General features: G+C 45.2%; 1 protein-coding gene and 1 pseudogene across 1 annotated transcript; one reads left to right on the top strand and one right to left on the bottom strand.

Moving 5' to 3' along the window:
- Positions 1-259,426: 259,426 nt before the first annotated feature.
- Positions 259,427-259,847, bottom strand: LOC148539098 (ATP synthase F(0) complex subunit C2, mitochondrial pseudogene; annotated as a pseudogene).
- Positions 259,848-374,528: 114,681 nt separating this feature from the next.
- Positions 374,529-1,043,681, top strand: LRFN2 (leucine rich repeat and fibronectin type III domain containing 2). The gene is made up of 5 exons (XM_088451846.1): positions 374,529-375,019; positions 564,535-564,618; positions 686,692-686,781; positions 892,674-894,066; positions 1,041,475-1,043,681. Exons 4-5 carry the CDS (start codon positions 892,694-892,696, stop codon positions 1,042,400-1,042,402), a joined length of 2,301 nt encoding a protein of 766 aa, XP_088307972.1. The 5' UTR covers positions 374,529-375,019; positions 564,535-564,618; positions 686,692-686,781; positions 892,674-892,693; the 3' UTR covers positions 1,042,403-1,043,681.
- Positions 1,043,682-1,153,433: the final 109,752 nt, after the last annotated feature.

Here is a 1,153,433-nt window from a genome sequence, read left to right as displayed (position 1 = left end):
TTCTTAAAGTTTGTTTGCCTATGTGTCATGTGTTTGTTCATTTTTCATCTTGTTCTATCTGTGTGTAGTTTGTATTGTTATGTCTTCCCTGTCCATCCTACTCGGGTAATACTTGCCGCTTGTCGCTTGTAACAAGTGGGGGTCTTGAGGGATTTTATTTTACCTGACTAGACGGACTAATTCGGCCAAACATACAGTCCCTCAGCAGGTTTTTGGTTTACCTCTCGCCGATTTGTTTTTGTTTTTTCCTCTCTCCATCCATTCCCCCGACCCCGCCATTGCTCTCCCTGGTTTTTCCTTATCGTTCTCTACTGTTGTCCAAACTAATCTAGATTAAAAACTTAAAATTAAAATGCGTTTGTTCAATGTTTCATTAGGCAGCTAAACTTAAACTGGATATACAATATATCTTAATTAGCTTTAATTTTATACTTTAAAAGTTTGTCATTCAAATTAAACATTAATTACTGCTTAGTTTAGAACTTAGTTATAATCAAAAATGTTTGTGTTACGCTCCTGTCTGTTGCTTTTCTGTTATTTACTCTATCTTACATTATTAATTTTATTGTAGCCACAGTATGGCAATTTGGTGTACCCAAAGTGCTGGTGATACATCTTGGTGGGAACGATATTGGTTCCTGGATTGCCCTTGATTTACGGCTTAACATTGTGTCAGATCTCCTCCTTATTATGGGTGCTTGGCCTTTCTGTACGGTTATGTGGTCCTGCATTACCCCTAGGCAACATTGGCGAGGTGCTCTTTCTCCTAAGGCTTTGGACGAAGCTCGTAAAAGATCAATACTGCAGTGACAGAATTTATACTGTCTCATCAAGGTTTTGTTATTACACATCTGTAATACAGTACTGTGATAAGCATCTCTATAGGCCCGGATAGGGTTTTTGTTTGTTTGTGGGAAGCTTGTTCGCTAGCATAGGTCAGGTGGTTTAGTGTGTATGGTGGCGGGCTGCGATTCTCTGAGGTAGAATCTTGCATTGGCGGGAAGCACGGCTTATCACCAGCCCGGTTGTAGTGTGTGTGCATTGGGTGTGCTCTCCTTCTATTATGTGTAGAGAAGTACTGTACCACTTCTACGGGGGCAGTACAGCCATCTAAGGATGGTGTTGTGTTTGGTAGAAAGTCTATGCTTGATACCCAAGTGCAGAGTTTGACATCCACAGGGCAGACTCCGCCCGCAATGCTGTGTTTTGTTGTTGAGTTTGCATTGTTGGGCTGCTCTGTGTAAGTGCCGTCCTTCCAGCCACCACACAATATTTAAAATAATTAAATTAATTTCTTAAATAAATAGCTGACCTGTTTTAAAATCCATTATTGTCTCCGTGTGTTTATTCTTAGATAAGTTTGAAGTGTTTATATTTTATGGTATAATGATCACACACACTGGGCACACATCAGCCGTTACTAGGTTTAGAATAACGGAGGGTTCGTATGAGCCAGTAGTGACTTAAACCAGGAGGCTGGGCTTTGGCCTGGGTGGTGATCATTGTGTTTGGTCCCAACCTATGAAATCCTTAGTGGGAGGAGTGGAACAGAGCTTATTTAAGGCCAGGCTTGCAAGCCTGAGGCCTCTTTTTTGGGAATCATTTGCCTGTGAGTGCCGCCTTCTATTGATTATTGTATACATATATACAATGAGAAAGGGCACACAGCTGCCTGAAATGTCACTATACGCTGTACATTGTATGGATTTTTAATAAACACTCTGGTGTTTGAATCTACTTAGAAGTGCCGTTTTTCTGCATTTATATTTTTGTTGTCCTGGCACCCTCATTTAAATAGTGGTCCTTGGAGTTCCCGTTTCTTTCAACATTATATAATATATATATATATATATATATATATTCGGTATAGTATCTTTCACAGTTCTATAAATAAATCACTATTCTCCATCCACCAGCTGACATAGCACAATGGACTCGCAGTAAATGTGAATTACAGTAATACCTCTTTTCCACCAAAATCCCGGATCCAACCTGGGTTTACAGACATGGTTCTAACCCAGGTCAGACCCAGGTCAGACACCATTTACACAGCACCATCGATCTGGGTTATTCTCAGGTCAGTCCCGTTCACACTGAACCTGGGTCTGCCCTGCTAAACTTGTGAAGTCATAAAAAGTGGGAGGTGACTGCTCCACAACCACCAATCAGCTCATTTTAGGCATGACCCAGGTCGGATAACCTGCGTTGCACCGTTTACACTGCACCATTACCCAGGTCCATCCTGGGTCCGGCCCTGGTAGCTACCTGGGTTGGATTGAAGGGGTCACTTGACCCGGGTTATTTTTCAGGGACCCTTTTACACTGAGCTGGGACCCGAGTAGACCCAGCAATAACCCAGGTTTTTGCTCTTGTGTAAAAGGGGTATTGTGGCTGGAGGCCGGCCCCATGTGTAGAATGGTGGCCGCGGCACTGAAGGGGTTAACCCCCGCGCTGCGGCGCCATTTTTAAACGAACAATAGGTGCCAGACGGCCTGATGTAAATGTATTAACCGCGCTAGGTGCCATCTTGTTAATGTTTTACCGGCGCTAGGCACAGGGTGTGTAAAAATGTGTTTCAGGCTGCCGTGGCCGCACACGCTCTGTAACCACAGTAGCGCTATGGTTTAAGTGCCGCATGCTGCCGGAGGTGAGCTCCGGCAGAGCAGCAATGATTTAGGTTAACCCCAGCATGCTCTGCACCCGGGGTGGGGGTTGTATGTGAGCGCCGCAACCCCGGATCAGCTCCGCAGGTGGGGCGACAGTGTGGGCTCCATGCTGGGGAGCTCCCGGCGCCCCAGCTCCACAGGGTCACCACTAGTCCCTCCGTGCTGGCTGCTTACTGCAGCCAGACAGCAGAGGGCATGGCTTAGCGGCCGCACACTGGGAGACCAGGGAAGCCAGCTCCCAGTGCGGTGCAGAGTGGCTACACACGTGGGGTCGGGAGCGCTGGTTCCCGATACCCCGTGCAGAGAGATAGAGGGGACCGGACTAGCCGGCTCCCTGTGCACTGCTAGTTAGGATGGCGCCCTGACCGCTGGGGAACAGGAGCATAGCTCCCGATGCCCCAGCACTCCCAGGCAGATTAGCTGCCCGCTGGGGGCAGGGGGAGGCAGCTCCCTGTACCCCCAGCGCGGGAAGGGGGAGAGCAGCTGAGAGCTGCTGGGTGAAAAGTACAGCTGCTGCAGCCAGGGCATGGTCCCAGGCTGCAGAGTTAAAAGCCCTATGCTGGACACTGGGAGCCTGGCTCCCAGTGTCCCAACGCGGCGGGGCTGGTTTGGTAAAGCCCAGCGCTGAGCACTGGGCACAATATAGAAAGCAAACATATGTATGTTGTTAAAAATAAATGTATTTAAAATGTATGCGCAGCACTGAGCCCGGACAGCAGGTCCTGGGCTGCAGTGCTGCAAGTGTTTAGATGTATATTTAAGTGTATCATTTAAAAAGTAAATGCACTTACCTGTGATGCTCTGGATGGCCAGGGGATCCAGAGTCCTTCATGGGCAGCTGGATCCCCCAGCCCCTTCCAGAGGAGATAAAATGTCCCCCTATGCAGCCTCATGCCTGGAAGTGGTATGAGGGGGTGCATCCAGCTAAGCGGGTTTAGGGAGCTTCGAATAGCTTCCCTTCCGTGGCCAGGAAACCGTGCCCGGGACCCTGGAGCTCAGATTCAGGCAGAGATGGCAGGCTTGGTCCCTTAGCAGATTCCTGGGAGTCGGTTTTGGCGGCAAAGTTTTGTGCCTTCCTGACGAGTCAGAGCCGTGGGTGTGCCGAGCTCTGTGGGCAGGCTCGGACACCAAGGAGTGACCGCTCCCCCCTTTCCATAGGGGACAATGTTAAATGTGCATGTGGCCAGCACATGCACAGGTCATGCACTTAGGATGATTGGTTGGAAACTACAGGGCGATTCCATCTATACACTGCGACCAACAGAATTACACCAAACACTATTCCGTTCTCCTACTATTCTGGGTTGAACCGAGCGTCTCCGAAGCTCAAGCCTCCTGCCAGCTACCCAGCAGGAGCTTGGTCCATTGCGAGGGATCACGCAGGAAAAGCCGACACCAAACAGGAGGTGTGGCCGCAGCCAGTCAATGCATACGCAGTAGAGCGGTTCCAGGCGCCGGCGGTAGCAGCCTGATTGTATGTAAAAAGCGTTTCCAAGCGCCGCAGAAAGGAGCTTGGTGGTGGCAGCTTCAGTAAACGCCCATGACGCAGTGGGCGGAGTCAGTGACAGGCGGTCACTGATGGTGAGTGGCAGTCCAAAAGCGCTAACCCGTGACCAGGGCCGGCCTAAAGGAAAGGCGTCCGGTCACAGGTATAATTCAGTCATTACTTGTGACAAAGAAGAATGCATTTAATAGGCTAAGATTTGTACCCTTAGTATCAAAAGGACATCAAATCTGTGTCTCTATCTGTTATGTTGTATCATAAAACAGGAGGCAGATCTAGAAGACCATTGTGTCACATGTACACATTACAGTGGAGATAAATGTATATTTTCACTTTCAATTACTCTACAGCTCAGCGACACAGAGGGGTTCTGTGACCCCACAGCCACCTCCTGTATAAACAGAGTGATATTATTCCACCTGTAATAACATGTTTTCCGTAGTGCCATTATATATCCGCAGAGAGCAATATACTGTAGATGCTCATATCACTTATATTCCCATTATTGCTTGTTTCCATGCATTGAGAACTATTATTACAATAGATTACATATACAGTAGGGCCTTATTGACTATCACAGGACATATTGCGCTGCTACATGAAAGACCGTCCTGACTCTGACTACAATAAGTAACTGGTTTCGACTAAAACCATCAATCATTGCTGTATTTTGCAGTTTGTTGCACCATTTGCTGCGGTATCTTTCATCGGTCTTGCCGATTTGTGGATTATGGGCCTGATTCAGCAAGGAACGCAGTTGCTAATACGCACGCAATCGGCCGACTGCTGCGCACTGCGCATGGGTATGTATCGCAGTGTGCACGCGCGATCTAGCCATTGTGATCGGGACTGCGATCGCAGTGACTACCTGGGTGTGTCTTCACTTGACAGGAAGTGCCACTTGTGGGTGGTGATGGGAGGGTGGTCTGGCAAACGCAGGCATGCTAGGACGTTTCAACGCATTGCAGGGGCGTGCATAAATTATTCACTGCGATGCCATGCGTACCCTGAGGCCAGATAGCGTGCGTGGAAGTTAGCAATGTCTGAGTAAGGTCTGGGATTGTGAAAGTGTGAGTGAGGCTGCGATGGCGCTCTATTGTACCGATGGTTTTGCAGTCTTGCTAAACATTACAGATGTGTGCTAATTAAAGTGGGCATCCTTGTATAGTGCTGCGAGGGCATTGTGATCTCAGTGGATTAGCATACTATCGCAGTTGAACTGCGTGCGTAATCGCTATTGCATTCGCAGTTACGTTCCGTAGTGAATCAGGCCCTATGTATTTCTTAACTATTATTGTTTTTCATATCTAAATAGATTTAATATCTATCTATCAATCACATATCTATCTATCTATCTATCTATCTATCTATCTATCTATCACATATCTATCTATCTATTTATCTATCTATCTATCTATCTATCTATCTATAGCGTTCCCGCTAGGCTGTTCTAGCGGGGCGCGGCGCCCTGCCCTCCTTCTGGAAGGCAAAAAGCGCCCTGCCCTAACAGCCTGCGGGAGCCGTCTTCACCCGCGGGTCGCATCTATTCTCCCTGTCTGCAGGGCTTGGGGGCTGCCCGGCATGTCCGTAAGTGCCGGGTACGCCCCCAAGAGTGACGAAAAGGGGACGCGTCTTATAGACACGCCCCCTTTTTGATGACCACGCCCCCTTCTCGGTTGCACGCGCGCCTTCGGCGCGCCCACAAACGTGCCCTCTCTAGCTCCGGCGCCCTGCCTCACGCCGGAGCTAGAGTGAACACTATATCTATCTCATATCCTGATATCCTAAGTTCTGTACCTGCCTTATGTCCTGTTTAGAATCTTTGCCTGATACCCTGGGCCCAACATTGCCTCTGCTGCTAATTGATAGCGGAGTACCTGACCCCCATCTCCCCTCCTCCTTGGGACTGGTGGCATATATCCAGATTCAGATCTTCAGAAGTAATTTCTGGAGATTTGGCCTCGAATATGCAAGATTGAAAAAAGTTTTGAAAATGAAGCAACATTACTATGTTTCTTTTTACATTTGAACCATTTATTTAGTTTTAATGTGCCCTGATATAAATCAATCAGATCGTACAGGAGAGAATGGACATATGAGCCACCTGGTACGGCTATCTAGGCAGATTGTACACTTCTCTGAAATAAATGTTATATTAAGCTGTAATAACCAGATTTAATTATTGGGTTGAATACTCCATTGAATTAAGCCATTTACCATTTATGGGTTGAAGAAGGATTTGGTAAAGCATCATGTATAATATTATCGCGCATAATTGACCACCATTTATACGCAACCCATTGTGACAAAATGGTGGGTGACATGGACAGGGCTGCATCTACTGGTTGGCCACTATGGCACTCGCCAGGGTACCCATATGAGTGGGGGTACCAATCAGCTCTGCCACCCACCCACCAATTACAGATCCTCCAACATGACCCGTTCCATTAGGTACAAAATGCTCTGATCCTGGACTTCCCTCTTTATTTATGATTGCAGACACCTGTGTTGAAACACCCTTCTCATAAATTATCTAGCTCAACATAGGTGACTGCAATCTTAAATTAGGTGGGAAGTCCAGGAGCCGAGCATTTTGTACCTAATGGAAGGGATCATGTTGGAGGGTAGGCAATTATACACCCTGGGGGGCACCTAATGCTGGGAAAGGCTTTACATACATTTCCCCAGCCTTGCCTATTAGTCTGAGCTCCTAGTTGTAGTCACCATGATATTGTGGCCCGGTAGTACCGTGTGTGTGGTGTTATGACTTTGTGGCACAGCCGAGCAAGTCTCTCACACTGACAGTGGCGTCAGCACCTATAGACAAGCTACTGGATATCAATACTAAAGTCTTGCCCTTGGGTTTATACTGGTGTTTTCCATTGATTTTATATATAAACTTAAGGGAACTACGTTGGTACAGATGTAACAATACTAGTACTCATTGTAGAGATCTGTGTCTCTACTGATGCTGTCTAGTCCTGCGACTTTTGTATGCGCGGTCGCCTTCTGTTTCACGCTAGTTGTTTCACACTAGATTCAACTTAATTTGTTTTTGACTTCTATACACAGAATGAATACTCCAGTTAGTCTTATTATATATTATTGGTATTATTAAATATCTGTTTGCCCAGAGGTAGAAAGAGATGAGTATTAATATTAGCGCATATACTCTTAGTTAGAATGGTCTCATTATACTTGTTCCAGTTTCAGTAGTTTCAGTACAGTTATAAAAAAAAAAAAAAGACTGATCTTCTGTTCAGTAAGATGTTTATTTCCTCCAAAGAATAAACTATTCAAAATTCTTAGGAGACAAAATACAACATACAATAAAATGGCAGCCTAGAACAGCTACTGTATGCCTACTTTGTAACAGAATGAATTGCTCTTACCCTGGAGAATATTACTGATATTACAGTGTTTCCTCACAGGACCTGATGGTCTTATCATCACTGAGGGTTCCTCATTCTTCTGTGACTAACGCGTCTGTAGTGTAATCTACAGAGAAATTAGGAGGAAGCTGTCTGTTGTTTAATCCCCGGTGACAGAGCTTCAGGACTTTACGCCTCACAAAGGAACCTGCTGTGTGAAGTCACAAAAGAGACTAATTTAGAAGAATAATCCAGTTCCTCATAGATTTGTCTTCAGAAACGTCCAGCAGTGGAAATGTCAATTTTTAATGCAAGACACTAACGGAAAAGTATAGGGACTGAAGTTGACGTTTCACACGACACTGCATTGATTGATGTGTACAGTATAATCACAAACCTGTAATGTACTCTATATCGGAAAATTTACTGAGGTTACAACATGATAAAAAGTGAATTTAACTGATACCGAACTGAAAAGTATTGGAAGAAACACAATTATTGATAAAAAAAAAAATTCATTAAATATTAGTAAATAAGCCAATATATATATTCTCAATATTTCAAAAAAATTGTTGCAGTAAAGATTAAAGGATGGGTTTTTATTTATTTAATTTTTTTTCTTTGGGGGGGGGGGAGCATTCAGAAATTATTCTTTCAGTGAAAACTGTAAAAAGCAGCAATATCTTTTCAGGGGGTTGGCATCCTGGCGGACCGAATCCCGACACCGGCATCCCGACCAGGTTACCATCCCAACAGCTGTAAGTAAGTAATCTAACCTATCAGCTAACCCCTACCTCTAACCCTCCCCCTAATCCCGATATTTACCTTCGGGATCCCTGCGGTCGGGATGCCTACACCGGTATTCTGATAAGTGTGGGGATTCCGGCGTCGGCATTGTGAACCCCAAAACCCCTGCTGTCTGGATCCTGAACGCATCCTCTTTTCAGGCACAGGGAGTGTAGAACCTTTTTAATGTAATAAAGTGGGATTCAATCTTATCCCTTTTTTTTAAAGATTTGTTAATAAGTTAACAAAGGAGCGTGACAGCCTATAAATCCAAATTGCTTTTACATTTTGGTCTCCATTTTGTTATTGTGCTGCATGTCAGACTGATCAGCCTATAACTGTGTGGAGGCGGAGACTGGGTGTGCCTTCAGGTTTATAGTAGGTAGTTGGATAGTGATCTGCCTCTTTGTTTCCTGATTTTCCGTCCTCCCCCCAGGACCCTTTCTAGTGATTAATTTGTGAGTAATACTTGAGCTGTTCTCTGTCCCCCCACCCATCAGAAGGTAAAACCCTATGGGATCTACAGTATTCAGCAATGATTTTTTTACATAAAAAATGCGGAAACTATCACTTCTGCATTTTTTAAGTAAGTTCACTATTCAACAATGGCTTAATGAAGAAAATAACACAATTATCTTCTCCATGAATTCCCATATCACAGAATACCGCACTGTATGGATCATACCATTCATCTCTACAGTGCTTTAACGCTTTTTGCTATTCAGCAAAGCAAAAAGCATTAAATTACTCAAAATTAAATTAAAAGCATTAAATTAAAATCAAAAAGCATTAAATTACTCGCCATTCTTAGATGGCGTTTATATAACGCCATCTAAGAATGGCGTTATATGAAGAAAATCCTTAAATATCCCAAAAACTGCAAGGACAGAGGGAAATTTTCCCATATGTCCCTGCAGGATCTTGAAACTCTGGGCCTGATTCAGAGCCGTTCGCTGGATGTGTATGCAAATTGTGTAGGCTGTGCTGCCACACAGCAATGCATTACCACACCCAGTATTTCTTAGAAAGTGATCACATAGTGTATGCAGACACCCACCGGCCTGTCTTAAGATGCCCACTTGAGCACGTCACAGGGCCGGATTAAGGCCCACATGGGCCTGGAGCTGGAATGTTCAAGGGCCTATACTGAGAAGGGGAAGAGCTGTGAACGGTACTGTGTGGCTGTGTTCAGAGTCCCCTTGGTGTATACACCCCCTAAACTATAACCACAATGTCTCCCTAACTACATAGAAATATAAAAATTGCATAATTTAGTTTTTTTGGGGGGGGACTAGAAAAACTATTTAAATACTTAAAAAATATGGCCAGTTAGGCAGCTGCTAATCATTCTGTCATGTTGATGGGCCTATTTTTATTTGGAGGCCTGGAGCTGTAGCTCCATCCGCTCCATTGTTAATCTGGCCCTGGCACGTCATGTCCAGAAAGTGTATGCAACCATCGGTACATCAGGTAACATCGGATGCTATCGCAGCGCTTAGGGTTAACCATACCCTGCCGCAAGCACTGCGAGCACTTCAGCGTAAAAACAAGCCAGGTGACTTGTACTATGATGCTGTCTTATAATTATGCGCACCTCTAAAACGCCGCTGACATGCTCAGGCACGCCTGCGTTTGCACCTCTACACCCACGTTTTTAATGGCCATCCCCTGTTACCACCTACAAACAGCTTCTCCTGTCACTCACTCTGCTGGGCTGTCTATGTGCGGCGAGCGAACGCATTGTGAACTCTCGCTAAGGTATGCGCATACGCACACTGCATACCATCAGCAGCAGCGAGAGTATGCATCTTAGCGAGCGGGTCTGAATGAGGCCCTCTGGCCAGTCTCCGCCCCTGCTTTGTGGTGACCGCTGACTAAGTACATCGCCAGGCTGTCAAAACTGCTTAAATTGATTGATATGCTAGCACAGGCTTTATATTAGTCTGTATACACTTATCTTTATGTGCTTTCATATGTAAAATGTATATATACATTTTTAATATAAATAGCTCATAAATATAATTATTGTATTAGTCTGTTTCATATACAGTATGCTTTAAAACTAGGGGTGTGCACCGGCCACTTTTCGTGTTTTGTGTTTTGGTTTTGGATCTGGATCTTTCTTCGTGTTTTGGATCTGGATTGGTTTTGCCAAAACCACCCTTCCGTGTTTTGGGTTCTGGGTTTTGTGGTTTGGATCTGTATTTTTTTGAAAAAAAGCATAAAAACAGCTAAAATCACAGAATTTGTGGGTTTTTCTTCTCCTATGCTATTATTAACCTAAATAACCTTAATTTCCACTCATTTCCAGTCTATTCTGAACACCTCACACCTCACAATAGTGTTTTTATGTCCAAAAGGTTGCACCGAGGTAGCTGGATGACTATGCTAAGCGACACGAGTGGGCGGCACAAACACGTGACCCATCTAGGCGTGATACTGCAGTGGCAGACAGGATGGCAGTTAGAAAAACTAGGCCCCAAACTGTACATAATGCAAATTAAAAAAAGAGGTGCAAGATGGAATTGTCCTTGGGCCCTCCCACCCACCCTTATGTTGTATAAACAGGACATGCACACTTTAACAAACCAATCATTTCAGCGCCAGGGTCTGCCACACAACTGTGGCTGAAATGATTGGTTCGTTTGGGCCCCCACAAAACAAGCTGGCAATTAATGTGTCCCTGCACAAACTGGCTCTACGGAGGCAAGATGTCATCCTCATCCTCCTCATCCATCGATTCCTCACCCTCTTCAGTGTGTACATCCTCATCCTCACAAAGTATTAACTCGTCCCCACTTGAATCCACCACCACAGGTCCCTCTGTACGTTCTGGAGGCTGGTCTCATTGGAAGAGCTGATAATTCATTTTGATGAACATCATCTTCTCCACATTCTGTGGAAGCAACCTCCTACGCCTTTCGCTGACAAGGTTCCCGGCTGCACTAAACACTCTTTCGGAGTACACACTGGAGAGGGGGCAACTCAGGTAAAATAGAGCCAGTTTGTACAGGGGCCTCCAAATTGCCTCTTTTTCCTGCCAGTACAGGTATGGACTGTCTGTCATGCCTACTTGGATGCTGTCACCGATGTAATCCTCCACCATTCTGTCAATGGTGACAGTATCATATGCAGTGACAGTAGACATGTCAGAAATTGTTGCCAGGTCCTTGGTCCTGCCTGCCCTGCATCACCGCCAGCGGGTTGCTTTGGACACCTAAGTTTTTTCCTGGCAGCCCCAGTTGCGGGAGAAAATGAAGAAGGAGCTGTTGACGTGTCACGTTCCGCTTCAGCTGACAGTGTGTTCACCAACAGGTCTTTGCACCTCTGCAGGCTTGTGTCGGCCGGAAAGAGAGACACCACATAGGCTTTAAACCTAGGATCGAGCACGGTGGCCAAAATGTAGTGGTCTGATTTCAACAGATTGACCACCCTGGAATCCTGGCAAAGCGAATGAAGGGCTTCATCCACAAGTCCCACATGCCGAGTGGAATCGCTCCGTCTTAGCTCCTCCTTCACTTTCTCCAGCTGCTTCTGCAAAAGCCTGATGAGGGGAATGACCTGACTCAAGCTGGCAGTGTCTGAACTGACTTCACGTGTGGCAAGTTCGAAGGGCTGGAGAACCTTGCACAACACGGAAATCATTCTCCACTGCGCTTGAGTCATAGGTCCTTTGCCTATGTCATAGGTGGATGTATAGGCTTGTATGGCCTTTTGCTGCTCCTCCATCCTCTGAAGCATATATAGAGGGTTGAGTTCCACCGCGTCACAACCTCTTGCTTCAGGTGATGGCGGGGCAGGTTCAAGAGTGTTTGCTGGCGCTCCAGTCTTCGGCACGCAGTCGCTGAATGGCGAAAGTGGCCAGAAATTTTTCGGGCCACCCAAAGCATCTCCTGCACGCCCCTGTCGCTTTTCAGAAAATTCTGCACCACCAAGTTTATTGTGTGAGCAAAACATGGGACGTGCTGGAATTTGCCCAGATGTAATACCCGCACAATATTGGTGACGTTGTCAGATATCACAAATCCCCAGGAGAGTCTAAGTGGGGTAAGCCACTGGGCGATGATTTCCCTCAGTTTCTCTAAGAGGTTGTCGGCGGTGTGCCTCTTACTGAAACCGGTGATACACAGCGTAGCCTGCCTTGGAACGAGCTGGCGTTTCTGAGATGCTGCTACTGGTGACGCTGCTGCTGTTGCTGCGTACGGTGATACATCTACCCAGTGGGCTGTCACAGTCATATAGTCCTTAGTCTGCCCTGTTCCACTTGTCCACATGTCCGTGGTTAAGTGGACATTGTGTACAACAGCATTTTTCAGGACACTGAGGACACTTTTTCTGACGTTTCTGTACAGTCTCGGTATCGCCTGCCTAGTGAAGTGGAATCTAGACGGGATTTGGAACCGAGGACACACTACCTCCATCAATTGTCTAAATCCCACTGCACTAATGGCGGATACCGGATGCTCGTCTAACACCAACATAGCAGTCAAGGCCTCAGTTATACGTTTTGCTTCAGGATGACTGCTGTCGTACTTCATCCTCCTCGCTAAGGACTGTTGGAGGGTCAATTGTTTAGTAAAAGTAGTGGTGTTCCTACTTCCTCTCTGGGATGATGAACGACTCCCAGCAGCAGCAACAGCAGCAGCGGCAGCAGTAGGCGTAGCAATGCAGGATCCTCCGGAGGAATCCCGGATAGGAGAGTCAGTCATGCCAGTGACATGGCCTGCAGGACTACTTCCGATCCTGACTAATGAGGAAATTGACGAGGAGGGAGTTGACGGTGTGGTTTGCAGGCGCTTGGATACAACAGGACAACGGGATTTAGGTGTCCCTGGACTGCTTACGGTCTTAGCCAAAGTTTCTGAACTTGACAGTAACTTTTTATGAACGCGCTGCAGGTGCCGTATAAGGGAGGATGTTCCTAGGTGGTTGACGTCCCTACCCCTACTTATTTCACCTTTACATATGGTACATATGGCAAGACAGTTGTTGTCCGGATTTGGATAGAAATATTGCCAGACCAAAGAGGTGGAATGTTTGGTCTTCTGCCCAGGCATGACCGTGATATGCTTTTTCATCCCACGGACAACAACTGTCTCCCCCGGAGCCTGATTTAAACAAACCACATCACCATCAGAATCCTCCTCGCCAACTTCCTCCTCAGCGCCAGCTACACCAGTATCCTCATCCTGTTGTACTTCAACAGTGACATCTTCAATTTGCATATCAGCAAGTGGACTGTGGGTGCTCCTTTCAGCACTTGCAGGGGGCGTGCAAATGGTGGAAAGAGCCACCTCTTCCCGTCCAGTGCTGGGAAGGTCAGGCATCGCAACCACCACCACACTTGGACTCTCCTTGGGGATTTGTGATATCTTCTTAGAAAGCACAGTTCTTCGCTGTGCTTTTGCCAGCTTAACTCTTTTGATTTTTTTAGTGTGAGGAGGGCTTCCATCGTCATGTGAAGCTGAACCACTAGTCATGAACATACTAGGGATCGACCTTAGCCGTTCCTTGCCACTCCGTGTCGTAAATGGCATATTGGCAAGTTTACGTTTCTCTTCAGCTGATTTAAATGTTTTTTTCAAGGTCATTTTCCTGAACTTTGGCCCTCATTCAGACCCACTCGCAAGCGGGCGCACGTACGTTAGGCGTACGTACAAAATTATTTAAATTCAATGGCTCGCTCGTATTTTCGTTCGCATCTAAAATTCCTCCCTAAACTCAGGCGACCCCTCCTCTAACTAACGAGCGTGCGAAATAGCGAGCGTACATCCCCGAAATGTCTTGAAGGGAACGCACGCACAAGTATAAACCGGAAGTGGCCTTGTCAGATGTCGATTACCTGCTCCTTTATTCTGCCTACCTCCATCAATCGTATCATGCCAATCAATGTATCAATTAGCTTAATTGTTTTTTTTTTTTCAACACAATGCAAGAAACTTTACTCTTGTCCGTTTTTGTGTTTACCCGCAGAATACGTACGGATGGAACATTCGCTTTTATTGTTCCAAAAACATGTGAACCACAATTAAACAATTGTTCTATTGCTGTGGATCCCCGCATATTTCCCGGGGTTCATTTCTTTATTTAAATTTGCTTACGCATGTCACTGCATCAAGCCTATCATAACTCTCCAGAGATTTCTGGCCCTGTTGAACACGACTCATACACTAACCAATAAAATTGCTCCTGTTAATTTCCAAAATACATTAGCCAATCAGAAATTTTTTGCACACTTTATCAAAAATGATTTGTATGAAAAACACCATTGCCATCATGAGAGCCTCCGCATTCACCAGGCGCGAGCTGCTGGTGCTTACGGAGGTGATGGATCGCCGTATCACCAGCCAGCTTCCACCCATCACCAACCGGCAGAAGCGCTCCGCGTATGCGGAGGCACGGTCCCGCCTGCGGTCCTTCGGTTCACGCCGCAACATCGGGCAGCTGGAGCGCAGGTGGTCAGACCTGCAACGGCGAACGCCCCGCTTGCTGGCATGCTTTCGCATGCAGATACAGGAAAGTAAGTGTTATGTATTGTGGTCTTCATGTTTGTGTTTGTGGGGCAAACTGCGTGTGCATGTTTTCCTGTCTGTCCTATTTATTATTTGTCCTCATATCTGCGTGTGCATGTTTTCCTGTCTGTCCTATTTATTATTTGTCCTCATATCTGCGTGTGCATGTTTTCCTGTCTGTCCTATTTATTATTTGTCCTCATATCTGCGTGTGCATGTTTTCCTGTCTGTCCTATTTATTATTTGTCCTCATATCTGCGTGTGCATGTTTTCCCGTCTGTCCTATTTATTATTTGTCCTCATATCTGCGTGTGCATGTTTTCCTGTCTGTCCTATTTATTATTTGTCCTCATATCTGCATGTGCATGTTTTCCTGTCTGTCCTATTTATTATTTGTCCTCATATCTGCGTGTGCATGTTTTCCTGTCTGTCCTATTTATTATTTGTCCTCATATCTGCATGGCCATGTTTTCCCTCTATTTCTGTTTTTTTCATTCTACTCCTATTTGCCTGTTTTTTGTTGGTGGGTTTTTTTTTTTGGGCCCCGGATTTGGCCAGAAACTAACCTCAATTTGTTTGACATATTTTAGGTGGACAGCCAAGACTATGCCGTCACCGTCCGGCCTGACGGCGTTCCCGCCCACTATCCCCAAACCCCAGCCAACACTCCACCCCAAATATTTCCCCTATACCCCACTCCTCCCCAGCCTTCCAAGACCCTCTCCCGGAACTGTCGGGCCTCCTTCCCCTCCGTCCCACTTCCCCCTCTCCTCCACCCACCCCTCTTCCAATTACCCCCTCCCCGGAGTCCGTCATTACCCCTCCCCGTTCTTTGGGGAATGAAGGCTCCTCCGAGGAAGAACATGGAGGGACATCCGGAGCTCCCGTTTTGGCTCCCGGTATGTTTTTCTTTCGCATTTTTTTTAACACAAACTGTTTGTATGTAATCATGTGTCGTGCCTTTATTCGTGCTTTTTTGGTTTACTTTTGGTGATTTAGCAGTTTGCCTTTACCTCTTCCTGCTGATTTCAACATACACATATCACACCTGTGGGAATTTGTACATAGGCCTTGTATTTTTGGCAGCACCCCCTTTTTGTTTTGGTTTCTTTTTTTTAGGTTTCGGAGTGATTTCGTTGTGTTTTTGTTTTTTTAATGTGGATTCCCTATTGTTTTATTAATCCACACACTTTTCTCACCCACAGAGGAACAGAGGCGTCGGCAAGAGGTGGACGAATATGTTGCCCAGATGCGCCAACATGTCATTGGCGTTCTTGTGGGCTTTGACCGGCTGTCTGGCATCCTTCGCCAGTAGTTTTTTTTGTTTATTTTCGTTTTCTAAATAAATTTTTTAGTTCTAATATACGTTCTGGCTCATTCTTTTTTTCCAAAACAAAAATAGTTTTCCCTGACATAAGTAGACTGTTCCTGCAAGGATTTCCCTTTTTTAAAAGTTAGATTGTGTTTTGTATTTGTATGTTAAACAGCCACAAGAAACGCATAACAGTAACAATGTCATTTCCCTTTTTGGGTGTAGTGTCAATTAGATATTTCTACATTTTACAGGTTCCTAGTTGGTGTGCAAGCTGCTTAGGCCAATCTTCCAAATCCAAAGGTTTGGACAGGCTTCCTTTTGGTGTGGGTTGGGAACCTGAAAACATATTTCAGTTTACATCAACTGGTGTCAGTACTGGATTACCCCTTAGTCAAATGTAAGGTGTGTTAACCTGGTTACACTTGCTGTTAACGTCCAAAAAAAGGAAGACCATTTCACTCTCCAAACATTTAATCACAACATAAATGAGAAATCAAAGTGGTCACTCCCAAAAAAAAAACACAGTGATAATCTCAAATACAACACATACAAATAAAATATTTAAATAAAAAAAACAATCAAGAACTGGTTGACGAAGGACCATGCCAACATGATTCCACAAACATGGCGTTGCGATATGGGTTCCAGAATATATGCCCAAAATCACCAGATCCAGGTTTGGTAAGGGTAGCAGGAAGTAGTGAGCGTTGGAGTGCCAAAGATTATGTGAACAAACAGAAGATGGTGAAAAAAATAAAAATAAATTAGATGTTCGCAACCAAACACAAACACATTAGGTATAAACACTGTAGTTTTGGTAAAACTTACCTAAAAAATCTGGCCACCACATCATCGCGTATGGCCCCCCCACATACTGACCTCCAACCAACCTCGGGGGGGCCATCCTCAGGTAAGGCATCCTCTGGCTGCATTGGGACACCACTCCTTATGGCGATGTTGTGAAATATCCCACACAGGACCACAATTTTCGACACCATATCCGGCAAATACATGAGCTCGCCACCAGAGCGGTGGAGGCATCTGAATCGGCCTTTTAAAAGGCCGATACAGTGCTCCACCACTTGCCTGGTGGCTGTAAGTGTGGAATTATACTCACTTTGTGGGCCTGGTGTGGGAGCCAAATAAGGAGTGAGCAGCCAGGACATGCAAGGGTATCCACTGTCTCCTGTGAAAAATAAGAGACAACATCAGGAACACTGTGTATCAAGCTTAACATTGTTATGTACTAAAGGTCTCCACTTACCCAGAAGCAACGCTTCACCAGCTTGTAGGTTGGTTAATTTCGGCCATATCCCTGATTGCCATATGACGAAGGAGTCATGTGCACTTCCTGGTAATTTAGCATTCAGGGACAGGATCTGGAGGGAGGCATCACATACCACCATTACATTCAGGGAGTGATAGTGTTTCCTGTTTCTAAATATTGCCTCCAGCCGTGCTGGAGGCTGAAGTGGTATGTGAGTACCATCCACAACCCCTATGATGTGTGGGAAGCCAGCTATTTGGTCAAAATTGGCCTTGGCCACACTAAGGGCACCCATATCCAAAGGCATTTTAATAAAATGATGGAGGTGCTTGAAAAGTGCCTCCATCACTGCCCTCAGGATCCGGGAAAAGGAGGATTGTGAGATGCCCGCCACTATTCCCACCGTTGTATGAAACGATCCTGAGGCACAGAAATGTAACACCGCCATAAATTGCATCAGTGGTGGTATTGCTGTTGGACTGTCAATTTGCCGCTCAAGATCACTTTCTATTAATGAGAGAGTGTCTATGATGATTTTGGGAGGTAGACGGTAGCGTCTTAAAACCTCATCATCGGGCATTCCAAAAAGGGTGACACGTGTTCGAAATATCTGGGGCCTTGCATGCCTACGATGCCTACGCCTGGGACGAGATTGAGGTTGGTCGGCTTCCGGGAGCAGGGCCAGAACAATTCGACCCAGATCTACCTGAAATTCAAAGTTTACAATGTAAGGCTTTTGAGCCACCCAAAAAGTAACATAAAACAACTTAGCTTTATGATACCATCCATAGCTTCTTACATGCCGGGGTATTGTCATGATACGTCAAAACTGTAAACAAGCCAAAAATTATACATCAAAAATTTACAGGGTGAATTTATGTTTGTCAAATTGGTGCAAGCCAAAACAAAATAGGCGAAACACACATTTGGGCATCGATCAAAACGACATTGCACACCGTACGTCAAATAGGGGTCAAATGTAAGCCAAAAATGGAAAAGGGAAAACAAAAACTGGTTTACATGATGAATAAGCATCCCAAAATGCGCAAATTAGTTTGCAAATGCAAGTCACTAGACCAACAGTGAAAAATGCGCTAATTAGTTCGCAAATGCAAGAAAAATAATGGACTTACCAAGAGCTAATATAAAAGATTTCCCTCAAAAAGGTCTTTGGGTCCGCAAGCCAAAAAAATCTAAAAGAGATGAAATTAGTGTTAAGCTGAAAATATTAAATTAAAAACAAGGAGTAGACACCAATTGGCCACAAGTTAGACTTCACCAAACTTACCAAATCAGGAAACGAGGCCCGAAAAAAACAACAAAAATGCGAACGGATAAAAAAATAAACTGTAGCAAACCCAAAAAATGCCAAAATCCGCCAAATCCTCCAACCGTAAACCACAAACTCCAACCAACTTAACCGCCAATAATCCAACAACGCAACCTCGAATCCACACACACCAAGCCATAAATAGTGTTTATTTTCCCGCACAAATTAAGGATGAATCATAGGGACGCACAATCAATGATGCGGCCGCAAACTAAGGACGCATGTATAAATACGTCACGAAATCACATAGAAATTCTGGATGATTTCATGCTGGAAGCAGAGACATGGCTTCAAACCAGGGAAACAATGGGCAAAATTCCGGTGGTAAGGCCTTCATGCATTTTGTCTCAATGATTATTTTCAAACATAATATTGTGCAAGTTGTGAAGTGGCTAAATCAGCATATTTACCCAAATAGGTGAGGACGATGACATGGAAGAGACTGCTGGCCCCAGTCAACCCGCCAAAGCTGCCAAAAAAAAAAGGCAGCCACAATTCACAAGAAATGAGATGGAGGTTTTGATCCAGAAGTGTGTTGACATCCTGCCCCAGGCAGACAGGAATATGAGCCAAAGCCAGAAGGGGAGAATGTGGGAGGAGGTCGCCGTTGCTGTCAATAGGGTGGGTGATTATGTCCGTCTAGCCCGGGATGTAAAAAGGCGGTAAGTAAACACTTTCCCACCCTATAAACAAGCCCCATTTTAAACAAAAGGATAATGGTTCCAATTTCATTCCACAGATGGGGCGACTTCAAATATCGGCTCAAGCAAAAACTTGCCGACAGGGCTAGGCATGCAAGGGGGACAGGTGGGGGTCCCACCCCTGTGTCATTGGAGTTGACAGACTTAGAAGAGCTGGCACAGGGGTGTGTGCAGCCTGTGGAGGTGTTTGGCATGTCCAACATGGATACGGACATGCCAGACTTTGCGGCTCCTCATGTTGGCCCAGGTAAGTCTTGTGATGTCACCAACTCTGAAATGCTATTGTGCCAATATGTAGATTCTAATGTGACTCTTTTCTCATTTTTCCAACAGAGACACAGGCGGATGAGTCTGCTCCAGAGGGGAGCCTTGGCCGCAGAATTTCTGCTGGCTCTGCAGGGGAGGAACCAGTACATCCGGCTGAGGACCCTGCAGAAGCCAGTCCAGGGCGTGCCCCCTCGCTGGCAGTGGGCCTCCTCACAGAACTCAATTTAAAATCGGATTTCCATACGGAGATTCTGCAGAGGATGGACGCCAGTCTGATACGGGTGGCTGAGGCCCTGGAGCAAAATGATGCGGCCAACGTGACCATTGGTCAGGCCCTGGCGGAAAATACCAGGGCCATCATCCGCATCGCCGATGCCCTGGAGCAGCTCGTTCGCCAGCACATGGTGGAGCCGACCTCCCTTCCTGCCGGAACATCAGGATCCTCCACCTCTGGCACAACATCAGCCAATCCTCCAAATGTGCCTAGCCCTGTGCCTAGTCCAGAGGCCACAACATCTGCCTCTGGACAGGCCAGCCCGATGGCATCCCGGACCCTGTCTGGCGCCCACCCTCCCCCATCCAAACGGGCGAAAAAACGGTGACAGCAATGGCGACTTTTCCCACACTCCTTCTGTGCTTGGCTCATATTCCTTTCTGGTCAAAACTTCCCTCTCCTTTCTTGTGAAATGTTTTTAATTTATTTTTGTACGTTTATGTTAGCAGTTATTGATTATTTTTTTTTGTGAAAAAGTATCTTTGCCAGAAAAAAAGGCAACAAAATATTATGCCAATTGGTTTGTGTTTAAACAATAAATTTATGATAAAAATCTGACATTGTATTGTGACATTATTGTACAAATGGGTTACATTTAATCCTGGCCCTAAAGGCAAAAACTGACCAAAAAAACAATTTCATTTATTTTAAAAAAAGGCCTCTTGAAGGAACGTTTAAAAATTCACCTAACGATGCAAATTCCACAGTAAAAAAAAAAAGGGGAGCTAATTAAAACATGATGACATTATTGTCACAATAGGCCATAAACAACAAATTGAGGCCAAAATAAAACCCCAAAAATGTACGCAAATTGATTGTGTAATCCTGACATTAGCAGGTATGATTTCCAACTGCGTACGGTTTTGTGCTATCCCAATAAACTGCTTTCCAAACACATACCAAGCCGGTTTTCAATACAACACTAATTGCTTTTGTGACCACCCGCGATTAATCGCTGCAACATCGTGGAGTCCCGGGACGGAGGAGAAGGCCATCGCCAATGTGGTCGAGTAATCCAGACCCTAAGCTGTACAAGCATTTTGAAGGGAAAGAGGATGTTCCAGTGACGTATGAGACGGTCCGAACACATTTGACGTTTGCATCTGCTAATGTATGTACGCCCCAAAAACGCCTCGCCACGCCTGCGTTTTTCCATCTCCACCCCCGTGAACACCCAAAAACGCCCTGTTCTGTCAATCACATTTGACATGTCACTTCCTGTACGCTATTTTAGGAACGAGAGAAAAAAAGCTCGCAATCAGCCGTACGCACATGCGCAGTGTAACACCGACGCATGCGCGGTTAGTCAACATCGGAACGCAACGAGCGTACTGTTGTTAACGTGCGGCTCTGAATGAGGGCCATTGTCATTTGGGATTGTATGTGCCCTCTATTATGACATTGGGCATCGGCCTTGGCAGACGACGTTGATGGCATGTTATCGTTTATGTCATGACTAGTGGCAGCAGCTTCAGCACTAGGAGGAAGTGGTTCTTGATCTTTCTCTATTTTATTTTTATCGGAGAAAGTTTGGTCCTCCATTTATGTTATATCGATTTGATATATACGTGCGGCTAAACACAGAAAATATTTTTTTATTTTTGCTGGAGATTAGTGCACTTTGTGGGTTACACCAGCCTTTAAGAAATGAGCCAGCCGGCTCTTTACTTATGGGACACAGGCGCACGCTTGGCGCTGCTCCTTTGTTGATACACGTGCGGCTACTGCGCACACAATTCACAAACACAGAAAATATATATTTTTTTTGGTTTGGAGTGGACTTTGGGGGTTACAGCACCCTTTAACGGTCAAGCCAGCCGGCCCTTTACTTATGACACAGGCGCACGCTTGGCACTACTTTGTTGATGCACGTGCGGCTACTGCGCACACAATTCACAAACACAGAAAATATTTTTTTTTTTGGTTTGGAGTGGACTTTGGGGGTTACAGCACCCTTTAACGGTCAAGCCAGCCGGCCCTTTACTTATGACACAGGCGCACGCTTGGCACTACTTTGTTGATGCACGTGCGGCTACTGCGCACACAATTCACAAACACAGAAAATAATTTTTTGGGGGGTTTGGACAGGAGTGTACTTTGGGGGTTACAGTACCCTTTAACGGTCAAGCCAGCCGGCCCTTTACTTATGACACAGGCGCACGCTTGGCACTACTTTGTTGATGCACGTGCGGCTACTGCGCACACAATTCACAAACACAGAAAATATATATTTTTTTGGTATGGAGAGTACTTTGAGGGTTACAGCACCCTTTAACGGTCAAGCCAGCCGGTCCTTTACTTATGACACAGGCGCACGCTTGGCACTACTTTGTTGATGCACGTGCGTCTACTGCGCACACAATTCACAAACACAGAAAATAAATTTTTTTTTGGTTTGGACTGGAGTGTACTTTGGGGATTACAACACCCTTTAACGGTCAAGCCAGCCGGCCCTTTACTTATGTCACAGGCGCACGCTTGGCACTACTTTGTTGATGCACGTGCGGCTACTGCGCACACAATTCACAAACACAGAAAATATTTTTTTTTTTGGTTTGGAGTGTACTTTGGGGGTTTCAGCACCCTTTAACGGTCAAGCCAGCTGGCCCTTTACTTATGACACAGGCGCACGCTTGGCACTACTTTGTTGATGCACGTGCGGCTACTGCGCACACAATTCACAAACACAGAAAATAATTTTTTTTTTGCTTTGGACTTGAGTGTACTTTGGGGGTTACAGCACCCTTTAACGGTCAAGCCAGCCGGCCCGTTACTTATGACACAGGTGCACGCTTGGCACTACTTTGTTGATGCACGTGCGGCTACTGCGCACACAATTCACAAACACAGAAAATATTATTTTTTTTGGTTTGGACTGGAGTGTACTTTGGGGGTTACAGCACCCTTTAACGGTCAAGCCAGCCGGCCCTTTACTTATGACACAGGCGCACGCTTGGCACTACTTTGTTGATGCACGTGCGGCTACTGCGCACACAATTCACAAACACACAAAAAATATTATTTTTTTAGCACTTGGGGGGAGCACCCCTGATGGACAGAGCACCCCCTGGACAACCCCTTTAGGACTGGGACACTGCACAGGACTTTGGAGTGGACACAGGCCCTATGGAGATCTGACTGCACAACACAGTCCAGCCAGCCCCTATGGACTTTGAAGTAGTGGACACAGCCCCTATTAACAACAGCAGCACAGCACAACACAGCCAGCCCCTATGGACTTTGAAGTAGTGGACAACAGCAGCACAGCGCAGCACAGCACAGCACAACACTACTCTGCACTACACTACACTACACTACACAGCCCAGCCAGCCCTAACTCCCACCCTCCCTCTTCACTGTCCACAGCCGAGTGAGAAAATGGCGCCGACGCGGGTACCTTATATAGGATCCAAAACCCGAGAGACCCGGAAGGCGGGATGATGACTTTTTGCCTCGATTTCAGATCCGAGACAGGCGGGAAAAGTCGAGCCTGACTCGGAGCGGCCTCGGATCGGGGGGGCTCGGGGGGGTTCGGATTTCAGAAATCCGAACCCGCTCACCCCTATTTAAAACTCTTGGACTTTGAAGCAGCTATTGATAGTTTAGGCTTCCTTAAACCTAAAGAATTATTGTGAGAATAATTAACTGAATGATAACATGAGTCACAGAGACTGTGCAATTTTAACTGAAGTAATATAGAGTCCTATTGACCTAAATGATATGTATATTATATAATATATAATATAAACTCACTAATGTGTATTATCGTGTTACCATATAACAACCTTCTTAAATACAATGTAACTTAACTTCTAAAAATAAAGACACAGACAACAGTGTTGGCGTTTAAATATTTTGTCAAATTTATTTTTGACAAGTCATTAAATTTTAGACTATAAGTCAATACTAATAATGGTGACGGCACAAAAAGAGCGCAAGGAACAATAACAACCAAACAGCTCAAACAAACACACACACACACCAGCCAAGCATTGGTGATCAACTCTCCTTTACCTTCATCCAGCGGTCCAGGTGGTATAGCCATTTCCCGTCCAGGACAATTGGCTGTCACCTTACTCCACTTTATTGAGAGCGCACCCACTAAGCCTAACTATTAACATAAAGTAACTCCAAGTGTTGTTCTTTTCCGCAAGCACCAAACCAACCATCATACATTCAACAAACAAAAAACAAAAAGAGGGAGGGAGGGTGGGAAAAACTGGAACAAAGAGGCAGATTTGCATACATCACTCCATTAAATACTCTTAGACCACTCCCCAGGAAACATTAATTGGCTGCATAAGACCAGCTAAACATAACGGGGCAATATCCAACACGTTATTAAATTGGCAACACTCAAAACACTTGTGGTTTAATGTCCCTCATGCTTAAATGTCAATCTTTACATAGTAATGCATATTGTTGTTGTGCAATGCAGTACAAACTGCACTATTGCATCTATTCAGTGGCAACTGTCATTGCATTTGGTGCAAACACTCCCGGAGGAGGGGGGCAGTAATGTCTGGGTGGTGTTAGCTCAGTAGTGCCCCTCACTCTGCACTTGTGAGAGCAGATCTAGATTCGAGATCCTCCCCAAATGGAGTCCAATGATGGAGGGTTCCTCCTGTGCTTCTCATACTGACAAAACACGCATTAGTTGTTAAACTAGGAATCTGATTAATATACCGACAGTCAGAATGCTGGCGCCAGAATCCCAATAGCTGTCAGAATCCCGGTGCCAGCATCCTGAAAGCCAGAATCCCGAAGGAAAGTAGTGGGGTCATGGGGAGGGTTAGGGTTGGGGCTTAGGGTTAGGCACTAGGGGGAGGCTTAGGTTTAGGCAAGGCCAAGTTTTTTGGCACCCTAGGCAAAAAACTTAAGCCTTTTCTCCCCCCCCCCCATAACCACCAGTGGTGTCAGTTCCCCAGGCACCTTTCTAACTGTGGTTAGTGAGCCCTAACCAGGGGGTTTCTCACACATTTCTGCTTGTACCCTCCAAGATGGGATGAACATGTTGTGTCTTTCTTCCCAATGGAAACAGATCTGAAGAGATGCAAAGAGCTGTTGGTAATCAAATTATCAGCTCAAGTGGCACGTGATGCAGCGATGGCTTCTCCTTCAGTTTCTCCAGCAAGTGCATCTGCCAAGAAAAAACTAAACTTTCCCAAAACACCCACTGGTGATGCAGATGATTCAACACAACCAAGTTTTGACTACTGGTCGGGTCTAAAAGAATTGCCTACAATTAATGAGACCTCTACCGTGATGCCATCTGATATGGTCACCATTCAGAGAATGGTTGAGGAATTTTTAAAAAAATTTAATTTCCTTTTGACTTCTGGCAGGAAAAAAGGTATTTTGTTGGCCCTTGCACAAACTGGCTTTGCTTTACTTGAGCTGCCTACCCTCCAGTGTGTACTCAGAAAGAGTTTTCAGCACAGTCGAGAACCTTATCAGTGATCGGCTACTTCCCCAGAATGTGTATAAGATGATGTCCCTTAAAATGAACTAAAAATTCAACGAGAAAGACCTCTACTGACAATTACATCCAAAAATTACAGAGGCACCTGTAATGGCGGATTCCTGTTGGGACAAATTAATTTTGTGTGAAGATGATGTATACACTGATGAGGCTAAGGATTGGGATGATTATGATGGTGACAACATCTCTGTAAAGCCAGTTTGTGCATGTAGAGATCATTGCCAGCAATGTTGGCTGCCCATTGGTAGCTTGATTTGTGGGGGCCCAAACAAACCAATCACTTCATGATTGAAGATATTGTTGCTGAAGGTGTTGGTGGTTAAAATGGCAGGTGCTTGGATCTAGCATAGAGAAGGAAGCTAGCTGACACTGGACTGCTTGTTAATTTTTTAGCCGTTTCTGAGAGGACGTACCAGGGTGGAGGTTCCTAGATGGTTAAGGTCCCTACCTCTACTAATTTTGGCTTTACAAATGGTACAGATGCCTTCACAACTGTTGTCAAGATTTGGGTTAAATAATTGTACACCCAAGACATGGCTTTTCTGGTCTTATGCCCAGGTATCACCCCAGCCTATAACCCCAGTTTATATCGTTAACCCAGCCTATAACATCACCCCAGATTATACCAGCACCCAAGCCTATATCATCATCCCATCTTGTGTTGTGTATATATTACAGCTATGCGCCCTGTTAGGTTGGGGATTCATTGTCCACTTTAGTGGACGTGAGCTCCATTTTAGTCCATATCACCACACCCCCTACACATCTTCTGACCTGGGCTACAGGAGGAGCAGCTGCACTCTGGAATAAGGTTGCCTGGAGTTGCCCATCTGACTTGCTGAGATTCATGTAGAAGGGCCATGGGTATGGAATAGTTACATTATATCAGAGAACACGGTTTTAGCTGCTTTATTCTATTTTTTAAACCATATCCTCTAATTTCACCTTTTGAAAATATGTTTATGTTAATCTCAGCTGAGGCATTGATGTCATTATGTTTTATATATTATGCACATTATTTAGCACTTTGTTGTGGTCTTATAGTCGGCATGTAGACTAATCATTTATTCATGATTGAGGAAAAAAGTGAAAGTTGCATTTTTTTATTGATAACTATGTGTTATTAAATTGTAAAATTGTGAAGTTTCCACTTACAGTGTCACAAATTAATTTAATACGTGTTGAATATTACACTGCGGTTCCACAGTATCACAAGATTTATTATGAATAAGAAAAGAATAACACACTGCGCTACCACTTACAGTGTCACAAGATTTTTTATGAATAAGTAAAGAATAACAACAAGAATAACTACACTGGGGAAGAGCACCTCTGGACGAGGCAGCAGCCCCTTGATGAACAACACAGACAGCACCCCTTCTTTATGGACAACAAAGCACCCCTGCCGAGTGCGGACAGACCACCTGCAGAGTCACAAATACGTGGACGATAAAAGGCGGTCTGGTCGGCAGTGTCACCAAACAATAATAATGCAGATAAGTTGCTAACGCACACACACAAAAAAAAATCTTTTTTTTTGTGGATTGATATTATTTCACTTTTATTTTTTTTACACTGGGGAAGAGGACCCCTGAACATGGCAGCAGCCCCTTGATGAACAACACAGACAGCACCCCTTTTTGATGGACAACAAAGCACCACTGCCAGGTGCACACAGACCATCTGCAGAGTCACAAATACGTGGATGATAAAATGTGGAAGTTTCACCGTAAAATAATAGCGCAGCTAAGTTGCAATTGCACACACTTAAAAAAGCTCTTTTATTTTTTTTTAAACTGGGGAAGAGCACCCCTAATTGACAGAGCATCCCCCCTGGACAACACAGCACCCCTTTATGGACTACAGCCCTAGCCTGATGGACAGGACAACAACATAGCAGCAGCCATGAGATGTAGTCTGGAAGCCGACGGTCTAAATGCCGACCACCGGCTTCCCACCTCTCTAATCTCGGCGTGGTACTAGTGACAGGTGTTGAAAACTCGACACCTGTCACTAACCATACACTGGAAGAACGACGCCTGGCAAACCGAACAAAGGTAAGCAGGGAGCTGAAGCGTGCAGCCGCGGGGGAGGGAGGGTTAGGTTTAGGGTTCAAGGGGGAGACTTAGGTTTAGGCACCCCCACAGGAGTTTAGGGTTAGGCCGGGGAAGGGGTTAGGCACCCCCGGGGGGAGGTTAGGGTTAGGCACCCCCCCGGGAGACTTAGATTTAGGCTGTGAGGAAGGGGGGTTAGGTTGAGGCACTTAAGTGAGGGAGATTAGGGTTAGGCACCCCTAAGGGAGGGTTAGGGTTAGGGGGGGAATTAGGTTAGCGATACTTACCTTAGGGACAATACCTACTACACCCGCAGCCACAGTTATTTGACAGGACAAGTGACACAGCAGCTGCAGCACCCACTGAAGGAAGTCGCCCTTTATATTAGGGGTGAGCGGGTTCGGATTTCTGAAATACGAACCCCCCCGAGCCCCCCCGATCCGAGGCAGATCCGAGTCAGGCTTGACTTTTCCCGCCTGACTCGGATCTGAAATCGAGGCAAAACGTCATCATCCCGCCTTCCGAGTCTCGCGGGTTTTGGATCCTATATAAGGTACCCGTGTCGGCGCCATTTTATCACTCGGCTGTGGACAGTGAAGAGGGAGGGTGGGAGTTAGGGCTGGCTGGGCTGTGTAGTGTAGTGTAGTGCAGAGTAGTGTTGTGCTGTGCTGTGCTGCGCTGTGCTGCTGTTGTCCACTACTTCAAAGTCCATAGGGGCTGGCTGTGTTGTGCTGTGCTGCTGTTGTTAATAGGGGCTGTGTCCACTACTTCAAAGTCCATAGGGGCTGGCTGGACTGTGTTGTAAACTCAGTTCTCCATAGGGGCTGTGTCCACTCCAAAGTCCTGTGCAGTGTCCCTGTCCTAAAGGGGTGCTGTAGTGTTGTCCAGGGGGTGCTCTGTCCATCAGGGGTGCTCCCCCCAAGTGCTAAAAAAATAATATTTTTTGTGTGTTTGTGAATTGTGTGCGCAGTAGCCGCACGTGCATCATCAAAGTAGTGCCAAGCGTGCGCCTGTGTCATAAGTAAAGGGCCGGCTGGCTTGACCGTTAAAGGGTGCTGTAACCCCCAAAGTACACTCCCAACCAAAAAAAAAAAAATTTTCTGTGTTTGTGAATTGTGTGCGCAGTAGCTGCACGTGCATCAACAAAGTAGTGCCAAGCGTGCGCCTGTGTCATAAGTAAAGAGCCGGCTGGCTTGACCATTAAAGGGTGCTGTAACCCCCAAAGTACACTCCAGTCCAAACCCCCCAAAAAATTATTTTCTGTGTTTGTGAATTGTGTGCGCAGTAGCCGCACGTGCATCAACAAAGTAGTGCCAAGCGTGCGCCTGTGTCATAAGTAAAGGGCCGGCTGGCTTGACCGTTAAAGGGTGCTGTAACCCCCAAAGTACACTCCAACGCATAAAAAAAATTATTTTCTGTGTTTGTGAATTGTGTGCGCAGTAGCCGCACGTGCATCAACAAAGTAGTGCCAAGCGTGCGCCTGTGTCATAAGTAAAGGGCCGGCTGGCTTGACCGTTAAAGGGTTCTGTAACCCCCAAAGTACACTCCAGTCCAAACCAAAAAAATATATATTTTCTGTGTGTGAATTGTGTGCGCAGTAGCCGCACGTGCATCAACAAAGTAGTGCCAAGCGTGCGCCTGTGTCATAAGTAAAGGGCCAGCTGGCTTGACCGTTAAAGGGTGCTGTAACCCCCAAAGTACACTCCAGTCCAAACCAAAAAAAAAAATATTTTCTGTGTTTGTGAATTGTGTGCGCAGTAGCCGCACGTGCATCAACAAAGAAGTGCCAAGCGTGCGCCTGTGTCATAAGTAAAGGGCCAGCTGGCTTGACCGTTAAAGGGTGCTGTAACCCCCAAAGTACACTCCAAACCAAAAAAAAAATTATTTTCTGTGTTTGTGAATTGTGTGCGCAGTAGCCGCACGTGCATCAACAAAGTAGTGCCAAGCGTGCGCCTGTGTCATAAGTAAAGGGCCGGCTGGCTTGACCATTAAAGGGTGCTGTAACCCCCAAAGTACACTCCAGTCCAAACCAAAAGAAAAATTATTTTCTGTGTTTGTGAATTGTGTGCGCTGTGGCTGCACGTGCATCAACAAAGGAGCAGCGCCAAGCGTGCGCCTGGGTCCCATAAGTAAAGAGCCGGCTGGCTCATTTCTTAAAGGGTGGTGTAACCCCCAAAGTGCACTAATCTCCAGCAAAAATAAAAAAATATTTTCTGTGTTTGTGTGCGCTTTAGCCGCACGTATATATCAATATAACATAAATGGAGGACCAAACTTTCTCCGATAAAAATAAAATAGGGAAAGATCAAGAACCACTTCCTCCTAGTGCTGTTGCTGCTGCTGGGAGTTGTTCATCATCCCAGAGAGGAAGTAGGAACATCACTACTTTTACTAAACAATTGACCCTCCAACAGTCCCTAGCGATGAGGATGAAGTACGACAGCAGTCATCCTGAAGCAAAACGTATAACTGAGGCCTTGACTGCTATGTTGGTGTTAGACGTGCGTCCGGTATCCGCCATTAGTGCAGTGGTATTTAGACAATTGATGGAGGTAGTGTGTCCCCGGTTCCAAATCCTGTCTAGATTCCACCTGCATCCTCAAAGCAGCAGTGAGAAGCGTGCGTCTGTCTGTTAAAGGATGGTGTAACCCTCAAAGTGCGCTCCACAAACAATAAAAATATTCTTCTTTTTTCTGTCTTTGTGAATTGTGTGGGCTGTATCCGCACTTGCATCCTTAAAGCAGCAGCGACAAGCATGCGTCTGTCTGTTAAAGGGTGGTGTAACCCTCAAAGTGCGCTCCACAAACAATAAAATTCTTCTTCTTTTTTTTTCTGTCTTTGTGAAATGTGTGGGCTGTAGCCGCACCTGCATCCTTAAAGCAGCAGCGACAAGCGTCCGTCTGTCTGTTAAAGGGTGGTGACACCCTCAAAGTGTGCTACAAAAACAATAAAAATATTGTTCTTTTTTTTTCTGTCTTTGTGAATTGTGTGGGCTGTATCCGCACTTGCATCCTCAAAGCAGCAGCGACAAGCGTGCGTCTGTCTGTTAAAGGGTTGTGACACCCTCAAAGTGTGCTACACAAACAATAAAAATATTCTTCTTTTTTCTGTCTTTGTGAATTGTGTGGGCTGTAGCCGCACTTGCATCCTCAAAGCAGCAGCGACAAGCGTGCGTCTGTCTGTTAAAGGGTGGTGACACCCTCAAAGTGTGCTACACAAACAATAAAAATATTCTTCTTTTTTCTGTCTTTGTGAATTGTGTGGGCTGTAGCCGCACTTGCATCCTCAAAGCAGCAGCGACAAGAGTGCGTCTGTCTGTTAAAGGGTGGTGACACCCTCAAAGTGTGCTACACAAACAATAAAAATATTGTTCTTTTTTTTTCTGTCTTTGTTAATTGTGTGGGCTGTAGCCGCACTTGCATCCTCAAAGCAGCAGCGACAAGCGCGCGTCTGTCTGTTAAAGGGTGGTGTAACCCTCAAAGTGCTCCAAAAAATAAAAAACGATTTTTTTAATGTGTTTGTGACTTGTGTGCGATGTAGCCGCACGTGCATCAACATAGTAGCAGCGCCAAGCGTGCGCCTGTGTCATAAGTCAAGGGCTGGTTTGGACATCTGGTCTGGACTTAAGGACGTGCCAACAATTTCTGACAAGTCTACTGTCACTGCATATGATACTGTCCTCAAAGCAGCAGCAACAAGCGTGCGTCTGTCTGTTAAAGAGTGGTGACACCCTCAAAGTGTGCTACACAAACAATAAAAATATTGTTCTTTTTTTTTCTGTCTTTGTGAATTGTGTGGGCTGTAGCCGCACTTGCATCCTCAAAGCAGCAGCAACAAGTGTGCGTCTGTCTGTTAAAGGATTACATCGGTGACAGCATCCAAGTAGGCATGTCAGACAGTCCGTACCTGTACTGGCAGGAAAAAGAAGCAATTTGGAGGTCCCTGTACAAACTGGATCTATTTTACCTGAGTTGCCCCCCCCTCCAGTGTGTACTCCGAAAGAGTGTTTAGTGCAGCCGGGAACCTTGTCAGCGAAAGGCGTAGGAGGTTGCTTCCACAAAATGTGGAGAAGATGATGTTCATAAAATGAATTATCAACTCTTCCAGGGAGACCAGCCTCCAGAACGTACAGAGGGACCTGTGGTTGTGGATTCCAGCGGGGACGAATTAATACTCTGTGAGGATGAGGATGTACACAACACTGAAGAGGGTGAGGAATCGGTGGATGAGGAGGATGAGGACGACATCTTGCCTCCGTAGAGCCAGTTTGTGCAGGGACAGATTAATTGCCAGCTTGTTTTGTGGGGGCCCAAACGAACCAATCATTTCAGCCACAGTCGTGTGGCAGACCCTGGCGCTGAAATGTTTGGTTTGTTAAAGTGTGCATGTCCTGTTTATACAACATAAGGGTGGGTGGGAGGGCCCAAGGACAATTCCATCTTGCACCTCTTTTTTTTCTTTGCATTATGTATAGTTTGGGGCCTAGTTTTTCAAACTGCCATCCTGTCTGCCACTGCAGTGCCACTCCTAGATGGACCACGTGTTTGTGCCGCCCACTCGTATCTCTTAGCATAGTCATCCAGCTACCTCGGTGCAACCTTTTGGACAAAAAAACACTATTGTGAGGTGTGAGGTGTTCAGAATAGACTGGAAATGAGTGGAAATTAAGGTTATTGAGGTTAATAATAGCATAGGAGCAGAAAAACCCACAAATTCTGTGATTTTAGCTGTTTTTATGCTTTTTTTCAAAAAAATACAGATCCAAACCACAAAACCCAGAACCCAAAACACGGAAGGGTGGTTTTGGCAAAACCAATCCAGATCCAAAACACGAAGAAAGATCCAGATCCAAAACCAAAACACAAAACACGAAAAGTGTCCGGTGCACACCCCTACTTTATATACTGCAGCCGAAGCCCATTTATGGACAACACAGCAGCAGCCTTCAGGCCAAGACCCCGACTAGGCACACACACTGAGTGACTGATTGTGACTGACTACATCTGCTAGCTTCTCTGTCCACAGCCAGAGTGAAAATGGCGCCAATCGCGGGGACCTTTATATAATCCAAAACCCGCAAGAATCCGACAGCGGGAGGATGATATGTTTTGCCTCGTTTTCGGATGAGAGTCACGCGGGATACCTCGAGCCTAGCTCGGTTCTAGCCTCGGATCTGTAAGTTCGGGTGGATCCAGTTCTCAGAGAACCGCACCCGCTCATCTCTATAAAATAATGGGGGAAAAAAATCATATAATAACAATCTGTTTCATGTTTTATAATGAAAGTAACCACAGATTAAGCTGGAAAATACACTTAAGGATCATGCGTAGGAAAAAGTGTTACTACCGAGCAGTCTCCATGTAGGTGGTGAAGCATTGTAACGGCAATATGTAATATGTCAAATCAAATGAAAACTGGATAATTGGAAGAAGGAGAAATATGTTTCTGTAATAATTATGGTGCTAAAGACTTGCTCACTATTTGTCATCTAGTCAGAGTGATTGTCAGGGCGACACGTTACAGTACATGATGTAACATGACAGGAGTGGATTAGTAGGTGGGTATTGTAAAGTTCAACCGGCTGTGCCAAATTACTGATGATTCTGGAAAGTATTACGGACAATTCCAGGGGGTGTGTACATTGTAATTGTAAACTATAGTACATTTGTGGTTCTTACTGATCCAGCCTTATCCTGAAAACCTGGTGAATTAGAAAAAAATATTTTTTTAAACCTATAGCAAAAATGACAGAGATAGCAAATGCTATGTTATATTAACAATGAAAACATATTATCATCATCATTTCACTATGTACTATTATTATTATTATTATTATTATTATTATTATTATTATTATTATTATTATTATTATTCTTACTATAAGCTACTATTACCACATCCACTATATACAGAACTATTATTACTATTACTATTTTCACAATAAGCTGTGATTGCTCTGTTACTATGAGCTATTATTAATTAAACTATTATCACTATGTGTTATTATTACTAGATGTACTTTTATTACTTTTACTATTATTATTATGTACTATTGTTATTATTATTATTATTATTATTATTATTATTATTATTATTATTATTATTATTATTATTATCATTTATTTATATGGCACCACAAGTGCTCCGCAGCGCCTTAAAAAGTACATAAACAAGTTGTAGACAATCGACTTGAACAATACAATACAGGACCAGGACATGGATAATATACATTAGCCACCATAACACCCAGATAAGCAACCAAGTGTTAGGTGCCCTAGTGGGGAGTAAGAAGTAGATGAAACTAAAGTAGCGAGAAGCACAAGAGGGTAGGGGGCCCTGCTCGTTAGAGCTTACATTCCAGGTGCTATTTTACTATTACTACTTTTACTGCAGGGGATGTAGTTAGTATGCCAGTGGACGGGATGCCGGCTGTCGAAATCTCGGCATCAGAAGGCTGACCTGAGACTAAAGATAGGCATTGAAATCCCGATGCCAGTCTAGATCCCGACGCCAGAATCTCGACAGCTGCCATCCCAAATGAAGGTACACCAGGGTTTCTTTGCTGTTAGTCGCGCAGGGGGCTAGGGCTAGATCCGGGGTGGGGGGAAGTTAGAGTTAGGCTCCACTGGGGGAGGTTAGGGCTAGACACTAAGGGAGGAGGGTTAGGTTTAGGCACTAACGGGGAGGGTGAGAAGGGGGGAGGGTTAGTATACTTACCCGACCCCTGTCGTGATATGCCAACAGCGGCATTAGGATGCCGCTGTCGGCATTTTGACAGCAGGCATCCCGACTGCCGATATTTCATACCCAACCCTTACTGCAGTATATACCCTTGTTGCTGTTACTATTTTCCATGTGTACTGTTCTTGCTATTACTATTTACACTACAGTATGTCCTGGTATTACTAGAACTGCTTTCATTATGTAGTATTATAACTATTAAAATTTTCACTACTTTTGTATTATTAATACTTTTAGTGCTATTACTTTTACTACTTTCACTACAGTATGTGCTATTATTACTATTGCTATTGACAGTATGCGCTATTATTATTATTATTACTACTACTACTATAACTACTACTACTATAACTACTACTTTCACTACAGTATGTGCTATTATTACTATTGCTATTGACAGTATGCGCTATTATTATTATTATTACTACTACTACTATAACTACTACTACTATAACTACTACTTTCACTACAGTATGTGCTATTATTACTATTGCTATTGACACTATGCGCTATTATTATTATTATTATTATTATTATTATTACTACTACTATTACAAATGCTACTTTCACTACACTATGTGCTATTATTACTGTTGCTATTGACACTATGCGCTATTATTATTATTATCATTATTTTTATTATCATTATTTTTATTATTATTATTATTATTATTATTATTATTATTATTATTATTATCATTATTTTTATTATTATTATTATTATTATTATTATTATTATTATTACTACTACTATTACAAATGCTACTTTCACTACACTATGTGCTATTATTACTGTTGCTATTGACACTATGCGCTATTATTATTATTATCATTATTTTTATTATTATTATTATTATTACTACTACTACTATTTTCACTATCTGTTATTACTATTTACACTATGTGCTATTATTACTGTTGCTATTGACACTATGCGCTTATTATTATTATTATTATTATTATTATTATTATTATTATTATCATTATTATCAATATTATTACTACAACTACTTTCACAATCTGTTATTACTATTTACACTATGTGCTATTATTACTATTACTAATTTAACTATGTATTATTACCAGGGGCATATCTATAATGGGTGCAGGGTGTGCGGGGAACATGGGCCCCTGGATCCAGGGGGGCCCCACACCGCACACCCTACACCCATAATATTACTTACCTCTCCAGAGTCCCACATCGGCACGGGGGTCCGGCGCTGTAAAACGACTGGAAAATGGCAGCGGCAGCCATTTTCCCATCATTTGCGTATGTGCAGTACAGGGAAAATGGCCGCCACGGCCATTTTCCCGGTGACCTGTGCATACATTATAGACTCTGGGCACACTCTAGTGCCCAGAGTCTATAACTCCGGCGTTGGCCGCGCACAGCTTAGTGCACTGTCGCCCGCCGGGCGGAGAGGAGGAGGCCCGTGTCGGAGACTGCACACAGGCCCCCTCCTCTCTAGAAATGTCCCTGATTATTACTATTAGTATATAAAACTATGTGCTACTATTACTATTACTAATTTTACTACATACTGTAACCCCCCTTTTTACCACTAAAGGGTCGCCAGGCTACTAACACCTCTGTTACACCTAATGAACCCATCCTTAGCATTCCTCTAAGTGATGTACATCCCTATTGTCAGTGCCTCCACCCAAGTATAAGTAAATAGATAGTAGGCCTACGTGGGAAAACCCACCAAAATATATTGTAATGTGATGATAGTTGAAACGGGAAATGTTCTCATGTAAATAAAAGTTATTCTTTTGTAAACATCTTTCCTATTCTTAATTATTTTAAGAACAGTATTTAAGTTATAACCTTTACATTGATATCATTTACAATGAATACATTCTAATGAGTTTGCACCAATAACATACTATTAATTTGCATTACATCAACCTCTTTTTCTCCTTTTGCACTTAAAGCTATAATGTGTGATCCCTTCTCATGTACAACAATATAAGTACCGGTGTGAGCCACCGAGCTTCACATATATTTTCTACAGCTTATAATATTTGTTATACATAAATAATATATTATAACTTTCAGTTGGTATATATATAAATCGGCTGGGAAGCAGTTCTCTCTGCGAGAGCACTAGGGTTGTCTGTTACCCTCCTTGGTATGCACAAATTAGAAGTCTGTTAGGGGTATTCAATATGGGTGCGATAACATAGTTTTTTGTGTTAATATCGCACTTTTTAAAGTTTTTGCGTTAATATCACTTGTTTTAGTTTTACACCGTATTCAATTTCAAAGACTTATCGCAGTTTTGAAAAGTCTTTGATAAAAAACGGTGATAACTTTTCACCATTGAATAGGTGTCGAAAAAAAGTGCAGAATTGGGGTTTAGGGGTGCAGGCTTAAAAAAAATAGCCTGCACCCCTGAGATTGACATTTAAAAAAGAACTGTGTCAAAAAAAGTTTTTAAAAAAATAGGGACACCCCAAAAAATTAATGTAAAAATTGGGGTGCAAAAAAAAATGGGAAAAAATTGTTAAACAATAGGGAAATAGGTTCAGGGCTATTCTGCAAGTATGCGGCAGGTGTTTTCTAGAATAGGCTATTAGCGGCAGGTGTTTTCTAGAATAGAATTATAGCGGCAGGTGCACAAATGCAGAATTTTTAAAAACTTACTTTATGGACATCAAAATATGCTAGTACCCATTTTCATGTACCCCAAATTTGATGGGACCACTTAAAAAAATAAGTGCTCTTCTGCATCCCTTTTTCAATGTCGGGAAAAAACACCTGCTGCGGCTATTTAAATCCCCGACTTTCAATTAAAGGCTAAAACAGTGATAGTGACCATAGTGATCCACCATGTTTTTACAACTTTAGGGGGGTCTTACAATTATTTTAAGGAAAAATTCGTAACTTTACGCAAATCCAACTTCGGAGTTTCCCGTTTTCGTTAATTTGATATTGAATACGGGGATAAGCGGGAGCGCGCACCATACCTTTATGCAGAAAAAAACTCCGATATGAAACGTTAACTTCGCCAGGGAAGTTAACCTTTCATATTGAATATCCCTCTGTGTCCACTGCAGCCAACTATTATTGTCTTTCTTTTACAGTCAGTTAGTGACTAGCAGTAGTAGCAATAAGTGGTTACTTAGAATATAGGCCCTCATTCAGAGCCGCTCGTTAGCGGCAGTACGCTCGTTCCGAGCGATGTTTGCACATCTGCGCATGCGTACGGTTTTTAGTACGCATGCGCGAACCAGTCAGTGCGGCCGAAAATCGTTTGTACGCTATATAGCGAGTGCCTGCTATTTTGAGTGACAGAATGAGGCGTATGTGGGTGGTAACAGGGGAAGGTGCTTGAAAATGGGGAGTGGAGATCCGAACGCAGGCGTGCTTAAAGGTCAAAACGGGCGTTTTATGGGTGTGTATATTTAAAACAGCAGCGTCATTGTCCACGTCACTGGGTTATTTTATAGCCAGAACTGCTCGCAAATTTGTGGTAGCAAACACCAACCACAAGAATAGCGAGCAGTTCATACGCTGGTCGATGTACTCGATTAATCTAATAAATAGCGGACATGACGTATGGTGTGAGCGGCCAGGGGGCGTTTTTAACAAATAAACGAGCGTATGTTTTGCTCGCTCGTTCAGACTTAGAGGTGTGAACAGACTGCAATGTGCGTACGGATCATTTGAATAGCCACCCCTTGTTTTTAAACGAACGACCGCAAATAGCGAACGGCTCTGAATGAGGGCCATAGTTTCCAATGAGAACAAAGCATAACACTAGATACCACATAGTTACCTCCTGAATTCACATTTGCATTATATCATCCAAGTTTAGTTTATACAGATGACAGTCAAACTAATGCCTTCCAAAGGATAAATATGACCCAAGATGAGGCAAGTGACTGCTGTAACTTGGGTGTACACCCTTAGTCTCTGTGCCCTAGTCTTCCTTTCCCTTTCTTTCTGCTCCTATGCAGATGGTAACAGTAAAGTCTACTTCCTCCCCCAGCACTTTCCTTTTAAGGCAGCTGCCCACCTTCTCTTGAGGGCCAGTCAGCTAGATACTTGGTGAGTGCAGTGTATATATGTACTCACTGTTAGTAGGGCGCTGCTGCCACTGCTAACTGGTCAATCAGTGACCTTCCCATCTGCAGAGAAACCCCTGGCCTCTTTCTGCTAACTGCAGCCCACCTCCGTATTACTGCTGCTGGGCTGTCCTGCAGGGAACTGCCGCTGACCACCGGATACAGCCACTGCCGCTCCACCTCCCCAACTGTAGATGCACCCCTCCTCCTGGGATACAGCCTCTAAGCTGCTGGGATGTGCTGCGGCTTCGCCCACTTACAGCCCCTGCTCACCAGCGGGCACTGCTCTGCTGCCGGGACCACCGCTGCTGCTCCACGACCTCTGCCTCTGAGCCAGTTCCCAGGTCATCACCCCAATCACTCCCACAAAGAACCGCAGAGTGGGATGCCTGCTGGGATGCCTTCATCCTCTGCACCAGCAAAGGCAGGGTGAGTACTGCTGCCCTCCTGCTTCCCCAGCTCCGGCTGGGCTCCCTCTCCAGCTCTGCCCCCCTGCGCCCAGCAGCCCATCACTGCTCACTGGCTGCCCGGGTCACAGGAGGGCAGGCACTGGAGGGAGGGGTCAGGAGACTGCCTCTCAGCTGCTGCTAACAGCTGTTATATATCTTCCCCGTCACCGGATCCTATTTTCCTGACAGGAACCGATTCACTCCCATCTATATTACTCCGCCCCCTTCTGCAACTATCACCAATGTCTGTGAGATGTATATCTGCAGCATGAAGCACTAAAGTCCTCTGGCATCATAGATATCTAACATGCACAGGGTACATACATTTCCACATATTTACTTATATTTATATCACATCACATATATCCCTACAGTATATATAACATTTACCTCATACATGGCATTTTGCTGTAAATAGATGAATGAAAATATTTACCTGTTTCAATTGTATATATGAATTATATTTATATGTAATATATCTCCGTAACCCTAACCAGGGTTACATTACTATTTTTGCTATTACTATATACACTATGTGCTATTATTACTATTACAACTGACACTATGTACTATTCTTATTATTAACACTTTCACTATTTGGTATTATTTCTAATACAATTTTCACTATTTGATTTTGTTATTATTACAATTTTAACTATATGCTATTACTACTTTCAATATGTACTGTATAATTGTAACTTTTACTACTTTCACAATGTGCTCTCATTACTACTATTGCTTTTACTATGTACAGTAATATAACTATTACTATTTACAGTTCCACACATGCTATTATTACAATTATTGCTTTTACCATGTAATATTAATACTAATACTATTTTCACTAATATTATTATTATTATTATTATTATTATTATTATTATTATTATTATATTACTACTTTTTGTATTGTTAATTTTACTTTCACTATTTAATAAGTGTTATTACAGCTTTCATCAATTTCTATTATTACTATGGCTACTTTCACTACTTTAGTGTTATTACTATTTTCACTATACACTACTTTTCTACTTTTACTACTTTCACTATGTACTATTATTAATTAAATTACTTTAGTGTTATTACAATTACTACTATCACTATGTGCTATTTAACACAATTTTATTAAAAATCAAAAAAAAAATTGAACCATTTAACATTAATATCGATTTTTCTTATATCGGTAATCGATATATCAGACCATAGATGTTAGGAACATTGCGACTTGGATCTCCCCAGTGGCTGCTCCTCTGAACAGCTGTCAGGTACACACTGGAGGGCAAATGTAGTTAACTTACATTTCCCCTGAGAGTGCTCCTCTCAGCTGCCGACGGCTGTGGGTCCTGCTGGGCTAACCTATCGGCAGTGATTGGCAGGGATGCAGAGGGGCAGAGAGGTCCCTCTGCCATTGGCAGCTACTGGAAGATTATCTTTCGGCAGCTGCCTAGTGGGCGTTTTGTTTGCAACCATGTCAGGGAACGCACAGCCTGGTGTGGTCGAAAACGATGTGATAACGCCAGGCAAGTGGTTAACTCATTTCCTTTTTGTTCTATAAAATATTTCTATTTTTGATTTTTGTGGGCCCCATAGCGCGCTGCCTCAATAAATTATGCTTAGACAGAGACCAAGACGTCCTCATCATGGTATCTGCCAATTATTGCTTGTTTGTGGCCATTAGAAGCTCTGTGGGGAACTTGCAGAATTTGGCATGCCGATGTGCAAACTCCACCCCCTTTGTGAATGCCCACAGAATCTACCCCACCCACTGAAACATTCAAACCCCCAACTATCTTCTAGTGTAGGGGTGGGGAACATTTTTTTCTGCCAAGGACCATTTGGATATTTATAACATCATTCACGGGCCATACAAAAATTGCCAACTTAAAAATGACTCTGCTATATTTGGTCACTAACTCGTTTGGTGGGTTCCAGCAGCCAAGAGGAAGGGGAGGCTGTGTGTCTGTATGTCAACAGGCTGAGTAGAGGGGCAGACAGTTTGGAGGGGCAGTCCTGAAGGTTCCTGGTCGTGTGACAGGCAAGGTGGAGGGGCAGCCTTGGTCCTCTCACCAGCACTGATGTAACCAGCCTGGCCCCGCTGTATGCCCGCTGCACTTCCATAGTAACAGCCACAGCCTGGTGAGAGAGATAATCCCACCGCTGGAGTAATGTCACTGTGGCAGGCTGAAAGGGCCACAGCCCGGCCGCCACAGTTATGGATTCTATGAAAAAAAATACTAAAATCTTTGAATTTCATGTCCCGTCTGCGGGTACCTTGGCAGGGCCAGACCAAATGGTTTTGCAGGCCTTATACGGCCCGTGGGCCGGACGTCCCCCACCCCTGTTGCAGTGGAAAATATTGTACACAAAAACAGAATGGGCATGATTATGAGTTTGACGCATCTGTGTCCGCTTTGCACCCAGCTGCCACAGCCTACTTACTAAGTTTATACCAATGTGCCTATCAGCCCGTCCATGTGAGTATCCATGCATCTGCATGCATACGAGTGGCACTGCCCAATGTTTATTAAAACATCCCGCCTGTGTCCCCTCTGTAAACAAGCACGGAAAGCGGGCTATGTGCCCACACACTCCCATGAAGCTCCCATAAGACACAACTGTTTTGTGCGTCCTAATAGTCACCGCCCAGTTGTACCCATTTCACATAAGGCTACATCCGCTCAAGATGCAACTCGGATGCAGTATGCTTGCTACAGCGGAGGCATCGTACGAAATATATACGCAGAACCCAATCGCAGTTTTAAACGCATACGCAGTCTGCCGATAATTGCGGCATGGATCTGTTTCTGTGGATGCGTCCAACTTAGACTCAAGCAGCAGCGGCTCCTGCCCTCTAACCTGAGGGGGGGCTGCCACTGCCGCAGTGCTGGGCTGGCTGGTCTGCGTTCCCGGCGCCTGAGCAATAGATCCGGCACTGGCAGGCTTCGGGACTGTCGCGAGCGCATGAGTGGTGGCGCCGTGCATGAGCAGCGGTGGTGCAGCACTTGCACATAACACTGGCTTCTGGGGGCTGCATTGACTGCAGCCCCAAGAAGTCGTGTAGGGCTGCCTGAAAGGCAGAGCAGCGGCTTGTACTGGGAAATGCTCTCTGCTAATCGTAGGCCGGACTGGCAGTCCCACCTCCCGCTTGGGCTGCCTTTCCTGTGCATGACTGACAGGTGGCGCTTCCAATGGGAAGCCACCTCCAGTCACAGTGTAACCAGTGTAGTCACGGGCTGCATTGGCTCACTGAAGTGCTGATTTTACTGGTGGGGGCTGCAGTCCTTAGGTAAAATCCGCCACTGGAATCAAGCCCCTTTTTTTTCGCATATTCTCTAAATGACCAAAAAGGCCACTCAATTCCAAGAGCAAAATGTATGTATTTAAAAATGTATATATATATTTTTGTGAAATATACTGTAAACTAACATGACTATTGTAAATATAAAAATAATATATTACACCTATTAACAAAAAAGGTAAAACAAAAGAGACACAAATACGGTTCTGTACTGTGAAATGTAGGGGTATATAAGTGAGAGTTTTTAGAAGTGGAGATGTTGCAACCAATCAGATTCTAGCAATTATCTTTTAGAAGGTGCAAGATGCATGTTAAGTAGAATCTCATTGGTTGCTATGGGCAACATCTTCACTTCTATAAACTCTCACTTTAGTAAATATACCCCGTAATGTGAGATCTGGATATGTTTTTACCCAGAATTTGTTTTTTTGAAAAGTCGCACAGAAAAATACAGAGTTAAATTCAGATCATGAGATTCAGTTAAAATGTCTGTTTCCATTTACCATCATAAGAGAAACACATCACTTAGTTTCAAATGCTCTTTTAATTAGTTTGTGCACAAAATTATACATATATGCACAATACCCTGAGACCAAGAGAGTTTATTGTTTAAATTTACAAAGGCGTCTGAGGCATCTAGCTTCTGTAATTTATCGCTAATGTTTCAATGGAGGTCACAGATGTTAATGCGTCTGTCCATTGCTCTGGGGCATGATTAATTTATTTTTAGAAAATTTACTGTAGGTCTTTAGCTTTCACACTGGGTCAGAATAAATTGTTAAGGCTCCGTGGCAATCAGCATTTTGCATAATAAAGACAAATTAACAATGGCCCAAATGACACCATACCAAGTTTGTGAAAATAAGAGAATTGACAATTAAAAATGACAGGTGTAAAGTACAGTGTATTTCACATCCTGCTATTAGAGTTATGTGGACTGGTAACAATGTGTTCTGACAGAAAAACAGAAAAAAACATGTGCGCCCCCATAGACCTGTGATGGATTTAACTCAAGTGGTCTTGCTGCAACTTAGCAGAATTGGAGAATGCCTACCTCCAATACAAAAACAGTAATACTAGAAAAATACTACAAGGCGCTAGACCACTTAGAGTATATTGACAGACAAGTTTAAAATAACACAGTATTTATTAAACATGAATTAATGCCATAAGTAAATAGCAATTACCCCCGGGAGTATGTATGAGTCACATATATATCATAAAAAAAAGTGTGATAGAGTATTGAGTAAAAAAACAAAAAACAAAAAAGCAACAAATAAATAATGTTAGGAAAATATATAAATAACATATATATGTGCTTTTTTGCAGACCGGAGTCTGCCAGCGGATACCAACGTAGTGAGTTCTTTGAGCTTATGCTCACACATTTTCAACAAACAACATCATATTTCAACTGCGGACCGACCTGTTAATGTGGAGATTTATATTTTCAAAGGAACATTAATTAACACCGGCATATGTGGTCTCTAGCCCCCTATGTCCAGCTACAAGAATTAACACCTCTGACTTTTATTTATATATTTTCCTAACATTATTTATTTGTTGCTTTTTTGTTTTTTGTGTTTTTCTCAATACTCCATCACACTTGTTTTATGATATATACGTGACTCATACATACTCCCGAGGGTAATTGCTATTTACTTATGGTATTAATTCATGTTTAATAAATACTGTGTTATTTTAAACTTGTCTGTCAATATACTCTAAGTGGTCTAGCGCCTTGCAGTATTTTTCTAGTATTACAATGTGTTCTGAGACTGATTTGTCCAACCCAATTTCAAAATGTGTAGATTGATCCACACAGTAGATCAGGGGTGGATTGGGAATTTAAAGTGGCCCTGGAAAAAGCATAAAAGCGGCCCTATATGCACGCGCCTGCGGCGTGCGCCCAAAAAAGTGGGCTTGGCCTTGCTACAAGGGGTGTGGTCAAATGTGAAATGCCATGCCCGCAATTGACAACCCCATTCCGTCATGCTGGGGGCATGCCCACAGTCCCTCTCTCCAGTGAATAAGCACATAAAGCATGTGAATGAGTATTTTCTTACCTATATGATTTCTCTGCAATGAGGGAACCTCTGAAGAAATGGATCCTTCCTGGACAGGCAGTGTCTTGAGTCTGTATTCATTATTCATGTAGAAAATCACATGGTCTGGAAGCCGCCTGTTTGTGTAGCAGTAAAGCCAATGTCACCATCATGTAACAGAGGTTCAACCAGATAATACATAGTAACAGAAGTTTGGGAGAGAACAAAATGTGAGTTTCCCATATCAAACAATTTTATATTAATAAAATATATTTGCTCATATGGTACCATTTGCATCAGTAATATAGTTCCATTAGAGTTGTTGTCTTACTGAAGATTACTGTCCCCCAGTCTTTTCTTCCAACAGAACCAGTGGTCGTACCATCCTATTTGTGTGTTTCCAGCCCATCCCCCCCCTATGTGTCTCTCCAGAGCTATCTCCCTGCTTCTTTCCAGCGCTATCCCCCTACGCCTCTGCAACACTATCATCCTGTGGCTCTCCAGCACCATCTTTCAGTGTCTCCCCAGCATCATCCTTCTGTGTCTCCGCAATACCATCATCCTATGGCTCTCCAGCACCATCCTCCTGCATCTCCCCGGGACCATCCTGCTGGCCTAGCACATAATATCCCCCTCCCCAGATAGGTCATCTCCCCTTAGCACTAAATAACCCCCCTCAGACAGATCATCTCCCCCTAGATCAGAATAACCCCCCCTCCCCCTCAGGCAGATCATCTTCCCCGAGATCAGAATAACCCCCCCTCCCCTTCAGACAGATAATCTCCCCCTAGATCAGAATACCCCCCCTCCCCTTCGGACAGATCATCTCCCCCTAGATCAGAATAACCCCCCCTCCCCCTCAGGCAGATCATCTTCCCCGAGATCAGAATAACCCCCCCTCCCCTTCAGACAGATCATCTCCCCCTAGATCAGAATAACCCCCCCTCCCCTTGAGACAGATCATCTCCCCCTAGATCAGAATAACCCCCCCTCCCCTTCAGACAGATCATCTCCCCCTAGATCAGAATAACCCCCCCTCCCCTTCAGACAGATCATCTCCCCCTAGATCAGAATACCCCCCCTCCCCCTCAGGCAGATCATCTTCCCTGTCTATAGTCTGGCTAGCAGGGGCAGCTGGCAGCCTGGGAAGTATAGTGCCTTCCTCCCCCGTGTGGATGTGCCCCCAGAATTAAGAAGATGTGACCTTACCTTTTGATGTCGATCCCGGACGCTGACCCGCTCCGCCTCCGAGGTACGTGACATCACCGTTCGGCGTTTGTGGTGCGCGTAGCTCTGTGTTAGCTGGGAGGGACTTGGAGCCTCTTCTCTTTCCGCGATACCAGCCGCGGACTGCTCTAGTAGCTGTGACAGGCAGCCGGCGGGCTCAAAGAAAGCCATGACCAGGGAGAGTGGGGATGTGCTAAGGGGGGCGGGGCCACAGGTGACAAGCGGTCCCACACACCAATCGGCCCACCGGGAATATCCCGCTGTAAGTAATGGCCAATCCGCCCCTGCAGTAGATCCATTGGCTAAATGGATCTTCCGTACAGGTAGTGGTTGTCCAGGTAGGTGTCTTCCTCCCCAGCGCTAACCTATTAGTGTCACTATGGGCCCGGTTGCTAATGCGCATGCAATCGGCTGATTGTTGTGTTCTGTGCATGCGTATGCATCGCAGTGCGAGAACTAGCTGTTGTGAATGGGACCGCGATCGCAGAGGCTATGCAGACCCCTTGCAGAGTGATTGACAGGAAGCACCATTTGTGGGTGTTGAAGGGGGGGGTCGGGGAAAGCAGGCAGTGTGTTCGCAGGTCATTGCAGGAGCGTGCATAAATTAGCTGCGGCAATGCCATATGCAGTCTGAGGCCTGATAGCGTGCGTGGTTGTTAGCAATAATAAAGGCTGCGATGGTTCCGCTATTCTGCTAAATATTACGGATGTGTGTAAGGTAAAGTGGGCGTCCTTATGTAGTGCTAAGTTTGTATTTTGATCGTAATGGATTAGCATACTATCGCAGTTGAACTGCGTGCGTACACAATATTGTGTACCATAGTGAATCAGGCCCTATGTTTGCTTTTAAAGCACCAGAAAACCCTCCGCACATCTTTCTCCTTCGCAACTCACAGTTCAAAGATGTTAAAATAAACTATAAAACCTAAATGGACACATGTTACAATCTATATTCACTAGCTGAAGGGCTACAATATCATATAGTGTTTCAAAGCTGCCTAAAACTCAGAGTGAAACCAGATCTGCTTCACGGAAATTGAAGGCAATTAAGAAATGTAAATGATCTGACGTGACTTCGGAGCTTGAGGTCCACTGTCCACTGTCCACAATAAAAAAAGAAGCCAATGTTTCACATTTAGCTCAAACTTTTCAAAGACTTTATTTATTGGATGGACGTCATGAACAGTTACATTCAATGAGAGAATCACAGGAAAAAATACTGTAGGACAATGAAATAAATAATAATAGCATGTACTATGAGGTAATACACTTCTACTTCCCTCTACTATTCCCCTCTAAATTAAACCTTTGACCCCATGTCCACTGTATTGGCATAATCCTAGACTCCGCCTTCAGCTTCACTAAACACATATAGTCTGTTGCACTGCCATGTTGATGCGTCATTCAGAAGATTGCCAGAATGTGCCCTCACTTAGAATATTATCACAACTACTACTTATTGTGTTATACTGTAATCTCTCATCCTAACTTCTGCAACCTCCTTCAATCCATATTTTCCCTCAGCCAATCTGTCCTAAAGGCTAATGCAAATCTGACTTTCCTCTCTTGCCAATTCCACACATGCTGCAGCAAATTGCAAGCCCTACAGTGCTTCCCCATAACCTCTGAAATCCAATGCAAGTTATGTCTCTGACCTCGCCATGAGAGACTCTTTCTCATGCTGTCTTAGATTTTACCATGACCGGCACCTTGTCTCCTTTCAGATAACCACTACTCACTCTCACTTCCAGAACTTCTGCAGTGCTGTTCCCCTCTTATAGAATTACCAAAATTAACCAGTTTCTCATCCAACCTTCAATTTCAGACACCCTCCTTTTCACTGAAGCATAACCCACCCCACCGGACACTACTTCCATTGGACATTGCCAACTGCCATGCCTCTAGTTCCAATTGTCTCAGCATTACTTTCCCTTTCTAGATTGTTAGCTGTAACCATCAGAGGTCTCCCTACCCTCTAGTTCCACGTCTGCAAGGTCCTATCTATCTTCATCTGATTTGATGATGTAGATGATGATGATTTGGATAAACTTGATGATGATTATGATAATGAATGAATAATTATGACGATTACAATGTGATGATGATTATGATGCTTATTATGGTATGATGATAATTATAATGATTACTGTATGATGATGATGGTGGTGATGATTATTTGGATAATGATGATGATGATTTGGATGATGATGATTATGATGATGATTACTGTAATGATGGTGGAGGTGGTGATGATTATTTGGATAATGATGATGATGGTCATGATCATGATAATGGTTCAGATTTGGATGATTATGATGTTGATTTGTATTATAATGATTATGATGATGATGATAATGATGATTATTATTTTATGATGATAATTATGATGACGATTACTGTATGATGATGGTGGTGGTGGTGTAGATTATTTGGATGATGATGATGAGTATGATGATGATTTGGATTATAATCATGATGATTAAGATTTGGATGATAATGTTGATAATCACTGGGATGATGATGATGATGATGATGATGATGATGATGATGATGATGATGATGATGATTTGGGTGATGATTTGTATTGTAATAATAAATATTATGGTATGATGATAATTATGATGAATATGATGATTACTGTATGATGATGGTGGTAATGATTATTTAAAAGATGATTTAGATTATAAGCATGATAATGATTAAGATTTGGATGATGATGTTGATGATTACTGGGATGATTATGATGATGATTTGGGTGATTATAATGATAATGATTTGGATGATGATTTGTATTATAATGATGATGATTTGATGATGATGATGATGATGATGATGATGATGATGATGATGAAGTTTACAGTATGATGATGGTGGTGAAGATTTGGATGATAATGATGATTTGGATGATGATGATGATATTTACTATAATGATGATGATGAGTTGGATTGAAATATGATAATGATGGTGGTGATGATTTGGATGATGATGATGATTTTAATTATAATGATGAGGAGGAGGAGGAGGATTACAGTATGATAATGATGGTGGTGATGCTTTGGATGATAATGATGATTTGGATGATGATAATTTGGATTATAATCATGATAATGATAACTATTTGGATGATTATGATTATAATGATTTGGATGATTATGATGCTAATGATATGGGCGTTGATTTGGATTATAATGATGATGACTTGCATGATGATGATTTACAGGAATGCATTTACACTTGCTTTGTATGAGTTGTTAAATCTGTAGCACATTGTTATACAAAGTGGAAAATCAGCATAAGAGAAAGAGCCTTTCCACTACAGCTACTGTTGACAGCGTAAGGCTTCTTACCAACCAACATTTCAAATGCTGCTCCTGAGAAACTTTTTGAAAAGTGTAAAGCATGCAAACCTATTCTGTTCTGTGTCTCCATTCCATTACTGTTAATAACAATTATGTCTGTGAATGCTTGTCATGCATTGAAAGTGCATCAACACACATAAAAAGTCCAGTCATCTTTACTGGAGTGCATTGTGTATTTTTCCACTAGGGGTCAACACAAGCAGTATTTTTCCTGTCATTTAAATGGCCCATTAATTTTAATAGAGTTGAGCTCTCCATGTAAAATATAAAAACTTAATTGAAATGAATGGGGCTTGACATAGAAGGAGCTAACTGGATTGTTAATTTGTTTTTATGTTTATATCACTATACTGTACACTTAATTTGTCTCTATTAATGTGTAAGCAAAGCAGGAAGCCTTTAGGTTTCAACTCTCCACTAGCCAATTACCTCTAGCTGGAAAAATGGATTGTGATTGGCTGATCAACTATTGGGAAAAAAAGTAATTCCATGGTTAGGCTCTTAGCGGATCAGTTTGTGTCATCTGTTTTTTTTTTTTTTCTTTTCCTGTGGATTATAAATGGAATATTTTTGGTGTAGATTACAAGAAGAGATTTCCTTGGACAATAAAAAATATTTTTTTTAATCTAAATTAGTAAATGAAGGTTTGGGGTGTTTTTATTGCAAAAACTATTTGTTTAACAATTATGCCTATGCTTCATTTCACAGCATACACAGTTTATGAATAGAGAAGTGATGATACAGTAGTGTTAATTCATTCTGTGCTGTGGCTTGGTTTCAGGGATTCCATGCAGAATGCTTTTTTCTCCCACTATTCAAAGGGATATTGTGACATGCTAATTTGTACATTTTTATTACCGTAATCTCCCACTATTCTATTGATGTTTGAGATTGAGTCACAGTAGAGTTGTCAATAGTTGTGGCAATCCTTTTAAACCTGACCAAATGTCATAATGTTGTTTCACTCTGGTGCAATGAGTTGACCCATCATCATCATCATCACCAGTGGGTCTCTTGGAAAAGGTAATTTTTTTCCTGGCACCAGCATTTGCAGGAGAAACTGAAGCGGGAGACAACATCGGGTCATGTGCCACTATAGCTGACAACATGCTTGCAAGGAATTTTTTGCATCTCTTAAAATCTGTGTCAGTTAGAAAGAAAGATACTACATACAACTTAAAACTAGGGTCAAGCATGGTTACCAAAATGTAGTGATCCAATTTCAAAATGATGCAAACCCATTTGTCATGGTGAAGCTAATAAAGAATTTGGGGCCTGATTCAGCAAGGATTGCTATTCTGCTTATAGTCACACATTGCAATCGCAGCCTAACATAATGACGCCCACTTCCCCTTACACACATCCGTATACTTTGGCAACATAGTGAAATAATGGGTAACATTGAGTAATATCGACCCATATGCACAGTTAAGGCAGGTCAGACCTCACTCAGGAATTGCTAACTTCAGTGAACACTATGAGGCCTCAGTCTGCGTATGGTATTGCAGTGGATAATTTATGCATGCCCCTGCAACAGTGTTCAAATGCACTGGCATGCTTGTGTTTCCCCTACCACCCCCATCATCACCCACAAATGGCACTTCCTGTCAATCACTCTGCGATGGGTCTGCATGGTCACTGGTGATGGTGATTGCAGTCCCAATCACAGTGGCTGGTTCGTGCACGCGAACTGTGATGCATACACATGCGCAGAACAATCATCCGTTTGCATGCGTATGAGCAACTGCATTCCTTGCTGAATCAGGCTCCTGGTCTACAAGTACAACATACTTAGCTGCATAGCTTAATTTCCTCATTCAACTTCTCAAGCTGTTTTTCCAGTAGTTTAATTAAGGGTATGACTTGACTCAGGCTGGCAGGGCCATATGTGAGAGTTTAGAAAATGTGAGCATTTTCTCACACTTTTAAAACTCAGCCAATGTAATAGAATCTGAGAACAAAACAACAGAGCAAACTTGCATGTTTTTCAGACTCAAAAACCTCTCATGATTTAAAATCTCATGCAGATGTTTTCCCATTTTTTAAGATAAAACTTGACCAATATGAGAGTTCACAGCAAAACTCTCACATTTTCTAAACTCTCACCCTATTACATTTGGCCCACAGTGTCTGGACTCACTTAAATGGTTACAATTCAAATGGTTACAGTAGCTTGCAAAGAACCAGGAGTATTATTCAGTGTGTTAGACTAAGGTAACATTCCCCTCTCTCATCTCATGGCTTGATGCGTAAATTTTGATGGTTTGTTGCTATTCTTCAAGTCACTAAAGCATGTAAAGGGTGTAATTCCACCTGTTGCTTCCATTGGTGGAGTGGCAAATGGAACTGTTCTTGCAGTTAAACCTACATGCAGTTGCTGAAAGCTGAAAATGCCCTGAAATGGTACAGGCTCATAGCCAACTTCTTCTGTATGGTCCTTTAATTTTTTAAGAAATTCTGAACTGCCAAAGTTTTATTGTGTGCATAAAACATGGTATATGTTGAAATTTACCCCATTGTAAGCCATTTTGCTATCACATCCCAGAGTATGCTTCTTAGTGAAGCCAGTGATACAGAACGTAGCCTGCCTATGAATGAGCTGGCATTGTGCATTATATACTGCTACTACTGAGGGTGAGATGTCACAGTCATGTAATGTTTAGTTTGACCTGTACCGCTTGTCCACTGATGTGTACAATAGTTGAGTGAGTAGTTGGTACAATGGCATTTTATAGGCAAAGAATTACTTTTTTTAATGTTATGGTACAGGTGAGGAATTGCGGTCCTGGTAAAATGGAATCAAGAAGGACTTTAGTAGAGTGGACACATGATCTCATCTAATCATCTAAAATAAGATGAATTGATGGCAGATACTGGATGCTAACATATGGTAGCCATCATGGCTTCAGTGATCTGCTGTGCAACAGGATGGTGGTTGCCATACTTGGTTCTTCTTGCAAATTCTTGTTTCACAGACAATTGTTGTTTGAAACTACTAGTCATGGTCATCTATGATTACGATTCACCCTCAGCAGCAGCCCTAGCATGCAATAATTCTTCTTGGGAATCCTGGAAAGGGGAGGAGTCAGTTTGTCTTTGCAAATTGGATGCAGGAGGTCTACCTCTAACCATTAATGAGGAGGTTGATGATGGAGGTATTGGTGGTGGAGATTGCATGTGCTGGGTTCTATGCATGCTGCTGGCAGCTAATGCTGGACTGCTTGTTATATATGATTTGCCAAATTCTGATAAATAATGTGAATTAACTCTCTGCAAATGATGTAACAGGAAGGATGTTACTAGATTATTAATGTCACTACCTCTACTTATTTTGGCTTTACAAATGGCACAGAATCTTGTAAAAATGTTACCAAAATTTGGGGAAAAACATTACATACACAGAAGAGGAGGATTTATAAATTGTATGCCCAGGCATTATAATGAATTTTCATCTTATCACTGGCAAGAACTGCTGTCACTAGTGTCTGATTTATTTTGACACAATCAATATTATCCTCCTGAATTTTTTCAACTTGTTCTTGTCCAACATATTCTTTATCGACATCCTCAATAGTGTCAGATACACAAATATCCCCCTTATCCTGTTACACTTCCACAGTAGCATCCTCAATTTTTATGTTATAATCATTTCTTTTACTACAACTTATCCTCACATTTGTATACGGATCAGAAATGGTGAAAGGAGGCTTCTCTAGGAATACAGTATCAAAATGTCAGACTCGCACATAACACTCATGGACACCCTTATACTCTCCTCAGGGATATGTGAAGTTTATGAACACACTGTTTGTTCTTCAGCCATAGTGTTCTTTTTGTGCACTGATTTGCTTGTTTTAGACTCAAGGCAAGAAATTGTGCATACAAGGTTAGAGAAGATGCCTGACTGTGTTTGGCCCTGGCTTTCACAATAAGCATTCTATTGCATAAAACAACATTAGCAGGACCACTACTCACAAATAAATGCCATGGTCTGAGCCTTTCTTTGCCACTATGTTTGGTGCATGGCATATTGGCAAAATGTTCCCTTCATAGTTAGAGGAGATGTTTTCTTTAAGGTTTTGAAATATTGTTAAGATTTACATCTTCTTATCCCTTGATCTTCTTTAATAAATGTTGAAGTACTGTGACTGCCATCATTAGTACTGAATTGCTCCTGCTCTTTTATTAACTGATCCATAATTGATTTTATGTTTTACACCAGGAAAGGAGTAAAGCTACTGTACTTCAACAAAACTGGCACTACACCAAGTGAACTTACAATGAGATAGAGAAATGTGGGAGTGTTACCTTCAGCAGTTACCAGTTTTATTAAAAGCCTGGATATTTTAGATGACATCAGCAAAAAATTGGTGCAGCTGGGTGCAACTGATGGGTATATATCCAGGGATGTGGTCTGGAACCCGACGGTCTAAATGCCGACTGCCAGCTTCCAGACTGCTTTATCCTGGCTAGGGACGAATGACAGGCGTCTAAATGTAGATGCCTGTAATTTGCCCGACATCGGGAGACCGGCGCCCGGCATTCTGATCGAGCAGATGCCGAGTGCCGCAGCGGACAGCCGCCGGAGGGAGGGTTAGGTTTAGGGCTCCCGGGGGGACTTAGGGTTAGGCACCCCCCCGGGAGGTTAGGGTTAGGCACCCCCGGGGGAAGGTTAGGGTTTGGCACCCCCCTGGGGGACTTAGGTTTAGGCAGTGGGGAAGGGGGTGGGTTAGGTTTAGGCACTTAGAGGGGGGTTAGGGTTAGGCACAGGGGGGGAGGTTAGGGTTAGGCACCCCTAAGGAGGGTTAGGGTTAGGGGGGTTAGATTAGTATATACTTACCTTTAGGATGATCGGGATTTCCTCCATTGTCGGGCAGCCACTGTCGGTAATACATATCACACCCCATGTCCACACCCAGTAACTACAGTAAAATTCACTGCCTCTTCAAAACACACACTCTTGAAAAAAATGAAATAACATTTTAAATTGAAGCATAAATATAAAAGACTTGAAATGTTTTTTTATATACCAGCAAAAAAATGCACTTAGGGCTGAACTAAGTTTCGATGATGCGACTGATGGTGGCATTTAAAGACACGCCAAGCAATATTTGAGCGTCTAAGGATGCTGACAGTAGGTGATTCAGGGCCTGATTCAGCAAGGAACGCAGTTGCTTATACACACGCAATCAGTCGATTTTGGCGTACTGCGTATGTGTATGCATCGCAGTGCGCGAACTGTCAATTGCAATGGGAACTGCATTTGCAGAGGCTACGCAGACCCAGGGATGAGTGATGGACAGGAAGTACTGTTTGTAGGTGGTGACGAGGGGGGGGGGTAGTTTGGTGAACGAAGACGTGCCGCTGTGTTTCAATGCAGGGGTGTGCATACATTATCCATTGTGTGGCTATAAGCAGCCAAAGCACTGATACCGTGCATGGCAGGTAACAATTTCTAAGTAAGGTCAGGTCTTGTGCAAGTGTGCATGTGGGTCCGATGTTACCGGTGGTTTCGCTACTGTATGTGCTTCTAGTATATGGATTTGAGTAAGGGGAAGTGGGTGTCCTTACAAATGTCCATGAGTGTTATGTGCAAGTCTGACATTTTGATACTGTGGAGCTCATTCAGACCTGCTCTCTAAGCTGTGCTTGCACGCTCTTGCAGATAATCACACATCTCCACATGCATATGGTTCGCAATGCGCATGCGCAAGTAAGTAACTGCGATCTAGAATCGAGTGCTCGTAGTACACAGACTGGACGCTACTTTGAGTAACAGTGCCGTTTGTGGATGGTAACAGGGGAAAGTGCTTGTGAACGGGGGAATGGTGCTGCAAAGGCAGGCCTGTCTGACCATCAAAACAACATTTAATGGGCGTCCATAATTAGCAAAGGTGTGTCATGGGTGTATCATTTGACGAGGCAGCAGGTGTAAGTTTACTTGAAGCAATCGCATTGCTTGCAGTAGGTTAGAACTCCCACAAGCATTTTGAGTGCTTCCGATGGCTCTCAATGTTCCCGATGGTTTTAAACACTTTCTGGAGATGACGTTAGCTGTAGACAGCAAGGGGGCGGCATTACACTATTTTGTGATCGCACAGCCGCCATTCACAAAGACATAGAGGTTGTCCTTATGCCTTGCCACACGATCGTGCTATTAGAATACCCGGCCCCTTTTTGATGCAAGCGAGCGCAGCTTTGCGTCGGGTCTAAATCAGGCCCTGTATTCCTAGAAAAGCCATCTTCCACCATTTCTGATCCCTATACAAATGTGAGGATAAGTTATAGTAAAAGAAATGATGATAACATAAAAATTGAGGATACTACTGTGGAAATGCAACAGGATAAGGGGGATATTGGTGTATCTGACACTAATGTCAGGATGCGATTGCAATGTGAATGCAAACATTTAAATAGTACCGCTGATATTAGCAACTGTGGTGCGTGCGTATAAGTAGAATAGCGATCCTTGCTGAATCAGGCCCTCAGTCCTTGCACATTGGGAAGCATGGATGTAAACCAGGGAAGTGCTTTGTAGAGACATTTGCATAAACTCACAGAAGCGACAGTGGTAACAGACACAAATACAGCTGCATCCAATTCAGAGTCAGGCCATGTTTTTTTATATTGGAATGTATCAAAAGTGACTTAAATGATTGCTGCTTGCACAGGTATATTATTTCTAAAACCAAGTGTGCTACTCTGTATTCAGGTGCTTATAAAGCCAAGTAGTCATAAATGGAAAAACTAAAGAAACAAGAAGTTAAGATCATGTAATAATGACCTATATAGTTCCGTATGTGTCACCACTGTGTCACTCCATGAAAGGTGCACCCAAATACGCCACCATTGGGGGGATGAGGTAACAACCAAGGAAACACGTAACCACCTAATAAAAATGGATACTTACATAGCATAATTCTTAAACATTCTTGGGGAAAAAAAAATATATAGTGTAAAACAATATAACAGAAGAAGGTTATATTCAGAAGATCTTAATGGGTAAATTTACTAAAGTGAGAGTTTTTAGAAGTGGAGATGTTGCCCATAGCAACCAATCAGACTGTAGCTATGATCTTTTAAAAGGTGCTAGTTAAATGTTAAGTAGAATCTGATTGGTTGCTATAGGCAACATCTCCACTTCTAAAAACTCTCACTTTAGAAAATGTACCCCTAAGTATTACCCTGAGCCACTACAGAGTAAAACTAGGTGTTGAAAAGTTGTTGTAACTCCTAAGTAGGTAACCCAGTCACTCATCGGGGCTTGCGCTTGCGCAGGCCGGGCGCAGCGCATGCGCAGTCCCCAAACATCGAGCCACTTGCGAGCGGCTCTGAATTAGGCCCATAGATTGAAACATACAGATTTATGTGTAAAATAAACGCGTGCAAAATGCTTGTATTTTTCACCTAAATGCAGTTTCAGCTGCGACCAATAAGCGTTCCCCTCTACAACTGCGGCATGCGCGCCCGCTTTGTATAAGAGACACATCACAGATCCATATGCCTATGCTGTGCTCACATTCTAAAATGCATGTGCAGATGTCAACATTAGATGTCTATTTTTTTTTTAACCACGTCAACGTCAAAATATTCAACATCAGGGTGTCGACACCATAGCACTCGACATTCTGGTGTCGACCTTGTGCAGGTTGACATTATGGGGTCAATTTACCAAGAATCGTGTTGGTCCCGTTTTGATCCCTTTTTAAACACGGATAGGATGGATCAAAATAAATTTGAGTATTTACCAAGCTCCCATGTTTGACAGGATCGTGTTTTCCGATGGTGGATTTGATCGATCATGTCCATGTTTAATCCCGAGTTTCCCTCCCGAACAAGCAGCCTGCACATATCAGTGAAATATGTGCAGGCTGCTTGTGGGTGATAGTGTAATGTAATGGTTAAAAATAAAAATATAAAGACGTAGGGCCCCCACCCCCTTTCCAAAAGACATAACCAGTCTGGGCTGCCCACCCAGTCCTGGTTCCTAAAAATATGGGGAAAAAACATGTAGGGTTCCCCGCATTTTAGGAACCAGCACTGGGCTGCTGGCCAGTCCTGGTTTTAAAAATGGGGGAAAATTGTTTAAGCATCCCCCTATATTTAAAACCAGCACTGGATCAATAACCAACCAGGGCGTAATGACACAGCCGGTTAGCCCAAGCTGGGGATCTCATGAGAGGTGGGGCCCCCCCAATAAAGGGGTCCCCCCTCAACCCGAGCACCCCAGGATTAAGTCTGTGGCTCTTCCCCGCACCCCTGGACTGTGGGTACCGGGGTAATAATAGTGTAAAAATAGAGAAACTATTTTATTTTACAGTGGAACTACAGGTGTCAGCATGCCTGCCCTTTGACACATGTGAACTACAAGTGCCAGCAGGCGGCCAGCACCCGTACTCCCGCTGTAACATAAATAGCTAAATAACCACAACACTCACACACACCGTGTCAAGTGTAACTTTATTGCATACACCAACTTATCCCACTCACACATACTTACCTGCTGCCAGGTGATCTGTCCACTTATCCATGTACAAATCCAATGGGAGTACCTGGAAAAAAGATCATATACTCACCTCTATTCTTGCGCCGGTATCCGTAGCATCCATGATACTTGGACAAAAAAAAACACGAATACCGTTCCATGCTGGACAAGTATAGGTAATAGTGTTACCACACATACCAATACCTCACAAAATGACAGAAGACGACAGTCATCTGAAATTCCCATTGGCAGCCAGCCAATCAGAGGCCGCTTTACATGTAGCAGCCGTTCATTGGCTGTGACATATGTGGGTCACAGCCAATGAGCAGCCACTACATGTAGCAAGTGAGTAAACTCTGGCGATGTGCCAGGTCTACTGTGCATGGGCAAGTCTCCAGGAAAATGGCACAGCAGTCATTATCCAGGCGATTTTTGTACAGTGCGTGTGCAGATCTCTGGGAAAATGGACACCTTGCCATTTTCCTGGTGATTTATGGAGTGCTGCACTGCTCATGTGGGACTCCAGAGAGATAAATATTGAACAACATGTGTGCCAAGTGTGCAGTGTGTGCCCCCACCCTAGACCCAAGGTCATATGCATTGCACTCCCTACACCCATTATAGATACAGTACGCCACTGCTGAGCACCCACTCTGCATGAGAACCACATGGATTGTCCATTATTACTTAGGATTTTTATGGAATCTGCTATAAATGGTTTACAATTTGCTAAGTGTTGAGCGATTACTATGGCAACCACAGTCACATCGCATATGTTGTAGAGCGCAGAAAGGCTTAGTGACATTCATAGCATAAACCCTCCCCCTTCCTCCATTGTCACTCAACTATCAAGAACTATGTTAGGCGACTGACTGTCTCAGACTAAAGGTGCATACACACTGGGCGATAAAGTGGACGACTGAACGATAACGATATCGTTATCGTTCAGTTGTCCACTTTATCGTCCATTTTTAAGCCCAAAAAGATGAACGATGACGACGACACGCGTTCCCGCGGGTCGTTCGTCATCATCGTTCATCGGGCTGACATGCAGGCCAACCTAACGATCTCGTCAGGTTGCTGCATGTCAGGGAATGGGGGAGAGAGCCCGGCGCTGAGCGATATCGTTAATGATATCGTTCAGCGGCTGTGCTCAATGTCATGAACGACATTGAGCACAGCCTGCCGGGGACACACTAGACGATATCGCTCAGGGAGCATATCGTGTAGTGTGTATGCACCTTAATGGGGGGCATCCACTAGACGATGATTTTCCCTTGAAGTTTCCCCTGAAATTTGATCTTCCACTCTGAACAATGTGCAAAAGATTTGCAAAAGATTTGCAAAAGATCTAACGATAAACTATGTTGTTTGAATCTGTGATCGTTCTGTGATCGTTCAAAACGATTTGTAAGCAATCAAGTGAAATTGACCTGCATGTTCAGTCGATGGAGGTGACGATCAAACGACCAGCGGGAGCGTGCATCGTACATCGTTAGAAACAATTACTGCACGATTTGCAAACGATGTTCAAACGATGTTCAAACGATTATCGAACGATTATCAAACGATTTTATCATTATCGTTCAATCGTTCAACTTTATCGTCTAGTGGATGCCCCCCATAAGGGGTCTATTTACTAAGCAGTGTTAGGAGACAGAGTGAAAAGTGATAAGGTGCCAGCCAATCAGCTCCTAACTGTCATTTTTCAAACACAACCAGTGAGATGACAGTTAGGAGCGGATTGGCTGGCACCTTATCACTTTTCACTCTGTCTCCTAACAATGCTTAGTAAATAGACCCCTGTATTACGCTCAACTGGGAACAAGTTGAAACTAAATGTTTCAAAGGCGTAAAAAATACAGTTTCAGCTTCAAGTTATAAAGGTAAATTATTTGCTGCTGAAGAAACAAAATGTGTGTTTGCACTTTTAAAAAAAAGCTGTAAATATAAGTATCACTATAAATTCAATTGGTTTCAGTATAGCGCTTCATTTGTAGTATACCGGCATATTACATAATGCTGTAACTTTGTACACGTCTCATGCGCCAGGGATTCTAACAAACGGGAATTATATGGATAAAAAGATTCATAATAAATTACAATACAAGACAACACTATTTTTCTCCTGCTATGCCTCATACAAATATTTATTACATGGGAGATTATTCTCCTTTTCTGCTTGATAAGGAACATTACATTTTACAGGAAAATTACATTTTTACGAGCATTAGAGTTATCTGTCACAATGCATTGTAAAATTTGTTCTACTGAAAATTAACATAGTCCTCTTTCTGAGGGGATAATGTCACAGGAAATAATAGCTCACACGTTGTGCCACCGGGAAGGATTAAATATTATAAGACGGCCCCATGGCGCACCGGCGAGCATTCCAGGCAGATGTACCTGTAGCATGCTCCAGCTCAGGACACCAAGTATTAATGCACTTAAAGTATACAACAGTTAGTGTTAATGATAGGCAGTGCCGGCAACAGAAATCTTGGGGCCCGGTACACTGATAGAGAAATACACACACATACACACACACCTATACAGTGATGCTTGAAAGTTTGCAAACCTTTCAGAATTTTCTATATTTCTGCTGAAATTTGGCCTAAAACTACCTCATGTTTCACACAAGTCCTAAAAGTAGATAAAGAGGACCAAATCAAACAAATGAGAAAAAAAAAATTAGACGTGCTCATTTTTTTATGGAGAAAATTGATCCAATATCACATATCTGTGAGGGGCAAAAGTATGCAAACCTTTGCTTTCAGTATCTGGTATGACCTCCTTGAGCAGCAATAACTGCTTCTAAATGTTTCCGGTAATTGTTGATTAGTCTTGAACATCGTCTTGGAAGAATTTTACCCCATTCCTCCGTACAAAACAGCTTCAACTCTGTTTTGTTGGTGGGTTTTAAGGATACTGGATTTCAACCGCTATACGCACCTACCTATACCTTCTAAACCCTGCCTATAAACCTCTAAAATTGACGCTATTTGCGTACACAGTCATACAGTAAAATAAAGACTTTAGACCTTGAACATGTGTTCCAAAGCACAAAGTATTATTCAAGTAAAGTACAGTCAGTTACATGCTGTGATCTAAGTACAATTTAGCGCAAATAATTATACAGACCCGATACAGTCATACATACGCACGCGCTCTGGACCAGATACCGGCATCAGCAAGAAACCTCCGTCAATCAGCAATCAGCAAGAAGACTAGAAACCCAGGGTCAGAGCACACATATTTATACCCCCCCAGAAATAGACAACACAATAGAGGAGTTTGTTGCTGATCCCATTGGTTCCCAGTGCGGGCGCATTTGTTACAGGGCATTTCATAGGTTGATTCAAATGGCCACAGTCCAGCCTCCAACAGCTGGTTGCCTTCGTTTTCCCACCTCATGCAAATTTAGACTGTTGGTTTTACAAAGTACATTTTGGTTCTTTATGTCTTTACGGTCCATAAGTTGCGAACGCATGTTCCGATCTTTACACCGATGGTACCGGAAAGCTGTGGATAAAGTGCGGATCAGTATGATATCAAACATGGCTTACTTATCACGTAAAGTATTAGGGATATTGGAAAAGACGCTAGTTAGGTTTATCTGATTTGGGGCAGATGTGCACGCATGTAGCTAATAAACAGCGTTCGCATGCAGGATATTGTGCATTCACTACTGAGCGTCATGTTAACTGCGCAACTGTGCGTAATGTGCGGTGTTTATGCATGAGATTCTATCTATGATGGACTTAACATATATATATATATATATATATATATGTATACTGTATATATATATATATATATATACATACACATACACACACATATCTCATTCCTTACTTACAGTTTCAAACTGCAATGCAATTGTGTTACCCCCAGCTGTGGAGCTGGGGCCATTCTGTCTGGGAGTGGGACTAAAACCTATTTAGGATTCAGACAAATTCAATTGTGTAGATCAATGTCTGGGTTATATTACAATTGCCACAATTATACTTGTCTATATACAGGGATTCCCAATTTGTATCTAAAACACTCACAGTATTCTGGTGTATTGTCTATTCTATTTACTTTTCTTAGGAGTCTGTTTTTCTAGTTGTTTTTGGTAGATTATCAAAAACATTGCCATCTGTACTTAGCTTGTGAGTTGTAACTTAAAATGGCGCTGGTCGCAAAATGGCGTCTTGCAGATTCTTATTTTTAAGATGGAGTCTAGCTGCCATTCACAAGATGGCGTTGCGCACGCTAATTTTTACGCTGATTCCGTCTCAGCCTCTAATCCAGCTTCGACAGTTTCCTCCCATGAACTGCTTGCTTCAGGTCCTTCCACAACATTTTGATTGGATTAAGGTCAGGACTTTGACTTTGGCCATTCTTCTTAAACCATTTTTTGGTTGAATGACTTATGTGCTTTAGGTCGCTGTCTTGCTGCACGACTCACGTTCTCTTGAATTGCAGCTCATGGACAGATGTCCTGACATTTTCCTTTAGAATAACCTGGTATAATTCAGAATTCATTGTCCCATCAATGATGGAAAGTCAACCTGGGCCAGATGCAGCAAAACAGGCCCAAACCATGATACCACTACCACTGTGTTTCAAGGATGGTATGAAGTGTTTATGCTGGAATGCAGTGTTGTCCTTTCTCCAAACATAACGCTAATCCAAAAAGCTCTATTTTGGACAGATCTGTCCACAAAACATTGTCCCAATAGTCTTCTGGCTTGTCCAGAACTTTTAAACTGATACCAGAATCCATATGTCCAGGTCACGTCATGGCGTATAGATGCTACGTGCATAAGGACACATACGTAAGTGTCAGCCGTAGATACTGTATTTTTAAAGAATGGAAAAATAAATACGTCATATGCGCTAGTCATCATGATCACAAAATAACTGATGGTCAAATTAAATACGTCAGTAATAATAACTTAATGTTGGAACTAATACAAAACTATTAAAACTTCAAAGACATAGTGCCTGATTCAGAGCCGCTCGGAAGCGGCTGCTCGTTCGCTCCGAGCAATGTCCGCACAACTGCGCATGCGTTGTAATACGCATGCGCGAACCAGTCATTGCGGTCGGAAATTGTGTGCTCGCAAAATAGCGAATGCCTGCTAATTTGAGTGACAGAATGAGGCGTTTGTGGGTGGTAATAGGGGAAGGTGCTTGAAAACGGGGAGTGGAGATCCGAACGCAGGCGTACCAAACGGTCAAAATGGGCGTTTAAGAGTGTGCATAATTAACAAACCAGCGTCATCGACCACGTCACTTGGTTGTCTTTTAGCCTGAACTGCTCGCATGATTGCGGTAGGAAAATGCTACCACAAGCACTGCGAGCAGTTCAGATGCCTTTCGATGTACTCGATTAATCTAATAAATAGCGGAGATGATGTATGATGCGAGCGGCCAGGGGGCGTTTTTTAATAAATAGCGAGCGCATGTTTCGTTCGCTCGTTCAGACATAGAGGCGTCAACAGACCGCAAAGAGCGAGCGCTTAATTTAAATATCCGGCCCCTTTTTCTGAACGAGCGAGCGCAAATAGCGTCCGGCTCTGAATCAGGCCCATAAATTGTTAATTAACAGTCTGCGGTGTTCGGCTGTGTTTGTGCAAACATTCTTTTTCCATATTTACTTTATACATTGATTTACTAGGACCATGTTTTCATGTTGCTGTTTATTTCCCCGGTGTGTCATCAGCTTCAGCAATCTGAACACCTCATTTACGTGATCCAGTCTTTCAATAAAGCTACTGGCTGCCGAAAAAAATTGAAACATTTGTTACCAATCCTTAGTCACTGTCAAATATACTTTCACTTCTCACAACACTGAAAGATTCAGCATCTATGCCTCTTCTGTCACCTCACGGTCCTTTAAATCACTGAACGTTCTTTAATAAAATGTTTTCATCCACTAAGGTTACTGTACAGAATATATAATTGAAACTACTCTGGTTGCTGAGTGGAAACCGCGGTCATTGGAAACTGCTAAGAAGTCAGGTTTTGTTTTTTATTTTGTAGAAATTAAATCTAACAGAAATGCGGCTTTAAGCCCATATCGGTGGACATTATTTCTGACGGTAACATAATAACGCAGTCAACACTCTAAGCAGAGAGCCGTCATTAATCGCCAATCCCAAGCTGCAGTTCTTGAGGTACAGAATCGTAAGATGCTTGCTTATGGGAATGAATAGTCCTGCAATTAATGAGGTCAATAACAGGAAACTACATATTGGGGTTTCATATTGTCTGGTGTATAAGAATCATTTTAATATTCAGGATATACTGTACAAAAAATAAATTTGGTTTTATGGAACTAGGGGGCAATTGTTTCAAACAGTGATAACCCTTTTTTTAGGTGTTTTCAAAAGGTATTAAAAGGCAGACCATGGAGAAATCAGCGATATCTCCAATGGCTCTGACTTATCTCAATAACATTGCCATAGGCACCTGTGGTCGTGAAGCTTTAGGGGCCTATGTATCAAGCCGTTTTTACATAAAATTATGCAGATACTGCAGTTTCTGCATAATTTTATGTATCTGCATAAATTTATGTCGTGTACCTATGTACTAAAAGCACAATGCAGGAGATTTCACAGAAATCTCCGGCAAAGTGCTAATTAGTGCTGCAAATCACAGTCCCCATTATTATCAATGGGGACTACGATCTGACCCCCTATGTATTAAACTCAAAAAGCAAAGCTTTTCGGAGTTTAGTCCCTGTAGTTTGCACCATCTTCAGATGCTGTAAACTCCTGTAAGCCTATGGGGCCTCCAGGGGCAGGAGGGAGATCTTTCGATCTCTCCCCCGCAGCCCCCAGCCAGATCTGAAAGCGCATGTGCTGTGTCAGCTTCCCCCGGGGGAGTCTTTCACTTCTGTGAAGGACTTCTCCTAAATGCAGAGAATATAACTCACAGGGACAGCGGTTACTGCAACCGCTGTCCAAGCAAGTTCCAAGTTGTACATAGCGGGGATATTTTTATATCCCCTGCGAGTTGGACCTATAATAATTGCAGCAGTACTTTAGTAGACCTCATGTATGCGCAACATTGCTGCCCTGGAGCCATTCCATATCGCATCAGCCCTAGGCTGATGCAATACAGAAGGGACAGAGATTGCCGGAGAGGTCAGTTACAGTACAGCTGGGTACACACTTGTCCAATTCTCATCCAATACAACTTCAGACCAACTGGTTTGTCAGACATTGGTAGAGTGTGTATGCTCACAAGACCTCTGGTTTCACACAATCTTGGTCTCCTGGTCTTGTGAAAAGATTTTTAAACCTGCTGAAAAATCAGGAGACCAGATCGTCAATCACCAGACCAATTTAGAAGTGTGCACGATCTTGAGACTGGTTAGTCCAATTATTCTCCCAATTCATCCTAGTGAGTGGCAGCCGGTCTGCCAAAGATTGGAAGACTGTCTACGGTGACACAATCCTTTCAGCAGACTGTGTCAGCAGATCCAGATTGGAGGTCTGCTGAAATATTGGACAAGTGTGTGCGCTTGGATTGGATGTAGAATCTGCGACCAGGTCTGCAGAAGGATTGTATAAACAGTCTGATCTGGGGTCTGATCTCCTGAGGATTGGACAAGTGTGTTCCCAGCTTAACACCTTTTTTAATTCCATTTATGCACTAAGACAGCCTACAGTGCTGCAGAAATCACCAATGCAGGGTGTCTCTTAGCACAGATAAGGGACTGGACAATAAATCTCCCTCTAGACTTTTAAATTTGCTGATAGGAAATGAGATGTCATATATTAGAAAATGTCCCCTACTTTTCAGGACACCGGACGGACATTTGGGGCCCAATGTAATAGCCCATGAATTGCGGGAGCCGGTGCAATTCCTGCAAGATACTCACTAGATTTAAAATGGCAATTAGTTGGGAAAAAAGGGAAAAAGCAAACTTGTTTAGTCTTTAATTGAATTGCCGCTTTAAATCTCCGGCTCCGGTAATACACCTGCATTACATTTGGCCATTGGACTCACAAATTGGGTCTAAAGGTCAGCTACATTTTAACTTTGGAAAACTCCAAAAGCACATTAAGGAGTAAGAACTTTAAAATCGTTCCTGGAATCCATAAATCCAGATCATGCAATCTAAGAGGTGTATTTCCTACACGGGTGCGTTTCAAAGTCACTGATTGTCTGTGATATTACCCTCAGGATTTATATACCGCATTACTTTTTTTATTTTAACAATACAGGGTACAGACAAACCGAACATTTTACCTTGCAACGTAGTAGATGAAAATATCCTTTAAATACTTATTTTTTCTTGTTTAATTTAAGTATACAGTAATTACCTTGAACTGTTTTATTTTTCACCATTTATTTGGGAAGAGAAGGTTTGCCCGTTGAGAAGAAAATATAAAATGGGTTATTTGTTATTTTGATGAAATGTATTATTGCTCAGCGGCAGAGCCGGTAATGACTGAATTTAGTTTGGTATTTATTAATAAAAGCCTTCCAGCAGAGTCTGTCTAATTCAAATCCAAAATGCCATTTTGGTCACCAGATGTGTACACCTGTGTAAATTCGGGTCCCCTCAGCAAGATACAGAGAATGCAGATGAAAGGAATCATTTTCCTTGCATGGATAACACTCTATTAAAATTTAAATTTTCTGTTAAAAATGTTAAAAAATAAAAATATTACGCAATGTGTACAGCTGTATCCCCTACTTAGAATAGAGATCTGGAAATAATTGTGTTCAATATTGACGTTGCTTGGAAATATTCTGCAGGTTGTGAATGGAAAGCTATGGGGTAAATTCATAATATCAATCCTTTAAAGCTTCATTTTTTGGACTCTACATGATGGAGAACATTGGTTAACAGCCAACATCCTGACTGCCTTTACAAAGCCTCTGTGGATGGGGGCGAAATGCGTCAGTGGTCCTGGGCACTCCATGATGCCAATGCCAATTTATATCTACAACGCTGCAGAGCTATATTGGCAAACTTATTCTACTGCTGGCATTGGAGCTCAGTGTTTGCTTAAGCCACCGCCGGAGAGCGGCTTTCGCCACACCTAACATACACTTTACATCCAGAGAATCATCTGGTGAGATTCACTTTATACCTGTCAGCCCGGATTTGGTTATACTTTCTGTCAAAGAGTGCATCTCTTCCTGGGACTTGTAGTACCTCAAGCATTACATGGAAGTGGTAACTTAGTTTATTTAACTCAATGACTGCTGTTAAACTTTAGACATTATTTTATCAATCCGATGATTGATGGCCATCTTTTAATACTTGCAGTGTGCATATATACTGTATATATTTTTAAAGAGATATCAATATCAGTATTTGTTATAACTCTTATATTATATTGGCTTTTATTTGTATTATACATGTATTGTTTAGTGCATTTTGTTTATATGATATTTTATTGTTTATTAAGTATTCATTCTGTATTCAACGCATCTTGATAGTATTGAGTTTTTCATTTCATATCAGTTTGGGTTTCATTTTTATTAGCGCAGTCCCTCCTTTTGTGTTATTGCATTTACAAAGTGGCTTGGCGTATATGAATAAGATGTAATCAGCCAGATGATTATGAGTGACAGATTTGCTGGCCAATAGTTGGCCATGATATCATGGAGAGGGATTTGTGAAGTTATTTAAGCTCCCCTTTAGGAGTGTGAGGCTTCTTTTCTCCTGATTTTAACTCTTTCCTTACCATTTTATTTGGTTTTGTTGTGTTTGTAGTGGTGGTAAAGAACGGCTTTTGTTTGCTGTTGGGTGCGCCCACCTGATAAAGTTTGACTGCCCTGCCTTGAGCGATGACACTATCTGGCCGGATGGGTCCAACGTGTAAATTTGGAAGCAAAATTTGAACACCAGTGAATGTTTTTGTGGTGTGCAGGAGTTTCTTTTGTTTCCCTGCCCGCTATTTGCTAGTGAAGGGACTCTCAGTCTGTACCCCTGGTCTGTCTGGCCTCACCCCATCTCCTGGTCTGCTCCAACCCCCCGCTCTAACTGCTGCTTGCCAGGAGGTGATCATGTGGGAGGAGAGGGGGCAGTCTATAAATTTTCCCAGTTCAAAACCTAGCTATGCCTTCATGCCTCTAGACTGAAAGCTTTTATGAGCACAGCCCTCCACCATCTTGTTCTCTCTCTAAAATACCCTTGTCTTGACTTATTAAAGTTTTATTAAAAGAAAAAAAAGAATAACAATGGGATCACATTTACATAAAAATATGAACCAATAAATAGGACTTTTGGCCCAATCTTTAAAACCTTTTTCCAAACCAAACCATGGTTCATCTCTAGCATTGAGGAGCAAGTCTCCGGAGAGACAGAACAGTTGTTATCTGAAAAGATTCCAACTTGTCTTGGGGCCTTATTCAGATGTGGATGGTACTGTACAGCCACGAGGAAGCGATTGAACAATACTGTCCTGCAAATATGTAAATGCTGCAGGAGGCGTCTATAGGAAGCAGACGCCTCCTGACTTGAGTTGAGATCCAAGTGCAGTTTCCGTAGACGCTGCATGAGATCACCATCATGACCATCGGTTGCGATTACCACAGCACCAGCCAGTCTGAGTAAGCTTGAGCCTACTCAGGCTGGCAGCTTGTGAGGCCAAGAAATCTGCATCCACCAACGCAGACCCTGGCCTCGGCACTTTCAGAAAACGGGGGCAGCACACCCCCGTTTCCAGGAATGCAGCCCATGCATGCCTTCGCTCCGCCAACTAAACAAAATGACTGACATGATGCAGCTTGGGGGGATCTGCTAGTGAGATGTGCAGAATGGGTCATGCGAATGTGGAACAATAGGTCATGCGCATGTGCAGACCCCAAACAATTAGCCTAGTGCATAAACCATCAGCAGCTATATACTACAGACAGCATCAGTGACTGCCATATACTACACATACAGTAGCATTATTGACCACCATATACTACAGACAGCATTAGTGACCACCATATATTACAGACAGCATTAATGACAACAATATACTACAGATCTACTATTGTAAACTATGCCCAACCAAATCCTCCCTCCATACAATAACATACCTGTTGAAGATTTCTTCTGTCCCTTTCCTACTGCGGCCACAAGGTAGTGCCCATGAAGCAGCTGTCAATGAGGAGGGAGTGAGGCCATGTAGAGACAGACAGTGGAGACAGGGGCCATACAGCCTATTGCTGTAGAGCACAGCCCTTGGGAGGGGATAACTGTGTGCTGCCCCTGCCCACTCCCTATGACTCCAGATTCCCTGCTGGCACCACCCTCCCTATGTCACCTGAAGCACATGCCTTCCTCCCCCCCATAGTTGCAACCCTGACTATGAGGCATAAGGTCTATATTCATCTACAGATGCGCTAGCAGTTTACTGTATGCTTGCATGCTAATTAATGTATTACATTTATTAACTATGTGCATCTATCTAGGTTATCTAGTACAAAATATTTATGTTGGAGGGGGGCTAGGATGGGGGAGTAGGCAGACACACGGCTTGATGACCACCCAAAGTCAATTGCAGACTTAATATGCCATTGACGAGACGAGAAGACAAAGTGAGATACCTGTTTCTCTATGTTAGTACATACTTATGTAGATGTGTTGAACTCCAGCCAAATAGAGTAGATCTGAATGTATCTGCCAAGGTCAGAGTCCCCTTGACTAGCACCACGCTGCTTATCATCAATCACTTACCTGCGCTTTAATTGTAAAGAAATTGCCGGCTGTAATTTATCATTTTCTGTTTTCACCTGGAATAACCTTATTTTAATGACAACATGACTTAAGGTACTTTTCTCTCCTTGGAATCTATATCGTAGAGCTGCAAATTAAATTAAAATAAATTGGGTATTCAATGAATGTTTTTTTTATTTATATATATCTTAGCAGAGCGCCGCGATTGGAAGAGAGTAGATCAATCATAATTACTTTATTTCAGTTCATGGCTGCAGTATTTAAGCGCTACAAAGTCTGTTGCACTTCCCTTATTGCAGGGATCTGACAGTGTGTCATCGATAGACCATTCCCGAAGGTTCCGCCTCGCTCTTCTCATAATGTTGGAATAAAGTGCAGACATTTTTTATTACGCAGCAATATTTCTGAGAGCAGGAAAATATGAAAAAATAATCAAGAAAAGTGTCTGCATGGGGCACTGGAAATCAAAATATAACTTTTATTAAAAAATTAATATTATTGGAATGTTTTAAATATATTTAAAAACAAATAGTGAAATCATTTCTATGACAGCGTGTATTGAAAGAAAATAAATGTGATAATAAAATATTTATATATCAACTGTACGACTATTATGTGTCTTCTGTTATCAGTCTGGCATATAGGGGTCTATTCACTAAGCCTTCGAGAAAGATACTGTAGTGGAGAAAGATAAAGGACCTCATTCAGACCCGCTCGCAAGCGGGTCGATGTTGAGGCCCTGCGCATGTGCAGCGGCCACACTGTGCGTGCGCAAGCCCCAGAGCGAGAGAAAAATTCTCTCACTCCGGGGCTCACTACAAAAGGGGCAGCTGTCGATGGTGATCGACAGCTCACACCATTTTGCAGGTGGAGTGCGGGGTGGCTGGCCAAACGGAGGTGTTCCCAAAGGAACACCTGCCGCTTGGGGGCGGCCACACTGACATCACTCGTGATGTCAGTGGTGAGCTTCCGGCTCTATTAGAGCCGAAAGCTCACTGGGGCTTGCGGCAGACGAGACCCTACCACAAGGTCAAGACCATCGCGACCATCAACCTGGCCACTCGCTAAAGCTGTGGGTGGTCACCCACAGCTTAGCGAGCAGCTAGGAGGCCGGCTCTTTACAGAGAAGCGGCCGCCCATATTCAGAGTGAGCGCTCGCATTTTGTGAGCGGCTCTGAATGAGGTTCAAAGTACCAACAAATCACCTTCTGTCATTTTTCTAAAACAGCCTGAAGCATGACAGTTAGGAACTGATTGGTTGGTACTTTATCTCTCTCCACTTAGGCTTACTGAATAGACCCCATAGGTACTGTGTTTGTAAGGAAATAGCTATAGTAAATATTGCTACAATCCTACCACAGCAAGGATCAAGTATTTTAATTACCGATGGGCGCAGACCCCTGTGTTTTGGTTTTGGCAAAAACACCCTCAAGTGTTTTGGTTCGGTTTTGGTTTTGGATTTCTTTTAAAATCAATAAAACTGCTTAAATCATGTAATTTTGACCTGTTTTTGTTCCTATGGCATTACTAGTATCAACAACATTCATTTACAGTCATTTACAGTCAATTCTGGCCACTTCCCAGCCCCTGCAATCACAAGAAAGGAACTTACATACAATCCAAACACGCGCGATCCTGTTTTTAGGTGCGAGTTCCAAAGTTGGCGAGAACACTCGAGTAAGGACTCACGGCTCGCTAGGTGGGTACGCTCGTTCTCAGGGTATGCAAATTCGGCTAAGTGATGGCCCGGCAGGCGAATGCACGGCAAGGCATAAGCACGCCGACTATGTCTTGGTGTGCGATCGCTTTGTGAATGCAGATGCCCACCAGCCTGGCTAAAGACGCCCACTTGCGCACGTCATCTTCAGGAAGTGTATGCAACCATCGGTACATCGGGTACCATCGGAAGCGAACGCAACGCTTGAGGTTGACTAACCTACCGCAAGCACTGAGAGCACTTCGGTGTAAAAACCAGCCAGGTGACATGTACTATGATGCTGCATGTTAATTATGCACGTCTCTGAAACGGCGTTGAGATGCTCAGACACGCCTGCGTTCGCACCTCCACTAGTGGCCAGCCCCTGTTACCACCCACAAATTACTTCTCCTGTCACTCACTCTGCTAGGGCTGTCTATGCTGGGCGAGCGCACAATTCCCGATCTTTCGCAGTGGTTCGCGCATGCGCACTGCGATGTATATGCATGCGCACAATGCAAACCATCGACAGCTACGAGTGAACGCTTTTTAGCATCCGGGTCTGAAGCGGACCCTCGGGTCTACAGTCGGTACTCCAAAGTCATCCGAGCCGGGTCGACTTGGAACCCCAACGTTCGGATGTGTTCGCTTTTCAGCAAAACCGAACACCTCATCTCTAATTTTAATACCTCTGAGGTTATTTGTTATAAATCTGATTTTGGTATTATTATCACGCTGACCTCATTTGACCAGTAGTAAGACATTTGCATAAATTAGACAGTCATAAATACTCCAATCCTTTTTTTGTCAGCAAGATGCCTCATATGATGGTTTATTTGTAAATTACTGTAGGAATCTTTATTCATAAAGCTGGGGATGATTCCTCTGTATAATGTGTTTTTATGTATTGATTTTTTTATACCTATCCTTAGGGCACAAATTATGAAGGTCACGGTTGTACACTGATACCATGAGAAGAATCTTTGTATATTAATCACTGGGTATAACCCCCCTGTATAATGTATTCTCGTATAACGATTCCTATAATGATGTGCCTGTCTTCATGGCAACGATAGTATAGTATAGTGATTGTATAAGAAGAAGTATTGATCTTGTCCTTAGGTCTGCAATTTCAGATCATACATAATATAATATTGCACTGTTAAGGTTTGGCTACAAATGTATATAATAAATGTTTAGTTCTAGCATACACAGAAAGACTAATGTGATACTTTAAAGCTGCTAGTCATGAATACATACTGTATGTAGCTGTTAGAGAATGTGTAAACACGCAGAAGAATTTCTACGCTTTTACATTATAGCATGAGGAGGGTTCACTATTTAATATTGGTTCATCTGTGGCAATTATAGTCTTATATTTAAGTGTCAATCCAATTAGGTGCGAATTGCGAGGTTGAAAGTTGCGATTTTCAGTTCGAATTCGCATAGCGAATTCATTTTGCAATCCAATTAGCAACTCGCACTGAATCAGTCAGACTGAATTCGCAACTTTGAGGGTGTGAGATGGAAAGGAAAATCTTTATTTTAAGGTTAAAATGTTGGGACCATGTACTGAACCCCTTGGACACCCCCCCCCTAATGACTAGTTAGGCATTTGGAAGTTTTAAATTAGCTTTATTATTTCAAAAATTACATGTCATTTTTTGGGGATACAAAAAATTGTCCTCAAATTACCCCAGAATCAACTTCTTCATTAGTTTAGGCACCCCAAAGTTAATTACAATATGTTTTTAGTTGAAAGATAATTGTTTTTATCATTTAAAAAAAAAAATTAAATGTTGCCTCAAACTTTCTCAAAGTACCCCAAAATCACCCTTTTTCCAACTTTTTTTTGCATTTTTCATTTAATTCAAAAAGAGTTTGTTTTTTATCATTTTCTTGCATTTTCTTTAAAAAAAAAGCACAAATCAGCCATTTGATACCATTTCAAAACCTACAGTAACTTCCTAATGGCCACAAACAGCCATCTATACCGTCCTGCTAACAAAATTTTCCATTTTGGGGGGTCCAGGATGGTCTCCCCACATTTTCATGCATTTCTCGCAAATCTCATCTGACAATAAATTCGCACCCCTCCGCTGCGAGTAGTGCACATAGGCATTTTTAATTGGATTGGAGAATTCTCGGGAGCGCGCTACTCGCAATTTGCACCTACTTGGATCGAGCCCAAAGTGTGGAGGTAGGTGACATGCCGGCTGTCAGGATACCGGTGCTCAGAATGCCGGCTCCAGAATCCCAATACCAGTCAGAATCCCGGCGTCGGCATCCCAATGCTGAGTAGTGGGGTTGGGGATAGGTTAGGGGTTAGGCACTAGGGGGGGAGGGTTAGGGTTAGGCACTAGGGGGGAGGGTTAGGGGTTAGGCACTAGGGGGGATGGTTAGGGTTAGGCACTGGGGGGGAGGGTTAGGGTTAAGTACTTGGCGGGGGGAGGGTAAGGGTTAGGCTTTAGGAGGGGAGGGTTAGGGTTAAGCACTTGGCGGGGGGAGGGTTAGGTTTAGGGGTAGAGGAGGGAGGGTTAGGTTTAGGAGTAGGGGTAGGGGTTGGGTTACGGTACACGCTGGCAGTTGTTGGTATTTCAACCCTGTTGGGATGCCGGTGTCAGCATTCTGGCCACCGAGATCCCGAGCCCCTGCATCCCGTACCCATCCCCTTTCATGTATCTCATATGACATTAATGATATCAGCAGCCTATCAATGTTCAAACAGTTCTCTACATATCGGTATGCTCAGAAAGTATATTGATTGTTCTTCATAATAAATACTTGTGTGAATAAATGTTAATACAACTGGAGAATATATACCTTCCTGTAAATGGCTATATTCCCTCTAATCTGAAAGAATAAATTGAATCAACATATACTTGTCAGTTACGGGATCGGTATGATGGACGAAAATCCCAAACGATGATTAAGGTAAGTAGCCCTAATCTTTCCCCCCCCAAACCTATCCCTCCCTTAGGGGTGCCTAACTCTAACCTCCTCCCCAGTGCCTAACCCTAATCCCCCCTCTAAGTGCCTAAACCTAACACCCCCTTCCCCGCTGCCTAAACCTAAGTCTCCCGGGGGGGGTGCCTAACCCTAACCTCCCCCCGGGGGTGCCTAACCCTAACCCCCCTTCCCCTAGCCTGAACCTACTAACCTTCCCAGGGGGTGCCTAGCCCTAAGTCCCCCACGGGAGCCCCTAACCTAACCCCCCCCACGGCTGTGCGCGCCTGGCGCTCAGCTTACGTTCGATCAGGATGCCGGGCATCAGGCTCCCGGCATAGGTAAAATGACAGTTGTCGGGATTTCGATGCCTGTCATTTAACCCTTGCTGGGATTAGACAGTCGGGACTGCTTCCCGTCAGATACAGGTGTAAACAATAAAGCTGAATATATTCATTGGCTTCCTGGTGCGACAGATGTCCTCTCTGTCTTTATAACATAGGGGTGCGGGGAAACTTAGCAAGAAGAGAATCAGATACTCTGATGCAACCAAACGTTGGACCCACCTTGCTCTTGTCAGTTGGTGCCGCCTAAATGTGACGCAGGGTCTAATAAGTGTTCAGGGCTAGAGTTATGGCCACATGTGCCTGGATAAGGAAATGATAGAATGGCTATTGCGAGAGGCGGCAGGGGTGTAACAAGTTATGTGTACGCATGGGTATGTGTCGCAGCTCCATCCGTCCACCTACATCTCCTTCCCAGGACAGAATTAACAGCCGTACGGCCTCCTGCCTGGCCACTTGCTGCTGCAACTTTCCTCTGCACACAGCTCTTTGCATCTAAGCCCATGGGAGGAGCTGCTGTGCTGCACCAACATTCCGCCCATTTTCACACTCCATCATGAAGATGATCAAAATGATGGAGGGTGATATATCAAACCTTCTAAAGAGGACAAGTGGCCGGCGGTTCAAAGCCCGATAGCGGAAGCCCGGCAAGGGTTGAAGATCCTGAACGTCAAAATGTAAGTATTAACTAACCCTATTCTACCCCCTAACCCTAATCCTCCCTTAGGGGTGCCTAACCCTAACCCCCACAAGTGCCTAACCCTATCCCCCCTCTAAGTGCCTAAACCTAACCCCCCCTTCCACACAGCCTAACCCTAAGTCTCCCAGGGGGGTGCCTAACCCTAACCTCCCCCCCGTGTGGTGCTTAACCCTAATCCTCCATTCTCCTAGCCTAACCCTAACCTCCCGGGGGTGCCTAACCCTAAGTCCTCCTCAGGAGCCCCCTAACCTAACCCTCTCCCCCCCCGCGGCTGTCCGTGCGCAGCTTACCTTCGATCGGTAAGCCGGGTGTCGGGCTCCCGGCATAGGTCTAATGACAGGCGTCGGGATTTTGACGCCTGTCATTAGTACCACACCGGGATTAGAAAGTCGGGAAGCCGGCTGTCGGTATTTAGACCATTGGCTTACTGACTACATCCCCCTAAACCTAACCCTCCCTCCCCGCAGTCTAAACTAACCCCCCCCCCACAGCCTAAACCTAACCCTTCCCTTGGCCCCTAACCCTCCCTTCTAATGCCTAACACTAGCCTCTAACCCTAACCCTTCCCCTAACCCCACTACTGGCAGGATACCAGTGGTCGGAATGCTGATGCTGGGATTCTGACTGGTGGAGGGATGCCGCTGTCTGCATTGTGAACGCGGGCATCCCGACAGCCAGGATTTAAACTACATCCCCTCTGGATAAGTGGTGCCCCACACCCAACACTCTGCACCCAAAGCAAGCGGGTTCTTCCAAGAGGGTCCCTCCCCAGATTTTTGTTTGTTTAAAGTCAATTTTATTTAGGAGATCACAATAAACAACAGAGACCAAAACGATTGAAAAACTCAATAATAACAATAACAAGCAAAACAAATAGCTCAATACTAAAAAAAAACAGAAAATTTAGCAATCAATTATGTATTATAAACCTAATAATAAGAAAGAAAATGCCAGTATGTATGACCAAGAATGAGGTCGTATAGGAGAGAGATAGACAGAAGAAAAGATAAGAAAAGAAGAGTAAGAAAAAAAAAAAAGGAAAGGAAAAACCTCTGAGGTGGGTCCTAAGGATAGAATCATAAATAAAATGACTAGATATGGGTAGCTATTATAGGGTAAAAGGGGAAGGGGCGTTCTGAGATTCTAACCAAGGGTTCCATACTTTGTCAAATGATTTAGAAGAGCGATAAATAATGCTAGTCATGTATTCCATTCAGTAAATATACCATATTTGGGATAAAATAGACTGCATAGATCCAAGACCAGATGGTTTCCAGTCTGCCACCAACTTGCATGGACCAGCAGTAGAGGGTTTTAGGCTGCGGGAGTATAGTTTAGGGTTAGACTGTGGAATTGGAGGTTAGGGTTAGGCTGTGGGAGGAGAGTTTAGGGTTACGCTACAGTAAGGGAGGTTAAGGTTAGGCTGTGGGAGGAGAACTGTGGGAGGACAGGATGCAAGAGATAAGGTTAGGATTAGGCTGCGGGAGCGGAGATTAGGTTTCGGCTGTGGGAGAGGTTAAGGTTAGGCTGCAGAATGAAAGGTTAGGGTTATGCTGTGGGAGTGAAGGTCAGGGTTAGGCTGTGTCAGTGGAGGTCAGGGTTAGGCTGCAGGAGTGGAGGTCAGAGTTAGGCTGTTGAAGTGGAGGTTAGGGTTAGGCTGTGGGAGGTAGGTTAGGGTTATGCTGTGGGAGTGGAGGTTAGGGTTAGGCTGTGGGAGAGGTTAGAGTTAGGCTGTGGGAGTGATGGTTATGGTTATGCTTCAGGAATGGAGGTTAGAGTTAGGCTGTGGGAGAGGTTAAGGTTAGAGGGCGGGAGTGGAGGTTAGGGTTAGGCTGTGGGAGTGAAGGTTAGGGTCAGGCTACAGGAATGGAGGTTAGGGTTAGGCTGTGGGAGAGGTTAAGGTTAGAGGGCAGGAGTGGTGGTTAGGGTTAGGCTGTGGGAGTGAAGGTTAGGGTCAGGCTACAGGAATGGAGGTTAGGGTTAGGCTGTGGGAGAGGTTAAGGTTAGAGGGCGGGAGTGGAGGTTAGGGTTAGGCTGTGGGAGTGAAGGTTAGGGTCAGGCTACAGGAAAGGTGGTTTGGGTTAGGCTGGCTGTGGGAGACGTTAGGGTTAGGCTATGGGATTCAGGGTCAGGGTTAGGCTGCTGGAGCGGAGGTCAGGGATAGGCTGCTGGAGTGGAGGTTAGGGTTAGACCTTTGGAGTGGAGGTTAGGGTTAGGCTGAGGGAAAGGTTAGGGTTAGGCTGCTGGAGTGGAGGTTAGGGTTAGGCTGTGGGAGTGATGGTTAGGGTCAGGCTTCAGGAATGGAGGTTAGGGTTAGGCTGTGGGAGAGGTTAAGGTTAGAGGGCGGGAGTGGAGGTTAGGGTTAGGCTGTAGGAGTGAAGGTTAGGGTCAGGCTACATGAATGGTGGTTTGGGTTAGGCTGGCTGTGGGAGAGGTTATGGTAAGGCTGTGGGAGTCAGGGTCAGGGTTAGGCTGCAAGTGCAGAGGTCAGGGACAGGCTGCTGGAGTGGAGGTTAGGGTTAGGCTGTGGGAGTGGAGGTTAGGGTTAGGCTACAGGAATGGAGGTCAGATTTAGGCTACAGGAGTGGAGGTCAGGGTTAGGCTGTGGGAGTGAAGGTTAGGGTCAGGCTACAGGAATGGTGGTTAGGGTTAGGATGTGGGAGAAGAGGTTAGTGTTAAGATGCAGGAGTGGAGGTTAGGGTTAGGCTGTGGGAGTGAAGTTTAGAGTCAGGCTACAGGATTGGTGGTTAGGGTTAGGGTGTGGGGGAGGTTAGGGTTAGGCTGTGGGAGTGGAGGTCAGGGTTAGGCTGCTGGAGTGGAGGTTCAGGTTAGGCTGTTGGAATGGAGGTTAGGGTTAGGCTGTGGGAGAGGTTAGGGTTAGGTTGCTGGAGTGGAGGATAGGGTTAGGCTGTGGGAGTGAAGTTTAGGGTCAGGCTACAGTAATGGAGGTTAGGGTTAGGCTGTGGGAGAAGAGGTTAATGTTAAGCTTCAGGAGTAGAGGTTAGGGTTAGACTGTGGAGGTTAGGGTTTGGCTATGGGAGGAAAGTTTAGGTGTATACTCTGGGAGGAGAGGTTAGGGTTAGGCTGTGGGAGAAAAGGTTAGTGTTAAGCTTCAGGAGTAGAGGTTAGGGTTTGACTGTGGAGGTTAGGGTTTGGCTATGGGTGAAAGTTTAGGTGTATACTCTGGGAGGAGAGGTTAGGGTTAGGCTGTGGGAGAAAAGGTTAGTGTTAAGCTTCAGGAGTAGAGGTTAGGGTTAGACTGTGGAGGTTAGGGTTTGGCTATGGGAGGAAAGTTTAGGTGTATACTCTGGGAGGAGAGGTTAGGGTTAGGCTGCAGGAGTATGGGTTACAGTAGGGCTAAGTTGCGGGAGTGGTAGTTATGGTTTGGCGGAAGTGGAGGTTAGGGTTTGGCTATGGGAGGAGAAGTTAGGGTTAGGCTGTGGGAGACGTTAGGGTTAGGCTGTGGAAGTGGAGGTTAGGGTTTGGCTATGGGAGGAGAAGTTAGGGTTAGGCTGTGGGAGACGTTAGGGTTAGGCTGTGGATGTGGAGGTTAGGGTTTGGCTATGGAGTGTAGGTCAGGGTTTGGCTACGGGAGGGGAGGTTAGGGTTAGGCTGTGGGAGACGTTAGGGTTAGGCTGTGGAAGTGGAGGTTAGGGTTTGGCTATGGGAGGCGAGGTTAGAAATAGGCTATGGAGTGGAGGTCAGAATTTGACTACGGGAGGAGAGTTTAAGGTTAGGCACTAGGGGGAGAGTTAGGGGTCAGGCATACTCACCACTGGAAGTTATCAGCTGAGCTTGCCGACATTCTGAAATCAACATAATGTACTGTACCACACCCTTGGAAAGACACAGGCTGCCACAGTGAAAGCAAAGACCCTAACACTGTGCCAGAGCCATTGCTATCTTCTAAGCAGCATTCATCTTCTCGAATATCACTGGGAGGATGGCGCCAGCAGGAGAAGGTACAGGGGAAGGGGGGGGGGGGGTGCAACATAGGAAAGGGGGGTGTCACTGCCCAAGGGCCCCTCCGGGCTTTGATATGTGCAGACAGCCAATAAGAAGAGGCCAGTTAGTGCTATAGATAATGAGTTTTTTTTTTTTTATTTATTTCTTTGATTTTTATTTTCTATTTCCTCTCCTTTGAGTACATGCTTTCTGTGCTGATTCTCACATGCTCAAACACATTCCACCTCTTTGGGCAAAAGTTTTCTACAAGCTAAATATGAAGTCATTTTAAAATGAATGAGCAGTATGGAAATGTGTTTATCCCACTACGCCCAGCAGCAGATGAGGCGCTGAATGTGAAAACTAGTCCGATTTGACAGCGAGTGAATGAAACACCACTATTTCTAGAATCCAGATCTCAAAAGTCATTACATGCCAAAAGACATTCTGCCCTTTTAAATTTGATCACTAGGGGGCACTATTGTCTAGTTGTGCATGGATAATAAGGCACTTCATTGTACCTGCTGCGAAAAACATCAGCGACTCATTTTAAAACACAAATATGCAGGGTAGTGGTTTAGTGCAAAGCAACTTATCTACTGCACTGTACCGATAGTTTGTACGACTGAAAAAAATCAAAACGTATGTTCTTTCAGGTAGGATTCCTACATCATATGTCAGGGAGGAAGATTCACATGGTTTTTGTTTTGTTTCTCTTATCTCTGCCAGTTATTTCACTTTGGGAACTAATGATAAAATAAACTGCCGGCTAATTGTATTTTTGTTCCTGATTTAACTGCTTAGCAGTCTCCCATAAACTGAATTACATGGCCCTGAAAATGTGCACTTTAGAACCATTGATTTTATGAACACTTTTTTTCAAGCTCCTGATGGCTGCAATTTTCAAAACTCAGGAAGTGATTATCCGGCCTTTCTGTTTCTATAACCTGACGTCAGCAGACACCTCTCAGCATTAAGGCTCAGCAGACACAGCCCACAGAACTTTACAGCTTCAGTACAGATGTCACAGAGTAACCCCACGGTATGCTGTGTTAGAATGTCCTCCAATACACTACATGTCGCAGACTGCCCCCCCACACACAAACACCAGTACGGAGTCAGAGTACCCCCACGGTATGCTGTTAGAATGTCTTGACCATCGTGACCATCATCCTGGTCACTCGTTAAGGCTGTGGGTGGTAACCCACGGCCTAGTGAGTGGCCTGGAGGCCGGAACATTTTTAAGATGTGGCCGCCCTCATTCAGAGCGAGCGCTCGCATTTTGCGAGCGGCTCTGAATGAGGTCCTATATGTCGCAAACTGCCCCCCCTACACACACCAGTACAGATGTCACAGAGTACCCCCACGGTATGGTGTGTTAGAATGTCCACCAGTACACTACATGTCGCAGACTGCCCCCCCACACACACACCAGTACAGATGTCACAGAGTGATCCCATGGTATGCTGTTAGAATGTCCAGCAGTACATTACATGTTGCAGACTGCCCCCACACACACAAACACCAGCAGAGCCAGATTTAGATCTCAGGGGGCCCAAAGTGGTGGCTACCGCGAGGGCACACTCTGGGCCCCATGTTCTGAACCTTGCTCATTCCTTTTGTTGAGGTCAGAGATCCTGCAGCCCACTTTATTTTACACCTAACCATCCCCCACACAGACCACCCTCCACCCACAGCACAGACCCTCTCACACATCAGTGCCTTTCACAGACAGCGCAGCAGGTTCTCTAGGGCCGGAATTCGGGGGGGGCCCAGGCCATGGGCCCCTTGGGACCCGCCGGGCCCTAGGCAGCCGCCTAGGTTTCATAGTGGTAAATCCGGCCCTGCACACCAGTACACATGGCATAGAGTACCCACATGGTATGCTGTTAGAATGTCCACCAATACACTACATGTCGCAAATTGCCCCCCCACACACACACACACCAGTACAGATGTCACAGAGGGGTTGGGTAGGAAGTTGGGATGCCAGCTGTCAAAATACCAACAGCAGCATACTGATGCTCAATATCCCAACAGAGGTCCGTAAGTATGCCAACCCTCCCCCTTCTCCCTCTAGCCCTCTGTTCCTGTATCCTAACCTTAACCCTCCCCCCGCACCTTAGCCCTGACCCTCCCTGATAGTGACTAAACCTAACCCTCCCCCTTGGTGCCTGAGCCTTACCCTCCCCCCCATAGCCTAAACCTAACTCTCCCCCCAACCCCCCCGCGGCTAACACCTAGCTCTGCCGGCTACACTTAAGTTCGGGATGTCGGGATGCCGGCTGTCGGCATATGAACTGGCGTTGGGATTTCGGCACCGGTGTTCTGTCCCAGGTATGCATTCCGGCGCCGGGATTTCATCAGCCGGCATCACGTATCATAACTACCTCCCGTCAAAGAGAGCCCCCAATGGTCTGCTGTCCCCCAGTACACTACATGTCACAGACTGCCCCCCCTTCCCACACCAGTACATATGCACAGGCCGCAATGCCCTGGTAACAGCCCTGGGTGCAAGTTCAGATGAGATCTACAGTGGGCTCTTTCGGGAACAGAGGACCTGATTCAAAGATGGTCGCTAATCCCGTTACCACTGTGTATCTGTATGCAGCAGTACTTGAAAAATCTGCATATGCCGCTGCCACCGGGACTTGGTCAGAGATGTTCAGCAGCGGCTTCTTTGATCCGCCTCTTGCATACAAAAACGCACCATTAGTCACACACCGGTTGCACCATTGAACATCTGAGCAACCCTACAGTGTGCCTGCTCGGAGTGTCCGCCAGAAGTAAGCCGCTGGAGTTACTGTAATGCGACTTCGTACAAAGATGCAGTCTCTGGCAAATACACACCCACAAAACATTCAGTACACTGTGGCCCTGATTCAGAGCCGGACGCTCTGACAGAGCGCTCGCTCTGAATCAGGGCCGGCCTTCTTGTTTTTTAGAGCGGCCTCCCGGCCGCTCGCATAGCTGTGGGTAACCACCCACAGCTATAGCGAGCGGCCAGGAAGATGGTCGCGATGGTCAAGACCATCGCGACCATCGGGCTTGCGACGAGACCCTTGTGGTAGGGTCTCGTTGCCGCAAGCCCCAGAGAGATTTCGGTTCTCAAATAGCTCGTGATGTCTGTGGGGCCGCCCCCAAACGGAGGCGTTCACATGGGAACGCCTCTGTTTGGGCAGCCACTCCCCCGGCCCGCCCACCAAAGGGGGAGTGGCTGCCCAAACAGTATTTCTCCACATCGACAGCACGCCCCCTTTGGTACGAGACCCGGAGCGACGGTTTGCCTGTCGCTATCCGGGTCTCACACATGCACACGACGGAGCCGGCTCCGTCGTGCGCATGCACACTGGGCCACCATCGACCCGCTTGCGAGAGCACAGCGCTCGCGAGCGGGTCTGAATCAGGCTCTGTGTCTATATAGTCACCCTCGTTACCCCCCACTAACGGTCACTGACTGTCACTCACTCTGTGCCTAGATCAGTGGTCGGGGAACAGGGGTAATTTACCCCATTTGGGGTAAAACTGAAATTCCTGGGGGTAAAGGATGGACAGCTGGGCATGCATATGAATCATTGCATGCCCGGCTGTCCGTTCATTAGCCCCAGGAATGGAGGTCACTGGCGCCGGGTGCAGTGGCGCACCCAGTGCACCCGGCGCCAGTGACCACCAGCACGGCGCCACTTGGAGGCTCTAAGCCGGACGCCCGCTGAGATGTTATTTCCAGCGGGCGCCCGCCTCCTTCCCTGTAGCGCCACGTTAGCCGGAGGCTGGAGTTCTCTTCTGAGCTCCAGCTTCTGGCTATCTCCATGCGCACTATGGGAGAGACGTCATGACGTCTCTCCCATAGTTCCAAGAAGTAGCCGGGCGGACAGGACAGCGGCGGATGCAGGAGCAGGGATTAAGGTAAGTGTTTGGGGTTTTTTTTGTACAAGCGGCACTACAGGGGCATTATATGGGGGCACTACTACAGGGGCATAACTATGAGGGCACTACTACAGGGGCATTACTATGAGGGCACTGCTACAGGGGCATTACTATGAGGGCACTGCTACAGGGGCATTACTATGGGGGCACTGCTACAGGGGCATAACTATGGTGGCACTACTACAGGGGCATTACTATGGAGGCACTGCTACAGGGGAATTACTATGGGGGCACTGCTACAGGGGTATTATACGGGGGCACTGCTACAGGGGCATAACTATGGCGGCACTACTACAATGGCATTATATGGGGGCACTGCTATAGGATTTCGTTCCTTTCAAATCAAGGGGGTAATGGCGGCATATCTAAATATATTTTGGGGTAAAAGGTAAAAAAGTTCTCTGACCCCTGGGATAGATTCTTACTGTGATAATTTATCCTTAATCCTGCGGTAATCAATCCTGGTGCACGCGCAGTGCAAAAGACACGCTCAGCTTCGCAAACATCAGCATTTGCCTCCATTGCTGAATCAGGTATCTCAAGGTCTCCCTCACAGGGAATCAGTATGAAATACCGCCGGCCCTGTGGCCGACAGTTCGAATCCCGGCAGCGCCTGACCGACAAAAGCAGAGTTCCCGGCAGCGGAAGCCCGACAGCGCTGGAAATCCTGATCGTCCCTAAGGTAAGTATCTACTAACCTAACCTAACCCCCTAACCATAACCCTCCTTAGGGGTGCCTAACCCTAACCTCCCCCCCAAGTGCCTAACCCTAATCCCCCCTCTAAGTGCCTAACCCTAACCCCCCCTTCCCCGCTGCCTAAACCTAAGTCCCCCGGGGGGTGCCTAACCCTAAGTCCCCCCCGGGAGCCCTAAACCTAACCCTCCCCCCGCGCGGCTGTCCGCTGGTGGCGCCCAGCATCCCTTCGATCGGGATGCCGGGCTCCGGTCTCCCGGCATCGGGTTAATGACAGGCGTCAAGATATAGACGCCGGTCATTTATCCCACGCCGGGATAAAGCAATCGGGAAGCCAGCTGTCGGGATTAAGACAGTCGGTTTTCCGATTGCAACCCCCCTCACAGGGGCGTAACTAGGTGTTTGAAAGAGCCATAGCAATAATTTGTAAGGGCCCCTATGTACCATCCAATGGTGAAAGATATATATAACAAATGTAACTTTGTCAAGGAAGATGGGCCCCCCTCAGCTCTCGGCCCATAGCAGCTGCACCCCCTTGTACCTTTGGTAGTTACGCCCATGCTCCCTCAACTCCGGGCTCCACAGCAGCTGCAGCCCATGTTCCCATGCACCTCGTGTTCTGCCTCTTGTCGTGTACCTTAAAATTGCGTATCCATATTCTAATTATTCTTCTTATTTCTCCATGATAGAATTAAAAACAAATTGGATTTATGTATCAAGTTTTTTTATGGACATCATCATATTGTAGCAAAGTATTTACACCAATTGTAATTTTTTTTTTGGGGGGGGGGCATGTGGAGAGTACACATAATTAATTCTGTCTTAATACAGTAGGTTGTTTTCACTACACACAACACGGCAGCACAACTTCCCGCAGTGCCTGTCTAGGAGATATCGTTCGGCTCCTATTACAGTTTTGGTTGTTTCCCAGGACAATAGGCTGGTAGCAGTGCAGTTATAAATCATATTTGTTTTCAGTTTATTATACAGGAAAAAGATAATGCAGCCGCATTGATTTAATAATGAACACAAATCTGCAGACAGCACTACTTGGGCCATTATTCTCCTTATTTACACACCAGGCATCTCGCTTCCTACTTTTAAAATGCAATTTGGGATGATGAACAGCCGGCGTGTTAAACAAAGTTGTAATATCGTCTGTTACAAACAAGTTCGGCAGCTTAAATGCTTTTTTTTTTATTTATAGGACCAAAAATAATGCAGCAAATCACATGTTGTGAAGCATGTCTGCAGATTAGATGTAATAGTCTGCAAGTTGCAGTCATCCACCATAATTTGGCGATTTAGCCGCTCGATTTAAACTTGGTTGATTTTGTCTTTGTATAGCTTTGAATCTAGTGGCTAAATCACTGAAATATCACAGCTGCCTGCAACCCCAATGCTTTTTCCCGAAACAGTGAGAAGAGGGAATATAAAACAGACCTATGCAAGGACGGATTGGGGCTGTAAATCGGCCCGTTCATCCATCTGTGTGTGTGTACAAAAGAGGGGTGTAGCGACACCTCAGGGGGCGTGGCCTAATAGAACGCCTCCATCTCTCTGCATGCTGACGTGGACCTGATTGGCCAAGTTTTCGGGCCGGACCATCAGAGCATGGGCCCTTCCGGCCCTGTAAAGTAGTAAAGAGAGGAGAAGTGGGGAGGCAGATGAGCATCTTAGGACCACATCCCCTGTGGCATTGCTGAATGATAGGCACAGACAACTTGTATACATTCCACCTGGCATCAGTTGAAAGAAGAGGGCGCTACTGCCCAGACTACAGTCTTCGTGTTCTCCAGGGAGGCTTCACGCCCTGTTCCAAGATGGCCACCGAGATGACTACTGAGCATGTGCAGGGGCCATCTTGTCTTTACTGTGTACTGTGTGGTGTGACATGGTGGGAGACAGTAATCTCCTACTTAGCTCTTATGAGAGACCCAGTTAATACCTGCATATAAAGCTGTTACAGCATCCTACCCTGATACCCATCTGGAGCATATAATCAACAGTTGGTGAGCTGTTTAGAACCTCACTTCGCTCAAGCTCCACTCCATCAACAGTGTGCATGTAACAGTGAGTACATCTGTACCCAGTAGCGGCTCCAGGCATGGGCAAGCCGGTCCGTCGCCCAGAGCGCTACTGTTTCCGGAGGGTGCAGAAAACGCCCACCCTCCCTCCCGACGCTGTAGCACATATGTAAGCTTAGGGGGAGGGAGCGAAGGAGGGAAGGGGCGGCAACACGGGGCGGTGCTGGGCACAGCACAGCCTTGCACTGGCCCTGTCTGTACCTGCTATCTATCAATAAACCAACACCACTGGCTAAATATGCCCATACATCTGACAGGTATTTCCGCAATCCTGCAACGCGATCGGAAATGCCGATCTGCCGGGTGGAAACGCCAGCCGGCCAACATCGATGTTCAGCGATCCATTGCAGGATCGCTGAAATATTACATGTTAAATGTCCCCGATTTGATGATCGTCAAATCAGGAAAATCCAACATGTTGGATTTCTTCGATCCAGCGATGCCAGGTTGCAGCATCGCGGAATCGCGGCTTCCATCACAGATGGATGGGGCCCATAAGTCACTGGGCTGTTCATAGTTTGAGTCATCCTCTGGTGTGTGCACATATAACTCTGCAGTATAACACCTGCACACACATCATTTCAAACAACATCCACTTTGTGTACTGTGCTAATAGAAAACGAAGGTTACCCAAACATGAGTGAAATAAGAATCCTAGGGTTTTTGCTGATCAGCTGTCTTGACAGCCTTGTTACTAGGCAGATTAAGTGGGTTTAGGTGGTCAGGTGGTTTAGCTGACCAATGCTATGAATTGTGGGTGTGCCTGTGACTAGGGGTATAAAAGAGGCGGTGTGCATGTGATCTGCCTCTTTGCTGATTCTGGAGGACAGTCGAGTATCCAGCTGTTTACAGCTTTATTATTTATTTTTCTTAATCCCTTTCCAGTTCCTCCCTGTCATCCCTCCCTTCTTTCCTCCCCTTGTCTTCTTTTTTTTTTCCTTTTCATAAGTGCTTTCCTCCTATTGAGCACCACTGCAGGCCCCCCCCCCCGAGTCAGGCTTATCCTTGCCTGCTCGACCAGCACTTCAGTGGCGCAGGAGCAATCTCCCCTGCCGGCCTCCCAGTTCCCCCTCTTTGGCAGGACTCTGGCTGATGCCTAGTCCTGCTCACTGTGCGTTTCCCTGCATCAGCGGGAGCTGGGCACTCTCCCCTCCGGCCTCCTAGTGTCCTACGCCGAGTCCTGCATAACTGGGTCTTCCGCTGCACCAGCGGGAGCAGTCGCGGCCGCGACTCCCGCTGGGCACTCTGCAGGTCGCAGCCGCCGCCTGTCCTCAGCAGGAGGTCTGCCCCCCCCTCAGCGGTTTTGTGGCCCCTGTCCCCCCCTGCAGGAAGCAGTTGGTCTCCCACCTCATCACGCCAGACCCCGTGGCCATTTTAGTGGTGGCAGCCATCTTGGATCCCACTTTTACAGTGGGATCTGGTGATTCTGTTTTTAATCAAAGTTTCCCTTTGGCTGGTGCCCCCCTTTATTTTTTATTGCCCCAAGGGCCTAACCCTTCCCCTGTCCCAGTCCCTTAGTGGGCAACCCCTCATCATCCTACGCCCTTCCTCTCTTGGGCAGATTTATTTTTCATTTAATCTTCCTTATTATTACCCCCCGGGGGCCAGGCTTTTGTATGCCCTGGTCCCAGACACCCCCTTCCTTCCTCCCCCCCCCCTCTTTTTGCACCCCTTTCTCTCCTTTTTTCCTGCTGTGCTGTTTTTTCTCAATTCCCGCACATTGTCATAGTATCCCCCTCCGCTTCTCACTTGTCCCGTGTCATTTTATACCCCCCCCTTATCCAGTTTTTCTGTTAGCCCACCCCCTTTTTATCAGGTTCCTTTCCCCTTCACCCAGCACTCCTGCTTCTGTCCCTGTTGCTCACCTTTCTCATTTAGTTACAGGTCTGCCAGACACAGCTGTGGTTCCTCAAGATGATGCTGTAGCTGTACGGCTGCTGTTCCGGTGCACGACGAGATGACCCTGGGTTACGATCCGAAGGCTCCTCTGGGTGAAGTCACAGATGACGCAGTTCCCGTGCCTTCTGGTGGTGGTGAGTATGGATTGCTTGTGTTTTTCCTCACCCTGACTCTGTTACAGCTCTCGCTTGTCTAGTTCCCCCAAGCGTTTTGCGCAAGCTTATTAGGCGGTTTGCGTGATGGTGGTTCCGAAAGTCAGGTGATAGGGTCGGGGGGCAATGGCTTCTCAGACTGCGGAGCCTGAAATGGGGGCGGACTCTGTATATTGTGACATATTAAAAGATAATTCATAGTTATCGCTGTTTATGTCCCCAGGAGTCCATTTCATAGCAGCGCGGCTTGTTGTTTCACATGGCATGGGTGTGGGGATAGTCCCATGGCGCTTGTCAGGCTAGTCACACATTAGTTTGGGATTAGCTGACCGATTGGTTGTAATGGTACCCTGTAAGTGTTTTTTCTTCCCTTTTTTCTCGCAAGTTAGGTACATAGCACCATAGAGTTTGACTACAGTTAGTACCATTTGGCCCATCTAGTCTGCCCCATTTTTTCACATAATGTTACTTCTACCCTTATTATCCTTACTTTTTCTGAAGTATGCCCTTAGGTCTATCCCATGCATGTTTTAATTGCTATGCTGCCTTAGCCTCTACCACCTCTGATTGGAGGCTATTCCACTTGAACACTATCCTTGGGGGGGCTGCCTGGCTGGTTGTGATTTACCATTCGGGGTTACTTAATTTTAGAATGCCACGTAATTTACATCCTTTGGCGGGTCCCTGGTGGTTTTGTGGGTTGCTGTGGGCACTGAGTTTGTTGGGTAGGTTTTAGGGCCCGTTTTTCTCTTGCCTCTCCCTGCAGAAACTGTTAATTCTTTTTTGTGGGTGGTCATCTTTTTTTTAGGCCCTAGGGTGGTATCAGATTATTTCAATATTTACCTTGGTCCTACGGTTTTTTCCTGTTAATTCCGTCATACCATAGCTGGCCTGCAGAGCCGTTTTTCTCAGCTGTTTGTTGAGGTCTTGTGGATGATTTGTTTTTGGTCCAGGTATTTTGTTAACAAGGCTAGAAGTTATCGGTATTCCAGTTGTTGTCTTCCATCCATAGGCATGCGCTATATGGTTTCATTGGGACGTGGTGTATTTGTTGATACCTTTTCGCTCCTGACCCTGTTTTGAGAACTTCACTTACTATCATATTTGTGCATTCAAGCTGGCATTGCCGGGCCCATGTTGCACATTTTTTATACCACATTTCTCTTTATAGGGCCAGGGGGGTCTGTTTGTGTTTCATCCCTCCTTTTCAGATTTCGGGTGTTTCGGTAGTTCATTACTGAAAAAAAAAAAAAATTCAATTCAAGACAGATATTTTGATTATTGTATCTGGGCACTTAGGACCTCATTCAAAGTCGGTCGTTGCGGCCGCACGGTCGTAGGGGAAAGGGGCCGGATATGCAAATGAAGCGATCACAAGTTGCGGTCCTAAGATGAGATCGTTAGCTGAACGACCGAGGGTAAGAAGCGGTCGTAAGACAAAATCACGCCCCCCTCTCGATCACAACACACGTCATCTCCTGGGATATAAGGAATAAGGATTAATCGCGACCATCGGGAACCATCGGAGCTGGTCGTAGAGCTTAAGGTTGACCATACCCTCTCTTAAGCACTACGATCAAGTCAGTGTAAAAACCTCCCATGTCACATGTGCCATGACACTACTTTGTTAATTATGCACTCCCATAAAACGCCGTTCACATAATTAGGCACTCCTGCGTTCGGATCTCCACTCCCCCGTTTTCAAGCACCTTCCCCTGTTACCACCCACAAACGGTTCATTCTGTCACTCAAACTAACGACCTGGCTGTGTTCAAGGAGAGAGAAATTTCTGATCGTAACAGCTAGTTTGCGCACGCGCATTGCGAACTTTACGCATGCACAGTTTAGCGAACATCGGCTGTGTACGACCGTGCGGCCGCAACGACCGACTCTGAATGAGGTCCTTAGTTAGGCGTGGCTGCTAGTCACTGTTGTTTGATCAGATTGCGGTTTGTCGCGGGTTTTATCGTCTAATTTTAATATATTTTTTTAGTTTTGTTTTTGTATATCCTTCACGTATGACAAAAGAGACAGACTCGTGGCAGGTTGTTGGCGCTTGCCGCGCAACAAAGTTGCTTGATCAGATTGCGGTTTGTTTAAGACAGATAGCGTTAAATTGCACGCAGTTCAGTCTTTGCTTGGATCATTTAATTTTGCTTGTCGCATTATCCCCATGGGGCGGGTTTTTTGTAGAAAGTTGTAGAGGTCCATGGCAAGGGTGGGCCATGTTCGTTTGTCTTCTGAGATTTAGGAGGATCTTCAAACTTGGTCCAGTTTTCTGGTTCTTTTTAATGTGAACGCAATTGGCCCTCTGCTCCTGTGGCGAATGCTACTTTGCAGATTTTCACCGATGCGGCTGGTTCCTCTGGTTTTGGGTCTTTTTTACGGGGAGTGGTGCACAGCGCTCTGGCCTCCTGAGTGGCATTTGGAAGGCCTTACTGGCAATTTGCTTTTGTTGGAACTTTTCCCTATTGTAGTGGCAGTTGAGCTATGGAGGGAACGTTTGGCAGGTCAGCATGTAGTTTGCTGGTGCGACAGTCTAGGGGTAGTTCTGGCCTTTAACAATCAGCGTTCTTCCTCCCCTTCAGCCTTGCGGCTCCTTATATTTGGTTTTGCGTTGCTAAGAGGCTAACATTCGGGTTTTGCGCGCGCCTCGTCCCTGGGCTGCATAATGCAATTGCTGATTCATTGTCTCGATTCCAATTTTCCCGTTTCTGTTTGCTGGCCCCGTCAGCTTCTGCAGTTGGGTTTTTCTTGCCCTCCTTTTGTATGGCAGTTCATCAGACCGCAATATAGGGCCTAGCGCAGAGGTCGCTGACAGGGCAGGCAGGCTTTCGGTTCGCAAATCCCCCAGCCGGATAAGTTTTCCTCAAAGTTTATGGCTAGGTTAGTTTGGGGGCATTACCAGCATGGTCGCGCCAAGGCTTCTGTGGCCTCGGCCCCGCCGGGGATTTCCTTTTTCAAGGGGTTTACCAGATCCCACTAAATCATTCCTCCTTTCTAATCTAAAGCCCTTGAAGGTTGGGCCGAGGAGTTTTCCGCAGGGGCTGACTCCCGCAGGCCTATCGATCTCAATCTCCTTGTTCGCTTGCTGGATGTAATGTACAGTGTGGCTTCGGATTCTTTCGAGGCCTCGCTTTTCCGTTTGGCTTTTGCAGTCGCGTTTTTTGGGGCTTTTTGGGTCAGTGAGATTGTAGCTTCCATAAAGTTCCCGGTGACCACAGGGTTCTTGATGGTAGACATCATGTTCCAGGAGTCATCCGTTTTGTTCAAACTATGGTTTTCCAAGACGGATCAGTTAGGCCGGGGCAGGTGTGTTACCTTGCTAAAATGGGGTGACTCTTACTCTGTTTGCCCGGTGCGACTTGCCGCATTGTATATGGCTGGTGGTACGACAGGCGGTGCCCAATGGTTGGGGCATTCAAATTTGTCTCTCTTTCCAAATGTCAATTTGCTGCGGTTCTTTGGCGTAGTTTATTGGTGGTAGGTTTAGATGGCGCTAGTTGCGGGACCCATTCCTTTTGGATCGGTGCCGCTGCTAGTGCAGCAATAGCGGGAGCATCCAACGGTGATATTCAAAGGGTTAGGAGGTGGAGGTCCTCTGCATATAAATCTTGTGTTCGCTGCGACAAGCTTTAGGTGCGCTCCTTCGCCAACCCAAAAACGCCATTTACCCGCCAGTTATCGAATGGTTAGCATTCGATAAGTTGGGGTGTGAAGGGATTTTTTCATTTTTCCTCCCGGGGACCATTATCTGGCCCAACTTGGTTCACGGGGAAGGTTTTTTAGTTTTTCTTCTTCACTCGGGTTACCTGTTTCCCCCATGGCATCCCTGCTAGTTTAGTTGCTGTGTGTTAATTTTGTTGTGTACAGCTTGGTTTTGGTGCAGTGGCTCACAGTTCGGGTGTTCTTTCCTTACAGTGGAAAGACTTTGGAGAAGAGCAGGTTTGGCTCGTCAGCCATTCCTATCTTTTCTGGGCTGAACGTCATGGTTTGGTTAGACGTGCCAATTTGTTGTTGGGTGGTAGGCATGATTGCTGGATAGGTGTGCATGGCCTGCTGTGCGCATCTGTTCAAGGTTTGTTGGTAGAGTCTGCAGCGAAATGGGGTATGCCTGATTGGTTGGTCCTGCATGTTGGTGGGAATGATCTTTGTAAGATGAAAGGTTAGAGTTGTCTTTTCGGCTGAGAGAGTTGGTGAATGCGGTGCGTTTGTTGTGGCTGGATGTGCGCATTGTCTGGTCTGAAATAGTGCCAAGACTGGTGCTTTGAATACACATGTTCTGTCCTTTGGTGGCTTGGTAGTCAGGCATAGCTTTAAGGGTTCGGATTCAACCAGAATTTTTCGTCCAGTGGTGTTCATTTTAATAATTTGGGTTTAGGTTTGTTATTAAGAGTTGCTTGCTTTTGGATTAGTGGGTTTTTTCTCTAGGTGGTGGGCTAGTCTCAATTTGAGTCTGGCTTTGGCAGGAGAACGCTGCATCTCAGTGGCTTTATTGTGGCACAAGAGAGCGTTGTGAGGGCGCTGGACCTCGATGTAACATGACGAGTCTGTCCTTCTCGTACGAGGAGACCCGAACGCTTTTGGATGGAAGCGCTCAGAGTAGACTGGCCCAGGAGGGAGGCAGGACCTTCGCAACGTAAGTGTGTCTTTAGGGGGAGCGTTTCAGTCGTTCCCCGTGTGTGTCTGCAACTTGAAAGTTAGAACTGAGTATGCAGCGTCTCCTGGCCACCTTGGTTAGGTGAATTAATTAATTCAGAAATAAAAGCTGTGACCTTTTATCTAAGCTTTATTTAATAGATAAGTTAAGTAAGAATGTTTAAGGTATTTAATTTGCAATAAGCCAATGGAGATCTTATTGCCCCAAGGCCCCTTCTACAACGCTTCAAGAAGGTTTGATAAAACTGATGTTGTTCAGGAAGCTTGTCATAATAGCTTAGCTAGGGACAGAGGGCCTGATTCAGACCCGCGAGCGCACAAGTGATGTCAGTGGTAGTGCTTTCGGCTCTGTTAGAGCCGAAAGCACTCTGGGGCTTGCGGCAACGAGACGCTACCACAAGGGTCTCGTCGCAAGCCCGATGGTCGCGATGGTCTTGACCATCGCGACCACCTTCTTAGCCGCTCGCTATAGCTGTGGGTGGTCACCGACAGCTATGCGAGTGGCCAGGAGGCCGCTCTAAAAAATCAGAATGCCAGCCCTGATTCAGAGTGAGCGCTCTGTCAGAGCGTCCGGCTCTGAATCAGGGACAGATTGCCATCCAGGTTACCATAATTGCCCCACTACAAAGTTGCAAATAGGAAAAATATTAAAAAGTATCACTTTAAGCTGGAGCATGTTATTTTTTTTTAATTCACATAAAAAAAAAAAAAATCTTGTGAATTTTCAAATTGTTGCACAGAATCCAGGATTCCATATAATAAACACAATGCAGCTCCTCTATCCGCAATTCCTGTGCGCGCGTCAGTGTGTAGAAGTCTGCTTGTAGTCCCAATCACAGAGGGCATCTATTGTCTCCTTCTACTAACCAGGAGAAGTGAGTGTTGGAGGGGCTCATTATACAGACGTGGTATTTATAGATGCTTGCTGATGGTTTATTTAGATTTCATGCCTTATTTTCCAGTTGGCGTTAAATAGTCACTGAATTTTGGGCAATTTAAGAATTATTTGTAAAAGAATTAACAAAAAAAAGTCCAACCTCCTACTGCCTAATACAGGTTGAGTCTCCCATATCCAAAATGCTTGGGACCAGGGGTATTTTGGATATCGGAATATTCCATATTTTGGAATATTTGCTTATCATAATGAAATATCTTGGGAATGGGACCCCAATATACACACAGAATGTATTTATGTTTTATATACACCTTATACACACAGCCTGAAGGTTATTTTATGCTGTATTTTTAATAATTTGTGCCTTAGACAAAGTTTGTGTACATTGAACCATCAAAAATCAAAGGTTTCATTATCTCATTCATGCCAAAATAATTCCGTATTTCGGAATATTCCGTATTTCGGAATATTTGGATATGGGAGACTCAACCTGTATCACCCTTTTTATTGCATAAACTTTATTTATTTTTTTATTACATTTCTGCTCTGTAGCACCTCACTTTTCACTTAAATTAGTAATGAAAACGGACAACAGTAATCTGAGTGTGATTCTGAGTTGGAGGGATCTTTGGGCCTGATTCAGACCCGGACGCTAAGCCGCGATCACTCACTATGGGCGATTGTTGCCCGTCTGCGTATGCATATGCATTGCAGTGCGCGTGCGCAAACCAGTCACTGCGACCGGCAATCGTGCACTCATAGCATTAAGACTGAGCGCTACTTTGAGTGACAGCACCATTTGTGGGTGGTAAAAGGGGAAGGTTCATGTGAACGGGGGAGTGGTACTGCGACCGCAGGCGTTTCTGGGCATCTAAACGGCGTTTTATGGGTGTGCATAATTAGCATGGAGGCGTCATTGTACACGTCACTTGGTTGTATTTCAGCCTGCAGTGATCGCACTGCTTGCGGTGGAGTAGGGTCTACCTCAAGCGCTGCGTGCAGCTCCGATGGCTCTCGATGTTACCGATTAATCACACACTTCCTGGAGATGACGTGTGCTTAGAGAGAAAAGTGGGCGGCTTTAGACTCCGGCGTGCGTTTGCTCTGCCGTCGCTCTCTAAGACATAGACGGCGTCCTTACACCACACAGTGCGATTGCTGCATTTGCATACCCGGCCCCTATTAGCTGCGTGAGAGCGCAGTATAGCGTCCGGGTCTGAATGAGCTCCTTTGTGTACGGGCAAGATACAGCATCTGCGCAGATGCAAATTTGCGCAGATGCTAATGCAAGTTTGCGCATTATTGCATTTCTCCGTCGGGGAGAACTAGGCCAGATCTGTCTTTGCATAAAATTGGACATTTCGGAGTGGGATCTAGTCGGTGACAATGCAGCCGCACCTAACCGCCTTTACTTATGGGAGTGTTGTGGGCATGTACAGGGGCGTCAAAACAATTTTATGTGGGGGGGCAATATATAATTAAATTTTGGCACCCTCCTACCCTCCCTTTTACCTGTGGCTGGGCTGCAGCCACCCCAACACTGCTGAGCATACCCCAATAAAGAAGCCGTGATTCTCCACATTACCGGGTGGACGATGAAACGCGACCGGCAGCTGTGCCCGTATCGTGATGCAGTCCCACAACCACCCGCAAAGTCAACTCCAGTCCCAGAAGCCCACAATGAGACTTCACCTGTTATTCACGCAGCCAGGCGTCATTATCGTTGACGCTGCCGTCTGATTGGGTGGAGGCTGCTTCTGCCCCAGCCCTGTGTGTGGGAGCTCAGGGCTGCAGGCGTTGGGTGCACAGGGGAGAGGAGTGAGTGTCAGAGCCCCAGAACCCTGCTCCCAACAGCAGCCTGCCATCCTCAGCTTCTGCACTAGTCTCCCTAGTGCCTTTAAAATGTTTGGGAGGGGGGTGAGCCAAAAAACTTTGCACCTCCCCACCTTCCGACACTCTTCGGCGTGTATTTACAGCTCCATGTGGTTCTGAATCATGCATACGGGGAAGACCAGCCTATTTTTGATGGATCCCTTGCACCTGGCATGGGGGTAGTACAAGTGTAGATAACAATGATGACAGTTGCAGTGGCTGATATAAAGCCAATGGGCGGTGTGGCTTTCCGCTTGCAGATGCCTAACACATTCTCATCAGGGCTGTAACTAGGGTGGTGGGACATGTGCCATGGCACAGGGCACCGCAGGGAAGGGGGCGCCGAGAGGGGGGGGGGAGTGGGTACAGTTTACCCAGGTCTGGGGCTTGATAGAGGGGCAGGGCAGGGTCCGGCGTCGCCCCCCCCCACCCTCACAGCAGCTCAGCACACAGCTTGTGCTGGGCTGCAGTGTGAGGCTGCTCGCGGGTGCTGCAGCAGCCGGAGCAGTCTCCTATGGCTGTGGGGGGCAGCGATCACACTGATCGCGCCCCCCCGCTTAGCACCGGGCTGGGGGGCTTACAGCGCCCCCCTCTCCGGCGCGCAGCGCTGCTACGCGCCGCTGAAAAAGTGATGATTCTTTCTTTTTTTCAAGGGGGCGTGGCCACGCCTCCCACGATTAGGCCATGCCCCCTCCATTACCCGGGCCTGGCCAGGCTCTCAACGGCCCTGGCGCCATTTGGCCTTGTCTATTTTCGGTTTATACTCATTCTCACTTGTAGATTCCTTTTCTTTTATCACCAACATCTCCTGGACACCCCTATCTCCTCCCTGGTTGACTCCCCCACTGTCTGGACACCACCGCAAACACTTTTTGCCACATCCTTTTTTATTTAACACACAATTCAAAATACTGTCATACCCGGGTCTCAAACCTATCACCTCATACATGGTAGTCAGACATTTTACACATGAAGCTATCTGCCCCACAATTTCTGATGCCAGCCTTGAACACAGGCACAGATTCCCAACCCAGGTGTTACCAGCACACCTCGAGTACCTTTGCCAGTGAGTTAAGCTGCCAGCGCACGGTACATTCTGTACACAGAACTCCCCGCTGCTGATATTTGCTGCATATACACTACAAGCAGCACTCTATACCATCAGTCTGTGATCTACACTGCCGGCTCCAGGCTTGTGCACGGCTGTTCTGATGGACAAATCCTGCTGCAGGTGCAGCTTCACCAGCGTCCTCCTACATCTAGAGCTGGTGAGTTATACTGCACAATCATTGTGTATTATCACTGCAGCCATTGGAGTCACACTGTATTTAGCAGTGACACCTGGATAACAGTGGTACAATGGGATCAATGCCCTTCATCATCGTATGAGTCAAATCAGATTTGTCATGCCCCTTCCCCATGAGGCCACGGTCCTTTTTCAAGTGAGGGTTTTATGTCCCTTTTTGGAAAATGCAGGGGGAGGAGCGCCAATGCTCTTTATGGCCCAGGTCACCAAAAAGTCTAGTTACGGCTCTGATTCTCGCATTAGTATGAGGAAGTAAATAAGGCTTCTGTGGTTGCCCACAACTACAGCCGTCATCAATGCGTCTCAGAATCAGCCCCTATTCCTCTCCGCTAAACTGTAACAAGGAAACGCATTACGTTGTTTGTCCTAAAAGTATGGGACCAGCCCTGAAGACCCATACAGTACGTTTGCCAACTGGAAGTTTTTGGGCCCCCCGGCTTGACAAGGAACATTCCTAAAAATGTGACTCCTTTATCTCATTTCAATCATTTTGCTCAGTAAAAGGAAATAAAATTTTTGTTCTGCTCCGCAAATCTACTCCGGTAGCCATGCCGACACTCCACGTACCCCATGCCAACCCTACAAAGTAGACAAATAATGAACAGAGGGCCGAATGGTTTGCGTACATTTCCGATGGTGTGAGATCTGTGCATGCAGAGATGCCTCAATAATCCTAGGCAGATCTCATTCTACGAGATCGCTCGCAGTGCCCTGCACGCCGCAGCCTGACTGACGGACTGCGGCCGTTTTGGGGCAAAGAGGGGGTGGCAGGCAGAAAGTGGGGGCAGGTTGTCCCACATTATCTGGGAATGCTGAAGCCAGTGGCTGCATCCTTAGATGCTGCTTCACTGGTTGCAGCAGTGTGAAGTCCCCGGTCATCCCGAGTAACCTGAGGGTTACCCAGATGACTGACGCGTTTACGCAGGTGATCCGATGCTGCATCCTCAGACTTAGCAGCAGATCAGAGAAGCCAGCAGGAGGTGTCTATTAACACAAGATGCCTCCTGCGGCATTGGCATATAGTCACACAGCCGCTGCATACAAAGACGCGGCTATGTGATTAACGTACATCTCTGAATGAGGCCCAGTAAGCACTTTGGGAATATGTGATAGATATGGGGCAAATAAAAAAAAAAGTCATGTTATCAACAGCAACATACTTGCTCTAATATTCTATTCCAGGGGTCTTCAAACTTTTACACAGTGTGGGCCACGTAAAAAAATTCAACAAAGCCTGAGGGCCGCTAAGCTATACACCACACAGTAGCACAATCTTGATTCAACCAATTCACATTAAATTATATAGTCCCTTATTCATGTATGACACACAGCAGTGCCCCTTGTACACAATGCCCACATTTGTGCCCCTTATACACAATGCCCACAGTAGTAGTGCACCTTATATAATGCCCACAGCAGTAGTGCCCCTTACACATAATGCCTACAGCAGTAGTGCCCCTAAAGCAATGCCCACTGTAGTGGTGCCCCTTATGCAGTGCCCCCAGTAGTGCTGCCCATTATGCAGTTCCCACAGTGGTAATGCCTCTTATGTAGTGCCACCAGTAGTGGTAGTACCCCTTACTCAGTGTCCCCAGCAGTGCTGCACTTTATGTAGAGCCCACAGTGGTAATATCCCTTATGCAGTGTCTCCAGTAGCGGCAGTGCCCCTTATATAGTGCCCCCAGGAGTGGTGCTCCTTATGCAGTGCTTCCTATGCAATGCCCCCATTAGTGGTGCCCCAGTATTAGTGCCCCAGTAGTAATGTCCCCAGTACTAGTGCCCCTAATAGAAATGCCACCTAGTAGTAGTGCCCCTAATAGTAATGTCCACTAGTATTAGTGCCCCTAATAGTAATGCCCCCTAGTAGTAGTGCCCCTAATAGAAATGCAGGTAGGGAGCCGAGCGCCCGCTGGTAAAAAAAATCTCAGCGGGCGCCCGGCAAATGGAGCCTGCTGGCTGGCCACGGGGAACAGCTCCCCCCGGTTGGTGGGCTACCCTGTCAGTTTGAAAAGGGAGCTGTGCCAAATCGCGGGAGGGGCGGGGCCTAATCGCTGGCCGCGGCACCGTTAACATTTTTTTCAAATGGTTTATTATGGGGATGTGTGTGGGGACCCCCTATGTGTGAGGGCCCCGGGACGACCGCCCTTGTCACCCTGCCCTTAATCAGGCATTGAGTATATACAGTAATATGATTTTAAAAATTCTACTATTATTGTATGAATTTCAGCTGCCTTACAGAAATGCTGAAGCTGTGCCGATGCTGACCTGATATATCAATAATATATTTTGCACACAGTCTAAGTGTTGATGAACACTATGTAATATGATATATATATATACCCTGAGTTAGTTTATAAAAAGAGCCATAGTCAGAAAATACAGCATCTAAAAGATCATGTAACTGTAACTTCAAGCTCCATTAAAAAAAAAAAAAAATCCCACTGGTAAATTCAATTAGTGCAAAAATTTGCCTACAGTTTTTCTCATTTCCACCTACATTTTTAACCACAATAAAAATTAGAGATGTGCGCGGACTGTTTTGGTTTTGGTTCTAATTCATCATCGTGTTTTGGTTCGGATTCGGTTTTGGTTCAGTTTTGGATTCATAAAAAATCGATATTAATTGATAAATCATGTAATTTGGACCTGTTTACATACAATCCAAAATCCGAGTTTTGTTTTTAAATCTGAGTTCCGAACTGACTACACAACCGGGACTCGGTTCGACTCGGAACAACCAAGGGATTCTGAACAGGGACTCAATTCAACTCCGAACCCCTAAGTTCGGGAGTGTTTCAAGAAACCGAACTGCACATCTCTAAAAATAATAATATTCGATTTCAGTAACCTGTGCTTATATTTAACTGAGAATTTATACAATTTAAACATTTTATTGTTTTGTACAGCTTATGGTTATATGACATCGTCTATCATAACTTTTACAATTCTGCAATAATTTTAAATGGATTTTATTTCAATATTTGGTATTTTATGCTGATATTTTCAGCACATTTCCTGTGCTGAGCAGCACCACTTGATAGCATGTTTAATTTAAATATATTCAATAAATTAGCATTTTCAAGAGATTTGAAAAGAAGAAGCAACAGTTTCTTCTACAAACTTGTGGTGGAGAACTTGTCCACGCGCTATCTATATCAGCCGGCAGGTATTCTAAGAAATGAGCAATCAATGTCAGCTCGCAGGAAAAAAAAGAACACTCACCGATTAAACATTGGTGAGAATGCAGGTAAGGCTCCGAAACTAGACATGTCGGGCAGCTGGGCTGTTTTCTCAGATAGTAATTCAAAATTGGCAGTATGAGTTCCTGTGGTGTCAAGACAATATAACTCAATAAAATAATTAGTACGTGAAACTTTTAAGTGGCGGGATAAGAACTCACCAAGAACAAAGGAATTGCAGTTTAAAATGTAATATTCACAGTAATTAAATGTGAGAGTGTTAGAAAGAAATTCATGAGCTGTCCCTGGTTCACTGAAGATTTTGTAGTAATATGGAACATATATTTATTGGTGATAATATTATTATTATTGTTATTATTAGAGATGAACGGTTTGGTTCTCCAGAAATCCGAATCCACCTGTTTTTCGTGGACCCGGACAGATCTGAGTCGCATTTCTGATCTTCCCTCGGTTCGGAATTCTGATTTTAAATTTCGGGTTTTTGGAATGCAAAAATTACACAATTTTAGCTGTTTTTAAAAACTTTTTAGCAATTTTTTTTAACTCAGATCCAAAACCAAAATCAGAACATTTGAGGGTGGTTTTGCAAAACCAAAACAGGAAGATGATTCCAGACCAAAAATTAGAACACGGGGGTCAACGCCCATCTCTAATAATAATAATAATAATAATAATAATAATAATAATAATAATAATAATAATAATTATTATTATTATTATTATTATTATTATTATTATTATTATTATAAATCATCATCATCATAATAATCATTATCACTATAATTATATTTGCTACACGTGCAGATGGACCGTGCTGTATTTACCAAGCTGGTACACTAGGCAATACCTGGACAGTATCAGGGTAGTACAAGTGGATAAGAAAGAAATTGCTCTATGTTTATTGTATTCACTTTTGTTCCTTTGATTTTCTATTATTAGTTTTCTTGTTTGCTACTGACTTTGCATAAACCACCTTGTAAACATAATTAATAAAGTACATCAGGCGCACAGTTACTAACTAAGCCGAGATCCACTGCCAACTCTGTATACACCCTCGTTAATGGGCATGGCAATATAATTATTTCCATTTTGGTACGTACTGATTGAACCCACACAAATGTGAAAATTGGGAATTTAAATTCTCTAATTAACAAGACTGAAGAAATAACACAATTCATGCTAAGTCAAGCACAACAAAAGGATAGAAGAAAATATTATTTGTTAACTATAAAATAAACCTATCTACAGTATATATATATATATATATATATATATAACCCTCTCTCCCATACCTTATAAAGAGACCCTAGGTTACCAGATACTATACTTTACAATATATGTGTCTCCACCAAGGCTGGGGTTATAAGGCTAGCCTATGAATGCCCTGTTTGAGTTATATGGTGTAATATGATGAATTTAATGTGACATGCAATTCATACAATACTGGTGCTTTAACACTTTACTATAATGAATTGACCACCTGTTACTTTTCTCCACAGGCTTCCCTCGATGACACTCCTCCAATTCCTAGAGGTAAGTATTGCACACTGCTTACAGTGGGTTAACACTTTGTACTTGCATATGTCATAAATTCAGAGGAAAAACATATTGATACAAGATAAATATTGGGTCTTCGGTATATTAGGTAATCTGGGTAATCTGGTCTTCCTGTTTTTGAGGCTCAACAATAGTTTACATCTTGTGGTGAACCCTCTATATGCACTCTTCTGAAGTCTTCTCTTGATTGTTGACTTTGACACATATACACCTACCTCCTGGAGAGTGTTCTTGATTTGGTCAACTGTTGTGAAGGGGTTTTTCTTCACCAGGGAAATAATTCTTCTGTCATCCACCACAGTTGTTTTCCGTGGTCTTCCGGGTCTTTTGGTGTTGCTGAGCTCTACGGTGCGTTCTTTCTTTTTAAGAATGTTCCAAACAGTTGATTTGGCCACACCTAATGTTTTTGCTATCTCTCTGATGGGTTTGTTTTGATTTTTCAGCCTAATGATGGCTTGCTTCACTGATAGTGACAGCTCTTTGGCTCTCATATTGAGAGTCGACAGCAACTGATTCCAAATGCAAATGTCACACCTAGAATCAACTCCAGACCTTTTACCTGCTTAATTGATAACGAAATAACGAGGGAATATCCCACACCTGTCCATGAAATAGCTTTTGAGTTGATAGTCCTGTTACTTTTGGCCCCTTAAAAAGTGGGAGGCACATATAGAAACCGTTGTAATTTCTACACCGTTCACCTGATTTGGATGTAATTACCCTCAAATTAAATATGAAAGTCTGCAGTTAAAGAACATCTTGATTGTTTCATTTCAAAGCCATTGTGGTGGTGAATAGAGGCCAAAATTTGAAAATTCTGTCAATGTCCCAATATTTATGCACCTGACTGTATAACAGCAATTTTACTTCCATATGCAAATGGAATACCTTTTACACTAATATAAACTATTATAAAGTTTAATACATTTACACATAAAGTGTTGCTCAGTACTATTTTAGTCTCTGCCTATGAAGTTCATTAACGTAGCAGATAAAGGTCCTTAATATGTCCAGAACCACCTGATCATAAATCCTAGTATCACTTGGCAGCACAAAAGGAAGTTCAAAGTCCATTAAAGTTCAACACAGTCTTCCTTAGTAATATTGCTACAAATGTCTATCCATATACACTGACAAATTTAGAAGAATTACATATAAGTCAATAGAGGTAAGCCAGTGCTATATATACAGCTAAATTATGCTGTCTTTCTTTCTTATATAAGCTGGCTGAGAGCCAATAGCATAAACTCCCCATCGCCTGATGAGTGGTCTCTCCTAACAGTGCAGGGTAAATCATCAACCATAGTCATAATGAAATAATGACACAGAGACATATATAAGGGGAAAGGAAGGTCAGCTTTATTTAATTTTAAACTAATTAAACTATTTAATGTATAACTGAACTAACTAATAGAATAAGAAAGAAAGACAGACAAAGTATGGTGGCGCAGAAAGAACGGCCCCACAATGCAAGATCACCAACTGCATACTCACATCGATCGTCTAAATGGGAGGTGAGCAGCCAGCCCATTACCACGCCCAAGGCATCCACCTCCCGCCCCAATGACACGACGTGAGGCCCACCTGGTTAGGTGGTTGCCGCTGACCCCAGTAGGGTAGAATCAGCCTAAGCCATGTATTGGAAGGGAGAGCACCTCAAGCTCCAAAGACAGATGGCGACTGCTACCGTTCTTTCCCGCCAGCCGACCAGAGAAATTTCTATAAAATGGCTGCCAAGCAGCAATTCTGAAATAGCACTGACCCACCCTCTGCCAATCCTATAGGCTAACCAAACCTAACCCAACCCAACAACACTACCTTACTAAACAACTAGCCCCTTCTTGTCTAGAGGCCGACACCCACAGGCTCAGGTGTTTACTGTAACTCCTTGCATATGAAATGCACTCCGTCCTAATTCCTGAAGTGATTCTTCTTCAGACTACCTTTTCCTCGCCCGAATCTTTTATAAATGATAATGTTAGACCAATAATTAGCTTCTGTCTCCATACAATGACTGTATTAGTCTTATAGGGGCCTATTCATCAACACTAAAATAACGTTTTTAAGGACATTTTCCTTAAATAACGTTATTTTGGTATTCATGAACAGACTTAGCACAGGAGATATCACAGATATCTCCTTGCTAAGTTCCCCTGCGTTCATTTCCACACTCCCCAAACATTAGTACATTAGTATGGGTACATTAGTACATTAGTATGGGGATGTGGAAATTGTGGTATTCATCAAATTCCAAAAATTATGAATTTTCGGAATTTGATGCAGTTACTATTCGCCACTGAGAGGCGGCGAATAGCAGAATCGACTTACCTGTATCCACGTGTGCAGGTCCCCCGACGAGTCCCTCCGGTGCTCTGCTCCGTCCTCAGGCTCCGGAGGCTGGTCGGACATGTGTGCTCCCCAGCAGAGCACAAGAAAGTTTCAAAAAAAAAAAAAAATTTTTTTCTTTTTTCTAATCTGTCATGTGGTCTGCTGGGAAATCACATGACAGACCAGCAGGATGGAGCCGGAGGCTGCTGCGCGGACAGGTAAGTCAGGGGGGGGGAGGTGAGCGGAGGGGGGAGGGGTCGGGGGGGTACACAAACTTAACGCATCTGTAGGCAGTGCTGCGCATGCGCTGGTTTTACAGATGTAACAGCGCATGCACAGCACTGTTTCCAGAAGCGATAAGGTAGTGTAGGCAGGGAAAAGTATCTATTTCCCGAAAAGCTGTCATCGCAAAAATGACAGCTTTTCGGAATAGATACTTATGGAGAGGTGGAATGATGAATTCCACCTATAATTAGGTTGAACTCCATGCGAGTTCTAAACCTAATTATCTCTGGAGAATTTTTAGGTTTAATGAATAGGCCCCATAATCTTATCCTTTCCTTTCCCTGTAAGTCTGAAACTCATTGTTCGCAGTATGAGTGTCAGCTTCTATATTATATATATTTCTCTCTGAGTTCAGAGCAATTAGTGGACTACTGTGGCTACTTAACGCTGCTTGCAGGGCAGTGTACTTTTCTTTATCTACTCACTCGCTCCGTCCTGCGCTGCGACTCAGCTGATCATGAAGGGTGGGCTAGAGCTACAGTTGCCTGTAACTGCCACTCTGTTACACTGTTTAGCTGATGTACAGGGAGACCGAATGGAGGCCACGCCCACTGCCTCTGTAGCTGCCTGTCGCAGCTCTCCGCCTCTAACTGCCTGTCAGGCGACTCTCCGCTTCCTCACCCTTCTGATATGGCAGCCTGCTTACAACCATCATCCGGATCTTCCGGAATAGCCGCCACCCCTTTTCACTGCCGCACTTCTGCAGATACAAAGTCCACGGCCCGCCGGAGCTCAGCAGGTCCTGCGGTGACTTCTCCCAGCTCACGGTAAGAGCCCTCACTGGCTTCAGTGCCGGAGGCTCTATGGCACCGCCACCAACCGTCGCTAATAGCCAAGCAGTACCAGAAAGACTATCCGACCTGAGCGCTTAAGGGGGAACTGCAGACTGACTTAACTACCACCCTAGTGCCTATATATCCCCACTCTACAGCCGTGCGACCAGTCCCTAACTGCCAGCAGCACAAACCCTTCTCTCCTGTCCCTGCATTACTAATAGACTACCTAGCTGCTCATGCCATTTCTAGCACGTTCCTAGGTAGTTTCATGCCACTGCTACTGGCTCTACCTCCAGGACCCAATATCCTTACAATGTTAATATACACAATACATATAATTAGGGGTGTGCACCGGCCACTTTTCGTGTTTTGTGTTTTGGTTTTGGATCTGGATCTTTCTTCGTGTTTTGGATCTGGATTGGTTTTGCCAAAACCACCCTTCCGTGTTTTGGGTTCTGGGTTTTGTGTTTTGGATCTGTATTTTTTTTTTAAAAAGCATAAAATCAGCTAAAATCACAGAATTTGTGTGTTTTTCTGCTCCTATGCTATTATTAACCTCAATAACCTTAATTTCCACTTATTTCCAGTCTATTCTGAACACCTCACACCTCACAATAGTGTTTTTATATCCAAAAGGTTGCACCGAGGTAGCTGGATGACTATGCTAAGAGATACGAGTGGGCGGCACAAACACGTGGTCCATCTAGGAGTGACACTGCAGTGGCAGACAGGATGGCGGTTTGAAAAACTAGGCCCCAAACAGTACATAATTCAAAGAAAAAAAAGAGGTGCAAGATGGAATTGACCTCCCACCCACCCTTATGTTGTATAAACAGGACATGCACACTTTAACAAACCAAACATTTCAGCGCCAGGGTCTGCCACACGACTGTGGCTGAAATGATTGGTTCATTTGGGCCCCCACAAAACAAGCTGGCAATTAATCTGTCCCTGCACAAACTGGCTCTACGGAGGCAAGATGTCGTCCTCATCCTCCGATTCCTCACCCTCTTCAGTGTTGTGTACATCCTCATCCTCACAGAGTATTAATTCGTCCCCGCTGGAATCCACAACCACAGGTCCCTCTGTACGTTCTGGAGGCTGGTCTCCCTGGAAGAGTTGATAATTCATTTTATGAAAATCATCTTCTCCACATTTTGTGGAAGCAACCTCCTACGCCTTTTGCTGACAAGGTTCCCGGCTGCACTAAACACTCTTTCGGAGTACACACTGGAGGGGGGGCAACTCAGGTAAAATAGAGCCAGTTTGTACAGGGACCTCCAAATTGCTTCTTTTTCCTGCCAGTACAGGTATGGACTGTCTGACATGCTTACTTGGATGCTGTCACCGATGTAATCCTTTAACAGACAGACGCACGCTTGTCGCTGCTGCTTTAAGGATGCAGGTGCGGCTACAGCCCACACATTTCACAAAGACAGAAAAAAAAATAAGAATTTTTTTATTGTTTGTGGAGCGCACTTTGAGGGTTACACCACCCTTTAACAGACAGACGCACGCTTGTCGCTGCTGCTTTGAGGATGCAGGTGGAATCTAGACGGGATTTGGAACCGGGGACACACTACCTCCATCAATTGTCTAAATCCCACTGCACTAATGGCGGATACCGGACCCACGTCTAACACCAACATCGCAGTCAAGGCCTCAGTTATATGTTTTGCTTCAGGATGACTGCTGTCGTACTTCATCCTCATCGTTAGGGACTGTTGGAGGGTCAATTGTTTAGTAAAAGTGGTGGTGTTCCTACTTCCTCTCTGGGATGATGACCAACTCCCAGCAGCAGCAACAGCACAAGGAGGAAGTGGTTCTTGATCTTTCCCTATTTTATTTTTATCAGAGAAAGTTTGGTCCTCCATTTATGTTATATTGATATATACATGCGGCTAAAGCGCACACAAACACAGAAAATATTTTTTTATTTTTGCTGGAGAGTAGTGCACTTTGTGGGTTACACCACCCTTTAAGAAATGAGCCAGCCGGCTCTTTACTTATGGGACACAGGCGCACGCTTGGCGCTGCTCCTTTGTTGATGCACGTGCAGCAACAGTGCACACAAGTCACAAACACAGAAAATATTTTTTTTTTTGGTTTGAACTGGAGTGTACTTTGGGGGTTACAGCACCCTTTAACGGTCAAGCCAGCCGGCCCTTTACTTATGACACAGGCGCACGCTTGGCACTACTTTGTTGATGCACGTGCGGCTACTGCGCACACAATTCACAAACACAGAAAATATTTTTTTATTTGGTTTGGAGTGTACTTTGGGGGTTACAGCACCCTTTAATGGTCAAGCCAGCCGGCCCTTTACTTATGACACAGGCGCACGCTTGGCACTACTTTGTTGATGCAGGTGCGACTACAGCGCACACAATTCACAAACACAGAAAAAATATTTTGTTATTTGGTTTGGAGTGTACTTTGGGTGTTACAGCACCCTTTAACGGTCAAGCCAGCCGGCCCTTTACTTATGACACAGGTGCACGCTTGGCACTACTTTGTTGATGCACGTGCGGCTACTGCGCACACAATTCACAAACACAGAAAATAATTTTTTATTTGGTTTGGACTGGAGTGTACTTTGGGGGTTACAGCACCCTTTAACGGTCAAGCCAGCCGGCCCTTTACTTATGACACAGGCGCACGCTTGGCACTACTTTGTTGATGCACGTGCGGCTACTACGCACACAATTCACAAACACAAAAAATATATTTTTATTTGGTTTGGAGTGTACTTTGGGGGTTACAGCACCCTTTAACGGTCAAGCCAGCCGGCCCTTTACTTATGACACAGGCGCACGCTTGGCACTACTTTGTTGATGCACGTGCGGCTACTGCGCACACAATTCACAAACACAGAAAAAATATTTTGTTATTTGGTTTGGAGTGTACTTTGGGGGTTACAGCACCCTTTAACGGTCAAGCCAGCCGGCCCTTTACTTATGACACAGGCGCACGCTTGGCACTACTTTGTTGATGCACGTGCGGCTACTGCGCACACAATTCACAAACACAGAAAATATTTTTTTGGGGGGTTTGGACTGGAGTGTACTTTGGGGGTTACAGCACTCTTTAACGGTCAAGCCAGCCGGCCCTTTTCTTATGACACAGGCGCATGCTTGGCACTACTTTGTTGATGCACGTGCGGCTACTGCGCATACAATTCACAAACACAGAAAAAATATTATTTTTTTAGCACTTGGGGGAGCACCCCTGATGGACAGAGCACCCCCTGGACAACACTACAGCACCCCTTTAGGACTGGGACACTGCACAGGACTTTGGAGTGGACACAGCCCCTATGGAGAACTGACTACACAACACAGTCCACCCAGCCCCTATGGACTTTGAAGTAGTGGACACAGCCCCTATTAACAACAGCAGCACAGCACAACACAGCACAGCACAGCACAACACTACACTACACTACACTACACAGCCCAGCCAGCCCTAACTCCCACCCTCCCTCTTCACTGTCCACAGCCGAGTGAGAAAATGGCGCCGACGCAGGTACCTTATATAGGATCCAAAACCTACGAGACCCGGAAGGCGGGATGATGACGTTTTGCCTCGATTTCAGATCCGAGTCAGGCGGGAAAAGTCGAGCCTGACTCGGATCGGCCTCGGATCGGGGGGGCTCGGGGGGGTTCGGATTTCAGAAATCCGAACCCGCTCACCCCTACATATAATGCACTCCATTACATAGATTTTATCTTATGCAGTTATATATTCTTATATATTCGATATATATATTTCCTACCTATATTACAGTGACATTCCTTTCTAAATAAATAACATCTAAACACAAGAGTTTATCCATATATACATAAGGTATACACCAAACATACAGATATGGCCACATACACTTCCCTAAATATTAGCCATATATAAAATATGGCTACATATATACATGCAGGGCCATAACTAAGGTAGTGCTACCTGGGCCATGGCACAGGGCATTGCAGGGCAGGGGGCGCTGTTCAGACCTGTCAATCTTCCTGTTTATTATCATTCTCACTTGTAGCTTCCTCTTCTTTTATCCCCAGCATATCATGGCTGCCCCCGGAGTACACCTCTCTCTTCCCTGGCCCTTCCCCATGAAGCCATGGCCCTTTTTCAGGTGCACTATCTTATGTCATTATTTACAAAATGGGGGGTTGGTTCTCCAATGCTCTCTCTGGCACAGGGCACCAAAAAGTCAAGTTACGGCTCTGTATTATGTATACTATAAATTAGGGGTGTGCACCGGCCACTTTTCGTGTTTTGTGTTTTGGTTTTGGATCTGGATCTTTCTTCGTGTTTTGGCTCTGGCTTGGTTTTGCCAAAACCACCCTTCCATGTTTTGGATCTGGATTTTTTTGGAAAAAAGCATAAAAACAGCTAAAATCACAGCATTTGTGGGTTTTTCTGCTCCTATGCTATTATTAACCTCAATAACATTAATTTCCACTCATTTCCAGTCTATTCTGAACACCTCACAATATTGTTTTTTTAGGCCAAAAGGTTGCACTGAGATAGCTGGATAACTATGCTAAGCGACACGAGTGGGCGGCACAAACACGTGGGCCATCTAGGAGTGACACTGCAGTGGCAGACAGGATGGCAGTTTGAAAAACTAGGCCCCAAACTGTACATAATGCAAAGAAAAAAAATAGGTGCAAGATGGAATTGTCCTTGGGCCCTCCCACCCACCCTTAAGTTGTATAAACAGGACATGCACACTTTAACAAACCAATCATTTCAGTACCAGGGTCTGCCACACGACTGTGGCTGAAATTATTGGTTTGTTTGGGCCCCCACAAAACAAGCTGGCAATTAATGTGTCCCTGCACAAACTGGCTCTACGGAGGCAAGATGTCGTCCTCATCCTCCTCATCCACTGATTCTTCAGTGTTGTGTACATCCTCATCCTCACAGAGGGCTCTATTTATTAACATTATTTTTACTAAAATAAGGTGAAAAAGGGTGTTTTCACACCCTTTTCACATTATTTTAGTATCACCTATAGTTATTAAAGGGCAATTGGAGTAGACTTCGTAAAATTCTACTCCAACCCTTAAGTATCACTTATTTTTAGTAATCAGATCGCATTTCCCATAATTTTAATGGGATATGTGATCTGGCCAAAGTTACTAAAAATAAATTGTGAAAAAAATACCTAGGGAGGCCCTGTGATAATAACGCCACCTGGAGGTGGCGTTATCCAGGGTCTCCCCCGGTTGCCGGTCTCCTGCTCCGCTCTAACGGGGAGAGCAGAGCCGGGAGTCGGTCCCAGTAATCAGCTGTGTGGTCGCAAGCAGATTACTGTAAAAAAAAAAGAAAAAAAAATTGTCAAAGATTTTTTTTTACTTACCTGACTCCAGGGACCGGTGATCGGGTCTCCGGTGATGTCTCCCCTCCAGTCAGCTGGTCTCCCATAGTGCCCTGTGGCCCGGTCATCAGGTGATTGGGTCCCAATGTAGTATGGGATATCACCTTACTGGACGCATGGAGGACATCACCGGAGGCCCGGATCATGCAGGTAAGTACTATTAAGGGAGGGGGGGTTCGCGGGTGAGGAAGGAGGGGCCGTGGGCGGGGGGGGCGTGATTGTGGGGGCAGGGCTTATCACTGGAGGTGGGGCTTAGCGCCAGGTGGGGGTAGCAGCGGCAGCCAGTCGGCGCATTCGCGGGCACTTTGTCACGGTATTTTTTACGAAAATACCATGAGTAGTGTGCGGAGGGGATTCGCAGGAACAGAGTTTTCTCGCAAGCTCTGTCCCTGCCTGCAAGGGATTTGTAGTAAATCCCTGTGATATTGCCTGAATTCGCAATGCAAATTCAGTCGATAATATCAGACTACAATCTGCATTCAATATGCGGATTGTAGTAAATAGAGCCCAGAGTATTAATTCGTCCCCACTGGAATCCACCAAAACAGGTCCCTCTTTACTTTTTGGAGGCTGGTCTCCCTGGAAGAATTCATAATTCATTTTGATGAAATTCATCTGATCCACATTTAGTGGAAGCAACCTCCTATGTCTTTCGCTGACAAGGTTCCCGGCTGCACTAAACCCTCTTTCAGAGTACACTGGAGGGGGGGGCAACTTAGGTAAAATAGAGCCAGTTTGTACAGGGGCCTCCAAAGTGCCTCTTTTTCCTGCCAGTACAGGTACAGACTGTCTGACATGCCTACTTGGATGCTGTCACCGATGTAATCCTCCACCATTCTGTCAATGGTGACAGTATCATATGCAGTGACAGTAGACATGTCAGAAATTGTTGCCAGGTTCTTCAGTCCAGACCAGATGCCCAAACTTGGTCCTGTCTGCCCTGCATCATCGCCAGCGGGTTGCTTAGGATACCTAAGTTGTTTCCTGGCAGCCCCAGTTGTGGGATAAAATGAAGAAGGAGCTGTTGACGTGTCACGTTCCGCTTCAGCTGACAGTGTTTTCACCAGCAGGTCTTTGCACCTCTGGAGGCTTGTGTCCGCCGGAAAGAGAGACACCACATAGGCTTTAAACCTAGGATTGAGCACGGTGGCCAAAATGTAGTGGTCTGATTTCAACAGATTGACCACCCTTGAATCCTGGCAACGCGAATGAAGGGCTTCATCCACAAGTATGCATACGCAAATACTGTGTTTAAGCACATTTCACCTGGGAACTAAATATCCACTTACTGTGTTAAGTGCGCCCAGTGCATCTCATCTCCTATATACAGATTTAGGATCATCTGATCATTGTGCCGTTTCTCCAGGTTATTAATTAGACTGTTAATTCAGTCACATGATGATGTACCCCTGATGAAGTCCCATGTGGGGACAATACGCGTTGGGTTTCCATCTATTTGTGACTTGCAATTTGATGGTATTTTTCAGCGTAAACCACAAGGAACTATCGCATATCCTGAAAACGGTACTACTGTTACCTTAATGGATCGAAGGTTCAATACGAACTCAGCTCCATTATCTCCCTGAGAAGGAAAGGAAGTACGCTCTCTACGTCGCTATTTGGGACTGATCATTGGAGCAGCGCTATTGCTGCCAATATTGACTCTATTACATTTGGAGGATTTTGTTGTCTTTTATTATTGACTTTACTGTATTTGGTCTTATAAAATTTCCATACTGCCCCTTCTCTTCTTTCTTGGTTTATATATATATATATATATATATATATATATATAATATATACACATCCAATCACCAGATCTTTAGGCTGTTTTATTGGCAAAGTGCATACCATCACATAGCTGTCATGTTTTTCATCAACGTTTCGATTTCTATAAAAAACCTTTGTCAAAATCAGCTATCTGAACAACATTGTAGCATCACAGCAGTGAAGATGACATTCTCATGAAGAGACAGCTCAATGGAGCAATGTGTGTCCCCTACAACGCAGCTGAAATCAGGCACCAAACTTATTGCGTCCAGCAGTGGAACGCATTACGCACAGACAGCACATCAGACTCGCCACACGTAACATTTAAACACAGTGAAACCCTCCCCCGGCAATGGCCGCCGCACATGTGGAGTCAGCGGGACTGCGCATGCGCTCCAGTTTTGGCAGCTCTCCGGCACATCGCAGGAACGGGCTTCATTCAGAGCCCCTCTCCCTGCATGTGCCGGATAACGCATCCCGGTGCTACGATCGCAACTTGCAGTGCAATCATGGGCATTACTGGCATGCCCAGATCTCATTGCAAGTGCAATCATTAATTAATGGGGGCCTAAGTAACCAGAGGTCAAGGCATTTAGGACGCATGGCAATTTTGGTGAATACCGAGAAAAACTCTGCAATAACTTTGATTAAATTGTAAAAGATCAGTTAAAAAAATATGTGTGATGCGCATAGGGGACCACACAATATCATAAATGTTTATAAATAGTAGGGATGTGCGCCGACCCCCGTGTTTGGGTTTAGATCTGTATCTCCTCATGTTTTGGATCTGGATTTGGTTTTGCTAAAACCGCCCCTGGCGTGCTTTGGTTTTGGATCTGTTTTTTTTTTTTTTTAAATCATTAAAAACAGCTGAAATCACAATTTGTGGCTGTTTTTGTTCCTCCGGTATTATTATTAACATCAATAACATTTATTTCCAGTCATCTCCAGTCAATTTTGACCACGTCACAGCTCACAATAATTATTTAATCTAGATTAGTGCCAAAAGGTTGCAACCAGCTAGATGGCTGACTAAGCTAAGCGACAGCAATGGGCGGCACTAACATGTGGCAGTTCAGCTTCCAAAATGGCACAAAGTGGCATTGCTGTGGTAGACAGGATGGAAGTTTAAAAACCAAGAATGTTTTCCTTAACTAGGTCAGAGGCCCGACAGAGTTGGAATATGTTTATAGACTAAAGACAGGGAAGGGACGGAAGGATTGATCAATTTTTAATTTATTTATTTTAATGTTTTGTTTCTTAAAAAAAATTATGAGGGAAGATCAATCTAGGATCAAGTTCTTCACTTCCTGAAAGACATCTTTGATCTGGAGGTGTTTTTTTTTAATTTTTATAAAACTAATAGATAAGAGGTGGCCTTGCTGGTTGAGGTGCTGCTAGAACACCTGCAGTCACAATTGCGTGGACGATAAACTGCGGTCTGGCTGGCAGTTGCACCAAACAATAACAGCGCAGCTAAGTTGCTAACGCACACACATACACAAAAATAATTTATTTTTGTTTATTTTTTGTGGGTTGATAATATTAATTTTATTTCACTTTTATTTTTTTAACACTGGGGAAGAGCAGCCCTGAATGAGGCAGCAGCCCTTTGATAAACAACACAGACAGCACCCCTTCTTTATGGACAACAAAGCACCCCTGCCGAGTGCGGAAAGACCACCTGCAGAGTCACAAATACATGGGCGATAAACTGTAGCAGTGTCACCAAACAATAATAGCGCAGCTAAGTTGCTAACGTAAGCACACAAAAAAAGCACTTTAATTTTTTTTTACACTGGGGAAGAGCACCCCTAATGGACAGAGCACCTCCCTGGACAAAACAGCACCCGTGCTGCCACCCTGTACCACCTCGCATTGGTTTCATCCCAATAGGTGCAGAGATGTATCTTCAAGTTATTAAGTTTTATTATATGATATTGTCCAATCCATCCAGTGGAATGCCCAGAACAGGCTCCCTGGGTCAAAGTTATGCCCAACCACCCCATTAGGCATCCCAGACCAATTGCCACCCCTCTGTGAAGTTTTCATCCAAATCCATCCAGTGGAAGGCCCAGAACAGGCTCCCTGGGTCAAAGTTCTGCCCAGCATACACCAATGGGAGGTGTGACCAGGACCTATACCCCCCTAGTATATCTTCTGGGATCCAATGTTACTACTCTGTGAAGTTTTCATCCAAAGCCATGCAGTGGAAGGCTCAGAACAGGCTCCCTGTGTCCGAACAGGCTTCCTGGGTCAAAGTTCTGCCTGCTACACCCCAACTGCTCCATTAGGCATCCCAGACCAATTGCCACCCCTCTGTGATGTTTTCATTCAAATCCATCCATTGGAAGGTCCAGAGTTTTGCCCAGCATCCCTAGGTCAAAGGTCTGCCCAACATACACCAACAGGAGGTCCAACTGGGAGCTCAACCCCCTAGTATGTCTTCTGGGATCCAATGATACCACTCTGTGAAGTTCTCATCCAAATCCATCCAGTGGAAGGCCCAGAATTAAGACGGAGGGCATTTCATATGCAAGGAGTTAAATTAAACACCCAAGCCAGTTTTTTGTGGTGAACTGCGCTCATGTGATGGGGTGGAAAGGATGGGTATCTTTCAGGGGGGGGTGGGGAAGCGGGTGGTGGGGAAGGAAAGGATGTGTGGACTGTGGTGGGTTGTGTGGAGGGGGGGGAGAGTGCTGCACCTAAGATAGGACATTCCTACCTAAGGATGAACTGATAAATGGTGGGTAAGGTGCGCTCTCTTTTGGTGCGGGGTGTGGGAGGGGGTGATAGGGTGTGAGTATGGTGTGTTGTGTGCGCAAAAATGAGAGACTGATGATATGTTGTAAGGTCAATATCTTTATTCAGTAGGCACAGTGCAGCTGGTATAAATGACCCGTGGGGGCGGGGATGGTAAAATATAATGGCACATAATTACAGGCAATGGGATGGGTTGAAGATACTGCTGCATCACTGGTCCAGACACCACCAGTCTGGTCCCAAGACCAATCTGCACCAAAGGTCACCTCCGATCTGGGGGCCGACGCAAGCAACCCACCCAAAGCACCAAGCCAGCACGATCAACAATCTCCATCTCAAGACAACAAGCATCCAAAATTACCAGAACGAGACTGTTTAACAACCACCCTCCACACCCCTGTCGCAACGTCACACCAGAGGCACCCTACCAGTAGGTAAGTTGCAAACGAGCGGGACACCGCATCCTACCCACACCCCCAGAGACTTCCACCACCCCTCTGCCGGGCGCCTTAAGACTGTCGACCAAAGGTCCAGCAGGGAAGACGTGCTGGTCCTGAACCGCACGGTAAGGAGCCCCCTGAAAGGGTCCACTTTGTTTTCGATGTCTTAGTGGTGTCAGCTTTGGCATTTGGCGGGAAAGAACGGTTGCAGTCGCCATATGTCTATGGAGCTTCAGGTGCTCTCCCTCACCTATACATGGCTTAGGCTGATTCTTCCCTACTGGGGTCAGCGGTACCATCGCTCCAGGTGAGCTCATGTTGTGTCATTGGGGCGGGAGGTGGATACCTTGGGCGCGGTAATGGGCTGGCTGGCCACCTCCCATTTTGGTACGGGTCAAGTATGGAGTGACAGTTGGTGGATTTTGCATTGTGGGGCCGTTCTTTCTGTGCCACCATTCTTTATGTGTCCTTTCATCTTCTTAGTCATTTAGCATTGTTTAGTATTTTTTAGTATCTGCTAGTTTAAATAGCCATTTATAGTTTTAAATAGGAAAATAAGTAAAGCTGACCTTCCTTTCCCCTTAAACAAGTCTCAGTTTCGTTATTGCAATTTGTTATGGTTACTGGTTTGCACTACACTGGGAGTGGGAGGACATACATTTGGTGATGGGGAGTTTAAAGGCTCTGAAAAAGTTCTGCGCAGCGTACACCAATGGGAGGTCCATCCGGGACCCTAACCACCCTAAAACCGAACCAGGATCCAACTGGACCACCTCGCATTGGTTTCAACCCAATCGGTACAGGGGTGTCCGAATGCATAACCGGACAATCAGTCAAACACACAAACAAACAGACCAATGAATTTTATATATAAGATGTAAACACACTCACCTCTTACTCAAGGTAAAGTGAAAGACCACCCCTCACGTTCTGTTCCAAAAAGTCTTTATTCCAAAAGCATGGCGAACACACAGACTGGTGTGATGGTAAGTGCCCAACAGCCATTTTAAATGAGCCTTGTCAGTTTTTGTCAGGAATACAATTTGACAAGCAGAATAGGAGTCATGTTAAAATTATGTAGTATATTCATTTATTGTGTGATTTTTGTAAACCTGATTGTTTAAATATGTTCATTTTCACAGCTATTTTAAACAATTTATGATGAACAGAGCTGATCATATTGCTGAAAGTCCCAGACCTGCTGTGAGACACTGTGCTGTGTCATTTTGCATTAAGAATACACTATTGTCGTACGGAGAGTGTACAGTAAGCAAGTTATTGATGTTGTGTCTCATTTAGGACCTGATTCAGACCCGCTCACTAGTTGCGGCCGCTCGCTCCCAGCGTATGGAAATTCAGCTAAGTGACGTCAAGGTAGCCGCTCGTACGGCAAGGCATAAGCACGCCAGCTATGTCTGGGCGAGCGATCACTTTGTGTTTATAGATGCCCACCAGCCTGTCTTTAGCCGCCCACTAGTGTACATCATCTCCAGGAAGTGTATACAACCATCAGTACATCAGGATCCATCGAATCTGACCGCAGCGCTTGAGGTTGTCTGTACCCTACTGCAAGCACTGCGAGCACTTCAGTGTAAAAATCAACCAGATGACGTGTACTATGATGCTGCCTGTTAATTATGCACGCCCCAGAAACGGCGTGAAAACACTCTGGCACGCCTGCGTCCGCCACTCCACTCCCCCGTTACTACTGCCCTGCCCCTGTTACCACCCACAAAGGGCCTCTCCTGTCACTCATTCCACTGGGCTGTCATGGCAGGGCGAGCGAGAAATTTGCGATCGCTCGTACTAGTTGTTGCACGCGCACTGTGAACTACACGCATATGCACATTAGTGAACATCATCTGCAACAAGCGGCCCCTTGCTAGCGACTGTCTCTGAATGAGCTCCTTAGTCCGTACATTTTGGATAACAGTTATGGATTAAATTGTACAAAATAGTGAAAATAAAAAATATTGAAAGATTTAAATTTTAAAACAATTACTTACTATGCAAACCTGAAAGTGGGCGTGCAACATGTCACAGTATAAATGGTGGCATTACAGACGACACCGCTAACTGAATGGAGATCAACTGAATCGATTGCTAAACGATTGCTATCGCCATGCTGTCGCACTGCCAGCATAGAGAAGCCCACTGCCTCCCACTACCGCTATCTCACATCCGTAATACAGTACCTAGCAAATCTCCATAAACATCGGTAACATCAAGTACCACCATCGGTCCCTCACGCAGAGTTACTGCAGCTCTGACCTTACTTAGAAATTGCTTATCTCGTTGCACGCAGTAAGTACTCAAACTGCCTATGCCATCGCAATGGCTAATTTATGCACGCCCATGCAACGGCATTCAAATGGTCAGGCACGCCTGCGTTTCTCCGACTCCCCCCTCACCGTCTCTACCCCCATATGCTCACTGCCTGTTGATCACTCTGCGATGGCTCTGCGTGGTCAGGCCAGTCAAGAGCCGCGCCGGGCCCACGTAAAAAAGGGGTGTGGCCTAATCGTGTGGCCCTTTAGCTTAAAAAAAAAAACACTGGCACTGCGCTCTGGCGAGGGTGATGCAGTGAGCACTCTCAGCCGGGCGCATAACCAGTGGGGGGCACGATCAGCTTGATCGATCCCCCCACAGGCATAGGAGACTGCTGTGGCTGCTTCATAGGAGCCGCGAGCAGTCTCCCAGTGCAGCCCAGCACACAGCAGCCTGTGCTGGGCTTCTGTGTAAAGTAAGAGGGGGAGGGGAGTGGTGCCGGACCTGGGCCCCTGCCAGGCCCCCCCAGCAGGCCCTGCTCCCCCCACCTCTCTCGGCGGCCCTGTGAGTAGTCTCCATGATTGCAGTGCTATCACAGTGGCGCATGCACAGTACGCAACAATCGGCCGTCTGTGTATGCTTTAGCAATAGCCATCCTTAATGAATCAGGCCCTGTGTTTGAAAAATGACAGTTAGGAGCTGATTGGTTAGTACTTTAGTCCTCTCTAAGGCTTTGGAGAGAGAGAGAGAGAAAGTGGAGAAGTTACTTAAAGCAACCAATCAGCCTCTGACATTTTAAATACGGTTCTAGATAAATGACAATTTGAAGCTGTTTGGTTGCTGTTAGCAACTTGTCTACTTTATCTCGCTCCAAGGCTTGATACATCTCCCAAGGCTTGATACATCTCCCACTTTTTCAGTCAATGCTCTTACACCATCCACTATTCATACACATTCTCTTAGATGTTCTTTGCAGGCCTGAAGCAGGTAGCGCAGTGGAGAATTTGGGCATATATTGTATATTTCGTTTTTTTTTTTCCCAGTGCACTTTCATTTGCATAACATATTGTTATGTTTCAGCATTTCGAACAAATTGTTAGGAACTGATTTACAGCAGCAAATGACATGCTAGCAGTAAGCTGGATAAAGATGAGATGACTTGTCTCCAGCAGGAATGAGGCGCTGTGCTCCAAAATCTCCAGTGAATACTAATTCTGATGATTAGCAATCGTGTTTTGTTTTGCTGTTTAGAGTGTGGTCCTTTCCAGAGGTTTGCTACAAATGTCACCAGAGACGATTTAATGAGAGGAGATATTTTGTAATGGCTCTTGCCGGTATTTTGCACGCGATAGACAAATTCTGGCTACCGTGTGACTGGATTTTTAAGGAGATCTCTTGTGACTTAGCGGCATATACAATTAGCCGCGGGGTTTCACCCGCAGCTAATTTTCGGGCTAAAGTCCCGCGACGCGGGGATTAGCTATTCAATAAAATAGCTATTTATTTTTAACAGGACTTCCACGGAAAACACACTGATTCCGCAAGAACTGCGGAATCAGTATGTTATTCATGGTTGCGCGAGGCCGAATAGGGCGGCCTCACGCAGATTTTACCTCGCACCTACATGAGGTGCAAGGTAAAGCCTAACAGCAGGGACTCGCGCGTGGGGTCTCGGGGACACCCGCGCGTGGAGACCCCGCTAATTAAATCCTGACCTGCGCGATAATTAGCCGCGGGGTAAACCCCGCGGCTAATTGGATATGCCCCGATGGGGTATATTTACTAAAGTGCGAGTTTTTAGAAGTGGCGTTGTTGCCCATAGCAACCAATCAGGTTATACTCTTCATTTATCTAGCATCTTTTAGAAGAGAATAGCTAGAATCTGATTGGTTACTATGGGCAATAGCTCCCTTTCTAAAAACCCTCACTTTAGTAAATACTAAATATACCCCTAAATGTGTATTAAGTGAAAATATACATTCTGGGCTTTAAAAGAGGTGTGCAAACAGTGTCACTGCTCTGTGGGTGGCACCATCACTGCCCTGCGGTCACTGCATCTGGCTAGCAGGGTGCTGTTCCAGCCGTGTCACTGCTGCAATGCCTTTGGACTCTCCGGACATGCACGCTGCAGTGTATACGGCACTTTGCAGCAACCTGAGGATACTCCTGCGGTGCTGCTGTTCTTCCCGTCGCTGGCGGCCCTGCCTCCTTGGCGTGTTGTAATGCGGTTGGGGTACATGGCTGGCAGAGGGCGCTATATAGCCCTGTGATGGGGTTGTATACATTTATATTGCTCAGCTTCCATTCCATATGTAAATAAAAGTCAAATTGCTATTTTATAGTCCATCATATAAGAGATATAACAGATAAGTTAGGTTTTAGGGCTCCCGGGGGGACTTAGGGTTAGGCACCCCCGAGGGGAGGTTAGGGTTAGTAACCCCCCCGGGGGACTTAGGTTTAGGCAGAGGGGAATGGGGGGTTAGGTTTAGGCACTTGGGGGGGAGGTTAGGGTTAGGCACTCCTAAGGGAGGGTTAGGGTTAGGGGGTAGAATTAGGTTAGCGATACTTACCTCAGGGACGATCGGGATCTTCACCCTTGCCGGGCTGCCCATGTCGGGATTTGAACCGCCGGCCTTGTGGCACCTCTTAGACTGCATGTGTTCTTCTAACACCCATCTAATTTTTTTTTGTGGGTTTTCTACAAGTTCGGTCCTGTACTGTAAATCTCACTCTCTGTTCTCTTATGTAAAAACTATAGATGTTCGGTTCGGTTCTCCAGAAATCTAAATCCACCCGAATTTCGTGAAATTCGATCAATCTGAGTCGCGGTTCTGATATTTTTGTGGTTCGGAATTCGGATTTTAAATCCAATTTTCGGGTTTTGGATTGCATAAATTACATAATTTTAGCTGTTTTTGAAAACTTTTTATCTATTTTTTTTTTTTACAAAAAATTCAGATCCAAGACCAAAACCAAAATACCAGAAGGTGGTTTTGCAAAACCAAAACACGAATCCAGATTCAAAACCAAAACACGCTGGTCAGCGTACATCTCTAGTAAAAACTAGGACGACAATGTGTAATGTATGGCTTTGTGAAATGACAATTTCCCAGCTGTTAATTTTGCAAATTCCTAGCTGCCAGAGAAATGGCATTAATCCAGCAGTTTCACAAAACCACGTTCTAGTAAATGTCCCCCAAGATACATCTGTAAGTTGCACAATGCACTTAGGCGCAACTCTAAAGCAGGTTCATAATGTAGATCTTTACATTACTGTAACCTCTTCCTATCTGGCCTCACCAACTTCCATCTCTCTCCTCTCCAGTCTGTCCTCAATGCTGCTGCTCAGCTCATCTTCCTCTCCAAATGCTCTACTTCTGCCTCCCCTCTCCTACAAGCCCTCCGCTGGATCCCCTTCCCTTTCAGAACCCAATTTAAGGTTCTCACACTCACTTACAAAACCCTCACCCATTCCTCTCCCGTTTACATCTCTGACTTCATCTCCCTGCAGACTCCTGCCCGACCGCGTCGGATTGCGCACGCCGCCTCTCATGCTAACTGATTACTTCCTCCCACTCCTGCCTCCAAGATTTTGCCCGTGCTGCTCCTCACCTTTGGAACTCTCTCCCTCTCTCCATCAGACTCACCACCTCTCTAGAAACCTTCAAACAGGCTCTCAAGACCCACTACATCATCAAAGCTTTCCAGCTCTTATCCTAACTTGTGGCTACGCGCTCCTTCCTCCCTGTCTACCCCATATGTGTCACCCCTGTTTGTCTGCCTCTCCCCTTTAGAATGTAAGCTCTTACCAGCAGGGCTCTCTACCCTTGTGTGCGTCTCCTTACTTTACTTTCATCTACTTCTTACTCCACACTAGGGAACCTAACACTTAGTTGCTTATGATCTGCTGCTTATTTGGGTGTTATGGTCACTAATATAGCAATGTATATTATCCATGTCCTTATCTTGCATTGTATTGTATTGTTCTGTAAGTCGCTGGTTACCGATTTTTATTTATGTACTTTGTAAGGCGCTGCGGAACACTTGTGGCACCATATAAATAAAGGATAATAATAATAATAATAATAATAATAATAATAATAATAATAATAATAATAATATATTTTTTTAATTTCCTCCTGTTTTCATTCTTTAAAAATACATAGCAGGTAATCCTTTGAAATATAAATATAAAGTTTTCGAACAAAAGGAAAAGTGATTGAGCTGCTTGTTTTCTTGTAATAACAAACTTGAAATGATATCAGCATTTAATATAAGGAGCTTTTAAACTTTATCTTTTTTCAAGCCATTGAACAGTTATTCAGCTATAAAAGACATTAAAGTTTAAAACTGCTGGACCGGTGAAGATGTTGTCTTCATGGCAACTGATGGAAGTTGTTTAAAAATGTTCGGTATTATCTTGTGTTCGCAAAATCAATACGAAATGAAGAGTCAAAACAGCATGTGGGTCGATAAACCGGTATAAGTATAAGCTCCTATTGTATTGTTCAAAATGCAACCAATTCACACCACTTGTGACAGAATCTGTTATTAGAATATTGATCAACACGTAATTTCTTTTATGTGAGACAGCGCTTGTTGTCTTTGATTTCTGAGCATGAAATAGTCGTCAATCAGAAAGTTCTCTTCTGTATTAAATATGGAAAGTCCCAATAAAATCTTTGACATAATCCAAACCTCATATTTGCAAAATGTACATACAGTACAGTGTCCCTGTCAGTAGAATAAAGGTTTTGTACATATAGGTGGTGAAATCACGTGTTTAACGTGCATTCTTATACCTGGTTAACTGCATCATCTAATACACTGTACATAGGGGGAGGGGCCCTAGATTGCACATACTAAGCACAATGTGAGGTGCTACTTGCTGAGACTTGTAGTGCTGCAAGCAAAAAAAATAAAAAACAGATGCAAGTGCACACACTAACTATGCTGAACCTAATAATAATACTGCTAAATTGCATCCAAGAGGTTCTTAGCATAATAATGGCCATAATTATGGGCCTGCCCACCGCGTCCAGGTGACCTCTTTCAGGTACGTCCCTAACACTCCTATGGAACAAATACAGGGCACGGGACCCCCCATGGCCAACCCAGCAGAACCGCCCCATGGAATCACACTAGTGTTAGATTTAAAGTGACGGTTAAAGAATAATAAAGAAGAAAGCCTATGTGTTAAGTCCTACATAAGTAAGAGGTTATAATAAAAAGTGTATAAGGTGCTACATATGCAAAAAACAAAACTAAAGAAGTGAAAAAGTGTACATTATGATGCCATGAAGCAGTCCAGCCACACCAGCCCAGAGAGCCCCGCACCCCTATACCAGTCCCAAAACTGACACACAGCATATGTATAATAGGTCTTACCCACAATGTGCCTCATAAGATGTGAAGTCTAATACAATGACAGACTGTACTTTCTGACATTTTTTTGGTGCAATGCAATTGTGCCATTTAGTTCACTTCAAAAAAATATATATAAGAACTTGGGGTCTGATTCAGAGCCGGACGCAAGTGGCTGCTCGTTCGCTCCGAGCGATGTTTGCCCAACTGCGCATGCGTACGGATCGTAATACGCATGCGCGAACCAGTCAGTGCGGCCGAAAATCATGTGCTCGCAAAATAGCGAAGGCATGCAATATTGAGTGACAGGAGGAGGCGTATGTGGGTGGTAACAGGGGCTTGAAAACGGGGAGTGGAGATCAGAACGCAGGCGTGCTTAAAGGTCAAAACGGGCGTTTTATGGGTGTGCACAATTAAAACAGCAGTGTCATTGGCCACGTCACTGGGTTATTTTATAGCCAGAACTGCTCGCAAAATTGTGGTAGGAAAAACCAACCACAAGAATAGCGAGCAGTTCATACGCTGTTCGATGTACTCGATTAATCTAATAAATAGCGGACATGACGTAGGATGCGAGCGGCCAGGGGGCGTAGTTTCCCAAAAAACGACCGCAAGTTTTGTTCGCTTGTTCAGACCTAGAGGCGTGAACAGACCGCACACAGCGAACGGTTCATTTGAATAGCCACCCCTATTTTCTTGACGAGCGAGCGCAAATAGCGACCGGCTCTGAATCAGGCCCTTGGTCCCAAGTTTTAATGATTGTGCTGCAAAATTACATTTGGACTGTGGGGCTAATTCAGCAGAGGACGGAATTGCAAAGCTGCACCTAAGCAACTTTGCAATTCCGTTCTTGCAAATATGCAAAAGCAGCAGGAGGTGTATGACACCCCCTGCTGCAGTGCCAGATTAATGTCCACATGGGCCTGGAGCTGAAATTTATGAAGGGCCTATTGCGTGTCGCTGCAGGGGGTGTAACAGTCGCTGCAGTGGTGTAACTAGTGATGTGTGGGCATGACCTGTGTGGTATGGGTGTGGTCTGCACAGGGGGTGTTGCCTGTGTCATGGGTGTGGCTATAGTGGAGCAATAACAAGAAAAAGTTGCTTTCTGTGTGAAATGGTATGAACTCAGGGTCTCATTCAGACCCGCTCGCGAGCGCTGTACGCTCGCAAGCGGGTCGATGTTACCCAAATGCGCATGCGCACGATGGAGGCACCTCCGTCGTGCGCATGCGCGAGACCCGGCGAGTGACAGGGAAGCAGCCGCTTGGGGTCTCGCACCAAAGGGGGTGTGCTGTCGATGGTGAGTGACAGCACACCCCCTTTGGTGGGTGTGCTGGGGGCGTGGCTGCCCAGACGGAGGCGTTCCCATGGGAACGCCTACCGTCTGGGGCCGGCCAAACTGACTTCACAAGTGATGTCAGTGGGAGTGTTTTTGACTCTGATAGACCCAAAAGCACTCCGGGCTTGCGGCAGACGAGACCCTACTGCAAGGGCCTCGTCGCAAGCCGATGGTCGCGATGGTCTTGACCATCGCGACCATCTTTTTGGCCACTCACATAAGCTGTGGGTGGACAGCCACAGCTATGCGAGCGGTCAGGAGGCCGCACCATTTTCCGCTAGGCCGGCCCTGATTCAGAGCGAGCGCTCTGGTCAGAGCGTCCGGCTCTGAATCAGGCCCTCTATTCTCTGTCTTTCATTAAGTGTTAAGGTGCGTACACACGGGACGATTTTTTGGATGACTGAACTATAACGATTTTGTTATCGTTCAGTCGTCCAGAAAAATCGACTAGTTTCAGCCCCAAAATGATGGACGCCAACTACCAATGCGCGCTCCCATTTGTAGTTGGTAGTTGCCGTTCATCGTCCGAACCTCCTGTCCAAGCTGACGATATTGTTAGGTTCGACATGTTCAGGGATGAGCTAGGGAGCCCGGCACTGAACGAAATAGTTCTTGATTTCGTTCACTGTTTGTGCTCAGTGTCGAACACACCCCTGCCGGGGGCACACAGGACGATTTCGTTAAGGGTGAAAATCATCCCGTGTGTATGCACGTTTAGAATAGTTGCAATTGAAAAAATAAAATAAAATCTAAATTGTTCACTTTTCATTGTCATATTTTTATAAGTATTCATCCCACATCCGTAAATTAATAAATGAAATGCCTTCTTTAGATGTTCCTTTTAAAAAAAAAAAGATATCGGCAATGATAATACTGAACTTGGGCAGTAAGGGCTACCTTACTGCTCTGCAGCTGTGCATGCATGAGTTGGGTTGGGCTTTACATTTTGTTAATTAAAAAAAAATAAAGTTTAAAATAAAAAAATATTTAAAATGTAAAAAAAAAAAACACATAAAACAATATATATATTTTTTATTTTTTTATTTAAATGTAATCTGTTATTGCCATCCTGAGATAGTGCTAAAAGAACAGGTAGGGCGGGATGTACTAATGGGGAAAATGCGGTAAAACCCTGGAAATTCATTTTTTGGGGGTTTTACCGCATTCCCTATATGTACTAAGCTCGATGGGTAATGCCATCTTCAGGTGGCGTTACCCAATAGAAGCCTGTGAGCTTCTTATCGGTACGCTCCCCCTTGGGAAGGATCACAAACATATAGCACCATCGTGCAAGACAGCTGGGACTCGGAGGAGCAGCATGTGACGGAGAACTGCACAGCACAGTGCAAACTGGACAGACAGCAGAAAGGATGGGATGGTGAGCACAATGCAGGGGGGTAATCTTAGGGGTCCTTCATAAACCAACTTTCTGGGGCCCCAATACACCTTAATCCAGTGGGATGTAGTTATAATCCTGACATGCAGCATCCCAGCTGAAGATGTCTCGAGACACCGGAATGCCACTACCCGGCTACAAGACCGGCGCTGGAATACCGACAGGAGGTGAGAACCCGACGCCGGAATCCCGTCAGCCAGGATGCTGAATGTGAGTATAGCGGGGCTGGTTAGCACTTAGCTGTGGGAGGGGGGGGGAAGGTTAGGTTTGAGCGTCACAGGGAGGGTTACGGTTTGGCGCCACTGGGGGTAGGTTAGGGTCATGCACCACTGGAGGAAGAGTTAGCGGGGGAGAGGGGGAGGGTTAGGGTACTTACTGGATCCCTGTCAGGATTTTGAAGATCGGGATGCTGATGTTGGTCTTCTGAAAGGCGGCATCCCGTCCGGCGGTATATCATACCGATTCCTGTGTGTATATACAGTATATATATATATATATATATATATATACACACACACATATTTACATAAATACTTACATATTATATCCACACAAATATATACATATATATATATATATATATATATATATATATATATACACACATACATATTTTAGAGAGACAGATATGAGATAGATAGATAGATAGATAGATAGATAGATAGATAGATATGAGATAGATAGATAGATAGATAGATAGATAGATAGATAGATAGATAGATAGATAGACAGACACACACAGACATTACACCCACCTCTGGTTATGTATACTTTCATGAGTTTTCTGACTACTAGTGTCTGGCTGCAGTGTCCCAGGGGGGGTAAGAGGTCACTGGGCGGGGCTTTATAAGACAGAGGAGCAGGCAGAGCGTGGGCATCCCGGAGTATACAGCATAAGGAGGCGGGGCTTAATGTGATTCATGGGCGGAGCTTAGTGCATCTCAGAATAGACTGCCAGCCAGCCTGGAGGCGTAGTTTCAGACTATCCGGGGGCAGAGCTACGAGCAGGCCCGATGGTATGCAGGGCTTCGGGGGTGGAATGGGAGATGATGATTCTGGCAGCAGAATGGACGGGGAGTCGGAACATTGTAGTGGTGACAGGAAAAACTTTTTTTTTTCCTGTCAGCGCAGCCTGTACTGCAGTAGGTCTTGTGGGCCTATTTTCATGGGGAGGCCTGGAGCTGTAGCTCCACCCGCCCCATTGTTAATCCGGCCCTGCCCTGCTACATTAGCAATCCCAGCACTGCGACCGATGTCACAGGCTGGGATAACCATCGCAACCATCAGTCGCGATGGTGGATGACACCGACCAGCTGTGAACCCTTAGCGTATGCAGGCAGGCCGGCTTACGAGACCAGGGAACTGCAAGTGTGGACGCAGCCCCTGGCCTTGCCACTCCCAGAAAATGGGGCAGACACGCCCACGTTTCCGGGAACGCCGTCCCCGCCCCCGCACCACCCCTTAAATAACTCTGCCTGTCAATCAAGCAGAGGCATAGCAGGGACTGCATGCAATCACGCAGGACCCGTTCTCCACATGTGCAGAACTGGTCCTGTGCACTCGCAGATTCCCCATAATCTTACTTACGTGCAATGCTGAATCAGCCCCTATATTCGGAAAAAAATGTCTCACTGAGCCTGCACGGCAAATGGTGAACTTTAAGACAACCAGCTCCGCCAAGTGTCCCTATAAACTATTTTAAATGTTTGCAACTTTGCACTAATACCTAGTGAATAAAGATGGGTGAATCATTTTGTCCAATACTAAAATAAAAAATTTCACAGCGTCGTACTAGAGGAAAACCTTTGAAAATGCTGCTATTTGTTATCGTGGATTTTGGGGTGAGATGTGATTGTCAGTGGCCTCTGGGTCTGATTCAGACCCGCTCGTGAGCGCATAGCACGTGCGCGAGCTCTGGAGCGAGTGAGACCTTCCCTCACTCCGGAGCTTGCAGCAAAACGGGGCGGCTGTCGATGTTTATCGACAGCTCGTCCCGTTTTGTAAGCAGGTAGGGGGGGGTGGCTGAACAAACGGAGGTGTTCCCTTAGGAACGCCTGCCGTTTGTGGGCGGCCCTACTGACATCACTCGTGATGTCAGTAGTGGACTTCCGGCTCTATTAGAGCTAGAAGACCACTTGGCATTGCGAGTGCTGAGACCCTACCACAAGGGTCTCGTAGCAAGCCCGATGGTCGCGATAATAGCGACCATCTCCAGGCCGCTCACACAAGCTGTGGATGGTCAGCTGTGCGAGAGGCCTGGAGGCCCGGTATTAAAAAAAATAGGGACGCTCTGATTCAGAGCGTGTGCTCGCAAATAGCGAGCGGCTCTGAATCAGGCCCTTTGTCTTTTCTAATCATCATCATCATCACTTCTGTCTTGTGCACTCCACATATTGTAGTATTTCCTGATTTTTCCTATTTTTTATTTCACATCTTACATACTGTAGTTAGCCCTGAAGGTACTCACAATCTGTTGCAGTCCAATTAATCTGTGTAGTTTGTTTTCCATTGTGCAGATTACCTCAACACTGTATCTTCACAATGTTCATTTTAATTTCATTTAATGTTGTAATGGAGCTAAACCCCTTTCTTAATTAGCGATGTGCGCAGGACCATTTTTGCTGGATTTGGACTTGGCTCTGATTCGTCATCCGGCTTCGGATTTGCCAAACCTGCCATGACTGGTTTTGGATTTGGATTTGGATTTTTTACAAACATTGCCAAAAATAGCTAAAATCACATCATTTGAGCTCTTTTTTGTTCCTAGAGTATTATTGACATAAATAACATTAATTTCCAGTCATTTACAGTCAATTTAGACTACCTCACAGCTTATAATATTGTTTTCACCATTATTGGCCAAAGTCTGCAGTGAGCTGGCTGGTTAGTAAACAACAGAGCAGTGGCACAGACACCACAGTTTAAAGCACATTTATGAAACATTGCCACACAGCAGTGGCATAAATGAAAGGTAGTGCAAGATGGAATTTCCTTTGGGCCCTCCCACCCACCCCTATGTTGGATATTAAAAAGGACATGCACACTTTAACAAACCAAGCATTTCAGTGACAGGGACTGCCACTTTTGTGGCTGAAGTGCTTGGTTTGTTTGTGCCCCCAAAAACCAAGCTACCAATTGGCTTAAGGCAACAGCTCTACAGTGGCAAGATGTCACCGTCATCGCCATCCTCACCCTCATCAGTGTGTACATCATCCTCACACAATATTAATTCATGGAATCCACCATTACAGAAGACTCTGTACAGTGATGTAATTGTCGGGAAAGGTCTTCCTTTGGAATTACAGTTCATTTTGATCAACATCATCTTTTCCAAATTTTGAGGAAGTAGCCTCCTACGCCGTTCACTCACAAGGTTCCTGACTGTGCTGCAAACTCTCTCCGAGTACACACTGGAGGGTGGGCAACATAAGTAATGCAAAGCTAGTTCATACAAGGGCCTCCAAATTGCCTTTTTTTCCTTCCAGTACTCGAAGGGACTCTGTGACATGTCTATTTGTATAGCGTCATGAAAATAATCCTCCACCATTCTTTGGATGGGGATTGTATCAGATGGAGTTACGGTAGAGGTGTCACTAATGTTGGGCAATTCTTTTAGATCCGACCAGATTTCAAAATGTTGTGTTGACTTATCTGCAACCCCAATGCTTCTGAACAAACTGAAGGAGGAGACATCGTAGTGCTTGTGATACTTGCCAACTTGCTTACCAGTAGCTCTTTGCATCTTTTAAGATCTGGGTCAGTTGGAAAGAAAGACACAGCATATGACTTAAACTTGGGATTAAACATGGTTGCTGAAATGTAGTGATCAGATTTCAAGATCATGGCCACCCGTGGATCCTGGTGAAGCGAATAAAGGACTTGATATATAAGTCCGGCATACTTTGTGCATTCGCTTTGTTTAATCTCCTCCTTCAATTTCTCCAACTGTTTTTCCAAAAGCCTAATTAGGAGAGTCACCTGACTCAAGCTAGCAGTGTCAGCACTCACTTCACATGAGGCTACTTCAAATGGTTTAAGTATCTTGCACAAGACAGAGAGTACTCTCCACTGTGTTGGGCTAAGGTACATTCCCCCTCCTCTCCCCATGTCATGGCTTGTTGTATAGCTACAGTATGGATGGCGTTTTGCTATTCCACCTTGTTACCACCTCTTGCTTCAGTGGATGACAGGGCTAATTAAACTGCTCTTGCAGTTGCTGCAATCTCCTCCATGCTGTTGCTGAATGTCAAAAATGTCCCAACATTTTTGGGGCCACAGACAGCACTAAGTTGATCATGTGAGCAAAACAGTGGATGTGTTGAAATACACCCAGCTGTAGTGCTTTTACAATATTTGTGGTGTTATCAGAAATCACAAATCCTGAGGAGAGTCCAAGTGGGGTAAGCCATGTTTTCATGACATCTCTTTTTCTAAGAGGTTGTCAGCGGTGTGCCTCTTATTGAATCTGGTGATACACAGAGTAGCCTGCCTCTGAATGAGCTGGCATTGTTTGTTAGATACTGCTTCTGTTGCTGCTGAAGGCGATTCACCCACCCAGTGGGCTGTCACAGTCATGTAATCTTTAGTTTGCCCACTACCGCTTGTCCACATATCTGTAGTTAAGTGGACAGTTGCTAGAAGGGCATTTTATAGGGCAATAATTAGGTTCTTTTTAACGTCCTGGTACAGCGAAGGAATGGCTTTTCAGGAAAAATGAAACCGAGATGGAATTTGGTACCGGGGAAACTGGACCTGAATTAACTTTGTAAAACCCACTGCATTAATTGCGGATATTGGATGCAGCTCTAATTCCAGCACAGCTGTCATGGCATCAGTGATCCGCTGTGCGACTGGGTGAGAGCTGTCATACTTGCTTCCCCTTGCAAGAGATACTTTAACAGTCAATTGTTTTTTTAAACTACTACTAGTAGTCTATTTGGTCCACTTCTGGGATGAAGATCCACCCCCAGCAGCAGCAGCAGGCCTAGCAGTCAAGGATTCTTCTGAGGAGTCCTGGAAAGGGGATGAGTCACCTAGCAAATTGGATGCCAGACTACCTCTGATCATTATTGAGGATATTGAGGATGAAGGTGTTGGTGGTGGAGATATCAGGTGCTGGGATCTAGTAGAGAGAACAGAGCTAGCTGATGCTGGACTGCTTGTTGTTATTCTTTTAGCTCCAGTTTCTGATGTTATAAAATACTTGTCATAATCTTGCTGCAGATGACGTAATAGTGTGGAGGTTCTTAGATGCTTAACATCCCTACCTCTACTTACTGTGGTTCCACAACAGCTACAAATGGCTTGACAAATGTTGTCAGGATTTGGGTAAAAATAATTCCAGACATAAGAGGTGGATTTGTTGGTCCTATGCCCAGGCATGACAATGGCCTTCTTCTTATCATGGCCAAGAGCTGCTTCCACCTGAGGAAGCTGGACACTATTATACCAGTGAAACGCGTTGAGAAGGATTTACTATCTCTGGACCTGGCTTAAACAATATATTTGGCATCCTCTTATGGATTTTGGAACTACCTTCACTTACTGGTGGCTTTAAAGGCTATCAGGGGGATCTACATCAGCCCAAAATCTGTGCAAATACTGACTGCTAAGGGACTGCATGAACTTTGAGATTCCTGGAACTGGTAACTTTTTGCTGCTTCAATGGTGGTACATGGATATTCATTAATGAGTGAGCCAGTATAGGATACTTACTAAGGAACTCTTAATTAATTATTGGTCCAATTCAGATAGATAAATTGTTTTCTTATATGGTCTATTATTATCCTATATGTGGATTTATTGGAAATATAGTTTTATGTGTTAATAGATGATTTAGGGCTCTATTTACTACAATCCGCATTTTGAATGCAGATTGTAGTATGATATCACCGACTGAATTTGCATTGCGAATTCAGGCAATATCACAGGGATTTACTAAAAATCCCTTGCAAGGACAGAGCTTGTGATAAAGCTCTGTCCCTGTGAATCCCCTCCGTACACTTATCACTGTATTTTTGCAAAAAATACTGTGACAAGTGCCGACCCATGCGTCGACCAACCGTCACTAAACCCCACCCCCCGATGCTAAGCCCCCGGCCCCCACAATCGCGCCCACCACCAATGACCCCCCTCCCTTAATTACACTTACCTATGGTAATCGGTGCTCCATTGATGTCCTCTGTGGCTTCGGTCAGCTGACATCCCATCCTGCACTGGGACCCAGTCAGGTGACGACCGGGCACCAGTGTAGGTTGGGAGACCAGCTGACCGGAGGGGAGACATCACCGGAGCCCTGATCACCCATCCCAGGACTCAGCAAAGTTTTTTTTTTCTACTAATTATTTATTTTCTTTTTTGCAGTGTATCAGCTTGTGGTCTGTTTAGACCACACAGCTGATCACTGGGGCCGGCTCTGGGCTCTCCTCTGCCTGTTAGAGCAGAGCAGGAGTCTGGTAACCGGGGGGAGACCCTCGATAACGCCACCTCCAGGTGGTGTTAATATCACAGGACTTTCCCCGGTATTTTTTTACAATTTATTTTTAGTAACTTTGGCCAGATCACATTTCCCATTACAATTATGGGAAATGCGATCTGCTTACTAAAAATAAGTGATAATTAGAGCTTGGAGTAGAATTTTACGAATTCTACTCCAATTGCCAGGTAGTAACTTTAGGTGATACTAAAATAATGTGAAAAGGGTGTGAAAACACCCCTTTACACTTTATTTTAGTAAAAATAAAGTTAATAAATAGAGCCCTTAAACTTTTTATTATAAACCATCCATTATTATTATAGTATGTTATAGCGCTGGTACCACTTTTGTCTGCTTCTACCGATGCCTAACTTACAGAAACAACATCCTCACTTTAATATCCGCATTAGTGCCAGCGTCAGCTACAGAAATATCCCCCTCATCCTCTTGCAATTCCACGTTGGCATCCTCAATTTCTATGTCATCAGCAATACTTATACTGCTCATCCCCACAAATACAGAGAGAGCAGAAACTGTGGAAGGCGGCTTCTCTGAAAGGTCCGGCTCACACATACCACTCGTGGACACACTTATACTCTCCTCAGGGATTTCTGACATTTCTGTTTTTGAACGCACAGTTTGATCTACTGCCTTAGTGGTGTTCAGTTGTTTTACACTTTTTCTATAGTCTGAGTGAAAAGGTATTTCATTGTCATGAGAGGCAGAAGATGCCTCACTGACATACACAACTCTTTGTCATTAGTACCACTAGCTATCTAAGCATACACAACTCAGACATTACATTGTAACCTCCACTTGGCCATCCCCTCTAACTGAAGTCCCTCTTATATTGTATTAATTGTCAGTTGTCAGTTGTCAGTTACTTTATAGAGCATGATGATGGCTTAAAACATGATAGATTTTCCTTTGTCACTGGGCTGGTTGCTTCCTGGAGAGGACCACCAGGCAGAAGTAGGTAACAGAGACACATCATGTCTGGGCAAGCCGCTTAGTCCTGAGAGAACTGGTCATGTGGGAAAAAGCTGAAGTACATGGGTTGGAGAATTTAGAATCTTGCGTTTGATGGGTTGGGGAAAGAAGAATAATGAGTGTGTTGATGCTTGCTGATTGCCCTATTTGTGTTCTATGCACTGTGGGCCAGATTCAGACCCGGTCGCAAGCGCTGAGCGCTCGCAACCGGGTCGATGGTGGCCCAGAGCTCATGCGCACGACAGAGCCGGCTCCGTCATGTGCATGCGCGAGACCCGGATAGCGACGGGCAAGCCGTCGCCCCGGGTCTCGCGCCAAAGGGGGCGTGCTGTTGATGTTGAGTGACAGCACGCCCCTTTGGTGGGCGGGCCGGGGGGGTGGCTGCCCAGACGGAGGCGTTCCCATGAGAATGCCTACCATCTGGGGGCGGCCCCACTGACATCACAAGTGATGTCAGTGGGAGAGCTTTCGGCTCTGTTTGAGCCGAAAGCTCTCTGGGGCTTGCGGCAACGAGACCCTACCACAAGGGTCTCATCGCAAGCCCCATGGTCGCGATGGTCTTGACCATCGCGACCATCTTCCTGGGCGCTCGCTATAGCTGTGGGTGGTCACCCACAGCTATGCGAGCGGCCAGGAGGCCGTTCCACAAAAAAAAAGACCGGCCCTGATTCAGAGCGGGCGCTCTGTCAGAGCGACCGGCTCTGAATCAGGGCCTGTGTTTGGTCTCATTCTCCATTGAGAAACATTACCTGGTTTTAATGATATTTTACTCTCGTAACACAATCCACATCACAATGGTATCAAGTTTTCACCTTCATTTCTCTTTTATGGGGAAATGTATGTATCAAGCCTATTAAATAGTGTTATAGCAACCAATAAGCTTCCACTTATCATTTTATAGAATGTACTTGATAAATGTTATTTAGAAGCTGATTGGCTGCTGTGGGAAAATTCTCCACTTGTCCCCTTCTCCACTCTCTTTAGAAGGTTTGTAACTTCTCCCCCTTAAGGTTTTGGGACAGAAAAAGACTTATAACATAAATCCTCTAATTTGTTAGGATTTTCCGTACTTGCTCTGGAACTAATCATACGGATGTTTGGTGAATGCAGAGTCATACACATTTCAGGGCTAAGCAAAGTATGACAGAAACGCAAACAGCACCTGTTTCCAGACGTATCTTTGGCACTTAGCAGTCTTCACTGATGATGATGATGATGATGATGATGATGATGATGATGATGATGATGATGAGAAACAGGGAAGGCAGCAGTGGCATCACAGGGGGGGTGCGGGTTGCACCCTGGTGTCCCCGCCGAGGTGTGACACCCTAATTGCTGATTCCCCCTCAGTGACAAAAGCTGGGTGCTGCACTGTAGCATTACTTGTGGCGCTCGGCTACTGACACAGTGAGGGAGCCGGCACTGCAAATACACTGGTCCCCGGGAGCAGTTCGCACCTCCGGGACCCCCTCGGAGAGACTAAAACAGGGGGTTCGGGCCACGTGGCGACACACCTACCCGTGATGCCATGCCCCCTTACCACAGGACCACACCCCTTTTTGTCGGCACCCAGCGGAGGGATGCCACCAGGCGGCGGTACTTCACATAAAGCGCATAGCTCTGCATATGATTAATATCTGTATATATTTTCATGCACACAGTATGGGAACAACATGGAGAGTATATACCGTATAGCACTAACAAGTCCTGTAACTCTTCCATCTTTAGTGCTCTGTATATGTTAGAGGGTAGCGCTCCAATGAGAATGCGTGACCTCCGTCCCAGTCCACCTCCTGCGCATGCGCGGCTTATCACATATTTTTCTTCCTCTGTCCTCCATAGGAGTAGGATGTGCCCACAGACACGGCAGTGCCACTGCGCACCACTGTGACACCACCACTTATGGAACTACAAGTCCCACGGCGACCACTGCATGCATATTACCCTGAGCAAAGTCCAGACACTGCACGCTACCTCTGATAACCTGCTCCTGGCTGGATCTGCACCATACCGCATGTACCTGATTTATGCTGCATTAACCCCGCGTTGTCTCACACCCTGTTGATCTAACTGTTTAATAAACCGAAGGCCTGGTTGAGTGATTGAACGTGCGGACTAAGGGGCTAATTCAGCAGTGCACTGCTGAACGCAGATTCACGGTTATCGAGAATCTGCGCATTGGCAGGACCCATTCTGTGAGTGCGCAGATTGGGTCCTGCTAACACGCATTCTAATCCCTTGAATTCCTCTGCCTGATTGACAGGCAGAGACATTTATGGGGCGGCATGGGGGCAGGCGCTGTTCCTGGAAATTGGGGCGTATCTTCCCTGTCTTCCGGGAGTGGCAAGCCCAGGATCTGCGTTCAAAGCAGTACCCTGGGCTCGCAAGGAGTTGTTTTTTCAAATACTCTGTTTTTATTTTGCACAGTTAACCACAAAAAATGGAGGAGGTTTTGTCCTTAATAATAGTGATTACTATAGGGCAGCAGTTCGCAGTTCGCAGTTCCATACCTCAAATACCCCTAACAGGTCATGTTTTCAGGATTTCTGTCTGTAGAAACAGGTAGGATAATTTCTGACCCAGCAAAATAGATGAACTCTACCTGTGCATGGTTAAAGATATCCAAAAAACATGACCTGCTGGGGTTACTTGAGGACTGCAGTTGATATATAATCATATAAGATATAATGACGAAGTTACTGACCCACTGCATACTGTAATTTCATAGCCTTATTTTGAGTGTTATGGATACTTACATACAGGGGTTAAAGTGGGCCGGAACGGGGTGGAACTGCGTTCTGTCACTTCTATTTGGAGGCGGAACCAGTTCCACCTCCTCCGGCCCACCTCAGCCCAGCCTCGCAAGGAGGCTCCATTTGCCGGGCACCTGCTGAGATTTTGTTACCAGCGGGTGCCTGGCTCCCTCCCCGCAGCACCAGCGGCAGCCGGAGTCTGGAGCTCACTCCTGAGCACCGGCTTCTGGCTCCCGCAGTGCACTGTGGGAGAGACATCGTGACGTCTCTCCCATAGTTCAGAGGAGCAGCCAGGTGGACCAGATGGCAGCGGACATGAGAGCGGGGCTTGAGTATTAGTTTTTTTTTGTTTAAGCGGCTTCACTATAGGGGGCATTACTACTGGGGGCACTACTCAAGGGGCATTCCTACTGGGGGCACTACATAGGGGGCACTACTACTGGGGGCATTACTCAGGGGCACTACTACAGGGGGTATTACTCAGGAGGCACTAGTACTGGGGGCATTACTCAGGGGGCATTACTATTGGGGGCATTACTCAGGGGGCACTACTACTGGGAGCATTACTCAGGTGACATTACTATTGGGGGCATTAATCAAGGGCACTATTACTGGGGGAATTAGTCAAGGGGCACTACTACTGAGGGAATTACTCAGGGGGAATTACTATTGAAGGCATTACTCAGGAGGCATTACTACTGGGGGCATTACTATTGGAGGCATTACTCAGAGGGCACTGCTACAGGGGGCATTACTACTGGAAGCACTGCTACTGGGGGGCATTACTCAGGTGGCACTACTATTGGGGCACTACTACAGGGTGCACTACTACAGGAGGCATTACTACTAGGGGAACTACTAATGGGTGCACTATTATAGGAGGATTACTAATGGGGGCATTGCATATGGGGCACTGCATAAGCGGCACCACTCCTGGAGGCACTGCGTTAGGGGGGCTCTGCATAAGGGGCCCCACTACTGTTGGCTCTGCATAAGCGGCACTACCACTGTAGGCACTGCATAAGGGGCACTACCACTACTGGGGGCACTGCATAAGGGGCACTACCACTACTGTGGGCTATGCATAAGGGGCACTACCACTGTGGGTACTGCAGGGGCACTACCACTAAAGGGGGCACTGCATAAGGGCACCACTTCTGAGGGCACTGCATAAGGGGCACTACCACTACTGGGGGCATTGCATAAGGGCACCACTACAGTGAGCATTATGTGTAAGGGGCACTCCTGCTGTGTGCATTGTATAAGGGGCACTACTACTGTGTGACAGTGGTGTCCATACCTTCGGTGTCACCTGGTGCGGGGAGGGATGCTGTGTGCGCAGTGTAGTCATGCGCCATCAGAAAGTGGGCATGGCCTCGCTTGCAGGGGGCAGTGCCACATGGGAAGGGGCATGGCCTTGTGCCCCAAGCCCCCGTGGTCCCGTTTTTCTTACCAGGGAAGAGGTGGAGGTGCAGGAGGTGCGGACTGCATTGTGTGCAGTGTCCCGGCTCCCTCACAGTGTCAGGAGCCGAATGCTCCACTTAAAACTACAGTACAGCACTCGGCTCCTGTCACTGAGGGGGAGTCTGCACCTTGGTGTCACCCCGCACCCCCCATTGTGACGCCACTGCTGTGGGCATTGTGTATAAGGGACACAAATCTGGGCATTATGAAAAAGGGGCACTGCTGTGTGGTGTAATGTGAATCAAGATTGTGCTACTGTGTGGTGTAATTTGAATTGGAAATACTATTGTGTGACCACGCCCTTTTCTTTTGAGTCTATGCCCCCCTTTTTTGGCACGCTCCTATGGCGTGCGCTATCCCTTTTCTGAAAAAGCACCTGGGGAGGGGGGGGGGACGGTGAGTTCCACCACTCCTCTAGGACAACTTAAAGCACTGCATACATAGCACCAGTAGCATACAACCAGAAATGTCTAGGCAATGTCAGTCCAGCTCCTTTATCTCCTGCAGCCATTCCATAAGCTCATCATGTGGTTTAACAAAATCGTTACAACTTGTACAGTGAACGTGTCCGATTAAAGCTCATATTAAACCTTTGTACTGTACATTATGTCAGAAGATGGGTTAATTCTCAGACAACAACTTGGGAACAATCACTGCGATTCACACGCGTCTTCCCAGAGAGAGCAAAGCTTTTGTTCTAAATCCTACAAACCAGTTTACAATGTAACACGTAGATCAATATATACTGTATATGTTACATATATTTACACATCATTATGCGAATGAATGGATAGATTAGGAACCTTCAGTTTAGTGTATGATATGAGGGAGCACTGTCGTCTTTACAAGGTGCCTGGCAATGGTATTTTTGTCACTCAATATAGCAAATTAGGGACCCCATTTATCAATGAAGGTAAACACCAGCGCATTTGTCACTGTGATACAAACCAAAAATCCACTGGCATTTGCCAATACTTACCCCTAGAAGGCTTTGCCGAAGGTGGAAGGGCAGGGCCGGGTCCCCAGTGCTGTCAATGGGGACCCGGCGCTAAAGATGGCGAGAACAATGCTGTGACAATTATAGGTGCTACCATGCTGAGACCTGTAGTTCTAAAGCAGAAAAATAGGTGGGAGATGAAAGTGCCCACTTTGGGCCCTATTTATTAACATTGGGGGTCATTCAGACCCACTCGCGAGCGGCTGTCCGCTCGCAAGTGGGTCGATGGTCCCCACTGCGCATGCGCACGACGGAGGGAGTTCCATCGTGCGCATGCGCGAGACCCGACGAGCGAAGGACTTTCCTTCGCTCGGAGTGTCTCATCAAAGGGGGCGTGCTGTCGATGGTGAGTGACAGCACGTCCCCTTTGGTGGGCGTGCCGGGGGCGTGCCTGCCAGATGGAGGCGTTCCCAAGGGAACGCCTACCGTCTGAAGCCGGCCCCACTGACATCACTAGTGATGTCAGTGAGAGTGATTTTGGCTCTGATAGAGCCAAAATCACTCCTGGCCTTGCGGTTGAAAAACCCAACCGCAGGCTTTTACTCGCAGTTCCGATGGTCGCGATGGTCAAGACCATCGCGACCATCATTCTGCACGCTCGTATAAGCTGTGGGTGGTGACCCACAGCTATACGAGCGTCCAGGAGGACGCTCCATATTAATGGAGGTGGGCCCTGATTCAGAGCGAGCGCTCTGGTCAGAGCGTCCGGCTCTGAATCAGGGCCATTATTTTTACTAAAATAAAGTTAAAAAGGGTGTTTTCACACCCTTTTCACATTATTTTAGTATCACCTATAGTTATTACAGGGCAATTGGAGTAGTATTCGTAAAATTCTACTCCAACCCCTAAGTATCACTTATTTTTAGTAATCAGATCGCATTTCCCATCATTGTAACGGGAAATGTAATCCGACCAGAGTTACTAAAAATAAATTGTAAAAAAATATCGGGGAAAGCCCTGTGATAATAACGCCACCTGGAGGTGGCGTTATCCATGGTCTCCCCCATTACCGGACTCCTACCCTGCTCTAACGGGAGTCGGTCCCAGTAATCAGCTGTGTGGTCTAAACAGACCGCAAGCTGATTACTGTAAAAAAAAAAAAAATAGTAAAAAAAAAAATTTACTTATCTGAATCCAGGGACCGGTGATCGGGGCTCCAGGTGATGTCCTCCCTCCGGTCAGCTGGTCTCCCATAGTGCACTGCGGCTCGGTCATCAGGTGATCGGGTCCCAGTGGAGTATGGGATATCACCTGACTGGACGGATGGAGGACATCACCGGAGGCCCATATCATGCAGGTAAGTGCTATTAAGAGAGGGTGGGTCGCGGGGGTGGGGAGGGGGGTCACGGAGGGTCCGCAATTGCGTGGGGCGGGGCTTAGCGCCGGAGGGGGTAGCAGCGGCGGCCGGTCAGCGCATGCACAGGCACTTTGTCACGGTATTTTTTGAGAAAATACCGTGATAAGGGTGCGGAGGGGACTCGCAGGGACAGAGCTTTATTGCAAGGACCTAGTAAATCCCTGTGATATTGCCCGAATTTGTGATGCGAATTCAGTCGATAATATCACACTACAATCTGCATTCAATATGCGGATTGTAGTAAATAGAGCCCTAAGAATTCTAATGATCAAAATATTTAGTTTAGGATTAGGATGTGCAGCCCAGCCCCTCCTTTATGCCACTGTTTAGTTTATGTGTGTGTGTAGTTAGGGGTACATGTGAAGGCGAGCTCCCTTCTCTTGGGCTGGCACTCCTCCTACCTGCCCCAGATGTTTTTAATGTATCCAGTATGATTTACCGCCGGACGCATGGCCGGCGGTTCAAATTCCGACGGCAGCATCCCGGCAGCAGTGAAAATCCTGATCGTCGAAAGGTAAGTACTCACTAACCTATTCTAACCCCTAACCCTAACCCTCCCTTAGGGGTGCCTAACCTCCCCTCTAAGTGCCTAACCCTAATGCCCCCTCTAAATGCCTAAACCTAACCTCCCCTTCCCCGCAACCTAAACCTAAGTCCCCTGGGGGGTGCCTAACGCTAACCTCCCCTTCCCCTAGCCTAAGCCTAACCTCCTGGGGGGTGCCTAACCCTAAATCCCCCCTGGGAACTCTAAACCTATTCCCCCGCAGCTGTCCGCTCCCATTGGTAATACGGGTGTCGGGTTCCCGGCATAGGGAAAATGACAGGCATCGGGATTTCGACGCCTGTCATTTAACCCTTGCCAGGATTATACAGTCGGGAAGCCGGCGGTCGGGATTCCGTTTCCCGCTTCCCGTTTTTAATTGGTATGGGTCCTTTGCATTGCAGTACACACATTTAATGGGCTCTATTAAAGCTGTCCTTGATAAATTATTTAATGTATCATTAGGGATGTTAGGGACCCATCTAATAAGGTTCACCTTGACAAACATCTTTGGCCAAACATGTACTAAGAAACCTTACTTTAAAACCCATGTTAATTTTTTAGTTTATTATAAATGTTTTGATCATTAGAATCCTTAGTGCTTATAGTGTGCACCTGCTTCTCCCTCTTTTTTCAAACAGCCTGTAAAGTGACATTTAAGGGGGTATCCAATTATCCCCGATAGTTTTTCAAGGAAGAAAAATGGGGATTTTGCGCCGATAATCCACGTTTTTTGCTGATGATTTTTTTCTTCATATCCTATCATTTTGGACGAAAAAATAGGATACTGGGGTCGAAAACACATAGGATTATAAGCTCACGGACCTATGTGTTTTCGCCATTGAGGGGTTGAAAAAATGGCACTTTTCATGGATTATTTTTAAGGACATATCAGGTCCCAAAAATAAACCCACGATAAGTGCCGGCGTCGGGCGGCACTTCGGGGCTAATTGGATAGCCCCACGATCATCCATTAGCAGTGCTACTTTTAGGTATTAAATCCATGACCTTATTAATGTTAGCTATAGATGGCATTGCCTAATAGAAGCCTACTGTATATGGTTCTTTCCTGGAGACTTCACCAAGAGGGATCCAGTAGAATCCCTGCCAAGGTACCTCGCAGCTCATGCATTCACTGGCCGTGGTCGCGTATGCGCAGAGGGGCTCCCAGCTCCACAAAGGAGAGCTGTCCTTTGCTAAAATCATTCTGCATACTGAATTACTAAATGCCTTTATGCATGCAATGATTGGTGGGATGCATCGCATCGAAAATGCGTTGCTTAATACATCCCGCCAGTTGTCTTAATTCAATAATTCTTAAAGATTCCAACATTATTATTACATTTTATTTATAGGGTGCCACAAGTGGTCTGCAGTGTCGTACATATGTAGGACAGTACAGGTACACAGAGCATCACATTACAAAAATATAGTAACCAAAATATAAACAGAGCACAAGTAACAATTAGCAACACAATTCTCCATACACAATACAGCTGGCAAGCTAAAGGCTGTCATTTAAGTGCTAGAGAAGAAGGCTGTGAGACAATAGGGTGGAGGAACCTGCTCCTAGAAGCTTACACTCTATGGGAGAGGGGAGACAGACAGATGACATGAGACATGAGTGTGTAGATGGGGATCTGAGTGCAGGAAGAAGGCAAGGTAGAGATGGCTGAGGCAGGAGGGAGAGCGAGCTGGTGACATGGTTATGTGGTGGAAGGGTACGCTTTGATGAACAGGTGGGTTTTCAGTGCATGTTTGAAGCTCTGCAAGGTCAGGAGAGCCTGAGGAGTGAGGGAGCTCATTTCATTTAAGGGGGGCTGCACGGGCAAATTCTGGATATGAGCATGAGATGAAGTAACCAGGGTAGAGAAACTAGTCATTGGCAGACCGGAGTGGGCAGAAGGTAATATGTAAGGAGATGAGGTTGGAGATGTAGGGAGCAGTGGAGTTAGACAGGGCCTTGTATGTTAAGGTGAGGAGTTTGAAGAAGATTCTATAGGGGAATGGGAGCCAGTGCAGCATTAAGATCAGATTGTATGGGAGCAAGATGGCAATGTTGGAGGGCAGTGAGGAGAAGGTGACAGTAGTCGAGACAAGATATGATTAGTGAATGAATAATCAGTTTAGAAGCATTCTGGAAGATGAAAGACCTAATGCGAGCGATTGCGTAGCTGAAACCGACAGAATTGATCTAGAGATTGAATGTTGGGGGCGAAGCAAAGAGTGGAGTCAAGGGTGACACCCAAGCAGCAAAGTTGGAGGACAATGGAGATGATGCTGTTGTCGACAGTGATATGAGATCGGTTGGAGTGGAGAATCTGTTAGGGGGAAAGATGATGAGTTCGGTTTTATCTATGTTGACATTCAGAGAGCGCTCAGACATACAGGAAGAGATGGCAGAGAGGTAGTTGGATCCCTGAGAGAGGTGTAGAGTTCAGGGGAGGAGATATACAGTAGTTGCGTGTCATCAGCATAGAGAAGGTATTGGAGTCCAAAAGAACTGACAAGTTCTCCTAGTGTAGAGGATGCACTGTAAATTCACTAAGATTCAAGTCTGATCAAGTTTTTTTTTAAACTCATTTATCCTTGCCGAAACTTGGGTGATTCAAGACTCCTGAAACTCACAAATTTACTAAGTGAGTTTAGCTGAGAGTAAGTTTTCTGATGGTGAATCAGATCGAGATTTCTCCCCCGAGTAGCAAGTTTAGATGAGATTACTCCTTCGAGATTGCAAATATAATGCAAATATCTCTGCCAAACTCTCCCGAACAAGCAGCCTGCACAAATCAGTGAGATATGTGAAGGCTGCTTGTGTGTTGTACCTGTAAAAAAAAGGGTTAAATGTTTTTTCAAAAATGACGTAGGGTCCCCCCCCAAAAGACATAACCAGCCCCGGACTGCTCAGCCAGTCCTGGTTTCTAAAATTATGGAGAAAATACATGTAGGGTTATCCCGTCATTTAGGAACCTGCACCTGGCTGCAGGGCCAGTCCTGATTTTGAATATTGGGGGGAAAAAATGTGCAGGGGACCCCCTATATTCAAAACCAGCACCATACCCAAACCGACCGGGATGTAATGCCACAGCCAGGAGATCCTATCACCGGGTCTCCCCTGCCAAAGCATTAAGGGCTTTATTCAGAGGCGGCCATATGGTCTACGACCGCACTGCCGCCTCGATGTTTGTCCAGCCGGCTCCTTCGTGTGCATGCGTGAGACCCGCTACTACCGACAGCGCCGGTCGTAGCGGGTCTCTTTCCAAAGGGGGCGAGCTGTCGATGTTGATTGACAGCTCGCCCCATTTGGAAGGCGTGCCGGGGGGGTGGCCTGGCGTTTGGGTGAGGCCCCACTGACATCACTAGTGATGTCAGTGGAGAGCTTCCGGCTCTGACAGAGCCAGAAGCTCTCCGGGGCTTACGACAAGTTAGACCCTACCCTAGGGTCTCGTCGTAAGCCCCGATGGTCGCGATGGTCTATGACCATCGTGACCATCATCCTAGCGGTCGTTAGAGCTGTGGGTGTAAATCAACAGCCTAACGACCGAAACAGAGGTGAGCGGTCAGGATGCAAGCGGCCGCCCAGTTTCTGAGCGACCGCTTGCATCCTCCAACCGCCTCTGAATGAGGGCCTAAAACCCTAAGATGGTCAGCCCAAGCCGGGGATCTCAGGGGTCCACCTCTTCCGTAAACCCAGGCTTAGGTTGCAGCCCAGGGCTCTTCCTCCCACACCTAGGCTGTGGGTGCGGGGTTAATTGTATTGTAAAAATAGTTCAAAACTATTGTATTTTGTTACACAATGGTCTCAGCCAATGAGCGACCACTACATGTACAGCGACTGCTGATTTTCTAGTGGTCAATGGGAAATCCAGATGATAGTGATCATCTGTCATTTCCTGCAGTGTAAGTATATGTGACAACATATATTTACACCTATCCGCCTTGGATCGGTTCACTAGATTTTTTATTTTGACAAGAACGGGGATGCTGCAGATAGCAGCACCAGGATGTAGGTAAGAATGGGATCTTTTTTCCAGGTACTTCCAATGGATTCTACATGGACCAAGGGACAGACCAGCTGGCAGCAGGTAAGTATGTGTGAGTGAGGTAGGTAGGTATGTCATAAAGTTGTGCTAAACACGGTGTGTGTGTCTTGTGGTTATAACTATTTATTTTACGGTGGAGGTATGGGTGCTGGCCGCCTGCTGGCACTTGTAGTTCCACAAGTGCCAAAGGGCAGGCATGCTGCGACCTGTAGTTCCACTGTAAAATACACTAGTTTTGAACTATTTTTACAATACTATTACCCCCGTACCCACATCCCAGGAGTGCAGGGAAGAGCCCTGGGCTTCAGCCTAAGCCTGGAGTTTAGGGAGAGGAGGGGAACCCTTCTTGGGAGGGTCCCCACCTCCCCTAAGATCCCTGGCTTGGGCTGACCAGCTTGGGGTGTTAATGCTTTGGCCAGGGAGACCCAGTGATAGGGTCTCCTGGCTGTGGCATTACACCCTGGTCAGTTTGGCTCCGGTGCCAAACACAGTAAATATAGAGGGACCCCTACGCATTTTTCCTCCCTATATTTAAAACCAGGTATGGCCCTGCAGCGGGTGCTGGTTCCTAAACTACAGGGGAACCTTATGCGTTTTTTATCCATAATTTTAGGAACCAGGACTGGCTGAGCAGTCCAGGGCTTGTTATGCTTTTGGGGAGGGACCCTATGTCATTTGTTTTGAAACATTAACCATTACAATACTGAGTCACTCCAGAAACATTCGCAAATCACACTGATGTGTGTATGTTTCTGGCAAACTCGCAGCTCTGGAGGTGGTCTATTTGCAACTTCTAATTAGCTGTGAGTTTGCAACAATTACACCCAAGTTGAGAAAATGCCTAAACTCACCCGAGATTGCAATCTCGACCAAACTCGAATCTTAGTAGCTTGACTGTAGTCCATCTGTATTATTGGTGGCTTGTAATATGTTTCTCATCTGTTTTCCTTCGGTTTAATTCCGGTATAATGCAAATATTGATTTTAAATGCTCAATACACTTTAGAACTAAACACTTAACATACTAAACACGCTAACAGCCTACTCTGAACTGCTCGCTATTCTTGTGGTTGGTTTTTCCTACCACTATATTGCGAGCAGTTCTGGCTATAAAACAACCAAGTGACGTGGTCAATGACGCTGCTGTATTAATTATGCACACCCATAAAACACCCGCTTTGACCTTTAAGCACGCCTGCGTTCTGATCTCCACTCCCTGTTTTCAAGCACCTTCCCCTGTTACCACCCACATACGCCTCCTCCTGTCACTCAAAATAGCAGGCACTCGCTATATAGCGAACAAACTATTTTCGGCCGCACTAACTGGTTCGCGCATGCGTACTACAAAACCGTACGCATGCGCAGATGTGCGAACATCGCTCGGAACGAGCGTACTGCCGCTAACGAGCGGCTCTGAATGAGGGCCTTCATTCAGAGTCGGTCGTAAGTGGCCGCTGGGTCGTACGCATCCGATGTTTCCAAACCACGCATGCGTACGGTTAGTTGTGCGCATGTGCGTACGAGAGCTTGCGATCCAAAATGCTGTCGATCATATGGCTTACGAGTAGGGGTGTGCACCGGCCACTTTTCGTGTTTTGTGTTTTGGTTTTGGATCTGGATCTTTCTTCGTGTTTTGGATCTGGATTGGTTTTGCCAAAACCACCCTTCCGTGTTTTGGGTTCTGGGTTTTGTGTTTTGGATCTGTATTTTTTTTTAATAAAGCATAAAAACAGCTAAAATCACAGAATTTGTAGGTTTTTCTGCTCCTATGCTATTATTAAAGTCAATAACCTTAATTTCCACTCATTTCCAGTCTATTCTGAACACCTCACACCTCACAATAGTGTTTTTATGTCCAAAAGGTTGCACCGAGGTAGCTGGATGACTATGCTAAGCGACACGAGTGGGCGGCACAAACACGTGACCCATCTAGGAGTGACGCTGCAGTGGCAGACGGGATGGCAGTTAGAAAAACTAGGCCCCAAACTGTACATAATGCAAAGAAAAAAAAGAGGTGCAAGATGGAATTGTCCTTGGGCCCTCCCACCCACCCTTATGTTGTATAAACAGGACATGCACACTTTAACAAATCAATCATTTCAGCGCCAGGGTCTGCCACACAACTGTGGCTGAAATGATTGGTTCGTTTGGGCCCCAACAAAACAAGCTGGCAATTAATGTGTCCCTGCACAAACTGGCTCTACGGAGGCAAGATGTCATCCTCATCCTCCTCATCCACCAATTCCTCACCCTCTTCAGTGTGTACATCCTCATCCTCACAAAGTATTAACTCGTCCCCACTTGAATCCACCACCACAGGTCCCTCTGTACCTTCTGGAGGCTGGTCTCCCTGGAAGAGCTGATAATTCATTTTGATGAACATCATCTTCTCCACATTCTGTGGAAGCAACCTCCTACGCCTTTCGCTGACAAGGTTCCCGGCTGCACTAAACACTCTTTCGGAGTACACACTGGAGGGGGGGCAACTCAGGTAAAATAGAGACAGTTTGTATAGGGGCCTCCAAATTGCCTCTTTTTCCTGCCAGTACAGGTATGGACTGTCTGACATGCCTACTTGGATGCTGTCACCGATGTAATCCTCCACCATTCTGTCAATGGTGACAGTATCATATGCAGTGACAGTAGACATGTCAGAAATTGTTGCCAGGTCCTTCAGTCCGGACCAGATGTCCAAACTTGGTCCTGCCTGCCCTGCATCACCGCCAGTGGGTTGCTTAGGATACCTAAGTTTTTTCCTGGCAGCCCCAGTTGCGGGAGAAAATGAAGAATGAGCCGTTGACGTGTCACGTTCCGCTTCAGCTGACAGTGTGTTCACCAGCAGGTCTTTGCACCTCTGCAGGCTTGTGTCGGCCGGAAAGAGAGACACCACATAGGCTTTAAACCTAGGATCGAGCACGGTGGCCAAAATGTAGTGGTCTGATTTCAACAGATTGACCACCCTGGAATCCTGGCAAAGCGAATGAAGGGCTTCATCCACAAGTCCCACATGCCGAGCGGAATCGCTCCGTCTTAGCTCCTCCTTCACTTTCTCCAGCTGCTTCTGCAAAAGCCTGATGAGGGGAATGACCTGACTCAAGCTGGCAGTGTCTGAACTGACTTCACGTGTGGCAAGTTCGAAGGGCTGGAGAACCTTGCACAACACGGAAATCATTCTCCACTGCGCTTGAGTCAGGTGCATACCCCCTCCTTTGCCTATGTCATAGGTGGATGTATAGGCTTGTATGGCCTTTTGCTGCTCCTCCATCCTCTGAAGCATATAGAGGGTTGAGTTCCACCGCGTCACAACCTCTTGCTTCAGGTGATGGCGGGGCAGGTTCAAGAGTGTTTGCTGGTGCTCCAGTCTTCGGCACGCAGTCGCTGAATGGCGAAAGTGGCCAGAAATTTTTCAGGCCACCCAAAGCGTCTCCTGCACGCCCCTGTCGCTTTTCAGAAAATTCTGCACCACCAAGTTTATTGTGTGAGCAAAACATGGGACGTGCTGGAATTTGCCCAGATGTAATGCCCGCACAATATTGGTGGCGTTGTCAGATATTACAAATCCCCAGGAAAGTCTAAGTGGGGTAAGCCACTGGGCGATGATTTCCCTCAGTTTCTCTAAGAGGTTGTCGGCGGTGTGCCTCTTACTGAAACCGGTGATACACAGCGTAGCCGTCTTGTAACGAGCTGGCGTTTCTGAGATGCTGCTACTGGTGACGCTGCTGCTGTTGCTGCGTAAGGTGATACATCTACCCAGTGGGCTGTCACAGTCATATAGTCCTTAGTCTGCCCTGTTCCACTTGTCCACATATCCGTGGTTAAGTGGACATTGTGTACAACGGCATTTTTCAGGACACTGAGGACACTTTTTCTGACGTTTCTGTACAGTCTCGGTATCGCCTGCCTAGTGAAGTGGAATCTAGACGGGATTTGGAACCGGGGACACACTACCTCCATCAATTGTCTAAATCCCACTGCACTAATGGCGGATACCGGACGCACGTCTAACACCAACATAGCAGTCAAGGCCTCAGTTATACATTTTGCTTCAGGATGACTGCTGTCGTACTTCATCCTCCTCGCTAAGGACTGTTGGAGGGTCAATTGTTTAGTAAAAGTAGTGGTGTTCCTACTTCCTCTCTGGGATGATGAACGACTCCCAGCAGCAGCAACAGCAGCAGCGGCAGCAGTTGGCGTAGCAATGCAGGATCCTCCGGAGGAATCCCGGATAGGAGAGTCAGTCATGCCAGTGACATGGCCTGCAGGACTATTTCCGATCCTGACTAAGGAGGAAACTGATGAGGAGGGAGTTGACGGTGTGGTTTGCAGGCGCTTGGATACAACAGGACAACGGGATTTAGGTGTCCCTGGACTGCTTACGGTCTTAGCCAAAGTTTCTGAACTTGACAGTAACTTTTTATGAACGCGTTGCAGGTGCCGTATAAGGGAGGATGTTCCTAGGTGGTTGACGTCCCTACCCCTACTTATTTCACCTTTACATATGGTACATATGGCAAGACAGTTGTTGTCCGGATTTGGATAGAAATATTGCCAGACCAAAGAGGTGGAATGTTTGGTCTTCTGCCCAGGCATGACCGTGATGGGCTTTTTCATCCCACGGACAACAACTGTCTCCCCCGGAGCCTGATTTAAACAAACCACATCACCATCAGAATCCTCCTCGCCAACTTCCTCCTCAGCGCCAGCTACACCAGTATCCTCATCCTGTTGTACTTCAACAGTGACATCTTCAATTTGCATATCAGCAAGTGGACTGTGGGTGCTCCTTTCAGCACTTGCAGGGGGCGTGCAAATGGTGGAAAGAGCCATCTCTTCCCGTCCAGTGCTGGGAAGGTCAGGCATCGCAACCACCACCACACTTGGACTCTCCTTGGGGATTTGTGATATCTTCTTAGAAAGCACAGTTCTTCGCAGTGCTTTTGCCAGCTTAACTCTTTTGATTTTTTTAGTGGGAGGAGGGCTTCCATCGTCATGTGAAGCTGAACCACTAGTCATGAACATACTAGGGATCGACCTTAGCCGTTCCTTGCCACTCCGTGTCGTAAATGGCATATTGGCAAGTTTACGTTTCTCTTCAGCTGATTTAAATGTCTTTTTCAAGGTCATTTTCCAGAACTTTGCCATTTGGGATTGTATGTGCCCTCTACTATGACATTGGGCATCGGCCTTGGAAGACGATGTTGATGGCATGTTATCGTCTATGTCATGACTAGTGGCAGCAGCTTCAGCACTAGGAGGAAGTGGTTCTTGATCTTTCTCTATTTTATTTTTATCGCAGAAAGTTTGGTCCTCCATTTATGTTATATCGATTTGATATATACGTGCGGCTAAACACAGAAAATAATTTTTTTTTTGGTTTGGACTGGAGTGTACTTTCAGGGGTTACAGCACCCTTAACGGTCAAGCCAGCCGGCCCTTTACTTATGACACAGGCGCACGCTTGGCACTACTTTGTTGATGCACGTGCGGCTACTGCGCACACAATTCACAAACACAGAAAATAATTTTTTTTTTGGTTTGGACTGGAGTGTACTTTCGGGGGTTACAGCACCCTTAACGGTCAAGCCAGCCGGCCCTTTACTTATGACACAGGCGCACGCTTGGCACTACTTTGTTGATGCACGTGCGGCTACTGCGCACACAATTCACAAACACAGAAAATAATTTTTTTTTTGGTTTGGACTGGAGTGTACTTTCGGGGGTTACAGCACCCTTTAATGGTCAAGCCAGCTGGCCCTTTACTTATGACACAGGCGCACGCTTGGCACTACTTTGTTGATGCACGTGCGGCTACTGCGCACACAATTCACAAACACAGAAAATAATTTTTTTTTTGGTTTGGACTGGAGTGTACTTTGGGGGTTACAGCACCCTTTAACGGTCAAGCCAGCCGGCCCTTTACTTATGACACAGGCGCACGCTTGGCACTACTTTGTTGATGCACGTGCGGCTACTGCGCACACAATTCACAAACACAGAAAATATATTATTTTTGTAGCACTTGGGGGGAGCACCCCTGATGGACAGAGCACCCCCTGGACAACACTACAGCACCCCTTTAGGACTGGGACACTGCACAGGACTTTGGAGTGGACACAGCCCCTATGGAGAACTGACTGCACAACACAGTCCAGCCAGCCCCTATGGACTTTGAAGTAGTGGACACAGCCCCTATTAACAACAGCAGCACAGCACAACACTGCCAGCCCCTATGGACTTTGAAGTAGTGGACAACAGCAGCACTACACTACACTACACTACACAGCCCTAACTCCCACCCTCCGTCTTCACTGTCCACAGCCGAGTGAGAAAATGGCGCCGACGCGGGTACCTTATATAGGTTCCAAAACCCGCGAGACTCGGAAGGCGGGATGATGACGTTTTGCCTCGATTTCAGATCCGAGTCAGGCGGGAAAAGTCGAGCCTGACTCGGATCTGACTCGGATCGGGGGGGCTCGGGGGGGTTCGGATTTCAGAAATCCGAACCCGCTCACCCCTACTTACGAGCAGGAAGTGGCTTCGGAGAGTTGATTGACATGAAAGGCCGTTTGTGGGTGTTGACGGGGGTGGTGGTCTAAAAACGCAGACATTCCTCACTGTTTTCAGTGCGTTTTAGGGGCACACATAAATTAACTGCTACGACCGTCAAAGAAGGCCGGAAGTAGTAAAACGTCACTCTGCGAGCAGGTTAGAGGCCTGGCTGATCGTACAGCTTGAGGTTGGGTATGTGCTTTCTCAAGCCCCAGAGTACAATCGTTACTATCGAATGTGACTGATGTTATGTTTGATGTTTCTATTTTGTGCCACACAAGACAAGCAGCTAATAATCGATTGTTGAAGCTAATAACACTGCTAATTGGCTTGTAACTGAATCAGTTGCGTTAGCATTAGCGAATAATAAGAATAAATCAATTTCATGGGGATGGCTTATTCTATGCGTTTTTTTGTTAATTTTTTATGTCATTTGCACACAACACAAGCGGCCGCAACCAGCAGAAGAAAATTAACATACAGCGACTGACAACGACTGACAGCGACTGACAGCGACTGACAACGATTGACTCGATCGCTAGCTGCTATCACTCGTTAGCTAGAAGAGGTGCTTTGTTTATGTATGGGCGTCACTTTGGGTGCATTCGCCTGGCCGTGCGATTGTTTTTTTTTTCTGATTCTCGATCGTTAGGCGTGCGACCGAGCGACCGCTTACGACCCACTCTGAATGAGGTCCAACTGTGAGGTCTGTATACCACTCTAGTTCCCTGTAATTTATAAAACATAGGGCCTAATTCAGAACCGCTCGCGAGCGCTGAGCGCTCGCAAGCGGGTCGATGGTGCCCTAATGCGCATGAGGGAGCTCCGTCGTGCGCATGCGTGAGACCCGCATAGCGACAGCCAATCTGTCGCTATGGGTCTCGCACCAAAGGGGGCGTGCTGTCGATGGTGACTGACAGCATGCCCCCTTTGGTGGGCGTGCCGGGGACATTGCTGCCCAGACGGAGGCGTTCCCATGGGAACGCCTACCGTTTGGGTCCGGTCCCACTGACATCACTTCTGTTAGAGCCAAAAGCACTCCTGGGCTTGCGGCAGCGAGACCCTACCGCAGGGTCTCGTCGCAAGCCCGGTGGTCGCTCCATTTTTAGGTAGGAGGGCCCTGATTCAGACCAAGCGCTTTGGTCAGAGCGTCCGGCTCTGAATCAGGCCCTTAGTTAGTACAAGTTTAAAACAACTTACAACAACTAATATTAATTTACCTATGCAATGTAATTGCTGCTATGCAATAAAAACATACTCATTCTCAAGTCTCTTGCCCTTATTTTCAGTTTCACTTTGTAAATGTATTTTCTGAGCAAACTGGAAACATTTGTGCAAAATCTGAAACTTTCCTCAGTGATTTTATTGCTGCGATGAGCATGTTCCATATTAGTAGCTGTAGAATAAAAGGCAATATGCCTCTCGTCCATTGCTGGCATTCGTTTTGCTGTTTCAAGCATTATACGCTGCATCCTGGATTTTTAAGAACAAATACTTTTTGCCACCAAATTGTCTGGCAATCTGTGTACGGTATATACATCTTCCTCACTGTATTGATCGCCAAATACATTTTCCTATTAATGGCAACACATGAAATAACTCCTGTGTCAAATGGTATTGAACTTCCCCTCTTAATATTTTAGTAATATGTTCTTTTTTAAAGGGCACCATAACCTATGTTACACGCTGAAGCAATGTGAAAAGACATTTCCAAATGTAAACCACAATGGAATACAGTATGCTCCCGTTACTTAATTAAATGTTAATAATAATTATATCCTTCTCCAGCCTTGCTCTTTCACAGTCTTCTAATCTCTCATCTCCTCCCACACCTTCCACCCGTTTCTCTCTCCTCCTTCCCTACCCCATCTCCGCACTTCAGCAAGAATCGCTAATGCCATCGCGTACGCAAGTCTGCTGCGAGAGTATGCTAAAGTTTGCAATTGCAAAGCGCTCGCAGGGACAGCATGCAGACGCCCACTTCCCCTCTCGCACATCCGTCATACCTTGCAATTCAGCCAAAATATCCGTAACATCGAGTACCGTCGGAGCCACTCGCACAATTAAGGAAGGTCTGACCTCACTTATAAATTGTTAACTTTCCTGCGCGCAGTAAACACTCAGGCTACGTATAGCATCGCACTGGCTAAGTTATGCAGCCCCCTGTAACGGCGTTCAAACGCACTGGCACGCCTGCTTTCGACCAACCACGCTCCGCAACCAGCCATAAATGGCACTTCCTGTCAATGACTTTACAATTAATCTGTGTTATCTCTGCAATCGCTTTTCTGTTCTCAGTGAGCCGATTGCGCACGGGCACTGCAATGCATATGTGTGCGCAGAAAGCAACCATCGGCCGTCTGCATACGTATTAGCATCTGCGATCCTTGCTGAATCAGGTCCTTAATGTGCCACCCATTGTATACTCCATTTGTCTCCCCCATTAGACGGCTCTCCTTCTATTCTCCCTCTTCCCAGAACTTCCAACCCTATCTTCCCAACTTTCTTTCTAAGGAGTTGTAGTCTCTGCCTATCTCTCCTCCCTCCAGCTGTCCATATGACCCTCTATTGTCTCCTCTCCGCTGGTTCCTTCATCCTGTGTCTGCTCCTACATTGCCCAATTACCCAATTTATCAATCTTGTCAGGTACCTTACCGTTCTCATTCCCTGGCCTCCACTCTTCTTAAGAAACCCTCCCTAGATCCTTCATCCCTCTCCAAGTATAGCCTAATCTCTCTTCTCTTCTCTCTTACACCTTCAAACTCTTTGAATGGGTTGTTTATAACTAACAGTCTTCCTCTTGACACTCTCCCTTCTAGGTTTTATCCTCTCCATTCAACAGAAACTGCCCTCATTAAAGTCGTCAATGACCTCATCAATATCAAATCCAGGGGTCATTTCTCCATATCCTTCTAGACATCATAGCAGGCATTTGACCCTGTCAACAACCTCCTCCTTCACCTACAAATCCTTCACTCCATTGGCCTCCATGATGCTGCTCTCTCAAGGTTCTCTTCTTACCTGTCCAAAAGTTCCTCCTATGTCTCCACACCTGCCTTAATCTGCCCCCCTTTCCCCCTTACTGTGTGGACTCCAATTCTCTCTCTTTGACTGCTCCCCCTTCTCCCTCTACACTGTGTACACTGGTGAGCTCATCAGGTCTTTCAGAGTCCAGTATCACCTGTACCCTGTTGACACCCAAATGTACCTCTCTCTCGTTGCTCTCTCCCCTCCTGTTCTTTTCTGTATCACCTGCTGCCTGTTTCCTCTTGGATGTCCCACTACTTCCTTAAACTCAACATTTCTAAATCTGAAATAATCATATTTCCCACTGTCAATACCCCTTCTCCCTATCTAGTGATGACACTCCCCCTTTCTTCCGTTGCCCAAGTCTAATGTCTAGGTGTTATCCTAGGCTCTGTTCTCTCTTTCTCACCCAACATCCAGACCCTCTACCAAACCTGTCAGTTCTATCTAAGCAAAATTTCTCACCCTGGAAGCCAACTAAAATCCTCAATCATTTCTTCCCTGGTATACTGAAATCGGGTTCAATATGATTTACCGGCGGCCGCATGGCCGGCGGTTAAAATCCTGACAGCGGCAGCCCGACATGGGTGAAAATCCAGACTGCACTAAGGTAAGTATAAACTAACCTAACCTCCCCCACTAACCCTCTCTTAGGGGCACCTAAACCTAACCTTACCCCCCCAGTGTGTAACCCTAATCCCCCTTAAGTGCCTAAACCTAACCCCCCCTTCCCCGCTGCCTCAATCTAAGTCTCCTGGGGGGGTGCTTAACCCTAACCTCCCCCCAGTGGTACCAAACGCTAACCCCCCTCCCCCTAGCCTAACCCTGACCTCCTGGGGGGGTGCCTAACCCTAAATCCCCACTGGGAGCCCCTTAATCTAACCCTCCCCCCCGTGGCTGTCCACGCCCGGTACCCAGCTTACCTTCAATCGGTAAGCCGGGTGTCGGGCTCCCGGCGTAGGTAAAATGACAGGCGTCGGGATGTTGACGCCTGTCATTTAGCCCTTGCCGGGATTAGACAGTCAGGAAGCCGGCAGTCGGGATTCTGTCCATCGGCTTCCCGACTGTTTCCCCTGAAATCTACTTTTCACTAGCTTACTGTAGGCCTAACTTCCATATTGCTCCCTCTGGTCTATGTTACCCACCTCATCTTATACTCCACCATTGCAACTACCTCTGTCAATCACTTCACTGGCCCCCGGACCTATTCAGAGTCAAATTAAACTTCTCTTATTGACCTTCAAAGGTTTCAACTATGTATCTTCTACCTATTTCTGTAGCCTCATTCACACACACACACACTATCTCCCACGCACCATGTTGATGTTTTCATGTCAGCGATGAATGTCGACAAATATAGCATAGTCAGGTTCAGTTTACAGCACTGATAGATATTCCCTGTAGGCGTACTAAGAAAACTGTAGTGCACCTTGTTAGCAGGGGCTCCGAAGGCGGAGGAGGGAGTGAGCACTAATTACCCGGGCCTGGGCTTGATGGAGGGCCCAGGCATGGGTCTACCACTCGCCCCCCCTTACCTTGATAATGCCAGCAGGATGGGCCTCATTCAGTATGGATTGCATCTGCGAAATCGCAAGAAATGCAGCTGCGAAAATATGCTAATGCCTGCCACATCTCCGCCGACATAAAGACGCCCACTGCTGCCTTCCCATATGCGTTCATCCCCACACTTCTGCATATGCATCGGTACCATGGACGCACACTGGCCCATCACGCACATTTACAGCAGGTCTGACCAGCCGCAGAAACTGCAAGTGTAGTCGCACACGGGGAGTACACAAGCTGCGTATGCAATTGTAGTGGCTAATATATGCACACCCATGAAACAGCGTTCAAACAGACAGGCATGCCTGCGTTTCTCCGACCTTTCCCCCGTCACCACCCCCAAACGCTGACGTCCCTGTAACTCACTTTGCAATGGCAAACAATCGATTGACTGTGTGTGTAATCGCTATTGCGTATGCTGCTGAATCAGACCCCCAGGTGGGTCCAATGAGGCTGCTGTGCTGATCAGCTACAGTCTCCTCCTTTTATGTGGGGAGTGATCACACTGATCGTTGCCACTCACCCTGGATTTTCCCCTGGCTGAGAGGTACACGGCACCCCCTATGGAGCTGCACCGCAAATACTTTTTCTTTTTTTATTGTCTCCTTACATTAGGCCAGGCCCGGCAGAACTCTCTACGGACCTCACTGTGATTTGGTAAATTACTTGTTTGTGATTCAAGTGATAGAATGTTGACATCAGTGATGTGCGGTCAGGTGAGGCAGAGCCTTTCCTGTCATACTTAGGTATACTCCAGAGTCAAAACTCTGGAATAAAAAGTGTACGGGAGGTGAGGCACTGCCTCACCTGTCTACCTTTTCCGCATATCCCTGATCAAAACTCACCAAATTTCCAGCACTACAGTATATACTGCTGCACCTTTGCCCACATGAACCCTCGAGTTCATATATGTATGTGTACATCTGTCTCTGATACTAGCCAGTGCCTCCCCAGCCATTTACCTCACTGGCTGACATTCTGCAGATATCAACATGCTCCATGTCGACATTTCAACAACTTCAACGTCACGACTGTCGACATGATAGTGTCGGCTTTATGACTGTTGACATTGTAAATATTGACATACAGTAAAGGGCCTGAAGCAGAGGTGCCACAATCCGCCCGCATTGCTGATGTTCACGTAGTTGCACAAATATTCGCCATCAGAAAACACCCTACGGCGCAGGAGATACACAGAGTGAGTGTGCGTAGACGCTGTTGTGTTTATGACAGATGGTACCAGATATGGGGCAGCAAAGTGATGGGGGTTCCTGGACGGTGACCTGAAGTGAACACAAAAAAAGGTGATTCTGGACCGGCCACCATCACGTGCACTATTGGCACCTGCACCAGCCCTACGACAGGTGCAGTTTCTCCCGGCTCTGAGTCTGAGAATGCAGCTGACACGCCCATGGCGCTCCCATAACATGCCCATGAGCCGGCCTTTTTGTGCAATCACTTCAGGCTACCTCCCAGACACCACCAAGGGACGCCCATGGTTTTGCCTTTCCATTTCTGATACCAGTGGCTCCGTATGCAAAAGTGCATTGCACCGTAGGGGTTTTCAAAAACTATTTTGCGCATGCGCAGTAGCAAATAATCGCTTAACTGCGCAAACATCGGCATTGCATGCAGTGCGTGTCCACTTCTGGATCAGGCCCTTAATAACTAGTGATATATGATTTTTATTTCCTTCATCATGGTCCGCAATTGCAACAGCTAATGCAGACCGGCCGATGGTGCGCATTGCGCATGCGTATGCACGCGTGCGCCGGTCAGGATTGCGACAGCACTGCGATCACGAACACAGGCTGAAAGCCATCTCAGAGTGAGTGACGAGACTTCAGCGTTTGGGGGTGGTAACGAGGGAGCGGTTGGAGAAACGCAGGCGTGCCTGTCTGTTTGAATGCCGTTTCCTGAGCGTGCATGAATTCGCCACTGCGATGGCATTTGCAGCATGACTACTCAGTGCGTGCGATGAGACTTGCAATTTCTGAGACAGGTCAGGCTTGCTGCAATTCTGTGTGAGGGTCCAATGTTCACGGGCGTCGAGAGCCGCGCTGGGCCCGGTGGTTGAAGGGGGGGGCGTAGCCTAATCGAGGGAGGTGTGCCCACGCCCCCTTAGTTTTTAAATTTCTTTTGCAGCACCGCGTAATGGCGCTGCGCGCTAGGTAGGGGACGTTGTGAGCCCACCAAAAGTGGGCGTCATTATACCGGCGTGCAATCACTCTGCCGTCGCTCTCTAAGACATAGAGGGCGTCCTTTAGCCTGGCCGTGCAGTGGTGGCATTTGCATATCCGCCCCTGACAGCTGCGTGAGAGCGCAGACTAGCGAGCTGGTCTGAATGAGCTCCAATGTTCACCCTTTACAGCAGCCTTCCATATATGTAAGTCACTGCACAAATGCATTGACATATATTAATTCAATTATAGATCCTTCTCAGCATAATTCGAACCTATCTATAACACTGGTTATAACCTCTCTTTTAAGCTGGTGCTATAGAAACGATCTCTGTAACTCTCCTCTTTGTTAGGGAACGTGTGCGTGCAGTACTGTAGCTCAGTGTATTTTTTCACCTACCCTGTATTTTGGTGATACAGTTTGTACTCTCTACAATTCATAGTCTGCAATAACTGACAAATAAAATAGATGTAGGAAGTAATTAATTTCACTTGTTACATTTATTATTAACATAAGCTCTATAACATATGTTATCTTCTGTTCAATGGTAAAATCTCTAATTAACAACTTTGTTAAAATACTGTACTGTACATTAGTAACCTTTTCTGTTGTATTTTCAGCACTCTAAATCATAATAATTGCAGGAGCTTGTATTTCATTGAAGTGCTGAATCAGAGAGAATTAAACCATTCTCTCACTATTATACTCTTATGAAATGACATTAACCATTTTTTAAATGTAAGCAACAGTATAAAGCATTTTTTATATAGTGTAGCAGAAAGTTAACTAGATTTATAAAAGAAAATAGACAGTGCTAAGGACTAGCCCAATAAAAGTTTTACAAATAAATTCCAAACCAACATAGCTATTTTGATTTGGAATTTATTTTAATAATTTTATCAGGCTAGTCCTTAGCGCTGTTTATCTTCTCTAATCTGTCTTTATGATTATGATCATACTGAGATGGCTACTTGCAGCTAATCCATCTCGGTGTGTCATTAAATGCACCATCAGTGCCCCTATTGGTAAAACCATTGAAGCTTGCACCCTCCCTCATCCCCGAACCTGCACAACCTGCCGATATCGTGATAAGTTCCAGATGGGCACCTTTTCCTTATTTATAAATCAGCTAACTAGACTTGCCTATGAGGAGGTCTAACTAGACTTACCCGAAGAGACCCGGACAGATCTGAGTCATGGTACTGATCTTCCTGGCATTTGGAATTTGGATTTTAAATCTGAATTTCTGGTCTTGGATTGCAAAATTCACCTGATTTTAGCTGTTTTTCAAAAAGTTTTTTTATCAGCTTTTTAAAAACAAAAACCAGATCCATAATCAAAACCAAAACAAGTGAGAGTGGTTTTGCAAAACCAAAACACGAAGATGAATCTGAAACCAAAACATGGGGGTCAGCGTACATCTGTAGTCTTTTCATATTTCATTACTGTACAGGGTGGTCTATAAGTGTGGAAACACCCTTATAAAAAAGAAATGCATAAGGAAATATTAATCTAGTGTCTACACATATGATATGGGAGTGGGGAAAAACTTTTGAGGATATGTCATCAGTAGGGTGACCATCTTGAAGTCGTCCTTCATGGATGCAACTCTAATTTTTTTTATTGGCAAGGTAGTCATGTGACATATCAAACTGGTGCAGAATTTTATAAGGAAAACAATGATGTTCTTTGATTTAACATATCTTTATTCATTCTTGAGTTTTAACATAAAGTTTATAGGGTATGTTCGAAGTGCTGTTTAAGGCTATTCTCTTTTCCCATTCCTGATGAACATTGACCAACATGTCTGGCTGAATCTGACCACAAGCATCAACAATTCGTTGTTGCAGATGATAACGATTTTGTATCTTCACTGCATAAACACGTTTGTTCAGGTAACTCCACCAATGGAGTTAAATCTGGGGCTGTTGGTGGCCACTGGACTGGACCTCTATGGCCAATCCACCTTTGGGGAAACTGCACATCAAGATATTCACTGACAATGAGTCCTTAATGAGGTGGGGCACCAACTTTCTGGAAGATATTAGGATATGACTGCATCCTCCGATAACAATGAGGAAAAAATCTCTTCAGCTAACAACCTCTTGTAACGTGCTGCTGTTAATGTTCCATCAATGAAGAATGGTCCCACAATACAGGTACCGCACAGACAACACCATACCAACTGTTTTGCCGAGGCTACAACCCTACAGGCATCCATCCAGTGAGGGTTTGTCTCTGACCAGTACCTGTGGTTCTGTTTGTTTACCTCACCATGGATGAAGAAATTTGCCTCATCGCAAAACAATACCAGGTGTGGAAAATGAGGGTTCATTTGAAGTTGCTGTATTACCCAATGTGCAAACTCCAGCCGACGGTCTGGGTCATCCTCAGTCAGGTGTTGCAACATCTGAATCTTGTAGGGGTGCCAGTTTCTGTATGTGTAGACAAAATTCTCAAAATGGCAGTACTTCTAACCCCACATTCACAAGACAGACGACAAGTTCTACATTGTGGGCTCTATGAATATCATCCCAGCACAGCAGTTGTTGCTTCCTCTGTAAGTTTTTGGTCGTCCACTTTTTGGTTTATCTGCAACTGATCTGGTTTCTTTAAATTTGGCAAGGAGTTTGGCAACTGCACTGTGAGTAATGGGTGGCCTATTTTGGCTGATGATGGTTGAAATAATTTGCAATAACACATGTGCTTTGTTCTACAGATATCAAGACAATCTCAGCATGTTCTGTTTGTGTTAGGGCCATTGTCACTAATGTCACTACCTGCAAAAGAAAATTCAGTTAAAACTTGAGAATAAATTAAGATATGTTAAAACGAAGAACACCCTTGTTTTTCTGATGAAATTCTGCAACTGTTTGATATGTCACATGACTACCTTCCAAATTAAAAAAAATATGAGTTGCATTCAAGATGGCCGCCATACTGGTGACTTAGCCTAAAAAGTTTCCCCCTCTTCGAAATCATATGTGTAGACACTAGATTAATATTTCCTTACTCATTTCCTTTATTAAGGCATTTCCATACTTATAGACCACCCTGTATATTGTTTTTCAGTTATTAAACATTTTGCGGTTACATGAGTTCTCACATAGGGGTCTATGTACAAAGCAGTGATAAGAGACAGAGTGAAAAGTGATAAATCTGTGATAAGGTGCCAGCCAGTCAGCTCCCAACTGTCATTTTTCAAACACAGCCTGTGAGATGACAGTTGGGAGCTGATTGGCTGGCACCTTATCACTTACTTATCACTTTTCACTCTGTCTCTTATCACTGCTTAGTACAGAGACCCCATAGTTTTAGATCACTGGCTGATTCTGCAGTGAACTCTCTGAAATCCCGCCGGTTCCATAATCTCGGAAACTATTACATAACCCCATCTGAGTGGAATGTCGCCGGAATCTTGCCGCTATTTCTGACGAATTGGAACCCTAATTTTAATCTACGAATTCACAACCTATTACATTGCCCCCATTAACTGTTTCAGAAAACTAAAGGTACCAGCACAATACATGACATTAGCAATATTAGTACCAGTGAGCATGAGCCATTAAAACTAATCATACAGTCCATCGATTTGAGATTTGTTTTATGTGTTCATTTCAGCTACTGTATTTAACAAATGATCTGTCTGGTAATGAAATATAACACAAATATATCTGAAGGGGAAACTGGTTCGGCGGCTTATAACAAACCAGTGGGGCATAATGAGTTTTTTAAACAATAAATAATAAGAAATTCAGTTTATGTTATTACATTTCAGACTTCTTGCTGCGACCTGTGCAAATTAAAACGTCTATTGTCCAAATGTAACTCCGAAGAGGATAAAGTTCATAAAACGTTTCCTCGGTGGAAGATGAAATTATGCAGAATGTAAAAGGTCCGTGGAATAATTAGATTTCCACTCGGCTAAAACAAATGATGTTATATATTGAAAACTTCTTAGACAAATATCCACAGGAAGATAATGTGACTGATTTTATTTGGCGAAGTTAACATTGGAAGATGCGTAAAACTCAAGACAATATGATTAGGTTTAATGAAGTAGGTTCTACTAACAATCACCTCCGAAGCTCAAGTAATATAGAAATCTGCTCCGTCACGGATAACTGTAATGGGGAAAATAGTCCCAAAGCGCCGTCGGTTCTCAGGTGCACATTCCCTTTGTTGTACAATAAAGCTGCTGTTCTGAGTGTATAGGAATCTGTGGTGGTGCCTGATTCAGATATAGGGCTCTATTTACTACAATCCGCATATTGAATGCAGATTGTAGTGTGATATTAACGACTGAATTTGGATTGCGAATTCAGGCAATATCACAGGGAGTTACTGCAAATCCCTTGCAGGGACAGAGCTTGCGATAAAGCTCTGTCCCTTCGAATCCCCTCCGCGCACTAGTCACAGTATTTTCACAAAAAATACCATGACAAAGTGCCCTCGCATGCGCCGACTGGCCACTGCTGCTACCCTCCCGGTGCTAAGCCCTGCCCCCCGGTACTAAGCCCTGCCCCCCATGGTCGCAGACCCCCGCGACCCCCCCCCTTCCTTAATAGCACTTACCTGCATGAACCGGGCCTCCGGTGATCTCCTCCATGCCTCCATACTGCACTGGGTCCAGATCACCTGATGATCGGGCGCAGTGCACTATGGGAGACCAGCTGACCAGAGGGGAGTCATCACCGGAGCCCCAATCACCAGTCCCTGTAGTCAGGTAAGTAAATTTTTTTTTTTACGTTTTTTTTTTTTACAGTAATCAGCTTGCGGTCTGTGTAGACCACACAGCTGATTACTGGGACCGACTCCCAGCTCTGCTCTCCCCGTTAGAGGCCGGTAACCGGGGGAGACCCTGGATAACGCCACCTCCAGGTGGCGTTATTATCACAGGGCTTTCCCCGGTATTTTTTCACAGTTTATTTTTAGTAACTTTGGTCGGATCACATTTCCCATTACAATTATGGGAAATTCGATCTGCTTACTAAAAATAAGTGATACTTAGGGGTTGGAGTAGAATTTTACGAATTCTACTCCAATTGCCCTGTAATAACTATAGGTGATACTAAAATAATGTGAAACGGGTGTGAAAACACAAAACACCCTTTTTCACTTTATTTTAGTCAAAATAATGTTAATAAATAGAGCCCATACAGAGTTGATCTAGAGTTGGACGTAACTTAAGTCTAAAATGCAGGCGCAAATTGTATCCCGTAAAAAATTTAAAATGCAGGTCTCGGGCGACCTGGCAGCACCAAGCATCTTTCTCGCTGAAGACGTGCATCTTATTTGCATAAATAAAACAACTGGTAGCGAGAAAATGACTTTATTATATTGCACATTTGTACATCCATGAGCAACTGAGTCTGAAACTGTGGACCTGATTCAGACCCGCTCGCTAGGATGCGTTTGCACGCAGCCAGACGATTGTTTGCACTCTGCGCATGCATACGCATCGCAATGTGCGTGTGCAAACCAGTGCGAGCTATCGGGAAGCGTTCGCTCACTGCGCATAGACTGCCCGGCAGAATGAGGGGTCTATTTACTAAGCTGTGTTAATCAGCTCCTAACTGCAATGTCACAGGCTGTGTTTGAAAAAAATGGCAGTTAGGAGCTGATTGGCTGGTACCTTATCACCCTTCACTTTCTCTCTTAACACGACTTAGTAAATAGACCCCTGAGTGACAGGAGAAGCCGTTTGTGGGTGGTGACGGACTGGCTGCTAGGAACGGGGGAGTGGAGGTACAAACGCAGGCGTGCCTGAGCATCTTAACGCTGTTTCAGAGGCGTGCATAATTAAGAGGCAGCGTCATAGTACACGTCACGTAGTATTTCACACTGAAGCACTCGCAGTGCTAGCGGCAGGGTATGGTCAACCACAAGTGCTGTGATCGCATCTGATGTTACTCGATGGTACCGATGGTTGCATACACTTCCTGGACATGACGTGTATTGGTGGGCGTTTTAAGCCAGGCTGGTGGGCGTCTGCATACGCAATGCGATCGCACGCTAAGACATAGTGGGCGTGCTAATGCCTTGCCATGCAGTCGCCTGCCTTGCCCAATTTGCATACGCAGCTAGCATGCGAACCCATCTAGCGAGCGAGTATGAATCAGGCCCTGTATACAAAGTTCTACCATACAGCGGCCGCGGATTTTTCTCGTGCCCAGTTCCTTTGTACTTCATCTGCAACTCTGTATGTGTTTTAAACTAATTCCTGTGTGTTAAAGTCACAGCCCGGCATCTCTAGTACACTGTGAGTGGTGTTTCGCTGCATCTTTGCACGTTAATACGACGCAAAGCTTAAAGCAAAATATGGTAATCTACTCCTCTCGGAGTGTTTAAGTCTTGCCGACCGGGCGTCTCACAGCGTATAGAAGCTACAGTAGGTGTATAAGGACACATCTGTACTTTGAGTACCGAAGCCCTTCCACAACAACAGATGCCAACGCCAAGACAGCTCTTACTATCTCCAAGATGAATATGAAGCCATAACTAAATATAAGAGAATTGAAAAAAATAAGGTATTTGTATTGTAGAAAGAAGCAAAGGAAAGTCAATAGTAGGGTACTGTATGCCAGAGCAGTCACAGAACTATTTGTCCTCTGTATTTTCTATCACGTCCGGACATTGTGGTTCCACCGTCATCTTGCTTTACTAGTATCAGTTACTGTATATCATAGTGTCATATATCAGTATCTCATGCCTCAAGGGACGTGCAGTCAGGGGAGGCAGGGGAGGCCGAGCCTCCCCTATCATACTCCTGAGATTTGATATAAAAATGATTAGAATAATGCAAAGAAGATATTTATAACTTATAAACTTCTTCTTTGTTTATTGTAATCATTTTTATAGTTAACACTCACCAGCTTTGTGGAGCTCCCTGGGACTGCAGAGAGTCAAGACATGAGGCAGCAACAGCTCAGTCTCACTTCTGTATAATCAGACACTGCTTGCAGAGCTGGGGGTGGGGCCACACCACGGGCAGTAAGCTGCACTTAAAGAGATCTAATAGAGGCATGCATATAGGGGGCATGCCTTGAGCACTGATGGACACCTTGGATGTGTCATTTGACCAGAACGTGCAGTGCAGTGTTTAGAGATCGGAGCTAAGTAAGCAGCAGCAAGAGAAGACCTAGTGATGCAGGTAGGAGAATCAATGGATACTGAAGCTTAGTGTAGTGAGGGGAGAGCTGCAGTTAGTATGGGGTGAGACAGGCTCCCAGCACTCAGACCCATCTCCATGAGTGCCTCCCCAGCAATTGACCTCACCTCACTTCACTGCATGCCTCTATACTATCATATATACCATCCTTTAAATCATCAGTGCCTCATGCCTCAATATTACCAGTTATACCATCTCCTGGTGCACCTTTGTCTTGTGCCTCATCATCACCATTATACCTGACGTCAGTACTTTTATACCAGTGCTTCTTCCTCACCACCCTTTCCTGCAAGTCTTATACTTACTCACAGAGCCACAACCTGTTGGGCATCAATAGCTAAGCACATAACAACTTGCTGGCAGGAATGGATTTAAGGGTTAGGCTGCAACCTAGGCACAACATTATAGCCCCCTCCCCACAATTTTATAATTTACATTACTAATTTAACATGTATGTTTATTTCCTGCTTGGAACTTGGACGTGAAAAACACATGCTGTTGTGGAGCAAATAAAAAACAGCGAATGTCTGTGTCTCGGGACAGGGCTGCTGCCGGAACTGGAGGGGTCGACTGGACACGGATCCGCTTGTCCCACACTCAGGTAGTCCCAAGGTGACAGCTCACCTGAGGCGGCTCCGTGCATGCTACATGGGTGCGCTCTATCTGTTTGATTGGTATCCGGACTGTAGATAGATAGCAAAACGGTTGACAATGTCTAGATCGACACCAGGGAGTATATTTACTAAAGGTCGATTTTAATCAAATTAGAATTGATTAAAATCGATGTTGGGTTTCTGGGGGATAATCACAAATTTACTAACAGACAATTTTTTATTTAGTTTTTTAAGTATTATTAAATGTGTGATTTAGCTTCAGAAACATATCGATGTTAATCGATTTTGATCGATTTTAAATCGGTTAAAATCAACCTTTAGTAAATATACCCCCAGATGTTAGACAGGCAATAGGTCGACAAGGACAGAAAGTCGACAGGGATAAAAGGTAGTAAAAGTTGGTATGAAAGAAGGTCGACAGGTTCAATGTTTGATAGGGTCAGAAGGTCAACGCGGAAATAGTCGACACGCAAATGGTCAACACATTATTTTTTTGTTGCTTTTAGAGCTAGGCACTAACCAGAGACTTAGGGTTAGGCACTTACCTCAACGTTTAGGGTTAGGCACTTATCCCAATGGTTAGGGTTAGACACTAGAAGAGACGGTTAGAGTCAGACACTTACTCCGACGGTTAGAGTTAGGCACCAGGAGGGAAGGTTAGAGTTAGGCACCAAGGGTAGAGTAAGGGTGAAGATTGGGGCTAGAAAAAAAACAACAACATGTGTTGACCATTTGTGTGTTGACCATTTTCGTATCGACCTTTTGAATCTGTCAACCATTTGTAACTGTTGACTTTCTTCCATGTCGACCTTTGCTATGTCGGCATTTTCTTCCTGTCTACCTATTGCCTATCTAACAATTAATGCCAAATGTAATAGGGTGAGAGTTTAGAGAACGTGAGAGTTTAGCAGTAAAATTCTCACATTAATAATACATTGGTCAAGTTGTATTTTCAAGGAAACACCGGGATGAGAGTTTAAATATTGAGAGATTTTTTATTCTGAAAAACATGGGAGTCAGTCTGTTCTGTGACTTTATTAGATTGGCTAAGTTTAACAATGTGACAGTTTTCTCTCACATTTTCTAAACTCTCACCCTAATACATTTGGCCCCTGGTGTTTATCTAGATATTGTCAACCTTTTTTGCTGTCTATCTTTTATACCATAACCATTTTATTGATTTTCCCTCACCTGCAGACACTATGTTACAGGGGGGGAAGGGCTTGCTGCGGCGATTTGTTCTGGATTACTTAGAAACCTTACTTGTTATAAAGTGAAATGAGAGAATTCACACAAATACAGATCCTAAAATAAATGACAATGCTTTTACTTAAAGACAGCTTAATTATACATTTATTTTGCCAGTGCAGACTCACAACAAAAACATAAAGGGTCATTCAGACCCACTTGCGAGCGGCAGTACATTCGCAAGTGGGTCGATGGTCCCCACTGCGCATGCGCAGGATGGAGGGAGCTCCGTCATGCACATGCGCGAGGCCCGGTGAGCGAAGGACTTTCCATCGCTCCGGGTCTCGCACCAAAGGGGGCGTGCTGTCGATGTTGATTGACAGCATGCCCCCTTTGGTGGGCGTGCCGGGGGCGTGCCTGCCAGACGGAGGCGTTCCCATGGGAAGAGCCAAAATCACTCCTGGCCTTGCGGTTGGGAAACCCAACCGCAGGGTTTCACTCACAATTCCGATGGTCGCGATGGTCAAGACCATCGCGACCATCTTTTTGCACGCTCGTATATGCTGTGGGTGGTGACCCACAGCTATACGAGCGTCCAGGAGGACGCTCCATATTAATGGAGGAGGGCCCTGATTCAGAGCGAGCGCTCTGGTCAGAGCGTCCGGCTCTGAATCAGGGCCATAGTTCATACCAGCAGCAGTAGAGAATACTTGTAAAATAAATTTGTGACACCCAGTGCAGACTAGCAGTCAGCCAATTTCATACATACGTACAGCACCGGCACCCCCAGACCCTCGCTGTGTGCTCTCTCCTCTATTCTCCGACTGCTCCCCCCTCCCCTCTGTCTCCGGTGAGTTTTATACTATAACTTGTCTATACCTCCAATGACTCCAATGGGCAATATTAATTTAAATAATATTCGTACTTGCTAGGCCTTAATTGGTTATCTGTGTCTTAACCATAATATTGACAATATTCTACATTATCTTTTTGTTCCCATGTAGATTTCTAACATAATTGCTCATTTAGCCTTCATTTCTAACTATTGCAGACAAATGCTATCTTGATTTACCTCTTTTTGTTTATAAAATTCCTGAGACTTGCTGACTGCTATTCTGCACATGTTAAAACTAGGGATGTGCAGGCTCGGATAGGTTCGAGTTTGCACGTGGAGTTCGGATTTTTCCCTCCAAAAAAACGGAACTCAGAACGAGGCAAAACGTCATCTTACATGGACGAACATCATCATTCCTGGTCTTTTGTCCAGGAATGATGATGTTCGTCCATGTAAGATGACGTTTTGCCTCGTTCTGAGTTCCGTTTTTTTGGAGGGAAAAATCCGAACTCCACGTGCAAACTCGAACCTATCCGAGCCTGCACATCCCTAGTTAAAACCAATACACTTTAAACCTATAATTCATATTGCTAAAACATTGTATATAGCAGTTTAACCTATACATATCTCCGCAGTTAATCATACCTGCAAAGAAATAAAACTAAACTAATCGCTTCATACTTTTTAATACATCATTTAACATACCTTTAGCTAAAATATTAAACAAGATGGCTGCTGCATCAGACACACACTTGCTTACTTTAGAGAGAAAGGGAAGGCCTTATCCTCTCTAGGCCTAAGGCCATTCGACAAATGCGGCCTTCTGCAACTCACACAACTATATAAATATAATCTCAATCCTTTGTATATGCTCTTAATTGCGATGCAGGAAATAATAAAAAACATAAGCGTGCATATATTCGTGAATTGCTGATGGAACATGTACATCCACATATTCCTGTGTTATCAACCCCCAGTAACTTACTTCATGTGCCTAGTGGAAAATCAACCACTACTTATGGGGGTCCTATGTAAGATACAAACCTGAAGTGGTTAGAATCAAAACAGTACTGACCGTCACTGATCCCCTACATTTCCCTCTTAACATTATGGCCCTCATTCAGAGCCGTACGCTCTGAGCAGAGCGCACACTCTGAATGAGGGCCGCCCTCCATGAAAATGGAGCGTCCTCCTGGACGCTCGTATAGCTGTGGGTCACCACCCACAGGCTATACGAGCGTGCTGTTTGATGGCCGCGATGGTCTTGACCATCGCGACCATCGAAACTGCGAGCCGGAGCCTGCGGTTGAGGTTTTCAACCGCAAGCTCCGGAGTGATTTTGGCTCTGATACTATTCTCACTATTGATGTCAGTGGGCCGGCTTCTGACGGGAGGCGTTCCCGTGGGAACGCCCCCGTCAGGGAGGCACGCCCCCGGCACGCCTACCAAAGGGGGCGTGCTGTCAATCAACATCGACAGCACGCCCCCTTTGATCAGACACAACGAGCGAAGGACTTTCCTTCGCTCGTCGCGTCTGGCGCATGCGCACGACGGAGCTCCCTCCGTCGTGCGCTTGCTCAGTGCACACCATCGACCCACTTGCGAGCGGACAGCCGCTTGTGAGTGGGTCTGCATCAGGCCCTATGTCTGTCTTTTACAACCCTGTCTTGTTCTATTAATGTTGATTCAAATTGTAAAGCGCAACAGAATATGCTGCGCAATATAAGAAACTGTTAATAAATAAATAAATAAAAATTTCCGCGGAAACATGGCATATTCTCTTTCTTTCCATTCACATATTTATTTCTTCCAGAGTTTCCATTTCTACATTTGGAAATTATAAAACTAACTTTCTTCCCGAGCCTACAGCGGCAATAAAGAAGTGCCGTAAGCCCGGAACGTGGAGCTGTTGCGCTGCACATTAAACTGCACTAAACAAGCGCCAGAACAGATGATGGATCAGACCACTTTTTATTGTGGTAAAGAAAAGTAGCAGTCACGTCCAGAACACTGTCATAACACTAGATTCCATTTTATTACAGTTGTAAAAGGGAACACAAATTTTTGTAAGGTCACATCGGCTATGAATATAATAGGTAATAATTTTATTTTACTTTTCTATTCGTAAATCAGAATAAAGCATTTACGAGCCTGGCATTTCTAGAAAGTCAACACAAATATGCTGACTTGATCTAAACCCTTTTAATAATATGTAGCTTGTAAAGTTCTTGGAATTGTAAAGAAAAAAAAGACAAAAGCACATGAACAAAGTTTAGCGACGTGCACCAACTATTGGTCTATGGCAGGCCTGGCCAACCTGTGACTTTCCAGCTGTTGTGAAACTACAAGTCCCAGCATGCTTTGCCAGCTGATCGGTGGGAGGGTATGCTGGGACTTGTGGTTTCACAACAGCCAGAGAGCCACAGGTTGGCCAGGCTTAGAAGTGGTGGCATTTGCATACAGTCACAGACAAGGATACCGCTACATCCAACTAAAATTGCAGATATTTTGCATACCAATTCTTTTTAAAGAGGCAGCCATTTTATAAGGTAAAACCAGGTTGATTTTGCTTAGCAAAATATTGACGTTTTAAAAGTACTGGCTAACTGCCTTATTGGCAGCATGCCTGCCTCTCGCTGCCTAATACATGAGGCCCATAGTCATCTCAAGGTAGAAAACCAATTCAATTTTGGCAGGCAGTGGTGGAACTACTGTCATCGCAGGGGGTGTGGTGGCTTTGGGGCCCAGAGCTGAGAGGACCAGGAGATGAGGATCCATTGGTCCCTCTCTATGCTTCGGTTGACCATGAGGGACAGGAGGAGGGAGGTCCCATGGTACCCTGATGTCCTAATGCTTGAGGGGTACGTGGCACTGCCACAAGGGTGCAGGCAGTTTAAAAAAACAAAACCCAATAAGCAAAGAGACCCCCTATGAAGTACTCCACTATCTGTGAGAAAAGAGGGAAAACCCCTATAAGATAGGGGTCCCCCTATAATTTCCCCTATATACAAGAAGGGGAAGCTGGTGCATAATAATGGTCTTATGTAAGAAGCCTGAATTATTTTAGAAGGGGAGGAGCATCTAGACAAGTACCCCCTTATAAGAAGCCCCTGGGAGAAGCATGATGTTGCCCCATTATATAAGCAGGGGAGGACCCTATAGACACTGGCCCCCTTATAAGAAGCCACTGGGGTAAATGTACTAATGCACTAAACCTTGGAGAGAGATAAAGTACCAACCAATCAGCACCTATCTGTCATCACCACCAATGAATGCCTGCATGGAGTGCAGTGCACTAATCCTTGGAGAGTGATAAAGTGGAGATAGATATAAACTAGGGATGAGCGGGTTCGGTTCCCTGAGAACCGAACCCACCCGAACTTCGGGGATCCGGGGCGATCCGAGCCCAAGCTCGGATCTCCCTGTCTGCCCCGGATCCCTCTCCCGAGGCAAAACCTCGAGATCTGCTGTCGGATCTCGAGGTTTTGCCTCGAGCGGCCATTTAAAAAAAAATGCCTTTGCCTTTAATGGGCAAAGTGCTGATTGGCTGACAGAGCCGTCTGTCACGGCTCTCAGCCAATCAGCATTATGGTGCTCATTTGCATGTAGCACGGACTCGTGAGATCCGTGCTACATGCATCTGTGTGATTGACAGTGACACAGAGCACAGATGGGTCAGTGAGACCCGTCTGTGCTGCTGTGTATTTCAATGACACAGATGCACGCACGGACCAGGAGATCCGTGCTACTTGCATCTGTGTCATTGACACAGAGCACTAACGGGTCCGTGAGACCCGTCTGTGCTGCTGTGGTAAATAAAAAAAAAAAAACCTGTGTAAAAAGAGAAAAAAATGGCGTCCTCCCCCCCAAAAAAAGAGCAACCAGCCCCGGGCATTAGTGACCCAGTGCTGGGTGTGCTTAAATACAGGGGACAAACGACATAGGGGTCCCCTGTACTTAAACACAACCAGCACCGGGCTAGTCAGAACCAGAGCTGGTTGCCAAAATACGGGGGACAAACGACGTAGGGGTCCCCCGTATTCTGCGCAACCAGCTCTGGGCTCTGATCCGGTCCTGGTTCTGGAAATACAGGGGAAAAAAATGAGTAGGGTTCCCCTGTATGTTCCAGAACCAGCACTGGACTTTTTCTAGCGGGGGGCTGATGCCACAGCCAGGGGAGCCCTTTCACCGGGCCCCCCAGCCGCAGCATCAACCCTGACCGCTAGTCAGCCCAGGCCGGGGATCCCTGGAGAGCTGGGGACCCCCCCAATAAAGGGGTCACCCTCTCCAGGGCACCCCAGGCCCAGGCTGATAGCCCGGGGCTATCCCCGCCACCCCTGGTGGCGGTGGGTGGCGGGTTGATTGTGTGGTGTGGTGTAAATAAAGAATATCAAACATTGTCTTTACAAGTAGAACTGCAAGTCCCAGCAAGCCTGCCCCGCATGCTGGTACTTGGAGAACCACAAGTACCAGCATGCAGGGCATTAAGGGCCCACTAGTACCTGTAGTTCACCTGTAAAAAAATGTTTAAAAAAAACACAGGACACACACACCGTGACAGTATAAGTTTATTAAACATACATACACACACACACACACACACATGTACACATACTCACCTATGTAACCCTGTAGCATCGGTCCACTTGTCCGGTAAAGTATCCATAGGGGACCTGTGAAAAAAAACATACTCACCATCTCCTATGCGAGGTTCTGTCCTCTTCGTTCCAAAGTAGGCATCCCCGGACTTGGCAAAAAAAAAAAACGAAAACGCGATCCACGAACTTAGTACCGTTCTATAGAACGGTACTTCCCGAATGAGAGCTTAGCGGCGGGGTATCACCATGGAAACCCCGCTGCTAAGCGTTCATTGGCTGAGAGAGGCCATCTCCCGTCTCTCTCAGCCAATGAACGGCTCCCTCCATTGTAGTCAATGCTGGGAGCCGCAAGGTTATTAAAGTTTACCCTGCGGTTCCCACCATTGACTACAATGGAGGGAGCCGTTCATTGGCTGAGAGACGGGAGATGACCTCTCTCAGCCAATGAACGCTTAGCAGCGGGGTTTCCATGGTGATACCCCGCCGCTAAGCTCTCATTCGGGAAGTACCGTTCTATAGAACGGTACTAAGTTCGTGGATCGCGTTTTCGTTTTTTTTTTTTTGCCAAGTCCGGGGATGCCTACTTTGGAACGAAGAGGACAGAACCTCGCATAGGAGATGGTGAGTATGTTTTTTTTCACAGGTCCCCTAGGGATACTTTACCGGACAAGTGGACCGATGCTACAGGTTACATAGGTGAGTATGTGTACATGTGTGTGTGTGTATGTATGTTTAATAAACTTATACTGTCACGGTGTGTGTGTCCTGTGTTTTTTTAAACATTTTTTTTACAGGTGAACTACAGGTACTAGTGGGCCCTTAATGCCCTGCATGCTGGTACTTGTGGTTCTCCAAGTACCAGCATGCGGGGCAGGCTAGCTGGGACTTGCAGTTCTACTTGTAAAGACAATGTTTGATATTCTTTATTTACACCACACCACACAATCAACCCGCCACCCACCGCCACCAGGGGTGGCGGGGATAGCCCCGGGCTATCAGCCTGGGCCTGGGGTGCCCTGGAGAGGGTGACCCCTTTATTGGGGGGGTCCCCAGCTCTCCAGGGATCCCCGGCCTGGGCTGACTAGCGGTCAGGGTTGATGCTGCGGCTGGGGGGCCCGGTGAAAGGGCTCCCCTGGCTGTGGCATCAGCCCCCCGCTAGAAAAAGTCCAGTGCTGGTTCTGGAACATACAGGGGAACCCTACTCATTTTTTGTCCCCTATATTTCCAGAACCAGGACCGGATCAGAGCCCAGAGCTGGTTGCGCAGAATACAGGGGACCCCTACGTCGTTTGTCCCCGTATTTTGGCAACCAGCGCTGGTTCTGACTAGCCCGGTGCTGGTTGTGCTTAAGTACAGGGGACCCCTACGTCGTTTGTCCCCTGTATTTAAGCACACCCAGCACTGGGTTACTAATGCCCGGGGCTGGTTGCTCTTTTTTGGGGGGGTGCACGCCATTTTTTTCTTTTTTTACACAGGTTTTTTTTTTTTTTTTTTACCACAGCAGCACAGACGGGTCTCACGGACCTGTCATTGCTCTGTGCCAATCACACAGATGCATGTAGCACGGATCTCCCGGGTTCGTGCTACATGCAAATGGGCACCATAACGCTGATTGGCTTCCTGTCTGCCACTGCAGTGCCACTCCTAGATGGGCCACGTGTTTGTGCCGCCCCCTTGTGTCGCTTAGCATAGTCATCCAGCTTCCTCGGTACAACCTTTTGGCCTAAAAACAATATTGTGAGGTGTGAGGTGTTCAGAATAGAGTGGAAATGAGTGGAAATTAATGTTATTGGGGTTATTAATAGCGTAGGAACAAAAAAAGGCCCATTTATGTGATTTTAGCGGGTTTTTTTTATTTTTTAAGAAAAAATCCAGATCCAAAACACAAAACCCAGAACCCAAAACACGGAAGGGTGGTTTTGGCAAAACCAATCCAGATCCAAAACACGAAGAAAGATCCAGATCCAAAACCAAAACACAAAACACGAAAAGTGTCCGGTGCACACCCCTAATATAAACCAATCAGCTCCTAAGTGTCATTTTTCAAACACAGCCTGTAACATTGCTGTTAGGAGCTGATTGGTACTTTATCTCTCTCCACTTTATCTCTCCCCAAGGTTTGATACATCTGCCCCTCTGGGCGTAGAGTTGCTAGCTTCACTCAATCTTGAGTATTTGCTCCACGCTGTCTCCTCATACTCCTCCTTTCTCTGATCACTGGTCTCTCCATTTTTATTACATTCAGCAGCTGTATTTAATATTTATTTAATCCTACTGCCCTGTCCCTTAGCTGGCCCTCTCCCACCTTGATGTACATACCAAACAGCACCTCCTTATCTAGCTCTGCCTGTAACTATAACTAAGTGGTGAATTGTGGGGCGATAGTTCATTACAGCAGCGGCAGCCAGAAACACCGCCAGCATGTCAATGGATTGGTACCTCATGATTACGAGGTTACACAGACTCCCAACTATTAAGCAAGTCTCATCAAGGAGAGTAACATTGCCTAATAATGTGCCACTATGGTTGTGTCATCCCGAAATCATTTCCCTGTTAGGACATGGATGGCGCAATTTTCTAATCTGGAATTAAATATGTATTTTATGCTGCTGTAGCTGAAAGCCCTGAATTATATAGGAAGATTGGCAGATTGAAACTCTGCCCCTTTTCCTTTGTTACATCAAACTCAGCTGCACTGTTTGCAGGTTTGAGTCAACAAGGCAAGGTAAACGTCTATGGGGGCTGATTGAAAAGCATTGAGACTGCCTCTGTTTTTCTGTCCCATAGATAGACGTGACCACGCTATGCTGGTTATTGTGAAGCTCATACATCGATGTGTCCGAACCTGCGGTTGGACTGCCGTAGTCTTCTTTGTTTGGTCACAGTGAGTGGAAGATCTATGTATGTTTCGTCATGGCGGATGAGGAAGTCATGTCTGTGAGATTACGTCAGAGATGTGTGATTGAATTTTGTTTTAAACTATGAAAAAGCAGAAATGAAAAGTTACAGCAAGCATACGGTGAAGAAACAATTACCCGTGCTGCAGTATTTCGATGGTGGAAGAACTTCAAAGAGGGTAAGACGCAAGTGACTGATGAATCACATTCTGGGAGACCATCCACCGCGGTTACAGATGTCAACATTGCCAAAGCTGCGGAATTGTTGCAAAATGACAGAAGGTTAACTTAAGACCTCCATTGGTTTATTGCTGATTACCCCTTAAAACAACCTTAATAACTTAACACTATATCTTAACTAATAAATAAAGAGGCGGACACCATAACAGCTTGGCTAAAGGTCACAGCTTTTATTTAACCAAATCAAATCAAATTCACCTAACCAAGGTGGCCAGGAGACGCTGCATACTCAGTTCCAGAGTATGCAGCGTCTGCAGAGTATGCAGTTCTAGATGTAGACATACTCGGTCGACGACTGAAACGTCCCCACTAGCGAGGCACTTACACTGCAAAGGACTCGCCTCCCTCCTGGGCCTAGTCCAAATGTTTCCACAGAGAAGGACAAACTCGCCATATACATCGAGGGCCAGTGCCCTCACAACGCTCTCTTGTGCCACAATAAAGCCTCTGAGATGCAGCGTTCTCCTGCCCAAGCTGCATCTTCCCTAAATAAGGAAGAAAAAGTTAGCATAGTGACCAAAACATGAGAAAGAAGGCTTTGGGTGGGAGGGTGGGCTCCAGAATTGAAAAGTGGCTGAACCCATGCAAATCCACCATTATATGCTTTCACTTTAAACACACCCTCACACGACACACTCATTGGCCAGACAAACCACCACCTGACACAAGCATCCATCTAAGCTACCTAGTAAAACCCAAAACAAAGCTGTAGCGGAAAAGAGGTGGTCCGTTCGAACCTCGCTCCCTCCCGGGCCTATAAAGAGAAAGTTGTCCAAATAATGCGCAACACCAGACGGTCCAGTGCCAGCAGAAATGCACCAATGTAAAAAAGAACTGAACTTCTCAAAATAGGCACAGGAGACCACACATCCCATAGTTCAACATTTATCCACAAAGAAGCCACCTCCAAATGAAAACCCATAAATTGCATAGCATCGGGTGTAAAGGTGAAAACCATAACGTAGATTAAATATCCAGTTTTGCAAGCAAAGCGCCAGGACCAAAACCACGCACAAGACCCAAAGCTTCATCAAAGGACTGATAGACCACCCTGCATGCTGACTCAGGTATAGGATTGTTAACTGAACTACCATGGGGGTAGGATAAATGATGAATGAGATGGTACTTCCCAGGGGCCTTCTTAGGGGCCACCCCCAAAGGCGAGATACAAAGATTCCGCAAGGGAGGACAGGGTAACGTGACAAACACCTGGTGGGCTCAGCCAAACAAATAGGTGACCTAGCCATAACAATTGACCCTCCATCCTTCCCAACGAAACCTCAGCCTTAGTCCATAAAACTTCAGGAAACTCCCTGACAGAACGCAAATTGCGGGGCGCTCTAACCTTAAGCAGCCCATCAATGGTTAAACCAAAACCAAACTGAAAACCATGCAAAAGAAAAGCAGCAGACTCTCGGTCAGGGTAATGTGACAGACACCTGGTGGGCTCAGCCAAACAAATGGGTGACCTAGCCATAACTAGCACCCTTGGAACAATCTCCTCGATCAACTGCTGCATTACTGGACCCGCGATGACAATCCTTGGCAGGGTGTTCCACACCACAGATACGGCAGGAGTGACGAAAACTAAAGGAGGCACCACATGTACACCTCGAGTCATTGAAAGCAAAGCACTTTCCTTTCACCACCCCCTGCCCACATGTCTTAGGCACAGAAGCCTTGCGGGTAGCCACCACATCCAAAGGAGGCCGACGCTGCTGTGAAACCGCAAGCCAAACTTCCACATCCTTAACTCCAAAAAGCATAACCCATTTACCATCTTGTTTGCAACGTAACTGCAAATCATATTCCTTGCAGGCCATACCCCTTGACCGGGTGAACATATCATGCACCAGGTAAATATATCTGATCACATTCGTGTGCTCCTCTGGGCGAGTCTCCAGATAACAAGCCGCAAAAATAAGCATGCCCTTGAGACACGTATTGTAACCACAATAAGCTTCCTCGCCCATTCCCCCCGGCTTCTTAGCCTGAGCTAAACCCTTCTTCATCTCATCCATCGGTGAAATTAACAAACTTCCCTTTGCGGATCCTTTCCTTAACGCTTCTGCGCAACCTCCTAAGGACAGCCTTATTAGCGCAATGCACGGAGTCAGCTCTTTACGCCGATTCCAGATTTTTTAGCCAAATGCCGCACAACCAACTTTAAAATCTTACAAGGGCGCCCAGGGGAACCAGAGGAATAGGAGGTGGTACAAGAATCAGATGATGAGGAAAAAGACAAATCATACTCATCCCTACCTATTCAGCTTTCGCCTAACATTACATGAACTTTCAGGTTCACTTGGCGTCTCATTTGAATGGGTGCAGCATATTGTGACAAAGGAACTGAAAATGCATTGCGTGTGTGCCAGTTGGGTATCCAGAAATCTCACAGAAGACCAGATGCGACGTCGAGTTGAATCATGCAAGAATGTCGGAGATGATACCCGATTTCCTGACATCGATTGTGACGTGTGATGAATGGTGGTTTTGTCATTATAATCTGGAATGCAAACAACAGTTCAATATATGGAAACACACAAATTCGCCTCCGCACAAAAAATTCTGTGTGATTCCTTTGGCGTATAAAGTCATGCTTCTGCTGTTCTTTGATGCGCACAGTAAGATCCTACAGCACTGGGTTCCCCGTGGACAGAGAATTAATGGTGACTACTATGCAGACGTCCTAAAAACCCATTTGCGTGAAGCCATGAGGAAGAAAAGACCACATTGCTGAAGAAACTGAGGTTTTTGCTCCAAGACAATGCCCGACCACATGTTACTGCTGTTGCATTGGCAGCTGTGACTGAGATTAATGGGACAGCACTGGAACACCCTCCATATAGCCCGGACTTAGCACTGTGTGATTTCTGGGCATTCCCAACTACAACTGCGCAGAAAGAGGATCTCAACAGATGATGAAGTAAAAAATGCCACAGCTGCAACACTAACAGTGATGTCACAAAACAATTTATTGCACGTCTTTGAATTGTTGTTGAAATGCTGCAAAAAATGTATTGAATGTGAAGGTCGCTACTTTGAAAAAGGAAAATGTTCAGATCCTGTGGCATCATCTGATTCTGAATAAATAAATCATTCTCATTACTTATCAATCAGCCCTCTTATGAAATTTATTCATTTACTTTACATGTTCCCTGTACAGAAGTACTGCTGTATGCAATCCAGAGGGAAATGCCATTTTGTTGATAGTAATTGTGGAGGTGCTGTGTATACAGTAGCTAATGTGCTCTGGCCTTATAGTATATACAATGATAGCAAGCATATATCATAAAGTGGAGCTATTATCTAAATATATACATATATATAGAAAAATGTCTGTGAGAGAGAGCATGAGTAACTTTACAGTTTTTACTGGAAAATTAATTTAAAAAAAAGGAAAATCTGAAAAAAACACTTCAAAATACTACTATTGGAGTATAAAAACATTCACATATAAAAACCTAGTAGTTTTTGTTGCTAAAAAGCTGTTGACACCCTTATAATACAATTTATTGCAATAAAAAACATTTTATACAGTACCAATATAATTTTAGACGGTGCCGATTAGGCTTACAGGGTTCCACGTTAGGTTTAAAGCATGTATTATAGTGATGCAGTCACCGAATTAGGTGACTACACAGTTACCCTATGCGTTTTGTCTCCTTGGAAACTTCTTCAGGGGTTCATTTCTGTGCCTGCACATAAATGAATACCTATTGTAAGTTCCAATTAATCTCAAATATACTGGAATGATGGATATTCTTAGGAAACACTTGGTTCTCAGCAAAAGGTGAAATCTGCTACCTTTTCCTGAGAGTGTTTCCTAAGAATATCCATCATTCCAGTATATTTGAGATCAATTGGAACTTACAATAGATAATCCTTTATGTGAAGGCACATAGATTAACCCCTGAAGAAGTCTCCAAGGAGACAAAACGCGTAAGGTAACTGTGTTATTAATCCTAATTCGGTGACTACATTACTATAATACATGCTTTAAACCTATGGGTGAATCGTCCATGTTCAAATGTGGAACCATGTAAACCTAATCGGCACCATCTAAAATTGTATTGGTACTGTACAAAATGTTTTTAATTGTATTCTGTTTTTATAAGGGTGTCAACAGCTTTTTGTCCACAAAAACTACTAGGTTTTTAGATGTGAATGTTTTTTTACTCCAATAGTAGTATTTTGAAGTGTTTATCCATTTTCCATGTTAACTGCCTTTTCTTTATTAATTCTCCAGTATAAACTGTAAAGTTACTCAAGTGCTCTCTCACAGACCTTTTTCTATCTCTATTATCCATTTCTACTAACAGGGGACTCTGGGCCTGATTCAGAGCCGGACGCTCTGACAGACCGCTCGCTCTGAATCAGGGCCGGTCCTCTGGTTTTTCAGTACGGCCTCCTGGCCGCTCACATAGCTGTGGGTGACCACACACTGCTATAGCGAGCAGCCATGATGATGGTCGCGATGGTCAAGACCATCGCGACCATCGGGCTTGCGACGAGACCCTTGTGGTAGGGTCTCGTTGCCGCAAGCCCAAGAGTGCTTTCAGGTCTAACAGAGCCGAAAGCACTCCCACTGACATCACTTGTGATGTCAGTATGGCCGGCCCCAGACGGTAGGCGTTCCCATGGGAACGCCTCTGTCTGGTCAGCCACGCCCCTGGTCCGCCCACCAAAGGGGGCGTGCTGTCACTCAACATCGACAGCATGCCCCCTTTGGTACGAGACCCGGAGCGACGGTTTGCCGGCTCCGTCGTGCGCATGTGCACTGGGCCACCATCGACCCGCTTGCGAGCGCATAGCGCTCGCGAGCGGGTCTGAATCAGGCCCTCTGTATGAATGGCTGCTAGGTTTAGTTCTCTGTATAGGTGCAGGATAAAGGTTGTTTGTATAACCATATACATATATATATGGTTATACAAGCATATCTGTATAAGACAATTATGGTACAGCAAGTGTAATATGTATTTGTGGCTAGGCGCATACCGGCAATTGAAGTTCTGCAAGCACCAGTATGCACAGTGGTGGCTCAAAGCACAAGCAAGCAGGGCCTTCGCCCCGAGCGCCATAGCCTGAAGGGTGCAGCTCTGTCTGAACAGCGACACTCACCACTGCCCGGCACCGGAAAAACCCATCCTCCATCCAACTGCTGGCGTTATTGGTATACGCTCTGGGGGATGGAGGTGGACAGAGCATTAGAGGGAAGAGGAGACACTGCAGCACAGGACGGCGCTGGGTGCATTGAAGCCTGGCACTAGCCCTGAGTATGTATTGACTAACTTTGGCTTTCAAAGCTTCATGACATTTGTAGAGCCACAATGGTATCTTAATCTATTTTTTACACTGATTATTCTGGTACCCAACATCAAGGGGTACCAGGAGTGGTCCAGTGCTGGTCATAATCAGCATTAGGCTGTCATTCTCTAGTACAGTGGTTCCTATGTCCAGTCTTCATGAACCCCCAACAGGTCATGTTTTCATTATTGCTATCCGTGAAAACAGGTGGGATAAATACTGACCCAGCAAAATAGATGAACTCACCTGTGCATGATTAAATAAATCCATAAAATATGGCCTTTTGTGGATACTTGGGGACTGGAATTGAGGATCACTGCTTCTAGTAGAAGAAGCTAACACATTTACATCAGACTCCCCCATAAAGAACCGGTCCCAAAGCTGAACAGCATATGCGCATGCAGGGGGGGTTTCCGAGCACCTAGAAACCCCCCCTGCCTGCCACTCCATCGCAGTGCAGCTTAACAACATATTTTTTTTTGTAAAGAGACCTGAGCCAGCAACTGTTACTGGCTGAGCTGGCTGTAGGGGGAGCTGCAGCGGTTGCGCACAGCTCCTCCCAGCAGTTTCCATGGGGCACCGTGCACCGACATTGTGGGAGGCTGAGAGATCGGATCCTGCTGGGTGACAGTGACCCAGAGCCGCAACGCAGGTGAGTGTAATGTATTACATGTGGGGGGAGCTGGTGAGGGAGGGGGTGATCTTAAATAAGCAATGCCAGCGCTATGTGTGTGTCTGTCTCAGTGTGTGCACCTGTGTGCGTGTATATGTCACTATGTATGTTTGCAGTGCCGCCTTTTTATTTCTTGGAGGAGCTGAAGAGCTCCACATAAATATAGACTAGTAGATCGGCACTCCAAATAAAAAAGTTCAACAGCCGGGGTGAAGATCTTAAAAACTAAGCAGACTGCTCAGTCTTGAACATACAATCAGATACAGGCAGCACTCCTTGGGTACTCAATAATCCAAGCTTGTTAATCCATTGCTGTGCAACGTTTCAAGGCATGGACGAAATATGTAATAAATTCATCTGAAACGTTGCACAGTAATAGATTAGCAAACTGGGATTATTGCGTATTGTGGTTAGATTTTGTGCCATTGGTTTTGTAACCAAGTATTGGAAACCCCCGTTTCAAAATCCTGCATTTGCCACTGAACAGGGCGGTCTGTTTTACGCTAGGACAAAAACGTGTTCGCTGTCTCTATATTTATGGATTTCACACAGACCAGTGTGTGTAGCCTGTTGCCGTTTGTCACTACACACTTTTTGTCCCCAGATTTAGTGGAAACCAGAATAGGTCTCATAGCACTGTAACTGTTTAGCTATTGTGAGTAGTGGGGGAAGATGGTAACCTATTGTTTCCGTAGCTGTTACTCATATAGGATTCCATATTCCCAGGCAAGAGTTTGCTTGTAATTTGAACTGGTGCATTCTATACTACTAGGGAATTCCGTCGGTAAACGCCTTAGTTATGAAGGACATAATGGATATTAGTTACTGAGGATATTATGAGATAATGAGTCCATAATTTGAGGATATTTGTCATAAAGAGTTCTGCTAAATATGGTAGAATAACCATATCGGACAACAAAACCTTTCCATTGTGACAGCAGTCTAAAAAAATGGCCATTAATCTCCTCTACCAAGAAGTGTAGGGCACCACAGTTCACACATTGTACGTCCATAGGAACCAAAGAGTAGTATTGTAGTTAATATGTCACGTCCAATGCAAGCAGCGTATCAGTTGATCTTGTTATATATTTAAGATCTTTCAACTGTGCTCTCTGGGCGACCTGTAAGGATTCTGCCACATCGTCGTCCTCGAGGTCAGCCTCTAGACATGTTAAGTGTATACAATGTGAGGTGAAGTTAATAATAAAATAACACAGCTGTTGGTGATTGAGGCCCCCGCAAGATGCGCTGAAAATTGTGGCTGCATAAAAACAGCAGGTCACATGTTCCAGGTCAACCAGCAGGTGCACAGGGAGAGTTTAGTAACTGACACAGTTTCCAGATCACCCTGCAGGTCACAAGTTCCAGGTCATCCAGCAGGTGCAGAGAGGTAGTTCACCAACTGTCACATTTTCTAGAGCACAATGGTGATGCATTGCAAATGGCTGGCGGACGTTTTGCCACATAACTCCAAAACGAAGCAACCAATTACTGTACAATGCCAATATTTTTCTGCAACTCTACGGAACAATACCTTTAATTTGGAATATGATGTGCTCTGCTCAGACAATGGCCTCATAGAAATATGTCACTTGTAAAAGTGGTCATTCTGCTATTAATATATAGATGTTCTTGTAGCTGAAAAAAAATCTATTTTCTACGCAAAAAAAATCTTATTTTTTACTTACTTACTGTTAGAAGAAGTAGTTATCTAGATGAACCAATAACCAAGCACCACTGAGTCATTACAGCTTATGTATTATTTTCTTTTAGAATAACTAGTACGAAGAAACCCACCAGCCATTCTCTGCATTTGTCACTATCAGTAGTCCGTCTTTCTGACCCCACTAAGTGAAGCCCTATTGTACATCACGTTTATTATATTTACTGTCAGTCACTTAATAGAGAATGACAACTTGCATGAAGAAAAGAACAGTACCCCAAACAATTTTAAATCTCTTGGAGACATGTGTCAGGAATATAAAGTGATGTCCTGGCTAGCTTGGCTGTTGGTTGTTTAGGTGATAAGGAAACATATAAGTCCTTTATTTATGCACATATTTGCAGACTTTGGTGCTACCAGGACATAATGGTAGTAAGATGAAGTAGTAAAAAATCGACAATGATGACATTCATAATGTCGACACCACAAAGTTGAAAGTTATGATGTTGAGAGATTAAATGTCGACATTGTCAGAATGTCGATATTAGGTTTAGACTTGGGCGTGAGGGGTACGGTTATGGTTAATTTTCGGGGGAGGGGGCAAGGGGTTAGGGATATGGGAGAAATTCTCACCTGAATGCTGTCGGGAACAGGTACATCACTGCTAGACCACCAAAGATTATGCGGGAGATGTACCAAGCCTATGAACCAGAAGTCCATCTGGTGTAATTCTGTGCATGCGCAGAAAGGCGCGTGTGCCGTGGTTTTTTTTTTGGGGAGGGATCTGATTGGATCCCACTAACAGCACTCTCCAGATAGAAGTCCATAGGCTTCTATAGGGTAATGCCAATCAGGAGATAGCGTTACCCACCGCAACTAAGTTTGTAGCATTCTGGGGCTTGGTGCATATGAGAAATGTGCTCAAACCCACATTTTTGCTGCATCCTGCCCAAAGTGAGAGAGATAAAGTACAAACCAGTCAGCGCCTAACTGTTATTTTTCAAACACAGCCTGTAACATGACAGTTAGGAGCTGATTGGCTGGTACTTTATCACTCTACAAGGCTTAGGCCATCTCCCCCTATATGTCGGCATTCTAACATGTCAACATTTCATCACTGTCTACATGATGAATGTCAAAGTTGACATTATAACCATGCCGACATGATCAATATCAACATTAGGGCTGTCGACATATCTTTCCCAACCCGTGGTAATAAGATAGTACACCTGAAATTACAATTGAGTGATAGTGAAGTATGGCCGTAGTAAGGATGAGCATAAGGAGTCAGTAGTACTGTAACATAATTACTAGAGGATGAACATTTAGGGGTCGTGTCTGAGATGGGAGCAACAAAAAAGCAGCGTGACAAACCATGCTGCAATACAAGGGGTGCCAATAGATTTATTACATCTGCATGCAGGGTAAATACTGGCTGCTTTTGCATGTAGCTACAAATGCTGGACAGATATATTTTTATTTCATGTATTATTCTGCAATTTAGATCTGAGTTTGGACACGCCCCACCCAAATCTAACTCTCTGCACATTTTAATTCCCCCTCCCCACATGGTTTCTTCCAAATTGCAAAGTTTACCTGCTCTTTTTGGCTTTGAACCCATCACCTTGCACCTTTTGAAGTCTTTCATTTATAAGTTTGTATTTTACAATCTTTCGAATGCAAGTTTTTTGCGAGCAGGGCCCTCTCTCTTCTGCCTTCCCTACATAATTTGCCAACTGCACACAGTAATTATGTATCTATTTGTTAAATTGTTTGTACTGGAACTATTACATCACTAATAATAATAATAATAATAATAATAATAATAATAATAATATAGCCCCTGCAACTTTTACTCAGCGCTTTTTTTGTTCTAGAGTTCATCTATTTTAGCCAAGAATTTATACTAGGTAGAAGGGGTGAGTTTTATACTAGGTAGAAGGGGTGAGTTTGGGACACTGCTAGTAACAAAAATATACATAAATTATGTTTTTTAATGTCATGTACTGTATATTCAATCATGTCAAACATTGCTAACTGCCCAGCCAGGTATATAGACAGTGACCTAGACATGATATTTTGCAGGTAATAAAGTAGAAGACAATAATATTTTCCTCAATGTATTGTCCAGCTTTCTGCATGTCCAAGGAGGCGAGTTACATAGCTGTAGGGCACACTGGGAATATACAAGGGAGGGTAAAGGTTGTAAAATAGGACATTAGGACAAATAACATAGTATGATTTGCTCAGATTAACAAAAAGAAAGGGCACAATATTATGTTAAAAGAACATGTCGATAAAGGTTAACTGTTACTGTAGATGTGCCTGTTAGGACTGTTCTTCATTGGAATCAATTGACTCTTTGGGGTATGTTTACTAAAGTGAGAGTTTTTAGAAGTGGAGATGTTGCCCATAGCAACCAATCAGATTCTAGCTATTATCTTCTCGAAGGTGGTCGATAAATGTTAAGTAGAATCTAATTGGTTGCTATGGGAAACACCTCCACTTCTAAAAACCTGCACTTTAGTAAATATACCCCTTATTCTTGGTAAAACCTTTAGGACTAGATTTACAGAAAATCATGTTTGGTGCTGGCTTTGAGTCATTAAACTGCAGAATTTATCATCCTGTAGTGAAGAGGGTCAAAGTCAAACCATCATCATTTTGTTTGTGTGGGGGTGGGGGAGCTTTAATGAATAATACCCCTTTCACACCAATATCCTGGGTCAGACCTGTTCACACTGAACCTAGGTCTGCCCTGTTAAACTTGTGAGGTCATAAAAAGTGCGTGGTGACTGCTCCACAGCCACCAATCAACTGATTTTAATCATGACCCGGGTCGGATAACCTGGGTCAGACCGTTCACACTGCATCGTGACCCTGATAATTCCCATGTCCATCCCTGCTCGCTACCCGGGTTGGATCGATCCAGGTTATTTTTCAGGGACCCTTTCACACCGAGCTGCGACCCGGGTCAACGCGGCAATAACCTGGGTTATTTCGGCAGTGTGAAAGAGGTATTCGTAACTGTGTCCCCTTTAGTCTGATAACATTTTATATGTGCCCCCTTTAGAATAATAATAATAATAATAATAATAATAATCTGTGACCCCTTTAGTTTTTAAATGTTTATGTATAATAAAAAAGTGCCTCTTTTATTCTTTAATACATATTGCCAACATTAATATGATAATAAGTAATTATCCCATATATTTTGTATGCAGAGATATATAATATATTAGGGGTGAGCGGGTTCGGATTTCTGAAATCCGAACCCCCCCGAGCCCCCCCGATCCGAGGCCGATCCGAGTCAGGCTCGACTTTTCCCGCCTGACTCGGATCTGAAATCGAGGCAAAACGTCATCATCCCGCCTTCCGAGTCTCGCGGGTTTTGGATCCTATATAAGGTACCTGCGTCGGCGCCATTTTCTCACTCGGCTGTGGACAGTGAAGAGGGAGGGTGGGAGTTAGGGCTGGCTGGGCTGTGTAGTGTAGTGCAGAGTAGTGTTGTGCTGTGCTGTGCTGCGCTGTGCTGCTGTTGTCCACTACTTCAAAGTCCATAGGGGCTGGCTGTGTTGTGCTGTGCTGCTGTTGTTAATAGGGGCTGTGTCCACTACTTCAAAGTCCATAGGGGCTGGCTGGACTGTGTTGTGCAGTCAGTTCTCCATAGGGGCTGTGTCCACTCCAAAGTCCTGTGCAGTGTCCCAGTCCCAAAGGGGTGCTGTAGTGTTGTCCAGGGGGTGCTCTGTCCATCAGGGGTGCTCCCCCCAAGTGCTAAAAAAATAATATTTTTTGTGTGTTTGTGAATTGTGTGCGCAGTAGCCGCACGTGCATCAACAAAGCAGTGCCAAGCGTGCGCCTGTGTCATAAGTAAAGGGCCGGCTGGCTTGACCGTTAAAGGGTGCTGTAACCCCCAAGTACACTCCAGTCCAAACCAAAAAAAAAAATATTTTCTGTGTTTGTGAATTGTGTGCGCAGTAGCCGCACGTGCATCAACAAAGTAGTGCCAAGCGTGCGCCTGTGTCATAAGTAAAGGGCCGGCTGGCTTGACCGTTAAAGGGTGCTGTAACCCCCAAAGTACACTCCAGTCCAAACCAAAAAAAAAATATTTTCTGTGTTTGTGAATTGTGTGCGCAGTAGCCGCACGTGCATCAACAAAGTAGTGCCAAGCGTGCGCCTGTGTCATAAGTAAAGGGCCGGCTGGCTTGACCGTTAAAGGGTGCTGTAACCCCCAAAGTACACTCCAGTCCAAACCAAAAAAAAATTATTTTCTGTGTTTGTGAATTGTGTGCACTGTGGCTGCACGTGCATCAACAAAGGAGCAGCGCCAAGCGTGCGCCTGTGTCCCATAAGTAAAGAGTCGGCTGGCTCATTTCTTAAAGGGTGGTGTAACCCCCAAAGTGCACTACTCTCCAGCAAAAATAAAAAAATATTTTCTGTGTTTGTGTGCGCTTTAGCCGCACGTATATATCAATATAACATAAATGGAGGACCAAACTTTCTCCGATAAAAATAAATTAGGGAAAGATCAAGAACCACTTCCTCCTAGTGCTGTTGCTGCTGCTGGGAGTTGTTCATCATCCCAGAGAGGAAGTAGGAACATCACTACTTTTACAAAACAATTGACCCTCCAACAGTCCCTAGCGATGAGGATGAAGTACGACAGCAGTCATCCTGAAGCAAAACGTATAACTGAGGCCTTGACTGCTATGTTGGTGTTAGACGTGCGTCCGGTATCCACCATTAGTGCAGTGGGATTTAGACAATTGATGGAGGTAGTGTGTCCCCGGTTCCAAATCCCGTCTAGATTCCACCTGCATCCTCAAAGCAGCAGCGACAAGCATGCGTCTGTCTGTTAAAGGGTGGTGACACCCTCAAAGTGTGCTACACAAACAATAAAATATTGTTCTTTTTTTTTCTGTCTTTGTGAAATGTGTGGGCTGTAGCCGCACTTGCATCCTTAAAGCAGCAGCGACAAGCGTGCGTCTGTCTGTTAAAGGGTGGTGACACCCTCAAAGTGTGCTACACAAACAATAAAAATATTGTTCTTTTTTTTCCCTGTCTTTGTGAATTGTGTGGGCTGTAGCCGCACTTGCATCCTCAAAGCAGCAGCGACAAGCGTGCGTCTGTCTGTTAAAGGGTGGTGTAACTCTCAAAGTGCTCCAAAAAATAAAAAACTATTTTTTTAATGTGTTTGTGACTTGTGTGTGATGTAGCCGCACTTGCATCCTCAAAGCAGCAGCGACAAGCGTGCGTCTGTCTGTTAAAGGATTACATCAGTGACAGCATCCAAGTAGGCATGTCAGACAGTCCGTACCTGTACTGGCAGGAAAAAGAAGCAATTTGGAGGTCCCTGTACAAACTGGCTCTATTTTACCTGAGTTGCCCCCCCTCCAGTGTGTACTCTGAAAGAGCGTTTAGTGCAGCCGGGAACCTTGTCAGCGAAAGGCGTAGGAGGTTGCTTCCACAAAATGTGGAGAAGATGATGTTCATAAAATGAATTATCAACTCTTCCAGGGAGACCAGCCTCCAGAACGTACAGAGGGACCTGTGGTTGTGGATTCCAGCGGGGATGAATTAATACTCTGTGAGGATGAGGATGTACACAACACTGAAGAGGGTGAGGAATCGGTGGATGAGGAGGATGAGGACGACATCTTGCCTCCGTAGAGCCAGTTTGTGCAGGGACAGATTAATTGCCAGCTTGTTTTGTGGGGGCCCAAACGAACCAATCATTTCAGCCACAGTCGTGTGGCAGACCCTGGCGCTGAAATGTTTGGTTTGTTAAAGTGTGCATGTCCTGTTTATACAACATAAGGGTGGGTGGGAGGGCCCAAGGACAATACCATCTTGCACCTCTTTTTTTTCTTTGCATTATGTATAGTTTGGGGCCTAGTTTTTCAAACTGCCATCCTGTCTGCCACTGCAGTGCCACTCCTAGATGGAGCACGTGTTTGTGCCGCCCACTCGTATCTCTTAGCATTTTCATCCAGCTACCTCGATGCAACCTTTTGGACATAAAAACACTATTGTGAGGTGTGAGGTGTTCAGAATAGACTGGAAATGAGTGGAAATTACGGTTATTGAGGTTAATAATAGCATAGGAGCAGAAAAACCCACAAATTCTGTGATTTTAGCTGTTTTTATGCTTTTTTTCAAAAAAATACAGATCCAAAACACAAAACCCAGAACCCAAAACACGGAAGGGTGGTTTTGGCAAAACCAATCCAGATCCAAAACACGAAGAAAGATCCAGATCCAGAACCAAAACACGAAAAGTGGCCGGTGCACACCCCTATAATATATATATTTTTTACAATGTTTTGTACTTTTTAAATATTAGTTGGTTTATCTGCAAAGTAAACCGATATACAGCTGCTGCATTTATTTATCTTTATTAATAACAGCTGTAATGTCCATTAATTTATCTTAATTTACCCCTAACATATTTATTAAGCCCCTTCTGTGCAGGCATTTTTATTTCTGTTCTATAAAGTTTAATGATGAGCACAGGGAAGTGGTACACTTATCGCCGTCTGACCTGGTAAGCTGCCGCCATCTGGAAACAATGATAAACAGGATAAAGATTATCCAAAATATATATTTTATATGCAAAGCCTAGTTTATTTTCTGAGCAATGTCAGTGTTATATATGCAAAACAATAGCGATGTGTTTTCCATGCAGAGTCTATTTTATTTGCCGAACACTCAATGTGTTTTATAGATTTAAGTTTCTGCTGAGTGTAGGCTAAGACAGAGAACCAGGAGCATTACCAGTGACATTTTATTTGTTATTCAGGCAAGCTGAAAAAACAACAGAGTGGCTGGGATAAATTGAAAGGCAAAATCGAGAAGAAAGAAAAGTACAGATAGTGTTAGGTTAAAAATATACATACTTTTGTCCTTTAAAAAGTGCATAAGATTCTGATAAAGTCAGTACATCTACTGCCGATCCACAGTACTACCAGTCCAACTCCAAATACATCTACTACCGATCCACAGGACAGCCAGTCCAAATACATCTACTACTGATCCACAGGACAGCCAGTCCAAATACATCTACTACCGATCCACAGTACTACCAGTCCAAATACATCTACTACTGATCCACAGGACAGCCTGTCCAAATACATCTACTACCGATCCACAGGACAGCCAGTCCAAATACATCTACTACCGATCCACAGTACTACCAGTCCAACTTGTACATCTACTGTTGATCCACGGTACAGTCAGTTCAAGTACATCTACTATTGATCCACAGGACAGCTAGCCCAAATATTTCTACTACTGATCCACAGGACAGCCAGTCCGAATACATCTACTACTGATCCACAGGACAGCCAGTCCAAATACATCTACTACCGATCCACAGTACTGCCAGTCCAAATACATCTACTACCGATCCACAGTACTGCCAGTTCAAATACATCTACTACTGATCCACAGGATAGCCAGTCCAAATACATCTACTACCGATCCACAGGACAGCCAGTCCAAATACATCTACTACTGATCCACAGTACTACCAGTCCAACTCATACATCTACTGTTGTTCCACGGTACAGCCAGTTCAAGTACATCTACTATTGATCCACAGGACAGCCAGACCAAATACATCTACTGATAATCCACAGTACTGCCTGTCCAAATATTTCTACTACTGATCCACAGGACAGCCAGTCCAAATACATCTACTACCGATCCACAGTACTGCCAGTCCAAATACATCTACTACCGATCCACAGTACTGCCAGTTCAAATACATCTACTGCCGATCCACAGTACAACCAGTCCAAATACATCTACTACCGATCCACAGTACAACCAGTCCAAATATATCTACTACTGATCGACAGGACAGCCAGTCCGAATACATCTACTGTTGATCCACAGAACAGTCAGTCCAAATACATCTACTGCTGATCCACAGTACTGCAAGTTCAAATATATATACTGCTGATCCACAGTACTGCCAGTCCAAAAACATCTACTACCAATTCACAGAACTGCCAGTCCAAGTACATCTATGTCAATACACAGTACTGCCAGTCCAAGAACATCTACTGCCAATCCACAGTACAGCCAGTCCAAATACATCTACTGCCGATTCACAGTACTGCAAGTCCAAGTTCATCTATTGCTGATCCACAGTACTACCAGTCCAAGTACATCTACTACCAATCCAAAGTATAGTCAGTCCAAGTACTGTACATCTGCCAATCCAGAGTACAGCCAGTCCAAGTACAGCAGTCCAAGTACAACTACTGCCGATCCACAGTACAGCCAGTCCAAGTTCATCTATTGCCGATCCACAGTACTGCCAGTCCAAGTACAACTACTACCATTCCACAGTACAGCCAGTCCAAGTACATCTATGCTAATCCAGAGTACAGCCAGTGCAAGTACATCTATTGCTGGAGACTATGGGCTCTATTTATTAACATTATTTTTAGTAAAATAATGTGAAAAGGGTGTGAAAACCTATAGGGTGTCACATATAGTAATTACAGGGCAATTGGAGTAGAATTCGTAAAATTCTACTCCAACCCCTAAGTATCACTTATTTTTAGTAAGCAGATCACATTTCCCATAATTGTAATGGGAAATGGGAAAATAAATTGTAAAAAAATACCGGGGAAAGCCCTGTGATAATAACGCTACCTGGAGGTGGCATTATCCAGGGTCTCCCCCGGTTACCGGACTCCTGCCCTGCTCTAACAGGGAGAGCAGAGTCCGGAGCCGGTCCCAGTGATCAGCTGTGTGGTCTAAACAGGCCGCAAGCTGATCCCTGCTGAAAAAAAAAAAAGTAAAAAACAAAATTTACTTACTTGACTCCAGGGACCGGTGGGCGGGGCTCCGGTGATGTTCTCCCTCCGGTCAGCTGGTCTCCCATGGTGCACTGTGGCCCGGTCATCAGGTGATCGGGTCCCATTGCAGTATGGGATATCAGCTGACCGGAGTCATGGAAGACATCACCGGAGCACCGATGACTGCAGGTAAGTGCTATTAAGGGAGGGGAGATCGTGGGGGCGGGGACGTGGGGGGTCCGCAATTGCGGGGGGGGCATGGCTTAATGACAGGGGTGGGGCTTAGCACCGGGGTGGGGGGTAGCAGTGGTGGTCGGTCGGCGCATGCGCTGGCACTTCGTCACAGTATTTTTTGCGAAAATACCGTGACTAGTGTGCGGAGGGGATTCGCAGGGACAGAGCTTTATCGCAAGTAAATCCCTGTGATATTGCCTGAATTCGCAACGCGAATTCAGTCGATAATATCACACTACAATCTGCATTACAAATGTGGATTGTAGTAAATAGAGCCCTATGTCCTTATTTGTTATCTAGCCTGCAGTACATCTGTGTGACCAGAGGTGCTGCTGTTGTGTTAGGACATTTTCTCTTGACATGTAAGAGTATATCTCACTCCCCTGTTTAATCAGCTGCATCTGTCTCACTGACTATTTATTCCTGCCCCTCACCATGCACCTTGCTGCCCATTGTTTGTTTTCCATGGATGTATTATACTATACCCTGTTCCACTTACTCTGGTTTCATGTTTATGTGCCTTTGATTTCCTGATAACCAGTGCCCTTGGGTCTGACAGATTACCATAATTTCCCCGAGGTTAAATAACCTGTGTCTATGTTTTTCAGGAGAGTGTTCTGAGTGTCCAGCCCCAGGAGGGTGCTCCGAGTGTCCAGCCCCAGGAGGGTGCTCCGAGTGTCCAGCCCCAGGAGGGTGCTCCGAGTGTCCAGCCCCAGGAGGGTGCTCCGAGTGTCCAGCCCCAGGAGGGTGCTCCGAGTGTCCAGCCCCAGGAGAGTGCTCCGAGTGTCCAGCCCCAGGAGGGTGCTCCGAGTGTCCAGTCCCAGGAGGGTGCTCCGAGTGTCCAGTCCCAGGAGAAAATATCCGAATTCAACAGCAGCATCTCTGGTAACATGGAGGTACTGCAGGCCAGGTACCAAATAAGGACAGAGGACCTGATTCAGACCTGCTTGCTAGGCTGCGTTCGCACACAGCCAGCTGATTGTTTGCATTCTGTGCATGTGTACGCATCCCAATGTGCGTGCGTGAACCAGTGTGAGCGATTGGAAAGCGTTCACTCGCTGTACATAGACTGCTTGGCAGAATGATTGAAAGGAGATGCCGTTTGTGGGTGGTGACAGGGGCATGCCACTAGAAACTGGGGAGTGAAGGTGCGAGCGCAGGCGTGCCTGAGCGTCTTAACGCCATTTCAGAGTTGTTCATAATTAAGATGCAGCATAAGAGTATACGTCACTTGGTTGCATTTCTCATTGAATCGCTCACAGTGCTTGCGTTGGGTATGGTCAGCCACAAGCTCTGCGATCACTTCCTATGGTACTCGATGTACTGATGGTTGCATACACTTCCTGGAGATGACGTGTATTAGTGGGTGTCTTATGCAGAGCCGTAACTAGACTTTTTGGTGCCCTGTGCCAGAAAGAGCATTGGCGACCCCCCTTGGTTAGGGTTCCTGGGGGGGGACTTAGGGTTAGGCATCCCCCTGGGAGGGTTAGGTTTAGGCTAGGGGGAGGGAGGGTTAGGGTTAGGCACCCCCCCGGGGGACTTAGGTGCAGGCAGCGGGGAAGGGAGGGTTAGGTTTAGGCACTTGGGGGGGAGGTTAGGGTTAGGCACCCCTAAGGGAGGGTTAGGGTTTAGAATAGGTTAGCGATACTTACCTTAGGGCTGATCGGGATCTTCACCCTTGCCGGGCTGCCAGGATTTGAACCACCTATCACACCCAGTTGGCACAGTTGGTAGGTACTGTATAAAAGATATGTTCATTGTACATGTTTTTTTTGCCCTTACTGCACCTCAAGTTGCATGGGTCCCTCTGTCTTGTAATATGGAAGCTGAATGGTCGTGTTTTATTATAAAGGGAAGGGTTGCTTTAAGTTTTAATTGCACTTTTTCTTATACTGTATCTTGCAAAGAATGTATTATTTTGATTGCACTGTAAATACAGTATCAGAAGACCTGGACATTGGATGTTGATATTTCAAGGTCTGCGGTTAAGAAGTTTCCCGGTAAATAAGAAAAGACAGCTGGTTAGTTTAAATTGTAATGGTTATTATGGATAGATGTAGTCATTATCATGAGTTTTGGAAACCTTCCATTAGGTGAGTATATATGTTATATGTTAATCATTGATTGGCTTACATATATGTTTTTAGACCAATTTAGTATATAAGTTTGTGTCTTTTGAAATGACATCAGCCAGTAATTCGGATATTGCTTGCTCTGTACAAAAATTAATCTTCAAAGAGACTTCATAGTTTGTTGTTAATGATCCCTATCATTTTATATAATAGCCAAATGCACTATGGCTGTGTACATGTCAGATTAACTCTACAGTATATTTAAAATCACAGGGGTTCTGTATTATCAATTGGTGTTTTATATACAGTATAGTAAGAGTGACCATGAGACTGGGGTCCTGATTCAGAGCCGGACGCTCTGACAGAGCGCTGGCTCTGAATCAGGGCATCTTTTTTTTTTTTTTTTATGGAGCGGCCTCCTGGCCGCTCGCATTGCTGTGGGTTTCCACCCACAGCTAATGCGAGCGGCCAGGATGATGGTCGCGATGGTCAAGACCATCGCGACCATCGGGCTTGCGACGAGACCCTTGTGGTAGGGTCTCGTGGCCGCAAGCCCCAGAGAGCTTTCGGCTCAAACAGAGCTGAAAGCTCTCCCATTGACATCACTTGTGATGTCAGTGGGGCCGCCCCCAAACGGAAGACGTTCTCATGGGAACGCCTCCGTCTGGGCAGCCAGCCCCCCGGCACGCCCACCAAAGGGGGCGTGCTGTCACTCAACATCGACAGCACGCCCCCTTTGGTGCGAGACCCGGAGCGACGGATTGCCCGTCACTATCCGAGTCTCGCGCATGTGCACGACAGAGCCGGCTCCGTCGTGCGCATGCGCTCTGGGCCACCATCGACCCGGTTGCGAGCGCTCAGCGCTTGCGACCGGGTCTGAATCAGGCCCTGGGTAGAGTGTCACTTCTTTTTTAAAGAGGATGCACAGACATGTTGCGGAAATGTGACATTTTTTGTCTACCTTATGTCCACAACCCATCCCCAAGAATATTTTGTTGGGTGGATTGTGTGATCTCAGATTTTTGGAACCTATAATAAAATTACCTACAGCCTTGTCCTTTTGTGTAGTCACAGAACTCCTCAGTGACTTATTACATGCAAATAATATATTGTGGAGAATGCATGTATTATATTTTTTATAGTGGAGAATGCATGTATTATATTTTTGACTCACTGTGATGTAGTGTTGGTCATTGGTGGGTTAACCACTATCGATGGTACAATTGGTGCTTAACCATTATGGTATAAAAACATCGACAGAAAAACCATCTTTAGTTTCACCCTCCAATGTCATCCCTGCTCTAATACTCACCGGGCAGGGGAGCCAATCAGAGGAGGGAGGCATGGCTTCAATGGGTCAAATCAGGTGGTAGAGCTTGGCCCCATGTACTGTTGCCAAGTAGAAAGAAAGAAAACATTGGAGTGTTCTGTACCATTGATGGTGGAGAACCATTGGATCTCCATCATCAATGGAAAAATTATCTAACATTGGCAGTTAACCATCAATGGTTGTTAATCATCCTAAATCTCGGCCTCTATTTTATAATATACTGTATAAGTAGCATTGGATAGTTCCAATGGGCATTTTAACTATCATATACTTTTTAAATATTTTCAGCAAAAATTATGAGCAATACTCTACAATTTAACTTTTACTCTACAAACAGTAATAAAAACATTGTTGTGCACTCTGTGCCTGGGGAGGTGCATAATGCTTTATTAAATCTCAAGTCTCAGTGTTTCGCTGCTGGATAATCTGTTGGTGAGGTCATGGTAAACAAAGTTTTGGAATTGGGAATAAAACTGTCTTTTTAAAATATGCTGCCGAAGAAAATTACCAGCAAACAGTTACACGATAAGAATCATGTTGTATCCTTAAAATATCAGTTGAGACAAATATTCATCAATAATCAACATTAAAAATCTATGAATTCTCAATAAATAATATTATTGGCTTAAAATTGCAAACCAAGTCATGGGAGATTCACACATTTGCACCTGTTACTAGAGATGTGTGCCGGACCATTTTTGCTGGATTTGGACTCGGCTCAGATTCGTCGTCCGTTTTTGGATTTGGATTTATTTAAAAAATTGACCAAAAAAGCTAAAATCACATACTTTGGGCCTTTTTTTGTTCCTAGAGTATTATTAACCTCAATAACATTAATTTCCAGTCATTTCCAATCAGAGCGGACCACGTGGCCCTATGGGAGCCGTCGTCTGCAAGCCGGAAGCGGGCAGTGATCACAGCATGCCCCAAGCAGTAAGGAGCGCCGGCGATACTTCATGGTGGCAGGCGCCGGGGACCTCCCGCCCGCTGTCCCACAGATCTACCCTGATACCAGCGCTGCTGGACCTGGTAGGTAGACGCCGGGATATGGCACGCTGTGACATGTGCTCTGTCTCCCATCCGCACCTTCCTCACCAACCTCATATATACATGTTCTGTGCCACCACTAAATATATATGACAATTGACAATTAGGAACTCCAATTGTTATTATTTATTATAAAATATTATTAACTTTATATATATATTTATATATATATATATATATATAGTTAATAATATTTAAGAAAATAAGAAAATATATTGTAAAAAAACACCAATCAATACATGCTGTCAGTAGAAAAGGAAACCACACCTGATTGTTTCCAACGTAATGATTCAATTGAAGTATAGTATATTGGAAATTAATCCCATGCACATATAGTGACCCAAACTAATAGGAAATTGTTTATGTGATATGGTAGTAGCAGGGGCGTATTTATAATGGGTGCAGGGTGTGTGTGGCACACGGACCCATGGATCCAGGGGGGGGCCACACCGCACACCCTGCACCCATACTATACTTACCTCTCCGGTGTCTGCGCTGTAAAAAAACGTCTGGAAAATGGCCGCAGCTGCCATTTTTCCGGTGACCTGCATACTGTATGCACTACAGACCCAGTGCCCAGAGTCTATAAGTGCGGCACTGGCCACGCACCTCTCAGTGCGCTGCCAGCCACCGGATGGAGAGGAGGGGGCCCATGACGGAGACTGCACACGGGCCCCCTCCTCTTTAGAAACGCTCCTGGGTAGTAGATAAAGAGAATGGCAACACAACCTCAGTATTCAAGGCGGAGTAACAGTCTAATCAAAGTCGATAATTATATGTTTATATGATTTGATGATACTACTCTGTATCTGCTGAGAAACTGCCTCGATGTGAAGCTTGTGATGGAGAGCATTGCAAGATACAAAAGAACATGAACACCCCCATAATGTACAGTAGTGTAAACTGTCTGTCAAGCACACACAATTTTGGCAAGGCCCATAATGAAAAGTGGTGCATGATAGAATTGTCCTTGGGCCCTCTCATCCACCTTTATGTTGTGGCTGAAGTGTTTGGTATTATTTGGGCCCCCACAAACCAAGCTTAAGGTGGCTAACGGTGTTGCTAATCATCGTCACAGTTGGAAGATGTCATTTTAATCCTCATCCTCACCCTCATCAGTCTTACTATCTTCATCACACAATATTAGCTCATACCCACTGGAATCCTCCATTACAGAAGTCTCAGGCCACGTTTCACTACCGATCACAACTGCGATTACCCACGCAATCGAGCAATTGTTGTGTTCTGTGCATACGTAAGGTATTGTAATGCGTGAGGACTTCACTGCAATCAGGACCGCGATCGCAGTGACTACGCAGACCCATTGCAGAGTGATTGAAAGGAAGTATCATTTGGGGGTGGTGACGGGAGGGTGGTTGGTGAAACGCAGGCATGCCAGTACATTTGAACACCATTACAGGGGCGTGCATAAATTAGCCACTGCGATACCATATACAGCTTGGGCTTTCACTGCGTGCGATGAGATTAGCAATTCCTGAGTAAGGTCAGACCTTGTGCAAGTGTGCGTGAGGCTGCATTTGTCCTCGATATTAACGATGGTTTTGCAGTCTTGCAAAGTGTTACGAATGTGTGTAAGGTAAAGGGGGTGTCCTTATGTTAGGCTGCGATGTCATTGCAATTGCAATCATTAGCATATCTTCACAGTGAGACTGCATGCATAATCGCTATTGTGAACGCCATACCGAATCTTACTGAATCAGGCCCTATGTTTTTTGTTGCAAGTGGTGGCAAAGGTCTTCCTCTTAGAATTTGCAGTTCATTATATCAAAACCGGATAATTGGCGAAGACAGAATCTGTTTGCAATTGGAATCTGCGCAATGCTGTCTTGTAAAGGGCCAAGACTCCATCTTAGAAATAAAATCTCGCAGCACTATTTTGTAAACAAAAGGTACATAGTCAGCCTTCCTCAAACACAGGCAGACAGTGTTTAACAAAAACACTAACTTATTAGCATTTGGAACCCTATACAAAGCCCATCTTCAACCCAAAACAGGCAGACTAAACAGGGAGGCTCCGACAGCACAGCTGGAAGCCTCCTTCCTGTATGAGAATTAAATTCACTGTATAAACACATTTTGCAATTGCAGATTAAAAACATCAGAAAAATACATGTGTGCTTGTGTGTGTGTATATATATATATATATATATATATATATATATGTGTATATATATATATATATATATATATATATATATGTGTGTGTGTACATGTGGCCCATCATGCGTGGACTTTATAATATCACACAGACTTATATTTGAAAAGAAGCAAAATTCCCTGCAACTCATACACACAATGTTAAACAGAATACAGTCAGTTTTTTGGTGATCCTTCCCAAAATCATACTGGCATGGCCACACACACACATAGATGCCCTTCCAGCTTAGTGCTGCTCGCTGAGTGCCCCACCGACCCTCAGACGCACAACGCAATTCAGTGGTGTTTTCCCCGCATACATACATTTAAAAGCAATGGTCCCGTAACGAAAAAAGGATAATTATTACTTGGTTTAAACGCAATGTCAGTATATAAAGAAATGAATGTTTTCTGTAACTATGGCTTAGTAAATGACAATTGGACTGTGTGTGGAGCCGTACTGATCTACTCTGTTTCCACAGCGTTGCGGTGACATCAATATGAAGATCAGAACATACGGCTATGAAATATGAATGTTAGAGAGAATATCTATTTGAAATGTTGTTTTCCATAGCAGCTTAGATTTGCATGTGGGGGATACAAAAGGAGGTTGGAGACCTTTGGTATCCATTTGGAATTGTCCAGTAAATGCCCTGTAACAGATTTCTAACCTTTACCAAAAGACAATAACATGGTGTAGGCCTGTTTACATTTTTGTCCAAAGGACTGGTTATTCCAGTCTAATCAATAGAGCTAGCTAACCTGGAGTAGAACCTAATTAACAGTAGTTTCAGGTAGCCAAAAGGATACTCCCTTTCTGATGACATCACAGGTAAAAGGGGGCAGGAACATAGCATGCACATCCTGAGAACACACAGCTTAGCAGACACACTTGCAGATTTTGGAAGGAAGAGAGAGGTTCGCTCCCTCACAAGACAACGGAAAAATGGGTCTCAGTTCCTCTGGGTTATAGCTAAGTATAAAATGTGCAATATTTAGTCTATTTGGGTGTCTGTGGCTATGTTTGGTGTTAATCTGTTATTAGCTTAGCATGGTGTGTGGTTTGAAGTTTTCTAAGGATATTCATGGGTCTGTGTTGGCATGCAGTGGATGATGTGTTGTCTGGTCTGTGCTTTTCATCTGCACTGTAGGGTACAGTGGTCTGTTGTTAGCATGCAGGAAAGGGATTGATTGTGGATTTGTCGTGATATTTGTGGATGATTGATGCTGGTTGATTGAGATCCTCTGGTGTGCTCTGTGTTGGGGCCTTCCCATGTGCTTGAACGGTATCTCTGCTTGGGAGAGTTGGGCTTGGTGTGTGCTGTATACTCATGAATGTGATCATAGGGTGGTGTCAGTGTTGTATCGTGGAGGTTGAATTGATGGCAGCTTTGAATGGTCGTGGGTGGTTGCCGTGCGGTGTTGTGTGGGTCAGAAGGGTATGTTGTCTGCGGTTTGTTGGAGATGGCTTGCCTCCATGTGGGGTGAACAAGGGAAATTGTGATTCTGCCCAGTTGTGGTGTTGTGTGGGTCAGATAGGTATATTGTCTTTGTTGTGGTTGTGGTCATTGATGGATGTATGATTTGCGGAGTTGCAGCTTGGTGCAGAGTGAAGTTTGCCTAGGGATCATGAGGCTTGCAAACAAAGGAAAAACATGTGCTTCGGCCCTTCCCCCTCCCCACGTTCTAGTGACTACTGGATGAGGTCTGTTGTAGGATGGTATTGTTGTATATTGGAATCAGCTTGTGTTGTACATGTTGGAATATTAAATGGTGCAGTGTTTGCCTGATGTGTTGGCATATGATATCCAGTGTGCATATTTAATTAACTATGGCATTATGGGAGATTTCAATGAGGTAGCTTCATAATGGAGTTTGTTTGTAGACCATGCGGTTTGGACAATAGCGCAGGAAGCATTCCCAGCCCCCCCCCTCACACACAAACACACACACACACACACACACCATCACCAGCCATCTTGAACATGTGCTCTCAGCAGACATTGATATATCTCTCATTGTATTTTAATGTGTCTCTTTTTCTCTCTCTCTCTCTCTCTCTCTCTCTGTCTCTCTGTCTCATATTGCTCATTGTATTTTGATCTTTAATAACCGTTTCATGTATTTTAACTGTACCTTATAATAATAATCTTTAGCGCTTTGGACCGCTATTCAACTGTCTCAGTATTTCATTAATGGTATAATCAAAATAGTGACATCTTGTGGTTTTAGAAGGTACAGGCAGGTTTTGTCTTAGAGGTTCTAGGCAGGTGAATCTTAGAGGTTTATAGGCAGGAATGTATTAAAAGGTTTATTTACAAATTCAACAGTGGGGGCTCATAGGTTTATCACACTATCTGATCTACGATAACACTCGGTCAGTCCTCTCTCAGCAAAAGGGTGGAGGCGCCTTTTGAGAGACGCATTAGTCTCTCATTACCACAGTGTTGCTGAAGAGCGTACTGCCGGTTATTGTGTAGAGGAAGCGCTGATCAGAATCCAGGGACAAGAGAGAAAAAAAAAAGTTCTTTTTTTTTTCTCTGTTGATAGAACCTTTCGTTTAGAGGGGTGCCACAGTATTGAGTATGCGGCTGAGATGCATTTTTGCATACACAGTTAAAAAAAAATAATAATTATACGGTTGTGTGGTAGTCGCATTAATGTATATGCGGCTGGGCGCACGATAGCGTATACGCACTTCCGGTTCTGCTGCCACATGTTTGAACAAAGCCATTGAGGTTTACATTTTTTTTCTATCTACCAATATCTGGGTAAACGTTTATTTTCTGCGTAGAGAAAAAGTGTGTAACAGTGAGTGTATTGTTGGTAGGGGTAATTTATTCCCTAAAGTTAAGGGTACCGTATGATCCTTAAGGGCTAGGTGCAAGGGTTAGCCTAGTCGCTCGGTAAGCAGCTTTACCGTTCTAAACACAGTAGCAGGTGTACATGTTGTCTTTGTTGTATAGAGGTGCGTGAGAGTGGCCGACATATAAACTCTCATAGGTCTGGAAGTTACCTTACTAAAGCTTATCCGGGTGTGGAAGTTGCCTGTTTCAAATCTTATCTAGGTGTGGAAGTTGCCTTACTAAATCTTATCCAGGTGTGTGGGCGCCGCCGACTTAAATCGTTCACAGGTAAGTGAAAGTATCTTGATTGTCTATCACCGGTTTAAATCTTTATTGAAAAGCGTAGGAGTTGTCTCAGAATGGGAGCCATGCAAACAGTAGAAATGTTAGGCAATGATGTGCTGCTAATGGAGGCGCCGATCAGATCGACCCGTCGTATCATGCATACTAAGTACGGTACTTATGCAATAAGGTATTGTGATATATGGTTTAATATGACGAGAATGAGTGTTAGACTGTTTCCCAGAATTGGTGGTCTTGATAAAAATGGTTAAGACAATGTCCAGGATCACATCAGTATGGTGCGATCCCGAGAGAAAAAGATTAAGTATTTTGTTTAAAACTGCGGCAGCATGAAGGGGATGCATGGCTTAACAATGTGCAAACGACGCAAACTAGCATCGTGAGCACATTACCAGAGAATAAACCCGCAGCGTTGAATTGCTATGCGTGCGAGCTGCGAAATAGCGCACGTGCGGCATGGTAGCGTTGTGGAAGGTAGTACAGATGGTTCACGCGCACCACCACCGTCATATGCGGATGGCGGTGTAGGTACAGTCAATGTGAAAACCCATAAAAATGTAACTAACCACTTATACTCTCTCTTAAGCTAAAAAAAAAAGAGACCCAGAGAGAGGTAGCTTAACTATTGATAATTTTCTCCCTCCCATGCCCCAACTACCAGTGCCCTCTTGCTTCCATATAAGGGAGAGGTACACTGCACATAGACACGAAAGCCTCAGGGTCCCAGGGACTAACCCAGTATTGTTTGTCAAAGCTTTATAGAACTGTTTAAAATCTTTTCAGCCCGTATGTTTAAATGATATTAAACTGTTGTGCTTTATCTTCCACATACAGGACGCAAGGCTGCCAAAGACATACGACAGCCATACCCGGCTAAGGTTAAATATTTGAAGTACTGCCCTACCCAGGGGACAAGGAAACAATAGAACCGTAGACATTTATAACAGAATTTTTTTATTGCAGGAATTTTTGTATCAATACAGTATCCTTAGAATTAGTGATGGAAGGGATACTCATTTCACAAGTAATATCTTCTACAACATGTGAATTGTGATAGGTACTAGTTTCAAGATCATCCCAGACCACCTGTCTGTCTCCCGTTGAGATACTGTTTGTCAGGTAGCCTCATGTGAAAATATTATGAGGTTACTGTGCAGGTTCTCATGACAATGTGTAAGAACAACAGGAATTGAAGTGTTATTTACTAACATGCCTGAAGCAAACTGTAATGATGTTAAACCTGGAGAAAAATTCATTTGATCTAATAATTTCTTGTGTTCAGATTGCCTGATTGATCGGGGGATAGAACCATATCCGACGTGTTAACAAAATTCTACATCCTCAAAGGGTGGCCGACTAAGATACCAGAGTCCATTCCACCAAATACAGGGAGGATTAATCTACCAGGGGAGATACAAGGTGGAGACGAGGCCGATAGCATGGACCTGTCGATCGCGAGCTTGTGCCGGGAAGATTAAAAGGTGACTGTGAGCTATCTGAGCTAAAGAAATTGCAGATCAGTGTTGCAGCAATGGACCAGTCCGCTGTGTTCATTTTTGTATTCTTTTTCAGAGTTTTCACCATCCTGGGTTGCTCGGGGATTCCTGGTTTCGGTGATGGGGGACTGATACAGACAAAGGGAGCTGATGTCGGCATTGATGCAGAGGAGTCGAAAGGAGGAGTGCTATACCAAACCAGGGGAGTGCCGGTCCAATATGTAGTGTATAATAATGTAGCCTGAGTTTGAGTGGTCATGCATGGATATAACGTTTATGTTGTTTTAAGTCATCTTAGGTAATGCAGTCCCAACCCCTTCCAAGGCTCTCCTTATAGGATAGGTGCATCCCAACATCTTTCCCATGATCCCTTAAGGATCCGCGGTGTGCATATAAGGACAGTTTTATGTCCCTCCCGGAGACGCATTATCTGAATGGTTCAAATGACCATACTGTGTCATACCATAATAACATTGAACGGTATATTCTCATGCATGGCTAAACAGATTCAGAACAGGTTGTGATAGCGCTTGATTGCCTATCAGAGGGTGGACTGTCAAAACCGCATAATTGGCGAAGACAGAATCTGTTTGCAATTGGAATCTGCGCAATGCTGTCTTGTAAAGGGCCAAGACTCCATCTTAGAAATAAAATCTCACAGCACTATTTTGTAAACAAAAGGTACATAGTCAGCCTTCCTCAAACACAGGCAGACAGTGTTTAACAAAAACACTAACTTATTAGCATTTGGAACCCTATACAAAGCCCATCTTCAACCCAAAACAGGCAGACTGAACAGGGAGGCTCCGACAGCACAGCTGGAAGATTCCTTCCTGTATGAGAATTAAATTCACTGTATAAACACATTTTGCAATTGCAGTTTAAAAACATCAGAAAAATACATGTGTGCTTGTGTGTATATATATATATATATATATATATATATATGTGTATATATATATATATATATATATATATATATGTGTGTACATGTGGCCCATCATGCGTGGACTTTATAATATCACACAGACTTATATTTGAAAAGTAGCAAAATTCCCTGCAACTCATACACACAATGTTAAACAGAATACAGTCAGTTTTTTGGTGATCCTTCCCAAAATCATACTGGCATGGCCACACACACACATAGATGCCCTTCCAGCTTAGTGCTGCTCGCTGAGTGCCCCACCGACCCTCGGACGCACAACGCAATTCAGTGGTGTTTTCCCCGCATACATACATTTAAAAGCAATGGTCCCGTAACGAAAAAAGGATAATTATTACTTGGTTTAAACGCAATGTCAGTATATAAAGAAATGAATGTTTTCTGTAACTATGGCTTAGTAAATGACAATTGGACTGTGTGTGGAGCCGTACTGATCTACTCTGTTTCCACAGCGTTCCGGTGACATCAATATGAAGATCAGAACATGCGGCTATGAAATATGAATGTTAGAGAGAATATCTATTTGAAATGTTGTTTTCCATAGCAGCTTAGATTTGCATGTGGGGGATACAAAAGGAGGTGGGAGACCTTTTGTATCCATTTGGAATTGTCCAATAAATGCCCTGTAACAGATTTCTAACCTTTACCAAAAGACAATAACATGGTGTAGGCCTGTTTACATTTTTGTCCAAAGGACTGGTTATTCCAGTCTAACCAATAGAGCTAGCTAACTGGGAGTAGAACCTAATTAACAGTAGTTTCAGGTAACCAAAAGGATACTCCCTTTCTGATGACCTCACAGGTAAAAGGGGGAGGGAACATAGCATGCACATCCTGAGAACACACAGCTTAGCAGACACACTTGCAGATTTTGGAAGGAAGAGAGAGGTTCGCTCCCTCACAAGACAACGGAAAAATGGGTCTCAGTTCCTCTGGGTTATAGCTAAGTATAAAATGTGCAATATTTAGTCTATTTGGGTGTCTGTGGCTATGTTTGGTGTTAATCTGTTATTAGCTTAGCATGGTGTGTGGTTTGTAGTTTTCTAAGGATATTCATGGGTCTGTGTTGGCATGCAGTGGATGATGTGTTGTCTGGTCTGTGCTTTTCATCTGCACTGTAGGGTACAGTGGTCTGTTGTCAGCATGCAGGAAAGGGATTGATTGTGGAGTTGTTGTGATATTTGTGGATGATTGATGCTGGTTGATTGAGATCCTCTGGTGTGCTCTGTGTTGGGGCCTTCCCATGTGCTTGAACGGTATCTCTGCTTGGGAGAGTTGGGCTTGGTGTGTGAGGTATACTCATGAATGTGATCATAGGGTGGTGTCAGTGTTGTATCGTGGAGGTTGAATTGATGGCAGCTTTGAATGGTCGTGGGTGGTTGCCGTGTGGTGTTGTGTGGGTCAGATGGGTATGTTGTCTGCGGTTTGTTGGAGATGGCTTGCCTCCATGTGGGGTGAACAAGGGAAATTGTGATTCTGCCCAGTTGTGGTGTTGTGTGGGTCAGATAGGTATATTGTCTTTGTTGTGGTTGTGGTCATTGATGGATGTATGATTTGCGGAGTTGCAGCTTGGTGCAGGGTGAAGTTTGCCTAGGGATCATGAGGCTTGCAAACAAAGGAAAAACATGTGCTTTGGCCCTTTCCCCTCCCCACGGTCTAGTGACTACTGGATGAGGTCTGTTGTAGGATGGTATTGTTGTATATTGGAATCAGCTTGTGTTGTACATGATGGAATATTAAATGGTGCAGTGTTTGCCTGATGTGTTGGCATATGATATCCAGCGTGCATATTTAATTAACTATGGCATTATGGGAGATTTCAATGAGGTAGCTTCATAATGGAGTTTGTTTGTAGACCATGCGGTTTGGACAATAGGGCAGGAAGCATTCCCAACCCCCCCCCCTCACACACAAACACACACACCATCACCAGCCATCTTGAACATGTGCTCTCAGCAGACATTGAAATATCTCTCATTGTATTTTAATGTGTCTCTTTTTCTCTCTCTCTCTCTCTCTCTCTCTCTGTCTCTCTGTCTCATATTGCTCATTGTATTTTGATCTTTAATAACCGTTTCATGTATTTTAACTGTACCTTATGACCTAATGTTTGTACAATTTATTTGCGCTCATTATTAGATCATAGCGTTGTAACATCTGTACTTTTACCTGAATAATAATCTTTAGCGCTTTGGACCGCTATTCAACTGTCTCAGTATTTCATTAATGGTATAATCAAAATAGCGACATCTTGTGGTTTTAGAAGGTACAGGCAGGTTTTGTCTTAGAGGTTCTAGGCAGGTGAATCTTAGAGGTTTATAGGCAGGAATGTATTAAAAGGTTTATTTACAAATTCAACAATTACTATGAACATCACTTTTTCCACATTTTTTGGAAGAAGCCTTCTACGCCAATCACTCACAAGGTTCCTGGTTGTGCTAAACACTCTTTCTGAGTACACACTGGAGGGTGGGTAGCTAAAGTAAAGCAAAGCTATTTTGTACAAGGAGCTCCAAATTTTATTTTATTTTCCTCCTAGTAGTCAAAGGGACTGTGTGACATGCTAATTTGTACTTCGTCATTAAAATAATCCTCAACCATTCTATTGATGATTACTATATCAGATTAAGTCATGGTAGAGGTGTCAATGTTTTGGGCAATTCTATTAAGCCTGACAAGATGTAATAATGATGTTTCATTCTAGTGTGCTGAGTTAACTCATCCTCATCACCAGTGAGTCTCTTGGAAAAGGTCAGTTTTTTCCTTGCAGCAGCATTTGCAGGTGAATCTGAAGCAGGAGATGTCATCATGTCATGTGCCACTTAAGCTGATAACTTGTATCTCTTAATATTTATGTCAGTTGAAAAGAAAGACTTTACGCATGACTTAAACCTATTATCATGCAAAGCTGCCAAAATTTAGTGATCCTATTTTAAGAAGTTGCAAACCCTTTGGTCCTGGTGAAGGAAATAAAGAACTTAATCTACAAGTCCAATATGGAATCACTTTGTTTCATCTTCTCATTCAGTTTCTCAAGCTGCTTTTCTAGTAGTTTAATTAAGGGAATCACCTGACTCCACTGTGTCGGACTTCCCCCTCCTCTCCCTATGTCATGGCCTGTACAGTTGGATGGCTTGTTGCTGTTCATCCAGTCGCTGAAGCATAATAAGGGTGGAATTCCACCTGGTTACTACCTCTTGCTTCAGTTGATGCAATGGCAAATGGAACTGTTCTTGCAGCTGTTGCAATCTTCGACATACAGTTGCTAAATGCCTTAAATGTCCAGTAACTTTTTAGGCCACAGATAGCATCTCCTGCATTCAACTGTAATTTTTTTTTAAATTCTGAACCTAACCTCCCCCCAGTGCCTAAACCTAACCCTCCCCTCTAGTGCCTAACCACAAACCTCCCCCCCTAGTGCCTTACCCTAACCCTTCCCCTAACCTCATTACTTACCATTGGGATGCCGGCGGTCGGGGATGCTAGTGCTGGATTCTGACAGGTGTCAGGATTCTGGCACCGGCATTGTGAGTGGTGGCATTCCAACAGCCAGGATTAAAACTACATCCTCTATATATGTCCAGATGTAAAAAGGCACTTACCAAATTGTTTAACATATAAACGTTCAGTTCACAGCTTTTGGTAACTGAAAATCAACACAAATATAATCTCCAGGCACAGAGAGTACTACACGTATCCACATTACAGTGATTGGAAATGACTAAATATAAATCCATTTTTAACAAGCGATGAAAGCTATTTCCTGCCTACTTAGCAAGTGCCAAAATTGCTTTATGTGCTAGGTGCCATTGGAGAAATCTCCGGTTTTTCCATGGAATGCCTCGTTACATTTTCAGTAAAATCGGTGAAAAACGGTGACAACGCAGGGTATTCTATCTCCTCTTGATAGCCCTGCCCCTATATCACTGTAGCAACCATGAAGTCTGCAGAATTACAAAGAGGAGACAAAGGACTAAACCATAATAGTAAAACTGAAAGATAAAAAATGTGTAAATTATATTTAGTTTTACACAATGTACTGAACCTCAGTAACTTGATTATTAGTCTTAAACTGGCACAAAAAAAGGCTTTTATTTTGGGTGGAGGGAAAAAAAAAACATACATATTAATTTCTCATCAATCTGTGCTGAGCTATACAATAATTGCAGGAGGCTTTGTCACATCCTGCTGTCACTTTGATAACAGAATGATACAAATTGCATGTCACATTACAGTTCAAAATGCCAAGCTGAAATGTGGGAGCGGACTGACCAATTTTGTCATTTATAGACAATTTCTGAAGCACATTATGTAGGTCAAGATGGGCAGCGCTTCCATTCAGCTGGAGAAAGTTTCAGTGGGCTCCTGGAGCTGCGGTTTGTGTCATTAGTTATTGCACGAATTACAGGATGATGAAACAAAGATGGGAGTTGACACTTAGGGGGTATATTTACTAAAGTGAGAGTTTTTAGAAGAGGAGATGTTGCCCATAGCAACCTATAAGATTCTAGCTGTTATATTCTAGAAGGTGCAGAGAGGCTTCGATAATGCCAGTGCTATGAGCCGACTGGATTTTTAGAAATGTCATGTAGGCTCAAGTTTGGATTGACAGAATTATGGGGTAACCAGGCTGCCCTTTATTTCCTAATATTACTATATTTTATTTTTTTTATTTTTTCTGCATTTTTCTGCATTTTTTCTCCATTCAACAAAATTAGCCAAGTGTACAAGGATGCCTTGCATTGTGGCTTGGTTTGTGCATACTGCCTTGCATTGTGTCTTGGTTTGTGCATACTGCCTTGCATTGTGTCTTGGTTTGTGCATACTGCCTTGCATTGCGGCTTGGTTTGTGCATACTGCCTTGCATTGTGGTTTGGTTAGTGCATACTCCCCTCCACTGTGGCTTGGTTTGTGCATACAGCCTTGCATTGTGGTTTGGTTTGTGCATACAGCCTTGCATTGTGGTTTGGTTTGTGCATATTGCCTTGCATTGTGGCTTGGTTTGTGCATACTGCCTTGCATTGTGGCTTGGTTTGTGCATACTGCCTTGCATTGTGTCTTGGTTTGTGCATACTGCCTTGCATTGTGTCTTGGTTTGTGCATACAGCCTTGCATTGTGGCTTGGTTTGTGCATACTGCCTTGCATTGTGTCTTGGTTTATGCATACTGCCTTGCATTGTGTCTTGGTTTATGCATACTGCCTTGCATTGTGTCTTGGTTTATGCATACTGCCTTGCATTGTGTCTTGGTTTATGCATACTCCCTTGCATTGTGGTTTGGTTTGTGCATACAGCCTTGCATTGTGGCTTGGTTTGTGCATACTGCCTTGCATTGTGGCTTGGTTTGTGCATACTGCCTTGCATTGTGTCTTGGTTTGTGCATACTGCCTTGCATTGTGTCTAGGTTTATGCATACTGCCTTGCATTGTGTCTTGGTTTATGCATACTGCCTTGCATTGTGTCTTGGTTTGTGCATACTGCCTTGCATTGCGTCTTGGTTTGTGCATACTGCCTTGCATTGCGGCTTGGTTTGTGCATACTGCCTTGCATTGTGGCTTGGTTTGTGCATACTGCCTTGCATTGTGGCTTGGTTTGTGCATACTGCCTTGCATTGTGGTTTGGTTTGTACATGCTGCCTTGCATTGTGGTTTGGTTTGTGCATATTGCCATGCATTGTGGTTTGGTTAGTGCATACTCCCTTGCATTGTGGCTTGGTTAGTGCATACACCCTTGCATTGTGGCTTGGTTTGTGCATACTCCCTTGCATTGTGGTTTGGTTTGTGCATACAGCCTTGCATTGTGTTTGGTTTGTGCATACTGCCTTGCATTGCGGCTTGGTTTGTGCATACTGCCTTGCATTGCGGCTTGGTTTGTGCATACTGCCTTGCATTGAGGCTTGGTTTGTGCATACTGCATTGCATTGTGGCTTGGTTTGTGCATATTGCCTTGCATTGTGGTTTGGTTTGTGCATACTGCCTTGCATTGTGGTTTGGTTTGTGCATATTGCCATGCATTGTGGTTTGGTTAGTGCATACTCCCTTGCATTGTGGCTTGGTTTGTGCATACTCCCTTGCATTGTGGCTTGGTTTGTGCATACTGCCTTGCATTGTGGCTTGGTTTGTGCATACTCCCTTGCATTGTGGTTTGGTTTGTGCATACAGCCTTGCATTGTGGTTTGGTTTGTGCATACTGCCTTGCATTGTGGTTTGGTTTGTGGATGCTGCCTTGCATTGTGGCTTGGTTTGTGCATGCTGCCTTGAATTGTTGCTTGGTTTGTGCATACTGCCTTGCATTGTGGCTTGGTTTGTGCATACCGCCTTGCATTGTGGTTTGGTTTGTGCATATTGCCTTGCATTGTGGCTTGGTTTGTGCATACTGCCTTGCATTGTGGCTTGGTTTATGCATACTGCCTTGCATTGTGTCTTGGTTTATGCATACTGCCTTGCATTGTGTCTTGGTTTGTGCATACTGCCTTGCATTGAGGCTTGGTTTGTGCATACTGCCTTGCATTGTGGCTTGGTTTGTGCATACTGCCTTGCATTGTGGCTTGGTTTGTGCATACTGCCTTGCATTGCGGATTGGTTTGTGCATACTGCCTTGCATTGTGGCTTGGTTTGTGCATACTGCCTTGCATTGTGGCTTGGTTTGTGCATACTGCCTTGCATTGTGGTTTGGTTTGTACATACTGCCTTGCATTGTGGTTTGGTTTGTGCATATTGCCATGCATTGTGGTTTGGTTAGTGCATACTCCCTTGCATTGTGGCTTGGTTAGTGCATACACCCTTGCATTGCGGCTTGGTTTGTGCATACTCCCTTGCATTGCGGTTTGGTTTGTGCATACAGCCTTGCATTGCGGTTTGGTTTGTGCATACTGCCTTACATTGCGGCTTGGTTTGTGCATACTGCCTTGCATTGCGGCTTGGTTTGTGCATACTGCCTTGCATTGAGGCTTGGTTTGTGCATACTGCATTGCATTGTGGCTTGGTTTGTGCATACTGCCTTGCATTGTGGTTTGGTTTGTGCATACTGCCTTGCATTGTGGTTTGGTTTGTGCATATTGCCATGCATTGTGGTTTGGTTAGTGCATACTCCCTTGCATTGTGGCTTGGTTTCTGCATACTGCCTTGCATTGTGGCTTGGTTTGTGCATACTCCCTTGCATTGTGGTTTGGTTTGTGCATACAGCCTTGCATTGTGGTTTGGTTTGTGCATACTGCCTTGCATTGTGGTTTGGTTTGTGCATGCTGCCTTGCATTGTGGCTTGGTTTGTGCATACTGCCTTGAATTGTGGCTTGGTTTGTGCATACTGCCTTGCATTGTGGCTTGGTTTGTGCATACCGCCTTGCATTGTGGTTTGGTTTGTGCATACTGCCTTGCATTGTGGCTTGGTTTGTGCATACTCCCTTGCATTGTGGCTTGGTTTGTGCATACTGCCATGCATTGTGGCTTGGTTTGTGCATACTGCCTTGCATTGAGGTTTGGTTTGTGCATACTGCCTTGCATTGTGGTTTCGTTTGTGCATACTGCCATGCATTGTGGTTTGGTTAGTGCATACTCCCTTGCATTGTGGCTTCGTTTGTGCATACTGCCTTGTATTGTGGCTTGGTTTGTGCATACTCCCTTGCATTGTGGTTTGGTTTGTGCATACAGCCTTGTATTGTGGTTTGGTTTGTGCATACTGCCTTGCATTGTGGTTTGGTTTGTGCATGCTGCCTTGCATTGTGGTTTGGTTTGTGCATACTGCTTGCATTGGGGTTTGATTTGTGCATACTGCCTTGCATTGCGGTTTGGTTAGTGCATACTCCCTTGTATTGTGGTTTGGTTTGTGCATACCGCCTTGAATTGTGGTTTGGTTTGTGCATACTGCCTTGCATTGTGGCTTGGTTTGTGCATACTGCCTTGCATTGTGGTTTGGTTTGTGCATACTGCCTTGCATTGTGGTTTGGTTTGTGCATACCGCCTTGTATTGTGGTTTGGTTTGTGCATACTGCCTTGTATTGGGGTTTGATTTGTGCATACTGCCTTGCATTGTGGATTGGTTTGTGTATACTGCCTTGCATTGTGGCTTGGTTTGTGCATACTGCCTTGCATTGTGGCTTGGTTTGTGCATGCTGCAATGCTTTGTGGCTTGGTTTGTGCATGCTGCAATGCTTTGTGGTTTGGTTTGTGCATACTCCCTTGCATTGTGGTTTGGTTTGTGCATACTGCCTTGCATTGTGGTTTGGTTTGTGCATACTGCCTTGTATTGTGGTTTGGTTTGTGCATATTGCCTTGCATTGTGGTTTGGTTTGTGCATATTGCCTTGCATTGTGGTTTGGTTTGTGCATAGTGCCATGCATTGTGGCTTGGTTTGTGCATACTCCCTTGCATTGTGGCTTGGTTTGTGCATACTCCCTTGCATTGTGGTTTGGTTTGTGCATACTCCCTTGCATTGCGGTTTGGTTTGTGCATACTGCCTTGCATTGCGGTTTGGTTTGTGCATACTCCCTTGCATTGTGGTTTGGTTTCTGCATAGTGCCATGCAATGTGGTTTGGTTTGTGCATACACCCTTGCATTGTGGTTTGGTTTTTGCATACTCCCTTGTATTGTGGTTTGGTTTGTGCATAGTGCCTTGTATTGTGGTTTGGTTTGTGCATTGTGCCTTGTATTGTGGTTTGGTTTGTGCATAGTGCCATGCATTGTGGCTTGGTTTGTGTATTCTCCCTTGCATTGTGGTTTGGTTTGTGCATACTCTCTTGCATTGTGGTTTGGTTTGTGCATACTCCCTTGCATTGTGGTTTGGTTTGTGCATATTGCCAAGCAATGTGGTTTGGTTTGTGCATACTCCCTTGCATTGTGGTTTGGTTTGTGCATACTCCCTTGCATTGTGGTTTGGTTTGTGCATAGTGCCATGCATTGTGGTTTGGTTTGTGCATAGTGCCTTGTATTGTGGTTTGGTTTGTGCATAGTGCCATGCATTATGGCTTTGTTTGTGCATAGTGCCTTGTATTGTGGTTGTTTGTGCATAGTGCCATGCATTGTGGTTTGGTTTTTGCATAGTGCCATGCATTGTGGTTTTGGTACACACTGATTGAGATCTATGATAGATATTGGGTGTACCCACTGATAGAGATCTATGATAGATATTGGGTGTACACACTGATAGAGATCTATGATAGATATTGGGTGTACACTGATAGAGATCTATGATAGATATTGGGTGTACACACTGATAGAGATCTATGATAGATTTTGGGTGCACACCCTGATAGAGATCTATGATAGATATTGGGTCTACACACTGATAGAGATCTATGATAGATATTGGGTGTACCCACTGATAGAGATCTATGATAGATATTGGGTGTACACACTGATAGAGATCTATGATATATTTTGGGTGCACACCCTGATAGAGATCTATTATAGATATAGGGTGTATACACTGATAGAGATCTATGATAGATATTGGGTGTACACACTGATAGAGATCTATGATAGATATTGGGTGTACACACTGATAGAGATCTATGATAGATATTGGGTGTACACACTGATAGAGATCTATTATAGATTTTGGGTGCACACCCTGATAGAGATCTATGATAGATATTGGGTCTACACACTGATAGAGATCTATGATAGATATTGGGTGTACCCACTGATAGAGATCTATGATAGATATTGGGTGTACACACTGATAGAGATCTATTATATATTTTGGGTGCACACACTAATAGAGATCTATGATAGATATCTTTCCTTTATCCTGCCACATCTCTGAACATGCAAATCATGATGAAATCATGCTGGTTGGCCTGCATGTACGGACGATCATAGATATCGTTATCGTCCATGCAGGAACACGCATTGTTGGTCGTTTTTTGGTGGTTCGCTGCATAAAAATGAACGATATGAATGATTTATCATTGCACGATATCGTTCATATCTTTCATAAAAATTGTACCGTGTGTACGCACCATTACATGCAAACCAGAACACGCAAAAAACGTTTTTTGCATTGGTGTTCCAAACTTGGCAAGAAGATCCAAGTCAGGACTCGATTCTACTCGGAACCCCAAAGTGATCTGAGCCGGGACTCAGTTCGACTTGGAACCCTAGAGTTCGGGTGTCTACAGTTTTCAGCAAAACCGAACCGCTCATCTCTAATTCAGAGATGGACAGTGGATGCAGTAGAGCATATGTTTTGCCATTGCGCATGTGTCAAAAGCAGCACTGCGCACACACGGCAATGGATTAGTGATGGCGGTCGCAGACAGGATTTATTCACAAAGTGAGTCACAGGCAGTCATCGTTTGGGAGAGGTTTGAAAAACGCAGGCACGTCGGGACCATTTTCAGGTGTGCTCTAGTGAGACTCTGCAAATTCATTCACAGCTGCAGAGGCCCCTGTTCGATGTGCTACCAATGTCTCCGATGTTCCCGCTTTTCTACGTGAGGGGCAGCTGTCAGACACCGGAGGTGGGCGTCTGAGAACACAAGATGGCGACTGAGACATTTGCACGTTTCCGCATGTCTACTGTATATGGAATCACAGCTGCAATGGGACTTGTGTCCATCTCTGAATAGTTCCCTCAGACACATTTAAACTGCTATGGAGCCCAAAGAATGATACTATAAATGTGGGAAAATGTGTGTACAGGTTGGTGTGGCAGAGTTACAGTAGTGTACACACCAGCAGCCCTGAGACAACGAACAGCCCCAATTGCTTAACCAGTGGGGTGGTTTATTGATAGCAGTGACATTACAGTCATACTCAAAGTTATCCACACTGATTATGGAGCGGAGCTTGAGCGGAGCGGGTGTCACCCAGCTTTCCAGCCAATGAGTGTATGCAGGTAGCGTTGCAGCCGGAACCAGATGTTCTGGTAACAGAGGATGGTTGTATAAGACAGCATATTACAGGTCTCATGAAGCTTCCTGTAAGTGGAAGACTTGAGTCTCCCACTGCAGTGCTCTAACACAGTCAGCAAGATGGCGCCACACATGAGCAGTACTAGGTTCTGTGGCCATCTTGGTAAGGGAGTGAAGCCTCCCTGGAGGTTCCAATATGGAGTCTGCCCAGTACATACTGCTCTCCATCTTCAACCCACCTCCTCTTTGCAATCTTCTCCATGTTACACAAACATTCAGTGAAAGCTTCTCTGTAGAAACCTGGAAAAAAATTAATGGTTAGTAAATTTAGAAAACATCAACATATCAAGTGACTTAACTCCACATTTCTTGGCAGACATATCAGTAAGAGTCATTTCACTGTCAACATGGACCACACCAACAGTCTCTGTGTTCACACACTGGGGACTGCTGTCACTGTACTGTACTGTACTATCACAACGTTTCTTTCAGACTTGTGATTTTTAAATCTTGCAAAGTCTCTTTGCCTATCTTGTATTTCCATCCACACCAGTCAGACCTTGGGGTAAATTTACTAAGCTCGGAAATTGCCATTTTTACAGACACGGGTATTTACTAAGGCAAAAATGGGTGTATTTTCTGTATTTTTTGCGGTGAACACGGCCAAATCCGAAGTTAAAATGCACCCGTAAATACAAATAGAAATGAATGCACCATCGTCTGAACATGGCAGTACTTTCCATAGACTGGAATAAAACACAGGAATTTACCAAGAATCGTGATTATAGTCAATGCAATTGAAGCAAACTCAGCTGAAAAATAGAAGTTTAAATTAGACCCCCTCCTGAGCAGCATGTCTGGCGGAAATATACACAGATCAGTGTGCTCCGTGTATGTTTCTGTCTGTAATTATTATGCCTTTAATTATTAAAAGAAAGGGTTCATTTGAAAAAATAAATAAATTACGTGGGGTTCCCCCAAACCATAACCAGTCCTGGGCTCCTGAGCCAGTCCTGGTTCTAAAAATATGGGGGACAAACGTGTAGGGTTCCCCAGTATTTTAAGAACCAGCACTGGGCTCTGTGAGCCAGTACTGGTTTTAAAAATATGGGGAAAAAATGGCGTGGAGTTCCCCATATTTTTAAAACCAGCACCAGACTCAAACTAGCAACAACCAGGGGACCCTATCACCGGGTCACCCAGCCAAATCATTAACAACCCCAAGCTAGTCAGCCTGGGCTAGGGATCTTAGGGGAGGTGGGTACCACTGCAACAAGGGGGCCCCCATTCCTAATTACCCCAGGTCTAGGCTGAAGCCCGGGGGTTTTCCCTGCACCCTAGACCGGTGGGTGCAGGGGTAATAGTGTGAATAATAGATGAATACTATTGTTTTTTTACAGTGTGACTGCAGGTGCCAACGTGCCTGCCCTTTGGCACGTGTGGAACTACAAGTGTCAGCAGGCGACCAGCACCTGTACCCCTACAGTAAAAAAAATAGTAAAAAAACACAGTACACATGCACTGTAGATAGTAACATTTTATTACACACTAAGCACACTCACACATACTTACCTTTTCCCCCTTGATCGGTCCCCTTTTCCAGTAGTTATGCAAGGGTTTCTTTAAAAAGAAAAAGAAAATACTCACCTGCCTCCTGGTGCAGGTCAGTCCTCTTTCTCCAGTAGAGTTCCGGCCATGAAAAAAACAAAAAACAAACGCGACCACGAACACTAAAGAAATGTATGTGTTTCCACATACGTCTCTCTTACCCGGTAAATGATGGAGATCGGGTGGTTTCCATCATTTGCCAGGCCAACAGCAAACCAGAGGCCACTCTAGAGTAAGCGGCCACTGATTGGCTGTAAGCAGCATATCTGTCAATCAACAGCCACGCAGGTCACAGCCAATCAGTGGCTGCTTACTCTATAGTGGCCACTGATTGGCTGTAACCTTCATGAGGCTCACAGGGAAACAGTAGCCATTTACTCTAGAGCAGCCTCTGATTGCCTGGCAGCCTGGCAAATGATGGAAACCACCTGGTTTCTGTCATTTACTGGGAAAGAGATGTATGCCTGTAGCTATTATGGCCCCTATTCTGTTCCACACAATGCACTTTCTTTTAGCAAAGTAAACACTGTAGCCTCTCTGTTCTAGGACTCTGATGGCTATAAGATTTGTTCCCATCTCTGGTACTGTACATAAAGCACATCTTGGATTTCTGTGACTTTTTCTCTAGTCCCAATTTTCAAGAAGGAATTAATTGTTCCAACTATTGTAGCTAAAAGCACTTGATTGCCAATTCCTTTTATTGTGATTGGATCACATGTGATCAATCCGGTGAAACATTCATCATTGTAGCTGAAATGCCTTGTTGCACCTTAAACAATATACCAACAATCCTTTCTGTGGCTATCTGTGACAATCAGGGCTGATTCATCTTTGCTGTTGCATTTCTTGCTTTACTTAGGAGTCACATTCTTTTGCTTTCACTCAAGTGCATTGTAACCTATCTTGTGATATGTAGCATTTGAACTTGAACTTTCTGAGTTTCTGATTGTGTATTGAAGTATTCTCAGAATTTGACTCACAGCATGCACATTCTTGGAACTGTTATAACTTTGCTCTGATTGTGTCTGTGGTTAACTTTGCTGTGTTTGTTTTACACTACAACCAGCAAGTTAAACTCTGTTGTGAAGTTTTGTAGCATCACTGTAGCAATCTATTTATCCTTTAATTGCACTCCAACAGGAATGGTATGTAAGCCTAACAGTCAGGATCCCGACTGAGGCTGGTAAGTACCCTAACCCTCCTTTAGTGGTGCCTAACCCTAACCTCCCCTGGTTATACATAAACCTAACCTCCCCCCAGTGATGCCTAGCCCTAACCCCCCTTTCTGCACCCTAAATCTGACCCTCCCTGGAGGGTGCCTAACCCTAACCTTCCTTTGGTAGTGCCTAACCCTAACTTCCCCCCAGTGGTGCCTAACCCTAACTCCCTCTTCTCCTAGCCTGCCCCTAACTCTCCATGGGGGATGCCTAACCCTAACCCCCCTTCCCCTAGCCTGACCCTGGGGGGTATCTTACTCTAAGTCCCCCCAGGGGTGCCTAAAACTAACCCTCGTCCCACTGCTCACAGTCCCCGATTACCTTTGTTTGGGATGCCGGACATCGGGATTTTGGCATCTGGCTAAAGATAGGCGTTGGTATTTAGGCACCTATCTTTAGTACAGAGTCGGGCTTCCAGCATCGGGATTCCAACGTCCAGCGTTCCAGACACCAGTAAATAAACTGCATCCCCCTACAGATGTTAGTTGCTGAGAAATGGACATCATTTTGCCAATGTAGTCACTCATACTGCTGCATTCACATAACTTGGTACTGTATAAATCATGTCTCAGACTAATCATTCTCATGCGACCCTCACTGTGGTATGCTGTCTGCAGTGCTTTCCACATGTAATTTGCTGACATCTTCCCATGATAGAATACTTGTATTGCGCTGCACTTAAGACAATAGTACCAATGGCTCTATCTACATAATCTGGGCTTGGACTGTCACCAGGATCTACTGTTATCTTTCACATACTCTCACACTTTAATTGAATTTAAATATCAAATTCCAGCTTTTCAGTGATTTGTGCTGTTTCTTTAAATGTGATACCTCTTGACAAGCTTTCTGATACTAGAATCCATAATATGTAACATTTACTTTCATGGCAATAGCCAAGCATAATGCACTTCATAGATGTTTGGCTTGATAAACCCTATTATTGGTGTAGCTCCTGTGTGCATGCTTCTTACAGACATAAATATGCAGTCTCTTGCTCTAATAAGCTTTGTGCTGGCACAATGTGCTGGGAACATTCTGTGCTGTCCTCACTCTGTGTTCTGACAGCAGTCTGTGTTTTGCATGTGCCTAAAAATTGTTTCTGTATATTGCTACTGGGCGTTGTAGTAGCTTGGGGCCTCTGTACTTGTAACTTGTGTGCCTGGACCCATAACATGTTTGAATATGTTTGTACAGGTTAGTGTAGCAGAGTTAATGTACACACCAGCAGATGTCCTGAGACAACAAACAGCCCCAATTGCTTAATCAGTGGGGTGGTTTATTGATAGCAGTGGAAGTACCGCCGTACTCACAGTTATCCACACTGAGCAGGAATCAGCCAGTGAGTGAATGCAGGTAGCGGTGCAGCTGGAACCAGAAGTTCTGGTAGCAGATAATCGTTGTAATAGACAGTATATTGCAGATCTCATGGAGCTGAGTGGAAGACTTGCATTTCCCACAGTGAACAAGCTGGTGCCACACAAGCACAGAACAAAGTTCGAGGGCCATTTTGGTAAGGTAGTGAGGCCTCCCTGGAGGTTCCAATATAAAGTCTGTGCAGTAGCGCACACCATCTTCAACAATAAATGCGTCAGGGAGCAGCCAGGAAGGTTGGGAGGTCAAGCACATTGAGAAAGCCTCTATAGGCCAATTTATGAGTTTCAGTACTGTAAGCTGTTCCAATGCATGAACCAAGTAAGTTCTGCCTAATTCATCAATTATCATTATCTAAGGAAGCTTCAGGCCTGAACTGGCCGATAGAGTGACTCCAGTCCTAGGTAGGAACATGTTTTATATTTGTTAAAAAAAAAAATTGGAAATTAAAAACCTTATTTTTCTATATTATCACAAAACCATTAGACAAATATGTCCACATTGTACAGTATTGTGTATTTGTGCAGTTCCGTAACTTGGGGTGGGCGAGTTATGCCACTTTCCAGGGTGCATGGCCTTGGGAGTGGCATCGTTGCTATCTTGTGGCACCAGCATTTGGCTTACAGGGTGTCTGGGTTACCGGAGGACACATTGTATAGCAAACCCTTGCAGCCGCACACATAGCGGCCACTGCCGTTTGTATTTGTAGCAGATGCTGGAGGATTAGAAGATTTTTTACAAAAGTGCATTTGACTTATCATCAGCGGATTTCACCGCATCCCGTGAGTTTTACCTCATACTCATTTGGCTATGTCTCAACAGTACAATATGGCCTTCATTCAGAGGTGGCCGTACGGTCTACGACCGCACGGCCGCCTCGATGTTTGTCAAGTGCGCATGCGCACGAGGGAGCCGGCTCCTTCGTGCGCATACGTGAGACCCGCTACGACCGACAGCGCCGGTCGTAGCGGGTCTCTTTAAAGGTGGCGAGCAGTCGATGTTGATTGACAGCTCGCCCCGTTTGGAAGGAGGGCCGAAACGGAGGCGTTCCCATGGGAATGCCTACCATTTGGGGGAGGCCCCACTGATATCACTAGTGATGTCAGTGGAAAGCTTCCGGCTCTGACAGAGCCAGAAGCTCTCCGGGGCTTACGACAATTTAGACCCTACCCTAGGGTCTCGTCGTAAGCCCCGATGGTCACGATGGTCTCTGACCATCGCGACCATCACCCTAGCGGTCGTTAGAGCTGTGGGTGTAAACCCACAGCCTAATGACCGAAACAGAGGCGGGCGGTCAGGATGCAAGCGGCCGCCCAGTTTCTGAGCGACCGCTTGCATCCTCCGACCGCCTCTGAATGAGGCCCTATATCCTCATGAGATTGTATGCTCATTATTAGCGTGGCCACGCTTTCAGTTAATGTTTATTACATATTGATTAAGCTACGTTCTACATTCCATTGTATTCATTGAAGCTGGGATGCCAGCACCTTTTACTGAGAATACTTTTGTTTATTTATTTACTTATTTATTATTGTGATTTATGCTAATCGAGACTAAACATTGATATATCAATATACAGTGTCACTTATAGTAACCATCAGTTATTAGCTTGTGATCTTGTTTGTTTATATGTGTATCATTGGATATTAAATGGATATTTTACCTATCCAGTCTCCCATCCATTTTTTCAGAGAGCATAAATGTTATATATTTTCTGTATATACATTTAATATCATATCTACCTGGCACAGTAGCAACACAGTGTTTTTTCATCCCTAGGTCTATATATTTGGTCTTAACTAGATCAAAGATTGCTACTAGCCAGCAGGTGGACGATTAATATTATCAATTTTGAATTTATTTTTGTGCGCCAGGTATTGTAGTTTGTTAACTACACACACATATATGTCTGGAACAGCACCTTGCAGTCTAGAGAACTGCCCAAAGCATCCTTGGGACACTTTGATTGCAGCCGCAAATCTGCCTTGAGAGAGTCCTTCCTGGTGCTTCCTGGTACTGCTGGCCACAAGACATCGCAAGTGGAAAGGGGGGGGGGGGGAGGGGGGCATTTGTTGCACACCTGTCAACATTCCGAATTGAAAATCAAAACATACAGTATTAGGCCTCCTCCTATATCTGGCCAATCCACACCTATTCCGTCAATGTCACCTTGATGAAATTGGTGACATTGAAATTGAAATGTAGACTTGTAATATTTACAATGTAAAATATATCCAAACCACTCCCAAAATGCTAATTTACTAATGTTACTATTTCATGCAGAATTTGCGCTAAACCGCCACAACCAATCAAACTGTTTCTACTGCCTAACTTACACTATACAGAGAAGTGCTCGTTTCTGATTTGCTGTCATTTTGCCCCTAAAATCTGTATTAGTAAATAAGCCCCTACCGTATATTGTTTTCAATCTTTCATTGTGACCTTATAACTGGAAATACTGTTGCAATCTACATACCCCAGTGATGTATTAAGTGGCTTAGTTCATTTGTAGAGCTAAAAATTGTATTTAGGATTTCTGTAGTCTCTATTGTTAGAGCCATGTCACCTGCTTTTCTTCACTTCATATAATAGTATATCAGTTAACTGCACCCAACATGTGGTTACTTTATTCTGAAAGACATAATCCAGAAATAATAACATAATAGAGAGCTGTAACACTTTTATAGAAATATAATTGCCCGTCATAAAACTACTGGTGATACGGAACCTAATAAAGGGGCATAAACAAATAAACAGGCACCCAGGCCGGCAGATGAAAAGACAGCGAGATGGATATGTTGAGCTATTTTAATAACAGGATTTAAATCAAAACAAGGCTGCACTCACACGGACGAGTAAGCATCTGTTTCCAGTGCGGCAGTGTGAAGAAAACCTCATACCTAGCCGGCATCTTCAGTCTTTATAACAGCAGGTGCTCTGTAAGACCTGGAAAGCATTTAGGCTTAAAATATTTCCATATATTGTTTATTGGATATCTCTAGATGTCATTTATAGTGAAGCAGAACCAAATTTAGTGCCAAGTGCGCTGCTTCTTCCCAAGTGTATACTTTCTAAATCATTTCGCTTTCTCTACTTGCTTACTTTCTGTCATCCTTCCTTTCTGCCTGCAGTCTTATCCCTTTGAAATTCAAGGCCTTTTAATTTTTATAGTACATAAGTATAAAGATAACTAAAAAATAATAAATATAAATATATATAATATTTTTAAAGTAAAATATATATATATATATATATGTATATATATATATATATATATATTATAATATACTTTATAGCCGTCAGTCTCCAATAGTCCGTAAAAGGCCACGTTGCTCACTCCCAGGGAGAAATACAAAAAGTCAATTAGAGCGGCACTCTGACTTATTCAATCATAGTAAATAATGACACACAGTCCATGATGCTGCAACGTTTCGAGATTTAATCCTCGTCCTCAGGCAGTAAGTACTTTTATATATATATTTAAATTTAAATTTTAAACAATATAATGTTCTTTGTCTTTTCTTATATATGAGAAATTCAGCCAAAGGAGAACTCCAGAGTAGAATCTGATAACAGATATATACACAAGGAGATCTGGTTAAAATCCTGACAGTCGGGATGCCGATGCTTAGAATGCCGACACCGGAATTCCTACACCTTTCAGAATCTCGGCGCTGGCATCCCAACGGTAAACAGTAGGGTTTGGGGGAGGGTTACGTTTATGGCTTAGGGTTAGGCACTAGGGGGAGAGGGTTAGGAATTAAAGGGACGGGTTAGGTTTAAGTTACGGGGAGGGGGAGGTTACGCTTAGGCACTAAGGGGGGTAATGTCAGGTACTGGGGAGGGTTAGGGTTACGGTAGAGAGAGGGGGAGGGCTAGACCGACAAGTGTCAGTATTCAAACCCTGTCGGGATGCCAACGTTGGGATTCTGACTGCTGGGATCCCGTACCCAACCCATACATGAGATAAGCCTGACCTCACTTTGTTTTGGGACAAGCACACCTGCACTTTATTGAGCACTAATCATTTATATGACATTTCTCTACTACACTATTAGGTGCCTGCTCCTGGTTAGTTGTTTCAAGTTCAACATTACCTCTTTTATACAGGCTCCTCACGGATGGCTGGTACCTGCTCATATTACAGGAAGTGTTACTACTTATTCATTGTGCACTTGTATATCACATTAGCTATTTAGCCTAGTATCTCTCCTACCAGATAGATAGATAGATAGATAGATAGATAGATAGATAGATAGATAGATAGATAGATAGATAGATAGATATGAGATAGATTGATATATAGATAGATACCATTTGTACTAAGCTTCTGTACATGCTGAGCCCAACTGTCTCTACTGTGATATCTCTATTCAGCTGCTGAATCAACTGAGCCTAACTCTCTACTGTACCATATATCATCAGCTGCTATACCTACAAATCCTAACTCTTTCCTATGTCATTTACAGTACATTCAGCTGCTATACCTACTGATCCTAACTCTCTACTGTGCCATCTCTATTTAGCTGCTATACCTACTGATCCTAACTCTCTACTGTGCCATCTCTATTTAGCTGCTATACCTACTGATCCTAACTCTCTACTGTGCCATCTCTATTTAGCTGCTATACCTACTGATCCTAACTCTCTACTGTGCCATCTCTATTTAGCTGCTATACCTACTGATCCTAACTCTCTACTGTGCCATCTCTATTTAGCTGCTATACCTACTGATCCTAACTCTCTACTGTGCCATCTCTATTTAGCTGCTATACCTACTGATCCTAACTCTCTACTGTGCCATCTCTATTTAGCTGCTATACCTACTGATCCTAACTCTCTACTGTGCCATCTCTATTTAGCTGCTGTACCTACTGATCCTAACTCTCTACTGTGCCATCTCTATTTAGCTGCTATACCTACTGATCCTAACTCTCTACTGTGCCATCTCTATTTAGCTGCTATACCTACTGATCCTAACTCTCTACTGTGCCATCTCTATTTAGCTGCTATACCTACTGATCCTAACTCTCTACTGTGCCATCTCTATTTAGCTGCTATACCTACTGAGCCTAACTTTAAACTATGCCGTCTCTTTTCATTTGCTGGACATACTTAACACAATTGTCGCTACTTTTATCATTTGCATTCAACTGCTGGACTCACTGAGCCCAATTGTTAGTGTTGTTGCAATCTCTATACAGTTGCTGTGGCTACTGAGTCAAACTGTGACTGAATATGATGTATTCCACCAATCATTTAGTAAATCTATAGAACTGAAGGTCCAGTCTTCTTCTATAGCATACCCTATTTCCCATGGTGCTCTATATGCTTACCAGTACTCATTTGCCCTAGGTCATATGCAATAGTATAGGTTTGTCTTACTAAACTGGTACATACATTGGACATACTGAAGACATATAACCTGAATCACCCAGGTCAAAAGGAAAATGACAAATGATAACTGAACAAAAAAGGTGCAATAATCAGTAGCAAACAGAACTGTTGAGGTAACAAACTGTAGTCAAGACAGGTGACAGACAAGGATAATCAATAAAGAGACTGATGTCAGAGGTGGTGGCAGACAAGAATTGTAGGGGTCACAAACTGTGGTAAGGGCAGGCGGCAGACAAGTATAATCAATAAACAGGCTAAGAGCAGTACAGGTGGCAGACAGGAATCACAGTGGTCACAAACTGTGGTCAGAGCAAGTGACAAGAAAACATAATAAATTAAAAGGCTGTGGTCAGCGCAGATGGCTGACAGGAATAGTACTGTAGGAGTTCACAAATATTGGCAGGACAGGCAGCAAACAATGAACAGGGTCAAAAAAGTCAATCAACCCATTCCTCACATTGCAGATCAGTGATGATTAGGCATCTGGGTGTAAGGGAAGTTAAGTGATGTCATGGTAACCAGTGGAAATGGGATGATATGTAGTGAAAAGCTTCAAGGGAAGATGTCTCAAGCCTTGGAGGGAGATAAAGTGGAGAAGTTGCCAAAAGCAACCAATCAGCTTCTAATTGTCATTTCAAGGATTGTGCTAGACAAATGACAGTTAGAAGCTGATTGGTAGCTTTGGACATCCTTGCCACTTAATCTCTCTCTAAGGCTTGGTACATCTCCCCCTAAGTCTGCTTTTGTGTCTATCCCAATCAATCTTTTTTTTATGCTGACACAAAATTGCTATTCAAACACAATTCTGTATGATGTATCATGAGACAATGCAAAACAAGATGAGACTCACAATGCATTTCTTACTGGTAAAATAGTATACAGTATATATATATATATATATATATATATATATATATATATATAATAATCAATAAATAAAAGGTAATAAATCAGAGAGCCAAATTTTTGCTTTTTGAACACCGCAGAACTCATATACGTATAAATGCTTATATTATGTCCTATTCTGTGGTCAGGCAGCAGAATGACTGCAGATATCCCTGGCAAACGGGAACTAGCAAGTAATAAAAACTGACATATTGTAATGTGGCAAAACCACCCTCAAGTGTTTTGGTTTGAATTTGGGGCCTGATTCAGCATGGATCGCTATTCTGCTTATACGCACGCAACTGAGTTACTAATATTAGCTGTGATATTTAAATGTTTGCATTCACATTGTGAACGCAGCCTGATATAAGGATGCCCACTCCCCCTTAGTCACATCCATGTACTTGGACAACATAGCGAAACAACCGGTAACATCGAGTAACATCGGACCCATACGCATAGTTAAGGCAGGTCAGACCTCACTCGGTAATTGCTTGTTTCAGCGCACACTATGAAACCTCAGGAGGCGTCTGGTATCGCAGTGGCTAATTTATGCACTCCCATGCAACGGCGTTGAAACGCACTGGCACGCCTGCATTGAACGGCCACCCCCCATCACCACCCACAAACAGCACTTCCTGGTGATCACTCTGTCATGAGTCAGCATAGCCTCTGAATACGCAGTTCTGACCGCAGCATCTGGCTCGAGCATGCACGCTGCGATGCATACACATGCATGGTGCAAATTAATTGACCAATTGTGTGCGTATTACCAACTGCGTTCTTTGCTGAATTAGGCCCTTGGTTTTTGATTTTTTTAAAATGTATAAAAACATCTAAAATCATGTAATTTGGACCTGTTTACATTCAATCCAAAGCCAAGATTAATTTTTTATATCCGAGTTCCAAATTTATGGCAGACACGAACTGGAACTGGGTTCTGCTCGGAACCCCAAAAGTGATCCGAGCTGGGACTGGATTTGACTCAGAACCCCTAAATTCGAGCATGTTCATTTTTTCATATCTCTAGTAATAACTTTCTATATTACATCAAATATTTTCTGTAATTACTAAAACAATTTTAATAAAATGTAAATATCATTTGTGCATAAATCCCCTGTAATGAGAAAGTACCAAATGTGACCAGAAAAACATTCCCCTCCCCCCCACTGATTCAATTAGTTTGATTATTAAATAAATTGCGCAACAGTCATAATCATAGAGCACATATTAAACTGGATTAACATCTGCAGGAATAGGGCGAAGAATAAACTTTACATTTTATATTAGTAATCTGATCATCTGACGGAAGAAAAATAAATCAGTAATTACGGATGGTAGGTTACATTTGTGTTATTCATGATCCCATGTCATTTACGCATCATCTATAACATCTGCTTGTCACTTATTTCTCCATAAATCTGCAGCGTGCGCTCACGTGACGGGCTGAATATTATTCACGGTTATTCGGGGAAAAACATGTTATTTAAGGCGAACATTAAGAATTTATTCAGCCACCAACAGAAACGATCCAGCTTCAGCAGGTGACTTAATCTCAGCTTTCTCTGCTATAAACTAACCTGTAATTATATGTCAAACAGACACACACACGTTTGTTTTCCAAATGTTCCTCTCTTTGAAACTTGAACTGTTTGAAGCTAAGAAACCAAGGGGTGTGATTCAGGGGTGTTGCAGCCGTTACTGTGTCTGTATGGTAATACCGCAGCTGATGGATGTCATATTGAGATGGCCACCGTCCACGGAGCGAGTCCGACGATGTGTGTATTAAGGCACCTCATCGATCGGACATTGGCCACGCCATTGGGCATTCAAACAACCCTTTGGTTGCTCAGAATGTACGTCGGTGTCACAGTGTGCCAGACGCCGGTCATCACTTACCGGGTCCGGCAGCACTGACTCCCTGACAACCAGTGGGTGGGGAGATCCCGGTGCCTGCTGCCGATTACGTCCTCCCAGGCTGCCTGTCTTGTCCTACGGTGAGCAGCAAGCAGGGAGATCGTGGCGCCTGCTGCCACGGGCTTCCCCTGTCAAATGTGCAGATGGTCACAGCTCCCCTAGGGGCGTGCGTGATGTACTGCAAGTAGATTAAAGAACAAGGCAGGGTTAGGGAGTCGCTGATTGGGGCTGGCTTGATCTATATAAGGAAGTTCCTGGGAGAACCTCAGTGTCAGAGAATAGGCTCCATTACCATACTCCAGCGTTCCTGTGTATATCCTGACTATTGGTTCTGACCTTGGCTTGTTTGTGACTCTGATTCTGCCTGATCCCTGGTTCTGCGTTCATTATCTGGTTCTGATCTCAGCTATTCCCTGTGACCCGTTTACGCCTCCTCCCTGGCTGGTACCATTTCGTCTGTTTGGTTCTGATCCGGCTTGTCGACTAAGTCTCCTGCACTCCTGCTAAGTTCACTGTATAGGTCACTCATCAACGGTGAGGTTTGAGATCGGAATACACTGCTTATGAAAATAAAAACAATTACCAACTGGCAGCGGCTGCAGGGAGGGAAGGTTGGCGGGCCCCTTAAAGCTTCGGGCCCTTGGGCAACTGCCCAACAAGCCCAATGGAAGAGTCGGCCCTGGGCGCTTGTCCTCGGCATCAAACTCCAAAAACTCAGTTTTCGGAGTTTGCAGAATATCAGGGGGTCCATCTGGGACCCCTGATGATGAATGGCCCGGTAACCTAAATATGCAGAAACTAGAGTTTTCGCATGGTTACCGGGCCAATTATCGGTTAATGAATAGGCCCCTAAGAATCATACATTGGCCATAATTCACCATAAAATTTCCTTGAAGACTGACATTTTGGTTTTGGTGAGATGCTAACGGGACACAAACCTCTGGCAAGAATATTGCGGCAAATATGAATTCACATCAAAATGTATTTGTGTTAGGCACATGATCTATATCTGGCTGTACAGTTTAGTCCGATCTGATGGTAATTAGGATGATATTGCTCTAAAAACTAGTTCCTAATTAAGCTTAAAACCTCAGTATAATGACAGTGGTCAGCGAGATATGAAATGATGTCTTGAGAGTCTGCAAACAAGTGTTTCTATGTATATATATATATATAATATTATATATATATATATATATATATATACAGTATATATATATATATATATATATATATAAAGTCTATTATCAGCAATCCGTTTCTTGCACTATAAACAACCTTCCAGTATTCTCCTTATAGTGTTATGTTTATACCCGGCCATCAATTCGCTTTACCTCGCAAAATATTTTACAGCTCTGAAATGTAAAATCAACCCATTGAAGTAAGCAAAAATGAAAAGTTCTTTCTGGGTTAGATAAGAAGATTGTAATTGTGCGAATAAATCCTATTAAGGAAAGGTCTTTATGGCGTACAGTTAATATTAACACCGTAGCTGCCAGCTTGTTTTCTACAAATGGAAGAGTTTTTAAGAATCTTTATTTACTGCGTTCACAAATAATTTTTCCTGTTTTTAAATATTTCTCTTTGTTATGATTTTAGAGCAATTTTTAATGCATTTTAATGTATTAATATTTTTAATGCATATAGCGACATGAGTACCTCCATCAGGAACGCTATCCTTTCTGGTACTGCTTATTCTACGATATTGTTCTATTTGAGGTTGCACTGTCCAAAAATATAATAGTTGATATGCATTTAACTTTTTGAATTTGGGTAGGGTTTGAGGTGCAGCTATATTCTCAGTCACATGTAATGAGTTCACAAATGCAGGGCCGGATAATAGGCAGGGCGACAGGGGCCCCCACACACTGTCTCCGGCTCACGGCTACTGCTACTGACTAAAGCAGGAGTACAGCATTAAGCTGTATAGATCATTTTACTGGTAGGTGCCCCCACAAGTTTGTTGTGACACTAAGTGGTAGCGAAGTGTTTTTTTTTTTTCTTATTCATAAAAAAATCTTGTGACACTGTAAGTGGTAGCGTAGTGTGTTATTCTTTTCTTATTTATAAAAAATCTTGTGACACTGTAAGTGGTATCAAAGTATGTTAATTCTTTTCTTCTTATTCATAATAAAATATTGTGACACTGTAAGTGGTTGCCCAGTGTCTTATTTTTATTCATAAAAATGTTGTGACACTGTAAGTGGTAGCACAGTGTGTTATTCTTTTCTTGTTCATAAAAAATCTTGTGACACTGTAAGTGGTAGCGCAGTGTTTTACTCATAAAAAATCTTGTGACACTGTAAATGGTAGTGGAGTGTGTTATCCTTTTCTTATTCATAAAAAATATTGTGACATTGTACAGTAGGTCATTGATACCACAGTGTAATATTTAAAATTAGTACAAATTGACATGTGTGCTGTACCCCACCTAATTTGTGTTTGTTGATATGGAGAATAATCAATTGAGAGGAGAGCAGGAACCACATACTAGTGCTGGAGCTGCTGCCAGTGCCACCATTCATGAAGATACTAGTCCGTCTACCTAATTTACTGCAGCTGTTGCCCAAGGGCATACAGAGCTTAAGTCATGGCTTCTAAAATCGAAGAACCAATCTTTTACAGTGGTAAAGAGAAAACATCAAAGGGAAAGTTAGCTGCAGAAGACATAACATTGGCAATATGCCTTTCACCACATGAAGTGGCAAGGAAAAACCTTATTAGGCCCTTATTTATGACTGGTGGTTCTGCTTATAATGATGACATAAGCCCTGCTCCCTGTAGGCATTTAAAAATAACTAAATTGTTAAGGCACAGAAACCAACTGTGCGCTTAGAAATGCCACAAATCCCTGAGGAGAGTCTAAGTGTGTCGGCAGGTGCCATGAGTGATTATGACCTTTCCAATACTATACTTGAAGAGGAGCCTCCTTGCACCACTTGTGCATCCTCTGCAAATGTGGGGATGAGCAGCACAAGTCAACATGCTGACATAGAAATTGAGGATGCATCTGTGGAAGTGCACCAGGATTAGGAGGATATTTGTGTAGCTGACGCTAATGAGGATGTTGATGACGAGGATGCTGATGATAAGGATGTTGTTGATGAGGATGTTGTTTGGGTAAATCAGGCCACAGTGGAAACAGTTGTTGCCCATGATAAGGAAAAGTCCATTGTCTTGCCTGGGCATAAAACAAAAAACTCCACTTCTTATGTGTGGAATCATTTCTACCCAAATCCAGACAACAATTGTCAAGTCATCTGTACCTGTTGTCATGCCAGATTAAGTAGAGGTAGGGACCCTAACCATCTAGGAACCTCCTCCCTGTTACATCATCTACAGCACATCCATCATAAGTGTTTGCAAAATTCAGAAACTTTGGCGAAAAAAGTAACAACAAGCAGTCCAGCGTCAGCTGGCTCCCTTCTCTCTGTTATATCCAAGCACCTGGCATCTTCACCATCAACACCTTCATCATAGCCTCAATCATAATCGGAAGTTGTCCTACATCCAATTTGATAAGGCCCACCCTTACCTGGATTCCTCAGTAGAATCCTTGAGCGCTATGTCTGCTGCTGCTGCTGGGAGTGGATTTTCATCCCAGAAGGGTACCAGAAAGACTACCAGTAGTAATTAAAAAAAACAATTGACTGTTAAACAATCCGTTGCAAGGGGGAGCAAGTATGACAGCAATCACCCAATTGCACAGAGGATCACTGATGCCATAACATCTATGCTGATATTAGATGTGCGTCCAATATCCACCATTAGTGAAGTGGGTTTTAGATAGTTAATTGAGATCCTTTGTCCCCGCTACCAAATCCCATGTAGGTTCCACTCACTAGAAAAGCAATTCCCAGCCTGTACAGGGACGTTAAAAAAACATAATTAGTGTCCTCCAAAAATGCCATTGTACCCACTGTCCACTTAACTACAGATATGTGGACAAGTGGAACAGGACTAAAACAATATTACATGACTGTAACAGCCCACTGGGTGGGTGTATTGCCTTCAGCAGCACCAACAGCAGTAGCATCTAGGAAACAGCAGCTCATCACCGATTTCACTGAGAAGCATACCACTGACAACTTCTTAGAAAAACTCAGGGAAGTCATTGCGAAACTAACCTGCTTGGGCTCTCCTTGAGATTTTTGATTTCTGATGACACCAATATTGTGAAAGCATTACAGCAGGGTGAATTCCAACACACTCCATATTTTGCTCACACAATCAACTTGGTGGTGAAATTTATTTTTTTAAATGACAGGGCTTTGCAGGAGATGCTCTCTGTGTCCTGCATAATTTTTTAGACATTTTTGCCATTGAGCAGGTGCATGTAGAAGATTGTAGCACCTGCAAGAAATGTTGAATTTGTCCTGCCACCAGCTGAAGCAAGAGGTAGTTACAAAGTGGAACTCCACCCTTTATATTCTTCAGCAGATGGAGGAACAGCAAAAAGCCATCCAAGGCTACACAACAAACTATGACATAGGTAGAGTAGGGGGAATTTACCTTATTTAAGCTCAGTGGAAAATAATTTCTGAGTTGTGCAAAGTTCTGAAAAACTTTGAAGTAGTCACCTGTGAAGTGAGTTCAGACACTGCCAGCTTGAATCAGGTAATTCCCTTAATTAGACTGTTGGAAAAGCAGCTTGAGAAACTGAGGGAGGAGCTGAAATGAAGCAATTCTGCTAAGCATGTCTGACTTGTAGATCAAGTCCTTTATTCAATTCACCAGGATCCAAGGGTTGTCAGGATCGGGATGTAGTTATGAGTGGTCTCAATCCCGACAGTGTAATCCCAGCAAGAGATTTAACTAAGGCATCAAAATACCGAAGCCTATGTTAATCTCAACGCCGGAATGCAGAGGACGATGTAAGTATACACTTAGCCCAGGGATGAGGGGATTAGGTTTAGGGACCCCCAGTGGGATTTAGGGTTAGACGCCCCCAGGGGAAGGTTAGGGTTAGGCTAGGGGAAGGGGGGGTTAGGGTTAGGTACTAGGGGGAGGTTAGGGTTAAGCACCCCCCGGGAGGTTTAGGTTTAGGGTGCATGGTGGAAGTTAGGTTTAGGCATGCATGGGGGAGGTTAGAGTTAGGCACTGGAAGGAGAGGTTACGGTAAGGCACTCCTAAGGGAGTATTACAATCAAAACACAAACAACCAGGTGCTAAACCTACCAATCGAATAAATCCAGATAGTTATTGCCTAATTATTAATATCTTATTGATAGCTCGCCTACCACATGTGAGGGAATACTAGATAACCCCCCAAAAAACAAGAGGTCAGAAAAAGAAAAAAGTGTGAGGCGATAATCAATAAAAAAGGTATCTTTACTTACAAAATAGTAAAAAAATTAAATGCATCGATAATACAGACAGTAACACATAAAGTAAATTTGCAAACAATTGACAGAAAAATCTGAATATCAGCATGTACCACATATAGAGTATCATGTACCATTGCCAGAAAAAAAATAGAAATAATAAAAATTATAAAAAAAATATATAAAAAATATTATATTAAAAAGAAATAATAACAAATAATAATAATCACAAGAAAAAAAATTCCAATTGTAGCTACATTTGAAAAGGATGTTATGATTTGTATCCTTTTTTGGTAAAAAAAAAAGTACATGTACAGTAGCACTATTACAATCTGCTTGTAGCAATGAAATGCAAAGTCAAAGCAAGTGTGGTAAGTATGTTGCTTTGGAATAACTTGAAATGCCGTTCCAACAGAGGATTGTTTCAATTATTCCAATTTGGAAATATTTTGGCTGTGGATTTGATTAGGCATGGGTTGCAGGGAGAGTATAAGCAGCATGCATGCATAACATATTTAAATCACAGAACTTAATCCCCGATGGTAATCCTTGTATTTAAATGGAATCTTTTGTGGTTTCAAAACGCATCCTATTTACCCAATCTCAGTGTATGTATGGTAGTAGCTGATCACAGTGTGTCTCGTTATACCAGGAAAACTCAGGGGATCTCATCAAACAGCAGCCCGTATTTCCAACAGCCTCTCCACAGATGGGCAGTAGTAATAACGCATTTCTCCGCCTCTCAGACCCGTCGGTGGCTTCCTCAGATAATGAGACACTAAGTCCCGGCAGCTACTATAAGTACTTCCCTGCCGTTAATTTGTGACAGGTGTTTCCAAAGTTCTATGGACTACATCCATCATCTCATGTGCATTTCAAGCCTGAGTTTGGACTCATATTAAATGGATATAGTCAGCACTGCATAAAGAGCTAACTAGTATATGAGCTCCGTATTGTGCTCACGTGACTTGCTATGTTAGCAGTGGCGTAACTATAAATTTTGCTCCCCCATGCCAAAAAAGTTTCAGGCACCCCCCCACCCACCCAAAGATCAAACACACCCAAAGACTACATTTAAGCTGTGTGGTTACATGATACAGCAACGTGCCTTACACATTATGACACACTAAGTAATGCCACTTATAACACAGTGTGCCACACCGGAATGCCCCTTACAACACATTATGCTACACCAGAGTGCCCCTTACAACACATTATGCCACACATCAATGCCCCTTACACATCCCACACAATAATGCCACATATAACACATAATGACATACAGTAAAGCGCTTATAACAAATTTATGCCATGCTGTAATGCCCCTATTTCACATTATGCCACATACAACACATTATGCCACACAGTAATGCCCCTTACACATTATGCCACACAGTAATGCCCCTAATAGCACATTGTGCACACAGTAATGCCAAATACACATTATGCCAAACAGTAATGCCCATTACATCCCACCCTGACAGATCTACTTCACCAACCCTCCTTTCTGCTCCTGCCAGTCCATCACCTCAGCTCAAGACAGGTTGCACAGTTTTTATGTCCGTGTAGAACCAGATTATTGGGAACATAGTTTATAACCTGTAAACTGTGTATCAAATTAGTGCCCCTTATACAGTGCCCCCTGTAGTTGTGCCCCAAAATGCAATGCCCCCTATACTAGTGCCCCTTATGCAAGGCCCCCTGTAGTAGTGACCCTTATGCAATGCCCCCTGTAGTAGTGCCCCTTTTGCAATGTCCCCTGTAGTAGTGCCCATTATGCAATGTCCCCTGTAGTAGTTCCCATTATGCAATGTCCCCTGTAGTAGTGCCCATTATGCAATGCCCCCTGTAGTAGTGCCCCTTATGCAATGCCCCCTGTAGTAGTGCCCATTATGCAGGGCCCCCTGTAGTAGTGCCCATTATGCAGGGCCCCCTGTAGTAGTGCCCATTAAAGTAGTGCCCCCTGTAGTAGTGCCCATTATGCAGGGCCCCCTGTAGTGCCCCTTCTAGTAGTTAGCCCCCTGTAGTGCCCCTTCTAGTAGTTAGCTGCCTGTAGTTAGCCCCCTGTAGTTAGCCGCCTGTAGTTAGCCCCCTGTAGTTAGCTGCCTGTAGTTAGCCCCCTGTAGTTAGCCCCCTGTAGTTAGCCGCCTGTAATTAGCCGCCTGTAGTTAGCCCCTGTAGTTGCTCCCCCCCTCCGCGTGCACACAAACAAACACACACACACAAAAGAAAAAAACACAAACACTTACCTTTATCCCCGCTCCAGTGCTGCTGCTGTCCATACCCCGGCGTCCACTCCTCGGCACTATGGGAGTGACATCATTACGTCACTCCCATAGTGCTCTGCGGGACCCGGAAGACGGAGCTCACTCTTGAGCTCCGTCCCCGGCGTCCGCTCCTCGGCACTATGGGAGTGACGTCATTACATCACTCCCATAGTGCTCTGCGGGACTCCGAAGACGGAGCACACTCCTGAGCTCCGTCCCCGGCGTCCGCTCCTCGGCACTATGGCAGTGACATCATTACGTCACTCCCATAGTGCCCTGCGGGACCCGGAAGACGGAAGGAGCTCCTTCCTCCGGCTGCCGCCGGGGGTTTGAATAGGAGCCGGGCGCCCGCTGGTAACACACTCAGCGGGTGCCCGGCAGGTGGAGGGTGCAGGGGGTGCGACCGCACCCCCTGCACCCTCCGTAGTTACTACTACTGCCCCCGTCGCCCCCAAGCTACCCAGCGCCTCCAAGCCACCGCGGGGGCTGCGGGGGCAGTAGTTACGCCACTGTACGTTAAGAGTTTATTTTAAAAGTTTATTTTAAACAATGGTTGATGGTGGCAAACTTGATAACAATAGTTAGAACTCAAATTAGTAGTACAATACTGGCACACTGAAATCAATAGCGCTAATATATGCATAAACATTTCTAAATATAAAAAGACATAAATAAATAAATTTTTACCTAAGTATGTTATTAATATTACATCAATTCTCAGTGGTACATTAATCTATAGACAGACAATGCCCTATGTATATGTACAGTATATAGAAAGAATTGTTTAAACAAAAATATATTCAGTGTATCTAGAAAATTAAACTGGATACATCCATATTGATACAGAACATGTTATCAGTCCATAGCACAGTACAGATATTATTATAGACATATGATTTTGCAGAATATTTCAATATTTTAATATTTTAAAATGTAAATAATATATTCATTCTTCATTAATTGTTGTTTTGATAAATGTTTTACCTTTATATATATATATATATATATATATATATATGTAGAAATAAATGCCTGACCCTAAAAATAGGCCACTAAAAAATGCCTCACCCTAAAGATAGGTCACTAAATCCAGAGTCTATGTAAACTTCAAATAGGAGTTATATATTAGTAGGGATAGGTTACCCTATGTGTCAATATAAGCCTGGAACCTATAATTGTTTTAGTAGATAGTAGGCTCACCTAAGAGTACAGATAACAATGATGTATTAGAAGTACAGAAAAACAATAATACTGTAAGACAATAATGAAGATGACAATGACAACAGCCCCAACGGATGTAAATTGAGTAGTGTTAGTACTCACTAACATATTTATGCGTGTTTGTAAAGACATGCATACATTTGAAACAGGTCTTAAGCAAGTGATATATCGAAAATTAGGAGGGGGATATCTACCATAATGTATTAGGAGGATGAGGGGGGCAAGGGGGGATTAAATAGAAGAAGAAAATAGAGACAGGGCAATAAACCAATTGATGGCAGGCCACAACAGAAACAACTAGCCTATATTGTTCAGTTCTATTATGTCATTTAAACCCTGTGGGATCAAGGTTTTTAGTCTAAGATCCAATAGGCCTCACGTTTGGAGAGAACATTGAACCTGTTGCCTCCCCTTTTGGTGGATTTGACATGATCAATATCTTTTATTGTAATCTTCTCTAATTTCTTTCCCTGACAAATAGCTACATGTTTAGACAGTGGGTGCGTTTTATTTTTTTGTTGAAATTTCTCCTGTGTTCCTTGAACCTTACATGAAAAGGTTTTGTGGTGCGGCCTACATATTGTAGGCCGCAACTACATTCTATGATGTATATAACGTAAGAGGACCTGCAGTTCATGAATTCTGTAATCTGGAAGATTTCTTTTGAGACAAATGACCTAAAGTTGATGCTTTTCCTTTCCGTGTGTTTACATGCGGTACAATTATTAGTTCCACATCTATGGAAGCCTAATGGTTTCGGGGGGTAGCCAATTCAAAGTGTTTATCTGTTTTACATCAATTCTTTTAAAATGACTAGGGGCTAATATGGTTTTTAGGTTATCCAATTTTCTAAAAATTACTGCTTTACCTGGTACAATTGAAGGGCCAATATAGGCATCTAATTTCAATAAGGGAAAATTTTTATTGATTATTCTTTTTATATCCTTTGCATAAGAGTTACAGGTGGTAACAAACCACATATGCATATAATTTTTTGAATCTTTTTCTCCCTTTGCCTGCATTCTATTCTCCCTATCTGACCCATTTACATCTCTGTATGCTATATCGAGTATATTTTTGGGGTAACCCTGTTCAGAAAAGGATGTATAAAGGGCCATAACCTGTCTCTCATAGTCCTCTGGTCTCGATCAGTTCCTTTTGAGCCAAAGGAACTGTCTTTTAGGTTATTATTCTTCCATATTTTAGGTGGTTGCTCTTATAATTCAGATATCTACTCTGATCAACCTCCTTGATATAGGTTTTAGTCACCACATCACCATCTGCCCCTATAGACAATGCAATATCTAAATAATTGATAAAGTTTGAACTGATCGTGCTCATGAATCTTAAACCAAAGGAATTGTGATTAAACCCATCTAAAAATAATTGGAGTGAATTTTGGTCACCATCCCATATAAAAAATAAATCGTCTATGTATCTGCCATATCTCACTGCCATGAGAACCAGGTTCGCTCCGAGTTTTTCTAACCTGTATATGGGTAGGTTCGAGGAACAACATGTGTGGAACCAGGAACACGAACCAGAGTTCCTCGTTCCACACATGTTGTTCCTCGAACCTACCCATATATAGGTTAGCAAAACTCGGTTGAATCTGGTTCTCATGGCAGTCCCCAAACATTGTAAATAAAACCGTGAATCGAACATGAAATAGTTGTGTTTCAAGATAAAGTGAATAGATGATAAAACTAAATTTCATAGTGCTTCTGTGATGTTTTGATCATTCCTAAGGTAATGGTCAACTGCTTTTATTCCATCATCATGCGGGATATTGGAATAAAAGGACTCTACGTCACAAATTGCAAACAGATAGCTTTTTTTCCATTTTATGCATTTAATAAGGTTCAAAAAATGTGATGTGTCTTTAATATATGATCGTAGTGTTTGAACATGAACCTTTAAAAATTTGTCAACAAAATAAGATAAATTTGGTTAGTGACCCAACCCCCGAAATAATAGGTCTACTGGGAGGGGAGTGCAGTGTCTTGTGAATCTTTGGGAAAAAATAAAATGTGGGAACCAGGGGATGCACATTAAACAAAAATGTAAAAGTGTCTTTATCTATCACCCCATTATTCAGTGCATTGTCCAGCAAATCATTCATCTTAGTCTTAAACAATGTGGTGGGATCGCCACACAACACAGTATATTGTGATGTATTAGACAATTGTCTTAGAACTTCCAGAATATAGTCATCTGTGTTGAGTATGATGATCCCACCGCCCTTATCGGCCGGCTTGATGGTAATGCTGGGATCATCCCTAAGGACCTTCATCGCCTGTCTTTCTTCCCTGGAAAGATTATCTCTCAGCTGTTCACCAGTAGCCTTTTCACAAAGGATTTTAAATTCCTCTAGTGTAGACTTGTAAAAGCTTTCGATATAAGGGCCTCTAAATTGTAGAGGCTAAAAGTCCGATTTTTGTTTAAACTTTCTTATACTCTTATGATTTTTGCCATTTATGTCGAACACTTGTATTTGGTCTGGATTCTCACCCAGGGAACTGGATTCAGAGCCCAAATATTCCAAAATAGTTAGAACTTCCTCATCATTTTCGTCTAGAATGATGGGAGAACCTTCTACATGATGTTTGTTCATTCCTTTAATGGCAAAAAATCTTTTCCTACTCAGAGTATGGACATAGTGATTTAGGTCCACAAAGAGCTTGAAAAGATTAGGTTTTGATGTGTGGGCGAAATTCATCCCTTTACTTAACAGTCTTAAATGCGTATTACTTAAGATTTGGATGACAGGTTATAGATCCCTTTATCACCTAATCTGTACATTTGTTTTTGTTTGGACTTAGATCTTCCTCCTCTAGTTCCTCTCCCTCTCTTTCTCTTCCCCTTTTTTGAGGGCCAGTTTTGTGTTGAATAGCCCCTGGGTTGGTCTTGAAATCTATGACCGTCCCCCCCAAAATTATTTCTTTCTAACGGGCTAGGTATCACCTGTTGAGATTGGGATTTTTGATTACTTCTCGAATTAGATGTTTCACATTGATTTTGTTGTCTATCATGATAGTTAAGGGGTTCAAATCTATTCTTATGAGTGTATCTCTCCAGGGATGCATCTTGCTCCCTCCAGCTATTTCTCCTTTGGGGATAGCCCTCAACAGTGTTTTTCCTTGAGTGGTCCCTCTTATGACTACCAAATCTAGACCGATAGCCCTTGTTGTTTATCTGTCTCTCTCGTTTCCCTCGGTATTTCACAGGAGCTATTTCTAAATGGAGGTCTGTAATCCTCCTTCCTGGCTCTATTAAAATTTCTTATCTGCCCACGATCGTAATCTTTTTTATCATGATTAAGTTTGTTTTCTTTTTGTTGTATGAAAGATTGTTCGAATACTTCTATATTTTTATTCACTTTAAAGTCACGCTCGGAGAAACCTTTATCATCTGTGAAATTTATTAGGAGGTCAGTAGTTTTCTCTATTTCTCTCTGAGTGTTGTTGACTTTACTCTCTCTCTGCCTTATTAGGTTTCTGGAACAATTGTCCAAAATTAGGTTCCAGTCCTCCGAGAATTTCTCATCATCTTTAAAAGTAGAGGTTTTTAGTATTCTTAGCCCCCTTGGAATCAGATCAGCATCCAGATATTTCAGCAGGGTGATCTGATCCCACCAGTGTCTCATTTCTATTATACACAGATTCTCTAGCATGTTAAACAGTCTCTGCATATCAAAACTCTCATTATCTCTATCCCTTTCATATAGGCATTTTTTTTCTTTCCATCCTTTCTGTAATACATTTTAATGATGACATGATCTGTTAGTAAAGCTGCCTATAACCAGTATAGAAATATTACACTCAAAACACAAACAGGGCTAAACCTACTAATCGAATAAATCCAGTTAGTTATTACCTAATTATCAATATCTTATTGATAGCATGCCCACCAATTGCAAGGGAATACTGGATAACCCCCAAAAAACAAGAAGGTCAGAAAAAGAAAAGGTGTGAGGCGATAATCAATAAAAAAGGTATCTTTACTTATAAAATAGCAAAAAAAATAAATGCATCAATAATACAGACAGTAAGACATAAAATAAATGTGCAAACAATTGACAGAAAAATCTGAATAACCAGCATGTACCACATATTGAGTATCTTGTACCATTACCAGAAAAAAAAATAGAAATAAGAAAAATGATAAAAAAAAATATATAAAAAATATTATATTAAAAAGCAATAATGACAAATGATAATAATCACAAGAAAAAAATGTCCCATTGTAGCTCCATTTGAAAAGGATGTTATGATTTGTTTCCTTTTTTGGTAAAAAAAAAAAAAAAAGTGCATGTAGCACTATCACAATCTGTTTGTAGCAATGAAATGCAAAGTCAAAGCAAGTGTGGTAAGTATGTTGCTTTGGAATAACTTGAAAAGCAGTTCCAACAGAGGATTGTTTCAATTATTCCAATTTGGAAATATTTCGGCTGTGGATTTGATTAGGCATGGGTTGCAGGGAGAGTATAAGCAGCATGCATGCATAACATATTTAAATCACATAACTCAATCCCCGATGGTATCCCTTGTATTTCACTGGAATCTTTTGTGGTTTCAAAACACATCTCAGTGTACTCAGTCCAGAAATGGTAGTAGCTGATCACAGTGTGTGTCGTTATACCAGGAAAACTCAAGGGATCTCATCAAACAGCAGACCATATTTTCTTCAGTCTCTCCACAGATGGCCAGTAGTAATAACACGTTTCTCCTCCTCTCAGACCCGTCGGCGGCTTCCGCAGATAATGAGACACTAAGTCCCGGCAGCTACTATAAGTACTTCCCTGCCGTTAATTTGTGACAGGTGTTTCCAAAGTTCTATGGTCTACATCCATCGTCTCATGTGCGTTTCAAGCCTCAGTTTGGACTCATATTAAATGGATATTGGGCCTGATTCAGAGCCGGACGCTATTTGCGCTCGCTTGTTCAGAAAAAAGGGGTGGCTATTCAAATGAACCGTTCGCTCTTTGCGGTCTGTTCACGCCTCTAGTTCTGAATGAGCGAACAAAACTTGCGGTCGTTTTTTGGAAAACTACGCCCCCTGGCCGCTCGCATCCTACATCATGTCCGCTATTTATTAGATTAATCGAGTACATCGTCCAGCGTATGAACTGCTCGCTATTCTTGTGGTTGGTTTTTGCTGCCACAATCTTGCGAGCAGTCCTGACTATAAAATAACCCAATGACGTGGTCAATGACGCTGCTGTATTAATTATGCACACCCATAAAACGCCCGTTTTGACCTTTAAGCACGCCTGTGTTCGGATCTCCACTCCCCGTTTTCAAGCACCTTCCCCTGTTACCACCCACATACGCCTCCTCCTGTCACTCAAAATAGCAGACATTCGCTATTTAGCGAACAAACGATTTCGGCCGCACTGACTGGTTCGTGCATGCGTATTACGATCCGTACGCATGCGCAGTTGGGCAAACATCGCTCGGAACGAACGAGCGGCCGCTTACGAGCGGCTCTAAATCAGGCCCATAGTCGGCACTGCATAAGGAGCTAATTAGTGTATGGGCTCCATATTGCATTCACGTGATGTGCTATATTAGGAGTTTATTTTAAACGTTTATTTTAAACAATGGTTGATGGTGGAAAACATGATAACAATAGTTAGAACTCAAATTAGGTAAATAGGATGTGTTTTGAAACCACAAAAGATTCCATTTCATTGCTATAAGCAGATTGTGATAGTGCTACATGCACTTTTTTTTTTTACCAAAAAAGGTTACAAATCATAACATCCTTTTCAAATGGAGCTACAATTGGACATTTTTTTCTTGTGTTTATTATCATTTGTCATTATTGCTTTTTAAAATAATATTTTTAATATTTTTTTTTTATAATTTTTCTTATTTCTATTTTTTATTTTTTCCTGTTAATGGTACATGATACTCAATATGTGGTACATGCTGGTTATTCAGATTTTTCTGTCAATTGTTTGCAAATTTATTTTATGTCTTACTGTCTGTATTATTGATGCAATTAATTATTTTTTACTATTTTATAAGTAAAGATACCTTTTTTATTGATTAGCTCCTCACCCCTAAGGGAGGGTTAGGGGAGGGTTATCATACTTACCACTGGGCATCAGGATCTTCACCTGTCGGTCTGTCACAGTTGGGATCTTTCAATTCCATTCCGACAGGATCTTACAATTGGTTCAATACATTTTGGCGACCGTGCTGGATCCTAGGTTTAAGTCATACATTCTGTCTTTCTTCCCAGCGGATACAGAGCTGAAGAGATGTAAAGAGCTGCTGGTAAGGAAATTATCAGCTCAATCGGCACGTAATGCAGGGATGGCTCCTCCTTCAGTTTCTCCAGCAAGTACAGCTGCCAGGATAAAACTAACTTTCCCAAAAAAAGACCTACTGGTGATGCAGATGAGTCAACACAACTAAGTTTTGACATCTGGTCAGGTCTAAAAGAATTGCCTACAATTAATGAGACCGCTACAGTGATTACATCTGATACAGTCACCATTCAAAGAAAGGTTGAGGACTATTTTAATGACAGCATCCAAATATTCATGTCAGACAGTTTCACTAGTGGCAGGAAAAAAAGGCAATTTGGAGGCCCTTGCACAAAATGGCTTTGCTTTAAGAATTTTCAGCAGAGTCGGGAACCTTGGCAACGATCAGCGTAGGAGGTTACTTCCTCAAAATGTGGAAAAGATGATGTTTATCAAAATGAACTACAAATTTCACGAGGAAGACCTTTACCGCTAATTACATCCAAAAATTACAGAGGCTGTAATGGTGGATAACAGCGGGGACAAATTAATATTGTGTGAAGATGATGTACACACTGATGAGGGTGAGGAATCAGATGTAGATGGTGATAACATCTTGCTTCTGTAAAGCCAGTTTGTTCATGAAGAGATCATTGCCAGCAATGTCAGCTTCCCGTTGGTAGCTTGTTTTGTGGGGGCCCACACAAACCAATTGCTTCAGCCACAATTGGCAGTCCCTGTCGCTGAAGTGATTGGTTTGTTAAACTATGCATGTCCTGTTTACTATATAGAACATAAGGGTGGGTGGAAGGGGCCAAGGACAATTCCATCTTGCACCTCTTTTCTTTGCATTATGTCCTGTCTACCACTGCAGTGCTACTCTGTGCCATGTTGGAAGGTGAACTTGCACATGTTAGTGCCACCCACTGCTGTCGCTTAGCTTAGTCAGCCAGCTAGCTCGATGCAACCTTTTGGCCTAAACTGGATGAAATCAATATTGTGAGCTGTGAGGTAGTCAAAATTGACTGGAAATGACTGGAAATAAATGTTATTGAGGTTAATAATACTGTAGGAACAAAAAACAGGCCTAAATTATGTGATTTCAGCTGTTTTTGTGATTTTTTAGAAAAAATACAGATCCAAAACCAAAATCCAGATCCAAAACCTTGAAGGAGATACAGATCCAAAACCAAAACACGGGGGTCAGTGCACATCCCTATAAGCAATATATGATACAAAAAAAAAATCTAAGGTATACATTCATGCACCGAGTAGTAATTCTCAACTAATGAGAAGAGGCATGACACAGGTACTGTGGGCCTCATTCAGAGGCGGTCGGAGGATGCAAGCGGTCACTCAGAAACTGGGCGGCCACTTGCATCCTGTCCGCCCGCCTCTGTTGCGGTCGTTAGGCTGTGGGTTAACACCCACAGCTCTAACGACCGCTCCGGTGATGGTCGCGATGGTCAGAGGCCATCGCGACTATCGGGGCTTACGACGAGACCCTAGGGTAGGGTCTCCCTTGTCGTAAGCCCCGGAGAGCTTCTGGCTCTGTCTGAGCCGGAAGCTCTCCACTGACATCACTAGTGTTGTCAGTGGGGCCACCCCCAAATGGTAGGCGTTCCCATGGGAACGCCTCCGTTTGGGCTGCCACCCCCCCGGCCCGCCTTCCAAACGGGGCAAGCTGTCAATCAACATCGACAGCTCGCCCCTTTTGGATCGAGACCCGCTACGACTGGCGCTGTCGGTCGTAGCGGGTCTCACGCATGCGCACGACGGCGCCGTCGCCTTCGTGCACATGCTCTGTGGGGGGCCATCGACCCGGTCCGAGCGCATCGGCGCTAACGACCGGGTCTGAATGACCCCCTGTATATCAGTACTACACAGCCCTGGTCAGAGACTACTAGGCCAGATTTACACTGCTTTTACACTATATGCCGGAAAAAAATAATTTGCGCTGCAGGGTTACACGGATCGTTCTCATGTTAAACCCTGCAAGCTACCTGGGTTGGATTGCCGGGTCACTCGACTCAGGAATCCAACCTTGACCCATTTTACACCTATCAGCAACCCGGGTTAACCTGGCAAAAACCCGGGTTTTCCCTGTGGTGTAAAAGGGGTATTAGGGATACATACATAAATAACTGTCTTTGCATCCTATGGTTGCTTCTAGTGCTGCCCAAGTGGCCAGATGCCGACCCATATTATTCACATGCCACCTTTGTTGCATACTAATACTGTGAGCAGTAAATGGTGGTAAATACTAGGTAAACTAGAAATGAGACAACATAGGGGCAGATGCAATTAACGCTGCAATGTGGGTTAACCGGGTATAATAACCTTGCTTGTTTTTCATCTGTTCAAGCTCCGCCACTAATTGAACTCGCTACTTAAAATCTCAAGAATCATCAGATACAGGGCCTGATTCAGCAAGGAATGCACAGGAGAGAATGCATGCACTTGGCCAATGTTTACGTACGTATGCATTGCACTGCGCATGCGTGAACTAACCAGTGCGATCGGGTAAGTGTACGCAGACTACACGCAGCATGTACGCAGACCCCTTCCGTTATTGACTGAGAGGAAGTACCGTTTGTGGGTAGTGACGAGGGGTGGTTGTGCTTTGGGATGCCGTTTTAGGGGCATCGATAATTAAGCAAGTGTGGTCAGACTGATGGTGCAGGGGCTGCTCCCTCATGGCTGACATGACAATTTGCCTACAGAAGGGTAAGTGAGAGGGACGGGAGGGGGCGGAGACAAGTAAGGAGTAGAAGGAAGGACAGAGGGGGAATCCTTCTTCCAGATCTCAGTGAGGATCTGCTCTGTTAAGCTGGTGCCCACCCCTGCGTTGCCCTCTGTGCGGTGGCACATTAAAGAGGCATTGCGTTTTAAGGCAGTGCCAGGTTTATTTTTCCTTAAACTAATTGCTGCTTTAAATCTGTTATCTCTCCCACATTGTAGGCTATAATATTTGGGTCTCAGGCCCTGAATCAGGGCCGGTCTTTTTTTTTTTTTAGAACGGCCTCCTGGCTGCTCGCATAGCTGTGGGTGACCACCCACAGCTATAGCGAGCGGCCAGGAAGATGGTCGCGATGGTCAAGTCCATCACGACCATCGGGCTTGTGACAAGACCCTTGTGGTAGGGTCTCATTGCCGCAAGCCCCAGAGAGATTTCAGCTCTAACAGAGCCGAAATCTCTCCCACTGACATCACTCATGATGTCAGTGGGGCCGGCCCCAAACGGAGGTGTTCACATGGGAACGCCTCCATTTGGGCAGCTACTCCCCCGGCCCGCCCACCAAAGAGGGCGTGCTGTCACTCAACATCGACAGCACGCCCCCTTTGGTGTAAGACCTGGAGCGACGACTTGCCTGTCGCAATCCGGGTCTCGCGCATGCGCACGACGGAGCGGGCACTGTCGTGCGCATGTGCTCTGGGCCACCATCAACCCGGTTGCGAGCGCTCAGCGCTTGCGACCGGGTCTGAATCAGGCACTCAGTCTTTGTTGCTGAATGTGGAGATGGATATGGGGATGGTATTTTGCTACATATCTGCCTAGGGAGCATAGTAAACACAACTCTCAGAAATAGTGGCTTCATTATTGTTTGAGTGACAGCACTGAGTGACAGCAGTCTCACTCCATAGTAATGCTTAATCAGCTCTAACCACTGCATCTAATGGCATAGCATGTCTGCATAGCATAAAGAACATACTGTATGTGCACTGAGACTTTCACCTTAATAGATATTTCTTGGCTTCCTTGTATGAGCCAGAAAAGTTAGACAAATATTAAGTTTGCAATTCCCTGTAAATGTTTGTATATATATAATGTGTGTGTGTGTGTGTCCTTCTACCTCTGTGGCTGGGAGGTTTTACTAGCCATGACAAAGGTCCACAATGGACCGAAATATCGGACATTTGTAACACTGGTGGTATGTGACTAGTGATGAGCGGGTTCGAACCCACCCGAAATTAGGGGATACGAGTCAGATCCGAGTCGGCTCGGGTTGTCCCGCCTCACTTGGATCTGAAAACGAGGCAAAACGTCATCATCCTGCTGTCGGATTCTCGCGGGTTTTGGTTTCTATAAAGGTCCCGCGATCGTCGCCATTTTTCATTCCGGCTGTGGAGAGTGAAGAGGGAGGGAGCTGGGATCTGTGCTGTGCTGCTGTGCATAGGGGCTGGCTAGAGTTGTGTTGCTGCTGGCTGTTGTCCATATAGGGGCTGGCTGTTCTTGTGACTGAGGTTGTCCTGTCCATCCATAGGGGCTGGCTGTCTATTGTCCATATTTAGGGGCTGGCTGTTGTCCTGTCCATAGGGGCTGGCTGGCTGTAGCCCATAGGGGCTGGCTGGCTGTTGTCCATAGGGGCTGGCTGTTCTGCTGTACTGTCCAGGGGATGCTCTGTCCATAAGAGGTGCTCTTCACCCCCAGTGTGAAAAAAAACAAAAACATTTTTTTCTGTGCATGTTAGCCACACTTGTCATCAACGTAGGTGTGCAGGGGTGTTGTGTTGCTGTCTGTCAAAGGGATGCTGCCTCTTTCAGTGGTGCTCTTCACCCACCCCCAGTGTGAAAAAAAAAAACAATTTTTTCTGTGTGCATGTTAGCCACACTTGTCAGCAATGTATGTGTGCAGGGGTGCTGTGCTGCTGTCTGTCAATGGGCTGCTGCCTCTTTCAGGGGTGCTCTTCACCCCCAGTGTGGAAAAGAAAACAAAGAAAAATTCTGTGTGTGGTTGTGTGTGTTAGCCCCAACTTAGCTGCGCTTAAATTGCTTGGTGACACTGCTGTAAGACCGCAGTGAGTATGGAGGACAGTTACATGACCGGAGAGTAGGATCCATATACCAGTCTTGTAGCTGCGGCAGCAGTCATGATGACGATGCAAGGCTGTCAACGTCATCTATGAAGGCTGATGTACCAGGGCTTAAGTCAGGCCAAAAAGTCAGGCTAAAAAATCTACTTTTACCCTGATAAAGCAAAAAAAAATTTAAAGCTAAGTCAGCTTTAGAGAAACAAAAAAATGGCAATATGCCATTCATTACACGAAGTGGCAAGGAAAGGATAAGGCCTTGGCCTTTATTTATGACTGGTGTTTCTAGTTGTGATTATTTAAGTACTTCTGCTTGTGTCCGCGGTTGCCATGTGTGAGCCTGACCTCTCTAATACTGTACTTGAAGAGGATCGTACTTCCACAATTTGTGTGCACTCTGCAAATGTGGGGATGAGCAGCACAAGTCAACATGCTGACATAGAAATCGAGGATGCCTCTGTGGAATTGCACCAGTAGGATGAGGAGGATATTTATGTAGTTGGCGATAACAACAACAAGGATGTTGATGATTATGATGAGGATGTTGCTGTGGAGCATGTTTGTGTAAAAACTGTAAATCAGGCAACAGTTGTTGCCCATGGTGGGAAAAATCCCATTGTTGCCATGCCTGGGTAAAGGACCAAAAAACCCACTTCCATTGTGTGGAATTATTTCCACCCAAATCCGGACAACCTTTTCCAAGCCTTTTGTAACCATTGCCAGGTAACAGTGAGTAGAGGTAAGGACCTTGACCGTCTTGGAACCTCCTCCCTGTTACATCACTTGTAGCACATTCATCAAATTGGAAAGGGTATTTCAAATTCTAAAACTTTGGGGACAAAAAAGCGAACAACAATCAGTCCAGTGTCACCTAGCTGCTCCCTTCTATCTGGATCCAAACACCTGCAATCTCCACCACCAACACCTGTATCATCATCAACATCCTCATTCATGATTGGAAGTAGTTCTGCATCCAATTTCATAAGCGTAACTGACTCCTCTCCTATCTGTGGTTCCTCCGAAGGATCCTGTGCTAGGAGTTCTACGTCTGTTGCTGCTGCTGGGTGTGGATCTTCATCCCAGAAAGGGACCAAGTAGACTACTGCTAGTAGTAATTTAAAAAAACAATTGACTATTAAACAGACCTTTGATAGAGGAAGTAAGTATAACAGCTATTACCCAGTTTCACAGCGGATCACTGACGCTATGATGGCTGTGCTAGTATTAGATGGTAAAATAATAAAAAATGTGGATGATAGTGTGGAGGAAGTGCAAAAGGAGGTTGAGGGGGAAATTTGTGTCCTATATGACGCTAATGACGATGTTGATGATGAGGATGTGGTTTGCATAAATCAGCCACCAGTGGCAGCAGTTCTTGCTCATGATACAAAGAAAGCCAGAAAAGCCACGTCTTGGGTGTGGAATTACTTTATTTTAATCTAAATTATGACAACAGTTGTGAAGGCATATGTTCCATTTGTAAAGCCAAAGTTGGCAGAGGAAGGAACATTAGCCATCTAGGCACCTCCTCCCTCTTACATCAGTTCATGCAATTTGTTTAACAAAATTATAATCATTTGTAAATTAATAACAAGCAGTCCAGTATCAGCAACCAGCAGTTTGGACCAGCACATGCAATCTCCACCACTAATTGAAGGTAGCCCTTCCAAAAAATGTTGTGGGGGCCCAAACAAACCAAAGAGTTCAGCCACGAAAGTGTCAGTCCTAGTCACTAAAGTGCTTGGTTTGTTAAACTGTGCATGTCCTTTTTAATATCCCACATAAGAGTGGGTGGAAGGGACAATTCCATCTTGCACCTCTTTTCTTTACATTTTGCACAATTTGGGGCATTGCCGACTGACATTATTATAGTTTATTAAACTGCCACTGCTGTGTGGCAATGTTTCATAGATGTACTATATGTTTTTTAAACTGCAGTGCGTTTGTGCCAGTATTTATATGGTGTTATCACATTCCTTTGTTAATTAACCTTATAAGTAAATCAATCCAATATATGTGCCCTCATTGATTTCCTTTTCACTAGAGCCAACTCCCATTTTGGTTTTGGTTTTGGATCTGTATCTCCTCATGTTTTGGACCTGGATTGGTATTCCCAAAACCGCCCTTCGGTGTTTTGTTTTGGATTTGGATTTTTTCTAAAAAAAAGAATAAAAACAGCTAAAATCACATAATTTGGGCCTGTTTTTGTTCCTACAGTATTATTAACCTCAATAACATTTATTTCCAGTCATTTCCACTCAATTTTGACCACCTCACAGCTCTCAATATTGATATTTTTCATGCTAGTTTAGGGCCAAAAAGTTGCATCCAGCTAGCTGGCTGACTAAGCTAAGTGACAGCAGTGGGTGGCACTAACATGTGGCAGTGCAGGTTCGAACATGGCACAGAGTGGCATTGCAGTGATAGACAGGATGGCAGTTTAATAAACTATATGACACCTAGGAATTTTAAAAAACAAGAATGTTTTCCTTAACTAGGTCAGAGTCCCGACGGAGTTGGAATGTTTATGGAGTGAAGACAGGGAAAGGACGGAAGGACTGATTCGTTTTTTTATTTATTTGATTTAATGTTTTGATTCTTAAAAAAATGTATAAAGGTAGATCAATCTAGGATACAGTTCTTTAGTTCCTAAAAGACATATTTGATCTGGGCGAGGTTTTTTAAGTTTTTATTCATCATGATCAAATAACAAAAATGAGATGGCCTTGCTTGTGGAGGTGCTGCTAAAACATACTGTAAACAGACGTTTACAAGTTTGTACTCAGGGAGGTTGTTAGGGATAATGGGACCAAGACTTGTTTACATCAGAGGGAAGCAGCCTATAGTTCTCCTGCTGAATTAGAACTCCCAGCACCTGCGATGTTTGCTGGGCCTACTGGAATTTATTTGTCAACAACAGGTGGCGTGCTTCAGGTTACCACTGTATGTACCATGTAAATATATTTGTATGTGACCAATATACACAACTCATTTTTGTATTAAGCGTATTTGCAGTGTACTTTATTGCACACATCCTGGCAGGAAGATGCCCTGTGCTGCTGTTGCTCATATTTGCCCACCCCATGAATTTGGTGGTTCAGAATTTTCTTTAAAAAAATTAAAGGGGCATGCAGGAGGTGCTATCTGTGCCCATTACAATTTCTGGACTTTCATAAACCATAAAATTAAAAATGTCAGGCAGCAATGCCCCCAGCAGCACAAAATGCAAAGAATAGAGGTGCAAGATGGAATTGTCCTTGGGCCCTAAACCCACCCTTATGTTGTATATATGAAACAGGACATTCATAGTTTAGCAAACCAATCACTTCAGCGACAGGGGCTGCTGAAATTATTGGTTTGTTTGGACCCCCCTCAAAGCAAGCTGCCAATATGCAGTGGACATTGGTGGCAATGATCCCATACACAAACTGGCTTTACAACATAGGCAAGATCAGATGTTGTCATCGTCATCCCCATCAGTGTGTACATCCCCTTCTTCACACAATATTAATTTGTCCCCGCTGGAATCCACCATTACAGGTGCTTCTGTATTTTTTTAACTTAATTGCTGGTAAAGGTTTTCCTCGTAGAATTGGTTATTAATTTTGTTGATCATCATCTTTTCCACATTTTGGGGAAGTAACCTCCTACGCCGATCACTGACAAGGTTCCCGTCTGTGCTGAAAACTCTTTCAGAGTACACACTGGAGGGTGGGCAACTTAAGTAAAGCAAAGCCAGTTTGTGTAAGGGACTCCAAATTGCCTCTTTTTCCTGCCAGTATTGAAACGGACTGTCTGACATGCCTATTTGGATGCTATCCTTAAAATGATCATACACCATTGTCTGAATGGTGACCGTATCAGACAAAGTCACGTGGGACATGACACTCAGTGTAGGCAGTTCTTTCAGACCCAACCAGATGTCATTAGGTTTTGCTGACTGATCTGCATCACCACCAGCAGTGGGTCTCTTAGGAAAATTTAGTTTTTTTTCCTGGCAGCTGTAGAAACTGAAGGAGGAGATGCTGCAGTGTCACATTCTGCTTGAGCTGACAATTTTTTCATCACCAGCTGTTTGCATATTTTTAGATTTATGTCTGTCGGAAAGAAAGACACAAGGTATGAATTAAACCTAGGGTCAAATATGGTCGCCAAAATACAGTGACATGATTTCAAGAGATTGACGACCTTTGGATCCTGGCAAAGCGAATGAAGGGCTTGATCTACAAGTCTGACATACTTAGTGGATCACTTCATTTCAGTTCCTCCTTCACTTTCCCCAGCTGCTTTTGCAAAAGTCTGATTAGGGGAATGACCTGACTCAAGCTGGCAGTGTCTGATCTAACTTCACATGTGGCAAGTTCAAAGGGTTTGAGAACCTTGCACAACACGGAAATTCAAAATGAATGCATTTCCACTCCTTTCTTTATGTCATAGGCCGTATGTCACAACCGGGTACTGTGACTACCTCTGATGAGGTTAGAAACTGAGGGGTTTTGGATACTTGCAGGGAAATGACAGGAGTGATAGACTAAGTCTCCCAATTGCGGTCAAACCCAGGTTTGGTGAGACCTGCCCAGAGTCGCGGAGTCTAACTCACTTGGTGGTTTTCTCCAGTGACCCCTCCAATTGGGATATTGGTTTTGCCGCACCAAGTGAGCAGGTCGCGGCCATCTGGACAGGTACCTAGAAGTAACAAGAGACTGGAGTAATATACTGAAGACAACTAACACAGGGAACACTGGGAGTAGTACAAGGGAATGGAAAGGGTAACTAACAATTGGTATGGAAACACAGGAATGGAATGCACAGCAGTGCAAGTGAGATACACAGGAAGAACTCGTGGTGAACACAGGGTGGATACACGGAGGTCACAAGAAAGACACAGGGAACCAGGAACATCAAGGAAAGTAATATAGCCTCTGGAACATAAGCTGGTTGTCATCAGGAATAACTACGTGCAGTCATATGGTGAAGTTGAACAGCAACTTCCTGCTGCAGGAGTCAGACCTAAATACCCATAGACAGCTGGTCATTGGATCCTAAGATCAGCTGGGACACAAGCAGGACTGTCATTGGAGGAGACTGGTCAGGTCAGATGAACCAACATGGCTGCACCCATGCCTGCTAACACAGGAGCCAGGACGCATGCATGAAAGACCCTGGGGAAAATCCTCAGCTATAAACCGCCACTGTCACTGACATTTAAATGCCTCAGAGCCTAAAGACACCAGTCCAGTGGTGAGTAAAGGCCGATCCCAGTCCAGATCCTGACACCGTAGGCTAGCCTTGGATGGCCTTTTGCTGCTCCTCCATCCACTGAAGCATATAGTGGGTAGAATTCCACCTAGTTACTATCTCTTGCTTCAGCTGATGGCAGGGCACGCAGTTGCTGAATGTCAAAAAATGTCCCGAAATCTTTTGGGCCACCAACAGCATCTCCTGCACACCCCTTTCATTTTTGCACCAAATTAATTGTGTGAGCAAAACATGGGATGTGTTCGAATTTGCCCACATGTAATGCTCGCACAATATTGCTGGCATTGTCAGAAATCACAACTCCCGAGGAGAGTCCAAGTGGAGTCTGCCATTTTACAATGATTTCCCTGAGTTTTTCTAAGAGGTTCTCATCGGTATGTCTCTTAGTGAAACCAATGATATACAGAATAGCCTGCCTCTGAATTAGCTGGCATTTGTTAAATGCTGCTGCTGTTTGCACTGTTGGAGGCAATACACCTACCCAGTGGGCTGTCACAGTCATGCAATCTTTAGTTTGCCCTGTCCCACTTGTCCACATATCTGTGGTTAAGTGGACAGTGGGCACAATGGCATTTCTGAGGACATTAATAAGGTTTTTTTTATGTCCTTGTACAGATTGGGAATTGCAATTCTAGAGAAGTGGAATCTAAAAGTAGTCTTCTTCCTGGTCCCCTTCTGGGATGAAGATCCACTCACAGCAGCAGCAGCAGTAACAGGCATAGCACCCAAGGATCCTTCTAAGGAATCACGGATAGGAGAGGAGTCAGTCATGCTTATGAAATTGGATGCAGCAGGACTACTTCCGATCACGATTGAGGATGTTGATGATGCAGGTGTTGGTGGTGGAGATTGCAGGAGCTTGGATCTAACAGAGAGAAGGGAGCAGCTAGGTGATGCTGGACAAATTGTTAAGTTTTCAGCCAATGTTTCAGGATTTTGCAAACACGTTGGAATGTGATGAATGTGCTGCAAGTGACGTTACAGGACGGAGGTTCCTAGATGGATAAGGTCCTTACCTCTACTCACTCTGGCTTGGCAAATGTTACAGACGGCTTGACAACTGTTGTCCAGATTTGAGGGGAAATAAATCCTCATATGAGAAATGGATTTTTTTGTCTTTTGCCCAGGCATGAAAATGGGCTTTTTCATACCATGGGCAACAACTGTTGCCTGGTTTACACAAACAACATCTTTGGCATCAACATCCTCATTATCAACATCCTCATCATCTTTGTTAGCGCCAACTACAGAAATATCCTCCTCATCCTCCTGGTGCAATTCCACAGAAGATTCCTCGATCTTGTCGTCAGCATGTTGACTTGTGTTGCTCATCCCCACATTTGCAGAGGGCACACAAATGGTGGAAGAAGGATCCTCTTCAAGTACAGCATTAGAAAGGTCAGGCTCACACATGGCAACCGTGGACACACTTGGACTCTTCTCAGGGATCTGTGATTTTTATGAGCACACAGTTGATTCATGTGCCTTAGTGATTTTAATTTTTTGACACTTCTAAAGGGAGAAGGGCTTACATCATCATAAGATGCAGAACCACCATTCATAAATAAAGACCAAGGCCTTATTCTTTCCTCGCCATTTCATGTAGTAAATGGGAAATTGACAATTTTTTGTTTCTCTGCAGCTAACGTAGCTTTTCATTTATTTTTTCTTTAACACTGTAAACATTGCTTGTCTGATTTTAAATCCCCTGACTCAAGCCCTTGGGTATCGGCCTTCATAGATGACGTTGACGGCCATGCATCATCATCATGACTGCTGGCAGCAGCTGCAAGACTGGTATGTGGTTCCTGCTCTCCTTTCATTTGATCATCCTCCATATCAACAAACTTATACTGCGGTATGACCGACAGTATCACCTAACAATATTTTTTTTAAAGAAAATCTATTGGGATGCGCTGACACAAGAGCAGCTGGTGTAGAGATAGTAACACCCTGTTTAAGTCACACGCTATAAAACACACAAAAAACAGCACTAAAAAGATGGACGGTAATCTTTAGACAATAAAAATTATTTATAAAAAGCCAAGGAATAAGCAAATTATGCCACACATAATAGATACATAGCCAACACTATTAATATCTAAATTCCAGAGAGATAATATATACAGTACTGCAACAAAATCTCTGATCCTGTGTATTGAAAAGAATATATAGGACCTAGAACTCCTTCCACTGTATCCAAAGCTTTGAGATTTCAAGCAGCCATAGAAATTGTCGGTACAGTTGGTTTCAACGCAGTCTTTAGCATCCAAAGTGCAAATTGACTAGAGCTGTATATAATCCACCTGTATTTGTTCCGGCGCTGTGGCGGTCCAAAAGTATAGTCCAGTATTCACAGGATTCCCAAAGTGATCACTTCAACGTGTTTCACTGGATAAGGATACACCCAGCTTCTTTAGGGTGTATCCTTACCCAGTGAAACGCGTTGAGGTGATCACTCTGGGAATCCTGTGAATAGTTACTGGAATCTAGTGTTAAACAAGGCAAGTCTAAACGTATGCCTTGGGTGAATCATTATAATACAGCAAGCCCTATGATCAATATAGTGACTAAGAAATACTGGCCAATTGTGTATAATGATTCGGATCTGAATTTATCTGACACTTCCATTATACTGTGCTATTCACATGGTAAAAATATTTGTTATTGTGTCATTAAGACCGATATAAGTAAACTAGATCAAAAGGGAGAGAGGCAAAAGAATGGATGTTTCAATTGTTTGAACTGCCTCACTTGCAGATACTTAATGATTGGAGATAGCTTTACCCATCCCCATAGTGGTAAACGCTATTCTATTCAATTCAGACTGAGCTGCACTTCTAAGTATGTGGTCTATTTAATCACTTGCCCATGTGGCCTTAGCTATGTGGGCAAGACAGATAGATGTTTACGGGATCGGATGGCACTGCATCGGTCTGCCATTAGAGCGGCCATCGGCTTTGGGTCCAGTGACCAACCTGTGGTGAGACTCTTCGCACAGGCTGGCCATAATTTAGCAACACTTCGCTATATTATCATTGACCACATACCACCATTGGGGAGAGGGGGTAACAGATCACAGTGACTACTCCAATATGAATCCCGTTGGATTCATCGATTGCGAACTATATACCCCAGAGGCCTTAATGATAGCTTGGGCTTGCATTGTTTTTTATAGTGATTTGTGATTCTTCGACTGATGGTTCTCTTATGTAAGATCATGCTCACAGATGATTAGGTGATTATTGATTTCCTATGCATCTGGTGGATAATATAATGCATGTTATGGTATTATCATTGGATTTTCTTCTAACCTACGGATATCTGTCCGGGGAGAGTGGGATGTACTGTATGATAATAACTAAGGTATAATATGTGATGGACAGCAGCCCATCAGGGGGATGATAAATGTATACAATTCTGTTATAGCGTCTGGCATGATTGTTGGTTATGTATCACTAGGATTATAAACATCAATATACCGGTAGGGGTGTGCATATTAGCATAATGAGAAGTTGTGTCTAGCCTCCGTATTAGGCATTCTGTTTGTTGACTGTATAATGTTAGCCATCAATATGTTTTCTTCATTGATTGAATATAATTTTTGATGACTTACTCGAAGAATTGAACTGGATGTTTGCATCTATGCGAATTTATATGTAATATTTGTTTATTTATATACATTGTTGATGTCTGTATTTTTCACCGATGCTCTATGTATTGTTTTTAATCACACTCTGTTGCCCTGGCAACCGGTCGCGCTTGTGATGTCTTTGTATGGGCGCCGCCTAGTTGCTTCTGGAAACCGAGGCTGTGCACATGGTGGTGATGACGGTATTTAAGTAAGTACTGTTTGTCATCTTATTTATATCCTGAAGACGATGGAATAAACATCGAAACGTTGTATCAGTTACCTGCTGCAGTGATATATTACTACTGAGTGCCGCCGACCAGGTGTTGTATACTGAAGCCCCCGCTGTGGTGCTTTCACGGAGGGCACTGAGAAAAGTGTTGTCACATGGGAGTGCCACCCGAATTGGTTCTTTATATATATATATATATATATATATATATATATATATATAACAAATACATCCATAAACATACAACATTTTGCCTCTGCGGGAATTGTAATTTCAGGGAATGAGGTTCTGGAGATGTAGCTTCTTGTCATCTCCAGCCCAGAATAAGCTCAATGACTATGGGTTACGTGCTGCTTCTTTTTTACTACATCCATCAACCCCTGGGATCCCACCAAGCATCCTGATAGCTCTTTCATTATTTATTTCTACTTTCATTTATACCATGTTAATTCCAGGACTGGTTGAGAGAATATGTTGGGACTTTCTTCCAGATGTTTTAATCCTGTAAGAAATCATTATTTTGTCTCAGGACTCTAAAGGGGTCATTCAGACCCACTCGCGAGCGGCAGTCCGCTCGCAAGTGGGTCGATGTTTCCCACTGCACATGCGCACGACGGAGGGAGCTCCGTCGCGCGTATGCGCGAGACCCGGCGAGCGAAGGACTTTCCATCACTCCGGGTCTCGCACCAAAGGGGGCGTGCTGTCGATGTTGATTGACAGCACGCCCCCTTTGGTGGGCGTTCCGGGGGCGTGCCTGCCAGACGGAGGCGTTCCTATGGGAACTCCTACCGTCTGAAGCCGGCCCCACTGACATCACTAGTGATGTCAGTGGGAGTGATTTTGGCTCTGATAGAGCCAAAATCACTCCTGGCCTTGCAGTTGAGAAACCCGACCACAGGGTTTCTCTCGCAAGTCTGATGGTCGCGATGGTCAAGACCATCGCGACCATCTTGTTGGACGCTCGTATATGCTGTGGGTGGTGACCCACAGCTATACAAGCATCCAGGAGGACGCTCCATTTTAATGGAGGTGGGCCCTGATTCAGAGCGAGTGCTCTGGTCAGAGCGTCCGGCTCTGAATCAGGGCCTAAGTTTCCTAACTGGATTTCACACGACGTCAGACTATTGAGGCTGTTTTAGGAATAATTTTACTTCTAATTCTATAAAGCTGTACAGTGAGTCGTAAAACAAGGTATGGAAGCAGACTCCTCTAACCAATATAGGGCTCTATTCATGTACATGGCTACAGGAAAATACCATACCTGTCCGACAACCGTCTCCGATAAATGGCCCCTCTGCGATCCTGGCGAGACTTGCGGAGAATTACAGCGACTCTGGTAACTGTTCTTTGCACTGGCCATGTGCCAGCAGTTCCATGGGTGACGCAGCAGACTGTCAAAAAAGAGCAGCTGTGATGATGGGAACAGATGGAGCTGGCCATGGAAGGGTAGGGGCAGAGGGGACAAAGGAGAGTCAGCAGTATATGCAGAACAGAGCAGCAGCGGGGGCAGACTGAGATAGCCGTGGAAGGGTAGGGGGCGTGCTCCGGACAGTCAGCAGTGACCCAGCATATAGCATATGCTGGTCAAGTCTATATACAGTACACTCAGGACCTTATTCAGAGTCGGTCGCAAGCGCCGATGCGCTCGTAACCGACTCGATGGTTAGTCCTGACAGAGAAACTCTGTTGCTCCGGAGCTCGCTACCAAAGGGGTGGCTGTCGATGTTGATCGACAACTTGCCCCGTTTGGTAGGCGGGCCGGGGGGGTGGTTTCCAAAACGGAGGCGTTCCTTAACGAACGCCTACCGTTTTGTGGGCGGCCGCACTGACATCATCAGTGATGTCAGTGGGGAGCTTCCTGTTCCATCAGAGCAGAAAGCTCCCTGGGGCTTACAAGTGCCCAGACCCAACCTTAAGGTCTGGTCGTAAGCCCCGATGGTCGCGATGGTGATCACCATCGCGACCATCAACCTGGTTGGTTGTTAAGCTGTGGGTGGTAACCCACATCTTAGCGATTGACAAGGAGGCGGTCGCTCAGGATGCAAGCGGCCGCCCTGATTCAGTGCGACCGCTTGCAACTAACGACCACCTCTGAATGAGATCCTCAGTGTCTCAGTCACATGGGGAGCTCGGGCAGATTCTCTACCACTTTCCCCCTGGGCCCCTCAGATTGGCTGCTGTAACAGAAGGAGGCAGGGAGAAAGTGATACCCCTAAAAGTGGTTACTGTTCGATTTATAAATATACTGTATATGTATGTAATCAATTCATATATGTACATGGAGAAAAAGACATGTATGGTTTAATAGTTGATTTATTTACACAAGTGTCATATTTAAAACTAGCAGCTTCCGTTTGGATATTAACCCCCTCTTTGGGGAGCGCTGGAGCAGGACACCCCTTCATGGAGGCCTGGAGGAGCCTACCGCTCACTCCTGGACTATGGGAGCGAATGGGCGCGTGGCCAGGGACATGATACTGCAGCCGCAGCAGAGGGGAGAAATAGCCCCATAGTGGGCTAAGTAATAGAGGGGCAGAGCGGTGCGCGGTCGGCGGGAAGCGGACCCACTCGTGCATGCGCGGATTAACAGCAGCTTTGTCAGCATTCTCAACCATATTTTGGCATCTGTAAAGATATCTGTGCTTAGAATAGAGATTGGGCTGGTGGAAACCAACCACGGCAATGAAGTGTACCTGTCTTGCAGAGCGCCAATGCCTGGAGATATTGCTGGACAAGGCACTCCTAACAATGAGCAGATGGAAGGTTCCATGTTTTCTCCACTATCAAGGCACACATATCTCTCCGATGCAGTATGAGCAAACTGTTCTATGGATGGAAGAATTGAAGTTACATCTTCATTTTTATCCTGAAACGTTTGTCTTGGCTGTCAAAGCTGCTGCTAATCCGAGCATGAATATGTAGTTCTTCTACTTGTGTTCACTTTTATAAACATTTGAAATATCTGACTGTCCCTAACCTATGTGAAACGGCTGTCCTACAGGGTCTGACCTGGGACATATTTTTATGTTAATTTTATTTTTTGGTATACTTTATTTTATAATACTGTTTTGTAATGACAGGCATGTTTTCCCGTCATTGCTGTTTCATTGAGACAAATCAGTTTAGTTTCCCTTGAGTTATGTGGAGTGAATAGGAGGGGATCGGCTCGTCCAGCAACAGGTTTATATCCACTAGATACTCCTGAGAAATGAGGATTTGTTTGCTGCTGGACTTGATCTCCTGCTGCAACACGGTATATAATATGTCGGTTGTTAAAGACCGTGAGACCAAGCGATCAAGAAGATTTGGATTTGTTACATTTGAAAGTCCAGATGATCCGAAACATGCCATGCAAAGCAATGAATGGGATATCTGTGGATGGGCGCCAGATTTGTCTGGACCAGGCTGGAAAGTCCTCATTTGACCATCGCCCAGGGAGGCAAAATCCAGGCTGTGTTAATGCTCAAGAAGACTGAGAGCCACAAGTCGGCTAAAAGCAAGTGATGTTACTGCTAGATGTTTGTCCCCAGATGCTTTAATAAAAAAAAATTTCTTCATTATTTTGATGACATTCCTTTAGTGTAACAAGGTAGATCGGAGCCTGGATGCGCTGTAAATAGTGGCTAAACCTCCTTGGCATACTTAAAGCGAACTTCCTGTCCAATCTCTCCAAAAACAGTCACAAGAAGTTCTTGAAAAATGTTTGTTTATATTGTCCTTTATTTACTGGAAGAAATTAAAAGTTGTATTGAAGTTGTTATGGAATTCTTGTATTCTACTTTCATTTTGGCTTCACAAAGCCTATTAAAAGACCATCTGAATTTTTTTAAATATTTTTTTCAAATTATATTATTTTATTCCCAGAATCCACTGGCAAATCTGGTGCAAAATTATCTACCCCCCGAAAGACACACAGGACGCGTTTGCAGGACAAAGGAGATTCATCACATGGCAAACAGGATAAGGAATGTAACCATGAGGCAGAACAGTCCCACTGCCTCAGACAGGGCAAAGCCCAGGATGGCATAGGAGAACAGCTGCTACTTAAGGGATGGGTTCCTGGCATATCCAATAATGAGGCTCCTGAAAACTGTTCCGATACCAGCACCAGAACCAGCCACTCCTACAGTGGCAGCTCAAGCACCAATACATTTTGCAGCGGTATCTATATCCCGGCACACGACGCTGCTCTGGATTCCTCAAGCTGGGACCAGTGCCATATGGTCTGTCTTGAATACAGAGGGATTCAACAGTGCTGTAGACAAGGACGACTGAGCAGACATACGCCATTCTTCATCAGGGATGGGTTGGACATCAGCTTGACACAAGCGTACATTTTGTCGTTAAAGTGGACAAAGAATACAAGAAGTGCCTTTTCACTGCTACATGAATAGACCCCATAGTCTTTTGTGTTTTTCAATGTAAGTCAAATAATAATTTCAGAATTGAAAGCAGAAATATATATATATATACATAACAGACATTCTAGTAAGTTGTGAAAAAATGATTGTTAAAATTATAAATGAAGGACATTGAATATGACAAAATGTAATATACTGTATATGAATTCTGCAGTATGTTAATTTCCTTACCATTGTTTCTGCCATGATTAAGATCAGGTAAGGGGTACAAGGAGGACACTTGTACCGGGCCCCGAGATTCCAAGGGGACCTAGCCTCTTAGGGACCTTGGGAGTCCAGTTCATGTGTCCACTTGGTTGTGCCGCTGCAGTACTCAGCAAGGCACAGGCAGAAAAAGCCCAGCGGCCGACGTAATAAAGTGTCCATATTGTTGCATCATAATTGAGCCATGAAGACGAGCAGCAGGAGTTAAGTCTGGCCTAGAGATAAAGAGACATGGAGAGGGCAGGAGTTTTGGGGTAGATGCAGTGATACAGGGGAGGACGGTGCTGAAGACTGTGGGCTGGGAAGACACGGGGATATGCTGGAGAGACACAGGATGATGGGGCTAAGAGACACTATGGTGATGAGCCTGAAAGATACAGGGGGGGATGAGGCTGAGCCACAGGAGGGATGAGGCTGAGAGACACAGGGAGGTGAGGCTGAGAGGCACAAGGGGATGAGGCTGAGAGGCACAAGGGGATGAGGCTGAGAGGCACAAGGGGATGAGGCTGGAGACATGGAGATGGTGCTGGTGAAACAGGTGAGGATCAGGCTGCGTAGACTCTGGTAAGGATGAGGTTGAGAGGGGAAAGGGCCAAGAGACAGAGGATGGGATGAGGCTGGATAGATAGGGGGGTGAGGCTTTAGAGACACAGGGGGATGAGCCAATGGCCTGATTCTACAAGGCTGGCAAAGGGGGCCCCCAAAAATATATAAATGTGCTAGGCACCAAAATTTCTGTTGCCCGGACTGATTAAAATAATTATTAGATACGTTTAAAACATGTTCTCACTTATACGTGTGCAGCCGCCAGTACACTACATTAACAACACTACAATATTGTTTAAATACTTTTGATTTTTTTCTGAATAGAGTAAGAAGTACAGTAGATATGAGAGTAAAGTCGCTGCAAAATCTCATGTGAAACTAATTTAGCAGCAGAACATGCCGCTTTCTCCAGGTGAGATTTATTTGAGTTGCCCTTTTGCTTTATGGAAGAACACTTTTTGCTCACTATACTGTGAATTCACTTTCAAGGAAGTTATAGTATAAGAAAAGATCAACATTGACGTGTTTTATGATTGGTGTAGCTGGGAACACTAAAGTCCAAATGCTACCGGTACTGTTGCAGGGGGAAAGATGGAAGAAGGTGAATATCTTGTGGACTTCTTTAGAGAAGTTTGATAATTTTTCCAATAGAGTTTACTAGACCTGTGTATTTGCTAATCTTTGTGTTTATCAGACACAAGTGAAGACTAAAATGATGTTTTCTAGATATGAAAAATGCAGCTTTGAAGCTTTAGCATAATAATAGCATTAATGTGGGTGTTCAAAATCATCCTAATACACTTATTAAAAACTTATTTGACATATTCACTTGCTCACTCACTTTAAAAAGTACAAATGTGACGCATGATCTAGAGACATCCTCAATGTTTCCTCACTCTCATGCCTTATTTAATAAAGTTCCAACGAGCAGTATTTTAAGAGAAAAGAGAAATTGCTGTGCGAAAGGTACTGTATGGAAGGTGGAACAGTGTAGTAACTTTTTTATTTTTGCCATTATACACCGTCCATTCACATGTCACAATGTCACATTGGGTACATTTCAGGAGCAGTGAGTACAGGCAGTATCTCCCCTCTGGCCATTCAGGTATTACAGATGTTTCCAAGTGAGTATTCCACACGACTACTCTGATGGATAATTTGCTGTCATGACAGGTGCTATTTCCCTGGTGTGGGTCTTTTTGCTGCTTATTTATTATTCTGTTTCTGATTAGCTTCTGACTTTGCCTGATTCCAAACTCTCTCTGGTTTGCCACCTGCCCCAACCATTTGCCTAGTATTGACCATTTCTTGTTTGCTGTCTGCCTTGACCACTACATAGACAGTGAATCTTTTTCCATCCTTTCAGTACTGTGTACAAAGCTATGTGTTTTACTGTTATTTTACAGTATTATTTTGGTTGTTGTTTCAAATATATTGTGTACCAGAGTCTCAGAGTTTGTCTCTACTGCTGCATATAAAATAAATACATTCTGCCCATGTATGAGAGAGAAAGAGAGAGAGAGAGAGAGAGAGAGAGAGAGAGAGAGAGATACCTCTGGAGAATAACAGCAGACAGTTGGCATTACAATTGCTATTGCACGAGTATCCCATGTCACAATACTGACAATACTGGTATATTAGCTGAAGTCCAGGTCCCAGAAATACAGGGAGCAGGGTGAGCAAAAGGATGCTTGTCTAGATCCACTGGTAGGTCCTTCAAACATTTTTTCCCTTGCTGTGAGCTGGGTTGCAGAATTTGTGTTTTATGTTCTACTATAACTCACACTTTATCATTCCTGTCATTATTTTAGGCTCTAATATCACTGTTTGCAGATTAGATAACTGTCTTATGTCTGGGGTTGCTATTTCCTGAAATACAACTTGGCGTATATTTACTGAAGTGAGGGTTTTTAAAAGTGGAGATGTTGCCTATAGCAACCAATCAGATTCTATTTAACATTGATCTAGCACCTTCTAGAAGATAATAGCTAGAATCTGATTGGTATACCCCCTAATGTGAAAAAAAGTTTTCATTGTTGGAGGTCTGCATGTGGAAGAAATTTGTTTTCTGTCTCAAATGTTCTCCTTTCTATCCTATAGTCACTCATTACTGGCCGTGCACAATGTTAGCAATGATTGGAATCTGGGGAAGATTGTTAGATGGGTAAAGACTTGTCAAGAGCAATATTTTTCTTGAAAACAAACATGGACCTTACAGAGTATACTACAGTATGATGCATTTTGGAAAAAAATTCTGCTGATTAACTACCAGGTCATAAAAGTTTTCACTGTGCCACTGAGTTATTTCCAAAGACCATGAAGTACTATATTAAGGATAACTTAGAGAATGGGTGTAAGAATAAGCTGAACTCTATAGTGGTCACATAACTCTATCTGTGTTCAGCTAAGGGTTTAGTTAACTAGCTCTCAAACTCTCATGTGCATGTTTTCCAGATTTCTTTACAGAATCACAAGTGAAATAATTAGGTATCAGTGAGTAATGAATACACCTGTGCACCTGCTGGGTGACCTGTAAAACCTGAACTGGTTTAGCTCCTGAGAACCGAGTTTGAGAACCACTGGTTTAGTTGATAGTTGTTTGAACCAGCCATGCACCTACAGCATGTAGGCTGCCTAGTATAAACAGGCTGCTTCTCTTCTCCCCTTGACTGTCTCTTAGGTGCTGCTGTGTTCATCATACATTAGTTGTTGACTCTTATTCAGACTCCGCTTCAATGGCTACTACTAATTTAGAAACATTTCTGTTACATATTTATACCTGCTATTTCGGTGGTTATTTCGATTAAGTATTGCGATGTTTGTCCTCATTTAACAGTGGTTGGGCTTCTTTACCAAAGTACAGTATCATGGTCATTACAGTGTGTGATTCTGCTTTAGAACCTCTGGTCAGAGGTCATTAATTTTATTCTCATTCACTAAATTTATATATTAAGCCTGGCTGTTGGTTCTTTGTATTTGTTTCACCTTATTATACCTGATTTATGTGGCCTGTATAGCCTTAAGTAATCACACTAACCCTTGCTAATCCATAACTACCCACACTGAAGTACTGGAGGCATCCGAGTACCTGTAAGCATATCTGGAATTCAGGTATTTACAGCAGATATCGGTGAAGTAATTAGTTCTGGTTCCAGAGGCTTCTCATGGTGTAACCAGGGTGATTTGTAACAATGGGTTTGTTTGATCTTCTACTGCACCAGTTAGTGCTTGGTCTTTTTAAAGTTAAAAAGAGATGGGGGTTTACTCCATTGCATTGATAGCAGAGGACTAAGGAACATATTTTTTAAACTATGTTTTCGTGGGGTAACCACAAATATTAAGTGACCCCTGGATGAACCATGGAGGGACCACAGCCGATATCTCAGATATCTGCTGCTGCCCTTCCATTTCTGACAGCAGAAGCAGCCCACATAGCATTCTGGAGCTTGACCCTAGCTGCTGACGCCATCTTCATATGGCATTAGACGCTATAGCCTATGGGTCTATATTGGCAAGACCATATGCCAATTTTGTGAGAGAACAGCACAACATTGCTCCGCTATTTGGCTTGCCCTGAATGGCAGAGAGTCAGACCAACATGTGGCCCATCATTTTAAAGAATTTAAACATTCCCTTGCCACTCTGAGTTATAATTGGTGCACCATGTACCTGCGTCACCAAGAGGAGGTGATAGAGAGAAAGCACTCCTCAAATTGGAAGCAAGGTGGATTTACCTGATGAACAGTGTGGCCCCGTATGGCCTCAATGAAAATTTGCACTTGTCTTGCTTTCTGTAATTGATAAGCTTGTAGGTTGTCTTTGGATCACATCTCATTAGGAACCGGTCATACCTGGAATGTTTTACTAATATGAGCTGGGCACATTGGAGCTTGTAACTAAGTACAAATTGTAATTTAAGACATTGTAGCCAAACTGCTTGCAATTGATTGATTGATACAATCAGGCATATACCTATGTTTTACTAGATCACATTGTTAGATCCAACTAGTGCCTATAATTATACAATCCCATGGATACAAACTTTTGGGGGTATGCATTAGGCTATTATCCTAACACGAGCAGGCCAGCTCTTCAGCATTGCACAGGTGTTGCATTGGAAGTTTAGTTTAATACCATTAGCGATATATGCTCCTTTAATTAATAGTCATATCTACCTTCACCACCTTTCATCATTTGATTGTGTTTATGTTATGTGACTGTATTTCTGTGTTTTTTTTATGTGCATGTCTTTTCTTATTGGTGAACTGGCTTGTCACCTAGGTTACCAGACGCTGCCCGTGGTGTGAGGACGCCTCACATCTCTGCATCGGGACACGGCATTGTGGCGTCACTTCCCCTGGTGCTGACCTCTGGCTGTGCAGCACATGGGTAAGTGTTGAGTTCTCTCATATATAGCTGTGTGTGCTTTGTACTTTGTTGGTCCCTGAGGAAAATCTCCAACAAAGGAGATTGAAACGTTGGCAGTGCCAGGTTCTAAGCGTTAAATCTTTTACATGAGTGGAAGTCCTGTGAGTGCCGCCGTTTGTATGTATATATATATATAAAAAGTGAGACCAGATTCCCTTCATCAAAAAAAAGTGGAAACCAACCTCCGAAGTCAGCACACCAAACAAGCAGTCAATGAAAAAAAACATATATTAGTGAAGTACAGCCAAGTTGCATCGGGAAAACAAACACTTGCATGTCACGTCTGCGATGCAGTAGATTTTCAGTAATGCCTGGTGACCTAATGCAGAATGCTGGGTGAAGCGCCCGACGGCCGTTTCGGTGGTACAACCACCTTCATCATGAGCACAAGCTGAATCTAGTAACCAGGCCTAGAAATAGGAGAAAAGGGCGCCGAATCAGACATATAATTAACACTCTCACCTGGTGCCGGGGAGCCACGACTCGTTCTGGGCTACACATACCGGACATAGACGGCTGTTTATCTCAGACTGCAGGATACAGGTAACCCCCGCGAGACGTCATGCCGCAAAGGAACCAATGACGGCGCGTGATGCGAGGGGCATGTGTCAAGCACAAGGCCTGTGCAGTGGACAGCCAGAGACACGTGACACAAATGTGTCACGTGTCCCAAGGACCCGGAAGACCTGTCCCATAACGGTTGCCTAGGCAACCGGAATACACATACAAATCCGTGCAGAGTGGAAAATAGACGTCTGACAGGCACCCTTTAATCCATCAATACAGTAACAAAACACTGAAGGACACACACATATAAAAATACATAGACCAAATAACACAGGAAGACATTGTTGCCTTATGAAAAACATCTCGCATTAAATTTCCTACTTATAGTCAATCCAGGACATCAAGAGAAAACTGTAATATCTACCCAATCTAGACAAAACAAAACAAAATCGAAAAAATTAATCAAAAAAAATAATCACATAATAATACCATCCAGTGAAAAAATAGAACAGGATTGATGAATCATGTTATCTGACAAAAACAATCATCGAATCCATCAACTACGCCCAGCAGTCCCCAAAATGATTCGTCCTATAAGCTGGTCACAAAAATACATTGAAGGATAGTTCATCATTGAGACCAAAGGGACGAATCGAACCCAACTGATATATTAGTTCACATTCCTTTTGCAACAGCTTTTTACACCGATCACCTCCCCTTCTCAGAGGTTTGATCTGATGTATAGGCATAAAGTGAAAGCCACCCATATTATGTCCTTTATCAACGAAATGTCTTGCCACTGGTGGCGTATTGACATCGATAACTGATAAAGCTTTTTTAATCGATGATCGGTGCATGGCAATGCATTCCTTTAACATTGTGATTGTCTTGCCACGTAAATCATTGGGCAAGAACATTGTATAACATACACGGTATACCGGCTTTCACAATTCATCCTCTGATGTAAATAATATTTATAGCCATTGATTGCATGAACAAAGACATCGCCAGTCAAAATGTATTTACAATTGACACAGCCACTGCAATGAAAAGCACCGTTTTTCGGCATCAGCCAGTTATCCGCCCCACCTCCAGGTCGTATATCAGCATTGGTCACCAGGTCTTTTAAATTACTGCTCCGTTTATAGGCAAATAGTGGCTTGTTTTCACATGTATGTTTCAAGATGGGGTCTGAGCTAATGATGTGCCAATGTTTGAGGATTCATTCTCTTAGCCTACTTGATTAAATAGAATAGGTCGTAGGAAAAATCAACCTTTCAGGTGTCGGTGCAGGCTCACTAATGGTTTTTAGTAAGTCATGTCTATCCAAAGCAAGACATCTTTTGATGGTATCATCCACCTCAGACTGGTAGTAACCCTTGTCAATAAAGTCCTTGCCCATTCTGTTGAGTGCTTGAGGTAGCTTTTCAACTTCAGAAGTAATTCTCGTCACCCGTAATAATTGAGAAAATGGCAAACCTCTTTTGAGTGGAGTCGGGTGAAAACTGTCAGCCATAAGTATTGTATTTAAATCAGTGGGTTTTTTGAAAATATCAGTCACAAATCTTTCCTGTTCAATGGAGACTGAAACATCCAAAAATTGTAAACATTGGGGACTGCTAGAGCATGTTACTCTAATGGAACTCGACAAATTATTCAAAAAATTAACAAATTGGTCTAAGGCAAAAGAACCCCCCGTCCATATTAAAAAAATGTCGTCAATGAACCTGGTGTAGAACTTAATATGATTTGAAAACCTCAGATTGGACAAAATGTATTTTTGTTCATAATCGTGCATGTATAAATTAGCGTAGCATGGGGCCATGTTCGACCCCATTGCTGTTCCACGAAGCTGCAAATAAAAACGATTTTCAAAAAGAAAGTAATTTTTATGCAAAATTACATCAATCAAAAGAAGCAGAAAGTCACATGGTGGACCTGTATAGACTGCATTGTCTGTAATCACTTTTTTAATGGCTGATAGCCCCTCATCATGCTCAATGTTTGTATAGAGACTTACAATATCGAGAGTCACCAACAAACAATCAGAGGGAGGGGCCCCGAAACTCTGAAGTTTAAGAAGAAAATCTGTGGTGTCTTTTAATATACAAGAGACATTGGCGACTATAGGCTGGAGGAAATAATCCACGAATTGAGACAGTGATTGACATAAGGAGCCCCTGGAAGAGATAATGGGTCTTCCCAGTGGCTTAGACAAAGATTTGTGTATCTTTGGCAATACATAAAGCAGGGGTATGACTGGAAAGTCCTGTGTCAAAAAACCATAGTATTGTCATCCAGCCAACCATTGATCGCTCCTAGGGAAATAATCGAGTCGATTTCTTTTTTGAAAGAGTTTGTGGGGTCTGAGTTCCTTATAGCACGACACATCAGCTAACTGCCTGTATATCTCATTGACATAGTCTATTCTGTTCATTACAACAGTTCCCCCACCCTTGTCGGCGGGGCGAATAATGATTTCTTTGTTAGTTCTAAGCTGGTTTATAGCCAATTTCTCATGATTGGAGATATTGGAATAGGAGATTTTCTGTTTCCTCATGAAGGGGATAGTTTCCTGCCTGACCAACCTCATGAAGGTGTCAATAGATGGGTTAGTACTGGGGGGATCAAAGTTACTAGTAACATGGAATGGAGATTTAGTTTTGGAAATATTACTGGTTTTGTGAAAAAAATCTTGCAATTTAAGTTGGCGATGAAATTTAAACAGTTCAACTTCACAATCGAAGGCGCATTGTTTATGTGTCTGAACAAAAGACAAGCCTCTCGATAAAACCGACTGTTCGGCTGCAGTGAGTGTATAATTAGATATGTTAAATACTTTTATCTCCTCCTTCCTCTCTGCAGAAACTCTCTGCTTTTGTTTGTGGCCCCTTCTACCTCTCCTGCACCGCCTCTTTTGTGTCTTGTTCGGGTAGTGGTGCCCCCTCTCAAAAAAGACTCCCCTCTAGGTCCTGCCTGATCTGAGTCAGATGTAAGTGAGTCAATGTCAGTGTAGAATCTCTCTAATCTTCTTCTGTTAATTGGACCCTGACTCCACTGTCGTTTGTTGCTCTGAAAAAAGACCCAAGGGTAAACTCTCAGATCTTTATAGTCGTCTTTTACCTTTTTATATTTGTTCTTCTTGAACATCAAGAGTTCGGTCTTAAATGCAGCTATGTTGTTCTCGATTTTAGCTGTCAATCACATGTGTCATCTGTCTTAAAGGCCTCAACCCCCTTAGCCTCACAGGTAATTATTTCCTTTTCCAAAACCTGAATGTCAGAATTGACCTGTTGGATAACCAACACCATCAGGTCAAGACTGCATTGGTTCAGAATATGGCACCACTGTTTACAAAAATCTGTATTGTTCCGACCAATTGTAGGTTGGTTCTTAATGCGGAAGCCGCGTGGTATCAATCTCTCCTTGTGGTATTGAGATAGGGTGAGTCCATGAAGATTCAACTCTACATGACGCCTCTTCAATTTAACCAAATCTGTAAAAATTTCATTGGGAGTGTCCGTATCAAAATTTAAAGTATCAGTGTTTGAGAACAAAATTTTAGAAATGTTCTTTTCCAAAAATCTTTTAGTCCCAACCAATTCATTGGCATCAATATCCATCAGTGAATTTGAACTGAATTGCTCAAGAAAAATTAATCATGAAATATTGATCAACAAAATGAAGCAAACAAGTTGATCACAGTAGATAGAAACGATAGTTAAAGTCCAAAAACTGTAGTGGTGCTAGTTCAACATAAATGATTGTATATCAAACTCCAGAAGAGAACCGCACACACTTTAGTAAGCAACAAGGGGTGCCTAAACTCCTTAATAATATATATAAAAAGTGAGACCAGATTCCCTTCATCAAAAAAAAGGGGAAACCAACCTCCGAAGTCAGCACACCAAACAAGCAGTCAATGAAAAAAAACATATATTAGTGAAGTACAGCCAAGTTACATCGGGAAAACAAACACTTGCATGTCACGTCTGCGATGCAATAGATTTTCAGTAATGCCTGGTGACCTAATGCAGATAGCTGGGTGAAGCGCCCGACGGCCGTTTCGGTGGTACAACCACCTTCATCATGAGCACAAGCTGAATCTAGTAACCAGGCCTAGAAATAGGAGAAAAGGGCGCCGAATCAGACATATAATTAACACTCTCACCTGGTGCCGGGGAGCCACGACTCGTTCTGGAGGTGGGGCGGGATAACTGGCTGATGCCGAAAAACGGTGCTTTTCGTTGCAGTGGCTGTGTCAATTGTAAATACATTTTGACTGGCGATGTCTTTGTTCATCCAATCAATGGCTATAAATATTATTTACATCAGAGGATGAATTGTGAAAGCCGGTATACCGTGTATGTTATACAATGTTCTTGCCCAATGATTTACGTTGGCAAGACAATCAGAATGCTAAAGGAACTCATTGCCATGCACCGATCATCGATTAAAAAAGCTTTTTCAATTATCGATGTCAATACGCCACCAGTGGCAAGACATTTTGTTGATAAAGGACATAATATAGGTGACTTTCACTTTATGCCTATACATCAGATCAAACCTCTGAGAAGGGGAGGTGATCGGGGTAAAAAGCTGTTGCAAAAGGAATGTGAACTAATATATCAGTTGGGTTCGATTCGTCCCTTTGGTCTCAATGATGAACTATCCTTCAATGTATTTTTGTGACCAGCTTATAGGACGAATCATTTTGGGGACTGCTGGGCGTAGTTGATGGATTCGATGATTGTTTTTGTCAGATAACATGATTCATCAATCCTGTTCTATTTTTTCACTGGATGGTATTATTATGTGATTATTTTTTTTGATTAATTTTTTCGATTTTGTTTTGTTTTGTTTAGATTGGGTAGATATTACAGTTTTCTCTTGATGTCCGGGATTGACTATAAGTAGGAAATTTAATGCGAGATGTTTTTCATAAGGCAACAATGTCTTCCTGTGTCAGTTGGTCTATGTATTTTTATGTGTGTGTCCTTCAGTGTTTTGTTACTGTATTGATGGATTAAAGGGTGCCTGTCAGACATCTATTTTCCACTCTGCATGGATTTGTATGTGTATTCCGGTTGCCTAGGCAACCGTTATGGGACAGGTCTTCCGGGTCCCTGGGACACGTGACACATTTGTGTCACGTGCCTCTGGCTGTCCACTGCACAGGCCTTGTGCTTGACACACGCCCCTCGCATCACGCACCGTCATTGGTTCCTTTGCGGCATGACGTCTCGCGGGGGTTACCTGTATCCCGCAGTCTGAGATAAACAGCCGTCTATGTCCGGTATGTGTAGCCCAGAACGAGTCGTAGCTCCCCGGCACCAGGTGAGAGTGTTAATTATATGTCTGATTCGGCGCCCTTTTCTCCTATTTCTAGGCCTGGTTACTAGATTCAGCTTGTGCTCATGATGAAGGTGGTTGTACCACCGAAACGGCCGTCGGGCGCTTCACCCAGCATTCTGCATTAGGTCACCAGGCATTACTGAAAATCTACTGCATCGCAGACGTGACATGCAAGTGTTTGTTTTCCCGATGTAACTTGGCTGTACTTCACTAATATATGTTTTTTTTCATTGACTGCTTGTTTGGTGTGCTGACTTCGGAGGTTGGTTTCCCCTTTTTTTTGATGAAGGGAATCTGGTCTCACTTTTTATATATATTATTAAGGAGTTTAGGCACCCCTTGTTGCTTACTAAAGTGTGTGTGGTTCTCTTCTGGAGTTTGATATATATATATATATATATATATATATATATATAATCTCAACAAATTGGGGTGCAAACAATAAGGGTTACAAACAATAAGTTTATTTGAGTATCATCAAATAACATACATCTGATGATGATGCTGAATACATACATTGTTTGTTTCTATTTCTATTACTGGTGAGAGCGCCCCTCTTTGTTGCTGTGCTTTGAGTCTGAAACATATCTGCCTCAATTCTTGGATTGTTTGGTATTGGACTAAGATGGATTTGCACCACAAGCAGTTGAAACTGAGGGCTTCATTCAGAGGAGGCCATACGATCTATGACCGCACGGCCGCCTCAATGTTTTTCCAGTGTGCATGCGCACGAGGGAGCCGGCTCCTTCGTGCGCATGCGTGAGACCTGCTACGACCGACAGCGCCGGTCGTAGCGGGTCTCTTTCCAAAGGGGGCGAGCTGTCGATGTTGATTGACAGCTCGCCCCATTTGGAAGGCGGGCCGGGGGGGTGGCAGCCCAAACGGAGGTGTTCCCATGGGAACGCCTGCCATTTGGGGGAGGCCCTACTGACATCACTAGTGATGTCAGTGGAGAGCTTCTGGCTCTGACAGAGCCAGAAGCTCTCCGGGGCTTACAACAAGTGAGACCCTACCCTAGGGTCTAGTCGTAAGCCCCGATGGTCGCGATGGTCTATGACCATCGCGACCATCACCCTAGCGGTCGTTAGAGCTGTGGGTGTAAACCCACAGCCTAACGACCAAACAGAGGCGGCTGGTCAGGATACAAGCGGCCGCCCAGTTTCTGAGCGACCGCTTGCATCCTCCGACCGCCTCTGAATGAGGGCCTGAGAGTGTGGACATACAGTATGTGTCTGTACAATCAGACTTAGGGGTCTATTTACTAAGCAGTGCTAGGAGACAGAGTGAAAAGTGATAAGAAAGTGATAAGGTGCCAGCCAATCGGTTTCCAACTGTTATTTTTCAAACACAGCCTGTGAGATGACAGTTGGGAGCTGATTGGCTGGCACCTTATCACTTTCTTATCACTTTTCACTCTGTCTCCTAACACTGCTTAGTAAATAGACCCCATGGTCATAATGGGATCTGTGCACAAAGCTTTTTGAATCATCAACCTTGGACAGGAAACTCAAATGGAAAGATGGTCTCAATTCCTTGTGGTTTCTATTGCTAGCAGATGGATGAATTGGGTGCTTAATGCTTCTTTAGGAAGGATGACATTGGTGACTTTGCATGAGCACTATAAGCAGGAAACCTACATTTATTAGTGAGGAATTGCAGACATGGAATATTCCCTCTGGTGCCCCCATAAGGTAAAACAAAAAATAAATATTGTTAAGAAATGAACTTTGGTTGATCCCCTTTCCCTGTTTTGGAGAGTAGAGGGTATATTTACTAAAGGTCGATTTTGATCGATTTAAAATCGATGAATATTGATCAACATCGATGAAAAAAGAAATAAAAAATTGTCTGATATTAAATATGCAATTTAGCCCTAGTAACAAAACATTGATGTCGATTGATTTTAATCATTTTTAATCTATTTTAATTCGAACAAAATTGATTCCAATTGACCTTTAGTAAATATACGGTAGAATGTAAAAACCTAGCGCCATGCAGACTACGAAATTCAAGCACTACCGCAGCAGTAGAAAAAAAGAGGTAATTGCCAACCTTACATCAAACAATAAACTATAGAATCTATATTCAATCTATATTCACTGACTAAGTTAGGAGCCCAATTATCTCCATTCCAACGGCCCTGTTCAGTGTAACCACATTTGATGATTTTTGGTTATTGCAGGGACACATATATATGTTTGGAATTTTATTGCTTTTAAAATTCCTTTGGGTATTGTGAGCAAGAATGTTTCATTAACATGTGAGCAGAGGTACAGTTCTCCTATTGCTGTTATATATATTGGATATATTTTATACTTATCAATTTTATTAAATAATTAATAGTATTGTATAATAATGATATCATTCATTGTCACAATAAGGGCACACCAGCACAGTTGAGTTGTTAATATATTTAGTCAATTTATCCCTAGAAGTCAAACTATATATACTGCTTTTATACCTATATTCCGGGTCTGATCTGGAGGTTGGAACAGGGTTCCAAACCGGATCAAACCCGGAATTTAGCCAGCGCCGAGCCAGGAAATTCCCAAGTCATTGCCGTTCACACCGGAGCCGAGTCTGCAGTGACCCGGCTTTTCCGGCATGGAAGTGGGTACCTGGAGATAACGTCATCTCCAAACGCCACTGAAGCCGGCATGCGCGTGCTCCAGGTCATCCTTACCCAGATCGCGCCGTGTACACTGCAGGGTTACACGGGTCATTCCCGTGTTAAAACCTACAAGTTACCTGGGTTGGATTGCAGGGTCACTCATCCCGGGAATCCAACCCTGTCCCCTTTTACACCAAGGAGCTACCCGGGTTAACCCTGCAATAACCCGGGTTTTAGCACTGGTGTAAAAGGGGTATTAGTGGGAAGGGATATAAGGGATTTACATATCTAATTTATTTTTATTATTATTATTGCAATATAAGATTTGCGATAATTAATTATACACTGAGAACAGCAGACACTTCTCTGCACTTGGCCATCTTTCCTAATCTGAAGTAGCACATATAGAACTCACCCAGCAGTAAACAAGTATAACTCACGTCGTGCATGTTCCATCTGTTGTTGCAGGTCTGTCTAGGTGTCTCCAGAAAGCTCTATTTATGGTGATTGCTAAAGGTTTTCATTGACTCATGCACAGAAGGGCAAGGAGCAATAGTGATTGCAGAGGAGTTATGTTGTGACACTTTGCTGCTTAGATAATATGAAGGAATGGATTATGTCATTCTGAGCATCCACCATCCTTTTTTTCTGTAATTCATAATGCATTGCTTGGATACCTGCTGTACACATGTCCTAATACACTGTGGCTTCAGCCGCGCCAAATAGCCCCCCTCGGCCGCACCCGGGCGTTTTTTTCGCACAAAAGGTGCATCTTATTCACCTAAATAAAACAACTGGGAGAGACAGAACTGCATTGCTGGCTTACACTGATCAATATGATGTGCGACGTTTGTATATCTGTGTGCGTCTGAATCTGTGTAAGACGTGCCGCGATGCAACAGACGCGGCTTTTTCTCATAAGTACTGTCGTGCTTCATCTACGTGTGTAAAATCAATTCCTGTGCAGTTCATGATGCAGCACAGCATCTCTAATACACAAGGGGATATATTAATTAATGGTGTGTACACACAGGACAATTAAAATGCTCGATATGAACGATAACGATATCGATCATATCGTTATCATTCATATTGTGCAATTTTTGGTCCCTTCCAACCCGATGCGATGTGCGGGCACGCATGGACAATAATGATATCATCCATCGCCCGTGCATGCAGCCCAACCTGTGCGATATTGACCAGGTTACTATAGGGAGCTGCGATCATTGATCATTGATCATGGGTCGTTGGTGAATTGGTGGTGTGCTGGATGATCGATATCGATCATCCAGCACACCCGGGAGATCGTTCAGTGATATCATTATAGCTGACGGTCGTCCCGCGTATGCACCATTAAGGTCAAAATTGATCTACATCAATGTTGTGTTTCTGGGGCTATATCACACATTTACTTATGCTTAAAAAAAAAACAATTTAAGAATTGTCTGTTAATAAATGTATAATTTAACCCCAGAAACACAACATCAATGTTGATAGATTTTGATACATTTTCATCGATTTTAAGTCAATCAAAATTGATTAAAATCAACCTTTAGTTATGCCCCTATGCGTGGCTTATCACTATACGGTATTCTACTCCTCGGGCAACTAAGTTGCACTGTGCATTTCACCCCTCATGGTGAATAGACGCTAAGTGTATGAGGACACATCCCTACTTGGGGTCACAACTCTGTTACATTGTACAAAACATTTCTCACTATGGGCATACACTCTACAATAATCTGTCAGATATCTGTCCAATCTGTCTGGTGGGAAGGAAAATCTGGTCCGTTTTCTAGTGTTTGGGAGCAAATTTCTAATGTCATTTGCTCCCATACATTACCAGATTTTCATTCCCACCAGCCAGATTGGACAGATATCTGACAGATAATTGCATAGTGTATGCCCAGCATAAGGTTTATTTTGCAGGTATGACCATTCCCAAACTTAACAGCAGAAGCTTCATCAATAGTGATATGTGCACTCTAATGAGCCATTGATAAGTACAGGTATTATTAATATGATACATCATTTAGGGAATTTGTAATAATGAAGTACAAAGGTAATAAAAAATGCTCTTTGTTTAATAAAGAATGCCAATTGTTTTCAAGTTTCTTTATAACAAGTCTGCCATATCCTAAGATTTTCCACAGGAACACCTGGATACCTGTTCAGCTTTACACATGATGTCCTTGACTGCCTTGTCCTCTTAGGAGATACAATTTATACTATCATGGGGCTGATTTTATTTATTTTGCTGTCTTGTTAACTGAGGACCACGGAGCGACTTGATTTACTGTCGCCAAAATAGAAACAGTCACAACAGACTATTAATACAATATACTGCAAATAAATCCCCATCAATAACATTAATATTACTAGAATAAGCAAATTGTTACTAGCCACATTCCGTAGAGAGATTTATCACTCTAACCAGTCAAAGGCACAATATCTGTAGTACTTTCTTCATGCATATTGAATTCCAGCAGAATGGACATATGCTGAATTGGTCACAAATGCACCCCATAAACAGCTATAACAAAGAAACACAGTATCAGATAAGCAATGTGGTCTCCTTCCAATGTGAATACTGTAGATAGTTGTGACATCATATAATGCAGCCAGGGGTGGCTCAATGGGTGGGGTGACAGGTCCGTCGCCTGGAGAGCTGTAGTCTGGAAGGGTGGAGCCCAGTGTTGGCTAACCTTGACACTCCAGCTGTTGTGGAACTATATATCCCAGCATGCCCTGCCAGTTTTAGCATGCCCTAATAGCAAAACTGTAGCAGTGCATGCTGGATTATGTAGTTCCATAACAGCTGGAGTGTCAAGGTTAGCCAACACTGGTGTAGCCCATACTTACCAAATTTTTAGGAATCCTTCCCGGGAGCAGCCCGGAGAGGAGATTCTGCTCTCACCTTCGGGGTGCAGGACTAGACTATAGCCATCATTAGGCCCCGCCCCCTGTACAGGAAAAGCCAGCTATTTGTGGGCCCGCGAGGAGGAGGTGGGGCTAAATTAAGAGATTTGCATCATTTAGTCCCTCCCCATCCCTACGGACCTGCATATAGGAAGTAGGCGGGATGCAGGAGATCTGACTACTCTTTCGGGGGTGCGGGGAGTTACTCGAAAATTCCTGAGCCTCCCGCGACTGCCAGGACATGGTCTAGCCGCTGTCAAGGGCTATCAGGGAGTACACCACAGCAGCCAATAGAGGCACGGTTCCCACACAGCCCATTCAGTTACCCCACAGGTTGCTGTCTCACCTCTGCCCTAGCCAGTAAAGGTCCGCACCGCTCACAGCAGGCAGCCCTCCATCTTGTCTGACACTCAGCATTCCCACTGTCATTGTGGATGTGCTGAGCAGGTGCAAAGTGTGGCCAGGGGGAGACCATGGAAATCTAAAGGCTTCCAGCTGCTCTTAGGAGCTGATAGCCTGGTACTTTATGTCTCTCGACTTCGTACATCTCTCCCCAAGTGGACAAAAATCACAGGTACTCTATGCAAAAACCTATTAGACGTTTGCTCGTGCTTGATGAATATGTGGCTCTTACACAAAAAGAACATCCATATGTCAAACCCTAATTTATCCCTTAAGCTGCATAAACTCCCCATCGCCTGATGAGTGTTCTCTCCTAACAGTGCAGGGTAAATCATCAACCATAGTCATAATGAAATAATGACACAGAGACTTATATAAGGGGAAAGGAAGGTCAGTTTTATTTAACTTTAAACTAATTAAACTATTTAATATATAACTGAACTAACTAATAGAATAAGAAAGAAAGACAGACACAGTATGGTGGAGAAGAAAAGAACGGCCCCATAATGCCAGATCACCAACTGCATACTTACATCCCTCTTCTAAATGGGAGGTGAGCAGCCAGCCCGTTACCACGCCCAAGGTATCCACCTCTCACCCCAATGACACGACTTGAGGCCCACCTGATTAGGTGGTTGCCGCTGACCCCAGTAGGGTAAAATCAGCCTAAGTTATAGGCATATGCGGGGGGTTTCCATCTGCCTGGAAAACCCCCTCTCCAGCCCACACCATGACCACAATATAAATAGTAATATAATAGATTGTTACTAGTGCTGCATGTTCCTCTCAGTATCACAAATGAAATAATTAGCACCACCTGTGGATCTTTTACCATATATTAGTCAGTAATAAATAACCTGTGCACCAACTAGAAGATCTGGAAAACATGCACTGTTAGGGATGCACTGCTATAGAGCCCAATATGTACATATATGTTCAGGGCAATGCTAGGTTCTTCTGCTGTCCTGGACTTGCTGCAATACTCTGGGATGGTGCCCACATATAAAATAATCAAAATTCATCTCAGGCAGGATGGCGCATATATGCTTACTGTGATCGCTGGTCCTGTATATGCTGGAATTATGACACACAATACACTATGTATGACACATATAATGGGTTACTGTGATCGCTGGTCCTGTATAAGCTGGAATTATGACACACAATACACTATGTATGACACATATAATGGGTTACTGTGATCACTGGTCCTGTATATGCTGGAATTATGACACACAATACACTATGTATGACACATATAATGGGTTACTGTGATCGCTGGTCCTGTATATGCTGGGATTATGACACACAATACACTATGTATGACACATATAATGGGTTACTCTGATCGCTGGTCCTGTATATGCTGGAATTATGACACACAATACACTATGTATGACACATATAATGGGTTACTCTGATCGCTGGTCCTGTATATGCTGGGATTATGACACACAATACACTATGTATGACACATATAATGGGTTACTGTGATCGCTGGTCCTGTATAAGCTGGAATTATGACACACAATACACTATGTATGACACATATAATGGGTTACTGTGATCGCTGGTCCTGTATATACTGGGATTATGACACACAATACACTATGTATGACACATATAATGGGTCACTGTGATCGCTGGTCCTGTATATGCTGGAACTATGACACAATACACTTTGTATGACGGTTATTAAAGCTGGTTAAGTACTAATTCTGCCCTCTTCATTGACAGACCACACTGGCTCTAAAATTAAGCATTTGGAAGCACCCCTCTGGAAATCCTGCGTTTGCCACTGTAAGCCATGTATTGGAAGAGAGAGCACCTCAAGCTCCTAAGACAGATGGCGACTGCTACCGTTCTTTCCTGCCACAAGAAAACCTGACACCAAACAACTCAATGAATAAGAGAGGGAGGGCGGGAAACAGCCGACCAGAGAAATTTCTTTAAAATATCTGCCAAGCAGCATCTCTGAAATAGCACTGACCCACCCTCTGCCAATCCTATAGGCTAACCAAACCTAACCCTACCCCCTGCCCAATCCTATAGGCTAACCAAACCTAACCCCACCCCACAACACTACCTCACTAATCAACTAGCCCCTTCTTGTCCAGAGGCCGACACCCACAGGCTCGGTTGTTAAATTAACTACTTGCATATGAAATGCACTCCGTCCTACTTAATGCCTTAAGTTAGTAATGAGAGTAAGAGGACATTGGTGGCCTATATTGCATGCTCATTTGAATGTGTTTATTACATAAATATAATTGCGCCTGACAAATTAGTATTTCCCATATAAAAAACAAAGGTGTTCCAATAAAGTATAGGTCAATGTCTGTCTCCCTCACTTAAGGGGAAGTGTATCAAGCCTTGGAGAGAGATAAAGTACCAACCAATCAGCTCTTAACTGTCATTTTTCAAACACAGCCTGTAACATGGCAGTTAGGAGCTGATTGGTTGATCTCCGCTTTATCACTCCAATGATTGATGCCTCTCCCCCATAATGAGATGTATACAAGTCGGTAAGTTTTTAAGGGATAAAGAGGGTTTTGCAGCACCTGATCATCTGGGTAGAACTCCACCCCCTCATTTACATCTATCTAATCCTCTTTTTGGCCAATAACTAGCTTATAGCAAGCAATAGAGCTGACAGTGGGGTTGGACTCGGTTTACCTGAGCCTGGGCATCTGCAAGGAAGACATAACCACGCCCCTGCATACCATAACCACGCCGCTGCAATACCATAACCACGCCCCTGCCATACCATAATCACGCACCGTAGTGTGGCCACGGCATACTGTTTTTCCTGAACAATGGGGCATAGCTGCGCCCCCCTGTGGCGACATCCCCCCAGCACTCAGGACTGTCGGCGTCCCTGATAGCAAGGTGTTCCTAGATCTCTGTTACTTTCCCTATCAGAAGCAAAAACATTTTACCAGCCCACATAACAAGGTGTATATGTGATAAAAATAAATATTTGACCTTTTCTGGTGTATGCATCTTTAACAAGGGCATTAAATATAGCCTCTTGTTATACACAAATCAATTTTATGCAAAATAATTAAAATCCGTGGAAACACAAGCCATTGTATTACATTCAATTTGTTTCTGTATAAGACATTAGATATTACACAATGCGCTGCTTTGTTACTGCCATGCATATTGAGTCAAAGGAGTAGGAAAAATTTGCAGACGCAGGCCGGAATATGCAAAGTCAAAAAATGCTATTTAATTGTGAGAGGAGCAGAGTTAAATGGCCGGAAGTCCTCTTATTTGCATAGCGATTGTGAAAAAAAAACCATCGCTCAGGGCTGCAGGACCCATGTGACACATAACATTTAAATGAAGTGTATTTTTTATACTATAGTATTGCTGCATGCATAATGTTTTATTAATATGTCCATGGCTATAGAAGTTAATAGCAAAAATATAATTTTAATATTTCTGTAGCGTACTTGCAATAAACTTAATGAGCTATTTTTAGATACGATTAAATTGTATTACTACATTATGTAATAAACAGATAATTAACCTGAATTGCTTAACACATCTCTTAAGATACCATATTGTAATTTTTATGGGGGGAGGAAAAAATATTTAAGTTTCTGTATATTATGTGTTTTTGGCTAGAATGATATAGTTATCTAATCGCAAACCCTGAGTTTAAAAAAAGGTTTAATGTGAAATGGTTGCTCGTTAAACTATGGCATGGTGTTTAATGATAATTTAATTAGGAAAGTCACTGTGCGCCTGATTCAGAGGTGGTTGGTAATGCAGCCGTGATCTCAGCCGCTCTTGCAATAATGGTTGCGGAAATATGCAAAGGCTAATCTCAGCCTTCCCTTACATCACCTGTCATTACCCACCTGTGATGCTCTCATAATATTTGTGTCATTGTCAGAAATCACAAATCCCCAGGAAAGTCCAAGAGGGGTAAGGTATTTTGCAATGACTTCCCTGAGTTTATCTAAGAGGTTGACACCGGTATGCCTCTTAGTGAAGCCGGTGATACAGAGAGTAGCCTGCCTCTGAATGAGCTGACGTTTGTTAGATGCTGCTGTTGTTCATACTGCTGAAGGCAACGCACCCACCCAGTGGGCTGTCACAGTCATGTAATCTTTAGTTTGCTCTGTTCTGTGGACAGTGGCTACAACAGCATTTTGTAGGAAACTAATAAGTCCATGTACAGACGGAGAATTGCTTTTCTAGTGAAGCGGAATCTAGATGGGATTTGGTAGCAGGGACACAGGACCTCAATTAACTGTCTAAAACCCACTGCAATAACGGCAGATATTGGACGCACATCTAATACCAGCATAGATGTTATGGCATATAGGAAAGATTCCTGGACTGCACACACTGAATATATACTGATGTGCCCAGCTATAACGTGGCATCACAGCGCTATCTCTCACGCCACGCATGGCGCGCCACACACCACGCCATGAGTCGCACCACAAAGAAATTTTTTATTAGTGAAAAAAGTCATTACGTGTAATACAACATTTTGCCCACCAGATGTCACTTTTCCTAAACTACATAGCGCATGCGTCTGATTTCATTAAGTGTAATACAACATTTTGCCCACCAGGTTTCACTTTTCCTAAACTACATAGCGCATGCGTGTGATTTCATTACGAGTAATACAACATTTTGCCCACCAGGTGTCACTTTCCAATGTACCGTACGGTATGTTCTGTATCACCGGCCGATGATTGTTTGACAGAAGCTTAGACATTAGACTTTACAAACTACAGACCTCTATTAATGGGTGAAGCGTGTGGCCTAGCGGTCTAATGCCTAGTCTCACTGCTTCTCCTCTCTTCTTGTTCCGTGGGTTCGAGACCTTGAAAATACAGTATGTTTTTTTAATTTATTTTTAAAATCTTCACTTAAAATATTCAGTATTCAATACAGTACATGTGGAGCGCATGTCTGCCCAGTGCTTCGGGAGTCAAACAGCGAAACTAGGATTTTTATTATTTTACATACATTACTGTACCTTAGAACGCAAACTTGCGTCAATGCCGGCGCTGACATGAACGCGGACATTATAGTGATTTATTATGACCATCAAGTGGCAATGGGCCCTGTTAAAGAGACTGGTTTCTGTATATCAAACTGACTGCGCGTTTAAACCGCAAAATTGCGTCAATGTCTGCGCGTGCCCAGTGGTCGGATTTTAATCACAATGGAATGTGTGCCCCATGTCCAGTGGAGCCAAGCCATACATTAAGTAGCGCTATTTTATGGCGCACGCCCAGTTGTCTGTATTGCTAACAGTACTGTTGAATTTTCACACTAGTGCCATTCTGCACTGTCCGAGACTTACAGTACCGCACAGTTTACACAATAGTAAATTCATTACTACAGTACATAAGGTGCTACAGTAGTGGACTAACAGCAGTTTGTAGGGCAGATGCAGAGCGCAAACTTGCGTCAATGAAAATGCTGTCTTTAATAGTAATTTAATATGTTTAGTAACTGATAGTTGACTGTGTATAAGAGAGGGGTCTCTATAGTACAAACTGACTCGGCGTTTAAACCGCAAAATTGCTTCAATGTCAGCACAGTTTGCGTTGTGGTAACTTATAGCCAGTTCTGATGGGTTACGGTACAAATAGGATCTCTGGCTTGTGCCCAGTGGCGGGGTTGCAATGCATTGCCAGTGGTGCTGCGCCATAGCCATACCCTTGTAGCGCTATGGCTATGTACTGTACGCCATGGCGTACAGTATGGAATATCATACTGTACAGTACCAGGTCATGATTCACACACAGTGAAAGTGTGTTATTATTACACTGACTGTGTAATAATAATATTAAAAATAAAAAGTGTAACCTTGACTGTCTAATAATAATGAAAAGCTTCATTATTAAGCTTCCTGGTTTCGAACCCGGGTTGTATAGACGTCTGCAATGTAGAAGTTCGATTTCTTACCTCTACACTACAGACGCCTGAGTACTGTACTTCATCGTATGGTACTGTAGATGTCACATAAAGTACTGTAGAGGACTAGGAGAGACTTGTGAGCAAGGTCTTAGGTGATCCGTCTTGCTTACACTTCTCTCCTTATGTTCGAGACCTTTAGAATTTAATGTATTTTTTTAATGTTCACTATAGTACTGTAGTTCAGTCTTGTTATCCAACCCTTACAAAAATCAATCTATTGTACTGTATATGTGCCCACCTACAGTACTGTAGTTTGTTGCTCCATACGGTATGCCATACAGTGTACCGCATTGTTGCGCGCTACACTGTGGCGTATTGAGTCTCATAGCACTGCGCATGCCCAGTTGTCTGTATTATACGGTACTTATAACTGTAGTTGTAAGTACAATACGGTAGACATTGTAGTGATTCCCTGACTCTAGGAACTACAGTACAGTAGATGCAGTAGTCTAGGGGGCTAATGCCTAGCCCTACTGCATCTACCATTTTCTTGTCCCGCTGGTTCGAGACCCTTAAAGTACATACTTTATACGGTAATTGTATTTTGTTTTAAATCTTCACTAATACAGTACATTATCCAGAAATTCTGGTATTTCTATGCCACAGTACTTTGACCAAAAAGCCTAACCTTGTTAATAAAAAATAAAAAGTGTAACCTTTCAAGCTTCGAACCCGCAAAAGGGTTGTACAGGCAGCGTAATGTATTGGTTTGATTATTTACCATTACACTACAGCCGCCTGCAATACCAAGTTTGCACCTGGCTTGAGTGTTTCCTACAATACTGTACGTCATCGTATCTCAGGCGCATGCCCAGATCTACTGTATACCCATTTAGCGCCTTTTTTTTTTTTTTTTACTAAACTCAGTACATTTTATATATTAGGGGGTAAATGTACTAAGATGGTAATGCTATTAAGTGATTTTGCCCATAGCAACCAATCTGATTCCAGGTATTACTGTACAGTATCTTCTAGAAGGTGCTACTGTAGATAAATGCTAAGTACAGTAGAATCTGATTGGATGCTATGGGCAACATACAGTACAGTAACTTCTTAAGTAGAACTCCCATCTTAGTAAATTAACCCTTACAAGTTTCACTTTTTCCCCCCAATTTTTTTTCTTCCGCCCCCCCAAAATGAAAGTGAATTTTTAGTGTGTTCTGACTTTTTAAAAAAAAAACTTACGCAGTTTACAGTACCTTTAGGGGACATTGAAGGCTTCCCGCAACATTGCACCCCAATTCACCAAATTTTTCCGCCTGCTATTCATACAGTAGGCAAAACTTTTTTACATACTGTCTTACTGTACATTGCATTGACTTCCCGCCTACAGTAGGCAGAAAAGCTTTCAAATTGAATACAGCAATAATTTCACGCCTGGCAAAATGACGTAATCTCCCAAACTGTTTTTAGCCAATCCCGTGTTTTTGCTCCAATGGGTGAAAAAGTGCCAACCAATGTTCTCCCAACTGTCATCTCACAGGCTGTGTTTGAAAAATGACAGTTGGGAGCTGATTGACTGACACCTTATAACTTTTTTATCACTTCTCACTGTCTAACACTGCTTAGTACAGTAAATAGACCCCCTTGGAGTGAAAAGACGAGACCGGCTAAAAACAGTAAATAGACAACCCCAAAATTGAAAACGTCCCTCAGTGTATACAGTACTGTATGTCTACTGTACTGTATTCTACTGTAAGTGCCGGGCAGCTGTGAAATCACTGTGATGGGCAACAGGGATACTGTACAGTATATGACTGTGGGCGTCAACCCCCATCGGCCTGCGCACCCCTGGTGAGTGAAATCCTGGCAAATAGGACGATACACCCCTGCATCTGTGTGTTATTGACTTTTTGTACAGTACCTTTTTAATGAGAGATGCACGTGTTGGGTCTCAGGCGCACTTAAAGACTGATTTACATACAGTACAAACACCAATTGTATAAATTAATGACAATTTTTATTTAACCTACAGTAACATGCTTTACAGAGGGGGGGGGGCGGGGGAATTTGTTTAGCTTTCCACTCCTGTAGTCCTCTACTGTCCCACGCTTCTTTCTTCTGCCGCTGGCATGTCCTGGAGTTCCAAGCTGGACACGGACATGACTACTGTACAGTACCTACAGTAGGAGGAAAGAGATGATGTGAGAACAGTCCTTCCTCAATGCCGACCGATACGCCCTACAGGGGGACCGAGGACTACACAAAAAGAGTTGGCTTTTAATTTAAAATCATCACTGGCACTTTTGGCCTCAGATTCAGAGTTTCACCTATACCAGGTGCAGACTCTACCGTGCATCAGAGTGCAAGGTCCACTGTACGTCCTGAAGAAAGGAGGATAGGCAGAGACAAATAGACAGTAAAAGACAGACACACAGGTTCTCACCGGAGATGCTCTTGTTCTTCATCCTGCTTGATCCCACACACCCTGTACTGTAGGAGAGAGAATCCACTGTTCAGGGCCCTTCCCTGCTCTAACAGTGTCACACTAATCCACTTCTCCACATTAATATACTGTATGCCCTAACTAACCAGACTAACAATTTTATTAATAACTACAGTAATTTGTATTATACTGTAATTAAGCCTGGTGGTGAAATACTGTAAGCAGTGCCCCTAGGCCCACAGCCCATAATATAACGATAAAAAAAAAAAATACATGAAACAAGACAGTATTTGGGTGCCCCAGATGGAGGTGAACACTTGCTGTGTGAATACGATAACAGAGCACTAACATTACCAAAAATCTCACCTTATCCTGATGTCGAAGGGACCGCCGCTCTAACCATACAGTAGATGTACAGTAGAAGCCTGTCTCTCAATTCACGGTGCACCCACTACTGTATGTCTGCAACTATGGATGTGGATGTTGAAGCAGCCACTACTACTGTACTGTATATGAACTAAAGGAACCTGAAAACTTGAAACATCTGCATTACAAACGGCAACATCAAGCGCAGTAGCAGAAAGTGGCAGCTGCAGCACAATCTGTGACAATGCCAATGTGTGCCTTGGAACAGGGGTCAATGTACAGTAGGTGTAAGGAAAAGAGGAAAAGTATGAAGTACAGTACAGTACATAAGGTACAGTATGGGAAAGTTATTGCAGACAAAGAGCTTATAAAATAAATTAGGAGAATACTGTATAATGTAGGGACAGAAAGCACAACCACAATACTGTACATACAGTACAGTACAGTATGGACACAGTGTACAGTACTTAGCAGTCCGGATCACAAACTGAAAAGAGGAAGTTAAACCCCTCCTCCACATTACTAATTATATACAGTACAGTATAAGCTACATAGCAGTTGCTTGACCATTTCTTTCGATGACAACTGGTAAGACTCTATGGAGATGATCAATATAATTGTTACACTGGGCACGTGTCAATACTGTTCTCCAAAACTTCATTATCCCATCCAAAAGTTCCTGTTTAGTTGTTGGTTTCACATCAGACTGGATGAACCTCTTCAACTGGGCCCAGACCATTTCAATGGGATTCATGTCCGGTGACCTACAGGTAAGTAAAAAAAAAAAATATTCAGTCACAGTACTGTACTTTAGTAAAAAGTGTACTAGAATAATTACTGCTTGGTACTGTACATACTTTTTGGTACAATAAACAGTTAATACAGTACTATAGGACAATACTCACTCTGGTGGTGTGCGTTCCCAATTTATCCCTCTCTCTTCCATGAATTTTGCTGAAGCCGAATGTTTGGGATCATTATCCTGGAATAATCGATGTCCTGATGGGAAGCATTTTCTCACAAATGGCACCATACAACAATCTACTATTTTTTCTTGGAAGAAGGTCTTATCCATGATGCCTAAAGAGATGAGAAATTGTCAGTAACAAGCATACACTGTACAGGACTGTAAATAATTTTTAGAACAAGCATTACTGTACTGCACCTTCAAAAATATAGATCGGTCCTGCACCCCAACGAGATATACCTCCCCATACATGGACTTTTAACGGATGCTTTGGACGTGGTTTAAGTGAGAGATGTGCATGGTGTCGGAAGGACAGTCTTGAGAACCTCTCGAGAGAAACCGAAGTTTCATCTGTGAAAATTACGTCATTAAAATTCTCTTCACTATCTATCCACCGTCGTGCTTGTTCAACTCTCTTTACTTTATTAACATCCCTTATCATGGGATTTATCCTGTGAAATAAAAACAAGTTTTAGTTTACTGTCATGTAAAATCAGTGCATTATTAATATACAGTATATATATATTTTACAGTATGTACAGTATCTTGTAGGGCCAAAAGTCCATCCCAGTTCCTTACGCATCCGTTTGATGCTGGAACAGGAGATGTCCAGGTCACATTCTGCTTTTAGAATACGTTTGATTTGTAAAGCTGTACGCTCATCATCCTCACAAGTCAATTTGTGCACAATCTTTTTGACGCTCCTACGGTAGAACACATACAGAGCATATAGCAATTATTAAACAGTTAATGTTGAAATTGGAACACAATACAGTACCAATCTAGCAACATACAGTATACTGTAATAAAAAAAGGTTGATGTAAAGTACCTACCATGTGCATTTAGAAGGAAATCTATTCCTGGTCCGCGTTCTCTCAAATGCATGATAGCGCACAGTCTGTAAACTAACAAGAACACCACACTCTTTCAGCCAGGCATGGATCTGTCGTGTTGTTTTGTGTTCTTTCTTCATGCTTGCAATTATCTTGCTGATGGCTTTGCTGATTTTTGCCATGTTTGACGACAAAATCTGTGTAAAGAACAAGAGAATTACGTTACAGTACTGTTGCTGAGTATACAGACTGAGTACAGTATACAGTCCATAATTTAATGTTCAGTATCTTAAACACAGGGGGTTATTACATTCTTACTGTACATCAGCCATAACATGTACAGTATAACCAGATAGCTAGTGCGGTCTGAGACGCTCTTTTATGCTACCAGAGACAAAAGAATTCCTTCCCGCAGAAAATCTGGCCGCTGATTGGTGTATTTGAAAAATGCACTTCCTTGTGGTCCAATGGCATGGCAGAGTTTCGGCGGCAAGGTTTTCTTTGTCTCTGGTAGCAGAAATCCCATCGCAACCCTCCTAGTTGGCATGTGCCCGCCAGAGATGGAAATGCAACAGAATACAATACTGTACCGACTGCAGTAATACAGCCAACTGCGCATGCTCAGTGATAGCATAGCGCTACATGGCGTATGGCTTGGCGCCACAGATCCCATTGTACCCCCCTCCATTTTTAATCCATCACAGACGGAAACCACTCTCAGATACAGTCCAAGGGACGTAGCCATAGTGCACGAAGCTGAGACCGCATATGCGTTGTCGCATGTTTGCGTTTTGCGGCTTCTGGGCGCACAGTTTGTGATGCAGAGGCCTGTCTCACATTCTAGACAGTAGTTTCACTAACAGTTCCTGCAGTTATGAAATCACTATTCTGTGGTGCTAAATTGTACGGCACCGTCAGTTTTGAATATTCAGTACAGGCACATTCATAGCGGCACACTAGTTGTGCTAGCAGACGGGGGATGGTGTCTTTGGCAATGGTAACAATTCGTAGCATTTTTCAGGACACTAGGGCAGAGCTGACTGCTTACAGTAAATGGATTAACAAAGCTTCCTTTATTATGGTAATGTGAGGCTCTTGGCTTGCTTTGGGGGAAGGGACCTGATGCACTGTGTATGACTCTCGGCCCACTGGGCATGCGCCAGAAATCCCATCGCAACCCTCCTAGTGGGCATGCGCCCGCCAGAGATGGAAATGCAACAGAATACAATACTGTACCGACTGCAGTAATACAGCCAACTGCGCATGCTCAGTGATAGCATAGCGCTACATGGCGTATGGCTTGGCGCCACAGATCCCATTGTACCCCCCTCCATTTCTAATCCATCACAGACGGAAACCACTCTCAGATACAGTCCAAGGGACGTAGCCATAGTGCACGAAGCTGAGACCGCATATGCGTTGTCGCATGTTTGCGTTTTGCGGTTTCTGGGTGCACAGTTTGTGATGCAGAGGCCTGTCTCACATTCTAGACAGTAGTTTCACTAACAGTTCCTGCAGTTATGAAATCACTATTCTGTGGTGCTAAATTGTACGGCACCGTCAGTTTTGAATATTCAGTACAGGCACATTCATAGCGGCACACTAGTTGTCCTAGCAGACGGGGGATGGTGTCTTTGGCAATGGTGACAATTCGTAGCATTTTTCAGGACACTAGGGCAGAGCTGACTGCTTACAGTAAATGGATTAACAAAGCTTCCTTTATTATGGTAATGTGAGGCTCTTGGCTTGCTTTGGGGGAAGGGACCTGATTCACTGTGTATGACTCTCGGCCCACTGGGCATGCGCCAGAAATCCCATCGCAACCCTCCTACTGGGCATGCGCCCGCCAGAGATGGAAATGCAACAGAATACAATACTGTACCGACTGCAGTAATACAGCCAACTGCGCATGCTCAGTGATAGCATAGCGCTACATGGCGTATGGCTTGGCGCCACAGATCCCATTGTACCCCCCTCCATTTGTAATCCATCGCAGATGGCTGACAGCCACCATAGCGCCAACCATGTAATACAGAGAGCTCTCTCTCATACAGATCCCACTACTACCGTACTTAGTGTGCAAGGTTGGAGCAGCATCACCAATGTCATCAGTTTGGGATGCAACGCTATTTTGCGCATCAAACGCACAGTCAGCTTGGAACACAGAACACAGTTTGTGATGCAGAGGCAGTAGATTCACTAACAGTTTCTGCAGTTACTGTATGAAATCACTATTCTGTGGTGCTAAATTGTACGGCGCCGTCAGTTTGCAGATGCAGAGCCCTGTCAGCCACCATAGCCACAGTATGAAATCACTATTCAGTGAAATACAGTACAGTACAGAGCCCTCTCTGGGCACTATAGTGTCCAGAGCAGACAGTGACAAAAAAAATATATACAGTACGGTACAGTATATTCTTTTCCAGGGATCGAACCCCGGACCATAATTCTACCAAAGTGATCACCTAACCACTAGCCCACACGACAGCTACAGTGAACCACAGAGAGTGGCCTCATCCTTGTGCACTCCTCCCGCTGCTGTTTTTTAATTAAAAAAAATAAAAATAAAAATTGTCATACTGTAATGCATCCCATATCAGTGAAAGCTGTGCGTGCATCTAATTATTCTACAGTATCGGTTATACCGTGACAACAACTCCGGCAACTTCTCTACTATTCGGTTACTGCACCATACCGTATGTACAATACAGTATGTGCAGTGATTTGCATCCTGTTATAAGATGTTACGTACAGTACGGTACAGTACTATATACTGTATATGTATATTATGCGACATTAAAAACACAGTATGGGTTGTGCGTTCATGCAAATGCTGTGAATATGATAGACATTCAGTACAGTGGAGCACTCGCCACCCAGCGGTTAAGCACTATATTACATGCAATTACAAAAGTGGAGCACTCGCCACCCAGCGGTTAAGCACTGTATTACATGCCGTAGCATATCCTTCGTTGAAGAATACCACGGTATTCCACAAGTCCATGGCGCAACTCAGAGGCCTGCACGCCATGCCACAAGTCCATGGCGTGACTCAGAGGCCTGCACGCCACGCCATGAGCAACAAAATAGCTGGGCAGATCTGTATAATGAGAGGTGCTACCTGTTGAGACTTCTTGTAGGCACAGGAACAGACAAATCACAGGTGCACAACTCCAAATTACTGATTATATATAAATACATTATGAAATACAATTTTGCAATCAAAAGAGGTTTTTAGCATAATCACGGCCAAGATTTTGGGCCTACCCACCATATCCAGGTGTAACCTCTTTAGGGTAGGTCCCTAGCATACTAGGGTTCAAATCCTGAGCGCAGGACACCCCTAAATCGGTGCAGCCGAGCCACCCCCATCACCATAATGAGAAAAGTGAAATGTGAAGTAAGAAAGGTAAGAGCAGCAATGGCTGCATGGAAAGGTGAAAATACAAATATAATAAAAACAAACAGTAAAGTGTTAAAATAGTGCAAAAAAGAAAGAATGTGTTATAATGCGATGCCCTGAAGCAGACCAACCAAAGCAATCCAGGGGACCCACTCCCCAAAAATCAACCCAAAGTTGCACTACAGTATATAACTTGTAGGACTTACCTAAAATTGTGCCTATTACTAGTGTGCATATACAATACCAGACTCCATGCTTTTAAACCAATAAGGGAGGGGTGTTATGGCATCAGTGATCCGCTGGGCAACTGGGAGACAGCTGTCATTCTTGCTTCCGCTATGAAAGTATTGTTTAACAGTCAATTGTTTTTTTTTTTTAACTACTACTAGTAGTAGTCTTCTTGGTCCCCTACTGGGATGAAGATCCACCCCCAGCAGCAGCCTAGCACACACACTGCAAATGACGTTACAGGGAGTAGGTTCCTAGATGGTTAAAGTCCTTACCGTTACTTACTGTGGTTTTACAAATGCTACAGATGGAAGGACAATTTTTGTCCGGATTCAGGTAAAAATATTTCCACAATAGGTAGATTTTTTGGTCTTATGCCCAGGCATGACAATGGCCTTTTTCTTATCAAGGGCAAGAACTGCTTCCACTGGTGCCTCACTTACGCAAAGAACATCCTCATTATCAACATCCTCATTAGTGCCTGTGTAATCTACACAAATATCAGTCTTAACCTGTTGCACTTCAATTGTAGCATCCTCAATGTCTAGGTCAGCAACTTCTTGACTCGTGCTGCTCAACCCCACAATGGCAGAGGGTGCAGAAATGGAGGAAGGAGGCTTCTCTATGAATACATAATGGTCAGGCTCACAATAGTGCTTGCGGATAAACTTAGGGCCGTATTCAATTAGCGGTAAAACAGCCTTTTCGGCATTGGCGAAAACGTCAGTTTTTTGCCAAGAAAAGGCGACATATTTGCCAAAAAAACAACGAAAACGGCAAACAAGCGAAAATTTACAAACAAAACTGGAGAGAAGTTTTCTCCATCCCAGACCAAGAGAAAAAATTGAAAAATCCCTACTTTTGGCAAAAAATGTGGGGATTTCTTTCAGAACCCTTTGAACATCCACCTAATGATAAATTACCCAATTTTTTTTTCCGTAAGTTGCATACTTTGGTGAAAAAAAAATGATGGTTGAAAATTATAGAAAGCTATTTTTTTCCAGGAAATTACTGTCCCATGTAAATTGTGGGTACGTTAAAATGAGTGCAAGTATCTGTTTGTGTCGTAAAACTGCAATTTTAAAAATTGTTAAAAAAACACCTGCTGCGACCGTATGCGATGCTTAAAACACTTGACGCATCCATACCGCCCCCCGCAAAATCAGACCCAATATGTTAAAACCATTTTCATTGTTTTAATTTTTTTACCCAAAATTTGCGCAGTAGTTTTTCACCAAAGTACACACCTTACAAAAAAATGTTGGGGTAATTTATCATTAGGAAGGTTGTCCAAAGGGTTCTGAAAGGTATCCCCACATTTTTATCCAAAAATAGGGATTTTGCATTTTTTTTCTCCTGGTCTGGGATGGAGAAAACATTTCTCCAGTTTTTTTCTCCATTTTCACCTCTTTGCCATTTTTGATGTATTTTTGGCAAAGAAGTCAGTTTTCGCCACTAATTGAATACAGCCCTTAGACTTTCCTCAGGGAATGTGAGGTTTCTGAACAACACATTTTTTCCCTGATTCAGACCTGCTCGCTAAGCCGCGATTGCTCACTGCCAAAAAGGGCCGGGTATGCAAATTCCTCGATCACACTGTGTGGCCTAAGGACACCCTCTATGTCTTAGAGAGCGAAGGCAGTGAGCGCACGCTGGTTTATAAAGCCGCTCACCTTTCTCTCTTAGCACCCGTCATCTCCAGTAAGTGTATGAATAATCGGTAACATAGAGAGCCATCAGAGCTGCTCTCGGCCCTTGAGGTAGACCCTACCGCACCGCAAGCACTGCAATCAGTTCAGGCTAAAATACAACCAAGTGACATGTTCAATGACGCTACTTTGCTAATTATGCACACCCATTAAACTACGTTTTGATGCTCAGACACGGCTGCGTTCGCACATTCACTACCCCGTTCACAAGCACCTTCTCCTGTCACCACCCACAAACGGCGCTGTCACTCAAACTAGCGTCCAGTCTGTTTACTACGAGTGCACGATTCTCGGTCACCATGACTGGTTCGCACATGCCAGATGTGCAATAATCACTCTTAGCGAGCGAGCGCAACTTAGCGACCGGGTTTGAATCAGGCCCTTTGTTCTACTGCCTTAATGATTTTTTTCACCACTGATTTTCTCGTTTTCATTTTATTTACCTCTTCTAGAGTGAGACACTTACATATTCATGTGTGGCAGAAGCAGATGCCTGACTGACAGCAAATGCAGAACCACCACTCAGAAATAAAGGACAAGGCCTGAGCCTTTCCTTGCCACTGCGTGTGGTGTATGGTATGTTGGCAATTTTATGCTTTTCTGCCAGATACTTTCCCTTTATTAAAGGTGTTTTTTTTCTTTAGCAATGCAGTAAAATATGCTTTTTTGGATTTTAGATGTCCTGACTAAAAGCCTCTATACCCTTGAACATCGGCTTTAGTAGATAATGTTGAAGCGGTATCGTCATGATGATTGGTGGTGGCAGTAGCTGCAGCACTAGTGGTTGCTGCTCCTTCTATTCTTTTGATTGATCAAGTGTTCCATATCAAAGCTTGAATTTTTATCACAAAAAAGTATAATTTTTTTTAACTAAAAAAAATATGCCTAACGACTGTGCACAGATAGTATAAATGGTGATCCTTGACCTACTGACCGTTAGTGACTGTTATATATCACAGACACAGTATCACGGACTGAAGTTTTTATCACTACAAAAATATATATACTTTTTTACAAAAAAATATGTGCCCACCGACTGCGACACACAGCGCGATGGCCCTTGACGTACTGACTGTTTCTGACTGTTATATATCACAGACACAGTTTCATGGCCTGAGGTTTTCAGCACAAAATAAAAAAAAAATTTTAAGCCACACACAAGATGTAAAATTAATTATTAAATGATGTTCCTGTACTATAAAAAAATAATAATAATTTGCTGACTGCCATTTGAAAAAAACTAGCTGGGCTAGTTTCACCAACAGTAGGTGACTGTCAATGTGTGTGGCACTGCCCATCAAATACAGTGGGGGAGATGTACTAAGCCTTGGAAAGTGATAAAGTGGAGAGAGGTAAAGTGCCAACCAATCATTCTCCAAGGCTTAGTACATCTGACCCAGTATCTCTAAACCTGTCCTACTTCTGACTCTCATGTCACTCACTGTCACTTAATAGATCCAAATACTTGAATAAGTTTGAGGAAAGATAAGTGATGGAATATTGCTAGTTCACCAGGGGTTAAAGGAGAGGAAGGGGCGTAGCCAGGATTGTGTCCATCAAAAATAATAGCCTATGGCAGCAATAAAGGGCAGGGCCCCTACTATTCATTATAAATAGTCTGGAAGAGGAGCCATCTTCCTCTTTTCAAGTTCTGGAACCCCAATTACCCACCCATCTAAGCTGTTTTGTATGCAATTCTTGTTAATTTTGTTGGACTGTGCAATATTATAATTTTTTAATCCAACATGTGTAGGTGCAACCTGGCGGGACGCAGTGCTCCTAGGTGGCCTATTATAGCGTGAGCGCCTGGGTAGCATTTGCCTTTTGATAGCGGCAAGTTGGTCATTCCCCTTAGGGGGGACCAGGCCATCATCTTAGGGAGGGGTCAATGCTGTGTAAATTAAGGAAGAATGGTTCTGCCTCAGGCCAGTTTGCGTCGGGTGGGGATCCGCCCTTTATTTATTTAGTCACATATATTTGGCGGGCTGTGGCCTTAGAGCAAGGCTTTCTTACTGCCACCATCTTTCTAATTACAAATTAATCAATAAATTTAGTCTGTGTCCTCTTTTATTTCCACATAGGTGTCCGTGTGGTTATTTCTAGTTAGTAGTTAAGTGACTGAATGAGCATAGTGTAAGATTCAAACAATGGGTGACTTACTAGCTAAGCTAAGCTAACTAGCCTACCCTCTTTCCCCTCACGCGGTCCTGTGATGGGAAGCAATCGGGAAGCCGACTGCCTAAATACCGGCAGCCGGCTTCCCGACTGTCATATCCCGGCAAGGGTGAAATGCCTGGCGTCTAGATGTAGACGCACGCATTTCCCAGACGCCGGGAAACCGGCGCCCGGCACCCCGATCTGTAGGGATGCCGGGCGCCGCAAGCGGACAGCCGTGGGGGGGGGTTAGGTTTAGGGCTCCCGGGGGGGACTTAGGGTTAGGCACCCCCCTGGGAGGGTTAGGCTAGGGGGAGGGAGGGTTAGGGTTAGGCAACCCCGGGGGGGACTTAGGGTTAGGCACCCCCCCGGGGGACTTAGGTTTAGGCAGCGGGGAAGGGGGTGGTTACGGTTAGGCACTTAGAGGAGGGATTAGGGTTAGGCACTTGGGGGGGAAGTTAAGGTTAGGCACCCCTAAGGAGGGTTAGGGTTAGGGGGGTTAGGTTAGTAGATACTTACCTATCCACGATCGGGATTTCCAGCGCTGTCGGGCTTCCACTGCTTCTAACTCTGCTCTTGTCGGACTGCCGCTGACGGGATGCGGCCGGCGGTATTCAATCCCCTGTGACAAATGATGCTGAATTCACCACAGGAGGAACTAATATTGGATCCAAAACACACGAGATCCAACGCCGGGTAGATGACGTTGCACTTATTTTTTAATCCAGAAATGGTGCAGAGATCCGAGCATTGGCTCGCATCTCCTCTTATAAGGTAAGTTTGGGTTCATCTCTAGCATATATGCACAAAGATACACACCTACAATATAAACATACTGTAAGTGTGCATACAGTATATATATTTAGTACTATGTGATGGACATTTCATTACCTTTACCTGCTCTTAATGGTGTTTTTATTGCAGCACGAACATTGACCTTAATTTAAATTCTAATTTGTTATGTGGAAAAGCCTCTGCCTGGTAGTTATTACGGATTAAACTGTGTCAATATGAAATCTGTCAACAAACCTTCACCTACACGGATGTATTTTGCTGTAAATAGGACCAATCCCTCATTAAAAATATTATTATTACTGTCAGTATTAACTGCATGCCCGTTATATTTATTGTAGTGGGCTCTGTAAAACCGTCAATTCAATTATTTTGCGATAAATCAATTCACAGTTCAAGATACGGTAAGGGGCATTTATTACATGAATCTCACAAATCCGCTGTAAACCATCAGATTCTCTATTAGTTTAAAAAAAAAAAAAAAAACTAGGGGGAGATTTATCAAATCTTGGAGAGAGTGATAAATTAGAGACGTTGCCCATAGCAACCAATCAGCGTCTAACTGCCATTTTACAGACTGTGCTAGATGAATGACACTACGGGGGGATTGCGATGAGCAATTTCTCCACTTTATCTTTCTCCAAGATTTGATAACGCTCACCGCTAGAGTTCAGAAAATGAAAGCAAGCTTCTGATTGGTCGCTATGAGTGAGTAATACTAGAACGGTTATGATGGTTATCTCTCCACCAATGGTACTGACACACAGCTGATCACGCCCTGGGTGGAAGAAGTAACTGGTAAAAAATAAGGGTTACTGTAGATAATAAATTGGTGATGCTATTCTTAAAGTTGATGTAGTTCTAAAGCTGCGTACACACACAACGATTTTGTAAATGAACCATTTTATTAAACAATTTTCGTTCATTTTTTCAAGGGAAAAATGAACGAAAATCGTTCACTAAAATCGTTGATTTACTAAATGTAATGAACGATTTTTTTGAACTACAAACGATTCTTGCATATTCCCTTAATGAAAATCGTTGAGTTGGTCCGTCTGACTGAACTACAAACTACAAACGTGAACGCGCATGAACGATAATCGTTCACCGTCTTAATTTAGAAAGTGAACGATTTTTACACCGATGAATGATAATCGATATAGTTGATTGATAATCGTTCAAAAAATCATTGTGTGTGTGTAGGCACCTTAAGTATTATGGGTGTCACTTTAGGTTGAATATTTACATGAGAATGTACATATGGAGTAAACGATGAGTTAATATCCACGGGATGTCGTCAGAATGCCGAACGCTGGGATTCCGGCTGTCAGAATGCCAAAGTTAAGTACTGGGGTTAGGGGGAGGGTTAGGGTAAGGGGTTAGGGTTAGGCTCTAGGGGGAGGGTTAAGGTTAGGCTGTGGGTGGGTGGTTAGGTTTAGGCAGCGGTACGGTACGCTACGGTGCGCAATGCGATCGCACCATGCTGTCTTATGGACTTGCAGGTGAGAACGCAGTGCTCAAATCCGCTCGCGGGCGCACGCCTATCGCCCTGCGTGGCGTGAATTGCTGCGTACGCAGCAAAGATGCAAGAGGACACATCTGTAGGCAGTGGGGATGGACGGTTAGGGGTAGAGTTAAGGGTTAGGTTAGGCTTACTCACCTGTGGGCGTCAGCATTCTAACCTGGGCCCTCATTCAGACCCACTCGCAAGTGGGCGTACGCACGTTCGCCGTACGTAAAAAAATATAAAAATTCAAGCACTCGCTCGTTTTTTCCTACGCAGCTAAAAATCCGCCCCAAACTCAGGCGACCCCTCCTCTGACTAAGGAGCGTGCCAAATAGCGAGCGTACATCCCCGAAATGGCTTGAAGGGAACGCACGCACAAGTACAAACCGGAAGTGGGACTGTCAGATTCCGATTACCTGCTCGTTTTTTCGGCCTACCTCCCTCAATCGTATCATGCCAATCAATGTATCAATTAGCTTAATTTATTTATTTTTTTCAACACAATGCAATAAACTTTAATCTTGTCCGTGTTTGTATTTGCTCGCAGAATACGTACGGCTGAAACCTTCGCTTTTATTGTTCCAAAGACATGTTAGCCCCAATTAAACAATTGTTCTATTTGTTTGTCTCCCCACAATTTTTCTGTGGTTCATTTCTTTATTTAAATTTGCTTACGCATGTCACTGCATCAAGCCAATCATAACTCTCAAGAGATTTGTGGCCCTGTCGAACACATGACTCATACACTAACCAATAGAATTTGTCCTGTTAATTTCCCAAATACATTAGCCAATCAAATTTTTTTGTGGTGCTTTATTAAAAATATTTTGTAAAAAAAACACCATTGCCATCATGAGATCCGCCGCATTCACCAGGCGCGAACTGCTGGTGCTGACGGAGGTGATGGACAGGAGGATCACCAGTCAGCCTCCACCCATCTCCAACAGGCGCAAGCGTTCCGCATATGCGGAGGTACGTCGACGCCTGTGCTCCTTCGGCTCACGCCGACATATTGGCCAGCTGGAGCGCAGGTGGTCGGACCTGCACCGGCGGACTCCCCGCTTGCTGGCATGCTTTCGCATGCAGATTGCGGAAAGTAAGTGTTCTGGACTGTGATTTTCAAGTTTATCTTGTGGGCCCTAACTGCGTGTGCATGTTTTCATGTCTGTCCTATTGAGTCATTGTAGTCATATCTGCATGTGCATGTTTTCATGTCTGTCCTATTGAGTCATTGTAGTCATATCTGCATGTGCATGTTTTCATGTCTGTCCTATTGAGTCATTGTAGTCATATCTGCATGTGCATGTTTTCATGACTGTCCTATTGAGTCATTGTAGTCATATCTGCATGTGCATGTTTTCATGTCTGTCCTATTCAGTCATTGTAGTCATATCTGCATGTGCATGTTTTCATGTCTGTCCTATTGAGTCATTGTAGTCATATCTACATGTGCATGTTTTCATGTCTGTCCTATTGAGTCATTGTAGTCATATCTGCATGTGCATGTTTTCATGTCTGTCCTATTGTAGTCATTGTAGTCATATCTGCATGTGCATGTTTTCATGTCTGTCCTATATTTTTTATTTTTTTTTGGTTTCCTGTTGAAACTAACAACAATTTTTTGGTCATTTTTTAGGGGCACAGCAAACACTACGGCGGCATCGCCACACATGACGCCGGTCCCGGCCCCTCTCTCCAACCCCCAATTCCTCTATTCCCCCCTCCTCCCCAGACCCTGTGGCCAAAATTTCTGCCCTACTTCCCCTCCAGCCCAATTCCCCCTCTCCTCCATCCGTCCCTCCTCCAAATACCCCCTCCCAGGATGGCGAAAACACCTTGCCCCTCGGGTTGGGGAATGTAGCCACCTCCGAGGTGGTCCAGGGAGTGGCTTCTGGCTCTCTCGTTTTGGAGAACGGTATGTTTTTAAAGTTTATTTTGGACACCACAAACTGTTTGTATGTAATCATGTGTCGTCCCCATTTTTTTTTTTTTCGACTTTATTTTTGGGGGTTGTCTTTACCTGTTCCTGCTGATGTCACCATACACATATCACACCTGTGTGCCTTTTTTTAGGGCCCTTGTATTTTTGGCATACGTCATTTTGGGGTTCTGGGTTTTATCCGTGTAATGTATTTTTGGCCCACAAGCTTGTAAGTTTGTGTTTGCTTGTTTTTTGTTTTTTGACAATGTTGCTTCATTATCGATTTATTAATCCCCAAACTTTGTCACCCACAGAGGAACAGAGGCGTCGGGAACAGATTGAGAATTGTGTGGGCCGTATGCGGGAGCAGGTCACCGGGCTAATGCAGGCCCTTGACCATCTGTTGGTCCTCCTTCGGAATTAATTTTTTTTTTTTTTTTTTAATTGTTTCTTAATAAATATGTTTAAAATCAAGCTCTGTCTCATGCGTTTGGAGTAAATCCAAGATTCTTTACACTGACATAAGTAGACTCTTCAAGCAAGGTTTGCCCCAGAAACTCACTACAGATTGTGTGTTGTATTTTGAATGCAAACAGGCACAAGAAACACCTCCCAGTACCAATGTCATTTTCCTTTTTTGTGGTGGTCAACATGATAGTTTACACCATTTTTCAGGTTCCTATTTGGTGGCCAAACTGCTTAGGACAATCTTACGAAGGAAACTGATTGTACACGATTCCTTGTTGTGTTGGTTAGTACCCCAAAAACATATTACATTTTAGCTCCACTTGCTTCATTACTGGGTTACCCCTTAGGTAAAATTAACGTTTGGGATTTTGTTTACACTTGCTTCTAACGTGCCCAAAAAGGAAACAAATTACACTCTCCAAATATTTATTCACAACAGAAATCAAAATACAAAGTGGTCACTCAAAAACAAAACACACAGTGATAATCAGAAAAACTCCACATACCAAAAACACTAAACAAACACACAACAAATCAAGAACTGGTTGACGAAGGTCCATGCCCACATGATTTCACAAATATGGCGTTGCAATATTGGTGTCAGAATATATTCCCGAAGTTTCCACAGAAAGGTTTTTGAAGGGTAGCAGGAAGTAGTCATCGTGGGAGTGCCAAAGATTATGCAAACAAACAGAAGATGGTGCAAGAATTAATATAAAAAAAGATGAACGTTAAAAAACCGTAACACATTGGGTATACACACTGTTGTTTCATCAATAATTACCTAAAATATCGGGCCACCACATCATCGCGTATGGCCCCCCCACATACTGACCTCCGACCAACCTCGGGGGGGCCATCCTCAGGTAAGGCATCCTCTGGCTGCATTGGAACACCACTCCTTATGGCGATGTTGTGAAAGATCCCACACAGGACCACAATTTTCGAAACCATATCCGGCAAATACATGAGCTCGCCACCAGAGCGGTGGAGGCATCTGAATCGGCCTTTTAAGAGGCCGATACAGCACTCCACCACTTGCCTGGTGGCTGTAAGTGCGGTATTAAACTCACTTTGTGGACCTGGTGTGGGAGCCAAGTAAGGAGTGAGCAGCCAGGGCATGCAAGGGTATCCACTGTCTCCTGTGAAAAAGAATAGACAACATCAGGATCACTGTGTATCAAGCTTAACATTGTTATGTACTAAAGGTCTACACTTACCCAGAAGCCACGCATCACCAGCTTGTAGGTTGTTTAATTTGTGCCATATCCCTGATTGCCGGATGACGAAGGAGTCATGTGCACTTCCTGGTAATTTTGCATTCAGGGACAGGATCTGGAGGGAGGCATCACATACCACCATTACATTCAGGGAGTGATAGTGTTTCCTGTTTCGAAATATGGCCTCCAGCCGTGCTGGAGGCTGAAGTGGTATGTGAGTACCATCCACAACCCCTATGATGTGTGGGAAGCCAGCTATTTGGTAAAAATTGGCCTTGGCCACACTAAGGGCACCCATATCCAAAGGCATTTGAATAAAATGATGGAGGTGCTTGAAAAGTGCCTCCATCACTGCCCTCAGGATCCGGGAAAAGGAGGATTGTGAGATGCCTGCCACTATTCCCACCGTTGTTTGAAACGATCCTGAGGCACAGAAATGTAACACCGCCATAAATTGCGTAAGTGGTGGTATTGCTGTAGGACTGTCAATTTGCCACTCCAGATCACTCTCTATTAATGAGAGAGTGTCTATGATGATTTTGGGAGGAAGACGGTAGCGTCTTAAAACCTCATCATCGGGCATTCCAAAAAGGGTGACACGTGTTCGAAATATCTGGGGCCTTGCACGCCTACGATGCCTACGCCTGGGACGAGATTGAGGTTGTTCGGCTTCCGGGAGCATGGCCAGAACAATCCGCCCTAGATCAACCTGAAATGGCAAGATTGTAATGTAAGGCTTTGGACCCACCCCAAAAGAAAATTCAAAACAACTTAGCTTGATGATACCATCCATTGCTGCTTACATGCCGGGGTATTGTCATGATACGTCCAAACTGAAATTAATCACAAAAATTATTTGAAAAATTTCACTCTGTGCATTTTTGTTTCTAAATTTTGTGATAGACCAAACTTAAAATATGCGAAACACACATTTGGCAAAAGAGCAAAATGACATTGCACACAGTACATCAAAATGGGTTGAAATGTTTGCCCAAAAAGCGAAAGGGCAACCTCAAAAAAATAAGAATTATTAATAAGCATTTAAAAATGCGCAAATTAGTTTGCAAATACAAGTCACAATAGTAAGTAGTAAAAATGCGCTAATTAGTTCGCAAATACAAGTCACAATAGTAAGTAGTAAAAATGCGCTAATTAGTTCGCAAATACAAGTCACAATAGTAAGTAGTAAAAATGCGCTAATTAGTTCGCAAATACAAGTCACAATAGTAAGTAGTAAAAATGCGCTAATTAGTTCGCAAATACAAGTCACTATACAAACTGTGAAAAATGCGCTAATTAGTTCACAAATACAAGATAAAAAATGGACTTACCAAGAGCAAATATATAAGAGTCCAAATCAAAAGGTCTTTGGGTCCGAAATTAATCAAAAGCTAAAATATATGAAATTATTGATCCAAAATTTACAAAAATGAAGAAACACAATGAAACAACAATTGATCAAAAGTTAGACTTCACAAAACTTACCAAATCAAGAAACGAGGTAACAAAAATAAAAAACAAAAAAGAGAACGGAAAATAAAAACGCAAATCTACCAAACAAAATAATCTCCAACCGCCAACTCCTTTATACGCAAACAATAAACTCCAGCCAAGGTATCCTCCAACAATCCAAAAACGCCACCTCCACTCGAGACACACCAAGCCATAAATAGTGTTTCGTTTCCCGCACAAATTAAGGAGGGATCATAGGAACGCACAATCAACGATGCGGCCGCAAAATAAGGACGCATGTATAAATACGTCACGAAAACACATTAAAATTCTGGGGTATTTCTGGATTGGACCTCAGACATGGCGACAGACCAGGGAAACAATGCCCAAGAGACAGGCGGTAAGTCTTTCATGCATTTTGTATCAATGATTTATTTGAAACATAAGATTGGGCAAGTTGTGATTTTGAGAAATCTGAATATTTACACAAATAGGTGAGGAGGATGACATGGAAGAGGCTGCCGGGCCCAGTATTCCGGCCAAAGCTGCCAAAAAAAAAAGGCAGCCACATTTCACAAGAAAGGAGATGGAGGTTTTGATACAGAAGTGTGTGGACATCCTGCCACAGGCAGACAGGAATATGAGTCTAAGCCAGAAGGGGAGAATGTGGGAAGAGGTAGCCGTTGCTGTCAATAGGGTGGGTGATTATGTCCGTCTAGCCCGGGATGTCAAACGGCGGTAAGTAAACACTTGCCCCCCCTAAAAACACACCATTTTAAACAAAAGGATAATGGCTTCCATTTTTTCCCACAGATGCCCCATCTTCAAATATCGCCTAAAGCAAAAACTCGCGGACAGGGCTAGGCATGCAAGGGGGACAGGTGGGGGTCCCACCCCTGTGTCATTGGAGTTCACCGATTTAGAAGAGCTGGCACAGGGATGTGTGCAGCCTGTGGTGGTGTTTGGCGTGTCCGACATGGATACGGACATGCCAGACTTTGCGGCTCCTCATGTTGTCCCAGGTAAATCTTTGGATGTTATCAACTATGAAATGTTATTGTGCCAATATGTAGATTCTAATGTGAGGCTTTTCTCTTTTTTCCTAACAGAGACACAGGCGGATGAGTCTGTTCCAGAGGGGAGCCTTGGCCGCCGAATTTCTGCTGGCTCGGCAGGGGAGGAACCAGTACATCCGGCTGAGGACCCTGCAGAAGCCAGTCCAGGGCAATCCCCCTCGCAGGCAGTGTCCCTCCTCACAGAACTCAATTTCAAATCGGATTTCCATACGGAGATTCTGCAGAGGATGGACGCCAGTCTGCTACGGGTGGCTGAGGCCCTGGAGCAAAATGCTGCGGCCAACGTGACCATTGGTCAGGCCCTGGCGGAAAATACCAGGGCCAACATCGCATCGCCAATGCCCTGGAGCAGCTCGTTCGCCAGCACATGGTGGAGCCGACCTCCCTTCCTGCCGGAACATCAGGATCCTCCACCTCTGGCACAACATCAGCCAATCCTCCAAATGTGCCTAGCCCTGTGCCTAGTCCAGAGGCCACAACATCTGCCTCTGGACAGGCCAGCCCGATTACATCCCGGACCCAGCCTGGCGCCCTCCCTCCCTCATCCAAACGGGTGAAAAACGATGACAGCAATGGTGACTTTTCCCACAATCCTTCTGTGCTTGGCTCATATTCCTTTCTGGTCAAAACTTCCCTCTCCTTTCTTGTGAAATGTTTTTAAATTTTTTTTGTATGTTTATGTCAACAGTTATGTTGGGCCAATTTGTTTGATTTTGGGACATATCTTTGGCAAAAAAAGATGATCCAAAATTTTTAATTTTTTTTAATTTTGTTTGAGCAATAAATTGAAACAAAAAATGTGACATTGGATTGTGAAATTATTGTACAAATGGGTTAAATTTAATCCTGGACCAAAAGACAAATACTGGGAAAAATTACAAAAAAAAAAAAAAAAAAATGGGCACTTTAAGGAACGTTTAAAAAATCATATAATGAGGCAAATTCAAGAGGCAAAAATAAAATGGTGCGAAAATTAAAACATGATGACATTATTGTTACAATAGGCCCTAACCACCAAATTGAGGGCAAAATAAACCCTCACAAATGTACGCAAATTGATTGTGTCATCCTGACATTAGCAGCTCTGATTTCCACCTGCTACGGTTTTGTGCTATCCCAAAAAACTGATTTCAAAACACATACCAAGCCGGTTTTCAATCCAACACTAATTGCTTTTCTGCCCTCCCGCGATTAATCGCAACAACATCGTGGAGTCCCGGGACGGAGGAGAAGGCCATCGCCAATGTGGTCGAGTAATCCAGACCCTAAGTTGTGCGAGCATTTTGAAGGGAAAGAGGATCATCCAGTGACGTATGAGTCGGTCCGAACACATTTTACGCTCGCATTTGCTAATGTATGTACGCCCCAAAAACGCCTCGCCACGCCTGCGTTTTTCCATCTCCACTCCCGTCAACACCCAAAAACGCCCTGTTCTGTCAATCACATTTGACAGGTCACTTCCTGTACGCTATTTGACGAACGAGACCAAAAAAGCTCGCAATCTGCCGTATGCACATGCGCACTGTTACACCGACGCATGCGCGGTTATTCAACATCGGAACGCAATGAGCGTACTGCTGTTTGCGAGTGGCTCTGAATGAGGGCCCTGGTCGGGATACCGGCATCAGGATTCTGAACGACGGGATCCCGAGCGTCGGCATCCCGTCCCCAACCCAATACCCACAGCTGGCCGCTTCCTATAGATACATGTGCTGGGCCTCATTTACAGTGGGACACAAGTAAATACAAAATACCCCAACATCTGTCATTTAACCCTTTAAGAATCCCATTGAAATCTTCTTGACTGCAGTAATTCAAATGGAGATAACAAATAAAAAATAATGTTGAGACGAATGAACTGCTACCAGCCGGAGAAGTCATAGTCAGCCAATCAGGAGCATTACTACTGCTGGCTGGACACAAAGTAACGCTATGAAGTGCCAGTCCTACCACTGCAGGAACTAGCTGGAGTGAAGCTGGGGGCAGAATGTAACTTGTACAGGAACAATGGTAAAAGTATGCAGGCAGCGCCGAGTGGTAAAGGTTTCGGGTGCGCCTAGGGACTATGGTGCGATTGGGTAATAATGCATACAGCTTCTAAACCCCAGGTGGATAGTCGCTAGCTGTGGAGCAGGAGCGACCGGGAATGTGGTAAAGCAGGGTCTCAGGCTATGGAATGACTGGCTATGAATTCCGGTGCAGCTGAGTTGCAGGCTGTGGAGCGGCTGGATCCTGGTCTAAGAGTGACCAGGCTGCAGGCTGCAGAATAACAGGAGCGAGGGCAATGATGCGACTAGCCCGCATCTAGAGCGACTGGTCCGTAGATGTTGATGTGGCCAATGCTGCGGATTGTGGAACAACTGGGCCACTGGCTGATGTTGTAGCTCACTAGTGTCCGAGGTGCGGCTCTGCCACCGGCTGAGGTACAACAGGACAAGCAAAACATGTGACTGGGACACTGGCTGAAGTACCAGACTAAGGTCCGAGGTGAGACAAGCTAGCGGCTGAGGTATGACAGACAGATGATCACAGGTGCGGCTTAGAGCACAGGCTGGAGGCAGCGAGATGGAGAGCACTTGCTGATCACTGACTTAGCGGCTGTGGGGCGGGAATGCAGCAGGCTGAGGACAGGTAGGCAGCGGCTGTAGAAGTTACTGCTCCGGATGGTGCCAGCATCGAGGACGTGAGCAGGTAGAATAACAGCAGATGAAACCAGGGTGACTACTGATCAGGAAAGCTGGTTCAGGAAACTGATAACAACAACTACTTTGAACGCAGGAACTGCAGAAAAAGGTGAGACCGGCTAAAACTGGGGTTTCTGAGCACAAGGAAACACACACACTCCGGAAGTCAGGCAATATCACCGGCAGGAAGTGTAGGGCTGGCTGTAACTTAAAAGAAGCAGGGACCAATGAGAGCAAGCCCTGCAGAAAGCCTCCATGACAAATGAACGGATTGCAGCTATGAGCTGCACATACACAGACAGCGTCCCAGCTACCTACTGCAGGCTTGTCTACCCTCCCGATTTGGCCGGGAGCCTCCCGATTTTCAGGTGCCGCTCCCGGCCCCCCGGAAAGGCAGGCAAGCCTCCCGGAAGTCTCACACCCTCCCCACCTCCCCCCTGAAAAAAACAGAAATCCCCGAAGCAGGGGGCCCGGTGACGCGATTCGCGCAGAATTTCGTCATCGTGGCCCCGCCCCCTGCTTCACAATGCCGAAAATCACGGCATTGTGAAGAGGGGGCGGAGTCACGATGACGCAATCGTGCGGCTCCGCCCCCAGTGTGACCCAAAATGGCCGCCCCGCCCCCAATGGCCGGCCCCGCCCCCGCTATTAGCCGACAATCAGCTCTCTCCCGGAAGGCTGGAGCTGATTGTCGGCAAGTATGACCTACTGTAGAAACAGTCCGAACTGGAAACAGAGGCATAATGCAGAATCCCAGTAACCTAAACGGCCGGGAGCTGCAACCAAGATGATCCGCCAATCATATATGGACTCCACTGAAATAGCGACCCAATGGTTAGACGAACATAGAAATTATAGCTACCATAGGAATCATATTTATTTTTCTGAGTTTTGATAAACTATATTTGATTTCATTCATCGCACAAAGGGACTGATTCATTACGGATCGCAAATGCGATTACGAACGGACTCCTCCTCCACAAGCACTGCCACTGGTAGCATTGGGGGACAAGAATACCACCATGCCACTAATAAAGACCCCGGTGGCGATGTGACCACCTCTACGTGTCTCCACATGGTTTGCCAAACACAGGCCACTGAGCATTATTGAGACAGTGAAACTGAGGGGAGCAAGCTGGAGATCAGATGGGTAATGGGCATTTTATAATTGTTTATTATGTTTTTGTTATACATTTTGATATGTTTTAATAAATAGCTTTCATCATATAACAGTTATCTGGATCACATGGTGCTTTTTACATTTATTTATATAAAGACAACTAGCACTGCTCACTGTAATATATACCGTATACCTTACTGTAATTGTTTTTTTTTTTTCAGAATCGACTACAAAATGATCAGCTGCAAGTTGTTCAAATAAAACTGTCAAGCTCTGCGCTATAGGGTTATCTTTCTGTTAGGAGATTTACAAGACTTGTGGCTTCATGTACAACTAGAATTGGGGCACAATGTGGCATAGATTCTATATTGGGAGCATAGTGTGGCATATAATGTGAATTAGTGGCACTGTGTGGTATATAATGTGAATTAGTGGCACAATGTGGTATATAATGTAAATTAGTGGCACAGTGTGGTATATAATGTGAATTAGTGGCACAGTGTGGTATATAATGTGAATTAGTGGCACAGTGTGGTATATAATGTGAATTAGTGGCACAATGTGGTATATAATGTAAATTAGTGGCACAGTGTGGTATATAATGTGAATTAGTAGCACAGTGTGGTATATAATGTGAATTAGTGGCACAGTGTGGTATATAATGTGAATTAGTGGCACAATGTGGTATATAATGTAAATTAGTGGCACAGTGTGGTAGATAATGTGAATTAGTGGCACAGTGTGGCATATAATGTGGATTAGTGGCAGAATGTGGTATATAATGTAAATTAGAGGCACAGTGTGGTATATAATGTGAATTAGTAGCACAGGCCCTCATTCAGTGGCGGCCTCTGTTTCAGTCGTTAGGCTGTGGGTTTACACCCACAGCTCTAACGACCGCTAGGGTGATGGTCGCGATGGTCATTGACCATCGCGACCATCGGGGCTTACGACGAGACCCTAGGGTAGGGTCTCACTTGTCGTAAGCCCCGGAGAGCTTCTGGCTCTGTCAGAGCCGGAAGCTCTCCACTTACATCACTAGTGATGTCAATGGGGCCTCCCCCAAACGGCAGGCGTTCCCATGGGAATGCCTCCGTTTGGGCTGCCACCCCCCGGCCCGCCTTCCGACAGCGCCGGTCGTAGCGGGTTTCTTTCCAAAGGAGGCGAGCTGTCGATGTTGATTGACAGCTCGCCTCCTTTGGAAAGAAACCCGCTACGACCGGCGCTGTCGGTCTAAGCGGGTCTCACGCATGCGCACGAAGGAGCCGGCTCCCTCGTGTGCATGCGCACTAGACAAACATCGAGGCGGCCGTGCGGTCGTAGACCGTACGGCCGCCTCTGAATAAAGCCCACAATGTGGTATATAATGTAAATTAGTGGCACGGTGTGGTATATAATGTGAATTAGTGGCACAGTGTGGCATATATTATGAATTAGTGGCACAGTGTGGTATATAATGTGAATTAGTGGCACAGTGTGGTATATAATGTGAATTAGTGGCACAGTACAGCATATTATGTGAATTAGTGGCACAGTGTGGTATATAATGTGAATTAGTGGCACAGTATGGTATATAATGTGAATTGTGGCACAGTACAGCATATTATGTGAATTATGGCACAGTGTGGTATATTATGTGAATTAGTGGCACAGTGTGGTATATAATGTGAATTAGTGGCACAGTGTGGTATATAATGTGAATTAGTGGCACAGTACAGCATATTATGTGAATTAGTGGCACAGTGTGGTATACAATGTGAATTAGTGGCACAGTATGGTATATAATGTGAATTGTGGCACAGTACAGCATATTATGTGAATTAGTGGCACAGTGTGGTATATTATGTGAATTAGTGGCACAGTGTGGTATATATAATGTGAATTGTGGCATAGTACAGAATATTATGTGAATTAGTGGCACAGTGTGGTATATAATGTGAATTTGTGGCATAGTGCAGCATATAATGTGAACTAGCGACACTGGCAAATAAAATTAATTAGTTACATAGTGTGGCATATAATGTGAATTAGTGGCACAGTGTGGAATATAATGTGAATTTATGGTGCAGTGCGACATGTTAATTGGGGCACTACGTGGCAAATAATGTGAATTAGTGGAGCAGTGCTACATATAATGTGAATTGGTGGCACTATGTGCATATGTAATGCGATTTGGGGGCATAATGTTAATTTTTTACGGGGCCTAACATTTGAGTCCCCTGGTCACAGGAGTGTTAAATAAAAGCCTCTAATGTTTATTTTACAATTTCAAAGTCTCTAAAGATTCTGGGGCAATTTACTTTTTTTCATTCCACAAAAGTGTGTATGTGTGCACATGTACTTCATCCCTGTTATGCTTTCCACACTTGTGTTTCCAGTTCATTTAAAATTTACACCACCTCTCTAGGGCTACTTTAAACCATGCTTATTTCACCTCTATATCTAACAGGAAGGAAGGGGGCCCCCCATAAAATGACTTTACTGGGCCTCAAAATTTCTTTTGCTGGCCCTGTGCGTGCGACGAGGTTAGAAATTTCTGAGTAATTTCTGACCCCGTGCAATTGTGCGTGAGGCTACGATGGTACTCAATGTTACCGATGGTTTTGCTGTTTGGCTCAGTATTACGGATGTGAGTAAGGGGAAGTGGGCATCCTTATGTTGGGCTGCGACGCAATAGCGAATGCAAACATTAGCATATTTTCGCAGTGGACTTGTGTGCGTTATTTCAGCTGCGATCACAATAGTGATCCATAGTGAATCAAGCCCAAAATTCTTTGCTGTCAGTGGGGGTGCTTCAGCATTGATCGTAACTACAAAGCTGCATGCAGGCAGCTTTGCCATTCCGCCCTTGCTAATATTCAAATGCAGCAGGAGGTGAATGACAGGCCCTGCTGTATTTGTGATCCCAGCACTGCGACCGAGGTCACAGGCTGGGATCAACATCGTGACCATCAGTGGTTGATGGTTGCAATGGTGGACAGCGCTGGGCTGCCAGCCAGCTGAGTAAACCTCAGCTTACTCAGGCTAACCAGCTTGTGAGACCAGGACACTGCATCTGTCCTCCCTGTCCATGGCCTTGCCACGAGGCCGGAAACGAAGTAGCAGTGCCACCTACTCGTCACAAACCGGCTGACTGAGCATGCACATGGCCACAGGGCATAAGTTGGGAAACAGCAGAGGGATCCGCTCGGACCCCTTCCAACAACCCCGGACCTCCTTCCTATAGGAAGGAGTTGAACTCCGGGAACCAATGCCATCAGAAGATGGCATTAGTTGTCACAAGCAAACTTTGAAAACTTTTCGTGTTCTGAGTTTGCTGAATATTAGGCAAATCGGCTATTACAAAAACATGTGGAAACTAACATTTCTACATGTATAACAGGCCCATAAAGGATGATGAATAGGCCCCTAAAGCTCCCGTTTAGATGCAACTGAGAACGAAAGAAGATTTAAGTAATTGAAAAATACTCATTACATGTATGAGTGTTTCCTCTCATATGGAGTTTTAAACTATTATTTAAAATTTTGTTGGTTGAATTAAATTTAGAGTTAGTTTTTTTTGTGCTCAAATTTAAAATATAATTTAACCAGTAGAGATGTGCCCAGGCCCCATGTTTTGGTTTTGGTTCTAATTTATCATTGTGTTTTGGTTTTGACAAAACCACCCTCAAGTATTTTGGTTCTGATTCGTTTTGGTTTGGTTTTAGTTCAGATTTGGTTTTAGTTCGGTGTTGGATTCCTTAAAAATTGCTAAAAAATTTACAAAAATCGTTAAATCAGCTAAAATCAAGTTTGGACCTATTTACATGCAATCCTAAACCCGAGTTCGTTTCTTAAATCTGAGTTCCAAACTGACTACAGAACTGGACCGGGACTATTAACAAGAGATTTTTTAAATCATTGTATTTACAGTGCATCCGGAAAGTATTCACACACTTCACTTTTTCCACATTTTGTTATGTTACAGCCTTATTCCAAAATGGAATAAATTCATTTTTGTCCTCAAATTTCTACACACAATACCCCATAATGACAACGTGTGAAACTTTTTTTTGAGATTTTTGATAATTTAATTTAAAAAAAACACTAAGAAATCACATGTACATAAGTATTCATGGCCTTTGCCATGAAGCTCAAAATTGAGCTCAGGTGCATCCTGTTTCTACTGATCATCCTTGATATGTTCCTACAGCTTAATTGGAGTCCACCTGTGGTACTGTAAATTCAGTTGATTGGACATGATTTTGAAAGGCATACACCTGTCTATATAAGGTCCCACACTTGACAGTGCATGTCAGAGCACAAACCAAGCATGAAGTCCAAGGAATTGTCTGTAGACCTCCGTCTACAGATGGATGTCTACAGACAATCTCGGAGGCACATATCTGGGGAAGGGTACAGAAAAATATCTGCTGGGTCTCGAGGCACATATCTGGGGAAGGGTACAGAAAAATATCTGCTGCTTTGAAGGTCCCATTGAGCACAGTGGCCTCCATCATCCGTAAATGGAAGAAGTTTCCTAGAGTTGGCCGGCCATCTAAACTGAGCGGGGGAGAAGGGCCCTAGTCAGGGAGGTGACCAAGAACCCGATAGTTACTTTGTCAGGGCTATAGCATTCCTCTGTGGAGAGAGGAGAACCTTCCAGAAGGACAACCATCTCTGCAGCAATCCACCAATCAGGCCTGTATGGTAGAGTGGCCAGACGGAAGCCACTCATTAGTAAAAAGCACATGGCAGCCCGCCTGGAGTTTGCCAAAATGCACCTGAAAGATTCTCAGACCATGATGAGACAAAGATTGAACTCTTTGGCATGAATGCCAGGCGTTATGTTTGGAGGAAACCAGGCACCGCTCATCACCAGGCCAATACCATCCCTACAGTGAAGCATGGTGGTGGCAGCATCATGCTGTGGGGATGTTTTCAGCGGCAGGAACTGGGAGACTAGTCAGGATAGAAGGAAAGATGAATGCAGGAATGTACAGAGACAGCCTGGATGAAAACCTGCTCCAGAGTGCTCTTGACCTCAGACTGGGGCGACGGTTCATCTTTCAGCAGGACAACGACCCTAAGCACACAGCCAAGATATCAAAGTAGTGGCTTCAGGACAACTTTGTGAATGTCCTTGAGTGGCCTAGCCAGAGCCCAGACTTGAATCCAATTGAACATCTCTGGAGAGATCTGAAAATAGCTGTGCACCGACGCTGCCCATCCAACCTGATGGAGCTTGAGAGTTGCTGCAAAGAGGAATGGGCAAAACTGCCCAAAGATAGATGTGCCAAGCTTGTGGCATCATATTCAAAAAGACTTTAGGCTGTAATTTCTGCCAAAGGTGCATCAACAAAGTATTGAGTAAAGGTTGTGAATACTTATGTACATGTGATTTCTTTTTTTTTTTTAATTAAATTTACAAAAATCGCAAATAAACTTTTTGCACATTGTCATTATGGGGTATAGAATTTTGAGGACAAAAATTAATTAATTCCATTTTGGAATAAGGCTGTAACATAACAAAATGTGGAAAAAGTGAAACGTTGTGAATACTTTTAGGATGCACTGTATATCCCACTGGTAACGTATATGCATATTGAATGACAATACTTAAATGACTTCAGATGTTATGTGTTTTATGTAGGTTTTGCTGAGCTGCAAACAAACTTTCACATTAAAGTAAAAATGTGCTAGAACCAGCTACTATCTTCTGATCCTGCTGCTTAGGGATATATAGCTTCATAAAGATTATAAGGAAGAAGAGCGCTACTTAAAGTTCCATTGGAGAATATTTGTTTCCTGCAGTTCCGCAATCCTAACACCTCTTACAGGTTATCTGAGATTAATGCTGCCTATTGTCATAACACCAAGTACCAGGCTTGTGACTGTGATGCTTTAATATTTATTTTTACACTATGTCGGGCTGGGAAGTGTCTCTGCACAGCCAACTTTGACAAAAAAAATCACCAGGAAACATAATTTTCATATGTGGTGTTTATATAATCTATAAACTGTTGTGCTTGCCCTTATTACAGTATGATTCAGTCAATTATCCCGCAGCTTATTAAGGAAAGTAATCAGTTGTAGTCTAGAATGGCTGTGCAATATAGAAAGTAATTCAGCAGACAACAATTTAAATACTGTTAGCTGCTTCTATTCATTTGCAAATATTATCATATATATAGCAATGCATTATATATTGAAGAGTTATTTTCTGTATGTTAGGGTGTTGCGGTGGGGATTTCGAGAAGAAACGGAAACACAAAGCAAGCAAAACATAGAGGGATCTATTTATTAACATTATTTTTACTAAAATAAAGTGAAAAAGGGTGTTTTCACACCCTTTTCACATTATTTTAGTTTCACCTACAATTACTATAGGGCTATTGGAGTAGAATTTGTAAATTCTCTAACGGGGAGAGCAGAGTCGGGAGTCGGCCCCATTAATCAGCTGTGTGGTCTAAACAGACCGCAAGCTGATCACTGCAACAACAAAAAAAAAGTAAAAAAAAAATTTACTTACCTGACTCCAGAGACCGGTGGTTGGGGCTTCAGGTGATGTCCTCCCTCCGGTCAGCTGGTCACGCATAGTGCACTGTGGCCTGGTCATCAGGTGATTGGGTCCCAGTGACCGGAGGACTTGGAAGACATCACCGGAGCCTGGTTCATGCAGGTAAGTGTAATTAAGGGACAGGGGGGTTCACGGGTGGGCGCGATCGCGGGGGGCAGGGCTTAATGATGGGGGTGGGCTTAGCGCCGGGGGTAGCAGCGACGGTCGGTCGGCGCATGCGCGGGGCACTGATCACAGTATTTTTTTGCCAAAATACCGTGACTAGTGTGCAGAGGGGATTCGCAGGGACAGAGCTTTCTCGCAAGCTCTGTGCCTGCAAGGGATTTATAGTAAATCCCTGTGATAATCCCGGTAATATCACTCTACAATCTGCATTACAAATGCGGATTGTAGGAAATAGAGCCCAGAGAGAGAGGGGCTGATGGAGAAAAAGAGAGGGAGAGAGAGTGACAGAGAGAGAGAATTAGAGAGAGAAGAGAGAGGGTAGGAGGAGGAGAGAGAAGGAGAGGAAGGGAAAGAGGGAAGGAGAAAGATAAAGGGCAGAGGAAGGGAGCGAGAGAGAAGGAAAGAGAGATGAAGAGGTAGGGGGAGAGGGTGAGGGGTGGGAGAGAGAATGGAGAATCATAGAGAGTAGGAGGGAAAGAGACAGAGAGAGTGGAGGCAGAAGATAAGAGAGTGGTGAGGGAGAGAGAGGTAGAGAGAAAGGAAGAAGGAGGGAGTGTGAACAAGAGTGGAGGAGGAGGAGGAGGAGGAGGAGGGAAATTGAGAAGTAGGGGGAGGGAGAGAATGGAAAGGCAAAGAAAGTAGGAGAGAGATGGGGGAGAGAGAAAAAGGAAGGCAGAAAGAGAGAGGCGGTATAAGGAAATTGAGTGGATGGGGAGAGAGAAAATGAGAGAGAGAGAGATGAATAAGGAGGGAGTGAGAATGAGAATGGGAGAAAGAGATATAAATTAAGGGCTCTATTTACTACAATCCGCATTTGTAATGCAGATTGTAGTGTGATATTACTGACTGAGGGCCTGATTCAGAGCCGGACGCTCTGACAAGAGCGCTCGCTCTGAAGCAGGGCCCTCCTACCTAAAATTGGAGCGGCCTCCTGGCCGCTCGCATAGCTGTGGGTGACCACCCACAGCTTATGCGAGCGGCCAAAAAGATGGTCGCGATGGTCAAGACCATCGCGACCATCGGGTTTGCGAAGAGACCCTGCGGTAGGGTCTCACTGCCGCAAGCCCAGGAGTGCTTTAGGCTCTATCAGAGCCAAAATCACTCCCACTGACATCACTAGTGATGTCAGTGGGGCCGGCCCCAGATGGTAGGCGTTCCCATGGGAACGCCTCCGTCTTGGCAGCAACGCCCCCGGCATGCCCACCAAAGGGGGCGTGCTGTCACTCACCATCGACAGCACGCCCCCTTTGGTGCGAGACCCATAGCGACGGCTTGGCCATCGCTATGCGGGTCTCGCGCATGTGCACGACGGAGCTCCCTCTGTCGTGTGCATGCGCACTAGGGCACCATCGACCCGCTTGCGAGCGCTCAGTGCTCGCGAGCGGGTCTGAATCAGGCCCTGATTTCGCATTGCAAACTCAAGCAATATCACAGGGATTTACTACAAATCCCTTGCAGGGACAGACCTTGCGATAAAGCTCTGTCCCTGCGAATCCCCTCCGCACACTAGTCACGGTATTTCCGCAAAAAAATACAGTGACTAGTGCCCCGCGCATGCACCGACCGGCCACTACTGCTACCCCCCAGGTGCTAAGCCCCGCCCCGACACTAAGCCCCCCCCTCCACGACCCCCCCTCCCTTAATAGCACTTACCTGCAGTCATCGGTGCTCCGGTGATGTTTTCCATGCCTCCGGTCAGCTGACATCCCATACTGCACTGGGTCCCGATCACCTGATGACCGGGCCGCAGTACAGCATGGGAGACCAGCTGACCGGAGGGGAGTTATCACCGGAGCCCCGACCACCGGTCCCTGGAGTCAGGTAAGTGAATTTTTTTTTTTACTATTTTTTTTTTTTGCAGTGTATCAGCGTGTGGTCTGTTTAGACCACACAGCTGATCACTGGGGCCGGCTCCGGGCTCTGCTCTGCCTTTTAGAGCAGAGTAGGAGGCCGGTAACCGGGGGAGACCCTGGATAATGCCACCTCCAGGTGGCATCATAGGGCTTCCCCTGGTATTTTTTTACAATTTATTTTTAGTAACTTTGGTCGGATCACATTTCCCATTACAATAATGGGAAATGCGATCTGATTACTAAAAATAAGTGATACTTAGGGGTTGGAGTAGAATTTTACGAATTCTACTCCAATTGCCCTGTAATAACTATAGGTGATACTAAAATAATGTGAAAAGGGTATGAAAACACCCCTTTTCACTTTAGTAAAAATAATGTTAATAAATAGAGCCCAGAGAGAGAGAGGGGGGTTGAGAAAGAGGGAGAGAGAATGTTCTTTCTTCTTCCTGGAAGATATATTTTTCTTTGTGAATCAAGTCATTTTTTTTTTTTTTGGAAAACTGTTAATGAAAAATAAAGCTTAGTGGGAGATAACAAGTTTAAAATTGATGTGAAGACACAGAGGATCCCACAGGAACTGAGAATTAGAAAACTTACTTATCTTTAATACATGCAACACAGAATTTATTACTTTCTGGAATGAAATATGAACAACGTGTTCCTTTAATCTTATGAAGTTAATTATCAAACACACGTAACAAGAGTAACTGAACTTGGATATTAAACTGCAGGACTTGCAACAAGGGCCAGTAAAGTTCAAGGATAATCTCGCATTGAGGGAATATGAGACGATGATGTGTTAGATAAGTCGAACGGTGTCAATTTGTCATGCACTAACTATCTGAGGATCAGTTGGGGACTTTATCTAAAGGACCTAATTGTTCGCCAAGTACTCACTTTAATCATTTCTATATCATTATCTGCCTGAACAGAATCATTGGAATATGCGTGACGTTATGTGCAGATGGGAAGCGAGCAACAACATTGGAGATAGTAACCAATATGAGAATTTTTTTATTTTTTTATTTTTATTGTAGTATTATAGAGAGATTCATTGGGAGAATTAAATGATTTTGTGGGATAGTTAAAAACAAAGTATAAATGTAAAAGTAGTATCAATAATTATAATAATAATAATTAGAGATGTGCGCAGGCCCCCATGTTTTAGTTTGAGATTTTAATTTTTTTTATAAAAACAGCTAAAATATTATACAGTAATTAAGACCTGTTTTTGTTCCTACAGTATTAAAAAAAACGAAATCCAGTAATTTAAAGTCAGTTTTCACCATCTCACAGTTTACAATATTGTTCATCAATATTGGCCAAAGGCTGGCTGGCTAAACTAAGCTACAGTGCAGCAACACAAACACATGATAGTTTAAAAGAATATAGCACATCTATGAAACATTGCAGAAGACAGGATGGCAGTTTAATAAACAGATGCAGTAGAAAGTTTGTTTTCATTAAGAAAGAACTAGATCAGGCAGAGACCTAAGGGTAGTACAGGGAAATGAAGGTTGAGTATGTAGTGAAAGCAGGTAAAAAAGAATGATCAATTGATTGATTGATTGATTGATTGATTGATTAATTTAAAATAATGAAATTGAGATGTTGCATTGCGAGAGCTGTTTTGCAGCAACATAGAAGAAAAAAAGCCATAAAAGAATACAATGGTAATAGCCAAGGATTCCTGACAAACTGGCCATACTACCCTGCCTCCTTCCTTCCTAATTGGGTAATACACCCCTATAGTACATTTATGAGGTGCACCAGAGAGTCTGAGTATGAGGGATACTAGCTCAGAGGCCCAAGGGCAGTACAGGGAAATGGAGGTGGAGTATGTATGTATGTAGTGGAAGAGGGGAAAACAATCGATTAATTGATTGATTAATAAAATAAAAATTGTGACGTTGCCTTGTATCTTGTTCATGTTACCAATTAATACAAAAAATGGTCTATAAATCTGTTACATTATTTACAATTTAATTCAGTGCCTCACAGTGATCTTAGTAAAGACATATTAATGATATTATTTTTGAACACAGTGCTTCACAGCGCTTCTAGTAATGGCATCCTAATTACGTTATTTTTTAACACAGTGCCTAAATGCAAAATAGTTTTATTTTAATATTTTTAACATAGTCTGAACACACAACACAGTGCCTCCCAGCGCTCCTAGTAATGGCACCCTAGTGATGTTATTTTTTAACACTGTGTCTGAACACACAACACAGTGCCTCACAGTGCTCCTAGCAAAGGCACCCTAATGACTGTTTATTTAATACAGTGCCTGAACATACACAACGTAGTGCCACACAGCGCTCCTAGTAATGGCACCCTAATGATGTTATTTTTTAGCACTGTATCTGAACACACAACACAGTACCTCGCAGCACTCCTAGTAATGGCACCCTAATTGCATTATTAACTCAGTGCCTGAACACACAACAGTTTTATTTGAATATTTTTAACAGAGTGCCTGAATACACAAAAACAGTGCCTTGAAAGCACTCCTAGTAATGGCACCCTAATGACTTATTTTCTAATACAGTGCCTGAATATACACAATACAGTGCCAGACAGCGCTCCCAGTAATGGCATCCTAATGACATTATGTTTTAAAACAGTGCCTGAACACACAACAAAGTGCCACACAATGCTCCTAGTAATGACATCCCAATGATTGTTATAACACAGGGCTCCTAATGGCTTTTTCTAGTGCCTGAAAGTGAAGTGTCAGTGCCTCAGAGCGTTGCAGCCCACAATCCACACCCTCTCCCTCCAATCCCATGTCTGAAATGCTGCCCAATAACAAGGGAGGGACTTTTATATTCAATCAAAAAATCAGAACATCCGTTGCAGGGAAAATGATCCAAAACACGCAAGACCTGGCCTGGAACATGACATTTTGTATCATTTTGGGATCCAAAATTGGCGGGAAGATCCGATCTAGGGCTCGGCTCGGCGTGTTCCTACTCCAGGAATCCAAACTCGCACATCTGATAATAATAATAACAATAATAATAACCATATTTGAAATTCCGCCACCGGTGCAGCAGTACTGCCAGAGTCACCCGGGCCCTCTCTCTTCAAATGCAGCTGGTTGTGATTCTGGTGGGCCTGCACTGCTGGCGCAGCCAGCTGAAGAAATTCTACAGGTACATTACCAGTAATCCCTGACTTAGACCTGTGCCCCCCCCAGTCCAGCCAGCCGTCCCTGCCCTGTCCACCCCATTCCAGCCATTCATCCCTGCCTTGTACTTCCCCCCTTAATCCAGCCAGAATGCCCTGTCTCTCTCCCCCACTAGTCCAGCCAGTCTTCCATGTCCTGCCAGCCATCCCTGCCATGTCACCCCCAGTCCACCCAGTCTTCTCTGCCATGTGCCTCCCCCCCCAGTCTGTCTTTTTCAATGTATTATGTGCTTCTGGCTTTTATATATATATATATATATATATACATATATATATATATATATATATATAAATCACAGGGGCTCTGCACTCACCATAATAACTAATAATATTAATAATAAATATGATAAACAGTGGGGTTTTAGTTCATGAATTGATCAATGCATTTAAGCTTGCAGCCCCCATCACGGGACCCCACTCCACTGCAAGTCACTACTCAATTGCTCAGAATCAGAACATGGACATAGCCATCACATTAGTGTTAAACTCAGGGTATGCTATCAAGGTTTAAAGCTCACAGCAACTTTGCTTTTAAACGTGAGACAGTTACCAAGCATACCTGTTGCAAAGCACCTAGGAAAACAGCTGTTAACCAGTTAATTTGTGTCAGCTGTTTCCCTTATGTGCTTTGCAACAGGTGTGCTTGGTAACTGTCTCACGTTTAAAAGCAAAGTTGTTGTGAGCTTTAAACCTTGATAGCATACCCTGAGTTTAACACTAATGTGATGGCTATGCCCATGTTCTGATTCTGAGCAATAGAGTAGGGATTTGCAGTGGAGTGGGGTCCCGTGACGATGGGCTGCAAGCTTAAATGCATTGATCAATTCATGAACTAAAACCACACTGTTTATCATATTTATTATTAATATTATTAGTTATTATGGTGAGTGCAGAGCCCCTGTGATTTCTATTTAAACAATGTGGTCACATACCATGTTGCACCCCAAATCTAGGAATGGTGAGTGCCGTGGATTAGTGCTTTATATATATATATATATATATATATATATATGTCCCAAAGTTAGACTAGGGACCAGGGGCCTGATTCAGAGCCGTTCGTTAGAGGCAGTACGCTCGTTGCGTTCCGATGTTGACTAACCGCGAATGTGCTGGTGTTACACTGCGCATGTGCGTACGGCTGATTGCGAGTTCTTTTTGTCTCGTTCGTCAAATAGCGTACAGGAAGTGACATGCCAAATGTGATTGACAGAACAGGCCGTTTTTGTGCGTTGACGGGGGTGGAGATGGAAAAACGCAGGCGTGGCGAGGCATTTTTGGGGCGTACATACATTAACAAATGCGAACGTCAAATGTGTTCGTACAAACTCATACGTCACTGGATGATCCTCTTTCCCTTCAAAATGCTCGCACAGCTTAGGGGCTGGATAACTCGACCACAGTGGCGATGGCCTTCTCCTCCGTCCCGGCACTCCACGATGTTGCATCGATTAATCACGGCTTGTCAGAAACTCAATTAGTGTTGGATTGAAAACCGGCTTGGTATGTGTTTGGAAAGCAGTTTTTTTGAATAGCACAAAACCGAACGCAGGTGGAAATCATAGCTGCTAATGTCAGGATTACACAATCAATTAGCGTACATTTGTGGGGGTGTATTTTGGCCGCAATGTGTTCGTTTTTGGACTATTGTAACAATAATGTCATCATGTTTAGTCCCTCATTTTGTGTTTGCAAGGTGTTTTTTACTCCTTAGGTAATGTTTAAAACGTTCCTTAACGAGCACTTTTTTTACAATGTGTAATTTTTGTTTTTTAACGTTGTTGGCTTGTGGGCCAGGATTAAAAGTAACCCATTTTGTAAAGAATGTCAGAATACAAAGTTGTACATTTCTGCCAAATTTATTTGTATCCACCCATAAAAAAAATACATATTGAACTACAACATTTTGGGCAGTGTTCCACAATATTTATTAATTGTGCCAACAATAATTTTTGAATAAACGTAAATGTAAAAATTAAAAACAGCTCACAAGAAAGGAGAGGGAAGTTTTGGCCAGAAAGGAATATGAGGCAAGCACAGAAGGAGTGTGGGAAAAGTAGCCAATGGTGTCACCGTTATTTCACCCGTTTGGCTGGGGGAGGGAGGGCGCCAGACCGGGTCCGGGATGTCATCGGGCTGGCCTGTCCAGAGGCAGATGTTGTGGCCTCTGGACTAGGCACAGGGCTAGGCACATTTGGAGGATTGGCTGATGTTGTGCCAGAGGTGGAGGATCCTGATGTTCCGGCAGGAAGGGAGGTCGGCTCCACCATGTGCTGGCGAATGAGCTGCTCCAGGGCAGTGGCGATGCGGATGTTGGCCCTGGTATTTTCCGCCAGGGCCTGACCAATGGTCACGTTGGCCGCAGCATTTTGCTCCAGGGCCTCAGCCACCCGTACCAGACTGGCGTCCATCCTCTGCAGAATCTCCGTATGGAAATCCGATTTTAAATTGAGTTCTGTGAGGAGGGACACTGCCTGCGAGGGGGATTGCCCTGGACTGGCTTCTGCCGGATCCTCAGCCGGATGTACTGGTTCCTCCCCTGCCGAGCCAGCAGAAATTCTGCGGCCAAGGCTCCCCTCTGGAGCAGACTCATCCGCCTGTGTCTCTGTTGGAAAAATGAGAAAAGACTCACATTAGAATCTACATATTGGCTCAATAACATTTCAGAGTTGGTGACATCATAACATTTACCTGGGACAACATGAGGAGCCGCAAAGTCTGGCATGTCCGTATCCATGTTGGACACGCCACAGGCTGCACACACCCCTGTGCCAGCTCTTCTAAATCTGTAAACTCCAATGACACAGGGGTGGGACCTCCACCTGTCCCCCTTGCATGCCTAGCCCTGTGTGCCATTTTTTGTTTCAGCCGATATTTGAAGTCTTGCCATCTGTGGGTTAAATTGGAAGCATTACTTTTTATTTGATTGGGTTGTTGGTTTTAGGGTGGTCAAGTGTTTACTTACCGCCGTTTGACATCCCGGGCTAGACGGACATAATCCCCCACCCTATTGACCTCCACGGCTACCTCTTCCCACATTCTCCACTTCTGGCTTGCACTCATATTCCTGTCTGCCTGTGGCAGGATGTCCACACACTTCTGAATCAAAACCTCCATCTCCTTTCTTGTGAATTGTGGCTGCCTTTTCTTTTTGGCAGCTTTGCCCGGATTACTGGGCCCAGCAGCCTCTTCCATGTCATCCTCCTCACCTATTTGGGGTGATTTGAAGAAATCTCAAATTCCCAACTTGCACAATAATATGTTTAGAATTAATCATTGAGTCAAAATGCATGAAATACTTACCGCGGGACTGTTGTCCATTGTTTTCCTGGTCTGTATCCATGTGTGTTGTTCCAACTAGAAATACACCAGAATTGTGTTTTTGTCTTGTGACGTATTTATACATGCGTCCTTATTTTGCGGCCGCATCATTGATTGTGCGTTCCTCTGATCCTTCCTTAATTTGGGCGGGAAAGTAAACACTATTTATGGGTTGTGGCGTTTCGACTCGAGGTGGCGTTTATTGAATGTTGGAGGTTACGTTGGTTGGAGTTGATTGTTGGCTGGTTTTGGAGATTGCGTTTAATGTTTATTTTTTTGTGTTAGCGGTTTTTATTGGTTTTCATTGCCTTTTTTTTCACTTTTGGCTTTTTGGATCGTTTCCAGTTTTGGTAAGTTTGGGGAAGTATAATTTCGGGGCAATTTGTCTCTCATTGTGGTGTTTATTTTTCTCATTTTTTTTTTCCGTCATTTCATCTCTCTTAGGTTTTTTTTTGGCTCTGCCCCAAAGACATTTTGGTCCGGTTTCTTAGATATTAGCTCTTGGTAAGTTCATGTGTTAAATTGTTTAGGGAATGTTCTTGTTTGTCTGTACGCAACTTTGGTTGGCCTTCCACATGTGACGTTGTTTTTTGCCAAATCGAACACTGTGTTTTTTGTTAATATTTTTGGCCGCCCTTATTGTGCCCTGTATTTGTGAACTAATTAGCGCATTTTTACTACTTGCTATTGTGCCCTGTATTTGCGAACTAATTAGCGCATTTTTACTACTTGCTATTGTGCCCTGTATTTGCGAACTAATTAGCGCATTTTTACTACTTGCTATTGTGCCCTGTATTTGCGAACTAATTAGCGCATTTTTACTACTTGCTATTGTGCCCTGTATTTGCGAACTAAGTAGCGCATTGTGAAATGTGTATTCATCCCTTAAGAATGTTTTTTGTCGCCTGGAGCATTGGTTGATTACATTTGGCCTCTATTTGGCGTAGTGTGCGTAACGTCATTTTGCTCTTGGGCCAAATGTGTGTGTGTCCCCTTTTATGTTTTGTGTTGCTTAAATTTGTGATAATGACATGGCCAGCATAAAATGATGTATATTTTTTATGTTATTATTTGCAGTTACAACATATCATGACTATACCCCGGCATGTAAGCATCACTGGATGGTATTTGAAAGCAAAGTTACATGTATTTTTAGTGGGTGTTGTAAAAAGGCTGACCTTCCAATGTTGTCATTTCAGGTTGATTTGGGTCGGATTGTTCTGGCCCTGCTCCCGGAAGCCGACCAACCTCAATCTCGTCCCAGGCGTAGGCATCGTAGGCGTGCAAGGCCCCAGATATTTCGAACACGTGTCATCCTTTTTGGAATGCAAGATGATGAGGTTTTAAGATGATACCGTCTTCCTCCAAAAATCATCATAGACACTCTCTCATTAATAGAGAGTGATCTTGAGCGGCAAATTGACAGTCCTACAGCAATTCCACCACTTACGCAATTAATGGCGGTGTTACATTTCTGTGCCTCAGGATCGTTCCAAACAACGGTGGGAATAGTGGCGGGCATCTCACAATCCTCCTTTTCCCGGATCCTGAGGGCAGTGATGGAGGCACTTTTCAAGCACCTCCATCATTTTATTCAAATGGCCCTTAGTGTGGCCAAGGCCAATTTTTACCAAATAGCTGGCTTCCCACACATCATAGGGGTTGTGGATGGTACTCACATACCACTTCAGCCTCCAGCACAGCTGGAGGCAATATTTAGAAACCGTAAACACTATCACTCCCTCAATGTAATGGTGGTATGTGATGCCTCCCTCCAGATCCTGTCCCTGAATGCAAAATTACCAGGAAGTGCACATGACTCCTTCGTCATCCGGCAATCAGGGATATGGCACAAATTAACCAACCTACAAGCTGGTGATGCGTGGCTTCTGGGTAAGTGGAGACCTTTAGTACATAACAATGTTAAGCTTCATACAGAGTGAGCCTGATGTTGTATTTTCCTTTTCACATGAGACAGTGGCTACCCTTGCACGCCCTGGCTGCTCACTCCTTATTTGGCTCCCACACCAGGGCCACAAAGTGAGTATAATTCCGCACTTACTGCCACCAGGCAAGTGGTGGAGCACTGTATCGGCCTTTTAAAAGGCCGATTCAGATGCCTCCACCGCTCTGGTGGCGAACTCATGTATTTGCCAGATATGGTTTCGAAAATTGTGGTCCTGTGTGGGATATTTCACAACATCGCCATAAGGAGTGGTGTCCCAATGCAGCCAGAGGATGCCTTACCTGAGGATGGCCCCCCTGAGGTTGGTCGGAGGTCAGTATGTGGGGGGGCCATACGCGATGATGTGGTGGCCAGATTTTTTAGGTAATTATTTGCAAAAAAACAGTGTTGATACCTAATGTGGTTGGGTTTGTTTGAGAGCATCTAATTTTTGGCTAATTTGTTTCTCCCTCTTCTGTTTTTTGACATAATCTTTGGCACTCCAACGATGACTACTTCCTGCTACCCTTACAAAACCTGTATGTGGATATTTTGTGCCTATATTCGGGAACACTTCTTGCCACGCCATATATGTGGAATCATGTTGGCATGGTCCTTCGTCAACCAGTTCTTGATTGTTTTTTTTGGGTGTTTGTTTTTTGGTATGTGTTGTATTTGAGATTATCACTGTGTGTTTTGTTTGTGAGTGACCACTTTGCAATTTTTGTTATGTTGGTAATAAATTTTTTAATAGCTAAATGTTGTCCCTTTTTTGTAAAAGTTACCACCAAGTGTAACCAGGTTCACACATGTAACATATGACTATGGGGTAATCCAGTACTGACGCCATTTGTGCAAAAATGATTCCTTTCTTCTGGGTCCAAACCAACACCAAAAGGAAGCCTGTACAATCCTTTTGCTTCGTAATATTGCCCTAAGCTGTTTGCACACCAACTAGGAACCTGGAAAATGTTGAAATATATAATGGTGACTACACCAAAAAAGGGAAATCAGATTTGTACTGTTAGGTGTTTCTTGTGGCTGTTTGACCCAAAAATACAACACACACTCTTATTGGCCCAAATGTGAAATCCTTGCAGGAACACTATACTTATGTCAGGGTAAACAATATGTGGTTGGGACAAAACGAATGAGCCAGAACGTAACTTCAAACAAAACAATTTATTTACAGAATGTTGAACAAAAAAAAACTAGTCCCTAAGGAGGACCGACATACGGTCAAGGACCACCAGCACCCCGATGATTTGGCTGTGCATCTGGGCCACACATCCTCTTAAATTTGCCCGAAGCCTCTGTTCTTCTGTGGGTGAGAAAAAATTGGGGATTAATACAACAATAGTGAAACCACATAAAAAAAGAATTTTAAACAATAAAAAAAAAAACATTAAAATTCATCACACTAAAATGGTGTAGGGCAAAAATACAAGGCCTATGTCCAAATTCAGACAGGTGTGCTATGTGTATGTTGAAAACAGCAGTAACAGGTTACGGCAAACGACCAAAACCACTTTTTTTTGTGTTAAACAAACACAAAACATAAAATTAAAAACAAAAAACAAACAGTTTGTGTCGAAAAAAAACAGCAAAACAATACATACCGGAAGACCCAACGCCAGCTCCCGAAGGCCCTCCATCGTCCTCCTCGGAGGTGGGTCCATTCCCCAAAGATCGGGGCGGTGTAATGACCGACACCGGGGAGGGGGTCATTCGAAGAGGGGTGGTTGGAGGAGAGGGGGAATTGGGACGGAGGGGAAGGAGTCCAGCAAAATCTGGCTGAGGGTGTAGGAACGCTGGGGAGGAGGGGGGAATAGGGGAAGGAGTGGAGTTGGAGTGTTGGCTGGGGGTGGGGGAGAGTGGCCGTGCTCGCCGTCTGGCGGGACGCTGATGGCGTAGTCTTCGCTGGGCCCCTAAAAGATGGTAAACAAATTGTGGTTAGATCCAACACAAATCCGCAAACAAATTCAATATCAAATGCACCCCCAAACCCCCCAAAATTTAAAAAAAATTATAATGAATAAAGATGAAAGACAGGGAAAACATGCCCATGCAGATATGAAGAGAATGAATAAAGATGAAAGACAGGGAAAACATGGCCATGCAGATATGAAGAGAATGAATAAAGATGAAAGACAGGGAAAACATGGCCATGCAGATATGAAGAGAATGAATAAAGATGAAAGACAGGGAAAACATGGCCATGCAGATATGAAGAGAATGAATAAAGATGAAAGACAGGGAAAACATGGCCATGCAGATATGAAGAGAATGAATAAAGATGAAAGACAGGGAAAACATGGCTATGCAGTTAGGGCCACAAAGACAAACATGAAAACCACAATCCATTTAACTTACTCGCAGCGATCTGCATGCGAAAGCATGCCAGCAAGCGGGGCGTCCGCCGTTGCAGGTCCGACCACCTGCGCTCCAGCTGCCCGATATGGCGGCGTGAGCCGAAGGAGCGCAGGCGGGCCCGAACCTCCGCATATGCGGATCGCTTCTCCCGGTTGGTGATGGGTGGAGGCTGGCTGGTTATCCGCCGATCCATCACCTCCGTAAACACCAGCAGCTCGCGCCTGGTGAATGCGGAGGCTCTCATGATGGCAATGGAGTTTTTCCAAAAAATCATTTTTGATAAAGTGCTCAAAAAATTTTCTGATTGGCTAATGTATTTAGGATTAAGGAGCAATTCTATTGGTTAGTGTATGAGTCATGTGTTCGACAGGGCCAGAAATCTGAGGAGACTTATGATAGGCTTAATGCAGTGACATGCGTAAGCAAATTTACATTAAAAAATGAACTCCATGAAATATGCGGGGCTAAAAACAAATAGACCAATTATTTAATAGGGGTTAACATGTATTTTGACAAATAAAAGCGAATGTTTAAGCCGTACGTATTCTGCGGGTAAACAAAAACACGGACATAAATAAAGTTTATTGCATTGTGTAAAAAAAACAAAAAAAACAATTAAGCTAATTGATATATTGATTGGCATGTTACGATTGAGGGAGGTAGGCAGAATAAACGAGCAGTTAATCGAAATGTCTCAGGCCAACTTCCGGGTAGTACTAGTGCGTGCGTTCCCTTCAAACCACTTCGGGGATGTACGCTCGCTATTTGGCACGCTCGTTAGTTAGAGGAGGGGTCGCCTGAGTTTGGGGAGGATGTTTTGATGCGAACGAAAATACGAGCGAGTGCCTGAATTTAAATATTTCTTTACGTTCGCCCAACGTACGAACGGCCACTTGTGTCCGGGTCTGAATGAGGGCCCAGGTTCGTATTAGATCAGAGGGGCAAGCAATGTGTTTCCCTTTTAAACACACAATGACAGACATATAAGGGTACAACACAATTTTATTATGCGAGAAAACAAATGACACAAAACCTTTGTACATTGCATCACAATATCCATTTTTTTAAGACAACAACTGTTTCAGCACACAATTGCACTTTGGGTTATATATTTACAAAAACACACATTACAGTATAACAGTGGAGGTAAAGATTTTCCTTCAGTTCCACTGTTTAAGTTTTAAACAAAGTCAGTCCAGCTTTCAAGAAAAAAACAAAACTGGGCATGCAACTAGGCGGGTTTAGCTTTACGAATAGTCCAGCATATAGGAACATCAGAGAATTGCTTACAGTTCATGGCTTAAGCCCTAAGCAGAGTCCAGCATAAAGGAACATCAGAGAATTGCATACAGTTCATGGCTTAAGCCTAAAGCAGAGTCCAGCATAAAGGAACATCAGATAATTGCAAACAGTTCATGGCTTAAGCCTTAAGCAGATTCCAACATAAAGGAACATCAGAGCATTGCATACAGTTCATGGCTTAAACCCTAAGCAGAGTCCAGCATAAAGGAACATCAGAGAATTGCATACAGTTCATGGCTTAGGCCCTAAGCAGAGTCCAGCATTAAGGGAAATGAATAGAGATTATAGTTTGCGGCTTGAGCTATAAGCAGAGTCCGGCATTAAGGGAAATGAATAGAGTAACATAATAACAATTATAAGACCGCAGTGTTAAGGCCACAATACACTCTTAACGGTATTTACGCATAAGCAAAGTATAGCATTTACTTATTTAAGATGAGTAAGAGTTTCAGACTCCAAACAGACCATAAATGATATTTAGGTTAAGCAGACAAAAATACATTACTAAAATTTAGTCTAAGCAATAACTTGAAATCAACACAGTGAGCATTTAGCATTTTAAGCAAGCACATAAAAGCCCACTCCTAGGCACTAGAGGACCAGCAACAGCATTGGGCAAAGCATACGTTTCTGTAACCAATAAATGTAAGCAATAGGAGCACCAACCGCAGCTGACATTACATATATTTATGCACATCACATTTCTCCTCCCAGCATGAGCTGAAAGGTACAAGGACAGGTCCTGACATTACTGCAACTAAACTTACAACAAGAGAAAAGGTAACTCTCCCTTACTTCCACACCTAAGTGACATATTGGGGCCTAGCTTGTGGAAAGAGAACCCTAAATTACCCTGTTCCCGGGACATAAGCAGGGTATAGCAGCAGGCTATGGGACCTGACTAGTGACAGGGCAGGGCAAACAGTGGGCAGTGGTGTAAACACTAGGGCAGGTTGCAGGGAAGTATAGTGTCTCACCCCAATGCAGTGGCTGTTCAGCCTCCCACGAAATCCTGTAGAGCTCCAGGATGCTGAGCACCCCACCATAGCTCCAAAAAGCAGCCCTCAGATGTCAGTACACGGGGATGCTTACAGGGGAAATTCCCCTTCTCAGGGCTCTGTCTGGCAGAGAAGTTACTGCAGCCCAGGGGTCAGTCTTGCCTACCCTCCCGAACATCGGGTGCCGCTCCCGACCCCCCAGAAATGCAGACAAGCCTCCCGGCTGCCACCTGCCCTCCCCACTGCAGCTAGAAACCCCCACAGCGGGGGGGCCAGATGACGCGATTTCCGCTAAATCGCGTCATTGTGCCTCCGCCCCCTGCTTCACAATGCCTTTTTTCCGGCATTGTGAAGAGGGGGCGGAGCCATGATTACGAGTTGCGTGGCCACGCCCAGGCTCCGCGCCCATGTGGAGTCAGTCCCCAACCACGCCCCCCGCTGTGTGCAGGCATTCAACTCCCTCCCGGAAGTAGGGAGCTGAATGTCGGCAACTATGCCAGGGGTCCTTGAGCCTTTTCCTTTGGGTTATCTCTTCCCTTGCACGCTCTCCTCGGGTCCTCCCAGCGTACCTTGCTTTGCTCCAGTTGGGGGTCCCTCCAGTCAGCGCTGGTGGTCAAATCGTGGTGCGGTCTCCTTCCCCTTGATCTCGCAGGCAGCTCCTCTGCGCCGATCTTCCATGTCTTCGGCACTTCTCCAGGCAGCTCACAGCATAAGGGGTCCTACGGCTCTCCCAGCAAGTCCCTGCAGCATAGTGATGGGAAATGTAGTTCATTTTGGTGATCAGTTCATTATGATCTAGTTCACTGAAAAGAATAGTTCAAATGATCAGTTCATGTAGTTCATTTAGGTCTTTACATCACTGGCTCTGAAACACTGCTGAGAGAAGTGATTGGAAACCTAGAACTAGTCTATTACACAAACAGTAGGGATTTCAGCTACTAGCTCATCAGGTGAGTTATAGTCTTGTTCAAATGATCGCTATGTTTAATATGTCTGATCTTTTAATATTTTAAAAAAGCAATATATAACAAACTACTACTAGTAGTGACATGTTTAGCTCTGCAATGTTAATTTAATTGTTGTTATAATTTTTATTTCCATAATATACAAGTGAGAGAGACCCAAATTCAGAGTATTGTAACGTGTCACTTTTTTTTCTTTAAAAATACAGCAATTAGAAGGAAAAAAACTTTACCTCATTTTTTAATTGCACCCATTAATGTCACTTAATGCACACCAGAGCTACTGTAGATTAACAATAGGGCGGGTGGGCAGAGGCGTCACTAGGGTTGGTGTCACCCGGTGCTGTAACTGATGGTGTCACCCCCCCAAAAAAAAAAAAAAATCAGGAACAAGGTGCGCAGCTCTGCACTCTCCCTCCCCCTACCAGTCCAGTATTCAGCACTGCAGTTCTTCTACCAGAATGCCAGGTGGCACCAGGCGGGCGTGATGACGTTCTGGGTAGAGAGAACTAGCTGGACCAAAATACTGCTGGCGCCAGTCCGTCCTCACCGCCCCCGCACCAAGGGTGGTAGCGGGGAGCGGACTGGGGGGCGGGGGCGGGGAAAGATTGGGATGAAAAACCAGCCCAGGAAGTTTATGGAAGAAGCCCCAATGAGGTTAGGGTCTGTGAAGAGGGGTGGGAGCACTCCTCCTTTAGGCTAATGCTGCTACAATGCCCGTCCCAGCTGTAATGTACAAGGCCTGAGATGCCCACTTTCAGTGCCTACAGATGCTGCAGTCTTGCTTTGTGCATCTTTAGATGTCACTATCGGTCCACCATTGAAACTTTTACCAGCCCTATGCTACCAGCAGATCATCCGAGTATAGCCTCCAGTATGAGCAATTACACTCTCTCTACACAACCACTTTCAGCAACATGGCCATACTAAGTTACATCTGCGTCTAATTAACCAACATCCTGTAACCACCTACGAAGGCCCAACACATTTCTAATACACTACACTACTTGGTGCGTGCGTCTGCATCTGTACTGCAACTCTGTACAAACACCATCGGGACGCATGCACGGTGCAACTCAGGCCTTCATTCAGAGGCGGCCGTACGGTCTACGACCGCACAGCCGCCTCGATGTTTGTGAAGTGCGCATGCGCACGAGGGAGCCGGCTCCTTCGTGCGCATGCGTGAGACTCGCTACGACCGACAGCGCCGGTCGTAGCAGGTCTCTTTCCAAAGGGGGCGAGCTGTCGATGTTGATTGACAGCTCGCCCCGCTTGGAAGGCGGGCCGGGGGGGTGGCAGCCCAAACGGAGGCGTTCCCATGGGAATGCCTGCCATTTGGGGGAGGCCCCACTGACATCACTAGTGATGTCAGTGGAGAGCTTCCAGCTCTGACAGAGCCAGAAGCTCTCCGGGGCTTACGACAAGTGAGACCCTACCCTAGGGTCTCGTCGTAAGCCCCGATCACCCTAGCGGTCGTTAGAGCTGTGGGTGTAAACCCACAGCCTAACGACCGAAACAGAGGCGGGCGGTCAGGATGCAAGCGCCTGCCCAGTTTCTGAGTGACCGCTTGCATCCTCCGACCGCCTCTGAATGAGGCCCTCAGTCTCATGCTCAGAAGAAAAGCGACACAAGAATGAAAAAACTTGGGACCCACAGAAATAAAAACAAACATATTGGCCCCACAGGAAAAAATAATACACATTGGCCCCTGACAGGAAAAAAACATTGGTCCCTATGAAAAAAAAAAACACAACAGCCACCACAGGGAAAAACACACATTAGCCTATACAGGAAAAAAATGGATTCAGTGATTGCCCCCGCAGGAAAAAATAAAACAAACATTGATTCCCACCCAGTCTTCTAGAGAAGCCTGAGTGACCTCATGCGCGGCTGCCACCAATCAGCTGCGGAGCTAATTTCAGGAGACGAGCCTCCAGCCGCTCCAGAAGGTCCAGGCCAGTGAGTTTCTCACTATCTCCCTCCAAAGAGTCCAGACCAGACCAGTGGATTGGAACTTAGGGAGCAATTGGGAGACGATCGCTCTCAAGCACATAGCCAGCCCGCTAGTTTGAGTGACAGAAAGGGACGTTTGTGGGTGGTGACAGGGGACGGACAAGGGAAACGGTGGTGCGGATGTGCGAACGCAGGCGTGTCAGTGCCTTTTAACACCATTTAAAGATGTGCATAATTAAGACGCAGCGTCAGCATACACGTCATACGAGAGTAATAAAGACAGCGGTGCTCGCAGTGCTTGCGGTACGCTAAGGTCTACCTCAAGCACTGAGTGCAGGTTCGATGTCACCCGATGGTACCAATGTTTTCATACACTTCCTGGAGATGATGTGCACAAGTGGACGTCTTTACTCCAGGCTGGTGGACATCTAACTTCACCCGGCGATCGCACGTTAAGACATAGGAGGCGTCCTAATGTCGTGCGATTGTGGCATTTGGATACTTTCTTTCCTTAAGGCTGCATGCGAACAGGTCTGAATCAGGCCCTTAGTCCCGCTCCCTGTCTCACTCACCCGAGCACCCAGCACCTTATCACTGTCTTCTGCCCTCTTCACCTCTGCCCCTTACCACCATTCTCAGCCCATCATCTTCCTCAGCCCCTCATCACCATCCGCAGCGCCTCATCACCTTCCTCAGCCCTCATCACCTTCCTCAGCCCTCATCACCTTCCCCAGCCCGTCTTTCAGCCTCACCATTTCTCAGCCCTGTTTCTTCAGCTTTAAACCTACCTCCTTGACACTAATAGCTGCAGTGTCAAGAAATGTAATTTTATCAGGGGCGTATCTATAATGGGTGAAGGGTGTGCGGTGCATATCGGCCCCTGCACCCATATAATTTTAACATATCTCTTGGGAGTCCCAAGTCAGTGGTATCAGCACTATAATCGCCTGGGAAATGGCCACTGCTGGCATATTCCCAGCGTATTGTGTATGCACAGTAGACTCTGCGTACAGACTAGTGCCCAGAGTCTACTGCTGTGGCGCTGCGCGCACAATAGGCTCAGCGCTGCCGACCACCAGAAAGAGAGTAGGGGACCTAGGACAGATTCTGCACACAGGCCCCCTGCTCTCTTAATACGCCCCTGAATAGTGTGTGTGTATGTAATATATATATATATATATATATATATATATATATACACACACACACACATACATACTGTACATACATACACACACACATATATATATATATATATATATATATATATATAAATCAGAAAGCATCACAGGGACTTCCATATAATATAGAGTCCAATACACTGCCATATAATACAGAGAACATCGCAGTGAGTGCCGTATAATACAGAGAGCATCGCAGTGAGTGCCATATAATACAGAGAACATAGCAGTGAGTGCCGTATAATACAGAGAGCATCGCAGTCAGCGCCATATAATACAGAGAGCATCGCAGTGAGTGCCATATAATACAGAGAACATCGCAGTGAGTGCCGTATAATACAGAGAGCATCGCAGTGAGCGCCATATAATACAGAGAGCATCGCAGTGAGCGCCATATAATACAGAGAGCATTGCAGTGAGTGCCATATAATACAGAGAGCATCGCAGTGAGCGCCATATAATACAGAGAGCATCGCAGTGAGTGCCATATAATACAGAGAGCATCGCAGTGAGCGCCATATAATACAGAGAACATCGCAGTGAGTGCCATATAATACAAAGAGCATCGCAGTGAGTGCCATATAATACAGAGAGCATTAAGTGACTGCCATGTAAAGAGTAGTGAGTGCCATATAATACAGACCATCATATAGACCATCAGTGCCCACCAGACAGTATAATACACTAAGCATCCAAGTGGTCACCATACACTACAAAGAACACTGCAATAGTGCCATATAATACAGAGACGTCCAAAGACTGCAACAAAATACAGAGGACATCACACCCACAAACTATGGCCCCTGAAATGGGATAAGTTAGATAGAAAGCTGCTGTCAGATGTAAGGACCTGATCATGGTTAGACGGTATTGGGCAGCCGCAAGGAAGTGGCTTTGCAATACTGTATAGCAAATATGTATATACTGCAGTAGGCTTCTATAGGAAGCAGACGCCTCCTGACAGCATAAGCGATCTGAGTGCAGTGTCTGTAGACGCTGCCTCGGTTCCCCATCGCGACTATCGGTCTCGATGGCGGCAGCACCTGCCAGACTAAGTAAGCTCCTGCTACATACATACATACATACATGATACAAATGCACACATATACACTTACACACATAAACACATATATAGGTGGCAGGCATTACACTGACCTGGTTATGCATGCTGTTTTTCAGCTGGTGACAGATGCCTTTCCTCCTGTTCTTGGCAGCTCAGCCTCTGCGTTCCACCCCAGCCTCATAATTTCTGTGTCCAGGGCCAGCTGTGTCAGCCCAGTTGCAGAGGAAGGCGGGGGGAGCTTAAGATGACCCGGGGTCCCAAGCTTCTGGTTACGTGGGTGACACACAACTATGGCGACCCAGGCCAGGTTGCTTAAGCAAGACCTGGGGGCGGAGCTTCAGTTGCATTGGGCGGAGCTTCTGCACATGGGGCGGAGCTTTAGGAGCATGGTGGCGGAGGTTTGACCTGCACAGAGAGGACCAGCGACGTTGCTGCTCCTCCTGGCTGGCTGCATACAGGCTTGAGGTGGAGCTGTCAGTGATGACTGACAGCTCCGCAAAGAATTAAGGTAGGAGCTGCTGCGGTTGGGCATGCGCAGCAGCTCCCCACGTCGGCCATTTTCATTTAAACTTTAGTGCCTGCCTGTAACGCTGCCCGATCGGAGCTGAGCTCCGATCGTGACAGCCAGGCTGGAGCAAGTAAGTGAAGGGCAGCCACATCTCCCCTTGCATGAGAGTGGTGGTAGTAGCAGCGGAGGTGGGTGCGGGAGTGTGGCTGTGGCGCACGCACGGATGGGTGCAGGAGTGTGGCGGCGGGGGGTGCGGGCATCAGTGTGCAAGTTTTGGTGTCACCCCCTTGGAGGGTGACACCCAGTGCGGCCCGCACCCCCCTAGTGATGCCACTGCGGGTGGGATTACAGCCTCCACATAAAAATAGGGGGATGGTCTCAATATGGGCAAATTCTCTGCTTGTCCTCTTTAGAATGTTTTATACATCACCCCTATAAAATTGAGATCAGTACAGTAAAGATAGGAGGAAGATGTATCAAACCTTAGAGTGAGAGATAAAGTAAAGAAGCTATACAAAGCATAGTCTATAAAATGACAGATGCTAATACCGGGGTCAGGGAACTTTTTTACCTTTTACCCCAAAATATATTTAGATACGCCGACGTTACCCCCTTGATTTGAAAGGAAGGAAATCATATAGTAGTGCCCCCATATAATGCCCTCATAGTTATGCCCCTGTAGTAGTGCCCTCATATAATGCCCCTGTAGTAGTGCCCCATATAATACCCTTGTAGTAGTGCCCTCATAGTTATGCCCCTGTAGTAGTGCCCTCATATAATGCCCCTGTAGTAGTGCCCCCATATAGTGCCACTGTAGTAGTGCCCCCATATAATGCCCCTGTAGTAGTGCCCCCATAGTTATGCCCCTGTAGTAGTGCCCCCATATAGTGCCCCTGTAGTAGTGCCCCCATATAATGCCCCTGTAGTAGTGCCCCCATATAATGCTCCTGTAGTGCAGCTTGTACAAAAAAAAAAAACACCTTAATCCCCGCTCCTGCATCCACTGCCGTTATGTCCGCCCAGCGGCTCCTCGGAAATATAGGAGAGACGTCATGATGTCTCTTCCATAGTGCACATGTAGAGAGGCAGAAGATTGAGTTCAGAAGAGAACTCCAGCCACCAGCTAACGCGGCGCTGCAGGGAAGGAGCTGGGCACCCGCTGGTAATAACATCTCAGTGGGCGTACAGCTTAGAGCACAGCCGGGCATGCATATGAATCATTCTATATTATAGCATGATTCATATGCATGCCCGGCTGTCCGTCCATTACCCCCATGTGGGGTAATTTACCCCTGTTCCCTGACCACTGAGCTAATAGGTTCTATTTTATCTCTCTTGAAGGTTTGATACATCTCATGTCTTGTAGAGTAAACAGAAGTATAGTATATAGCATGCAGCACTCAGGGCCTCATTCAGAGGCGGTCGGAGGATGCAAGCAGTCGCTCAGAAACTGGGCGGCCGCTTGCATCCTGACCGCCCGCCTGTTTCGGTCGTTAGGCTGTGGGTTTACACCCACAGCTCTAACGACCGCTAGGGTGATGGTCGCGATGGTCAGAGACCATCGCGGCTTACGACGACACCCTAGGGTAGGGTCTCACTTGTCGTAAGCCCCGGAGAGCTTCTGGATCTGTCAGAGCCGGAAGCTCTCCACTGACATCACTAGTGATGTCAGTGGGGCCTCCCCCAAACGATAGGCGTTCCCATGGGAACGCCTCCGTTTGGGCTGCCACCCCCCCAGACCGCCTTCCAAACGGGGCGAGCTGTTAATCAACATCAACAGCTCGCTCCCTTTGGAAAGAGACCCGCTATGACCGGCGCTGTCGGTCATAGCAGGTCTCACGCATGCGCACGAAGGAGTCGGCTCCCTCGTGCGCATGCGCACTTGACAAACATCGAGGCGGCCGTGCGGTCGTAGACCGTATGGCCGCCTCTGAATGAAGGCCTCAATACTGTGTCTTAAGCTGATTAGGAGTGTATTTTATGAATTAATATACTAGGGGAATGAATGCCAATATACTTCAGATCCATACAATGCATATATCTGATCAAAGCAGTGCCCCCTGTGTTAGTTTAGCAGTATTGACTCATAACTGTATGTGAGAGAGCTGATGTGGAATGTATCATGGGACTTTTGAACTACTCAATGAGTCATCATGACAATCTATTTCAATGAGTCACTGAGTTACTGACCTATTCGAACTAGTGAACTAAAATGCCAGAATGACTCATGATGAGCCATGACAATCTAGTTCAATGAGCTGCACAGTCACACACATAGTCTGAGCATAGCAGTGCCACCTATGGTCGTTTAGCAGTACTGACTCATGCCTAATGGAGCTGCTGTGCTCTCTCTGCCACTGTGTCTAACTCCTCCCACTTGTTTTAGCTCCTGATGAACTGTTTTTTGCCAGAGCTGTGAACTGAGGGCCTGATTCAGACCCGCTCGCAAGCAGGTTGATGGTGCCCAAGTGCGCATGATGGAGGCAGCTCTGTCATGTGCATGCGTGAGACCCGAATAACGACAGCCAAGCTGTCGTTAAGGGTCTCGCACCAAACGGTCATGCTCTCGATGGTGATTGACAGCACGCCCCCTTTAGTGGGCGTGCCGGGGGCGTGGCTGCCCAGACGGAGGCGTTCCCATGGGAACGACTACCGTCTGGGTCCGGCCCCACTGACATCACTAGTGATGTCATTGGGAGTGCTTTTGGCTCTGGTAGAGCCAAAAGCAATCCTGGGCTTGCGGCAGCGAGACCCTAACGCAGGGTCTCGTCGCAAGCCCGATGGTCGCGATGGTCTTGACCATCGCAACCATCATTTTGGCTGCTCGCTATAAGGCTGCTCCAAAAAGGAGCAGGGACGGCCCTGATTCAGAGCGAGCGCTCTGTCAGAGCGTCCGGCTCTGAATCAGGGCCTGAGTGAACTACCCATCACTACTGTAGCAACAGTTTTCTCTGAGTGCAGTAGCTGACAGGTACAGGTGGAGATTATTCTAGGGGGTCCTGCAGGGGCAGGCTCAGTTGGGTTCTTTAGCCTCCAGGGTGAGTGTAATTACACCTCAGGCATTTGTAGGGACTTGGTATAACACTCCAGTTGGGTACACCTCTTCTGCTGCGGAGTACAGTATAATCCATGGTAAGGCACTTGCAGGGGCTTGGTATAACACTCCAGTGGGGTACTCCTCTCTGCTATAGAGTACAGTAATTGTAATCCAGGGCAACCCAGGGGCTCAATAATTATAGTCCCGGTGGGTAGCAGGGGTGCCTGCAGCAGGCACTTCTCTAAACAGCAGGCAGTGACAGCGCAGCCCTCATACTTAGCAGGGGGCTCTTCCATACTGAGGGGTCCTCCCAGTTCTTCACTGGTCCTTACAGCTAAGAGTTTTCATGGGGTCTTTGCACTGGCTGTTCGCAGCCGGGATACCTTCACTGTGGCCGCGCTCTGGCTTCCACCACAGCCGCTGACCTCCAGCGAGTCCTGCTCTGCGTCTGGGTTACTACTGGCTAGGACATCCCCCTCCTCTTCCCCTGCAGGTATTTGAATCACTCTACAAACTACATGGCAGCTCCTACTTCCCAGCTTCTTCCCATCAGGGCATCTGCTCTCCCCTCCAGGGGATTGCTGTTTTATAACTTTCCCCTCTTTCTCCTCCATGCTTGTCCAGCTCCCCTGAATGGACTGTGAAGCCCCAGCAAAAAGACCACCTACAAGGTTCTCTGCCTGGACACCCAGGCTACCAATGAGTTGGGCAGCTTTTTCCCGCAAAAATGGGTTACTGACCCAGAGATGAAGTTTTCCCCCCTGTCTGCACATGCTCAGTAAGGTCCAGGGAGAGCAGGGTCAGCCAAAGTTCACTATACCTGCCTATGGGATCAATGGTGCTGTATAAACTCATAAAAAAAGACTGACAGGGGCTGCAGGATATCTAAGTGCTCCCTCTTTATTTACTAAGGGGTAACCCCATAAATGTGGGAGTACTATATATATATATATATATATATATATATATAATTTCGGAAATCAACATTGCTTTGCAGCTTTTTAAACTGTCTTTTTAAACAAATTGGTGTACCACCCCCTGGTGTAGCTCCACCCACAACTGCCATGCCCCCCCTCCCCTTTGGCAGTCCCGGGCCCCGTCATTTCTGATTGCAGCCCTGGGTGTAAGAGGGAGGACACATCTGTATATCTTGAAGGAGTGAGATGGCATGGTATGTTTGCTGAGAACTACTTTGGTTTATTATGTTTGGGTGTATTTGTTTTGCCATTTGTGTATTATTAAACTTCACATGATTAAATGATCTTTAACTAAGTTTTTTCTTTTGAGTACTAGGGGACCCACTTATCAACAAGTTTTATCATACGCAACAAGTTTAAAACTTGTTGCGTATGATAAACGGTGCTCCAGCCAATCAGCTCCCAATACTAAGTGACAGAGCAGCGGCACAAACACATGACAGTTTAAAAGAATACATATAGCCAGTGCCAGATTAAGGTTCACAAGGGCCTGGAGCTGAAATTTATGAAAGGCCTACTGTGTGTGGCGGCAGAGGATGTGACCAATATCAGGGTGTGTGACTGGTAATATGGAGATGTGGTCTGTACAGGGAGTGTGGTGTGTGGCTAGCACTGTGAAGAGCACAGCTAGCACTTATATCAATAGTTAAATGTGAGAGTCTATCAATGAACAAGGGAAGCACCCCTTGTTGATGTGGCCCTAGTATAACAAATCTTGATTTTGTTGTACTAAGCCTCCTCCCTATATGTTTTGTATTGTGCTACCTCTCATTTGTGTATTCTGTACTTTGCCTTTCACCCCTTTCATCTGTATGTCTGGTATTGTGCCTACCCACCCATCTGTATGTCCTATGACTCCTACATTGTGCTGTCTGTCCCCTACGCTTCTGTATATCCTGAATTGTGCTATCAGCCTCTCCCCATCTGTATGTGTTGCATTGTGCTGTCTGTCCCATCCCAATGTCCTGCATTGTGCTGTCTGTCCCATCCCAATGTCCTGCATTGTGCTGTCTGTCCTATCCCAATGTCCTGCATTGTGCTGTCTGTCCCATCCCAATGTCGTGCATTGTGCTGTCTGTCCCATCCCAATATCCTGCATTGTGCTGTCTGTCCTATCCCAATGTTCTGCATTGTGCTGTCTGTCCCATCCCAATGTCCTGCATTGTGCTGTCTGTCCTATCCCAATGTTCTGCATTGTGCTGTCTGTCCCATCCCAATGTCCTGCATTGTGCTGTCTGTCCCATCCCAATGTCCTGCATTGTGCTGTCTGTCCCATCCCAATGTTCTGCATTGTGCTGTCTGTCCCATCCCAATGTCCTGCATTGTGCTGTCTGTCCTATCCCAATGTTCTGCATTGTGCTGTCTGTCCCATCCCAATGTCCTGCATTGTGCTGTCTGTCCTATCCCAATGTTCTGCATTGTGCTGTCTGTCCCATCCCAATGTCCTGCATTGTGCTGTCTTTCTCCCCATATGTGTGTCTTGCATTGTGCTGTCTGTCTCCCCATATGTGTGTCCTGCATTGTGCTGTCTTTCTCCCCATATGTGTGTCTTGCATTGTGCTGTCTGTCTCCCCATATGTGTGTCTTGCATTGTGCTGTCTGTCTCCCCATATGTGTGTCTTGCATTGTGCTGTCTGTCTCCCCATATGTGTGTCCTGCATTGTGCTGTCTTTCTCCCCATATGTGTGTCTTGCATTGTGCTGTCTGTCTCCCCATATGTGTGTCTTGCATTGTGCTATCTGTCTCCCCATATGTACGCCCTGCATTGTCCTCTTTCTCCCCATATGTACGCCCTGCATTGTGCTGTCTATCCCCCCATATATATGGCCTACATTGTGCTGGGGACACTGCATGCTGCAGACAATGTCCCCCTCAGCAACTGACCAAAGCCCCGGCCGGGCCCCTTCAAAAATCCCAGGAGTGGTAAAAAGTCTATAAAAGTTTCCCAAACTCCATAACAGTCCAGGTTTTAAGGATATCCATGCTTGATTCCAGATGGTTAAATCAAATTGACTGTAAAAGTAATTAAGACACTTGTGCTCAAGCATGGATATCCTTAAAACCTGGACTAAAATAGAGGAGTTTGGAAAACTCTGGTCTAGTGTGTACTAAATAAAAAATACAACTTACCTATTTGGTGGTTTCTCTGCCACGGGGGACCTCTGAAGAAATGAATCCTCCCTGAGCAGTGACTTCAGTTGGTAATCATTATTCATGTAGGAGATCCTATGGTCTGGAAGATGCCTGTTTGTGTAGGAATATAGCCATTGTCATTATCATATGGCAGAGGTTCAAGAAGACTAGTTCCCCCTGTCTCCCCAGCCTCCTTCTCTGTCTTTCAAGCCTCTTGCCCTGTGTCTCTCCAGCCCCGTGTCTCTCCATCCTCTCGCCCTGTGACTCTCCAGTCTCCTGCCTTTTGTGTCTCCGCAACCTCCTGCCCAGTGTCTCTCCAGCCTCCTTATCCCTGTTTCTCTCTACTGCATTCTTCCACCAGACTCCTGCCACCCCAGCCTCCAAATCCCACCTTTATGGCAGCCGGGGATCCATCCATCCATGGGGGTATAGTAATGCTGTGCTGCTGCTGCTGCTGCATGGATGCTCTGTCCTCAGCCTTTGCCTGCACGCTGCTGCTGCACGGCCATGCAGCATGACTCTCTTAGTGACAGTGATGCGGCATGTAGCAATATGCATAGGTTTGCCATAATATCCCTTTAATCTGGGACACATATGAATTACACAGGTTATGTGGCTGGCTAAATTCAAGCTTGGATTTCACCTGGTATAAATCAGAATCTGGGTAAATCATGCCCCCCCTCCCCTTTGGCAGTCCCGGGCCCCGTCATTTCTGATTGCAGCCCTGGGTGTAAGAGGGAGGACACATCTGTATATCTTGAAGGAGTGAGATGGCATGGTATGTTTGCTGAGAACTACTTTGGTTTATTATGTTTGGGTGTATTTGTTTTGCCATTTGTGTATTATTAAACTTCACATGATTAAATGATCTTTAACTAAGTTTTTTCTTTTGAGTACTAGGGGACCCACTTATCAACAAGTTTTATCATACGCAACAAGTTTAAAACTTGTTGCGTATGATAAACGGTGCTCCAGCCAATCAGCTCCCAATACTAAGTGACAGAGCAGCGGCACAAACACATGACAGTTTAAAAGAATACATATAGCCAGTGCCAGATTAAGGTTCACAAGGGCCTGGAGCTGAAATTTATGAAAGGCCTACTGTGTGTGGCGGCAGAGGATGTGACCAATATCAGGGTGTGTGACTGGTAATATGGAGATGTGGTCTGTACAGGGAGTGTGGTGTGTGGCTAGCACTGTGAAGAGCACAGCTAGCACTTATATCAATAGTTAAATGTGAGAGTCTATCAATGAACAAGGGAAGCACCCCTTGTTGATGTGGCCCTAGTATAACAAATCTTGATTTTGTTGTACTAAGCCTCCTCCCTATATGTTTTGTATTGTGCTACCTCTCATTTGTGTATTCTGTACTTTGCCTTTCACCCCTTTCATCTGTATGTCTGGTATTGTGCCTACCCACCCATCTGTATGTCCTATGACTCCTACATTGTGCTGTCTGTCCCCTACGCTTCTGTATATCCTGAATTGTGCTATCAGCCTCTCCCCATCTGTATGTGTTGCATTGTGCTGTCTGTCCCATCCCAATGTCCTGCATTGTGCTGTCTGTCCCATCCCAATGTCCTGCATTGTGCTGTCTGTCCTATCCCAATGTCCTGCATTGTGCTGTCTGTCCCATCCCAATGTCGTGCATTGTGCTGTCTGTCCCATCCCAATATCCTGCATTGTGCTGTCTGTCCTATCCCAATGTTCTGCATTGTGCTGTCTGTCCCATCCCAATGTCCTGCATTGTGCTGTCTGTCCTATCCCAATGTTCTGCATTGTGCTGTCTGTCCCATCCCAATGTCCTGCATTGTGCTGTCTGTCCCATCCCAATGTCCTGCATTGTGCTGTCTGTCCCATCCCAATGTTCTGCATTGTGCTGTCTGTCCCATCCCAATGTCCTGCATTGTGCTGTCTGTCCTATCCCAATGTTCTGCATTGTGCTGTCTGTCCCATCCCAATGTCCTGCATTGTGCTGTCTGTCCTATCCCAATGTTCTGCATTGTGCTGTCTGTCCCATCCCAATGTCCTGCATTGTGCTGTCTTTCTCCCCATATGTGTGTCTTGCATTGTGCTGTCTGTCTCCCCATATGTGTGTCCTGCATTGTGCTGTCTTTCTCCCCATATGTGTGTCTTGCATTGTGCTGTCTGTCTCCCCATATGTGTGTCTTGCATTGTGCTGTCTGTCTCCCCATATGTGTGTCTTGCATTGTGCTGTCTGTCTCCCCATATGTGTGTCCTGCATTGTGCTGTCTTTCTCCCCATATGTGTGTCTTGCATTGTGCTGTCTGTCTCCCCATATGTGTGTCTTGCATTGTGCTATCTGTCTCCCCATATGTACGCCCTGCATTGTCCTCTTTCTCCCCATATGTACGCCCTGCATTGTGCTGTCTATCCCCCCATATATATGGCCTACATTGTGCTGGGGACACTGCATGCTGCAGACAATGTCCCCCTCAGCAACTGACCAAAGCCCCGGCCGGGCCCCTTCAAAAATCCCAGGAGTGGTAAAAAGTCTATAAAAGTTTCCCAAACTCCATAACAGTCCAGGTTTTAAGGATATCCATGCTTGATTCCAGATGGTTAAATCAAATTGACTGTAAAAGTAATTAAGACACTTGTGCTCAAGCATGGATATCCTTAAAACCTGGACTAAAATAGAGGAGTTTGGAAAACTCTGGTCTAGTGTGTACTAAATAAAAAATACAACTTACCTATTTGGTGGTTTCTCTGCCACGGGGGACCTCTGAAGAAATGAATCCTCCCTGAGCAGTGACTTCAGTTGGTAATCATTATTCATGTAGGAGATCCTATGGTCTGGAAGATGCCTGTTTGTGTAGGAATATAGCCATTGTCATTATCATATGGCAGAGGTTCAAGAAGACTAGTTCCCCCTGTCTCCCCAGCCTCCTTCTCTGTCTTTCAAGCCTCTTGCCCTGTGTCTCTCCAGCCCCGTGTCTCTCCATCCTCTCGCCCTGTGACTCTCCAGTCTCCTGCCTTTTGTGTCTCCGCAACCTCCTGCCCAGTGTCTCTCCAGCCTCCTTATCCCTGTTTCTCTCTACTGCATTCTTCCACCAGACTCCTGCCACCCCAGCCTCCAAATCCCACCTTTATGGCAGCCGGGGATCCATCCATCCATGGGGGTATAGTAATGCTGTGCTGCTGCTGCTGCTGCATGGATGCTCTGTCCTCAGCCTTTGCCTGCACGCTGCTGCTGCACGGCCATGCAGCATGACTCTCTTAGTGACAGTGATGCGGCATGTAGCAATATGCATAGGTTTGCCATAATATCCCTTTAATCTGGGACACATATGAATTACACAGGTTATGTGGCTGGCTAAATTCAAGCTTGGATTTCACCTGGTATAAATCAGAATCTGGGTAAATCATAGGTGTCCCAGATTAAAGGGCTATAATGGCAGCCCTGTGTATAATACAGAATGGGTGGCAACCCTACTTCTCCCACCCTTACCCTCTATATCTTGTATTGTCTCCTTCCCCCGGCCCTCTGTCTTGCATTGTCTTGTCCCTTCTGTCATACATTTTCCCTCCCCCTGCCCTCTATCTGGCACTGTCCTCTCCCCTCTTTCTTTCATTGTTCCATCCCTCCTGACCTTTGTCCTGCAATGTCCTCTCCCCTCTGCCATCTGTCTCACATTGTAGTCCCCCCTCGGTTACCGGGTTACCGGTCTTTATCTGCACTGTTGTGCTCCTTCGCGCTGCCACTCCTCCAGGTACAGTACAGCCACGCCACTGCACAGTTGTCAGATGGCATTGACAGCAGCGTCATGATGACGTCATCTGAACCGTCCGCATCGCTGCCTGGCTGTTGCGCTGGGGCCCGGCCCCAGCAACAGAGTGGGGACTGTATCGGGATTCGGGGCAGGCGATTCGCTGCGGCTCTGCTGTAGGAGCAGGAGGAGGGGATCAGTCCCACAGGCTGCCGCCTATCGTGTGTAGCAGCTAAATGAAGCGGCCTGTATTCCCTGCTGCTGAGAGTCAGTGACACTCGTCCAGCAGGCACTTGAGTAGGCAGTAAGTACGGTGGTACGGCGCCGGCCAGTAACATCTTACTTGCACCACTCTCCAGCTGACCCTGCGGGCCTATTATCATGAGGAGGCCTGGAGCTGCAGCTACACCCGCCCCATTGTTAATCCGGCCCTGCATATAGCATATTTAGGAAACAGAGTGGCACAGCGGTGGCAGACAGGATGGCAGTTTAATAAACTACACAACCTTAAAGAATGTTTTCATTAATCAAGAACTAATAGCTTAATATAAAATATAATATATTACCAAAACATTTCTCCCAAGTCCCTAGTTTAGATGCTGTTAGTAGCAGCAACATAGTTAAATTAAAATATAATATATGGTTGGGGTCCCATCCTCCCAAAATCAATAACCAGCTCCAGACCTCTCAGTCTGACGCCCGGCATACTGAATGAAGGTAAGCCGGGCATCGGGAGCGGACAGCCATGGGGGGGAGGGTTAGGTTTAGGGGCTCCCGGGTGAACTTATTGTTAGGTGCCCCCCCTGGGAGGGTTATGCTAGGGGAAGTGGGCTTAGGCACCCACCCCGGGAGGGTTAGGTTTAGGGTGCGGGGAATGAAGGTTAGGTTTAGGCACCCCTGGGGGAGGTTAGGGTTAGGCACTATGGGGGGAGGTTAGGGTTAGGCACTATGGGGGGAGGTTAGGCACTATGGGGGGAGGTTAGGGTTAGGCACTATGGGGGGAGGATAGGGTTAGGCACCCCTAAGGGAGGGTTAGGTGAGGGAGAGGGTTAGGCACTATGGGGGAAGGTTAGGGTTAGGCACCCCTAAGGGAGGGTTAGGGGAGGGAGAGGGTTAGGCACTATGGGGGGAGGTTAGGGTTAGGCACCCCTAAGGGAGGGTTAGGGGAGGGAGAGGGTTAGGCACTATGGGTTGAGGTTAGGCACTATGGGGGGGAGGTTAGGGTTAGGCACCCCTAAGGGAGGGTTAGGGGAGGGAGAGGGTTAGGCACTATGGGGGGAGGTTAGGGTTAGGCACTATGGGGGGAGGTTAGGCACTATGGGGGGAGGTTAGGGTTAGGCACTGTGGGGGGAGGTTAGGGTTAGGCACCCCTAAGGGAGGGTTAGGTGAGGGAGAGGGTTAGGGATAGTTAAAATACTTACCCTATCGGGATCTTCTGTCTTCTGCCTTCCGGCGTTGGTATTACATCTGCCGAGCTTACGTCTGGAGGAATACCGATTCCATTATCGTATAGTGTCGGACCACCAGAGCAGAGATGCCTTAGCGTAGCTGGTGGCTTACCATATTTTTGCACAAATATATGAGTCCATTTTTTATCATGTAGCATATACATCTATATTGCTGGTCCATTGCAATGTGCTGGGGGCATTTGTTTTAATGTTTTCTGAACTGTAATAACGTTTACTAGACCTGTTTATTTGTTCGTTTTTGTAATCATCAGATAAGAGTGAAGTCTAAAATGCTGTTCTCAAATGTATTAAAAAACACGGCTTTGCAGCTTTAGCATTTGATAATAATAGAATGGTTGTGGGTGTTCAAAATCATCCAAATACATTTATTACATTCTAATTTGACATGTTCACTTGCTGGCATCAAAAAGCAGAAACCTGATGCATGACTTAGAGACAGCCCCGATATCCCGTCTCACAACTTATTTAAAGCATTAATGAAGGACCAATGAGCTGTGGGCCTGATTCAGAGCCGCTCGTAAGCGGCCGCTCGTTCGCTCCAAGCGATGTTCGCACATCTGCGCATACGTATGGGTCGCAATGCGCATGCGCCAACCAGTCAGTGCGTTCGGAAATCGTGTGTTCGCAAAATAGCGAGTGCCTGCTAATTTGACTGACAGAATGAGGCGTTTGTGGGTGGTAACAGGGGAAGGTGCTTGAAAACGGGGAGTGGAGATCAGAACGCAGGCGTGCCAAACGGTCAAAACGGGCGTTTAATGGGAGTGCATAATTAACAAAGCAGCGTCATCGACCACGTCACTTGGTTGTCTTTTAGACTGAACTGTACGCATGATTGCGGTAGGAAAATCCAACCACAAGAATAGCGAGCAGTTCATACGCCTTTCGATGTACTCGATTAATCTAATAAATAGCGGAGATGACGTATGATGAGAACAGCCAGGGGGCGTCTTTACAAAATAGCAAGCGCATATTTCGTTCAACAGACCGCAAAGAGCGAGCGCTCTATTTAAATATCCGGCCCCTTTTTCTGAACGAGCGAGCGCAAATAGCGTCCGGCTCTGAATCAGGCCCTGTGTTTTAGGAGGAAATGAGAAAGTTATAATTAATGATCATGCATAATGATGGGAACAGCGTCTCTCAGCGGTTGTGAAAATGTTGCTTATCTCTATACTGATAAGTACACAATTATGATAATTGAATTTTACCACAGCCCTGACCAGTCCTTGCATTCCAGCGTTATTTAAGTGAGAATCAAATGTTATGTGCAGTATTTTGGAGGAAATATTAAAATATTCTTTTTAATTAAGGACCAGATCCAGTATGCAAGTTGGAAGTATTTTTCACACTTTTTCACCTTTGCAATGCAGACCAGTGGGCAGTGGTGGCACTGGCAGAGCCCATGCTAGGGTGTTTGGTGCCTCCCCCACCCCCTGCAAACTATAAATTTGCGCCTTCCTTCCCATACTTTTTAAAGGGATAGCGCGCGCCAAAGTGGTGTGGTCTCCCAAAGCAGGGACGTGGCATCCCCAATTCAAATTAAACCACACACAGTGACGTCACAAGGGGGGGGTGGGCCATACCCTGGTGTCAGCCGCCGAGGGGTGACACCAAAGGACAGAAAATGAGTGCTGCACTGTAGCATTACTTGCAGTACTCGGCTCATGACACACTGAGTGAGCCGTCACTGCACAGAGAGTGGTCCCCGGGTGCAGTCCGCACCTCTGGGACCCCTGGAGTGACTAAAACTGGGGTTTGGCTCGTGAGGCCACACCCCCTATCCACGAGGTCACGCCCCTTGTCCACAAGGCTACGCCCCTTCCCGAGAGGTCACGTACCTTTTTCCAGCACACGGCCTACGAGCCTTCCCGCACCGGCTCTCACCACAGGGAGGGACATCACTGGCCACAGAGTAGCACATTTATGACACATTGTGACACACGGTAGTGCCCCTTATTCACATAATTCTACACAGTAGTAGTGCCACTTATACAAATAATTCCACAGTAGTAGTGTCCCTTATACACAATGCCCTCCAGTAGTGCCCCTTATACATATAAAGTCCACAGTAGTGCCCCTTATACATAATATCCACAGTAGTAGTGCCCCTTATACACATTATGACCACAGTAGTGCCCCTTATACACATAATGCCCACAGTAGTAGTGCCCCTTACGCACATAATGTCCACAGTAGTACTCCTAACACATAATGCCCACAATAGTGTCCCTTATACACATAAAGCCCACAGTAATGGTGCCCCTTGCACATAATGCCCACAGTAGTAGTGTCCCTTATACACATAATACTCACAGCAGTGTCCCTTATACACATAATGACCAAAGTAGTGCCCCTTATACACAGAATGCCCACAGTAGTAGTGCCCCTTACGCACATAATGTCCACAGTAGTACTCCTAACACATAATGCCCACAATAGTACCCCTTATACACATAAAGCCCACAGTAATGGTGCCCCTTGCACATAATGCCCACAGTAGTGTCTCTTATACAAATAATACCCACAGCAGTGCCCCTTATACACATAATGTCCACAGTAGTGCCCCTTATACACATAATGCCCACAATAGTGAACCTTATACAAATAAAGCCCACAGTAATAGTGCCCCTTATACACATAATGCCCACAGTAATAGTGCCCCTTATACACATAATGCCCACAGCGGTGCCCCTTATACACATAATGTCCATAGTAGTGCCCCTTATATGCACAATAGTGCCCCTCATACACATAATGCCCACAGTAATGGCACCACTTGCACATAATGCCCACAGTAGTAGTGTCCCTTATACACATAATGCCCACAGCGGTGCCCCTTATACACATAATGTCCACAGTAGTGCCCCTTCTACACATAATGCCCACAATAGTGCCCCTTATACACATAATTCCCACAGTAGTAGTGCCCCTTACACATAATTCCCACAGTAGTAGTGCCCCTTATACACATAATGCACAGTAGTGACCCTTATACACATAATGCCCACAGTAGTAGTGCCCCTTATACACATAATGCACAGTAGTGCCCCTTATACACATAATTCCCACAGTAGTAGTTTCCCTTATACACATAATGCACAGTAGTGCCCCTTATACACATAATGCCCACAGTAGTGCTCTTTGTATATAATGCTCAAAATAGTGTCCCTTATACACATAATGCCCACAGTAGTGCCCATTATACATAATGCCCACAGTAATACCGCCTTCACATTATGCCACACTGACACAGCACTGTACTTACCTGAAGCCCTGCTCCTGTGTCTGCCACCATCCGACGCCTCCTCCTCATACTTGGCACTATGAGAGAGACATTATGACATCTTTCCCTACACACTGAAGGTTAAGCTCAGGGTGAGCTCCAGCCTTGGCTGCAGGGAAGGAGCCGCCGAGCGCCTGCTGGTAACAAAATCTCAGTGGACACCCAGCAAATGGAGAAGGCGATGGTGCCACCTCTCCAGCTCAGCACCTCCCTGCATTGCAGAGCCTGCTTATTGCATCACGCCAGCCCTGGGCAATGAGTTCGGTAACACCCAGAGTGGCAAGTAAAACCCATGTGTGTGCCACTCTGAAAGTGATGATGGCCTTGTGGCACACCCCAGGTTTCATCACACTGGGGGCATACCCAGCTCTCTCAGAGATGCCAGGCTGCCCACAGAAACACTGTGATGTTAGTGTGCAGTGCCTGGGTCCCTCTCACTGAGAAGGAGCTGGCATTTTGGTGTCACCCCCTTAGTGTGACACCCAGTGTGGTCCACAGCCCCCCTAGTGACGCCACTGTCAGAGGGCACAATGGATGTTCAAAATTATGTTTGGCACTGAACCATGTGCTTAGATTGGCAATGCCAAGTTCATCAGTAAAATCACCACTGGGAGGCAATGTTAAAGAACTATCACAAATAGGAGACAACAGAAAATGCTATGAATTATAGATGTGCCAGACAGACGGACACCTCTCTCAGCCAATCAGCGTTAAGCCCGCTCAATACAAACCTCGCGACCTGACAGTGTGGTCGCAAGGTTTTGCCTCGGGTGAGGGACTTGGGGCAGGCAGGGAGATCCGAGCTTCTTTTGAATCGCCCCGGATCCCCGAAATTTAAGTGGGTTCAGATCTCTGAGATCCGAACCCGCTCATCTCTACTATGAATATATACTGTATTAGAGAATCTGCACAAAGCTTCTAATACAGATAAATTATTCAGTAAACATGGAAAATCTCCTAAACACCATCATCTATTATCACGGGTTAATTATATAACACCACCAATTTACGTGACGCTGTGCAGAGAATATGGACCTGATTGTTCACGAAGTTCAGTGATTATTTGTAACTGTGCATGCAGAAATTTTTTTTAAAACCCCCTACGGTGCGTTACACAGAGGGTATGCACAATGCATTCAGTTCAGACAGTATCGAGCTAATTACGTGTGCTGCGCGGGGAGGCACTACTCAATGAAATAGCATTTTCCCCTAGTGGTAAACCAGGGGTAAACACGTATTAACCCACTCACTCCTTGTAAACTGTGGTATCAATAGGTGTTCCCTGCGCCATAACCCCCCCACAGGTGACTTTTCACGCAGACTTTTCCTCGCAGCTCCTGAAGCTGCGAGGAAATGTCCACCTTAGTAGTTTAACGCTGGGGGTAAATGCCACTGATTGAATTTCCTCCTATCTGGTAGAAAAGTGATTGGCGATCCTGGGCGGTGGTAGGGAGGTGGCTAGTGAGTGCAAACAAGGTCCGCTCAGTGGGCGTATTATGGAAGGGTCATGGGTGTATCACTGTAAGCAGCTGCATACGCAGATGCACAACCACAACCATGGGATGCCGTAGTCACAGTGGCGTATCTATTATGGGTGCAGTGTGTGCGGGGCACACGGGCCTCCGGGTCCAGGGGGGCCCCGCATTGCACACCCTGCACCAATATTATTTTAAACGTACCTGTCCGTGGTCCCGCGTCGGGTGTCCGCGCTGCTCAGAATACCGAAAAATGGCCGCCGCAGCCATTTTTCCGGTGTTCTGCGCATGCGCACTAGACTCCGGGCACACTCTAGTGCCCGAAGTCTACTAATGCTCCGGTGGCTGGCCAGCCGAGTCAGTCGGCTGCCAGCCACCGGGGTGAGAGGAGGGGGCCCCGCACAGGGAGTGCACTCAGGCCCCCTCCTCTCTTAAGATGCCCTCTGCATGGTCAGATTGAGAAACAGCACCTGCCATAGACCTGATTCAGGTTTCAGTGGTGCGACCAATGGTGGCGTCTAAGGATGCACCAATCGATATTACAGCGTGCACGGGCGCCAAAAGTGGGCGTCTCAGTAGCTGCACAGATGTACACCAGGGGAGGAGTTTATAGTGTCATTTGCATAAACTTGAAGACAGGCGACCGCCAATAGATGTTGCTGCCTGCGCTTTTACATGTGACTAGAATCAGGCCCAATATATTTTAGTAATCAGGCTAGCCCCTGCCCCACTGGAGCTAACATTCCCTAACATACAAGCACGCACACAATAGGGTTAATCTTTTTTTGTTTTCTCTCTTTTTGCTGTCAGAATTTATTTAACCATCCAGTATATTTTTGAAGAGTGGGAGAAAACCAGAGCCGCCCCAGGAATCCCACGCAAACACAGGGAGAACATACAAACTCCACATAGATAAGCCATGACTGGGCACTGTGAGACAGTAATAGAAACCACTACACCACCTACAGGACCTTATTCAGAGGCGGCCGTACGGTCTACGACCGCACGGCCGCCTCGATGTTTTGCCAGTGCGCATGCGTGAGACCCGCTACGACCGACAGCGCCGTAAGCCCCGATGGGTGTTAACCCACAGCCTAACAACCGCAACAGAGGCGGGCGGTCAGGATGCAAGTGGCCGCCCAGTTTCTGAGCGACCGCTTGCATCCTCCGACCGCCTCTGGATGAGGCCCACAGTATCTGTATAACTATATCAGTTCCCAGTCTTATTTTACATGCAGATGGATCCCGATGTCTGGTGAAAATGTAAGGACCCCTCCTCATTATTGCATTCTTTATCAACCTGAAAAGCTAATTGCCCTAATATTTATGGTTTTGGAACAAAATCTTTTTTTCATTGTCAGAAAAAAAATCTTCCTATGCATTAGTGCTACGGTGTAATCATTTTCCCAATGCACCTGACCGAGTATTTTGTGCAATAAATTTGCTAAAAAGAAGCATGAAATGCTTACAGAATCCTTTCTTACATTCGTGATTGTTCACAGTTGTAAGACGCTCAGTAAAAACCTTGTTACTACCCCTCCCCACACACATCAGTGTAATAAAATATAAAAACAAACAAAAATAATGTTCCATTTGTAAACACATATAGCATCTGCCGCAGCAAATACCTCCAGGAACATGCTGCCTATTAATGAAGATAAGTGCAAAGAGGGTAAATAGAGATACAATTATATTTCAAGAAGAAGGCATTATTCTGCTCTGCTATCTGCGAGAAGAAAGATAGATACATCAAAGAGAAATGGATTGGGGTCAGTGGCTTTTAATGTTACATTTATATAAAGCGTAACTTTTATTTGTTTCTCATTAAAAGCAAAACAAAGCGAAAGTCAAATTACATGTATGTATTGACCTCCTAATACAGAGGTACAGAATAATTAGCATCAGCAACGGGAGAAGAAAAATAGGACCAATAGTTTCTCTCTTGTAGACTTTTACAAATATCTATCAGTGAATCAAAGAGGCAATGTTGTTTCTCACCGGTTGGTTAAATGTCATTTTTGAATACGTCTGATCTCTAATTTACTGTACACGATGTTGTAACAGGATGTAGTTGCAAAACCCGTTGTAACAGACAAAGTAAGATAAATAAAAAGCACAGCACTTCCTTTGTTTGATTTTCAGAAGCGCAGTGAGCAGTTCATCAATATATATGGGGGAAAAGTATTTAATAGTGTGATACCTTTTTATATTCTATACATCAGGGATGTGCAGTGGCAGAGCCCCCCCCCCTGTCATACTCCTGAGATTTGATATAAAAATGATTAGAATAATAAAAAGAAGATATTTATCATTTATAAACATGTTCTTTGTTTATTGTAATCATGTTTATAGTTAACACTCACCAGCTTTGTGGAGCTCCCTGGGACTGCATGGAGATGAGGCAGGAATAGCTCAGCCTCACTTCTGTATAGTCAGACACTGCTTGCAGAGCTGGGAGCGGGGCCACACCACGGGCAGTAAGCTGTATAGAAAGAGAGCTAATTGGGGCATGCCTCTGAGTATGGGGGGGGGGCGTGCCTTGAGCACTGATGGTGTCCATCAGTGCTGTGGATGTGTCATGTGATGAGGATGTGCTCTGCAGTCTTTAGAGTTCGGAGCTTGTCCAGCAGCAGGAAGAGCAGATACAGTGATGCAGGTAGGAGAAACAATGGACAATGAAGCTTAGTGTAGTGAGGGGAGAGTTACAGTGAGTAGTGGGTGAGACAGGCTCCCAGCACTCAGGCCCATCTTCATGTGTGCCTCCCCAGCCATTGACCTCACTGCATGTGACTGCTATACAGTAAATAATTAAAAGACATGAGCTAAAGAAAGACCATAAATACTCTCACTTATTGTCCAAAATATGCCATTGAGAATGAGGCAAATAGGCAAAAAAGGATACAACCCCTCATGGCTCTAGATCTCTCTGCACGTGATACAACCCCTTCCGACTCTAGATCTGTCTACACAGGATGCTGCCCCTCCTGACCCTAGATCTATTCGCACATGATACAACCCCTCCTGATTCTAGATCTGTCAGCACAGGATGTAACCCCTACTGACTCTAGAACTGTCTACACAGGATGTAACCCCTACTGACTCTAGAACTGTCTACACAGGATGTAACCCCTACTGACTCTAGAACTGTCTACAGAGGATGTAACCCCTACTGACTCTAGAACTGTCTACACAGGATGTAACCCCTACTGACTCTAGAACTGTCTACACAGGATGTAACCCCTACTGACTCTAGAACTGTCTACACAGGATGTAACCCCTACTGACTCTAGAACTGTCTACACAGGATGTAACCCCTACTGACTCTAGAACTGTCTACAGAGGATGTAACCCCTACTGACTATAGATCTGTCTACACAGGATGTAACCCCTACTGACTCTAGAACTGTCTGCACAGGATACAAGCCCTCTTGACTCTAGAACTGTGTGTACAGCAGTTGCTCCCAAACTCATTTCTCAAGGCATCCTAGTAGCCTAGGTTTTAAGGATATCCTAGCTTCTGCACAGATAGTATAATTAACCTGACTGAGGTACTGATTAAGTCACCAATGCTTAAGTATGGATATCCTTAAAACCTGGACTGTTAGGAAGAGGACCGAGTCTGGGAAACCCTGGTGCAGAGCCGTAATTAGACTTTTTGGTGCCCTGTGCCAGAAAGAGCACCCAAAAAAGGGCCAGGGTAGAGATAGTGGAGGTTAGAAGATGCTGGGGATAAAATAAGAGGAATATTCAAGTGAGAATGATAATAAACAGAAAATTGACACGCCCAAACAGTGCCCCCCCTGCCCTGCGGTGCCCTGTGCCATGGCACTGGTCGCACTACCCTAGTTATGGCCCTGCCCTGGTATACAGGCTACTACCCCTCCTAATTGTAGATCTGTCCACACAGGATGCCCCTCTTGACTCTAGATCTGTCTGTACATTTAAATTGTGCATTACCTCCCCCCCCCCCCCTCCCCTTCCTCCTGAAGTGCAAAATGGTTTTGTCAAGGTATAAAATTGCATCTTCTATCTGGGTTTGCTCCACACCAGTGGCGGGGCTGCAGCGCAGTGCAGAATAGGGAAACCACACCAACTGCCCTTTCAAACGCTGCCAAACGTCGCTGACAGGGACTCACTGGCAGTTGGTGTGACTCCCTTATTTGAATTTTGGACCATGCTACAGCCCCCCCCCTCTGGAGCCACCACTGCTCCTATTTCTATATGAGGCGCAACATGCTTGACGTCTTCATGAACCTGACACCTATGGTTTGTGAAGCGGTTCCTTTATAGGAGCAATTATATAAGATTTTTTGGCAGCTCCGTTTTGCTAATTGCTAATTTCTGCAGACAACAAATGTATATTTTTCTGCCATTTATACATTTTTAAATGTTCTCAGATTTGCAGCGAATCGTAAAAAAAAAAAAAGTTTTATTTTTTTCCTCTGCTCATGTAAGACTCCATCTGTTAGGAAGCAGACTGCGGGCATGAGTAAGTGTATTAAGTCATATACACCGGAAATTCTGAGAAATAAGAGGCTGGAAAGCAGTCAGCATCCTGAGAACTGTCAGTTATCACATCGGCTTCTGGATCCGACAGCCGTGGATTCCAGTATTAATATAACACCGCTATGCATCGATTCACTAACATAAGGCAAAATAGAAAATAATATTATAGGTCAGACGATGACAACTGAAATTGAAAATAAACTGCTGGCGAATAAAGGGGATGGGGGGAGAAGAAGGGGCTTGAACCATCAGGTCAACAAGCTTCTTAGTTGCTTTGGGTGTCAAAAGTTATTTGGATAACGGATAAGTGATGTTTATCCTCTGCCTTATAGAACCCTTGTCTGTCCAGGTTATCTTTTCATTTTGACAGTAGTTTCAATTATTTAAATTATTATTTTTAAAAAATGATTATGAAAACAAAAAAAGGTCACATCTGCTGCAGTACCACTATTGACCAGCAGATGGCAATACACTCTCCCCATCCCACCCCCCACAAGCAATCTACTTTCTATAACACTATGCTGTTGTATTAACCTACCATAGTTGTGCCTTTGTATTGTGTAGTGCAGGGGTGGCCAACCAGTCAGAGGCAAAGAGACCGAAATTATCTGTAGGTATGTCAAAGAGCCAAGATCCTGCTCGCGCTGAATGTGCATGTACAAAAAGAGGCGTGGCCTTGTGCCAGCTAGGCCACGTCCCTGGTATGATGTTTGTAGGAGCATGTAAAAGCGTATCACTGTGGAGGTAACTATTAAAGGGAAAGAAAAAGCCAGAACAATATAAAATACACTGAAATAACCACATCCACAAAAATACACTAAAAAATCCACTTCCACGAAAATACATTAAAAACAAACAAACCAGATTTGCATAATACAAAGCAGCCTTTCCATGTGTCACTCCAGTCCCCCTCATGTCACTTCAGCAGACCCTCATGTGCCACTCCAGCCCCTCCTTCTCTCACCGGGCCACTCCAGTCCAGCCACCTTCCCCCACACTCCCTCCCACTCCACGGGTCACTCCAGCCCCCCCCCCACGTCACAAATAAAATTAGAAAAAGTTAAAAAAAAACACAGCTTTTACTTTATTGTAGGCTGTCTGTGTCACGTAGGTAGGCTCTTGCGCCTGTGACTGCATCCTCCTCATGGCTGCAGGAACAGTCACAAGTTAAGCTCCATCTCCTGTTTGTGACGTTACGTCACCACGTTGTCCATACATGTTTCCGCAGCAGCAGTGGCGTGAATTCATCCCAGACGCCCGGAGGCAAGTTATAATTTGGTGCCCCCCGTCACAGCACTGACACTGTAATTTAGCAATTCGCATGCAGACACGCTATAGATAGACAAAGACAGCAGCTGATGGTCTGACATGGAGCTCTCCACTAGTGTATGGTGGCTTCTCAGGGAAGGGGTACACTCTGGGTACATAGTTACAGTGGGGTGAATATGATGTGGACAATGGAGGTGCCCCTTCAGAGCTGGAGCCCGGCGGCAGGCGCCTCCGTTGTCTCCCATAGTTCTGCCCCTGCGCAGCAGAGCAGATTGCTGCAACAAAGGACGAGCCTCCTCTAAATAGCTGCGTGCCTATCAGAGGAGGCAGTGTCAGGCAGGTGAGCCACATCAGAACAATGGAAGAGCCACAGGTTGGCCACCGCTGGTGTAGTGCATTCCTCCTTACCACCCATGCAACAAAATGCAGTCAGCAACACTACTGCTTAGATGTGGACTGTAGTGAACATTTCTGAAACCCATCCTATAATAAATAGTTGCTGCTGCATTGTCCCATCAGCAGGTGTTCTCTGGAGAGGAGGCTTCAGCAAGTTAATGGGAAAATCCTGAAAGATCAGCCTAAATGCTACAGCTAGCTGTGTGGACAGACCTATAGACCTGTAACCTATAGAGAGGGGAAAGCCTGCAGCCTGGACCTGGAAAAATAAAACAATTCTCCTATCTTCTCTGTTGGGGTTGTGTCACTGAAATTGATGATTCTGCATCTTGTTTTCTGAGATAATATTGATGAATGTACAGTACCTATTGGATCGCTGCCCGTCCAAGTTATTTTTTCTATAATGTCCTATTATAATTGATTTTAAATTGTAAATACCCCACAGTATCCAACAGAATGGCTGGTCTGAGCTGTTTTGCAAATATTTTACATGATAATATTAAGTTGGCATTGCTGCACTATATTCAATTTGATTATTGTTTTACCTTCTCTGTGTCTATGTATTATTGAATAGCTGTTAATGTGGCTGTTTCCATTTCTCCTAGATGTAGAATAGCTATTAAGCTGCTGCGATGTTTCCTTTTAGCTATTCAAGATTCTGCTTGTTGTTTTTATTGCTCCTCTCTATCAGGTGCTGCACTTGCCCTGATATTCCCCTGCTACCTGTCCACACACACGTTGGGATCTTGGCTGTAGATGATTCAGGGGTCTATTTACTAAGCAGTGATAAGAGACAGAGTGAAAAGTGATAAGGTGCCAGCCAATCAGCTCCAAACTGTCATTTTTCAAACACAGCCTGTGAGATGACAGTTGGGAGCTGATTGGCTGGCACCTTATCACTTTCTTATCACTTTTCACTCTGTCTTTTATCACTGTTTAGTAAATAGACCCCTCAGTGTGGTTGGGTATTATATGTAGACAGTCATAATGTGGACAGTGATGAACTGTCGACATGTTAGAATGTTACCATATAGTCCCTGGTGGCTTAGCGGTGACTTACCTGCTCCCGACAGCTCCAGTGGCGGCTTCGGGGTCCCAGCGATCATGTGACTGTGACTTCCAGGTCAGACCTCTGACCCTCCTCCCTAATCTTTTCTCTAGTGTCTAACCCTAACCTACCCTGCAGCCTAATCCTTACCTCCCCCCGCAGCCTATGCCCCCCACAGCCTAAACCTAACCTCCCACTGCAGCCTACGCTCCCCCCTATAGCCTACCCATCCCCACAGCCTAACCCTAACCTCCCCTGTAGCCCCCTGTTTATTGGGAATCTGCGTGATGCCTGTAGCTCCATCTGGAACTGAAGCACCCACAGAAATCATTCTGCAGACCAACACTGAAGACCATGTCTAGCAGGGTTGCCATCAGGGGGTGAATGCCAGGACTGGAGTCTCATTCCCAGACAGAAGATGGTCCATCCGCAGTGGCACTGTGTGGCTGCGATTAATCTCCCCTGCTGTTTGTAATCTCCATATGATAAGCTTTGCCAGGATCAAACATTGTGGATTGATTATGCTGTCTGCCACAGTCTGAATGTATCCAGTGGCATGTATCGAGTGCGTAGTTGCTCATGAGCCTGCCAGTTACTGTGACAGTGTGTGTATGAAGCTAACCCCTCAGTACCCAGAACCTGTGTACTTTAAGAGTGTCTCAGTTTTATGGGATTGTGTGACAAGTTCAAACATAGCCCCAAACCTAATCCTGGTCAAACTACACCACCATGCCAAATTTGGTGGAGCTAAGTACAAAACTCTGGCCATGCATAAAGGAGAAACAGACAGACAGACACATACTTACTCACTTATTATATAGATATGAAAATTAGTCATTTTCTTTGCTCTAAACTGTACTCTGGGCCTCATTGAGCAGCGTTCGCAAATGCAATGACGTATGCAGTTCAAGCGATTGTTAGCCATTGCCTATTCGTATAAGCCACACTGCGCGTGAGCTGCGATCGCACTGAGATTGCGCACGCTCAGAGGATTCCATTGCAGAGTGAGTGACAGGCTGTGAGCATTTGGGGGTGGTTATGGGGTAATGGTTGGAGAAATGCAGACGTGCCTATCTGTTTTAATGCCGTTGCTTGGGCGTGCATACATTGGCCACTGTGATTGCCTACGCAGCTTGAGAGCCCACTGCGTGCGTAGAGACTTGTATTGTCTGTGTCAGCGTAGACCTGGTGTGAATGCTGCGTGAGTGGCCGATGTGCATTGATGGTACCGATGTTTAAACAGAAGAGCAACAGCAGACGGATATGAGAAAACAGCAGTGGGCGCCTTTATGTCGGCTTTGCCTTTGCCAGCATTACCATATTTTCACAGCTGCGTTCCATGCGAATTTGCAGCTGCGATCGCAGTAGCGAAACTGCTGAATCAGGCCCTCTGTGTTTTTATATTTAGCAATTAATTCCAGGCTCATTAACAGCCTGGTCACTAAAGGTGATACAGATCAGCCAAGTGCGCTGTCCAAGGTGCTGAAATATGTTTCATTCTACTGGAGCTGATACTGATTTGGGAGCAAAACAAAAACCTTGTTTAAACAATGCTGTAAAATGTACAGAGAGATTTAGACTTGCGAGAGACGTGTCCAAACTCTAGTCTAACTTGCAGTGTAACAATAAAGCTGTCCAACATTTGTGGGCTACATGCAAAAGCAGCCAGTATTTGTCCTGCATGAAGTATTTTGCAACCCTTGCATTGCATCTTGTTTTTTTCAGGTGCAAAGTTAATTGCTAGTTTTTGCTTTAGAATCAGCCCCTATATGACTTTAATATAAATGTATGAGATATAGTAAAACAGCTAACTTGTGAACTTTAAAAGACTCTTTAAACATATTGATTGTCCCAGAATGCTACAATTGTGTCCTCATACATTATTGATGTGACAAACTGCCTCTCTCAGTGTGACAGGTCCTGTGAGACTCAGCTGGCACTGAGCATTTTTTAGCATCATTTTTGCCTAAAAATGCATCTTAGTCGCAATGCACTAGGGGCACCAGGAGACTGCGCTGATTAATTTGATATGTGACAATTGTATATCTGTGTGCAACTGAGTCTGAATCTGTATACGGAGTTCTTCGATGCAGCAGCTGCAGCTTTTTTCTATGCCAAGTTCTTTTGTGTTTCGTATATAGACTCAGGGCCTGATTCAGACCTGCTCGCGAGCGCTGAGCGCTCGCAAGCGGGTCGATGTTGCCAAAGTGCGCATGCGCACGACGGAGCCGGCTCCGTCGTGCGTATGCGCGAGACCCGAATAACGATGGCCAAGCCGTCGTTATGGGTCTCACACCAAAGGGGGCGTGCTGTCGATGGTGATTGACAGCATGCCCCCTTTGGTGGGCGTGCCGGGGGAGTGGCTGCCCAGACGGAGGCGTTCTCATGGGAACGCCTACCGTCTGGGGCCGGCCCCACTGACATCACTAGTGATGTCAGTGGGAGTGCTTTTGGCTCTGATAGAGCCAAAAGCACTCCAGGGGTTGCGGCAGACGAGACCCTACCCCAAGGATCTCGTCGTAAGCCTGATGGTCGCGATGGTCTTGACCATCGCGACCATCATTTTGGCCGCTCGCTATAGCTGTGGGTGGTCACCCACAGCTATGCGAGCGGTCTGGAGGTCGCTTCAAAAAGTAAGAGGGATGGTCCAGATTCAGAGCGAGCGCTCTGTCAGAGCGTCCGGGTCTCTGAATCAGGGCCTCAGTCGCACACAGATATATAAGATATTAGTGTCACATATCAAATGAATTAGTGAGGGCTCCTGGGGAGTACCAGTACATCGCAGTTTGAGTGTGCAAATAAGATGAGTTTTCGGGCGAAAAAGACGTTCGGCGCTAGTAGAGTTGCATGGGACCTGGCGGCTCACTCCTGCCCCGGAAACTCACTATGCATGGTGTACTGAGGCTAGATCTATTAGAACACATTTGTAACTCATTATTGCTTCATATCAGGCTCGATCCTGTTTAAAAAAATATATTATATGACCATGTCTATCATTACAAACTGTTTGGTTAAATGTAGCAACCCGAGGGAGGGAGGCACAGTGCCTCGTACCGCTACTTCGCCACACCTCTGTGCGGGCTGCAGATGTTTTGTTCTGCGTATCTGTCATAGTTATTAAAAGAATGTTGAAGTAGTTAAACTGCCCTTGATCTTTGTGAAAATATTTTTCCTTCCTTCCTTGCTTTATTCTTCATTATATCTGTGCCTGTACTTCAGCACGCACACATCTTATTTTTGCATAATTAGCACAAATATGGTGCACCTTAGATGTAGATGAGGATGAAAGATTCTGCTGCCAATTAATCCTCACATTAAGTGGAGTTTATGTCTGAACGTTGTTCTTTTGCTTTCCAAATTAGACTGTAAGAGATCAAGAAGAGACAGAACTTTAAGATGTAGCTTCTCAATATACGTTTCCATAGTGCTCGTCCAGGTCTACTACACTATATGGACAAAAGTGATTGGACACTGACAGCAAATAGATCAAGAGATGTTATTGATGTCAGTACTGTGTAGGTCCACCATGGACAGTGATTACTGCAGACACCCTTCCAGTCAAACTGGCCACAAGTCCCTGGACAGCAGCAGGTGGAATGTTTTGCCATTCCGCCTTATGTACAGTGACCAACTGTCACACTGAAGAAGGTCGAGTCGGCCTAGAAGGCACCCGTCACTCCAATTCGAGAGAGGTTCTCAGTGGGGTTAAGATCTGGACTCTGAGCTGGCCGGGTTACCAAATTTTCTGTATACCAGCCCAGCATCACCCTGGAAACATGACAGGTGGCATTGTCATCTTTCCGTAGAACTGCAAGTGCATGGGCCTCCCTACCAGGTGTTCTTGTCGTAACCGCGACATTAGTGGCCATTTGGAACTTGTGGCAATGGTACGCATGGTATGCATTTTACTTGTATGGGTGTGTCCAATCACTTTTGCCTACAAACTGTACAAATGGTCTCTAAGTTTCATCTTTATTAGTATGTAAAGTTGTGTCTAAGAGTCAAACTAATAATAATAATGGAGCTGTTACTATTCAAATTGGAAGATCCAGTTCTGCCAAACTGGATTTGCCCTGGTGGTAGCAGAAGAATGCCCTGGTGGTAGCAGAAGAATGCAGTCTAACAAGTTCCCACTGGGAACCTCTGTAAGGAGGTTAGGGCTTTTCTACTTGTTGCGGCCCACCAGGTGTGAGATGCTGGTGTTGGATTGCGAGAGGGATCATCAGCAAGACAGGACTGATATAGTATAGTCTGCATAGTAGACAAACAAAACACAAGAAGGAATGTTAGGACAAGCTAGGTCAGATCCAAGTAAAGCAAAATCAGAAATGAAAAGGCAGAAGGACCATCAGGAACAGGCCGGGTTAGATACACAGGAGCAGGAACAGGATCAAAATACTGGACAGAAGAGACGGGAACCTGGAATGCTGGAGCACATGTCATAAGCCTAGAACCCAGGGTGTCCTCAGAGCTGCTTTAAAAAGACCTGAGCTGCTTTATAATTCCTGTAATCTTTCGGCAATCTTCCTTATTACTCTAAGATAATTCTTTCCTCAGAGTACGGTTAGGATAATGAAGAGATGTCTGTGTTACTTGTTTCCTACTCAACTTCTGTAGGAGTTGGTGTTCCTAATAAGTTGATTTGAGATCTGGTAGTCGAACATTAGGGCTTCATTGCTGAATATAAAGCCCTATCAAGGTAATGAAGAAATAAAGGCTAATATAGATCTAAAAATCTAAAAACTGCCTTATCATTGCATCTATGATGGGCATGGAGCCCGTTTATACATACCTCACTGGTTTGGATCACCTCTGCAAGCTCCAACTCTCAGAAATTAAATTATAACTAGATCTTATAATAATGTCACTTGTTCTGGCACATTAAACTCAAGGGTTTCACATTAAAGTTCAGAGTATTTCATGTTTTCAGACTACGGCTCGGCCTGCCATCAAATTTCTTGTTAAATTGTTTGCTGATCATACAGTATTACAGAACAGAGGACCATGGACATGGTGTATTGGAACTTGGAACTTAAAGTTTTTGGGTTTTTTTGGATGAAGAGTTTCTTTTTGTTGTTTTTTTTTGTGTTCCTGATGTTTTTTAAGTGGCCTCTTTATCAATGAAGATTTGCAGGATATTGGTTGTCTTTTTTTTAGAGGGGGAGAGTGCTACTCACAAATATTAAGCATCCCCACATTTAGGTACAGGGGTATGCGTTCGGCATCCCGGCGGTCGGGATGCCGACGCTTACCTTACCAGTGCCAGAATACTGACGCCAGTCAGAATCCTTGCATCGGCATCTCGATCACCGGGATGCCAAACGTAAGTAACGGGGTTGGGGGGAGGGTTAGGTTTAGAAGTTAGGGTTAGGCACTAGGGGGAGGGTTAAGCACTAAGGTGGGAGGGTTAGGTTTAGAGTGTGGGGAGGGGGAGGTGAGGTTCAGGCACTAGGGGGGGTGGTTAGGGTTAGGCCCCAGAGAGGGAGGGTTAGGGCAGGGAGAGGGGAGGGTTAGCATACCAACCAACCAACAAGTGTTGGTATGTTAATCCTGTCGGATCCCGCCCTCGGGATTCTGACCGCCAGGATCCCGACTGTCAGTATTTCATACCGATTCCATACAGGGAACTGCAGCAGTTATCTTCAGAAGGCATTATTAGCTGTAGTCTCTGGGATACTCTTCGCAAAAATCACTGGGAGGGTAGGAACCCTCGCTGGCAATAGCAAGAGCGCTTGTGTGGTCATCAGACCGCGCATAGACAGTAATGCTGTGGGGCCCCAAGGGAAAGGTGAATTCACTTCTGACATAACAAAAATATAGGCTCCTTTCAGAGCCCCTGTCCCTGTGTGTGTTTTTTAATCCATTCTGTCTTCATTTCTTTTTGACGCAAAGAGCAGAGATATGAAATTATAATTATCGGATCTGCGGCATGAGCATTAATAAATATGCCCCATTATGAGGATTTAGTTGTATCTTTATTTTACTCATGAGTATTTACATTTTTAAAACCTATGACTTTGCTATGGTTGATGGTTTTTTTTTTCATTTTGATTGGAGAGCGCTAGAGGGAGGACATATAAGCATACTTGCCTACCGTCCCAATTCAGTGGGAGCCTCCCAAAATCGGGTGCCGCTCCCAGCCCCTGGAAAGGCAGGCAAAGCCTCCCGGTGTCTGCCGACCCATCCAGCCCCCCAGCGATTACAATAAAACGTCCGCAGCGGGGGGTGAAGCAATTTGCACTGAAACGCATCATCGTGGCCCCGCCCCCTGCTTCACAATGCTGAAAATCTCAGCAATGTGTAGAGGGGGCGGGGTCAAAATGACACGATTCAGTGTCCACGCCCACGTCCCCATTTCCGGGTAGTATCCCCGGCCATGCCCCCCTCTGCCGCCATGCCCCCCTGCTTGTCCGACTGGGCCGCCAGGATGTCGGCAAGCCTGTATATAGGAAATTATGGAAATAAAGTCAATTGCACATATATTGGCCAAGTAAGTTTATAAACAACAATACAGTCACAATCAGAATAGCTATGAACCATGTTAATCGGGGTCTCTGTGTTCCTGTAAAACATTTCATCAGCTAATGAATTAATCCCACATAACAGGTGAAAGCAGAGGGCTTTGTACCCATCAGAGAGAGACATGTTGGAGGGTTGGGGGCTGTATATTCAGTGTATACACTAAGTAAGAGGGATGAAATATAGCTATCAGAAAGTTAAAATCATTAAATAACCACAGTTCTTCCCACTACTTCTAGTAAGAAATGTCATATCACACTGGGCACAGGAAAGATTATTATTAATGTGGGTTCAGACTATTGGAAATTAATCCTGTTTCTTTTTTCTGATTGTCATAAAGGCTGCATCCACCAGATTATTTGCACCTAATACAGTTAAAACTCACAATGCAGATCTCAATGTTTTTGTAGAACCACCTACTGACCGGTTGTTATTTATCTATGCCATGTTCTGACAGTGGTTAAATACATTCTTCTGAAATGGCATCAAGCTGAGTATGTAATCATGCTACTGCTGACTGCAGGCTGTCACTGACAGGGGATGTAACTTAGGGCCTGATTCAGAGCCGGACGCTATTTGCGCTCGCTCGTTCAGAAAAAGGGGCTGGCTATTTAAATTGACCGCTCGCTCTTTGCGGTCTGTTGACGACTCTATGTCTGAGCGAGCGTCCGAAACATGCGCTCGCTATTTTGTAAAGACGCCCCCTGGCCGCTCGCATCCTACTCATCTCCGTTATTTATTTGATTAATCGAGTACATCGTACGGCGTATGAACTGCTCGCTATTCTTGTGGTATCATTTTCATACCGCAATCATGCGAGCAGTTCAGGCTAAAAGACAACCAAGTGACGTGGTCGATGACGCTGCTTTGTTAATTATGCACACCCTTAAAACGCCCGTTTTGACCGTTTGGCACGCCTGCGTTCGGATCTCCACTCCCCGTTTTCATGCACCTTCCCCTGTTACCACCCACAAACGCCTCATCCTGTAACTCAAATTAGCAGACATTCGCTATTTTGCGAGCACACGATTTCCGACCGCACTGACTGGTTGGCGCATGCGCATTACGACCCATACGCATGCGCAGATGTGCGAACATCGCTCGGAGCGAATGAGCGGCCGCTTACGAGCGGCTCTGAATCAGGCCCTTAGATCCCAGCTTTCGGGAGGCCAGCACTCATAGTGCCGATGCCGGCAGGACCAGATTAACAATGGGGCGGATGGAGCTCCAGCTCCAGGCCTCCACATAAAAATAGGCCCATCAACATGACAGCATGATTACCTAACTGGCCATAAATAGTTTTTCTAGTTTTCCCCCTAAAAAAAAATAATGCAATTTTTCAATGTACAGTATTTAGGGAGGCATTGTGTCTCATAGTGTAGGGGCTGTACACATAAAGGTGACTTTGACCATATCCACACAGCACCGATCACAGCTCTTCACTTTCTCAGTATAGGCCCTTGGAACATTTTCAGCTCCAGGCCCATGTGGGCCTTAATTCGGCCCTGGACGCCGGGAGTACTGACAACAACCAGAATCCCTGCGCTGGCATCCCAAAGGTAAGTAGTGGTGTTAGGGGGAGGGTTAGGGGTTAGGTACTAGGGCAGGGATGGGGAACCTCAGGCCCGGGGTCCATATAAGGCCCTCAGTATCGTTTGGTCTGGCCCATGCTTGCCAACACTCCCGCATCTGTCGGGAGTCTCCCGTTTTACCCACCAGGCTCCCGCTGCCCCGCAAAGACCTTCCAATCCCCCGGAATCCAGCAGCCCCGTCTGAAATTTGCACTGCGCATGAGTGATCAAGGCGACCGGGGTGGAGCATGGCGTGAGCATGTAGAAGAGGCCACGCACCGCTGGCTCTTGGCAGGCAGCGTTGGCCGCCCAGCCCAGCAGAGCCTGTGAGTGCAGGGCAGGGCGGGCTTGAAGACACTATAGTGTCTTCTTTCTCCAGCATCAGCGGCTATGGCAGAAGCGGTGGATCCCTCCCCCTCTCACCAATGCATGTTGGGAGCCGCGGAGAGACATCCAGGAGGGCGAGGGAGATGTCTGCTGGTGATGGGGGAGCTGGTCTGGCGCGGAGAGCAGCTCTGCTCAGTATGGTGGCGGCTGGGTCCCGGAGCTCGGAGGAGAGGCTGGAGGAGGAGTGCCTGTGCCCAAAGTGAGTGTCTGTACTCTACGGTTCTACCTCAGCAGCTCCATAGACAGGCACTGACAGTGTGTGTGGAAAAGGACTCCTGTGTGACAAGTGTGTGTGTTTGTGGCACTGACTCCTGTGTGACAAGTGTGTGTGTGTGTGTCTAGCACTGACTCCTGTGTGACAAGTATGTGTGTGTCTAGCACTGACTCCTGTGTGACAAGTGTGTGTGTGTGTGTCTAGCACTGACTCCTGTGTGACAAGTGTGTGTGTGTGTCTAGCACTGACTCCTGTGTGACAAGTGTGTTTGTGTGTGTGTGTCTAGCACTGACTCCTATGTGACAAGTGTGTGTGTGTCTAGCACTGACTCCTGTGTGACAAGTGTGTGTGTGTCTAGCACTGACTCCTGTGTGACAAGTGTGTGTGTGTGTCTAGCACTGACTCCTGTGTGACAAGTGTGTGTGTGTGTCTAGCACTGACTCCTGTGTGACAAGTGTGTGTGTGTCTAGCACTGACTCCTGTGTGACAAGTGTGTGTGTGTGTGTGTCTAGCACTGACTCCTGTGTGACAAGTGTGTGTGTGTGGCACTGACTCCTGTGTGACAAGTGTGTGTGTGTGGCACTGACTCCTGTGTGACAAGTGTGTGTGTGTCTAGCACTGACTCCTGTGTGACAAGTGTGTGTGTGTGTCTAGCACTGACTCCTGTGTGACAAGTGTGTGTGTGTGTCTAGCACTGACTCCTGTGTGACAAGTGTGTGTGTGTCTAGCACTGACTCATGTGTGACAAGTGTGTGTGTGTGTGTCTAGCACTGACTCCTGTGTGACAAGTGTGTGTGTGTGGCACTGACTCCTGTGTGACAAGTGTGTGTGTGTGTCTAGCACTGACTCCTGTGTGACAAGTGTGTGTGTGTCTAGCACTGACTCCTGTGTGACAAGTGTGTGTGTGTGTCTAGCACTGACTCCTGTGTGACAAGTGTGTGTGTGTGTCTAGCACTGACTCCTGTGTGACAAGTGTGTGTGTGTCTAGCACTGACTCCTGTGTGACAAGTGTGTGTGTGTGTGTCTAGCACTGACTCCTGTGTGACAAGTGTGTGTGTGTGGCACTGACTCCTGTGTGACAAGTGTGTGTGTGTGGCACTGACTCCTGTGTGACAAGTGTGTGTGTGTCTAGCACTGACTCCTGTGTGACAAGTGTGTGTGTGTGTGTCTAGCACTGACTCCTGTGTGACAAGTGTGTGTGTGTGTGTGTGTGTGTGTCTAGCACTGACTCCTGTGTGACAAGTGTGTGTGTGTGTGTGTGTGTGTGTCTAGCACTGACTCCTGTGTGACAAGTGTGTGTGTGTGTGTCTAGCACTGACTCCTGTGTGACAAGTGTGTGTGTGTGTGTGTGTGTGTGTGTGTGGCACTGACTCCTGTGTGACAAGTGTGTGTGTGTGTCTAGCACTGACTCCTGTGTGACAAGTGTGTGTGTGGCACTGACTCCTGTGTGACAAGTGTGTGTGTGTGTGTCTAGCACTGACTCCTGTGTGACAAGTGTGTGTGTGTGTGTGTGTGTGGCACTGACTCCTGTGTGACAAGTGTGTGTGTGTGTCTAGCACTGACTCCTGTGTGACAAGTGTGTGTGTGGCACTGACTCCTGTGTGACAAGTGTGTGTGTGTGTGTGTCTAGCACTGACTCCTGTGTGACAAGTGTGTGTGTGTCTATCACTGACTCCTGTGTGACAAGTGTGTGTGTGTGGCACTGACTCCTGTGTGACAAGTGTGTGTGTGTGGCACTGACTCCTGTGTGACAAGTGTGTGTGTGTCTAGCACTGACTCCTGTGTGACAAGTGTGTGTGTGTGTGTCTAGCACTGACTCCTGTGTGACAAGTGTGTGTGTGTGTCTAGCACTGACTCCTGTGTGACAAGTGTGTGTGTGTGTGTCTAGCACTGACTCCTGTGTGACAAGTGTGTGTGTGTGTGTCTAGCACTGACTCCTGTGTGACAAGTGTGTGTGTGTGTGTGTGTGTGTGTGTGGCACTGACTCCTGTGTGACAAGTGTGTGTGTGTGTCTAGCACTGACTCCTGTGTGACAAGTGTGTGTGTGGCACTGACTCCTGTGTGACAAGTGTGTGTGTGTGTGTGTGTGTCTAGCACTGACTCCTGTGTGACAAGTGTGTGTGTGTCTATCACTGACTCCTGTGTGACAAGTGTGTGTGTGTGGCACTGACTCCTGTGTGACAAGTGTGTGTGTGTGGCACTGACTCCTGTGTGACAAGTGTGTGTGTGTCTAGCACTGACTCCTGTGTGACAAGTGTGTGTGTGTGTGTCTAGCACTGACTCCTGTGTGACAAGTGTGTGTGTGTGTCTAGCACTGACTCCTGTGTGACAAGTGTGTGTGTGTGTCTAGCACTGACTCCTGTGTGACAAGTGTGTGTGTATGTGTGTGTTTGTGTGTGTGTGTCTAGCACTGACTCCTATGTGACAAGTGTGTGCGTGTGTGTCTAGCACTGACTCCTGTGTGACAAGTGTGTGTGTGTGTGTTTGTGTGTGTGTGTCTAGCACTGACTCCTATGTGACAAGTGTGTGTGTGTCTAGAACCTACTCCTGTGTATATAGTCTGGGACTGACCCTGGGCAGGTGTATGGTGGCACTGACCCTGGGTAGGTGTGTGGTGGCACTGACCCCTGTGTGTCCATGGAAGGTATAAAAACACTTTGACACCCATACACAAACCCCCCCTATCAGCATGCTGCACTTACAGTAGTCCTACTGCTTCTGCAGGACACCCCCAAGCAGCCACAGTTGGAGCATGACATGCCGTGCAAACTCTCATTCCATCTAGAATCTCCCTGAAACTAGTTTCCAAAAGTAGGCAAGTATGGTCTGGCCCTCTGAGCTTTTTTTTGCTAGCTTCATCAGGCTAGCAGGGTGCCTAAAATGGTGCCCTGCAGCCAGAATCTATGCAGCGGTGCCGCCTGAAGCATTCTTTGGGATGCTTTAAACGGTCACACCGCTGCCCTTACAGCTCCCTGGAGCATCCTCAGGATGCACTGGGCATTGCTGTAGTCACCAGTGATTGTTGCCCCGCCCCATGTGACATCATACGGAGGGGCGTGGCCTGCACCAGGCCCGTGAATAATGTTATATATATATCAAAATGGCGCTCGGCAGAAAAAAGATTCACCACCCCTGTATTAGGGGGAGGGTTAGGCACTAGGGGGATGGTTAGAGTTAGGCAGTAGGGGGACGGCTAGGGGTTAGGTACTAGGGGGAGGGTTAGGCACTAGGGGTAAGAGTTAGGGGTTACGGTTAGGTACTAGGGGGAAGGTTAGGGTCAGGCACTAGGGGGAGGGTTAAGGGTTAGGTACTAGTGGGAGGGTTAGGCACTATGGGGGAGGGTTAGGTGTTATTGTTAGGCACTAGGGAGGGAGGGATAGGTTTAGGCTGCGGGGGGGTGTTAAGTTTAGGCTGCGGGGAGGGAGGGTCAGGATACTTTCCGACAGGTGTTAGTATCCTAACCTTGTCGGGATGCCGGCTTCAGGATTATGACTGCCGGAATCCCGAGCGTTGGCATCCCGTACCCAACCCACTGACATCCAGTGGCTTCAGCGCCGTTCAGTCTACACCCACTGATGTCACTGCGACATTATCGGTCCGACAACAACATTATTTCAGAAACAGCAGCCAGATATAGGAGGAGGATCTATTAAACATCGATTTTCCAGCATTTGAAAAATGTATCAAAATAGCTTTGAGTCATTGCAAAAACAACAAAGGATAATTCTTTGTTCCAACTGTAATCTCCCTTGAATCACCAATATTTTAAAGTACAATATTTTCACACAGTGCTAACACATGAATTAAAAAAGTTACTTATAATATATGAATCTCTATTTGCTTCCAACTTGTTAACTATATGGGTGCCACTTGTCATATAGGAGGATGAGCTGGACTGGATTGACTGCCTGAATGTCTCCCATCGCAAAGCAACAACGAGCTAACCTTTCCGAGGTGTTTCTTTCTCCTAGATGCTGGAGGATAGGTCAGTCATCTATACCCTAGCGCCAAGGATTTGGCATCCCCGACAGGATTTGCAAGGGCGGGATTATATACAGATGTGTCCTCATACATCTAGTCTCAATTCACCATGTGGCGCAAGACACCTGGCATGAGTGAGCCGCCAGGTTCCATGCGGCTGTGCTTGCGACTATGAGCATATTTTTCGCCTGAAAAAGCATTTTAGTTTGCAATGAAGTGGGGGGTGGGACAGATAAATTGGATCCATAGGCCACCGCCCACTCAGAGCATAATGCCTCGATTCATGGATGTATGCAAGAGGGCGGAGCCAAAATGACACCTGCGAATCATGCCATTATGCTATGGCATGGCTGATTGTGCTTTGTCGGGGGGGGGGGGGGGGTGGTTGACTACTTAGAAACCCCCTTGGCTGACAACAATCAGGGCGCTGCACCCTCACAGTGTAATGCCATGATATTTGTGCCACTAGGTAGGGTGCAGTTGATCACTAGAAGTGGCATCTACCATCACAACTGGGTTACTGACAGGGTCCTGTCTGTTTTTTTCAGCCAGCCCATCCCTCACCTGTATGTTGCTCATCTCATTCACAATGTCCTTAGATCAATGGCAGACAGTAGAATAATGGTGCTTGGGATGGCTTGGTTAACTGACTGACTGGGGGGAAAATTCAAATAGCCACGATAAAACTATAAGTTAATGTGTGTTAACTTAACGCACCTCTCGCCCGTTAATGTCGCTTATCATTTGTATGCACGCTCCTGTTTAACGCCCAAGTCAATTAGAAAAGTCGTCTGCCGGCATTAGGGGGATACTTCTTGCAGGTCTTACACAGTATAGGTGAAAAATGGGGGAAATCAGCCTTTACCCCCCAAAAAATGCAAACGAATAGAAGATAACATATAGAATTCTGTAAGTGGCAAAAAGAAAACTATTTGGTTCTTAAAATGTGTCATATGTCTGTTATAAGCATTTTTCAATAATAGTGACAAAAACATACAAAGTCTCTTTCAGCAAATTTAAATTTAGAATTTGGGGTGCATAAAAATGCCTGTCAGCTTATTCTTGTGTCATTTTAAACCACTGTTGAATAATACCCCTTTTACACCAAAATCCCGGGTCCGACCCTGGAATTTGAACACTGGTCAATCCCGGGTCGAACTCGGCTTCAGACCCCGTTTACACTGCAACTCGACCCGGGTTATTCCCGGGTTTGCCCCGTTTACACTGAACCCAGGTAATCCCTGCTTTTCCCTATAGGTGTCATTAAAAATGGTCTTTTTTAAGGGCTGACAAAAGGCAACAAAAGAGAGGGGTGGGGACTGCTTACAGCATTGCAGCAATGACGGCAGACGGAGCACATGTGTGGCTGTGGTGCAGGCTGCTGTTATGGCTGTGTCCAGGCTGTGTATCAGCCTGCGTTTTGTGGCAGTTGGTCAGGCTGTGGTGCAGGAGGTTAGGCAGGCAAGTAATGGCTGCGTGTGCGTCTCTCTGCAGGGCACTGACAAATGACATCATCTGCCAGCGCCCCAGAAGCTCCAATCAACAAATAGCGGAATGTAGCTGGGTCAAATAATCCGGGTAGCACCCGTTCACACTGCCGCATGACTCGGGTACAACCCGAGTAAGATCGCCGGGTAAATTATTCCGGGTTATTTTTCTGGGAGCCATTCACACAGAGCCTCGAAAATGATCAACCCGGCAATAACCCGGGTTATTCGGTTGGTGTAAAAGGGGTATTAGTGTTAAAAAAAAAACACCTGCAACTGCCACTTGCAATGTTTAAAACACCTGCCCCATCCTTACAGGACCCCCATATATCTGTCCCACATCTTTTGTCCCAATGCAGAATTGCCAAATTAATCATCAGGGAGGGTGTCCCAGTGGTTCTGAAGCACGTTTTGACATTTTTACCTTAAAATAGGGATTTTCCCCGACTTTTCACCTGCTCAAGGGGTCCTGAAAAAAAGATGCCTTAACCCCAATGCAGAATTAGCGCATGTTAACTGGGCGGCTAAGCGAATAGGGCGAAATTTCTTTTAACACCTGAATTTAATTTTTACATGCGAAAACAGGTTATCGCGGCTAATTGAAATCCCCTTTTAATTACCGACTTGATCCAATGTATGAGATCTGTAACAGAGGTTCAAGTGGAAGTGTTTCTGGTGAGTTTTTACAGTGGAGCCCCTATAATTAACAAGTACTGTTCTGGATTTCTTTTTCAACATCTTTTTGGCATTGCACTAATCTATGAATGTCTGACTCCAGTGATACATTGTAATTGCCATGTCAGAAAGAATAAGCAAACTAATGGTATTTTTTGATAATTCAATATCTTATTAATATTAATAATAATGATAATAATAATAATAACATACAAGGTACAATTTGTGTTGGTACTGCATAACAATATGACTGATAATGATGTTGGAATGTGACCACTCAGAATAGACTCAGTGGTGAAGGGGGTTAAAGCACACATGCCGACATAGATATAAGCTGCCAGGTGGGAGCCAGGTGGAAGGTGCAGCCTGTGTGGTGCTGTGATCATATCATCAAGGACCCGCTATACAAAGCTTTGATGCAAGGAGCCGAAGTGGTCAGCAGGGAGCTTTTCCCTGCTGTCTGAGCCACCCAAAAATGTCACAGTCTCCCAGATATTCCAGGAGTCCTGTTTGTTTATGTTAAAAAGATATTTCTACCTTTGTGAGAATATCAACATTCTATTCACAGTTGGTTAGATACACTCTTATGGACAAAGGACCTCATTCAGAGTCGGTCGTTGCGGCCGCACGGTCGTAAGGTAAAAGGGGCCGGATATGCAAATGAAGCGCTCACAAGTTGCGTCGTTAAGATGGGATCGTTAGCTGGACGAGTGAGGGGAAGATGCGGCCGTAAGACTAAAAATACGCCCCCTTCTCGTTCCCATTACACGTCATCTCCGGGCATATAAGGATTAATCGAGACCATCGGGAACCATCAGAGCTGCTCGTAGACCTTAAGGTTGACCATACCCTCTCTTAAGCACTACGATCAAGTCAGTGTAAAAACCTCCCATGTCACATGTGCCATGACATTACTTAGTTAATTATGCACTCCCATAACGCCTGCGTTCGGATCTCCACTAGCCCGTTCACAAGCACCTTCCCCTGTTACCACCCACAAACACTTCTTCCTGTCACTCAAACTAACGACCTGGCCAAGTTGAAGGAGAGAGCAATTTCTGATCGTAATAGCTAGTTTGCGCACGCGCATTGCGAATTTTACGCATGCGCAGTTTAGCGAACATCGGTGGCGTACGACCGTGCGGCCACAACGACCGACTCTGAATGAGGTCCAATGTGTATCTAACATGACTTGAATGTACCCTCTTTTATGGGGAAACCGCTGAATGGGGACATAGGGTATAGTCCGATTGACCGGCGTATTTGATTTGTACAGTGTAATAGCTATTCAGTGTTAATAAGAATGCCCCCAAAGGTGGCCATAGCCATTAAACTGACAGTGATTTCATTTTTGGCCAGAATCCTTAAGGTCCCCATTCTGCTTCTGCACGTTGTATGTCCTGAATGCAGAAGAACTGTACAGTACCTTCCCAGTCTCCTCCTCCTTAAATCCCAAACCCAGAGCCATGCCTTCCTCTGACAAACACTGAGTGTTGATCTGAGGATTTGGCATGTCAGCCAGTGTCTACACAAGGCTTAAGTTTCTATTATTATGCAATGGATTATCAGGACAGTACACTGCAACAGAATTACAGAGCCAATCTGCTTTAAAATAAAGCTCCTCTCTTTCATCCCCTCCTACGTTAATTCTTCCCTTTGCAATTTTTTTTTATTATTGTTTTTGCAAGTCAATCTTCTTCTTTGCTAAAAGAGGCTAAATACACCTGTCTACAGGAGATTTGCAAACCCTGCTTTGAATTATCACAAGAGAAGTGCAAAAAAAAAAAAACCCTCCCAGGCTCCTTGGATCTGTCTATATCCTCAGCTTTCCCAAGCTGTGGAGGGCTCTGCCATCTACAGCGCTCATAGGGGATCAGAGCAGATTGCTGTTTTCCGTAGCTTGTCTCTGGCTGTGTGCTTGTGTGTGTAGCTCTCATCCATCCACTGGCTGGCTGGCTTCAACTTCAACGCAACCTCTGCCGTCCAAAATGTGTGTGGTGTATGGGAATGGTGTGGGATGCATGTAAGACACTGATGCAAGGGAATTGTGCTGCTCCAAAATCTGCTACCTAAAACACAGGAGAGGAAATCATGTAAAGGGAGAAATTGGTGGCTGGTCTGTGGCATCCTCTGCAGATTATGATATACAGTACTGTGCAAAGGAGTCCTAGGGGTGCACCTCAGATTACTTGGTGGAATCAGGCTCTGCTGGTTTGCAATCCGAATTTCCTACTCGGAGACGAGGACTGGATCCTATTACTGCCTACATACAGGATGCATGCCATTTAAAGCACTTGGGCAAATGTCTGGCTGAGGTTATTTGTTCCTAAACAAGGATAAATGCTACTTCTCAGAGGTAAGAGCTTATACCATCTCTCTACCCTTGGAACCTTTCAGCAAAGCTATTTAAGTGATTGAGGAAGTTTGAATTGTCAATCTATGTGCGTAGGGAATTATTTAAACTTGGGGAATCAGAGCTCATTTTACCTGGCTAATTCCCTCTGTACATTGCATTAGGAATGGATTGCGGGTATAGGGTGAATTGAGAAAGGAGGGTTTATGTTTGTTGATTACCGCCAGACGACGGCTGAAATGGACCCTCCTGATGTTTTTTTTTTTGTTTTTTTTAGAATGGGAACTTTGAGGGACAGATTTGGTGGTCAGATCTATTTACAGTATACACATTACCTGGGGGGCTGTGGGAAAAGGAATGGCACACTTCTATGGCTTAGGGAATGAGAAAATAATAAGGGTCCACGAAAATCTGCTTGTATCAGTGCAGGGGCTTTTATAATTGTTTGATCCTATTTGTTACAAAAGATCATTGTTTAGTCAAACTCGATATGTTTTATATCATACAAGAAAATAAAAGCACGGTTCAATATTAGGCATCTGATAACTTCAGGAAAAATGTGTCTTTTACTTTAGTGCATTTGAATATGGTTCATATGTAGATTTTTACTAATTAATTACTACACACACAACTATATATATATATATATATATATATATATATATATATATACATATATTTATATATATTTGTAGTAATTAATAAGAAAAGCAACATATGATTCTCATTCATTGTAATATTGTAATATGTATATATATATAATATATATACTACAGTTACGGTTAGATGACACTTGTCCTCTTGTCTACTCTATTGTACTAATGGTCCACAAATCTGACATTTATTTGCTATGTAATTAGTATTTAGTAGCCCTCTGTGTGGTTTAGCTGGATGGCTGTTTAGTACATTGGTCCTGTGGTTCAAGTGCATTTGAAGGGTTAATAGTAATGGTTGTACATTTCAATATAGGGTTAATATTTTGGACACTGAGAAAAAGCTAGGGGGTGATCGCAGCAGAGATTAAGAATAAGGAAAAGAGGTTGACTGGAATTTTCAGGGACAGCTGAATGAACCCACAATGGTTAGCTTAAATTGTAATTTGGGTTACATGAGCCCATCCCTGGCTGCCTAATCCTGGAAGTGGGGCAAGTAGATGAGGTATAGTGGGTTAGGCAAATGGAGCTCAGCGAATTCACTGATGCTGAACACTCTAAACAGGTAACTGAGGCACTGGAGAAGCTACATAGACTTGACTCTGCAGTTTGCTGGAACCTTAGGAGAAGTGTTTATAATGAGGACAGCTGGTAAAGGATAGCAGGCTATAAGCAGCGGGTAGGTAGACGACAGCACAGATACTAAATAGAAGAAAATGTAAAGATCACCCAAACTGTGTCATCTTTTGTGCAACCCAATTATGGGGAAAAAGGAAACATTCAAAGGAGGGAGAGAGCGGTGTAATAATGTGCAATGTCACCTATGCAATGATCCTCTCTGCAAATGAGGATGTCTGTGATGTATTACATCTTCACGCCTTCTGCAATGTGCTGCAAGCCTGCACTGGCAAAAGAGTACATGGTGTGGCTGACATACACCCACTGCTTATATGTATGCACCTCACACGCTGTCTCCGGAATACAGCCCTCCCCTCTATCATTATTAACATGTTCACTAAACTCAGAGTCGTGCCTGAAAACCAGGGCTGGTACTAGGGATGTGCAGCACACTGTAAGCGTGTTTGAATGCTCAGTCATCTCACATGAGCAAAATGCTTAGCTGTAATGCACAGGCTGCCACCAGGGAACAGCAGCAACGTAGTGCAAGGCACATCCATGATCTAAGTGCAACATAGCACGGATACATGACTCACGTGTGCAATAATCCAAGATCAATCTGTTTAGACACGAACCAAGTTTAGGATGAAATGTATTATTTACAGATGTGCTTATACACAGCTGCTGTAAATGATGAATCTGTTATGTTGAAGATTGCTAGAGTTTAGTTTGCTTGTTTTTTTTTATTTTTTCAGTGCTCGTTATGTTTAGCCAGTGTTTCTACATAAATCGGTGCTGAGTATGACCATTAATAAATGAAGGCCTGCAAGGTGCATTATGCCTGCAGAGGAAATCAGGCGGACGCATTATATGTTGCTGTGGTGTTGATTCACAAATTGTGTAGCTAAATAATTGATGACACAACGAGTTACTTGGTGTGAGTTGTGTACTGCGTGTGTCGGTGTATCTAAGCTGCGGGACGTGGGTCATACTTAAATACTCAGTGCACCGTGGAGTCAGGTTGCATATTTTCCTGGTTTGTTTGCTTTCAGATAAAAAGATTTTGCACAGTTGAGGGGTATCCAGGGAATTCTCCAAGATATACAAGACTATCGTACCCTGATAATCATTCATACTGGGAGATTGGATTCCTGGTTGTTGTTATTATTATTATTATTATTTAATAATGTATTATTTTTATTATTATTATTATTATTTAATATATATATTTTTTATTATTATTATTATTAATAAATATATATATTTTTATTATTATTATTATTTAATTTTTTTTTTTTGTTATTATTATTATTTAAGAATTTATTATGATTAATAATAATAATAAAAATAATAATATTATATTACAGTGCATTTTGTAAGCAGGGAGAGTGCCCTTTCTGCTTAAACATATATTTATGCTCAGGAAAAAATCTGATGGTCTGTTTAAGATTGCTGGATGAAGTACAGAAGATAACTACATTATTTTATATCAGTACAGTTGCTGTGTCTGTAGCAGGTAGCTCAAGGCTTATACTCATGCCTAGGTAGCCAGCTGGCATCCAGCTTTTGTAGATTTTAGTAATCCAGCATACTGTAGCTGGCAAAGCATGCTGAGGCTGGTAGTTCCACAACAGCTGGAGGACATCGATTTACCTATGTACTATAAATTCACGGAGTGATGGATGAAGCCTGACCATGTAAACAGAGGCTGTTTAGTAAATAGCTGCGTGCAGTTGTGTAAGATGCTTGCTGTAATATTACCATGCTTGTAGCCCAGGGCGTCCTCAGCTCAGACCTGTTTATCATGTTGTTTAGATAGATAGTAGGCAGGGGATCACACATCCACACATGCCATGGCCCAATCAGTCATGTCGACTTCCCAGGCTCTTCCTCCTGGCGCCCCCTAGTGACTCATATTGGATTGCAAGCTGATAACTTCTATTATTTCAAACATATCCATAATGATGTACAATAAATATTAAAACTAGCTGTTCTCTTTTCTTGACTGATATTTTAGATTTCAATACTAAAAACAAAAAAACAAACCCTGTAAATGAATAAATATCTAGGAAATAATGTGAATGAACTCAATTAAAATGATAATGGAAAATATAGTAATACCCTTCCGATTCGGGCGGGAGCCTCCCGATAAACGGGTGCAGCTCCCGCCCCCCCCGGAAAGGCAGGCAAGCCTCCCGCTGGCCGCCGATCCCCCATCCCCCCCACCAGTACCTGTTAAACCCCCGCAGCGGAGGGGGGTGCTGACGCGATTCACGCTGAATCACGTCATTTTGGCCCCGCCCCCTGCTTCACAATGCCTGTTTTTTTGGCATTGTGTAGCGGGGGTGGTACCAAAATGACGCGATTGCGTGGCCCTGCCCCCTGTCACACCTGCAAAACGACCTCAGCCCATCCGGCCACGCCCCCTTTTGCCGCCCACACCCCCTGTCCTGCTGATCTTGCTGCTCCCTCCTGGAAGGAGCAGCCAGATAGTCGGCAAGTATGGTATTATGTTGTTATGTAGCGTCACGTGTAAAATCCCCTAGGTCAGGGCTTAGTACAGGCCGAGTTCCAAAAGTAATTGTGCCACATCTTTCATCCAAATGTGGAACAATGCAAATATTTTGTGAAACACTTTTGGAATTGATGCTAATAACCACACACAAGACATTATATAAGGCAGCAGCGTATGGCATCATGGGGTAATTTATATAGCAGAAAACATCCCAGTGCAGCATAGAGGGTCTCCGTACCGTGCATAATATCACAAAAGATTTTAATAGTGTTACACTGTAGTATAGTGCAATGGCATACCTCCCAACTATAACGCTTTTGGCGGGACAGTCTCACTATTCAGGGACCGTCATGCTGTTCCACCCGCTGGCCGCAGTGTCCAGCGATGGGAGGAAGTTGGGGTAGATTCCTGTGACTGCTGCTCTGTACAGCAGAGAAGAGCAGCAGTGCTGAACAGATGTAGGGCGCACAACTCTATCCATGATCATGCATCAGACTGTGGGCTGATTTCAATTAGGGGTGAGTTCCCTTTGCAATGGCGTATAAACTCCGGCAACGGCAGAGGAACCTGCCCACCTCTCACATCCTGATTTCGTCCTGGACTCGCTGATTTTTGTGCATAGTCCTATTGCGAATTTAGCCACACTAACTCATTCGGAATTAAGGGGGGGGGGCGAGGTAATTGAATTGACCCCTTTGTTTCCACACATTTATTGATCTCCAGAAACCAGTTGTTCAGTAAACGAGAGGAAACTGATCCCTATGAGACAATGATAGAATAGAAAATTCTGCTGTCAAGGTTCCATAAGAGAGAGCAGCTCCATAGACCTGCTCTAGCACTCACACTGAGCGTTTCAGCTGGGGCACAGATGGTGGTGAGTAAGAAAACATCTTCCAAGGGCCGCCCTCAGGCGTAAGACGCCAGCCGTAAGACGCCAGTTGGGAGGCTAAAATGTATCCCGCACACACTGGAGTTGGTGCCTACCATATGGATTGACAGTCTAAACTAGCAGCATTGTATCAACGATGTAACGGGATGCACGCAGGAAGCCGACGGTCGAAATGCAGACCGCCCGCTTCCGACTGTCTAATCCCGGCAAGGTACTAATGACAGGAGTTGAAATTCCGACGCCTGTCATTAGACCTACGCCAGGAGCCCGACGCTCGGCATACCGAACAAAGGTAAGCTGGGCGCTGGGCGCGGGGGGGAGGGTTAGGTTTTAGGGCTCCCAGTGGGACTTAGGGTTAGGCACCCCCCCCCTCCCCGGGAGAGTTAGGGTTAGGCTAGGGGAAGGCAAGGTAAGGGTTAGGCACTTCCGGGGGGAGGTTAGGGTTAGGCACCCACCCAGGAGACTTAGGGTTAGGCTGCGCGGAAGGGGAGGTTAGGTTTAGGCACTTAGAGGTGGGTTAGGGTTATGCACTTGGGGGGGAGGTTAGGGATAGGCACCCCTTAGGGAGAGTTAGTGTTGAGGGGGGGGGGTAAGGTTAGCGATACTTAATTACGATCGGGATCTTCACCCCTTTCGGGCTGCCGCAGTCGGGATTAGAACCGCTGACTGTGCAGCCGGTGGTATTACACACTGATTCCGTTGTAACACCATGACATGTTATTTTCCATAAGACCAGTACAGAAAGACCCAGCTCTCTATTGCTCTTGAAAACTTTGCCTATGAAATAGGAGGCAGTACATTCGGCATTGAGCAGACACCTATGTGGTAGGCACTTTATATAAGCAAGCTAACCCGGAGGATTTTGCAATGTGAAGACTTTAATAGGAGATCTTGTATCAGTATCTTAAGAAAAAAGATCAACAGTTTTGAACCTTTGGTCCTATATTCAAAATATCTGTTGTGCTTGTATTAAACATATAACAACAAGCGTCACACCATTCAATTAATCATGTTAGTCTTCATTGTCTTATAATATTTAAAAGGACAAAGATGGAGTCTTTGAGACATTGGATATGTGATGTCAAGAGCAGATAGTAGGGGGTACTGTGCTTAAGTGATACTTAACTTTCATCCATTACCCAATAATTCCTGAGTTCTGAATCCCCAAACCCCATTATAATCAGGTCAGAAACTATGGATTATTTATGAGTGTGTGACCTTGGAGAGTTACGTACAGTACAAACCAAAAACAAATCCGAACCAAAACACCGTTAAAACCAAAACACGACGATGAATTAGAACTAAAACATGGGGGTCCGCGCACAACTGTAATATAAGGTGCCTAAACCTAACCCTCTGCCCCCTGTCTCTAACAACTAACAGCGCCCGCTTACCTTCGTTCAGGATGTCGACTGTCGTGATTTCGGCGTCGGGATTAAGACAGGTGTCAGGATTTTGACGCCTATCATTAGTCCCGTGTCGGTTTTCTGACATTGGGATTCCGACAGCCGGTAATGTGACTGCATCCCATATATAGGTTTGATGGGTGCACAAAAGCATTTACACAGAGACACAAAAAATGGGAGCTTGCACTTTATTCGTGCACAATGTATAAATACAGGCAGTGACACAATAATATAATTCCATGAGTTTTTATGGATCATAAATGCATTTTATAGTCAGTTATCCAGCAAGTCTACAACTGGAGCTACAGTAAATTAAAATATAACTCGTCGCTGATTCTAGCAATCAGAATGTTACAGTTTGTCTCATAGCATTTCAGACCTTATTGCTATTATTAGGAGGACTATTCCTGCAGATAATTACACTCTGAATCACTGAGCCATGCATGTATAGATGTGCTGCTACATACAGCATTGTTCCCTAGGAGAACACTCAGCACAAAGCGGGATATAACACATACACAGCTTTGTTGCTGGTCCTCACAACCTATCACAACAAGGGTCAATGACGCTTTCTCCATCGCAACTTTATACCATTGTGTCTAGAAAGAAGAAAATGTTCCAAGCGCTCGCTAACATAATGCGCTGAAGGTAACAATCTAAAAATAATCATAGATTGTGTCTGTGGTTCAAGGTCATTCTGTTACGGGGGGAAAATACAATGAGTAAGAAGATCTAATTTATAAAATGTATGTTTATGCACTCAGGGCCCGATTCAGACCCGCTCGCTAGATGCGTTCGCACGCAGCCAAAGTATGCAAATCCCGCAATCGCACGGCAAGGCATTAGCACGCCCACTATGTCTTGGCATGCAATCGAGGTGTGTATTTAGAGGCCCACCAGCCTGTCTTAAGATGCCCACTTTCCCACGTCATCTCCAGGAAGTGTATGCAACAATCGGTAACATCCAGTAACATCGGACCCATACGCAGTACTTGTGGCTGACCGTACCCTACTGCAAGCACTGCGAGTGCTTCAGTGTGTAATTCAACCATGTGACGTGTACTATGACGCTGCGTCTTAATTATGCATGCCTCTGAAACGGCGGTAAGACACGCATGCGTTCGCACCACCACACCCCCGTTTTCATCGACCACCCCCTGTCACCAACCATAAACGGCTTGTTCTGTCACTCATTCTAGTGAGCTGGCTATGCGCAGCTTCCCGATCACATGGACTAGTTTGCGCAAGCGCACTACGACTTATACGCATGCGCATATTGCAAACATCGGCAGGCTACGTGCGAACGCAGCCTAGCGAGCGGGTCTGAATCGGGCCCTCAATTTGATGCACATTCTGCAAATTAACTTGTACAAGTTTTCCTTCATCTCAGAAATGGAACCTCTCTACCGATGGGCAAACTTGCTTAAGTCAAAGAAAGAGAGTCAGGTGTGCACTAGGGGGCTAAGGGCCTGATTCAGCAAGGATCGCTATTCTGCTAATACGCATACTATGTAGTTGCTAATATCAGCGGTGAAATGCAAATGTTTGCAATCGCATTGTGATCATAGCCCAACATAAGGACGCCCACGTCCCCTTACTCACATCCATATACTTAGCCAGCATAGCGAATTCATCTGTAACATCGAGTAACATCGGACACATACTCATAGGCAAGACAGGTCAGACCTCAGGAATTGCTTATTTCAGTGCACACTATGAGGCATCAGGCTGCGTCTGGTAGCGTAGAGGCTAATTTATGCACGTCCCTGCCATGGCGTTGAGATGCACTGGCACGCCTGCATTTGTCCGATCACCACCCACAAACGGCACTTCCCGCCAATCACTCTGCTCTGTCTGCGTAGTCTCTGCAGATGCAGTTCCCACGCGCGCACTGCAATGCATGCGCTGTACGTATGAATTGACCGATTGCCTGCGTACTAGCAACTGCGTTCCTTGCTGAATCAGGCCCTAAGTCAGCATTGCATGCTAGTGCGCAGGACCCGTTCTGTGCATGTGTAGAACGGGTCCCATGTGATTGACAGGCAGAGGCCTGTAAGGGGCGGTGTGGGAGTGGGGACAGCCGGCGTTACCGGAAACGAGGGCATGTCCTCCCCATTTTCCGGGAATTCCACGGACATAGGGCCTGATTCAGAGCCTGACGCTCTTTAAGAGCGCTCGCTCTGAATCAGGGCGTTGTTTTTCTTTATTGTTGCGGCCTGCTGGCCGCTCGCTATTCTGTGGGTGACCACCCACAGCTTTTGCGAGCGGCCAGGTGAATGTTGCGACCATCGCGGCTTGCAATGAGACCCTTGTGGTAGGGTCTCGTCCATTGCAAGCCCCAGAGAGCTTCCTGCTCTAACAGAGCAGGAAGCTCTCCACTGACATCACTGGTGATGTCACTGGTGATGTCAGTGGTGCCTCCCACAAACGGCAAGTGTTCCATCGGGAACGCCTCCGTTTGTGTAGCCACCCCCCCTCCCCGCCTACAAAACGGGGCGAGCTGTCGATCAACATCGACAGCCACCCCGTTTGTAGTGAGCCCCAGAGCGAGAGAATTTCTCTCTCGCTCTGGGGCTCACGCATACGTGTGCAGTACCTCACCATCGACCTGCTGGTGAGCGCTATGCGCTCGCAAGCGGGTCTGAATCAGGGCCATAGTTTCCTGGTCTCGCATGCCGGCCAGCCTGTGTAAGCCGAGGCTTACTCAGCTGGATGGCCGCAATGGTTTTCTCAGCCTGTGCCCACGGTCGCAGATGTCAGACACCTACTGCATTTGCATATTTGCAAGGACGGAACTACAAAGCTGCTTGCGCGCATCTTTGCAATTCCGTCCTGCGCTGAATCACCCCCTAGGATCTTTAAATTGATTACAAGCCGCTTACAAAGTGGGAACTGCAAGCCACTAAAAAGGAAGAACAAAAAAAGTAAAGTAGTGCTGATAGACAGTAATCAGTAATCAGAGGACTTGGGGCCTGATTCAGAGCCGTTCGCTATTTGTGGTCGTTCGTTCAAAAACAAGGGGTGGCTATTCAAATGATCCATTCGCAAATTGCAGTCTGTTCCCACCTCTAAGTCTGAACGAGCGAGCAAAACATACGCTCGTTTTTTTGATAAAAACGCCCCCTGGCCGCACGCACCATACGTCATGTCCGCTATTTATTAGATTAATCGAGTACATCGTACAGCGTATGAACTGCTCGCTATTCTTGTGGTTGGTTTTTTCAACCGCTATTTTGCGAGCAGTTCTGAGTTAAAAAAAAACAAGTGACGTGGTCAATGACGCTGCTGTATTAATTATGCACTCCCTTAAAACGCCCGTTTTGACCTTTAAGCACGCCTGCGTTCGGATCTCCACTCCCCGTTTTCAAGCACCTTCCCCTGTTACCACCCACATACGCCTCATTCTGTCACTCAAAATAGCAGGCCCTCGCTATATTGCGTACCAACGATTTTCGGCCGCACTGACTGGTTCGCGCATGCGTACTAAAAACCGTACGCATGCGCAGATGTGCGAACATCGCTCGGAACGAGCGTACTGCCGCTAGCGAGTGGCTCTGAATGAGGGCCTTGGTTATAAATTGAATCTAAAACGTGAAAATACACATTGCAAACACATAAAACAGGACAATGTAAAAATCAAGTATTAATGCAACATATTGCTAAAGCCACAATATATCAAAATATATGAGAACAATAAGCCTGCAAGTGGTGAAGTGATTGGGGGAATGTTATTTGGACAATCCATGGTTGCTGACTTTTAGCTCCCTCCTTCCGGGAGGGAGCTGTCAGGCTTCCTCAGCAGGGGGGTGGGGGTGTCGCTGCAAAAAGGGGGACGTGGCCTGGCAAATGACGCTTCAATGGGGGCGTGACAGCACGATCATATCATCGCAGCCACGCCCCCTCTTTGCAATGCCGGGAATAATGGTATTGTGAAGCAGGGGGCGTAGCTACGATGACACATGTCACCATCCCCTTCGCTGCCGGGGTTTATACTGTAATTGCGGGGGGCAGACAGGGAGACTTGCCTGCCTTTCTGGGGGGGGCAGGTGCGGCACCCGTTTTGGGGAGGCTCCGGGATGAAGCGGGAGGGTAGGCAAGTATGGGACAATCCCAAGCAGATTCCAGAACGGATGTGGTTCAGGTGGCACAGGCCCTCATTCAGAGCCGTACGCTATTTGCGGTCGTTCGTTTAAAAACAAGGGGTGGCTATTCAAATGATCCGTACGCACATTGCAGTCTGTTCACGCCTCTAAGTCTGAACGAGCGAGCAAAACATACGCTCGTTTATTTGTTAAAAACGCCCCCTGGCCGCACGCATCCTACGTCATGTCCTCTATTTATTAGATTAATCGAGTACATCGACCAGCGTATGAACTGCTCGCTATTCTTGTGGTTGGTGTTTGCTACCACAAATTTGCGTGCAGTTCGGGCTATAAAATAACCCAGTGACGTGGTCAATGACGCTGCTGTTTTAAATATACACACCCATAAAACGCCCGTTTTGACCTTTAAGCACGCCTGCGTTCGGATCTCCACTCCCCATTTTCAAGCACCTTCCCCTGTTACCACCCACATACGCCTCATTCTGTCACTCAAAATAGCCGGCACTCGCTATATAGCGTACAAAGGATTTTCGGCCGCACTGACTGGTTCGCGCATGCGTACTAAAAAGCGTACGCATGCGCAGATGTGCAAACATCGCTCGGAACGAGCGTACTGTTGTTAACGTGCGGCTCTGAATGAGGGCCACAGTTCTTAGCGACGCCCCATGATGCACTGTCCCCCTTCCCTGATTGGGCCACCGCCAGCCGTTTCCACAGCGCAAGCTTCGGCCCACATTGCGCATGATGGAGATGGTACAACATTCAGGATTATATTAAAGATTTGTAGCGCAGTGTTGCCACATGACTCCTTTATGGGCCTGATTAACTACAGGCCTCTATTACGATCGCAGCTATGATTATGCACTCAGGTCTGCTGCGAAAATATGATAATGAATGCAATCGTAAAGCCGTCACACAGCCAGCATAGAGACGCCAATCTGCGTATACATCGGGAACATCGAGTAACATCGGCCCCTCAGGCACAATTACAGCAGGTCTGACCTTACTCAGAAATTGCTAACCTCGTCGCACGCAGTGAGTACTCAAGCTGCATATGTCGTCGCAAGACCATGCAATGGCGTTCGGACAGGCACACCTGCGTTTCTCCAGCCACACCCCTGTCGCCACCCCCAAATGCTGACGTCCCATCTCTCGGTCTGCGATGGCTTTGTATCTGCGTAAACGATCGTAGTGCGATCGCAATGCTAACTCACGCCCGCACACTGCTGTGCATAGGCATGAGCAGTACACACCACTGTCCGATCTGCGTACGCTGTTGCGCGCCATAATAAATCAGGCCCTATGTACTCTATATAGTCACTAATCTCCTCAATAACTTCCAGCGTCCCTATATTTTACATTGGGATATTTGGGGGTGCATTAGTCACATTATATTATATTTTTGAAGCCTCACTACCTGAAAGGCTACACTTTCTAAGGAATCTACCATCTTAGATAAGAAATAAAACATCCCACCCCTTCCACGGTTTCCCTTAGTAAATGTCTTACTTTGATTTATAGGTCTTACCTAGAAGGGAAAGGCTTTCAGGTTTTATTGCATGTTGGACTATTAGTTTATGTAGCTCCCTGTGGGTCATGCAACAGGTTTTATTACTACTGTGAAGAGCACATGTTGCTGCATCTGACAATCTGGTGGGACTTTACAGGTGCATATGGGAAAGATTTCTGGGCTGCACAACCTGAATATATATATAATGGGAGGTGCTACCTGATGAGACTAATTGCTGGCACAAAAACAGACAAATCTCAGGTGCACAACTCCAAATCATCAATACTATATATAAATGCAATAAAATTTTGCAATCAATAGAGGTTTTTAGCATAATCATGGCCAAGGTTATGGGCCTACCCACCATATCCAGGTAACCTCTTTCGGGTAGGTCCCTAACATACCAAGGTTCAAATCCAGAGCGCAGGACCCCCCAAAAAATGCCCCAGCCAAGCTGCCCCACGGCACCAGCATAGTAAGAAAAGTGCAGTTTAAAGAGATAGTTAGGAGCAGCTGCAGCTGCATATATTGCTCTATTGATTGCAAAATTTTATTGCATTTATATAGTATTAATAATTTGGAGTTGTGCACCTGAGATTTGTCTGTTTCTGTGCCTGCAATTAGTCTCATCAGGTAGCACCTCCCATTATTTATATAGTCAGGTTGTGCAGTCCAGAAATCTTTTCCATATGCTCCATTTAATGTGCTTTATTGCACACCTGAGGGAAAGGAGACGCCCTTATTCTGGATTAGCTCCCTCCCTTATTGGTTTAAAAGCATGGAGTATGGTAATGTATATGCACACTGTATTAGGCACAATTCTAGGTAAGTCCTACAAGTTATATACTGTAGTGCAACTTTGGTTCATTTTTGGGGCGTGGGTCCCCCTGGATTGCATTGGTTGATCTGTCTCAGGGCACTGCATTGTAACACATTTTCCATTATAACACATTTTAACCCTTCACTGTGTGTTTAATATATATGTACTTCACCCCTTTTTTATTTTCATTCCTTATATGCAGCTGTAGCTGCTCTTAACTATCTCTTTAAACTGCACTTTTCTTACTATGCTGGTGCCGTGGGGCAGCTTGGCTGGGGCATTTTTTGGGGGGTCCTGCGCTCTGGATTTGAACCCTAGTATGTTAGGGACCTACCCGAAAGCGGTTACCTGGATGTGGTGGGTAGGCCCATAACCTTGGCCATGATTATGCTAAAAACCTCTATTGATTGCAAAATTTTATTGCATTTATATATATCATTAATAAGTTGGAGTTGTGCACCTGAGATTTGTCTGTTTCTGGGACTTTACAGGTGGAAGGGCCGTATAACCAGTTAGCCGCTAACAAGGTGTGATGAATCGCCTGCCAGTATGTTATGTCACCTGGTGCAGCTGCTCCGACAGGCAGGCAGGCAGGCAGGCAGGCAGGCAGCAGACAGTGCTAGAGGATGCATTTATGATACAGATGTCATATTGATCAGTTGACCAGACTGCAGGGCTGGCAGTAAAAGCTTGATCACAAGTATTACGTTTAGGTGAATGAACCCATATGGTTATGATTAATCTAGATTCATTCATTAATATCATGATTAAGAAAAACACTTCCAGGTGTCCGCTTCTGATTGGTGGGATATTCCTCATCTGTCACATGTATTATTAAGGGCGCTTTAGCCTGCTCCGTGCAAATACGGTCATGAAATATACTTCAGGCCGGATTAAGGGCACATGGGACTGGGGCTGAAATTGGTGAAGGGCCTGTTGTGAGAAGTACACAGGGTGTGGCCAGAGCTGTGTGGGTGTGGCCAGTGTTGTGTGGGTGTGGCCAGTACCATGTGGGTGTGTATAACCCCTGCACTATAAGGCCCAATGTTAAAAGTAGAAAAAACTGCATCCTTTTGTGAGGAAAATAGAAATAAATTGCAATACTTATGATTTATGGATGAGTGTGTGGCCAGCTGGGCGTCTGTCATGACGATGGGACTATTTTTATGTGGAGGTCTGAGTCTGCAATAAAATTTCCATCACTGTTAATCTGCCCCTCTCTTTGCTATTTTGAGAATACTACCAGCATCTTGATGGGAATGGAATCCTGAGAGGGGGCGGCTTGGCATTGCCAGGCTCCCGTCACCTCCATGCCACAGCATATGCTGCACTTAGTGGCGGAAGTTATGCCTCAGTGCCCAGAGGCAGGATCATCCAAACTTTTCCCGAGCCCACCCCATCCCCGCCACTGATCATCCCTATTTGCTCCTCCCCCACCCCTAGATCATGTGACTTTGCATCCCTCCCCCCCATTGCAAGACTCACCATTCTTGTTTGCTCAAAATGAGTAAATGGCTTCCTCACCCGCTTCTCGATGACCATGCTGATGCCACACAAACCTGGCGCCGGGAAGAAAATGCTTCCGTGGCCACTTGTCGTTCCGCCGCTGTCTGCAACACCTGTAGTTCCAAATCTGCATACATACAAACTCAAAACAGGCCTTAAGAATTACATATAATATAGAAGACAATAACAGTGACATTGTATAGTTATACGGTATATACAGTGCATACAGAATCAGAACAGGCCCTAAGAATACACGTGTAGTAACATAGAAGATATTATTTATTCCTACAAAATAAGAATATGTACTAAGAATGACATCTAGTATACTGAATAGGAGACATGATCCATCTATACACAGAAAGACCAGAAGCTGATGTCATTTGGCAATTGCTGGGGAACAGCCATGTAATCGCTACAACATAGTTGAGACCCTATACCGTCTCCCTTTCCATACTTGCTACTAAGATAATCGAGGTTCGGATAGATCAGAGGGCATATAAACCCCTTGGCAGGAATACGTGGGGTTAATAAAGTTATGAAGGGCAGTGTTAGTTTTATGATGGACAGGTTGACATTAGGAAGGATTGGTGAGTGTTGTGTTAAGGGGCGTGGTTAGTAGGAGTTTCTAATAAGCACATTAGTTGACTGCTCCCAAAATTGAGCTTTCATTAGACGGAGTTCATAAATTTCTCGGCACATTTTATTAACTACTTCTGAGGATATAACTATTATGTCTTTTAATGTATTCTAATATTTATTGTGCAAATTGTTATTTTATTAATTTGTTTATAGATATATGTTTTGCTTATTAAATATCGTTTTTGATATTTTTTGCGCTCATTATTGTATAATAATAGTTTTTGCTTGTTTTGCTTGTTTATCTAGAATATTACAGATTTACTCTGTAGGAGCAGCAGAAAATCACTGTCATGATAACTTAATTGCAGACCAATTTTATTTTAAGAGTTTTATCATATATGCGCCTGAATTTTATTTGTTTTGTTATTGTATTGGGTAGGTCTGTAATGTTACACTGCCTCTTTTGAACTTGATCTCCCACCCTCCCTCCCCCAATTTTCCTTTTGTGTTTTGTGTCGGCTTTATTTCAAGGGCGGGAAAGAACGGCAGTGTCTATATAAAGCATCCACCATGCTGCAGTATGAGCAGTGCGCCCCCTTCTATGCACTGGTTAGGCTGATTTTACCCTACTGGGGTCAGCGGCACCTCTCGTCGGAGTGGGCTAAAATAGTGCATTGGGATGGGGGCTGGATACCGTCTAACTTGCCAGAGAGGGATATCGGCCCTTGCAAGTTTTTATATCACTCTTACACTTGAATTGGGATAGTGGCCCATTCAGTGAGTGCATTACATCCTTGCTTATGTCACGTGTAGCGTCAGGTTACTGGTCGTTCTTTCTTATTCCACCATACTCTGATTGTAAAATAAATAAAGCTGACCATTTATTTTTGATCGGATATACTTTGCCTGTCTCTTTATTTTAGTTAAGTTGTGATAATATGTTTATGGTTGCACACATTATCTGCCTATAGGGAGTTTAATAAACTTCCATTGGATTATATGCACTTTTAAAATATAACCTCACATTATTTGTTTTCCTTGTGGAAATAGCTTGAATGAATAACCGAAGCAGCTGGCAGCGAATTATGTCATCACAGCAGGTTACTCTGATCATTCGCCGTGCAGAGGGGTAGATTATTATTACATAGGACAAAGGTGTTATAGCCCCAGGTCCACCCAGAGAGGGATTAATGGAAAGTGGAAAGAAACCATAAAATGCAGGAAGATCTATCTCAGGCACTTGGAATTGTAGCCAAAACATTGACATCTACACAAGCATAGTAATGCCTGCTGGGCCCTCCGTGCATAGTAATGCCTGCTGGGCCCTCCGTGTATAGTAATGCCTGCTGGGCCCTCCGTGCATAGTAATGCCTGCTGGACCCTCTGTGCATAGTAATGCCTGCTGGGAGCTCCGTGCATAGTAATGCCTGCTGGACCCTCTGTGCATAGTAATGCCTGCTGGACCCTCTGTGAATAGTAATGCCTGCTGGGCCCTCTGTGCAGAGTAATGCCTGCTGGACCCTCTGTGCATAGTAATGCCTGCTGGACCCTCTGTGCATAGTAATGCCTGCTGGACCCTCTGTGCATAGTAATGCCTGCTGGGAGCTCCGTGCATAGTAAAGCCTGCTGGGAGCTCCGTGTATAGTAATGCCTGCTGGGAGCTCCGTGTATAGTAATGCCTGCTGGACCCTCTGTGCATAGTAATGCCTGCTGGACCCTCCGTGCATAGTAATGCCTTCTGGGAGCTCCGTGCATAGTAATGCCTGCTGGACCCTCCGTGCATAGTAATGCCTGCTGGACCCTCCGTGCATAGTAATGCCTGCTGGACCCTCCATGCATAGTAATGCCTGCTGGACCCTCCGTGTATAGTAATGCCTGCTGGGCCCTCCGTGCATAGTAATGCCTGCTGGACCCTCTGTGCATAGTAATGCCTGCTGGGAGCTCCGTGCATAGTAATGCCTGCTGGACCCTCTGTGCATAGTAATGCCTGCTGGACCCTCCGTGCATAGTAATGCCTTCTGGGAGCTCCGTGCATAGTAATGCCTGCTGGACCCTCCGTGCATAGTAATGCCTGCTGGACCCTCCGTGCATAGTAATGCCTGCTGGACCCTCCATGCATAGTAATGCCTGCTGGACCCTCCGTGTATAGTAATGCCTGCTGGGCCCTCCGTGCATAGTAATGCCTGCTGGACCCTCTGTGCATAGTAATGCCTGCTGGGAGCTCCGTGCATAGTAATGCCTGCTGGACCCTCTGTGCATAGTAATGCCTGCTGGACCCTCTGTGAATAGTAATGCCTGCTGGGCCCTCCGTGCAGAGTAATGCCTGCTGGGCCCTCCGTGCATAGTAATGCCTGCTGGACCCTCTGTGCATAGTAACGCCTGCTGGGCCCTCCATGTATAGTAATGCCTGCTGGGCCCTCTGTGCATAGTAATGCCTGCTGGACCCTCTGTGCATAGTAATGCCTGCTGGGAGCTCCGTGCATAGTAATGCCTGCTGGACCCTCTGTGCATAGTAATGCCTGCTGGGCCCTCCGTGCAGAGTAATGCCTGCTGGGCCCTCCGTGCATAGTAATGCCTGCTGGGCCCTCCGTGCATAGTAATGCCTGCTGGACCCTCTGTGCATAGTAATGCCTGCTGGACCCTCTGTGCATAGTAATGCCTGCTGGGAGCTCCGTGCATAGTAAAGCCTGCTGGGAGCTCCGTGTATAGTAATGCCTGCTGGGAGCTCCGTGTATAGTAATGCCTGCTGGACCCTCTGTGCATAGTAATGCCTGCTGGACCCTCCGTGCATAGTAATGCCTTCTGGGAGCTCCGTGCATAGTAATGCCTGCTGGACCCTCCGTGCATAGTAATGCCTGCTGGACCCTCCGTGCATAGTAATGCCTGCTGGACCCTCCGTGCATAGTAATGCCTGCTGGGCCTCCATGCATAGTAATGCCTGCTGGGCCCTCCGTGCATAGTAATGCCTGCTGGGAGCTCTGTGTATAGTAATGCTTGCTGGGCCCTCTGTGTATAGTAATGCCTGCTGGGCCCTCTGTGCAGAGTAATGCCTGCTGGACCCTCTGTGCATAGTAATGCCTGCTGGACCCTCTGTGCATAGTAATGCCTGCTGGACCCTCTGTGCATAGTAATGCCTGCTGGGAGCTCCGTGCATAGTAAAGCCTGCTGGGAGCTCCGTGTATAGTAATGCCTGCTGGGAGCTCCGTGTATAGTAATGCCTGCTGGACCCTCTGTGCATAGTAATGCCTGCTGGACCCTCCGTGCATAGTAATGCCTTCTGGGAGCTCCGTGCATAGTAATGCCTGCTGGACCCTCCGTGCATAGTAATGCCTGCTGGACCCTCCGTGCATAGTAATGCCTGCTGGACCCTCCATGCATAGTAATGCCTGCTGGACCCTCCGTGTATAGTAATGCCTGCTGGGCCCTCCGTGCATAGTAATGCCTGCTGGACCCTCTGTGCATAGTAATGCCTGCTGGGAGCTCCGTGCATAGTAATGCCTGCTGGACCCTCTGTGCATAGTAATGCCTGCTGGACCCTCTGTGAATAGTAATGCCTGCTGGGCCCTCCGTGCAGAGTAATGCCTGCTGGGCCCTCCGTGCATAGTAATGCCTGCTGGACCCTCTGTGCATAGTAACGCCTGCTGGGCCCTCCATGTATAGTAATGCCTGCTGGGCCCTCTGTGCATAGTAATGCCTGCTGGACCCTCTGTGCATAGTAATGCCTGCTGGGAGCTCCGTGCATAGTAATGCCTGCTGGACCCTCTGTGCATAGTAATGCCTGCTGGGCCCTCCGTGCAGAGTAATGCCTGCTGGGCCCTCCGTGCATAGTAATGCCTGCTGGGCCCTCCGTGCATAGTAATGCCTGCTGGACCCTCTGTGCATAGTAATGCCTGCTGGACCCTCTGTGCATAGTAATGCCTGCTGGGAGCTCCGTGCATAGTAAAGCCTGCTGGGAGCTCCGTGTATAGTAATGCCTGCTGGGAGCTCCGTGTATAGTAATGCCTGCTGGACCCTCTGTGCATAGTAATGCCTGCTGGACCCTCCGTGCATAGTAATGCCTTCTGGGAGCTCCGTGCATAGTAATGCCTGCTGGACCCTCCGTGCATAGTAATGCCTGCTGGACCCTCCGTGCACAGTAATGCCTGCTGGACCCTCCGTGCATAGTAATGCCTGCTGGACCCTCCATGCATAGTAATGCCTGCTGGGCCTCCATGCATAGTAATGCCTGCTGGGCCCTCCGTGCATAGTAATGCCTGCTGGGAGCTCTGTGTATAGTAATGCTTGCTGGGCCCTCTGTGTATAGTAATGCCTGCTGGGCCCTCTGTGCAGAGTAATGCCTGCTGGACCCTCTGTGCATAGTAATGCCTGCTGGACCCTCTGTGCATAGTAATGCCTGCTGGACCCTCTGTGCATAGTAATGCCTGCTGGGAGCTCCGTGCATAGTAAAGCCTGCTGGGAGCTCCGTGTATAGTAATGCCTGCTGGGAGCTCCGTGTATAGTAATGCCTGCTGGACCCTCTGTGCATAGTAATGCCTGCTGGACCCTCCGTGCATAGTAATGCCTTCTGGGAGCTCCGTGCATAGTAATGCCTGCTGGACCCTCCGTGCATAGTAATGCCTGCTGGACCCTCCGTGCATAGTAATGCCTGCTGGACCCTCCATGCATAGTAATGCCTGCTGGACCCTCCGTGTATAGTAATGCCTGCTGGGCCCTCCGTGCATAGTAATGCCTGCTGGACCCTCTGTGCATAGTAATGCCTGCTGGGAGCTCCGTGCATAGTAATGCCTGCTGGACCCTCTGTGCATAGTAATGCCTGCTGGACCCTCTGTGAATAGTAATGCCTGCTGGGCCCTCCGTGCAGAGTAATGCCTGCTGGGCCCTCCGTGCATAGTAATGCCTGCTGGACCCTCTGTGCATAGTAACGCCTGCTGGGCCCTCCATGTATAGTAATGCCTGCTGGGCCCTCTGTGCATAGTAATGCCTGCTGGACCCTCTGTGCATAGTAATGCCTGCTGGGAGCTCCGTGCATAGTAATGCCTGCTGGACCCTCTGTGCATAGTAATGCCTGCTGGGCCCTCCGTGCAGAGTAATGCCTGCTGGGCCCTCCGTGCATAGTAATGCCTGCTGGGCCCTCCGTGCATAGTAATGCCTGCTGGACCCTCTGTGCATAGTAATGCCTGCTGGACCCTCTGTGCATAGTAATGCCTGCTGGGAGCTCCGTGCATAGTAAAGCCTGCTGGGAGCTCCGTGTATAGTAATGCCTGCTGGGAGCTCCGTGTATAGTAATGCCTGCTGGACCCTCTGTGCATAGTAATGCCTGCTGGACCCTCCGTGCATAGTAATGCCTTCTGGGAGCTCCGTGCATAGTAATGCCTGCTGGACCCTCCGTGCATAGTAATGCCTGCTGGACCCTCCGTGCATAGTAATGCCTGCTGGACCCTCCGTGCATAGTAATGCCTGCTGGACCCTCCATGCATAGTAATGCCTGCTGGGCCTCCATGCATAGTAATGCCTGCTGGGCCCTCCGTGCATAGTAATGCCTGCTGGGAGCTCTGTGTATAGTAATGCTTGCTGGGCCCTCTGTGTATAGTAATGCCTGCTGGGCCCTCTGTGCAGAGTAATGCCTGCTGGACCCTCTGTGCATAGTAATGCCTGCTGGACCCTCTGTGCATAGTAATGCCTGCTGGACCCTCTGTGCATAGTAATGCCTGCTGGGAGCTCCGTGCATAGTAAAGCCTGCTGGGAGCTCCGTGTATAGTAATGCCTGCTGGGAGCTCCGTGTATAGTAATGCCTGCTGGACCCTCTGTGCATAGTAATGCCTGCTGGACCCTCCGTGCATAGTAATGCCTTCTGGGAGCTCCGTGCATAGTAATGCCTGCTGGACCCTCCGTGCATAGTAATGCCTGCTGGACCCTCCGTGCATAGTAATGCCTGCTGGACCCTCCATGCATAGTAATGCCTGCTGGACCCTCCGTGTATAGTAATGCCTGCTGGGCCCTCCGTGCATAGTAATGCCTGCTGGACCCTCTGTGCATAGTAATGCCTGCTGGGAGCTCCGTGCATAGTAATGCCTGCTGGACCCTCTGTGCATAGTAATGCCTGCTGGACCCTCTGTGAATAGTAATGCCTGCTGGGCCCTCCGTGCAGAGTAATGCCTGCTGGGCCCTCCGTGCATAGTAATGCCTGCTGGACCCTCTGTGCATAGTAACGCCTGCTGGGCCCTCCATGTATAGTAATGCCTGCTGGGCCCTCTGTGCATAGTAATGCCTGCTGGACCCTCTGTGCATAGTAATGCCTGCTGGGAGCTCCGTGCATAGTAATGCCTGCTGGACCCTCAGTGCATAGTAATGCCTGCTGGGCCCTCCGTGCAGAGTAATGCCTGCTGGGCCCTCCGTGCATAGTAATGCCTGCTGGGCCCTCCGTGCATAGTAATGCCTGCTGGACCCTCTGTGCATAGTAATGCCTGCTGGACCCTCTGTGCATAGTAATGCCTGCTGGGAGCTCCGTGCATAGTAAAGCCTGCTGGGAGCTCCGTGTATAGTAATGCCTGCTGGGAGCTCCGTGTATAGTAATGCCTGCTGGACCCTCTGTGCATAGTAATGCCTGCTGGACCCTCCGTGCATAGTAATGCCTTCTGGGAGCTCCGTGCATAGTAATGCCTGCTGGACCCTCCGTGCATAGTAATGCCTGCTGGACCCTCCGTGCATAGTAATGCCTGCTGGACCCTCCGTGCATAGTAATGCCTGCTGGACCCTCCATGCATAGTAATGCCTGCTGGGCCTCCATGCATAGTAATGCCTGCTGGGCCCTCCGTGCATAGTAATGCCTGCTGGGAGCTCTGTGTATAGTAATGCTTGCTGGGCCCTCTGTGTATAGTAATGCCTGCTGGGCCCTCTGTGCAGAGTAATGCCTGCTGGACCCTCTGTGCATAGTAATGCCTGCTGGACCCTCTGTGCATAGTAATGCCTGCTGGACCCTCTGTGCATAGTAATGCCTGCTGGGAGCTCCGTGCATAGTAAAGCCTGCTGGGAGCTCCGTGTATAGTAATGCCTGCTGGGAGCTCCGTGTATAGTAATGCCTGCTGGACCCTCTGTGCATAGTAATGCCTGCTGGACCCTCCGTGCATAGTAATGCCTTCTGGGAGCTCCGTGCATAGTAATGCCTGCTGGACCCTCCGTGCATAGTAATGCCTGCTGGACCCTCCGTGCATAGTAATGCCTGCTGGACCCTCCATGCATAGTAATGCCTGCTGGACCCTCCGTGTATAGTAATGCCTGCTGGGCCCTCCGTGCATAGTAATGCCTGCTGGACCCTCTGTGCATAGTAATGCCTGCTGGGAGCTCCGTGCATAGTAATGCCTGCTGGACCCTCTGTGCATAGTAATGCCTGCTGGACCCTCTGTGAATAGTAATGCCTGCTGGGCCCTCCGTGCAGAGTAATGCCTGCTGGGCCCTCCGTGCATAGTAATGCCTGCTGGACCCTCTGTGCATAGTAACGCCTGCTGGGCCCTCCATGTATAGTAATGCCTGCTGGGCCCTCTGTGCATAGTAATGCCTGCTGGACCCTCTGTGCATAGTAATGCCTGCTGGGAGCTCCGTGCATAGTAATGCCTGCTGGACCCTCTGTGCATAGTAATGCCTGCTGGGCCCTCCGTGCAGAGTAATGCCTGCTGGGCCCTCCGTGCATAGTAATGCCTGCTGGGCCCTCCGTGCATAGTAATGCCTGCTGGACCCTCTGTGCATAGTAATGCCTGCTGGACCCTCTGTGCATAGTAATGCCTGCTGGGAGCTCCGTGCATAGTAAAGCCTGCTGGGAGCTCCGTGTATAGTAATGCCTGCTGGGAGCTCCGTGTATAGTAATGCCTGCTGGACCCTCTGTGCATAGTAATGCCTGCTGGACCCTCCGTGCATAGTAATGCCTTCTGGGAGCTCCGTGCATAGTAATGCCTGCTGGACCCTCCGTGCATAGTAATGCCTGCTGGACCCTCCGTGCATAGTAATGCCTGCTGGACCCTCCGTGCATAGTAATGCCTGCTGGACCCTCCATGCATAGTAATGCCTGCTGGGCCTCCATGCATAGTAATGCCTGCTGGGCCCTCCGTGCATAGTAATGCCTGCTGGGAGCTCTGTGTATAGTAATGCTTGCTGGGCCCTCTGTGTATAGTAATGCCTGCTGGGCCCTCCGTGCAGAGTAATGCCTGCTGGGCCCTCCATGCATAGTAATGCCTGCTGGGCCCTCTGTGTATAGTAATGCCTGCTGGGCCCTCTGTGCATAGTAAAGCCTGCTGGGAGCTCTGTGTATAGTAATGCCTGCTGGGAGCTCTGTGTATAGTAATGCTTGCTGGGCCCTCTGTGTATAGTAATGCCTGCTGGGAGCTCTGTGTATAGTAATGCCTGCTGGGAGCTCCGTGTATAGTAATGCCTGCTGGGCCCTCCGTGTATAGTAATGCCTGCTGGGAGCTCCGTGTAAAGTAATGCCTGCTGGGCCCTCTGTGTATAGTAATGCCTGCTGGGAGCTCTGTGCATAGTAATGCCTGCTGGGAGCTCTGTGTATAGTAATGCCTGCTGGGAGCTCTGTGCATAGTAATGCCTGCTGGGAGCTCCGTGTATAGTAATGCCTGCTGGGAGCTCCGTGTATAGTAATGCCTGCTGGGCCCTCCGTGCAGAGTAATGCCTGCTGGGCCCTCCGTGCATAGTAATGCCTGCTGGACCCTCTGTGCATAGTAACGCCTGCTGGGCCCTCCATGTATAGTAATGCCTGCTGGGCCCTCTGTGCATAGTAATGCCTGCTGGACCCTCTGTGCATAGTAATGCCTGCTGGGAGCTCCGTGCATAGTAATGCCTGCTGGACCCTCTGTGCATAGTAATGCCTGCTGGGCCCTCCGTGCAGAGTAATGCCTGCTGGGCCCTCCGTGCATAGTAATGCCTGCTGGGCCCTCCGTGCATAGTAATGCCTGCTGGACCCTCTGTGCATAGTAATGCCTGCTGGACCCTCTGTGCATAGTAATGCCTGCTGGGAGCTCCGTGCATAGTAAAGCCTGCTGGGAGCTCCGTGTATAGTAATGCCTGCTGGGAGCTCCGTGTATAGTAATGCCTGCTGGACCCTCTGTGCATAGTAATGCCTGCTGGACCCTCCGTGCATAGTAATGCCTTCTGGGAGCTCCGTGCATAGTAATGCCTGCTGGACCCTCCGTGCATAGTAATGCCTGCTGGACCCTCCGTGCATAGTAATGCCTGCTGGACCCTCCGTGCATAGTAATGCCTGCTGGACCCTCCATGCATAGTAATGCCTGCTGGGCCTCCATGCATAGTAATGCCTGCTGGGCCCTCCGTGCATAGTAATGCCTGCTGGGAGCTCTGTGTATAGTAATGCTTGCTGGGCCCTCTGTGTATAGTAATGCCTGCTGGGCCCTCCGTGCAGAGTAATGCCTGCTGGGCCCTCCATGCATAGTAATGCCTGCTGGGCCCTCTGTGTATAGTAATGCCTGCTGGGCCCTCTGTGCATAGTAAAGCCTGCTGGGAGCTCTGTGTATAGTAATGCCTGCTGGGAGCTCTGTGTATAGTAATGCTTGCTGGGCCCTCTGTGTATAGTAATGCCTGCTGGGAGCTCTGTGTATAGTAATGCCTGCTGGGAGCTCCGTGTATAGTAATGCCTGCTGGGCCCTCTGTGTATAGTAATGCCTGCTGGGAGCTCTGTGCATAGTAATGCCTGCTGGGAGCTCTGTGTATAGTAATGCCTGCTGGGAGCTCTGTGCATAGTAATGCCTGCTGGACCCTCCGTGCATAGTAATGCCTGCTGGGCCCTCCGTGCATAGTAATGCCTTCTGGGAGCTCCGTGCATAGTAATGCCTGCTGGACCCTCCGTGCATAGTAATGCCTGCTGGACCCTCCGTGCATAGTAATGCCTGCTGGACCCTCCGTGCATAGTAATGCCTGCTGGACCCTCCATGCATAGTAATGCCTGCTGGGCCTCCATGCATAGTAATGCCTGCTGGGCCCTCCGTGCATAGTAATGCCTGCTGGGAGCTCTGTGTATAGTAATGCTTGCTGGGCCCTCTGTGTATAGTAATGCCTGCTGGGCCCTCCGTGCAGAGTAATGCCTGCTGGGCCCTCCATGCATAGTAATGCCTGCTGGGCCCTCTGTGTATAGTAATGCCTGCTGGGCCCTCTGTGCATAGTAAAGCCTGCTGGGAGCTCTGTGTATAGTAATGCCTGCTGGGAGCTCTGTGTATAGTAATGCTTGCTGGGCCCTCTGTGTATAGTAATGCCTGCTGGGAGCTCTGTGTATAGTAATGCCTGCTGGGAGCTCCGTGTATAGTAATGCCTGCTGGGCCCTCTGTGTATAGTAATGCCTGCTGGGAGCTCTGTGCATAGTAATGCCTGCTGGGAGCTCCGTGTATAGTAATGCCTGCTGGGCCCTCCGTGCATAGTAATGCCTGCTGGGAGCTCCGTGCGTATAGCTGTATCCATAAGACTTCCAATAGTTACGTCCCAGTCTCCAATCTGAGACCCACAAGCTCATATTTTACCTCCTACCTCCCCAGTTGTTACCTCTCATGAGCAAGGCCCCCTGTACCCTATCTATCCCATCTCATGTCCAAATCTTATTCATCAACCTTGTCAACTTTTTATGTGGTGTCCTGTTTTATGTATGATTTGTTTTTTTTTATATGATTGTTTTATATACACTAGTGGGCAAAATTGTGGAAACCTTTTGGAAAATGTGCATTTTTGAAGTTTAACAGCTTATAGCACTAATATATAAAAAGCATTCATCATTTACAATGGCAAATTCATTTAGAACATAATACAACATAATATAATGAACTTTATGACAAATTTGACATTTTGAAAACAGTTATACGTACTGATCTGTGGGAAAGTACATTTCTTAGTTTTGCAAAATATAAATTTTTACTTAGTTTGGAAGCCTTTTGCTGCAATGACATACCTCCCAACACTGGTGGCCAGCGGGTCGGGACCCTTGGCGTGTCCAAGGCGCACCCCACGCCAGGACAGGGGTGGAGCCTATGGAAAAGGGGCGGAGTCCTGTCAGCACCCCTGTTTCAGTCACTGTGGGGGTGTGCCAGCAGTCTCCGAGATGCCGGGCTGCCCCCAGACTATCTATGCGCTGTGAATAGATGCTGTGTGCATGTGCACAGCATCTATTCACCCGATGCTTACCCGCCACTCTGCTATGCAGAGCAGTGGTGTGTGCTAATCCCACCCCACAGCAGGACACTGATGTATTTGCTGCTATATAAAGTGTCATTGATCACACAAATTCGTCCCACACCATTTGCTGTCATACATCCCCACAGTATAACACTAACTGGATGCTTCACAGCAGGTGTGGTGCACTCAGGTAGCAAATCTTCTCCAAGTCTTCTGTGGACATATTTCATTCCCTCACTACCAAATATGGATATTGTGGTTTGGTCACTCCAGATGACACTGTATCATTGTTCTTCTGACCAATTAATATGCTTTTTAGCCCATTCTAATCTTTTCTGTCTGTTTGAGAGATAAAAGCATTTTTTTCCTTGGAATTCTGGCGTTTAATCTAAAATATTGAAGTCTGCGTGGAACAGCCCTGGCACTGCTGTTTACACCACATTCACGTAAATCATTTTGAATTGCCTCATACAAATTTCTTCTGTCACTCAAGCACAGTTTTTCCATTCTTCTGTCACAGCATGGTGTTGTGGATCTTTTCCTACCTTTACTAGTTTTGTTTTGAATCGACTGAGTCTGTTGATAATTAATGCCACCTTTGGTTACCTTCTTCACGTAAAAATAGTCAACTCTTTTTAGCTGTTTTTAATAAACTTTTTATTAATGAAAAAAAAAAATCCAGATCCAAAGCCAAAATATGAGGATGAATCGAGATCCAAAACCAAAACACGGGGGTGCACTAGAGATCAACCTCTACGATCAGCCTTTGCGATCAGCCTTTGCGATCAGCCTCTACGATCAACCTCATCGACCAGCATCTGTGATTAGCCTTTGCGATCAGCCTCTGTGATCAACCTCAACGACCAGCCTCTGTGATTAGCCTCTGCGATCAGCCTTTGTGATCATCCTCTGTGGTCAGCATTTGTGATCAGCCTCTGTAATCAACCTCTGCGATCAACCTCTGCGATCAACCTCTGCGATCAGCCTCTGTGGTCAGCCTCTGTGATCAACCTCTGTGATCAACCTCAATGACCAGCCTCTGTGATTAGCCTCTGTGATCAGCCTTTGTGATCAGCCTCTGTGGTCAGCATTTGTGATCAGCCTCTGTAATCAACCTCTGCGATCAGCCTCTGTGGTCAGCCTCTGTGGTCAGCCTCTGTGGTCAGCCTCTGCGATCAGCCTCTGTGATCAGCCTCTGTGGTCAGCCTCTGTGGTCAGCCTCTGTGATCAGCCTATGTGATCAGCCTCTGTGGTCAGCCTCTGTGATCAACCTCTGTGATCAGCATCTGTGATCAGCCTCTGATACCATTACACCCTACCAACCTGTATATGATACTAATCCCCCCCCCCCTCCTTCCTATTACGGACTTATTTGGATTTTAATAGATGGTCACATCTTCCCCTATCTTATTTAGGCAGGTGCCATCTATACAAAATGATTTGTTTTCCCAGATTTCTTTATATCTCACAAATGCTCCCGGTAATACCATCCAAAACAGATCTAGCAATATTAAACAGAGCTTTGATAACATTTATATGGGCACGTAAACGCCTGAGGGTATTGTTGTTCAAACCGCAGCAAAGACGGGACCTGGGAGGTATTACTTTGCCATTGTCTCCGCACATATGCTTTGGCTGCAAACTATAGAGTGGCACTTGATTGGATTGGGGGCTCTGAATGTTTATATGAAACAACATATAGAACAGGCCTTTATCCCTGATTGCAACTTCACCTCCTTAATGCATGCCCCCTCATTATCTCTCCCTGCTTCGATAAAGGAAAATATCCTACTACAGTCTACATGTATGGCATGGAGATTAATTAGATCTAGTCTGAAGGTATCAAAAACCAACTCTTTATTCTTACGATTGTGGGGCAATCCGAATGTTGTACCGAATGAAACTTCATCAATTTTTTAGGTGTGGCACACTGCAGGATTATGTTATGTGTATCAGTTTTTTACCTATCTCTTGCTCGTAGCTACAAGATATATTTCCTCTTCTTTCAATACCATTATTTTCCTTTTTACAAGTGGTGAGTTATGCTCAAGAAATATTACAAGGTGTAAAGTTAGATCAACTTTGCTCCCTGTACAGAATATTACTTTTTAAACCTAAAGACCCTCTTTCCACCTCTTCCGTTTACGCACAATCACGTCCTATCCTTAATATAGAAACTGGTTCGACGGGATTACTAAAATGGACGATAGACCTCCATGGTCTTTTCATGACAAGTATTCTGGAGGCCTATATGAAACTCAATAAATTTTTGTCTTCATCCTCCTACACCGAAATGCGCCAGAAAATTTTACACAGAACATATTTCACCCCAAAACTAAAATATATTATAGGAGACGTGGTAAACTCTAATTGTTACAAATGCGGAGCCCCTGATGTAGATATGATGCATTGTTTTTGGTATTGTTCTCAAGTTCAGGTGTTTTGGAAGACTCTTCAAGATTACACTGTTAACCTTTTGAAGATAAGATTCAAAATTACTAAAGAATGAGTTTTTGGGTTTATCTACCTCAATGGCAGTGATGATAGTCTGACTAAGGGCAACCGCATTTTGGGCCTGATTCAGAGCCGGTCGCTATTAGCGCTCGCTCGTTTAGAAAAAGGGGGTGGCTATTCAAATGAACCGTTCGCTCTTTGTGGTCTGTTACCGCCTCTATGTCTGAACAAGCGAACAAAACATGCGGTCGTTTTTTTGATTAAAACCCCCCCTGGCCACTCGCATCCTACATCATGTCCGCTATTTATTAGATTAATCAAGTACATCGACCAGCGTATGAACTGCACGCTATTCTTGTGGTTGGTTTTTCCTACCACAAATTTGCGAGCAGTTCTGACTATAAAATAACCCAGTGACGTGGTCAGTGACGCTGCTGTATTAATTATGCACACCCATAAAACGCCCGTATTGACCTTTAAGCACGCCTGCGTTCTGATCTCCACTCCCCGTTTTCAAGCACCTTCCCCTGTTACCACCCACATATGCCTCCTCCTGTCACTCATATTAGCAGGCATTCGCTATTTAGCGAACAAATGATTTTTGGCCACACTGACTGGTTCGCGCATGCGTATTACGATCCGTACGCATGCGCAGTTGGGCAAACATCGCTCGGAACGAACGAGCGGCCGCTTACGAGCGGCTCTGAATCAGGCCCTTTATTCATTAAATTGGCAACAGCTGCCAAAAAGGGTTTTTTTATCACAGTGGATTTCACCTGACTCCATTCCCATACATTTATTTCATACCAAATTTTCCTTTTTATTCTTCATAGATTGGACAGAAGCTTCTTTACATAAGGAAAACAGACTTTTTTTTTTTTAAACTTGGCTTCCTTATGTTCACACAGTTTCATATACATTAAAAGAAGCATTAACAAAACGTTTTGGTTTAACGGAATGGTACAATTTGGAAGTCCTAGGTTCTGGCATACCTATCTAGATGATGGGTTGGCCTTGTGACCAGATTTTCTAGGTGGGAGTTATATTTTTGGTCTATACAGTTTTTTTTTTGGTTTGTATTTTGTATATCACTGTTCATATGCTATCGGATATTTTTGTAACAAATATTTGTACCTGACACTGTATTTTGATTTCTTTGTCAATCTGTCAATAAAGTTAATTTAAAAAATAATGTAAAAAAAAAAAAAATGAATCTGTTCCTTATTTTAGGCAGAATATGAGGATTTAGAAGGATTGCTATTGTCAGTTGTAAAACATTATATTTTTATTGGTAAATTTGAAAGATAGAATGAAACAAATGACATCAGCCAAAGCTCTAATATACAATGGATGTTTATATAAAGAGTTATGTGTGACACAAGGGGCTGCCTGCCTTCAGATAATTGTAATTACGTGGCTTGTAAATGTCTTCCTGAGCCTTTTAATCAATACATTGTTTAATATTCTGAGAGCGGTTATTGTCCATCCCTACTGCATTACTAAAAGATAGGGGAGGGGATGTATCAAAGCTTGGAGAGAGATAATGTACCAACCAATCAGCTCCTGTCCTTTTTCAAACACAACCTGTAAACTGACAGTTACAAGCGGATTGGTTGGTACTTTATAGCTCTCCATTTTATCTCCCTGCAAGCTTGTGATACATCTCCCTCTAAGTATCAATACTTACACCCACTTCATTCTGGGTGCAAAAGAACCATCTGAAACAGGCGTCCAAGCCCTGACCATACGCCCCAAAAAAGCACAGGAGTCGGCCTACACGCCCACGTCCCTCCCATGACAGTCCCTCAACGTGGATCAGTTCCTGCACCCGCATTGTTGCTGCTCAGTTGTCGCCCAGAAACCCCCATTTCAAGGAAAGAGTGATCCGCCAATGCGCAGTCTACTAGTGCTTTCTATGGCGCACAGGGAGTTTACGGATATCTGAGAAAACCGTCCTGTGTTTGGACTCAGAATCAGCCCCTAAGTGGCTAAAGTTATTTTATAGTGGGCGGGATGTACTAAGGTCAAAAATGCAGTAAAACCCTTGAAAATGCAATTTTTGGGGGGGTTTCCCGCATTTCTCATATGTACCGAACTCCGGAATGATGAGTTTGGGGGTTCCTGACTGTAGATAGACAGTAATTAGATAGACAATGTCTAGATAGATACCAGATGTTAGACAGTCAATAGATCGACAGGGACAAAAGGTCGACAGCGACAAAAGGTCGACACAAAAATGGTTGTCGCAAAAAAAATGGTCGACGCATTATTTTTTTTGTTTTTAGGGATAGGCACTTACCAGAGGGTTAGGATTAGGCACTAGAAGGGATGGTTAGGGTCAGCACCTACCCCGACGGTTCGGGGTAGGCACCAGGAGGGAGGGTTAGGGTTAGGCACCAAGGGGAGGGTTAGGGACAGGGTGAAGATTAGGGCTAGAAAACATGTGTCGACCATTTTTGTGTTGACCGTTTTTGTGTCGACCTTTTGACCCTGTGGACCATTTGTACCTGTCAACCTTCTTACATGTCAACCTTTAGTGTGTCGACCTTTTATCCCTTTAGACCTATTGTCTGTTTAACATCTTGTGTCTTCCTAGACATTGTCTATCTAATTACTGTCTATCTCCTATACCACACCTGTGGGTAACGCCATCTTTAGATGGAATTACCCTATAGAAGACTATGGGCTTCTTTTCGTGACGCCCCCTGAGAGAGATCCAGTCAGGTCCCTCCCAGCTCCCTCCGCTGCACGTGCCTGCACAGAATGACACCAGAGGGATTTCTGGGTCATTATCCTGGAAGTCTCTCTAGCACAAAGGACAGCTCATACCGGGAGAGCTTCCCTTCGTGATTTTTTAGGTACATACTGCCGATATTAACGCTGGTACGTACCCGATAATTAGCAGCATGTATGGAATAACAGATCCGATGCTTATTACATCCCACACAAGAACTTGATTCCTTTACAAGCAAAATCATTTGTTTCATCGGAATCGATATGATATTCCCGGCAGCGCCTGGCCAACAAAAGCAGAGTTCCCGGCAGCGGAAGCCCGACAGCGCTGGAAATCCTGATAGTCGATAGGTAAGTACTTACCAAACCTAAAGCGGCTGTCCGTTCGCTGGCACCCGGCATCCCTTCCATCGGGATGCCGGACGCCTGTCTCCCGGCATCGGGAAAATGTCAGGCGTCTACATCTAGATGCCCGGCATTTCACCCTCCCGGACGGGGCAGCCAGGATATCACCAAGTATTCGCTGAATAGTCTTAAACTGAGTTTTGGTTTGTTGACCAACTAGGAGATCCAGTAATGGTTCTCTTGACCATATTGCCTCTCCTAGGGCTCTAGGAGCTCTATCTCGTACCATCTGTAGTCCTTGCCAACATATTTTTTTATTCTTAGGCAGGTTGACTGCAGAAAGCTTTGTAGCATTTACCAGGCTGGCACGGATACCGGGAAATGACAAGGAGAATAATTCAGTGATGTCAACACTCTGTGCTGCAGCTTCCCGAGTTTGTTTTCCCAAAGGTCGTCCAGATTGAATCAGATCTGGGCAGGCGGATCTCAGGTAGTAATTCAGAGGGACAATATTTCCAGAGTACGGGAGAGAAAAAGTAACATGCACCAGTTATTATTATATTTGTGAAGCGGAGTTTGTTTTTTGTTTTTGTTTTTGCAGCGAGCGCACTTAGCTACCACAGGGCAATTTCTATATGAGATAAAATAGAAAATTGACTTGTGCATGATGAATCATCCTACATCCTTTATCCGCTCCTAGAAAATAGAAAACTGAGAGCAGGATGTGCACTATAGTTTGTTTATACCGAGAAAGGAACTCTATAGACTAACAATGGGGTCATACACGCGCTCTAGCACTAGTGTGTGTGTGAAACAATAACATAAAAAGCAACAACACCATACAGAGAATACAAATTATACAAAAATTTGTAAAAAAAAAATAGAAAAAAAAAAACACACAATAAGAGAAGACATGGAAATAAATCACACACCAAAATATAGTGGCTGGAAAAATCTCCTATCAGACTGCGAATTATTATTATTATTATTTTTTTTTTTTATTATTATTATTATTATTATTATTATTATTATTATTATTATTCTTTACACACACCCACACTAAGGCTCAGGGGCTGGCTGACAACTTTTAGCCTGGGGGACAAATGCATGCAGGTGGCCCTGGCAGAGGAGTAGCATGTAGCCAGGGTGCCTGGAGCACGTGCGTGCTTTGGCGCCCCCCCCCTCCTCAAGTGTTCCAGGGAGGAGGCGACTCCATTTGGAATTAATGTAAAGTAAAAATAAAGATATGGGGCAGCCCCCTGTAGTGGGGCCCATATGCAGTGCCCCCTGTGCCCCAGGAGAGGCCCCCCCTTATGCAAGCCACCAGTAGTGCCCCTAGTAGTGATCCTCCTATGCAGTGCGCCTTATACAGTCCCCCAGTAGTGGTCCCCCCTGTGCAGTGCCCCTTGTGCCCCCAGTAGTAAGCCCCTTATATAGGGCCCCAGTAGTGGTCCCCCCTGTGCAGTGCCCCCAGTAGTAGCACCCCCTTGTAGCTTGTAGTGCCCCCAGTAGTAGTCACCCCCTTGTAGTGCCCCAAGTAGTAGTCCCCCCTTGTAGTGCCCCAGTAGTAATCCCTCCTTGTAGTTCCCCCAGTAGTAGCCCCCCTTGTAGTGCCCCCAGTAGTAGTCCCCCGCTTGTAGTGCCCCCAGTAGTGCTCTCCCCCTTGTAGTGCCCCCAGTAGTAGTCCCCCCCCTTATAATGCCCCCAGTAGTAGTCCCCCCTTGTAGTGCCCCCAGTAGTAATCCCACCTTATAATGCCCCCAGTAGTAGTGCCCCCAGTAGTAATCCCCCCTTGTAGTTCCCCCAGTAGTAGCCCCCCTTGTTGTGCCCCCTGTAGTAGTCCTCCCTTGCAGTGCCCCCAGTAGTGCTCTCCCCCTTGTAGTGCCCCCAGTAGTAGTCCCCCCTTGTAACACCCCCAGTAGTAGTTCCCACCTTGTAGTGCCCTCAGTAGTAGCCGCCCCTCCTTGTAGTGCCTCCAGTAGAGAGACACGTAATAAATAAAAAAAACACTTACCTGAAACCCTGCTCCTGGTCCCGCCACTGCTATCAGCTCCTCCGTCCGTCCTCCCGGGCCGCTTTGCATTGTGAAGATACGTCATGACATCATGTCGTCTCTCCCATTACCCACTACGGCAGCCGGAAGATGGCTCCCGCAGTGGGAGCAGCAGCAGCCGATGAGAGTCTGACAGACTCCCATCAGCTGCTGAAACAAACACACAGCTGCAGGAGCCGGCGGCTGTGTGTTTGTCACTGTGTAGCGCTGACCGAACTCCGTCCGGTCAGCGCTACACGCGCGTGGCAGCCTGTGTCACAGTGACACAGACTGCCCGTGGCCTGCGGCCCGTGGTCCGCATGGCGCTACAGTCCGGGGAGCACATGGCACCCTGCCCCCGGCCCAGCCCGCCGCTGCTAAGGCTACAGAACAATTTATTAATCCTATATTCCTACCTACAGTACGTCAGGCAACCCTTGTGGTCAGCTTCTCAGTTCACCCAATTAGTGGCAATTCCTAGTGTGCAGACAGCAGAGTACAATGTTTTAGGGGTACATTTAATAAATTTAATAAAGGTCGATTTTAATCAATTTAAAATCAATGTGTTTCAAGGGATAAATCACACATATAATAACAGGCGATTTTTTAAATCTTTTCTATATTGATTTGTAAGTGTTAGTAAATTTGCGATTTAGCGCCGGAAACACTACATCGATTTTTATCGATTTAGATTGATTTTACATTGATTAAAATTAACCTTTAGCAAATTTACTTTTATATATAAATATTTAATAATGTATAGCCAGCCATCAACTAGGCTATATCATTATTAATTTCACAAAATACTTCTTACATGGATTTTACACTTCCAATAGACTTTCATAAAGAACACGTCTGCCAGCAAATAAATAGATTGATTTATCTTTTTTTTTTTTCTGTGTTTTTTAGCCATGCTTTCATATCAAGAGGTGCTGTAGAATTGCTTATTTTCCCCACGATTCTTGTATAAGGTACAAACCTGCATATAATTGTATCAGTTGCAGAGCAGAGAATTAAGAAGAACTACAACATGTACTCTTCAGATCTTTGTTTTATATACATATATATATATATATATATATTATATACTGTGTATATATATATATATATATATATATATATATATGTATAAGAAAGTCAGAAATCCACTGCACTCGCCATTCCCAGGGCTGGGGTGCAAGTGGCTTGTGACCACATTGCTTAAATAAATAAAAACAGAAAACTCAGCACTCACCACTGTTAAATCACCCACAATAATAAATAAATAATGGGGTTGTGTATATATATATATATATATATATATATATATATAAGGTATGGCTGAAAAGCATAGAAGGAAACCATACCAATGAAACAATGTACTTAGTACAGGTTGCAAGGAGGCACGCACACATAAATGAAAGCTATCTGATAGTGGGAAAGTCTTTTAATTGTATAACTAATTTAAATGTTGCTTGCAGTAATTTATTTAATGTTTTTTTAAGATGGCATTATCATTATGAATGTGAAGACGACTATCGTATCTGATCCGTTCGCTCCGAGTAACAGGCAGCTATTTGCTGTGTTTCCATTTTCAGAAATTTCCACAACTACAGTATGTTGAAATTTATAAGAATTCATTAACCTTAATGCAGGATTATTAACTAGTAACCTTGATACTAATTAACATATGAGCTGTAGATTGGAGTCAGTGTTATTTGAATATTAACCAGTATGGAGGAATAATGAAAAGTTTAGTAGCTATTAGCAGGGCCGCAAAGAGCAGTAACGGGCCTGGGTACGTTGGCGTGGCTAAATTGGGAAATTGTGGCCACGTCCCCTCCCAAATATTTTTTTAAGCACTTTGCGCAATGCCAAGGGGAGCATCCATTACCCTCCACAGCCCAGCACACAGCAGCAGTCTCCTCTGTCTCCTGGCACCATGTGCTGCTGACCCAGGCCTTTGCCGAGCAGTCGACCCGTAAGTAGTACCTGCTCCCCCCTCCTCTCGGCGCCCCTGGCTATCAGTAACATTACATGACCAATGCAAAAGGACTTATGGGTTAGAGGCACCTGACGGGAAAGAGAGCACACAGTACATCAGCCCTAGGTGCTATATATGGTAATTGTGGTCAGATTTGTCAGAAATAATAAAGAAAAACTAGGACAGAGTCAATCAAATGGGGCACGATCTTCAATTTACTTTAGTAACTCACCCATGGGGTCTATGTACGAAGCCTTGGAGAGAGTTAAAGTGGACTGAGATATAGTACAAACCAATCAGCTCCTAGCAGTCATTTTTCAAACACAACCTGTAAAGTGACAGTTAGGAGATGATTTGCTGGTACTTTACCTCCATCCACTTTATCTCTCTCCAAAGGCTTAGTACATAGACCCTGCATAACGGTGGGTTTCGTTCTGATCGAAATGAAATAGTACACACATGTGGCCAATATGAGTGAGTACAAATGAACACACTTTATTTACAAGTAACAAACAAACAATAAACAAACAACATACAAAGTATACAGTATACTCAACTTTTGTCTATGTATTCAGATGACACCGGTAATCATCATCTTCAGCATAAGATGTACTTCATCTTATCTTCTCTGGGGAGCCCTCGTTTCACAACGCCCAGATAATCAATATACATTGCAGGCACCTCTTCTGCAGACTTTGAGATCCGTGCATGAGCTAAAGGGTCCTTTGTGTACCTCTGGTTTACTTTATATACCCTAGTCTGGGGTGTTGGCTTTCCGGATATTAAGCCCATACTAGTTACATACAGTGCTAGGTATCAAGCACTCATTGGTCCAGCATAGCATTGACCAAACTTATCTCTCTTGCACATGCTCCGTAAGGACTAAGATATTACCAGACAAAGTAATACATTAATGACGTATCCAAATGTCTGGCATTGAACTCTATTTCAAGACTCCTTTGTATAGAGTCTGGACATCACTGTTAATTACCCATAATGCTTAGCATCTCTACACAGCTTACGATGGTCATTCCAATGGAATGTAGCTAACTGATAAGAACATAGAAGCTATGAATGGCTCATTTTACTTCTAGTTGCAATAGAAATGACAGGTAGAGCTAGGCCTCAATTTATGTCTTCTTTGACCTCAAAAGGTTATATCTAACCATTCTGTCCATAGACTGCAACTATAGTACAATCTCTTTTTGCAAACCTCAAAGAGGCCTAGCAAGGGGTATATGGATGTGTATTACAACTTAGAACTTATATACTTATGTAGAAATTAACTATTTAATCCACTGATTACAGACCCCTAAGCCTACATTCACAATGACGGGTTCTCTTTAAATGGTACACATGTGAAGGTGACCAGGATGGCAGTTGGATCAGAATTATTTAATTTTGCAACAGGGGAAATAACCGAGTGCTTGAATAAGGATGAGGAGGTACAAGAGGAGGAGAGAGAGACTACATAAGTTATTCAAGGATGGGATAAGCAAACCACTAATATATGTGAGAATACAGAGTTGAGCTGGTTGGTAGTAGAATAAGAGGAGACCCGAGCAGAGAGGGCGCAGGAAAGGATTTGGGCTGATAGCTGATCAGGGAAGAGAATACCATTTCATACCAGATCCTGTCAATTTCATCCTTGAAGAAGGAAGCAAGTGTTGGGCAGCGATCGGGGTCTGGCCAGATGGTGCAGAAGACTAAAGATCATATTTAGATGTATTACAGAGGCAGTTGGGCTTAGATAGCTGAGCAGAGAGTTTGGAAGTATATTTGTCAGTGTCCCCAGAATTTTGGAAGAAGTGGTGAAAGCAGTACAGTATATCTGAGGACGTCATGAGAGGCATAAGATATTGGACAATGATGTTCCATTTTGTAGGTAAGCGTTAGAGCCACAGCTGAGATCACTGTCGACTTTGAGAAGGAAAGCAACCGAGGGCCTCATTCAGACGTGCACTGCTGAATAGTCGGGAAACTCCGCGTGCACAGGATCCGTTTTGCTCGTGTTCAGCATGGGTCCTGCGTGACCGGACGCAGAGCAGCAGCAGACTGTCAGTGATTGACAGTTTGTTGCATTTGGGGGTGGGGAGGGGGCGGTGATAGCCTCTGTTTTCCAAAACAGAGGCGTTGGGGGGGAAAGGTGGAGACCAGGGTCTACGTCGGCAGACGAAGATTTCCTGGCCTCTTTTGGACATCTGTGATGGCCGGCCTGCGTGACCCCATGGTCACTCAGCCGGTTGAGGATCACACAGATGATCCGATGCTGCATCTGTGGATGAAGATCAGATCATTAATGCATGCAGGAGGCAAGATGCCTCCTGCAGCATTAACATAATAGCAAGGACAGAATTGCAATGCAGCTTTGCAATTCCGTCCAGTGCTGAATCATCCACTTGATCAGGTTTGTGACAAAGACGGGGCCGCGGGTCTGGCAGATCCGAACGTGAGATTGCAGATGTCATATGTATGAAAGTCATGAAACCATGAGAGAGATTTTCATCGCCTCCGCGATTGCACATGTCACGCAGTCTTACGTCGCACACTGATTACAGCACAGACAGGTTCTCTGCGCAGTGATGTATTCCAACAAACATGACTTGTGTCATTGTAGCGACCTCTGTATTCTAAGCAGAGCGATTTGCCTGAAGCCTCTTCCTGTCCCTGAATGCTGAGCATAACTCAGGAGGAAGTATTGTGTCATTTATTCTAACCACTGTTCTGCTCTCCCATCGTCAAATCAAATAAATCATTCTGACTAGCACCATGGAGCAACATGTTGGCATCTTGTGAATCAATACTGTATATAAAACCAATATCTGTGCAGTGTGGCCATCACAAAAAGCACATTTTGTTATGGGATTGCTACCAAACAGACACTAAACAGGAAAATGTGACATAGGAAAAACAAAGGGCCTGATTCAGAGCCACTCGTAAGTGGCAGCTCGTTCGCTCCGAGCGATGTTTGCCCAACTGCGCATGCGTACGGATCGTTATACGCATGCGCGAACCAGTCAGTGCGGCCGAAATTCATGTGCTCGCAAAATAATGAATGCCTGCTAATTTGAGTGACAGGAGGAGGCGTATGTGGGTGGTAACAGGGGAAGGTGCTTGAAAACGGGGAGTGGAGATCCGATCGCAGGCGTGCTTAAAGGTCAAAACGGGCGTTTTATGGGTGTGCATAATTAAAACAGCAGCGTCATTGACCACGTCACTGGGTTATTTTATAGCCAGAACTGCTCGCAAAATTGTGGTAGCAAAAACCAACCACAAGAATACTCAATTGTACTCAATTAATCTAATAAATAGCGGACATGATGTAGGATGCGAGCGGACAGGGGGCGTAGTTTCCCAAAAAACGACCGCAAGTTTTGTTCGCTCGTTCAGACCTATAGGCGTGAACAGACCGCAAACAGCGAACTGTTCATTTGAATAGCCACCCCTATTTTCTGGACGAGCGAGCGCAAATAGCGACCGGCTCTGAATCAGGCCCAAAATGTACTGAACGAAATGAATGGCCTAGATTAGATAAATAAAAAAAACAAAACAATAACATATGTCATTATGAATACATTTTTTATTCATAAAAATCTTATGGCGAAACATGTAGGGCGTAAATCATATGTCTTGGTTAAATAGGCATTACGCATCTAATGTTTTGCACTTGTGCCAAAATAATCACAATTCATTGTACTGGTGGTGCGCCCTTACGCATGGCAAATTTGTGCCCCATTCTAAAATTTTTAATTTCTTGAACATTTTCTTACTTATTGAAACTGGATGCAGTCGGGATGCCGACGGTCTAAATGCCGACCGTCAACATCCCGACTGTCTAATCCCGGCAAGTGTCTAATGACCCATGTCGAAATCCTAACGCCTGCCATTAGACCTACTCCGGGAGCCCGACACCCGGCTTACTGATCGAAGGTAAGCCGGGCGCCAGGCGTGGACAGCCGCAGCGGGGGCTTAGGTTAGGGACTCCCGGTGGGGACTTAGGGTTAGGCACCCCCCCTGCCGGAGGTTAGGCACCACTGGGGGGAGGTTAGGGTTAGGCACTCCCCTAATAGACTTAGGGTTAGGCTACGGGGAAGGGGGGGTTAGGTTTAGGCACTTGGGGGGGGGGGGGTTAGGGTTAGGCACCCCTATGGGAGGGTTGGGGGGGGAGGTTAGGTTAGTAAATAGAAGAAATACTTACCTGTCGGGATCTTCATTCCGCTGTAGGGATTTGAACCATGTGGCCGGCGGTAAATCATACTGATCCCATTGAAACAAGCACCTAAGAAACTATCAATACTATTTTTATAAGCAGCTTTCAGATATTGGGCCAGATGTACTAAGCTCTGAAGAGTGATAAACTGGACAGTGATAAACCAGCAGCCACTCAGCTCCCAACTGTCATTTTTCAAACACAGCCTGTATAACATGACAGTTGGGAGCTGAGTGGCTGCTGGTTTATCACTCTCCAGTTTATCACTCTTCAGAGCTTAGTACATCTCCCCCATTGGGGCGGTATGCATGCATGCGTTGATAACGCCGGTATGCATGACGAACACCGCAAAGGACCGCTCTCTCTCGGTAAGAGCGTCCCTTTGCGATAGAGGGACTTCCGGGTCTATGACCCAGAAACCCCTCTGGCATCCTCGTATGCATGCCCACAAGAATGCACACGCTGCGGGGGGGGGGGGTTGCTGGGAGGAATCCAATTGGATACCTCTCTCAGCACTCTCCCAGTAGCAGCCCATAGGCTTCTATAGGATGCCGCCATCAGGAGCCCTGGAGTGTATCGCAATTCTAGGGCTTGGTGCATATGAGAAATGCAGTCGATCCCGCATTTTTGGGGTTTGACCGCATTTCTACCTTTGCTGCATCCCACCCCTTACCAGCTGGACAGAGCTTACAGTATACAGTTGGGACGGAGCCTGTAAACACTTATCGTTAACATTTTAATACAAGTTAATGTTTTCTTGAATTGAGAAATGTGCAGGCCACGTGTCAGAAAACAAATAGCTTTATTTGAAACAAGGGTTAAGGATACAGAGGCTCTGATGCAAAGATGAGCGTAAGTGTGTTTGCCAAGCGCATCGTGACTGTTTTTGCACAGCACATGCAGCGGAGCACAGCGTCCACAAGTATATACGTAACTTAAGGTGCCCACACACATAGCGATGTGCTCACGATCAGCCGATGTGTACGATTTCCCTTGAAACTCTCTCCCCGGCAGCTCTGCACACGATTTGGTGTCCAATCTTCATACGATCTCTCCTGCATCCAGACTGTCACAGTGCATCGTGTCCTAGATTGTCAGATCTGTCCTACAGCACGGCAGATCTGACGATGCGATGTGCGACCAGCGGGGACTCACAATTTCCTCATGATTTTGGCATATTTTACACGATTTGTCGTCACTATTCGTCGAAATGTGTGTGGCCTGCTTTAGCTGCATCTCAGTGTAACTAGAGTATAACTGGGTTGTACTGTAGTTGGCCATTCGCATATAAAATTAATGCAAGGAGGGCATGTCAATGAAATTAAATGTGTCCGCTTAATTCAATGTTTTCCTAGATTATGATGAGTGTGGTATAAGAGATAGACAGTAATTACATAGACAATGTCTAGATAGACACCAGATGTTAGACAGTCAATAGTTAGACAGGGAAAAAAGGTCAACAGGGACATGCACTAAAGTAAAAAGATCGACAGGGACAAAAGGTTGACAGGGACATACACTAAAGTAAGACATGTAAAAAGATTGACAGGTACAAAAGGTGGGCAGGGTCAAAAGTTTGACACAAAAATGGTCGACACAAAAATGGTCGACATTTATTCTTTTTAGCCCTAATCTTCACCCTAATTCTAACACTAACCCTCCCTCCTGGTGCCTAACCCTAACCCTCCAGTAAGTGCCTACCTAACCCTAACATAACCCTAAGAAACGGAAAAACTAAATTGTTGACCATTTTTGTGTCGACCATTTTCATGTCGAACTTTTGACCCTGTCGACCTTTTGTCCCTGTCTAACTATTGACTGTCTAACATCTGGTGTCTATCTAGACATTGTCTATCTAATTACTGTCTATCTATAGTCCGGAACACGATTATGATCATCTAGTATTTCAAACAAGGTGAAGCAAAAGGACCCTATGAGCAGAGGCGTATCTATAATGGGTGCAGGGTGTGTGGTGCACACAGGTCCCTGGGTCCAGGGGGGGCCCACACAACACACCCTGCACCCATACTTTCTAATATTTACCTCTCCGAGGTCCCGCGTTGAGTGTCTCAGCCCTGCACAAAACGCTGATACAAGCTTACTTTTTGCCGCAATAAGAAGGTATAAATCACATTGTACTGTGCTGGGGTTGGCTGTTATTTCGGCTGGCCCTCGCTGCTACTCCCGTCTGAACACAATTGAGCCCTTTCAGCCACAATAAATCTTGATCGCATGCAAATCACAATATTGTTTAGAAATAAAAATTTTTTAAAACCACACAAACTTTCACTTCGAACCACGGATTAGATTCGTGGTCAACTGTCTCGCAAACATGACAGACATCGAGGGAAATTAGTTTGTGAACATTCAGCTTGTAAAATTGGGGGCACTGCAGATAATCGCTTTAATCTTCCCGGTGACTTTATCTGCAACTCAATCAATGGATGCATACAGATGTAGCAGCCTTAGTTGCAGCATTTGGTTTATATTGCCCTCTGCTGCTCACCAATTAGATGAATCACTCTCATGTCTTTTCTAAAACTTTGATTTTAGCCAGTGACATGTTACATTCTGCGGTGTTTCAAGAAATGAACTGCAGACTATACAATGACGATTGCGACCCATGTTTTATTCCTATTAGGGATGTCCAGCCAAGGTATTGTCCCAGCTATTATTACTGGTGAGAGTCTCTGAGCCATATAATATTTTCAGAGACAAAGTGTTCAATCCCCGAAAAATACAAACAGCTTTGTCTGCGTTGCAAATGACACTCGCACAGAATGTTCCAGAGAGTTTGTTTATTGCGAACCAGTAGGTTACATTTTCAAACCCATAACTGTTTCATGTTACAGGCTGTGTTTGAAAAATTACAGTTAGGAGCTGATTGGTTGATACTTTAGCACTCTCCACTTTATCACTCTTCAAGGCTTAGTACATCTCTTCTGCAATGTGTAAATTAACATGTCGCCATAATTATTTTGTGCCATCCAGGACACACAGTACTTGCCGACTATTACATTTTCCTCCCCGGGAGAAGCTCGGGAGGTGAAGCAGGTAGGCAGAGTTGGTGGCGGGGCCGGTCGGATTGTGCCATTAAGCCCCGCCCCATACAAGAATTCACCGTGATTATGCATATTTAAAATAGTGGGCGGGGCTGAATGGCGCGATTCTCATAGAATCGCATCACTAGGCCCCGCCCCCAATGCAAAGAACCGCCGATCCCAGCTAATTTTCTCCCCATTCCTTCCTTGTGAAGTGGGCAGAATGCGGGAGAAGTGCCTACCCTTCCGGGTGTGCAGGGGCTTACCCGAAAAATTGTGAGCCTCCCGTGAATTCCGCGAGGGTAGGCATATATGATTCAGGATAAACTGACTCATCAGTACAACACACGTGCTGAATATCATCCCCTACAAATGTGCAGAATATATATATTTATTTCAATACAGGATCTATTTGCAATGTTTGCTCTTCCTTCACATTTTGGTGGTGACTCTGGGGTCTATTTACTAAGCCTTGGATGGAGATAAAGTGAACGGAGATAAAGTACCAGCCAATCAGCTCCTAACTGCCATGTCACAGGCTGAGTTTGAAAAATGACAGTTAGGAGCTGGTTGGCTGGCACCTTATTACTATCGACTTAATCTCCACCCAAGGCTTAGTAAATAGACCCCTTTATCTCTTAAGGGGCCTATTCATTATACAGCTGTGAGAAGAGTGGGGAAGTGGACCAGTGGAAAAGTTGCTCATACTGTAGCAGCCAATCGACGTTGAGGTAGCATTTATCAAGGACATTCTATAAAATGATAGTTAGCAGCTGATTGGTTGCTATGGGCAACTTCTCCACTGGTCCACTTCTCCACTCTTTGCTGTTTGATTGACCCTTAAGCTTCATTGTTCCTGTTTTTTTCTTTTTTTAAATTTAGTTCTGCGCGTGCACAGAATGCGCCCTCAGCATGCACTAACCATCGATGGTTCTCCAACGATGATTAAGAAAACTCACCACTGTCATCAAACCATCGATGGCTGCTAACCATCAGTGGACGATGGCCAACACTACTGTGCCTCTCTCTGCAGCCTCTTCTTCAAGACATCCGGCCCTCCCTCTGTTTTGTTTCATTTCCTGGAGACAGAAGTGAGTGTCGGATCAGAGTAAAGCGTTGCTAGCTGTGCTATTCTCTCCTTTTCAGAAAAGGCATTGACTGGCGTAAGGGGAGATGTTTCAAGCGTTGGAGAGAAATAAAGTGGAGAAGTTTCCCAAATCAGCCACTCGGGGGGATTCAATTTTTTTTTTTTGCACCCTATCTCCAGTCTAAAGTGACGGGAGTTTGGAGGGTGATATTCAAATTTATTGGGAGCCCAATACTTTTTGGGCATGTCGCACCCGAAAGCACCGGGCTGAGACGCGCAGAGTGTAAGTGACTGCTGGGCCAAATGTCGACATTCTAAGAATATTGACATATCGTACCGCACCCCACAAGCCCACCCACCATACTTACCAATATTCATGTGTCAGATGCAGCAGCAGGCCAGCCGCCAGTAGATCACTGATGGGTGTGAGGGTTGGTGCATCACATCATTAGGCCTCACCCCCTCAGGGTGTGAATTCTGGGTCTGTAAAGAGGGGTGGGGCCAAAATGCTGTGATGGGCGGAGCTTGAGGGCTGCAGTTGGTGACATTGTTATAAGAAAAAAAAAATTGGTCTGTCAGGGGGGGGTTTCTGGGTACTCTTAACCCCCCGCCATGTACGCCACTGGTCTAGTTATACATAGCTGGCATATGAAATTATGGAGTGGAGCAGATAACGTGTACTTAAAAAACAATAAAAAAAAGTAAAAAGCTCCTCACTTTTCAGAAGTTAAAACTATTCCACTTACAGTAAATCCAAATGTAAATTTTCTGAAGCCTTTACGACTTTGTTGCACATGTAAACATTAGCCAGACATAAAGACATTTAAAAGTTTTTCTGTAGTTTTTTATCAGCTGGATGCAAATTCCCAACATAACGAGATGTCTCTTAACAATTAGCATTTGCTTTTTATACTGTATGCACTTATGAAATTTAATAATAGCAACCTTAATGCAGTCTTATTATTTTCCTTTATGCTGAAAACTCACCTGCAGCTATCAGCGATTTAGCAAAAATGCTGATGTGAATTATGAAACAATTAAAGTTTTTATATTCGAGAAAATTAGAATACATAATGTATGTGTTCAGATCAAAGAGTATTTTTAAAGGAACAAGTAGTTACATCAAGAAACACAATTAAAACGGTATGAGTCGGGAAGCCGGCGGACGTAATTCCGACGATCGGCTTCCCGGTTGCTTTATCCCGGCGAGGGTTAAATTACCGGCATCTAAATCTAGACGCCTGTCATTTTCGCGATCAAAGTGAAGCCGGGCGCCGAGCGTGGGCAGCCACGGGTGGCGAGGGTTAGGTTTAGGGCTCCCGGGGGGGACTTAAGGTTAGGCACCCCCTCGGGAGGTTAGGGTTAGGCTAGGGGAAGGGAGGGTTAGGGTTAGGCACCCCCGGGGGGGACATAGGGTTAGGCACCCCCCCCGGGGACTTAGGTTTAGGCGGCGGGGAAGGGGGGGTTAGGTTTAGGCACTTAGAGGGGGGATTAGGGTTGGGCACTGTGGGGGAAGGTTAGGGTTAGGCACCCCTAAGGGGGGTTAGGGTTAGGGGTGGCGGTTAGGTTAGTAAATACTTACCTGGGGACGATCGGGATTTTCACCCATGTCGGGCAGCCGCTGTCGGGAGTTGTGCACTCACTTGATCAAGACGAACATTGTGCATTATATTAATGATATTCGTTGGTGGAATCTTATTCTTCTGCAGTTTTCTTCTAAACTAAAACTCTGCACCCCTTTAAAATATGGGGTTATTGTAATTAGATATTTGTGCTGCGATCCTCACATCTCTGAAAATTATTTTATTATTTGTTTATTTGCTAAGTATTTTACTCGAGTAAATACATTAATACCCCTTTTACAGAGCTAAAACCCTGGTTATTGCAGGGTTAACCCGGTTAGCTCCTTGGTATAAAAGGGAACAGGGTTGGTATCCCAGGTGGAGTGACCCGGCAATCCAACCCAGGTAACTTGCAGGGTTTAACACTGGAATAACCCGTGAAACCCTGGAGTGTGAATGGCGCTCTCCAGGTCATGTTGACCTGGAGCTCGCCGCATGCTTGCCGATTGGCCGGCTTCAGTGGCGCTTGGAGATGACGTCATCACCAAGCATCCACTTCCACGCCGGAAAAGCCGGCTCCGGTGTGAACAGTGCCGACTCTGGAATTTACTGGGTCGGCACCGGCTAATTTCCGGGTCTGATTCCGGTTTGGAACCCTTTTCCAACCTCCGGGTCAGACACGGAATATAGGTACTAAAGCAGACATCTCTCTTTTTACATATATCTTGGAATTTTGCATTCATTTAATAACAATTGGTGCAGCCATACAATGCAGCACAGACGGTGTAATGGTTAGCATTACTGCCCCACAGCACTTAGGTCACGGGTTCGATTCCCACTTCGGCCCTAACTGTGTGGAATTTGTATATTCTCCCTGTGCTTGCGTGGGTTCCCCCGGGTAATCCGGTTTCCTCCCGCACTCCAAAAATATACTGGTAGTTTACTTGGCTCCCAACAAAAATTAACCCTAGTGTGTATGTGTGTGAGCATGTGGTAGGGAAAATAGAGTGTAAGCTCCACTGGGGCAGGGACTGATGTCAATGGCCAAATATTCTCTGTAAAGCGCTGCGGAATATGTGTGCGCTATATAAATGACTGTTAATAGATAAAATACATAAATGAATTAATTGCTATGAATGGATAAAGCTATTGAACAATTGATAATGGTTCATGCACAATATTTTGTAGTTTGAGTTTACTAGTCAATGATGCTAGCATTTGCCAGATATAAGGGTCGGTTCTCTATATATCTAGTCCATATCAAATATGAGTCATTTCACTTGCAGCCTGGCCAATAAAGGTAGATACAGCATGGTTGGTGGAGTGGTTAGCGTTACTGCCTCATAGCCCTGAGGTCATGAGTTCAATTCTTGACCAACGCTCTATATGTGTGGAGTTTGTATGTTCTCCTCATGTTTGTGTGGCTTTTCTCCGAGTTATACTCTACGTAAAGCGCTGCAGAAAATGTATGCGCTATATAAATAGCTGTGTTAATAAATCGATAAATCATGCCCAGCTCTCAATATATGCCCCAAAGATAAACCATAAACACAAATAACAGACAGATCTCTACCCTGAAGGCATGAATGGACTGGGACATGAAAGGCCTACTGAGGGAATACAGTGGTAGGTGCCCATACTTAAGTGGTCTACCACCAGCCACTACAGATGCTTGGCTAACAGATGCTTGGCTAACCATTAGGCAAATCCTGGTGTAGTTTCTATAGAAGGAAACCAAGCCCCCATGCTCATCAGTGTCCTGCTCCACCAAGTAAATGACTATCAAATAGAGTAACAATCTATAATTTGACGTCTGGAACCTGACTCCTAGAGGAGGGGGGTGGCCAACAGATAGTGGGGCCCACCGGGAATTTCCCCTGTATCCCTGTGGGCCAGTCCAACCCTGCCTGTAGGGTCTCATCAGTGCAAGACATGGAGCTCTTAAGTTCCAGATGTGGACTAATAGCCTGTGAGGGGTTGTTGTGGGCAATCTTAATGAATATCTGCAAGTTCAATGTCAATAATATATTCTACACAGCGTTTTGCTATTATCTATGTATATCTCACATTGAAATTACTGTAGCAATAATCAACACATAATAGACACCACATACAAAAGATGCTGTCTATTAATAGAACTACGACATATATCATTAGTCTGGTCTCCTTGGACCTCTGGATGAGGATAGTAATAAAAGTTCTCTCCAGATAATATAAGAATTTTCAAAATGTGTGATTATTGTAAAGTGCTTTTTCTTTATTATGCCATGTTAATTACTCTCGGGAGGAATGATTTTCTAACATTGTCAGTGCTTATTCACAGTAATCTGCTAGGAATGAGTTTCTGGTGCTGTAAGGTCTGAAATAAAAGCCATTGTTTATGGTCAGGAACTTGATGCAGTAGAATTTTGAAACAGTATTTGAAAAGCAGATGAATTCTATCTACATTGTATCAGTTCTGGTTTAAAACTCCTGCAGCAATAGTGTTCCACCTGTTAATGTTATGTAGTGTGATAATTATTTGGTTCCTCTTTGCTGTGAGAAGAAATTGCAATAACGTAACACTAACTGTGTACAATAAACCCCCCCCCAAGTACTGTAACTTCACACCAGGACAAACCATGCTGCAATACAGGGCCATAAAGGAAGGCGGTGCGGCCGATGCTGTCGCACAAGGTGGGATGCCCTGGGGGCGGTACCAGCTATATTAACCCAATGCCTCAACCAGTGCCCTGATCCGGCTTACAGATCCCGCACTGTGTGGGGAGCGACATTATGGGGCATATTCAATTGGGTGCGAGACTATCAAAATTATTGATATGGTGGAAACCGCGACATTGTATCTACTGCTGTAAACACAAGGTTAATTGAGGTTAACCTTGTGGTTACAGCAGTAGATACAATGTCTCGGTTCCCATAGACTTCAATGGAGATTTCTCCCCATTGAAGTCTATGGGTAGACACACGCTGACTGCACACAGCCAATCAGCGAGCTGCTCCGACGGAGATGTCCGCTGATTGGCTGGTGGCTCCTTCAATGACGGGGCCCATGTGTGCCCCGGTCATTCGCGCGGAGTAAAGCTATGTGGAAACACATAGCTTTGCTCAGTCCGGCTTGGATTCGGTAGCACCCGTTTTTTTGTTTTAAAACCATGAATGCCTACTTGGAGAAGAGGATGTGAACTTTGCATAGGAGAGGTGAGTATGGATTTTTTTATAGGTACTCCTCTGGATTACTACGGATACTAGGTGAGTATGTGTGAGAGTGAGTGCATGTGTGATAGTGAGTGTGCATGTATGTTATAATAAAATGTTACTTTCACGGTGTATGTTTTTTTTCCTATTGCTTTGGTTGTGGAACTACAAGTGCCAGCGGACCCGTAATGCCCCGCATGCTTGTATTTGTGGTTCTCCAAATACCAGCATGCAGGGGAGGCTTGCTGGTACGTGTAGTTCCACAACTAAAGACAATATTTAACCATTTATTTTACACTACATACTAACACTATCAACCCGCACCCACCGCCCTAGGGTGCCGGGGATAGCCCCGGGCTATCAGCCTAGGCCAGGGGTGCCCTGGAGAGGGGGACCCCATTAATGGAGGGGTCCCCAACTCCCCAGGGATCCCTGGCCTGGGCTGACTAGCGGTCAGGGCTGATGCTGCGGCTGGGGGGCCCGGTGAAAGGGCACCCCTGGCTGTGGCATTGGTCCCCCGCTAGAAAGGGTCTGGAGCTGGTTTTAAATCTAGGGGTAACCTCACACCAATTTTTTTATCCCTATATTAGAAAACCAGCTCTGTCCCCACCGCCTGGTGCTGGTTCTTAAATTACATTGGAACCCTACACATTTTGTTCCCTTTCATTTCAAGAACCAGGACTGGCTGGCAAGTCCTGGGCTGGTTAGTCTTTTGGCAGGGACCTCACATAATTTTTTTGGGAAAATTAACCCTATTTTAACCATTTACAGAAATAACCATATGCAAATCACAATGATTTGTGTATGTTTCTGACCATCTCGCAGCTCAGGGGGTTGAGAAATTGAAAAGTGATTTTGACAGAGAGTTTGCTCCTATCTCACCCGAGCTTGTCATGCTGATTCTTGGTACATTTGAGAGATGTATGTTTTAGGTGAAAAGTACTTCCGATTTAGCCCGATGGTGATTTGATTCGAGATTGCTATCTCACCCGACTTTTACCTGTAGTAAATTTGCAAGCAGAAAAAAAATGAATAAATCACCCGAGAAGGTCATCTCGACCTATCTCGAATCTTAGTAAATTTACCCCTAGGTCCGGTGGCTGAAAAGGGGGTATGGCCAAGGAAAAGGGTGCGTCTTTAAGAAGCGTCCCCTTTTTGTCACTCTTGGGGGTGTGCACGGCACTTATGGACATGCCGGGCTGCCCCCAGGCACTGCTATCGGTGTGAATGGATGCTGAGCACATGTGCCTGGCATCCATTCACCGGCGGTGATAGCTACACCACAGTTTCCCTACACTGCGACCAGTGGGTGAGGATGGCACCTGCAGGCTGTTTCAGTGGGGCACCGCGCTGGAGGGCAGGGTGCTTTTTTGCACTTTAGAAATAGGGCAGGGCGCGGCGCCCCACTAAAACGGGAACGCTAATATGCATCTGGCATTTTACAGTTGAACTGATTTTGCATGCATGCTTGGGTTATATGCAGGTTTGTATTTAGAGAGGAGGGGGCTCCCTCCTTTCTCCTGGGCGGCCGGCAGCGCACTGAGGGCCTGATTCAGAGCCACTCATAAGCGGCCGCTCGTTCGCTGTGAGCGATGTTCGCACAAATGCGCATGCGTATGGGTCGTAATGCGCATGCGCAAACCAGTCATTGCGGTCAGAAATCGTGCGCTCGCAAAACAGCGAGGGGCTGCTAATTTGATTGACAGAATGTACCGTTTGTGGGTGGTAACAGGGGAAGGTGCTTGAAAACGGGGGAGTGGAGATCCGAACGCAGGCGTGCCTAACGGTCAAAAGGGCGTTTAATGGGAGTGCATAATTAGTAAAGGAGCGTCATTGACCACGTCACTTGGTTGTCTTTTAGCCTGAACTGCTCGCAGTGATTGCGGGAAGTAAAACCTACCACAAGCACTGCGAGCAGTTCAGATGCCTTTCGATGTACCCGATTAATCTAATAAATACTGGAGATGACGTGTGATGCGAACGGCAAAAGGGCGTCTTTACAAAATAGCGAGCGCATTTTTCATTCGCTCGCCCAGACATAGAGGTGTCAACACACCGCAAAGAGCGAGCGCTCAATTTAAATAGCCGGCCCCTTTTTTGGAACGACCGTCCGCAAATAGCATCCGGCTCTGAATCAGGCCGAGTGCAGCAGTAGACTCTGGGCAGTAGTCATTGCCCAGAGTCTACTGCGCATGCGCCAGTCACGGGGAAGTGGAGCGGCAGCCATTTCCCCTGTGATTTCCCTACTGCGCATGCACAAAATGCCTGGGAAAATGATCACGGTATTAAAAATATGCACCTGTACCCATCATAGATACGCCCCTGGTTATATGTCATTTACTAGAAGCTAACAGTGTATTTTACGCCTGTGATTTAATGCACATATTCCACATACATGTTACATTTAGATGTCTCCCGTGCCTATCCTGAGTAAGCGCTTTGCAGTGTGTGATGCATTAGAGAGAGTATCTTGGGGTCTATAACACCTCAGGCCTATTTGCATTATTTATTTATGCAGTATCAATAAGTTACAAATTAGCATTTTATTCTATGAGTGGGGTTGATAACTGCTAATGAACACACTGTACTTCTGAATAAGCATCTATGAAAAAAGAAAACATTGGGAATGTTTATTGATTTATTTTTTTCACTTTAAAATTGGTTTCAGTCAACATGTTGACATCCAGAATGTCGGCATTTTCTGAACATCAACAATCAGGATGTTGACAGGTTTAAAATGTTGCCAGATAACATGGTGACATCCACAATGTTGATGTCGACAAAATGTCAACACAATGTTGACACATGCAATTATTGTTAGAGTCTTCAGGGCCCCAAACAGTGCATGTTTTCCAAGTCTCTGCACAGAATCGCAAGTGAATTAATTAGCACCACCTGTGGATCTTTTAAAATGTATCAGTGAGTAATGAGTACAGCTGTGCACCTGCTGGGTGACCTGGAAAATGTGACCTGTGTGGGGTCCTGAGGCTGAGTTTGAGAACCACATGGTTAAGACAACAATTAGTGTAGACAAACATAATTAGTGCTAGGGTTAAACAAGAATTAGGGTTAGGCAACAATTAGGGTTAGACAACCATTAGGGTTAGGGTTAGGCAACAATTAAAGTTAGACAACAATTAGGGTTAGGGTTAAACAACAATTAAAGTTAGACAACAATTAGGGTTAGACAACAGTTAGGGTTAGGATTAGACAACAATTAGGGTTAGGGTATTGAGACAATTAGGGTTAGGATTTGACAACAATTAGGGTTAGGATTAGACAACAATTAGGGTTATCAACAATTAGGGTTAGACAATTAGTGTTAGGATTAGACAACAATTAGGGTTAGGGTTAGACAACAATTAGGGCTGGAGTTAAACAACAATTAGGATTAGACAACAATTAGTGTTAGGGTTAGACAACAATTAGGGTTAAACAAAAATAATTAGGGTTAGGGTTAGACAAGAATTAGGGTTAGACAACAATTAGGGTTAGGGTTAGATAACAATTAAGGCTTGGGTTAGACAACAATTTGGGTTAGGCAACAATTATGGTTAGACAACAATTAGGGTTAGGGTTAAACAACAATTAAAGTTAGACAACCATTAGGATTAGACAACACTTAGGGTTAGGCAACAATTAGGGTTATGGTTAAACAACAATTAGGGTTAGACAACAATTAGGGTTAGACAACAATTAGGGTTAGGATTAGACAACAATTAGTGTTAGCGTTAGACAACAATTAGGATTAGACAACAATTAGGGTTAGGGTTAAACAACAATTAGGGTTAAACAACAATTAGGGTTAGGCAACAATTAGGGTTAGGGTTAAACAACAATTAAAGTTAGACAAGAATTAGGGTTAGACAACAATTAGGATTAGACAACAATTAGTTTTAGGGTTAGACAACAATTAGGATTAGAGAACAATTAGTGTTATGGTTAGACAACAATTAGGGTTAGGGTTAAACAACAATTAGGGTTAAACAACAATTAGGGTTAGGGTTAAACAACAATTAAAGTTAGACAACAATTAGGGTTAGACAACAATTAGGATTAGACAACAATTAGTTTTAGGGTTAGACAACAATTAGGATTAGACAACAATTAGTGTTATGGTTAGACAACAACTAGGGTTAGGGTTAAACAACAATTAGGGTTAAACAACAATTAGGGTTAGGGTTAAACAACAATTAAAGTTAGACAACAATTAGGGTTAGACAACAATTAGGATTAGACAACAATTAGGATTGTGGTTAGACAACAATTAGGATTAGACAACAATTAGGATTAGACAACAATTAGTGTTATGGTTAGACAACAATTAGGATTAGACAACAATTAGGGTTAGGGTTAGACAACAATTAGGTTTAGACAACAATTAGGGTTAGGGTTAAACAACAATTAGGGTTAGACAACAATTACAGTTAGGGTTTAAAAACATTTAAGGTTAGAAATCAATTAGGGTTATACAGCAATTAGGATTAGTGTTAGACAACAATTCAAATTTGTTAACAATTAGGGTTAGACAACAATTAGGGTTAGGGTTAGTTTTAAGGTAAAATAGTACTGATAATATTCTGACTGCCAACATTCATTATATTATTGTAAACATTCTGCATGTCAACGTATCACACCCAACCCTTTAAAACAGGTCCAGAAACATCCTAAAGTTGTATATGTATTTTAATATAAAAACATACATACTTGTGTTTGCCTGTAATAAATGTTCTTGTGCACTGCTGTGCGGTCGGCGGCAGGGCGCATATCATTATACTACAGGTACACTTGGATGCAGGCCATTTGTGTGGAAAATGAGAGAACTAGGCAGCTAGAAAACCATTAAAAATTGGTTGCAGTGAGCCAGGAAGAGGAGGGTAAAGGAAGGTTCCATTAACTTTAAGTTGTATCTGAAAATTGAATTCCATACTTACTGATTACAGTTACCGCTGTGGATTTATAATTTCAGATGACTCTAAATACATAGGAATTCGACTAACATTTGATCACCACAGCCGACTGCCCAAAGTGGTTCCCATATTCTCACGCACACACTACTGGGTGACTGGTTCTTCTTGCATTCAGGTCTTCATCGGAGGTCACTCTGTTGACCTAAATGAGTTTAAGTTGCGTTATAGGCATGGATTGGAGCAGACAGTATTCAAAGTTCCGTGGAATTACCTCACGGGGCTTGGGAAACAATGGTTGCCAATTTCACACCGGCTTTTGTGCACTGTACTAGTTACTCTGCAGGGGTTCAAAGACATTGCTCCACAAGCGGAAACAAACCCAAGGTGGTGTACAGTATGTAAGCTTCCATATCTGGCAGTGTCTGCGTTATAAACCAGCGGTCTTATCAGGGGCTTATAAGGGCCCTTGGGTCCAGGGGGGGCGCACAGCACACCCTGCACCCATATTGTACTTTCCACTCCGGAGTCCCACGTCGGCGCCGGTGTCAAAGCTGTAAAAACTGCCTGGAAAATGGCCACAGCGGCCATTTTCCCAGTGTTTTGCGCATGCGCAGTATGGAAACCACAGGGAAAATGGCCACTGCGGCCATTTTCCCGGTGACCTGTGCATGCGCTGTAGACTCTGGGCACAATCTAGAGGAGGGGGCCTGAGATGGAAACTGCACACAGGTCCCTTCCTCTCTTGAAATGCCCCTGGGTCTTATGGATGCAAAGCTGCCCCTTATTGACATTTTTACTAAGTGAGGCATTGGTGTTATAGATGTGAATACCTGTTATACATGTGAATAACTTCTGTTTTATGACGTGTGTTATAGAATTTTAGCCGCAGGGGGCTTCTGTACAGTAGGGAAGTGTTTTTCTACCCACATCAATGTCAGTAACTATCCATGTCACTATATGTGGGTTCACTACACATTCTGCACAGTACTTTGTTACAGATCTTGCACTGATGAGATCTATGATACACAAAATGGAAGTTGCTAATGATCAATTTATTGGCCCATCACAGGTACGTGTAAGGTAGGGCTTAATCTAGACAAACAAATACATTAATTAATAACACAAATTCCCTCAGCACACTGCAACTAGTCAGCAAGGGACATGCATATGGGATGTAGTTATATGACCGGTGGCCGCAAGGGTTAGGGCACCCCGGGGGGACTTAGAGTTAGGCACCCCCCGGGGATGGTTAGGGTTAGGCTAGGGGAAGGGGGGGCTAGAGTTAGGCACCCCCCCGGGAGGGTTAGGTTTGGGGAGCGAGGAGGGAGGGTTAGGTTTAGGCACTATAGGGGGGAGGTTAGGGTTAGGCACTAGGGAAGGAGGTTAGGGTTAGAGTATTTACCTCAGCCTGTCAGGATTTCAGCCTGTCGGTCTCTCAACAGCCGCCGGTAATAAAATCCCATTCCCATGCATACAATATTTGCAAACATATGATAAATAACCAGCCACGTCAAGGCAACTCTACTCCGGTGGCCGTACACTACGTAACAATAGCACATCTTTAGGTCATATAGACATGTGTTTCTAAATTGAGAACTAACTCACCTGGAGGCACCCTAGGATCATCCACAATAGGCACTACAAGGATCAGCATTCCCTCCAGCTGCTGATCCCATCCATGCCTCTCAGAGCAGTGATACACAGAATAACAGAAGCTTAGATTCATCTGGGTGATGCCCCCTCTTCAGGGAATATCGGTTTGCAGCATTCTGCAACAAGCGGGTGTAAGAGATAATGAGGAGAAGCGCCAGTCCCCACCGTCACTGCGATCAAGCTCAGCTGCTTCTCTCCTCTGGGAGCTCGCCAGGAAGTTGGCAAGTACAGTATGAGTTGGTTGTGCGGCTCTAGATATCTAGATACTGTATCTAGATACTGTATGTTCTGTTAAGCAGCAGTTTGTAAATGTAGAGAATAAATTTAATGGAAGATTTGCATCTCTCTGTCACAATCGCTTAAGTGAGGACTAAATCCATCTTTTTTTTGGATTTATGAGGCAGAAAGAAAAGGCTTCATTCTGTTTGTACAGCACACTCATTTGATGATTCATATCCCCCAAATGATCTGCTAGTCATTGCATTACGCTTTCAGATGACTTATGGCTGAAAACCAGCAGCTAAACTTACTGACGTCTCTCCAGAACTAGGTTTTGGCAACGTGTCGTGAGTATTGTGCATCTGCAATCTGTTGAACTTCTGGCTCTCTGCTAGTTCTGTTCTGGTGAATGTGTCCATGGCCGGCCCCAAGTCTACTAGCAGCCTGTGCAAGAAATTTTGGAGCGCCCAATATCCATCATTTATACTTTTTAATTTTTTTTATATTATTATTAAAAAACACACACATTGTCCACCATGGGTCAGAAAAAACCCACACACACACACACACACACACACACATTGCTCCTCATTCAGACCCAGTCACAAGCGCTGAGCGCTCGCAACCGGGTCGATGTTTAGGCCCTGCGCACGCACAGCGGCCGCACTGCATGTGCGCAAGCCCCGGAGCGAGAGAGAATTTCTCTCGCTCCGGAGCTCACTACAAAAGGGGCAGCTGTCGATGTTGATCAACAGCTTAACCAGTTTGTAGGCGTGTCGGGGGGGTGGTTTCACAAACGGAGGCATCAGTAAGTGCCGTTTTGTGGGCGGCCGCACTGACATCAGCAGTGATGTCAGTGGGGAGCTTCATGCTCGAACAGAGCAGGAAGCTCCCTGGGGCTTGCGGTTGCCGTGACCCAACCTTAGGGTCTCGTCGCAAGCCCCGATGGTCGCGATGGTCTTGACCATCGCGACCATCAACCTGGTCGGTCGCTAAAGCTGTGTGTGGTAACCCACAGCTTAGCTAGCGACCAGGAGACCGCACTTAAAAAAACAAGCGGCCACCCTCATTCAGAGCGAGCGCCTCTGAATGAGGGCCACTGTCCCCCACAGGAAAAAAAAACACACATTGTCCCCCATGGAGAAAAAAAAACACACACAGGAAAAAAAAGACATTGGCCCCCATAGAAAAAAAACCAGACACACATTATCCCCCATGGGAAAGAAAACACATACCCATTGTTCCCCATGGGAAAAAAAACATACACATACACCTCCACAGGAAACACACACAAACACACACACACACACACACACACACACACACACACACACACACACACACACACACACACACACACACACACACACACACACACACACACACACACACATTGTCCACCACAGAAATAAAAAAAACTTTGGCCTCACAGGAAAAAAACATTTTCCCCCACAGACAAAAAAATAAAACACACATTACTTGCCCCAGCCCTGCCCGGGCCCAGAGTTAAAACTGGTGGTGCAGCTGGTGCTGCAGTTGGCGACAGGTCCGCCAGTCTAGATTGGTCCAGTGTCCCGGCGTCACTGCCTGTGGGGTGGCGCCCTCCTTTCAGACGGCCTTAAATGTGTCATTAGGAAATAGAGGAGAAGGATGAAAAAGACCCGTAGCTTACCTCCCAACAGTCCCTATTTTTGCAGGTCTTTCCTGATTCACTGAGGGGTGTGATTATTGTGATAATGAAGAACGGTTCTGCAAGATCTGAGTGTGGTCAAAGCAGATACTGTAATGGGAGGAACTGATTTCTGTCCCACTTTTTCTTTTTGAAATGTTGGGAGGTGTGGACAAACCTGTGTTAGTCTGCCATTTATTTAATTTATTTTTATCCACATAATACCATTATTTTCATTGTCTTAAAAAGCAATTGATTTCTGGGTTAGATATGGGATGCCAGCGTGCAGGATTCCGACTTCAGAATCCCGATGCCGGCATCCCGACTGGGTTAAAATGCCGACACCTACCAGAAAGTAGGCTAACCCTACACCTAAACCTAACCTTTCTTCCCCACAGCCTAACCCTAACCCCTAACACTAACCCTCCCCCTAACCCCAATACTTACCATGGGGAAGTCAGCGGTCAGGATGCTGGCACTGGAATTCTGACTGGTGCCGGCATCCTGACTGCCGGGATCATAACTACATCCCTATTGTACACAGGAGCACCACCTGAAACGCACAGTACAGTACGTGCCTGATCAAACCACATCCTGCATTGCATTGCTGGCTCCAGTATCACCCACCAGCACAACTAAGCTGAATTATATGCACTGAAAGTGACATCATGGATAAATAACTTCCTATACAGTAGGTCAGCACGGTCAAACACCCTGACCACTGACTTTTTTTCTAAGCTGTACACACAGCCTAGGGGTTCCGAATCGAACCGAGTCCTGGTCCAGGCATCACTTTGAGGTATCATGCCGAAACAAGTCCCAATTCGGATCGTCCCGTGGTCTGGAACTTGGACTAAACTCAGGTTTTGGTTTGCATGTAAACAGGTCAAGATGACGTCAATTTAGCCTTTTTTTTTTTTTTAAATACAGATAAAAAAGCAAAACACGAAGATGAATTTGGATCCAATACTAGAACCAAAACCCAGGGGTCAGCACACATATCTAGCTTACACACAAATCCAATGTTTGGGGATCTGCACATGCACAGGACCCGGATGTGCAGAATGGGTCCTGCGTGGTTGCTCGCAGTCCTCCCTTAGCCACAGAATGATTGGCATGCTGCTGCGTTTGAGGGGCGGAGACCAGTGCCATTCCCAGCGGATGTGCAATACTGTACAAATCGGAATCCGGCCCATGATCCTGTAGATCTGCAAGTCTTTGTGCACGAAAAGCTGCATACACACAGTATGATAAAACGGGACAATTTGAACGATAACGATATTGTTCATATTGTTATCGTTCAGTTTTTGGCCCCTTCCAACTCACCAATGACCTGAGATGCACGGGCAAGTATGGACGATAGTGATATCGACCAGTTTACTATAGGGACCCGCGATCGTTGAGCGTGGGTCATAGTCATTTGCTTGTTGGTGGTGTGCTGGATGATCAATATCGATCATCCAGCGACCAGCACACCAGGGAGGGCAAAGGACGATCAGACAATGATATCGTTATCGTCGTCTGATCGCTACGCGTGTACGGCGCTTAAGACGGATTTTGCCTACGATCGCTATAGCGCTACACCGCTGTTACAGTTAAAAATTGAAAACAATAGTACTCCCAACAGTGGTCCATTTTAGAAGAATAAATGACACATTTATTTTACCTGCAAGCAATTTAATTGCTAAAATTATAAGAAATAATCATTAAAGCGGTGGTCAGATATGGTGAAGTATTCAAGTTATTTCCTTTAATCGTTATCAAATCATTTTAAATGCATCTTAAAATAAAATATTTATTTTTACAGTCTAAATTGAACCATTGTCTGTAAAGTTTTGTGTTTATCTCAACATATTTACGTTGCAACCACTTATCTCGTCTTGTATAGGGTATTCTATAAAATGTTTTATAGCTCTTTTTATTAAGTGATCAGAGTGTAATAACACAGCACAGGTCAGGCAAGCATCCCCTGTCATAAAATCCCATTGAAATCCGTGGGCCATTTACTGTACCATAAGTCACGATTGATGAGACACCTGAGTTTTGAATCCATCATCTTTATTCATATCAGCGTGACCAACAGACAAAGCAATTAATTAATGGATAATATATGAGTTCATGTGTAAAAAAGATGACATCTTAAGCATATTCTTTGCAATCTCATACGAATGGCGCCGTACCTGTCCCTCGTAAACCATCCCTGGGTCAAATCTATTTCTCTTTGTCAGAGCAACGACCCATCTGGGATTATATTTGTGAGCTCTCTAATTTCTAATGTATACCATCTCCTCTGAGTACCTCAGTAATCGCTGAATCCTTTCTGCTTTAACTGAAGATGAGGAAATTAGATTCTGAGAGGGTCTGTAATATAACAGCAAATGAATTGTGCTGCGTTTTGCAATACTGGATGTTAATATGTTGTTTTGTAATAAATTACAGCCACAGTTTCGATTCATCCACATCCAGAATATATATTTTTTTTTCTGGTAATTCAATCTGTCTCCTCTTGTACATAGTGGTGCGTGATCCATTACTACTATGCTATGGCATATCGCATTTTTACTTTTTTGCTCTATTAGTAAATAACACCCATTGGGCGGGATGCATGACACATCGCAGCCCTTCGCATGCATGCCGGCATTGGTAACACCGGTATGCATGACGAGCGCCGCAAAAATAACCGCTCTCTCGGTAAGAGCGACCCTTTGTGATAGAGTGACTTCCGGGTCTATGACGTGCTGCGGTGGGTGCTGGGAGGGATTCGATTGGATCCCTCTCTCAGCACTCTCCCGATAGAAGCCCATAGGCTTGTATCAGTAGGTAAATTTATTGAATGGGTGCAGGGTGTACAGTGTGGGCCCACCTGGACCCAAGGGCCAGTGTGGGCCGCACATCCTACATTTATTATTGATACGCAACCGCGCGCTGCCCCATACCATCGAACTTTCTACCTCTTTCAGTCTGACTCTCCCCAACATCCCTTACTCCAAGCACTCCCTCAAAACCAGTGGCGTATTTATAATGGTTGCAGTGTGTGCTGGGCACACGGTCACAAGGGTCCAGGGGGGCCCCGCACCGTACACACTGCACCCATATTATTTTAGACTTATCTGTCCGTGGTCCCACGTCGGGTGTCTGCGCTGCTCAGAACACCGGAAAATGGCCGCCGCGGTAATTTTTCTGGTTTTCTGCGCATGCGCAGAAGACTCAGGGCACTAGAGTGTGCTCAGAGTCTACTGCGCATGCGGAGAACACCAGGAAAATGGCCGCCATGGCCATTTTCCGGCAATCTGCGCTTGCGCAGTAGACTCCGGGCACACTCTAGTGCCTGGAGTCTACTAAGGCTCCGGTGGCTGGCTAGCAGCATCAGTCGGCTGCTGGCCATCGGGGAGAGAGAAGGGCGGCACATGGGCCCCCTCCTCTCTTAAGAGGCCCCTGCGCAAAACTCACTTAATTTCTACCTGATCCAGCCATCTCTCCTACATTCTTAACCCCTTATAATACCCCCATACCTTCGCCTTTCCGCTATGGTAATGTCTATACTTGTAATTATTATATATGTTCCCCTTTTAATTTGTTTACCTTATTATGTAAGTTTGCTCTTTACGATGCTGCAGAAATTTGTGGCACCACATAAATACATTATAATAATAACAGCAAAAAACAGTTTATGGAATTAGTCATTTTAATGAACCTCAAAGATTGCACCATATGATCGAGAATATCCGTAAATGCAAATAAGTCACTTGTTTCTGCTTACCGTATATGAGAACACAAAGGTAATTTATGTATCAAGCAGTGAAAAGCGTGGAGAACGTGACCAGAGGGGAAGTTGCCAGTATGCTTGACCGAAAATGCAAAGGACAGCACTCTCGGCTGTCCTTTGCGAATGAGGGACTTCCGGGTCTATGACTCAGTAGACCCTAGGGTGTCCTCATGTGCATGCACAGAAGGACTCGCGACACCGGGGGGTGCTGGGAGGGAATTCCCCCAGTGGAGGCGTTGCGAATAGAAGCACACTGCATCAATACCCCGGAATATATATAACATTCCAGGGCTCAATGCTTATGAGAAATGCAGTCAGACCCCCAAAAACAGCAATTTCGGGAAGTTTGACCACATTTCTTGCTTTGCTGCATCCCACCCCATGTGCAGACCCAGGGGCATATCTATAATGGGTGCAGGGTGTGCGGGGAACACGGGCACCTGGGTCCAGGGGAGCCCCGCACTGCACACCCTGTACCCATAATAATACTTACCTCTCCGGAGTCCCACATCGGCACGGGCGTCTGGCGCTGCAAAACGACTGGAAAATGGCCGCGGCTGCCATTTTCCCAGTGTTTGCGCATGCGCAGTACAGGGAAAATGGCCGCCGTAGCCATTTTCCCGGTGACCTGTGCATACGCTATAGACTAGTAGTCTGTAACTCCGGCGCTGGCCGCACACAGCTCAGTGCGCTGCCGGCCCCCGGCGAAGAGGAGGAGGAGGAGGCTCGTGTCGGAGACTGCACACGGGCCCCCTCCTCTCTAGAACTCCCCTGTGCAGACCCTCCAACTCGCGCAGTGCCCATCGTATCATACTGAAGTGCATATATTAGTGAACGCTTGTTAGATGTTTTGCTCTGCATTAAGCCCTCACCCTGATCTCTGCGGGCACGTTATGTTACACATCCCTCTTCGTATTGATTCACGTGCGCGCTTGTGACTGGAATAACAAAGCCGGTGTGCTCTATAGGTGTTGAATATTAACGTTGAGATCCTGTGTGAGCTCGAGGTCCATACACTGCATCTTTGTTCCAGCGTCATTGGTATGTAGCGTGCATCTTGTAGCATCATCTGCAGGATGTGTCTTTTGGTCTCTGTACAGAAGTCAGGGCCCCGAGCAGGTGTCGGAGATAGCAATCAATCTGCAGACGCACAGGGGGCACATTTAGTGAACCACAGTGTATGGGGGAAATATAGCATTCAATCCTTGGGGGTGATCTTGCCGGGCTATTGAGCATTAACAATGTCGTAAGTTTAAATCTCAACCTTCTCTAATCAACCTTTAGGATACTCAGAATGATCTGGGGCTAGATTATAAAATCAGGACATAATGACGGTGTAAAATAATTATTATGTTGTACATACAGTGTTACTAATGGTTCTCCCTATTAGCACTAATAAAGGGGACTTAATCTCGGGAATGGCAGGCCGTCGCTTAGCAATTCTAATGAATAAAAGTCTTTTTTTCTTCATCAGATTTAATTACCCTTAAAAAAGTGGATATAAACAGCGCAGTAGAAGCTGCCATTGTGCTGATTATGCAAATGATTAGAATTCCATGGTTGCAATTTTACTTTAGTTCTGTAAAAGCAATATATGTGTTTTTTTCCTTTTTTTGTATAACACATATTAAGAATTAGAGATGTGCGCTGACCCTCGTGTTTTGGTTTGGGATCTGGCTTTGTTTTGGTTGTGATTTTGGATCTGGATTTTTATTTCTTTATTTTTTTAAAAAATTGATAAAAAGTTTTTAAAAACAGCTAAAATCATGTATTATTTGCCATCCAAATCCAGAAATTCGGATTTAAAATCTGAACTCCGTGCCACAGAAAGATCAGAACCGCGACTCGGACCTGTCCCGATCTACTCAAGAGATCAGAACCATGACTCGGACCTGTACGGATTCACAAATTTTAGGTGGATTCGGATTTCAGGAGAACCGAGACGCACATCTCTATTAAAAATAAATTTTGGGGGGAAATTGTCCCAAATTGACAACAAAAAAAAATGCATACTGTAACAGTGGATTTACAAGTGCCAGCCCAGTTGTGATGTCAGTCACCGGCAGCCTCTACAGCAATTGCACAGGTAGTCGGCTGACCTCCCGTACACACGGCACGATGAGCCGATATACCTGCAGAGATATCTGCCATCGGCAGTGCTGCACAGCCAACGCAATATGTAAGTGAACCATGCATGGTACACACCCACCGACACGCCAACGATATATCATGGCCCATATATCGGCTAGAGTGTACCCAGCATAACCCTAACATCCCCCCTCCCCTCACATCCTAACCCTAACCCATTTCAGATGTTGACACTGTGAACAATCATCATATACACTCAATATACATCCACACCAAGCGCAGTAATCATTGTTTTTCATACTGTGAACATGTCTACATTATGAGGATGTCGACATGTTGCCTGTTGACATTTCAACAATGCTGAACTTATGATTGCATCCCCAACTGAAAACTTTTCTGTGAGATAAGATCTAGCTTACAGAACCCATACGGTATATTCAGGGGCGTCTTTAGAGAGGAGGGGGCCCTTGTGCATTCCTCGTCACGGGCCACCTCCTCTCACCCCAGCGGCCGGCAGCCGCCTGACGTGGCTGAACAACCACCGCAGAATCAGTAGACTAGATTGTGCCCAGAGTCTACTGCACATGAACAGATCGCCGGGGAACTGGTGCGGCTGACATTTTCCCCACGATTTCCTCAAAGCGCATATGCAAAACTATGGAAAAATGGCCGCAGCAGCCATTTTCCGGCGTTTTGAGCAGTGCTGAGAGACCCAACGCGAGACCTCGGAGAGGTAAGTATTGGATAATATGGGTGCAGGGTATTTGGTGGGGGCTCCCCCTAGATCCGGGGACCTGTGTGCACCACACACCCTGCACCCATTATAAATACACCCCTGGGTATATTCTACAAATATTTTTTTCCAGTTTCCAACATTCATAAATAGCACTTTTTATTTCCAAATTACTTTTTTTTCAGCTTAATGTGTTTAATATGTCTCATTGACTGCCATTTTGACTAGTAAGTTTGTTGCCTGCAGATTTTCAAAATCAAAATACAATATAACATAACAACTAGTACAGTATGAGGGAATTCCATGAGGCACTCATTACGGGCACAGTGCACTTTGCTATGGGGTGGGAGACTGTGCTATAGGGTGAGAGCCAATAAAGTTGTGTGAAGGGCCTGACCCCTAAATCTCCCCCCAGAGAGAGGCAAAATTCCTGGGGAGATAGGCTGCCCCCTGTGGTAATATTTGTAACTCATTTTACTTTTACAGTTAATAGAAGAGCTTGCACTTAATCCATGTGGTGAATATACTGTACTGTGTCTGAGATGAACTGTGCATGCGACAAAGTCACATTGCCATAGTGGCTCGCAGTGACTATTTATTCACAGTGTGATTGACAGTCAGGAAGCGTTAGGGGGCGGTAACAAGGAAGTGTCGACAAGGACGTTTGAGGGTCGTATCTCACCCTGCGTCTGCGAGCCCATATGTAAGGAATATGGCTCCTGCATCTCAATTCCTGCAGCCGTTCTTTGGGACCGTAGACTCTCTCAGGAGTGTAACAATCAAATGGTCTGCCACTGATGCCGCGTCTTTACACGCAGAAGCTGCAACATTTTACACAGGTGCTTAGATTCGCAAAGCCGCCGGTGGGAGTCTCTATACATCTCCCGGCAGCTGCAACATTTGTAAATTTTCGCAAACCAGCTCTGTACATCGATGCACCTGCGGCAGCGCCATCAGCATACAGCTCTGTATCACACCCATAGATTGTTATGTGTGACTGTGCAACACCTAATGTGCGTTATATCCAATGAGCCCCTCCTATGGCATGTTCACGTATATTCTCAGCTCAGTGTATACGTTCTCTCATTAGACTCCATGTTATCATCATATGACATCTTATTTCCTTTATAACTTGTTGCTTGTGTTGTTAAATTGGCTTCAGAGTCATCCATTATATTGCTCTGCTGTTATTCCCTGGTGACTTCCTTCCTTCAGCCTCTCAGCTGTGCAAATGCTTCACACAGTGATTTAGTTACCAGACAGTTAATATAGAGCAATCTGCAGTTAATGCATGTACCTATAGGGGGCGCTGTGTTTCTGTTTTCTCTCATAGGGCTCTATTTACTACAATCCGCATTGGTAATGCAGATTGTAGCGTGATATTACCGAGTGAATTTTCAGGCAATATCACAGGGATTTACTGCAAATCCCTTGCAGGAACAGAGCTTGCGAGAAAGCTCTGTTCCTACTAATCTCCTCTGCACACTTATCTTGGTATTTTCGCAAAAAAATACAGTGAGAAGTGCCCGTGCATGCGTCGGCCGCTGCTGCTACCCCCCCGGCGCTAAGCCCCGCCCCCGTCACCAAGCCCCGCCCCCCGCAATCGCGGACCCCCCGCGCGACCCCCCCTCTCCCTTAATTACACTTGCCTACATGATTCGGGCTTCGGTGATGTCCTCCATGTCCTCCGGTCAGCTGACATCCCATACTGCACTGGGACCCGGTCACCTGATGACCGGGCCACAGTGCAGTATGGGGGACCAGCTGACCGAATGGAGGACATCACCGGAGCCCCGAACTCCAGTCCCTGGACTTAGGTAAGTTAATTTTTTTTTTTCACTATTTTATTTTATTTTTTTTGCAGTGTATCAGCTTGCGGTCTGTTTAGACCACACAGCTGATCACTGGGGTCAGCTCTGGGCTCTGCTCTCCCCGTCAGAGCGGAGCAGGAGTCCGGTAACCGGGGGAGACCCTGGATAACGCCACCTCCAGGTGACATTATTATCACAGGGCTTTCCCCAATATTTTTTTTCACAATTTATTTTTAGTAACTTTGGCCAGATAACATTTCCCATTACAATTATGGGAAATGTGATCTGATTAATAAAAATAAGTGATACCTAGGGGTTGGAATAGAATTTGACGAATTCTACTCCAATTGCCCTGTAGTAACTTTTGGTGAAACTAAAATAATGTGAAAAGGGTGTGAAAACACCCTTTTTCACTTTATTTTAGTAAAAATAATGTTAATAAATAGAGCCCATAGAGAAGTTCATTGCTTTTTACTGCTTACTGTACATAAGTGCCATAGGTCCTATCATCATTATCATCTATCATTTCTAAGTCACCTCAAAGCTCTGCTGTGATAGACAGTTGGTACTATAAAGGGGAAGTAGCTGGCATCCCAGTGGAATCCTGGCACCAAAATCACAACCGCCGGCTTCCAGAAGGTAAGGTTTAGGGGTAGGGTTAGGCACTAGGGGAAGGGTTAGGGTTAGGGTTAAGCTGCAAAAAACATTTTAGTATAGGTTAAATATAAACAAGGGAGATCAATACGGTATACAATCGGGAAGCCGGCTGACTTAATACCGGCAGCCGGCTTCCCGACTGTCATATCCCGGCGAGGGTGAAATGTCGGTTGTCTAGATGTAGACGCCTGACATTTCCCAGATGCCAGGAGACCGGCAACCGCGATCCCGATCGAAGGGATGCCGAGCGCCGAGAGGGGGGAGGGTTAGGTTTAGGGCACCCGGAGGGACTTAGGGTTAGGCACCCCCCCCGGGAGGGTTAGGCTAGGGGGAGGGAGGGTTAGGCACCCCTGGGGGGACTTAGGGTTAGGCACGCACCCCCCCGGGGGACTTAGGTTAAGGCAGCGGGGAAGGGGGGGTTAGGCACTTAGAGGGGGGATTAGGGTTAGGCACTTGGGGGGAGGTTAGGGTTAGGCACCCCTAAGGAGGGTTAGGGTTAGGGGGTTAGGTTAGTCAATACTTACCTTAGGGACGATCAGGATTTCAAGCGCTGTCGGGCTTCCGTTGCCGGGAACTCTGCTTTGGTCGGCCAGACGCTGCGGGGAATCGAACCGTGCGGCCGGCGGTATTTCATACCGATTCCGATCAATACAGGTACAAATTATACAAGTACAAATACAACAAGTAGCATATAAACAAGGAAACACAAGGTCGGTGGTGAGGGTGCAGACACAAAACAGAGGGTACAGAGAGAGCCCTGTTTGTGAGTGTTACGGTAATGTTAAGACAATAGGAGCCAGATAGCAGCTGGTACTGTCTGAAGTACGAAGTATCAAGTTGGGTACTGTAATTCAGGCTTTAGGAAAGAGGGTGGTTAAGAGAGCACTTGAAATATTGAAGGTTGGGAAAAAGTCTCATCAGACTAATTAGGTGGTTTCATAGGATGGGAGTAACATGGGAGAAGTCTTGAAAGCTGGAATGAGGTGGTAATCAGAGATGAGCAGAGGCACCGACAGACCTAAGAGTGTAAGGGGTCTAGTTACTAAGCAGTGTTAGGAGACAGAGTGAAAAGTGATAAGGTGCCAGCCAATCAGCTCCCAACTGTCATTTTTCAAACAGCCTGTGAGATGACAGTTGGGAGCTGATTAGCTGGCACCTTATCACTCTCTTATCACTTTTCACTCTGTCTCCTAACACTGCTTAGTAACTAGACCCCTAAGAGAGAATATGTCCTTGATAGGGCAGTGATATATGAGGGGAGAAGTTGGTGACACTCTGCAGGTGAAGGTACCAGCATAATTTGGATATTAATTAAAAAATGGCAGCACTTGTACAAGGCTGCTGATTTGAATATAGTAAAATATTTATTTATACTTAATAGGACATATAGACTAAAATGAATAATAATAGTAATAATAATAACTTACTAGGACAAACAGGTGGGCAAAATCAGTAATTCATATACTGTCCATGACAAATATTATTGCACGGATCCGGCTAAAAAAAAGTAAAATATATATATAATTGCAGAGTTGCAGTTCGGCAGATGTAAAAAAACATGTGTGATAATTGGTGGCAATATTGTAACTAATTAGTCCATTCACAGGTGAAAAAAAAACGTCTGGGCTATTATTGGAGAGTACCATCCAACTATTCATAGAGAAATAAACCTTCAGAGCTTCCAAGCCACATGCAAGATTATAGGCTGACAGTCTCTGCCTCTACCCTTTGAGGGGAGCATGATAGGACAGCGATGTATGAGGGGAGAAGTTGGTGACGCTCTGCAGGTGAAGGAGACCAGCACAAGATCTGCGTCTCTCATCCCCACGCATTACTTGCTCCCACTCACGGTTACAGGACTTTCTTGCACCCACTCTATGGCATGCCTTACCACGCACAATACGACTTTCCTCTAGTCTCCAATCCTTCAAGCGATCCCTGAAAACTCACCTCTTCAGGCAAGCTTATCAGATTCCAGAACCACCCACATAACCTTCATAGCTTCCATATCTAATTACATCCCCTTTCACAGTCCACACACAACCTCACTCATCGTCTTTCTCTCACATCCTCATGACATTTGGCCGACATTCCGGTGTGAATTGATCATGCAGCCCACCAAGAAACTGTGCAGTCTGGTTGGACCAAACTGCAATATATAGCACCTATCCTTGTGTATCAATGCCTATTTCCCTATAGATTATAAGATTGCGAGCAGGGCCTTCCTACCTATATATCTGTCTGTTATTACCCAGTTTTGTTCTATTAATGTTTACAATTGTAAAGCGCAACGGAATATACTGCGCTATATAAGAAACTGTTATTAAGTAAAATAAATATAGGTGGTGTTGACAAACCAGTGAGAGATTTGCAGGGTGATAGAGAGATATGAGAGAGCAAGAGTATGCTTAAAGCAGCATTCAGCATGGATTGGAGTGAGGGTACATTGGTGATAAGAAGGTCACATAAGAGAACATAGTGTAAGGGACTGGATTTGTGGAGTGAAGCTGATGGCACAAATCTAGGTGAAACCATGGCCATGGGCATGGAGGACTGAGAAGAGGGTGATGTTGCCAATGGTTAGGAACCTTGGATGACAGTTACTCTGGGAGGAGGGAAGATGTTAAGACCAGTTTGTTGAGCATTAAGCAGCATAGTGACATCTAATTGAAGATGCCAAAAAAGAAGTTGGATGCACGGGACAAAAGAGCAGGAGAGTGGTCAGGGGAGGAGAAGTAGGCATGAGTGTCATTTCCATGGAGGCAGTAGTGGAGGCCAAAGGGCCAAAGGAGCACATTAGTTCACCAAAAGAAGAGGTATAAAGAGAGAAAAAAGGGAGTGAAGAACAAAACATTGAGAGTCCACAACAGATAGTGGGAGCGGAGGGGACGGGGGACCAGATCTAGCAACATTCAACAATCAGAAAGGTAGGAAATGAACTAGGAGAGCACAATGGGTGAATTGAGTGAAGCCTGTGCAGGAGAAGATGGTGGTTGACTATATGGAAAAGAAGTCAAGAAAGAAGAGTGTGGAGAACTGATCCTTCATATTACATAGCTGTAAGCAGCTTGCTGGTCACATTAGTGAGTAGTTGGTGAAGAATAGAAGAGGGAGTGATAGGAAAGCCAGTGATTTAAGTGGTTATACAAACTTCTCATTATTGTGAAAGCAAAGGGGAGAAAGAGATTGGTAATCTGGCAGAGAGGTTTGGTCAAGGTATAGGTGGAGATTTATTTAATTTTGGAGAGAGCAATTCATATATATATATATATATATATATATATATATACACACACAGTATATAGATTGCTGAGTAGCTTTTCCTTCTTTCCTTCGGCAACAAATTGTGGCTTTACTGCCCTGTAGATACTGCACTTGTAGGATGTTTCTATAGTGACACCTTCCCACACATGAGCCATTATCTATCGCAGTGACCTCTAATCTACTTAACCAACACGGTAGAGGTAAATTAAAAGCGGGGGCAGCGTTACATTGTATCACAGGTGCTGTAAGTTTTCTTCAGCTAATGTGCCCCAGGAAACACCTCGTATGGCATAGACCGGAGGATGGCGACTTCCCATGTCTCTCGCACATATTGTCCTGATCCACTAACCTTATGTAGACACATATTTCACTTAAAGTCCTATTTACAATACAATAAGAAAAATGATTGACACTTTAGTTCCTGTATATCTACCATTATTTTTTTTACAAGAAATTGTCCAACGTTTCCAATAGTTGCACAATAATTCCAAATAGCATCGAATCTCCCATGGGCCACACCTCTACACAACACACACATACACACACCTCTACACAGACACACACACCTCTACACAGTACACACATACACACACCTCTACACAGTACACACCTCTACACAGCACACACATACACACACCTTTACACAGACACACACCTCTACACAGTACACACATACACACACACCTCTACACAGTACACACCTCTACACAGTACACACATACACACCTCTACACAGTACACACATACACACACCTCTACACAGTACACACATACACACCTCTACACAGCACACACACACACACACCTCTACACAGACACACACACACACCTCTACACAGACACACACACACCTCTACACAGACACACACACCTCTACACAGTACACACCTCCACACACCTCTACACAGTACACACCTCTACAGAGTACACACCTCTACAGAGTACACACATACACACCTCTACACAATACACACATACACACACCTCTACACAGTACACACACACCTCTACACGGTACACACATACACACCTCTAAATGGTACACACATACACAACTCTACACAGTACACACATACACAACTCTACACAGTACACACAAACACACCTCTACACAGTACACACATACACAACTCTACACAGTACATACATACACACACCTCTACACAGTACACACATAAACATCTCTACACAGTACACACATAAACATCTCTACACAGTACACAAATACACACCTCTACACACATAAACACCTCTATACAGTACACAAATACACACCTCTACACATTACACACCTCTACACAGTACACACATACACACCTCTACACAGTACACAAATACACACCTCTACACCAGTGGCAAATGCAGGATTTCTAGAGGGGGGTTTCCAAATGCTTGATAGAGTGAGTGTGGCCAGTCCATGAAGAGGGCATAATTAGCACTTATCCAGCCTTAATATGCATCATACAAAGTGTATTGTGTGTAATAATTCCAGCATATACTGGACCAGCGATCACAGTAAGCCATTAGATGCGTCAGTAGGGCCATCCTGCCTGAGCTGAATGTTTTTATTTTAGATGTGGGCTCCATTCCAGGGCATGGGAGCAAGTCCGGGAGTCTGGGTTAGCAGCAGAGGAACCTAGCACTGCCCTGGATTTAAATGTACATATTGGGCTCTATAGCAGCACATCCCTAACAGTGCATGTTTTCCAGACCTCCTATTTGGTGTACAGGTGTGTTTATTACTGGCAGACACATGATAAAAGATCCACAGGTAGTGCTGATTATTTCATTTGTGATACTGAGAAGAACATGCAGCACTAGTAAAATTCTATTATAGTACTATTTCTATTGTGGCCATGGTTTGGGCTGGGGAGGGGGGTTTCCAGGCAGACGGAAACCCCCCTGCGGTTGCCTATGCTCTACACAGTACACACATACACTCCGCTACACAGTACACACATACACACCTCTACATGGTACACACACACACCCCTACACAGTACACACATATACACACAGCTCTACACAGTACACACATACACACACCTCTACACAGTACACACATACACACACACCTCTACACAGTACACACATACACACCTCAACACAGCACACACATACACACCTCTACATAGTACACACAAACACACCTCTACACAGTACACACCTCTACATGGTACACACATACACACCTCTACACAGTACACACATACACAACTCTACACAGTACACACATACACAACTCTACACAGTACACACATAAACATCTCTACACAGTACACACATACACAACTCTACACAGTACACACATACACACACACCACTACACAGTACACACATACACACCTCTACACAGTACACACAAACACACCTCTACATAGTACACACCTCTACATGGTACACACATACACACCTCTACACAGTACACACATACACAACTCTACACAGTACACACATAAACATCTCTACACAGTACACACATACACAACTCTACACAGTACACACATACACACACCTCTACACAGTACACACATACACACCTCTACACAGTACACACACCTCTACACAGTACACACATACATACACCTCTACACAGTACACACAAACACACCTCTACATAGTACACACCTCTACATGGTACACACATACACACCTCTACACAGTACACACATACACAACTCTACACAGTACACACATAAACATCTCTACACAGTACACACATACACAACTCTACACAGTACACACATACACACACCTCTACACAGTACACACATACACACCTCTACACAGTACACACATACACACACCTCTACACAGTACACACATACATACACCTCTAGACAGTACACACATACACTCCTCTATATACATTTATTGGGATTCTACCATGTATCATTCTGCTCTTATAAATCTTTCTGAACTGTCTGTGTACCTCCATCCTTACCATGTCCTCTGACACTAAGGGAATCACTCGGAGGTGGACGAAGTGTTGATGCCGTACGCCGATTGTTGTAAGTTTGCACATTAATCTGAGTCAAACTGCGCTATGTGCCCCGATTGTTACAGCTCTGAGACGCAGTACAAAAATGCACGCAGGGTCTGTGGGTTTTAGTAGGCGTACTTGAGAGGTAACAGGGCGGTGGCGTCTAACCCAATGCGGACGTGTCGCTGACAGCGCCTGTCCACAAAGACACTGAACTGTTCACACAAAAGGCCATACTCCGACGGCGAAACTCCATCTGCCGTTGTGGTTATGCAAGTTTCGATGGCGCGACCGATGGTGCATCTAATGATGCTCCGAGACGGAAATACACCATCTCAAGATGCTGCGACTTTCTAGAATAAGTTCAGAGGACGCAGCCGCAGCAAAATGTCTGACATAGAATTATACTTGCCTACCCTCCTGGAATAACAGGGAGACTCCTCGAAATCGGGTGGTGCTCCCGGGGTCTGGGACCACTCGGCCACGGTTGCCCACTTCCCCAGCGAAGTGGGTGGCGCAGGCGGCCGTTGACGCAATTCTCGCTGACTCACGTCATCGTGGCAACGTCCCCAACTCCACAATGCTGGTACTTTGATGACGTGATCGCGCCGTCTTGCCCCCAGACCCGCCCTCTTCTGTCCCTAGATCCGCCCACCTCCGCCACCCCCCCGCAGTGCTGACCTGGCTGCCTCCTCTCAGAAAAGGAAGCCAAAAGGCCGGCATGAATGCTTAGGATTAGCTCCTGGTAACCACATTACCTGCATGGACCAGCAACACTATAATTTGAGGTTACTTGTCTACTAGGGAGTTTTGTTTACAATTGTCATCTCCAGTTTCAATATAGGTCATCAGCCAATCAGGTCATCAGAATATTTACAGCAGCACATGGTATTTTAGCAGGCACTTCAGCAAAGATTTGTGCACTACAGTAGTTTGATTATGTAACTCAGAGCAGGGACACATATGACAGAAGCATGATCATAGGGCCTGATTCAGAGCCGGACGCTATTTGCGCTCGCTCGTTCTGAAAAAAGGGGTGGCTATTCAAATTAACCGTTCGCTCTTTGCGGTCTGTTCACGCCTCTAGGTCTGAACGAGCGAACAAAACATGCAGTCGTTTTTTGGAAAACTACGCCCCCTGGCCGCTCGCATCCTACGTCATGTCCGCTATTTATTAGATTAATCGAGAACATCGACCAGCGTATGAACTGCTCGCTATTCTTGTGGTTGGTTTTTCCTACCGCAATCTTGAGAGCAGTTCTGACTATAAAATAACCCAGTGACGTGGTCAATGACACTGCTGTATTAATTATGCACACCCTTAAAACGCCCATTTTGACCTTTAAGTACGCCTGCGTTCGGATCTCCACTCCCTGTTTTCAAGCACCTTCCCCTGTTACCACCCACAAACGCCTCCTCCTGTCACTCAAAATAGCAGGCATTCGCTATTTAGCGAACAAACGATTTTCGGCCGCACTGACTGGTTCGCGCATGCGTATTACGATCCGTACGCATGCGCAGTTGTGCAAACATCGCTCGGAACGAACGAGCGGCCGCTTACGAGCGGCTCTGAATCAGGCCCATAGTGTAAAGGGCTGTGAGCAGGAAGCCACAGACTAAGGAGGCGGGGTGTAATATCCTGCAAGATACAGGCATCTGTGTGATTGCAGTGAGTCTACCCGCTGTCTTAAAGCGACAATAATTTTAAAAGGTAAAAATATTTTTTTTTGCTCTTTAAATGATTGCCACTTTAAACCATTGTGCATTCTCACCACAATTACACTGATGCCTGAATCTTACAGGCTATTACATTACCTCCTAAAAGTTATATAATGGGAGGAACCGGAACACCCAACAGCACAGATTATTTCAGGACATGTGGGATGTGCTAGTGAAGACAGATGGCCTGATTCAGAGCCGGACGCTATTTGCTCTCGCTCGTTCTTCAAAGGGGCCGGATATTTAAATTGAGCGCTCGCTCTTTGCGGTCTGTTGACGCCTCTATGTCTGAGCGAGCGACCGAAATATGCGCTCGCTATTTTGTAAAGACGCCCCCTGGCCGTTCGTATCATACGTCATCTCCGCTATTTATTAGAGTACATCGAAAGAACTGAACTGCTCGCAGTGCTTGTGGTTGGATTTTCCTACTGCAATCATGCAAACAGTTCAGGCTAAGAAACAACCAAGTGACGTGGTCGATGATGCTGCTTTGTTAATTGTGCACACCCTTAAAACACCCGTTTCGGATCTCCACTCCCCGTTTTCAAGCACCTTCCCCTGTTACCACCCACAAACGCCTCATCCTGTCACTCAAATTAGCAGGCACTCGCTATTTTGCGAACACACGATTTCCGACCGCACTGACTGGTTGGCGCATGTGCATTATGACCCATACGCATGCGCAGATGTGCGAACATCGCTCGGAGCGAACGAGCGGCCGCTTACGAGCGGCTCTGAATCAGGCCCAGAGCTCCATGTGACATGGGGTCACTCACCATCGATGGTGCCTTCTGTGCTTTGCATCAATGGCATGAAACTATCAATGAGCTCAGCCATCATTTTGCATTTCTGATGTGTTACACGGCAGGAGGCAGGCCAGTCAGGTAATGGAGTGTAGGACTGATCGGTGTGACTAGGGGCGGGGCTTTTCAATGGGCTAATCAGGGAAAGGACAGGACTGAGTGGCTCAATGGGGAATTGAACTAAGCTACAGTACAGGGAAAAACATTGCCATATCTCTGCCATCAATGTCAAAACCATCGACCATTCGTGCCAAACCATAGATGGTTGCTAACCATCTCTAATGTGACAGGACAGTGACATGATGTGAGGACATGAACGGATACAGCAGGAAACCACAGACTGAGAGTTTTATATAGGGGAAAGAGCAGGGTCCCCCAGCAGCACAGCTGAGATCATGAGATGAGTCATGTATTAGTGAGGACAGGGCTGCATGTGACAGGGGTAGTGAATGTGAGAAGGGGCATGAAGGTAGCAGGAAGCCACAGACTGAGAGTTACATAGTGGAAGGAGCAGGACCCCCAGCAGCACAGAGTATGTCAGGAGATGAGTGATGTGGTAGTGAGGACAGGGCTGCATGTGACAGGGGCAGTGACATGATGTGAGGAGGGGAATGGAGGCAGCAGGAAGCCACAGGCTGACAGTTATATAGTGGAAGGAGCAGGGTCCCCAGCAGCACAGAGTATATTAGGAGATGAGTAATGTGGTAGTGAGGACAGGGCTGCATGTGACAGGGGCAGTGACATGATGTGAGGAGGGGAATGGAGGCAGCAGGAAGTCACAGACTGAGAGGTATATAGGTATTAAGGTACACATCTATATAGTATACTGTACAGTAGAATATCATTTAGACAGTTTACTTGCAAAAGTGCATTTAAATGACTTACAGTAACCATTGATTTAATCAGGAGCCTTTGTGTGAGCAGATATAGAAAACCTGCACGTTTGCATTTTAATTTGTTGTCCCTTTGTTTGAAATTGTTGTCTTTAAGCATTATAATTCCCTGGCTTTACATCTCTACTCTCGCGTCAAAGTCTTATGTTGTAGTTACATTATAGCTTTGCTCTCCTTGTCCTTTATATCTTGCTCTGGAACAACTGTTATTAAAAAAAAAATACAAATCAACCAGTTCCACCGGCTCTAACCTTTTAACTTAAAAGAGTGAAACGGCAGCCATTTTAATCAGGCATTTTGTACCAAGGAATTAAAGTAATGAGAAACGTGCCCCAAGATACATTATACAATTATCATGCAACTGAAAACTAGCTATATCAGATAATGTTCTTTCCTGTGTTTAACAAGAGAACATATCCTGCTTCCAAGCCTTAAAGGGGCACAAGCCTGAGCAGGAAGCTATATGTGAAAATATGTCTTTTATTGTTTTGTCATTGACTAAAGACAATTCTGTAAGAGTGGAAAAGCCTGATTCTGAGTCGGACGTAACGGCGATGTCGAGGGGTGACACCAAGGTGCAGGCTCCCCCTCAGTGACAGGAGCCGGGTGCTGCACTGTAGCATTAAGTGCAGCACTCGGCTCCTGTCCCAGTGAGGGAGCCGGTGCAGCCCTGTCGGTAGTGTCTAGATTCCCTTCGCGGAGCCCTGCCCCTCACCTCCGGCACCCCTCGCAACTCCATTGGCAACCACGGGCCGGGGTTCGGGACGCAAGGCCACGCCCTCATTCCCCAAACCACGCCCCTTCCCGAAACCACACCCCTTTTTTGGCAGCGCACGGCAGCGCCACATGCATCCCTCCCTGCTCCAGGTGTCACCACGGGGAGGGACGCCACTGCGTGAAGCCATATTTGGACAGATAACCGGCACCTAGGGCTGGTGCAAGTTTTGACAACACGACCGATTATACCTCTAAATACGCAACCAAGGGGTACAGTATTTGTGCGTATAAGGATGCTGAAAGTGTGAGTCTCATTCCTTGCACATTCTGAAGCAACGCATATACCCCAAGGAAACGCTTTGTAGTGGCACTAGCATAAAGTTGCAGATACTAAGTTAACAATAGATGCTGACACGGATGCGGTTTACTTACCCAGAACATGGTGCCAGGACTGATCATAGAAGCTTCCCTGCTGTGCTCCCCTTTAACCCTCCTCTCCTCTAAACATGTCTGATAAAATTAGAATGGTTATGCTTCAAATGAGAGATGTGCGGTCGGTCCTCCAGAAATCTGAATCTATCTGAATTTCATGAATCCAGACAGATCCAAGACGCGGTTCTGATCTTCCCATGGTTCAGAATTCGGATTTTAAATCCGAATTTCAGGGGTTTTGGATTGCAAAACATGTTTTATATAAATATATATATTTTTTTAAAAACCCAGATCCTAAAACAAAACACTTAAGGATGGTTTTGCAAAACCAAAACCAAAACACGAAGATGAATCCAGATCTAAACCCAAAACACGGGGGTCAGCGCACAGTGAGACAGAGGGCATTTCATATGCATGGATGTAATGAAACACTCAAGCCTGTGGTTGTCTGCATCCGGACAAGAAGGGGTTAATTGTTTAATGAGGTAATGTGGTGGGGCTAGGTTTGGTTAGCCTATAGGATTGGGCAGGGGGTGGGGTTAGGTTTGATTAGCCTATAGGATTGGGCAGGGGGTGGATTTTTCAGTGCTGTTTCAGAGTTGCTGCTTGGCAGCCATTTTATAGAAATTTCTCTGGTCGGCTGTTTCCCGTCCTCCCTCGTTTAATGAGTTGCTTGGTGTCGGGTTTGTGGCGGGAAATTCCGGTAGCAGCCACCGTCTTTGGAGCTTGAGGCGCTCTCCCTTCCAATACATGGCTTAGGATGATTCTACCATACTGGGTTCAGCAGCAACCACCGGTCCAGGTGGGCCTCACATCGTGTCTTTGGAGTGGGACATGGATACCGTGGGCGTGGTAATGAGCTGACTGCTCGTCTCCCATTTAGAAGATGGATGTAAGTATGCAGTTGGTGATCTTGCATTATGGGGCCGTTCTTTCTGCGCCACCATACTTGTCTGTCTTTCTTTCTTCTTCTATTAGTTAGATCAGTTATATATTAAATAGTTTAATTAGTTTACACAAGTCTCTGTATCGTTATTTCATTATGATTATGGTTAATGGTTTACCCTGCACTCGGGTGTCGGAACGATTTTATGTTGGGGTGGCAACATAAAATCTTTCTTGCGTTTCCCCCACCCCCACTCTTCCTTCTCTCCTATCTTCCCCTCCCCTCCCTCTTACCTAAGCGGCGGTCGCGGACTGTCAGGGGCTGTGCTTTACAGTAATAGGCTGTACAGCCCCTGCACTGCATGGAGGAGGCGGTGTAATGTGCAGTATTTTAACTTTAGGACCGCACATTACACCTCCTCCTCCGTGTGGTCCTATAAAGCTGCACAGCCCTGACAGTCTGCGTCCACCGCTCCTTTGAAATGTTTGGGGGAAGTGAGCTGCCCCCTTGCCCCCCCACACCTGTTCCGACACCCATGCCTGCACTGTTAGGAGGGGGCACTCATCAGGCGATGGGGAGTTTATCTCTACTTCAAAGGGTCTGTAGAAAATCTGAACACATTTGCATACACACAGGTATATTTCTTTAGAATTCCATTAGATATTTACTCTGGTAAAGTTTTACAAAATGGGTTAGTGTACCTTTAGTACTATGGATCCATGATGTCAGCAAAGGAAATCCTATTAGCTGATGAAAGCTCTTAATTAGCCAGCCACAGTTCAGGGACATCGCTAAATCTTTAAAACATGTTGTATAATTTAACAGAGTTAAGACCTTCCCTGACACTGACAGAACGCAGAAATCTTACTGATACTGTCCTCGAGCTGTACTGTGTATTAATGTTTAAAACCGATCATGGAGGCCTGGTGTTATGTATTTTGCTAATCCTGCATTGCTGTAGGAGGTTACTTATTGTAAGGCGTTTAGTTATTAAACAGACCGAAATATCTATTTCAGACAATTCAAAGGTTTTATGGATCACAACTGTAAAAGAAATGGAATTAACCTATGCAAAGATTACTAAGTAGCATGGCATCTGTAAAATGGCTTGTTGTGGGAATAAGGAAAGTTATACAGATGGAGTGGATTGTATTAAAGTGAATGGTGGACCGTGGTTAATGTTTAGGGGGAAATCTCTAACTGTCTTCAGGTTTCTGATTAGATTAATGACGCATATTTCTGAATGCGAAAATAATTTTATTCTAATGCTTGGTACACGCTTAAATGACGGATCATTCAGCAGACTGATCCTCTGTCCGACCGGACGATTTGTAAGCTATACACACTTATCAATCGGCCAATCAATGTGTCAGACATCACAACTGGACGTGCATTTAAATTAGCTCACCCAGTTGCAGACTTACCGACTTTCTGGCTGTCCCCTCCGGGAGTGAGCAGCCAGGTTAGCTTCCTCCTCACAACATGGGTATGTGGTATGGCATTAGGTGGGCAACGCGGGGGCGTGGTTGCTCAATCTCGTAATCGCAGCTCCGCCCCCACTGTATAAAGCTGATATTACAGACCCTGCAAAGTGGGGGACGGTGCCCCTCGTTGGACTGCCGAGGAAGTGGCCGGCATAAGGAGGTCGGTGTGGGGGGGATTTGGTGCAGAAAGCAACGTGGGGGGGTAGCAGGGGTGTGGGCCCACGGCGGCTGGGTCTGGGAGACTTGCCTACCTTCCTGGTGTACACACAACCAGATGTGCTGATATATTTAGTGACCTGAATCGTTCACAGATATATCAGGTGTACACATCCGCCGATGCACTGGTTATATTTGTTTGTTGTTCCGGCTCAGACAGAGCTGAAAGCTCTGTCATCACTAGTGATGTCAGTGGGGCCGCCCCCAAACGGTAGGCGTTCCCATGGGAATGCCCCCGTTTAGGCTGCCACCCCCCCGGCCCGCCTTCCAAACGGGGCGAGCTGTCAATCAACATCGACAGCTCGCCCCCTTTGGATCGAGACCCGCTACAAACGGCGCTGTCGGTCGTAGCGGGTCTCACGCATGCGCACGACGGCGCCGGCGCCATCGTGCGCATGCTCTGTGGGGGGCCATCGATCCGGTCCGAGCGCATCGGCGCTAACGACGGGGTATGAATGACCCCCAGAGTCAGTTATATGATGAGAAGATAGTTGAGTGGATACATTTATTTTGGTATGTGCAAACAACAATTCACTTGAAGATGATACTTTGAACAGCTGTCCGTGGGCCTGATAAAGTTAGGTTAGGAGCAAATTTAGATAAAGGAGCAATTTGCTTCTGGAACACACCAGGCTGCAATGCAAGGGGTGCAAATACATGTATTTATTTATTTTGCATGCAGGCTGCTTTTGCATGTAGTCAACAAATACAGAGCAGCTTTATTTTTACAGTGGAATTTCAGAATTCAGAATTTATTATTTACTTATTTATTACCAGGTATTTATATAGCGCACACATAGGCCCTCATTCAGAGCCGCTCGCTATTTGCGGTCGTTCGTTCTAAAACAAGGGGTGGCTATTCAAATGAACCGTTCGCTCTTTGCGGTCTGTTCATGCCTCTAGGTCTGAACGAGCGAACCAAACATGCGGTCGTTTTTTGGAAAACTATGCCCCCTGGCCGCTCGCATCCTACGTCATGTCTGCTATTTATTAGATTAATCGAGTACATCGACCAGCGTATGAACTGCTCGCTATTCTTGTGGTTGGTTTTTCCTACCGCAATCTTGCGAGCAGTTCTGACTATAAAATAACCCAGTGACGTGGTCAATGACGCTGCTGTATTAATTATGCACACCCATAAAACGCCCGTTTTGACCTTTAAGCACGCCTGCGTTCGGATCTCCACTCCCCGTTTTCAAGCACCTTCCCCTGTTACCACCCACATACGCCTCCTCCTGTCACTCAAAATAGCAGGCATTCGCTATTTAGCAAACAAATGATTTTTGGCCGCACTGACTGGTTCGCGCATGCGTATTACAATCCGTATGCATGCGCAGTTGTGCAAACATCGCTCAGAACGAACGAGCGGCTGCTTACGAGCGGCTCAGAATCAGGCCCTATAATCCATATATCATACTCACACACATACACACTACGGTTAATTTTTGGTGGGAGTCAATTAACCTACCAGTATATTTTTGGAGTGTGGGAGGAAACCAGAGCACCCGGTGGAAACCCACGCATGCACAGGGAGAATATACAAACTCCACACAGTTAGGGCCGTGGTGGGAATTGAACCCATGACCTCAGTGCTGTGAGGCAGTAATGCTAACCATTACACCGTCTGTGCTGCCCATCTCTGCACATTTTAAATCTGCCCCAATTGTAGTGCAACATGGTTTTGACAAGGTGCAAATTGCTCTTTTTTTGCAGTTTCTTTACTTACTCCTAACTCAGAATCAACCCCAGTGTATCTATGTGATTTGCAGTGCAACACAACCATCAAGATACATTTCCTCAGTAAAATCATACATATGTTCCTTTCTTAGGAGACCTAGGGGGGTATCCAATTATGTAGGCGTGATCGACGAAAAAAGGGGATTTTTCACTGATTATCCCCATTTTTCGCTGATGATTTTTTTCCCCCTATCCTATTATTTCATCCGAAATAATACGATATTTCTCCCAAAAACACATAGGATCTGCGATAATCTCGTGGACCTATGTATTTTCACCATTTCAGGGGTGAAAAAACAACACTTATCGTGGATTATTTTTCGGGAATCATCAGGAGTGGGAAATAAAGCCCCGATAAGTTCTGGCGTCGGGCAGACCTCGGGGCTAATTGGATAGCCCCTGGGGATCCATTAGTTCCGGAACAATGTTCAAGGCTATTTGGATACCGCCCCTATTTATGAAATTCGGAGGCAAGCAGCAAAAAGTAATATTCCTCATTTCCCGGCTTATTATGACTGGAGAGATGTTGGGACATGGGTTCCGAAGAGAGCCCATCCCGGTGAAAGATAAAAAACAAAAGTGAGAGCTTATACTAGCAATTTACTTCCTGTCTGGCTTCAGACCTCACTTGTACAAGTGCAAGTTACCTGTGATCCCTCTCCAAAAAATGATGGAGAAATGTGGCCTATAATGGCGAACACCATCTGAACGAGGCTGTTTTTGCAGTCCCCATAGAAAACTAAAAAGAACCCCAGGCGCTCCAGACAGCTATAACTAATGAGTGGTTCCAAGAAGTAGCTCACCACTCAGGGCATGGCTTGCCCCTATGAGTGAATCTTAGGAAGAAAAAAACAAAAGTGTGGGAGCGCTAATTGGATAAAGCAGAATATATAAATATAACGAGCATAATGTGTAAAAATGAGGAGTATTTACTCCTAAGTTTAATTAAAATGATATAAAATATATGTGCATTATCCTAATCTCAATCAATAAGAAATGGAAGAAGAACCAATTAACAGAATGAATACAAATATTAATACAGAGACAATTGATATATTGAGAGTATAGTCTTTGATAGAGAAAAATATTCCTTTGGATACAAATATTAATACAGAGACAATTGATATATTGAGAGTGTAATCTTTGGTAGTGAGAAATATTCCTTTTCCATAGAGTATTATCCACAGATAAATTGAAAAGTTCTGTAAAACAAATTGAATTCAAATAGTTGGAGATGTTCTTATCAGAGTGCGATTTGAATTGTATTGGTACCAATAGTTATAGGATCAGTATGTACATATAACCGTGTCCCTCTGTGGGATGGTTATTATAGTCCCGCTTTCTTACCTACTCCACGTGGAAGTCTGTGAGCAGTATGGCGGGGAGCGCAGTAGCCCAGCTTGCTGACCCGCTCGATGGAGGTCTGTGAGCAGTGAATAGGAACCCCAAGTTTAATCTTTGTAGAATTCGTCCTGGCCGGGAAAAAGCTCCGGCTGTAATTAGTATCCTGCTCAAATCAGTATCTGGCTATGGTAAAAGATAATATAGCGTTCAAAGCCGTCCGTGTAGCTTATCTCCGTCCAATGCTTTGGAGCGTATACAGTATAACCACAATTCTAATCACACTCTGATAAGAACATCTCCAACTATAGAGATCTGAATTCAATTTGTTTTACAGAACTTTTCAATGTATCTGTGGATAATACTCTATGGAGAAGGAATATTTCTCACTACCAAAGATTACACTCTCAATATATCAATTGTCTCTGTATTAATATTTATCATTCACGAAGATAAAACTCGTTGCGTATGATAATGGCGTTCCAGCCAATCAGCTCTTGTCATTTGTTTGACAGTCGTGAGCTGATTGGCTGGAGCACCATTTATCATAAAACTCGTTGATAAATGAGGCGTTCTGCTGCAAGGAATGAGAGTGTGGTGGAAAGATTTAGCCCAGTTTGGACATAAGCCTAATGTAATGTATGTTACTTAGCTCAACGTAATGCAGCTCTTACCTTAAATGAAACATTGGCGTTACTTGCTGTTGAAAGGGAGGACATTAATTAGTTCTAAATATTCATGACAACAAATATAAAGTGGAGAGAGATAAAGTACCAACCAATCAGCTCCTAACTGTGACTTTACAGGCCGTGTTTGAAAAATGACAGTAAAGAGCTGAATGGTTGCAGCTTTATCTCTCACAATTTCATCTCTCGCCAATTCAAGGGGGGGTGCATCCAAAGGAGTACTTTTCACTATCAAAGACGATACTCTCAATATATCGGTTGTCTCAGTATTAATATTTGTATCCATTCTGTTAATTAGTTCTTCTTCCATCTTTTATTGATTAAGAAGATTATGATAATATACATATATTTTATATAATTTTTTATCAAATTTAGGAGTAAATACTCCTCATTTTTACACGTTATACTCGTTATATTTATTTATTCTGCCTTATCCAATTAGCGCTCCCACACTTTTGTATTTTTCTCAAATAGAAAACTATGGACCTCATTCGGAGCCGGACACTATTAGCGCTCGCTCGTTCAGAAAATAGGGGTGGCTATTCAAATGAACCGTTCGCTCTTTGCGGTCTGTTCACGCCTCTAGGTCTGAACGAGCGAACAAAACATGCGGTCATTTTTTGGAAAACTACGCCCCCTGGCCGCTCGCATCCTACGTCATGTCCGCTATTTATTAGATTAATCGAGTACATCGACCAGCGTATGAACTGCTCGCTATTCTTGTGGTTGGTTTTTCCTACCGCAATCTTGCGAGCAGTTCTGACTATAAAATAACCCAGTGACGTGGTCAATGACGCTGCTGTATTAATTATGCACACCCTTAAAACGCCCGTTTTGACCTTTAAGCACGCCTGCGTTCGGATCTCCACTCCCTGTTTTCAAGCACCTTCCCCTGTTACCACCCACATACGCCTCCTCCTGTCGCTCAAAATAGCAGGCACTCGCTATTTAGCGAACAAACGATTTTCGGCCGCACTGACTGGTTCGCGCATGCGTATTACGATCCGTACGCATGCGCAGTTGTGCAAACATTGCTCGGAACGAACGAACAGCCGCTTACGAGCGGCTCTGAATCAGGCCCTATTTGCGCTGCTTTTGCAAGCATAAAGAGGAGGACCGCAATATATATCTGCTGCAGTACCCCCTTGTTGAAAGGCCCAGATACTGTAAAATGCTGTATCCCTTTGAAAACTGTCCAAATTTTTTGTAATGTAAATTAGCCCTTTAAATGCATGCAGCCATTGTTTTCTCCAGAGTAACAATAATTAAAATGTTAAATTTTTAATTCCTGTCATGTGATAACTACTATACACATTGCAACATTATAAATGTTATAAATAACTGGTACACACTATGGGCAGTATTCAATTTGAGGCGAAAAGTCGTTATCGGTGATAATTTATCGCCGATGACGTCATTTTCCCCTGTTTGCATTATCCCCGTATTCAATTACATTGACTTTTCGAGGTGCGAAAAGTCAATGTAAAAAAACGGGGATCATTTTTCTCCATCCTTTAGCTGGTGAAAAAAAAGTGCAGAATTGGGGTTTAGGGGTGCAGGCTTAATGAAAATAGCCTGCACCCCTAGGAATGGCCCCTAAAAATGATCTGTGTAAAAAAAAAAAAAAAATAGGGACACCCCAAAAAAATAATTTCAATTTTGGTGTAAATACAAAAATTATGGGGAACAAAGTTTTAACCTAACAAAATTAATTCAGGGGGGGTTCCCAAGTATGTGGCAGGTATTTCAAAGAATGCGGGTAGTAGCGGCAAGTGCATTTTTGAAGTATTTTAAAAATGCACTTTAGGGACTTCAAAATAGGCTTGCACCCATTTTCATGTACCCCAAATTTGATGCACCTAGTTTTTTTTTGTAAAAAAAAAATCCTAAGTGCTCTTCTTCACCCCTTCTTCCCAGGCGGAAAAAAACACCTGCCACGGCTATTTAAAAACCATACTTACCTTCCGCAGGCCAAAAGGGGTGTATAGTGATCCCCCATGTCAGGACATCTTTAGGGGGGTCCCTGGATGATTTCCCGAAAATTCCCTATTTTTGTCCGATACTTACCTTTCCGCCGGGTCCCATTTTCGCTCCTCTCTAATTGAATGCGGTGATAAAGCGGGCGCGCGCCCAATACTTTATCCCTGCAAAACCTCCGATGTGGAGCAAAAAGTCCAGTACGGACTTTTCGCTCCAATATTGAATATGGTCCTGTATGTAAGGGCTGTAATTAAAAAAAAAAATAATTAGCACATTTTAATTATCTAATTTAGCGGGAGATTTAATAAAGCTTGGGGAGAGATAAAATTGTGAGATATAGGGCCTCATTTACTTATTTCACGAATGATAACATTCGTTGCGTATGATAATGGTGCTCCAGCCAATCAGCTCTTGTCATTTGTTTGACAGTCGTGAGCTGATTGGCTGGAGCACCATTTATCATAAAACTCGTTGATAAATGAGGCGTTCTGCTGCAAGGAATGAGAGTGTGGTGGAAATATTTAGCCCAGTTTGGACATAAGCCTAATGTAATGTATGTTACTTAGCTCAGCGTAATGCAGCTCTTACCATAAATGAAACATTGAGGTTAATTGATGTTGAAAGGGAGGACATTAATTAGTTGTCAACAGAGAGATAAAGTACCAACCAATCAGCTCCTAACTGTGACTTTACAGGCTGTGGGGTCTATTTACTAAGCAGTGTTAGGAGACAGAGGGCCTGATCCAGAACCGGTCGCAAGCGCTGAGCGCTCGCAACTGGGTCGATGGTGGCCCACAGCGTATGCGCACAATGGAGCCGGCTCCGTCGTGCGCATGCGCGAGACCCGGCTAGCGACGGGCACTCTGTCGCTCCAGGTCTCGCCCGAAAGGGGGCGAGCTGTCGATGTTGAGTGACAGCTCGCCCCCTTTGGTGGGCGAGCCGGGGGGGTGGCTGCCCAGACGGAGGCGTCCACATGGTTGCAGAAATGTATGGGTTATTCCTGGTTGATGACTGCGAGGTAAGATGGGATGGCTAAATAGAAGCATGTAGAGTCTGTGTTTTATGGGAGTGTCGCAGGCGTGCCGCTGATAGAGATGGCGTTCAACCGTTCACATAGTAGGCTAAATTCATACGGGTAATCATCATCTGGTGCAAGTTTTGATGGTGCAACAATGGTGCATCAAGATGCAAGAACCAATATTTCAGCATTTATGGACGCTGAAAGGGGGCATCTCAGGCTTTGCACATTCGGACGCATGGATGTACTCCAGGGAAGGGCTTTATAGTGCCATTTGCATACAGGGCCTGATTCAGACCCGCTCACGAGCGCTGAGCGCTCGCAAGTGGGTCGATGTTGGGTCAGTGCGCATGCGCATGACGGACCTGGCTCCGTTATGTGCATGCGCGAGACCCGGATAGCGACGGGCAAGCCGTCGCTATGGGTCTCGCTACAAAGGGGGCGTGCTGTTGATGGTGAGTGACAGCACGTCCCCTTTGGTGGGCGTGCTGGGGGCGTGGCTGGCCAGACGGAGGCGTTCCCATGGGAATGCCTACCGTCTGGGGCCGGCCCCAATGACATCACAAGTGATGTCAGTGGGTGTGCTTTTGTCTCTGATAGAGCCAAAAGCACTACAGGGCTTGTGGCAGACCAGACCCTACAACAAGGGTCTCGTAGCAAGCCCGATAGTTGCGATGGTCTTGACTATCGCGACCGTCTTTTTGGCCGCTCGCTATAGCTATGCGAGCGGCCGGGAGGCCGCTCTAAAATCAAGAAGGACGGCCCTGATTCAGAGCGAGCGCTCTACCAGAGTGTCAGGCTCTGAATCAGGGCCACAGTACCAGACACAACTGTGGAAAAAGACACAGACATGGACATGGCTTGCCATGGCTTGGGCAGTCAAGACATAATAGAAGTTTCCCTGCTAGGGCATACTGTAACAGTTGAGGATGTGTGTGAAGTTAATCATCATGTTTATTGTAATCTGATTAACTGAATGTGCAGGTGTCTGATGCATAATAGTGGCATGTGGAGGAGTCTGATGGCATAATAGTAGCATGCAGAGAAGTCTGACGGCATAATAGTGGCATGTGGAGAATTCTGATAGCATAATAGTGGCATGTGGAGGAGTCTGATGGCATAATAGTGGCATGTGGAGGAGTCTGATGGCATTATAGTGGCATGTGGAGGATTCTGATGGCATAATAGTGGCATGTGGAGGAGTCTGATGGCATATTAGTGGCATGTGGAGGAGTCTGATGACATAATAGTGGCATGCAGAGGATTCTGATGGCATAATAGTAGCATGCAGAGGAGTCTGATGGCATAATAGTGGCGTGTAAAGGAGTCTGTTGGCATAATAGTGGCATGTGGAGGATTCTGATGGCGTAATAGTGGCATGTGGAGGAGTCTGATGGCATATTAGTGGCATGTGGAGGATTCTGATGGCATAATAGAGGCAGGCGGAGGAGTCTGATGGCATAATAGTAGCATGCAGAGGAGTCTGATGGCATAATACTGGCATGTGGTGGATTCTGATGGCATAATAGTGGCATGTGGAGAAGTCTGATGGCATAATAGTGGCAGGCGGTGGAGTCTGATAGCATAATTGTGGCAGGTGGAAGAGTCTGATGGCATAATAGTGGCATGCGGAGGAGTCTGATGGCATAATAGTGGCACGTGGAGGAGTCTGATGGCATAATAGTGGCAGGTGGAGGAGTCTCATGGTATAATATAATTTTTTTTTGTGCCGTTTATTTTTGACCTGTGTATTTGCCCTTTGTTGACTTATGTCTTTGTTCATTCCTGTATTTTGGTCTGTGAATCTATTAAGCTCCATCACTACTATATATTAAAGTTCACTTGTACTTTAATAATGTAATTGCTTGAAAAAAGTCTCTAAATCAATATAGCCCTCATCAACTCCATAGGTAAGTACGTTTAAACTGGAGATAATGATAAACCTAAAACAACACATACTCAGTCTCAGTAGTTAAGATTCTTTTTAATAGTTACATTTAATATCATTCTCATAAAGTAAAAAACTAGATTGGCATAACACATTATTTTTTTTATAAATGTCACTCTGTGGAGTCTATTTATTTATCAGAACACTTTCTCTGGCTTTTTGGAGGTCTTTCGCTAGTTAACTCCTCCTTCATCTATTTGCACATATTATTGCCACGTCTGCCTGTTCACTGGGTATGCCCACTTTGGCAGGTGGTTACGCCTCTTCAGCAGACCCCTACTATTGCAATCCCCTATTGGGCCCTTCATGCCCCTTTCAAGAGTGACTCCAGACCAGTAGGAACCAGTCGAGAAAGCAGGAAGAAGGTTACAGAGGACAAGGTAGTCAGTAAAAGGGCAATTTAGACTAGCACTTGCCGATCAATAAGGAACCCAGTACTACTGTACTGTAGACCACTCCGGACACCGCAATATACTCTATAAAGAGCTATAAATATAGACTATGACTCTCACTTCTATTATAACTTAACATTTCTTTTTGTTTTATTACTATGGTATTTTTCACGTACGCTTTCCTTTACCACATTGTACAAGCGCTCTGTATATAAATGTTAAGACTGCAAAATATGTCTATACTGTACACCAATCAAGGCAAAGATTTGAGCATTTTGCTATAATTCAAGGGTAAAAAAAAAACAGAGTATTTTCTAAACCACTTACAATAATAACTGACTTTGTTGCCCAGGTAAATGTTACTTTAACTAAAAACAGTAATTAGCCCGGCATTCAGGTAGAAGTAAAATTATGTGTTTCTTCATATTTTTATGCCGTTAATGTGAATCACCCACATAACGAGGTGTTTCTTTATAATTTGCTTTTTTGCCTTTTATGTGCACTTCTAAAATGTAATAATAATGTGGAATTATTATTTTCTTTTTGCATGAAAAACTCACCTGCAGCTTCCAAGGATTTAACAGAAAATGCAAATTATTAATAAAAAAAAAGTTATTATGTTAAGGAGAATGAAAATCCATTTATTTGCAGATTTATGAGTAATTTTGTTTTTTATCTCGTTCAAGAAAAATAATACTTTAAGGAAAATATATTGTCAAAATTAGGGATGTGCGCCGACCCCCGTGTTTTGGTCTTGGTTTTGGAACTGTATCTCCTTCAAGGTTTTGGATCTGGATTTGGTTTTGCAAACCACCCTCAAGTGTTTTGGTTTTGGTTTTGGATCTGGATTTTTAAAATAAAAAATAGATAAAAAGTTTTAAAAACAGTTAAAATCATGTAATCTATGCAATCCAAAACCCGATATTCGGATTTAAAATCTGCATAACGAACTGCAAAAAGATCAGAACCGCGACTCGGATTTACCCGGATTCACGAAATTCTGGTGGATTTGTGTTCTCTGGAGAACTGAACCTCACATCTCTACTCAAAATAGTGCATAAGATATATATTTAGGTTGAACAAAGTTTTGTACATGGTACAATTGTCACCTGCTGTGTGTGGATAGTATAATGAACAACAGAAAATCGATGTATTAATTGGAATAATCGTCCCTACATGATGAAGCTGGAGTAGGGTTGCTATAATAGCCTTTTAATTAGGGACACATATTAATTATACAGGTTATAATATATCATTATACAGGTGATAATTTATAATTAAATATATAAATATATTTATTTATATATAATATATGACATATATATTTATAATTATAATATACATTATAAATTATATTATATAATTTATAATTATACCGGTTATAATATCGGCTGATTTCAAGTCTGTATTTTCAACTAGGTGTATCAGCCACAGTACATGTGGAAATCATGAGTGTCCCTAATTAAAGGGACATTATAAGAACCCTAAGCTGGAGTTGTTAGCTCTGTACCTTTTCCCTCTGTATAAATATATAGCCGGAGCTATTCACTTACAAGCCCATTTGCTCGCGTGGTAAGCTTGCGGCTAACGCAAATGGTGCACCAGAGATAATGCAACTAAGCTGCATCATGCGTCCTGACACACATATGTACCAAATGTGTATTTTATTTACTTATCTAGTGCAAGTACCCGGGACACTGCCACTGTCATTGCAAGCAGCGGTGATGTGTGACGCAGACGCCAACCTGGAAAGAGGCCTGAAGACGGGTGAGCAGCGCCAGGCTTACACCCACACAGCATTGTCCTTAATTTGTCCATTGAGATAAAAGTACTTATTCTAAAATTAGTATTACACTATAAGCGACTTTAGATGCCGCTACCATGTGACGTGGTCTGATTCAGGGTTCCACGCTAATGCTGTTGCTGCTGCATCTGTATATGCAGCTGTGATAGAAATGATGCAAATGTCTCAGCCGCATGGAGATGTATCGAGACGCCCACCTGCGGTTTTTGCAAATACAGGCATCCGCGTTAATGTGGAAGCGGTATGATTTACTGCCGGACCCTTGCCCGGCGGTTGGAATCCCGACACCAGGAGGCCGGCAGAGGAGGAAATCCCGATCGTCGAAGGTAAGTATTAGCTAACCTATTTCTAACCCCCTAACCCTCCTTTAGGGTGCCTAACCCTAACCTCCCCCCCAGTGCCTAACCCTAATCCCCCCTCTAAGTGCCTAAACCTAAGCCCACTTCCCCGCCGCCTAAATCTAAGTCTCCCGGGGGGTGCCTAACCCCAAGTCCCCCCCGGGGGTGCCTAACCCTAACACTCACTTCCCCTAGCCTAACCCTAACCTCCCAGGGGGCTGCCTAACCCTAAGTCCCCCCCGGGAGCCCTAAACCTAACCCTCACCCCCCGCGGCTGTCCGCAGCGGCGCCCGGCATCTTTTCGGTCGGGATGCCGGGCGCCGGGCGCCGGGCTCCCGGCGTCGGTAAAATGACAGGCATCTAAATTTAGATGCCTGTCATTTAACCCTCACTGGGATAAAGCAGTCGGGAAGCCGGCTGTCGGGATTAGTTCCGGCGGCTTCCCAGACTGCATACCGTAAAATGTTGCAGCATCTGCATACAAAGACGCAGCATCGGTCTTAGATGATTCGATTGTAGTAGTACTGAGTGAGTCTATGGTCCCATAGGATGGGTGAGGGAATTGGGACGCTGAAGCCATAACCCTTGTGTACAGGCTTGAGGTCGTAGGGTAAGATTCGCCCCTGAAATGTTTGTGTCACGCCTGCGTTCCTTGCCACCCTGCCCCGTTACCTCCCTCAAACGCCTCCTGACTGTCAATCACACTGTGAATACATACTCGCTGAGAGCAGCTACGGTAATGTACCTTGATGCATGCGCAGTGAGACTCAGATGCATGCGCAGATCATCGATAATCACTCAATTGCAAAAACATCGGCACATGGTAGCATTCAACTCTGAATGAGGCCCTGAGTCAGGGGCGTATTTATAATGGGTGCAGGGTGTGCAGGGCACACGGGCCCCTGGGTCCAGCAGGGGCCTGCACCGCTCACCCTGCACCCATAAAACTTAACTCTCCAGAGTCCCGGTGTCTGCGCCTGTAAAAACAGCTGGAAAATGGCCGCCATGGCCATTTTCCCTTTGATCTGTGTATGCGCTATAGACTCTGGGCACACTCTAGTACCCAGAGTCTATAAGTGCGGCACTGGTCGTGCACCGCTCAGTGCGCAGCCGGACGGAGAGGAAGGGGCCCGTGTCGGAGACTGCACATGGGCCCCCTCCTCTCTAGAAATGCCCCTGCCCTGAGTCCTTTGCATTTTCTGATCATGTACAGCAGAGTAATGATCTTTATTGCTGGCTTATATCAGTGCACTGAGGGAAAACCTTTGTATATGTTTTGGTCTAGATTAGCCCCCCTCTCACGTGAACCTACTGTAAAGCTGGCCACACACTAGAACAACTTACATCCAACCAGCCAACTTGTTGATTGGTTGGAATGAAAATCTGGTAAGGAATGGGAGTAAATGATTATCAGCAATTTACTCCTAAATGCCAGAAAACAGATGAAAATGGTCGGTCAGACAAGTTTGTTAAATGTTTGATCTAAACTATTTGTTCATACAACAGTTTTGGTCCATTTTTCAGCGTCTGGGAGCAAGTTGCTGATTGTATTCCTTACCACATTTTCATTCCAACCAATCTACTAGTTGGATGGTTGGACAGATAATCTTTAGATGTGTGGCCAGCTTAAGCCGATACATTGACTGAGCAACTTGCATTTTGTATATCGCCTACATTATATTTGCTAATTAATAATAAATGAGGTTTTTTGGGGTATTTTTTTTTTTTTTAATAATGGGTAATGTTATTAACAGATGAAAAAAAAATCTGAGTTAAATTGCACAAATTGTCAAAATATTGGGCTTGATTCAGAGCTGGACACAATTAGCGCTCGCTCGTCCAGAAAATAGGGGTGGCTATTCAAATGAACCGTTCGCTCTTTGCGGTCTTTTCACGTCTCTAGGTCTGAACGAGCGAACAAAACTTACGGTCGTTTTTTGAAAAAATACGCCCCCTGGCCGCTCGCATCCTACGTCATGTCCGCTATTTATTAGATTAATCGAGTACATCGACCAGGGTATGAGTTGCTCGCTATTCTTGGGGTTGGTTTTTGCTACCACAATTTTGCGAGCAGTTCTGGCTATAAAATAACCCAGTGACGTGGTCATTGACTCTGCTGTTTTAATTATGCACACCCATAAAACGCCCGTTTTGACCTTTAAGCACGCCTGCGTTCGGATCTCCACTCCCCGTTTTCAAGCACCTTCCCCCGTTACCACCCACATACGCCTCATTCTGTCACTGAAATTATCAGGCATTCGCTATTTTGCGAGCACATGAATTTCGGGCGCACTGACTAGTTCGCGCATGCGTATAACGATCCGTACGCATGCGCAGTTGGGCAAACATCGCTCGGAGCGAACGAGCGGCCGCTTACGAGCGGCTCTGAATCAGGCCCATTGACACAATTTCTAATTCACAAGTTGAAAGTTTCTAAAATGAGTCACTGGGATGGGAATGAAGCCTCCAGTTTTAGCTGGCCCCTTTATTTGTTATGTTATCTTATCCATTGACCCCTAATCTCCCCGTAGTATGACTGTCACAGAACCCCACAGTAACTACTTCCCTCTGTCTGTCAATGATAAAACACCAAGTAACTAATTTGGTGAAACTTCAGTGGAAACAGCCGCACAGAGAAATTAAAGAATATGTAAAAGAAGCAAATCCAATCCCACAGATGTTTATTACAGAAATATGTCATTGCCAAAGGCTTTTAATTAAAATATAAGTACCTATTGTAAGAAGAATTACGGCAAGTCAGCTAAACTTGCATTAATCTTCCGAACATTAACCTTCTCATTGTCAGCTGCTTGTGCTGCTAGAATCATTTTTTGTTTATCTAATTACTTTTTTTTTTAATTTTTATATGATCTTGATGTAACACCCCATTATAATAGTCCAAAAGCGGCTGGATCTTGCTATTTTCTGCAGACTGCACATGGGCCAAAGAAGGCAAACTTGGTGGGCGCATGCGTCAACAGGAAACGTCCACCTGCGCCAAGGAGCTCCGTACTTGTTGGATTTTGCCATAGCCTTCCGTGCCGTGGGCGTTTGTGGGCAGTAGCTGGGCAGTTCCGTGGAGACACGTGACTTCAGTGCGAGGACGGGCAAGGCTTGCCTTTTTCAGTCGGGGTCTTATACACCTAGCAAGGCGTTGGGTTAAGACAACTTTGGACGGGAAAACAATGGGTTGTTCAATGCATAGATGTGAATCCGCATGGATATTCCCATAGATAGATGCATATTTGCATTAGCATAATGTGCTAAGCCTTGGAGAGAGATAACGTACCAACCAATCAGCTCCTACCTATCATTTTTCAAACACAGCCTGTAAAGTGATAGTTAGGAGCTGATTGGTTGGTACTTTATCTCTTACCACTTTATATCTGTTGTCATGAATATTTAAAACTAATTAAAGTCCTACCTTCAACAGCAAGTAACGCCAATGTTTCATTTATGGTAAGAGCTGCGTAATGCTGAGGTAAGTAACATTACATTACATTATGCTTATGTCCAAACTGGGCTAAATCTTTCCACCACACTCTCCCTCACTTCCGTGCAGCAGTACATCTCGGTGATTCTATAACAGAGCAGAACGCCTCGGTGGTTCTATAACAGAGCAGAACGCCTCGGTGGTTCTATAACAGAACAGAACACCTCGATTGTTTTATAACAGAGCAGAACACCTCGATGGTTCTATAACAGAGCAGAACACCTCGGTGATTCTATAACAGAGCAGAACGCCTCGGTGGTTCTATAACAGAGCAGAACGCCTCGGTGGTTCTATAACAGAGCAGAACGCCTCGGTGGTTCTATAACAGAGCAGAACTCCTCGGTGGTTCTATAACAGAGCAGAACGCCTCGGTGGTTCTATAACAGAGCAGAACACCTCGGTGGTTCTATAACAGAGCAGAACACCTCGGTGGTTCTATAACAGAGCAGAACACCTCGGTGGTTCTATAACAGAGCAGAACACCTCGATGGTTCTATAACAGAGCAGAACACCTCGGTGGTTCTATAACAGAGCAGAACACCTCGGTGGTTCTATAACAGAGCAGAACACCTCAGTGGTTCTATAACAGAGCAGAACACCTCGGTGGTTCTATAACAGAGCAGAACATCTCGGTGGTTCTATAACAGAGCAGATACAAGGCCTGATTTGCAGCCGAGACTGCGTCTTTTGCTGCAGCATGCCCACATCTCTGTGCTAATGCCGCAGCCCATGGTATTCTTACTGAGTTGCCCACCGGCTACGGCGCTAATCCACTGCTGTGCGTATTAAGATGCACCACCGGTCGCACATTGGAAGCACCATCATTGATTGCGCCTACCCGATGGCAGGTGCAATTTTCTTTGTCTTAACATGGCCGCCGAGGTCAGTGCAACTGCGTCGTTGACCCCCTACTTGCCTACTCTCCCTGAAGGTGCCGGAGGCTCACGATTTTTCGGGCAGTCCCCCGTATCCCTGGAATGAGTGGCCAGATCTCCTGAATCCTGCCCACTTCCTAGTGAAGTGGGCAGGATAGGGGGATAATACCGGGAATCGGCCGTATTGAGGGTAGAGGGCTAAAATGACACAAATCTCATCAATTTAGGTCTCACCTTTCACCAGTCCAGCCCTGCCCCTTACAGTGCTACATCTCCCCACTGGCTTGTCTCAGAGATAATTTAAAAATAAGCATGTATGCGCTGACCGCGACTGCATCTGACTAACCAGCTCCTGTTACCTCCCTAAAACGTCCGCCAAAATTGCATCTCTCTGCGCCGAATTTCCGGGCGGTAACCATCGGGGCATGCGCAGTGTGACTCGGACGCGAAACATTGGCCACTTGCGTGCAGCATCAACATTACTTGCACCCAGGGGCGTCTTAAGAGAGGAGGGGCCCCGTGGGCACTCTCCGTGCGGGGCCCCCTCCTCTCTCCCCGGTGACCGGCAGCCGACTGACGCCACTGGCCAGCCACCGGAGCATTAGTAGACTCCGGGCACTAGAGTGTGTCCGGAGTCTACTGCGCATGTGCTGAACGCAGGAAAATGGCCGCGGCGGCCATTTTCCGGTGTTCTGAGCAGCGCAGACACCTGACGTGGGACCACGGACAGGTAAGTCTAAAATTATTTGGGTGCAGTGTGTGCGGTGCGGAGCCCCCTGGACCCGGGGGTCCGTGTGCCCCGCACACACAGCTCCCATTATAGATACGCCACTGTTTGCACCTCTGTGTGGCTGACATGCTTTGCAGCACATTACTGTGTGGACTGATGGATACATGCACAGGGACAGGGACAGTGATGTCACATCAGCTTAACTGACTGCGGACGCAGCTTTTTGCCCTGCATCAGTTCCCTCCAAGGTGCAGTATGGGAGATAGTTTAACAGTCTGAGAAAGAGCCGGGAGAGCTGCAGGTGGATGTCTCTTAAATACACAACAATATATTTTACCTTCACTCTTCATATCTAGCACTGTACAAACTGAGGGCCTGATTCACTACGGATCGCTGTTCTGCTTATACGAATGCAACGCAGTAACTAATATCAGCGGTGATATGTAAATGTTTGCATTCGCATTGCGATCGCAGCCTAACATAAGAACGCCGACTCCCCTAACTCACATCCGTATACTTTGTCAACACAGCGAAACAATCGTTAACGTCGAGTAACATCGGACCCATACGCACGGTTAAGGCAGGTCAGACCTTACTCAGGAATTGCTTACTTCAGCGCACGCTATGAGGCCTCAGACTGCGTATGGTATCGCAGTGGCTAATGTATGTACGCCCCTGCAACGCCATCCCAACGCACTGGCACTCCTGCGTTCGGCGGATCCCCATCACCACCCACAAACGGCACTTCCTGTCAATGCGATGGGTCCGTGTAGCCTCTGCAATCGATTTCCCGCATTGCGCAGTACGCAACAATCGGCCGATTGTGTGCGTATAAGCAACTGCGTTCCTTGCTGAATCAGGCCCTGAGTCGCGTATCACCACCAAAGAGGGTTTTAGACGGCACCTCTGCAGTTCTCAGCATCGTAAGTAACGCACAAAAGGTTAAATGTAATTGTTTTAAAAGTATATTAGTTTGTATTATGCCATATGCTCATCGTTTAGTACTGTGAAATGACCCGCCAGGTTCTCCTATAATTACACTATTAAACTGCTGGTGAAAATTGGGTGAGATGCACAGTTTCACTTTATGTGGTAATATGGAATAGTGAATAATAATAGCAAAATAATAAATGTACTTTATAGGTGACACTTAGTGACCTACAGTAACAGCTTAATAGTACTAATATAACGATAGGTGAAATTGCTTTCTCTTCGAAGGCTTTTTTTGGTATTGATGACTGTAATGGCCATAATGGGCTTTGTAGCATTAACTACAAAGAACATTTAGTTTGTAGAGAAGGTGGATGATGTTTTATAGCTATTACATAATTAAAACTGTTTACCTCCTCTTTTATGACTGCTAAAACAGTTTTCATTGCTTAACTGCACGCTGTAGGAAGCTGGCAGAAAATAACATTTTCAACTATAGTACATAGGTTAAAAAAAGCGGTAACATCAAAGATCAAAGCCAATCTTTGCATAATGAAGAGGGAACGCATCTGCTAAACATAGTAATACACATGCTGCACTTAGTGCATCAATAACCACACAATCTGCCTGGGACCAGAGAAAACTTATTTAGAAAAAAATAAATTTTCTGCAAATTTGATAGCAGTCTATTACTTACAGCACATAGATCAGGGTCAGACAACACAGCATGTGTCCACAGGAATAACACCATCCATCCATGGTAAGATGCCTCTCCTATGGCGTTCCCAGAGGGCATGGAATGGCTTGTCGACATTCAGAATGTCAACACGAGAAGGTCGACAGGTTCTGAATGTTGTTAGAATATCGACATGGACGTTAGGTAGACAATCAATATGTAGACATACAATTAGATCAACATAGTTAAAATGTAGACATGTTCAGAATGTCGACATGAAAATGTTGACAGATTCTTTTTTTTGCTTATTTATAAGCCCTAATCCTTACTCTAATCCTAATCATAACCCCAATCCTAACCCTAACTCTAACCTAACTCTAGACCGAATCCTAACCCTAACTCTAACATGGCATTCAACACTCCAGATGTAAGGCAGTTATGCAGCATGTCAGGGAGTTATACAGCATGTCAGGGAATTATGCAGCATGTCAGGGAGTTATGCAGCATGTCAGGGAGTTATGCAGCATGTCAGGGAGATATATAGCATGTCAGGGAATTATGCAGCATGTCAGGGAGATATATAGCATGTCAGGGAATTATGCAGCATGTCAGGGAGTTATACAGCATGTCAGGGAGTTATGCAGCATGTCAGGGAGTTATACAGCATGTCAGGGAGTTATACAGCATGTCAGGGAATTATACAAAATGTCAGGGAGTTATACAGCATGTCAGGGAGTTATACAGCATGTCAGGGAGTTATGCAGCATGTCAGGGAATTATGCAGCATGTCAGGGAGTTATGCAGCATGTCAGGGAGTTATACAGCATGTCAGGGAATTATACAGCATGTCAGGGAGTTATGCAGCATATCAGGGAATTATGCAGCATGTCAGGGAATTATGCAGCATGTCAGGGAGTTATACAGCATGTCAGGGAGTTATGCAGCATGTCAGGGAATTATACAGCATGTCAGGGAATTATGCAGCATATCAGGGAATTATGCAGCATGTCAGGGAATTATGCAGCATGTCAAGGAGTTATACAGCATGTCAGGGAGATATATAGCATGTCAGGGAATTATGCAGCATGTCATGGAGTTATACAGCATGTCAGGGAGTTATGCAGCATGTCAGGGAATTATACAGCATGTCAGGGAGTTATGCAGCATGTCAGGGAGTTATACAGCATGTCAGGGAGTTATACAGCATGTCAGGGAGTTATACAGCATGTCAGGGAGTTATACAGATTGTCAGGGAGTTATACAGCATGTCAGGGAATTATACAGCATGTCAGGGAGTTATGCAGCATGTCAGGGAGTTATACAGCATGTCAGGGAGTTATACAGCATGTCAGGGAATTATGCAGCATGTCAGGGAGTTATACAGCATGTCAGGGAGTTATGCAGCATGTCAGGGAATTATGCAGCATGTCAGGGAGTTATACAGCATGTCAGGGAGTTATGCAGCATGTCAGGGAATTATACAGCATGTCAGGGAGTTATGCAGCATGTCAGGGAATTATACAGCATGTCAGGGAGTTATACAGCATGTCAGGGAGTTATGCAGCATGTCAGGGAGTTATGCAGCATGTCAGGGTGTTATACAGCATGTCAGGGAGTTATGCAGCATGTCAGGGAATTATGCAGCCTGTCAGGGTGTTATCCAGCATGTCAGGGAATTATACAGTATGTCAGGGAATTATGCAGCATGTCAGGGAATTATGCAGCATGTCAGGGAGTTATACAGCATGTCAGGGAATTATGTAGTATATCAGGGAATTATGCAGCATGTCAGGGAATTATGCAGCATGTCAGGGAGTTATGCAGCATGTTAGTGAGTTATGCAGAAAGTCATGGAGTTATACAGCATGTCAGGGAGTTATGCAGCATGTCAGGGAATTATACAACATGTCAGGGAGTTATGCAGCATGTCAGGGAATAATACAGCATGTCAGGGAGTTATACAGCATGTCAGGGAGTTATGCAGCATGTCAGGGAATTATACAGTATGTCAGGGAGCTATATAGCATATCAGGGAATTATGCAGCATGTCAGGGTGTTATCCAGCATGTCAGGGAGTTATGCAGCATGTCAGGGATTTATACAGCATGTCAGGGAATTATGCAGCATGTCAGGGAGTTATGCAGCATGTCAGGGAGTTATGCAGCATGTCAGGGAATTATGCAGAATGTCAGGGAGTTATACAGCATGTCAGGGAATTATACAGCATGTCAGGGAGATATGCAGCATGTCAGGGAGTTATACAGCATGTCAGGGAATTATGCAGAATGTCAGGGAGTTATGCAGCATGTCAGGGAATTATACAGCATGTCATGGATCTATGCAGAATGTCAGGGAGTTATACAGCATGTCAGGGAGTTATGCAGCATGTTAGTGAGTTATGCAGAATGTCAGGGAATTATGCAGAATGTCAGGGAATTATACAGCATGTCAGGGAGTTATACAGCATGTCAGGGAGTTATGCAGCATGTCAGGGAGTTATGCAGCATGTCAGGGTGTTATACAGCATGTCAGGGAGTTATGCAGCATGTCAGGGAATTATGCAGCCTGTCAGGGTGTTATCCAGCATGTCAGGGAATTATACAGTATGTCAGGGAATTGTGCAGCATGTCAGGGAATTATGCAGCATGTCAGGGAGTTATACAGCATGTCAGGGAATTATGTAGTATATCAGGGAATTATGCAGCATGTCAGGGAATTATGCAGCATGTCAGGGAGTTATGCAGCATGTTAGTGAGTTATGCAGAAAGTCATGGAGTTATACAGCATGTCAGGGAGTTATGCAGCATGTCAGGGAATTATACAGCATGTCAGGGAGTTATGCAGCATGTCAGGGAGTTATACAGCATGTCAGGGAGTTATGCAGCATGTCAGGGAATTATACAGTATGTCAGGGAGCTATATAGCATATCAGGGAATTATGCAGCATGTCAGGGTGTTATCCAGCATGTCAGGGAGTTATGCAGCATGTCAGGGATTTATACAGCATGTCAGGGAATTATGCAGCATGTCAGGGAGTTATGCAGCATGTCAGGGAGTTATGCAGCATGTCAGGGAATTATGCAGAATGTCAGGGAGTTATGCAGCATGTCAGGGAATTATACAGCATGTCAGGGAGTTATGCAGCATGTCAGGGAGATATGCAGCATGTCAGGGAGTTATACAGCATGTCAGGGAATTATGCAGAATGTCAGGGAGTTATGCAGCATGTCAGGGAATTATACAGCATGTCATGGATCTATGCAGAATGTCAGGGAGTTATACAGCATGTCAGGGAGTTATGCAGCATGTTAGTGAGTTATGCAGAATGTCAGGGAATTATGCAGAATGTCAGGGAATTATACAGCATGTCAGGGAGTTATGCAGCAAGGAATGAATTTTTGTAGCTTGATAAATTGGAGAAGACCACTGGCCAAATTGAAGCAAATGAGCACTGTGGTATCCTGCCTTTCATGACTGAATGCAGGAGATACCAGCCTTTTGTACTATAAATTACACGGATACTTAAATCTTGAGGAAACTGCTGTTTCCACTTGATTTTTAAGGATGATACATTTTATAATAGGCCCCTTTTCCTGAACCGCAGACTCTTCTCTATGAAGAGTCAGAGCTAACCGTATTTGTTTGTGCAATATGTCTCATATCCCCTTATTTTTGTCCTTTATTTTATGAAAATAGCTGAAGCTGCAGACACCACAACTGCACATACATTGTCCTGCGTTGTGCATGATTCCAGGCTGCTCGCTGACCTGCTGCCGTTTTATAAATTCCTCTGCTGAGCGAATGGTATTTCTGATCCCAAACTCCAATTACAGCGTTTTTAAGCTTCCCGCAGGCTTAGAGCAGATATGGAGATACAGGCAGCTTGTACGGCAGAGGCTGTTTTCCATTACAAATGACAATTGGTGTGACACTGTAACCTTCAATACTGGATTCAGCAATTGCTAAAATCCCTGAACTCCCCAGCGAGAACGAGCACTATCTCGTCCTCCTCGCCTTTCTTGTTCATGATTCTGAGCACATAATGTCCACATACATTGTAACAGTGAGCGGAGGTTTTGTTTTCTGTTCGTTCTTTTCATTTATTTTTAAACTAAAATTCTAAAATGCATTAACGCCATGAAACAGAGGGTCTGGTTCAGAGGGTGGACGGGGACGCGGACGTGTCTGCATCTATTGGCAGTCGCCCATCTACGATTTTATGCAAATGGCGCTAGAAAGTTTGTCCCTGGCGTACATCCGTGCGTCCGAATGTGCATTATAAAAGGGAGGTGGGTGGAGGAAAAGAGGCAATAAGGGTAAGGGGGAGATAGAGCTGGCTGGTTTTATCAGCAACTTCTCCACTTGTCCTCTGTAGAAGGCTTGTACATCTCCCCCATTATAATAAAGATATGCACCGACCCCCGTGTTTTGGTTTTGGATCCAGATTCATACTCATGTTTTGGTTTTGGATCTGTATTTTTTTTTTTTAAATGAAAAACAGCTAAGATGACGTCATTTTGACCTGTTGGCATGCAATCCAAAACCCGAATTCGGTTTTTAAATCAGAGTTCCAAACGTCAGGAAGATCCGAAACCGGGACTTCGGGTTCGAGTCGATACCCCTACATTCGGTTGTTGTCGGTTCTCTGAGAACCAGACCTGCACATCTCTAGTTATGAGTAAGAGGGCACCAATTATCTCTATAGTAAACGCTGGAGTTCCTGGACATCTCCCTCCAGGGAGCGACTCTGCAACACATTGTTTACCATTCTGGATGAATAAAGCCTTTTGCAGTCTAGGCATCTGGATCTAAATGTGGCGATTATCTACTTGTAGAGAATGGTTGGCAACATTATATATTATTAATTATGTCATACTGTCAGCCAGCTGGTTCCAACACACGTTCTGGATCTGTGAAACATCTGTGCTACGGTATATAGAAAGCAATGAATTATTACTATATCTCTGTCAGTAAATATATATTAATTTACTGTACACCTACAGCTTATATAGGTGATTGTTAAGTACAAACAATTTATTGACAAACATATATCTTATTAGTATACTATGGGATTGCTATAGTAAATCTGACCTGCTGTATAATTAATATAAAATTTAGGGCATTTATCGAGTACAAGGACATGTGAGGTTTTATGCCAACGGTGGAGAAAATCTATTGCCAGATCTGTTTGACTGTTCATAGGTACTCATCAGACAGACCCTGCCTATTTCTATGTTACACAGCTGAGTTTGAAAGCTGGAAAACGTCTAAACAAGACAAAATCCAACATTGGCCTGTGTGATCCTCATTGTACCTCATGGACCTGCTTTATTGACTGCCTGGATTCTCCCTGCTGAATTGTTGGCAAACTAATGGATCTTACAATGACTTTCTCAATATATTTTTGCTCTTCCTAACCTTGCTGCTGCTTTTCCCTACTCAGGGCCTCATTTATCAACAGGTTTTATCATACGCAACGAGTTTAAAAACTTGTTGCATATTATAAATGTTAATCCAGCCAATCAGCTCCCAACTGTCATTTTTCAAACAGATGACAGTTGGGAGCTGATTGGCTGGAGCACCATTATCATACGCAACGAGTTTTAAAACTCGTTGCGTATGATAAAACTCGTTGATAAATGAGGCTCTCAATCTCACTTGTTACTTACTGCTCACTCCCTATTAAATGTGCTCATTTTCATTTTTCACAAATATTCATCAATAACCTTTATACTTTCTCATTAGTATTATAATTATTATACTTCCTTTTATTGCTATTATCTTTTATTTATATGGCACCACAATATGTCCACAGCACCGTACAGTGATTAACAATACAATTATACATTCATTTATAGGATAACTGTTAACACCGATACAACCAAAAGCAGTGCGAAGGATATGGGGGAGGTGAGAGGAAAGGTAGTGTCACAATTGGTGTCTGGGAGTTATCTGACTTAGGTGATGAACTGGATTCAGCGGAGACTGGCTTGACTGGAATCATGGATGACGTTAATAGCTCTATTGCATAAGAATTTTGTAGCAGTGAGAACTGCCTTTGATGATAAATGACAGGAACTAGAAACTTAAAACGTTGGAGTGGGACCAGTTGGAAACTTGGAGGCACTGGACTGGGACTGGCAGGAAGGCTTGCTGAGCTGGACGGGGTACCAGTTGGTAGACTTGGTGCAGCTGGGAAGCCGTAAGGAGAATGATGGTAGTACGGGAGCTACTTGATGTGGCTGGGAAGCCGTATGGAGAATGGTGGTAGCACGGTAGCTACTTGGTGCGGCTGGGAAGCCGTAAGGAGAATGATGGTAGCACAGGAGCTACTCGATGTGGCTGGGAAGCCATATGGAGAATGATGGTAGCACAGGAGCTACTTGATGCGGCTCTTCCCTTAGTCTCTATCAATGGACCTTCTGTCTCACCACAGGGGTGACCATTCCCTTGATCTGATTCAATAGCTCTCTTTTCCCTCTGTCCATCATTTCTTCTCCTTTACCATCTTCCCATACCTCTTACCTCCCTCTTCCCCTACAACTACCCTCACCAGTTATAACCTTAATTTCACTGACACTTCCACAATCTCCTCTTCTCTAGACTCTATCTTTTACACATAACCAAACTTTCTTGCTCCAAAGAGGCTTTATTCTTCAATCACACACTTACCTCTACTATGGCACCTTGCAAATAAATGATAATACTATTATTATTATTATTATTATTATTAATAATAATAATAATAATAATAATAATGATTAACATTAATAATATTAATTCCAGTACAATACATTCTATACCAGAATAATTTCAAACTACAATAAGCATATTTTGCATGTGGGAAGCATGTCATTTTATGTGAATCAACATGTTTACTGCATACAGGGCTGGTGAAATGTTTTCAGACTTGAAACTTGGAATGTTAATTTAGTTGTTAAACTAGCATTTGAGTTAGTCTTCATTTTTTTTTATTTGCTATTGCTAGTGGATAGCTTAAAATGATTTTAGTGAACCTTAAAAAATTGGCATTCAATTAAAGGAAAAAATTAAGCTGGGGCAATGTACATGAACAAATTGCATAGATGTTTTTTAAACATGAATTTAAAAAAAATAAATTCATTTGAAATTACATGGTCTAATAATATTATTTTCCTCAAGCAATTTTGGGACTGCAAAGCTATTAAAAAATACACATTGTTATATAGAGATAAGAAATAGTAAATATGATTCTTCATGCTCTAATTCCATTTATGTTAGGTTATTTTAAGTTATTAGTCACAAACTATTTTTTTATTTTTGTTATTTTCCGATTCCAAAAACATACAGTATATTTTTATTTCTTTAAACTTTAGTCTATGTTACATTTTTTTCCTGTGGTGTTTGATTTATTTGACATAATATTAAATCCAGAGAGAGACGTTTGAAAAATATGCAAATGCATTCATTGAGCAAATTCTTTTTTTCCCCCTAATTGCCTATTTCCAAATTACTTTTTCTCTTGTGATTCCAGTAATCTCTCTTCAATTTCACATCGCCCACCCCTACTTTCCCTTTTCTTAGCTTTTTCTTTTTCATTTTGCCTCTAAATTAAAGCATCTTTTTCCCCTAGAAAATGAGTTTTCACCATTTGTATTAGATCTACTCATATTTATGTTCACTCGTATACACTTGAGTCTGCTATGTCATATTCCTTTATATATATATATATATATAGTTTTATATATAGTTTATATATATATATATATATATATATATATAAATTTACCCTTTCAACTCAAGTTTACATTGACAGTCTCTGCTTTAGGGCCCTATTTATCACAATCCACATTTTTAATGAAAAATTATATTTTGGCTGGAATTTAGCAAGAAGCTTCGATAAGGGCTATTCACAGTGAGGACCTGGAAGAAGAGCAATAGCCTCTGTTATCACTCAGCAGCGGTGCTTGTAATGCGCGGCTGGTGGCCTGCGCTTGAGTCATCTAGGGCAGACAAAGAGGGATCCAGGGGAATCCTCTCTGGAAGAATTGCTGATACAGTAGCCCATAGGTTACTATAGGCTAATACCATCTTCAGACTGTGTTAGCAGCCATGGCCAAGCTCCAGAATGCACTTGGGAAATCCATCAGCATGGCTGGGGGCTGCTTTGTGGCCAGTAATTTAGAGATGGCAGCAGACATCTCTACTATTGGGATGCAGTCAGGAGGTCGACAGTCGAAATGCCAACTGCCAGCTTCCCAACTGTCTAATCCAGGAAGGGGTCTAACGGCAAGCATCAAAATCCCGACGCCTGTCATTTTACCTATGCTGGGAGCCCGACGCCCGGCAAACTGATCGAAGATAAGCCGGGCAGCGGGCGCGGACAGCCACGGGGGGCAGGGTTAGGTTAGGGGCTCCCAGGGGGGATTTAGGGTTAGGCCCCCCAGGATGGTTAGGGTTAGGCTAGGGGAAGGGGGGTTAGGCACCCCCGGGGAGAGGCTAGGGTTAGGCACCCCCTGGGAGACTTAGGTTTAAGCTGTGGGGAAGGGGGGGTTAGGTTTAGGCACTTACAGGGGAGGTTAGGGTTAGGCACTTGGGGGGAGGTTAGGGTTAGGCACCCCTAAGGGAGGGTTAGGTTTAGGGGGGGTAAGGTTAGTGAATACTTAAAATACTACCTATCTGCTGCCGTTCCTCAATGTTAAATGTTGGGGATCCTAAATATTTGGGTGTTTCCAGAGGATATCCTGAAAATACTCTTTTATAAATATGCCCCCAAGTGATTAAAAACACCACATCTTATGGCCAATCCAGTAACACAGAGGTTCCCAAACGTCAACATTACAGTTCATGTTTTAAGGATATTCATTATTGAATAATGTATTAATTAGTATCTCAGTCAATTTGATTTAACCATCTGGACTCAAGCAGATATCCTTAAAACCTGGACTGCAATGGCAGTTTGAGAACTCTGGAGTAAAAGAAATGACCAAACTGTCTGTACATGAATTTTGAGCACATTTTGTTCCAAGAAGTTTTCCAAGAAGTTTAACAAATAAATTTGTAACTCAAACCAGCTTCAAATAAGTATTGGTATATAAAAAAAATTCCCCCGTAGAATAAAACTATTTATTCTCAATCAAAAGAAAGGGACAAATGACAACACATGAGCCACCATCTCATGACCATAAAGTACAAAAATGCGTAGACAAATCTCTGTATCTGTAAATCTTGGCTGCGAAAATTTACTGAACAACAATAGGTAAAACTTTAGAATTCTCACAAATCCCAAATCACTTTGTATTGCTAAAATGTTTAGGAATTTTAATATATTTTCTTCTCCCTGCTGTGGCTAATGTGATTGGGACCTGGATAGGGTATTTACTAGAGATGAGCGGGACCGGTTTTACTCGGTTCTTCTCGCCAAAATTATCGGAAGTTCGGATTAGTTTGGATTGATTTTATTGGCTATACAAAACACGTGATAGCCAATAGCCAATAAAATGGCATTTTTGAGATCCGAACATATCCGAGTAAATCCGAGTAAAACCGAACCCACACATTGTTAGTATTTGCTAACGTTTTTTCAGCTTCTCTTTTAAATTTAAACTTCTAATCTTTGTACTCTTCAATGATTGCCTTTATTAGGGGATGCAGTCGGGATGCCTATGGCCTAAATGCCGACCGTCGGCATCCCGACTGTTTAATCCCGGCAGGTGTCTAATGACCAGCATCGAAATCCCGTTGCCGGTCATTGGATCTACACCGGGAGCCCGACAACCGGCTTACCGATCGAAGGTAAGCTGAGCCCCGGGCGCGGACAGCCATGCGGGGGGGAGGAATGGGTTTAGGGTTCCAGAGGGGGACTTAGGGTTAGGCACCCCCCTAGGGGATTAAGGTTTAGGTGGCAGGGAAGGAGGGGTTAGGTTTACGCACTTAGAGGGGGGATTAGGGTTTGGGACTTGGGGGGGGGGAGTTTAGTATTAGGCACCCCTAAGGGAGGGTTAGGGGCTAAAATTAGGTTAGGAAATACTTACCAAGGACGATTGGGATTTACACCCCTGCCGGGCTCACGCTGTCGGGATTTGAACCACCGGCCATGCATCATATGTATTCCTTTATTAGTTATATTGTACAGTACACATAGCTTAAATAAACTTTAATTATAAGTCCAACCTTAAGTATTGTAATATATGAATTTAGAATACAGACATTTTACTGCGTCAACTAGAGAACACAGGTTCTCAAATTCCATCCTCAGGACCCCAAACAGTCCAAGTTTCCAGGTCTCCTCACAGAATCACAAGTGAAATAATTAGCTCCACATGTGAATCTTTTAAAATTTGTCAGCGAGTAATGACTACACCTGTGCTCCTGCTGGGTGGGGATGTAGTCTGGCACCCGATGGTCTAATGCCCACCGCCGGCTTCCAGACTGCTTTATCCTGACTAGGGCCGTATAACAGGCGTCTAAATGTAGACGCCTGTAATTTGCCTGACGTCGGGAGACTGGCGCCCGGCATCCCGATCGAGCGGATGCCAGGCACCGCAGCGGACAGCCGCAGGGGGGAGAGGTTTAGGTCTCCCGGGGGGGACTTAGGGATAGGCACCCCCCGGGAGGTTAGGGTTAGGTTAGGGGGAGGAGGGTTAGGGTTAGGCACCCCCAGGGGGAGGTTAGGGCTAGGCACTCCCACGGGGGACTTAGGTTTAGGCAGCGGGGAAGAGGGGGTTAGGTTAGGCACCCCTAAGTAGGGTTAGGGGGGTTAGGTTAGGTTAGTAAATACTTACCCTTAAGACGATTGGGATTTCCTCCTTTGTCGGACAGCCACTGTCGGGAATTGAACCGACATATCACACCCGCTGGGTAACCTGGAAAACATGACCTGTGTGAGGTCCTGAGGACCGAGTTTAAGAAAGACTGAACTAGAACAATATATATTTAAATAATAATAATTGCACCTACTTTATTATGTATTTAAGTGATAAGCTTGTGTTTATAGGGCTGGTATTGCTGTATTTTGTGCTTTATTTTTATTAGAGATGTGCGGGTCTGGTTCTCACAGAACCGACAACAACTGAATTTAGGGGTTCCGAGCCAAAAGAGTCCGGGTTCAGAATCACTTCGGGGAACCGAAAGTAACCGAGTCCTGGTTCATTTGTTCCTGCGGTTCTGAACTCGGATTTAAAAGCCGAACTCGGGATTTGGATTGCATGCTAACAGGTCAAAGGGCTCTATTTATTAACATTATTTTTACTAAAATAAAGTGAAAAAGGGTGTTTTCACACCCTTTTCACATTATTTTAGTTTCACCTGTATTTATTACAGGGCAATTGGAGTAGAATTAGTAAAATTCTACTCCAACCCCCAGTATCACTTATTTTTAGTAAAGCAGATCGCATTTCCCATAATTGTAATGGGAAATGTGATCTGTGTGCAAGTTACTAAAAATAAATTGTAAAAAAATACCGGGGGAAGCCCTGTGATAATAACGCCACCTGGAGGTGGCATTATCCAGGGTCTCCCCCGGTTACCGGGCTCCCACTCTGCTCTAACGGGGAGAGCAGAGCCGGGAGCCGGTACCAGTGATCAGCTGTGTGGTCTAAATAGACCGCAAGCTGATTGCTGTAAAAAAAAGAAAAAAAAAATTAAACATTTTTTTTTTCACTTACCTGAATCCAGGGACCGGTGATCGGGGCTTCGGTGATGGCTCCTCTCCGGTCAGCTGGTCTCCCACAGTGCACTGGGGCCCGGTCATCAGGTGATCGGGCCCCAGTGCAGTATGGGAGATCACCTGATCGGGAAGCCCGGAGAAGACCACCGGAGGCCAGGAGGATGCAGCTAAGTGTAATGAAGGGATGGGGGGTTGCGGGGGGGGGAGGGGGGGTCGCGGGGGTCCGCGATCGCGGGGGCGGGGCTTAGCGCCAGGGGCGGGGCTTAGCATCGGTGGGGGGGTAGTAGCGGTGGTCGGTCGGCGCATGCGCGTGCTCTTAGTCGCGGTATTTTTTCCGAAAATACAGCGACTAGAGTGCGGATGGGATCCGCAGGGACAGAGCTTTATCGCAAGCTCTGTCCCTGCAAGGGATTTATAGTAAATCCCTGTGATATTACCTGAATTCGCAATGCGAATTCACTCGGTAATATCACACTACAATCCGCATTCAATATGCGGATTGTAGTAAATAGAGCCCCACATGATGTCATTTTACTGTAGATGTTTTTTATTTAATTTATTTATTAAGGGTGGTTTTGCAAAACCCAAACACAAAGATGAATCTGGACCCAAAACCAAAACACGAGGGTCAGTGCACATTTCTAATTTTTATTTTAAATTGTTATCGCAACAAAAACGGTCATTTTAGGGATATTTTCACGTGCCATACTGCTATCGCCATCTATAGATTACGTAAGCGGTACCGTGACAAACAGCAGTAAGCAAAGCTTAACGCTCTTTGTTAAATACTGAAAGAAAGACAGGCCCAATGGTACCTTCAAAAACTTCACGACAATCAATTTAAAAAAAAACCCCACAATTCTAGAGAACTATGGTCTGTTTATCGAAAGATAAGGGTCTCTTTTCTGCACCAGTTTTTGATATTCCCGGATTAACCGTTTGAAATTTTCTATGTAAATAATGTATTTTTTTCCACTTTAAACTACTGTAATAAACATGTTTTTGTGTTACTGATTGTTGTTGCCTTGTATTCCGCAATGTTATTTTTACGCTCTCATTTCCCCCAAAGTACATAACTGGTACATCAGGCAGTTTCTTATTAAACTCATTAAAACATTTGCCCATTGTAGTAATCGTTTATATATTCTGGGATGTTTTCCAGCTGGTGACCTGTTCTGTACTAAGGCACTACAAATAATGTCTGTTGCTCTTCCTGATGATCTCCTGCGATCGAATGACAATAACCTGGCAGAACATATTGTGCTAATAGAGACTTATTACTGCGCCTTTTGAGAGCTATGGCACTTTCTAAGAAACTAGAGCAGGTTTATGCAGCATCTAACTTTTCTGCTGTGCTGGCATGCTCTGCCAGCCTATGGTTGGCAGGGCACATATTGATTATGCTGGTACTTGTAGGACCTGTAGTTCTACAAGCTTGAATGCCACATGCTACCTTCTTCTGAAGCAAGCGAAATTAGGAATCAGGCGATAAACTGTACAGAGCTATTCTAATTGTTGGCTCAAGCAATACAGGTAATTTTACCAATGCGTATTTTTCATGTGAGAGCCACAGAGCATGCACTAACAGTAAAGCTGGGTACACACTATAATATGATATCGTCCAAAATATTCCCTCAACGCAGATCGGAACAATATATCATACACCTCACATAGTGTGTATGCCTGTTCCCAGCCGCCGTGCACTGAATTGTCCAATCGGATGTAGGGATGACCATCGACTATCAATAATTCATAATCATCTATGGTTTATGGCCGATGTATAATGCTTTTGCCATCGTTGGGGATAACCAGATTGTTTCTCTCCATCGATGTCTAAGCGTAACCAAATGTTTTTTTGTTATTTTTTTACAAGGTGACGGGACTCAGAGCATAGCTCTGCTCATGAAGCCCCACCATGAGGTTCTGATTGGCCCACGGGCCAGTCAGTCGCAAAACAGAGATGACCATCAGTTGATGAAACCATCGATGGTCATCCATTGAATAGTTTGTAGAGCCATCGATGGCTACTTGCTATTTTGCCATCAATTGTATAACCACCGATGGCCATCCCTAATCAGATGTGCTGCACATCCGATGTGACGATACAATAAACGACGCAGTATAGTTACATGTTGAATGTATCGATACATCGCACCGGTGTACGGCAGATCACCCAATGAGTACGACTCTTGCAATGTTCCGTTACATCACTCACTGCATCGCTGGGTTACATCAACGTAAGGTGTGTACTCATCTTAACGATGAGCATGTGTGTGACCGCCAGTGACTTGAAGGGATTAGAAATGAAAGCAGAATAACATTTATATCCCCACAATAGCTCTCCTCCCAGTCTTCCCGGTGATTTTCTGATTGCCACAAACTGCGCAGAGCTAAATAAGAAAGGTTAAAATAAACATAACATGAAATAAACACCTTTGCCAATATCGTAAGTTGCAGCCATAGGAAAATATGTAAAATGGGTGGAGGCGAGTGCTGAGCGCTATGCTGGGTTATGTTGGGAAGTAAGATTTAGAGCGAAATGTTAAATTATGTCCCAAGATCTGATGATAAAGTCCTGTAAATGATTCATCACAAAACAATATGGCTGCATAATATGTCGCCACTATACAAATAAAGTCTACTCTGCATAATGTACTTGGCATAATGCGCTCCCTACTGTAAATTATAGGGATACAAGAGGCAACAGCAGAGTCCTGCGACTATATAAAAGAATGAGGCTCTAAGGGGACTATTCATCATCAAAGGCCATATGGCCTCCGATGATGAAGTATTGAACTCGCTACGAGAGATACTTAAGTATCCAACTCGCAGCAGGGGAAACGTGACACCGGAGCAATTCATCATTGTTCCGGTGAGGGGACTACTGCTCCGAAAAGCAATTGTCCCTAGCTACTTCAGTAGATGCGTTACTTACCTGCTCCCCGTCGCCCCGGCTACGCATGCGTGACCTTGGGTCAAGCATGCACAAAACCCGCCACGGAGGTAGTGAGGAGGCGGTGGAGGAATCAGCTTGGATCCCTCTTTGCATCCCTGGAACTCCTTCCCATAGGAAGAGAACAAGCGTCGTCTAAAGATGGTGCTTGTTCTCGGCAGCAAACTCCGAAAACTGAAAGTTTTCGGAGTTTGCTGAATACCAAGGGGGTCCTATCGGACCCCTCATGATGAATCGCCCGGTCACTTAAATATGCGGAAACTAGCATTTCTGCATGGTTACCGGGCCGTTTATTGTTTGATGAATAGGCCCCTACGTGCCTTAATACCCATGGCCGAAATCACCGGTAAGTTCTTATGTCTGTAATTATTGGCATTACTGCCGATACTTTGCCCGTTTTCCTAATGTATGCTGAAGTGGTAATAACATTAGAATTACATCAGAACTCGCTTTTTCTGTATAACATTTATAGGAGTTGGTGTGTACAGTACATTAATATAATGACAATTCATGCAAATTGACCCTTTTCTGCCTCGGTGATGGGACCTCATTTTCTCCTCTCCTCAATATGTGGGGGATGCCCGTGTGTGGCCCGGAAGATGTATTGTACAGTGAATGCTGCAATAGTAGCGGTCAGGGATTAAACCCTGGCAGGCAGGCGTGATGGCGCCTTTACTTTGTGTAACTTTGACGTTTCTTAGAAAACTAGAGAAAGAAGCAAAGAAAAAGAGTTGATCCCTTCACTAACCCAGTTTCCTCCTAATTATGCTGCGTTTTATGTAGAATCTGATGCCTGATTAACTGGAGGCCTCAGGGTAGTGCTCTGTACTCATGAAATGGTAAACATTATTCACTGCTCAGACAGAAAACACGTTCTCATGGAGGAAATGGTTCTCTGTGTGTCTTAAGCTTCTGGAGGCACAAATTTCTGGCTAAAAACAAATAAACCGTGTGTGTTCCCCAGCCACGGAGCAGAGATTAATCAGCTAATGAGCTTGTCTGTAGCAGCAACCCGTTAGTATTAGTAAGCAGAGATGGGCGAAATTATAAAAATCAGTTTATCAAAAAAATATTCATCTCTTCCTGTATTTGGTGGTGAAATTTCACACATTACACCCGCAGAATTTGGTCTTCAGTGTTCAGTGTTCCCAGTATTAGTAAAGTTCCACAAAGTGCAACTTTACTAATACCGCATTATTTGGGCTTCAGTGTTCAGTAGCCCTGATTCAGAGCCAGACGCTATGACAGAGCGCTCGCACTGAATCAGGGAGTCTTTTTTTTTTTTATGGAGCGGCCTCCTGGCCGCTCGCTTTGCTGTGGGTTGCCACCCACAGCTAATGCGAGCGGCCAGGATGATGGTCGCGATGGTCAAGACCATCGCGACTATCGGGCTTGCGACGAGACCCTTGTGGTAGGGTCTCGTGGCCGCAAGCCCCAGAGAGCTTTCGGCTCAAACAGTCTGGGCAGCCACGCCTCCAACCCACCCACCAAATGGGGCGTGCTGTCACTCAACATCGACAGCACGCCCCCTTTGGTGCGAGACCCGGAGCGACAGATTTCCCGTCACTATCCGGGTCTCACGCATGCGCACGACGGAGCCGGCTCCGTCGTGCACATGCACTCTGGGCCACCATCGACCCGGTTGTGAGCGCTCAGCACTTGCGACCGGGTCTGAATCAGGCCCAGTGTTCCCAGTATTAGTAAAGTTCCACAAAGTGCAACTTTACTATTACTGTACAGGGCAGAATGGCATGAAAGTAACTTTGGAATTTGTGTATCACCAGAACAAACAGTCTGTTCTGCAGCGAAAATTGCTGTGCGTGAAATCTATTCCCAACTTCGCTCTTCTCGAATGGTGAGTAAATATAAATATGTGCGCAGACCCCTGTGTTTTGCTTTGAGTTTTAGCAAAACCACCCTCTCGTGTTTTGATTCGGTTTCGGTTTTGGATTTCCAATTGATAAATTAAACACAGCTAAAATCATATCATTTGGACCCATTTACATCATACATGCCGACTATCTGGCTGCCCCTTCCGGGAGGGAGCAGCCAGATTGGCATTACTGGGGGGGTGTGGCCAGCAAACGGGGGGTGGGGCTGGCCAGGTGATACGTTTTTGCGGGCGTGGGCGGAGCCACGCGAGCGCATCATTTTGGCCCCGCCCCCGCTACACACTGCCGATATTACAGGCAGTGTGAAGCAGGGGGCAGTGCCAAAATGACACAAATCGCGTCACCGCCCCCCTTCGCTGCCGGGGTTATAGAAGTTATTGCGGTGGGACAGGAGGGATCCACAGCAGCCGGGAGACTTGCCTGCCATCCCGGGAGGTCGGGAACGGCACACGATTTTCGGGAGGCTCCCGACCAAATCGGGAGGGTAGGCAAGTATGATTTACATACAAACCAAACCCTGAAAATCTGTTCTTTAGAGCCTAATGTTGGTCACAACATTGATTTTTGAAATGTAAAAAATCTCAAAGTGTCAAACAAAACAAAAATATTGTAAGAATATAAGAAACTCCATTTCTCCATAGGCAGGTTAGTCATGGTCTTTGCAGAGGTCAGCTCCTTTTCACATATAACTTAATGCAGAGCTTCCCAAACGCCGCCATTACAGTCCAGGTTTTACAGATTGAGGGGGTCATTCAGCCCCAGTCGCAAGCACCGATGTGCTCACAACCGGGTCGATGGGTAGCCCTGCGCATTCTCCGGAGCTCGCTACAAAAGGGGCGGCTGTCGATGTTGATCGACAGCTCGCCCCTTTTTGTAGGCGGGCCGGGGGGGGTTATTTCCAAAACGGAGGCGTTCCTTAAGGAACGCCTACCGTTTTGTGGGCGGCCGCACTGACATCATCAGTGATGTCAGTGGGGAGCTTCCTGCTCCATCAGAGCAGAAAGCTCCCTGGGGCTTGCGAGTGCCCAGACCCAACCTTAGGGTCTGGTCACAAGCCCCGATGGTGATCACCATCGCGACCATCACCCTTGGTAACCCACAGTTTAACCAACGACAAGGAGGCCGCACTTCAAAAATGAAGCAGCCGCCCTCATTCAGAACGAGCGCTCGCTTCTTGCAAATGATTGAGGTACTAATTAAGTCAACTGTGCTCAGGCATGTATATCCTTAAAACGTGGACTGTAATAGAGGAGTTTGGGAACCTCTTACTTAATGCCTTCACTGGTACACCCTTGCCCCCTGGTCCAGTACCTGTAGCTATAGTCAATCACCAATCTGGCTACAACTTTCAGTCAACAAAAGGACGGCAGACATCAAGTAGCCAGAGTCGAAAGCAAATGGACAGAAGTGGTTCAACATGAGCAAGCACAACATTAGGGGTAAAACAGAAACTAGGGTTAGCACAGGCAGCAAGGAATGATGGTCAATTTTAAGATAAAGGGAATTGCGCCCACAATTGGGGCAATTCCTGTGAGATAGTCGTTAGCTTTAAAGTAGTAATTGGTTTAAAGGCAAAACCCACCTGGCTTTGCCTTTAAACTAATTGCTGCTTTAAATCTAATGACTATCTTGACTGAATCAAACCGGCTCCCGCAAATCGCGGGCTATTACGTTTATCCCAAAGACAGCAACAGTAATCCTGTAAGACCACTACAGCCAGGTTGCATATATATGAGGAAGCTAACAAGATTGGACGTACAAAGGCGCCCGTCACTTTAAATGAGGGAGTATATTTACTAAATTGCGGGTATTTTTAAGTGGAGTTAATGCCCATAGCAATAGCAACCAATCAGATTCTAGCTATTGTCTTCTATAAGGTGCTAGATAAATTATAAGTAGAATCTGATTGGTTGCTATGGGTTGCTATGGGCAACGACTCCACTTCTAAAAGCCAGCACCTTAGTAAATATACCTTGAGGTGTCATGCGTATCTTCACCTTGTTTTTTTTGGGGGGGGGGTTCAATGAGCTGATTGGTGACCTTGCTACCTTAATCTTAATGTGGGGACTCTATTTTATATTCATATCTAAGTTTATTTCCTTTTTCAAAACCTTGAACATAAATCTCCTTTTAACAGCTTTGTGTCTGCATATTAATAAAGCGTATTGTGATTCCTGGACATTTTGTGTGGATGATTTATCTCTTGTCCTCTGCTAGCTTATTGAAAAACAGCTAATTAGGAATTGTAGCAACAGTGTGAGCAACTAAAGGCTACAGTACAGTATCTCCACCTCTACTGTTTTTTAATATATTCTTATTGTTTAGAGGTTGAAAATTGTCCCATCCCTCAGTTCGTCAAGATGAGGTGTTGATGGAAAGCGCACTCAGTATACTAGCTACAAAATAGCACATTGTACCATGCCCACTAACTAACTAATCAGGGGCGTAAGTTCATACGGGGAGACTGGGGGCGAGATAGTTGTTGATGTCCTTCCTTCCTCTCGCATTCACAACACCACAGTCCCAGCAGCACTCCCCCTTACCCACATTCACTACCAACACCCCAACAGTAACACCATATTTACTAGTAGCACCCCAGCAGCACCCAGACACATTCCCCCCTGCATTCATTGCCAACACCCCAGCAGTACCCAGACACATACTCACCCCCTTCCCCTCCACATTAATTTGCAGAATCCAGAAAATCACTCTGCTCCCCCTGCATATATTTCCAACACCCCAGTAGAACCCATACACACACACACACACACACACACACACACACACACACACACACACACACACACACACACACACACTCTCTCCCCTGCTTTCACTACTAACACACTAGCAACACCCAGACACACACTTTCCCCCCTCCTGCATTCACTACTATCAACAAAGAAGCACCCATACACAATCTCCACCCTGCATTCACTGCCAATGCTTCAGCAGCACCCAGACACACACCCTCCCCCTCCTGCATTGCCTACTACTAACCTAGTAGCATTCTCTGCATTCACTGTCAACATTACAGCAGCACCCAGATACATTCTCCCCATCCCCTTCATTTACTACTAACATCATAGAAGCACCCAATCACACATTCTTCCCCCTGAGTTCCCTGTCGGCACTGTAGCAGAACCTAGACACACTCACCCCACCTCCTGCATTCACTGCCAACAATCCAGCAGCAGCACCCAGACACACACCTTCCCCAATTAACTCCCAACACCTCAGCACACAAACACTACCTGTTGCTGATATTGGTCTTCTGTTCTTGTTGTTTGCTGCTCCCACAGCAACAGAAGAGGTAGCAAGTCCCGCGTGTGTGAGGGGGAAGAACCAATAAAGGAGGGAGGGGCCATGCTCTCCAGCCTTTGCCTTGCCCCTTTTATTTACAAGGGAACGGTTTCCTTAGTGAAGATCCAAACCTAGAGGCCTGATTCCAGGGTGGGGGCCCTGGGAGAGGGAGGACCATGGCACATGCCCGCTAGGCTCCCTCCTTATCCTTGCTCTGGGGCACATAAAGCAGATTCTTGAGTAATGGAGAAGGTCAGTGTACCACCTTCAGGGCTGGCGCCCGGAGACAACCACCTTCCATTGTCTCCTGTATTTCTGACCGTGCAACTAATCAATGCTGTTCTTTATTCACTTGTGTAGAGCTCTGATGCACAGCAGGGAGGTGCAGTGAGCGGTTTATTACAGCAATGCCCGAAGCATCCTCAGGATGCTCCAGGGTGCTGTAAGGGCATCGTTTTGACCGCCTGGGGTGTCCTAAGGACTCTCCAGACGGCACTGCTGTACAGATTCTGGCAGCAGGGTGCTGTTACAGACACCCTGCTAGCCAGATGCAGGAGCTGTGGGTGAGCGACGGTACCGTCCGCAGAGCGCCCTGTATGTAAGATCCATTTGAAATAGCAAATCGTTTTATCCATGTAACTGGCGCAACTGTGCCGCCCCGCTACGTCCTCCAACTTTTAAGGATATGTCCTACTGTAACTTTCACTAAAACGCTGTTTTATTTTCTGTGCTTCCTTCTGTTATTTATTTTTTTTGCCCTTCCATCTGTTGAGGAAAAAAGGGCACCTGAGGTGAGCCTCTATGTAGGCACCATGTGTGCTGGAGGGTATATACAGCCTAATAAATTGCATTTCCCTGAAGATAGAAAATCCTTTTAACTATGATAATACTTAATGTTAATTCATTTTAGAGATATGAAGATCTTTTCAGTGATTATGTCATTTTGTTAAGTTAAAATGCAGTTCATAAATATAGCTTAATATAGCTTAATCATGCATTACAGTATTTCCGCCGTATATATTTTCAGTAGCGCATGTGAACAAACAGAACGACATTTGCATTGCTCTCCTCATTCACAGTATTTATATATTGATGAGTAGGGGCTGCCAGATGAAGGTAAAAGACAATATTAATGCCCCAGTAGAACAGTGCCTCCGGTGGCCAAAGTATGCATAGCTGTAGAATAGTAGGATGGTTTCATCATTAATCACTAATTAAATAAAACATCTTAGAAAAGGAATATCTTTGTGTTTGCAAATAGAGTTATAAATACTTTTAGCATTTATTATTATCATAATTATTAGAATTAGTCCCATTCCAATTTAATTAGCTTCATTATACAGTACAACGTAACTCAGACACATCAGTCCCTGTCTCAGTAGAGATTGCAATTTCATTCCCCTACTACACGTGATCACAGAAAAGGGTCAGTTGCCCTCGGAGGCAATTTATGAAGCGCAATATGTCCACACAACATCGCAGAACCAGATTTGGATCCGATGTGCTCCCTGGGATGTGGTCACAATGACGACATCACAATGTTGACAGTTATGTTGTGAACATTGTTGTAATGTCGACATTGAACATGTCGGAAGCTGAAGAATAATGACATGTTCAAAATGTCAACATCTAAAATGTCTACATATGAACTGTCAACATTCTTCACGGGCCGGCAGCAGAGGGTTAGTCTATAGCAGGGGAGAGTTAGAGATTTCTATGGGAGGAGATGGTTAGGAATAGGCTACAGGAGGCAAGGGTTAGGGATAGGCTATGGGAGGAGTAAAATCTTGGTCACGATGACAATCCGGCCCCCGGGATTTGTCAAGCCCTGCACTAGGGGGTGGGGTAGGAATAGGCTACGAGAGGGGAGGGTTAGGGATAGGCTACAGGAAAGATAGGCACTAGGGAAAGGGGTAGGAATAGGTTACGGGAGGGGTTAGGGATATGCTATGGGAGAATTAGGTACAAGGGTGAGGGTTAGGGATATGCTACTAGAGGGAATGGTTAAGGATAGGCTACGGTAGAGCTAGGCACCAGACTGAAGCTTAGGGATATGCTACGGGAGAGTTAAGAACTAGGGTGAAGTCTAAGGATAGGCTACAGGAAAGAAGGGTTAGGGATAGGCTACAGGAGAGATAGACACTAGGGAGGCTAGGGAGGGGGTAGGAATAGGCTACGGGAGTGGTTAGGGATATGCTATGGGAGAATTATGCACTAAAGTGAGGTTTAAGGATAGGCTACGTGAGGGGAGAGTTTAGGGATATGCTATGGGAGAGTTTAGCACTAGGATGAGAGTTAGGGTTAGGCAATGGGAAAGTTAGGCACTAGGGGGATAGTTAGGAATACACTATAGGGGTGGAGGGTTAGACATATGCTACGGGAGAGTTAAGTACTAGGGTGAGGGTTAGGATACAGGAGGGAAGGGCAAGGCACAAGGGGGAGGGTTAGGCTATTGGGAGAAGTTTAGGGTTAGGCACTAGGTAGAAGTTTTGGCACTACGGTTAAAGTTAGGCATTAGAGGGAGGGTGTGGGTTAAAGGTTAGTTTCAGCCATACTTGCCAACAGAAGCTGCACGGGATCCCCGAAAGTGATCCTGACATCACAGCTGGATCCTTTGAACCGCTGTACTAGATAAGTCACCGATAGACCACCAGGAGCGTTTTCTTGACATTCTAATCATGTTGACATGATGAATGTTGATGTGGTCAGTGTCAGCATGCTGTGCGGGTCTGCACAGATGGTGTAATGGTTAGCATTACTACGTCACAGAAATGAGGTTATGGGTGCGATTCTCTGTAAAGCACTGCAGAATATTTGTAAATAACTGGTAATACATAATAAAATGTTGACATTACATCAGTGTTGACATTTTCATTTCAGCATTTAAATGTCGACAATATTTACCACACCCGTGCTTATCAATATATGCAAATGCACCTAGATCTCCACTGCGCCGCTTGGGGTTGCAGAGTAGAAAAGCAACTGCTTCCACTATGTCTATTAACCTGGTGAGGAAACCAGAGCACCTGGAGGAGGGAGGCAGTTGAAATCCTGACCGCCTGTAACCAGACAGTATGGTAGTGGGGTTAGGGGGAGGGTTAAGGTTAGGGCAACTGGTTAGGCACTAGGGGGAGATGGATAGGCATAGGCACTAAGTGGGGAGGGTTGGGCGCTAAGGGGGGAGGGTTAGGTTTAGGCACTAGAGGGGGAGGTTAGGTTTAGGGTGCGGGCAGGGAGGGTTAGGGGTAGGATACTTACTGGCAGATGTTGGTATCCTAACCCTGTCGGGATCCTGAGCGCCGGTGTCCTGGACCCAACCCCTGGAGGAAACTAGTGCAATTATATTAAAAATAAAAAGTTTCACTATAATGTCCATTTAAAGACCTTTAATTTCAGTTTCCCAGAGTATTCCTATACATACTACAAAGTAACGATACGTCAAATTGGCTCTGTTTACAATGCCATAAATGTACTGTAATATGTTTGGATAGATTTTCATTACTTGCGGGAAGAACTAAACTGATCTTCACTGACACAATTGCCATAGTAAGAGATCTCAGATAAAGACAAATTGTCTTTCCCTCTCCCATGCAGCGAAGGACATTAGGATTTCCTCCTCTGAGATTAGTGTCTCTGTATGTGCACAGAACAGGTCCGTGTCTTCCTGATCTTGGGAAATGCATGAACAAGTTTATTCATTTAAGAGAGAAAAATAGGTTGACTTTATTGGCCGCACTAGATGTTCTACTTCATAGTAATCTAATACACTTGCCCACTTCCTAATGCCAAATCCATCTTTCATGACTTAACAGACTTTGGATTTTCTCACTAACACAATTGTACTTTTAAATTGATGTGGACAGAGTGTTTTTTATTAATAATAATAATAATAATAATAATAATAATAATGTGACTTTCAGTAGCAGTGGTTCATAGCGCCTTCTCCTGTGAGTGCATGACTACTACAATGGCAGCTCTGCCCCTGCTGGTGTCAGGCTGGCAGCTTCATGACTTTGTCTCACATCGTTATCAGAACTGTGGGCATCAGTATAATTGTTTGTTACATTATATAGGATGGAGAGGAGGTAGGGGCGTAGCCAAAACATAATGGGCCCCATAGCAACATTTTGAGGGGGCCCCAGCCCTAATGCTTCTAGGATACACCTCTCTCTGCAACCATAGTAATGCCCTAAGTAGTGCCCTAATTAATGTAATGTCCCATACTAGTGCCCTAGATAATGTTATTCCCCATAGTAGTGCCCTAGTTAATGTTAAACCCCAAATTAGTGCCCTAGATAATATTATGTCACATAGTAGTACCCTAGATAATGTTATGTCCCATAGTAGTACCCTAGATAATGTTATGTCCCATAGTAGTGCCCTAGATAATGTTATATCCCATAGTAGTGCCCTAGATAATGTTATGTCACATAGTAGTGCCCCTGATAATGTTATATCTCATAGTAGTGCCCTAGATAATATTATGTCACATAGTAGTACCCTAGATAATGTTATGTCCCATAGTAGTACCCTAGATAATGTTATGTCCCATAGTAGTGCCCTAGGTAATGTTATGTCCCATAGTAGTGCCCTAGATAATGTTATGTCCCATAGTAGTACCCCTGATAATGTTATGTCCCATAGTAGTGCCCCTGATAATGTTATATCCCATAGTAGTGCCCTAGATAATGTTATGTCCCATAGTAGTGCCCTAGATAATGTAATGTCCCATAGTAGTCCCCTAGATAATGTTATGTCCCATAGCAGTACCCTAGATAATGTTATGTCCCATAGTAGTGCCCTAGGTAATGTTATGTCCCATAGTAGTGCCCTAGATAATGTTATGTCCTATAGTAGTGCCCTAGATAATGTTATGTCCCATAGTAGTGCCCTAGTTAATGTTATTCCCCATAGTAGTGCCCTAGATGATGTTATTCCCCATAGTAGTGCCCTAGTTAATGTTATACCCCATAGTAGTGCCCCAGATAATGTTATTCCCTATAGTACTACATAATGTTATGCCCCATAATAATACTTGCCAACTCTCCCTGAATGTCATGAGACTCCCTGAAAGAGTCTAGCAATCTCCCTGATTCACCTTACCCCCATTACTGTATGTAATGTATGTATATAGGATCATCAATGCCATTTCCCTGCATTGGTTATAAGGCACATGTATTTTAAAATAAGTTCTATTGTGGTCACTTATATGGAACCACTGGTGAGTGGTGAAACGAAACTAAAAGAACGCAGTCAAGGAAAGGTCACCTCAGCTACTGTATGATTTATTATGTTGGACCCGTCTGATTGTAATTGCAGATAGGACTTTGGACCTAATTCAGACCTGCTCGCTAGATGCGTTTGTCAGGGGCATTTCTAGAGAGGAGGGGGCCCATGTGCAGTCTCCGACATGAGCCCCCTCCTCTCTGTCCGGCGGCCGGCAACGCACTGAGCTGTGCGCAGCCAGTGCCTGAGTTATAGACTTTGGGCACTAGAGTGCGCCCAGAGTCTATAGAGTATGCAGAGGTCACCGGGAAAATGGCAGCAGCGACCATTTTCCCTGTACTGCGCATGTGCAAATGGCGGGAAAATGGTTGCGGCGGCCATTTTCCAATCATTTTTAGAGCGCCAGACCCCCACTCCGATGTGGGACTCCGGAGAGTTAAGCATGTCATGGGTTCATGGTGTGCAATGCGGGGCCTCCCTGGACCCAGGGGCCCGTGTGCCCCGCACACCCTGCATCCATTATAGATACACCCCTGTCGTTCGCACACTACATGTGTATGCAAATTCTGCAAGGCAGGCAATTGCATGGGCAAGGCATTAGCATGCCCACTATGTCTTAGCGTGCGATCGCATTGCGTATGCAGATGCCCACTAGCCTGTCTTAAGACGCCCACTCTTAATTCTTCCTAGCGCTGTGATGTTCCTAAATATGATGGCATTAGTCTTTGTATCACAGCTTTTTTTTATTATTATTTTTACCATTAAAAATGACTTTGTGATCTCTATCTATCTCACACCCTCGGCCACAACAGGCTGGATCGAGTTCCGGGCAATGCGCACATCATCTCCAGGAAGTGTATGCAACCATCAGTAACATCGAGTAACAATGAGTAACATCGGATGCGATCACAGCACTTGTGGTTGACCATACCCTGCCGCAAGCACTGTGAGTGAATACTACCAAGTGACGTGTACTATGACGCTGCCTCTTAATTATGCACACCTCTGAAACGGCGTTAAGACGCTCAGGCGCGCTTGTGTTCGCACCTCCACTGGTGGCCAGCCCATGTCACCACCCACAAACGGCTTCTCCTGTTACTCATTCAGCCGGGATGTCTATGAGCAGCGAGCGAATGCTTCACGATCGCTCGCACTGGTTCGTGCATGCGCATTGCAATGCGTACGCATGCGCAGGATGCAAACAATCGGCTGGCTGCATGCGAACGCTTCCTAGCGAGCGGGTCTGAATCAATTCCTTTGTTCTAACCAAAAATGCAGTTCAAGTATGTGTTACTTTCATTTTGTCTTATCATCAAAATGTATCCAATATAAGGTGCAGAGAAAACAATTAATCCACAGTGGAAATGGTTAATCTCCGTGCAAAAGTTACTGCAGTCCTATCTACATGGCGAAATATATCTATGTGAGGTTATCCAGACTTATCAACGTGCAGGAAACTAAATCTCCACTCTATTCCATCTAAAGCACAATGCAATAGGCTTCTGACTGGTAAATACACAGCCCGCGCACGCAACCACTGGGGAAGTTAATAGCTGCACTGCACCAATAATAAATCTGCTGCTAAACCCAAAGGAACATATGGAGAGCAAACAGTTATCGCTCTGTCCTGGCACTTCTGATCGTTTATCATCCTGCGCACATTTTCTCTATAACCCGCCAGCACGCCAATTCCTCCTAGCACGGTGTTGTTCCTAAATCTGATGGCATTAATCTTTGTATCACAGCTTTTTTTTATTATTATTTTTACCATTAAAAATGACTTTGTGATCTCCATCTATCACACTCCCTTGGCCACAACAAGTTGAACGGAGTTCCGGGCAACGGTAAACCCCCCACATCCCTGCATTTGCAAATGATCGCGCAGGTAAATGAGGTTGACATATTTTAGGGTTATAATAAATTGTTTCATAAGTAGAGTGTTCCATGACAAAAGTTTTGTTTGCCTGTACAAGAAAGTAAAGAGTTAAATATATATATTTTTTAGAATTTTTAAAGCTATTCTCAGGATAGAGCTTTTTTGAAAAGTCATTGTGATTAAGAGATAAGCATGCCCTGTGCTGGAGGAAATAACTGAACTCCTCCATAACCCGCTGTTCTTCACCAGCACAAATCATGACTAACTCCAGATAGCATTCTAAAAGGCGTCTTGCATTGTTGATAAGATATGTGTCAACCTTAAAGCAGCAGATTGTTAGATGAAGGCGATCAAAAAATTAACGTAAATGTAAACACCATCTGTATTATCGAACGAGTTTCCTTATGATGGCCAGGAAGATGTTAGTGTAACCAAGAAATATGCAATTTAACAGAATCTATCAAACAGTCCAGTAACTTCAGGCGTGGATGATCTGTGGCATGTCACCTGCTTTGGAACTACAAATCCCTGCATATATGTAGGGGATTGAAAGGACTTCTAAATGCAGAAAAGCTGGCAAGCCTCAGGTTACATAACTATGCTCTACATTATAGCTGTTACATAACTGTATTTTTCATTGTAAAGGTTAAATGAATACAGTCTACTCTACAGTATGGCTTACATGACTACTGAACAAATATTTGGTCTACGGTATGGCTTACATGACTACTGCACAAATAACTGGTCTACAGTATGGCTTACATGACTACTGCACAAATAACTGGTCTATGGTATGGCTTACATAATAACTGCACAAATAATTGGTATACGGTATGGCTTACATAATTACTCGCACAAATAACTGGTCTACGGTATGGCTTACATGACTACTGCACAAATAACTGGTCCTCAGTACGGCTTACATGACTACTGCATAAAGAATTAGCCTACAGTATGTCTTACATGACTACTGCACAAATAATTGGTATACGGTATGGCTTACATGACTACTGCACAAATGAAATAACTGGTCTACAGTATGGCTTACATGCTACTGCACAAATAACTGGTCCTCAGTATGGGTTACATGACTACTGCACAAATAACTGGTCTACGGTATGGCTTACATGACTACTGCACAAATAACTGGTCTACGGTATGGCTTACATGACTACTGCACAAATAACTGGCCTACAGTATGGCTTGCATGACTACTGCACAAATAACTGGTCGACGGTATGGCTTAAGGGGGGTATCCACCACGCGACATGAAAGTCTGAAAGTCCAGCGTTCAGACCTTCATTTCACCTAGCTGCGGGCACCGCACTGAATGGCATTCACTGAACGTCATTCAGTGAAGGAACCTGACCTCCTATCTCAGTACATGCTGAACCTTACGAGCATCGTCAGGTTAATGGGCATGTTCCGTAGATAGTCTGGGTCGGCAAGGACCCAGCGTGCACACGCATCGCTGGTCCTTGCCGGCTATACATTAGCAGACTTTCCTAGCAATCCGACCAAAACCTCCTGGTTTTGGTCGCATCGTGCTGAAAGTCTGATAATGGATAGGCCCCTTTACATGACTTCTGCACAAATAACTGGTCTACGGTATGGCTTACATGACTACTGCACAAATAACTGGTCCTCAGTATGGCTTACATGACTACTGCACAAATAACTAGCCTACGGTATGGCTTACATGACTACAGCACAAATAACTGGTTTACGGTATGGCTTACATGACTACTGCACAAATAACTGGTCTACGGTATGTCTTACATGACTACAGCACAAATAACTGGTCTATGGTATGTCTTACATGACTACTGCACAAATAACAGGTCGACGGTATGGCTTAAGGGGGGTATCCACTACGCGACATGAAAGTCTGAAAGTCCAGCGTTCAGACCTTCATTTCACCTAGCTGCGGGCACCGCACTGAATGGCATTCACTGAACGTCATTCAGTGAAGGAACCTGACCTCCTATCGCAGTACATGCTGAACCTGACGAGCATCGTCAGGTTGATGGGCATGTTCCGTAGATAGTCTTAGTCGGCAAGGACCCAGCGTGCACACGCATTGCTGGTCCTTGCCGGCTATACATTAGCAGACTTTCCTAGCAATCCGACCAAAACCTCCTGGTTTTGGTCGCATCGTGCTGAAAGTCTGATAATGGATAGGCCCCTTTACATGACTTCTGCACAAATAACTGGTCTACGGTATGGCTTACATGACTACTGCACAAATAACTGGTCTACGGTATGGCTTACATGACTACTGCACAAATAACTGGTCTACGGTATGGCTTACATGACTACTGCACAAGTAACTAATCTATGGTATGTCTTACATGACTACTGCATGAATAACTGGTCTACAGTTTGGCTTACATGACTATTGCACAAATAACTGGTCTACGGTATGGCTTACATGACTACTGCAGAAATAACTGGTCATCAGCATGGCTTACATGACTACTGCACAAAGAACTAGCCTACAGTATGTCTTACATGACTACTGCACAAATAATTGGTATACGGTATGGCTTACATAATTACTGCACAAATAACTGGTCTACGGTATGGCTTACATGACTGCTGCACAAATGAAATAACTGGTCTACAGTATGGCTTACATGCTACTGCACAAAGAACAGGCCTACAGTATGGCTTACATGACTACTGCACAAATAACTGGTCCTCAGTATGGCTTACATGACTACTGCACAAATAACTGGTCTACGGTATGTCTTACATGACTACTGCACAAATAACTGGTCTACGGTATGGCTTACATGACTACTGCACAAATAACTGGCCTACAGTATGGCTTGCATGACTACTGCACAAATAACTGGTCGACGGTATGGCTTAAGGGGGGTATCCACTACGCGACATGAAAGTCTGAAAGTCCAGCGTTCAGACCTTCATTTCACCTAGCTGCGGGCACCGCACTGAATGGCAGTACTAGTTATGCTGAATTTAGATTTAACTTAAAAACCATTTGCTAAAACTGACAAAATGATTAAGATAGTTCTAAATAGTACAGATGTGCGGTTCGGTTTTCCTGAAAATAGAACGCTCCGGAACTTTGGGGTCTCAAGTCGAATCGAGTCTCCCGACTCAGATCACTTTTGGTGCTCTGAGTAGAACTGAGTTCTGGCTCAGGTCTGCTGTAAATCCAGATCTTGGATTTAAAAACCGAAGCTCGAGTTTTGGATTTCATGTAAAAAGGTCCTGATTTTTAACTGTTTTTGGCAATTTCAAGAAATTCAACACCAAAACGGAATCCAAACCAAAACACTTGAGGGTGATTTTGCCAAAACCAAAACAGCTCACACTCATCTGGATCTTTGGATCTGGATTCATCTTCGTGTTTTTGCTTGGTGTTGATTTTGGTAAAAACCGCTAAAATCATGTAATTTTTGCAATCCAAATCCAAAATCAGAACTCTGAACCAATGGAAGATCAGAACCGCGACTCTGATCTGTCCAAATTCAGGAAATTCGGGTGTATTCATATTTCTGGAGAACCGCACATCTCTAGTCTGTTATGACATAAAGGACCTGATTTAGAGGTTCACAGTCCACATCTTTTGCCACTGCTGCATCTCCGTCTTTATGCTAATGCCATGCTAATCCCACTGCAATCCACAGCTCTTGCATCCAAATTTGCTTTGTGTCTCCCTGCGGTAACCCTCAGGACATATGCGCAGGGCCACTCCGACGCATGCACAGTCTGAGAACTAGAGATCTTCGCCTAACCCCCGTGTTGTGCTTCTGATATTGGTTTAGGATCTGGATTCATCTTCATGTTTTGTTTTTGTCTTTGCAAAACCACCGTCAAGTGTTTTGGTTTTGGATGGTTTTTTTTTTAAATGTGAAAAAAAGTTTTTTAAAACAGCTAAAATTATGTATTTTTTGCAATCCAAACCCGAAATTCAGAGTTAAAAATCCGAATTCTGAACCGCCTGTAGTTCAGAACCATGACTCGGATCTGTCCGGATTCATGAAATTTGGGTGGATTCGGATTTCTGGAGAACCAAACTGCACATCTCTACTTAAAACAATGGCCAACTGCATGCGGCATCAACATGGCGTGCCCTCTTATGCCGCTTTCACATCTCCAAAATAACACGGGTTATTGCCGTGTTGAGGCAGCTCGACCCGGGTTATTCCAAAGTGGTGGTTTTAGACTGCATCTCGACCCGACATTTCAAACCAGGTTATAAGCAGTGTTAGACACGGGTCGGACTTGGGTCTATGTGCACTTAAAAGTGTCTGACCCAGGTTGTTCAACCTGGGACTCAGGGAAAAGTGCTGATTGGCTGCTTTTTGTATGCCTTGATGATGTCAGCAGCCTGAGCCCTACCAGCACACCACAAAGAAAAAGAGTGAGCTCTCAGAAATTCAGCACCATGGCAAGTTGAAGTCCTGATGAGGTGAAGGAGCTTCTGAGAATTAGGGGTGAGGCAGAGATTGTCGACGAATAATATCCCTGTCAGCCAAATACTGTGACATCCTCCTCCTCCTACAATAGTTGTACAGTATAGTACAGAATGTGAGAAGTTGAAATAACTTCTCACTGGCTGAATCTAGCAGGAGTATAGAAAAAACGATCATGAAGTCAGGGCTCCAACCTTGTGCTCTGTTAGCCATGATTGCTGCAATGCTGTGATCTGTCCCCACCCCTCTACTTTTGTTCCATTCTGACACCTCATCTTTCTGAGCCTAAAAGTCCATTTAAAACGACATCTATGGAGTTTTGGAAAAGGGCAAACCCATGAATAACCCGGGGTTTGCAGCATACCTTCCAACATGACCCTCTCCAGGAGGGACACAATGCTCTGGTCCTGGGCTTCCCTGGTAAGAGGTGGGGCTGCAGCACAGTTCAAAATTCAAATAGGGGAGTCACACCAACTGTCATCTCACACACTGCCAAACATCACTGGCTGGGACTCACTGGCATGTGGGGTGACTCCCCTATTTGAATTTTGGACTGTGCTGCAGCCCCACCTCTGGAGCCCCCACCAATCATAAATTTCCAGGGAAGTCCAGGACCAGAGCATTGTGTCCCTCCTGGAGAGGGTCATGTTGGGAGGTATGGTGCAGTATGAAAGGGTTTGACCCTGGTAGAACCCGGGTTCAATATCCCTGGTTGGATCCGAGTTTGAGATGTGAAAGGGGCATTAATCAGCCCCAAAAGCCCAACCTCCTACCCAAGGTACTGCTGTTATATGTGTCACCGTGCACTGTCTATGCCTGCAGTATCTCTGAACAGTTCTGGTTCTGCACACAGCATGCATGGTATAAATTTTACATGTGAACTGTGTATATTGTTACTTGTTAGCATGATATTAATATTGAACGGAACACTGTGTACAGCCAGAGAGAAATTCTCATTACACGTGTACCATGTCCGTTACACATAAATATTACATCTATTATCTAACATCAAACACTGCACCCTATCTGCATGCCATTGATGTGCCACACGAGCCTGGGAAGCTGGGTACTGTCATATTTCAGTTCATATAAAAATAAATAACAAAATAAATTGAATCTGATTTTTTTTTAACCTTTTTTTTCTATTTAAACTGCAGAAATAATTGTCACACGTGTGATTTATTTTTACTTACCACTCATAGATGTACAAGTTTCATTACCGTTATTGCTCGCAGAATTTATTTGCAAAGTGACTGACAGGCAGGGACCATTCGTGGACGGAAATGGCGCACGCGGGGGGGGGTTGACTCAAACGCAGATGTGTCGCAACCATTTTAGGGGTGTGTCTCAGCCTACAACTGTGATCCTGTGCGCAGTACAAATGGCTCCGGCGTCTCAATCCCGCTGCCTATCTGCGCGAACATTGGGTTGCACGGAGAGCCAATTATTGAGTGAACTGCGGCCAATGCTGAGTCTTTGTACCCAGTCACTTGGATTTGTGAAGCCTCCGGTGGGTGTCTCAATACAGATCTCGGTGGACGTGACACTTGCGTATTTTCGCACAGTGGCTGCGTATCACAGCTGCCGCGACATTACCGTCCATCTCTGAATCAGGCCCTATATTACTGTTGGAATTCTGAGCCATCCGCATCTGCGGCCTCCTTTCCGTACATTTGCTACCTCCTGCTATAATGCATAATTGCTGACCTTTTGGCTTCCCCCTCCGAGAGGGGGCAACCGTGTTGGCACTGCGGGAGGTCTGGGGGTGTAATGATGTGTTCTCGTCATTGTAGCCCCACGTCCATGATTACCGGCATTGTAAAGCGGGTGGCGGTAGCATGATGACACTATTCAATGCCTACTGTGTCATCGGCCGCCTGTACTGCCCACTTTACTCGGGAAGGGGGACGGCTGTGGCCAGGTGGATCCAGCTTCCGGGAGACTTGTCCACTTTTCCGGGCGGCCGCGAACCCTACCCGGGAGCTTCCTGGCAGTTCTTGGAGGGTGGGCAAGTATATGATAATGCGATTATCCACCCATCTATGATGATTATCAGTGCGTTCGCATACCGATGACTGATCGGCCCACTCTTTTTCAACCGGCAGCAGTCATCAGTAATAACAGAACTTTCACCCACTTCATGCTGAGTGCAAAAGATCTGTCCCAAACAGGCGTCCCAGCTCCCTGTGCACACATTGTCATCACGCTGTTACCGCCCAGAAACACTCATTTCATGGAAAGAGCGGTTCGGCAACAGAGGGATCGATCCACCTGCGCTTCCAGTCTCTGTCTGTGTACATATTTACTGTATGATGCAGCGCAGATTGCAGATATCCGCAGGATGCGTCCACATTTGGACTTGGCATCTGATTCGGAATGAGGCCTAAAGAATCTAATTGTGTGGGTGACACCCAATCAAATTTGGAATGGATGAGTTGTAAAAAAATGAACAGATTGGTTTGTGGTTTGCCTAAGACACTAATACGTATGGGAAGTTATAAATGCCTGCGTGTGATTGTCTCAGATTTTCTTCAGTTTTGCGGCAGGGTGTTAGGTTCCATCTGATTGGAAAAGCTTACACCATGGACCTGTCCAATTCACTGACAGTTGCAGAGTCACTGCTATCGCTCATTATCTTGGTAGGATATAGGGGCTGATTCACCATTGAGTGCAGATTCTCAATTATCAGGCAGAGGCATTTAAGGGGCGGTGGAGGCGGGGATACCCGAAATTCCCGGTAACGGGGCGTGTAGTACCCGTTTTCCGGGAGTGGGAAGGCCAGGCGCTGAGTCCACGGACGTAGTTTCCTGGCCTCTCAAGCTGGCCAGCCTGCTTAAGCTGAGGCTCACTCACCTGGCCGGCAGTCCTGGCACCATCCACCAACGCGGCCAATGATCGTAATGGTGATCCTTTCCTGCGACCTCGGTCACAGTGCTGGGATCGCAGATGCAGCCGGGGGTGTCCTACACTTCCTGCTGCTTTTGCATATTAGCAAGGATGGAATTGCAAAGCTGCCTGCGTGCATAAATCATATATCTATAGCCTGCATGAAGCTTTGCCATTCCATCCTAAGATGTGCAGTGTAGGGGGGTCAGTTGGGGTTATAAACTTTGAATTTGTTTAATTGTTAAGAAAACTTAAAATAAAAAAACATAATAGGATTTAAATTCTGAAATAGTTTTCGAGGGAGTTGACCGGCTATGCTTCCTTAACGAGAGGTCACAGAGGGTTGCATTTAAACATTAGATTGCATTAGATCATTTAAACCTTCTGGTCTAGACATTTTGGTGATCCCTTATTTTATAGCACCAACATAGGCCCTCATTCAGAGCCGTACGCTCTGAGCAGAGCGCACGGCTCTGAATGAGGGCCAGCCTCCATGAAAATGGAGCGTCCTCCTGGACGCTCGTATAGCTGTGGGTCACCACCCACAGGCTATACGAGCGTGCAGTTTGATGGCCACGATGGTCTTGACTCCGGAGTGATTTTGGCTCTATCAGAGCCAAAATCACTCCCACTGACATCACTAGTGATGTCAGTGGGCCGGCTTCTGACGGGAGGCGTTCCCGTGGGAACGCCCCGTCAGGGAGGCACGCCCCCCGCACGCCTACCAAAGGGGGCGTGCTGTCAATCAACATCGACAGCACGCCCCCTTTGATCAGACACAACGAGCGAAGGACTTTCCTTCGCTCGTCGCGTCTGGCGCATTATTTTGGCACATCTGTATCTGCCCCAGTGGAGGCAGCAATTTACTCTCCCGGGCAGCTCCCTGGTGTAAAAGGGCAGAGGGTTGGATCGCCGGGTCGAGTGACCCGGCAATCTAACCCAGGTAACTAGCAGGGTTTAACACGGGTGTAGCCCGTGAAACCCTGCTATGGGAACAGCGCACTCCGGGTCACGAAGACCTGGAGTGCGCTGCTAGCCGGCCGATTGGTCCGGCTTCAGTGGCGCTTGGAGATGACTTCATCTCCAAGCGTCCACTTTCACTCCGCAAAAGCTGGGTCTATGCAGACCCGACTGCGGTGTGAGCGGCGCTGACTCGGGAATATCCCGAGTCAGCGCCGGCAAAATTCCGGGTCTGATCCGGATAGGAACTTTGTTCCAACTCCGGGTCAGACCCGGAATTTAGGTGGAAAAGGGGTATTAGAAGCCAAATCACCCACCAGAATTTTTTTGTACTAGGGGAGCAAACTGCAGCATGGATGGAAACCCCACATGGAGCGATAGAACGATATCTAAGGTTCCAGCAGCAAGTGGCAGCTTTGCTCACCCCTGTGCCACCCTGCTGTGTACAACCCTATTTTTAATGGCAAAAAAAAAAAACCCTTATCGATTTTCTTGTCTGAAACTAATCACTGGCTGCTGAATAACATGAAATATGAATGTATAATGCCACGATAATAAGATTTTGTTACGCACCAGATGGCACGTGATCCAATAATAGCACTTTTCAGAGAAAACAGGCTTTGACGCCAGACAGCTTTTTTTTGGCAGACTATATAGGGCTGTTATTCCCCTGAACAGTTCTTGTTTCTAATCTAACATATTCAGGGGATGATCATTAATGGATCTCATTAATGGATCTGCTTTATTGTAAACACCTTAAATCATTAACTTAGCTAATTACTAACTTGGGATTGCTTTCAATTCTGTACATCAGCTTCACTGTAACGAGCACCGTGTGTGGTTGAAAATATCCGTCTAACTAAAGGCCCCCATACATCAGAGATTGATTGCAGCAATCTTGCAATTTGCAATCGATTGTGTATAAAAATCTTTCCCTTTTCAATCGATTGCAGAATTGCCACAAACGATTGAAAAAGGGAAAGATTTTTATACACAATCGATTGCAAATTGCACGATTGCTGCAATCAATCTCTGATGCATGTGGGGGCTTTTACCCGAGTACAGTATGTACTAAAATAAATAAACGCAGGAAAAGGCTATATTTTCAGAAATTATATTCTTCCAAGAAATGTTTTTTTTTTTGCCTCCAAAAATATTCTAATGATATGCAAGTTTTGATTGTGAGCAAGCTTTATAGTGCAATTTCTCAGGGTCTGGTGTATGAGGGACGCCTGCCTAAAGGTGGAACGACAGTACGATTACAACATTGTAATCGTACAGTCGTTCCTCTTCCCCTGCAGTGCCTACATTGAATGATATGTTGTTCAGCGTAGGCACCCTCCCTCATCCCTGAACATGGTCAATCTGTCGTTATCAGCAGATTGACCGGCATGTTCAGGTGTTGCTAGATGTAAAAAACGGCCAGCGGGAGTGCGCATCTCTGGTCGTTTTTGACATTCTCATGTCCGATTTGTGCATGATTAATGAGCAATTGAACGATAACGATATCGTTATCGTTCAGTCGCTCATTTTAATCAGCAAGTGGCCTAAATACAGAGGAGTTAACACACTGCAATCTGGCCCCGAGGAAATAAATTCTAAATATATTCTGAATGAGTCTAGCAAAGCCAAGAGATACAATCCCCTGATAAACAAGAGGTTTGGCAGAGTCACAAAAAATTACAAAAAGCAGAACGATGACTGGCGGCTTCGCACCATTTAACCAATTTACCTGCAAAGTCATTCTCATTAGGTTTAACGCTATCTGCTCACCTTTCTGTAACATCCTTTTAAATACTGATTAGTCCCCTTAACTCGTCTCAAATCTGCTCAAGCCTGCGCCGTTCTCTCCCACTGCTCTACAGTGCTTACACCTTTCTCTCTGACACCTCCTGACCTCTGTGACTCCATCCTTCCTGATCCGAGTGGTGAATGACAGACTGGGTTGTGCTAGTCGGCCACCTGTTCTTGCCTTGTTATGTAGGATCCATTCCTGACTCACAGGATTGAAAATGTGTTCTTCCCTGCACACCTGGCTGCTGCCCAGTACAGGGTACAGGTGTCAATAGAAAGGAAAGTGCCAGATGTGGCACAGGTCTCTGTTCTGCCCTGTCTGCGATAGGAGTGCCCAGGATCAGTGCCATAGCAGCACACTTCTGTGCCCTGATGACACAGAAGTAGAGGCCGGGTGCAGGAGCATCCTAATTTTGTGCCAAGCAGCTCTCCAAGGATTCTCTTCCAGGCACCCAACATGCCAGAGACAAGAGCCAAAGGGGCATCAATGGTGGCGCCCCTCCACCCTTGCACCCTAGTCAGCGACACTGGTTTCTGAGGTAAGAGCTCAGAGAACCTGCAGATTAAGAGAGTGCAGATAAAGAGTAGCTGTGTAGAGAGAGATAGGAAGAGAGAGACTGCAGACACATAAAAAGATATATTTAATTATTTATATACTGTATATATTTATTCCCTTGATGAAGTCCAGCATGGCGAAAAACATTGGGCCTTCCCAGACTGCTCTTTCTACTTCCATTTAAAAGATAAGCAGTTTTTCTGTGCTACATATGATACTTTATTGTAATGCTTTTTTTACATTTCTTTGTGTTTTATAATATATTGATGGTATATATGTTGATACAGTATTGCTGACTTTTGTAAGTCCATATCATGTATATATATTTCAGACTGTGTTACAGTATGTATTGTGTATGTATTATGCTCAGTGTAAGGGCAATACAGTATATACACATAGCAGACACTGAGTAACTGTTGTCTTCGAGAAACCCGTCTGTTTCTGCACGATACTCATGATTTTTATCTTAGTGTGGTGTTTGCTTTTAACAGGAAAACTGTACACTTACTAAGTATGTATCATTTTATCTGATAGAACAGAAATAAAAATATTAGATATGTGCTTTAGACACAGCTAAAATGTAAAATCAATTTAAATTGCATTGTACAGTGTGTCTTGTATTTCACTTTCTGTGAGATGGCAGGCTGGCATTTGTAATCTGCCCCATGATGAAATTGAATTTGTTTTCTTTATCACAATTGGGTCTTATCTGCTGTGTTATGTGCAATGTGTAGCACCACAGTTACCTACTAACTCTTTCTACCCTGTTGCAAAAGCTGCATTTGAAATGTGACATTTCTTTGGTCATAAAACCAAATTAAAATATTATTATTATTATTTATTTATTTTATTATTATTATTTTATATTATTTTTTTGTATATTATTATTATTATTATTATTATTATTTATTTTTATTATTTTATATCATATTTTTTTGTTATTATTATAATAATTATTATTATTATAAATAGCTTTATTTATAAGGTGCCACATGTGGTTCGCTGTGCCGTACAGACGGCAAATGACAAGACAGCACATAGTAACACAGTACTATACAATAAGCAATACAGTATATAATAACAAATAACACTACAACTCTCAATATAGCCACTGATGCCAGTGGGGCATGGGGAATATTCGTTACAAGCTAACACCTGTACCATATGCTCGTGTGCAACAAACAGATTTAGAGCAACGGCAAGAGGATTCGAAGTACTGGAGGATATAAGAAAAAATTTACAATTTAACAGACTTATATTTCTTAAATCTCATCACAATGTATGACCTTGAAGTATATTTAGCAAAAAAAATGTAAAATGGTGCCGCTAATTGTCAGTCTGATTCCCCACGTGATAAAAATACTTAACGTAGTAATTTATCAATGATGCCAAGTCGGGCAGCTCTGTCTCGGCGTACTCCGTTGTACTCCTCAAAGTCCACATGCACTGCATTAAGATGGAATATGCGTATAAATGTAAAAGTAATCATTGAAAAAAAAGAATTAAATAAAATCAATATCCATTAATAATTATAATTTACAGATCTCGATCAACAACAAAAAAAGAAAAGGTTAAATAACAAAATAGAATGCACTGTGGTTATAGATAGGGTGAGAATGGGATGACTCAAAACTAGAGATTACAATTTACAATACTCATAGAAATTTAATTTAGCGAAATACAGTATATACATCAGAAAAACCTAAAAAAAAAAAAATATATATATATATATATATATTTATATATAATGACCGGCCTCTGCTGCCACAATCCTGCTTTGTTGTCACTGTAAGCTGGGTAGTAGAGGAAGAGACTAGGAGGAGCAGTAACCGCAGCGGGAGGGAGATGGTGTTATCTAAGGAAGCCAAGGTCAGATTGCTGTTTTCTGTGCTTGATGAATAGACCAATTACAACGTAACCACACACTATATGGAGAAGTCGTTGTCAATGATGTGATGTGCGATATCTCCCATGTTGGCCCCTTTATAAATGTAGCCAATACTTACACTTCAATAAACTGTTGTTTCTACATGATTATTGAACCTGAGGACATTGGCCACTGGGATGCGGAGATTTATGGTCATGGGGATTTATTACAACTAGGGGTCTGTTCAGGGTGGTTCTTTACCACGGGCATTTACTGCCATTGGGAAAGGTCATTCTTTAATGGCTATATAAGGGGACTGGGGAGTGGAAGGTACCACTGTGTGTATATACTGTATATATATATATATATATATATATATATATATTTTTTTTTTTTTTTTTTTTCATTAAACATTCTTTTTTTTTTTAATTCCAATTTTTGAGCATGTTTTAGAAAAAAATATTAGCCAGTTACGTGATAAAGAGCTTCTAATATTACAATTAGATATTTTCTCCTAGCATATGTCTAAAATAAACAAGAGAGATACAAGCGGAAAAATATTATTGTTATTGGACTTTATTTGTTTGATGGTGTTTGAATTTAATGTCAGCCAGCAGAGCTAACATTGAGTGGGAATCCATTATTCTTCTTCTCTTCCCTACGAGCTCTATGTCTCATCCCATAGTTCTCCTAAGATAGATTTTGATAGCGGAAGAGTTCCCAGTTCATCCCACCTTACCCTTTTTTGTTGTTTTTTTTTTTTTTTTACAGGTGTGTTTTTATCCATTCCTAAGTCTTAAAAATAGCCATACGTTTTATCCCCTAAAACCTTTTACTGTATTAGTCCCCACCACAACAGATGGGAGGCTATTCCATGGGTCTGTTGCCCAAGGTCTTACTTATGTTACTGAGACAGCTATTTGACAAGAGGTCACCTCAGGCTTTAATCTGGTTGTTAGTGAAACAGCGCCTGTGGAAGTGCAGTATGTGACCTCCATATTGCACAGTTCTGGGTCAATCACTCTAGTTTTCAAAGCTGTAAGAAGACCCCAGAGTGAAGGCAAGAGGAGTAATGACAGAGATTGGGGCTTATTAAGAAGTGGACACCGACAGGTCTTTTGGCGCTTGCCTGTTGGCAACTTTATGAAATACCACTACAAAGTCCTCTCTGGTGTATCTCCTTGCACCCGAATGTGCAAGAACCGAGACGCCACTTTCAAGGTATGTTCAAGCTGTTCAAGCTGTAATACCGATTGGTGCATCTTTAGATGCCACCATCAGACGCACCATTGAAACTTGCACCAGCTCCATGGCAGGTGCAGTTTCTGTCTGTGTATGGGCTCCTATGTGAGCAGTTAAGTGCCTCTGAACACAACCACTTTCATCGACACCTGCGACACTCCAATACCACACCGATAAGACTGACCATCTCCATGTGTGCCCTAAGCCACCCCCCTGCCCTGGAATGCCCTCTACATTTGCAATACACTTTTCCGTGCATGGCCTTTGAAACTGTAACTGTGACTCTGTTACGAACACAACAGGGGTGCATGCACAGTGCATCTTAGAGCAGGGTTGTCTTAACAGCAGTGTGGGCCCTGGGCAAAGCAATGCACTGGGGCCCCCTACCCACCCATTCATGAAAAACAAATGTAAATGGTCAATAAAATTAAACCCTCCAGCATGCCGACGGATGAAGTGAAACTGGGAGTGAGGTGGGTTCTTGTCACGGGAGGGTGGGGTGGGGGAGGTTAGATCGGAACACAGCGCACCGGTGGCCGTCTTATAAAAATATCACAAATTTACAAACTGTCTGCGGCTGCAGGAGGGCGGGTTGGTGGGCCCCTACAAGCTTTGGGCCCTTGCGCAACTGCCCAACAAGCCCAATGGAAGAGATGGCCCTGTCTTAGAGGCATAAGACACTCCACTGCATTCGACATCGGCAGTGCATCCACCTCTTATTCAGGCCCATTATTTTTATTCTAGGATACAGCCCCTTTCTCTTGAGCATTAGGCTGGAATCACCATTGAGGCTTTTCTCGCCCCTGTGCTGAGCCTAATTTGTCAGTTTTTGGACTGCTCACAATCCAACATTGTACAGTATCAGCACTTTGTCTATGCAGTACCCATGCATGAATTTACATAAAATATGATTAGTTTTCTTATTCCTCCTGGCAAAGTTTTTTTTCTTTTTTAACTGAAATTACAAAAAAAGGGAACTATTTAGGGTGTAAAAAAAGTGTGTATTTTTGTTTCTAAACACCACCAAGAAACACTTTATACAGTAGTTCCACCTTTGCAAGTCATCAAGATGTCAGGTTATACACATATATTTTCATAAAATCTGCACGTGAAAATGATAGTGGAACTCTTTGCGGGGTATCCAATTAGATGCGATAATCCATATTCTCCCATAAAGTCGCGGTCACATGGTACAATTTTCATGAGATAGCTTTTCTCCCTATCTTAGTTCATGGGTTTTTTTTGAGAAAAATAGGTAATTTTTCTTGAGAGAACTTTTCTCCAATTTTCATTTTCTATAGAAAACTTTTCTCCACAATTCATTTTCTTGAGAAACCACTTCTCCATAGTAAAACACTGCCTTTTCGCAGAAAAGCTATCCAATTACAAGCGAGTGAAAACTTTTTGTGGGTTCGAGCTTTCTTTTCGCCACCTCTGAGATGGTTATAAGTTGTACAAAACCCCTATTTTTGACTAAAAATTTTGGGGCAAAACCACTGGGACAACCTCCTAATGAGTTATTAGGAAAAATTAAATTTTTTTAGCTTAATTTGGCCAATAATGAAATGTAATTTTTGGTTTGAAACAGTAAAAAGTGTTGGAAATGGGTTTAAAGTAGTGGGAAAGGTATAGGGGGTCAGTAGGGATGACAGGTGTTTTAAACATTGAAGGTGCAAGTGACAGGTATATTCTTAGCATTTAAAAAAAATGCAGTATAATGACACAAAAATATACTTAAACCCATTTTAGTGTACCCCTAATTTAACTACAGCATTTATTTTGGGCAAAAATTATAGCTTTCTATCATTTTTTCACTGTTAGAGAAAAATGCATATAACAGCCATTTTACACAATTTAAGAACCCCAAACCCTTGGATTATGGACACTAACACACTTCTATTCCATTACCCTACCTTAGTTTAACCTTTTTTTGGGGGTACAGGCTGATTTCCCCATTTTCACCTGTACTTATCGGCTGTCATCGATGCAAAACTTACCGTGCGAGTTAGTTATCTCCGGTTTTCCAATAGGATAGCACGATAAATGCGAGCACGCAAAAACGCAATAAGCGGCAAATTCGGGTGAATGGACCAAAAAGTTTTCTTTGGAGAAAACTTATCATTATTGTGGATAATACACCCCTTTGTGTGTGTTTAAATGAAGCACATAACATGTGTAGGAATTAGGGGTGAGCGGGTTCGGATTTCTGAAATCCGACCCCCCCGAGCCCCCCCGATCCGAGGTCGATCCGAGTCAGGCTCGATTTTTCCCGCCTGACTCGGATCTGAAATCGAGGCTAAACGTTATCATCCCGCCTTCCGGGTCTCGCGGGTTTTGGATCCTATATAAGGTACCCGCGTCGGCGCCATTTTCTCACTCGGCTGTGGACAGTGAATAGGGAGGGTGGGAGTTAGGGCTGGCTGGGCTGTGTAGTGTAGTGTAGTGCAGAGTAGTGTTGTGCTGTGCTGTGCTGCGATGTGCTGCTGTTGTCCATAGGGGCTGTGTCCACTACTTCAAAAGTCCATAGGGGCTGGCTGTGTTGTGCTGTGCTGCTGTTGTTAATAGGGGCTGTGTCCACTATTTCAAAGTCCATAGGAGCTGGCTGGACTGTGTTGTGCAGTCAGTTGTCCATAGGGGCTGTGTCCACTCCAAAGTCCTGTGCAGTGTCCCAGTCCTAAAGGGGTGCTGTAGTGTTGTCCAGGGGGTGCTCTGTCCGTCAGGGGTGCTCCCCCCAAGTGCTATAAAAAAATATTTTTTCTGTGTTTGTGAATTGTGTGCGCAGTAGCCGCACGTGCATCAACAAAGTAGTGCCAAGCGTGCGCCTGTGTCATAAGTAAAGGGCCGGCTGGCTTGACCGTTAAAGGGTGCTGTAACCCCCAAAGTACACTCCAGTCCAAACCAAATAAAAAAATATTTTCTGTGTTTGTGAATTGTGTGCGCAGTAGCCGCACGTGCATCAACAAAGTAGTGCCAAGCGTGCGCCTGTGTCATAAGTAAAGGGCCGGCTGGCTTGACCGTTAAAGGGTGCTGTAACCCCCAAAGTACACTCCAGTCCAAACCAAATAAAAAAATATTTTCTGTGTTTGTGAATTGTGTGCGCAGTAGCCGCACGTGCATCAACAAAGTAGTGCCAAGCGTGCGCCTGTGTCATAAATAAAGGGCCGGCTGGCTTGACCGTTAAAGGGTGCTGTAACCCCAAAAGTACACTCCAGTCCAAACCAAATAAAAAAATATTTTCTGTGTTTGTGAATTGTGTGCGCAGTAGCCGCACGTGCATCAACAAAGTAGTGCCAAGCGTGCGCCTGTGTCATAAGTAAAGGGCCGGCTGGCTTGACCGTTAAAGGGTGCTGTAACCCCCAAAGTATACTCCAAACCAAATAAAAAAATATTTTCTGTGTTTGTGAATTGTGTGCACTGTGGCTGCACGTGCATCAACAAAGGAGCAGTGCCAAGCGTGCGCCTGTGTCCCATAAGTAAAGAGCCGGCTGGCTCATTTCTTAAAGGGTGGTGTAACCCACAAAGTGCACTTCTCTCCAGCAAAAATAAAAAAATATTTTCTGTGTTTGTTTGCGCCTTAGCCGCACGTATATATCAATATAACATAAATGGAGGACCAAACTTTCTCCGATAAAAATAAAATAGGGAAAGATCAAGAACCACTTCCTCCTAGTGCTGTTGCTGCTGCTGGGAGTTGTTCATCATCCCAGAACAGAAGTAGGAACACCACTACTTTTACTAAACAATTGACCCTCCAACAGTCCCTAGCGATGAGGATGAAGTACGACAGCAGTCATCCTGAAGCAAAACGTATAACTGAGGCCTTGACTGCTATGTTGGTGTTAGATGTGCATCCGGTATCCGCCATTAGTGCAGTGGGATTTAGACAATTGATGGAGGTAGTGTGTCCCCGGTTCCAAATCCCATCTAGATTCCACCTGCATCCTCAAAGCAGCAGTGACAAGCGTGCGTCTGTCTGTTAAAGGGTGGTGTAATCCTCAAAGTGCGCTCCACAAACAATAAAAAAATTCTTCTTTTTTTTTCTCTTTGTGAAATGTGTGGGCTGTAGCCGCACCTGCATCCTTAAAGCAGCAGCGACAAGCGTGCGTCTGTCTGTTAAAGGGTGGTGTAACCCTCAAAGTGCGCTCCACAAACAATAAAAAAATTCTTCTTTTATTTTCTCTTTGTGAAATGTGTGGGCTGCAGCCGCACGTGCATCCTTAAAGCAGCAACGACAAGCGTGCATCTGTCTGTTAAAGGGTGGTGTAACCCTCAAAGTGCGCTCCACAAACAATAAAAAAATTCTTCTTTTTTTTTCTCTTTGTGACATGTGTGGGCTGTAGCCGCACGTGCATCCTTAAAGCAGCAGCGACAAGCGTGCGTCTGTCTGTTAAAGGGTGGTGTAACCCTCAAAGTGCGCTCCACAAACAATAAAAAAATTCTTCTTTTTTTTTCTCTTTGTGAAATGTGTGGGCTGTAGCCGCACCTGCATCCTTAAAGCAGCAGCGACAAGCGTGCGTCTGTCTGTTAAAGGGTGGTGTAACCCTCAAAGTGCGCTCCACAAACAATAAAAATATTCTAATTTTTTTTTCTGTCTTTGTGAAATGTGTGGTCTGTAGCCGCACCTGCATCCTTAAAGCAGCAGCGACAAGCGTGCGTCTGTCTGTTACAGGATTACATCGGTGACAGCATCCAAGTAGGCATGTCAGGCAGTCCGTACCTGTACTGGCAGGAAAAAGAAGCAATTTGGAGGTCCCTGTACAAACTGGCTCTATTTTATCTGAGTTGCCCCCCCTCCAGTGTGCACTCCGAAAGAGTGTTTAGTGCAGCCGGGAACCTTGTCAGCGAAAGGCGTAGGAGGTTGCTTCCACAAAATGTGGAGAAGATGATGTTCATAAAATGAATGATCAACTCTTCCAGGGAGACCAGCCTCCAGAACGTACAGAGGGACCTGTGGTGGTGGATTCCAGCAGGGACGAATTAATACTCTGTGAGGATGAGGATGTACACAACACTGAAGAGGGTGAGGAATTGGTGGACGAGGAGGATGAGGACGACATCTTGCCTCCGTAGAGCCAGTTTGTGCAGGGACAGATTAATTGCCAGCTTGTTTTGTGGGGGCCCAAACGAACCAATCATTTCAGCCACAGTCGTGTGGCAGACCCTGGTGCTGAAATGTTTGGTTTGTTAAAGTGTACATGTCCTGTTTATACAACATAAGGGTGGGTGGGAGGGCCCAAGGACAATTCCATCTTGCACCTCTTTTTTTTCTTTGAATTATGTACTGTTTGGGGCCTAGTTTTTCAAACTGCCATCCTGTCTGCCACTGCAGTGTCACTCCTAGATGGACCACGTGTTTGTGCCGCCCACTCGTATCTCTTAGCATAGTCATCCAGCTACCTCGGTGCAACCTTTTAGATATAAAAACACTATTGTGAGGTGTGAGGTGTTCAGAATAGACTGGAAATGAGTGGAAATTAAGGTTATTGAGGTTAATAATAGCATAGGAGCAGAAAAACACACAAATTCTGTGATTTTAGCTGTTTTTATGCTTTTTTAAAAAAAAAATACAGATCCAAAACACAAAACCCAGAACCCAAAACACGGAAGGGTGGTTTTGGCAAAACCAATCCAGATCCAAAACACGAAGAAAGATCCAGATCCAAAACCAAAACACAAAACACGAAAAGTGGCCGGTGCACACCCCTAGTAGGAATAAGGTGGTAGCCAAACATGGCATAACGTTTTGAAAAATTGATGACCTAACACTTCAAATGACTCCTGAGTCTGTTGATGCCATCTCATCTCTGAATGTAAAACTTTTCTGTAGTTCAGGGTGTTATTGTTTGGTGCTCTCCAGATTATTTAGTAAGGGGACTCTCATTTTACAGATGAGGATGCCCTCCAAGTGTGTAGGCACCAGGAGGGGGAGATTGAGCATTTTAGTGCATACTTGCCGACAAAACCCTTCATGAGGAACGTGTCATGGGAAATTGGGTGGACCAGTAGGTTCGATCGTGGCCACACTACATAATGCCACGATTACCGGCTTTATGTAGTGGGGACTGGACCACAGGGAAGTGATTTAGCTGCCTGGACCATCCACTTCACTTGGTAAGTCTCAGGGAGACTTGGTCACTCTTTCGGGCAGTCGGGAGCGACTCCTGATTTTCTGCAACCTCACGGCCATTTCGGGGAGGAGTAGGTACAGATTTCTAGATGTACTATAGAAAATAATGTAGAGCCAGGGGTTGGGGGAGGAGAATGAAAGTGCCTTATCTCCCCATCTCTGATCTGTGATGTAGGTGGGCCAGTCCCTACACCTAAGCGACGTTAACATTTATCCCCATCCTTCTCCTTCCCCCACCAGCAGTAACTACTGGTTGGGACAGGTAAATGGAATTTTCCTTTAAAGGACTTGAAATGTATCTGAATTTGAAAAATACATTATTAAATAAACACGTATAATTATGCAGAAAATAATTAATAACAGACTGTATAATGCTTTCATGCTTTTTTTTTGCTGATTTCATCTTTTCTAAAGTACATACAGATACTCTTAATATTTTTCTAAACTCTCATTTGTGTCTTGTTTATTAAATAAAATTATTGATTATTTTTTGCTTTTCTAAATGGGAAACTAAACTCTATTTTGATTGTCCAGTCTTTGGCCCCTTTTATAGAGTCAAACTATTTTAAAATTGTAACTATTTTCCAGAATGCAAACTCTAATAATAAAATCAATGGAGTGATCCCTGTTCAAAGAGACACTTTAGAATTTCCATAGGATGTACAGTACATGCAAATGGCCATACAAATTGGTCCCAATTGTTCCTGTTTAGACAACTTGTTTACTTATCTATTTAATAATAAACTGTTTAGAGAAAATTGATATTGTAATTTTTAGAGACAGCCAATAGATTTGTCACGGTTGGTCAGATATCAGTTGCACTGGGGTTCGGTCTAAATATATATCTTATTATTGAGTGATTTAATACTGTCACAGCCACATAGTGTACTGCATACTATATTGAGGTACCCCAGCTACCTGGTATTCCAAGAAGCTAATTACCCGCCCTGTGTTACTGAGAGAATAGTGGGGCACAGTTTTTGTAGGCTAGTAGGATGACGAATGAATTTCAGGTTAACTTGAGGTAATTGTCTACTAATCCACCTGTCCAGACCAATGCTGCTGTGGATCAATAGTAATATAATCTAATGGATAGAGATGTAGTGATAATGTGTATCTTCATAATGTCGACATCACAATGTCAATAGTTATATTCAACATTGTTGAAATGTTGCCATTGAACATGTCAACACCTGCAAAATATCGACATGTTCACAAATGTCAACATTCTGCAAGGACCGGCAGCATAGGGTTAGGGTTAGGCTGCAAGAGAGGAGGTTATGGTTAGGCTATGGGTGGGGAGGTTAGGGTTAGGCACTAAGGGGAGGGTTAGGCTGCAGAAGGGGAGGCTATGGTTAGGCTACAGGAGGGGAAGCTAGGGTTAAGCAGGAGGGGAAGTTAAGGTTAGGCTATGGGAGGGGAGACTAGGGGTAGGCACTAGGGGGAGGGCTAGTCTACAGGAGGGGAGGTAAGTTAGGCTATGGGAGGGGAGGCTAGGGGTAGGCACTAGGGGGAGGGTTAGGCTGCAGAAGGGGAGGTTAAGGTTAGGTTATGGAAGGGGAGGCTAGGGGTAGGCACTAGGGTGAGGCCTAGTCTGCAGGAGGGGAGGTTAAGGTTAGGCTATGGGAGGGGAGGCTAGGGGTAGGCACTAGGGGGATGGTTAGGCTGCAGGAGGGGAGGTTAAGATTAGGCTATGGGAGGGAGGCTAGGGATAGGCACTAGGGGGAGGGTTAGGCTGCAGGAGGGGAGGTTAAGGTTAGGCTATGGGAGGGGAGGCTAGGGGTAGGCACTAGGGGAGGGTTAGGCTGCAGGAGGGGAGGTTACGGTAGGCTATGGAAGGGGAGGCTAGGGGTAGGCGCTAGGGGGAGGGTTAGGCTGCAGGAGGGGAGGTTAAGGTTAGGCTATGGGAGGGGAGGCTAGGGGTAAGCACTAGGGGGAGGGTTAGGCTACAGGAGGGGAGGTTAAGGTTAGGCTATGAAAGGGGGAGGCTAGGGTTAGGCACTAGGTGGAGGGTTAGGCTGCAGGAGGGGTGGTTACGGTTAGGCTATGGGAGGGGAGGCTAGGGGTAGGCACTAGGGGGAGGGTTAGGCTGCAGAAGCAGAGGTTATGTTAGGCTATGGGAGTGGAGGCTATGGGTAGGGAAAGGACTTCCAGCAACACATAGGATCTTCTGGAAGACAACGCTGCAGCCGCTGAACCTGCCCTACTAGGTAAGTTACCACTGGACCACAAGGGAAATTTTGGCAACAATATCATCATGTGGATATTTCATCAGTGTCGACATGATGAATGTGGACACGATGAATGTCAACATTATATACCAATCCCATAGATAGATATTAGTAGATATTGGAGAGATACTAGATATATAGATATTAGATAGGTGACATATATATACAGTATATATATATATATATATATATATATATATATATATATATATAAATAAATGAAAAATAGGGGTGCACTCACCAGTCTTCACAGGAAATATTCATTATACCAACAGTAAAAAGTTTTACATCTTAAACAAGATCTAATCTTGTTTAAGAGTTAAAACTTTTTACTGTTGGAATAAAGAATATTTCCTGTGAAGACTGGTGAGTGCACCCCTATTTTTCGTTTTTGTATAAAGGACCTGGTGGTTTTTTATGGGTTGGTCAGCGAGCTATAATAATATGACGTGAGTGTGGACACATCTCGATTGTATGTATGTATATATATAGGGTGTCTGCAGCAATATATATATATATATATATATATATATACAGTATATATACTATAGATGGACAGGTAGATAGATAAATCTTAGATACTTAGATAGATGACAGATAAATATATAGATAGATACTACACTATATAGCAAAAAGTGATTGGACACTGACACCAAATAGATCAGCAAGATGTTATTGATGTCAGTACTTTGTAGGTCCACCATGTACAGTGATTACTGCAGACACCCTTCTTGGTAAACTGTCCACAAGTTCCTGGACAGCAGCAGGCGGTATCTTTTACCATTCCGCCTTTAAGCTGGGTACACACACAAAGATTTTCTGTCCAACCATCCAACTTGTTGATTTGTTGGAATGAAAATCTGGTAACATATGGGAGTAACTGATGATCAGCAATTTGCTCCTAAATGCCAGAAAACAGATGAAAATGGTCGGTCAGACAAGTTTGTTAAATGCTTGATCTAAACAATTTGTTCAAACAACAGTTTTTGTCCATTTTTCGGCATTTGGGAGCAAGATTGTCATTTGCCTTCATACCTTACCAGATTTTCATTCCAACCAATCAACTAGATGGATGGTTGGACAGAAAATCTTTGTGTGTGTACCCAGCTTAAGTACAGTGACCAACTGTGACACCGAGGAAGGTCGAGTTGGCCTAGATCGCACCCGTCACTCCAATTCGTCCTAGAGGTTCTCAGTGGGGTTGAGATCTGGACTCTGGGCCTGATTCAGAGCCAGACGCTATTTACACTCGCTCGTTCAGAAAAAGGGGCCAGCTATTTAAATTGAGCGCTCGCTCTTTGCGGTCTGTTGACGCCTCTATGTCTGAGCGAGCGAACGAAACATGCGCTCGCTATTTTGTAAAGACGCCCCCTGGCCGTTCGCATCTTACGTCATCTCCGCTATTTATTTGATTAATCGAGTACATCGAAAGGCATCTGAACTGCTCGCAGTGCTTGTGGTAGGATTTTCCTACCGCAATCATGCGAACAGTTCAGGCTAAGAAACAACCAAGTGACGTGGTCGATGACGCTGCTTTGTTAATTATGCACACCCTTAAAACGCCCGTTTTGACCGTTTGGCACGTCTGCGTTCGGATCACCACTCCCCGTTTTCAAGCACCTTCCCCTGTTACCACCCACAAACGCCTCATCCTGTAACTCAAATTAGCAGGCACTCGCTATTTTGCAAGCGCTCGATTTCCGACCGCAATGCCTGGTTGGCGCATGCACATTATGACCCATACGCATGCGCAGATGTGCGAACATCGCCCAGAGCGAACGAGCGGCCGCTTACGAGCGGCTCTGAATCAGGCCCTTTGTGCTGGCCAGTCCATCCAGGTTACCGAATTTTCTGTATACCAGTCCAGCGTCACCCTGGAAACATGACAGATGTCGTCCTCATAAAAACATTTGTTGTTTCCATAGAATTGCCACAATGTAGGGAACACAAAATTATTGAGAGCATCTCTATACTTCTCATTTTATACCTTCACAAACACATGTCTGCTGCAGGAGCACACCATTTCGAAAGCGCAGGGCTTTCCAATCACTTTTGTTTACATAGTGTAGTTAGATTAATATAGATATTGGATAAATAGATATTAGATATATATATATATATTAGAAAAATGATGGATCAATATAAAAATAGATATTAGATAAATCGATGGATATGAGATACTATAGATCAGGGATGAGGAACCACATCCCTGATGGCCCCCGAAAACATTTGGTCTGGCCCTTGGAGCTTTTTTCTGCTAGCCTCATTTGGCTAGCAGGTTGCCTAGAATTGCACTCTGCAGCCAGAATCTACTGTATGCAGCAGTGCCACCTGGATTGTCTTTTGGACACTTCAGACGGTCACACCACTGCCCTTACAGCTCCCCGGGGGGGGGGGGGGGGGCGCCAATGCTCTCTCTGGCACTGGGCACCAAAAAGTCTAGTTACGGCTCTACCTGGAGCATCCTCAGGATACTCCAGGCATTGTTGTAATCACTGGCGATTGTGGCCCCACACGGAGGGGGCATGGCCTGCCCCAGGCCCGCGAATAATGTTATATATATCAAAATGGCCCTCGGCAGAAAAAAGGTTCCCCACCCCTGCTATAGATATGTAGATATTAGATAGGTATGAGATAAATAGATAGATAGATATGAGATAGATAGATAGATAGATAGATAGATATGAGATGGATAGATATGTAGATATTAGATAGATAGATAGATCGATAGATATGAGGTAGATAGATAGATAGATAGATAGATATGAGATAGATAGATATATAGATAGATCGATAGATAGATATGAAATAGATAGATAGATAGATATGAGATAGATCGATAGATAGATAGATAGATAGATAGATATGAGATAGATAGATAGATAGATAGATATGAGTTAGATAGATAGATATGAGATAGATAGATAGGTAGATAGATAGATAGATAGATAGATAGATATGATATGAGATAGACATATATGAGATAGATAGATAGATAGATAGATAGATATGATATGAGATAGACAGATATGAGATAGATAGATAGATAGATAGAGAGATAGAGAGAGAGATAAATAGATATTAGATAGATAGATAGATAGATAGATAGATAGATAGATAGATAGATAGATATGAGATAGATAGATAGATAGATAATTAGATAGTTATGAGATAGATAGATATGAGATAGATAGATAGATAGATAGATAGATAGATAGATAGATAGATAGATAGATGCTTTGTCTGAGCTCCTCTATCCTCTCCAATCAGTGCTATTTATGGCAATATGGGCACCTCCTGTAGCTGTGTGTGTACACCAATGAGTGATGAGTCTGGCAAGTCACAACATGGGAAAGCTTGGTAACCGCTGACATAGAAAATAGAACAGCAGCGACCTCAGAATATATATTAGTTTCTGAAAACTGTATCACTTACCAGCATCACTCCCTGTCTAGTTGGAGAAAAGTCATAAATTGTATTGTGCTGCCCTTTCTCCTGGGCGAATGTGAAACTGACAGTGTTTATAGTGAACCTTTCAAGAAATATATGTAGTCGTTGTTCAGAGTATTACAAGTTACTGTATCTATATACTACACATAAAACTGCACCCTTCTCATCTATTTTTCTAATGCTTCCTCTTAAAGAGTAAGGTATCAGCTATCTACCAATTATATACAAATATAAGACTTACTGTAAAGGTGAATTTTATTTTTTGTAGAATTTTCCATTGTTCAAATTTGTCCCCTCCCTCCCTCCCATAAACACACTTCATGGAGCAATAGGTGGCAATTCTAAAGCAAGGACTTATCCAATTACCTGAGCTCTATAGAAGAGGGATGTATCAATAGATTCCCATTTACTGCATGTCCCCCATTGTTAAATTTGGCGCGGATGGGTTCCCATTTGCTACCTGGAGGGGCTCATTTTAGAAAGGACTGTAATTCTACAAAAGTGACCTTCCCCTTTAGTATTATGTTGGATCAATTTAAATAAAAGATGCAGTACCAATGATACTATTATTACAAATTTTTTAAAGACTATTATTATTTCTAATCCTAAAATTCTATTACAATTTTTTTATAACAATAATAATAATAATAATAATAATAATAATCATTATTATTTTTATTATTATTATTAAGATTATTATTATTTTTATTATTATTAATATTATTATTATTATTAAGATTATTATTATTATTTTTATTATTATTAATAATAATAATAATAATAATAAATTGATTACATTCAGAGTAAGTAAACATGTCCGCTGTAATGCAGCACCAATGTAGTAGTTTTGGTATCTAATACAATTCCTGCAGTGACGGAGATGCAGTGGCTGCTACATTACGCGTTCCATCAGAGAGACCTGTCAGATGGCCCTGCGGTGCTCTTCTCTGCGTCATAAACCCAAAAGACCAGCACTGTGTCACACCATCCGTGACAGGACAATCTGCACTACCTTGTATTCTAAACTAAGGTGACCTGCTGGTTACGGACTCAGAGAAACATCTTCTGCTACACTCTAACAGGGATGAATCCTCCAGTGCATCGCTGACATAGCTGGGTGTCGGGACGCAGTGACACAATGGCGTAATTATATATCTGCTGGTGAGAGCCCCATTCAGATAGCGGAGTCACTGCACTGCACATTCCATTTTCTTGCTTTTGATTAAATTAGACAGTGGAAAATAATAGTTGCTGCCCTTCCAAGAACCTGTTTCCGTAAGACTGTTGATGTAAATAGGTCCCGCCCCTTTCTGAGGAATGTAATTTAGTCCCGTCCCCACCCTATGGACCCTCAAATTCCCCATTTAATCTCTCCAGCCTGCCCGCTTCACTAGGAAGTGGGCAAGGTGTGCGGTGGATCTGCCTACACTTCCGAGGGTGCGGGGGGGGGCTACCCCAAAAATCGTGAGCCTCCCGAAACTTCTGGGAGTGTAGGCAAGTATGTCTTACATGAGAATGTAAGTGCCTTTCATTTCAGATCCTTAGGGGCATAATTATGAATATTTGGGACTTGGTTCAGATAATTATAATTTGTTATTGCCACTTACGGGGGGGAATTTTATGGATCCCTCTCCAGAAAAGTGTAGCCCCTAGTCTACAATGGCTAACACCATCTAAAGATAGTGTTAGCTGTCAGGGCAAAGCTCCAGGATGCTTTGCATTCCAGAGTTTGGTCATTTTTAGCAGCCCCATAGAAACCTATGAGGGAAAGGTGGGCTGCTTTTGCAATAAAAAAAAGGTTGTCTCCAGTATCTGCTGTGCTCCCCTGTACATACATTTAGAAGAACGTTAGTATTTGTTAGATAGAAGTCCTACAAATATTTTATGATTTATTTATTTATTTTATTTTATTTATTAACAGTTTCTTATATAGCGCAGTATATTCCGTTGCGCTTTACAATTGGAAACATAAATAGAACAAAACTGGGTAATAACTGACAGATTATATAGGTAGGAAAGCCCTGCTCGTAAGATTACAATCTATAGGGAAATAGGCATTGATACACAAGGATAGGTGCTATATATATTGCATTTTGATCCAACCAGAATGCAGAGTTTCTTGGTGGGTTGCAAGATCCAGTCACACAGGAATGCCGGCCAAATATCAGGAGGATGTGAAAGAAAGACAATGTGTGAGGTTATGTGTTATGATAAATATGCCCCTTAATCCTCCAAGTCTCATCCTATCAGCAAAAAAAAATCCATATTCAAGCATAAAAAAGAAGATAAAACGATGTAATCAGTAAAGCCATTATTGAATCACAAAACAGGTTTAATGATTACACTTCTACAATTGCAATAATAAAAATAAGCATATACTGTAACAAAGTCACTTTTTCTTTATCCATATGATTGAACTCATAATAGAATGCAGAGGGAATTGGACATATTTTATACAACACTGCTCTAACCTCACTACTAAATTCTAAGACATGCCATCACTGTGTGAGCGCCGCACACCACTTTCTACAGTGCCGCAGTGAAGGCACTTATACATCTTTTCCACCAAAAACCCAGGTCCGACCTGGGTTTTTGGACATGGTTCCAACCCTGGTCAGACCCATTTACACTGCACCTTTGATCTGGGTTACTCCCAGGTCAGCCCTGTTCACACTGAACTCAGGTCTGCCCTGCTAAACCTGTGAGGTCATAAAAAGTGGGAGGTGAATGCTCCACAACCACCAATCCGCTCATTTTAGGCATGATCCAGGTCAGATAACCCGGGTTGCACTGTTTACACTGCACCATTACCTGGGTCCATCCTGGGTCCAACCCTGGTAGCTACCTTGGTTGGATTGCAGGGTCACTTGACCCAGGTTATTTTTCAGGGACCCTTTTACACTGAGCTGCAACCCGGGTAGACCCAGCAAAAACCCAGGTTTTTGCTCTGGTGTAAAAGGGGTATAACTGATGTGTACCGATTAGCGACATGTTGTACAAGCATAAAACGCACAGCCAGTTTGTAATCCAGAGACACCTCTTTCTGGGCTGAGACTTGTAGTTCAGTGATGGTTTTATACACCTTTGCTCAGACCCCACTACTAAATTCTAGACATTCTTCTTTTTTTTAACCATTTGTTTTTAGCTTACTTTTTTGTTTTGTAGCAGTAAACTTTTACTTATTATACCTATGCCTGCAGAGGTACATCCGCTTGAAAAGACAAAGACTAAAATGTTTTATTACTGTACATTCGAACTTTATTATATGGTAACAGAGGGCCTAATTAATTTTGGGAATAGAGTGAAATATAGCATGTAATTGTGTATCTTGGTAAAACCATGCTGGACTGCATGTGGGACAGATTAAACATTTGCAGAAAGATTTAGATTAGGGAAGGGTGTGTCCACTCCAAACTGAAATCTAAATTGCAGTGTAAAATAAAGCTGTGCAGTATTTGTGGGCTACATGCAAAAGCAGCCAATATTTACCCCGCATGCAAAAAAAAATATGTATTTGTACTAGGGATGTGCGCCGGCCCCCCTGTTTTGGTTTTGGATCTGGATCTCCTTCAAGGTTTTGGATCTGGATTTGGTTTTGCAAACCCACCGTCAAGTGTTTTGCTTCTGGTTCTGGATTTTTAAAAAAAAAATAAAAAGTTATAAAATCATGTAATTTATGCAATCCAAAACACAAAATTCAGATTTAAAATCCGAATTCTGAACAGCAAAAAGATCAGAACCGTGACCCGGATTTAATCGGATCTCCTCAGTAGATCAGAACAGCGACTCTGATTTACCTGGATTCATGAAATTTGGGTGGATTCGGATTTCTGGAGAACCAAACCGCACATCTCTAATTTGTACCCCTTGCATTGCAACATGGTTTGTCCAGGTGCATAGTTACTTGTTATATCGTACTCTTTTCCCACAGCTGAATCAGGCCCAGAGTTAGTAAAGTTGAAAAAATACAGAGGTGCCTGGCGCAAACCTAACATATAGCGGGTGATTCAGAGGTGGACGCTATTACAGAAGCTGCATCTCTTTTCGCATCTGGTACTGCATATTTATTGTAATGCCAAGGCTGATGGGTGCCCTATTGAAACGCACACCAGCTGCAGTGTGAATCAACCAATGTGCTTACAAAGATGCATTACTAGTGCGTCATCAGACATTGCACCTGCCCAGTATTCACCATGCATGCAAACATAATATATTTAATTGCACCCCTTACATAGGGCTCTATTTACTACAATCCGCATATTGAATGCGGATTGTAGTGTGATATTACCGAGTGAATTCGCATTCAGGCAATATCACAGGGATTTACTATAAATCCCTTGCAGGGACAGAGCTTGCGATAAAGCTCTGTCCCTGCGGATCCCATCCGCACTCTAGTCGCGGTATTTTTGTAAAAAATACCGCAATTAAGAGCCCGCGCATGCGCCGACCCACCGTCGCTGCTACCCCCCACCGACGCTAAGCCCCGCCCCATGCGATCGCAGACGCCCACGACCCCCCCCCTCCCCCCCATGACCCCCCCTCCCTTCATTACACTTACCTGCATCCTCCTGGCCTCCGGTGATCTTCTCCGGGCTTCCCGATCAGGTGATCTCCCATACTGCACTGGGGCCCGATCACCTGATGACCGGGCAGCAGGGCACTATGGGAGACCAGCTGACTGGAGAGGAGCCATCACCGGAGGCCCGATCACCGGTCCCTGGATTCAGGTAAGTAAAAAAAAAATGTTTACATTTTTTTTTTTTTTTTTTACAGCAATCAGCTTGCGGTCTGTTTAGACCACACAGCAGATTACTGGTACCGGCTCCTGCCTCTGCTCTCCCCGTTAGAGCAGAGTGGGAGCACGGTGACCGGGGGAGACCCTGGATAACGCCACCTCCAGGTGGCGTTATTATCGCAGGGCTTCCCCCGGTATTTTTTTACAATTTATTTTTAGTAACTATGGTCGGATCACATTTCCCATTACAATTATGGGAAATGCGATCTGCTTTACTAAAAATAAGTGATAATTAGGGGTTGGAATAGAATTTTACTAATTCTACTCCAATTGCCCTATAGTAACTACAGGTGAAACTAAAATAATGTGAAAAGGGTGTGAAAACACCCTTTTTCACTTTATTTTAGTAAAAATAATGTTAATAAATAGAGCCCATAGTAACATGGTTTGTTCCAGGTGACTGGTGTCGGGGTTCCCGGCGTCGGCATCCCGACACCTGGTATTTCAACTGCATCCCATCGACTGTACCTCTTAGATCTGCAGCAGATAAAGCCTATCACATAAGGGCATTGCAGAATATTACAGTTCAAAATGAAAAAATTAAAACAAAAATTAATTCCAAAATTAGAGGTTCTAGCACCCCGTATGGTGCTGCAGGGATCATAATGAACTGGTTGGTTTACTCTGGGTTATTTTCCTTCATGCTGTGAATAGCCTGTAAATAGCATGTAAATTGCTTTAGGTCAGTAACTTGGCCCTGCTCTGTAGATGAATGATGTGGTATCGGTAATAACAATGATTATAACGGTGACAATTATGCGATAAGAACGGCTGAAGCAGAAAGTGTCTGATTTCATTGCACGCTTAATGATTTATGATCCTATTTGCTTTCTGTCAAAAGTCTTCAATCACTGGTCGCAAACAAAGGAATAATTCTATTGTTCCAGCGTCCGCTTTGGTATCCAAAATGTTTTGTATAATTGGGAATGAAATATCTAATTTAAAGCACCAACAGAGCTATTTCCATCACCGTAAATGAGTCCATCGATACAGTATGACGCAATCTAACCAGTGGAAGACACCTTAATTTATGAGCACTGCGTGACACTTCCGCTGCTCAATTAATTACAAAAAAAAGACTGTACAAGGGGATTTGGCAATTGCACGAATGTCTTCCCTTAAAATCATCCATGCGTACTCTGCCAGAAGTTCTGAGAGGCTACCGTATTTCGTGGAGTGCTCGTAAACCCCAGGAGAGCAGGACACCCTAGCAGTTATGTCACCGGAGTCGGTGACACCTTGTGAATGCCAAAGGTTACCTCATAGGGAAGGGGCCATGGCATCGTGGCACCCCCCCCCCATTTTCATCACTCTGAGGCTGCCCCAGAGACTCCCTCCAAACTGCCGGCTCCTCCTTAGTGGCTGGGAGCCAGGCGTTGCACAATAACGTTGCAGTGAAGCGCCCGGTCACTGAGGAGGAGCTGGCATGTTGGGGTCGCCCCCTCAGATGGTGACACCTGATGCAGTCCACACCACCCTAAAGATATCAGTGCCCCCTTGCGCATTTTTAGTGAAATGGATGGGTTGTGGCATGATGATGTCATCATGGCCCTGCCATTCTGGAAGTTGCCAAAAATGTTAACATTGTGAAGGTAAGAAGGTACTGTAGGGTGATAGGGACATGATGACACAAATTGTGTGGCCATGGCACCCCATGGTTTCCACTTGGATTAAGAAAGTAGGGAGGAATGCTAAACACAACCAGTCCTGATTTTGGAACACACTTAGGAGCGTTGTCAGCCCGATTTACATGGTTGTTGCGCTACACGCTAATGGTTTATAGTTTCCCTGTTCATCCAAGTAATTTCGTAATCTTACATCAACTCTAATTCCATCCAGGAGAAAAACTGGCAAAATGCGGAGAATCCTCAACTCTCGGCGGAGTTTATTACGCTGTTAGGCTTCAGATGTCTCAGCAGGGACCAACAAACCATAATAGTGTTGTGATTTAGTATTATTGTAGTGAATGTTGTTCTACTAATTGTATCTCCGGACAGATATTTTTCCCATGACTTTTGGCAGCCACCGTGGTTCACTCAATACAGATGCTCTCTAATGTGATACTGTCTCCATCTCCGCGTTTAGCTTGTGAACTGGTACAAGAACATCTGCTCTGTTCTCGTGCGGCACTGTTAAATGTGCTTCGAAAAATAAAAGGTCCTGGATTCCAGAAAAGTGCCACCCTCTGATGCTTATAAAACCATGCAGTGTTTTCTTGCTATTAATAACGTTGAAGTTGTGACAGGAGATGGGGTCATCCACATTCATTAAATAACAGCTACCATTCCTTAAAGGAAAACAAGCTCCAACATACAATTTGTGCTTTTTACAATATGTATTTTATATGATTCACAACCTATTTAGCATTTTTGGTTTGTTGAGGTTTTTTTTATACCCTGCGGGTTTCAACAGAGGTTCCCAAACGTGGTCCTCTAGGCTCCCCAACAGATCAAGTTTCAGCATCCATGATTGAGCAGGGGTGGTTAAACCAAATTGACAGGTACTAATTAAGTCACCTATGGTCAAGCATGGATATTCTTAAAACCTGTACTGTGTTGAGGGTGCCTATTGGACCGCATTTGGGAACCTCTGGTTTACAACATTGCTGTTCATGTCCATGTTTTTATCCTACGTTTTAGTTGGCGTTCAGATTATCTAAATAATTGTGCTCAAATAGGAATGGGCTACAACCAGATTATAACACAAGACATACCTGATACAAGATAGTGACATGGACATGGAGACCTCTGCTTTATCACATTGGAAATCACAAGGATGTTTTATCCATGGATTATACCTAGGACAAAGCAGAGTAGAAAAGCTGCAGATCAGAAATTCAGAAATTATGTAAACCATTAGAAATTTTGGTGAAATTTTGGTAAAATTTGAGTCGCTTTCAGGGCCTGATTTTTGCCAGCTTGAGTTTGATTTACGTTCGAATTTATGGTTAACGTTTAAAGGTCCCCTTTTTAACCCTTATTTACAACGATGTTAAAATAAAATATAGCATGTTACCTGTTCAAGTCTAAATTGTTTCATTCTATAATGATTTTGAATCATGCCGTGGCTTGAAATAATTGTTGTTGGTTGGAGGTCCACATTAAGGTATTTCATTGTTGTAATCATTACAAATTAAAGCTCAAAATGTAAATGGAGTGCATGGATCCAATATTAAGCTTGGGTAAATGTTTTCTACTATTTCTGTTTTTTGTTTTGCCTGTGGTTTTTTTATGTATCTGTTTTACTGTAGCATTGTGTTTTATATACGGAGATTGAATTTTAAATCAACGAATGTAGCAAAAGCCTTGTTGTTCATAGCAGGATATTACTTCAGGAGAAAATAAATATTATTTTCCTCATCTCATCGCATAAAACACTGGCTGTTCATAGTTTCTCAGGAAACTCTTTCAGTCCTGATCCTGCACAAATCTTCACAGATCAACATCTTTTTTTAAATATTTTCTTGCAAAAAAAAGCAGTATTCTAGCAGACAAAAAAAATTAATAAAATATGTGGCTTTGCTACTCAAGTTACTAAAGTGATTTGTTTAAAAAATATCCGTAGAATTTCAAAGACATCATGGTTGTCTATGGATCATGTGTGTCAACATTTAATTTCTCAGCTCCTGAAAAGCAGCTCACAATAGGCAGAGAGATGATTGCCTTTTGTCTAGTGGTATCATGAGCCACGAAAACAAAGGGTGAGCGGAATGATCAATCCTTACTGAGGCATAACCAACGGAATGCTGAATGTGATTTCAGTTCACACACCGAATACTTCCCAGTAGGTGATCATTGAACAGTCACATGCCAAGTGCCTCCAATGTAGAAAGAGGTTTGTGTTATGTGAATTATATCATCTTTCCTCACATTGATATATATATATAAATATATATATATATATATATATAATTTATTTTTTGTAGCAATTCTATTTGTTTATTTTCGTCGTAGTATAATATAATTCTGTGTTTGTGTTAAGATGGACTCCAGGAGGTTGTTTGTAAATCAGTGCCCTTTGGTTCATGCTCCCACTGCGTATTATCAAAGAATATATTGCCTTTGCCTGTTTATCAAAACTCCCTTCCCCCTCCCGGTAAAGCCTAGTTATCATGTATCTCTGTAATCGTCTGATAGCGAACGCCATCTCAAAATAGCATTACTTGCCTACTCTCCCAGGAACAGCAGGAGGCTCCCAATAGTCTCCTGCACCCTCCTCCAACACTTGCACTCCCTCGCACCCCCCTCCACCAATTTGAACCCCCCCCTCATCCACCCACTTAGAGAGCACAAGTGGGCGTTCCGTAGGGCCAGTGACGTGATTCATGGTGAATCGCATCATTGTAGCCCGGCCCTGCTATACAGTAATTGTTTTCTCAGCACTGTGTAACTTCCCTGGCCATCACACCCTCTTTTTGCTGACCTGGCTGCCCCCTCCCGGTGGAAGGAGCAGCAAATTTGGTGGGTTTGCTTTAGCCAATAGTGACCCCAAAAGAAAAAATCTGTTGCTTACTTTTTTCTTTTTAACAAATGTTATTTTCAAAATGTTGCTGAATCTGGAACTGGAAACCAGAATCTGAGCTCCATGTTAAGGTGTATAAACCCACTGGTAAACCAGCCCATACACTCAACAATCTACAGTCTATGACAATCTACCTGGCCTGGAAAGTAGGGGTGGCCTTCGATGGGTTAACAATAAATGGTCACTATCGATGGTACCATTGGAGGTTGACCTTGATGGTATGAAACCATTGGTTGGGAACCATCTATGGTGATGGTCATCCCTGCTTTGATACTTACCAGTGAGTAGGGGTGGGGCTTCAAGAGTCACATTGGGGGGGATGGAGCTGTGCTCGGTGGCTGGCACATGGAGGAAAACATTTTTTGAGGGCCTTTCTGCATCGATGGCCACCCCTACTGGAAAGAGGTAAAAACCACTCTTATTGCTGCCAGCAATATTGTAACTATATTGTGACTTTTCAGGGAAAATGCTATATTCGCCAAATCTTCTTTTAGCGTCTTCAGTTATGTTATCACTTTTCACAACACTGCAGGCGGATTGTTCTTTACATGGGTAAACTAAGAGTCCCTATTATATTCTTTTCTTTCTCGGAGTTTCATTATATTTCTAAATTAGCATTTTCTTAAAAAAAAAAAAGAAATAAAAAAAATGAAACAAAAAAGTGTTTTTTTGTTTTTTTTTACACTGGATGCGTTTTCATGTGTATGTAAATACAGTAATGACATATTTACATATACTATGAATATTTATGAATCCTATTTGCTTAATAAGCGGATTGGCCTGCGCGCCAACGTGTTTGTAGAAGATAACACTATGAAAACAGTGCATGGCACCAATATAATAACCTGTTGCCTGGCCTCCGTAGAAAGCGAAGGCTTTCTATGTATCTGACATTACTGCCTCTGAATAACTCTGCCCTGGGGCTAACAGCTGCCCATTGAGTCTTTGCATTATTGGAGACAATAAACATAATGGTGTTTTTATTATGATGGAAAATGTGAAGCATTGTCAAGCAGTTTGCACAGCATTAGGTCTCCATAGTCTTTTGCTGCGAGGGACAGAACACCTCTTTATGTGGGATAGATGTATGATATTGGGAGTACACTGATCACACTTGACCCAGCAGTGGTGGTGGCCGTGCTGTTTACTCAAGAACACATTTCATTCTAATCAGGTAATCGGTAAGCTGAAATCGCTTAAACAGACTGGAAGTCTATTACATTCTCTTCAGTGCTGCTATCTCCGAATCTATAAGGTTTATCTATCTCATCCGGTAGCAAAATTGTGCTGTTCATATTAGCAATGGAAAAAAAGATAATAATAGTCAAATGTATAGCGTACACTGCTGTAAGAGCCATACACAGGGGCGTATCTATAATGGGTGCAGAGCAGCAAAAATCCCTGGGAAAATGGCGGTGGCCATTTTCCCGGTTCCGCTGACTCTGGGAAAACGTTGCGGGTGCCATTTTACCGGAGACCCGCGCATGTGCAGTAGATTCTGGCACTAAGCCAGAATCTACTGCCAGAGCTGCGACGCAGGACCGCCGGAAAGAGGAGGTAGTACGAGTGTACTACCCGGCGCCGGCGTTTGTTTCTGTGTAAGGCGGACCGCACCCATTGCGGTCCGCACTACACTAACCATTGGCAGGCCACGGGGGAACAGCTCCACATCTTGAAGACCTCTGATCTAACCTGTCGCACACACAGCAGGTCCCCAGACACGCAGAGAGCTCTCCTGCTGCCAGCAAGAACGCAGTGGCTAAATCATCCGACACGCCTGCGTTTTTCTAACAAAACCATTTCCTCCCCAAACACTGATGACTTTCCGAGTAAATCTTCTGTGTGAGCGTAATCACAATTCAATCACCTCATGTGCACAGTGTGGATTATACTAGGGGTGTGCACCGGCCACTTTTCGTCTTTTGTGTTTTGGTTTTGGATCTGGATCTTTCTTCGTGTTTTGGATCTGGATTGGTTTTGCCAAAACCACCCTTCCGTGTTTTGGGTTCTGGGTTTTGTGTTTTGGATCTGTATTTTTTTTAAAAAAAGCATAAAAACAGCTAAAATCACAGAATGTGTTGGTTTTTCTGCTCCTATGCTATTATTAACCTCAATAACCTTAATTTCCACTCATTTCCAGTCTATTCTGAACACTGAACACCTCACAATAGTGTTTTTATGTCCAAAAGGCTGCACCGAGGTAGCTGGATGACTATGCTAAGCGACACGAGTGGGCGACACAAACACGTGACCCATCTAGGAGTGATACTGCAGTGGCAGACAGGATGGCAGTTTGAAAATCTAGGCCCCAAACTGTACATAATGCAAAGAAAAAAAAGAGGTGCAAGATGGAATTGTCCTTGGGCCCTCCCACCCACCCTTATGTTGTATAAACAGGACATGCACACTTTAACAAACCAATCATTTCAGCGCCAGGGTCTGCCACACAACTGGTTCGTTTGGGCCCCCACAAAACAAGCTGGCAATTAATCTCTCCCTGCACAAACTGGCTCTACGGAGGCAAGATGTCATCCTCATCCTCCTCATCCACCGATTCCTCACCCTCTTCAGTGTGTACATCCTCATCCTCACAAAGTATTAACTCGTCCCCACTTGAATCCACCACCACAGGTCCCTCTGTACATTCTGGAGGCTGGTCTCCCTGGAAGAGCTGATAATTCATTTTGATGAACATCATCTTCTCCACATTCTGTGGAAGCAACCTCCTATGCCTTTCGCTGACAAGGTTCCCGGCTGCACTAAACACACTTTCGGAGTACACACTGGAGGGGGGGCAACTCAGGTAAAATAGAGCCAGTTTGTACAGGGGCCTCCAAATTGCCTCATTTTCCTGCCAGTACAGGTATGGACTGTCTGACATGCCTACTTGGATGCTGTCACCGATGTAATCCTCCACCATTCTGTCAATGGTGACAGTATCATATGCAGTGACAGTAGACATGTCAGAAATTGTTGCCAGGTCCTTCAGTCCGGACCAGATGTCCAAACTTGGTCCTGCCTGCCCTGCATCACCACCAGCGGGTTGCTTAGGATACCTAAGTTTTTTCCTGGCAGCCCCAGTTGCGGGAGAAAATGAAGAAGGAGCTGTTGACGTGTCACGTTCCACTTCAGCTGACAGTGTGTTCACCAGCCGGTCTTTGCACCTCTGCAGGCTTGTGTCGGCCGGAAAGAGAGACACCACATAGGCTTTAAACCTAGGATCGAGCACGGTGGCCAAAATGTAGTGGTCTGATTTCAACAGATTGACCACCCTGGAATCCTGGCAAAGCGAATGAAGGGCTTCATCCACAAGTCCCACATGCCGAGCGGAATCGCTCCGTCTTAGCTCCTCCTTCACTTTCTCCAGCTGCTTCTGCAAAAGCCTGATGAGGGGAATGACCTGACTCAAGCTGGCAGTGTCTGAACTGACTTCACGTGTGGCAAGTTCGAAGGGCTGGAGAATCTTGCACAACACGGAAATCATTCTCCACTGCGCTTGAGTCAAGTGCATACCCCCTCCTTTGCCTATGTCATAGGTGGATGTATAGGCTTGAATGGCCTTTTGCTGCTCCTCCATCCTCTGAAGCATATAGAGGGTTGAGTTCCACCGCGTCACAACCTCTTGCTTCAGGTGATGGCGGGGCAGGTTCAAGAGTGTTTGCTGGCGCTCCAGTCTTCGGCACGCAGTCGCTGAATGGCGAAAGTGGCCAGAAATTGTTTGGGCCACCCAAAGCGTCTCCTGTACGCCCCTGTCGCTTTTCAGAAAATTCTGCACCACCAAGTTTATTGTGTGAGCAAAACATGGGACATGCTGGAATTTGTCCAGATGTAATGCCCGCACAATATTGGTGGCGTTGTCAGATATCACAAATCCCCAGGAGAGTCTAAGTGGGGTAAGCCACTGGGCGATGATTTCCCTCAGTTTCTCTAAGAGGTTGTCGGCGGTGTGCCTCTTACTGAAACCGGTGATACACAGCGTAGCCTGCCTTGGAACGAGCTGGCATTTCTGAGATGCTGCAACTGGTGACGCTGCTGCTGTTGCTGCGTAAGGTGATACCCAGTGGGCTGTCACAGTCATATAGTCCTTAGTCTGCCCTGTTCCACTTGTCCACATGTTCGTGGTTAAGTGGACATTGGGTACAACGGCATTTTTCAGGACACTGAGGACACTTTTTCTGACGTTTCTGTACAGTCTCGGTATCGCCTGCCTAGTGAAGTGGAATCTAGATGGGATTTGGAACCGGGGACACACTCCCTCCATCAATTGTCTAAATCCCACTGCACTAATGGAGGATACCGGACGCACGTCTAACACCAACATAGCAGTCAAGGCCTCAGTTATACGTCTTGCTTCAGGATGACTGCTGTCGTACTTCATCCTCCTCGCTAAGGACTGTTGGAGGGTCAATTGTTTAGTAAAAGTAGTGATGTTCCTACTTCCTCTCTGTCATGATGAACGACTCCCAGCAGCAGCAACAGCAGCAGCGGCAGCAGGAGGCGTAGCAATGCAGGATCCTCCGGAGGAATTCCGGATAGGAGAGTCAGGCATGCCAGTGACATGGCCTGCAGGACTACTTCCGATCCTGACTAAGGAGGAAATTGACGAGGAGGGAGTTGACGGTGTGGTTTGCAGGCGCTTGGATACAACAGGACAACGGGATTTAGGTGTCCTTGGACTGCTTACGGTCTTAGCCAAAGTTTCTGAACTTGACAGTAACTTATTATGAACGCGCTGCAGGTGCCGTATAAGGGAGGATGTTCCTAGGTGGTTAACGTCCCTACCCCTACTTATTCCACCTTTACATAAGGTACATATGGCAAGACAGTTGTTGTCCGGATTTGGATAGAAATATTGCCAGACCAAAGAGGTGGAATGTTTGGTCTTCTGCCCAGGCATGACCGTGATGGGCTTTTTCATCCCACGGACAACAACTGTCTCCCCCGGAGCCTGATTTAAACAAACCACATCACCATCAGAATCCTCCTCGCCAACTTCCTCCTCAGCGCCAGCTACACCAGTATCCTCATCCTGTTGTACTTCAACAGTGACATCTTCAATTTGCATATCAGCAAGTGGACTGTGGGTGCTCGTTTCAGCACTTGCAGGGGGCGTGCAAATGGTGGAAAGAGCCACCTCTTCCCGTCCAGTGCTGGGAAGGTCAGGCATCGCAACCGCCACCACACTTGGACTCTCCTTGGGGATTTGTGATATCTTCTTAGAACGCACAGTTCTTCGCTGTGCTTTTGCCAGCTTAACTCGTTTGATTTTTTTAGTGGGCTTCCATCGTCATGTGAAGCTGAACCACTAGTCATGAACATAGGGAAAGACCTTAGCCGTTCCTTGCCACTCCGTGTCATAAATGGCATATTGGCAAGTTTACGTTTCTCTTCAGATGATTTAAATGTTTTTTTAAGGTCATTTTCCTGAACTTTGTCATTTGGGATTGTATGTGGCTTCTACTATGACATTGGGCATCAGCCTTGGCAGACGACGTTGATGGCATGTTATCGTCTATGTCATGACTAGTGGCAGCAGCTTCAGCACTATGGGGGTCATTCAGACCCACTCGCGAGCGGCAGTACGCTCGCAAGTGGGTCGATGGTCCCCACTGCGCATGCGCACAACGGAGGGAGCTCCGTCGTGCGCATGCGCGAGACCCGGCGGGCGAAGGACTTTCCATCGCTCCGGGTCTCGCACCAAAGGGGGCGTGCGGTCGATGTTGATTGATGGGCATTCCGTGATAGAGCCAAAATCACTCCTGGCGTTGCGGTTGTGAAACCCGACCACAGGGTTTCACTCGCAAGTCCGATGGTCGCGATGGTCAAGACCATCGCGACCATCTTGTTGGACGCTCGTATATGCTGTGGGTGGTGACCCACAGCTATACGAGCGTCCAGGAGGACGCTCCATTTTAATGGAGGTGGGCCCTGATTCAGAGCGAGCGCTCTGGTCAGAGCGTCCGGCTCTGAATCAGGGCCTATGTGCCAATTGGCTCATAGGATCTAAAGTCTATCATCAACTTCACCCTAATGTTTTATAAGCACACCTGCTGCCATTTTAATCTCCGCTGTGGGAACAGCTCTGCTATTTTGGTATCACCCCCTCTGATGGTGTCACCCGGGGCAGCCCACACCCCTCCTAGTGACTCCACTGCACCCGCGGCTGCGTAAAAAAGACGACCGTTGCAGCTGCTTCTGCAGATTCCTATATCAAGTAGCGGCTATCTATTTGCCTTACTTAATTGACATTAACATTTTGTTTTTTTTTCTTGCAGAATATATGATCGGTGTGTATCGTCGCTACATACTGCGTGTCATGGCTAAGATGACTAATTTGGCTAAGGAAAGAAATACATTATTTAAAAATAGGATGATCATTTCCAAGCCTTTCCTGGGGAAATAAATCTTGCAGTCCCAGGAGGAGATGTATTATGTTGAATAATTGTCAAATTGGCCACAGTCTTATCAAACAGTGACGGAGTCAGCGTATTTCTAAACTTCTCACATTTGTCATGAAGCTACACCGCTTGTTGTGCATGAGACAATGATTCCCATTGCATACAAACTGCTTATCCAGAGCAAAATAGGTGGGGGGTAGTCACACAGCAATCCCACCACTGCCAATGTCTTTTGTAATTGTAAAGTGGTACAGAGGGCCTGATTCAGAGCCGGACGCTATTTGCGCTCGCTCGTCCAGAAAAAGGGGCTGGCTATTTAAATTAACCGTTCGCTCTTTGCGGTCTGTTCACATCTCTATGTCTGAACGAGCGAACAACACATGTGAACGTAATTTTGAAAAAAACGCCCCCTGGCCGCTCGCATCATATGTCATGTCCGCTATTTATTAGATTAATCGAGTACATCGGACGGCGTATGAACTGCTCGCTATTCTTGTGGTTGTTTTTTCCTACCACAATCATGCGAGCAGTTCTGACTATAAAACAACCAAGTGACGTGGTCGATGACGCTGCTTTAGTAATTATGCACACCCTTAAAACGCCCGTTTTGACCTTTTGGCACGCCTGCGTTCTGATCTCCACTCCCCGTTTTCAAGCACCTTCCCCTGTTACCACCCACAAACGCCTCCTCCTGTCACTCAAAATAGCAGGCATTCGCTATTTAGCAAGCACACGATTTTCGTCCGCACTGACTGGTTCGCACATGCATATTAAAATCCGTACGCATGCGCAGTTGTGCGAACATCGGTCGGAACTAAAGAGCGGCCGCTTAGGAGCGGCTCTGAATCAGGCCCAGAGTACGATTGCGCTATGTACGTAAACATTAATCATATTAGAAATGGCCGTTTGATCAGACGTGTCTGCCGAACTTAGCCGTGGAGTCTGTGGACAGTAGTGCTCCCCTGTCAGCTTCACAGTACAACGTCTCTTGTTCTGTATGTGGGTAGCTGGCAGGGAGCTTCTAGAACTACAGTAGGGCACGGCAGAAATGTGGCGGACAGATCCGATCTTCCATGGTTTGGGTGTTATTTTTCTGTTTAAAGGCCGATGCCTGCGTTTGCCGCAGTGTCACAAAACGTTTTTTTTGTGTGTGTTTTTTTACAGGACCGTAACTTGGGGTGTGCAACCTGTGTGACTGCACAGGGCACAGTGTCTTAGGGGCGCCACCATTGCTGCCCCAAGGCACCTGCATGTGGCTTGCAGGGTGCCTAAAACATTGACAGTCTGCTGCCGTTTCTGGTCGGGGAAGAGGGCAGTGACTGCCTCCGTTTCCCCAAACGGAGGCATGTCTCCAACATTGGGGGGAGGGAAGAGGCCAGGATCTCCGTCAGCTGAATGAGATTTCCTGGCCTCTTTTGTGCATCTTTGGCGGTCGGCTAGAGCGACCCCATAGTCACCCGGCCGGTCGAGGATCCCACAAATGATCTGATGCTTGCGTCCATGCACGCAGTACGGATAAGTAACGTGATGCCTCCTGCTGCATTACCATTAGGGATGTGCAGACTCGGATTAGTTCGGATTTTCCCGCCAAATTCAAAATTTTTTCCGCCAAAAATCGGGTCTCAGAAAGAGGCAAAACGTCATCTTTCATGGACAAACATCATCTTTCATGGACTTTTGTCCAGGAATGATGATGTTTGTCCATGATAGATGACATTTTGTCTCTTTCTGAGAAACGATTTTTGGAGGGAAAAATCAGAATTTGATGGGAAAATCCTAACTAATCCGAGCCTGCATATCCCTAATTACCATAATAGTGTTATCGTAGCTGCTACCATGATAGCAGCTGCGATAGCATCTCCGTCTGAGGCTGAATCACCACCAGTGTCTGTGTCAGTGAATATTGCCATCACTCTGAATCATGGCCCAATATGTCACATGGTATATAGAGCGTTTTTTTTCTCTCTCCTGGCGCAGGAACTTCAGTGAGTAACTCTCATCATCTAACACTACTTTCCTTATTGCATAGCTTTAGATAGCTGAAAAGGGAATAGGAGAATTTGCATATGATCCAGCAGTTGTGTTATGTACGTGGTTGCAGAGCACTGTGTCTGCCGAGTGCGTATCATGTGCCGCAGCAACAAGTATTTTCAACATTTTTTGTCGGTTGCTGCAAACTGGGAATTAAGGGGAAAGCTTCACAGGAACACTGCAAAAAAAGAAAAATAAGGTAAAAGCAGGTTCTTGATGTGCTCACTGACATTGGCATTTTTAATAAAAGCTCATGAGTTAGAGAAGTACTATATTGGCTGCCCTCTTACTGCTCCTCCGTTTAGCACTTTATTGTATATTAGGAATGGCCATCAACCATTGATGGTTAGTAACCATAGGTGGTCTGCCACCAGGAGCAGCTCTAGGCATGGGCAAGCTGGGCCATCGCCCGGAGTGACACTGTATCTGGCGGGCACAGGAAACGCCCACCCTCCCACCCGGTGCTATAGTGAATATGTAAGCTCAGGGGGAGGGAGCATAGGAGGGAAGGGGTGGCAACACAGGACGGCGCTGGGCGCAGCAAAGCCTAGCGCCGGCCCTGTCTGCCATCAAGGGTGCATGTGCAATCGTGAGTCAACGGTGGTTCAGCCATCAATAATTTCCTCCCAATGGTTTCAATAACCATCGACTATTGACATTTATCCCATTGATGGCCATCCCTGTTGTGTATAGAGCTCTGCCCTGGCTTGCACTCCAGACTTTAATTGACAATTCAAGGTTCTTACACTCGCCTACAAAGCCCCCACCCATTCCTCTCCCACTTACATATCTGACCTCATTTCCCTACACACTCCCGCCCTGTCAACTTCGCTCAACTAATGCACGCAGCCTCTCTTGCCAACTGATGACTTCCTCCCACTCCCGCCTCCATGATTTTGCCCGCTGCTCCCTACCTTTGGAACTCGGTCCCTCTCCCTATCAGATTCTCCACCTCTCTACAAATTTTCCAACGGGCTCTCAAGACCCACTACTTCATTAAGGCCTTCCAGCTCTCATCCTAACCCACTTCATGCTCTTTCCTCCCTATCTACCCCTTCTGTGTCATGCCTGTCTATCTGGAATGATGATAATAATAAAAATAATAATAATTGCAGGGGAAATTAGACACTGGTCCATTTTCCTTCCTACCAATCAGAGGATAAGGGAAGCTCACCAGTGGTCACTAAAGTACAGAGCAGCTCAGCTGTTGATTATAAGAGAGCAGGGCATAAAAGGGTTCTTGATAGGTGGTGGAACTAATCTCTCCGGCCGCCTATTCCCCACCCCACCCCCGCCACGCTAAAAAAACCCTGTTTTTTAAACACACACTATTGTGTATAGGAAATGGTAAAGTGAATGGATGGGGGCCACCTAGGCACTATATAATCAGTGTTATTTTTCTGCTGTGCCTCTGAGTTTTTGTATGGGGTCCCCACAAAATAGTCTATGTCACTTGGATGCCCAGTGTTTTTTTGCAAGCCCTACGATTCTTTCCTTACCTATATGCTGGTTTCTCTGAAATAAGGGACCTCTGAAGAATTTGAGACTCCCTAGGCAGACAGTGAGTGGCTGTGGGACTTCTGTGCAGGGACTTGGTGGAGGTGGAACTGGTTCCACCTACTATTAGAGGTGATGGAACTCAGTTCTACCCTGTTCCTGCCCACTTTAACCCCTGTAAGAGAGGTTATAGGGAGCTGCTGGAATTTTCTCTTATATTGTTGACTCAAGTCGCCATTGAAGTCTAAGGGCAGGCGTCAGGTATTATTTATTAATTAACATTTGCTTATATAGTGCCAGCATATGCCATTACGCTTTGCAATTAGGAACAAAACTGGGTAATAACAGACTGACATAGAGGTACGAGGGCCTATATAGGGAAATAGGGAAATGATACACAAGAATAAGGGCTACATATTGCATATTTGTCCATCCAGATTTTGGTGGTTCTTGGTGGGCTGTCTGATCTATTCACACAGCCATGTTGGTCTGGGGTCAGTGGGATGTGTTAGTGTAGAAAGAGAACATACAGTATGTAAAGCTTTGTGTGGACTATGTAGAGGGGATGTAATCAGGTACAGAATGGAGTTGTATTATATAAGGTTTCACTTTTTTTTTTCACTTTGCCGATCACTGCTGATTGGTCAGCACAGCAGAACCCCCCATCCAGCGGCTGCAGAGATTAGCAGCCGCTGGGGAAAATTAAATTAATCCCCCATCACCCCCTAAAATGTACCTGGTTCCTTAAGCTACTGTGAAAAGGAAAGTCACGATGGTTGCGATGTTCCGATGGTGATGATCCAATGTTCCGATGTTTGGGGGAAAAAATACAAAATTTTCCCAAATATTTAAAAAAAGAAAAAATCTTTTTTTTTTTAAATTAAATAATTTGGATAAGTTAAAATACATGTTCTCACCTAATTCACTCATAAAAATAATGACAATTTCTGAGTGGTTTTTAGAAAAAAAAATTGTCAGTTAAGTGGTTAACAGATTTATAATCCTTTTTATACTGTGAACAGTGAACTGGCAATCCTAACAAAATATATAAATTTATCATTTTGTAAGGAATTTGCAGTTTCTATGATGAAATCACATAGAACACTATTGTTATTTTTCCCCACAGCACAATAATGACTTTATTCAGTCAAAAATTTGCACTGAAACGTGTTTCACTTTTGTTATGAGTTGTGCAGCAATATTTGTACTGTAAGAGATCCGAAATTGGTTTTCTAATTGCTCATATAATCCAGTAAGACCAGAATTTACAACCAACAATGTCACTTTTTCTATTAGAACTAAGAAAAGCAGTAACATAAATGAATCTGTCAGAAATATTGATTGGAAGATTGGTAGGTACGTAATAAATAAAATGCTAACATTTTTTCTTCCGTGAAGAGAATGTGACACTGTTACAGATGTCAAATTGAAAGTACAATTTTGTAACATTACTTCATGTGCGTTTAAACATTGCCTGAAACTATAAACCTCATCTGTACAACAAGGAGCTGTTCTGTGTGAAAATCAATAATTGGCTGTTATATAATGTTTCCACAAATGCGTGGGTTTAACATTTCATTTCTGGGACATATTCAGAAATAGTTAAGGGGGATATATTGAAAGAAAAAAAATAATAAAACATTTTAGTATAATGTTGGCAGTCTCCCACTTTGTGTCTGGAAAATTGGACACGAGTTGACTGTTTGAACAACAGGATGGGTCACTCATGACCGCCAATGGACAAGGGAGTAGAGATGTGTGATTCGGTTTTCCTGAAATAGGAACACACCCGACCGTTGGGTTCAGAGTTGAATCGAGTCCCAATTTGGAATTACTTTAGGGCTCCAAATGGTGCCGATTCCCAGCTCGAGTCCTCTTGCAATTCGGAACTCGGATTTAAATAAAAAACGGATCTTGCGTGTTTTGGATTGCATTCAAGTCCTTCCCTCATGATTTCAGGTGCTGTGAGGTGGTTAAAAGAACAAAAACAGGTCCAAATAAAATGATTTTAGTTGTTTTTATAAATTTTTAAAGACATCCAAAACCAAAACGATGATGAATTAGAACCACAACATGGGGTTCTGCACTCATCTCTATTAGGGAGTACACCATTACAGCTCATTAATAGAATTTCCTTTATTATGATGCTTTAGATTGGATCATAATAACTCTAACTTAATTTATGGAGGTATAGAACATGGCAGCAGAAAACGGGTGAATTAATTACCCATTTAAATTTGATAGTGAATATTTTGCTGTTTTCTTTCCTCTTCAGGCTTGTTTTTGTATTTTCAGGGACATATATTTAGAGTGTTTTTTGTACAGGACTTTTAAAATTAAAGTATCCAACTTAGAGCACACTGAAATGAATTCTAAGGCTCGAAATGTAGATACATTTGGACAGTTGGTCATTCGGATGATGCCTGAGCTATTTATCGAAAAAAAATAAATGATCAGTTCAAAATTCTTGCTACCAGGTGGCGACGTGGCATAGCAAATCACTTAAAGAGCACGATTGTAAGCTCATTATAAATAGACTGTAAAAGAGTGTAAATGATTGCATTCACATACTGTACTGCACATTGTAATGTAGTAACAATAAAGAAACTGACTCAAACTTGGATAATTTTTAGTTTTTTTTTATCATGTTTCAAAAAATATTTTTTTATTTTATTTTTTGATGAAAGTCAAAACCAAAACACTCACCTGGTTATTCCGAAACAAAAGCTAAACACTCAAATAGTTTTAGGACCAAAACAAAAAGCCCTATGCTCATCTCTAATATTAGTTGCTTACAACAATGGGTTGTAAAAAATAACAATGAGTAACAACAATGGCTAGTATCACCATTTTAAATAAACTTGCTCTGTACCTAATAATATGTTCAATGCCAATGAGCATTTAAAGCAAAGCATACTGGGTCCCATCTATCATTAAATATTTGCGGCTTAGGGCCGTATTTAATTAGCGGCAAAAAAACGTTTTTCTAAAAAAAAAGGTGATATTTTTGGCAAAAGTCAGGTGAAAACGCAATTGGCGAAAAAAAACTGGAGAAAAGATTTCTCCATCCCAGAATTGTTACAGCTAAGGGCCGTATTCAATTAGCGGCAAAAAAACATTTTTCGCAAAAAAAAGGTGATATTTTTGGCAAAAATCAGGTGAAAACGCAATTGGCGAAAAAAAAATGGAGAAAAGATTTCTCCATCCCAGACCAGCCAAAAAAAAAAGCAAAATCCCTATTTTTGACTAAAAATGTGGGAATTTCTTTCAGCACCCTTTGGACACCCCCCCCCCTAATGATAAATGAACCAGAAACAATTTCCGTAAGTTGCGCACTTCGTCAAAGAAGATCGCACGAGTTTGGGTAAAAAAAAATAAAAAAAGTTGAAGATTACACAAAGCTATTTTTTTTCCAGGAAATTACTGTTCCCTGAAAACACCCGTTTGGGGGTTAACCGCAAATATTAAGTTTTGCCCAGATGTATGAAGGAGAGACCATTCCATTTCCGCAGGCAGCTGCATCCCCCACAGTTTTCTATGGGGGGTATGATTCTGCCATATTTCCAGAGACTGGCACCGGCAGCTACCACCATCTGAAGATGGCGGTAGCCCATGGGCTACACATCGTGGATTCAGCCGGCAGAAGGTTCCCCTCGGAACCCTCCCTGGAAATGGGCGCATGTGCAGTAGCCCCGGCAGCACTTGTAGTACGTCCCATTGCGAACATCATGTCGCACCCGCAGCCAATGTAATCGCATTCTGCAATGCGATCATGGGTACTAAAATCGCACCCAGATCGTGTTGCAAATGCGATTAATAATAAATGGGCCCCACTCTATCACCAGATAGATGTTCACATAGTGGCGCACAATGGTAATAGTGTGAGGGGGTGGCATGAGACTGCAAGCTGTCACAGATAGGAATATAATACTCAAAAGACTCAAAGGTTGGTCCTAGTTTTGCATTAACGGGAGTATTTCGCCATTTTTACAAACACAGGAATTCACCATGGCAAAAACGGGTGCATTTTCCATCTTTATGGAGGTGAACGCGGGAGTTTTGGTACTTAATATGCGCCCGTAAATACTATTACAACTGAATAAATCATTGTCTGAACACAGCAGTACTTTCCTTAGACAGGAATACAAGATGGGAATTTACCCACAATCCTGATTATAATCACGGGTGTACTACAAGCAAACACGGTTTAAAAATAGAAGTTTAAAATAGACCACACAGTCTGATCCGTGTATGTTTCTACCTCTACGTAATAAAATTAAGGGTTCATTTAGAAAAAAAAATGACATGGGGTTCCCCCTAAAGCATAACCAGCCCTGGGCTCCAGGAGCCAGTCTTGATTCTAAAAATACGAGGGACAAAACGTGTAGGGGTACCCTGTATTTTACGAACCAGCACTGGGCTCCCTGAGCTGGTCTTGGTTTTAAAAGTATGGGGAAAAATTACATAGTAAAGTTTTATTACATACTAAACACACTCACACATACTTACCTTCTCCCAGGTGATCTGTCCCATTGTCCAGTAGAATGCCCAGTGTTTCCCCGTCGTTGGCAAAATAACAACACATGTTGCCTAGACCATGGACACTCCAGAGATGTATGTGTTTCCACATAGATCTGTACCCCGGTAAATGACGGAGCCCACGTGGGTTATGTCATTTGCCGTGCAGCCAGTCAATCAGAGACCACTCTAAAGTAAGTGGCCGCTAATTGGCTGTGACTCACGTGGCTGTTGATTGACAGCCATGTGGCACAATTCCAATCAGCGGCTGCTTACTCTAGAGCGGCCTCTGATTGGCTGGCGGGCCCGACAGATGATGGTAACCACATCGTCTTTGTCATTTACCAGGTTATAGATGTATGTGGAAATACACACATTTCTTTAGTGTCCATGACCCAGGAAATTTGTGTTGTTATTTTGCCAAGGCCGAGACTCTACTGGAGAATAGGACCAACTGTTTTTATTAGGGAAACCTTGGGAATTCTACTGGACAAAGGGACTGATCACCTGGGAGTAGGTAAGGATGTGTGTATTCAGTATGTGATAAAATTTTAGTATGTATGGTGTGTGTACTGTCATTATTTAACTATTTTTTTTACAGTGCGAGTGTGGGTGCCAGATGCCTGCTGGCACTTGGAGTTCCACAGGTGCCAAAGGGCAGTGACGCTGGCACCTGTAGTCCCACTGTAAAAAAACAATAGTATACATATCCCACTATTACCCCTGCACCCATCAGGCATGGGTGCAGTGAAGAGCCCCAGGCTTCAGCCTAAGCCTGGAGTGTTTGAGAGAGGGAGGACCCCTTTATTGGGGGGTTCCCACCTCCCCTGAGATCCCCAGCTTGGGCTGACTAGCCTGGGGTGTTAATGCTTTGGCCTGGGTGACCTGGTGAAAGGGTCCCCCAGCTGTGGCATTACACCCTGCTAGTTAATACGGGGAACCCCCACGCCATTTTTCCCCCCTATTTTTAGAACTTGATCAAGCTCAGCAGAGCCCAGTGCTGGTTCATAAAATACAGGGACCCCTACACGTTTTGTCACCCATATTTTTAGAACCAAGACTGGCTCAGGAGCCCGGGGCTAGTAAAGCTTTTGGGGGGAAACCCCACATAATTTTTTTAGTAAACTGAACCCTTTATTTTATACATTTTTACACACAAGCAGCCTGCACATATCTCACTGATATGTGCAGGATGCTTGTTCGGGATTGTTAGGCTAGGGAAACGGGCACTAAACATGGGTAGGAACAATTACATACACCATCAGAAAACACGATCCTGACAAACATGGGAGCTTAGTAAATTCACGATTTTCTTTAAAAAAAAACAAATCTGTGTATAATCGTTCCTACCCGTGTTTAAAAACGGACAGACACGGGTCAGGACACGATTGTTAATAAATTTACCCCAAAGTGCTAACACCGTAAGTGCATAGATTTGTATTTTTGTTTAGATGCAGAATGCAGAGATTACGGCCATTATGGAGCAGGGAGTGGAGCCAAGATGATGCAATTCAACGCGAATTGTGTCAACGGCCGTCTTCGTCACTGGCGAAGTAGGTGGCTGCAAATCAGGGAGACATGCCCACTCCTCTGGGCCGCCAGGGGGGGTAGGCAAGTATGCCCCTATTTATGGCCCTGGGTAGTGATGACTTTCTAACACCTTTGATGGATCTTTGTTTTGTGACCAGTGAATTGATAGGCTGCATTGGTGCAAATATTTTTGTTGCTTGAAGGGGCAGAGGGGCTTCCTGTGGCTCTATCCAGCAGTTGATTGGAAGCATTATGTGATTGGCTCACACGCTAACTCGGGGTAACCTTTTGGGCCACCTGCGTCAGTGGCATCGGAATGGATGTTATAATGTGGTGGGTGAGTGTTTCCTACCCTTCTTAATGCAAAGATGGTGACATTTTACAGATGATATTTCACCTGTGTAAATTCTACACAGACCGCTCCATCCTCAGGGACAGAAACTCATTTTGTTACTATCCAGAAAAGATTTATTGCAGAATTGCAATCACAGCCGCACAGGACAGGACATGAGTGAGACGAATGTCAGGAAATGTCACAATTATAATTAAGGCAGCACCTGGAAACCTCTGTGTGTACGTTGATAAAACTCTGGATGCACTTTACATTTCATCCACCTATTTATCACAGGTGCTGGTTTATATTCATACGAGGATTGCACAGTCTTCCTAGTTCTTGTGGAAGCTAAAACATCCCTAAAATTCACAATTCCCATTGCTTGCAGATTTAAAATCCTAGTTTCTGTAGCATCAGGTAATTAAAAATAGCTGTGTATACCGGCACTTCACAGCGGGGAGAGCATGACCCGGGTCACAGTGGGCTGTATTCATTTAGAAGTGTAACATCCCGTACTTTTCGCATACCGGACTTTTCGCCGACATCGCTGGTTTTGCATGCGGAAAAGTAACGCGCGTGTCCCCGCTTATCCCCGTATTCAATTCCAAAGGACGCGGAAAAAACGTCCGGGCGAAACTCAGAAAGGCGAAAAGTGCTGGCAGATATGGGGAAATCAGCCTGACACCTCCCAAAAGATACACTGACATGGGGGATCATTATGGATACCCCCAATTAGCCCTGCTGAAGGTATTTGGGGTGGTTAAATGCTCTCAATTGGTGCTATTTTGCATCTTTGCACAAGTGGTGAAGAATAGCATTTAGCAGTTTTTTGGGGCAAGAATAAGTAGTCCCAGCAAATTTGGGGTACATGAAAATGGGTGCAAGCTTGGTTAAAAATTACTAAAGTGAGGTCTTAAAAAGCATTAAAACGGCACCTTCAGTAAGCACCTGCAATCAAAAATACACCTCCCCCATACTTGCAGACCTCCCCAAAGTCTATTTCGCTAGTTTTTTAAGTTTGTACCCCAACTTTTAATTTTTTCACCTCCTTTTTCAAAGTCATTTTTTGTGGTGTTCTTTAATTCCTTTTTGAATTTTTTTGGCACAGTCTACCTTTGGGGACCTGTCCTAAGGGTGCAGGGTTGTTCACCCACCTTTGCACCCCAAAACCGCAATTCTGCACTTTTTTTCCGCCAGCTATTCATAGGTGGAACATTTCCGCCGGGTACATTGCATTGCGTTTTCGCACCGGCGAAAAAGTCACAAAAATTGAATACGGGGATAATTGGCGAAATGACATCACCAGCGAAACTTTATGCAAAAAACGGCTTTTCGCCGCTAATTGAATACGGCCCAGTGTGTTGAACTTGCTCACTCAAGTATATAACTTTCTATTTACCAAACTGCAGAAAGTTATTTCTCCTCTGTTTTCACTGGGGAAAGGTCCTTTCTAATCTTTTCTCAATTTATCAAAGTGTTATCTCTATTTAATGTTGCTTGCTGCTGGGGACGAAGGCTTAACGCAATTCTTCAAGTGAAGATACAGTAAGCCATGGCCGCACATGTGTATTTTACTGTGACCCTTTGCCAGTGTCGATGGAGAGAAAACCTGTATTGTTAAACTGCAACGTTACTGAATCCTGTTAAACTGCGATAAGCGGACCGCTCTGCCGGTTCCACAGAGAATGCCCTGTGGTTGTGCACATGCTCCGGTGTGGGAACAGCTCAGTTGATGGGGTGGCCTTAGATAAGTAACAATAATACTTCGGTAACAGTGTGACTGGATGTAGGGAGAGATGCTTTTGGGAGCGCCTGTCCCAGCACCGGAACAATGCTGAATTGCTCCGGTACTTAAGTATCCAGTGTCGCAACTTGCGGCCCCCAGCGATGTATAGCCCCCTAAGCAATACAATATACATTCAGATTAGTTTATTTTTTAATAGGCACATTTAATTCAATTTACCTTTACAGTATATAGGACCTTATCCTGAGTCAGACACAAGTCCAAATGCGGACAGATCCCGTGGATTTCGACAGACTGCTGGTGTACAGTACCTCACCATGCATACGCACACAGATGGAAACTAAAGGGGCAGACGGTCCGATGCGCCCATTGACGGATTAATCTTTCCGTGGATTGGGTGTTTCTGGGCGGTATTTAGGCCGTCTTCTGTGCCCGTTTGCAGTGTGTGGATGGAGATGCGATGTCCGGTGGATCTTCTGCACCCAGCACAGTGTGGGTGTAGGTCCCGATACCAGTGACGACGGCGGTGTTGGTGTTGGTTACTTGGCATACTCGGCCGGATACTCGCATTAACATAAGGTGTTAAGAAGGCTGCCTCGGCCGTACAATCAGGGCCCTTACTAGGGATGTGCATGCAGTGTCGTCCCACAGGGCACGGGGCCATAGGGGCAACACTGTCGAAGCCCCATGGCTCCTCCATTTGGTTTGTGGGGTTCACCCTGAAGCCAGTGGCACTGCTGCCGTTCTGCCTGGAGTGTTTGAGGGACGCTCTGGACACATACTCTGCAGCCCAAGGACGCTACGGGCAGTGCGCTACTTCCTAGTGCCAGTGTCCTTGCCCTCCGAGGCGTAACATCATGATGTCACTGGTTTGGGGGTGGGGGCAGCATAGAGCCCTTCTGGCCCTCTCCATAATATGCAACTCATGATAATATATGTATAAATGATTTCTGAATGAATTGATATCATTGCTTCAGTGTTCATTAGGAAAAATTGCTGATCAGAATATAGGGCCTGATTCAGAGGTGCTCGCTATTTGTGAGCGCTCGCTCTAAATCAGGGCAGATTTTTTGTGTAACAAAAATCCGCCTTCAGGCCACTCGCATAGCTGTGGGTGACCACCCACAGCTTTTACCAGCGGCCTGGCGATGGTCGAGATTATCACTACCATCGGGCTTGCGACGAGACCGTTATGGTAGGGTCTCAGCTCCCTTAAGCCCGAGTGAACTTCCTGCTCTAACAGAGCAGGAAGTTTCCCTACTGACATCACAAATTATGTCAGTAGGGCCGCCCACAAATGGCAGGCGTTCCTTCGGGAACGCCTCCGTTTGTCCAGCCACCCCCCTCCCCGCCTACAAAACGGGGCGTTTCGTAGCGAGCCCCGGAGCGAGTGACGTTCTCACTTGCTCCTGGGCTCAGGCACGTGCATTGCGCACGCCGCACGTGCGCACTGCCCGGCCATCGACCCACGAGCGGGCCTGAATAAGGCCCATAGACCCCTATATGGAAATTATCAAGGGTATTGAGATAGCAGCCGGAGAAATACGCAGAAATCCTGTATGAAATCCGGCGTACAGTTCTATTTGGCTTCTGAAGACGACAGAGATAAAGTATACAATATTCAAGTATTCCAACCGTTCAAATAACATAATTGGATGATTATTGCCTTGCAAAAACCAGATGTCCAGTTTGCGCTGTCGTATGTTTCTTGCGTCATTGACAAGGAAACACAGAGTTTTTTGTAAATAGACAGAATGGACGTTCGCCTCCCGAACCTCTAGCGGAGGGAATTTGCCCTTTTGTGAAAATAAGTTTTCATGTTATAGTGTGCTCATTGCTCTGTCACTATGGGTATATCATCCCAGCTCAAAGGTCACCCATCATCCTGCTTTATTCCCCGTTACCAATGGAGAAATAGCTATTTATGCCCGTGACCTTGTCAGAAATTGATTCATTGTACGAAGAAGACATGAATCTGGAGAAAAATAACTGCACATTTTATTTTTTTTCCTGGTGATGCACAAGAAAATATGAAAGGGGCATAAATTAGATGGAACATGGCGTTTACTTGTATTCCCGCAGATTTCCTGACGTCTCTGGATTTTAAACATGCAGAACAATACTGTATGTTGCTAGAGGTACTGATTGGTAAAATGTAAAAACAGTAACTGTGTACAGATGTAGATACAAATATGATAGCGCCAATCGTCCTAGCCAAAGAGATACACACTCCAATCTTATTGTATCATCCATAGAAGGTGAAAATAAAAAAAAATAAAAAGGAAGAAAAAAAGGGTCTCTAATACTCTAGAGCAGCGGTTTTCAACCGGTGTGCCGCGGCACACTAGTGTGCCGTGGCCGGTTGTGAAGTGTGCCGCGGGGCTGTCAGAGCCACCGGGCACATTTTACTGTACTTCAGCATCCCGGGCCGCTGAGCTCCTCTGGGAGACTCAGGCGCGACCGGGTAGTGACCTGCAAAGATGCGGCGGCGTGACATCACTGGTCACGCACGCCGCGTTGTCCACTGCCCTCCAGCCCGCTCTGCCAGCCAACGCCCTGCGCCAGTCAGCCAGCCCGCGCTCTGTCCAGGCAGGCTCTGCAGCCTGCCTGGAAGCCCGCCCGCACGCGATCCTGCTGCAGTGTGAGTGACAAGGGGGGAAGAAATGTGGGTTTTGTGGGTACCAGCCACAGTTTATTTTTTCGTGGGAACCAGTCATGTCATTTTTTTAGTGAGAACCAGCCATATGTTATCCAGCCATATATTTGCCTATTTAGTGGGGAACAATGTGTTTTGTTTTGTTTTTTGTTTCTGTGGGGTCAGCCATAGGTTTCTTTTTCTGTGGGGAGCAATTCTGTGGGGCGCAATGTGGTATGGTTGTTTTTTTGTGGGGAGCAATGTGGGTCTTTTTTTCCTGTTAGGCCAGCCAATGGGATTGTTTTATTCTTGTGGGGGCCAATGTAGTGTGTTTTTTATTCTTGTAGGGGCCAATGTAGAGTGTTTTGTTCCTGTGGGAACTAATGTAGTGTGTTTTTTCATAGTCCGCGCACACCGCATCGCCGGATAGTGTGCCTTGGCAATTTTAAAATCTTGTGTAGTATGCCGCGAGTTAAAAAAGGTTGAAAATCACTGCTCTAGAGTCTAATTGATTTCCTATATGCTGTAAAAGATACTATGTATCAAGGAAAATTGAGTCAAGATGACATTTCAAATACAAAGTAGCCACTCGGGGTGCACCACTAATGGTTCTTTAAAGAAAAATTCAACGTACTCCGAGGGGTTTAATACAAAGTTGGTACTGTACATGATCGGCAATCTTAAAAAAACAGGTCCATGCAGTCACTCTAGCGGAAGCCCCATCTTATGCAACACAAACACCACTGCTTGAACCTTTCATGAAGGTCCAGAAATTTTGTAAAAAACATCCATCCTCCCCTTGGCGCCTCTGATATGGTCCTATGATTAGTAGTTTGACTTTAACTAACTGAAATTGCTCTGTAATTTGTATCGGAAGGGACGTCCAAAGCAGAAAATGTAGTTCAGATGATAAAAGTTACTTTTAAATGGTTGGTTATTATGACATGTATAGTCGGCTCGTTCAAAGCGGCCATATTTCTCTCCTCTTCATCTTTTTTATCTGTTTCCCATTTTTTTGTTTCAAAATCCACCTAATCCTACACTGCAGGAAATTCACTTATTCAGCTGTGATCAGTTTTATAAAGATATAAGAAAGCATAAGAAGAGAGAGCCAAAACTTTGCTGGGGAATCGTCTTTTAAATGACCCAGATATTATACAATACAACTATCATTTTTAATTAGATTATTTCCCATCAATGTTTCAGGAGATTACTGTGCCTCTTCTTTGTAATAAGTTCACAACGCTCGATGGTAAGAATTATATGCAGGCAAAGAGATTCCAATATATAGTGCAATGTCATGTCTTAGGTGAGTTTATATAAACGTTTTCACTCTGCAGAAGAATTAACCAAAAAGGCTTTGGCCATAACTCGGGAGTGTCATAGGCTCTCCATAACCAAATACAGATCTCCTGGGATGTACACTGCATACAGTCAGGAAATATTATCCCTGAAGATGCAGTTGGCTACAGGTAATATAACCTAATGCTCAGTAAAGCTCAGTTTGTTTAGTATACTGGATGTAGAGTATTTACTACATTATTATCCAGCAAGTATGGGTCGTACTTAACCAGGGCCGTAGCTAGGGTAGTGCGGCCGGTGCCATGGCACAGGGCTCCACAGGTCAGGGGGCGCTGTTTGGACCTGTCAAATTTCTGTTTATTATCATTCTTGCTTGTAGCTTCCTCTTATTTCATCCCCAGCATCTCCTGGCCTCCCCTATGTCTTCCCTGGCCCTTCCCCATGAAGCCATGGACCTTTTTTGGGTGCATTATGTCCCTTTGAAAAAATGTATGGGGTGCCAATACTCTTTCTGGCACAGGGCACCAAAAAGTCTAGTTACGGCTCTGTACACTCCCGGAAGTTGCGGAAGGCTCCCGAATTTTCAGGGAGCCCCCCGCCCCCCTGGAAGTGTATACGGATGTCCTGCAGCCTGCCCACTTCCTAGTGAAGTGGGCGGAATGAGGAAATAATTGCCATGAATCGTGGCATAAATGCTGTGAATCGCGGCTTTGTATGGAGGGGTGGGACTAAATGATACGAAAAATGCATCATTTAACCCTGCTCCCTCCTTGCGCTCCAGCGATTCACTGCAGTTTGCCGTGATGGAGGCGGGGCCTAATGACATAGGAACCCGGTCCCACCCCCCAAAGTGCTCTCCGGGCAACAGATAAAAGTCGGCAAGTATGGTATGGGTGCTTGTACATGTAGGACCTTATTCAGAGATGGACGCAGCAGCCCAGTAAGTCTTTGGACACAGGTGCTGTGCAATAATATGCTTATGCCGCTGGAGGCGTCTTGTGTAAATAAACACCTCCGACTGACTTTTGTGATCCTTAGTTGCGTCGGAGGATGCAGCTTCGGATCATCTGCATGATCATCGGTCATCTGGATATCCTTCGGGTTACTGGGGATGGCCTGTGTTTTCACACAGCTGAAGATAGTGAAGCCGCGTACAAGGACACAGCCACTGGCTTCAGCACACCCTGAAAACCCGGGCCGACATGCCCGTTTTTTCTGGGACGCTGCCTGACATCGCCCCCATAAAGTCCGCAGTCTGTGAACCAGGCTGTGACATCCGGGCACAGCAAGCAAGCTCACATTATCTCAATACAGATCCTGCGCAGACGCAGACCTCCAAACATTGTAGTTGTACGCAAACCATCGGGTGCCGCAGCCATTTTCCCGGTGTTTTCACTACTGCGCAAGTGCGAAACTGTGGCGGCCAGTTTCCAGGTATTTTTGACAGCGCTGATACCGGCGCGGACGTGGGACTCCGTCGGCGGAGTGGTAAGTATTAAAAACATGGGTGCAGGTTGTGCAGTGCACCAATTATAGAAATGCCCTTTGTTGGTGCACGTGTATGGTGCTAAATGTATATGTTGCAAAAGATTTTCTCCTTGCCAGGACCAATCTATTTTGCATGGACTGTCCCAGCAGCAAGTTTCATATAAAGGGCCATATTCAATTAATTTTGTATCTGCAGAAAAGTTTCGCCTGCTGCCGACTTTTCCCCGGCATCGTGTGTTTTGAACGCGGACACTTATCATGTGCGTCCCTGCTATTCACCGTATTCAATTATAAACCATGCAAAAACAGCAAGTGGCGAATTTAGAACAGGCAGAAAATGCTGTCATATTTGGGGAAATCAGCCTGAACCCCCCAAAAGATGCACTAACATTGGGGATCAATGTAGATGTGTCCGAATAGCCCTAATAAAACTATTTTGGGCACTTAAGTTGTTTCATTAGCTTCTTATTAGCGTCTTTGCACAAGTGGTGAAGAATGGCATTAAGCAGTATTTTTGTGTGAAAATAAGTAGTCCTGGCAAATTTGGGGTACTTGAAAATGGGTGCTAGCATAGTGTTATGTCTCTAAAGTGAACTTTTAAAAACACGTGAAAAACCACTCTCATGCTTGCACCTGCAAACCCCAAAACACTTGGCCCCTCCTTACAGCACCCCAAGAAGTCTATTTCGCTAGTTTTTGTGCTTGTCCCCCCACTTTGTACTTTTTCGCCCCCAAAATGAAAGTACTTTTTGTGGAGTTCTTATGTTTTTCCTAGGGATATTTTGACACAGTTGCCCTTTGGGGGGGCTATCCCAACGGTTCTGAGTGGTTTCCCCATGTTTGCACCCCAAAATAAAAATGTTGCCCTTCTTTTCTCCTGCTATTCTTAGGCAAATCTTTTTCGCGTATTACATTGCATTGACTTTCCGCGTAGGTGAAAACCGGTTGGAATTGAATTTGGAGAAAAGTTCCGACCATACGAAAAGCCGCAATCGGGAATACTTTTTCCCGGAAAATGACTTTTTTATTTCTAATTGAATACGGTCCAAATACAGCAAAAAAACAAATGAAGACAAACTGTGAAAGTTTTCTAAATATGACATTAAGGGTCCAAGCTTTGCTTTCCGCAGCCTGGTGCATATGAGAAATGCAGTCAATTGCTATTTTCAGGGGGGAAGGGGGGTTTGATCAGGGCCGCAACTAGAGGGGGGGCTGTAGGTGCGCGTGCACCGGGTTCCGGATTATTGAGGTGCCGATGTCCGGTGCCGAAATTATGGGCGGGGGCGGGCGGCATGAGCGGTCACCCCCGTGGCCACCAAACCAGCTATATACATCCCCGCAGGGCCAGCGCAAACCCACATTACAGGAAGACGCCATACTGGAGAGGCGCTCTCCCTGTAGCTGCTGCCGAGTCCATTGATGCTGCAGACTGCCGCTGCGCCTGTCAAGCTGTATTACATGCAGCGGCAGCCTGCTGCAGAGAAGTGCGGCTGAGCCTGTCTGAGAGGCTCTTTGTACAGTCCTACCCCCTGCTGTTTTAACTTCCCCCTCCCTCCTTCCTCCCCTATCCTTTGCTTCCCGCTCCTCTGCTGCGCTGCACTTGAACAGTGACACTCCTCCCCCATTGGAAGCCTATCTGGAAGGGCCTTGACATTAAGCGCATATCGGCGGGAGTCGGAGTTCCAGTGACTGCAGAGATGCTTAGTGGATAGCGGGTGGCAGCCAGGCAGCGGGACTCCAGAGAAGATGCGGCTGCTGCACCCAGTGGCTCTCAGTGCGCCGGGAAAGAAAGAATAATGGAGGTAAGTCTCCTGGCAAGGGTGGAGGGGTTCTAAGTTTGTCCAGGAAGGGGGAGGGGGGTTCTAAGTGCCCTGTATGGAGGAGAGGGTGGGGGGCTAAGTGTACCAATGTAAGGTAGGGGGGTGCTAAATGTGGCCATTGAGAGAGGGGTTGCTATGTGTGGCCAGATTGGGGAGGGGGGGTGGTAAGTTTGCCTAGCAAGGGAAGTTAGGGGGTGCTAAGTGTGACCACTAAGTGAGGGGTTGCTATATTTGCCCAGCAAACAGGGGATGATTGTTAAGTGTGCTCACTAAGGGAAGGGAAGGTGTCCAGTGAGCCCAATAAGGTGGGGGGTTCAGTCCTGGCACAGTCCTCTCTCGGTTCTGTTGCTGTCTCCCCTGTCCTGGACCTCTCACCTCTGTCCTACCCTGCCCTCTTTGTTCTGTCACCTCTGTCCTGTCCCCTATTTTCTGCCTTGTCACTTCTGTCCTGTCCATTATTTTCTGCCTTGTCACTTCTGTCCTATCCTTGTCACCTCTGTCCTGTCCCCTATTTTCTGCCTTGTCACTTCTGTCCTATCCTTGTCACCTCTGCCCTGGCTCTATCCCCTCTTTCCTGTCCCTGTTACCCCTCTATGCTGTCCCGTCTGTTCTGTCTTGGCCCTGTCACCTCTATCCTGGCCCCTATATCCAGGTCCCTGTCACTCTTCTCTCCTGACCCCACTGTTCTGTCTTGGCTCTTTCACCCGTGTTCCCTCTTTCCTTCCCGTGTCACCTCTATCCTGGCCCCTATATCCAGGTCCCTGTCACTTCTGTCCTGGCCCTGTCCCCTTTTTCCTGTCTCTGTCACCTTTATACTTTGCCTGTCAGCTCTGTCCTGGTTCTGTCAATGCTGTCCTGGCATTGTCACATAGGGAAGCAATCGGGAAGCTGACTGCCTATATACCGGCAGCCGGCTTCCCGACTGTCTTATCCCGGCAAAGGTGAAATGCTGGGCGTCTGGATGTAGACGCCCGCATTTCCCCGACGATCATGATGCCGGGCGCCGCGAGCGGACAGCCGCGTGGGGGGAGGGTTAGGTTTAGGGCTCCCGGGAGGGACTTAGGGTTAGGCACCCCCCCGGGAGGGTTAGGGTTAGACTAGGGAGAGGGAGGGTTAGGGCTAGGCACCCCCGGGGGGGACTTAGGGTTAGGCACCCCCCCGGGGGACTTAGGTTTAGGCAGCGGGGAAGGGGGTGCTTACGGTTAGGTACTTAGAGGGGGGATTAGGGTTAGGCACTTGAGGGGGAAGTTAGGGTTCGGCACCCCTAAGGAGGGTTAGGGTTAGGGGGGTTAGGTTAGGTTAGTGGATACTTACCTATCCACGATCGGGATTTCCAGCGCTGTCGGGCTTCCGCTGTGTCGCACTATGCTCCTGTCGGGCTGACGCTGACGGGAATCGAACCGCCGGCCATGCGGCCGACGGTATATCATACCCATTCCGTCACATATACGCTGGTCCTGTCATCTCTGTCCTGTTCGTGTCCACTTTGTTTAGTCCCTGTCACCTCTATCCTAGAGATATCAATAGATCTATATTTACATACAAACTTGTTTGGACAGGGGACCTAGCGTTCTATATATATATATTTATAGGTGGATGAATATTACATTTATGTCAGAAAAGGCCATCTTATGGTGGGCAGGGGGGGTGCCAAATTACTGCCTTGCCCCTGGTGACAAAAATCCTAGTTTCGGCCCTGGTTTGATCACATTATTGATGATAGTGTATCACTCTCTACTGTGTATATTATTAAATCCATTGTTTCATCTGCAGAAAAGTTTATATTATTTAGGAATATCTGCTGAGGGGGTCATTCAGACCCACTCGCAAGCGGCAGTACGCTCGCAAGTGGGTCGATGGTCCCCACTGCGCATGCGCACGACGGAGGGAGCTCCATCGTGCGCATGCGCGAGACCCGGACTGCAACAGCCAAGCTGTCGCTCCGGATCTCGCACCAAAGGGGGCGTGCTGTCGATGGTGACTGACAGCACGCCCCCTTGGTGGGCGTGCCGGGGGCTTGGCGGCCAGACGGAGGTGTTCCCATGGGAACGCCTACCGTCTGAAGCCGGCCCCACTGACATCACTAGTGATGTCAGAGGGAGTGATTTTGGCTCTGATAGAGCCAAAATCACTCGAGGACTTGTGGCTGGGAAACCCTACCGCAGGGTTTCCGTCACAAGTCCGATGGTAGCGATGGTCATGACCATCGCGACCATCTTTTTGGATGCTCGTATATGCTGTGGGTGGTCACCCACAGCTATACGAGCGTCCAGGAGGACGTTCCATTTTAATGGAGGAGGGCCCTGATTCAGAGCGAGCGCTCTGGTCAGAGCGAGCGGCTCTGAATCAGGGCCTCAGTCTCTTCAACTGGTTTAACCTTAAAGCAAATTGGTTTAACTTGTTGGACTCCAGATTAGTGCAAATAAGCTGAATGTGGCATTTACTCTGTGACCTCGTGTTTTATTTTGGTACCTTTGAATGACGGTTTTGTTGAGAAAATACAACTTTCCATTTATCAGTGTCTCTTCAGATTAGCCTCTCACATTTTTTTTTTTGGGAGGGGGGGGGGTCCTGGAGACAGAATAAATGACCAGAAAGTGGTAATCACACAGTATTTCACACAGAATCGCCAATGGAAATGTTTAATAATTTGTGACCGTGACAGGATGCTTCTTAGCACCTCCGAAAGCGCGTACACTGGAGATTTGTCAGTGTCATGTAAAGGTCAGCTTTGGCAGGGTCATTTTTTATTTATTTTACTTGAGGGTAATAGATGGACGGAAATGACCAAAATATGAAACCTAATTTAGCTAAATAAGAACAAAAAATGCTTGGTTACAAATCAGTCAATAATGTTTATATTTGAATAGGTTTCTACGATACTTGGAGTCGTCACATGTTGATAGACCTAATTCACTAGTTTTGTCCTTAATTTAAGAACAAACAAATTCTATACCCAATAATTATTATTATTATTATTATATGATAATCATTTAAAAAAAAAAAAAAACTCAAAACAAAGTAGGAAATGCATATTAATAACACATAAATTTGACGATATGCCATCTAGCCAGGTCTAACAGTCTGAGGACGGGATGTACTAAAGGGGAAAACACAGTAAAACTCCCGAAAATGCAGTTTTGGGATGTTTTACCGCTTACCCCATATGTACTAAGCACCGGAATGTAATGCATTACAGTGCTTCGTCCCGGATGGGTAACGCCATCTTCTAAGTACATACTGCGGTACTCAACCGCGGTATGTACCCGATGAGAGGCGGGATATACCGCATCGCAGATGCGATGTTTAGTATATCCCGTCCTCATTGACTGAGTGATTATTGTAAATTAGCTACAACTTGTAAATAGTGTAAAAACTGGATATTTTGTAACCTTGGCTTGCTGTGAATATTCTGGTGTAACTGATACCCCTTTTACACCTAAATTCCGGGTCTGTCCCGGAGTTGGAAATTTAGCCGGCGCCGACCCAGGACATTTCCGAGTCGGCACCATTCACACCGGAGTCGGGTCAACATAGACCCGGCTCTTCCGGCGTTGAAGTGGATGCTTGGAGGTGACGTCATCTCCAAGCTCCACTGAAGCCGGACCAATCGGCCGACATGCCGCTCCAGATCATTGTGACCCGGAGCGCGACGTATACACTGCAGGGTTTCACGGGTTACTCCCGTGTTAAACCCTGCTAGTTACCTGGGTTGGATTGCCGGGTCACTCGACCCAGCGATCCAAACCTCTCTTTTACACCAAGGAGCTATCCGGGTTAACCCTGCAATAACCCGGATTTTATCTCCGGTGTAAAATGGGTATGAGGTAAAATAGGTTTTCGCCTATGGTTTTCAAACCTTCCAGCTTTCACAGATTTCTATGGTTTTGGTTCCACCATCGGTAGGCTTGGGACTGGAGTACCCCTTACTTAGTCTTTGACCATGGTTATCCTACTGACTGTTAAGATTGTATACAATCATTATTAATGATCACAAAATAAATCAACCCATGGCCTAATTACATTTTATTAACAGTGGTTACTTTCTTTATGAATGATATTTGAATACTTGATTTAAAGATCAATTATTCAGCGAACTAGGGGGCATAGAAGTGGAGATGTTGCCAATAGCAACCAATCAGATTCTACTTATCATTTATCTAGTACCTTCTAGAAGATAATAACTAGAAGCTGATTGGTTGCTATGGGCAACATCTCCACTTCTAAGAACCTACACTTTAGTAAAAATACCCCCTAGGTGTCAGAGCATACTGTAGGAATGCATGCCTATAGCACACCATTATTATTATCATTATTATTATTATTAAGGGCCTGATTCAGAATCCGCATGCAGTGCCATTATTTACAAAGTTTAAGCGATTTTAGCCATTGTTTTGTGACCACAGACACACAGAGGATTCAGTATTTGGAATGGGGGTGGTTAATAAAAAGTAGGCGTGTTATAGCGTTTAAGCACTGTTTTCAGGCCGTGCATAACTTAGCCACGGCGTCCTTGCTCGCAGCAGGAGAGCGCTCTACATGTCTGGAGACCCGCTGTGTCTGCGGCAGCTTAGACTTATTTAGAGTGCTGATGGCCACTGGATGCGCAGTCGATGTTTCTGGGTTTGTGTGAGAGCGGCGCATGTGAGATGCCTTCAGTGGGCGCCTCTCAGCACTGGACAGCAGCAGGAGTCATTAGCATATTTTCATAAATCAATCCGTGAGATCGCAGCTGCAATGGCATTTGCGAGCGGATTGGATTCAGGCCCTAAAGGATTAATAGGAGAACTAATATTCAAAGCTACAGACTACCAGGTAAATATTTACATATGTGACCATTTACCTAGTAGCTTAATACACTACCCCCTTCCCCAGAGGTAATCAATCCTATTCCAGTAACAGTATATTATCTCCTTTTGTTGTATTAAACAAATGATCCGCCAACAACAGGCCTTAGCCAATTTCATTAACACCAGTCCGATATATTCCCTTTCCCGGTAGTCCTTTCACCATCCCTTTACATGACCATAAAACATCACCTTGTAAAGCGCTGCGGAATATGTGTGCGCTATATAAATAACTGGTAATAATAATAATAATAATAATAGTGTAAAAATGATATATACCTATATATGTTACAGTCAGTGGATGATGTCATTTTTTTTAGGAAATCATCCTAAATGTTTTATGTTTTGTTTTGCAGGTACAGAAGAGTGATACTGACTTGAACGATGCAAACCCGGGCTTGGAGTATATTGTTGTGATGCTGTATACACTTCTCATTAAGGCAAGTATCTTTCATGGATAAATGACATGGCATCTTGGCCTCTGGGTAACCTGTGCGGCCTGTTATACTGATCCAATGCTTCACTCATTGATTAGACAGAATGTATTTACAGTATGTATATACAGTATATAAACTTGTGTGTATATATACATTTAATATGAATGTATATATATATTAGTAATGTGGTTCCGGGATTCACTGTCTTGGTGCAGTATACTTACTTATAGAGTAGTGTTGATATCGGAACTGCCTACTGCTGCGCTGTCATACCCCTGGTGCTATATCTACAGATATACCCATCTAGATTGTTGCTTATGGCGCGTCAAATCGCGGCCATTCATAGCACAAGACGCGCATTTGCGAGCGGGTACATGCACTGCGTATGCGCCTCTGTAGGAATGCACGGTGTGATTGCAATGCACGCCATAGCGTGGCATGGCACATGCAGTCCTGTGGAATCACATGGCGTGATGTGCGCGCATGTTTGAGGCGCGACCAGCTACAATGTAACTGGGCGCATCTGTATGTGAGTCAGAAGTCAATTGACAGTCACTTTATTCACAGCAGTAGAGAGTTTTAGTATGAAGTGAAATAAAAGTCATCTGTTATCTCTGAGTTAAGGCTTCTTTAGTATTTAGCTCTAAAGCCAGCAGCAATTTCTTTTCATATTCTATTTCACAGTAATAAGTCTTAAATCGAAGAGTGACTCTGCTAGAGAGGGGAGGTGAGCCTTTGCTGTTCAAGTCTAGGTGAAATCTAGAGACATTGGGGGAGGTGCAGCTCCTAACTGCCATTTTTCAAACACAATCTGTAAAGTGACAGTTAGGAGCTGATTGGTTGGTACTTTATCGCTCTCCACTTTATCTCTCTTCAAGGATTAGTACATCTCCCCCCATTGTCATACTCAAGGCATGCCAGCTCTCCTGTAGCAGCTTCAGTTCAGAACCAGTGTCTGGTGGACAGCTCCGGCTGTCATCCAGTCAGAGGCGGCCACTTATGGAAGAACCACGCCCTGTAGGGAGGAGCAGGCTTAGCTCCGTCAGTTCTCTCTTCCTCGGGGAGCCCAGTCGGCACTTGCCTCCGCCACTTCTGACTTCTAAGAGACTCTCTGACTGCACCTCTCCGGCACTCAGCCCTTCAGCTAAATTGCCAACAGTCCTCTGTCTTCGCAATACTGTATAAAGGCTCACACAACCTGCCGCCTATCTCCCGGCATGCAGTGCTTTTAGTAAAATCCTCCCCTCTGTCTCCCCGCCTCCTTCTTACGCTGTCACTCAGCGGGTTTCCCAGGCTCAGCGCGTGGTACTCTAGTCATTTCCTCTCCTAGTGCTGCTGCGAGTCTGTTTAACCTCTTAAGGGCAGTATGATACTGTCTCTGCCTATAGAACCATTCCCCTTGTCCTGGGGCTCCTTCACAACCAGGCAGCTCTGAAATACGATCCGATTACAATCAATTAAACTTTTGTGTTACTATTTATTTACAAATACAGAACATATCCACTTCCCCACTAATACTTTTGCCTATTATAGTATATAGCTTAAAAGTATGTAGCCAGGGGTTACAATGGTTAAAAAAAAAATCTGTTGAATATTTGTCTCTCTGAGCTGACATTCAAACAGTGGGGTAACGGCTTTTTTAGCTGTCATATTTAATTTAGAGGTAGTTATTCCGTAATGCTCATTTTGTTCTGTAATATATCGTAAAATTTGCCCCTTAAGGGCTCTATTCATCATCACTTCATTTCTACAAAATTAGGCGAAAATTAACATTTTCACCTGCAATTGTAAAAATGCCAGGCAATTCACCTGCAATTGTAGAAATTGTGGATGCGCCCGGCATCCATTCACCGGCGGTGACCGCTGCACTTCCGTTTTGACCACCCGCGGGACACTGTTACCCGCGGGTGGAGACAGAACCCGCAGGCTGTCTCAGCAGGGCACTGCGCTGGAGGGAAGGGTCCTTTCTGCCCTTCAGAAATAGGGCAGGGCGCGGCGCCATGCTAAATCGGAAACGCTAAGTACCACAGATATCTCCTGCTTACCTTCCTCTCCCGGAATGGCCCGCTGTCCCTATACACTAGTATCACAGATATCTCCTGCTTACCTTCCTCTCCCGGAATGGCCCACTGTCCCCATGCACTAGTATCACAGATATCTCCTGCTTACCTTCCTCTCCCGGAATGGTCCGCTGTCCCCATGCACTAGTATCACAGATATCTCCTGCTTACCTTCCTCTCCCGGAATGGTCCGCTGTCCCCATGCAGTAGTATCACAGATATCTCCTGCTTACCTTCCTCTCCCGGAATGGCCCGCTGTCCCCATACACTAGTATCACAGATATCTCCTGCTTACCTTCCTCTCCCCCTGGAATGGTCCGCTGTCCCCATGCAGTAGTATCACAGATATCTCCTGCTTACCTTCCTCTCCCGGAATGGCCGCTGTCCCCAGACACTAGTATCACAGATATCTCCTGCTTACCTTCCTCTCGCGGAATAGCCCACTGTCCCCATACATTAGTATCACAGATATATCCTGCTTACCTTTCTTTCCCGGAATGGCCCGCTGTCCCCATACACTAGTATCACAGATATCTCCTGCTTACCTTCCTCTCCCAGAATGGCCCACTGTCCCCATGCACTAGTATCACAGATATCTCCTGCTTACCTTCCTCTCCCGGAATGGTCCGCTGTCCCCATGCACTAGTATCACAGATATCTCCTGCTTACCTTCCTCTCCCGGAATGGTCCGCTGTCCCCATGCAGTAGTATCACAGATATCTCCTGCTTACCTTCCTCTCCCGGAATGGCCCGCTGTCCCCATACACTAGTATCACAGATATCTCCTGCTTACCTTCCTCTCCCCCTGGAATGGTCCGCTGTCCCCATGCAGTAGTATCACAGATATCTCCTGCTTACCTTCCTCTCCCGGAATGGCCGCTGTCCCCAGACACTAGTATCACAGATATCTCCTGCTTACCTTCCTCTCGCGGAATAGCCCACTGTCCCCATACATTAGTATCACAGATATATCCTGCTTACCTTTCTTTCCCGGAATGGCCCGCTGTCCCCATACACTAGTATCACAGATATCTCCTGCTTACCTTCCTCTCCCAGAATGGCCCACTGTCCCCATGCACTAGTATCACAGATATCTCCTGCTTACCTTCCTCTCCCGGAATGGTCCGCTGTCCCCATGCACTAGTATCACAGATATCTCCTGCTTACCTTCCTCTCCCGGAATGGTCCGCTGTCCCCATGCAGTAGTATCACAGATATCTCCTGCTTACCTTCCTCTCCCGGAATGGCCCGCTGTCCCCATACACTAGTATCACAGATATCTCCTGCTTACCTTCCTCTCCCCCTGGAATGGTCCGCTGTCCCCATGCACTAGTATCACAGATATCTCCTGCTTACCTTCCTCTCCCGGAATGGCCGCTGTCCCCAGACACTAGTATCACAGATATCTCCTGCTTACCTTCCTCTCGCGGAATAGCCCACTGTCCCCATACATTAGTATCACAGATATATCCTGCTTACCTTTCTTTCCCGGAATGGCCCGCTGTCCTCATACACTAGTATCACAGATATCTCCTGCTTAACTTCCTCTTGCGTTATGGCCGCTGTCCCCATACACTACTATCACAGATATCTCCTGCTTACCTTTCTTTCCCGGAATGGCCCACTGTCCTCATACACTAGTATCAAAGACAGTGGCGTAACTAGGGTATTTGGAGCCCAGGGCATATTTGAAAATGGAGCCCCCCCTCTCACCACTATGTGCGCGCGCCATAAGTTCATGCGTCGAAAAATGGGCGTTGTCACAAGGAGCGTACCCACTGAAAAATGGGGCGTGTCAACATGACACACCCCTTTCTTGTCACTGGGAACATTTTTACATTTGCACCCTAATGCAGTGTCCCTTATACAGTCCCCCCTATATACTACCCCCAGTATACAATGCCCCCAGTAGTGATCCCCTGTATGCAGTCCCCCAGTAGTGCCCCTTATACAGTGACTCCAGTAGTTGTCCCCCTTATGCAGGCCCCCAGTAGTTGTCCCCCCTATTCAATGCCCCTTGTAGTGGTTCTCCCTTTTCAGTGTCCCCTGTAGTGGTCAACCATGTGCAGTGCCCCCAGTAGTAAGCCCCTTATATAGTGCCCCAGTAGGAGTCCCACTTGATGCAGTGCCCCCAATAGTAGTGATCCCCACCAGTAGTAGTCCCCAGTAGTGGTCCCCCAATGCAGTGCCCCAGTAGTAGTAGTAGTGCCCTTTATAGTGGCCCCAGTAGGAGTGCCCCTTAATGCAGTGCCCCCTGTAGTAGACCCCAGTAGTGGTCCCCCCAATGCAGTGCCCCCAGTAGTATCCCCCTCAGTAGTAGCCCCCAGTAGTGGTCCCGTGCCCCCAGTAGTAGTCCCCTCTTTAGTAATAGTCCCCCCCTGTAGTAGACCCCAGTAGTGCCCCCCCAAGCAGTGCCCCCAGTAGTAGTCCCCTCCATAGCCTCCCCCCCAATAAATACACACTGAAATGAAATAAAGTAAAAATTCTTACCTGAATCCACGCTGCCGTCTGCACTTCAGTCCTCCCGGGCTGGCGCGCTCTGCATTATGGGAGAGACGTCATGATGTCATTACGTCTCTCTTACTACCCACTGCAGGAGCCGGAAGGGAGCCGGCTCTTGCAGTGGGCGCTGCGGCTGCAGCAGTCAATGAGCTATCTCCTGCTTACCTTTCTCTCACGGAATGGTCCGCTGTCCCCATATACTAGTAAAACAGATATCTCCTGCTTACCTTTCTCTCCCGGAATAGCCCGCTGTCCCCATGCACTAGTATCACAGATATCTCCTGCTTACCTTTCTCTCCCGGAATGGTCCGCTGTCCCCATACACTAGTATCACAGATATCTCCTGCTTACCTTCCTCTGGCGGAATGTCCCGCTGTCCCCATACACTAGTATCACAGATATCTCCTGCTTACCTTTATCTCCCGGAATGGCCGCTGTCCCCATACACTAGTATCACAGATATCTCCTACTTACCTTCCTCTCCCAGAATGGCCCGCTGTCCCCATGCACTAGTATCACAGATATCTCCTGCTTACCTTTATCTCCCGGAATGGCCGCTGTCCCCATACACTAGTATCACAGATATCTCCTACTTACCTTTCTCTCCCAGAATGGCCGCTGTCCCCATACACTAGTATTACAGATATCTCCTGCTTACCTTTCTCTCCCAGAATGGCCGCTGTCCCCATACACTAGTATCACATATATCTCCTGCTTACCTTTATCTCCCGGAATGGCCCGCTGTCCCCATACACTAGTATCACAGATATCTCCTACTTACCTTTCTCTCCCAGAATGGCCGCTGTCCTCATACACTAGTATCACAGATATCTCCTACTTACCTTTCTCTCCCAGAATGGCCGCTGTCCCCATACACTAGTATCACATATATCTCCTGTTTACCTTCTTCTCCCAGAATGGCCGCTGTCCCCATACACTAGTATCACATATATCTCCTGTTTACCCTCCTCTCCCAGAAAGGCCGCTGTCCTCATACATTAGTATCACAGATATCTCCTACTTACCTTTCTCTCCCAGAATGGCCGCTGTCCCCATACACTAGTATCACATATATCTCCTGTTTACCTTCCTCTCCCAGAATGGCTGCTGTCCCCATAAACTAGTATCACAGATATCTCCTGTTTACCTTCCTCTCCCAGAATGGCCGCTGTCCTCATACATTAGTACTAGTACTAATTAGGGGTGAGCGGGTTCGGATTTCTGAAATCCGAACCCCCCCGAGCCCCCCCGATCCGAGTCCGATCCGAGTCAGGCTCGACTTTTCCCGCCTGACTCGGATCTGAAATCGAGGCAAAACGTCATCTTCCCGCCTTCCGAGTCTCGCGGGTTTTGGATCCTATATAAGGTACACACGTCGGCGCCATTTTCTCACTCGGCTGTGGACAGTGAAGAGGGAGGGTGGGAGTTAGGGCTGTGTAGTGTAGTGTAGTGTAGTGCTGCTGTTGTCCACTACTTCAAAGTCCATAGGGGCTGGCTGTGTTGTGCTGTGCTGCTGTTGTTAATAGGGGCTGTGTCCACTACTTCAAAGTCCATAGGGGCTGGCTGGACTGTGTTGTGCAGTCAGTTCTCCATAGGGGCTGTGTCCACTCCAAAGTCCTGTGCAGTGTCCCAGTCCTAAAGGAGTGCTGTAGTGTTGTCCAGGGGGTGCTCTGTCCATCAGGGGTGCTCCCCCCAAGTGCTAAAAAAATAATATATTTTCTGTGTTTGTGAATTGTGTGCGCAGTAGCCGCACGTGCATCAACAAAGTAGTGCCAAGCGTGCGCCTGTGTCATAAGTAAAGGGCCGGCTGGCTTGACCGTTAAGGGTGCTGTAACCCCCGAAAGTACACTCCAGTCCAAACCAAAAAAAATATTATTTTCTGTGTTTGTGAATTGTGTGCGCAGTAGTCGCACGTGCATCAACAAAGTAGTGCCAAGCGTGCGCCTGTGTCATAAGTAAAGGGCCGGCTGGCTTGACCGTTAAGGGTGCTGTAACCCCCGAAAGTACACTCCAGTCCAAACCAAAAAAAAAATTATTTTCTGTGTTTGTGAATTGTGTGCGCAGTAGCCGCACGTGCATCAACAAAGTAGTGCCAAGCGTGCGCCTGTGTCATAAGTAAAGGGCCGGCTGGCTTGACCGTTAAGGGTGCTGTAACCCCCGAAAGTACACTCCAGTCCAAACCAAAAAAAATATTATTTTCTGTGTTTGTGAATTGTGTGCGCAGTAGTCGCACGTGCATCAACAAAGTAGTGCCAAGCGTGCGCCTGTGTCATAAGTAAAGGGCCGGCTGGCTTGACCGTTAAGGGTGCTGTAACCCCCGAAAGTACACTCCAGTCCAAACCAAAAAAAAAATTATTTTCTGTGTTTGTGAATTGTGTGCGCAGTAGCCGCACGTGCATCAACAAAGTAGTGCCAAGCGTGCGCCTGTGTCATAAGTAAAGGGCCGGCTGGCTTGACCGTTAAGGGTGCTGTAACCCCCGAAAGTACACTCCAGTCCAAACCAAAAAAAATATTATTTTCTGTGTTTGTGAATTGTGTGCGCAGTAGTCGCACGTGCATCAACAAAGTAGTGCCAAGCGTGCGCCTGTGTCATAAGTAAAGGGCCGGCTGGCTTGACCGTTAAGGGTGCTGTAACCCCCGAAAGTACACTCCAGTCCAAACCAAAAAAAAAATTATTTTCTGTGTTTGTGAATTGTGTGCGCAGTAGCCGCACGTGCATCAACAAAGTAGTGCCAAGCGTGCGCCTGTGTCATAAGTAAAGGGCCGGCTGGCTTGACCATTAAGGGTGCTGTAACCCCCGAAAGTACACTCCAGTCCAAACCAAAAAAAATATTATTTTCTGTGTTTGTGAATTGTGTGCGCAGTAGTCGCACGTGCATCAACAAAGTAGTGCCAAGCGTGCGCCTGTGTCATAAGTAAAGGGCCGGCTGGCTTGACCGTTAAAGGGTGCTGTAACCCCCAAGTACACTCCAGTCCAAACCAAAAAAAAAATTATTTTCTGTGTTTGTGAATTGTGTGCGCAGTAGCCGCACGTGCATCAACAAAGTAGTGCCAAGCGTGCGCCTGTGTCATAAGTAAAGGGCCGGCTGGCTTGACCGTTAAGGGTGCTGTAACCCCCGAAAGTACACTCCAGTCCAAACCAAAAAAAAAAATATTTTCTGTGTTTGTGAATTGTGTGCGCAGTAGCCGCACGTGCATCAACAAAGTAGTGCCAAGCGTGCGCCTGTGTCATAAGTAAAGGGCCGGCTGGCTTGACCGTTAAAGGGTGCTGTAACCCCCGAAAGTACACTCCAGTCCAAACCAAAAAAAAAATTATTTTCTGTGTTTGTGAATTGTGTGCGCAGTAGCCGCACGTGCATCAACAAAGTAGTGCCAAGCGTGCGCCTGTGTCATAAGTAAAGGGCCGGCTGGCTTGACCGTTAAAGGGTGCTGTAACCCACAAAGTACACTCCAGTCCGAACCAAAAAAAAATTTATTTTCTGTGTTTAGCCGCACGTATATATCAAATCGATATAACATAAATGGAGGACCAAACTTTCTCCGATAAAAATAAAATAGAGAAAGATCAAGAACCACTTCCTCCTAGTGCTGAAGCTGCTGCCACTAGTCATGACATAGACGATAACATGCCATCAACGTCGTCTGCCAAGGCCGATGCCCAATGTCATAGTAGAGGGCACATACAATCCCAAATGGCAAAGTTCAGGAAAATGACCTTGAAAAAGACATTTAAATCAGCTGAAGAGAAACGTAAACTTGCCAATATGCCATTTACGACACGGAGTGGCAAGGAACGGCTAAGGTCGATCCCTAGTATGTTCATGACTAGTGGTTCAGCTTCACATGACGATGGAAGCACTCCTCCCACTAAAAAAATCAAAAGAGTTAAGCTGGCAAAAGCACAGCGAAGAACTGTGCTTTCTAAGAAGATATCACAAATCCCCAAAGAGAGTCCAAGTGTGGTGGTGGTTGCGATGCCTGACCTTCCCAGCACTGGACGGGAAGAGGTGGCTCTTTCCACCATTTGCACGCCCCCTGCAAGTGCTGAAAGGAGCACCCACAGTCCACTTGCTGATATGCAAATTGAAGATGTCACTGTTGAAGTACAACAGGATGAGGATACTGGTGTAGCTGGCGCTGAGGAGGAAGTTGGCGAGGAGGATTCTGATGGTGATGTGGTTTGTTTAAATCAGGCTCCGGGGGAGACAGTTGTTGTCCGTGGGATGAAAAAGCCCATCACGGTCATGCCTGGGCAGAAGACCAAACATTCCACCTCTTTGGTCTGGCAATATTTCTATCCAAATCCGGACAACAACTGTCTTGCCATATGTACCATATGTAAAGGTGAAATAAGTAGGGGTAGGGACGTCAACCACCTAGGAACATCCTCCCTTATACGGCACCTGCAGCGCGTTCATAAAAAGTTACTGTCAAGTTCAGAAACTTTGGCTCAGACCGTAAGCAGTCCAGGGACACCTAAATCCCGTTGTCCTGTTGTATCCAAGCGCCTGCAAACCACACCGTCAACTCCCTCCTCGTCAATTTCCTCCTTAGTCAGGATCGGAAGTAGTCCTGCAGGCCATATCACTGGCATGACTGACTCTCCTATCCGGGATTCCTCCGGAGGATCCTGCATTGCTACGCCTACTGCTGCCGCTGCTGCTGTTGCTGCTGCTGCTGGGAGTCGTTCATCATCCCAGAGAGGAAGTAGGAACACCACTACTTTTACTAAACAATTGACCCTCCAACAGTCCTTAGCGAGGAGGATGAAGTACGACAGCAGTCATCCTGAAGCAAAACGTATAACTGAGGCCTTGACTGCTATGTTGGTGTTAGACGTGCGTCCGGTATCCGCCATTAGTGCAGTGGGATTTAGACAATTGATGGAGGTAGTGTGTCCCCGGTTCCAAATCCCGTCTAGATTCCACTTCACTAGGCAGGCGATACCGAGACTGTACAGAAACGTCAGAAAAAGTGTCCTCAGTGTCCTGAAAAATGCCGTTGTACACAATGTCCACTTAACCACGGACATGTGGACAAGTGGAACAGGGCAGACTAAGGACTATATGACTGTGACAGCCCACTGGGTAGATGTATCACCTTACGCAGCAACAGCAGCAGCGTCACCAGTAGCAGCATCTCAGAAACGCCAGCTCGTTACAAGGCAGGCTACGCTGTGTATCACCGGTTTCAGTAAGAGGCACACCGCCGACAACCTCTTAGAGAAACTGAGGGAAATCATCGCCCAGTGGCTTACCCCACTTAGACTCTCCTGGGGATTTGTGATATCTGACAACGCCACCAATATTGTGCGGGCATTACATCTGGGCAAATTCCAGCACGTCCCATGTTTTGCTCACACAATAAACTTGGTGGTGCAGAATTTTCTGAAAAGCGACAGGGGCGTGCAGGAGACGCTTTGGGTGGCCCGAAAAATTTCTGGCCACTTTCGCCATTCAGCGACTGCGTGCCGAAGACTGGAGCGCCAGCAAACACTCTTGAACCTGCCCCGCCATCACCTGAAGCAAGAGGTTGTGACGCGGTGGAACTCAACCCTCTATATGCTTCAGAGGATGGAGGAGCAGCAAAAGGCCATACAAGCCTATACATCCACCTATGACATAGGCAAAGGAGGGGGTATGCACCTGACTCAAGCGCAGTGGAGAATGATTTCCGTGTTGTGCAAGGTTCTTCAGCCCTTCGAACTTGCCACACGTGAAGTCAGTTCAGACACTGCCAGCTTGAGTCAGGTCATTCCCCTCATCAGGCTTTTGCAGAAGCAGCTGGAGAAAGTGAAGGAGGAGCTAAGACGGAGCGATTCCGCTCGGCATGTGGGACTTGTGGATGAAGCCCTTCATTCGCTTTGCCAGGATTCCAGGGTGGTCAATCTGTTGAAATCAGACCACTACATTTTGGCCACCGTGCTCGATCCTAGGTTTAAAGCCTATGTGGTGTCTCTCTTTCCGGCCGACACAAGCCTGCAGAGGTGCAAAGACCTGCTGGTGAACACACTGTCAGCTGAAGCGGAACGTGACACGTCAACGGCTCCTTCTTCATTTTCTCCCGCAACTGGGGCTGCCAGGAAAAAACTTAGGTATCCTAAGCAACCCGCTGGCGGTGATGCAGGGCAGGCAGGACCAAGTTTGGACATCTGGTCCGGACTGAAGGACCTGGCAACAATTTCTGACATGTCTACTGTCACTGCATATGATACTGTCACCATTGACAGAATGGTGGAGGATTACATCGGTGACAGCATCCAAGTAGGCATGTCAGACAGTCCATACCTGTACTGGCAGGAAAAAGAGGCAATTTGGAGGCCCCTGTACAAACTGGCTCTATTTTACCTGAGTTGCCCCCCCTCCAGTGTGTACTCCGAAAGAGTGTTTAGTGCAGCCGGGAACCTTGTCAGCGAAAGGCGTAGGAGGTTGCTTCCACAGAATGTGGAGAAGATGATGTTCATCAAAATGAATTATCAGCTCTTCCAGGGAGACCAGCCTCCAGAAGGTACAGAGGGACCTGTGGTGGTGGATTCAAGTGGGGACGAGTTAATACTTTGTGAGGATGAGGATGTACACACTGAAGAGGGTGAGGAATCGGTGGATGAGGAGGATGAGGATGACATCTTGCCTCCGTAGAGCCAGTTTGTGCAGGGACACATTAATTGCCAGCTTGTTTTGTGGGGGCCCAAACGAACCAATCATTTCAGCCACAGTTGTGTGGCAGACCCTGGCGCTGAAATGATTGATTTGTTAAAGTGTGCATGTCCTGTTTATACAACATAAGGGTGGGTGGGAGGGCCCAAGGACAATTCCATCTTGCACCTCTTTTTTTCTTTGCATTATGTACAGTTTGGGGCCTAGTTTTTCTAACTGCCATCCTGCCTGCCACTGCAGTGTCACTCCTAGATGGGTCACGTGTTTGTGCCGCCCACTCGTGTCGCTTAGCATAGTCATCCAGCTACCTCGGTGCAACCTTTTGGACATAAAAACACTATTGTGAGGTGTGAGGTGTTCAGAATAGACTGGAAATGAGTGGAAATTAAGGTTATTGAGGTTAATAATAGCATAGGAGCAGAAAAACCTACAAATTCTGTGATTTTAGCTGTTTTTATGCTTTTTTTCAAAAAAATACAGATCCAAAACACAAAACCCAGAACCCAAAACACGGAAGGGTGGTTTTGGCAAAACCAATCCAGATCCAAAACACGAAGAAAGATCCAGATCCAAAACCAAAACACAAAACACGAAAAGTGGCCGGTGCACACCCCTAGTACTAATACACTTTACTGTGGGAGCATTCACCATCTTCAGAAAAGGAAAGGAGTCTTGGGTTGCGAAGATGGATCCTTTAGGATCCCTCTGCCCCTGTCCGGCTTCCTCCGCCAGGCGCCAGTGCTTTTGTGCGCCTGTGTGACCTGTAGGTCAGATAATTACCAAATGAATTCATCATTCCTCCTCTCCATCAGTATCTATGCCAAAAAGCTGTCATTTTTGCGATGACAGCTTTTCGGGAAATAGATACTTTTCCCTGCGTACACTAACTTACCGCAGCTGTAATCCGTACTGCACATGCGCCGTTACGTTCACAAAATCGGCGCATGTGCAGCTGCGGTAATTCTGTGTTAATTGTGCTTTGGTTGATAGACATAAGTGTAATTACATTTGGCTGCTCATATGCAGTACGAGTGATCATAAAATAAATATGTTCCTTGTTTTAAATACTAGTTGTACCCATAACTGGAAAATTTGAGCTGTAACATAATCACTAGCATTCATAATATCTGGTGGGTCCTCATTATCTCCTCTAAGCCCTTTCACTCCAGCGTGCTCCTGCAGGGCATGTTTTGGCATTGGGGAAATAGCTGCCTGTCTGATACATTCCTGAGCCAGCTGGATTACAGGGGCACAGGAGTTATCACTGTACTCTCCTTGCTCCGGCTACCTGGGTCCTCTTTCCATAAGTGGACAGCACGCTGTGGGCCTAATCACAGTGTCAACGTGGCACGCAAGTGGGCAATTTTTTCAGTCTGGGCATGCGTCGAGGTCACACTGCCCATTCATCCCGATGGCCGCCACCGATGGACGCAGAACGGAATTGGACTCAGTCAGAGATCATTTCGGTGACCAGGTGGCTGGTTAGCCAGATGCAGGCGTGTCGCTGGCAGTCGCGGTCAGCGACTGCGTCTTTTCCCGTAGCTGCAGTGATTTCGGCGACCATGTTCACAAAGACATTCTGTGCATCCATAGAGCTGGGCAATGTTGGCTCGACCTAAGGTGCGTCTTAATACCCAAAGCAGCAAATTAGCTCCACAGCAGGTGTGCGTCTCTGTACGAATCCCATTGGCTGCGGCATTGGCATAAAGTCTCAGTCGCGCTGCGGAAAAAGACTCAGGACCTCATTCAGAGTCGGTCATTGCGGCCATACGGTCGTAAGGTAAAAGGGGCCGGATATGCAAATGAAGCGCTCGCAAGTTGCGTCGTTAAGATGAGATCATTAGCTGGACTAGCGAAGGGAGGATGCGGCTGTAAGACTAAAATACGCCCCCTTCTCATTCGCATTACACGTCATCTCCGGGCATATAAGGATTAATCAAGACCATCGGGAACCATCGGAGCTGTTCGTAGAGCTTAAGGTTGACCATACCCTCTCTTAAGCACTACGATCAAGTCAGTGTAAAAACCTCCCATGTCACATGTGCCATGACGCTACTTAGTTAATTATGCACTCCCATAAAACGCCGTTTGCATAGTCAGGCACGCCTGCGTTCGGATCTCCACTCCCCCGTTCACAAGCACCTTCCCCTGTTACCACCCACAAATGCCTCATCCTGTCACTCAAACTACCGACCTGGTCAAGTTGAAGGAGAGAGCAATTTCTGATCGCAATAGCTAGTTTGCGCACGCGCATTGCGAATTTTACGCATGCGCAGTTTAGTGAACATTGGTGGCATACGACCGTGCCGCAACAACCGACTCTGAATGAGGTCCTCAGTCTCGGCTGTATTAGCGCCCACCTCTGAATGAGGCCCTGAATGTAAATTCTATCAGAAACAGCGGAAGATGTTGGTGGACATCAAATATCCTGAAAGCAAAATACATTTAATATATCTTTAGTGAGTGGGTTGAAGTGAGGGCGTTCCATTCACAATGGATTTTTCAATATTGCGCAGGATTATCCTGCAATGCTGGTACTGTACATATACTATATTCCTCATTTGACTGTCATACAGCTCTGATCCATCTTGTCTTCTGTAACAACGCCTCCTATATAATTAATGTTTCCTGCTGCAACTGGAAATAGTTTTATGGGTTTTTTTTTTTAGAAAAAAAGTAAGGAGTCCAAATGACTTCTACCAACCTGCAATTGTATAGTGCTTTGATTGCTAAGACGTTCCTGCCTTGGTTGCTACGATAACAGCGGGCCATTGTCTCTGCTGCACACACTGCGCGGTGATAGACGGCTTCCATTGTAACATAAACAAAATAAATGGCTCTCATTTTACCCCTGACCTCTATTTACATTGGTATAATTTAACAATCTAGTGCTGAAGTTGGAGATAGAAATTGCCATTCAATTTGCACTTTGACTGCAACGATAAATTTAAATATCAGGTTGAATATCCCCCTACCTTATCCATCCCTGAATTGTTTTATCGGCAGCTGCAGATGTAGAGAGACAGCTTCAGCCTGCGAGGCTCTTAATGATTCATCTAGTTCTAATCAATTGTCACAATCACAGAGGCTTTCCTGTCTCTGGGGAGGTGTTCTCTGGTTCTCCGATAGTTCACAGAATCCAACCTATTGAAGGAATGGGAAATTAATGGGTACATGTAAGTGCTGGCCCAGCGACAATCTACTGTGTACATCACAGGCTGTCACTGGTGACAATATAGACGGTATTGTGGTACAGTGGGGAAGATGTATGAAGCTCTGGGAAGTGATAAAGTGAAGAGTGATAAACCACCAGCCAATCAGCTCCCAACTGTAATTTTTCAAACACAGCCTGTAAGATGACAGTTGGGAGCTGAGTGGCTGCTGGTTTATCACTCTTCACTTTATCACTTCCCAGAGCTTCATACATCTGCCCATTGAATATCTCTTAATTACACAAACAGTGAGTGCAACCATGGGCGTCAGAACGGGAGGTGGGGAGCCAAAGGCGCAGGGCGCACGAAAGGCGCAGTGACCACGGACAGTCAGGGGCTGTACCTCATATCAATAGGCTGTACAGGCCCTGCACTGTACGGGGGAGGAGGTGTAATGATTGTGCAGTGTTTAAATTAAAGGACTGCACATTACACCTCCTCCTCGTCCGTGCAGTGCAGGGGCTGGGCAGCCTATCGCTATAAAGCACAGCCCCTGACCGTGCGCGGCCGCCGCGTCGGTCCCTGCGGTCATGAACAGGTAAGAAAGAGGGAAGGAGGGAGGGGGGGCACAGGGGTGTTGTAAGGATTTTATGTTGCCCCCCCACCACATAAAATTGTTCCGATGCTCCTGAGCGCGACCCTAGTTAGCCGGCTTTCAGAGGTTATATATAAAAGTGTGTGAGAGAGAAGGGGTCATTTTCTGGCAATAGGGAGATAATTTCAGTGACTGGTTTTGCTGAGTAAAACTATATCCAAAGGTTACTTACTGTACAGTAATTGGGATGAGAATTTATTTGGCCACTTTAGTGGATCAATAAAAGGAATAGGATTGAAATACCAACGGCCGGTTCAAATTCCGACAGCGGATGCCCGGCAGGAGGAGATCCTGACTGGGGCAGGTAAGTACCCTAACCCTCCCCTGCCCCCCCCCTAACTCTAAGCCTCCCTTAGTGGTGCCTAACCCTAACCTCCCCCCCCTAGTGCCTAACACTAACCCTAACCCCCTCTTTCCGCTCCCTAAACCTAACCCTCCCAGGGGGGTGCCTAGCCCATATCTCTTCCTTGGAGTGCCTAACCCTAACTCTCCCCCCTAGGGGTGCCTAACCCTAATCCCTCCCCCAAACCTAATCCTAACCCCCTAGACTCCCTAATCCCCACACACCCCCTCCCGTGGCTAGCGCTAAGGGCACCCCGCACATACCTTCGTTTGGGCAGGCGTCTGGATTAAAATAGGCATTGGTATTTCCACACCTATGTTAAATCCCTTGCCAGGATTCCGCTGTCGGGACTGAGACCTCATGGTACCCTAGGCAAGATACCCCTTAGGCCCCTTCCCTCAAAAAAACCTGTTCATACATTACAGTAGGTGTCTCTGGACCCCACTTGGAATGTCACAAAAACAGGGGAAAGAACATAGGGAAATGGGAGGAAAGGGTGAAAAATAGGGTGAGAGGAGGAAAGGGGGATGAACAGAGGTATACATATACACATATACATACACATGTGCTGATATAGCCAGCCCCTTCCAACCAACCCCCCTGCAACCTGCGTTGGTGTAGCCCGCCTGCACACGGCCAGCCACCTCCTCCACTGAACGATTAGTCACTCAGTGTAGGCATCCTCCGTCATCCCTGAACATGGTCAATCTGTCGTTATCCGCAGATTGACCGGCATGTTCAGCTGATGATTGATGTCAGAAACGACCAGCGGGAGCGCGCATCGCTGGTCATTTCCGACATTATACTGGCCGATTTATGCACGATTGATGAGCGATTGAACGATTACGATGCCGTAATCGTTCGATTGCTCTGTTTAATCGGCAAGTGGATATGTGGCTTTAAATATGCCTTATGATTGCATAGACTTACAGTAGATATGCATTATGTTTAAATAGACAGATATGCATTATGATTGGATAGACTTAGATATGCAGTATTATTAGATAAACCTTATAATTGGATGGACTTACAGTAGACACCTGTTATGATTGAACGGACATAGATATGTATTATGATTAGATAGACTTTGATATGCACTATGATTGGATGGACTCAGATATGTATTGTGGTTAGGGTTTGTGCAAGAGGGAACCCCAATGTGTATATGAAAAAAGATAATTAAACTAGAACAACTACTATATATATATATGCGATACAGTCAAAATGCCAACGGCCGGGAAGCCGTCTGACTAAATCCTGGCATCTAAATACCAACGCGGGACTAAAGACAGGCATCAAAATCCAGATGGCCATCTATATCCCGACGCCGGAATCTAGACAGACAGCTTCCTGAATGAAGGTAATCCGGGCAGTGTTAGCCATGGGGGGAAGTTAGGTTTAGGCACCACCCTGGGAGGGTTAGGTTTAGGGTGTGGAGAGGGGGGGTTAGGTTTAGGCACCCCCGCAGGGAGGTTAGGGTTAGGCACCACTGGGGGGAGGTTAGGGTTAGGCACCACTAAGGGAGGTTTAGGGTACTTACCAGCCCCAGTCGGGATCTTCAGCGTTCGTGCTTGCGGTGTCGAGATTTAGTCAGACGGCTTCCCGACTGTTGGCATTTCATACCCAATCCATATATATATTTATATAAATCAATTGGTGCGCAAATTCTCTTAAAAAAATATATAACAACAGTCCCGGTAGTTTCTCAGACTGTTCAATGCCGGTCTGTAAGCAATGCCTCGTAAATTGGGCCGGCGTCTTCCCCTCTCCAGAATCCCCGTATCCAAACACCGGGTTAAATTTGTCTAAAAAATGAACAGAGGGTGCACCACATAGTGCTTCATCAATGACATTTTAATATGCGTAACATAAAAGATAAAACGTACCAACGGTGGCGGTCAGACCACCGCGAGTGTTAAAAGCTCCAAACATAAAATCCCCGGGTGGTACAGCAACCTGCTCAGGTATACATCAACCATGGATTGAATCACGCTAGGCCACGCCCCTACGCGTTTGTAACCCAGTTTAGTTGTCATAGTGATGCTATTAGGGGAATTTTGTATAAACATTGGAATCTAACTCGAGGTGGTCTGACCGCCACCGTTGGTACGTTTTATCTTTTATGATACGCATATTAAAATGTCATTGATGAAGCACTATGTGGCGCACCCTCTATTCATTTTTTAGACATATATATTATTTTATATATATATCTCCAGAGTAGGTTGCTATAAACATTCATTGCCGGTATGGGATGTGTTAGCCATTAATGCTTTTACAGTATATAGAGGAAATTAAGGATGGATCATCGGAGTTGAATTAAAATTTGCATTCAGAGAGAGGTGTCATACTTCATGCTCCATGGAAGATATAGATTTATTTCCACAGCAAGATGTATGTAACACGGTATCACCATAACATACAGTATATCTGGAATAGAAGGCAGTACATTTCCAGTTTCAGAGCATGGGAGAAAGGAAACGACTGTTCCATAATGATAACACGCTCGGCAGTAGCTGTCTGATACTGTTCTGTGATAAGTTCACTGTGTCTCTGGCTCCATCAGTTTGTAATTGGCCGCAGACGTACCGGAGAAACGAGATCCATGCTCATCTTCAACACCAATTAAATTAGTATCTGAAAATGAATAAAAATATCTGCACTCTGTTTTCTTTACAGCAGAGACAGGTTAATCAGAAGGAATACATGATAAGAGATGCTTTAAGAATTTGAAGATCATAAGAATAGATCCAAAAATATAAAGGGTTCGATTTAGAGTCAAATGCAAAAAATGTGACCTTCAGAAACGAATCCACCCACCCAAGTATGTTTCTGCAGATGCATTTTCAGTTGTGCATAGATACAGTATATGGAACTTTAAATCTAGTGTATAGACCCGTCCACGGCAAAAATATGGCCATCCTCACCGTTGACTCACACACTTGCTCCTGGCCTATATAACATACTTGCCTACTTTTGAAAAAACATTTCAGGGAGATTGTGAAAGTAACACGATGGTCGCGGTGGTAAAGTGGACGTTTATTGCTACATCTGAGAGGGGTGTCATAATATTGACTTACATCCAAATGTAAATGAGCCCCAGAGCAGTTAATAAGATCTACTTGTTGATGAAAACACATTGAAACCCATAGGGATCATTGTGCCTTATACCCAATTCAGGGAAATTATACTAAAGATCCCATTTGAATGTTTATATCTATGTGTTTTTTTAATATAACAGCTAAATAATGGGGGTAAGGTGCAATCAAGGAGATTGGCAGACTCTTCAGGGAGACAGGGAGATTGCTACTACTGCAGGGAGTCTCCCTGACAATCAGGGAGAGTTGGCAAGTATGCTATGTAATATGGAACGATGCAGTTCCTACAAAAATTAAAGCTGGATACGTCCCTAAGATATGGGTGTAGCTACAATGGGTGCAGGGTGTGCAGTGCACAAGGGGTCTCTGGGGCCATACCATACAGCCGGCACCCACAACCTATACTTACCTCTCAGCTGACGTTACTGTAATCACTGGGAAAATGGCGTGGGTGCCATTTTCTTGAAGAGCTGTGCATGCACAATTGAGCATTTTTCTGGAGTTCTGCACATGAGCTGTAGACTCTGTGCCAGAGTCTTCTCAGTGCATGCACCAAAGAGATAGGGGAACCTGCACAGAGACTGTCCCCATCTCGCTAAAACCGTCCCTGCTGTAAGGAACGTGAGTGACATTTGTTTCAATGCCCCTATTGTACCAAGCATACAAACAATCCCCTGACCAGCCTCTCTAGGCGCAAGTTAGCGCATATGTATCAGATTCACTCAAGAAAATATGTTGTTAAGCTCAGTGCAACATACACTATGTAGATAAAAGTGATTGGACACCCCTGCGCAAGCGAAATGCGCACCATTGCGCACAAGTTCCAAATGGCCACTAATGTGGAGGTTTCGACAAGAACGCTATGTAGGGAGCCCCATGTACTTGCAGTTCTATGGAAACAACAAATGTCATGTTACCAGGGTGATGCTGGACTAGTATACAGAGAATTCAATAACCCGGATGGACTGGCCAGCTCAGAGTCCAGATCTTAACCCTAATGAGACCGAATTGGAGCCACGGGTGCATTGTAGGCCGACTCGACCTTCTTCATTGTCACAGTCGATCACTTAAGGCGGAATGGCAAAACATACGGCCTGCTGCTGTCCTGGAACTTGTGGATAGTTTGCCACTGCACGCGGTGGACCTACAGAGTACGGATGTCAATGAAATCTTGTTGATCTATTTGCTGTCAGTGTCCAATCATTTTTGTCTACATAGGCCTTCATTCAGAGCCGTACGCTCTGAGCAGAGCGCACGCTCTGAATGAGGGCCGTCCTCCATAACTATGGTGCCTCCTCCTGGATGCTCGTATAGCTGTGGGTCACCACCCACAGCCTATACGAGTGTGCAGTTTGATGGCCGCGATGGTCTTGACCATCGCGACCATCGAAACTGCGAGCCGGAGCCTGCGGTTGAGGTTTTCAACCGCAAGGCCCGGAGTGATTTTGGCTCTATCAGAGCCGAAATCACTCCCACTGACATCACTAGTGATGTCAGTGGGCCGGCTTCTGACGGTAGGCGTTCCCTTAGGAACGCCCCCGTCAGGGAGGCACGCCCCCGGCAAGCCCACCAAAGGGGGCGTGCTGTCAATCAACATCAACAGCACGCCCCCTTTGATCATACACAACGAGCGAAGGAAAGTCCTTCGCTCGTCGCGTCTGGCGCATGCGCACGATGGAGCTCCCTCCGTCGTGCGCATGCTCAGTGCAGAACATCGACCCACTTGCGAGCGGACAGCCGCTCGCGAGTGGGTCTGAATCAGGCCCATAGTGTATTGTATGCAAGTAACGTGGCATAAAGGGGCTTACATCCAGGTCTAGGACTTAGACATTATTTGAAATATTTAAACTCTAAAGTTTATTTTAAGAAATACAATTTGTTTTTTGTTTTTTAAAATATATATAATCATTGAACATTTTGGGACATACGTTCAGTATTTAAAGTATTTTTAACTTTATAGATAGTTAAAATAGGACTGTTACATCATTGTTTGATAAGCTTCTAAATTCAAATCATTTAATTTGAAAATGTAATAAAACATCTTTTTCATCTTTGCACATAGATTCCTTGCTGATCATTTTTACATACAGGCTTCACTCTTTTAAAAGTTTTTTATATAATAAATCACACGCATTTTTTTTAGTGATCAGTTTTATATAAAGGACCGATCAATATTTTTATATTACTAAAGTTTTTTTTTTCCATATTTTTGTATTTCTATATTAAATGGGGAAAAGGAAAAGACAAAATTAGGACTTGCTCAGGGCGTTTCAGAGGAAATACAAAAATATGAAAACAGGAAATCTGCGGGATCGGTATGAATGACTGCCGGACCTATGTCCAGCGATTCAAATCCCGACGCCAGATGACCGGCACCAGAAGATCCCAACAGGGTAAGTATTTGTACTTTACCTAACCCTCTTCCCCCCCAAACCCCTTAGGGGTGCCTAACCCTAACCTTCCCCCCTAGTGCCTAACCTTAACCTCCCCCCCATAAGTGCCTAAACCTAAACCCCCTGACCCCGCAGCCTAAACCTAACTCTCCCGGCGGGGGTGCCTAACCCTAAACTCCCCCCCGGGGGTGCCTAACCCTAAGCCCCCCTTCCCATATCCCTCCAGGGGGAGTGCCTAACCCTAAGCCCCCCACGGGAGCCCCTAACCTAACCCCCATTACCTTTGTTCGGTATGCAGGGCAACGGGCTCCCGGCATAGGGATAATGTTAGGCGTCGGGATTTCTACGCCTATCATTAGTTCCCTGTCGGGATTGTACAGTCAGGAAGCCAGTGGTCGGCATTTCGACCATCGGCTTTCCGACTGCATACCAAATCTGCTGCTTGCAAAATGATTAAGGCTGCACACAATAATTTTTTGCAAAGCCAGCTCTTACCATGATATCATCTTTAAAGGGGTTCTCTACTCAGGGTCGTATAAGCCCTGTTTGTGTATGTACTAATATAAGGCGGCTTGGCCACGCCTCCTTACAAAAAACCCGAAGCTGTATGCTCCACTATGGGAAGGGGCGCTGTTATGTCCCTCAGCCAGGGGCAGATCCAGCAGGGGCAATCAGTGCGATCGCTCCCCATTCCTTCCCCTGGCACAGCCAGAGGAGACTGCTGCTGCTGACCAGCGGCAGCAGCCTCCCTGCACCCACCGCAGTGCAGCACACAGCTGTGTGTGCTGGTCTAATAAGACACTGCCGCTGACAGGTAACGGAGGGGGGGCAGTGACTGGGCCCCTCTATCAAGCCCGGCCACTGGTAATTAGTACCTGCTCCCCCAGTCCTCTTGGCACCTCTGTCTCTACCTTCATAGAATTCTGCTGGGAAAGATTTCTTTCCTGAGGTCACTCATGCGAACACCCAAAGGTTGCGCTCTGCGGCAGAGGCAGATGGATGCACTTGGAACCCTCTTCGCGACCACAGGAAGGAGCGGGGACCCTGAAAACCACCACCATCATTTGAAGATGGTGCTGGATCTCTCAGAAGTTTGTTGAATACTAGGCAGTTCTATCAGGCCCCTAATAAATGAATAAGCTCGTTACTTATACATGTAGAAACTAGTATTTCCACATGTGTAATGGGTCCTTAAGTGGTAATGAACAGGCCCCTAATTCTTGATACATGGCGGTAAAAACTCAGCATGTACTGTATCTTAATGACACCAGTCACAGTTTGCCAAGCTTATCAGTACAATTAAAAGTTGCTGCACTTGTTCCCGGATTGGTTCAGGTAAGAGGGCAGCGCAGCTTAATGGCGAACACTCTCACTATAATTATTTAAGACTCTGGTGCTTGACGATAACTAAATATAATTGGACATCGGTTATATAAAACAATCTTTGTTTCTCCTGGCTGGAGGCGATGAAGCGGACCACAGCCCCAGCAATGTTTCCACCAGATGTTCAAATGTGCAATATGCTGATCGTCTACCATGCCCCTCATTGTGCCAAGTGCTGATGCATAAAAGTAATTATGTAAATTACAAACTTCTCTGCTGAAAATAGTTTTCTCAAGGATCATAAACCAAGACCAAGGTGGAAGTGATAGTGCGAGCAATTAGGATTCATTTTTGTGCATCCTGATTTTTAAAACGATCCCGTACTTATCAGTACTCAGTGGTTGGGATAACTGGAAAACTATCATGTATACACAGTGATGAGACAGCCTTAATTCTGCAGGATGTAAGATTAGGGGGCAAATTTACTAAAGGTCGATTTGGGTCAATTTTGTGTTTTTGGATGATTTCCCGTTGGTTTTGTCAATCGGAGATTTACTAAAGTCAAAACAGGCCAGAAATTGTCCAAAAATCCGACTTTAGAACAATTAGAACATAGGACCAACAGTTGATACTTTCACTATAGAAACTGAAGATTTACTAATGGTCGGTTTTAAAAGCAACCAAAAACCGCTGCAAAAATGACAACAAACTCGACCAAACAATAGGCCTGTCTGTGCCAGTAGAGTTGGAGAAAAGCACTGCACGGATCACTATGATCTGTACAGTGCATTGAGGTGAGGCAGAGCCTTTTCTGTCATACTTAGGTATACTCCAGAGTTTTTTTATAGTCAAAACATTGGGGTAAAAAGTGTATGGTAGGTGAGGCACTGCCTCCCCTGTCTACCTTTTCCGCACATCCCTGATCAAAACACACCAAATTTCCAGCACTATTTACTGCTGCTCCTTTGTATAATGTCCACATGGACCCTCGGGTTCATATATGTATCTGTAAATCTGGCTCTGACACTAGCCAGTGCCTCCCCAGCCATTTACCTCACTGCACGTCACTGGTACAGTGCTTCTTAGGGTCAAAAGCAATGAAAGAGTAAAACAATATAGTGTGGGTCCCCCCTTCCCCCCTAAATCTGTAACCAGCCCTGAAACTTTCAGCCTATTACTGTAATGTACAATCAGGCGAAGTGGAATGACATGGGGTCACCCCAATTTTCTATTAATCAGCACCAGCCTGAATGCCATAGCAGGGAAACACCCATCATGGGGTCTAGCTACCATCGCATAAAACTAGTCTAAACTGGTCAGTCCAGGGCAGGAAATGCTCCGTAAGTCGGGATCCCAAAAATAAAATCGGGTCTACGGGGAAGTGCTGGTTGGCTGAGAGACCCACTTCCACAGGTCCAAAGCTGGTTATTGATTTAGGGGGATGGGGGGACCCCCACGACAAATTAAAATATTGCCATCGTGTTTTAGGTTCTATTTGCCGTCAGTTCTGAACTATCATTTTAAACATGCAAAATCTGACTGTCATCAATCTCGGTTTGTTGGAGACACGAAGGGTGATAAATATGCAGATTTTGCAGTCCATGTCTGTCGATTTAGATCAACTTTAAAATCCATCTGAGATCGACCTTCAGTTAGTTTACCCCTAGGTGTCCTTGAGTGTACACATGGATCATTATAAGTCCATACAATGTTAAGAAGCTGGCTCAGTGGTTAAGATCAATAACTGCAAAGTAATGAAACTTAAACGCTTTTCAGGAGGCTCCCGCTCCATCTGTCATTTGAGACACTGTGTTTTCTTCCTCTTCAAATCAAATGTGCCAACTACTGTAATTAGTGAATTTATTTTGGACATTAATTGAACGTTTATTCACTTTTTAATTATTTATTTATTTATTTATTTGGTTTAAGAGCAGATCGAGTGGATTACTGAACATGCCATAATTATTTTGACTTCTTTGGCTTAACTGCATACTAAATATTTGATAATTGAGGTGCTACAGTATGAAATGAAGACGAATACAGCATACACATTTACATGGCAGTAATGCAGACTACAATAAGAAATTATACCCGTCATTCTAATTTCTTAGGAGACATTAATTTTTCATTCAGTCTGCAATCAGGTTTTCGAAGTTGTAAAATTTAATTATTGTTATTCACTTCCTGAGTTGTAACAATAGGTCGATTTGGCAATGGCTCTTAGTTGGCGAAGGTAAATTCTATAATGACAATGGCCTTGCATCAGTGGAAAACACCTGTGCTTATTATTATTATTATAAGATCTACTTTGGTTTATTGCCTCCAAACCTTAACAACCTTGACTAGCTTACTTAACTTAAACTAATAAATAAAGACACAGGGAGGGCTCTATTATTATTATTTTTACTAAAATAAAGTGAAAAAAGGTGTTTTCACACCCTTTTCACATTATTTTAGTATCACCTACAGTTATTACAGGGTAATTGGAGTAGAATTCGTAAAATTCTACTCCAACCTCTAAGTATCACTTATTTTTAGTAAGCAGATCGCATTTCCCATAATTGTAATGGGAAATGTGATCCGACCAAAGTTACTAAAAATAAATTGTGAAAAAATACTGGGGAAAGCCCTGTGATAATAACGCCACCTGGAGGTGGTGTTATCCAGGGTCTCCCCCGGTTACCGGACTACTACTCTGCTCTAACGGGGAGAGCAGAGCTGGGAGCCAGCCCCAGTAATCAGCTGTGTGGTCTAAACAGACCGCAAGCTGATCTCTGCTAAAAAAAAAAAAAGTAAAAAAAAAAATTTACTTACCTGACTCCAGGGAACAGTGATCGGGGCTCCGGTGATGTTCTCCCTCCGATCAGCTGGTCTCCCATAGTGCACTGCGGCCCGGTCATCAGGTGACCGTGTCCCAGTGCAGTATGGGATGTCAGCTGACCGGAGGCATGGAAGACATCACCGGAGCACCGATGACCGCAGGTAAGTTCTATTGCGGGAGGGAGGGTCACTAGTGTGCGGAGGGGATTCGCAGGGACAGAGCTTTATCGCAAGCTCTGTCCCTGCAAGGGATTTGTAGTAAATCCCTGTGATATTGCCTGAATTCGCAATGCGAATTCAGTCGATAATATCACACTACAATCTGTATTATAAATGCGGATTGTAGTAAATAGAGCCCATTGACACCAGAGCTTGGCTAAAAGGTCACAGCTTTTATTTAGAATTAAATTAATGAACCTAACCAGGGTGGCAAAGAGACACTGCAAGCTCAGTTCTAGCTTTCACCTCACTGAAATACTCGGGGGACGACTTACACGTCCCCCCTTCTAGATGCACTAATGGTACAAGGGTCTCACTTCCCTCCTGGGCCAATCCGAGGCCCTTCCATACAAAAGCGCCCGTGTCCCCGCTGCACGGAGAAGGACAATTTCGCCATCGACATCGAGGGCAAGTGCCCCCACATAGTTATCTAGCGCCACATAAAGCCACTGAGCTGCAGCGTACTCCTGCCAAAGCCAGGACCTACCGGAGACTGGCCCAAGGTAACACTAAAAACCAATAAAGTATGCAGAATAAATATAATGCACTACAGTGATCAGTACAGGTATTGCTGCATGTTCCCGGAGACCTGCACACACACGGTACACTCTGGTATGGGGCTACTGCGTTGCCGGAGAGGAGAGGACCCTCAACGAAGCTGCACATATGCCCCCTCTTCTTCTAAATCACCCCTGCAAATATAAGTAGAGCATTCCCTATATTATATAACAATGTTATTTCCAGTAAAACTATCAAAAAAGGGTATCTGGGACATATATAAGACGGCTGTAGAGCTGAGGCCTCATACCCGCTGGCAATTTGTTTGTAGGGCAGTAACTAGGGTGGCGCAAGCCATGCGGCTGCCAAAGGCACAAGGCTATGGAGCGCCAGCATCGCTACCCTGTGGCATCTAAACTTGGCTTACACAGTGCTGGAAATTACGCCTTGCCTCTTGCAGATCCACTGGAGATTACAAAGCTTAGCTTCCTGGTCCCAACGGTGGTCTCCGGGCCGGGCACATTATCTCCCTGCTACGGCTCTGTTTGTCTGTTCAAGATGCATTTGTTATTTGCATATTAGACATTACTAGGTTACCAGCAGAGCCGACCCTAGCCAAATTAGTGCCATAGGCTAGATATTGGGTGGTGCCCCCTTAGGATCCTGAAAAGGGGTGTGGCCTCCCAGAAGGGGCATGGTCTCACTGTGCTGTGGCCCCTTCCCCTATTGTGCTGTGCTCCCATCACCCCTCTCCCAGCACAGGTCACAGCACCCCTCACCCCTCTCCCAGCACAGATCACTGCACACAGCACCTCTCTCCCAGCACAGCACTGATCACAGCACCCCTCTCCCAGCACAGCACAGATCACAGCACCCCTCTCCCAGCACAGCACAGATCACAGCACCCCTCTCCCAGCACAGATCACAGCACCCCTCTCCCAGCATAGCACAGATCACAGCACCCCTCTCCCAGCACAGCACAGGTCACAGCACCCCTCTCCCAGCACAGCACAGATCACAGCACAAAACCTCCCAGCACAGCACAGCACAGATCACAGCACCCCACTCCCAGCACAGCACAGATCACAGCACCCCTCTCCCAGCACAGCACAGATCACAGCACCCCTCTCCCAGCACAGATCTCTGCATACAGCACCTCCCTCCCAGCACAGCACAGATCACAGCACCCATTTCCCAGCACAGCACAGATCACAGCACCTCTCTCTCAGCACAGCACAGATCACAGCACCTCTCTCTCAGCACAGATCACAGCACCCCTCACCCCTCTCCCAGCACAGATAACTGCACACAGCACCTCTCTCCCAGCACAGATCACAGCATCTCTCTCCCAGCACAGCACAGATCACAGCACCCATCTCCCAGCACAGCACAGATCACAGCACCTCTCTCCCAGCACAGATCACAGCACCCATCTCCCAGCACAGATCACAGCACCCATCTCCCAGCACAGCACAGATCACAGCACCTATCTCCCAGCACAGATCACAGCACCTCTCTCCCAGCACAGATCAGAGCACCCATCTCCCAGCATAGCAGAGATCACAGCACCCATCTCCCAGCACAGATCACAGCACCCCTCTCCCAGCACAGATCACAGCACCTCTCTCCCAGCACAGCACAGATCACAGCACACCTCTCCCAGCACAGCACAGATCACAGCACACCTCTCCCAGCACAGCACAGATCACCCCTCACCCCTCTCCCAGCACAGATCACTGCACACAGCACCCCTCACCCAGCACAGCACAGATCACAGCACCCCTCTCCCAGCTCAGCACAGATCACAGCACCCCTCTTCCAGCACAGATCACAGCACACAGCACCTCTCTCCCAGCACAGCACAGATCACAGCACCCCTCTCCCAGCACAGCACAGATCACAGCACAAAACCTCCCAGCACAGCACAGATCACAGCACCCCTCTCCCAGCTCAGCACAGATCACAGCACCCCTCTCCCAGCACAGATCACAGCACACAGCACCTCTCTCCCAGCACAGCACAGATCACAGCACCCCTCTCCCAGCACAGCACAGATCACAGCACAAAACCTCCCAGCACAGCGCAGATCACAGCACCCCACTCCCAGCACAGATCTCTGCATGCAGCACCTCCCTCCCAGCACAGCACAGATCACAGCACCCCTCTCCCAGCATAGATCACAGCACCTTTCTCCCAGCACAGATCACAGCGCTCAGCACCTTTCTCCCAGCAGAGCACAGATCACAGCACCCATTTCCCAGCACAGCACAGATCACAGCACCCATCTCCCAGCACAGCACAGATCACAGCACCTCTCTCTCAGCACAGATCACAGCACCCCTCTCCCAGCACAGATAGCTGCACACAGCACCTCTCTCCCAGCACAGATCACAGCACCTCTCTCCCAGCACAGCACAGATCACAGCACCCATCTCCCAGCACAGCACAGAACACAGCACCTCTCTCCCAGCACAGATCACAGCACCCCTCTCCCAGCACAGATCACAGCACCTCTCTCCCAGCACAGCACAGATCACAGCACCCCTCTCCCAGCACAGCACAGATCACAGCACCCCTCTCCCAGCACAGATCACAGCACACAGCACCTCTCTCCCTGCACAGCACAAATCACAGCACCCCTCTCCCAGCACAGCACAGATCACAGCACAAAACCTCCCAGCACAGCACAGATCACAGCACCCCACTCCCAGCACAGATCTTTGCATGCAGCACCTCCCTCCCAGCACAGCACAGATCACAGCACCCCTCTCCCAGCATAGATCACAGCACTTTTCTCCCAGCACAGATCACAGCACACAGCACCTTTCTCCCAGCACAGATCACAGCGCTCAGCACCTTTCTCCCAGCAGAGCACAGATCACTGCACCCATTTCCCAGCACAGCACAGATCACAGCACCCATTTCCCAGCACAGAACAGATCACAGAACCTCTCTCTCAGCACAGCACAGATCACAGCACCTCTCTCTCAGCACAGATCACAGCACCCCTCTCCCAGCACAGATAGCTGCACACAGCACCTCTCTCCCAGCACAGATCACAGCACCTCTCTCCCAGCACAGCACAGATCACAGCACCAATCTCCCAGCACAGCACAGCTCACAGCACCTCTCTCCCAGCACAGATCACAGCACCCATCTCCCAGCACAGATCACAGCACCCATCCAGCACAGCACAGATCACAGCACCTCTCTCCCAGCACAGATCAAAGCACCCATCTCACAGCACAGCACAGATCACAGCACCCCTCTCCCAGCACAGATCACAGCACCTCTCTCCCAGCACAGCACAGATCACAGCACCCCTCTCCCAGCACAGCACAGATCACAGCACCCCTCTCCCAGCACAGCACAGATCACAGCACCCCTCTCCCAGCACAGCACAGATCACAGCACCCCTCACCCCTCTCCCAACACAGATCACTGCACACAGCACCTCTCACCCAGCACAGCACAGATCACAGCACCCCTCTCCCAGCTCAGCACAGATCACCGCACCCCTCACAAAGCACAAATCACAGAACCTCTTTCCAAGCACAGCACAGATCACAGCACCCCTCTCCCAGCACAGATCACAGCACACAGCACCTCTCTCCCAGCACAGCACAGATCATAGCACACCGCTCCCAGCACAGCACAGATCACAGCACACAGCACCTCTCTCCCAGCATACATCACTGCACACAGCACCCCTCTCCCAGCATAGCACAGATCACAGCACCCCTCTCTCAGCACAGATCACAGCACACAGCACCCCTCTTATCCAGCACAGCACACAGCACCTCTCTCTCAGCACAGCACAGATCACAGCACCCATCTCCCAGCACAGCACAGATCACAGCACCCCTCTCCCAGCACAGCACAGCACAGATCACAGCACCCCTCTCCCAGCACAGCACAGATCACAGCACCCCTCTCCCAGCACAGCACAGATCACAGCACCCCTCTCCCAGCACAATCACAGCACCCCTCTCCCAGCACAGATCACAGCACCCCTCTCCCAGCACAGCACAGATCACAGCACACCTCTCCCAGCACAGCACAGATCACAGCACCCCTCTCCCTGCACAGCACAGATCACACCCCTCTCCCAGCACAGCACAGATCACAGCACCCCTCTCCCAGCACAGCACAGATCACAGTACCCATCTCCCAGCACAGCAGCCTTCACTCAGCACAGCACCCTTACCCCTCTCCAGGCACAGCACCCCTTTCCCAGCACAGATCACAGCACCCCTCCCCCAGCACAGCACAGATCACAGCACCCCTCTCCCAGCACAGCACTGACCACAGCACCCCTCTCTCAGTACAGCACAGATCACAGCACCCCTCTCCCAGCACAGCACAGACCACAGCACCCCTCTCCCAGCACAGCACAGATCACAGCACCCCTCTCCCAGCACAGCACAGATCACAGCACCCATCTCCCAGCACAGCAGCCTTTACTCAGCACAGCACCCTTACCCCTCTCCAGGCACAGCACCCCTTTCCCAGCACAGATCACAGCACAACACTCCTCTCTCAGTACAGCACAGATCACAGCATCTCCCAGCACAGCACAGTCCCAGCACCCCTCAGCTATCCCAGCACCCCTCAGCTATCCCATGGGGCACCCCTATATCAGCACAGCACAGCACATTCCCTCACCCAACACGCCAGCCCTCATCTAGCCCTCGTCTCCCAGCACAGCAGAGATCACAGCACCCTTCACCCCTCTCCTAGCACAGCACCCATCACCCAGCAACCCGGCCCTCACCCAGCACAGCTACCCCCTCTCCGAGCTCAGCATGATGGTACTCTTCACCTGAAACAGCACCCCTGTCCCAGCACAGCACCCCCTTCTCACCATGCACCCTGGCCCTCACCCAGCACAGCACCCCCCTCTCACCCAGCACCCTGGCCCTCACCCAGCACAGCACTCCCCTCTCTCAGCACAACATGGTGTCAGCACCCACCCTCACCCAGCACCCCTATCCCAGCAGAGCTTCCTTCTCCCAGCAGTGAGAACCACAGCACCCCAGCCCTACCCACCTCGAGGTACAGCAAGCCGTGGGCAGTGGACCTGCTTTTCCTGGCTTAGGCTGGCAGGCCGCATCCTGGTGCATGCCACCCCAGAGCCGACCTGGCGCTTTCCACTAGCAGTTGTTCAGGTGCTCCACCCCTGCAAACCACCACTGGCTGTCCCACTGCTGCCCGCTCACCGTTTGCTGCTGCCGAGCCCGGTCGGAGCTTTCAGCTGAGCTTTGATCGTGGATGTTGCACAACAGTAGTAACAGCTGCCAGAGTCTCTGCCCAGGCGGCAGCAGGTGCTCTGGCCGTGCCTGTCCCAAACCTCTGCCGGCCCTAGGCGGGCTTGGATGCATTTGCTTAGTTTGCCTATGCCTAGAGCCAGCTCTGGTTACCAGCCTCCAATGTGTCTAACTTGCAGTAAATCCACTGAATGGAACAATAAGGGCTGCAGCCTGTGGAAGAAAGAAGAAAAAAATGCTTTAATAAAACATTTATTTATTTCATGGACTGTTATAGTTATGTTTTTTTTATTATTATTTCTTTTATTTTAAAATTTTTATTTTTTTAAAGAGTAAATGGAAAGCCAGGTCCCAGCTTGCAGTTTCACTGCACCATATGCGAACCAGTAAAGCTGGGCCACACATTAGCAGATGCACGCATGACCAGCTGGTGAAGCGGTATGACTCTTACCGCTGCCAGTCATTATTGCCAGTGTTGCAGTCAGCTGCCCCAATTACATTTCATTGGTGAATTGTGCCATACTTGCCTACTCTCCCAGAACGACTGTGAGGCTCCCGAGAATCGGGCGGCACTCCCGGCCCACCGTAAGAGTGGCCAATTCTCCCTGCCAGCACAACCCACCCGTACCCCTCCCCTCCCGACCGGTGTCTGCTCCTCCGTGCATGCGCCCGCTCCCCTTTGGGCAGTACGGGAGAACTGATGAGACTGAATCGCGTCATGGTGGCCCCGCCCCCTGCTGCTCAATGCCGGCAACCTCGGTATTGCGTAGCTGGGGGGTTGTGGCGATTATGCAGTCATGCCCCCCGACCCGCCCCCAAACTCGCCTCACGCCCCCCTTTGTGCCGACCTTTCTGCCTCGTCCCGGAGGAGACAACCAGATTGTCGCAAGCCTGAATTCTCTCTGCGTTTATATACTGTATGTTTGCCAATGCCGCAAATTGTACATCTATAGAGTGTTTATGATGGATTTTTATATGTTTTTGAGACACAAAGTGTTAAAAAGTTAAAAAGAAATGGGATTTTATTTTTGTTTGGGAGAGTTCTCGGAGAAGGAATAATACTCCTCAGTCTAATCTCTATTGCATTTCAGTGATTCAGTCAGCCAGTATCTCTTATCCAAGTCTCTCCGGGGGAAAAATTATGTTGTTTGTGCGTTTTCTTACAGCTCTTTCGTGGCAAGGTTTTTTTTATTTATTTTTTTATTTTATTTTTTTTTAAATCTGAATATAGCTACTTTCCTTCTTTATTACACAATAGCCACAAAGATAATGTAACTATTAACCTATTGTGTATCTTTTATCTACTCCATAAAACGGGGCACTGAATCGCAGCCATCTACAGTTAGATACAATGGTGTTTTTTCTGCGTTAGGGTTTGAACAAAAGTTCAGCGTTGGGATTTAACGATTTCCTTAACTTTAAGAACATGTTATCCTCTCAGCATGTGGAAAGGTCGAACTGTCAGTTTTGGCTTACAAAATATATAGCGATAAATACTGCATGTCCTTGGAATCTCTCAGAAGGTTTAAGAACATAAATATATGATAAACATTGGAGAGAGAAAGTTTTGTGTGCTACGTATCAGGCAAAACCCTGCAAAGGCCACCTGCCCATTAAGGTTGATGCTGGTACAGTACTTCCTCACAAACTTGATTGATAAAACCTTCTAAACAGGACAAAGTGAAGGTTGTGGGCCTGATTCAGACCTGCTCACAAGCACGTTGCGCTCGCAAGCGGGTCGATGAAGGCCCAGTGTGCACGCGGGGCGTGCACTTGCCCCATAGCGAGTGAGACCTTCACTCGCTCTGGAGCTCGCAGCAAACCGGGGCGGCTCGCCCTGTTTTGTAGGCGGGTAGGTGGGTGTCTGAAGAAACGCCTGCTGTTTGTGGGCGTTCCTACTGACATCACTCGTGATGTCAGTAGTGGACTTCCGGCTCTATTAGAGCCGGAAGTCCACTCAGCAATGTATATGCTGAGCCCCTACCTTAGGGTCTCCTCGCAATGACGATGGTCGCGATAATCGCTGTGGGCACCCACAGCTTAGCGAACGGACAGGAAAAAAAATAAAAAATACTCCCAGCCCTGATTCAGAGCGTGCGCTCGCAAATAGCGAGCGGCTCTAAATCAGGCCCTGAGTCCATACCAGCCAATCGCAATCTAGCTGTCATTAATGGTGTATGAAATGATAGCTAGAATCTGATATGGTCAACTTCTCCACTTGTACTCTTTAGAAGGTTTGATAAACGTTTACCCAAATATGTTCGTTTAAAGAATAAAACCATCGATTAAGCTTGGCCCACCTACGATATACAGTTAAGGCGCAGTTAACTGTCAGAAAATAGACCAGAATACATAGTTACTGTACATCACACAACCTTTGACATCTTTAGCTCCTCCCCCTCCAATAGTTATACCAAACCTTCTGCAACCAGTTACATTAATATCAGAATATACTGTAGTACACCGACCTAAACCATTCATCCCTACATCAGTCACACCTGTATCAGTCTCTCTCCTTCCATTAGTTCAATGTCCTGTAATGACAATATATATATATATATATATATATATATATTAGGGGTGTGCACCGGCCACTTTTCGTGTTTTGTGTTTTGGTTTTGGATCTGGATCTTTCTTCGTGTTTTGGATCTGGATTGGTTTTGCCAAAACCACCCTTCCGTGTTTTGGGTTCTGGGTTTTGTGTTTTGGATCTGTATTTTTTTGAAAAAAAGCATAAAAACAGCTAAAATCACAGAATTTGTAGGTTTTTCTGCTCCTATGCTATTATTAACCTCAATAACCTTAATTTCCACTCATTTCCAGTCTATTCTGAACACCTCACACCTCACAATAGTGTTTTTATGTCCAAAAGGTTGCACCGAGGTAGCTGGATGACTATGCTAAGCGACACGAGTGGGCGGCACAAACACGTGACCCATCTAGGAGTGACACTGCAGTGGCAGGCAGGATGGCAGTTAGAAAAACTAGGCCCCAAACTGTACATAATGCAAAGAAAAAAAGAGGTGCAAGATGGAATTGTCCTTGGGCCCTCCCACCCACCCTTATGTTGTATAAACAGGACATGCACACTTTAACAAATCAATCATTTCAGCGCCAGGGTCTGCCACACAACTGTGGCTGAAATGATTGGTTCGTTTGGGCCCCCACAAAACAAGCTGGCAATTAATGTGTCCCTGCACAAACTGGCTCTACGGAGGCAAGATGTCATCCTCATCCTCCTCATCCACCGATTCCTCACCCTCTTCAGTGTGTACATCCTCATCCTCACAAAGTATTAACTCGTCCCCACTTGAATCCACCACCACAGGTCCCTCTGTACCTTCTGGAGGCTGGTCTCCCTGGAAGAGCTGATAATTCATTTTGATGAACATCATCTTCTCCACATTCTGTGGAAGCAACCTCCTACGCCTTTCGCTGACAAGGTTCCCGGCTGCACTAAACACTCTTTCGGAGTACACACTGGAGGGGGGGCAACTCAGGTAAAATAGAGCCAGTTTGTACAGGGGCCTCCAAATTGCCTCTTTTTCCTGCCAGTACAGGTATGGACTGTCTGACATGCCTACTTGGATGCTGTCACCGATGTAATCCTCCACCATTCTGTCAATGGTGACAGTATCATATGCAGTGACAGTAGACATGTCAGAAATTGTTGCCAGGTCCTTCAGTCCGGACCAGATGTCCAAACTTGGTCCTGCCTGCCCTGCATCACCGCCAGCGGGTTGCTTAGGATACCTAAGTTTTTTCCTGGCAGCCCCAGTTGCGGGAGAAAATGAAGAAGGAGCCGTTGACGTGTCACGTTCCGCTTCAGCTGACAGTGTGTTCACCAGCAGGTCTTTGCACCTCTGCAGGCTTGTGTCGGCCGGAAAGAGAGACACCACATAGGCTTTAAACCTAGGATCGAGCACGGTGGCCAAAATGTAGTGGTCTGATTTCAACAGATTGACCACCCTGGAATCCTGGCAAAGCGAATGAAGGGCTTCATCCACAAGTCCCACATGCCGAGCGGAATCGCTCCGTCTTAGCTCCTCCTTCACTTTCTCCAGCTGCTTCTGCAAAAGCCTGATGAGGGGAATGACCTGACTCAAGCTGGCAGTGTCTGAACTGACTTCACGTGTGGCAAGTTCGAAGGGCTGAAGAACCTTGCACAACACGGAAATCATTCTCCACTGCGCTTGAGTCAGGTGCATACCCCCTCCTTTGCCTATGTCATAGGTGGATGTATAGGCTTGTATGGCCTTTTGCTGCTCCTCCATCCTCTGAAGCATATAGAGGGTTGAGTTCCACCGCGTCACAACCTCTTGCTTCAGGTGATGGCGGGGCAGGTTCAAGAGTGTTTGCTGGCGCTCCAGTCTTCGGCACGCAGTCGCTGAATGGCGAAAGTGGCCAGAAATTTTTCGGGCCACCCAAAGCGTCTCCTGCACGCCCCTGTCGCTTTTCAGAAAATTCTGCACCACCAAGTTTATTGTGTGAGCAAAACATGGGACGTGCTGGAATTTGCCCAGATGTAATGCCCGCACAATATTGGTGGCGTTGTCAGATATCACAAATCCCCAGGAGAGTCTAAGTGGGGTAAGCCACTGGGCGATGATTTCCCTCAGTTTCTCTAAGAGGTTGTCGGCGGTGTGCCTCTTACTGAAACCGGTGATACACAGCGTAGCCTGCCTTGTAACGAGCTGGCGTTTCTGAGATGCTGCTACTGGTGACGCTGCTGCTGTTGCTGCGTAAGGTGATACATCTACCCAGTGGGCTGTCACAGTCATATAGTCCTTAGTCTGCCCTGTTCCACTTGTCCACATGTCCGTGGTTAAGTGGACATTGTGTACAACGGCATTTTTCAGGACACTGAGGACACTTTTTCTGACGTTTCTGTACAGTCTCGGTATCGCCTGCCTAGTGAAGTGGAATCTAGACGGGATTTGGAACCGGGGACACACTACCTCCATCAATTGTCTAAATCCCACTGCACTAATGGCGGATACCGGACGCACGTCTAACACCAACATAGCAGTCAAGGCCTCAGTTATACGTTTTGCTTCAGGATGACTGCTGTCGTACTTCATCCTCCTCGCTAAGGACTGTTGGAGGGTCAATTGTTTAGTAAAAGTAGTGGTGTTCCTACTTCCTCTCTGGGATGATGAACGACTCCCAGCAGCAGCAGCAACAGCAGCAGCGGCAGCAGTAGGCGTAGCAATGCAGGATCCTCCGGAGGAATCCCGGATAGGAGAGTCAGTCATGCCAGTGATATGGCCTGCAGGACTACTTCCGATCCTGACTAAGGAGGAAATTGACGAGGAGGGAGTTGACGGTGTGGTTTGCAGGCGCTTGGATACAACAGGACAACGGGATTTAGGTGTCCCTGGACTGCTTACGGTCTGAGCCAAAGTTTCTGAACTTGACAGTAACTTTTTATGAACGCGCTGCAGGTGCCGTATAAGGGAGGATGTTCCTAGGTGGTTGACGTCCCTACCCCTACTTATTTCACCTTTACATATGGTACATATGGCAAGACAGTTGTTGTCCGGATTTGGATAGAAATATTGCCAGACCAAAGAGGTGGAATGTTTGGTCTTCTGCCCAGGCATGACCGTGATGGGCTTTTTCATCCCACGGACAACAACTGTCTCCCCCGGAGCCTGATTTAAACAAACCACATCACCATCAGAATCCTCCTCGCCAACTTCCTCCTCAGCGCCAGCTACACCAGTATCCTCATCCTGTTGTACTTCAACAGTGACATCTTCAATTTGCATATCAGCAAGTGGACTGTGGGTGCTCCTTTCAGCACTTGCAGGGGGCGTGCAAATGGTGGAAAGAGCCACCTCTTCCCGTCCAGTGCTGGGAAGGTCAGGCATCGCAACCACCACCACACTTGGACTCTCTTTGGGGATTTGTGATATCTTCTTAGAAAGCACAGTTCTTCGCTGTGCTTTTGCCAGCTTAACTCTTTTGATTTTTTTAGTGGGAGGAGTGCTTCCATCGTCATGTGAAGCTGAACCACTAGTCATGAACATACTAGGGATCGACCTTAGCCGTTCCTTGCCACTCCGTGTCGTAAATGGCATATTGGCAAGTTTACGTTTCTCTTCAGCTGATTTAAATGTCTTTTTCAAGGTCATTTTCCTGAACTTTGCCATTTGGGATTGTATGTGCCCTCTACTATGACATTGGGCATCGGCCTTGGCAGACGACGTTGATGGCATGTTATCGTCTATGTCATGACTAGTGGCAGCAGCTTCAGCACTAGGAGGAAGTGGTTCTTGATCTTTCTCTATTTTATTTTTATCGGAGAAAGTTTGGTCCTCCATTTATGTTATATCGATTTGATATATACGTGCGGCTAAACACAGAAAATAAATTTTTTTTTGGTTCGGACTGGAGTGTACTTTGTGGGTTACAGCACCCTTTAACGGTCAAGCCAGCCGGCCCTTTACTTATGACACAGGCGCACTCTTGGCACTACTTTGTTGATGCACGTGCGGCTACTGCGCACACAATTCACAAACACAGAAAATAATTTTTTTTTTGGTTTGGACTGGAGTGTACTTTCGGGGGTTACAGCACCCTTAACGGTCAAGCCAGCCGGCCCTTTACTTATGACACAGGCGCACGCTTGACACTACTTTGTTGATGCACGTGCGGCTACTGCGCACACAATTCACAAACACAGAAAATAATTTTTTTTTGGTTTGGACTGGAGTGTACTTTCGGGGGTTACAGCACCCTTTAACGGTCAAGCCAGCCGGCCCTTTACTTATGACACAGGGGCACTCTTGGCACTACTTTGTTGATGCACGTGCGGCTACTGCGCACACAATTCACAAACACAGAAAATAATTTTTTTTTAGGTTTGGACTGGAGTGTACTTTCGGGGGTTACAGCACCCTTAACGGTCAAGCCAGCCGGCCCTTTACTTATGACACAGGCGCACGCTTGGCACTACTTTGTTGATGCACGTGCGGCTACTGCGCACACAATTCACAAACACAGAAAATAATTTTTTTTTGGTTTGGACTGGAGTGTACTTTCGGGGGTTACAGCACCCTTTAACGGTCAAGCCAGCCGGCCCTTTACTTATGACACAGGCGCACGCTTGGCACTACTTTGTTGATGCACGTGCGGCTACTGCGCACACAATTCACAAACACAGAAAATAATTTTTTTTTAGGTTTGGACTGGAGTGTACTTTCGGGGGTTACAGCACCCTTAACGGTCAAGCCAGCCGGCCCTTTACTTATGACACAGGCGCACGCTTGGCACTACTTTGTTGATGCACGTGCGGCTACTGCGCACACAATTCACAAACACAGAAAATAATTTTTTTTTTGGTTTGGACTGGAGTGTACTTTCGGGGGTTACAGCACCCTTAACGGTCAAGCCAGCCGGCCCTTTACTTATGACACAGGCGCACGCTTGGCACTACTTTGTTGATGCACGTGCGGCTACTGCGCACACGATTCACAAACACAGAAAATAATTTTTTTTTGGTTTGGACTGGAGTGTACTTTCGGGGGTTACAGCACCCTTTAACGGTCAAGCCAGCCGGCCCTTTACTTATGACACAGGCGCACGCTTGGCACTACTTTGTTGATGCACGTGCGGCTACTGCGCACACAATTCACAAACACAGAAAATAATTTTTTTTTAGGTTTGGACTGGAGTGTACTTTCGGGGGTTACAGCACCCTTAACGGTCAAGCCAGCCGGCCCTTTACTTATGACACAGGCGCACGCTTGGCACTACTTTGTTGATGCACGTGCGGCTACTGCGCACACAATTCACAAACACAGAAAATAATTTTTTTTTTGGTTTGGACTGGAGTGTACTTTCGGGGGTTACAGCACCCTTAACGGTCAAGCCAGCCGGCCCTTTACTTATGACACAGGCGCACGCTTGGCACTACTTTGTTGATGCACGTGCGGCTACTGCGCACACAATTCACAAACACAGAAAATAATTTTTTTTTTGGTTTGGACTGGAGTGTACTTTCGGGGGTTACAGCACCCTTAACGGTCAAGCCAGCCGGCCCTTTACTTATGACACAGGCGAACGCTTGACACTACTTTGTTGATGCACGTGCGGCTACTGCGCACACAATTCACAAACACAGAAAATAATTTTTTTTTGGTTTGGACTGGAGTGTACTTTCAGGGGTTACAGCACCCTTTAACGGTCAAGCCAGCCGGCCCTTTACTTATGACACAGGCGCACGCTTGGCACTACTTTGTTGATGCACGTGCGGCTACTGCGCACACAATTCACAAACACAGAAAATAATTTTTTTTTGGTTTGGACTGGAGTGTACTTTCGGGGGTTACAGCACCCTTTAACGGTCAAGCCAGCCGGCCCTTTACTTATGACACAGGGGCACTCTTGGCACTACTTTGTTGATGCACGTGCGGCTACTGCGCACACAATTCACAAACACAGAAAATAATTTTTTTTTAGGTTTGGACTGGAGTGTACTTTCGGGGGTTACAGCACCCTTAACGGTCAAGCCAGCCGGCCCTTTACTTATGACACAGGCGCACGCTTGGCACTACTTTGTTGATGCACGTGCGGCTACTGCGCACACAATTCACAAACACAGAAAATAATTTTTTTTTAGGTTTGGACTGGAGTGTACTTTCGGGGGTTACAGCACCCTTAACGGTCAAGCCAGCCGGCCCTTTACTTATGACACAGGCGCACGCTTGGCACTACTTTGTTGATGCACGTGCGGCTACTGCGCACACAATTCACAAACACAGAAAATAATTTTTTTTTTGGTTTGGACTGGAGTGTACTTTCGGGGGTTACAGCACCCTTAACGGTCAAGCCAGCCGGCCCTTTACTTATGACACAGGCGCACGCTTGGCACTACTTTGTTGATGCACGTGCGGCTACTGCGCACACAATTCACAAACACAGAAAATAATTTTTTTTTTGGTTTGGACTGGAGTGTACTTTCGGGGGTTACAGCACCCTTAACGGTCAAGCCAGCCGGCCCTTTACTTATGACACAGGCGCACGCTTGGCACTACTTTGTTGATGCACGTGCGGCTACTGCGCACACAATTCACAAACACAGAAAATATATTATTTTTTTAGCACTTGGGGGGAGCACCCCTGATGGACAGAGCACCCCCTGGACAACACTACAGCACCCCTTTAGGACTGGGACACTGCACAGGACTTTGGAGTGGACACAGCCCCTATGGAGAACTGACTGCACAACACAGTCCAGCCAGCCCCTATGGACTTTGAAGTAGTGGACACAGCCCCTATTAACAACAGCAGCACAGCACAACACAGCCAGCCCCTATGGACTTTGAAGTAGTGGACAACAGCAGCACTACACTACACTACACTACACAGCACTAACTCCCACCCTCCCTCTTCACTGTCCACAGCCGAGTGAGAAAATGGCGCCGACGCGGGTACCTTATATAGGATCCAAAACCCGCGAGACTCGGAAGGCGGGATGATGACGTTTTGCCTCGATGTCAGATCCGAGTCAGGCGGGAAAAGTCGAGCCTGACTCGGATCGGACTCGGATTGGGGGGGCTCGGGGGGGTTCGGATTTCAGAAATCCGAACCCGCTCACCCCTAATATATATATATATATATATATATATATATATATTGTCATTTTGACGTATCCTGTAAACAGAGAAAAGTATGGGGGAACTGCACTAAGCCAAGAAGAGTGATAAAGTGGATAGTGATAAAGTACCAACCAACCAGCTCCTAACTGTCAGTTTACAGGCTGCTTGAAAAATTACATTTAGGAGCTGATTGGTTGGTACTTTATCACTCTCCACTTTATCACTCCCCAAGACTTAGGGCCGCTGGTTACACATGATGTTCGCTAATGTGCGCATGCGTGCAGTTCGCAGTACGCAAACCAGTACAAACAATCGGAATGTGCTCGCTCGCCCTGCCATGACATCCCAGTGGAATGAGTGACAGGAGGGGCAGTTTGGGGGTGGTAGCAGGGGCAGGGCAGTAGTAACGGAGGAGTGGAATTGCGGACGCAGGCATGCCAGAGTGTGTTCACGCCGTTTCAGAGGCATGCATAATTAACAGGCAGCGTCATAGTACACGTCATCTGGTTGATTTTTACACTGAACTGGTCGCAGTGCTTGTGGAAGGGTACAGTCAACCGCAAGCGCTGCGGTCAGATCCGATGGTTCCCGATGTTCCGATGGTTGTATATACTTCCTGGAGATGACGTGCGCTAGAGGGCGGCTAAAGACAGGCTGGTGGGCGTCTGTAAACACAAAGTGATCGCTCGCTAAGACATAGTGGGCGTGCTTATGCCTTGCCGAGCGAGCGGCTGCCTTGAAGTCACTTTGCAAAATTCCATACGCTGGGAGCGAGCTGTCGCATCTAGCGAGCGGGTCTGAATAAGGCCCTTAGTATGTCTTCACCCATGGGTATTAACCCATGCTGCCCTTAGGCAGACACCCACTATGCTTAATGCATAGTCTGGCCCTTATGGGATCAATTCATCATAAGATAAATGGCCCGGTAATCATGAGGAAATGCTAGTTTCCGCATATTTAGTTTACCGGGCCATTCATCATCATAGGACCCCCTGATATTCGGCAAACTCTAAAAAGTGAATGTTTTTGGAGTTTGCTTCTGAGAAATGGTGCTTATTCTCGACAGGCCCGCTGAGAGCCCTGGCGGGCCCGGGTAACAGGGGGCGTGGCCCAATCACGGGAGGCGTGGCCACGCCCCCTTCACGAAAAAAAAAAAGTTTTGCTGCGATGCTTCGCGGCGCTGTGCGCTGTGGAGGGGGGCGCTCTGAGCCCCCTCAGCCCTGCTCAAAGCCAGGGGAGGCATGATCAGTGTGATCGCTCCCCCCCACAGGCATAGGAGACTGCTGTGGCTGCTGCTCAGCAACCACGAGCAGTCTCCACTGCAGCTCAGCACACGCTGTGTGCTGGGCTGCTGTGAGGGAGGGGGGGCGGCGCCGGACCAGGGCCCCCGCCGGGCCCCTCAGGAATCTCGGGCCCGGGTAACCTGTACCCGCTCCCCCCCCCTCTCGGCGACCTTGGTTCTTGGATCCTATAGGAAGGAGTTCCGTGGATATGAAGAGGGATCCGAGCCCTCCGCTGCCTCCTCACTACTTCCCCGGCGGTTTTGCGCATGCATGACCCAAGGTCACTCATGCGTAGCCGGGACAACGGGGAGCAGGTAAGTAACGCAGCTACAGAAGTAGCTGCAATACTAACCATGGGTACAACTGCTTTTCGGAGCAGCTGTCCCCGCACCCAAACAAAAAAGACAATACTGTATGTGACGCAAAACTAATGCTAAACTGCGAAAGTATGTATCTTGTTATGGGGTTTATTTACTAAGCAGTGTTAGGAGACAGAGTGAAACGTGATAAGGTGCCAGCCAATCAGCTCCTAACTGACATCTCACAGGCTGTGTTTGAAAAATGACAGTTGGGAGCTGATTGGCTGGCACCTTATCACTTTTCACTCTGGGCCTGATTCAGACCCGGTCGCTCTGACAGAGCACTCGCTCTGAATCAGGGCCATTTTTTTCCTTTTTAGAACGGCCTCCTGGCCGCTCGCATAGCTGTGGGTGTTGATGTCAAGACCATCGCGACCATCGGGCTTGCGATGAGACACTTGTGGTAGGGTCTCGTGGCCACAAGCCCCAGAGAGATTTCGGCTCTAACAGAGCCGGAATCTCTCCACTGACATCACTTGTGATGTCAGTGGGGCCAGCCCAAAACGGTAGGCGTTCTCATGGAAACGCCTCCGTTTGGGCAGCCACCCCCCCAGCCCTCCCATCAAAGGGGGCGAGCTGTCACTCAACATCGACAGCACGCCCCCTTTGGTGCGAGACCTAGAGCGACGGAATGCCCGTCGCTATCCGGGTCTCGCGCATGCGCACGACGGAGCCGGCTCCGTCGTGCGCATGCGCTCTGGGACACCACCGACCCGGTTCCGAGCACACAGCGCTTCCGACCGTGTCTTCTAACACTGCTTAGTAAATAGCGGCATCTATGCTGCGCCAAGCATCTTGCACCGTGTAGCGCAAAAACGCTAGGTGTATGAGGACAGATCTGTACTCCTTTTCTACTCTTTGACAATAGTGATGTTATTTATCCTTATTTTGCCACAATTGTATGCGCCATTAATATTTGATTGCATTATGGGTCTGGGTGCAATGCTGGAGTCCAATTGAGAAAGACTCTTGCTATATTATTTTTTTCTTTTTAATATACTTTAACTCATACTTGCCGACAATCAGTTCCCTCCTTCCGGGAGGGAGCTGATTGTCAGCTAACAGCGGGGGGCGTGCCCTGCCATGATGTCACTTTTGGGGCGGAGCCGGGGGTGGAGCTGCGTGATCGCGTCAATGTAGCCCCGCCCCCTCTTCACAATGCCATTATTTTTGGCATTGTGAACCAGGGGGCGGGGCCGCGATGACGCGATTCAACGCGAATCGCGTCACCGCCCCCCCCCACTGCGGGGTTTTTTCGTTTCTTTTTGGGGGTGGTGGGGAGGGTTGCCGGCTGCCGGGAGGCTTGCCTGCCTTTCCGGGGGGCCGGGAGCGGCACCCAAAAATCGGGAGGCTCCCGGCCAAATCGGGAGGGTAGGCAAGCCTGCTTTAACTGCTCAGTGTGAAAGTAATGAAAATAACACATCTCAGTGGTCCTGTGACATCATGCTTCTCGTTTATATATGACCTTTAAACATACATGAAGCCCAGCGAGGCGTACATCACTCTCAAAGTGTATTGCTGATCAGGCGATTTTATACCTCCTCTCAGCACATGTACAACCTCATTCAGCAGAAAATGGCTGAACAATGTATCAATCAAATTCACCATGGAACAAAAAAGTGCGAAGTAAAGGCTCTTTCCTTCCGGGGATGTGGTAATTAATTTGTGTACTTCAATATCAAATAATTCCAAGAGAGAGAGAGAAAAAAAAAGATCTATTTAGACCCGTTTATGTTGGTGCAGGTGTTATTTCAAAGATCTCTGGGCATAGGGAATTTAGGGCCTGATTCAGACCCGCTCGCAAATTGCGGCCGCTCGCGGGCAAAAAGGGGCCGGATATTTAAATTACATGCTCGCACTGCATGTCGTAAGGACGCCCTCTATATCTTAGCGAGCCCCGGCAATAAGCGCTCGCTAGTGTATAAAGACGCCCCCTTGCCACTCGCAACACACGTCATGTCCGGTATTTGAAGGATTAATCGGTAATATCAAGAGCCATCGGAGCTGCTCGCAGTGCTTGAGGTAGACCTTACCCTCCCGCAAGCACTGCGAGCAGTTCAGGGTAAAAAACAACCAAGGGACGTGTTCAATGACGCTACTTTGCTAATAATGCACACCCATTAAACGCCGTTCTGACGGTCAGACACGCCGGCGTTCGCAGCACCACTCCCCCATTCACAAGCACCATCCCCTGTTACCACCCACAAACGGCGCTATCTGTCACTCATTCCACCGGGCAGTCTTTTCAGGGCAAGTGAGCAAAATCCGATCGCTCGTACTAGTTTGCGCACTGCGACTTATACACATGCGCAGATGGGCGACCAACGCTCAGAGCGAGCGAGCGCAACTTAGCGTCCGCGTCTGTATCAGGCCCTTAGAGTTAGCAATGGATCTCTATGTGCATAGGAAGTATTAGGAGTTCTGGGCCTGATTCAAAGCTGGGCGCTATTTGCGCTCGCTCGTTCAGAAAAAGGGGCCGGCTATTTAAATTGAGCGCTCGCTCTTTGCGTTCTGTTGACGCCTCTATGTCTGAGCAAGCGAACGAAACATGCGCTCGCTATTTTGTAAAGACGCCCCCTGGCCGCTCGCATCCTACGTCATCTCCGCTATTTATTTGATTAATCGACTACATCGAAAGGCGTATGAACTGCTCGCAGTGCTTGTGGTAGGATTTTCCTACCGCAATCATGCGAACAGTTCAGGCTAAGAAACAACCAAGTGACGTGGTCGATGACGCTGCTTTGTTAATTATGCACACCCTTAAAACGCCCGTTTTGACCGTTTGGCACGCCTGTGTTCGGATCTCCACTCTCCGTTTTCAAGCATCTTCCTCTGTTACCACCCACAAACGCCTCATCCTGTCACTCAAATTAGCAGGCATTCGCTATTTGCGAGCGCTCGATTTCTGACCGCACTGACTGGTTGGCGCATGCGCAGATGTGCGAACATCGCTCGGAGCGAACGAGCGGCCACTTACGAGCGGCTCTGAATCAGGCCCTCTGTACCATGTGATAAATGAATGATGTTGCTTTGTAACATTGGGCCTGAACCTGAGGTGAGAGTAAAACAATAAAGAGCAAGTAATGCGGCTATACATCTGCCGGGCAATTCCCAAAATACCCAATGCTGACCCGCTCTGCGATTTCTCAGGGGATTGGCAAAATACAACATGTTAAAAATCCCAGATTTGCAAATATCGATAAGTTTTGGGTCAGAATTGGCAAATCAAGATTGTCCAACATGTTGGATTTTCACGATCCCCCGACCTAGTCATCTGCAGAACGGGTAATTGCCCCAATTGATTGCAGATGTATGTAACTTTGCACCTGGACAAACCATGTTGCACTACAAGGGGGCAAATACATTTATTTTTTGCATGCAGTGTAAATACTGGCTCTTTTGCCTGTAGCCCGCGCATAATGGACAGCTTTATTTTTACACTGTCATTTAGATCTGAGTTAGGACATGCCCCTCCCAATTCTAAGGGGGAAGCCAACTAGTCATGTATACCCTGTATCTAATTACCCTGTGCCTGGAGATCCAATAGTGGGGTTAACCCCCCGCATTACACTACAGAGGGGTATTTTTCCTCACAGATTCTGGAGCTGCGAGAAAAAGTCAGAGAGAAAAAGCGCCCACTGGGTGATTATGTGCAGGGAAGACTCATTGATCCTGCAATTTACACGGAATCAGTGGGTTAGCCCGAATTAACCCCTGGTCTGCCAGACGGGGAAAATGCTATTCGATTGAATAGCATTTCCCCATGGCTAATCGGATTCCCCCCTAAATCTGTCTGCAAATTTTACATCCATCCCACCTGCACTGCAGCATGGTTTTACCAAGGTGCAAAGTTACTTGCTCTTTTTTACTCCCAACTCAGAATCAGGCTGTGTGTATGTCTGTGTCCAGAGGCATATCTATAATGGGTGCAGGGTGTGCGGTGCACACGGGTCCTCGGGTCCAGGGGGGCCGGCACTGCACACCCTGCCCCCATATTATATAAAACTTACCTCTCCGAGGTCCAGCATCGGGTCTCCCAGCGATGCTCAAACGCCGGAAAATGGCCACCGCGATCATTTTTCCGGCATTTTGTGCATGCGCTGTGAGGAAATTGCTGGTAAAATGGTGCCGCACCATTTCGGCGGCGTTCCGCGCATGCACCTCAGACTCCAGGCAGGGGCCTCTTAAGAGAGGAAGGGACCCGTGTGCACTCCCCGAGTGGGGCCCCCTCCTCTCTTCCCGGTGGCCGGCAGCCGACTGGCCAGCCACCGGAGCATTAGTAGACTCTGGGCACTAGAGTGTGCCTGGAGTCTACTGCGCATGCGTAGAACACCAGAAAAATGGCCGCACCGGCCATTTTCCGGTGTTCTTAGTAGCGCTGACACCCGCCGCTGGACCACGGACAGGTAAGTTTTAAATAATATGGGTGCAAGGTGTGCGGTGCGGGGCCCCCCTGGACCAGGGGGCCCGAGTGCCCCGCACACACTGCACCCATTCTAGATATGCCACTAACTCCAGGCACACTCTAGTGCTCAGAGTCTATTGATTCAGCGGTGGCTGGCCAGCCGCTTCAGTTGCCTGCCGGCCACCGGAGTGAGAGGAGGGGGCCTGTGATGTGGGATGCACACAGGCCCCTTCCTCTCTAAAGACACCCCTGTCTGTGTATGATATATACTGTACACATTAGAGATGTGCGGGTCCAGTTCTCAGAGAACCAACAACATCCCAATTTAGGGGTTCTGAGTCTAACCGAGTTCAAGTTCGGAGTCACTTTGGGATACTGAGTCCTGGTTTAGATCTTTCCACGGTTCGGAACTCGGATTTAAAGAATTAACGTAGGTTTTGTATTGCATGCTAATGCTAAGGGGTCAAAATTGCGTCATTTTAGCTGTTTTTTATTTTTATAAAAAATGCAGATCCAAAACCAAAACACATGCAAAACCAGAACCAAAACACAAAGATGATTCCAGATCCAAAACCAAGAAAAGTGGGTCCGCCCACCTTTCTAGTACATATACAGTAGGTAAGTGTATATATGCTACATAATAAGACGTCCATTTCATTGTTTTACATGTTTCTTAGAAAATAATATTTACAGTATATAGTTATTAATTTATTTTGCTGATGTATATATAAGAGATTTCAGGACTGTTGCAGAGACGGACATATGTCTGTCTGCGTAAGTTCATACATACATACTCTCCCGGAACCTGTGGGAGGCTCCCAATTTTTTCGGGTGACCCCCTCGGACCCCTAAGTGAAGTGGGCAGAATGGGGAGAATTTTCACGGAGATCGGCGGACCCCCGAGTAGGGGGCGGAGCTTAATGGTGCGATTCTACAATGATCTCATAAAAGTAGCAAAAAAAGTCAGGCCACACCCCCCATCACCGCCCACCTGCTTCTCCTCCCTGGGCTTAAGGTAACTCTTAAGGAAGCAAAATTGTCAGTATGTATTGGGGCTCTAAGGGTGGGATGTACCAAATGGAAAATGTGATAAAAACCCAGTTTTCGGAGTTTTACTGCATTTTCCATATGTAGTATGGGGTGGCTGCCAGGCCTCCGACACGGAGGGTAACTCCAGGAAAAGCTATGGGCTTCCACCGCATTGCACTGGTATGAGGGATCTGATTGGTTCCCTCCCAGCAAGGTTAGTACATCCCGCTCTATGTATGTAAAGAAAAGCCATATCTCTGGTGAAAACAGATGTTTGTAGGAAAGTCTGTGATTGGATGGCGATGTCACAGAGGGAGTGTGGTGCAATCACACAGTCTATGTAGCAGGTTAGTGTGTTTCTGCAGTGTGATAAACCATGTTGCACTGCAGGTTGGACAGAGATATTTAGTGGCATATAAGCAGCCAGCTCACCTTGCAATGAAGCACGGCTTGTTCGGTGCTCATGCAGTAAATGAAGTAGAAATGACTGGAGTAGAACATTGTGTACCTGATGGAAGGGGTCATGCTGGAATTTATGATGTTGATGTCATAGAGTGCGGAATGTACTAAGCATAGCATCCGTGATGAGGTACATCCCAGCTCTCATCGGGTACATCCCGATAAGAGCTGTCCTTTGCGATGCCCCCAGATAGAGGGACTTCCGGGTTTAACACCCAGAAGCCCCTCTTTCACCACGGGCAGAGATGGGAGGGATCCGATCCGGGGCATTTTGATAAGAAGCCGATAGGCAGTGTGGCAGTATCACCAGAGGTGGTGCTGGTGAGCAGCAGATTCTGTGTGGGGCAGGACAGATCCGCCCACACAGAGTAGAAAAGCATTGTGGAAAGATGCCTAATTGCTGCCTTGTGGAGAGAGCTCAGGTGTGGGCTGATGAGAAACAGTCTATGTGGGACTGTGGCAGCCAGAGAGCCAAGTGAAGCTAAGTGAGTATTTGGGGGGCCATGAAGCCTGTGTCTGGACCTTGCTGGAGGCAAGGGGGGACCATAAACCTCTCAGACTGTGATATTGAAGCAGGGGATCTGCAGGCTGAGGAAGCCAGGACCTACTGTATACCTGGAGGATACAGGGAAGGCACAGAGACTGTGAGAGACTTTATTGGCAGATTAGCTGCACCCTTATAGAGAGGGTTCAAGAAGTGAGTTAGATGCCCTAAATAGGGGCTAGGTTGTTTATTATTTTCTGTTTGTTTCCTGGCTTTCCATGCTGGAAAGTAAAGCATAATTTATTTACTTGAAATCTGTGTGTGGACCCTCATTAAGCACCTAAACACTGCACCAATCCACCCTCTGCCAAGCTAATTACCCCAAGATATCACAGCAGGTAACTCCATCTAAAGATGGCGATACCCACTGGGATGAATGCGATGCATTCCGGTGCTTAGTATATCTGAGAAATGCATTAAAACCCCCGAAAACAGCAATTTTCAGGGTTTCACCGCATTTTTTACTTTAGTACATCCCACCCAGAGTGAGGGCAGTGTATTTATAGAGGGTATGTATCAGGATAGTATGTGATGTTACAGAGTAAGCGCAGTGCAGTCACTGGGGGCGATTCAGTTGTTGCATGGGCAACGATAATTAGTGAGTGCCCAGTTTTGCCATTCAATTGTTCTGGGCGCACATTAATTATCACCCTCTTCACACCTCATTAGGCCGGGTTTAGCCATGTAAAACGACTAAACCTGTCTAAGGTTCTGGTTAGGGCGCCCTAACCATGGGTTTCACTCACATTTTAGCTCGCAACCTTCTGAGGGTGTGAGCAGACATGCCAGTGCCGGCTAACACGCTCAGGCAGAGCAACCATTGAATTGCTCCGCCTGGCACCTTAAAAAAAATAGCCACAGGCTGAACAATTGAATCGTCCCCACACAGTCTAGTGTTGCTAGTTAGTCTGTAAGTTCATGCTGCTCCTCTGATCAAATAATTGGTTGAGATTCTTCTCTGAAAAATAATGTGTGGCCCTGAGGTGGGCCCATGAAACAATGGTTTAGATCTGCTAATTTAAGCCATTTAACTCCTGTCTTCATTTATGTTAATAATGATGTGCACTACTGCAGAGACTCCATGTACTTCCAGGGAGGCTTTTCCAAGATGGCCGCTGACCTATGTACTGCGCATGCGAGGCGCCATCTTGACACAGTGAGAGACCATAGTCTTCCACTTCCGATGAGACCTGCGATTACCTGCATTCAAAGCTTTTCCAGCGTCCTGCACCACTACCCGCAAGCTGCATACACTCACCGGCTGGTGAGCTGTATGACAGGAATCGGTATGGAATCCCGGCTGCCGCATGGCTGGCAGTTCGATTCCCGGCAGCGGCAGCCCGACAGATCAGCAGAGCCCGGCAGCGGAAGCCTGACAGCGCTGGAAATCCTGATAGTCCCTAAGGTAAGTATAAACTAACCTAACCTCCTAACCCTCCTTAGCGGTGCCTAGCCCTAACCTCCTCCCCAAGTGCCAAACCCTAACCTCCCCCCCAAGTGCCTAACCCTAACCCCCCCTTCCCTGCTGCCTAACCCTAAGTCCCCTCCCGGGTGCTCTAAACCTAACCCTCCCCCCCCCCCCGGCGCATAGGCAAACGCAGGGGGGTTTACATCTGCCTGGCAACCCCCCTTCCCAGCTCACACCATGACCACAATAGAAATAGTAATATAATAGAATTTTACTAGTGCTGCATGTTCTTCTCAGTGTTACAAATGAAATAATTAGCACCACCTGTGGATCTTTTAATATGTATCAGTCAGTAATAAATATACCTGTGCACCAACTAGAAGATCTGGAAAACATGCACTGTTAGGGATGCGCTGCTATAGAGCCCAATATGTACATATATGTCCAGGGCTGTGCTAGGTTCTTCTGCTGCTCCCAGACTTGCTCTAATACTCAGGAATGGTGCACACATCTAAAATAAAAACATTCACCTAAGGCAGGATGGACCTACTGCCGCATATAATGGCTTACTGTGATTCCTGGTCTTGTATATGCTGGGATTATGACACACAATATACTTTGTATGACACATATTAAAGCTGGATAAGTGCTAATTCTACCCTCTTCATGGACTGGCCACACGCACTCTAAAATCAAGCATTTGGAAACCCCCCCTCTAGAAATCCTGCGTTTGCCACTGCCGCGGCTGTCCGCTCGTGGCGCCTGGCATCCCTTCGATCGAGATGCCGGGCACCTGTCTCCCGGCATCTGGGAAATGACAGGTGTCTAGATATAGACGCCCGGCATTTCACCCTCGCCGGGATATGACAGTCAGGAAGCCGGCTGCCGGTATTAAGTCAGACGGTTTCCCGATTGTATATACCGTATGACACCCTGTTCCACCCAAACTCCTCTCCATAACCAAACTGTGTATAACAGCGAGTACAGCTGTACACTGTGTAACACCAATAAACCACTCCTTCGTTAAGTAACTGGAGTGTTGTGTACAGAAACTCTGCTACATACTCAAGTCACTCTGGGCCTGATTCAGAGCCGGACGCTCTGACTAGAGCGCTCGCTCTGAATCAGTGCCCTCCTACCTTAAAATGGAGCGGCCTCCTGGCCGCTCGCATAGCTGTGGGTGACCACCCACAGCATATGCTAGCGGCCAAAAAGATGGTCGCGATGGTCAAGACCATCGCGACCATCGGGCTTGCGACGAGACCCTTGTGGTAGGGTCTCGTTGCCGCAAGCCCTGGAGTGATTTTGGCTCTATCAGAGCCAAAATCACTCCCACTGACATCACTAGTGATGTCAGTGGGGCAGGACTCAGACGGTAGGCGTTCCCATGGGAACGCCTCCGTCTGGCAACCACACAACCATGCCCCCGGCACGCCCACTAAAGGGGGCGTGCTGTCAGTCACCATCGACAGCACGCCCCCTTTAGTGCGAGACCCATAACGACGGCTTGGCCGGCGTTATTCGGGTCTCGCTCATGCGCACGACGGAGCCCCCTCCATTGTGCGCATGCGCATTGGGGGAACATCGACCCGCTTGCGAGCGTCCTGCGCTCGCGAGCGGGTCTGAATGACCCCCTCTGTACACACATATTCCCAATCATTTTTACCTATTCTTTTCCTCCATGCAGTGTGTGAATGGTTGTTTTGGACACTCAGCTTTCCGTTCCTCTCCTGCGGTACAGATTCGCCATCTGAGGACGGTGTAATCTGTACTCCCAGCCAAACAGAGCAGGGAAGTTGCATACGTCCCTGCTGTCTGCCCTGGCACCCGGCACTGTCTCCGCTCACTTTTCACAGCGTCCTTTGCACCAGGTATGACGTGACCTGCTGCTTTCAGATGCCGGGGCATGCCCAGTGAGAAGCAGGTATATCGGGCTCCCGATCTGTCTGCCTTCTCACTGCGTACAGGGATCGTGGAGAGGCTGGACAGCACCCAGGGCCGGCTCTAGGGGCGTTCGACTAGTGCGGTCGCATAGGGGCGCCACCCTTAGAGTGCGCACCCCTCTCCAGCATCCCGATTTCAGCGGGACAGTATTGGCCCGCTGTTCCAACCGCGGCTCGAAGTGGCCCGCGGGTGGTCAAATCGGGAGATTGGGGAACCCCACCGCCACAGCTGTGCGGCAGTGCCGGACCCGCGGACTGTGAATTAGATGCCGCGTGTTCACTGACGGGAGAGGGCTGGGGGAAGCCCAGCCAGTGACTGAGTGCTGGGCTTTACCCCCAGCCTGATGTTATTTGGAGGCGCGCCTCCAAATAACATCACGTGGGGGGGGGCCTATGGCAATTAGGCCACACCTCCAAATTTCACATCGCGCGTGATGTAAGGGCGCATTATTAAGGGCACAATCCCTGGAGCCGGCCGTGACAGCGCCAGAAGATGCCGGAGAGGTAAGGGTACAATACATGAATGGATAGTAAACTTCACTAAATATCGCATCGATGTGATGCGATATATAGTGATATTTGTCGTGAGCCACGTGATGTTCTTTATGAATAGATCCCCAAGACCGAATTGAGGGCCTGATTCAGAGCCGGACGCTATTTGCGCTCACTCGTTCAGAAAAAGGGGCCGGATATTTAAATAGAGCGCTCGCTCTTTGCGGTCTGTTGACGCCTCTATGTCTGAATGAGCAAACGAAACATGCGCTCGCTATTTTGTAAAGACGCCCCCTGGCCGCTCGCATCCTACGTCATCTCCGCTATTTATTTGATTAATCGAGTACATCGAAAGGCGTATGAACTGCTCGCAGTGCTTGTGGTAGGATTTTCCTACCGCAATCATGCGAACAGTTCAGGCTAAAAGACAACCAAGTGACGTGGTCGATGACGCTGCTTTGTTAATTAGGCACACCCTTAAAATACCCGTTTTGACCGTTTGATACGCCTGCGTTCGGATCTCCACTCCCCGTTTTCAAGCACCTTCCTCTGTTACCACCCAAAAACGCCTCCTCCTGTCACTCAAATTAGCAGGCATTCGCTATTTTGCGAGCACACAATTTCCGACCGCAATGACTGGTTGGCGCATGCGTATTACGACCCATACGCATGCGCAGTTGTGCGAACATCGCTCGGAGCGAACGAGCGGGCGCTTACGAGCGGCTCTGAATCAGGCCCAGAGGGAGGAAGGGTATTGCACTTACTCTGCCATCGTCTTTCTTGTACAGAGACGGAACCCGTGAACAAAGAACCACACATTCATCACAAGTACAAACACACACGCTCCCATTAAAGTTGAACGTAAGTAAGTTTAATGTTGTAAACAGTTCTACTCTTCCATCAGAGAGGAGACATCATGGTGCTCGGGACAAATCCGAGAGATGAATGATATTGTTTACCATACATTTCTCGGGATTGACCTTTCTCGTTCATTATATATTCAGCAGATTCCTGCTCACAAGATGCGAAGAACAAATACAGTTCCACGGAGCCAAAACTTAATGGTACTGCGGAAAGTTACAGGGCTGTTTCGCCTCGTGAATTATACATCAGACAAACAGAAGAAAGCAACTGAAAAGCCAAATAGTACATTTGTTGCAGCTCCGCAGAAGCCCTAAAGGTCTGCAAAATGTTAACTGAAATATCTCTGTTAATCAATATCAGTAATGCCCCCGTGTTCATTTACACTTAGAAGCTAGAAGCCGATGGGGAGGTGGGGGGTGAAATGAGGTTTGAAGAAACAGCAACAGGAAATGCTCTACCAGGGGGCCTGAGGTGCAAACACAGTACAAACTCTTTCCAGGTGGCTCATGTTTAAAAGGCTTTAACTGCAATTAAAATGTGAGGACAATCTGCTTGCACAGTGCTTCCCCTTTGTAACACCCCTTATATAACCCTTCCCATAGGCAAACGCAGGGGGGGTTTCCGTCTACCAGCTTCAGCTGGTGCTCCTCTGATTATCAAACCTCTGTTTGTCCTAGTGACTGTTAGGTCCTGAGTAATACGTATCTCTCACAGGTCCCAAAGACAGACATAGACAATATTTAAAAAAAAAAAAAAAAAAGCAGGAAGACAAAATTTTTTAAAAACGCAGCAGCTGTAATGAGACATTCCATTCCATTGTCTAGTCTTTACCAAGCCAGTCCAAGTGAAATGTTCAATGACTGTTGTTAGCTACATTTGAACTTTATTCCAAAGACCTTTCTTCTCATCGGATCCTTATATTCTCAGTGGTCAATGGTACATAAAAAAAATTAAATGGGTGCACTGTATCAATATTAAATTATATGAAATATCATAATTAGAGATGAGCGGGTTCGTTTTTATTCGGTTCTTCTCACCAAATTATTGCAAGTTCAGATTAGTTCGGACATCTCTAATCATAATACCATATTATGCAGTGTTTGCTTGTGATGGTAAAAACACTTCAAACAAGTGTATACATACAAAAAAGTGCAATTGTGCTTTCAAACAAATAGCTTGCAAAAATAGGTGCACTTGTGCTTTCCAACAGCAATCCAAAAAGTGTACTTGTGCTTTCCAACTACAATGCAAAAAGTGCACCTGTGCTTTCTAACAACAATGCAAAAAGTGCACCTGTGCTTTCCAACAACAATACAAAAAGTGCACCTGTGCTTTCCAACAACAATACAAAAAGTGCACCTGTGCTTTCCAACAACAATCCAAAAAGTGCACCTGTGCTTTCCAACAACAATGCAAAAAGTGTACTTGTGCTTTCCAACAGCAATCCAAAAAGTGTACTTGTGCTTTCCAACAACAACGCAAAAAGTGCACCTGTGCTTTCCAACAGCAATCCAAAAAGTGTACTTGTGCTTTCCAACAACAATGCAAAAAGTGCACCTGTGCTTTCCAACAACAATGCAAAAAGTGTACTTGTGCTTTCCAACAACAATGCAAAAAGTGCACCTGTGCTTTCCAACAACAATCCAAAAAGTGCTCCTGTGCTTTCTAACAACAATGCAAAAAGTGCACCTGTGCTTTCCAACAACAATACAAAAAGTGCACCTGTGCTTTCCAACAACAATCCAAAAAGTGCACTTGTGCTTTCCAACAACAATGCAAAAAGTGCACCTGTGCTTTCCAACAACAATGCAAAAAGTGCACCTGTGCTTTCCAACAACAATCCAAAAAGTGCACCTGTGCTTTCCAACAACAATCCAAAAAGTGCACCTGTGCTTTCCAACAGCAATACAAAAAGTGCACCTGTGCTTTCCAACAACAATACAAAAAGTGCACCTGTGCTTTCCAACAACAATCCAAAAAGTTCACTTGTGCTTTCCAACAACAATGCAAAAAGTGCACCTGTGCTTTCCAACAACAATGCAAAAAGTGCACCTGTGCTTTCCAACAACAATCCAAAAAGTGCACCTGTGCTTTCCAACAACAATCCAAAAAGTGCACCTGTGCTTTCCAACAACAATCCAAAAAGTGCACCTGTGCTTTCCAACAACAATCCAAAAAGTTCATCTGTGCTTTCCAACAACAATGCAAAAAGTGCACCTGTGCTTTCCAACAACAATCCAAAAAGTGCACTTGTGCTTTCCAACAACAATCCAAAAAATGCACCTGTGCTTTCCAACAACAATGCAAAAAGTGCTCCTGTGCTTTTCAACAACAATCCAAAAAGTGCACCTGTGCTTTCCAACAACAATCCAAAAAGTGCACCTGTGCTTTCCAACAACAATCCAAAAAGTGCACTTGTGCTTTCCAACAACAATCCAAAAAATGCACCTGTGCTTTCCAACAACAATGCAAAAAGTGCTCCTGTGCTTTTCAACAACAATCCAAAAAGTGCACCTGTGCTTTCCAACAACAATAAAAAAGTGCACCTGTGCTTTCCAACAACAATCCAAAAAGTTCATCTGTGCTTTCCAACAACAATCCAAAAAGTTCACCTGTGCTTTCCAACAACAATCCAAAAAGTGCACCTGTGCTTTCCAACAACAATCCAAAAAGTGCACTTGTGCTTTCCAACAACAATGCAAAAAGTGCTCCTGTGCTTTTCAACAACAATCCAAAAAGTGCACCTGTGCTTTCCAACAACAATCCAAAAAGTTCACCTGTGCTTTCCAACAACAATGCAAAAAGTGCTCCTGTGCTTGTGCAAATAAGTTTGTAGGTACACCAAAATTACTCCATTACCACAACAAATAAAGTTGCATGTGCTCGTACCAAAAGATGAATATGGCTCTGTTCTGACGTCTGCACTGTCACTCAGAAATTATTTATGGATAAAAATAGGACGAGAGGTACCAAGGAAGTATATATTCATACACATTTAATAAATAATATCTCAAACATACATGGAAGAACAATTTGTAGAGCTTATCTGGTTCAAGTCACCAATAGCAGATGGTGGACCACAATCCCAAAGTCTCCTCAATGCGTTTCGTCTGGTGCCACGTGCCTAGACTTCTATATAAATAATTGGGTCAATGGGCAGTTTTAATCCCCAATCTCAAATTGACATGTTTGCCCCTACATCACTAGTTGGTTCCTTAGCGATATTTTAGATGAGAGATGTTGTTAATGAGATACGTTCAGTATGCCGACACTTAGAATACCGGTTCTGGAATCCTGACACCTGTCAGAATCCTTGTGCAGGCATCCCGACAGCCGGCATCTCGAAGGTAAGTTGCAGGGTTGGGGTAGGGTTAGGGGTTACATTTAGGCAATAGGGGAAGGGTTAGGCACTAGAGTTAGGTTTAGGGTGCGGGGAGGAAGAGGTTAAGTTTAGGCACTGGGTGGGGAGGTTTGGTTCAGGCACTGGGGAGGGAGGGTTAGGGTATGGAGAGGCTACAGGGTTAGGATAGCTACCGACAGGTGTTGGTATCTCAACCCTGTCGGGATGCCGGCATCAGGATTTTGACCGCCTGGATCACGAGCGCCAGCATCCCTGCACAACTACCTAGAGATTACACTACATTAACCTTCTCCCTTCACTTGCTGGAAGCCCTGACCAAAAGCCAGGGGAGGAAGGGGGTGAGCAGAAAGACCAATCACAAGCCCCAGTCTGGAGATTGCAGCCTGTAATTGGTCCTCCCATTTACTCTCACTACCGCTCTGTTTTCAAAGTGTCAAATACAGCTCTTGGGGCAACAGCTAAGGAAGATAAGAGTAGAGAAGGCCAACGGTGGGCTGTCCATTGATGGTCACCATGCATAGCTCCCGCCCCCCCCCGTTACCACCCACAAATGGCACTTCCTGTCAATCACTCTATGATGGGTCTGCGTAGTCACTGCATCACAGTGGCTGGTTTGCGCACTGCGATGCATGCACAGTATGCAACAATCAGCGCCGTATTTAGACGGCAGTGCGCCCAGTGCAGCACTGCCGCCCCTCTCACTGACTCTCCTCCCCCCCTGTGCGCTTACCCTGACTTCCGACAGCAGGAGGGAGGGCGGGATCTTCTGCCGATATTCAATTTCCGGCGCGCACCACAGCCGGAGGTCTCTATCTGTAGACCTCCGGCACAGAAAAGTGTGTGGCCGCTGGAGGATGGCGCCCGGTGCACATGACCCCTCAGCCCCCCCCTAGTTGCGGCCCTGCAACAATCAGCTGATTGCATGTGTGTTAGCAACTGCGTTCCTTCCTGAATCAGGCCCTCAATACAATAAATTAAGCCTAAAAAGAGATAAAGTGAATGGAATGTACATTAACATTCACATTATTTTGGAAACCAGAGAGAGAGCAATGTTTAATGATGTAACAAAAAATGTTATGGTTCAAGGTACTTTATGAACTAAAACAACAGCTGTCTGCATTCTTTTCTAAAATCATTGATAATAGAGCAACAACATAAGATGACCACCCAGGATCTAATTAATACATGTCAACAGGTTAATAATATTCCAAAGAATAAACCAATCTTATATATACATTTCATTGGTCTGTTTGTTTGTCTGTCCGGTTATGCATTCGGACACACCTGCACCGATTGGGATGAAGCCAGCGCGAGGTGGTCCAGTTGGATCCTGGCCAGGTTTTAGGGGGGGTTAGGGTGCCTGTTGGACCTCCCATTGCTGTACGCTGGGCAGAGCTTTGACTCGGGGGGGGGGCCTGTACTGAGCCTTCCGCTGGATGGATTTGGACAAAAACTTCACCGAGCGGTAACAATGGATCCCAGAAGATATACCAGTGGGTTGAGGTCCCGGTCGGGCCTCCCATTGGCATACGCTGGGCAGATCTTTGACCCAGGGATGCTGGGCAGCCTGTTCTGGGTCTTCCATTGGATGGATTTGTATGAAAACTTCACAGAGGGGTGGCAAATCGTCTGGTTGCCTAATGGAGTGGTTGGGGTCCCAGTCGGATCTCATGGCAGAGTGCGTCAGATAGAACTTTGACCCAGGGAGCCTGTTCTGGGCCTTCCACTGGATGGATGAGGACGACATCACATTCAAGATTTAAACCCGGGCAATGCCGGGTACTTCAGCTAGTACTGTATAAGGGAGGCATTCTAAACAGTACAAAAAGGAATTAAATTAGGGGAGGGGGTCATGTGACTTGTCAATATATTTTTGCAGGGTTTTTTTTTATACATCTGAAGTCAAACTTTTTTTTATTTTTCAAAGTGCAAACATTAATATATATTGAGATTACAGCTGAATAGTGAAATATTAGCTTCTGTACGCTAATGTCCTGAGGTTATTTCTCATCTATGGATCTTAACAATAGTCTATGAGAACCATTTTTCATGAATGGAAGTTATGAATATATCCCTAAAATGCGACTGGGCTGCACATCACTTTCTATCAGTGCCCACGCGTGTTAAACTGCCCATTCACACAGATCATTGAGTCAAAGTACCAGAGTTGGCAAATTACATGGAACCTGCTCGGGCAATGAAGAGAGGTGAAAAGATGTGGCCATCGACCAACCAGATTGTCCAGCCTGAATAATTGTTTGACAATGGCATGGTCATTTAGTTGTAGGTAGCTTGTTTCATTTTTAAACTTTGCTGGATTCTTAACTGTCATATTTGTATTTTCCAATGGACCTCACCTCGCCGTATTGATTAAATTATCAGCTGTTATTTTTCTTTTGTACGATTAACGATATATGGCCTCAATCCTGACCTCAAACGTTTCATGATGAAAGGTTCAGCTATTTATGGAGTGACAAGCGCACTGGCGGAAGTGAAGGGGTCATGTTTTTAATAGGCCAATTAAAGATGAGGTTAATTAAATGGCAATGTACAGATTATGATGGGAAACGATCTGCCTCAGTTGACTGCGGATAGAATAGATCTGACGTTTATGTGGTTCTAGCAATAAAGAGTGACACGGTTTGTAACGTTTAATTGGAGTCTGATGGTTATTTGCAAAGTTATTCATTCTGTATGGATTAAACAACAGTCGGCTGCCCCCATGCAATGACTTCCAATAGTAACCAGCATTGTTCTTATCTAAATTGTGCCTGTAATAGGGCTGCAGAGGCTATAACTAAGCAGACGGCTGATCTCATGTATAAAAAAATAAGTCATCCTGTTGCATTCCTAAATATATTTCTATTTCAAGACACAATGTAAAAAAGTTGTCTTATTCTATATTATTGTTTTTATTCATATTTTCCACTTGATAATATACAGTATGATTTGCCTACGTTTCATTTTCACTTTTCTGGCTCCCATGTACCGATGTTGCGGCCGATGGTTGCACCAGATGGAACTTGGGGCCTGATTCAGAGCCGCTCGTAAGCGTCCGCTCGTTCGCTCTGAGCGATGTTCACACAACTGCGCATGCGAATGGGTCATAATGCGCATGCGCAAACCAGTCATTGCGGTCGGAAATCGAGCGCTCGCAAACCAGCGAGGGGCTGCTAATTTGATTGACATAATGTACCGTTTGTGGGTGGTAACAGGGGAAGGTGCTTGACAACGGGGGAGTGGAGATTCAAACGCAGGCGTGACAAACGGTCAAAAGAGCGTTTAATGGAAGTGCATAATTAGTAAAGCAGCGTCATCGACCACGTCACTTGGTTGTCTTTTAGCCTGAACTGCTCGCAGTGATTGCAGTAGGAAAAACCTACCGCAAGCACTGCGAGCAGTTCAGATGCCTTTCGATGTACCCGATTAATCTAATAAATACCGGAGATGACGTGTGATGCGAACGGCAAAGGGGCGTCTTTACAAAATAGCGAGCGCATTTTTCGTTCGCTCGCTCAGACATAGAGGTGTAAACAAACCGCAATGAGCGAGCGCACAATTTAAATAGCCGGCCCCTTTTTTTTGAACGACCGTCCGCCTATAGCGTCCGGGTCTGAATCAGGCCCTTGATCACCTAAAGCTGCTCAAAATGGGCGTCTCAGTCCACACCCAGATGCCTGGCTGTACAACAGGGATGGGCCTGTAGTGGCATTTGCATACGAAAGTCACAGACCGTGCGACTGGTAAATAATGCAGATACGGACGCCACTGAGTGCCACTCAGAACCAGCCCCTCTAAGTAGAAAATATTTTTCCACCTCTGAAGGCATCTTAAAAGTGGACAGTAAATGTAATACTATTTTTATCATTTTAAATAGATTAAAAAAAAAAGATGGACTTCTCTTTAATCACTTAACTGGCGTGGTCGCATGTCATGTGACCAGAGCAAGAATTGTCTCTGCTGACAAGGTCACATCACATGCGACCGAGCCGTCCCCGCTGTGTACGCCGAACGGCATTCTGGAGCGCATGCATCGTTTAACTCCAATCAGAATTTTACCGATCTCTGTAAGTGACAAAATCATCAGTAGCAGCGGAGGGAACAGATCATTAACTCCCCTGACACACATTCTGCTGTGCTCTGCATGTGTGGGGGGGAGGGGGTAATGCACATGGGGGTGGGGGTAGAGTAATCCTCGGAGGGGCTCTGCTACCAGTGGGAGAGGGGGTGGGGCAAAATAAAGTGATATAATGATGGGGGTGTAAAATAATAATGAAAAATACCATTAGGAGGAAGAGGAAGGGGATGCATGAAATAGGGGATTTTTACTGGGGGGGGGGGTTGGTTTATAAAACAGGGATTATTTAACTACTAAAGGTGTGTGTGCATGCGTGCATATTTGTGTGTACACGATTATTAGAATTTATGACCACTGGGGGGTCTATTGCTAATGGGGGTGGAAAGTGATTTTATAATGGGGTCCTATGGACACAGGGTGGTGCAAGACAGCCCCTAGGCATATTTTTGTAAAAAATAAAATATTTAAATATACTGTGTAAACAAAATTAAATTTAAACAAAATAACTGTGGGGCCTATTCATCATCACTTAATTTTCACAAAAGCAGGTGAAAATTAAGATTTTTACCGAATTTTGTGGAAATTATGTGTCAGCCCCATTCATCAAACATGTAACGCAGGAGATATCACAGATATCTCCTGGTTACAATTGTGCATCGATAATTTCCACAGTGCCCATACTATAGTATGGGGATGTGGGAATTGTGGTAGTCATCAAGTTCCGAAAAAGCATTTTTTTCGGAACTTGACAGTGATTCTATTCGCCACTCTGAGGTGGCGTTCAGCATCCGATACAGCAGAGGGATCTGAACAGATCCCTCCCTGCTGTGTCCACTTACCTGCCTGACGCTCCCTCCCGGCTCCCAGAGCAGTCCTTCTGTGAGCTGGGGCCAGGAGAGAGCACAGCAGCGGCGGTTATCCTACAGAGGCAGCTGGTAAGACGGGGGACCGGCTGTCTCCGGCAACAGCTTAGGCGAGTAGGTCTCCCGCACAGCAGCGGCGGCGGGGGCCCTACTTGGTCAGCGGGGGTGCACAGGATCCGGCGGAGGACCTAGCGGCTGCAGCAGGGAACGAGGATGTAGCAGGTCTCAGCGGGGGGTGGGAAACGCACAGTCTCCAGCGGCCACGGCGGGAAGAGAGTTCTTCTGGCAGCTGTCAGCGGTGAGGAGGCTCCGGGCGACACGGGGGTAGCCGGCAGCCTTACAAGACGCAAGCAAGGTTAGTGGAAGGAAGGGGTTAATTCGGTCTTCGCTGCCTGTCTTCAAGCTGCGCATGCGTTGAATTTAATTGTCTGTTACCCACTAATCTAAGCTCTGAAATGCAACACGCAGTGACATGAAGGCCGGGATGTACTAAGGTTGCGGTGACCATTCCACCAGTCACCGCAACCTTACTAATAGTATATGTACTAACATATGCGATTAGTATCGCAAAGGGCAACTCTTGCGATAAGAGCTGCCCTTTGCGAAGCAGCCGACGCTGGGTGATGGGGTCTCCGTGGGACTCCGCCACCTCCGAGCCCCGGGAGCTTCCTGCTGGTCACCCTGAAGATTAGTAGGAGGCAGAGGACCCAGGAGGAGCACGGGCCGGTGACCATGGACAGCAGGTGAGTGGGGGCCAGCGCTGGGCAACGGCGGGGCGGCGGCGAACCATCAGGAGCAGGGTGCGGTAAGAAGCCCATAGGCTTCTATAGGGTAACGCCAGGTTTTCTGGCGTTATCCTCTGCACCAATAAAAGTGCAGCTGGGGCTTAGTACATATGGAAATGCGGTAAAACCCCCGAAAACAGGGTTTTTACCGCATTTTTCCTTTACTACATCCCGACTGAATAGACTTACAGATATAAAATGAATCCAGACATTCACAGCATTATTCCGTATACACTTGGTGCTGAAACTGAAGCATGTACAGTATTTGATCATGTTATTTCAGAAGATGACAAATTGCTCTGTGTGGCCTGGTCCTCTATCATTAGATCTGTGACTTACGTCTATTCGCCAAGCAGACCATGCATGACTTTGCTCAGCAAATTGGTGACCATTTTGAATTGAGGTCCTTGTTACCGCTGAGTAAAGGTTACGATGCATCAGGCTATACAGTGAGTAATGGAACAGGCTGTGCCGAGCTTTTCATCTTGGCCCATTTTCAGCACATTGTCCCCTTTAGCAATTTGAATAGGTCATGGTCATTTTACGAAGATCCTAATAATGCCAGGAGAAACAGAATCGCGAGTTTGTCAGCAGACTTTTCAGACTAAAGGGCCTTATTCTATTAGCTGCGAAGTGTCGTTTGGAGAAAAGTTTTTGCGGATTTGGACTTTTTTCGCCTGTTTTCAAAGTATCTCCGTATTCAATTCCAGGAGTTGTATAGGCAGGTGAATTGGAAGCGCAAAATCTATATTTTGGGGTGGAATTGTTGGGATTTAGTCCAGAATCCTTTGGACGCCCCCTAATGACTAATCAGTCCAAAAAACTTAAAAAAAATGTATGAGAAAATGAAAAAAGTGTTGGAAAATGGGTAAAAAGTGGGGGGCCTGGTACTTTGGGGGGCTATATGGATGGGACAGGCGTTTTTGGGATTGCACATGGCTGCTGCAGGTGTATTTTTAAGATGTTTTAAATCTTCACTTTAGAGGCATCAAAATATGCTAGGACCCATTTTCGGGAAGCAATCGGGAAGCCGACTGCCTAAATACCGGCAGCCGGCTTCCCAACTGTCATATCCCGGCAAGGGTGAAATGCCGGGCGTCTAGATGTAGACGCCCGCATTTCACCGACGCCGCGAGCGGAAAGCCGCGGGGGGGGGGAGGGTTAGGTTTAGGGCTCCTGGGGGGGACTTAGGGTTAGGCACCCCCCCGGGAGGGTTAGGGTAGGGGGAGGGAGGGTTAGGGTTAGGTACCCCCGGGGGGGACTTAGGGTTAGGCACCCCCCCGGGGGACTTAGGGTTAGGCACCCCCCCGGGGGACTTAGGGTTAGGCACCCCCCCGGGGGACTTAGGTGTAGGCTGCGGGGAAGGGGGTGGTTAGGGTTAGGCACTTAGAGGGGGCATTAGGGTTAGGCACTTGGGGGGGAAGTTAGGGTTAGGCACCCCTAAGGAGGGTTAGGGTTAGGGGGTTTAGGTTAGTAGATACTCACCTATCCACGATCGGGATTTCCAGCGCTGTCGGGCTTCCGCTGCTTCTAACTCTGCCCTTGTCGGGCTGCCGCTGACGGGAATCGAACCGCCGGCCATGTGGCCGGCGGAATTTCATACCCATTCCCCATTTTCATGTACCCCAAATTTGACCTCTGTAGTTATTTTTCCCAAAAGAAATGGCTTTCTATAATTTCTCAGCACTTATACATATAAGCATATAACAGCCAATTCTGACACTTTAAGAACACAAAAAACTTTTATTAGGGCTATTAGGACACTTCTATATTGATTTCTGTCAGTGCAGCTTTTTGGGGGTACAGACTCATTTCCCCAAGATCTTAGGGACTTTTCGCCAATTTCGCTTTCCGCTGACTTCGCCTGTTTTCCTTTCCGCGTCTTTTGGAATTAAATACGGAGCTAAGTGGGAGCGCGCAGGGAAAAAGTTTCGCCTCAACACAGGCGAAGGCGGCTCGGCTTTTCGCGGCTAATTGAATACGGTCCGAACTTCAGGTTAAATATGTGTCAATAACAGTCAGACGCCCATAGAACTAATACGCTGAGTAATTGTTATTGCATGTGGGAGCACAAGAGAGATTTGCTAGATTAGGAAATCTGGGCCTGATTCAGACCCGGTTGCAAGCGCTGAGCGCTCGCAAACAGGTCGATGGTGGCCCAGAGCACATGCGCACGACGGAACCAGCTCCATCATGCCTATGCACGAGACCCAGATAGCGACGGGCAATCCGTCGCTCCGGGTCTCGTACCAAAGGGTGTGAGCTGCGATGTTGAGTGACAGCACGCCCCCTTTGGTGGGCGGGCAGGGGGGGTGGCTGCCCAGACGGAGGCGTTCCCATGAGAACGCCTACCGTCTGGGGGCGGCCCCACTGACATCACAAGTGATGTCAGTGGGAGAGCTTTCGGGTTTGTTTGAGCCGAAAGCTCTCTGGGGCTTGCGGCAACGAGACCCTACCACAAGGGTCTCGTCGCAAGCCCGATGGTCAAGACCATCGCGACCATCTTCCTGACCGCTCGCTATAGTTGTGGGTGGTCACCCACAGCTATGCGAGCGGCCAGGAGGTCGTTCTAAAAAAAAAAAAGACCGCCACTGATTCAGAGTTTCCGGCTCTGAATCAGGGCCACTGTTCCATGGAATATTTACCCCAAACTCTATTTGGGTGCGGAATGTCACACTTTTTACCAACAGAATTTCCCCCTAAGTGTTCCGCTTGGATTTCCCAACTATCGTTTTTGTTCTGCTCTTTTTATACCCCAACCCCACCACCAGGGCCGGACTGGGACTAAAAATAGGCCTTGGCATTTAAAGAGCACACAGGCCCACCTCGCGTCAACATCTGGCTGTTGGCTTCGACTCCTCCCCTTACTATTCCTGGCCCCTCCCACTTCTTAGTCTATTCTCTTACATATATAATTGATATTAGAATAACATACTGTACAAGTACACATCATTCTCTGTATTAATAATGTAATACCTACAACAGAGCTCATTCTGCAGGGGATTCAAACATGTGCCATAGTCAGACATTACTGGTGTAAGTCACACGCAAAGAAAAGGGAACGCAATTTCCCAAATGACCAATCCCTGGCTTAGCAGTTGTACAGGATTAGATAGTGTTCACTGCAGGAATTTTTTAGGGCAGGGGTGCTGAATACAGAGGACACATCTGTGCCACCAAAGCAGAGCTGTAACTACACATTTTAACAAAAGAGCATTTGTGCCACAAACCACAGGTGAAGCAGAGAGAGTGCGTGCCGAAGGCACGCGTAAAAAAAATCCAGGTGTGGTCTCGCTGGGAAGACACGTAAGCACATATTAGTACCCCCAATTAAAATTATGCCACACAGTAGTGCCTCTTAGTCACATTATTATTATCCTCTATTTCTATGACGCCAAAAGTGTTTAGCAGCACCTTACAAAGTACATAAACAAATAAGTAAACAAGAAACTAGTGACTTACAGTACAATAGAATACAGAACAAGTATATGCTGCATTAGCGATCATAATGCTCAAAATAAGCAGTAGGGAGTCAGCAATCACGTTGAATCACACAGTAGTGCCCCATAGTCATGTTATGTCATACAGTAGTGTCCCTTAGTCACATTACACCACATGGTAGTGCCCCATCGTCACATTACACTGCACAGTAGTCTCCCTTATTCACATTATGTCACACAGTAGTGCCCCATAGTCACGTTATGTCACACAGTAGTGTCTCTTAGTCACATTACACTGCACAGTAATGTCTCTTATTCACATTACGTCACACAGTAGTGCCCCATAGTCATGTTATGTCACACAGTAGTGTCTCTTATTCACATTACGTCACACAGTAGTGCCCAATAGTCACGTTATGTCACACAGTAGTGTCTCTTAGTCACATTACACTGCACAGTAATGTCCCTTATTCATGTTACGTCACTCAGTAGTGTCCCTTTTTCATGTTACGTCACACAGTAGTGTCCCTTTTTCATGTTACGTCACACAGTAGTGTCCCTTTTTCACGTTATGTCAGTGTCCCTTTTTCACTTTATGTCACACAGTAGTGTCTCTTATTCACATTACACCACACAGTATAGCCCATTCAGTTATGCCACCCAGAGCCCATTCACGTTATGCCACACAGTAGTAGTGTCACTTATACATTATGCCATGCAGTAGTAGTGTCCCTTATACATTATACTACACAGTAATGCCCCTTATACATTATGACACACACAATAATGCCCCTTAAAACACATTATGCCACTCACAGTAATACCCTGGCATCTGCAGATGGCGTCTGTCAGCAGATCATGAGGTGTCCAAAGATGGCATCCAGTCAGCTTCTCGCCTGCCCGTTTCATCCATCGGCCGGCCGAGTCATGACATCGACGCGGCCGCACGTGACACTCCAGTTACTCCACCATGTCCTCAGCATGGTGCCAATCCTGCTGGCAGCTCACATGAGCTGCTAAAATGCTGTCCAGCCATTCCTCCCAGATTATTCCCGGGCCCAGCCCCCGCCGTGCATCACATACCAGGCCACATCACTAAGTAATGACGTGGCCCAGGGCCGTATTAAGACTTGTGGGGGCCCCATCAATAAAATTGCCAGGGGGAAGGGAGAGAGAGAGAGAGACAGAGGGAGGGGAGAGTAATAGAGAGAGAGAGAAGTCGAGGGAGGGAGAGGGAGAGAAAAAGAGGGAGGGACAGGGAGTGAGATATATAGCGGCCTATTCATCGACACTTAATTTTTACAAAAGCAGAGGAAAATTAACATTTTCACCTGCAATTGTAGAAATTAGGTTTTTGGGCCATTCATCAAGAAGGTAAAGTAGGAGATATATCAGATATCTCCTGCTTACCTTCCTCTTGCTGAATGACCCATGTCCCCATACACTCTTGTGCGCATGCGTGACCCGTAGTCACACATGTGCACTTGTCTCCTCTGAAAGGAACAGTGAAACACTTTGGGGACACAGCTGACTTTTGGATCAGCTGTCTCCACGCTGAAGCAATGATGAATTGCTCCAGTGCTCGCGTAGCATTAAAATGTTAATTATCAGGGTCCGTTCGACCCTGATAATTAACATCAAATAGACCCCAAAGAGAGGGAAAGGGGGGTGGGAGAGAGGGTATATGTTTAGGAAACCGGCAGACGGAATGCCGCCTGATGGCTTCCAGACAAGTTAATCCTGACGAGGGTCGAATGACAGGCATCTAAATCTAGATGCCTGTCATTTTACGTACGCTGGGAGACTGGCGCCCGGCATCCCGATCGAGCGGATGCCGGGCACCGCAGCGGACAGCCGTGGGGGGGGGGGAGGGTTAGGTTTAGGGCTCCCGGGGGGGACTTAGGGTTAGGCACCCCCCCGGGAGGTTAGGGTTAGGCCATGGGGAGGGAGGGCTAGGCACCCTTGGGGGGAGGTTAGGGTTAGGCACCCCCCCCGGGGGACTTAGGTTTAGGCGACGGAGAAGGGGGGGTTAGGTTTAGGCACTTAGAGGGGGGATTAGGGTTAGGCACAGGGGGGGACGTTAGGGTTAGGCACCCTAAAGGAGGGTTAGGGGGAAAAATAGGTTAGTTTATACTTACCTAGGGACGATCGGGATTTTCTCCTCTGTCGGCCAGCTGCTGTTGGGATTTGAACCACCGGCCAGGGGTACAGCGGTAATTCATACCGATTTCGGGAGAGAGAGAGAGAGGGAGAAAGGGACAGGGAGGCAGACAGGGTAAGAGAGGGGGGAGAAAATGAGAGAGATGGAGAGAGACAGAGAGTGAGATAAAGGAAGAGAGGGAGGGGGGACAGGAGTAGGGGACAGATAGAGAGAGAAGTGGAGTGAGGAAGAGAGAGAGATTGAGAGGTAGGAAAGGAGTGTGTGTGTGCACTGCACACTCTCCCAATAGCACTTAGGTACCAGCTTTCCTAATGGGGCGGGCACTTCGCGGCACAAGGCCATGCCCCCTACTCACAGCATTATTTCATAAAGAAAAGGGTGATGCTGCCGGGGCGTGGGAGCCAGCCAGGGGGCCCCAGGACGACCGCCCTGCCTATAATCCGGCCCTGACGTGGTTGCACATAGTAGCTGCCGAAGCAGGGCTGCTAGGCACTGTAACAGCCCTGCACATTGACAGCTCGCAGGACCCGCCTGACTAATTCACCTGCCCGGGGGTGGATGCTGCCTTGGTGGAGCTTGACCACCGTCTGCGTCATAACGTCATGACGCGCCTGCGTCATGACGTCATTACGCAACGAAGCGGCCGCTGCTTCAGAGCATGGCGCCGCCCGGGAGGTAGTTCTGCCGGGCACGCCAGTGCTTTGTCAAACCGGCCCTTGTGGCCATCGGCCCTTCTGGCATTTGCCAGAAGTGCCCGATGGCCAGTCCGACCCTGCCCACCAGAGAACAGGAGGAAATATCAGCCTACTCATCTCAGCTCTATGTGTTACAAAAAATGACGGATTCACAAACGTAACACAAAATGCTTTTCTGTGTAATGATGAAGTAAAATATACAATTTGAAGCATCCTGTACCACCCAAAATTCAGTTTGTGCAACATTCCGCTAATGAGGCTCATTAGAAAGAAAATGTTGTAACAGAAAAACTTGTGATATAAACGTGTAATAAAGGAACCTTGTGTTACCCTTGTATCACCTCATTCCATTGTATTTTGTTACACTTGGATGAAGGAATCTATAAAACTGTTAATTATATTTAGAGAGGTGCGGGTCCAGTTCTCAGAGAACCGACAACAACAGAATTTAGTTTGGGATTACCGGATCAAACCATGTCCCAGTTTGGATCTTCCCACGGTACGGAACTCGGATTAAAAGCTGAACTCGGGTTTTGGATAGCATGCTAACGGGTCAAAATGATGTCATTTATTTTAGCTGTTTTTTTTTTATTTTTAAATACAGATCCAAAACCAAAACACATGAGGGTGACTTTGCAAAACCAAAACACAGGGGTCGGCACACACCTCTATTTATATTAGAGAGGAGCGGTTCGGTTTTACTGAAAATGGAACACACACAAACTTTGGGGTTTCCGAGTCGAGCTGAGGGGCCGAATCAGACCTGCTCGCTAGGATGCGTTCGCACGCAGCCTGCCGATGTTTGCATTCTGCACATGAATCTCAGTGTGCAAGCGAGAACCAGTCTGTGCGATCACGAAGCACTCGCCCCTCGTGTACAGACGCCTCGCTAGCTTAAGTGATAGGACGAGCCGTTTGTGGGTGATGTCAGGGGATGGTCGATGGAAACGGGGGAGTGGTGGTGAGAACGCTGGCGTGCCTGAGCATTTTATCTCCGTTTCAGAGGCGTGCATAATTAAGTAGCAGCGTCATAGTACACATCACTTGGCTGATTTTTACACTGGAGCATTCGCGGTGCTTGGGGTAGGGTATGGTCTACCACAAGTGCTGCATGTCATCTGATGGTACTTGGTGAACGATGATCGATGTCCAGTCACTGTATGCATGATTAAAACATCGTTCATGAAAATCGTTGATAAAATCGTTCAGTATTTTAGTGACCAACGATTTTTATAAACGATTTCCGTTCACTTTTTCAAGGGAAAATCGTTAATGAAAATTGCTGGTTACTAAAATCGTTATGTGTGTATGCAGCTTTAGGCAGATGGAGTGGGTGGGAAGTGTGTAAAAGACTGCAGGGGGTATATTTACTAAAGTGTGGGGTTTCTAGAAGTGGAGATGTTGCCCATAGCAACCAATCAGATTCTAGCTATAATTATCTTCTAGAAGGTGCTCGATAACTGATAAGTAGAATCTGACTGGTTGCTATGGGCAACATCTGCACTTCTAAAAACCCGCACTTTAGTAAATATACCCCCAGGCATCTTTGTCACTGTGTATGTTTGTTTGTCAGCTACTAGATAGATAGCACCTGCAATCCAGTGCGCAAAGACAGTGGGGTCTCTACCCGCGGTGTCACCCGGTGCGGGGAGGGACGCTTTGACCGCGGCTAAGTCAAGACCATCGTGACCATCGGGCTTGCGACGAGACCCTTGTGGTAGGGTCTCGTTGCCGCAAGCCCTGGAGTGCTTTCGGCTCTATCAGAGCCGAGATCACTCCCACTGACATCACTTGTGATGTCAGTGGTTCCGGCTCCAGACTAGGGGTGAGCGGGTTCGGATTTCTGAAATCCGAACCCCCCCGAGCCCCCCCGATCCGAGTCCGATCCGAATCAGGCTCGACTTTTCCCGCCTGACTCGGATCTGAAATCGAGGCAAAACGTCATCATCCCGCCTTCCGAGTCTCGCGGGTTTTGGATCCTATATAAGGTACCCACGTCGGCGCCATTTTCTCACTCGGCTGTGGACAGTGAAGAGGGAGGGTGGGAGTTAGGGCTGTGTAGTGTAGTGTAGTGTAGTGCTGCTGTTGTCCACTACTTCAAAGTCCATAGGGGCTGGCTGTGTTGTGCTGTGCTGCTGTTGTTAATAGGGGCTGTGTCCACTACTTCAAAGTCCATAGGGGCTGGCTGGACTGTGTTGTGCAGTCAGTTCTCCATAGGGGCTGTGTCCACTCCAAAGTCCTGTGCAGTGTCCCAGTCCTAAAGAGGTGCTGTAGTGTTGTCCAGGGGGTGCTCTGTCCATCAGGGGTGCTCCCCCCAAGTGCTAAAAAAATAATATATTTTCTGTGTTTGTGAATTGTGTGCGCAGTAGCCGCACGTGCATCAACAAAGTAGTGCCAAGCGTGCGCCTGTGTCATAAGTAAAGGGCCGGCTGGCTTGACCGTTAAAGGGTGCTGTAACCCCCGAAAGTACACTCCAGTCCAAACCAAAAAAAAATTATTTTCTGTGTTTGTGAATTGTGTGCGCAGTAGCCGCACGTGCATCAACAAAGTAGTGCCAAGCGTGCGCCTGTGTCATGAGTAAAGGGCCGGCTGGCTTGACCGTTAAGGGTGCTGTAACCCCCGAAAGTACACTCCAGTCCAAACCAAAAAAAAAATTATTTTCTGTGTTTGTGAATTGTGTGCGCAGTAGCCGCACGTGCATCAACAAAGTAGTGCCAAGCGTGCGCCTGTGTCATAAGTAAAGGGCCAGCTGGCTTGACCGTTAAGGGTGCTGTAACCCCCGAAAGTACACTCCAGTCCAAACCAAAAAAAAAATTATTTTCTGTGTTTGTGAATTGTGTGCGCAGTAGCCGCACGTGCATCAACAAAGTAGTGCCAAGCGTGCGCCTGTGTCATAAGTAAAGGGCCGGCTGGCTTGACCGTTAAGGGTGCTGTAACCCCCGAAAGTACACTCCAGTCCAAACCAAAAAAAAAATTATTTTCTGTGTTTGTGAATTGTGTGCGCAGTAGCCGCACGTGCATCAACAAAGTAGTGCCAAGCATGCGCCTGTGTCATAAGTAAAGGGCCGGCTGGCTTGACCGTTAAAGGGTGCTGTAACCCCCAAAGTACACTCCAGTCCAAACCAAAAAAAAAATTATTTTCTGTGTTTGTGAATTGTGTGCGCAGTAGCCGCATGTGCATCAACAATGTAGTGCCAAGCGTGTGCCTGTGTCATAAGTAAAGGGCCAGCTGGCTTGACCATTAAAGGGTGCTGTAACCCCCAAAGTACACTCCAGTCCAAACCAAAAAAAAATTTATTTTCTGTGTTTGTGAATTGTGTGCGCAGTAGCCGCACGTGCATCAACAAAGTAGTGCCAAGCGTGCGCCTGTGTCAGAAGTAAAGGGCCGGCTGGCTTGACCGTTAAAGGGTGCTGTAACCCCCGAAAGTACACTCCAGTCCAAACCAAAAAAAAAATTATTTTCTGTGTTTGTGAATTGTGTGCGCAGTAGCTGCACGTGCATCAACAAAGTAGTGCCAAGCGTGCGCCTGTGTCATAAGTAAAGGGCCGGCTGGCTTGACCGTTAAAGGGTTCTGTAACCCCCAAAGTACACTCCAAACCAAAAAAATATATATTTTCTGTGTTTGTGACTTGTGTGCACTGTGGCTGCACGTGCATCAACAAAGGAGCAGCGCCAAGCGTGCGCCTGTGTCCCATAAGTAAAGAGCCGGCTGGCTCATTTCTTAAAGGGTGGTGTAACCCACAAAGTGCACTACTCTCCAGCAAAAATAAAAAAATATTTTCTGTGTTTGTGTGCGCTTTAGCCGCACGTATATATATCAATATAACATAAATGGAGGACCAAACTTTCTCTGATAAAAATAAAATAGGGAAAGATCAAGAACCACTTCCTACTAGTGCTGTTGCTGCTGCTGGGAGTTGTTCATCATCCCAGAGAGGAAGAAGGAACATCACTACTTTTACTAAACAATTGACCCTCCAACAGTCCCTAGCGATGAGGATGAAGTACGACAGCAGTCATCCTGAAGCAAAACGTATAACTGAGGCCTTGACTGCTATGTTGGTGTTAGACGTGCGTCCGGTATCCGACATTAGTGCAGTGGGATTTAGACAATTGATGGAGGTAGTGTGTCCTCGGTTCCAAATCCCGTCTAGATTCCACCTGCATCCTCAAAGCAGCAGCGACAAGCGTGCGTCTGTCTGTTAAAGGGTGGTGACACCCTCAAAGTGTGCTACACAAACAATTAAAATATTGTTCTTTTTTTTTCTGTCTTTGTGAAATGTGTGGGCTGTAGCCGCACCTGCATCCTTAAAGCAGCAGCGACAAGCGTGCGTCTGTCTGTTAAAGGGTGGTGACACCCTCAAAGTGTGCTACACAAACAATAAAAATATTCTTCTTTTTTTTTCGGTCTTTGTGAAATGTGTGGGCTGTAGCCGCACCTGCATCCTTAAAGCAGCAGCGACAAGCGTGCGTCTGTCTGTTAAAGGTTGGTGTAACTCTCAAAGTGCTCCAAAAAATAAAAAACTATTTTTTTAATGTGTTTGTGACTTGTGTGCGATGTAGCCACACTTGCATCCTCAAAGCAGCAGCGACAAGTGTGCGTCTGTCTGTTAAAGGGTGGTGACACCCTCAAAGTGTGCTCCACAAACAATAAAAATATTCTTCTTCTTTTTTCTGTCTTTGTGAATTGTGTGGGCTGTAGCCGCACCTGCATCCTTAAAGCAGCAGCGACAAGCGTGCGTCTGTCTGTTAAAGGGTGGTGTAACTCACGAAGTGCTCCAAAAAATAAAAAACTATTTTTTTAATGTGTTTGTGACTTGTGTGCGATGTAGCCGCACTTGCATCCTCAAAGCAGCAGCGACAAGCGTGCGTCTGTCTGTTAAAGGGTGGTGACACCCTCAAAGTGTGCTACACAAACAATAAAAATATTCTTCTTTTTTCTGTCTTTGTGAATTGTGTGGGCTGTAGCCACACCTGCATCCTTAAAGTAGCAGCGACAAGCGTGCGTCTGTCTGTTAAAGGGTGGTGACACCCTCAAAGTGTGCTACACAAACAATTAAAATATTGTTCTTTTTTCTGTCTTTGTGAATTGTGTGGGCTGTAGCCGCACCTGCATCCTTAAAGCAGCTGCGACAAGCGTGCGTCTGTCTGTTAAAGGGTGGTGACACCCTCAAAGTGTGCTACACAAACAATTAAAATATTGTTCTTTTTTTTTCGGTCTTTGTGAAATGTGTGGGCTGTAGCCGCACCTGCATCCTTAAAGCAGCAGCGACAAGCGTGCGTCTGTCTGTTAAAGGGTGGTGACACCCTCAAAGTGTGCTACACAAACAATAAAAATATTCTTCTTCTTTTATCTGTCTATGTGAATTGTGTGGGCTGTAGCCGCACCTGCATCCTTAAAGCAGCAGCGACAAGCGTGCGTCTGTCTGTTAAAGGGTGGTGACACCCTCAAAGTGTTCTACACAAACAATTAAAATATTGTTCTTTTTTTTCGGTCTTTGTGAAATGTGTGGGCTGTAGCCGCACCTGCATCCTTAAAGCAGCAGCGACAAGCGTGCGTCTGTCTGTTAAAGGGTGGTGTAACTCTCAAAGTGCTCCAAAAAATAAAAACTATTTTTTTAATCTGTTTGTGACTTGTGTGCGATGTAGCCGCACTTGCATCCTCAAAGCAGCAGCGACAAGCGTGCGTCTGTCTGTTAAAGGGTGGTGACACCCTCAAAGTGTGCTACACAAACAATTAAAATATTGTTCTTTTTTCTGTCTTTGTGAATTGTGTGGGCTGTAGCCGCACCTGCATCCTTAAAGCAGCTGCGACAAGCGTGCGTCTGTCTGTTAAAGGGTGGTGACACCCTCAAAGTGTGCTACACAAACAATTAAAATATTGTTCTTTTTTTTTCGGTCTTTGTGAAATGTGTGGGCTGTAGCCGCACCTGCATCCTTAAAGCAGCAGCGACAAGCGTGCGTCTGTCTGTTAAAGGGTGGTGACACCCTCAAAGTGTGCTACACAAACAATAAAAATATTCTTCTTCTTTTATCTGTCTATGTGAATTGTGTGGGCTGTAGCCGCACCTGCATCCTTAAAGCAGCAGCGACAAGCGTGCGTCTGTCTGTTAAAGGGTGGTGACACCCTCAAAGTGTTCTACACAAACAATTAAAATATTGTTCTTTTTTTTCGGTCTTTGTGAAATGTGTGGGCTGTAGCCGCACCTGCATCCTTAAAGCAGCAGCGACAAGCGTGCGTCTGTCTGTTAAAGGGTGGTGTAACTCTCAAAGTGCTCCAAAAAATAAAAACTATTTTTTTAATGTGTTTGTGACTTGTGTGCGATGTAGCCGCACTTGCATCCTCAAAGCAGCAGCGACAAGCGTGCGTCTGTCTGTTAAAGGGTGGTGACACCCTCAAAGTGTGCTACACAAACAATAAAAATATTCTTCTTTTTTCTGTCTTTGTGAATTGTGTGGGCTGTAGCCGCACCTGCATCCTTAAAGCAGCAGCGACAAGCGTGCATCTGTCTGTTAAAGGGTGGTGACACCCTCAAAGTGTGCTACACAAACAATTAAAATATTGTTCTTTTTTTTTCGGTCTTTGTGAAATGTGTGGGCTGTAGCCGCACCTGCATCCTTAAAGCAGCAGCGACAAGCGTGCGTCTGTCTGTTAAAGGGTGGTGACACCCTCAAAGTGTGTTACACAAAGAATAAAAATATTCTTCTTCTTTTTTCTGTCTTTGTGAATTGTGTGGGCTGTAGCCGCACTTGCATCCTCAAAGCAGCAGCGACAAGCGTGCGTCTGTCTGTTAGAGGGTGGTGTAACCCTCAAAGTGTGCTCCACAAACAATAAAAATATTCTTTTTTTTTTTCTGTCTTTGTGAATTGTGTGGGCTGTAGCCGCACTTGAATCCTCAAAGCAGCAGTGACAAGCGTGCGTCTGTCTGTTAAAGGATTACATCGGTGACAGCATCCAAGTAGGCATGTCAGACAGTCCGTACCTGTACTGGCAGGAAAAAGAAGCAATTTGGAGGTCCCTGTACAAACTGGCTCTATTTTACCTGAGTTGCCCCCCCTCCAGTGTGTACTCCGAAAGAGTGTTTAGTGCAGCCGGGAACCTTGTTAGCGAAAGGCGTAGGAGGTTGCTTCCACAAAATGTGGAGAAGATGATGTTCATAAAATGAATGATCAACTCTTCCAGGGAGACCAGCCTCCAGAACGTACAGAGGGACCTGTGGTTCCAGCAGGGACGAATTAATACTCTGTGAGGATGAGGATGTACATAACACTGAAGAGGGTGAGGAATCTGTGGATGAGGAGGATGAGGACGACTTCTTGCCTCCGTAGAGCCAGTTTGTGCAGGGATAGATTAATTGCCAGCTTGTTTTGTGGGGGCCCAAACGAACCAATCATTTCAGCCACAGTTGTGTGGCAGACCCTGGCGCTGAAATGATTGGTTTGTTAAAGTGTGCATGTCCTGTTTATACAACATAAGGGTGGGTGGGAGGGCCCAAGGACAATTCCATCTTGCACCTCTTTTTTTTCTTTGCATTACGTACAGTTTGGGGCCTAGTTTTTCAATGCCATCCTGTCTGCCACTGCAGTTTCACGCCTAGATGGGTCACGTGTTTGTGCCGCCCACTCGTGTCGCTTAGCATAGTCATCCAGCTACCTCGGTGCAACCTTTTGGACATAAAAACACTATTGTGAGGTGTGAGGTATTCAGAATAGACTGGAAATGAGTGGAAATTAAGGTTATTGAGGTTAATAATAGCATAGGAGCAGAAAAACCTACAAATTCTGTGATTTTAGCTGTTTTTATGCTTTTTTTCAAAAAAATACAGATCCAAAACACAAAACCCAGAACCCAAAACACGGAAGGGTGGTTTTGGCAAAACCAATCCAGATCCAAAACACGAAGAAAGATCCAGATCCAAAACCAAAACACAAAACACGAAAAGTGGCCGGTGCACACCCCTACTCCAGACGGTAGGCGTTCCCATGGGAACGCCTCCGTCTGGGCAGCCACGCCCCGGCACGCCCACCAAAGGGGGCGTGCTGTCACTCATCATCGACAGCACGCCCCCTTTGTAGCAAGACACATTGCGACGGCTTGGCTTGAAGTGAACTGCGCTTACTTACCATGGTTTTTCATAGATGTGCTTTAGTGTTTGTGTCTCTGTGCTTAGTAACCAGCCAGCTCGCTGCAGCCTTTGGCCAATAATGGTGAAAGCAGTAGTGTGAGGTGGTCAAAATTTACTGGAAATGTATGTTACAGTATTGATGTTATTAATACTATAGGAACAAAACAAATACATAATTTTAGCTGTTTTTAGCAATTATAAAGTAATCCAAAATGGAAGCCAAACCAAAACACATGAGGGTTGTTTAGAAACAAAACCAAAAAATGGGAGTCTGTGCACACCACTAATTTATATAGGTAGCTCTAGGTTTCTCTTGCTGGAACTACATGTTTTAGGTCTTTGAGGAAATGATAATCTGTGTATATAACTATATACTGTAAATTGTATGTGTTACTTTTTCAGTTGATTGAATTTTTATTTTAAGCTAAAGTATCAATATTGCGACTCTTTACTGGCTCATGTTAGTGGTGTGACATGTCACATGGGGAAGCTCTTCACATTAACATGATAAATATGCTAAGTATGAAAGTATAGTACATGAATCCTATCATCCAAAAATCCTTTATCCGGACGGATATAAATAACGGAAAATAATTGCTTGTTGAGTTATATTATTGGGTGTGTACCACCATAGAGATGGACATTGGAATCCGATGGTTAGCAACCATCAATGTTAATAATCTAATGGTAATTCTTTCTCCATCGAATTGTGGGTTTTCGATGGTTTCCAGCCATTGGATGCAACTTTCTGATGCTTTCTTATGCCCATCGGATGGCTGACAGCTCAGCTTATTTGCACACATAAGAAGCGCCGACTGCTTCTGCACATGCGCACATATTACCATCGATGGTTATACGGTTTTGACGTGATGGCTAATAGCCATCACATCACTTGATTTGATGTCGGAAGCCTGGCAACAATTTGATGCTGGGCTACTGATGTCCATCTCTGCACCGACATAATCACTGAGTGCTTTATCCTCCCATCACAGTGAACCTGTGTACTGGTAGGATGGTCACTAGAAGGGGCCGTGGCTATGCCCTGTACTGGCATACATTCCATTGGGGTCATGGTTGCAGCAATGTGGGGGTTACACCACCCCTGCACTCCGGGGGCCTGTTCAGAGGGGATATAGACACGATCCCGGTAAATGGGATGCAGGCGCATAGAATACTGCATCGGAATCCCGAAGGTAAGTAGTGGGGGGGACAGGAAGGGTTAGGGGTTAGGCACGAGGCTCAGGGTTAGGATTAGGCACTAGGTGGATGGTTTGGGTTAGTCACTAGGCAGGGAGGGTTAGGTGAAGGGGGATGTAGTCAGGAAGCCGATGGTCTAAATGCCGACCGCTGGCTTCCCGACTCTCTAATCCCGGCAAGGTACTAATGATAGACGTGGAAAACTAAATGCCTGTCATTAGACCTACGCCGGAAGCACAACGCCCGGCATACAGATCGAAGGTAAGCTGGGCCGCAGCGAGGACAGCCGCGGGGGGGAGGGTTAGGTTTTAGGGCTCCTGGGGGGACTTAGGGTTAGGCACTCCCCCGGGAGGGTTAAGTTTAGACTAGGGGAAGGGGGGGTTAGGGTTAGGCACCCCTGGGAGACAGGGTTAGGCTGCAGGGAAGGGGGGGTTAGGTTTAGGCACTTAGAGGGGGGTTAGGGTTAGACACTTGCGGGGGAGGTTAGGGTTAGGCACCCCTAAGGGAGGGTTAGGGGAGAAAATAGGGTTAGTGATACTTACCTTTTTAACGATCGGGATCTTCACCCCTGCCGGGCTGCCGCTGACGGGAATTGAACCGTCGGCCATGCAGGCGGCGGTAATACCTACTACACCCGGTGAAGGCACTAAGGGGTAGGTTTAGGGTGTGGGGAGGGAGGATACGGTTAGGTGCAGTGGAAGAGTTAGAATACCTACCAACAGGCATTGGGATTTTGACTGCCGGGATCCCGAGCACTGGCATCCTCTACCCAACCCAGGTCAGGGTAATGTATACCCATGCTCTCCATGCATTCCTTATGAAGCAGTGAAGCTGTCATTCAGTACATATCAGGAATCCAAATTATGCAAAGAAAAAAACATTCAGTACATTTCAATTTTTCAAGGTGCCCTCAAAGTACCCCCAAATCACCCTTTTTCCTACTTTTTTTTGCATTTTTCATTTAATTCGTTTGAGATTAAACAAAAAAGTTAGTTTTTTATCATTTTCTTGCATTAAAAAAAAAGTGCAAATCAGCCATTTGACACCATTTCAATACCTACAGTATCTTCCTAATGGCCACAAACAGCCATCTTTACAGTTCTGCTAACGAAATTATCCATTTTGGGGGGTCCAGGATGGTCTCGCCACATTTTCATGCACTTCTCGCAAATCTCATTTGGCAGTCAATTCGCACCCCTCCGCTGCGAGTAGTGCAAAAAGGCATTTTTGATTGGATTGGAGAATTCTTGGGAGCGCGCTTCACAGCGAAGTGTGCAAGTTTTAAGAAACAAAATTGCTACTCACAATTCGCACCTAATAGGATTGACCCCTTTGCTGGAAAAACTCTGGCCCTGATTCAGATCCAGACGCTCTGACAGAGCGCTCGCTCTGAATCAGGGTGTCTTTTTTTTTTCTTATGGAGATGCCTCCTGGCCGCTCGCATTGCTGTGGGTTGCCACCCACAGCTAATGCGAGCGGCCAGGATGATGTCTTGACCATCGCGACCATCGGGTTTGTGACGAGACCCTTGTGGTAGGGTCTCGTGGCCGCAAGCCCCAGAGAGCTTTCAGCTCTAACAGAGCCGAAAGCTCTCCCAATGACATTACTTTTGATGTCAGTGGGGCCACCCCCAGACGGTAGGCGTTCTCATGGGAACGCCTCCGTCTGGGCAGCCACCCCCCCGGCCTGCCCACCAAAGGGGGCGTACTGTCACTCAACATCGACAGCACGCCTCCTTTGGTGCGAGACCCGGAGCGACGGATTGCCTGTCGCTATCCGGGTCTCGTGCATGCGCACGACGGAGCCGGCTCCGTCGTGCGCATGCTCTCTGGGCCACCATCGACCTGGTTGCGAGCGTTCAGTGCTTGTGACCAGGTCTGAATCAGGCCCTCTGTCCTAAGAAGTGAAAGTTATAATGCACTTTGGATGCTGCAGGCAGACTCCCTACCAACGTACACAGCTGCGCGGAGCTTCTTCTACATGCTCCTCCACCCACTTCAAAATGGCAGATGTGCAGAAGATGAAACACAAACACAAAAGGGGCTCTGGCATTAGCCAAAATAAAGGGGGAGCTGTATCTAATCTTGGAGACAGAGAAAGTGGAGAGAGTTATAGTGCCAACCAATCACCTTCTAACTGTCATTTTTCAAACACAGCCTGTAAAGTGACAGTTACGAGCTGATTGGTTGGTACTTTCACACTCTACATTTTATGTCCCTCCAAGGTTTGATACATCTCCCACCCGAAGTCTGTTAAAAATATACTACAATGGGATTATTAGGAGAAGGTTTTCAATTCCATTTGCAATCCTATTACTGTCTCTATTTCTGTTGGGTTAATTGGCTACACTCTAGGTGGTTACGCTATAACGGCGGACGCTACTTGTACTGTATGTTCTGTCCTAGTAAAACCCTGAAGTCAGATGAATATTCATGGAAAATGGATGCGTTCTCCTCTCTTGTACTCTGTGCCGCAATCACACATGAGATGGAGAAGTGTGAAAGTGTATTTAATGTCAAAAAGCAATTTATTGCAGAAAATACACTCTGTCTACACTATCATTTCTCATTATTAAATATATGTATTGGCAAACATGCCCCTGGAGATCTTATTAAAATAATGGACTCCTCGTAACAAGCAAAATGTTTTCCTAGCCACAAGCTATAAAGGCAGCGTGGTTATCTGAGGCAGAATTATGACATATAGATAGTGACATATTATGCTGTTTGTATAGTACTTCGGGCAACACCGTATTGCAGCGGATGTGGTAAATATCTCATATCCTACTATACCTGCCTACTCTCCGGGAACGGCCTGGAGGCTCCTGATAATCCAGTGGTGCTGTTGGGTCACCCGAAAAATGGGCAAGTCTCCTGGTTGGCTAACCCCTCCACCCCTGGACCTCTCCGCACCCCCGCCACAACCTTCCACTTGAGGGTGGTCTGGGTAATCTCGGCATTGAGTAGTGGGGGATAGGCCACGATGATGCGATTGCGCTGCTATGCCTCCCCGCCATACTTGCCTACTCTCCCGAGACTGTCGGGAGCCTCCTCGAAAATCGGGTGCCGCTCCCGACACCCCGCAAGACTAGGCAAGTCCCCCGGAATAGATGCCGGCTCCCCGCTAACCCCCGCGCCAGCCGCAAAAGTGGGCGGTGCGGGGGTGTGATGACGCGATTCAGCACAAATCTTGTCATTGTTGCCCCGCCCACTGCCTTATAATGCCAGTAATATTGGCATTATAAAGCGGGGGGCGGGGCCACTATGACGCGATCGCGTCAGCACGCCCCCACTCCGCCTCTTTGACCCACCCCCATCCTCCCTGCTGGACGGACCTGCCAGCCCCCTCCCGGATTCCCCTGCCGAAATGTCGGCAAGTATGCTCCCCGCTCAACCCCCAATGCCGCGTCACATCCAGCCATGACCTCTACTATGCCGTGCCATGCCCCCTGCTGTGCTGACCTGCCTGCCCCCACGGCACCTGCATCTGGCTAGCAGGGTGACTGGAATGTCACCTTGCAGGCAGAATCACTGCTGCAGTGCTGCCCGGAGCGTCCTTTGGATGCTGCAGGCAGACTCCCTACCAACGTACACAGCTGCGCGGAGCTTCTTCTACATGCTCCTGCACTGCCGCGCCTCCGGGTGTTGGCTGCCCCCGCCCCCTATGTGCAACACCATGACGTCATGCGCAAAGGGGGTAGGGGAAGCACAGGGCACATTAAAGTAAAAACAGCGCAAACACGGGGCCTGATTCAGCAAGGATCGCTAATGTGATCGCGCTAGGCAAGTCTGCTGCGAGAGTATGCTAATGTTTGCAATTGCAAGGCACTCGTATGGACAACATGCAGGCACCCACTTCCCCTCTCGCACATGCGTCATACCTTGCAATCCAGCCAAAACATCAGTACCATCGGAGCCACTCACACAATTAAAGCAGGTCTGACCTCACTTATAAATTGCTAACTTTCCTGTACGCAGTGAACACTCAGGCTACGTATGGCTTGGCAGTGGCTAATTTATGCACGCCCCTGTAACGGCGTTCAAACACACTGGCACACCTGCGTTCGGCTGGCCACTCCTCGTAACCACCCACAAATGGCACTTCCTGTCAATCACTTTACAATGAATCTGCGTGATCTCTGCAATCGCTTTCCGGTTCGCAGTGAGCCGCTTGCGCACGCGCACTGCAATGCATACGTATGCGCAGAAAGCAACCATCGGCCATCTGGGTATGTATTAACATCTGCGATCCTTGCTGAATCAGGTCCACAGAGAACAGCCTTACACAGTGTACTTGAGATGCTAGACTGCATCTTTAATGGCACAATGGCAATTGGTTTTGCACATGTACAGTTGCAGGTGAAGCACTACAGAATTTGACGTGAGGAACAGCTGCAGCTGCTCGCATCTGAGCCCTTTTTACGCAGATTTGGACTCAGGGGCACACAGATGTACAAATGTCACATCAAATTGATCAGTGGGCCTGATTCACTACGCATCGCTATTCTGCTAATACGCACGCAACGCAGTTGTTAATATCAGTGGTGATATGAAAATGTTTGCATCCGCATTGCGATCGCAGCCTAACACATGGACACCTACTTCTCCTTACTCACATCCGTATACTAGGGCAACATAGCAAAATAATCGGTAACATCGAGTAACATCGGACCCATACGCACAGTTAAGGCAGGTCAGACCTCACTCAGAAAATTGCTAACTTCAGCGCACGCTATGAGGCCTCAGGCTGCATAGGGTATTGCAGTGGCTAATATATGCACGCTCAAGCAACGACGTTGAAACGCATTGGCACATCTGCGTTCGGCCAACCCCACCCCCCATCTGTCAGCACCCACAAACGGTGCTCTCTGGCAATCACTCTGTAAGGGGTCTGCTTAGTTTCTGTGATCGCAGTCCCAATCGCAATACCTAGTTTGCACACTGCGATGCATACTCAGAATGGAACAATTGGCACTACTGTGACATAATATGAATAAAGGGCAATACTGTGTGGCATAATGTGAATAAGGGGCACTACTGTGGCATGTGAATAAAAGGCATCACTGTGTGGCATATTGTGAATAAGTGGCACTACTGTGTGGCATAATGTGAATAAGGGGCACTACTGTGTGGCAGAGGCGTCACTGGGTTTGCGCACCCGAATGCGCTTGTGTGACTGAAAGGAGGTGTGTCTGTGAGGTCATGCCCCTTGATGTGCCATTTTGGGGGCATGACCACGTGTCATGCCCCAGTCCTAGTCATGCTGGGGGGCGTGCTCCAGGGAAGCCCCTTGCACAGTGTGGATGAAGCGCGCAAGCACTCATCATCCATCACCACTGCGGCTCTGATCGGTGACACCATCCAAGGGGGTGACACCAAAATAGAAGAGCAGCTCTACTATTTTGGAGTCATCCCCTCAGATGGTGTCACCCGGTAAGGCTTGCACCCCCCCGCCCCCCACATCCCGCTAGAGACGCCACTGTTGTGTAGCATAATGAGAATAATGGTTGCCTCCCCACAAATCTCTTGAAACTTTACAGAGTGACTCAAAATCTTAGCTGAATAGCCATGGCATCAGATGCCGAGATGACGTATTAAGGGCCTGATTCATTACGGATCGCTATTGCGATCACAGCTGCCATTACACACGCAGTCCCACTGCAAAAATATGCTAATGAATGATATCGCTATGCCATAGCAGCCTAACATAAGGACGCCCACTTCCCCTTTCTCACATCCGCAATACTTAGCAAGTATGCAAAAACATCGGTACCAAAAAGTAACATCGCAGTCTCACGCACAGTTGCTACAGGTCTGACCTTACTCAGCAATCGCTAACCTCGTCGCACGCAGTGACAGCCCGAGCTGCGTATGGCATCACAATGGTTAATTTACGCACGTCCCTGTAATGGTGCACAAACGCACTGGCATGCCTTCCTTTCGCTGACCACCCCCAGCCACCACCCCCAAATGCTCCTTTCCTGTCAATCACTCTGCGAGGGGTCTGCGTAGTCCGATCGCAGTGCGGCCTTCGCGCACGGTGATGCATGCGCAGTACACAACAATCGGCCATCTGCGTGAGTAATCGCAGTTGCAGTCGGTAATGAATCAGACCCTAAGACGTTAAGAGGACTCATTCTATTGGTGGAGTATCCTGTAGCTTTGTCTCTCTTTGATCAGGACATGTAGAGAGCTTTCACAGATTGTTGAATTTGAGAACCCACTGCTTGCTTTCAAGCCTAATGACAAAATGTAACAGCCAGATATTCTGTGTTTATTACTTATTGAGGATGGGAAAAACAACAAAGTACCAAAATGAGAGTCGCCTCTAGGGACAAATACATCTGTAAACTTCAGATATGTGTCCGTAAATGAATAATCTGCTGCAGACTCAGAACTATTGTAGGTAGCTCCCACCAGATTTCTCATTAGACAAAATGCAGCTCTAATTCTGAGATATCTATAAAAAATATATCATAGCATAAAAAATAAATATATATAGAGAGAGAGAGAGAAAGAGAGAGAGAGAGGGAGAGGTGATTAAAATGTGTTTGCAAAGATAGGACACAGTTAAACTTTGTTTACATTTAATGCAATTGGGACAAATTAACAGTGGCCGTGATTCAGTGCCGGACGCTCTGACAGAGGACTCGCTCTGAATCAGGCTGTCTTTTTTTTTTTTATGGAGAGGCCTCCTGGCCGCTCGCATTGCTGTGGGTTGTCACCCACAGCTAATGCGAGCGGCCAGGATGATGGTCGTGATGGTCAAGACCATCGCGACCATTGGGCTTGCGACGAGACTCTTGTGGTAGGGTCTCGTGGCCGCAAGCCCCAGAGAGCTTTCGGCTCAAACACAAGTGATGTCAGTGGGGCCGCCCCCAAACGGTAGGCGTTCCCAACCCGCCCACCAAAGGGGGAGTGCTGTCACTCAACATCTACAGCACGCCCCCTTTGGTGCGAGACCGGAGCGATGGATTGCCCGTCTCTATCTGGGTCTCGCACATGCGCATGATGGAGCCGGCTCCGACGTGCGCATGCACTCTGGGCCATCATCGACCCGGTTGCGAGCGCTCAGGGCTTGCGACTGGGTCTGAATCAGGCCCAGCGATCACAATCTTATGAAGACAATGACATGCTAGGCCTTACACATACAGATGTGACCTCATACAGCTAGCCCCAAAAAAACTAATGCCGTGAGACACCCAGCGCCTGGGGCGTATTTATAATGGGTGCAGGGTGTGCGGTGCACACGCACACCTGGGTCCAGGGGGGGCACGCTCCGCACACTCTGCACCCATACTTTTTTTTTTTCATACATACCTCTCCGATGTCCTACGGTGCAGCGCCACTAAAAACTCCTGGAAAATGGGCGGCCATTTTCCTGGCGTTTTACGCATGCGCAGTGGGAAATCACCGGGAAAATGACTGCCGCGCCATTTTCCCTGTGAACTGCGTATGTGCAGTAGACTCCGGGCACACTCTAGTGCCCCGGAGTCTACTGCTGCTGTCAGTTTGCTGACGGCAGCCGGGGAGAGAGGAGGGATCCCGGGCGAGGAGTGAACACGGACCCCCTTCTCTTTTAATACGTCCCTGCTCGGCGCAACCGAAAAGCACCAAACATTGTAGCATAGTGACTTTTTCTGTAAATTTTGCATCTTATTCGCTTCACAGACGCAGCGAAACACCACTCACTGGACCTCATTCAGAGTCGGTCGTTGCGCCGCACGGTCGTACGCCACCAATGTTCGCTAAACTGCGCATGTGTAAAGTTTGCAATGCGCGTGCGCAAACTAGCTGCTATGATCAGAAATTTCTCTCTCCTTGAACACAGCCAGGTCGGTAGTTTGAGTGACAGGATGAGGCGTTTGTGGGTGGTAACAGGGGAAGGTGCTTGAAAACGGGGGAGTGGAGATCCGAATGCACGCGTGCCTAATTATGCGAACGGCGTTTTATGGGAGTGCATAATTAACAAAGTAGTGTCATAACACATGTGACATGGGTGGTTTTTACACTGACATGATCGTAGAGCTTAAGAGAGGGTATGGTCAACCTTAAGCTCTACGACCAGTTCCGATGGTTCCCGATGGTCTCGATTAATCCTTATATGCCCAGAGATGACGTGTAATGCGTACGAGAAGGGGGCGTATTTTTTTGTCTTACGGCCGCATCCTCCCCTTGGTCATCCAGCTACCGATCCGATCTTAAGGACGCAACGTGCGAGTGCATCATTTGCATATCCGGCCCCTTTTCCCTTAGGACCGTGCGGCCGCAACGACCGACTCTGAATGAGGTCCACAGTGTACTAGAGACGCCGGGCTGTGACTTTAACGCACAGGAATTAGTTTTAAACACGTACAAAGTCGCAGATGAAGCACAAGGGAACTTGGCGTGAAAAAAATCTGCGCCCGCTATGTCATAGCACTACGTACACAGACACAGACCCATTCAAACACAGATGTACAAATGTCTCACATCTAATTGATCAGTGCAATCTGGCAAAGTTGTGTTCTCACTTTCAGTTGTTTTATTTGTGTGAATAATAAACACATTTTGAGCGAGGAAGACGCTTGGCGCCGCTGAGTCACCCGGGACCTGGTGCACTGTGAGGGGTTGTTTGGTGCGACTGAAGCCACATCTGTTACATGGAGTAATGTGAGATGTGCGTTGGTGAGTTGGGGGTGTATCTCTATGAATATGATAAGGATGTGGTGACTATACATGGTGACTTCATTCCTATACACTGTAGCTGCTCCCAACACAATAATTCGGACATTCCCGAGCGAATGCAAAACAATCTTATAATTAGCTTCAAGTTGCTTTTGGGGACTTAAAACAACCGTTTTGTATCAGCCTCCAACCACCATGATCAGTATAACATATTCCCAGTCATCTCTGTTTGCGCAGCAGAAATGTCAAAGTCATGTTTTTGCACAAATATAAAGTCTAACATTCAACTGCAGTGAGAGGATAGGGTTAGGCTGCAGTGAGAGGATAGGGTTAGGCTGCAGTGAGTGGATAGGGTTAGGCTGCAGTGAGTGGATAGGGTTAGGCTGCAGTGAGTGGATAGTGTTAGTCTGCAGTGAGTGGATAGTGTTAGTCTGCAGTGAGAGGATAGGGTTAGGCTGCAGTGAGAGGATAGGGTTAGGCTGCAGTGAGTGGATAGGGTTAGGCTGCAGTGAGAGGATAGGGTTAGGCTGCAGTGAGAGGATAGGGTTAGGCTGCAGTGAGAGGATAGGGTTAGGCTGCAGTGAGAGGATAGGGTTAGGCTGCAGTGAGTGGATAGGGTTAGGCTGCAGTGAGTGGATAGGGTTAGGCTGCAGTGAGAGGATAGGGTTAGGCTGCAGTGAGTGGATAGGATTAGGCTGCAGTGAGTGGATAGGGTTAGGCTGCAGTGAGTGGATAGGGTTAGGCTGCAGTGAGAGGATAGGGTTAGGCTGCAGTGAGAGGATAGGGTTAGGCTGCAGTGAGTGGATAGGATTAGGCTTTGGTGGAGGGTTAAGGTTAGACTGTGGAGGGAGGTTAGGGTTAGGCTGTGGTCAGAGGTTAAGGATAGGCTGTGGGCGGGAAGGTTAGAGTTAGGTTGTTGTGGAAGGTTATGGTAAGGCTGCGGTTGAAGTTTTTAGGGTTTGGCTGTGGTGGGGGGGTTAAAGTTAGGCTGTGGTGGGAGATTAGGGTTAGGCTATGGTGGGCGGTTAGGGTTAGGCTAAGGTAGGAGGTTAGGGATAGGCTGTGGTGGGAATTTAGAGTTAGGCTGTGGTGGGAGTTTAGGGTTAGGCTATGGTGGGAGATTAGGGTTAGGCTATGGTGGGAGGTTAGGGATAGGCTGTGGTGGGAGGTTAGGGTTAGGCTATGGTGGGAGGTTAGGGTTAGGCTATGGTGGGAGGTTAGGGATAGGCTGTGGTGGGAGGTTAGGGTTAGGCTATGGTGGGAGGTTAGGGTTAGGCTATGGTGGGAGATTAGGGTTAGGCTATGGTGGGAAGTTAGGGATAGGCTGTGGTGGGAGGTTAGGGTTAGGCTATGGTGGGAGGTTAGGGATAGGCTGTGGTGGGAGGTTAGGGTTGGCTATGGTGGGAGGTTAGGGATAGGTGTGGTGGGAGGTTAGGGTTAGGCTATGTGGGAGGTTAGGGATAGGCTGTGTTGGGAGGTTGGGGTTAGGCTGTGGGGTTAGGCTGTGGTGGGAGGTTAGGGTTAGCTCTGGTGGGAGGTTAGGGTTAGGCTGTGGTGGGAGGTTAGGGTTAGGCTGTGGTGGGAGGTTAGGGATAGGCTGTGGTGGGAGGTTAGGGTTGGCTATGGTGGGAGGTTAGGGATAGGTGTGGTGGGAGGTTATGGTTAGTCTATGTGGGAGGTTAGGGATAGGCTGTGGTGGGAGGCTGGGGTTAGGCTGTGGGGTTAGGCTGTGGTGGGAGGTTAGGGTTAGCTGTGGTGGGAGGTTAGGGTTAGACTGTGGTGGGAGGTTAGGGATAGGCTGTGGTGGGAGGTTAGGGTTAGGCTGTGGTGGGAGGTTAGGGTTAGGCTATGGTGGGAAGTTAGGGATAGGCTGTGGTGGGAGATTAGGGTTAGGCTATGGTGGGAGGTTAGGTTTAGGCTATGGTGGGAGGTTAGGGATAGGTGTGGTAGGAGGTTAGGGTTAGGCTTTGGTGGGAGGTAAGGGATAGGCTGTGGTGGGAGGTTAGAGTTAGGCTGTGGTGGGAGGTTAGGGTTAGGCTGTGGTGGGAGGTTATGGTTAGGCTGTGGTGGGAGGTTAGGGATAGGCTGTGGTGGGCAGTTAGGGATAGGCTGTGGTGGGAGGTTAGGGTTAGGCTGTGGTGGGAGGTTATGGTTAGGTTGTAGTGGGAGATTAGGGTTAGGCTGTGGTGGGGGGGTTAAGGTTAGGCTATGGTGGGAGGTTAGGTTTAGGCTATGGTGGGAGGTTAGGGATAGGTGTGGTGGGAGGTTAGGGTTAGGCTTTGGTGGGAGGTAAGGGATAGGCTGTGGTGGGAGGTTAGAGTTAGGCTGTGGTGGGAGGTTAGGGTTAGGCTGTGGTGGGAGGTTAGGGATAGGCTGTGGTGGGCAGTTAGGGATAGGCTGTGGTGGGAGGTTAGGGTTAGGCTGTGGTGGGAGGTTATGGTTAGGTTGTAGTGGGAGATTAGGGTTAGGCTGTGGTGGGGGGGTTAAGGTTAGGCTATGGTGGGAGGTTAGGGATAGGCTGTGGTGGGAGGTTAGGGTTAGGCTATGGTGGGAGGTTAGGGTTAGGCTGTGGTGGGAGGTTGGGGTTAGGCTGTGGTGGGTGGTTGGGGTTAGGCTGTGGTGGAAGATTAGGGTTAGGCTGTGGTGGGAGGTAAGGGTTAGGCTGTGGTGGGGGGGTTTAAGGTAAGACTGTGGTAAGGGGTTAGGCCCTAGAGGGAGGGGTAGGTATTGGGGTGAGGGAAGAAATACTCACCGGAATGATGGAGAATCACACCTCTAACCCAGAGGTCACAGTCATATGACCACCGATACTCAGAAGCTGCACTGGAGCCACTACAACCATCAGGTAAGTCAATGCTGGGCCCCTAGGGACGATATGTCATTATTCTAACAAATTAACATTACTGTCTACATGATGAATGTCCACATTAGGACTGTCCGCATGTCATTTACTAGGCTACATAAAACAGAAACTAATGTGTCCTTCTACATCTACAGTATCCTCAATACACCACGTAGCGCAATATGCCTGTCATGAGTCAGCCTGCAGGTCCCTTGTAGCTCTGCTAGAGTCAGGCAATGTGATGCGACTAGGACACCCCAGGAGACTGCGCTGATTATGCTGATATGTGACACTTGTACACTATCTGTAAATGGCACTTGGCATGGAGAAAAGCTGCTGTGTAGCACATCGTCTGCTAATGCAGAGACTCAGTCACACACAGATATATAAGTGCTGAATATCAAATTAATCAGCACAGTCACATTGCGACTTAGACGCCTTTTCGACAAGAAAGACTGGAAAGACGTGCGCTAGCAGAGTCTCGCGGGATCTGGCGCACCGGGAGAGGCTGTTTGGTGCCACTGCAGCAAAGATGTGCGAGGACACATCTGTAAATAAATTAGGGATGTGTGCCGGACCATTTTTGCTGGATCTGGATTTGGCTCTGATTCGTCGTCTGATTCGTTGTCCGGCTTTGGATTTGGAGTTGCCAAACTGCCGTGACTGGTTTTTGGAGATGGATTTGGATTTTTTACAAACATTACCGAAAAAACTTAAATCACATAATTTGGGCTTTTTTTTTGTTCCTAGAGTATTATTATCCTAAATAACATAAATTTAGTAATTTACAGTCAATTTAGACCACCTAACAGCTCATAAAATTGTTTTCCTCATTATTGGCCAAAGACTGCAGTGAGCAGCACAGACACCACAGTATAAAGCACATCAATGACACATTGCCACACAGCAGTGGCAGAAATGAAAGGTAATGCAAGATGGAATTGTCCTTGGGAGTGGGGGGTACAGTCAGTAGAGTCACAGTACTTGTATATACAGTGGGCTATGACCCAAGGTGTCACAGTGCTTGTATTCGCAGTGGGGAATGCCCTGCAGAGTCACAGTACTTGTTTACACAGTGGGCTACGGCCCATGGAGTCATACTGTAGGGGTCAAACCTACTAGCCGCGATGATCTCGCCAGTAGGCTACGGCACAAGGAGTCACGGTGCTTGTATACACAGTAAGCTACGGCCCAAGGAGTCACGGTGCTTGTATACACAGTGGGGTAGAGCTAAAAAAAAAAAACACAGCAAACATCAGCATGCCTTGTACACACAGCCATTTGTGAGTCTGGACAAAGCCACATTAATCAGCAGAGTATAGCGCAGCATACATCAGCGCTCAGTGTTCCCCCAATACACAGTCACTTTAATAGCACTGCTGCTTGTGAGTCTGGACCAGGGGCGTATCTACCCATTGGCCAGGATGGCACTTGCCAGGGGCGCCAGCCAAAGGGGTGGAATCAGGCCGGGACTATTACCAAGAGTCCTGGTACTCCCCCGGACCCCACAAGTGTAGGGCAGACCGCAGTGAGAGCGGTCTGCCCTACACAGTAACAAACACACAGCCGCCAGCTGTCAGACAGACTCTTATTGGCTGCTGCGTCCACAGAGGGAGCCGGCTAGAGCTCACTCATAAGCTCCGCCTTCCGGCTCCCCCCGCAGCGGGTGATGGGAGAGAAGTCATGACATCTCTCCCATAGAGTAGAGCGGGCCGGGAGGAACGAACAGCGGCGGTCGCGTCAAGAGCGGGGATTCAGTTAAGTTGTTTTGTTTTTTTTCTGTGTGTTTTTTTTCTGGCACAGCATAGGGAGGACGGGGCACTGTATAGGGGGTGGCCGCTACTGGGGGCACGTTATGGGGGGTGACCGCTACTGGGGGCACTCTATAGGGGGGATTACTACTTGTTGCAATGCAGCAAAGGGTGGATTAGTACTGGTGGCAATGCATAGAGGGGACTACTACTGGGGGCACTACGTAGGGGGACTACTACTGGGGGCACTGTACGGGGTGGTGGCCGCTACTGGGGGTACTGTATAGGGGACACTACTACTGGGGGCACTGCATAGGGGGGACTACTAATGGGGCCACTGCATATGGGGGGACTACTACTCGGGGCACTGTATGGGGACGGCCTCTACTGGGGGCACTGCATAGGGAGGACTAGTACTTGTGGCACTGCCTGAAATTATGGGGGGAGGGGGGCGCCAGTCTATTACATTGCAAGGGGCACTCGGATCCCTAGATAAACCCCTGGTCTGGACACAGCCACTTTAATCAGCAGAGTATAGTGCAGCATACATCAGCGTGCAGTGTGCCCCCTATACACAGTCACTTTACCAGCACAGCAACTTGTGAGTCTGGACACTTTAATGAGCAGAGCAGTGCACAGCGTGCAAGTGAAATGGCACCAACTCCCGGTCGCTGCGCTCTATATAGAAACAAACTCTTGCGAGAATCCGATGTTGGGAATATGATGTTCAGCCTCGAAGTGGGATCCGAGTCAGGCGGGAACACCTCGGGTGGACTCAGGGCCTGATTCAGAGCCAAACGCTCTGACCAGAGAGCTCGCTCTGAATCAGGGCCCTCCTCCATGAAAATGGAGCGGCCTCCTGGCCGCTCGCATAGCTGTGGGTGACCACTCATCTCTAAAAAAAAAAATACATACTATAGATAAAATATATGAGATGTTAGATTTACAATTTACAGTATGAGAATTTCCTGAGTTAGTTTTTTTTTTGTTAAGTAAAGTTATATTTCTATTTTCTTATAAAAATGACATAGGACAAAAGGCCATAAATAAAATAAAAGAAATAAGAAAAGATTTTTGTGCTGCAGCCACAGGAACCGGCAGTCAGACACATCCTCATTCAGCGTCTGGACAGCTCCCCGCCGACAGATTCCACAGCTCGCAGTTCATGCTGCTCGGTGTCGCTGTGCGGGCTGTGCACTCATTAGTGTCTGCACACATATCTCTCTCATCACCTCTAACCTTAATTATGTTACCCTCACTTGTATAATATGTGTGCAGTCTCTGTCCCAGATTCCCGGGGTGATAAGCGCATACATGCTCTTGTCGTTCTTTTCACCTCTGACATCGTGTTCGCTCTTGGCATGTATGACACGGCTCACCCGGGCCTGTGCCCTGCCTACGTACACATTTATCTCCACTCTGGCGTTCTGACTGAGAAAGTTTCTGCTGTACAGATCCTGCGGAGCTAATACAGCTCCTAAAATCATGTGAAGTAAGTAAGGAAAAATGATTAACCTGGTGCACAGGAAAAAGAAAATTGTGGTGCTTTCCACATTAATCATACTGTATTATGACTGTTTTTGTGCAAATTGGTAAAGTTACTGTAATCTGATTATTTGCTATTGATTGCACAATCTTGTTTGCCATGTCAGTCTTTGTGGAGGCAAATACCCTCATACAGGCTTGGGAAACTTTTATCTAGCTCCATCATAAGTAGAAGTCACAGTATCTGGTTGGCAAGGCTTGCTGAGACAATGGTCGGAGAGTCGCGTGTACAGTATATTTTACAGCTCACTACGAAAGTGATCAAGTAAAGAAAAAGGAAAGGGGAAGAAAGGAGAACTTTAGTATGACAAGTAGGGGATTGAAATGAATGCCTGCTACAGGGTCGTGTTTTTACTTTAATTTCATGGGGTTACTGTGATACACGGGTCTCTCACTTCCCATTCTCTGCAATAGCATAATGGCAAGCAGCAGAACTCGGTGATGGATCAGGTTTTCTCAGACCCCTTCATTTTCTTCTTTCTATACTATATGGTATCTCCTCATACTATGTGATCCATTTACAGGATCTGACGTCTATTATGATTATTCCCATAGATTCTATTTATGGGATAAGCTTGTCTAAATGTTAATTTTGTATCACCTTGATATTTTGATTATTAATCCTTGAACATTTATATGACATGGGTGTATTTTATGCACTGTTTTTGTCACACCAGTACTATCTAGTATTGTGTATTTTTTGTGAATATGTGTTGTATTGTCCTTATATTTCGCCGTCTTCACAGGGATTAATACGTTTCTCCCTTATACTCCTTTTCTTTATAATGTTCAGTGTTTGTATGTTATGTAAGTCCAATTTTATATAATATATATTAAAAGTTATATTTTATTTCTACTGATTAGCTATAAGAGTGCTCCACTATAGAGTCTTGGATTTGGTCTTAGGACCTTTTTCCCTTTTTTTGTGTTCCACTACGAAAGTGACCCAATTCTCCATAATATTCCATCCTGGTTACAGATACATAATTCATGCATAACAATAATAATACAAAGTGTATTTACATGTATGTTACAGCATCAGATAAGTGTGGGTGACAGCAGCACAGACAGTGCACTATGGCCCTGATACAGAGCCGGACGCTATGACAGAGCGCTCGCTCTGAATCAGGGCATCTTTTTTTTTTTATGGAGCGGCCTCCCGGCCGCTCGCATTGCTGTGGGTTTCCACCAACAGCTAATGCGAGCGACCAGGATGATGGTCGCGATGGTCAAGACCATCGCGACCATCGGGCTTGCGACGAGACCCTTGCCGCAAGCCCCAGAGAGGTTTCGGCTCAAACAGAGCCGAAAGCTCTCCCACTGACATCACTTGTGATGTCAGTGGGGCCACTGTGATGTCAGTGGGGCCGCCCCCATACGGTAGGCATTCCCATGGGAACGCCTCCATCTGGGCAGCCACCCTCCCGACCCGCCCACCAAAGGGGGCGTGCTGTCACTCAACATTGACAGCAGGCCCCCTTTGGTGCGAGACCCAGAGCGACGGATTGCCCGTCGCTATCCAGGTCTCGCGCATGCGCACGACGGAGCCGGCTCCATCGTGCGCATGCGCTCTGGGCCACCATTGACCTGGTTGCGAGCGCTCAGCGCTTGCGACCGGGTCTGAATCAGGCCCTATGCCCAATTATGTTGGATCCACGTTAGTTGTTATCAACTCCAGTCTTCAAGTGCCAACAACGGGCCATGGTTTCAGGATTTCTGTCTGTGGAAACAGGCGAGATCGTCACTGACCCATCAAAATAGAGTAACTCACCTCTACGTGATTACAAATATCCTAAAACATTACCCGTTGGTGGTATTTGAGGGTTGTAGTTGAAGACTGCTGATCCACGACACTAGGAGCCACAGACATGTTCAACTGGGTTTATTTTACAGGTGCTTTTTAAACAATTCCCAAGTGAGTGAAGCTCTGACATGAATAAAACAGACAGGCAATATCCCTCCTTCATCCCTCCTGCATCTACTTCCTTAATCTAATCACATTTGTATGTGGTTATAAGGGATTTGTATGTACAACTGGGTAAGATACACTAAGCTTCCAGTATATAAACCTCTCATTCATTTAGCACTTTGTCTCCAAAACTCTGTGGTCTGTCAGGACTTGCATCTCACCTGTGGTATGGGTCAGAATCCTGGAGCCGGCATCCCGCTTGTCGGGATGCCCATGGTAAGTAGCGAGGTTGGGGGGAAGGTTAGGGGTTAGGCACTAGGGGGAGGGTTAGGGTTAGGCACTAAGGGGGGAGGGTTAGGTTTAGGGTGCGGGGAGGGGAAGGTTAGGTAAAGGCGCTAGGGGAGGAGGGTTAGGGTGCGGGGAGGGGAGGGGGAGGTTAGGTTCAGGCACCAGGGAGGGAGGGTTAGTGTAGGGAGAGGGGGAGGTTTAGCCTATCAACCAACCAGTGTTGGTATGTTAACCCTGTCGGGATCCTGGTGTCAGGATTATATCCGCCAGGATCCCGACTGTCTGTATTTCATATCGATTCCCTCACCTGCATGTGTATACTGCAGCAATTTGTGGGAGATGTATCAAGCCTTGGAGAGAGATAACCTGGAGAGAGATAAAGTACCAGCCAATCAGCTCCTAACTGTAATTTTTCAAACACAACATGTAAACTGACAGATAGAAGCTGACCGGTTCCTACTGTATCTTTCCACTTTATCTCTTTCCAAGGCTTGATACATCTCCCCCTATCTTTCAAATAACCTCTCTCCTCATGTGAACCACACAAATAAGATCATAGAGAATCCCCCCTAAAAAGGAGGAACCATGGCTCCACACACTGCTCTTCTGTTAGTATAATGTGATGCAGTGGGACACCAACCACAGCCCAAGCCACGGTGAGGCCCATCTGATTGTATATCACCAATGTAATAGATTGTCACAGAGGAAACGTGGATATAGAGAACCGCTGAAACAAACAACAGATGGTGAGCATCACAGAGCTTTGTAAGAAGAACTGGCAAACTTGATGGGGATTTATGTCTTCACCCACCAGCCGAGCCAAAGAGTCTCTGGACAGAGAGGGAGGAAGAATGGTTATTAGTTGTCTGGTATAGAGCACAGTCAGAGCAGATGGCTCACTACACCCATATAATGAGCAGCTGTTTCCTTTCTGAAGTCACTGTGATCAGCTCCAAACACGGTTCTATCCATCAATACTGCGGCCATTGCACGCAAGGCGTTTTTTTTTTAATAATAATTAGAACTTAGCTTTTATCTGTCTAGTGCGACAATGTGAGCAAAGCTCTGGTTGGATGATGCAGTTCTTAATAATGTTCGTGAATAACAATGGCTGCAGAGACATCTAACCACCGATAGCAAGAGACAAAGATTCTGCAAATCCCCAGTTTTTAGGTAAAAAAACCCCACACACATAGCCAGAGACCCTTAATAGATTCATACCCCAGATATAAATTGTTTGCTATGGGCAAATAGGCAGGAGTTGGAGAAAACAGGACAGAAGTCAAGGCAAACAGGCAGGAGACTGACAAATAAGGCTGGAGGCAAAGAAAAACAGGGAGTAGATGGAGTAGACAGCTCAGGAGACAAAGGATAACAAGCAGGAGACAGATAAAAAAAGGCAGGAGACAAATTAAAATAGGACAGGAGATAAAGGAAACCAGGCAGAGACAAACAAACAGGATAGGAGACAAAGGCAAATAGGCAGGATATAGACAAATAGGGCAGGAAACAACAGCAAATAGCCAGGAGACAGACAAATAGGGCAGGAGACAAAAGAAAACAGGCAGGAGACAAAAGAAAATAGGCAGGAGACAGACACATAGGTCAGGAGACAAAAGAAAATAGGCAGGAGACAGACACATAGGTCAGGAGACAAAAGAAAACATACAGGAGACAGACACATAGGTCAGGAGACAAAAGAAAACAAGCAGAAGATAGACACATAGGTCAGGAGACAAGGAGAACAGGCAGAAGATGAGTAAATAGAACAGGAAACAGTGAAAACAGGCAGGAAATGCAGCTATCAGGGCAGAAGACTAGGCAAACATGAACTTGAGCAATAACTGTAAGACCTTAACACTACAGTATAAACAAATAAAGACCATGAGACATTAAGGAGTCAAAGATGCTGATTTACAGCTGACCACCATCTATGAACTCATCAGCCACACCCTATGCTCTTCATCCCCACAGCTATAAAACAAGCAAATGGTCACTGCACATTAGCCACAAAATAGGGACCACAATATTGAATTGTCATTGACCATATCAACAGTCACAGCCTTGGAGTTTATAGGATATCAGGCTTACTTCAGCCCTCTGTTATTCTTCTGTTTTGTGCAATGTACAGTATACGAATTGTATCCACAAATCACATCTAAAGGCATCAAAATAGACAACTCTGCAAGGATGAGACTATTCCCAAAACTTTGCACTGAATTCCAGTCCCAACTTCACTGGTCCCTAGACTCATTTAAGGTTCTCTGAAGTGAGAAAATAATTTATTGTTATTGCAGGGGGTGGACAAATAAGGTAGGAGACAAGGAAAAATGAAAGGCGGTGGAGCACACAAGAAATGAGGAAAACATACAGGACTCAAGGTAGACAGGCAGGAGATGGGCAAATAGGGCAGGAGACAGTGAAAGCAGGCAGGAGATGCAGCAATCAGGGCAGAAGAGAAGGCAAACATGAAATGGAGCAATCAGTGTAGAAGATGGACAAAGAAGCTAGGAGACAAAGAAAAAAGATAGGGCAAGAACTGAGGAAAAGAGACAAGAGGCAAAGCAAACAGGCAGGAGATGCACATATAGGATAGGAGGCAAGGACAAACAGGAGATGGAACAAACAAGGCAGGAATAATTGAAAGTCTACTTTGTGCATTTCTCACAGGGAATACATCAAGATGCCTGACCCTTTACAGCAATATTCACACAGCATGGTATACGAATTGGACCAACCTCACAAACTTTGACCCCTTAAAATTCCATAAAGACCCAGAGAATGTTGCTGGGGAAAAAATGCTTTCAATGTAACATTTGGAAAAAGCTGCCCTTGTAATGAGCCTGAACCAGCTAAATTGTATTATACAGAGGAAATATACAAAATAAAAAGATTTACTCAGAGGCGAAAATTAATTTTGAGGCAGGCAAACATAATTTTACAGTTGATGTAATTAATCTTTCCTACAGCAAATGACTGTACAGTCGTAGATAACACAAAGAGAGTGGTGAGCAGTGACTGGAATGTCTCATAGTGAGGTCTCAGCGTAATTTCAAATCCCCCACTCTGGTGACGGAAAAGGTCAGCATTATATCATTCCATTCTCTGGCCAAAGCCTTCCCTCTACTTTCCCTGACACGTGTATTCTCCAATATAACAAGCAATGGACTTTCTATTAACCAACCCAGATATAATTCAACAGCAGCTTTGATTGGATTTTAACCCTCTCCATAAATCAACTATCGAAAACTCGCACCAGCCCCTGGTGTCCTTATTGTTATGCAGAAGAAATTTCCTCAGTGGCGTTTCCACCTTCAGGAAACTTGAATTCACTGGCTTGTGCTTGGCCTTGTGAAACTTGTGCTGAATATGATGCTGTGTGCCAGCTTTTTTTGCTGCAATAAATAAAATACGGTTCACCAAATGCCCTAGCGGTTGATGGCAGCTCCTGTCCCAAATGCATAATAATAACTATAAAACCTTAACACTGCAGTATAAACAAATAAAGACAATTTAGAAGTCAAAGAGGCTGATTTACAGGGTATACAATCGGGAAACTGGCTGCCTTAATACCGACAGCCGACTTCCTGACTGTCATATCCCGGCGAGGGTGAAATGCTGGGCGTCTATATCTAGACGCCAGTCATTTCCCCGACGCCAGGAGACAGGCGCCCGGCATCCCGATCGAAGGGATGTCGGGCGCCGCGAGCGGACAGCCGCGGGGGGGGGAAGGTTAGGTTTAGGGCACCCGGGGGGACTTAGGGTCAGGCACCCCCCGGGAGGGTTAGGGTCAGGCTTGGGGGAGGGAGGGTTAGGGTTAGGCTAGGGGGAGGGAGGGTTAGGGTTAGGCAGCGGGGAAGGGACGGTTAGGGATAGGCAATTTGAGAGGATATTAGGGTTAGGCACTTGGGGGGGAGGTTAGGGTTAGGCACCGCTAAGGGGGTTAGGTTAGGTTAGTTAATACTTACCTTAGCGACGATCGGGATATCCAGCATTTTCGGGCTTCCGCTGCCGGGAACTCTGCTTTTTTTCGGCCAGGCGCTGCCGGGAATCGAACCGCCGGCCATCCTGCCGGTGGTATTTCATACCGGTTCCGATTTACAGCCGTCCACCCTCTATAAACTCATCAGACACATCCTATGCTCCTCATCCCCACGGCCATAGGACAATCTAATTGTCACCGTACATCAGCCATAAAATAGGGATCACAATATTGAATTGTCATTGACAACATCACCAGTCACAGCCTTGGAGTTTAAAAGACCTCAGGCTTACTTCAGCCCTTTGTTAGTCTTCTGTTTTGTGCAATGTACAGTATACTGCAACATTGTATCCACAAATCACATGTGTTTTATATCCAAAGGGATCAACATAGACAACTCTGCCAGGATGAGAATATCCCTAGAACTTTGCACTGAATTCCCATTCCAAATTCACTGGTCCCTACTGTACACTCATTTAAGGTTCTCTGAAGCGATAAAATCCTTTAAGATTAGGGATGTTCAAACTGTACAAATAGGGTCCTTCATATTGTTTTATACAACCTGCGCCCCAGGAATCGTCATTATTCCACCTATACAAATTGACCAACACACCTCCCTTTAATTATTTATTTATGGAATTTTTCTTTACAGTTGCCAAATTATTATCTAGTTACAGTAGTTTCGGTACGGATGTCCAGGTATCCGGAACATTGCCTGGTTCCAGCTACTTGTTAGCATATTTGGGGGTCTATTTACTAAGCAGTGTTAGGAGACAGAGTGATAAGTGATAAGGTGCCAGCCAATCAGCTCCCAACTGTCATCGCACAGGCTGTGTTTGAAAAAGGACAGTTGGGAGCTGATTGGCTGGCACCTTATCACTTTCTTATCACTTTTCACTCTGTCTCCTAACACTGCTTAGTAAATAGACCCCTTAGCATTTTCAGATGTGCAAGTGCACCTTTCTAACTAAACACTTTGGAAGGAACCGTTTTTTGGGCTGAACCATTTCTCTTTAGAATGCAGCCTATTGTTATATGAATTTACTAGAACCCCTTTGTCACGGCTGATGCACGAGGCACAAAGTGTCATCAGTGATTCCTAATGAATTGATAGGCTGAACCTTGGTTTAGTCAAGAGAAGTGTGTCTGCCAATTAAGGTCATTTACCAAAGTGCATTATGAAATGTGTCTAATTGTCCTCCTGGCACATACAGTACATTCATACGCGATTACATCCAAGCCTGTTAATTGCTCACATTAAATATTAAAATAGTATAGCTGCCTCTCGCACATTTACAGTGGAGACTTATTTACTGATGGTTGGAGCTTAGGCATTGGGAACATCTTTCTTTCACCCCATTGGTGAATAATGTTCTCACAACGTAATACTTATGCTTATAAGAATGTCAGTACCTGCAGAGAATTGCTACATTACAAAAGCTAAAATCGTATTGTGCAAATCTGCCCATAGCATAGCATACCCAAGCCGAGGCAATGCGCATTAAAGCAGTTACTGACCAGACTCTGCACTAATATTTTCTTTTGTAACCGTTCTGCAGTGTTTGCATATGAAATTAAATATATAGAGGTCGATGTTATTATCTCTGATATTACAAAAGACTGGTTAATAAATTTCTTCTTCTGACCCTCCCGCCCCCCCTATGTACTAAATTTCAAAAAGTTAAGCTTTTTGGAGTTTAGCCATAGTAGTTTTACACCATCTTCAGAATAATCATTCTGGGAGCTCCTGGTGAAGGAGTCAGATCTTTCGATCTCTCCCCCGTAACCCCTGGCCGGCTCCCGGAAGCTGACGCCGTGCGCATGGGCAGTGTCGGATTCCACAGGAGAAGTCTTACACTTCTGTGAAAGATGTGCATAATTTGCCGGGGACATAACTCGCAGGGCTGTCGCTGTGAGTTTCCCTTTGTACGCGGATATTTTCATAAAAAATTAAAATATTACTTACGATATAATATCCGCGGCATAGTACATAGACCCCTCTGAAACATGGTACAAGTCTTCTCTAAAATATAGGGGGAAATCCAATTAGCGGGGTTAACCTTGCACATTATCTCCCCTCGGTGGACTTTTCCTTGCAGTTTCGGGAGCTGTGCGAAAAAGTCTGCAAAAGGCAGATTCAGGAGTTTCACGCGCGGGAAAACCCATTGATTGCGCAGTTTACATGGAATTAGTGGATTTTTGCACTTTAACACCTAATTTACCACATGAGGAAAATGCTATTTAATCTAATAGCATTTTCCCGCACGGCACTGGTAATTAGCGGTGGGATAAACCCCACGGGTAATTGGATTCCCCCCATAGTTTGTGAATTGTAAATTTGTTATACAGTAGCATTCAGGCTCCCAGCCAAATTAATAAATGCAAATACATAAAAGTTATAGTATGTTATATTGTATGTTACTAGCAAACAAAGGGGAAAACATATCTGAGCTGAAATCGTGGACTATATTTTTGGGATTGCACTAAGGCCCGTATTAAATTTGAGCTGAGCCGCGTTAACTTAACGCGGCCCGGACTTAACGCCAACTTTGCCTGTTTTGTAGGCGTTAAAGTAGCGAGCGTGTGCACGCTTTACCTCGTATTCAATTTGAAAGTACGTGTAAATGGCACCCGGCGATACTGAAACAAGTGAAAAGTATTGTAATTTTTGGGGAAATCAGCTTGTCACCCCCAAAATGATGCTCTGACATGGGGGTTCACTATGGTACCCCCCGATTTGGCTTGCTGAAGATATTTGCTGTTTTTAAATGGGCTCAATACCTGCTAAACAGCGTTTTTCAATACCTGATGCAGAATAATATTTAGGAGTATTTTTTCAAGAAAATAACTTATCCCAGCAAATTTGGGGTACTTGAAAATGGGGGTCAGCATATTTAAAAGTTGCTAATGTGAAGTTGAAAAATCAAGAAAAATCCACCTGGCGCAAACACCTGCAATCAAAAAACCACTTGGGGCATACTTGGGGACCCCCCAGAGTCAAGTTCGCTAGTTTTTAAGTTTGTACCCCAACGTTTTTCTTTTTCGCCCCCTTTTTCAAAGTCAATTTTTGGGGTGTCCTTACATTTTTTTATTTTTTTTTTTGACACAGAGGGCCTGATTCAGACCCGCTCGCGAGCGCAGGATGCTCGCAAGCGGGTCGATGGTGCCCTACTGCACATGCGCACGACGGAGGGAGCTCCGTCGTGCGCATGCGCGAGACCCGGCTAGCGACGGGATAGCCGTCGCTCTGGGTCTCGCACCAAAGGGGGCATGCTGTCGATGTTGATTGACAGCACACGCACTTTGGTGGGCGTGCCGGGGGCGTGGCTGCCAAACGGAGGCGTTCCCATGGGAACGCCTACCGTCTGAAGCCTGCCCCATTGACATCAGTAGTTAAGTCAGTGGGAGTGATTAATCACTCCAGGGCTTGCGGCAGCGAGACCCTACCGCAGGGTCTCCGTCGCAAGCCCGATGGTCGCGATGGCCTTGACCATCGCGACCAACATCATGGACGCTCGCTATAGCTGTTGGTGGTAACCCACAGCTATGCGAGCGTCCATAAGGCTGCTCCATTTTCATGTAGGAGGGCCCTGATTCAGAGCGAGCGCTCTGGTCAGAGCGTCCGGCTCTGAATCAGGCCCAGAGTACCTTTGGGGGACTGTCTGAAGGCTGCAGGGGGTTCCCGAAACTTTGCACCCCAAAACCCCAGTTCTGCACTTTTTTCCGCCTGCTATTCATAGGCGAAACTTTTCGGCCTATTACATTATATTGACTTACCGCCTAGGCGGAAGGTCTTTCAAATTGAATACGGGGTAAAACCAAAACAGGCGATAATGACGCCATCGGCGGTAACTTAAAGCGGATCCGGACTTAACGCTTCAAATTGAATACGGGCCTAAATATCTTAAAGAGTAATATGGGAAAGAATCATATAAAAAACATTTTTACTGTATTATTCTAACTTCCCCGTACAGTTCTTACTTTTGTACTTCATTTTCCTATATACAGTAAGGCCAATAAAATAAATAAATACTAATTCCAAAATGTTAATAAATTTAATGCCAATCTGCCCCTCCCAAATATATGAAATCTTCTTTGATTCAAATTAGTCTGGTCCCAATGGGGTGAAAACTCTCCAGTCATTGAGTGGTTAAGAGGTGTTTTGCTTGAGCAACTCTTTGAATTCAGAGCCTGATTCAAATCCGGTCCAGGGGCGTATCTATAATGGGTGCAGGGTGTGCGGGGAACATGGGCCCCTGGGTCCAGGGGGGCCCCGCACTGCACACCCTGCACTCATAATATTACCTACCTCTCTGGAGTCCCATGTCAGCGCGGGGGTCCGGCGCTGTAAAACAACTGGAAAATGGAAGCGGCGGCCATTTTCTCATCATTTGCGCATGCACAGTACAGGGAAAATAGCCACCGCTGCCATTTTCCCGGTGACCTGTGCATACACTATAGACTCTGGGCACACTCTAGTGCCCAGAGTTTATAACTCCGGTGCTGGCCGCGCACAGCTCAGTGCGCTGCCGGGCGGAGAGGAGGGGGCCAGTGTCGGAGACTGCACACAGGCCCCCACCTCTCAAGAAATACCCCATATCCGGTCGCAAGGCTGGGTTTGCACAAAGCAGTCTGCAGCCAAAGTATGCAAATCCCACGATCGCTAGCAAGACATTAGCGTGCCCACTATGTTTTGTTTTGCCGTGCGATCGCGGTATGTATTTAGACGCCCACCAGCCTGACACAAGATGCCCACTTCCCTTAGTAACGCACGTCATCTCCAGGAAGTGTATTAAATAATCTGTAATATCGAGTAACATCGGACCCATACGCAGCATTTGTGGCTGACTATACCCTACCGCAAGCACTGCGAGTGCTGCTGTGTGTAATTTAGCCATGTGTATGTGTATGCTGACGTTGTGTCTTAATTATGCACGCCCCTGAAATGGTGTTCACTTCCAACGCACAGACATGCCTGCGTTCGCACCACCACACCCCCGTTACTATCGACCACCCCGTCACCGTATGCATCGCAGTAAGCGTGCGCGCGAACCAGCCACTGTGATCGGGACTGCGATTGCAGTGAGTACGTAGACCAATCGCAGAGTGATTGACAGGAAGTGCCATTTGTAGGAGGTGACAGGGGTGGTGGTAGGCGAAACGCAGGTATGCCAATGTGTTTCAACGCCGTTGCAGGGGCTTGCATAATTTAGGCTCTGCGATGCCCTACTGTCTGCGTGCAATAAGGTTATTGAGTAAGGTCAGGCCCGCTGAGAGCCACGGCAGGCCCGGGTATTAGGGGGCGTGGCCTAATCGCGGGAGGCGTGGCCACGCCCCCTTCTCGAAAAAAAAAAGATTTGCAACGCTGTGCGCTGGGGAGGGGGGCGCTCTGGGCCCCCTCAGCCCTGCTCAAAGCCAGGGGGGGCACGATCAGTGTGATCGCTCCCCCCCACAGGCATAGGAGACTGCTGTGACCGCTGCTCAGCAACCACGAGCAGTCTCCATTGCAGCTCAGCACACGCCCCTCAGGAAACCCGGGCCCCGGTAACCAGTACCCGCTCCCCCCCCCTGTCGGCGCCCCTGAGTAAGGTCAGGGCTTGTGCAAGTGTGCATGAGGGGGCCGATGGTTTTGGAGTCTTGCGAAACATTACGGATGTGTGTGAATTAAGATGGGTGTCCTTATGTTGTGCTGCGACGGCATAGCGATCGCAATGGATTAACATATCATCACAGTGAGACTGTGTGCGTGATCTCAGCTGTGATCGCAGTTGCAATCCGTAATGAATCAGGCCCTAAGTTCTTCTAACATACAGTACAGTAGTCATTCAGACACAATATGTCAGCATGTAAAAGAATTGTCTCTTTATTGAATGTAAAGTAATATACGGGCTAAAGTATTGCAACATTGTTTTGTTAGTTATCTTTATGTATCATGCTTTCACGAACAGTATAAGTACTTAAAGACTAGGAAATCTAACGTGTCTCTGAATGAGCCATTAAACTGCAGAATAATGTGATGTATTTTATACTGACGGATGAAAGCGCTAAATGTTATGATTCTCCCATTCAGGGGGATGCAGGATCACTAGAGAGGGGTTTACAAATTATTAAATACTGAAAAAACTGTTCTCAATAAGCCTGTTACACAGTGGTGTATCCGGAATGGATCCACGTTCTTTAATACTTACCTCTCTGGAGTCCGGCGTCAACGCTGCACAAGTCACTAGGAAAATGGTGCAGTAGGATAGTCGCAGCCATTGGCTGCGACAGCATTTTCCGGGAGAGCTGCATAGTAGTCTACTCCGTGCGCCACCGGCTAGAGAGGAGTGGGCAAGGACGGAGACTGCGCAAGGACCCCCTCCTCTTTTAATACAGCCCTACCGTTATGCAATCTTTCCTGTAGTCAAATTGTTTTACATAAATACCACTTGCAGTTATGACTTCTCTGATTGGTCCGAATGGTGCAATGTAAAGCCATAGTTCCTGTCTTTGACAAGCTGTCTGCATGAGCTCACGCCTGTTATAGACAAGTACTACGTATGTAGGGGGGATCCCAACAAAATCACGACAGTCGGGATATCGGCACTTAGGATGCCGGTGCCGGAATCCTGACAAAAGCATCTCGACGGTAAGTACTGGAGTTAGTGGGAGGGTTAGGGATAGGCACAAGGGGGAGGGTTAGGCACATAGGGGGGAGGGTTGGATTTAGGGTGCTGGGGAAGGTAGTTAGGTTTAGGCACTGGGCGGGGAGGGTTTAGAGTTAGGGGTAGGGAGAGGGGAAGGGTTAGGATGCTAACCGACAAGTGTCAGTATCCTAATACAAAATAGTGGTTGCCCATGAGAAACTTAATAACTTTGCACAGGTGCTTGTAAAGGGGAGGAGTTTACTATCGCTACATGATAATAGCACCCACTCTGGCTCACGATTGCTTATTGTTGTGTCACATGATAACAGCACATACATAGATATATTTAAGTTGAGAGCCAACTCACCTGCAGGTACCCCTAGAGACCTCCAAGTAGCACTACCGGAACCCGCACACCCTCCCAATGCTGGTGCCAACCATGCCTCTCAGAACAGCAATATAAAGTAGTGGTTGCTCATGTTCAACTTAACAGTTTTTCACATGTGCTTGTAACGTGAGGGGGTTACTCTAGGCTGGGAAAAAAGAAAGCATTTTTTGCTGCCTATATGAATATAGGGCCTGATTCAGAGCCGCTCGTTCGCTCTGAGCGATGTTCTCACAACTGCGCATGCGTATGGGTCATAATGAGCATGCGCAAACCAGTCATTGCGATCGGAAATTGTGCGCTCGCAAAACAGCGAGGGGCTGCTAATTTCATTGACAGAATGTACCGTTTGTAGGTGGTAACGGGAAAGTGCTTGAAAACGGGAGTGGAGATCCGAACGCAGGCCTGCCTAACAGTAAAAAGGGCGTTTAATGGGAGTGCATAATTAGTATAGGAGCGTCATCGACCACGTCACTTGGTTGTCTTTTAGCCTGAACTGCTCGCAGTGATAGCGGTAAGAAAAACCTACCACACGCACTGCGAGCAGTTCAGATGCCTTTTGATGTACCCGATTAATCTAATAAATACCGGAGATGACGTATGATGCGAACGGCAAAGGGGCGTCTTTACAAAATAGCGAGCGCATTTTTCGTTCGCTCGCTCAGACATAGAGGCGTCAACAAACCGCAAAGAGCGAGCGCTCAATTTAAATAGCCGGCCCCTTTTTTGGAACGACTGTCCGCAAATAGCGTCCGGCTCTGATTCAGGCCCACAGTACAGTACTTCCCAATTTGGAACTCCTAAATCTTGGGAGGTATATTATGCTGTATGTAATTTAAGTGAAAAGACAGTATCAAGCTACAGTATAAAACCAAATATTTTTATATTTAGACACTGATGTTAGTTTTGTGATGGAGTTTCTGCTGATCAGCAGATTAGCCATAATGAACTTTGCGAGTTTTGCCTTTTTGCCAAATAACTTGGTTACTGTTTGTAATGATGGATCTAAAGGACTTAATTAATTTCAGCGTACTGTATGCTAATGAAGCGATTACACCTAGTGGCACAAAAGCTACTGACTACTGTACATCCACTTTGTAACGGGCAATGCTTTTCCCGAGCAGGCTGTGCATTTAACATTCAGCCGCAATTTATGCACACGGCCTTTCTGTGAGGGAAATATTTCAGCTAGAGGCACAAGGAGATGATGATTTACTAAAGGTCACGTGGAACTTGCTCCATTCCAGTCTCCAATGTCCCAGCAACAAGTCTTCTATTCCCGTGTAATGCCATTAAGAACATGACATACGTGGTTTAGTTCATGCCAGGACATGGCTGCCGCAACACGGAACGTTGATATACTCGCCACTTGTTTCTGTCACCGTGTGTGAGATGGATGAAGCTTAATTTTCAGATGGTGGACGAATAATCCTCACCTGGTGATCTAACCCATTATGAGGCCAAATGAACCGTCAGGGTTTCTAAGCACAGCTACATGGGAAGAGATGACTTATTCCAGTGGGCTAATTTATACCACTGATAATGTAGAGTAATAAACCTACCGGGGGTCACAGCGCAGTTGTCGTTTATAGATGATTCGTATGCGTCTTTCTTTGTAATTGTTAATCAATATTATAAAATTATATTCTGCATGGCCTAGAATGCAACTTGTGTAATATGGCGGGTGCCATTCATGCCTCTCAGAACAGAAATACAAAATGTTCTTGTTCCTTAAAACCTAAGATTTTTAAGACAGGGCCATGATTTAAGCATTTTTTTCCTCAGGTAAATAATTGAACACTTGCAAGTAGCTTTCCAGTAATTAAATTCATCATTTTCTCTGCATTTTCTACCATATACTGTACAGTACACTACTGGCCAAAATTGTGGAAACCTTTTGGAAAATGTGTGCTTTTAGGGTTTAATTGCATATAACTGCATTATTTTTAAAAGAAATCCTATGAAGGTGTATATCGCTGGAAAGATAATTTTATACACAATATAATGCAGTTCACCGCAACGAATTATCTTTATTGCACAAAACGTTATAGCTAAATAAAGGGGATCGGTATGAATGATGCCGGAAGACCGCCAGCAGTGAAGATCCCAACAGGTAAGTATACTAACTAACCTAACCCTCTCCCCCCATAACCGTAACGATCCCTTAGGGGTGCCTAACCTTATCCTCTCCCCCTAGTGCCTAACCATAACCCCTCCCGTAAGTGTCTACACCTAACCCCCCCATCCTTGCAGAATAAACCTAACCCTCTCGGGAGGGCGCCTAACCTCCCCCCCCGGGGGTGCCTAACTCTAACCCTCCCTTTCCCTAGCCTAACCCTCCCAGGGGGGGCCTAACCCTAAGTTCCCCCCGGGAGCCCCTAACCTAGCCCTCCCCCCCACGGCTGTCTGCGCCCGCCGCCCGGCTTACCTTTGTTTGGTATGAAAGGCGTCTGGCTCCCGGCATAGGGATAATGATAGGCGTCGGGATTTCGATGCCTATCATTAGTCCCCTGTCAGGACTGCACAGTTGGCTTCCTGACCGCATCCCAAATAAAGATAGGGAGCACATTTGTTGCTACTAGAATTGATAGTAAAACATCTTATTTAGTTGTTTGATTATCACTAAGTTGCTCAACTGTTTTTTATGTGTTTTTTTTTTCATTTAAATTCTAGAAGTAAGTTATGTAACTCATTTAGGATGACAAGCAAAGTAACAATAGTTGACTATTTTACGTGAAGAAGGTAACCAAAGGTGGCATTTCGAAACTGTGGAATAAGTATCAACAGACTCAGTCGATTCCAAACAAAACTAGTAAAGGTAGCAAAAGATTTGCAACACCACAATGTGATAGCAGAATGAAAAAACTGTGCTTGAGTGACAGAAGAAAATCGTCTCAGGCAATTCAAAATGATTTACGTGAATGTGGTGTACACAGCAGTGCCAGGGCTGTTCCACGCAGACTTCAATATTTTAGATTAAACGCCAGAATTCCAAGGAAAAGGCCGCTTTTATCTCTCAAACAAAGACAAAAAAGATTAGAATGGGCTAAAAAGCATATCAATTGGTCAGAAGAACAATGAAACAGTGTCATCTGGAGTGACAAAACCACAATATCCATGTTTGGTAGTGATGGAAAGAAATATGGGCCTGATTCAGAGCCGGACGCAATTAGCGCTTGCTCGTCCAGAAAATAGGGGTGGCTATTCAAATCAACCGTTCGCTCTTTGCGGTCTGTTCACGCCTCTAGGTCTGAACGAGCGAACCAAACTTGCGGTCGTTTTTTTAAAAAATACGCCCCCTGGCCGCTCGCATCCTACGTCATGTCCGCTATTTATTAGATTAATTGAGTACATCGACCAGGGTATGAACTGCTCGCTATTCTTGTGGTTGGTTTTTCCTACCACAATCTTGCGAGCAGTTCTGACTATAAAATAACCCAGTGACGTGGTCAATGACGCTGCTGTTTTATTTATGCACATCCATAAACCGCCCGTTTTGACCTTTAAGCACGCCTACGTTCGGATCTCCACTCCCCGTTTTCAAGCACCTTCCCCTGTTACCACCCACATACGCCTCTTTCTGTCACTCATATTATCAGGCATTCGCTATTTTGCGAGCACATGAATTTCGACCGCACTGACTGGTTCGCGCATGCATATAACGATCCGTACACATGCGCAGTTGGGCAAACATCGCTCGGAGCGAACGAGAGGCCACTTACGAGCGGCTCTGAATCAGGCCCTATGTCCACAGAAGACTTGGAGAAGATTTGCTACCTGAGTGCACAACACCTGCTGTGAAGCATCCAGTAAAGGCCCCCATACATCAGCAATCTGAAAACCACAATTGAACAATCTGAAGATTTATTGCCCAATCTTAGGATTTCCCAATCGAGCAATCTGCGCCCATACACTACAGATCTTTTTCAGTGATTTGCAGATCGATTGCAACAAACACAGATCTGGCAATCTTGAAAGGCCCATCATTTTGCTAGAAACGGTCTGCAAATCTGCTGATCATGTCCATACACTAGCAATCTACAGCCCCAATCCATCTGTGAAATCCAACATGTTGGACAATCTGATTAAAAAATTCCAATCACTTTTTAGTTGCAATCTGCGATCTGTGAAGCCCATACATTGCAGATTTTTATACACAATCGATTGCAAATTGCACGATTGCTGCAATCCATCTCTGATGTATGGGGACCTTTAGTGTTATGCTGTGGGGATGTATGACAGCAAATGGTGTGGGATGATTTTGTGTGATCAATGACACTTTATATAGCAGCAAATACATCAGTGTCCCACAGTGGGGTGGGGGGGGCAGTTGGGATTAGCACACACCGCTGCTCTGCTTGGCAAAGCAGCGGGTAAGCAACGGGTGAATAGACGCTGTGCACATGCACACAGCATCTACTCACAGTGCAGAGAAAGTCTGGGGGTAGCCCAGCATCTCGAAGAGTGCTGGGCACACCCCAACAGTGACTAAAATGGGGTGCTGCAATGCTCCACCCCTTTTCTCTAGCCCCCCCCTTTTCTGATATAAGCGTGCCTTTGGCACGCCAAGGGTTCCGACCCGCTGGCCACCAATGTTAGGAGTAGGGATGAGCGGGTTCGGTTCCCTGAGAACCGAACCCACCCGAACTTCGGGGATCCGGGGCGATCCAAGCCCAAGCTCGGATCTCCCTGTCTGCCCCGGATCCCTCTCCCGAGGCAAAACCTCGAGATCTGCTGTCGGATCTCGAGGTTTTGCCTCGAGCGGCCATTTAAAAAAAAATGCCTTTGCCTTTAATGGGCAAAGTGCTGATTGGCTGACAGAGCCGTCTGTCACGGCTCTCAGCCAATCAGCATTATGGTGCTCATTTGCATGTAGCACGGACTCGTGAGATCCGTGCTACATGCATCTGTGTGATTGACAGTGACACAGAGCACAGATGGGTCAGTGAGACCCGTCTGTGCTGCTGTGTATTTCAATGACACAGATGCACGCACGGACCAGGAGATCCGTGCTACTTGCATCTGTGTCATTGACACAGAGCACTAACGGGTCCGTGAGACCCGTCTGTGCTGCTGTGGTAAATAAAAAAAAAAAAACCTTTGTAAAAAGAGAAAAAAATGGCGTCCTCCCCCCCAAAAAAAGAGCAACCAGCCCCGGGCATTAGTGACCCAGTGCTGGGTGTGCTTAAATACAGGGGACAAACGACATAGGGGTCCCCTGTACTTAAACACAACCAGCACCGGGCTAGTCAGAACCAGAGCTGGTTGCCAAAATACGGGGGACAAACGACGTAGGGGTCCCCCGTATTCTGCGCAACCAGCTCTGGGCTCTGATCCGGTCCTGGTTCTGGAAATACAGGGGAAAAAAATGAGTAGGGTTCCCCTGTATGTTCCAGAACCAGCACTGGACTTTTTCTAGCGGGGGGCTGATGCCACAGCCAGGGGAGCCCTTTCACCGGGCCCCCCAGCCGCAGCATCAGCCCTGACCGCTAGTCAGCCCAGGCCGGGGATCCCTGGAGAGCTGGGGACCCCCCCAATAAAGGGGTCACCCTCTCCAGGGCACCCCAGGCCCAGGCTGATAGCCCGGGGCTATCCCCGCCACCCCTGGTGGCGGTGGGTGGCGGGTTGATTGTGTGGTGTGGTGTAAATAAAGAATATCAAACATTGTCTTTACAAGTAGAACTGCAAGTCCCAGCAAGCCTGCCCCGCATGCTGGTACTTGGAGAACCACAAGTACCAGCATGCAGGGCATTAAGGGCCCACTAGTACCTGTAGTTCACCTGTAAAAAAATGTTAAAAAAAAACACAGGACACACACACCGTGACAGTATAAGTTTATTAAACATACATACACACACACACACACACACACATGTACACATACTCACCTATGTAACCCTGTAGCATCGGTCCACTTGTCCGGTAAAGTATCCATAGGGGACCTGTGAAAAAAAACATACTCACCATCTCCTATGCGAGGTTCTGTCCTCTTCGTTCCAAAGTAGGCATCCCCGGACTTGGCAAAAAAAAACAAACGAAAACGCGATCCACGAACTTAGTACCGTTCTATAGAACGGTACTTCCCGAATGAGAGCTTAGCGGCGGGGTATCACCATGGAAACCCCGCTGCTAAGCGTTCATTGGCTGAGAGAGGCCATCTCCCGTCTCTCTCAGCCAATGAACGGCTCCCTCCATTGTAGTCAATGCTGGGAGCCGCAAGGTTATTAAAGTTTACCCTGCGGTTCCCACCATTGACTACAATGGAGGGAGCCGTTCATTGGCTGAGAGACGGGAGATGACCTCTCTCAGCCAATGAACGCTTAGCAGCGGGGTTTCCATGGTGATACCCCGCCGCTAAGCTCTCATTCGGGAAGTACCGTTCTATAGAACGGTACTAAGTTCGTGGATCGCGTTTTCGTTTTTTTTTTTTGCCAAGTCCGGGGATGCCTACTTTGGAACGAAGAGGACAGAACCTCGCATAGGAGATGGTGAGTATGTTTTTTTTCACAGGTCCCCTAGGGATACTTTACCGGACAAGTGGACCGATGCTACAGGTTACATAGGTGAGTATGTGTACATGTGTGTGTGTGTATGTATGTTTAATAAACTTATACTGTCACGGTGTGTGTGTCCTGTGTTTTTTTAAACATTTTTTTTACAGGTGAACTACAGGTACTAGTGGGCCCTTAATGCCCTGCATGCTGGTACTTGTGGTTCTCCAAGTACCAGCATGCGGGGCAGGCTAGCTGGGACTTGCAGTTCTACTTGTAAAGACAATGTTTGATATTCTTTATTTACACCACACCACACAATCAACCCGCCACCCACCGCCACCAGGGGTGGCGGGGATAGCCCCGGGCTATCAGCCTGGGCCTGGGGTGCCCTGGAGAGGGTGACCCCTTTATTGGGGGGGTCCCCAGCTCTCCAGGGATCCCCGGCCTGGGCTGACTAGCGGTCAGGGTTGATGCTGCGGCTGGGGGGCCCGGTGAAAGGGCTCCCCTGGCTGTGGCATCAGCCCCCCGCTAGAAAAAGTCCAGTGCTGGTTCTGGAACATACAGGGGAACCCTACTCATTTTTTGTCCCCTATATTTCCAGAACCAGGACCGGATCAGAGCCCAGAGCTGGTTGCGCAGAATACAGGGGACCCCTACGTCGTTTGTCCCCCGTATTTTGGCAACCAGCGCTGGTTCTGACTAGCCCGGTGCTGGTTGTGCTTAAGTACAGGGGACCCCTACGTCGTTTGTCCCCTGTATTTAAGCACACCCAGCACTGGGTTACTAATGCCCGGGGCTGGTTGCTCTTTTTTGGGGGGGTGCACGCCATTTTTTTCTTTTTTTACACAGGTTTTTTTTTTTTTTTTTACCACAGCAGCACAGACGGGTCTCACGGACCTGTCATTGCTCTGTGCCAATCACACAGATGCATGTAGCACGGATCTCCCGGGTTCGTGCTACATGCAAATGGGCACCATAACGCTGATTGGCTTCCTGTCTGCCACTGCAGTGCCACTCCTAGATGGGCCACGTGTTTGTGCCGCCCCCTTGTGTCGCTTAGCATAGTCATCCAGCTTCCTCGGTACAACCTTTTGGCCTAAAAACAATATTGTGAGGTGTGAGGTGTTCAGAATAGAGTGGAAATGAGTGGAAATTAATGTTATTGGGGTTATTAATAGCGTAGGAACAAAAAAAGGCCCATTTATGCGATTTTAGCGGGTTTTTTTTATTTTTTAAGAAAAAATCCAGATCCAAAACACAAAACCCAGAACCCAAAACACGGAAGGGTGGTTTTGGCAAAACCAATCCAGATCCAAAACACGAAGAAAGATCCAGATCCAAAACCAAAACACAAAACACGAAAAGTGGCCGGTGCACACCCCTAGTTAGGAGGTATGTAATTGCAGCAAAAGGCTTCCAAACTAAGTACTAATGGATTTGTGCAAAACTAAGACATGTACTTTCCCACATTTCAGTTAATATACTGTGGGCAGTATTCAATTTGAGGCGAAAACAGGTTATCGGCGATAATTTATTGCCAATGGCTTAATTTTCGCCTGTTTTGATTATACCCGTATTCAATTTCAAAGGGCTCTATTTATTAACATTATTTTTACTAAAATAAAGTGAAAAAGGGTGTTTTCACACCCTTTTCACATTATTTTAGTTTCACCTGTAGTTATTACAGGGCAATTGGAGTAGAATTAGTAAAATTCTACTCCAACCCCCAGTATCACTTATTTTTAGTAAAGCAGATCATATTTCCCATAATTGTAATGGGAAATGTGATCCGACCTAAGTTACTAAAAATAAATTGTAAAAAAATACCGGGGGAAGCCCTGTGATAATAGGGGCTTAGTGCCGGGGGCGGGGCTTAGCGTCGTTGGGGGGGTAGTAGCGGTGGTCGGTCGGCGCATGCGCGGGCTCTTAGTCGCGGTATTTTTTCCGAAAATACCGCGACTAGAGTGCGGATGGGATCCGCAGGGACAGAGCTTTATCGCAAGCACTGTCCCTGCAAGGGATTTATAGTAAATCCCTGTGATATTGCCTGAATTCGCAATGCAAATTCACTCGGTAATATCACACTACAATCCGCATTCAATATGCGGATTGTAGTAAATAGAGCCCAAAGACTTTTCGCCAGAGTGAAAAGTCTTTGTTAAAAAACGGGGATAACTTTTCACCATGTTTTACATGGTGAAAAAAAGTGCAGAATTGTGGTTTAGGGGAGCAGGCTTAAAAAAAATAGCCTGCACCCCTGGGAGAGTCCTTTAAAAGTTAATCTGTGTCAAAAAAAATTGAAAAAAATTGTCAGGACACACCAAAGAAATCTACTTTAATTTGGGGGGCGAAAAAAAAAAGTTGTGGGACAAACTTCTAAACTAGGGCAATTAATTCCTGAGGGGTCCCCATGTATCCGGCAGGTGATTTTTTCATTGCGGGTGGTAGCACAAGGTGCATTTTTGAAGAATATTTAAAAATCATTTAAGGCACTTAAAAATATGCTTGCACCCATGTGCCCCAAATTTGATGGGCAAAGTTGTTTTGGCCAAAAAAATAAGCTAAGTGCTAATCTTCACCACCTTCTTCAAAGCCGCATTTATGCACCTGCGGCAGGTATTTAAAAACCCTGACTCCCTTCAGCAGGCAAAAACGGGGGTACCCATAGTGATCCCCCTTGACGGGACATCTTTAGGGGGGGTGACAGGAACATTTTCAAAAATTCCCTGCACTTTTCCATACTTACCTCTCCGCCGGGTCTCGTTTTCGCCAGATCCTAATTGAATACTGGGATAAAGCAGGCACGTGCCCAATACTTTATCCCAGGAAAATCAGCAATGACGGTGAAAAGTCCGACCTCAGACTTTTCGCCTCAAATTGAATACCCCCCTATAACTGTTTTCAAAATGTAAAATTTTGTTATAAAATAAATTGTATTATGTTGTATTATGTTCTAAATGAAATTGCCATTGTAATGATGTATGCTTTTTGTTATAATACTAAAAGATATTAGTTCTATAAGCTGTTAAACTTCAAAAATGCACATTTTCCAAAACGTTTCAACAATTTTGGCTACTACTTAATATATATATATATATATATATATATATATATATATATATATATATTAGGGGTGCGCACCGGCCACTTTTCGTGTTTTGTGTTTTGGTTTTGGATCTGGATCTTTCTTCGTGTTTTGGATCTGGATTGGTTTTGCCAAAACCACCCTTCCGTGTTTTGGGTTCTGGGTTTTGTGTTTTGGATCTGTATTTTTTTGAAAAAAAAGCATAAAAACAGCTAAAATCACAGAATTTGTGGGTTTTTCTGCTCCTATGCTATTATTAACCTCAATAACCTTAATTTCCACTCATTTCCAGTCTATTCTGAACACCTCACACCTCACACCTCACAATAGTGTTTTTATGTCCAAAAGGTTGCACCGATGTAGCTGGATGACTATGCTAAGTAACACGAGTGGGCGGCACAAACACGTGGCCCATCTAGGAGTGACACTGCAGTGGCAGACAGGATGGCAGTTTGAAAAACTAGGCCCCAAACAGTACATACTGCAAAGAAAAAAAAGAGGTGCAAGATGGAATTGTCCTTGGGCCCTCCCACCCACCCTTATGTTGTATAAACAGGACATGCACACTTTAACAAATCAATCATTTCAGCGCCAGGGTCTGCCACATGAATGTGGCTGAAATGATTGTTTCGTTTGGGCCCCCACAAAACAAGCTGGCAATTAATGTGTCCCTGCACAAACTGGCTCTACGGAGGCAAGATGTCGTCCTCATCCTCCTCATCCACCGATTCCTTGGATAAAACAGGAAAAAGGGATTTAGGTGACCCTGGACTGCTTACGGTCTTAGCCAAAGTTTCTGAACTTGACAGTAACTTTTTATGAACGCGCTGCAGGTGCCGTATAAGGGAGGATGTTTCTAGGTGGTTAACTTCCCTACCCCTACTTATTTCACCTTTACATATGGTACATATGGCAAGACAGTTGTTGTCCGGATTTGGATAGAAATATTGCCAGACCAAAGAGGTGGAATGTTTGGTCTTCTGCCCAGGCATGACCGTGATGGGCTTTTATATCCCACGGACAACAACTGTCTCCCCCGGAGCCTGATTTAAACAAACCACATCACCATCAGAATCCTCCTCGCCAACTTCCTCCTCATCGCCAGCTACACCAGTATCCTCATCCTGTTGTACTTCAACAGTGACATCTTCAATTTGCATATCAGCAAGTGGACTGTGGGTGCTCCTTTCAGCACTTGCAGGGGGCGTGCAAATGGTGGAAAGAGCCACCTCTTCCCGTCCAGTGCTGGGAAGGTCAGGCATCGCAACTGCCACCACACTTGGACTCTCCTTGGGGATTTGTGATATCTTCTTAGAACGCACAGTTCTTTGCTGTGCTTTTGCCAGCTTAACTCGTTTGATTTTTTTAGCGGAAGGAGGGCTTCCATCGTCATGTGAAGCTGAACCACTATTCATGAACATACTAGTCATACTAGTATGACACACACTAGTCATAGGGAAAGACCTTAGACGTTCCTTGCCACTCCGTGTCATAAATGGCATATTGGCAAGTTTCCGTTTCTCTTCAGATGATTAAAATGTTTTTTTTAAGGTCATTTTCCTGAACTTTGTCATTTGGGATTGTATGTGGCCTCTACTATGGCATTGGGCATCGGCCTTGGCAGACAACGTTGATGGCATGTTATCGTCTATGTCATGACTAGTGGCAGCAGCTACAGCACTAGGAGGAAGTGGTTCTTGATCTTTCTTTATTTTATTTTTATCGGAGAAAGTTTGGTCCTCCATTTATGTTATATCGATTTGATATATACGTGCGGCTAAGGCGCACACAAACACAGAAAATATTTTTTTGTTTTTGCTGGAGAGTAGTGCACTTTGTGGGTTACACCACCCTTTAAGAAATGAGCCAGCCGGCTCTTTACTTATGGGACACAGGCGCACGCTTGGCGCTGCTCCTTTGTTGATACACGTGCAGCCACAGTGCGCACAATTCACAAACACAGAAAATATTTTTTTATTTTGTTTGGAGTGTACTTTGGGGGTTACAGCACCCTTTAACGGTCAAGCCAGCTGGCCCTTTACTTATGACACAGGCGCACGCTTGGCACTACTTTGTTGATGCACATGCAGCTACTGCGCACACAATTCACAAACACAGAAAATATTTTTTTATTTTGTTTGGAGTGTACTTTGGGGTTTACAGCACCTTTAAATGGTCAAGCCAGCCGGCCCTTTACTTATGACACAGGCGCACGCTTGGCACTACTTTGTTGATGCACGTGCGGCTACTGTGCACACAATTCACAAACACAGAAAATATTTTTTTATTTGGTTTGGAGTGTACTTTGGGGGTTACAGCACCCTTTAACGGTCAAGCCAGCTGGCCCTTTACTTATGACACAGGCGCACGCTTGGCACTACTTTGTTGATGCACGTGCGGCTACTGCGCACACAAATTCACAAACACAGAAAAAATATATTTTTTTTAGCACTTGGTGGGAGCACCCCTGACGGACAGAGCACCCCCTGGACATCACTACAGCACCCCTTTAGGACTGGGACACTGCACAGGACTTTGGAGTGGACACAGCCCCTATGGAGAACTGACTGCACAACACAGTCCAGCCAGCCCCTATGGACTTTGAAGTAGTGGACACAGCCCCTATGGACAACAGCAGCACAGCGCAGCACAGCACAGCACAACACAACACTACTCTGCACTACACTACACTACACTACACAGCCCAGCCAGCCCTAACTCCCACCCTCCCTCTTCACTGTCCACAGCCGAGTGAGAAAATGGCGCCGACGCGGGTACCTTATATAGGATCCAAAACCCGCGAGACCCGGAAGGCGGGATGATGACGTTTTGCCTCGATTTCAGATCCGAGTCAGGCGGGAAAAGTCGAGCCTGACTCGGATCGTCCTCGGATCGGGGGGAGCTCGGGGGGGTTCGGATTTCAGAAATCCGAACCCGCTCAACCCTAATATATATATATATATATATATATATAATATATATTTATATATATATATATATATATATAAATATATATTATAATATAGTATATGTTTTAGAAGCATTGTTATTTTGTTTTGCATTTAGTGACTAAGGGCCTGATTCAGCATGGATCGCTATTGCAACCGCGTGCGTAGATCGGCCGATTGTTGCGTACTGCGCATATGTATGCACCCCAAGGCACGTGCCCGGCGATTGCACTGCGATTATGGACGGGGACAGGAATTCATCGCAGAGTGAGTGACAGGCCGTGAGCGTTTGGGGCGTGGTGACGGGGGAGCGGTTGCAGAAACGCAGGCGTGCCTGTCCGTTTGAACGCCATCGCATGGGCGTGCATAAATTAGCCACTGCGATTGCCTACGCAGCTTGGGCTCTCAATGCGTGAGACTTGCAATTTCTTCAACAGGTCGGAGCTGTTGTAATTGTGCGTGACGCTCCGATGTGCTTCAATGTTACCGATGTATACGCAGGACTGCGAGGTATTACTGATGTGAGAAAGTGGTAGTGGCCATCTGTATGCTGGCTGAGTAATGGCAGATTAGCATATTTTCATTGCGTGCGCTTATGAAGCTGCGATCGCAATTGCGATCCATGCTGAATTAGGCCCTAAGGGGTCTGTTTACTAATCTATGTTAGAAGATAAAGTGAACAGAGGTAAGGTACCAGCCACTCAGCTCCTAACTGCATGACACAGGCTGTGTTTGCAAAATGGCAGTTAGGAGCTGATTGGCTGGTACCTTATCACTTTTCACTCTGTCTCCTAACACTGCTTAGTAAATAGACACCTCTGTCTGTGTTTAAACTGCATTCATAGAGACAATTTGCCTACTACTACAGTATATAATTTTTTCCAGAAGACCTTTGGTTGTAGTATGCTATACTGTAGCAATCCATATTATATAAACAGTTTACAAACACTTTTTTGGTACAGCAGAACTTTTACAACATATACCATTTATTTTCCACCTGTCTTTTTGTTACCACCAAACTGCATATTTTAGTTTTGTATTATAAATAATAGAGATATTCTCTGACCCTTGTGTTTTTGTTTTGGATCTGGGTTTTTTTTTTCTTTTTAAATTGATAAAACATTTAAAAAAAAAAAAAAAACATTTAAAATCATATAATTTTTGCAATCCAAAACCTGAAATTCAGAATTAAAATCCGAATTCTGAACTGCAGCAAGATCAGAACCGCGACTCGCAGCTGCCTGGATTAACGAAATTCGTGTGGATTCCTATATCTGGAGAACTAATCCGCAAATCTCTAACAAATAGTGGCCCTGATTCAGAGCCGCTCGCTATTTGCGGTCGTTCGTTCCAAAACAAGGGGTGGCTATTCAAATGAACCGTTCACTCATTGCGGTCTGTTCACGCCTCTAAGTCTGAACGAGCGAGCAAAACTTGCGGTTGTAATTTTGAAAAATACGCCCCCTGGCCGCTCGCACAATACGTCATGTCCGCTATTTATTAGATTAATCTAGTACATCGACCAGCGTATGAACTGCTCGCTATTCTTGTGGTTGGTTTTTCCTACCACTATATTGCGAGCAGTTCTGACTATAAAACAACCAGGTGATGTTGGCAATGACGCTGCTGTTTTAATTATGCACACCTTTAAAACGCCCGTTTTGACCTTTAAGCACGCCTGCGTTCTGATCTCCACTCCCCGTTTTCAAGCCCCTTCCTTTGTTACCACCCACATACGCCTCATCCTGTCATTGAAAGTAGCAGGCATTCGCTATATAGCGAACAAACAATTTTTGGCCACACTGACTGGTTCGAGCATGTGTATTACAATCTGTACGCATGCGTCGATGAGCGAACATCGGTCAGAACGAAAGAGCGGCCGCTTACGAGCGGCTCTGAATCAGGCCCAGTATTTTTTTCTGAATACAACAAAGTATTTGTCCTGAAAAGCAGCAAACATTGTTGCTGGGATGTGACCTGCCCAAAAAGCGTCAAACCCGTCTCGGCACTGAGTTAGGAGCTCATTCAGACCTGCTCGCAAGATGCGGTCGCTCGCTGACGCAAAGGGGCCGGATATTCAAATTCCTCAATCGCACTGCGTAGCGTAAGGACGCCCTCTATGTCTTAGCGAGCTATGGCACTGAGTGCTCGCTAGTGTATAAAGACGCCCCCTTCCCTTCGCAACACACGTCATCTCCTGGAATTGTTTGATTAATCGGTAACATCAAGAGCCATCGGAGCTGCTCGCAGTCCTTGAGATTGCCTTTCCCCGCCGCAAGCACTGCGATCAGTGCTAGCTGAAAGACATGCAGGTGGCGTGTACAATGACGCTACTTTGCTAATTATGTACGCCCATTAAACTGCGTTTTGTCGGCCTGACACGCCTGCGTCCGCACAAACGGCGCTATCTGTCACTCAAAGTAGCGACCTGATAGTGGCTTACGAGCAACCAAAATCCAATTGCAAAGACTCGCTTGCGCACGCGCACTGCAAATTATACGCATGCGCAGACGGGCGAAAATTGCTCAGAGCGAGCAAGCGCGACTTAGCGACCGGGTCTGAATCAGTTCCTTAAAGCGCAAGCCTAAGCTGTCTATGGGTTAAATACTTTAACAAGTCTAACCATGAAATATTTTATTGAGCCAATGACACCCTCAGGGAAGATGTTGTCTATCTGCAATTTCTGTAAACTATTGTGTTTTTTTTTTTTTTAAATATACTGAAGAAAGACACATTGGTCAGATCAAACGTTTAACTACTTGGAGGGTTTAGGGAAAGGCGCGCTGTGCAGGAAAACGAACCTGGCAGAACAAGGAGAAAGGCTTTTATAATTGATTGTCGGAGTTAATCGCTTCTTGAAAATATTATTTTGCTGATTAGAAGATATCGCCCCAACAGATGAGGCTAAAAGCACAGCAGCAGGGAATTTACTCACCTTGGGATAAATCATTGGGATAAATACTGATCAGACCTGTGAGGAGTGTAAACTGTAAAGTGTAATATACAATAGGTCAATCCTTCGTTATCTGCTACCAATGATTTAGTTTCCCAAGAGTATCAGGAAATCAGCTAATTGCAAAGGACTGTTGTAAGATGTGGATTCCCTGTGTAATGGTGCATACACGTAGCAATCAGCCAGCGATACGATATGCACTGGATATTGATCATCCAGCACACTACCTCTTTACCGATGACTATAGCAACCCTTATAGTAACCTGCTCGATATCGCGTGCTCGGCCGATGGACGATATCGCTATCGTCCATAGGTGGCCGCGCATCTCTGGTCAATGATAAGTTGGTAGGGACCATTCAAATGAGCGATTTGAACGATAACGGTAACGATATCGTTATCGTTCAGATCGTTCTTTTAAATCGCTACGTGTATACGCACCATTACTATTTAAATGGTTGTTTATTATATGTGATTCGTGGCTCGTATGTAATATTCACTACTATGTGTTCTCTTTCAGGGGATCTTTTCAACCGAGTGACAACGTGAACTTTTAGGAGACAGACCATGGTCTCCGTGATTCTGGCAAGCACCCCTCACTAACACTAGGGTGAGCTAACCTTTATTCCTCTATTAATGGCATTATACCATTAGCAATATATTGCTGAGACACTTTCCTCCGCATAGAGAGATTGTGTGGAATCTTAATTATTATATAGTTGTAAGGTACAGATTGTTACCTATATATCTCCAGAAAAAACACACGGCCACTCCCATTATGCACTTACAAATGAACTATTGCTAAAACCAATAAAATGTTTTTCCCAAAAGGGGGAAATGTCTCTATGGCAAACTTGGTTTTAATTACTAATATTTCTGAACAAAGGCAAAGCTTTGCAAGAATGTAAATACTTTCACGTCATCAGTAAAATGATCATGTCAGTGGATGTGCTGTTTTGAATGATGAAATCTTCAAATTGTTCTACAGTATATATAGTATATATATGTATATACTGTATATTATTATTTGTGAGTTTGCGCTGGAGTAGGGGAACATGCGTTTATTTATAAATTTGGTTTGTACTTGTCGAATGTTATTTCCTTAATGTGCTAACACTTTGCTATGTGGTTTTCAAGATTCTTGTATAATGAGCTTGCTTTATTGTTATATTACTATATTATTTTGTGCTTATAAAATCTTTGACATATTGGAGCCTTCTTGCAATATTTAGGAATAGATGACAAATCTTGTTATATCATAACATGAAGAATAAAATAGTTTGGACATTTTTTGGCGATACAGCACTGCCAGGCCATGGGTCCTGGATCCCCTCACCAGTACCAAAAGACACACTGAACAATGGACCTCATTCAGAGGCGCTCGCAAAAAGCGAGCGCTCGCTCTGAATCAGGGCGACCGCTTTTTTTTTAACCCAGCCTCCTGGCCACTCGCTATGCTGTGGGTGACCACCCACAACTTTAGCGGACGGCCTGGCGATGGTCGCGATTATCGCAACCATCGGGCTTGCAACGAGACCCTTGTGCCACAAGCCCCAGTGAGCTTCCTGCTCAAATAGAGCAGGAAGCTCACTACTGACATCACGAGTGATGTCAGTAGGGCCGCCCACAAACGGCATGCGTTCCATATGACCAGCTACCCCCTCCCCGCCTACAAAACGGGGCGAGCTGTCGATCAACATCGACAGCCGCCCTGTTTGTAGCGAGCCCCGGAGCGAGTGAATCTCTCATTCGCTGTGGGGCATGCGCACATGCGCGGCATGCGCAGTGCGTGCGCAGTGCCCCACCATCGCCCGCTTGCGAGCGGCTCTGAATGAGGCCCAATGTGTGTACGGAGCGATATTGGCACTGGCGGGTCTGGCTAGGGTGCCGGCATCGTTAAGTGCATCCACACTTGCCGATGCCGGTAACGACGAACGACGGCGGGAGGGGTCGCGGCAATGCTGCATTCGGCAGCATGGCATACTTAAGGACATCCCCAGAATGAGCTGTGTACAGACAACTGGGGATATCGTTAATGACCCGCGGGAGCGAGCATCGTTCGTCAACTTGAACTATATATATCGTTCAATGATATCGTTACCGTTCATAAAAATCATCCGGTGCGTATGCGCCCTTACTCTGCTGACTACTGCTGCGATCCACACATTGAGTCCTGAATTATGGGGAGATGTATCAAGCTTTGGAGAGGGATAGAATGGAGAAGTTGGCCAAAGATATCAGTCAGCTTCTAACTGTCATTTTTCTAGCACAGCCTATGAAATGCCAGTTGGAAGCTGATTGGATGCTTTGGGCAACGTCTCCACGTTATCTCTCTCCCAGTTGATACATCTCCCCGTTAGAGTTTGAGCATAGGTCCAACTGCAGCTGCTGACAATCCTCTTTATTCTGCTGCACAATTTTAGGTTGCCCATAACTTACGCTTGTAGCCCTTGGGACATACACATGCAAATGCAGCACACCCCCTGGAGACGTGGAATGGGGGCGGGGGGTATGCAGTGTGTGATATGTACAGTGGTAGAGTAGTTATGTAAGTGTAGCACAACCATGGAGATGTAGATTCATGACATGCAACACCTGATATGTACAGTTGGGGCATACATACAGTATGTAAGTGAAACATGCTCCCTGGAGACGTGGATTGGTGTCATACAGCAAACGATATGTACAGAAGGGGCGTGCACATGTAAGCACAGCTCACTCGGCGGAGGTGTGGCCTATTTAGAGAGCTCCTCCAGATAGGTCTCTTAGAAGCTCAATGAAAAGTTCAGCATGCAAACAACCAATCAGAGCAGCCTGTGTCTGATTGGCTGGTATATGGGGGAAGCTGCTGATCGCGTATTGACCCCTCCAGATTGATTAAGGGCCTGATTCAGACCCGCTCGTGTGCGCTGAGCGCTCGCAAGTGGGTCGATGGTGCCCAAGTGTGCATGCGCACGACGGAGGCGGCTCTGTCATGCGCATGCGCTAGACCCGAATAACGATGGCCGAGCCATCGTTATGGGTCTCGCACCAAAGGGGTGATTGACAGCACGCCCCCTTTGGTGGGCGTGCCAGGCACGTGGTTGCCCAGATGGAGGCGTTCCCATGGGAACGCCTACCGTCTGGGGCCGGCCCCACTGAAATCACTAGTGATGTCAGTGGGAGTGCTTTTGGCTCTGATAGAGCCAAAAGTACTCCTGGGCTTGCGGCAGCGGGACCCTACCGCAGGGTCTCGTCGCAAGCCTGATGGTCGCGATGGTCTTGACCATCGCGACCATCATTTTGGCCGCTCGCTATAGCTGTGGGTGGTCACCCACAGCTATGCTAGCGACCAGGAGGCCACTCCAAAAAGGAGCAGGGACGGCCCTGATTCAGAGCGAGCGCTCTGTCAGAGCGTCCGGCTCTGAATCAGGGCCCTCCTACATGAAAATGGAGCGGCCTTATGGTAACCCACAGCTTATGCGAGCATCCATGATGATGGTCGCGATGGTCAAGACCATCGCGACCATCAGGCTTGCGACGGAGACCCTGCGGTAGGGTCTCGCTGCCGCAAGACCTGGAGTGATTTTGGCTCTATCAGAGCCAAAGTCACTCCCACTGACATCACTAGTGATGTCAGTGGGGCCGGCTTCAGACGGTAGGCGTTCCCATGGGAACGCCTCCGTCTGGCAGCCACGCCCCTGGCACGCCCACCAAAGGGGGCGTGCTGTCAATCAACATCGACAGCACGCCCCCTTTGGTGCGAGACCCGGAGCAACGTAGAGCCCGTCGCTATCCGGGTCTCGCACATGCGCACGACGGAGCTCCCTCCATCGTGCACATGCGCAGTGGGGCAACATCGACTCGCTTGTGAGCGTCCTGCGCTCGCGAGCGGGTCTGAATGACCCCCTAAGTTCATTGATCTACATCGCAGCTCAGTGGATGTCTACCATTTTGTTCAGCTATAATTTAATATCTGCGTTTGGGTCGCACAATGGCGGCCTACTCTAAATCAGGCTCACTGTCTGAAGCTACAGACTGTTATGTCAGTAATCTCACTGAGGACTCACAGCAGGCAGTATGTTCTGTAGCCGCAGACATTTTACTGCTGGCAAGAGAAAGACCCTTAGCAGCGTTAGGTCGACAGATACTGTATGTCCTCAGTGCTGACTCCTCATCTATCTGATGTAATGGCCTCCCCCCTCATTGTGTCTGCACCTCCCCTCTCCTTTCATCTTAGAAGTGCGTCAGCCATCCAACTAGATCCTCCCCACCTGTGTTAAACCCTTCTCCTCTAACCTAAATCTTAACCTCTGCTGAGCTGCTTCCAGCCTTCTCCTATAGTTCTGCAGTCCGTCCTCTTCCCTATCTTAGCCCCTTTAGCTCTACTGGGCACCTCTACTTCTCGTGTTACCAGGTTTTGCTCTGCAGTCTGCTCTCCTTCCTGCATTAGCCAGTAGGCTCTGCTCTCTCCTGTATGTAAACCGCTCTGCTGTGTTCTCCTCTCCCACCAGCCACTATGTGACTAGTAAAGGATCAATGAACACAATGTGGATGGTGTCGGATCTCAGGGCATTGTGGCTGGAGGGCAGTTGGGAAGGGTCTCAATGCAGATTTATCTCTGTGCTGTGTTCCTAAAAGTCTGCGAAGTCTTCTTAGTCTTTGGGGGTCTGCGCAATGTGAAATCACGTAAAAATATCCGTCCAGGAACAGCATGATGTTTTTGTCTACTAAATCTTGGGGCGTAGCACTTGTATCTCCCTTTCTACATGTTACCCCTATGGTTCCAAAGCAGAGGTGAAAGTCAGTTGGTCATAATTGCTTTATTTGCCCATGTGCAGAGAGTACATATCTCCGCTACAGCCGCTATCCGTAAGCATGGCTCCATACCCGTCATCATCATCATCTTTATCATCAGCAACAGCAGCATACTTGCACCAGCCTTGGCCTTGGCGCAAGAAATACATTTGGAAAACAGGTACATTTATACTTGCAGCCACTTCTGCATATCCCTTAATTCTATCAATACGTCTGCGCTGACCTTAGCCTACATGGCGGTGGCTTGTGGTCATGCAACTGAAATGCATAGGACTCTGTATCCTCTGTACTTGCATATGTTTGGCTCTGGATCATCAGCAGTCTAAAAACAGCCAAAACACGCACCATCAACTCTCTATCTACCCCTGTGTGTCTAAGCATAAAGGATGCATCAGCAATATATATTTTTTTTTGCCTGACGTGCTTATGCAGATTAGCAGGTTGATGTATCGAACAGTACAAAGATTGGAGGTGTGGACCAGTGGAGACGTTGCCCTTAGCAATTAGTCAACTACGAGTTAGCCTTCATCAAGTACATTCTATAGAATGATAGGTAGAAGCTGACTGGTTGCTTTGGGCACATTCTCCGGGTGTGGATCATTCGGTCTACAATAATAGGTAGACAATGTTTATGTAGACAATACAAGTTAGAGAGGTCGACACACTGAAGGTCGAATAGTAAGAAGGTTGACAGGGACAGAAGGTTGACAGGGTCATTAAATCGACACATAAATGGTCAACACATGTTTTTTTTTCCTAGCACTAATCTTCATCCTAACCCTCAACATGGTGCCTAACACTAACCCTCCCTCCTGGTGCCTAACCCTAACCGTCGGGGTAGGTGTCTGACCCCAACCGTTCCTTCTATAGCCTAACCCTAACCCTCTGGTAAGTGCCTAATCCTAACCCTAAAAAAAAAAAGTGTCAACCATTTGTGTGTCGACCATTTGTGTGTCGATCTACTGTATACGTCCCTGTCGACCTTCAGACCCTGTCGACATATTGCCTTTTACTGTAGACCTTAAGACTGGATACCACCTTCTCCACTGAACTATTTCTCCAGTCTTTTCACTGCTCGATACATCAACCCCTAAATTACAACAGTAATTTATCATCAATATTTACAAAATGACGCAAGAAATCTTGCCTGGTAGAAGTGAGTTAATTCTGTCACTACAGTACATATTTATTATGTGCTATACTGGCCTGGCACAAAAAAAATTCGAAATTGTACCAGATCATGGTTTGGATGGAAAGAGATAAATGTTGATGTGTACAGAGAGACAGGCTGGATCCAGTAGAGGCTCGGCGTAATGTCACAGAACAAATTCCATAATATGGAAAACTAACCAGGTAAAACAATTATGCAGAATGTTCTAAAACGATTAAAACTTAAGAACAACTTTGAAAAGAAAACGGAGACATACTGTAACATGCAAAAAAAAAATTAGAGATGTGACATTTTCTATGGAAATCCCAGCAGTACAAGTGGGCAGAACGGTCATCCAATGGCAAGCAGTGCAATGAACATTTGTAGTATATTCGTTTTTAGTAAAATAAAAAATATGATCAAAACATTTCAATGCACCTTCATGTCACTCCAGAATACAATATTTCTGTCTTTCTCTTTTTGAATTTTTTTAAATGGCATTTTTCATTTACTCCAGTTTTATTTTTCACCCATGCCCATTATTATATGTAACTGAAAGCGTCTGACTTCATGACAGCTTTTCAATGTTTTCGATTATTCTTGAAAGAAATTTATGGAGGGGCACCAAGGTCTACACTTTAGAGTTCGTAACCTACAAAATCATTCAGCAGATGTTGTCTGTGGAACAGAAATGTTTTATTTGGACTAAGGCTGAGTGTGAATGTTAATAAGTCAAATACGATGACTTTGTTGAATTGTATTTTATAGGTACGGTAAGCAGGTTTTGAACTGTATTATAGTGTTGTAAAATATAATCTCCAAAGTGAACATATCCGCAGTCAATGTGGCTTTGCTAAGTGTTTCGACCAAACCAGGGACATTGGGGGGAGTTCATGTTGAAGTCTCAATCCAGAGTTTGGTAAAGAGGCACAAGCCACCTTCTACTAATATTACCCCAAACTCTCAATATAGCCTGATCACACCCCTCACACCTTGGCCAAGCCCTCTCCATACTTAAGCCCAAAATTTATCATCCTTGTCCTTCTTCCCATTCTCTTGGGCTAAAGTTCATATCCTCCTATTCACCTTTCCAGCTTCCTACAGCCCCTTTAACCCATTTCCCTCCGACCTCCTCTGGTGCTTTCCCCATGAGACATGTTCCCACATCGCACCCCAACAGGTCAGTCTATCTCTCTATTTGTCCTTCTAGCACACCTTAATCTCTCCCATTCCTAGGAAACCCTCTCCTGACCCCTCCTCCCCCTCTATCTACTGTCCTATTTCTCTCCTCATGGTGGGCGGCGTCAGCCCCCGTGGACCCAGGGGCCCATGTGCATTCCACACTCTGCACCCATTATACAGGGCCGAAACAAGGATTCCTGTCACCCGAGGCAAGACAGTGATTTGGTGTCCCCCCACAATTAAAAAAAACTTAGAGCACAAAAAGGGTGTGTGGTTTTGTGACACAGTAATGCCCCTTACAACACATTATGCCACAGTAATGCCCTTGACAACACATTATGCCACAGTAATGCCCCTTAAGGGTACACATTATGTCATAGTAAGGCCCCTTACACATTATGCCACAGTAATGCCCCCCCAGTGACAGCAGGCCCCCCAGAACTGACAGATGAAACACTATTAAAATTGGACATTCACATTAAAATGGGATCTCCCAGTAAGCCAGCTCCCTCCTTTCACCTTCCGGGGCTGCGTGGTGGGGCGAGCTCGGGCAGTGCTGGACAGACGGAGATGCCACATGCCGGGGATTGGTCAGCGCCACTCATTCTAATGTGGCGCCAGTTGCGACATGATTGGAGCTCGTGGACCGGCAGCCACTGCTGATTGGCTGCCTGTCCACAATCTCTGATTGGCTTGCGCCCAGCGTCACATTAGACTGATGGCTGAACTGTGTCTCTCAAGGCCGGGCTGCAGGCGGCTGCCTGCAGGTCCCGGCGTGCGGCCCAAACCCACCCGTGCAACTACCTGGGACGCCCCACCTTGGCAGCCCCTCCTCGTCACCCCCTCAATTCCAGCGCCCGGGGCATGTGCCCCCTTAGCACTCCCTAGTTGCGGCCCTGGTGTAATAGAGGAGAGCGCCAGTGTGCAGGATCTTTACAGTAGATATTTAAAGACCCAGATTATTGTTCAGGATTTGTAGTAATATTGGAAATGTGTTAAATTGTGAACCAGGTGTTTCTTATGTGATACTTTTGGCATCTTCCAATGTTCTCTCGCAATTTTATATTCCTCCTATTTGAGTAAATTTATATGTGTTTATATATGTAAACAATGGGCCTGATTCATAGACGGACTTTGCCGTGTCTGCTCCTGCGTATCAGCGTTCCCCTGCATCTGAACGTGCAAAGACTGAGATGCCCACTTTCTGCGTCATCACACGTTGTAATACCACCAGTGATTCAGTGCGACATTGCTGACACCATCGGCACTTGTAACAGTCCTATGGCAGGTCCAGTTCTTCCATCTGACTGCGGCCCCTGCGGCTGCGGCTGTGCATCCGGGAACGTAGCCGCCTTCATTGACGCCCGCGACGCTCCCATAACACGCCTGTGAGACTGACTCTATTTGTGTTCACTTCTAACCACCTTCCAGACACCGCCCAGGAACGCCATTCACTTTACCGCCCCATTTCAGATACCGTCTGTTCCGATCGCAACAAGCTATATTCTCTATACTGTACTTTATAAACAGGGAATGTTGGTTTCAATTGATGCAACATTTGTTCAATTGTGTTGCAACATTTGTGAAGCTGACCAACTGCGCCTTACGCCGGGTACACACTGAGATGATGTTGTTATGATTTGGCCAATTTTCCCAAATCGTAACGACACATCGCGCATATTGTGCAGTGTGTATGCACGATATGCGCACTCCCGCGGTCGCATGCGATGTCGTCAGGTTTGATGTGTGGCACGTTAATGAAGGACGGAACGAGGGATCCTTCCATCCTTCGTTACATTGTTCTAATGTGTACTCAAGTAACGATATGTTGGCCTGCCGGCCGCCATATCGTCCCGTTACACATCGTCTTAGTGTGTACCCAGCAATAGCCTTCACCATCGTGTCAGTCCTACTTTATCCCTTTAGAATTATAAGCATGGTAATTTCCTATCACATCTGTGTTAAACATAAGACGTGCTTCCTGGTTTGAGACTCACCTGCACACGGGTGTGTAAAGTGATATATGTATAAAGTCACCACATAATTTATGTTTGTACAATGTGTTCTTTTTTATATTTGTATATGGTACAGGGGTTAATTTAGAGTTGGATATACTACAATTAAATTTGCATAAAATATGCCATTCTATACCATCCATGCGAACCAAAAATGAGTGTGCACATCCATATTTAGCTGTTTCTATAGTAATAACTTGCACCTTTTTATGCCTGGAGAGGCGAAATGCTGGCTGGTGACCTAACTAAACGTGGACGCATCCTGAGATACCCAAATATGTCTCAAAAATATATATTTTTTTCAATTAAAATTTATTTAAAACCTTATTAGTATTACAGTATCTAGGGGGTGTCTAGCAACACTCTATGGGCGTTTCTATCTACTAACCCACTAAATGATCACTCCCTACCCCCTCCACCTACACTAGTGGCCATAAATCTTTATTATGGCAATGCTCCCACCGCATCGGTGACAATAGATCCCCATATAGATTGCGTATTGAGCTCTTCGGCCGTACTTAAATCATTACCCTTGTGGTTTTTTCATATCGAGCTGTAGCCATCTATTTGCATGATTTAATTTACATTGGTACTGCTACAGGAAGAGAATATTCAAACAGCTGTGTGAGTGTCTGTACGTATTTTATTACATTTAATATTGATCTAATGTGATCTCTAGGCATAAATATACACATGTATACACCTGACGTGGGACCTGAATCAGACTCCACGGCTTGCGTACATCGCCGATGGCGGGAGGACTGCGCATGAGCATGAACCATTCTGCGTATGTTCAGAACGGGTCCTGCAAGCTCGCACGCAGTGCCCCCAAGCTGAAGAATGAGTGACATGCTGTGGCCCTTTGGGGGTGCAGATGGGGCACCGCTGCCTGGATTTCCGGAAAACGATGACGTATCTGCCCCGTTTTCTGGGAGTGTCCCGAGTCTAATGTCCGCGTTTTCCGCAAGCGGGCAAGAGGTGGCCATTCTGAGTAAGCTTAGGCTCATTGAGATGGGCGATGGGCGCAATGTTGATCCGATCCTGCATCTTCAGATGCAGGCATCGGACCTGAAATGTCGGCAGGAGGCGTCTTTTTTTGTCAGCCACTGCTGCTTTGTGGAACTCTGAAAGAGGTTCGCATATTGATTCTGATTCATAGGCGCTCGCTATTTGCGAGCGCTCGCTCTGAATCATGGCGGATTTTTTATTTAAAAAATCCGCCTCCAAGGCTGATCGCATAGCTGTGGGTGAGCACCCACAGCTTGTGCAGGCGGCCTGGCGATGGTCGCGATAATCGCGACCATCGGGCTTGCGAAGAGACCCTTGTGGTAGGGTCTCATACACCGCAAGCCCCAGTGAACTTCCTGCTCTAATAGAGTAGGAAGGTCACTACTGACATCACGTGTGATGTCAGTAGGGCCACCCACAAACGGCAGGCGTTCCTTCAGGAACGCCTCCATTTGTGCAGCCACCCCCCGACCCGCCTACAAAACGGGGCGAGGTGTCGATCAACATCGACAGCTGCCCCGTCTTGTAGCAAGCCCCGGAGCGAGTGATTCCCCCCTCGCTCCGGGGGTCGCGCACGAGCATTGCGCATGCTGCACGTGTGCACTTCCCGACCATCGACCCGCTTGCAAGCGCTATGCGCTCGCGAGCGGGTCTGAATCAGGCCCAGAGTGCTTGGCACAAATGCTACTGTTTATAATATCTGGAAGCACCTTGAGATATACCCGACTCAACATACCTATAGAAGAATGCTTTTTCTATATATGCTTAGAGCACAAATGCCACTAAAAATAATCCCCAAAAAGTTTATTTTTTGAAAAATTGTCAAAGAAACAAAACAAAACCAAAAACATATTTTAGCAGTTCCAGTGGCTAAATAGTCACTTTTGGGGACGTTCCTGTGATTTATTTTGACAACAAATTCAATAATCCCAAAATGACTAATATTCTTCAAATTATTATGCGCCATGTAGAGTTAATTTGCTTATCTCTATTACAGAAAGGCCAGAGAGGGCATGTGTATCATCTATTCCCCATGGTCTATTCTATCAGGGGATAAATTAATTTAAAAAACAAACAAACAAACGCTTCCTTGATTTTTGAGCAATGAAGAGGCATTTATTAATTATAGAATATTTAGTGCGCTGGGTATATAGGCGAGGATGTCTTTGTAGGGTCACATGTTGTTGGTGCAAATAGAGAGAGCGATTGATCGGAAATTGGCACCCAGCATTTCCTTACATGAAAGTCTCTGGAGCTGTACTCCTTCCCTAAAATTATTAATCGGAAATAAAAAGAGGAAATGTGCTGCTAATCCTCTCTTTCCTCGCCTGCTTTTCATGAATCTTTGTGATTTGTCTTTAATGATTTGGTAACTAAGCAACGGAAGTTGAAAGAGATTTAGGGAAAAATCCTGTCAGACTTTTCGTGTTTTACATTAGAACTTTAGTTAAAAAATGAGGGATGGTGGTAATGGGATTAAAATTTAACACAAAATTACTTGTTTGGTGACATACATAATACCTGCATCTTTAAATCAAATACCTGAAACCTTTCTTCTCAGCCAGTGGGTCTCAGGTACAGTATAACTTGGCACATCAGCCTTTTTGTGTCAGGGCCAGACACACTCATATTTTTGGGGCCCCCATTACGTTTCATTAGGTACAGTTTGGTCACCATTGGCTCATCCCCCAGTATCTCTCCAGCCTCACCCCCCATCTCTCTACCTTACCCTACCTGTGTCTTCCATCCTTATCCCCCGTGTCTCTCCAGGCTCATCCTCACCTGGGGTGCTCCAGCCTCATCCTCACGTCTCTCCAACCTCATCCCCGCCTGTGCCACTGAAGCCTCATTCTCACCCGTGCCGCTTGTTGTGGAAGAGGTTAAGTGTGTCATTGGGGTTATCTCATTGGAACAACTGATAGATTTCTAAAGTAAGGTGTCCATTGTCTTGTATAGTTATATGTCTGTTTCTGTATACAGTATACATATCTTGTTCGTTCCAGTGACTCCTCCTGTGTTCCTGCAAGTTTTTGGTTGTGGCACCATAATGAAATATTTGCTCTGAGAATAAGGAATGGGGTTGGGGGGTGCGGGGGTTAGGGGGCTTTATATTGACTTATTCTTTGTTAAGATTCCTCAACATGTAAAGGGGTTCTTCCCATAGTGCAGGGGTATTCAACATGCCACCCTCCTGATGCTGTGGATCGACAAACCAGCATGCATGCCACAGTTTTAGCATGCTCTAATAGCAAACTGTGGGCCTGATTCAGATCCGCTCACAAGCACTTGAGTGCTCGTAAGCAGGTCTATGTTGATCGACAGCTCGCCCCATTTTGTAGGCATGGTGGGGGGGTGGCTTCACAAAAGGAGGCATTCCCAAGCGAATGCCTGCCATTTGTGGGCGGCCCCACTGACATCACCAGTGGTGTCAGTGGGAGAGCTTCCGGCTCTATTAGAGTCGGAAGCTCTCTGGGGCTTGCGGCCACGAGACCCTACCACAAGGGCCTCCTCACAAGCCCCGATGGTCGCGATGGTCTTGACCATCGCGATCATCATCCTGGCCGCTCGCAATTGCTGTGGGTTGTCACCAGGAGGCCGCACAAAAAAAACCGCCCTGATTCAGAGCGAGTGCTCTTTCAGAGCGTCCGGCTCTGAATCAGGCCCTGTGGCCGGGTTATGCAGGGATGTGTAGTTCCATGGCAGTTGGAGGGTTGCATGTTGAATACCGCTGCTGTAAGGAGTGTTAGTGAAAGGATTCATTAGTCTGAACATTTTCTTCTGTGTCAATGTGTATGTTAGTTTACAGTCATTAATTGAGATGCGCATGGCCCCTCGTGCTTTGGTTTTGGCAAAATCACCCTCAAGTGTCTTGGTACGGATTTGGTTTTGGTTATGTATTTCTTTAAAATTGATAAATACAGCTAAAAACAGCTTAAATCATGTAATTTGGATCAGTGGCGTCCACCCCTATGGTGGGGGGGAATGGGTTGGCTTGTAGTGCACGCGGTGAAGCTGCCAAGCTGGCAAAAAGGGTGTAGCCTCTTGGATTGGGGGTGTGGCCTTGCTGGTATAGGACGTGGCCTCACGGCCCATACCTCTTTTTTAGTTTTTCTGGGAGTCCTGGAGATGGGGACCAGTCTGTCTGCAGTGCCGGCTCTCTCACTGTGTCAGGAGCCGAGTGCTGTGCATAATGCTACAGTGCAGCACCCGGCTCCTGTTAATGAAGGGGAGTCGTCAGTTTGGATTGGTGACACCCAGTGCAGCCTTGTGATGCCACTGATTTGGACCTGTTTACATGCAAGTCAAAACCCGTTTCTACACGAAACACCAAAAGTGATCAGAGCTGGGACTCAGTTTGACTTAGAACCCCAAAATTAGGGTGTGTTCTTTCCTCGTGGCCAGTGCTACAGCATGATTCTAACTGAATGTTCTATCTATGTGTGGAAAGCCTTCACGGGTAAGGCCTGGTTCTTATTAGAGTTGTGCGCAGATCCCTGTGTTTTGGTTTTGGTTCTAAATCATCGTCATGTTTTGGTTCAGTGTCGGTTTTGGATTTCTTAATAAAAAATTGATAAAAACACTTAAAATCCTTTAACTTGAGCCTCTTTTTGTTCATATAGTATTACTAACATTAATAGCATGCATTTCCAGTCATTTCCAATCAATTTTGACCAATAGTGGCACCTGAAATCACAATGGAGGAACCAATAACGCTCAAAATCCAGGTTTTAGCTCAGAGATCTGACCCGCAAGAAGACCCAAGCCAGATTTGGTTCTGCTCGAAACTCTGAAAGTGACCCCAGCCAGGACTTGGGACCTGATACATGATGGATCGCAACTGCAGTACACAACAATCGGCTGTCTGCGTACGCTGTCCAACCTGAATCGGGCCATCGGTTTGACTCTGGAACCCCAAGTTTGGGTGTGTTCGGTTTTCAGCAAAACCGAACCGCTCGTCTCTAATTCTTATGCCTGAATAGAGGTCAAATGAACTGAACATGAGCAGATAGGCCCTGCTCATTGGCCCAGTCAATTCTGGCAGCTTTAGGAAGTCTGTAACAATAGCAAGTGGAAGACAAAGTGATCCATACATATGTACAAGATCAGGACAGGTGGCAAGCAGTGAGAACGATCCGTATGCTGGTGCAGGGGTAGTGCAAGATGCAGAAAGAGAAAGTGATCCATAATCAGTACAAGGTCAGGGCAAACAACAAACAGAGATTGTGATATGTATGCAGGCACAGGGTCTGTGCAGGCGACAGACAGAATGACTCCAGGAACAAGGTAAGGGCAGGCAGCAAATCAGGTAGAGTGATCTGTATCCAGGCACAGGGTCAGTGCAGGCAACAGACAGAGTGACTCATAACCAGGTACAAGGTAAGGGCAGGCAGCAAAGCAGGTGCAGTGATCTGTATCCAGGCACAGGGTCAGTGTAGGTAGTAGTCAGAGATGGTGGTCAAAATGCAGGCATACAGTAGGTGAGCAACAGACAGCACACAGTCATTGTGGTCAAATTCCAGGCATATCCCTGGACCAACCTACTGTGTAATGTAATCGTGTGACCATCTGCATAGTAATTCTGTTATACAGCAGCTGCCCAGGCAATTGAACTGCATAATATAGTGTAAGTGATCAGGCATTTCACAGTACTAGGATGATCCTTGGCTATTTACCCAATTACACCTGTGGAGAGCAACCACTGGAAACAACATACAAATTCTGCAGTCTCAAGCTGTGCTTCAACCACTAGTATTGAATAGGTGTCAAAAGCCTTAAAAAATAATACTTTGCTTATGTTTTAAAAAATCACCACAAGAGCTACAGTATCGCAGTTTTAATGTATGAATGAAATATTTGCACTATAACATTGTAGCATAACACAAAGGTAACAAACAAACAGGCATCATATTCAATGAGCCAACTCTGGGGAAGGGAGGATTTCCGAATCGAGAACAGTTTGATGGTTCTTGAGTAGATTTTCTGTTCGATGCCAGCATGGACCTGCTGTTGGCTAACACACTGGTCAAAAATTGATAGAGTTCTTAAAACTGATCAAATTGTACTTCTCCTCTATGGCTTTGACTGTCCAGTGGGATACATAATCCCCAGCCAGTCCTGCCTCCAGGTGTGTTGATCTGTTCTCCATCTCTGGTTAATATAGTCCCCTGCAGTCCTGATCCGTAACCCCTATCTCAGTGGATTTAGCTAGGAGCCAGGTTCCTGCTCACTTCTGTGTTACACAATTACCGGAACTCTAGAAAACCACCATTTGGCAGAAGCACGTCCCAAAGTCCTGAAACAACAAGCACAGACGTTCTTGCAGCAAACCCCTTTGCTCACTTCTTGCCCAGACCATCGGCTGATTGGGCTTTGCTGAGCTCGGAGATAAGGTTCATCTACAATGGGCTGGAGCCATGGGGAGCAAAGAATAATTTAATCAGGCCATTACAGACGAGTCACATTTCCCTCTATGAATGAACCCATGACAGTATCTTCGGCAATTTCCCTTGTGTTGTCTTAAACTGAAATTCTGGCTATGGCTACAGCTTACCTTAGTGCAGGGGCGTAACTAAACCTAGGAGCGCCCCATAGCAAAATTTTCACAGGCCTCCTTAGGTCCCCTGCCCCACCCTCACATGGCTCCACCCCCTCCCCAACTTACTTTTGCTCCATGGTTGTCCTCCTTCAGCGTGTGATGCGCAGGGCAGACACAATCTCCTTACCCGGTCAGCTCCATCTCTCATCACTGACTGATGCTGGGAGGAGGTGTGGCCATCCTGAGCCTGCTGAGACATCCCTGAATCACGGCCACGCCTCCTTCCAATATCATTCAGTGAGGAGAGATGGTGGCGGATCTGACGGGAATGGCAGATGTGCCTGCCCTGCACAGCACACTGCTGAAGGAGGATGCAACCACGGCTTGCCTGGCAACGTAGGTGCAGGTGGGACGGCCTGGGCCCCATAGCAGCCACACACCCTGCTCCTATGGTAGTTACGCCAGGCATGGTACCTGGCACAACCAAAACAGTTCTTGTAGGAGAAACTAACTGTGGGTGAATCTATCTCTTTTAGGAACCCCACAGTAACACTATCATGACACACACATAGTCCATTTAAGAGAATAACCTTCCACATTGGGGGGGGGGGCGGCACCAGATTGGTACACAGTTGAGCCCCACTACCTGTGAGTTTCTGGTGGCCAAGGGTGTCAGCAGAGTTGTCGCAAATAACAATATGTCACTTTCTGAGAGCGAGATCTCTTTGAAAGGGGAGATTTATCAAAATCTTGGAGAAAGAGATAATGTGGAGAGCATAGGCAAACGCAGGGAGGTTTCCGTCTGCCTGGAAACCCCCCTCCCCAGCCCACACCATTATCACAATAGAAATAGTAATATAATAGAATTTTACTAATGCTGCATGTTCTTTGAATGGGGCCCACATTTAAAATAAAAACATTCAGCTCAGGCAGGATGGACCTACTGCCACACCTAAAGGCTTACTGTGATCGCTGGTCCTGTATCTGCTGGAATTATGACACACAATACACTTTGTTTGATGCATATTAAAGCTGGTTAACTGCTAATTATGCCCTCTTCATGGACTGGCCACACTCTCTCTAAAATTGAGCATTTGGAAACCCCCCTCTAGAAATCCTGCGTTTGCCACTGGTGGAGAGAGCGATAAAGTACTAACCAATCAGCTTTTACCTGCCATTTTACAGGCTGTATTTGAAAAATGACAGAAGCTGATTGGGTGGTTCTTCATCTCTCTCCATATTATCTCTCTCCGAGATTTGAACAATCTCCCCCACATACTGGAAATCCACAGGGTGGAGGATAGACCCCATTCTGTCAGTTATAGGTTGATGTCAAAATCATTATTTATGATTTTGCATTTTTTTCCATGTTCTATATGTCATCCAACCGAGCACATGTACCCCCATTACTCGTACCAGTCCTGTCACAGCATGTCAGCCTACAAATTCCAGAAGGGACGCTGACTAGATTTTCTTACGTGCGTAGCAATGCCCTGGTGGATAGATCTGATAAAAAAAATAGAGCAACAGTAATAAGGCTGAACCTATTGTGCTGGGCATAGAGCTATTTATAAATCCCAGTGCCCCAATCTTTGTGCAAGCTGACAGCAGCATGATGGGATGTCAGGAGATATAAGGATTCCTCAGCCAGGCCTTATTCATCAGAGGTATCTTGAGTATTGTGCCAGCGCCAAGCAAGGTGACTCAAATCATTCTGTTCTCTCTTGCTTTGAGAGCCGGAACAGACATCGGGCAATAGATTGTACAGGGTATCCTGACACGTTATCCACCTCCTTAAATAATGAAGAACTGAAATGTTACAGACGTTCAGCTGAGTTTTTTTAATTTAATTATTTTATTATTCTGACTTGACATGTTTTTGCAAAAAAGTAACACATCTGGTACGGATAAGAGCACCGACGTGGGCTGAAAGGAGAGTGTCACTTTTGGCAGGAGGAAATTAAAGCTTTGTGTTTCCTTGAGTCAGACACAATCCCTCAGGTAATTTCTGTGGGTAAGAACAAGCAACCAGGCGCAGTACACAGAAACACCGGCTCTTATATTATGCATGTTTGTGGGGATTTTTTTTCGTGCTATACTTGAGGCAAAAATAGTATGTTAATGATCTTTTATTGTTGGCAACAAGTTCCACTGATATACCTGAAAACTGTATAAATGATGCATTTCTACGAGGCGGTAGTGTCAGTTCCTTTGAAACGGATGTAGTTTATGTCATGATATTACAATTGTTTCAGTTTTAGCTTAAGTTTTCAGTGAAACGGTGTTATGCAGGATAGCGATCCCTTTGGGAGCCAATGGAAGATGGAGTGTGGGTACACACCTAAAGATATTCTGTCCAACCATCCAACTAGTTGATTGGTTGGAATGAAAATCTGGTAACGTATGGGAGTAACTGATGATCAGCAATTTGCTCCTAAATGCCAGAAAACAGATGAAAATGGTCGTCAGACAAGTTTGTTAAATGTTTGATCTAAACAATTTGTTCAAACAACAGTTATTGTCCATTTTCCGGCATTTGGGAGCAAATTGCTGATTGTCATTTGCTTTCATACCTTACCAGATTTTCATTCCAACCAATCAACTAGTTAGCTGGTTAGACAGAAAATCTTTACGTGTGTACCCAGCCTTAGATCACCTATATAACACGTAGGGGTATATTATTTACTAAAGTGCTGATATTTAGAAGTGGAGATGTTGTCCATAGCAACCAATCAGATTAATTCTACTTAATATTTATCTAGCATCTTCTAGAACAGTGGTCCTCAAACTCGGTCCTCAGGATCCCACACAGTTCATGTTTTGCCGGTCACCCAGCAGGTGCACAGGTGTTTTCATTACTCACTGACACATTGTAAAGCTCTACAGAGGGAGCTAATTATTTCTCTTGTGATTCTGTGAGGAGATCTGGAAAACATGTACTGTTTGGGGTCCTGAGGACTTAGGACCTCATTCAGAGCCGGTCGCACAGAGCGTGTGGTCGGTCTGAATGAGTTGAGGACGTCTTGAATTTTCAAGACATCCTCCTTTGCGGTGGTAAGGCAGTGGGTTAACACTAGGGGTGTGCACCGGCCACTTTTCGTGTTTTGTGTTTTGGTTTTGGATCTGGATCTTTCTTCGTGTTTTGGATCTGGATTGGTTTTGCCAAAACCACCCACCCGTGTTTTGGGTTCTGGGTTTTGTGTTTTGGATCTGTATTTTTTTTTTAAAAAGCATAAAAACAGCTAAAATCACAGAATTTGTGGGTTTTCTGCTCCTATGCTATTATTAACCTCAATAACCTTAATTTCCACTCATTTCCAGTCTATTCTGAACACCTCACACCTCACAATAGTGTTTTTATATCCAAAAGGTTGCACCGAGGTAGCTGGATGACTATGCTAAGAGATACGAGTGGGCGGCACAAACACGTGGTCCATCTAGGAGTGACACTGCAGTGGTAGACAGGATGGCAGTTTGAAAAACTAGGCCCCAAACAGTACATAATTCAAAGAAAAAAAAGAGGTGCAAGATGGAATTGTCCTTGGGAATATTGTTGTATAAACAGGACATGCACACTTTAACAAACCAAACATTTCAGTGCCAGGGTCTGCCACACGACTGTGGCTGAAATGATTGGTTCGTTTGGGCCCCCACAAAACAAGCTGGCAATTAATCTGTCCCTGCACAAACTGGCTCTACGGAGGCAAGATGTCGTCCTCATCCTCCTCATCCACCGATTCCTCACCCTCTTCAGTGTTGTGTACATCCTCATCCTCACAGAGTATTAATTCGTCCCCGCTGGAATCCACAACCACAGGTCCCTCTGTACGTTCTGGAGGCTGGTCTCCCTGGAAGAGTTGATAATTCATTTTATGAGCATCATCTTCTCCACATTTTGTGGAAGCAACCTCCTACGCCTTTCGCTGACAAGGTTCCCGGCTGCACTAAACACTCTTTCGGAGTACACACTGGAGGGGGGGGTTCAACTCAGGTAAAATAGAGCCAGTTTGTACAGGGACCTCCAAATTGCTTCTTTTTCCTCCCAGTACAGGTACGGACTGTCTGACATGCCTACTTGGATGCTGTCACCGATGTAATCCTTTAACAGACAGACGCACGCTTGTCGCTGCTGCTTTAAGGATGCAGGTTCGGCTACAGCCCACACATTTCACAAAGACAGAAAAAAAAAGAAGAATATTTTTATTGTTTGTGGAGCGCACTTTGAGGGTTACACCACCCTTTAACAGACAGACACACGCTTGTCGCTGCTGCTTTGAGGATGCAGGTGGAATCTAGATGGGATTTGGAACGGGAACACACTACCTCCATCAATTGTCTAAATCCCACTGCACTAATGGCGGATACCGGACGCACTTCTAACACCAACATAGCAGTCAAGGCCTCAGTTATACGTTTTGCTTCAGGATGACTGCTGTCATACTTCATCCTCATCGCTAGGGACTGTTGGAGGGTCAATTGTTTAGTAAAAGTAGTGGTGTTCCTACTTCCTCTCTGGGATGATGAACAACTCCCAGCAGCAGCAACAGCACTAGGAGGAAGTGGTTCTTGATCTTTCCCTATTTTATTTTTATTGGAGAAAGTTTGGTCCTCCATTTATGTTATATTGATATATACGAGCGGCTAAGGCGCACACAAACACAGAAAATATTTTTTTATTTTTGCTGGAGAGTAGTGCACTTTGTGGGTTACACCACCCTTTAAGAAATGAGCCAGCCGGCTCTTTACTTATGGGACACAGGCGCACGCTTGGCGCTGCTCCTTTATTGATGCACGTGCAGCCACAGTGCACACAATTCACAAACACAGAAAATATTTTTTTATTTGGTTTGGAGTGTACTTTGGGGGTTACAGCACCCTTTAACGGTCAAGCCAGCCGGCCCTTTACTTATGACACAGGCGCATGCTTGGCACTAGTTTGTTGATGCACGTGCGGCTACTGCGCACACAATTCACAAACACAGAAAATATTTTTTTTATTTGGTTTGGAGTGTACTTTGGTGGTTACAGCACCCTTTAACGGTCAAGCCAGCCGGCCTTTTACTTATGACACAGACGCACGCTTGGCACTACTTTGTTGATGCACGTGCGGCTACTGCGCACACAATTCACAAACACAGAAAATATTTTTTTATTTGGTTTGGAGTGTACTTTGGGGGTTACAGCACCCTTTAACGGTCAAGCCTGCCGGCCCTTTACTTATGACACAGGCGCACGCTTGGCACTACTTTGTTGATGCACGTGCGGCTACTGCGCACACAATTCACAAACACAGAAAATATTTTTTTATTTGGACTGGAGTGTACTTTGGGGGTTACAGCACCCTTTAACGGTCAAGCCAGCCGGCCCTTTACTTATGACACAGGCGCACGCTTGGCACTACTTTGTTGATGCACGTGCGGCTACTGCGCACACAATTCACAAACACAGAAAATATTTTTTATTTGGTTTGGAGTGTACTTTGGGGGTTACAGCACCCTTTAACGGTCAAGCCAGCCGGCCCTTTACTTATGACACAGGCGCACGCTTGGCACTACTTTGTTGATGCACGTGCGGCTACTGCGCACACAATTCACAAACACAGAAAAAATAATTTTTTTTTTAGCACTTGGGGGGAGCACCCCTGACGGACAGAGCACCCCCTGGACAACACTACAGCACCCCTTTTGGACTGGGACACTGCACAGGACTTTGGAGTGGACACAGCCCCTATGGACAACTGACTGCACAACACAGTCCAGCCAGCCCCTATGGACTTTGAAGTAGTGGACACAGCCCCTATTAACAACAGCAGCACAGCGCAACACAGCTAGCCCATATGGACTTTGAAGTAGTGGACACAGCCCCTATGGACAACAGCAGCACAGCGCAGCACAGCACAGCACAACACTACTCTGCACTACACTACACTACACTACACAGCCCAACAAGCCCTAACTCCCACCATCCCTCTTCACTGTCCACAGCCGAGTGAGTAAATGGCGCCGACGCGGGTACCTTATATAGGATCCAAAACCCGTGAGACCCGGAAGGCGGGATGATGACGTTTTGCCTCGATTTCAGATCCAAGTCAGGCGAGAAAAGTCGAGCCTGACTCGGATCGGCCTCGGATCGGGGGGGCTCGGGGGGGTTCAGATTTCAGAAATCCGAACCCGCTCACCCCTAGTTAACACCCACAGCCTTACTACCGCCTAAGGTGATGGTCGCGATGGTCAAGACCATCGCGACCATCGGGCTTACGACAAGTCCCTAGGGTAGGGTCTCCCTTGTCGTAAGCCCCGGAGAGCTTTCGGCTCTGTCTGAGCCGGAAGCTCTCCACTGATATCACTAGTGATGTCAGTGGGGCCGCCCCCAAACGGTAGGTGTTCCCATGGGAACGCCCCCGTTTGGGCTGCCACCCCCCCGGCCCGCCTTCCAAACGGTGTCGGTCGTGGCGGGTCTCACGCATGCGCACGACGGCTCCGGCGCCGTCGTGCGCATGCTCTGTGGGGGGCCGTTGACCCGGTCCGAGCGCATCGGCGCTAACGACCGGGTCTGAATGACCCCCTGAGTTTGAGACCCTGTGTTCTAGAAGACAATAGCTCAAATCGGATTGGTTGCTATGGGCAACATCTCCACTTCTAAAAATCTTCACTTTAGTAAATATACCCCTTACTGTGTATTGGATATATTCTCACTTTTCTGTTTTATGCAATCCCTACATTTTTTTAAATAATAAGATGAGCTGTACAGATGGAAAAATAAATAAAGAGTACTGCACTGTACGTCTTACATAAACAGTTATTGTTAACTTGCTTAGATATATATGTAAAAGTTGCTGTGTCTTTATGGAATTAAAAAATTTTGACACATTATTTATTTGACATATTAGCCTCCGCTGTACTGTTGTGTACAAGCCACTGTTCTCTGCTATCAGCCACCTCTCATGGGGTATCAACCACATCAGCCCTGCCCTGCCTCCTACCACCGCGTCTTACTAATTGTGGGGGCGGGACAGCATCTTCTCTTCCTAGGTGTGCGTTGCTCGGCTGTGACATCATATCTCTGCGCCATGCTCCCAGCACATTACCAACAGGGTGCTGCGTCAACCAACAGCTTCACGTGTCAAAAGGGTGCTGGCTCTTGCACCTCGAGGTTGGTGTCAGTGATAATTCGGCCCTCTACATAAGCTGGCCGCAAACCCCTCTAGGGAATCTGATGTGATTAGACCAGGCTCCCAGTAACTGAAAATGATGCCTCAAAGAAGCATTGTACCTGGGCATGTGTCCGTCTTATCAGGTTGCATCTCCAAGGGGGCGTCCCACACTTACGTGTACACAATCTTAGGGGTCAATTCAATTAGCTGCGAGGGGGTGAGTTGAAGATGCAGTGGTGTGGTAATGCCGGCACTCTCTTCTCATGTCATTTTGAACTGAATGTATCAAAGAGTCTATGGGGTATATTTACTAAAGTGAGAGTTTTTAGAAGTGGAGATGTTGCCCATAGCAACCAATCAGATTATACTTGACAATTATCTAGCAGGAACATCAGGTTTTTGTTTGGTTAAATCTAGGGATGAGCGGGTTCGGTTCCCTGAGAACTGAACCCACCCGAACTTCGGGGATCCGGGGCGATCCGAGCCCAAGCTCGGATCTCCCTGTCTGCCCCGGATCCCTCTCCCGAGGCAAAACCTCGAGATCTGCTGTCGGATCTCGAGGTTTTGCCTCGAGCGGCCATTTTAAAAAAAATGCCTTTGCCTTTAATGGGCAAAGTGCTGATTGGCTGACAGAGCCGTCTGTCTCGGATCTCAGCCAATCAGCATTATGGTGCTCATTTGCATGTAGCACGGACTCGTGAGATCCGTGCTACATGCATCTGTGTGACTGACAGTGACACAGAGCACAGATGGGTCAGTGAGACCCGTCTGTGCTGCTGTGTATTTCAATGACACAGATGCACGCATGGACCAGGAGATCCGTGCTACTTGCATCTGTGTCATTGACACAGAGCACTGACGGGTCCGTGAGACCCGTCTGTGCTGCTGTGGTACAAAAAAACAAAAAAAACCTGTGTAAAAAAAGAAAAAAATGGCGTGCCCCCCCCCAAAAAAAGAGCAACCAGCCCCGGGCATTAGTGACCCAGTGCTGGGTGTGCTTAAATACAGGGGACAAACGACGTAGGGGTCCCCTGTACTTAAGCACAACCAGCACCGGGCTAGTCAGAACCAGCGCTGGGATCCCTGGAGAGCTGGGGACCCCCCCAATAAAGGGGTCACCCTCTCCATGGCACTCCAGGCCCAGGCTGATAGCCCGGGGCTATCCCGCCACCCCTGGTGGCGGTGGGTGGCGGGTTGATTGTGTGGTGTGGTGTAAATAAAGAATATCAAACATTGTCTTTACAAGTAGAACTGCAAGTCCCAGCTAGCCTGCCCCACATGCTGGTACTTGGAGAACCACAAGTACCAGCATGCAGGGCATTAAGGGCCCACTAGTACCTGTAGTTCACCTGTAAAAAAAATGTTTAAAAAAACACAGGACACACACACCGTGACAGTATAAGTTTATTAAACATACATACACACACACACATGTACACATACTCACCTATGTAACATCGTCCACTTGCCCGGTAAAGTATCCATAGGGAACCTGTGAAAAAAAACATACTCACCATCTCCTATGCGAGGTTCTGTCCTCTTCGTTCCAAAGTAGGCATCCCCGGACTTGGCAAAAAAACAAAACGAAAACGCGATCCACGAACTTAGTACCGTTCTATAGAACGGTACTTCCCCAATGATTGCTTAGCGGCGGGGTATCACCATGGAAACCCCGCTGCTAAGCGTTCATTGGCTGAGAGAGGTCATGTCCCGTCTCTCAGCCAATGAACGGCTCCCTCCATTGTAGTCAATGGTGGGAACCGCAGGGTAAACTTTAATAACCTTGCGGCTTCCACCATTGACTACAATGGAGGGAGCCGTTCATTGGCTGAGAGACGGGAGATGACCTCTCTCAGCCAATGAACGCTTAGCAGCGGGGTTTCCATGGTGATACCCCGCCGCTAAGCTCTCATTCGGGAAGTACCGTTCTATAGAACGGTACTAAGTTCGTGGATCGCGTTTTCGTTTTGTTTTTTTTGCCAAGTCCGGGGATGCCTACTTTGGAACGAAGAGGACAGAACCTCGCATAGGAGATGGTGAGTATGTTTTTTTTCACAGGTCCCCTATGGATACTTTACCGGACAAGTGGACGATGTTACATAGGTGAGTATGTGTACATGTGTGTGTGTGTGTGTGTGTGTGTGTATGTATTTTTAATAAACTTATACTGTCACGGTGTGTGTGTCCTGTGTTTTTTTAAACATTTTTTTTACAGGTGAACTACAGGTACTAGTGGGCCCTTAATGCCCTGCATGCTGGTACTTGTGGTTCTCCAAGTACCAGCATGCGGGACAGGCTAACTGGGACATGCAGTTCTACTTGTAAAGACAATGTTTGATATTCTTTATTTACACCACACCACACAATCAACCCGCCACCCACCGCCACCAGGGGTGGCGGGGATAGCCCCGGGCTATCAGCCTGGGCCTGGGGTGCCCTGGAGAGGGTGACCCCTTTATTGGGGGGGTCCCCAGCTCTCCAGGGATCCCCGGCCTGGGCTGACTAGCGGTCAGGGCTGATGCTGCGGCTGGGGGGCCCGGTGAAAGGGCTCCCCTGGCTGTGGCATCAGCCCCCCGCTAGAAAAAGTCCAGTGCTGGTTCTGGAACATACAGGGGAACCCTACTAATTTTTTTCCCCTGTATTTCCAGAACCAGGACCGGATCAGAGCCCAGAGCTGGTTGCGCAGAATACGGGGGACCCCTACGTCGTTTGTCCCCCGTAGTTTGGCAACCAGCGCTGGTTCTGACTAGCCCGGTGCTGGTTGTGCTTAAGTACAGGGGACCCCTACGTCGTTTGTCCCCTGTATTTAAGCACACCCAGCACTGGGTTACTAATGCCCGGGGCTGGTTGCTCTTTTTTGGGGGGTGCACGCCATTTTTTTCTTTTTTTACACAGGTTTTTTTTTTTTTTTTACCACAGCAGCACAGACGGGTCTCACGGACCTGTCATTGCTCTGTGCCAATCACACAGATGCATGTAGCACGGATCTCCCGGGTTCGTGCTACATGCAAATGGGCACCATAACGCTGATTGGCTTCCTGTCTGCCACTGCAGTGCCACTCCTAGATGGGCCACGTGTTTGTGCCGCCCACTTGTGTTGCTTAGCATAGTCATCCAGCTACCTCGGTGCAACCTTTTGGCCTAAAAACAATATTGTGAGGTGTGAGGTGTTCAGAATAGAGTGGAAATGAGTGGAAATTAATGTTATTGGGGTTATTAATAGCGTAGGAACAAAAAAAGGCCCATTTTATGTGATTTTAGCATTTTTTTTTATTTTTTAAGAAAAAATCCAGATTCAAAACACAAAACCCAGAACCCAAAACACGGAAGGGTGGTTTTGGCAAAACCAATCCAGATCCAAAACACGAAGAAAGATCCAGATCCAAAACCAAAACACAAAACACGAAAAGTGGCCGGTGCACACCCCTAGTTATATCTAAGATTCCGTCATCAGTAAATTCTTCTGGTGGGCCCCAAGAGCCCCAGTCTGACAAGACATACTGTACAAAGTGGCAAAACTTCATCAGAGCCCCCTCCCTGCAAGGCCCTCAAAAGCAACGCCCCACCTGTTTGTGACATCATCCCCAAAAGCCCCTCCCAGCACCCTACGCCGGGGGTTCTCACCTGATCAGATTTCTGCAGTTGTAGAAGTGACCTGTGCAGCCTGTGAAAAATGTCTTTATTACATACAGGAAGTGCGCAGTCAAGAGTGCACAGTCTGTGCGCCATATACAACTGGCCACAATATTCTTTGGGTTCCAGTCAGGATGTCGACAATCAAAATTGTGGATCAGATCACAGTGTCGAGAGCTGACATGCAAGGCCATAGAGAGCCCGGCCGGCCCGGGTAAAGGAGGGGGTATGGCCTAATCGCTGGAGGCATGGCCACGCCCCCTTGACAGAAAAATAAATGGCGCTGGGGAGGGAGCGCTGTAAGCCCCCAGCCCGGCGCTAGGCGGGTGGGTGCGATCAGTGTGATCGCTCCCCCCCTACAGCCATAGGAGACTGCAGCAGCTGTGAGCAGTCTCGCACTGCAGGCCAGCACAAGCTGTGTGCTGAGCTGCTGTGAGGGAGGGGGGGGGGGGGGCGATGCCGGGTCCCTCTAGCAAGCCCGGGCAAACTGTACCTGCTCCTCCCCCCTCTTGGCGCCCATGCTGACATGTCGACACCAGGGCCGTCAAGAGCAGTGACAGGCCTGGTTACTGGAAGGGGGCATGCCCTCATCAAGTAGGAGTGGCCACAACCCCTCCATAACTTTCTTTTAAAAGGGTACGCACTTGGAAGGGGGCGGACTTGTCCCCATCGGCAAGAGGGCAGTTCCGAGGAGGCGGGAGATCAGTGCAATCGCCCATCCCCAGTAACTCTAGCAGGGAGAGAGAGGAGACTGCTGCTGCTCAGGACTCCCTGGACCATCTGCGGCCTAGCACATAGCAGCGTGCGCTGGGCTGGGGAAAGAGCTTGCTGTATCCTCTCTTTCCCTGCCCGATGTGCTACTGACCAGTGCCCCCACCGGGCCCCACCAGTCGGCCCAGGCCTGAGTAAAAAAGACCTGCCACCCCTCTCATCACCCCTATCGACAACCACAATGTCTACACCGACAATATTAACAGTCACAATGCAGACACATGCAATTAGGGTTAGGGAAAATCTGCAATTAGGCTTAGGCTGCAGTTAGGGTTAGTTTTAGGATAAAATATCAGTGTCGACATTTTGACTGTCGATATTGACAAAGTCGAAATATTGAAAAAGTCGACATTATGTCAGATTCGAAATTGTGGAAATTTACGGGTCATCTGTGGACATTTAGAACATGTCGACATTATGATGTCAGTATATTGAAAGCCAATATTTTTCATTTGGACCACACCGTATTCTATAGACATCCTCCCTTACTTTTGGCGTCCCAGCTGGCACTCCCTGCCCCCAAACACACCTTTCCCCTGACACATGGCACCCAGAGGCAAACAACCACAAACTGTACACGTTCTACATCCTGAAGTTATAGCAAGTTACTATTCTAGCAGAGTCAGACATCACCATTCCAAAGCAGCACTTGTCTTCCAAATCCAGCACGATGTGATAATTGCCTAATGTGATAGATCTAATTATTTAGACATTGAAACAATTGACTTGAGTCTCCATCTAGTATGATGAAATAATCTGTAGTTGAGGGACCGTCATCATTCTTCTGTTCTTTAGCTTTGTCAGGGATGTTTATCATTGTCCCGTTGCTATACACAATTAATTTTTAGTCCCTTTGTCATGATTTAACTGCCAACTGCAAGTACATTTAACAGATTCCTAATGAACTGATTCCTGTGATTAACATTTGTACTGTAGCTGCGCAGTTTATAACAATGAACCATCAGAAAAGTAAGAACGTGTTCTTCTAACTGGCAGAAGCCGGCATATACAGGACTGTGTATATGATCCGTATATATGTCCCTAAAACATACACAGGCTCAAAAATCTGTATAATGATATCTTATTTAATCTGCGCCAAGGGCCTCATTCATAGTCAGTGGTTAACACAATTTGAACCTTTTTTTTCAGTCTTAAATTGAGATTTTGATGCACTGAGCATGCGCAAGTTTTAGGAGTCTTGTCTTTTTAAGGGGTCTGTTTACTAAGCCTTGAATGGAGATAAACTGAACGGAGATAAATTTACCAGGCAACCAGCTCCTAACTGTCATTTTTCAAACACAGCCTGTAAAGTGACAGTTAGGAGCTGATTGGCTGGTACTTTTATCTCCGTTCACTTTTTCTCCATCCAAGGCTTAGTAAATAGACCCCTTCGTCTCAAGTCTGATTTGAGACCAGTGGCGGCTCCAGAGGTGGGGCTGCAGCATAGTCCAAATTTCAAAAAGGGGAGCCACACCAACTGCCACCCCAAAAGCTGCCAAACATTGCTGGCCAGGACTCACTGGCAGTTGGTGTGGCTCCCCTGTTTGAATTTTGGACTGCGCTGCAGCCCAACCTCTGGAGCCGCCACTGTTTGAGACTCACTACAACTGGGGGGCTGAGAGCCGATCCGAAATGCGTGTGTGCAGCCACACACTACAAAGATCTGTTTAGCTACAATGGTTTTGTCCATCAGAACTAGCTTCATATAGTTAAAATCACCAGGCTTCCTATTCAGGACTAAATTATTCCATGTGTTACTGTTGGTGTCTCACTGTGGTGTGTGAGGTTGTATGAGGTTGTGAGTTCAAGACCTGGGCATGGTATGCTGGGTATTGTATGCTAATGTGTGTTTTAAATACAGGGGAATGTAACTGAAGGTGCACATACTGTATGTCATGTAAGGCTGCAGGAGCGACTCAAATAAGCTTGCCTGCTCTGCCCCCAAAACATCAGTAGAACTTTGGTCATCAAAGAGACAAAGGCCCTCATTCAGAGCCGTACGCTCTGAGCAGAGCGCACGCTCTGAATGAGGGCCGGGCTCCATTTTCATGGAGCGTCCTCCTGGACGCTCGTATAGCTGTGGGTCACCACCCACAGGCTATACGAGCGTGCTTTTTGATGGCCGCGATGGTCGAGACCATCGCGACCATCGAAATTGCGAGCCGGAGCCTGCGGTTGAGGTTTTCAACCGCAAGCTCCGGAGTGATTTTGGCTCTATCAGAGCCAAAATCACTCCCACTGACATCACTAGTGATGTCAGTGGGCCGGCTTCTGACGGGAGGCGTTCCCGTGGGAACGCCCCCGTCAGGGAGGCACGCCCCCGGCACGCCCACCAAAGGGGGCGTGCTGTCAATCAACATTGACAGCACGCCCCCTTTGATCGGACACAACGAGCAAAGGACTTTCCTTCGCTCGTCGCGTCAGGCGCATGCGCACGACGGAGCTCCCTCCGTCGTGCGCATGCTCAGTGCATAACATCGACCCACTTGCGAGCGGACAGCCGCTCGCGAGTGGGTCTGAATCAGGCCCAAAGTAAGTAGGAGACTTCTCCATTTCAGAAAATTTTTTTGGCCCAATCGGGAGGGGGTTCTGGGTACTCAAAACCCCCCCTGTGTTTGCCACTGAACAGATACAGCATCTGACCACTTTTGCATGAATACACCCCTCCCATACTCACTCTCCTGCCATGAAGGGGTGTAGCAACTCAGCAGTTGTGCATGTCCTTGGATTCGTATACAGTGAAAATTGTGCATACAGTATTTCAAGCTATGCAAACCATCTGGATGGTAGTGTGGAGTGATGTCACAATGATGTCATCAGGAATGCTACTGTATGTGAAACCCAATTAAACCTCCCATTAGTACCTACTAATAGAAGCAATGGTCTATACATTTTTATGGTAAATATCTAGGTTGTTGTAATTATGTTGCCAAAATGTCTTTAGAGAGTGGGTCCAGCTGCTTTTAGTTAAATAATGATTTTTTTTAAGTCATTCAGTCATAATAACCTGGGTCGGACTAGCCCACAGGGGTACAGGAGAAATCCCCGGTGGGCCCTACTGCCTGAGGGCCCCATCCCCTGCTTTAGGGGTGGAGCAAGATCAAAGATGAGCTTGAGTGCGTGATTTGTTTAAAGATTAGAGTTTCTACCAATCAAAGTGGGTGATCCTGACACACCTCTGTCCCCACTATTGCATGTCCTCTCTAATGTTTGGCTGTTGTGGCTGGCCACACCCCCTTTGGTAGCTGGCCATACCCCTTAGCTTGGGCCCCTACCACTGGATTCCATGGTGGGCCCTTCATGGTCCAGTCCGACACTGATAATAACACACTGTCAAGTTCATGCAAAAGTCAACAGTCTGGTCATAGCAAAATTATGTATTGATCGCTTTATTGCTACAATATTTTGTTTGGTGATTGAATGTATTTATTAAGGGGTAGTGTACTGGATCCCGGCGGTCGGGATGCCGGTGGCCAGAATACCGATAGCGGCATCCCGACAGTCAAAATCCCGACGCCCAATGGTAAGTTGCCTAACCCTAACTCTCCCCTAACCCTCCCAACGCAGCTTACCCCTAGCATTCCACTCGACAGCTTAACTCTAACCCTCCCCTCTGCAGCCTAACCCTAACCCCTAATCTAACCCTCCCCCTAATCCTAACACTTACCGACAGAGTGCCGGCGGTCTGGATTCTGGCACCGCCATCCTGACTGGATCATATCTACATCCCTTATTAAGTGGTGTTTAGTGTGTACATGTATCCCGGACCATATGGCAGCTGAGCAAAAACTATGATCTAAGGTTCTCGCTGGTTTAAAGCATGTAAGCATTAGTGTTTTTCTCTGTGGCATTTGTATGATCTCCCCGTGTTTCCGTGGGTTTCCTCTGTGTGCTCCGGTTTCTTCCCACACTCCAAAAACATATTTGTAGGTTAAACGTCTTCTGACCAATTGGATCCTAGTGAGTCCATGTAGTTGAGAAATTAGGGGTCTGTCTACTAAGCAGTGTTAGGAGACAGAGTGAAAAGTGATAAGAAAGTGATAAGGTACCAGCCAATCAGCTCCCAACTGTCATCTCACAGGCTGAGTTTGAAAAATTACAGTTGGGAGCTGATTGGCTGGTACCTTATCACTTTCTTATTACTTTTCAATCTGTCTCCTAACACTGCTTAGTAAATAGACCCCCTTAGACCTTAGGCAGTGACTGGTGTGGATGACTCTATATTTTCAGGAAAACACTACAAAATATGATTAGTGTCATGTACTGTAAACCAAGGATAATATATAAAATAAATATGACAAAAGGATATAAACATAAATATAAGAAATCCATATCACTGGGAAAAAAAAAATTTACACTTTGGATGGAATTATTTGAGGCAGTAATCCAAGGGAACCCATGCTTTATAGTTGTATGTTTTGGAGTGGTCTAGAAACCATATTTGCCTCCCTCCTGAAATGTCCAACAGACTCACAAATTATGGGTAATTGCACTGGACTCCAACAAGATAAGGCCACCCTCCTGGATCCTGTCCAAATTGTATCTAATAAAGTAGACGGGGAGATGATGAGGTGAAGTGCAGTGACGTGTGGTGAGGTAAATGGCTGGTGAGGCACTGGCTAGTGTCACAGCCAGATTCACAGATACATATATGAACTCGAGGGTACATGTGGGTATTATGCAAAGGTGCAGCAGTATGTAGTGCTGGAAATTTGGTGTGTTTTGATCAGGGATGTGTGGAAAAGGTAGACAGGGGAGGCAGTGCCTCACCTGCCATACACTTTTTACTCTAGACTACAAAAATGATTAGAATAATACAAGTAAGATAGTTATAAAATTTTCTTTATTTTTTTTCTTATAATTTTTGTAGTCAAACTTTGGTGTATACCTAAGTATGACAGGAAAGTCTCTGCCTCACCTGACCGCACATCACTGGTGAAACGCGATGTCAAGCCTCCCAAACCTGTCACTTGGACCTCCTGTATGGGAGTGGTGGGTGATAGGATTATGGTAGAGTAAGTAAGTGCGGGACTGAGTGGGACTCATCTCAATTTTTTACGTGGTCCAAGGTATTTATCGCCACCAACTATATCAATGGCTACCCTTCTTAACCTTTCCTACGTAAATATTTCTAGTATCAAATAATTTAACCATTTTAAGTGGAATCTTCTCTAAAGGCAGATATAGACTTAAACAATTAGATATATATCTTATTTGCAACAATATTTATTGACGCATATTACATCATACAAAGTTAAAAATATAATTTGTCGTTACTTGTATGAGACATACATGAAATGAGTCGAATAGATACAATCTAAAAAAAAAAAATTTTTTAATCATTCCAAAATCCCGTCATATACAATATGTGCTGAAATATATTGTTGTGAAATCATTTCACAGTGTATCTGCCTGAGATGCGGGTCTGTACAACGCATTGCATCCAGGAGAGAAATGATACAGTGTGTCACAATGTTCAGTGGAAAGAAAGAGACGGACTTGATGTTGCCATGACAACAGCTGGTTCCTATACGTTTGGCGCACGAGAGTATATAGGCATTCATACAGGTATTGAAAATATATTTGTCCACTGACCTAGACATGGTAATACCACTGGGGAGCTGGCAATCTGTGCTGCAAGTCTTGCTTGATTCTCATTAAAACAGAAGAGGCTGCTCCCCCCGGAATCTCTGTCTGCTTATAGTTCTAGCCTGAGAGCTGGATAATAAGTTTTCAATAACAATCGACATACCCTGGATATTTCTGGCAGGTAAATTAAATTCCGAAGAGCTGTAAGTGGTCAGGATGTGGCAGATGCTCGCGGAATGCCAATATCTTCTTAACCGTTCATCTCCCACCTTAGTCTGGGGGAGCATGTTGTATTCTCTGTAAGGTATTAAAGAGCAAGAGATCCTCATTCTCATCAATGCAATTTATTCTCTGCGTTGAAGGAAAGATATGATTTCAAAGAGCAATCGAATGGTGCAATTCACACAGAGAGGCGTAAAATATTTGCACCATGTATAGATTTTTGTAAGAGAGCGCCTCCTGTTTCTCGAGCACTAACGGGCGCTATAGGTATGGTGAATTATGTTAGCACATTGTTATAGGCAAGAAACGTCATTCAAACAAAAATGAATTAAACATCAATGATAAAAAAAGCATCGAAAGCGCAGTTTTCACGCATTATTTTCCAGCCTTTTATTCACCGCATATCTGCGCGCAATGCATTCAAGGTGGATTTATAGAAGGTTTGTAGCAGTTTATCCTTTAGATTGTAAGCTCTCATGGGCAGGGCCCTCTTCCCTCATGTGCTTTTCCTTCTCTCACTTATACCATCATCTCCTCCCTACTGCCTGCACAGCACCAAACCTTTGGGATCAGCCACCCCGCTGCTTATCTGGGTATTATATAACTACTTCTGCAGCAAAGTTTATAAACCTTGTCCATGTCCGGCAATATTCTGTACTATAAATCACTTTTTTCTTGTGTCCTTCAAACTGTTTCTGTTTATGTACTTTATAAAGGCGCTGCGGACCCCTTGTGGCACCATATAAAAAAGAATAATAATTATAATAATAAATACTATTAAGAAAAACAACAAATATAATAATAATAATAATAATAATAATAAAAACAACAAAACTAATAATAATAATAATAATAATAATAATAATAATAATAATAATGATAATAATAATAAAATAATAATAATAATAAAAACAACAACAAAAATAATAATAATAATAATAATAATAATAATAACAACAAATAAACAGAATCTTTAGATAAGGGAAATGAACACGAGAACAATCTATATATGCACTCTCCTCTCTGTGACATCCTCCACGATACACTGAGTATATAAACACTCAATATGATTACAAACGTAAAGAGCAAATCTCTGGCCCATTATTGCAGTTATCATTTCACAGCTACTGTATGTGTGTGATTACTCTGTATCTTGTTCAAGTGGAAACAGATTGCTTTAAATTCTTCTTGGCATACCTGTGTAGCCTTGAGGTCAGGATGCTGTGTTATGTTCAGTTATTAGGTCAGCCTCCTCTGCACTGACTCCCTGCGCTGACTTACAATCGACCTTCAAAGTTGCTTTACTGCGGTTAACCATGTGTTTTGCTCTGTTGCAGTCAGAGAGATCCGGCAGTGTTCTGTGGAAAGAAATAGCCTGAAGATTGTATTTATCTTGTGTCTTTTTATCTTCTAGAATGAAAAGCACATGTTAAAGGCTAACTGAATATAGATCTATATATTATAAAACCTACTGTATTAGGAACCTATACAATGGAGCTAAAATTAAGTGTTATTACTTAGTACCAATGGCATAGTTACAGTGGGTGAGGGGGACGGGCCACCCTCTGCACCCAGGCTTTTCTATTCTAACCAGTATGCTGTCATGGGCCCATCTCTTCTCATTGGGAGGAGGCATGGCTGTGTGTGGCTACATAGCCTTCTTAGATACCATGTTTTATCATACACAACTAGGATTAGGGAGACTATATAATTATTTTTTTAAGTATATTTTTTCATTTCTAATACTTATAACAATGGTGGATAAACTGCAAAATAATGGTGGAGAGGAGGGGGGGTGTGTGCAAAAGTATTGCAATGGGGTCCCCATATGTCATGCTATACCCAGAGTTGGATCTACTGTGAAACTAACAAAGCTTAAGCTTCAGGGCCCCTAACCCCGGAGGGGCCCTGAAACAATGTTTTTAAATGAGTGAATTTTTCAACAAAATTAATGGAGTTTTTTAAGTGTGTGTTATAAAAATAAGGTTATTTTAGTGATAGAATCATAAGTCAATGGGTTGAAGTACTTAATTGGAATATGTTCTACAGTAGTGCAAGTAGGGGGGGGTCTGAGTACCCAGAACCCCCTGATGAGTACTGGCCAGCAGACACTACATCTACAGCTCTGACCAGAGGATGGCTCTTATGAGCCGACTAGGCGCAGAATAGAAACCTGCTGTCAGTGTCACTGCTGTGTGCAGTACTGCCAGGTGCCACTAGATGCTCCCATCTCCATTTGTGCTGTCCCATCTGCCAGAAGTCGGCCCTGCAGTGCTGACCACAGCATGAGACAGAGACCAGACTCTATCTATCTATCTATCTATCTATCTATCTATCTATCTATCTATCTATCTATCTATCTATCTATCTATCTGTCGGGATTAAGACAGCTGGTTTCCCGATTGCATCCCAAAACCACTAACAAGAGTTTTGGTTTTGGATCTGGGTTTTTTTTTTTTTAAAGTGACAAAAAGTTTTCAATAACAGGTAAAATCATGGCATTTTTCTATTCCAAAACCCGAAATTCGGATTTAAAATCCGAATTCCGTACCGTGAGAAGATCAGAACTGAGACTCGGATCTGTCCTGATCTCCTCAGGAGATCATAGCCGCAAATCTGATCTGTCCGGGTTCATGTAATTCGGGTAGGTTCGGATTTCTGGAGAACCGAACTGCGCAAAAAAAGTGGGAGATAATTCAGCGTTAAAACAAACAAATGAGAGAGAATGTAATGTAACAAGAATGACTGTGGCAAATAGCGCACTTACTGATCGGTAACTAGAGACTGAGGAAAAGAGCACCGAGAAATGTTTAAATATTGAAACTTTTTTTTTATTAAAAAGTGATTGGAAATATACCGCACTGCAAATGTCGGTTCTGATGTGCATTTGCCATTGTAGATAAACAGATAGAAAGCATGCGGAATTATGCCTTGATAACCAGGCACAGCCACCGCCGTTCTCTGGGCAGTGCCAGGTACTTGTGCAGAGCCCTGATTATCCCAACTTGGCTGTGCCTGTGACTGATGAATATAAAAACATCTGTCTGGTAAATAATATCAGTGAATCAGCACAGAGGCCGCACACTGAGTGGCTCCAGGTCCTGGTTTCGCTGCTCTGTTGCTGAAACCGATAAGCTGGAACTTTTATTCTCAGCTGCTTCGACCAAAACACTCAACAGAATTCTGTTCAAAAGGACAAAACTGAACAGAGGCAAAGTAACCAGCCCCCAAGCACTTGCTACATCTCTAAGGAGCAGACAGCAACGCTGAAGCTGTGTAGTTATTTGCATAATACCAGCTGGTTAAAAGTATTAATCACAAATATAAATTCAACTTTGTGAGGCCTGTAGGCTTATTTCATGCAAACGATGTAACGCTGTATTAGCTATGAGTCTCTTTGGATGGAAACGTTATTATAATGATACTAATTAGCTACGTGTTTACAGTAGCATGGGACCCTAGTTCTAGTGCCCCCTTAACCACTTTGCTCTAGAACACCCTGCCAGCGGGGTGTAGTTATGAGATCGGCGGCCGCGATGCCGCCGGTCTAAATCCCAACGGGGGAAGCCCGACCCGACATGGGACTTAAGATATGCGTTGAAATACCGACACCTATCTTAATTCCGATGCCGGATTACAGAAGGATGCCAGCCCGAACTAAGTAAGTCCGGGGCACCCTTACTAGCCGCAGGGGGGGGGGGGGGTTAGGTTTAGGCAGTGTAGTAGGATTAGGTTTTGGGGGGGGGTAGGGTTAGGTACCCCTAGGGGCGGAGGGTTAGGCACCACTTGGGGTGGGGTTAGGGTTAGAAGGGGGGAGGATTAGAAGGGAGGAGGATTAGAAGGGGGGAGGGAAAGTATATACTTAATTTCTGATGTCAAAATGACTCCAACCAAGGCTCCCGCTAAGGGGACGGGAAATTATCGCTTATCACGGTAATAAAAAAAAAGGCAGCGCAACTGCACCTTAGACCACGCTGGTGCAAGTGGAGAGTGACTCGGTGGGATTCTTCCAATCTCTCTCCTGGAAAGCTTTGCGGAGTATGGTCCGTAGGGTAGAATGGCTACCGGGGGCCAAGCTCTGAGATGCTAAGTTAAACTTACCATGATAACTTCCCACATGGGCTTCTATAGGGGCTGATACGTGCCGCGGACCCCTGTACATACACCCTGGGGAGTAGCCATAGCGTTACTCAGAACTGTGATAATCGAATGATCTGCGGCCAATGCTGCTCTGTACGCAGGTGATTGGATTTGCAAAGCCGCAGGTGGGAGTCTCGATACATTCTTCGGCATTTGTGTCATTTGTATAGTATTGCACAGCAGCTGGGGAAGGGATCACAGCTGCAATGGTGATAGCGTGCGTCTCTGAATTTCCCCATAGCGTAGGAAGAATTTGCCAAAATTGAAGACGCTGTAATGCACTGAATAAGGCATTAGCCCATTTTCCATCAGGTTATAGAGACCAATTCAAAGTCGATCTCTGGTTAATGTAACACAACGAACGGTGGCAGGTCTATTTTGTAAGGAAGGTCCATCACAGGTGGAAGAGCAGGTATACCATGTAAGCTTTGCCTATCTAATATTGATCCTTTTTGTTTTCATAATGTCTAGTGGTCTTTCAGCTCTCCGCATTTAAACCACCTCCATCGCCACCGGTGGTGTTCAACCCACCCCAGCATGCTGACTGGTAACTGTACTGGTCCTTGCATTGGGGCAGATTTCATTTGCAATTATTCCTACCCTTGAAACAGTCATTAGTATTGGAATAATGCAAATGGTGAAATTCACCGTGATAGACTCTGCAGCGCTGTGTTAAATGTTTAAATCAAATATTATGTAGCAGATCACTATACACATAAACCACATAAAAAAAAAAAAACAAAGAGAAAGAATCATGTGTCCATAAAGTCGAAAAAATGTTCCTTGTAATGAACAATAGTGAAAGGTATTCTTTATAAACAACACTACATAGCGTCTGTACGACACGGAGCTAACATCATTGAATGACATTAGTGTATTTTGAAAGAGATATACTCTTTCTAAAGAAGATCTATTTTGGAATCTGTTTTTTGTTTTTACTGTGACTGTCTTTGAAGTTTTATTAAAAGTATTTGTTTTGGGAGAACATCGACACTTTTAAAATCTTTGTCTTGGGTGAACTGCAATCATTCGATTCACCTGCTAGAATATTGTTTTAAGGAACAGAGTCTCACGTTGTTTTTGTGACTATAAAACCATCCAGGATAACGTTAAAGTGGTATACAGAAGTTACCACTCATTCGGACAGTATCCATAAAACATCATCAGACGCTATGTAGTGTTGTTTATAAAGAATACCTTTCACTATTGTTCATTACAAGGAACATTTTTTCGACTTTATGGACACATGATTCTTTCTCTTTGTTTTTTTTTTTTTTATGTGGTTTATGTGTATAGTGATCTGCTACATAATATTTGATTTAAACATTTAACACAGCGCTGCAGAGTCTATCACGGTGAATTTCACCATTTGCATTATAGTCATTATTCACACCCAGCTGACGGGTGTTAGTGCTAGATGCAGCAGCAGTGTGAAGCGCTCTATTGATTATTCTTTGTACATTTTCCATTAGTATTGGAATGTATTGTCACCATGACACATACTGGAATGATCCAATGGGGATCTGGTCACATGGTCGACAGTTACCACGTCTACATTCATAATGTCGACACCACAATGGTTCAACATATCGACAGGCACCAGGGTGCTGGTCACATGGCCCCCTGGGACCTGGAAGACTTCGGTGGAGACACCACTACAGCCGGGAACTTATAAGTGGCCAGGGATATTAGGTTGACATTCTAATGTCGACCTGATGCTTTTCAATATGAGTACTGCTGACTTAACACACCACACCCACCCAATAAACCTCATAAATGCCCTCTGATTCTTCTACACCTTAGCAGCTGTGGAGTATCAGCAACGTTTTCACCCAACCACCTTCCAAGGCTTGAAGCAGAGCTCTGAGAGGATGTAGCTGGTCTTAGCTTTCCATTCATGATTGACAGGTGCACCTTTAATCATAACTCTTGTTCCCCATTTCCAAGTGATTTATACAGTACATATGGGCAGCTTAAAAATAAAAGCTGCTATCATGAGTTGTGCAGTCACCACCGTTCGGGAGCACTTCTCGGCAGAAGGAACCCAGAATCGAAAGAGTCAAGCGGCAAAGCCCTCTCTTTGCTTGCTCTGGAAGCCATCTTTAAGTCAGCAGCACTCAGGTCAGGGTAGTCCATCAGCTGAGGGACTCAACTACAATGCTTCAACCTTGTGGATTTTCTTCATTTATCAATAATGTCGTTGTTTTTTTTTTTTTATTATTATTATTATTATTATTATTATTATTATTATTATTATTATTTTCATACCATGGGCGGGATGTATCAACTGCAAAAATGCAGTCAAACCTCCAAAAATACAGGTTTTCGGAGGTTTGACCGCAGTCCCCATATGCAGCGAGCTTAGAACCAATGGCAACGCCATCTATAGATGGAATTGCCTAATAGAAGCCTATGGGTTTCTCTCCACATTAATGATCCAATAGGATCCCTCCCAGTACCCTCTGCAGGTCATGCATGTGCTGGCCATCGCCCGCACATACGCAGAAGGATGTATCCCAGGTCATATACCTGGAAGTCCTTACTGTATATCGCAAAGGACAACTCTTAGCAGGAGAGCTGTCCTTTGCAATTTTACTCACATTTGTACAAGTATACAGCGTTGCAACAAGGGGCGTATCTATAATGGGTGCAGAGTGTGCAGTGCACACGGGCCCACCGCACACCCTGCACCCATATTATCTAAATCTTACCTCTCCGTCTTTTTTTCCAGAGTTTTGCGCATGCGCAGTGAGGAAATCGCCAGGAAAATGGTGGCCGCACCATTGCCCCGCCGATCAGCCCATGCGCAGTAGACTATGTGCACGCTCTACTGCCCAGAGTCTACTGATGATGCGGGGGCCGGCCAGCCGCATCAGTCAGCTACCAGGGAGAGAGGGGGGGCACGGATGAGGAATGCACATGGGCAACCTCCTCTCTTAAGACGCCCCTGCACCCCATATATTACTGGAGATATCAATGCACTTCTAGAAGATTAATAATCAATACACTGTATAAACCTGCTTGCTTACCTACCTCCTGATGTTCCATACTACTTAGCGTGTGGCAAATGCAGTTACATATTTTAGATGTTTAAAAAGCTTTTTATTCATATACTGTAGGTTACTCGGAGCTGAGCAGCCTCACTTAAATTACGGTTGCATCTTGCAGCTTTAAGACCCACCATCAATTACAATTGACTTCATAAAGTTGACATCTTTGGAGTGGTATTAAAATAAAATATATCAGTAACATACGTATCACAGTATTCGCACATGTTGTTCCAATGAGACCAAGATAAATAGCTCCATATGTCAGCGGTGCAAGGTTGCTGGATGTGTGATAGGCCTCCCTACGGAGCGCTACAGTCCAGTCTAGCGGCAGAATCAAAGAACATATTTAATAAACGCTCAGGGTTCATTAGACAAAATAAAAGCCATTGTGACGGCGTTATCACAGCCAAATCTTTCATCTGCCATCACATTCTGTGGTTTTAACGTCTCATTTTTATTAACAATCTTGAAAGAACAATTAAAATGCTGCTGAACTTGGCCGATCGCTCACATGTCTTTGACGGAACTTATCATAATTTGCGTGAAAATATTTAGCTGTAGGAGCCTGGTACAAAGAAGACGTCTAATTAAAGTAAAACTTTCTGTTAGTTTAGTGGAATGTTACATGGAGAGACTGTAAAGTAATGATAAGAACACTTTGGTTGGGGTAGTATTTTTATAATCCATTCAGCAAGTAAACAGGAGCGCGCTTTGTGACTTGCTGGTTGCGGAGGAAACAAACTGCATTCAAAGTGTCAGCTGAGCTTCTTAATTAAGAAAAATAGCATACATACATTTTAAATATGCTAGTCGTGACGGGGAATGTAACTTTTTTATCTCTTTTGCTGGAGATCCTTAAGTAGATTTACTAGTGTTGTTTGATCGTATATTACCGATCTGTTTTGGGCTGCACACCAGAGGCACAGGAAAACGCTCAGATTTATAGATGCAACAGAATGTATTGCATTTTCCAGGCCTCGGGTTTACTTTCCATCCAAAGCACTTCTCATCCTCCAATGCCCGTTGTTTGGCATGAAACCCACAAGCCTGTGTCCACGCTGATGATAACAAGCTAGGTGTCTCTTTGAGCAGAATTTGGATTAATGAATTTCTTCGTTGTCAAGTCCTGTAAATGGGAACATTTTATTGGGTACCTTGAGGGGTAAACACATAATGATGAGACTTTTAATGTTTTATGAGACAATAAAAAAAAATATTTCTGTAACGTATGTTATCTTCTGAATGGATTAGGAATATTTATCCCAATTGTTTACTTCCATGAATAGAAACTGGAGGCGGGGAGCTCCAATCCTCAATTCCTTTATCCTTCGAGGATTAACACTGTAATACCTGGAATGTGAAATATAGTCCTGCTAGGTAAGTTTACATAGAGGAACATCGTGTTTATAGGCTACGGAAACATATTCTAAATGTAGCTGATAACAGTATAAACTTATGTCATTTCATTACAGAAACCAACTTTTATATTGACAGCAAGATGTGAAGTCATTTATGAATATAGTACATAGGGGCACATTTAGAATTGGTCGTATTTGTGCACCAAAGTTATGTAGGAAAAGGAAAGTAAAAAATGACAGTATGCGTGCTTACCTAGGTGCGTTGAGTCACCTTCATAATTGCATATAATCGTTGTATCAGCCCTACTGAAAAAGGCTACAGGGATAGCCGAAACACGTTGCTGCCGATCTCACTCGCCAAGATATTGGGGAACCCGCTATTTGATCTAGCCATCTGCCTTATATGCCCTATATTCTCTTTGGACCCTGCCACAAGCACTAGCCGGGACCACCTTTGCACCACGGTTTATTCACAGCCGAATCTAGGATTTTTGTCCCCCGGGGCAAGTCCATAATTTGGCGCCCCCCAAAAAAAGTACAACTTAGAGGACAAAAAGGGTGTGTGGTTTTGTGACACAGTAATGCCCCTTATAATACATAATGCCACAAATTAATCACCCTTATAACACATTATGCCACAGTAATGCCCCTTATTCATTATGCCACAGTAATGCCCCTTATATATTATGCCACAGTAATGCCCCTTATACATTATGCCACAGTAATGCCCCATATACATTATACCACAGTAAGGCCCCTTACACATCATGCCACAGTAAGACCCCTTTTGCAGTATGCCACTGTAAGGCCCCTTACACATTATACCACAGTAAGGCCCCTTACACATTATACCACAGTAAGGCTCCTTACACATTGTTCCACAGTAAGGCATCTTTTACATTAAGCCACAGTAAATCCCCATCTCCAATCTCTTACCTGCCAGGGCCATGCGGTGGGTGAGCTCAGGGTGGCACGGGACAGGTCTGCCACATACTGGGGAACTGTCAGTACTGCCGTCATTGTAATGTGGCGCCGCTCACGAACCAATTGGAGCTCACGGACCGGCAGCCTCTGCTGATTGGCTGCTGGTCCTTGAGCACTGATTGGCTTGTGACCGGCATCCCATTAGACTGACGGTGTCTCTGTGCCTCTCAAGGCTGGGATGCGGCTCCACCACAAGAGCAGCAACCTAGCCTCCCAGCAGCCTCTTCCCGGCACCCGCTCAAGTCCAGCACCCGGGTAACGTGCCCACTTACTCCCCCCCCCTAGTTGCGGCCCTTATATAAGGTGCCGGCCTGAGTATAGTCGAGGACTGGATACCGCTGTTGCACACTGAATGCTCGGCGTGGTCGGCTAAAAGAGCTTAACCGGAGCCCAGGCTGCTGACACACAGACCTAGGGAATCCCCAGTAATTAAAGAAACTTCCCGGATGAGACACTAATTGCGAATGTATCAGTTATGTGCACAAGATAAAGCTGTAACCTGTTGGTCAGGCTATTAATTAGTTTGTAATTAAGAAAATCAGCAGGACTTCGTGTTCTTTCAATTTTTGAACATTCCATTTTTTTTTACTTTTTATTATCTGTGCAGCATTGTTTTTAATAAGAAGCCTGATCAGCTCTCAGTGCCAAACGCAGGATTTCTAGAGGGGGGTTTCCAAATGCGTGATTTTAGAGCGAGTGTGGCCAGGCCATGAAGAGAACATAATTAGCACTTATCCAGCTTTAATATGCGTCATACAAAGTGTATTGTGTGTCATAATAATTCCAGCATATACAGGACCAGCGATCACAGTAATCCATTATATGTGTCATACATAGTGTATTGTGTGTCATAATCCCAGCATATACAGGACCAGTGATCACAGTAAGCCATTAGATGTGGCAGCAGAGCCATCCTGCTAACCTGAATGTTTTTATGTCAGATAGTGTGCTCCATTTCAGAGCATGGGAGCAAGTCCGAGAGTCTGGACACATATACACATATTGGTCTCCTTTTGCACTGGATAATGTATTATTATACGGTATTAAAAATTAACCCTATTGATGGTCTATAGCAGTGCATTACTAATTAACCCTATTGATGGTCTATAGCAGTGCATGTTTTCCAGATCTCCTACTTGGTGCACAGGTGTATTTATTACTGGATGGCACTGGTGGTGCTAATTATTTAATTTGTGACACTGAGAAGAACATGCAGCACTAGGAGCATTCTATTATATTACTATTTCTGTTGTGGTCACGGTGAGGGCTGAGGGGGGGTTCCAGGCAACCAGAACCCCCCCCCCTGAGCTTGCCTATGCTATCTTAACAATGTGTCATTATATATTTTTATCTGTGAACAAAAGCTCATTTGTATGTTTCTAGATCTATTTGGGAATAAACAATTGTTCCTATAATATGTTATAAATGACGTGACTGTCCACGTGTCTGATGTGAATATTTATATGTAATTTTTTACTTTACTAATTAAAATGCTTATTATATACTATTTATGTTCAGGGCCGGTACAAGTTGCATCTGAGGATATGTTCAGGGCCGGTACAAGTTGCATCTGAGGATATGTTCAGGGCCGGTACAAGTTGCATCTGAGGATATGTTCAGGGCCGGTACAAGTTGCATCTGAGGATATGTTCAGGGCCGGTGCAAGTTGCATCTGAGGATATGTTCAGGGCCGGTGCAAGTTGCATCTGAAGATATGTTCAGGGCCGGTGCAAGTTGCATCTGAGGATATGTTCAGGGCCGGTGCAAGTTGCATCTGAGGATATGTTGCATCTGAGGATATGTTCAGGGCCGGTGCAAGTTGCATCTGAGGATATGTTGCATCTGAGGATATGTTGCATCTGAGGATATGTTCAGGGCCGGTGAGAGGTCTCTAGGTGCCCCAGGCATATTTTCTCCTTACTGCCCATGCCCCCGTATCCTCTTTCACAGCTGCCTAATGGTAGCTCTGACCTTGAATGTGAGCACATCTAATTGTGGCTCAGTTGCGTGAAAGTGCCCTTACTGTAGTCAGTTTATGTAAAACAGGAATAAACTCTTGGCTGCAGATTGGCTAGATGAATCTATATTGAATAGCAATGTTCCTGATATCTGTCCTGATATTCGTGCATTTCAAAATGGAGGTATTACGGCTAGTTAGCTCTCACTAACTTGCTGCTACATTCTCCCTCCTCCCTGTCTTCCCCATCTGTATCATGCCTGTCTGTCTGCCCCTCCCCTTGAGAATGTAAGCTCTTGCGAGCAGGGCCCTCTACCCTCTTGTGCTTCTCCTTACTTTATTTTCATCTATTTCTTACTCACCACTAGGCACCTAACACTTGGTTGCTTATGCTCTGTTGCTTATTTGGGTGTTATAGTCGCTAATGTATATTATCCATGTCCTTGTCCTGCATTGTATTTTATTGTATTTGATTGTACTATAAGGCTGGGTACACACCTAAAGATTTTCTGTCCAACCATCCAACTAGTTGATTGGTTGGAATGAAAATCTGGTAACGTATGGGAGTAAATGATGATCAGCAATTTGCTCCTAAATGCCAGAAAACAGATGAAAATGGCCGTCAGACAAGTTTGTTAAATGTTTGATGTAAACAATTTGTTCAGCAGTTTTTGTCTATTCCGGCGTTTGGGAGCAAATTGCTGATTGTCATTTGCTTTCATTCCTTACCAGGTTTTCATTCCAACCAACCAACTAGTTGGATGGTTGGTGAGAAAATCTTTATGTGTGTATGCGGCTTAAGTCACATTTTGGTTATGTACTTTGAAAGGCGCTGCGGAACACTTGTGGCGCCATATAAATAAACAATAATAATAATAATAATAATAGGTGACACCTAATAGGTTTGTGTAATTTTCAGTTTCCAAAATATTACATATCGCTGATGTATGTGTGGCTTGCGGTCCCCTGTGGGTATGTAGCCAGTTTATGCTTTTTCTTGCTGACGCCTGCCCTCACCCTTCTATTTTTTTAGGTATAAGTTAATGCAAGTTAACGATTTGCAAATATCTAGATATGGACATATGCGAACACATCTTTGGCACGCACGTGAAATGTCTATTTTAATCTCAAAATAAATTTGACATATGTGTAAAACTACAATTAGCCCCATAGGAAATAGTAGGGTGCAAAAATTAATTATCTCAATAATTGAAACTTTTTTCAAAATATCTTTAAGTTATTAAATTATACCCTAATTAATAAATAACTAAGTGAACTGTTAATTAAATTCAGCACTAACAGTCAGGAAATCACATGGAAATTGTGTACGTACAACATTATCTGAAAACAGCAGCCTAAAGGGGTAATACTGACATTATCCATAACATACTGTGTGTGTGTGCGTTTGTTAGTTTAAGATACAAATACAGTAATTAGCTAAAATTATGTTGCTTGACAAAAAGTATTGATAGAGCATTAGTTATTCCAGAAGAGTTATTATTATTTTTATTATCCTTTATTCATATGGTGCCACAAGGGGTTTGCAGAGCCTTACAACATACAGAAAACAGAAACAGTATGAACAAAACAAGGGATAAGTAACTTACAGTACAGAACATTGCAGGACATGGTTTATAAACAGTGCCGCATCGGCACTCATAATATCCAAATACGCAATAGGTCGGCAGAACCCAAGGGTTAGGTGCCATTGTAGGCAGGTGGGAGGAGATGATAGTGAAAGTGAGGGAGGGAAAAGGACATGAGGGAAGAGGGCCCTGCTCGTGAGAGAGCTTACAGTCTAATGTTCCTCTTATCTGTTCCTTAATGCGTTTTATACCCACAAATTCAGTTTAGTATCAAGGGACTTATTCAATTAGACGCTAAAAGTCAGAAAGGTTTTGCCTGCTGTACTTTTCGCTGCTTTCGAGGCGAAAACTTTTTGTGCGTGGCCCCGCTTTTCGCCCTATACAATTCCAAAGGACGCGAAAATGGGACCCGGCGAAACGCAAACAGGCGAAAAGTGCTGTCAGATATGGAGAAATCAGCCTGACACCCTCCAAATGATGCACTAACATTGGGGATCAATGTAGATGCCCCCAAATAGCCCTACTGAAGCTAGTTGGGGTACTTAAATGCTCTCAATAGCTGGTAATTAGCGTCTTTGCACAAGTGGTGAAGAATCACATTTATCAATTGTTTTTTTGAGAAAATAACTAGTCCCAGCAAATTTGGGGTACATGAAAATGGGTGCAAGCATGGTTTAACATCGCAAAAGTGAAGTTTTAAAAAACGCAAAAAATAAGCACCTGCAATAAAAAAACACCTCCCCCTTACTTGCAGACCTCCCAAAAGCTTATTTCGCTAGTTTTTAAATTTGTACCCCAACTTTGTACTTTTTCGCCTCCTTTTTCAAAGTAATTTTTTGGGGTGTTCTTCATATATTTTTTTTTTTTGACGCAGTTATGCTTTGGGGGGCTGTCGTAAGGGTGCTGAGTGGTTTCCCGATGTTTGCACCCCAAATCCGCAATTCTGCACTTTTTTTCACCACCTATCCTAATCTTTTTCGCCTATTACACTGCATTGTGTTTTTCGTGTACGCGACAACTATTTGGAATTGAATACAGCGATACTTTTCCGCTTGGCGAGATGACGTCACCCGCGATACTTTTCCGCGGAAAATGGCTTTTCGTCTCTAATTGAAATACGGCCCTGAGTGAGAAATATCTGCGATTGGCTATAAAATAAATGCGCTGGAATGTTATAGAATGTGGAATACATAGGACGATCCTGAACACAAGGCGACGCTGATGTCACTAATATTCTAGAGAGCTGTGCCCATAGTAATGAACTCCCATTGATATATGCAGATGCACGCGGCCCAATGTGCAGAATGCTGCTCGCTACATTACTGAACGCACAGAAAAATACACGAAGGAAGCGCGCGCTCCTATCAGAGCCTCCGCAGAGTGGGGATAGGAATATGACGCGACTTGTGTTACTTCTAGCAGTGAATAGAGAATGCTCGGTATTTAATCTTTCCCATGAACGGCGCTGTCAGACGCATATATCACACAATATCTGATTGTAGACCTGACATTAAGCAATGCAGAGACTGGGTTACTATTTATATACATATATCTCTTGTGGATTCTTAAATATTGGGATCATTCCTCTGTGCTGGAATAATCAGTGAGGTATACGGCGGTTTTAATACATGCGATGCCGTGGGTTTATAATAGCTATATTTACTGAGAATTAAATTATTCTGTACAGGAAGAAAACAACATTGGAGTGTGCAGAACAGGGCACAAAGGGCTCTTATTTTAGAGAACAGGAAAACGAGACAAACATTGTTTTATAACAACAGCGGATTTGCTTTCTATATTCTGTGTTTTGAATTTAAGTGAACAGCAAAACTAATAGTTGATGATATTATGGATAGAGATGTGCGGATGGTGTTCCTGAAATACAAACACATCTGAAGTTAAGGGTTCCAAATTGAACCGAGTCCTAGTTCGGAATCACTTTGGGGTTCCGAGTGGAATCGAGTCCTAGTTCGGAATCACTTTGGGGTTCCGAGTTGAATCGAGTCCTAGTTCCGAATCACTTTGGGGTTCCGAATTGAATCGAGTCCTAGTTCCGAATCACTTTGGGGTTCCGAGTTGAATCGAGTCCTAGTTCGGAATCACTTTGTGGTTCCGAGTTGTATTGAGTCCTAGTTCGGAATCACTTTGGGGTCCCGAGTTGAATCGAGTTCTAGTTCGGAATCACTTTGGGGTTCCGAGTTGAATCGAGTCCTAGTTCTGAATCACTTTGGGGTTCTGAGTTGAATCGAGTCCTAGTTCTGAATCACTTTGGGGTTCCGAGTTGAATCGAGTCCTAGTTCCGAATCACTTTGGGGTCCCGAGTTGAATCGAGTCCTAGTTCTGAATCACTTTGGGGTTCCGAGTTGAATCGAGTCCTAGTTCCGAATCACTTTGGAGTTCTGAGTTGAATCGAGGCCTAGTCATTCTTGTCTACCCTCCCGATTCGGCCAGGAGCCTCCCAAAAATCGGTTGCTGCTCCCGGCCCCCAGAAACGCGGACAAGCCTCCCAGCCCGCCCCGGCGACCCGTCCGCCCCTCCCCCGTGATTACAATATAAACCCTGGCCGCCAGGTGATGCGATTCACACTGAATCGTGGCCTCGCCCCCTGCTTCACAATGCCGAGTATTGTGAAAAGGGGGCGGGGCCACGATGGCGCAATTGCCCTGTCACACCCCATGCTCTGCCCCCAATGATGAGTCATTGCCACTTCACATCCCCTTTTGCCGCTGCACACCCCCTCGCCGTGAAAGCCCGACAGCTCCCTCCCGGAAAGAGGGAGCTAAAAGTCGGTAAGTATGGTCCTAGTACAGAATCGCTTTGGGGTACCGAGTTGTGCCGAGGTTCGGTTCTGCAGTCAGTTTGGAATTCGTATTTAAAAATGGAACTCCGGTTTTGGATTGCTTGTAAACAGGTCCAAATTGTGTGATTTATTGATTTTTTTTTTTTTGTAATCGATTTTCAATTAATCCTAAGCCGAACCAAAATCAAATCAGTTAAGGGTGGTTTTGCCAAAACCAAAAAACGTTGATGAATTAAGAGCCAAAAACAAAAAAAAAGAGGGTCCGCGCACATCTCTAATTAAAAAGATACATGCAAAATATTTTCAAAGAAATGTATATATACACCTATAAATTTTTGTATTTCCTTGAAAACGGGCAATAAAAGCACGAAAGCTTCGGATTATTAAACTGGCTGCTTAAGTGCATTTATTTGAATCGTATGAGCCCAGTGGAGTGCCGTCTTGCTGCATATTTTATATATGTACAGTGTTGCCCTTCTCAGCCGTTTCCCTGTGGATGCCAAGTGGGCGTTTCTGGATGTTGAAAGTGAAAACACGAGCAGGAGAACCGTTTGATGGGTGAGTCATGGGCGTGTTGCCGGAGATAAGTTCTATTCTGAGTCATGTCTATGGAGTGTTAATGCCAAATTCACACCAATCTTCTGCCCCTGGTATGGGGTTAGAGTGAGCGGAGCAGTGGGAGGGTGCGTACGACTCAGGTTGTATGATCGCATTAGCATTACATTCACATTCCGTTTACAGCAGGCGGGCGTTCGCAGTTACAGCACGGCACGTTATTCCTTATCTCGGACGGATGGCGCGGTGGTGGTAGCTGGACATGTGGAGAGACCTGAATGCTGTCTCCATTCCAATGAAGAGCAAAACTACAGGCACAGGTTAAGTTAGATACACCATCCACCAGGGCTATAAGAGACGATGGCCTGATGGGCCATATCAGCCAGAAAGCCTGGATAAGCAGCTCCACCTTCCAGCACTCTGGCCCTCATTCATAGGCGGTCGAAAGAAGCGATTGCTCTCTCTGAATGAGGGCGGCCACTTCCTTTTTTTTAGTGCGACCTCCTGGTCGCTAGCTAAGCTAACTGACCAGGTTGATGGTCACGATGGTCTAGACCATCGCGACCATCGGGGCTTGCGACGAGACCCTAAGGTTGGGTCTCGGCAACCGCAAACCCCAGGCAGCTTGCTGCTCTGATCGAGCAGGAAACTCCCCACTGACATCACTGATGATGTCAGTGCGGCCGCCCGCAAAACGGTAGGAAACCACCCCCCCGGCCTGCCTACAAAATGGGGCGAGCTGTCCATCAACATCGACAGCTGCCCCTTTTGTAGAGACCTCCAGAGCGAGAGAGTTTCTCTCTCGCTCTGGGGCTTGCGCACACGCAGTGCGGCCGCTGCACGTGCGCAGGGCTAACCATCGACCCGGTTGCGATCACATCGGTGCTTGCGACCGGGTCTGAATGAGACCCTCTGTTCTGCCAACATGCAGAGATAGATGGCATGTGTTGCGATGCCACGCCCCCGTGACTGGCGACATACTCCCTTGAGGCATGGATACCCCCTTTTTTTGTGCATGTGCACAGAGGGATGCGGGAGAGGACGACTTATTATAGCCCCGGTCCATCCCTGCCATCCAAATAAGTGGATCAAATCAACAGTAAAACATAGGTGAAATTACCCCCTTAAGTTATCTTTTCATGTGACAGCTGCCAGGTACACTAAGACACTTCTTTCAAGCTTAAAGGATTTAAAACTCATGTCTGAAGGTCACTGTAGTTTCCTATTTTGATTGTTATTTTTCCTGTAGAGTTTGCGAGGTAGAGATTAAGCTGGTCACAAAGTCGCTTGCACCTTGGTTGCTGTTATCAGTCTGTGACATAACTCTCAGAATGCAATGGTTTCCCACCGAGCCAAAGGTAAATTCAATTACCCAGCCCAGGTCACCTCAGGTACAGACTACAAATATCACCCACTGAGTTGTGACTCTTTATTGCCATCCTAGTCCTCGTTTGCATCAGCTTCTCTGAGCTCCATATACCAGAGAACTGTTATGAATGATTACATGACAAATCCGCTGATCAGTTTCTTAGATCTGCTTTGAAATTTTTCCAAGGTTTCTTGCAGCAAAATAACTTTCATGTTTATTTTTTAAAGTTATCATGTACCATAGAGCTGTACAAGTCCTGACATGTTTGCAGAGATTCGGCCTGATTCGGTAAGGAATGCCATTGCGATCGCAATTGTGATTATGCACGCAGTCTCACTGCGAAGACAGGCTAATGATTGCAAACGTAATTCCATCGCAGCCTAACCTAAGGACGCCCCCTTTACCTTACCCACATCCGTGATACTTAGCAAGTCTGCGAAACCATCGGTAACATCGAGAACCATCGCAGCCTCACGCACACTTGCACAAGGTCTGACCTTACTCAGGAATTGCTAACCTCAGCGCAAGCAGTGAAAGCCCAAGCTGCGTATGGCATTACAGCAGTGGACACACTAAAAGGATACAAATTTTTCTGTGGTCCACCACAGACGGCACAATTGCTTATCTTTATTACATTACCATATTGGGTCATTGTTACTGCTGAAATAACTAATCACAGGAGAACTGTTGTATATTCTGAATGGATCTCCGGTGAAATTATTATTGTGACACTTCAGTGTATCAGCTAATTGGATACAATATATTCCTATCAGGATTAGTTACTGGTAACAGTAACCCTGGATTCTTATTTCAAGACTATATTGGTTTTTATTTTTAATTTTGTATGTATATTGTATTCAGGGCCATCTCTACCTATAGGCTAAATCGGCAGTTGCCCAAGGGCCCCAAGATTCCAAGGCCCGTGGCCGATAGCACCCCTGCCCTCCATCGCATAGCTGCCACCGCTGACAGTCCTGCATGGGGAGGAGGCAGAGGCAGGTACCGGCTCAGGGGGGAACTAGCGGCGGTGCAGCCGGTGCATTGCACCGGGGCCCGCTGTGGTATGGGGGCCCATAGCCGCCGCTGCACCCCCACTAGTGTCCACTGGGCCCCAAGAGTAGGGCGGACTGGAGTGAGTAGCAGTCTGCCCTACACAGTTTAGAAACACACAGCCGCTAGCGTAGGGGGATTGCTACTGGGGGGCAATGCATAGGGGGGACTACTACTGGGGTCACTGCATAAGGGGGACCACTTCTGGGGGCTCTGTATAAGGGTACTGCTGGGGGCACTGCATAGGAAATTTGATGTACTGTACATGTTCAGACTGTGACTTTTTTCCTGTATATGACTTCTGCTTTTCTCCTCCGGGACAGCCTCCACCAATAGCATCCCATCCCCGGCATAGGATTGTTTAATAGTGGCCCCAGTGCATTGCTTTGCCCAGGGGCCTGCACTGCTGTTAAGACAGCCCTGATTGTATTGAGGGTCTGATCGACTCTTTTTTATGTGATGGATATATATATATATTTTTTTTTTTCCACCATATACTGTATATCCTATGTCAATTAGAAATTACTTTTAAATTGTGAAACTTGTTTTATTGTATTTCATTTTGTGTAATTAATGTGCTGATCTACACCTTTATATTGAATAAACTTATCTTTATTCATATTATATTGATATATTGCCTATACTAATGTTCCAGTTTAACCATTAGAGCGCAGTATTTCAAGTTGGTTAATTGTTAGAAAACTTTCTTGAACTCCACATTACATAAAAACTTTGACCACTTCCCAATATTTTGGTGATAAACTAAAATTCTGCCACCAGCGATAGCGGAAGACCGTCAGCCCATTTAATGAATGAAAATATAAAAACAACGGCGGGTGGTTGTGCAGAATTTCTATTGTCATCGAGACAGGAAAAGGGAGATCTATAAATACTCGGGGGAGCATATTGATACAATGATACACTATCGCAGCTACATTTCTGTTAACAGTTTGCAAAGACAATTGAGGAATATTGAGACAATGCCATGTGTTGGATGAGATAGACCATATGCTCTGTGTTACATAAACCAAAATAGCATGTGCCATGTCACCTTAAGCTTCTCATTATCTCCGCAATCCCCAGCTATTTACACTCGCTCCATACTATCCAGGATATATATCACTTCTATTGATTCAGATTACCCACCTGTAATTAGGTCATTATAAAATCAATTGGAGCAGAGCTTCTGAAATGGTGCCTGTTATCATTAGGGATATTGTGCGTGGACAGCGGGTTTAGGGCAGTCTACTAAATTAGGTGTGTGTGTGTGGGGGGGGGTTTGTGTCAACCAAACAACAAGTTGCAGCCAATGTTAATTAGCATATAAAGCTACGAGAATCATTTATATGTTGTAGGTTGTTCTGTGACCAATGGTATTAACATTTTTTTGCATTTGTCTACCGCTAGTGTACATGGTAATAATGGGTAAGGCGTCTACACTGTGCCGCAGCAGATTTTTCGTTACCTCACAATTACACACAAACATATACTGTATGTTTCCTGCCTACAATATAATTTTAAAAAGACAGGATGCATACATACTATAATTGTATACAGTGTTTAGAATTAATACTTTTTTAGACTTTAATATCTCTGGGTTTTCATCCTCTTTTTATGACCTGAACAAGTTGTGCGGTTTGGAATACGTCATTTGAAATATAGATACTGTAGAGATGCGTCCTCCTCATACAGCGTGGCTTCAGTCAGGCCAAAACAGCCCCTCTCTGTGCGCCCAGTCCCGGGCGTCTCGGCAGTGACAAGCGTCTTTCTCACTGAAAAAGTGCAACTTATTCGACTAAAATAAAACAACTGGAACTGACAAAACGACATTGCTAGACTGCACTGATCAATTTGATGTGCGACATTTGTACATCTGTGATGCTGTATATGGAGTGCTAGGATGCAGCGGGCGCCAGGGGCAGAACTATGGGAGACAATTGGAGGTGCCTGCCACTGCGCGCCAGCACTGAAGGGGCACCTCACCCATTGCCCACACTATATTCAACCCACTTAGGGCTCTAACTATGTACCCGGAGTCACGGCCACCCCATACATGGCACCGCTTCCCGGCACCTGAGAAGCCCCCATACACTAGTGGAGAGCTCTGTGTCAGACCCTCAGCTGCCGCCTCCATCTATCTATAGCCTGTCCCTACTCATTGGTGTTACTGCTCCTCAGCATCTTCTTATGTCAGTGTAACACGTCCAGCGCCCCTCTCACCCACAACTCTCCTGGGGAACCAGCAACTTAGTTTGGGGGACAGATCTTTGGTGGAGCAACTTCCCGGCATGTGATGCAATCGGCAGTAGACTGGGCATTTTGTGATTTGTAGTACACTACAGTAGCAGTCTTACAGTACCTTGACTTAAACTCAGAGCCTGATTCAGACCTGGTCGCAAGCGCTGAGCACACGCAACCGGGTCGATGGTGGCCCACAGCACAAGCGCACGACGGAGCCGGCTCCGTTGTGCACATGCGCGAGACCGGGCTAGCGACGGGCAATCCGTCGCTCCGGGTCTTGCACCAAAGGGGGCGAGCTGTCGTTGTTGAGTGACAGCTCGCCCCCTTTGGTGGGCCGGCCGGGGGTTGGCTGCCCAAATGGAGGCATTCCCATGAGAACGCCTGCCGCTTGGGGGCGGCCCCACTGACATCACAAGTGATGTCAGTGGAGAGATTCCGGCTCTGTTAGAGCCGAAATCACTGTTGGTCGACATTTTGCTCTCAATGACATTGTACTGCCGATAGTTTCAATTTCGGTATTGTCACTCTTGACATTTCATACCAGGGACGGGATGCAGAAAGGGGAAAAATGCACTTAGACCCCCAATACGTGGGTTTGACTGCATTTCTCATATGCACCAAGCCCTAGAGTCCGATGCACTCCGGGACTTGGCTGCCGTGGGTAACACCATCTTCCTGATGGCTTCTCTTCGCAGAGTGCTCTGAGAGGGATCCAAAGGGAACCCTCCCAGCACCCTCCGCGTCACGCGCGTCCTTCTGTGCATGCATAGAAGGACGCTGGAGGGGCTTCTGGGTCATAGCTGTTTTTATCAATTGTTAAAGAAGTCCAAAACCAAAACACTAGGGGGTCTATTTACTAAGCAGTGTTAAAAGACAGAGTGAAAAGTGATAAGAAAGTGATAAGGTGCCAGCCAATCAGCTCCCAACTGTCATTTTTCAAACACAGCCTATGAGATGACAGTTGGGAGCTGAGTGGCTGGCACCTTATCACTTTTCGCTCTGTCTCCTAACACTGCTTAGTAACTAGACCCCTTGAAAACCAAAACATAATGATGATTTAGAACCAAAACCAAATCACGGTGGTCTTCACACATCTCTACTTGATAGTATACATCTCCTCCTTATTAATTGTCATTGCTGCTTCTTCTAAATGCTCTGAATTCAAAAGGGTTAACATCTATATAACATCTAAACTTAGGTGCTGAGCCTCAGGAAGTAAGTGGGCTACTTCTAATAGGGTATAAATCCAACATGTGAGTGATAGCAAGCCAAGGTTTACAGGGTTATGTTGGGAGAGGTTGGTTAGTAAGTTTACTGGATCGGTTTACTATATTAGTGAATTATGCATCATGCAAAATAATCAGTGGGAGAACATTTGCAATTCTGTGACAGACCTGATTCATTTAATTTAATTGCAAATATTAAAAAACTTCTTTAAAAATATCCTGCCAGTCCAGGGAGTATTTACAGTATAATGGGTGCAGGGTGTGCGGTGCACACGGGTCCACTGTACCCATACTTTTTTTTTTCATACTTATCTCTTCGAAGTCCCCACCGCAGACATTTTCCCAGCGTTTCACGCAGTAGGAAATCACCAGGAAAATGGCTTCCACGCCATTTTCCCGGAGTCCTGCAAATGCGCAGTATACTCCGGGCGCACTCTACTGCTGCTGTCAGTTCGCTAACTGCATCCGGGAAGAGAGGAGGGGGAACAAACACGGGCCCCCTGCTCTCTTAATACGTCCCTGTTGCCAGTCACTGCGACAAACTGTGGGCCTGATTCAGGGCCGGACGCTATTTGCGCTCGCTCATTCAGAAAAAGCGGTCGGCTATTTAAATTGAGCGCTCGCTCTTTGCGGTCTGTTGATGCCTCTATATCTGAGCGAGCGAACGAAACATGCGCTCGCTATTTTGTAAAGACGCCCCCTGGCCGTTCGCATCACACGCCATCTCCGCTATTTATTAGATTAATTAAGTACATCGAAATGTATCTGAACTGCTCGCAGTGCTTGTAATAGGATTTTCTTCCCGCAATCACTGCGAGCAGTTCAGGCTAAAAGACAACCAAGTGACGTGGTCGATGACGCTGCTTTGTTAATTATGCACACCCTTAAAACGCCCGTTTTGACCGTTTGGCACGCCTGCGTTCGGATCTCCACTCCCCGTTTTCAAGCACCTTCCCCTGTTACCACCCACAAACGCCTCATCCTGTCACTCAAATTAGCAGGCACTCGCTATTTTGCGAACACACGATTTCCCACCGCATTGACTGGTTGGCGCATGCGCATTACGACCCATACACACGCGCAGATGTGCGAACATTGCTCGGAGCGAACGAGCGGCTCTGAATCAGGCCCTGTGTTTCATCCGTCGATGCCTTTGTCCTAGCAGTAGCACCATAATAAGTGCTTGTTTTGGAAAATCTTGGACACTATAATCAACTGAGAAAAATATAGGATAGAGATCTTTAAATTTCTGACATTTCCACAGCAGTTTCTTATCTACAGATAATGTGCCCTCCAGGAAAATGACTTTCATATTCCATAATGGTCACTTTCATTTACAGGCAACACATGTTAATGACACAGATACCTACAGTGTCCTTATCTTATATAAAGAGATTATAGTTACCGCGCGCTCTCTTATTACGTTTGTGTTTGGGCAGCAAATTTGTCTAGAAAAGGTACAGTACCCAATCCTTATAAAAAACATATAATGACCACAAGTAACAAATTGCGCCTGTCAGTATACGAGCATTATGACATGCTTAGTTACAGTTGTTATGATTTGAATACAACGTTCTATTTGATATAAATGTATAAAAACTTTACTATAGGAGAATTTTTGACACCTAATAAAACAGTTGGACAAATGAACAAAAAATAATAATAATGAAAAATAAATGTAATACACAATACAATAAAATAACTATAACAAAAGGAAAAAGAAAAGGAAAAGAGTGTATGCCGGTCTAAACGCAATATTCTTTATGAAAAATAATTATATAAAGTTAATCCCTTGTAACAACAAGGTGTAAAATGATGTCCTGCACAGGGTAACTGGTATGGCATCCCACACCTAAGGTTAACAAAAAATGGGCAATTAAAGTGTCCTTATCTTGTCTAGCTACAGTCCAGGATGCTCCGTCACAGACCATATTTTCTGTTTGTTAGGTGTCTGGAGACTGTTCAATAGCTAAAAAAACAATACAAATAATTATCTACATTGGGTAAATATCGTCAAAGCGCCCCCCGTGTGACAGAAGAGATAAACCCCTCTGGCCGTGCCCTAAAAATAATTCAACAGAACCTGTTTCATCAATTGCAGACCTGGACTTTCATATTCATGTTACACGTGCATAATTCAGTAACTAATAAATACCTACAGCAAAGAAACCAAACACTAACGTACATGAGTTCAATCTCTGCTTGGTTGGTACTTTACCTCTCACCACTTTATCTTTCCAAGACTTAGTACATCTCCCCCTTATTAACTTATTGTAATTCATGTTGGGGAGTCCTGGGAGATGGATATACTGTACATAGCACTGCAGTTAAACTGATCGCCTTAATGTATTTACAGCAGCTCAGTATTTTTGTTATGATACTGTACCACGTTGGATATGCAATTTACTGTCTTGATAAATACAATAGTGCAAGATTAGTCAGGAGAACGTAACCCTTGTACACCTCACCTGCCAGGGCAATCTCACATGTGTTACCAACCGTGCTTATCAGTTTCTTTCATAGCTCAGAAACGTCATTTATAGAAATCAGCAAAACAATTCAGCAATGTGTCACATCTTCCCAATGTTTACAGTTGATCGTTCATTATGTGAATGTTCCTCTGTAAATACAAATCAAAATTATGTTTTAGTATCAGATTTGTCACGGAAATGTTATTTTGTTTACAGAGGTAATGAGAGATGCGTTAATCAATGCGGTTAGAATGTAGCGATTTGCGCAAGCACCTAGGCAGTTCCGCAAACTGAGATTCAATTGTATCTACTCATTTAGGATCTCAGGTCAAGAGGAAGCATTCTAAACCCATGTAATGTCCCCAGAAATGTCCGTTATTGTGTATATTTGGGGCAACTGGAATAACAGTTATATTCTGCAACAATTATATAAGATATAAATTCACTTTTGTTTCAATGGGACTGATGCAGAGATAAACACAAGTCCGCTTGCAGAGCGTATCCTGCGTGTTTTCGCACTGTGCGTGCTCCGGAACCAGGCGTACGCAACTGCAGATGAAGCAGGCCCATATACAGTTTCCAGTTGCAACTGAAGGGTCATATCTGGGCTATAATGGTGCGTTCTCTTGTAAGGCAATTTCAGTGACGGAGTGTTGGCGGAATTGTCACCTATGCTGAAAGTGCGAAATAGTAAATACGCCTGTTAGTAGCCGGATCTTTTGCCCTTAGTATAGAGCAGGGACAACTGGTTATCCAACCAAGCTTTTGGATACAGGCCCTGCGTAAAAAGAGATGTGCGCCGACCCCTGTGTTTTGGTTTTGGATCCGGATTCATCTTTGTGTTTTTGGTTTTGCAAAACCTCCCTCTCGTGTTTTGGTTATGGATCTGTATTTTTTTTTTAAAAAACAGCTAAGATGTAGGGATATGCAGGCTCGGATTAGTTTGGATTTTCCAGCCAAATTTGGATTTTTCCCGCCAAAAATCGTGTCTCAGAAAGAAGCAAAACGTCATCTTTTATGGACAAACATCATCTTTCATGAAAGATGATGTTTGTCCATGAAAGATGATGTTTTGCCTCTTTCTGAGACACGATTTTTGGCGGGAAATTTCCGAACTTGGCGGGAAAATCAGAACTAATCAGAGCCTGCACATTCCTACTAAAATGACGTCATCCTGAACTGTTAGCATGCAATCCACAACCCGAGTTTTCCTAAATCCGAGTTCCAAACCGCAGGAAGATCCGACTCGGTTCGACTCAGTACCCCAAAGTGATTCTGAACTCGGACTTGGTTCGACTCCGAACCCCTAAATTCAGATGCTGCTGGTTCCCTGAGAAGTAACAAAGGTTCTTTATTGTAAATATAAAATCTATTTTAAACATTAGCTACAGTATATATTTAATCTACAGGGGTGTATTTACCTACGTTGGGAGGGAGGGGTATAGCAATCCTCTGCCCCCACCAAAGAGTCACCTGGTTGACCAATCTGTTAACGCTACTCAGTTCTACTTAGTGTAAATTTTGCCTTTTTAACCCCTAAAAAATATCCACTAACAAACAGGAACGTTGTCCTTTTGTTCCTTATTTTAAAATTCATTGTTTTGTTGTTGGGGAAAACATCCCTGTGTCGACTGCATCAACGGACGAAGGTTCCTGGCCTCGCAAGCCGGCCAGCCTGAGTAAGCTGAGGCTTACTGGGCTGACCGCGGGCCAAGCGCTGTCAACCATCGTGACCATCGACCTCCGATCGGCGCGATGGTAATCCCAGCCTGCGACCTCGGTGCTGGGATCTCAAAAGCAGCAGGGTGCGTCATACACCTCCTGCTGCATTTGCATATTAGCAAGGACGGAATTGAAAAGCTGCCTGCGTGCATCATACATGCCTACCCTCCCGGTTTTTGCGGGAGGCTCCCGATTTTTCGGGTAACTCCCCGCATCCCCGGAAGGGTAGGCATTTCTCCCGCATTCTGCCCACTTCCTAGTGAAGTGGGAAGAATGAGGAGAATTCTGTCGGTGATCGCGGGTCTCCGAGTAGGGGGCGGGGCTTAAGACGTGATTCTACATGAATCAAATTGTTTGGCCCCGCCCCCTATGCAAATTTTAACCAATCGCGGCAATTTTACCGTGAGGGAGCGGGGCTTAATGGCGCGATTTGTCAGGCCCCGCCCCCGTCACCCCCCCTGCTGCTTCTCTTACCCGGGCTTCTCTCGGGAAGAACAACTGAAAGGTAGGCAACTATGGCGTGCATACATCATATATCTATAGCCTGCGTGCATACATCATATATCTATAGCCTGCGTGCATACATCATATATCTATAGCCTGCGTGCATACATCATATATCTATAGCCTGCGTGCATACATCATATATCTATAGCCTGCGTGCATACATCATATATCTATAGCCTGCGTGCATACATCATATATCTATAGCCTGTGTGCATACATCATATATCTATAGCCTGTGTGCATACATCATATATCTATAGCCTGCGTGCATACATCATATATCTATAGCCTGTGTGCATACATCATATATCTATAGCCTGTGTGCATACATCATATATCTATAGCCTGCGTGCATACATCATATATCTATAGCCTGTGTGCAGCTTTTCAATTCCGTCCGATGCCGAATCACCCCCTTAGTTTCTATTTTGTAACTGAGCATTACAATGCACAAGGCGATCAGTACAGATGTACAGCATGTAGCATTTAAGATGAGAAATTCTATCCCACCAGATTCTTCTGTCCTCATTATTTGCCTATTAACACAAAGCTATAAACTACTTTACTTAGCTTCCTTATGTATGAAAAAAAAGATGTTTCATTTATAAGATAATGCTAGAAGTCATAAATGATTTACTGGTGTATAAGACGCCGACGTACCGCAGACAGGATGAGGAAGCACTTCAACCCTCTTCATGTTTCTACAGCAGTATGATAATTACAACGGCAGCCAGTATTCACAGATCATACAATGTTTTTATTCCGAGCTTTACGTGTTTTCTGGTTTATTTCATTGTTTTTGCTGCACCTGAGGCAGCAGCAAGCTGAGGACAATCTTAATTATTGCCAGCTTGGAATTAATGAAAGAGAGAGAGAGAGAGAGAGAGAGAGAGAGAGACAGAGACAGAGAGAGAGAGAGACAGAGACAGAGAGAGAGAGAGAGAGAGAGAGAGAGAGAGAGAGAGAGTGATAATTTAGAACTTGTCTTTCAAACACACATAAAACATAAACCAGTGATAAACTGTTGAATTACAATATATAAAAATGTATTATTATCATTATAGGCTTATAAGTCAATCGCAAATTGGATCATATGACTTATGCGCAGAAGGACTCCCGAGGGGCTTCTGTGTCATAAAAGTCCAATCATTGCAACGCAGAGAGCTATTTTCGGAAGAGCTGTCCTTTTGCAATTTTTAATCGCAATTCTAGGTACATACCGGCGTTGCTAAAGTCGGTATGTACCCAGTAAGTGGCGGGATGCACCACATCCAAATAGCGATGCGTAGTACATCCCGCCCGCAGTGTGAAATGGCAGAGGAACATAGCCACCTGTTTGTTAAGTACAGGGGTCTATTTACTAAGCAGTGTTAGGAAACAGAGTGAAAAGTGATAAGAAAGTGATAAGGTGCCAGCCAATCAGCTCCCCACTGTCATTTTTCAAACACAGCCTGTGAGATGACAGTTGGGAGCTGATTGGCTGGCACCTTATCACTTTTCACTCTGTCTCCTAACACTGCTTAGTAACTAGACCCCTTAGTATTATACGTTATGATTCTCACTTGGAAGAGTAAATGGTCGTCTGTGAGGAGAGGAATCTCTTATCTTCCTAGGTGGCCGGGAGCAGAAATACATTTATACCAGTACAGCAGAATATTGCTGGGTGCGTTGTCTAAGCATCGCCTGTTGCAGTTTCATTCAAGCCCATTGTGAGATGTGAATAAAGGGATTTACTGTTGGAAGTACAATACCTGGGTTCAGCGGTGACATAAATCTCGGAGCAGGATACTGTCAGACCACAGTAATTATAGTAAGAGGTGTAACCGCAACGGGCGCACATGAGATGTAAATCTAATTTGAAGTTAGTGGAGCACAAAATGGTTGTTTCTATTCAGCAGTAAAACGGAACATTTTGTACAAGTTTCACATGACCTAAGAGCTTGCTTTTATTTACTCTGTATTCATTTTCTATTCATTCAGCCATGATAATGTGAAAACGTTTGTTAAATTATATTCTTAAAGGACTAAATGAAAATGCGTTATTACTGAGATATTTTAGGTAAATAAAAGATGGAAACCGCCCGATTATGTGTGGCTCCCGTGAACTACTTGTGGTGTTATCAAGGTCCCTACGAGGAGGGAGACATCTGGGGCCAGAGCGGCGGGTGAGCGGCAGGAGAATAGAAGCTGTGTACATGCGCACAGCATCCATTCTTAGTGTAGGGGGAGCCCGGTGGAAGACCAGCATCTCAGAGAGTGCTGGGCATGCCCCCGCAGTGATGTGAAAAGGGAGGAGATGTGAGGCTCCACCCCCTTTCCCACAGACGACTCCTCCTTTCCATGCGCAAGTATAAACATTGCGAGGGTTAGGTTTAGGGTTCCCAGGGGAGACTTAGGTTTAGACACACCCCGGGAGTTTAGGGTTAGGCTAGGGGAAGGGTGTGTTAGGGTTAGACACCCCCAGGAAGGGGGGCTAGGGTTAGGCACCCCCCCCCCGGGGGACTTAGGTTTAGGCGGCGGGGAAGGGGGGATTAGGTATAGGCACTTAGAGAGGGGATTAGGGTTAGGCACTTGGGGGGTGAGGTTAGGGTTAGGCACCCCTAAGGGAGGGTTGGGGGGGGAATAGGTTATATACTTACCTTAAGGACGATTAGGATTTCCTTCTCTGTCAGGCTGCCGCTGTCGGGATTAGAATCATATTGAATCCGTCCAAAACACTTCAGGGTAGTTTTGGCAAGACCAAAACACAACGATTATTTAGAACCAAAACCAAAACACGGGGGTCTTTAAAAGAGCCGTAACTAGACTTTTTGGTGCACTGTGCCAGAAAGAGCACTGGCGCCCCCCTCATTTTTCAAAGGGACATAATGCACCCAAAAAAGGGGAATGGCCTCATGGGGAAGGGCCAGGGAAGATACAGGAGAGGCCAGGAGATGCTGGGGATGAAATAAGAGGAAGCTACAAGTGAGAATGATAATAAACAGAAATTTGACAGGCCCAAACAGCGCCCCCTGCCCTGTGGTGCCCTGTGCGATGGCACCGGCCGCACTACCCTAGCTACGGCCCTGGTCTTCAAACATCTCTACTGTTTACCAATTATCAGCCATCGAGGAAAAATATGTGTTCAATTGAAATCCAGGAGTGGATGGCGTTCATTCCGATCTTATCACTTATTCAGTGTTTTAGGTATTCTTGAAATGTCGACACTCTAGGCCACTGCCATAATTGACCTAATTAACATTTTCTGGTACCATAAAATATAAACTTTCTCTTTTTTTATGAGTTTTTTTACTTATTTTTTATTTGCCTCCTGACAGTTTTGCTGCCGTTCTTTTCTTAGTGACGATGACATCTGTATGCAAATAGAAGAGAGGAGACAGACGGTGCAGTCATTCTACACACTTAAAAAAATAAGAATCCAACCACTGTAGTTTTGAATACCCTTTCTCAAAAGACAGCTTAATCAATGTTTTATTAAAGGTACCAATGCAGTTCGATACATGGATGACAGATCTACAGTACTTAGAGATATCACTATATAATGATTCTTCGATGGAGTAAAGATTCTAAAATAAATAGTTGCCCCCTCCAATATATCGTTTAAAAATATCACAATTCTGTATGTAAAAGAGAAATGTTGTTAAAGCAAAGCCCAAATCAAGCTGTTCTTTACCATTCATTTATTTTCTATGCGGTTTTTCATCTTTAGACAAAATAACTTTTCTTAGTAAACATTTTAACAACGCCTGAAAATAGATGAGTCTCGTTTCCAATCACTTTAGTAGTTTGGAGGAGGTGTCAGGGTGATTGGTTGGATAATAAACAGATTCATATTGAAAATAAATGACTAATTTAAATTTTATGGCATGGTTTATTTGGATATAATTCTCATACATCTTGCCCTGCGTATATTTAATAGGGGTTATAAATTGAATTATAGGGGTTAAAAATAAGAAAACAGCTCATAAATCATGTATCCTTAATAAGTATATACACATCTACATACAGATAAGTTACTTTCATCGCGTAAATTGTCATTAACTTTTAATTGACATGAACATTCATTATGTAAGATGGCGGTTTCCTATGACTTGCCCCGATTTTGCGGTTGCCAGAATTGTCTAGATATTCTGTCCTCCACTTATAATTGTATCTCCAATGACGAGGCAGAAGTGCGATCATCCTTAGTATTCGAAAAATAAAATAGACAATAATCAATTAAATAAAATTGGTAGAATTAACAGAAGAAATGACACCAGAGTGCAGGAATTCAGCATGGGTGTTATACCTGTTTATAGGAATAACAGGTTTCATTATATCCAGCAACATAAGTCACTGCTGAAACAGTATCTCGCCTACATAACCTGCACATTGCTACTGATAAAATAATCTAAAAAAATAAAATGCAATTAAGAATGATGAGGTTAGGGATTAAAGCATTAACGATCTTACTTTCATTTTTCCTTGTATCCCAGGGAGATAAATTAAGAGGGTAAATGAGCTATGATTCCTTACCGCGATCAGCTGTAATGTGCACAGTCGGACATTGCAGGAGCACATTACAGACATTTGAATCACCCCTCCCCCCGTCATCCCCAAGTGCTGGTATTCACACGTGAGTTGCACTGATATTTTTTTTGGATGACGCTTGCTATGCTTCAGCATGTCCTTATCATGTCTCTGCATGTGAAAAAGTCCATACATCTCATTCATTTTATTGTGTACACACCCATTAGGGTTTAGCAAGAGAAATTCCATCAACAGGCTTTATCCCATTCATTCCAGTGGCCCATGCAATTCTATAGTTGAGCGCTACAGATAGAAGAATCTCTACTGAAATGAATGGTCCATTGACATGGATGGGCCATTGACATGAATGGAGCTCCCCACAGCTTTGTTAATTGCTTATTTTCTAGCCTCAGTAGAGATTCAGCTAGTCTCGATGTGTGATCAAAGCAGGAAGTCCCCAGGATTTCTTTTACCTCCAGCCAATCACAATGCAGCTAGCACGGGAAGCCACTGGCTCGTGTCAATTGAATGATATGAAATAGGAATGTTTATTCTTATATTTAAAAAAAAATAATAATTTGGCTGAGTTACATAGTAACATAGGTGAAATATTATTTAAGATAGCAATACTATTTACCCTGCCCCTGACCTGCCATATTATATTTGCTGCAGCTCATAAACACAGCCCTAGGGTATCAGAGAATATGGAATCAAGTGATCCACTTCCTGCCCCTTTAACCGCTGACACACTGCATACAAAGTGAACATATCCTGCTGATTAAGAAAGTGTGAAAGTGTGGGGGGGGAGGGGGAGCCGGGTAACCTGATGTGCACACCAATTTAGGTATTTGTGTACTTTAAGTACTCATTACAGAGAGAACCCAAGTGTCCTACACTCATTGTTATTATCAAGCATGGTAACTTCTAAATCCCCTTCACGGAGAGGATGTTGACATCATCAGCCAGTGTCCAGCGTTATTCCCAGTGTCCAGCGTCATTCCCAGTGTCCAGTGTCATTCCCTACCATCCAAGTGGGCAAAGAGGGGGAATATAACCTTGTGGTGTGCGTACAAAGCCATCGAGCCTGAAGCGTGGCGAGGAAGTGAGCCCGCGAGGGGACGACATTCTTCTTTAGGTGGGGACAACTTTTGGTACTTGTGTACGTAAAGTACACAAGTACCATTTAAAGCATTTATTGGGTACCCCTAACTGTAACACTAAAACTACTCCAAACTGTAACCCTAACACTACTCCTAACTGTAACCCTAACACTACTCCTAACTCTAACTCTAACACTACTCCTAGCTGTAACCCTAACACTACTCCTAACTGTAGCTCTAACACTACTCCTAACTGTAACCCTAACACTACTCCTAACTCTAACTCTAACACTACTCCTAGCTGTAACCCTAACACTACTCCTAACTGTAGCTCTAACACTACTCCTAACTGTAACCCTAACACTACTCCTAACTGTAGCTCTAACACTACTCCTAACTGTAACCCTAACACTACTCCTAACTGTAGCTCTAACACTACTCCTAACTGTAACTCTAACACTACTCCTAGCTGTAACCCTAACACTACTCCTAACTGTAGCTCTAACACTACTCCTAACTGTAACCCTAACACTACTCCTAACTGTAACCCTAACACTACTCCTAACTGTAATCCTAACACTACTCCTAACTCTAACTCTAACACTACTCCTAGCTGTAACCCTAACACTACTCCTAACTGTAGCTCTAACACTACTCCTAACTGTAACCCTAACACTACTCCTAACTCTAACTCTAACACTACTCCTAGCTGTAACCCTAACACTACTCCTAACTGTAGCTCTAACACTACTCCTAACTGTAACCCTAACACTACTCCTAACTGTAACCCTAACACTACTCCTAACTGTAATCCTAACACTACTCCTAACTGTAACCCTAACACTACTTCTAACTGTAACCCTAACACTACTCCTAACTGTAACTCTAACACTACACCTAGCTGTAACCCTAACACTACTCCTAACTGTAACTCTAACACTACTCCTAACTGTAACCCTAACACTACTCCAAACTGTAACCCTAGAACTACTCCTAACTGTAACCCTAACACTACTCCTAACTGTAACCCTAACACTACTCCTAACTGTAACTCTAACACTACTCCTAACTGTAACCCTAACACTACTCCAAACTGTAACCCTAGCACTACTCCTAACTGTAACTCTAACACTACTCCTAACTGTAACCCTAACATTACTCCTAACTGTAACTCTAACACTACTCCTAACTGTAACTCTAACACTACACCTAACAGTAACTATAATGCTACTCCTAACTGTAACTCTAACACTACTCCTAGCTGTAACCCTAACACTACTCCTAACTGTAACTCTAATACTACTCCAAGCTGTAACCCTAACACTACTCCTAATTTTAATACTAACACTACTCCTAACTGCAACTCTAACACTACTCCTAACTGTAACTCTAACACTACTCCTAGCTGTAACCCTAACACTACTCCTAACTGTAACTATAACGGTACTCCTAGCTGTAACTCTAACACTACTACTAACTGTAACCCTAACATTGCTCCTAGCTGTAACTATAACGCTACTCCTAGCTGTAACTCTAACATTACTCCTAACTGTAACCCTAACACTACTCCTAACTGTAACTCTAACTCTACTCCTAACTGTAACCCTAACACTACTCCTAGCTGTAACTCTAACACTACTCCTAACTGTAATGCTAACACTACTCCTAACTGTAACTCTAACACTACTCCTAACTGTAACTCTAACACTACTCCTAACTGTAACCCTAGCACTACTCCTAACTGTAACCCTCGCACTACTCCTAACTATAACCCTAGCACTACTCCAAACTGTAATCCTAGCACTACTCCTAACTGTAACTCTAGCACTACTCCTAACTGTAACCCTAACACTACTCCTAACTATAATGCTAACACTACTCCTAACTGTAACCCTAACACTACTCCTAACTGTAACCGTAAAACTACTCCTACCTGTAACTGTAACATTACTCCTAGCTGTAACCCTAACACTACTCCTAACTGTAACCCTAACACTACTAACTGTAACCCTAAAACTACTCCTACCTGTAACTCTAACATTACTCCTAGCAGTAACCCTAACACTACTCCTAACTGTAACCCTAGCACTACTCCTAGCTGTAACCCTTGCATTACTCCTAACTATAACCCTACCACTACTCCTAACTGTAACCCTAACACTACTCCTAACTGTAACTCTAACAATACTCCTAACTGTAACCCTAACACTACTCCTAGCTGTAACCCTAACACTACTCCTAACTTTATCCCAAACACTACTCCTAACTGTAACTCTAGCACTACTCCTAACTGTAACCCTAACACTACTCCTAACTGTAACGCTAACACTACTCCTAGCTGTAACCCTAACACTACTCCTAACTGTAATCCTAACACTACTCCTAACTGTAATCCTAACACTACTCCTAACTGTAACCCTAACACTACTTCTAACTGTAACCCTAGCACTACTCCTAACTGTAACCTTAACACTACTCCAAACTGTAACCCTAACACTACTCCTAGCTGTAACCCTAACACTACTCCTAACTGTAACTCTATCACTACTCCTAGCTGTAACCCTAACACTACTCCTAACTATAATACTAACACTATTCCTAACTGCAACTCTAACACTACTCCTAACTGTAACTCTAACACTACTCCTAGCTGTAACCGTAACACTACTCCTAACTGTAACTATAACGCTACTCCTAGCTGTAACTCTAACACTACTCCTAACTGTAACCCTAACACTGCTCCTAGCTGTAACTATAACGCTACTCCTAGCTGTAACTCTAACACTACTCCTAACTGTAACCCTAACACTACTCCTAGCTGTAACCCTAACACTACTCCTAACTTTATCCCTAACACTACTCCTAACTGTAACTCTAACACTACTCCTAACTGTAACCCTAACACTGCATCTAGCTGTAACTCTAACACTACTCCTAACTGTAACCCTAACACTACTCCTAGCTGTAACCCTAACACTACTCCTAATTGTATCCCTAACACTACTCCTAACTGTAACCCTAACACTACTCCTAACTGTAACTCTAACACTACTCCTAACTGTAACGCTAACACTACTCCTAACTGTAACTCTAACACTACTCCTAATTGTATCCCTAACACTACTCCTAACTGTAACCCTAACACTACTCCTAACTGTAACTCTTACACTACTCCTAACTGTAACGCTAACACTACTCCTAACTGTAACCCTAACACTACTCCTAGCTGTAACTATAACACTACTCCTAACTGTAACTATAACACTACTCCTAACTGTAACCGTAACACTACTCCTAACTGTAACTATAACACTACTCCTAACTGTAACCCTAGCACTACTCCTAACTGTAACTGAAGGACTCGATGGTATCATACAACTGACTGCTACATAAAAGATTTTAATCTATCTCAATTAAAATTCTGGATACACGCACACATTAGAACTTGTGTTTCATTCGAACTTATTGGTTCATAAGTAACTGTTTTTTTCTGAACAGCAACATTGTATCACACTCAACTGTGATCTTTTAGTTTGTGTTTATTCCATGTCTGTGACGACCTCATGTTCAATTATTTAATTATTGTTTTGTTTTTTTCTTTTTTATATAAAGTAACAATTTTACCATCATCTGTCATTTGTTGCAATCTTATACTCTCTGCATATTTATATTAATAGGTTATCACTAAGTGCAGTGTAAACTTTATCCTTTGTCTGATGTTATATCTCCAATGAAGTTTGGCACTTAACTTCTTACACTTGCTGTTAGTTTCCTACATGCCAGTTTTATTCTAATACCCATTTTACACCTAAATTCCGGGTCTGACCCGGAGTTGGAACAGGGTTCCAATCCGGATCAGACCTGGAATTTAGTCTGCGCCGACCCAGGACATTCCCGATTCGGCGCCGTTCACACCGGAGCCGGGCCTGCATAGACCCTGCTTTTCCGGCATTGAAGTGGACACTTGGAGATGACGTCAACTCCAAGTGCCACTGGAGCTGGACCAATCAGCCGACATGCGGAGTGCTCCGGGTCATCGTGACCCGAAGTTGCGCCGTTCACACTGCAGGGCTTCACGGGTTACTCCCTGGGTTGGATTGGTGGGTCACTCGACCCGGTGATCCAACCCTCTACCCTTTTACACCAAGGAGCTACCTGGGTTACCCCTGCAATAACCCGGGTTTTAGCTCTGGTGTAAAAGGGGTATTAGCTAGCGCTGGGAACTAGGTAGAGACTCGACCACCTGCTGTGTTAATTGAGTTTTAAAACTTGTTGCATATGATAAAATGCTTCGATAAGTAGGTCCCTACATCTGACTGTCCGTGTTATTCATTCAGGACATTAACTTGGACTCACAAAGGTTAGAAATGATTTACTAACACCTAGGGGAGAGAGGCAAATTGAATCAATTGGTTCTGTATATAATAAGTCCACCAATTTCATGTTTTAAGTAAATATATGCAAGTCTGAAGCCTTAAGTTAGATGTCAGATTTGCTAACTTACTGCATACATTTTCTTTATTCTATTTCAGTTCAAAAACCAATAGAGAATGTTTCCGTATCTCCAATATAGATGACCTCATTGTGATCCTAACTAATTATTTCGTGTTCCAAGACAGGCACCATGTGACCCCCCTAACTGACTAATCACCAAAATAAAAATCCATCTTCCTTGAACTCCAGACTCCAGTGGAGCTGAAACTTTTAAAACCAGTTTGTTCATATCTGAAGGCAATATCCCGCTGAGACATTTCTTTCATGGAGTCATTATCTACGGGAACAGTATTCAATTATTTCATATATTAACCCTAGGCTTTAATAACCCCAGCTTCTCTTGGTGATGAATGGGACTGGAGCATAAGAAAATTACAACTCTGTTGGAGGCTCTTGTGGCTTTATTTACTACAATGCTGTGCTACAGTGTAATATGTCAGCTGTCCCATTGTGTTGGGAGGTGTGGGGAGGTGCCATTAGAAGATCTGATCCCTCAGGAGTCTGCTGTACGGAAATGTATTGCAGTTCGTAAGATCCTAGTCTTACCTGGAGCAGTGGGACCCCCAAAAGGGGCACCAGAGAAATGTCCCCTGCAGTAATTGGGAACCATTTTAAATTTAGCTGCCCTGCTGTACATGGAATTTTGATTTTAGAGCTTCTAGCAATAGGTTGAGAAGTCTAGGGGGGTATATTTACTAAAGTGCAGGTTTTTAGAAGTGGAGATGTTGCCCATAGCAACCAATCAGATTCTAGCTATTATCTTCTAGAAGGTGCTAGATACATGTTAAGTAGAATCTGATTGGTTGCTGTGAGCAACAACTCCACTTCTAAAAACCGCACTTTAGTACAATATACCCCTTGCTGTCACCCACTAACCAGTGGACTGTGCCACAAAACTAGAGGCACCAGTGGTAGGCCCACCAGTAGTAGGCTGAGAAGTATTCTATAGGACTGCACCATGGTGTGGCCCAGCAGAGTTATAAACCACCAGCCACTCAGCTCCCAACTGTCATTTTTCAAACACAGCCTGTAACATGACAGTTGGGAACTGAGTGGCTGTTGGTTTATCACTCTGCACTTTATCACTTTCCAGAGCTTCATACATTTGCCCCAGTGTCTTATATAGGGCAGGATGCAGCAACCTGAGAAATGCGGTCAAACCCACAAAATGCGCGTTTGACTGCATTTCTCATATATACCAAGCCCCGAAATGCAATGCAAATTCCTGATGGTGTTACCCATAGAAGATCCCTCCCAGCACCTCCTGCGATGCTTGCGTTCCTTTGCGCATGCCGAGAGCGTCCTTTGCGGTGATGGTCATCATGCATCCCGTGTGGTAGAGTGTGCAGTGAGTGTTGGCCAGAGCAGATCGCCAGAAGTTAGATTTACAATTAAGTTAACAAAACACGTATTGTAGACTTGCTGGAAGATGTTGGATTGTTCCTAAGTTGGTCCCTTTTTTTTATGTTGATTTAATTTGGAAATTAATCGTGTTTCTTTTTATTTTATTGTATCGGCGAGTGGCTATGGATGCAGTGCCGAAATTTTTTCGCAGTTGAGCGATTTTTCGGTGGTCTGCTCATGCATCTGAGTTTCATTGCTGGTGGAGGTTGCAGCGAGGATTTGGATGCAATGTAATTGACAGTGGGCTTTTGTGGGAGGTAACGGGGGAGTGAGTGAAAGATCAAATGAAGGTGTGACGCAAACCATTTCAGGTGAGTGTTGCAGACCACGATCCCGTACGCAGTAACAATGGCTCCGGCAACTCAGTTCCCTCGGCCTTAGGATTGCTTAGATGGTCGATTATCAACCGATGTGCGTCTGATGGTTGCGTCCCTGTATGCAAGCTTCCACTTGTGTGTCAGGTCCTATATCTGTTCATTATTGTGGTTACACCATTTTTATTTATTAAATAAATAAATATTTTGATTTTACCAGTTCACAGGTTAAGATCTATTTTTTTTTTATTTAATTACAGTATGTATTATTATTATTATTATTATTATTATTATTATTATTATTATTATTAAATTCTCTTAAGATATTTTATATTTTTCAGTAGTGCTTACTTGTTGAGCTGTTTCCTTTCAGCTGATGTGACTGGTTAATGTGATATTGTTTTCCTTTCATAGTGTCTTTTAAAATATCTTTTGTAGTCTCCGATAACAGCTGCTACTGTTTGGTCTAGCCCAATTAAGAAATGTATATAGTTGTCTTGTAATACAATAAATTCACTTTGCACAATTGCAGCAATGTTAATGTCAAGCATAATATGCTGGGGGGGGGGGGGGGGGGGGGGGGTTATGTAAAACCCAATTAGTTCTTATGTTTAATAGTCTGAAAAAAAAACTTTTGTTACATTTACAAAATTATTTTTTTCTGTAACTTTTATTGTCTCTGCATCTTAGAAAATTTTCTAGTGTTCATTAACTGTTCTTTTACAGTTTGCTCTGCTCCCATACTGCAATTTCCTGGATCCCGGACATACTTAAATAAGGACTATGAAAGAGAAACATTGCCTTCCTGTTACAAGTGACACAATTCACTGTATGCCTGATTCTCCAATCTCATTTTATCATATATAATGGTACACTGTGCTTCAAACATCATTACATCATTAAAATGAGGATTTATTCACATGTCAACAATGTAGTCCAGATTGACTGTGAATGGCAGACGAGATAGAGGTAGTCAGAGACTTGGATATCGTAAACCCAACTCTCTTGTTGTAAAACCCCGGTCATTGATATGTTTTCTATCATGTAACACATGTAGGAGAGGTTTATTTTACTGATATTATGATAATTGCATCGAATACACACAGAAATATAGAACGGAGTGCAATTGTAAACAATCAAAATGCATTATGGGGACTCCAGTAGGCAAGAGTCCCTATGACGGCAAGTGTATAATACTACTTAACAGCATTTTACACCCGTCGGCAGTACAACTGTGAACAATGTGAATTATCAAATCTTAAAGTAGCATTTTACACATGCCGACATTGTGGCGCCTACCTTACTGCTTGTCGACATTTTGATTGTCGACAAGCCTTATGTGTCCCCAGAAAAATGTAAAAGGGCACATTAATTTATTTTTTGTTTGAACATTTATCAAATTATGTGGGTTATTCAGCTAAATAATACACATGTTATTGTTGCAGAATATGTTTCTTTGTTCAAGTATCAAACACATGGAGGATTCACAAATACGGTTCTAGAAGACAGTACAACAAACAACAAACGAAAAATGGCAGCTGCTCAATCAATCTAGCAGCACTAATCAGGTGCATGAAAGGGAGGGGTCATACTAAGTAGAAAAGGGAGGGGGGTTTTAGCCCCCTATTGTTCCTCAGCACACTGAATAGTACTTGCAATAATATATGAAGGCTTAATGGTCATAGAAATCAGAGATATTAGTTGCATGCATTTGCAAATACATGGGAAGCTGCTAGGCCACGTCACGGCTTCTCTGTCACTGCAAATGCATGCAACTAATATCTCTGATTTCTATGACCATATAGCCTTCATATATTATTGCAAGTACTATTCAGTGTGCTGAGGAACAATAGGGGGTTAAAACCCCCCTCCCTTTTCTACTTAGTACAACAAACAACAGTCTACAATGATAAATATTGAAAACAATAAAGGGCGCTAGGCGCAAAATAACCAATCACGTAAATACAAACCTACTATTTATTTAGACATAATATATATGTGTGCAAAACACCAGCAGCCGCAAAAAGGAGGGGGGATTTATCAAAGCTTGGAGACAGATAAAATGGAGAGAGATAACAACCAATCAGCTCCTAGATCTCATTTTTCAAGCACAACCTGTAAAATGACAGTAAGGAACTGGTTGGTTGGATCTTTATCTCTCTTCATTTTATCTCAATCAAAGTTTTGATAAATCTCCCCCAGTCTGTGTCCTCCTATACCAATATCCTACATTGGCTGATCACCTAAAACCTTTGAAGAAATCCCCATTTTAGGGGGATGACTTTGTTGGTGTTATATTAATGTTATTACATTGAAGGCTTAGGGGCCCATTTATCAAAGTGCATTTGAGGTAAATTCCTCGGAAACACCTGTTTTCGGGGGTTTACCTCAAATACTAAGTATCCCCCGAAAGTATGAAGGAGGGACTGCAGCAGGTATCTCCGATACCTGCTGCAATCCCTCCATTGCCGCCAGCAGCCGCCTCCCCCATAGGTTTCTATGGAATGCAAAGCATTCCCGATATTGGCCCCAGCAGCTAACGCTATCTGAAGATAGCGTTAGCCGCTGGGTCCTATGGGCACCTACCCGCATTTCAGCCGGTGGAGGGATCTTCCAGATCCCTCAGCCGGCAATGGGTGCCGCTCATGTGCAGTCCGCGGGACTGCGCATGCGCAGCAGCCCGGAATGCGCTCCGGCCACATCGCAGGGGCCCGTCTCCCTGCATGTGCCGGGTCATACATTCGGCCAGTATGATCGCATTTTGCAATGCGATCATGGGCGGTACTGCATGCCCTGATCGCATTGCAAAATGCGATCCTTAATAAATGGGCCCCTCAATTTCAAGTTTCAAGCAGAGAATTGCTATGATACACATTGCCAGCATACAATACTTTGATTTTCGAGACTTTAACAGTGTGTCTCAGAGTAAGCTAGCAAGGGGCCTATTGCCTAGGAATGCTTCAGGGCGAATGGTGTCATCACCAAATCTGGATTATGTTTGGGATGGCGAGCTTAATACCAGTGTTGGCAGATACCCAGCTATGTGCCTTCAAAACTTTATTGTCACAACAACCCTCAGGAGGAGGAATGTACAGTATGTAAAAACACCATTGGATGCACATGTATTACAGCCTATTTGAGACTAATCTTTACATCACCTGCTGTTTATACTTTGTTGCAATTTATTCAATCTTAGATAGTGGAACAATGATGATTATCACCAAGTTGACTGAGCAGCAATCAGACCTACATCTAGTCTAACAACTTGTCACGGATATTTCTCTGTTTTCTATTGGCAGCTACAGTAGCCAATCAAGTTGTACCACCACAGTCAGGGGTTTAATTTTATCCCAGTCTACCAAAGGCAAGAAAAAGTTTGGTGCTCTTCCTTACACTGGGAGGGGAAACAAAGGCACATATAGGAAGGGGGAGAAACACACACGGGCAGGGGCCGAGGAACACATGGAGAGGGGAGCAGAGGCAAATATAGGATGGGGCAGGGGCTGAGGAACACATGGAGAGGGGAGCAGAGGCAAATATAGGAAGGGGGAGAGACACACATGGGGCAGGGGCTGAGGAACACATGGAGAGGGGAGCAGAGGCAAATATAGGAAGGGGGAGAGACACACATGGGGCAGGGGCTGAGGAACACATGGAGAGGGGAGCAGAGGCAATTACGGAAGGAGGAGTGGCACACATGGGCTGAGGGCAGAGTCACACATGGAAAAGGGGCAGAAGCACATAAGAGGAGAGGGTGAGAGCAGGGCCGGCCCTAGCCCAAATTTTTTGGTAAGCGAGTATATTTTTTGGTGCCCCCCTTTGCAGTGCCCCTTTTACAGTGCCCCTGGTAAAAGTCCCCCCTGTGCAGTGCCCCTTTGTGCCCCCAGTATTAGCCCCTTATATATTGCCCCCAGTAGTAGTCTCCCTATACAGTGCCCCCAGTAGTGGTACCACCTATGCAGTTCACCTTATATAGTGCCCCCAGTAGTGGTCCCCCCTGTGCAGTGCTCCTTGTGGCCCCAGTAGTAAGCCCCTTATATAGTGCCCCCAGTAGTAGTCCCCAATAGTGGTACACTGTAAACAGTGGTCCCAGTTGTAGTCCCCCCTATGCAGTACCCCCAGTATTGCCCTTTATATAGTGCCCCAGTAGTGGTCCCTGCTCTTGTAGTGCCCCTAGTAGTAGTCCCCCCTTGTAGTAGTCCCCCCCTATGCAGTGCCCCCAGTAGTAGCCCCCCCTTGTAGTTCTCCCAGTAGTAGCCCCCCCTTGTAGTGCTCCCAGTAGTAGCCCCCCCTTGTAGAGCCCCCACTGTGAGAGGAATACATGGGGACAGGGCAGAGGCACACAAATGTAGACAGGTAGGAGTAAACATACAAAGATGTAGACAGAGAGACAAATACAAAGCGGGAGACAGTCTAAGATACAATGGAGGAACAAAGAGCTGCAGACAGGGTGAGATTACACACATTTTCTTCTTTTGCCTATGCTGTGCAGTGCAGAGTAATGGGCCCCACCAATGCAGAGGTAATCTGTGGAGTAGGAGAAGGGTGTGGAGATGGGGGCTACAGGAGTCCCAGGCTCTCTTGTCAGCTAAGCCTCTTACTTCTATACCTTCTGTACTACACCCGATGGCACTCCTGTCCCGAGGTGTTACTAAAAGGCTGGTGCCCAGATGCCCACGTCACTGCTGTCTCCGATAGTTAAACCATCAGCCACTATGAATATACAATTTGTGCAGAAGACTTGATTTGGGATTTACAATATTCAAACGCTGTGTGCTGGGCTGCTGCAGAGCGAGGGAGTGAGGAGGTGGCGGCGCTGGCCCTCTGGAAGCCTGGGTAAACTGTCCCCGCTCCTCCCCCCCTCTCTGCGCCCCTGGCTGTAGCTGTGGGATGTGCTGTAAGCAAAACCTCGCCATTCACGTCCATGAACAAAGATCCATCTGACTCACAAACATCCCCAGCGTGTGGCCCTTTTGAGGGCCATTCATCTAACCTCTGACTAAGGCAGCCTATCAGGGGCTCACAAGTATGGGTTCATCACTTAAGCCTAGTACACACTGGACGATATCCATGAATGATATGAACGATAATGATATACAGTACTTGAACAATATATCATTCATATCGTCCAGTCTGTATTCACTAGGCGATTAATGATGCTCGCTCCCCTGGGTCGTTAACGATATCCCCAGTCGTCTGAACATGCAGCTCAATCTGGGGATATTATTAACGATACCATGCTGCCGAATGCAGCATGGCCCCACTCAGGGGCATTTCTAGAGAGGAGGGGGCCCGTGTGCAGTCTCCGACACAGGCCCCCTCCTCTCCGCCCGGCGGCCAGCTGCGCACTGAGCTGTGCACGGCCAGTGCCAGAGTTATAGACTCTGGGCACTAGAGTGTGCCCAGAGTCTATAATGTATGCACAGGTCACCGGGAAAATGGCCACGGCGGCCATTTTCCCTGTACTGCGCATGCACAAACGATGGGAAAATGGTCGCCGTGGCCATTTTCCAGTCGTTTTACAGCGCCGGGCCCCCACGCCGATGTGGGACTCTGGAGAGGTAAGTAATATTATGGGTGCAGGGTGTGCGGTGCGGGGCCCGCCTGGACCCAGGGGCTCGTGTTCCCCGCACACCTTGCACCCATTATAGATACGCCCCTGCATATGACGCACGCGCTGGAAGGGATCCAATTTGCGATGGACTTATAATTAGGGGTGTGCACCGGACACTTTTCGTGTTTTGTGTTTTGGTTTTGGATCTGGATCTTTCTTCGTGTTTTGGATCTGGATTGGTTTTGCCAAAACCACCCTTCCGTGTTTTGGGTTCTGGGTTTTGTGTTTTGGATCTGGATTTTTTCTTAAAAAATAAAAAAAACCCGCTAAAATCACATAAATGGGCCTTTTTTTGTTCCTACGCTATTAATAACCCCAATAACATTAATTTCCACTCATTTCCACTCTATTCTGAACACCTCACACCTCACAATATTGTTTTTAGGCCAAAAGGTTGTACCGAGGAAGCTGGATGACTATGCTAAGCGACACAAGGGGGCGGCACAAACACGTGGCCCATCTAGGAGTGGCACTGCAGTGGCAGACAGGAAGCCAATCAGCGTTATGGTGCCCATTTGCATGTAGCACGAACCCGGGAGATCCGTGCTACATGCATCTGTGTGATTGGCACAGAGCAATGACAGGTCCGTGAGACCCGTCTGTGCTGCTGTGGTAAAAAAAAAAAAAAAAACCTGTGTAAAAAAAGAAAAAAATGGCGTGCACCCCCCCAAAAAAGAGCAACCAGCCCCGGGCATTAGTAACCCAGTGCTGGGTGTGCTTAAATACAGGGGACAAACGACGTAGGGGTCCCCTGTACTTAAGCACAACCAGCACCGGGCTAGTCAGAACCAGCGCTGGTTGCCAAAATACGGGGGACAAACGACGTAGGGGTCCCCTGTATTCTGCGCAACCAGCTCTGGGCTCTGATCCGGTCCTGGTTCTGGAAATATAGGGGACAAAAAATGAGTAGGGTTCCCCTGTATGTTCCAGAACCAGCACTGGACTTTTTCTAGCGGGGGGCTGATGCCACAGCCAGGGGAGCCCTTTCACCGGGCCCCCCAGCCGCAGCATCAACCCTGACCGCTAGTCAGCCCAGGCCGGGGATCCCTGGAGAGCTGGGGACCCCCCCAATAAAGGGGTCACCCTCTCCAGGGCACCCCAGGCCCAGGCTGATAGCCCGGGGCTATCCCCGCCACCCCTGGTGGCGGTGGGTGGCGGGTTGATTGTGTGGTGTGGTGTAAATAAAGAATATCAAACATTGTCTTTACAAGTAGAACTGCAAGTCCCAGCTAGCCTGCCCCGCATGCTGGTACTTGGAGAACCACAAGTACCAGCATGCAGGGCATTAAGGGCCCACTAGTACCTGTAGTTCACCTGTAAAAAAAATGTTTAAAAAAACACAGGACACACACACCGTGACAGTATAAGTTTATTAAACATACATACACACACACACATGTACACATACTCACCTATGTAACCTGTAGCATCGGTCCACTTGTCCGGTAAAGTATCCCTAGGGGACCTGTGAAAAAAAACATACTCACCATCTCCTATGCGAGGTTCTGTCCTCTTCGTTCCAAAGTAGGCATCCCCGGACTTGGCAAAAAAAAAAAAACGAAAACGCGATCCACGAACTTAGTACCGTTCTATAGAACGGTACTTCCCGAATGAGAGCTTAGCGGCGGGGTATCACCATGGAAACCCCGCTGCTAAGCGTTCATTGGCTGAGAGAGGTCATCTCCCGTCTCTCAGCCAATGAACGGCTCCCTCCATTGTAGTCAATGGTGGGAACCGCAGGGTAAACTTTAATAACCTTGCGGCTCCCAGCATTGACTACAATGGAGGGAGCCGTTCATTGGCTGAGAGAGACGGGAGATGGCCTCTCTCAGCCAATGAACGCTTAGCAGCGGGGTTTCCATGGTGATACCCCGCCGCTAAGCTCTCATTCGGGAAGTACCGTTCTATAGAACGGTACTAAGTTCGTGGATCGCGTTTTCGTTTTTTTTTTTTTGCCAAGTCCGGGGATGCCTACTTTGGAACGAAGAGGACAGAACCTCGCATAGGAGATGGTGAGTATGTTTTTTTTCACAGGTCCCCTATGGATACTTTACCGGACAAGTGGACCGATGCTACAGGGTTACATAGGTGAGTATGTGTACATGTGTGTGTGTGTGTGTGTGTGTATGTATGTTTAATAAACTTATACTGTCACGGTGTGTGTGTCCTGTGTTTTTTTTTAACATTTTTTTACAGGTGAACTACAGGTACTAGTGGGCCCTTAATGCCCTGCATGCTGGTACTTGTGGTTCTCCAAGTACCAGCATGCGGGGCAGGCTTGCTGGGACTTGCAGTTCTACTTGTAAAGACAATGTTTGATATTCTTTATTTACACCACACCACACAATCAACCCGCCACCCACCGCCACCAGGGGTGGCGGGGATAGCCCCGGGCTATCAGCCTGGGCCTGGGGTGCCCTGGAGAGGGTGACCCCTTTATTGGGGGGGTCCCCAGCTCTCCAGGGATCCCCGGCCTGGGCTGACTAGCGGTCAGGGCTGATGCTGCGGCTGGGGGGCCCGGTGAAAGGGCTCCCCTGGCTGTGGCATCAGCCCCCCGCTAGAAAAAGTCCAGTGCTGGTTCTGGAACATACAGGGGAACCCTACTCATTTTTTTCCCCTGTATTTCCAGAACCAGGACCGGATCAGAGCCCAGAGCTGGTTGCGCAGAATACGGGGGACCCCTACGTCGTTTGTCCCCCGTATTTTGGCAACCAGCTCTGGTTCTGACTAGCCCGGTGCTGGTTGTGTTTAAGTACAGGGGACCCCTATGTCGTTTGTCCCCTGTATTTAAGCACACCCAGCACTGGGTCACTAATGCCCGGGGCTGGTTGCTCTTTTTTTGGGGGGGAGGACGCCATTTTTTTCTCTTTTTACACAGGTTTTTTTTTTTTTATTTACCACAGCAGCACAGACGGGTCTCACGGACCCGTTAGTGCTCTGTGTCAATGACACAGATGCAAGTAGCACGGATCTCCTGGTCCGTGCGTGCATCTGTGTCATTGAAATACACAGCAGCACAGACGGGTCTCACTGACCCATCTGTGCTCTGTGTCACTGTCAATCACACAGATGCATGTAGCACGGATCTCACGAGTCCGTGCTACATGCAAATGAGCACCATAATGCTGATTGGCTGAGAGCCGTGACAGACGGCTCTGTCAGCCAATCAGCACTTTGCCCATTAAAGGCAAAGGCATTTTTTTTTAAATGGCCGCTCGAGGCAAAACCTCGAGATCCGACAGCAGATCTCGAGGTTTTGCCTCGGGAGAGGGATCCGGGGCAGACAGGGAGATCCGAGCTTGGGCTCGGATCGCCCCGGATCCCCGAAGTTCGGGTGGGTTCGGTTCTCAGGGAACCGAACCCGCTCATCCCTACTTATAATAAATATTTATATATTGTAATTCAACAGTTTACACCCTGCACCCATTATAGATACGCCCCCGGCCCCACTCCTCCCCCCTCGCCGCCGATGGTCGTTGCCGGTATCTCAACTGTGGATGCACTTACCGATGCTGGCACCCCCGCCGGGCCCGCCACATCCGACATCGTCCCGTACACACATCGTCCAGTGTGTACGGGGCTTCAGAGTAGGCGGTCTTCCCAAGATAAGAAGTTTCTCCCTCATTTGGAGCACCAAATCCAAACTACACTTCATCAAATTTTTCATTGATGATAAATCATTCAATTAAAATATAATTGCGTTTTCACGGTGCCAACAGCCGAATCCGCTGCTTCTTATCTCCAACGAAAACGCATCTTAATAAGTGCATTTATTCAAATGCTAATTTATATTATGACAATATACACTGCAAATTGCTTCCTCATTGAATAAATGTTTCTCAGTATCTTGATCCTTAGTGCGAGGAGGGATGTTTATTTCGTGAGATCTTCAATAACAGAAGGCTGGGTCGTATTATAATTACTGTAACAATCTGCAGTAAAGGTTTCCACTAATTGCAAAACATTTTTCCTTTGGGAAATGTAAGTTTTATTTTTCAGTTGGTTGTTTAATTAATCTTTTGCTCTTTGATGTTTCTCTTATAATTGAAAACCCACATCAGTGAGAGATAAATGTGATTAATTTAAATGGATATGGCTGTAATCTGCGAGGCGCTGTTTTCCTGGGACCCCGAGCCTCACCTGCGCTAGATCAATGCTGAACTCCGTCTAATATGCTCAAGGGAAGCAAAATGGTCCAGGACATCACTGTCTGAATAGCTCCGTATGGCTGGAAGCAAAGTGTTATCTTGTTTTGCATGTACAAAAAAAAAATGAAAACTAAATTCTGTGATAAGCAAATCATTGTTGCAAGTAGCGATGCAGCAGAAAACTTAAGTGGGGTTTATTTAAAGGGCAATTAAGCAAATATGTTAACTGGAATAAGCTAATATCAGTGGCAAACGCAGGATTTCTAGGGGGGGGGGTTTAAAGCAAGTGTGGCCAGTCCACGAAGAGGGCATAATCAGCAATTAACCAGCCATAATATACATCATACGAAGTATAATGTATGTAATAATTATGAGATATACAGGACCAACAATCACATTATTCCATTATATGCGTATGTAGGGCCATCCTGCCTGAGCTGAATGTTTTTATTCAGATGTGGGCTCCATTCCAGATAATTTCAGCAAGTTCGGGAATCTGGGGGAGCAGCAAAAGAACCTTATACTGCCCTGTACATATATGTACAGATTGGTCTCTTTATGTACTGGCTTGTTCATTATTATACAGTATTACTAATTAACCCTATCAATGGTCTATATCAGTGCACCCCTAACAGTGCATGTTTTCCAGATCTCCTAGTTGGTGCACAGGTGTATTTATTACTGGCTCAGACATTTTAAAAGATCAACAGGTGGTGCTAATTATTTAATTTGTGACACAGAGGGAATCTTAAAATAATGCAACTTTAGTATTATATGCTATTTCTATTGTAGTCATCATGATGTGGGCTTGGAAGGGGGGTTTCCAGGCAACCGGAAACCCCCCTGCGTTTGCCTATGAATATACTGTAGTACACTTATATAACAGAAGGTGGTGGAAAGAGTAAAGCTACATACACACACAACGATTTAGTAAATGAACGATTTTAGTAACCGATTTTCGATCATTTTTTCAAGGGAAAAATGAACGAAAATCGTTTACTAAAATCGTTCATTTACTAAATGTAATGAACGATTTTTTGGAACTACTAACGATTTTTGCATATTCCCTTACTAAAAAATCGTTGCGTTAGTCAGACTGAACTACAAACGTGAACGCGCTTGAACGATAATCGTTCATCGTTTTAACTCAGAAAAGGAACAATTTTTTTCAACGAATGAACGATAAATGATATCGTTATCGATAATCGTTCAAAAAATCATTGTGTGTGTATGCACCTTAAGGAATGAGGAGAATTGAGGTTTGAAAGCAATCATCGGGTAAACGAACAGGGTTAATACATAATAACAGGCATGTGTTTGCTTGCTACAATTAATTACTATTTTATAGTGCAAGACTCACAAATGCAGACTCTTCAGGACCCCTGTGTGCTGGCTGAGCTGTCCAGGGATTTGCCGGTCTGTTTTCTACCCATCACTGCAGGTTACTGTATATATTTTTTTAATGATTTATAATTTGATTACATTGGCATTTGAAGGTTAGCATTACATCCTCAAACCACTGAGCTCATGAGTTCCATTTGCAACCAAGATCATACTTGCCAACTCTTTGTAAGGTCCGTGAGAGTCCCGAATTTGGGGGGGGGGCTCTCCCGCCTCCCTACACATTTAGCCAGTCTGCCGGTTCTGCCCGTTTGTTGACTGCAATGCAAATCACGTCATCTAGCCCTGAAAAATCTGTAAAATGCTGCTAATAGAGGCTTTTAACATTGGTTTTGAACAGTGGGAGGTGGAGTCTAGATGCAGTGTAGCCCCGACCTCACTACAAATGCTGTGAATTGCAGCTTTAGACAGCGAGGGCGTGGCCACAATGACGAGAATGTTGTCAGCACGCCCCCTAGCCATCAGTGAGTGTTTTTCCCCTCTGGGACTCTCCCGGAGGGGCCATTAGGAATGTAGACAAGTAAGATCAAGATCCAAAATGTGTGGAGTTTGTATGTTCTCCCTGTGTTTGCTCTGGTTTCCTCAAAAAACATACTTGGCTTCTGGAAGAGTGGTGGGCCCACCCATATCTGAGAGAAGTGAGCAGGATGGGGAACATAATGGAGGCAATCGTGGGCCCTTGGGCAGGGGGCGGTGCCAACATAACGTGGTTCTATGAGATATGCCTTATTTTAGCCCCATACCCTCTTTATAGACCTGTGGTTCATGGCATTATGCCACAACAGGGGAGGAGCCAAATGACGTGAAGCGCCCGGGCCCCCTCTCTCATCGGCTGCGTCTCCCCTTCCGGCTTCTCCCAGAGAGGAGAAAAAAGAAGTTGACAAGTATTGTGTGTATGTGTGTGAGCATGTCATAGGGAATATTGGGCCTGAATCAGACCCACTTGCGAGCGGCTGTCCGCTCGCAAGTGGGTCGATGGTCTGCACTGAGCATGCGCACGACAGAGGGAGCTCCGTCGTGCGCATGCGCCAGACGCGACGAGCGAAGGACTTTCCTTCGCTCGTTGTGTCTGATCAAAGGGGGCGTGCTGTCGATGTTGATTGACAGCACGCCCCCTTTGGTGGGCGTGCCGGGGGCGTGCCTCCATGACGGGGGCGTTCCCAAGGGAACGCCTACCGTCAGAAGCCGGTGATTTTGGCTGATAGAGCCAAAATCACTCCAGGCCTTGCGGTTGAAAACCTCAACCGCAGGCTCCGGCTCGCAGTGGCGATGGTCGCGATGGTCACGACCATCGCGGCCATCAAACTGCACGCTCGTATAGGCTGTGGGTGGTGAGCCACAGCTATACGAGCGTCCAGGAGGACGCTCCATAATTATGGAGGGCGGCCCTCATTCAGAGCGTGCGCTCTGCTCAGAGCGTATGGCTCTGAATGAGGGCCATAGATCATAAGCTCCACTGGGGCAGGCACCGGTGTGCGTTTCTCATATATTCCCTGTAAAGGGCTGCAGGATATGTGTATAAATCTCTGCTAATAAATAAATATATAATACTCACTTAACTGGTGAGAAAGGCATCCCATTGGACGTATCTGGTGACTCACAATCATTCTTTTGTTGTAGGAAAAGGGCCACTGCCCAACTCAGGACCATCCCACTAAGTGCAAGAACCCTCCACAGATGACAGATGACAGGTGGCGACATTGCCCATAGCAACCAATTAGCTCCTAGCTACAGTATCACTTCATAGGATGTACTAGATAAATGATGGCTAAAGTAGAAGTTGATTGGTTGCTATAGGCAATATCACCTGTCCTTTGTATACAGGTTTGATAAATATTTCCTTAAGTGAGTGACTAAAATTTCTTCAAAAACAATAGCGTAATAAACAAGAGAATCTCCTGAGTTACTCAGTATAAATAAAAGGAGAGAGAGAGTGAAAGACAGATAGAGCTGAGACAGCTATAGAGATACTGTAAATAGATAGATAGATAGATAGATAGATAGATAGATAGATAGATAGATAGATAGATAGATGATATATAGAGGATTAGACACAATGTACTGTATAATCATTATACATATTACATGTACATATACTTTATTATTCGTGCATTTGAGTGTGTACTGTATGTTACATCTGGCTATGATGTAAGCTATGGAAACATCTCTAGTGCCCTGAATCCAGTTACAGAATCACTTGAGAGTTTATTATGTGGAAAATGTTTCATTTAGTTCATCCGTGTTCTTCGTTTCATTTGTGTTTATTAAAATTGCCATATTTGAATATTCAGTGACTCTGCGCCTAATAGACCGGCATCGGATGGATGGAGCTCTAACAGCGTGTTCGACTCCAGAGTAAATGAATGTGAAACAGAATTCTTGTATTTAAACAAGGAGTAATTAGTTTTATTATCCGGCACATATTTATCCCCAGACATTCTGAACTTGGAAACTACAGTAAGTAGCAAACTTTATCATGATCTGTTAATGGGATAGAGCCAGAGGGGAGAATATTGGCTTAAAGGAATAGTCAACATTTACCTAAAATATGCCTATATTCAGGGCCAGATTAACAATGGGGCGGATGGAGCTACAGCTCCAGGCCTCCACATAAAAATAGGCCCATTGTCATTACAACATGATGTTGACTGGCCATCTGCTCTCCACACGGTCAGCCATAAATCAAGAGTCATAAAATTGTATTTCTATTTACCTCACAAAATTAAGCACTTTTTTTTTTTTACATATTTACGGAGACATTGGGGCTAAGAGTATAGTTGGTGTACACACCCACATGGCACTGGCCACACCTCCTCTGCTTCTCATAATAGGCCCTTGGTCATTTTCAGCTCCAGGCCCATGTAACCCTCAATCCGGCCCTGCCTATATTGGTAACTATAACCCTGCCATGACTGATTATGTGGTTAGATACACTCTCTAGCAGAGTGTATCTGACAAGTAGCACCTATGCAGCTGTAACCAATATACTTTTATGATAATTATTCGCCACACTTAATTATTAATACTACAGAATATAGAATTATATTTACTCAGCATAACACGTAAATGGGTCAGTGCCAGCACCATCACAGGGCGGCAGTGCACCCTGTGCTGACCACGCCCCCTGAGCGCATGACATCGTGACATTGCGCCATGGGGGCTGCCAGCACCGGGAAGTTTGGCACTGCCCAGAGGATGCTCCGAGCGGCTATACAGGCTGCAGGGTATGTGCTCCGGATGGTACTGCAGCAGCGATACTGGATGTAGAATGCAGTTCCAGGCACTCTTCTAGCCAGATGCAGGGACTGTGGGGCAGCGATTGTGCCGCCTCTGAGCTCTGCACCCTGCACCGCTCGCACAACCCTAGTTACAGCTCTGCTCAGTGCCTCTCCATTTCCGGACATAAATGTGCACACTTTCCTATACCGTGCCCATCTTAATCTGTCCTGACATTTTTACGGGACCAGAGGCGGAACTACCAGGGACAATGGAGACGGCCGCCTTCGGGCGCCAACCCTGTAGGGACACATCCTCTATTGCTTTAGGCAGTAGCCGCAATATTCGCCCCACTTCGGGCTGTAACAACAACCCCGGAGGGCACTGTCATGCAGGGCTGAGGCATGACAGTGCCAGGGTGAGGCAGTCGGGTCGATTGCTCCGCATAACACACAGCCATCCATAGCTCAGTGTCAGAGTCTGCAACATCGGTCCGGGTAGGGGAATGAACTGTGGTCACATCAGTCAGCTGAAACGTCCCAGAGCCCGGCCGGAACGAGTGGCCAGCCAATGGCTTATAGTAGAGGGTAAGGTGAACAGGCATGATGTCAGGTGAGGATGAGTGGCAGTAGGATTCTCGGAGGCTCCTCTTCTAACCAGTTCTCAGGACTCACTGGGCTGCATACAGTGCTTGGGATACATACTAGAGACACAGGGGTCTATTTAGTAAGCCATGGATGGAGATAAGGTACCAGCCAACCAGCTCCTAACTGCAATGTCACAGAGTGTGTTTGAAAAATGACAGTTAGGAGCTGTTGGCTGGTACCTTATCTCCAATCAGCTCCTAACTGCAATGTCACAGGGTGTGTTTGAAAAATGACAGTTAGGAGCTGGTTGGTTGGTACTTTATCTCCAATCAGCTCCTAACTGCAATGTCACAGTGTGTGTTTGAAAAATGACAGTTAGGAGCTGGCTGGCTGGTACCTTATCTCCAATCAGCTCCTAACTGCAATGCCACCGGGTGTGTTTGAAAAATGAGTTCGGAGCTGGTTGGCTGGTACTTTATCTCCAATCAGCTCCTAACTGCAATGCCACCGGGTGTGTTTGAAAAATGACAGTTAGGAGCTGGTTGGCTGGTACCTTATCTCCAATCAGCTCCTAACTGCAATGCCACCGGGTGTGTTTGAAAAATGAGTTCGGAGCTGGTTGGCTGGTAATTTATCTCCAATCAGCTCCTAACTGCAATGCCACCGGGTGTGTTTGAAAAATGAGTTCGGAGCTGGTTGGCTGGTACTTTATCTCCAATCAGCTCCTAACTGCAATGCCACCGGGTGTGTTTGAAAAATGACAGTTAGGAGCTGGCTGGCTGGTACATTATCTACGTTCACTTTATCGTCTTCCAAAGTTTAGTAAATAGACCCCACAGTCCACTCCACCCTAGCGAGACCTGCCAGCCCCAGCACAGCAGTGAGGGGAGAGAGGAGCAGGAAAGGGAGCAGTGCCAGCGGGAGGTGAGGGGGGGAGGTTGGAAGGTGCACTGGCCCTGATTCAGAGCCAGACGCTCTGACAGAGCGCTTGCTCTGAATCAGGACCGTCCCTGCTACTTTATGGAGCGGCCTCCTGGCCGCTCGCATAGCTGTATCAGAGCCAAAAGCACTTCCACTGACATCACTAGTGTTGACAGTGGGGCCAGCCCCAGACGGTAGGCATTCCCATGGGAACGCCTCCATCTGGGAAGCCACGCCCCCGGCACGCCCACCAAAGGGGGCGTGCTGTCAATCACCATCGACAGCACGCCCCCTTTGGCGTGAGATCCATAACGTCGGTTTGGCCGTCGTTATTCGGGTCTCGCGCATGCGCACTTGGGAAACATCGACCCGCTTGCGAGCTCTCAGCGTCGTGAGCGGGTCTGAATCAGGCCCACTGTTCGGTAGGCAGTCCACTTCCATGACCTGGAGCCAGCCCAGAGGCAGCATTCATGAGGATTATGTCTTTGGTGTTCCATCACATTAATCTCGTTTGATCAATACTACAGCAGGTGATCCTACTTTAAAAGAGCAATAAAATATTTCACAAAATGATTGAAAAAAATAATAATATATATATATATATATATATGCACACCAAGTAGTAGATCCTTCAGCCAACTTTTAAATTGTAATTAATTGTAATTATTAGTACAGCATAATGAGTCACGTAAATGTAAGTCAGTAGGTTAAAAATAAACTTCCATTTTACACTATATGCACACTCAGGGCCTGATTCAGAGCCGGAAGCTATCTGCGCTCGCTCGTTCAGAAAAAGGGGTCGGCTATTTAAATTGAGCGCTCGCTCTTTGCGGTCTGTTGACGCCTCTATGTCTGAGTGAGCGAACGAAACATGCACTCGCTATTTTGTAAAGACGCCCCCTGGCCGCTCGCATCCTACGTCATCTCCGCTATTTATTAGATTAATCGAGTACATCGAAAGGCATCTGAACTGCTCGCAGTGCTTGTGGTTGGATTTTGCTACCGCAATCATGCGAACAGTTCAGGCTAAGAAACAACCAAGTGACGTGGTCGATGACGCTGCTTTGTTAATTATGCACACCCTTTTGACCATTTGGCATGCCTGCGTTCGGATCTCCACTCCCCGTTTTCAAGCACCTTCCCATTACCACCCACAAACGCCTCATCCTGTCACTCAAATTAGCAGGCACTCGCTATTTTGCGAGCGCTCGATTTCCGGCTGCACTGACTGGTTGGCGCATGCGCATTACGACCCATACGCATGGGCAGATGTGCGAACATCGCTCGGAGCGAACGAGCGGCCGCTTACGAGCGGCTCTGAATAAGGCCCTCAGGTCAGTCTACTGGTGCCTACAGCAGAGTTGTACTGCTGACAGCCAGGCTTTGCATGTACAGGATGTGTGTGGTTGTCTATAAATGCAAAATATTACATACATCCCTACTGCATTGCAACAATAACAAATGAATTATTGCCCAGACGTTTTTAAAAAAACACTAGCGGAGACATTGGAATGAGTAATGCAGCCCCTTCACTCCTCCTTCCGTGCTGCTGCTGACCACGCATGCACACACGGCAAAAAAAGCAGCCCCCAATATTTGTTGTGGGTACCCTACCCTAGATACATTCTGGGGATACTGTAAGTTTGCAGATTTCCCCCGAAAACATGTTCAATATCTCCATCCACTTTATCTTTCTCCAAGGCTTAGTAGCACTGCAAATTATAATAAATATTCCCCATAACATGAGAGCCGTCATTATGACACACAGAAATCGCCCATTCCCGGGCAGGGATTCAAAAAATGATACGGAAAAAGCAAACAGGAATCTATAGCCAATGGCGCTGACAAATGGAACACTGAAAAATCCTATTTAAAGTTAGTAGGTGTTTCCACGCAGCTGTTTGAGGTTGCAAAAACAAAAGAAAACCCAAAAAGAAAATGGGCAACAGCGCTGTGTGACACCTAAAATCTAAATCAATAAAAATATGCCAGAAATAAGAATGAAAAAATAATAAATAGTATAACTTGTATGTACACAATATGAAGTATTGTAATGACAATGACCTCGCGTGCTCTGTCAAAACTGTTTGACTATTGTCATCATATGTCTTCTTTGGAGTCTTGATTCATGTTGTCCTCGTTATTTATTATTTATTATTCGTTGTGCATAGGGTCAGTGCTGATTAAGCATCTCTCTAGGGTTAGCATGGATGCACATACCTGTGGCAAACGCAGGATTTCTAGAGGGGGGTTTCCAAATGCCTGATTTAAGAGCGAGTGTGGCCAGTCCATGAAGAGGGTATAATTACCACTTATCCAGTTTTAATATGCGTCATACATAGTGTATTGTGTGTCATAATTCCAGCATATACAGGACCAGGGATCACAGTAAGCATTTAAATCCGGCAGTAGGGCCGTCCTGCCTGAGCTGAATGTTTTTATTTTAGATGTGGGCACCATTCCAGGGCATGGGAGCAAGTCCGGGAGTCTGGGGGAGCAGCAGCAGAACCTAGCACTGCCCTGGACATATATGTACATATTGGGCTCTATAGCAGTGCATCTCTAACAGAGCATGTTTTCCAAATCCCCTGATTGGTGCACAGGTTATTTATTACTGGCTGATACATGTTAAAAGATCCACAGGAGGTGCTATTTATTTCATTTCTGATACTGAGAATAACATGCAGTGCTAATTAAACTACATTATAGTACTATTTCTATTGTGGTCATGGTGTGGGCTGGGGAGGGGGGTTTCCAGGCAGATGGAAACCCCCCCTGCGTTTGCCTATGCATACATGACACACGAGTAGCTGCAGGTTGGTTGCGTGACGCAGTTGTGGTTCGTGTGACTAATGGTGCCGGGCCCTAATGGGACACGCACTTGCCCTGCAGATTTCACCGCAGGCAGGCCGTGTATACATAGGCAGTTAACTGTGCCGATGTGTATGTATGTGTTTATTCATGCACACTTATGTTATATTTATGTGTTCATTATTTATCATTATATTATATAGTACTGGATTAGATCAGAAATTCTTTAGAAATTCCTTTGCCATGTCCCTGAGTCAGATACTCATAATAAACTAAATCAAATAAAATAAACAAACTTCAGAATTGTTACTATCACTACTGCTACTATTATTATTAATATTTTTATTATCTTTTCTGTGATGTATAAATAATAAAAATGGTTCATATTTAGGTCGATAACTCAAATAAATTGGGGTACCTGATTACCAAAGTACAACTAATTCCCCACATTGAGGCCCTCATTCAGAGGCGGTCGGAGGATGCAAGCGGTCGCTCAGAAACTGGGCGGCCACTTGCATCCTGACCGCCCGCCTCTGTTGCGGCCGTTAGGCTGTGGGTTAACACCCACAGCTCTAACGACCGCTCGGGTGATGGTCGCGATGGTCAGAGACCGTCGCGGCCATCGGGGCTTACGACGAGACCCTAGGGTAGGGTCTCACTTGTCGTAAGCCCCGGAGAGCTTCTGGCTCTGTCAGAGCCAGAAGCTCTCCACTGACATCACTAGTGATGTCAGTGGGGCCTCCCCCAAACGGCAGGCGTTCCAATGGGAACGCCTCCGTTTGGGCTGCCACCCCCCCGGCCCGCCTTCCAAATGTTGATTGACAGCTCGCCCCCTTTGGAAAGAGACCCGCTACGACCAGGCTGTCGGTCGTAGCGGGTCTCACGCATGCGCACAAAGGAGCCAGCTCCCTCGTGCGCATGCGCACTAGACAAACATCGAGGTGGCCATGCGGTCGTAGACCATACGGCCGCCTCTGAATACAGCCCTGAGTCCTTTACATTAAATAAGCCTTTCTGATATTTTCGTTAAAAAAATCTTTTTTGATATTTGTATTATATCATAGATTTTTTATAATCTTCTTATATATATTTTTATAGTCTTTATATATCTGATTGAGCCATTATTTACGGTTTTAACTTTATGCAGGCTGCATATCTCTTAGAAGAAAAAAACGACGAATACTGATATTCACTATCATGCCAGTAAGAATTCCAACTGATTAACATCAATTGAGTTACGATATACAGATGCCTTGTTAATTGGACCTGGTATATCGAGGGTGAACAAACTTTATGCAGTTGTATCTATAAGGCTGCATATCTCTTAGAAGAAAAAAAGACAAATACAAATACTGATATTCACAATCAGTAACCACTATCATGCCAGTAGGGGTATGCAATCGGGAAGCCGACTGCCTAAATACCGGCAGCCGGCTTCCCGACTGTCATATCCCGGCAAGGGTGAAATGGCGGGCGTCTAGATGTAGACGCCCGCATTTCCCCGACGCCGGGAAACCGGCGCCCGGCATCCCGATTATAGTGATGCCGGGCGCCGCGAGCGGACAGCCGTGGGGGGGGAAGGTTAGGTTTAGGACTCCCGGGGGGGACTCAGGGTTAGGCACCCCCCCGGGAGGGTTAGGTTTAGGCTAGGGGGAGGGAGGGTTAGGGTTAGGCACCCCCGGGGGGACTTAGGGTTAGACACCCCCCCTGGGGGACAGGTTTAGGCAGCAGGGAAGGGGGTGGTTAGGGTTAGGCTCTTGGGGGGAAGTTAGGGTTAGGCACCCCTAAGGAGGGTTAGGGTTAGGGGGGTTAGGTTAGTAGATACTCACCTCTCCACGATCGGGTTTTCCAGCGCTGTCGGGCTTCCGCTGCTCGGAACTCTGCTGATGTCGGGCTGCCGCTAACGGGAATCGAACCGCCGGCGAAGCGGAATTTCAACTGATTGACATCAGTTGAGTTACGATATACAGGTGCCTTGTTAATTGGACCTGTTATATCGAGGGTGAACAGACTTCTATCTAGACACATCCCTCTGAAGAAACCCCGATTGGGAAGAAACGCGTCAGAAATTCTAACCAGTGTCTTTTCGGATCACCACTACAATTTCCGGTCCTGCGCCATTCATCTCTAAAAGGGCGCACACAGTGAACGGACCCAAGTCTGCCGTTCCAGCCGGTGCATGGAGGAGGGCTGGACAGAGCTTGTCCCACGGAGATACCTTCATCCGCCAGCATGTTGCTGTAAGACACCGCAGGCAGTAGTATAGCAGACGCCAGTCCACTGCCGCTAAACAGCGCAGACGACAGTACAGAAGACGGCATCCGGCGACTGAGCAACAGTGCGTCACCAACCACAAATCAGCACGGGAAAGTGCATGTTCTTTTGCCGTGAGACGGACGGAGGCTGCAGACTGCCACTATGATGTCTCTATTATGAGGTTTAAACCGCAGGTTGGTACATGAGATAGATGGAGCTTGAGGTGTGCTGATGAGTGAGGACATACTGTATGTATTGCACTCATTGTGAGACATTAATTTCACAAAACCTACACTGAAACTGATAGTGGAATACTATCTCTAATTCCCTCATTTCTATTTCTGGACAGTTGTCATCAGCGCTCAGCAGGATTCAGTTTGGGAATCACTGTGTAAATTGCTGTTTCACCTACCCGGATGAGACATTTCTTGAAAGTTACTATTAATCATTTTTTTGCGGGACTTTAAACAGATCTTAGGTTCCATGCTCACATACATGAGAAGTGCTACTTTTTATGCCCTCATTATTTTTTAGCATCCGAGTCTATAGCTACTAGGGGCCTATTCATCAACACTAAAATAACGTTTTTAAGGACATTTTCCTTAAATAACGTTATTTTGGTATTCATGAACAGACTTAGCACAGGAGACATCACAGATATCTCCTTGCTAAGTTCCCCTGCGTTCATTTCCACACTCCCCATACATTAGTACATTAGTATGGGGATGTGGAAATTGTGGTATTCATCAAATTCCAAAAATTATGAATTTTCGGAATTTGATGCAGTTACTAATAGCAGAATCGACTTACCTGTATCCGCATGTGCAGGTCCCCCGACGAGTCCCTCCGGCGCTCTGCTCCGTCCTCAGGCTCCGGAGGCTGGTCTGTCATGTGTGCTCCCCAGCAGAGCACAAGAAAGTTTAGAGAAAGAAAAAAAAAGTTTTTTTTTTTTTTTTAATCTGTCATGTGGTCTGCTGGGAAACCACATGACAGACCAGCAGAACGGAGCCGGAGGCTGCTGCGCGGACAGGTAAGTCGGGGGGGGGGTGAGCGGAGGGGGGAGGGGGGGAGGTCGGGGGGGGTACACAAACTTAACGCATCTGTAGGCAGTGCTGCGCATGCGCTGGTTTTACAGATGTAACAGCGCATGCGCAGCACTGTTTCCAGATGCGATAAGGTAGTGTAGGCAGGGAAAAGTATCTATTTCCCGAAAAGCTGTCATCGCAAAAATGACAGCTTTTCGGAATAGAGACTTATGGAGAGGTGGAATGATGATTTCCACCTATAATTAGGTAGAACTCCATGCGAGTTCTAAACCTAATTATCTCTAGAGAATTTTTAGGTTTAATGAATAGGCCCCTATATGAGGTCATTGTGGTCATCTGGACATACAGTATATTCAGCATTTTTGTCACAGTGTTTATTGGCTTTTTTGTCATGTTTTTAGACATATTTTATATGTGCATTTATATTTGTTACGTTGTCCAATGATGTTTGTTATATATTATTAAATTTGCATATTGTGTACAATTATACTATTTATTATTTTTTTATTCTTATTTCTGGCATATTTTTATTGATTTAGTTTTAGGTGTCATTTCGCTGTTGTCCATTTTCTTTTTAGGATTCAAAAAATCCCTGCAATACATATTTCCACAAACACAGTGCAAGGAATGAAATCAGCAATATCTTCCCATAACAGTTCTTACGCAAGGGAAAACAGCTGGAGCCTAAAAAGACATTCCTCTATCTAAAGGTCTACAATATAATACTTTGGGTAAAAGAAAACATCGGCATCCGTTCCTGTCTCAAGCAATCTATTTACCTGAGGTTTATGTTTACAATGGTCTTATAATGGTCTGTAGGTGACGATTGTACCTTTAGAGTATCTGGAAATTGCTTCGTTTTGTAATGATCGATTGTAGTTGTACAGGGTCGCGATGGATAAAGGAGTTATGCCTGAGAGTGAAGAGGAACATTTTTATGAGGATAGATGTTTTCTTACAGAGCCGGTCGCTAGATGCGTACGCTCGCAAACTTTCCAAATTGACGACATGGGATGCGATCGCTCGCCAAAGCATAAGCACACCCAATTTGATCGCTCTGCGTAAGCAGACACCCCTTGGCGTATGTAGAGACGCCCACTGGCGCACGTCATCTCCAGGAAGTGTATGAAAACATTGGTACATCGAGGACCATCGGATGCAAACGGAGTGCTTGTGGTAGCCTTACCCTGCCGCAAGCTCTGCGAGCATTTCAGTGTAAAAAAAAGCCAAGTGACGTGTACTATGATGCTGCCAGTGAAACGGTGTTGAAACACTCAGGCACGCCTGCGTCCGCAATGCCAACCCCCCGTTTTTACTGGACTACCCCTGTTACCACCCACAAAAGGCCTCTCCTGTCACTAATTACACTGGGCTGTCTTTGCAGGGCAAGCGAGCTGTATGCGATCGCAGTGAGTAGTAAAGTAAACTACTCACACAAAATGAAGCGTGCCCATGTGCGTACGCAGAACATCGGGCCGCTTGCGAGCGCACGCAGAGAGCGAACGGGTCAGAATCAGGTCCTAGATCTGAAGCCAAAACATTGAGGGTCTCAGCACCTCGAGGGTGATTATATATATATATATATATATATATATATATTACGGGTGAGCGGGTTCGGATTTCTGAGCCCCCCCGATCCGAGGCCGATCCGAGTCAGGCTTGACTTTTCCCACCTGACTCGGATCTGAAATCGAAGCAAAACGTCATCATCCCGCCTCCCGGGTCTCGCGGGTTTTGGATTCTATATAAGGTACCCGCGTCGGCGCCATTTTCTCACTCGGCTGTGGACAGTGAAGAGGGAGGGTGGGAGTTAGGGCTGGCTGGGCTGTGTAGTGTAGTGTAGTGCAGTGTAGTGTTGTGCTGTGCTGTGCTGTGATGCTGTTGTCCATAAGGGCTGTGTCCACTCCTCCAAAGTCCATAGGGGCTGGCTGGACTGTGTTGTGCAGTCAGCTGTCCATAGGGGCTGTGTCCACTCTAAAGTCCTGTGCAGTGTCCCAGTCCTAAAGGGATGCTGTAGTATTGTCCAGGGGCTGCTCTGTCCATCAGGGGTGCTCCCCCCAAGTGCAAAAAAAATTTATATTTTTTCTGTGTTTGTGAATTGGGTGCGCAGTAGCCGCACGTGCATCAACAAAGTAGCGCCAAGCGTGTGCCTGTGTCATAAGTAAAGGGCCGGCTGGCTTGACCGTTAAAGGGTGCTGTAACCCCCAAAGTGCACTCCAAACAAAATAAAAGAATATTTTCTGTGTTTGTGAATTGTGTGCACTGTTGCTGCAAGTGCATCAACAAAGGAGCAGCGCCAAGCGTGCGCCTGTGTCCCGTAAGTAAAGGGCCGGCTGGCTTGGCCGTTAAAGGGTGCTGTAACCGCCAAAGTGCGCTCCACAATAAATAAAAAATTCTCCTTTTTTTTTCTGTCTTTGTGAATTGTGTGGGTTGTAGCTGCACCTGCATCCTCAAAGCAGCAGCGACAAGCGTTCGTCTGTCTGTTAAAGGGTGGTGCAACCCCCAAAGTGCACTCCAACAAAAATAAAACATTTTCTTCTGTTTGTGAATTGTCTGCACTGTACGTGCATCCTCAAAGCAGCAGCGCCAAGAGTGCATCTGTCTGTTAAAGGGTGTTGTAACCCTCAAAGTGCGCTCCACAAAGAATAAAAAATTCTTATTTTTTTTCTGTCTTTGTGAATTGTGTGGGCTATAGCCGCGCCTGCATCCTCAAAGCAGCAGCGCCAAGCATGCGTCTGTCTGTTAAAGGGTGGTATAACCCTCAAAGTGCGCTCCACAAAGAATAAAATTTTTTTATTTTTTTTCTGTCTTTGTGAATTGTGTGGGCAATAGCCGCACCTGCATCCTCAAAGCAGCAGTAGCGATAAGCGTGCATCTGTCTGTTAAAGGGTGGTGTAACCCCCAAAGAGGGCTCCAACCAAAATAAAATAATCTTTTTTTCTGTGTTTGTGTGTGAAATGTATGCGCAGTAGCCACACCTGCATCCTCAAAGCAGCAGCGCCAAGCGTGCATATGTCTGTTAAAGGGTGGTGTAACCCTCAAAGTGCGCTCCACAAAAACATAAAAAATTCTTCTTTTTTTTCTGTCTTTGTGAATTGTGTGCACTGTAGCTGCACGTGCATCAACAAAGGAGCAGCGCCAAGCGTGTGCCTGTGTCCCATAAGTAAAGAGCCAGCTGGCTCATTTCTTAAAGGGTGGTGTAACCCACAAAGTGCACTAGTCTCCAACATTAAAAAATAATTTTCTGTGTTTGTGTGCGCCTTAGCTGCACGTATATATCAATATAACATAAATGGAGGACCAAACTTTCTCCGATAAAAATAAAATAGGTAAAGCTCAAGAACCACTTCCTCCTAGTGCTGAAGCTGCTGCCACTAGTCATGACATAGACGATAACATGCCATCAACGTCGTCTGCCAAGGCCGATGCCCAATGTCATAGTAGAGGGCACATACAATCCCAAATTGCAAAGTTCAGGAAAAATGACCTTAAAAAAACCATTAAAATCATCTGAGGAGAAATGTAAACTTGCCAATATGCCATTTACGACACGGAGTGGCAAGGAACGGCTAAGGTCTTTCCCTATGGTCATGACTAGTGGTTCAGCTTCACATGACGATGGAAGCCCTCCTCCCGCTAAAAAAATCAAACGAGTTAAGCTGGCAAAAGCACAGCGAAGAACTGTGCGTTCTAAGAAAATATCACAAATCCCCAAGAAGAGTCCAAGTGTGGTGGCGGTTGTGATGCCTGACCTTCCCAGCACTGGACGGGAAGAGGTGGCTCTTTTCACCATTTGCACGCCCCCTGCAAGTGCTGAAAGGAGCACCCACAGTCCATTTGCTGATATGCAAATTGAAGATATCACTGTTGAAGTACAACAGGATGAGGATACTGGTGTAGCTGGCGCTGAGGAGGAAGTTGGCGAGGAGGATTCTGATGGTGATGTGGCTTGTTTAAATCAGACTCCAGGGGAGACAGTTGTTGTCCGTGGGATGAAAAAGCCCATCACGGTCATGCCTGGGCAGAAGACCAAACTTTCCACCTCTTTGGTCTGGCAATATTTCTATCCAAATCCGGACATCGACTGTCTTGCCATATGTACCATATGTAAAGGTGAAGTAAGTAGGGGTAGGGACGTTAACCACCTAGGAACATCCTCCCTTATACGGCACCTGCAGCTCGTTCATAAAAAGTTACTGTCAAGTTCAGAAACTTTGGCTAAGACCGTAAGCAGTCCAGGGACACCTAAATCCCGTTGTCCTGTTGTATCCAAGCACCTGCAAACCACAACGTCAACTCCCTCCTCGTCAATTTCCTCCTTAGTCAGGATCGGAAGTAGTTCTGCAGGCCATGTCACTGGCATGACTGACTCTCCTATCCGGGATTCCTCCGGAGGATCCTGCATTGCTACGCCTACTGCTGCTGTTGCTGCTGCTGGGAGTCATTCATCATCCCAGAGAGGAAGTAGGAACACCACTACTTTTACTAAACAATTGACCCTCCAACAGTCCTTAGCGAGGAGGATGAAGTACGACAGCGGTCATCCTGAAGCAAAATGTATAACTGAGGCCTTGACTGCTATGTTGGTGTTAGATGTGCATCCGGTATCTGCCATTAGTGCAGTGGGATTTAGACAATTGAGGTAGTATGTCCCCGGATTCAAATTCCATCTAGATTCCACTTCACTAGGCAGGCGATACCGAGACTGTACAGAAACGTCAGAAAAAGTGTCCTCAGTGTCCTGAAAAATGCGGTTGTACCCAATGACCACTTAACCACGGACATGTGGACAAGTGGTACAGGGCAGACTAAGGACTATATGACTGTGACAGCCCACTGGGTAGATGTATCACCTTATGCAGCAACAACAGCAGTGTCACCAGTAGCAGCATCTCAGAAACGCCAGTTCGTTCCAAGGCAGGCTACGCTGTGTATCACCGGTTTCAGTAAGATGCACACCGCTGACAACCTCTTAGAGAAACTGAGGGAAATCATCGCCCAGTGGCTTACCCCACTTAGACTCTCCTGGGGATTTGTGATATCTGACAACGCCACCAATATTGTGCGGGCATTACATCTGGGCAAATTCCAGCACGTCCCATGTTTTGCTCACACAATAAACTTGGTGGTGCAGAATTTTCTGAAAAGCGACAGGGGCGTGCAGGAGACGCTTTGGGTGGCCCGAAAAATTTCTGGCCACTTTCGCCATTCAGCGACTGCGTGCCGAAGACTGGAGCTCCAGCAAACACTCTTGAACCTGCCCCGCCATCACCTGAAGCAAGAGGTTGTGATGCGGTGGAACTCAACCTTCTATATGCTTCAGAGGATGGAGGAGCAGCAAAAGGCCATTCAAGCATATACATCCACCTATGATATAGGCAAAGGAGGGGGTATGCACCTGACTCAAGCACAGTGGAGAATGATTTCCGTGTTGTGCAAGGTTCTCCAGCCCTTCGAACTTGCCACACGTGAAGTCAGTTCAGACACTGCCAGCTTGAGTCAGGTCATTCCCTTCATCAGGCTTTTGCAGAAGCAGCTGGAGAAAGTGAAGGAGGAGCTAAGACGGAGCGATTCCGCTTCGGCATGTGGGACTTGTGGATGAAGCCCTTCATTCGCTTTGCCAGGATTCCAGGGTGGTCAATCTGTTGAAATCAGACCACTACATTTTGGCCACCGTGCTCGATCCTAGGTTTAAAGCCTATGTGGTGTCTCTCTTTCCGGCCAACACAAGCCTGCAGAAGTGGAAAGACCTGCTGGTGAAAACACTGTCAGCTGAAGTGGAACGTGACACGTCAACAGCTCCTTCTTCATTTTCTCCCGCAACTGGGGCTGCCAGGAAAAAACTTAGGTATCCTAAGCAACCCGCTGGTGGTGATGCAGGGCAGGCAGGACCAAGTTTGGACATCTGGTCCGGACTGAAGGACCTGGCAACAATTTCTGACATGTCTACTGTCACTGCATATGATACTGTCACCATTGACAGAATGGTGGAGGATTACATTGGTGACAGCATCCAAGTAGGCATGTCAGACAGTCCGTACCTGTACTGGCAGGAAAAAGAGGCAATTTTGAGGCCCCTGTACAAACTGGCTCTATTTTATCTGAGTTGCCCCCCCTCCAGTGTGTACTCCGAAAGAGTGTTTAGTGCAGCCGGGAACCTTGTCAGCGAAAGGTGTAGGAGGTTGCTTCCACAAAATGTGGAGAAGATGATGTTCATAAAAATGAATGATCAACTCTTCCATGGAGACCAGCTTCCAGAACGTACAGAGGGACCTGTGGTGGTGGATTCCAGCGGGGACGAATTAATACTCTGTGAGGATGAGGATGTACACAACACTGAAGAGGGTGAGGAATCAGTGGATGAGGAGGATGAGGACGACATCTTGCCTCCGTAGAGCCAGTTTGTGCAGGGACAGATTAATTGCCAGCTTGTTTTGTGGGAGCCCAAACGAACCAATCATTTCAGCCACAGTCGTGTGGCAGACCCTGGCGCTGAAATGATTGGTTTGTTAAAGTGTGCATGTCCTGTTTATACAACATAAGCGTGGGTGGGAGGGCCACAGGACAATTCCATCTTGCACCTCTTTTTTTTCTTTGCATTATGTATAGTTTGGGGCCTAGTTTTTCAAACTGCCATCCTATCTGCCACTGCAGTGTCACTCCTAGATGGGCCACGTGTTTGTGCCGCTCACTCGTATCTCTTAGCATAGTCATCCAGCTACCTCGATGCAACCTTTTGGACATAAAAACACTATTGTGAGGTGTGAGGTGTTCAGAATAGACTGGAAATGAGTGGAAATGAAGGTTATTGAGGTTAATAATAGCATAGGAGCAGAAAAACCCACAAATTCTGTGATTTTAGCTGTTTTTATGCTTTTTTTCAAAAAAATACAGATACAAAACCCAGAACCCAAAACACGGAAGGGTGGTTTTGGCAAAACCAATCCAGATCCAAAACACGAAGAAAGATCCAGATCCAAAAACCAAAACACGAAAAGTGGCCGGTGCGCACCCCTAATATATATATATACATATAATTATAATTATATAGTTATAAAGGTAATCTGTGTTATTGCATTGCTTAGAGTGCCCCAGGAAATGCACTACTGCACTGGGCTTCATTATAGTGATGCATAATGGTACAATCAATAGTATAAGAGCTTCCGAGGGATTGACTGACTCAGGTGCTAGGAGCATGGTCAAATGTAAGGCACAGGTGCCCTCTGCAGAAGCTGTGGTCGTGCCATTTTTCACCAGTGTGGTATGCCTCCCTAGACCGCCCCCATTAGACCCAGTCTGCCAGCTTGGGGAGTGAAGTAATTTTGTGAATTTTGTGAAACCAGTGCCGTTTAACCTGTGCCCTCTTCACTCCTCTCATTTCAATAATCCTATTTTTTATGATGCCCAAAACTATGTGCACACTTCTAAAGATGACATGAGGCCTAATTCTTAGGCCCTGATCCTCCCCACTTCCCAATCAAACTTCTGCCCCTGTGTACATCGAGCCACCTTGCCATCATGCATCACATGACTTGTGCAAATCGCTGTGCCTGGCAGGTTCTGTGCTGGTGTGGGCGGCACTGCACGGTAGATGTCTTTCACTTTTAAAAATTACATTCACCATACCTGCTGGTCACGCGCACAATGTGTTATTTTATATTTCACATACAGGGGTCTATTATCATCGACAGCTGAATAGCCACTGATGATTTAGGGTGCAGTGCATACCGCCACTCTTCTCATGAATGCCGGCGTTAGTTACGCCGCTATGTATGAACAAAATCACAAAGGACCAATCTCTCGGTAAGAGTGGTCCTTTGTGAATGAAAGACTTACGGGACTATGACCCAGAAGTTCCTCTGGTGTCCCTCTGCGCATGCTCAGATTGGATACCTCTCACAACACTGTATGAAGAGAAGCCCATAGGCTTCTATTGGGTAACCCCATCAGAAGATGGCGTTACCCACCGCATCCGAGCCCCGGAATGCATCACCAGCGTTTCCGCATGTGTAATGGGACACTTTAGTAATGATGAATAGGGCCCACACACAAGCCAATCACATACCTCCCCACATTTAATGTGGTGAATTAACCTCCACCCTTGGTCCATCCAAGCCCCACCCATTAAACCACGCCCTGGATGACCTAGCCACACCTACACCCAAAACATTTTTAATAAAATCCATTGGGAACTATGCTTTACATTAACTGAAATGTGGAATAGTCCTGCCAAAATCTGCACTACGAGGAGATAGCGAAGGGAAAGAAACCACATTATGCTACAGAAATGTAATTGAGTTTAATACTGTAAGCCTTAGATATGTAGATCAAATACATTCCTCTACTCATGTAAAACATATAAATAATAAATATCACAGCCTATTACTGGAACAGCAAAAATCATCACAGAAAACCAGTGTTTTTTAGTTTATACTTTCTGTGTATTCATGTCTAAAGATCTGTGATATTTTTTCTGCAATATATGGGGGTCTACCTCATTTAGGATCGCAACTGCTAAAGCCTACACAGACGGGCGATTGTTGCGTACTTTGCATGCGTAAGCACGAAGGCACCACTGTGATCGCACTGAGATCATGGAGAGCCATCGCAGAGTGATTGACAGGCAGTGAGCGTTTGGGGGTGGCGGTTGGCAAACCATGGGTGTCTGACCGCTTGAACGCCATTGCATGGGCGTGCGTAAAATAGCCACTGCGATTGCCTACGCAGCTTGAGTACTTACTGCATGCAACAAGGTAAGCAATTTCTGAGTAGTGTCAGGGCTGCTGTAATGCTGCGTGAGGGTACTCAATGTTACCGATGTTTATGGAGGTTTGCAAGGTATTCCCGGATGTGAGATAGCGGTAGTGGGAGGCAGTGGGCATCACTACGCTGACAGTGTGAAGGCATGGCGATAGCCATCATTAGCATATTTTCACAGCAGACCTGCGTGCAATTACGGAGCTGCAATCGCAATAGCGATCCTTAATTGAATCAGGTATCATGTGCGGTGCTGTACATGAGCTGTGCAATCTACGCTTCCAAGATGTTAGCAATCTGATCAAAGGTTCATGTTACTGATAGTTGCTAAAATAGTCAAAACTCAAAATATAATATTTGCAGCTGAGGGTTTTTGACTATGTGTTGGGTGGAGAATCTACAGTATTCAGCTGGTCACCCCAAACTGTTTTGGGACCGAATCGAATTGTTTTAATGAATTAAGCCCTACAATCAGTTATAATTATGGCGATTTAGCTCACTGTTTTGGCAGATGGGGCTAGCCGGCTCATACACGTACCAATCTGGCCTGGCAAATTGGTGATAAGCAGCTGAGTATCACTGAGCTACAGTGTCGGACTGGGCCATGAAGGGGCCGCCATGGAATGCAGTGGTAGGGGCCCAAACTAAGGGGTATGGCCAGCTACCAAAGGGGGTGTGGCCAGCCACAAATTAGAGAGGACATGCAATAGTGGGGATAGAGGTGTGTCAGGATCACCCACTTTGATTGGTAGAAAGTCTAATCTTGAAACAAATCACACACCCAAGCTCATCTTTGATCCTGCTCCACCCCTAAAGCAGGGGGTGGGGCCCTCAGGCCGTAGGGCCCACTGGGGATTTCCCCTGTACCCCTGTGGGTAGTAATCTCCCTGACTCCCTGAAGAGTCTACCAATCTCCCTGATTGCACCTTACCCCCATTATGAAGCTGTTGTATATATAAAAATAAACAGAGAGACAGGTTGAGTCTCCCATATCCAAAATGCTTGGGACCAGGGATATTTTGGATATCGGAATATTCTGTATTCTGGAATATTTGTATAATATAATGAAATATCTTGGGAAGGGGATCCAAATCTAAACACAGAATGCTTTTATGTTCTATATACACCTTATACACACAGCCTGCAGGTCATTTTATACAATATTTTCAATAATTTTGTGGCTCAAGCAAAGTTAGTGTACATACATGAAATTCATTTATGTTTCATATACACCTTATACACAAAGCCTGCAGGTAATTGTATACAATATTTTTTAATAATTTGTGCTTTAAACAAGGTTTATGTACATTGAACCATCAAAAAGCAAAGGTTTCACTATCTCAGTCATGCTAAAAATATTCCGTATTTCGGAATATTTGGCTATGGGAGACCCAACCTGTATATACATTCAAATGGGATCATTAGTATCATTTCTCTCCATTGGTTATAAGGCACAATGATCCCTATGGCTACATGCAATTTCTGAAAAGTATCAGTGTGTTTTTTCCTTAACAAGTAGATCTTACTAACTGCTTTGGGGCTCATTTACATTTGGATGTAAGTCAGGTTTATGACACGCCTCTCAGATGTAGCAGTACACGCCCACTTTACCACCGTTTCATAGGTGCTGCTTTCACTATCTCCCTATCTCAAAAGTAGGTAGTGTGGCTTGTCTATTTTTTAGAAGTGAAATGGGCAGGTGCGAGCAACTCTTGAGAATTATGAGCCTGCTGACAAAGTTTGACCCTCCTGGGCCCCCTTCTCCTCGCGAGACGAATTTTAAAAATGATTTAGCTCACAACATAATTAATAAAACAAAGTTTAGAACAATGTTATTTATTATTTTATTATTCAAATTCTGCTCTTACGTGGAATTACTTTTCCAGGCAATCTGACAAACGAACAGTGTGGAATGACAGATGCAAATGATTCTTGAAGTGACTCCATACTGTACTGTACATTGTACATTGAGAGATTTACTCCACGAATGTACAGTACACTGGTAAGATAAAAGGAAATCTGCGGAATGACAGATCACACAAGCTTGACAATCAAATCAAAAGATCAAGACTTCTCTTTGAAATTTTGGATCGCTTGATAAATTATCTTTTGTATCCATTCACTGAAAGATAATCGTTCAGAAAGGTCGTTGATCTGCCTTATTTGACAGATTATCTTTTTAGTGTATTATCAGTTTTAGGGCACTGTTTATCAATCTTTTTTTTTTTTACTAAAATAATGTGAAAAAGGGTGTTTTCAAACCGTATTCACATTATTTTAGTATCACATAAATGTTTTAAAGGGCTTTTGGTGCAGCTTTTGCAACAAAAATAGGCTAAGCCCTTTAATTTGCCTATTTTTAGGAAGCAGATCGCATTTCAGATACTAGTAATGGGAAATGCGATCGGCTTCCAATTTTTCAAAGTAAATTGTGAGAAAATACCGGGGGAGAGGGACCCTGTGATAAAAACGCTGCCTGGAGATGGCGTTAAGCAGGGTTCCATCCCCCCCCCCAATTTCCCCTACTGCAACTCAGCCATCACTGCCTGCTGACAGTGACCCGGTGCCTGTGATCAGCCTGTGTGTCTGGTAGACCGCAGCGCTGATCACAGTGATAAAAAAGAAATAAACAACACTTACCTGCCCCCAGACCGGTGAGCTGTGCCCCAATGAGGTCCTATGGGACTCGGGTCAGCTGGTCCCTGGGATCCTGCTCTTTGACCCCGGCCAGCTGCTCCATGCTGTAAGAGCAGCTGACTGGGGCCACAGAGCACGAACCTGGTGACCAACTGATTGGAGTCCCAGAGGTCCTCACTAGAGCACTCAGCACTGACCACTGGGCAGTAAAGCGTAAGTTTAGCAGAGGTGGCAGGGAAGGGTCTCTGGGGAAGGAGGGGGGGTTGAAGGGAGCAATCGTGGGGGGGGGAATACTGACAATCAAATATCTGCTTAAGAAAAACGACAACTGGAATGTGATTGGTTGCTAAGCCTCACCTACTCTACACAGATACAGTACACAACAATAATAAACGTCACACAATAATTCATTATTTAAAAACAGCACAGACATAGGGCCTGATTCAGAGTTGGGAATAGAGAGAGATAGCACTTAACTGTGAACCTGGACAAACCATGTTGCAATGCAAGGGGTGTAAATCATACTTGCCTACTTTTGAAAACTACTTTCAGGGAGATTATAGTTGGAAGTACAATGCGCTGCACGAATCGCAGAGTGCAGTTCAGGGATAATGTCATGCTCCGCCCGCAGGGCATATCTAACTCTACTTATAAGGATATTTATTGCCACTCAGGGGAGTGTCCTGCAGTGGCAGGTGAAAACTAAAGTTTTAAATGCAGCATGCTCCAGATGGGGTAGTTGCATGGGTGTCTCTTCAGTGATGATGATGAGACAGTTTGAGCAGAAAGCAGGTATATATGAGCACTGCATACCCAGAAAAACAGGATGGACATAGGCAGGTGCATTTTTAAAACAAGAGAAATAAGTGCTGTGTGACCCCTACTGTGTGAATGATTAATACTACAGGCCAGGGCAACATTGCTGGTGTAAGAGGCTGCAGTGGGCATACAGAGATCAGGCAAAGAAATGTCAGGACACAGGGGCAGTCAGAGAGGCAATAAGCGCATTAAATATAAATGATGTTGCCCAGCAGATGGCCAATAGCCGGGGGTATGACAGATAGAGCCAGGCAAGGAGATTCCATGAAATGTAATACAGGGCACTTACGCACGCTATTATGGACTGGCAAAGGGTTATTGGGCTCAGTCAGGGTGGCAGAGGCGCTATGCTGGTGACTGCTGCGGGGCACACACACATACACTGGCCACTTACCTTCTCCTTCCTGCCCTGCTCCTCTCTCTTGTTGACTCCTCCTGTCAAGGCTGTGCTCCATGTGATGTGTCAGATCCACCTGCGCCAACCCCGCTGCAGCTATTGCTGAGCCGCGGCTATTGCTGAGCCGCGGAGCCACAATGTATTTGAGTTCTGTCCCTGGTGAGAAGCTGCTCCAGGTGTCGGGCTGCGACTGGCCTCTTCTAACTAGCTATTGCTCCCGACCAGTGCAGACACCCGGAGGAGGACGAGGAACTAGTATTACTCCTGGAGCCGCGGTAAAGCTTCCAGCTAAGTAAGGACACTGCTACCCTACCCATAACTCTGCGGTGCTGTGGCCAGCTCCTCTAGTATCCGGGAGCATTGTGTCACTTCCCGGGGCAGCGGGAGACTCTGCAGTGAGCCGGGAGTCTCCCGCCGGATGCCGGAGTGTAGGTAAGTATGGTGTAAATACATAATTTTTTTTTGCATGTAGGGTAAATACTGGCTGCTTTTGCATGTAGCCCACAAATACTGCACAGATTTATTATTACTCTACAATTTAGATGTCAGTTTGGACACCTCCCTCCCAAATCTAAATCTCTGTACATTTTAAATCTGCCCCACCTGCAGTGCAGCATGGTGTTACCAAGATGATTAGTTGAGAGAGAGAGATCTCTCTCTATTCCCAACTCTGAATCAGGCCCATAGAGCAGAAGTGTATTGTGGTCTTTTTGGAAGTAAAATGTTGTATTTCTAGTTATTAGACTACACCCTCATGCAGTGACACAGTGACATTCCCTGCTGCCCTCTCTCACCTTATATAACCGCCTTTTGCTGAGCACTTCAGTAACAGATACAATTTCGGGTGATTTTATTTGCTGTTATAAAAGTCTCTCAGTCTCCTAAAATGATACATAATAAGAGACCTCTGCTCAGCACACGTTGTGCGGTAAATACCTGCGGTGACCGAAAGTGCACTGTCTGCACCATGTCTGCTCTCTGCGAATCCACAACATTTCCTGACTGTTCAACAAACACTCTGAGAGAGCTGTGCTAAGCCTTGGAAAGAGATAAAGTACCAACCAATCAGCTCCTAACGGTCAGTTTACTGCCTCTGCATTAGAATCACTTAGATGCATCCAAAGCAGCAGTGATGCTTATAGCCTACAATGCTGAATCAAGCCCATTAATACCGGGGACCTAATACAGCATGTGTTTGATTTTGCATACGCGATCTAATGTAGCAATATTCTGTTTTCTCAAAATGTTAATTTTAGTACATCTCCCCCTTAAGGCAGTGCACGCATCCCTCCCCACCATGAAGCAGGCCACTGTCCCTCCCTCTCCCAGTTCCTGATGAAATGTGCCTCCTGTGCCGTGCACTGGCGCCCTAGGCTTGCTTCTCCCGCGGTGCCATCTTTCCTGTGATAAATTCGGAAAGATGCACATGCACAGTGCCAGAGTCTTTGCTAGCTCCTGTGCCTCGCCATCTTTCTAAATACCTAACTAACAAGATGGCACCGTCTGAAAAGCAGACAGAGTCGACTCACCGCACAGGAAGCACAGTCCATCATGGATATGCCACTGGCTAGCCTTACATACTAAGCCCAAGTAATAGGGCAGCACAAATAACAGAAACCGTCCATTTTAAAAAGTTCATGGGTACAGTGAGACAGCCCTCAGTACTGTCAGCAGTGGAGCTGTCACAACAGAATCAGAGCAGAGGACAGAGCGCAACACCCCGCCCCTCCAATATTTTACAGCGACGAGCCCCCTGTCCCATGTGGCACACTGAGTTGTCAATTTAAAGAAAAAAAATAGATGCCCATTACATATAATAGCGCGTGCCCCCTACACTATCCGGACCCCTTACATGTGTACTGGCTGTATACCCCTGATGGTGGCCCTGATTGAGAGTTTTACTTCTCATTTATGTCTGAATGGACGTTACTGGGAGGCAACGGGAGGGCAAGGTGGGCATTTGCAGAAACATCCAGTGGGCATGCTGTGTGTGTGTACACAGAGGTGCTGGCGATTCAGTGGTGAGCGTATGAAGAGATCTATCCGATGTTAGTCAGATCCGCACCAGAGGCTGGTGCACATGCAGATAATGGTGGTGATGGCAGCTGCTCTAACAAGCCGAGGGCTGGTGCACATGCAGATAATGGTGGTGATGGCGGCTGCTCTCACAAGCTGAGGGCTGGTGCACACGCAGATAATGGAGGTGATGGCGGCTGCTCTCACAAGCCGAGGGCTGGTGCACATGCAGATAATGGTGGTGATGGCGGCTGCTCTCACAAGCCGAGGGCTGGGGCTGGTACACATGCAGATAATGGTGGTGATGGTGGCTGCTCTCACAAGCCGAGGGCTGGTGCACATGCAGATAATGGAGGTGATGGCGGCTGCTCTCACAAGCCGAGGGCTGGGGCTGGTACACATGCAGATAATGGTGGTGATGGTGGCTGCTCTCACAAGCCGAGGGCTGGTGCACATGCAGATAATGGAGGTGATGGCGGCTGCTCTCACAAGCCGAGGGCTGGTGCACATGCAGATAATGGTGGTGATGGCGGCTGCTCTCACAAGCCGAGGGCTGGTGCACATGCAGATAATGGAGGTGATGGCGGCTGCTCTCACAAGCTGAGGGCTGGTGCACATGCAGATAATGGAGGTGATGGCGGCTGCTCTCACAAGCTGAGGGCTGGTGCACATGCAGATAATGGAGGTGATGGCTGCTGCTCTCACAAGCCGAGGGCTGGGGCTGGTACACATGCAGATAATGGTGGTGATGGTGGCTGCTCTCACAAGCCGAGGGCTGGTGCACATGCAGATAATGGTGGTGATGGCAGCAGCTCTTACAAGCCGAGGGCTGGTGCACATGCAGATAATGGTGGTGATGGCGGCTGCTCTCACAAGCTGAGAGCTGGTGCACATGCAGATAATGGTGGTGATGGCGGCTGCTCTCACAAGCCAAGGGCTGGTGCACATGCAGATAATGGTGGTGATGGCGGCTCTCCCCACAAGCCGAGGGCTGGTGCACATGCAGATAATGGTGGTGATGGTGGCTGCTCTCACAAGCCGAGGGCTGGTGCACATGCAGATAATGGTGGTGATGGCAGCTGCTCTCACAAGCCGAGGGCTGGTGCACATGCAGATAATGGTGGTGATGGCGGCTGATCTCACAAGCTGAGAGCTGGTGCACATGCAGATAATGGTGGTGATGGCGGCTGCTCTCACAAGCCAAGGGCTGGTGCACGTGCAGATAATGGAGGTGATGGTGGCTCTCCCCACAAGCTGAGGGCTTGTGCACATGCAGATAATGGTGGTGATGGTGGCTGCTCTCACAAGCGGAGGGCTGGTGCACATGCAGATAATGGAGGTGATGGCGGCTGCTCTCACAAGCTGAGGGCTGGTGCACATGCAGATAATGGTGGTGATGGCGGCTGCTCTCACAAGCCAAGGGCTGGTGCACGTGCAGATAATGGAGGTGATGGCGGCTCTCCCCACAAGCTGAGGGCTGGTGCACATGCAGATAATGGTGGTGATGGTGGCTGCTCTCACAAGCCGAGGGCTGGTGCACATGCAGATAATGGAGGTGATGGCGGCTGCTCTCACAAGCTGAGGGCTGGTGCACATGCAGATAATGGTGGTGATGGCGGCTGCTCTCACAAGCCAAGGGCTGGTGCACATGCAGATAATGGAGGTGATGGCGGCTCTCCCCACAAGCCGAGGGCTGGTGCACATGCAGATAACGGTGGTGATGGTGGCTGCTCTCACAAGCCGAGGGCTGGTGCGCATGCAGATAATGGTGGTGTTGGCGGCTGCTCTCACAAGCCAAGGGCTGGTGCACATGCAGATAATGGAGGTGATGGCGGCTGCTCTCACAAGCCAAGGGCTGGTGCACATGCAGATAATGGTGGTGATGGCGGCTGCTCTCACAAGCCAAGGGCTGGTGCACATGCAGATAATGGTGGTTATGGCGGCTGCTCTCACAAGCCAAGGGCTGGTGCACATGCAGATAATGGTGGTGATGTCGGCTGCTCTCACAAGCTGAGGGCTGGGGCTGGTGCACATAGGCAGAATTGTTATCGCGACTCACAATCAGACCGAGAGTGTCTTGTGATCTTCAGCCATTCAGCCAAACAATCTGGTTTGTGTCACTCTGAGGGGCCTATTCCTCATAACTAAACTTTCTCTGGAGGTAATTATGTTTAGAACTGGCATGGAGTTCTACCTAATTACCGGAGGAATTCATCATTCCTCCTCCCTATAACTGTCTATGTCTATTTTTTCTAAACTTTATTGTGTTCTGCTGGGAGAACACATGACAGCATAGCAGACGGAGCCAGAGGAGAGACCAGGGCGCCGGAGGGAGACGCCGGGGGACCTGCCCACGCTGACATAGGTTACTGTTACCTGCTATTCGCCACCTCACAGTGGCGAATAGTAACTCCATCAAATTCCGAAAATACATAATTTTCGGAATTTGTTGAATACTAATGTACTAATGTATGGGGAGTGTGCAAATTAACGCAGTGATATCTCCTGTGTTAAGTCTCTTCATGAATACTAAAATAGCCTTATTTAAGGAAAATGTCCTTAAAAACTTTATTTTAGTGTTGATGAATAGGCCTCTAAGTCACAATTTTGGGTGCAAATGATACATTTTAATAATGTTTTTCCAAATGTCGCTTTGCCAAAAGTTTGCTTAAGTTTTTGTCTGTGGTTCTGAGTTCAGTCTCCAAAGAGTAATAAGGGAACTAGAGAGACTCTAGAAAACAACTTCTCTCACTTATTATTTTCTAGCCAGAGTCCCCAATAGCTTCTTTTATTCTGTAAATTAGATCTGCTCTGTACAGGAACCTGCTGTTAATTTCCATATTCTAAACTAATACAACAAAGTTCTAACTCTCACCTAGATGTCTTTGTAGTCTAAGTTTATATATATATATATATATTTTTATTGTTTTTTTTTTTTTATATTATATTTATTTAATTATTTTAGTAAACCAGGAACACTTTACAGGTTTGTTTATTGCACAGATAATTTCCCCCAGTTGTGAGTCTGCCGTCCTTGATCTGATGCGTTCTGTGCTCTAGCGATTATCTCCGTATCTGTGGTGATATCCCGCGAAGCGGAGCAGCCTGGCGCCGGGGATCCCTGGGCTCACATAGGCTGGAAGTTGACATACTTTACTTTTGCATTAACTTGTTGGTTCCGCATTGTATCTCACTCAGAAGAGAAAATACAGCAACTTCAATTTATTGTACCCAGAATGGCAAACTAAATGGTTTTTACTCTGCATTATAACGATCCCAATTATCCCAAACATGGGAAATAACTGTTCTTCCGTTTAAATGAGTAGGACTTATGCGAATAAATGAAAAGAGATCAATAATACTATGATTCGACAGCAGCCACCCTGTAGTCATCATTAATTGTATTCCCTTTGAAGGGTGTTGGCTAATATGGGCTGGTGAGTCACAGTATGCAGCTAGACAGTCAGGTTATCAGCACAGGGTTCTATTGAGAGACTACCGTAAATGCTGATTAGTGCATTATTTGCAGCACAGAAAGGAACAGCCCTGGTACAGTATGTACTATAACTACCAGAGCGGCTTTGTGGGCAATCTGCTTCATAGACCTTTATGTCAGCCCACTCATGAACTCACTCATCCATGACCACTACTGGCCACCATTTACTAATGCTGAATTGTGGGGGTCATTCAGACCCGCTCGCGCGCGGCAGTACGCTCGCAAGCGGGTCGATGTTCCCCACTGCGCATGCGCACGACGGAGGGAGCTCCGTCGTGCGCATGCGCGAGACCCGGGGAGCGACGGGTTTTCCATCGCTCCGGGTCTCGCACCAAAGGGGGCGTGCTGTCGATGTTGATTGACAGCAGGCCCCCTTTGGTGGGCGTGCCGGGGGCGTGCCTGCCAGACAGAGGCGTTCCCATAGGGAACGCCTACCGTCTGATGCTGGCCCCACTGACATCACTAGTGATGTCAGTAGGAGTGATTTTGGCTCTGATTGAGCCAAAATCACTCCAGGGCTTGTGGCAGGGAGACCCTACCGCAGGGTCTCCGTCGAAAGTCCGATGGTCGCGATGGTCAAGGCCATCGCAACCATCTTTTTGGCCGCTCGCATATGCTGTAGGTGGTCACCCACAGCTATACGAGCTCCATTTTCATGGAGGAGGGCCCTGATTCAGAGCGAGCGCTCTGGTCAGAGCGTTCAGCTCTGAATCAGGCCCTGTGTCCCAAGTGCATGGCAAGGAAAAGCTATGTATGTTTGGTAATGTATGGTGCCCAAACAGTAACTGAGCTGGTCCATCTGAGCGACTGATTTTGTCAGGGAGTATACTATGTAGTGCTTTTATCTATGATGGACTTTCATCCCCTACCTCCATTAACCCATATGTATGTACTGTATGTAGTATTATTCATTGCATATTTTGTTGCTCAGCCATCTTACGTTTCCAGACTCCAATCATTGTTTTTCATGGGAAATGTGGAATATTGATCTTTCTTACGAGAGAGGATAGAAGTGTAACTAAAATGCTGTGATAAAGGATGTTCCATCTGTGTATGACATTTGGTGGTATGGCAGTGTTCCATCACAGAGCACAATACAAGCAGTACAGGAGGTGATGGCGGTGTAGACAATAGTAATTGTCCACTTGTTTTATTGTCTTGGTAAATATAAAGCAGTGATGCTCAACTTATTTTAAATCTGCAAGCACAAGGTGTGCCATTCCATTGTTCTGGTACTCCAAGTGCCTGTGTGCCAATGTACCGGAACCACAAGTGTCTGTGTGCCATTGTACTGAGCCCCAAGTGTCTGTGTGTCATTGTTCTGAGACCCCTAGTGTCTGTGTGTCATTGTTCTGAGATCCCAAGTGTCTGTGTGTCATTGTTCTGAGACCCCAAGTGCCTGTGTGCCATCGTACTGAGACCCCAAGTGTCTGTGTGTCATTGTACTGAGACCCCAAGTGTCTGTGTGCCATCGTACTGAGACCCCAAGTGTCTGTGTGCCATCGTACTGAGACCCCAAGTGTCTGTGTGTCATTGTTCTGAGACCCCAAGTGCCTGTGTGCCATCGTACTGAGACCCCAAGTGTCTGTGTGTCATTGTACTGAGACCCCAAGTGTCTGTGTGCCATCGTACTGAGACCCCAAGTGTCTGTGTGCCATCGTACTGAGACCCCAAGTGTCTGTGTGTCATTGTTCTGAGACCCCAAGTGCCTGTGTGCCATCGTACTGAGACCCCAAGTGTCTGTGTGTCATTGTACTGAGACCCCAAGTGTCTGTGTGCCATCGTACTGAGACCCCAAGTGTCTGTGTGTCATTGTTCTGAGACCACTAGTGTCTGTGTGTCATTGATCTGATACCCCAAGTGTCTGTGTGTCATTGTTCTGAGACCCCAAGTGTCTGTGTGTCATTGTTCTGAGACCCCAAGTGTCTGTGTGCCATCGTACTGAGACCCCAAGTGTCTGTGTGCCATCGTACTGAGACCCCAAGGGTCTGTGTGTCATTGTTCTGAGACCCCAAGTGTCTGTGTGTCATTGTGCTGATACCCCAAGTGTCTGTGTGTCATTGTGATGAGACCCCAAGTATCTGTGAGTCATTGTACTGAGACCCCAAGTGTCTGCGTGTCATTGTACTGAGACCCCAAGTGTCTGTGTGTCATTGTTTTGAGAACACGTGTCTGTGTGTCATTGTTCTGAGACCCCAAGTGTCTGTGTGCCATCGTACTGAGACCCCAAGTGTCTGTGTGACATTGTTTTGAGACCCCAAGTGTCTGTGTGTCATTGTTCTGAGACCCCAAGTGTCTGTGTGCCAATGTACCGGAACCACAAGTGTCTGTGTGTCATTGTTCTGAGACCCCAAGTGTCTGTGTGTCATTGTTCTGAGACCCCTAGTGTCTGTGTGTCATTGTTCTGAGACCCCTAGTCTCTGTGTGTCATTGTGATGAGACCCCAAGTATCTGTGAGTCATTGTACTGAGACCCCTAGTGTCTGTGTGTCATTGTACTGAGACCCCAAGTGTCTGTGTGTCATTGTTCTGAGACCCCAAGTCTCTGTGTGCCATTGTTCTGAGATCCCAAGTGTCTGTGTGTCATTGTTCTGATACCCCAAGTGTCTGTGTGTCATTGTTCTGACACCCCAAGTGTCTGTGTGCCATTGTACTGAGAGCCCAAGTGTCTGTGTGTCATTGTTCTGAGACCCCAAGTGTCTGTGTGCCATCCTACTGAGACCCCAAGTGTCTGTGTGTCATTGTACTGAGACCCCGTGTCTGTGTGTCATTGTTCTGAGACCCAAGTGTCTGTGTGTCATTGTTCTGAGACAGCAAGTGTCTGTGTGTCATTGTACTGAGAGCCCAAGTGTCTGTGTGTCATTGTTCTGAGACCCCAAGTGTCTGTGTGTCATTGTAATGAGACCCCAAGTGCCTGTGTGTCATTGTTCTGAGACCCCAAGTGTCTGTGTGTCATCGTTCTGAGACCCCAAGTGTCCGTGTGTCATCGTTCTGAGACCCCAAGTGTCTGTGTGTCATCGTACTGAGACCCCAAGTGTCTGTGTGTCATCGTACTGAGACACCAAGTGTCTCTGTCTCATTGTTCTGAGACCCCAAGTGTCTGTGTGTCATTGTAATGAGACCCCAAGTGTCTGTGTGTCATTGTTCTGAGACCCCAAGTGTCTGTGTGCCATTGTTCTGAGATCCCAAGTGTCTGTGTGTCATTGTTCTGATACCCCAAGTGTCTGTGTGTCATTGTTCTGAGACCCCAAGTGTCTGTGTGCCATTGTACTGAGAGCCCAAGTATCTGTGTGTCATTGTTCTGAGACCCCAAGTGTCTGTGTGCCATCCTACTGAGACCCCAAGTGTCTGTGTGTCATTGTACTGAGACCCCAAGTGTCTGTGTGTCATTGTTCTGAGACCCCAAGTGTCTGTGTGTCATTGTAATGAGACCCCAAGTGTCTGTGTGTCATCGTTCTGAGACCCCAAGTGTCCGTGTGTCATCGTTCTGAGACCCCAAGTGTCTGTGTGTCATCGTACTGAGACCCCAAGTGTCTGTGTGTCATTGTTCTGAGACCCAAAGTGTCTGTGTGTCATCGTACTGAGACCCCAAGTGTCTGTGTGTCATTGTTCTGAGACCCCAAGTGTCTGTGTGTCATCGTACTGAGACCCCAAGTGTCTGTGTGTCATCGTACTGAGACCCCAAGTGTCTGTGTGTCATTGTACTGAGACCCCAAGTGTCTGTGTGTCATTGTTCTGAGACCCAAGTGTCTGTGTGTCATTGTTCTGAGACAGCAAGTGTCTGTGTGACATTGTTCTGAGACCCCAAGTGTCTGTGTGTCACTGTACTGAGACCCCAAGTGTCTGTGTGTCATTGTTCTGAGACCCCAAGTGTCTGTGTGTCATTGTACTGAGACCCCAAGTCTCTGTGTGCCATTGTTCTGAGATCCCAAGTGTCTGTGAGTCATTGTTCTGATACCCCAAGTGTCTGTGTGTCATTGTTCTGAGACCCCAAGTGTCTGTGTGCCATTGTACTGAGAGCCCAAGTGTCTGTGTGTCATTGTTCTGAGACCCCAAGTGTCTGTGTGCCATCCTACTGAGACCCCAAGTGTCTGTGTGTCATTGTACTGAGACCCCAAGTGTCTGTGTGCCATCCTACTGAGACCCCAAGTGTCTGTGTGTCATTGTACTGAGACCCCAAGTGTCTGTGTGTCATTGTTCTGAGACCCCAAGTGTCCGTGTGTCATTGTAATGAGACCCCAAGTGTCCGTGTGTCATCGTTCTGAGACCCCAAGTGTCCGTGTGTCATCGTTCTGAGACCCCAAGTGTCCGTGTGTCATCGTTCTGAGACCCCAAGTGTCTGTGTGTCATTGTACTGAGACCCCGTGTCTGTGTGTCATTGTTCTGAGACCCAAGTGTCTGTGTGTCATTGTTCTGAGACAGCAAGTGTCTGTGTGTCATTGTACTGAGATCCCAAGTGTCTGTGTGTCATTGTTCTGAGACCCCAAGTGTCTGTGTGTCATTGTAATGAGACCCCAAGTGTCTGTGTGTCATCGTTCTGAGACCCCAAGTGTCCGTGTGTCATCGTACTGAGACCCCAAGTGTCTGTGTGTCATCGTACTGAGACCCCAAGTATCTGTCTGTCATCGTACTGAGACCCCAAGTGTCTGTGTGTCATTGTACTGAGACCCCGTGTCTGTGTGTCATTGTTCTGAGACCCAAGTGTCTGTGTGTCATTGTTCTGAGACCGCAAGTGTCTGTGTGTCATTGTTCTGAGACCCCAAGTGTCTGTGTGCCATTGTACTGAGAGCCCAAGTGTCTGTGTGTCATTGTTCTGAGACCCCAAGTGTCTGTGTGCCATCCTACTGAGACCCCAAGTGTCTGTGTGCCATTGTACTGAGACCCCAAGTGTCTGTGTGCCATTGTACTGAGACCCCAAGTGTCTGTGTGCCATCCTACTGAGACCCCAAGTGTCCGTGTGTCATTGTACTGAGACCCCAAGTGTCCGTGTGTCATTGTTCTGAGACCCCAAGTGTCCGTGTGTCATTGTAATGAGACCCCAAGTGTCCGTGTGTCATGGTTCTGAGACCCCAAGTGTCCGTGTGTCATCGTTCTGAGACCCCAAGTGTCCGTGTGTCATCGTTCTGAGACCCCAAGTGTCTGTGTGTCATCGTACTGAGACCCCAAGTGTCTGTGTGTCATCGTTCTGAGACCCAAAGTGTCTGTGTGTCACCGTACTGAGACCCCAAGTGTCTGTGTGTCATCGTACTGAGACCCCAAGTGTCTGTCTGTCATCGTACTGAGACCCCAAGTGTCTGTGTGTCATTGTACTGAGACCCCGTGTCTGTGTGTCATTGTTCTGAGACCCCAAGTGTCTGTGTGTCATTGTTCTGAGAACCCAAGTGTCCGTGTGTCATCGTTCTGAGACCCCAAGTGTCTGTGTGTCATCGAACTGAGACCCCAAGTGTCGTTTGTCATCGTACTGAGACACCAAGTGTCTGTGTGTCATTGTTCTGATACCCCAAGTGTCTGTGTGTCATTGTAATGAAACCCCAAGTGTCTGTGTGCCATTGTTCTGAGACCCCAAGTCTCTGTGTGCCATTGTTCTGAGACCCCAAGTGTCCGTGTGTCATTGTTCTGAGACCCCAAGTGTCCGTGTGCCATCGTACTGAGACCCCAAGTGTCCGTGTGTCATCGTTCTGAGACCCCAAGTGTCCGTGTGTCATCGTTCTGAGACCCCAAGTGTCTGTGTGTCATCGTACTGAGACCCCAAGTGTCTGTGTGTCATCGTTCTGAGACCCAAAGTGTCTGTGTGTCATCGTACTGAGACCCCAAGTGTCTGTGTGTCATCGTTCTGAGACCCAAAGTGTCTGTGTGTCATCGTACTGAGACCCCAAGTGTCTGTGTGTCATCGTTCTGAGACCCCAAGTGTCTGTGTGTCATCGTACTGAGACCCCAAGTGTCTGTGTGTCATCGTACTGAGACCCCAAGTGTCTGTCTGTCATCGTACTGAGACCCCAAGTGTCTGTGTGTCATTGTACTGAGACCCCGTGTCTGTGTGTCATTGTTCTGAGACCCAAGTGTCTGTGTGTCATTGTTCTGAGACAGCAAGTGTCTGTGTGACATTGTTCTGAGACCCCAAGTGTCTGTGTGTCACTGTACTGAGACCCCAAGTGTCTGTGTGTCATTGTAATGAGACCCCAAGTGCCTGTGTGTCATCGTTCTGAGACCCCAAGTGTCTGTGTGTCATCGTTCTGAGACCCCAAGTGTCTGTGTGTCATCGTACTGAGACCCCAAGGTTCTGTGTGTCATCGTACTGAGACCCCAAGTGTCTGTGTGTCATCGTACTGAGACCCCAAGTGTCTGTGTGCCATTGTACTGAGAGCCCAAGTGTCTGTGTGTCATTGTTCTGAGACCCCAAGTGTCTGTGTGCCATCCTACTGAGACCCCAAGTGTCTGTGTGTCATTGTACTGAGACCCCAAGTGTCTGTGTGCCATCCTACTGAGACCCCAAGTGTCTGTGTGTCATTGTACTGAGACCCCAAGTGTCTGTGTGTCATTGTTCTGAGACCCCAAGTGTCCGTGTGTCATTGTAATGAGACCCCAAGTGTCCGTGTGTCATCGTTCTGAGACCCCAAGTGTCCGTGTGTCATCGTTCTGAGACCCCAAGTGTCCGTGTGTCATCGTTCTGAGACCCCAAGTGTCTGTGTGTCATTGTACTGAGACCCCGTGTCTGTGTGTCATTGTTCTGAGACCCAAGTGTCTGTGTGTCATTGTTCTGAGACAGCAAGTGTCTGTGTGTCATTGTACTGAGATCCCAAGTGTCTGTGTGTCATTGTTCTGAGACCCCAAGTGTCTGTGTGTCATTGTAATGAGACCCCAAGTGTCTGTGTGTCATCGTTCTGAGACCCCAAGTGTCCGTGTGTCATCGTACTGAGACCCCAAGTGTCTGTGTGTCATCGTACTGAGACCCCAAGTATCTGTCTGTCATCGTACTGAGACCCCAAGTGTCTGTGTGTCATTGTACTGAGACCCCGTGTCTGTGTGTCATTGTTCTGAGACCCAAGTGTCTGTGTGTCATTGTTCTGAGACCGCAAGTGTCTGTGTGTCATTGTTCTGAGACCCCAAGTGTCTGTGTGCCATTGTACTGAGAGCCCAAGTGTCTGTGTGTCATTGTTCTGAGACCCCAAGTGTCTGTGTGCCATCCTACTGAGACCCCAAGTGTCTGTGTGCCATTGTACTGAGACCCCAAGTGTCTGTGTGCCATTGTACTGAGACCCCAAGTGTCTGTGTGCCATCCTACTGAGACCCCAAGTGTCCGTGTGTCATTGTACTGAGACCCCAAGTGTCCGTGTGTCATTGTTCTGAGACCCCAAGTGTCCGTGTGTCATTGTAATGAGACCCCAAGTGTCCGTGTGTCATGGTTCTGAGACCCCAAGTGTCCGTGTGTCATCGTTCTGAGACCCCAAGTGTCCGTGTGTCATCGTTCTGAGACCCCAAGTGTCTGTGTGTCATCGTACTGAGACCCCAAGTGTCTGTGTGTCATCGTTCTGAGACCCAAAGTGTCTGTGTGTCACCGTACTGAGACCCCAAGTGTCTGTGTGTCATCGTACTGAGACCCCAAGTGTCTGTCTGTCATCGTACTGAGACCCCAAGTGTCTGTGTGTCATTGTACTGAGACCCCGTGTCTGTGTGTCATTGTTCTGAGACCCCAAGTGTCTGTGTGTCATTGTTCTGAGAACCCAAGTGTCCGTGTGTCATCGTTCTGAGACCCCAAGTGTCTGTGTGTCATCGAACTGAGACCCCAAGTGTCGTTTGTCATCGTACTGAGACACCAAGTGTCTGTGTGTCATTGTTCTGATACCCCAAGTGTCTGTGTGTCATTGTAATGAAACCCCAAGTGTCTGTGTGCCATTGTTCTGAGACCCCAAGTCTCTGTGTGCCATTGTTCTGAGACCCCAAGTGTCCGTGTGTCATTGTTCTGAGACCCCAAGTGTCCGTGTGCCATCGTACTGAGACCCCAAGTGTCCGTGTGTCATCGTTCTGAGACCCCAAGTGTCCGTGTGTCATCGTTCTGAGACCCCAAGTGTCTGTGTGTCATCGTACTGAGACCCCAAGTGTCTGTGTGTCATCGTTCTGAGACCCAAAGTGTCTGTGTGTCATCGTACTGAGACCCCAAGTGTCTGTGTGTCATCGTTCTGAGACCCAAAGTGTCTGTGTGTCATCGTACTGAGACCCCAAGTGTCTGTGTGTCATCGTTCTGAGACCCCAAGTGTCTGTGTGTCATCGTACTGAGACCCCAAGTGTCTGTGTGTCATCGTACTGAGACCCCAAGTGTCTGTCTGTCATCGTACTGAGACCCCAAGTGTCTGTGTGTCATTGTACTGAGACCCCGTGTCTGTGTGTCATTGTTCTGAGACCCAAGTGTCTGTGTGTCATTGTTCTGAGACAGCAAGTGTCTGTGTGACATTGTTCTGAGACCCCAAGTGTCTGTGTGTCACTGTACTGAGACCCCAAGTGTCTGTGTGTCATTGTAATGAGACCCCAAGTGCCTGTGTGTCATCGTTCTGAGACCCCAAGTGTCTGTGTGTCATCGTTCTGAGACCCCAAGTGTCTGTGTGTCATCGTACTGAGACCCCAAGGTTCTGTGTGTCATCGTACTGAGACCCCAAGTGTCTGTGTGTCATCGTACTGAGACCCCAAGTGTCTGTGTGTCATCGTACTGAGACACCAAGTGTCTGTGTGTCATTGTTCTGAGACCCCAAGTGTCTGTGTGTCATCGTAATGAGACCCCAAGTGTCTGTGTGTCATCGTTCTGAGACCCCAAGTGTCTGTGTGTCATCGTTCTGAGACCCCAAGTGTCTGTGTGTCATCGTACTGAGACCCCAAGTGTCTGTGTGTCATCGTACTGAGACCCCAAGTGTCTGTGTGTCATTGTTCTGAGACCCCGTGTCTGTGTGTCATTGTTCTGAGACCCAAGTGTCTGTGTGTCATTGTTCTGAGACAGCAAGTGTCTGTGTGACATTTTTCTGAGACCCCAAGTGTCTGTGTGTCATTGTACTGAGACCTCAAGTGTCTGTGTGTCATCGTACTGAGACCCCAAGTGTCTGTGTGTCATTGTTCTGAGACCCCAAGTGTCTGTGTGTCATTGTTCTGAGACCCCGAGTCTCTGTGTGTCATTGTTCTGGGACCCCTAGTCTCTGTGTGTCATTGTGATGAGACCCCAAGTATCTGTGTGTCATTGTACTGAGACCCCTAGTGTCTGTGTGTCATTGTTCTGAGACCCCAAGTGTCTGTTTGTCATTGTACTGAGACCCCAAGTCTCTGTGTGCCATTGTTCTGAGATCCCAAGTGTCTGTGTGCCATTGTTCTGAGACCCCAAGTGTCTGTGTGTCATTGTACTGAGACCCCAAGTGTCTGTGTGTCATTGTTCTGATACCCCAAGTGTCTGTGAGTCATTGTTCTGAGACCCCAAGTGTCTGTGTGCCATTGTACTGAGAGCCCAAGTGTCTGTGTGTCATTGTTCTGAGACCCCAAGTGTCTGTGTGCCATCCTACTGAGACCCCAAGTGTCTGTGTGTCATTGTACTGAGACCCCAAGTGTCTGTGTGTCATCGTTCTGAGACCCCAAGTGTCTGTGTGTCATCGTACTGAGACCCCAAGTGTCTGTGTGTCATCGTACTGAGACCCCAAGTGTCTGTGTGTCATTGTTCTGAGACCCCGTGTCTGTGTGTCATTGTTCTGAGACCCAAGTGTCTGTGTGTCATTGTTCTGAGACAGCAAGTGTCTGTGTGACATTTTTCTGAGACCCCAAGTGTCTGTGTGACATTGTTCTGAGACCCCAAGTGTCTGTGTGTCATTGTACTGAGACCTCAAGTGTCTGTGTGTCATCGTACTGAGACCCCAAGTGTCTGTGTGTCATTGTTCTGAGACCCCAAGTGTCTGTGTGTCATTGTTCTGAGACCCCGAGTCTCTGTGTGTCATTGTTCTGGGACCCCTAGTCTCTGTGTGTCATTGTGATGAGACCCCAAGTATCTGTGTGTCATTGTACTGAGACCCCTAGTGTCTGTGTGTCATTGTTCTGAGACCCCAAGTGTCTGTGTGTCATTGTACTGAGACCCCAAGTCTCTGTGTGCCATTGTTCTGAGATCCCAAGTGTCTGTGTGCCATTGTTCTGAGACCCCAAGTGTCTGTGTGTCATTGTACTGAGACCCCAAGTGTCTGTGTGTCATTGTTCTGATACCCCAAGTGTCTGTGTGTCATTGTTCTGAGACCCCAAGTGTCTGTGTGCCATTGTACTGAGAGCCCAAGTGTCTGTGTGTCATTGTTCTGAGACCCCAAGTGTCTGTGTGCCATCCTACTGAGACCCCAAGTGTCTGTGTGTCATTGTACTGAGACCCCAAGTGTCTGTGTGTCATTGTTCTGAGACCCCAAGTGTCCGTGTGTCATTGTAATGAGACCCCAAGTGTCCGTGTGTCATCGTTCTGAGACCCCAAGTGTCCGTGTGTCATCGTTCTGAGACCACAAGTGTCTGTGTGTCATCGTACTGAGACCCCAAGTGTCTGTGTGTCATCGTACTGAGACCCCAAGTGTCTGTGTGTCATCGTACTGAGACCCCAAGTGTCTGTGTGTCATTGTACTGAGACCCCGTGTCTGTGTGTCATTGTTCTGAGACAGCAAGTGTCTGTGTGACATTGTTCTGAGACTCCAAGTATCTGTGTGACATTGTTCTGAGACCCCAAGTGTCTGTGTGTCATTGTACTGAGACCTCATGTGTCTGTGTGTCATCGTACTCAGACCCCAAGTGTCTCTGTGTCATTGTTCTGAGACCACAAGTGTCTGTGTGTCATTGTTCTGAGACCCCAAGTGTCTGTGTGTCATTGTTCTGAGACCCCTAGTGTCTGTTTGTCATTGTTCTGAGACCCCTAGTCTCTGTGTGTCATTGTGATGAGACCCCAAGTATCTGTGAGTCATTGAACTGAGACCCCTAGTGTCTGTGTGTCATTGTACTGAGACCCCAAGTGTCTGTGTGTCATTGTTCTGAGACCCCAAGTGTCTGTGTGTCATTGTACTGAGACCCCAAGTCTCTGTGTGCCATTGTTCTGAGATCCCAAGTGTCTGTGTGCCATTGTACTGAGACCCCAAGTGTCTGTGTGTCATTGTACTGAGACCCCAAGTGTCTGTGTATCATTGTTCTGATACCCCAAGTGTCTGTGTGTCATTGTTCTGAGACCCCAAGTGTCTGTGTGCCATTGTACTGAGAGCCCAAGTGTCTGTGTGTCATTGTTCTGAGACCCCAAGTGTCTGTGTGCCATCCTACTGAGACCCAAAGTGTCTGTGTGTCATTGTACTGAGACCCCAAGTGTCTGTGTGTCATTGTTCTGAGACCCCAAGTCTCTGTGTGTCATTGTACTGAGACCCCAAGTGTCTGTGTGCCATTGTTCTGAGACCCCAAGTGTCTGTGTGCCATTGTACTGAGACCCCAAGTGTCTGTGTGCCATCGTTCTGAGACCCCAAGTGTCTGTGTGTCATTGTACTGAGACCCCAAGTGTCTGTGTGTCATTGTACTGAGACCCCAAGTGTCTGTGTGTCATTGTTCTGAGACCCCAAGTGTCTGTGTGTCATTGTAATGAGACCCCAAGTGTCTGTGTGTCATTGTTCTGAGACCCCAAGTGTCTGTGTGTCATTGTTCTGAGACCCCAAGTGTCCGTGTGTCATTGTTCTGAGACCCCAAGTGTCTGTGTGTCATCGTACTGAGACCCCAAGTGTCTGTGTGTCATTGTTCTGAGACCCCAAGTGTCTGTGTGTCATTGTTCTGAGACCCCAAGTGTCTGTGTGTCATTGTAATGAGACCCCAAGTGTCTGTGTGTCATTGTTCTGAGACCCCAAGTGTCTGTGTGTCATCGTTCTGAGACCCCAAGTGTCTGTGTGTCATCGTACTGAGACCCCAAGTGTCTGTGTGTCATCGTACTGAGACCCCAAGTGTCTGTGTGTCATTGTACTGAGACCCTGTGTCTGTGTGTCATTGTTCTGAGACCCAAGTGTCTGTGTGTCATTGTTCTGAGACCGCAAGTGTCTGTGTGACATTGTTCTGAGACCCCAAGTGTCTGTGTGACATTGTTCTGAGACCTCAAGTGTCTGTGTGTCATCGTACTGAGACCTCATGTGTCTGTGTGTCATCGTACTGAGACCCCAAGTGTCTGTGTGTCATTGTTCTGAGACCGCAAGTGCCTGTGTGTCATTGTTCTGAGACCCCAAGGGTCTGTGTGTCATTGTTCTGAGACCCCTAGTGTCTGTGTGTCATTGTTCTGAGACCCCAAGTGTCTGTGTGTCTTTGTTCTGAGACCCCAAGTGTCTGTGTGTCATTGTTCTGAGAACCCTAGTGTCTGTGTGTCATTGTACTGAGAACCCTAGTGTCTGTGTGTCATTGTTCTGAGAACCCAAGTGTCTGTGTGTCATTGTACTGAGACCCCAAGTGTCTGTGTGCCATCCTACTGAGACCCAAAGTGTCTGTGTGTCATTGTACTGAGACCCCAAGTGTCTGTGTGTCATTGTTCTGAGACCCCAAGTCTCTGTGTGTCATTGTACTGAGACCCCAAGTGTCTGTGTGCCATTGTTCTGAGACCCCAAGTGTCTGTGTGCCATTGTACTGAGACCCCAAGTGTCTGTGTGCCATCGTTCTGAGACCCCAAGTGTCTGTGTGTCATTGTACTGAGACCCCAAGTGTCTGTGTGTCATTGTACTGAGACCCCAAGTGTCTGTGTGTCATTGTTCTGAGACCCCAAGTGTCTGTGTGTCATTGTAATGAGACCCCAAGTGTCTGTGTGTCATTGTTCTGAGACCCCAAGTGTCTGTGTGTCATTGTTCTGAGACCCCAAGTGTCCGTGTGTCATTGTTCTGAGACCCCAAGTGTCTGTGTGTCATCGTACTGAGACCCCAAGTGTCTGTGTGTCATTGTTCTGAGACCCCAAGTGTCTGTGTGTCATTGTTCTGAGACCCCAAGTGTCTGTGTGTCATTGTAATGAGACCCCAAGTGTCTGTGTGTCATTGTTCTGAGACCCCAAGTGTCTGTGTGTCATCGTTCTGAGACCCCAAGTGTCTGTGTGTCATCGTACTGAGACCCCAAGTGTCTGTGTGTCATCGTACTGAGACCCCAAATGTCTGTGTGTCATTGTACTGAGACCCTGTGTCTGTGTGTCATTGTTCTGAGACCCAAGTGTCTGTGTGTCATTGTTCTGAGACCGCAAGTGTCTGTGTGACATTGTTCTGAGACCCCAAGTGTCTGTATGACATTGTTCTGAGACCCCAAGTGTCTGTGTGTCATCGTACTGAGACCTCATGTGTCTGTGTGTCATCGTACTGAGACCCCAAGTGTCTGTGTGTCATTGTTCTGAGACCGCAAGTGCCTGTGTGTCATTGTTCTGAGACCCCAAGGGTCTGTGTGTCATTGTTCTGAGACCCCTAGTGTCTGTGTGTCATTGTTCTGAGACCCCAAGTGTCTGTGTGTCTTTGTTCTGAGACCCCAAGTGTCTGTGTGTCATTGTTCTGAGAACCCTAGTGTCTGTGTGTCATTGTACTGAGAACCCTAGTGTCTGTGTGTCATTGTTCTGAGAACCCAAGTGTCTGTGTGTCATTGTACTGAGACCCCAAGTGTCTGTGTGTCATTGTTCTGAGACCCCAAGTGTCTGTGTACCATCGTTCTGAGAAACCAATGGCAGGATGTACTAAGCATCGCATCCGCTGTACGGTATATCCCGCCTTTCTTTAATACATACCTCGGTTGGGGTATATTATGAGAGGAGGGGTGTATTAAGATAGGCGTACTGAGAGAGGAGGGAGCCATGTGCATTCCCCGTCCGGGGCCCCCTCCTCTTTCCCCTGCGCCCATCAACGATCTGACCGTAGCAGTAGATTCTGGGCAAAACGCCTGAAAATAGCAGAGGTGAGTATTAGAAAATATGTGTGTAGGGTGTGCAGTGCGGGCCCCCCATAGACCCAGGGGCCGGAGTGCACCGCACATCCTGCACCCATTATAGATACGCCCCTGACTAGCAGGGTCCTGAACCTGTGGGGATCATCTGTGCACCCAGGGCTCTAATGGAAGAAGACGCACGGCATTGCCACGCATACTCGAGGAGAAGCCTTCAGAGAGAGCCACGGCAGGTCCTACGGCATTGAAGTGATGGAGACAGTGCAGAACGCTGATCTTCTTTCAGCAATATGCACCTGTTTAGAGGCAGATCCCCTGCTGGAACTCCACCCAGGTAGCAAGTTATGACCTGGTATCATTCTTGACTTTCTTGCTGCCCGCTCCGGCAGCCAGGTCGGCAGTCTAGTCACAGCAAGGGGTGCGGCATCGGCATAGGTGGGCGGTGCAAGGGGCATGGTGGCGCGAGTGTGTCATTGTGGGACCTATTCCCCGCTAAACAGTTCCAATACTACAAGCATTGTAAAGCATGAGATGGGGCTATGAATCGCTTCTACGCCCCCACACTTTTTCTCAGTAAGTGGGCGACTACTGGTGGGTGTGAGCAATTATGGGGGGGGGGTGCTGGCAGATGGAGGCCGACTAACTCCAGGAGACTTACCTACTCTTCCTGGCGCCCAGAAGTGCCAGCTCATGTTCGGGAGCCTACCGGTCGTTCCGGGAGAGTTGGCATGTATGCATGTTAATGATGATGATTGGAGGGCCACTTCTGAAATCCTGAATGCATCTGACCACCTCCCATTGATGCTAATACTTTAGTATAATATCTTCTGTCTGTGACCTATTTACAAGATAACACAGGAATGAGTGATTAGTGCGCAGAAGTAAAGTCACCTTCTAAAGGGGAAGGCGATTGATCTATATATTATTATTATTATTATTATTATTAATGGACACATCTTAGAGTTTATACTTGCATCTTCAATTTCATTCATCAAATCCCGGCAACATCATTAGTTAGGTATTACACTCTCAGGCTATGTACTGCAAGGCATGTGTACTCTGGGCATGTCCTAGGAACCTGAAGAAAGTTATTAAAACTGAAAACATTGAAGGAAGTTATATACCCTGTTTATTGTTGGATATCTGGGCTACATATCTATCTATCTATCATCTATCTATCTATCTATCTATATATCTAATATCTATCTCATATCTATCTATCTATCTCATATCTATCTATCTATCTATCTATCTAATATCTATATATCTCATATCTATCTATCTATCTATCTATCTATCTATCTATCTATCTATCTATCTATCTATCTATCTATCTATCTATCTATATCATTATCTATCTATCTATCTCGTTATCTATCTATCTCATTATCCATCTATCTTTCTCTTATCTATCTATCTATCTCATATCTATCTATCTATCTATCTATCTATCTATCTATCTATCTATCTATCTATCTATCTATCTATCTATCTCATATCTATCTATCTATCTCTTTATCTATATTTCTCATATCTATCTATCTATCTATCTATCTCATATCTAACTAACTATCTATCTATCTATCTATCTATCTATCTATCTATCTATCTATCTATCTATCTATCTATGATGTACCTAGAGTAACACTGTTTTCTTAGAGACAGGTGCCCCATACCGAGCCCATTAGCAATCTATAAAGAGTTGGTTATTTAGTTTGGACTAGGGATGTGCAGGCTCGGATAGGTTCGAGTTTGCACGTGGAGTTCGGATTTTTCCCTCCAAAAAAACGGAACTCAGAACGAGGCAAAACGTCATCTTACATGGACGAACATCATCATTCCTGGTCTTTTGTCCAGGAATGATGATGTTCGTCCATGTAAGATGACGTTTTGCCTCGTTCTGAGTTCCGTTTTTTTGGAGGGAAAAATCCGAACTCCACGTGCAAACTCGAACCTATCCGAGCCTGCACATCCCTAGTTTGGACATAAGAGGCACCGCAGCGACCAACAAACTGGAAGCGCCCCCTCCTTCGAAATCCACAATCACCCCCCCCCCATTCCATCCCACAACTTAAGCTCATTTACATGTATCATCCGGCAACAGGAAATCTATTTTGCATGTAGGGCAATAGAACATTGGAACAGTGTCACTACCGGTGAAGATATCATAGACAATGGTAGGATACTTGCTTATCATTACAAAGAGATATGTGTAGGGAGAAGCTTCCCTTAGATTTAAAGTGTGCCCCCGTTTTATACAGCACAGTGCCCCTTTGTTTGTTTAATGCATTTATTCCGGGATGGAACACTTGGCAAGTAGCATAATCTGTTTCATTGCATCAGTGATTTGCTGCGCCGGGATGAATGCTCTTTGTAGAATATTCCGTTTGGTTGTGTGAATGTTGAGAACTTCAAATTATGTTTTTTTTTTATTTATTTTTTTTTTCCTATCCCTAACTTATGCATCTGAGATATATAGAGCATATAAAAGTATTTTCTACTGAACCTTGACTTCAAAGTGAGGGAATGACACAAACTCAGCGATGAAACAAATGTGAAGACACAAAAAGGATTTTCACGTCTGTGTTTAGATGTTGGCATTTAGATTATACGTGTGCAATTAGTTAGCGGATATTTATTTCAATGTCACCTGATATTTATTGCTCAACAAATAAGCTAAGTTTCAGCATACGGTTTAAAGCAGAAATTCAGGCACCTCTGGACACTGTGGGGTATATTTACTAAAGTGTGATATGTTGCCCATAGCACAGGCTTGCCTACCCTCCCGATTTGTCCGGGAGCCTCCCGATTATCGGGTGCCGCTCCCGGCCCCCCGGGAAGGCAGGCAAGCCTCCCGCAAGCCGCCATCCCTCCCTACACCCCCCGCAGAGTTACTAGCATAACCCCCGCAGCGGGGGGCCCGGTGACGCGATCCACGCTGAATCGCGTCATCGTAGCCCCGCCCCCCGCTTTACAATGCCGTTGACTCCGGCATTGTGAGGAGGGGGCGGAGCCGCGATGACGCAATCTCATGGCCACGCCCCCGGCCCGCACTGGCCACGCCCCCGCAACAACATTACTGTGCGGCCACGCCCCCCGCTGTAAGCTGACATTCAGCCCCCTCACGGAAGGAGGGAGCTGAATGTCGGCAAGTATGCCATAGCAACCAATCAGATTCTAGCTATGATTTTCTAGACGGTACTAAATAAATGATAAGTAGAATCTGCTATCGGCAACATCACTTTTGTAAACCCGCACTTTAGTAAATACATCCCTATGATTCAATAAATTTCAGAGTGAATAGAGAGCTGCATGACGTCCACAAAGCCCTAGCCCTTACCCTATACCTAAATCAAGCACTAAAACGTATGGTTGACATTACGACTGCCGTCGTGCGTCATGTGGACATTAAGAACCTGTTGACATTAATCAATGTTGACATAACATCCATGTCAAAAATTCTAGGGGTTAAATTTACTAAAGTGAGAGTTTTAGAAGAGATGTTGCCCATAGCAACCAATCAGATTCTAGCTATTATCTTCTAGAAGGTGCTAGTTAAATGTTAAGTAGAATCTGATTGGTTGCTATGGGCAACATCTCTTCTAAAACTCACTTCTAAAAACTCTCACTTTAGTAAATTTACCCCTAGATGTTTACATTCAGAACACGTCGACATGTCTGACTGCTGATACTATGACTGGATACCCATTGGAACGGATTACATAGTAGTATGTTTCAAATTCTGCTCAATTATCCAACCACTTATCATCTTTCGGGAATTTTGCAATAACCTGCGAGATGCATTCCAGTGAGTTAGCCCAAATTTTTTTGAAGCGGCAATCATTTAATAGTCAATACCTAGAGGTGTTTGGTTTTTGCCGATTAAATGATTTCTGTTTTAAAGTTACAGGCTCACTCGCCAGAAGTGCGCCCTCTCACAGGCTACTATATAATGTTAATCCCTTAATGTATTTATAGACTATGGGACATTTGCTTCTAAGACAGCAGTAAGTCTTCTGTACAAGCCCATGGGCCAAAATTTACAGCTCATATTTATTTGCCCCTAAAATAGTTTACAACTCTATGCAAGATTGCTATAAATAAGCACTTGAACATTTTTTAATTAATCATATTTCTACACTAATATAGTATAATAATAACATTGTGTCCGTCTGTGTGTTCAAAGTTGGCGCAAAAACTACTGAGCCTGGAGAGAGCGGAAAGAGAGGGGCACTGGCAGCCATGTAGAATATACAATGCCGGCAGCATGTCATTTATGGTGCCGGTCACGAGCCAGCCGAAGCTCGCGGAACGGCAGCCAATCAGTAGAGGTCGCAGCAGCTGCTCCTGATTGGCTGCCGGTCCACAAGCTGTGATTGGTTCGCTGTCGGCGCCATATTTGAAATGCCGCCGTCGGAGCATCACTGCTGCCAGAGCAACCCGGGACCCTTCTCTCTGCTCTCTCAATATTTGAAGTTCCGTCAGAGTTGATTCTGGTTGGCTGGTTACGCCAGCGCAGTCAGCTGAAGAAATTCTAAAACAGGTACACTACTAACTACATAATCCCTGACCTAGTCCTGTGCTCCCCCCAGTCCAGCCAGCCTTCCCTGCCTCCCCCCAAGTCCTGCTAGCCTTCCCTGCCCCGTGCCCCCGACCCCCCCCCCAGTCCAGACTGCCGTTGCTGCCCTGTCCCCCGCCCCCTTTTCCAGTCATTCTTCCCTGTCTCCTTCCTAGTCCTGCCAGCCTTCCCTGTCTTGCCGCCCCTGTCCAGCCAGCCTTCCCAGGCATTGTATGTGGGTCCAGCTTTTCAATGTAATTTATGTGGATCCGGTTGTATCAAGTTAAGTATTTAGGGGCCTATTCATTAAACCTAAAAATTCTCTAGAGATAATTAGGTTTAGAACTCGCATGGAGTTCTAGCTAATTATAGGTGGAATTCATCATTCCACCTCTCCATAAGTATCTATTCCGAAAAGCTGTCAGTTTTGCGATGACAGCTTTTCGGGAAATAGATACTTTTCCCTGCCTACACTACCTTATCGCATCTGGAAACAGTGCTGCGCATGCGCTGTTACATCTGTAAAACCAGCGCATGCGCAGCACTGCCTACAGATGCTTTAAGTATGAGTACCCCCCCGACCCCCCTCCGCTCACCTTCCCCCCCCCCGACTTACCTGTCCGCGCAGCAGCCTTCGGCTCCGTCCTGCTGGTCTGTCATGTGGTTTCCCAGCAGACCACATGACAGATTAGAAAAAAAAAAACTTTTTTTTTTCTCTAAACTTTCTTGTGCTCTGCTGGGGAGCACACATGACAGACCAGCCTCCGGAGCCTGAGGACGGAGCAGAGCGCCGGAGGGACTCGTCGGGGGACCTCCACACGCTGATACAGGTAAGTCGATTCTGCTATTCTCCACCTCACAGTGGCAAATAGTAACTGCATCAAATTCCGAAAATTCATAATTTTCGGAATTTGATGAATACCATAATTTCCACATCCCCATACTAATGTACTAATGTATGGGGAGTGTGAAATTAACACAGGGGAACTTAGCAAGGAGATATCTGTGATATCTCCTGTGCTAAGTCTGTTCATGAATACCAAAATAACGTTATTTAAGGAATATGTCCTTAAAAACGTTATTTTAGTGTTGATGAATAGGCCCCTTAATCTGGATCTGGCTTTTTCAGTGTATTTCAGTGTGGCTCTGGCTTTTATATATATATATATATATATATATATATCTATCTATATCTATATATATATCTACACAGTGACATTGGTGTGAGTGGTGGGTGAAGGCGCTGCTGTCCCGGTCTGTATAGCGCTGCTGGTCACATGGGCCACTTCCGCAACAGGACCCCTATACAAAGCAATACAACTAGAAGACCTCAAATAAAAAACTATTGGCAGAAGCAATTTCATCGCGGGCGAAACAACGAGCAACAGCTATATAAATGCTTATGCTGGGCATACACTATACAATTATCTGTCAGATATCTGTCCAATCTGGATGGTTGGAATGAAAACCGGGTAATGTATGAGAGCCAATGACAGTCGTTCATATTTTCTTAAACACTGGAAAACTGACAAAAACACAATTGCTCAAATTGGTTAAAGTCGTGTTTTTTAACCTATTTGTCTGAACAACCTCTTTTGTCTGTTTTTCAGTGTTTGTGAGCAAATCGTTGATTGTCATTTGCTCCCATACATTACCAGGTTTTCATTTCAACCAGCCAGATTGGACAGATATCTGACAGATAATTGTATAATGTATGCCCAGCATTAGCAATAACTTTATATAAGTGGCTGGAAGGAAATTATACATACAATATGTATGACTGTAATTCCCATGTCTTGCGTGTCTTCTACTGTATGTTATATGTCTGAATAACACATATAGGGCAGGATAAAGCATTGTGAAAAATGATGTGGTCAAACCCCTCGAAAATTAAGTTTTTGGGGGTTTGACTGCATGTCCCATGTGCACCAAGCACTGGGTTGTGATGCATTCTGGGGCTTGGATGCGGTGGTTAATGCCATCTTCAGATGGCATTACCCTATAGAAGCTTATATTTGGAGAGTGATGTGAGAGGAACCCAATTAGATCCCTCCCTGCACCCCCCTCGGCGCGTGTGTCAGTCTGCATAGAATGACACCAGAGGGGCGTCAGAGTCATAGTCCCTCATTCGGGAGGGACAGCTGTTAGCAAGAGAGCTGTCCTTTGCAGTCTCCTTCTAGTGTTCACTCTAGGTCTGGTGCATGCGAAAAGGAGGCGTGGTCATGATAAGAGGGGGCGTGTTTTAAGTCACGCCCCCTCTTCATCACTCTGGTGCGTGTCCGGCACTTACACACATGCCGGCCTGCCCCCAAGCTCTCCCCTCTTTGTGCACATGCACATGGCACCTACTCACTGGCGGTGATTGCTGCACCGCAATTTTTCCCACCCGGAGGTGGGCACGGCACCCGGTATGTTGTTTTAGCTGGGTGCCGCCAAAAGGGCAGGGCGCATTCTGTCCTTTTGAACTCGGGGCTTAGCTGGAACGCTATCTTTCATGCATAGCGTGGCAGAACGCATCGCATCCCATATGTGATGCGTCATGCATCCCACCGAGTGTGATGCGTACAAGTTTTTTAGTGCAGACAGTGAATGTTATTCTGGGTAAAATGTGGATCTTTGTCGAACCGCACATCTCTAATTAGGACCATGTCGTCATTGTCATGCCGACATCATCAATGTTGAAATAGGGCCTGATTCAGCAAGGAATGCATGCATGCAGACGCACGCACCCGTCCGTTGTGAGAATATGCTAATCAATGCATACGCAAGGAGACCGCAGCACAAGATGCAGACGCCCAGCCCCACATTAAACCACCAATCTCCCTTTACTCACAGCCTGATCAGTACGCAAGACAGCGTAAACATCGGTAACATCGAGAACCATCGGACCCATTATCATCATAGTGGTTGACCTGACTTGCCGCAGGAATATGGCTGCTTTCTGTGTACAGCTGACGGTATGGCTGCGTATTCCGCCGCACTGCCTTTATTATGCACGCCCCTATAATTATGCATTCGCCTGACCGCCCCCCCCCCCGTCACCACCCACAAATGGCTCTTCCTGTCAATCAATTTCAGAAGGGTCTGCGTACACACTGCGTGTAGCCTGCGTACCATTACCCGATCGCACTGGCTAGTTTGCGCATGCACGGTCAGATGCATACGCATGTGCAGAGCAAAAACATCGGCCAAGAGCGTGCGTTCTCTCCTTTGCATCCTTACTTAATCAGACCCATAGTTAGAGGAATGTTGATAAAATATAACACACTTTTTTTTTTTTGTGGTTTTGGATGCACTTGTTGAATATTTCAGTTCAGCCACAATTTTATTCTGCAAACTTTGATTTAATACCAGGGGTAACTTGGGTTTCCAGTGTGGAAAGATTAAGTTCAATTCAATCGCGAAAAAAAAGATGAGTATTAGTATGCAAATTATTCTCCCGTTTCTACTGAAGAAAACTTAAAAGCACTGCATAAAATAGATGGGATTGAAGTTGGTGGTGAGGCAGCCAGGCATTAAAAATTCCCTTACAGTTCAAAATGAAAAGCCATTTTAAACATTGTTCTTTAACGTACATAAGCACATTTCTCCTCCGAGCTTCAACAAGTAGCAACAGTTATTTCCATGGGTATTTTTCAACCCGTTAGAACTTAAATGGTTTATTTTTAGACCTCGGTGGTTTGTGTTGCAGAAAGGAAATTGTGACACTTATTGTAGCGAGTCGCTGTTCGGTAGAGACCACACAGCGTGAAGATCATTTCAATTTGTGTTTACCTTATTGTCACCGCAGGTGTACATTTATTTTAAAAATTACAGTCTTTGAAATTAATAGCTTAACTGTTATTAAGTGGACAAAAATAGCGCTAATTAAAAAAAATTAAATATGTAGCGTGAGTTGAAAAGAAGCCTTTCAGAGTGTGAATGTAGACTGCCGGCCAAGACGGAGCGCAGGTCTTGTATTTACAATAATGGGAATGATAAAAGCTCATCTGTAAGTTGGCTTGGGTCTGTGGCAAGGCGACAAATGCTGGGATTTGGGGTAGTAATGGTCCAGGGTGGGTTGGGCGCTGTGGATGATGGCTGCTGTCTCTTCATCTTGCCAGCATCAATAAATACATATTTGTTTAGATTCATTTTAATTGCAGATGGAACACATATATTTATAGTTACTGTATATATAATAGTAAATGGATCTACGCTTTGTGTGATACGTTCCTGGAGCTTTCAGGTAGATTTAGATATTTGTGGCTTTAATGGGACTGGTCACTTCGGGCAACACTATTGAGTCATGCAGCCCCTCTGTCACCAAATAAATTGGGGCGCCTTATTTGATGCAGTGCTCGGTGGTGGACAATTCAGTCCATCCATAGAATGGAATCGGTATGAAATACCGCCGGCCATGGATTCCTAGCAGCGCCTGGCCAACAAAAGCAGAGTTCCCGGCAGCAGAAGCCCGACAGTGCTGGAAATCCTGATCGTTGCTAAGGTAAGTATAAACTAACCTAACCCCCTAACCCTCCTTAGGGATGCCTAACCCTAACCTCCCCCCCAAGTGCCTAACCCTAATCCCCCCTCTAAGTGCCTAACCCTCTTCCCCGCTGCCTAAACCTAAGTCCCTCCCGGGGGTGCCTAACCCTAACCCTACCTCCCCCTAGCCTAACCCTCCCGGGGGGTGCCTAACCACAAGTCCCCCCGGGTGCCTAAACCTAACCCTCCCCCCCCGCGGCTGTCCGCTCGCAGTGCCTGGCATCCCTTCGATCGGGATGCCGGGCACCGGTCTCCCGGCGTTGGGGAAATGACAGGCATCAGATATAGACGGTAGATATAGACGCCCGGTCATTTATCCCACGCCGGGTTAAAGCAGTCGGGAAGCCAGCTGTCGGGATTCCAGCAGCCGGCTTCCCGATTGTATACCCATAGAATATACCTAAAAAAATTGTATCCGCCTTGGATGGCTTGCAGTGCCAGTATGAAAAGTAGAATACTGCCTCTCCAACACAGGTAGTAGGATGGGTTCCAGGAACCGGCCTCTCTCCTTACGATTCGCTAAGATGTTTGGATAGATTGACATCCAAATTTGGAAGACCCCTTTTAAAATAGGGATTTATACATAACTGAACAACTGCTCGGTTCACGTGTGTGGGCGCATGTACACTGTACGCTACAATGAGGCAGGGACTGAGCAATTCAGTACTCTCTGGAGGTTCTGTAAAAGCGCTATATTTATGCTTTATTAGCACTCCTGCCATCAGCTGAGACTACAATGTTAGATCACTTAAAAAGAAAAAAAAAATTATATCATCAGCGTTATTTTTCTGCCGTGCCTCTAAGTTTTTTTGGGGGGTCCCCACAAACTAGTCTATGTCACTTGGATGCCCAATGGTTTTTTGCAACCCCTATGTATTGCCTTTGCTTGATTCTTTCCTTACCTATATACTGGTTTCTCTGAAATAAGGGAAATTGAGACTCCCTAGGCAGACAGTGAGTGGCTCTCTGTCTATGGGACTTCTGTGCAGGGACTTGGTGGAGGTGGAACTAGTTCCACCTACCATTAGAGGTGACGGAACTCAGGGCCTGATTCAGACCCGGACAATATGCTGCGCTCGATCGCATTGAGAGATTTTTCGCAATCTGCGCATGCGTATGAGTCACAATGCACGTGCGGGAACCAGCCAGTGCGATGGGAAAGTGCTTGCCCGTAGCCCGCAGTCAGGCCGTTATTTTGAGTGACAGATAGTGCCATTTGTGGGTGGTGACAGGGGAAGGTGCTTGTAAACGGGGGTGTGGATGTGCGAACGCAGGCGTGCCCGACCGTCAGAACGGCGTTGAATGTGTGTGCATAATTAGCAAAGTAGCGTCATTACACACGTGACTTGTAGCATCATTACACACGTGTATTTTAGCATGAACTGCTCACAATGTTGTGGTGGGAAAAGGCTACCACAAGCGCTGCGAGCAGCTCCGATGGCTCTCGATGTTCCTGATTAATCCTACAACTGCCGGAGATGACATGTTGCGAGTGGCAAAGGGGCGTCTTTATACAGGTGCGAGCGCATAGTGCGGCCGCTCGCTATTACTTAGTGGGCGGCTTTACGCAACGCAGTGCGAGTGCATGATTTAAATAGCCAGCCCCTTTTAGCCAGCGAGCAGCCGCAAATAGCGTCCGGGCCTGAATCAGGCCCTCAGTTCCGCCCTGTTCCTGCCTACTTTAACCCCTGAGCGGAAGTATAACATCCAGGTGGAGTGAAAAAAAAAAAAGAATGAGAAGCTGAATACAAAGGTATAAAAGGCCGTATTAAAAGAATGGTGACAGTATTATAAATTAAAAACCACGTTAAAGCTGATCAGAAATTAAAAATAATAGAGTGATCTGCAAAAAGCCACATGGTAGCATTCCTGTACTGCAGTCAGCGCTGTAGCTAGACGGCAGTGCGCCCTGTGCAGCACTGCCGTCCCTCTCACTCCCACTCTGCACCCCTCCTCCCCCTCTGAGCGCTTACCCTTACTTCCGAGGGGAGGAGGGAGGGACGGATCCTGCGCCGACATTCACTGTGCGGCACGCACCACTGCCGGAGGTCTCTTCCTCCAGACCTCCGGCGCAGAGAAGTGTGTGGCCGGCCGGTGCTGCTGGAGGATTCCGCCCTGTGCGGAGGCACCGGCCGCACCACCCTCCCTACGGCCCTTACTGCAGTGTTTGAGAAATTGTTTCATTTTGGGTTAGAAAGTAGTCCAAAGTCCAAATCCAGTTCAAACTCCGGTTCTGACTCCATGCTTCAGATGCAGTCCAAGCCTGTGTGTGCAGGCATTCAAATACGTCCCTTTTGCAGGAGATGCTGGGTCAGCTGGTACAGGGGGAGGGAGTGCTTGTAAGATGCAGCCACACATTTGCAAAACAAACTTTTAATACAGACTATTCTTGCAGTGAAAAGCATCAGATATGGAAGAGGGCATTAGTTTACCTGTAAAGAGATGAAAGATGGTATTAAAAGTCAACTCCGGTTCTAACTCCATGCTTCAGATGACATGCTTAAGATGCAGGATGTAGAGGAAGGCCAAGCCTGTTTCTTCAGAACAGCACATTAAGAGCCAATATCCATCGGATGAGTCTGTAGTAATGGAATGAGAAGGTCTTCTCCCCGATGATCTGACAATTAGAGGTGCTGTGGGCTGGAAGCACTGGCACACTTCTGATCGCGTACAATGCCAAGCGCTCACAGAGAAACATTGTGTTTTGTGTGAGCATTCAGACCATGTCCCTGGATTGCCACGGCATCAGGGTTGGCAAAGTTTGCACATCAATGCAGCATTTACAACACATGACTGAATGGAGGCTTCAATCCAAATGATTTACTTTAATGTACAATTGCTCATGGAAGCAGAAAGCCACATCTAATGTGATTGTACGAGGCTAGTGTTACGCTGCCTAAATGGCCATAAAATGACCCTCTGGGAGGATTTTATCATAAAATGCAGCCTGGTAGTTAAAAGCTTAAACCAACCCCGACTCCTGGAATAGATCGTTCAGATCTGCTCTGTTAGAGATGCAAGTAAGAGGCACTAACAATGACTGGCAGGAATCGTCCATTCCCCCATTGGCTTCGTTGCCGTCTGTTCTGCACGCTGCAGAGTCTCTTTGTTTTTTTTTTTTCTGTGATTCCGATTTTTGCAATCAACCCTCCGAAAACATTTATGATCAACGGAGCTATTTGCGAAAATGGGGTGACCAAGCAGATATCAGAAATATCTGCTCCATTCCCAATATTAAGGGTTGGAATAGCAGTCCCAGTAGGACAGCTTTTCGGAGCTTGGCCCGTTAGCCTATGAGCTACATTTTACCTATGTTTTATTTCAGAGGTGGACCCATTTCTGTGCAGTATGAAGCCATAGCCGTAAGTGGATTCAACACAATTATTAATTTATTTGAGAAAGACATAACTGGCAGAGTAGTAAATTCAAAGTACAGGAACTCAGGAAAAACTTTTCCTTGGGTATGTTTGCAATGTTGCAATGACTTTCTCAGTCGTGCACCCCACTGTGGAACTAGAGATGTGCGTAGACCCCCGTGTTTTGGTTTTGGGTCTGGATTCGTCTTCATGTCTTGGGTTTGGTCACACTTACCTACTCTCCCGGAATGGCCGGGAGGTTCTCGAAAATCTGGGGTAAAATGATCAAGTCCCCTGGCCGATCCATTTCAAGCAGTTGCTGTCTCAGACTCATCCAGGCTGCTGAGTCATTTGTTATGACATACGCTGATGTAAGCGGTGTAAGTATGTACCATGTATCAGATGTAAGGACGATACAGCAGCAGATGTGTGGATGAATCATCACGGTCAGTATCAGCCGCGGTTAAGAGTCTGCTCTGGGATTAATTCCCCTTGTTCCAAATTGCAGTTCCGGCCAAATTTCAAACCCAGGATTTAGCGAGTTATTTAAATGCGTGTCTGGGCATCCGCAGATTTCACAGAGACAATCATTGAAATAAATCAATTAAAAAAACTCTCAGAACAGGTCAATATTGGCATACGTTCAGGAAGCCGGCGAACACAATGCCGACCGCCAGCTTCCCGACTACTTCATCCCAGTGAGGGTTAAATGACAGGTGTCTAAATCTAGATGCCTGTCATTTTACCAATGCCGGGAGACCAGTGCCCGCGTCCTGATCGAAGGGATGCCGGGCGCCATGCGCGGACAGCCGCTGGGGGAGGAGGGGTAGTTTTAGAGTTCCCGGGGGGGAGTTAGGATTAGGCACCCTCCGGGAGGTTAGGGTCAGGCTGGGGGAAGAGGGGGCCTTGGGCCAGCAGTATTATTAACCCCAAGACCACCAGGGTTATCAGGCGTTAGGCCTGGGTGCACCAGTCAGGCCTGAGGCCTGTCAGCAATTAAGCAGGCCTCAGGCCAGAGTCACAGGGGAAAGTGACTCTGGGCATTAGGCCCAGGTAACTGTATTTACATTTAGGCAGGCCCAAGGCCTGCCTAAATGGGTATTAAGCCCAGGTCACTTGGTTTGTGCTGCAAGTAAGCAGGCGGTAAGTCTGAGCCCACTGTTAGTGGCCCTGGGCATTAGGCCCAGTTCAATTGTTAAAACTAGGCAAGCACTAAGCCTGAGGCCATTAAATAAAGTGACTCTGTGCAGTAGGCCCAGGACACTGTGCGATACGTTAGGTGGGCACAAGGCCCATGGCCACTGGTAATTGCCTGGATAATAGGCCAAGGATATTTAAAATAACAGACACCACCCACCCATTGTTGTGAGTATTCCTGGGTATTTTGCCCATGCCAAAGTGTTACATTTTCAAATTATAAAACATTGTAAAGAGACATATAAAGAGAACATATTTGTAGAAGGGCACAAATGTATAGTTTGCAGAGGGGCACAGAACACCCTAGCATTGGCCCTGTTCGCAATAGCATGTAATTGCACTGTCAATATTGGTACTAGTGGAGGGCAGTCATTACTCAGCCAATCACAAGTGTCCAGTATGTAATCATTGCTTGTGATTGGCTGAGCTTTTTCTGTTTCTTCCTATGGGGAATGCCCTCGCTAGGCGCAGAAAAGCCACTTGAATAGGAAAACCAACAAATTCACTCAGCAGAGTAAAATTGCCAAGATTGAAAATAATTAGAGTTTTAATAGATTGGTCAGTTTGGGGTATGAATTAACCCGTTATATACAGTATATCAATTTTGGCCAATTAGAACTTAAGCACCATATTTGCCTCTGATGTATTTACCTTTTAAAGTACTGTTATCACATGAAGAGAAATCGCAAATATTTGACAGACCTAGGGCCTCATTCATTACTAATCGCTATTGCAGCTGCGATTACGCACGCAAAAATATGCTAATGTTTGCAAGCGCTCAGCCAGCATAGGGGCGCCTACTACCGCTTTCTCACATCCGTAAGACCTCGCAGCCCTGCGCAGACATCGGTAACATCGAATAACATCGGCCCCTCATCCACAGTTACAGCAGGTCTGACCTGTCTCAGAAATTGCAGGTCTCGTCGCACGCAGTAAGTACTGAAGCTGCATATGCCATCGTAGTGGCTACTTTATGCACGCCCGGGCAACAGTGTTACAACGGACAGGCACGCCTGCGTTTCCGTAACCACTCCCCCGTCACCACCCCTCAAACGCTGACATCCCATCACTCATTCTGCGATGGCTTTCTATCTGCATGCGTGATCGCAGCGCAATCGCATTGCTAACCTGCGCACGAGCACCGCGGTACATACTCATGCGCAGTACACACCATCGGCCGACCTGCGTACGCAATTGCGATCCATGCTGAATCTTGCCCCTACTTCCTTAATCTGCACAATTAATATATTTATAATATTTAGGTTGTGAGCTAAAAAAAAACATATAGCAAAATCAAAGAAATACTGAAAGTGTATAAAATATTTATGACCGTCAGAAGGGAAACATTCCGGAAAGTATAATCTAGGTCAATATGAAATAAATGAGGCGATCGTGTAGCACATTTTGTCATGGTGGAGTCTGTCTGTTGAAACCCACATGGAAAATACATGGAAATATATTCATAGATAAGTGTTGCAAGAAAAATAAGTTTATCTACCGTACATAACTTACCTCTGCGTTCATGCTATAATAGCCGGTGATAGGGAAATCCACTTTGCTTATAACTAAATTCTAAAAAAATTCAGAAATCTTCTCAAAAAGATTAAAAGGCAAAATGACCAAAAACACATTTTACATTAAAGTCAAATAAACCCCAAAAAATCTACAAAACATTTATGAAGCATGGGAAAAAAAAACATTCTCATTATCACTCTCCAAATATCTCTGTTACTGTAAAAGTGTAATGGCGTATTAGCATGCTCATTATACCTTGCTCATTATGTGCCTTGTGTTCCATTACATTGTGAAATCGCTTTTAAGGACGTTGCTAGTATTTTTCCATACTTGCTAAAAAGACAAAGTAAAAACTTATAATAAATGTGAAAATACAGTAAAGGGAATTGCATTTCATATATGCCAGTGGGAACAGTAAGTACCCTAAGGTTTGATCTAACACACAGAGGGCCTGATTCAGCAAGGATCGCACATGCAAATCTGCATGCAGGCTATAGATATTTGATGTATGCACGCAGGCTATAGATATATGATGTATGCACGCAGGCTATAGATATATGATATATGCACGCAGGCTATAGATATATGATGTATGCACGCAGGCTATAGATATTTGATGTATGCACGCAGGCTATAGATATATGATGTAGATATTTGATGTATGCACGCAGGCTATAGATATATGATGTATGCACGCAGGCTATAGATATATGATGTATGCACGCAGGCTATAGATATATGATTTATGCACGCAGGCTATAAATATATGATTTATGCATGCAGGCTATAGATATATGCTTTATGCACGCAGTCTATAGATATATGCTTTATGCACGCAGGCTATAGATATATGATTTATGCACGCAGGCAGCTTTGCAATTCCATCCTTGCTGTTATGCAAATATAGCAGGAGGTGTATGACACCCCCTGTGGCATTTGCGATCCCAGCACTGCGACGGAGGTCACAGGCTGAGATCACCATCGCGACCATCGCTGGTCTATTGTTGCGAACTCACGATGGTGGATGGTGCCTGGCCACCAGCCAGCTTAGTAAACATTACTCAGGCTGGTCGGCTTGCGAGGCTAGGACACTGCGTCGGTCGACTTTCTTTGGAAAACGGGGCGGACGTGCCCTAGTTTCCAGGAACGCCAGCCGACCCTGCACCGCTCCTTAAATGCCTATGCCTGTCAATTAGGCAGAGGCATCGTATGGGCTGCGTGCGACTACACAGGACCCATTCTGCACACTCATAGAATGGATCTTGCGCACGCACAGATTGCCAATAATCGGCCCCAGAGTCCAAATTATATAATGTGTCTGATTTTGAGATGGAAGCAAAGCAAAAAAAAAAAAAAGCAGGTAATATTGCATCTGGACAAATCATGTTGCAATGCAAGGGGGGCAAATACATTTATTTATTTATTGCATGCACATTTTACATCTGCCCCACCTGCTGTGCAGCATGATTTTATCAAGGTGCAGTTACTTGCTTTTCCAGCCCCAAAGTGACCTTGGCGTGAAGCTTTCTGTATTTTCTAAAGAATAATGATAAAGTACACAAGGTATAAGGCTTCTTCAGTATGTTGATGAGATGTCCTGTGAACAGGGCCGTCAACAGAAATCATGGGGCCTGGTACACACATTTTTTAGGGCCCCCCATCCCGATGTCCCTGCATCTAGCCCCCTGCCAGTGTACCTCCGGTGGCCAGCCCCCTGTCCGTGTACCTCCGGTGGCCAGCCCCGTCAGTGTCCCTCCGGTGGCCAACCAGCTCCCACAGTGTCCCTACAGCCTCAACACTTACAATGACACAGCTCCTCTACTGTCAACTAGAAGTGCTGGCTGACGTCATGACGTCACGCGCTGCACCGCAATAAACAAAAAAAACTTTATTGCACCGCCCAAGCTAAATTGGTACAGACTCCCCATACGGCTTGTACCTGTCTGCGCCTTGCTAATCACATACCTCCCAACTATCCCGCATTCAACGGGACAGTCCCGTTTTTCTGGGACTGTCCCGCTGTCACACCCCTGGGCTGCAGTGTCCTGCGGGGGTGGGAAAGTTGGGGGGAGAACACCGCTGCTCTGCATAGCAGAGCAGCGGGTAAGCAGAGAGAGAATAGATGCTGTGCACATTCGCATGGTATCTATTCTCACAGTCCGGGGCAGACCAGCACCACGGAGATGCTGGGCACGCCCCTTAATGATGCAAATGGGGGGTGTCATCAGGCCATGCCCCTTTTCTAGCAGGCCCCACCTCTTTTTGGTGCACGCGCCCAAGGCGCGCGGAAGTCCCAATTCAGATAAATCAAATGTTGGGAGGTATGTAATCATGCAGCAGAGCAGGCAGTAATCAAGGTAAGTATTAACTTTGGGCCCGACCGGGGCCCCCTACTACCTCAGGGCCCAGTACAGCTGTGCCCCTAGTCCCCCCTTGTTGCCGGGCCTGCCTGTGCGCTATTTAAACTCAAATGAGATATGGAGTGAATCTTGAGACAAGTTGAAAGTTTCGTGTTGTGAATGGACAATGATAATGTTTGTGGACTTGGACCTTGAGTTACCGCAACTATGGGCCTGATTCAGAGATGTACTGTACGCTAATGCTGCCGCTGCTGCGATTTTCACAGCTGTAGGTGTGTGAAAATATGCTAATGCAACAGCGGCCGGGACTTGTACTGAGACGCACAATGGAGCCATCGCAGCTGTCTGCAACTGTGTACATATACGCAGGTCATGCCTCTGTGAACTACCTTTATTGCTACCAAACAATATGGCCGCCAGACAAACGTGTTTTTACTAGTTTGCCCATATTGTGCAGACAGTCATCTTGTAGGTACTTTACCTATGATCAGGATGCCGGCGGGCAAAATCCCGACGCCGGAACCCCGACATACGGCCAACAACACTGGCGCCGGAATCTCCAGACATCGGGTGAGAAGCCGATGCCTGCATCCCGACAGCCTGTATCCTGATCTTTAGTATAGCGCCCCGGGTTAACTGTTAGGTGCCGGGTGGTGAGGGTTAGGTTTAGGCACCACGGGGCGGGGGGGGTGTTAGGGTTAGGCGCTAAGGGGGGAGGGTTAGATTTAGGCACTAACCAGAAGTATTATGGTTAGGGTGTGTGTGTGGGGGGTTAGGATGCAGGAAGGGAGAGTTAGGGGGTGATGAGGGAAGGGTTAGGCTACTTACCTACCTCCTGCCGAGATTCTGAGCACCGGGATGCCGCTGTTGGTCTTTTGACAGCCAGCATCCCGACTGCCGGTCTCCTATACCCAACCCATCTTGATAAAGGCGCCGCAGTGTGCCAAATCGCGTTGAGGCGTATTGGGGTACGAGGTCCTATTCAAATTTACCATACCATTTGCATTTATTCCCGGGTTCCACCTTGTGCAGTGCAGTAGTGCGCTATATTTAACACCTATATGGTACGGACACTCCTCCTTGTGTTTATATAATAAAAGCTAGTTCCTGCAACTCATCATTGCAATATACTGTACTGTAGCTGTTTTTATTCTGTTTTATATGTCCTTTGGGGCAATTATGCTGTCATGTGTCCAATCCTGTCCAATCCTGGAGAATTCCCAGACGATGTAAAGAAACCTTTATAAACTTTTCCCCATCCTGTCTTATGTAAGCATACAAGTAAGAGTTTGCACTATGGGCCTTATGTAGTTCGCATGCAGTCGGTCGATGTTTGGGCTCTGCAATGCATACGCATGCGCAGTGCGTGTGTATGAAGCGGCCGCTACGATCGGGAAGCGATCGCAGAGAGCACGCAGTCCAATCGCATAGTGATTGACATGAAGTGACCGTTTGGGGGGGATGGGGTGGTCGAAGGAACGCAGACGTGCCTGTGTGTTTGAACACCGTTACAGGGGCGTGCATAATTAAGCCCCTGCGATTGCATACGCTGACAGACATCTAGATGGCGACAGGAAGTTTAGCAGTAACTGCGGTAGGGTCAGGTCAACCACAACTGTGCGAATGGCTCCGATGTTACTCGATGTTACCGATATTTTTGCTGACTTGTCGATACATGACATGGGAAGTGGGCGGCTTTATACGGTGATGGGCGTCTTGGTATAGTGCTGTGGGTGCCGTGCGATTGCATTCATTAGCATATTTTCGCAGCAAGCCGGTGTGCGCGAACGCAGCCATGCGATTTGCGCTGAATCAGGCCCTATGTTACCTGTCCACCACATTCAGTGATATTACGGAAGTGGGACTGTCTGGACTATGGAAAGGGACTTGGACACCATCTTCCTATTTACTGTTTTGGACACTTATGGGGTGTTAACCTTCCCAACAATATTATACCATTATGTGCTTTTTTTATCTGTATTTGTTTTAAATGAACTGTCAGACGGGACCAAGCGAGAATTTGGAACGCCGATGATGTGAATACTGTCAGCTGGAACAATCCTTAGCGCAAGTGGTGTCACTGTTTTTATCTGGACAGGGAGAGTGGGACCGTGGCACTCGGTGAGGGGAGTGTAATCCCTCGGCACTTTAGTGCGGGGAGATCGTGGGACTTAGGGCGGGGAGTGTATCCAGTCCCTTGAGGTGGGTGGTGGTGGTTGATCGAGGCCTTAATGGCAGCTTTCATTGTCCCGCCTTCTACCATGGTGGGGGAATGTGGGCAGAGTCGAGCAGGGGCAGAGGCTGTAGCTGATGGAAGACCTAGTGGCTGCGCCCTTCCAGGCTACAGCACTCCGGGCAACGGCCCCATCAGCCCGCCCATTGAGCCGCCATTTTGTTTGAGTCAGCATGGGCACGAGTGTGGGAGAATTTGTGGTGAGCATGTGCAGGTGAAAAATAGGCTTCTTGTTGGGGAACAATATCATTTACATTAGAACGTTGCTGTTATGGGCACTGTACAGGTGCTATGTTCTTTACACCACTTTTCAGAAACTTTCCCTTTGGTCTATGACATGTTCTAACTTTTAGGATGTCAGGGCCTGATTCAGAGCTGAACGCTCTGACCAGAGCGCTCGCTCTGAAACAGGGCCCTCCTCCATGAAAATGGAGCGTCCTCCTGGACGCTCGTATAGCTGTGGGTGACCACCCACAGCTATAGCGAGCGTCCATGATGATGGTCGCGATGGTCTTGACCATCGCAACCATCGGGCTTGCGACGAGACCCTGCGGTAGGGTCTCGCTGCCGCAAGCCCTGGAGTGATTTTGGCTCTATCAGAGCCAAAATCACTCCCACTGACATCACTAGTGATGTCAGTGGGGCCGGCTTCAGACGGTAGGCGTTCCCATGGGAACGCCTCCGTCTGGCAGGCACGCCCACAAAAGGGGGCGTGCTGTCAATCAACATCGACAGCATGCCCCCTTTGGTGTGAGACCCGGAGCGATGGAGAGCCCGTCGCTCACCGGGTCTCGCGCATGCGCACGACGGAGCTCCCTCCGTCGTGCACATGCGCAGTGGGGGAACATCGACCCGCTTGCGAGCGTACTGCCGCTCACGTGCGGGTCTGAATGACCCCCTCAGTGTAATACAGAAACAGCCCTGGTAGAATGTTCCTTGGTGCAGAATTCTGTAATATACATGTGAGCTGGATGCACAGGTCAGGATCACAGATCCTGTATGACATATGCTCAGTGTTTCTCAGAGGAACATCATTCTAACACTCTTTCGGCACTTGCATAACGCCATCTGCTCAGTGCTGACTGATATTTCTCATACTATTCTGTTGTATATCTTATTGTGTAAGACATAAGAATCTGCAGTATATTGGTTAATTAACGGCCATGTCTGGTTATATTTTCATTTAGCAAGTCAATATTCTGTATCGCTTAAATATCTCGTACCAGAAGAGGTGCAGTACTTTATTAAGTCACAGAGCTGCTAATTACACCTCAGAACTTAATACAAATCACGGATACTTTCCCTTGTGCTGTGACGAATGATGGTGAAATATCAGCATACACAGCACTTTGCATATAGTATGTCTAATATAGACAGGGCTGTAATTAGGGTAGTGCGGCCAGTGCCATGGCACAGGGCACCGCAGGGCAAGGGGCGCTGTTTGGGCCTGTCAATTTCCCTGTTTATTATCATTCTTACTTGTAGCTTCCTCTTCTTTTATCCCCAGCAGATCCTGGCCTCCCCTATCTCTTCCCATGGCCCTTTTTCTTTTTTTTATGCCCCTGTTTAAAAAATTGGAGGATGGGGGGCGCCAATGCTCTCTCTGGCACAGGGCACCAAAAAGTCTAGTTACGGCTCTGAATATAGATTATGAGTGGGATAGTGTTGCATTCGTGTTGGTGTCTTAGCGCAAATGCCACTAAAGTAAAAAGCCCTTCTCTGGTGTACAGCCATGCTAAATGTGCAAGGACTGACACGCCCACTGTCAGTGGGTCTGATTCATCTTCGGACGGAATTGCAAAGCTGCACTCAGGCATCTCCCAGGGAGCGGAAACTAAAAGTAGGGAAGTATGTATTACTGTAATGACAACGGCCGCTGACATATGAACAATGGATGGGATAGGCTTCCGCATGCAGATGCATCGATCTTTAGCATACATGAGTGGCCTCTCACCTTAGCAGTAGGAATGAGCAGACTGCCGTGGCTGCAGGGAATAGCTCACGCTGATTTAACCGACTCAAAATCTGCTCATCATTATTTTTGGAACAGTATAAAGAGTATAAAGTCAATCTCCTTTTTTTTTTTTTTTTTAGTTTGATATAATACTGACTGAAAGACTTATATTGTAAAACATTTACTGGTAAATATGTTTTGAAACGTCAACACTGTAGATGAAGCAGCCTTTATTGTCTCTATTGTCCAATCATGCACAACACATTGGGTTGACTGTACGAGCCAATGCAAAGGAAGTATTGAGCATCTGTGGTGCCATCTTGGCGCATATTCTGCTCAGGAGCACACATAAATGATTGAACTAAAGCCCTCTTTTCACCTGAACACCTGCAACCTCTGGAAGCACATATTTTCTATTATTCAGGCAACTATCATATGAGTGTGTGATACCTCTGGCTCTGACAGGAGCCAATAGATTTTGCAATACAGGAGGCTGCCACTAGGTGGAGCTGTTACGTGCCGAAACATAGGCAAGCCAGCAACAGGACAGTGTGTTTGTGGTTGCAGTTGAGACCGGGAGACGCTGAGGAGGAGAGTGCAGAGTAGGGTGAGCTGCCACAGGTCTGCTTTGAGAGACAAGATACTGTGAAAAGCATTATAATTGAAGTGGTGAGGTGACAGAAGCCACAGACTATCCTCTGGTGGTGCACTAAGTGACCACTGCAGAAGCATCAGCTGGGACTGAGAGCTGGAGACAGTGTATAAGCATTGGGAGCTGCATCTGAGATCCATTGAGGCTCTGAGTAAAAGAGCTGTAAAAGGGTGATGTCTCTACTGATCTGCAGCGTTACTGATAATTGCTTAGGAGCTATTATGAATTGTTTGACAGAGAACTGTTACAGAGCTATTGTGAGAGTGTATGAGAGATATTAAGAATCATCGATAGAGGAATCCTGAGATGTATTGAGATCTGCTATATTTCAAACACTGTATAAACCCGATTTGTGCAAGAGACTGAGGGCCTGATTCAGACCCGCTCGCGAGTGCTGAGCGCTTGCAAGCGGATCGATGGTTCCCTAGTGCTCATGCGCACGACGGAGGGAGCTCCGTCGTGCGCATGCGCGAGACCCGGGGAGCGACGGGGAAGCCGTCGCTCTAGGTCTCGCACCAAAGGGGGCGTGCTGTCGATGTTGATTGACAGCACGTCCCCTTTGGTGGGCGTGCTGGGGGCGTGGCTGCCAGATGGAGGCGTTCCCATGGGAACACCTACCGTCTGGGTCCGGCCCCACTGACATCACTAGTGATGTCAGTGGGAGTGATTTTGGCTCTGATAGAGCCAAAATCACTCCAGGGCTTGCGGTCACCGAGACCCTACCGCAGGGTCTCGTCACAAGCCCGATGTTAGCGATGGTCTTGACCATCGTGACCATCATCATGGACGCTCGCATAAGCTGTGGGTGGTAACCCACAGCTATGCGAGCGTCCAAGAGGCCGATCCAAGTTTAGGTAGGAGGGCCCTGATTCAGAGCGAGCGCTCTGGTCAGAGCATCCGGCTCTGAATCAGGCCCTGAGTTTGAGTAAACGTGTGATATTCATCTTGTTTGAGCTACTAGAGAAACAGTGCCTGAATTTGTCAGTGTGCTAGGTATGGCTATCAGAGTGTTAACCTTAGATGGTCACCTTCACTGGAGGTTAAACTCAATGGTATGAAACCATTGACTGGGAACCATCGATGGTTTCTCCCACTGATCATTCTTGTCCTATTTCTCACTGGGCAGTGGGCTAATCAAAAGAGGGAGTGGTGATTTGCATGTCCTGTCTTCGGGCAGTGCTAGGGTCCATGTCCCGGCGCCAGGGGAAAAAACATTGCATAGCTCTGTGCCATTGATGGTGGAGAACCATTGGATCAGTGTTTAACCATCTGTGTTTGTTGACCATCGATGGCTGATGGCCATCCCTACAGTGCAGACAGTGGGAGCCATTTTGTGTGAATACTAAGCTGAGTTAAAGAGCACTTTGGAACTAAATTAATGCTACTGTGCAGTACTGAAAACAATTGGGGTATTTTGCAAGTGAAACTGTGTTTATTGTGCCTTAACATTAGAAATCCAAAGCTATTGCTCTCTGAATTCGGGAAAGAACAGCATTAGATGCTAAGCTTACTGCTATTACCAATTGTGGATTACAAATACTTGAATGTTATAGGTCACTGATTGTCCAGCAACACAGTACTCCAATGACTGAACTTTGTGTAGACTTCAGAGTAATATTCTGAAACGTTTTGAGGATTTTGCTAAATCTGCTGAGTAATAATCCATATTGCTATTACTATATATTCGTGTTTTGCAAAGGTTATTTGTTTAAATCATAGTATATTGAGACAACTGAGAAATTGCCCTTTTTTCTAATTATAGCCAAAGCAGTGCTGCAGCAAGCAAAGATAGCAAGGCCCGTTTAACTATTGTAAAGATTATTGCCCATTGCCTATTCACATTATGTCGTTACTTTGTGTATGGGACTGGCCTCTCTGCTACATCCTGAGGTGGATAAAGCTCATAGAGTTGTTGCCAAAGGAGAAGGAAGATCCCCTGGATCTGCCATCTCAGCTGTAAGGTACCATCTACACCTACAGTAACTTATCTGTGTCCACTACAACAATGTTCAAGAGCTAATATGTAACTTTATAGTTTGAACATCGAAAACCATAAGATCCGATAGAAATGTATGTTCACTAACACTTAATGAAATAATAAATGGTTTTGTATCTTCTTATATTTAGTTTCCTCTTTGAGAAATGGACGCGATTTTGCGGCCCATGATGTGTTCCTGTAGTACGTATGCATCAGTCGCAGAAAGAAACGCATTACGCTCACAGCTGCAATAAGGCATGTGGGCGAAATACGAGATAATTTTGCGGCACTTTCTTTAGCTGTAATTTATTCCCAGTACGTGTCCTTGTAAGGTTGGCTTTGAACTCACTGTTTATTTTATGTATATTCAAGTGGGATTTAAAACTGTCATTATTAAGGAGATGTATCAAGCAAGAGAGATAAAGGACCTGGTTCAGACCCGCTTGCTAGATGCGATCGCTCGCATCCAGCGTATGCTAATTTTTCAAAGTGACGAAATGGGAAGCGATCGCTCGCCAAGGCATAAGCACACCCATTTATCTAGCACAGTCTTAGAAATGACAGTTAAAAGTTGATTGGTTACTTTGGGCAACTTCTCCACGTCCTCTCTGTCTCCGAGGCTTGACACATCTCCCTGATATAACAATTGAGATATATGACAAATTCCCTGGTACACGAACGCTATAGGAAATCTTTAGTGCCGCTCTGCCTACTGCCTGTTTATGAGCTCATTACTATGCTAAGCCAACATTTTATGGACATTTAAGGAGACTGTACAGGAGATTTACCTACAGCTCATTTCCAAAGCAAACTTCCAATAACGTAACCCTAAATCATCGAGTAATCATTGACAACACGCAGAACCTTTCCTCTGTAGTGCCAGGGCTGGCGTGTGCTGGAAAAGAATTCAATTAGCTTCTTGTTTGCTTTGGTTGTGTTTAAGTTTTTTTTTTTTCTTCAATTAAATGTGTTAATTAACAATAGTTAATGAATGGAAGCGTAGGCTGATGCGGTTAATGTGAAGTGTATAATGCACAAGTTATTGTGAATAGCAGTCTCCTCTGATCTCTATGACGTGTTTAAGAGCACTTGGCCTTGTACATTTATAAGACATCTGATATAATGTACTGTAAGGCGAGAAGACATGAGCCTACATGATCCCATATATCTGCATCCCAGCCATTGATTGGTATTAGTGACTATGGCCTATCGGCATCACTTGCGAGTCTGCAACCTATATACAGTGTAGTGCAGCTGCCAAGGTATCAATGCTCATTCAGAACCGGGACCTGGTCTACTCATATTGCTGGAGAGTAGACCCAATCCATTGCCTATTTTGGATCTCATGACCTATAATCTAATGGAGGTAGAAGCAGGGTTGATAGGGGAGGGGAAGTGAGGTAATAGAGTAGAGTTAGAGGTGGTGGGAAAGGGTTTTTGGACAAGCAACCAGGAAGGTGAGAGTGGTACTATTAATAGTTATAATATGTAACTATGGATGGCGATCTACCATTGAGGGTTAGTAATCATTGGTGATATGGCACCCATGGTACTGTAAATAGTTTTACCATCGATGGATGTTTAGCATAGGTGAACATGGGACACGGAGGTTGGATGTTGGACAGCGGCCACGGTCTGTGTCTGCGTGACCATGATCTGTGTATTCGTGATTAAGGGTCATCGATGATTCAACCGTCGGTGGTTTCCTCCCGATGGTTAAAAATGAACGACCATAGATGGTTAACCCGTCAATTGCCGTCCACCATCCATAGGCGCAGTTGTAAGTGGGATACTCTTCGACATCCGATGTCGCGATTCTTGGTGAGCCATGTCATAATAGCCCCACCCACTCTTCATAATGCTACGATTGCATCCCTCCCCCCGCAGTGGCCACATTCATCTCACCCAGGAATAAAAGTTGGAGTGGAGAGTGATTGTGAGTGGTGCAGGTGGTGTGTGTACAAGAGAAGGCAGAGCCTCATTGCGTAGAGCCCATCAAGTAGTATGTTTCTCTCTGCAGAGATGCCTCTATAAACCAGAAGTGCCACTGTGTTGTCTCTGTTGTTATGACATCGGATGTCGAAGAGTATCCCACTTACAACTACGCCTAAGGATGGTGGACGGCAATTGACGGGCTAACCATCTATGGTCAATCATTTTTAACCATCGGGAGGAAACCACCAATGGTTGAACCATCGATGACCCTCAATCACGAATGCACAGACCATGGTCACGCAGATACAGACCGTGGCCGCTGTTCGACATCAAACCTCCGTGTCCCATGTTCACCAATGCTGAACATCCATTAATGGTAAAACCATTTACAGTACCATAGGTGCCAGATCACCAATGATTACGAGCCCTCAATGGTAGATCACCATCCCTAGTTACATATTACACATATTGATAGAGTCACCAGTACCACTCTCACCTTCCCTGTTGCTTGTCCCAAATCCATTTCCCACCACCCCTAACTCTACTCTGTTACCTTACTCCTCCTCCCCTATTACTCACACACCCGAGGTTCTTCTTGAATGAAACTGTACAGAACCTGTTATATTTTGGACTCATGTGGCTCTTTATCAATAGAATATTGACAATTTGAATGGAAATGTGCACCAAATAATAAAATGTCAAATTCAATGACATGACACCAAGTAAATATTTCTTCAGGTGTCCTGTATCACATCGCTCATTAGTAACGTTACCTCCATCTATACACAGCATACATTAAATCATGCGTAAACAAACAAGTACATGAACCAAAGTGTCCATTTCTACACTATTGTTGGTGAACACGAGCGAGGGGAATAGCTAGGAAACCGTCCTCGCAGGCTCATTAAACCGCATTACGGAAATTACCAAACATTGTAATAACACAAATTAAGACCTGTTAAATGAAAGCAGTTACAGTACATTATAATCCATATTTAATCCTCTAGGAGCGAGCCAGTTTCCAGTTTATGAAGCCAATATGCCTAATTGTATATTAATCTTTTGATTCTGTGCCCAAAACCCCTCCCCCCCGCATTTCTAAATCAGTATTTGGAAAATTCTATCTCTAATGTTCGGTGTCATTTCTCCTATGTGTGATACCCCGCTGGCTGATGTAATTGAATAAATTACATAGATTACAATATCTCTAAATAGGTAATTTCTGGCCAGGATGAGAGAAAATATCCGCATCCAAAATGTTTGTCTATTAATTAGAATGAAAAGAAGGAAAAAAACCTTTTCTAGGGGGTTTGTAAGAATAAACATCAGTGAACCGTTTAATAGAAGCACAAGGGCAAATAACCCTGTCAATGTTGGGGTCTTTTTAAACTATTGTAGCTATATTAAAAGGGTCCTGTATAAATATTAGACCATAATGTTTTTGATATCTTCAGTTTTGTCTCAATTTTAGTGCTTTTCACTTTCCATTAATGTTTCAGTCAGGTCATTTAAATCCTTCACTGTGAAAAATCATTTTATAACTTGTGATCAAAATGATATTTTAATATTGTACAAGCCTGTGCTGTCAAAGTACTGGAAGCCCTTCTGATCTATGCTTTTACAGTAACACAATGTAGTGACCAGCCCCTGATCTCCAATGCTCCTATATACTGTATGCGTGGCATCACACATATATAGGAGCATGCTGCTCTTTGTTTAACTGGGTTCATACAGGGAGCTTCAATGAATCTTCATTGGAGCAAAGTGACTAAGGGCCTGATTCAGAGCCGCTCGTAAGCGGCCGCTCGTTCGCTCCGAGCGATGTTTGCCCAACTGCGCATGCGTACGGATCGTAATACGCATGCGCGAACCAGTCAGTGTGGTCGAAATTCATGTGCTCGCAAAATAGCGAATGCCTGCTATTTTGAGTGACAGAAAGAGGCGTATGTGGGTGGTAACGGGGGAAGGTGCTTGAAAACGGGGAGTGGAGATCCGAACGCAGGCGTGCTTAAAGGTCAAAACGGGCGTTTTATGGGTGTGCATAATTAAAACAGCAGCGTCATTGACCACGTCACTGGGTTATTTTATAGTCAGAACTGCTCGCAAAATTGTGGTAGGAAAAACCAACCCCAAGAATAGCGAGCAGTTCTTACCCTGGTCGATGTACTCGATTAATCTAATAAATTGCGGACATGACGTAGGATGCGAGCGGCCAGGGGGCGTATTTTTTCAAAAAACGACCGCAAGTTTGGTTCGCTCGTTCAGACCTAGAGGCGTGAACAGACCGCGAAGAGCGAACGGTTGATTTGAATAACCACCCCTATTTTGTGGACGAGCGAGCGCTAATTGCGTCCGGCTCTGAATCAGGCCCTAAGGGCTCTATTTATTAACATTATTTTTACTAAAATAAAGTGAAAAAGGGTGTTTTCACACCCTTTTCACATTATTTTAGTATCACCTGTAGTTATTACAGGGCAATTGAAGTAGAATTCGTAAAATTCTACTCCAACCCCTAGTATCACTTATTTTTAGTACAGCAGATCGCATTTCCCATAATTGTAATGGGAAATGTGATCCGACCAGAGTTACTAAAAATAAATTCTAAAAAAGTACCTCGGGAAGCCCTGTGATAATAACGCCACCTGGGGGTGGCGTTATCCAGGGTCTCCCCTGGTTACCGGGCTCCCACTCTGCTCTAACAGGGTGAGCAGAGGCGGGAGCCGGTACCAGTAATCAGCTGTGTGGTCTCAACAGACCGCAAGCTGATTGCTGTAAAAAAAAGAAAAAAAAATTGAAACATTTTTTTTTTACTTACCTGAATCCAGGGACCGGTGATCGGGCCTCCGGTGATGGCTCCTCTCCGGTCAGCTGGTCTCCCATAGTGCACTGCGGCCTGGTCATCAGGTGATCGGGTCCCAGTGCAGTATGGGAGATCACCTGATCGGGAAGCCCGGAGAAGATCACCGGAGGCCAGGAGGATGCAGGTAAGTGTAATGAAGGGAGGGGGGGTCGCGGGGGTCCACGATTGCGGGGGGCGGGGCTTAGCATCGGTGGGGGGTAGCAGCAACGGTGGGTCGGCACATGCGCGTGCTCTTAGTCGCGGCATTTTTTTCGAAAATACAGCGAATGGAGAGCCGATGGGATCCGCAGGGACAGAGCTTTATCACAAGCTCTGTCCCTGCAAGGGATTTATAGTAAATCTCTGTGATATTGCCTGAATTCGCAATGCAAATTCACTCGGTAATATCACACTACAATCCGCATTCAATATGCGGATTGTAGTAAATAGAGCCCTAAGGGTTCTATTTACTACAATCCGCATATTGAATGCAGATTGTACTGATCTACTAGTGGATGGGCACCTTTAGGGCTCAATCCTATTAGGTGCATAGGGGGCCATTGCAACGGCGAAGAAACACTGCCAAGGGTACCTCTGGACTTATGGTACCTCTGGGCTGGCGGCTTTTTGCCCCACAGGGCTACAAACCAAAATTTTCCAGTCCAGGGCAAGACCGTCCCCTTCACACATCATGGAATCTAGCCCTATTACGCCTTCTTCGTGGAATTGTGTGTTGTTTGGTGCTAGTTTGATCAAACCTACCGGAGAAGACATGAAATAACTTTGGTTTTAGCACAGCCGGAAGTCTGTGTTTTTTTCTATTATTATTATTATTATTATTATTAATAATAATCAATAATAATAATAACATTTACGTGTACAGTAAAGTGCCAGCATATTGTGTTGCACTTTATAATTGGGAACAAAAGAGTAATAACAGATAGACAAAGCATAAGAGGGCTCTGCTCGCGGGCTTACAATCTATAGGGAAATACATAATTACCGCAGCTGTAGGCAGTGTTGCTTTTATGGATGTAACAGCGCATGCGCAGCACTGATTACAGCTGCGGTGAGTTAGAGGGAAAAGTATCTATTTCCCAAAAAGCTATTGCAAAAATGACAGCTCTTTGGAATAGTTACTGAGGGATACCGATGTGAATGGCCAACTATTCTCTGTAAAGCGCTGCGGAATATATGTGCGCTATATAAATAAATGGTAATAATAATAATAATAATGGAGAGGAGGAATGATGAATTCCTCCAGTATAGGTAGAACTCCATGCCAGTTCTAAACCTAATTACCTCAAGAGAATTTTTAGCAATGGTGAATAGGCCCCATAGACTCAGAAGTCCCTCCATCGGAAAGGGCCGCTCCTCCTCTGCGGGGATCGTCATGAATCCCGCCCCTGGTCATCTCTGTTCTGGATCATGATGTATAGGCAATGTGGGGCACAGTGTACGAGCCTCAGTCACACTAATTGCTGCTGTGAGAAAGAAATTTGCTTAGAAATGGAGGAAGAGAGAGGGCTGTAATGCGGATTTGTAGTGTGATATTACCGAGTGAATTCGCATTGCGAATTCAGGCAATAATCACAGGGATTTACTACAAATCCCTTGCAGGGGATTGTAGTAAATCCCCTCCGCACACTAGTCAAGGTATTTTCTCGGAAAAATACCATGACAAGTGCCCCGCGCATGTGCCGACCGGCCGCCGCTGCTACCCCCCCCGGCGTTAAGCCACGCCCCCGTTGCCAAGCCCCACCCCTCCCCCCAAGATTCCCCCCCTCTCCCTTTGTTACACTTACCTGCATGATCCAGGCTCAGGTGATGTCCTCCGGTCAGCTGACATCCCATACTGCACTGGGATCCTGTCAGGTGACAACCGGGCTGCAGAGCAGCATGGGAGACCAGCTGACCGGAGGGAGGACATCACCAGAGCCCCGATCACCGGTCCCTGGAGTCAGGTAAGTTTTTTTTTTTTTTTACTTTTTTAAAACTCTTTTTTGCAGTGTATCAGCGTGTGGTCTGTTTAGACCACAAAGCTGATCACTGGGGCCGGCTCTGGACTCTGCTCTGCACGATATAGAGGAGCAGGAGTCCGGTAACCGGGGGAAACCCTGGATAACGCCACCTCCAGGTGGCGTTATTATCACAGGGCTTTCCCCGGTATTTTTTCACAATTTATATTTAGTAACTTTGGTCAGATCACATTTCACATTATAATTATGGGAAATGCGATCTGCTTACTAAAAATAAGTGATAATTAGGGCTTGGAGTACAATTTTACGAATTCTACTCCAATTGCCCTGTAGTAACTGTAGGTGATACTAAAATAATGTGAAAAGGGTTTGAAAACACAAAACACCCTTTTTCACTTTATTTTAGTAAAAATAATGTTAAAAAATAGAGCCCAGAGAGAGGGGAAAATTACTTCAGCGTCTGCAGAGATGCTGGTAGACAGTAGTGTTGGTGTAAGAGAAGGCCTCTCATGTGCAGAACTCTGGTAAAATGGTGCTGGCGCCATTTTCCCAGTCATTTCTCTACTGTACATGGACGTATCTTTTGGAAAATGGCACCCGCGTCTTTTTCCCAGTGATTACTGCAGCATCAGTGGAGAGGTAAGTGTATGTTATAGGTGCATGGTTTACATTATTGACCCCTTGGACCCAGGGGCCCGTGTGCACCACACACTCTGCACCCATTATAGATACACCCATGCTGGTAGACAAGCAGGGAGAAAAGATTCTTTCCTGTCGATATTCTGAACATCGGGATGCCTCTGTCGGTCTTTTGACGGTCTACCATACCCAACCCATTTTTTTTTATTGGCAGCTGTTCCGCATGATTAAATCCAGCAATATTAATTTTCATGTATCTCCACAAACATGTTAAAAATATAATTTCATCTGGTGAAGACCTCAATATTCAACTTTCACAATGAGAATTTCTAGCTACTGTATGTAATGGGTGTCATGGGCATAGCCATAGGGGGTACCCTTGATATAGGACCCAAAGGCATGCTTGCCAAAATTCTGGCAGCCCCCTCTGAGGAGTTGACACCAAAACAGCATAGCATCCTTGCTATTTTTGTGTGAACCCCTTCTATGGTGTCACCCGGGGTGGCTAGCACTCCTAGTGACGCCACTGGTCCATCTCACAAGAGCTTACAATTTAAATGAAGAGATTAGGGGTGGGATGCATCAACACGAAATGCAGTCACACCTCCAATATCATCACATGCACCAAGTTTTGGAAAGCAAAGCATTCAAGAACTTGTTCCCATTAGGCAATGCCATCTCTACATGGCGGTGCCTTAGAGAAGCCTATGGCTTTTTTATCTGAGTTTTTTTCAGAAAGGGCTCCAATAGGATCCCTCCCAGGGTCCTCGCGGAATCAGTATGATTTACCGCTGCACCCATGCCCGGCAGTTGGAATTCCATCAGCGGCATCCCGGTAGGGAAGGAAATCCGGATCGTCCAAGGTAAGTATATACTAACTTATTTCTACCCCCTAACCCTAACCCTCCCTTAGGGGTGCCTAACCCTAACCTTCCCCCCCAGTGCCTAACCCTAATCCCCCCTCTAAGTGCCTAAACCTAACCCTCCCTTCCCCGCCGCCTAAGCCTAAGTCCCCCGGGGGGGTCCCTAACCCTAAGTCCCCCCCAGGGGTGCCTAACACTAACCCCTTCTTCACCTAGCCCAAACCTAACCTCCCGGGAGCGTGCCTAACCCTAAGTCCCCCCCAGGAACCCTAAGCCTAACCCTCCCCCGCTGGTATACATGTGATCATTGGCAGGATGCATTGCATCCAAAATGCAAAGCTTGATGCATCCCGTTGCCTAGAGCTGCACTGTTATTTTGTGTTGTGTTGTGTGATATTCCATAAATTACTAATCCATTGTGAGCATATGAGCGGCACAGTATAACTCCGTAGTGGACCTACAGATGTGTCCTCGTACACAAGGATCAATAAACCATGCAGCGCAAGTCGCCCAGCGCAAGTGAGCAGCGTTGTGCAGCATAGTGACTTTTTCTTTACATTTGCACACAACGGTACAAGTCTTGCACATCAAATGAATCAGTGCAGTCTCATGAAGCTGTTTTATCGAATCCGATTCTGTAATCTGTGTGAGAGGACCTGGCGCGCCGCAAAGGGCTGTTTTTGGCGCAAATGTGACAATAGTGTATGAGCACAGTCACATCTGTATCACAGACACAGCCGCGTCTACAGTAATAGTAACATTATCTGTGAATCTCCGCATTTCAGATACAACGCTCCCATGTGTATAAACAGATTCAATAACACTAATCGCAAGCCGGTTATTTCGCTTCTCGCCCTTTGTGCTCATCTCATTGTGGTCGTCACCGTCTTACTGCCCTCAATACGACAGGTGAGTGTAAGAAAGACAACAGCAACGTTTAAATAGTTATTCTGCTCAGAGAGAGCGAAGGGTCCAATGTTATTATTACTACGGGGCATTTAAACGGTACTTAGTATCAGGGTAATTGCTGCTTTCCTGTCTATTTTGCTTTCTGGAGAGGACGGAGAAAAAAAAATCGTACAATGATGTGGATTCAGATTTAATAGCTGGGTTTAGGATAGGCTTCTGGTGAAAAGAAAGTCCTGTGAAATACCTGGCAGTAGCTCACAGGGCACAACAATGACAGCGGATGTTGACAGGGTTATAGACCGGGAAACAAAAGCCAACCGATGGCAAAGTGTAATTCAAGCTACAGGCGCCCTGCTGGGATATGGAAATAAGTGCGGGATCACTGTGAGAGCCCTTCCATTCAACTTATCATCAGTGCATTAGTGGCGGTTTAGCATTGTGCAGGTTAATGTCATGACACATTTGGTGCCAAGAACCTACAGAACCCAATATTCTTGTTCCCAGGGTTGTAGGAGACACAGCACATGGTTAATGTACGGTATGCGTACACAGAAATGACGTAACGGAGAAATACAACACAATCCTACTAACGGCTGAGGTGTGTATTATGTGTAGGGATGTGCGCCGGACCATTTTTGCCGGATTTGGATTTGGTTCTAATTCGTCGTCCGGCTTTGGATTTGGATTTTTATTTGCCAAACTGCGGTGACTGGCTTTGGATTTGGATTTGGATTTGGATTTTTTTACAAAAATTGACAAAAAAAGCTAAAATCACATAAATTGGTCTCTTTTTTCTTCCTAGAGTATTATTAACCTCAATAACATTAATTTCCAGTCAATTTAGACCATATCACTGCTTATAATATTGTTTTCAACATTATTGGCCAAAGGTTGCAGTGAGCTGACTGGTTACTAAGCGACAAAGCAGCGGCACAACGACACAGACACCACAGTATAAAGCACATCTATGACACATTGCCACACAGCAGTGGCAGAAATGAAAAGTAGGGCACCCACCCAGTGGGGTACGGCCAGCAGAGTCACAGTACTTGTTTACAAAGTGGGCTACGGCCCTAGGAGTCACAGTGCACAATCTTATTCGCATTACACCGCACATAGGGCCTGATTCACATTACACCATAAAGTAGTGTCTCTTATTTATGTTACGACTCACAGTAGTGCCCCTTTTACACAATGCCCACAGTAGTGACCCTTTTACACAATGCCCACAGTAGCGGTGTCCCTTACACAATGTCCCCCAGCAGTGGTGCCCCCTATGCAGTCCCCTTAGTAGTAGGGTCCACTATGCAGTGCCCCCAGTAGAATGCCCCCCAGTAGTATGCCCCCCATTAGCAGGCCCCCCCAGTAGTATGCCCCCCATTAGCATGCCACCCAGTAGTATGCCCCCCATTAGCAGGCCCCCCCAGTAGTATGCCCCCCATTAGCATGCCACCCAGTAGCATGCCCCCCAGTAGTATGGCCCCCCCAGTAGTATGGCCCCCCCAGTAGTAGGCTGCCCCAGTAGCAGGCCCCCCCCAGTAGTAGGCTGCCCCAGTAGTAGCCCCCCCTGTAGTATGGGCCCCCCCTGTTGTATGGGCCCCCCCCTATAGTATGGCCCCCCCTGTAGTAGGCTGCCCCAGTAGCAGGCCCCCCCCCCAGTAGTAGTAAGCCCCCCCAGTAGTATGGCCCCCCCAGTAGCAGGCCCCTCAGTAGTATGGCCCCCCCAGTAGCAGACCCCCCCCAGTAGTATAGCCCCCCCAGCAGCAGGCCCCTCTGTAGTATGGCCCCCCCAGTAGTATAGCCCCCCCAGTAGCAGACCCCCCCAGCAGTGCAGACCCCCCCAGTAGTATGGCCCCCCGCACCCCCAGTAGCAGACCCCCCCCCCAGTAGCGCCCCCGGCCCTTGCACAAATAAAAAAATAAAAAATAAAAACTTGTATCCCCGCTCCCGCGCCGTCCGCTCTGTCACACGCTGAGGAGGGAGCCGGAAGACGGAGCTCATGTGTGAGCTCCAGCCGGCTCCCTCCGTGCAGCAGCCAATGAGAGTCTGTGTGACTCTCATTGGCTGCTGTAACAAACACACAGCTGCCGCTGGCGGCTGTGTGTCTGTGTCTGTGTAGGGCAGAGCGCTATCACTGCGCTCTGCCCTACACGAGAGGAGACCTGATGTCGGATTCTCTAGTGAGAATCCGACATCAGGCGGCCGCCGTTCGGCCCCGAACGGGGATCCGAGTCAGGCGGTGAACACCCGAACAGGGTTCGGGTGGACTCGGATCCCCAATGTTCGGAGCGGTTCAGATTCCACAGAATCCGAACCGCTCATCTCTAATTATGTGTGTCTGTGTTTTCACCTAATAAACATAATTAATGAAGATATAAGGACAATTTGGCAAGTATTGGGAGATAAAAAGGTCAGTTATTGTATTTATTGATAATAAGATAGATTGTAAGCTTGCGAGCAGCATACCTGCCTACCCTCCCGGTTTTCGCGGGAGGCTCCCGATTTTTCGGGTAACCCCCCGCACCCCCGGAAGTGTAGGCATTTCTCCCGCATTCTGCCCACTTCCTAGTGAAGTGGGCAGAATGAGGAGAATACCCGCGGCGATCGCGGGGCTCCGTGTAGGGGGCGGGGCTTAAAACATGATTCTACATGAATCATGTCATTTGACCCCGCCCCCTATGCAAATTCTAGCCTATCGTGGCAATTTTACCGTGAGGGGGTGGGGCTTAATGACGCAAATCATCAGGCCCCGCCCCCATCACCCCCCTCCTGCTTCTCTTACCCAGGCTTCTCCCGGGAAGAGATCTGAAAAGGTAGGCAACTCTGGCGAGCAGGGCCCTCTTACCCTTATTTATGTCTTTTATGTATGTAAGCATACCTCCCAACATGACCCTCTCCAGGAGGGACACAGTGCTCTGGTCCTGGACTTCCCTGGTAATGTATGATTGGTGGAGGCTCCAGGGGCGGGGCTGCAGTACAGTCCAAAATTCAAATAGGGGAGTCACACCAACTGCCAGTGAGTCCCAGCCAGTGATGTTTGGCAGCGTGTGAAATGACAGTTGGTGTGACTCCCCTATTTGAATTTTGAACTGAGCTGCAGCCCCACCTCTTACCAGGGAAGTCCAGGACCAGAGCATTGTGTCCCTCCTGGAGAGGGTCATGTTGGGAGGTATGATGTATGTATGTATGTCTTTTACAACTCAGTATAATGTTAATGTTGATTCAAATTGTAAAGCGCAACGAAATTTGCTGCGCTATATAAGAAATTGTTAATAAATAAATAATAACTAATAATATACCAAGAACTGTACAGTAACACAAAAAGGATAGCCCCCAATCAGTGCAGCCCTGCAATGCAAACCCAACAACAACATTTGCATTGTGTGTGGTGTCTGCCCTATTAGTGCCCTTACAACCAAAAATTAGGTATCCAACTCAACTTCCAACCATAACGATTCCACCTGGAAATGTGGATTTGCAGCCCCATGGGAGTGGTCCAGACTTCCCAAGCAATCTCCACAGAGGTGAGTGCACCCAACCAGCCAACTTCACCCAGGCTGTTGATTAGCCACACTCTCTCAGAAAAATAGTAATAATCTCAGTAGGGAGGGTGGGGAATCTTCTTCAGGTAAGAGTCCAGAAACCACAGTTTTAAATAACATTAACAAACCACACCCCTAACACTAGCCATTGGCAAAAGCATAACAGTTGACCACCACTAAAGTCAGGTGACCACCACTCAAGCCAGCCACAGCCTCGTGATTTAAGCCAGTTCAGGCTTATAGCAGCCTTCTGTTATTTTTTTCTAACAGCAACCAGGATGGAGATAACAGGAGAAAATCAATGAAAAATTATTTATCAGTTATAAAATGATCAATTGGCAAAGGGCTAGATTTAGGGGTGCATTCGGCTGCGTCTGTTTGCGGTGCCGCAGCCGCTATAATACAAAGCTGCTAGTTTCAGCCTTCCCCTTGTGTATTAGTGAGTGCCGGAATGTGCAAGCCCTGTGACGCCAACATTCAGGGCCTCATTCAGAGGCGGTCGTAGGATGCAAGCGGTCGCTCAGAAACAGGGCGGCCGCTTGCATCCTCAACGGCCGCCTCCATATCGGTCGTTAGGCTGTGGTGAACACCCACAGCTCTAACGACCGCTAAGGGAGATGGTCGCGATGGTCAAGACCATCGGGGCTTACGATGAGACCCTAGGGTAGGGTCTCGTCAACCTTAAGCCTCAGGGAGCTTCCTGCTCTGTTTGAGCAGGAAGCTCCCCACTGACATCACTGATGATGTCAGTGGGGACGCCCACAAAACGGCAAGCGTTCCGAAAGGAACGCCTCCGTTTGGCCGTGCACGCCCCCTGCCCGCCCAGCAAACAGAGCGAGCTGTCAATCAACATCGACAGCCCGCTCCGTCTGCTTCAAGCCCGCTAACGTCGTTAGCGGGGGCTCGCGCATGCGCACGATGGAGCAGTCTCCGTCGTGCGCATGCCCTGTGGACCAACATCGAGTCGGTTGCAAGCGCTCAGCGGTCGCGACTGACTCTGAATAAGGTCCTCAGTGCCCATGCATGCTGCAACACCAGTGCTGGTTCTGAGCAATCCAACATTGGTGCAGTATCGCATGTACCATCGCCCTATGGCAGGAGCAGCATCTCCATCTGAAAATGGCTTCTATGGCCAGGGACGCAGACAGCCATGCCGAGCCCGGGTGAAGGGGGCGTAGCTTAAATGAGCCAATGAGGCCAAGCCCCCTCAGGATTAAAAAAACCTTGTAATTAATCATTTTTGCAGTGCCTCTAAGCAGCGCTGCATGCTGGGGATGGGGGCGCTGTGAGCCCCACAGGCCGGCTCACATCCAGGGGGCGTAATCAGTGTGATCATTCCTCCCTACAGGCAGCCGCGAGCAGTATCCCAGTGCAGCCCAGCACACAGCAGCATGTGCTGGCCTGCTGTGAAGTACAGGAGGGGAGGTGGCTCAAGGCCCGGGACACCGCGAGGCCCCTCCGGCAAGCCCGTGCCCAGGTATATAGTACCCGCTCCCCCCCTCTCAGTGCCCCTGTCTATGGCTGTCGCTCTGCGCCTGTGGACACAGATGCTGTCACTGACACGCCTGGGACACTCCCATAAGATGCCCACGCAGCACCTTTGTTTAGCGTTCACTTCAGGCCACCTCCTAGTCACTAACCACGAACACCCATGGCTCAGTGTAACGTGTGTGCCGTAGAGGGCTTTCATTATTTTGCGCAGGAGCTAACAATCGCACAACTACGGGAACATCGGCATCGCCTGCAGTTAGCGTGTACCTTTGAATCAGGCCCCATATGTTTTAATGTAATTGGCTTTAGCGCTACAAACTGCAACTCAATATCACTGATTAACATGCAAGATATACTGGTGATTGATGTGTTAGTGAATTCTGGCCTCATTTATATGTAGTAAGTCCAGGTCAGATATCGGCTGCTCTGTCTCCAACGATTTGCTCAGGGACTCATTGCTTTGTTTGCAATCTATAAATCGCCAGCAAATTTATTATTCCGGGGGGATCACGGCTGGCGTAATTCCTGACCTTCCCTGAAAAATGTCTGAGAAGACCCCTACAGCAAATATTAAAATAATCTTGTCCCTTGTTTTTCTGTTGCACATTTGTAATCCATATTATATTTGCTTTTAATATCAAGTTATCAACCCTCTTCATAAACCGGTCACAGGTCCCCATGTTAAGATTTTAACAGAAAGATCTATATTTATGTCCAGGGTACAGCTGACATCCCTGTGAGCTACAGTATTACTACGGCAAATAGATGATCTTAAGTGACTCTTACTCAGCCATTAGTTTACTTTGATTAACCGCTGCGCAGTTTGCACTTTAGTATATCGGTAATTAACATTAGTTTCATGCACGGCATATCTACGCAGTACAGTAATTTATGACATTATGATAAGAGCACCTTAAAGGCAGATAAAATGTGCATCTATATGTAGAGTATGCTTTCAGGCCATTAATGCTGCCCATTAAGCATTTATTATATACAACAACACCGATGTATTTATTTATTACCTAGATTGATTGTAACCTTTTACTGTGATTAGCTTGATCTATCCCGAACGTTATTTATTATACTTTGGTTACGCATTTGTTTCTTATTCCAAATAGGGACATTACCATCAGCAGCCTTCCCTGGAATGAATCTGTGCTTATTACAGTGTTCTCAATCATTGCGCGTAATACATTTTAGTTTTAAAGGCTTGCATTTAGCGTGCATGTAAAGAAAGTCTTGACAGTACATCTTTATCGGTTCTGCGACTCTATATGCTCACACTGTGGGATGTATTTACTGTGCGCACTATGTAGTGACTTATAGAAGCAGAAAAATATCGACCATTTGCCTGAATATCGGCATTGCACCCGTCTCAGAATCAAGCCCCATGTCTATAACTGATTCATAGTCAATTGCGTCCTAAAGAACATGTTTTCACCCCATAAAATGACTGCCTCAGCTGTGACTAGACATTTTAATAGCCAGTCCAAGTATTTTGGTAAGATATCAACTGGTTGTTTATATTGTTTCAGAATATACCTCTTTATTTAAATATCATACATACATGGAAACATGGGTTAAACTTTACTGTGAACATAACATAACTTTACTGTGAACATAACATGGAGGATGAATGAGAAGATTGTAGAAGAAAGTCCACTGCACCAAGAGAGGCTACACAGTGACAATTTAACATACAGCGCCATCTACTGTCCCTCCAGTATAGTTTTTTAAGCCACACTTAGCCTGTAGCTGTTGTTATACTTCAATAAATTTGGCACTTCATAGCTCTAAGCAGAAAAATGTCAAGACATTTAAAAAAAAAATGAGAGTGAATGAACAAAGAAGTGAAAGATATAGTGTGGGACAAAGAAATAGAAATAGGGGAGTTTTGGTTTTTGAGTCGCAACACAGCTAATTGTGGGACATACGCTAAATATATATATATATAATGTAGCTATTACGATTGGTGCAAGAATGCCGTCATTCGTAGAAGCCGATCAGCCGATTGCTATTATTACCTGACGATGACTCTACTGATGACAGTTTAACTCTTTTTTTGCCAGTGTCTGCTGATAGTTTACACGTACCACCTTTCCAGATTATTGAGCACACTGCAGACCATTTCTTTTTTTTAGTAACACATAAGTACATAGTAGTAGTAATATAGATCCAGGTGGCCGTGATGTAATAGTTTTGTTTTTGGCTGCCCGGAGGCAATCAGCACCTGTTTTTCGGAAGTAGCTCTGCTATTTATTACTATTCTGCCCCTGACCAGGTCCCGATGGAGATGTGACAGACCAGCCTAGGTTATAAATATATAAAATAAAAACAGGTAACTACTGACTGTGTATCTCTAGTCCAGTTGGGGGGATATGTATGGCTTTTTTAATGCCACTGTTAATATATATTTCTTTATTATTTAGAACTAACTAACTATCACTGTATGCTGTATCCTCACACTCTATACCACTCTATACCAACCCGTGGCTCTCGAGCCGCATGAGGCTCTTCTGAGGTTCTAATGCGGCTCGTGGCTCGGCAGACCCCCATTGTTACTGAGAATGCTGGTCTCTAAAGCCATCAGAGGCTAAAGAAGCCTCTGCTTCAGAGGCCAACATTCCCAGTAATGCAGTGTGCAGGTGACGTCATGATGTGATGTGAGCAGCCCGCACGTCTGCTGAATACAGTTAGAACCAGCAGGTGGCGGAAGCAGCGACGGCGCGGCGGGACTCGGGAGCCCTGACGTCGTGGGGCGGTGCCAGCTCGAGGGTAGGTTTCTTCATAGGGGGGGGGGGAGCTAGTGCTGGTGGCATGACTACAAGGAGCATTGCAGGAGGGGAACAGCTACAGGGGGCATTGCTTAATGGGCACAGCTACAGGGGACAGTGCAGAAGGGGCGCAACTACTGGGGGGGCATTGCTTAATGGGCACAGCTACAGGGGGCATTGCAGAAGGGGCACAACTACTGGGGGCATTGCATAATGCGCACAGCTACAAGGGCCATTGCATGAGGGACACAACTACCGGGGGCATTGCATAATGCGCACAGCTACAGGGGGCATTGCTTAATGGGCACAACTACAGGAGAGCACTGCATATGGGGCCAAACTACAGGGGGTACAGCATAATGGGCACTGGCATTCTCAATGTATTTTATGTGGTTCTGGATTTCAATATGTATTTTATGTTTTCTATGTTGCTCCGGCTTTTTCTTTCACTTCAGCAGTGAAAAATGTATATTGGGAAGATTTATTGTTTATTTTCAATGTCCTGGGCTCACCCCCAGCGTGACTAAAAACGGGGGTGTGACACAAGGTCATGCTCATGCAAATGTCATACCAAAGGCCTGCGCACAAAAATGGGGCATGACCTTGTGACAAATAAGCCACGCCCCTTTGTGTGCGCACGCCAACGGCGCACGCATGCTATCGGCTCTTTCGATTGACTACATATCTTTTTTGGCTCTTTGCCTCCGACCTTCACTATACAATATTTGCTTGATTAATGGAATGTCTTTCCGGCTCCAAAAGGAGAACATACATAAAATAACAGGGAGGGAGGGGCTTCCAGAACAAGGAGGTTGATTGACTACCCCTATTAGCATATAAACATCTAAACCCCTCCCCCTAAAGCAGTAAGCTACCTAATAGGTGATAACGAACTGTCAATAAAAACTAACCCAACCCCCCTTATTCATGCTGCTGCTGTGAGGGGCCGTCTATGTCTGCCAGGTGCCAAGGGGTTTAATTCTTCTTCATGCATGTTAAAATTCCTCATACTGTGTATTTTTTAGTAATCAATAGAGATGTGTGCCGAGTGCCGACCCCCGTGTCTAGATTTTGGTTTTGTATCCAGATTCATCTTTGTGTTTTGGTTTTGCAAAAACCACCCTCACGAGTTTTTGCTTTTAGATCTGTATTTTAAAAAAAAGCTAAAATTACATAATTTTGACCTGTGAGCATGCAATCCGAAATCCGAGCTCATTTTTTAAATCCAAGTCCAGAATCCAAGATCCCAACTGGAACCCGGTTCAAAACGGTACCTCAGAGTGATTCGGAACTTGGACTTCGACTCGTACCTAAATTTAGTTGTTGTCGGTTCACTGAGAACCGGATCTGCACATCTCTGGAAATTAGTTTATACATATACAATAAATCTGCGCATTCATATTAAGTAGGACACTACACATACTGTATCTATGCAGGCGAGAAAGTGTAGCATAATGTATGACTGTGATCTTTTACAATCTCCCTCCAGACGCCATTGCCCAAGGGTTTATCTGGTGAATTATAATGTACTTATCCCCTGGAGAGTAAACAGCAAACAATATACTACGGGAATGTTACAGCTGTGCGGCATGATCCGTACATGGAAGAAAACAGGTCTGGATAATATGTTTAGAATTTGATGCAGACCACATTATTAATGGCAGTGAGGGCACATCGTCGCTGTTGATTTGCACCGTTTTGTTTTGTAGCTTGTTGGAAATGTGCACCTACGTCATAATGCAACCGGAAGGTGCGAAATGTATCATTTTTAAAATGTGGTGCGAGATCCAACTCTGAGCTCGTGCAAAATGTTAGTGCTTTAGTGTAGTGTAAATGGCAACGTACGGTTCTAAATGTGCCGCTGAGCCTTTATCACCATTCACCAATCTCAGCCTTCAAATTCAAATTGAATGTTTGCGCTACGAAACCATTCGCACCTGTGCGTCTGTTCCATTCTTAGCAACAAACGTGCATCATGCAGTATGTATGGCGCACGTGATGTATCATTGTTTGCCTCATTGCTGGGTCAAACCGTCATGTAGTGTGCACCAAAGGACTCTATGTTATTCTAATCTGTTTCTGCGTGGGGATAGATTTTTTTTTTTCTTTTAACAAACTGTGGGGCTGATTCACAGCGCTCGCAAGTGGCTCGATGTTACCCCACTGCGCATGCGCCACCTCCGGCGTGCGCATGCGAGAGACCCGCCCAGCGACTGCATATCAGTCGCTATGGGTCTCGCTACAAGATAGGGCGGCTGTCGATGGTGAGTGATAGTTCGCCCCGTTTTGTAGGCGGGAAGGGGGGGTGATGTCAGTAGTGGACTTCCTGCTCTATTAGAGCAGGAAGTCCACTGGGGCTTGCGGGAGCCGAGACCCTCCCACAGGGTCTCGTCGCAAGCCCAATGGTTGCGATAATCGCGATGGACCCCAGGCCGCTCGCACAAGCTGTGGGCGGTTACCCACAACTTTGCGAGCAGGCTGGAGAAAAAAAAAAAAAAACACGCACTGATTCAGAGCGAGCGCTCGCCAGCAGCGAGCGGCTCTGAAGCAGGCCTTGTGATCGAGAAATGGCCCAAACTAGTTTCTTGTTGGGTGACCCCATTATGGGGCGAGTCAGCGCTGCTGCCGGTATACATGCAAGTATGTTCGTATTTTTAAAGCAGCAAGCATGTTAAAGGATAAACCATGTATTCCCACAGCAGCACTGGCTCACAGGCTGTTACATTTGGCCCTTGATCCATACTTTACTGACTTTCTGGCTGCCAGGTCGGTTTATCCCCACAGCAGGTGGGCGTGGCATGGCAATAAGTGGGTGGTGCGGTTCAATCAGGTCATTGTGGCCCCACCCCCCTGCTTTACAGAGCCTATATTACAGGCACTGTAAAGTGGGGGGCAGGTCTATGATGACGCGGTTCAGTACGAATCATGTCATCGGCCCCCCTAGGCTGCCCACTTTTGCTCAGTAATTGGGCGACCACGGGGGTGGAGTGCAGGCAGCAATTGAAGGGCAGCAGGCCAGCGGTGTCCGGTTTTGGGAGACTTCCCTGGTCTTCCGTGTGCCCATGAGCGCCACATGATTTTCGGGAGGCTCCGAGGCATTTCAGAAGAGTAGGCAAGTATGCCTTGATCTTATTTAGGTTGTGCCCATTAACCTTTAAGTCTGCTGGTGCAAAACCAAAGTGAATTGCAATGGTAACTGAGATCCAGTGTGATTCCTGGTGATTACAGACACATCTAAGGGTCCAGACGCCCCTGGCAAAGTGAAAGACTTGGTCCACCCCCACAATGATCTATGTGAGGGACTGGAAAATCACTCATCTCGGCACCAGGTATGGATTTAACAAGATTTTATTCAGTACAATGGGTACAAGAAGAACTCATTGGCATCAGATATCAGTGTTTTAGGGGATATGCAACAAATCAACTTTAATAAATAGGTCCCTTGGTGACAGTGATCAAATTCAAATTTAGCTTGTCAGCTCTACATTATACTATAGGTATAATACAATGGAAGTATCAAGCAAACACTGAGAGGGAGAATATTGCATATGATAGAGAATTGTGCTAGGCTTTCTGTTACCCCAGGGAAAGATTCAGCTTGGCACCACTTGCACCACCAGTAGATCATAGTCATCCTCTACCTATATGACCAACATATAATGTAGATAACATCACAATGACTACCCTACAAAATATAGAGCAATTCAAGGACCACAATATAATGCAGAGAAAATAACAGTGACCACCATATAATGGAGATTGCATCAGTTACCACAATATAATAGGCCTACATAGAGCAGCACAGTTACCACAATGTAATGTAGAGAGCATCAGTGACTACAATATAATACAGAGAGCATCAGTGACCACCATATAATACAGTGAGCATCAGTGACCACAATATATACAGAGAGCATTAGTGACCACAGTATAACATAGAGAGCATCAGTGTCCGCCATATAATACAGAGGGCATCAGGGACCACAATATAATATAGAGAGCATCATCGACCACCATATAACACAGAGGGCATAAGTGTATCAATATATGCTAAGCTTTCCTGCATATATAACAATACAAATGCTGTAATTCAGCGCAAAAATAATGACATTTCTGCCTGCCCTAAATACAGAAAAATGGCACTACTCCACTTATATAAAATACATTGGACCAATGACACTATATCATAGAGACATATAGATGACAATTTACAAAGAACTGTAATGTAAGTAATGCAGGGCCGGTTTCAGGTCTGTGGGGGCCCCTGGGCAACAAATATGCAGGGGCCCTTATTAAATGTGATGAACTGAGGGTATGCGCAATGGGGACCTCAGTAGTGTTAGTGCCCACAGTAGTGGTGCCCTTTATGCAGTACACAGTGCCACTAGTAGTCATACCCCCTGTAGTTATGCCCCAAGTAGTAATGCCCCCTATGGGAGTGTCCAAAATAGTAATGCCCCCTGTATAAATACCCCCAGTAGTAATACCACTGTAGTTGTGCCCCCAATAGTACTGCCCCCTGTGTGTGCCCAATAGTAATGATCCCTGTCTAAATGCCATCAGTAGTAATTCCCCTGTAGTTGTGCCCCCAGTAGTAATGCCCCTAGTAGTAATGCCCCTAGTAGTAATGCCCCAGTAGTAATGCTCCCCCCCGAGTAATGCCACCAGTACAATAGCCGCTTGCACTAAAAAAATAAAAAAAAATAACTATTTGTTACCCTAAGCCCCGCTCCCGCTGCCGTCCACGTCGCTCGGCTGCTGCTCTGCACCATGGGAGAGGCGTCGATGTCTCTTCCATAGTGCACTGCGTGAGCTGGAGCCATCCAGTGAAGTCCAGTCTCCGGCTCCGGCTGCCGCTGCGGGGAGTGAGCCAGGCGCCCACTAGTTACGATCAGCGGGCATCTGGCAAATGGTGACTCCCTGCGGCTCCGGGGTTAGGTTGGCCAGAGGAGGCGGAACAGATTCCGTCTCCTCCGGTTCACTTTAACCCCTTGAGGTGTGGGGGCCCTTCAGGTGTGGGGGCCCAGGGACGATCGCCCCTGTCGCCCCCCCCGTTAATCCGGCCCTGAAGTAATGTATAACTGCATGAAGTTGACAGTGTGAATGTACATATAGGATGCAAGATCAAAGCCAGTGATCCAAACTTTTAAACACTAATATATTTACATTAAAGCACATGCACCTTCCCCACATACCTCTGCACATAGCTTCCCCACTCTGCTCACTCACAGAACACAATGTACCCCCTCACACAGCACCCCAGCACACTGCCCCCCTCACACACATCACACTGCCCGCTAGTCGTCATCTTTCCTCAAAGAGTCACACATCTAGAAAACTTACCTGTTTTCCTTTGGCCTCCTCCCCAGCCCGTCACTGTCCATGGTGCTAATGAGAGGGGATCGGTATAATTTACCACCGGACGAATGTCCGGCGGTTCAAATCCCGAGGCCAGAAGACCGGCACCAGTGAAGATCCCAACTGCGCTTAATCTAAGTACTAACTAACCTAATCCACCCCCCCTAACCCTAACCCTCCTTTAGGGGTGCCTAACCCTAACCTTCCTCCCTAGTGCCTAACATTAACCCACCTCTAAGTGCCTAAACCTAATCCCCCTTCCCCTAGCCTAACCCTAACCCTCCCAGTGGGGTGCTTAACCCTAAGTCCCCCTCAGGAGCCCCTAACCTAACCTTACCCCTCATGGCTGTCTGCGCCTGGCACCCGGCTTACCTTTGATTGGGATGCTGGGCATCGGGCTCCCGTTGTAGGTAAAAATGACAGGCATCGGGATTTCAACACCTGTCATTAGACCCTTGCTGGGATTAGATAGTCGGAATGCCGACAGTCAGCATTTAGACCATCGGCATCCCGACTGCATACCATTGAGAGATCCAGATCAATTTTACAGCCTGCCTCAGATCAGTGGAATCAAGTGCTGATTTGATGTAAAAATACATTTGTCAATTGCAAACAAACAAGAGCAACGGTACTGATGCAGGGAACCATGTTGGCTGGGCCGGGAGATGCCCCCAGTGGACCAGCACACTGAAAAGTACCATCCTGGCCAACCCTTACTTACAGCCTTGATTACAGGTTCCTAGAATTGTTCAAAATTAAGAAGCAAACCAAAAAATTACAGTTACACTTTTGGCCACAAGTGCGCATATATATATTACCGTTACCGTTAGAGATGAGCGAGTCCGGTTCTCCAAGAACCAGACCCACCCGAACATGTGGGATCCGCTCCGGGTCAGGTTTTCCCTCCTAACTCGGAATCCAAAACGAGGCAAAACGTCATCATCCCGCTGTCGGATTCTTGTGGATTTAGGATACTATAAAGGTCCCAGTGATATGCGCCATTTTCACTCCTGCTGTGGATAGTGTACAGAACAGACGTGCCTTGTTCTTCTTTGTAGTTCAAGGGTGCAGTAATGTCGGGCTGGGGATGCAGTATATAAAGTGATGGGGTGCTGCTGTGTCAATGTTGTCCTGTCAATCAAGGGGCTGCAGTTCATAAAAGGGGTGCTGTGTTATCCAGGGGTGCTCTTCCCCAGTGTTAAAAAAATAAAAGTTAAATAAAACTATATAAAATATAATAAAATATATTTTTTTTCAGGTTTTTTTTTGTGTGTGCTAGCTACGCTATTCTTGTTCAGTGACACTGCCGGCCAGACCGCAGTTTATCATCCACGTATTGTGACACTACAAGTCAGCACAGTGGGCCTGATTCAGACCCGTTTGCGAGCACTGAGCGCTCGCAAGCGGGTCGATGTTGGCCCAGTGCGCATGCGCACGACGGAGGTGGCTTCGTCGTGTGCATGTGCGAGACCCGGATAGCGACAGGCAAGCCGTCGGTCTGGGTCTCGCTACAAAGGGGGCGTGCTGTCGATGGTGAGTGACAGCACACCCCCTTTGGTGGGCATGCCGGAGGCGTGGCTGCCCAGATGGAGGCGTTCCCATTGGAATGCCTACCGTCTGGGGCCGGCCCCACTGACATCACAAGTGATGTCAGTGGGAGTGCTCTCGGCTCTGATAGAGCCGAAAGCACTCCAGGGCTTGCGGCAATGATACCCTACCACAAGGGTCTCGTCGCAAGCCCGATGGTCGCGATGGTCTTGATGGTCCATCTTCCTGGCCGCCAGCTATAGCTGTGGGTGGTCACCCACAGCTATACGAGCGGCCAGGAGGCCGCTCTAAAAATTAAGAGGGATGGCCCTGATTCAGAGCGAGCGCTCTGTTAGAGCGTCCGACTCTGAATCAGGGCCAGTGTGTTATTCTTCTTTTTAATTAAAAATATTGTGACACTGTAAGTGGTAGCAGTGTGTTATTCTTTTTTATTCATAAAAAATATTGTGACACTGTAAGTGGTAGTGCAGTGTGTTATTCATTTCTTATTCATAAAAAAATTTGTAACACGTAGGTCATTGATACCGCAGTATAATATTTAAAACTGATGCAAATTGACATGTCTGCTGTACCCCACTTCATTCGTGTTTGTTGAAATGGGGAATAATCAGCTGAGAGGAGAGCAGGAACCCAATACTAGTGCTGGAACTGCTGCCAGTGCCACCATCATGAAGATACTAGTTTGTCTACATCATCTACTAAAGACAATGCTCAAGGGCATACAGGACTTAAGTCAGGGCATCTAAAATCAAAGAACCAATTATTTGCATTGGTAAAGAAAAAACATCAAAGGGAAAGATAGCTGCAGAAAGACATACAATTGGCAATATGCCTTTCACCACAAGAAGTGGCAAGGAAAGGCTAAGGCATTGGCCTTTATTTATGACTGGTGGTTCTGCCTCTTATGATGATGTAAGCCCTTCTCCCTGTACATGTTTAAAAAAATTTAAATCCTTAAGGCACAGGAACCAACTGTGTGCTCAGAAATGTCACAAATCCCTGAGGAGAGTCTAAGTGTGTTGGCACGTGCCATATGTGAGCCTGACCTTTCCAAAATTGTACTTGAAGAGGAGCCTCCTTTCACCACTTGTGTATCCTCTGCAAATTTGGGAATGAGCAGCACAAGTCAACATGATGACATAGAAATCAAGTATGCTTTTGTGGAAGTGCACCAGGATGAGGTGGATATTTGTGTAGCTGACGCTAATAAGGATATTGATGATGAGGATGTTGTTGATGAGGATGTTGTTTGTGTAAGGCAGGCCACAGTAGAAACAGTTGTTGCCCATGATAAGGAAAAGCCCATTGTCATGCCTGGACATAAAACAAAAAAATCCACTTCTTATGTGTGGAATCATTACCAGCCAAATCCAGACAATTGTCAAGCCATCTGTACCCATTGTCATGCCAGAGTAAGTAGAGGTAGGGACCCTAACCATCTAGGCACCTCTTCCCTGTTACATCATATACAGCTCAACCATTAAAAGTGTTTGCAAAATTCAGAAACTTTGGCTAAAAAAGTAACAACAAGCAGTCCATCGTTAGCTAGCTCTCTTCTCTCTGCTAGATCCAAGCACCTGGCATTTTCACCACCAACACCTTCATCAACAATATCCTCAATCATGATCGGAAGTAGTCCTGTATCCAATATGATAAGGCTAACTCAGTCCTCCCCTATCCTGGATTCCTTAGAAAAATCCTTGAGCGCTACGCCGGCTGCTGCTGCTGGGAGTGGATCTTCATCCCAGAAGAGGACCAGGAAGACTACTAGTAGTAGTTCTAAAAAACAATTGACTGTTAAACAATCCTTTGCAAGGGGGAGCAAGTATGACAGCAGTACCTCAGTTGCATAGCGGATCACTGACGCCATAACATCTATGCTGGTATGAGATGTGTGTCCGATATCCACTATTAGTGCAGTGGGTTTTAGACAGTTAATTGAGGTTCTTTTGTCCCTGTTACCAAATCCCATCTAGGTTCCACTTCACTAGAGAAGCAACTCCCTGCCTGTACACGGACATTGTGTGGACAAGTGGAACAGAGCAAATGCAAGATTACATGACTGTAACAGCAAACTGGGTGGGTGTATTTCCTTCAACAGCACCAACAGCAGCAGAATCTAAGAAAAAACAGCTTAATCAGAGGCAGGCTACTCTGTTTATAACTGGTTTCACTAAGAGGCATACTGCTTACAACTGCTTAGAAAAACTCAGGGAAGTCATTGCAAAATGGCTTACCCCGGTTGGACGCTCCTTGGGATCTGTGATTTATGACAATGGCACCAATATTGTGAGAGTATTACAGCTGGGTGAATTCCAACACATCCCTTGTTTTGCTCACACTATTAACTTGATGCTGCAAAACTGGAAAAAAAATTACAGGGCCGTGCAAGAGACGCTCTCCGTGGCCCGCAACATTTCTGGGCATTTTTGCCATTCAGCAGGTGCATGTAGAAGAATGGAGCACCTGCAAGAAATGTTGAATTTGCCCTGTCATCAGCTGTAGTAAGAGGTAGTTACGAGGTGGAACTCCACCCTTTATATGTTTCTCCAGCAAGTGCGGCTGCCAGGAAAAATTAAACTTTCCCCCCCAAAAAAGACCCACTGGTGATGCAGATGAGTCAACACAACCAAGTTTGGTCAGGTCCAAAAGAATTGCCTACAATTAATGAGACCTCTACCATGACTCCATCTGATAGGATTATAGGCATGTCAGACAGTCCATTTCACTACTGGCAGGAAAAAAAGGCAATTTGAAGGCCCTTGCACAAACTGGCTTTGCTTTACTTGAGCTGCCTACCCTCCATTGTGTAGTCAGAAAGAGTTTTCATCACAGCTGGGAACCTTGTCAGCAATCGGTGTAGGAGGATACTTCCTCAAAACATGAAAAAGATGATGTTCCTCAAAATGAACTACAATATTCACAAGGAAGACCTATACAACCAATTACATCCAATAATTACAGAAGCACCTGAGGCTGTAATGGTGGATTCCACCGGGGACGAATTAATTTTGTGTGAAGATGATGTACACACTGATGAGGGTGAGGAATTGGATGATGATGGTGACAACATCTTGCCTCTGTAAAACCAGTTTGTGTATGGAGAGATTATTGCCAGCAATGTCAGCTGCCCATTGGTAACTTGTTTTGTGGGGACCGAAACACACTAATCGCTTCAGCCACAATTGGCAGTCCCTGTCGCTGAAGTGATTGGCTTGTTAAAGCATGCATGTCCTGTTTAATATATACAACATAAGGGTGGGTGGAAGGGCCCAAGGACGATTCCATCTTGCTCCTCTTTTCTTTGCATTATGTGCTGTTTGGGGCATTGCTGCCTGACATTTTTCATTTTATAGTTTATGAAACTGCCATCCAGTCTGCCACTGCTGTGTTGCAAAATTTGAATATGTCCTATATTTTTTTTATACTGCCATGCTTTTGTGCCGCTGCTCTGACGCTTACACTTTTTTATAGTTTCATACTGTATTTCTCTCAACTAAAATCACAAATAGGTATACTTGCAAAATACTCTTATGCCATTTTTCAACATTGATTTGTAGATATCAACCTGGTGGGCTTGGTTTTCCTTGATCATGACAGCCATGTTTGGTCAGATACAACTCATATACCAAATTGAAAGGCTATTTTGTGATGGTATCTGGAGATGTTCTCTCTCCTCCCCTCCCAGCCTTCCCATCTATAATCCCAGAAGCAAAATGAGAACTGATGTTTAGTACCAGACTTTAAAAATCCCTCTTCCTGTACAGAGCTTCCGTTGTGTGTGCTGCCACAGACAGCATCTCCTGCATGCCCATTTTTTTTTTTTTTAAATACTGGACCCCCACAAGAGATCATTTGGGGAAAGGACTGATGTGAATGAGTCAAATGTTCTTTGAAAATTACTCCATACCTCCCTCCCTCATAAATTTGCTTTCGAATCCAAAACTTAAATTAAATTTACTATGAATCAAGGCTTCCTTTCCATGCCCTCAACTACATACATATTCCATCTCCCTCAGGCCTCTTAATTAATAAAAACATATGTTTCCTTATGTGGCTTGTTTGAAATTGCCACATGTTTGTGCCGCCCACTGCTGCCGCTTAGGTTAGTCAGCCAGCAAGCTTGATGCAAATTATGGGCATAAACTGGATGAAAACAATATTGTGAGCAGTGAGGTGGTCTAAATTGACTGGAAACGAGTGGAAATTAATGTTATTGAGGTTAATAATACTGTAGGTACAAAAACAGGCCCAAATTATGTGATTTTAGCTGTTTTTATGATTTAAAAAAAAATACAGATCCAAAACCAAAACACACAATGGCGGTTTTGCCAAAACCAACTTCAGATGCAAAACACAAAGGAAATACAGATCCAAAACCAAAACACGGGGGTCGGTGCACATTCCTAGTTACCATAGTACCGGTTTAGCCAAAAGCGTTACTGCAATTTTTTGTTTCGACTCTTAATTTTGAACAATTTTATATATATATATATATATATATATATATTAGGGGTGAGCGGGTTCGGATTTCTGAAATCCGAACCCCCCCGAGCCCCCCCGATCCGAGTCCAATCCGAGTCAGGCTCGACTTTTCCCGCCTGACTCGGATCAGAAATCGAGGCAAAACGTCATCATCCCGCCTTCCGAGTCTCGCGGGTTTTGGATCCTATATAAGGTACCCGCGTCGGCGCCATTTTCTCACTCGGCTGTGGACAGTGAAGAGGGAGGGTGGGAGTTAGGGCTGTGTAGTGTAGTGTAGTGTAGTGCTGCTGTTGTCCACTACTTCAAAGTCCATAGGGGCTGGCTGTGTTGTGCTGTGCTGCTGTTGTTAATAGGGGCTGTGTCCACTACTTCAAAGTCCATAGGGGCTGGCTGGACTGTGTTGTGCAGTCAGTTCTCCATAGGGGCTGTGTCCACTCCAAAGTCCTGTGCAGTGTCCCAGTCCTAAAGGGGTGCTGTAGTGTTGTCCAGGGGGTGCTCTGTCCATCAGGGGTGCTCCCCCCAAGTGCTAAAAAAATAATATATTTTCTGTGTTTGTGAATTGTGTGCGCAGTAGCCGCACGTGCATCAACAAAGTAGTGCCAAGCGTGCGCCTGTGTCATAAGTAAAGGGCCGGCTGGCTTGACCGTTAAAGGGTGCTGTAACCCCCGAAAGTACACTCCAGTCCAAACCAAAAAAAAATTATTTTCTGTGTTTGTGAATTGTGTGCGCAGTAGCCGCACGTGCATCAACAAAGTAGTGCCAAGCGTGCGCCTGTGTCATAAGTAAAGGGCCGGCTGGCTTGACCGTTAAAGGGTGCTGTAACCCCCAAAGTACACTCCAGTCCAAACCAAAAAAAAAATTATTTTCTGTGTTTGTGAATTGTGTGCGCAGTAGCCGCACGTGCATCAACAAAGTAGTGCCAAGCGTGCGCCTGTGTCATAAGTAAAGGGCCGGCTGGCTTGACCGTTAAAGGGTGCTGTAACCCCCGAAAGTACACTCCAATCCAAACCAAAAAAAAATTATTTTCTGTGTTTGTGAATTGTGTGCGCAGTAGCCGCACGTGCATCAACAAAGTAGTGCCAAGCGTGCGCCTGTGTCATAAGTAAAGGGCCGGCTGGCTTGACCGTTAAAGTGTGCTGTAACCCCCAAAGTACACTCCAGTCCAAACCAAAAAAAAAATTATTTTCTGTGTTTGTGAATTGTGTGCGCAGTAGCCGCACGTGCATCAACAAAGTAGTGCCAAGCGTGCGCCTGTGTCATAAGTAAAGGGCAGGCTGGCTTGACCGTTAAAGGGTGCTGTAACCCCCAAAGTACACTCCAGTCCAAACCAAAAAAAAAATTATTTTCTGTGTTTGTGAATTGTGTGCGCAGTAGCCGCACGTGCATCAACAAAGTAGTGCCAAGCGTGCGCCTGTGTCATAAGTAAAGGGCCGGCTGGCTTGACCGTTAAAGGGTGCTGTAACCCCCGAAAGTACACTCCAGTCCAAACCAAAAAAAAATTATTTTCTGTGTTTGTGAATTGTGTGCGCAGTAGCCGCACGTGCATCAACAAAGTAGTGCCAAGCGTGCGCCTGTGTCATAAGTAAAGGGCCAGCTGGCTTGACCGTTAAAGGGTGCTGTAACCCCCGAAAGTACACTCCAGTCCAAACCAAAAAAAAAATATTTTCTGTGTTTGTGAATTGTGTGCGCAGTAGCCGCACGTGCATCAACAAAGTAGTGCCAAGCGTGCGCCTGTGTCATAAGTAAAGGGCCGGCTGGCTTGACCGTTAAAGGGTGCTGTAACCCCCGAAAGTACACTCCAGTCCAAACCAAAAAAAAATTATTTTCTGTGTTTGTGAATTGTGTGCGCAGTAGCCGCACGTGCATCAACAAAGTAGTGCCAAGCGTGCGCCTGTGTCATAAGTAAAGGGCCGGTTGGCTTGACCGTTAAAGGGTGCTGTAACCCCCAAAGTACACTCCAGTCCAAACCAAAAAAAAAATTATTTTCTGTGTTTGTGAATTGTGTGCGCAGTAGCCGCACGTGCATCAACAAAGTAGTGCCAAGCGTGCGCCTGTGTCATAAGTAAAGGGCCGGCTGGCTTGACCGTTAAGGGTGCTGTAACCCCCGAAAGTACACTCCAGTCCAAACCAAAAAAAAAATTATTTTCTGTGTTTGTGAATTGTGTGCGCAGTAGCCGCACATGCATCAACAAAGTAGTGCCAAGCGTGCGCCTGTGTCATAAGTAAAGGGCCGGCTGGCTTGACCGTTAAGGGTGCTGTAACCCCCGAAAGTACACTCCAGTCCAAACCAAAAAAAAAATTATTTTCTGTGTTTGTGAATTGTGTGCGCAGTAGCCGCACGTGCATCAACAAAGTAGTGCCAAGAGTGCGCCTGTGTCATAAGTAAAGGGCCGGCTGGCTTGAGCGTTAAGGGTGCTGTAACCCCCGAAAGTACACTCCAGTCCAAACCAAAAAAAAAATTATTTTCTGTGTTTGTGAATTGTGTGCGCAGTATCCGCACATGCATCAACAAAGTAGTGCCAAGCGTGCACCTGTGTCATAAGTAAAGGGCCGGCTGGCTTGACCGTTAAGGGTGCTGTAACCCCCGAAAGTACACTCCAGTCCAAACCAAAAAAAAAATTATTTTCTGTGTTTGTGAATTGTGTGCGCAGTAGCCGCACGTGCATCAACAAAGTAGTGCCAAGCGTGCGCCTGTGTCATAAGTAAAGGGCCGGGTGGCTTGACCGTTAAAGGGTGCTGTAACCCCCGAAAGTACACTCCAATCCAAACCAAAAAAAAATTATTTTCTGTGTTTGTGAATTGTGTGCGCAGTAGCCGCACGTGCATCAACAAAGTAGTGCCAAGCGTGCGCCTGTGTCATAAGTAAAGGGCCGGCTGGCTTGACCGTTAAAGGGTTCTGTAACCCCCAAAGTACACTCCAAACCAAAAAAATATATATTTTCTGTGTTTGTGACTTGTGTGCACTGTGGCTGCACGTGCATCAACAAAGGAGCAGCGCCAAGCGTGCGCCTGTGTCCCATAAGTAAAGAGCCGGCTGGCTCATTTCTTAAAGGGTGGTGTAACCCACAAAGTGCACTACTCTCCAGCAAAAATAAAAAAATATTTTCTGTGTTTGTGTGCACTTTAGCCGCACGTATATATATCAATATAACATAAATGGAGGACCAAACTTTCTCCGATAAAAATAAAATAGGGAAAGATCAAGAACCACTTCCTCCTAGTGCTGTTGCTGCTGCTGGGAGTTGTTCATCATCCCAGAGAGGAAGTAGGAACATCACTACTTTTACTAAACAATTGATCCTCCAACAGTCCCTAGCGATGAGGATGAAGTACGACAGCAGTCATCTTGAAGCAAAACGTATAACTGAGGCCTTGACTGCTATGTTGGTGTTAGACGTGCGTCCGGTATCCGACATTAGTGCAGTGGGATTTAGACAATTGATGGAGGTAGTGTGTCCTCGGTTCCAAATCCCGTCTAGATTCCACCTGCATCCTCAAAGCAGCAGCGACAAGCGTGCGTCTGTCTGTTAAAGGGTGGTGACACCCTCACAGTGTGCTACACAAACAATTAAAATATTGTTCTTTTTTTTTCTGTCTTTGTGAATTGTGTGGGCTGTAGCCGCACCTGCATCCTTAAAGCAGCAGCGACAAGCGTGCGTCTGTCTGTTAAAGGGTGGTGACACCCTCACAGTGTGCTACACAAACAATTAAAATATTGTTCTTTTTTTTTCGGTCTTTGTGAAATGTGTGGGCTGTAGCCGCACCTGCATCCTTAAAGCAGCAGCGACAAGCGTGCGTCTGTCTGTTAAAGGGTGGTGTAACTCTCAAAGTGCTCCAAAAAATAAAAAACTATTTTTTTAATGTGTTTGTGACTTGTGTGCGATGTAGCCACACTTGCGTGCGTCTGTCTGTTAAAGGGTGGTGACACCCTCAAAGTGTGCTACACAAACAATAAAAATATTCTTCTTTTTTCTGTCTTTGTGAATTGTGTGGGCTGTAGCCGCACCTGCATCCTTAAAGCAGCAGCGACAAGCGTGCGTCTGTCTGTTAAAGGGTGGTGACACCCTCAAAGTGTGCTACACAAACAATTAAAATATTGTTCTTTTTTTTTCGGTCTTTGTGAAATGTGTGGGCTGTAGCCGCACCTGCATCCTTAAAGCAGCAGCGACAAGCGTGCGTCTGTCTGTTAAAGGGTGGTGACACCCTCAAAGTGTGCTACACAAACAATAAAAATATTCTTCTTCTTTTTTCTGTCTTTGTGAATTGTGTGGGCTGTAGCCGCACTTGCATCCTCAAAGCAGCAGCGACAAGCGTGCGTCTGTCTGTTAAAGGGTGGTGTAACCCTCAAAGTGTGCTCCACAAACAATAAAAATATTCTTTTTTTTTTTCTGTCTTTGTGAATTGTGTGGGCTGTAGCCGCACTTGAATCCTCAAAGCAGCAGCGACAAGCGTGCGTCTGTCTGTTAAAGTATTACATCGGTGACAGCATCCAAGTAGGCATGTCAGACAGTCCGTACCTGTACTGGCAGGAAAAAGAAGCAATTTGGAGGTCCCTGTACAAACTGGCTCTATTTTACCTGAGTTGCCCCCCCTCCAGTGTGTACTCCGAAAGAGTGTTTAGTGCAGCCGGGAACCTTGTCAGCGAAAGGCGTAGGAGGTTGCTTCCACAAAATGTGGAGAAGATGATGTTCATAAAATGAATTATCAACTCTTCCAGGGAGACCAGCCTCCAGAACGTACAGAGGGACCTGTGGTTCCAGCAGGGACGAATTAATACTCTGTGAGGATGAGGATGTACACACTGAAGAGGGTGAGGAATCGGTGGATGAGGAGGATGAGGATGACATCTTGCCTCCGTAGAGCCAGTTTGTGCAGGGACAGATAAATTGCCAGCTTGTTTTGTGGGGGCCCAAACGAACCAATCATTTCAGCCACAGTTGTGTGGCAGACCCTGGCGCTGAAATGATTGGTTTGTTAAAGTGTGCATGTCCTGTTTATACAACATAAGGGTGGGTGGGAGGGCCCAAGGACAATTCCATCTTGCACCTCTTTTTTTTCTTTGCATTATGTACAGTTTGGAGCCTAGTTTTTCAATGCCATCCTGTCTGCCACTGCAGTTTCACGCCTAGATGGGTCACGTGTTTGTGCCGCCCACTCGTGTCGCTTAGCATAGTCATCCAGCTACCTCGGTGCAACCTTTTGGACATAAAAACACTATTGTGAGGTGTGAGGTATTCAGAATAGACTGGAAATGAGTGGAAATTAAGGTTATTGAGGTTAATAATAGCATAGGAGCAGAAAAACCTACAAATTCTGTGATTTTAGCTGTTTTTATGCTTTTTTTCAAAAAAATACAGATCCAAAACACGAAACCCAGAACCCAAAACACGGAAGGGTGGTTTTGGCAAAACCAATCCAGATCCAAAACACGAAGAAAGATCCAGATCCAAAACCAAAACACAAAACACGAAAAGTGGCCGGTGCACACCCCTAATATATATATATATATATATATATATATATATATATATATATATATATATATATATATATATATATATATATATGAGATGTGCTTCGACCCCTGTGTTTTGGTTTTGGATCTGGATTAACTTTCATGTTTTAGTTTTGGATCTGGTTTTGCAAAACCACCCTTACACGTCTTTTGGTTTTGGATTTTTTTTTATTATTATTATTATTATAAAAACAGCTAAAAACACATAATTTGGGCCTGTTTTTGTTCCTGCAGTATTATTAACCTTAATAACATTAATTTCCTGTCATTTCCAGGCAATTTTATTTTTGACCACCTCACAGCTCACGATATTGTGTTCACTACTTTAAGTTTTCACCAATATAGGCCAACGGCTGCAGCGAGCTGGCTGGCTAAAGTAAGCAACAGAGCAGCAGCACAAACGCACGGCAGTTTGAAAAAATATAGGACATCTATGAAACATTGCCACACAGCAGTGGCAGACAGGATGGCAGTTTAATAAACTATAATAATGTCAGTCAGCAATGCCCCAAACAGTGCATAATGCAAACAAAAGAGGTGCAAGATGGAATTGTCCTTGGGCCCTTCCACCCACCCTTCTGTTGTATATATTAAACAGGACATTCACAGTTTAACAAGTGAATCACTTCAGTGACAGGGACTGACAATTGTGGCTGAAGTGATTGGTTTGTTTGGGCCCCCACAATACAAATTAGCAATGGGCAGCTGACATTGCTGGCAATGATCTCTACGTAAAAAAAACTGTCTCTACGGAGACAAGATGTCATCGCTATTATCATCCTCACACTCATCAGTGCGTACGTCATCATCACACAATGGGGCTTATTTATCATCACTTTATTTATACAAAAGAGGGTGAAAAATAGCATTTTCACCTAATTTTGTATAATTTACGTGTCAGGGCTATTCATCAAACATGTAACGCAGGAGATATCACAGATATCTCCTGGTTACAATTTTGAATCGATAATTTCCACAGTCCCCATACTATAGTATTAGAAATTCTGAAATTCATCAAGTTCCAAAAATGCATGAGACGACATTTAGCATCCGATACAGCAGAGGGATCTGAAAAGGTCCCTCCCTGTTGTGTCCACTTACCTTGCTGACGCTCCCTCCCGGCTCCCAGAGCAGTCCTTCTGTGAGCCGGCCAGGAGAGGGCACATCAGCAGTGGTCAGCGGCGGCAGGGGGTCCCCAGCGGGCAGCTGGTGTGATGGGGGTGGGCCAAGTCTCCGGCAGCGAGCGGTGATGTGCAGCAAGTCTCAGCACGGGGGAGCCACACACACAGTCTCTGGCGGCAGCGGCGGGTATGGCGGTCACAGCGGGGGACTTATTCCATGCATCCAGCAGCAGCAGGTATCAGCGGGAAGGGAGGCTCCAGCATCGTCGGGGGTATCTGGCAGCTTTTCAAAGATGTGGGGGCTTTGGGTGTGTGATAGATGCTGGCAGCATTGGAGAAGGAGGTCTCGGTCTCCATTCGCAGCCTGTTCTCAAGCTGCACATGCGCAGCTTGAAGGCAGGTAGTGAAAACTGAAGAGGGGCAAAAGAAAAGTCTCTTGCTTCTGAAAAATTGCTTCGCAGAAATAGCAGTTTTTTGGAAGTGATAGTTTAGGTGAGGAGGCATGATGAATGAGGCATTATGAATGCCTCCTAAACGGTGTTTAAACTCGCAGCGAGTTCAAACAATAATTATCACTAGTGACAATTATGTTTTGATGAATAGGCCCCAATATCAATTAGTCCCTGCTGGAATCCACCATTACAGGTATCTCTGAACTTTGATGTAATTGCCGGTAAAGGTCGTCCTATTTGAATTTGTACTGTAGTTCATTTTGATGAACATCATCTTTTCCAGATTTTGAGGAAGTAGCCTCCTACGCCAATCGCTGACAAGTAAAGCAAAGCCAATTTGAGCAAGGACCTCCAAATTGTTTCTTTTATCCCTGCCAGTAGTCAAAGGGATTGTCTAACATGCCTATTTGGATGCTATCATTAAAATAATTCTTAAGCATTCTCTCAATAGTGACCATATCAGATGGAGTCGCGGTAGAGGTGTCACAAATTTTAGGTACATTTTTTAGGCCCGACCAGATGTCAAAATGTTGTGTTAACTCATCTGCATCACTAGTGGGTCTCTTAGGAAATTTGAGTTTTTTCTGGCAGCCGGAGAAACTGAAGGAGGAGATGTGGATGTGTCACGTACTGATCGAGCTGATCGGTTGTTCGCCAACAGCTCTTTGCATCTTTTCAGATCTATTTATGTTGGAAAGAAAGACATAATTTATAATTCAAACCTAGTATCAAGCACAGTCACCAAAATGTATTGATCTAATTTTAAGATGCTGACAACCCTTGAATTCTGACAAAGCGAAAAAAGGACTTGGGGCCTGATTCAGCAAGGAACGCAGTTGCTAATACACATGCAATCTGCCGATTGTTGCGTACTGTGCATGCGTGCGCTAACCGCCCATTGCGATCAGGACTGCGATTTCAATGACTACGCAGACCCATTGCAGAGTGATTGATAGGAAGTGCCATTTGTGGGTGGTAACAGTGGGGTGGTTGGCCAAATGCAGGCGTGTCAGTGCGTTTCAACAGCATTGCACCGGAGTGCATAAATTATCCACTGTAATGCCTTACGCAGCCTGAGGCCTGATAGCGTGCATGGAAGTTAGCAATTTCTGAGTAAGGTCAGGGCTTGTGCAAGTGTGTGTGAGGCTGCGATGGTACTTGATTGTACCAATGCGATGGTACTCGATTGTACCGATGGTTTTGAAGTCCTGCTAAACATTACGGATGTGTGCTAAGTAAAGTGGGCATCCTTATGTAGTGCAGCGGCGGCATTGCGATCACAATGTATTAGCATACTATCGCAGTTGAACTGGGTGCATAATCGCTATTGCATTCGCACTTGCGTTCTGTAATGAATAAGGCCCTTGATATACAAGTCCGACATACTTGGTGGAATTGCTTCATTTCAGCTCCTCCTTCAGTTTCTCAAGCTACTTTTCTAAAAGTTAAATTAAAAATTAGGTGAATCACCTGACTCAAACTGGCAGTGTCTGAATTCACTTCACAGTTGACAACTTCGAAGGGCTTGAGCACCTTGCAAAACACAAAAGTATTCTCAAATGTGCTGGAGTAAGGTACATGCACCCTATGTCATGGCTTGTTGTGTAGCTTTGGATGGCTTTTTGCTGTTTCTATATCCACTGAAGCATATAAAGGGTGGAAATCCAATTTGTTACTACCTCTTGCTTCAGCAGGTTGCAGGACACATTTAACTGTTCTTACAGGTGCTGCAATCTTTTACATGCCGCTGCAGAATGCCAAAAATGTCCCAACAATTTTCAGGCCACAGTGAGCATCTCCTGCACAGCCCTGTCATACTGTATTTTTAAAAATTCTGCACCACCAAATTGATTGTTTGAGCAAAACATGGGATGTTTTGGAATTCACCCAGATGTAATGCTCTCACAATCATTGTGGCATTGTCATAGATCACAAATCCTGAGAAGAGTCCAAGCCCTGAGTTTTTCTAAGAGGTTGACACCCCACAGTCACTCAGCCGGCCAAAGGGATTGCATATAATCCGATGCTGCATCTTTGGATGCAACTTGGATCAGTAATGCATGCAGGAAGCATAAACGCCTCCTGCAGCATTACCATATTACAGCTATTGCAGCCATTAACATGTTAGCAGTGGCAATAGCATATCTCTCCACAGCTGAATCACCCCCTCTGTTCTGCAGTGACTTCTGAAACACAAGTGATTTTGGAAGCTATACTGATTTCTGTTCTGTAAGTCAGTCTGCTACTGATATACACTAGGGGTGAGCGGGTTCGGATTTCTGAAATCCGAACCCCCCCGAGCCCCCCCGATCCGAGTCCAATCCGAGTCAGGCTCGACTTTTCCCGCCTGACTCGGATCTGAAATCGAGGCAAAACGTCATCATCCCGCCTTCCGAGTCTTGCGGGTTTTGAATCCTATATAAGGTACCCGCGTCGGCGCCATTTTCTCACTCGGCTGTGGACAGTGAAGAGGGAGGGTGGGAGTTAGGGCTGTGTAGTGTAGTGTAGTGTAGTGCTGCTGTTGTCCACTACTTCAAAGTCCATAGGGGCTGGCTGTGTTGTGCTGTGCTGCTGTTGTTAATAGGGGCTGTGTCCACTACTTCAAAGTCCATAGGGACTGGCTGGACTGTGTTGTGCAGTCAGTTCTCCATAGGGGCTGTGTCCACTCCAAAGTCCTGTGCAGTGTCCCAGTCCTAAAGGGGTGCTGTAGTGTTGTCCAGGGGGTGCTCTGTCCATCAGGGGTGCTCCCCCCAAGTGCTAAAAAAATAATATATTTTCTGTGTTTGTGAATTGTGTGCGCAGTAGCCGCACGTGCATCAACAAAGTAGTGCCAAGCGTGCGCCTGTGTCATAAGTAAAGGGCCGGCTGGCTTGACCGTTAAGGGTGCTGTAACCCCCGAAAGTACACTCCAGTCCAAACCAAAAAAAAAAATATTTTCTGTGTTTGTGAATTGTGTGCGCAGTAGCCGCACGTGCATCAACAAAGTAGTGCCAAGCGTGCGCCTGTGTCATAAGTAAAGGGCCGGCTGGCTTGACCGTTAAGGGTGCTGTAACCCCCGAAAGTACACTCCAGTCCAAACCAAAAAAAAAATTATTTTCTGTGTTTGTGAATTGTGTGCGCAGTAGCCGCACGTGCATCAACAAAGTAGTGCCAAGCGTGCGCCTGTGTCATAAGTAAAGGGCCGGCTGGCTTGACCGTTAAGGGTGCTGTAAGCCCCGAAAGTACACTCCAGTCCAAACCAAAAAAAAAATTATTTTCTGTGTTTAGCCGCACGTATATATCAAATCGATATAACATAAATGGAGGACCAAACTTTCTCCGATAAAAATAAAATAGAGAAAGATCAAGAACCACTTCCTCCTAGTGCTGAAGCTGCTGCCACTAGTCATGACATAGACGATAACATGCCATCAACGTCGTCTGCCAAGGCCGATGCCCAATGTCATAGTAGAGGGCACATACAATCCCAAATGGCAAAGTTCAGGAAAATGACCTTGAAAAAGACATTTAAATCAGCTGAAGAGAAACGTAAACTTGCCAATATGCCATTTACGACACGGAGTGGCAAGGAACGGCTAAGGTCGATCCCTAGTATGTTCATGACTAGTGGTTCAGCTTCACATGACGATGGAAGCCCTCCTCCCACTAAAAAAATCAAAAGAGTTAAGCTGGCAAAAGCACAGCGAAGAACTGTGCTTTCTAAGAAGATATCACAAATCCCCAAGGAGAGTCCAAGTGTGGTGGTGGTTGCGATGCCTGACCTTCCCAGCACTGGACGGGAAGAGGTGGCTCTTTCCACCATTTGCACGCCCCCTGCAAGTGCTGAAAGGAGCACCCACAGTCCACTTGCTGATATGCAAATTGAAGATGTCACTGTTGAAGTACAACAGGATGAGGATACTGGTGTAGCTGGCGCTGAGGAGGAAGTTGGCGAGGAGGATTCTGATGGTGATGTGGTTTGTTTAAATCAGGCTCCGGGGGAGACAGTTGTTGTCCGTGGGATGAAAAAGCCCATCACGGTCATGCCTGGGCAGAAGACCAAACATTCCACCTCTTTGGTCTGGCAATATTTCTATCCAAATCCGGACAACAACTGTCTTGCCATATGTACCATATGTAAAGGTGAAATAAGTAGGGGTAGGGACGTTAACCACCTAGGAATATCCTCCCTTATACGGCACCTGCAGCGCGTTCATAAAAAGTTACAGTCAAGTTCAGAAACTTTGGCTAAGACCGTAAGCAGTCCAGGGACACCTAAATCCCTTTTTTCTGTTTTATCCAAGGAATCGGTGGATGAGGAGGATGAGGACGACATCTTGCCTCCGTAGAGCCAGTTTGTTCAGGGACACATTAATTGCCAGCTTGTTTTGTGGGGGCCCAAACGAACCAATCATTTCAGCCCCAGTCATGTGGCAGACCCTGGCGCTGAAATGATTGGTTTGTTAAAGTGTGCATGTCCTATTTATACAACATAAGGGTGGGTGGGAGGGCCCAAGGACAATTCCATCTTGCACCTCTTTTTTTACTTTGCAGTATGTACTGTTTGGGGCCTAGTTTTTCAAACTGCCATCCTGTCTGCCACTGCAGTGTCACTCCTAGATGGGCCACGTGTTTGTGCCGCCCACTCTTGTCGCTTAGCATAGTCATCCAGCTTCCTTGGTGCAATCTTTTGGCCATAAAAACAATATTGTGAGGTGTGAGGTGTTCAGAATAGACTGGAAATGAGTGGAAATGAAGGTTATTGAGGTTAATAATTGCATAGGAGCAGAAAAACCCACAAATTCTGTGATTTAAGCTGTTTTTATGCTTTTTTAAAAAAAAATACAGATCCAAAACACAAAACCCAGAACCCAAAACACGGAAGGGTGGTTTTAGCAAAACCAATCCAGATCCAAAACACGAAGAAAGATCCAGATCCAAAACCAAAACACAAAACACAAAAAGTGGCCGGTGCACACCACTAATATACACCATTCTAAACGGTTTAAGAAACGCCTGCCTGTACTGTCATTTACTCCTAATTTCCATAGTTATCAAGGTTATAGTGTTACGCTCAAGAGTTCTAAAACCACTTTCCTACCTCTGCAGTGTTTGTCGCAGCTGGCGCTGAAGTCCGCTCGCGCTGAGACCGCACATAACTACCACTACTATCACTGACGCAAACATCAGCCTGCCCTGCACATAGCTCCTGGCTGGCTATGAGGTCTGTACTGTTCCTGCTCAGTCAGATCAATACAATTTGGCCATTTTCCCGTTGTTTTGCTTGCCTGGTTATGGGATACATTCTGTATGTAAAATGTAAGGAGAGATGCTGATTTCTTGAAACTGTTGTGTGTCTCATTATACTGAACACTCTGAATGGAACAGGCGTGATATGAAACATTTCTTTAGAAGAAGAAGCATAATCATTTCCGCACCATCCTGTGGATTAAAATAGAGGATTGGTACAGCCTCCAAACAGTGGTCAACTCAACTAGTAAGCAATTTAAAGCAATGGTAATTTTTCAGAGACCTGTTATTTTTGCCTAAAAAGAATTTGTTTCAAAACAACTATAGTATAATGGAACTTACTGATATACGGTACAGTATATATATATATATATGTGTGTGTGTGTGTGTGTGTGTGTGTGTGTGTGTGTGTGTGTGTAATGTGCACAGCACCTGTTAACCTGCTATTGAAGGGAAAGGCACAATACTAAACTGCCACAGCTTGCTTCTTTACGACCTTTGTGGCGCCTCCACCAGAGCCATCTATAGTCTTGATTAAAGAAATGAGGTCTACTAGATGTTAGCTTGAAGAAATCCCTATGGCTTTTGTGTGTGATGAACCTTGTTCCTTCCTTTTTAGTGCTGGATTTCTCACTAGGATCAGGAGGCATATGCCTATGAGGGCCACTAGCTGGGGAGGCACATAAGAGCTTTACAATGCCCCAATTCAGCCATTGCTATTTGGACAAAGAAAAAAGACTACATCCCCTAAGATGTATCAGGAGGAGTCTGAGGAGTGGGTACATGTGCAGTCCAGGCATCCAAAAGATTAGGTTTTAGTTAGGGAGAGTCTCGGGAACATTTGCATGTGCAATCCAGGAGCCTAGAGGAAGAGGTTCTTATCCCACAAAAGGCCAAAAAAACAGGCAGCTAGAGGGTGCAGTGTCTGACCATAATCCAGTGGGGGTGGGATGGGGTACGGTAATAGTGGGTGCCCAATAATGTTGTGCCTTTAGGCAGTCTGACCACTAATGCTGTAAATCTACCAATGTTTCCTTCCAAATGAACAACACATTGATACACAAAATACTAAATACAAAATACTAAAAGGTACTTCATTAAATGGATAGAAATGAAAGGGTGAGGGATCGGAAAGCAAAATTCAAGTAAACTGAAACCGGTACTTAATGCCATTTAATACAATAGGTATTTTACTAGCGTTAGCAGTAAGTTATTTCTCCGGCACTAACTATGGTATTTTAAAATCCTATTTTAAAATCCTAATAAAATTGTATAATGTCTTTGTTGGGCAATCCTCCTTACTCAATAATGAGCATTTGTATATAAGGGAATGTCCGTTTAATCAAATGTAGGTATACTATCATCATACCAAGTAGTTTTATTAAAAATATATATAATACCGCAGTGTGCTGGAGATACAGTATATTAACTGTTAGCATGCACACAGAATGAATCCAATTTTACTTCACAAATCACAGAATAAAAAAATAAAATTACAATATACAGTACAATCATAAAAAGTAGTATAGATGTATATATACTGTAGAAACAATAGAAGGCATAAAAATAAAGCATAAAATAAAATAATAAAGTCTTACTTATTTTGAAGTTCTGCTTCCCTGTGCATTCTTACTAATTTTGTATTTGCAACACGTTTCACAGACAGGTCTGCTTCCTCAGGCAGTGAGTGTAAGACCATTCAGTCTTTATATAGGCAGATTCATATAGCTTAATTTGTTATTGCCGGATGGAGTGTGATATAGGAAAAATGGTTGACTAGGATTGCTAGTTGAAAAAAAAGTGGATGGTGTAAATATTGTGGGAGGTCTTGGAGAGTATTCGAATGGAGAATCACGTGTGTGGCTCTACAATCTGTGTGAACATTAGGATCGTCAATAGAAGAGTTTTAAATATATAGTGATTGACCTCTCCCAAAGAGAAATCTTGTTGATTTTTCAATACAAAACTAGGTTCCCTAATTGATTTTAAATAGGCATTATTTTGGGAGCTTTTCTCTAACAAATTATCCTTATTTTATATTTTTTTTATTAATATTCACTCTCTATATTTTTCTGTTGATTATTTTTCTATTTTATTTATAGCAGTAAGTTTTATATAACATTATATTTGTGTTATTATTTTTTATTATTTTTTTATTTTTTATTAATATTTTTATTTTGATAACTATGTTTATTTCATTTATTTTTTTATTTTTGCATGTATGCGTATGTATCTGTATTTATATTTTATTTATTTATATCTTGGATTATGATTATATTTTATTCATTTATATCTTATATAAAAATTATTTTGTGTCTATCTTACATAATGCATATCCAATATTTATTATTCTATATACTTATATCATCCTATATACTAAGATAGTCTATTGCTATGCCATCTTCATAACTGATCAAATTATATTGTTCATATCAGTTATACTGTACATAACCCTTTATGACCCTCATGCCATAAATGTCATCAACTCACTACAGTGTATAATTATGTCTTTCATTTCAAATTCCCATGTCCTCATTTATTCACATTAACTTTAATACACTTGCTTATTGCCATTTTATTCCATTCCACATTCACTCAATCAATATATAACTCACATATATTCAGTACACTCAGTGATTATCACATTTATTCATATATGACACATTAAACACATCATTTGTATCACTCCTGTTATATAGTTTATTAGTCACATTCACAATCCTCTCATTAACACCTCTCTGGACCTGTCACATAATATACACAGTCTCAAAAGTATCAATATGATTCTTTGGTCATCAAGATTCTTTCCTGAATCTGTGCTAATGTTCACACCAATTGAAGAGTCACACACATGATTGTCCATTCTAATATAATGGAATCATGTGCAGTTTTAAATGTATGTGACTTAATATCTCATCCTACTTACTGCATCTATACTCTGCATCTAGACCTTCATGCAATCATGTGCAGTTTTAAATGTATGTGACTTAATATCTTGCATAGATTTGTTTTGGGGTGGGCGTGTCAAGGGCGTGTCCCGTCCCTCTGCTCATGGCTGCCGCTATGTGTGTATGGGCGGTCTGCAGACCGCTCGAACACACCTGCCGATGGACAGATATGTCTGCAGACATATCTGTCTATTGGCTGTGCAGCACAGCCAATGAGATATGTAGGTGAACGCCGACGTTCACCGACATATCGTGGGTACACACTGGCCGACGGGCAGCAGATACATTGGCCGATCAATTGATAGGCCAATGTATCTGTGAGTGTGTACTCAGCTTTAGGTCATTTCAGAAAAAAAATTAATTTCTTTAAAACTTGTCTAAAAGTAACTAACCTAAAACTCACCATGTACTACAGATTTCTTTTCATCAAAACAGTCCTTTGTATTTTCTCTAAGGATATAACATCCTCACCTCTCCCCGCATCTCACCTCTCTGTGCTCATTGCAGCCGCATTGATTCACTCACCTCCTCCAAAAACGAATGAGCTTTCTTTTCATCATACATTGACTATTACAACCTCATAGTGTCACTATAAAACTTTTACACACCTCCTACAACTATATCTACTTCTCTATCCTCCTGCTTTTATTAGCTGGTGACATATCACCAAATCCAGGCCCCACACAAATACAGCGGATTTACTATGGAATAAATATCCTGCAAAACTCACGTGTCCCCCATCACCCTTAATATCATTAAATGTGCCTTATGGAATCCACACTCTTCATTATTTTACATCTAAACATCTCTTTACAACATCTACTGTACTTTTACCAATTTCTACATTTACCCGAGACTGCTGGTTCACAACTTAACCAAACTGTTTAAATAGCCCTTGATGAAGTGGCATCAGCTACCAATCAAACTTCCCGTAAACTGAAATCACAACCATGGCTTTCCACAGACACCTACAAAAACTGTCGCGTAAAGTGATTTGTGTCAGTGGCGTAAATCTTAATCCAAATTACTTCCTCACATACTGCAAAATAGGAATCCATCCATCTGTCATCCTAACCCTCTGTCCCATGCTCACTGTCTACCCCTGTCTGTCTGCCCCTCCCCTTTAGAATGTAAGCTCTCATGAGCAGGGCCCTCTTCCCTCATGTGCTTTTCCTTCCTTTACTTATATTGTTATCTACTCTATACTCCTTACAACAGCACCTAACCCTTGACTTTTGCCATCCTGCTACTGTTGCAATAATGTTTATATACCATGTGCCTGTCTTGCAATGTCTAGTACTGTATGTCACTCTTTTCTTGTGCTGTTCAACAGTTTTTGTACTGTTTCTGTGAATAATAATAATAATAATAATAATAATAATAATAATAATACTCTCTAGGACCTGCCACAATGTTTACACCATTCACTTTTTTTTTCAATTAACAATCCTTGTCATCCATTTTTCCTATCTCACATTCCGTCCTGCAATTACCAATTAAGCTCTATGCATCTGCCTATATAAAGACTGAATGGTCACTCACTGCCTGAGGAAGCAGACCTGTCTGTGAAACGTGTAGCAAGTACAAAATTAGTAAGAATTTTTTATTTTATTTTATGTTTTATTTTTATGCCTGTTCTTATTATGCCATATTATTATTTTATTCTGTGATTTGTGAAGTAAAATTATATTCATTGTGTGACCATTTTATGAGTTAATATATCTTCATGACTCTGCGGTATTATATGGAATTGACATTATTGAGTAAGGTGGAATGTGCAACAAAGACATTATAAAATTATATTGTTGTTTTAAAATACTTTGGTTGGCACTGGAGAAATAACTTATTGCTGTAGAAATTTGGTGGGGTTGTTGGGAAGCCCCTATTTTTCTCCTTGGCTGCAAACTAAGGTAATTTTTCTTCCATTACATTGGCACCAGTTAATAACATTTCTATATTTTACTAGCGATAATATAATTGGATATTTTCACCTTCAGTAAAAAGAAAATAATGCTGAGCTGAACAATTTTAAGTTAATTCCCTAACTAGTGTAATGTGTTCCTATCTTGTAACTATTGCACCCTCAAGGATATTAACAGGAAATATATTGAGCCCTCATGCACTTAATATACAGAAATCTCCCTCTGTATAACTTTACTTCCAGTTACCCCCAAAACGAAAATGTCCCAAATCTACACTTCCTTTACCTAATCCCAAAACATATTAATATATCCTATTTGCCAAATTGTAGCCCCATGCACCCCTCGCCTGTCACTTTCAACCCAAGTACTTATATTATAATAAAGATGGATTTTACTATAAACTGCATCAGTTTCACAACAGTCTCAACAATGTATGGTCAATCTTTGGTTGGTGCACTTTCAGAAATTGTTAGACCCAAGTCCTACTATACTCAGTGATAAACTTAACTTATAAGGACTGAGATGCCCTTTTTTCAGCATCTGTAATACCAGTTGGTTGCAACATCTAAACTTACACCAACACTATGGTAAGTGCAGTTTCTCTGTCTGACCATAGCCTCATCTGCCTGCGCTGTGCGTCTGTGCATGCAGCTGCTTGCGTTGACCCGCCCATGACACCCCATAGCACACCCACTGATCAGACCATTTTTGCATGCATTTCTAGCCACTACCCAGGAACGCCCGTAACTTTTCCACAACATTTCTAAAACCGTTTGTCTCGATTGCAATGGGGCCTTTGTGCGCACACTCTTCGTAATGCATGTGCCGTAGAAGTTTGTAGGAGCTATTGCATACAAGCAGTTGCAAAACAAACACTCAACTATGAGAATGTTGGCTTTGCATGTTCTTTGCGTGCAGTTCTGAATCAGGCCCTGGATCTCAGAATCAGATCTCCCAGAACTCTTCCATTATTCCATTACTTCACCCACAACACAAATCAGACTCAAAGGTTTATAATCTCCTGGTTAAGATTATGATCCCGTTCTAGTTATTAGAATCAGATCGGCTTTCCTCCAGTCTTGTGGCAATGACACAAACTCTAGGTGAATAACGCTGAAGACCTTACTAATCTAAGTGTACACATACAGTGCATGGTAATCGGTTGCAGAGGTGTCACCGGATCTGGTGGCACCCGGTGCGCACTGCATATCCCCCTCCGGTGCGCGAAAAAAGGGGGGGTGTCCTAAAACAATAGGGGCGTGTCCAGGTGGGAAATCCCTCCGGGGGCGTGCCCAGCATCCCCGGTGATGCTGGGCTGTCTCCGAGTTTGGAGGCTAGTGCTTGCACTGTTGGGTCCACTTCTGTGAGAGTAGTGCTGCAGGAGAATTTCCCACTGCAGCACCCAGCTCCTGTCACTGAGGAGGAGCTGTCATTTTAGTGCCACCCTCTCCGAGGTTGACACCGCTTGCGGCCCGCACCCCCATAGTGACGCCACTGATCGGTTGGACCAGGTGCGGATTTTGCGCTGGGGAGAGAACAGTTTGCGATTCAGAAATGATCTTCACAGGCTCTCACATTAAAAAAGCAGCTTTACTTGCTCTGTAACAAGGCTATAAAAGTAGATGTCACATGTAAAATCTAGTTTGGTATTTGAATTTTTATAAGAGTAACAGTGAGAGGCCAGAGGCAAAGGAAAGAGCATGTGTTTATTGGAAACAAACCCCAGCATATTTTATTAATTATCATTTATTAATTATTTATCACGAGCTGCAGCACTTTATGGTTTTATTCCATTTTCCCTAGTAAAATTTCCTGTTGATGGAAGTTTGTCTTCAAAGCGACATTTTTGCTGTCCTCAGCAGATTACGCTGTTAATTTATGAGCGAAAGGATCTGATTACTTCTTAGGCAAGGAGTTTAAATATTGCAGAAGTTTTGTTATTTATGCCATACAGTACTTGCCTACCTTGCCGACAGGAGATGCAGCTGACAGTTTTGGGGGCGGGGTTTGGCCTACCATGTCATTAGGCCCCATCTCTGTAATGTAGTGATTCCATTTAGCCCCACCCCTCCGTAAGGACTCACGATTCCCCTATTTACTCCTCAACCTGACCACTTCACTAGGATGTCAGCGGGATGCGGAAGATCCGCCTACTTTTCCGGGGGAACGGGGGACCACCTGAAAAATCGGGAGCCTCCCGCAACTTCCAGAAAAAAGTAGGCAAATGATTGATTCCATTTTGTTAAAAGCAGCGTTTGTGATATAATTCATCTTCTCTATGTAGCAAACATCAACTTTGGTACATTAACCTATATTTGTGCAGATGTTGGATATACTATGTGTATCTCCAGACTGTGTGTGTCTTCAAATGTAGCAATTGTTGGATGAGGAGAGCTTCATCCACATTGCATCCAGGTAACTGAGCCTGAGGTCTCTAGGACCTGCTGGAACTCAGTAGGACACTTGACCTCTGCCATGAGCTACTGCCATGTTAGTGCGTCTTTCCTCCTTGGCATTCTCCATTAATGGACGCATCTTCTGAGACTGCCACAGTTAAGAACCCATCCAGAGCCCTGCAGGTACCCCAAGTAACCTGTTTCACCACCGCTAGTATTAAGGGGAACAGTGCCACTTACCACCAGGGTGTATGTCATATTACTGCATGGTGCACTACAATGACCAGCAATACCCTTACGCTCCAGGCTGCATCTGTACAGTTTCTATACCTGTACATCCTTACTGTCTATCTCTATGCTACATGTTGTTTCTACCTGGTTAAGCAAACCTATGACCCGATTAGGTTGTACCACATGTGGACTAACCTCCACCAGCACCAACATACTCTGCAACATGCTTTATATACTCTGGCGAAGTCCATTGTCTTCCAACTGGACAAATATAATAAAACCTAGTGTACCGAACCCTGGCACACCTTCCGATGTAACTGAATTGCGTCATTCTGCTCCCCCCCTCCCCCCGCTGCACAATTCCAGTAATCCCACCTTTATGTAGCAGGTGCATAGCCACGATGACATCATCGCGCAGTCACTCCCCTGCTCCACCCACAATAGTGCATCACACCCCCACGCCACGCCCCCACTGTGCTGACCTGGCTGCCTCCCCCGGCAGCAAGACTATCGGCAAACTATGCGTGGATCACATGCACTGTTTGACTTTTTAGCTGCATACACAGTAGAAAAACATTCACCATTTGCGCCAATATCAGCATGGCATGAAATGCGGAATCACTGATGCCATTGTTTGCTGTCAGCTGCTACTAATGTGACCACTTGTAAAGAATATGTTAGGGAAATAGATTTTGTTGACATTTCCTATACAATAAAGATTTTATGAGTCAAATAGATTTTGTTTCTAAAATGTCCCATACAATGATGGAATGTCATAATATATTGTAACACATGATTTGCGATAAAAAATACTTTGCTGTACAGCCATAGCTTCTCCAAGGACAATCACCATATAATCAGTGGAATGTGTTACTTTTATACTTAAACAATTTCCATGGTGTGGTCTAGGCAGGCATTCCTGTACTACAATCCCTATTGCGATGTTTTATGGACCTCGGCTATGATACAACCTTTATTTCACTTCAAATATTCCTATTCAATAAATATAACATTATATAAGTGCAGAGGACTGAAACAGATAGTGGCAACTGCATTAATCATACAGAAATAGAGAACCTGTGCTGGGTTCTTGGGGAAATTCCCAAGGACGAACCTGGGGTCCTCCAGAAATCAAGTCCTGTAGGTAAGTGGTTTATTGTTATACAGTCTGGAGAAAGATCTTCAGCAACAACAAAAGAAAAACCCGCAATTACTGACATCTTGTATTTTGCGAGCTCTAACGAGACGTAAATTGGAAAATAATTGCCATCAAATTTTCTTCCTGGAAAAGAAACGGTCAGGTTAATCCTTGTAGGGTGGGAACCAGAAGCGTCTATAGCTTTTCTCACAGCGAGAACCATCCACCTCTTCAGAACCTCAAAGCTTTTCTGCCTGCCACACCGAGAATTCCAATAAGAAGAATGTAGAATGCTTATTTTTGTAGCTGTCTCTGAGTTTCTTCTTCAACTAAAGGGATCTGAGGCAACACGATCCCCAGGTGTTCGCCCACAGCTGTAGGTAATGTAGAAATATAACATTTACTGTCTGAGGAATTATTTTACATTACAGATGTATTGTATTTTGACTTCAAATGCCTACATGAGCACATACTTTTTGTTAACTTGTTTTTTTTTTTTTTTCATGCAGTAAGGTAAAAAAAAAAGAAAGCTGGAAATCTTTATTTATATTCTGCAGTGGTTATCAATGCCATCGTATCCTTGCTGGCACATTGTACTGTAACTCAAACTAAAAAGTTGTCCTGTTAGGCACAATTAGAAAATAGAAAGTGGTTCGGTTTTCAGAAGGGTCTCAGTCATTGCCGAAACGATTCAGTTAACTTTAATCATGTAGGACAGTTTCAAAAGATGTTTATGTTAAATGCTGGTTACGGTTGCTAATTTGCTATTTTAAAGTTTCTTCCAATGGCAATCTGAACCATGGTAACCAGATAAATGCTATAGTAAGATATTTAGGGGCCTGCTTATGAAGCAACGATAACCCCTCTCTCCATCTTTTAAAGCAAAAGCTACTAGCTAGGGACAAAAGAACTTTCCAGGGAGATCTGGGACAAAGTCTTTGAGAAATACCAACCAGGAAAAGGGTACTAGAATTGTTTCAAGTCATTGAATACACCCCCGGAGAACAGATATGTCCATCGCAAATAAATGGAACAACTGTGCTTCTGCCTAAAACCTGCGCCCTCCAAAACTGAGTGTCTTGGTGGGAAGAGTTGTAGTAAGGGGAGGCCAATGGCAACTGTGCATGAGTTACAGTCTTCCATGATGGCAATGGGAATAACTGTGCATGCACGCTTCATACTTATGGGCTGTGTGGGAGAAAGAGCAAGAAGAAAGCCCATGTTGAAACAACCTCACATCAGAGCCTGGATACAATTTGCCTAATGAATAGTGGGAGACATGACTTATGTGAAGGAACATTCTATGGTCTGATGAGACCACAATTGAAAACTTCGGCCACAATGCTAAGTGCTACAGTGGCACATTATCCAGCACTTCGTTTTGATTATTGGGAATACATTTCAGTTGAATCCATCAAGTGTCCGTTGTAACAAAGCCAATGTGAAAAAGGCCATTTTTCTTATGTACAGTACCTGTTTAGGTCGGCATATTATTACTAAAGAGTTTCTCTAATTAATTGTATGTATATTATCCTTCACTAGAGTAAACTTACAATTTTGACAAAATTTGATGTGCTGAAGTACGCCTTAAACTAGAGGTGCTCGAAAATATGGAACTGACTCTGAATTGGATACCATATCATATCACCTATTCAATGGCCATGTGTCAGGATGTGTGCCCCGGTCTGCTGCTGTATATGATGCTTTCCCAATCCAGGTTTATTTTAAGAAAGTTGCCAAACGATTAGTCTCTGAGAAGTTTGTTGTCCACAAGCTGAAAGTGAAGTGTACTCATCCTTGGCGTCTGTGGAATGACAGACTGTCGGCTGCATTTGAAACCTCTGGTCTTGTCCAAACACTTTAAAAAGGAGCCTGACCAAGCTCAAATGGCTAGGTGATTGCTGGTGTTCCTGTGATCCTCTGCTGCACACCACACTATTGCCATGCCTGCTTGTGTAATGATCCCAGATTTGCTATTGATTACCCGCTTCTACTTTGCTCCTTTATCATAACGGCAAAACCTGTGTACCGACCTTGACTTGCTTGAGACTATCTTTTTCTGCTTGCATCTCAGCTACTATAGTTACTTAGTTTACCCTCCTGGTTATATTCCTACTGACTGATTATCTGTGTACCAGACTCCGGAATGTTAGCTGACCAGGGCCCTGATTCAGACCCGTTCACTGGGTCTAATGGGCGTGTTTTTTTTTTTTCTATCTGGCCGCACGCTAAGCTGTGGAAGACCTCCAACAGCTTGTGTGAGCGGCCAGGAGGCCGTCGCGATTATCGCGACCATCGGCCTTGCCGTGAGACCCTGTGGTAGGGTCTCGCCTACCGCAAGGCCGAGTGGCCAAGTTCCTAAGGGAACAGCCTGCCATTGTTCAGCCACCCCCCCTCCCCACCTACAAAACAGGGCGAGCTGTCACTCACCATCGACAGCCGCCCTGTGTTGTAGCGAGCCCCACAGCAACTGAAGTTCAGTCGTTCGGCCGGGCTAGCGCATGCGCATGCCGGATGAGGCGCTTGTGCAGGGGGGAAACATTGAGCCGCTTGCAAGCGCTGTGCGCTCGCGAGCGACTCTGAATCAGGCCCCAAGTCTCTATCTGCTGTTGTGTATGAGAATCACTTCCGCCTCTTGAAAAAACTGCTCAAGTTACAGGGAAACGCGTTGAGGATACAGAGGGTGGTCTGCTCCTGACCTTTTATTGCACTGCGGTGCGTTGGCTCATTTGGAGAATACTGCATTGCTATTAGTGAGCACGGGTCATCCAGGCTCCAGCAGTACATCCCCCACAGTGGACTGAATATATGTACACTGATACCTGGCCTCTGTGAAGTTTTGGCTACATTGTATACAACCAATACTGTGAGTACGGACATCGGCAGGGAGTCTGGAGGCTATTATATCTTACTTACGATTACATGCTGCTATAGGCTGGCTATTAACGTTTACCACTATTGGATACTCAGTGATTCATATGAACGTTTGTGGATACAAGTGTTGCCAGTAAATCTCTTCATGGACTATATAGATTAATCATGCATGGGTTATAGTGAATTACATTGAGACCATATGGGACCGTGATCCAGTGTGGAATTAAGAGCCATATAATTTAAAACATTGGTCACGAGCTGTCTTATTTTTATTTTTTCAAAATGTCTTTCTCAGTTATGTATAATATGCTTATTATCATTATATATTTTTTTATTTCTTGGTAATATACACGTATGTGTTTTGTCAACTTTTTATGATCCCCACTCCCGGGAGTTTATATATGTGAAAGTTGATTTTGATATTGTTGTGATTTTTATGGTAATAAATTATAATTAGTACCTTTGGGTTGTTAACTATAAGAGTTGCCCTCTTTGTATACATGTACATATGTGCTTGCTGTTTGGGCATTTACATTGTAGAGATACATACCTTTGTTTTTCTCATTGTTTGTGAGAGAGTTGACAGGATCTCTCTGGGGACTAGCAGCTATTGTGAGCAGCATAGGAGGTGTTAACCATTTATTTTTGCTGGCACCTGGAGTGTTTGTTTTTATACTATAGTTACTCAGTTTACTCTCCTGGTTATATTCCTACTGACTGATTATCTGTGTACCAGGCTCTGCCTGCTGTTGTGTATGAGAATCTCTGTACCAGACCCTGGAACTATATCTGATCGAGGGGGAGATGTATCAAACCTACTAACGAGGACAAGTGGAGAAGTCTCAGATTGCAACCAATCAGCTTCGAGCTATCAATTATCTAGTACATTCCATAAAATGATAGCTAGAAGCTCATTGGTTGCCATGGGCAAATAATTAATCTGTTCTCTTTAGAAGGTTTGATACAATCTCTTTGCCCTCGTCTTCTGCTTCATTGCCCAGTAGTGTGCCAAACCCAGGACTGTCAAGGCCATACCTAATCCTACAGAAAAATATCCAGCCATAATCAACTCTGCTTGTCCATCACTGTTCAACCCATTTCAACCATTCATCTGTGCATTACGTCGGTTTCTCATTCCGAGCTCTTATATTATTTAGAACCTTTGCTATTGAGGAACCTATTCTGCTGTACGTTCTGGGTTAGTGTATACCCAGTTAATGACACATGTGAGCAGTACAATCACCAGTTGTCCCTGATTATAATTTGTGCTTCAAAATTTGCATCTCACAATCGCCATTCACACTTGAAATTCTGTGTTCGCATTTGAAGATCCCACATTAGCATTTAAGGTTTGCACTAAACTGTGTGTCTTTAAATACTGTCATTTTTAATAGAAGTTTGGTCAATAAAAGGTTATTTTGAATACTATTTAAACAATGATTGTAAATAATTTAGAAGTGTTGTGAGAGCTGCTGCGTTTGAAATTAGCGTTTAAGATAGGCCACTAAAAACAGATGATATGTATCAATTTAACTTTAAACAGTGGCAAACTAGTTCAGACATGGCTGCAATGACTTAAGCATGGTCATACTTGTTTGACTTTCTCGTATTTAGGTTCATTTTATTACTTGATCACACATATATAATGCTACAAAACGCGTTGGAGCCTTACTCTTAGCTATAGTTTTTGTAAATGTATAAGTCATACAGAGGTTAAATCTCACATCCATGACTTTGTACTCCACACTATGCTCCAACAAATGTTGATAATAAAATTGATGCAAAACAAAACCCATTAAAGGCCAGTTACAAAGTAAAATTTATTCAGTGTCAATCTGCAGCTCAAAAAGCTAGATAGTTTCCTTCTAGCCTTAAAACATGTATTTATGTATGAGATATGTAACACTGGAGTTTCGTCAATTCTTATTAAAATGTGTCAAATAATGGGATGAAGTTTGCAGTACCAGTGTATATAAAGTTAATTGCAATGATTAGATTAAGGTAGATTAAGAATCTTTAGTTTAGCGGAAGGATATGTAACATAGGGGTCAATTCTATTGGGTGCAAATTGCGAGTAACAAGTTTGTTTCTTGAAACTCGCAGACATCGCAATAATGCGCGTCCCCGAGAACACTCCAATCCAATTAAAAATTCCTATTCACGGTTCTCACAGTGGAGGAATGCGAATTGACAGCTAAATGAGATTGAGAAAAGTGCAAAAAAAAGTGGGGAGACCATCCTGGACCCCCCAAAATGTATAATTTTGTTAGGAGGACCATATAGAAGGCTGTTTGTGGGCATTAGGAAGGTACTCTAGGTTTTTAAATGGTGTCATATGGCTGATTTGTGCTTTTTATGAAATTACAAAAAAACAATTATAAAAAGCTAACTTTTTTTCATTTAATCTCAAATGAATTAAACAAAAAATGCAAGTAAAAATAGGAAAAAAATTAGATTTTTTGGTACATTAAGGGCACCTAGAAAAATTGAAAAAAAAATTATAAAAAAACAATTATTTTTCGATTTAAAAATATATTGTAATTACAATTTGGGGTGCCTAAACTAACAAAAAAGTTGATTTGGGGCTAATTTGAGGCCCTTTTTTACCCCCAAAAACTTCCAGTTGCCTAATTAGTCATTAGGGGGGGGTGTTGTCCAAGGGTCCAGCATAGTGTCCTGATGTTTTAATCTTAAAATATAGATTTTCCTTTCCATCTCTATTCGCCAATGGGAAGATGTGAATTCTGTCTGACTGGTTCAGTGTGAGTTGATAATTGGATTGCCAAATGAATTCATTGTGCAAATTCAAAGAGAAAATAGCAACTCGCACCTCATAATTCGCACCTAATAGGATTGACCTCATAGATTATTAATGAACATTAGAGTTTGAGATCTGACCAAAACAGACTTGAACTATAAAGTATTCTTGAAATTGGGAATAATCTTAAAATTTGTGGTTATAAACAGAAAAGATGGAAAAGTCAGGGCTACATATACTGTATATATAGAGGTGGAATAAATATATGTTTTGATCAACTTGAAAGTTAAATTGAAGCTAATTTTTAAATAGTGATGTAGTTGTGATCCACTGATTCCTTAGTGTAGCTAGGTAAGAGAGAACGGCCTTGATGTACTTCTGTGCTACAAAGAATGGAAGGATTCAGAAATTGACTCTGTAAATATATTTCATTGTATTCTGTAGATGTGTTTTGCAATTTTAATTTTTTACATACAACGATATTAGTTACCCTTACTTCCCAGTATTGTTTTTTCATTACATAGAATTCACTGGAATTTATTGCAGAATTGTGCTCTATTTTTCTCCTTGTGTTGTTCAAGGTGACATTTCAGATAGTGTAAACAGATGAACATAATGCTCGAATGAAGTTCAGAAAATGTAGAAATATATAGAAACTTCATTTTACAAATGCGTAATTACAGCTTTTTATGTCCCAAGGTTGAAGGATGTCTTCTATTGTTCTGATACTAGTGTGGTGGTAAAGTGATGTTAAAGTATAACTGTGGCCTACACACAATGGAGGTAGCCATCTTGCGGCCTTCACCGATAATCATAAGAATGTGGCCGGCTGAATAACAATCAGTGACATCACTAATATACAGTAGGTTGTGTTTGTGCCTCAGTGATATTGCCAGTTCTGGAACTTATAGGCCTCATACCCATTTGATTCATACAACAAAATGGCAGCCTAACCTTTGCGAACCTTATCCAAGACTGCGTGACATTATCTTAAAAATTTAATTTTTTTTTGAGGGGGGGTATATATCTATTAGGTAATGTTTTTTGTATTTTTAATTTTAATACATTTTTTCTTTTTTTCTTTTTTAAATTTAATATATAAGTTGATTGATATATTCCTAGGGCTTAATTATTACTTATAAACAAGTCGCCGTGTACATTTCCATGCCAAAATTTAAGTAAACATTAATAAAAATTAAAACAGCAGCGACAACACAAATTACTTTAATATGGTGTGTTCATGGCACTGAAATGTACCCGCTGGTAGTAATCCCTCATTGTAAAACTGTTTTATTTTATTGCAGGTATCTTCTCTTCACTTACAATGGAAAAAATCCTCTGCAGCCTACTGGTGTTTGGAATGGCAGTGGTGGTCAACTCATGTCCCAAATACTGCGTCTGCCAAAACCTGTCAGAATCACTAGGGACTTTATGTCCATCCAAAGGATTACTTTTTGTACCAGTAGACATTGACCGAAGGACAGTTGAACTTCGACTTGGGGGAAATTTTATCATAAGCATCAACCGACAAGACTTTGCCAACATGACTGGTCTTGTTGACCTTACTTTATCTAGAAACACAATCAGTTATATCCAGCCGTATTCCTTTATTGATCTAGAGAGCCTTCGATCTTTGCATTTGGACAGTAACAGGTTGACCAACCTTGGAGACGAAATATTTAGGGGCCTAATTAATCTCCAGCACTTGATTATGAACAATAACCAACTCAATAGTGTCTCAGACGATGCATTCGAAGATATTTTACTGACGTTGGAAGATCTTGACCTTTCTTACAATAACCTTAAAATGATTCCATGGGATGCCATACGAAGGATGATTAACCTACATCAGCTTAGTTTGGACCACAATTTAATATATTATATCACAGAGGGTACATTTCAGGACCTCAATAAATTGGCCAGACTTGATTTGACTTCTAACCGGCTACAAAAGCTACCTCCGGATCCCATATTTGCAAGGTCACAAATATCAATGATCTCTGCGACACCCTTTCTTCCCCCTTTGTCTCTTAGCTTTGGAGGTAATCCACTTCATTGTAATTGCGAGCTGCTGTGGCTGCGGAGATTGGAGAGGGACGATGACATGGAGACATGCGCCTCTCCTTCTGCTCTGAAAGGAAGGTACTTCTGGTATGTACGAGAAGAAGAGTTTGTGTGTGAACCACCATTAATTACTCAACATACTCAGAAGTTGCTAGTTTTGGAAGGGCAAACTGCTTCCCTAAAATGTAAAGCAATTGGAGATCCCGCTCCGGTCATACATTGGGTTGCTCCCGATGGTCGCCTCATTGGAAATTCTTCAAGGACAGCTGTTTATGATAATGGCACTTTAGATATCTTAATTACCACATCCAAGGATTATGGGACCTTCACTTGCATAGCGGCAAATGCTGCTGGAGAGTTAACGGCACCGGTTGAATTGTCGATTGTCCAGTTGCCACATCTCAGCAATGGCACCGGTCGGGCAGCTCCACCTAAGTCAAGGCTTTCTGACATCACCAGCTCTAGCAAAACTAACAGAGGAGAAGTAAAGACTCCACCAGAGAAGGCTGTTGTAGTGTCAGAGGTGACAACTAGCTCAGCATTGGTTAAATGGTCAGTGAGCAAAGCCGCTCCCAAAGTTAAAATGTACCAACTTCAATACAATTGCTCAGATGATGAAGTTCTTATATACAGGTAAAGTACAGCATTTACAATGGTTTGGTTAAAAAAGACCAATAATACAGTATTTACTGATGCAAATGGGAAATGTGTATTATTTCTTCTTTGTCATACATCTATTGAGAATTTAAATGCACACAAGTGATTTCGAAGGATATTTACAATTGTAAAAATTATTACTTACATTTTCTATATGAAGACTGAATGGTAAGTGGCTCTATTTAGGTTTTTTTTAAGAAACCCAATTGCGGAACGATTGATGAGTCTTTCATATATGCTGAAATTATTTATTTTACTATTTTTTTCAAGCTGTGTGATTTGGAAACATCACTAGGCTTCAACTCTTTAGTCCTGGTGGGGTTTGGGCAACATTTGAAGCTATTTGACTTGTTTTGTTGTCAGGGAGCTTTAAAGTTGTATAATGCGACCTTAAAATTCAAAAGATTTTGACAATATAACATCTTATGATTTTCTGTATCAGTGCTTTAAGGGGAAGCTGTCATCAGGAAGGAAATAGTGGTGGTGACCTAGAAACATCAAACAAAGATTTGCACAGTTTTTTTTTTTTAATAGAATCTCATGTCCTCTCAATTAAGCTAATGCTTAAGCTATCTCAAACCCCTGGTAAAGGCAATATACTAGCATAGTAAAATTTTTAAAGCAACTGGCGTTTGTGAAATACATTACAATTTGTTATTTAAAGATGAAAAATTTGGGATGTAGTTATGCGGCCACCAGTCTCAATACCGACGTCAGAATCTCGACAAGGGACTTGAGACAGGCGTCGAAATACAGACGCCTATCTTAATCCCGAATGAGGCAAGCTCGAGGCGCACTTAGCGTTATCAGCGGGGGAGAGGGTTAGGTTTATGGAGTGTAGCGGGGTTAGGTTTTGGTGGGGGAGGTTAGCGTTAGGCACCACTAGGGGGGAGGGTTAGGGTTAGGCACACCCGGGGGAGGTTAGGGTTAGGCACCCCTCTGGGAGGGTTAGGTTTAGGGTGCGGTAAGAGGGGGTTCGGGACCCCCGTGGGATGGTTAGGCTAAGGCACTAGGGGGGAAGGTTAGAGTTAGGCACCACTAAGGGAGGGTTAGGGTGTGGGCAGGAAGAGGGGTAGGGATAGGGTACTTACCTACCCTGTTGGGATCTTCTCCCTTTGGGCTGCCTGCGTTGGGATATGAATCGGCGGCTATACAGCCACCGGGACTTCATATGCATCCCGAAAAATTCTATTTGCTAAAGTATGACATGCCTTCCAGATATCTGTATTTGAGGATACGTTTGGGTAGAGATAATGGACATTTTCAAAATTGTTGCGCAAAATATTCTCCTCGTTACGCGTATGTTTGTACTATTTTGCTCAGTTCGCTGTCATCCCTGCTCCACCTATTGCATACATTTACAAAAGAAGTTGTAACACTTGAAGGTTGTATCACGTGCACCTCCCTGAGGGCCTAATTTATCAATGAGTGGTATTATTGTTCTCACTCGTTATTAATCCTAAATGGCGCTCCAACCAACCTCCTACACTAACTATCATGTGTTTGACAATTGGAGCGCCTTTTAAGATCAGAAATAAGAATATCACTCATTGATAAATGAGGCCCTCAGCAATGCAGCCATGTTTTTCTTCTGCGTGTGCGTCTGAGTCGCACCGGGCATGCTCCCCGATTTTTTTTCGTACAGAGGCCCTCATTCAGACCCACTCGCAAGCGGCTGTCCGCTCGCAAGTGGGTCGATTGTCTGCACTGCGCATGCGCACGACGGAGGGAGCTCCGTCGTGCGCATGCACGAGACGCGTCGAGCGAAGGACTTTCCTTCGCTCGTAGTGTCTCATCAGAGGGGGCGTGCTGTCGATGTTGACTGACAGCACGCCCCCTTTGGTGGGCGTGCCTGCCAGACGGAGGCGTTCCCAAGGGAACGCCTACCGTCTGAAGCCGGCCCCACTGACATCACTAGTGTCAGTGGGAGTGATTTTGGCTCTGATAGAGCCAAAATCACTCCTGGCCTTGCGGTTGAAAAACTCAACCGCAGGCTTCTGCACGCAGTTTCGATGGTCGCGATGGTCAAGACCATCGCGACCATCATCCTGCACGCTCGTATATGCTGTGGGTGGTGACCCACAGCTATAAGAGTATCCAGGAGGACGCTCCATATTAATGGAGGTGGGCCCTGATTCAGAGCGAGCGCTCTGGTCAGAGCGTCCGGCTCTGAATCAGGGCCAGAGTCACGGTGCAGATTTAGACGCGCAATAGCAGAAATGTACATCTGGATGGTGACTGGGAGGTAACGTGGAAGATGCATGTTGCTTCTTATGGGAATGTCGCTGGCGCATCACTGAAAGCGGCTGCTTACAGAGACGCTGAACCGCTCACATTGAAGGCCTGCAGGGAGAAACTGCAGCTGCAAAGTTGGGCTGGTGCAAGTTTCGATGGTGCTGACAGTGGGCGTCCCAGTCATTGCACTCATGGATGTACACCCGGGAAGAAACTTTGGAGGCGCAGCGCTTCTACAGTACATCCCTCTCAGAATCAATTCCCTAAATCTCCATCTATTCTAATCTAATTTGGAGGAGTCCAATGTAGAGATCTATGGACATTAAGGGGCAGAGGCGGACAGACCTGATTACAGCCGTGCAGGGAGCCTGGCGCCCTACATGCCAGCATACTATGCTTAATGGTCAGGCCAGCGCTAATTAAGGGGCATATGTATAAAAGCTGTTTTTGTGATAAAATGCTGTTTAAAGGCATTTTCACGTTTTTATTGCATTTTTATTTTTTCACATATTTATTGCTAAATTTTGTTATGTTATTTGTCTGCATTAGTAAGAACACAGAACAGTTCTGGAACCATAAAAATGAATTTAATTGCATCAGAATCTTGCCTCACGGATTCTGTAATTATCGCCATGATCTGAAGACATACTTTGGAGCAGGAGTGGGTTTTTTTTTTGTAACCTAATCCAATAATACTAATGTAATTATTCATTTAAAAAATTTGAATATTGTTAAATATATTTTGTATTAATTCATTTTGCACCTCTCCTCTGTGTTTCTTCCGGTGGAGAGTATGAAAAAGTACGTACTGTAAGTATGTTTTTACTGTCACCTTCTAAAAACATAAGGGTAGATGTATGAAGTCTTGGGGGCTCATGTAATAGTCCTGCGAGTATTTTTATAGCGACAATCGTTTTAAAAGGAAAACCAGCTTGTTTTTGAGTTTAAATCTATTGACGTTTCATAAATACAGGAAGACTCGCAGGGGTTTCCGCAGCGGCTGCAGCTGGCAACCTATTACATGAGCCCCTTGGAGGGAGAAAAAATGGGGACGTTGTCCAAGGAAACCAATTAGCTTCTAATTGTGCAAGTTTGCTGACAGAAGCTGATTAGTCGCTTTGGGCAACTTTCCCACTTTCCCTCTCTCCAAGGCTTAATACATCTCCCCCATAATTATTAATATAATACTCTCAAAAATATTATAGAGTTTTTCATGTTGTAGGCGTGTTATTATATGTACCTTTTGTGTGTTACAGTTACATCGCCAAGGGATACCTACTGTAAGATCTCTAATAGCTCTTATTTACCATTGCTCTTTTATGTTGATTTTGCTTTAAATGACCCACAGTATTGTGTTAGTGCGTAAATGGACTTCTAGGAAATGCTTCATAAATGGTAAATGTAACTCCCCATAGCTGTTGAACTGGGGTAGATTATGTTCATATAATAAAAAGGACTAAAATAAAGTGTTGTATCGAGAGCCATGAAGAAAACAGCCGGTTAAAACCCCTGGGATGTCACTCGCCTTATTGCATTACAATTATTATTATTATAATAATTTATTTATATAATGCCACCAATTTCAGCTGCACTCTACAGAGAATATTTGCCATTCATATTAATCCCTTTCCTTTCAGTGTTTACAGTCTAAAATTCCTAAGCCCGTATACACACATGTTAATTTTGCCATAGTCAAATTAACTTACGGTACCAGTATGTTTATGGTGTGGGAGGAAAATGGAGCACCCCCACGTAAACATGGGGAGAACATACTAACTCTACACAGATAGGGGGGCTCTGCCCGGGAATGGAACTCAAGAGTAATGTAAACCACTATGCCACTGTGGAATCTTTATTTGCAATTTTCAATAAAGTTACAATAAAAAAAAGTTTAATTTTTAAATGTTGTTATATATTGTCCCTGGATGATTGGAAATAACACCTCACTGATCTGAGAATTGCATACCCTCAGAATTCACTACAGAGAATAATCCTAGCTACGATTTATACTCAGATTGGCAGACGAGTTTCACACCAATTTAAATTCCAATTAATACATAATTTAAATCCTAATTTACTCATCACAGACAGATTCCCCAACTGTAAATATTATATAACCTTCCTTTCCGGCAAAGTGAGAGACTGAACAAAATTTCATTACTCTCAATGTCTTCGGGATGTCAATTAAAATTAACAGTTTCATGCCCGAGTATCAAGTGTTTCTATATAATAAATTAGGTTTACTCTTCAATCATTGTTTAGTTCCAGAGTTTTCTATATTCGCTATACGCACAACTAGAACCCATGTTTGATATTCACCCAAATATGTAATTACAAAGTCCATGTGCTACGACAAATGTGTAGGAAAAAAACGCAACGCAATTTCACCTTTTCCTCCATATTTTCCTCTTCTTTGTCGCATTGCGCTGTTTCCAGCTGATTGCGCGCAGAGTGAGGTCTGGTCAGAGGAACAAAGTATGCCTATGATACTTACTGTATCACTGCCGTGTGGTGTGTATCGCTACTCCCAGCGGTAGAGGGCAAAACGGAGAATTGTTACAGGTGGGCCTCTGGACCGCTCCTCCCCATTGGAGCCGCCCCTGTGCAGAGCGTGTTTGCAGCGCCGTGCAAACTATTTTGTTACAGGTATTTGAGTAAGGTGCATGGTAATGCCTCCCAAATTTGCCCACCCCCCCTGTACCTAGGCTCTCAATAGCCCTGCTTCTAGCTCCACAAGTGTATTAAACATACTGTAGTGACCCTAATTCACATTATGCCACAAGAGAAACCCCAGTTCACATTATGTCACAGTGCCTCTCATGTTGATGATGTAGCAATATGTGGGGGCACCCAGGGCAACGGCCCCGGCTGACTTATTCTTAATCCTGTTCTGCGTTTAGTACAGTTCTCAGTCTGTATAGCAATGTTATTCTTTATGAATTTGTTTCCGCGGATGCTGAGAGGGCAATAGAGTGATCATGGTGGCCAGGTACGTAGCTAGTGTAGTGCGGCCGGTGCCATCGCACAGGGCACCACAGGTCACGGGGCGCTGTTTGGGCCTGTCAAATTTCTGTTTATTATCATTCTTGCTTGAAGCTTCCTCTTATTTCATCCCCAGCATCTCCTGGTCTCTCCTATCTCTTTCGTGGCCTTTCCCCATGAAGCCATGGCCCTTTTTTGGGTGCATTATGTCCCTTTGAATAATGAGGGGGCCGCCAATGCTCTTTCTGGCACAGGACACCAAAAAGTCTAGTTACAGCTCTGATGGTGGCATTGGATGAGGTCCATTCCTGCCAGATCAAACTCTTCAAACAATTTAAAGAGTGGAGAAGTAGACCCATAGCAACCAATCAGCTTTGAGTTAGCATTTGCCAAGTACAGTCTATAAAATGATAGGTAAAAGCTGATTAGTTGTGCAACTCTACTGCTCCACTTCTTAGCATTTGCCAAGTACAGTCTATAAAATGATAGGTAAAAGCTGATTAGTTGTGCAACTCTACTGCTCCACTTCTCAGCTCTTTAGAATTCTTGATACATTTACCGTCATATCCTGGAGGAAGTGACATAATCGATCAAAAGTTTCCTATTGGATCACACAGTCACACTCTTCCTAGGCCTCTAATGGGACTGCATGATCACACTCAAATAGACTTCGCACACAGAAAATGGAAAGAATGAGTCCCAAGACGCCCACTAACTTATGCCGCCCCATTCAATACAAATCTCAAGATACTGTACAATACAAGAAATGGTGCTCAGTATAGTTACAAACAATAGTATATACTGTACTCTAGAGATGTGCGGTTCGGATCTCCAGAAATCCGGATCCACCCAAATTTTGTGAATCCGGACAGTTGCTGTTATGATCTCCTGAGGAAATCCTGTGGTTTGGAATTCAGATTTTAAATCTGAATTTTGGATTTTAAATTGCAAAAATTACATGATTTTAGCTCTTTTTTTTAAAACTTTTTATAATTTAAATGTCAAAAAACAAAACCCAGATTCCAAACCAAAACCAAAACACTTGAGGGTGGTTTTGCAAAACCAAAACACAAAGCTGAATCCAGATCCAAAACAAAAGCAAAAACACGGGGGGTCCGCACACATCTCTAATACTGTATAATCACCAGTTGAAGGTGGAGGATTTGAACTGGTGAACATATACTATTTGTTTGGAGTTATACTGAGCTCCATTTCTTGTATTGTATCTTGAGACTTCACACACAGCCTGTGGATGAGCCATTAGTACACGCCATTATTTTTCTGAAACATAGGGTAACCCCAATGATTGTGCCCCAAATCAGCAATTTTAGTCACTATCAGAGACATGACATCACATCACCATGGAAACTTGGAGGAGGTCACCAACCAGAGCCCAATGCTCTGATGCCCAAAACACGCGGCGTGGCCAGTGCATGTTGTTCAGCCCTAGTAAATGCGGTTCAGTGCATGCGAATTAGCCCCCCCCCGCCCTTGGCTGGCACTGCAAAGCGGCAAACATTACAGGTCAAATGGCAGTTGCCATTTTCCCGGTGACTCCCGCATGTGCAGAAAAGATGTCCCCGGGTATAAGGTGTGGGCGCCATTTTCCCGGAGACCAGGACATGAGCAGTTAAGCCAGAATCTACTGTGCTGCCAGAGAGGAGGGCCCAAGCTTGAGGCTGCACATGGGCCCCTTCCTCTTTTAAAATAACCCTGGGTGCTATAATAAGTCTGCTCTCTCTGACACAACCAAAACCATTTGTTAATCACATTCCAGTACAAGGTCTCCTATTACTGTGCAGCAAACTGTAGTGTATCTGAATTACATGACTGTGATAGGGAAACTAGATTGTAAGCTCCACTGACAAGACTGATATTCATGGAATTGTGCAGCACTGCACAACTTGACTGCACTACATAAACAAATCAATATGAATAATAAAGTGAAGTGATGAGAATATGACTGCAGGCGAATCGGAATGTTTTTGCTGCCTTAGATGGCGCCCATGGGTGTTCACGCTTATTATATGCCCCAGCCGGTTGGACGAACTGAGATTCCCTTAATTATATTGAGCAGAATTCCGGATCTGCTCCTCGGAATCCTGAAGATGAGAAGTTAGAGAAATCATTTATTCTGCAGTGTCTAAGTCACTGCAAGTTCCTCAAATACCGGGCACTTAATGATCTCATTTATCTTGCTGCGTACGCGCTCAGAGGGGAAGCTGCACGCATTTGTCAAAGTCTAACAAAACAAACAGTCAACTTTTACAATCGCGCAACTATTTTTTTTATTTTTTTTAACACTAAAACTTTTCACAGTGAAATTATCGAGTGATTGATTATTCCATTGGAAAATGAAAAAAAAAAGAAAATTACATAATTACTAGCATCATTTTCTTTTTTTTCTCTCTTTATTTTTCGGAAATGCTAAACAAATAGAAGTCTAACAAAACAGTCAACTTTTACAATCGCGCAACTATTTTTTTATATTTTTTCACCACTAAAACTTTTCACAGTGAAATTATCGAGTGATTGATTATTCCATTGGAAAATTTAAAAAAAAATAAAATAATGTAATTACTGGCATCATTTTCTTTTTTTTCTCTATTTTTTTATTTTTCAGAAATGCTAAATAAATAGAAGTTGGGCAAAGCAGTGCAGTAACACAGTACCAAAGAAACAACTCTCACGCTCTTCTGAAAGCTCATAAAAACACGTAATAACGGAACGGTACAGACTTTTATGTAGGATGTTTTGGGCTTCAGGCAGAGTTGGAAATAAACTAGGTGTGAGATGCTCTCAAAGAGTTGGAATATCTTGCAGTGCGTCTAACCCTATGTGAATATATAGTAGAATATACTATATAGCTGGCACGTAGTGCATTGCATTGGCTGACACCATGGCCAGATTAACAATGAGGAGAATGGGACTTCAGCTCCAGGCCGCCACATAAAAATAGGACCAGCATCATGATAGCATTATCTTAAGTATTAAAATTCTATTTTCCTCACAAAATGATGCAATCATTCTACTTTTACATATTTAGAGAAACATTGGCCGGGATGTACTAAAGGGGAAAATGCGGATTTACAGCATTTTCCATAAGTACTAAGCCATTCCGGTGCTTCGTCCCGGGGGGTAATGCTACCTTCAGGTGGTGTTACCCAATAGAAGCCTATGGGTTTCTATTTGGGACGCTCCCACTGAGAGGGATCCAATCAGATCCATTCCATCACCCTCCGTCCTTCTTTTCATACGCAGGATTCCAGAGGGACTTCTGGTTGTTAAACCAGAAGAACCTTCAGAGGTTGTTAAAAGCCAGCTCTTATTGGGAGAGCAGTCCTTTGCAATGTAAATCACATTTCTAGAGAGAGGCGGGATGTACCGCATTGCAGATGCGGTGCTTAGTACATCCCGACCATTGGGTCTTATAGTGTAGGTGGCAGGGCCGGATTGAGGTTTGAGGGGGCCCTGGGGTAACAACTTTGTGGGGGCCCCTATCAATATAATTGTATATATTTATATATACACATACACCACACGCATATTTATATACTTACACACATACATACAGTCACACAGAAAAACACATATATACACCAAACATGCATGTGTCACACATACTGTACATTACACACAAACATACATACATACACACACAAGTCACACACACACATTTCACACACATACACTTACCTTGCACCATCTGCACTGCATGTTGTGGATGGGGAGAGGACCTGGCAGGAAGGCACCATGTTATTAAGCTCCGCCCCCTCACGGCTTTGGCCGCGATTCGCGGGTCAATCGGAAAGGGGCGGAGCCAATGACACAATTGTAATGGAAATGCATTATACTGGCTCCACCACCAGCCGATTGACCCACGAATCGCGGCATTTTGCCGTGAGGTGGGCGGGGCTTAATAACAGTGCCTGCTCTTGTGCAGCTGCAACTGCTGTGTGGGGGCCCTTTAGGTGTGGGGCCCCCCTATAATCCGGCCCTGGTAGGCGGTGTACATCATACTTACCTACTCTATTGGATGTTGGGTGAGACTCCAGATTTTTTGGGTAGTACGCTGTACACACTCAGAAGGAAGTCTCTCACCATAGGTGGAGGCTGCTGTGGGCAGGGCTATGTGAGCGTCGTCTCCTTCAGATCACAAAGCCCCACCCACAGAAGACAGCACCTATTGGAAGACTTCCTCCTGAGAGCACACTCCCCCATTCTCACGTCCCCTCCTCCCCGCCGCTGTACAGGGGGTGCAAGTGGCCGCACAGGGGGACAATATACCCCTAAACAGCTATCCCGGGCCGTGCCACTCCAACAAGCCCAGGTCCAAGTAATTGGTACCTGCTCCCCCTCACTGCCCCTGGTAATCTGCATTACATGAATAGCTCACAGCGCGGTATTATATTGCTTCAATATAAAATATATTTATGTAGATGCAGAAAGTACCCTATAGAAGCCTATGGGCTTCTTTCCGCAGAGTGCCGGGAGAGGGATCCAATCAGATCCCTCCTAGCACCCTCATTCGGCACATGCACAGAAGACACCAGAGGGCCTTTTGCGTCATAGAACCTGTAATCCCTCATTTGCAAAGGACCACTCTTACCGAGTGAGCTGTCCTTTGCGCATTCCTTCATGCATGCAAATAACGGCGGGATGCATCCCGAATGCAATGCCTCAGTCATCTCGCCTATTGTGTGTTACAATGGGTTCCATATAAGTGGCCATGAGAAACCTTAAATGAAAATGCATGTAGCCATAGGGATCATTGTGTCTTGTAACCAATGCAGGGAAATTATACTAAAGATCCCATTTGAATGTATATCTCTCTGATTTCTTTTTTTCCATGTATATAACAGCTACATAATGGGGTAAGGTGCAATCAGGGAGATTGTTAGGCTCTTCAGGGAGTCAGGGAGATTGCTACTATTTCAGGGAGTCTCCCTGACAATCAGGGAGAGTTGGCAGGTACAGTATGTAACCTTGGTTAAGGGTTAAAAACCATACTATATTAATAAATAAATATATATATATATATATATACACAGTATATATGAGGTAAAATATATATGTGTATATAAAAATATATGTACTGAAGTCATAATTCATGAGGTAAAAGGTATGTGTGTGTGTCATGTATTTATAATGGAGTATTGTAATTCATGATTCAGTAACTGGCGTCACTATTGTGGCGCGGGGGGTGCGGGCCGCACTGGGTGACACCATCCAAGGGGGTGACACCAAAATAGCAGAGCGCTGCTCTGCCTTTTTGGTGTCACCCCGTTGGATGGTGACACCTTGACAAGGAGAGAGGAAGGGGAGAGATTGTGGGCTCCCCCAGCAGCTGCAGGAGCGCTGGGGAAGCCCGCTGTGTGCCAAGAATGGGAGGCATTAACACCTCCCGATTCGGCACACATAGGGGGCGTGGGTTCGTGGGTGAAGCCACGCCCCCTTTTGAGCATGGGCGCGTGTCTCCGGCACGCAGAGCATTTCAGTCCTGCCGCACTGGGTGTCACAGAGGTAAGTGACGCCTCTGGATACAGTATATGTATTGAACGTGTTTACATATCGGTTTATGTGGTACTCTTTTCTCTATGGTGAGGATGTGCCCAGTGTGTGGGATGCCCATGCACAGGAGATAAAAGGAGCAGCTGGCAGACTTAAAGTTAGTCTGCTGATCCCTCCCTTCAGTGCCCACCCTCTTGTGTCCCGAGCAGCAGCTTAGCGATGGAAGCTGCCCGGGGGGGGGGACACCTGGAGAGGCAGCTTGTTTATTAATCCCAGTTCTAAATGGTGATGGGGCGGAGGAGTCGCCTGCACCTGTCTGGGAGCAAAGGGCCGGAGAGTGTGGCGTTCAGTGAGCAGGCGGCTTCTGATCAGCTGTCAGCGGTAACGGCCAGCCAGGGAGCCGTAGGCGTCGGCTGTAGGAAGGAGGTGGAGCCGCTGTCAGACAGGCCAGCACACAGTCACCCCATATGATTCAGGCAGGTGGTCAGTCGTACACAGTCGGGGAACAGATCAGCGCACACACAGCGGAGGTCCCCAGCCATACAAGGAAGTGGTGAGCATAAGAGCTGCAGTGAGTAGTGCAGTTCCACCGCTCCACAGACGTCTGTCAGCAAGAAGAGTATTACAGCTTACACTGGCAATTAGATTCAGTGAAGGCAGAGGAGACGGATCAGCGCAAGCTCAGTGTAACCAGGAGGTCAGGAGCACTAAAGGCTGCTCAGTGAAGTAAGCCCCGTGTGACTACCTCAGAGAAGCCAGCTGGGGGTGAGGAGACAGGTGGGCAGCTGAAGGGGCTCAGAGCAGCAGCGGTCAGCAGGACCTTATATTCAGCAGCAGCAGATGTGAGTGACTTATTACGCTGCACATACTGTACGTGCAGTGTCATCCTGTAATAGGGCAGACTGTATTCCTATACCTATTTCACAGAAGCAAACAGGAAGAAGTGACTTATAAAAGGGATCAGAACCTGGATAACCTGGGGCTGTTTAGCTTTCCATCACCCAGCTCTGTTACTAATAACAGCGAAGCATAGATAGTTAGGGGGAGTGGGGTGTTAGATGTATAGACCAAGATATATAGACCAAGCCACTTGGAGTTTCATGTACTGACACAAAAGTAACTTGTTAACATAGACGCTGTCAGTAAGCATAGTTGGTAAGAAAGTACTGTGTCCGGTAAGTTACAAAAAACGTCTAAATTGAAGTCTGTGCCCAAAATACACTGAGAGCATAAGGAACATTGGGCCTGATTCAGAGCCGCTCGTAAGCGGCCGCTCGTTCGTTCCGAGCGATGTTTGCACAACTGCGCATGCCTACGGATCGTAATACGCATGCGCGAACCAGTCAGTGCGGCCGAAATTCGTTTGTTCGCTAAATAGCTATTTTGAGTGACAGGAGGAGGCGTATGTGGGAGGTAAAAGAGGAAGGTGCTTGAAAACGGGGAGTGGAGATCCGAACGCAGGCGTGCTTAAAGGTCAAAACGGGCGTTTTATGGGTGTGCGTAATTAAAACAGCAGCGTCATTGACCACGTCACTGGGTTATTTTATAGTCAGAACTGCTCGCAAGATTGTGGTAGGAAAAACCAACCACAAGAATAGCGAGCAGTTCATACGCTGGTCGATGTACTCGATTAATCTAATAAATAGCGGACATGACGTAGGATGCGAGCGGCCAGGGGGCGTAGTTTTCCAAAAAATGACCACAAGTTTTGTTTGCTCGTTCAGACCTAGAGGCGTGAACAGACCGCAAAGAGCGAACGGTTCATTTGAATAGCCACCCCTTTTTACTGAACGAGCGAGCGCAAATAGCGTCCGGTTCTGAATGAGGTCCATTGTACAAATTGCAAATGTATAACTTTTGTCTGATGTTTGGACTCTCTAATTAAACAGGGCACTTTGCTAGTGTACTATTGCATGTCATGTGAGTTTACATTTATTTTAGTTAACGGACCATACAGTATATATATATGTTTTTATATGATATGCCTAATTTGTTCAGTTAACATATAAACATCCTATGTACAATGCTTGGAATGATAAAGTTGAATTTGTGTTCACATAAGAACTTTTCAAACTGCATCTTGTGTGTCACATTCCTGGAGGAGCAGTGGAGGAAATAGGTACAGGATTATTATGGTAAAATGTCATTTATATTCATTGTGTGAACCTATTTTACATTACACACCTATAATTCAACAATAAAATTTGGGTTTTCCCAAGTAGGCCCACACTACTTATTTATACTTGGGTGGAGGCACTGATTTAAAAAAGGAGGTACACCACTTAGCGTGAAGTAAAGGGTGGGTAGACTAGACCACAAGGAAGGTAGTACCCTGGTGTCCCTTTAGGGGGTAAAAGGGGGTTACAAGTATGACATTAGGTTGACATGATTAAAATGTCGACATGTTCATGTTAGTGTTATTTTTAGGGATAGGTTTAGGGTCAAATATGCAAAAAAAGCTTTAGCCACTCTCACCAACTGGTCAGCATTAAGCAGCGCAACTGGGGGGAGTATATGGCAGTGCTACTTTACATACAGCGCCTGCGACCCGCTGAGTATACAGTATATAAACTACTATATTACGATGCTGTAACCAAATAAAAATGACTTAGACATCTGCTTTGCTCCAAAAAATATATTACACTACATTACATTAAAAAACGCAACTTTCCAGAGCTTGTCATCAATTTTCTGTATCCATCCTTCGCTGCTCATGTTAATTTTCCTTCCATATCTCCCGTCTCATTGGTTACTGAACTGTATCAAGAAGACGGCACAAGCTGGTTCCAAACTGCTCACGGAGTAAGCACCGGAAACATTTAATAGGTTTGTTAGGATGGGACATAATAAAGTCAGATGTATTCCTATTATTTTAATAATTCACACATGGATAGTTTGTGCATTTGGTTGTCTGGCAATTTTCCCGAAATTTGAAGCTTTCAGGAATGTTTCCTGCAGGCTTCTACAATGACGTAAGATTGGTAACCGAATTGTGTTAGCTGGAGCCAGGACTGGTCCATCCAAGGCCAATTATTTGGTGCACAGAATACTGTCCTTCACCTGACCATATAAAGGGCCTGAACAGAGGGCCTAATTCAGCGATAGGGCCATATTCAATTAGAGGCGAAAAGCCGTAATCGCCAAAAAAGTTTCGCCTATTGCTGCTTTTCGCCTGGTTGGAACTTATCTCCAAATTCAATTCCAGCCGGAATTCGCCTACGCGGGAACTCAATGCAATGTAATAGGCGAAAAAGATTTGCCTATGAATAGCAGGTGAAAAGAACTTTATTTTGGGGTGCAAATGTGGGGAAACCCTTGGCACACTCCCCCAAAGGACAAAAAAAAAACCTAAGAACACCCCAAAAAATACTTTCATTTTTGTGGCAAAAAAGGAAAAAGTGGTGGGACAAGCATAAAAACTAGAAAAATAGACTTTTATAGGGTCTGCAAGGATTGGTCGGGTGTTTTTGGGAATTGCAAGTGTATGTCAGTGTTTTTGAAATTTTTCAAAAGTTCTATTTAGAAACATTTAAATATTCTTGGACCCATTTACAAGTACCCCAAATTTAACTGGACTACTTATTTTCACCAAAAAATACAGCTTTACGCCATTCTTCACCACTTTTTCATAAACGCTAATAAGAAGCCATTTAAACTACTTAAGTACCCCAAACCGTTTTATTAGGGGTATTAGGACACATGTACATTCATTCCCTATGTTAGTGCATCTTTTTTCGGGGTACAGACTGATTTTCCCACTTCTGACAGTACTTTCCGCCTGCTCCGCATTCGCCGCTTACCGTTTTCGCATGGTTTAGAATTGAATAGGGCGAAAAGCGGGGACACGCACGAAAAGTTTTCGCTTCTAACTGAATACGGTCCATAGACGCTAATGCCGCCGTAGATGTAAATTTACATGCAGCGGCTGTGCAAAAATATGCAATTGTCGCAGCAGTCGGGTTTGTATTGAGACGCCCACCAGCGGCTTCGCAAAGCCAAGTGACTGCGTACAAATTGCACTTCTCGGTTACAGATCAGACAATTATCGGACAGTCGAGTCACCCTGTGGTTGCACAGAACGGGCGACAGGACTGAGACACCGGTGCTATTGTCACGCATGCGGGATCACGGTCGCGACGCGTCCCCCTTCATCGCTGCCCACAAACGGTCGCTTCCTGTCAATCACATTACGAATAAATCCTCACGGCGGGCGGAGACAGTAATGGAGATGGACGCATGCACATCGTGACTCAGACGCAAGCGCGGATAACCGATAATCACTCAACTGCGCAAACTTACTGTAGACAATACGCCCATCTTTGAATTAGGCCGAGAGCCTCTGGGTAACTAATAACAGTTGTTGGTGCTTTGATTACAGTAAAAAACCTCATAGGTGAACATATAGATAGAGAATGCTTGGGGGGGGGTGTTTTTACATTGAGCATTGAACAGAGCATTTCATGTACAGTAAATGGGTACAGTAAATGGGTATCTGCTTCAGGGTTTGAGGGTTTGTCTGTTCAGTGTTCACATCGTATGTTCCATCCATGGTCGCTGAGACTTTGGGTGAGTCCGGACGTTGGACTGAAGCGGTGGCACATGCATTGGGACCCTTAATAGCGGCATCTCAATGGGTCATGATCATGCCTCCCCTGCACTTCTGGACCCCTATAGATGCACCAGCAGTGTGATTATTACGTATGTCATGTTTGTGCGTGGGGCACGTTTAATGACATTGCTCACAGCCAGGGGCGTCTTAATAGAGGAGGGGGCCCGTGTGCACTCCCTGTGCGGGGCCTCCTCCTCTCTCCGCGGTGGCCAGCAGCCGACTGATGCGTCTGGTCAGCCACCGGAGCCTTAGTAGCCTCCAGGCACTAGAGTGTGCTCAGAGTCTACTGCGCATGCGCAGAACGCCGAGAAAATGGCCGCGGCGGCAATTTTCCAGTGTTCTAAGCAAACCTGAGACCCGCCGCGTAACCACAGACAGGTAAGTTTAAAATAATATGGGTGCAGGGTGTGCGGTGTGGGGCCCCCCTGGACCCGGGGGCCCGTGTGCCCCGCACGCACTGCACCCATTATAGATACGCCACTGCTCACAGCACTAGAAGTGCTCTCTTGCTGTCACTATGGTTTACATGGAAGCCTAGGCAATAGCTCTGATTTGGAAATGCAGCAGGAGCTGTCACGCCTCCTGCTTGCTATAGTGATCCGAGCTGCATCCTAGGACTCAGCATTGGCTCATCTGCGACACCATTGGCCGGCTGCTTGACCCATGAGGTTGCGCACTGCAGACACAACAAAGGCAAAGAAATCTCCATCCTCTGACAGAGATCCTGGCCTCCCACACAATGGCGGCAGCACGCCTCAGTTCTGAGAAACTAAGGCCGTCTTGGCCCCCCTCACCCCCAAACGGCGTCAGACTGTCAATTACTGGCAGCCTGAAACCGTACTGCGTTTTACGTTGCAGACCTGTACTGCTCATACGCTGTGCGAATCTGGTGCATGTGCAAAGTATCAAACATTGGACAGCACAGACGGTGTAGTGGTTAGCATTACTGCTTCACAGCACTGAGGTTGTGGGTTCAATTCCCACTATGGCCCTAACTGTGTGGAGTATGTATATTCTCCCTGTGTTTGCGTGGGTTTCCTCTGGGTACTCCAGTTTCCCCCCACACCCCATAGGAAAACGCAGGGGGGGGGTTCCGGTTGCCTGGAAGCCCCCCTCCCCAACCCAAATCATGACCGCAATAGTAATATAATAGAATTTTACTAGTGCTGCATGTTCTTCTTAGTATCTCAAATGAAATAATTAGCATCACCTGTGGATTTTTTAACATGTGTCAGCCAGTAATAAATACACTGATGCACCAACTAGGAGATCTGGAAAACATGCACTGTTAGGGGTGCACTGCTATAGACCATCTATAGGCTTAATTATTAATACTGTACCAGTGCATAATGAAACCAATATGTCCAGGACAGTGCTATGTTCTTCTGCTGCTCCCCCAGAGACATGGACTTGCTCCGATGCTCTGTAATGGTGCCCACATTCAGCTCAGGCAGAATGGCACTACTGCTGCATTTAATGGCTTACTGTGATCCCTGGTCCTGTACATGCTGGAATTATGACACACAATACACTTTGTATGTTGCAAATCTGGATAAGTGCTAAATATACCCCCTTCGTAGACTGGCCACATTCACGCTAAAATCAGGCATTTGGAAACCCCCATAAAGAAATCCTGCGTTTGCCACTGCACCCCACAAATATACTGGTAGGTTAATTGGCTCCCAACAAAATTAACCCTAGTGTGTATGTGTGTGAGCATGTGATAGAGAATATAGAGTGTAAGCTCCACTGCGACAGGGAATGATGTGAATGGACAAATATTCCCTGGAAAGCACTGAGGAATATGTGTGCGCTATATAAATAACTGGTAATAAATAAATACTTTGCGCTATGTGCAGCACCTATGTCCACACCTGAATAAGGCCCTGGGACAGCACCCCACCTGGATGGGTGAGTTCTTTCTCACTGATGGAAGGCCGAGTAGAATACCCAATTCGCCTCTTTCAATGCAATTCTTTTTTGTATAGGTTTGCATTGGTTTGGGATGATCTGATATCTGATAAAACAAGATACGAGTCAGCCATCAGATGGTTTATAGAAATGTAAGGTGCACAGTTAGAGATGTGAGGGTCCGGGTACCAGAGAACCTACAACAATTGAATTTAGGGGTCCAGAGGCGAACCGAGTTCAGAATCACTTTTGGTGCATACACACGGTCAGATTTGTCAGATCTGTCAGATGAACGATTGAACGATTTGAACGATCTAACCAAAGATTTGAACGATTGAACGATTTTTGACTGCATTAAAATGAATGGAATCATCCAAGTCTGACTGCAAACACATCAGATGTCAGATATCGTTATCTGACCATCGGAAACGCGCATCGTTCATCGTCCATCGTTCAGATATGTCAGATTTTCCTTTAGATATGAATGATTGAACAATTTTTTAATCGTTATCGTTCAGATCTGAAGAAAAGTCTGACCGTGTGTATGCACCATTTGGGCTACCGAGTCGAGCCGAGTCCCATTTCGGTTTCGCGGTCAGCTCGGAACTCGGTTTTAAAAAACGAACTTGGGTTTTCGATTGCACATAAAAATGTCCAAATAACATGATTTTAGCTTTTGTTTTTTTTTAATACAGAACCAAAACTAACACACGTGAGGGCAGTTTTGCACAACTATAACATGGAGATGAAACTAAAACCAAAACACGGGGGAGCGTGCATATTTCCTATTTTAATCCAAAACACTCAATCTCACAACCTATCTATGTTCAAAGATGGCTAAAAGCAGTTAAAATCACATGTGCTTACTGCACTACTTAGGAATCCACAAAGTGAGAAGACGGTCGGCTATTGACCTTTTATAAATAAAATACTCATTATAAACCAACTGGCAAACTTAATTATGGAGCTAATGGCAGAAATTATTCCCTTTGCCTTCTATATTGTAAGATACAGTAATAGCACTGTCTTATCAACGCTTTCTGTACTAGGGAGCTGATTCAGGGCCGCTCGCAAGCGGGCCGATGTTTGCGCACTGCGCATGCACCGGGTCCGGCGTGCGCTTGCTCGAGCCCCGCTTAGCGACTGAAGTTCAGTTGCTATGGGGCTCGCAACAAGACAGGGCGGCTGTCGATGTTGATTGACAGCTCGCCCCGTTTTGTGGGCAGGTAGGGGGGGTGGCTGCACAAACACAGGCGTTCCCTTAGGAACGCCTGGCGTTTGTTGGGCGGTCCAACTGGCATCACTATTGATGTCAGTAGTGGACTTCCTGCTCTATTTGAGCAGAAAGTCCACTCGGCCTTGCGGCAGCTAGACCCTACCCCAGGGTCTCATCGCAAGGCCGATGGTTGTGATTATCGTGATGATCTCCAGGCCGCTCGCACAACCTGTGGGTGGTCAGACACAACTTTGCGAGCGGCCAGAGACCAAAAAAAACCCACGCCCACATTCAGAGCGAGCGGCCGCCAGCAGAGAGCGGTTCTGAATGAGCTCTTAGGTCGCTGTCTCCCCAGTCACTGCTGTGCAGGTTTCACTGTCTTACGTCAGTTCATTTGTGACTGCAGTGCAAGAAATGGCTGCCCCACTTGTAATTTGCACGAAAGAGCAACGTACAATGATTAGTTTTTGTGGTCTGAGGGTGCGTCTGGTGCCGATATTAATCGAAGAGTTTGTGCCATACATTTCTACTCTCCCCATTTTTTCGGCAGCCTCCCGAAAATCGGGTGCTGCTCCCAACCCCCCGGAAAAGTAGGCATGTCTCCCGGCCCCTCCAGTCTCCCCCCGCAATACTTACCCAAACACCCGCAGCGAGGGGGCTGATGACGCAATTCTCACTGCATCGCGTCATCATGACCCTGCCCCTTGCTCCACAATGCCGAAAATTGCTATGACGCAAGTAAGTTTCTCTGCCACTAGCCACACCCCCAAATGGCACGTATTGTCCCGGTCACGCTCACTTTTGCCGCCCCTCCCCCCCCCCCTGCTAAGACGACCTTGCTGCCCCTCCTGGAAGGGGCAGCCAGGATATTGGCAAGTACGCTTTGTGCACAGTATGGAAAAAGTGTTTTGTCACAAAGAAGTGTGTATGACTATGAATGAATAGAGAAGTTCAAAGAAGGTCGCACAAGTGTCAGCCATGAAGAACGAGCCGGATGCCTGTCCACGTCCACGACTGATGATAACATTGAGCGCGCACGTGAACTGAGTCTGTTTGATATACGAGTGACAGTGGATTATGGACCTGATTCAGATCCAGTCGCTAAGTTGCGCTCACTCTGAGCGATTTTCGCCCATCTGCACATGCGTATAATTCGGAGTGCGAGTGTGCAAGCCAGTCGGTCATTGTGATATGATTTTGGTTGCTCATAAGCCACTATCAGGGCGCTACGTTTGTGGGTGGTAACAGGGGAATGTGCTTGTGAACGGGGGAGTGGATGTGTGAACTCAGGCGTGTCAGGCCGCCAAAACGCAGTTTAAAGGGCGTGCATAATTAGCAAAGTAGCGTCATTGTACACGTCACCAGCATATATTTCAGCCAGCACTGATTGCTGTGCTTGCGGTGGGTTAAGGCAACCTCAAGGGCTGCGAGCAGCTCCGATGGCTCATGATAGTCCCGATTAATCCTACATTTCCCGGAGATGACGCGTGTTGCAAGTGGCATCTTTAGACACTTGGGAGCGCACTTTGCCGTAGCTCACTAAAACATAGTGGGTATCCTTACGCGACGCAGTACAAACACTTATTTTAAATATCCAGCCCCTTTATGCCAGCGAGCGGCCGCAACTTGCGAGCGGGTCTGAATGAGCTCCTATGTCCTTGCCCCATTTGGACTATCACCTGTTTGGTCTACTGTAAGAAGCCCTAAAAGGACAAAGATTCATGTCCGATGAAGAGGTGAAGACAGCGGTGCATTCGTGGCTTGCAGCTCAGCCTAAAACATGTTTTAATGAGGCAATATGAAAGCTTGTTGACAGATGGACAATGGACCTCATTCAGAGGCGCTTGCTGCTGGCGGGCGCTCAAACTGAATGTGGGCGTATTTTTTTCCTCCGGCTGCTCGCAAAGCTGTGGGAGACCACCCACAACTTGTGCGAGCGGCTTGGAGACCGTTCCAATAATCGCGTCCATTGGGCTTGCGACGAGACTCTGGGATACCCTGGGATAGGGTCTAGCTGCCGCAAGCCCGAGTGGACTTCCTGCTCTAATAGAGCAGGAAGTCCACTACTGACATCACTAGTGATGTCAGTAACCCCTCCCAACAAACGCCAGGCGTTCCTAAGGGAACGCCTGCGTTTTTTCCGGCCACTCCCCCTACCCGCCCACAAAATGCAACATCGACAGCCGCCCCGTCTTGTTGCGAGCCCCGTAGCGACTGAACTTCAGTCGCTCAGCGGGGCTCGCGCTTGCGCAGAACATTAACATTGAGCCGCTTGCGAGTGCACAGCGCTTGCAAGCGGCTCTGAATCGGGACCAAAGTATACTGGAAAGCATGGAGATTATGTCGAAAAATAATGTAGTTGACATTTCTGAAAGATGATGAAAATAAATTCTACCGACACTGTGCGGATAATTTTTGACTCACCCTTGTATGTTTTGACTGACAATAGTATATGTATTGACTTTAGGTCTGATTCATACAGTAGTTGTACGCTAATGCCTCCACTCAGTGGTTAAAGTGGGCTGGAATGGGGCGAAACTGCGTTCCGTCACTTCTATTTGGAGAAGGAACCAGTTCCGCCTCCTCTGATCCACCTTAACCCGGCACTGCAGGTAGGCTCCATTTGCCGGGCGCCCGCCGAGATTTTGTTACCAGCGGGTGCCCGGCTCCCTCTTCGCAGCGCCAGCGGCAGCCGGAGGCTGGAGCTCACTCTTGAGCTCCGGTTTCCAGCTCAGCTCCCCCCATGGACACTATGGGAGAGAATTCATGATGTCTCTCCCATAGTTCAAGGACTCGGAGCAGCTAGGCGGACAGGAGGCACGCAGGAGCGGGGCTTGAGGTAAGTATTGTTTTTTTTTTAATGTTTAAGCAGCACTATAGGGGGTATAACTACTGGGGGCATTACACTGGGAGCATTACTACTGGGAGCATTACACTGGGGGAACTACTACTGGGGGCATTACTACAGGGGGCATTACTATTGGGGGCACTACTATAGGGGCATTACCTCAAGGGGTACCACTCCTGGAGGCAGTACCACTACTGTGGGCTCTGCATTAAGTACTGGGGGCACTTATTAAGGGGTACCACTACTGGGGGCACTGCAAAAGGGGCACTACCACTGCTAGGGGCACTGCATAAGGGGCACAACTATTGGGGGCACTGCATAAGGGGCACTATCACTGTGGGCACTGCATAAGGGGCACTACCACTACTGGGGGCACTGCATAATGGGGACCACTACTGAGCACTACTGAGGGCACTGCATAAGGGGCACTGCCACTAATGGGGGCACTGCATAAGGGGCACCACTACTGAGGGCACTGCATAAGGGGCACTACCACTACTGGAGGCACTGCATAAGGGGCACCACTACAGAGGGCACTGCATAAGGGGCACCACTACTGAGGGCACTGCATAAGGGGCACTACCACTACTGGGGCCACTGCATAAGGGGCACCACTACTGGGGGCACTTCATAGGGGCACCACTACTGGGGGCACTGCATCAAGGGCACCACTGCAATGGGCGTTGCATTTGCATAAGGGGCACAACTGTTTTGAACATTATGTGTAAAGAGCACTACTGCTGTGGGCATTGTATATCGAGCAGTACTACTGTGGGCATTGTGATAAGGGATATAATTGTGGACATTGTGTAAAAGGGACACTACTATGTGGTGTAATGTTATTCTGGGGTGAATCACGATTGTGCTACTGTGTGATGCAATTTGAATTGGGGATACTATTGTGTGACCACGCCCCTTTCTTTGGAGACCTCGCCCCATTGTTCACGCTGTCCCTTTTTTTTAAATAGCGCCGTGGGATTTGGGGGGAGGGGGGGGTGAGTTCCACCACTTCTCTAGGACCACTTTAAGCACTGTCTCCGCTGCATCTGTGTACGCAACTGCTGTACTAAAAAAAAAGATATGCAAATGTCGCAGCTACAGGGATTTCTATTGGGACGCCCACCTGCGGCTTTGCAAATCCAAGAATCTACTGTACGTACTGTACAAAGATGCATCATCGGTCGCAGAACCTTCGACTATCACAATTCTGAGTAAACCTATGGCTACTCCAATTGGCCGCAGGAACCAATTTCAATGCATACGGGATCGCAGACGCAGGCTTAGACATTTCCCGTAAAACGGTCACAACATGCCTGCGTTTCCTTGCCGCCACTCCCTATTTCCTCCCAGAAACACTCACTGACTGTCAATCACACTGTGAGTAGAAAGTTGCTGCGAGGGCTACGGCAATGTCCCTTGACGCATGCGCAGTGCGAATTCAACACATAATCCATAATCGCTGAACTGTGAAAATATCATTGCGTACATCTCTAAATCGGGCCAATTGCTTGTTACCAATCAGATGCCGATGATTGCGATTGGCTCACTACAGATATGTCCACTTGCGAGTATGGCACGAGTTGCACGCCCACGAACGGATACGTGCGCTGTGTTTGCACCGTAACCCATAGGATTACATGGTGCGAATGCAGCACATGGCATGGCATGCAGCGGCACACGCAGCCACGGCAAGTAACATGGCGCGATGCGTGCGCTCGTTTGCGGCAGGAGCGGCAAGGACGCAAAAGGACACATCTGTAGGTAGTAAACATGTGTGATTGATTTCAAGTCTTTAATTTCTTTTCCTATTAAATGTTCTTATGAGGGTTTTTCTTTTTATCTCTGATGCTTAAAAACAAAGCGAGTGAGGGTCTCGAATCCCCTATTCTGTATAATCCAGAGCGTTCAGAAGTTGTTAGCGCATTGATTGAGTAATGGTTTAAGCGTTACTGTAAGGATCGGAGAAAAGAAATGGCTTTTATCTTTAATCCAGGGATACTAATCAGAAAAGAGTGAATTCCAGGAGATAGATTTTCATTTGCATGCCCCACAAGACACTTTAGTAAAATGAGATAGTCAAAAGAGCCGTCCAATCTAGAATATTACAGGAAAGGGGAATGTAATCTTCACTAATCTAATTTGCAGCGTTAGCACAGAGGTTTTACAAAGGAGCAAGACACTCACTTTACATTTTTCTTCTTGCCTCATTATTTGAACATGTTAATTTTAAGGCGGAGAGCCTCAAAAACATCAAACCTGCCAGTGTTTTCCCCTAATTAGGCCTCATCTGTGCAAGCCAGCCATGTATTAGACACACGTTTCCTCTTGATTTATTTGCGTACATTTGTGGATAAGGGAAAACAGATGAAGACAAAGGATTTTAACAAGATCCTTGAGGCAAAAAAAAAAGGTACTTGGAAAATAAATATACAAGTTAGACAGCAACAGTATCGCTGAACTGCTGATGAGCAGCGTCGATAAAACATCAAACATGTTTAATGATGAACCGGTTTTCCTGGGCAAAATAACAACAGAGCGGGAACCACTTCACCACATCCCCAGGGTTTCTGGCAGCACAATAAGTATATTGTATTATGATGAATATGTCTTATGCATTTGGGAATGGCTGAATTTGGAATTGTAAACAGCAGTGACGTGTGGTGAGGTCAATGGCTGGGGAGGCACACATGAAGATGCGTCTGAGTGCTGGGAGCCTGTCTTACCCCCCTACTCACTTTAACTCTCCCCTCACTACACTAAGCTTCAGTCTCCATTGATTCTCCTACCTGCATCACTGTGTCTTCTCTTGCTGCTGAGCTCCGATCTCTAAACACTGCAGTGCACTTCCTGGCCTCATGACACATCCAAGGTGTCCATCAGTGCTCAGGACACGTCCCCATACTCAGAGGCATGCCTCTATTCGCTCTCTTTCTTACTGCCCGTGGTGTGGTCCCACCCCCAGCTCTGCAAGCAATGTATGAGTATACAGGAGCGAGGCTGAGCTGTTGCTGCCTCATCTCTCATCTCCCTGCAGTCCCAGGGAGCTCCAAAAGCAGGTGAGTATTAACTATAAAAATAATTACAATAAACAAAGAAGATGTTTTTAGGGCTCTATTCATGAAGAGAAAATTGTCTCTAGTGACAATTAAGGACTGAACTCGCCGTAAGTTCAATCACAGTATTGGAGGCATTCATCATGCCTCCAGTACTTAATTATCACTTTTTGGAATAACGGCATTTTTCTGACTCCTCGCAACCTGTCTTGATGCACATGCGCAGCTTGAAGTCAGGCAGAATTGCACAGCAGTGGCGTAAGTGCATCCCAGACACCCGGAGGCAAGTTATCATTTAATGCCCCCCTATTCCCCATATTTACAGCCCTAAATGGGGTGAATATATTGTGGGTGATGGAGGTAGGTGCCCCTTCAGAGCTGGCGCCCGGCGGCAGGTGCCTCCATTGTCTCCCATACTTCTGCCCCTGTTGCACAGAGCTTAGACATATGGCCATAACACGACCACAAGTCAGGGAAGCTCTGTGCGTTCGCATTTAAATTCGCATCTGCGCATACCCCGTATGCAAAAACTCACAATTTGTGTCTGTGCACAGAGACCTGTCCAACTCAGAATAAGGACCAATGGCCCTCATTCAGAGCCGCACGTTAACAACAGTACGCTCGTTCCGAGCGATGTTTGCACATCTGCGCATGCGTACGCTTTTTAGTACGCATGCGCGAACCAGTCAGTGCGGCCGAAAATCCTTTGTACGCTATATAGCGAGTGCCTGCTATTTTGAGTGACAGAATGAGGCGTATGTGGGTGGTAACAGGGGAAGGTGCTTGAAAATGGGGAGTGGAGATCCGAACGCAGGCGTGCTTAAAGGTCAAAACGGGCGTTTTATGGGTGTGTATATTTAAAACAGCAGCGTCATTGACCACGTCACTGGGTTATTTTATAGCCAGAACTGCACGCAAATTTGTGGTAGCAAACACCAACCACAAGAATAGCGAGCAGTTCATACGCTGGTCGATGTACTCGATTAATCTAATAAATAGCGGACATGACGTAGGATGCGTGCGGCCAGGGGGCGTTTTTAACAAATAAACGAGCGTATGTTTTGCTCGCTCGTTCAGACTTAGAGGTGTGAACAGACTGCAATGTGCGTACGGATCATTTGAATAGCCACCCCTTGTTTTTAAACGAACGACCGCAAATAGCGTACGGCTCTGAATGAGGGCCAATATCTTTAAAAAAAGAAAACTATTTTATGTCTGAAAGTGACAAAGATAAAGATATCTTCTCCCATTGTTTATAGAAGGATTCCCAGCATGCATATATTATAATACTGTATAATTAAAAGGTTATTCTAAGGTAACACTACTAAATTCGAATAGATAAAAGTGCATGAACCATTTTTGACACTTATGGGTAAATTTACTAAAGTGAGAGTATTTAGAAGTGAGTTTTAAAAGTGATGTTGCCCATAGCAACCAATCAGATTCTACTTAACATTTAACTAGCACCTTCTAGAAGATAATAGCTAGAATCTGATTGGTTTAAATAGTTCCGGGAGGGAGTTCCCGGGGCAATTCAATTCAGCATCCTGAATTGGAAAATGCCCGTTCTCCCGCCAATCGCGCCTTAAACAGGGTGTTTAGTCGCGAGAACGGGCATTCTCCGACTAAACTTCCTGGTGCGATGCAGTTTCCGCGGTGCTAAGGACACAAAACAGCATCGTGCCTGTACTTTTGTCGGATTTCTGCACGGACCTCTGGAATGGTGTGAGAATAAATCCTTAACAGCGCGCTGTATTGAATATCTCTGGTAACTCCCTCCCGGCGCTATTTAATTTGCGTTCAATTGAATCGAGCCCATTGATTAACACTATCTCCTGATGGAAGCAACTAACTTTAAATTGATGAAATGTGGCTTATGTGGACCATATATCTGCGGCCTGATTCCCAGTTCTGCTGACGCCGATCCGATCTGCCGAACAGCGATTAAAGACACTGATAAGTGGACATAGACGTAATCCGTCAGGGAATATGTAATTTCCACATGTTAAAAATTGCCATTTTTGGGGTCAGAAACGGGGAATCGTGATTGTCCAATATGTTGGATTTCTCCCATCTCACAGGCTGTTTGAAAAATGACAGTTGGAAGCTGATTGGCTGGCACCTTATCACTTTTCACTCTTCACTTTTCACTTCTCCTAACACTGCTTAGTAAATAGACCCCAAAGTATCAACCAATTAGCTCCTTTCATTTTATAGGCTGTGTTTGAAACATGAGAGCTAGGAGCTGATTGGTTGGTACTTTATCTCTCACCACTTTAGCTCTCTGCAAGGTTTGATACATCTCCCCCTTAGCTGTTTAATAAAGCTGCTTCCTGTAAGAGACTGATATAAAGGTTGTACTAAGGAAAGATGGAAAATCAATTTACGTGAGCACTAAATATAGTGACAAAATGCTCTTACCTCATTTCAGCATACTGAGTAGTGAGCATCTGGTTGTAATAAGGAGTTGATATAATGTATAACCATTTTCCTGATAATATACACATGCGCATTAGACTCTGGCACAATGCAGAGTATTCTCGATGCATTTACCAGAGTGAGAAGGACACACACATAAGGGGACTGCACATAAAATGCCTACGCCCTTAACTAATACCAAAGTGTCGAAATGGGTGAGGCCATCTATACTATCCCGGGCAACTGCTGATACACTTCACTAGCAAATAGTGCTCTCCTCTGTCCTATGGGCAACATCACTTTTAAAACTCACTTCTAAGAACTGTCTCTTTAGTAAATATACCCCTTAGTGTTTCCAAAAGCAATAACTGTCACTTCATCTAATGGGGCCCATACCCCTCGGTTGCCAATGACTGGGTCGGAGGATGGGAGAAATCCAACATATTGAACAATCACGATTCCCCGATTCTGACCCCAAAAATGGCAATTTTTAACATGTGGCAATTACATATTCCCTGACGGATTACGTCTATGTCCACTTAGTGTCTTTAATCGCTGTTCGGCAGATCGGATCGGCGTCAGCAGAACGGGGAATCAGGCCGCAGATATATGGTCCACATAAGCCACATTTCATCAATTTAAAGTTAGTTGCTTCCATCAGGAGATAGTGTTAATCAATGGGCTCGATTCAATTGAACGCAAATTAAATAGCGCCGGGAGGGAGTTACCAGAGATATTCAATTCAGCGCGCTGTTAAGGATTTATTCTCACACCATTCCAGAGGTGCGAGCAGAAATCCGACAAAAGTACAGGCACGATGCTGTTTTGTGTCCTTAGCACCGCGGAAACAGCATTGCACCAGGAAGTTTAGTCGGAGAATGCCCGTTCTCGCGACTAAACACCCTGTTTAAGGCGCGATTGGCGGGAAAACGGGCATTTTCCAATTCAGGATGCTGAAGTGAATTGCGTCGGGAACTCCCTCCCGGCACTATTTAATTCTCATACAATGGAATCGAGCCCTATGTCACAGAATAGCAGCTGCATATTCATTTGTCTAGCTTTAGAAAAATGTGTAATGTATCAAACCTTGGAGAGAGATAAACTACCAATGAGCTCCTAATTGTCTTTTTTGGTGTTTTAAAAAATGACAGGACCTGATTGGTTGGTACTTTGGGGGTCTATGTACTAAGCCGTGGAGAGGGATAAAGCGCATGGAGATAAAAGGGTTCTATTTACTAAGCAGTGTTAGGACAAGTGAAAAGTGAAGAGTAAAAAGTGATAAGGTGCCAGCCAATCAGCTCCCAACTGCCATCTCACAGGCTGTTTGAAAAATGACAGTTGGAAGCTGATTGGCTGGCACCTTATCACTTTTCACTCTTCACTTTTCACTTCTCCTAACACTGCTTAGTAAATAGACCCCAAAGTTTCAACCAATTAGTTCCTGTCATTTTATAGGCTGTGTTTGAAACATGACAGCTAGGAGCTGATTGGTTGGTACTTTATCTCTCACCACTTTAGCTCTCTGCAAGGTTTGATACATCTCCCCCTTAGCTGTTTAATAAAGCTGCTTCCTGTAAGAGACTGATATAAAGGTTGTACTAAGGAAAGATGGAAAATCAATTTACGTGAGCACTAAATATAGTGACAAAATCCTCTTACCTCATTTCAGCATACTGAGTAGTGAGCATCTGGTTGTAATAAGGAGTTGATATAATGTATAACCATTTTCCTGATAATATACACATGCGTATTAGACTCTGGCACAATGCAGAGTATTCTCGATGCATTTACCAGAGTGAGAAGGACACACACATAAGGGGACTGCACATAAAATGCCTACGCCCTTAACTAATACCAAAGTGCCGAAATGGGTGAGGCCATCTATACTATCCCGGGCAACTGCTGATACACTTCACTAGCGAATAGTGCTCTCCTCTGTCCCACCTTTCCCAGAACAGCCCCTATTTTATGTAAACCCCGCATTTTTAGCTGACAATACTTATTTCCATGTAATGTATATTCCTAAAAGAGCTAAAGTAACAGGGCAGATTAAAATAGGCTCCTACACCTGGTCTACCTTATTGAGTACCATAGGGTGCATTTAATGGACTTGAGCCAAGTTCAGATAACACAAGTGATTTAGGGATCGATTCAGTGTCAGAGTGGGGCATAAAGGGCCCACCAGGGGTATGCAATCCCAGAGCCCTACTATGTCCCATGGTCATTTGCTAGAAGGGGTGTGGCCATCTGACCAGGGAGGAGTGGCCAGCCATTAAATACACACATTGGCCCGCACAAGGAAAAAAAACACAGATTGGCCCCCACAGGAAAAAAAAACACAAATTAGCCCCCACAAGGAAAAATAACACAGATTGGCCCCCACAGGAAAAAAAAAACCACACACACACACACACACGCATTGGCTCTTACAGGTAAAAAAAAGCCACATTGGGCCCCACAGTAAAAAATAAAACACACTGCCCACACAGTTAACAAAATAAAACACACTGGGCCTGTTTAATAGATGGATGGTAATGCAAACGCAGCTGCATACTCTCACGGGTCACAGTTGCTAAAATATGCTAATGCCTTCCAAAGCACATCCCAGCATAGGGACGCCCACTGCTGACTTCTTATATCCGTACAGAGACGTGCATCAGCAAAAACATCGGTGCCATCGACGCACTGCAGGCAGCCATGGTTCATATGCGGCAAGTCTGACCAGAGCAGGCACAGACTCACAATGTCACTCCCGTGAGGCTGTGCTGCTACTGATCTCCACGGGTCATAGGAGCATAGGATGGGCTCCTCCAATCAGAGCATGCTCTTCTGATACCTTTGCAAAGTCTCATGAGATATAGCCAGCAGTGCAGTGCCCCAGTAGCTGCCAGTCCCATTAACTCGCCCTCCACCTGGAGCCGCCTCCAGGTCAGTCAAACAGTTAATGACTGTCCGGCACGCAGCCGCACTGCACTCTGCACCCTGCTATATTGAACAGTGCTGTCACTATAGACCTCGCTCTCCCATGACAGAGGGCATGGCTGAGAATCAGTGGGGCCCACCGGGGGATCTCGACAACATCCAAGCCTGGGTAGATTTACTAAAGTTTCTAATAATGAAAAGGGGTGGTGTTACCCATAGCAACCAATCAGATTCTTTCTATCATCTTCTAGGATGCAAAATAGAAATGAAAGCTAAAATCTAATTGGGCAGCACCACCCCTTTTATATGTTTAGAAGCTTTAGTAAATCAACCCCTAGCTCTGTAGTAGCACTGCACAAATCTCTAGGGGAAAATGGTGTGGCAGCCACTTTCCGTGCGATCTGTGCATGTGCAGTCGAAAACTTGCTGGAAAAATGCCTGCTGCGCCGTTTCCCTGGAGACCGGCCTATGAGCAGTATACTCTGGCGTAGCGCCAAAGTCTACTCGCTGGAGAGGACGGGTACCAGAAGGAGACTGCACACGGCCCCTTCCTTCCTTATTGTTCAGGTGTATTCCTAAATCGCAAATGATTCCAAGTATAAAGATATAACAGTGCAAATGAGATTCTCAATGGAGAAAATCTACATATTGTCACATACACAAATGCCCACACCTTTCACACAACAGCTTGTGACACTAGATTTATTTGCCTTGAGGAGGCATCATGTTGTCAAACATGTTTCAGTGATCAGGGGAGCACAGAAGAGTTAGAGACCAGTATTATTAGTGTAAGGCTGAATGTCATACATCACTGTCATGTTTCTAAAAATAAGTCCATATTTTTGCTTATCTACGCTGTGATTAGAAAATCTGATACTATCACGATTTTCTGTATATTGAATAAAATAGAATATATATATATATATATATATATATATATATATATAATATATATATATATATATATATATATTATATAAATAAGCAAAATGCCCCTATATTGCGCCAATTAAAGCTGCTCCTCCAAGAGGGTCCTCTGTTAGCTGTACCCTACAATAAATAATCTGTACACAATAACCTTAGGCTTAGGGGGTGCTTGGAAATAGTATTTTTATCTACTTATGTGTTGAATTAACCACCTTTAAAATCTATTAATTGATTCATTGGTATTTCAATCATCTCTGTCGACACTTCTTTGAACCCCCAGTTAATTCAAATACACGATGAGCATAGATTTCCTGGGTATCTGAAAGCACACCCACTCACCAGAAAGAATCACCCAAAAACAGTGGTCCGCAGACCAATTAATTTCAATTAAAAGTATTTTTAATACAATAATTTCTTACATAAAACATAGATAATATCACTTTGCAGATTATGAGGATTTTGAACTCTTTAAACTAGAGATGAGCGGTTCGGATTCTGTGGAATCCGAACCGCTCCGAACATTGGGGATCCGAGTCCACCCGAACCCTGTTCGGGTGTTCACCGCCTGACTCGGATCCCCGTTCGGGGCCGAACGGCGGCCGCCTGATGTCGGATTCTCACTAGAGAATCCGACATCAGGTCTCCTCGCGTGTAGGGCAGAGCGCAGTGATAGCGCTCTGCCCTACACAGACACAGACACACAGCCGCCAGCGGCAGCTGTGTGTTTGTTACAGCAGCCAATGAGAGTCACACAGACTCTCATTGGCTGCTGCACGGAGGGAGCCGGCTGGAGCTCACACATGAGCTCCATCTTCCGGCTCCCTCCTCAGCGTGTGACAGAGCGGACGGCGCGGGAGCGGGGATACAGGTAAGTTTTATTTTTTTTATTTTTTTACTTGTCAAAGGTCCGGGGGCGCTACTGGGGGGGGGGGTCTGCACTACTGGGGGGGTCTGCTACTGGGGGGGGCTATACTACTGGGGGGGCCATACTACAGAGGGGCCTGCTACTGGGGGGGCTATACTACTGGGGGGGGGTCTGCACTACTGGGGGGGGTCTGCTACTGGGGGAGGCAATACTACTGGGGGGGCCATACTACAGAGGGGCCTGCTACTGGGGGGGGCTATACTACTGGGGGGGGGTCTGCTACTGGGGGGGCCATACTACTGGGGGGGATCTGCACTATTGGGGGGCCATACTACAGAGGGGCCTGCTACTGGGGGGGGGGCTATACTACTGGGGGGGTCTGCACTACTGGGGGGGGTCTGCTACTGGGCAGGGCTATACTACTGGGGGGGCCATACTACAGAGGGGCCTGCTACTGGGGGGGGCTATACTACTGGGGGGGGTCTGCTACTCGGGGGGCCATACTACTGAGGGGCCTGCTACTGGGGGGGGCCATACTACTGGGGGGGCCTACTACAGGGGGGGCCATACTACAGGGGTGGGGGCCCATACTACAGGGGGGGCTACTACTGGAGCAGCCTACTACTGGGGGGGCCTGCTACTGGGGCAGCCTACTACTGGGGGAGCCATACTACTGGGGGGGCATACTACTGGGTGGCATGCTAATGGGGGGCATACTACTGGGGGGGCCTGCTAATGGGGGACATACTACTGGGGGGGCCTGCTAATGGGGGGCATACTACTGGGGAGCATTCAACTGGGGGCACTGCATAGTGGACCGTACTACTAAGGGGACTGCATAGGGGGCACCACTGCTGGGGGACATTGTGTAAGGGACACCGCTACTGTGGGCATTGTGTAAAAGGGTCACTACTGTGGGCATTGTGTAAAAGGGGCACTACTGTGTGTCGTAACATAAATAAGAGACACTACTTTATGGTGTAATGTGAATCAGGCCCTATGTGCGGTGTAATGCTAATAAGATTGTGCACTGTGACTCCTAGGGCCGTAGCCCACTTTGTAAACAAGTACTGTGACTCTGCTGGCCGTACCCCACTGGGTGGGTGCACTACTTTTCATTTCTGCCACTGCTGTGTGGCAATGTGTCATAGATGTGCTTTATACTGTGGTGTCTGTGTCGTTGTGCCGCTGCTTTGTCGCTTAGTAACCAGTCAGCTCACTGCAACCTTTGGCCAATAATGTTGAAAACAATATTATAAGCTGTGATATGGTCTAAATTGACTGGAAATTAATGTTATTGAGGTTAATAATACTCTAGGAAGAAAAAAAAGACCAATTTATGTGATTTTAGCTTTTTTTGTCAATTTTTGTAAAAAAATCCAAATCCAAATCCAAATCCAAAGCCAGTCACCGCAGTTTGGCAAATCCAAATCCAAAGCCGGACGACGAATTAGAACCAAATCCAAATCCAAATCCGGCAAAAATGGTCCGGCGCACATCCCTACTTTAAACACATCCGGGCGATGCAATGCTTGGGAAACACTCTTGACATAAAACCCTACGCATTTTGTCCCCTCAGGGACTTCATCAGGGGTAATCTTAAAGGGTGAACAATAATAAAACATAATACATGGTACAGTGGATTGTATAAACAATTATATCAGATTTCAATCCAATTGTATTCATTTACATATTATTAATACAAGATCAGAATGCACAGCAAATAAAATTAATAAAATGGATACATACCACTAAGGTCACAACCAATTCATATATGGTGTAATACAAAAAAGTCTTGAGAACTGGAATAGGTCTCACGATTCAATGAGGATCAGGTCCTATATAGCGGACTTTGGCATATCAAATTTAATAAAAAAATAAAACATAAAAAAGAGTGTATCTTTCAAAAAGTGATATTGCACATATAAACTCCGCAAAGTTTAGTGTGATATCATACATATAAACTACAACAAATCTTTTTATGTGCATACATGCCAATTAAATTTCACCTGATTTATATGTGGTATAAGGACTCTTATGGATGTAAACAGGTCTCCTTGATCAATGTGAATAAGATCCTTTGTGCAGGCTTTAGCCTGTTAAATTCAATAAAATAACATATAAATCATAATGACCTTTATTTTAAAGTGAGGTCAATGTGAATAAAATCCCTTATATAGGATTATCAGCCTATTATATCTAAATTTAGTGCCCTTACTAGAAGGTGTGTATTCATAGTGCATACATAAACTAGTAATTGGCAGATATAAGAAAAGTGTTATATTTGGTTATAACCTTGTGCCATCACAATAATACAATCTATTAACTATGGTAAAAAACAGCATAATAGTGTCCTAAATTTACTTACAATTTGCCTGTCACTTTCAGTAATCCCTCAATACCGCACTTATACCTAAATTCCGGGTCTGACCCGGAGGTTGGAACAGGGGCTCTGATTCAGAGCCGGACGCTCTGACAGAGCGCTCGCTCTGAATCAGGGCCGGTCTTTTTCTTTTTTAGAGCGCCCTTTTTTACAGCAATAGCGAGTGGCCAGGAAGATGGTCGCGATGGTCAAGACCATCGCGACCATCGGGCTTGCATTGAGACCCTTGTGGTAGGGTCTCGTTGCCGCAAGCCCCAGAGAGATTTCGTCTCTCACAGAGCCGAAATCTCTCCCACTGACATCACTCGTGATGTCAGTGGGGCCGCCCCCAAACGGAGGCGTTCACATGGGAACGCCTCCGTTTGGGCAGCCACTCCCCCGGCCCATCCACCAAAGGGGGCGTGCTGTCACTCAACATCGACAGCACGCCCTCTTTGGTATGAGACCCCGAAGCGACGGTTTGCCCGTCGCTATCCAGGTCTCGCGCATGCGCACGACGGAGCCGGCTCCATCGTGTGCATGCGCACTGGGCCACCATTGACCCGCTTGCGAGCGCATGGCGCTCGCGAGCGTGTCTGAATCAGGCCCAGGGTTCCAAACCGGATCAGACCCGGAATTTAGCCAGCGCAGACCCTGGATATTCCCGAGTCGGCGCCGTTCACACCGGAGCCGAGTCTGCAGTGACCCGGCTCTTCCGGCGTGGAAGTGGACGCTTGGAGATGACTACATCTCCAAGCACCACTGAAGCCAGCCATTTGGCCGGCATGCGGTGCACTCCAGGTCATCGTGATCAGGATCGCGCCGTTTACACTGCAGGGTTTCATGGGTCATTCCCGTGTTAAACCCTGCAAGTTACCTGGGTTGGATTGCCGGGTCACTCGACCCACGAATCCAACCCTGTCCCCTTTTACACCAAGGAGCTACCCGGGTTAACCCTGCAATAACCCGGGGGTTTAGCTTCATCAGTCATCGATGCTCCGGTGATATCTTCCATGCCTCCGGTCAGGTGATATCCCATACTGCATTAGGACCTGATCACCCGATGACCGGGCCGCAGTGCACTATGGGAGACCAGCTGACCGGAGGTGAGACATCACCGGAGGCCCGATCACTAGTCCATGGAGTCAGGTAAGTAAAAAATATTTTTGACAATTTTTTACAGTAATCAGCTTGCGGTCTGTTTAGACCACACAGCTGATTACTGGGACTGACTCCCGGATCTGCTCTCCCCGTTAGAGCGGAGCAGGAGTCCGGTAACTGGGGGAGACCCTGGATAACTCCACCTCCAGGTGGCGTTACTATCATAGGGCTTTCCTCAATATTTTTTTACAATTTATTTTTAGTAACTTTGGTCGGATCACATTTCCCATTACAATTATGGGAAATGTGATCTGATTACTAAAAATAAGTGATACTTAGGGGTTGTAGTAGAATTTTACGAATTCTACTCCAATTGCCCTTTAGTAACTGTATGTGATACTAAAATAATGTGAAAAGGGTGTGAAAACACCCTTTTTCACTTTATTTTAGTCAAAATAATGTTAATAAATAGAGCCCTTTATAACATACTTCAAATGGGATCATTAGTATCATTTCCCTGCATTGGCTATAAGGCACAATGGGGTAGATGTATTATAGCGGCACGTTACTTCGCCTCTTTACCGAGGCGAAGCAGGAAGCACTACAGATGAGATGTATAAACATCTCATCGGCCGGAGAGGGGGAGCGTTAACTCCCCCCTCCGGCGCTACCCGCTAGAGACAACAGCGCATCAGCCTAGTGCTGATGCGCTGTGTCTCTTCCCGGCCGGCTCCACTGAGCATGCGCGGTATCTCGCAAGTATCGCGAGATCCCCTCGTGGAGCCTAGAGCCGGCAGCCACCGCAGCAGGGACAGCTACAGCCGGCCGAACGGTCAGACGTTGTGACCGTTCGTACATAGCCCAGGCTACCAGTGCTGCTATCTTGTAGATAGCAGCGCCAATAATGACAGAGGCGCATAGCGCCCCTGTCAATTACCGCCCAGACCCCTGATCATACATCGGGGAGAAGCGGTATCAGCACACATAAAGTGCGCTGATACCGCTTCTGGGCTTCGTACATCTACCCCAATGATCCCTATGGCTACATGTATTTTCCGAAAAGTATCAGTATGTTTTCATCAACAAGTAGATCTTACTAACTGCTTTGGGGCTCATTTACATTTGGATGTAAGTAAATTTTATGACACGCCTCTCAGATGTAGCAGTACACGCCCACTTTACCGCCGAGCTCATAGGTGCTGCTTTCACAATCTCCCTGAAATTCTTTTTCAAAAGTCGGCAAGTATGGTTTACAGACAGATTTTCAATTTTTTTTTTTTTCATTTACCGGAGGTTTTTGCTAAAAAAACTTAACGCGCCCAATTTTGTTTTCAATTGGATAGCCTGAGAATTGGGAGAGTGCATACTGCACCTGTGGTAATTGAAAAATGTGTTAATTTTTGCTGCAAAAACCTTGCACTAATAAGATATGCCCCAGAGTTTTAGTTTGACAGAGTGATTGAATAAGATCAGCGTGGGTTAAACTTCGAGTCTGGGGGCTGGCTTGGGTAACACCATGTGACTTAGTTGCCCTATAGGATAGGTGTGTGTGTTTTAACTAGGTGTGTGGGCTGAGACAAAAGCCTTTTTTGTTCCTGTCTATATGTGGAATCAGTGGGATTGTCTGAGTTGGCTGTTGTTGTGGCGGGAAAGAACGGCAGATCGTCGCTTAGCGTGCAAATAGCTTTCAGTTTGTAGTTTTATAATGTCTGGGTGCGCTCACTCTCTTTGACTTGTTTAGTTCGCCGAATCGCCCTGCATAGCGTCATCACCCTTCCGGATGGGTAGTCATGTTAGAGGGTTGAGTGGATACCTTTTGTTGACAGTTGCTTAAGTTACCGGTTGCTCTGCACCTTAGGCGGTGCCCGCTTGGTATGCATGTCTGTGTGCTGCCTGTCTGTGTGCTGCATGTATGTGTGCTGCATGTCTGTGTGCTGCCTGTCTGTGTGCTGCATGTCTGTGTGTTGCCTGTCTGTGTGCTGCATGTCTGTGTGCTGCCAGTCTGTGTGCTGCCTGTCTGTGTGCTGCATGTCTGTGTGCTGCCTGTCTGTGTGCTGCATGTCTGTGTGCTGCATGTCTATGTGCTGCATGGCTGGAGTAACCTGTATGTTGCCGTCCTTTCTTTGCCACCATATCTCCAATCAGTTTAGATTAATTTAATACTCATTAGATAATTTTAATAAATTACCAACTAATTATTCTGCCAAATCTCAGAGTCTTTATTTCATATAATTTATTAAGAAGGTGTTTTATCGCATGGTGTTACACAGGGCACCCCTCTGACGATTGAAAGTTTAATATATTTTAAGTTCTGTGTTCACTGGTGACTCTTGTTATTAATGTATTTATGAAGCATTGTACCACCCACTATGTATTACAGCTATGTATAAGCATTGTTTATTACCATTTTTATTTGCTATTTCCCTTTTTTATTTTTATTTCATTATAAATCTATTATATACTGTATAATGGCATAGAAATGACATTACTTCATCCAGCTGGTGTGATTGCATGATTGACCACGGATTCACAGTTGCACGCAATTTTGTCTGCAGACGAATCTTGTGATTTTTGGAAGACTTAGGCCCGTATTCAGTTAGTTTTGCGTATGCGATAAAGTTTTGCATGCCGGACTTTTCGCCTACATCATGTATTTTAGCCATGAAACTTATCGTGTGCGTACCCGTGATTCGCCCTATTAAATTCCAAAACATGTCAAAACTGAGACATGCGAAGTCAGAACAGGCGAATAGTGGTGTCAGAATCGGGGAAATCAGCCTGAACCCCCCAAAAAGATGTAGAAACATTGGGGATCAATGTAGTAGTGCCCGATTAGGCCTAATAAAACTGTTTGGGGTACTTAAGTTCGCACAATTGCCACTAATTAGCGTATTTGTACAAGTGGTGAAGAATGGCATAAAGCAGTTTTTTTTGGTGAAAATAAGTAGTCCTGCCAAATTTGGGGTACCTGAAAATGGGTGCTAGCATTTTTTAATGTCTCTAAAGTGCAGTTTTAATAATTGCGAATTTCCACCCTCATATAAGCACCTGCAATCTCAAAAACACTTGACCCCTTCTTAGTGCACCCCCAGAACCTTATATCACTAGTTTGTGAACTTGTCCCCCCACATTGTGCTTTTTCGGACCCAAATTCAAAGTACTATTTTGGTGTGTTCTTAAGTTTTTTTTCAGGATTTTTTTGACGCAGTTGTCAATTGGGGGCTGTCCCAAGGGTTCTGAGTAGTTTCCCCATCTTTGTACCCCAAAACAAAAATGTTGCACTGCTTTTCTCCTGCTATTCAGAGGCGAATATTTTTCGCCTATTACATTGCATTGACTTTCCGCGTACGCGAAAAGCAGATGGAGTTGAATACAGATATAAGTTTCCAACAGGCGAAAAGTCGCAATCGGTGATCCTTTTTCGCGGATTCTAATTGAATACGGGCCTAAGAGCATTTTACCAATGAGTCAGAGTCATATGAATCTCAGTGACATTTCCACTTGCAGCGGAGTTTGTGTTACTGGGCGGCAAAGGATGCCTTCACTTTTAAGTATTATAAGGGTGTGTAGACGGAAGTGCAGGCTTCTCAGAGGTGAGCATATGCATAGGTCTCTCCGGCTTCAGTTGATTCTCCTGTATCAAGTACAGGGCTGGTATATCGACACCCTCTTAGCCTGTTTGAGTCAAGCTGTCTCAGTACAATAGAAGAGTTCAGCACTAGAACTTACGGTGTAACCGCTTGGATAGGAAAAGATAAGTAGGACTGGATAGTTTTTATACTAGTGAACTCAATGGAAAGCAAAAAGTTACCATTTAAGTTGTTTTATTATTTAAATGAGAAGAAAATGTCCTTGATGGCAACATTTTATCCTCAAACTGATGAATGATGATGTGGTACAGTAGTTCTACAATAGTTTGCACATTTTCAAAAATGTAACTTCCAAGTCCCTTTGCGGCCCCTTGTCTGAATTGTATATTCTTTCCCCTGCTTTGTTGGAGTCTAGGATTAAATAGCAGGTCAGGACGAAGAAGAGACTGTTTCAAGTGCCTACTATGTTGACTCCGCCTCCTGCATCCCTCATTTTGCTGTTTAAGGCTGAAGGCCAATCGTTCCCATTTGGGTGTTTTGAAAACCAGTGGCTTGAGATGGTGTAATGGTGGAAGCCGTCGGTAGAGCTAATATAAAGCTCTGCTTGGGACTTGTTCACAAGTCAGGTCCTTACAGAGTAAGGTGTCATCATGTACCATTGTACAGGTTGAGTCTCCCATATCCAAGTATTCCGAAATACGGAATATTACGAAATACAGATTTTTTTGGGGTACGACAGAGATAATGAAACCTTTGATTGTTGATGGTGCAATGTACACAAACTTTGTCTACGGCACAAATTATTAAAAATAATTTTTAAAATGACCTACAGGCTGTGTGTATAGGGTGTATATGAAACATAAATTAATTTCATTTTTGTACACAAACTTTGTTTGAGCCACAAAATTATTGAAAATATTGTATAAAATTACCTGCAGGCTGTGTGTATAAGGTATATATAACACATAAATAAATTTGGTATTTTTGGGTCCCATTCCCAAGATATTTCATTATTAAGTGCAAATATTCCAAAATACGGAATATTCTGTTATCCAAAATACCCCTGGTCCCAAGCATTTTGGATATGGAACACTCAACCTGTAACACAAAGAAGGGTAACCCTATGGTGGGACCCCAGCAAATCCGGTGAGGGGGCAGGAGATTAATTTTTTCACATTCTCATAAAGAGCTAAAATGATCCAAAATGAGATTAATGAGTAAGCAGTTTAAGAACACAATAAAATACCATAGCAACATGAAATTAAATCTCAATGGCTCCATACAGTAGTTCTCCGTTAAATGTGTCACTAATATATTGTACCTGCACCACTGGCAGAGGAATTTCGTCTGGTTTGACATGCTGTGTTATTCATTCAGAAAACTGCTGGCGTTGAGATATTGTCAGGAAGGAGAGGCTCTTATAATGTGAAGGATGAAAAGACCCTTCATTGCCTTAAGTCACTTGACAATCCTGGAGCTCATACAAATCACTCTTGATATATAGAAGGCTCATTCAAGCATTAAATAAGAAAATAGTCAGTATAAGTGGATTTATACATACAGAATATATCTGTGCTTGGAGGTAGCTTAGAAGTTAGGACACTAATGTACTTTACTTGTCTTGAGATTTTGTACCTGTGTAGTGTTTCATGACATATTCCCTGTAATCTGACGTTCAAATGAAAACGTTTGTTAGGGTAGAGGAGATATGGTAGATGATTAGGAAAGGCAAGGGCTGCTGGGAGTTTTCATTGTGGACAGCAAAGGTTGTCAGATTTGCGCATAGTAAAAATAAACTGACATTTCTCTCGATGAATGAGAAATAAAGCATGTGGATGTACAGTAGGTCCCGAGGCTTTTGATGTTGGCTGCTGCAACAGATGGAAAAACAGTGAACGGGCAAGTCATACGCATGAAGACGCACATATAATCGGCATAGATGGCCGGATTCGCATTAACATAAGGTAGCGAGGAGGCTGCAGTGGCCGTACTGAGAAACTTCTGCTAATGCGTCCAATTCAGAATGAGCCCCTTGGCGATCATGGCATTTTCACTGAAGATTAGCAATTATTTTTGGGGTTTTTTTATATTTTGTTTTCAGAACTTCGGGTAATGGATTTTCAGAACTTCCGGTAATGGTTTTCCAGATAACAAGTCATTTAATTCCCATGAATAATTTCATATTTGGAAATTATATTCAACATTCTACCAATCAGTAAATTAAACTGAGGTGTCTGGAGGTAATGTGTAGGTTTCATTGCCTAAACCATTAAATCTATATTTGCATGTAATATTTAAGCTGTTATTTTTGAAAGCAAATTAAAGTGCATTGAAGTATTCCATTAAAAGGAGCTTGGAGCTGTTATAGTGACACATGACTGGGCGCCCGGTGTATCTGTGATTAACTCATCTGATTAGTAAATCGTGCGTAATATTACAATGAAGCCCACTTGATTTTCAGTAAAAAAATAAAAGTCACTTTATCCTCTGTCTTATTCACAGCTTTATATTTTATTTAACTGATATCAACTAATTTAGTCAGCCTCACTACGAGAGAATTTGATTCCTTATCTGTCACATTTTTAGATGTTTAATTTATTTTTTAATAACCAAGTAATGTTCTAGAGTATCTGACACAGAATAAACAAAATGTTCTGCTCCATCTAGGAGGCTGTAAATCCACGTTCTGCCAAACTGTAAATTGTTTTTGGTTTTGTATGGTAGTTACTTTTTTTTTCCAACATCAATCATTTTTATTTTGTAGTTACTTTTAAAAAAAAAAAACGTTATTTATAAATGAAAATATGAAAAAGCAAGCACAAAGGAATTCCGCGCATTTCTTATTCACGAATCCCATTATTCCAGTACCAGCTCCATAAATTCTGTTGATAAATTATTAAAGAGGGAATTCAAATGCAACTTGTTGAAGCAAATGCACATTAAGCTGAATAATTATTTGTTTAGGTTTTTGTTCTGTAAAATTTTGAATATTGCATCAATAATCAAGAAAATCATTTGTTCTTTAAATAAACAATTACTTTGAGAAAAACTTTTTAGATCCTATAAACATACTTCACTGCACTTTAAAAACTTGAGCTCAGAAATTGGTTGGCATATTGTATTCTGTCAACTTGTGACATCTATTGATACATATTTGGAACAATAAGAATGGTAAATTATGTGGTAACACAGTGGGGGAAAAATTGTGATTATCTACAGATGTGTCCACAGGCTGTAGTTACTATGCCGCCAGTCTAAATCCCGACGGTGGAAGCCCGACACGAGACTTAATATAGGCGTCAAAATACCGATGCCTATCTTAATCCCGACACCAAAATACAGACAAGACACCAGCCCGAAAGAGGTAAACCAGATGCAACTTAGCTGTTAGCCGCAGGGTGTGTGTGTTAGGTTTAGGTAGCATAGCGGGGTTAGCATTAGGTTTTTGTGGGGGAGGTTATAGTTAGGCACCACTGGGGGGGTAGGGTTAGGCACTAAGGGGGGAGGGTTAGGTTTAGGCACGAAGGGAGGAGACTTAGGTTTAGGCACTAACGAGGAGGGTTAGGGTTGGGCTTCAAGAAGGGAGGGTTAGGGGGAGAAGGGGGGGGTTAAGTATACTTACCTGACCCCTGTCTGGATACCAACTAATGGGATGCCGCTGTCCATATTTTGAAAAGAGGCATCCCGACTGCCGGTATTACATACCGATTCCGTGTCCACATATAGTACAACTATCCACAAATCACCCCAAATAGCCCCATTTAGCACCACAAACTTTGCAAATTAGCTTCACAATGCGTCCTGCCAGAGACATTTTCATAAAACATGTGACAAATGTACAATGCACGGTACCCTGATTACTGACTGTCACTTCGCGTAGCTTCTGTGTGCGCCTTAGTCGATAATCTGGGTAAAGAAGCAAAAGACTGGGATCCGATATGAGTGAGCCGAGGCATGCGTCATGCCACATGTCGTTCTGCTTAATCCAGGGTTTCCCAACTCAGTGCTCAAGGTACCCTAACAGTCTAGGCTTTAAGCATATGTATGCTTGTGCATAGATGGTATAATTAAACTGAATGAGGTACTAATTAAGTCACCTGTGCTTAACTATGGATATACTGAAAACCTGGACTGTTAGGGGGCCTAGAGGACCGAGTTTGGGAACCACTGGCTTAATCTAAGACTTTATACCAATTCCTTTGGCAACAAAAATACTAATCCTAAGCACCTAGTACACTCACAAGCAATTTTGTATGCGGTCTTGATATACTGTAAATAAAATACATAATTCGGTATGTGAATTTTTACCCGTGGGGTGCATTTAAGTCACACCAGGTGTCTTGCGCCATATGGTGCAAAATGGACAGGTGTATGAGGACACATCTGTACTCCTGTCATCGGTGGTTTAGGCATTTGTGAAGAGAATGATACATGCCGTACCATTCTCTTCATGCCAGGACAGAAGGTTAGGGCAACTTGCTGTTGTTGGAGCAGGCAGTGGTGAGTAGCTGGGGGAAGATACCACAGCTGTCAGTGATTCTGTACCCATCGTATGGGCAATCAGACAGTGTAATTGAAAAGGAAAAGGAGACAGGGGTGGCAAATGGTTGGGAGGCAGAGGTGCCAAATGGTAGGGAGGCATGGGAACTAATTAGCTTGGCCCAGGTTTGTTAGGAAGGCCTGGTGTGAGCCCGGGTCAGTTGCTCTGGAGGAAACTTGACCACGGTTCCTGGATTTGGTCATGTCCTCCCAGTACCCGGCCTTGTGCGCTTTCGACAGCCATGCAAGGAGGCAAAAGACAAGGAGTACTGGAGGCATGGTGAGTGCAAGGGGAAGAACCAGAGAGAAGAGGGCTCACCGCCTGCCCTGTGAAGTGGGCACAACAAGGGGCAATGGTGATGTGACTTGCAATGAATAGTGTTATCGCAGTTCTGAAAGCCAGGAATTCCATCAAAACATCACCCCCACCCAACTCACCTGGACCATCCAACTTCTGGGAATTCCCGGATAGGATCTTGCCAAAGTTGGCAAGTATGTAAACCAGGCACAAATGCTTCTGCTGCTGACCAGCTTTGCACATGATGACACATGATGACAACTGTACCCAACTCGGCACTCGCCCCATTGACTCCACATCCCTGCAGCTTTCATTAACCAAACTTTAATCCCAGTCAGCGACTTTGAATAAGAATTGTGTGCAGCCCAGCTAATGTATGGAGAGAGCAGACAGATTCATATGCCCTCTGCCTGTCTTTCTGACACCCCAGCCTGTGTACTGCAGTGCCCCCGAGTATGTTAGCTGGCTTTATTACATACACATTAGATGTCCTTGATATCTTATAGCACAAACAGCCATTCAGCGCTTGGGAATGTTAAATCTATGGTCAGAGGGATATTTTTTCCGTGTGTGAACTCGTGCCCTGATTTTGTGCTCATGCTCTGATAATGTATGTTAATAAGGGACCAATACGCGGTCAGGATGCCGGTGGTCAGTATACCAACAGCGGCATCCCGACTGTCAGAATCCCGATGCCTGAAGGTAATTACCCTAACCCCTAACCCTCCCTCCGGAAACCTAATCCTAACCCTCCCCTCCCAAAGCCTAACTCTAACCCTCCTCCACTGGAGCCTAACCATAATCCCCCACAGCCTAACCCTCCCCTTCCCTGGAGCCTAACCATAACCCTCCCCCCCACGGAGCCTAACCATAACCCACCCCACCCGGAGCCTAACCCTAACCTTCTCCCTAGTGCCTAACCCTCCCCCTAACCCTAATACTTACCGTCGGGATGCTGACAACCGGGATACTGGCACCAGGATTCTGACTGCTGTTGGGATACCGGCGTCGATGTTCTAAGCGCCAGCATCCTGACCGCTGGTATAATAACTACATCCCTGTAATACACATAGATGTAAGAAGAGGTGGTAAGTGCCAAATGCGCTATATAACCATCGCTATTTGGCACTTATATAGAACCTCGTTATGTATGAAAGCAGATAACGTAGAGAAAAATCACTTTTCCTCAAGTTATCTGCAAACATCTAACGATTTTGCTGGAGACAGCAAAATCATTCCAATGTTATTAAAAAACGATATGCACACTTTTGTGGCTTATCATTATTTTATTATATCAGCAGGATTACTTGCCGGTATGTGAGCTAACCTGCAATGGCCAAGCGGCCTCTTTGGGGGTCTTAGGTTGCTCATTAGATCTTGCAATGTTTGCTAGATCTCACGTATGCGGAGTGGGAACAGTCGAGAGGAAATATACAGGGGAATCGGTGTGAAATGGTTAGATTCCCGGCAGCGACTGGCCGACAAAAGCAGTGATCCCGGCAGCGGAAGCCCGACAGCGCTGGAAATCCCGATCGCCGCTAAGGTAAGTACTTACTAACCTAACCCTCCTTAAGGGTGCCTAACCCTAACCTAATCCCCCCAAGTGCCTAACCCTAATCACCCCTGTAAGTGCCTAACCCTATCCCCCCCTTTACCCGCTGCCTAAACCTAAGTCCCCCCCCGGGGTGCCTAACCCTAACCCTTCCTCCCCCTAGCCTAACCCTGTCCCCCCCGGGTGCCCTAAACCTAACCCTTCCCCCCCCATCCCTTCGATCGCGATGCCGGGCGCCTGTCTCCCGGCGTCGGGGAAATTACAGGCGTCTAGATATAGACGCCTGGCATTTCACCCTTGCCGGGATATGACAGTCGGGAAGCCGGCTGTCGGTATTTAGGCAGCCGGTTTCCCGATTGTATACCCATACAGGACATCAGCACTAGGCTGTTGCGCTGTGGGTCTGGCACGGATCACCCGACAGGAGGAGTTTTCTCTCCCCTGCTCCGGCAGCTTTGATGTTAATACATCACGGCGTTATCGCTTCCTGCCTCGCACGGTAAGTGCTGCTATAGTACATCAGCCAGGATTTGATTTAATTATGTAAAAGATGCATAAGTGAAGGCTCACAGAAAGTGAAGTGTCATATATGTTATTTTTCCCTGTTCTTTGCTATTACTCGCATAAACTAAACAGATATTTAATTGACTATGGGAAAACAAGAAAGCCCTTGGGCACATTAAAAAAAAAATGTATGCCCTCTTCTGGCATTGAAAGTGTTAAATGCGCCTGGACGGATGGAGATAAGGAAGGACTGGCGTCATTGCCTCCTTGCACAGCAAATATCACATTCTGCAATACAACCTGATTTTATCACCACCTCAGAAGAGTGAGGATTACATGGAGCACAGGATAGCACGCTTCCACTTAAGTAACCAAGGTTATTAATATTAACAATAAACAAGGATGGAAAATCATGGCTCACATCCAATGTTAACTTAATTCTGATGCTTCTTTGGCTCTCATTCAACGAGATGGAAATCCAGGGCTGAATCTCCATACCTGTCACAGATAGCGGGGAGGTCCAGCCACAGTTGGACGTACCTGGCAGGCAGTGACGCACCGTGAGGTAAATGGCTGGGGAGGCACTGGCTAGTATCAGAGCCAGGTTTACAGATACATATATGAACCCGAGGGCTCAAGTGGGCATTATACAAAGGCGCAGCAGTATATAGTGTTGGAAATTGGGTGAGTTTTGATCACGGATGTGCAGAAAAGGTAGACAAGGGGAGGCAGCACCTCACCTGCCATATACTTTTTACTCCAGAGTTTTGACTATAAAAATGATTAGAATAATACAAAGAGGATATTTATAATATATTCTTTAATTTTTTCTTATCATTTTTATAGTGAAAACTATACCTAAGTATGACAGGAGAGGCTCTGGTTCACCTGACCGCACATCACTGCTTGTAGGATGGTCTGTGTCCGCATAGCAGGTCAGCCTTTGGGCAGAAACTCCTGACAGCCGACAAACTTCCCGATCAGTTGTGCTAAATTTTGCGAAGGCGTTAGCCTATGGGTGCCTATGGGCGACATTCTGCGCATTATTTTCAGAACGGGGTCCGGAGTTGAATACTGCTCTGGCTTAAAAGAGGCCTGCTGTCAGTGCAAACATTGCCAACAGCCCGTGCAAGTGTATTATTATGAAGGCGTTACCCCATGGGTGCCTATGGGCGACATTCTGCGCACCGTGACTCCTTGGGCAGTAGCCCTCTGTGTATACAAGCACCATGACACATTGGGCCTTAGGCCACTGTGTAAACAAGTACTGTGAATCTGCTGGCCATACCTCAATGTGTATACAAGCACTGTGTCTCCTCGGGGCCGTAGCCCACTGTGTATACAAGTACTGTGACTCTGCTGGCCGTACTCCACTGGGTGGGTGGGAGGGCCCAAGGACAATTCCATCTTGCGCTACCTTTCATTTCTCCCACTGCTGTGTGGCAATGTTTCATAGATGTGCTTTAAACTGGTGTCTGTGCAGCTGCTCTGTCGCTTAGTAACCAACCAGCTCACTGCAGCCTTTGGCCGATAATTGTGAAAACAATATTGTAAGCTGTGAGGTGGCCTAAATTGACTGTAAATTACTGGAAATTAATGTTATTGAGGGTAAAAATACTCTAGGACAAATTAGTATTTTAACTTTTTTTTGGCATTTAAAAAAAAAATAAAAAAAAAATCCAAAACCAAAGCCAGTCACAGCAGGTTTGGCAAATCCAAAGCCGGATAACGAATCAGAGCCAAATCCAAATCCAGCAAAAATGGTCCGGTGCACATCCCTAGTTCCTATCGGAGCCTATGGTAAAACTTCTCCCTCTTGATTCAAAGCCCTGAAAAAGCATTCCAAATTACAAAGATACGCGGCAAGGAGAAATGCTAATTTTTGCTGCCTTAACTCTAAGGGGTCTAGTTACTAAGCAGTGTTAGGAGACAGAGTGAAAAGTGATAAGGTGCCAGCCAGTCAGCTCCTAACTGCCATCTCACAGGCTGTGTTTGAAAAATGACAGTTGGGAGCTGATTGGCCGGCACCTTATCACTCTTCACTCTGTCTCCTAACACTGCTTAGTAAATAGACCCCTAAATTTGATAAAAATGCCCCTTAATGAGATTCAAACAAGCAACACTAAGCTGTGAGTACACAGAGGGAATAAGGAGGTGCAAGGACGATAAACAAGACACATTCATTTGCAAAGCTCTTGTCCATTCGTATGTGACCCTTAGTGATTTTTATAGCTTAAACTTCCCCATAATAAAAAATGACATAAAAAAACATAAGAAGTTAATTAAAAATATACAGCACATTTCAGCTGTCTACAGTATAAGGCGATTAAGGATGACCTTAAATTTAAAATACATTAAAAGAGAAAATGAATCAACCCGGGAATTATTTTTAGGTTTTGAGCATTTTTTTTTTTTGTTATTTTAGTTCCTGGCTGTGTACCTCAATCTATAATTATGTTTCTATTTTATGTTAAGATTATAAAGGTTTCTTTGGGCCACAGGTACGGAACATAAATGCAAGATCAGGATCATAGCTGTATAAGCACATAAACGTTTGTTCATTCTGACTTTAGTCTGATGTGGCTAATCCGTTTATTAGTGCGGCTTTGTATTTAATATTACACCCCGTTATTGTTCTCCTTTGTAAGAACTTCACATCTTGATGAAGTATATTTTCAACATATTTAAGTATGAATGCCACATAAGTGAGCATAATAAAAATGTGTCAGTTTAATATTTAATAATAAAATAAATGATTTTATTAATATTACCAAAATGTAGTAATGAGTTGACTTACAAAATTAAATGATTTTATTAATATTACCAAAATGTAGTAATGAGTTGACTTACAAAAATAAATGATTTTATTAATATTACCAAAATGTAGTAATGAGTTGACTTACAAAAATAAATTATTTTATTAATATTACCAAAATGTAGTAATGAGTTGACTTACAAAAATAAATGATTTTATTAATATTACCAAAATGTAGTAATGAGTTGACTTACAAAAATAAATGATTTTATTAATATTACCAAAATGTAGTAATGAGTTGACTTACAAAAATAAATGATTTTATTAATATTACCAAAAAAAAAATATTTATTACAATTATATTATTTTATTTATTATGTACTAGGGAAATAATTAGAATTCTTCTTTGACCATGACTAAAGATTATCAAACTAGCTTGCATTTATATGTTAATAAAAGTTTGGGTAAATTGAAGTGGGGGGTCAGAATTCCAAATAGTATGACACGTTGCAATATAGCTCAACTCTAATATTTACCTCTAAGGCTCGGTAAACATTAGACAATGTGCAAATGACGTGATGATCATCCCGAATTCCCTTCATCTACAGAACAAACTATATAGTGTGTACACACTGTGCAATCCTTCAAACAACAACACAATATGTCTTGCTTCGCTGTCGTTAGATTGTTAAGATATAGCGTTGACATATTGTCTGGTTGAGCGTACACACTATGCGGTTTGCACAAAATCTCTAAAGATATCTTCTCATCTGCCCTGCAGGTACTGAAGATCAGAAGATGCGAGGAACGACACACGGGAGCGCACAATAGTTCACATATACATTAGACGATGTGGACGATTTGTCGTTCCAATTCAGCTCAAAATGACAAATTGTCCAATGTATTGCCTAGTGTGTACCCAGGCTAACGCATTCCTGATATTCATCATATACTTGCTACAGATGTGTTCTCATACACATAGGGGTAAATTTACTAAAGCGAGAGTTTTTAGAAGTGAGTTTTAGAAGAGATGTTGCCCTTAGCAACCAATCAGATTCTAGCTATTATCTTCTAGAAGGTACTAGTTAAATGTTAAGTAGAATCTGGTTGCTATGGGCAACATCTCTTCTAAAACTCACTTTTAAAAAATCTCACTTTAGAAAATGTACCTCATAGCATCTATACACCAAACGCCGCGAGGCACCCGTTGTGACTGATATGCTTCGAGAGGAGTAGCGTACCATCAGGGGCGTTTTAAGAGAGAAGGGGGCCCGTGTACCCGAATCTACTGCCAGAATCTACTGTGCATGTGCGGGTCTCTGGAAAAATGGCTCCCGTGCCCTTTTCCCGGGAACATCTTTTCTGCGCATGCGCAATTCACCGGGAAAATGGTTGCCGCCATTTTCCCTGTGATTTTTTGCTGCTCTGCAGCGCTGGTCCGGCGCTGAGGAGCAGCACATCGGAGTTTTGCGGAAAGGTAAATATAACTTAATATGGGTGCCGGGTGTGCGGTGTTGGCCCCCATGGACCCAGGGGCCTGTGTGCACCACACACCCTGCGTACCATACTTTTCTTTAAATTTTGTGTCTTATACGCATAGCAGATGCATCAAAAAGCCTTACACAATGTAATACAGAAGATGGGCTGTGACTACAACCGCTGTGACTACCCGTCACAGATTAAGCACAATGGAACTTGGCGTAACAAAAAGCTGCAGCCAATTGCACTGAGTACTTTTTACATAGATTCAGACTCACACATCAAACAATCAGTGTAGCTAGTAGCAATGTAGTTTTGTCGCTCCCAGTTGTTTTATTTATGTGAATAAGACGCACATTTTGAGCGAGAAAGATGCCGAGGCGCGGCTGAGTCACCTGGGACCTGGCGCGCCATGAGGGGCTATTTGGTGCAACTGAAGCCGCAGTCAGGGCCGTATTAAGAGAGGAGGGGGCCCGTGTGCACTCCCTGTCTGGTGCCCCCTCCTCTCTCCACAGTTGCCATCAGTGAACTGACAGCAGCAGTAGACTCCGGGCACTAGAGTGTGCCTGGTGTCTACTGCACATGCACAGGTCACCGGGAAAATAGCTGCGACCTACATCCATGTTGACCATTTGTCCCTGTCGATCTATTGACTTCTACCTTTTCAGTGTGGATCTATTATGTCCAACCCAGTTATATGATCAACATAGTTATAATAAAGGGATTTTTGTAACATAAGATGTAATGCAGTCCATGCGCTTTCTTTGTACATTTTCTTTTGCCCTACTGAGCTGTCTCATGGAACGGTTGTTGATGTTCCCCATCACGTCCATATTGCTCTATGACGGTGCAGAGTCAGAGATGGGTACCTCAATGTATATGGATCATCTAAAGATATATATCTATATTTAATAATATTCTAATACAGTATATCTCTGTGAAAGCTGCAATACAGTATATTTTTAGTTTGTTGTTACATCAGTGAAGATCTTCCCAAATGATAAAATAAAGTATAAATATTTTATCCACCTTTCTGGAGGTTTCCCCTGTAAGCCGCGTGCATCTGACTCGCAGGCCCTTCTCAAACCCAAATGCGATTTTATTCACAAACCTGAGGTAATTATTTCTTATTATTTAATTATAGCACATTTCTCGATTTTGGCAACTTCGCCGCGCTGTCTGTTAATTAAAATCTTTGTTTGTCGGCATAAAAACATGTTGTACTTATTATCCTCTTCCCACATGAAAGAACATTTTCATGATGATAGACCTGAGTGTAAAGTGTAAATTCCTCAGCACAGTAAAATAATGTACATTTATATATTAAGACAAAATACAGTAGGTATGGTTGCAGTGAGTGTATTTTTGAAGATAGAACCCTCGGAATCCCCCCCCCCCTCACCTAACGCCAACTACTGTACACTTCTAATGACTCTATCCATGTTCTTTCCATGTGCCTCACAATTACCATCACACCCTTCAAAGAGACACTTGCTAAAGAGAAACATCTGATCTACACTAATATTAAAAGTGTAAAGTGGTCTGTGTGGAAATCACCACAGGTCACTGGAGGACTGCAGACGTATGTCTTTACTACCTGCAAGTCATGCTGAGCAATGGTAACAACTTCATTTCCCTACACTTCAACATGACCCCTTCCATTAGGTACAGAATGCTCTTCTCCTGGACTTCCCACCTAATTATTGATTGCAGCCACCTGTGTTGAGCTAAGTAATAGATGAGTCAGGTTTTTCACCACAGGTGGCTGCAATCATCAATTAAGAGGGAAGTCCAGGAGCAAAGCATTTTGTACCTAATGGAACGGGTCATGATGGAGGGTCTCCACTTCCTGTATAACAAAAACTTCCTGTATGGCAAGTGGATAGCAATGATGCAATCCACATTCAGCATACATCTACAAAATGGACCCTACTAAATTCTTGTCATCTTCATCTCCTCTCCATCCAGTCCCATCACATCGATCCAAGTGTTCCCAGTGTCCCAGTCACTGTATTACACCAGCATCCTTCCTGTTCTCTCTGCCCACCATACTCATCACGCTATATTTTTGTCTAGCTTCCCCTCATTGCAGCACTTATCTCCAAAAGCTACTATTCCACTAACCACCATAAATAAATTATAATAATATATGAATAATTTCCATGGACATGCAGTCAGGGTAGGCAGAGCCTCCCCTGCCATACTCCTGGGATTTGATATAAAAAATATTAGAATAATACAAAGAAGATATTTATAACTTATAAACACCTTCGTTGTTTATTGTAATAATTTTTATAAATAGCATTCACCAGATTTGTGGAGCTCCCTGGGACTGCCGGGAGACGAGGTAGCAATAGCTCAGCCTTGTTTGCTTGCAGAGCTGGGGGCAGGGCCACTCCTCAGGCAGTAAGCTGCACAGAAAGAAAGCTAATAGAGGCATGCATTTGAGTATGGGGGGGCATGACTTGAGCACTGATGGACACCTTGGATGTGTCATGTGACCAGGAAGTGTACTGTAGTGTTTAGAGATCGGAACTCAGCAAGAAAAGAAGACACAGTGATGCAGGTAGGAGAATCAAAGGACACTGAAGCTTAGTGTATTTAGCGCTGTGATTGAGGTCGCAGCGTGGGATCACCAACACGATCACCATCGTCGCTACCCTGGCATCGTCCCTCACGGAAAACGATGTCACAGACTGGAATCACCATCGCGACCCTGGCCTCGTTCCTCACGGAAAATGAGGTCACAGCCTGGGATCACCATCGCCACCCTGGCCTCGTTCCTCCCGGAAAAACGAGATTATAGCCTGGGATCACTATCGCGATCACCATCGTGACCTTGGCCTCGTCCTTCCCGGAAAATGAGGTCATAGCCTGGAATCACCATTGTGATCACCATGGCGACCCTGGCCTCATCCCTCCCGGAAAACGAGGTCACACACTGGGATCGCCATCGCGATCACCATCGCCACCTTGGCCCCTCCCTCCTGGAAAACAAGGCCACATCCTGGGGTCACCATCATGAACACCATCGTGACCCTGGCCTCGTCCCTCCCAGAAAATAGGGGCGACACTCCTGGGAACGAAGGCCATCACCGCCCCGCAAACGCCTTTTCCTGAGTGCTGTACGAGTCCTGTGCATGCGTAGATTACCTATAATGGGAAACCTGCATGAGGATACCAATCTGCGTTCTCTGCAGAGTCACCCCCTCAGTGCGGCTCAAATGATCACATGTGCAGTGTGACTTCTTAGCGATCTAGACGCATAAGCAGTCACAAATAATCTCTAATTTACATGATCTTCGGCATTGCGTGTGCCTCAGAGTCAGCCCTTATATAGCTGAAAACTGAGGAGCCTCAAGAAAGTTTTTGCGTAATGTCCATTGGTTTCAGCTTCCAGTGGAACAGCGCGGTACAGAAAGGGTTATATTATGAATTATTTTTGCATTAACCTCTGGGCACATATGGCCTAGATTGCAGTCACGGTGGGATAGAGCCACGCCCTGCTTCAATATTGGAAATACAAGAGAAAGACATGACTGAGGATGTGATTGATGGGTCCCATTATAAGACACACACAGACAATTCCTTCTAGGCTCCTGATAATGCTCTTCTCTCGGCCCTGCCAAATTCCATTCATCCTCTGTGAGTGATACTTACTTGCAGACTCTCCTCCTTCAGATGGGGTTTAATAACAACAGCAGTCTGATTAAAGTTATAAAAGAAAAAACTTTTTGCATGAGGAACATATTGGCCCTCATTCAGACCCACTCGCAAGCGGGCGCACGTACGTTAGGCGTACGTACAAAATTATTTAAATTCAATGGCTCGATCGTATTTTCGTTCGCATCTAAAATTCCTCCCTAAACTCAGGCGACCCCTCCTCTAACTAACGAGCGTGCGAAATAGCGAGCGTACATCCCCGAAATGGCTTGAAGGGAACGCACGCACAAGTGAAACCGGAAGTGGCCTTGTCAGATGTCGATTACCTGCTCCTTTATTCTGCCTACCTCCCTCAATCGTATCATGCCAATCAATGTATCAATTAGCTTAATTGTTTTTTTTTTTTCAACACAATGCAAGAAACTTTACTCTTGTCCGTGTTTGTGTTTACCCGCAGAATACGTACGGGTGGAACATTCGCTTTTATTGTTCAAAAAACATGTGAACCACAATTAAACAATTGTTCTATTGCTGTGGATCCCCGCATATTTCCCGGGGTTCATTTAGTTTTGTAAATTTGCTTACGCATGTCACTGCATCAAGCCTATCATAACTCTCCAGAGATTTCTGGCCCTGTTGAACACATGACTCATACACTAACCAATAAAATTGCTCCTGTTAATTTCCAAAATACATTAGCCAATCAGAAATTTTTTGCACACTTTATCAAAAATGTTTTGTATGAAAAACTCCATTGCCATCATGAGAGCCTCCGCATTCACCAGGCGCAAGCTGCTAGTGCTTACGGAGGTGATGGATCGCCGTATCACCAGCCAGCCTCCACCCATCACCAACCGGCAGAAGCGCTCCGCGTATGTGGAGGCACGGTCCCGCCTGCGGTCCTTAGGTTCACGCCGCAACATCGGGCAGCTGGAGCGCAGGTGGTCAGACCTGCAACGGCGAACGCCCCGCTTGCTGGCATGCTTTCGCAAGCAGATACTGGAAAGTAAGTGTTATGTATTGTGGTTTTCATGTTTGTGTTTGTGGGGCAAACTGCGTGTGCATGTTTTCCTGTCTGTCCTATTTATTATTTGTCCTCATATCTGCCTGTGCATGTTTTCCTGTCTGTCCTATTTATTATTTGTCCTCATATCTGCGTGTGCATGTTTTCTTGTCTGTCCTATTTATTATTTGTCCTCATATCTGCGTGTGCATGTTTTCCTGTCTGTCCTATTTATTATTTGTCCTCATATCTGCGTGTGCATGTTTTCCCTCTATTTCTGTTTTTTTCATTCTACTCCTATTTGCATGTTTTTTGTTGGTGGTTTTTGTTTTTTTATTTGGGCCCGGATTTGGCCAGAAACTAACCTCAATTTGTTTGACATATTTTAGGTGGACAGCCAAGACTGCGCCGTCACCGTCCAGCCAGACGGCGTTCCGGCCACTATCCCCAACCCCCAGCCAACACTCCACCCCAAATATTTCCCCTATACCCCACTCCTCCCCAGCCTTCCCAGACCCTCTCCCGGAACTGTCGGGCCTCATTCCCCTCCGTCCCACTTCCCCCTCTCCTCCACCCACCCCTCTTCCAATTACCCCCTCCCCGGAGTCCGTCATTACCCCTCCCCGTTCTTTGGGGAATGAAGGCTCCTCCGAGGAAGAACATGGAGGGACTTCCGGAGCTCCCGTTTTGGCTCCCGGTATGTTTTTCTTTCGCATTTTTTTTAAGCACAAACTGTTTGTATGTAATCATGTGTCGTGCCTTTATTCGTGATTTTTGGGTTTACTTTTGGTGATTTAGCAGTTTGCCTTTACCTCTTCCTGCTGGTTTCAACATACACATATCACACCTGTGGGAATTTGTACATAGGCCTTGTATTTTTGGCAGCACCCCCTTTTTGTTTTGTTTGGTTTTTTTTAGGTTTAGGAGTGATTTCGTTGTGTTTTTTTTTTTTTAATGTGGCTTCCCTATTGTTTTATTAATCCACACACTTTTCTCACCCACAGAGGAACAGAGGCGTCGGCAAGAGGTGGTCGAATGTGTTGGCCAGATGCACCAACATGTCATTGGCGTTCTTGTGGGCCTTGACCGGCTGTCTGGCATCCTTCGCCAGTAGTTTTTTTTTATTTTTTTCGTTTTCTAAATAAATTGTTGATTTCGAATATACGTTCTGGCTCATTCTTTTTTTCCAAAACAAAAAAAAAAATTCCCTGACATAAGTTGACTGTTCCTGCAAGGATTTCCCTTTTTTAAAAGTTAGATTGTGTTTTGTATTTGTATGTAAAACAGCCACAAGAAACACAGAACAGTAACAATGTCATTTCCCTTTTTGGGTGTAGTGTCAATTAGATATTTCTACATTTTACAGGTTCCTAGTTGGTGTGCAAGCTGCTTAGGCCAATCTTCCAAATCCAAAGGTTTGGACAGGCTTCCTTTTGGTGTGGGTTGGGAACCTGAAAACATATTTCAGTTTACATCAACTGGTGTCAGTACTGGATTACCCCTTAGTCAAATGTAAGGTGTGTTAACCAGGTTACACTTGCTGTTAACGTCCAAAAAAACGAAGACCATTTCACTCTCCAAACATTTATTCACAACATAAATGAGAAATCAAAGTGGTCACTCCCTCAAAAAAAAACACAGTGATAAACTCAAATACAACACATACAAATAAAATATTTAAATTAAAAAAACAATCAAGAACTGGTTGACGAAGGACCATGCCAACATGATTCCACATACATGGCGTTGCGATATGGGTTCCAGAATATATGCCCCAAATCACCAGATCCAGGTTTGGTAAGGGTAGCAGGAAGTAGTGAGCGTTGGAGTGCCAAAGATTATGTGAACAAACAGAAGATGGAGAAAAAATTAAAGATAAATTAGATGTTCGCAAACAAACACAAACACATTAGGTATAAACACTGTAGTTTTGGTCAAACTTACCTAAAAAATCTGGCCACCACATCATCGCGTATGGCCCCCCCACATACTGACCTCCGACCAACCTCGGGGGGGCCATCCTCAGGTAAGGCATCCTCTGGCTGCATTGGGACACCACTCCTTATGGCGATGTTGTGAAATATCCCACACAGGACCACAATTTTCGACACCATATCCGGCAAATACATGAGCTCGCCACCAGAGCGGTGGAGGCATCTGAATCGGCCTTTTAAAAGGCCGATACAGCGCTCCACCACTTGCCTGGTGGCTGTAGGTGCGGAATTATACTCACTTTGTGGGCCTGGTGTGGGAGCCAAATAAGGAGTGAGCAGCCAGGACATGCAAGGGTATCCACTGTCTCCTGTGAAAAATAAGAGACAACATAAGGAACACTGTGTATCAAGCTTAACATTGTTATGTACTAAAGGTCTCCACTTACCCAGAAGCCACGCATCACCAGCTTGTAGGTTGGTTAATTTCTGCCATATCCCTGATTGCCGGATGACGAAGGAGTCATGTGCACTTCCTGGTAATTTAGCATTCAGGGACAGGATCTGGAGGGAGGCATCACATACCACCATTACATTCAGGGAGTGATAGTGTTTCCTGTTTCTAAATATTGCCTCCAGCCGTGCTGGAGGCTGAAGTGGTATGTGAGTACCATCCACAACCCCTATGATGTGTGGGAAGCCAGCTATTTGGTAAAAATTGGCCTTGGCCACACTAAGGGCACCCATATCCAAAGGCATTTGAATAAAATGATGGAGGTGCTTGAAAAGTGCCTCCATCACTGCCCTCAGGATCCGGGAAAAGGAGGATTGGGAGATGCCCGCCACTATTCCCACCGTTGTTTGAAACGATCCTGAGGCACAGAAATGTAACACCGCCATAAATTGCATCAGTGGTGGTATTGCTGTTGGACTGTCAATTTGCCGCTCAAGATCACTTTCTATTAATGAGAGAGTGTGTATGATGATTTTGGGAGGTAGACGGTAGCGTCTTAAAACCTCATCATCGGGCATTCCAAAAAGGGTGACACGTGTTCGAAATATCTGGGGCCTTGCATGCCTACGATGCCTATGCCTGGGATGACATTGAGGTTGGTCGGCTTCCGGGAGCATGGCCAGAACAATCCGCCCCAGATCAACCTGAAATTCAAAGATTTCAAAGTAAGGCTTTTGACCCAACCCAAAACTATATTAAAACAACTTAGCTTGATGATACCATCCATTGCTGCTTACATGCCGGGGTATTGTCATGATACGACCAAACTGAAAATAAACACCAAAATTACTTGACACATTTCACTCTGTGCATTTTTGTTTATAAATTTTGTGCTAGACCAAAGTTAAAATATGCCAAACACCCATTTAGCAAAACCGCAAAGCGACATTTAACACAGTACATCAAAACGGGTCGAAATGTTGGCTCAAAAAGCGAAAGATAAACCACCAAAAAGTTAGAATGATTATTAAGCTGTTTAAAATGCGCTAATTAGTTCGCTAATACAAGTCACAAGAGTAACTACTAAAAATGCGCTAATTAGTTCGCTAATACAAGTCACAAGAGTAACTACTAAAAATGCGCTAATTAGTTCGCTAATACAAGTCACAAGAGTAACTACTAAAAATGCGCTAATTAGTTCGCTAATACTAGTCACAAGAGTAACTACTAAAAATGCGCTAATTAGTTTGCAAATACAAGATAAAAAATGGACTTACCAAGAGCAAATATCTAAGATTCAAAATCAAAAGGTCTTTGGGGTCGAAAATAAACAAAATCCAAAATAGAAGAAATTATGGATCCAAAAATTACAAAATATATGAAACACAATGAAACAACAATTGAACAAAAGTTAGACTTCACAAAACTTACCAAATCAAGAAACGAGGTCCCAAAAATATAAGCCAACAAAGATAACGGAAAAAAAAAACGCAAATCTAACCAACAAACGAATCTCCAACCGCCAACTCCTTTCTACGCAATCAATAAACTCCAGCCAAGATAACCTCCAACAATCCAAAAACGCCACCTCGACTTGAGACACACCAAGCCATAAATAGTGTTTCGTTTCCCGCACAAATTAAGGAGGGATCATAGGGCTGCACAATCAATGATGCGGCCGCAAAATAAGGACGCATGTATAAATACATCACGAAAACACATTCAAATTCTGGTGTATTTCTTGTTTGGACCTCAGACATGGCGACAGACCAGGGAAAAAATGCCCAAGAGTCAGGCGGTAAGTCTTTCATGCATTTTCTATCAATGATTAATTTGAAACATAAGATTAGGCAAGTTGTGATTTGGTGAATTCTGTAAATTTACACAAATAGGTGAGGAGGATGACATGGAAGAGGCTGCTGGGCCCAGTATTCCGGCCAAAGCGGCCAAAAAAAAAAGGCAGCCACATTTCACAAGAAAGGAGATGGAGGTTTTGATCCAGAAGTGTGTGGACATCCTGCCACAGGCAGACAGGAATATGAGTCTAAGCCAGAAGTGGAGAATGTGGGAAGAGGTAGCCGTTGCTGTCAATAGGGTGGGTGATTATATCCGTCTAGCCCGGGATGTCAAACGGCGGTAAGTAAACCCTTGCCCCCCCCTAAAAACAAACCCCATTTTAAACCAAAGGATAATGGCTTCCATTTTTCCCCACAGATGGGGCGACTTCAAATATCGCCTAAAGCAAAAACTCGCGGACAGGGCTAGGCATGCAAGGGGGACAGGTGGGGGTCCCACCCCTGTGTCATTGGAGTTGACGGATTTAGAAGAGCTGGCACAGGGGTGTGTGCAGCCTGTGGAGGTGTTTGGCGTGTCCAACATGGATACGGACATGCCAGACTTTGCGGCTCCTCATGTTGGCCCAGGTAAGTATTGTGATGTCACCAACACTGAAATGCTATTGTGCCAATATGTAGATTCTAATGTGACTCTTTTCTCATTTTTCCAACAGAGACACAGGCGGATAAGTCTGCTCCAGAGGGAAGCCTTGGCCGCAGAATTTCTGCTGGCTCTGCAGGGGAGGAACCAGTACATCCGGCTGAGGACCCTGCAGAAGCCAGTCCAGGGCGTGCCCCCTCGCAGGCAGTGGGCCTCCTCACAGAACTCAATTTCAAATCGGATTTCCATACGGAGATTCTGCAGAGGATGGACGCCAGTCTGATACGGGTGGCTGAGGCCCTGGAGCAAAATGCTGCAGCCAACGTGACCATTGGTCAGGCCCTGGCGGAAAATACCAGGGCCAACATCCGCATCGCCGATGCCCTGGAGCAGCTCGTTCGCCAGCACATGGTGGAGCCGACCTCCCTTCCTGCCGGAACATCAGGATCCTCCACCTCTGGCACAACATCAGCCAATCCTCCAAATGTGCCTAGCCCTGTGCCTAGTCCAGAGGCCACAACATCTGCCTCTGGACAGGCCAGCCCGATGGCATCCCGGACCCGGTCTGGCGCCCACCCTCCCCCATCCAAACGGGCGAAAAAACTGTGACAGCAATGGCGACTTTTCCCACACTCCTTCTGTGCTTGGCTCATATTCCTTTCTGGTCAAAACTTCCCTCTCCTTTCTTGTGAAATGTTTTTAATTTATTTTTGTACGTTTATGTTAGCAGTTATTGATTATTTTCTTTTGTTAAAAAGTATCTTTGCCAGAAAAAAACAAAACAAAATATTATGCCAATTGGTTTGTGTTTAAACAATAAATTTATGATAAAAATCTGACATTGTATTGTGACATTATTGTACAAATGGGTTACATTTAATCCTGGCCCTAAAGGCAAAAACTGACACAAAAAAACATTTCATTTTAAAAAAAAAAAGGCCTCTTGAAGGAACGTTTAAAAAATCACATAACGATGCAAATTCCACAGTAAAAAAAAAAAGGGGAGCTAATTAAAACATGATGACATTATTGTCACAATAGGCCATAAACAACAAATTGAGGCCAAAAAAAACCCCCAAAAATGTACGCCAATTGATTGTGTAATCCTGACATTAGCAGGTATGATTTCCACCTGCGTACGGTTTTGTGCTATCCCAATAAACTGCTTTCCAAACACATACCAAGCCGGTTTTCAATACAACACTAATTGCTTTTGTGACCACCCGCGATTAATCGCTGCAACATCATGGAGTCCCGGGACGGAGGAGAAGGCCATCGCCAATGTGGTCGAGTAATCCAGACCCTAAACTGTGCGAGCATTTTGAAGGGAAAGAGGATGTTCCAGTGACGTATGTGACGGTCCGAACACATTTGACGTTCGCATCTGCTAATGTATGTACGCCCCAAAAACGCCTCGCCACGCCTGCGTTTTTCCATCTCCACCCCCGTCAACACCCAAAAACGCCCTGTTCTGTCAATCACATTTGACATGTCACTTCCTGTACGCTATTTTAGGAACGAGAGAAAAAAAGCTCGCAATCTGCCGTACGCACATGCGCAGTGTAACACCGACGCATGCGCGGTTAGTCAACATCGGAACGCAACGAGCGTACTGTTGGTAACGTGCGGCTCTGAATGAGGGCCATTGTCCCTTGTTAAGTTTTAAACTTCCATATTAAAGGAATCTATGTGCATTCATACATAGGAAAGTAATGAGTGAATAATCTATATAATAACGGAGAAAGTGTGTCTGTCTGTCTGTTTGTCCTTTATGCACGGCCAGAGTTTTGTACCTAGCTCCACCGAATTTGCCATGGTTTGACCAGGATTAGGTTTTTTGGCTATGTTTAAAGTTCATGGCCATGGATGTCTACATAGTGCCCTCTGATTTAAAATTTTTGTTAAGCAAGTTATCTCAGAATGTCTTCTAGTGCCTAAGACTACACTGGTCTGGAGGCACAGGCTGATATGTACCAGTGGGGGGCAGGCAGAGCTCCCAAGGACGAGCAGTGAGTCGGAGGATCAACTGTCACACTGCACCTGCACTGACAGTTACTCATTTCCTCCAAGCACAGTTTATTATGCCATGGTCTCCAATGTTGGTCTGCAATGTACAAAATGAAGACTGCTGATGTACTTCAAGGTCTATTCTTCAAACCGGGCAACGCCGGGTGCCCCAGCTAGTACATAATAAACTAGCAGATTACCAGATCTTCACAGTGGGGGCCTGATTCAGATGTTGGCATTATCATAGCCTCATCGGCTTCTTCTGCTGCAGCATGACTGCTTCTTTAGGATAATGCTGCAGCCCATGGGATTCATAAGGAGATGCCCACCAGTTGCGGGGATAACCCACCGCTTAGCGTACCATCGGCCAAATCGGTAGCACCGTCAGTCTTAACCCTATGGCAGGTGCAATTTTTCCATCTGACTTTAGCTTCCGTGGTTAGTGCAACATGTGTCTTAAGATGCAGTCACTGACCACGACACTCCAGCGACACGCCCACTTCTGGCTAGCCACCTACCCGCTACCACCCAAAAACACCCACTGAAGTTGCTTCTCTGTATCCAAATTTGTTCTACGGCTTTTCAGCGGTAACCACTCTCCAGAAGGCGACTTACTGCTCCAGTTTCATCCAGGTACTCCACATTACTTACACAGTCCAATAATATAATTGCAAGTTAATTGTCTATTGACTCTCTCATAAGGGTGCCTAACCCTCCCCCAAAACCTAACCCTAACCCCCCCCAGTGGTGCCTAACCCTAACCCTCCCCCCCTAGGGGTATCTAACCCTGACCCTGCACCCCAAAACCTAACCCTAACCCATCTATGCTGCCTAAACCTAACCCCCCCCCACGTGACTAACAGTACGGGCGAGCCGGATTTGCCTAGTTTGGGCTGCTGTTCTTCTGTATTCTGGCATCGGCATTAAGATAAGCATCAGTATTTTGATGCCTATCTTAAGTCCCTTGTCGGTCTTCCCCCCTTGGGATTTTGACTGGTGGCATCGAGGCCGTCGGTCTCATAATTACATCCCTTTCACGGGACATTTGCCAACTTCATCAGAGTTCATTGTTCACCAACTCACACAGGACTGTGGGTCCGATTCTGCAAGGAAAGCACGGATGCCGACACACGCAATCGGTCAATGGTTTTGCTCTCTGTATGCATCGCAGTGTTCAAACCGGCCAGTGCGATGGAGTATGCGTACGCACGGAATCTGCAGCACCAGAGGAAAAGTGACTGACAGGAAGTGACATTTGTGGGTGGTGGCAGGGGAGTGGTCAAACTCAGGCATGCCTGTGCGTTTGGACGGCGTTTCAGGGGCATGTATAATTAAGCCCTTGCGGCGGCGGGCGCAGCCTGAGGTCTAGTTGCACACAGGTAGTCTAGCTATGTCTGCGCGAGGATCAGCTCAACCACTATTGTGCGTATGGGTCCGATGGCTCTCGATGTTACTTATGTTTGCACTGTCTTGCCAGGTATAGAGGACTCAAGTAAAGGGAAGTGGGCGTTGTTATGTAGTGCTGGGCATCTGATTGCCATGCATATGCATTTATTAGCATATTCTCGCAGCGGCCGGGTGCGTACGTCTGCATCCGTGCGTTCCTTGCTGAATGAGGCCCAGTATGTTCCCTTCCTTAGATGGACATGTCCTTTCAGCTACTGTACCAGTGTGCCAAATTTCAACTAATACACAGGCACACAGGGGCGTATCTATAATGGGTGCAGGGTGTGTGGGGAACACGGGCCCTTGGGTCCAGGGGGGCCCCACACCGTACACCCTGCACCCATAGAATTACTTACCTCTCTGGAGTCCCACGTCAGTGCAGGGGTTCGGCGCTGTAAAAATGACTGGAAAATGGCCGCCGAGGCCATATTCCAATCGTTTGCGCATGCACAGTACAGGGAAAATAGCCGCCGCTGCCATTTTCCCGGTGACCGGCGTATCCTCTATAGACCCTGGGCGCACTCTAGTGCCCAGAGTCTATAGCTCCAGTGCTGGCCGCGCACAGCTCAGTGCTCTGCCGGTCACCAGAGAGGAGGGGGCCGGTGTTGGAGACTGCACACGGGCCCCCTCCTCTCTAGAAACACCCCTGCAGGCACATATACAGTATATACTATACATAGACTGTATATAGGGCCTCATTCAGATCCACTCGCAAGCGCTTAGTGCTCGCAAGCGGGTCGTTGTTGAGGCCCTGCGCACACGAGGCGGCCGCACTGTGCGTGTGCAAGCCCCGGAGCAAGAGAGAAATTCACTCGCTCCGGGGCTCACTACAAAAGGGGCGGCTGTCGATGGTGATCGACAGCTTGCACTGTTTTGTAGGCGGGGTGGGGGGGGGGGTGGCTGGCCAAACGGAGGCATTCACGAAGGAACGCCTGCTGTTTGGGGGAGGCCCCACTGACATCACTCGTGATGTCAGTGGTGAGCTTCCGGCTCTATTAGAGCCGAAGGCTCACTGGGGCTTGCGGCAGATGAGACCCTACCACAAGGGTCTCGTCGCAAGCCCCGATGGTCGCGATGGTCTTGACCATCGCGACCATCAACCTGGCCGAGTGGCCTGGAGGCCGGAGCTTTACAGAGAAGCGGCTGCCCTCATTCAGAGCGAGCGCTCGTATTTTGCGAGCAGCTCTGAATGAGGTCCATCCATAGTTCCATAAAGAAATATTAGTATTGGTCTGAAATCTTTTTTTTTTCATAAAAGCATAAATATATGAATTGTAGCTATGAACTAATAGCACAATGCAGAGGGTTTCACAGAAATCTCTGGAAGAGTCCTCATTACTATCAATGGGGACTACAATCTCATCCCTACAGCATGTGCCAAACTCCAAAAAGCAAAGCTTTTTGGAGCTTGTCCCTGTAGTTTACACCGTCTTCAGGTGGTGTAAACTGCTTTAAGCCTATGGAGGCTTAGGGGCAGGAGAGAGATCTTCTGTTTTCTCTTCCGTAGCCTCCGGCCGGCTGCAGGAGCTGACAGTGGGCCTGATTCAGACCCGGTCGCAAGCGCTGAGCGCTCGCAACCGGGTCGATGGTGGCCCAGAGCGCATGCGCACGATGGAGCCGGCTCCGTCGTGCCCATGCGCGAGACCCGTATAGCGATGGGCAATACGTCGCTCCGGGTCTCGCACCAACGGGGGTGTGCGGTCGATGTTGAGTGACAGCATGCCCCCTTTGGTGGGCGGGCCGGGTGGGGTGGCTGCCCAGATGGAGGCGTTGCCATGAGAACGCCTACCAGTTGGGGGCGGCCCCACTGACATCACAAGTGATGTCACTGGGAGAGCTTTTGGCTCTGTTTGAACCGAAAGCTCTCTGGGGCTTGCGGCCATGAGACCCTACCACAAGGGTCTCGTCGCAAGCCCGATGGTCGCAATGGTCTTGACCATCGCGACCATCATCCTGGCCACTCGCATTAGCTGTGGGTGGCAACCAGGAGGCCCCACCATAAAAAAAAAAAGACGCCCTGATTCAGAGCGAGCGTTCTGTCTGAGCGTCTGGCTCTGAATCAGGGCCTGTGTGCACATGCACAGTGACAGCTTCCACAGGAGAAGACTTTCATAAACTCATAAGACTTCTACATAGTGCTGGGGATATAACTCACAGGGATTACCGTAGTCGCTGTCCCTGCGAGTTCCCCTTTGTACATAGCGGGGATATTTTCATTAAAATTAAAATATCCACCGCTATAAGAAAAAAATAATAATTGCAGCTACTCCATGACTATTAATTCATAGGCCCCATGGTATTAAAACCTTATTCAATAATATCCTGTAACTCCCTGGCTGTTGGAATTAATGGAGGATATCCTCTGGTTAAACCTAATTACCATAAAAACATTTGTAGATTAGGAAAAGTTAACCAAGATTTAACTGTCCCCATAAAAATTTATAAAAAAATATATATATTATTTTTTTAATTTTTTTTTGATTGAACATTACATTGTACTGTATATTTCTTACAATTATTTTGTTAAAGAATTGTTATTTGTCTATCACATTGCATCCATCTGTCACTAATGCGACCTGATAATCTTAGCAGGACATCTGCACTGAGCCTTTGGAGTATTCGGACCTACTTTTGTGGACCTAATGACTATTTTCCAACACTGTAATTGATTTAATCTGATTTTAAATATTTACCACATTACAATTCTCAGAGTGAATGTGTTCCAGGCAAACTGGCAAAACAGAGTTATATGTGGGTGGCACTACGTAAATGTTCTTAATAAAACAGATGTCCACTTTTTTTATTTTTTTTTTACTCTGTATTCCCAAGTGGAGAGTAATAGCTTATACAAACCTTGTTATTCATTAGTTTTTCCTGCAGACTTAGGGTTGTAAACAGCGCTGATCTGCGTCTCTGCAGCTTGCAGGGGGTGTCTCTGGCAGAGACCTGCTATGTTGGTGCAAAGGTGACACCCAACAGATCTGGGGACTGGGGTCCTGATTCAGGACGGATTTAAAAAGAAAAAAAATCTGCCTCCAGGCCGCTCGCATAGCTGTGGGTGACCACCCACAGCTTGCGCGGGCGGCATGGCGATGGTTGCAAATTATCGCGACCATCGGGCTTACGACGAGACCCTTGTGGTAGGGTCTCATCCACCGCAAGCCCCAGTGAACTTCCTGCTCTAATAGAGTAGGAAGTTCACTACTGACATCACGTGGAGGGAACGCCTCCGTTTGTGCAGCCACCCCCCCGACCAACCTACAAAACGGGGCGAGCTGTCGATCAACATCGACAGCCGCCCCGTTTTGCTGAGAGCCCCGAGCGAGTGAAGTTCTCACTGGCCGACCATCGACCCGCTTGCGAGCGCTATGCACTCGCGAGCGGGTCTGAATCAGGCCCTGGATCCCTAAATCCTGTTGTATTGAAAATGGAAAGGAAAGAGACCTGAGAGGGCAGAATAGCATCTGTTTAAAACTGAATTGATGTAACGCCTCTGAACCACTGACATAAAAAGTCATGGCTGTACTAGCGTTAGGGCTAATAATATCTTGGTGTCGACATGCATATGGCTGGCGATAGGCTTGTAGACGCATGTAATGGTGATGGGGATGGAACACATGGCTTCCAATGACTCTGTGCACACTTGCGCCTGTCAGTCATAGTGATGTTGTTACACCCGCATCTTTTTGACGCTCCCTGCTTTAATTATTTGCATTTACTCTCTTCCACTGACTTCCACCCTCACATCAAGTGCTGGTTTTCCTTTTCCTGAAGCCAATGCTTAACTACTGTAGCCCAAGTTAGCTAAAAGTGTTCGCTCACAAGTAGATAGGTTAGAAGATCTAATATATACTTATTTTCCAGTCATAAGGCAGCAAAAACATATTTACATCTACAAATATTTTTTGATGTGACCATTCTCTTTATGTTGTAATAAAGCCTAATTAGTTGCGTTTGAAATCTGGTATGTGGAAGCATACGGTAGAAATAAGTATCTCACAAGTAAAGAGGTTAGGTCCTTGAATATATGCCTTTTTTATTTTTGCACCAGAAACTTGACAAACATTTACAAGCAATCTCAATATCACTTTGGGGGTACAAAAGAAAAAATATACGTGTCATCCCAGTGGCGTGTTCATCTCAGGTGCCCGGAGGCAAGATAAATGTTGGTGCGCCCCCCCCCCCCCCCAAAAAAAAAAAAAAATTAAATGTACTAACCCCCAGCACCTATGCCAGCCCCAGCTGCCGCCACACCCCCATGCAGTTCCTTTTACACAATGCCCCCAGTAGTGGCCCCCCTATGCAGTGCCCGCCTATGTAGTGCCCCCTGTAATGGTCCCCCAATGCAGTGCTTCCAGTAGTGGTCCCCCTATGCAGTACCTCCAGTAGTGAGCCCCCTGTAGTTGCCCCCAGTAGTGAGCCCCCTGTAGTTACCCCCTGTAGTGAGCTCCCTGTAGTTGCCCCCAGTAGTGAGCCCCCTGTAGTTACCCCCAGTAGTGAGCTCCCTGTAGTTGCCCCCAGTAGTGAGCCCCCTGTAGTTGCACCCAGTAGTTGCCCCCAGTAGTGAGCCCGCTGTAGTTGCACCCAGTAGTTGCCCCCAGTAGTGAGCCCCCTGTAGTTGCACCCAGTAGTTGCCCCCAGTAGTGAGCTCCCTGTAGTTGCCCCCAGTAGTGGTCCCCCTACGCAGTACCTCCAGTAGTGAGCCCCCTGTAGTTGCCCCCAGTAGTGAGCCCCCTGTAGTTACCCCCTGTAGTGAGCTCCCTGTAGTTGCCCCCAGTAGTGAGCCCCCTGTAGTTACCCCCTGTAGTGAGCTCCCTGTAGTTGCCCCCAGTAGTGAGCCCCCTGTAGTTGCACCCAGTAGTTGCCCCCAGTAGTGAGCCCGCTGTAGTGAGCCCCCGCGCGCGCACACACAAAAAAACCCCAAACAAACACTTACCTTTATCCCCGCTCCAGTGCTGCTGCCGTCCATCCCTGGTGCCCGCTCCTCGGCACTATGGGAGTGACGTCATGACGTCACTCCCATAGTGCACTGCGGGACCCGGATGACGGAGGGAGCTCCGTCCTCCGGCTACCACCGGGGTTTTGAATAGGAGCCGGGCGCCCGCTGGTAACATACTTACATGACTCCATTGTCTCCGGGAGTTCCGCCACTGTGTCATCCCCTGTTATGTGGAGAGTTCTTAATAAGTAAGTGAGATGTGCGCTGACTAGAGACGTGTGCCCACCCCCGTGATTTGGTTTTGGATCTGTATCTCCTCTGGTTTTGGATCTGGATTGGTTTTGTTAGATGTGCTAAATCTATCCGTGAATGTAATTATATGGGGTTTTTGAAGAAATTATATTCATACAGTATGAAAGGACATTTAAAGAGCATGGCACAATCCTATCACCAACCTCATACACAATGACAATATTCCTCTCACACGCTCTAAAAATAACTGTATTTACCAGTGACATTAAAGATGTTTTACAGCAGCAGCTTTCTGTCATTTAGATATCAAACTGCTGGACGTCAGGATGAGTCTCAAACATTAAGTAAAGTTTGACACAGAGATTGATGGAGCCTTTAAATGCTTTATATGCATACTGTATATACAAGTGCTTGTGGACTCATCACATCTGTCAGTAAAATCACTCTGCTTACCCACGGACTATACCGTGTCTAGACATTTCATCACCGAGAGCCAGATACCGTCCTTAACTTCGCAGTAATATACTTTATGAAATATTATAATGTCGGGAGAAATGAATGATCACGGCTTTTAAAAACAGCTAGTGGACATTATTTTGTAATATAGCGCATGGTGTTTCTTGCCAATTCAGGCATAAGACACTGTGATGGCTCAATACTTATCAGAGGAGTTTATCTTTATGTGCTACATTTCAGTAACAGTTCTTAAACTTCCATCTTCTGCAAGGGATTCTGGGAAAGCAATCTATCAGTCTGACTATCTAGCACTGGCACTGGTTCAGGTTCGATTTACAGCCAGCAGGTACCAAAATGTTCATTTTGGGGGGAGCAGGATGTGGCTGTGTATTGTGTTTTCCCTGTACTCATAATTGTATCATTGCCTGTAAATAATGCAACTTTGCAAAGTAAAAAGTTACTTAGATAGATAGATAGATAGATAGATAGATAGATAGATAGATAGATAGATAGATAGATACAGAGTCGTAACTATACTTTTCGGTGCCCTGTGCCGGAGAGAGCATTGGCGCCCATCCATTTTTTAAAATAGGAACATAAGGTACTGCACCTGAAAAAGGGCCATAAGGGCCATGGCCTCATGGGGAAGGGCCAGGGAAGAGATAGTGGAGACAGGAGATGCTGGGGATAAAAGAAGAGGAAGCTACAAGTGAGAATGATAACAAACAGGAAGATTCACAGGCCCAAACAGTGCCCCCTGCCCTGCGGTGCCCTGTGCCACGGCACAGGTCGCACCCCTCTAGTTACGGTCCTGGACAGATAGATAGATAGATAGATAGATAGATAGATATGAGATAAATAGATAGACAGATATGAGATAGATAGATAGATAGATAGATAGATAACAAATAGATTCAGCAGACATTAGATAGATAGATGGATATGAGATAGATAGATGGATATGAGATAGATAGATAGATAGATAGATAGATAGATAGATAGATAGATAGATAGATACAGTAGATAATGAAATAGATGCAGCAGATATTAGATAGATAGATAGATCGATAGATAGATAGATAGATAGATAGATAGATAGATAGATAGATAGATAGGTAGGTAGATAGATAGATAGGTAGATACTGTAGATAGATTAGATAGATAGATAGATATTACATAAATAGATAGATAGATAGATAGATAGATAGATAGATATGAGATAGACAGATATAGATAGATAGATAGATAGATAGATAGATAGATAGATAGATAGATAGATAGATAGATAGATAGATAGATAGATATGAGATAGATAGGTATGAGATAGATAGATAGATAGATAAATATGAGATAGATAAATATGAGATAGATAGATATGAGACAGATAGATATGAGATAGATAGATAGATAGATATTAGATAGATAGATAGATAGATATTAGATAGATAGATAGATAGATAGATAGATATGAGATAGATAGATAGATAGATAGATAGATAGATAGATAGATAGATAGAGGTAAATTTACTAAGAATCGTGTTGGTCCCGATTTGCATTCTCTCATTCTTTTTTGCAAATGGGGAATTTACTATAATTAAAGTCGGGTGATTTATTCATCTTTTGTGGTTGAAATCGGGTGGTTTAATGCCACAAATTCGGCCATTTTGAACAATAGAAATATCACCATCGGCTCAATTCGGAAGTACTTTTCACTTATGTCCTAAATGAGGAATTTACCATTATCCGTTTGGCTAAAGTCAGCTGTTTTACACTCTTATCGGGGACTCAATAGAAGTTTTAAATGCACCACCTCCTGAGCTGCGAGTTGCCATCCAACATACACAAATCAGTGTGAATTGTGTATGTTTATGAATGGAAAGTGTGTTATAAGGGTTCATTCTTGTACAAAAATTACGTAGGGTCTCCCCCCAAAAGCATAACCAGCCCTGGACTTGTCAGCCAGTCCTGGTTCCAAAAATTGCGGGGAACAAAACGAGCAGGGTTCCACCATAATTTAGGAACCAGCACCAGGCTGCAGGATTTTAAAAATAGGGGGAAAAAATGCATATGGTTCTCCCTATATTTAAAACCAGCACCGGACCCAAAACGACTGGGGTGTAATTCAACAGCCCGGAGACCCTATTACCGGGTCTCCAGGGCCAAAGCATTCTCACCCCAAGTCGGTCAGGCCAAGCCGGGAATCTCAAGGGAGGTTGGGACCCCCCTCTCCCGAACCCCAGGCTTGGTCTGAAGCCTGAGGCTCTTCCCCGCACCCCTGGAGCGGTGGGCACGGGGGTAATAAAGTGCAGAATAGACTAAAACTATTGTACAGTATTTTATAGTGGGACTACAGGTGCCAGCATGCCTGCCCTTTGGCACTTGTGGAAACTACAAGTGCCAGCAGGTGGCCGGTACCCATACCCCCACTGTAAAATAAATATTTAAATAAAGACAGAACACACACACCGTGTCTAGTAAAGATTTATTACACACATACATCAATCACACATACTTACCTGTACCAGCCGGTCTGTCAACTTGTCAGAGTAAAATCCATGAGGAATGACCGGCAACAAAGATCGTTTTCATCCAAGGGGGTCTTTGCAAAAAAACAAACCGAGTACCCGATCCATATACTTACCATTAGCGGTGTATGTGTGTGACCACATACCCCGCTAACCGGCTCCTGACTGAACAGTGAGAACAGTCAGGCGATACCAGCCAATTGGTGGCCGCTAACTGTAGAGCTGCCGCTGATTGACTCCGGCTCCTGACAGTTCCCACGTGGGCGAGTTAGTCAGACCATTAGTGGCGGAGTTCTGAAGTTTCTCTGCCATTGATGGCTGAATTCCAGCAGTGACATAGTAACGCTCCCTCCCCCTCCGTTGCATGTCACTTAGCCTTGCCCTCCCATTAAGCATGCCATAGCCTGGCCCTCAACCTCTGGTTAGACCAGTGCAAAGACACTTTGCTTTTTTTTTTCCCTTGATCCCACCTAATAATCAACAGTATTTCTCCAGCACAGGATCTACGCCGCTGTGTTGGAAGTTTATAACATTTAATTCACTAAGAAGTCTACTGTATGTACTAAATCTTGGAGAGAGATTAAGTGGATGGAGTTAATGGAGATAAAGTACCAACCAATCAGCTCCTAACTTTTCAAGGCTTAGGCCCTCATTCAGAGCCGTACGCTCTGAGCAGAGCGCACTCTCTGAATGAGGGCCGCCCTCCATAATTATGGAGCGTCCTCCTGGACGCTCGTATAGCTGTGGGTCACCACCCACAGCCTATACGAGCGTGCAGTTTGATGGCCGCGATGGTCTTGACCATTGCGACCATCGCCACTGCGAGCCGGAGCCTGCGGTTGAGTTTTTCAACCGCAAGGCCCGGAGTGATTTTGGCTCTATCAGAGCCGGCTTCTGACGGTAGGCGTTCCCTTGGGAACGCCCCCGTCAGGGAGGCACGCCCCCGGCACGCCCACCAAAGGGGGCGTGCTGTCAATCAACATCGACAGCATGCCCCCTTTGATCAGACACAACGAGCGAAGGAAAGTCCTTCGCTCGTCGCGTCTGGCGCATGCGCACGATGGAGCTCCCGCCGTCGTGCGCATGCTCAGTGCACAACATCGACCCACTTGCGAGCGGACAGCCGCTTGCGAGTGGGTCTGAATTAGGCCCTTAGTGCATAGGGCTCGATTCAGACCCGCTCGCTAGATGTGTTCGCACGCAGCGAAAGTATGCAAATCCGCAATCGCACGGCAAGGCAATAGCACGCCCACTATGTCTTAGCGTGCGATCGCTCTGTGTATGCAGATGCCCACCAGCCTGTCTTATGACGCCCACTGTCCCCCGTCATCTCCAGGAAGTGTATGCAACCATCGGCAACATCGAGTACCATCGGAAGTGATCGCAGCACTTGTGGCTGACCATACCCTACCGCAAGCACTGCGAGTGCTTCAGTGTGAATATCAGCCATGTGACGTGAAATATGACGCGGCGTCTTAATTATGCACGCCTCTGAAATGGCGTTGAGACGCTCAGGCACGCCTGCGTTCGCACCACCACACCCCTGTTTTCATCGCCCATCCCGTCACCACCCACAAACGTTTTCTCCTGTCACACATTCTAGCGAGCTGTCTATGCGCAGCGAGTGAACGCTTCCCGATCACATGGACTAGTTCGTGCACACGCGCTTGCGATGCATACGAATGCGCAGATTGCGAACATCGGTTGGCTGCGTGCGAACGCAGCCTAGCGAGCGGGTCTGAATCAGGCCCATAGACCCATAGCTCTTAACAAAATACTGACCACATCAGAGTACGGATCATAGATTCAAGGAACAAGCCCGTGTGTTTTTCACCTCCCTGTTTGCAGCCCTGCTGATTTGCAGAATACAGTATGTAAGGTTAGCATGGGGAAGTGGAACTTACGAAATTTTGAAAAACAAGAAGTTTTACTGATCAATCAATTTCGCCCTTCTAAGAAGCATTCTACAGTCGCACAGTAGGAAGCGCTGTTTATAAATAATGATCTGTACTTAGACTAAGAAAACCCACCGCTCCGTGAAATACTGTATAACAATTCCAATGTAACTTTTTTACTAGTTTGGTCAAAATCCAAGTTGCAGTCATTTTTCTTCCCTTCTCATCAGTTCACAGTTATTACGACGTGTAAAGACAGCATTTTATTCTTGTCCCGCACACAGCAGCCATAATAATCCTTTGCCGCTGCGCCACTCATATGATCAGTACTTAGAAAGGGGAAATGCATATTTACTGCGTTGGGAGACTAATAAATCTATCAGACGGAGCTGATGAACAATGAGATTTATAGTGTTGCACTTGTTAAAATGGAGTAATTTATTAAAATATGCGTCTTTGCCAAATTCTCTGATATCTGTCTTCATGTAAAAAAAAAGATAAGTAAAACAAATCATCTGCTTGAGATTTATACACATTGCAAAATACAAATCATTACAGGGGTCATTTATAAAGCTGCAGACATGCCATACAGTAGTGGGAAGCTTTTTTAGGGGGGAGCAAATATTGTAATTTGTACGGCAAGGAGTTAAAAGGCAAACAGCTGCCTCCTGCTTTGTAACAATCTTTTTCCACCTAAGTCCCGGGTCTGACACGAGATTTGGAACGCAGGGCCCGATTCAGACCCGCTCGCTAAGCTGCGTTCGCAATCAGCTGGCCAAATCTTCGCTATCTGCGCATGCATACGCATCGCAGTGCGTGTGCGAAAACCTGTGTGAGCAATAGGGAAGCGTACGCTCGTTGCGCATAGACTGCTCGGCTGACTGAGTGACAGGAGAAGCCGTTAGTGGGTGGCGACAGGGTCTGGCCACTAGAAACGGGTGAGTGGAGGTGCGAGCACAGGCATGCTCGAGCATCTTAACGCCGTTTCAGAGGCGTGCATAATTAAGAGGCAGCGTCATTGTACACATCACCTGGTTGTATTTCACAGTGAAGCACTCGCAGTGCTTGTGGTAGGGTATAGTCAGCCACAAGAGCTGCGTTCGCTTCCGATGGTACTCGATGTACCGATGGTTGCATACACTTCCTGGAGATGACGTGCACAAGTAGGAGTCTTAAGACAGGCTGGTGGGCGTCAGTATACACAATGCGATCGCACGGTAAGACATAGTGGGTGTGCTAATGCCTTGCTGTGTGATTGCTCGCCTTGCCGAAATTTGCATACGCATCTAGCGTGTGAATGCATCTAGCGAGCGGGTCTGAAACGAGCCCACAGTTCCAAACTGGGTCAGACGGTGGACAGACCCCTTTTCCAGTGCTTCGCCGATTCGGGTTATCCCCGGATTGCCACCGTTTACACTGCACACGGGTGCAGTGGCGGCCCTTGTAGATGACATAATTTCAGTGGCGTAACTAGGGCAGGGCGAGCGGGGTGCGTGCCCTGGGTGCCGTTGGACCGGCGGCGCGGGGGGGGCGCCGCCGGCCACGCTACCGGACCGCCCGCCCTAGTTAGCAAGTGTAGCGCCGACCGCAATGAGTGCGGTCAGCGCTACACATTTACACAGGACCGGCGCTAGGCTTCAAGCGCCGGTCCTGTGCTGCACGCCTGAGCCGGTTCCCTCCCCCTTAGTGCTTGCCCAATAGCGCCAGGAGGCGGGCTCAGGCTGTGCATAACACACGCATTGCCGCCAGCGCTGGCGGCGATGCGTGTGTTAAACAGCAGCCAATGAGAGTCAGATAGACTCTCATTGACTGCTGCAGCACCCACTGCAAGAGCCGGGCTCCCATCCGGCTCCTGCAGTGGGTAATGGGACAGACGTCATGACATCGTGACGTCTCTCCCATAATGCTGAGCGCGCCAGCCCGGGCGGGAGCGGCGTCGCGAGCAGGACCAGGACCAGGACTAGAGATTCAGGTAAGTATATTTTTATATATATATATATATGTGTATATATATATATATATATATATATATATTTTTTTTTTTAACCTATCTGCACAACGGGGGAAGGGGGTGGCTACTACTGGGGGGACCTCTACTGGGGGAGGGGTGACTACTACTGGGGGGACCTCTACTGGGGGAGGGGTGGCTACTACTGGAGGGACCTCTTCTGGGGGAGGGGTGGCTACTACTGGGGGGACCTCTACTGGGGGAGGGGTGGCTATTACTGGGGGCGCCATTGGGATGACCTACTCTACTGGGGACTACTACTTGGGGGGGAACTACCACTGGGGGCATTATAAAAGGGGCCTACTACAAGAGGCACTGCACTCGGGGGACCACTACAGGGGGCAATAATAGGAAGGGCCACTACAGGGGGCACTGGATAGGGGGGATCACTACAGGGTGCCTGCATAAGGGGACCACTACTAGGAAAACTGCATGGGGGGGACTACTGCTGGGGGCACTATATAAAGGGCACTGCATAGGGGGGGACTACTACTGGGGGCACCATATAAAGGGCACTGCATAAGGGGATACCGCTACTGGGCGCACTGCATTGTGGGGACTGCTACTGGGGGCACTGCATAAGGGGGAACACTACGTGGGGCACTGCATTTGGGGGGCCACTACTGGGGGTACTGAGTAAGGGGAACTAATTGGGGGCTGTTTAAGGGGGACCACTACTGGGGATACTGTATAAGGGACACTACTATGGGCCTGCATAAGAGGGACCACAACTGCATACTGGGGGTACTGTATAAGGGGTACTACTGGGGTTAAGGTGCATATGGATAGGAATGTTCAGCGTGAAAATAAAGGGGTGTGTCATGTTGACACGCCCCATTTTTAAGTGACCACGCCCATTTTTTCCCGCACACACCTAAGGCGTGTGCACATGTTGGAGAGGGGGCTCCCTTTTCAAATTTGCCCTGGGCTCCAAATACCCTAGTTACGCCACTGCATAATTCCTTGCACCGGAATGAGTCTCTCCCCGTGCTGTAATCGGGTCCTTGGTGGGATGACCGTTTACACTGAGTCTTACCCAAGTCCTTCCTGGGAAAAACCCTGCTCGCTAGCAGGGTTTGCTTCCCAGGTGACTGGACCCGGGGGAAGTTGTTTGAACTGACAAAAATCCTGGGTTGATGCGCGTTCACATGATATACAGTAACTCCGGATTTTTAGGTCATTGGAAAAGGGGCATTACACTAAATGCTGGGCAAACCATCCACGTGTCTGCGGGACTGTTATCTGAGATGAGAATGTGCACTCTGGTCAAAGTAAAAACGTCACTTTAAAGTTATTTTTGATGTGGACACAATTTACAAAGCATGTGGATGCATAGAGTAAAATGCCTCAGTATGCACACATGTGCCTAGATGGACCACAGTCACACATCAAGGTGCATGCCTGCTCTCTCCTCACAGGTGATGTCACCGTAGACTTGAAATCGCCTGGATGAACGGAGAGGAAGAAATATATTAAGAGGTCACTGTGTAAAAGTGTAAACATCATATCAAAAGTCTAACATATAGCTCAGTTGAGTCTCATTTATGATGTTAATTAATAATGTGAATTAGGGCACATCATAATTATCTTTATAACAAATGGCACTTTTCTGTCTTTGAAGCTGTGTATTATACTGGGCATGGTGAGCTGGAAAAGTGCTTTCTAGAGAAATCTCTTGAAGCTCAGAGCTGTTATATAAATACTGTGGTTGATGCAGAGTTGGGAGCAAAGAAAATAAAGGAGCAACTTTACACCTGGATAATCTATGTTGCAATTCAATGAGTACAGATAGATTTCAATGCAGGGCAAATACCGGCTGCTCTGGCATGCATGTAGCCCTCCAATGCTGGATAACTTTATTTTTATGTTACTATTAGCTGTTGCCTGCGGCCTCGTCCACGATGAAATCACTTCTGCCAAAAAATGTTTTTGGCAGCACCTTCACCCACCATTCACACCAATGTCACTGTGTGCCCTGTGCACAGACTGCTATGTAACCTATCCTATTCATCCACCACTCACACCAATGTCACTGTGTGCCCTGTGCACAGACTGCTATGTAGCCTATCCTACTCATCCACCACTCACACCAATGTCACTGTGTGCCCTGTGCACAGACTGCTATGTAACCTATCCTATTCCCCCACCACTCACATCAATGTCACTGTGTGCCCTGTGCACAGACTGCTATGTAACCTATCCTATTCACCTACCACTCACACCAATGTCACTGTGTGCCCTGTGCACAGACTGCTTTGTAGCCTTATCCTATTCACCCACCTCTCACACCAATGTCACTGTGTGTCCTGTGCACAGACTGCTATGTAACCTATCCTATTCACCCACCACTCACACCAATGTCACTGTGTGTCCTGTGCACAGACTGCTATGTAACCTATCATATTCACCCACCACTCACATCAATGTCACTGTGTGTCCTGTGCACAGACTGCTATGTAACCTATCCTATTCACCCACCACTCACACCAATGTCACTGTGTGTCCTGTGCACAGACTGCTTTGTAGCCTTATCCTATTCATCCACCACTCACACCAATGTCACTGTGTGTCCTGTGCACAGACTGCTATGTAGCCTATCCTACTCATCCACCACTCACACCAATGTCACTGTGTGCCCTGTGCACAGACTGCTATGTAACCTATCCTATTCCCCCACCAATCACATCAATGTCACTGTGTGTCCTGTGCACAGACTGCTATGTAACCTCTCCTACTCATCCACCACTCACACTAATGTCACTATGTGCCCTGTGCACAGACTGCTATGTAACCTCTCCTATTCATCCACCACTCACACCAATGTCACTGTGTGCCCTGTGCACAGACTGCTATGTAACCTATCCTATTCCCCCACCAATCACATCAATGTCACTGTGTGCCCTGTGCACAGACTGCTATGTAACCTCTCCTATTCACCTACCACTCACACCAATGTCACTGTGTGCCCTGTGCACAGACTGCTTTGTAGCCTTATCCTATTCACCCACCTCTCACACCAATGTCACTGTGTGTCCTGTGCACAGACTGCTATGTAACCTATCCTATTCACCCACCACTCACACCAATGTCACTGTGTGTCCTGTGCACAGACTGCTATGTAACCTATCCTATTCACCCACCACTCACACCAATGTCACTGTGTGTCCTGTGCACAGACTGCTATGTAACCTATCATATTCACCCACCTTTCACACCAATGTCACTGTGTGCACTGTGCACAGACTGCTACGTAACCTATCCTATTCACCTACCACTCACACCAATGTCACTGTATGCTCTGTGTACAGACTGCTTTGTAGCCTTATCCTATTCACCCACCTCTCACACCAATGTCACTGTGTGTCCTGTGCACAGACTGCTTTGTAGCCTTATCCTATTCACCCACCTCTCACACCAATGTCACTGTGTGTCCTGTGCACAGACTGCGATGTAACCTATCCTATTCACCCACCACTCACACTAATGTCACTGTGTGTCCTGTGCACAGACTGCTATGTAACCTATCATATTCAACCACCACTCACACCAATGTCACTGTGTGTCCTGTGCACAGACTGCTATGTAACCTCTCATATTCAGCCACCACTCACACCAATGTCACTGTGTGTCTTGTGCACAGACTGCTATGTAGCCTATCCTATTCACCCACCACTCACACCAATGTCACTGTGTGCCCTGTGCACAGACTGCTATGTAGCCTATCCTACTCATCCACCACTCACACCAATGCCACTGTGTGCCCTGTGCACAGACTGCTATGTAGCCTATCCTACTCATCCACCACTCACACCAATGTCACTGTGTGCCCTGTGCACAGACTGCTATGTAGCCTCTCCTATTCACCCACCACTCACACCAATGTCACTGTGTGCCCTGTGCACAGACTGCTATGTAGCCTCTCCTATTCACCCACCACTCACACCAATGTCACTGTGTGTCCTGTGCACAGACTGCTATGTAACCTATCATATTCACCCACCACTCACACCAATGTCACTGTGTGTCCTGTGCACAGACTGCTATGTAACCTATCCTATTAACCCACCACTCACACCAATGTCACTGTGTGCCCTGTGCACAGACTGCTATGTAACCTATCCTATTCACCCACCACTCACACCATTGTCACTGTGTGCCCTGTGCACAGACTGCTATGTAACCTATCCTATTCACCCACCACTCACACTAATGACACTGTGTGCCCTGTGCACAGACTGCTATGTAACTTACCCTATTCATCCACCACTCACACAAATGTCACAGTGTGCTCTGTGCACAGACTGCTATGTAGTGTATCCTATTCATCCACCACTCACATCTATGTCACTGTGTGCCCTGTGCACAGACTGCTATGTAACCTATCCTATTCACCCACCACTCACACCAATGTCACTGTGTGCCCTGTGCACAGACTGCTATGTAACCTCTCATATTCAGCCACCACTCACACCTATGTCACTGTGTACCCTGTGCACAGACTGCTATGTAGCCTATCCTATTCACCCACCACTCACACCAATGTCACTGTGTGCCCTGTGCACAGACTGCTATGTAACCTATCCTATTAACCCTCCACTCACACCAATGTCACTGTGTGCCCTGTGCACAGACTGCTATGTAACCTATCCTATTCACCCACCACTCACACCATTGTCACTGTGTGCCCTGTGCACAGACTGCTATGTAACCTATCCTATTCACCCACCACGCACACCAATGTCACTGTGTGCCCTGTGCACAGACTGCTATGTAACTTACCCTATTCATCCACCACTCACACAAATGTCACAGTGTGCTCTGTGCACAGACTGCTATGTAGTGTATCCTATTCATCCACCACTCACATCTATGTCACTGTGTGCCCTGTGCACAGACTGCTATGTAGCCTATCCTATTCACCCACCACTCACACCTATGTCACTGTGTACCCTGTGCACAGACTGCAATGTAACCTCTCATATTCAGCCACCACTCACACCTATGTCACTGTGTACCCTGTGCACAGACTGCTATGTAGCCTATCCTATTCACCCACCACTCACACCAATGTCACTGTGTGCCCTGTGCACAGACTGCTATGTAGCCTATCCTATTCACTCACCCCTCACACCAATGTCCCTGTGTGCCCTGTGCACAGACTGCTATGTAGCCTTTCCTATTCACCCACCATTCACACCAATGTCCCTGTGTGCCCTGTGAACAGACTGCTATGTAACCTATCCTATTCACTCACCACTCACATCAATGTCACTGTGTGCCCTATGCACAGACTGCTATGTAGCCTATCCTATTCGTCCACCACTCACACCAATGTCACTGTGTGCCCTGTGCACATACTGCTATGTAGCCTATCCTCTTCAGGTGACAGCGGGCACAAAGCACGTCTCCCCCCCAGCCCTTACCGGCCACGCGCATGGTACCACACCTATCTCTTGCATTGATGATGTCAATAAATATTGTTTTTGTCATTGCTCAGCTTTAGCTTGACAGATTGAGATGATACAAAGTGCATGTTATTCCTGGGAGTTTCCACTACAAAACGTTGCAGTTTCCATGAAAATCGGTTCAATCGTTTTTGTGCTAACTTACCTATCTGTGATGACCATGTGACTTTCTCTTGTGTCTTAAGCTGCAACTCTATGCCAATTCCTTTGTGACAAAAATATTTTAAGTACTTATTACGTGATAAGAAAATTAAGATGCACATTTCAGTAGAAAGTATGCAATCAGCCTCAGCAGCATTCTCCTCTCTGCCTGTTGGGGGTAGTGATCACACTGATCGTGCCCACCCCCCTTGATTTGCGCAGGGAAGAGGGGCTGACAGCTTCCCCTACCCGGTGTGCAGCATTGCTTCGAGGAACTGCAAATAGTCATTTTTTTTTATCCTAAAAGGGTGTGACCACACCTCCCGCAATTAGGCCACGCCCCATCAGGGCCTGCTCTTGTTGGCATCAGTGGCGTCCCTCCCCATGGTGACACCCGGCGCGGGGAGGGATGTTATGCGCTCGGCATAGTCATGTGGTGCCAAATAGAGGGCGTGGGAAAGGGCGTGGCCTCGTGAGCCAAAGCCCGGCCCTTGGTTATCACCGGGGTTGTGAGTGTTGCCGGAGGTGCGGGCAGTGCCGGCTCCCTCACTGTGACAGGAGCCGAGTGCTGCACTTACTGCTACAGTGCCGCACCCGGCTCCTGTCACTGAGGGTTAGCCTGCACATTGGTGTCACCCCTCGGCAGGTGACACCCGGGTGACGCCCTCACGAACCCTTGTGACGCCATTGGCGGGCATGATTGCAGTAGAGGCATTTAGTAAAACCCGTAAGCTACAGTTGGACCAGGGAATACTGGGCCTGATTCAGACCCACTCGCGAGCGGCTGTCCGCTCGCAAGTGGGTCGATGGTCTGCACTGAGCATGCGCACGACGGAGGGAGCTCCGTCGTGCGCATGCGCCAGACGCGACGAGCGAAGGACTTTCCTTCGCTCGTTGTGTCTGATCAAAGGGGGCGTGCTGTCGATGTGGATTGACAGCACGCCCCCTTTGGTGGGCGTGCCTCCCTGACGGGGGCGTTCCCATGGGAACGCCTCCCGTCAGAAGCCGGCCCACTGACATCGCTAGTGATGTCAGTGGGAGTGATTTTGGCTCTGATAGAGCCAAAATCACTCCGGGCCTTGCGGTTGAAAACCTCAACCGCAGGCTCCGGCTCGCAGTTTCGATGGTCGCGATGGTAACGACCATCGCGGCCATCAAACTGCACGCTCGTATAGGCTGTGGGTGGTGACCCACAGCTATACGAGCGTCCAGGAGGACGCTCCATAGTTATGGAGGACGGCCCTCATTCAGAGCGTGCGCTCTGCTCAGAGCGTACGGCTCTGAATGAGGGCCACTGTATATTAAAAAGAACGTCAACGAGACATGCGGCTCATTACAGGAGTGCTAAGCCAGCTGTATACCTGCATTAAAGCCAAAAGAGAACCCAGAACAGTCACTTTTTAAAAAAAATTAAATCCTTTTTGCCCAGTTCATGGCTTAAATGAATCATGACACTGCAGGGTAGAGATGTACCAAACCCCTGACAATCTATATACAGTGACTCACCAGCACTGGGAAAGCAAATCCCTGATTTGGGCCAAATTTGTTTTGAATCACGACTTGCCTCTCTCTGATTATAATCTGTGCCTATATTGCCGGCATTGGCCCTAAAAACTCTGATTATCTCTGAAAACGTCTCTCTCACAGATGTAAGAGTATTTTGTATTGTTTTTAGTCATCACATTTCCTAGAAACTGTACATTAATTCTACAATAAAAATAAAGAAAGAATTGTCTGAGTGCGATGGCTTACAGTACGCCCGTAGGTTTTACAGCGGAGTCACATTTCCATTACTGGCCATTTAAATAGGCTGCATTCCCACCTTTATGTTACATAATCGCAGCACCATCTGGTATGTACAAACAGGATTTATTTGCCAAAAATTAACAAAATGTTTTAATTGTCCTGTGAATCAAGTGGTGGGCTGCACAGTGTTAGGACTCGGAGGAAAGAAACAAATATCAGGCAGATCCCCTTTTATAGTGGGGGCCGGGATGTACTAAGCATTACATCCGCGATGCAATAAATTCCGCCACTTATCGGGTACATACTGGCGTTAATAACGACAGTATGTACCTATAACTTTGATTTTAATAGTTTCTGACCTAGAAGTCCCTCTGCACATGCACAATACTGTGCGCACACCGCAGGGAGTGCTGGGAGATATCCGATTGGAGGGATCCGACCTGGCTCCATTCTCAGTGTGAAAGGCTCGACCCAGGGTTGTGTGTTCCAAGTCCGCTACCTGGGTCATGGCCAAGGTTATTCCTGAGACCGACCTGGGTCGACTGCAGTGTATTAGGTGCGACTCGGGTTATTCCTGGGATGAACTGGGTAGGCTCCAGTTTAATAGGTGTGACCTGGGTTATTTCCGGGACTGACCCGGGTAGACTGCAGTGTGAAAAGTGCAACCCGAGTTATTCGACCTGGGTCTCGCTAAAAGGAGCTGGTTGGCTAATCGGGAACGCTGGCAGATGATGTCATCCCAAGCGGCAGAGCAGACAGTATGGCCAGCAACTGGCTGAGGTTAGAGGACACTTTCTGTAAAGGTGACACTGTCCAGGCTTACAATTGATACTTTTTGTCAATTTCTTTCTTGCTTCTGGATACTAATTTTCTTCCATCTATTCATAAGCACCTGATTTTTCTGTAATAATGTCACTGATATGTGAACAGATACTGGGGCCTATTCATCAACACTAAAATAACATTTTTAAGGACTTTTTCCTTAAATAACGTTATTTTGGTATTCATGAACAGACTTAGCACAGAAGATATCACAGATATCTCCTTGCTAAGTTCCCCTGCGTTAATTTCCACACTCCCCATACATTAGTATATTAGTACATTAGTACATTAGTATGGGGATGTGGAAATTGTGGTATTCATCAAATTCCGAAAATTATGAATTTTCGGAATTTGATGCAGTTACTATTCGCCACTGTGAGGTGGCGAATAGTAGAATCGACTTACCTGTATCCGCGTGTGCAGGTCCCCCGACGAGTCCCTCCGGCGCTCTGCTCCGTCCTCAGGCTCCGGAGGCTGGTCGGACATGTGTGCTCCCCAGCAGAGCACAAGAAAGTTTAGAAAAAAAAAAAAAGTTTTTTTTTTTCTAATCTGTCATGTGGTCTGCTGGGAAACCACATGATAGACCAGCAGGACGGAGCCGGAGGCTGCTGCGTGGACAGGTAAGCCGGGGGGGGGAGGTGAGCGGAGGAGGTCGGGGGGTGGGGGGTGGGGTCGGGGGGGTACACAAACTTAACGCATCTGTAGGCAGTGCTGCGCATGCGCTGGTTTTACAGATGTAACAGCGCATGTGCAGCAGTGTTTCCAGATGCGATAAAGTAGTGTAGTGAGGGAAAAGTATCTATTTCCCGAAAAGCTGTCATCGCAAAAATGACAGCTTTTCGGAATAGATACTTATGGAGAGGTGGAATGATGAATTCCACCTATAATTAGGTAGAACTCCATGAGAGTTCTAAACCTAATTATCTCTAGAGAATTTTTAGGTTTAATGAATAGGCCCCACTGTATGTAAGCTGGATCAAAGTGCTTTTTATAGACACCAGGATGTCTGCTGAATATATCTTACAGTAGTACGAGATACTGCAATTTTGTTGGCCCTCTCCCTGGTGACATCATAGCTCTGCTCCCTCCCCTTAGTAAAGGGCTGGAATATCTTGCCTTTCATTGAACTAGAGATCAATTGGGGAGGAGTCTATGATGCTGGTGGGGAGGAGTCTATGACGCTGGTGGGGAGGAGTCTATGACGCTGGTGGGGAGGAGTCTATGATGCTGGTGGGGAGGAGACACAACTTTCTTTATTGGCCCATTTAGGACAGATTATGCTGACAATGCACACACGGCCTGATTCATTACGGATCGCTATTGCGATCGCAGCTGCGATTACGCACGCAGTCTCACTGCAAAAATATGCTAATGATTGCTATCGCAATGCCGTCGCAGCCTAACATAAGGACGCCCACTTTACCTTACACACATCTGTAATACTTAGCATGACTGCAAAACCATCGGAAACATCGAGTACCATCGCAGCCTCACGCACACTTGCACATGGTCTGACCTAATTCAGGTATTGCTAACCTCATTGCACATAGTGAAAGCCCAAGCTGCGTATGGCATCATCGTGGCTAATTTATGCATTCCCATGTAACGGCGTTCAACCGCTCTGGTACGCCTGCGTTTTGCCGCGCACCCCTTGTCATCACCCCCAAACAGTCACTTCCTGTCAATCACCCTGCGATGGGTCTGTGTAGTCACTGCGATCGCAGTGGAGCCTTCGTGGGCATGCACCGCGATGCATACGCATGCGCAGTACGCAACAATCACCCGTCTGCATGCGTACTCGGTAAAGAGTCAGGTCCAGAGCGCGTTTCTGAATGTGAAGGCCGCCTAGTTAGACACTAGACACACCCTGGGACTGACAGAGAAAACAAATGTAAAATCAAATGCTAAAAAATGCTCACAATATATAATGCACAATTTTTGCAATGCTGCAATGAGAGCTGTTTTCAGTACATGAAAACAAAAATTCACTTCCCAATGGTTCCAGTGTGTGGGTGATTCTCTCCAATCAACATAAACTATAAGGAGAAAATCACTATAAAGTAATAATGTCTTTAAAACTAGGGATGTGCAGGCTCTGATTTGTTCTGATTTTCCCGCCAAATTCAGGCTTTTCCCGCCAAAAATCAGGTCTCAGAAAGAGGCAAAACGTCATCTTTCATGGATGGACAAACATCATCTTTCAAGAACTTTTCTCCAGGAATGATGATGTTTGTCCATGAAAGATGACAATTTGCTTCTTTCTGAGACCAATTTTTGGCGGGAAATGTCCGAATTTGGCTGGAAAATCCGAACTAATCCGAGCCTGCACATCCCTACATAAAACACATAAATATGCATGATATAACTAATAGTCCATGTATCATCCAATGTATGAAGTTTCCAATGAAACTTCAGCAGCCATATAATTATAGGTTGTTGAGGTTCTGGGCACTGCCCATATGGTTATGCGCTTACTTGAAAAAAGCTTACGCTAGCCCTTTTTGGTGTTTTGTCTCTTTTTCTCTCGCGTCCCAGCGGATGGTGCGGGAAGCTATACATCTTTGCGGAGTGTTATATGTTGTCATAATGTAAAACAGTTAAGGGTAGATGTACGTATCAAGCTTTCTGATAAGAGCTGACCCCTTGCATAGAAAGAACGTCAGAGTTTATGACACGGGAGACCTACTGCGCTTGCCGCTGTCCTGAGCTTTCTGTATACCTGCACATCTCAGCTCCATAGCATTCTGTTCGGACCGCAGGTTCGGTGGCCCACAGCGCATATCTCTGATGTCTGCTACGGATCAGTTTAATGCATATGGGCATTGCGCTAAACCTCCGAAAACTGTAGTTTTGGAAAGTTTGACCATGTTTTTAGGGTTAGTACGTTCCACCCTTGGGGAGAGATAAAATGGAGATGTTGACCAAAACCAATCAGCTTCTAACTGTCATTTCATAGAGTGCGCTAGATAAATGACAGGAGCTGATTGGTTGATATGGATAACCTCTCCACTTTAGCTCTCGCCAAGAATTGATACATCTTCCCCTTAATATATTACAGTAAATCAAATACAACAAACTAAATCAAGTACAAAAAAATGGAAACCCTAAAAAGACGAACCCTTACAGTGAGCGCGCTGTAAAAAGCATTTGGATGGTTAGTCATTGGATTATGAAGTCTCTGGAATCTCCTGCTCTAGAGACACACACAGGAGGAGATGCACTAAGCCTTGGAGAGAGATAAAGTACCAACCAATCAGCTCCTAACTGGCACTTTAAAAGGCAGTGTTTGAAAAATGACAGTTAGGAACTGAATGGTTGGTACTTTATCACTCTCCACTTTATCACCTCCCCAAGGCTTAGTGCATCTCAACCCATCAGTATAATGGATACCCCAAAGTTCCTCTAGGTTTGTTTCACAAACATTTGCCCACTTTTCCTGGTGCTCATTGGGGACAGAAGGCTGGGAGTACCGAAACATTCATAATGTCGACATGGTTCAACATGCAGCCAGGCACCATGTTGACATCCTCAGAATATCGCAATGCTGACATCTGGAGTGTCGCCGTGTGAAATGTCCACATTTTCAGAATGCCGATGGTTAAGATCTGGTGCCGTCGAGAGATTTAAGGTTAGGCTAAGAGAGAGGGGAGCTTCTGGCACTAAGGGGAGTGTTAGAAAGAGGGATAAGGGGTAGCATTAAAATACTCGACAAAACCATGACCTGGGACCAGGAAGCCAGACTGCAACCATAAGGACCAGGTACGTGACCTCTGGACCACAAGTGACGTCATGTCAACATGCTATCTTGTTGACATGTCAGCCATGTAGACATGACGAATGTCGACGCAACACTAAACATGTCACCACGCTACATGCAGACATTGGCATATGTAGGGTCACCTCAGCTCACCCTCCATACATCCGATTACTCTCCCCATCCTGCCCAATACATCCACGCCCTGACCCGCCCTACATGCTATATTGTTCCTTGTGCAAAGGTCTGCCTCTGCAGGTGGTAAGTCCCCTCGCTGGACATGATGGAGATGGGAGAGGCCATGGCGATTATTATATAGATTATACTGCATTATTATCAGTGATATATAATAGATATATAACACTGGCTAGCAGTGCACAGTTATAAGGATATAACAAGCTCCCTGCCCTTTATATAAGCACAGTACTTGTGTTTCTCTTTAGATGGTTTGGAGGATCCTCTATGACTTCTTACTAAATGTCATCAGGGGCGCCAAGAGGGGGGGAGAGCGGGTACTAATTACCCAGGATTGTTGGAGGGGCTCTGCGGCAGCCCGGGTCTGCAGCTCAACTCCGCTGAGAATCTGTAGCAGTCTTCTCTCCTCTGCATGTGCGGTGGGGGAGCAATCACACTAAATGCGCCAATCCCACAGATATGCCCCTGGCTGAGGGGCTTACAGCGCCCCCTCACAGGGGCACAGAGAGGAGTGGGAGCAAGTACAGATTACCCGGGCCCGGGCTTCCTGGGGGTCCCGGTGGGGGCCCGGGTCTGTAGCCGCCCCCCCCCCTCCCTCACAGCAGCCCAGCACACAGTTACGCGGCGCTGCAAAACTTTTTTTTTGGGAAGGGGGCATTGCCACGCCTCTTGCGATTAGGCCACGCCCCCTGTTACCCGTGCCCGCTGAGGCTCTAGGCGGGCCTGCCTCCTCATCAACGAAGCAGTGCTGCAATTTTTTCCCCCAATGGGGGCATGGCCACACCTCCCGGGATTGAGTCAAAGCCTAAACCATATACTATAAATATATATACAGTCAGGTGCATAAATATTGGGACATTGACAGAATTTTCATATTTTGGCCTCTATTCACCACCACAATGGCTTTGAAATGAAACAAACAAGATGTGCTTTAACTGCAGACTTTCAGATTTAATTTGAGAGTACTTACATCCAAATCAGGTGAACGGTGTAGGAATTACAACGGTTTCTATATGTGCCTCCCACTTTTTAAGGGGCCAAAAGTAATGGGAGTATCAACTCAAAAGCTATTTCATGGACAGGTGTGGGCTATTCCCTCATTATTTCATTATCAATTAAGCAAGTAAAAGGTCTGGAGTTGATTCTAGGTGTCACATTTGTATTTGGAATCAGTTGCTGTCGACTCTCAATATGAGATCCAAAGAGCTGTCACTATCAGTGAAGGAAGCCATTATTAGGCTAAAAAATCAAAACAAACCCATCAGAGTGATGGCAAAAACATTAGGTGTGGCCAAATCAACTGTTTGGAACATTCTTAAAAAGAAAGAATGCACCGGAGAGCTGAGCAACACCAAAAGACTTGGAAAACCCACGGAAAACAACTGTGGTGGATGACAGAAGAATTATTTCCCTGGTGAAGAAAAACCCCTTCACAACAGTTGGCCAAATCAAGAACACTCTCCAGGAGGTAGGTGTATATGAGTCAAAGTCAACAATCAAGAGAAGACTTCACAAGAGTGAATATAGAGGGTTCACCACAAGATGTAAACCACTGGTGAGCGACAAAAACAGGAAGACCAGATTAGAGTTCGCTAAACAACATCTAAAAAAAACATTACAGTTCTGTAACAACATCCTATGGACAGATGAGACAAAGATCAACTTGTACCAGAGTGATGGGAAGAGAAGAGTATGGAGAAGGAAAGGAACTGCTCATGATCCAAAACATACCACCTCATCAGTGATGCATGGTGGTGGTAGTGTCATGGCATGGGCATGTATGGCTGCCAATGGAACTGGTTCCCTTGTATTTATTGATCATGTGACTGCTGACAAAAGCAGCAGAATGAATTCTGAAGTGTTTCGGGCAATATTATAAGCTCATATTCAGTCAAATGCTTCAGAACTCATTGGACGGCGCTTCACAGTGCAGATGGACAATGACCCGAAGCATACCGCAAAAGCAACCAAAGAGTTTTTAAGGCTAAAAAGTGGAATGTTATGCAATGGCCAAGTCAATCCCCTGACCTGAATCCTGTTGAGCATGCATTTCACTTGATGAAGACAAAACTGAAGGGAAAATGCCCCAAGAACAAGTAGGAACTGAAGACATTTGCAGTAGAGCCTGGCAGAGCATCACCAGGGATGAAACCCAGCATCTGGTGATGTCTATGCGTTCCAGACTTCAGGCTGTAATTGCCTGCAAAGGATTTGCAACAAAGTATTAAAAAGTGAAAGTTAGATTTAGGATTGTTTAGTTTGTCCCATTACTTTTGGCCCCTTAAAAAGTGGGAGGCACATATAGAAACCGTTGTAAATCCTACACCGTTCACCTGATTTGGATGTTATTACCCTCAAATTAAATCTGAAAGTCTGCAGTTAAAGCACATCTTGTTTGTTTCATTTCAAAGCCATTGTGGTGGTGAATAGAGGCCAAAATATGAAAATTCTGTGTATGTCCCAATATTTATGCACCTGACTGTATATTTAAAACTGACTTTCGAAAGTAAGTAATGTAAACAGTGTGTATGAGCCTTTTAAGCAGAGAGCTGGGCCACCCACAAGGCACATTAGCCTCATGCAAGGTCCTGATTTGCATCATCTCTTGTACAATTTTATTGACAGCTTACATCTCTTGTATCTGGCCCAACGGGGTCTCAATTAGGGTTGACCATCAACAGCTCTGGTATCGATGATGGATAGTTTACAAGCATTGGCAGGAAACCATCGATGGTTGAGCAGCCAATGGTTGAGTGCTACGCATGCACAGAATGAATCACCCAACTCTGATGGCGGTTCTCCACCACCGATGTGCAGCATTGGGACTCCCTCTTCTATGGCAGAAGCACTCGCCATCGGTCATAGACTAGCTATCGATGGATGGAAACCATTGATGGTCGCTGACCATCCACAGTCTCAGTCCAGCTCTGATTTTAATTTGCTGCAGAACTGTGAAAATCTCTTTTTTCTCTCTCTCTTTTTCTTCAGGAAATGATTTCAGATATATTTCGATTTTCTCGCACAGGCTCTGCAGAGTCATGTCTCCATGTCACAAACACTTTTGTAGTACAAAGATTTTTTAAACTGATCCTTTCAGGGGAAGTGTAAACACATTTGTCTACCGATAACCACGGTGTGTTTGGTTACTGTACTTGTCTTAGTCGCCTTGGCTTTGCATAGGAAGATGTAGCACTATTATTCTTGAATACTGAAGCGTGAGATAAGTTACGGTCTTTTAGCTTGTGAAACACAGCCATTAATCACTGGAAGCCCGGGGATATGATTTGGAGGCAGCTAGAGATATTCCACTGTCAGCAGACGGTCTCACTCTACCCTTGAATCCTAAAAAACACCACAGACTAAGGTCATGAATCATCTGGGTCCTGATAAGTGTGGAAATGGCCTGTTTGGAGGCAGTCAAGCATGCACTGTACTGGGACACAGACCACAAGACTCTGGGAGAATATTCAGAGGATAGTGTCTAGATTCCCAGAGAGGACCCTGAGGTCATCAGCTACTGTCCACCGTCATTCCCTACCATCAAGTTTCTTCTCTAGGTGGACATGGAATCGCACTTTCGCCCTCACTGCAAGTCACTTCCTGGTCCCTAGAGCAAAGGGGCAATAAGCTCAACCATAATCAGAGTGTGATAATGTGCACGTTCCAAGTGTCATTGCAAACACATAGCACCATCCAAGCTACAGGTCTATGAGATAGGCATATGCTTCTAAGCATCTCTCATAACTACAGAGGAGCCATCGCATGTGTTTTTATCCTGTTTGGAGTCCAGGATCAGCGTCTCATCTTCTGTAAAATCCGAGTGAAATCAGAATGGTATAAATAAACGTTACTATCACCCTGCACTATTTCTTAGTATGTATAGACTTAAGCAGGGTACTCACTGTGCAGACGGATGTATTCAGAAGACTATTCCATGGCACAGTGATGGTCATTTTATGGGAGTGTCCTGGGCAAGTCATAAAACTGGTTGCGAATTCAGGCCCTGATTCAGAGTCGGACACTCTGACAGAGCGCTCGCTCTGAATCAGGGCCGTCCCTGCTCCTTTTTGGAGCGATCTCCTGGCTGCTCGCATAGCTGTGGGTGACCACCCACAGCTATAGCGAGCGGCCAAAATGATGGTCGCGATGGTCAAGACCATCGCGACCATCGGGCTTGCGACGAGACCCTTGCGGTAAGGTCTCGCTGCCGCAAGCCCTGGCAGCGAGACCCTACCGAGCACTCCCACTGACATCACTAGTGATGTCAGTGGGGCCGGCCCCAGATGGTAGGCGTTCCCATGGGAACGCCTCTGTCTGGGCAGCCACGCCCCTGGCACGCCCACCAAAGGGGGCGAGCTGTCAATTACCATCAACAGCACGCCCCCTTTGGTGCGAGACCCATAAGGACGGCTTGGCCATCATTATTCGGGTCTCGCGCATGCGCCCGACGGAGTAGCCCCCGTCGTGCGCATGCGCACTTGTGCTCGAGAGCAGGTCGGAATCAGGCCCTCAGACCCTTAATTACGTACATTGGAAGCCATACTCTGAGGGAGATTCCTCGTCTACTATAACATGGGAGTGGTGCAAGTCAGGATTGCTGCATCTAAAGGAGCAGAAAGGGGGCGTCTCAGTCCTTGCGCATTCAGATGCCCACCAGGGGAAGGACTGATGCTTGCATTAGCATAAAGTCGCAGGCGCGGCTATTGCAAATGGCGCTAAAGCCGTATCAGCAGAGTGCCACTCAGAATGTGCTCCATTAGTGTTTTGTGAGACTAATTCGGAGGTGGACGCAGTGCGGATGTTTGCACAATTGAGCGATGTTTTTCTACTGAGCATGTGCGAAAAGTTTTGGTAACCCCTACAGCACACGCGCAAACCTAGGTGTGTAATGGTGTTTGCAGTAGCTTTGAAAAATAGGCCCTTGATCATTTTCAGCCCCAGCCCCATGTGGCCCTTGATCCGGCCCTGATGCGAATGTATAAGAACTGACATCCACACATGACTAGCTCCCACCTCTGACTGAAGATGTCTGAAATTTGCAATAATGCAAAGAATTTATACAAGCCTGGGTATTTTTATAATAGATCTCCATAGACATAAAAGTGCAGCCACGGGCAAAAGTTTTGAGAATGACACAAGTATTGTTTTTTACAAAGTTTGCTGCTTCAGTGTTTTTAGACCTTGTTGTCAGATGTTACTATGGTATATTGAGGTAACATTACAGCATGACATAAGTGTCAGATGTTACTATGGTATACTGAGGTAACATTACAGCATGACATAAGTGTCAGATGTTACTATGGTATACTGAGGTAACATTACAGCATGACATAAGTGTCAGATGTTACTATGGTATACTGAAGTAATATTACAGCATTTCATAAGTGTCAGATGTTACTATGGTATCCTGAGGTAACATTACAGCATTTCATAAGTGTCAGATGTTACTATGGTATACTGAGGTAACATTACAGCATGACATAAGTGTCAGATGTTACTATGGTATACTGAGGTAACATTACAGCATGACATAAGTGTCAGATGTTACTATGGTATACTGAGGTAATATTACAGCATGACATAAGTGTCAGATGTTACTATGGTATACTGAGGTAATATTACAGCATGACATAAGTTTCAGATGTTACTATGGTATACTGAGGTAATATTACAGCATGACATAAGTGTCAGATGTTACTATGGTATACTGAGGTAACATTACAGCATGACATAAGTGTCAGATGTTACTATGGTATACTGAGGAGACATTACAGCATGACATAAGTGTCAGATGTTAACGTGGTATACTGACGTGACATTACAGCATGACATAAGTGTCAGATGTTACCGTGGTATACTGAGGTAACATTACAGCATGACATAAGTGTCAGATGTTACTGTGGTATACTAAGGTAACATTACAGCATGACATAAGTGTCAGATGTTACTATGGTATACTGAGGTAACATTACAGCATGACATAAGTGTCAGATGTTACTATGGTATACTGAGGTAACATTACAGCATGACATAAGTGTCAGATGTTACTATGGTATACTGAAGTAATATTACAGCATTTCATAAGTGTCAGATGTTACTATGGTATCCTGAGGTAACATTACAGCATTTCATAAGTGTCAGATGTTACTATGGTATACTGAGGTAACATTACAGCATGACATAAGTGTCAGATGTTACTATGGTATACTGAGGTAACATTACAGCATGACATAAGTGTCAGATGTTACTATGGTATACTGAGGAGACATTACAGCATGACATAAGTGTCAGATGTTAACGTGGTATACTGACGTGACATTACAGCATGACATAAGTGTCAGATGTTAACGTGGTATACTGACGTGACATTACAGCATGACATAAGTGTCAGATGTTACCGTGGTATACTGAGGTAACATTACAGCATGACATAAGTGTCAGATGTTACTGTGGTATACTAAGGTAACATTACAGCATGACATAAGTGTCAGATGTTACTATGGTATACTGAGGTAACATTACAGCATGACATAAGTGTCAGATGTTACTATGGTATACTGAGGTAACATTACAGCATGACATAAGTGTCAGATGTTACTATGGTATACTGAAGTAATATTACAGCATGACATAAGTTTCAGATGTTACTATGGTATACTGAGGTAATATTACAGCATGACATAAGTGTCAGATGTTACTATGGTATACTGAGGTAATATTACAGCATGACATAAGTTTCAGATGTTACTATGGTATACTGAGGTAATATTACAGCATGACATAAGTGTCAGATGTTACTATGGTATACTGAGGTAACATTACAGCATGACATAAGTGTCAGATGTTACTATGGTATACTGAGGAGACATTACAGCATGACATAAGTGTCAGATGTTAACGTGGTATACTGACGTGACATTACAGCATGACATAAGTGTCAGATGTTACCGTGGTATACTGAGGTAACATTACAGCATGACATAAGTGTCAGATGTTACTGTGGTATACTAAGGTAACATTACAGCATGACATAAGTGTCAGATGTTACTATGGTATACTGAGGTAATATTACAGCATGACATAAGTTTCAGATGTTACTATGGTATACTGAGGTAATATTACAGCATGACATAAGTGTCAGATGTTACTATGGTATACTGAGGTAATATTACAGCATGACATAAGTTTCAGATGTTACTATGGTATACTGAGGTAATATTACAGCATGACATAAGTGTCAGATGTTACTATGGTATACTGAGGTAACATTACAGCATGACATAAGTGTCAGATGTTACTATGGTATACTGAGGTAACATTACAGCATGACATAAGTGTCAGATGTTACTATGGTATACTGAGGTAACATTACAGCATGACATAAGTGTCAGATGTTACTATGTTATACTGAGGTAACATTACAGCATGACATAAGTGTCAGATGTTACCATGGTATACTGAGGTGACATTACAGCATGACATAAGTGTCAGATGTTACCATGGTATACTGAGGCGACATTACAGCATGACATAAGTGTCAGATGTTACTATGGTATACTGAGGTAACATTACAGCATGACATAAGTGTCAGATGTTACTGTGGTATACTGAGGTAACATTACAGCATGACATAAGTGTCAGATGTTTCTATGGTATACTGAGGTAACATTACAGCATGACATAAGTGTCAGATGTTGCTATGGTATACTGAGGTAACATTACAGCATGACATAAGTGTCAGATGTTACTGTGGTATACTGAGGTAACATTACAGCATGACATAAGTGTCAGATGTTACTATGGTATACTGAGGTAACATTACAGCATGACATAAGTGTCAGATGTTACTATGGTATACTGAGGTAACATTACAGCATTACACAAGTGTCAGATGTTACTATGGTATAATGAAGTAACATCACAGCATGACATAAGTGTAGTAACATTAACTGAAGTAACATTATAGGCATTTCATAAGTGTCAAAGGCTTTTATTCACAATTACATTAAGTTTATGCAAAGAGTCAATATTTGCGGTGTTGACCCTTCTTTTTCAAGACCTCTGCTATTCGCCCTGGCATGCTGTCACTCAACTTCTGGGCCACATACTGACTGATGGCCGCCCATTCTTGCCTAATCAATGCTTGGAGTTTGTCAGATTTTGTGGGTATTTGTATGTACACTCATCTCTTGAGGATTGACCACAAGTTCCCAATGGGGTTAAGGTCTGGGAAGTTCCCTGGCTATGGACCCAAAATTTAGTTGTTTTGAATAATATACGTAATATACGTCATACGAAGTACAGTGCAAATAATATTTCTGACATATAGAGGACCACTGATCACAGTGTCCCATTCTATGCAGTAGTAAGGCCATTCCGGTCTGAACTGAATGTTTTATTTCAGATCTGGGCACCATTCCAGATCATTTCAGAAAGTCAAGAAGTCTGGGGGAACAGCAAATGAACCTTGCACTGACCTGGACATATATGTACAGATTGGTCTCCTTCTGCACTGTATAGTGTATTATTATTATGCAGTATTAATAATGACCGTATAGATGATTAATATCAGTGCACCCCTAACAGTGCATGTTTCCAAATCTCCTAGTTGGTGCACAAGTGTATTCATTACTGGCTCGCACATTTTAAAAAAGATCAACAGGGGGCACTAATTTTTTAATTTGTGACACGGAGGGGATCTTAAAAACATGCAACTTTAGTATTTTATGCTATTTCTATTGTGGCAACTGGAAACCCCCCCTGCGTTTGCCTATGACGCAGAAATCCAACTCTTGCCTCTATTACACTGAGCAGCAACACGGTCCATGGACTGGACCGAAACGTCGATGGCTGTACTGATGACGTAAATAACACAAAACTTTTTTATATTTCTATGAAGTCTGGTGAGTGCACCCTCATTTCTTTTGGAGATTATATATATATATATATATATATATATATATGAAATATGATGTCCTGGCTGACTGATCAACGCCCAGCCCAAACCCCTTGAACTAGAAACATGAAAATCGGGGGTATATTCCTTCCATGACGTAGCTACTCACTAAGAAGGGATTTTTCGAATTTTGACTCTTGAAAAGAGCTAAAATGTTTCCTCCCCCTGTGCAATGTCCTGCCGGACTGTCTCAACGTGGTTGTAGCACAGATCATATTCAAACACCAACTGTCACCCCTAGTGCTGCCAAACATCACTGGCAGTTGGTGTGGCTCCCCTATTTGAATAGTGAGGGAAGGGTTGGGGGTAAAGATACAATATTGGGTGCAGGGTAATGGGGTAAGAGTACAGTATTGGTAGCAGGGTTAGGGGATAAGGATACAGTATTGGGCTAAGTGTTGAAGGATAAGGACACAGTATTGGGTGCAGGGTTAGGGGGGTAAGCATATAGTAGTGAGTTCTGGGTTAGAGGGTAAGTGTACAGTATGGAGTGTAGTGTTAGGGATACTCTGTGTTACTACAGAGGCGAGAGAGGAAAAAGTGTTGCTATACAGGTGAGGGAGGGGAATATCAAATGTGTTACTATGGGTGAAGAAAGGGAATGTGTTACAACACGAGTGAATGAGTGGAATATGTTGCTCCAGAGGTAAGGGAGGGGGATAAGTTACTACAGGTGTGAGTAATGGTAACATGTTACTACAGGTGTGAGGGAGGGAAGGGTTGAGGGAGGGGAATGTCGAATGTGTTACAACACGGTCGAGAGGGAAATGTCTTACTACAGAAGTGAGCGAGGGTAATGTTTTACTACAGAGGTGAGGGAGTGGAATGTGTTAGTACACAGGTGAGGGAGGATAATGTCTTACTGTAGCAGTGATGCATTACTAGAGAGGTGAATGATTAATGTGTTACTGGAGAGGTGAGATGGAAATGGAAACAGTAAATATATTAGGTCTACCCGGGTGAAACTGAGTACATCTGCTAGTCAGGTATAAATAGCATTCTTGATGACAAATGTAAATTATAGAAATATATGTTTTACAAGAGCACTCAGTAGCGAAATCGGAATATTCCTCATGATCTCCTGCAATTTCCGGCAATATGGAGATATTTAAGCTCTGGATAGATTAGTAACAATCTGACAAATTCTTTTGGGCTTCACAGTGTTTAATGGAGCTGAGAAAATGATCGTTGTCAGTCAATGTAATTTGTTTCTAAACTCATGTTTTATTTCACTCAGTTCTGCAGACACAGTTTTAAGAAACTGCTAAAGAAAAATGTGGTTCTCTTACTGATCTATGGAGCTCATTCAGACCCGGACGCTAAGCTGCGCACTCACGCAGCCAAAAGGGGGCGGGTATGCAAATGCTGCGATCGCACTGTCTGGTAGGATGCCCTCTATCCCTTAGAGAGTGACGGCAGAGCGAACGCACGCCAGTATAAAGACGCCCACCTATCTCTCTCAGTACACGTCATCTCCAGGAAGTGTGTGATTAATTGGACACATCGAGAGCCATCGGAGCAGCACGCAGCGCTTGAGGTAGACCCTACTCCACCGCAAGCACCGCGATCACTGCAGGCTGAAATTCAACCAAGTGGCGTGTACAATGACGCTTCTTTACTAATTATGCACACCCATAAAACTCAGTTTGGACGCCCAGACACGCCTGCGTTCACACCACCACTCCCCCGTTCACAAGCACCTTCCCGTTACCACCCACAAACGGCGCTATCTGTCACTCAAAATAGCGTCCAGTCTGTGTACTACGAGCGCACGAATCCTGGACGAAGTGACTGGTTCGCACATGCGTACTTTGACACATATGCATGCGCAAACATGCAAAAATCGCCCATAGCGTGCGTCCGCAGCTTAGCGAAGGGGTATGAATCGGGCCCTATATTCAGTGCACGGATATTGTTTAGGTACAGATTTCAGGTTTATTACAGTAAATGACTTGTGACCCTCAAATATAAATTAATTCAACGCAAAAGATATTTTGTAATATTCATAAGTAAAATTCCCAAACCCTTAAGTGAATTAATATTGTTTACATTCCTTTTTATCTACTTCACTATAACTACATAAAGTTCTGTACTGTACTTCCCGACTCTCCCTGAATGTCAGGGAGACTCCCTGAAATAATGGTGATCTCCCTGACTCCTTGAAGAGTCTGGCAATCTCCCTGAAGCTGAGTTGGGTGTGTGTCAAGCTCTCCGCCCACCATGGAGGAAACACTGGTGATAAGAATAAGAAGGGTGTGTGCTACACTAAAATGGCTGCCACTCTCCAGGACACTGATGTTTGCATGATGGACTCTGTGTTGCATTACAGGGAGTGTGTGATTCATTATAAGGGTTGTGAAGCATACTTGCCGACAGTAACCTATTCCTCCCTGGGAGAAGCCCGGGGAGGTGACGCATATGGGAGATGTTGTGGGTGGGGCCGGATGGGTCACCTAATTAAGCCCCGTCTCCGTCACGATAATTTCCTGCAAAAGATGCATATTTAAATTAGAGATGTGAGCCGACCCTTGTGTATTGGTTTTGGATCTGGATCACCCCTGGTTTTGGATCTGAATCTGGTTTTGGATTTTTTTCCTTAGTGTTTTGTTTTTCGGTTTTGGTTTTGAATCTGGATTTTTTCTTACAATATCATAAGAACAGAAAAAATCACATAAAATGGGCCTGTTTTTGTTCCTACAGTATTATTAACCTCAATAACATTTATTTTCAGTAATTTCCAATCAATTTTGACTGCTTTACAATATTATTTGCTTCATCTAGTTAAGGCCAAAAGGTTGCATCCAGCTAGCTGGCTGACTAAGCTAAGTGACACAGTGGGCAGCACTAACATGTGGCAGTTCAGCTTCCAATTTCCAACATGGATAAAGGGCCTGATTCAGAGCCGGACGCAATTAGCGCTCGCTCGTTCAGAAAAAGGGGGTGGCTATTCAAATGAACCGTTCGCTCTTTGCGGTGTGTTGACGCCTCTATGTCTGAACGAGCGAACAAAACTTGCGGACGTTTTTTTGAAAAATACGCCCCCTTGCCGCTCGCACCATACGTCATGTCCGCTATTTATTAGATTAATCGAGTACATTGATCAGCGTATGAACTGCTCGCTATTCTTGTGGTTGGTTTTTCCTACCACTATATTGCGAGCAGTTTTGACTATAAAACAACCAGGTGACATGGTCAATGACGCTGCTGTTTTAATTATGCACACCCATAAAACTCCCGTTTTGACCTTTAAGCACGCCTGCGTTCTTAATTCCACTCCCCGTTTTCAAGCACCTTCCCGTGTTACCACCCACATACGCCTCATCCTGTCACTCAAAGTAGCAGGCATTCGCTATATAGCGAACAAACGATTTTCAGCCGCACTGACTGGTTTGCGCATGCGTATTATAAACCGTACGCATGCGCAGAAGTGCGAACATCGCTCGGAACGAGCGTACTGCTGCTTACGAGAGGCTCTGAATCAGGCCCAAAGTGTGTTATACAGTGTGGGTTGGATACACCAATAGTGCACTTACTGTTACAGCAGTGTCGGTAGAGCGGGTTGCTGACGGTGTCCTCAGTACATGGAATGGCAGTGCTGCGGTGCTGGCAGTGTTCTCAGTGCAGGGTACCGGCGGTGTCAGCAGAGCAGGGGTGCCAGCGGTGTCTTTAGTGCAGGTTTGTTGGCTGTGTCGGCAGTGCGGGTGTTGCTGACGGTGTCCTCAGTACATGGAATGGCAGTGCTGCGGTGCTGGCAGTGTCCTCAGTGAAGGGTGAAGGATGTTGGCAGTGCAGGGGTGCCGGCGGTGTCCTCAGTGCAGGTTTGCTGATTGAGTCAGCAGTGCAGGGATGTTCTCACTGTAGGGTGCCTGCGATGTCGGCAGTGCCAGCGGTGTCCTCAGTGCAGGTTTGTTGATTAAGTCGGCAGTTCACGGGTGTTCTCAATGCAGGGTGCCGGCGATGTCGGCAGAGCGGGGGTGCCAGCGGTGTCCTCAGTGCAGGTTTGCTGACTGTGTCGGCAGTGCAGGGGTGCTGGTGGTGTCCTCAGTGTGGGAGTGCTGGCAGTGTCAGCAGTGTTGGGGTCGCTAATGGTGTCCTCAGTGCGTGGGGCAGCATTGCAGGGGTACCTGCAGTGTTGGCAGCAGAGGATGCTGCCAGTGGGGGTGCTGGCAGTGTCGGCAGCGAGGGATGGCAGGCGTCATCATCTTTTGCTTCCTGTGTGCATATTAAATGGGCTTAACGCTGATTGGCTGAGAGCCATGACACTCGGCTCTCTCAGCCAATCAGCGTTAAGCCTGCTCAATACAAAACCTCGTGACCCGACAGCAGCATCGCAAGGTTTTACCTCGGGTGAGGGATCCGGGGCAGGTAGGGATATCCGTGCCTGGCTCGGATCGCCACGGACCCCCGAAATTTGGGTGGGTTCGGTTCTCTGGGAACCGAACCCGCTCATCCCTAATTTAAGTAAGGGGCAGGGCCAAATGATGTGAATCTCATAGACTCTCGTCATTAGTGCGTGCGTATCAGCGACTGCGATCCAAGCTGAATCAGGCCCTTTGTGTGCACCATTTAATAACTGTTAATAAGTAAATATTGTGCATGATCTATTCTTAAGGTGGCCATACACGGTGCGATGCCATACACGGTGCGATGCCATACACGGTGCGATGCCATACACGGTGCGATGCCATACACGGTGCGAAGCCATATACAGTGCGATGCCATACACGGTGCGATGCCATACACGGTGCGATGCCATATACAGTGCGATGCCATACAACGGTGCGATGCCATACACGGTGCGATGCACCGTGTAGGGCGACTGCCGATCCGTCGGCAGACAGATCATGCTATCACCGCCTGCAATCGTGCGGTCCCCGCAGACCGCACGATAAGCCGGCTTCCCCCTCCTTCATCTGAAGGTCAGATGGTTTTGCAATAAGACCTGGGGATGCGATGTACGACCCCGCCGGAGCGCACAGCACGATATCAGGTGCGATATCGTGCCCATACACTGCACGATATAGTACCTATATCGTGCCGATCCGTCGGATTGGCACGCATATCATGCCGTGTATGGAGGCCTTTAGAAGGCCTTCCACCTCTCTTTTCAGCCTCTACAGGCGCAAGTCAAACATGTTCACAAGTCTTCACATGGACATAGCGATGTGTATATATGGTGCGCAGACACAGTACGATAAACAAAAAACGAAATATTCGAATGCTTGAATAAGCTTGAGAAGATATAAGCACACTGTTTTTTATTTGGTACAGTACTAGTTAGAGCTGGTTTTTGTTGATAGTTTATAATTGGTAGAGGTCAGTTGCCAATCATTATCGGTTAGCCTATTAGCTGCCCCGTCGAGGCGGGGTTTAGCAGTAGTATGTTAGGGCTGGAGGAGGAGTCAACTGCCTCTTTCCAGTTTGTGATCCCTCCCACCCACCTGACATATTCAGAAATTGGTTTGTACCAATAGGTATTTCGTTGGAATATATTATGTTCTTTTTCCGGCAGGTGAGGCGCAGCAGGCGGAAAGCAGTGCTCCTCGGCGGCTCAATTTAGCGCAGCAGAGCTTGGTTAGCATTCCCCCTTCGAGAGTGGCGAGTCCGTTACTACTTTAGGGGAGGACCAGTTCTTCATCCTAGGGAGGGGCCAGCACTATGCTAATTAAGGGGAGGTGGTACTACAAGGGTTGGCTTGCGCACGGGGCGGAAAACTCTTCCCCATTTTTGTAAAGCGTACAATAATTATGAGCTGTAGACGGATGTAGCACTACTTTTTCACCACCAGGACTAACTAATTCAATTCTAATCCGATCTAAATAAATTTGGCTGTGACCTCTTTTTTCCAATTCTATACGGTTGTCTGTGTCTTATTTATTAGTTAACTTAAGCTTAAGAGTGGTGTTAGAAGTAATAAAACTATGGGTGACTTATGCCTTGCAACCAGCGCATGGATTCTTTTATCGCACATATAGAAAGGAATAAGAATCCTTAGGAGCACGTATTGTATCTGACACAATTTGGCATTTTCACTGATAACTTTACCAATATGTGATCTATGCTGTGCACTCACAGTACTGGTGTCAGTGGGGCCTATTCATTAAACCTAAAAATTCGACGGAGATAATTAGGTTTAGAACTCGCATGGAGTTCTAGCTAATTATAGGTGGAATTCATCATTCCACCTCTCCATAAGTATCTATTCCGAAAAGCTGTCATTTTTGCGATGACAGCTTTTCGGGAAATAGATACTTTTCCCTGCCTACACTACCTTATCGCATCTGGAAACAGTGCTGCGCATGCGCTGTTACATCTGTAAAACCAGCGCATGCGCAGCACTGCCTACAGATGCGTTAAGGTAGTGTACCCCCCCGACCCCCCCACCCCCCTCCGCTCACCTCCCCGCCCCCCGACTTACCTGTCCGCGCAGCAGCCTCCGGCTCCGTCCTGCTGGTCTATCATGTGGTTTCCCAGCAGACCACATGACAGATTAGAAAAAAAAAAAATAAAATGTTTTTCTTTTTCTAAACTTTCTTGTGCTCTGCTGGGGAGCACACATGACAGACCAGCCTCCGGAGCCTGAGGACGGAGCAGAGCGCTGGAGGGACTCGTCGGGGTACCTGCACACGCGGATACAGGTAAGTCGATTCTGCTATTCGTCACCTCACAGTGGCGAATAGTAACTGCATCAAATTCTGAAAATTCATAATTTTCGGAATTTGATGAATACCACAATTTCCACATCCCCATACTAATGTACTAATGTACTAATATACTAATGTATGGGGAGTGTGGAAATTAACGCAGGGGAACTTAGCAAGGAGATATCTGTGATATCTCCTGTGCTAAGTCTGTTCATGAATACCAAAATAACGTTATTTAAGAAAAATGTCCTTAAAAACGTTATTTTAGTGTTGATGAATAGGCCCCTGAGAGAGAAAAGTGCTGCAGGAATGTGATGTGTACAGTCGTATAATCCCATCATGACGTTAAAGCTGGCCATACTGGACACCAGACCAACTTTCCCCCAACCATCCATCTAGTTGGTTGGTTGGAATGAAAATCCGGTAATGTATTCGAACAAATGACAATCAGCAATTTTCTCCCAAACGCCAGAAACACAAAAAAGCTTGTTCAGGTAAGTTGGTTAAATCTGTTTGATTTAAATAAAAACTTGTCTGAACAACAGCTGTCATCCGTTTTCTGGTGATTGGGAGCAAATGGCTGATTGTCATTTGCTCCCATGCATTACCGGATTTTCATTCCAACCAACCAAGTACTATACAGTAGTTGGATGGTTGGAGGAAGGTTGTCTGGTGTATGGCCAACTTTACTCCTGTCTGTGTTTTACCAACCTCCTTATTCCTCGTTGCATAAATAAAGTAAATGGTTGATATTGAATTGGATGGACCCCTTTAAGGATTTAGGGGTCTATTTACTAAGCAGTGTTAGGAGACAGAGTTAAAAGTGATAAGAAAGTGATAAGGTGCCAGCCAATCAGCTCCCAACTGTCATTTTTGAAACACAGCCTGTGAGATGACAGTTGGGAGCTGATTGGCTGGCACCTTATCACTTTCTTATCACTTTTCACTCTGTCTCCTAACACTGCTTAGTAAATAGACTCCTAATATTTAATAGACTGTACTTATGAAATTAAATGCAACAAATGGAGTTGGCTTCAAATTAGATCAAATTTTATTTGATATAATTGAAATGTAATTTTCTTTGTTTATTAAAATGATTCTGGTGGAGGACAGCATAAAACATTAAACAGTCATGCCTACAAAAGTCAGTCATTGGTGTAGAGCTCTCCAATATTAGACACACCCGAACGTGTCAAATGCCCTGACGGACGTAATCCAATAAATCATTGTTGGAGGAGAGCGCACCATCTAAGCAAATAACTAACTCATCTTGCTGCAAAGCTTCATCTGGCAAAAGCCGCCACTTGGTAAATATACCCCATATACAGTGCTATTATTGGTAGTAGGCAGCTCTCTGTAATATATAATGAATGCAAGTGGATTCCGTATACTGCATTATTTCATATTTTTATTCCTCCGTCTCTGGATATTTGGGTAGTATAATCTGCATTTGTATATAAACAACCAAGTGCCCAGCGTTGTCTAGTTTACAACTCCACTGTCTGGGATTAAGTGAAATGATTGCCGTTTCTATGGCAATTTCCACACTCTAGTTAGATAGTTAGAGAAAAACAAGTTTGCTCATTATGAAACTTACCTGATCACAGTCTCAATTTGTAAGAGCAATGCTGAGTTCTGGGACACAAAAAGGAGCCGAGTTTTAGAAGGTAAGTGGTGGGATTAATTGGTCCCGTTTTTACATGCGGCAGTGGTGACTAGTATGCAAACGCATTGCCAGTATCCAAACTGGAAACAGTGCTGCCCTTCTCTTATCTCTCATAAAAAAAATCTAATAAAATAATGAAGTTACTAGTACAATTTATGGGGGAGACTTATAAAATCTTGGAGAGATATAAAATGGAGAAGATGCTCATAGCATACTTGCCTACTTTTGAAAAATACTTTCAGGGAGATTGCAGCAGAATGCGCGGCGCAAAGCGCGACGCGCCATTCAGGGGTGTGGCCTGCCCCAAAGGGCGTGTCTAGCTCAACCTATGGGTGTATATAGTCCTATAAACTGAGACCCTAGCTCCTCCCCCACAGACATTAATATAGCTCTGCCCTACCACATTCATATTACTTGATGCCCTACACATATTCACATATACACACATACACACATTCACACACATACATTCACACACACACACACACACATACATTCACACACACACACAGATACATTCACACAGATACATTCCAAACACACACACATACATTCACACACACACACACATACATTCACGCACATTTCAAACACACACACACATACATTCACACACATACATTCACACACACACACATTCACACAAACACACTCACACACAGGTTAGTGTACTCACCTTGGGACCGGGCACTTCTCCAGCCTCTCCACCGAACAGCACAGCGCTGTCTCCGCCAGACCAGAGCTCCTCTCTGCAGCTCCAACAGGACTCCTCCACCATGTCTCAGTCGCGGCGGCTCCCATGTGCAGGTAGAAGAGGGGGGAGGGATCCACTGCTACTGCCGCTGGAGCCAGACACTGGTGTCTCCATGCGGCTACTCACAGAAGCCCGACACCTGCGCTGCTACCAGGCTCTGCCTGCCACCGCTGTCGCACCCAAGCACACTCTGTGTGCGCACTGCTCACTAGCGCCGGCCACCGCTACCCACAATAAATAAAATGACATGCCGTCATGATGTCCCCTCGCAGGCCCCGCCCACAAACCGGGAGTTGAAGTACACTTTGCGGGGGAGCGGGAGGCTTCATTAAAAACCGGGAGCCTCCCGCTAAAATCGGAAGGGTAGGCAACTATGGCTCATAGCAATCCATCAGCTTGTAGTTGTTGTTTTCCTAGCACAGCCACTAAAATGACAGTTAGGAGCTGATTGGTTGGTACTTTATCTCTCTCCACGGTTTGATACATCTCCCCCATATCGAGCAATCGCTCAAACCCACAGAAAAATCTGAAAAATGATTGAAACCACAGGATAATTTCTCTGATTAGCTCCAAGTGTAATTGCTAATTATTTCAAACATATTGCAGGGGATATTGGACCTCATTCAGAGTCGGTCGTTGCGGCCGCTCGGTCGTAAAGGAAAAGGGGCCGGATATGCAAATGAAGCGCTCGCAAGTTGCGTCGTTAAGATGAGATCGTTAGCTGGACGAGCGAGGGGAGGATGCGGCCGTAAGACTAAAAACACGCCCTCTTCTCGTTCGCAATACACGTCATCTCCGGGCATATAAGGATTAATCGAGGGAACCGTCGGAGCTGGTCGTAGAGCTTAAGGTTGACCATACCATCTCTTAAGCAGTACGATCAGGTCAGTGTACAAACCTCCCATGTCACATGTGCCATGACGCTACTTAGTTAATTATGCACTCCCATAAAATGCCGTTTGCATAGTCAGGCACGCCTGCGTTCGGATCTCCACTCCCCCGTTCACAAGCACCTTCCCCTGTTACCACCCACAAACGCCTCATCCTGTCACTCAAACTAACGACCTGGCCAAGTTGAAGGAGAGAGAAATTTCCGATTGCAACAGCTAGTTTGCGCATGCGCATTGCGAAACTTACGCATGCGCAGTTTCGCGAACATCGCTGGGTACGACCGAGCGGCCGCTTACGAACGACTCTGAATGGGGTCCATTGTTTCCATATCCAATCTGAATGTGTAGGTTTGTTGCAGCCATCAATATTTTACTTGTCCTCTATGCTGGGGTAATCTACACCATGCCTGGATTTTCGTATATAGGGCCTGATTCAGAGCCGCTCGTAAGCGGCCGCTCGTTCGCTCCGAGCGATGTTCGCACATCTGCGCATGCGTATGGGTTGTAATGCGCATGCGCCAACCAGTCATTGCTGTCGGAAATCGTGTGTTCGCTAAATAGTGAATGCCTGCTAATTTGAGTGACAGGATGAGGCGTTTGTGGGTGGTAACAGGGGAAGATGCTTGAAAACGGGGAGTGGAGATCCGGACGCAGGCGTGCCAAACGGTCAAAACGGGCGTTTTAAGGGTGTGCATAATTAACAAAGCAGCGTAATCGGCCACGTCACTTGGTTGTTTCTTAGCCTGAACTGGTCGCATGATTGCGGTAGGAAAATCCAACCACAAGCACTGCGAGCAGTTCATACGCCTTTCGATGTACTCGATTAATCTAATAAATAGCGGAGATGACGTATGATGCGAACGGCCAGGGGGCGTCTTTACAAAATAGCGAGTGCATATGTCATTTGCTCGCTCAGACATAGAGGCGTCAACAGACCGCAAAGAGCGAGCGCTCTATTAAAATATCCGGCCCCTTTTTCTGAACGAGCCAGCGCAAATAGCGTCCGGCTCTGAATCAGGCCCATAATCCTCATTTTCAAGGACAGTTTTGACTTTCTGTAGAGTGATAAAGTACCAACCAATCAGCTCCTAACTGCCATTTTTCTAATACAGCCTATAAAGCTGAAAGTTATGAGCTGACTGGTTGGTGGCACTTTATCATTTTACACTTTATCATGCTCCAAGGCTTAGTGCATCTTCCCCTCTGACTTAATTGATTGTTGTAAAAGAGGGATTAATATCAAGACAAGCTTTAATGGCCAAGTATTAACTAATCCTATTACTCTCATTAAATAGCCACTTAGAAAGGTAGTTTCCATTTTCACCTAATATACCTTTTACTTTCTGTGCTAAAAAAACTTGTACGCATCACTATATGTGGTATTCAGACATATAATATACAGTCGCAGAGACACAAGACATGTGAATTACAATCATACATACAGTACTGTATGTGAAATTTCCTGCAAGCCACTTACATAAAGTTATTGCTAAGCATTTGTATAGCTGTTGCCTGTGGCTTCGCCCACGATGAAATTGCTTCTGCCAACATTTTTTTATTTGAGGTCTTCTAGTTGTATTGCTTTGCATAGGGGTCCTGCAGCGGGAGTAACCAGCAGCGCTATACACACTGGTGGCAGCAGCGCCAATGTCACTGTGAGCCATGTACACAGACTGCTATGTAGCATATTTGAATTCAATGTGGGCTAAAAGCACCTCTCCCCCTCCCCTTAGCGGCCGCCCGCATGGTGCCACACCTATCTCTTACATTAGGGCAGTATTAAGAGAGGAGGGGGCACGTGTGCATTCTCTGTCCGGGGCTCCCTCCTCTCTCCTCGGCGTCCGCCAGCAGACTGAATGCTGCCCAACGGCGGCTGCATCATCAGTAGACTATGGGCACTAGTCTTTGCCCAGAGTCTACTGTGCACGCCTCGGACGTGAAGCCTTAATGTTAGGGACACCAGTATAGAGGAGCCTTGACGCTGGCCTGGTGCTTATTCATATATTTGCAAATGTATGTAACTAATACCTCTGAATTTCTATTATCATGTAGGATTCAAGTATTTTTGTTGATATTGCTGCAGTGTGCTGGAGGGAATCTTTTTTTTCTCTGTGATTTCCTCACTGTGCATGCGCAGAACTCTGGAAATATAGCCGCGGCGTCCATTTTCCGGCGTTTTGTGCAGGGCTGAGACACCCGACGTGGGACCTCGGAGAGATGAGTAGTAGAAAGTGTGGGTGCAGGGTGTGCGGTGCAGGCCCCCCTGGACCCACGGGCCTGTGTGCACCGCTCACCGTGCACCCATTATATATATATATATATATATATATATACGCCCCTGTCTTGCATTGATGATGTCAATATTTTATTTTTTGCTATTACTCTGCTTTAACTTGATGGATCGAGATGAAGCAAAGTTTAGGTTATTTCCGGGAATTTCCACTTCAAAATGACACAGTACTCATGAAAATCGGATCAGTAGTTTTTGTTTCAAATTGGAACAAACAGTCAGACACAACAATCTTATAATAATAGTATAGATGATAGATCACCGGTCCGTACATTATATGCTCATATACACTTATCACAGGGACAATGATACTTATGTCAGGAAACATTGCACTCAGGTCACCATAAACCAGGGCCGGCTCTAGGGGTGTTCCACCAGTGCGGTCGAACAGGGGCACCACCCATAGAGGGCGCACCCCTCCACAACATCCCGATTTCAGTGGGAAAGTACTGTACCGCTGTTCCACCCGTGGGCCGAAGTGGCCCGCGGGTGGTGAAATCGGGAGATTGGGGACCCCCACCGTCGCAGCTGTGCGGTGGTGCCGGACCCCGGAGTCTGACTGGATGCTGCACGCATGCGTGCGGCATCCATTCAGTGACGGGAGAGGGCTGGGGGAAGCCCAGCTAGTGAGGCTCCCCCAGCCTGACGTTATTTGGAGGCGTGCCATGCGGTCACTCTTGTATTGCTCCACCTATGCAAAATATACTTCTATATTACTCAAAGTATACATCACATCCTCCTACAAGTACTCCACAAATACACTATATACTCATATATTAGGCCACCTATGCATCATATACTCCTATAATATTCAATACGTACTGTATATTTCTCTACATATGCATCATGTATTCCTATATTCCTTCATATATCCAACAGATACTTCTATACAGTATTACCCCACACATTTACTCCTATTTACTCAATCTATGCCTCATATACGCCTACTGTATATTACCCAATATACTCATATATTACTCTTCATATTCACACGATACTCCTACTCAGAAGAGGATGGACAAATGCGGGAATGCGTACACTCTCTTATGCATCACATGCAGATACTCACAATTTGCGCCTGTGTACTGAGGGCCTAATTCAGTTTGGTTCGCAAGGCTGTGTTCGCACGGACCACGCTCGCTGAGGAGATATGCTAATGAATGCAATCACACGGGAACCGCAGCTCTATACCAAGACCCCCACCACTGTCTAAAGCCGCCCACTTCCCATAACATGCATCCGCAAGTCAGCGAAAACATCGGTACCATCGAGTAACATCAGAGCCATCCACACAGTTGTTGTTGACCTGACCCTACCGCAGTAACTGTTAAACTTCCTGTCGCCATCTAGACCTCTGCCAGCGTATGCTATCGCAGGGGCTTAATAATGCACGCCCCTGTAACGGCGGTCAAACGCCCAGGCACTCCTGCATTTCTCTGACCACTCCCCGTCACCACCCTCAAACGGTCACTTCCTGTCAATCACTGTGTGAAGACTGTGTGCTCACTGCTATGGCTTCCCGATCGCAGTGGCCGGCTTGCGCTGCATCTTAAACGCATGCGCAGAAGGCAAACATCGGCTGGCTGTGTGTGAACGCAGCCTTGCGAGCCAACCTAAATCAAGCCCTGAGATCCGTCCGCTTCAAAATCAGGCTCTTTATGTTCTCCTCTGCTGAACATCTGTGGATGGGGAAAACTACTGTACTTACCGGCGATGTTGCTGGTCGATGCCCATCCTTAGATTGCTGTCGTTTTCTAGGACTGTGAATCCTGGTTAGAGATCTAAACTACACAGCCAATAATTTAGTCCCTGCGATTAAATCTTATGTGGTTATTTACTTAGTAATATCTCTCTAAATTCACATTACACGAGACAAAGTGACGTTACCTACCCTGAATCATCATAAATAGAATCACATAAATCAGAGCTGGATTAAGGTTTGTGGGGGCCCCAGGGCAACTAATTTGTAGGGGCCCCTACCAATAAAATTCTCAATAAAATATGCTGGAGATATTATTACAAAGTTAAATGTGTAAATACTCCCACACTGTAGTGTCCTCAGGGCCTTATTCAGAGCCGGACGCTATTTGCGCTCGCTCGTTCAGAAAAAGGGGCCGGATATTTAAATAGAGCGCTCGCTCTTTGCGGTCTGTTGACGCCTCTATGTCTGAACGAGCGAACGAAACATGCGCTCGCTATTTTTTTAAAAAGCCCCCTGGCCGCACGCATCCTACGTCATCTCCGCTATTTATTAGATTAATCGAGTACATCGAAAGGCATCTGAACTGCTCGCAGTGCTTGTGGTTGGATTTTCCTACCGCAATCATGCGAACAGTTCAGGCTAAGAAACAACCAAGCGACGTGGTCGATGACGCTGCTTTGTTAATTATGCACACCCTTAAAACGCCCGTTTTGACCGTTTGGCACACCTGCGTTCGGATCTCCACTCCCCGTTTTCATGCACCTTCCCCTGTTACCACCCACAAACGCCTCATTCTGTCACTCAAAATACAGTAGCAGGCATTCGCTATTTTGCGAGCACACTATTTCCGACCGCAATGACTGGTTCGCGTATGCGTATTACAACCCATACGCATGCGCAGTTGTGCGAACATCGCTCGGAGCGAAAGAGCGGCCGCTTACGAGCGGCTCTGAATCAGGCCCTCAGTTCACATTATACCACCGATCCCCCACGCTGGTGATTTAGCTATGTGAGGGAGCCACCCAGTGGTGCGGTGGCACCAGGACGACTGCCCCAATTGCTCTGTTCTTATTCCGGCTCTGACATAAATGAGCGATTATGGTCAATGGACACAATTAATTGCTTAAACTTTATCTAATGCATATTTACAGTGACCAAAGAGAAAATACTAAATATTTGGATGGTCCCATTAAAGCTGTTGGACTACTGCTGGCCATTTGCACCTTCTAATGCCATTTGCTGGGAGAGACTGAAGCTGCGATTATCCCTGACCCAAGACGTCATTGTGATTGATTGTAAAGCGATATATTCAAAACATTGTTTTGCGGTTAGGAACGCCCATTGCGTCAGCACCTCCTGGCCAATCGTACTAAGCTGCTGGCGAGCGCTCGCTCTGCTCTGAATCAGGGCGGGGATTTTTTTTTATTTGTTTTTACCAGGCCACTCGCTAAGCTGTGGGTGACCACCCACAACTTTTGCGAGCGGCCTGGAGCCCGTCGCAATTATCGTGACCATCAGGCTTGGTAGGGTTTCAGCTCTCGCAAGCCCGGGTGGACTCCCAGCTCTAACAGAGCAGGAAGCCCACTACTGACATCACTAGTGATGTCAGTAGGGCCACCCACAAATGCCAGGCGTTCCTAAGGGAACGCCTGCGTTTGTGCAGCCACCCCCCCTCCCCACCTACAAAACGGGACGAGCTGTCAATCAACATCGACAGCCGCCCCGTCTTGTAGCGAGACCCGTAGCGACTGAGCTGCCGCTGGACGGGTCTCGCGCATGCGCACGCCGGAGGCGGTGCATGCACAAAGGGGGACCATCGACCCGCTGGCGAGAGCTGTGCGCTTGCGAGCGGGTATGAATCAGCCCCTAAGTGATGTAATCGACAAGGGTTTGGCAAACCCCTTTATTTAATCTAAACTCTTACTACATTAGCTTGGTTAAATGCTACAGTATTTTAAAAATGTTCATGTTACATAATAGAAAACTTTTATCTCATTCCATACTGAATACAGCCACATGAGAAGAATAAAAATTATAATTTTTTCAATCGCAGACCTGCGCCAGTATTGTACTTTGTGTGCTTGATGTATATACCATCGAGTTACCCTTTATCCCGATTTTCTATATTGGCATTCATAATTGAACGCTCTATGGGGAACAATGAAAGCCAGCACGCATCATCATATCTCTATAAAACTATTTCCCTGCACAGGATGAATATGTACTTGAAGAGCTGGTTGCCTACAGCAAGCTTTGGGTGCCGATGACATGAATGAATGGTTCTATACAGCAAGACTTCCCAAATGACAATGCAGGAAAAACAGTATCGTCTGTCTGTAAAATCATTTCTGCAGACATATAATTTAGCTTCCAAAGGGCAATGGCAACAAATCTGAAGTTAAAATATCAGGACTACTCATATTCATAAGTTTTCTAATGACCTTCTCAGTGCAGACGGCTGAATATTTAAAGGCGTGCGCTTAGAAGATCATGACTTGTGCCATTTTCTCGGGGAAATTAATTTTAATACAAAACATTTTATAAGTGTGGCCTTATTCGAGGAAACAAGTAATTACAGGAACTGCCGCACTGTACGCTGTAGGTTTCAGAATCAAAATCAATTATACAAGGAAGAAAAATTGATTACTGCACCAGTCATCTTATTATTTTCATATTTTCTGAGATATGAACCCGTATGAGTCCGTGATTGGTATGTACTGTCGATTATGGTTTATTTGGTAATATTATTCTGGGGGTCCTGCCGTAGACAACTTACATGAATAACAACATCAAAAAAAAGAGAAGAAAGGTGTTGTCTTGAATGGCGCACTAAATTAAAATATAACTTTTATTGTTTATACTATAAAAAACAGTTTTAACAGCGAAATTTAAGAACATACATGTACAGACATATATTGGTGAATTGTTTAAAAATTAAAGACAATTGTGAATAATGGATCGTGCGTCCCCGCCCCCAGTTTGCCTCCAAATGGCCGCCCCCACCCCGGCCCCGCCCCAATGGCCGGCCCCGCCCCCTGCTATTAGCCGACAATCAGCTCCCTCCCGGAAGGCTGGAGCTGATTGTCGGCAAGTATGCGTAGAAGCGTATTTTAAGGTGGAGATTTGCTAAATCAAAAGGTACTGTAAGTAGGATCCACTGATATGATTGGTTTATATTTCTAATATTAGTAATCCACATATATCATATATAGCTCTGTAAGGGGCGTTTCACTGGATGAGGGGGCCTGTTTGCTGTCTCCGACATGGGCCCCATCCTCTTTGTCCGGCAGCCGGCAGCCCACTGAGCTGTGTGCGGCCAGCGCCGGAGTTTTAGACTCTGGGTACTAGAGTGTGCCCAGAGTCTATAGAGGATGCGCTGGACATCGGGAAAATGGCCGCGACGGCCATTTTCCCTGTACTGCGCATGTGCAAACGACGGGCTGCGGCCAATTTCCAGTCGTTTTTACAGCACCGGACCCCCTTGCCGACGTGGTACTCCGGAGAGGTAAGTAGTTATATGGGTGCAGGGCGTGCGGTGCGGGGCCCCCCTGGACCCAGGGCCCCGTGTTTCCCGCACACCCTGCACCCATTATAGATACGTCCCTGAGGTCAGTGGACACAATATGTCTTTGTTAAAGTACCTATTATTTATTTATTTTTTCAAATATTTCCACCTTCCTGAAAACATTTCATATTCTTCAATAGTATGACATACACCCGTATTCTGCGGCGGTAATGCGTGTATATTGATATAGCCTTTTATTCATATGATAATATATATCTCTAGTAGTGACTACAGTTCAACATTTCCCTCCTTTTTTGATGTTGAGATTCAAAATCAATCAAGGACACGGTAATGCCAGCGCCGTGTGTCACTGCTGAGAGAGCCGTTCCTCAATGTGAGCCAGGACAAAGCGTTTGGGACTCAGTTACATTGATGTCAGCGGATGCACGTCTCACCTGGCTCCTGATAACATCTTGATGGCTTCTAGATTTCACCCACTAGCTTCCGATACCTTGTTTTGTCCATCCCTGTTACACATTTTTTTTTATTCATTTGAGCCCTCAAATAAAAGACTTGAGCAATAATAATAGGAAATAGAATCTTGGGCATCATTTCTGTGAAGATAATCAATAGTAGGGAAGGGAATCGCTATGATATCCCGACAGTCGGGATACCGGCTGTCAATAGACTGACAGCGCATTCCGATGCCTACAATCCCAAAAGGGAAACAGTAAGTAGTGTGCCCTTGTCCTATTCACCCCCTAACCCTCTTTTACTGTACACTAACACTAACCCACCCTACCCCGCACCCTAACCCTCCCAGTAAGTGACTAAACCTAACCCTCCCACCTTAGTGCTTAACCCTAAACCTCCCCCTTAGTGACTAAACCTAACCTCTCCCTGGTGGTGCCTAACCCTAATCCCCCCTCGCTGGAGCTTAACCTAACCTTCCCCCTCCCGCAGCCTAATCCTAACTCCCCTCGTGGTGAATAAACCTAACCCTCCCCCCTTGCGACTAACAATACTTATGATCGGGATGCTGACTGTCGGGATTCCTGCGTTGGCATCTTCAGCCATGTCGGGATTCCGGTGCCGGTCTTCAAACACTCACCGGGATTCCGGCGCAGGAATTCAGGCAGCTGGCATCCCGGCCGTAGGTATATTAACCGCATCCCAGGGGGACGTAGTTACAATTGTCAACATTCATAATTTCGACATCACAATGTCGACAGTTATGATGTCAACATTGTCGAAATGTCAGATCGGCAGCAGAGGGTTATGGTTAGGCTACTGAAGAGGATTGTTAGGGTTCAGCACTAGGGGGAGGGTTAACATACGGGAGGGGAGAGTTGGGCACTAGAGGGAGGGTTAGGGGTATCCTATGGGAGGGGTGTTATGGTTAGACACTAAGGGGAGGGTTAGGGTACGCTACAAGATGGGAGGTTAGGTTTAGCCTACAGGACGGGAGGGTTCAGGTTAGCCCACAGTAGAGATGGGTTAGGGTTACGCTAGGGGGAGGGTTAAGGTTAGCCTACAAGAGAGGAGAGTTAGGGATAGGCACTAGGGGCAGGGTTAAGGTTAGCCTACAAGAGAGGAGAGTTAGGGATAGGCACTAGGGGAAGGGTTAGGGTTAGCCTACAGAAGAGGAGGGTTAGGGATAGGCACTAGGGGGAGAGTCAGCCTATAGTAGAGGATGGTTAGGGATAGGCATTTGGGGAAGGGTTAGGGTTAGCCTACAAAAGAGGATGGTTAGGGATAGGCATTAGGGGCAGGGTTAGCCTACTGGAGGGGAGGGTTAGGGATAGGCACTAGGGGGAGAGTCAGCCTATAGTAGAGGAGGGTTAGGGATAGGCACTAGGGGCAGGGTTAGGGTTAGCCTACTGGAGGGGAGGGTTAGGGATAGGCACTAGGGGGAGGGTTAGGGTTAGCCTACAGGAGAGAAGGGTTAGGGATAGGCACTAGGGTCAGGGTTAGGGTTAGCCTACAGGAGAGAAGGGTTAGGGATAGGCACTAGGGGCAGGGTTAGCCTACAGGAGAGAAGAGTTAGGGATAGGCACTAGGGGCAGGGTTAGGGTTAGCCTACAGGAGAGGAGGGTTAGGGATAGGCACTAGGGGCAGGGTTAGGGTTAGCCTACAGGAGAGAAGGGTTAGGGATAGGCACTAGGGGCAGGGTTAGGGTTAGCCTACAGGAGAGAAGGGTTAGGGATAGGCACTAGGGGCAGGGTTAGGGTTAGCCTACAGGAGAGGAGGGTTAGGGATAGGCACTAGGGGCAGGGTTAGGGTTAGCCTACAGGAGAGAAGGGTTAGGGATAGGCACTAGGGGCAGGGTTAGGGTTAGCCTACAGGAGAGAAGGGTTAGGGATAGGCACTAGGGGCAGGGTTAGGGTTAGCCTACAGGAGAGAAGGGTTAGGGATAGGCACTAGGGGCAGGGTTAGGGTTAGCCTACAGGAGAGAAGGGTTAGGGATAGGCACTAGGGGCAGGGTTAGGGTTAGCCTACAGGAGAGAAGGGTTAGGGATAGGCACTAGGGGCAGGGTTAGGGTTAGCCTACAGGAGAGGAGGGTTAGGCATTAGGGGAAAGGTTAGGGTTAGCCTACAGGAGAGGAGGGTTAGGGATAGGCACTAGGGGGAGGGTTAGGGATAGGCTATGGGAGGGGAGGTTACAGTTAGGCACTAGGGGGAGGGTTATGGTTAGGCTACAGGAGGGGAGGTTAGGGTTAGACACTATGGGGAGTAGACAAGTCAAATTATGAATGTCAAAATGATGAATGTCAACATAATATATCAAACCCCAATAGGATACAGGAGAAGAGGTGGAGGGAGGACAATTTATTTTCTCACCACTGTTTAATTTGTTGACCTTCTAAAGAGGGGCAAATAGAAGTGTTCCTTTTAGCATCCAATCAGATTGTAGCTATCATTTTATTGAATGTACTAGATCAGTGTTTTTTAACCTCAAAGTTTTCCCAAGAGTCCATGTTTGGAGGATTTCTGTCTCTGGAAGCAGGTGGGTAATTACTGACCCAGCAAAATAGAGTAACTCACGTAACAGTGAATGATTAAAGAAATCCACGGTATAAATTAGGAAGGGGTCGTCAATCACTTACGCCAAAGGTCTGTGACCCCTTTGGGATATGTTTCTTTTTTTGCTCTGTTATGTAATTATGTAATATTATTAATATTAAGCTTTATCAAACTTGGTCAACCTCTTGCTTTCTATAGAGCCAAAACGTGAGCCTACCAATCCTGCAATGGCATGGCAGAACACTAGAACTGGCATTAAGTTACTCCGCCAACACCAACACCACCACCACGGCCACCAGCACAAGAGCTGCACAGTTATATAGCATTCTGCATGGGGAAGATACTGTATGTATTGCTACCAACACTTGCTTGTGGGCATTGCTCTTCTCCGTTCCCTACTGGCTCCAGGCACTTCAGCAGGAGTCTGGAAAGGCACTGCCCAGGGACATGAGGTTGGTTTTATTATATTTGGCTCCACAAAAAAAAAAATCAGTTGGGTAGCTCTAGAGACTCCATCACCAGACTGCTCCCTACAACAGCATAGGGTAGTACAGGTTGAGTCTCCCATATCCAAATATTCCAAAATACGGAATATTCCGAAATACGGAATTATTATGGCATGACTGAGATAATGAAGCCTTTGATTTTTTTATGGTTCTATGTACACAAACTTTGTCTAAGGCACAAATTATTAAAAATATTGTATACAATGACCTTCAGGCTGTGTGTATAAGGTGTATATAACACATAAATGCATTCTGTGTGTATATTGGGGTCCCATTCCCAAGGGATTCCATTATGATATGCAAATATTCGAAAATATGTAATATTCCGTAAGGCCAAAATACCCCTGGTCTCAAGCATTTTGAATATGGGAGACTCAACTTGTATAATCATGTTTTTCATGATCCCAGCATTGATAAGAAACAATGATAATCACTGTTAGCTCTCTGTTATCTGCCTTTATATCTTCTGGCTGGCTACTGGCTGAAATTCACCTTTGTGATTGACATTATGACTCACATATCAAGCTGCTTTAGCGGCACCCTTACAATAATGCTTTCCTCCGCCATACTGCCATGATTATTTAAATCAGACTTGGGTCATTTCATTTTCATTAACCCCACAAATGCAACCTTCACTGTTAACCCCCTCCCTACTGGCCACTACTATTAACCCACTGCCATTAACCATTTGCCCTATTAAAATCACGCATTGCCTATAGTCAGGAGTTTTTGTTTTTTTTGTAAAAGGTTGGGCGTGGAGCTAATAGAATCAGCATTCTAGAGAGAGGCTCCCATTTAATTAACAAGTATTAAATGTATTTTAGAAAAGTGTTAAATTCCCTAATTAGACACAGAGTTAAACTGTCACTGTTAATTTAAAATGTTAAGGGCTCCAGTGTTGAATTTCCCATTAAGCACACAAGACTCCTGTCTAGGGGCAATGCTTGTTGGGTGGGAGGTGGGGGGGAAGCACTTGGATTCTTGTTTTAGTACTGTCAGTCTTAAATTTAACAGTAACTACAGAATATTTCCATTTTACCTTACTCTATGCTATCCTGAGTATAAGCTGGTACCATATCTCCTAACATGAACCATTCCAGGAGGGACAAAGGCCCTCATTCAGAGTCGATCGCTAGATACAAGCGGTCGCTCTGAATTAGGGCGGCCGCTTGTGGTGTGAAGTGCGGCCTTCTGGTCACTAGCTAAGCTGTAGGTTACCACCCACAGCTCTAGCGAGCGACCAGGTTGATGGTCACGATGGTCAGGACCATCGCGACCATCGGGGCTTGCATCGAAACCCTAAGGTTGGGTCTCGGCAAGCGCAAGCCCCAGGGAGCTTCCTGCTCTGATCGAGCAGGAAGCTCCCCACTGACATTGCTGATGTCAGTGGGGCCGCTCCCAAATGGCAAGCGTTCCATCGGGAACGCCTCCGTTTGGCCGGCCACCTCCTCTGCCCGCCTCCCAAACGGGGCAAGCTGTCAATCACCATCGACAGTTTGCCCCCTTTGGTGCGAGACCCGTAGTGACGGAGCGCCCGTCGCTAGCCGGGTCTCGCGCATGCGCACGTCGGAGCCCAAAATGTTCCTGGACTTCCCACTTAATTTATGATTGCTGTCACCAGTGTTTAACTAGTTCACTGATAAGAAAGGTGTTTCAACACAGGTGATGACTATTATAAATTAAAAAGGAGCAGAGCATTTTTTTCCTGGGAAGTATGTGTTAGGACATGCACAGACTACCCCTGTAAGCTGTCCTACTTAATAAATATATATATATATATATTAGGGATGAGCGGGTTCGGTTCCCTGAGAACCGAACCCACCCGAACTTCGGGGATCCGGGGCGATCCGAGCCCAAGCTCGGATCTCCCTGTCTGCCCCGGATCCCTCTCCCGAGGCAAAACCTCGAGATCTGCTGTCGGATCTCGAGGTTTTGCCTCGAGCGGCCATTTAAAAAAAAATGCCTTTGCCTTTAATGGGCAAAGTGCTGATTGGCTGACAGAGCCGTCTGTCACGGCTCTCAGCCAATCAGCATTATGGTGCTCATTTGCATGTAGCACGGACTCGTGAGATCCGTGCTACATGCATCTGTGTGATTGACAGTGACACAGAGCACAGATGGGTCAGTGAGACCCGTCTGTGCTGCTGTGTATTTCAATGACACAGATGCACGCACGGACCAGGAGATCCGTGCTACTTGCATCTGTGTCATTGACACAGAGCACTAACGGGTCCGTGAGACCCGTCTGTGCTGCTGTGGTAAATAAAAAAAAAAAAACCTGTGTAAAAAGAGAAAAAAATGGCGTCCTCCCCCCCAAAAAAAGAGCAACCAGCCCCGGGCATTAGTGACCCAGTGCTGGGTGTGCTTAAATACAGGGGACAAACGACATAGGGGTCCCCTGTACTTAAACACAACCAGCACCGGGCTAGTCAGAACCAGAGCTGGTTGCCAAAATACGGGGGACAAACGACGTAGGGGTCCCCCGTATTCTGCGCAACCAGCTCTGGGCTCTGATCCGGTCCTGGTTCTGGAAATACAGGGGAAAAAAATGAGTAGGGTTCCCCTGTATGTTCCAGAACCAGCACTGGACTTTTTCTAGCGGGGGGCTGATGCCACAGCCAGGGGAGCCCTTTCACCGGGCCCCCCAGCCGCAGCATCAGCCCTGACCGCTAGTCAGCCCAGGCCGGGGATCCCTGGAGAGCTGGGGACCCCCCCAATAAAGGGGTCACCCTCTCCAGGGCACCCCAGGCCCAGGCTGATAGCCCGGGGCTATCCCCGCCACCCCTGGTGGCGGTGGGTGGCGGGTTGATTGTGTGGTGTGGTGTAAATAAAGAATATCAAACATTGTCTTTACAAGTAGAACTGCAAGTCCCAGCAAGCCTGCCCCGCATGCTGGTACTTGGAGAACCACAAGTACCAGCATGCAGGGCATTAAGGGCCCACTAGTACCTGTAGTTCACCTGTAAAAAAATGTTTAAAAAAAACACAGGACACACACACCGTGACAGTATAAGTTTATTAAACATACATACACACACACACACACACACACATGTACACATACTCACCTATGTAACCCTGTAGCATCGGTCCACTTGTCCGGTAAAGTATCCATAGGGGACCTGTGAAAAAAAACATACTCACCATCTCCTATGCGAGGTTCTGTCCTCTTCGTTCCAAAGTAGGCATCCCCGGACTTGGCAAAAAAAAAAAAACGAAAACGCGATCCACGAACTTAGTACCGTTCTATAGAACGGTACTTCCCGAATGAGAGCTTAGCGGCGGGGTATCACCATGGAAACCCCGCTGCTAAGCGTTCATTGGCTGAGAGAGGCCATCTCCCGTCTCTCTCAGCCAATGAACGGCTCCCTCCATTGTAGTCAATGCTGGGAGCCGCAAGGTTATTAAAGTTTACCCTGCGGTTCCCACCATTGACTACAATGGAGGGAGCCGTTCATTGGCTGAGAGACGGGAGATGACCTCTCTCAGCCAATGAACGCTTAGCAGCGGGGTTTCCATGGTGATACCCCGCCGCTAAGCTCTCATTCGGGAAGTACCGTTCTATAGAACGGTACTAAGTTCGTGGATCGCGTTTTCGTTTTTTTTTTTGGCCAAGTCCGGGGATGCCTACTTTGGAACGAAGAGGACAGAACCTCGCATAGGAGATGGTGAGTATGTTTTTTTTCACAGGTCCCCTAGGGATACTTTACCGGACAAGTGGACCGATGCTACAGGTTACATAGGTGAGTATGTGTACATGTGTGTGTGTGTATGTATGTTTAATAAACTTATACTGTCACGGTGTGTGTGTCCTGTGTTTTTTTAAACATTTTTTTTACAGGTGAACTACAGGTACTAGTGGGCCCTTAATGCCCTGCATGCTGGTACTTGTGGTTCTCCAAGTACCAGCATGCGGGGCAGGCTAGCTGGGACTTGCAGTTCTACTTGTAAAGACAATGTTTGATATTCTTTATTTACACCACACCACACAATCAACCCGCCACCCACCGCCACCAGGGGTGGCGGGGATAGCCCCGGGCTATCAGCCTGGGCCTGGGGTGCCCTGGAGAGGGTGACCCCTTTATTGGGGGGGTCCCCAGCTCTCCAGGGATCCCCGGCCTGGGCTGACTAGCGGTCAGGGTTGATGCTGCGGCTGGGGGGCCCGGTGAAAGGGCTCCCCTGGCTGTGGCATCAGCCCCCCGCTAGAAAAAGTCCAGTGCTGGTTCTGGAACATACAGGGGAACCCTACTCATTTTTTGTCCCCTATATTTCCAGAACCAGGACCGGATCAGAGCCCAGAGCTGGTTGCGCAGAATACAGGGGACCCCTACGTCGTTTGTCCCCCGTATTTTGGCAACCAGCGCTGGTTCTGACTAGCCCGGTGCTGGTTGTGCTTAAGTACAGGGGACCCCTACGTCATTTGTCCCCTGTATTTAAGCACACCCAGCACTGGGTTACTAATGCCCGGGGCTGGTTGCTCTTTTTTGGGGGGGTGCACGCCATTTTTTTCTTTTTTTACACAGGTTTTTTTTTTTTTTTTTTACCACAGCAGCACAGACGGGTCTCACGGACCTGTCATTGCTCTGTGCCAATCACACAGATGCATGTAGCACGGATCTCCCGGGTTCGTGCTACATGCAAATGGGCACCATAACGCTGATTGGCTTCCTGTCTGCCACTGCAGTGCCACTCCTAGATGGGCCACGTGTTTGTGCCGCCCCCTTGTGTCGCTTAGCATAGTCATCCAGCTTCCTCGGTACAACCTTTTGGCCTAAAAACAATATTGTGAGGTGTGAGGTGTTCAGAATAGAGTGGAAATGAGTGGAAATTAATGTTATTGGGGTTATTAATAGCGTAGGAACAAAAAAAGGCCCATTTATGTGATTTTAGCGGGTTTTTTTTATTTTTTAAGAAAAAATCCAGATCCAAAACACAAAACCCAGAACCCAAAACACGGAAGGGTGGTTTTGGCAAAACCAATCCAGATCCAAAACACGAAGAAAGATCCAGATCCAAAACCAAAACACAAAACACGAAAAGTGTCCGGTGCACACCCCTAATATATATATATATATATATATATATATATATATATATATATATATATATATATAAATAAATAAAAAATAAAAAAAACAAAGTATTATTATTATTATTATTATTATTATTATTATTATTATTATTATTATTATTATTATTATAATATTAAATTGCCTGTCATCAAATTAGGGCATATAACCAAACAATGAAAATAATAACATCGGGCAGAAGGTGGGCGGCCATTACTGCTGTGCCTCGAAGCGCCATGACCCCGAAATCTGCCCCTGTAGGGAACTCTGATCTCATTATCACTCATTACTGTTAACATGTCATATAACTAACAGACACAATACAGTTTTTATTTTATATGTGACGGTATTTTGTCCTAACGCTCTTCTTCTTCTCTTGGATGGTCGGCTAAGTCTTTAACCCACTGGGGGGGGCGGCTGTTGTTACTGCTGTCAGCAAATGAGCTTATTCTGTGTCTAAAATCTTTCCACAGATAGAAACGTTCTATAGACGAAGAAGCATCAGAACAAAAGCACAAAATAGCATCAAAGCAAAATCAGAAAGTAAATGTTATTCTTCGCCTAGGTTTAGATAAAATGCTGAATAGTTAGATAACAGTATGCTGTGAAGTACAGTACAGGTCTGGTTATGAGTCCAAATGCAGACAGGTCCTGCCGGCATCAGCAAACTGCCCATGCACCATAGAAAGCATCACCAGACTGCGCTTGCTCCGCACCACACATACTGTACGCAAACACGGGTAGAGATTGAAAGTGCGGACGCATCACTCAATGCCTGAAATGGGCATATCTGGGCAGCAACAAGGCGGAACCGGGAGTGTGGGAGTGCCGCGGCGGCGTAGGCCGACTTCTGTGTTTCTCTGTGGCGTGTGGACGGAGGTGGGATGCCGGTTTCTGACAGATCATGTGTGCCCAGCATGGAGTGGGTGCAACCCCATATATTATGGATGATAGCTGCTTACAGAAAAACAGTGGGCATGATGAAGACGAGCGGACATTGGAATCAGCATAAAGTAGCAGCAACATGGAAAAGTGGCCACAGATGCGACCAACCAGTGCTGTCACAGGGCAGCTGTGCCCACTGCTAGCCAGAGGCCAGGAGGGAGTGATGGTGCCGCCAACAGCACTGCTTGCACATCCCTGCATCCAACCTAGAATCAGGTCCTATATGATAATCTTTGTTGCTGTTGTTGTACAATTCCATATAGAGTAAACGGGATACATTGAAAATGCCAGAGGATGGGATCCCGGTCGTCGATATACAGACGCCGGAATACCGACACCCGGCATAATGCCGAAGACATCAGGACATCTGGCATACCAACCACTGGCATCCCGAACGAACACGCGGGTAAGTATTAGCTTATAAACCAAAAAATTGAACACCCCTTTGCGCAGTAAAGGAGCGGCTACCAGTTAGAAATAGGTGTTATCAATACCTACAAAAATCACAATAATCAACAAATGAACAGGGCGCTCCAAATAGAGAGTAGATAGATATACCTATTCTTCTCAAGTGTCTATGTTTCTTTACTTAGTTCTGCGTCTCTTCTTGGTTAGATGATAATCAAAAATTCTCTCCGTACATATGAAAGGGAAAAACAAAGGAGACAAAAAAAAGGGACTGATAGTGTAGTATATATATGAATGAATGGTCTCTAGAATCCCAAAAGATGATCCAATCCACTAAACGATGGGGTTTGTGTCAAACTATTGATAGCGGATCACCATCAAGTATTAGCTTATGCCCGGGGATGGATGGTTAGGTTTAGGAGCCTCTCCGGGTGGTTTAGGCACCGCTAAGGTAGGTTTATGGTTAGGGTGCAGGAAGGGGGGGTTAGGTTTAGGCACTACTGGGGGAGGTTAGGTTTAGGCACCCCCCCGATGAGGTTAGGGTTAGGCACCACCAAGGGAAGGCTAGGGGGGGAGAGGGGGAGGGTTATGGCACTTACCATCCCCTGTCGGGATGCTTCACCATTGGCATTCCAGCGTCAGTATTTCATCCACCAGGAATCTATCCGCCGGCAAGTCATACCCAACCTGAGTAAACATGTACGAATGGAGTATTATGCCATATTGATAAGGATCCTATTTTTGCATTACACATTGACCCTAACAAAGGATAATAACTGTTACCTCTGGCGTATTATTTATTACACGTACAGTTTATCACCATAAAGGAGTACCGGGAGCGAGGTGGGTACAAAGTACAGGGTCTACCAAACATGCGCAGCCACATCCCCAGCATCTTGTGACCACACCACCACCACTGGTGCCCTGCCACTCAGTGAGTCTGCAGCATCTCTGGTTGGGTCCCCAAAATCCCAAGAACGTGACCATGTCACCATCACCCCAGGGCCTGATGAATTCTAATCAGTGGCGCATGTGCAGTGCTGGTGGTGGATTGATCTGAGTATCCAGAAACCTGTCCTCACAGAATACAGCCTGCTGCCATTTGTGGGTCTATGCAGATAGCTTCATGTTGTGTCATACCCAGGATTGAACTCGCCCACAGGGGTACAGAGGAAATCCCTGGTGGGCCCCACTGCTTGGGTACCTACCCCCTCCTCTAGATGTCATGTACCAGATTGTGTACTGAATTGTAGATTGTTACTCTATTATAGGTTCAGTTACCTTCTGCAGCAGGGCCACAGATAAACATAATTTGTTGGTTTGCTTCTATAGAAGCTACATCACTATTTCCCTAATGGTTAGCCTAGCAACTGTGGAGGCTGGACACACCCCCATCCCTAGTTGATAACCACACCCTTTAAACATGGTCCTCTATCACTGCATTTCCCCGGTGGGCCCTTTATGCCTCAGACCGACACTGGTCCCACCCCCTGTTCATGGATCCACGTATCACTGAGCCTAATGATGCAAGATGTCCAGCCCCACTCCCACGAGCATCCTGCATATCCCCTCTAGGCAAAAATTAGTGAATGAAAGAGAGTGAATGTGTTATATATAATACACACACACACACACACACACACACACACACATATGCTAATGGTGCCCTGTCTAAGGCTCGAGATTCCCAGGAGGAGCACACAGATACTGAGATGGGAATTTGTAGCCAAATTTAGTATATTATATCTTTTTTTTTAGTTATAAGCTTCCTGATTAGTGGGGCAGGTTATCTTGATTAGGGGGGGAAGATTATTTACTTGGAGGAGAGAGGTCCTTGCGCAAGAGCACTAGATGACAGACTCTAGAACATTATAAGTGTCTGAAACTACATCTGTCATACGAAGAGTTGAATAATTCTGCCCACATCAACACACCTCTATATTCTATGTGCTAAAAATAATTTCACCCAAGGCTCCGTTCACTGCATTATTTTCCATTCCGGTTTTCAAATTGCAAAACCATGGCACACAGATGTCAAGCTTTCCAAATCCCTGTCTTCTCTTTTCTGGAAATAATCAAAAGACATGGGGGGAGGGGAAAGGAAAACGTTGTTTTCATTTTTGTGTGTTTTCGGGAATGTTTAATAATAATGTAAAAAATATTTTCAAGTAACGCCACGCTTAGCAAGTAAGTCCTCTGTTTGTCTGTGTAAACCCTTCTGAATCCCGACTAATTTTTGACACCGTGAAGCATCAGAGAATTTTAAGCAGCCAATTTAAATTACAACGTTGGCTTATTCATAAGCTGTGGCTTTGTACGCTGTGAATCTTTTATTGGCGATATGCATTATTTGTATAAATCATGCAGCATCACGAAAAATAGGGATGGAATAAAAGAGATTTACAAATACTGTAGCGGCATCTATAATTTAGGGAAGATATTTTTTTTTCAGAAGGAAAAGTTAAAAATAAAGGAGTTTAAAGAGAAGGAGCGAAAATTTGATTTTTACAGTCTGAAACCTTTTATAAATTAGGGAAGATGTATTTTTTCTGAGGGAAAAGTTAAAAATAAAGGAGTTTTAAAGAGAAGGAGCGAAAATTAGATATTTCCAGTCTGAAACCTTTTTTTTCTTCGGAATATTTAAAACTTCCCAAGTCTTGAGTTACCTGTACTTAACACATCCTTAAAAACCTTCAGCAAAAAGGTTAAATAAATGTGTAAGGAAATATGTTTGGAGTTTTATAACTATATAAAAGTAAATGGGATTAAAATATTAAAGGTTTGAGAATTCACAATATTTTACTATAATTCTCCCTTGGAACCTGGTCTAACTGAAGTCCAATCTAGTTTATTGTGTGAAGCTGTTGGAGGAAAATAATCTCTGGTTATTTGCACAAGTAAATGCTATTGTAGGCTAGCAAGTAAAATAAATACAGTCAGAATTGTGTATGTACCACAATTTTTTTCTTAATTATTATATATTATAATATTTTTTTAATTATTCCAATCCCAGAACTTTTAAGTGTTTCAAAATGATCCACACGTTTGTAATTACTGAGAAAAATGTATCAAAATAATTTTAAACTTGTATTTGTTTAATATAGAACCAACTGGACAGTTGAAACCATGAAGACTGCATCCCAAAATGTTAATTGCGTGTGTCAAGATTCTCAAAGGAAATCTTGTGATTTAACCCCTTTAACAACTGTTAGTTTCGTTTTGACATGTTTTACAAGGGTTAATTTAACGGTGCAAGCGTAAATGAACTATAAGGGGTAAATTTGCTAAGATTCGTGTTGGTCCCAATTTGCCCCGTTTTTCAACTCAGATAGGATCGATCAAAAACAGACATTTTTTTTCACTTAAAAAAACAGGAATTTACCATGCTCCCTGTTTTGACAGGATCATTTTGATTGGATTTAGTCGATCCTGTCCGTTTTGAAGCCCTGATTTCCCTGCCCGAATTTTTCTCCCGAACAAGCAGGCTGCACATATCAGTGAAATATGTGCAGACTGCAGTTTTTTAATTTTATTTTAAGGCTTCATTTTAATAAAAACTTGACATGGGGTCCCCCCCCAAAAGGCTAACCAACCCCGGACTGGTCAGCCTGTCCTAGCCCTTAAGATTACGGGGAACAAAACGAGTAGGGTTTCCCCGTAATTTAGGAACCAGCACCTGGCTGCAGGGCCAGTGCTGGTTTTAAATATAGGGGGGGAAATTGCGTAGGGTTCCCCCTATATTTAAAACCAGCACTGGCCCTGCAGCCAGGTGAAGTGGTGAACAATAGCATTTAGCAGGGGTTTTTTGAGAAAATAACTAGTCCCAGCAAATGAAAAAAAAAAAATCGCAAAAGTGATGTTTTAAAAAACTTAAAAAATGCACCTACAGCAAGCACCTGCAATCAAAAAACACCTCCCCCATACTTGCAGACCCCCCAAAAGCTTATTTCGCTAGTTTTTGAGTTTGTACACAAACCGCAATTCTGCACTTTTTTTCACCCCCTATTCATAGGCAAAACTTTTTCGACTATTACATTGCATTGCATTTTTGCATAAGCGAAAACTATTTGGAATTGAATACGGCGGTAAGTTTCCGCCTGGCGAAATGATGTCATCCGCGATACTTTTTCACAGAAAACGGCTTTTCACGTCTAACTGAATACGGCCCTTAGGCATAAATGAATGAAAAGTACTTCCGATTTGAGCCGATGGTGAATTAATTTCTATTGATAAAAAACCTGCCGAATTTGCGTCATTAAATCACCCGATTTCAAACCCAAAAGATGAACAAATCACCCGACTTTAATGATAGTAAATTCCCGATTTGCACAAAAGTAAATTTTTCACCCGACATAGCAATCTTGGATCAACACGAATCTTAATAAATGTACCCCTTACAGTCTTTTTACACTGTTGTTGTCCGGTTTATGTACAGTGTGATTGCAAGAAAAAATTGGTAATGAAAATTAGGGGCTAATTAAAGTGAGAACAGATTTAGGACCTCATTCTGAAACGGACGCAGCGGTGGCCGTGAGTGGGTCTTTTGTCGCAGCTGCGTTTGTGACAATATTCTGATGCTGCTATGAAGCCCCTCCCTGTTGTTCCGTTCTTTGGGCATCTTTAGATGCTCAGATGCCGCTTGGTGCGTCTTTAGACTTCACCATCGCTTACACCATTGAAACTTGCGCCAACCCTATGGTAGGTACAAATTAACCATCTGAGTATGGTCTCCTATGTACGTGATTAAATGTCTGTCTATGCCACCACTGTCAACAACAGAGCAGTCGCAGGATGAGACACCCCACCCCCTGTCGACGCACCTGCGTTCTTCAGCACCACTCCTCGTTACCCCCGCAAATGCTCCCTGACTGTCAATCACACTGCAAATTAATAGTCGCCGCCAGCAACTATGGTAAAGTACCTCAATGGGTGCGCCATGCGATGCATGCACAGATTGCCAATTATCGCTCAACTGCAAAAATACCGCCATAGCCAACAACTCTAAATCAGATCTATTATCCGTTATCAATTACCTTCATCACTCCCATATTGACGCTGGATGCAGGTTTGTTATTGGCACTGTTTTATTCAGAGGTAACATTTCCCAATGACATCCAATTTTATCACATGGTGTAACAGATTATAATGCGGAAAATTCCAAATGGGTTAGTACATTTTTTTACAGGTAGCGTATATGTAAAAAAGAAAGTGACAATATACCATTTTTTGCATTGGAGAACAACACAGACTTATATAGACTAATGTAACTTTCATAATATCTAGATACTGTACGTTACATCTCTACCAATCGTAGTGCAAAAAAAAAAAACAACAACATATGTAAGCTACTGTAGACAGTTTAATTGATACTTCTGTATCTGTTTTATCCACAGCACCCACATGAGATGAGTCACTTTATAGCTCGTGAAGTTAAATAGGAATCTTTGCTATTGATTGGACCTGCCTTATCCTGTGACACACAGTCATGTTGTCATGTTTAGGGTTACTATTTATATGAGTGCGTGGACACCTGCCTTGCATCTGCTGATCTCATCACACCCTCCCTCTATACAGTATATCATTTAGTATTATCGCTGAGAAATGATCACCAACAGAACCACAATAAACCACCTGTAAGACAAGATGATTGTTCATTATTAGTATTATCGTCATGGGTTCAGTATGCTTTGTCAACATTCATCATTTCAACAGGAGAACGTCAACTTGGGCCTAATATCGACATGCAGCATGTTGACATGTTCTACATGTCGACATTCAGCATGTCGACAGTGATGAAATGTTGACATGCTTAGAATGTCGAGAAGACAGTGGGTGCTGGCGTGCGGTAATCACATACAGTGTGGCGTTGTAAGGTGATGCAGAGTTTCAGTGGTGTTATCTGATCCAGCGGTGAGTAACCCCTATATTTAACCCTCACCTTTAACCTTAACCTCACCCTATCCATAATAGCCCCTGGCTAACACTAACCCTCCCCCCGCAGCTGAACCCTAATGTCAACATTCTGCAGTATGCCTACAATTCTCAAGTCGACATTTTAGATGACGACATTGTGAGCTTTCAAAATGTTCCATGATAGTGGACATTTTGAATGTTGACAAGGTGATGATATCCCTTCATAATCACTGGTGGCACGAGCCACAGCCCAGAACAGGCTCCTTGGGTCAAAGTACTGCATCGCTCACTCTACTGAGATCCGTCCGGGACCCCAGTCACTCCATTAGACATCCCAGACCAATTTCCACCCCACTGTGAAGTTTTCATCCAAATCCATCCAGTGGAAGGTCCAGAACAGGCTCCCCGGGTCAAAGTTCTGCCCAGCGTACACCAACGGGAGGTCCAAACAGGACCTCAACCCCCTAGTATGTCTACTGGAATCCAATGTTGCCACTCTGTGATGATTTAGTCCAAATCCATCCAGTTGAAGTTTCAGAAAAGGCTCCCCGGGTCCGAACAGGCTTCCTGGGTAAAAGTTCTGTCTGGCGAACTCTGCCTTGAGTTCCGACTGGTACCCCAATCACTCCACTAGGCATCCAAGACCAATTGCCAGCCCTGTGTGAAGTTTTCATCCAAATCTATCCAGTGGAAAGCCCAGTACAGGCTCCCGGGTCAAAGTTCTGCCCAGCGTTCACCAACTGGTGGTCCAACCGGGACCTTATCCTTCCTAAATCCTGGCCAGAATCCAACTGGACCACCTCACATTGGTTTTACACCAATAGGTGAAGGGGTGTCCAAATGCATAACCGGACAGACAAACAAACAGACCAAATAATTTTATATATAAGATTTGTTGCTTAGTCACATTGTTGCTATGTGATCTAATAGCTTACTTTTTCTATGCTAAATAACTGTAAGATTTGTCAGCTTTACCTTGAGAGCTGTTGAAGATATTTGGCAACAAACAAACAATGAAACAAACAAATGTCTTCTTTATATATATATATATATATATATATATATATATATAGTTAAATATAGAGCGCCAGCAATTTGCAGATCCATTATCTTATCATCCCCCCTTCTCTCTTTCAAATTTTGTTTTTAATATTTTTCTAAATATTAGAAATTAATATTGGCACACCTTTACGATGCCTTACTTATCAGGAGGACTAGCTGCAGAATCTTACTTTTTGATTAAAATATACTGTTTTTGCTGCTGAGTTTGTGTCCCTGAACAGGGACATAAACTCTCCACCGGCTGATCATCCCAGGAGCCCCATGCATATATATATAAAAGTGCGAAATCTGGGGGGCACTCCAGGGTCTGATAACAGCAATAAAATCTCAAACCACGCACGGCAAAAATAGTCAGACGTTTCGGGTTTTAATCACCTTTTTTCCTTGAAAAAGGGTGATTAAAAACCCGAAACGTCGGACTATTATTTGGTGTCCTGCTGAAAGATGAACCGTCACCCCAGTCTGAGGTCAAGAGTGCACTGGAACAGGTTTTCAGCCAGGATGTCTCTGTACATTGCTGCTTTCATTTTTCCCTCTATCCTGACTAGTCTCCCAGTTCCTGCCACTGAAAACATCCCCACAGCATGATGCTGCCACAACGATGCTTCACTGTACTATGGCATTGGCCTGGTGATGAGCGGTGCCTGGTTTCCTCCAAACATAACACCTGGCATTCACGCCAAATAGTTCAATCTTTGTCTCATCAGAATAGAGAATTTTGTTTCTCATGGTCTGAGAGTCCTTCAGGTGCATTTTGGCAAACTCCAGGTGGGCTGCCTTGTGCTTTTTACTAAGGGGTTGCTTCCATCTGGCCTCTCTACCATACAGGCCTGATTAGTGGATTGCTGCAGAAATGGTTGTCCTTCTGGAAGGTTCTCCTCTCTCCACAGAGGAATGCTGTAGCTCTGACAGATTGACCATCAGGTTCTTGGTCACCTCCCTGACTAGGGCCCTTCTCTCCCAATCGCTCAGTTTAGACGGCCAGCCAACTCTAGGAAGAGTCCTAGTGGTTCCGAACTTCTACCATTTATGGATGATGGAGGCCACTGTGCTCATTGGGACCTTCAAAGGAGCAGATATTTTTCTGTACCCTTCCCAGATTTGTGCCTTGAGACAATCCTGTCTCAGAGGTCTACAGACAATTCCTTGGACTTCATGCTTGGTTTGTGCTCTGACATGCACTGTCAAGTGTGGGACCTTATATACACAGGTGTATGCCTTTCAAAATCTTGTCCAATCAACTGAATTTACCACAGGTGGACTGTAATTAAGCTGTAGGGACATCTCAAGGATGATCAGTGGAAACAGGATGCACCTGAGATCAATTTTGAGCTTCATGGCAAAGGCTGTAAATACTTATATACATCTGATTTCTTAGAGCTTTTATTTTAATTAAATTAGAAAAAATCTCAAGAAAACTTTTTACACAATGTCATTATGGGGTAATGTGTGTAGAATTTTGAGGACAAAAATTAATTTATTCCATTTTGGAATAAGGCTGTAACACAACAAAATGTGGAAAAAGTGAAGCGCTGTGAATACTTTCCGGATACACTGTATATCTCAAAACTATGTTGCAGGATAATTTAACTATATATTAAGCAATAATCAGGCATCTGATTTTGACTCATGAAGTTGCAGTATACATGTCAAACCAGTAGATAGAGCACCAGCACAAATACTACAGTACATATCATATAGTTGCTGCTCATGTTACTTGCAACATTTCAGTGTTACTGTAGGTCAAGTAGCAACGGATTTGGGATCTACAAGATAGTGCAGTAGGGCTTCCAGTGCACAGCATTGCAATGAAAGTTGGTGTTCCGATAATGTTTCTATAGAACTTGACTCTGACCAAGTTATGCAACGGAACCTTACTGCTCTACAGGGGATCCTGATTGATGCACAGATTCTAATGGGATCTGGCTTAAGTGACTATTTGTTTATACCACATATAGCACTTATTCCCAACAATTTCCCTTAGCATATAAATAGAACTATGCACAATAACACATAAAGAAAAACTGTCAAATATATATATATTCATATCATGGCAGCCCCCCAGTACATTTATCTGAATTACCAATTTAAAACAGTGACAAGGAGCAAGTGTTTTTCCATCCTTTAAGTCTGCTTGATACGACATCTCTGTCATCGCTGCCTGTGGACTAAGGGCCTGATTCAGAGATGTATGCGAACCCGATGTTTAGCGCACATCTCCAATGTTTGGAGGACTGCGCTTGCGCAGCAGGTGTACTGAGCCCACTCGCAGTGTGTCCCAGCTGCAGCCTGAGTGACAAGATGCGGTGTTTGGGAGGTGGAGTGGGGGCATTCCCTGGCAGTGTTCATGGAAACGGGGGCCTGTCGTCCCCGTTTTCTGGGAGGGACGAGGCCAGGGTCTGCGTCGGTACACGGAGACTTCCTGGCCTCTCAAGCTGCCAGGATCCGGCCAGGTTGCTGGAAGCTTTAGCTCCCGCAGCCTGGCCAATGGAACATCGACAACAATCACGACGTTTCGATGGTGACCGATGCTGACCACAAGCTGCGACCTGGGTCGCATCGCTGGGATCATGCAACTGCAGCAAGGAGGCGTGTGACACCTCCTTCTGCATTTGCATTTTAAATGGACGGAATTGCACAGCGGCTTGTGTGCGCTTGTGTGCGACTGTGCACTTCTGTCCATCTCTGAATCAGGCCCTAAAGCCGTAGCCGGAGCCTCAAAAGACCTGACCAGCATAACCTTAATGAGAGTGAGAGTCGGAGGTCAGCTGGGTGATTATTATACCGGGACCAGTGTTGCTCTTTTAACTATGCTGATGGCCAGTTATCCGTAATGGGACTACTGTAAGGGCTTTGCTACAAAGATCTTGCACACTACACTATGTCTGGATTTGGGTTAATTGTGTCTGCATGAAAAACACAGTAGACTCTGCATATTATATCAAAATCAGTCCTAACTTTGGGAACATTCACATTGGAGAAGATCGTTTATATATAAGGGTGGATTAAGGAATATGGGATTTACGTAATCCCTATTCCATGATTGGTTTATAATTTATATGTAATAAATTGTTTTATTTTAATATGTTTCTTAATACTTTCTAGTTTTTCTTTAATTTTCCTTATCAATTCATGCGCCTGAAGCATCTGCCTCGCTGTGCCGATCAACACGCCGCAGGAACAAACGCTCAGGGCTGCAGGCGTGGATCTCAGGTCCAGCTGATTCTCCTATGGGCAGCTTTACATACTGTATCTTGCTCATGAGTTATCAGCTCCAATCATCTTTTTGGGTTAATCCCTGTCGGAAAAATTGCAAATATTGTGTACAAAGACGTTTTGTGATCAATGTTTACAATATAAAATATATATATACAATCACAATATTAGATGCCACTACTGTCTTTGTAAAATGAGTTCCACTGAGCAGGGGCGTAACTATACCTACAGGGGCCCCATAGCAAAATTTTTTATGGGCCCCCCTCTCAGCCCGTGGCCCCCAATCTCGTCCCGCTCTTGCCCCCCCCCGGTCTGAGGCCACCCCGCACCCCGCATCCCGGCTTACCTGATCCATGGTCGCGCTGTGCAGGGCAGACCCACCTTCCCTCCCGGTCGGCTCCATCTCACTGACTGATGTTGGGAGGAGGCGGCCACACCTTCTCCCAGTATCAGCCAATGGGGAGAGCTGACTGGGAAGACGCGACCACGGAGCGGGGGGGGCACGCAACCAAGGAGCAGGTAAGTGCAGTAGAGGGGAGTGAGGAGACTGATAGGGGAGTGAGGAGGGTGCGGAGGGAAGGGCAGTGGACATCGGCCTGGCACCGTAGGTGCAGGGGAAGGCCGGGCCCCGGGTTGGTCCGGGCCCCATAGCAGCCGCCCCCCCTGCACCCACGGTAGTTACGCCACTGCCGCTGAGCAATAACAGACATCCACGCGAGTGAAGCTGCGGGCCAATGCTAATCAAAAATAACAGAGCCGTAACTAGACTTCTTGGTGCCCTGTGCCAGAGAGAGCATTGGCGCCCACCGCCCCCCATTTTTTAAATAGGGACATAAGATAGTACACCTGAAAAAGGGCCATGGCCTCATGGGGAAGGGCCAGGGAGGAGGTAGGGGAGGCCAGGAGATGTTGGGGATAAAAGAAGAGGAAGCTACAAGTGAGAATGATAATAAACAGGACAATTTACAGGCCCAAACAGCGCCCCCTGCCCTGCGGTGCCCTGTGCCATGGCACTGGTCACACTACCCTAGTTACGGCCCTGATAAATAATGACACGCAACTGCATGGTGTTGAAATTGGCCAAATTTTATTTTGACAATAAATGAAATTCATTTTGAATGGTAATCACTATACAGTATATGGTGGCGGAATAAAGAATGGGCAGGGAAATAAAAGAAACTCAAGCAAATCACAAAACAACTCGCTGGTGTCTGACTCACCTTTCACCTTTATACATTAGACCCATGTGGGCAGATGGGGGTGTCACTCTTTATCAACAGCAAACAAATTCCGTTCTATACAGTCACTCTTCCTAACGCAACGAAACCTAACAGACAGAAGGGAGAAAGGGAAAATCAGGAGCAGGGAAGCCTCACACTCCAGAAGTGAGAACTTTAATAACTTCACAAGTCCCTCCCTGTGACATCAAGACCAACTATCGGCCAGCAAACCTGTCACTCCCCTTCACACGTCCAATCAAATGGGAACAATCAACCCTGATGCCTTTGAGCTCACTACATGACAGCCTCAGGGTTTAGTAATCGTCCTGCTGATTTCCAGCCTTCCGTCCTTAGTCATTGGGGACCAGTGTTATTGCTCTCAACCATTTCATGTCACCTATTCATAAGTCATGGCTCATCTCTACAGGAGTATTTCCCTTCTTATTTATGTCACCGAGGATACCTGTGATACGACTGCTCCAAGCACCAATACAGCAGCTGCTTCCCTTTGATTAGTTAAACCTTTGTGTTGATGATTGGATTTAACAGCTATATTTTGGGTTCTTCATTGTTGTCGCTCTGTTTATCTGTTTAGTATTTTGAATTAATATAAATAAGCAATTATAATTTTAATAATGATTATTAAGAGCAAACAAAGGGATATATTAGAAGAGGGTGTTGAACAATGGCTGTCCAATATCACACAATTAATAATTCTAAAATAGGGGATCGGTATGAAATACCGCCGGCCGTTTTCGAATCCCGACGCTGGAACACCGGCAGTGAAGATCCCGACAGGTAAGTATTTTTTCTATTTACTAACCTAACCCCCCCTAACCCTAACCCTCTCTTAGGGGTGCTTAACCCTAACCTCCCCCCCAAGTGCCTAACCCTAACCCCCCCTGTAAGTGCCTAAACCTAGCCCCCCCATTCCCCTAGCCTAACCCTCCCGGGGGGGCTGCCTAACCCTAAGTCCCCCCTTGGAGCCCCTAACCTAACCCTCCCTAGACAGTCGGGATGCCGATGGTCGGCATTTAGTTCGTCGGCATCCCGACTGCATACCCTAAAATAGAGCCATTCTCACAGTAATCACGAGGTGCGTTGTTATTATTATTATTATCCTTTATTTATCACAAGGGTTCCGCAGCGCCTTACAAACTACATAGACAAATAAGTGAACAGGAAACCAATGACTTACAGTACTATACAATGCAAGACAAGGACGTGGTTTATACACATTGCTGCATTAGCGATCATAACACTAAAAATAAGCAGCGGGGCGTAAGTAACCAGGCGTTAGGTGCCCTTGTGGGAGTAGAGTATAAGTAAGGAGAAGAACATAAGGGAAGAGGGCTTTGCTCGTGAGAGCTTACATTCTAAAGGGGAGGGGCTGGCAAACAGGCGTGACACATATGGGGTAGACAAGGAAGAGGGAGCATGTAGCAGCAAGTTAGGATGAGAGCTGGAATGCTTTGGTGAAGTAGTGGGTCTTGAGAGCCCGTTTGAAGGATTGTAAAGAGGAGGAGAGTCTGGGAGAGATGTACTAAGCTCTGAAAAGTGCTAAACGACCAGCCACTCACCTCATGTCATGTTAAATGCTGTATATGAAAAATGACAGTTGGGAGCTGATTGGCTGGTGGTTTATCACTCTCCAGTTTATCACTTTTTAGAGATTAGTACATCTGGAGGGAGAGGGAGAGAGTTCCAGAACTCCAGCATTACCCATTAGCCAGCAGGAGAAAATGTAATGCTAGTACAGTCATTTCTCTTGTACACCACATCAAGATCAAATTGTATGAATTTCAGCTGATGTACTGTACGACAGCTGTGCGGCAGCTTTACCCATGTTGCCCTAAGCTGTCAGTACTAATAAACTACAGCACAGACCATTTCACACTGACACAGCGATGACACTGACACAGCGAAAATGACACAGTGATAACGAGCCCGACCGGCAACTTACAAATGTTATGCTCCACATTCATCACTTTATACATTTCAAAATCTCAACAGGGTTGCACAAATTTCATATAGTGCTCAGGTGTGTGAGGTGCTACTTGCCAGTGGGCTACAGGATTAATATGATGCTAATTACTGTACACACCAAAAATAAATTGTTTAAATTTCACTGTCTGTACAGTCGTGCTGCAGTTGTGCCTCTATTTCTGGCCATACACTAGTACGACCAGCATAATATGCAATTAATCATATTATTTCCCTTGAACTCCCCGGCAGCTCCCTGGCAGTCCCGGTCGCACGAATTGGTGCTTTTTGACATACGGTCTCACGTACGATCATTCGCCCCTACACGACGGGTCGTGATTCGTCAGATCGTGCGCCTCACAAAAAACATGCAATCATCTTAAGATTTGGCCTTAAATTAAACAGAGGGCTGACCTTCACTGGGGGGTATTAAATATGGCAACCATTTTAGCAGTGTACAGGAAAATGTCACTCAAATTACGCCGCTCAGACGCACGACCTGCTTACAATTACGATGGATACTATGGTCTAATCAATCGGCACGAAATTGTGCTAGTGTTTGGTCAGCATAAGTTACTGTACCAGGCTTGCCTACCCTCCCGATTTGGTCGGGAGCCTCCCGAATATTGGGTGCCGCTCCCGACCCCCCGGAAAGGCAGGCAAGCCTCCCGCCTGCCGCCTACCCCCCCAGACTAATAGTAAAAACCCCCGCTGGCGGGGGGCCCGATGATGCGATTCGCGCTGAATCGCGTCATCGTGGCTCCGCCCCCTGCTTCACAATGCCTTTTTTCCGGCATTGTGAAGAGGGGGAGGGGCCACGATGACACGATCGTGCGGTCACGCCCCCGGCCCCGCCCCCAAAACGGCATCATAGCCCGGCCACACCCCCCACACAATGCAGGCATTCAGCTCCCTCCCGGAAGGAGGGAGCTGAATGTCGGCAAGTATGTACTGTACCCTTAACTGGCAGTACTAAATTGCAGTACAATGTTGTCAGGGGTAGGTAATATCTGCCACTGGTCATTTCTGTGCTCTCTCTCTCTTCTCTGCGCCTATTTCATCTTTCATGTGTATTGTATGATTTTACCAGTTATTTATATAGCGCACACATATTCCACAGCGCATTAAAGAGAATATCTTACCATTCACATCCATCCCTGCCCCAATCAAGCTTACACTCTATATTCCCTATCACATGCGCACGCACATACACACATGGGGTCATTTTGTTAGGAGTCAATTAACCTACCAGTATATTTTTGGAGTGCGGGAGGAAACCAGAGTACCCGGAGGAAACCCACGCAAGTACAGGGAGAACATACAAACTCCACACAGTTAGGGCCGTAGTGGGTATCGAACGCACGACCTCAGTGCTGTGAGGCAGTAATGCTAACTATTACACCGTCTGTCCTGCCCCAACCATGACTGTCTACGCTGCAGAGCTTTGTGGCGTTATATGTAAACTATGATGAAGATATAGACATTTTAAATATTTAGAAATGTATTACTCACGTAAACGTAATAAGCAGCACAGGAATGTATGTGATCGGCGAACAAATAGAAGCAATTGTGGAAAAATTAAATACAATTATATTCTAGTTAGCAAATGACCAGCACTGTTTCTACCACTCTGTTATTATTAGAGGGCCTGATTCAGCTTGGATTGCAATTGCAAACGTCAACCCAGCCGACCGATATTCATCTTGTGTGCATGCGCATATTCGGCATACCGCATGCTTGTGATCGACCTGCGATCGCATTGCAATGGCACTCGCAAGCCAGCAAACACAAAGAAATGATTGACAGCTAGCAAGAGTTTGGGGCAGGTGATGGGGGATGGTCTTAAAAACGTAGGTATGTCTTACCGTTTGGGCGCCGTTTAATGGGCATCTATAATTTAGCCAGTGCTATCACCTCCGCAGCACATGAGCTCTCTGTGTGTGCAAAGATTGTCAGAATTACAGACGTGTCACACTACAGACTAGCCGCAAGTGGACGATGGTGCGGGATGTTCCCGATGTGTAAGCTGGTCTGCGTGTTTGCTCGCAGAAGATAAGGCAGCAGTGAGAGTCTCTATGCACGGAGAAGGTTGTGGCTGCATCCGCATATATTTCCAGCTGTGTTCCGTCAGGGTTCGCAGATTCAATTGTGATTTAAGCTAAATCAGGCCCAGAGATGGTGTCCTCCAGAAATCCAAATCCACCCGAATTACGTGAATCAGGACAGATCCGAATCACGGTTCTGATCTTCCGCGGTTCGAATTTTGGATTTTAAATCTGAATTTCGTGTTTTGGATTGCAAAAATTGTATGATTTTAGCTGTTTTTGAAATCAGATCCAAAACCGAAACCAAAACACGAAGATGAATCCAGATTCAAAACCAAATCATCTCACATCTCTAGTTATTATAATGGTTTCAGTGCCGTAACTAGGGTAGTGCAGCCTGTGCCTTGGCACAGGGCACCGCAGGACAAGGGGCGCTGTTTGGGCCTGACAATTTTCTGATTATTATCATTCTCACTTGTAGCTTCCTCTTCTTTCATCCCCAGCATCTCCTGGTCTCCCCTATCTCTTCCCTGGCCCTTCCCCATGAGGCCATGGCCCTCTCTCAGGTGCACTATATTATGTCCCTATTTATCCCCAGCATCTCCTGGTCTCCCCTATCTCTTCCCTGGCCCTTCCCCATGAGGCCATGCACCTTTTTTGGGTGTGTTATGTCCCTATTTGAAAAATGGGGGCACCAATGCTCTCTCTGGCACAGGGCACCAAGAAGTCTAGTTACGGCTCTGAATGGTATAGTTCTGTCTGTATTATGGATTTTATGGAACGTTTTACTTCAGTGCACCCTCCTGTGGACAGCCAAAGGTATTGAATTAATTTGGCTACATAGTGGCAGAGGGGCCTATTCATCATCGAAGGACGTATGGCCTCCGATGACGTATGGTTTAACTTTCTTAGCTCAGCAATTTTTATTGCAATGTTATCCCAATAAAAGTCGGTTCCTGAGCATTGACCGGACAGGTCAGATTTCTATTCATAAGACATTATGGCCCCACAGAGAGAAAGACAATAGCAGCAAATAAAAAAAAAAATGCAGAGATAATTTAACCTTTTCTTTCTAAACTAATTGGCATTTGCTGCTGCGGACCACAAAACTCGGTGTACTGGGGAACACCGAGTCATTTCTGCAGGATGTGCATTAAATCTCACCTACACAGATCAATAAAGTACACTTCACCGGCTACTGATAGGAGCTATAATTGTTACTGTTCTCTATTCTTGGAAGCTGGAGATGAAAGTCAAAAGGAAGTTAATACAACCTTGTTTTCAATCGCGCTCCATTTGTTTGATCTGTTGAGCTGCAATTCCACCCAGGGGGACAAAGCAAGTAGCCTGCCTCTAGTTTGTCCTCATTTATGCGGTGCTCGTAGTTAGGAGGACAGTAGGACTGTAACGGTGGGGAAGATGTGCTAAGTGCTGGGGAACTCTCTGCTGTTTGGATGGAGTGTTTCTCCCATGCTAGATAATGAACCTGATTTTTATTCTGAGGGAGTTCACTTTTTCCGCAAGAGTCGACAGTATGGAGCGTGATTGGGGCTGTTAAACTTCTGTTGTCCAAAAATTTTTTCATTTCATAACATATAGTGGTTTCCGGGCCCTGGCTCCTTGCCCTGAGTGTCAAATATTTTGTTTTATTATTACTATTATTATTATTATTATCCTTTATTTATATGGCGCCACAAGGGTTCCGCAGCGCCTTACAAAGTACATAAACAAATGAGCACACAAGAAAAACTGTTATTAACAGTACAAACAATGCAGGACAAATATATAATTTATAAAAATTGCTGCATTACACTTAAATAAGCAGCAGGGTGTCAGCAATCAAGGGTTAGGTGCTGTTGTAAATTAACGTATCAGTAAGGGAAGGAGAAGCAAGTGAGGGAAGAGGGCCCTGCTCGTGAGAACTTACATTCTAAAGGGGAGGGGTAGACAAACGGGTGACATGGACTGGCTGGATTGTGAGGAAGGAACATGGAGTAGTGGGTTAGGATGAGCGCTGGAAAACTTTGAGGAAGAATGGGGTCTCGAGAGCCCATTTGAAGATTAGAAGCCAGGAAGTAAAGTTATCAAGGAATTTTGAGCTAAGGCCAAGGGGACGAAAAAAAGTCAGCTACTCAAAGAGGTTGGAAGAGGCGAATATCATGAGCATTAAATGGAGAGATTGCAATGGAGAGTTTAGAAGGCAAGAGTTGGTGAGAGTGACCAGACTATAGAAGTACCCCAACACTTTGGCAAACAGGGAGTGTGAAAGAATGTGAGGCCCCCAAAGGAGATAGCTGCAGGAGAGGTGGTGTCAGATGGGTAAATCCAGGATTTGGTGATGGCTGGGAGATTCAAGGAGTTGGAGATGAAACTGTCATGGACAGGGACCAGTTGATTATAGACAGAACTGGCTTTCCAGAGAACACAGGAGAGAGGGACAGAGGAGGATAGAGAAGAAGGAGATTGTTTAGGTTGCTGTAGTGTGGGGTTGAGATTGCTTTAGAGCAGAGGGATAAGGAGAGTGTGGGTACAGTATGTGGTGGGCTTCTGAATGAGGAAGAGTGACAGCAGGTGGTGGGCAAGGTGGAGGCTTAGTGTGGTGTGGGTGGAGAAGAGGAGAGGTAACTTGGAGAAAAAGGAGGTTGCAGGGCTTAGTGGTGGTATAGCAGGACCATGGTGGAATAGGAGTAAATGATAATGGAGTTATGGGAGATGCGGTGGAGAGTACTAGAATGTGATGAAGGGAGACAGAAGAGAGGAAGGAGGGGAAGGATAAGTTGTAGGAGACTATGGAAGGAGGAAAGAGATGACAACTGGTGGTAGAGGAGAGAACTGTGTAGCTGCTGAGTGAGGGGGGAGCAGAAGAAAAAAGATACTGCGTAGATGAAGTTATTGGGAGAGAAATGTCAGTATAGTGATGAGAATGAGATACAGGAACAGTACAGTTAATATGTCTACAAATCAGATAAAAGGAAGAACAGTGCTGGTAGATGTAAAGGCACAACTACAATAGTATATAATAAACAAAAAGAGTTTGGAGCTGTTAAAGTTGCAGGACTTTAAATATAGGATAAAGTATTCTTAAAGATGTATAGGTGTTAAACAATGGTAGATACTACAGTGGTATACAGATAAATTGACAGTGGTATTTAAATGATTTAAACAGTGTATAGTCGAAAACATACATTCAAAAATTAAAGTGCAGCAAACTAACTGGGTTATTGGCAAAAGGTGTGTCCAGGTTATTATGAAAGCTGGTGGCTGAGTTGCAGGATATCCACAAGCTCAGAAGATCCTTTTCAATTGTTTCCAAGTTGTAGAGTTCTTTTTAAATGTTGTCCTCCTGCGTTCAGTCGATGCAGCCCTTTGGAAGCTGGTGATATGCGCATGTGTGATGCTCTGCCGCTAGTGCGCATGCGCCAGTTCCAATGCCTTTCAAATCGATTGCGCAGGCGCTGGGACCCGGCCAGGTGAAGCTAGCCGGGTGAGTGTTTTTCGGGGGAGGTGGCTCCCCCCATATCAGAGGGTAGGAGCCGCCGCTGCTCATATCTATCTATCTATCTATCTATCTATCTATCTATCTATCTATCTATCTATCTATCTATCTATCGCTGGGTAGACACTGACTTTCCCCACTGTTGAGATGTCAGTCAACCTGCAGCCAGTGTGCGGGCGGGCGGCGGCAGTGGCGTCACAAGGGGGGTGAGGGCCGCACCCTGGTGTCACCTGCCGAGGGGTGACACCAAGGTGCACACTCCCCCTCAGTGACAGGAGCCGGATGCTGCACTATAGTAATAAGTGCAGCACTCAGCCCCTGATACTGTGAGGGAGCCGGCACTGCTTACAGGACAGGGCAATCCGCACCTCCTGCACCCCCCGCTCGGACCCCCCGGTAAGCATGGGACAATGGGGTTCGGGCTGTGAGGCCACGGCCTCATTCCCGTGAGGCCATGCCCCCTATTGGCAGCTCACTACAGAGCCGTGCGCACAGCATCCCTCCCCGCACCAGGTGACAATGCGGGGAGTGGCGCCACTGGCCGGCGGGTCACCCATACACACAGTCAGACGTGCCAATATATCTGCAAGATACATTGGCATCGGCTGTGCTGCAGGACTGACCTGATATGTCTGTGAACCATGAAGCTCGCAGAGATATCAGGTATACACATTCACCAATGCACTCCCAATATTTAATTTGTCGATCAAACAAGCGAAATATTGCTAAGTGTGTACACATCTTGCAGTATCCAGCATTTCACTATGTATTTTCTGGAGTTTTGAAGTCTGCATTTGTCTTCCTGGTGAAGATACTCTGGATGTAGAATATAAACTCTCACGTCAATCCATATCAGGAAAAGGCCCCTTCAGTAACATACTGTACAGTATTACCCCAGATTTGCTGAAAATTAAATATGTAAATGTTCACAAAACGCAGGGACAGAAAGTTGGAGAAAGGGATTACAGAGAGATGTCGAATCCATTCATCACCCCACACATGTCTCTGGTGAGAGCTGTCCTTTGTGCTCCGCTCAGTGTTCTGCTGTCTGTTTTGTATCGTTCAGTAATCTGCATATTCTGGATTGCAAATATTCAGCTCTGTGACACAGAAGACGTGTGATTGCTGGATATCTGCGCAAACGCTGCTATTGTTATTCCTTGAGAGAACTGAAGGGAAAACAAACACATTATGCTGCATATTTTAAATGTTCAATTTCCTTCGTCGCTGTTCTTTTTTTTTTTTCTCATAATAACGGAGATTCTATTACAGCATGAAAATCAAAAACAGAATTGCTCCAGAGATTCGGCCTCATAATACCGGCCAGTTCAGCATAATTATAATAGCACTGTTCCTGCTGGGATTACCTGTGCAGCCAATGTACTGTATAAGTGATATATAGATATCTATGAATTGTGCCATTCATATGCAGGGGAGATATTTTACATGGGCTGGGTATGATATCCCGACACTTGGGATGCCGGCTGTCAATACACTGACAGCGGCATCCCGATGCTTACAATCCAGAAAGGGGAATGGTTAAGTAGTGTTCCTCTGTCCTATTTACCCCCTAACCCTCCTATCCTGCACCCTGATACTATCCCTTCCTACCCCGAACTCTAACTCTCCCGGTAAGTGTCAAAAACCTTATCCTCCCCCCTTAGTGCCTAAACCTAACCCCCCTCTTAGTGCCTAACTCTTACCTTCCCCCCGGTGGCGCCTAAGCCCAGGGCCGGCTCCAGGGGTCGGAGCACTCTGTGCCGGGCCTTAATAAGGCTTACATCTCGCGTGGCTATTGGGGTGTGGCCTAATTGCCATAGGTCACGCCCCATACGTGACGTTATGTGGAGGCGTGCCCGCATAGCACGCCTCCAAATAACGTCAGGCTGGTGGTAAAGCTCAGCACTCCGTCACTAGCTGGGCTTCCCCCAGCCCTCTCCCGTCAGTGAATGGATGCCGCGCGCATGCACGCTGCATCCATTCACACTCTGGGGGGTCCGGCACAGCTGCGCCGGTGGGGGTCCCGAACCTCCCAATTTGACCACCTGTGGGCCACTTCGGTCCACGGGTGAAACAGCGGGACAGTACTGTCCCACTGAAATCGGGATGTTGGGGAGGGGTGCGCCCTCTACGGGTGGCGCCCCTGTGCGACCGCACTGGTCGAACACCCCTAGAGCCAGCCCTGCCTAACCCTCCCCCCAATGGCTAACGCCTAACCAGCCCCTCTATACTTATGTTCAGGATGCTGGTAGTCAGAATTCCGGCATCAGCATCTCCAGCCATGTCAGGAATCCGGTGCCGGTCTTCCCACGCTGATCGGGATACCTGTGCCCGGATCCCGACAGTAGGCATCCTGGGTGTCGGTATATTAACCCTAAGCCTTGGAGAGAGATAAAGTGGTCAGAGATTGGGCCAGATGTATTAAGCTCTGGAAAGTGATAAAATGTAGAGTGATAAACTGCCAGCCACTCAGCTCCTAATTGTCATGTTACAGGCTGTGTTTGAAAAATGACAGGAGCTGATTGGTTAGTTGGTCCTTTATCACTCTCCACTTTATCACTTCCCAGAGCTTGATACATCTCCCCCAAAATACCAACCAATCAGCGCCTAACTGTAATTTTTCAAATACAGGGGTCAATCCAATTAGGTGCGAATTGCGAGTAGCGAGATTGTTTCTTGAAACTCGCAGACTTCACATGAATGCGCGCACCCGTGAATGCTACAATCCAATTAAAAATGTCTATTTGCAGAACTCGCAGCGGAGGGGTGCGAATTGACTGCCAAATGCGATGTGAGAGAAGTGCATGAGAAAGTAGGGAGACCATCCTGGACCCCCCAAAAATGTATTATTTCGTTAACAGGACCATATAGAAGGCTGTTTGTGGGCATTAGGAAGATACTGTAGGTTTTTAAATTGTGTGAAATGGTTGATTTGTGCTTTTTTTTAAAAGTGCAAAAAAAGATAAAGAACTAAGGCCCTCATTCAGAGCCGTACGCTCTGAGCAGAGCGCACGCTCTGCATGAGGGCCGGGCTCCTTTTTCATGGAGCGTCCTCCTGGACGCTCGTATAGCTGTGGGTCACCACCCACAGGCTATACGAGCGTGCATTTTGATGGCCGCGATGGTCGTGACCATCGCGACCATCGAAATTGCGAGCCGGAGCCTGCGGTTGAGGTTTTCAACCGCAAGCTCCGGAGTGATTTTGGCTCTATCAGAGCCAAAATCACTCCCACTGACATCACTAGTGATGTCAGTGGGCCGGCTTCTGACGGGAGGCGTTCCCGTGGGAACGCCCCCGTCAGGGAGGCACGCCCCCGGCACGCCCACCAAAGGGGGCGTGCTGTCAATCAACATTGACAGCACGCCCCCTTTGATCGGACACAACGAGCGAAGGAAAGTCCTTCGCTCGTCGTGTCTGGCGCATGCGCACGACGGAGCTCCCTCCGTCGTGCGCATGCTCAGTGCAGACCATCGACCCACTTGCGAGCGTACAGCCGCTCGCGAGTGGGTCTGAATCAGGCCCTAAATTTTTTTGTTTAATCTCAATCGAATTAAATGAAAAAATGCCAAAAAAAGTAGGAAAAAAGGTGGTTTTGGGGTACTTTGTGGGCACCTTGAAAATTAAAAAAATGTATAAAAAAAACAATTATTTTTAAATTTAAAAATATTGTAATTACATTTGAGGTGCCAATACTAATAAAAAAGTTTATTTTGGGGTAATTTGAAGAATTTTTTTTTTTAAATTGATAATAAATAAATCGGCTAATTAAGCTGATTGGAAGCTTCCAATTGCCTAATTAGTCATTCAGGTGGGGGGATTTGTCCAAGGGGCTCAGCACAATGTCCCGACATTTTGAACCTTAAAATAATAATGTTCCTCTCCATCTCTCAAGCTCAGGTAGGTGTGAATGGAAAAATGCGAATTCAGTCTGACTGGTCCAGTGCAAGTTGCTAATTGGATTGCAAAATGAATTCGCTATGTAAATTCGAATAGAAAACAGCACCTCGCACCTCGCACCTAATTGGATTGACCCCACAGACCGTAAAGTGACCGGAGCTGATTGCTTGTTTGATTAATTAATTGATTGATTGATTAATTGATTGTTGGGTAATATATCTGTATTATCTTTGGTTGGTTTTACACATGTATCAGTAATAATGACACAAAGACTTCCAGAGGAAGAAAAGGGACACTTTGGGTGCACTCACCGAAAATCGTTTGTGCCCCCAAAAAACTGTGATTACAGTTCCTGAAATCTAAGGAGATTGAAAGGTATAATTTCTGTTAAGTAGTATAAAGAAAATGAAATATAATGTTGCCCCATCTGACCAGCATTTAATGCAGAGCCTCTTATATTGACCTCTGTACAATACACAGTCTAATGATCAATGTACAATACAGAGGGCATTGTAGTGATAGCTGTACAGTACAATACAGAGATCATTCCAGTGGCTTCTATAATATACATAAAGTATTTTTGTGATCTCTGGGCGGATTTAGACTTGTACAAAAACCTGATGGCTCGCGTACTATTGCAGAAAATGGGCAGGATCATATTACATGTATTTGATAAGTAGTTTTGACATCATAAATCAGTTAAATCCATTCAGGTAGCTACAGTAGTATATGAAGTGGGAAGTAAGGAGAAGAGCATTTGTACTAGCTGGAAGGGGTCATGTTGTAAGGTCTGTAATTAATCATGGTTCACAGATATATTCCGACCACTGACCTTACAGCTGTTCTACACATATAGGGCCTGATTCTGAGTCACACGCAAGCCGGAATGTGGACGCAAATGAATTGCGAACCAAATGCTAATGCAACTCTATGCATTTCCTAATGTGTAGACATCTGTGTGATCACACCAATGCCGTCATCATTACCATTGGCCCTTATGCCTACCTCTTGCTAGGTGCAAGAGATTGGTCTGTATTTGGCAGGCAGAATGTATATGCACAACTCATTATAGTGAGTAACTATGGGCACACCCACGACACACCCCAATAGGCCCAGTTGCTAATCCGAACTGCCCGTGTAGTGTCTGCAGAGAAACGGGCAATAAGTGAATGACTCTGAATTCTGCGTCATAAGCGAAAAAGTTGCACGTGACTCAAATTCAGGCTCATAGTACTGTATGACCACTGTAGTGCTGTGCAATAAATTGTAGTATAAATCAATTTCATGTCCTTCCCCCCCACCTTGCTGAAACACCCTTAGCTTTGTAACTATAATTGTGATGATAATGTATTTCTTCTGTTTCTGTTTTATTTTAAGGATGATCCCCGCCTCCAACAAAGCATTTGTCGTGAACAACCTGGTATCTGGAACAGCGTACGATCTGTGCGTCTTGGCCATCTGGGATGACACTGCGACAACACTAACAGCTACAAACATAGTGGGATGTGCCCAGTTCTTCACCCAAGAGGACTATCAACAGTGCCAGTCCATGCACAGCCAGTTCTTAGGGGGAACAATGATTCTAGTTATTGGAGGAATCATAGTTGCTACTTTGCTGGTCTTCATTGTTATTTTAATGGTAAGATATAAAATTTGCAACAGTTCCCAGGGAAAGATGGCCAATGTCAGCAATGTTTATTCCCAAACTAATGGAGGAAACTCAGTGCAGAATGGGGTGCCGCCACAAGTCAATCCAAAAGTGGTGGTGAGGAATGAACTAATGGAATTCAACTGTGGCTCTGTGCACAGTAGTGTCTCGTCCTCTTCTAGTTCTGTGAATAGTCCAGAGGGCGATGACTACAGTCTACACAGTAATCAAAGCACTCTGTCCAATAAGTGGAGACCTGTCTCCAGGTCTAAACATAACATTGATAAGCTAATGGGGGCATTTGCTACCCTGGAGTTGAGGTGTCAAAGAAAGGAGGACACTGTAGACTCCAGGACTACAACGACAGTTCACCAGTCAGACAAAGAGCCTTTGTTGGGCAACCAAGAGTCCAAAGTCCGTAGCCTCCTTATGTTACCTCTGGAGGGGAAAGCAAAACGTAGTCATTCATTTGATATGGGGGACTTTTCCACAACACAGTGCTGTAGTTACCCAAGAAAAATGTCAAGTATTTGGACTAGGAGAAGCCTCTCAGTTAATGGGATGCTTTTACAGTATGACGATAGTGAACTAGCAGGGGACATGATTAAAAGCACCTACAACAGCAGTTCAGAATGGGTAATGGAAAGCACAGTGTAAATACAGCCCTGCTCCTTTAATGATATTTTTGCTGTTTCTTATGGCAGGCATAGTGTCCAAGAAACATACCATATGAATTGCTAGGTCTCTGGAATCAGAGAAGGGTAACACAAAAAAAAATCCACGGCAGGAGGTACCATGACACATATCGAGCCAGTTATGTTAAGCCAGTGGTGGACTGTTCAGCAGAGCAGGCAAGAAGCACAAGTGCTCTTTATTATATGAACCCAAGAAAAGGACGGCCGATGAGGGAATGTTCATTCCTGTCTTTAAATATGACCTATGATGAAGAATCACAGAGGCATCGGAGAAGTTATGATGAAGCCACCAACCGTCCAAACCGACACCATTTGTGGTCACCTCAAATGTTTTTCTTTCTTTTTTTTTAATTATGTTTTCTTGTCCTTATTTTATTACAATTTTTTTTACTTAACTTGGTTTATTTATTGTCGTATTATTTGATATAGTTATTTTAATCTCTTTAATAAAACTAAAGGGAAACAATCTTAAAGTATATATATATTTTTCAAAAAAAATAAAGTAAAACATTTTATAGACCATTTATACATATTTTTTCATCAGCATTTCTGTCTACATTAGGAGTTTAGAATGCATACTATGAAAGTTCAGTGGATAAATCCATTTTTGGGGAGTTATAAACCACATAGTATTAAGTAAAATCATTTTATTAATTTTTTAGGTGTATGGTCCATTAAGCCCCAAATTTAGAAAGTTGGAGGAGCTTGAGTTTGTTTTGCTACACAGGACAAAGTGCTGTACAAATATTAAGTAACTACTTGCTGGGGTGGAAGAGGCATAAACTGTTTAGAAGAGAGGTGTTCAAACTTCAGAACCTCAAGTGTTGCTGACCTACATCTGTGTTAGACTTCCTAACTCAGGGCTGGCCCTCAAGAGTCGGTAATTATGATTTTCAAGAGGTACTTAATTAATCAAAGTTGAGATGCTCTGTGAGGAAGGTTTTCTGAGGTCCCCCTACAGTATTACTGACATTGGAAGTCAAGAAATATGTTTAGTATCCATTTGCAGAAGATGTAGGTCAACAACAACTGAAGATCCAAAGAGTGAACATCGATGACAGATGACCAAAGTTTAGTCTTTCCCATGAGGGTACAAACTAACAAAATAAATAGTGCTCAGAATATAATAAGATATGACAAGATAAAAATTGTCATTCCAGATGTCAGCAACACAATCAAGCGTATCGACTGGGAGTAGCAGGATATCATTGACGGCTTGCACTTCCTAGGTAAAAAATACCGGAGAGTACCAACGTTTTACGAAGGACTTTTATGGATGTTTGAGTCGTCCACCGTCATTCTCATTAATGACTTTCTTGTGACTGAGAGGGGGAAAAAGTACATTCAGCCGTCATGGACTTCATTAGCTCTGATTTAATTTTGTTTCTACGATGTATCTGGTCATTGGCATTTTTGAACATTTTGTACAGGAAAAAAATCTAACAAGGTGAATATAATGTATACTGTTTTTTTATCACTAAAGACAAAGAGACGAGAGCTATATTGTGACCTGGCTGTGTACTTCTCTTGTATGGTCATGTTTCCTACTCTGAGTTTTAGAATTTGACATTCATGTGAAAAAAAACAAAAACATTTTTGCTACAAATTGTACAGTAAAAACAAATTCTAAAATGAAAAGTGGACTTTTTTTTACTTACAGTACATAAAAGTTTGATATTTATGGAGAATAAATGACAAGAAAACAATACAAGGAGTGGGGGGGGGGGGGGGACACATTGCACTGCTTTAAGTTTTGCATCAAGCTTCCCGTAACGTAGTACAAAGTGAACGTTAATAAGCCAATGGGTAAACCCAACTGAATCGAGTCACACAACTGACTGGTGCAAAGTGATTGTAAGCAGAATATCTCACACTGCAAAAAGTTACACCGAATATTTATTAGACGCAGCATAGTAGCCACCTATTAACTGATGGTAACTCCCAGCCAACTAGGGCTTAGTCAGAATGAAGAGTCAGTCTAGGTTCTTTCATGTCCTACGTGCTTCTTGTAATTTGAAAGAGGACGAGTAATCACTTTACAAACATTGCTTAGTATGTGAAAATACACACTGAAATTAATATTCTCATTTTGACCGCCTTGTTTCCTAGTGGATAAAATACAGCACTTATAAATGCTGTTTTTATCACATCTGATCCAATCAAGATTTATTAAGGGAAATAAAAAAAAGTCATGGCCTTCACATCTCCTCTTCCTCCTACCAGGACTGACTAACTTTATGATAGCATGTACTCTTATCAATTAATGCAGAACAGCTGCTAAGCATAAATTCAAGGTACTGTATTTCATCCATATGGCAATATAAACGGTGAAAAGTAATTTTATTATCAATTGGAAAGGATGCACTTAAAAATAACTAGGATGGAGGAGAAATATTAATTAATGTTACAGTAGCTGTATTTTGGAATTATAGTGTTCATTGGGCCTGATTCAGCAAGGAACGCAACTGCTAATATGCACGCAATCAATATTGCGTTCTGCGCATGCGTATTAATCACAGTGTGGGCGTCCTTATGTTAGGCTGCAACGGTATTGCGATTGCAATCATTAGCAAATTTCTCAGTGGATCTGTGTGCGATTAAGGAGCTGCGATCGCAATAGCCATCCTTACTGACTTAGGGCCTGATTCAGAGCCGCTCGTAAGCGGCCGCTCGTTCACTCCGAGCGATGTTTGCCCAACTGCGCATGCGTACGAATTGTTATACGCATGCGTTAACCAGTCAGTGCGGTCGAAATTCATGTGCTCGCAAAATAGCGAATGCCTGAAAATTTGAGTGACAGGAGGAGGCGTATGTGGGTGGTAACAGGGGAAGGTGCTTGAAAACGGGGAGTGGAGATCCGATCGCAGGCGTGCTTCAAGGTCAAAACGGGCGTTTTATGGGTGTGCATAATTAAAACAGCAGCGTCATTGACCACGTCACTGGGTTATTTTATAGCCAGAACTGCTCGCAAAATTGTGGTAGCAAAAACCAACCACAAGAATAGCGAGCAGTTCATACCCTGGTCGATGTACTCGATTAATCTAATAAATAGCGGACATGACGTAGGATGCGAGCGGCCAGGGGGCGTAGTTTCCCAAAAAACGACCGCAAGTTTTGTTCGCTCGTTCAGACCTAGAGACGTGAACAGACCGCAAAGAGCGAACGGTTCATTTGAATAGCCACCCCTATTTTCTGGACGAGCGAGCGCTAATTGCGTCCGGCTCTGAATCAGGCCCTTAGGCCCATTGTACATTGTAACCCTGTGTGATAGAACCAAGAAGATTAGAAGACAGAACTGAAACAAGAGCCTTAAATTAAACCCAAAAATATATATTATGTTGTAGAGAATGTTGTTATGTATTTTCTTGTATATCAGAACATCTAGTAGTACAATGCCAGACAAAGTACAAATGTATACCCTACGAGTTACTGTGTTTGATTAAAATAATGTACTTTTTCTTAATAATAATGACTATCTAAAAGACGGTGAGGGAGATGTATCAAAGCTTAGAGAGAGATAAAATGGAGAGCGATAAAGTACCAACCAATCAGCTCTTGTCATGTTACAGGCTGTGTTTGAAAAATGACAGGAGCTGATTGGTTGGTACTCTCTCCAAGGTTGGATACATCTCCCCCAGAGTTTTCAAAGTTAGGGCAAGCATACATTTTTTTATTCTTTATTAACATTTGTTTAATTATGCATTCAAATTAGATTAATTCACTTATTCACTTATCCTAGAAATGCTGGCTGTCTTTAATTTTTATTTCACTTTATGGAAAGAATAGACAGTTTATTATCTCTACTAATATGTACTAATCCACAGTGGTGTCAATTCAGTTTATGCTAAATGCTTATGAATTTGTTTGTTTAAAAAAAAAAATTAATAAGAGAAGATTAAACTGCCATACATAGAGACAGGGACGGACTGGAGCTCTAGATCAGCCCAGGCATTTCCCTGTGTGCACATGCCATAGGTGCCATAGGGGGCGTGGCCTCACCTCACAGGGGTGTGGTTAAATATCACTGGGTTGTGCCACGAGTCACTGGGGCCTGGCTTCGCGGCACACTCCAACCACACCCCAGGTTTCAGACCGTCCCGGCCCATCAAGCCAACAGCCCGTCTGGCATTTGCCAGAAGTGCCAGATGGCCAGTCCAGCCCTGCATAGAAACAACATATATATATAGTACAAGAAAAAAACGCAAAGTGTCCACACTCTCGTTTAACATGAATCCAATGCTGGGGTAGCTGACCCAAACAAGGTAAATACCTTGTCAAAGACAATCTCCAAAAGAAATGAGGGTGCACTCACCAGACTTCATAGAAATATCAAAAAGATTTGTTTTATTTACGTCATCTTAAAAGTACAGCCATCCATCGACGTCAAGACAAAGGTCCAAGGACTGGGCCGAAACGTCGATGGATGGCTGTACTTATGGCTGTACTTATGGCTGTACTTATGGCTGTACTTATGGCTGTACTTTTAAGATGACGTAAATAAAACAAATCTTTTTGATATTTCTATGAAGTCTGGTGAGTGCACCCTCATTTCTTTTGGAGATTATATATATAGTACTATATGCATCTAATAACAAAGTTTTCCTGATTGATCCTTTGATATTCATTTGTTATAAGTTACTGGTATTGTCGGAAGCTCTGCTTCACGAGAGTGTTTGAAAACGTAACCTGGAGCTTATGGAGATGATGTAAATACAGCATTAATATGGCATTGCTTATTGTAAATGACGCTGCATGTAAAATATCAATGCAATTAGCACATTGGGCCTGATTGCACCCCTTGCACCTATGATAGTTACGCTCATGCGCACACAATACCAATGTTCACGTGGTTGATTTTTACGCTACTGCGTGTGCATGAAACTTCCAGAAAACCCCTGCGGTTCAGGCAGAAATGTGATGGGCGCTCCTGGGCGGAAACCAGGCGGCAGCTACTAGTGCGCGCATAAATGGTCCGTTCAGTGGGCGTGTCATGGGAGTTTCGCCGGTGCGTCAGTGCACTGTTCCCAGATACACAGCCTCAGACATAGGGGTTTATAGTCAGAGGTGTTGCACCCGTCATAGGGCTTGGGCAAGTTTTGATGGTGTGACTAATGGTGGCAACCAAGGGCGCATCAGCTGGTGTTACTGGTGTTCCATGCTGGCGTGTATGGAATGATGAAGTGGGAATCTCAGTCCTTGCACATTCATATGCACGGATGTACACCAGAGGAGGGCTTGGTAGCGGCATTAGCATAAAGTCGTAGGGGGGCGGGCACCAATAGACGCAGCAGCGGTTCATTCTGAATCAGGCATATTGTGTGATGGCAACACGGTTTCACGCAGAGGAGCAGCAATGTGTGCTATAGGGTAGGTTCCAATATCGGGATTATCGGAGGGATTCAGTGATGGCAGTTACAGTACAAAAGAAAAAAAAATCACATTGAATACTATTCCCTAGCTAAATCCAATAGGACCCCTGTTACAGGCAGCTACAACTAACCACAAAGACAGTGATTTATTTTTGTAATGTGTCCTGGTAGACCAAAATGTCCTGACACTGTATCGTGTGTCGGCAAACCATGGCCATTATTCCTAAGGAAGATTCAATAGGTATTGATTGGCTTGTTGGTGGTCTTTCTTGTCTATCTAATGATAGTTGTGCTGTATTTTGACCCTGTAATCTTATAACTCGCTACGACTGCTGAATGACTGCAGTTTGGCTCTCCGCATGTCTGGAAATATTGGCCACAGATCCATTCAAAGTATGTCTAGATGGGGTTGAACACCCCGATACTTACCTTCGGGATGCCAACGGTCAGGATACTGGTGCCGGGATCCCGAGCTGTCGGGATTTCAGCGCCGGTATTTACATCCCGTCTAGATGATTTTCTGCATTTGGCCATGTTGGGACATATTAAGGGCACTGCAAATAGCCACATAGATATGCTGATGCTACCTACAAAAATTCTATTTTGCTCAGCGCACTGTTTGTGCATCCAGCCCTCATATATAATAAGCACAATGCAGAAAACATCAAATTCTTCTCCTTTCATCAGGTCAACGTAGAATAAGCACACAGGCCCTCATTCAGAGGCGGTCGGAGGATGCAAGTGGTCGCTCAGAAACTGGGCGGCCGCTTGCATCCTGACCGGCCGCCTCTGTTTCGGTCGTTAGGCTGTGGGTTAAAACCCACAGCTCTAACGACCGCTAGGGTGATGGTCGCGATGGTCATAGACCATCGCGACCATCGGGGCTTACGACGAGACCCTAGGGTAGGGTCTCACTTGTCGTAAGCCCCGGAGAGCTTCTGGCTCTGTCAGAGCCGGAAGCTCTACACTGACATCACTAGTGATGTCAGTGGGGCCTCCCCCAAACGCCTCCGTTTGGGCAGCCACCCCCCCCGGCCCGCCTTCCAAACAGGGCGAGCTGTCAATCAACATCGACAGCTCGCCCCCTTTGGAAAGAGACCCGCTACGACCGGCGCTGTCGGTCGTAGCGGGTCTCACGCATGCGCACGAAGGAGCCGGCTCCCTCGTGGCAATGCGCAGTAGACAAACATCGAGTCGTAGACCGTACGGCCGCCTCTGAATAAAGCCCTCAGTGCTTATTCTACGTTGACCATGGAATACCAGGGATGCTCTGCTAGTGGTGCACTTTATACACCATGCATAACTCATCTAAGAAACATGTTTCTGCAGTTACAATATTAATGCCTTGAAAAAATATTTTAGTTACCAGAACTAAAGGGAAACATGTTGTTCTGATTCGGCCCCTCAAATCGAAAATTGATTCAGAAAGGGGGAAATGTATCTAAAAAGTGGAGAAGTTGCACATTGCAACCAATCAGCATTTTTCAAGAACATTCTATAAAATGATAGGTATAAGCCGATTGGTTGCTATGGGCATCTTCCTCCTCCACTCTATAGAAGGCTTAATGCATCTCCTGAAACATTAACTTCTAATTTTGACAGAAATCTAAGAAACCAAACTGAACTGATCTTGGCTGAGCCACCTAGGCCGGCAATAGCAGCCTCAGACTCCCAACCTGCTTGAAAGTAATCTGATTGCAAAAATCTTTGCATGACAATATTTAAAAAAATGTGTGAGTGGGTTCATTCGCTTACACCTTCAATTACAATGCTGCAGTTTGGAGCTTCTGAGTTTTCCAGTTAATATTTTAAAATTTGAAGGAAAAAAAAACCCCACATATCAAAAGAAATTAATTCAACATGCAGCATTCATTCTTTAAACAGATCTTAAAAGTAATAGAAAAAAATATATTATACTGCAAGTCATTAGCATTTGAAAAGGTTTTAGGCTGAGACGAGCAAATCTCTGATTCTTCCATTCACTAACTCAGATGTGATATTGGGGCAATTGTTAATTTTCAGTTAATTATTTCAGAAATCTTTAATTCTTCTTTTAAACAGAAACAGTTGTTTAAAAAATCTACAGGTTACCAAATCCCCCATGGTTCATGGTTTTGGGTCAATAGTTCTATTACCCTTTGTTTCATACAAATAGATGCTTAAAAAGACATTTTGATGGTATTCATTTATTTATTGGGGAAATGTATTTGATTTTTCATATATTTTTTTTTAGGAAAAGTTTTTAAATATTAATAATAATGAATATTTTAAACAGAATTGTGAAAAACTGTGATTTAAACTAAAAAAAAAAGTTCCAGGTTCCAAACATTTTAGGGTTGCCTCCGAATGTTGCAGACCATGATATTGGCAAAATTTAGTTTTCCAAAATAGTTTGCTTTTCTATAAAAAAAAACCTGTTGTTTTTTATTTAAAACCCCCACCTTACTTCGAAAGGTAGTTTTGATTCCTTCCTATTTTTATTTTTTTAAATAACAAATTCTAGCAGTTTCTTGTACTGTACCATATGATGCTTTTTCATGGTTATTTCAAAGTGTCACCTTTGCAACTATGACAAACTGTTAATCTCATCTCAATTTCTAGGTAAAAAAAAATACGATCTCAAACAGCAGACATGATTTAAATAAGTAAATGTTACAAGACACTTGGGGGTAAATTTACTAAAGTGAGAGTTTTTAAAAGTGAGATTTAAAAATTATGTTGCCCATAGCAACCAATCAGATTCTACTTAACATTTAACTAGCTCCTTCTAGAAGATAATTGCTAGAACCTGATTGGTTGCTATGGGCAACATCACTTTTACAACTCACTTCTAAAAACTCTCACTTTAATAAATTTACCCCTTGCAGAGCTGTCGGAATAGCTCACAAGATAGTTCCTTTATTCACCATAGAGAAGTTTTTTCCTCAATGCCGTTAAGCCAAACTGTACACAAATAGTCTTGTTATCCCTTCCTGAGTGCTTTTCTTGGATGGATGGATGGTTGCTCCAATAAATCCTTCACATTTTTCACACTCAACATAAGGAAAGAAGGCAACACATAGTACAGTACGTCAAAAATGTAAAACATTTAATTCACATATAGGATACATATACTAGGCTATATACATATAATGAATAGTACATAAAATCCAAACATTCACAAAAAATTTACTAAAAACAATGTATATAAAACAGTAAACAATTCTAAAAATCAGGTGAGGTAGATAAATTGGACCCGTACCGTGTACGACACCAAACCTTGGTGCTAGGAAGTTAGTATGAATGGGAGGCTCTGGATGCTTTCCCTTCCTCCCTTCAAACAGAGCTGCCTGGCCGTTTGGATTTTATGTACTACTTTTTATATGACTATGTATATAGCCTAGTATATTTATCCTAGATGTGAATTAAATGTTTTACATTTTTAACGTACAGTACTACACTATGGGCCGTATTCAATTAGGTGCGAAAAGCCATTTTTCGGGCGAAAAAGTTTTGCGAGTGAAGTCATTTCATCATGCACAAAGTTTCCTCCGTATTCAATTCCGGAGACTTTTTGCCGGTGTGAAAACTCAATGCAATGGAACCGGCAAAAAAGTTTCGCCTCTGAAGAGGTGTCGAAAAAAAGTGCAGAATTGGGGTTTTGGGGTGCAAACTTCCGAAAACCAGCCTGCAGCCTTGGAACAGTCCCCCAATGGTAAACTGCATAAAAAAAAGTTTCAAAAATACTTTAGATCACCCCAAAAAAGTACTTTCATTTTAGGGGCAAAAAAGTCCAAAGTTGGGGGACAAACTTAAAACTAGCGAAATAGACTGCAGGGGGACCCCTAAGTATGCCCCAGGTGTTTGTAAGTTTGCAGATGGTTGCAGCAGGTGGATTTTTTTCACTTTTTAAAAGTTCACTTTAGCAACTTTAAAATATGTTAGCACCCATTTTCATGTACCCCAAATTTCTGGGACAGCTTATTTTCTGCAAAAACACCTGCTAAATGCTTTTCTTCACCACTTATGCAACGATGCTAAATAGCAGCTATTGAGATCATCTAAGTACCACAAATACCTTCAGCAGGCCTATTTGGGGGTATCTATAGTGATCCCCAATGTCAGTGCATCTTTTGGGGGGTGTCAGGCTGAATTCCCCAAATCCGACAGTACTTTTCGTGTGTTACAGTTTCGCCAGGTCCCATTTTCACTGAATTCTAATTGAACACGGGACAAGCGCGATACCTTTTCGCATTGAAAACCAGCGATGTCGGCAAAAAGTCCGGCATGTGAAAAGTACGGAACATTTCGCTCCGAATTTAATATGTGTTGCCTTCTTTCCTTCTTTTGAGTGTGAAAAATTTGTTGGATTTATTGGAGATGCCATCCATCCATCCAAGAAAAACACTCAGGAAGGGATAACACAACTATGGGGTAAATTTATTAAAGTGAGAGTTTTTAGAAGCGAGTTTTAAAAGTGATGTTGCCCTTAGCAACCAATCAGATTCTACTTAACATTTAACTAGCACCTTCTAGAAGATAATAGCTAGAATCTGATTGGTTAAAACTCACTTCTAAAAACTCTCATTTTAGTAGATTTACCCCTATTTGTGTACAATTTAACAGCATTGAGGAAAAACTTCTCTATGGTGCAAAAAGAAACTATCTTGTGAGATATTCTGACAGCGCCGCAAGTGTCTAGTAACAGTTACTTATTTATCGCACATTTGACTTTGTTGGTTACCGTGGACTCCAACCACTTTGGCAGCTATGTCTCAGTGCGCCAGTGCTTGTTCAAGCTACTTTGATAGCAGACATGATTTGACTTCAAAGCTGCAATACAACATAAAAGAAACATTGCCAAAATATTATAATTTCGCTCTCCCATTTCCCTTCTTTGTGTCTCTCAGTGAAGATGCACTGATCTGCCTATCTGTCTTATTGTTAGATCACTGAAGAAAGTTCAGGGTGACAGATAAACTCCTAATCTCTGCTCGTGAAATTCTATATACGCAAACATGCGACACGAGCTGGATATTTTGGAAATGACTCCTTTTGATTGCCTTAGTCCCATTTTGATATTATTGACTATGTACAGATAAACATAAAGCTATGTTTACAGGAACCACTGTAGATACTGTATAAAGCGCATGTAATTAATCCAATTATTTTATTTTATAAGCTAATGTACCGTACATGTCAACTTTACGTATATTGCCACCAACGATAGCCATCAAATCTGTTATGTTTCCATTTCATGTCATCGGGAAACATATGTATATTTTGTTATTTTGCAAAAAAGGAAAAAAAATGATATATTGTTTTTCAATAAAAGGGCAAATACCAGATAACATTCCTATATTTATTTTGTGTCGCTACGAAAATAAGTACAGATGGAGCGTTTTGTTTGGCTAAAGGATTGCCTTCAACAGCATCACACTTTAGTAACTGAGTGGGCAGGGGTATCCCGATATAGCCTGGCACTTCCTTCACATTTCTCATGTGATCCACTGTACTACTGTATTTGGCTAAATAAATCATGCTCCATTTGCATGCAATTCCTATTTTAAATAGAGATGTACAGTTCGATTCTCCAGAAATCCGAATCCACCTGAATTTTGTGAATCCGGACAGATCCAAATCGCGGTTCTAATCTGAGGAGATCTGGATAAATCCCAGTCGCGGTTTGAAATTTGGAATTTTAAATCCGAATTTCGGATTTTGGATTGCAAAAATTACATGATTTTAGCTGTTTTAAAAACATTTTATATATTTTTTTAAAAAACAAATCCAGATCACTTGAGGGTGGTTTTACACTTGAGGGTGGTTTTACAGAACAAAAACACAAAGATAAATTCAGATCCGAAACCAAAACACGGGATTCAGCTTACATCTCTAATTTTTCATGAATTTTTCTTTGACAGAAGAAATTCCTCATCAATTGAGAAATTGGAATTTAATTAGATAGAAAGTTATATCAAGGTGACCCCATAAGACCTTTTTCCTGCCGATAAAAAGTCATACTGTAACAGCTAGGGCAATAAATAAACTTCTGTGGTCACTATGACTTGGTGGCAGGAGACATTTTTTGTAACGTTTGGAGAGTCTAACCGAAGTATAAATTGAGACAATGGAATTTCTGTTGTACATCAGAAAATCATGGGTCTTTATTAGCTTTTAAAGGGCCACGGTACCTTTCAGTATTAGGTAAAGTCTTAGCTGATCAATATATCTCCCAGAAACTCTTTTATTAACACTCTTTGATAAATAGGTTACCAAGTATTTAATAGTGAATGATTCCATTTTGATCCGATGACAAAATTCTTATATGACTGTTTTAAACACTAATATGATTTTACATTGCATTAAGACCATTGGAAATCAGACATTTTTAGGGTACAGTTGTCTAAGCATACTTAAGTCACCTGTCACTTCTAGAAAACATCCAGCTACAAAAGAGCAAGGTGTTCCATGCACCTCCAACAAGTAATGTTCCAGAGCATGGCTCTAAGATTCATCATCAATGTATTTCATCATCGATCTATCAATCAGATTATAGCTAATAAACCTGTTGCTTGAACCATATGCTTGGATTAGAAATTTGTGAAAAATTGTTTATATATTGCCACTCATTTGTGAGAGTGTGAAAAAATCTGAGAGCCAATGTTATTAAGAACTTTAACAACTTGTAAAAGAAAATGTTTGCCTTAAGACTACTTGTGAGAGAATAGGTGGAGCCAGGATGAAGAGAAAAACTTGGAAACATGCAAAGAACAAGTACAGTATGTGTATGACTTGAGACTCACCTATTGTAAGTAACATACAATTGATCCTACCCAGAGTACCATGGGTTGGCAGGTGAAGATGCATGCGCATGAGTGTTTGGTTTCATGGTTAGAAGATAGTACTGATGATGGAAGTGACCACAAATAATACAGCAATGTGTTGAAAATAATCAAATTAAAACACGTATGAAACAAGCAATTTGGAAACTTCCAATCACTCTAAAGGTGCGCATCCACTACCCAACTATGGAAAGACAGTACGATTACGACTTCGTAATCGTACAGTCATCTCTGATCCCCTGTAGTGACTATACTGAATGATATGTCATTCAGTGTAGGCACCCTCCCTCATCCGTGAACATGGTCAACCTGTTGTTATCGGCACATTGACCGGCATGTTCAGGCGATGATTGATGTCGGAAAAGACCACCGGGAGCGCGCATCGCTCGTCGTTTCCGACATTATAGTGCAAGATTTGTGCACGATTAATGAGCGATTAAACAAATACGATGTCGTAATCGTTCAATCGCTCATTAAAATCGCCTAAAGGATACGTGGCTATAGACACAGTGCTGCAAGCTTGCAATATTTGGCACCCTGTTGATCAGTAAAAATAGAAATCTCAAAAAGTTTATATACACTCAAGACTACAGATTTCTTAACACATTCCTTTATGAGTCAGAGTATTTAGCTGGCCATAATTGTGGCAATACTTTTGTGTGAGCCAAAAACCAAAATACTAGCTCTATGGTGAGGGGCCATATATTACCCATTGGTACATAACTGTGATAGGTTATCAAGACTTCAATAATGAAATAATAATGCAAATAAAGAATGACAAACTGTCAGACAAAAGTAATAAAAAAATAGTTTATTTAGTTTCGATAGAAGGTAGCATATAATGGTGTCCTTAATCAGCATGGGGATCCCAATCAACTGTGCAACCTTATAGTTTGAATCATTCATCACTTTCAAGATAACTTCACATGAGGGAACAACACAATATTTCATCATCATCAGGATTTTATTGAGTTTCTCATTTTAAAAAGTTTTTATAATCTTCTCCAGTCTCTGATATAACTAATTAAATTGTGATTCAATACTAACAATGCAAGCTTGGACAGTAGATGGCAGTAATACTCTAAGTAGATACTGTGAACTGTATGTGCCAATGACCCTAAGGCTAACAGTGTAATGATTCAAATAGCATATCTTATTCTAAAACAAGAAAAGTACATCACATATGTTAGTCTTTTTCAGAGCAGTGGATGGAGGTGTCATATAAACAACAAATAATAGTGTCTTGAGTGTTATTAATAAACAAGGAAGTCATGTGTTCCAATTGAAATTAAATACAAACACAAATACAAAATAAATTCAATTATATACAAAAACTCATTGTGTTCCCTTTTCAATATCAAATCGAAATGTTTACTACCACAATCCAACTATGTCAATATTAATTAAGTAATGTGACTTCATATAATGTAGGAAACACATTAATGATTTAAGTACTATCAGCTGGAGTGAGGTTATATGGAATCAGCTAATCAGAAGCAGCTCGTTAGTGCTCATAATCATTACGGCACCCTTGGACTTATAGTATATAGCCATTGACAATATAAAAAGCATTGTCTTGTGCACATTCTTTTAAGACGTTTCCCGAGACCTCATATGTGCATGACTCACTATGGACAATAAGAAGCCTAGTAATAGCCTCAAATGATGCTAAGAAGAAGTCATACAGGTAAGTATGTTGCTTTACTCACTAATGAGGGGCCTGAGGTTCCTTATATAAACTTTTTTTTAGAACATTGTTTAATGGAATTTCCATGTGTTCATGTGTTACAGTAAGTTGATATCCAAGAGTTCTCTCCAGGATAATATGTTCTCCAATAAATTGAACCCTGTACACAATTACAATTGTGTTTAGAATCTGGAAACAATAATATCTTCTAATTAGGTTGAAGTTCACCAGAGCATGGTGTGATGAAGATATTTGGTGTACAGTACACCCCCCAAAAAAATATGAAGTTCCAGTAAAGTAATGGGGAAAAAAATATTACAAGCAACTTCTAATTCTAAGTATTGCTCTATATGTGTCCCATTCAGATTGCTTTAAAATTGTAAAAATTGTTTAAGGCATTAATTTTTTTTTTTTAATTGGTTGTAACGCTCCTTGGTATGGTGCCAGTGGACATGAATGGGAACCACTAAACAAAGTAAATAAACAGGAAAAAAAGATATACATACAAGGCACTCACTCAACTCAATAAAGTAAACTTAAGGTAAATACAATCAGTGATTTATTCCCTGATGACACTCTATGGTATTGTCTATCTGGAAAAAGGAGGTTGTTCTACCATCATTGCCAGACTATTTTACCACTTCTTCCTGGAACTTGCATTGCCAAACTAGTCCATTCCAGCTATTTAGTATTATCCCAGTAATGAACACATTAGGGGAGTTAAGGTGCTCTCTAAAGGCAAAAGCACCTTCCTAAGCCCCTACATGAACGTACTCAGATTATGGATGAGTATAGTAACCATATACAGTAAATCATGTAGCTGAATTTAAAGATTCTTCTGTATCCATTCTCTTCTTCCTTTTAGCAGTTTAGGAAACTTGAAATCTCTCAGCAAAATGCATCAGACTAAAGGCAGAAAATAGTGCATTTTGGGAAGTAGTGGTGGGTCCCACCGTACTCTCATAAACGTCAGTCCATGGGAACAAGCACCCAGGACTAATTATGGCCAGTATTGGGTTCACCTGACAAAGAGACATGTTTAATCACATATTGTACTGTATAGAAAATTGCCAAAACACAAAGCGTATCCTCTCCAGCATCTTATATACGGTACCTTATTGACAACCCAAAGCCTCAAAGAATAATTTGACAGAAGACACCTCAATATTTTGGGGATTTACACTTGAGGGTCTCGTTGAAGAAATGATGTCCAGTAACTGATCCCTTCTTGCTCCTTTGACCCCAAAGATGGAGGTCTCAGTTTAGAATATAATTTCAACTTTGGGGGGTATTCAATTAGGCTGCAAAAAAGTCGGAATCGGTGATAATTTATCGCCAATGATGTCATTTTCGCCTATTTCAATTATCCCCGAATTCAATTCCAAACACTTTTCACAGGTTCGAAAAGTCTTTGAAAAAAACGGGGATAACTTTTCACCATGTTTTACATGGCAAAAACTAGTGCAGAATTGGGGTTTAGGGGTGCAGGCTTAAAAAAAATAGCCTGCACCCCTGGGAATGTCATTTAAAAGTAAACTGTCAAAAAAAGTTTTTTAAAAAAAATAGGGACACCCCAAAAAAATAAATAAAAAAAATTGGGGTGAAAAAAAAAGAAGGTAAAACAGTGTTTAAAAATAGGGCAATAGGTTCAGGGCTATTCTGCAAGTATGCGGCCAGTGTTTTCTGCAATAGGCTATTAGAGGCAGGTGCATTTTTGCAGAATTTTAAAAAAATTACTTTAGGGACTTAAAAATATGCTAGTACCTATTTTCATGTACCCCAAATTTGATGGAACCACTTAAAAAAACAAAAAAATAAACCTAAGTACTCTTCTGCATCACTTGTTCTAATGTCGGGAAAAAACACCTGCCGCTGCTATTTAAAAATGCAGAACACATTTTGAAGGGTTAAACGGGGGTACCCAGAGTGAACCCCCATGTCTGGACATCTTTAGGGGGGTCCTAGGAACAAAACCCCAAATTCCTGAATTTTTAGCGATACTTACGTTTCTGCAGGCTCCCGTTTTCACTGCTTCCTAATTGAAAACGGGGATAAAGCGGGCGCGCACCCGATTCTTTATCCCAGGAAAAACTCTGATGTGGAGCTAAAAGTCCAGCATGGACTTTTTGCTCCAAAATTGAATATGGCTCTATGTTTTTCCATCCTGATCATGACAGGTTTCTCGCAATCCAGTAGGCACAACCGCTTGAGTAGGTTCATTGAATGGGCACCATGTGCACCAACCTTGGTATGCATGGAATGCAAATGTTGTGTTCAACAGGGCAGGGACAGTCTGGTGCATCAGAATGATAATGATAATTGTAATGTGTTCGATACTCATCAAATAGAAGGACTAAAGGTGCGTATCCATTTATAGACATACAATCGTGCTGTCGTTTGTATGTCTAGTGATGTGCCTAGACTGAACGTTCACTCGTTCAGTCCAGGCACATCCATCATTCTCGTACATGCTGAACCTGACGGGATCGTCAGGTTGACCAGCATGTACGGGCGATGATAGATGGCAAAGACGACTAGCGGGCACGCGCGTCGCTGGTCGTTTTTGTCATTTACATGCCTGATTTGCGGGCGATTTGCGGGCGATTGCACGCTAACGACGTCGTTATCGTGCAATCGCCTGTCAAAATCGCCTTGTGGATACCCGCCTTTAGAGCTCTATTTATAAAAGTAGCTGAATTTTTTTCTAGTTTGCCAGTGTCTGTCATAAAGGCTACGGGGGTGTTCACTTTGCCACTGGCTGAATACGGTATGGGCTCATTTTTTTTAAAGGCAGCGACTTGCGCGGTGACTGTGAGTTCTTCTCACAGAGATGTGATGCTGTCTTTCTCATTGATAGCAATAAATGTCCGCTCAAGGCTCCATTTCTCCATGCCAGGACAAACCATTCCTGGCATTACAAAACATATACAGATGTAGCCGCTTACATCGCCACCGCGATGCGTGCACACAGGCACACACATCGCGGCATCACCGGGCCGCGACTAGGCACCCCCATCATTCTCCTCATTGAAGTCTAAGACATGCACATGCATACACTCAAGCACTCCATAGACAAGGACACACTAGTGCGCTCGCATCGTGACATAGATGAGCGTGGCTACATCTGTAATGTACTCACCAATATTATCACAGCGAAATTTCACATGTGGCTTCCTCCAATCTTTTTAAATAAAGCCCATAGTTGCTTTATATAAAACAGCTACTATTACATACACAAATATACTGAGGAGGAGATGTATCACGTTGGAGAGAGATAACATGGAGAAGTTGCCCATAGTAACCAATCAGCTTCTAGCTGTCATTTCGTAGACTTTAGTCTAGAAAAATTACAGTTACTGTAGAATCTGATTGGTTGCTTTGGGCAACTTCTCCATGTTATCTCTCTCCGAGGCTTGACACACCTCCCCCTGTATATTCCCATATCTTTACATTAGGGGTGAGCGGGTTCGGATTTCTGAAATCCGAACCCCCCCGAGCCCCCCCGATCCGAGTCCGATCCGAGTCAGGCTCGACTTTTCCCGCCTGACTCGGATCAGAAATCGAGGCAAAACGTCATCATCCTGCCTTCCGAGTCTTGCGGGTTTTGCATCCTATATAAGGTACCCGCGTCGGCGCCATTTTCTCACTCGGCTGTGGACAGTGAAGAGGGAGGGTGGGAGTTAGGGCTGTGTAGTGTAGTGTAGTGTAGTGCTGCTGTTGTCCACTACTTCAAAGTCCATAGGGGCTGGCTGTGTTGTGCTGTGCTGCTGTTGTTAATAGGGCTGTGTCCACTACTTCAAAGTCCATAGAGGCTGGCTGGACTGTGTTGTGCAGTCAGTTCTCCATAGGGGCTGTGTCCACTCCAAAGTCCTGTGCAGTGTCCCAGTCCTAAAGGGGTGCTGTAGTGTTGTCCAGGGGGTGCTCTGTCCATCAGGGGTGCTCCCCCCAAGTGCTAAAAAAATAATATATTTTCTGTGTTTGTGAATTGTGTGCGCAGTAGCCGCACGTGCATCAACAAAGTAGTGCCAAGCGTGCGCCTGTGTCATAAGTAAAGGGCCGGCTGGCTTGACCGTTAAAGTGTGCTGTAACCCCTAAAGTACACTACAGTCCAAACCAAAAAAAAAAATTATTTTCTGTGTTTGTGAATTGTGTGCGCAGTAGCCGCACGTGCATCAACAAAGTAGTGCCAAGCGTGCGCCTGTGTCATAAGTAAAGGGCCGGCTGGCTTGACCGTTAAGGGTGCTGTAACCCCCGAAAGTACACTCCAGTCCAAACCAAAAAAAAAATTATTTTCTGTGTTTGTGAATTGTGTGCGCAGTAGCCGCATGTGCATCAACAAAGTAGTGCCAAATGTGCGCCTGTGTCATAAGTAAAGGGCCGGCTGGCTTGACCGTTAAGGGTGCTGTAACCCCCGAAAGTACACTCCAGTCCAAACCAAAAAAAAATTATTTTCTGTGTTTGTGAATTGTGTGCGCAGTAGCCGCACGTGCATCAACAAAGTAGTGCCAAGCGTGCGCCTGTGTCATAGGTAAAGGGCCGGCTGGCTTGACCGTTAAGGGTGCTGTAACCCCCGAAAGTACACTCCAGTCCAAACCAAAAAAAAAATTATTTTCTGTGTTTGTGAATTGTGTGCGCAGTAGCCGCATGTGCATCAACAAAGTAGTGCCAAATGTGCGCCTGTGTCATAAGTAAAGGGCCGGCTGGCTTGACCGTTAAAGGGTGCTGTAACCCCCGAAAGTACACTCCAGTCCAAACAAAAAAAAAATTATTTTCTATGTTTGTAAATTGTGTGCGCAGTAGCCGCACGTGCATCAACAAAGTAGTGCCAAGCGTGCGCCTGTGTCATAAGTAAAGGGCCGGCTGGCTTAACCGTTAAAGGGTGCTGTATCCCCCAAAGTACACTCCAGTCCAAACCAAAAAAAAAATTATTTTCTGTGTTTGTGAATTGTGTGCGCAGTAGCCGCACGTGCATCAACAAAGTAGTGCCAAGCGTGCGCCTGTGTCATAAGTAAAGGGCAGGATGGCTTGACCGTTAAAGGGTTCTGTAACCCCCAAAGTACACTCCAAAACAAAAAAATATATATTTTCTGTGTTTGTTACTTGTGTGCATTGTGGCTGCACGTGCATCAACAAAGGAGCAGCGCCAAGCGTGCGCCTGTGTCCCATAAGTATAGAGCCGGCTGGCTCATTTCTTAAAGGGTGGTGTAACCCACAAAGTGCACTACTCTCCAGCAAAAATAAAAAAATATTTTCTGTGTTTGTGTGCGCTTTAGCCGCACGTATATATCAATATAACATAAATGGAGGACCAAACTTTCTCCGATAAAAATAAAATAGGGAAAGATCAAGAACAACTTCCTCCTAGTGCTGTTGCTGCTGCTGGGAGTTGTTCATCATCCCAGAGAGGAAGTAGGAACATCACTACTTTTACTAAACAATTGACCCTCCAACAGTCCCTAGCGATGAGGATGAAGTACGACAGCAGTCATCCTGAAGCAAAACGTATAACTGAGGCCTTGACTGCTATGTTGGTGTTAGACGTGCGTCCGGTATCTGCCATTAGTGCAGTGGGATTTAGACAATTGATGGAGGTAGTCTGTCCTCGGTTCCAAATCCTGTCTAGATTCCACCAGCATCCTCAAAGCAGCAGCGACAAGCGTGCGTCTGTCTGTTAAAGGGTGGTGACACCCTCAAAGTGTGCTACACAAACAATTAAAATATCGTTCTTTTTTTTCTGTCTTTGTGAAATGTGTGGGCTGTAGCCGCACCTGCATCCTTAAAGCAGCAGCGACAAGCGTGCGTCTGTCTGTTAAAGGGTGGTGACACCCTCAAAGTGTGCTACACAAACAATTAAAATATTGTTCTTTTTTTTTCTGTCTTTGTGAATTGTGTGGGCTGTAGCCGCACTTGCATCCTCAAAGCAGCAGCGACAAGCGTGCGTCTGTCTGTTAAAGGGTGTTGTAACTCTCAAAGTGCTCCAAAAAATAAAATAAAAATTTTAATGTGTTTGTGACTTGTGTGCGATGTAGCCGCACTTGCATCCTCAAAGCAGCAGCGACAAGCGTGCATCTGTCTGTTAAAGGGTGGTGACACCCTCAAAGTGTGCTACACAAACAATAAAAATATTCTTCTTCTTTTTTCTGTCTTTGTGAATTGTGTGGGCTGTAGCCGCACCTGCATCCTTAAAGCAGCAGCGACAAGTGTGCGTCTGTCTGTTAAAGGGTGGTGACACCCTCAAAGTGTGCTACACAAACAATAAAAATATTGTTCTTTTTTTCGGTCTTTGTGAAATGTGTGGGCTGTAGCCGCACCTGCATCCTTAAAGAAGCAGCGACAAGCGTGCGTCTGTCTGTTAAAGGGTGGTGTAACTCTCAAAGTGCTCCAAAAAATAAAAAACTATTTTTTTAATGTGTTTGTGACTTGTGTGCGATGTAGCCGCACTTGCATCCTCAAAGCAGCAGCGACAAGCGTGCGTCTGTCTGTTAAAGGGTGGTGACACCCTCAAAGTGTGCTACACAAACAATTAAAATATTGATCTTTTTTTTTCTGTCTTTGTGAATTGTGTGGGCTGTAGCCGCACTTGCTTCCTCAAAGCAGCAGCGACAAGCGTGCGTCTGTCTGTTAAAGGGTGTTGTAACTCTCAAAGTGCTCCAAAAAATAAAATAAAAATTTTAATGTGTTTGTGACTTGTGTGCGATGTAGCCGCACTTGCATCCTCAAAGCAGCAGCGACAAGCGTGCATCTGTCTGTTAAAGGGTGGTGACACCCTCAAAGTGTGCTACACAAACAATAAAAATATTCTTCTTCTTTTTTCTGTCTTTGTGAATTGTGTGGGCTGTAGCCGCACCTGCATCCTTAAAGCAGCAGCGACAAGCGTGCATCTGTCTGTTAAAGGGTGGTGACACCCTCAAAGTGTGCTACACAAACAATAAAAATATTGTTCTTTTTTTTCGGTCTTTGTGAAATGTGTGGGCTGTAGCCGCACCTGCATCCTTAAAGCAGCAGCGACAAGCGTGCGTCTGTCTGTTAAAGGGTGGTGTAACCCTCAAAGTGCGCTCCACAAACAATAAAAATATTCTTTTTTTTTTTCTGTCTTTGTGAATTGTGTGGGCTGTAGCCGCACTTGCATCCTCAAAGCAGCAGCGACAAGCGTGCGTCTGTCTGTTAAAGGGTGGTGACACCCTCAAAGTGTGCTACACAAACAATAAAAATATTCTTCTTTTTTCTGTCTTTGTGAATTGTGTGGGCTGTAGCCGCACCAGCATCCTTAAAGCAGCAGCGACAAGTGTGCATCTGTCTGTTAAAGGGTGGTGACACCCTCAAAGTGTGCAACACAAACAATAAAAATATTCTTCTTTTTTCTGTCTTTGTGAATTGTGTGGGCTGTAGCCGCACTTGCATCCTCAAAGCAGCAGCGACAAGCGTGCGTCTGTCTGTTAAAGGGTGGTGTAACCCTCAAATTGCGCTCCACAAACAATAAAAATATTCTTTTTTTTTTTCTGTCTTTGTGAATTGTGTGGGCTGTAGCCGCACTTGCATCCTCAAAGCAGCAGCGACAAGCGTGCGTCTGTCTGTTAAAGGATTACATCGGTGACAGCATCCAAGTAGGCATGTCAGACAGTCCGTACCTGTACTGGCAGGAAAAAGAAGCAATTTGGAGGTCCCTGTACAAACTGGCTCTATTTTACCTGAGTTGCCCCCCCTCCAGTGTGTACTCCGAAAGAGTGTTTAGTGCAGCCGGGAACCTTGTCAGCGAAAGGCGTAGGAGGTTGCTTTCACAAAATGTGGAGAAGATGATGTTCATAAAATGAATTATCAACTCTTCCAGGGAGACCAGCCTCCAGAACGTACAGAGGGACCTGTGGTTCCAGCAGGGACAAATTAATACTCTGTGAGGATGAGGATGTACACACTGAAGAGGGTGAGGAATAGGTGGATGAGGAGGATGAGGATGACATCTTGCCTCCGTAGAGCCAGTTTGTGCATGGACAGATTAATTGCCAGCTTGTTTTGTGGGGGCCCAAACGAACCAATCATTTCAGCCACAGTTGTGTGGCAGACCCTGGCGCTGAAATGATTGGTTTGTTAAAGTGTGCATGTCCTGTTTATACAACATAAGGGTGGGTGGGTGGGCCCAAGGACAATTCCATCTTGCACCTCTTTTTTTTCTTTGCATTATGTACAGTTTGGGGCCTAGTTTTTCAAACTGCCATCCTGTCTGCCACTGCAGTTTCACGCCTAGATGGGTCACGTGTTTGTGCCGCCCACTCGTGTCGCTTAGCATAGTCATCCAGCTACCTCGGTGCAACCTTTTGGACATAAAAACACTATTGTGAGGTGTGAGGTGTTCAGAATAGACTGGAAATGAGTGGAAATTAAGGTTATTGAGGTTAATAATAGCATAGGAGCAGAAACACCTACAAATTCTGTGATTTTAGCTGTTTTTATGCTTTTTTTCAAAAAAATACAGATCCAAAACACAAAACCCAGAACCCAAAACACGGAAGGGTGGTTTTGGCAAAACCAATCCAGATCCAAAACACGAAGAAAGATCCAGATCCAAAACCAAAACACAAAACACGAAAAGTGGCCGGTGCACACCCCTACTTTACATACTGTATATTGAGATGTTTGTGGACTGTTTAGGATTTGCTGTGCAGCTGAGTACAGTCTCTTATCAGCCACTTGCTAGGGGATAGAGACAAGCTGTGTACAGAATACCTACCAACCATCCCTATTTTAGCAGGACAGTCCCAATTTTTCGGGAGGTTGGGGGATACTCTGTCTTTGCTGCTCTGATGCACATAGCACATGGCAGTGTCGAGGGTGCTGGGCTCATCTCCAGCATGAGAGGAGAAATGGGGGTGTGATATGCAGTCATGCCCCCAAAATGGGATGCTCCAGGGGCATGACCAGCAGGTATGAGGCAACTCCCCCTTTTCTATTAAGAATGTTGGGAGCAAGCCCGGATTAAGGGCCACATGGGCCTGGGGCAGAACATTATTGAGGCCCTATACTGAGAAGAGGAGGAGCTGTGATGTGTGCTTTGTGGGTGTGGCCAGTGCTTTGTGAGTTTGGCCAGTGCTTTGTGGGTGTGGCTAGAACCATGTGGGTGTGTTCAGCCACAACACTATCAGACCCACTGTCTCCCTAAATAGCAAAATTGCATTAATTGAGAGAAAACTATAAATACAGTTTTATTACTTATAATTTATGGCCAACTGTGTGGCCAGAAAGGAAACTGGTTATCGTCCTGCTGCAATGATGATGGGCCTCTTTTTATGTGGAGGCTAGGAGCTGCTATTCCATCCATTGTTAAGCTTGCCCTCGTTGGGAGGTACGGTACACAGTGGCATCCCTACCTCATCAGATTCCCAGTGCTGGCAGGGAGGGCTGCCAGGGGGAAAGGGGCATGGCCTCATTGGAGGGGTGTGGCCTCATGGGAGGGGGCATGGTCTCGCTACCTGAGCCCCCGTTTTTGTCACACCGGGGGTGCTGGAGGTGCGAACTGCCCCCGGGGACCAGTCTGTGTGAAGTGCCGGCTCCCTTACTGTGACAGGAGCCGAGTGCTGCACGTAATGCTACAGTGCAGCACCCAGCTCCTGTCATTGAGAGGGAGTCTGCACTTTGGTGTCACTCCTCGGCCATGCCCCTGGAGCGTCCCATTTTAGGGGCATGGCTCATTTTGAGTCATATGTACTGCTAGACACTTCTAGTAATTTGAAGTCCCATGAGAACATCCAGGGCCACCGAGAAAGGATTGGAGCAGGAACTATTTACCCGGGCCCAGGCATCATGGAGGGGCCCAGGTCTGCCGGCCACCTGCCCCCTCTTGCTTACCTGTCACTACTCGGCCCTGCACATGCTGCTGTATGGTGGGCTGCAGTGGGACCAGAGAGGCTGCTGCTGCTGATCAACAGCAGCAGTCTTCTCTGGCAGTGCTGGGGGGGATAGAGGGAGAGCAATCACATTGATCTTGTACCCCTCATATTTGCCCCTGACTAAGGGGCACACAGTGCCACCACCCCCCTCCATGGAGCGAAGCAACGCTGCAAATTTCTTCAAATTGTGTTTCTTTCAAGGAGGCGTGGCCACACCTATTGCCATTAGGCCACACCTCCAAAAATAACCAGTCCCCGGCAAACCTCACTACGGCCCTGAGAACATCCGCCACTATTCACTGTAGTATTAAGTGCAGCACTCGGCTCCTGTCACAGTGAGGGAGCCGGCACTGCCGTCCACACCTCCGGCACCCCTCACCACCACATTTATAATCACGGACCGGGGTTCGGGCCACGAGGCCATGCCCTGTCCCCCGGACCACTCCCCTTCCTGAGGCCATGCCCCTTTTCGGCGGCGCCCGGCAGCGCCGCTCACATGGCATCCCTCCCCTCACCAGGTGTCACCATGGGGAGGGACACCACTGATGATGCTCACTTGATAATAGGATGCAAGTCTGTGTACCCACAGCGATATTGCTCCACATGCAGACGTGCCACTGCCGCCCTGTTGCCACCCAGTAACACCCATCCAGTAGCAAGTGAGAAGCAACCGAGATGCATACAGCTAACAATACTATAGCTCATGGATGGGGTATCTCAGGCCCGGGGACCTTATAAGGCCCCCGGAGTCATTTGGTCTGGCCCTCGGAGCTTTTTTGTGCTAGCCTCATCTGGCTAGCGGGGTGCCTAGAATGGCACACTGTAGCCAGAATCTATGCAGCAGTGCCACCTGTAGTGTCCTTAGGACGCTTCAGACAGTCACACTGCTGCCCTTACAGCTCCCCAAGTCACCCTCAGGATACTCCAGGCATTGCTTTAATCAGCGGTGATTGTGGCCCCGCCCTGTGTGACATCACATGGAGGGGCGTGGCCTGCACTGGGCCCGCGATAATGTTATATATATCTAAATGGCCCTCGGCAGAAATAAGGTTCCCCACCCCTTCTATAGCTCATCAGTACTTTAATATGCGTATGCAGCCAGTAACTCATACGCTGTTTGCTAAAAATCGCCCGATCAGTCCACCTTCGGAAATGGGAGTGACTGAAACGCACCATGGCAGTGGCATCATTTGGGAGGTGTGGGGGGGTAAGGGAACCTCAGTGGGAGTCATCCTCCAAGGTGGTGACACCTCAATGCCGGCTCTGTGATGTTAGTATACAACGTCTGGCTCACAATCAGAAGCTGGCAGTGCAGGGAGAGTCTCTGTGGGCAGCTTGGCATCTCCAGGAGTGCTAGGCACGCCCCCAAGGTGATGAAACGGGGTTGTGCCATGCTGCCATTACCCCTTTTCAGGCACGTGCTCTTCCAGCCCTCGCAGGAGGTCATTTGGCCGCACTGGGGGCCTGATTTAGAGCCGGACGCTATTTGCGCTCGCTTGTTCAGAAAAAGGGGCCGGCTATTTAATTTGAGCGCTCGCTCTTTGCTGTCTGTTGATGCCTCTATGTCTGAGCGAGCGAACGAAACATGCGCTCGCTATTTTGTAAAGATGCCCCCTGGCCGCTCGCATCCTACGTCATCTCCGCTATTTATTTGATTAATCGAGTACATCGAAAGGCATCTGAACTGCTCGCAGTGCTTGTTTTAGGATTTTCCTACCGCAATCATGGGAACAGTTCTGACTATAAAACAACCTAGTGACGTGGTCGATGACGCTGCTTTGTTAATTATGCACACCCATTAAACGCCCGTTTTGACCGTTTGGCACGCCTGCGTTCGGATCACCACTCCCCGTTTTCAAGCACCTTCCCCTGTTACCACCCACAAACGCCTCATCCTGTCACTCAAATTAGCAGGCACTCGCTATTTTGCGAGCGCTCGATTTCCGATCGCAATGACTGGTTGGCGCATGCGCATTACGACCCATACGCATGCGCAGATGTGTGAACATCGCTCGGAGCGAACGACCGGCCGCTTACGAGCGGCTCTGAATCAGGCCCTGGGTGTCACCGTCCGGCTCGCACATTAAGATTGTTTGAATGCTGAAAAAATATTTTTCAACTAAACTAACTGCTTGCATCAATATTTAAAGGTGTTTATTTCACTATATTGTGCTAAATATTAGGCTTTATCCTTGAGGGGCGGATCATTTTTGTAAGTTCACAGTGTGTTGGAGTATAAATACAATCTGTGCAGAGCAAAGGAAAACACCCATTTTTTCTTTTTAATACTACGTTATTTTTTTACACCATTTAAATAGAGAATAACAGAAAATGCTTTGCTGCAAAACCATGCTCTTTATGTGAAATGGAAAATGTAACAACACAAACACAGAATAATCAGCATTTAGTTCTTTTCATCTGTACAGAATTTGCATAGCAATCAACTTTGGAAACATTATTTTTGGAATGTCTGTGTCAGCATGAATAATTGCAGTGGTTCATTTTTGAGAAAAGGGAAAAAAAATAATATGGTCTGGAAAAATGAAGTTCATTTAACCCATTCCTGCTCAAGGATATTAAGGTGCCCACCAGTAGCGGCTCTAGGCCCGGGCAAACCGGGCCAGCGCCCGGAGCGCCATTGTAACCGGCGGGCGCTGGAAACGCCCCCACCCACCCTCTCGCCGCTATAGTCATTATGTAGCTTCAGGGGGAGGGAGCGGAGGAGGGAAGGGGCGGCAACACAGGACGGCGCTGGGCGCAGCAAAGCCTAGCGCCGGCCCTGGTTCCCACACACATACCGACTTGCTCCCAATCAGCCGATGTACATGATTTCCCCTGAACTCTCCATGAACTCTCCCCAGGCAGTCTTGGTCACGATTTGGAGTTAAAAATGTCCAATCTGACTAAAGATCTATCTTGCAGCCAGTGCATTGTATCCCAGATTGGCTAATCTGCCCTACAGCACGGCAGATCTGAAGATGCGAGGTACGACAAGCGGGGACGCGCATCGGCATCGTAATCAAGAGTAGAAACTCACGATTTGGCCATTTTTTACATGATCTGTCGTCACGATTCGTCGAAATCGGCCAAATTGGATGAAAAGTCGGTATGTGGGTGGGCACCTTAAATGTGCTCCATTACATGCTGTCCCTTAGGGGAAGATGTATCAAGGGAGGAAAATTTAAGAAGTTGCCCAAAGCAGTTAAACAATTTCTAAATTCCATTTATCAAACGCAGTCTTTGAAATTACAGGCGCTGATGAGTTGCTTTGGGCAATAACTACTACACTTTGGGGGAGATGTATCAAAACTTGGAGAGAGATAAAAAAGAGTAAGGTTACATACCAACCAATCACCTTCTAACTGTCATTTTTCAAACACAGCCTGTAAAATAGCTAGAAGCTAATTGATTGGTACTTTACTTTTCTCCACTTTATCTCTCTTCAAGTTTTGATACATCTCTCCCTTTATTTCTCCCCAAGGCTTAATACATCTCCCCAATAGTGCATCAGGAGAAAGATTCACATCCTTTTGAAATCCAAGTACCAGACAGCTGCAGACAATCTCTGATTCTAAGGTGAGTATACCTGCCAACCTTCACCTAACGTTACAGAGACGGTGATCGTAACAGCCACCATTCACCAGGACTGGAGGGCACATTTTAACTTCACCCTTCATATAGAGAGCTCTAGAAGACTTGGAATCTTTAGTTGTTGCACTTCTGTAAGTGAAACACTATGGGGTAAATTCAATTTAGCACAAGGGCAGTCACAAACTCACTCAGGCCGGGATGTACTAACGAGAAAAATGCGGAAAAATCCCAGAAAATGCAATTTTTGAGGTTTTTACTGCATTCTCCAAATGTCCTAAGCGTTCCTGTGCTTTGTCCTGATGGGCTTCTTATCGGACTGGGAGGAATGTGATCGGATCCCTCCCATCACCCCCCGCGGCCGGCGTCCTTTTGCACAAGCACAGAAGGACACCAGAGGGACTTATAGGTGTTAAACCCTGAAGTCTCCCTGTCCGGGGGCATTGCAAAGGACAGCTCTTATTGGGAAAGCTGCCCTTTGCGATATTCTTGGTACATACCACTTTCAGTCTACATGTGCACAGATTTCCGGCTGGTGTAGTGCAGAATTCTCACTCGTTTTTGCTTACACCTCTATGGGCTCTATTTATTAACATTATTTTTACTAAAATAAAGTGAAAAAGGGTGTTTTCGCGGGGGTCCGCGATTGCGGGGGGCGGGGCTTAGCGCCGGGGGGCGGGGCTTAGCGTCGGTGGGGGGTAGTAGCGGTGGTCAGCGCATGCGCGGGCTCTTAGTCGCGGTATTTTTCCCGAAAATACCGCGACTAGAGTGCGGATGGGATCCGCAGGGACAGAGCTTTATCGCAAGCTCTGTCCCTGCAAGGGATTTATAGTAAATCCCTGTGATATTGCCTAAATTCGCAATGCGAATTCACTCGTAATATCACACTACAATCCGCATTCAATATGCGGATTGTAGTAAATAGAGCCCTATGAGTGGAGTGGGAAATTCCACAATGCCTTAGCAGTGCATGAGAGTTTCCGACATAACCTTGCAGCTATTTGAATTGCCCCCAAAGTGTATCAAGGTCTGAGAGACAGACATATATGGTATTAGTATTTGATTGATATAGTATAGTATAGTATAATTATTGATATAGCCTATTGAGATGGTGGCCACAATAGTTGTCAGGCTGAATGTAAAAGTGACTGTTCGGCCAAACAGAGAGTATCACACGGTACCAGCGGTAGCGGTGTTGCAGGGGTTAACGGTGGGATTTAGGTGTCTCATAGTACTGTAACACTCTACACAGTAAAGGTGGCACTGGCTGCACATGAGCAGTAGCCCAGCGATGACATCATCAGGTTGGAGGTTGTGCATCCCTCTGACTCTAGGTCCTAGTGCCCAGCATGTATGATAGAGAGAAGAGACAGAGCATACTGCTCTCTAACAATCAGTAGCTGCAGGGATTGCTGATCCTTGTAGTGCCCTATTGGAGCATTTTAGGCGTACCTCTCTATAATTTAGTTAGCAATTTAAACACACAAAAATGATTGACCAGATATAGGGGCTCTCATTGTTTAAGGTTAGGACCCCTCTTAACGATGCAACGTTCAATCCGATTTCACTTGCAACCATTCGATTTCAGAACATACTATTTCAAGCGTACACACCTGAAACCTTGGGGCCGACGGCACAATATATTGTGTCGGGTGATCGTATCCAAGTAAACGATGCTCTAGTACACTAAGCTATGTGCGGCTGGGCGTACACACTACACAATAGGCACTACATCATACCGTACAACGCACTGTCCCATCTGACTTGCAGTACATCAGATGGGACTATGCGATGAACGATGTGTATAAGCGATAGAATCAGTGTACAGGATGGTTGTGTGGTTTGGTCACGAATCGTATGATTACACAATATATTGTATGCAGGGCCGCCATAAGAGGTGGGCTACCGGGACTGGAGTCCCGGACCCAGACAGAATGGGGGCCCGTCCCTGGCTCCTACCACCCAGGGCCATGGGGAGCTCAAGACAGTTCCCGGAGCTCCCCTCAGCTGCTTGCCAGGCCTACAGCAATTAGCTCCCCCGTGCAAGGCAGATTCTAGATGCTCAGAGACAAGGGCATGACAGGGCAATAAAGTTGTTTTTTTAATGCGGCATGGCGTGCATGACGTCATGATGTCACACTGAGTGGCTGAGCTGCACCAGCGAGATGAAGAGTAGCAGCTGCCAGCTGGAAGGCAGAAAAAGGTAATTGATTGATGCTGGGACTGGCTGGAGGCACACAGGCTGGGACTGGCTGGAGACACACAGGCTGGGGCTCGCTGGAGACACACAGGCAGGGGCTGGCTGGAGACACACATGCTGGGGTTGGCTGGAGACACACAGGCAGGTGCTGGCTGGAGACACACAGGCTGGGGTTCACTGGAGACACACATGCTGGGGTTGGCTGGAGACACACAGGCAGGGGCTGGCTGGAGACACACAGGTTGGGGCTGGCTGGAGACACACATGCTGGGGCTGGATGGAGACAAACAGTCTGGGGCAGGATGGAGAGGAGACACACAGGCTGGGGTTTGATGAGACACACATGCTGGGGTTTGCTGGAGACACCCATGCTAGGTTTGGCTGGCTGGAGACACACAGGCTGGGGCTGGATGGAGAAACACAGGCTTGGGTTGGCTGGACAGGAGACACACAGGCTGGGGCTGGATGGAGAGGAGACACATGGGCTGGGGCTGGATGGAGACACACAGGCTGGGGTTGGCTGGAGAGGAGACACACAGGCTGGGGCTAGATGGAGACACACATGCTGGGTTTGGCTGGAGGCATACAGGCTGGGGCTGGCTGGAGACACACATGCTGCGGTTGGATGAAGACATACAGGCTGGGGTTGGCTGGAGAGGAGGCACGCAGGCTGGGTCTGGCTGGAGACACACATGCTGGGGTTGGTTGAAGAGGAGACACACATGCTGGGGTTGGCTGGAGACATACAGGCTGGGGCTGGCTGAGACACACCTGCTGGGTTTGGCTGGAGACACACAGGCAGGGGCTGGCTGGAGACACACACGCTGGGGCTCGCTGGAGACACACATGCTGGGGCTCGCTGGAGACATACAGGCTGGGGCTGGCTGGAGACACACAGGCAGTGGCTGGCTGGAGACACACATGCTGGGGTTGGCTGGGGAGACATAGGCTGGGGCTGGCTGGAGACACACATGCTGGGTTTTGTTGGCTGGAGACACACATGCAGGTGTTGGCTGGAGAGGAGACACACATGCTGGGGATGGATGGAGACACAGTCTGGGGCTGGATGGAGAGGAGACACACAGGCTGCGGTTGGATGAGACACACATGCTGGGGTTTGCTGGAGACACACATGCTGGGTTTGGCTGGCTGTGTGGTTTGGTCATGAATTGTATGATTACACAATATATTGTATGCAGGGCCGCCATAAGAGGTGGGCTACCAGGACTGGAGTCCCGGGCCCAGACAGAAAGGGGGGCCTGCCCCTGTCTCCTACCACCCAGGGCCACGAGAAGGTCAAGACAGTTCCCAGAACTCCCCTCAGTTGCTTGCCAGGCCTACAGCAATTAGCTCCCCCGTGCCAGGCCGATTCTATATACTTGGAGACAGGGGCATGACATGGCAATAAAGTTGTTTTTTTAATGCGGCATGGTGCGCATGACGTCATGATGTCACATTGCGTGGCTGAGAGAAGCTGCACCTGCGAGATGAAGAGTAGCAGCTGCCAGCTGGAAGGCAGAAAAAGGTAAGTGATTGATGCTGGGACTGGCTGGAGGCACACAGGCTGGATGTGGCTGGAGACACACAGGCAGGGGCTCACTGGAGACACAGAGGCAGGGGCTGGCTGGAGACACACATGCTGGGGTTGGCTGGGACACACAGGCAGGTGCTGGCTGGAGACACACAGGCTGGGGTTCGCTGGAGACCCACATGCTGGGGTTGGCCGGACAGGAGACACACAGTCTGGGGCTGGATGGAGTGGAGACACATGGGCTGGGGCTGGATGGAGACACACAGGCTGGGGTTGGCTGGATAGGAGACACACAGGCTGGGGCTGGATGGAGAGGAGACACATGGGCTGGGGCTGGATGGAGACACACAGGCTGGGGTTGGCTGGAGAGGAGACACACAGGATGGGGCTGGCTGGAGACACACATGCTGGGTTTGGCTGGAGGCATACAAGCAGGGGCTGGCTGGAGACACACAGGCTGGGGCTCGTTGGAGACACACATGCTGGGGTTGGCTGGAGACACATAGGCAGGGGCTGGCTGGAGACACACATGCTGGGATTGGCTGGGGAGACACAGGCTGTGGCTGGCTAGAGACACACATGCTGGGGTTGGCTGGAGACATACAGGCAGCGGCTGGCTGGAGACACACATGTAGGTGTTGGCAGGAAAGGAGACACACAGGTTGAGGCTGGCTGGAGACACCCATGCTGGGGCTGGATGGAGACACACAGTCTGGGGCTGGATGGAGAGGAGACACACAGCCTGGGGTTTGCTGAAGACACACATGCTAGGTTTGGCTGGCTGGAGACACACAGGCTGGGGCTGGCTGGACAGGAGACACACAGGCTGGGGCTGGATGGAGAGGAGACACATGGGCTGGGGCTGGATGGAGACACACAGGCTGGGGTTGGCTGCAGAGGAGACACACAGGCTGGGGCTGGACGGAGACACACATGCTGGGTTTGGCTTGAGGCATACAGGCTGGGGCTGGCTGGAGACACATTCTGGGGTTGGATGGAGACATACAGGCTGGGGTTGGCTGGAGAGGAGGCACACAGGCTGGGTCTGGCTGGAGACACACATGCTGGTGTTGGCTAGAGAGGAGACACACAGGCTATAGCTGGATGGAGACACACAGGCTGGGGTTGGATGGAGAGGAGACACAGAGGTTGGGGCTGGAAGGAGACACAGGAGGGCTGGCTGTAGACACAGAAGGTGCACCTGGCTGGGGAGACAGAAGGGGATGCCTATCAGCATAATAACCATAGCTTAACAGATTACATCGTATTATTTGGATTTAAGTGAATTGATTGAGTGCTGTCTGGCACCAGTCTCTTCAACAAACCACCAATTTTTATTTCATATAGGGATTTGTTCATGTATGGAACAAGACATTTACTGGTGAGACATTCAACTTGGAACAACACAATGTGGAATTAACACACCTATAGTGGATACACAGTATAATAGGAATACCACAATAAGATTTATAATTGGAGAACACATATTTTATATATTTAGAATCATATTTCGCCATTGTTTTTATTTTTAAAGGACGTAATAAAAGTTATGTTTTAGTATTTGTATGGTCACTGGAGTTTATTATGATTAATCCGTGAGTGCCCCAATATAGGAATACTTTGCTTCTTTTGTTTATTTCATGGGGAGACAGAAGGTGCAGCTGGCTGGTGACATAAAATGGGGACTAGCTGGGGAGACATAAATGGTTGCTGGCTGGGGAGACAGAAGGTGGAGCTGGCTGGGGAGACAGAAGGGGATGCTGGCTGGGGAGACAGAAGGTCCAGCTGGCTTGGGAAACAGAAGGTGCTGCTGGCTGGGGAGACAGAAGGGTTGCTGGCTGGGGAAACAGAAGTGGGTGCTGGCTGGGGAGACAGCAGGTGCAGCTGGCTGGGGAGACAGAAGGGGATGCTGGCTGGGTAAACAGAAGTGGGTGCTGGCTGGGGAGACAGCAGGTGCAGCTGGCTGGGGAGACAGAAGGGGATGCTGGCTGGGTAAACAGAAGTGGGTGCTGGCTGGGGAGAGAAGGGGATGCTGACTGGGGAGACAGAAGGGAATTGTGGCCTGGGAGGCAGAAGATGCTGCTGGGGTTGCTGGCTGGGGAGACAGAAGGGGATGCTGGCTGGGGAGACAGAAGGGGATGCTGGCTGGGGAGACAGAAGGGAATGCTGGCTGGGGAGACAGAAGGGGATGCTGGCTTGGGAGGCAGAAGGTGCTGCTGGGGTTGCTGACTGGGGAGACAGAAGGGGATGCTGGCTGGGGAGACAGAAGGGGATGTTGGCTGGGGAGACAGAAGGGGATGCTGGCCTGGGAGGCAGAAGGTGCTGCTGGGGTTGCTGGCTGGGGAGACAGAAGGGGATGCTGGCTGGGGAGAAAGAATGGGGATGGCTGGAGAAACTGCAGGGCTGGAGTTGCAGAAACACATGGTAGGTTAGGGGCCCTACCTATTTTGTCAGAGCCGGGCCCCACAATTTCTGATCGAAGCCCTGATTGTATGGTGCATACTCAGCTTAAGACATCTGCATTTTTTTTTTACAAATAAAAAGTACTGAGTGCACATAATTATCTACAGCACTTTTCCTCCTATAGTAGGGCGGGTAGGGCCCATCCTTGTCCTATAGTGATGGGGCAAACACCTAAAATAAATGCTGAGTGTTGTATATTTATTTGCCAGTTATTCTGTATTTCTTACATGTTGAATACCCACAGGTAGCAGCCGCTGTGACCTCTGGCTCACATGACCAAGCCTAACACTGATCGCAGTGGCAGGTTAGTCTGACACAGACATTCAGGACATTTTTATGACTGCAGCCGTTAATAGGATTTGACAAGAAACGCCTTTACTCTCTTGAGATTCTTTGACATATTGTAGATGTCAGGGATAACACAGTTCTGATTTAACATTCACTGGTTTGAGGATTGCCAGGAAAAGGCATGTTTTATGACATACATTATAGTATAGAATGAGATTGGATTGATGTTAGTACAAGAATCCAGCAACATATGCAAATACCCCAACCTAAACCCACAGAGACTTGCTGAAAAGTGGAAGAAAGTGGTGAGTGCACTCATTACGTATTTTGGAGTGTATATATATATATATATATATATATACAGTATATGTGTGACACACGCACAAACACCCATATATCTACCTCTCTCCCTGTATATATATATATATATATATATATATATATGTTCACTATAGCCTGAACTCACTGCAGCAAACGGCAACCCAGAGGGGTGCACCTCAATGTAACCACATGGAGCATCCAGGGTCCATACATATGTAGAAAAAAGAAGTAGCGAGGGCACTCACCATTATTTTCACAATAAAATCCTGTTTATTCACATACCACCAGTATCATATAGCTGTATAGTCCGACGTTTCAGTCCCCATATGAGACCTTTGTCAAGGTGCATCCATAGCCATATATTAATCAAACCATAAGGAAAGTGTAACACTTATGGCTTGATTAATATATGGCTACGGATGCTTCTTTTTTTATATATATATATATATATATATATAAAGGTTCAAAATTACACTGCTTAGTCTGCAACTATTCAGCGCTTTAATCGGCGCTTTTGTCAAGCATGTACTTTATGCTTGACAAAGCGCAGATTAAAGCACTGAAACGTTGCAGACTAAGCAGTGTAATTTTGAATCTTTTTGAATTACGGAGTGCTGCCTTGTGGATACTATATTCGGTTTGTCCCGCCCTTGTTGCTGACTGTGGAGGGCACCCGACTGTTTGTGACTTGCATCACGTGAGTGCCGGATTTTGGACATTTACATATATATAAAATAAAGTTCCCAGTTCAGTCTGGGGTTTGTGTGCTCATACGGGCTACTCTCTTGAACCACTGGATGGATTTTGACGGGGTTTAGACTACTCTATACAGCATTGGTTGAGGAAGATTTAGATGTTAGAACCATTCATCTGTGACAAAAGAGAACTGAGCAGTTACTGTTTTAGTGAAGCAGTCACAGAAAAAAAAATATAATCTTACACCAAGTTGAAGTAAAGTAGCTGCCCATAGTGCTGAAACAGCAAAGTGAGAGCCAATCAGAGCCAGCAATGTGCCCTGTTGCTTAGCAGCAGCCTAGAGAGGGGAGTCAGGGACTTGAGAAGGGTCACGTCTGAGGCAGACAGAAGGCCTGATTCAGAGTTGGTAAAAGAGTAAGATGGAGCAAGTAACTGTGCATCTTGGTAAAACCAAGCTGCCCTGCAGGTGGGGCAGATGTAACATGTGCAGAGAGATTTAGATTTGGGAGGGGTGTGTCCAAAATTTCAGTTTAAAACTAAAGCTGTCCAGTATTTGTAGGCTACATGCAAAAGCAGCTAGTATTACCCAACATGCAAAAAAAAAAGTATGTATTTGCACCCCTTGCATTGCAACATGGTTTGTCCAGGTACAGAGTTACTTGCTGTATCTTACTCTATTCCCAAATCTGAAGCAAGCCCAGAGAGTGAGAGACAGTCTCCAAGATGCCCTGATGCAGTCACAGTTGCCAGGTAGGAGCCAGGGGAGACATAATGTAGCTATCAGGAATTTAATAAAGACAAACAACAATCGGAACAACATCATCTGATTTCCATTCAATGGTGGCAAACATAAGACCGCCACCATGGTAAAAACACTACCACAGGAACACAAACATCGATGGTAAGTAATTAACCTACAGATTCCGATGCTCATCCCTACGCTGGCGGACTCTGGCCAACACTCCTCCACCATGAAGTTCTCCTTCTCCAGCATGATGTTCCCGCTCAGGTACACGCCCTTGGTGAACAGGGGTCACCTCCCATGGAAGTCAGCGCTGTTCTTGGACAGGGGCACCATGATGAGAAAGCTCAACAGGAAGCTCTGGAAACACAGGGTACATTGTGCAATGAGGACATTGCTCATCACCATATTTGGCAGCTGGGGAGGGCAGGCTGTGGATATATGCACAGGTGCCCCAGCCTTGGGGACATGCTGCTGATAATGCTTATGGTAGCTGCAATATAAATCTCTCATCCATGATCCTCCTGTCCTTTCTAGCACATCCCAGCAGGGCTGAGTTGTGATGACAATGATGTGATGCAGGGGGCAGGAATGAGAAGCAGGGGCTTGTAGTGTGATACTGAGGGCTGTGGTGTGATGCAGGGGGCTGTGGTAAAAAGCAGAGGCTTGTGGTGAGATGCAATGGGCTGTAGTGAAATATAGAATACTGTGGTGAAATGCAGGGGGGAGTAGTGAGAAGCAAGAGGCTGTTGTAAGAAGCAGGGGGCTGTGGTGAGAAGCAGGGGGCTGTGATAAGTAGGAGGAGTGAGAATCAGGGGCTTGTGGTGAGATGCAATGAGTTGTAGTGAAATATAGGATACTGTGGTGAAATGCAGGGGGCAGTAGCGAGAAGCAGTGGGCTGGAGTAAGAAGCAGGAGGCTGTTGTAAAAGCAGGGGGCTGTGGTGAGATGCAGGGGGCTGCTGTGAGATGCAGGAGACTGTTGTGACATGGTGTAGGTTGTTATGATGCAGGGGGCTGTGGTGAGATGAAATTGCTCCTGTGCAAAGTTAAGGTGGGACGCTAGTATATGCATATATATACTGTATATACATCTTGTAATAAGATCGGGGTAGGAGGTCCCTCTCCTGGGGTAGATGGACACCTCCAAACACACAGCAGCCAGCAAACAGCCCACCAGTCCAGGGTTTTTGTACAAGATATGCGCAGCTAGTTTTTATTGTGCAGTATAAAATGGAAAACATAAAAATAAATCCTCGCTCGTCTGGGCACTAACTAAGCAATAAATTCCCTCTCTCAATGTGGTAGGGCCTACTATCCTCACCACAAACATAGTTATGTGCACAGTACTTACAAGTAGTACATCATAATGTATCTGAACAAGCCTGACTACCTGCTCTCCCCAGGTATGAACCACTGAACCCAACAACCTTTATTAGCCTCTCACATCTGCAGTCACTAATTAGACTGCTCTCAGGCTGGAAGCCTCAACACCTGAAACGGCCTGGTGGATGGAGCCCTCCCTTCTCTCTCACATCCACACCCCCAGGACCCATTATCTGGGTTTTGCTTAAAGCCCAAACTCTAATCAAGCAGAAACAGACTTTCCTGGGGGTTTCAAATATATAGGTTAGAAACCTTGGGCAAACATATATGCCATTTAGCACTTTACCAGTAGTGCTTATATCTAGGGGAGTAGCGAGGGTGGTTCCAGTGGAGCATGAGCTCCGGGCACCAAAAATGGACAGAGGGCGCCATCCAGGTTTCCAGAATTCATGAGGCACTGCGCAGTATGACGGCCGCCTATTAGTTTTATCTCGGTTTGTTTGCTCTAAATCCTAAATAAGTTACAGATCTGAGATCCGTTTCTACATTTCATGCTCCCTCAAGCTGCCCAGATTGACTCCCCTCCGACCCTCCCAGCTCTGTGATCATCTTCTGTCACCTCCTGACAAATTGATTACATTCACATTTCACCTCTTTACTTCCCTCCCCTATCTACCATGGGATCGGCTCTTTGCCCCTGTTCACTCCTTTCTTATTGGCTTCTGTCACCACCCCTCTCCTATCCTTTTCTTAATGGCAGGTATGAGTTTAAAAAAAGTCACTGCTTTGCTATATAAAGTAATAAGGTGTTCCCAGGCATAACCACACAGTGTTATTTGAAAGGTCTTTTAAAAATTACTTTATTAGGACACCTGAAATAATGGTGGCAGACAGGACATGATAATTAGTACTGGCATTAATATTGGTGCAATGTATATTTGTGAAGTAGGAGCATAGCGGAGAATGGAGCTTCCTATAAGTGTCCCCACTCCAGTGAAAACTGCTCGTTGCAGTAATCGCAGTAATAAGCTGTGCACAGGTCCGGCGCCAGGTGTCTCGGCACCCTGCGCCATCCCGTGTTCCCCCCGCCCCTTCCTCACTGCGCCCTCCCCCTGTGCTTACATTATTCACAGCAAACGACAGGATGGAGGGCAGGGCTTTCCTACTGCTGGACCCCGGTGCCCCTGTGCAACCGCACCGCCCGGAACATACCTGGAGCCAGCCCTGGCTGTGCACCCTGTGGAATTTAATTCTAGCACATGTATTCTGTCAATTTAAGTTAAATGATCAGAATACATAATACAATCTGCTCTTGACTAATAACAATGATTCAAATGAGATAAAAGTCAGATCCTATGTGCTATACATAAATAAAGTAGCTACCCCGTTAATGTCAGATAGTGTATCACCAAAGCATTCTATTCCCCCAATGGGACCTCAATGCCCAGCGCAATACTGTTATTGTTTGCTGTTTTTCTCTTCATTTCAGTATTCCCCCGCAGGTTGGCCATACCCCACTGGCACAGTTGAGAACAGGGAGAGGGGGCGATACGACATGCACTTTCTCCGGGCACCATGGTTCCACGCTACTCCTCTGCCACAAGGGCACCTAACACGTGACTGCCAACTCCCGGCTGCTTATTGTGAGTGCTTTAATCGCTATTGCAGCAATGTATATAAACCATGTCCTTGTCCTGCACTGTAATGTACTGTAAGTTACTCGTTTCTTGTTCACTTATTAGTTTATGTACTCTGTAAGGCGCTGCGGAACATAATAATAATAATATATCAATTCAAATGGCCAGCACTCCTTTGCTGCAAACAAACACACCTGCATCCGGTGCCTTCCTCGTGGCCACCCAGCACGGTACCAACAACAGATATCCAATGAAATAGGCGGCACTCAGACGTCTTTGTAAATAAATGACCACAGAAACCTGTAGTTTTGCCAACGTTTCAGAACTTGTATTTTCTGTTCTTTCATCAGGATAAATGACAGACAAATAAAACACACTTTATATGCATAACACCCAGTGTGACGTTGCAGAGAGTCTGTGAAAAACACAGCTTGCTCCTGTAATCAAAGTGAACAAGCCTATCAGCAAATGAATAACAAAATACGTAAATAGTTATTTACTGACAACAATACATAATATCCAAACATTACAGATAAATAGCGACAACATAATCGATCCAAGGGCCTAACCAGATGCCTCCTGATGAAAGAAAGGCTTATGAATAATGTTAGAAGAAAGCATTTAAACCCAGATTTTCATTGAGACCTACCGGTGAGAGGCTCCCAAACGAAAAATCCACTGTGAGTAATTTTCGGGGCCTCTCTCCTCCTCTGACCCAAGCTGGCACATGATCAATTATATGATAATTTAAAGAAGCCAAGCTATGCTGGCCGCTAGAAAATGTCTAGCGACCGGTTAGTCACTCTGATTTTTGGAGAGAGACATCCTAATTGTGCTGCGATCCAGTGCTGCTCTCTCTTTGATACTTTGTTCCATCTTCCCTATATAATTTCTGCTACAAGGGAAGGTGGGATGCGGTCAAAATGCCGAGAGCCCGGAAGCCGTCTGACTAAATCCCGGTGTCTAAATCTCAACGCAGGACTAAAGACAGGCATCAAAATCCTGACGCTCGTCTGGATCTCGACGCTGGAATCTAGACAGACGGCTTCCTGAATGAAGGTAAGCCTGCAGTGCTAGCACTTAGCTGCGGGGGAGGAAGATTAGGTTAGGGAACTTAGGGTTAAGCAACACCCTGGAAGGGTTAGGTTTAGGGTGCGGGGAGAGGGGGATAGGCACCACCCCGGGAGGGTTAGGTTTAGTGTGCAGGGAGGGTTAGGCATCAACGGAGGGAGGTTGGGTTAGGCACCACTGGGGGGAGGTTAGGGTTAGGCACCACCCCTGGAGGGCTAGGTTTAGGGTGTGGGGAGGGGGAGTTAGGGTTAGGCACCACCGGGGGGAGGTTAGGGTTAGGCACCACCACTCAAGGTTTAGGGTGCAGGGAGGGGGGGTTAGGGTTAGGCACCACCGGGGGGGAGGTTAGGGTTAAGCACTACTAAGAGAGGGGAAGGTTAGGGTACTTATCAGCCCTAGTCGGGATCCTGATGGTTCGGACTTCCAGCATCGGTATTTAGTCTGCCGGCATTACATACCGAATCCAGGTAGGTAATCATATAGATTACAAATTTAGAGATGCAAGTAACAAATAACTTAATGGGAATAGATTTACCAGTCAGTGGATGTCTGAACGAACTACTATTAACCATATAATTCCACGTACCGCAATTTGGGCACTTAAAGCAAAATTTTTTGTTAGTATTCAAAAACCCAACCTGTATCATGTTCATTTCAATTACATCAGTTTTGACTAATAGGTCCCTAAGATTGTTTCCCCGTGTATAGCACGGCATGATACAGGACTGTTGTAAACCGCTGAGATTGGGGTCACTGGAAACAATTGGCCAATATTGATTGGTACATTTTGTAACAAAGTCACTGGATGTATTACAGTGATTCACCCAAGGAATCACCTTCCTTTTATTTTCCTGGGAATCAGGGCCTGTTCTCTAGGTAAATGATGTACTTTATCTCTTTGTGCTAACAGGAATTCTAGCGGATAACCTCTATGTTGAAATTTTTCAACCATCTTATCTAGCTTATTATCATCACTGGTAATCCGACGTACCCACAAAAATTGCGAGTATGGCAAACCTTGTTTAAGTCGTCTAGGATGACAACTCCTGAATTCTAAAACATTGTTGCGGTCAGTGCTCTTGGTAAACAAACAAGTAACCAGGGAACCATTTCTAAACCTGATTGTCACATCTAAAAATGTACCATCTCCTTGCTAATAATAAATGTAAATCTAATAGGATACTGCAAAGAGTTGCAATGAGTATACAAATCAGATAATACATGTTCAGGCCCTGACCACAAAATAAACAAATCATCAATGTAACAATAGTATAGAAACACATGCTTTGATGTATTGGGCTCAGAGTAAAATAGTTGTTTCTTATAACATGCATAAGTGGTTTGCTGCTGTATTATGTATTTTACAGTATATATATATATATATATCTTTCTTCCATCATGAAGCATCTGGTCAGGCCCTTGGATCGATCATGTTGTCACTATTTTGGTTTTAATTCTGTCGCTACTGCTGATTTTTTTGTATTAGTGATATTGCTTGTGTAATGATTTTCTATAATGTTTGGATATTATGTATTGTTGTCAGTAAATTACTATTTACGTATTTTGATATTCCTGTAACCATATGTATCAATTGCAAACAGCTGTTATTCATTGGGCTTGTTCACTTTGATGACAGGAGCAAGCTGTATTTTTCACAGACTCTCTGCAAAGTCACACTGGGTGTTATGCATATAAAGTGTGTTTTATTTGTCTGCAATTTATCCTGATGAAAGAACACAACATACAAGTTCTGAAACGTTGACAAAACTACAGGCTTCTGTGGTCATTTATTTACAAAGATGTTTTCCATTGGATATATATATATATATATATATATATATATATATATATATATATATATATATATATTTTTATATATCTATTTATTTACATATTTTATATATCTTGGTAAATTGAGGTGCTATCATTTTTTTGTTACTAATCATACTAGAAGATGAATAACATAAATCTTACTAATATCTCATCTATTTGATTAGAGTACAATAATACAATGTGCATCCTTACCTGCTATTTTCATCATGTCTCCAATTACGGAACACTTAACATGTCAGATGTTCTAAAGAGTCATTTTTCTCCTCAATCCTTTAGAAACATTACATAACATGGACATGGAGTCCCTTCTGTTATGCCAGATTCATCCCAAATAGAAGTCCCTTCGAACAAGTCTTGTGACTCAGACCCTGATTCAGAAACGAACGCTGAGCAATTTTCACGCAGATTGAGTGATCGTTTGCCATTGCGCATGTGTCTGCACCGCACTGTGCGTGCGCTGCCATCGCACTGTGATCACGCATGCACAGAGGAATCCATTGCTAAGTGAGCGACAGACTGCTAGCATTTGCGGGTGGTAATGGGGAGTGGTCACAAAAACGCAGGCGCGCTTGTCTGTTTAAATGCCGTTACATGGGCATGCATACATTAGTCACTGCGTTTGCCTATGCAGCTCTGCGTGTTCAGAAGAGCACCCAAGGCTGCGGCAGGTCAGACCAGCCGCAAGTGTAATATGGCCGCCGATGATTTTCATGAGTGTACACACTACATCAACACTTTGCATTCCTTTCCTGAGAGCTTGCATCAGATGAGGATAGTGCAGAAACTAACTCATCCAACACATGCTCTTTCTGTAGGAACTTTGTTGAACTATCCCTGTGTTTTATGGCTGAATATGTTCTTCTGATCATTTGGAGAACTAGGCACCCTTGCATGCAGGGCTGGCTCCAGGGGTCTGAGCATCCTGTGCCGTCCCGGTAAGCTGCGCCCTGCAATTGAAATTGGGGGCGTGACCTAATTACCGTAGGCCACGCCCCCTACGTGATGTTATTGCGGGCATGCCTCCAAATAACGTCAGGCTGGGGGTAAAGCCCAGCCCTCCGTCACTGGCTGGGCTTCCCACAGCCCTCTCCCATCATTGAATAGATGCCGTGTGCATGCGTGCAGCATCCATTCACAGTCCAGGGGTCCAACACCGCCGCACAGTCCCCAACCTCCCGATTTGACAGAAGTGGCCCACGGGTGGAACAGCAGGACAGTACTGTTGAAATCGGGATGCTGGGGAGGGGTGCGCCCTCTATGGGTGGCGCCCCTTTGCGACAGAACAGGTCGAACACCCCTAGAGCCGGCCCTGCTTGCATGAGCCCTCACCAACCATAAGATTTTATTTTTCCAGTTTCTACTTTAAATCCCAGTAATCTGATAACTAATTCGCATGAGGTATTCCAAGGCACATTAGGGAACGTAAGCAAAGAATATATGGTGCACTCTAATACATTGTTGTATGCCACCTTCTATAAAGTATAATGTATGCATTAAAATATTAAATCTTTATTATTCATATTATTAAAATATATATATTGGTGTACCATATAGCGAAATACAAGAAGAAACTGCTCTGAAAATGATACCTTTGAAGAACGAGCGGTAGAATTAACCAATAGGCTAAAAAATAGAGGTTATAGTGGTAGGATGATCAAGAGAGGATACCACATTGCTAGAAATAAAGATAGAGAATCTCTGATCATACCTAATACAAAAAGAAATAAGAAAGAGGGAGAACAGCAAAAAGTTAGATTTATATCTTCATTCTGTAATGAATGGAAAGAGATTCGTAAAATATTACAAAAACATAGGAATGTACTCACCTTAGATCCGGACTTGGTGGAAATTCTTGGAGATGGAGTTGATATTAGCTGGCGGAAATCTCCCAATCTGAGGGATCGTCTGGTTCATAGCCATTTTAGACGAGCTGGAAAACAAAGAGATAAAATTATGGGATGCTATACATGCACTAGATGTAAAGCATGTAATTATATTGAACAGAAAAAAGAAACCGTGGACAGATACGGTAATACGATTGCAATTAAGGAGTACATAAATTGCAGTACCATTGGAGTAATTTATTGCTTATATTGTACATGTAACCTTAAATACATAGGGATGACGAGCCGACAATTGAAACAGAGGATCCTGGAACACGTTGGGAATGTGAAAAATGCTAGAATGGATCAATCTTAATCTAAACCACTAACTAGTGTGGCTAGACATTTTTAAAAAAAACATAATTGTGACCCAAGTCATTTGAAAACCTTTGGTATTGAGAAAATCAAACTAGGAATAAGGGGAGGAAATATACATAAGGAATTGCTAATGAGGGAAGCAAGAATGATATTCTTGATGAATAGTATCGAACCTCATAGACTAAATGAAAGTAATCAATATACTGTCTTCCTACAATAATAAAAATATGGTACACTCCTATATATATAGAATACACTTTCTTTATACCCAGAACCTAACAATGAGGATAGGGGAATAGGGAAATTCCAGGTCCCTGGAAACCTATAGAATAAGAAATGTGTATTTTAAAGTATATTGATAAAAGTTGGATCTATTATATTAGTGTTACGAATATTCATGAAGGAAATTTTGTCATTTATAGAATGGATAGTTATTCATGTCATATATATACTTTTTGATATTAACAGAAGTTATTTAGCTATTTATCTGTTTGAGAAGTTTTTAGAACTACCTTTAAGATAAGCAGAAATGAATAAAATAATAATTCTTTATGATTAAGAAATAATAGATGTAGATTGTTCTCTTATCTATCTATATATGCATATTGATCTTATAAATCTGTATGTATATCAGACATCCAGAGTTCTTTATTGAAGTATATATTTTCCACACATTATAAATATATACACACAGAAGGGGTTTAATAGGGATTCAACATTAAAAAAAAAATATATATATATATATTTTATACATTTATTTATTTATTTAATTTTACACAATAAGTCTACACAGTTTTATTTTTATATGAAGTGTACACAGTATTTATTTGATTTATTTTATATACACATTTTTTATTAACATCACTTTTTCTTACATAATACCATGACTTTTAGGTAAGGATAATTATTACTAGTTATCTATAGTAATCATACACGTTTATGAATAGGGATCTGATCACTTTATTTAATAAATTAATACACTATATATTTATTGTGCGGTTAATATTTAAGGATGGTAGAAAGGTATAGGGTGAATGTCATTTTAGAATATGTTTTTCATTATTTATTTATTGCACAGGGAATTATTACATTATGAGGTATAGAAAGAGAAAATATGTATATGTTAAATGATGATGGATAATCTGTGATATAGATTACACTAATGAATTACTATATTATATATGTATTATTAATTAATCATTAGGAATATGTTATAATAACAAAAATAGAATTCATGAAATATCGTTAATAATATAATTATTTGTAAGAGATTTTTATTAGACCATTAACCATATGAGAAATATTTGGTGTGTATAATATTTATGAGTATTCTAAATAATTAGAGGTATGACGTCAGGAACTCAACGGCTTTAATTAAAAGAACATTCTGTTCATTTAACAATACTGACAGCGGCTGTATGAAGGGATGCTGATGATACACTTTGGAGCCTATGGAAAGATGGGGAGCTAATGAGATGGTCTACGACCGCATGGCCGTTTCGATGTTTGTCCAGTGCGCATGCGGACGAGGGAGCCGGCTTCTTCGTGCGCATGCGTGAGACCCGCTACGACTGACAGTGCCGGTCGTAGCGGGTCTCTTTCCAAAGGGGGCGAGCTGTCGATGTTGATTGACAGCTCGCCCTGTTTGGAAGGCGGGCCGGGCGGAGGCGTTCCCATGGGAAAACCTACCGTTTGGGGGAGGACCCACTGACATCACTAGTGATGTCAGTGGAGAGCTTCCAGCTCTGACAGAGCCAGAAGCTCTCCGGGGCTTACGACAAGTGAGACCCTACCATAGGTTCTCGTCGTAAGCCCCGATGGTCGCGATGGTCTATGATGATCGCGACCATTACCCCAGCAGTCATTAGATCTGTGGGTGTAAACCCACAGCCTAACGACCGAAACAGAGGCGGCTGGTCAGGATGCAAGCGGCCGCCCAGTTTCTGAACGACCGCTTGCATCCTCCGACCACCTCTGAATGAGGGCCAAAATCCCCAACACCTCTGGACTTCTTCCCACTAATGCTGCACCTACAGTACATGGCGGAGGTTACAGAGTAATGCAAGACAGAAACATTCCTTCTGGTAGTCCAATATCAGAGTGTGTTGTAGTGTTTTATATAAGACATTGGGCCTGATTCAGAGCCGGACGCTATTTGCGCTCACTCGTTCAGAAAAAGGGGCCGGATATTTTAATAGAGCGCTCGCTCTTTGCGGTCTGTTGACACCTCTATGTCTGAGCAAGCGAACTAAATATGCGCTCGCTATTTTGTAAAGACGCCCCCTGGCCGTTCGCATCATACGTCATCTCCGCTATTTAATAGACTAATCAAGTACAATGAAATGCGTCTGAACTGCTCGCAGTGCTTGTGGTTGGATTTTCCTACCGCAATCATGCGAACAGTTCAGGCTAAGAGACAACCAAGTGACGTGGCCGATGACGCTGCTTTGTTAATTATGCAAACCCTTAAAACGCCCGTTTTGACCGTTTGGCATGCCTGCGTTCGGATCTCCACTCCCCGTTTTCAAGCACCTTCCCCTGTTACCACCCACAAACGCCTCATCCTGTCACTCAAATTAGCAGGCACTCACTATTTTGCGAACACACGATTTCCGACCGCACAGACTGGTTGGCGCATGCGCATTACGACCCATACGCATGCACAGATGTGCAAACATTGCTCAGAGCGAACGAGCGGCCGCTTACGAGCGGCTCTGAATCAGGACCATATTCCCCATCCTGTTTTGTGAGGTAGGGGTTGAGCTATCAGCATAGGACAACTTTTGTTACATACCTACACCCTTTCGGGATAAATTTACTAAAGTGAGAGTTTTTAGAAGTGGAGATGTTACCCATAGCAACCAATCCGATTCTAGCTATTATCTATTAGAAGATGCTAATTCAATGTTAAGTAGAATCTGATTGGTTGCTATGGGCAACATCTCCACTTCTAAACACTTTCACTTTAGTAAATATATCCTCTAGAGTTGGCCAGAGGTATTTTTATTGGCACTGGAGGTCTGAGTAATGAATAAAGTTCAACCCAGAGTTGACATCATTTTAAGTGTCAAATTAATGAAGCACACAAACATTTTACAAAAATACATTTACTTTGCACAAAACATCTACTCCCCAACCCCTTTTTCCATGTATTCGTCCCATACTTACCTATTCTCTCAGAAGGTTCGGGGGACTCAGGATTTTATGGGAAATCCCCTGGATCCCTGGAATAGTGGGTGGATCTCCCTAATCCTGCCCTATTCCTAGTAAAGTGGGCAGGATGGGGAGATCATTCTGGGAATTGTGGGTCTGTAGGGAGGGGGCAGGGCCACAGCATGTTAAGACCCCCATACATGAGCAATTGATTGCAGCAATTGTGCAATTTGCAATCGATTGTGTATAAAAGTCTTTCCCTTTTTCAATCGATTGCAGATTGCAGAATTGCCACAATCGATTGATAAAGGGAAAGATTTTTATACACAATCGATTGCAAATTGCTCGATTGTTGCAATCAATTGCTGATGTATGGGGGCCTTTACTGGAGCCTAACTGAAGTGGTCTCCTAGAGAGCAGCAGGGTAAAGTCAGTAAGTATGATCCCTCCTTAATTCAATTTTTTTTAAATAATACACAATAAGTAAAAGCTCCAGTTGTGTTTTCACACCCTGCAAAAACCAAAGGGCGTAGGAAAGAAAATCCCATTGAAAATTATTCCTGTTTCCTAGCAGCACCAACTGGCATTGGAGAAATGTAACCAGAGTTCTCACTGACACCAGTTATCAGCATCATGATTGTGTACTGTCATGATCTAAAGCATCTGTGCGGCTATGCACCTAGGAGAACATACACTAATTATGCAAACGCACTTTATATGGCGAGCAGTTTGTGCAATGTACATACATCTCATCACCTGTTCCATTATACATTAGTGAAGCCTAAAGTATTGCTGTATTTCTGGTAATCAAAGGGTTAACCTTCATCCCTCTTCTCCCACCCCCTCACTTCCCCCCACCCCTCACTTCCCCCACCGCTAACACCATGAATGTTTGAAGATATGACCAATGCAGGCTTTGCGACTGTCGCTCCCGGTACTGTCTTTATGGCCGCACAAAGGGAGAATATTGTTCGGTTCAAGATGTAAATGGACCAATTCAGTCTGTTGTGAGAACTGATTATCTCTAGTCGCTGGTCACATTTCTCTTGTTCTCTGTATAATACAATTCTATTATGTCTGATGATTCTGTATGTGTCATTTGTGAAGCACACGTACAACATTGAATAGAGCAGAGTTTACAGTAAATTGCTGCCACTGAATGGGAAAACCTGCTCCATCTAATACATTAAATAGACTGAATCAGACATTATAGTATGAGGGAGCACTTTCAAAAATAACGGAAAAAATGATTTTGCTACTTGTCATCTGCATCAAAACCATTATATATATATATATATATATATATATATATATATATATATATATATATATACCATGAGCTATATACAGTATAACAGTGAGCTATATAAACTTGTTCCTTCCTTACAACGCCTTGTCTACAGACTGAGGCAGAACCAAATCGGTGCGTCACGAATCGGGGGTCTTAGCATTCCTTACAGACTCAGCCATTCATTTATTTCAGTTTCCAAGACATCCCAGGGACGCCTCCCTGGGATTACCTAATGCACCTGTGTGCTCACCTGGTCAGCTAGACCAATGGCTATTGATCACCTCCTCTTTAAACCAGTTCCTGTTAGCAACCCATTGCCTGAACAATGTGTTCCTACCTAGGATAGTGTTAGGCCCCAGGGTTACTCCTGTATCCTGTGATCATGTCCTTTGTGGTTCCATCTGCTACTTCACTAATTACCATCTGAATAACGTCACCTGCCGGCACCGCAGCTACTATGCTGTGTCAGAGCCGTAACTAGACTTTTTGGTGCCCTGTGCAAGAAAGAGCATTGGCGCCCCCCTCATTTTTCAAAAGAACATAATGCACCCAAAAAAGGGCCACGGCTTCATGGGGAAGGTCCAGTGAAGAGATAGGAGAGGCCAGGAGATGCTGGGGATGAAATAAGAGGAAGCTACAAGCAAGAATGATAATAAACACAAATTTGACAGGCCCAAACAGCGCCCCCTGACCTGTGGTGCCCCGTGCTGTATACAGACCTGCTTCTTCCACTCCGGTCAGCCTGAGAGTATACTACAACCAGTTTTCCACCTGCCACTGTGTAGCGTCACCTGTCAGCACCGCAGCTTCCACGCTGCATACAGACCTGGCTTTCATCTACCACTGGGCTCCGTTAACTGCCAGCGCCACAGCGTCCATGTTGCATACAGACCTGCTCCAACCACTTTGTCTCAACCAGTAAGTATACCGATTTCCATCTGCTGCTGTATACCATTACCTATCAGCAGGGCAGCTTCCTCGTTGCGTACAGACCTGCCTTCCATCTACCGCTGGGTTCCGTTAACTGTCAGCGCCTCAGCGTGCCACCACTTTGTTTCAGCCAGTAAGTATACCGCTTTCCATCTGCCGCTGTATACCATCACCTATCAGCGCGGCAGCGTCCACGCTGCATACTAATTTGTTACTCCTCAGTGCTGAGCCTTCGAGTTCAGCCACAGTCTTCATTCCATCATAACGCTGGGACAGTGCATGCAAGTTACTTATGATTTGTTATTCTATGCTCAGTGGTTGTCCAGGTCATCAGGTTATACTATTGTGCTGACCTTTTATTGGTTTCCCTGCACTGTGTGCTATTGTCTTGGGCTAGTACAGAGAAGGGTGCTGGTTCCAGGGCTAAGGTTCTGTGTGCAGTATACAGTCTGTACACTGAGGTGTCCAGTAAGCTGTATTACCTTTCCTGACCCTCAGTTTCTGAGTAGCTCACTGGTTCCAGGTAGAGATGAGCGGGTTTGGATGTCTGATCACCCGAATTTTGATCCAAGCCGGCTTGGGTTTTTCCGCCGGGCTTGGATCTCAAAGTGAGGCAAAACGTCATCATCCTGGTGCCGGATTCTTGCGGGTTTTGGATTGTATAAAGGTTCCCCACACTTGCCGCAATTTTCAATCCGACTGTGGAGAGTAAAGAGGACACAAGGGAGGGGCTGTGCGGCTGTGCTGTTGGTGTGCATAGGGGCTGGCTGTTGTTGTCATAGGTGCTGGCTGTTGTTGTCCATAGGGACTGGCTGGGATGTGCTGTGCTGTTGTCCATAAGAGCTTTGTTGTCTATACTCTATAGGAGCTGTGCTGCAGACAGAAGAGGGGGGCTTCAGTGGCTCCTGTGTCACTGCTGTCCATAAAGGGGTGCTGCTGTGTTGTCCAGGGGGTGCTCTGTCCATCAGGGTTGCTCAGCCCCCCAAGTGCCAAAAAAAAATACATTTATTTTTCTGTGTGTGTGGGTGCGTTACTCACACTTATCAGCAATGTAGCTGCACAGGGATGCTGCCTGTGTCATTTATCAAGGGGCTGCTGCCTCGTTCAGGGGTGCTCTTCCCCAGTTTTAAAAATATATTTTTTTGTGTGTGGTTGTGTGCATTAGCCGCAACTTAGCTGCGCTATAATTGGTTGGTGACACTGTTGCAAGACCGCAATGAGTATGGAGGACAGTCACATGACAGGAGAGCAGGAACCACATACCAGTCATGTAGCTGCCGGTAACAGTCATGATGACGATGCAAGGTCGTCAACGTCATCTATGAAGGTCAATGCTCCTGGGCTTAAGTCAGGCCATGTAAAATCAACTAACACGAAGTGGCAAGTAAAGGAAAAGGTCTTGGCCTTTATTTATGACTGGTGGTTCTAGTTGTGATGATTTAAGCCCTTCTGCTTGTAGGAGAGTTATAAAAAAAAATGTAAATTGTTAAGACGAGTAAGACAGCGGAACCAACTGTGTGCTCCAAAAAGTCACAGATCCCCGAGGAGAGTCCAAGTGTGTCCGTTGGTGCCATGTGTGAACCTGACCTTTCTAATACTGTACTTGAAGAGGATCCTCCTTCCACCATTTGTGTGCCCTATGCAAAGGTGGGGATGACCAGCACAAGTCAACATGCTGACGTAGAAATCGAGGATGCTTCTGTGGAATTGCACCAGGAGGATATTTATGTAGTTGGCGCTAACAACAAGGATGATGAGGATGTTGATGATGATGAGGATGTTGATACCGAGGATGTTTGTGTAAAAACTGTAAATCAGGCAACAGTTGTTGCCCATGGTGGGAAAAATCCCATTGCTGACATGCCTGGGCAAAGGTCCAAAAAATCCACTTCTCATATGTGGAATTATTTCCACCCAAATCTGGACAACCTTTGCCAAGCCATTTCTAACCGTTGCCAAGTAACAGTGAGTAGAGGTCAGTGGCGGGCTGGGCCGGGGGGCAGGGTGCCATGTGCCCCCCTGGGCCGCAGCATCATGTGACACAGACTGCACCGCATGTGTAGTGCTAACCGGACGGAGTTCGGTCAGCGCTACACAAGTGACAATCACACAGCCGCCGGCTCTGGCTGCTGTGTGTTTGTTGTAAGCAGCAGCCAATGAGAGTCTGTCAGACTCTTATTAGCTGCTGCTGCGCCCACTGCAGGAGCCGCTCCATCTTCCAGCTCCCGCAGTGGGCAATGGGAGGCGTCATGGCATCATATGACGTCTCTCCCATAATGCCCGGGAAGGACAGACGGAGGAGCGGATGGCGACGGCGGGAGCGGGGATTCAGGTAAGTGTTTTTTGGTTTTTTTTTTACTACATGTGTCTACTGGGGCGGAGGCTGGCCCTATAATGGGGAGACCACTACTGGGGGCACCACAAGGGGGGAACCACTACTGGAGGCACTGCAAGGGGGGTCTACTACTAATGGGGACAATACAAGGGGGGGACTACTGGTGGCACTACAAAGGGGAACCACTACTGGACTGGGTGCACTACAAGAGGGAGGGACTACTACTGGGGGCACTACAAGAGGGAGACCACTACTGGGGGTACTACAAGGGGGAGATCACTATTGGGAGCACTACAGGGTGGGCACTACAAGGGGGGACCTTAACTGGGGATTATAACTGGGGGCACTTCAAGGGGAGGACTACAACTGGGGGGACTACTACTGGGGGCACTACAAGGGGGGGACTACTATTACAAGGGAGGACTACTACTACTAGGGGCACTACAAGGGGAGGGGACAACTACTAGGGGCACTGCATAGGGGGGAGACTACAACTGGGGCCACTATTTAAGGGGCACTGCATAAGGGTTACCACTATTGGGGGCACTGCTTGGGGTGTGGACTTTTACTGGGGGCACTATATAAGGAGCACTGCATAGGGAGTCCCACTAATGGGGGCACTATATAAGGGGCTTACTACTAGGGGCACAAGGGGCACTGCACAGGGGGGACCACTACTGGGGACACTGTATAAGGGGCGCTGCATAGGGGGATCACTACTGGAGGGCTGCATAAGGGGATCCACTCCTGGGGCACAGGGGGCACTGCATATGGGCACCACGATGGGACTGTTCCTAATCTTTATTTTTACTTTACATTAACCCCATATGGACCCGCCTCCTCCCTGGAACACTTGAAGGGGGGGCACCATAGCACGCATGTTCTTCAGGCACCCTGGCTACAAGCTACCCCCCCTGCATGCATTTGCCCCCCAGCCTAAAAGTTGCCAGCCAGCCCCTGGTAGAGGTACAGACCTTAACCATCTAGGAACCTCCTCCTTGTTACGTCACTTGCAGCTCATTCATCAAATCGAAAGGGTATTTCAAATTCAGAAACTTTGGCTACAAAAAACCTAACAACAATCAGTCCAGTGTCACCTAGCTGCTCCCTTCTATCTGGATCCAAGCACCTTCAATCTCCACCACCAACAACTGCATCATCATCAACATCATCATTCATGATCGGAAGTAGTTCTGCATCCAATTTCATAAGAATGACTGACTCCTCTCCTATCCGTAGTTCCTTAATAGAATCCTTGAGTGCTACACCTGCTGTTGCTTTAATTGGTCTTCATCCCAGAAGGGGACCAGCAAGACTACTTTTAGTAGTTTAACCAAACATTTGACTGTTAAACAATCCAATGCATTGGGGAGCAAGTATGACAGCAGACACCCAGTTGCATAGCGGATTATTGATGTCATAACAGCTATGCTGGTATTAGATGTGCGTCCAGTAGCCGCCATTAATGCAGTGGGTTTTAGACAGTTAAATGAGGTCCTGTGTCCCCACTACCATGTCCCTTCTAGATTCCACTTCTCTAGAATAGCAATTCCCAATCTGTACAAGGACATTAAAAAAACCTTATTAATGTCCTCCGAAATGCAGTTGTGCCCACTGTCCACAGATATTTGGACAAGTGGGACAGGGCAAACTAAAGATTACATGACTGTGACAGCCCACTGGGTAGGTGTATTGCCTCCAACAGTGCAAACAGCAGCAGCATCTAACAAATGCCAGCTCATTCAGAGGCAATCTACTCTGTGCATAACTGGTTTCACTAAGAGGCATACCGTTTAGAACCTCTTATAAAAACTCATGGAAATCATTGCTTTTGGTTTCAGACATTTTAGCAGTTTTTATTGATTTTAATTGATTTTTCAGACTTTCATCTGAATCCAAAACCAAAACACAAAGATTAATTCAGATCCAAAACTAAAACATGGGGGTCTGTGCACATCTCTAGTAGAGATGGGAACCAAGGTCTGCAGTGAAAGAGAAGAGGAACTGGCCACCGCCACCCCTAGAAACCCACCCATTATTTGGCCTGTCTCTGCTTCTCTATGGAGGTAAATAATATTATTTGCCCTTATATCATGTGCTCATGACAGAGCCATAACTAGAGTTTTTGGTGCCCTGTGCCAGAAAGAACATTGACGCCCCCTCATTTTTCAAAGGGACATAATGCACCCACAAAAGGGCCATGGCTTCATGGGGAAGGGGCAGGGAAGAGATAGGAGAGGCCAGGAGATGCTGGGGATGAAAAAAGCGGAAGCTACAAGCAAGAATGATAATAAACAGAAATTTGACAGGTCCAAACAGCGCCCCCTGACCTATGGTGCCCTGTGCGATGGCACCGGCCGCACTACCCTAGCTGCGGCCCTGGCTCATGAAGAGGACTACTGAGAGATAAGGAAATCTTTTTAAAAGCATTGACTGTAAAACTTTTGAAACCCACCAACAAAATGTGTAATTTAAAAAGAGAATATAATCAATTTATGTGGCGATACATTATAATAATACATTGTAATAGGCAGTGCACTACTGACATCATGTTTTCTTTAATGGCATTTTATCCTTTTAATATGATCTGTATTCTTTAATTTGAATTAGAATATATAGAGTGCATAGGGCCTGATTCAGGCTGTGCAAATCTGTTCATTTAAAGTTGTCCTTTTGGCCAGGCTGCAGTAGCTGAAGCTTGCTGCAGCCTGACCGGGTCCTGGCAACTTCCGAGGCCAGGAAGTCTGGGTGCACCGATGCCGATGCTGGCCTTATTCCTGCCCAGGAATACCCACGCTCCTTCTCCTAAACGCAGCAGCCTATCAATGAGGCTACAGCTGGGATGCTCTATAAACAAACTTGCAGCCGGAGGGCTGCACATGCGCAGTACACATCCTACGCATGTGCAGTCTTCCCACCATCGGAGATGTGCACTAACCATTGGGTCAGCATACATCTCTGAATCAGTCCCACAGTCATATATTATGCATATGCTATATAGCAGACCAATACTGTAGCTTCAGGGCCGGCTTAAGCCATGTGGGGGCCCTGGGGCAACTAAGTTGTTGGGGGCCCCACCAAGCCTCGACAGGGTCACACCGACACTATGTGGGCAGGGGCTATATATATATATATATATATATATATATATTATATATATATATAATATATATATATATATATATATATATATATATATAATATATATATATTAGGGGTGTGCACCGGCCACTTTTCGTGTTTTGTGTTTTGGTTTTGGATCTGGATCTTTCTTCGTGTTTTGGATCTGGATTGGTTTTGCCAAAACCACCCTTCCGTGTTTTGGGTTGTGGGTTTTGTGTTTTGGAAATGTATTTTTTTTTTAAAAAGTATAAAAACAGCTAAAATCACAGAATTTGTAGGTTTTTCTGCTCCTATGCTATTATTAACCTCAATAGCCTTAATTTCCACTCATTTCCAGTCTATTCTGAACACCTCACACCTCACAATAGTGTTTTTATGTCCAAAAGGTTGCACCGAGGTAGCTGGATGACTATGCTAAGCGACACGAGTGGGCGGCACAAACACGTGACCCATCTAGGCGTGAAACTGCAGTGGCAGACAGGATGGCAGTTTGAAAAACTAGGCCCCAAACTGTACATAATGCAAAGAAAAAAAAGAGGTGCAAGATGGAATTGTCCTTGGGCCCACCAACCCACCCTTATGTTGTATAAACAGGACATGCACACTTTAACAAACCAATCACTTCAGCGCCAGGGTCTGCCACACAACTGTGGCTGAAATGATTGGTTCGTTTGGGCCCCCACAAAACAAGCTGGCAATTAATCTGTCCCTGCACAAACTGGCTCTACGGAGGCAAGATGTCATCCTCATCCTCCTCATCCACCGATTCCTCACCCTCTTCAGTGTGTACATCCTCATCCTCACAGAGTATTAATTCGTCCCCGCTGGAACCACAGGTCCCTCTGTACGTTCTGGAGGCTGGTCTCCCTGGAAGAGTTGATAAATCATTTTATGAACATCAACTTCTCCACATTTTGTGGAAGCAACCTCCTACGCCTTTCGCTGACAAGGTTCCCGGCAGCACTAAACACTCTTTCGGAGTACACACTGGAGGGAGGGCAACTCAGGTAAAATAGAGCCAGTTTGTACAGGGACCTCCAAATTGCTTCTTTTTCCTGCCAGTACAGGTACGGACTGTCTGACATGCCTACTTGGATGCTGTCACCGATGTAATCCTTTAACAGACAGACGCACGCTTGTCGCTGCTGCTTTGAGGATGCAAGTGCGGCTACAGCTCACACAATTCACAAAGACAGAAAAAAAAAAAGAATATTTTTATTGTTTGTGGAGCGCACTTTGAGGGTTACACCACCCTTTAAAAGACAGACGCATGCTTGTCGCTGCTGCTTTGAGGATGCAAGTGCGGCTACAGCCCACACAATTCACAAAGACAGAAAAAAGAAGAAGAATATTTTTATTGTTTGTGTAGCACACTTTGAGGGTGTCACCACCCTTTAACAGACAGACGCACGCTTGTCGCTGCTGCTTTAAGGATGCAGGTGCGGCTACAGCCCACACATTTCACAAAGACCGAAAAAAAAGAACAATATTTTAATTGTTTGTGTAGCACACTTTGAAGGTGTCACCACCCTTTAACAGACAGACGCACGCTTGTCGCTGCTGCTTTAAGGATGCAGGTGCGGCTACAGCCCACACATTTCACAAAGACAGAAAAAAGAAGAAGAATATTTTTATTGTTTGTGTAGCACACTTTGAGGGTGTCACCACCCTTTAACAGACAGACGCACGCTTGTCGCTGCTGCTTTGAGGATGCAAGTGCGGCTACATCGCACACAAGTCACAAACACATTAAAAAAATAGTTTTTTATTTTTTGGAGCACTTTGAGAGTTACACCACCCTTTAACAGACAGACGCACGCTTGTCGCTGCTGCTTTGAGGATGCAAGTGCGGCTACTGCCCACACAATTCACAAAGACAGAAAAAAAAAGAACAATATTTTTATTGTTTGTGTAGCACACTTTGAGGGTGTCACCACCCTTTAACAGACAGACGCACGCTTGTCGCTGCTGCTTTAAGCATGCAGGTGCGGCTACAGCCCACACATTTCACAAAGACCGAAAAATAAAGAACAATATTTTTATTGTTTGTGTAGCACACTTTGAGGGTGTCACCACCCTTTAACAGACAGACGCATGCTTGTCGCTGCTGCTTTGAGGACAGTATCATATGCAGTGACAGTAAACTTGTCTGAAATTGTTGGCATGTACTTCAGTGCGGACCAGATGGCCAAACCAGCCCTTGACTTATGACACAGGCGCACGCTTGGCGCTGCTACTTTGTTGATGCACGTGCGGCTACATCGCACACAAGTCACAAACACATTAAAAAAATAGTTTTTTATTTTTTGGAGCACTTTGAGGGTGTCACCACCCTTTAACAGGCAGACGCATGCTTGTCGCTGCTTTGAGGATGCAAGTGCGGCTACAGCCCACACAATTCACAAAGACAGAAAAAAAAGAACAATATTTTTATTGTTTGTGTAGCACACTTTGAGGGTGTCACCACCCTTTAACAGACAGACGCACGCTTGTCGCTGCTGCTTTGAGGATGCAAGTGCGGCTACGGCCCACACAATTCACAAAGACAGAAAAAAAAGAACAATATTTTTATTGTTTGTGTAGCACACTTTGATGGTGTCACCACCCTTTAACAGACAGACGCACGCTTGTCGCTGCTGCTTTGAGGATGCAAGTGCGGCTACGGCCCACACATTTCACAAAGACCGAAAAAAAAGAACAATATTTTAATTGTTTGTGTAGCACACTTTGAAGGTGTCACCACCCTTTAACAGACAGACGCACGCTTGTCGCTGCTGCTTTAAGGATGCAGGTGCGGCTACAGCCCACACATTTCACAAAGACAGAAAAAAGAAGAAGAATATTTTTATTGTTTGTGTAGCACACTTTGAGGGTGTCACCACCCTTTAACAGACAGACGCACGCTTGTCGCTGCTGCTTTGAGGATGCAAGTGCGGCTACATCGCACACAAGTCACAAACACATTAAAAAAATAGTTTTTTATTTTTTGGAGCACTTTGAGAGTTACACCACCCTTTAACAGACAGACGCATGCTTGTCGCTGCTGCTTTGAGGATGCAAGTGCGGCTACTGCCCACACAATTCACAAAGACAGAAAAAAAAAGAACAATATTTTTATTGTTTGTGTAGCACACTTTGAGGGTGTCACCACCCTTTAACAGACAGATGCACGCTTGTCGCTGCTGCTTTAAGCATGCAGGTGCGGCTACAGCCCACACATTTCACAAAGACCAAAAAATAAAGAACAATATTTTTATTGTTTGTGTAGCACACTTTGAGGGTGTCACCACCCTTTAACAGACAGACGCACGCTTGTCGCTGCTGCTTTGAGGACAGTATCATATGCAGTGACAGTAAACTTGTCAGAAATTGTTGGCATGTACTTCAGTCCGGACCAGATGGCCAAACCAGCCCTTGACTTATGACACAGGCGCACGCCTGGCGCTGCTACTTTGTTGATGCACGTGCGGCTACATCGCACACAAGTCACAAACACATTAAAAAAATAGTTTTTTATTTTTTGGAGCACTTTGAGGGTGTCACCACCCTTTAACAGACAGACGCACGCTTGTCGCTGCTTTGAGGATGCAAGTGCGGCTACAGCCCACACAATTCACAAAGACAGAAAAAAAAGAACAATATTTTTATTGTTTGTGTAGCACACTTTGAGGGTGTCACCACCCTTTAACAGACAGACGCACGCTTGTCGCTGCTGCTTTGAGGATGCAAGTGCGGCTATGGCCCACACACTTCACAAAGACAGAAAAAAAAAGAACAATATTTTTATTGTTTGTGTAGCACACTTTGAGGGTGTCACCACCCTTTAACAGACAGACGCACGCTTGTCGCTGCTGCTTTAAGGATGCAGGTGCGGCTACAGCCCACACATTTCACAAAGACAGAAAAAAAAATAACAATATTTTTATTGTTTGTGTAGCACACTTTGAGGGTGTCACCACCCTTTAACAGACAGACGCACGCTTGTCGCTGCTGCTTTAAGGATGCAGGTGCGGCTACAGCCCACACATTTCACAAAGACCGAAAAAAAAAGAATAATATTTTTATTGTTTGTGTAGCACACTTTGAGGGTGTCACCACCATTTAACAGACAGACGCACGCTTGTCGCTGCTGCTTTGAGGATGCAGGTGGAATCTAGACGGGATTTGGAACCGGGGACACACTACCTCCATCAATTGTCTAAATCCCACTGCACTAATGGCGGATACCGGACGCACGTCTAACACCAACATAGCAGTCAAGACCTCAGTTACACATTTTGCTTCAGGATGACTGATGTCGTACTTCATCCTCATCGCTAGGGACTGTTGGAGGGTCAATTGTTTAGTAAAAGTAGTGAGGTTCCTACTTCCTCTCTGGGATGATGAACAACTCCCAGCAGCAGCAATAGCACTAGGAGGAAGTGGTTCTTGATCTTTCCCTATTTCATTTTTATCGGAGAAAGTTTGGTCCTCCATTTATGTTAAATTGATATATACGTGTGGCTAAAGCGCACACAAACACAGAAAATATTTTTTTATTTTTGCTGGAGAGTAGTGCACTTTGTGGGTTACACCGCCCTTTAAGAAATGAGCCAGCCGGCTCTTTACTTATGGGACACAGGCGCACGCTTGGCGCTGCTCCTTTGTTGATGCACGTGCAGCCACAGTGCACACAAGTCACAAACACAGAAAATATATATTTTTTTGGTTTGGAGTGTACTTTGGGGGTTACAGCACCCTTTAACGGTCAAGCCAGCCGGCCCTTTACTTATGACACAGGCGCACGCTTGGCACTACTTTGTTGATGCATGTGCGGCTACTGCGCACACAATTCACAAACACAGAAAATATTTTTTTTTTTGGTTTGGACTGGAGTGTACTTTGGGAGTTACAGCACCCTTTAACGGTCAAGCCAGCCGGCCCTTTACTTATGACACAGGCGCACGCTTGGCACTACTTTGTTGATGCACGTGCGGCTACTGCGCACACAATTCACAAACACACAAAAAATATTATTTTTTTAGCACTTTGGGGGAGCACCCCTGATGGACAGAGCACCCCCTGGACAACACTACATCACCCCTTTAGGACTGGGACACTGCACAGGACTTTGGAGTGGACACAGCCCCTATGGAGAACTGACTGCACAACACAGTCCAGCCAGCCCCTATGGACTTTGAAGTAGTGGACACAGCCCCTATTAACAACAGCAGCACAGCACAACACAGCCAGCCCCTATGGACTTTGAAGTAGTGGACAACAGCAGCACAGCGCAGCACAGCACAACACTACTCTGCACTACACTACACTACACAGCCCAGCCAGCCCTAACTCCCACCCTCCCTCTTCACTGTCCACAGCCGAGTGAGAAAATGGCGCCGACGCGGGTACCTTATATAGGTTCCAAAACCCGCGAGACTCGGAAGGCGGGATGATGACGTTTTGCCTCGATTTCAGATCCGAGTCAGGCGGGAAAAGTCGAGCCTGACTCAGATCTGCCTCGGATCGGGTGGGCTCGGGGGGGTTCGGATTTCAGAAATCCGAACCACTCACCCCTAATATATATATATAAGAACACAAGAGGTCCGGCTCTCTCATTAATATCGGTATAATGCCAGTTGCCCTCACATATAGTTACCCATATACTATCCAAGCGGTGCAGCACTCCTGTCTTTCAATGACATATACACACAGTGGCTTGATTTAATGTTTCAGTGCCAAGTTTAATAGTGCAGAACTTTCATCAGAATAACAAAATACACGATAAAGCTTACCTTAAATAACGCCTTGTGGACGCCAGTAGTCGGTTGCGGGAACTCCCACCCGGCCGACGGCGCTTGCATTATGAATTCATTTCTATATTAACCAGAGCATCAGTGCACATACCCATCACCATGGTTATCATAATAAACAAATGCTGTGAACACATGAATACACATAAACATACATACAGATAAAACAATCCAAAAGTTAATCTGTGTTGCTACTAAGTAGTTGGCATACATGCAATTAATTCTATCGCTATAGAAATATATGTTGATATAATGAGACTAGCTATGAGAAATATCCACATAGAGGTATATCTAAATAATATATATATGATATTATATCGTTACCACGCATATCGAAGCAAAGACGTTTTATAAGAAGTATCATACAATTACTGACAATTATGTTAAAGGACAAACAGCATGAGTAACATGGATAAACCAGTATGGAAATCTTAGCCAAATCATTTAACTGTTTCATTGACCTCCTGCTGGACCTTTGGTCTACAGTCTGTGGAGTCTCACTGAGTGGGTAATGGAGCTGGGCGAGTGGGGCACCGAGGCGGCATCCCGACGTTGCGGCCATGTGGTAGGATGATGCTTGTAATGTTGGTAATTTGCGAAAGTCAAATGGAGCGCAGGTCATGCTGCGGGTTGAAGAAGGCAGCACGCTGCCGATACGCATTGGAGACACCACCCACTCACCCTACGATACCTGGCCCGATCCTCCTACATTCCCCATCTCCACCAGGGACCACCGGTGATCACGGCCACCTTCCACCAAGCACCAGGATGCACTGCGGCTGGCCTCCGTTCATACCTCCAGTGACCGACCACGCCAGCCTCCCTACGAGTGCACTTCTACCTTGAACATCCCGGGCAGACCACCCTCCGCCAGTTGGTCCCCCCCTTGGCATTGCAAAATAGGAGTCGCACTCCCAGCAGTTCCCCCCTCCGGCTCAGCCAGCCCAGCTGCTCACACTCCAGCAAGGGGACTCAAACCACCATGAATACCGCACAGCGGTCGCCCACCACCACAGGTCCAGTGACCTCCAGCAACAAGCAGCCCCACAGCCCGCAGCATGACCTGCGCTCCCATTGACTTTCGCAACTTATTAACATTACAAGCATAATCCTACCACACGGCCGCAACATCGACACCACCTATTACAAATCCTACCGGTAGGTAAGTACTCCGAGACTATCCCCTCACCACGCGGGATGCTGCCTCAGTGCCCCACTCACCCAGCTCCATTACCCACTCAGTGAGACTCCATAGACTGTAGACCATTGGTCCAGCAGGGGATACATGCTGGTCACTGAACCGCACATCAAGGAGCCCCCTGAAAGGGTCCACCAACTTCCCCACCCGGAGTCTCAGCCCTCCCACACCCCCGCACTACTCGGGACCCATCAGGAGCAGCACTGTGACTTCTCCAATAAAGATTTGGCCCCCAACCCTTTCTGCCTGGCTTTTTTCATTTCATCCATCCATACATTTTACATATTCTCCCCCCACCCAACTCCCCCTTCTCATCTCCTCCCTTTTCACTTCAACACACCCATCAAACATACCATAACACCAAGGCAGAGCGCACCTTACCCCCCTCCCTCTCACCAGTGATATCATTATGTTTTATATATATCGCATGTTATTTAGCTCTTTGTTGTGGTCTTGTAGTTGCCGTGAAGACTAATAATTTATTCACGATTGAGGAAAGAAGTGAAAGGTTGAATATTAGACTGCGCTACCACTTACAGTGTCACAATATATTATGAATAAGAATAACACACTGCGTTACCACTTATAGTGTCACAATACATGGACAATAAACTGCGGTCTGGCCGGCAGTGTCACCAAGCAATAAAAGCACAGCTAAGTTGCTTATGCACACACATACAAAGCATTTTTATTTTTTTTTACACTGGGGAAGAGCACCCCTGAATGAGGCAGCAGCCCCTTGATGAACAACACAACAGCACCCCTTTTTTATGGTAAACAAAGCACCGAGTGCGGACAGACCACCTGCAGTGGTCAATAAACTGTGGCAGTGTCACCAAACAATAATAGCGCAGCTAAGATGCTAACGCACACACACAAAAAAAAGAGAGCAAAAAATTACCTTTTATTTTTTTTACACTGGGGAAGAGCACCCCTAATTGACAGAGCACCCCCCCTGGACAACACAGCGCCCCTTTATAGACTGCAGCCCTAGCCTGATGGACAGGACAACAACCATCAGCAGCCACAGTTAATTGACAGGACAAGTGACACAGCAGCTGCAGCACCCACTGAAGGAAGCCCCCCATTATATACTGCAGCCTAAGCCCCTTTATGGACAACACAGCAGCAGCCTTCAGGTCAAGACCCCAACTCGACACACACACTGAGTGACTGACTGTGACTGACTACATCTGCTAGCTTCTCTCTATAAAGCCGAAGTGCAAATAGCGTCGATCGTGGGGACCTTTATATAATCCAAATCCCGCGAGAATCCGACAGGAGGAGGATGATGCGTTTTGCCTTGTTTTCGGATCCGAATCAGGCGGGAAAACTCGAGCCGGACTCTTATCTCGCCTTGAAACACGAAGTTTAGGTGGGTCAGGTTCTCAGAGAACCTGAACCACTCATCTCTAATATGAATAAGATGCAATTTTGAGTGAAAAAGATGATGGGCGCTGATGATGACTCGCCCAGGACCTTGCTCTCTGAGACAGTGGTGGATCCAGGAGCAGCAGCAGTCTCTGCTCTCTCCCTGCCCAATGAGCCACTGAGCTGTTATACTGTGGGCAGCAGTAGTGAGCAGGGGAGAACTGTTACGGGAATTCCCTGATCCCACCACCTCTCTGCATGCGCCCCTGCACCGAAAGAGGAAGTTTGGTGCGACTGAAGCCACAATGTATGAGGACACAGCAGCAATTAATATTTCTTCACTGAAGTAAACTAGCGTATTCAGTTGATGTGCACATTTCTGGGGTTGTTCGGTGTCAAAGTATTAATGGGCAGGGGTGCAAAATGGGGGGGAGCAGGTACTAATTTCCCGGGCCCGGTGCAGCAAATAATTTCATTTTTTTGGAAGGTATGGCCACTCCTACTTACATTAGGCCACGCCCCCATATTATCAGTGCCCGGCAAAGCTCACTACAGCCCTGATAATGGGTAAACTGCATTTTTTTCCTACCTTAGATAAAAAAATCACAGAAAAAATGAATAACAAATGAAAAACACATAACATAAGATATACAGTAACGCTTTACCTGGTGAAAGATTATCTTTGAAAAATGTGGATTTGGAATCATCATTTAGGTGCAAATTGCCAGCGACTGGAAAGGGGTTTATGACCTTTGTCTTAAATAAAAAATGCTGTTACATTAATGGAAAGAGTATACCGTGATTCTGGAAGTCAACCAAATACTAAGGTCAGGCCTAATATTTATGGTTATTTCCTGCCGGTGACAGAGAGCAGGAAGTCACACTGACTATTGGTGCTTGTACATAAATCTATACTGACATCATTGTAAAGTGAAGTGCATTATATTTGCATTAAGCAGTGATGTCATAAATCTTTGTGCACATTACATTTTACTTAAAGCATACCTCAGCAACTTTCTTACTATAAAATAAAACATCTTATGATAACTCATTAAAAAACCTCACACAAAAGGGAACAAATTGAGGAGTCATGTTATAATATGTCAATTTTTTTTTTAAATAAACCCCTAGGACACTTCGCCATGAATGAAACTCTTTACAACCCAACACACCCTTACGCACAGGGCAGGATTAAGGAAGGGGGGGACAAGGGCAGTCGCCCCAGGGCCCCCACACACAGAGGGCCCCCCAAACAGGGTCATTGTGACCCAGTGGTACCTACTCCTAGACTGGGGCTGCTACGGCTATGTGTTCTGCATGCACAGTGCATACAGCACAGGGCGACTTCCAGTCCCCTCATTAGTCCCCTCATTATGCAAATGAGGGTACTCAGGAGCTGCTCTGTGCTGTATGCACTGTGCATGCAGAACACAGAGCAGACAGTCAGGAGCAATGCATATGTATACCATACCGAGGGCGCTGTGGGGAATATTGGGGGGCACAGTATTGCATGTAGGGGACACTGGACCTGATTCAGAGCCGCTCGCAAGAAGTGATCGCTCGCTCTGAATCAGGACATGTGCTTTTTTTTTTGTTGCGGCCTCTTGGCCGCTCACATAGTTGTGGGTTACCACCCACAGCTTATGTGAGCGGCCATGATGATGGTCGCGATGGTCAAGACCATCGGGACCATCAGGCTTGCGACGAGACCCTTGTGGGAGGGTCTCGTTGCCGCAAGCCCCAGTGGACTTCCTGCACTATTAGAGTAGGAAGTCCACCTACTGACATCACTAGTGATGTCAGTAGGGTCGCCCACAAATGGCAGGCGTTCGCACGGGAACGCCTCCGTTTGTGAAGCCACCCCCCGCCACTCCTACAAAATGGGGCGAGCTGTCGATGAACATCGACAGCTGCCCCTTTTGTAGTGAGTCCTGGAGCGAGTGCTTTTTGCGCTCACTCTGGGGCTCGCTCACGCGCAATGCGCACGCCACGCGTGCGCACTGGGCCACCATCGACCCGCTTGCGAGTGCATAGTGCTTGCGAGCGGGTCTGAATCAGGCCCACTGTGAGGCATATTGGAGGTGCACCATGTGGCATGGGGGGGCACTGTGGGGTAGGGTGTCAATTTTATTGGAGGGGCCCCCACAACTTAGTTGCCCCCAGGCCTTATCTGGCTCTACTCACGGTTACTTTTGGTATCTGAGCACAGTACAAGTATATATAAAAGTGGACATTTTCCCCAGTATGCATGAAGAAAGTCACAAAGGACAGCTCTCTTGGTAAGATCTTCTGCACATGCCATCGGAGGTCCTGGGGGTGATCCAATTTAATCCCTCCCAGGAAGGAGCCGGGAAAAGAAGCCCACTGCATCCATGCCTCGGAATGTATCACATTCTGGGGCTTGGTGCATATGAGAAATGCATTTCTGACAATGGTGCATCCCGTGCAGTGTGAGAAGCTGTGGAGCTGCTGCCAGCACTGTGTGGGTGTGGCCAGTGATGTGTGGGTGTGGCCAGTGTGCCATGTGGGTGTGACCAGCACTGTGTGGGTGTGGCTAGAGCAACATGGGTGTGTACACCCCCTACACTATTAGCCCCAATGTCTCCCTAAATACATAAAAGTAGAAAAATTGCATCTTTTATGAGGAAAATAGAAATACAATTTTATTACTTATGCTTTCAGGTCGACTATGCGAGTAGCTCGAGGCCTGGAGCAGTATTCCCATCTGTTCCATTGTTAATTTGGCCTTGAAGGAAGGTCAATGTTGAGTTAGAGTTTATCGTATATTATTTTGTTTTCAACATAAACCTTAGTACATCAGGGGTCAAGTTACTAAGTGCTGCAACCCCAGAAATTTAAAATGGAAATTGTATTAAAACCAAATGGTGTGTATTTTCTTAATATCATTGGCGTCTTAAACACGCAGGGAAGCATTGTCTTGGCGTTGCCTTGCAAAAGCCGCCTCTTGGTAAATTTACCTCTAAGAATTGAATAAGGATGGTGAAAAAAAAACATGTGAAAAGCTAATTAGTAACCAGGTGTTTACTGTCTATAAGTGGAAATAGTATTGTTCATTGGGGCTGGACCGGTTCTTAGACCATGAGAACGTCTTCATTGACGCTGGATGGGCATCTGCATCAATAAGAGCTTAAACAAATTCCGGAAAATAATGTATAGAAATATAAATTGACGTTAATGTGGATTACTATGGAGCAGAGATTCAAGGTTGACTTTAATGGGTGACTCGTGTCTCTATTCAGCAATTACTCACATATTACTAAATAAAATCAATTGTCGTGGGGTCAGTTTTTCCCAGCAGATTGGCCTGTTTCACAATAACATTGCCTTTGGTTGTCTGACCTCTATATTCTGCTGTGGTGACAGAATGAAGAGGCAGAACATACTACTACTAATGAATAGATGCAGAATTAAAAGCGACACTGACCCTATACTTTGTGTTAATGTTGAATGCATAATCTATTCTTACCATAGGACATTGCTTAGTTTATATTGTGCTAGAATGTCTGCTAATAAAGCTTGCCATTAAGTAGAGGTGCCATTGTTTCTCTTCCTCATAATTGTTTTTAATTCCTAACAGAGCTCCTGTCAGTCGGATTGTGTGATAATCCACTCATTGTACATTAGCTTGCTAATCAGCCTAGTAGTACTAATATGTGATGTCATTAGGGAGGGACTTAGCAGACAGACATAGGGCAGGATGTACTAAGCTGTAAAATGCTATCAAAAAATCCCTTCTGCTGGCTGCAGATTGTTGTTCCTCCTGTGTGTGTGGTCACGTTGGGTGGTGGCTCCTTCCACTCCCGATGACGCGAATGCTGCGTCATCAAATGCATCCAAATCCAGTCACCAAACACTCACAGTAGGCATCTGATTCTGAGGGGTCTATTTACTAAGCCTTGTACGGAGATAAAATCACTGGAGTTAAGGTGTCAGCCAACCAGCTCCTAACTGTAATGTTTCAAACACAGCCGTGGCTTGGCAGTTGGAAGCTGATTGGCTGGTACTTTATCTATGTTGACTTTATTTTCATCCAAGGCTTAGTAAAGAGACCCCTTAGGCTCTAAGCCATCAGAGTTGAAGTGCACTAACCCCGCCCACCCACGGTAGAGGGCAGAGCTACAAGTCCAGGGGGCTCACCGGGAACTTCCTCTGGAGTCCTGCCTTGCCAGTCCGAGCCTGCGTGCAAAAGGGAGTTATAGCATGAGTTTGGAAGATGCAATTGACAGTGAAGTGGTCTCAGAGATACAAGTTTTTTTTTTTTTAAATTGCAAATTGCGATTAAGTTTAAAGCTGGGTGCACACCTGAATGATGGATTGGCTGACTACGATTTGATAAATGTCCTGCACAAACGAATTGTGCATACACACTTAACAATCTGCTGCCCCACATGCCTGGCAGCAGGAACCAGTAGAGACGTCATTGTCGGCAGTTCTTGCAGCAGGCATATGGGTTGGTTGGAGGGACAAATGTACACACGGACATCTGCCATGCTGTACAGCTGATGCAATATGTCTGTGAATTAGAGATGTGTGCCGACCCCCGTGTTTAGGTTTTGGATCTGGATCTCCCCTGGTTTTGGATCTGGATTGTTTTTGCCAAAACCTTAGCTCCGTGTTTTTTAATTTTTTGGTTTTGGATCTGGATTTTTTCTTAAAAAAATCATAAAAACAGCTAAAATCACATAAAATTATCCTGTTTTTGTTCCTAGGGTATTATTAACCTCGATAACATTTATTTACACTTGTTTTCAGTAAATTTTGACCACCTCACAGCTCACTATATTGTTTTCATCCAGTTTAGGCCCAAAATTTGCACCACGCTAGCTGACTGACTATGTTAAGCAGCAGCAGTGGGCGGCACAAACACATGGCAGTTCAACTTCCAACAGGAAGCAAATGTTTTTATTATTCAAGAGAGGCCTGAGGGAGTTGGAGTATATATGTAGTTGAAGGCAGGGCAGGGACAGAAAGGGTTGATTGGTAGTAAATTTAATTTCATTTTTTGATTCCGAAGAAAATTTATGAGGGAGAAGGGGAGGAGGCATTTCCAAAAAAAATTTGACAATTCACAACAGTCCTTGCCCTAGAAGAATCCTTGAGCGCCAAGCCTGCTGCTGCTGCTGACAGTGGATTTTCTTATCTCAGAAGGGGATCAGGAAAACTTCTAGTAGTGCTTTCCACATGAAAAAGCATTTCTCAACCTGTACAGGGACATAAAAAAAACATAGTTAGTGGCTTCAAAGTGCCACTTAACCAGCACAGATATGTGGACAAGCGCAAGAACTAATATTTTAAGGCAGGGGAAGCCAACTCTGGTCCTCGTGAGCTACCAACAGTGCATGTTTTCCAGGTCTCTTCACAGAATATAGTACTAAATAGTTAAATGTGTTGGTGAGTAATGAATACACCTATGCACCAGCTAGGTGGTCTGGAAAACGTGAACTGTTATTAGCTCTTGAGGACTGAGGTTGGCTACCCCTGATTTAAGGCCTTATGTTGTGTCTTTCTTGAGAATCCTGCGCCTGCTTCTGCGGCTAGGAGTGGATTTTCATCCCAGAAGGGGACCAGGAAGAGTGCTTTCCAAAAACAATTGACTTAAATAATCATTTGCAAACCTTCTGTAAAGGCATTTCCCAAGCTGTACAGAGCCATTAAAAAAAACTGCGGGCTTGATTCAGAGTTGGGAATAGAGAGAGATATCTCTCTCAACTGATCATCTTGGTGAAGACTGGCTGCACTGTAGGTGGGGCAGATTTAAAATGTGCAGAGACATTTAGATTTGGGAGGGACATGTCCAACCTGACACCTAAAGTGCAGTGTAATAATAAAACTGTGCAGTATTTGTTAGCTACATGCAAAAGCAGCCAGTATTTACCCTACATGCAAAAAAATTTATGTATTTACACCCCTTGCATTGCAACATGGTTTGCCCAGGTACACAGCTAAGTGCTATCTCGCTCTCTATTCGCAACTCTGAATCAGGCCCTGAGTTAGTTAGTGGCCTTCAAACTGCCATTGTTCCCACTGTCCATGTCACCATATCAGATATGTGAACAAGTGGAACAGAGCATTAAAAGCAACATTTCAGATTTAAGGTTCAAGTCTTACGTTGTGTCTTTCTTGGGAATTCTTGAGCACCATGCCTGCTTGCTGGGAGTGGATTTTTGTCCCAGAAGAGATAAAGACATTGTTTTTTCTTCCCAACGGACACAGATCTGAAGAGAAAGATACATGTAAATAACTAATGGCAGGAAAAAGAGGCAATTTGGGGGTAATTTTAGTTTTACTAAAGTTTTAAAAATGAAAAGTGTTCATGTTGCCCATAGCAACCAAACAGATTGTTGTTATCATTTCTCTATTGTATTCTACAAAATGATAGACATGATCTGATTAGTTGCTATGGACAGCATGAACACTTTTCATATTTAGAAACTTTAGTAAATAAATAAACCCCTTGGAGGCCCTTACACAAAAAAACTACCTTTGCTTTACTTGAGCTGCCCACCTTCCAGTGTGTACTCAGAAAGAGTTTTCAGCACAGCCGGGAACCTTGTCAATGATCGGCCTCAGACTACTTCCCCAAAATGTGGAAAAGATGATGTCCATCAAAATTAAATACAAATACTATGAGAAAGACCTTTACCATCAATTACGTGCAAAAATTACTGAGGCACCTGTAATGGTGGATTCCAGCGGGGACAAATTAATATTGTGTGAAGAAGATGATGTATACATCACCCCAGATTATACCATCACCCAAGCCTATATCGTCATCCTATCCTGTGTTGTGTATAAATTACAGCTGCGCACCCTGTTAGATTGGGGATTCATTGTCCATTTTAGTGGATGTGAGCTCCATTTTAGTCAATATCTTCACCACACCCCCTACACATCTTCTGACCTGGGCTACAGGAGAAGCAGCTGCACTCTGGAATACGGTTGCATGGAGTTACCCCTCTGACTCACTGAAATTCAGGTAGAGGGGCCATGGGTAGGGAGTAGGGACGCTACAACCAGAGAACACAGTTTTAGATGCTTTATTCCATTTTTTAAACCATATTCTCTATTTTCACCTTTGAAAATGTTTATTCAAATCTCAGCAGAGGCGCCTGTGATGCCACGGCTTACGCGCTCACACACACACAGAAAAAAAAAACCACATTGATTCACTGATTGATTGGTTTAATTAATTTTTTTTTTGGCACTTGGGAGGGAGAGCACCCGAATGAGGCAGCAGCCTCTTGATAAACGACACAGGCAGCACCCCTGACACACACACAGAAAAAAGATTAATTGAATTAATTTTTTGGGGACACTTGGGAGAGCACCCGCACGAGGCAGCAGCCACTTGATAAACGACACAGGCAGCATAGCACCCCTGTGCACCTATGTTGATGACAAGTGTGGCTAACACGCACACAGACATTTTTTTTCACACTTGGGGTGAAGAGCACCCCTATAGAGGCAGCAGCCCCTTGACAGACAGCAGCACAGCACCCCTGCGCACCTACGTTGCTGACAAGTGTGGCTAACAGGCACACAGAAAAAATGTTTTTATTTTTTTTTTCACGCTGGGGGTGAAGAGCACCCCTTATGGACAGAGCACCCCCTGGACAACACAGCAGAATAGCCAGCCACTATGGATAACAGCCAGTCAGCCCTTATGAACTACAGCCAGCCAGCCCCTATGGACAGGACAACAGCCATCCAGCCCCTATATAGGGACAACAGACAGCCAGCCCCTATAGATGGACAGGACAACCTCAGTCAGAACAACAGCCAGCCAGCCCCTACAGTATATGGACAACTTCCAGCCTTTAAGCAAAACAACTGTAGCCCGTCCCTATGCATAGCAGCACAGCACAGCTCCCAGCTCCCTCCCTCTTCACTCTCCACAGTCGGAATGAAAATGACGGCGATCATGGGACCTTTATAGAATCCAAAACCCACGAGAATTCCAAAAGTGGGATGATGACATTTTGCCTCGTTTTCAGAACTGAGTCAGGCGGCAAAACCCGAGTCGACTCAGATCCCCTAAGTTTGGGCGGGTTCGGTACTCAGGGAACCGAACCCTCTCATCTCTACTGTGAATGACATTATACGCAACCGCATCGGCTGTACACACGGACAGATGCACTTAGTGATGTATTGTTCATCGGCTGTACGAATGATATATATCGCATAGTGTGTTCCCAGCCTGAGACTGACTCTGAAGACCAGTATTAACAGAGAAATAACTAGAGATGTGAGGTTTGGTTCTCCAGAAATCCGAATCCACCCAAATTTCGTGAATTTGGGTAAATCCGAGTCGCGGTTCTAATCTCCTGAGGAGATCAGGGTAAATCCGGGTCGCGGTTCTGATCTTTTTGCGGTTTAGAATTTGGATGTTAAATTTGAAATTCGGGTTTTGAATAACATAAGTTACATGATTTTAGCTGTTTTTAAGACTTTTTATCTATTTTTTATAAAAAAAATCTAGATCCAAAACCAAAATCAAAACCTTTGAGGGTGGTTTGCAAAACCAAATCCAGATCCAAAATCTTGAAGGAGATAGAGATCCAAAACCAAGACACAGGGGTCGGTGCTATGAATTTCTAATAATCTATACACCCTAAAGTCGCTGTTTAGCGTTGCGTACGCATATAAAATAATCACTTTCCAGACTTTGAGTGTGGTTCCAAACCACAAAAGTTATTATTCACATTAAAGGTATAGTCGATACATACGCAGGCGCACCGGTCCCAGTTACAGTCATCAATCCAGAGGTCTGTGGTCATCCCAGAGAATGGCTACTAACTGGGACTGGGACACAGGCTATATACCCTAACAGATCATGATAACAACAATGTAGACAGACAAACATAATTCCATTGGTTCTTGCTCTTGGTCTTTGTAGTACACTGTAGTCCATAGGACACTTCACTAGGGGTATGTCCCAATTCTCCAGATTACATTGTCGTTCTTTAATTGATTTAAATTAGATAGAGATGCTAAATTACAGTGTATACAATCTAACCGATAATTTCCTATATTCCATAACCATCGAACGCAAGATGCGACTCCTTCGCTGATATCTGGAAATAAACAGTGTGTCAGTTTAGTACCAAACATGCCATGTCTATCATGTTGTATACCATTAATATTAAATACATGCATTTTACATCAGAATTAATAACTTTAATATAAACCATAATGTGCAGGAACCTTTTATGTGTGTGTATATTTATGATTATATGTAAGTATGTGTTGTGTGTCTTCATGCAGCGTAAAAGGTGCTATAAAAGGTTTCTATTTATAATTGCAACCATATATATGTATGCACGCATTGTGGATACCCATGTGATCATTTAAGTTTACATATATATATATATATATATATATACATTCTTATATATATATATATATATATATATATATATATAGATACATATATCCTCAAGCTGGTTATTATTTATTTTACTTCTGTCTGAACTAAAAGAATGACAGACAATGGGGTTTTGTCCTGTTCATAGATGGAGCAAGCTTTGGCAAACAATCTGCTAATTTTAACAAAAGGCTCTCCTAATACAACTGTTAGTTCTACTTAACTACATCAGCATTGGATACAAGGCTTACATCTGTTAACAATAGCTACACGTCTGGCAATTGTTTATAAATCCACATTCAAGACACTTCAATTGTGCATATCAGTGTCTGGGTTACATTTCAATTGCCACAGACATACTGTGTATATATATGAAGTAAACACTCACAGTATCTTTGTGTATTCTTGATTATTTGTCACAGACATGTCTACAAGACAAGTCTGTCATCACTGAATATATGAAGTCTTTAAATATATATATTTATATGTGTATCCATGCGTATGGGGTATGATAGGATTTTAAACAGTATGCAGTGGTAATGCACTCGCACGATGCTAATAATAGCATATTAGCATCACACACCATGGTTTCATGCTGACGACGCAAGATGGCGTCATCAGAGGCAACCTAAAAGGACATTGCTCGATATTAATTTTAAGATCTGGTCTCAGCCAATCAGCCGGCTTCGACAGCGCACATCAATAGAAATAACATGAAATTATGTGTAGTATACTGTATATTGTCACTTCTGCTAGGCAAATAATTAACAAAAATTATACTTCTAAACTAGAGATGAGTGCCAACCCCCGTATTTTGGTTTTGAATCCGTATTCATCTTCATAATTTGGTTTTGTATCTGTATTTAACAAACATAAAATAAAAACATTACAACATTTTGACCTGTTAGCATGTAATCCAAAACCTGAGTTTGTCTTTTTAATCCGAGTTCTGAACTGCGGGAAGATCTGAATCGGGTTCGAATTGGTACTCCAAAGTGATTCTGAATTTGGGCTTGATATGACTCGGAACCCCTAAATGTCAGTTCTCTAAGAACTGGACCCACACATCATTTTTTATAGCACACACTCACTATGAGGCTACAGTACTTTCACACAAAGTAAAAAATCCTGGCCACAACAAGAATCAGTGACTTCACAAAATTTTCAAGACTTACAGAATGTCTACAAATTTTTGAAGACTTGCCCCCTCTACCATTCATAAACATACAGATCACAACAAATCCCTATAATCCTGTGACAGGGTAACATTACATCATACATGCCTACCCTCCCGGTTTTTGCGGGAGGCTCCCGATTTTTCGGGCAACCCCCCCGCACCCCCGGAAGGGTAGGCATTTCTTCTGCATTCTGCCCACTTCCTAGTGAAGTGGACAGAATGAGGAGAATACCCACGGTGATCGCGGGTCTCTGTAAAGGGGCGGGGCTTAAGATGTGATTCTGCATGAATCACAACATTTGGCCCCGCCCCCTATGTAAATTTGACCCAATCGCGGCAGTTTAGCCATGAGGGGGCGGGGCTTAATGACGCAACTCATTAGGCCCCGCCCCCATCAGCCCCTTGCTGCTTCTCTTACCCGGGCTTCTCCCGGGAAGAGATTATTAAAGGTAGGTAAGTATGCATTACATACCGCTGGGTTGGTTGGATGGGAAGGCTGGGAGGGGAGGAGAGAGAACATCTCCAGATACCATCACAAAATAGCCTTTCTATTTGGTGTTTGAGTTTCATCTGACCAAACATGGCTGTTATGTTCAAGGAAACCCAAGCCCACTAGGTTGGTATCTACAAATCAAGATTGAAAAATGGCATAAGAATATTTTGCAAGTTTATCTATTTGTGATTTTAGTTGAAATAAATACAGTATGAAACTATAATAAAGTAAGTGTAAGAGCAGCAGCACAAAAGCATGGCAGTGTAGAAAAATATAGGACATCTATTAAATTTTGAAACACAATAGTGGCAGACAGGATGGCAGTTACATAAACTATAATATTAAAAATGTCAGGCAGCAATGCCCCAAACAGCACATAATGCAAAGTAAAGAGGTGCAAGATGTAATTGTCATTGGACCCTTCCACCCACCTTTATGTTGTATATAGTAACAGGACATGCACAGTTTAACAAACCAATCACTTTAGCTACAGGGACTGCCAATTGTGGCTGAAGCGATTGGTTTGTTTGGGCCCCCACAAAATAAGCTACCAACGGGCAGCTGACGTTGCTGGCAATGATCTCTCCATGCACAAATTGGCTTTACAACAAACTGTTGTCGCTATCATCAATCAATTCCTCACCCTCATCAGTGTATACATCATCTTAACACAATATTAATTCTGGAATCCACCATTACAGCCTCAGGTGCCTCTGTAATTTTTGGATGTAATTGGCAGTAGAGGTCTTCCTCGTGAAATATGTAGTTCTTTTTGTTGAACATCATCTTTTCCACATTTTGAGGAAGTAGCCTCCTACTCCGATCACTGACAAGGTTCCCGGCTGTGCTGAAAACTCTTTCTGAGTATACACTGGAGGGTGGGCAGCTCAAGTAAAACAAAGTCAGTTTGTGTAAGGGCCTCCAAATTGATTTTTTTTTGCCTGCCAATAGTAAAATGGGCTGTCTGACATGCCTATTTGGATGCTATCATTAAAATAGTCCTCAATCATTCTTTGAATGGTGACCATATTAGATGGAGTCCTGGTAGAGGTCTCATTAATTGTAGGCAATACCTATTCAGATGTGAAAACTTGGTTGTGTTGACTCATCTGCATCACCAGTGGGTCTATTTTTTGGGAAAGTTTTGTTTTTTCCTTACAGCTGCACTTGCTGGAGAAACTGAAGGAGGGGCCACCGCTGTATCACATGCTGCTTGAGCTGACAAGTTGCTTACAAACAGCTCTTTGCATCTCTTCAGACCTGTGTCCATTGGGAAGAAAGACACAATATATGACTTAAACCTAGGTTCGAGCACGGTCGCCAAAATGTATTGCTCCGATTGATAGATACTGACAACCCTTGGATCCTGGCAAAGCGAACAAAGGACTTGATCTACAAGTCTGGCATACTTAGCGGAATCGCTTAGTTTCAGCTCCTTCCTCAGTTTCTCAAGCTACTTTTCCAACAGTCTAATGAGGAGAATTACTTGACTCAAGCTGGCAGTGTCTGAACTCACTTCACAGGTGACTACTTCGAAGGGTTTCAGGACTCTGCACAACACAGAAAGTATTTTCCACTGAGCTTGAGTAAGGTACAGTCCTCCTCCTCATCCTATGTCATACTTTGTTGTGTAGCTTGCTCAAGCATATAAAGAGTGGAGATTCCACCTCGTAACTACCTCTTGCTTCAGCTGGTGACAGAGCAAATTCAACATTTCTTGCAGGAGCTAGTACATGCACCTGCTGAATGGTGAAAGTGCCCAGAAATTTTGCGGGCCATGGAGAGCATCTCCTGCATGGCCCTGTCAATTTCATAAAAATTTTGCACCACCAAGTTAATAGTTGAGCAAAACATGGGATGAGCTGTAATGCTCTCACAATATTGGTGGTGTTGTCAGAAATCACAAATCCTGAGGAGAGTCCAAGCAGTGTAAGCCATTTTGCAATGACTTCCTTGAGTTTTTATAAGAGGTTATCAGCAGTATATCTCTTAGCAAAACCAGTTATACACAGAGTAGCCTGCCTCTGAATAAGCTGCTTTTTCTTAGATGCTGCTGCTGTTGGTGCCACTGAAGGAAATACACCCACCCAGTGGGCTGTTACAGTCATGTTATCTTGCATTTGCACTGTTCCACTTGCCCACATACTGTATCTGTGGTTAATTGGACAGTGGGTACAATGGCATTTTGGAGTACACTAATTATATTTCTTTTAATGTCCATGTACAGATTGGGAATTGCTTTTCGAGTGAAGTGGAACGTAGATGGGATTTGGTATTTGAGGACCTCAATTAACTGTCTAAAACCCACTAAACTAATGGCACATATCAGATGCACAACTCATACCAGCATAGATGCTATGTCGTCAGTGATCCGCTGTGCACCTGGGTGACTGCTGTCACACTTGCTCCCCCTATCAAAGGATTGTTTAACAGTCAATTGTTTTTTAGAACTACTACTAGTAGTCTTCCTGGTCCAGTGGCAGATCCAGGGGGGCGATTGGGACGATTGCCACCATTAGCACACTCCCAGCAGTTCTTCTTACAGACCCTCCTGTCAGCTGTGTACTGCGGTGCCGGGCTCAGCTCCCTGCTGCAGCTTTTCACAGGTCCATCCTTCTCCCCATTTATGCTATTGGCTGGCAGGGCCCCATCCCTATGACGCACCTCCCCCCGAGCTGTAGTGTGCACAGAGTGCCAGAAGGGTAGCGGCCAGGCACAGCGGGAGACGGCATCCTCAGGTTCCCTGGAGACAGCTCCGTCGATGGAGAGGGAGGAACACATGTGTCTGCAGGACGGACACTGGAGACAGTGGCGGGCGGGCAGGGTGCTGACTACACCAGGCATACGGAAGTGGTCACTTCACCCTGTGGATGAGGAGTGCAGGCTGCTGGGGTATCTGACTGCTGCTGCTGGGGCTGAGGGGTAAGTGGCACATTACATGGAGTAATGGCTGCCAGGGTGTTTACATTGAGGGGAACAGAGAGAGGAAGATTTGGGACTGGAGAAGGGAGGAGTCAGGACTAAACAGTAAGCCACCTCCTCTAAAAGATAAGTCTATATCTGCCACTGTCCTGGTCCCCTTCTCGGAAGAAGATCCACTCCCAGCAGCAGCAGGCATAGCACTCTAGGATTCTTCTGTGGAATCCAGGTTAGGGAAGGATTGAGTTAGCCTTATCAAATTGTATGCAGGACTAGTTCTGATCATTATTGAGGATATTGTTGATTAAGGTGTTGGTGGTGAAGATGCCAGGTTCTTGGATTTAGCAGAGAGAAGGGAGCTAGCTGATGCTGGACTGCTTGTTGTTACTTTTTTAGACAACGTTTGTGAATTTTGCAAACACTTTTGATGTAGTTGATGTAAGAGGGAGGAAGTTCCTAGATGGTTAGGGTCCCTACCTCTACTTACTCTGGCATGACAATGGGTACAGATGGCTTGACAATTGTTGTCCGTATTTGGGTAGACATTATTCCACACATAAGAAGGGGATTTTTTTGTTTTATGCCCAGGCATGACAATGGGCTTTTCCTTATCATGGGCAACAACTGTTTCCACTGGGGCCTGATTTACACAAGCAACATCCTCATCATCAGCATCCTCATAATCAACATCCTTATAAGCATCAGCTACACAAATAGCCTCCTCATCCTGGTGCCCTTCCACAGTAGTATCCTCGATTTCTATGTCAGCATGCTGCTCATCCCCATGTTTGCAGAGGACACACAAGTGGTGGAAGGAGGCTCCTCTTTGAGAACAGTATTGGAAAGGTCAGACTCACACATGGCACCTGCCAACACACTTAGACTTTCCTCAGGGATTTGTGACATTTCTGAGCTCACAGTTGATTCCTGTGCCTTAACGATTTTCATTTTTTTAAACATCTATTGGGATAAGGGCTTACATCATCATAAGAGGCAGAGCCACCAGTCATAAATAAAGGCCATACCTTAGCCTTTCCTTGCCACTTTGTGTGGTGAAAGGCAGTTATGTGCAGTGTGGTAAATGGCTGAGGAGGCACTGGCTAGTATCAGAGAAATATTTACACTTCCCTATATGAACCCAAGAGTTCATGTGGGCAATATACAAAGGTGTAGCAGTATATAGTGCTCAAAATTTGGGGAGTTTTAATCAGGTATATGTGGAAAATATTGACAGGAGAAGTGCCTCGCTTGCCATATGCTTTTTACTCCAAAGTTTTGTCTATAAAAATTATTAGAATAATGCAAAGAAGATATTTATATTTTATTCAAAGTTATGACTATAAAAATGATAAGAAAAAAATATAGTATACCTAAGTATGACAGGAAATGCTCTGCAAACCTCCCTCCCCTGACCACACATCACAGGTGAAAGGCATATTGCAAATTTTATGTCTTTCTGTAGCTAACTTTCCATTTGATGTTTTTTTCTTTACCACTGTAAAAGATTGGTTCTTTGATTTTAGATTACTTGACTTAAGCCCTCTATACCCTTGGGCATTGGTTTTAGTAGATGATGTAGATGGACTAGTATCATCATGACTGGTGGCAGTGGCAGCAGCTCCAGCACAAGTATGGGGTTCCTGCTCTCCTCTGAACTGATCAATCTCCATATCAACAAACACGAATGAAGTGGGTTACAACACACATGTCAATTTGTACCAATTTTGAATATTACACTGCAGTTTCAATGACCTACAGTGTCACAATATTTTTTATGAATAAGAAAAGAATAATACACAATGCTTCCACTTACAGTGTCACAAGATTTTTTATGAGTAAAACACCATGCTACCACTTACAGTGTCACAATTTTTTTTATGAATAAGAAAAGAATAACACACTGCGTTACAACTTACAGTGTCACAAGATTTTTTATTAGTAAAATTCTGCGCTACCACTTAGTGTCACAATATTTTTTATGAATAAGAAAAGAATAATACACAATGCTTCCACTTACACTGTCACAATATTTTTTTATGAGTAAAACACTGTGCTACCACTCCAGTGTCACAAAATTTTTATGAATAAGAAAATAATAACACACTGCGCTACCACTTACATTGTCACATGATTTTTTAGGAATAAGAAAAGAATAACACACTGTGCTACCACTTACAGTGTCGCAAGATTTTTTATGAATAAAAAAGAATAACACACTGCGCTGCCACTTACAGTGTCACAAGATTTTTTATGATTAAGAAAGAATAACACACTGCGCTACCACTTACAGTGTCACAAGAATTTTTATCAGTAAAACACTGCGCTACCACTTACAGTGTCACAAGAATTTTTATCAGTAAAACACTGCGCTACCACTTACAGTGTCACAATATTTTTTTATGAATAAGAATAGCACACTGTGCTACGAGTTACAGTGTCATGTGGATGATAAACTGCGGTCTGGTCAGCAGTGTCACCAAACAATAATAGCCTAGCTAGCACACACAAAAACAAACTGAAAAAAGTATCTTTTATTTTTTTATTTTTGTGGAATGATAATTTTATTTAACTTTTATTTTTTTTACACTGGGGAAGAGCACCCCTAGACGAGGCAGCAGCACCTTGATGAACAACACAGCACCCCTTTATGGACAACTAAGCACCCCTGCAGAGTGCAGACTGACCACCTGCAGAGTCACAAATACGAGGTTGATAAACTGCGGTCTGTCCGGCAGTATTATCAGACAACAAAGCACCCCTGCGGAGTGAAAGACCTTTTTTTTTGAGGAATGATTATTATTCTTAACATTTATTTTTTTTACACTGGGGAAGAGCACCCATGGATTGACAGAGCACCCCTGGGTGACACAGCGCCCCTATATGAACTGCAGCCCTATCCCCTTGATTAACAGGACAACAATGACACAGCAGCACTCCCCACTTTATGTACTGCAGCCCCAACCCAACAACACTGCACCTTTGAACAACAGAATAGAACAGAGCATGTCTGTTCTGTACACTCTTCACAGCCGGAGTGAAAATGGCGCCAATCACCGGGACCTTTATAGAATCCAAAACCCGCGAGAATCCGACAGCAGGATGATGATGACATTTTGCCTCGTTTTGGATTCTGAGTTAGGCGGGAAAACCCGAGCCGTACTTGGATCCTACTCAGATCCGCTATGTTTGGGTGGGTCCGGTTCTCGGAGAGCTGGACCCCATCATCTCTAGTTTATACCCACATTGATGTGCTTTTTGTTACTCCTTTAGCGCATGTGGTCACTTGGAGGAGCGTCTGTCGCCTACTCTCCACGCATGGGGCTGGTGCACGTGCGGGTACTAATGATGATGAATACTACTGCAGATGGAAGATGAGTGGGCGGAGAAGATACCTGAAGCCACACGGATCCTCTCCAGGGGTGTTTCTAGAGAGGAGGGGGCCCGTGTGCAGTCTCCGACACGGGCCCCCTCCTCTCTGCCCGGCGGCCGGCAGCGCACTGAGCGGTGCGCGGCCAGTGCCGGAGTTATAGACTCTGGGCACTAGAGTGCGCCCAGAGTCTATAGAGTATGCACAGATCACCGGGAAAATGGCCGCGGCGGCCATTTTACCCAGTACTGCGCATGCACAGGGGCCATTTCCAGTCGTTTTTAGAGCGTCAGACCCCCGCTCCAACATGGGGCTCTGGAGAGGTAAGTATGCTATGGGTGCAGGGTGTGCGGTGCGTGGCCCCCCTGGACCTAAGGGCCCGCACACCCTGCACCCATTATAGATAAACTCACACTAGCATAAGATAGTAAATTAGTCTTCCGCGGCACTTTGCCCTCGACCCAGACCAGCCCCAATGTCTATGTGACAACATGCAAAATTGCTGCTATCTGGTGGGATTTTAAATATTGTATGTCAAGGTAAACTAACAGGGGCCATTCGGTTACATTTAACCAGTTCTAGTGAAAAGTTTTGGTCTTCAGACTCATCGCTGCAGCATACTAACCGACACTCCCGGAATGGCCAGGAGGCTCCCGAAAATCAGGTGGTGTTGCCGGCCACTCGCAAGAGAGGCCAGGTCTCCTGGCCCAGCCACCACTCGTGCAAAATACCACACTTCTTCCCACAGAAGTGGGCGGGACCAGGGGGGGGGTGATGATGTGATCTGTGCCAAATTGCATCTTCATATCACCTCCCCCTGCTTTACAATGCCATAATCTTAGCATTGTATCGCTGGGGGCGGGGCCGCCATGACGCAATCACGCCGCCACACCCCACCAACGCCCACTATTGCCGCTGCCACGCCCCCTGCTGTGCCAACCTGGATGCCTCCCATCACCCCCGCTGCAGTCACTTTTCACCATAACAAATCTTGGGGGTCATTCAGACCCACTCGCGAGCGGCAGTACGCTCACAAGTGGGTAGATGTTCCCCACTGTGCATGCGCATGACAGAGGGAGCTCCGTCGTGCGCATGCGCGAGACCCGGCGAGCAACGGGCTTTCCATCGCTCGGGGTCTCGCACCAAAGGGGGCGTGCTGTCGATGTTGATTGAGGCGTGCCTGCCAGACGGAGGCGTTCCCATGGGAACACCTACCGTCTGAAGCCGGCCCCACTGACATCACTAGTGATGTCAGTGGGAGTGATTTTGGCTCTGATAGAGCCAAAATCACTCCTGGCCTTGCGGCTGGGAAATTTTAATGGAGGAGGGCCCTGATTCAGAGCGAGCGCTCTGATCAGAGCGTCCGGCTCTGAATCAGGGCCCTTATCACATGTGGCCTCTCTGGGGTAATGCTCCTTTAAACAGAAATACATTAACTTTTTGGTGCCTAAAATTAAACTCCCTATGTTGTACCTTGCTTTTGTGGGATAAAACAGTTAGAGCGCCTGCAAAATAATGGGGAATTAAAAGGTTGGTACGTGCACCTGAGGGAAATCTCCAAAGATGTTTATATTATACCTCGGAGGTCTCTAATGCCTGAAGTCTGTAATTTACTTAAAGAACAACATGGCATTATTGTCGCTTAATGTCTTTCTATCTGCGAAATTTAATGGAAGAGAGGTAACCAAGACTAGACTGACTGAAAGAAAAAAATGTTTTTCTTTTATCTCTGTTTATTTAATTGCTCAGTCTTTCCCATTTACTGGCTGAAAGGCAGAAGTGTAATTCACAGCATGCGATTATACACACGGTAAGAGCAGACCGCAGGATGCATCCAAAGTAATACCAGGTAAATACTGTACACAGATTTCTATAGATATTGTAGCCCTACCATGGTTGAACAATCACACATAGGGAATGATGTAGATTTGGATACAAGAACGTTTTGCGGACGGACCTTGCATGGTCCGTAGTTGAGCGCACACATGTACGGGCGATTCCAAGTTGTGTACATGCAGAGATCCATTTGATATTGGATTGTATAGAGCTGGTGCAAGTGCGTGCCTATAATCAGGTAAGCCATTGGAACAAGGGGATAGATAGGGGCGGTATGGCTGCATAGATGTGTATTGTACCACTCACCATACCGGCTAATACAGTAGCTGCATTTAATTTTGTGCACCCAGTGCTAGGACAATTGCTGCTGACTTGGTTGCATGCATCTCTGAAATGGACTTTATAATGTTAGAGATGTATAATCTGTCGTCCTAATCGGTTCCTTAGTGGTTCAACGCAGATTGGGTAACTGATTTGTACTGTAAATGATAAATGGAAGCTGAATACGTTCTTCATACATGCTAGACACTAAGTGAGCGCATAACCATGTTCAGCGAATGTTTCCCAGAAATGTTGAGTGCGCTTGTAGGGCTGCCATGGCAAATTTCAAGCCCTTGTACATTGGGGGAATGATGTTTGAGGGTGTCTGGCTGTGGTCCGTGTTAATATTAGACCCTCTGCAAATTCTGCGCACTGACTGCTGAAGAGGGTGTGGCTATAGCAACTTGAAGATGTAGCTGCTCCTGCTTGACACGATGGGCCTGGACATTTTGCACCCACTCCTCCTTTCCATGACAATGTGCCTTTGACAAAAGATGAACATGTTGGGTTGGGTACGGGATACCGGCTCTCAGGATCTCGGCGGTCAGAATCCCGACGCCGCCGTCCCGACCAGGTTAGAATGCAGACGCCCCCAGGCAAGTAATCCTATCCTAACCCCTAACCCTAAACCTTCCTCCCAGCAACCTAAACCTAACTGCCCCCCCAGTGCCTAAACCTAACCCTCCCTGGCCACAGCCTAAACCTACACTCACCTCTAGTGCCTAAACCTAAAACTCCATCCCCACAGCCTAAACCTACCCTTCTCCCTAGTGCCTAAACCTAACCTCCTACCCGCAGGCAAAAAATAAACTCCCCCCGTAGCCTAACCCTCCTCCTAGTGCCTAACCCTAACACCTTACCTTAACCCTCCCCCTAACCCCAGTACTTACCTTTGGAATTCCGACGGTCGGGATTGCGCATGTATTCTGATAAGTGTCGGGATTCCAGCATTGGCATTCTGACTGCCGACATAATGACCGCATCCCAGACATGTTACACATATGTTGAACCCATGCAATGACTATTGGACAGCATAATAATGAATGTTTAACATACGTGATGCAGCTTCTATGGGGACTGGTGGTGAACGGTGGTGATGCTTCATCTGCCTAGGCTCACACTCCCCTTACCTCCAAGACTCCAGGTGTACATTCAAACCAGCAGGGTGGAGGTACCCTCTGAGCATGCTCAGGTCTTGTGCATGCACAATGAACCCCAGCCAGAAACTAACTGGCATTGCAGGGCCCTTACCCAATGTCTGGTGCATGGGTGGCATGGGGAGCATACTCCTTGGCTGCTGCAATTGTGTCATAATCCCAATCAGTGCAGCCTAGGAGCATCCCATTTCCTGTGTGACAGGCATATCCATGCAGCCGGGCAATTACTGGGTGCAACAGCCCTCTGTCATGCCCTGTAAACAGCTACTAGAAATCTGATCAGTGGATGGCTGTGCCCATTCACCAATCAGAGTTGTAGTTGGTCTCCAGACACTGAATGGCTGAAAATATCCACAAATCAGAGTTCAGGAACTATAAGTTATTAATGTCTGCTGAAAGGAAAGTAATAGGATTCGTAGATCTGGAGATGATTTTTATTACACAACTAATAAAACATAAACATATTACAGAGGAAATTAACCTGTGTTACTAAATGTGAAACATGTTGTATTTATATGTTACAGAGAACAGTCCCAGGCAGTGTCAGGGGTGCTCTATGTTTTGTGTGGCAGTCATAGGGATGCTCTCTGTACTGTGTTTTGATCACAGGAGTGCACTCTATATTGCATGCTGATCACAGGATTGCTCTCTGTATTGTGTGCTGATCACAGGATTGATCTCTGTATTATGTGCTGATCACAGAGATGCTCTTGGTATTGTTTGTTAATCACAGGAATGTTATCTGTATTGTTTTTGGTTCACAGGGATGTTCTCTGTATTATGGCTGGTCACTAGCATGATTTCACAGGGATGCTCTCCATATTGTGACTCGGTTACTGGTATGATTTTTGTTTGGCAATCACAGGGATGCCCTCTACTTTGTATGGCTGGCATCAGCATGCTGAATACTAGTAATATTGGGCATTAGAAAAACCACACTTGCATGGGTTTGCCTTGTAGAAGAGCCTGGGCTTCTTTCTTAATTTTCCTTCCCAAGACAAAAGTTACGAGCCTTGGATCTTGCGCCTACACCATGATGCAGAAGTTAAGATTAGCACTCATGGGTCTAACATTTGCTGGCAGTCCAATAGCAGTTTTTCATTGATCTTAATCCTTCAGGAGAAGTGACTCTGAGCAAGTTCCAACCCCTCCAGCTGCCGCTCACTGTCACATACTATTTTATATGTTCACCATATGCATGTCTATCAGATGTGTGTTGCACTGCAGGCGGGACAGGTGTAAAATGTGAAGGGATTTATATCTTAGAGGTGCGTATCCATACTCAAATCTAAATTGCAGTGTAATAATAAAGATGTCCAGCATTTGTGGGCTACATGCAAACACAGACAGTATTTGCCCTGCATGCAAATAAAAAATGTGTTTGCATCCCCTGGTTTGTCCAGGTGAAAAGTTACTTGCTGCTTTGCTCCCAACTCAGAATCAGCCGTGTGGCATTCATTCTTAGGGGTAAATGTATGAAGATGGGAGTTCTATTTAAGAAGTGATGTTGCCCATAGCAACCAATCAGATTCTACTTCTCATTTATCTAGCACCTTCTAGAAGATAATACCTGGAATCTGATTGGTTGCTATGGGCAATATCACTTCTTAACCCTGCTTCAGGCGCTGCTGGCCTGACAGACGCCACAAAGCTGTTCTAGCTCACCTCTCTGCCACAAGGTGGCGCAGGGGCCTGCCTCTCCTAGTACCTTCCTATCTCTAGGTTCTGTTTGAAACCCCCCTAGTCAGTTTTCCCGCCGCCTGCGTGGAGTACAGTAGTGACCTTCCTGGCCTCTCAGGCTCATTGCGCCCAAACTCGTCTAACTTTTGAAGGTACGTATTTATTTTTATTTTCTCACAATTTTGTGAATTTTGCTCATATTATGAATGAAAATACAAAGGTTGTGGGTATTTTGCGGAAATATGTAGGTTTGTCCAGGGTGGCCTCTTAGGCAAACTTTTTTGTTTTACTTGCTTTAAGGTTAAGAAATGTGGTTTGTGAATCAGATTTCCATATATTCTCTCTTTGTACATCCTAATGAAAGTCACTGATCACTTGAAGAACGTTAGAATTGAGTTAATTAGGTGCTAATGACTATTTTATAACAGGCACCTGTCAGGCGCACTGCGCCCGAACCTGGGAGTCCCAGAGGTGCGCCTGACGCAGGGTTAATAGAACTCCCATCTTAGTAAATTTACCCCTTACACTTATAATGATGGAGGCAAACCTCTAAGTATTGTGATATTATGTGATGGCTCAGGCTTACGTGCTTTTAGGGAATGATCTATAACATAACCTTGCTAGATATTATAATGTAGCTCTGTAGTTATTTATCCATTTGTAAAGCGCAATGGAATATGCTGTGCTATATAAGAAACTGTTCATCATAATAATAATAATAATAATAATAATAATAATAATAATATATTAATAATAATAATAATAATAATTCTATTATTATATTCTATTATTTACCCATTGTGATCATCCAGGTGTCTCCAACTGTTTTGCAAAGACCTGTTTCAATATAGTATCTGTCCATCACTAAGGGCCAGATGTACTAAGCTCTGAAAAAGGATAAACTGGAGAGTGATAAACCACCAACCAATCAGCTCCCAACTGTCATTTTTTCAAACACAGCCTGTAACATGACAGTTGGGAGCTGAGTGGCTGGTCATTTATCACTCTCTCTTGGCATGAACAGGTACTGTGTGACTCAGCCGCCCCGAGCATCTTACAGTATTTGCACAAACAGAACAACTGGAAGCAAAAAAATTACTTTTCTAGATTACACTGATCCATACATGCCTACTCTCCCGGGAATCGCAGAAGGCTCTCGATTTTTTGGGTAACCCCCCCTGCACCCCCAGAAGAGTAGGCATATCTCCCACATCTCGCCCACTTCCTACTGAAATGGGCAGGATGGGGAGATTTTACCTGGAATTTTTGGGTCCGTAGGGAAGGGGCGGGGCTAAATGGAGCAAATAGCGTAATTTAGACCCGCCCCCTCCTCCCTGACCCGCAAATCGTGGGGGGTTTCTGTAAAGGGGGTAGGGCCCGCCTCCCGAAGAGAAGAGCAGCAGGTCCCCTCCTGCTGCTCCTGGAAAACTGCAGAGGAATGTCGGTAAGTATGCACTTTTCAATTTGATGTGTGACATTTGTACATCTGTGTGCGAATCAGTCTGAATCTGTATACAATGTGCCACAATGCACCGGCCTCGGCTTTTTCTCACACCAAGCTCCGTTGTGACTTTGTACATGTTGAAATATAATTCCTGTGCGGTTAAGTCTCAGCCTAGCATCTGTACTGTACTGTGAATGGTATTTCCCTGCATCTGCAACGTGAAAGAGATGATTCAGTACATTTAAAGAAAAAGACTGTACGCTACACCTCTCGGAGCAGCTCAGTTGTGCCGGGCTTCTCACACCCTATGGCGTATTGCAGTCAGGTGTTTGATTAAGGACACATCTAGATTTACACCTGGCAAATGTCACATACACTTATCCACAATAATTTTAATTATTTATTTTGCTTGTGAAATAATCATGTCAATACAACTTCATATAACCTCTGTAATTCAGCAGAAAGAACTCTCCATCCTGTGTATGGAACCCCAAATATAGCTAAAACACACACCAAAACTAAAATAACCGAAGTTCGGATAGATCTGAGGGCATATAAGCACCTAGGCAGGAATACGTGGAGTTAATAATTTTATGTAGGAATGTTAGTTTAATGATTGACAGGTGGGCACTGAATAAGGATTGGTGAGTGTTGATTTAAGGGGTGTGGTTAGCAGGAGTGTGGGTAGGTCTGTAAAGTTATACTGCCTCTTTTGAACTTGATCTCCCACCCTCCCTCCCCCAAATTTTCCTTTTGTGTCTTGTTGTCGGCTTTATTTCAATGGCGAGAAAGAACGGCCATCTATATAAATCATCCACCTTGCTGCAGTAATTGGTGGTGCGCCCCCCTTCTATGCACTGGTTAGGCTGATTTTACCCTACTGGGGTCCGCGGCACCTCTCGTCGGAGTTTGCTAATAATAGTGCTATGGGATGCGGGCTGGATACCGTCTAACTTGCCAGAGAGAGATATCAGCCCTTGCAAGTTTTACATCACTCTGACACTTGAATTGGGATAATGGCCCTTTTCAGTGAGTGCATTACATCCTTGCTTAAGTCATGTGGGGCGTCAGGTGACTGGCCGTTCTTTCTTATTCCGCCATACTCTGATTGTAGAATAAATAAAGCTGACCATTTATTTTTATCGCATATACTTGGTCTGTCTCTTTATTTTAGTTAAGTTGTTATAAGATGTTTATGGTTGCACACATTATCTGCCTATAGGTGGTTTATAGTATATACCCGAGCAACAAAGAAAGCAACAATCAGCATCAGTGGTGTTTTCATATTCAGCCAATCACAAGTGGATGCTAATGTTGGCAACCATCCTTATTATCACGAATGCATTTCCACCTCTCCCTGACCACACGCAATTAATACAGCTTTCTCAGATATACAGTACTGTGGATGTGTCTGGAGATACAGATATACAGAATTAAGATTCCGTGTTTATATAGCAAAACTAAGGGGCATATCCAATTAGCCGCGGCTAATTATCGCGCAGGTCAGGATTCAATTAGCGGGTAAGTGCCTATTCCTAACCCTCCGATAAGTGCCTAACCCTAACCCTCCCGTAAGTTCCTAACCCTAACCCTCCCTCTTGGTGCGTAACCCTAACATTCAGGGCAAGTGCCTAACCATAACCGTCGGAGTAAGTGCCTATCCCTTCGGTAAGTGCCTAATTATAACACTAATAAAATTTAAAAACAAAATCTTGTCAACCATTTGCTTGTCAAGCATTTTCATGTTGACCTTTTGACCCTGTCGACCATTTGTACCTGTCGACCTTCTTCTATGTTGACCTTTAGTGTGTTGACATTTTGTCCCTAACGACCTTTTGTACCTGTCGACCTATTGTCTGTCTAACATCTGGTGTCTATCTAGACATTGTCGACCGTTTTACTGTCTATCTATAGTCCAGAACCCATATCCACTAGCCCTTCTGTGCAAATTCTCAGCTTCTGCTGCTTAGCAGGACTAGCACAGGGGGTCTTGGTGAATTATGGTAGTGACCATAAGACTCCACATCCTGGGGTACTGTAGCTTAAAGGTGCCTGCACACATAGCGATATTTTACCCGATCTGGCCGATTCCGACGCATTGGAACGATCGTGTAAAATATGGCCAAATCGTGAGGAAATCGTGAGTTCCCACTCACGATCACGATGCGATGCGCGTCCCCGCTGGTCGCACATCGCATCTTCAGATCTGCCGTGCAGTAGGGCAGATCTGACAATCTAGGACACGATGCACTGTGACAGTCTGGATGCAGGAGAGATCGTATGAAGATTGGACACCAAATCGTGTGCAGATCGTGTGGAGATCGTGTGCAGAGCTGCCGGGGAGAGTTTCAAGGGAAATCGTACACAAATCGTACACATCGTCTGATCGTAAGCACATCGCTACAAGGCATGAGCAGGAAAGTAAGGTCCTTATCTGCTCCAAGCACTGAGTATTGCACCCAGTGAGTAACCATGTTATCACTGCGCTACAGTAATCAATGGCCTTAATATGGAGGGGAGTAAAAGTATTTTTATTTTCATTAAGATGAGTTTTCTAGCTCATATTAGGAACAATATAAATGTTTATATTCCTCAAAGGTTAATCTTTATTTTTGAGACCTTAATAAGCGTTCTGCTATATTATGGGGACATTATCATCACTGTAAATACAGTATCTCACCCATAAATGAAGGTCATTCAATAACTTAGAAAATGTTATTACTTTAATGTATGAGGAAGAACATGTCACAAAATATGATGCCTTTGACAATTAGGGACTTCTTTTTAATTTGATGCTAGTCTACATATTGGACAGCTGTATGTCTCGCAATAAACTTCTATAGATAATTTATTTGTCCAAGTAAAAGTAATTGCTTAACCCCTTCAGGGGCTTATTCTGTGTCCCACGCTGCTGTGATCATGTTAGTACCTTTTGCCGTCGTCGCGCCTGCGACTTTACGCTAATGCTAGTACGCGCACTTGGTGTACAGCTCCTGAATATGCAAAGGCTGGGGCACCCACTTTGAGCAACTGCAGAACCTAGGCAGATCGAGCAATTGTTAGCCATTGCGCATGTGTATAAACCGCACTGCGTGTGCGCTGCGATTATGCTGCGATTACGTATGCACAGGCGGTGAGTGTTTGGGGGTGGCGACGAGGGAGTGGTCAGAAATACACAGGGTGTCTGTCCATTGTGTAATGGCATACGCAGCATGAGAGCCCTCTGTCTGCGCGGAGTCTTGCAGTGCCTGCGGCTGGTCAGAATTGGTGTAATCGCTGAGTACTTGTGCGATGTGCGTCGACGGTACCGTTGTTTACACAGAAGCGCGACATTGGATGGATGTGAGACAGCAGCAGTGGGCGTCTTTATGTCGGCTGAGCCTTGGAAAGCATTAGCATTTTTCCCCTGCTGCGTTCTGTACAAATTCGCAGCTTGCAAATGCAATAGCGATCCGTACTGAATCAGGCCCCGTGTTTGCCACCACTGCAGCGACACGACCGTGACACACTCATAGCACACCCATTAGATGGTCTATCTTCATGCGTCTATTTTGTGACCCCCCCCCAGTCACTGCCCAGAAATGCCACATACATTCCAGAGTCTGTGCAGCTCAATCGGTCCTGCGACTCTGCACGCATACTGTACATCGTGGGACAATGCGCCTGGCAACTTTTTAGGGATTTGGACATGGGCAGTTTAAAAAAAAATCACCAAATTAAGTGAATATTGGCATTGTGTCCAACTTAAAATTAGCCCATAGGCAAACGCGGGGGGGGGGGGGGCTTCTGGTTGCCTGGAAACCCCCCTCCCCAGCCCCTACCATGACCAAAATAGAAATATTAATATAATACACTTATACTAGTGCTGCAAGTCCTTCTCACTGTCACAAATGAAATAATCGGCACCACCTGTGGGTCTTTTAACATGTGTCAGCCAGTAATAAATACGCCTGTGCACCAACTGGGAGATCTGGAAAACATGCACTGTTAGGGGTGCACTGCTGTGGACTATAAATAGGGTTAATTATTAATACTGTATAATAATAATAAACTATCCAGTGTACAGGGCAGTGCTAGGTTCTTCTGCTGCTCCCCCAGGCTGGTCTTGTATGTGCTGGAATTATGACACACAATACACTTTGTATGATGCATATTAAAGCTATTTAAGTGCTCATTATGCCCTCTTCATGGACTGGCCACACTCACTCTAAAATCAAGCTACCGTAAACCCCCCTCTAGAAATCCTGCGTTTGCCACTGTTGCCCCTATATCTTCTACAGGGCTGCCATTAGAAAATTGTGGAGCCCAGTAGAGATGAAGAACCTCTTCCTCTCCCAGCCACAGACCCTTTGGACACAAAGGTCCAACGAGGCCTGTTGATATGCTATGATGCCCCTTTCCACATGACAGGGGTTTGAGTCCCGGGCAGTGGCAGATTTTGCCTAGGGGCTGCAGGACTGTCCCAGTAAAGTCCACCACCTCAGATTATTCAGTGCAGTCAGTGGCTTCACTGTGACTGGCAGTGGCTTCCTATTGGAAGTGCTACCTGCCAGTCACATATACAACTGGCAGTCTCAGGGGGAGGTATCTCCTCCCCCTGGGACTGCCAGTCCGGGCTGCTATTAGCAGAGAGTGACTTCCAGGAGGAAGCGACTACTCTGCCTTTACACCAGCCCTAACCGGCTCCTAGGGGCTGTAGACGATGCAGCCCTTTGGAAGCCAGTGACATGTGAATGTGTGCCCCCCTGTTAGTGTGCATGCGCCGCTCCCAGTAGGAGCCACCGCTGGTCCTGGGTATGACATTACTGAAAAATGTGTGTTTTAAATAAAGGAGGCTCTAATTGAAGGCTTCTCCAGTATTCACAGGGCCTGCCTGCCCAGCCTCCCATACTACAGAAGAATATTGTGCACTAACAGGAGGGGGTTCCACAGCGTATCAAAGATTCTGACAGCAAACACTTTTTGCATGGAAGTTCTGGGTGAGGCTCTAACATTCGAGTGCCCCAACACCTTTTACAACAGGTCCTGACAATATTTAATATTAATTCTGGGCACTGCAGTAAAGTCCACGGATGAGGCTCATCTTGCATGAGTATAGGGCCTGCATCTACATGTGAATGTCTGGTTGGGTATGAAATGCCGACAGCCGGGAACCCGTCTGACTAAATCCCGATGCCGCAAGCCCGTACTCTGAAGATCCCAACTGGGGCTGGTAAGTACCCTAACCCTCCCCTCCCCCCCGGCCAGTAACCCTAACCCTCTCTTTGTGGTGCATAACCCTAAACTGCCCCCCAGTGGTACCTAACCCTAACCTCCCCCAGGGGTGCCTAAACCTACCCCCCTCCGCACCCTAAACCAACCCCTCCCAGGGTAGTGCCTAACCCTTAAGGTGCTCACACACATACCGACTTTTCATCCAATTTGGCCGATTTCGACGAATCGTGACGACAGATCATGTAAAAAATGGCCAAATCATGAGTTTCTACTCTTGATCACGATGCCGATGCTCATCCCCGCTCATCGTACCTCGCATCTTCAGATCTGCCGTGCTGTAGGGCAGATTAGCCAATCTGGGATACAATGCACTGGCTGCAAGATAGATCTTAAGTCAGATTGGACATTTTTAACTCCAAATTGTGACCACGACTGCCTGGGGAGAGTTCAGGGGAAATCGTGTACATCGGCTGATTGGGAGCAAGTCAGTATGTGTGTGGGCACCTTAAGTCCCCCGGGGGTCCCTAAACCTAACTCTCCCCACTGCAGCTGAGCGCTAACACTGCCCGGCTTACCTTCATTCGGGAAGCCATCTGTCTAGATTCCGTTATCGGGATATAGACGAGGGCGGGATTTCGACGCCTGTCTTTAATCCTGCGTCTGTATTTAGACGTTGGGATTTAGCCAGACGCCTTCCTGGCCATCTGCATTTTGACTGTATCCCGTGAAGATCAGAACCGCAAAAGCTGATTGACATACTGCTGGCCTTTGTGTGGGTGGGGGGGGGGGTGGCAGTGCCACAAAAAGCAAAATGTCAGCGAACATGAACTGTACCCATAATCCATCCTGAGATTTCATTATGTTTTTATCTCGAAATGCAGACAACTTACATTTTTGTAGTTTAATACTGTACATGGAAGGGTTTTACCATCCTCGTAGCCGGCTATGGGTATGGCAGTGCCATGCAAAACAGAGGGATTTGCAGCGGAAATCAATGATTCTTTGACGGTTTCCCTCTTGTTAAAGCAATAACCCCATACCTTTATTAGGTATTCTCACAATGGAGCTTATTTATTAAAAACTTAGTTGGGACCCATTACCCATTGTTTGTTGCTAAATAATTTTTCCGTTGCACTTTATTAAAAAAACGCTGTCCTGGCGAAAAGCTTATCGTTATCACTCATCATTATCACTATCACCGTAATAATTGTCACTAGGTCTGATTCAGTGATGTACGCTAACCCGATAGTTCTGCGCACGTACAGAATGGGTACTGCGATCTCACACACAGGACCTCATTCAGAGCCGCTCGCAAAATGCGAGCGCTCGCTCTGAATGAGGGTGGCCGCATTTCTAAAATGAGCCGGCCTCCTCGCTAAGCTGTGACTGACGTCAGTGGGGCAGCCCCTAAATGGCAGGTGTTCCGTCGGGAACGCCTCCATTTGGCAAGCCACCCCCCCCGCCCCACCTACAAAACGGTGCGAGCTGTCAATCACCATCGACAGCCGCCCCTTTTGCAGTAAGCCCCGCAGCGAGATAATTTCTCTCTCGCTCCGGGGCTTGTGCACAGGGCCTCTACATTGACCCGCTTGCGAGCGCAACAACATTTGCGAGCGAGTCTGAATGAGATCCACAGTCCCCCCAAGCCTTTGCCTGATTGACAGCCAGAAGCCTATAGGGAGCGGTGGTGGCTACTTTCCCAGAAACGGGGGCGTTTCTGTTTTTGGATTGCATGAAAATAGGTCCACATGACATGACCTTAACTGTTTTTATCAATGTTAAAGAAATCCAAAAACAGAACAGAACCAAAACACATGAAGGTAGTTTTGCCATAAACAAAACCATAACATTTGAGGGTCGTTTTGCCAAAACCACAACCAAAACACGGGGGTCCTCGCACATCTCCTTTAATAAACAGGCCCCTTTAAGAGATAGAAATAAAACGCTTTTACATGGGGTTTTGCTAAACTTGTATATGGTCTAAAGCACAGTAAACATTTTGTGACATTAAGCAGTACGGTCATACACAACTTTTGCTCTAGCCCGGAGCCAGAAGCTGCTGACAAAACATCAGTATCATGAATTGTAAATTTAGTGTGATGGTAATATGCAGCATTTGGAAGATAATTTGACTCTCAACGTTCACTTCTGATGGCATAAACAACATTTTACCTTATGCTCCAATTGACACAAATCCGATTTGTCGGCTCACTCCATGAGGACTAACCACTGAGGCATGAGGTCATTTAAGAGGATGGAGAGGGATTTGCAAACCAACTAAATCTTACACCTGAGTGATCCTGGGGACATGAATAGTATAGAACATGAGTTAGAGACTGAAAACTAGACACCGACTGGAGTTCTCAGCTTAAAATCTGATAGATCTGATGAATAATCTCAGTCGCCAAGTGAATGATTATTACGGTTTCTGTTAAACCTCCTCAGCATCGTATTTCAGCTTTACTGGTTCTAAGATATTCTAAGACTGTGTCTGTAAACTCTGGACGTCCAATGTCAAACAAATGGATCATGGCATCATTGTGTTTTATTATGTATTCTCCGGTTTATAGTCGTAATGAAACAATCATGAAAATGAGAAAAGCGCTACATCCGCTGCTGCAGAATATAAACTGCTACAGTATAACAATGAGAAAAACTTAAATTAATGGTGCAAGGAGAACAGGATGGCTACGGAGTAAACCCAGCTCACAGCAATATTATTCCTATTGCCCTTTATTCAGAAAGAGCAAAGAGATTGCAGAGAGATGTACAGACCAATGATAAGACCATTGATACATATGAGCAGGAAGTGGAATCAATGATTAGTTCGGGATCCTCTTTATATATAAGGAACAGAGGAGTCTATTCAGCAATAATGTCGAGAATGGCACGAATATTCGCAGGTAACATTGACACAATTACTTTCATTTTCTCCAACGTTTTCCCCGCTATGCAGGAAAAAAATTCTCAGGGACTGCGGCTGTATTAACACGCTCCCCCTGCAAAGTTCCCACAGGCGGTTATCCGAAAAGATTGTCCTGCACTGTGCATGCATTATCTCCTCACAGCGTACAGAGCCTTGCAAAAGTATTCAACCCCCTTGACTTTTTACCTTTTTGTTACATTACAACATGTCATTTATTTTTTTTGTTTATCTGAATTTTATGTGATGGATCTACACAAAATATTCCAAATTGGTGAAGTGAAATGAGAAAAATATATACAAAAAAGAATCTTTATAAATAAAATTCTGAAAATTGGCATGTGTATACGTAATCACCCCCTTTGCTATGAAGCCCCTCGAAAGTTCTGGTGCAACCAGTTACCTTCAGAAGTCATATAATTAGTGAAATGAAGTCCACCTGTGTGAAATCTAAGTGTCACATGATCTGTCAGTATAAACACACCTTTTCTGAAAGGCTGCAACACCACTAAGCAAGAGGCATCACACCATGAAGACCAAGGAGCTCTCCAAACAAGTCAGGGGCAAAGTTGTTGAGAAGTACAATTCTGGGTTGGGTTATTAAAAAATATCCAAATCTTTGATGATGACCCGGAGCACCATCAAATCCATCATCATCAAATGGAAAGAACATGGTACCACAACAAACCTGCAAGAGAGGGCCGCCCACCAAAACTCACAGATCGGGCAAGGAGGGCATTAATCAGAGAGGCAGCACAGAGACCAAGGGTAACCTCTGCAGAGTTCCACAGCAGAGACTGCTGTATCTGTGCATGTGACCACAATAAGCCGTACACTCCATAGAGCTGGGCTTTATTGAAGATTGGCCAGAAAAGAGCCATTAGTTAGTGATAAAAATAAGAAGACACGATTTGAGTTTGCCAAAAGGCATGTGGGCGACTCCCCAAATGTATGGAGGAAGGTGCTCTGGTCAGATGAGATTAAAATTGAACTTTTCGGCCACCAAGGAAAACGCTATGTCTGGCGCAAACCCAACACATCCCATCAGCCCAAGAACACCATCCCCACAGTGACACATGGCGGTGGCAACATCATTCTGTGGGGATGTTTTTCAGCAGCAGGGACTGGGAAACTGATTCGAGTCGAGGGAAAGATGGATGGTGCTAAATACAGGGATATTCTTGAGCAAAACCTGTTTCAGTCTGCCTGTGGTTTGAGACTGGGACGGAAGTTCACCTTCCAGCAGGACAATGACCCGAAGCATACTGCTAAAACAACACTCGAGGGGTTTAAGGGGAAACATTTAAATGTGTTGGAATGGCCTAGTCAGAGCCCAGATCTCAATCCAATTGAGAATCTGTGGTCAGACTTGAAGATTGTTGTTCACAAGCGGAAACCATCCAACATGAAGGAGCTGGAGCAGTGTTGCCTTGAGGAATGGGCAAAAATCCCAGGGGTATGAGGTGGCAAGCTCATAGATACTTATCCAAAGCGACTTGCAGCTATAATTGCCGCAAAAGATGGCTTGACAAAGTACTGAATTTAGGGGGGTGAATAGTTATGGACGCTGAAGTTTTCTGTTATGTTGTCCTAAATGTTGTTTGATTCACAATATAAAAAAAAACACATCTTCACAGTTGCAGGCATGTTATGTGAATGAAATGATGCACACCTTCAAACAATCCATTTTAATATATATACCAAATGTCGGCGCCACTCCCCGGATTTTTAATGTAAGGATATCCTTATGATAGATGTATGAAAAAGGCATCTGAAATGTTGTCTACACACAAGGTGTTCTAGTATATTTACATTAAAAATCCAGGAAGTGCCGCCGACATTTGGAGGATATTGTTTGGATTCGACAGGTTCTCAGGAGGGGGCACCCAGGTAATATATTGTTCTTATGGAGTGCCGGTCGTGAATAATAGACAAATATTTATATATATATATATATATATATTATATATATATATATATATTTATACATACACATTTTTACAATGCTGTATATTAGCACTGAAGTGGAATTACAGAATGAGGGGAGGAGAGTGTGCGGAGAGTGTATGGAGTCTCAGCCGGCTGCAAGGACTGGTAAGATAAGAGCAGTCTGTCCCAGCGGTTTTCGGCAGAAGTAAGGATTTTCCTCATATAATGCCATTCTCATATGCCGTTATCTAAGGTAAGCCTGTAAGGATGTTTGTAAAGGTTTTCTACTACCTGAATAACATAAAACGTTAAGCGCTGTAGAGAGCAATGGTTTGTTGTAGGAGTCAGACATTATTGGGGAAGACAATTACGTTATCTTTTCCGTTACAGGATACTTAAATCGTACGGAAATGTTAATTCTCTTGTGATTTCAGTAAAAATGTATTTGTTGAATAGAGTCCAATAACAATAACAACTACAGATGTCCAGGCATAATACCAGGCAAAGGTGAAAATTACTTATAGTATCAGCGATCTGGTGTTCAGGCTATTTGGCAGCTCTCTACTGTTATGCTTGCCCTGTCTTTCCTTAGCCCATTCCTGCACATTCCAAGTGTTGGAGAAAAACACTGGCGAGCAGTGGTGGCTCCAGAGGTGAGGCTGCAGCGCAGACCAAAATGTAAAAAGGGGAGCTATACCAACTGCCACTCCAATGCTGCCAAACGTCACTGGCTGGGACTCACTGGCAGTTGGTGTGGCTCCCCTATTTGAATTTTGTACTATGCTGCAGCCTCACCCCTGAAGCTGCCACTGCTGGGGAGCAAATGTAATAGCCTCCAATTTTGCAAAAATTGTGGTTTTCCAGTGAGTTGCAAAGATAGACAGACAGACAGAATGTGAGATAGATAGACAGATATCTAGATAGATGTGAGATAGATATGATATAGATAGATAGATAGATAGATATGAGATAGATAGATATGAGATAGATACTGTAGATATATACTGTAGATAGATACTGTAGATAGTTAGATAGATACTGTAGTTAGATATGAGATAGATAGATACTGTAGATAGTTAGACAGATACTGTAGATAGATAGATACTGTAGATAGATAATGTATATATTTAGATAGATACTGTAGATAAATAGATAGATATGATATAGATAGATAGATAGATAGATAGATAGATAGATAGATAGATAGATAGATAGATATTGTAGATAGATAGATACTGTAGATAGATAGATATTGTAGATAGTTAGATAGATACTGTAGATAGATATATACTGTAGATAGATATTGTAGATAGTTAGATATATACTGTAGGTAGATACTGTAGATAGTTAGATATATACTGTAGATAGATAGATTTTGTAGACAGATAGATACTGTAGATAGTTAGACATATACTGTAGATAGATAGATATTGTAGATAGTTAGATACTGTAGATAGATAGATAGATAGATACTGTAGATAGTTAGATATATACTGTAGATAGATAGATATATACTGTAGATATATAGATATTGTAGCTAGATATATACTGTAGATATATAGATATTGTTGATAGATAGATACTGTAGATAGATAGATATATACTGTAGATAGATAGATACTGTAGAAAGATAGATAGATAGATAGATATGAGATAGATAGATAGATAGATAGATAGATAGATAGATAGATATGAGATAGATAGATAGATAGATAGATAGATAGATAGATAGATAGATAGATAGATACTGTAGATAGATAGATAGATATGAGATAGATAGATAGATAGATAGATAGATAGATAGATAGATAGATAGATAGATAGATAGATAGATAGATAGCATTGGGATGAATGATTCTCTCATATTTCATTATTCACATTATTGTAATAACCTGAGCCCATGAACACTAGGCTGCACATCACTAGGTTACACTAACAAACCGCAGGAACACAGCTGCACTACATGGAATCCGATAAAGCAGCAGCCTGAGGTCCAAATCCTAAACTAGGTCAGAACAAAAGAAAATAAAGTGTGTATTTATAAATAGCTACTGCCCCAAGGCATCCTGGGAAATTAATTCCAGGATAGATAAAAGAAAAACATTGCTGTTTTAACATTCTTCAATTACTTGACCAAATGTGAAAATAAAAGACCCGTTGTACTATCAGCTACGGCTCTATGAGAACTATAATACCCTGAATTATAAGGTGCACATGGTGATGAGAGATGCCTTATATCAGTGGTCGGGGAACAGGGGTAAATTACCCCACATGGGGTAAAAATGAAATTCCTGGGGGTAATGGACGGACAGGCGGGCATGCATATAATATAGAATGATTCATATGCATGCCCGGCTGTGCCGCAGGGAGGCTCTATGCCGGACGCCCGCTGAGATATTATTACCAGCGGGCGCCCGGCTCCTTCCCTGCAGCGCTGCGTTAGCCGGAGGCTGGAATTCTCTTCTGAACTCCAGCTTCCGCCACTCTCCATGCGCATTATGGGAGAGACGTCATAGTTCCGAGGAGCCCCCGGGCAGACAGGACGGTGGCGGATGCAGGAGCGGGGATTAAGGTAAGTGTTGTTTTTTTTTGTACAAGCGGCACTACAGGGGCATTATATGGAGCACTACTACAGGGGCATTATATGGGGGCACTACTACAGGGGCATAACTATGGGGGCACTACTACAGGGGCATTATATGGGGGCACTACTACAGGAGCAGTATATGGGGGCACTACTACAGGGGCATAACTATGGGGGCACTACTACATAGACATTATAAGGGGGCACTACTACAGGGGCATTATATGGGGGCACTACTACAGGAGCAGTATATAGGGGCACTACTACAGGGGCATTATATGGGGGCACTACTATAGGGGCATTATATGGGGCACTACTACAGGGGCATAACTATGGGGCACTACTACAGTGGCATTATATGGGGGCACTACTACAGGGGCACTATATGGGGGCACTACTACAGGGGCATTATATGGGGCACTACTATAGGGGCATAACTATGGGGGCACTACTACAGAGACATTATATGGGGGCACTACTACAGGGGCATTATATGGGGGCACTACTACAGGAACAGTATATAGGGGCACTACTGCAGGGGCATTATATGGGGGCACTACTATAGGGGCATTATATGGGGGCACTACTACAGGAGCATAACTATGGGGCACTACTACAGTGGCATTATATGGGGGCACTACTACAGGGGCATTATATGGGGGCACTACTATATGATTCTTTCAAATTAAGGGGGTAACATTGGCATATCTAAATATATTTTGGGGTAAGAGGTAAAAAAGTTCCCTGACCCCTGCCTTAAATCAAGAAGACAAATTTTGCTGTGTCACAATCTGCAATAAAATGTCATTCATTCTCATTTGTGTTTTCTATTAGCAAATTGAATCCCAAAGCTGATGTGCCGTGCCATCTTCTAGTCAGCCTCCTGGCAATCTCTGTAGGAGAAGCAGAAACACATGGATCTATGAAACGCGCCTGGATTTTTTGTATGATCATATATGCATGCACAGTCTGCCGTGGTTTTCTTCGGCGTTTGTGAGAGAGATCAGCCATGTGAGTTACCCAGAGGTTAGTCATATCGACCTTCGTAGCTCAGTAGCCATGGCCTAGAAGTCTGCATGGGAAGACGCAGACCCAGTTCTTGGCACCGCCTCCACCATGCCCCCAAATGGCCATAGGCTTTTAATCAGACTTGCGGCTCAGAGGGCACTGCATGTGACGATGCAGACCCGCAGAATGGATCCTCTGTATGTGCAGGCACCCCACCACCGGAGATGTGCGCACATCTCTAAATTAGGCATGTAGTTATTTAGCAGAATGATTATTGGAAACTTTAGTCATCTCTAGCGGTAATATTGTCTTATTATTGAAAACCCTGATGAGTGTGGTGGTCTTACCTTCTATCCTCCGCTCTAGATGTGAGTCTATGGCCCGTATTCAATTCAGAGCAAAAAGTCAGAGGTTGGACTTTTCACCATCATCAGAGGTTTTGGGTGCGAAAAAGTATCGCGTGCGTCCCTGCTTATCCCCCTATTCAATTCCAAATCGGCGAACATGGGACCCGGCGACAATGAAATGAGTGAAAAGTGCTGTCATTTTTTGGGGAAATCAGCCTGACACCCCCCTCAAAATGCTCTGACATGGGGGTTCACTATGGGTACCCCTGAATAACCCTGCTGAAGGTATTTGGGGTCTTTGAATGGTCTCAATAGGTGCTATTTAGTGTCTTTGGGACAGTGGTGAAGGATAGCATTTTGCAATTTTTTTGGGGGGAAATAAGTATTCCCATCAAATTTGGGGTACATGAAAATGGGTGTAAGCATATTTTGAAGTTGCTAAAGTCAAGCATTAAAAGGCGCCTAAAATGCACCTTCAGCAAACACCTGGAATCCAAAAAACACCTCCCCTATACTTCCAGATCCCCCCAAATGCTATTTCGCTAGTTTTTGATTTTGTACCCCCACTTTGATTTTTTTTGCTCACTTTTTCAAAGTGCTTTTTTGGGGTGTCCTTTGTGTGGTTTTTAGTGTTTTTTTTACGCAGTTAGCATCAAGGGGGGTGTAAAAAGGGTTACGGGGTTTGTCAAAATTTTGTACACCAAAACCCCAATTTTGTACTTTTTTCCGCCGGGTATCCATTGGCAAAACTTTTCTGCTGGAAACAAGGCGCAAATTTTCCGCACCGGCAAAAAGTCGGACAAATTGAATACGTGGATAAGTGGAATTGGCGAAAATTATGTCATCGATGAAAAAGTTTGGCTGAAAACAGGTTACCGCAGCCTAATTGAATACGGCCTTATGATTCCTTTGTTCAGTGCTTTCGATTTTTTCCTTCCATACAGCAATATATTGTTTGAGGCTGATTAGTAGAGGCCGTCAGCTGGACCCTTGATGTCCTAGGGAGATCAGAGGTTACTCAGTAATGGGATCCCACCTGGGAACAGCAGCTGAACAATTTGGGCCGTACCTTTTATAGAAAAGATAAAGAGCAACGTTACTAACTCAGGGCTTGAGTCAGACCCACTCGCGAGCTCTGTGCGCAAGCCCCGTAGCGAAAGAGAAATTCACTCGCTCCGGGGCTCGCTACAAACGAGGCGGCTGTTGATGTTGATCGACAGCTCGCCCCGTTTTGTAGGTGGGGTAGGAGGGTGGCTGGACAAACGGAGGCGTTCCTGAAGGAACGCCTGCCATTTGTGGGTGGCCCTACTGACATCACTCGTGATGTCAGTAGTTGAGTTTCCTGCTCTATTAGAGCAGGAAGCTCACTGAGGCTTGCGGGAACGAGACCCTACCACAAGGGTCTCGTCACAAGCTCGATGGTCGTGATAATCGCGACCATCACCTGGCCGCCCGCTAAAGCTGTGGGTAGTCACCCACAGCTTAGTGAGCGGCCAGGAGGCCGGGTTTAAAAAAAAGCGGACGCCCTGATTCAGAGCGAGCGCTCGCTTTTTGCGGGCGCCTCTGAATCAGGCCCTCAGTCTCATGTTTGGCTTGTGTTCTGGACCTGTTTTCTTTCTGACTATAAACCAGCTGTAAAATTGCACATTTCTGTCAGTCTCTGATTGTTGAATCTAAATTGGAAACTTTAAAAGAACTCTGAACATGTGGAGTTATATATTATTATTATTATTATTATTATATATTAGCATGGAATGAAAATTGGTGAGAAAAATCTGCCTTCTAACCATTGAGAGCTCCATAATGCTTATGACGTAATATGTACATCTATCAGACATTGTGCTTGTGTATTTAATGTGTGCTGTATAGGAAACTAAGATGTATTCAAACCATCAGTATTTTATTATTATTATCCTTTATTTATATGGCGCCACAAGGGTTCCACAGCGCCTTACAAAGTACAGAAACAAATGAGCACACAAGACAGTTATTAACAATACAGACAATGCAGGACAAGTACATGATTTACTGTATAAACAATGCTGCACAACACCTAAATAGACAGCAGGGTGTCAGTAACCAAGTTTTAGGTGCCATTATAAAAGTAAGACAAGAAGAAGCCCGTGAGGAAAGAGGGTATGAGATCTGCACATGGGCAGATCTTGTTCTGTGAGATCGCACACAGCGCCCCCAAGCTGCAGCATGATTGACTATCTGTGGCTGTTTGAGGGTATGGACGAGGCAGCAATGGCCAACGTTCTTGAAAACGGGGGAGTGTCAGTACTATCATCCAGCCGTGCTGAAGCCAGTGTTTGCCGAAGCTCCACTGGTCCTGGCAGCATGAAATCACCGGCCATCCTGAGTAACCTGAGGGTAACCTAAACTCGCAGCAGCTGTGCAATAGCGTACAACTATAAATCAAGCCCTAATTTAAAAGGGCAGTAATATTTAATGCAAAACCAGCCTGATTTTGTATTTAGTATTGTTAAATATGGCAGGCCATATCGTCACACATTAGTGAATTTTGAAATCCATCGCTCAGTAAATATACCCCTAAGTTACTGATCTTTATTGTCAAGTTATATATCAAGTGAAATATTAAACTGTATGGATAAGAAACAAAAAGGTTTAGAAAGTGTAATTAAAATTGCTATGTACTGCCAAGAAGTGTGTTCTATGAGCTATGGTGCTAAATGTATCTATTTGTAGCAGTGTGTTCTCTGAGCTGTATTTCTGTTAATTGTAGCTATTTGTAACAATCCGAGGGGGATTACTGTAGTTTAGTTACCTAATGAAGGCACAGAGATACATTGTATATATATGAGATTAGGGGTATATTTACTAAAGTGTAAGTGTTTAGAAGTGGAGATGTTGCCCATAGCAACCAATTCGATTCTAGTTATTATCTTCTAGAACAGGGATGGGGAACCTCAGGCCCGGAGGCTGCATAAGGCCCCCAGAGTCATTTGGTCTGGTCCGCTGAGCTTTTTTCTGCTAGCCTCATCTGGCTAGCAGCGTGCCTAGAATGGCACCCTGCAGCCAGAATCTACTGTATGCAGCAGTGCCATCTGGAGCGTCCTTAGGACATTTCAGACAGTCACACCGCTGCCCCTACAGCTCCCCGAAGCAACTTCAGGATGCTCCGAGCATTGCTGTAATCACTGGTGATTGTGGCCCCGCCCCTTGTGACATCACATGGGGGCGTTACCTGCACCTGGCCCGCAAATAATGTTATATATATCAAAATGGCCTTCAGCAGAAAAAGGTTCCCCACCCCTGTTCTAGAAGATTCTAGATAAATGTTAGGTGGAATCTGATTGGTTGATATAGGCAACATCTCCACTTCTAAAAACCCACACTTTAGTAAATGTACCCCCTGGGCATTAATGCAGACCACACGCATGGGTCCCATATATAAGACCCTCAATTATGGTTTGCTGTGGTGAATTTGGGAATAGGACCTGGAAACTTTGTGACAAAATCCATCATCCTTAACATTTAATTTCATTATCTACAGTAAATTAGACTAGAACTGATAAAGCAATGAATATTTTAAAAGGGGAAATGTAAATAATTTACCTGCATAGAAACCCATAGAGGCAGATTAATTTTTCATGACAACATCTCCCACCAGTTGTGTCTTGCGGTGCTGGTGGAAGAACCAGTCTCGGAAGCCTGTCACCCACACTGGCATTGTCACATTAATATTGCAGTGTTGGGAATAACACACCTTTGTTTATTCTTTATTTCACAGCTTTGAAACATGTTGGTTTCTCTTTGGATTGTCAGTGGCCCATTGTAAGGAATACAAGGATTATTCTATTTATAATGCCTGTATACGTACTGTACTTTTTAAAACCGATTAAGGGGTTGATGTACTAAAGAGCAGTTTCTACATGGCTTTACAGCTGCCATATTCCGAGTGCAGTTTTTACATAAAGATGTCAGTATTCCTTATCCTGCGGATTGCATGAAATTGCCTGGCGGATGGGTACTGTAAGCAACATGAATTTTATAGCAAAACCATTGGCTCTCACTATGAACCGTTTTGATTTTGTAAAGCTCTGAATTCAGCCTCTTATTCTGAATGGTTTTTACATTTGACTTTTTCAGAGGTTATTGTCTGGACTCTTATCTGTTACCAGCTCAGTATGAGTCCCTTTGTGACTGCTGAACAATAGAAAAAGAGATACTTGTTTCTTTACAGCATGAGCAATAGGGACCCCTATTTCTAGAAGACAGCCGCTCAACGGTAGATGAAGTGACAAGAGCAGTAAATATGCACCCGATACAAGAGTGAAGAAAATAACAGGCCTGTGACTTTTTCACTGGGTCTTAGGGCCACACATGTATAAATGAACCACTAGCAGATGACATAGTTGTATTGGGATGTAGTTATGAGACCAGCGGACGCGATGCCGCCGGTCTAAATCCCGACAAGGGACTTAAGATAGGTGTCGCAATACCGACGCCTGTCTTCGACGGAACACAGAAGGACGCCTGCCCGAACGAAGTAAGTCTGAGACTCCCTTAGTGTTAGCAGCGAGGGGGGGGAGGGTTAGGTTTAGATAGCATAGCGGGGTTAGCGTTAGCTTTTTTGGGGGGAGGTTAGGGTTAGGCAGCCCTAGGAGGGAAGGTTATGGTTAGGCACCACTGGGGTGGTTTAGGGTTAGGCAGTAAGGGGGAGGCTTAGATTTGGGCACCAAATGGGGAAATTTAGGTTTAGGCATTAGCGGGGAGGGTTAGGGTGCGGGGTGGGGTGGGGAGTGTTAGGGTTAGGCTACAAGAAGGGAGGGTTAGGGGGAAAAGGAGAGAGGGTAAGTATACTTATCTGACCCCTGTAGGGATGCCAACCACCGGGATGCCACTGTCGGTATTTTGACAGGAGGCATCCCGACATCCGGCATTACATACCCATTCCGTTGTATTTAGGGATGTGCAGGCTCGGATTAGTTCGGATTTCCCACCAAATTCTGATTTTTTTCGCCAAAAATTGGGTCTCAGAAACAGGCAAAACGTCATCTTTCATGGACAAACATCATCATTCTTGAACAAAAGTCCATGAAAGATGATGTTTGTCCATGAAAGATGACGTGTTGCCTCTTTATGAGGCCTGATTTTTGGCGGGCAAAATCAGAATTTGGCGGGAAAATCCGAACTAATCTGAGCCTGCACATCCCTGGTTGTATTATATGGACTTTGTAAAGTTTGAACAAATATCGTCCACGGTTGCTCTGAGGTGACTTACTTACACCTGTTGGCTGCAGTGAGTCCAGCGTGGCTTCCATGTCCTAGCAGTCATGTGACTGTGACTTCCGTGTCAGGTCTGTTATCCTACGGCATTCCAGTGAATGTTTCTCCCCTAACCCTAGTTCCTACTCCTAAGGCTAAAGCTCCCTTTAGTCCCTAACATTACCCCCCCCCCGCAGTCTGACCCTAACCCTCCCACCCGCAGCCCAACCCTAATGTTGACATGTCAATTGTTAACACCCTATGTCGACATGTCAATTGTTAACACCCTGCGAATGTCGACACATTGCCTGTCAGCATTTTTAACAGCATCGTCATCATACATGTCGTCAGTGTGGTGTCGGCATTATGAATATTTAATGTTGTCATTGTAGACCTTTTCGCTACATCCCCCATATGATGCTAATTGCTCAGCCAGGCGCACGTGAATGGTAGTGAAGTGAAATCATTTCAGTGAAATCATTTCAGTGAAATATACTGAGGCCGAGTATCTATATAATGAAGAAACAGGACAGGCTGCTGCTCAAAATGATTTGAAATATATATATATATATATATATATATATATATATATTTATATATGTGTGTGAAGGTCTTGGCTGCTGCAAGACTAGATAGTTTCAATTATCTGGGAATGAGGTTCTTAAAATGATGTTGAGGGGGATTGTTAAAAAACATATGGAAGTGAAAGGAAGAAAAGCTATCACAGATGACAAGTACTGAGATAGTTTGCCCAGGATGAATGAGAACCAGGGAATACTGGTCACTGGAGTTAGATGTTTACAGAAAATGAAAACACCAAAGGACAGACCAGGGAAATACGATGAGATACCGCTAGGAAAAGGTGCTTCAAATCATTTTAAACAATAAGAGAATAAAAACAGGTAAATTAACTGACTGACAAAATATATGATAACAGGTCGATATAAGACAAGTTAGGATCAGATGCGAAGATAAATAATAGACGTCATAAATTCTGCCTATGAGATTGTGACAAACTTAGATTTCATTATAGCAGTGAGTAAGACTCAGCCACATGGTATAAAATTGAATAAGAGAGTCTACATCGCTTAGCAACGTGGGAAGTGATCTAAGTCAAACTTTGGTCCAGAATTCTCAAATTGCTAAATTGTAAAATTTCTGCTTGCAAATCATGATTTACTGAGTTTCACTCTAAAGCCGCATACACACTTAACGATATGCTCCATTAGCGATATCGTTAAGTGTTTGCCTTGAACTCCCAGGCTCAATGTCGTTCCCGACATTCAGTACACACACTGAACGATTTCATTAACGATATTGTTCAGTGACATCACCTGCAACAGCCCCGAACGTGGAGAACTTGACGATATGCTCAGGTTGCCCTGCAAGTACGGGCAATGAGAAACATTGTTAACGATCGGCGGGAGCATGCATCGCTTACAATATTGTTCATAGTGTAACACGGGGTATAGAAATTTGGACTCCAGATAGGCAGGTACTTGGTAAAGCAGGGTCTTTTAATGGTAGCAGACACTGCACCTTAGCATATGTAAGTTTAGACCTGGACACACACAGGCACATGTGCAGAATGGGTCCTCTCAGGGCCGGAATAAAGTCTGTGAGGGCCCCTGGGCAACAAATTTGTGGGTGGGGGCCCCTATCAGTGATCAAAGATATATATATATATATATATACATAATATATATATATATATATAGATATATACAGATATACTGTGTGTGTATGTATATATATATATATATATATATACACACACAGTATATACTGTATATAAGATTTAATCGTGTGCCCCCCACAACCAGCCCAGCAGCACCACACTTAAATGAAAACAAAAGAAACATTATTTCACTCACCCTACTTGTCACCCTCCTGCGTGCTCACCTCCGTGGGCTTAAGGCAGGGTTCGTTCAGATGCGGTTGAGGCCGGGTGGGCTGGAGTAGGGCTGCGCGGCGTGACCTCTGATGTCACGCCCGCACTGCCATACAGCCCATCACAGGCTCCACTTTGCCATTGGCCGGAGCAGCGCCGTGGTCTGAGCCCACGTGCTCAGCGCTGCAGTGTTCCTCGAGAGGTAGTCAGCCGGGCAGCGCTGAGCACGTGGGCTCAGAGCGTGGCGCTGCTCCAGCCGGTGGCAGGCAGGTCTAAGTAGTAATGGCAGGGGACAGGGTGTGGGGGCCCCGTAGGTGTGGGGGCCCCGGGACGACCGCCCCTGTCGCACAGCCTATAATCCGGCCCTGGGTCCTCTGCATATGCTGACACCCCACCATCGGAGATGTAAGCATACCATCAGGTTTGCGCACATCTCTAAATTAGGCACGTAGTTATGTACTGTAGCAGAATGATTATTGGAAAGTTTAGTCATCTCTAGCGGTAATATTGTCTTATTATTGAAAACCCTGATGAGTATGGCGGTCTTACCTTGTATCCTGCACTATGGATGTGAGTCTATGATTTCTTTGCTCAGTGCTTTAGATTTTTTCCTTTCCTACGGAAATATAATGTTTGAGGCAGATTAGTAGAGGCCATCAGCCGAATCCTTGATGTCCTAGTGAGACCAGAGGTTCCTCAGTAATGGGATCCCACCTGGGAACAGCGGCTGAACAATGTGGGTCGTACCTTTTATAGAAAATATAAAGAGCAACGTTACTAACTCAGGGCCTGATTCAGAGACGCTCGTAAGCGGCCGCTCGTTTGCTCCGAGCGATGTTCGCACATCTGCGCATGCATATGGGTCGTAATGCGCATGCGCCAACCAGTCAGTGCGGTCGGAAATCGAGCGCTCACAAAATAGCGAATGCCTGCTAATTTGAGTGACAGGATGAGGCATTTGTGGGTGGTAACAGGGGAAGGTGCTTGAAAACGGGGAGTGGTGATCCGAACGCAGGCGTGCCAAACGGTCAAAACGGGTATTTTAAGGGTGTGCATAATTAACAAAGCAGCGTCATTGGCCACGTCACTTGGTTGTCTCTTAGCCTGAACTGTTCGCATGATTGCAGTAGGAAATTCCTACCACAAGCACTGCGAGCAGTTCAGACGCCTTTCGATGTACTCGATTAATCTAATAAATAGCGGAGATGACGTAGGATGCGAGCGGCCATGGGGCGTTTTTACAAAATAGCGAGCACATGTTTCGTTCGCTCGCTCACACATAGAGGTGTCAACAGACCGCAAAGAGCGAGCGCTCAATTTAAATAGCCGGCCCTTTTTACTGAACGAGCGAGCGCAAATAGCGTCCGGCTCTGAATCAGGCCCTTAGTCTCATGTGTGGCTTGTGTTCTGGCGCTGTTTTCTTTCTGACTATAAACCAGCTGTAAAATTGCACATTTCTATCGGTCTCTGATTGTTGAATCTAAACTGGAAACTTTAAAAGAACCCTAAACATGTGGAGTTATTATTCCATATTAGTATGGAATGAAAACTGGGGAGAAATTCTGCCTTCTAACCATTGTGAACTCCATAATATAACATAAAATAAACAAACAAACATAAAAGTCTCAGCACTCCTTCTGCTAATCAGTCAGCAGTGGCTTACAGCCACAATTTGGGCACGCTCTCTAAGCATAGTCCTTGGACCCTGGCACTACAACACTGTGTCCCTACTTCCTGGCTGCTACTCAGCATCAGGGCAATGAGCATCAGGTGTGTGAGAGTTTTAAACCCTTCCTGTGCTCCAGTGATTATTCCAGCTGGGTCTGTGTAAATGTGAAACCCTGGAATTAGACAACTCCTCTGCTAATGTAGAAAGCATAACTCCAGCCTCCTTTGGAGGGAGCGGAATCCACCAGAATGTGGGTAATTCAGGTGAGAGACAACCCCTCTCACTACAATACACACTGGATGAGCTGAACGCATATGAACGATAACTATATAGTTTATCTTCCATATCCTAGTGTGTAGCCTTTAGGGCTATATTTACTAAAGTGCAGGTTTTTAGAAGTGGAGTTGTTGCCCATAGCAACCAATCAGATACTACTTAGCAATTACCTAGCACTTTCTAGAAGATAATAGCTAGAATCTGATTGGTTGCTATGGGCAACATCTCCATTTCTAAAAACCTGCAGTTTAGTAAATCCACCCCTAATTCTCTCTGATGCCCTGGGTCACAGTAATGTCTCACTCTGTCCCATTTTGCTATAAGCCTGTTTCCATCTTTGCTTCAAACTTTGTAGAACTAACAGACAGCGCATCACATTTAGTAACTGCTTAAGATAAGCTAAAAAGTTACAATTTAGGGGATTTTTTATTGTTGGTGTATAAATTGGGTGCCGCAATAAAAACAATAGCAATTTAGAACTTGCCATCCCAGTTATGAACAAGCCATAAGTCTTGAAACTAGGTTTTTGCCCTCTGTTTAAAACATGTCATTAAGGGGAGATTAATCACATTTTGGAGAGAAATAAAGTGGAGAGATATAAAATACCAACCAATCAGCTTCAAACTGTCACTTTACAGGCTGCTAGATAAATAGATAAATGACAATTAGAAGCTGATTGGTTGGTATGGGCAAGTTCCCCACTTTATCTGTTTCTAGGAATTGATAAATCTCCCCCTATGTACCGATGACTGAGAACTTACATGAGGTATTATATATATATATATATATATATATATATATATATATTTATATTAGGGGTGTGCACCGGCCACTTTTCGTGTTTTGTGTTTTGGTTTTGGATCTGGATCTTTGCCAAAACCACCCTTCCGTGTTTTGGGTTCTGGGTTTTGTGTTTTGGATCTGTATTTTTTTTTAAAAAAAGCATAAAAACAGCTAAAATCACAGAATTTGTGGGTTTTTCTGCTCCTATGCTATTATTAACCTCAATAACCTTAATTTCCACTCATTCTGAACACCTCACACCTCACAATAGTGTTTTTATGTCCAAAAGGTTGCACCGAGGTAGCTGGATGACTATGCGAAGCGACACGAGTGGGCAGCACAAACACGTGGCCCATCTAGGAGTGACACTGCAGTGGCAGACAGGATGGCAGTTTGAAAAACTAGGCCCCAAACAGTACATAATGCAAAGAAAAAAGACGGAAGGTGCGAGATGGAATTGTCCTTCGGCCCTCCCACCCACCCTTATGTTGTATAAACAGGACATGCA

This window comes from Taudactylus pleione, unplaced genomic scaffold (genome assembly GCF_031769625.1).
Source record: "Taudactylus pleione unplaced genomic scaffold, aTauple2 ptg000031l, whole genome shotgun sequence".
Lineage (NCBI taxonomy): Eukaryota > Metazoa > Chordata > Amphibia > Anura > Myobatrachidae > Taudactylus > Taudactylus pleione.
Note: the sequence above shows the minus strand (reverse complement) of the source record. Positions and strands in the feature narration are given on the sequence as shown.

Bases quoted from the DNA above. Each gene is read 5' to 3' on its own strand.
- LRFN2 (XM_088451846.1), top strand. From the start codon at position 892,694: ATGGAAAAAATCCTCTGCAGCCTACTGGTGTTTGGAATGGCAGTGGTG. The intron at 894,067-1,041,474 runs GTAAAGTACAGC...TTTTATTTTAAG, and splicing joins GATGAAGTTCTTATATACAG to GATGATCCCCGCCTCCAACA.